Source organism: Chelonia mydas, chromosome 2, assembly GCF_015237465.2.
Source record: "Chelonia mydas isolate rCheMyd1 chromosome 2, rCheMyd1.pri.v2, whole genome shotgun sequence".
NCBI classification, from domain to species: Eukaryota; Metazoa; Chordata; order Testudines; family Cheloniidae; genus Chelonia; species Chelonia mydas.
In genome coordinates, this window is record NC_057850.1 from 94074308 (window position 1) to 95227740 (window position 1153433).

General features: G+C 41.5%; 4 protein-coding genes and 2 long non-coding RNA genes across 31 annotated transcripts; 4 read left to right on the forward strand and 2 right to left on the reverse strand.

Moving 5' to 3' along the window:
- Positions 1-74853: 74853 nt before the first annotated feature.
- LOC122464259 lies at positions 74854-98109 on the forward strand. Of its 2 annotated transcripts, none has more exons than XR_006288205.1 (3): positions 74854-74990; positions 88922-89177; positions 96256-98109. It is a non-coding gene; the product is annotated as an uncharacterized LOC122464259 (long non-coding RNA). The 2 variants fall into 2 exon arrangements; XR_006288204.1 differs by lacking the exon at positions 74854-74990 and adding an exon at positions 83230-83441.
- A 39256-nt stretch (positions 98110-137365) lies between these two features.
- LOC122464512 lies at positions 137366-184444 on the forward strand. The gene is made up of 2 exons (XR_006288608.1): positions 137366-138184; positions 183916-184444. It is a non-coding gene; the product is annotated as an uncharacterized LOC122464512 (long non-coding RNA).
- Positions 184445-190456: 6012 nt separating this feature from the next.
- On the forward strand, positions 190457-627972 carry DOK6 (docking protein 6). 3 transcript variants are annotated; one of them, XR_006288609.1, is made up of 10 exons: positions 190457-191192; positions 387813-387920; positions 417821-417935; positions 459577-459696; positions 472616-472805; positions 509941-510079; positions 540436-540553; positions 558725-558798; positions 615009-616790; positions 617314-627972. XR_006288609.1 is itself a non-coding variant. In XM_037892901.2 (9 exons), the coding sequence occupies exons 1-9, from the start codon at positions 191127-191129 to the stop codon at positions 615258-615260; spliced, it is 1182 nt and encodes a 393-aa protein (XP_037748829.1). In that variant the 5' UTR covers positions 190457-191126; the 3' UTR covers positions 615261-627972. The 3 variants fall into 3 exon arrangements, 2 of the variants coding, with proteins under 2 accessions (XP_037748829.1, XP_037748830.1); XM_037892901.2 differs by having other exon boundaries at positions 615009-627972; XM_037892902.2 differs by lacking the exon at positions 558725-558798 and having other exon boundaries at positions 190460-191192; positions 615009-627972.
- Positions 616876-667510, reverse strand: CD226 (CD226 molecule). Of its 2 annotated transcripts, none has more exons than XM_027822385.3 (6): positions 667352-667509; positions 666737-667066; positions 647702-648034; positions 634047-634158; positions 632978-633038; positions 616876-629065 (listed from the first exon to the last, which is right to left on the reverse strand). In XM_027822385.3, the coding sequence occupies exons 1-6, from the start codon at positions 667395-667397 to the stop codon at positions 628928-628930; spliced, it is 1020 nt and encodes a 339-aa protein (XP_027678186.1). In that variant the 5' UTR covers positions 667398-667509; the 3' UTR covers positions 616876-628927. The 2 variants fall into 2 exon arrangements, 1 of the variants encoding a protein (XP_027678186.1); XR_005224372.2 differs by having other exon boundaries at positions 629007-629065; positions 634043-634158; positions 667352-667510.
- Positions 667511-715521: 48011 nt separating this feature from the next.
- RTTN (rotatin) lies at positions 715522-867111 on the reverse strand. Of its 17 annotated transcripts, none has more exons than XM_037892904.2 (50): positions 866979-867111; positions 865914-866101; positions 865333-865531; positions 863949-864038; positions 858345-858435; positions 856843-856957; positions 856180-856330; positions 854954-855119; positions 851338-851519; positions 843998-844113; positions 841831-842001; positions 841429-841479; positions 839608-839820; positions 838091-838203; positions 835343-835469; positions 832770-832895; positions 829927-830043; positions 826787-826926; positions 826239-826410; positions 822515-822614; positions 817668-817756; positions 812848-812965; positions 812427-812523; positions 810856-810924; positions 808088-808276; positions 805220-805459; positions 800730-800859; positions 799289-799443; positions 792834-793053; positions 788838-788966; positions 787228-787335; positions 783210-783368; positions 779206-779277; positions 771451-771643; positions 769592-769674; positions 760392-760503; positions 758947-759145; positions 757536-757626; positions 754471-754624; positions 753956-754093; positions 752710-752921; positions 745740-745845; positions 741058-741155; positions 740031-740108; positions 737914-738040; positions 732687-732889; positions 723224-723491; positions 718873-718976; positions 717961-718030; positions 715522-715987 (listed from the first exon to the last, which is right to left on the reverse strand). In XM_037892904.2, the coding sequence occupies exons 1-50, from the start codon at positions 867007-867009 to the stop codon at positions 715905-715907; spliced, it is 6753 nt and encodes a 2250-aa protein (XP_037748832.1). In that variant the 5' UTR covers positions 867010-867111; the 3' UTR covers positions 715522-715904. The 17 variants fall into 17 exon arrangements, with proteins under 17 accessions (XP_037748832.1, XP_043395865.1, XP_037748831.1 ...); XM_043539930.1 differs by having other exon boundaries at positions 752710-752765; positions 800715-800859; XM_037892903.2 differs by having other exon boundaries at positions 800715-800859.
- Positions 867112-923056: 55945 nt separating this feature from the next.
- Positions 923057-968551, forward strand: SOCS6 (suppressor of cytokine signaling 6). Of its 6 annotated transcripts, XM_037892916.2 has the most exons (4): positions 923778-924064; positions 943108-943129; positions 957338-957468; positions 962742-968551. In XM_037892916.2, exon 4 carries the CDS (start codon positions 962867-962869, stop codon positions 964469-964471), a length of 1605 nt encoding a protein of 534 aa, XP_037748844.1. In that variant the 5' UTR covers positions 923778-924064; positions 943108-943129; positions 957338-957468; positions 962742-962866; the 3' UTR covers positions 964472-968551. The 6 variants fall into 6 exon arrangements, with proteins under 6 accessions (XP_037748845.1, XP_037748847.1, XP_037748844.1 ...); XM_037892917.2 differs by lacking the exons at positions 923778-924064; positions 943108-943129 and adding an exon at positions 923057-923667; XM_037892915.2 differs by lacking the exon at positions 943108-943129.
- Positions 968552-1153433: the final 184882 nt, after the last annotated feature.

Genomic DNA, 1153433 nt, shown 5'->3' on the forward strand with positions numbered 1-1153433 from the left:
TTGATTGAGATAGGTAGTTTTTAAACACAATTTCAAATTTGTGGGAATTAAGATTTTAAGAATGTTAAAAATAGTGATTTTGCTTTTTTGTCCGAACTGTCTTTCCTCCTTCCCTCCCAAAGCAGACTTCCTCACTGTTTTGTTGCCTAGACCTCTTCATATTTTGATTCAGAATACCCTTTTCACTCTTACAAGCACAGAAGGAAAGAAGGGAACCATAGCAGATAAATTCCGTGTTTTCTGTTTATGTACATAGGCCTATCGCCATTAGATGAGCATTGTGTTACAAATAATATTGATCAGATTTTAAAATATTTTCTCAGTTTAAATTAGCCATCAGATAACTCCATGTTTTTCTATCTTTTCCACATTTAATGGCCTGAATTCCATATTAGATTTCAGAAGAGAGAGAGCTTTCAAAACACTAAAACTGCAACGGTCATTTACTTGACTTGGCTTTTCCTTAGTAACTTCTTCATGTGCAGCTACATATAATACACCCTGGTGTACGCACTCTCACGCTTGCTTGCTTTCTCTCACTGTCACAGCAGCAATAAACTTCTGTAAGGCTATCCACCAAGAAACCTGCTGGTGTCTACAGGAATTATGCCACACAAACAGCCTGCTTTTTGTTCTATTCCTGCCTCTTACCCACTCCCAGTTTCTCCAAATACCCATGGATACGCAAAGGCCCAGACTTTGTGGGGAGAGATGTGTCAAATTGTTTCCATTCTTCCCTTTTTGCATTATTTCAAGGGTTTCTCCATCATTTTTACTTGGATTTCTGCATCTCCATGCCTCTTAGAGAAGGAGAGCAGATGTCTCAAAAAGCCAATTGTTTTGCTGCCACATTTTAAAACTAGAATGGGTAAAGCTTAGAAAATTTAGAGAACAATTAATCATGCATTGGCAAAGGGATAGTCTTTTCCATATGGATTTTTCAATTTGTGATTGTGAATCTGAAGATTAAAAATAATAGAACATTTAAAAAATTGCAAGTGAAATTGAGTTTCCATCCAGCAAACATTATTCTATACACTATATTTTTCTTGCTGGAAAACTACTGTGGACAACTCACCACAAAGTTAAAACATCACCGACTGTTCTAATACCCTGTTCTGATCTTACTCATTCTTCAGATGTTGTGAATAAATGAAGAGCACTTCTTGAGTCCCCCTAAAACTCCAGTTACTGCAGCTCACTGAGAATCTTTGTGTCTACTCAACTAAATTCATCACAGTCCTAAGTGTAATGCAGCCATAGTGAAAATGTCAATATGCAAAATTTAAATGAAAAGCAAACAATTGTTTATTCATTTTAAAATACTTTCACTTCATCTTAATAATTACATTAATGCACTTAGTAATACTGTAAAGTCATGCAATATGCTTAATGTTAAAGCATGGTATGCCTTAAAATGTTGAAAAAGTGTTTTCTCTGACGAGATATAAAAATTAGTTTGTTATACAATGTGAAAACCCTAGAGGCCCAGCAATTGGGCAAAATTCTTAAAGTTTCAGGAGTCATATTCAGGATATTTCAACTTCTCTCATTAAAATGTGAAACCAAAGCAATTGGCAGTACTAATAGGGAGCTAAGGCTTTGTGATTATTCCTGCCAAACCTCAAATGGTGAGAGGTGCAAGAAAAAGAAAACAATAATTAGTCTTCTGGATCCTGAGAAGTACTTAAGTTGAAGGCAACTGACAGTCATTTGGGAACTAATTCCCAACAATCTATCTAAGCACTACATCATAAATCTTTGGTATGTGTTTGCCAGTTGCCCCATTGCAATACAAGTGGTGGTCACACTGATGTAGTGCAGCTGGACAGTCCAAGGGTAGTGGTGATAAGTATAATTCTCAAGTGGTGCTCAAGATTAGAGCTGAGTGAATAGTTCACAAGACATAACTTCCCCAGCCTGTTTAGCGTCTCTTCCTGTTCATGGAATATTTATGAGAAAATGATGGTTCTCCTTCGAATGCTTGTTCATCTCGATTCCAATCAGGTGTGTGCACACGCACACATGCATGGTAGCTGGAACATTTTTCCCCTAGCAGTATCCATCAGGTAGGCCTGGCCGCCCCCTGGAGTCACAACTTCGTGGCGCTCAATATAGAGCCCTGTCGACCCACCACCCGCTCAGTTCCTTCTTACTGCCAGTGATGGTTAGCTGAAACTTCCCTGTGCGACAAGCGCATTTTGCAGTTTCTTACATTGTTCTCCATTAATTTTCCATTGTTCATTAATAGTTAGTAGTTCATTAGTATTAGATAATTTTCCTTTGGTGGGGAATCCCCTCCTACCCTCTCCCAATGCCAGGGTCTCCGGGCTTCAAAGCCTGTGAGGCCTACAGCAAGTGTATTCCCAGAAGCAATCCTCATACCTTGTGTCTAGAGTGTTTAGGAGAGGGCCATCAGAAGGATAGTTGTGCCATTTGTAAGACCTTTCGGCCCAGGACTTTAAAAGATAGAGACCAGTGCCTGAAGGTCCTGTTGATTGAGGCAGCATTCTGCCCCCAGCCCAACCCTGGGTCGACGGACCCTGTGCCAAGTACCTCCTGCTCAGTGTGGAGCGCTCCGGCACTGTCAGCATGACAGTATCCCAGTAAGGATAAGGACTCACAGGACTGTCCCGGCTCCACTTGCAGCTCACGTGCCGCATGCAGGCACTGTTCGCAATCGCTGTTTCCACAAAATAAGAGGCTGAAGAGCGGTGGATTTCCCACTGTTAGGCCTAAAGAGCCTGCCGCTGTTATACCCAAGTCGGGCTACACCAGTGTTGCTCCACCGGTGATGGTCATGCCGACTCCTGCCCACGGAGAAAGGTGGTTGAGTCTGGACCTTCCTCGCTTGCCGAGGCCAAGCTGTGACCTGCACCTTCCTTCAACAAGATGACCCTCCAATCTCTGAGCCCCGTGCACCACTCCCCAGCACTGGAGCACACCCAGCAGCCACGCTGATCCCCGAGCCCTCGGTGTGAAAGCTCGGTGCCTAGAAGTACCACTCCCCCATGGTCATCGTTTTCAGACACCTCGGAGTTGGAGTCACGCTTCTATTGGTCCCGGAGGAGTAGGAGCAGATGATCCATGTCAGTTTGGGACCAGCACCCTTACCCAGCACCATGGCCCACCCAATGGCAGACCCTGGCGCAATGGCCCTTTTGGACTCCCTGGGCCTTTCATCAAAGCCTCGGCCACAGCCAAGGGTCTCGTTCCAGGGCGATGTTAGTGGCCTCAGCCTCATTTGTACCCCCGCCAGCACCACCGGCACCAGTAGGTTTGGGGGTAGGCCCATTAGCACCTTGCGCTACCATCTCAATGCCTCCAACATAACTGTCACTGGGCCTGGGGGGTCCCAGCGGCCCCAATACTGGCGGGGACTCCGGCACTGGTGGCAACGTTGGCTCCGGCACCAACAGCAATTCCGGTGCCGATGGCAATTCTGACATTGAGGATGACATCTGCACCGATAGCACTTTTGGCACCAGCAGTGCCTGAATCAGTGTATACAGCCCCTACACTGAGGGGCACGACACCATCTAGGCTGGCACCGGCCCAAGAAATCTAGGTGCTGCAGGATGTCTTGGGTGCAGAAAGAAGGGAGCAGCCAGCCCTCCCGTGAGTCTCTTCTTCATTCTCACCAGATGAGGCATTGGAGGGCATGGCAACAGCCCCAGCTTTGGAGGGCAACAGTGTTCTGCAGCAATTGTTGTGGAGGGTTGCCCAGGGCCTGGGCATTCAGGTGGAGGAGGTAGTGCAGGATGCAGATCCAATGCCAGACATTCTTGCCCCCTCTGGACATGCATGTATTGTCCTGCCCCTCATAAAGACTATCTCTGACACCACAAAAACTCTGTGGCAGACCGCAGCCTCATTGCTCCCTACGGCTAATCCCTAAAAAAGATGCTACTTTGTGCTGTCCAAGGGTTACGAGCATTTATACACACATCCCACACCTGACTCTCTCATGGTCGATGCTGCCAACCAACATGAGCGTCAGGGCTTCCAGGGATTTTCCCTGAAGAATTGGGAGGAGAAAAGGCTTGACTTTTATGGGAGAAAGGTCTACTCCACTGGAGGCTTACAGCTCCACGTATCCAACCAGCAAGCCATCATCAGCATGTACTCCTACAACACATGCTGGACGATGGCTAAATTCACGGAGTTGCTCCCCTCGGACTTGCGTGGCATTGGTTGAAGAAGGGAGACTGATCTCAAGAGTGTCCCTTCAGGCGGCACTTGACAGGGCAGATGCGGCCACGGGGTTATGGCCACAGGAGTAAGAAGGGGCTCATGGCTCCAGGTTTATGGCCTCCCTATGAGATACAGTAAACCATTTAGGATCTGCCTTTTGAGGGTGACTCTCTCTTCTCAGAGAAAACTGACAAAAGGCTAAACAGCCTTAAAGACTACAGAGCCATCCTGAGGCCTGTGGACCTCTACGCGCCTTCAACTCAGTGGAGACACTTTCGTCCGCAGCCTCCTCAGCGGTTCAATCATCAGAACTGCCAAGAGGGCTCCAGAAGGAGAAATCGGAGCAGAAGGAGAAGGCCGCATCAACCCTCTGGCCAGGGCTCAGGACAGTCCAAGCCATCTTCAGGGCCAAACTGGCCTTTTGAAGGCACAGTCGAGGACGGCACACCAGAGCGAGATCTGGTTCCACCCTATCTTACCTTTTCATCCTAACTATCCCCTTTCTACCATGCGTGGTCCCGTATTACTTCAGACTGCTGGGTGCTCCACACGGTAGAGAGGAGATACTCCAACCAATTCTGTTCCCTCCCGCTCTTTCACCCCCCTTCCCCGTCCCTCTTCAGGGACCCCTCTCACGAGCAACTCCTCATCCAGGAGGTGCACTCACTCCTATCGCTAGGGTCAACAGAAGAGGTTCCTCTGGAGCAGAAGGGCGAGGGCTTCTATTGTTGTTCTATTGTTTGTTTCCTAATACCGAAAGCCAAAGGCGGCCTCAGGCCCATCTTGGACCTGCGAGAACTCAACAAGTTCATGAAGAAACTCAAGTTCTGCATGGTCTCTTTGGCTTCCATCATCCCCTCACTGAATCCAGCAGACTGTTATGCCATCCTTGACTTGAAGGATGCATATTTTCATATCGCAATCACTCAGACCCACAGAAAATACTTCAGGTTTGTGGTGAACAATACCCACTACCAATTCACAGTCCTTCTGTTCAGCCTGTCAGCAGCACCTTGAGTCTTCACCAAGTGCATGGCAGTCATTGCTGCATTCCTGCTCAGGCACCAGGTACAGGTGTTTCCGTACCTCGATGACCGGCTGATCAAAGACTGCTCCAGGACCCAAGTGGAAGCTCATGTCAGATTAATCAGAGCCATCTTCAACAACCTGGGTCTCCTAAATAAAGCAAAATTGACTCTGTCCCCCATCCAGAGGATAAATTTTATAGGGGCAGTACTGAATTTGACCCAAGCTGGGGCATACCTGCTGGAAGCAAGGTTTCAGGCCCTGACAGATATCATTCAAGGCCACAGCAAGGAACTTCCTGAAGCTTCTCGGACACATGGCTGCCTGAACCTACATGGTACAGCATGCCAGACTCAGGCTTTGATCTCTTCAGTCATGGCTCCCGTCAGTGTATTGTCCAGCCCAGGACAGCTTGGACAGGATCATGACCCTGCCTCGCCCAATCATTGACTCCCTCATCTAGTGGCTTAACCCTCAGGAAGTGTGCTCAGGGGTCCCCTTAACCTATCCGCAGCTGTCTCTCTCACTAGTGACGAACGCATCAGACTTGGGCTGGGGAGCTCATCTGGGAGACTGCAGGACCCAAGATCTCTGGTCTCAGGCAGACCTGGCTCTCCACATCAATGTCAGAGAGCTAAGAGCAGTGCGCCAAGCATGCTAGACCTTCCAAGAACATTTAATGGGTCATTGTGTATGAGTTATGACAGACAATACAACAGCAATGTTCTATATCAACAAATGGGGGGTGCATGCTCCTCTCCCCTGTGCCAAGAAGCCTTCATGCTGTGAGACTTCTGTACAGAACATTCAATACACCTGCAAGCATCGTACCTCCCTGGGGTACATAATGAGCTGGCGGACCACCTCAGCAGGTCGTTTCATGCCCAAAAATGTTCCCTTCATCCAGACATCGTATTCTCAATATTTCAGAGGTGGGGCTTTCCCCAGATAGACCTATTCACCACGCGACGCAACAGAAAGTGCCAGCAGTTCTGCTCCTTCCAGAATCTCATCTCAGGCTCCAGAGCGGACGCATTCCTCCTTCCATGGGGATGCTATCTCCTTTCCACCCATACTGCTCATTCACAAGATACTCCTCAAGTTCCGGAGGGAATGAGCTCAGGTCATATTGATAGCACCAGCCTCCTAGATGTCAGTGGAAGCTCTGGTCACTCTTTCATTCTTCCCAGACCTTCTGACACAAGATCACGGTCATCTTCAACATCTGAACCTCAAGTTATTTCACCTCATGGCATGGAAACTCCATGGTTGAACCCGATGGCGCTTTTCTGTTCAGACCAGGTTAGGCAAGTCCTCCTTGGCAGCAGGAAACCCTCTACGAGAGACACCTACCTTGACAAGTGGAAGAGATTTTCAATCTGGTCAGCGCAGCGCCATTCGTTCCTGATGCTAGCCTCAATGCCACTCATTTAGGACTACCTCCTCCATCTGAAGCAGCAGGGTCTTTCATTGTCTTCAGTAAGGGTGCACTTAACCTCCATATCGGCCTTCCATCTGGGTGCAGAGGGCCTCTCGGTGTTTGCTAATCCTATGGTCAGCCGATTTTTAAAAGGACTCAGCAGACTGTAATCTCACGTCTGTCAGCTTGTCCTCATCTGGGACCTCAACCTGGTCCTCTCTAGGCTCATGGGAACACCATTTTAACCGTTAGCAACATGCTCCCTGCTCTACCTCTCTAACAAGGTGGTGTTCCTGGTAGCAATAGCCTTGGCCAGGAGGGTGTCTGAGCTCAGGGTCCTAATGTCAGAGCCTCACTACACCCTGTTCTATAAGGACAAGGTTCAGCTTAGGCCTCATCCTGCTTTCCTCCCAAAGGTTGTGTCACAGTTTCACATCAACCAGGACATTTTTCTCCCAGTGTTCTACCCTAAGCCTCATTCCAGTAGTGGGGAACAGAGACTCCACTCTCTGGATGTCTGCAGGGCAACCAGCCTTTTACATCAAGAGAATGAAACCATTCAGAAAATCAGTCCAGTTATTCATGGCAATGGCAGACAGAATGAAAGGTCTGCCGGTGTCATCACAACATATCTCGTCATGGATAGCGTCCAGTATTCGTGAGTGCTACAATCTGGCAGGGGTTCCTGCACCTCCAATCACTGTGCCCTCCACCAGGGCACAGGTTTCATCAACAGCGTTCCTGGCTCAGGTTCCCACACAGGAAATCTGCAGAGCAGTGACGTGGTCCTCCATCCATACTTTTGGCACACGCTATGAGATTACCCAGCAGGCCAGAAACAATGCGGCCTTCAGACGAGCAGTACTCCAATCAGTGGAAGACTCTGACCCCACCACCTAAACTTGGGCTTGTGAGTCACCTGATTGGAGTCGACATGAACAAGCAGTCGAAGAAGAAAAAACTATTACCTTCTCGTAACTGTTGTTCTTTGAGATATGTTGTTTGTGTCCATTCCAATACCCACCCTCCTACTCCTCTGTTGGACGAGCCGGCAAGAAGGAACTGAGGGGGGTGGCAGGTCAACAGGGCTCTATATTGAGCGCCATGAAGGCGCGACTGCAGGGGGCACTCAGGCTGACCTGACGGATGCTGCTAGGGGAAAAATCTTCTGGTTACCATGCATGTGTGTGCACATACGCCTAATTGGAATGGACATGAACAACACATCTCAAAGAACAGCAGTTACGAGAAGGTGAATAACCATTTTTTTTTTCAAATGTACTCATTGTTCACATTTATTCAACACCTTTCTTTTTTTTTTTTAGTCTGTACATTGATACGGTTTCAAGTGCCCAATAATCAGTATTGGGATTCAAATTCTGTTGCTTGGCTGTGATAGGTAACATTTTTTTCTGTTCCCTAACAGGATGAGTACTCAGCTGTGTCCATTGGGGACAGTTATACATGCAAATAGAAAATTTTATTTCAGCAACTACTTAAGCATGTAACTTTGATATATTCTGTCTGCGACAAGTCAGGGCAGTTATTTTAAAACTGGCCAAAAGAGCACAAAAAATGCAGAATCATGACTAAAGTGATCTTAGCTTAAAATTTCCATAAATATCTGTTCAACATGGACCTAATCACCATAGAAACAGAACACCTCATGATCTTCAGTTGTGAGCATTCTTACAATACTTTTGTGAGGCAGGGACGTATTATTAACCTCATTTTGCACATGGGAAACTAAAGCACAAAGAGATTATGACTTGCCCAAGGTCACGCCGGAAATCTGTGACAGAGCTAAGGAACTCAGGACTCTAAAGTCCTAGTCTAACATTCCAGCCATTTGGTAAACTTTCTTCATCATATAGAAGTACATTCAGTACTCAACTCTACTAAATGCAGATTTTTGAATCCTTGATCTCATATGAAATTGCTATAGTCACTGATTTATAAATGTTTATCTCTCTAGAAGCTTACTAGATGTTAACAAATATAAAAAAGAATATTTACCACGTATGAATGGGTCATAAACACTGCTCATACAGTAATGGGAAGCCATATGAGTAATCTTCAAAATAAAGTGTACTCTTCTAATGACAATCTTAGAGATCTGTTCTTTAGGAAGCTGCTTATTCTTAGGGATCGGATATAATTTCATACATGTATAAAGTGTCCAAATATCAGAATTATACACAATAATGAAATTGTTTGATTAGTTATTGGAGGAGCATGTTTGAAACTTTATATCGGGGTGGGCAAACTACGGCCTGCGGGCTCGATCCGGCCCGTAAGGGCTTTGGATCTGGCCCACGGGATTGCCACCTCCGTGGCACCGCGGGCTCCATGCCGCTCCCAGAAGGAGCTGGCACCACATCCCTGCGGCTCCTTGGCCGGGGGCAGGGGGGTGGGTTGGCAGAGGGCTCCGTGTGCTGCCCTCGACTGCAGGCACCACTCCCTGCAGCTCCCACTGGCCAGGAATGGGAAACCGAGACCAATGGGAGCTTCATGGGAGGTACTCTCAGGCGAGGGCAGCACACGGAGCCCTCAGCCCTCCCTTCCCCTAGGAGCCGCAAGGACGTGGTGCCATCTGCTTCTGGGAGTGGCGCGGGGCCAGGGCAGGCAGGCAGGGAGTCTGCCCTCACCCCGGTGTGTGCCACTGCCACCCCCGAGCTGCTCCAGATAAGCAGCGCCAGGCTGGAGCCCACACCCCGAACTTCTCCTGCACCCCACACCCCAATGCCCTGCCGTGAGCCCCCTGCTGCACCTCGCACCCCTCCTGCACCCCAACCCCCTGCCCTGAGCCCCGTCCTGCACTCCTCCCTGCACCCCTGCCCTGAGCCCCCTCCCGCACTCTGAACCCCTTCCTGCACCCCAACCCCCTTCCCTGAGCCCCCTCGTACACTCCACACCCTCCTCTGCCCCAAACCCTTGCCCTGAGCCCCTTTCTGCACACTGCACCCCCTCCCACACCTAGCACTCCCTCCTGCACCCCAACCCTCTGCCCCAGCCCTACATTCATGGCCCTGTATGCAATTCCCCCACCCAGATGTGGCCCTCGGGCCAAAAAGTTTGCTCACCCCTGCTTTATATTAAACTTGCTTATCTTTTTCAGAGGAATAATAGAGAGAAATGCTCTTTGGGGAAAATTTGATCTATTTTGTATTTCTTTCTTACTTTGAAGGATGGCCCCCACAACTTCACCTGCATGGCTGCTTAAATATTTTATGAGATAAATTCCAAAACAATGTTTATCCTATTGTCCTCCTGATGGCAAAATAGAGTATTTTGGTGGAATTCTGTGAAGGGCCTCCAAGACAGGTATCACAGGACTCTCAGTTCAGGAGAAGGCAGGGGCTATAGTGGCTTTAAGTTACCTCTATGTCCTCCCAGTCTTCAAATTCCCATATTTCTGTGCTGCAACCATGTTCCCCTCCCCGCAAGTACACTTGTGAGGGGTCCTCAGTAGGCAATCCACAGCTATCTTCCTCAGTTCTTGTGAAGGAAAACACATTTGCATATACTGGATCAGTAAATGTATTCATGGATAATCCTCCCACAGCTGGACACAGGGATTTTAGGACTCCTTTATAACCCCCCAGCCCTTTTACCTGGTTTATAGGGCCCAGGCCAGGAGATGAGGCTTTTTAAACAGTAAAGACCCAAATAACAGAGGAATAATCAGAACCAAAAATCTAAAATCAAAACACTCTTCTTTTCAATTACTATTCTGAGTGATATATTGAACAAACATAAGCATGTTAAAGTACAAATGTAATTATGTTGGCTCTTTTAATCACTAAGAGAATATATTCAAAGTGGCTCCATTTTGGGTGCTAATTGATCGTAATCAGAAAAGGACTCTGCATAATGAATCTAGCTCCTGACACAAATGGATATCATAATTCTTAGGTTATTGCCATTTGAAAGGGGGAAAATACAGCTAGGGAAAGGACAAACAGACCTGTGCCATTTATCATTTAATTTTTGTTTTCCATGGAAGAAATTGTAAAAGGAGAAAGAGTTTGTATATACAGAATCAGTAAATACTTCAGACGACATCAACTCATTTGCTGAACTCATTAGCCAAAAACAGTGCCTACAGTATTTGTACAATGCACTGTATTTCTTTTATTACAAGTGGATTGGTCTTCCAGTCATATAATCAATATGAATATAAATGGATTCAACATCCAGTTTTCTGCATAGTTTCACATTATACATTATTATACTCCATTGGTATCGAATTAGTAGAACTTTTAGTTAAAGGCACAGTCTTAGAGATGTGTTTGGCCTCGTGCATTTATTTCTGCAGACTATGGCAGTGGAGTCTCAATCACTATGGGTATAAGCCAGAACCCATTGAAGCCAATCCCAAAACAATTCCCAAATAAATAGTATAGAGCATTATTGTATAGGTCACTTGAAAAAGCCATAAGAAACATTAAAAAGTCAGAATTCAGGAGGGTCTGGAATAAGCACATTGCTGTTTCTGCACATTAAAAGAGACCATCTCACGTGTATTTTGAAAGGGGACTAGCAAATTAGAGTCACTGAATCACATTTACTGTATTGAAGTAAACCAGTCAGTAGGGAGGCAGAGTGGCCTCCCTCCGAACTGGAGTGTGAAGGACCACTACACTTTCCTGGGTGGGTGGAGCCAAATCTGCCCCACCCCCTCTCTGGAAGTACCAGGTCAGGACAGGAGAAAAGGAGAACCCTGGAGCTCAATTGCTGCTGAGCCACTGGAGAAGAATGGACAGCTCTTCTAGGGAGCGAACACCTCTGCAAGAGCCCAGCCCAGCCTCAGAGTGGACCAATGCCTTGCAGTCGGGGAGGCAGACAAAGACATTAGGGGGTGAGAAGCAGCTCAGTGGTTTGAGCATTGGCCTGCTAAACCCAGGGTTGTGAGTTCAATCCTTGAGGGGCCCATTTAGGGATCTGCGGCAAAAATTGGGGATTGGTATTGCTTTGAGTAGGGGGTTGGACTAGATGACCTCCTGAGGTCCCTTCTCACCTTGATATTCTATTATTTTATTCTATTCTATGATTCTAAAACGCTGCCAGACGAAGAGCTGCCAGAGCTTCCAGCAGCCGAGTATCCCGAGGAGACAGAGGATCTTTGGACCACTGAGCCCTACACCCAGACTGTCATAGGAAGTAGCCCAAGGGGACCAGACTCTACTCTGGTTCTGCTGCCGGAGTGTGGGTCAACATGTTTCTGGAGGATCCCCGCTGACCAAGTGGTGGACCCATCCGCCACTGTTAGGGCCCTGGGCTGGGACCTGGTGGAGCAGGGTGGGCCCGGGTCCCATTACCCCTGCTGCCAACCCCACCCCTGGGGTAGCGACCTATTCACCCCTAGACCAGAAGGCCTGTGTGTTGCTTGTAGTCTGCTCCAGCCAGGCGGCTGTGGGCTAAAGACGGTGGCTCGGCACCGCCCAGAGCGCCAGAGCTCCCATATAGACTGCTAATTATAGGCTGTTAATTACTGTCAGCCAGGCAGCTGTGGGCTAAAGACTATTATGATTCGTCCTGCCCAGGGGCTCAGGGCTTTCCCCTATAAGACTCTTACGTGTGGTTTGCCAGCAGTGAGGCAGAATGTGAGGGACCACTACACAGACCCCGCTGTCTTTGTTAACCCTGTGCCGTATTTTTCCATCAGTATGTACTATGTTTTCTTCCTCACCATTAGTACTTGTGTTTAGTGGAATATGGAGTTCAGATAGGTGAGCAGCTCTTGTTTCCTTTAGTGTAACAATGATTTGTTTTGCAGTGGCAATGCCCTATGAAAGTTTACATGTATTTAGGTATAAGTGATCATTGATCACACTCCTTTATTACAGCATATTCTTCTCAACAGTCAAGGAGTCATTTGTGGAGTCCTTTAAGCAATGGACAAGACATAAATCATAAGCCACCTATCTGCCCCCCAAACATCTTACGCAGTTAAACAAATTAAGTTTGTGTAGCCATTATGATATTGGCTGCTGCTGTATTAGTTTCCTCCCAGCATGATTTACTGGTACCAAGTATGACTCCGGTCACACTGTGAGTGCATGAGCATGTTCCAAAGCAGTCAAAACTATAAGAATCTCTCCTTATTTTTTCCTGGGTGATTTCAGCTGCATCCATCACCAGGAACCACTATTCTAATTAGCAGTGGAAAGGCATAACTTGACGATAGTTACTAAAAGATAATATTGTAGCATTTGCCATGTAATTGATATTGCTTCCAGAGAAGGTGCCATGTAGTTACTGCATTGTTAATAAAAAATATGAGCAACATGTATAATTCATTACCTATATGCACTATACAGCCATAGGTTGCAATAATTTTGCAGTTTAACCATGGCATATAATTGGTGCCATGTGTATTTTTCAACTGGCTTTTTTTAAAGACCTCTGCATTTCTTGGGTCTTCATTCAGCTTATTCCATAAGCACATTTGCTTTAAAATATTACGCTTTTCTTTGGGTCTATGTACCTTTAAGGATTAGTTTTATTCTATGTGGTAATATTTACTGGGATAGCGTGCAGAGGACTGGAGGTCTATATTTTGAACATGTAGTTGCCTCTGGTAAATTAGTCTCTCTAAGACTCGAAGGTGTGACGATTCAGATAGAGCAAAGACATAGAAAGTAGTGCTAGCAACACACCTGGCGAGTTGCTTCACATACAGCTCAGAAGGCACAGTGACCCTAATTTTCAGACAGAAAAGCTAACCAGAATGTCCAGTTCTGCCTTTGGTGCTTAACTCAACATTGAAAGATGGAAACACCTACTTAACAGGCCGAAACCCAAATGCCCATTTGGGATGCTAAATAAGGGATGTGAATCTCCTCCTAAGGACCCCATGTATGAAAATTGGGCCCAGAGACAGAAGATATGCACAGATACTCAGAATGATGACTGTAAAAGGCCCAGTCCTGCTCCCATTAATATGAAATAGTTTTGCCATTCTCTTCACTACAAGCAATGTCAAGCCCTCATTAAGGGGAAGAAAATAGGAGCCGTGCTTTTAACTCCACTGAAATACTGAAGAACAGGTGGATTTTTGAGACAGGATAGAAAATAATAGTGGTTTTTTTTTTAATTAAAGTTAGGATTTTTCTTTCTAAATAGAGACATTTAGCATCTGTGGGGGAAGTACTGAGGAGCTATTTACAGACCCCTTTGTGAGAGTCCCCCCAAACCTCTCAGACTGTACCGGACAGCTAGTTTATGTATGATTTGAGCTGAAATAATCCAAGCTCTGAAGAACGACAATTTAAAAAAAAGCCCTGGTGGTTGTGATGGATCAAGGAACCATGGATGGGTGAAAGAATAATCCCTCGCCCTGTGGCTTCTTTCTACTTTTCAAGTAGAAGAAAAAGTAAATAAGAGAGTGGGGGGAGGGTTTTTTTTCCCAATTTTATTTTCACAGGTTTATTTTCCCCCTCACTTTTCATCTTTTCTCCCTTTTCCAGAGGGAAATGGGAAAAAAGCATGTGGAATAAACATACGAGTGGGGAGGGCCGCAGCATCTTAAAATGGAACTTTTTATATTTTTCAACAAAAGAAACAAATTATTTTAATTTATAATCAAACAACATTTTGTTTCAAGTTTTCCATTGAAAAATCAAAATTTTAATACAAAAATGTTTTGTTTCAAACATTTGGTGGAAATAAAATTGGATGTTTCAACCAGCTCCATCTTGAATCAAAACTACTTGCCTAAAGCAGTTTATTAACTCTGCAGGCTGACTGTGAGGCCTGTAATCTCCAGGGACCAGAGCCTAGATCCTAGTGCAGGTTTTTAATACCTATTTTGCTTTGGTCTTCACTAAAAAGTTTAGTTGTTACCAGATGTTTAACACAATTATTAACAACAAGGTGATGAGAACACAAGCCAAAGTAGAGTAAGTACAGGTTAAAGAATATTTAGCTAAGAAGTATTCAAGTTGGCAGGGCTTGATGCAATTCACCCTAGTATACTTAAAGAACTAGCTGAAACAATCCCAGACCCATTAGTAATGATCTTTGAGAACTCATGGACAACAGGTGAAGTCCTAGAGGAATGGAGAAAGGCAAACATAAAACCTATCTTAACAAAGAAGACCTAGGGAAATAATAGATCAGTCAACCTAACTTTGTTTAATAATTTGTTCCAGTATCTTTCTGAGTATCAATCACTTTGTAACACCTAGAGCAGTGGTTCCCAAACTAGGGGCGCCACTTGTTCAGGGAAACCCCCTGGCCGGCCGGGCCAGTTTGTTTACCTGCCTCGTCCGCAGGTTTGGCCGATCGCAGCTCCCACTGGCCATAGTTTGCCGTTCTCGGCCAAAGGGAGCTGCGGGAAGCGGCGTGGGCTGAGGGACGTTCTGGCCACCCTTCCTGCAGCCCCCATTGGCCTGGAGTGGTGAACCGCGGCCAGTGGGAGCCGCAATAGGCCGAACCTGCAGACGCGGCAGGTAAACAAACCGGCCTGGCCGGCCAGGGGCTTTCCCTGAACAAGCGGTGCCCCCTCGTTTGGGAACCACTGACCTAGAGGATAACAGGATGGTAAGCAACAGCCAAAATAGATTTCTCAAAAAACAAATCATGCCAAACCAACCAATTTCCTTCCTGATAAGGTTACTGGCCTAGTGGATGAGGGAAAGCAGTAAATGTGATATATTTTTATTTTAATTAAATTTTTTGACATAGTTCCATATTATATTCTCATAAACAAACTAGAGAAATGGGGCCTAGATGAAATTATTACAAGGTGGTTGCACAACTGGTTGAAAAGCCGTATTCAAAGAATAGTTATCAATGGTTCACTTTCAAACTAAGAGGATGTATACAGAGGGGTTTCACAGAGGTCTTCTCTAGTACTGTTCAGTATTTTCATTAATGACTTGGATAATGGAGTGGAGAATATGCTTATCAAATTGCAAGCTGGGAGGGATTGTAAACTCTTGTTTCAGTGTTGCTGAATCTGCATTTTTTGCTGAAAAACAATTCCCCTCAGCTCTAGTTGTTAGTACTGCGTGTTTTGAGTCTTCTTATGACTGATGACTTCTACTAATGTTTAGGCCTTCTTGTAGAAGCAAAAGTTTTGTGCTCCCTGATGTGCACGTTCAGTACAATAATTTTAATAATCTTTAAAATACTGCAAGGAATTTTTTCCATACAATTGCCTTAAATGAAAAAAAATTGCTTAATAATAGTGCATTTTCAATTTACTTTTTAATACAAACACCATTCAGCCACCTACCTTATGTTTACGAACGCACCATCTATAGGCGTGTACGTGAATGCCTCCAGGCCAATAGAAAAGCATAGGATGGATCCTCTTGCTATACAAACAGGATAAGATCACTCTATAAAATTCAGGACATACCTGTGCTCTGTGTCCCCAGGGAGGTAGAGTTAGTTGTGACTTTTTGAAACAATGATGAATTTTTTTTAACAAGAAATGGTGCTGCTCTTTTTTACCAAGATATGGAGTAGTTGAAATTTTTCAAAAATTCAAAATTTTGCTGAAAATGTTTCAAATTTTCATAAACCTTTTCTGCACTTTTCCAGCACCTTGAGGAGGTGTGGTTTCTCCGGACCCCAAGCAGCTTCACATGTACACTACTGTCACCAGCAAGTGACAGTGGGCACCTTTCTTTTTAGAGACACCAGCTTGCACTTGCCAGGTTTCTGCAGCAGAGGATACAATTGGCAATTTCTATGCCCCCCCTGCACTGACTCATCCAGGGAAAAATATAATGCTTAAAATACATACTTTGTCATATCTCATTACTCAAAACCCAGTATCTTGTACTAGGTATATTATCAGAAAACTGGCTGAATGAATATTGGTAATAAAAGTTACTAAGGTACTATGGAGCTACAGTACGATTGAGGAAAAATGTAAATCACTTCAAACATACTACATCTGTCCAGACACAGAATTCAAAAGCTTGGTCACTATGCCCACTCTATTTTTTCATTCCTCATACGAATGACAGCCTTCCCCCCCCCCCCCCCCCCCAAAAAAAAGGTTAAAAAGTTGAACTGTGGATGCTTTACTGTTTGTTAGCACTGGTAAATCTGCTCTTATCATAGAATATCAGGGTTGGGAGGGACCTCAGTAGGTCATCTAGTCCAACCCCCTGCTGAAAGCAGGACTAATCCCCAATTTTTGCCCCATATCCCTAAATGGCCCCCTCAAGGATTGAACTCACAACCCTGGATTTAAGCAAGCCAAAGCTCAAACCACTGAGCTATCCCACTTGCTTTTCTTTCACTTGTGATTGTGGCAGGCAGCCACTTCTGTGCATATTACTTGGAGCAGCAAAAAATGTTAAAGGGGAGAAAAAGGCAAACAGCTTTTTGAAACATTAATAGTATTCTCCCTAATGAGGAAGGGCTCTAGACAAGTTTAATGAGCTTGGAAGTTGGTGGTTGGAAACCACTGAGAATTTAAGAAAAGTAATGGGCCTAGTAATCAACTGGTGTAAATTTACACCAACAGAGCTAGCCCAACATTACCCGCAATGAAAGTCCTTTGTCTTCACTATGATTTGATTTGATTGGGTGAGAATCTTGGAATGGATTGGAGGGAAAAGAAACCAAGATGCTGCTTGCTAATAAGTTCAATTATATCCCATTTTTGTACCAAGCTATGTGATTGCTTAAAAACTTTTTAGTTTAAAATTCTAATGGCTGTGAAACATGCCAGACTGACAACCATGGAGACTGAAACCTAGTATTTATTCATTGAACATAGCACAGATAGAAGTAGTGCATATCATCCTGCCCACTCCCTGGTTCACTGATACATTATTCCTTAGCGTAAACTCAGGGAACACAGTTAGGTTTGAAGCTGTACAAATAAGTAATCTGCTTAGTTGGAATCCAAGAGTGAAATTAAAATATCTGTGGGACTCTTCCTTTGTTTTTCTTTTGTACTTAAAATTGTATTTAATTTTATTTCTTTTCATCCTTTAATCTTCCCCTTTATCCTTTTGATTTTACATCACTAGAACGAACTTGTTCTCAATAGATTAAGACTCTAAAGAAAGAATGTGAAATACAGTTTTTTCATTGCGAGGTTATTATTGGATGGGCGAAAAGTCTAAAAATATACAGAGTACTTTTTTTTTAAAAAAAAGCTAATGAAACTCTTGATAGTAAAAATGTTACCATAGAATAAAAGTCCAGCTCTGTGCTTCTAGAATCTAGACATTGCAACCTCCTAGATGAGTAATGTGAGCAGCCACTGAACCTGAGTTATGCGACAGGAAAGAGATGGGTTTTTTTTCTATTCTAATCTAATCTGCCTATCTCTCTAAATAAGTACTGTGCTTTGTCCACTGGGTCTTCCACTGTCTGTGGTTCAGGTGCCATTGGGATTTGGCAAATGTATTGGATGGTAGCACTGATGTAATGATGACTCAGGAGCGATCCTGCGAGTCCCTGGAGTCAATATTTCACAAGCACTAATCTTTTCCAGCAAGGAATGCAGTAGAAGCTGAAATCAAAGAGGAGTCAGAGTGTTAACATTATGGATGGGATGGATCTTTGAAAATGGCATCTATTCCTGTAGATTTTTAACCTTTAAAACCTTTAACCTTATCTGAAATTTAAAAGCACAATCACAGTTTAACAGTCTGGCTTCTCTGTGGTGCTTCATTTTAACCTACATGAATGATGCCTGAAAACATGATCTGATCTGGGATTCTCACTTTCACTTGCTCCTGAATGTTGCAGTGGGTGTTGTATGTGTGAAGTGATTATCTTTCTATGTGACCCTTGATTGTTGCATAGTTGTACCCTTCTCCCTCTTTTCTTTGTTTTTCCTCTCCTCTGGATCCCCCAGGTCTCTGCCTCCATTAACATACTCATTATCAAGGGATTACTTACTTATACTGAAAAATTGTCTCTTGCATGTGCATATGTAATGTATTATGTGCCAAAGTCTTCTATTTGCCCTTCATAATGTAACAAGGTTAATAATGTTAAAGTTGATGAAAACTATTTTATATAAGACATTTAGCATGAAATTTCTAATAGCTAGTAACGTAGTAGGCCATAACTAGCTTTTTGCACCCATTAATTCCACAGTAACTGGAAATAAGAATATATTGAAGGTCTGTGTCACTCTGAGTTGAAAATTAGAACAATTCATTGGTGAAGAAGAAAGCTGCAAGAATATTCAGCTAACTATATTTGCCCAGAGGAACCTTATTTCTGTCCTATACATTGCAGAGTAAAGGTCAGAGAAAGCTGTTTTCAGTAAGAAACAGATAAGTAAATTCATTTGTGAAACTTATGCAACTCATCCTGTGAGTTATCTTCACCCAGGGACCACTTTTAGAAATGCTTTCAAATATTTGCCTTGCCTGTATTTGCGATTATTCTTTCTCCAGTTCATTCAAATGAAGTGTCCACCCAAGCAGGGGACGTAGAGTAAGACCAGAGAGGAAGATGCAAAGGGTTCAATGACTCCCAAGAGTGTGTATTACATATAAAATAATGATATGCTTTTTTTTCCACCTAAGAATGTGTATTAACCAAAACAATATGATTATCTACCAACTAAAAATGTAAAACTCTATAAGTACATGGAAAATGCATGTGTTTCACATATTCTTATATCATTATTACATTTATTTAACTTTGCTAGACACTAAAAATCCTGGACTGAAAAGAGACACTGGATTTATGGCTTATTACAACAATCTATAACCCACTACCAAACCTCCCTCCCACCCAAGCTGTCTTTTTTACTTCTCCCTTCCTTTCCCACTATGCCTGGAGGGGTGTTAATGGGCCACTTCACCATGAATGGGTTTGTTCCATCTTGTATTTAGTTAAAAGAAAAGGAGTACTAGTGGCACCTTAGAGACTAACCAATTTATTTGAGCATAAGCTTTTGTTAGTTGCAGCTCACTCACTTCATGTTACAGGCTGAGTATATTTCCTAGACTTGAAGAAGAGCTCTGTGTAAACTTGAAAGCTTGTCTCTCTCACCAACAGAAGTTGGTCCAATAAAAGATATTAGCTCACCCACCTTGTCTCTCTACATCCATATAAGACCTGTAGCACTCTCTCTCTATAATAGTGCAACCCTAACCCTTCATATGTATTAGGTTGTGTAATAGACCCCCAAGGAAGATGATGAAAGCTCTTTTGTTTTGGACTCCTTACAATTAGACTGGATAAAACACTATAAATCACACACAATGAACAATTCTATACTGGCAAGGAGAGTGGGCTCAGGGCTTTTCTGCACACTCAAAAGGTTTTTTTCACTTTAACTATATGGTACAACTAAGCAGTATAACCCCTAGTGTGGACACAGTTATTCTGGTATAAAGTTGTACTAGTATTATGATATACTGGTATCGCTATTCCTATATGAGAAGGGTAATAAGCTATATCTGTTTAAGCACCTTTATACTAATACAACTGCATCCACACAAGAGATTGTACTGGTATAACTATATCAGTTGAAAAAAAAATCACACCACTAACCAACATCGTTATACTGTTACAAATTCTGTGCACAGACCAGGCCACAGTCTTAACCATCTGTAACTTCGATGATTCCAAAACTAGAAAAAAGCCAGAATACACTGGTTGTTAGTGTAGGACTTAAGGAAACAAAACCATGATGACATTTCTGCCACTCACAGCCTTTCTCTTCATAAATCATAGACTAGCAAAACAATATAGAATGCACAGTCGTTGAACTTAAAAACATGTTGATTGCCTTTGACAACAGAGTAACATTATCTCAGTATTTGTAATGTTCCCAGTCATGCCCTTTTCTTAGTCTAGGGAATGGTGCAGTTACCGTAGGACTGATATCTAGTTATCTAGGGCAACGTGGGAATGTTTTTAAGTGCAACTACTGCAAAAACTTTAATGAATGAAATAAAAGAGCTTATGTTGGTATTCACACTAGTCATTAGATATTCACTAAACTCTAGATTACCTTTGATACTTGAACAATCTCAGTAATGCTTCTCTGATGTTATTAGAGATGCAAATAGAAGTCAGGTAAAAAAAGGATCATTCTCACTCTAAAAGATAAATCATTCATAGAGACACATTTGAAAATTCAAGAAAGTAGAGGCAAAAAAGTGATTTCTGGCAGTGCCAATTACACTGCCCAATACCCTGGCAAATATGGTCTGTCTCACTGCTTTCTAGAAAGAATGCTGCGAGAAACAGAGGAGCTCTGGGTTTTGAACCCAGTGATGGTGCCCTAACTAGAAGTCATATTGGATGAGATGTTAAAAATGACTTTTATTGTTGTAGTGTCTCACTCTCTCGGGGCTGCTCTTAAAGTCAGAGAATGAGTAAACCTCTCTTTATTTCTAATGTCCCTTGGCCTGCGCTGCTTCCCGCAACCCCCATTGGTCTGGAGCGGTGAACTGTGGCCAGTGGGAGCCATGATCGGCCGAACCCGCGGACGCGGCAGGTAAACAAACCGGTCCGGTGTGCCAGGGGCTTTCCCTGAACAAGCAGCAGACCGGCTTTGAGAACCACTGCAGTAGAGTATGTGGAGGAGGTGAGGGATAGGATTAGAGAACCTGTGTTGCTTTACTTGTATCACATTGTCACATACAGGAATTATGGTAATTGCTACAGTTCAAATGATACTCATTTTGAGGACTTTTACATTGCACTTGGGAGGTATAATTCTCCACTTGGGTAGACATACACGTGCGAGTTCTGATTGCACTAGCCCACTAAGAATAGCAACATGCCGCAGAGGATGGAAAGTGGCTCGGGCTAGCCACTCGAGTACAATCCCACCCAAGATCCTAAATACCAACTCAAGCAGCTAGCCTCAGCTGCTGCCTGTTTTTAGAAACTATGCTGGAACAAAGCTAGTGCATGTACATCTACCTAAGCTAGTAATTACACCTCCAGTTCCAGTATAGATGTACCTTAATGCAACAAAGTGTATGCTATACAATGAAGTACAGTGTGTTTCTGTAACAAGCCAGGGATTCTCCCCAGTTTGCCAAGGACTCGCTACCAGGCCCACCACCTTTTAGGCAGGATTACTGTCCAAATTTAAACCAACACACAAACAAAACTGTTTGTTAAAAGACCAGTTCCCATCTCCCCCCCCAGACAATCTGGCAGTCCTGCTTCCTGCAGCTCCCTAGCCCTCTCTCAGCCAGTTCTGACTCACTGAGCTGCCCTCCGACCCATTATAGCCCCAGGCACAGCCTCGCCCACTTAAATAGATGAACTGGAGCACCTGTTCTTCAACAGGGGAGCTGGACCTACCTCAGGTAATGGGCCACCCATCCTGTGACAGTTTCACTTGCCCTGGTCAATTAAAAACTAACCCTATAATATTTTAAATTGGACAAAAAAAAAAGTTAGCATTTAGTTTTGTTTCCAATTAACCTTAAAGCCAAAAACACCTCTTTATAACTCGAAGGCTATCAATTTAAAATTCTATTCCACTGAAATTAATTGATTTAGAATGCTGAAAATGTATGTTCAGCATATGAAAATGTATGCTGAGAATGTTTAGAATGCTGAAAGTATGTTCAGAATCACATATGTTGGCTATACCTGTGCATTCAGCAGCAGTAAGTCAGAAAAATCGTGATCTCTGAATGCGGAAATGTTGTTATTCCGATCCTATTATGCATACAGATAAAGATGTTTTCAGAATTGTTGTAACCATGTTAGCCCCAGGATATTAGAGAGACAAGATGGGTAAGGTAATATATTTTACTGGACCAATTACTGTTGTTGAAAGAGACAAGCTTTCAAGCTTACCTAGAGCTCATCTTCAGGTCTGTGAAAGGTACTGTGAGGGTATGTCTTCACTGCAATAAAACACCCAAGTCTGTCCCATGTCAGCTGACTCGGGCTCGTGGGACTCGGACTGCAAGGCTATAAAATTGCAATGTAGAATTTTGGGTTCAGGCTATAGTTCAGACTCTGAGACTCTCCTGCCTTATGGGGTCCCAGCCTCCAGCCCAAGCCTGAAAGTCGACACTGCAACTGTATAGCCCCATAGCTGGAGCCCAGACAGCCCTAATCTGCTGATATAAAACAGCCAAGAATGCTTTATTGTAGACCTACCCAGAATGTCACAGCTAAATACAAGGAGGAACAGATTGTTTAGCATGTGTAGTTCATATATATTGTAAGAGACCATTTGAGGTGAAGTGATCACTTAACACCTCTGCAGTCATAGGACAAAAAAGGGCAGTTAGTGGATTAGAGATTGTTGTAATATCCATAAATTCAATGTCTTTATTAAATCCATGAATTTTAGTTTCTAGCAGTGTTATGAATTTAAGTTCCCAGGCTTGTCTTTTGAAAGTGTTGTGCAGGTTTCCTTTGAGGATGAAGACTGAGGGGTCAGATTTGGAGTGAGTGCTTTGTGAAGTGTTCACCGACAGGTGATTTTTTTGTGTTTTTTCATTTTTCTGTGTGAGTTCATTTGAGCATGTAGTGATTGTCTTGTGTCACCCATGTAGTTGTTACTGGGGCATTCCGTGCACTGGATGAAGTACACCGTATGTTCTGATAGGCATGTGTAGGACTCATGGATCTTGAAAGATGTGCTGTGCGGGGTATTGATCATCATAACAATGCTTCTGATGATGATGAGCTTGCGAGGTTGGGGAGATTGTTTGAAGGCAAAAAGCGGGGAGGAGTTGGAAAGATTTCTTTCATGACGTGGTCCTCATCAAGTTTGGGTTGTATTGTTTAATGATACCACCCCATACTGGAAGCCATATGAGACAAGTGACATTTAGAAGTGTGAAGTCGGAGGGCGTTTTTCTTCCATATTGAAGTAGGTTGTTGTATTTGGGTGGCCCATTCTGTGACGCAGTTTACTTCTCTGTTGGCGTGTCCTTGTTTGGTGAAGGCAGTTTTAAGTGTGTTAAGCTGTGTATCCCGGACTTTCTCCTCGGAGCATATTCTGTGGCAGGGATCGGCAACCTTTGGCACGCCGCCAGCCAGGGTAAGCCCAGATTTGTTTACCTGCCGCATCTGGAGGTTTGGCCGATCGCAGCTCCCACTGGTCGCGGTTCGCCGCTCCAGGCCAATAGGGGCTGCAGGAAGCAGTGCGGGCCGAGGGATCGGGAGCCATCCTAGTACCCATGACTGTTCCTGAGGTTTGGACAAAGTGTGTGTTGTTGAATGTAAAATTGTTATGGGTGAGGATGAAATGGATGAGTTTGGCCATGGGTTTGGGGTGGATATCTGAGTGCTGTCCGTTTGTCTTGTAGCTATCTGAGGCAGGCATTGTTGTGAGGGATGTTGCTATATGATGAGATGACATCTATGGTGGAAAGGATGGTGTTCCAAGGGAGATTGCTAATGTTACAGAGTTTCTGGAGGAAGTCATTTGTGTGACTTCTGGAGGAAGCCAGCCCTTTGTATGTTGAGTGGTTTGAGAGTAGTTTCTATGAGTCCTGATATTCTTCAGTAAGAATGCCATGGCCAGATATGATCGGTCTGCCTGGGTTCCCTTGTTTGCATATCTTGGGAAACATGTAGAAGGTCCCTGGATTGGGTTTGTGGGATGAGGTTGTAGAGTTTCTCCTGAAGTTGTTTGGGGAAGGATTTGCTGATGTCTTTAAACTCCTGAGAGAATTGTGGTGTGGGATCTTCTTTGAGTTCTTTACAGTAAGTTGTGTCGGAGATTGTCAGTTGGCTTCATTGATGTAGTCATCATGGTTGAGAACCACGATGGCACCTCCACTCAGGGACTGTGCTCTCAGTGTGGATGTGATGTTTAAGGATTTCACATTCAGACTTTTTCCTGATGCAATCAATTTAATGATCAGGTTTGAGGTTTCATCCACTGTGAGTGCCTACTCAGATGATTCTTCTTTCTTATGACTGCCAGTGAGGATGGGGTAGTTGTGGTTGGTGTCATCCCTGTTGTGAAAGAATTCTTTGAGGTAGAGTCAGCAAAAGAATTATTTTAGTTCTCCACATGTTAATATATTAGATAAAGATGTGAGACCAGAAGGTTTAATACCTGCGGGCTCCCCATTTATTGTTCCAAGGCCACATGATTATAATGGATGCAAGTTATTTTTCTGAATTGGGATAGCCCAGCTCCAGGTGTACGGTTTACATTTCATCCTAAGGTGGCAGCGTTTCCATCCCCATATTTAAAAAAAAAATTGATATTCATTTTTTTAAATAACAAAGAAATACTTTTATGTGCAGATACAAAAGAACATTTTAAAAAATTCATGTTTTTTAAGAAAGTTTCAAGTTTTTTTCCAACATACGTAAAATGTAATCATGGCACAATGTGTGCCACTGAAGCTAAAGTTGAATTATAGGAGGCTTGGAGAGATGAAGTGCCCTTGCACTCGGGCATGGGGTGTAACTACCCATAGGCTAAAAAAATGTTTGTAGCTGGGAGGGGAGGGTCCTAGAGCCTGGGCTCCAGTCCAAGCCCAAACATCTAGACAGCAATTTTATAGCCCCGCAGCCTGAGCCCTGCAAGCCCACATCAGATGACACAGGCCAGCCATGGATGTTTTATTGCTGGGTAGACATATGCATACAAGCCCTTTTCATCCTGAAGCTCTTTTCACAAGTAAAGCATCTCCTTGACTAAAAGGTGAGCTTTGCCTGAGTAAAGACTATAAGACGTAGCCCAATAGTATTTATACTTTATTAACAACATCATCCATGCATTTTTCCCGAATGTGAAAACTACTTTGAGGTCACACATTATTAAGAAAATTGGGACCCCAAAGTCTAAAGTAAACTCAGGAAGTTTTATGACAAAATATGTTGAAAAGATACAAAAGAATATATGAAAATTAAGACTGTAGATGAAGAAAACGAGCGTTTCTAATATTCTGTCCAATATTTATTTTGCAAATATAGACTTAGAATGCTGTTTTTTCCTATAATCTATTTGTGATACAATAGAACCTCAGAGTTACGAACTGACCAGTCAACCACACACCTCATTTGGAACCGTAAGTAAGTACACAATCAGGCAGCAGCAGAGACCCCAAAAAAGCAAATACAGTGTAGTACTGTGTTAAATGTAAACTGCTAAAAAAAATAAAGGGAAAGCAGCATTTTTCTTCTGCATAGTAAAGTTCCAAAGCTGTACTAAGTCAATGTTCAGTTGTAATCTTTTGGAAGAACAACCATAACCTTTTGTTCAGAGTTAAGAACATTTCAGAGTTACGAACAACCTTCATTCTTGAGGTGTTCGTAACTCTGAGGTTCTACGGTAATAGAGAAGAGCCTAGATTTGTTTTGTTTTTTTTAAAGTGATGCGGATTTGAGTGAAGGGGAAAAGAAGTGTTAGAGGAAAAGAGCAAACACAAAAACAAAAAATCCCAAGAATTTAAGGAACAGTAACTAGATAAAAAGCCTAAAACGGAAAGTTAAATATGCAGGAATAAAACATCTACAGCCCTGAGCAGGTTCCTCTTTTATGATCAAGATTTCTAACAAGTTACACAAAGAATAAATTAAAGGGGGAATACAATACATACCATAACAACATAGCTAATTATACCAAGAAAATGGGTCGTAAAAATGATCAAAGTGAAAATATGGTGACTTTTTTTGGTTTGTTTTATACACTGCATCATTTGTAAACCCTTACTCTGGATACATCAGAGGAATTTGCTAGCTGTACATATTTAGGCAACTTAGCATGATGAATCTAGACGGGTAGCTTTTTCTGGTACCTGGTATAGTGTGTTCTGTGTTATATTTTAAATTTGCTTTGGTATCATGGTTTTCACTCCTGAGTATTTTTTTTAAAGATGGTATCTTGTGAAAAATATTTTAAAGTTTCCTTTTTGGATATCATATTTTTTACATAATGTTGTTTTGTTTTTTAATTTTTTTCCTTTACTTAGTTTTTATTACATTAGAGACATTTGCCTGAAGACAAAATATTTGCTTCTTAAAAGTACCGTTTCACTTTTAAGAACAACTATGTACAAATGCCTTAAGTTCCCTGTGCGTAATCAATCTGATCCGGTGACTTTAGTAACAAGAATAAGATCTGATTGCTTTTTACTTCTGTTTGACTTGCAAAGCTAACTCAGCTAAAAAAAGCCATGTCTACATAGGGAATTTTATCCTTCCCCATCCACCCCTCCACAAAATCCTGTTCATGCTACTGCCAGTTCATGTAACACTTACCAAATATATTTTTGAACCACTTCTCATATACCCAGGGGAATCTGTCACAGTTTTACTAAATTTAATATAATTTTAAGTGAAAAATATCAGTTTTTGAAGCAACTATTTTATTTACTAAAATGCTACTGTTTTAAGGATCCCCTGGGAGAATAACATGAAGGGGAAAGGAGTCCAGGAGAGCTGGCTGTATTTTAAAGAATCTTTATTGAGGTTACAGGGACAAACCATCCCGATGTGTAGAAAGAATAGTAAATATGGCAGGCGACCAGCTTGGCTTAACTGTGAAATTCTTGCTGATCTTAAACACAAAAAGAAGCTTACAAGAAGGGGAAGATTGGACAAATGACCAGGGAAGAGTATAAAAATATTGCTCGGGCATGCAGGACTGAAATCGGGAAGGCCAAATCACACCTGAAGTTGCAGCTAGCAAGAGATGTTAAGAGTAACAAGAAGGGTTTCTTCAGGTATGTTAGCAACAAGAAGAAAGCCAAGGAAAGTGTGGGCCCCTTACTGAATGATGGAGGCAACCTAGTGACATAGGATTTGGAAAAAGCTACTGTACTCAATGCTTTTTTTGCCTCTGTCTTCACGAACGAGGTCAGCTCCCAGACTACTGCACTGGGCAGCACAGCATGGGGAGGAGAAAGAAGTGGTTCGGGACTATTTAGAAAAGCTGGATGAGCACAAGTCCATGGGGCCGGATGCGCTGCATCCGAGAGTGCTAAAGGAGTTGGTGGATGTGATTGCAGAGCCATTGGCCATCATCTTTGAAAACTCATGGCGATTGGGGGAAGTCCCGGATGACTGGAAAAAGGCTAATGTAGTGCCCATCTTTAAAAAAGGGAAGAAGGAGGATCCTGGGAACTACAGGCCAGTCAGCCTCACCTCAGTCCCTGGAAAAATCATGGAGCAGGTCCTCAAGGAATCAGTTCTGAAGCACTTAGAGGAGAGGAAAGTGATCAGGAACAGTCAGCATGGATTCATCAAGGGCAAGTCATGCCTGACTAATCTAATTGCCTTCTATGATGAGATAACTGGATCTGTGGATGAGGGGAAAGCGGTGGACGTGTTGTTCCTTGACTTTAGCAAAGCTTTTGACACGGTCTTCGACAGTATTCTTGCCAACAAGTTAAAGAAGTATGGGTTGGATGAATGGACAAAAGGTGGATAGAAAGTTGGCTAGATTGTCAGGCTCAACGGGTAATGATCAATGGCTCCATGTCTAGTTGGCAGCCGGTATCAAGTGGAGTGCCCCAAGGGTCGGTCCTGGGGCCGGTTTTGTTCAATATCTTCATAAATGATCTGGAGGATGGTGTGGATTGCACCCTCAGCAAGTTTGCAGATGACACTAAACTGGGAGGAGAGGTAGATACGCTGGAGGGTAGGGATAAGATACAGAGGAACCTAGACAAATTAGAGGATTGGGCCAAAAGAAATCTGATGAGGTTCAACAAGGACAAGTGCAGTCTTGCACTTAGGACAGAAGAACCCCATGGACCACTACAGACTAGGCAGCAGTTCTGCAGAAAAGGACCTAGGGGTTACAGTGGACTAGAAGCTGGATATGAGTCAACAGTGTGCCTTTGTTGCCAAGAATGCCAATGTCATTTTGGGATGTATAAGTAGGGGCACTGTCAGCAGATCGAGGGACGTGATCGTTCCCCTCTATTCCATATTGGTGAGGCCTCATCTGGAGTACTGTGTCCAGTTTTGGGCCCCACACTACAAGAAGGTGTGGAAAACTTGGAAAATGTCCAGTAGAGGGCAACAAAAATGATTAGGGGACTGGAACACATGACTTACGAGGAGAGGCTGAGGGAACTGGGATTGTTTAGTCTGCGGAAGAGAAGAATGAGGGGGGATTTGATAGCTGCTTTCAACTATCTGAAAGGGGGTTCCAAAGAGGATGGATCTAGACTGTTCTCAGTGGTAGCTGATGACAGAACAAGGAGTAATGGTCTCAAGTTGCAGTGGGGGAGGTTTAGGCTGGATATTAGGAAAAACTTTTTCACTAGCAGGGTGGTGAAACACTGGAATGCGTTACCTAGGGAGGTGGTGGAATCTCCTTCCTTAGATATTTTTAAGGTCAGGCTTGACAAAGCCGTGGCTGGGATGATTTAGTTGGAGATTGGTCCTGCTTTGAGCAGGGGATTGGACTAGATGACCTCCTGAGGTCCCTTCCAACCCTGATATTCTATGATTCTAAGGGTTAGATTGATGTATTGCGGTTACATATGCTTATGGGAATAGTGCAGCTAGAGTCAGATAATGCAGAATGTGAGTTGCAAGTGGTCATGTCATATGGCATCAAGATGCCTGTTGTTTAAGAAATCCAGGAAGTGCTGTATCTCAGAGTCTGAACAATGAGCAGATGAAAGGTTCCAGATCAGAGCCAGATAAAGACATAAAGAAAAGGAGTACTTGTGGCACCTTAGAGACTAACCAATTTATTTGAGCATAAGCTTTCATGAGCTACAGCTCACTTCATCGGAGCTGTAGCTCACGAAAGCTTATGCTCAAATAAATTGGTTAGTCTCTAAGGTGCCACAAGTACTCCTTTTCTTTTTGCGAATACAGACTAACACGGCTGCTACTCTGAAACCTGTCATTAGATAAAGACATAGGCACTGTAGACCCATGCCTAGGCATCCAGCTTCTGGAGTTATGTGATTACAACAGAATCTCAGCTTTTTAGCACTCCTGGTTAAAAAGGAAAGCTTGAAAACATGGATTTAACATAATCTATGTAATCTGTCTGAATTTGCAGACACCCTGAATTAATTGATCTGAGAGATTTGAACTGCCCCCTATATCTTAGTGGGAAGTTAATTTCAAAATCCACTGAACTGATGACTCCACCACCAAGAGCTCAGCAGAGGACTTAGTGTATGGCAGAAGAAGTATGCTGCAGGCCTGAACTACCCACCCAAGCACATACGTCTCAGCTGCTAGGATAAGTACTGGGTATGCCACTCTTCCCTTTCCAGGTACGAGAGTGTGACCTGAGGTGCCTGAGGCAGCCCTCACTGGAAATGCCAAGGTCAGGGCAGGCTGCAAAAAGGAGAGCAGATACTTCCAAGACTAGTGGGTAACACTGTAATTAAACTACCCAGCCAGCCACAAACTGTGATTCTGACCCCCCACCCCCCCACTGCTTATCAAGAACCAGAAGAAGAAAATGAAGAAAAGAAATCACACAGCCCCCTTACTGCATTCCTGTTCTCTGGCTTCCAATCAGCACCAAGGTCCAGTACACTGAGAAGTTATTTTAAAACTGCTCACTATACAAAATGTTCTTCTGATCCCAAAGGGCCAGCCACACTGCCAGGTCAATATTAGGTTGAATCTTACCCAAAATACCATGCTGCCAGCCAATCCTTTAGTCCTGTAGAGAACTAAAGATTTATTATAAAGAAAAAAGAAAGAACAAGAAGAGAGCTGTTAAATGGTAAAGCAGTCACATACATACAAAGATTCAGATTCAATGTATCAGGTTCTTAGTAGTACTGGTGAGTTTGCTGGCTTGACAGTCCCTCTGGAATACATCCACAGTTTAGATGAGTCATTCAGTCCTTTGTTCAGAGCTTCATTTGGAGAAAGTTTACTCTAGAGGTAAGGAATGAAGACAAAATGGAGATGATGCAGCTGCCCTTTATAGTCCTTTTGCCATGCAGCTTGTATTTCCTTTGTTTCAAACACAAGCTGCCCAGCATATGGCCTGGAAGCCTTAGAATTCTGTTGGTAGGCATGCCTCTACATGCCTTGCTGAGTCATAAGATGTAGCCCCTGGTCCTTTCAGTGGGTTCATTGTACAGTTGATGGGCCCTCAAGCAGGCTAGGCAGTGCTGATGCCAATCTGTTTGGAGGTGTCATCCAGATGCACAGCACAAATTTGGAAATACAGATATACCATACATATCTATAATGTACAATACAAAGGTGATACAAACATATACACAAGATTATCATACCTGGCAAATTATAACATTTTCGCAGATACCTTACGTGGTATATCTGGCACAACTCATTGCAATTTTACAATATTGGTATTCATAATATCGTAAAGTGTCCCCCAGATTCCATACAGCATCACAGAGAGGGAGCCCCTTTAAGTAGTAGTAACCTGTGGCTGACAAAATCAAAGACCTAGATACATGATCTTTTCCATAGGGGTATATGTTAGTAGTAATCTTCAACACTCCCATTCTACAGTTGTAGAATAATTCTAATTCTAGCTTTCTCAACACCCTAATCATGAATTTGCTTCTGTTGCACCCCATGAAGCAAAACAATAGTGGCAATCAGAGCCAGTTGGGAAGTTTTTGAGAAAATGTTCTTCATCAGAAAATGCCAATTTGTTGAAATCAAAACTTTGCGTGGACACTTATCTGTTTCAAAAAAAGTTAATAACCAATAACCCAGTGGTTAGGGCACTCACCTGGGATGTCAAATCTCTGCTTTGCCTTATTCAGAACAGGGATATAAAGCCGGCTGTCTCACATCCAAGATGATTGCCCTAACCACTGGGCTATTGGCTATTCAGGAATGTCAATCTCTCTCTCATTATTTCATTAAAAAATTGGTGTTGATCCAATGTGGAATAAAAACCTAAAAAAAAATTCCACCCAGTCTTAGTGGCAATTAATTTATTCGTATCCTCTCCATTTTAAATACTGAAAGGACTGTTTCTTTTTCTTCAATGAGAGATGGAAATATATCTGTCACTGACCAGGGCTTCTCCTTACCTCAAAAATATACGCTGCTGCACGAAGTCTCTTGCAAGGAAATTTCTATTTTTTAATATAAGCAAGTACACAAACAGAGGGACAACCGTTTAACTCAGTTCTTATGTTCAGGCTTCACCTTCACCCCTCTTAGGTGTCTCTGGCCATTTCTCAGTTCTGACTAGCACTGCTCTCTCTCTGGGGCAGCAGCCTTAGAGCTGTCTCCCTGAGCACCTGGCCCCTTGCTCCAGGCGACCCACCACAGGAGTTAGCTCCATTCTATCATGGCTTTCCTTTTCCAGGCACAGCCCAACTCACTCAATCCCCACTTCTTTCTGCCCACTAGCAGTCCTTTATAGGCTTGGGTGTAGCTCAGCCTTCTTTAATTGGCCGGATTGGACTCACCTGCTCTGGTCCAGGGCACTGGGCCTAGTCTATCCAGAGCGACCAGCTACTCTGTGGCAATATCACAATTGAATAAATGGGAGTATGGCACAAAATTTTAATAAACGTAGCCTCAATCCCAAATAATTATCCTTTCCTGTTGACATTAATGCTTCTTATCAATTTGAAGACGGCATTAACTTTTATAATTGTATCTCTTCAGTCTAATATATTCCTTGTCAGCTCAATAATCTCCCTTGAATTCTTTTACTAATGAATTAATTTGATCAAATTGATGTTTAAATTTCTCTGCAATGCTTTTTAAAGGCATTGCATGTTAGATACTTACAGTCTGCTCTAAATCTTGCTGTACCATGTCACAGCTTTCTAAAAGACTGCCAAATAATCCTAAAATATCTTTCTCTCCATAGGCGGTGGAATTAGTAGTGCTGCAGATGCTGCCATATCTGCTCGCTTGAAGTTGAAATAACAACCCAAATACACAGCTTCCGTCTTCAGCATCCTCACTATAAAAATGGTTTCGGCACCACTTTTTATGTCCCTTCCAGCTACATGAAGAGACAATACATGCCTTGCACAGCATTTTTTGTTGTTTACGTAGGTCCCGTATAGGAAAGCATATCAGGACAGCACTTAAGCATGTGCTAAGTCTTACAAAGCTCAGTGAGACTTAAGCACTTGATTAAGTGCTGTCCTGAACAGGGATGGGCTTGATCAGGACCTTAGTTCATTGTCATTTGTGTCTTCATTCCCATAGACAAAAGCATACGCCTTTCAGTCTGTTTAGAAGCTGGTTTTCTATAGCAACTATATATTGCTTCATAGCTATTGAATGGATGTATCCTGGGCTACTTCTCTGCTAGAAAGGCATACATGATAGTATCACTGAGGCATAAGAGCCTGATCCAAACTGCACTGAAGCCAATAAGAGTCTTTCCATTATCTTTGAAATCCATTGGGTTAGGGACCAAGAAAACAGAAAGCACCACAATGAATCATATATAGTAGAAGAAGTGGAAAATATGCCCCACGTTTAAGTCAATACTAGTGTGCGTATTGAGATGGACATTTGTAGAAATGAAGCTGTGAGTTTCAATACTGTGTAGTTGAGATATTTTGTTGCTTTTATTTTTTTTTTAGATTCACTATTGAAATAATATTCAAGTTGAATTTTTTCCCTTTAGAAATGTATTCCTGAAAGCAAAGCATTATTGTCAAATTCTACTTATATGTTTACCTTTTCAGTTATTCTAAATGCTGATGTCAACTCTGAATTTGGTAAAATGTAATAGCTTAAAGCCAGCTAGTTCCATCAGGATAAGAGTGACTGAGGAAACATAAAAGATCATATTGTGAAGATAAAGGTTTTTTTACTTTGAAAGAAATTGTGGGTGTTTCAGAGAGGGCTTTATTTCTTTTAGATGGAATCCTGAAATGCCCTTCAAGTGATGACTACAATCAGTGTCGCAAACCTAGCAACTGCAATTTCCACTTCAAAAATAAGAAAAGCTAAGTTCCAGACAAGGAAAAACCAAGACTTTGGACTAGACCTGCAGCTGCTACAAGTAAGTATAGCTTCATAATCACCAATACCACATCTGAGCCAATTTACTTGAGCTGAATCTGAACTGCTTAGAAATTCCACTGTCAGATTTGCTCACATCATTTGTTTTTGCTTTTCTTCCACCTTTGCTTCTGACTTAGTATAGTAATTATAGTTATTTTATAATACTTGAAAGTCCTCAATACTTCATTAAGAGTTAATAAATGAATCTCAGCTATATCTTTTTCCCTAATAAATTTAATTTAATCTTAGAATACTTTATGGAGATGTATAAAATTGCCATGCATTCTAATCTGCAAATGCTTCTTAACAAGTTAATTCCACAAAATAATCTATCAATTATTATCAAGTATTTTAATGTAATTTAAACCCTGATCCTATAATGTGATGTGGTCAGGCAGACCCCGGAGACCTTCTGCTATGCTTGAGCAGAGCCCTAATGTAGCTGTATGTTGGTGCAGGAAGCCATTCATACACATCACATTGTAGAATAGAGCTTGTAAGCATAAATTTGATTTAGTCAAGATCCAGGCTGAGGTTCAGACAGACTTTTACCTTTTCCCAATCAGTGCAGTAACAAAAACTAACATGAAAACTTTTATTTTCTCCTAGATACCTGCTATTCCTCAGTGTGTGACCTGAAATAAATCAGATGGAACTGCAGTTGATTGGTAAGTGTCCTCTGCAAACTAGAAAATACTCTGTTTTGTCAGTTAGTTGATTCATTTTCAGCTTGTTCAGCAGCTAAGTAATAAACATTTCTGTCACTTCACTGAATTCACAAAATTAACCAGAGGGATTGTGGAAAACAAATGGGAGTGCTTGGCTATACTTTCTTTCCATCTTTGAGTAACAGCAAAAAGCCACTCTACTCATGATCAATTTGTCTCTTTATTGTAAAAAATTACATTTTGTATTATATGCAGAATATTTTCTTCTCATATATACTACCCCAAGTCTCTCTGAAAACATCTGTGAATGGACATGAAAACCTCTATGAACATGTAGAAAGTCCACTACTTTTGAATATCTTCTTCATCATCTAGTCTTTAAATGGCTATGTTTTATAGGTTTACTCCATATTTTGTAAAAGCATATGAGCAGTGTGGAATAGAATTAAATGCCTGCCTTTTGGAAAGAGGGGAGAAAGCTCTTTAGATGGTGGGTTCTCATTTACATAGAATGTATACTGTCCCAGATAATCTCCCCAGTCCCCCCAGTTCTTCATACTGAAGGGGCTCTTTGTGTATTGATCTCTCTGTTCCTTTAAGAATGGGAGTCTGCTGTCTTTTTGGCTCATTTCCCTAAATCAGACTGCCTGACTGGACTCCATAAATCCAGGATCTACTCAAAGAGAAGGGGTGGCGATAGGTGCGGTTGGGGAGGGGGAGACATCACCATTTTCTCCTTTCCAGGCCTTTGGAGGTTAAGTGGAAAAGTTAATATAGACTGGGGCCAACGTTCCCTCTAATTTTTTCTATCCATGTGCAGAATGTATTTTGTTATGTGCACCAAATTATCGAGGTAATGTGCGGATGTGAGCCACCAGTAGAAACAAAAAACCTATATATATATATATTTAAAGTTACCATCGGGATAATTACTGCAGCCAGGACAGGTTAGGCATTTTAGAATTCACTACTCAAAGAATTAAATTTAAGCATAGGAGAGAAATAAAATTATGAAATGCATAGACCAGTCAAAAAACTCAAATAACAGCACTTTGAAAGAATAAAATTACAGAGAATATATGTGCATTGCAGGAAATACCCAGAAGTAACTACAACAATAACAAAAGTATGTGTTGGGAGGTGAGTGTGAAAGAAACAGAATGTGTGTGTGTATGTGAGACAGAGGCTGTGTGTCTATGTGTCTCTGTGAGAGACATAGAGACAGACTGTGTGTGTGAGAGAGAGAGACACACACACACACAGTGTGTGCTGGCTGATGGGGAAGTCTATGAGAGACCATGCATTGTCTCTTTAAGGCACGCATCAGAAGGCTCAGGCAGCAGCAGCTGCCAGCAGCTCTCTTGCTCCTGACCTCTGTTTCCCCTCCCCTGCTCTGCAGAAATGGGGTACATAGGCATGGGGGAGGGGGAGAGACAGAGTGTGCATGTGTGTGGGTGTCTGAATGTGTGTGAGACACAGAGACAGAGTGTGCATGTGTGCGTGTGTCTGAATGTGTGAGAGACACAGAGACAGTGTGCGTGTGTCTGAATGTGTGAGAGACACAGAGACAGTGTGCGTGTGTGCTGACTGCCTGGGAAGTCTATGAGAGATAGGGTTGCAAACCCTCCAGGATTGTCCTGGAGTATCTAGGAATTCAAGATTAATCTTTAATTAAAGAGTAGGTCATGTGATGACACCTCCAGGAATACGTCCAACCAAAACTGGCAACCCTAATGAGAGACCATGTTCGGTCTCTTCAAGGCACTCACCAGAAGGCTCAGACCGCAGCAGCTGAGTTCTCCTGCTGCTGACCCCTGTCCCCACTCCCCTGCTCTGCGCAGATGGGGTACATGGGCGAGGAGGAGGGGAAACCCTGACATCAGCAGCTCCTCTATCCCCCCCACTCTCTACAGCAAGCAGGAGAGTCCCGAGATCAGCTGGCCAGGGTCTCCAAGGCACAGGGCAGGAGCAATATGGATGCAAAGCAGTCGGGGGAGGAGCACCTGAGCACACACCACTGTGTGCAGCTCTGCTAATCAAGTGCACAGCACTTGATTTACTCCTGGGTGGCCACACAACCACGCAGCTTAGAAGGAACACAGACTGGGGTCATATTACTATGGAGAAGAGCTGTTGGCATACCTAATTTGTTCAGTTTTCTGGCAATTCAAAAACAATTGTCAGGTCAAACCAAAATGAATTTAAAAAAATTTTTGATTAATCAAAAATTTGAAAAAAAAAATACTCCAGATGGAACAAAACATTTTTATTTCAAGAGCTTTGTTTTAAAAATAAAACTGAAGGATGTTTCAAAACAAAAAGTCATTTCAAATTGAAAAATCAAAACTTATTGTTCTAAAAATGTTGCAATGAAAAGTTCCATTTTTTTTTCCAAATTTCTTTTACTTTGTTTTCTGTGGTTGTTTTTTTCAACACAAACAATTCAGTGAAACCAAAATGGGTTCACTAAATGTTTGATGTCACTGAATCTGTATTTTTCAAAGAAAAAAGTTTAGGATGAAAAATTTCACCTAGCAATACCATAGAGCCATTCCATGCAGGTCCCAGGGAAAGCTGAAGCCAGACAGGACACTGAGGACCAGAACAGATGCAGAGATATGGGATCTCAGGCAAATCTCTGGGGGATCTGAGCAGTTTGGAGCCACTCCTGTCAACTAATCCATGATTTGGAAGCAAACCCTTGTGACACAAAGTTAGGGGAGGAACTCCGAGGGAAAACCTTGTGATGATTGTCTCCCTAGACAACTCCTTCAGTTGCCTTTGTTATAGAAGAGGATGCCCAGGTCAGTGTATTCTGCATAAATATATCACCACAATGAGGGTTTGATCACACAAAGAGGTGTTGCACAAATTTTGCAGGCAGTGTTCAGTTGTCTTCTTTTGAAAATGTCGTCACTAGATGCATTCTTGTGGTAATAAGTGGTTATTGCAGAAAAAAAATACTTTTAAAAGTTTGCAAGACATAACATGTACTACTTGTAGTATAGTTTTGGTGCCGAAATAGACTGCAAGTTACTCTCTCTGTACAAAAGTGAAAGGAGTAGGTCTGTTTCTGAGAGAATATTCCTTTTTTGAAATAGGTCCTATTTTGAAATCTTTCTTGCATTTTGCACTAATATATTACTGCTCTCTGCTGCCTGCTTTGCAATTCTGTTTACTCTGTTTTAAGATCAAACATGTCTCAAGGGAAATGAAATCATGCCTTTTACTAACCTGTTTCCTCCTATTTGATGGAGCAAGTGCATAAATCCTGAGGAAATTGTTCAAGAGCTATCATAAAAAAAATGAATAGCGCTAAAAACAGCACCAGAGCTATTTGTATATCATGCATTACCTTTGGAAACAAGAGGCCTGAGGTGGAATAATTCTCAATAAAAATTCAAGACACTGATGCTAACAAGGGAATGAGTGACTTGAGTAATAAACTGATTAAGTCATAGACTCATAGGACTGGAAGGGACCTTGAGAGGTCATCTAGTCCAGTCCCTTGAACTCATGACAGGACTAAGTATTATTTAGACCATCTCTGACAGGTGTTTGTCTAACCTGCCCTTAAAAATCTCCAATGATGGAGATTCCACAACCTCCCTAGGCAATTCATTCCAATGCTTAACCACCCTGACAGTTAGGAAGTGTCTCCTAAAGTCCAACCTAAACCTCCCCTACTGCAATTTAAGCCCATTGCTTCTTGTCCTATCCTCAGAGGTTAAGAAGAACAATTCTTCTCCCTCCTCCTTGTAACAACCTTTTATGTACTTGAAAACGGTTATCATGTCCCCTCTCAATCTTCTCTTTTCCAGACTAAACAAACCCAATTTTTTCAATCTTCCCTCATAGGTCATGTTTTCTAGACCTTTAATCATTTTTGTTGCTCTTCTTTGGACTTTCTCCAATTTGTCCACATCTTTCCTGATATGCGGTGCCCAGAACTGAACACAATACTTCAGTTGAGGCCTAAACAGTGTGGAGTAGAGCAGAAGAATTACTTCTCGTGTTTGCAAGCCTGCTAATACATCCCAGAGTGATATTCACTTTTTTTGCAACAGTGTTACACTGTTGACTCATATTTAGCTTGTGGTCCACTATGACCCCCAGATCCCTTTCTGCAGTACTCTTTCCTCGGCAGTCATTTCCCATTTTCTATGTGTGCAGCTGATCGTTCCTTCCAATGTGGAGTACTTCGCATTTGTCCTTATTGAATTTCATCCTATTTACTTCAGACTGTTTCTCCAGTTTGTCCAGATCATTTCGAATTTTAATCCTATCCTCCAAAGCTACAAACATTGGTGTTCCTCACTAACTGAAATATTGCCCAAATATATCTTAGGCAATGCACAGATATCTGCTTCCTCATTTCTAAAGAGCAGAGTTAAAGACATTTAGGGAACTAGTTAATGCAGTCAACTGAACTAAAGAGATCAGAGCCTTAAATGTGGAGGAGGCTTGGAATTTATTTAAGTCAAAGGCTCAAAAACTATCTGGAATTTGCATCCTGAGCAAGAGGAAAAAATCTTGTAGGAAAGGGATCCAGACCTAACTAGGTAACTAACCACCTCAATAAGGATATTAGGAGTTGGCAGAGAGTCTACAAGGAACAACGGATTGATCAGCAAAGAAAACTACATCTTGAGGTTCAGAAATTGTAGGGTAACAGTGAGAATCGCTAAAAGTCAAGTTGAGTTAGATCATGTAAAAAAATGAAAACAAATAGTAAAGGTTCTTTAACCATATAAATAAAAAGAGAACAAGAAAAGAAGTGGAAATGCTACATAGCAAGAATGGGATACAGATTAAAATTAATCTAGGTATGACCCTAAAACTAAATGAGTACTTCTCTTCCGTTTTCAGTGAGGATGATAATGTGAACATGGGGGCATAGGCAGGATGGCTAGTAGAAATGAGTGTATAGAAGTGACCACATGTGAGGTGAGAAAAAAACACAGAGTTTAATGTGCTCACAGGGAACAGATAATCTCCTCTGCAGAATACTGGCACAGGAAATTGCAAGTCTGGTATCAGGGATTTTTAATCTATCAAATGAAGGGTGATACTGTATAACTGGGGAATAGCTAATGTGATACTGATATTTGAGGAAGGGAAAAAATGATCCAGGCAACTACAGCCCCATTATTCTGTCCTCAATAGTATGCAAGGGATTAGAAACAATTTTGAAAAAAAAAATAACTAAACACATGGAGGTAAACAAAAACTTGGATAGAATGCAATGTGGGTTGCAAAGGTAGATCATGCCAAACAAATCTGAAATAGTTCTTATAAGATAACTAATTTTTTAAACAAGAGAAGTGTGGTAGATCTAATCTATTTGGTGTTCAGTAAAACATTTGATATGGGTACAGCTACCACATGGGAAATTATTACCTAAAATGGAAAAGATGGGGGTTTGTATACAAATTTCAAGATAGGTAAGGAACTGGCTAAAGAGGAGATAACAATGGCTTGTGCAGAAAGGAGAACTCTCTGGCTGGAGATAGGTTAACTAGTAGAGTTCCTCAAGGATTGGTCTTGGGACAGATATTATTTAATATTTTCATTAATGACCTTGACACAAAAAGTAGGAGCGTATTAATGAAATTTTCTGTAGCACAAAATTGGGGTTGCCTGCAATAGCTGGGGACTGAACTCAGTGGCCCACGAGGTCCCTTCTAATCCTATGTCTAATGTTCCGACTGGAAGTGGCCCCATCCAGGAAGCCCAGCTCCCTGGTTGAGTAGATGGGAGACCATTGTTACTACTTCTTGCCTGAAGAGTTCAAATGCTAACAAGAAGAAAGGAGTACTTTCACCAATAGAAACACATCTATCAGGAAGAGAGGTCCTGGGTTAGTTAGCAGATTTCCAAGGTACTCCCATGCTCCAGGATTTAAGAGGAGAAGGAAAGCCTGAATGTGCTTCCCATGCTATGTGCACTCAATCTTCAGCTTGTACAAACTGGTGTAGCTCCATTGAAGTAAACTGTAAGAGACTGATTTACACAACCTGAAGATCAGGTCCTCATGGGTAGACAGAGAACCATGTAACAAGCTTATAAAATGCACACTTTCACCACCTGGAGAGCTGATTGGCTCCTGCTTCTGAACTCAGAGTTAGCTCCTTTCTTTTTCTCTGCCCTGGGAATGGGGTTTCTTGTTACATAACACAAGTGGAGGTTCCAGCCTGTCCTTCCCAACTTTCAAGGCAAGAATCAGTGGCATTTTCTTTCACTCCACCTGCTGAATGCGTTGCCTGAATATGGAACGGATGGCAAGGATGTTAGAGTGCAATGTATTGTCCACAAAATAGACCTGATTCTGAGAGGTGCTGAACACCCAAGACTCCCATTGTCTTTAACGTCTGTAATGGTTTCTCAGTGCTGCTCAGGACTGAGCCCCATAGACAGACAATATTCAGCTGTGTGAATGGCACCATTATCAGTGGTGTTTGGCCTGTTCATCATTTGTTGTATGTTTCTCTAATTGGCATCTGTTACTTGATTCTTAATAAGATCTCAATAACAATATTAATGGCGTTGGAAGCTCCAGTCTCTTGCCAGTATTAAAATTAATATATGGACTTCATTCATAATCATGATCTTTCTGAAATGTATTATTACCTGTCCCATTTGCTATATCATAGACTTATCGTTTGTTTGTTTGTTTGTTTGTTGCAGTTGTACAGCAATCTGAAAATAAATTGCATAGGCTAAGTAAGATGAACAGGCTGATTGGCAAACGCAAAAAAATAATTTAAAAACAGCAAAGCATAGGTGGCTAGGAGGGAGCAAAAATTAGACCTTATTCCATGCCAGCAAGTAATATGAACATATGAGCTCTCATTTAATGACAAATGACATTGTATGCACAGAGAAGAATATGGATCTGTACAAAAAATGTTAATATTTTCCTTGTCAAACAGAATCGTTTTTAAGATGAGATATTGAGCTTAATTCTCCAGTCTTTGCACCTTCCACAAACTGCATGTCAATATTTCCAAAACAAAATAGCAATATTTTATATCTACTTTGCACTGATGTAAATGGTCACAAATACAATGACGTGGAGAGTAAGGCTGCATACATTTAAAGTGTACACTTTTAATATCCAGGAAAATATCTGGCTAGCAGAAAAGCTCCACATTTAGAAAATCCCTTCTCTTCTAATTCTTTTTATTAAAAGGAAGAAAAGACAAAGAATGTAGCATTGTGTACTGCCACTTTAAAATGCCAACGCAAAGTTTTTGCTCTCAGGTCCCTCTCTTTCTGAAGACCAGATGCAGGCACACATACTATAATTGGATAGTCCCATACAAATCCCTCACGGAAGTTTTAATAGTGACAACTGGACTTAGGGGTTACAGAGGACGAGAAGCTGGATATGAGTCAGCAGTGTGCCCTTGTTGCCAAGAAGGCCAATGGCATTTTGGGATGTATACATAGGGGCATTGCCAGCAGATCAAGGGACATGATTGTTCCCCTCTATTCGACATTGGTGAGGCCTCATCTGGAGTACTGTGTCCATTTTTGGGCCCCACACTACAAGAACAATGTGGAAAAATTGGAAAGTGTCCAGCGGAGGGCAACAAAAATGATTAGGGGACTGGAACACATGACTTATGAGGAGAGGCTGAGGGAATTGGAGATGTTTAGTCTACAGAAGAGAAGAATGAGGGGGGATTTGATAGCTGCTTTCAACTACCTGAAAGGGGGTTCCAAAGAGGATGGCTCTAGGCTGTTCTCAGTGGTAGCAGATGACAGAACAAGGAGTAATGGTCTCAAGTTGCAGTGGGGGAGATTTAGGTTGGATATTAGGAAAAACTTTTTCACTAGGAGGGTGGTGAAACACTGGAATGCGTTACCTAGGGAGGTGGTGGAATCCCCTTCCTTGGAAGTTTTTAAGGTCAGGCTTGACAAAGCCCTGGCTGGGATGATTTAATTGGGGATTGGTCCTGCTTTGAGCAGGGGGTTGGACTAGATGACCTCCTGAGGTCCCTTCCAACCCTGATATTCTATGATTCCATGATTCTATGAACATTCTAGCATCTTCTCTACCTTGTAGCTGTAGAACTCACAGGGCAAGCAGTTCAGATAGGTTGGATAGCAGTGTTTTCTTGGATTCAGAGTTTTAATGCAAAGACTATGCAGACAACAGTTTTAAATGTTTATAATGATTTTTGATGGCAATAGTCTTCAGTTCTCTTCTGCTTTCCACCACTCTACAGATATCTGCTATTCACTCTCAAAGCTATTTGGGAGCACTTGTGATCATTCTTCTTCAGCCATGGCTCAAGCCCTCTTCCTCAGTTCTCACACCTTGTTGTCCTATTGTCTCTTTTCTTCCTCTAGGTTTCTACTCCTTGTAGGGGTGACGGAGTCTTCCTAACAGTGGGGTGGGAGAGGGGCATGAAACCTTATCCCCTTTCTGGCCCTGACCCCGCCCTTCCTCTTCCCTCTGGGGCTCTGCTTCCCCAGCCAAACCGGGAGCCAGGGAGCCCAGGGAAATGACAGCTACAGTGTATACAAGAAGCATGGTGATGAGTCAGGGACACCGGAACATGGATGGCCCTTCTACTTTTGAAAATGGATGAGCCTGGCCTGTCCCTTTTCACTACAGGTTCAGCCCCCTACCCCTCTTCTTCCTCCCCAAGGCCCCACTCCCCAGCTGGGCTGGAAGCTGGAGCCCCGCTTGGGTAAGAGAGGCCTGGGGAGCCCTGGCAGCTGTGGGGAGCTGCAGCCCCTCCACCTCTGCCTAGGTGGGGGGACCCAAGAGAAGCCCCCAGCCCATGTCCCTGCCCCCCGGGGTCCTCACCCAGGGCGGGTGGAGAATCTGTGGCTCCCCACGGCTGCCCGCACAGTTCTTACCCTGACCTGACTCCAGCTTCCAGCCTGGGGTGGGGCCTCAGGGGCCAAAGTGCCACACCTAAGCCATGGTAAGAGCTGCCTTGTCAGCTGTGGGGAGCCGTGGACACTCTATCTGCCGTGGGCAGGGAGTCCAGAGGGCAGGGACACAGGCCAGGGGCTTCTCTTGGGCCCCCCCACCCTGGGCAGGTGGAGGGGCTGCAGCTCCCCACAGCTGCCAGGGCTCCCCAGGCCTCTCTTACCCAAGCAGGGCTCCAGCTTCCAGCCCAGCTGGGGAGTGGGGCCTTGGGGAGGAAGAAGAGGGGTAGGGGGCTGAACCTGTAGTGAAAAGGGACAGGCCAGGCTCATCTACTTTCAAAAGTAGAAGGGCCATCCATGTTCAGGTGTCCCTGACTCATCACCATGCTTCTTGTATACACTGTAGCTGTCATTTCCTCCTACACACTGGAACAGGGTACTGTACACTGTGAACAGAATCATAGCTGAATGGCATGCTGTCGCTGTATGCAAGGCATGCATTGCATATCCCAAGACTGGCTGTGCCCACAGGATGATTCCATCTGGCCCCCAAACATGTGAACAAAATGGCATCCTCTGCACGGTGTACACTTTTAATACGATGAGTATTACGATGAGTGTGAGATCATGCTGTATGGAGGATGCTTTTTACATACATGTGTATAGTTGCATGCCTGACTTGGCCCTAAATGAGAGAGGATGTCATTTCAAGCGGATCTGTAATAAGTAGCATTTCTGGCTTTTCCTGACCTTGGTTCCTCTACTCCAACTGCTTCTTGAACTCCAGCACAGAGTTTAGCATATCCTGACTTGTATAAAATGTTGCTTTCCTTATTTTTGTTTTAAGTTCCTATTTTCCTGAGAGCCCAGTGAGCCACCTCTGCCTTCTTTTATTGCTCTCCTGGTTGGCTTTCATTCTCTGTCTCCTGGGATTATCCTTTTTGAATAATATTCTTCAGTTCTATAGCATCTTTTATCACAGCACATTAAAATCACTAATTAATTAAATCTCACAACCCACAGACATCATAGATATCTGCATTATTATCCCTGCTTTATACATAAGGAGGCTGAATCAGGAAAGTGACTTGTTCAAGATTATACAGCAATCTGTTTCCAGAGATTGGTGTTATATCCAAGGTTCTCTTTCTTTAGGCCTAAATATTTATTGAGGAAACAATCAGAAGACAGATTGTCTTTGAGAGGTTTGATTTGTATCAAGTTTATTTGTTATTGGAAATTATTTGCAAATATTATTTCTGCACACAATTGCTTCTCCTGATTTCAGCAGTGTGGAAGGCTTTGCTGCACTGATAGGGAGATGGGCAGCTCCTGGGAAGGAGAGATCGTGCTCAGGTATACTGGGGTCTACATCTCCTTGTTCCTCAAAGTACATGTTGGAGTGTGTCTGGGGGAGGCAGAGGGGCTTCTGTGCCTCCCACTGGGCAGCTGGGAAGAATTAGGAGGGCCAATTAGCTCTCAGTCCTTCTCCCCATCCAATTTAAATCCCTTTCAGGCATCTAGGGGGCAGCTTGCTGTAGTTCAGGGATTCTCAAACTTCATTGCAGCATGACCCCCTTCTGACAACAAAAATTACTACACGACCCCAGGAAGGGGGATTGAAGCCTGAGCCCGCCAGAGCCCTGGCACCCCAGGTGGGAGGGGGAGCGCAAAGCCCAAGCCCATGAGCTTCAGCCCCAGGTGAGGGGCCTGTAACCTAAGTCCTGCTGCCCAGGGCTGAAGCCGAAGCCCGAGCCCCACTCCCCAGGGCTGAAGTCTTTGGGCTTCGTCCCCAGGGGGTGCGGCTCAGGCTTCAACTTCGGCCTCAGGCAGCAGGGCTTGGGATTTGGCCTTGGGCCCCAGCAAGACTAACACCAGCTCCGGTGACCTCCATTAAAATGGAGTCGTGACTCACTTTGGGGTCCCGACCCACAGTTTGAAAACTGCTGCAGTTGTTTCCCCTCCCTCCCTGTAGCTGAGGTATGTTGAACTGTATTTCCAGGATGCTATGGGTCTGTATGTTGTGGGTCTCAGGAAGGAATTTTTTCCCCATTGGACAAACTGGCACTGGTCTCACCTTCCGCACAGCTTTATGGCAACACAGGTTAGGTTAAAAAGTGTAAGAATATCACCATTATGGGGAATATAGGAATGTTAGTTTGTTGCAACTTGTGGCCAGTGTCCTGTGCAGATAATGGCTAAAAGGGCCAGCTCCCAGAGGCAAAAGAAACTGGTGGACCTTTTGTCTGCAAGGAGAAGGAGACCTGAAATCTTTGCAACCTGAGTTCCCCCTTGATAAGAGGATTCAGAGGTATGCTCAGAGTTAGTGCATTAGTGAAGAGTGTCTCCCTAGAGTTATTGGTTATATGCTGTGAGCCCTTTAATCACATACTGGACCAAACCAAATATCTGGTGTGTGAGAAAGCATCAGCAAATAGTGCCCCTCACCATTGTTAAGTTAATAAAGTTTCAGCCTAGCACTTAAATCCATCCCTATGTCTGTCTTTCATTCACATGCATGTCCTGATCAATTTTGGATTGCAGCTTGTTTGCCAAAAATTTACTGAGAGTATACTATATCTGAAGTTTGAGCTGTGTTGGTTAGTTTGGACTGAACGTGCCCCAATGTATGTTTCTGTTCCCTCACTGGATGAGTGTAACTCTTGGAATCAAATTTCACTACTTCAGAAGTCACTTTAGGTGAAAATGTTATAAAATCTATTTCCACAAGTATTCTGGCCAATAAACTTGTTCATTTTCAATATCTGTGGAAAAGAACATATAAAGGGGGAAGGATTATAACAGAATCAACATCCATTTGTTATTTTCACAGAAAATTTGCTGAGATATATTCCCCTACCTCTAAACCTACCACCACGCAAGTGAGACTCCGCTTATTAAAACCAGCTAGACAAGTGCAGGCTTTCAAAGCAGAATAATATTGGGCCTACAGCTAGGAGCGATTTAACGTAGAGACAATGGTAGCAAGCAGCACCCATTCATGGAAAGGCATCTATGACCAAAAGAGAACCTAATGAAAAGATGAGTAGTATTAAAGTCTAAGATCTGGGCACATATTGAAACTTGATCTCTGATCAAAATGCAGTTCTCTGGAATTCTCACTGGCGGGGGCATGAGAGGATGCTGTACAGATAAATTAGTAGAAGTCTGAGGGGTGAGCTTATGTGTATTTCTTTAATGGTGCTACCATTAAAATAAATAATCCTGAGTCGAAAAAATACTCTTGTAGTGGATCTGAATTGCCAAGTGCTGCAAATCATGCCCCTTCGCGTTACTTTCAATGATTAAAAAGCTGAGAGTGCAAAGCCAAGCTATGAGCAATCCACCAGCATTTTTAGCCACAGTACAGCTTTTAAATATAGTTTAAGATCTTGACTATTTGCTGAGTCTGTGGGAGTTAAAAGGACTATTTGCTGGATTCCAACTGTGGAATTAACCTCTGCATCTCGCTGGGTACCTTTCCGTACTGCTCCATAGTACAGATATTGATTTTGGTTTCCATATTTTAAGCATTCAGGCCTTGATTCTCCACTATCTTGTCCCCGATACAGTCATTTCCCCGTGTGTATAGAGAGTGAACAGGGGGTGTAAAACATTACGTAATCATAAGAGTAGTATTTCACACCCAGTTTGCACAGCTGTAAGTGGCTATAAAAGGTGAGATGCATTGGAGAATTACGTCCTCAGTGTGTGTCTAAACCCTCATTTCCACACTGCTAGAACTTCAGTAAGCCATCATTTTTTTTCTCCCCTACATCCTGGACTAGGACATATCGTTATTGCTCTGGCCTTTTTTGAACAATGAACAACACCAAGCATGACGGACAGTAATAGGCTGGGGCAGAATGGCCCAGGTTGTTGAAGATATTAAGTGCACGGTGGTCTTTGGGGTAAATTGCACTTAATAAAAGTGCTAATAAGAAACATCTCTTCCACTCAGTTGTCACTTGTTAGAAGCATCCTGCTCTCAAGCTGCTATCTCTGAGTACAGCACGGAGAGCCATCAGTCACCTCCCCATTGCAAACATAATATCTTCAGCTTTTACAGCTGCCTGCAGCAGCTGCCATCTCAGTGAATGACTCCTCTCCTCCTCATCAATTTCCTTTCTCTGGCCACTGGTGCCAATCAGTGCCCTAGTTCTCCTGTTCCTTCCTCCCAGCAGCGGGTGCCTTCATCTCTCTTACTCCTCCATACTCCTGTTAATGCTCCTATACCCACACCCTTGTACAGATTGAAGACTTTGCAAACTGCCACCCACTCAGGGTTTTTTTTAAGCAATGCTCTGTGCTGACAGTATGCTAGATGCCTTTCAGCTAGACTGTAGGCCAAGCACACTATAGAGACAATGCTTACTGCTCTATGGCTGACCTGCTCCTTTCCATAGAAAAGAAAGCACATCCACACTCATCCTGCTGGATCTCAGAGGCACTGGAGCTCACTAATCACCAGATACTCCCTCCCCACCTCCAAAAGTCTGTGACTGGAACCACCATAACAGGGCTTAAATCCTTTCCCTCAGAATGAATCCAGATGGTGATTATGGCCACTTTTCCCTCTATCTCCAAAAGCTCTTATCTGTGGAAACTCACAAGGCTAAAGGCTCTGCTCCATATCATTCAACATCAATTTGTAATCCCTGGGAGAGTGAGTGAGACAAAGGCTGAAGTGCCAGCAGTATATGAACAACAATACATCTCCTTTACATCAAATGCAAACAGTACCTTCTCCCAGCTTTCTCAATGCCTAGCCAAAATCAGCATCTGGATAAAGAGAAGCTGCCTAAAGCTGCACCCAGGGAAGATTGATGTGATGCTAATACAGAAGCATTACAAAGAATTTGCCTCCTCTACTGCATTCCCCACTCTCAAGAGCATCTGTTCTGAGATTGTTAAAATCATTCAACTGATCATGTGAGATATATCATTTGGATCCAAAATCTTGTTGGATTTTTGGCCCTGTAGAATCTAACCATGACCCCTAACTGAGATTTGACCTCCAACTCAAATCTGGATCTGGACACAGCCCCGTTGGCCCCGTTCATATTCGTACACAAGCAAAAAGAAAAACAAAAAGGTGGAAGTAGGATTTCTAAGGAAATCCAGTGTTTTGAAGAAGCAGTAATGATATCCCAGAATATCAAATCCTGAAACCACTTTGCTCTTCCACTCCAGTGTCTGTGTTGCCATAGTCCAGGGTGGAGTCCACTGAAATCAGGGTGGAATATCATGCTGTGAATGAAATGCACCTTTGCCTGACATGCCTCGCACAGAATTCAACACTGAAATGGTTCGCCAATAACACCATTAGATTGCTTCACTGTAGAGAAGGGTCTGAGCTGCAAAGTCCAGATCAGGATCTGAGTTTCTCTACAGTTTTAAAGGATTTAGACTCATGTTTCTGTATTTTTATTTTTTTTATATATAATATGCTTTGGTATAAAATACAGCTGGAAATCAAGTTCATTATTTTGCTGCTATCTAAAGCGATAGGTTTGTAAATATACTCCTTAATGCAGTGCTAGGTACATTAGATTCTCTGCTTTAAAAGGCACCAGCACAGTTTTATATAAGGAATCATATGTTTATATTGTGAAAGTTCACTCAGTATTTAACATTCACTTATGTAGCTGGAGTTATTTCATCATATTATAATTGCATTTTAAAAGACATCTTCAGCTGAGAATGAATTGCACTCTGCCTGCGCAGAGCATAGATTGCTAATTAAAATGGTAACTGTTTGAGTCTTGCAGGTATATCTTAACTGTATCTTACCTCTGAGTATAATTAAAGAAACTAAATGTTGTGGATAGGAAAATGTCGTCTTCAATTATCTCTCCTTGAAGGAAAAAATCTTAGCTGATGATTATTGTAAAACTCCGTGAATGAGAGGCTAGCTATGGCAATCAGCATGTCCTAGTGGCTAGAGCATTCTGCTGGGCCTCTGGAGACCTAGGTTCTAGTCCTGGTTCTGTCACTGGCCTGCTGGGTGACCATGGGCAAATAATTTCAGCAAACTGTGCGCCCATTTCATTAGCTATAAAATGGGAATAGTAATTAGATCTAGGTGGGAAGCAGTTTTCTCATCCTGTGAAAATTCGAGATATTGAAAAACTCTGTTTTCGTACACCAAAAATCCCAAGAAAAAATGGTTTGGGTCAATTGAAATGTTTCATTTCAATCTTTTCAAATGTTTTATTTTGATTGGTCATTTTTATTTTTTAAATATAATTAGATTAAATGACAAAATGAAAAGTCATTTTTGAGACAGGAAACCAGAAAATTTTATTAAGAAAATGTCAAAAGAAAATATTTTGACATTTTCTTTCTTTTTTTTTTTTTATTAGAAAAAAAAATTCCTTCAAAACTCACCCTTTCCCATGAGAAGTTTCAGTTTTGACTAACTGGCTTTTTCCAGTGAAAAAATGTTGAATCTAAAAATTCCTAACCACCAGTAGCGATAGTTATCTCCTTCTATAGAGCACTTTGAGATCTACTGATGGAAAGCACAATGTAAGAGCTACGTATGATGATGATTATTCCACAGAACAGCCACAACAGAAGCAGTCACCATTTCATGTAACTTGCACTCATTGCGATAAAGAGCAGGAGCATAACTGATTAAGAATAAATAAGGTTTTATTCAACAGCTCTGTCTCCTAATTCTTTCCTAACTGTCTGTCCTGTTTGGACATTTTAGAAAGGAAATGTTTATTCTTCCCTCTGGTCTCCATGCACATGGCTACATCTTTTCTTTTACAGACGATGGAACAAATTCATCCCTGGTGTAACTTCAGGGAAGTTACTCCTGCATTTGGCCCATTCTTAGAGACTGAGTTCATGGCTAGGATTGTTGGTTCTTCAGTGGGGAAAGAATTCACTGGTGATGGACCTACCATTGAAGCATGAGATTTAATTTCAGGCCTTCAATGACTAGGAAATAGTTGCTGTTCAGCTCTCCATAGTGGGCAGCTGATTTTGAAGTTTTCTTGAAGAGTGCTAGTTTTCAGACCAACCTGCCATTTCTTTTGTTGTTGTTGACGCTAATGCTGGTTTACTTGTTTCCACCATGTCTCTTCCTTCTTTCTCTGGGACGTATCAAAGGATATGAGAGCAAAATAACCAACTGACAGAAAAATACTCATTTGACAATCCGTTAACTGTGAATTGCAGTGGTCAGTCATTGCTATTGTCATGTGGTACTGGTCCAAATCAATGGGGAGTTTATAAACCAGCTTTGAATAGCATCCAATACATGCCATAGATGTTCCCTATCCCCTCTGATTCCTACTTGCTTGATCTAAAAGGTGCCTTGTTGTTCAAACACACTCTTTGTTGGGGGAAAAAATCCAGTCTGAGGCTATCAGCACAGACAATTTTTATAATTTTTGAATGAAATAAAAAGTAAATCATGATGAAAATATAACATTTAAAAGGAGATAAAACAGTTCAACAAACAATTATTTCCTTCCTCAAAGTGTTTGTAGAATAGGCTTCTTCTGATCTCAAAAGTGTGAGAATAATCTGCTAACGTGGTAACTAAAAACAATTTAGTTCTTACATGGAATTTCTACACTGCTTTTACCATAGCTGATTTTATTTTCTACTAGTGCCCCTATAGATGTCCAAGGATATAATATGAACTTGTTGTGCCTGGCTGTTTGTTTTACAGCTGAAAGTTACACAATTGGTCAAGGGGAACTCTTCCAAAGAAAGAGCTGAGTTTCAATCCCTGACTCTTGATGCCAGGCAATTTAGTACTGAGTAATGCAGCCTCATGAATAACATTTTCAATGTATTCACATGCAGCAGGCCTATTCTATTATATATTTTGCATAAATGTCATGAGAATCTATCTAGACTGAGTCACAACAACTATTAATTTCCTAAATCCCTCATTATAGTGTATATAATGAATCCTGTACGGTTTTAGAAAAAGTTACCACACAATGCAATCTGAATTACCAGTTCTCCCTTTATAATTAGAATGAGAAATATCCATGATTAATAGGTGGTAATGATTGGTAAATATTAAAACATTAGAAGGCACAATGAGGTTCTAAATAGGAGATGTATAAAGAATAATAAAACTCTCATTTCTGTGACATTCTCTGACCCATTCCACGTTTTTTCCCTCATGTGAAATTATACCCAAGTTCACCAAATATCCTGAATTCAACATCATTTCACAAATTTTGCACTTATTTACTTCAAAATGTCACACAACCCCATTTTTTCCAAGAAAAAAGCTTACAAAAACATGCAAACAAAAGCATATTTTTCAAAATCAATGTGCACTTGTGAAACCTTTGTGATAGCTCTGCTTAATTTTTTGTCGAAATACTTCCCACACTATAAGATAGGTTGCACTGCCGAGTAATAGCTTTTATTCATGTGAAAGGAAGGTATTTTCAGCTGTTGTCAATGCCTTCACACTTAGAACTGTATTTTCTGTACACTTTTTAACAAAAAGAGGTGAACACAAGATTTCTTTAATCTTAGTAATAACTAGCTACAATCTCCATTTCCAAGTTGTGATCCAAGTTTTTCCTCTACTGTTGGCTAAATCTGCACATTGAATCCTAGCACCCCAATCTTGGGCAAAGCTCAGATTTGGTTCAAGACTATGACCTACAAAGTCTGGGAGTTTTCAGATCAGTGGTTTGGTTCTGCCCATTACAGAGATACAAAATTCAGATCCAGAACTCAGCTCCAAGGCTTTTGTTTGAGCCTATCTCTAATAATAATCATAATATTTTGCACTTCCATCCCACCTTTCGTTTAGGGATTTCAAAGCACATTACTGATCTAAGAATCCCAACAAATCTATAAGGGGAAAAAATATTATTATGCTCATTTTACAATGAGGGTATTGATGGAGGTGAAACAACCACAGTGCAGTCACTTGCCAGGAAGGTTGCTGTAGCTGAGAATAGAAGCCAGACCTCCACAAATCATCTTTCCCCATATTTTACCTGTAACAGCTTTATTCCTGATTTTTTTAAACTATGGAAATGTCTCAGCCAGTCAGAGTTCAAGGATGCTATTACATCCATACTTATGCTTATTTCTCAGGCATGTATGTACCCCTACACTCTTGTTGCATAATGACAATACAGTTCTATCTCACTAACCATACAATATGCAAATCCCTTTACTCTGAATGGCAAAAGGCCATCATTAGCCAAGCAGAGTACAGGGATTTACATTAATCAATGTATGGCTGTTTCTCAGTAACACATAGTGATTATCTAAAGCTCTCAACTCTGATTAGCAAGGATGAGAGGAGGGTGATATTGAGAAAACTGATCTGAGGTGAGTTGAGATTTTGAAGTTACCATGTTTGTTGTGGACATGTGGGTGGCATGTTCTGATGGGTGTCATCAGAAAGATCTCCTGAGTGAGATTTTAACACATTTTAGCATAATTTTGAGGCTATTCCCTACATACTCATTAATAACCCTTTGTAAGGCTAAAACACATTGCTCAGAAGCTGTTGCATAATATGGAACAGAACTATGATGAACACAAATAACATTTGTATACAATATATGCATTTTTCTTGCTAACTAGACACTGTAGATATGATACATATTATGTGTTATAAAAATAAAATCTTGGATTTTTGTAAAGTATAGATACTTTAAGACAAGATGATAAACATGGTATTAGAAATATAGGGCTAAATTCTAGCTGATATAAATCAACATAAAAGCATTAACTCAAGAACTATGTCAGTTTATACCAGGTGAGGATCAATGGTAAAATTTTCAAAAGTTCCTAAATGACTTAGGAGCTTAAGTACTTAAGTGCTTTTGCAGTCTTTACCCTAGTCCATCATTTGGTCAAGAAGAGATTGAGAATAGTAGAATTTATACACATTCTGAGAATTTTTATCCCCTATTTCACAAGCACTTTAGGTGGCATAATTGAGAGAAAAAAGTATGCTGCATACAAGAACAAGCACAATTTTTCAAATTTGTCATTGGTAGCGTAGTTTTTTTGCTGTTAGTGAGGAGTAGAAAGAAAGAAAGAAGTATAGCCGAGCACTCCCATTTGTTTCCCACAACCCCTCTGGTCAATTTAGTGAATTCAGTGGAGTGACAGAACTGTCTATTACATAGGTGCTGAACAAGCTGAAAATGAATCACATACCTGACAAACTAGAGTATTCTCTGGTTTGCAGAGGATACTTATGCATCAACTCCAGTTCTATCTGTCAGCTTAATTTCAGGTCACACACTGAGCGATAGCAGATACCTAGGAGGAAATAAGCTTTCTTTACCTTTGCTTTTTATCACTTTTACTGAGGAAGGGTGAACTGACTGGGACAAGATAAAAGCCCGCCTGAACTTCAGCCCAAATCAAGCTCATGTTTAAATTATATTAAAATACTAGCTAAAGTTTAGTGACGTGTTTATAAACCACCTATATGTTAGATATCATTAAAAAGTCGACAGTGGGAAGGAGCTACTGCAGATACATCTTATTCTGTAGATGGAAAAAATGTGGCACTCCCAGATGCCTCTAGTATAAACTGGCATAATTCAAATGTATTCTATGTACGTCAGTGGAGTTATGTCAATTTATACCAGTTAGCCAGTATGGAAGTGAGATTTTGAAGTTTAATAAAGCACTGATCATTAGGACTGACTGAGAACAATTTTCCATCAAAATTGGGTATTTTGAAAGAAATATGTTTTTTAACATTGTTTTCAAAAAGTGTCTAGTGAACATAGAAAATTTCAGCTTCTAACTGAGAAACTGGACGTCTGAAAACTGAAAGGTTTTAACTCAGAAATGCCACCAGGGTGCCTCATGGGATTTATAGTTAGGCTGCTTCATGCCCCCATGTAACAAGGGGTGCGTGGTCTCCCCCACAGATAGACAGGGAGACTCCCTTACCCACCCTTCCGCGCATCCATGCCCACCCTGCCAGAAATAGCAGGGCAGGACAGGAACTGGAAGTATAAAAGCTGAGCGCTGCAGCTCAGTTGGGCTGGAGTCACCAGAGGAGACAGACACCTCTTGCCCACTGCTGGATCTTGAGCCAGATGGTGACCACTACAGCGCTGACAAGCTACCAAAGCTGCTGGCTGCCAGGAATGTTCTGTTTTTAAGAATCTGATGGGGGTTTTAGTGTCCTAAAAACCCAAGGGTCTGGTCTGTGCTCACCTTGTTTACTCTCAAGCCTCCCCAGGAAAGGGGGTGAAGGGGATTGGGGGAATATTTTGGGGAAACAGGAACTCCAAGTGGTCCTTTTCCTAAATCTTTGTCTAAATCACTTGGTGGTGGCAGTGACACCATCCAAGGACAAGGAAGAATTTGTGCCTTGGGGAGGTTTTTAACCTAAGCTGCTAGAAATAAGCTTAGGCAGGTCTTTCATGCAGGTCCCCATATCTGTACCCTAGAGTTCAGAGTGAGGAGGGAACCCTGACAACTGCCGTTAGCTGACTACTCTGGGGAGATGGAAGACAATCCTGGGACCCAGGTACGCCACAGTGGGAGTGTAGGAAGTAGACCAGGGGAACCAGACAATAGTCTGGTTGTGTTGTGTCCTGAAACTAGGTCAGCATGTTTTGACAGATCCTCGCTGATCCAGTAGTAGAACACTCTGCCACTGCCAGGGCCCTGGGCTGGAATCCGATGGAGGCGGGTGGATCTGGGTCCCTCTACCCCTGACACCTGAACCCTGGGTGGCAGCCTCCCCACCTGAGGTCAAGATGCCTGTGTTTGTCTGCCATCTGTCAGAGCTAGGATGTCAGACTGTTTTCTGCCTAGCCAGAGAGCTGATCCCCTAGACTCATGTGCTGCTGTACCCTGACTGCAGGCCAGAGCCCAGTAACTGTTTGGTGCCCTTCCCTGCCTGAGGGCCTGGGCTCCTAGACTCTTTTTGGGTGTTAATCCCCCCCTGAATTTGAGCCCTACAGAGGCACTGTAGTGAGGGGGAATGGCCTTCCTCCCAGATGGACGGGGAAGAACAGTCGTGACCTCTTCCACCCCATTTTCCAGTATGGGCCAGGTTCCCCAGCTGGACTACATCTCCCATAATGCATTGTGATAACTCAATGAGAGGGAAGACCATGGTGCGTCATGGAAGATATAATCCAGCCAGGGAGTCCCACCCAAAGAGGAGAATGGGGGTATGAGGCACCTGAACTACAATTCCCAAGCCATAAATGAGACAGGATTCCTACCAATAAAAGACATTCACTAAACATCCCTGATTCTGACTCAGGTCACCTTCCATTTCATCCTGTGCACTGTGTTCCTGTTGAAAATATGGGGAACCTGTTGAAAATATAATATGTGATCATATAATTATACACTATCAAAATCCATAACCCCAGGGGATATGCACAGGCACAGACAACCTTACTAGCAGCATTTCCTAACGTTTGAATGCTTCACTTTGCACACTTTACATTTTTATAATGTATATCTTTGGGTGTTTTTACATAGATGGAATGCAAGGATTTATTAACATCCACTGGTGATAAAATATGTAAGAGACAGACAATTATTACTAATTGTGGGCTTAGTTCTCATCTGTGTCAAGTTTACAATAAGAGTGGAGCTGCTCTAAATTTCAAAGATATTAAGGTCAGAAGGGACCATTATGATCATCTAGTCTGACCTCCTGCACAATGCAGGCCACAGAATCTCACCCACCCACTCCTGTGATAAACCTCTCACCTATGTCTGAGCTATTGAAGTCCTCAAATCATGGTTTAAAGACCTCAAGGAGAAGAGAATCCTCCAGCAAGTGACCTGTGCCCCATGCTACAGAGGAAGGCGAAAAACCTCCACAGCCTCTTCCAATCTGCCCTGGAGGAAAATTCCTTCCCTACCCCAAATATGGTGATCAGCTGAACCCTGAGCATATGGGCAAGATTCACCAGCCAGATACCCAGGAAAGAATTCTCTGTAGTAACTCAGATCCCACCCCATCTAACATCCCATCACAGGCCATTGGGCCTATTTACCATGAATAGTTAAAGATCAATTAATTGCCAAAATCATGTTATCCCATCATACCATCTCCTCCATAAACTTATCGAGTTTAATCTTAAAGTCAGATAGGTCTTTTGCCCCCACTGCTTCCCTTGGAAGGCTATTCCAAAATTCACTCCTCTGATGGTTAGAAACCTTCGTCTAATTTCAAGTCTAAAATTCCCAATGACCAGTTTATATCCATTTGTTCTTGTGTCCACATTGGTACTGAGTTTAAATAATTCCTCTCCCTCTCTGGTATTTATCCCTTTGATATATTTATAGAGAGCAATCCTATCTCCCCTCAGCCTTCTTTTGGTTAGGCTAAACAAGCCAAGCTCCTTGAGTCTTCTTTCATAAGACAGGTTTTCCATTCCTCGGATCATCCTAGTAGCCGTTTTCTGTACTTGTTCCAATTTGAATTCATCCTTCTTAAACATGGGAGACCAGAACTGCACACAGTAGTCCAGGTGAGGTCTCACCAGTGCCTTGTATAATGGTACTAAAACCTCCTTATCTCTACTGAAAATACCTCGCCTGATGAGTCCCAAGACCGCATTAGCTTTTTTCACGGCCATATCACATTGGCGGCTCATAGTCATCCTATGATCACCCAATACTCCAAGGTCCTTCTCCTCCTCCTTCGTTACTTCTAATTGATGCGTCCCCAGCTTATAACTAAAATTCTTGTTATTAATCCCTAAAAGCATGACCTTACACTTTTCACTATTAACTTTCATCCTATTATTATTCCCCCGTTTACAAGGTCATCCAGATCTTCCTGTAGGATATCCCTGTCCTTCTCTAAATTGGCAATACCTCCCAGCTTTGTATCATCCGCAAACTTTATTAGCACACTCCCACTTTGTGTGCTGAGGTCAGTAATAAAAAGATTGGTCCCAAAACTGATGCCCATCTTTTCCAATTTAACTAATAATTCCCCATGTGGCACGGTATCAAACGCCTTTCTGAAATCTAGGTAAATTAGATCCATTGCGTTTCCTTTGTCTAAAAAATCTGTTACTTTCTCAAAGAAGGAGATCAAGTTGGTTTGGCACGATCTATCTTTTGTAAAACCATGTTGTATTTTGTCCCATTTACCATTGACCTCAATGTCCTTAACTACTTTCTCCTTCAAAAATTTTTCCAAAACCTTACATACTACAGATGTCAAACTAACAGGCCTGTAGTTAGCTGGATCACTTTTTTTTTTCATTTCTTAAAAATAGGAACTATGTTAGTTATGCTATCTGCTGCAGGTGGCTGAGGAGTTTATGGCATATTGTCTGTTCTGCCGCATATCCCCTCCAATCCCTAGTGCCCTCTCTTCCTGTCTCCAACGCTGAACGTGTGGGGAGGATGGAGGTGTACAGCTATGATAGGGGAAATCCAAGGCTGAGCCTTTAGGGCAGCTGTCTGGCTGCTTTGCTGCTGCAATGAAAACAGCTAATGATGGGGCCCAGGACTGAAACCTATGGTTGCAGTTTTACATATAATTATCAGAATAAGATAATGTAAATATCTGTAATTGCCTGGAAGATTGCAGTAGCTGGAATAAAATAGTCATCAAACCTGACCTTCCAATCCAATTACCCTTCTTTACCCTTTCCTCCAGGAATCTTCATTTCCTATTGATTAATTTCAATAGCACTGAATTTTTGCAAGACAATTGGTATGTAAAACTGCATATAAAATTGCCATTTATTTGCTGTTTTCACCATCAGCCAGGAGACGTTATCCAAAATGATTATGTCCCTATATCCTGTAACCTTATAGCTGTGGAAGGATAATTTTACAATGATTAGATATTTTATGCTAGTGCTAAACGGTCCTGAATTTGTAACAATTTACACATGCAATTAATTTTATGGACTGTGAGCAGCCCCCCTGAAATCAAAGATAAGCACATACATCATTGTATGCAATGTTGTTGTAGCTGTGTTGGTTTCAGGATATGAGAGAGACAAGGTGGGTGCGGTAATATCTTTTATTGGACCAACTTCTGTTGGTGAGAGAGACAAGCTTGTTGGTCAAAAAGAGATATTACCTCACCCACCTTGTCTTTCTAATAAGCACATGCATGCATTTTGCAAGACTAAAATCTAATTGGTTAAGAAGTCTATAATTACTAATGGGTTAGCAATAATACTTAACTCTTCTATATTACTTTTCATCAGTAGATCTCAAAGTGCAAAGTAAGTATCATTATTTTCATTTCACAGACGAGGAAACCAAAGCACAGAGAGCTGAAGTGACTTGCCCAGGTCAGCCAGTGAGGTATACAAGACTTTAGCATACTTTTTGGAACTCAAAATCAACTGTTGCAGAGTACTCTGTAGTATGTATTTGGTAAGTACCAAATAAATCAAAGGATCATTCATGGAATGCTTTCCCTTTTCAGGAAGTCATTACATATTCCAAATTGTTTTCTTTTCTTCTGTGAATTATCCTTCCCAGTATTTAGATTAAATCTTTTTTTTTTTTTTTAAAAGCGTTTAATAAATTGGACTTGTATTACTGAGGGGGGAAATAGTTACTCTGTTTACCCCCAACAAAAGGGGAAATATTTGACTGAGTTTATAATAACAACTCTTTGTAAGGAATAAGAGAAACTTAAATCTAACAGGAAACTCTAATGCATAATTAACTGAAGGAGCTACAAAGTTCACAACAGTTCATATTGTGACAATAATAAATAAAGAATAATAGGAAAAAGTTGCCCCACCCATTGATGTGGGTAGGTGGCATTTTTAAATGAACTTGGCCTGATTTATGATGTCATACATAAATAGAGCAGGACAAGCTTATTCAGACAAATAGTTTATTTGCCAAAAAATGCAGATTCAGGTGGACTGAATCTCTTTGCAAATTCAGGTTGAATTTGGCAAATAGTTTAAATTAAAAATATACTTTTTTAAAAAAGTTGAAACTTTTGAAATTGACTTTTTGTTTCAAAGTAATGTTTTGTTTAGAAATTTAGCTAGCTTTATTTTTTTAAGTAAAAAAAAACCCACTCAAATATGAAATGAAAGAAACAAACAATTATTTCAGGTTGAACAAAACATTTTGTTTGACCCAAAATGAATAAGTTTTCCCTTTTTTATTTTGCTTTTGGGCGAATGAAACATTTTATTTGACCCAAAATGAAATCTTTGCAGTCACTGAACCAAAAAAATCAATTATTCACTCAGTTCTGTACAGAATTTCTATGAAATGTACAGTTGCACATGGTTTGGACATAAGATAAACTAACGCTCTGTGGTTCTGACAGGCTTTCACTTTGAGGCTGAGAGTTCATTTTAATCCCAAACTGAAAGTGTAACTTGGGAGCTGCAAACACAAATGGATCAAAACTTAAATAAAATAAAAACCAAAATTATTTATGAGCCGTATGATTAAAAACTACTCTGTTCCACAGAACTTTAAATCTGGGGGACCTCAAAGGACATCACGCAGAGCAATCCAGATCACTGCAAATATCCTAAAAAGGTACACACTGAGGATCAACAGGATAGCAATTACAAGCAGGATAGCAATTACTGGGAATGGAAATAAATATAGTTTGAATAGTCTACAGGAAAAAATACTGTTGATGCACTCAGATAATGATATGCTATTCTGTTGGCTAAATAAATGTATCAGATAAAGAGAAATATTGGTAGGAGAGCAACAAAAATGAGTTTTCAGGACACTAATGCTCCCCTGAGGGATACTATGCAAAATTTCAGAGTGAGCTTTGCGTAGTTTTTCTTTCACTGCAATTTTACAGCAATATTAGGAGTATAAAATGAATATGGTACAATTCTTCTATATAGAAATACATACACTATAGAACTGGGCAACATTTTTTGACCAAAAAGGATTTCTCCAGAAAAACTGCAGACTCAGTGACACCAAAACTTTTTGCAGATTTGTACTGATTTTGCCAAATTGTTTGACAAAAAAAAAAATTAAAAAACCAAATTAGTTTGACATTTGAAAATTAAACATTTTGCTTGTTTGATTTAAAATAACTTTTGTTTCAAATTTTCTTCATTTTATTTTTTAAAATATTAAAAATGCTCACAGATCAAAACTTGTTTTACTTTTTCATTCACTGAATTTTTTGAAAAATTTTGTTTTCAAGTTGACACAAAATTATGTTTTATTGTATTTCAGAATTGCCGTTCACCTGAAAAATCCCTGTTACTGCTCAGCTCTTATCTGTAAATGAACTATCTTTCAACTGAAAGTAACTAGCTATGATATAAGTCATATGTGATTTCATATCTTGAATTTGAATAGCTCATTTTAATTCTCCCTTAACCATCTCTTACTGCTATTAAAACAGAGGTCATACATATACATACCCTGGAGTCATAATCTCTTCACATTATCACATTATCTTTTTCAAGAGCTTTACTTTTTTTTTGGTCACAGCTGTAGAGTGCTGCTATGTTTGGTGGAGTTTGATCCAAAGCTTCTCAATGAGACAGAGAATGAACTGCACTCACCTACCTGTGAATTGGACCCATTTCTTTAACAATTAAGGCTCAGTGTTCACCATGGCAAAAATTTAGGAAAATCATGAAAGACATGCAGATGTCATAGGGAAACCCCTATGCCTGCAAGCATATTTTAATATCAAATATAAATATTTTTAAGATGTACCAAAATATTATTTAAATTATTTGGGAAATCAAATGAGAAAAATCCATAATACGCATTGAAAAGTAATAACATTCTTATAAAAAAATATATCAAGACATAGGTCCTGCTCCCCAGGGACTGTTACAAATCTGCAAATCTTAGAGCCTCCCTGAAGCTGCTATAAATTATGCTGCGGGTGGGAGAGGGGGAGGTGAACCAGTGGAGAGCAATGATGGCTTAAAACTATTTTTGCCCACTTTCTCTTTGCAGCTGAGATCCTGCTCCATGTCGACATTTGAGAAAGCTTCAAGCTATGCAGTTAGCATTGTTGATATATGTTACCTTTTCCCCTCTGCATCTAGTCAGGATATTACCATCTATCCAGCTGCCCACCTTCAATGTGAAATGAACGGCCAAAGTGGTTGGTTTCAAATCAGGATGCAAGGTTTCCTTGTTGGGGTTGATTTTATTTTGTTTCCTGTTCTTTATTATTATTTTTGCTGTTGTTATAGGTTTGGAGAGGGTGTATTATTTGTGTTTTTCTTGCTGCTGCTTTGGAGGTGCAGGGGCATTAGGCTAAATGAGCTGACACTTTTAAGTTTTGTATTTTTGTAATCATCATTAAACAGTATGGGAGCTTCAGATACATGTTTCTGTTTGGGAACATCTCTAATTGCTCACCAGGATGTGGTTCACTGGGTAACATCTCTTCCGCTGGAATTTTTCAGGCTTTGATGTGATCCAGGTCCCACGGGGTTGGAGCATTGGCTTACCTCCACTCCCATTGAAGTCGGTGTTACTATTCTCACTCATTTCAGTAGGACCAGAGTTAGGACAACACTGAGCAATTTTCCAAATCCAGCCCATTACCTGCAGGAGTCTGATTCACCTTCTTTGAATCAATGGAAATACTCCTGTTGAGTTCAGTGGGCGTTATTGTCAGGCTGCATAGCATCAGGATTGCTGGTCCAGACCCAAGCACAATTTAGAACCCCTCAGGGAGCTCTAAACTCATGTAGACACGATAGCCCCCAGGTGCTGACCTTTGGTATAATTTCTCATTAAAAGCTGTCTTACTTGAGAGCACCCACCCTGGGATTTTAGCATCGGCTGAACTGGAACTGAACGTCCATTGACTATTGAATAACTTTTGTTTGCCAAGGGTCAAGAAAAGTTTGAAGCAAAATTCAGCTCAGTAGAAAATATATATTAAAGTTCATCCAAGATGTATAAAGTATGTAAACTAGGCTGATATGTTGTTTTGTTTTTACCAATGCTGTAGGCACAAAATAAGCTGCCGTGGAATTTGTCTTATTATGCAAGTTCCTTAAGCTCTTAAATAATCAGCATGTTACATACATGGGGAAACAAAACTGAAAATTATCTTGTTCCCCTGTCCTTTTCATGACACCCAATAACAAGTGCGTAGAAAAGTCATATCATCTGGACAATGTTCTCTGCATAAAAATAGCTTCAATTTCCAAGGTTCTAATAAACATGGAGAAGATGTGAATAGAAAAAGGAACTTTATTTGCATACAATTACAATTCTGTATCTCTTTTCCATATGATTTTTCTATAGTTATTCCTTTGATGTGCTATTATTCTCCATATTAAGTACACATCTTCCCACCTCATCTGATTCTATTGTTTTGTCCCTAAACTACATTTTTAATTGATCACTTGTTTATGTCTTCTATAAATCTTGTCTGTCTCTTTGGCTCTTCTCTTGCATATCACTCTATTGCGAGGAAGGAGCTGCACTTAAATTAAACGGTGTGAATGTTTCAATAATCCTTAAAGTGTTAACACGCATCTTTGATATATTTATTAATGTTTAATGCATATTTCAAGAATATTGAATATTCAGATGTTATTTATCCTCTTTGTATATTTTTCTCATCAGTTCTGATGATAAGTATTGTATTTGACACAGTCGGTACTTGCAGAATAAAGACAGGATTTCTGTAGTCATAAATACTGAAGCAATGGAGGCTTTTCTTCCTCCCGGTGTATCCACTTGACAATTTTGAATAGATAGAACTGCTATCTCTTTCCATTTTTTTCCTCAAAAAAAAATGTTTGGTTCTTCTAATGGAAGTGATTCTCTTTCATTTTTACTTAGCTTAATTGTGCAACTTCATAGAATCTGGCAGGAGAGCAGATGTGGCCTAAAATTACTCAAACAAAAAAACAGCAAGAATCCATTAGACAAATATAATTTATGTACCTGGGATTCTGCAAACACATGCCCTCATATTTAAGTGCCATTATACTTCATTAGTTATTTTTCTTCTATTAAAGCTGAGGTAGGGATGAGAGAGAAAGTTGGGCATTAGTCCTATATATATAGTTTATGACGTGTGATGTAGCTGCAACTTCTCAAAATTAATGTAGTGATCTCCAACAAACTAGGCCAGTTGTTCTCAACCCATGGGCCACATGCGGCCCAATTAGCACACAGCTGCAGCCAAGCTGCAGCCCAGCTGTGTACTAAAAAAAATTGAAAAATTACCGCTCTGGTATGGCAAGGGGAGACAGCTTCAAGCAGCCTTGCTGGAGCGCTCCTCCCTGTAGTGGGCTGATGACGACTGCAATGGGGCAGGGTGTGGGAGAGTGAGTCTCTGGGGAGGATTGTGGGGGGCGCTGAACAGCATAGGCGTGGGAACTAGGGGTTTGCGGGGGTGCTAACCCTCCCCCCCCCGGTTTTATATGGGGCTCCACTCCTGGCCCCATGGCAGGGGTCCCAGCTGCCCGGCCTGGCGCAGCAGATCCCAGGTTGCGGCGGGGGTCCAGGTTCTGACTGCCCAGCCTGGCTCTGCATGGCGGGTTTCGTGTCGCAGCTGCCCTGGCCTGTCTGGCCCCATGTGGCAGAGTCCAGGTCCCAGATGCTCTGCCCAGCCCAGCCCGCGTGGCAGGATCTGGGTCCCAGTTGCCTGGCCCCATGCCCGGGTCTCCTCTCCTGGCCCCATTCTGTGGAGAGATCTCTGGGCAGGGGGCAATGGGCAAAGGTGTCTGTGCACTTAGCAAGGGGGGCATACTGTGGTTCTCAACTTGTGCTCTATGTAACACAGTGTGGGCCACATATGTGTTGATAAAATGATAAACCACTGAACTGAGAACCGCTGAACTAGGCTGTTTGGGAAAGTCAAGAATTCTGTGTGTGATATAAGCCACTAGAGTTTGCAAAGTACAATAGCCTTATGTTATCAGGAACTTATAAAAAAGTGTGGTAGCGCTACAACAAATTTGAAAGGGAAGAATAGAGACTCAACTTTAACAATAAAGGGATTTACCACACATTTGTAATTCCTCACACTACTATGAAAATTTAATCCATAATACAAACTGTGTCCAAAGACTTGTTTGAAATGGCTACTGTATGCAAAAGGATGCAAAATAGACAACACATGATAAGGTTAAGACTATTTTTATTTATTGTTCTAAGAAACTAGGATGGTATAGAAAGCTGGGGGTGCTGTGATGCAGTTTAGCTTTAGAATGAGCTTATTCTATGGCCACTCAGATTCAGTGATGACCTAGCATTTGAGAGGATAGGGTTTGTGAGGAGGGAACAGTGGTGGGTTGCTAACGACTGGAGGCCTCAATCAGAAGTGACCAGATTCCAGAAGCTTCCTGTCCAGCTTCAGGATATCTCTTGTAAAGGAAAGTTGCAAAATAACACAAATATACAAAATGTGGTATGCAAAGCGTGTATGGGGAGATAATTCCTATGATTCTCACCGTGTTTCTGCAAGGTCATTTCAGACTCTGCCTACTCCTTAACTCTAATTGCCTTCTTGCATTTAGCTGACAGGATCTCTAGCTTTTACTCTTTACATTCCCCTTGGAATTGGTAGCACTTGCTTTACAGTTGTTGCTCCACAGGCAACCTGGAAAATGTGCTCCTCCTCTCAGTCTCACATTCGCTAGCACAATAAACAGTCACTAAACATTTTGCTGCCCTTAGGTGACTGCCCATTCTGTCTCTATGGTGGAACCAGCTCTGGGAATTAGTAATCCCTGATATCCAGGTTTCTTATCTTGCTTTTTCATTTTGCACTCTATGGTTGGCTGATTCTCTAAATTAGCTGTTGGCTCAGGCAGGTCTACACTACAAACTTATTTTGGTATAACTACGTCACTAATCCACCCCCCTGAGCAACACAGTTATATCAGTCTAACCCCCAGTGTAGACTGCACTATGTCAACAGGAGGGCTTCTCCCTTCGACATAGCTACAACCTCTGGTGGAGGTGGATTAACTGCGCCAACAGGAGAAGCTCTCCTGTCAGCCAACTAGCGTCTTCACTGAAGTGCTACAGCAGTGCAGCAGCACTGGTATAGCTGCGCTACTGTGGTGTTTTAAGTGTAGACCTGCCCTCAGCTAGTTGTCTGACTCTAACTTTATGTTGGGCAGCCTGACTTTCAATTCCTAATTTTAAAAATTTAGCTTCAGAATTCATATGTCACTGAGTTAAGTGATATAACCCACTTTCTTTCTCCTATCTTCTCACTCTTTAACTCACTCATTCATTCTCTCCCTCCTCTCCTTTCAGCCTCTGGCAGGCTGCTGCTTCGTTGTCAGTTTGACTGGTCTGCAATTGATGGTATGCACTTTCATGACCCTTTGAAGTGCTGATAACTACTGCAGCTGCTTCTTGCAGTGTGGCACAAAGTCACAGGCTTAAACATAAAATAAATAAATAGCACAATGTGTTACTAAACCACAAGCTCTGAAATTCCTCCTTGCTCTTTTTCATCTCAGCCCTACTCCCTCAGGGCTTGTATGTATGGTGCATTAGTCTGCCCTAGAGAGGTGTGCACTAGCGTGTCACACACTAACTAGCCTTTGTGGTTACATTAATGCTCAGTAAAGAACTTTTAGTGTGCAGGGGACAAGTAGTGCGCAATATGCTAGCATGCGCTGGAATTTACACCCCTCTAGTAAAGACTAACATGTAGACAAGCCCTAGGGCGAGGCTGGCGCATTATTCCTTTTTAAGAAAATTGATTGAATAATTAAACCTTAATGTATCCTATTTACAATGTTGCGGGGCGGGGTTCTGGACTGTGTCAATGGCTTCTCAAAAGAGAGCTGAGTCTCATTTTACTCTGTGGACATTGTGTCCTATGACCTGGAGCATCAGTTGTTCTGAGAAAACCTATCTTATTTCTTACCTACTGATTTTTCTCTCCCCTATACGGTGCTAATAACTTACATCCATTTCCAATGGATGTGGGGACACTACTGAATGCTTTTGTTATTTGCTGCAAAAAAATAAAATGGAAATAAAACCCGATCCTTAAACAAGCTCTAAAGATGCATCACTGTCCCCCAAATGCTCAAGTCCCCAAAAATATGACTGAGATTTGACCTCTCAATTCATTCTCCTTTGTCCTATCCAAAAAATAGCATGCCATATTTTTTGAGAAGTGATCAGCCTCAGTAACATTTTCTCTAAAATGAAAACTTCTTACTTTTTTATATATTCTTCCACAAACCACCTACTTTACTGGGAAACAATAGAGATCCTCAAAGGACCAGCAAAAATTGGGTCAACTGGCTGGGTCATAGCACACAGTATGCTTTACTACAATCTCACAGTGGAGATACCACCTCCCTAATGCATGTATTTTGTCTTCCTCCTGCATTGCAGTATAGACACACATCCAATTTAATTGCTGGTCCTGGATACTGTAGATAGTGTTTGAACTTGTGCTACTGCAAGCAGGTGAGCGGTGATAACGGTAAAACTGAGTGAATGTTATCCTGCTAGAATTCAGAGAGTAACATATTTTTGAGCTGATCACAGGTGCAGAAACAGTGCTTAGAAAATGTTCTGATCCTGAAAACATTTTATATCAGTCTACCAAAGTATTTTTCTGGTCCAGGGAAAATTACAAAACATTGACCATAAAATGTGTGGGTCACTTAATTTAGGGCCAGATGCTACATACCTTTCTTGCACTGAGTAGTGTTTACTCATATGAATAGTTCTACTGCCAAATAATGGCTGCAGAATAGGGGCCTTAATTTTGTTTTCAATATTTTTCTTAGTGAATATCAATGTAAAATCTCTCAGCAGTTCCACAAAACAAAGGTTAATATTTGTACCTTTCCCAACAAATCCTGCTGTGCAGAGGCTTCCCCCTCCTTCCTCCTCCATCTCCCCCGCTACTGGTGCTGTCATAAGCAACTGCTATTTCCATGTTTTAAAGGAGGGTCAATGTCCTCATTAAGTGAATGTTGGGGATTATTTTTCCCCCCACATCCAAATATTTATTTCCATGCAACTTCATGTGGCCATTGCAGCTGCCTTATAACATGAGGTGCTTATAATGTCAGAAGCATCATGGGTATCCAAGCTAACTATTTTGGTGGGTTCACACTTTAAAATGAGTGCACTGTAATTTACCACATTGCATTCTTTCCACACCCCTTGCCTTAAGTTCTGACATGATTTTATCATTCAGTATGCTCATGAACTCCTAGCATTAGAGCTTAATGCTTGAAGTTTATACCATTTGGAAGCAGAGGGAGAGAGCTTTCACAGGGGGGATATGGCTTTGACTCCAGCTGTAACAATTCTCCACATAGCAGTCACTAAACAGAGGTTAGAACTGAACTGAGGAGGAAAAAGCAAGACGGTAATGAGAATTATGTGCTTTTAAGGCCTGATGTCTTACTAACAACTAGAGTTAGAAAATACTGCTGCGCGGTATTGGACAGCTGGGATTTCTATGTTTTCAACAGAGTATAGAGTGACAGATGCTACGGATTCGTAGAATATTCAAAGACCATTGTATTAATATTGTACATGTTATGAGTATCTGTATGGGCTTGCTAATAATTGCATTTCTGGTTAAATGGGTCAGATAAGCAATGCTCTCTGCAGGAACTTAAGTCAATGTAGGGTAATTAATGCAAGTTCCCAATATTGAAACAATGCAGCTAACGAGTCGAGACGCCCTCCTTGGGGAGGAAGCTCATAGATTGGATTTGAACAGGTTCAAGAAGCCTAAGAATACCAATGCCTTGATAGTGTATACAAATACTAGCTCTGATCTGGGAGTCAGATGGTCTCTCACACCATCTGAGAACTGATAGGCATGAGACTATGACCAACAGAACCAGGCCTTGTGTGAGGACTTGAAGTATTTTCGACCAGCCAGGGTGTTCATGGGGAAGATGGGTGCCACCTGGTAAGCTAGGCAGGTGCATAAGATGTAAACTGTTTTAAGAAATGTTTTATCTGAAATGCTTTTGTTCTAAATAAATAATACTCTGCTTTATGAAGGTGGCTGGTGACTTGGTGATCCCTGCAAATGCCCTTAGAGAAAAGAACTGCAGGGACTGAATTGAATTCCGATTTGCTGAGGTGATCACAGTGAATTGCAGAAGTCTACAGCTGAAGAGCCAGGTCTGGACAAAGAAAATTGTGGGATTCCACCCCAAGAAAACTGAAGGCATAGTCCATACTTTAGGCTGAATTCCACATTAGCTACCTGGAATGTACTAAACCTAAATGAGGTCAGGTACCAGGTTTCATTAGTTGGAGAGTTGAAAAGATACAACATTGTAGTTGCTGGGGTAACGGAGGTGAGACTCATAAAAAATGTTCAACATTCTTTGGAGTATGCAAGTTTATTGTACTATGGAGGAACCAGCTACACAAACAGGGTGATGTTAATGCTCCAGCCACCCTTTAATAAATAACTCTCAAGACGGCTCCCTATTTCTGATTGACTGCCATATGCCAGTTTGATGCATCACCATAAGCAGCTGTCCGCCATTGTAGCCTACACTCCCACCAGGGATGCTACTGACACTAATAAAGATTAATTCTATCAGCAGCTAGTAGCAGTGATGCAAGCTGTTCCGCTGCATGACAAACTTAGAGTTGGAGATATGAATGCGACACCAAGTTGTTCCAGAAATGACTTTGAGACTATTCTCAGACGATTCTGCTCTGGAACAATAAATGAAAACTCTGAAGAAGTTTCTCTTCTTTTGTGCTTTTCATCATATTACCATCATTGCTTGTTGATTCAGGTGCTTTGATATGCATTGGTAAACTTGGATATCCAATGAAGGCCAGATGAGGAAGGAGCTGGATCATATATTGGTCCAGAATCACACTATGGTAAGGTCATATTAGGTCTACAGAGGCGCAGAAGACCCAGCAAATACTGACCATTGTCTCCTTGTTGCTAAAATGGCAAGTACTCCTAATTTCAACACATGAGTGAGCCTGTTATGACACATAAGGCACAATAAGAAAAGGCGTACTTGTGGCACCTTAGAGACTAACAAATTTATTTGAGCATAACCTTTTGTGAGCTACAGCTCACTTCATCGGATGCATTCAGTGTGAAGTGAGCTGTAGCTCATGAAAGCTTATGCTCAAATAAATTTGTTAGTCTCTAAGGTGCCACAAGTACTCCTTTCCTTTTTGCGAATACAGACTAACACGGCTGCTACTCTGAAACCTGTCATAAGGCACAATGTGTCTGTGACAATTCAGTTCTTGCTAACAAGTACTCATCACAGTGCATAACAAATTCAATGCACTTGGCGCTCTCACAAATGACATAGATTTTGCGTGGACTGCCGTAAACACAGTCATCCAAGAAGCCATAGTTGCCACCCCTACACTGAAATGCTAAAATCAATGCCCTTGGGTACCTGTTGAGATATTTCAAATTCTTCAAAAGAAATTTGAAGTCAGGCAATGCGACAATGCTGATGAATGTGAATATTTAGAAGGTATTTTTCCAGCAAGAGAAAAAGTGGATCATGAAGCTAATTTTGAGAACCTGGCAAAAGAGAGAAGAGGGAATAAGATTGAATAAATTATAGCCTCCATTTAAAGCTCTTCAATCACTTTGATCCAAAACTGAAGAGCGCATGGGATTTATGCCGATAAATATGGCTGATGGTAAAACATGCACAGCCCAAGAAGTCCTGTAAAGATGGAAAGAATACTATAAAACTGAACTTAGCCATTCTAAAGCAGCTGTATTCCCAGATTTGGACTCATTAGTAGCAGAGGCAATCCATGGTCCTGAAACTTGAGTAGATGTACCTATCTTGGAAGATGTTTGTTCTACCATAAAAAGAAACTGTGAAGCGGGCAAGCTGCTGGCCCAGATGGGATAACATCTGAACGTCTGAGCTGTACCATAGAGCCTGTAAATGGAGCTTTACACCAACTTCTTTGTCTGGGCTTTGGACTACTGGGACGGTACCAGTGGAGTGTGTCGTCAGATGTCACCAGGCCTCATTTTACCACAGAGTGGAAAGAAGGGAAAGGGAAAAGGCCCATGCACTGAGTACGGCAGCTGCAGGCCAATAATTCTGCTTTCTGTTCCCAGAAGTGTTGTTGCACATGTCCTACTTGTCCAGCTCCAGCCTCTCCTTGTGAAACATCATCACCCAGAGCAATGAGACCTCAGTACAAGGCAATCTTCAATGGATGCTATACTTGCTCTATATCTTTTATCAAAGATCCATCACGAATTCAATCATACTTTGACAGCAACATATGTAGACCTAAAGACAGCCTCAATTCTGTCAGTAGAAGGCCCTACAAGACACAGGCATTCCTGACATTGTCCGGAGGTTAATTCAAGATCTACATAATGACTCAGGAGTTTAGATGTGATGAGGGACATATAGGATATGACAGGTTTTACACTAGCTCCAGAGTGAAGCAGGGGTGTGTCCTGGCCCCACCCCTCTTCTGTTGCACAGTGGATTGGCTCCTTGAACATATCTCCACAAATACCATTATAAATTAATGCCTTTTATGGACCTGGATTATAGAAATTATGTCATCCTCTTTGGCTAGGATGCAAACGACCTTAAAGATACACTAAAAAGCTTCCAGCATGTGGCAGCTACCCTTGGATTAAGGATTTCTTGATCAAAAACAAAAATCCGGAGCATTGACGTAAAAGTTGTGATACAAGATATCTGTGCTGCTTGACAGACTATGGAAGTAGTAGATGATTTCACCTATCTAGGCATAAATTGTCATCAAATGGGTGCATCCAGACAGACATTCTGAGGAGAATCAGTTTAGCAGCCTCAACCAGTAAGGCCTTGCATAGGGTCTGGAGCCAAAAGAAGGTGAAATTATATTCAGTAGTATGTATTTATCAAATCTGCATACTTCTATCCTCTTATACAGATTTGAAATGTGGAGGCTACTTAAACAGAACATCAGGAGGCTGGAAGAATATCATACATGTTACAAGTGGCAATGATTAGGCATAAGTATTAGGAATTTATTATTGAGAACTGGCCTTGAGAGGATTGAAGTCATCATTGGTCACCACCAGCTGCCATTTTTTGGTCATATTTCCCACCTTGGAGATTAAGTCCCACACACAGATTTGAGATCAGCAAGGGACATTGCTTGGCCACAGACTGGCAGTGGCCACACAGTCATCCCCAATTAAACTGGCTACATCAGCTCCGAATAATAACCCTAGAGAGCTTTTAGATGCCTGCAATGAAGCCATTACACTATGTTGCCTCAAACATTCAGCCCTATGGATCCTCACTAAATGTATTGTTGTTGAAGGCTTGAACTCTAAGTGCCCTTAAGGAGACTGTGTTTTCCATTGGAAAATGCTGATTCATAAAAACCCAAACTTTACATAGGAAAGGATTGGTTTTAACCAATTTCCCGTTTCAAAAATATTTTGAAAAATAAAAGGTCAATTTTTGAATTCAAAATAATTTTTAATTTTTAAATTTAAGTTAATTTATAATAAAAAATTCAAAAAGGTCAATGTACAAATAAAATATTTATAAATGATTGAAATGTAACATTTCAATTAATGTGATCTATTTTTGTTTGTTTTTTGTTTTTGTTTTAATTTTGATTTATAAATTTTTTTCTTGATTTTATTTTTTGTCCCAGTTCAAGATGGAGTGCTATATCTCCAGACTAGCTCAGTTAGAGTGACTAATGATGGTTGCTCTGGAGGATCTCTGTTCAATCCCTGAAGATCCCAAAATGACAGTTATTCCACTTGTAGCATCCCATGCTCAGCTCCCTCCAGATCAGAAAAGATGAACAGCTGTTTTCATCATATGTCACCCACACAGAACCCCTGCTCTTCTTTTACCCCTGCTAAAGAAGTGATATCAGTTATATCATCCATCATCCTTCCTATCCTCTACTTTCAGGAGCCATCTTTTAGACATTGATCGTGTTTCCCAGTGATGGATGAACATCCTGCAGATCTGGACACATAGTTGGTGCTGATGTGACAGAGACTTGGTTATAAATCAAACCAAAAACCCCAAACATTATTTTTGAAAGTATATGCTGGGAATAAAAAAGAAGGCTAGAGGTGACATTTTGGCTTTGGGCTACATGCTGTGGAAATATGAAATATATTTTCCCTCTTGTTGCCTAAAGAAAAGTTTCTGAACAGTAAGGACAAAAGCAACATTTTCATGTACACTGACCAATGTACAGGAATGGTCTGTCTTGATTCACAGTGGACACTAGTATTGCCTACAGCCAAGGGTAAATCTGGAGTTCATTTAAAATGGTCACAGATACCGGGTTCATGGCATGAATTATTAGGTAGTTCTCTCTTTCTTGGCAGTTTCCTAATATTATTCATCTAAAAGAGAGTAACATTTAAAAATTGGATTAGATTTTTCTTCTGGAACTAATGCTGGGTACAGTTAGCTGCAGCTATTTTTCATGTCTATCCTTTTTTTCCTCTCTCCACTGTCATCCTTTCTTTGTGTGTGTACACACACACGCGTATCTACTCCTATGTCAGAAATGCTGTGTTGAGGAAAAGAGTCTCATCTGAAATTAATCAAAAGATTTATGGTCATCTTCAATTTTTATTGCACTGACAAAAACATCCCAAGTGCCCAGCATTGCTCAGCATAACTTGGTAGGATTCATAATTTTTTTTTTGGGGGGGGGGGGAGGGGTAATAAGCTACGGCATCTAAATCAATAAAAGCAAGGAATTCTGAATGGGTGATATAAATGGACAAATTCTCTCGATCCTCCTTCCTCTTTCATATACACTCTCGAGAGAAGTGCTGAGCTTTCACTTCTAGGACAAAGCTCAAGCTCAGCATTTCTACCCAAGGTTTTGTGGTTGTTGTGTAATCCCTCAAAGAAAATAATATTTTTAATCACCCAAAACACTTAATTTAATTTGGTTTCTTTTCGTCTGAATCTGAAACTAGTACTGTGGTGGTATAATGAATTGTTGGTCCCGAAAGACTTGGTTATAAGAAATCTATTCATGGAAATACTCAGAAGAATCTTGCTGTAGCTAGAATGAAGCATTTGAAATCAAATCCTAGGAAGTAGAATCCATAATGGCTTTGTAAAGCCAAAGTAAAGTTAAGCTTGTGTTCCAATAAGCTTTTGGGTGATCAGACGAGCAATCTGGCCAAATACAAGATCTCATTGTATTACTTGGGATGTTTTCTAAATGAAGTTTAGCCTGAGATAATATTCAGTGTAATTCATTGACATAGCTTCATTGCATGCCACCAAACTGCCTCCTGATAGGTTTGGGATTTCAGTATTTGAACTGCAAAAGTCACCTGAGAATGTAATTTTTACTCTAATCACACCACCACTTCAGGCATTAGCTGCCCTAGTTTTCACCTTCCAGTATAAATATATAAAAGCACCAATGGCAGTAGTGGTGATGCTCCCTATCCCAATGGCCAGAAGTGCTTTTCTGGTAAATGCAAAGATCTCTTTGGTTATCAACAAGACAAGATGGCCTTTGTTTGGGACACATGAACCTTAAACTATCTATGTGAAATTAGATGATAATGCGCAAGACACATAGTGCTCTATGTAGGTGACAAGCTGTAATTTCTCTTGTTTACATGTGTCATATATATTGGCAAAATATGCTTTAGATACCCCTTTGTCCTCTTGAGTGTACCCCTCAGGTTACAAGTCTGGATGCCTTCACCTTCCTCAAGGGTAGAAGAAACATGTGGTCCAACAACTCTTAAACTGGATCTCTGGGCTGTTTCCCAGCCACATTAATCCAACAAGCCCAACTGAATTGAACACCTGTAAACCTTTTCCTCTGGAAGCTTGTAACCAATAAGCTGATTAAAGGACTCAAAACCAGCTTCTTCAAAACAAAGCATTTTATTCTTTCACCCAAAGGTATCAAGTATGTGGAGCATAGGTATAAAACAAAAAAGGCCTATATGCATGTTTCACCTTGCCTGAACTTTAGACTTTCCTCGCAAGCTTTAATAAGCTCCATTCAGCCCAGTTTACCTCTATTTCTAGTCTGGGAGAAGGAGAAGCAGAAGCCTCAGTCTGCTTACAATCCTTTCTCTCTCCCCCTTCCCCATTGTCCTGCCTAGACTAGCATCTTTAAGTTTTTATACCCTTTAATCCTATGTTCAGCCTGGAAAGAGTAAACTTTGCTAGCCTATTGTATGCTAGACTGGTGATTATTTCCCCCTCAATAGATTCCCCAAGGACCTTTGGTATTCCTTACAATAGCACCTTATCTTTGCCATTGTTTTGTTTCCTGTTGGTTTCCCTCTTACAGTGTACTTTGATTTAACTTTATGCATTCAGGCAGGTTGATATCACACACAGAGAAACTAAGATGCATATGATTTTTCAAAAAGCACATAATTCCCTTATTCTCCACAGCATGGTTAGAGAAAATGTATAATCCCTCATAACAAGCAAGTCTAAAACAATTCCTGTTCACATCATGGGTTTCTGCAGTCCAGGAAACTGAGCATTTCTCATGTCCCATTACTTCTGACAAGATACAGAGGGCTGTGTGGTGATTTGGGAATCTGCCTGTACACTTTATGAATTCTATGTGAGAACATGAACTCTCTGTATTTTTATCATGCTGCAAACTCCATTTAGAGTGTGGGGACAAGTTGCCTTCTCAGTGGTCTCTTTACCTCCATGTTGGACTGAAATTCCAAAAGGTAGTGGTACAGGGCTGAAAATGGAGACCCATCGGATCAGGATCATCCTCTATTGAAACACAAACCCCATTGACAGTAGACTAGCTAACAACCAGAAGAAATGGTTTGTCAGGGGAGAGTTAGCCTTGAAATGAGGTCACCTGTTGGGAATGAACAGGAGTTCACCCAGCATAGGGTCCTGGAAGGTTATAAAATGACAGGAGCTGATCTCTTTGCTCTCTTCAGCCATTTTTGACCAGCTCAAGATGAGAGAAGCTGTTGCCTGCCTGAACTCAGGAGGCCCCACAAACACAAGGGAAGAGTGAGCCAGTGTGAGGTGAGCATGTAACATTTATTATTTTTATGTAGAACTGTGTTTTTTTTGCGTGATTAAGTTAAGAGCTATAACGTGTTAGACTTCAGAGCAAAGTGTCTCTGTCTTATATGCTATCCCTACCTACCTTGAAGAGGTAAACCAGAAGGCTCACACCATAGTTCTGGGAAGAGGGTATATTTAAGCCACAGGGAAGTCTGAGGAATCAGCACCAGTTCCAGGGAGTGGGTAGAGGGACCATGTAGACTGGGGTGGGTAAAATATAGCTTGCAGGCTGGATTTGGCCCCTCTAACATTTCTGTCCAGCCCCCTTGTGATCTCACAACTCCATGTGCTGCCCCCATCCCCAACACTGTCCTCACAGCTCCCATTGGCTGGAAACTGGGAGCTGCGGGGGCGGTGCTTGCGGGCATGGGAAGTGCAAGGAGACCTGCTTCCCCCTCCCCCCAAGGGGTGTGCAGAGACGTGCCAGCAGCAGCCGGCCACAGCCGCTTCCGAGAGCACCATGGGGCCACGGCATACAGGCAGCCTGCTTGAGTCCTGCTGTGCTGCCGGCCAGGAGAAGCTAGTGGTAAGTGCCTCCTGGCCAGAGCCTGCACTTCGCACCCCAATCCCTTGCCCCAGTCCAGAGTCCCACTCCTGCACCAAACTCCCTCCCAGAGCCCGCACCCCCTCCACTGATATAGTAGAAATGTGCAGCCCGTGATGACTTACCAAAATTTGTGGAGTGGTCCCCCTGTGAAAATTATTGCCCATCCCTCATGTAGACTAAGCTCTCAGGACAGGGTGCTAGACAGAGGACTTGCACCCTGTGTGTGTGCCTAGGGACCCCAGTACTTAGGCCCTGGCCTGGAATGTGGGAGACCCAGGTTCAAGTCTCTGCTCCAAATCAGACAGAGCCAGGACTTGAACCTGGTCTCTAACAGGCCAGTGGCGTAACCATCAGGTTGTAGACTAAGAAAGTCTCTTTCTCTCCATTTTGTGAAATTTTTCAGAAGGTCTCATTTTCGTTCTGCGTTCAAATGAAAACAAATTTCAAAACAGATCGATGTTTCAAGAAACAGAACTATTGTTTTCTGGCCAATGGATTATTTTCTTTTGCAGATGAAACTAGTCCTGCTTGCCTCTGTTTCCCCTCTGTAAAATGGAGATAATATTTCCTTACCTCACCAGGTTGTTGTGAGGATAAATTAATTAATATTTGTGAGATGTTTAGATTCTACAGTGCTGAGTGCCATAGAATAGTATATGAACTAATTGTTATCCCTCAAGTTGCAGCAATACAAGTTACCTGCAACTCCCATATGATGTCTACACACAGAGGTGAAAGTAAGCCGGTACGCCCCAGTACGGCGTACCAGCAAGAGCCGGTGCACCGTACTCGGGCAGCCCGGATTCCCCAGGGGGCAGTTTAAAGGGCCTGGGGATCCCAGCAGTGGCTGGAGCCCCACGCCCTTTAAATTGCCTCCAGAGCCCCGCTGTTAGAGCCCTGGGGTAGCAGCTGCAGGGCTCCGGCAGCTATTTAAAGGGCCTGAGGCTCCCCTGCTTCTACCACCTGGGCCCTTTAAATAGCCACTGGAGCCCCACCACCGCTACTCCAGGGGTCTGGCGGCTATTTAAAGGGCCAGGGCGGTAGAAGCAGGGGAGCGGCAGGCCCTTTAAATAGCCCCCGGAGCCCTGGGGTAGCGGGGGCTCCAGGGGCAATTTAAAGGGCCGGGGCTTCAGCTGCCTCTGCCACCGCAGGGCTCCGGTGGCTATTTAAAGGGCCAGGGTGGTAGAAGAGGGGAGCCCTGGGCCCTTTAAATAGCCCCTGGAGCCCCAGGCTGCTGCTGCTACCCCGGTGGGGGAGGACACTTATCTTACAGGGTGGGCTGGGGCTGGCTCTGACCCCCTCAACCCCGCCCCTTCTGCCCTAGGCCCCGTCCCTTCCGGGGGCCAGAGCTGGCCCCAGAGTACCAGTAAGTCACTCGACTTACTTTCACCCCTGTCTACATAACTCCAAAAATGGAGCCAGGACATCTGGGAGGCACACTGATACAGTACGTCTCCCAGGAAGCCTCCATCATCAGGACTCATATGCTGCCCCAACCTCAATTTAAACTGCCCTAGATTAGTCATGCCCCTATTGATGCAAAGATCACCATCTCCACAGTAGGGCATAGCTATCCCTCCACCAGTTTGCTGAATCAACTGGTACTTCATGTGATGTTAGACAATTAACTTTTAACCAGTTTTACAGCCTGTGTTTCTTTGTTTGTTTTCTGCATTGTCATACCTCAAGGATGGTTCATGTGATTACCCCAAACATTTCATTAAAAAGTATTCTCCTATGTCAGAGAAACACATATGGCAAAAGATGAGGTGGTTGCATGTCAAAATCAGTCTTACCAAGGAAAGACTAAGATCATCTCTTTATTATAAAGTCTATGGGCCATATCCTGTAAATCCCTCCTACCATGTGTAGTGCTTACTACTGTGAGTATCACTGACAAAAATATGACTCCTTTTGGGAGTAAGCACTCTGCCTTACAGAAGTGTTTGCAAGATTGATCACGATAGGACAATCAAGTAAAAGTACTCAGTGGATCAGCAGCAGGTATAGTAGTAATAAGTGGTGCACAGAAAACGAAACACTTATTCATCCCTCAGGTTCCAGATAAACCTGGATTTAAAACTATTCCTAATATATTAATACTGTTCAGCCTATTTCTAGCGCTATCTATTAATTTTTAAAGCATGCCTCATTTCTAATCTCTCAGTAATTATTACTACTCAGAATACAATTATTTCAGATAGTCTAAATACTTGATATCAGGGTTTGCACTGGATAATTTATAAATGAAATACCCAGTATATGTACTTCCTTAGATATTAAATGGGTTCTGATATTAAAAGTAATAATATGTAGGGACACTCACATATTAGATCAAGTCCTAACATGAATCATCTTCAAAAATGGAAACACCTCAAGAGATCCAAGGTATCCTTGGTAACTTCCAATTTTAGTAGTATTACCATGAGGTATATAACCCATAGAGTATATAAATAGTTTGATGTGTTTTTAAACAGAGTGCTCCAGTTCTAGTTAGCCTAAAGAAGATAAATTATTCCTGGGGGAATTCTGTGCCAACAGATTAAAGATTCTGTGCACTGTATTTTCAAATTCTGTAAAATTCTGCATATTTTATTTGTCAAAATAACACAATATAATCATACCAGTTTTAATTATTTTTGGTCATCTATTTAAAAATGCCTGTCAGCAAGTATGTCTGTAACAATACAGACAAAAAAAAATCAGAAAATGTTCTTTGACAAATCGATTCCTTACTTTATTAATACAGAACTCTGAGTAATAAATTCATTTAAACTACAATACAGAAACGTATTTCCTGCACTCCTCAGAAGCAGTGCATAGGCTTCGGGGAGTCAGGGGTAATGGAGGAGCTGAGGGAGAGGGAAGTAATTTCTGGGACGGAGCCCAGGTGTGAACTTGGAGGGTTGTTGGGTGTGGGTGGGAAAAGAATGGAACAGGTTATTTGTGGGGGTGGGGAGGGACTGTTAGGGAGCTTACCCCATGCAGACCCTGCTGACCCATAGCCTCTCCCATTCAGTCAGACACATCTGCCACTGTCCCCATGTGTTCCTTCACCCCATGTGTCCTTGTACCCCCTGCCATCGGACCATAAGAACATAAGAATGGCTATACTGGGTCAGAACAAAGGTCCATCCAGCCCAATATCCTGTCTACCGACAGTGGCCAATGCCAGATGCCCCAGTGGGAGTGAACTTAACAGGTAATGATCTAGTGATCTCTCTTCTGCCATCCATCTCCACCCTCTGACAAACAGAGGCTAGGGACACCATTCCTTACCCATTCTGGCTAATAGCCATTAATGGACTTAACCTCTATGAATTTATCTAGTTCTCTTTTAAACCCTGTTATAGTCTTATCAACATGTGTCCCTCCACCTCCACACAGACACCCACTCCTCCCATCCCCCTGTAGCCCTGCACCCCCTCCCCCTGTCCCCATGTGTCTCTGTGTCCCCTTCAGCCACGCCATTCCTCCCCGTAGCTCTGCATCCCCTCCCCCTCTGCCCATGTGGCCCTGCACCCCCTGCCATGGTGGCCCAGTGCCTCCACTCCCATTCAGCCCTTGCTCCAGTCTGTCCTCCCCCACTAGTCCTTATAAGCCCCTGTCTGACACCCCAGCAGCCCCATGCTGTCTCCCTATAGCCCCTGTCTCCTGACCTTGTCCTACAGATGTTGTGAAGAAGGCTCTGAAGGCTCTTTCTCTTCCCTAGCTGCCTGGGAGCCGCTGCGGTGTTCTGTCACGACATCACCCTCTGGTAGGCAAAAGGTGGAACTGCAGCAACTTTTCAACAGATGCTTAGTTCTGTGCAAAAAAATGAAAAATATGCATGGCTTATTAACTATGCATGCATGCAGAATTCCCACAGGAGTAATAAGTGAGCAACAAAAAGGCCCAGATAAAGTTATTTGAGTGATCATATTTTCCATCAGAATTTTACTGGCACTGTAATTTCTAAAGTGTTGACACTGTTTAAAATATCGAGTTTCGCTTATTAGTTTTCGGGGTGTTTTCTTTTTAACCTTCATGCTGTTAGATTTAACACACATTAAAACATGATACAGCCTTTCATCTCCCCCTTTCACTAGCCTACATCTGAAAGGGTCCAAAATCCCCAAAGTAAAAATACAACAACAACAAAGCCAAATAAATTATTCTAGCTGTGGTTTGTCCTTCACCTTTGTCCTCTTTGATTTTTTACAGTCAATAATTAAGAAATGACTAAAACAGACAAAACTGTTGTGTTCCCAGTTCCTGCTGGGATTAAAATTTTATGAAGCTTTTGTGGCCCATTTCAAATCTGACCTCCAATGGCAGCAGCAGAGGACAACTTGTTATTTCTTTGGCTTAATTGGTTCCTTAAGGAGAAGGCACAGAGTCACACTATTACCACCAGTGAAATTACAAACTCAAATATATTGCACTCGGTAACTACTTTTTGTTGTAATTTAATTATCAGTAAAATAACATAACTGATTCTGCTGAAGAATACTCATTAATCCTGTTAGTTATGTTGGGGCCACAAAGGCTTTGTTTATAGAGTATCAGCCAATATCTGCCTTCTGCTATATGCGAGCAGTTCCCATTGCTTTTAGTGGGAGTTGTGTACCCATGCGTGTCAGAACAGAATCTGTCGGGACATAACAGTCACTTAGGGTGCAAATGAATACTTGTTTTCAGTAGTACATTTACCCCACTGCTAGCAACTGTACGATGTAGGGTTTCATTACATGGTGCTAAATGCAATGATCTCTGTGTTCACCATTGGTAGTATTGGGGAAGATGCACCATTACCGAAAAATGGATATTAAAATTTGCAGTGCAGACAAAGCCAACACGCTAGAGTCTTGTGCTACAATATACTGTTAAGTTTATTCTTTTTTTTTTTCAATGCTGGAAAACATGATATTGCCTTGAATAGTTATTCTCTAAACTAAATGATTTTTTCCTTTTTCAAAGACATAATTTCAACAACAACAAAGATGGGCAGGTATCTCAGCTGCTTCTGTTGCTGATGGCGTAAGATCTGATTATAATCCAATTTAAACAAGTTTAATTAATTGCTTTGATTCAGTGATTACATCCTATATGCCAATTTAAAAAATAAGGTGACACAGCCTATTTTCCCACATTCTGTTCATAATCTTATTTACTGGTTACATCAGGTAGCACTTACAGTCAGCCAAACACTGTCCACACTCACATATAGACATAGTCCCTGCTCCAGGCAGCATAAGAGGAATTTAAGTGCTGCACAGGTCTTGTACTGCCCCAGGACACAGCTGTGAATTTCACCCACTACAAATGAACTCGGTAGTTATAAAGCCACCCAAGAAGAGGACAGCTTTTTCACCTGCATTCTAAATTTTAAAGGATTCAGGTTTCATTTCAGTCTATTAAATAACAGACAGTACAATATAAAAGCACCAGTTTAGCTTGATACTTCTGAAAGCCCATTTTAAAGCCCAGACTTGGCTTGGGTGGAGACTGAACTCCTTGAGTAAATATGCTCAGCCACCATGTTCTCTTGCAGCTCAGTTAAAAACAATAATAAAGCAGTATTGCTTTGCTGTATATTACTTGAATTGGGAATAGACAGAATGTTTTTGTTTCCTCTCTGTACCTCAAATAACAAGAAAAAGGGGAAAAAATGCAATGAATGTCCTGTTGAGTGTGTCAACAGCCTGAGTAACTGGAATGTGGGCTGGGAAAAGGTACAGGGGAAAGAGAGGAAGGAATCCTCCCTCCCAGGCTATAGAGTGGCTGCAGAGCTATTGGTGGAAGCTACTTCAGCCTGCTGAATGAAGTAGTCCTCCACACTTCTTACATGACCCAACCGCAGGGCCTAATACTGGAGGATCTGCACAACAGTTGATCCTCTGGCTCCACCTCTACCTGCTCATAGTCAAGCAGAGAGCCTCTCCACACATCAGAAATTCATCACTGCAGGGGGGAGGGGAGACTTTCTCCATGATGAACAGCCCCTCCCTGGCAGCAGTGTCATTGACTAGACCATCCATGCCAAGAAGGTGGAGGCAGAATTTGTCCCAGGCTAGGTGAGCCTTTGATTAAAACATTTTCAAATACATTGAAGGCATGTGTTTTTTTTAAATCCTTCTCTTTGTAAACAGCAGCTCTCAGCTTTTCTAATCAGGAAGCGGATAGGTTCTACTTGGCATGTGGGTAAACACAATCATGTAACTAAAAATATGTACATAGTTAAATCCTCCCTCCTCCAATCCTTCTTCTTGTCCCATTAACACTTTAGGGCTTGCATCTATTTAGCGGTAGTCACAAGAGTTAATGGATATTGACTGCCTGTCCTGTGATGTCTTTTGTCATCTGACTCAGATCATGTGCCAGGAAGTCTAGTATGTTTCCAGCACTCGTGAGTCAGACTCCTATCAGTGCAAGGTAAAAATGTGAAATTCAGGAGACTAGAGACCAGATTCTCAGCAAACGTAAATCAGAATAGTTCCACTGACTTCAATAAATTTCTCACTTTACGCCAGCTCAGAATCTGGCCCCAGAAGGCCGAGGAAACTACCTCCCATATTAATGAGGGGTATTACACAGCCATCAAGTTACTCCAGTCTGGTAACAGACAGGTAGCTAAGTGCCTCATTAGTGTAACAGGGATGAATCTTCATAGAATCATAGAATATGAGGGTTGGTAGGGACCTCAGGAGGTCATCTAGTCCAACCCTCTGCTCAAAGCAGGACCAATCCTCTTAAATGCCTGTCTCCTAAAATAATCCTGTTCTCTGTGTGCACTTCTGTGTTTTATCTGACACTTTCAAATAAGAGAGTGGATGCATAGAGAGCTTGAGACTTCATTCTGCTCACAGAAGCATACTATGCCTTGTGCATAATTTTAGTTGTATCAGCACCAAGTTTGTGCACTGAAGTGCAACAGCCATTCAATCTCTGCCACTCGTCTCAGGATCAAGGCTTTAAGAAAATGAAAATATCAACAGCAGCAATGGCTAATTGTTGAATTTACCATCAGTTTATCAGTTGTGAAGATTCTACATTTAACATAAAGAGAAAAGAATAAGGACTTTGCAGTGTATGTCATACAAATTCTCTTTCTGATTAAAATGATTGATATGTATATCTCTGAGATGGATATTAGTGTGACACTCCATCCCATATTCTTCACAGAAATATTGTTATAATATGATTATAGCATAACTATATGTTTTGTGCAAGATAAAGCATGTGAGATATCTTTGGAAAGGTTACAATTTACTGTATATGATTATCCTATTTGTATGCATCTATCATTTTTGTATGTAAAGTTAGGAATATTAACTATACATCTGTACTACAAAAGTATTTGCACCTGGGGAATGCCCCCCAGACAAAATGCAATCAGTCTGGCTGGTTAGCCGGGGATAAGTCAATGAACCATTAGGGAGGACAATAGGTCTTTGAAGATGCAAATCTCCCACCTTCCTGAGAATCTTTCTGGGATGCTACAAGCGGCCTTTGACTCATGGCTGCTTTGACACTGCAAGGTCATGTGATCATGTCACCCGGTACTGGACTCCATGATAGAATACCAGTATTTTTCCACTGCAGGGGTGGGAATCACACTGAAAGACAAAGGATTCCTGCCATATATAAATCCTATTTAAGACAGGGAAGTGAGATAATCAGGGTTTGTTCTTCACTGAATCCCCGCCCAGGATGACTGCTGGAAACATCTAAGAAACAAAAGCAAAGGAGGTGGGGAGAAGGACTGAGCCCAGGCTGGAAAAGGTGCTAGGCCTGTGAAAGAAATACCTGGAGTTTTAAGCTGCAAGCAAGAGCAGCCTGTCTTCAGGAACCACTGCAATCTGCCAAAAACAACATTGAGGGTGAGCAGTTACTACTTGCAGCCAGTTTCTATAATGTATTAAGCTTAGTTTGCATTTTTGTTTTACTTACTCAGTAATCTGCTTTGTTCTGTTTGCTATCTCTTATAATAACTTAAAATCTGTCTTTTGTAGTTAATAAACTTGTTTTTGTTTTCTCTAAAACCAGTTTGTGGAATTCATAATTGGGTGGGGGGAAAAGCTGTACATATCTTCCTCCACATTTAGGGAGGCAGCAAATTTCAATAAGTTTATGATGTACAGTTCTCTGTGCAGTGCAAGACAATACAATTTTGGGTTTATACTCCAGAGGGGCAGTGCACTTGAGTGCTGGGCAATTCTTTAGCTGAAGCTTTCTCATGCAGAGCTGATTTCAGTGTCTGTGTCTTTCTGCAACTGAGTGTGTCCCTACCCATGTGTGTGCTGGAGGATGCTTGAGGACCTGGCTCAGCAGAACAGTGTAAGGGAGCCCCGGCTGGTGGAACAGGTGGGAAACAAGCAGGGAGAACTGGAAGTCCTGGCACAGTTAAGGAATTATGATGTGATTGGAATAACAGAGACTTGGTGGGATAACTTACGTGACTGGAGTACTGTCATGGATGGATATAAACTGTTCAGGAAGGACAGGCAGAGCAGAAAAGGTGGGGGAGTTGCACTGTATGTTAGGGAGTAGTATGACTGCTCAGAGCTCAAGTATGAAACTGCAGAAAAACCTGAGTGTCTCTGGATTAAGTTTAGAAGTGTGAGCAACAAGGGTGATGTCGTGGTGGGAGTCTGCTATAGACCACCGGACCAGGGGGATGAGGTGGACAAGGCTTTCTTCCGGCAACTCACGGAAGTTACTAGATCGCAGGCCCTGGTTCTCATGGGAGACTTCAATCACCCTGATATCTGCTGGGAGAGCAATACAGCGGGGCACAGACAATCCAGGAAGTTTTTGGAAAGGGTAGGGGACAGTTGCCTGGTGCAAGTGCTGGAGGAACCAACTAGGGGCAGAGCTCTTCTTGACCTGCTGCTCACAAACCGGGAAGAATTAGTAGGGGAAGCTAAAGTGGATGGGCACCTGGGAGGCAGTGACCATGAGATGGTCGAGTTCAGGATCCTGACACGGAAGAAAGGAGAGCAGCAGAATACGGATCCTGGACTTCAGAAAAGCAGACTTTGACTCCCTCAGGGAACTGATGGGCAAGATCCCCTGGGAGAATAACATGAGGGGGAAAGGAGTCCAGGAGAGCTGGCTGTATTCTAAAGAATCCTTATTGAGGTTACAGGGACAAACCATCCCGATGTGTAGAAAGAATAGTAAATATGGCAGGCGACCAGCTTGGCTTAACAGTGAAATCCTTGCTGATCTCAAACACAAAAAAGAAGCTTACAAGAAGTGGAAGACTGGACAAATGACCAGGGAAGAGTATAAAAATATTGCTCGGGCATGCAGGAGTGAAATCAGGAAGGCCAAATCACACTGGCGTTGCAGCTAGCAAGAGATGTTAAGAGTAACAAGAAGGGTTTCTTCAGGTATGTTAGCAACAAGAAGAAAGTCAAGAAAAGTGTGCGCCCCTTACTGAATGAGGGAGGCACCCTAGTGACAGAGGATGTGGAAAAAACTACTGTACTCAATGCTTTTTTTGCCTCTGTCTTCACGAACAAGGTCAGCTCCCAGACTACTGCACTGGGCAGCACAGCATGGGGAGGAGGTGACCAGCCCTCTGTGGAGAAAGAAGTGGTTCAGGACTATTTAGAAAAGCTGGACGAGCATAAGTTCATGGGGCTAGATGCGCTGCATCCGACAGTGCTAAAGGAGTTGGCGGATGTGATTGCACAGCCATTGGCCATTATCTTTGAAAATTCATGGTGATCGGGGGAAGTCCGGGACGACTGGAAAAAGGCTAATGTAGTGCCCATCTTTAAAAAAGGGAAGAAGGAGGATCCTGGGAACTACAGGCCAGTCAGCCTCACCTCAGTCCCTGGAAAAATCATGGAGCAGGTCCTCAAGGAATCAATTCTGAAGCACTTAGAGGAGAGGAAAGTGATCAGGAACAGTCAGCATGGATTCACCAAGGGCAAATCATGCCTGACTAATCTAATTGCCTTCTGTAATGAGATAACTGGTTCTGTGGATGAAGGGAAAGCAGTGGACGTGTTATTCCTCGACATTAGCAAAGCTTTTGACACGGTCTCCCACAGTATTCTTGTCAGCAAGTTAAAGAAGTATAGGCTGGATGGATGCACTACAAGGTGGGTAGAAAGTTGGCTAGATTGTCGGGCTCAACGGGTAGTGATCAATGGCTCCATGTCTAGTTGGCAGCCGGTATCAAGTGGAGTGCCCCAAGGGTCGGTCCTGGGGCCGGTTTTGTTCAATATCTTCATAAATGATCTGGAGGATGGTGTGGATTGCACCCTCAGCAAGTTTGCAGATGACACTAAACTGGGAGGAGAGGTAGATATGATGGAGGGTAGGGATAGGATGCAGAGGGCCCTAGACAAATTAGAGGATTGGGCCAAAAGAAATCTGATGAGGTTCAACAAGGACAAGTGGAAGAACCCCATGCACTGCTACAGACTAGGGACCGAATAGCTCAGCAGCAGTTCTGCAGAAAAGGACTTAGGGGTTACAGCAGACGAGAAGCTGGATATGAGTCAACAGTGTGCCCTTGTTGCCAAGAAGGCCAATGGCATTTTGGGATGTATAGGTAGGGGCATTGTCAGCAGATCGAGGGACGTGATCGTTCCCCTCTATTCCACATTGGTGAGGCCTCATCTGGAGTACTGTGTCCAGTTTTGGGCCCCACACTACAAGAAGGATGTGGAAAAATGGAAAAGAGTCCAGCGGAGGGCAACAAAAATGATTAAGGGACTGGAACACATGACTTATGAGGAGAGGCTGAGGGAACTGGGATTGTTTAGTCTGCGGAAGAGAAGAATGAGGGGGGATTTGATAGCTGCTTGCAACTACCTGAAAGGGGTTCCAAAGAGGATGGATCTAGACTGTTCTCAGTGGTAGCTGATGACAGAACAAGGAGTAATGGTCTCAAGTTGCAGTGGTGGAGGTTTAGGTTGGATATTAGGAAAAACTTTTTCACTAGGAGGGTGGTGAAACACTGGAATGTGTTACCTAGGGAGGTGGTGGAATCTCCTTCCTTAGATATTTTTAAGGTAAGGCTTGACAAAGCCCTGGCTGGGATGATTTAGTTGGGGATTGGTCCTGCTTTCAGCAGGGGGTTGGACTAGGTGACCTCCAGAGGTCCCTTCCAACCCTGATATTCTAAGATTCTGTGATTCTATGAACAGGTGGGCTCAATGGTACTCCAGTACATCAGGTGGCACCCCGGAGGGGGGCACCCCATCACAATTAGTATCCTACTTTTGGTACTAATAGAATTTCATCTTTTCAAACTGTCAAGCATTCAGAAGTCAACTGAAATAGGAAAAAAAATTATAACCAACTTTTTGCCCCCTTTTCCACCCTAGGAGACCTTGATTTAGCTGACTAAATACACACAACTTACATATTATAGCATTTCAACAGCAACAAACAGCTTATACTATATCTTTAAGTATGAGTTTAGAATAGAGTTCAAACTAATATTTTCTTTAAATTCTACAATTTTATACTTTAGCTAGCAAGACTACCGATGAAGATCCCAATTCAGTAAAGCTCTTCAGCACATGATTAAAGATAAGTACATGCTTAGGGGCTTTGCTGGATGAGGGCCTAAAAGCCTTGATTTTTTGGTTTACACACTTTAGATAAACAATACCTATACATACATGTGTGTATTAAAATAATAATGTCACAATGTCTATGCCTGCAAGTGGAAGTCCTGGAAATCTAATTTACTGGAACTTCACATATCTTGAAACACATTTGAACATGGCAAGACATAATAATCAAACAATGCCTCAAATTCACATCACAGAGCACCTTTGTCATCCATCGTGTGTTAAAGAATGTTGCCAAAGGTTATGACAAAAGAAATGTGTCAACAATTTATTGTGCTATAGTCTAATTGGACTAGTGACTGTTTGAGCTGAATTATACCTGAAAGCCATCATGACCTAAATAGCTTACAGAACTAGATTTTTCCCTGCTAGATCTTGAAAATATATGACTCTGAGCATTTGGGAGTATTTCTTTAAAATGTTTTCCTTATTATACCTGTCAGAGGCATATTCTATCATAGTTTCTGTTGCTATTAACAAACTATTACAGCATGCTTCCTGACTATAATTGGCTTATACTTTTAGGCTTATTTGTTCATCTTGATATGTGAGATTAACTCATGGAATTCCTTGTAACACTTTTGTGAGTTATGCATATAAATCCCTACAAGATTTTGCATTAGGAAAGGACAGAGTAAATACAAAGGCTATTAGAAGAAGTGGATGCCTGTAGCTAAGGATTGTCACCCATAGAACTAGTGTTAGCATTTATTTTATTCAGCCGTAATACAAGGAACCTACAGGCCTGTAGTCTGTAAGACATTGGCTTCAGCAGTTAGCATAAGGTTTGAGGCCTATGACCTTTGGCATAGATACATGGCCTAATGGTCACCCCTGAGTTTGGGGGAACTGGAAATAAAGTGTGTAGGGGGGAATTTTGACCATAACAACACCAGCCAGCCACAGGAACATGAGCTAACACCAGCTTTTGGATAGAAAATCTGCAGATATCTGACCACAAGAGTGCCATGGCAACGAATTGACATATATGAAGGGCACCTCAACATTAGTAGGGTGAAGAAATACAAATAAGGAAGAGGGGAGAAACCCTACGGAATATGCATCAGACATAGTGGAGTCAGCGTAACATATTATAAAAGCTGTATCCTAGCCTGGGTGCAGGAGGAGAGAGATGTAGTAGTCCTTGGAAGGTGCCAGAATGATGGCCATTGGTGATGAGGAGGAAGGTGATGGTGTTGAGGAAGATGATGACTAACATTTCAGGTTGTTCTGCAAGGGAAGGTGTGAGTGTGTGTATATGGAAGTGCAGATGTGCATTCTGTACTATCTCTAGCTACCTTACTGAGTTAAAGTGTTTGTGACTTTGCTAAATGTATTCATAAACTCTTGTAAATATAGAAGGGTTCCTATAGTGTGAGTGTTGCAACTGTGCACCTCATGGTTCCCACCTATATAGTAATTTGAATAATACTGGGCCTGATCTTGGGACAAGAACCTGTCAACCCTCAAAGTGCGAATTCTTAAATAATATAATTAACACATAATCTATACATCAGGGTACAGGATATATATACACTAGTGACTCTACATATGTGTAGTTGTGTCATAATCCCCTGTTGTCCACACCTAAACCCCAGAAGCACAGGTCTGAAGGTGACTAGTGGACAATTAAGCTAGCGTGTCTGTGGGGTATGGATAAGTTTTTGCTGTGGCTCAGGATCCTGGTCAGGCATGGGTGAGACTTCCTCCACCAGCTACTCCAGGTAGAAGAGCAGAATCACATACTTTTTGTCTTCCAGGGCAGCCTCCACAGTTTCTGCTGCTTCCTTATCCTGGCCCTCATCAGCATCCCTTTTGACAATGAGGCTTGCAGGATTGAGGAGGGCATCACTTCAGCCACTTCAGGGTCTATACTGGGAGTCCGTGACAGTACCTGGTCAAGTTCCTCATAGAAGGGGGCATGTATGACAAGCCCTCCTGGAGTTCAAGTCTTTGGCCTTCCTGTACAGAAACTTCAAGTGCTTGACACATTCCTAAAACCAGAACCTAAGGCTGGTAAGTTACAATGGACTCCCACCCTCCTTGCCAATATCCCCTCTTGCTCTTCTGCTACAATCCTGATTTTAAGACCAAGGGCATTTGAATTATTGTGCACTAACTTTTCCTTCCTGGATAATATGCCATGCCATATGTGTGAATTTGAACTGCAATGCTGAAGCCATGGCATTGTCACACTGCTTCCCCTTACCAATCTCCTCCAATTTCCCCTCCTCCCTCCAGTCCCTCCTCCAATCCAACCTGAAAAGGTTCCCATGTTTTAAATCAATGAGTTTATTAATTTCTGATTAAGCACTATTAGGCATTTGGCTAAAGCTCTTTCTTAAAAACAGTTTATTAAGGAAAAAGCATCGTGCCACTGTGTCTGTGCATTTCTTGGCCAGCAGTCAGGCAGTGATGGTCCCAGGGCCACACTGAGCAGGAAGGGAGGGTATGGGTTAGAAAGGTCCCAGTCTGGGATGGGCCAGTTGTAGAAAACTTAGTCAGTTGTCTACAGGTAGTACCAGGTGTCTTTTGTACCTTGTAAGACTACATAGTTTCAGTGCTTCTCTCATGCCACTGATCTTACCATCCCCTTACAAATGGGAGCTCCATTTAAGTGAGAATGAGCAGGGTGGGAAGTGGAAGGAGGGGTTAGGCCCACAAAGGGGAAGGAACAAAACACAGCTGTAGAACACTTTGGTTGTCTGAGGTAAAGTTAGTCACAACATTCCTTTTTTCACGTGGAAGAGTACAAACATTTTACTATCCCCTTCACTGCTGTCTGACATCTCCCCACACTGTGTCATGCTGCAGCAGCTGTGGGAAACAGGGATGGGAGAAGGATCTGGTCTGGTAGTTGGATAAACACAACTGGTGTCGCTTTTGTACTGGAGAGTCGAGGGGCTCATGATGCAGATTGGAAACTTTTGGGGACCCCGAATCAAATTTTGTTGTGTTTCTTTCCTTCCTTGCCTATTTAACCATTGTTAGCCAGGCATGAGGCAGGTTTTTCTGGTAATGGGGCAGGCATGGGGCAGAATTTTGTGGTAATTCTGGGAGTGGGGAATGATTTTTATGGTTTGCATCTTCCTTTGCATGGAAACTCCATATGCTAGCTAAGAATATAGTTAATTTACAATTAAATTGCCTCACAGTTGTCTAAGCATATTTCAGCAAATTTCTGGTGTGACACAAACTCCAGCTGGGTCTTGAGGTTCAATGTCGGCAAATGTGCTTGGTCCACCTTCACAGCTGACCAAACCCCTCCATTCCGCAATATGCAGAAGGATGACCACTAGCAGAAACATCTCTCTGGCATAGATTGCTAGATCTCCTCCATGGTACTGGAAAGCCACTTGTCTTTTCCATTCTTGTACCCTGAAAACTGCTATGTTTTCCTAACTTTGACTAGCATGTGGACTTGGGTATACACACGTATATGGTGTTATACCCGTGTCCAGCACAACAAATGTGGACACTTGGCATGGTATGGGGACCGTGTGTGAGCTTGTATATGACTCAGTACTTGAGTATGTATGCCAGTGTAGACATAGCATAACAGATAGAGGAAGGGACTAGAAGTCAGACCTTGGTATTGGGCAAGTCAGTTAACTTATTTATGCCTCAGTTTACCCATCAGTAAAATAGATATGTTTTGTACTTGTCTGGTATCTTTCATCCAAGATCCCAAAGTTTCATTACAAACATAATACAGTCACTTCTTAATATTACATAAAACATAACCATGACACTATGTCACTTATATATTTGTTATTTGTATCTAATTCCTCCTTGGAAAAAAAATATTTTCTAACATAGGCCCATTTCTATCTTTCATCTCTGTAAACATAGAAAAACAGTAATTAACCTTTTAACTATTGAAAGTATCATTGTGAGATGTGGTGTGAACAGGAAGGAGGTATAAGGTTATGGAATCAATCCTGGAAATGTCTGCCAGTTACACTAGATATAACTGAAATAAAAACTTAGCGTAGCTTTTTCAAAAACTTTCAGCATTGGCCTAAATTTGCTCCAGTTGAAGTGGCATCTCTATGGCCCTCCCAGTGTAATTGGCAGATACATTCTTCTTTCACCAGCAGTAAGGAAGCCCTTCTAAATTGTTTCATTAAGCATTTGTATTTTAACTGTATTACAACAGATTTAACTTTTTGTAAGAGTTACTTGGCATTCCAAAAAAAAAAAATTCCCAAATACCTTAACTGAAAGACTGTTTCCCTAAAAGGCCACATTCTAGTTATTGTTTGAATGGTTATTCAATTAATACAGGCTTAATTGTAGTTCACTCCATCAGTAATACATGTACCAAGTGGATTATAGATATAGGACCTAATTTTCAGATTGCACTTAATTGGACCTCCCTTCTAGAGGCCACAGCTTTGTGGACACAGTAAATACAGTATAAGATTGTGCTCAGAATTATTTGTGGGTGCAATTTAGATGACTGAGATTTCCACCTGGGTGTACCTACAAATCCGTTAGTAGATCTCTAAATTGTCCAGTTTACATTTACAAATAATTGAAGGCACAAAACTGTGATCAAGATTATTTGTGTCCACAAAATCAATTGTGTGTGTGAAAAGAGAGACTGGTTGTGAAACTTCTGGCCTAAAGTGCTATTATAGTGTCATTATGAAACCTAATTTACACGTTCTGGTTTTCTGGATATATATACATCCACAGATTGTATTTACAAGCCCAGATACTCAGCTGTGACCAGTATCCACTGCGTGCAACTGAGGCAGTTAAGGTATGGCAAAGATTTAGCTATGGCTTCTTTCTCCTTGGGTTAGTTCTATGCTCATCCTGAGATAGTTTATCGTACCCTGGAGGCTGCTCTAAAGAATGCCAGCTGGCTATGGTTTCAAGGGGCCATTACACAATCCAAGAATAGCCAGTGTGCAATAGTGCTCAGGCCACACCTAGGGCTTCATGGGTACTGGAGCAGAAACCAGCTACATTGGCTCTGTGCCAGCTAGGGTCTTCTCCTTCCCAGGAGAATCCTCAGCTGAGGAGATCCTCTGGCTTTCAGCTCCTTTGCATTGTTGGAGCATGCCTGTGGGAATGAGAAGAGAACCATGTCCAACACAATACAGTACAGTGCAATACAATACCGTAAATACAAATATGTTCTGTAAATTAAGATATTAATAATCACAAGACTGCACAAAATGTGATAGGCACTTTCCAGCCATAAGAAAAACAGCCCATGCTCCAAACAACTGACAATTTACATAGGTAAGACATACAGCACTAGGCAAGCAGACAAGTAGCATAGATGATGTTAGACACACTTTTGTGCCTCTTCTCCATTACGTTCAACTCCCTGCTGCTTTCCCCAGCAAACCTGTTCCACCAATGCTGCCTCAGTGCTCCTTATCTGAGCAGTCATAGTATAGCTTCAGGCCAACAAAAACTAGTCAACCACGTGTAATATTTTTAAGCCTTTGTATTTGTCAATGTGTCTGAATGCATTCTAATTAATTTTGTAATCTGCTAGCTTAAACTGTTAGAAAGGGAGAAGAAACAGCATCAGAGAGATAGCAAAGAAAGTCATCCATCTCACTGACCTCAGAGAGATGGATAACCTGTATCATTCTTTACTGAAACTGTGGCGGCAGCAGCATTGAGGATGGAACTGGAGAAAGGTAGGAAATAAAACATTTCCAGGCAGAATTAGATATCCTGATTAATGATCTCAAAAACCCCATGTGAGTTTTTCACACCGCCTGATAGTCAGTCTCTTCTGTGGAAAGCAGCTGGACATGGGCAAAAATTGAATGCCACTCTGCTGTGTCTAGGATCACTGGGGAAGGTATGAAATGATGCCAGTCACTAACGAAATAAGCATTTGGATGACATTAAAATATGTTCTGGAGGGATGGAGGGGAAGCTAGGAATGTTCCTGTAGATGTCCAGACTGGTATATTTAATTTTCTCACATGAATTTTGTGCAGCAGAGATTATCTTCAGTCTATCTAGGTCACTGCATAAGGGTATTTCTTACATTTAATTTTGTTAAATGCTAATTGGTCTATGAGGACATTCATAATCACATTTCATTTGTCAAGCAGCAATATAATTTATATATTAACACCATCCTAGCCAGGAAAGGGAGGTCATTAATCTTTTATCTTAATTAAAACACAGCATGAGGGCAGTGGAATTCAGTATGCAATATCATACATTCAGTGGTGTTCTGAAGCATATATTGACTGCATGCTTTCCATTCACTATGCCAGCTGAGATACAGGATTGGCTATAAAGGATGTAATATACAAGGATGCTGCAGGTTTTATGTGGGTACAGATCTAAAAAATGTAAGAAAATGGTTAAATCCTGGAACACTGTCTTTCGAATATGCTGCTGTAGTGCTAAATGCAATTAGTGGAGATCTGAAAAGGAAGTTTAGAATCTAAATTCTACTTTTTGTTTTATTGGTGGCACAGTTACAAAGAAAGCAGATGGACAAATTTTGGATTACCTACTTTCATCTAATTGTCTAGCATTTGTCTGCTTGCCAAGGCGGGGAGTCATGCTCCCAGCTGCAGTGTAGACATGCCTCTAATAGCACCATTTGAGCAAGGTGCAGCAGGGCTGTGGAGGTCCCCTAATGGATACACGGGGCATTAGCTCATTGCACTGCCGATAGGTTTAAAAACAAAAAATGACCAGTAAGTAGGAGGGAAAAAAAACTTACAATGAAATGAAGAGGGAGAGCTAGCAGGATGTGTGCTGAATTCAAGCACGTCGTCCTTTACTTTTCTATGGTATCCCTTTTTCACTCCTCGCCTCGCTTCCCCACCATTCCCCCACTCCTTTATTTGTGTTTTGTCTATTTTGACCCTGATCCTTCAATGAGCTCCATGTGTATAGACACCTGAATGTGCATGGAGCATATTGTCTCCAGTGGGGCACCATCCATGCAGAGCTCATTACAGGAGTACAGACTTTGATTTTAAGTGCTTCAGGGCAAGGACTTCATTTTCTGAATGTCTGTAGACATCAAATATACTTGTTGGGACTATGTAAATTTTTTTAAAAAGTTAATATTAATCTCTGGATGGGCCTGTAATGAGCTTCCATTTAAAATAACCTTTTTTCTATGCAGATGGTAGCTCACATGACCCAGTTCTCAGAAATAAGAGAAATAATGTAGGACTGCTACATCAAAGAGAAAGGAGTAATATACAAAATGCCCATCTAGCAGTAGTTGCAGTGCATTATCCACCAAATATATCATTAAAAAAATCAGTGATACAGCCCCATAAATGCACACTGTGCTTAGAAACACAGCCCAAGCCACAGGCTGTGACTAGTTCCTCCAAGGCTGATTGATTTGCTTTCTGTCCCCAAAATCTAATAATCCATCGCAGACAACAGTCCGGCAACATGGTGCAATAGTTCAGGAAAGGGAGCGTGTGTGTGTGTGTATGGGGAGCATTATTTGTGAGAAGAAGAGGGTGGTAACACAGATACCTTGAAAAAGTGGATTATAAGGAGGGATTAAAAGAAGAGGCAGCAGATATTTGGGCCCAGAATCTCAAAGGTATTCAGGCACCTAACTGAAATTGTAATCAAAGGCAGATCGATGTCTCAATATCTTTAAGGATCTGGGCCTTGGTGGACAAACAAAGGATAGCATGACATACGGTGTGAGAGATTGAGGAGTGTGTAGGTAGTGAGAGGAGGAGGAGAGAGGTGGAGAAGAAAGCAAAGATGTAGAGGGGAAAAGTATGATCAGGGGATTTGATGGTGAGGAAAGGGGACTGAATTTAATGTGGTACAAAATAGAAAGCCAATGAAGGGATTCAAATAGGGGGATAACATAGGTCAGAGTGGCGGGAGAGGAATTTGGTTAATCAAAAGCATTTTGGATACTGTGAAGAGGGAAAGACTCAAGAAGGTCAAGTTAACCAAATTAAGAGGCAATCAAGGCAGGGACAAGCTGATAGCCATGGGGATAGAAGAGAAAGGATAAATATTATAGAGGAAGAAGTGATAGGAGTTAGGGAGACTGGACATTGAGGAAAATAAAAGAATCAAAGATTACCGTGAGATTGTAAGCCTCAGATAGGAGGGAAAATGGAGTTGTCAGTTAAATTAGGGAAATAGGGGAAAGGGTATCAGAATGAAAATCTGGTATTAGAGAGAATGAATTTGAGACGGCAACAGGAGACCTGTGCGGGACCTTGAAATGCAAGAGAGTGGGGAGAGGTTGTAAGCTGAGAGGTAAATTTAGAAATCTTCCACACAGAGATGTTAATTGAAGCCATCGAAGTGCATGAGAGAAAGAGGAGGTGAAAATTTAGGACAGTGCCCTGAGGGACACCAAAAGAAGAAGAGGAGGAGGAAGAGCAACTAATGTAAACAATGAAGAAATTGGTAGTAAGATAGAAGAACCAAGACAGCACAGAGCTACAAAATCCAATAGGGGAGAGAAAGTGGAGGAAGAGAGACAAGGTACCAGAGGGATAAGAATAAGGATAGAGAAATATCCTTCTCATAATTTAGTGAGGGGGAAATCTTCAGTGACATTGAGGTTGAGATTCAGTGAAGTAAAGATAATGGAAACTGGATAGGAAAACAGAAGTGAGCTGGAGGAAAGGAAGTCAAGACAGCATAAGTAGAAAATATTCTCTATGATTTTGGAGACAGAAGAGGAGGAGGAGGAGATAAAATAACAATTATGGAAGGGAGGTAGGATTGAGGGAAAATTAGAAAAGGTACAGGAATATTTGAAGATTGAAGGAAATATGCTAGAGTTGTGAGTGCTGGTAGAAATAAGGAAGAGAATTTGGGAAGGAGTCATGGATAACAGAAGTTGTAAAGAGACGAACTGTGGAGGGAGCATATATATCTTATGTTTCCCACATGCAGAGAAGTTAGATAAAAGCATAAAATCTTTTGCTGGAAGTTTGCAGTGTAACGCTGCTTTATTTCTTAGGATTCAGAATGATGATACACACAGAAAGAGTGAAAGCAAGCTACTCTCTAAAACAGAATGGCACATCTCACCATACCTTACTTTAGGTTGGCTGTATCAGAATGAGTCTGATCACACACTTTCTTTCAGAGCTCCCTATCCTGCAAGCAGGACCAGAAAACCCCTCACAAGTTAAAGTGACAGCCTATGATTCCAATACCGTTTTCAGGTACACCACGGCTTTTGAAAGGCACTCCCATTCATGCCTCTGCTATTTCTGTAGTACTCTTGAAGAGGACCTAGAAGGAGAAGTCCTGACTGGACTGGAGGAAGATGTGTGAATCAGCTTCTGAAAGAAGTTACTTCAGAAAATTGCATCATCACAGAACATGAATATGCCAAGTCAATGATCAGGTTATAGCTTAGTCCTTTGTGTACCAAAGGACTGGAATGAGAATGTAGTTAATAAATGGCATTCACATGGGTGCAAGGGAATCCTGTTATATTCAAAGGTCACCTCTAAGTAACTGAGGCAATTAGTGATGTAGGGAAAACAAAATACATGATTACTGCAAGCAAATTGATGAGTGGCACAAAGAAAAATATTAATTATTGTGCTTCCAGTGAATTAAGAATAATGATACTTTGGAAGCATTTACTGCATGCAGACAGTACCCAAGAAAATTGTACGCTGTATTCCTTCTTGCCAGCTCCAGGTCTTTTAGCCCCAAAAGCACTTAGTACATTTCTTATTGCTTCTTTCTCCTCAGTGGCTATTTTGTCACTTTAATTCCAGATATGAGCAGGAGCAGTTCTTTTAGGAGTCATTACTAGCAACCACCACTTTATGAAAGTATAGCCAGCATGACATACAGTGCTATAGAGTAACTTAGGTGGCATCCATCCCCCAGGAAGCTAAGCTTATGGTTTATCTTTAAGGAGCTCCCAATGTGCAGTAACAGAAATAGAATGATTGGGGCATTTTCTTCACTTTCATTTTCTTAAACTATTGCAGTCAATTTTCTGACCATATAAAGTCACACAGCAGAGGATTTTGCTTTGTTTTTAAGCTTTACTTCTAACATAACTCCTTTCCATGGGAATTTTTTTTCATTTATCAAGATCTACAATTGCTATAGTATAAGACTGGAATTCTGAAAATGGTTTGAATGTTGCAAAATAATAATTTGTAGAGAAAAAGAATTCTGTGAATTTTAGTTAATTAAAAGAGCTTGAATCTATGTATAATAAATTTATATAGTCATATGATTATACTAAGTTAGTATAGCCAAAAAATTGATTTGATTGTGGAGTGGGGTTTTTTTTCTTTTGGCCTTACCCAGCCACCAGTCATCTCTTCCATTGTCACTCAGTTCATCCACAACACAGCAAAAAGGGTCAAATATAGTATGGTTAGGAGAGCTTGGCAAGTATATTTTCAAAATGGCCACTCCCCAAGAAGAATCAAAGAGATTTTTGTCTGAGTAATACAGGCTACCCAAGCACATCCAGTGAGGATCTTCAGTCAAGGAAGAAATGATGTCTTGAGTCTAGACCAAAGATAAGGGGCCACAAAAGGTTTAGTTCTAATTATAAGGGGAGACCAAGTTCAAAAACGACCAGCACCTTGGTTACCTGATCTGTCTTGGTTACCTGTTTACAGAATTTAGAGCTTTTCAAAGTTAAAATAGCAACTAGATCCCAAAACAGGTTAGACATTCATCTTGACCCTGGAGAACAATTATTTTTTTTAGGTCTTCTGCAACTCCTTTTACACTGTATATGTATTTTTCCACAGGCCCAGTTTCCCATACTTTATTTCCCTGTCAGTTTGCAAAGTTGTATTTTTATCACTGAAATATATACAACTTGGGATGCATGCCTGAATCCTTTAGCTTTTGGAGCTACAACAAAATTCCAGCTCTTATCACTTTCAAAAATACTTGTTACTGTGAGCAGTTATTTCTTAACAATATCTCACTGTTCAATTATCTAAATAAAATATGTAAGTATTTTATAATAGACTTGTTTATCATTGTTTTTATTCCATTAAACAAATGGAAAGTATTTAGCCCTTTTGTTTTCACAGGATTAATACATTTGATATGTAAGAACCATCTTAAAATTTGTTCCTGCTCTTTAGCAATTTGCGCTCAGTAAATTGTCTCCTTATCACAGCATTTTATTTACCCAACTCAAACTGTTATAGAAAAGGTGATTGAAATAGTTATCAGTGTTTCAGATACCACTCATTCAGATAATAATATGAAAGGACTTGCTTGAAAAACTAAACTGGCCTTTAACTGAGAGAAATATTTTTTTAATAGCAGAGATGCTGCAGATGCTGCTAGAATTCTAGTCAGGGCACACAGACTGAGTTCTTAGTGCCTCCTCCAAACTCATTCCTCCTGCAACCTCTGCTCCTCCTTTCAATTTCCATGCAGGAATTAGCGCTAAGAATTGCAATGTAATTAACATTAAACCATGCTTGTTATCTCCAAAATCTTCAACTTCTCAGTGACCTTCAAAGTAATGACCTGTGCTTATTTTAACATTTTATTTTTTAAAAAAAGTCTGCTTACATTGTAAAATCCTTGGGGCAAGGACTGCCTTTTTTTTCTGTGTCTATACAGCTCCTCATACAATGGGATACTGGTCCATGACTAAAGCTTCTAGGTGCTGTGGTAATACAAACAAATAATATGGATAATCGTCTGAAAACTGAGGCAGAATTTATTATTTGTATTGTGGTAGCACCTAGGAGCCTCCATTATGGAACAAGAGCCCATTTAACTAGGTTCAACCATCCTGTGCTTGCCTTCCACTGTAACCTATGGAGAACTCAATATTGGGACCTCCCCATACTCCCCCCTAAACATTCCACATGGCAATGAGGTCAGTGCACTATCCTTACCACTCCACTCATGGGAACATTGAAGAAAATAACAGCTTCACATACACTGACCTGTGAAAGTCATGGTTCGTGTATGTGTAGCTGAAATGAAAATGACTGTTCTTTCCCCTTCATAAGTTCTGTTCCATTAAGTTTTATTAAGTTTTAAATGGTTTTTTTAAATTGCCTGGTTTATGTTACAGAATAAAATTCTATTTTTTGAACAAAATTAATCTTTATTAGTTCATAGCATATGCTGGCTGATGCTGAGCAGGTCTAACAGCAACCAACTACCTGTTATTGCACTGTGTCACACAATTCATAACATCACTCACAAACAATATAAATAGGTGCATTGACAATACAGTATTCCTATGTACACAGCAATCTCTGCAAGATTCATACTGGGCATAAAAAGAGCACAGCCAGAGAGAGCACACTGTAGAAACATACACATTACACTGGCTCACTATTAAAATCGTGTTTCAAAGCCTCCCTAAGCCATATAGGTCCACTTTGAGCTCTTCTAATAGCCCTTGTATCTAGCTGTTCAGCAGACAGCCACTCCACCTCCACCCTGGTGGAAACTCCTCCCCCCCCCCCCGCCTCTTTGCTTCGCAGGTATTATGCAGGTCACAGCAGCCAGCTATAACCCTTGGGATATTTTTCCTCTCTGAGGTCCAATCTTGTAAGTAAACAACACCGACGATCTTTCGAATGACCAAAGTCACATTTAACTGTCATTTTGCTGAGCCTGTAGTTGAAGCACTCCTGGTGCTCTCAAGGTGTGTGGCTTCATGAGTGATGAGAGCAAGGGGTAGGCTGGGTTGCCTAGGATCACTATTGGCATTGCAACATTTCCAATGGTAATCTGCTGGTTGGGAAAGAAAGTCCTGATTGCAGCTTTCTGAACAGTGCTATGTTCTTAAAGATATGCACGTCATGCATCTTCTCCAACCTGCCCACATTAATGTTGGTAAAGCATTCATGGTGGTCCAACAGTGCTTGCATAACCATAAATAATGGCCCTTTCTGTTGATCTACTCTATGAGGTAGTCTCATGCTAAAATAGGGATATGTGTGCCACCTACTGCCCCACCACAGTTCTGAAACCCCATTACTGCAAAACCATCCATTGTGTCCTACACATTGAACAGAGTCACAGTCTTGAGTAGCAGGAAGTGATTAATAACCTGCACACTTGCGTGACAATAGCCCCTGCAATGGATTTCACAACTCCAAATTGATTCCTGACTGACCAGCAGTAATCTGGCATTGTAAATTTCTATAGTGCAATCACCACTCGCTTCTCAACTGTCAGTGCAGCTCTCATTTTAATGTCCCTGCTCTGGAGCACGGGGGATGAGTTTGGAACAAGATCCAGGAATGTGGCCTTGCACATTTGAAAGTTCTGCAGCCACTGCTCATCATACCAAACCTGCATGACAATGCGATCCCACCAGTCAGTGCTTGTTTCTCAGACCCAGAACAGGAGTTCCACCATCTCCGGTTGCTCTGTAAATGCCACTAACAATCTTTAATTGTTTCTTTCTATGTCCCACAGCAATCTAGCTACCGATCATCATGTTCCCTGCAATTCCTCTTGTGGCACTGCAAATACTGCAGGATCATATACCCTGTGCTTGCAATGCTCATGACAGTCATGAGGAGCTGTGCAGGCTTGATGCTTCTGTCAGAGATGGGGACAGCGAGGAGAGATGTGCAGGTTTGTGGGATTTTGAAGAGAAGGCACAAAAAATATGGGATTGTAGCGAGGCGGTGTGGCTCCCCGCCGCCCTGGAGAGGCTCGAGCCCCTCCAGACACCAGAGTGGGTGGAGCCAGGAAGCTTTGAGCCCACCCCTCAGAGGGACAGGCTGCGACACGGAAGTATAAAGGCGGGCCCTCAGAACTCACTAGAGGACTAGCTGCCGGGGAGGCCAGATGTTGCCAGCCTAGCCCGCGACTGGGAAAACCCCATGGCCCCAGGACCACGCCAAGACTGGCCAGACCTGCCCTGCGCCAGCTATCCAGGGGAGTTGCCGGACCTGCCCTGCGCCAGCTATCCAGGGGTGTTGCTGGACCTGCCACTTGCCCACTGCCCCGAGGAACCCATGGTGCTGGACCCCCCCTGGAGAACACCGCCATGACCCAGGTACCCTACGAGGGGGAGACCAGAAGTAGCCAGGGGGCAGCTGACCCTAGTCTGGCTGCAGCACTGCCAGAGCCAATGTCAGTGTGTTGCGGCCAGGATCCCTACTGACTCAGCAGCAGGTCTTCAGCCGCTGCTAGGGCCCTGGGCTGAGACGCAGTGGAGTGGGTGGGCTGCGTCCCCCCCACCACCCAACTCGTGGTGGCAGTCTCCCCCTCTCCCAGGCCCTTGGAGGCCTGGGCTAATTCACACATGCTGTGTTGCTCAGCCCCTGCCTGAGGGCCTAAGCTATTGACGGTTTGTTGCCCCACCCTGACGCAGGGCCTGGGCCTGCCTAATCTTGAACTGTTTGCTCTGTCCCTGCCTGAGGGCCTGAGCTACTGACTGTTTGCTGCTCTGCCCTGACCCAGGGCCTGGCCTACTAACATTGGGCTATTTGCTCAGCCCCTACCTGAGAACCTGAGCTACTGACTATTTGGTGCCCTGCCCTGACTCAGGGCCCGGGCCTACAGTGCTCGTTCCAGTTACTGCAAGGGCTGCCAAGGGAGACTCTGGTGGCCTGACAAATTCCCCAAAGTCAACTGTGTGTAGCGAGCTGGTGTGGCTCCCTGCTGCCCCAGAGAGGGTCGAGCCCCAGCCTAGCCCCTTTACAGGGATTCAGAAGAAATTATGGGATGGAGAACACTGCATTATGGGAAGCTGACCCCATGCTTCCAGTCATCCCTGCATGACACGTTTCAGCCCCGTCAGATATTGAAAGAACTTCCCAAAAGATGCTGTGCTGAATCATGGTGAGTTGCACAGTGGGATACTTATCCACAGTGCACTGCACTCTGCATCGATACAAGCACTCCTGATGAGGACATGCACTGCCGACACAAGAAGCCAATTGTCCACACACACTAGAGATGTAATAATTGCAGAGGCTGTATGTCGACGTAACTTAGGTTGATGTTATTGTGTAGTGTAGACATGGTATGACCTCTTTTACAGGGGGCTAGAGTGGAAGTCTGAATGCAAACATAACTGTAATTGTCTTTGTTGTATACTTAATCACATGAAACGTACAGTATAAATTGGAAAATTATACATTGTCTTTGTATACTTAATCACATGAAACGTGAAAGATACAGTATAAATTGGAGAATTATACATTGTGTAGAATATATTAGTGCTAATGGTTTCATTGAATTATAGATATATTTTATATTATTGTAACGAATGTATAACTAGTGTTACATGATCTCACAGTCTATTTCTTTGTTAGCATAGCTAGTCTGAGTCCTCCGAACAATGCTGAGCTCCTGTCGGCATCAAGCATAACCTCTCTGTTTCTGGCAGAGGGTACAAAGGTAGCTCTGCTCTGGCTGCTGTACCAAAGAGTTTCAATTTCTCCCCAGCCAGGAAGCACATCTCCACCCCCTGGATTTGCTCAGAGAGTTATCTCCTGAGACAGGGGCTCTTCCTATTGCCTGGAACGAGACACACCCTTTAGGGGCTGCCTAAGTGAGTGCCGAGAAACATTCACCCAGCCAGCACAGCAACACTGTCACGATAGCAATACTTACTGATGGGGAAAAGGTATTATGAAAACTTTAAAATGAGAATACATACAAACAGATTTCCAGAAGAGACCCACTTTACTCTTATACCATATACACTTAAAACACACAAAGATTGAAAGGCCAGAAATCAGCAATGAAACAAACAAAAAGACAGCTAATAAATTAGAGAGATTTTGCCTTACTTGGGTGCACAATGTGTGGCAGAGAGAGTAAAGAGTTTCCTTTCTCTCAACCTCCTTCCTCCTTGCAAAGGCCGTGTTAGATCTGGGCAGAAATGAAGTCACTGTGCTCCAGGAAGCACAGAGATTTCTCCCTAGTTACTCCCCCAGGAGTGAACCATGTCTCAATGGGGGTGAAGAGGTGTGGAGATTAGGCAGAAGCAGATTGCAAACCTTTTAGGGATTTAAGGGTTAAAACTAACATATGGAATTCCATCCAGAAACTCACAGGGGGTCAGAATAGTATCTGGTCTGACACTCCACTTAACAAACAGGCCACTTCATTCTACACCAGCTTTAGTTTCCAGCGTTATGTCTACACATAACTTTATGTCTACACTGTGTTTATACAGTGCCTAGCACAATGGAGTCCTGGTCTATGACTAGGTTGCCTAAGTGCAATGGATTATACAAATAATAACTAATAATTAATAGAATTACCATATAGCTTACAAAAAGGGCATCAACCCGTATAATTACTAGAAGCCTTGGATTTTTATCACATTTATCTATTTTAAGGAGCGGGGGGAAATATGTTCTGCTCCTAGTGATGGAAGTTAATCCATAACCCAGACCCAAAATCAGTAGTAGTAAATCGACAACTTGGCTCAGAAGAACTATTGGTGGGACAGTGAGATTGTGTGAGTGTGTGTGTGTGTGTGTGTGAGAGAGAGAAGTGGTACTAAGAATTCAAATCTCTTATTATCACATACAAGATTCCCATCACAAACTATTGCATATTAAGGCATTGCCAGCATATAGGAATATTAGTTTGCACACTCCTAAGTTTGTGGTAGCCCATTCTGTAATGCAACTTTATTTTGCTGGTGAACACTTAACTGCCAGTTCCATAGGTAAAATCCAAGATACTGCCTGCTCTCTTGGCCCAACCCATTTCCTATTAAAGAGAACAGAAGGACTCCCATTGCCATCACTGGGAGTTGGATCAGACCTATGTTAACATTAAATATCCCACAATGCTTTTCATAAAGGTAGGATTTTGAGCAGACCAAAACTTCCCTCCCCACCCATATTCTTCAATTGTGTACTTGTTTGTAACAGATATGGCAATTTCCTGCAATATCCTGTACAAACCATATTCAATTAAGTTAAATCTTATTGAATTATGTTTAAGCATTGAGTTCAATGCAAATGTTTATGTATTATTCTGAGATTGCAGGAAACTTCTTTAGGAGGAAGACAAGATCAATGCAATCTCTGAGAAGTATTGTGAGCTTCAAAAGACTATACTGAACAATGCAGCGGACACAACTGATCTTTTGGGATAATCTGTGTGGAGTGGAATTCCTAGGAAGTACTTGAGAAGACGAGATTGCAAACTCCCTCCTCTGGACTCAGCCTTTGAAGCTTTCCCTTGAGATGGGAACCTTTTGTCTGCAGATCATCTGTTACATGAGGACAGTTCAAAGAGCAAGCATATAAAGAAGTAACTGACTTACTCATGATGGTTCTTGTTCTGAGTAAAAAGACTGATGAACTGGTAACCACAAGAAAACCCTTGGGTGAGCATTGAAGGTCAGTCTGTAGGGGAAAAACTTCGGCGACTATCATAGGTGCACCATCTTGGAATGCCCAAACAACTAGGAATCCATCTTGGCTGCCCTTCTTCCCCTTCCTCAGGTGTAGTTTCCTCCCCTTCCTACCAAAAGGTGGGAAACTAAGCAAATCATGTGACTGTGATCTGTCCAGTAAGAGCAGGGCATATAAAGGCTAGCACGTCAGAAGGAAGGAGCTGCCCTTCTGAGTGGCAGAGTCTGGAGGTGCTGCTGCTGCAACTGCTGGAAAGCACAGCAGACACCGCAGCTCTCTAGGTTGCCCCAGAGGAGTAGGCAGAACACCGCACTCATTCATCTGGTTGCGGGAGGCTAATTCTCACTTGCGTACAGAGAGTGTGTCACCAGCTGCCACTCTTTCACTGAGGACAAACACAGACCCACAACATTGCAGCGGGGGCGGGGAGTACAAGCCAAGTCATCGCTGGGGGAGAGCCATCATCGCCTGATCCTGAGGTCCACTTCTTACCTGCAGGTTCTGCCAACTGCAATGACAGCTGTCCTGTCATTGCAAGGGTCCTCAGAGCTGCAAGACATGGTAGTGGACCATTGATCCTCCATCCTCTTACCTGGGTCCCGTCCTAGGGGAGGGAACTTATCCTCAGTCAGTCAGCATACTACCGGCCCTTTACTTACCTTTATATCACCTGTTGTGGGGGTCCTTGCTTTACCTGTGTTCCTATTCATTTGGTTCACCTCTGGTTTACCTTGTTTAGAACTGTTGATTGTTTAATAAATACCTTGGTTGTTTACACCCACACATCCTTCTTGGTTTATCGTTTTTTTAAGGGGCTAACAATAAACCCAGATGATAGATGTGGGTAGGACGACGTTCCTCTAAACTGGTTCAGGAGGTCCACCGGCGAGAACCCTTTTTGGAGCTGAGGATGATGTCTGGTGAGTTTATTAGCACATGCGTAGGTTCTTTAATTGGTTTTATATTTTTCTCTATAATGCTTTTATCTTAATAATAAATCTGCTTGTTTAGAAAGAGTTGGGTGGTAGTTTAATAGTGGCAATTACACTGTTTACTTTCTCTGAGGAGAAAAGTAAGGCAGTCTAGCATAGGCAGCCTGACTCTGTTTGGGAGGTCACAGTACAGGCAAGGAGCTGCCCAGTCTGGAAATACTCTGGTTAGTAGGGAGAGAGACATAGGTCTCTGCCTAAGAAGGGTGGCAGCTAAGGATCTGGGAGCCTAGAGTGGGTGCCCTTGCTGGACCACGGATGGGGAATACAGCTGCTCTTGCCCTGAACTAGGACGCTTGGCTGCTGACTTCTACCCCAGAAGTGTCTGCATTTCGGTAGGATACGTGTATAGTTTGGGAAGGCTCGTAGTATGTTTTGGGGATGAAAGGCACTATATACATATAAACCATTTTCAGATAGTTGAGCATCTAGGTCTTCGTTCCGTATGAATCTGTCACTAGGCACAAGATTTTCAAAAGTGACTGGTGATTTTGGGCGCACAATCGAATGCCCTTCCGGAGACCTCTTAAAAGGGCCTGATCAACTCTTTCTGAAAATCCAGCGCCTTTAAGGTGTTTCAAGTTGGGCACCCAATAAATGAGGCATCTGAATTTATTAGCCACTTTTGAATAATTTGGCAAAGACTTGTTTATTCAACTTTCCAACAATCTAGGAATTTTTAATTATATTTTCTGTCTGACTGTCTGCCTGATTCCATATTTATGTGGAATAATATTTAGAGAAGCACTGGCAAAAGTTAAGGTTGTTTCCCCCTTATCTCCATAATAAGCAAGAAGCTGAGCACACCACATTTTTGAATGCATAACAGTGCTAGAAAAAAGTGCCTTCAAGACATAAAAGTCCAATGACATGCCAGTGCTATAAATGGGTATAGATGTTCAATGAAAAAAAGAACATTGTTTTCTGAGGAAGATTAGATCTGATCTTTATGATGAATTAAATGTTTTAAAATGAACATGGTTCCAAAAGTCAAGCCTGTTTCTCTAGCATTTTTTGTCTTTTTTATATACAAAAGCTGAGGTAAGTAATTTTTGAGATGCCCATCTGGAACCAAAGCCCTTAGCAATTCAAGAACAAAGCAGATTTGATGCACTATTGATTTTCTACCTTAGCAACATAAAAACAATTGCTATATGCAAAGATCAGTTTTTCTGGATCTGTGCCACACAGCTCTTTTAATATTTGTGTAACACAGACTTTTAGTATCAAGAAAGGGTAATCAATCTTAATGCACATGTAGAGACATGGAAAAAAGGAAATACAGCCATTATCAGAACAGTTTTAAGTAAATTCTATTTAATACTGCAAAGAAAAATGAAAGCTACTTGAATATTAATTGATACTTTAATATTTTAATTAAATTGTATTGTATTACTGAGAGCCATTATTATCTGTCCAATGGGTAGGCAGGGAATGGGCACCATACGTGAATTCACCTTCCTACTTCCCTATGAGCCAAACTACAGTATAACCTCACCGAGATATATAGTGCTAAAATGGCTGTTACACAGTAGCATTCACAAGTCACTGAAAGGTTCGGGACTTGGTGATATATTATATGTTTATAGGTGCAGACAGAAGACCGTTTAAGGCAATAGTGAGTCTTTTCATAAATCATTAGGGCGAGAATTTCAAGTTCAAGCTAAGGTTGCCGAAGAAAAAAATCTCATTTAGAAAATATTTTACAATGGTGTAGACAGCAATTTGAAATGTGGGTACACACAGACTAATTCACTCCCATGGGTTATTTGCAAGCGTTAATATTATTCATCATAAGGGCTACTGAATGGGGCCCAATAGTAGAATGCAATGACATGCTTTAACCCTAATGAGTAGGACTGGTCAAAACTTTGAAACATTTTCCCATCAGAAAATTGGGTTTCATCAAAATTTAAATTTTCCATCTGAAAAGACTGAGTTGGAGTGAATTTTCCATCAGGAAAATCTAAATGAAATATTTTTTGCTTCAGGTTGGGTCTACATGTCCCCATTTCCCCCTATCTACCCTGATTTCCTGCCTGGCTACATCTGTCCTGATGCACCAAGGTCCCTTGCACAATTCAGGATGAAAATTAATTTCAAGGTATTAGAATTTCCCATGGGACAGAAATTCAAATGTTGTGGTCAGCTTTAGTCATGATAAAAGGTTACAAATGAGACCCATAATATTGGCTTCAGCTACATATAAAACATTCTACGCCCCACCCCATCTTCTGAAAGCATAAGTTTCAACAAATAGTGAATTTTCCGTATTCTCTTCCCCCTCTTGTTCTGTTTTGTCTCGTATTTTTGTTCTGCACCCTTCTGGTTTTCCATGTTCTCCCCTGCTCTCTTTTCCCACTCTTGTCTCCTCCCTTGTCCTGTATCATCATTCTTGTGTTCTTTCTCTCCCCCTATGCTGTACTCTGTCCATGTCCAAGACAGTGAAACTTACTAACATTTTTACATCAGGATTTCAGCAAGTTTTACTGTATGGTTGCACAGAAGGAATGTGTTAATAAGGGACCTGATCAAGAACAAAATAAGCTGCTAGTATATCTTAAATCTTGTTGCCGCCAGGAAAGTTAAAAAATTGCATGCTGTGAATACATAACTAAAAGCCTGACTAAAACCAGGATTGTGTGAGCACCCCTATCTATCTGTAAACTTTCTATGAAACATCACATTTTAAATTTTCTGGGTACAAATAAATTTGTGCAATTTTTGTTAACTGTTCTCTGATGATAGGTCTGATCTAAAGCCCTTTGAAGTCAGTGAAAGTCTTTCCATTTGCTTCAGTGGGCTTTGGATCAGGCCTACATGACTCTTTTAATGAGTGCAATTTAAAAGCTTTGTGCACATGTAACACTGACAGACGCCGCTCATCGACAGGCAGGATCGAACCTGGGACCTCTGGAACTAAATACATGAGCTAAAAGCCACATGGCTCTTAGCTATGGCTGTAGCAGACTCATTAATCACTAAGTGATCTCTGTGCCACTAGAGGAGACAGAACACCACACCCAGGCAGTGTGTGGGTTATACATACAAAAAACAAACCAAACCTGTGAGCTGTTTTCTAGCTGCTGCAAATTAGTGTAACTCCATAGGTTTCAATGGAGATATGCTGATTTACAAATTTTAAATCGACACGGTTTAGAAAGCTACATAAAATTTATATCACAAGAACAGAATCCAGAAGAAGGAATTTACCACCTGTTTCTGCCACCTTAATGGGACAGATGGTTTTGGAGCATGGTAATCTGAGAAACAAGCCTAGAACTGAGCCACTGCTCTGAATCCTACTGGCCAGCCAGATAATTGCTTCTCTCCAACCCATTTTATGATTTGATATTTACCATGCAACCTGGATAGTTGAAAGCAGGTGCTTGATTTGAAATACAACCATATGAATTAGGAACTAGCAGCTGCTCATGTACAGATAGATGCTCTGTTAGAGCTTGTCTATATGTATATTTTCTTCATGGCAAGCTTGGGATGTAAATCACCCCACAGTAGCCTGATGCACATTAAGCATCTTTGTGGACCCTGCTGTTGCACACCAAAAATTCCCTAGAGTGCTTTGATCTGCTCCTGTTTCAAAGTGGGATCAATCAAAGTGCACTGAGGCACTTTAGTGTGTAGCAGCAGGGTCCACAAAGAAAACTTTGTGTTCAGCAGGCTGGTGTGGGGAATATTTACACCTCAGCTTGCCACACATAGTGTTCATGTAGACGAGCGGTTATTTTCTTTCTTTCTTGTTAATATCAGTTTTGTAGAGGTAGAGTCTGTTTCTGCAAGTGCTCCATGCTCAGGGTTCTGTTGATGTCAGTGAGAATTGGCAATAAATGCCTCTGTGATAGAATAAGATATTACTGTGAAGGAGGAGAAGAAAAGGGTTGATATTGCTTGAGATTTGGTATGCCTCAAAAAATGACGAATAAGGAGTTAATTTTCTTTGTACCATAGATTTCAAAGTTCTGGTTTCTATTTCAAACCTGATAGTTGTGGTTCCTTTTGTGCTACAGAATGAGTACACTCTTTTCAAAGAACAATTCTTAGGTACTTCGATTCCTATGACTATGATAGATTCTTTTTACTTCCAGAGTGGGAAAGGGTGGGAAATGAAACAATAAACGTCTCCGCTTTTGTGTATGGCTTAGGTGCAGGGAGGATTTCTGGACTACACTTTCGTGTTGACCAAGAAAAGTTTTGTTTCTGATTCCAAAAACATCTTGAGAGCTTCTCTGTCTACTTCTAAACTCCAGTCTTATTGTTGAGAATAAACATATTTAATTTATCCCACAGCGGGAGAGAATATGTTTGTGGTAAAAAAAGCAAAAACAGTGAAGAAGAAGTAAGAACTTTCTCTCAAAGTCTTTGATAGCTGGTTCGGCTAATATCAAAGTTTTCTGGCAGATTTCTTTGTTGAAAGGAGTTGATATCTATTCTCTGTCTGTTTATCTGACTGATGAAGATATAGTATTCTCAAAGATTTCAGCAATGGTGTGAGCAGAAATATGAGAGTTTATATTTAAGTATATGAGGCAAAATTGTGTGAAATCGTCACTAAAGCAGTAAATTGGAAATACCAGCTGAGATTAATTTAGAACTAGATTCTGTTAGATAATTATCCAAAGAAAGAACTGTACAAGACTTTGTACAAATAGTGGCAAACACTATAGGTTATAGTTCATCAGAAATTGATTGTAAATGAGATTAGGGGGTAAAGAACTGTAAAGATGCATTCAAGCAGCTCAACACAAGTACAAACATAATAACTTGATCCTTAAAATTTGAGGGGATTTTGTTGTTGCTGTTTTAAGAAATTACTTCCCGTTTCACTCCTTACTTTATAGTTACTATAGCACTGGGAAAAGTCTAAAAGACCTATCTGGTGAGCAAACAAATTTTAAAAATGAATGTTTGCCCAAATTTCAAGCTTAGGTTAAAATGTATAATTAAAACCAAAAGTCACATTTTTCAGTCAATTTTAAAAGCTGTATTAAACTAAAACAGCACCAGAGAAACCGGATGCCAATTATCATTGATGCAAGTGATAAGGTTTGTTGGGTGTAGAGAACATCATGGGAAAATAGGATTACCCATGACTTGCTCCTAACCATAATATAAAATAGATATGTAATATGCGTGTGTTGTTCTTTCCGACTTGTCACAAATAGTTTACTCAACCCAGGAATATGTACTATCCTTTTTAATCTCTCCTGTTGATAGTTTAGCTGTTTAAAAATATGCCCTCTACCAAAACCACTCTAAGTCATTCTGGTTTGGTTTGGTTTAGGAACTATGCTCCCTTCTTGACCAAATTTTTACCTCAGATGCCTGTGCAAAAGTCCTATAGACTTGAGTGGAAACTCTCTGTGTGCATCATAGGACAAAACTTGGTCCATTAGGGTCAGATTGTCCAGTCTAGTAAGGCCACTGTGTGTGCATAAGCAATGTAAAGTTGCCTTAAAGCTGCTAGAGAAGGCCAAATGAGAAGTCTTGCTTTTCCCGGGAATTCCCACCACTGGTGTAAAGTTGGCAGAGGTGGCTCTGAACCAGTTGCATGCCTCATTCATTGACTGAGGGGAAGGAGTGGGTACAGGCAGGGCAGTGAGGGGGAAGGTTCTGGCAGAGAAGAGCTGAGGGACTTTATACTTGCTGTGTAAGTTGAGGATGCCTCCTTGCAGCCTCAACTTGCCCCAGAGAAGAGACTGTTCTGAATTAAGGATCTGCAAAAGCCTGTGGCCTTTTTCTCTACTCCATCAGCACTGCTCAGACCAAATAGAGTTTGAGAATCAAACTGTAAGTGTTTGTTTTTCAAGTAGCTGTTAGTTGTTGGCTAGTACATCTCTGCAACGATTTGGGGAATCACCTATGCACAATTTATGAATTCTGTATGAGATTATGCACTCTTTAGGCATATCTTTACCAAGCTGCCAACTCCATTTTGTATGTGCAGCTTGTTTGCCTTCTCAGTTGTCCTTTTATCTCCATATTGGACTGAAATTCCATTTCCAAATGGCCAACTCTCATGATTTTATCATGACTCTAATGAAAGGCACCAACTAATGAATATTCAAAATGGCCACCATCTCCTGTTACTGCCAATGGGGACTGGAGTCAGAAAGATGGCTTCCATTTCCTTGCAATCTATCTGCATGTGGAAATGAGGCTGCCATTGATAAAGTTGGCTGGATCTCCCACTGTTTTCAATGAGATTGAAGCCATGCCCACAGACAAAGTTGCACCCAAAAATGGTTCAGAGGGCTAGACAGGGACTGTGAGGAGCAGCAGAGACATTGTGAAAGGTGAATGGGGAGAATGAGGGAGAGCAGGAAGCAGATTTAGGGGTGCAGGGGAACAGGGGCAGAGTGATGTGGAGGGCATGAGGGAGGCAGTGGACAGTGATGGGATGGGATGGGAAGTGAAGGGGATTGGATGGCAGCTCCCTCAGCCTGGAGGCAGTGGTGAGTAAGGGGAGTCCCCTCCAAGCAGCCCGGGGAAGGCAGTATATTCAGTGTTGCCAGCTCTTGCATATTGATGACAAGTCATGGGATTTCGGCACCTGCAGGAGGAGCTGTTGGGATGATACAAGAAGCTTCTTGATCCTGCAATTTTCCAGGACTAGGAATGTGGGCAGGGCTCTGTGTGAGAACCTTGGGGCTAAGGACACAGACTTGCCTTTGTGTATGGTGGCCCTGTAGGACACAAAGGGTCCAGGGGTATTGGGAGGCAGGGAGAGGGGAGTTGGAGAAGTGGTGCTGCTGGAATCTGCGTAGAGGAGAGGCTCCAGGGCAGGGGAAGGAAGGAGCTGGGGAAAAGGTGACACTGGGTCCCAGGTAGAGAAGTCCAGAGAAAGCAGGGAGTGTAACAGTGTTGCTGCAGAGTCAAGACTGTAACATGAACTTGATGGCTGTTCCCCTATCTTACAGGTGAGGAGCAAGTAAATAGAAATTCCATCTGAGCAGCCATTTTTGTGTGCATTAAAGGTGACTTTTCAATGTGAGAGTATCACTCACGCACTGGAAGAGGACTAGAGGGGAGTTAACGAGTGGAAAGGAAGACTGTAAAACATGATTTGATTTTTTTTTTAATCTCATGGATTTTTGGAGGTCTGACTCATGATTTTTGATCTTTCAGTGTCAATACTGAAAATACTGAGCATCACAATCTAACAACAGAGGGTCCTTAAACCTCTTCAAGCAGAAGCTCCCTAGACAAAAGGCTGACTCCTACCCAGGGGAACAGGTTTGTCAAGGGAGAAATCACCTGACAAGTCACCTATTAAGGCTGATCAGGTGGTTGGTCTCCTGATAGAGGAGATAGGGAGGTTATTTTGGTCTTTAACCATTTTCACCAGCTCAAGCTGAGGTGAGCTGCTGCAGAAGCCTGTGGAGGTGGAGGAACCCTATATATCTGAACCTATATGATCCACCCAAAAACTCCCAGGGGAAGGGTGAGCTAGAGTGAGGGGTATTGCGTTCAAAGTGTGAATTTTCTAAATGATCTATAGTCTCGTGCTTTCTCCCTTCAGTAAAGAGTAATTGTGTTGGAAATCTTTTGCTAGGTCTGTGTTTACTTGTGTCTTCTATCACACGTCCCTGAAGAGGTAAACTGCAAACAAGAATGCTCATACTTGCAGTGGGATTCTGAGGAACATGCAAGTTGCTGGGGAGGCTAGGGGGAGATGGCACTAGTTTCAGGACATAGACAATTTGATTGTGGGATTCCCAATGAAAGAGGGGTGTCAGACACTTGGTCTTTACTGTGTCTAGGAGCCCCAAAGCCAGGAACAGTGACTAAACTCAGCCAACCCTCGGCAAACTAAGAGCATGTGGGATTCAGTGGTTGGATCCTCTCACAGCAGTCAAGTAAGTGTCCAGCGGAATTGCTCGGCCAAAATGTGTGACATTTTCTCTGTCACACACTTCCTCACATCATTAATCACATGACAATGGTGGACAAACTAGAGGCTAAAAGGAAGCAGATAAGCTGTAAGGAATGAGTTTGCCTACATTCACCAGAAAATCCAATATTTAGCTGCAGTGTCAGTTGGTGATCTTTAAAATAGATATGGGAATTGATGGCTGGAGGGATCCACTAAAGAAGTTGTCATAAATATAAAGGGAAGGGTAAACCCCTTTAAAATCCCTCCTGGCCAGAGGAAAAAGCCTCTCACCTGTAAAGGCTTAAGAAGCTAAAGGTAACCTCGCTGGCACCTGACCAAAATGACCAATGAGGAGACAAGATACTTTCAAAAGCTGGGAGGAGGGAGAAAAACAAAGGGTCTGTGTCTGTCTGTATGATGCTTTTGCCAGGGACAGAACAGGAATTGGAGTCTTAGAACTTAGTAAGTAATCTAGCTAGGTATGTGTTAGTTTATGATTTCTTTAAATGGCTGAGAAAATAGCTGTGCTGAATAGAATGAATATTCCTGTCTGTGTCTTTTTTGTAACTTAAGGTTTTGCCTAGAGGGATTCTCTATGTTTTGAATCTAATTACCCTGTAAGGTATCTACCATCCTGATTTTACAGAGGTGATTCTTTTTTTTTACTTCTATTAAAAGTCTTCTTGTAAGACAACTGAATGCTTTTTCATTGTTCTAAGATCCAAGGGTTTGGGTCTGTGGTCACCTATGCAAATTGGTGAGGATTTTTACCAAACCTTCCCCAGGAAGTGGGGTGCAAGGGTTGGGAGGATTTTGGGGGGAAAGATGTGTCATAGAATCATAGAATAACAGAGTTGGAAGGGACCTCTGGAGGCTATCTAGTCCAACCCCCTGCCCAGAGCAGGACCAATCCCAACTAAATCATCCCAGCCAGGGCTTTGTCAAGCCTGACCTTAAAAACCCCTAAGGAAGGGGATTCCACCACCTCCCTAGGTAATGCATTCCAGTGTTTCACCACCCTCCTAGTGAAAAAGTTTTTCCTAATATCCAGCCGAAACCTCCACCACTGCAACTTGAGACCATTACTCCTTGTCTTGTCACCTGCTATCACTGAGAATAGTCTAGATCCATCCTCTTTGGATCCACCTTTCAGGTAGTTAAAAGCAGCTATCAAATCCCCCCTCCTTCTTCTCTTCCGTAGACTAAACAATCCCAGTTCCCTCAGTCTCTCCTCATAACTCATGTGTTCCAGTCCCCTAATCATTTTTGTTGCCCTTCGCTGGACTCTCTTCAATTTCTCCACATCCTTCTTGTAGTGTGGGGCCCAAAACTGGACACAGTACTCCCGCTGAGGCCTCACCAATGTCGAATAGAGGGGAAACTAGAGTCCAAACTACATTTCCCAGTAAACCCAGATAAAATTTGGTGGTGGCAATGGAAATCCAAGGGCAAAGGATAAAATTAATTTGTACCTTGGGGAAGTTTTAACCTAAGCTGGTAAAAGTAAGCTTAGGAGGTTTTCATGCAGGTCCCCACATCTGTACCCTAGAGTTCAGAGTGGGGAAGGAACCTTGACAGAAGTATAATTAGCGGAGCTCGGTGGGAAATGATTTTCCTCTCCTGGGACATTTTTTTGAGAATTTAAAATTTTCTGCCTTCTTGAAAAGTCAATATCTTGAAAATATTCATGAACCAAAAAAAAATATTACCTTTTGCTTTGGTCAACTGAAAATTTTCATTTTGATAATTTTGAAACATTTCGTTTTGATTTCAGTCTTTTTTTATATTTTTAACCTTGTTTTAGTCTAATTAATTTAAATGTCTAAATGAAAAGTAATTTCAAACTCGAAAACTATAATTTTTCATTTAGAAAAAATTGAAACGAAGTATTTTAATAAATTCAGAACTTCATTCTCAACCTTTTTTCCCCAGTCATGACAGTTGTCAGAACTGACTATTTCATGAACAGTTTTGGTTTTGGCAAACTGGCATTTTTCAATGAAAAATTGTTTCATTGAACAATTCCCAATCAGGGTACTATAATAATCAGGTCTTCCATTGCACAAGTCAAAATAGAAGATGAATACTATACATAGTAAGCTGCTTAATGTTCGGTTTATGGAGGAATGAAGTTCCTCTATAGAGAAGTTATATTAGCATTTTAATTTTTTTTAGATTTTCACCAAGATTTTTCTTTTCTCCAAGAGATGATATTTGCATATTTAACTGAAAGATAGCAAATACTGAACCGAGATGGAAATCTCAGAGGGACTATCAAAGGCAGATTTTTCATGCTTGATTAAAATTCAGTTCATTAGTTTCTTTTGCTAATTACTTAGGCCTGGACTGCACTACAGAGTTAAGATGATGCCAGGCAGCTTACGTCGACCTAACTCTGTAAGTGTCTACACTAAAATGTCCCTCACGCTGATGTAACTCGCCACTACACCAACATAATAACTCAACCTCCACGAGAGGCTTAGCGGTTAGCTCGACATAGTTACAGTGATGCAGTGTCAGTGTAGTGACACTTACATCAACCTTAGTGGCCTCCAGGAGGTGTCCCACAATGCCCCACCCTGACTGCTTTGGTCCCTGTTTTGAATTCTACTACCCAGAGGCCAGGTATGCAGGTACACATCCCTCCCCCTTTAAAGCCCTGCAATTTTATGAAATTCCATTTCCTGTTTGCTCAGCATGGAAAGCTCACATAGCAACTGTCCAGCTGACCATGACAGCTCTGTGCTCCACACTCCTGAAGTACACAGGAGGTGATGGATCTTCTGGGTCTGCGGAGAGAGGAGGCTGTGCAGGCACAGCTCCAATCCAGCGGTAGAAATGTTGATATCTATGAGCAAATTGGGGGGGGAAAGGGCTACAACAGGAACACACAGCAGTGCTGTGTGAAAGTCCAGGAGCTGCAGCAGGCACACCAGAGGGCAAGGGAAGCTAACAGTCACTCTGGTGCAGAGCTGCAGATCTGCCACTTTTACAAAGTCTTTCATGCCATCCTTGGCTGGTACTCTACCACCAGCCCCAACGGCCCCGTGGATACTTTGGAGGAGTCATTGTCACAGGTCAACAGAGTGAACACTAAGGAGAAGGTGTTGGATGATGATGAGGAGAATGGGGGACAGGTGACTGGGGATCCAGTTGTTCAGTAGGCCAGGACTTCTTTTAGAGTACAGAGCAGTCAAGCCAGTCCCTACCATCCAGCATGGCTGAGCCTGATGCAAAGGAAGGAACCACTGGTAAGTAGGTAGTTTGCTTTGATATTGCAGGGACACATCTATTAATTTACCATTTTTTTTAAATCATGCTACAAGAGGTAGTGAAATAATCAGTAGAAATAGAGTTGCTATCTGCTTCTTATTCCTCATACAGTTAGGCAGAGGAGGCCTTGCAGAACAGTTTGTTTATGTGCACCAGCTGTTCTTTGTATCCTCCATAGAGATCTCTCCTGGAGGTAGTCTGCAATTCTCTGCTGAAGGTTTCTGGGGAGGGATACCTTATTTCTTCTGCTGCAGTAGGATACCTTCCCACACCACTCAGTGTTTACTTCAGAAGCCATCATTGCAGCACACAGGCTAGCAGCATATAGACCTAGTCTGCAGCCAGACACGTGCAGGAGCTCTTCCCATTCAGCCTCCGTTATCCTCAGGAGTGAGATATCAGCTAAAGGCACCACTGCTAGTGGAAAACAGTGCCAGTATTCAGTTTAATTGCCCTATCCCCATATACTAATGCCCATGGGCTACCAAACAACCCTCTTATTGTGCCAACTTGCCCCGTCTGTTCCTGGGCCATACTCACCATGGCTGGGATTGCCACTTGCTCTATGCATAGGTGCCAACTTCTGCTCACACCAGTGGGTGCTCGATCCCTTTCTGCCCCCAGCCCCACCCCAACTCCACCCCTGCTCCACCCCCATTTCAACCCCTTCCCCAAAGTCCCTGTCCCAACTCCGCCCCCTCCCTGCCCCTATTCCGACTCATTCCCCAAATCCCTGCCCCAGCCCTGCCTCTTCGCCTGCTCCCCTGAGTGTGCCATATTCCCACTCCTCTCCCCTTCCTCCCGGAGCTTGCTACACCCCCAAACAGCTGTTTGGTGATGGCAAGCACTGGGAGGTAGGCAGAGGAGCGGGGACATGGCCTGCTCAGGGGAGGAGGCGGAGAAGAGGTGAGGTGGGGCCTGGAGGGGAGCTTGGCTGCTGGGGGGGAGGTGGGGGGAAGAGGATCCACTATTTTTTTCCTGTGGGTGCTCCAGCCCCGGAGCACCGATGGAGTTGGCTCCTATGGCTCTATGAATCCAAAGAAGAAGTGATAATGTGGTGCTTGCAACTTGTGTGGATCAAGGGGCGTGAGTTCAATATACCAAGTTTCCATTTATATTGTGAACACAGTCACAATTGTACCTCTGTGCATTGTATTTTTTGCAACTGGAAGTGTCTTTCCATCTACACTAGTGGAGTGTCTCAACCAGATAAAGGAGAAGGAATAGAATGAAGGATAACATGCTGCAAGTGATCATGCAAGCCTCTGGTTCTGCAGATACCGAGCAGAGGGCTTAGAGGATCGCACTCGTGAAATGGATAGGGAAAAGGAGAGTGACATGCAGCAGGAGATGATAGCACTTCTAAAATGGCAAAGATATGCTAGGTTTCAGAGTAACAGCCGTGTTAGTCTGTATTCGTAAAAAGAAAAGGAGTACTTGTGACACCTTAGAGACTAACCAGTTTATTTGAGCATGAGCTTTCGTGAGCTACAGCTCACTTCATCGGATGCATAGCATATCGTGGAAACTGCAGAAGACATTATATACACACAGAGACCATGAAACAAAACTTCCTCCCACCCCATAACCAGTTTATTTGAGCATGAGCTTTCGTGAGCTACAGCTCACTTCATCGGATGCATAGCATATCGTGGAAACTGCAGAAGACATTATATACACACAGAGACCATGAAACAAAACTTCTGCTAGAGAGTCTTGTTGACCTTTAGGCTCAACAGATTCATGTTTGCCTCCCTCTGTAGCCCATAGAGAACTGCAGTCCGGGACCTCTCTACACATACGCCCCACATGGCATCTCGGGCCATTGTACTACCCGTACCACTCCACCCCAGGGGAGAGTACAGACAATCACAGAAGCACATACACTGATCTGTGAGAGACATGTTTGGTGTATATGTTTGTGAAATGAAAATGACTGTTTTCCCCCTTCAAAGGTTCTCTTCCCTGTATTTATAAAGTTTCATTCAGTTATAAATATGTCTGCTTGCATGGCTTTGAAATAAAAGTCTATTTATGGAAACTTAATTCATCTTTATTAGTTCACAACATGAGGTAGCTGGGGCTGGCATCCTTCACAGATAATAGCAATAGGTGCATTTGCAATGTTATATTACCACACACAAAGTACTCATTACAAGGTTCATACGGGGGTGCAAAAAAAAGTCACAAACCACACAACAGTAACACACATTACTGTGTGTAACGGGGTGCACACCTCACCCCATCAGCTTTGGCCCATTGGCCCTGCTCCTTAAGCACTCAGGGAGGCTCCAAGTTGGTGCAACTTCATTTAGTGCGCTTTATTTAGTGTCCATTTCCCCTCCTGGTCTCTGTCCCCTTCTTCCATGTCCTCCCAGCCTTTTAGCTCATGTGGCTGGCAGGAGTGGCAGTTCCCAGGCAAGCACTGGCTATTTACCCAGCCCCAATCCATTCCCCGGCATTGGGTCTGGAGTGGCAGGAGCTGATTAAGGGCTTTCCTCTCAGCGGCCTGTCACATTGTGTCTCATTATTAAAAGGGTCTTCTGAAGTCTTACTGAGCCTGATAGCTCCCCACTGAGCAGTTCTTATAGCCCTGACTGCTCAAAAATCAGCAGACAGCTGTTCCACCACTACCCTCCATCTCGGCAGGAACTTCTCCCCCTTTGCTTCACATATATTATGAAGCGCACAGCAGGCAGCTATGACCATATTTTTTTCCACTTAGGTCTAATCTTGTAAGAGGACAGTGCCATCAGCCTTTCAAGTGGCCAAAGGCACATTCAACTGTCATTTGGCACCTGCTGAGTTTGTGATTGAAGCGCTCCTTGCTGCTGTCAAGGTGGCCAGTACATGACTTCATGAGCTAGGGGTAGGCTGGGTCTCCCAGGATCAGTATTGGTATTTCAACATCCCCTCTACTCTGGAAAGAAAGTCCTTGCTTCCAGCTTTCTGAACAGGCTTTTGTTCTTAAAGATGCCTTGTCATGCATCTTCCATGGCCATCCCGTGTTCATATCAGTAAAACATCCTCGCTGATCTATCAGCACTTGCAATAGAAAAGGAACCATTTCTGTTGATGTATGCTCTGGCAAGGTGGTCCTGTGCCAAAATAGAGCTATGCATGTCATCTATCACCCCAATGCAGTTTGGAAACCCAATTGCTGCAAAACCATCCACTATGTCCTGCACATTGCTCAGAGTCACAGTCATTCATAGCAGGATGTAATTAATGGCCCTGCACACTTGCATCACAGCAACCCCCACAGTGGATTTCCCAACTCCAAATTGATTCCCGACAGACTGGTAGCAATCTGGCACACTGATCACTACTCGCTTTTCCACTGTCAGTGCAGCTCATTTTGGTGTCGCTGCGCTGGAGGGATGAGCCGAGTGCCACACACAGTTGCAGGAATGTGGTCTTGTGCATCTGAAAGTTCTTCAGCCACTCCTTGTTATTCCATACCTGCATAATGATGCAATCCCACAAGTCAGTGCTTGTTTCTCAGGCCCAGAACAGGCACTCCACCATCTGCAGCTGCTCCATGCCTGCCAACAACCACCTTGAATTGTTTCTTTCTATGGTGCATAGCAAGCCAGCTTGCAAGGAATAGTCATATTCCATGCAGCAACTCTTGCAGCTGTGGAAATACTGCAGAATCAAGTATGTTTGTTCACAGTGCTTGTCACAATAGTGCACAGCTATGCAAGATCCATGCTTCTCACAGAGATGGTGGATGCATAGGTTAGCAGGGCTTTTGAAGAGAGGTGGGAAACAGTGTGGGATGCAGATAAAATTATGGGAGAAAACTGCATCATGGGACATTGAAACCGTGTTCCCAGTCACCACTGCATGTCTTGTTTGCCCAAACAAGGCATTGCAAATCCTTCCCAAATCTCTGTGCTAGATGGTGGTGAGTTGCATAGTGGGATACCTACTCAGTTTGCACGTCTCTCTGTATCGATGCAAGTACTAGTAGTCAGGACATGCACCACTGACACAAAGGGCATAGCGTGGACATACAAACACGATTTAATGACTGTGGCAGCAGTACATCACTGTACCTTAGGTCAAGTTAATTTTGTAGTGTACACTTGCCCTTAGTGATAGTTAACCACTAACAGGACCTATTGTACTGCCTAATTTTAGAACTAAGAAACCTTTAGATGAGCAAGACCGTCAGTCCTCCTAAGGAACAGAAATATGCATAGGGGTAGCATTGTCTGCAGCGTGATTTTGTGTCTGTGAAAAATAAGTAAAATTCATATAAAGCTACCAGGCTGGGATCTTTCAGTAGATAAAAATATTTTAACTGCCAGCTGTTTCAGTTGAAACTAACCCACTTTTAACCACATCCCCTGTTATTGGACTGTGCGTTCTGCTGACCTTATGGATTCAACCACAGCTGCAATCTAGTCTATTGAGCTAAAGAAAAAGCCACTGAGGGCAAATAAGAGAATAATTTTCTTTTATTCTCTGCGGGGACATTTTGCATACTGACAATGATAGTCTTAATTCAAATTGCTGATACTCTGATATCAGAGTTCTTTTTTGGTGAGTGCGGTTCTTTCTTGAATAGGAGAAATATTTTATTTAATGTTATAAGTATTCTATTTGTAATACAAAATATATTATAGCCAGGGGAAAAAAAACCATTATTCTGAGTGCCTGATCTCACTGGTCAAATGTCTAATTAAATATTCTGTGCAGGGTGTGTAAAGAAGGATTGAATTTTCAACACTTAATTACTTTAGCCAGTTGCCATCTGTTCATTGATTTCCGACCTTTTTTCCCCCAACTTCAGACTACATGGAGTGTCTGCAGGCAAGCCAATTAGATCATGGGTGTTTCATGCTGACAAAACAGACTTAATGTCTACCTGAAGAACTCTGGTTGGGAAATTAATCGTGATGACACAAGGGCCTTGTGTAACCTTCATCTGGCATGCAAAGCGTGAGTTTATTATGCCTGGCATCATTCTTTTAAAATGTGACACATTTAATGGTGATAAAGTAAACTTCTGATTTGTTTCTTCAATACATGACATTAATCACACACTGTCAAATGCTTTTCATGATGTAGTTGCTCACTAAGGTAAGCAGAATAATTCTAAAAAACATCCCCACAGAAATTACCTTTATTGGCCCTCAGCAGAGAGGTCATGGAAACTAAGCTGCCCTCTCTTCCCTACATGGAGGTTCCACCAAGACAGGATTGAGGCACATAACATGAGCAGTGGAATTACAGGCTTCCCTGCACTGCTCTACCTATATATTGTGACAAAGTTCCCGCTATACCTTGGTGGGTCTTGCGCTTATTGGCGGATTTGCTCACCTTGGAGCTTCACGGCAGCCCTCAGCTTGGCTGTTTTTCTGAATTCACAGTCCAGGTCAACTCCTCCTGTGTCTGACCAGAAGCTGGGAGGATTTGGGGGGAACCCGGGCCCACCCTCTACTCTGGGTTCCAGCCCAGGGCCCTGTGGAATGCAGCTGTCTAGAGTGCCTCCTGGAACAGCTGTGTGACAGATACAACTCCCTGGGCTACTTCCCCGTGGCCTCCTCCCAACACCTTCTTTATCCTCACCATAGGACCTTCCTCCTGGTGTCTGATAATGCTTGTACACCTCAGTCCAACAGTCCACGTTCTCACTCAGCTCCTAGTGCCTCTTGCTCCTAGCTCCTCACACGCACACCACAAACTGAAGTGAGCTCCTTTTTAAAACCCACGTGCCCTGATTAGCCTGCCTTAATTGATTCTAGCAGCTTCTTGATTGGCTGCAGGTGTTCTAATCAGCCTGTCTTAATTGTCTCCAGAAGGTTCCTGATTGTTCTGGAACCGCCCCTGTTGGAGGACGGACCGTCCCTAGCTCGCTCCTTAACTATCTGCTTTCTATTCTTTCCTAAAGCCCCCTGGCCTGGATTTTCTTACTTTTGGACCCTGCCTTAGTTTACCCCCGAACGGGCCGGATGCTTTTTGGGTTTTTTTTTGTTTTGGTTTGATTTTCTGCTGCTTTTTGCTTTTGTCTGAGTGCTGACAGGCTGCCATCTTGCAGCCAGCACCACTCGCCCCCCTCGCCTGCTTTCGGGCGCAGCTATTTGTTTTAGCTGAGACCCCCGGAGGAGGGGGGGAAGATTGCTGATTCTGCTATCCGGAGGGGAGAGTGGAAGCCCCCAGACCCAGCCGCTTTGCTGGCAGTTCGGACTATCTCTACAACATTCTTAGCATGCCGGAAGCCTTGGAACACAGCCAACACGGCCGGAGAAGAAGGATTCCAGAAGACAGGAGAAATAATTTAAGAAGCTACAAATCATCGTGAAGGGGGCCGTAAGACTGAGTACTTTTTCGAATTCTACTCTCGTGGGGGGGAGTTTGACTGTGTTTTAATTGTGTTTGTGGTGGCACAGGGAATGTGGCACAGAGCCGCCTTCCGATCCATTGGTGCCCCCCCACCGTTACTACAACTGTCACGGCCCCCGTCATTCGTCCCTGCTGGCAACCTGCCATCTGCCCTCGATCCAGCTGTTTGCTTTGGACTTTGCCTTTCGGACCGGACATAACAGCCGACCAAACGAGACTCTTTGGACAAACGTGCTTGGGTTTACATGCCCCCCCGGATTGCTTATTTTATGGCTTGCCCCTATTATTGGATTCCTTTTTGTCTTTTCCCCCCCTCCCTGTCCAACCCGTTTGGCATTCCCCCCTCCTGCCTGCAGCTTAGCAGGGAGGAGTGGTTAATTCCCTTTCCCCTCCCCCTTCCTCCTTCCGGTGTCTCCCCATCTCTCCCTGCTCACAATGGCAGGGAATGAGAAGGGCGAGGCCCCTTTAACAATATTAGCTGATAGCGGGCTCCCTGGTAGGGGACACGGAGGAGAGGCCCCCGGGGTAGCAGGCGTTGGCCTCTCCTCTGTGTACACGGAGATTGAGGCCCTAGATTTGACCCCGGTCACCCAGGGAGAGGATGATCTACTCCCGACTGGCCTCAGGCTGGGCAACCTCACCCCAGCCCCTCTTTCCCCATGCTCCCTCCCCCTGATTGCCTTCCTGGGCGAGTACCCTGCAGAAGGTGGTCCACCACTGGATGCCACGGCCGCCAAGACCACCGCGGAGCCAGCGCCTAGCATTACTGGGAGCCCCCTCCCTTACCCCTTAACCCTCGACTCTGCTCAGGAGGCACCTTCCTTCAGCTGCTTGCCTCCTGAATTGCAGAGCCTTACCTCTGCCCCTGCCCCCTCCCCTTCCCCCACCCAGTTTACCCCCTCCTGCAATGCTCCTGCCGCCCCTGGGGTCGTTTTTTTTCCGCCTTTTGCAGATTCCCCCCAGGGAGCAGTTTCTGCACTTTTTAGTCGCGACCCATTAGGAGTTGCAATTTTTCCCCCGCCATCCCCTTTCACCCCAAGGCATGAAATGGATTTAATAACCCCAGCCTGTCAGATGCCCTGTCGGTGGTCCGCACCCTGCCTACCCGCCTTAGCGGACCTCGAGGCTGTATTAAGAACCCCACCGGGGAATACCCGGGAACCGTAACCCCATCCCCCCCATGAGCTGTGGCATGCACTACGGAAGTTCTTAGAACACACCCGTGGCGCCCGCAATAGGGTACAGCTAGCTCTTCAGCTCTGGGGGGACTTTGATCAAATTTTTCAGATCACAAGGGCCCTTATAAAGGAGGGCAGAGGGCAAGGCAGGCGCGGTGCTGCGGCCTACGAGCGGGCCCGCAGCTTCCAAAGCGATCTACTCATCTACGAGATGGGTCACGGGTTGCTGCGCAACCCGCCGGCGGCCACGAACACGCCCGCCAGTGAGAAACGCCCACCCCACCAGCCCTCCGCATGATGCCTTTTCTTATTGCAACCTTGAATACCAGAGGCTGTAGGATGGCTCTCCGCAGGTCCCAGGTGCTCTCTTACCTTCGGGAAGGGGGGTACTCTGTAGTTTTCCTGCAGGAGACCCATACGGACCTGACCGTCGAGGACAGGTGGCGGCTGGAGTGGGGGGACGGGGTCTACTTTAGCCACTTCGCGACTTGGCAAGCTGGAGTGGCGACCCTGTTCTCCCCCACCCTACAGCCCGAGGTGCTAGGGGTCACTGAGATCGTGCCAGGCCACCTGTTGCACCTTCGAGTCCATATGGAGGGGCTTGTGGTCAACCTTGTTAATATCTATGCCCCGCAAATGAGCCCAAAGCGGCCACAATTTTACCAGCGGGTGTCCGACTTTCTCGGCACCCTAGATTCACACGAGTGCCTGGTCCTGGGAGGGGACTTTAACACCACCCTCGAGGAACAGGGCCGCTCAGGGGCCGAGCCGAGCCCAACTGCCGCGAACATCCTCCGGGGAATAGTTGAATATCACTCCCTAGTGGACGTCTGGCGTGACCATCACCCAGATGACACCTCCACGTTCACTTTTGTCCGGGTGGAGGCCCATCGGTCACACCACTCCTGGTTGGACTGTATTTATTTATCCCGTTTCCATCTTTCACAGGCCCACTCCTCCACCATTCGGCCGGCCCCTTTTTCCCGACCATCATTTAGTTACTATAACGGTCTCCCTCCGTGCAGAGAGACCGGGGCCGGCCTATTGGCACTTTAATAATAGCCTGTTGGAGGACGAGAGTTTCATGACGTCCTTCCGGGAGTTTTGGCTGGTCTGGCAAGAGCAGTGGCGTGCCTTTCCCTCGGTGCGGCGATGGTGGGATCTAGGGAAGGTACGCGCCAAGCTCTTCTGCCGCGACTACACTCGGGGCACCAGCCGGCGGAGAAATGCGGCGATAGAGCAGTTGGAACGGGAGGTCTTGGAGCTGGAGAGGCGCCTGGCCGCCGACCCCGAGGATCCGTCCCTCTGCGGAGCGTGCCGGGAGAAGCGGGAGGAGCTTCGGGCCCTCGAGGACCACCGGGCCCAAGGTGCCTTCGTCCGGTCCCGCATCCGCCTCCTTCGGGAGATGGACCGCGGCTCCCGCTTCTTCTATGCCCTGGAGAAAACGAGGGGGGCCAAGAAACACGTCACCTGCCTTCTAGCAGAAGACGGCACCCCCCTCACGGATCCGGAGGAGATGTGTGGGAGGGCCCGTGACTTCTACACAAGCCTTTTCTCCCCGGATCCGACCGATCCTGGCGCTTGCGGGGTGCTCTGGGAGGAACTCCCCACGGTCAGCGTGGGCGACCGAGACCGGCTGGAGCTGCCTCTCACCCTGGCCGAGTTCTCGGAAGCCCTCCGCCGCATGCCCACCAATAAATCTCCGGGCATGGACGGGCTGACCGTGGAGTTTTACCGCGCGTTCTGGGACATCCTCGGCCCAGACCTAGTCACTGTCTGGGCTGAGTCTTTGCAGGGCGGGGTCCTCCCTCTGTCGTGCAGGCGAGCGGTGCTCGCCTTGCTGCCGAAGAAGGGGGACCTCCGCGATTTACGAAACTGGCGTCCCGTCTCACTCCTTAGCACGGATTACAAAATCGTAGCGAAAACAATTTCGCTGTGGCTAGGGTCCGTGATGGCGGACGTGATCCACCCAGACCAGACCTATACTGTCCCAGGTCGCTGCATTTTTGACAACCTATTTCTAGTCCGAGACCTTTTGGAACTCGGGCGGAGAGACGGTCTGTCGTTCGCCCTCCTGTCTCTCGATCAGGAGAAGGCGTTCGATAGAGTAGACCATGGGTACCTCCTGAGCACTCTGCAGGCGTTTGGATTCGGACCTCAGTTTGTGAGTTTTCTCTGGGTGCTGTATGCCTCCGCGGAGTGTTTGGTTAGGCTCAACTGGACCCTGACCGAACCGGTCAGCTTCGGGCGAGGGGTGCGGCAGGGGTGCCCCCTCTCAGGCCAGCTGTACGCTCTGGCGATCGAGCCTTTCCTCTGTCTCCTCCGCAGGAGGTTGATGGGGTTGGTGCTGCGGGAGCCGGAGCTGCGGCTGGTCCTGTCGGCGTACGCCGATGACGTACTTCTTGTGGTCCAGGACCCGGGCGACCTGGCGCGAGTGGAGGCATGCCAGGCCATCTATTCGGCAGCCTCCTCCGCCCGAGTCAACTGGGTCAAGAGCTCTGGCTTGGCGGTGGGGGACTGGCGGCAGGCAAGCTCCCTCCCACCTGCGCTTCAGACCATCTGGTGGAGCGAGGGTCCTCTGCTCTATCTCGGCGTTTACCTTTCTGCCACGCACCCTTCCCCGCCGGAGAACTGGCAAAATTTAGAGGGCGGGGTGATAGAGTGGATCCGGAAATGGACGAGGCTACTCCGATGTCTCTCCCTCCGAGGGAGAGCACTGGTGCTTAACCAACTAGTCCTGTCCACGCTCTGGTACCGGCTCAACACCCTGGCCCCGGCCCCGGGCTTCCTGACCCACCTCCGGAGATTGATTCTAGAGTTTTTGGTCAGGAATGCACTGGGCCCCTGTCGGAGTTCTTCATTTACCCCTGAAGGAAGGAGGGCAGGGCCTGAAGTGTCTGTACACTCAGGTACGCGTTTTCCGCCTCCAGACCCTGCAGAGGCTTCTTTACAGTGCAGGTAGTTCGACGTGGAGCATATTGGCGCACGCCTTCCTGCGCCGCTTCCACGGGCTCCGATACGACCGGCAGCTCTTTTATCTTTGTCCGAGAGGTTTTCCGCGAGACCTCTCCGGGCTGCCGGTCTTCTACCAGGACCTCCTCCGGACCTGGAAACTGTTTCTCACGACCAGGTCCGTGGCGGCCACCGTGGGAGCAGATCTCCTCACGGAGCCCCTGCTACACAACCCCCAACTCCGTGTGCAGGTGGCGGAGTCCCGCTCGGTGCACCAGAGGTTGGTCCTGGCGGAAGTCACGAGGGTCGGAGACCTCCTGGATTACGACCGGAGAGACTGGCTGGATCCCCTGACGCTCGCTCAGCGCATGGGGATCTCCAGCCCCCGTACTCCCCGGCGCGTACTTCAGGAGGTGAGGGCCGCCTTGACCCCCGCTGCTCGGGCTTATGTCAACCGCGCCTTGCGCGAGGGCGCACCCCGCCCATCCTCTACCCCAGGCCCACCGGACCTTTCCATTGGGCCCCTGCCCTGTCGATCCCGACAAACCCCTCACCCTTTCACTGCGAGCCGGCTGCATGAACTGCAGCCGGTCAGTTTTCAACTTGCATCATGGAAATATTTGTATACACTCACGCTTCACACCCTTCACGCCCACACCCTGGTGTCCCGCCCCGACACAAAGTGGCGGGACCTCCTGCCACCTTTGGAGGGTGAGCAACCTCAGTGGGCCAGCCTGTACTCCACCTTGGTCCCGAGGCCCGTCGGAGACATCAGTTGGCGGCTCCTTCACGGAGCTGTGAGCACGGGCGTGTTTGACACATTTTACTTCCATCCCGGATACTTGCCCTTTTTGTAATGTGAGGGAAACCCTGGCGCATGTCTATTTAGAGTGTGCCAGATTGCAGCCCCTTTTTCGGCTCCTCACAAATATTCTATTGCGCTTCTGGCTTCATTTTTCTCCCCACCTCTTTATCTATACACTCCCCATCCATGGCCCCACAAAATCGCGGGATCTCCTGGTTAACCTCCTCCTAGCCTTGGCTAAAACAGCCATTTATAAAACCAGGGAGAAGAGGTTGGCCCATGAAACGTCCTGCGATTGTAGGGCCTTTTTCCGATCCTCAGTACATTCACGTATCCGGGCAGAGTTTCTCTGGACGGCGTCCACTGACTCCCTTGACACCTTCGAAGAGCGGTGGGCGCTGTCCGGGGTTCTCTGCTCGGTGACCCGTCCGGTTCCCTCCATCTGACCCTTTGATTGAGGGGAAGAGCGAGAGACACCAACCCCAGCCGTTGCCGCTGTGGATACCATCGTCACTGTCATCTAGGAGGGGTCCTATAATACGTGGGTGTCTACCCCCCCACCCCCAAACCGCCCACCCCGCAGCCGTGCCCATCTTGCTGGGCACTCTCAGGAGAGGGATAATCGGTGACACTGGGCTCGGCCCTAGGTAACTCGAGGGGGTGGAAGACCACGAGTGTCGAGGAAGCCCCCCCGCTCTAGGCCACCAGGTAACTCAGGAGGGTGGAAGACCATGAGTGTCGAGGAAGCCCCCCCGCTCTGGGCCCAGGCTAGCCTGAACACTTCTCCCTCCTGAAAGCTCCTGTGTTATACCTTCTGTTTGCATTGTTTTGTTGCATAGTTTCTTTTGTTTTCTTGGTAACTCTTTGCAAGTGTTACAATAAAATTCTTTTTTTTTTTTTTTTTTTTTTGGAAACAGAAAACACAACCACACTTTCCCTGTTACCTTACCCAGGGAAAAGGGACCTATTTAGCCTGGCGCTTATATATCTGCCTTCTCTTACTCTCCTGTAGCCATCTGGCCCGACCCTGTCACAATATTCTGCAGCTAAATAGAGGACTTCAATTCTCCAGAGCTTGCAGTCTAGCAACTTTGATGAGCACTAAAAATTAACAAATGCCTGACTATATTTCCTAATAAACTGTTGCAGTTTCTCACTGAAATGATTCAAACACATTTAAATATTTAATAAATAATTTAACATACATTCGTAATTATTTCCATCTTTGCTAAATAAGCATATACAGTCCATAATGTGGGCCCAATTTTGAAATGTGGGGACCTAATACAATTAATTCACCTGGGCACCTTAAAAAAAGGCCATTAACACAACTGTGTCCAAATGCATCATCATCAAAATGGCCCTTTGTGGCTGTAGCGGCTGTTACCGAAAAGTATTTCTTCCTCACAAGGGAGTTCCAGGGAAATTTTAGGGGTAATCATCTTCAGTTTCATTTAATATCTGCAAAAGAGATTTTCTCCTCCTTGAAGAAAGTAATCCTTTGGGGAGACATTGAACCATAGATGCTGAGACAAACCTGAAGGCCATAATCCAAAGCTCATCAAAATCAATGAGAGACTCTTTCTATTGATTTTAATGGGATTTGGATCAGGACCCATGTGCAAGATTTTGATATCCTGTTAAGGATGCCACATTTCAGAACTGGACTTCTCATAATGATTTACTCAATGAGAGAGAATAAATATTAGGGAAAGAACCTAATGGATTAGAAGCACAGATCCATACACTCCGATGGAAGAGTTGCTACAATGTCTCTATTACTTGAATTGCCCATTGCAGGAGCAGGCCTGGTTATAAGGAAAGATATGTGGGGAGTACCACGTTGGAGGGCATCTTAAACTGTGATAGTGTAGATCAAGTAGATTAATGGTTACTAAAACCCAGGGTTGTCTTTATGCAGTGTATGATCTCCCCTCCTGCCTCCACTTCCTTATTGCTGTGAACAGAGAAAAAATTGCTTGGAATACACTTAATATGATTCATTCCATTTCAATGCTAAGCAGTTATGAAACTTGTAATGAACCACTTTGTATGTTTTGTTTATTTGGCAGCATCAAAACAGCGAAGATTGATGCATCAGGGAAGAAGTCTGGAGTTCATGACATCTTGCCTAGTCTATCCCCAGATTCATACTAAAGTGGAACATTTCCCATTATACTGTGTACAGACTTAACCCTGCAACTCAAAAATAACAGATGGGTCTGAACACTAGATTTCCTACATGAAGGAATTGAAATTTAGTTCAAAAATTTATTTCAGCTTGTATACAATCATGTCTGCAATTAGGGAATGTAATTTAGAGCAAGCTAAACATATTGTCATCCACCCTCCTAAGTACTCCAGCATTGCTTTTGACATTCTTAAATATCATTCCAAGATGAACTACTTAACATTATTTACCAAGTGTAGTGATGGATTCTCCATCACTGACCATTTTTAAATCAAGGTTGGATTTATTTTTACCTAATAGATATTCTCTATGAATTATTTTTGGGAAGTTCTGTGGCCTGTGTTATACAAGAGATAAAACTAAATGATCACAATTGTCCCTTCTAGCCTTGATCTATCAAAAAAAAATTCAGTAACCCATTTACAAGGATACGAATCACTTCACATATTTTAAGCAAAGTTTAAATGTTAAACATCATAACATGCCTGTGAGATAGCTATGTACATATTCTATTTTGCAGAGGAGGAAAGTAGACAGAGGGTACGTGTCTTGCCAAGGACCACACAGCAAGGCAGTGGCAGACCCCAGAGTTACTGAAAGTTACAAGTGAAGCTCAGAATGCCACCATTGTACCATCAGGATTCTGGGCTGAAACAATTTCCAGTGTAAATTAGAGAAAATACAGGAGTTTTCTAATTTATTACAACCCCTCAAAAGCTGCCTATTGGCTGCTCTATGGCCCAGAATCTCCATAGCAGCAGCACTGTAGAGATTCTCCCTCATGCCCTGGTCCCTGGCACAGCACTTCCTCACCTCTTAGATTGTGAAGTGGGCACCACAGGGTCTCTTCGTAGTACATTGTGCCTTCACTAGTGGCATTTCCTCCTGGCTTCTTGAGGTAAAGCTTCAGTCCCTATATGCCGCCATAGTGGGGAATCTGCCTCTTTATGGAAGTGAAAGAATACAGCATAAATAAAAAAGTTCTCAGTCTAATCCTTATCCTAGGAGTCCCCATTCTTCAGGTTTGTTTAGTCATTTTGGGTGGATAAATAGTCCATGCGCAATTGGTACACAGCATTTCCCTAATTAAATCCTGTGTGTTCCTTAATTTCTGTTACAATTGATTTGGTGAAGCCAGGTCAAAGAAGATACAACTTTTCTCCCTTACAAACATTCACACATTAACAGGGTGGAACATGAAAGTCTAATCGAAATATCACAGCTATCAACTCAATGAGTCAGTTTGTGAGAGGCTAGGGAAAGGAAGTACAGCGATCAAAGGAAAAATGATAGACCATCCAATCTTTCATACCTGCCTATCATGTCCTTATAGCACTTTAACACTCCCGGCTTGCAGCTTCCTGAACAGGCCAGTGTTCCGAAAGATACGTGTCTCAGGCACCTTTCTGGACCAGCCTGCGTTATTGTCAGTGAAACTCCCACAGTGATCTACAAGCACCTGGAGAACCATAGAGAAATACCCCTTGCGATTAATGTACTTGGAGGCTAGGTGAGCTGGTGCCAGAATTGGAATATGCGTCCCATCTATTGCCCCTCCGCAGTTAGGGAAACCCATTTGTGCAAACCCAGCCACAAAGCCATGCATGTTACCCAAAGTTATGGTTCTTCTGAGCAGGATGTGATTAACAGCCCTGCAAACTTGCATCAACACGATTCCAACGGTTGACTTTCCCACTCCAAACTGGTTAGCAACCTATCGGTAGCTGTCTGGAGTTGCCAGCTTCTAGATTGCAATTGCCACCCACTTCTCCACTGGCAGGGAAGCTCTCAATCTTGTGTCCTTGTGCCGCAGAGTGGGGGCAAGCCCAGCACAGTCCCATGAAAGTGGCTTTTCTCATCCAAAAGTTCTGAGCCACTGCTTATCGTCCCAAACTTGCACAATGATGTGATCCCACCACTCAGTGCTTGTTTCCCGAGCCCCAAGCAGCATTCCATGGTGTGAGCATGTCCATGAATGCCAAAAGCAACGTCATGTCGTATGCGTTATACAAGTCGACATCATCCTCGGACTCTCACTGTCAGCTTGTAGCTTAAGGAGTAACTCGACTGCAATTCATGACGTGCTGGCAAGACCCATCAGCATATTCCTCAGCAGTTCGGGTTCCATTCCCTCAGACCGAAAGGGAAGACAGAGCACGCAGTACAAAAAACATTGAAAGATGGCGCCAAATGTGGATGGAAGCACAGGGATTGCTGGGATGCGAACCAATGGATCATGGGGCATTGGGACAGAACCCAGAATGCCATGCACCCCTTCCCACAAGCCACAGAATGGGAAGAGGTGCTCTGTGGGATAGCTGCCCATAATGCAGTGACTACACCAGTGCGCTTGCAGCTGACAGCATGAACACACTGCAGCACTTTCCCTGCTGTGGTCTCTGAGGGCTGGTTTAACTCCCAGCGCTCTACTTCTGCAAGTGTAGCCATGCCCATAGTTTTCAGTAGCTATAGGCTTAACATTCACAAATATCCACATATTTCTGGATCAGGAGAGGATTCTCTCTTGTTCCTCCTTTCATGCACGTTTTTCAGATTAAGGAAATATAGATTACACATCACAAAGGCCCAGCTAGCACAATGTCACCACTATAATTTAGGGCCAATTTTACACCTGGACCTAAGAGCTTGATCCAAATCCCACTGACATCAATGGAAATCCTGACATTGACCTCAAGGTGAGCTGGAGTGGGCTGTAAGTAATCACAACTTCACTGAAGTCGACAGAATTACAACTTTAGAGTCTCTTGCAATAGAAAAAGAAACAAGAGTAACAAGCATAGGGAGTGATTCTTTGTTTAGTGTGAGGGACACACACAATTCCTATATCTCAAACGGCTCTTGGAATCCAGCTTGGGCTGCAAGTATTATGACAGTCAGTCTAAGGCCTGGTCTACACTAGAAAATTAGGTTGTCATAATTACCTTGACCAGTGTAGTTAAGACGACCTAAGTCCCTGTGTAGAAAGCACTAGGTTGATGGAAGAATTCTTCTGTTGACATAGCTACTGCCTCTTGGGGAGTTAGATTACCTATGCCAATGGGAGAATCCCGCCTGTTGGCATAGGTAGTGTCTACACTGAAGCGCTACAGCAGCGCAAGTGCGCCATTATAGAGTTTTAAACGTAGGCAAGCCCCAACTCCTGGCCCAAATTAATCAGTCATGGACTGGATTGCTTTCTACACTATATCCACCACTTACACTAAGTCAGAATTTGGCCCATTGTCCCCAATAATGAGAAAAGTGAAAGCAAAAGTAAAAAAAATCTGCTCACGAGCAAATACAAATCTGATCACAAGCTCTTTAGTCTTTCGTTTTAATAGGAGTTGAAATACTAAGTGATGTGGTGAGGTGAAGCTGTGTTAATCATTCACAACATTAGTTAGAAAAGAGGACAGTTGAATAAGGGCAGAGATCTCTTTTGCTAAAAAATCAAGTCATTCTGAAAGCAACAAAAATATAACTTGACTGACATTTGAAATGACCTAATGTGACTGAAAAGGTTTAGAAGAAGTAGTGTTTGACTTCATTAAAGTAGTAATAGAATTCTACATTCAACAGGAACTAGAAGAAATATTGATTATATGTACAACTTCACAGTTAGAAAATTCCAGTTATCTTTTAGTCCAAGTATTACAACCACATGTCAACATCAGTCCATCTATCCCATTCCTGAAAAGCATCAATAATTGATACAGCTTCCAAGCATGGACCTGGCCTTACCAAAAGTTATTCTACTTGAGCCACAGAGTTGATGTTGATATACTTTATATACCTTACATAAATGTTATCAGTGTCTACAGGATTCAAGAACAAAAAAGTAAATAATCATTTGCATTCCAGTCAAATAGTACAAAATGACAGTTCATTCTTGTTTGCTCATTAGTTTGGTTAAAATGAACAAAAAATGAAGCTAACATACAGTGATAGAAATGTGTTACTTCACAGCTATTTTATTAGCTAGCAAATCAAATACCTGATTTTTAAAACTAATTTATATTTTTTGTAAAAATGTCTTTGATCCTTTCAAATTTTGAAGATACTGATGGTGCCTTGACTAGTATTTAAGATTCTCTCTTTTTTCGGTCCATGATGGAAGCAGTTACTGTTTCCAATTATTTATTTTCAGGCATGCCTGAGGCATTTTAATGGGGAAGAAGGATTCATCCTGGTGACATTTTAAATAGTAGATTAATACATTCACAGGAGAAAGGTAATCTTTATATAGAATGATGCAGCATATTTTGTTCAGAGATATTGTTAAAATGCTGTCAAACAAATTAATGTATTTTAAAGAGGTATTTAAGATTGGGTGATTTAAGAAAAATATTTAAGCAGATTCTATAATCTCTATGCAAATGAAATTTGCAAAGTGACATTTGCTGAAGACATGGCTTGATCTGCCACCTTTGGCTTGCTGCCTCCCAAATCTACCCACCCCTAATCAACACTAAGTACCAAAAGTTTTGTACTCATTAATCTTTATTTGATAAGTTGTCTGTTAAAAGAGTGCAGTAAAGAAAGAACCACCTAGTTAAACACCAAATAACTATTTGACACTAGCAAAATTCATCCCTTATTCAGAATGTATGCAAATTCAGCATCAGTCATTCCCATTCACTGCCATTAAGTGAAATCATTCTCCAGAGACCTGTCTCACTAAAGTAACCATAACAATTCAGTGTGTCAAGAGCTGAGCAACATTTTTCAGACTAAGTTTATTTGCCAATGTCATAAATATAAAGGGAAGGGTAAACCCCTTTAAAATCCCTCCTGGCCAGAGGAAAAATCCTCACCTGTAAAGGGTTAAGAAGCTAAAGGTAACCTTGCTGGCACCTGACCAAAATGACCAATGAGGAAACAAGATAGCTTTTGAAAGCTGGGAGGAGGGAGAAAAACAAAGGGTCTGTGTCTGTCTGTATGCTGCTTTTGCCGGGGACAGAACAGGAATGGAGTCTTAGAACTTTTAGTAAGTAATCTAGCTAGGTATGTGTTAGATTATGATTTCTTTAAATGGCTGAGAAAAGAACTGTGCTGAATAGAATGACTATTCCTGTCTGTGTGTCTTTTTTGTAACTTAAGGTTTTGCCTAGAGGGATTCTCTATGTTTTGAATCTAATTACCCTGTAAGGTATCTACCATCCTGATTTTACAGAGGTGATTACTTTACTTCTATTAAAAGTCTTCTTGTAAGACAACTGAATGCTTTTTCATTGTTCTAAGATCCAAGGGTTTGGGTCTGTGGTCACCTATGCAAATTGGTGAGGATTTTTATCAAACCTTCCCCAGGAAGTGGGGTGCAAGGGTTGGGAGGATTTGGGGGGGAAAGACATGTCCAAACTACATTTCCCAGTAAACCCAGATAAAGTTTGGTGGTGGCAGTGGAAATCCAAGGGCAAAGGGTAAAATTAATTTGTACCTTGGGGAAGTTTTAACCTAAGCTGATAAAAGTAAGCTTAGGAGGTTTTCATGTAGGTCCCCACATCTGTACCCTAGAGTTCAGAGTGGGGAAGGAACCTTGACAGCCAAAAAAATGCAATCTTGGGTGAATGAAAGCTATTGAGGGTTAATTTGGCAAATAGTTTCAGCTGAAAATAAATTGGAGAAATTCAAAGTCAGAATGTTTTGACATTCTTGAAATGGTGTTTCACTTCAAAAAATGTATCTAGATTTGTTTAAACAAACAAAAACGTTAAATACCCAAAAATGGAATAAAACATTTGACCTAAATTTTTTTTAGAGCAGCCACTGAACCAAAAAAAAATTTATTCACTCAGGCCTAAATGTGTCCCAGTTAACTATAGTATGCTGTCATGATATTTACAATTATATAACACTTTTGCTAAGTAAATATATGTATCACCACTGAATTGAAGTGGCCTATGGGGTGCATTGAGGCACTGAGTAAGTGTACAGAAAATTGCATATAACTGGGGGAAAGGAACATTTTGTGCAATGACACTGGTACAAACCTCTATGTTTACCAAAGGCACCAGGAGTTCTTTAACATGTCCACACACACCTGGGAGAGGTTGGGTTGTTTTTTTTTTTAAATGGTCTTGTCTGAAGAATCAAGGTATGATATCAGAGCCAGACTGAGGGCCTTTGTTCATGAGAGAACATGCAGTAACAAATGCTTTAAAATGTTCCCTTTCTTGTTAGAGATGATCCCAACTTGAAACATCAAATCTAAACACTCTTAAACATTGGGATGGTTCAAAATCCAAACCTAGACATGAACTTTATTAATAGCTCCTATATTTATAATAGGCCAGACCAAACAATTCAGATTCAAACATCCCAAAACAGTTAGGTGTTCAAAATCCCAGTGTCACAGTTACTAAGCTAGTTGTCCCTTCTTAGCATCTCTCTTAGTGCACCCCTCACAGGTGTCAGATCTTAGGCCTTTACCCCTCCTGGAGAGAAATTCTACAATTCATCCACTCTTAAGCCATATGATGGGATTCACTCACCATGCTAGCACCTCCTCCTAGCTGTCCAAGGGATTAGCTCTGCTATCCAGTGCATCTTCTTCCAGTGGTGTCTCACCACCATCACTTCTGCTCCTGGACCCGTGTCATTCCAAGGACCACAGCATCTTCTTTAGGACACAGCCCTCTGGCTGTGCCCCACTCTGGGCTTCGCCTTTCCAGGGGACAATACCACAATCCAACCATCCAGCCCCTTCCTCAGTGGCAACTGGTGGGGGGAGGGACCCAGGCCCACACACTACTCCAGGTCCTTGCCCAGGGATCCTGTAGATGGCAGCCATGTGCTGTGTCCCCTTCAACCTCACAGTCTATTTCCCTGGGCTATTTCCCCACAGCCCCAGTACCTTCTTTGCCCTTGCCTCAGGGCCTCAGCCTGCAACTCCCAGCCACCAGCTCTTCCCTAGCTCCCCTGGGCCCTGCTAGCAGTCCTGCTCTGTCCAGATTGATGGCTTTCTTCTACCTGCTCGGCAGTTTATCCTCCCTCCTTGAGCTCTAAGCAGCTATTGAACCTGCTCTGCCCTGCAGCTCTTCTTATATGGGCCTGGCCAGCCCTGATTGGCTGCTCCTTGCAGCCCCTTTCTAGTTGGCTGTCTCCTGCGCAGCCACTCTAGGGCCTAATTAACCCCTTACCAGTCAGTGTGGGATGATGCCCCATCACAGGCTATGACCTGGGTTTGAATGGCCAATTAAAATGCCAGGCTGCACATGGAGGGGGAATAAGGTTTAACTGATCAAGAAAACCAGCTGGGCAGGAGCAGGATGATTAATATAAAGAGAGGAAGTTTGTAACAGAAAAGGGCTTGGGGAAGAATCTCCAATTACTCTCTGGGAATAGAGAGGGTGTAAGGAGGAAGCCTTGGAGACAAAGAAGCCCTAGGATCCTAGTCTGATAAGTAGCTAGGAGACACAAAGTAGCCACTGAAAGTGGAACAGGCTCCAGTAGTAAGCCCTGATAAAAATGAAAGCTCTAGCCTTCCAGAGAGGGGGAGAGAACGACTGGGAGGTGTTCAATTAAGGAACAGACCAAGGGGAACTTAAGAAACCTAAAAGGACAAGACTGAGGATGGTGGATGTTGACTAAGGATATGCTTTTAGTGTGGCATTTTGTTAGGGGATTCCAGAAGAGGGCCCTGAGAGTCCTTGCCCTGAAAGAAGGAGGCAGCAGCAAGGAGTTGTAAGGAGCAGCCCTGGGATGCTATTTATATGCTATGCCAATTATAGGATCCCTGGGCTGCAGCCTGGTGTAATGGGAGGGCCTGGGTTCTCCTACCAGCCACTGGATAAGGTGGTGTAAAGCCCCCCTGTTACTAGTGGATAAGGACAAGGGAAGCCCTGGGACAAGGCAGTGCAAGGACTGTTGGGGCCAGAGACCTGATATAAGGACCCTGGACTCTTGGCACTCTGTTATACTGGAAGAGGTAGACTTAAACCGTGACCTGGCTGGAGGGCTGAGGAAGAAGGCTCAGGAAGAGGCCAGCTACTAGAGTGGCTGCCAGCAGAGTGCCAGATATGGACAGAACTACTACACCATGTCTGCTACAAGGGGATGCTCCTGTGGTGAGTTAATTCCTTCGTGGAATATCTTTCTTGAGAGATGTTTAGACTGGGACTGCTGAAATTTTCAATGTTCTGAAGAGTTATATAAACATGTTAACTTTTTTATATTAGTCTTAGACTTAATTGATTCATTCTTGTGAACTTCTTCATTGCCCAGTATTACAAACTGGGCAACACAATGGGAATACAAGAAGATAGAAAGATGTGAGGATCCGTTAAAAGGGAGAAAGCAAACTCTGGAGAAGAAACATAAGTGGAAAGAGGAATAAAATGAAAATAGGGAGATGGGAGGAGACTGATATCTGACTATAAAATGGGAAAGTAGACAATAAGGAAAACATCCATCCTTTTACATTTCTGATCTGTATTTAATTCATTACACTCACTATGTGTTATAGTATTTCTCTACCAGATGCCCAGCAAGCCTGGGGAAAGGGAATAACATAACGAATTCCCTACTGCACAGGGATGATAAATACATTAAAGATTGTGAGCTGTTTAAATGCTGGATGAGAGGACCATCTAAGTACCAAATATAAATAGACAGACATATTTGGAAACTTGAGTTGTCCTACTTTGTGCTGTTGCTCCTGGGCATGTTCTATGGCAGTTGGTAACTTTTCCCCTTCGGTTGAGAGTAAGGAGGATGTTTGTATAGTAATTTCTTTTTGAGAGGCCAGGCTAAAACCAAATGTGCACAGTGAAGGTGTCATTTTTCCACCAGTCAGCTTTGAGGGAGATGGGTGGTTTCTCCAGTCACCAAGAATGCTAGTTAGGGTGTTAAAAAGATGCCTGGAAAAGCATCCTGCATCAATGGATCTACTTCAATTTATACAAAGTGAGGATCTGGTCTACAGGTTCTAGACTGTGAACATGAGAACAAAATAACTTTTTCACGGTATCTGTCACTTTGTACACTAGCTACAGGATATTTGATTGTCTCTATGCTGTGGCTACCATCGTGAAATTAGTATTATCATAGCTGCTATATTCTATGGGGCTTGTCTTTTGGACCTCATCTTCCATCCAGAAACAAACTGGTTTATATGCCTCTCTCCACCATCATGGTTTGTGCACTACTGTTGCTGAGTGGTTTCTCCCTCTCTCCCTCCCGCCCGGGAAGGAGGAACAATATGTGTGTAGCTTGCAGGTGTAACACACTGGCCAGTGTATGTCACATGATCCTCCCCTGCCCTCCCCTCTGCACCTGATCAAAAAAGAGTGAGAGTCTGCTACAGCCCTAGTTAGTATCTGGCTCTTTAGCTCAAGCAGTAAAGGCTTTTTGTTGGGGGAGACCCTACTTCAGTGGTGGGAAAGCTGCAGCCCACGGGCCCCATGCGACCCGTCAGGGGAATCTGATTGTGGGCCACAAGACATTTTGCTGATGTTACCGTCCACAGGCATGGCCCCTGCCACTCCCAGCAGCCAGGAATGGTGAACCGCAGCCACTGGAAGCTGCAGGGGGCCATGCCTATGGATGGTCAACATCAGCAAAATGTCTTGTGGCCTGCAATCTGATAGGCTGCAGGTTGCCCACCACTGCCCTAGTTCAATCCCTGGTATTGGCTAAGATGGTGGTCATCATACAGGCATGCTAGAAGAAAGGGGATGGGGGAGTAAAGGAGTTGAAGGGGGAAACATAGAGAAAATAGTAATTTTCTTCTCTAATTTATAGACAGGTGCTGGCAAATTGTTGCATCTATATTACTGGATGGTAACTTAGATTGCAAAGTGGCTTCTCTTCATGCACTCAACAGGACTTCAGAAGTTCTGGGCCTAAATTCCCTCCTGTTTCCCTTCCACTGCATTGTATTCATCTCTTCCTCACTGCTCTGGTTGGGCAGCAGGACCATGGCATCTTCTCCCCTTCACTACTGTTTGAGAGTAGGGAGAAGCAGCACTGGTCACACCCCCTTTTTGATCTCCTGTTACACCCCAGTGTCCCTGTTAAGACCTTTGAATGTTTTAAGTATCTTAAACTGCCATAGTAGCTTAAAACATCTTCTGTATCTTAAGCCACTTGAAGGATTTAAAGCAGTTTAAGTTTTTCAAGATGTCTGAGGTCTGTAGGACAATTTAAGCTGCTTAGAGTAGCTCATGCTACTTTGGAGCCCTAAAGCTGCTTAAGGAGTCTAAGACCCTCTAAACGTTTAAAGCAGTTTAATCCTCTTAGGATATTCTTAATCTCTGGCATATCATCTTGTGTGTGCTTGTAGCATGAGTGTAATAACAGGACTCCAGGTGGGGACTTACTCCCACACCTTTAATGCAAAGAGGGATGCTATAGCTCAGCCCCAGTCACCACGGGATCCACTCTCAGGGTTCTGCTCCTCCTCCTTTGGTGTGCCTTGTGATAGTGTTGCTTAGAGTAGGAAAGCTCTTCCCCTCAAGTCGTTCTCTTCTTCTGCCTTTTATTTGGGTGAGACTCCAAGCTGAAAAGACACTTGGGTTCCTATGCTATCAGACTCCTAGTACTCTGGAGCCCAGACACTGCTCCGCATTCAGAAAACATCATCGTGTTGTTCTCTCCATTTGGTGGTTGGTTGTGGTTTTGGTGTGGGTTTTTTTGCCACAGTGTAAATAATTTGAGAAAGAACACTTGCTCCCTGATTGGCAAGCTGTGTTCCCACTCTATTTATCTTGTTCAGCTATGCAGGTTACACTTTGAAACCCATCTCTGTCACAGGCTCCTATCTGACTCAAATTGTGAACTTTGTCTTGTCCTATGTGTGGAAATACTGGATATTGACTGTGTTCAACACTGGAAGTGACCAAAACCAACCAATGCACTGCATTTCTGATAACTGCCCTGCGTGGGAAGGGTGTTTGACACCACATTGAAGGACTAACACTTAACCATGGCTGTAATCTGGAGCCAGTGACTTTGTTTCTCAACTATGGCCCACTCTCAGGGAACAATGGATTTTCTATACTGGGGCCTGCAGAGGAGGAAACAGCAAACATGACTGGTGGGTCTGTAGCTTTTTAATCTGAGCATTGGTGGGGGGGCTGTTTAAGAGCAGAGTTCTGCTCTGTGCAGGGGGACAGTCATCACCACTTGTAACAAAGATGTACAGGAGAGTGAGGGCAGGAGTGATTGCCCAGCCTGGAATGCTGACAAACCTAGCACTCATGGAAGGGGTGAGATTAGGCTAGAAGAAGGCACATCTCAGGACTTCTGTTTCCAAAAACTTGTAACTTTCAAATGCTTTTAGAGTAAAGTCAGTGTGGTTAAATTCCTTTGCGAAGCCTGTATTCCTCACTTTCCTGCCATGACATCCCCAAAGGGGTTACACTAGAAGTTCAGAGTGCCCATAGCTTAGGCAAGACTCTGGAGGAGCATGTGTAGGTGACTGGGGGCTTGGGAGGCCTCAGACCCTGATTTAGGGGCCTAGGGCATCTGGATGGCACTCCACATTCCAAGGAAGGACCTCAGATTTTGTATGAACCTCAGAGTGTGCCCTAGAGTCCAGAGCAGGAAGCAGTGACTCGACTCCATCACAGCTCTACTGACTTAGAAGCATGTGGAGCCCAGCAATTGGCTGGGTCCCCTCACAACAAACTGGTGAGCATACAATGTGGCACAGAGCCAGGTTGTAACACAACCATTTAAAAAGTTTTGGGGGAAAACTTCCCCCAACTTTCTGCTCAATTAAGTTTTCACACCGCATTTAAAAACTTTCATCCGGACCAACCCCTGGCTGATTACATTATTTCCTTATTCACCACTTCCAGTGGGGAAACTCATTTACACTTGCAAAGAAAGTAAAGGCCTGATCACTCCCCCTGGAGGGGGGAAAAACCCATGGGAGGGACCCTAAGAGGAGGATAGCTATGATGGGTTTCCCCTAGGTCATTCAGTAATTGGCCAATGTGGATTACTATAAGGATCTGTAGTAAGCCAGATGTGACACTGAGCCAGCAAGGTTAAGCAACTAGTAGGCTAAATGACCTTCAAAGATATATTAGAAAAGTATATAAATGGTAATTAGGGCCATTCCTTTTAAATAGCTAACAAAGCCATGTTAGATAAACTAGAGCTTTGAAATGCAAACCTGTATTGTTAGAAAATTAGAGGTAAATACTAATTGTATTTGTATGTTTTACCTATATCTTGTTAGATGTTAACCAGGTAACCAGATTGGTTTGTGGATGGTAATTCCCTTTCGTGTCTTAATTACATTATATTATGCTTGCAGGTGGTTCAGTTAACCTTAAGATCAAAGCTGTAAGATATTGCAGGAAATAATACTTATATTGTCTTCTGTTTAAATTCTGTGCCATAATGAAATGCCTTGATAGTCTGAATGGATAATTGCCTTATCTTAATTAATACTACTAGCTTACCTGTGCATACATAGGAAAAAGATTTTTTACTTCAAAGCAATGCTGTGCATTACCTAATCTTCATTAAAGGAATGCCCGCTGTGTTATGATGTCAAAAGGCTATAGTAGCCTGCCAGAGATCTATAAAAACTCTAGGACCTTATCCTGGTCATCTCAAGCCTGCTAGAACCTTATCAGGGGATCTCTTGAGTCGTCATAAGACTGAGGTCTCCAGGTACCCTGGACTGATCATGCAAGTTCTGGAAGTTACAGAAGGATTTGAACCAATGTTTATTGGATTATAACCGATGGAATGGATTCTGAAAGATCTTTTTTGCAACTTAGTAGAAATGGTGAACTGCTATAAAACTGACCTAAGAACTGTATTCATATCTGCATGTATAATCTTTTACAAAAGAGAAAAGTATTGTGATTAATAAATCTTAGTTTAGTTAATAAGCATTAGCTGTAAGTGTGTATTTGGGTAAGATCTGAAATAGTCATTGACCAGATAATGTGTCTGATCCCTTCGGATTGGTAGAATTTTATATATGGTGAAGATTTTAAATAATCCTCAATTTATTTGACTTGGCTGTCTGGGTGGGAGCCCAAGGCTGGATTGCTTTAAGAGAATTGTATTTTTGGCTTCTGGGTAACCAGTACGGTATTGTAGAAGCTGTTTTGTTGCTGGCTTGGTGAATCTAATTATTAGAATAACCACCAGTTTGGGGGAATTGTCTGCCCCATCCTTTGCAGCTTGCCCTGACTGAGCAATCTCAGTATGGCCCCCTCCATTGACCATCGTCACAATATCCTTGTGGAGTCCATGTGTATCTGTACCAGTGTGAAGGCCCCACACACACATTCTTTGGTGCTGCAGTGCTGTTCCAATCAAGTCAAGTATCCAAGGCTTCCTTAATTTCTGGATGTCTAAGACGCCACCCACTACCACCACCTACAAGAGGGAAAGGCTGTTGTTTATTAACTTTAGTGACCCTCACTAATTAATGCTCTTGCCTTTTGTTGGATTTCCCATATGTTTGTCAGCTCCTTTTTCATGTGTGGCTCCCTAGCTCCATAGATCACTCTCCCTGGGGATCAGGAAGGTGGGAAGGTGTTATACAGGCATCTTTTACATGGGTCAGGGATGATCCATTCATGGAAGATCCCACCTGCCCAAGGATCTAGACAGCACTCTCTGGCCTTACTTTCCAACTAGTTACAATGATGACAAAACTCATTCAGGCAATTCTCATCTGCAGTAACAGATTCTATTTGGAAGGATAGAAGGGGGAGAAAAAAACTATAAAAATCTACTAAATATGTGTCAGGAAGGCAACATGAATAGCATTTCTGAAGAGTATTTGGAAATAGTGAATGCTGAATGCCTTATCAGTGATGGCACAGGCAAAGGTTATCTGGATGTGCCATACATCAAACATTGATTCCACGGCAACTAATTTAAGTGAAAAAATGTCTCTCAGCAAATGCTCTAGCACAACATCAAAGCTCTCTTTTAAAGTGAAAGGCTTTCAACGGCCCAAGCAAGTTGTCTTTATTTAATATCATTTTCAGCCTTGTGTAACCAACTTCCAAATCTCAGGGAGCACAGCTGAATCCAGTGTGACTCTTTCATGAATGTCCAGCTACATAAGCTAATTTTAAATGGTATATTAGTACAGCAATTAATATTTTATGTACACAATAGACCAGACTTCCCTGAAGTCAATGAGACTTATCCACTGACTTCAGTGGTTTTGACTATAGCCCTGCATCTGACTTTAGATATGAATGTAGAAAACATACCGTGGTTGTTTTTAAAAGTTAGTATTCAGCTATCTGAGATACCAAAACTTGCTTAATATGGTATGGGTAAATGATAGCTTTCAAATGGGGGCCACTAAAGAAACACAATCCTGTCAAAAACAGAGGCTTAGTTCTGTCAAAATTTCCTAATTTATGAATATAAAGACTCACATGGAAATCAGGGGCCAACTGGAGCTTTGATGGAAAAAGAGCAAGAATTGTAAAATCCTTAAATATAAGGATGATAAGAACTTAAGAGTCATGATGATGGTGACAGATACAGGAAAACCTAAGAGAGAATATTTGATGCATTCTCTAGTTCTTCTTACATCAGACATTTTAATCAACATTGAATTTTTTATATATATTATCTAGATATTTTTAACCATTTGGGTTTTCTCTTCACAAGGCTCTCTGAATTTTGAGCTTTTTATCAGGGTTTGATTACACAGGAATCTAATGGTGGGTGTTGCGTGGGACAGCGTTTCTTTTGGTTTCCTGATTGGCTGAACTTAGCCCAGGTGGTCAGTAGAAATCATACTGACTACTTGAGAGGGAGTAGCTGTATCTGAATGCTACTGGGGAGCTTGGAGGAGTGGAGGGGAATAAAAACTTTGGCCTATTTTTCAGAGCTGCTAAACACCAGTAGCTCCTGTTGATTCTTGCTGGCATTATGGCTGCTCAGCAGTTATCTGAATTTTTCCAGAATGTGATCACTTGGATTCCCCAACGTCACAACAAAACACCAGAATGCCCTCTTCTCACTACTTCATTATAAATGTTGGGCTGAGTTTTAAAGAGACATATTATTTAACTAAGGTTCTATCTTATTTAATTTCCTTTGTGTCAAGGCTCTGGCATGTGGCTTTGGGAAACACTGTCCTCTTACTGTACCTCGCAGCTTGCATGCCAACAAAAATAAAATATGCCAAGTGCATTATTGCATTTCTGTATTTCTGTCATCACACCAGAGTTACTGAATCCATGCAATTTCCTATGTAATCCTAGAGTCTGAACCTTCAATTAGAACTGCTAGCATGGACCCTCTCATCTATTCAGAGTCCCATGATGCAGGGGACCTTGTCAGAAAATCTAACTGTAGGACTGATGCGTGCTGCATCTGACGAAGTGAGCTGTAGCTCACGAAAGCTTATGCTCAAATAAATTGTTAGTCTCTAAGGTGCCACAAGTACTCCTTTTCTTTTTGCGAATACAGACTAATACGGCTGCTACTCTGAAACCTGTAATGGAGTGATAAACTGTATTATACTGTTCCACCACTAAGTGGCACTGTGCATAAAATATCCTATTTACACTAAACTCAGCCATACCCAGCAGAGCATTAAAGGAATTTTAAGATGCTGCTTACATCTGGTGTGTGTAAGCAAGCTCTGCAGCCAGTCCATATCTAGTACAGAAGAACATGATTCTCATTGTGAAGGGAGTGTTCAGATCCTCATCTGTCTCCTTTATAAATGCCTTTGCTTAGAAATTTGGGTAACCTTGTTTTCCTGCACTGTGAAGCAGTACCCCGCTTCATATAAAATACTGTATATCATTTCTTCTGTAAATAGTTGAAGACTCAGGCTTAAATGTCACAGAAGCATACCTACTATTGGACCAGTAAAATTCAACTTTAATTTCTCTGAGAAAATCATATAGGGGAAAAATGCAAATACCACTTCTACATCTTAAAAATGCAGATATTAAATATTTTAACACTATTCTTATTGCTTCCGTTCAGCTTGGAATTCCCATCATGTTCTGCTGCTCCTATCCCTTCTTCCCTGAAGACCAGTGTTGCTCATTTGCAGCGGGAGGGTGAATGGGCTGCTTTCAAATGAGGGCACTGTAAGCTCCCACTTTACTTAATTGACTTGGAGGCAGAGAGACAGTAGAGACTGTCAGATGTTGGAAACGGAAATAGGGTCTTCAAAGATGCATGGGTTGCAGAAAAGTATGTGAGTGTTGGTCATGATGTAAAAGGGTGGGAAAGAAATCTGAAACCCCCGACTGTACACTTACTAGCCAAACCACATCTATGGCTTTGCCAACAGTAACTGCATCCGTCCATGTACAGTAGGGGCAGATTCGTCCCTTCAATGGCATTATGGCTGTTGCAGGGACAGCCAGAGGCAGCTTGTACATCCTCAATAGCAGGGCTGCTGGAGTCTGGCTGTTCTAAGTTGGCCTCTTGTGCACTGTCTTGTATGAGCCACTGCAGAAGTGCAACATTCTTGGAGCATAAGAAGACTTCTCCCTCTCTGGCTTGAAATGCCCCTCTGGCAGAGCCTCGAGGAGAAGGGAAGGGGTCAGCTGCAGAACTGGTTCAGTCCCTCTGGCACAGGGCCCCTCATTCCAGGAGTGTACCATGGAAGGGTTTATGGCCTCTTTTCACCAGTGTAACCAACACAAAGGATATGTAGTACAGGGATAAATCTTCCCCACAATTCCTTCACAATGTTGAATCCATTATTGCTAGCAGGAAAAACATTAAGATCAACAAAATAACTATATTTCAAAGCTAGGAATACTCAACCAACTTTAAGCTATCAACAAGGTCTAGAATAACTGCCTGATTCTTCTTTTTTTTAAGAAAATATTAACCCATTTTAACCTGCTTGAAAGTTGAGCATGGAACTAGATACATACTGATTTTTTCACTAATCTAGGGCTACAGTAAAAAGTAAATGGAATCCACTTTACTGGGAGTCAAGAAAGTGTCATTTTCTCCTATACCAATTGTATTTCTGAGCATCAGGAGGCTGAGTTAGCTGTGCTCTTACAGAAAAGCCTGACAGCCTTTCAAATATAGAAACATGAAGAATGCAAACTGGGCCCCAACAGATAGCTACTCTCTCGCAGGTAGTAACATCAATACAAGGTTTACAGAAATCCCACATAAAAACAATGGAGTTGCAATTTCTGTAAAAAGCTTAGTCTTTTCTTATTCACCTAAGAGATTCACTTATGAAAATGTACCATCTAGAAAAAATTATTGATTTGAAAAATGGCCTTGCAGTGACTACATAACCACTATATGTTCATTCAGGGGAATGTTAATATATTTAATATGAAGAAGCTTTCTATAGTAGCTTGGATTATAAACTAGTTTTCTCTTAATAAAATTCAGTGGAAGAAGGAATACTTCATTTAGCTTTATTTGCCCCTATATTCTGATTTGTAAGAAAACATACACATCCCAGCAGGGACACTTAATTTTAAGTGGAATCTATGAAACTGACACGCTGCATAACCAAATCTATAAAACTGCAATCTGGCACTCAAATTGGTTCTATAGAAATTATAGTCAGGGGAGTTAAATAATTTGAAATTGTGATTGCTGGCTGATAAAAGCAAACTTAAATGGCGGAAAGGAGAACCTATTGCTAGGGATTCAGTACTGTGATGAAACTGGACAGCCAGGAATCATAATGAGGGATGTAAGATTTTTACAGGAAGTTGTTGATTTATCAGAAAGATCATGGAGAGGAAATTTGTTAGCATGTTGCAGTCCTGCAACTCCAATGCAGCTACCATGGGTATGAGGGTAAAGAGGAATTCGTTGTGTGAGGAAGGGAATGACGTTGATGGTAAGCTGTCTGGAGTGGCTCATGAATGTGGGTGCCAACCTCAGGGCAAACTGCTACAAACCAGGGCACCAGACCAGTGGTGAGTTCTATACGTAGATATTACCAAATCAAATGTGAGTTCCTCATGCACTAGAACAGCCTTAACATGGAGTCACACAGTCCCCTTGTTTCAGAGTAGCAGCCTTGTTAGTCTGTATTCGCAAAAAGAAAAGGAGTACTAGTGGCACCTTAGAGACTAACCAATTTATTTGAGCATAAGCTTTCGTGAACTACAGCTCACTTCATCGGATGCATGGTACTCTCATCTGTTGTGCCACCCAAGAAAGTCTGTTATGCCAAAAATCACAATAAGGTTCAGGTTACTCCCAGTCTCAAAGGATAAGTCCCCTACCCCAGGTCAATTGTACCTCAGATCTCACACCAAAGATGACTCATGTAGCCAATCCTATAATAAACTATCTAAAGATTTATTAGCTAGGAAAAAGAAATGAGTTATTTGCAAAGTTAAAGCAGCTAAATACATACACACAGACATGAGTTACGGTCTTAGGTTTAAAATAAATTAATGCATGCTTCTGTAATGTGCAAGCTCTATATGTCCTTTAGGGCTAACCCAAGCTAAACAGCTGGTGATCCTCTGTTCATGCTTAAAAGTCTTGCCCTCTTCCAGAAGTCCAATCAGCATAGGGAAAACCATTTCTTCTTGACAGGGATTTTTATTTCCCCCACCAAGCTCAAGTTGATGGGATGAGTATTTGTGCACATCTCCTCTTCATGGTTGTGGGGGAACAAAGTCTTTTGTCCACCAATATTCCACAATGGCTTGTCTGGTGTCTATGGGCCTTCTTTTGTCGGAGAGGAGATGACACTCTTGTGATCAACTAGCATTTCACACTTGGTAATGCTTCTCTCCTCTAAAATGTGAGGGTTTATAGTTTGAGAGCAAACACTTAAATAGTTCCTTATAACATGGGGTACAGCTGTTATAAGTAAGATTAATACATGCAGCATCCGACGAGCATTTCATAAAGTCTAAACACATTCTTATAATTCTAATATCTATTTTAACACCACAGTTGGCATAAGAGGATGATGGGTCATCCATCACAGGGAGTGTAGATGGGGATGATGTAGGAGGTGACAAGGCAGGTGGGCTCCTCAAACACAGAAAAACCAAATTTCTTGTTAAGGATACTAGGTATTACAATAAACTAGAATTACCATGAGAGGCATTCAAAGCACTGTTCTCATATTACCACATTGCTCTTCTCCTAAATTAGAAACCCTTATTTTCTCTCTCTCAGCCTTTTATTTCAACCTTCTAATATTTTCCTACTCCGAATTTATATCAGAATAAATTAGAGTAGAAACTAGTTTTACATTATGGCACACAGATTACCTTCCTCTATTGGAATGAGACCATTGTGTGGTTTCCTTAGCCAACATCTGTCTCCAACACCCCTGCCTTCTCCAGAGATTTAACTGATAAATCACTAGCTGACTACTTTAAACACATGATAAAAGTTATAGGTTTGTTACTATTATTATAACCCTTAGGAACCTGAGAAACCTTATTCTAGTGCCAGGCTCTATCTGCCATCTCTAAATTTCCAGCTCATAAATAAAAGTGAGCTTACAAGGATTTACAGTAAGACTCACAAGGCAGAGCAAACTGGCAGAGTGGAGCTACAGTTATCTAGATTTATTTTTAGTCCACAAATTTTACAGGCACTGAAACCCTGCCATTTCCTGACTTTCAAGTTTTATGCTTTTGCATAAAATTAAGGCATCAGACTTTATATATAGCTATAACCTGTATATTTTTTTTCAAACTGAAATGTATGTATATCTACTAGGGCTATCAAGCGATTAAAAATTAATCGTGATTAATTGCATGGTTAGACAATAATAGAATACCATTTATTTAAATATTTTTGGATGTTTACTACATTTTCAAATATATTGATTTAAATTACAATGCAGAATACAAAGTGTACCAGTGCTCGCTCACTTTATATTGTATAACAAATATTAGCACTGTAAAAAAACCAAAAGAAATAGTATTTTTCAATTCACATAATACAAGTACTGTAGTGCGATCTCTTTGTAATGGAAGTTGAGCTTACAAATGTAGAATTATGTACAACAAAACCCCTGCATTCAAAAACAAAACAATATAAAACTTTAGAGACTACAAGTCCACTCAGTCCTACTTCTTGGTCAGCCAATCACTAAGACAAACAAGTTTGTTTACATTTACAGGAGATATTACTGCCTGCTTCTTATTTACAATGTCACCTAAAAGTGAGAACAGGCATTCGCATAGCACTGTTGTAGCCAGCAAGGTATTTATGTGCCAGATATGCTAAACATTTGTATGACCCTTCCATGCTTCAGCCAGCATTCCAGAGGACATGCTTCCATACAGATGATGGTCGTTAAAAAAAAGTGTTAGAAATTTGTGACTGAACTCCTTGGAGAATTGTATGTCTCTTGTTCTGTTTTACCCGCATTCTGCCATATATTTCATGTTATAGCAGTCCTGGATGATGACACAGCACATGTTCGTTTTAAGAAAACTTTCACGGCAGATTTGACAAAACGCAAAGAAGGTACCGATGTGAGATTTCTAAAAATAGCTACAGCACTCGACCCAAGGTTTAAGAATCTGAAGTGCTGTCCAAAATCTGAGAGGAACGAGGTGTGGAGCATGCTTTTGGAAGTCTTAAAAGAGCAACACTCCAATGTGGAAACTACAGAACCTGAACCACCAAAAAAGAAAATCAACTTTCTGCTGGTGGCATCTGACTCAGATGATGAAAATAAACATGCGACTGTCAGCTCTGCTTTGGATCATTATCGATCAGAACCCACCATCAGCATGGATGCATGTCCTCTGGAATGGTGGTTGAAGCATGAAGGGACATATGGATTTTTAGCACATCTGGCACGTAAATATCTTGCGACGCTGGCTACAACAGTTCCATGAGAATGCCTGTTCTCAGTTTCAGGTGACATTGTAAATAAAAACCAGGCAGCATTATCTCCTGCAAATTGTAACCAAACTTGTTTGTTTGAGTGATTGGCTGAAGTAGGACTAAGTGGACTTGTAGGATCTAAAGTTTTACATTGTTTTGTTTTTGAATGCAGTTATGTAACAAAAAAATCTACATTTGCAAGTTCAACTTTCAAGATAAAGAGATTGCACTACAGTACTTGTAAGAGGTGAATTGAAAAATGATATTTCTTTTATCATTTTTACAGTGCAAATATTTGTAATAAAAAATATAAAGTGAGCAAGCACTGTACACTTTGTATTTTGTGTTGTAATAGAAATCAATACATTTGAAAATGTAGAAAACATCCCAAAATATTTAATTTCATTTGGTATTCTATTTTTAACAGTGCAATTAATCATGATTCATTTTTTGAGTTTATCATGTGAGTTAACTGCAATTAATCAACAGCCCTAATATCTACTTTAGAAGCAAAAATATTTAAGCAGTTTGAAAAGAGTGGAGTGGGGAGAAACAAACATCTGTTTCCAGTTATAAGAGAGCTCCTGCTTTTTCACAATGATGTAAGGCATTTATTTTTAAAAATATTGTGACCATTCCATTATGATCACCTTCAGCTGCAGAAGTAAAAAGAAATCTCCATTGAGTGACACAAGCAGAAAAGTGGTTTGTTTAGGTTTCTCAGGTGTCATTTGAGATGGAATTGTTTCCTGGAAGTGCAGACATAATACTGTGAATGTTACACTTCTTAACAGAAAGAAGTAGCCTTTGGTTAGGTTTCTTGTAATAAGCCCATGTTGAACAAGGAAAGGTATAAGTATAAAGCAAGATTCCTTCATCAACTCACCTGTTTGGCACAATATGGGGCACTAATTGACCTGCAGCACTAGTTAGGGCAAAATACATGGTCTGACTATTACAGGACTAGGAAATGTAACTATAATTAATTATTTACTATTTCTGGTAGTACAAGTTGCTTTCCAAACAGAGAAGGCCCATCACCGTCACTGCCTCAAGGAGATCACACTCAAAAGCACTGGGGTGCTACCTCTCCTATGCCAAGTGAATTTACTCAAACCCATCACAAAATTACACACACTTTCTTGAAAATCAGCACACAGGAACAGGAACAATACAAACATCTGCATCTTGCGACCTTTGCAAACTACTCTTTCAGACCTTTTGAAATAACTAATACTTAACGTTTGTAAACTAGGAACAATTTTACATGCAGTGCTGTTGTGAAGCAGATAAATATCATTATGCCCATTTTACAGGTAAGGAGATTTAGGTAAAGAGAGGCCAAGATTTTCAAAAGTGACTAGTGATTTTCAGGTTTCAGAGTGGTAGTTGTGTTAGTCTGTATCAGCAAAAACAACGAGGAGTCCTTGTGGCACCTTAAAGACTAACACGTTTCTTTGGGCATAAGCTTTCATGGGCTAGAACCCTCTTTATTGGATGCATGGAGTAGAAAATATAGGATCAGGTATAAATACATGAAAGGATGGGAGTTGTCTTACCAAGTGTGAGGTCAGTCTAACAAGATAATTCACTTAACAGCGGGATACCAAGGGAGGAAAAATAACTTTTGAAGTGGTAATGAGTGGTCCATTTCAGACAATTGACAAGAAGGTATGAGTAACAGTCAGGGGAAATTAGTACTAGGGAAATTAGGTTTAGGTTTTGTAATGACCCAACCACTCCCAGTCTTTATTCAGGCCTAATCTGATGGTGTCCAGTTTGCAAATTAATTCCAGTTCCGCAGTTTCACGTTGGACTCTGTTTTTGAATTTTTTTTGTTGAATTGCCACTTTTAGGTCTGAGTGACCAGAGAGACTGAAGTGTTCTCCTACTGGTTTTTGAATGTTATGATTCCTGATGTCAGATTTGTGTTCATTTATTCTTTTGCGTAGAGACTGTCCAATGGCCAGTGTACATGATGGCATATATCACATTGGTAGATGTGCAGGTGAACAAGCCTCTGATGGTGTGGCTGATGTGGTTAGATCCTATGATGGTGTCCGTTCAATAGATATGTGGACAGAGTTGGCACCGGGGTTTGTTGCAGGGATTGGTTCCTGGGTTGGTGTTTTTGTTGTGTAGTGTGTAGTTGCTGGTGAGTATTTGCTTCAGGTTGGGGGGCTGTCTCCCAAGGTCTGTGAGAGTGAGGGATCGTCCTTCCGGATGGGTTGTAGATCCTTGATGATGCTCTAGAGACGTTTTAGTTGGGGGCTGTAGGTGACGGCTAGTGGTGGTCTGTTACTTTCTTTGTTGGGCCTGTCTTGTAATAGGTGACTTCTGGGTACCCTTCTGGCTCTGTCAGTCTGTTTCTTCACTTAACCAGGTGGGTATTGTAGTTTTAAGAATGCTTGATAGAGATCCTGTAGATGTTTTGTCTCTGACTGAGGGATCGGAGCAAATGCGGTTGTATCTTAGCGCTTGGCTGTAGACAACTGATCGTGTGATGTGGTCTGGATGAAAGCTGGAGGCACGTAGGTAAGTATAGCGGTCAGAAGGTTTCCAGTATAGGCTGATGTTTATGTGACCATCGCTTATTAGCACTGTAGTGTCTAGGAAATGGACCTCTTGTGTGGACTGGTCCAAGCTGAGGTTGATGGAGGGGTGGAAATTGTTGAAATCTTGGTGGATTTCTTCAAGGGCCTCCTTTCCATGGGTGCAGCTGATGAAGATGTCAACAATGTAGCGCAAGTAGAGTAGGGGTGTAAGGGGATGAGAGCTGAGGAAGCGTTGTTCTAAGCCAGCCATAAAAATGTTGGCATACTGTGGGGCCATATGGGTACCCATAGCAGTCCCTCTGGCTTGAAAGTATAAATTGTCCCCAAATCTGAAATAGTTGTGGGCGAGGACAAAGTCACAAAGTTCAGCCACCAGGTTTGCCGTGATGGTATCAGACATGCTATTCCTGATGGCTTGTAGTCCATCTTTGTGTGGAATGTTCATGTGGAGAGCTTCTACGTCCATAGTGGCTATGATGGTGTTTTCTGGAAGATCACCAAAGGATTGTAGTTTCCTCAGGAAGTCAGTGGTGTCTCGGAGATAGCTGGGAGTGTAAAGCCTGAGGAGAGAGTTTACATAGCCAGATAATCCTGCTGTCATGGTGCCAATGCCTGAGATGATGGGGCGTCCAGGATCCCCAGGTTTATGGATTTTGGATAGCAGATAGAATACCCCTGGTCGGGCTCTAGGGGTGTGTAAGTGTAGATTTGTTCCTGTGCTTCTTTAGGGAGTTTCTTGAGCAGATGGTGTAGTTTCTTTTGGTAATCCTCGGTGGGGTCAGAGGGTAATGGCCTGTAGAATGTGGTGTCAGAGAGTTGTCTTGAGCCACCTTAAAGAGGCTGGATTTTCAGAAAGTTCTGAAAATCAGACCCCTTTAAGGAGTCTCAAGTTGTATACCAAAAATCACTCGTCACTTTTGAAATTTCTGGCCTTAGTCAGTTCCCTGAGGCCCCAGAGGGAATTGGTGATAGAGCTGGATTTAGATTTTCAGAGTACTTGGCTTTCACTTCTGTGGTCAGACCAACCTTCTCTTCCTCTGCTCACTCTGTAGGAAACTCTTCTGAGTAAGGACAGCAGAATTCAGCTAAAAGCTTGTAAACAGTGCACTACAGAAAAGTTTTAAGGTAGAAGTATGGTCTAGTGGCCTGCATGTATAAAAGTTGAAGTCAGTATACATTTTGTCTGAGTAAGGACTGCAGAAATGTATCCATTTATTATGCTGTAAATATCTAACTTTCACAGAAGGAAGGGAATTGGGTAGACAATCATGAAGTAGTAAATGCTTCAAATTCTTTCAAGCAAGTTTTCAGAGTAGTGCTACCTATGCCAATGTACATTGGGCTTTTGGAAGGATATAGCAGCACTTTCTAATAGTTAGCATAATCAGTGTAGAATATACTGGTCAAATGGAGTCATGAAAGATATTCCCTCGTTTCTGGGAAAGGGCAGTTTTTTCATGTTTTGTAAATTTAGGACGCAGTCATTATACAGAGGGTATGATTCACACAATGATTTCGCTGCCTAACTCCCATTAACTTCAATGGGAGTTAGGCACCTAACTACCTTTGAATCCCACCCACAATGACTGGATGAAGTCAGGTGCAAAGTTCTGTCACTGGAAAAAATAAGAGGACACCCCACAGCTACAGTGTTACTAAGGTCAAGCTTAATTTTAAAAAAAAAACTCTTTAAATTTCTGAGAACTAACAATGTGCCAAATTAACTCAGACTTAGTGATCAATACCACTACTTTAAAAAAAAACATTTTTAACTGATTGGGAAAAGATGTTTCAGCTTTTTTGTATGACAGCATAGTGCCATCCAGAGGCCAGACAAGCTTATAAGTGTTTTGTTTACTATGGATGTTGTAGATCCCAGTCCTTGTCTTCTGTATAAAGTAGTGTTTGGGCTATATTTTCTCAGTGGAACTACACACTTCTTGGGCTACAGGTGGTAGAGTAATTTGAAATCCAATTAAATATTTACCTATAATGAGAATTTTCTCAAATATAATAATTAGCACTTACATAAATCTTTATATTTTCAAAACTGCACAATCTTTACCCCATGGGTAACTAGCATTAAGACATGTTTAGACATGGGGATACTAAGGTGAAGGGACTGGCCTAATGCCACAAAGCAGGTTATTGGTGGAACTGAAATTAGAAATCGGGTGGTCCCGGGCTACTGCCTCATGCTCAGACTCTCTGCCTTTCATCTGTGGGCTCCTTGTTTTGATGTATCTTACAATAGCTAGTTTCCTTTGCTCTCTATTCTACCCTGTGCTCATGGTCATTTACAATCAGTGACTGTGATACCCCTGAGGAGAATTCCTGCAGCAAACCTTCACCAGCCTACATCTCTAGCACGATAAAATTAAGCTCATTTTTTTCCCCTCTTTTTGAGAGAAAACCACTATAAGCTGCTCAGCCAGGACTTTGGAGTCAACCCATCATTTTACAATGGCTCTGTGGCCCCAATTTTCCAATGTGTCTATCTAAATTGGACATCCACATCCTGGATGTGGACAATTACAGTGACACTTAATTGCTTAAAATGGGGCAATTATGCTTGTAATACCCAATTCAGCTGTACTAATATCATGTTTGGACATCCTAGTTTGGTGCTGATGTTTGAAATCAAGGCTGTTTTTCTCAAACATGCTTCTCTTCTAGTTGGAATATTTGTTCTATGACGTATATTTGCATCTCTACTTTATATACTGTATTTTCTCTTTCTTGCCTTCCTATCTAAAGATAATATCCTTGCTGCCACATACATCTCCCCCACCACTGGCAAGCAAGCCATAAATGTGATGGAAATACCACTTTTCCAATGTGAGCATAGCAAGACTGAAAAGAATTGAAGCAGGTCAACTCCATAATCTCCTGTCTAATGCTCTACAGTAATTCTACATGGGATCCTTAAGGTGTGCGCTTATGCATGCACGGGAGGAAGGAACGCATGACCAGTGCTGGCTTGAGCCAAAGCAAAGGGAAAGACTTCCGTTCGTTTCAATGGGCTTTACATCAGGACCTGCATCCTTGCACAATACTCAGAACCCCTTTCTAGAGGGAACACAATGCTACCACCACTATTTCTGAGCTCACCATGTAGTACTTTCCTGGTCTGTGTCATACCTCCAACATTTGGAGGAAGGATTTTGGCCTGCTCACCCCCATGAAGCTCTGCTGTACAGAACACTTTTACTTTAATTTTGCTCAGGGGATTACAATTTAACCTTGATTTTTTTAATTTTTTTTTGTAGAGAATTTATGAATAAAATACTATTCAATTGTTAAACAAATGTATTTCCCTTCCGTTGTGCTCTTTCAAAAAAACAAAAGAAAAAAAAGGACTTCCATCCTTTGAAACAGGACAACCAGATCTTATCATTAAGCAACAAGTGTGTCAAATATCCATCAAACCTTCCAAAAGAACTAGAAAATGACTCAGAGGTTAGTCCTTTTCAGAGGATTCAATTAATAGTCAAAATCTGTGGCATGCAAGGCTTAATAAAGACACAACAGAGAAGCAGCTAGTTTCGCTCATATATCAGCCTTTGAATAAATATGTAAAACCCTGTTTGGTAAGTCCTATCCTGAATACTAAAAAAAGGATTATTTTAATTTTTTTTTTTTTTAAGAAAAAGCACAGACAAAACTTTCTACTGCTCCCAACATTCCAAGTCCATTCCTTTATTTTATGCCACACCCACAATTATCAGAATAGACTGGTGGTTTGGGAGCAGCGAGAGGAGTGTGCTCCTGCTCTGTTGGTCTGGGGCATTAGTGGAATAGGGGTGTATGGGCTTGAAAGGTCAATAACTAGTTCTTTCCCAAAGAAATGCCTGCATGTCCGCTGGGCACTTAAAAAATAATCATGTAGTATTGTTCTCACAACAATTGTCCCTGGATAGTTGAAAGTCTAGGTATAAAATAACAGCTTGTATCAAACAGCAGTTTTGATGTTGGCACATTATTCTTGCAAGTAAAATACTGAGGGCTGTTATTTCCAAGCCTACTGTGTTCATTTATCAACACACCACAATTAGACTTGACCCTTTTCCTCCTCTATCTAGACAAGCTTAAAGAAGCCTAATTATACTTTGTCTTGTTCAGCATTATAGTACAAACATAACTTCCTTTTCATTGTTTTTAATAAAACCATTTTTCAAATTTTACTCCTGTGATGATTTGGGGAATCTGTCTATGTACAACTCATAAATTCTGGTTGATTTTGTGAAATTGCTGTAGCACTGAATGTCTCAGTGCTATGTGGAATCTAACATCTGTTCTCAGGGCTGTGTTATATATCTCCTAGACCAGGGACAATGGATGATCATTAACATCAATGGCTCTCGTTCCAATAGGAGCGTCTTGGGACAATGAGTTGGCCACCTACTAGGTAAAACCAGTTTTATCCAATTGCCTTGCAAGAGGTTGGGGTTTGCAGAGTCAAAAATCACCACACTGGAGAACAAATAGATCAGGTGTTAACACTTCATCTCAAAAACAACAGAGCCTGAGACACTGTATGTACCTCCACATCCTCTAAAGAGACACAAGAAGACTTGGCAGGAGAAAGGGACAGAGGAGTAGTGGGGTTTTTTTGTTTGTTTTTTGTTGTTGTAGCCAATGGGTCTCCCCCTCAGAGGACAGAGACTCCATTTCAGAAGAGGAAGCCATATGCATAATGAGGGGATCCTGAACTCCTTACAGGAATCTGATCGATGCCCAAAGAAAGTTCAAGACTCGTGAGAACTGAGGTAGGAAATGTGTAGAGGTGTTCTATTGTTTTTTCTAGAACTGTGCATTCCTTGAGCTAGCTACAAAGTGACTGTTTTTTGGAACTATTTGCAAACCCCTTTCACCCTGAAGAGGTGAACTGTAAAGCTAGAACATGCACAAAGTGGAATTCTGGGAGAAGGTGCGCTTAAGCTACTAAAGAGCATGTGGGTGGGGGCGCTCAGCACTGGGGGCCTAGGGCAGCAGGGCTATAAGGTCACATTTCTGTGAAGTGGAAACAGACAAAGCCTGTGCCCAGGAAATGTGGCAGAGAAGCCAAGGAAAGATCCACTAGACTCATGTGGTCTTAAACTTCTGTTAATCTAAGTAGACTCATCAAACAAGCTTAAATCACTCTCTGGAAATGGTTCTGCTTCAGACCACACTTGCTCTTAAAAGGGACAATATATACCAACACTACATTTGTAAGATACCCTTTGTTCGGGAGTTCAATAATTTTTTAAAACAGCAAAGTTTAGCAAAACATCATCCATTGGGGCTGTTTAGAAGCATAGACATAAACACCATAGACTACTCAGAAAAAAGGAAACTAAAGGTAGAGAAGGATGAAATCCAAACCCAGCAGCCTGGTGAGTGTCCACCTGAAAGAGCTTTATTAGGGCTGTGATAAATCCTAAAATAAACAATCATTTTATCTACACATGTTGATAGGATTTCACTTGTCCCCCAGTGCAGAAACACATCTTTCTGCAGACTGAAGTAATCATGCTTACACATAAAGCAATTATTTCTCATCTGAAGCAAGGTAAAAGACAATCTTGCACTAAGACAAAATGTACATTAAGAACAATTAAAGGAACACTGCAACAATTAGAACAAAGAAATTGGGAACTGAAAACAATCTGTGCACAGACACCATGCGGGGGGGGGGGAGAAGGAAAAGAGAAATAAAATAAATCTTTTTTTTTTTTGGTCCTCTGAACTACAGCATTCAACTTAATTCACTTTATTTGTAATGCCTATCTAAAGATTACAATAAGCTTGACTGGTGGTGTAAATGTACTATGTTTCAAACATTTGGCAAGTCATTCCTAAGGAAAATTGTTGTATTTGGGAGATGAGGGTGAGATTGGGGGTTGAAGGTTCACATGAGAAAAGGCATTACCATGTCCGATGCTTCATGCCACTCCTATCCACAAAGTTGTGTACCACGAGCTAAGGCTCCTCTGCCAGGCAGTAAGAGGTCAGGAGTGATTAGCAATGTTGGCATATGGTAAATAAACAATAAATAGGGGTGTTGGAACCAGATCCTGCCGTCCTCACACAGGAAAAGCTCCCTTTGAAGTCAGTGAGATCGTTGCGCGCTTCTAGATTGTAGGCCCATTCCCCGTGTATTGGCCAGTCCCTTTGTCCATTTTTCAATTGGACAGTTTAACTTGAAAAAAAGGGTGGGTTGTGAGCAACAGTAAATAATTAGAGGGAAGGCCCAATTTGGGTACACTGGCTTGTATAACCTCCTTTGCTACTCCATTCCACTTCAGCAGAATGCAGCAGTGATTTCAAAGTGCCAGTGCTCATTAGGAATGAGTCAGATACTTGACATAGCTATGAAGGTATTTATTTTTCCCCATGTACAAATGTCATTTAAAAAGTCAGCATTTGAAAACAGATGTCACTGCTTACAATTTCCAGCATTAATTTCTCTCTCTGGGCTACGGAGCACTGGCTTATGGTGAACAATTTTTAGACAGCAGATGGAATCAGTTTGTGATTGTCTGGAGAATGTGAGGGTGTACTTTCTCTATGGTATGTACAATGTCCCTTCCCACTTAGCAGGAGGAGGACAGGGAGCAGGAGCATTTGCTTTGGACCAGCAGAAGGACAGGGGGTCTTGTGGCATCAGAGGGTGTACCCTCTCCTGGACAAGGGCTGCCTCCTGTTTCCTATCTCTATCCATAGGAGGATGTAGTCTTCACCTCCCTGGCCACCCACTGGCCAGTTCAGGAGGGTAAGGGTGCCAATTGCCTCCAGCAAACTCCTTATCCTTTCCACAGGAAGATAAAGATCATTATCCCTATTCTATAGCTGGACAGAGATGTGAATTGACTTGTCACAGATAACGAACAGGTCAGTGGCAGAGTCAAGAATGGTACCCTGACTCCTAGGCCAGCACCCTGTCTACTGGATCAGAAACTAAAGCTGCAGCCTCTAAGTCTCATGTGTTTATGGAGGATGAGGCTGGAATAATAGCCAATGTACCTTAGCTAGCATTTTGTTTTTGAAGTATCTGTAAGAGGTACAGCATTAACCAGAAATCTGATTTATGCTCTTGCAAGATAGAACATTAAAACTAAAAATGGTATGTTCAGGGAGATAAAATGTTTAGACTTGTTGCTGGTGAGTTGCTCATATTAATGAAATAATAATCAAGGAATCTATGTTGCATGGTTGGTTAGGCTGTAGCAAATTGGTCAACAGTCCTAGGAAGCAAAATTGATTATTGAATATATTACTTTTACGACAAAATGTGTCCAGTCTTCTTTTTCCCCTTGGATTATATGAACTGAAGGTCTGTAGCATGGAAGCACCAGTGTGTTAAGAATAATTTATAACCTAGTTATACAAGACCAGTTTAATTTAATTAAAACAAAATTAGAAGTCAGGATGTTATGGTAGGTTTATAATAGCATTCGTGATTATTAATCTCAATCAAGCATGCAGCTTTTTTTCAGAAGGTTGTACTTTAATTACCAGGTTTATACGGCAAGTTGTTTTAATAACAGCTTGGGAAACATTTACCCGAATGGCAAGGTAACATTAAAGCTAATATTAATAAGTCAGACTGTCCTTTTTTCAAAATAAAAATATTTTGCTAACATTTATTAGGCTTTATGCTAGCCCATTTTGCACTTGTAATTTATTCTTTGGTTGTAAGTGACTCAACCTTGATACTTGGGAAACAGCAAATTAGTGCTTTTAAAACAAGGTTTTTTCACTCTGGGTGAAATTTACTCCTGTTCAGAGGGCCCACACAAGGCATATACCCCATTTAAGTTTCACTTAAAAGTATTTTGAAGGAATACTTTAATGGGATTTAGTGGGATTTAATTTTGCGCAGAACCTCTACACGGGGATGAAGTTCACCTTCTGTGCTTTGTTTCTCTTTAGTTTACTGCACCATTATTTCCAAGACTCTGCTCCTGCAAAACCTTATTCACATGCTTAACTGTATACACTGTGAGTAGTCCAACTGAAGTAGACTTCAGTGGAATTACTCAGAGTGTGTAAGCTTAAGAACGCACATAAGCCCTGTCCTGCAAGGACTTGAGTTCAGGGATGTACAGTACTAACCAGACATGGAACCAAAACATGGTATCTATTAATGTGGCCAGCTTTAGAAATGTTGATATACTAGGGAAATTGGTGGATTTTCCCACCTCTAACTTCTATTAGTATTACTTAAATCAATCAATAAAACAGAATAGAAATGATAACCTACTGCCAGTGACTCAAAGGATATTGTTGCATTTTGTTTTGTTTTTTGGCAGGATAAATATGACCCTAGCCACCAATGTATTCACACTCTACATACCACATCAATGACAAAATATGCCTTCTCAGGTATCATTTGAAAACTAGCAACACATTGGTCATAACACCATTGTGAAATGACAAGGCTGTATGTGGAATTATGGGTACTCACTGATATTATGCTTACAAGTCTGTGACTAAAAGGCGTTTAAACTGGGTATGTGAGGGAGAGTTGCTAATCAGGTTTTCTCCAGACCCAGGAAAGAGGCTAACACCTCAAACCAGGTGTAGACAAAATCAATTGACCAGATATATATACTGGAGGTTGCAGGAAGAGATCATTTACTTTGTAAAAACTACTGGGTATGGGGGAGTGTAACGGGGTGGCTAACCTGCTCCTAAAATAAAAGGGGTCAAAGCAGCCCTGGAGAGGGCTGTGGCTGGCTGACTGGAGAAGCAGCCGCAGCTGGGCCATGTCCCAATCAGGCTGTGAGCCAGAGGCCCAAGGAGTCTCTCTCCAGGCTGGGAGAGAGCAGGGCCTGGCTCCCTGCCTGACAGCGTACTGAGGGTGGTGCTGTGCTGGGAAAGGAGCAGGCTGAGCGGGGGTGCTCCAGGCTGGCTACTCCCCAGACTGTAGGGCCTAGTCCAAGGCCCATAGAGGTACTGGGAGGCAGAGACAGGCAACAGGTCTGAACCCCCTTGCCTATGGTGAGTGGCCTTTACACTGACGTCTGCCCCAGGGAGTGGGGGCTTGGTGATGACTGGCAGTAGCCCAGACTGAGGCAAGGTGAGGATAGTGGGTTGGGTCCCCAGGAAGGGGAGACCTAGAGGCAGAGTGTGGGGGTACTGCCAGGGGGCAGAACCCCAGAGAAAGGGTCACTGAGGTCTGTGAGGGACATGGGGGCCAGAGCTGTGCAGATCACCAGTCTGCAGAGGGCGCTCCAGGCTGGAAAAAAGCTAATTCCCAACGACCAGCAGGAGGCACTGCAGGGGTGAGCCAGCTCCTTTACAGGGAGGAGAAGACAGAATGGCATCCACACCCAGCAGGGGAAAAACTTTATCTGTGGATATATTTCAGAAGAATACATTTCAAAGGTTTACTGGGAAACCAGAAGGGCAGCAGACCCCTAAATTATCTTTCACCTGATGAGACAAGGAAAACCAGTGCATTCAAATCTGTGGGGATCCTGGCTAGACACTCACTGCTGGAAAAGGAAGACTGGTGAGGAAACTACCTTGAAAAAAGACTGTAGCTTGTTGAGTTCGGTCTTAATCATTGGAAAACATATTTTTACTTTATTTATTTGTAACCATTTCTATCTGTATTCCTTCTGTTTGGTATCACTTAACCTTTGTCCTTTTGTTGTTAAAACTCATTTTATTTGAACTATAAACCAACTTGGTGCTTTGTTTGAAGGGAAGGATGTGTTACCCCAGTTAAGTTAGTAAGCTGTAATGTACAGATCCTTTAAAAAGAGCCGCAAAGTTAATATCTTCCATGAATGTACAGTAATAGGAGCTGTGCATTGCAGAGAAACATCTCTGAGGAGCTTGGTGGCTGGAGCTCACTGATTGTTGCCTGCTAGGCAAGATTTGAGGCTGAAGAACCTTGAGGAATCTGCTGGAGAGGAAGTCAGACTGGTGTGGCAGGGAGCTGACACACAATTTAATCTCCAGCACAGCTCATTCTTCCTGAGGCAGAGAGATAATAGAGTGCCTGACAGTTCTGGGACCCACCCTGCACAATGTTACAAGCCATCAATATTAGACTGAAATATCAATCCTAATTAAAGTATTTAAATCAAGATACAGGTTATACATATGCTACTGTATATGTATATTGTATTTGTTTGTGTAGGGCAGTGTGGTCCAAGGGAAAGAGACCTCTCCAGGGAGTCACGAGACCTGGGTGCTATTCTTGGCTTAGCTGCTCACTTTCTGTGTGATTGTGTGCCTCTAAGTGCCTAAGGGTATGTCAACACTACAAAATTAGGTCGATATTATAGAAATCAATTTTTAGAAATCAATTTTATACAGTTGATTGCGTATGTCCACACAACGCACTCCGCCAACTTAATGTGCTTACTCGCTACCGTGGCTAGCATCAACATACGGAGCGGTGCACTGTGGGTAGCTATCCCACAGTTCCCGCAGTCTCTGCCGCCCATTGGAATTCTGGGTTAAGCTCCCAATGCCTGATGGGGCAAAAACATTGTCGCAGGTGGTTTTGGGTACATGTCATCAGTCGCCCCTCCCTCCGTGAAAGCAATGGCAGACAATCGTTTCATGTCTTTTTTCCATGTGGATGCCATACTGCTTTCAGCAGACGGTGCAGTAGGACTGCTAACCATCATCATCCCCCACTTCTGCTGCAACTCTGCTCTCCTGCTCTCATGAATCCACCTCGCAGGTCCTCATCGTTTTCGATAAATATCTATTCTCGTGAATCCATCGTCAGCCACTGCTTCCGCTGCAACTCTGCTTTCCTGTAGACCCCATACCACAGCAAGCATGGATTCCGCTCAGATCAGTGTGGCAGTTATGAGCATTGTAAACACCTCGCGCATTATCCTGCAGTATGTGCAGAACCAGAACCTGCAAAAGCAGGCGAGGAGGCGACAGCAGCGCGGTGATGAGAGTAATGACGACCTGGACACAGACTTCTCTCAAAGTACGGGCCCCAGCAATTTGGACATCCTGGTGGCAGTGGGGCAGGCTCATGCCTTGGAACACGAATTCTGGGCCCGAGAAACAAGCAGACTGGTGGGACTGCATAGTGTTGCGGGTCTGGGATGATTCCCAGTGGCTGCGAAACTTTCACATGTGTAAGGGCACTTTCATGGAACTTTGTGATTTGCTTTCTCCTGCCCTGAAGCACAAGAATACCAAGATGAGAGCAGCCCTCACAGTTCACAAGTGAGTGGCGATAGCCCTCTGGAAGCTTGCAATGCCAGACAGCTACCGGTCAGTTGGGAATCAATTTGGAGTTGGTAAATCTACTGTGGGGGCTGCTGTGATCCAAGTAGCCAATGCAATCACTGAGCTGCTGCTATCAAGGGTAGTGACTCTGGGAAATGTGCAGGTCATAGTGGGGCTTTGCTGCAATGGGATTCCCTAACTGTGGTGGGGCAATAGAAGGAATGCATATCCCTATCTTGGGACCAGACCACCAAGTCAGCCAGTACATAAACTGCAAGGGGTACTTTTCAGTGGTGCTGCAAGCACCGGTGGATCACAAGGGATGTTTCACCAACATCAACGTGGGATGGCCGGAAAAGGAGCATGATGCTCGCATCTTCAGGAACTCTGGTCTGTATGAACAGTTGTAGGAAGGGACTTACTTCCCAGACCAGAAAATAACTGTTGGGGATGTTGAAATGCCTATAGTTATGCTTGGAGACCCAGCCTACCCCTTTATTCCAGGGCTCATGAAGCCATACACAGGCACCCTGAACAGTAGTCAGGAGCTGTTCAACTATAGGTTGAGCAAGTGCAGAATGGTGGTAGAATGTGCTTTTGGACATTTAAAAGCATGCTGGCGCAGTTTACTGACTCATTAGACCTCAGTGAAACCAATATTCCCATTGTTATTGCTGCTTGCTGTGTGCTCCACAATATCTGTGAGTAAGGGGGAGATGTATATGGTGGGGTGGGAGGTTGAGGCAAATCGCCTGGCCGCTGATTACTCACAGCCAGACACCAGAGTGGTTAGAAGAGCACAGCAGGGTGCACTGTGCATCAGAGAAGCTTTGAAAACCAGTTTCATGACTGGCCAGGCTACGGTGTGACAGTTCTGTTTGTTTCTCCTTGATGAAAACCCACCCCCTTGGTTCACTCTACTTCCCTGTAAGGCAACTGCCCTCCCCTCCCCCCTTCGATCACCACTTGCAGAGGCAATAAAGTCATTGTTTCAAAATCATGCATTCTTTATTAATTCATCACACAAATAGGGGGATAACTGCCAAGGTAGCCTGGGAGGGGCGGGGGAGGAGGAAGCACCGGTGGGGTGGTGGATGCAGGGAGGCAGGAAGGACAAGGCCACACTGCACTTCAAATCTTTTTGAATGCCAGCCTTCTGTTGCTTGGGCAGTCCTCTAGAGTGGAGTGGTTGGGTGCCCAGAGGGGCCCCCCGCATTCTTGGGCATCTGGGTGAGGAGGCTATGGAACTTGGGGAGAATCATAGAATATCAGGGTTGGAAGGGACCCCAGAAGGTCATCTAGTCCAACCCCCTGCTCGAAGCAGGACCAATTCCCAGTTAAATCATCCCAGCCAGGGCTTTGTCAAGCCTGACCTTAAAAACCTCTAAGGAAGGAGATTCTACCACCTCCCTAGGTAACTCATTCCAGTGTTTCACCACCCTCTTAGTGAAAAAGTTTTTCCGAATATCCAATCTAAACCTCCCCCATTGCAACTTGAGACCATTACTCCTCGTTCTGTCATCTGCTACCATTGAGAACAGTCTAGAGCCATCCTCTTTGGAACCCCCTTTCAGGTAGTTGAAAGCAGCTATCAAATCCCCCCTCATTCTTCTCTTCTGCAGACTAAACAATCCCAGCTCCCTCAGCCTCTCCTCATAAGTCATGCGCTCTAGACCTCTAATCATTTTTGTTGCCCTTCGCTGGACTCTCTCCAATTTATCCACATCCTTCTTGTAGTGTGGGGCCCCAAACTGGACACAGTACTCCAGATGAGGCCTCACCAGTGTCGAATAGAGGGGAATGATCACGTCCCTCGATCTGCTCGCTATGCCCCTACTTATACATCCCAAAATGCCATTGGCCTTCTTGGCAACAAGGGCACACTGCTGACTCATATCCAGCTTCTCATCCACTGTCACCCCTAGGTCCTTTTCCGCAGAACTGCTGCCTAGCCATTCAGTCCCTAGTCAGTAGCGGTGCATTGGATTCTTCCATCCTAAGTGCAGGACCCTGCACTTATCCTTATTGAACCTCATCAGATTTCTTTTGGCCCAATCCTCCAATTTGTCTAGGTCCTTCTGTATCCTCCCCTCCAGCGTATCTACCACTCCTCCCAGTTTAGTATCATCCGCAAATTTGCTGAGAGTGCAATCCACACCATCCTCCAGATCATTTATGAAGATATTGAACAAAACCGGCCCCAGGACCGACCCCTGGGGCACTCCACTTGACACCGACTGCCAACTAGACATGCAGCCATTGATCACTCAGGAGGAGGGCGGGCGATTACACAGGGGCTGCAGCAGCAGTCTGTACTCCTGCTGCCTTTCCTCCAGCTCCACCAGATGCTGGAGCATATTAGTTTGACCCTCTAGAAGCCTCAGCATTGCATCCTGCCTCCTCTCATAATGCTGCCGCCACCTCTCCTCTTGCTCCCGCAACCTCTCACCTTGCTTGTCCCTCCTGTCCTCGTGTTCATTTTCTGCTTTCCTGGACTCTTCCATTGTTTGTCTCCATGCATTCTGCTGAGCTCTTTCAGTGCAGGAGGGCTGCATGAGCTCAGAGAACATTACATCATGAGTGCATTTTTTTTTCACCTTCTTATCTGCGCTAGCCTCTGGGACGGAGATTATAGGGGGAGCGTTGAAACATCTGCGGCTGTGGGAGGGGAAAAAAGGGAGACACATTTTAGAGAACAATAGGTAGACTCTTTCACGGTGAACCAAGCTGTTAACATTACGTAGCACATGTGCTTTTGGTACAAGGTCACATTTTGCCTCTTATACTGAGGGCCTGCTGGTTTGGTGTGAGAGATCACACACGCAGAGCCGGGCAACAGAATTTGGCTTGCAGGCAGCCATGGTAAGCCACAGTCTTTCAGCTTCTTCAAGCTTCATACCATGTGGGAATGGTTTCAAACAGCAGCACCCTACTTTCCCATACCAAGCACCCGTTGGGTTGGCCATTTAAAAGGAGGGGCTGCGGTTTTCGGGCTCACGTGCAGCACAAACCCAACTAACCCCCCCTCCCTCAAATTCTCTGGGATAATCACTTCACCCCTCCTCCCACCTCATGACTAGTATCAGGGAAGATCCCTACCAGCCAAACGCGAACAGCTCAGTGTCAACGCCCCCCCTCCCCCCCGCACACACACCGTGTGGCTAAAAGCGGGGATGATTTCTTTTCAGCCACAGGCAAACAGCCCAGCAGGAACGGCCACCTCTGAATGTCCCCTTAATAATGTCCCTGGAGGAGTTCCGCTCCATCCCCAGACACGTTAACAAACTTTTCCAGTAGCTGTACTGGCCGCAAATGCATCCCAAGTCTTCAGGGCAAACTAATCATTAAACACGCTTGCTTTTAAACCATGTATTATATTTACAAAGGTACACTCACCAGAGGTACCTTCTCCAGTTTCATGGTCCGGGAGCCCAACTTGGGAGGGTTGAGAGGGTATTGGCTCCAGGGTGATAAACAGTTCCTGGCTGTCGGGGAGAACGGTTTCTCTGCTTGCCTGGTGTGCACTATCCTCCTCCTCCTCATCATCATCATGTTCCTCATCCTCAAAATCCTCATCCCTGTTGCGTGAGACTCCCCCCTGCAGGTGTCCACAGACACGGTCGGATAGTGGTAGGGGCACCCCCTAGAATTGTATGCAGCTCATCATAGAAGCGGCATGTCTCGGGCTCTGACGCTGAGTGGGCTTTTGCCTCTTTGGTTTTTTGGTAGGCTTGCCTGAGCTCCTTAATTTTCATGTTTCAGAGTAACAGCCGTGTTAGTCTGTATTCACAAAAAGAAAAGGAGTACTTGTGGCACCTTAGAGACTAACCAATTTATTTGAGCATAAGCTTTCGTGAGCCACAGCTCACTTCATCGGATGCATACTGTGGAAAATACAGAAGATGTTTTTATACACACAAACCATGAAAAAATGGGTGTTTATCACTACAAAAGGTTTTCTCTCCCCCCACCCCACTCTCCTGCTGGTAATAGCTTATGTAAAATGATCACTCTCCTTACAATGTGTATGATAATCAAGGTGGGCCATTTCCAGCACAAATCCTGCTGCGGGTCCCTGTTATAGCCTCTTTCCATCATGCCCTTGGAGATTTTTTTCAAATATTTTGACATTTTGTCTTTTGTAACAGAGTTCTGATAGCACGGATTCATCTCCCCATACAGCAATCAGATCAGTACCTCCCGTTCGGTCCATGCTGGAGCTCTTTTGCGATTCTGGGACTGCATAATCACCAGTGCTGATGAGCTCCGCATGGTCACCTCTGCTGAAGAGCTCACCACGCTGGCCAAACAGGAAATAAAATTCAAAAGTTCCCAGTGGTTTTCCTGTATACCTGGCTAGTGCAACTGAGTTGAAAGTGCTGTCCAGAGCGGTCAAAATGGAGCACTCTGGGATAGCTCTCGGAGGCCAATACCATCTAATTGCATCCACACTACCCCAAATTTGACCCGGCGATGTCGATTTCAGCACTAATCCCCTAGTCAGGGAGGAGTACAGAAATCTATTTTAAGAGCCCTTTAAGTAGACAAAAATGGCTTTGTCGTGTGGAATCAATCTAACACTGCTAAATTCGACCTAAACTTGTAATGTAGACTAGGGCTAAGAGTCAGATTTTTTTTTTAAAGGAATTTAGATGCCAAGTGGGATTTTCAAAAACATCTAGGTACTTAACATTCCCCGGAAATCTATGAGTTAAGGAACCTAGATGTCTTTGGCCTTGTCTACACTACATGGTTGTGTTGGCAAAAGGCAGCTTTTGTCGAAAAAACAGTGCAGGTGTGCAAACTACAATGCTCCTCCTGCCAACATAACTCTCCTGCTTTGCCGACAAAATAAAACCACCTCAATGAGAGGCATGGGTTTTTTTGCAGCAAGGTTAGATCAACAAAGCGTCAGTGTAGACGCCGCATTCATTAAGTCACTGTAACTGGCCTCCAGAAGGTATCCCACAATGTCCACTGTGACCTCTCCGCTCACTGTTTTGAACTCTGCTGCCCTGCATCCAGTTAGAGAGGCATGTACCCCTCTCCTTACAAAGCCCCAGGAAGTTTTGAAACTGCTTAGCATGGAGAGCTCACATTGCTACTGCCCAGCTGAACATGCTGGCTCCTGGCAGCAACGCACTCCTGCATAAGCAAAAGAAAAGTCTAGCAACACTTTTTTTTTTTTTAAATTTTAATCACAAAGTATAACCTATTGATGTTTAGGCATTAAGGACTACTCTTTAAAAATAGTCTGTTGTAGGTGTACATAAGGTTATTCAGATTATTGGACAGGAAACAAACAAACATAAAAACTTTTCCATAGTAACTATTGCCAAAGTTAATTAAATTGCAATCGTAAGAGTAAAGAAGTGGAAATGACTGGAGTAGTATTGGTTTTTAAACTAGTTAACTTTAGGTATAATAATTATCCATTCATATGCAGAAACTATTCCATTGCATGGAGATGAATTTACAAAGTAATTATAGTTCTGTGCTGCTATACAATAAAATACCCATTGTCTTGGAAAAGGTTATCTTAAATATTTTGTTCCTTACTAAGAACATAAATCTATCTTGTCAAAATTTAGTGGACAAGGTCCTTCAGTGGAGGTATCCTGATTTATACCAACTGAAGACCTGTCTCTGTGTGTTTATTTTAACAGATTAGGGAAGATACACTACTGGAGAAAGGCCTTGTATATTCATCCTTTTTGGAGTATTTTAATGGTATCCCTTCTCGAGAAGATGTAATGGTTCTTTTGGGAATCTGCTCAGTTTTGTTGTGCTTGGTTCATTTTTGTCAGTTATGTAGCAGTTTTAATCTGAGAGTTTCAAGGTGAAATAAGGATCAATACCAGATTAGAGTCAAGCGATGTTTTAGTAAGAGACTTCATTATACACCATAAGTAGATTTTTTTTTTTTCATTCCTTTATTTTCATGATTCTTTTGGTGGTATTGAAACCTAATTTATAACATTGGCTAACCTCACTGGTAGCAAATAAGGCTACATTCTGTCACCTTTCCTGTTTGGCATTGCCATCTACTTCATTATAAGACAAAGTATAGATAGATATAACACAGGCATTGCATGTTCAGCAACAGTATGCTGGAAGATCTGGATCTTGCTGATGACATAGTTCTTCTAATTGACAGCTGAACCAACATGCAAGCCAAGACCAAAAGCTTGTCAGGGATCCCCAAAAAGATGGAGTTAACAATCAGCTATGAAACAACAAATCTAATGAGAACCCAGCAAATCTAATGAGAGCCCAGCAAAAGCCTTACATTAGATGATGAAAGAACACAAGAAGTAAGTCAATTTACTTATCTTGACAGAAGCGTGCAAGCCATTGGAGATGACTACAGGGAGATAATGTCAACCTGGCAAGGCAGCAGCTGCATTTACCAGTTTAAACAAGATTTGTCATTAAATATCCACAATTTAAGTAACAAACTACAAATCCTCAGCTCAAATTTATTTCCCTCTTAATATATGGATGTGGAAGCTGAAAATCCACTAAAAATACAGACAGACATCTAAATGTCTTTGAAAGCCAGTGCCTTAGAAACACTAGGCATTGAATGGAATTAATTTATAATAATGCTAAGATTTCACAGAATTGAACAACCTCTTCTCTCTGAAATTATCCAGAAAAGGAAGAGGAAATATTTGGGACATCTGTTGAGAATGAAGCCAGAGTATCTGCCATGGGACGTGTGGCATTGGGCAAGAGGAGAACCATCTAAGAGGGGTCGAACAGAAAAATGCCTCAGTTGAACGCTACTCAGAGGGAAAACTTATAGGACTTAACAACATAGAGGACATGCAAAGAGTGGCTCATGACCGATGTCTTGTTCATGCCCTAAGCAATGTCTGACAGCAAAGGAAAGATTGAAATTCAGAACCTTACAGCTCAGTTACCAATTGTTGAATTGAATTTAGATGAGATATTTATGCTTTCCTGACTAATGTCCATGAAGAACACAGAATAAGCTACTTGCCTAGGTCATTGTTGTTCCTCTAGCAAGGTTTAATGCAAACAGAGGACACCATTTTTGACATGTAAATGGGAAAGAAATGTAAAGTTTGATTATTGTTTTCTTCAATAAAATGTTGGCATGGAGGTATACAAACTCCACACTGGGCAACAAGGGGTTAAGGAGCTGCTCAGACTACCCTGCCCTGATGCACAAACTAGAGGAGGAGATAAAAGGAAGCAGAACAGCTCACTTGGGGGCAGACCAGGGAAGAAAGCAGACCTGCAACTTGTGTCTCCTGAGGGAAGGCAGGATCTCTTCCTACAACAGCTGCCCAAAGGTCCTTCCCTGAGGGAAGGGAAGACCTGATGCAGATATGCCACACCTCCCCAAATGGACTCAGTTGGTTTGTGTTAATTCCCCTTTGTTTTGTTTATGGACTATCTGAACAGGGGTGAGACTTGGCACTGATCTCGCGGAGAGCCAAGCCAGAGGAGGGAGCAGCCTCCACCCTGAGAAAGAGGGAGTCACCACACTATGAATGGCCACAAGGAGGTGCCAAGCAGTGAACTGACCCTCTTTGCATCTCCTCACCACCAGTGGCAAACTCAGGACAATTGTGGGGTGATAGCCAGGGGCGCCTTAAGACTGTCCTCTTTGGGCCACTTCTTGTCAGACGTTTGATAGCCCTCACAGGGCCATAGGCCAGAGTCTAGTGGAGCGGGAGGGCCTGGGCTCCCCTACCAAACCCCCCTCTGCAGTTTGAAGGGCCTAAACCCTGACCACTAGGCAACACACTCCGTGAACGATGGCCATCACAAATGTATATAATAACTTATTTGGGTTTTACTTGTCATACATTTTTGTGTTATCAGTTTGGAATAGCCAATCAGACACCATCAGTGCAACTTCCAGTCCACTGAGAGGCAGATACCTCAATTACTAAGATCAAATAGGCAAAGAAAGCACCTACTATGCTTCTGATAAAATAATAATTTCCTATTTTGAAATATTAAACCTTATGGACATTCACCTTAACAAGTTTCAAATAAGTTCTACTCTTATCTGTATGTGTGGTTTTGATAGCTCAGTGGGTCTTAAATGTTTTATCTGGGGAACCACTTTATAAGAATAAAAGCCTTTTATGAGCCCCTGCTTCCCCTCCTGATCTCACTACTTAGTTCTGGGGGGAGGGAAGATTCATTCTGCAGACTACCAGAAAGGCTCATCCGACCATTGCTGGGCCATGTACCACAGCTGCAGAACCATCTCACTAGCTGAATATAAAACCACAAGGCTAGCCTTTTACTTTAATTTTTAACCCAGATAAAAGCAGTGATATCAGATAAGCAGAGTATTTTCATTACAATAATTTCCTGTAGAATAAAAAATAAATACCTAAAATCAATGATCAACTTCCTGTCCAAACTTCTCTTTATATTAAATTATCACTAAAGTTTAAAAAAAATTAGAAGAAATTCTTCACTTTTTTAATAGATATATTCTTCCGTAAAGTTCCATTAGAGACAACTTTAAAAAAAATCTACTAAACTGAAACTGAGGCTCTGTTTCACTAATGTAGTGAGACTCCTGGATGAGACCCCTTATAAAAAATAAAAATTATTGATTTTATATGCACGCTTCACAAATATCTGAGATTTTGTGGTGCAATATGTATGAGAAATACATCTAACCTATTGTAGAAATATGTACATTGTCTGGACTGGAATAAGGGAGCCATTCTGTCCTTGCAATGTGACACAGAAATTGGAGAACAACATGCCTAATTCAGGGGAAAGTCCCACTGGGTTTTAAATAACTTCTAGTGGTCAGGATCTCTCTTTCAGTAGCACAATGCCCCTTATGTCACCCCAGGGTATTAGTTCATTACATACTGAGCTAGAAGACACCTGCCTGCTGGATACCCATCCACACTTCCTGCATCTGCTAGGTTGTCTGAGATGGTCTTCTAGCATCCAAGTACTGGCCATCCCTTCTTTGCTTATAAAATCTGACAAACTCAAAGCCCAAGGAGGCTTGGCTGCAGATGAAGTTGGATAGAAGAAATCCTTGCTTCTAAAATGTTAAATGTTTTATCATCAGTGGGAGGATGTAATGTATATCTGAATTATTTGAGTGTCGGGACATGATGATTCATGTCACATTTTGAGTCAAAATTGTATCTTTTCTAATAAATTGTGTGTTATAACACCTATCTAAATCCTCTGTCATTTGGCAAAACAAACACACACACTTTTTCCCCCTTAAGCAGCCATGACTAAATCTAATAGTGAGATGATTTAATAATTACATAATAATAATGGGCCAGATCATGCTCCCTGGGTAACTTATTTCCACCTTTCTTCACAGTAACTCAAGGTACTTTTCATATATTAATAATTAACCCTAGCAACTCCTGAGTCAGATCTGTGAAATGGAGATAATAGTAATATTTGTGGGAAAGCGGAGGCACAGCAGAGCACTAAATGTTGTCAGGCCCTCCAGTATTACTAATTAATCCTGACTTTTTATTCCATTATATAATCTTTTAGCCTATTGCTGGTACTTCTAATATTCTTGTGATCCAATGCTATCCAAATTAACATGTAAATTTCTCAATCCAAAACTTTGTTTCTTAATGTTTCCCTTTGAAAACTCAGCATATTACTGAAGTGTCATCTTTTGGAAGAATCCTTGCACTGGTGAGCAGTTAGTTAGATGAGTATTACCATTGAAATCAGGGGGTCTACTTGCATGAATAAGCCTTTAATTTCTAAGGGCTGTGACCCAGTGTCTGGGTTAGACCACACTGAAAATGCCACACTGAGGGCAGACTGCAAGAAATAGGGCAGACAATCCCCAAAACTGGTGGTGTATTCTATAATTAGATTCACCAAGCCAGTAACAAAAGAACTTCTGGTTAACCAGCATGGTGCTACAGAAGCCAAACTCAGTCCGCTCTATGCATTCCAGCCCTTGCGTCCCATACAGACAAACAGGTCTCGTATAATGAGAGGTTACAGAAAGCCCAATTCACCATATGTGAGGTTCTGTTTCTTCTTTCATATGGCTGGTATAGAGCAGTAACTACAATTTTACCTGAAGTGGATTGAGCCAAATGGTTACATCAGGAGTAGCAGAATTTATTGCAGTAATGCCTCCTTCATATTTATAAATTGGGCAGTAGGTGGGGGTATGTTCGATGGTCTGTCATGGGGAACCACACTCACACACCGGGGAGTCCTTGATTTTCTATTTGTGCATTAGATATCCGCATCTACCATGGTTGGTTTGAATTCGGCTCAGAGTTTACCAAGATGACCGTAGAAGGTCAAATCCAGAAACCTTCTGCATGGGATCTGATGTGTGAGGTTCTACTATCCCAAAGGATCAGACACTTACTTACCCTCAGGTCAATATGTATCTCAGATCATTCCCAAATATCACTGTCAGTCATTCTTTTGTAAACTAACTAAAGATTTTATTAATAAGAGAAAAGGATAGAGTTATAAATGCTTAATAGATCATATACTTGCAAATGATTGCAAAGTCCTTTATATCAGGTTTGTAGCAGTGATGGAATAGACTGCTGGCTTGCAAAAGTCTCTCTGGTAACTTCCAAAGACTAGAAGGTCCTCAGTCCGTAGTTCAAAATACTCCTTTTAGTTCTAAATCCACAGTCCAGAGAACTGAAGCAGGAAATGAGGCAAAATGGAGATGTCTCAAGTGTCTCATATCCTTTGCCATGTGCATGGAAATTTACTGTCCAAAAAAAAGCCCACAGCCCCTGTGTATGGGAAGTTATTGATTCATGATGGAGTCTAGGGTCACATGTCCTTACACGCTTTGCTGACTCACAGGGTCAGGCATTGCCCATATTTTTTCTGAGACATTCACAGGAAAGGCTTATTGGGCGGGATGAGTTTCCTCCATGGCCGGTTGTGAGCTGAGTGTCCTTAATGGGCCATCAACACATAACAGACTAGCTCTGATGTAAATCTATCTAGGGAGTGTCACCCCGATATACAACACATGTTTGAGACACAGATACATAGCCAACATTCATAACTTCAGATTCAAAGATGATACATGGATTTAATCAGGATAATCATATGTGATAAATGTAACTTTTCCATTGACACCTTACATGATAGTTTATACAAAATTTGTTGCAACTGTATAACAGTGGTAGTAATACTGATACAAATGGTCATTTTCAATCATAAAGCATCACTAGGGGTTCATAGTCTAGCCCAGAAAGCCAGTAACATTTTCTCCTGTATTAAGGATATTAGTGCCACTGACCTTAAAATGATATGTTGGATCAGCCTCCAATGGAAGCAGATTTCTGCCCTGTATCTGATATATTTTGTGTTCTCTTATACAAGATAAATTGAATTACATAATATCTAGATCTCAAAATTTAAATATTTTAGGTTGTATTAGAGAAGCTGCATGTCACAGCCATAGATTTCCATTGCCATTTATTATTCTTGGAGGAAAAGTAATTTAATAACAATGATAAAATCATAAAAGTTCCTTGTTTAACTAAGACCTTGTTGTAAGCTGGACGAGCACAAGTCCATGGGGCCGGATGCGCTGCATCCGAGAGTGCTAAAGGAGTTGGCAGATGTGATGGCAGAGCCATTGGCCATTATCTTTGAAAACTCATGGCGATCGGGGGAGGTCCCGGACAACTGGAAAAAGGTTAATGTAGTGCCCATCTTTAAAAAAGGGAAGGAGGATCCGGGGAACCAGAGGCCAGTCAGCTTCACCTCAGTCCCTGGAAAAATCATGGAGCAGGTCCTCAAGGAATCAATTCTGAAGTACTTAGAGGAGAGGAAAGTGATCAGGAACAGTCAGCATGGATTCACCAAGGGCAAGTCCCTATGACAAGATAACTGGCTCTGTGGATGAGGGCAAAGCAGTGGACATGTTATTCCTTGACTTTAGCAAAGCTTTTGATATGGTCTCCCACAGTATTCTTGCCAGCAAGTTCAAGAAGTATGGGCTGGATGAATGGACTATAAGGTGGATAGAAAGCTGGCTAGATTGTTGGGCTCAACAGGTAGTGATCAATGGCTCCATGTCTAGTTGGCAGCCGGTATCAAGTGGAGTGCCCCAAGGGTCGGTCCTGGGGCCTGTTTTGTTCAATATCTTTATAAATGATCTGGAGAATGGTGTGGATTGCACCCTCAGCAAGTTTGCAGATGACCCTAAACTGGGAGGAGAGGTAGATATGATGGAGGATAGGGATAGGATACAGAGGGACCTAGACAAATTAGAGGATTGGGCCAGAAGAAATCTGATGAGGTTCAACAAGGACAAGTGCAGAGTCCTGCACTTAGGACAGAAGAATCCAATGCACCGCTACAGACTAGGGACCGAATGGCTAGGCAGCAGTTCTGCAGAAAAGGACTTAGGGGTTACAGTGGACAAGAAGCTGGATATGAGTCAACAGTGTGCCCCTGTTGCCAAGAAGGCCAATGGCATTTTGGGATGTATAAGTAGGGGCACTGCCAGCAGATCGAGGCACGTGATCGTTCCCCTTTATTTGACATTGGTGAGGCCTCATCTAGAGTACTGTGTCCAATTTTGGGCCCTACACTACAAGAAGGATGTGAAAAAATTGGAAAACATCCAGCGGAGGGCAAAAAAATGATTGGGGGACTGGAACACATGACTGATGAGGAGAGACTGAGAGAACTGGGATTGTTTAGTCTGCGGAAGAGAAGAATAAGGGGGGATTTGATAGCTGCTTTCAAGTAGCTGAAGGGGGGTTCCAAAGAGGATGGATCTAGACTGTTCTCTGTGGTAGCAGATGACAGAATGAGGAGTAATGGTCTCAAGTTGCAGTGGGGGAGGTTTAGGTTGGATATTAGGAAAAACTTTTTCATTGGGAGGGTGGTGAAGCACTGGAATGCGTTATCTAGGGAGGTGGTGGAATCTTCTTCCTTTGAAATTTTTAAGGTCAGGCTTGACAAAGCCCTGTCTGGGATGATTTAGTTGGGGATTGGTCCTGCTTTGAGCAGGGGGTTGGACTAGATAACCTCCTGAGGTCCCTTCCAACCCTTATATTCTATGATTCTATGATTCCTGCACTAGGAAATTAGGTCAGGCAGGGATGTGAAAAATCCACACCACTAAGCAATGCATTTAAGCCAACAAAACCCCAGGTGTAGACATCACTAGGTTGACAGGAGAACTCGCCCATCAAGTTAACTACACTTCTCAGGGAGATAGAGTACCTATGCCAATGGGAAAAGCATTTTGAATGTAGACAAACCCTTGGTTTGAGTGTTCAAATGACTAGTATTAAAGTTATCCAAGCATATCTGATCCTAACCTATTTTGTTGCGTGAGCTAGCATTGTTTTGTTATCTGTTAACACCTAGGTATGAGCCCCAAGAGGATTCTGAAACTAAGGGAGGTATTGACTATATTAAATCTTATTTACTCATAAGGATTTTTTTTTTCTTTAAAGCATCCCACACTGTTTTGGAGGACTTTGTGTCCATAAAAGTGGAAAAGCTAGGGAGAAAGGAGCATTTAAAGTTGAGCATTTAAAGTTTAGCATTTCATTTGATCACCATTTTAGACAAACTCATGCTGCTTCTTATGATGCAATTACTCTGGAATCCCAAGTCTTCTGAGGTTTCATACCTGTCAAAATAGAACTGAAATACAAGGTTGCCATTATGAATACCATTGGTGAATCTACCAATGACCACAAAAGCTTGCTACTGTGGCTTAGGGTGACCATATGTCCATTTTTAAAGCCCTGTCCTCACTGTCCCTACTTTTTTTTCAAAAGGAGGAATTTGTCCCATTTGCTCTTGCTGACTTTTTTTTGTCAAAAAAGTGGGGTGCGGTTTAGAGGAACATGCGGGTGTTGGGGGGCAAGTGGAGATGCCAGCTCCAAGAGGCAGAGTTGGGGTGGGGGGTTTCCAGCAAGGGGTGACTGCCTCGCACGGGGGGGGGGCGGGGGAGTGCTCAGGTGAACGGCTGGGGGGGTCCCATTTTCTCTTTGGGAAATATAGTCACCCTATATGTGGCTTCATTTGTGATAACAATTTTGCTGTCACCATTGCTGCTTGGCATAGAGTAGAAATCCCTTGTTTGCCTCTGACTTTGAGAATACTTTGGCAAAGAGTTCACTGTGAATCCCAGAAGATGTTTTTATTTTAATTAAATTTAAGATATAAAATTTTTTAAAAAGCCCCAATGCGGTCTGGGCTGTGAAAAGAGGAGAGTTCCTGCAGCAAGTGGAAAAGAACAGGTCCAATAAACTTGGGGTTAAAAAAATGATGTATTAAAATGTGCTAAAGCTTTATTATAAAAGCATATGTAGTACTTGTGTCTTTAGGTGCCTTTTGCTCTTCCACTGAGAAGTCTGTTTCATATTAAAAGTGTGTATATATAAGAAAAGAGGAAAGAAATATTTCCAAAAAATTAAATGAAATATCAAAACAAAAAATCCATTTTTTAACATTAAGAGACTCCAGGGGCTGATTTACTTAGAGATTAATTCACTTCTTGGGACAAGAGCCTTGAACCTAACAGTGCACTAGAGGCATGTGTTAATGATCTAGTAAAACACATCCTATTGTGTCTTAGTGTTGTAGCTAGAAAGATAATGCAGTGCACACGTCTTCCTCAGAATTTAAGGGATTATTAACAATGTGTTGACCACGAAAGCCAACGTATTATGTTTCTTTTAAAAATTGACAGTACTAGTGTTCTTCTTATCCTGTAATCAGCTGCTGTGCTACTTTTTAGAGACGCATTCCTTTGAGAGGACATTGAAGTGCTTGACATTCATTTAGACACTCAATACATATTTTACAATGAAAAAGAAAGGGATTTTTCACCCTAAAACATAATACTTTACATATTCAGGGCCTGAGCCTGGGAGGTCCTGTGCAGGTTGGGGTGGGGTGGGGTGGGAGAGGAGTTGTAGCAAAGCATGTTGGGACTTTGAAGGCTCAGCCCAGATTTGTATGCTTTTTTTTTTTATTAGGTCTTGGTCTTTTAAGGCCAGGGATCCTGGGAACTGTAGTCCTTAGAGAGGACATGTGACTGCAGACTGGCCATAAAAGGGGCAACGTTCCTCCTAGTAGAGATCAGGGGGCTGTGTGTAGGAGCTGTTCTCTGGTTATTCTCCATTGTAGAAAGTGGAGCTCTGGACTACAGAGAGCTGCAGTCAATGCTAGGTGCTGTGATGTTTGCTGGGTAATTTTTAAATACAAATAATGTAAGTAATAAATATGTTTTCTGAGACTAAATCAAGAGAATGGCACAGGAAAGACCTGGTAAGAATCTTGTTGCGGAGAGAGATTTGAGGAAAGCAGCAGCTTGGTTAGAGATTAAGCTCTCCAGAGTCATGGGTCTGTGCTAGCATTGGCATGGTTCCCTGCTGAGAAGAAACCAAGAGAAGGACTTGAAAGCTGCTTAAGAGGAGATCTGGGAAAAAGCAACAGCCAAGGATCTGGAGTGAGACAAATGGAGGTTCCCTGTGGGATGTGAGCTGGGAAACTGTGACCAGCAACACTGACAACCCTTGTCTCCTGCTTGATCTTTTGGCTTCTGTCATCATGTTCACCTACCACAGCCCAGTGGCCAGCTCTACACTAAAAAATTCTGCTGGCACAGCTAGAAGAGTGGAAAATTCACACCCCTAGGTGACATAAATATACCAGCAGAACCCCCCAGTATACACGCAACTAAGCTGACAGAAGAGGGTTTCTGTTGGCTTAGCTAATGTTTTTGAAGGCAGTGGGATTACTATGTCAGCAGAAGAATTTCTTCTGTTGGCCTGTGCAGCATCTATGCTACAGGGCTGTGAACGCATAGGTTCTGCAGTGTAGATCTAGCCACAACTCACTGGCAGCAGACACCTGTGTGTGTCACTCAGGCTGGGGCTGTGGCCTGGTGTATACGTAAAAATTAGATTGCCCTAGCTGTATCGCTGTGGACTGTGAAAAATTTTGTGCTCTGAGCACTGTAGTTTGGTTGACCTAAACCCCTGTAAAGACTGAACCAAAAACAACTTTTTTTTCAAAATTTTTGGTAGATCAAAAAGTCAAAAAAAGTTGTTTGGGACCAAAGGAACATTTAGTTTTGATTTTGTCTGTCTTTTATGGGATTTTTTAATTTAAAAAAAAAAAGGACATCTCAAAACAAAGTTATTTTTAATCCAAAAATTGTTCTTTTTCAAAACTGTCCAAATTTTTCTTTTTTACCTTTTTGGATTTTTTTTCCTGTTTTTGCTTTTGTTTGGTTTACATGAACAATTCAGTGAAATGAACACAAATCCACAAAATGTCTGAGTCTCACCAAAATTTTTGGTGAATTTTTGGCCAAAATTTTGCCCAGCTCTAGTTGTAGATGCCTATGTTGTTCGAAACTCAGGCCTTGATAAATTAAAGGATTTTCTGTTTATTGTTTGTTTTTTAAAAGTGTATATATAAGAGCTGAGATAGAATATGAACAAGTCTATTTATTGATTTACATGAGACCCTGTTTTAGTCTGATAAAAATAGCTTAGTAGAATATGTGCTACCTATTATCATGCATAGGGAAAAGTTCCCATAACCTAAAGGGGTAACTAAACCTTCTCTAGCCCCCTCTTCATCAGACATAGATGAGTGACTGCACATTTTATGGGAACTAAACAGGATAATCATCTCACAACTTGTTCATCAGTTCCACTCAAAAATGAAATGCATGTGTACACCCTGATGAGAGCAGAATAGACCTCCAGCTGCACTGACATAATAGATAGAGATATAATGGGGTACTGTAGGGCTTTGTAACTTTTGTGGGACTGAGACACTCATTTTCACCTGCTGTTGTATGTCTGAGCACTAATGAGCCATGAGTATGGATGATATGATGATGCATATGTCACACTTAAATGCATAAATTGCTTTACATTCATCATCAACAGCAACAAATTGCTCAGAAAAATAAAGTATCATGCAAGATAAAATAAAGTAGATAAAAGCAAATATAAAAAGCAAGATGAGCTAAAAAGCAATAAATAAAGAACACCTTCCAAAACTTTATGAAAAACAAACTGTATATAGGGTCACATGCTAATATGTGTTGTTGTACTTAATATAGTGGGTCTGAGTCTCCAGTGCCTTCTGAGTTGTGTAGTCATTTCAACCTGTGCAAAATGAATACAAAGTGGGTGCAAAATGCTACCATGTGCATGTGTGTGGAATTTGGATTTGATACCTTTACATATGTGTAAATGACAATGTCATATGCAAGTAGGGTGACCAGACAGCAAATGTGAAAAATCACGACAGAGGCTGGGGGGTAATAGGAGCCTATATAAGAAAAAGACCCAAAAACCGGGATTGTCCCTATAAAATCAGGACATCTGGTCAAGACAGTTCAGGTTCAGGTCAGTAGTATACAATAGTAATTTATCTTGTTCTTGATTTCATTTTCTGTGCAACTAATCTGAAGGTTTTTCTTTTTGTTTGTGGAAGACAAAGAAAGAACTTTACTGTCATAAAATTGCCCTGAGCGTCATTGGTGGTTCTTTTAGGCTTTCTCACAAAAGGGGTCTATGTGTTGAAGAAGAACTCCAGAGTTGTTGATTGTGGCTAGCTTCTTAGGGCTCTGATCCAAAGACCACTAAATCAGTGGAAGTCTTTAATAAGTATAGTTCAGGACTGAACCAAGAAAGATTTGCTAGATAATACTCCCTGGTTTAGGAGAGTCTGAAAGATGTTTCTCATGAAAACAGTCACCAGTAATTAAAATAAATAGGCCCTGGTGATTTTGATATGGACTGGCTTCCCTTTCAAGAATAAGAACAAAATATTATTTCAGGAACATCCAGAAACCCAGACAAATAAAAATGCTTCACTTAATTATGAAAAGCTTACTGTTTTAGTGATACAGCAGTAGGATCCACATTTTTTCACACCTTCAGCTTTTATTCCTATTTGTCATATGTTTGTATGTGTGTTCCTTACTGAAACTTTATCTCATTATTTTTTGTTTTCATAGCAGCTGAGGAATGCTGCATGGCATGTATACTTTTCAACAAATAACTAACTAGCTCCAAAATAAAAACCTCCTCCAGGGTTTTCACAGCTTCCTCTCATCTGAATGCTTCTACCAGTCTCTCCCTAGATACTGCAACCCTTGTTTGTTTTTATTTTTGACTTGTGGAAGGACAGTAATTCCAGTAGTTAGGTAAAGCCAACCACCTCAAGGTGGAGAAAGAACATGTATGGGGAGCAGGCTCTTCAGTTTTCCTGACCTAATAAGGAATGCTCCACAAAATGAGGAATGCTTAGGAGGCATTCTGCTGCACAGTACTTATGGGTATTCAGCTACACAGCACAGTTCTAGTCCTGAGTCTCCCCAAATTCTTAACTACCACACACTCTGACTCTCCCCACCCCCAGCCCCGGTTCATCACCTCCAAAGGCATCAAACCAGATCCCCAGATGCTAGTTCGCTTTTGCGCATACTCTCAATACAGTTCGCATACCAGAGATCTGCTTCAGGTTAAAATTTTAAAATGGGTTATTTAATGGAAAAATCACAGATTCAAAGATGAAATAACAAGGAAAGCAAACATGTACAAGTTATACATAAAATAAACCTAAAACCACAACCTCAGGCTTTACACTTTCAGATTAGATAAAAATTCCTTTTCTAATACAGGTTTCAGAGTGGTAGCCGTGTTAGTCTGTATCAGCACAAGTACTCTTCGTTCTTTTTCTAATACAAGTTACCTATTGCCTTTGAACTGTTTCCCAGCATACCCCCTGTCATGGAGAGGATCCAGTATTTCAAGGACAGCACCTGCCAATTGACTGTTATTCAGTTTCTAAATGAAGTCCTCAGTTTCAAGCCTCCTTTTTAAAAGGATATTTTTTTCCATTTTTTCTGCAGGCATTGTGACTCAAGTTTATTCAGGGTGGGGAAATTCTAGCCAGCATGTCTCATTTTCTTCCCATTAACTCTAATGGCCCCTCATTTGTCTTTTCCTGGATTATACAATGTTTGCTGCTTGGAGCTAGTCTTGTCTGATTGGGATGCAGCCCCTCCCTGCGTGACTGCACCACAAATTATGAACACAGTTTTCTATATACACAAATACATAAATGCATAACTTGAGTCTGTATATATATCTAATGATGAGCATTAAGTTTAGAACATTATAAGCTTTCATAAAAGACCTTACGTGGCCTATTTTTATAGCACACAGTCATATTATTCAACCTGTTGATTCAACTGCTTATTCTTTGGGATCCCCTAGGTGTCTGGACCCTGATTGCCACAACTTCAAGAAAAAAGACTGACCTGAAAAGATTATTGTGTCTTGACATGAAGACTTCAGAGTGATGGAGGGAAAGTAAAAGAAAAGCTTTTCTTGCCTAGATCAATCTCTGATAAATCTCAAATATATTGCAAATCATATATCAAATATAGTTATCTCATCTCTGAACAGACTAACCACATTCCCACTTAATTAAAACAGCCATATTATAAAGGAGAAAGCTCAGAGGCTGATAGGGAACAAGATTCAAGCAGAAAGAGGAAATACTAGCATCCCTGAAATGAAGGATGATAGGCAAATAACGATGTATCTGACAGTCAAAAATGATCAATTCAGAAATTTCTGCCAAATCATTTTAATCTTCTGAAAATGTATTTAGTGCTCAAAATTGATAGTTTCATGGAAAATGGTATTTTCAAACCCCTGTCTTTGGAACAAAAGAATGTATTAGGTGCCCAGGGCTGTACAACTAAATTGAGGCTGTCATAAAAGAAATGCTGTCAAATAATTCACCATGAGTTGATGGATTTCTGGCTGATTTTTATAAACCATTCACAAAACAGCTATCCCCATTGACCACAGATTACATATATACACATTCCACAGTAGAGATTTATACCACTGGCTCTGTACTTCGGGACATGACAATAGCAAAGAGTTTCCATTACAAGTCTTGTTTTGGACCCCCTACTAACTCCCTACTAAGCCCAAAAACCCCACGCAAAACAGTTCTTCCATTGGCCTGAAACTTATGCTTCAGTTCTTATTGGAGAAGAATGTTTTGGGAATATTTGAACTAAACTGAAACAAGCTTTCAAACAGCCTGGGTTTAGAAAAATTTCTGCTTGTTCAGTTGAATAAAATTATACTATCTTTTTTTTTTTTTTAGTCTAATTGCAACTCAAAAATGGCAAGCAATAAAAACATTCAAATTGATCTCATGAATTAGTCATCAGTGAGAACTGTCCTTTGGATCAAATTTTATTGGACAGCTGACAAAAGTTAATCTCCAAATAAAATGTTATTGAAGGTCAAAATTGTTAATGTTGAACCCTCTGCGAAGGTCTCCAGTTGGGATTGTTCATTTTGTGAGTTTCTTAGTGAAGGGTAGAAAAAGTTCAGATGTCTGCTAGCTAGAGGTACATGTATGACTTAAAATTGTGCTCTGACGTAGGATAACCTCCTGCTTAGACTAGCTGTAGTGCAGGTCACATAGCAGGAGTAGGGAGGTGGGATAGAGCAGCTTTTATGGGGGACTGCTACCTCATGTGCAGGTGTGTAGGAAGTGGATAGGCAGGTGTGAGGACTGGGGGGAGCCTTCACTCCTGACTCCAGCTGCACTCCCACCCACCACTCATATGCCAGACAGAATATGAGTCAACACAGAGCAGAAACAATTTGCACTATCTGTAAGTCTGGGGAAATCGGTGACCACAGTGTGACTTTCAGAGACTCACACAATGGATTCCATGGTCTGCTTCTTGGGCAAGGACACTACATCGTGCCCTTTATTCAGGGCCTGTGATGAAACCACAACATAGCTCTGTGATGTCAGACTGTATAACTTCTGAAGTGCCCATGAAAGTATAACCCCTGCAAGTGCCTGCTTGCAAAAAAATATAAGACTCATGAAAGGTACAAGCTCTAGTGATACTCATGGAGTATATCTACCCTGCGAAATTTGGTACTTGTTTTTTTAGCATCAGTGCAGATACACCACTATTAGCAATGGTGAAGCAACGGTGCAGATTGGGCCAGCTCTTCTTCAGCATCATGTCATGAAAGCAGATTGTCATGATATGGTGATTAAAATATCTGAGTTCAGTCTACCCTGGTGCTTACAATTCCTGGAAAGTTGGTACAAAATTTTGTTATATAGGGAATGATGAAATATTGCCGTTATGGAAGTTACAAGCTTCTCTAGCATTAATGGCAGGTCAATGGGAGACACTTGAGGACCACATTTTAAAAGAGTGAAGGCACAAGTGTTATGATTGTGTATGCAAACTGTTCACAGGAAAGCTAGTTGTGTGTGTCAATGCATTGCATATGAGGGCTGCAAGCTCTGTTAGGATAGTTATAACTGTAGAGTTTTGTAGTAACTTTTACTTTAAAAAGTAGAATACACATGGAATTTACTAGCTAATCATTACTTTTTGTTTCCCATATAGCACCCAGATAAGAGGTGGTCTTCACTGTTTTGACAATTTCTGTAATAGAAATCCATAATCTGTTTAAGTTCACATAAAAATAGTAAAAAACAGGCAGACATGGAGCAGGATGGGAGGGACATGAATGATTTACTGATTTTTTTAAAAAAACAGACAAACAAGGAAATATGTAAAAAATCTTGAGAGAGTTGAGGGTGAAGTGTATATTTATTTTTATTGTTCAACTATAGTTAACTTTAAAAAATTAAAAAGTTAGAACCTCAGAAAACTTGCACTTAAGATTCCAACACAACCTGAATGCTATCTCTCTTCCATTATTGCTGAAGACATTTTTATCCCTGCTTACTCACTGCTTTTCCATGAATGGGACACAGATCTTTACTGTTCCCACAAAACCTCTCTAAATAGTGGTGTAAGACCTCTGAATACTTTGTGAGTCTTCTTGTGGTGCACAGGGTTTTATATGTTTTAGAAGCTGCCAGGAACCAGTCAGAGAGATCATATGTTTATAGCTAGGCTTTGCATATTTGTGTACATTAGTAAATACAGTTATGAGGATTTCTCCATGTGGTTTCTTCATATTGTTATTGTGGTAACAGAGCAAAAGACACAAGTGGTCCTTGATCTTCAAAACCGCAAAGAGGAGATATCTGACCCTTCACTACTCCGCCCTCCTGATAAAAGCCAGAGATTACATCTCACATTTTAATCATCACAAATAGTCCAAGGTCAACCATCTCTCTGCCATTCATCATCCAGTATAAGTGACAGGACTCCAGTGAATCCCCACTCAACCTTCTGATACAAGTCAAAAACACCCTCTTGTGGGTACAAGTTAGAGACCTATCCTGTCTACCCTATTCTTTGTGAAGAAATGCAGGTTTTGCAGTATAGCCTAGTAAGCCTATAATAACATGAATGCAAATTTCGGTGGAATAAATGGCTGTAGCTTTTTCGTTTGGTGCAGCCAGAAGACAATATTGTCATATTTCACCCTCTCAACATAGCAGACTTATGTTCATGGCAATTGGTAGTTTGTGCAGGATGGCAGGCAAGGGGGTACAGCAACTAGGCAGCTGTTAAAGCTAATTGTCAATGTAATAGCTTTCAAAACATTAGCTTTTTAAATTAGCTATTTAGTCATGTTAATATTGTCTTTAAGGGAAATATATTTTTAACCTTAGCACTATCATTCAGAAGTTTGTTTGTTTTATCTGCGAATGCTGAAGAACCTGAAAGTGTGTTTGGAGACAATCATCAAGTGTTACTACTGATGTTAAATTTCAGCGCCTGCTAAACTTGTACCCACAATTCTATTCTAGAGTTAACCAGCAAGGGAGGAAGGGAAGAACACAACTTCACTCCTCTGCTAAAAGCAGATGGAGAGCTCCCCCTCCTTTCTGGCTCATATAGGAAGAGGTCTCCATCCTGTTTCAAGCTGACTTAACTACTGGATATAACCATAATATTCCTTAATCATTCATGAGTTCATATGGGATTTATAACAACAGATTTGAAATATACGATACCAGGAAAATCATTCATTTTATGCACCAGACAGAGCATAAGAGTGTTCCACCAAGACGAGCAGGCTTTTGACCAAGGTGAGTGGCAATACCTGTTGTTTATCTGAAAAATATTTGGATTTGGTCCCAACTATACTGAATGGGTCAGTGATTTACCACCCTGATAGTGCTCACCTTTCATCTAGGGACAAAGGACCTGTTTTATTTGTGCTTTGGAAGCTGATGGCATTGGTATGTTTTGAAGCAGCTCTGACAAAGAATACTGTTCTGCTAACAGACCACTCTCTTGATGGACTTTCTAAAGGCCTGTTTACACAGATACTTAGTATGCAGCAAGCTTGAGTTAAATGTACAGTGCTTTAGCCTGCTGAGTACTAAGGGGCCATGTGGACCCTGCTGCTGTGCATTAAAAGTTCTTTAGTGCATTTTGCATTCTGCTCTTTCAAATATCAGTGGATGTTTTCTGTAATTTAAACAACTTGTAGTCTCATTTTGGTCAAACCCTCTATTTAATGTGTCCTAAGGCATCTTGAAAAGACTTCTGTCAATAAACAAATTCCATTTTTTTTCTTGAGTCATGGAATATTTTTATATGGAATAACCCCAAATTCAAAATTAGGGAAGAAATATCCTTCTATCTAGAGTAGGAGAACAAAGTTATATTATCTCTTGGTCATTTTATTATAAATAGCCAGGAGCTACAACTGTCTATATGACAACGATTTTTCTCCATCTCTCTCTCTCATCTTATCTACTATGAACAACTGCATGATTAGATAAATGCTTGTGCTTGGATTGAAATAATGCAGATGTTATACTGCTAGAAGCCATTCCAAAATATACAGTGTCTAGGAGAGTTTAGGAATAGTTAAACTCTCACCTCACTTATCTGTTAACAAATAAAGTTTAAATTAAACAGGAATAAAAGATAAAATTGGAAGGTGAGTAAGAATATTCCTTCCCTAGCATTTGGAAAATTTCCAGTTCACGAGGATCTGATCCAAAGCCCACTATTGTCAATGGCTCAGACTGTTAATGCTCAGTCTTTTCCTAAAATAGGGTCCTAAACCAAGACAATGGGATGCAAGAGAAAATGTAAAAGTCTAGACTTTCAGATAAGTTTAAAAAAAATCTGGAGTTCCAGACACATCAAGCCTTATATTTTAATCCACTTATTATTCCTATATATTAATATAAAATATATATTGAAGTCACATAGCCTTTACTCATAACTCCATCTCCAAAGCTTTGAAATCTATTTTCCAGATTCTGATCATTCTCCATCTTTTCTCTATGTGCTTAAAGTGTATTTCTAGATGTAACTCTAGAGAGTTTTACTGGAAAGTACAACTTGCCCAAAGGTTGGCCAATCTTAATATTATTATTTCAAAGAAGAAATTCACTTAATGGGAGAAACAATATAATAAATATAATATAATATAATTTTAATGTCCTGTACATTAACATTCTTTACTGAGACAGATATGAAAACCATTTAAAATAGAAAAGGGAAATTATGGAAAAGTGTACTTTTGATCTCACCTCAAAAACACACTTTAAATCTGTAATATATATGTACAGTATAATGCAAATTCTTCATAAGTAACACTTCAGGGGTCAATTGTGCAATTTTACTGAGAACAGCAATTTTTTAGTAAAAAAAAAAGTCATGAAACTTTCATTAAGCCTATCATAAACCTCTAACTTTCACATAAAATATTCTAAAAACAATATTTTTTACAATCTACTAATGATGTGTGCCTCTTACATCGATAGCTTGGCTTTGTGCAGCAGGCTAAATCACCTGTTTGTTTTAGGTATGTGCAAACCCAAGGTAGACAAGTAAATCAAACAGAGTTGTTTTTCCTGGTGTCTTCAAAACATAATCTAGCTTTAGTGCAAAATCATTCTTTGCTAGATCTGCCTCAAGGAGCATTATAATTAAAGACATACTTATCACTGCTTAGAGTATAGTATGTATGTGTGTGGCACAGTGTGGAGTTCCATTTCTCAAGCTCAAAGGGACTTCTACTTTATTTTTTTGTTGGTTGTTCAAAATGTTTATTATATTGATGCAATGCTGCAGAGTGTTTGGCAATGGGATGTAGTGTGCATTCCTGAATGCTTTAAAAAAAAAAAGAAAGAAAAAAGCCCAGCCTTTCTTTATGCCTATGTGTAGACCACTCATGCCTATAACTTTTAGCACAATATGGACATGATCCTCAAACAAATACACACCTGAGTCACTTTAAACTAATTGTCTGAGCTTTTCAAATCATTTTAGCCATACAGGTTATATAGTTGTTTAATTTCAGTGGGTGTTCTTGGGGCTAAATGCCCTGCCTGGGTTGGAAAATCTCAACCAAAGAGACTGATCGCTGAGTAAAGTTTCTCTTGCCTGTCAGTGTTTGCAGGATCTGGTCCTCTCACGCGTGTACCCAACACTTTTTGGTCCATGTCAATTCTGACATGCCTTTGTCCACATGAAAATATGCAGGGACTGTGCCTACCAGGATGCACATGTGCCCTGATCAAGTGTAAAAATCCTTAAGCAGCTGCCCCAGTCTCAGAATGGACCATTATAGTTATTTATTGAAATGACAGTTGCACTTATTGTGCTAGGCAAAGTACAAACATAGGAAGGGTGATCTCTGCCTTCAACAGTCACAGCCCAACTAGACGAGCCCGAGGGAAGGGCAAGGATTATTTCCCTTAAGCCGTTTTTAAGAGGCAAAATTAGCCCCCTGCTCGCCTCTTCCCTCCGCTACCTGAGCCAGGAAATCCGTGCTGTTCCCCTGGGTCACAAAAGGGGGTGGGTGAGCCGAGGGCATCAACTCCCCGAGCATCTTCTCCCGGGGGCTTAGGCAGCCGCGGAGGTGGAGCGTGCCCGGCTGAGGTGCGGGGAAGAGAGCCTGGAGGTGGGACCGGCAGATGGTGCCTTCCCCTCCTCCCGCGGCTGCTGAGGTGTGAGGAGGCGGCCCGGAGCCGGTGCCCACCCTCCCCCTCGCAGCGCCGGCGGATGGTGCGGTCCGGACAGCGGTGGCGCGGCCGCCGAGTGATGCGGGGGGGCGGCTTCTGTGCCGGTGCCGGCGGCGGCGGCGGCGGGGGGAGCAGCAGGGGCGGGGGGAGCAAACCCCTGGCGGAAGAGCGAGGAGCGGGTCTCCGCTCCGGGCAGTAGCGGCGGCGGCCGTCGATTCCCCCTTTCTCCTCGTCTCCCCGCTGCGGCTGCTGGAGCGGAGCCGCTCGCGCTCCCCCCTCGCTGCCGCCGCCGCCGCCGCCGCTCCAGGGGCTCCGGGGCTGAGCGCAGCGCCCTGCGGGGGGAGCGGGCTGCAGCCGGGCAGCGCGAGCCAGGCGGGAGCGGGGAGCAGCCCGGAGGCTGCTGCTGCCTGGATGCCAGAGGCTCCCGGGGAGCCGGCGGCCAGAGGCACCCCGGAGGAGGAGGAGGACGAGGCCCCCGGGCTGTGAGCGGCGGAAGCAGGCGGCACCGCTGGCCATGGCCTCCAACTTTAACGATATCGTCAAGCAGGGCTACGTGAAAATCCGCAGCAGGAAGCTGGGGGTGAGCCGGTTGCTTTCTTTCCCCTTTCTCTCCGCCGGTCCTTCTCGCGCGCCTTTCCCTGGCACTTTCGGGGGGTCGGGAGGCAGGAGTGGGCACCTACCCACACCTCCTTGCCATGGCTGGCAGGCAGCATGCTGCCTGGGTGGGTGAGCGGGGCTTGCTCCCAGCTCCGCAGAGAAAGTGGCGGTGCTGGGGACAGCGGGGGGAAGCAGGGACCTGCTGCTGCTGCCTGGACTTTGCTTTCCCTTTACTTAGGCTGGAGGAGGGCTTTGCGTTGGCTGTGTATCTTACAGACAGCCTCTTCCCCGCAGTGAAGGCACCGTTTTTCCTGTTTTCCTTGATGATTGACTTGTTTGGCTAATAGAGGTGATTGGGTTTTGTAATTTGATGGGAGCCTCTTTTTCCCTGTCGCGGTGTCTCAAGCTGGTGAGGAAATTTCCCTTTGGGTGTTTCTTCCCCCATCCACTCCCCGTTTAAAGCTTCCACTTGAACCGGAGGGGGGGGGGGGAGGGGAAAGTGGGGACAGTCTCTGCAAACTTTGGCCAGAGATCCCCTTTCTCCGTTAGAGGAGGGATGGCTCCCACAGAAGGAAATGATGGAAAAACCCGAGACTTTTGAACGGCTCCATAGCAGCCTGGCAAACCAACTGAGGAAGCAGCGAAGATTGGTGCAGGAAGAATTATGGCTCGGGGCCGGAGAAGAGGAGCAAAGTAGCTGGACTGGGGGGCTGGAAGGAGTGTAGGAAAATTGGGGGCGAGGGGAGTTACATCTCAATGGGCAGACCGCGTGGAAGGGGAATTGAAAGACTGACAGACACACTGGTTGACAACCGCCAGTGTGTGCAAACATATATATGCCAATGGATAGGAAAAAGTGGCCGAAACGGTGTAACCCAAAGAGGTAGTCAGAGTCACTTTCAAGAGTGTACACTAGACAGGTAATGCTTACTCTGCTAGTCCATAAAAGCTTGCTCTGAAGGGCAGCGATACGGCGACCCAGACAGACAGAAACATCAACAGAACGGACAGAACTTTCCAAACTTCAGACACTTCTAAACGCTTCAGAACTTTGCCTTCTCTGTGTGTGTGTGTCTTGCGGGTGCTGGATCAATGCGAATTGAAAGGCCCTAATGAACCCCAGCCGAAATCATGATTAGTTTGCTTTTGTTTGAATGCATGAGCCAGAAGAGCTTTTATGATTTTATTAGGAAGTTGTTCAGGGAGAACATTGCCAGTTTACGGGAAGCAGTGTGATTAGTCCCCAATCCAGGAGTTCCTTCCATTCCTACACGTGTTTGTAGACAGGCAGGTGTTTGGAGTAAAGGGAAAGGGGTTCAATTGGTAGCACCGGTGCTTGTTTGCTGCTAAGAAAGGCTCCTCCTGAGAACAAGATGCAGACAACGTGCTGAGAAGGGGCAGTAACAATTCTGGTCTCTGCTCCTTAGGTGCAATGAAGAATTAACTTCTCCATTGACTTCAGTGACGTGAGTTCGAATTCACACCCGAGTGACTCAGAGCAGAATCCTACTAGGTGCTCAGAAGAGACACTATAGTGGAGCCTCCCGCGTAATGGGCTGCTTAGGCAGGAAGGCGAAAGGAATTTAAACCTAGCCGGCGGTGTGTCGGCTGCGGAGCCGGGTCTGAATCAGGCAGGCAGTCACAGCAGAGGGCAGGGAGGAAGGTGCAGTCTCAGGCTCCAGCTCTCATGTCAAGGGCTTTTTCTCGAAAGCATGAGCCGTGTTTCTCTATCATATTTCCCGTTCCCGACCCCAAAGCCAGATAAGGGAGAGGCCGTATGAAATCTACAATTCTACAAGTAGCTGGGAGCTTATCGCAGAGCTAATCTCTCTCGCTCTCCCGGATGCGATGCTTAGCTTGCAGACGCGGTGTACAGGGCAATGGAAATAATCATAAATTGAGGGGGTGAGGGGCAGCTCAGTGGTTTGAGCATTGGCCTGCTAAACCCATGGTTGTGAGTTCAATCCTTGAGGGGGCCATTTAGGGATCCGAGGCAAATATTGGGGGTTGGTCCTGCTTTGAACAGGGGTTTGGACTAGATGACCTCCCGAGGTCCCTTCCAACCCTGATATACTATGATTCTATGACCTTTGGAACACTTTTCTGTCTTGACAGGGATGTTCCTTCCCAAAGGACACAGCAGAGTTTGGTTGGAATCCCACCTACAGCGGACTCCCGTAGCCTTCAGTTGGGAAATGTTAGGGAAATGATCTTAAGTACAGCGAGCAATCACGCCTCCCTCCCCCACTCCCCCCCCTCCCAAAAATCATGATTTGTAGGGTCAAGCGTTAGTTGGTTTCAGAAAGCTATCTTTGAACCTTAGTGGCGTGTGTTAACCCTTAGCTCCTGAGTCAGTAGTGGTATTATGGGGGACTGATCCAAAGCAATGAAAAGATTGAATCCGGGCAGTATCACAGCACGTTAGGGCTCTTAATTGGAGGCAGAATTGTCTTGTTGACTTACCTTCCGAAAATAATTGGCCGTACCTCCAAATATGTACAAATTAAAGGAAGAGTATATGCAGTAAACATACAATGGCTGCATATTAGCAGGCATCACACAAGGTTAATGTAAACGTCCACAAGTGACACATATGAAGACAGGAATTTCATCATGGCATAGCTTATATGGTTGAAGTACTTTTAGAGCTGTAAATCTGACGTGTGGCTGATAACAATGGAGTACTCTTCAGAACTACGCGTTATTCATGGTAGCTGGGCTGGTGTCCTGGAGAAGGCAGACTAGACCTTCGCTGTAGTCTCTCTGGAAAATTGTCTCCTGTTGAAAAGATGTAGGGCATGAGAGTTCAGATTTCACAACCTCAGGTAGATGTTAGTCTAAGCTTATATGCGGAAAGTAGAGATGCAGATGTGAGTAAACTAAATATATCACATATAATGTACAAATGCATATTATTGTGTAAAAAAATAGCATCAAAAATCATGAGACGCTGTGGTTGAAATGTATGAATGTGTGTGTATTGTCTATAGCTAATCAGATCCTATCCTGCCTGAATTTTCTAAATGAATGCAAATTTTATTCAGAAAATGAAACATTAAAGATTCAGGTTTCTTTCCTTTATATAAAAGTATATTTCCAAATGAATGAGAGAGTCTGACTGTAGTACTTTACAGTTAAGCCTTAAAAAAGTGTACTAAAGCCTGTCTTCCTGTAAGTGAATAAATCCTCTTTAGGGGATGTAATAACATGAATTTTCTCATCATCCAAGAAAATAAATAATGAAATAGAGGGTCTGTATGTTGGAACTTGTTGCCTAGATGATTCTGAAATATGTAAAGAGCATTTTATCTCATTAGGGTATTTCTTAAATTATTTAATTTCCCTAAAATTTACATACATTAATTTTCTATTATAATGATCTAAATTCTAAGAATGTTTTCCTGTGGCCTGTAAAAGTAGATCAGAACTGGGAGAGCCCAGATGGCTAATGCCACTTTAATGCCAAACATGGGCTATAAAGCTTCTTCTACCCTCTAGGCAAGTGGCCAACCCATTACAAAGGTTCTTCCAGTGCTTTTGCTATATTCAGTCTTGTTTTATGACTGAGTGAGCCCTGGCTGGGAACCAAACTAAAGATATTGTGATCTAATGCAACCTGTGAAGTGACAGTCTGATGTTCAGGTGGGTGAAACAGTGCTATAGTACAAACAGAGGAAGTGTAATTCGTTTTTGAAAAACAAATTAATCTTAGGTTTGGAGTGAAATTTTGGTAGAATATATAGTTTCTGGAAACTAAAGCTATCTTAACACAACTCATGAATTTCACAGTTCTTAGAAGAAAAATGTCTCTTTATGAGTGCTTTCATATAAAATATGATACATGAATCACTATTTTATTAAAGGTATATTTTGGTTTAATTCTTAATGCCATGTAGTCCATTGGTTAATCCCTCTCCACACAGGGATATAGTTGAATTTAGATTTCAGTATAGGAAGTTCTCTCTTTGTTTAACATTCTCAATAGCAGCATCCATTTTTAAGTTGTGATTATTATACAAGTATATTCTACTCTTTTTCAGGGAAAGTAGGAGAATTATTATTCCTTGCAATCAACACTGTAGCCATGGGTTAATGATTTCATACCAAAATGATTATTTCGGATTAAAGAAAGGGCCCAAGTCCTGATGGAAATAAATGACAAAACATCTTACCAGACTTGATAATGACTTGTTTCACAGTGGACCTACGTGATGTACCGATTATCTTTATTTTGTTGTCTCTTCGCCTCCCCCCACCCCCATTAACCAAGCACCAGTCTAACACTGGCTTACATCTTAATGGGTTTGTGTGTACTTTTTTTTGCCATCCAGCAATTTTCAAACTGACCCCATTGTGTACACTATTTCTTTACGCAGCTGGTAAAAATAGCTCCTTTTGATCCAGAATCAGAGACAATAATATCACAGAGAGAAACCTTACTTGCAATTCTGTTTTTGTCAAAATCTGTCAACTGCCACCATTGGGAATATAATTGAAGCTGCTGCAGAAGCAGCAGGATGTGGAAGAAATTTACCCAACTAGTTTAACTAGGGTAACCAGACAGCAAGTGTGAAAAATCGGGACTGGGGTGAAGGGTAATAGGAGCCTATATCAGAAAAAGACCCAAAAATCAGTACTGTCCCTATAAAATGAGGACTTCTGGTCAGCCTAAATTTAACCCACCAAGACTCTAGTTACTTTCATTGATTTAAACATTTAAAAAAGGTACACAAAGTATTTTAGAATGCCCAGCAACTTGAAATACGGTCTATTAAAGTCTGTGCACGAAAATATCCTAAATATATGCACATCAATTACGGTCTTTGATAAATATCTGAACTCCCACAAATTTGGAATCTATAGTCAGTAAGGATAATACTTGTAATTAAAGCATTTTTTTAAAGATCTGGATTCCCAGTGGCCTAAATATGAGTGTCTTTTCAACTTTCTAACATTACCACAGTGTTTGATATTTTGCATTTCTCTAATATTACATAAAGGAAATACCTCATTCTGCAGCCGTTACATTTGAACTGTGTGACCCTCTTTTGAAATAACTTTAATTGTAATGTGGTGTGCTGTTCAGATCATAATAGGTCATTTGTGTAGTGTGGAATAGTACTATGCTGCCTTTGTTCTTTTTGAATCTTTCATATTTGTGTTGCATTAAAATTCATCTGACACAATTTTACACCATACTAGTTGTGCTCACAGGCTGCAACTTCCTTGTAAGAGACAGGAATCCTTTTATTGTCTTCTAATATCCTGAGCTGCAAAGATTTCATGCATTGTTGAAGTGCTGTTTCTAAGAGGGAAAACAATTTGATGTCACGTTAAATAGTCTAATTAAAAGGAGTATTGTATGATTTCTACAGTTTTGTTTTGATCCATTACAACCTCTTTGGTCACAACATTTATTTTATTTATTGTGCACTTTGACCACAGTACAAAAGAATTCTGTATAATAGAAATTTTCATTGTTTGTGAATATATCCTGTTGTTTATGTGTTTCCACATTGTGAGCAGAATTATTTGCTGAGTGGTTCATTTTGTGCTCTAATGCTGTTATCCAAAGAGAAAATTGTACCTGCCAGTCAGCCTTGATTGAGTAATAAATAACAGGTTGCTGTTGGCCAGTAAATGAAAAGTTTTATCATATAGCAAACTATTTTTAACCATGCTAGTAAATCATTACAGGTAGCTTTTCTAAAGACGAGCACAGTGCTTTTCCTGTTGATTGATTGAGGACAGAGTTAGCATTATTGTGAACGTGAAATAAGCTGCAGTCTGGGGTTTCTCTTGAAACATTGCAGTAAATACCTTGCAGCATGTTGATATTTAAATTACAATCTGGCTAAGAATAAGTTAAGAAAATATGCAATGCTTTAGCTTATATTGATTGAGAACAAAAGCTCTGTTTAACTGGAGGGGTTATAACTGATGTAATGGGCATAATGGATGGTCTTTCACCTGGTTACATTGTGGTAACTTATTGTGAACAAAAGCAGCAACTTGATATTATGTGGAATGCACTGACTTGAATATTTTCTTTCTGTAGTTTACCCTATATTTTCTGTGACATTTGCTCAAGGTCTTTGAAGGAATTCACGATGGCGCCTATGATGTCATCGTCATCCTTTGTGAAATAAACTGACTTATTTCAGTGCATGAAAACAATTAATATGAGTGCTTTTAACATAATTTCTGTTTATAATGTGCTTTATTTAATATTAATGAATCTTCTGACCCTCAGCATTCATAAGTCTAATTCTGTGTGAAGGAACTTCTATTATTGTCACACCACTTCAAGACAGTCGGAGATGTGGCATTAAAAGGATTTACACACTATTTACATTCATATTAAATACTTTGTGCTTGGCCTTAAGTGGCAGTTTCTCTCCTGAAGATTATGTGCATTGCCTCTATGTTACCACAGGTTATGGGAACTACAACATTTTCTCCCATTGGTTTCAAAGGGATTACTCCTCATCTGTGTACTGATTACTCATGGGAATAAGGGTTTGTGGAATTGAGCCCTTCATCATGCCAGTGATTAGGCAATAAATTTTTATCTGATTTTTAGCAGTTAGTATGCCTGCACTCTAAATTAATGGCCCTACTAAGCCACTAGTTAATGGTCTGTTGTTTTTGTCCTATTATGAGCATTAAGGGCCTGATTCACAGTCCATTGAATTCAGTTTAAATAATCCCATTGACTTCAGTGGTCTTTGGGCCAGGTCCTTAGAGGAAAATTAGTAAACTGCATACAATCTGAATTTTCTTGTTATAAAAAAACCCTACAACCTGTACTCCTCTGAATAGTCCTTCTCATGAATAATTGTGGCAGGATCATGACCTACTTGTTTATGATTAAAATGTATAATAATAAGTAATTGTGCTCGTCAGGAGTTCAAATAGTGAGTTGCATTTGACCTTTTACAAAATGATTCTTCTGTTTTAATTCATTCATAGATTGTCACCTGTGCCTTCACAATGTGTTCTATGGGTTGCCTAGCAACAACAAATTTTTGCTCACATTAGTTACACTTTAGTTTTTATATATAAAACCTAGAAAATTCTAAGAAGCACAGAATAAGATGCTTTCATTTTTTTTAAAAGATGAGCAGTGTTTCTGTGAATTTCATACATTGTAAAGTTTGTGTACTATTCTGAATTTGACAAAACAAGCTATTAATTCAAACACTTTCCACAAATGTCAGGATTTAGCTGACATATTTGTAAGTAGACATACCAAGCTTTGTAAAATATTTTAGATATTTGAGGTAAATAACACTCCAGTTTGTGGCAATTTACTGATATTGATTTAGATTGCTGGGCACTTTCTGAATTGAAACATGTTTCTGAAACAAAATTATGGTATGGTCCTTTACACTGTAATCTTTTAAACATTTTTAAATACACCATGTCAATCTCTGCAGCATATCATGCAGCTCTAATATCCAGAGCTATGTCTGACTTAAGTTAACATTTAGTCTGTTGCAAACCTGTACTTCCAGGTAAAATATATAGTTTGGCTGTGTTTGCTCTAGTCTTTGAAGATTCAACAATATTTAAAGGGTACTTTATTAAAGTGTTGTGTGGGAAGTTTGTATGTAATGGGCTAATAGTGCACCTTCTACTCACCCGAGTAAAGCCTGTTTGCATGAGTAAAGGTTACTAGAATCTGGCTGTTGGTGCTTATCTGCCCTATAAAATTTCTCACAGGTACTAATTTGAAATGTTTTAGGAATGTCATGTTAAAATAAAGACAGTGACACAGTTCAGACATCTGTTCTCTTTATTTTGCTGCTAACAGATAATGAATGTTAAATAGATGTCCCTTTCAATGATTCATCGTTAATTAAAATGTATAAGGATATGTCACCGTGCCTCAGTGGGTCACAGCTGAGAATACCAGATTCTGGACAAACTGCTTAGAAATGGGGCAGACCCACCCTAAACTAGTGGCTATTCTTCCATAAGATAGACCCAGCCAGTAACAAAAGTAAACTTTTGTCTCACCACTCTTGTTAACAAGAACTCAGAAATGCAGTCTTCTTAGGTATCCCAGCCCTTATTTCATCAGACAGACACTAGACTAGACTTTATGATGAGAAGTTATTTAAAACCAGTTTAATCAAACAAAGGGTTCTTCTGATCTCAGAAGATCACCCACCTACCCAGGTCAATATATAACTCAGATCTTACTCAATAATCATGCTGTTGCAAATCCTTTATCTAATATTTAAAGGTTTATTTATAAGAGAAAAGAATGAGAGATTTAAAATGGCCAAAGAAATCAATTACAAGAACTCTGCAATGATTGTATGTATCAGCTTTGAAGCAGTGATGTTACAGACTGATGGCTTGTAGTTTCTGGTAACTTCCAGAAGATTGGAAGGTCCTCAGTCAATTGGTTGGACTTACATTTAGTGTAAGTCCATAGTCCAGAGATCAGAGCAGGAAAGAGGCAACATGGAGATGCTTCCAGGGTCTTTTATCTTTTCCCATGTGGTAGGAGTGCTCTCAGTCTTAGGCCTTGTCTACATTGGCAAGTTTCTGCACAGAAAAGCAGCTTTCTGCATCGTAACTCATGAGGTGTACATACTGTCAAGTCACTTAGTGCACAGAAACTGCGCAGTTGCAGTGCTCTAAAAAGCCACCCTGACGAGAGGCATACAGCCAGGGCTACAGCACCATGGTGCCAGTGTAGCTGTAAGCAGGGGAATGGTCCTGCTATTGTGGGGAACTTTCCAGGCTTATACACTACCCTGGTGAAGTGGGCTAGCAAAAGGATCTGAGTCCTCATTCCCACTTCCTTTACCCAGAGGCCTGCCTGACCTCAAGGGCTCCCCTTCCACTCTGTGTGGCAGAGTCCTCGTAACCCCAACAAGGCTGGGCCCAGAACTGAGCCCCCCAGCTTGGTCACTTAGGGCAGGTGCTAAGGTGTTTCCACTCTGGGGTGCTCTCTCTGCACTGGACCCTTCCCTGACCCACTGATCACTACATACAGTTCAATAAATTGTATTTGCTTTGAACAGCAGTCAATTAAAAAAAATAGGAAAGGGGTTAAAGGAAAGCATGTCATCCCGCTCTGTGGCATGGGGAAATCACAACCAGCATCTCTGGAATGTAAGGGAAGTTCAGTCTGTTCCTCACAAGCCCCAGGCCTCCTCCTCAGGCCCTGGCTGTGCTGCAGGGATTCTGCAGGTCGGACATTTGCTCTGGCGATGGCCACAAGCTCTCAGGCTTTAGGTGGCAGGACCCTTCTTCCCAGCATTGCCCCTGCTGCATTGGGATTATGATCCCCCTCCAAGTCTGGCCTGAAAGGCATCCTGGCAGGGGGCGTCTCCCTGCGCTGGGCCTGCTGCCCAAGGTCCCCCTCACTCTTCCCAGCTGCTCACCACACCTGGCTCTGGACTTTTCCAGCCCCAGCTCCACTCTGTCTCCAGCTCCCTGGGCTGCTTCTCTGGCTCTGGTTGCTGCAGATCTCCTCCCAGCACAGGTCTGTGGGCTGCTTCTGTGACTGTGCTCCCAGCACTGACCTGCTTCCTGGGCTGCTTTTCTGGCCCCAGCTCAGCTTGGGCCCTGCTTTCTACTTAGCTCGGCCCCAGTCAGTCTGACTCAGGCAATTCCAGCTCATGTGGAGGACAGGGCCCCCCCCCGGCCTCCCGACTCCCTGATTAGCCTGCCCGCTCTGTCAATCAGGCTGACCTGGAGCATTGGCCTCTCCACATTATTCCTGGGGACTGTCAGTCTCAGGGTCCTGATTTCCCATCGACCCTTCCCCTTTCTTTGGTACTGGGAACTAGCCAACCAAAACACACCCACTGAGTTTTAGTAAAGGGACAATAATCCCCTTACATTCCCCGTTGCTAAAATTCTGCCACAGCCATGATATTCTCACTGGTACATCCAGGACCCATATTAACAACATATACCCACATCATGTCACAGTAAAAACCTTATAACAATTATCAAAAGAATATTTAACATATTTAACATTCTACATCTACTTCGTCTTACTATACATAATATTCATTAAAACACGACATAGAAATGATTGTTATTGGTTCTAAGTTTAACAGGAAGTACACCCTTAGTCCCTTAGTAGTTCTCTGGGACTTTCTTCGGACTCATGGTTCATTTTTCTCTTCCCCTGTCTCCGGGGAGCACCAGGTCAATTTGAGAGATTTGGCCATTTTCGTCAGGGTTTGGGTTTGCCCCATTGGTTTCAGTCTTCTCAGGAAATGCTGCTCTGTGCCTCCTATGAGCCTTGGTCAGACTAAAAGTCCAATGTTTTTAACTGGTCCCTATGTACTACTCTCTCAGGACCTCCTTGTTGATGCTGGATAGTGAAAACCGGCAGTTCGGGATTGTTGTAGGTGACCACAGTGTGGGGATTTGGCTCCTATTTGTCTTGTATTTTATTACTTCTCCGGCGTCTATGGCTACGAACTGCTACACAGTTGCTAGGTCTGATGAGAGCCCCACTGGATTGCAATTATAAGTCCTTTTCCTACTTTGGGCTGCCTTTAATTGTATTGAGGGCAACTTCGCTGGCTGTCTTTGGCCTGTCATGGACGCCTTTGACCCAGTCATCAAAATTGGTCACCTCATCCTTAGACTTGATGCGTCTCTGGCAACGCCCTTAAGTTAGCCACCTGTGTAGGTGGACCTTAGCATGCCGCTTGAACTGGAACTGGCAGTCTCCCACCACATCTTTCTTGAGGAAAGGTAACTTGTCCTCCTTTCTTCCTCCTTGTCTCCCGCAGCTTATTTCCATTCTCTTCAAATGTTACTTTCATCTGAGGAACCACTCCCTTAGGCCGGCGTACCTCTGAAGTTCTGTTTTGAGGATGCAACTCCATAGCCTTCAAACTTGAGTTTAGAAGACTCTCACTGGTACTCTTCCTTTGATGGCATTAGTCAGTACATTGGCTGGCTAGAGCCTATTAGGTAGGTTTACCCCAGACATAGGCTCTACAAGAGCTTGATATCTATTGGTATTTCCTGGTACCCAGCAGTATTTATCAAGGATCTTCCCTCTCTGAGGAGGAATAACAGTCTTCTGTTTTTTGCCCACTTTAACATTTCCATTCTGCCCCGCAGGGCCCAGTGAAGTACTCCGCTCAAGCCAGTACTCTACTCAGCACAGCATTCTTCTTAGAGTGCCCATGATGGTTCATCCTCCTGGTTCCTTCTGCTGACAACAGTAGCTCCTTCAGCTTGCTAAAGATGTTAATCCCTAGAATCCCTGGGACTCCTTCTCCCATATGGCTCCCTTCAGAGGCTTTGTCTTTCAGGATGAAGATGCATTTCCCTGGCAGCATCTGGCCCATGTAGTCTGTCTGCTTCAAAACATCCCACCGCTTGGATTGCCAGTCCATTAACTGCTGTTAGATGTACAAACTGTGTGCTGTGCATGGTCAGCTCCTTGTCTTTCAAATATTTTTGAAAATGCGACTCAGTAATGGTGGTGACTTCTGAGCTAGTATCTAACAAACACCTGATCTTCACCCCTGCTATAGTACGTCAGCAGTTAGTCTCCAAATGCTCGCTTACAGAAGTCGCTTGATATGCTGGCACTGCCTGTGTTCCTTTCAACACTGTATGCAGAGTGATTTTCCACGAAGGACAGGCCTAAGAATCCTTCTGCCACTGCTTGGCCTTCTACTGTAGATGGACCGCTCACTCCTGGTGCCCCATTTGTTTCCAGAGCCTGAGACTCTATTCTCCTTCTCCATGGACATTCTCCCCTAGTATGCCCTGGCCTTTTACAAGTGTAACAAATGTACCTTCCCAGCTCATCCTTCAGTGGGGATCGTCGGGATCCCAGTGCCCTTGGATACTTTGGCATACTAATGGGATTTTTTTCTTTCACCAATTCAGTCATCATTTTCAGCATCTCTTCCTGTTGGACTGCCAGTTTTTGGACAGCATCACTTTCCATTGTTAAATGTGTTCAGGGCAGGGTATTTTTCCCAGCAGTTGCATTCACTAGGTCCCCACTTCTTCATGTACAGGGGTTAGACGTGGCCATCTCTTCCACAGGAACTTCCACTTCTTCTGACCACATAATGACAGTCTGCATGAGTTCATGGAACTTCTTACCAGGCTCTTCCTTCAACCTTCTTTTCATTTAACCGTGGAGGGAATCATCCTGGAGCCCAGTGCCAACTGCTGTTTGAGAACCGTATCTGAGTATGGAACTCGTTGAAAGTCTCACCACTCCACTTTGCTCATTCTCTCCTGGAGGTCATACACATATGCCCGGATAGTTTCACCAGGCTCCTGCTTTCTCTCAAAGAACTCCTTTCGTCGGGTTCCAATAGGTACCTTGTCTCCATACTCTTCTAGGAGGACTTCAAATACCTTTTCCATGTCTTTCTTGTCTGCCATTGCCATGAACTTTACTGTGGCCTTGAGGTGTTCCTCTATGAAGTCCACACGATCTTCTTCAGGTACTCTTAGCACACGCAGAGCCGCCTTCACAGACTTGATGCACTCCTCTGCTGTAATGTCTCCTGGTCTTGTTGGGAAGCAACCAAACTGTGTGACCTTCTGCTCCCGTGGAACATAAATAGTAGGGGAGTTCTTAGCTTTTTCTGACTGTTGGTCTATTACTGCCTTAGCCAGTGATAAGGCTTCTCTCTGTTCTGTTCTAGCTTATTGTAATGCCTCAGCTTGGTCTGATAATCTGCGCTAAACTTCAGCAAACTGGGCCCATAGTTCTTCAATTCCAGCCATGGTAAAGTTCTTGACCAGTCCTGGACAGTGCTACCAGAACTCAACCAGTAAACCAGTGGGATAGGATCCTGTTTGTGATACCAATTATGTAATCGGGGGAATGGTCCTGCTATTGTGGGGAACTTTCCTGGCTTATACACTACCCCAGTGAAGTGGGCTAGCGAAAGGATCTGAGTCCTCGCTCCCACTGCCTTTACCCAGAGGCCTGCTTGACCTCAAGGGCTCCCCTTCCACTCTGTGTGGCAGAGTCCTCGTAACCCCAGCAAGGCTGGGCCCAGAATTCCTGGGGGGCTCGACCCCCAGCTTGTCATGGTTACTTAGGGCAGGGGCTAGGGTGTCCCCACTCCAGGGTGTTCTCTCTGCACTGGACCCTTCCCTGACCCACTGACCATTACATACAGTTCAAAGCAAATACAATTTAGTAAACAGCAATCAATTTAAAAAAAATAGGAAAAAATGGGAAAGGTTAAAGGAAAACCCATCACCCTGCTCTGGGGCATGAGGACATCACAACCAGCATCTCTGGAATGTAAGGGCAGTTCAGTCTGTTCCTCACGAGTCCCAGGCCTCCTTCTCAGGCCCTGGCTGTGCCGCACGAATGCTGCGGTCGGATACTTGCTCTGGCGGTGGCCGCATGCTCTTCAGGTGGCAGGACCCTTCTTCCCAGTGTCGGGATTACAATCTCCCTCCAACTCTGGCCTGCCAGGCTTCTTGGCCTGGGGCATCTCCCTGAGTTGGGCCCGCTGCCCAATTGTCCCCCTCGCTGTTCCCAGCTGCTCACCACACCCAGCTCTGGACTGCTCTAGCCCCAGCCCCAGCTCCAGGTCCAGATCCAGATCAACCAGTCTGCCTCAGCTCCAGCTCCACTCTGCCTCAGCACGGCAGCTGCTGCTGCTGCTCTGCCTCCAGATCCCTGGGCTGCTTCTCTGGCCCCTCTGGGTCTGGTTGCTGCAGCCCTGCTCCCAGCAGAGTTTTTTGTTTATCTCTCTCCTGCTCTGTGGGCTGCTTCTGTGACTTTGCTCCCAGCACAGACCTGCTTTCTGGGCTGCTTTTCTGGCCAGTCTCTGGCTGGCACAGCTCTGCTCCCCAGCTCAGCTTGGGCTCCTGCTTTCTCCTTAACTCGGTCCCACTCTGTCTGACCCAGACAATTCCAGCTCACAAGGAGGACGGGACCCCCCCTAGCCTCCTGACTCCCTGATTAGTGTACCTGCCCTGTCATTCAGGCTGACCTGGAGCATTGGCCTCTCCCCATTGTTCCTGGGACTGTCAGTCTCAGGGTCCTGATTTCCTATCGACCCTTTCCCTTTCTTTTGGTACTGGGAGCTAGCCAACCAAAACACCCCCACTGAGTTTTAGTAAGGGGAGAACAGTCCCTTTACATAGACATCCTGGTTGATTACAGTGCTGCGATTGGCCTCTGGGAGATGTCCCACAATACCTGTTCTTGCCTCTCTGGTCATCGTTTTGAACTCTACTCCCCTGCCCTCAGATGACGAACCGTGTGGCCCACAAATTCCTTGGAAATTTTGAAAGTTTTGAAAATTTTGAACTCAGCACATCTTTCCAGGTGACCATGCCTGCTCCATGCACCAGGTGATCCCCCGCTTGGAGCAATGCCAAGCTGCTGGATCTCATTAGCATTTGGGAAGAGGAGGCTCTCCAGTTCCAGCTGCGCTCCAGCCATAGGAATTATGATACCTATGGACAGATTTCATGACGCATGTTAGAAAGGGCCCATGATCGGGACACACTGCAGTGCAGGAGCTGCGGAACGCCTACCATAAGGTGCGGGAGGTAAACTGCTGTTCTGGTGTTGCGCCCATGAGCCCCTGGTTCTACAAAAAGATGCGATACTTGGTGGTGACCCCACCTCCACTGCAAAGGCCGCTGTGGATACTTCGGTGGCTCGCGTGCCAGTCGAGAGGGGACTGAGCCAGGAGGAGGAAATCTTGGATGAGGATGTGGAGGGGGAGGGGGACCTAGAGGCAAAGGACGACTCAGAGGTCAGAGATGCATGCAGCCTGGAGTTTTTGTCTACCCTGGAGGAGGCTAGCCAGTTGCAGCTGTCAGATCTTGGTGAAGCACAAATGAGAGAGGAGGCCCCTGGTAAGTGGCTTTGATTTTGGGAATCGTCGAAGTGAGTTGTTGGGGGAGGAGGGTTGCAGAAAGCAGGCTTGTGTCTGTATGATGTGCGTACTACCACATGCCGAGTCTGAGTGGCGGAACAGGGCGTTGATTGACTCCCTAACTTCATGGGAATCTGCTTCAGATCTCCAGAAAACTCTCATGGCGATATTGGGCAATCCGCTGCTGCAGGTTCTTTGGCAGAGCTGCTTTGTTTCTTGCCACATTAAGGGTAAATTTCCCATACCACTCTGACATCATGGAGGGGAGGAGGGGACCAATGTCGCACACAGGTGAGCTGTATAAGAACCAGGTGGAAACCACCATCTTGGAGAAGACCCTCCCTTGATTCCCTGCACACCCTCAGCAGCGAGATATCTTGCATAATGAATACATCCTGTGGAAAATGTGGGGACAGTAATGATAAGGCCCTTCCCCCCACATTGCTGGCTCTCCCCAAGAGCTACATGCCCCGTGTACAGTATGGTCCTGGAACACTGATTTCCCCTGCCCCTGTGATTTCTCACCATTTTGGGGGTCTTGTGGCTCATGTGTGCTTGCCTGGGGTCAGCCAGTTAGTGACAGGTATGTGAATAGTGGCTATGTTTTAAATCCGTGGTCTGTGTTGCAAACAATACTGCTTCTGTAAAATGTTGCATTTTGGCTTCACAGATACAATCTTGGGAGCCCAGTCTCCCTCTTTATCGCCGGCTGAATGGCTGCGCAGAATTAGAAAGTGGCCACGAAGAACTAAAGAGGACTTTCTGCGTGATATCATGATGCTCTCTGTGGCTGAAGTACAAGAATTGAAGGAGTGGCGGGACAGCGAGAAGAGGGACTGAAAGAAGAATGCAGCATGCCAGAATGAAGCCAAGGAGTGGCTCTTAAACATTATGGAGCGCCAAACAGACATGCTCCAGGCACTACTAGCACTGCAAACAGAGCAGCTCCGCACCTGCCTTCCTCTGAAGTCACTGTCGCAAAACTCTTTTACATGCGCCCTCCCAGACACTGCCAACACACTCTTATCAACCTCCTGGCTCTAATCTGTACCCACTGCATTCCACAACTCCCCGTCACAGTCCAGCACTGCAGACTCCAAGTACTCACTGCACTCAACACTCGTCCCTCTGCAGTTGAGCCCTGCTGAAGTACAATACCCGCTGCACTGTACTTCAAAGGAGAAGGTTGTATATTATACCTGGACATACACAAATCTTTAACCGTCCTGGGACCCCACCTCCACCTGGGACCTTCCCTTTCCCCGTCCCCTTCAGTGCTGATGTATTTTTTTTGTTTCTCTCTCTCCTCCGGTTGTTGTTTTTTAATAAAATTGCTTTCAAACCAAAACAATCTTTATTCTATTAATTGAAAGCAAACAGATCCCTGCAAGGCAACAGATAATTTTCTTAAACTTTCATAGTGCATTGTCAGCCCCAATCACAATCATCTCCGAGCATTACAAGCACTGCACTCCCAAGCATAGCAACAAATATTAGTGGCTTTCAGCTTCAAATTGCTGCCTCAAGGCATCCCTGATCCTTATGGCCCTGTGCTGCACCCCTCTAATAGCCCTGGTCTCTGGCTGTTCAAATTCAGCCTCCAGGCACTGAGCCTCAATGGTCCAGCCCTGAGTGAAGCTTTCCCCCTTCCCTTTACAAATATTATGGAGCGTACAGCATGCAACTATAAGCATAGGAATATTGTCATCAGCCAGGTTCAGCCTCCCATATAGGCAGTGCCAGCGGGCCTTTAAACGGCCAAAAGCACACTGCACAGTGATTCTGCACTTGCTCAGCCTGTTGCTGAATTGCTCCTTACTACTGTCAAGGTACCCTGTGTATGGCTTTCTAAGCCACAGCATTAAGGAGTAGGCAGGGTCTCCCAGGATCACAATGGGCATTTTGGCTTCCCCTACAGTGATCTTCTGGTCCAGGAAGAAGGTCCCTGCTTGCAGCTTCCTGAACAGGTCAGTGTTCCAAAAGATGTGTCATGCACCTTTCCAGTGTCATGTGTGCATCATGCACCTTTCCGGACCAGCCTGCGTTAATGTCCGTGAAAGGCCCCAGTGATCCAAAAGCGCCTGGAGAACCATAGAGAAATACCCCTTCTGATTAATGTACTCAGTGGCTAGGTGGTCTGGTGCCAGAATTGGAATGTGCGTGCCATCTATCACTCCTCCGCAGTTAGGGAAGCCCATTTGTGCAAAGCCATCTACAATGTCAGGCATGTTGCCCAGAGTCAACATCTTTCAGAGCAGGATGCGATTAATGGCTCTGCACACTTCCGTCAACACAACTCCAACGGTCGACTTTCCCACTCCGAATTGGTTAGTGACTGATTGGTAGCAGTCTGTAGTAGCCAGCTTCCACAGTGCAATCACGACATGCTTCTCCAATGGCAGGGCAGCTCTCATTCTCATGGTCTTACGCCGCAGGGCTGGGGCGAGCTCATCACACAGTCCCACGAATGTGGCTTTCCTCATCTAAAAACTCTGCAGCCACTGCTAATCATCCCAGACGTGCATGACGATGTGATCCCACCACTCAGTGCTTGTTTTTCCAAGCCCAAAAGCGGCATTCCACTGCGATCAGCACCTCTGTGAATGCCACAAGCAGTCTTGTGTCATAGCTACTATGCATGGTGAGATCAATGTCAAAGTCCTCTTGCATTTATAGTTTTAGGAATAACTCCACTGCCACTCATGATGTGTTAGTGAGAGTGAACAGCATATTGATCAACAGTGTGGGATCCATTCCTGCAGACTGAAGAGGCAGCACGTGCAGTACCCAAACCATTGAAAGAAAGCCCCAAATGCAGACAGAAGTACAGGGATTGCTGGGATGCAAAGCAATTCATCACGGGGCATTGGGACAGGACCCAGGATGTCCCATGCCCCCTCTGCCTTCCAACAACTCTTAGCGGCAGAAGAGAAAGAGATGCTTTGTAGGATAGTTGCCCAGAGTGCACTGCTCCAAATACCACTGCAAGTGCTGCAAGTGTGAACATGCTATTGAGCACGCAGTTGACACTGTGAACACACAACAGCGGTTTCCCTTCAGCGCACTCTAAGTGGCACTGTACCTGCTGGTGCTGTAACTCTGCCAGTGTAGACATACCCTTTTAGTTTGTGGAAAATTACAGGCATAAGATGTAGTCCGGGATCACATGAGCTAGTCACATGCTCTTGCATGATTTGATGGCTCATAGGAGCAGCCATTACCCATATTTTTGGATAAAGCATCCACAGGAAGGCTCACTAGGTGGGGACAAGCATCTTCTATGGCCTATTGTGTTCTTTAATGGGCCATCAACTTGAATAGTTCATCACGATGTGCTGGGCAGACTGGATGTAAACACATTTGAAATAATGGTACCTAGTCAATGCTCGTAACTTTAGATATGTACATACAAACAGGATAATTGTATGTGATTGTAACTTTTTCATTGATACTTTCCATGATATACTTTGTATAAGATTTGTTGCAATTGTCTAACAGTTGCAGTACCAATGTTATAAATGGTCATGTTTCAATCATACAGCGTCACCGCATAATAAAAGTTTAGTTAGAATTTACATGTCTTATTGATAGATTAGGAAGGATTAGATTTTTATCAGTAAAAGTCAATTTTGTCATACGTACACAAACCAACAACAAAAATTTTCTATTGATGATAATCTAAAATTACAGACAGGCAAAGTTTTAAAAAAAAAATCCTGAAAATTTAGCAGAGTCAAAATCCACTGATTTAGACTTTTGGATTAGATTTGTTACAAATGGACTAACTGAACAGTAAAAGAGGTATGACTTGTTGACTGTAAGGAAATTTACTCTATATTTTAGCATGTGATGTTGACAATTTGTTTAAATGGTTTATAAAGATTTTTACTTTTTGAATATCAACACTACTGTAATTAATTGTCTGATCACATAATTTCATGCAACTGTGAAAACTTAAATTGATAAATTTAAAAATCTGCTTAAAATAGGTAGACATTTTCATCAATTATATATAAATTCTGCCAAGTTTACTTATAGGCTAACCAGGTTTGTATTACTTTAGTGTTGAGAAATAGAAATGAATTCATTTCTATTTAAATGAATAAAAATCATGTTCACCTTACCTAAGCCTGTTAGAACGTCTAATCAAAATGTTCTTAACATACAGGCAATAGTTAGCTCTAAAAAGGACATCTTCTTAATTTAGTACTATACATTAGAAAGTATAAAGTCAAAGAAAACATCTCTTCCAGATAACCAGAGACATTCTTAAAGATATATCTTCACTATTCCTGGGTAAATAAACAGTCTTGTGTCATGTCTGAGAGGTTAATAAATTCGGACTGTCAGTCAAACCGGAAAATGGGTTGTAGAGTTGAAATGTGTAAAAAATGTCCTATCACCAGCTCAGAGATTTTCTAATCTTTAATTAAGGGCAGTTAGTGACTGTTGTATTATCATAGCTCAGCTACCTTTGCAGTGTCTGGAAAACAGAAGACCCTTTTCATGTTGTTAGGGCCAAAACTTAGTAGAGCTTTAAAGTTCAATATGAATACCTTGAATTCCACTTTGAACTTATTGGAAAAATTAGTGCAGTCTAGGGACTACTGGTGAAATCTTGTCCAGTGAACTTCCCTAAGAAGTCAGGCTGCCACATTCTGCAGAATCTTTAAGGGCTCAGACATCTTTGTGGTCAGAGATTGTGTAAAGTGCATTATGGTAATTCTATCTGGAGGTTAAAAAGACATAAATAACTATTGCATCAAAGAGCGGCTGTATAGACAGATTAAGGTCACTCCAGAAATGTAAAAATACCTTTTGAATTGGAAAACTAATTAGTGAAAGGTGGGGAAAACCTTCTGAAAAAATAAGAATAGGGCCATTCCCATCTTGACAGGTTTCAGAGTAACAGCCGTGTTACTCTGTATTCGCAAAAAGAAAAAGAGTACTTGTGACACCTTAGAGACTAACCAATTTATTTGAGCATAAGCTTTTGTGAGCTACAGCTCATTTCATCGAATGTATACAGTTTCCACAGTATGCATCCGATGAAGTGAGCTGTAGCTCACGAAAGCTTATGCTCAAATAAATTGGTTAGTTTCTAAGGTGCCACAAGCACTCCTTTTCTTATTCCCATCTTGATTATCACTACAATAGGTCGTCCATCTCCGCCCCCCCTCCGTGCTCTCCTGCTGGTAATAGCTCACCTTTCCTGATCACTCTTGTTACAGTCTGGATGGTAACACCCATTGTATCATGTTCTCTGTGTATATAAAATCTCCCCACTATATTTTCCACTGTATGCATCCGATGAAGTGAGCTGTAGCTCACGAAAACTTATGCTCTAATAAATTTGTTAGTCTCTAAGGTGCCACAAGTACTCCTTTTCTTTTTACAGATACAGACTAACACGGCTGCTACTCTGAAATGTCTTTCTGGGTTTGAGGAAAAGCCAGACTGCCTCCTCCAGCTGCCTCACTTACTTATTCTAGAATCAGGGATGTGTGAGGAAAATATAAAATGCTTCACATTGCCCTATTTCCCCAATCTGGAATATGCCTTGGAGAGGTCTGAGGTGCTTCTCTTATACTTTTCTCTCCCTTGCCCACATGCATCTTATAGGTGATGGCTCCTGAGCTGTCCATCCTCAGAACAAATGGTGCATTCTTCTTGCTTGTGATGTCATTAAGTATTTCTTTCTAGAAAAAGAAAGAGGAGAGTGATTAGATCACATAAGGTACATTTTTAATTTACAGACAAAAATTCATAATTGGCTTTCATTTATCCTGACCCCCATTTCTAAAATCACATTCTAAATGATGTGAACTCATCCAATTCAAATGTGGTTGGAAATTATTATTATTATTTTTTAAATAGTGCAAATATACTTGGCACTTGATGGGGAAAAATCCATTCTATTTTTAACTTTAATTGTTGTAGTATGTTATTGGTGATGATTAGATATTAGCAAAGTGCTTTCAAATGAGTTGCTTTTACCAGTGAAGGCAACTATTGTTTAGTAAAAAGAGAATAATTATATTTGCCCTTGAAATTGAACTTTTTGAAGTGCTACTGTAACGCCAACAGACTCTGGTAACTGGCGGGTGGGGTCGAACCGGGGACCTCTTGAGCTTAGTGCATGATCTTCTACCGCATGAACTAAAAGCCAACTAGCTGTTAGCTAAGGCTGTAGAGCAGACTCATTCTTCTCTCTCTAAGTGGTTTTGGTGCCACTAGATGGGACAGAGCACCACACCCAGGAGGTGTGTGGGTTACACTACTGCAATGGAAAGTCTGCTTGAGGGAGAGAATTTCCACATCAGAATACTGAAAGACCATTATGGTCTTGTGAGAATTAAAAAAACAAAAACAAAACTAAAGGCACTTAGTGGTCCTGCAAAGTGCTGAGTTCTCTCGATGACTTACGATGACCATACTAATTTCTGCTGATTTATATAAGGCCAAATATTATGTTGTCAGTGTTGTATTCTATTGGGATTATGGCTCTGACTCTTAAATTAACATATTTACTGGCTGTCTAAAGACTTTCTGGCTGAAATGTTTGAAAGTTCAGACATTGAGGACAAGGCTATTTTACTTCTGATGACTTTTATCGTAGACATGTGGTACTGCTAGTTACTGTTACCCTTGAAGTGACTCTCTGGGATCTCCATGTATGTATACTATTGCAGAGAGGTCTACAGAGACTTAAGTAGACAGAAATACAACAAATGGAAAACTAGAGAAAATTCTTAAGTCAGGAATTTTGGTTTCAAACATATCCTTTATAAAATTGTTAGTCTTTGTTAACAGGCACTGCTGTTTCTTGTCTTTAAACAACACCACAAGTTCTCTCTTCAGTAAAGAAACTGATTTCAGCTCACAGCGACTGCAATAACTTTCCACAATTGTGACAAGAGGAAAACCAATATGTATGTTTTACTTTTTAAAGTCTTACTGTAGAAATTCTTAACTGCTATAGTTCTTAGGTTTTAAACTGTATTGAGGATTTGAAGGGTTTTATTTATTTATTATTGCTAATAACAAACTAAGACTCTCTTGTTCTAAATGCAAGGTGGCTATGGGCTTATCTTCACTACTGCGCTAAATTGGTGCCACTGCATCAATGCAGCAGCGCCGACATAATGTGTCTGCACCAGACCTGCTATCGTTGACAGGAGAGCGTTTCCCACTGACATAGCATGGTGTATATACTGCTTTAAGTAAGTGTAACTTACATTGCTCAGGGAGGTGTTTTTTTCACACCCCTGAGAGATGTAACTTACATCGACTTAACCGGTAGTGTTAACAAGCACTATGTGGATAAAATATTAGACTGTACTTAAGAGATCTGGGTTCAGTTCCTGGGCTCTGCCACAGGTTTAATCTGTGATCTTGGCAAGTCACTTGCATCTGTCTGTATGCATAAGTTACATTTAGATCCATTTTTAGGCCTCTATACTGCCAAAATAGTTTAAAGTGGCCTTAGTGTGAGTGAGAATCAGGCCTTCTGTGCTTCAGTGTCTTGTTTATTTAGATCAGTGGTTCTCAGACTTTTTTCATGGACCACTTGAAAATTGCTGAGCGTCTCGGTGGATCACTTAATGTTGTTTGTGCCATTAGCTAACTATTATAAAGCGCTTTGTTAAAAACTTAATAATTAAGTTTATATATATAATTATTAACTTTTTTTGTTCTACACATAAAAGCACAACTCATATTTTAATATCCGTAGCCTTACCTTTTAATGCGATGTCCCATATGAGGAGAGATTAAAGAGGCTAGGACTTTTCAGCTTGGAAAAGAGGAGACTAAAGGGGGGATATGATAGAGGTATATAAAATCATGAGTGGTGTGGAAACAGTGAATAAGGAAAAGTTATTTACTTGTTCCCATAATATAAGAACTAGGGGCCACCAAATGAAATTAATGGGTAGCAGGTTTCAAACAAATAAAAGGAAGTTCTTCTTCACTCAGCGCACAGTCAACCTGTGGAACTCCTTGCCTGAGGAGGTCGTGAAGGCTAGGACTATAACAGGGTTTAAAAGAGAACTGGATAAATTCATGGAGGTTAAGTCCATTAATGGCTCTTAGCCAGGATGGGCAAGGAATGGTGTCCTTAGCCTCTGTTTGTCAGAGGGTGGAGATGGATGGCAGGAGAGAGATCACTTGATCATTACCTGTTAGGTTCACTCCCTCTGGGGCACCTGGCATTGGCCACTGATGGTAGACAGCATACTGGGCTGGATGGACCTTTGGTCTGACACAGTATGGCCATTCTTATGTTCTTATGATGGATGTGCCTGTTTTTGTGAGCAAAGTTCAGGGAAGTTGGGTGTAATGTTTGTCAGCTTTAGCCTTAGGTCAGGTTCAGCGTTCATCCTGCTTCTCTGTTTGGACTTGAGGGCGGTAAGTGATGAAAATCATGTCTTGCACAGGTACGTAGTAGCAAATGGCATCAGAAAATGCACTGCTTTGTCTGCAAGTTCTGGGTACTCTCCAGTTCTTTGAATCCAAAACTCAATTAGGGAATGTCTTTTAAATTCTGACTGTAATGTTTTGTCACAAGAAAGCTCCAAACAAGCACTCTTGTGCCTTATTGGACAAACCAGAGGGCAGCTCACTGATTTTAAAAGGATTACATACCCAGTTTTTTGGTTCAGCTTCTACTGGAAAGCAATCTTCGAACTGTTGCTTAAGAGCAACAAGATGTTCTTTGATGTCTTTTTTTTTTGTCACGAACCAGTTCGTTTTCAGACAGAAAACCTTCCAATGTTGGGAATTAACTGAAATCATCCTTTTTTACGTGACTAGCAAACAAGTCAAGGTTTTTGATCATTGTATTGATTTTTTGTGTCTCGCACATCCAATATAATCACTGAAATGCCCTGCCATCCAGCGTTCAACTCCTTTAGGCGTGTGACCATATCGGAGAGGTAAGCCAATTGCGAGAGCCAGGATGAATCTTCAAAACATGAATTGGAATGGATGGTCTGTTAGAAATAGCTGTACTTCTGAATGTAGCTCGAACAAACAAGAAAGTACTTTGCCTCTTGACAACCACCGTGCTTCTGTATGAAGAAGAAGTTGTACATAAGCACTATCCACTTCATTGCACAGTACACTAAACATTCAAGAATTCATAGGTCTATCCTTTATGAAATTAACAGTTTTCACAGCAGAGTCCAAAACACCCTTCATTTCCACTGTCATTTTCTTGGCAGCTAGTGCCTCTTGATGAATGCTACAGTGCACCCATGTGGCATTAGGTGCCACTTCGTGGATACGAGCCAGTACTCCACTGTCTTCCCGTCATTGCTTGTGCACTGTCAGTACATACTCCAACGCATTGCCAGTCAATACTGTGTTCCTTCACAAACTCATCTAGTAACTGGAAAAGTTGTCCAGGGTTTTTCTTCTCGGCATTGAATGACAAAACAAAATATCTTGCAGTACTTTCCCTTCCAACTCATACCTAGTCTATGTAAGAAGATTTGCAACGTCAGCGATATCAGTCATCTCATCCAACTGCAATGCAAAATACCTACTGTTGTTCACACGTTTAACGAGAATATCTTTAACATTAGCTGCCATATCTTGAATTCTGTGTGACAGTGTCATTTGAAAGAGGCACACAATCAAACTGCTTTGCTGTCTTCTCTCCGCACATTATAAATGCAGTTTCTTTAGCTGCAGGCGGAATAATTTCTTCCCCAATGGTGTGAGTTCTTTCCCCGCTTTGGCGATTCAAAGGCTTGTACAAAATGAAGCTTCCAGGGCCTTTACCTTTACTGTTGCATGAGCAACCATTGTAACTTTCCCTTGTTTCAACTCATTCAGTTTGTGCTGAAAAAATTCAGGAGGTTTATCTTTGAAAGCAACATGATTTGTTTCCAGATGACGCCGGAGATTTGCAGGCTTCAAGCTTTTGTTAGCCAATACTGCGTAGCATAACACACATTGTCGCCTTGGTTTAGCTTGTTCACCAGTCCATGTGAAGCCTATATTAATATAAAAAGAAAAGGAGTACTTGTGGCACCTTAGAGACTAAAAAAATTATTTGAGCATAAGCTTTTGTGAGCTACAGCTCACTTCATCGGATGCATTCAGCTGTAGCTCATGAAAGCTTATGCTCAAATAAATTTTAGTCTCTAAGGTGCCACAAGTACTCCTTTTCTTTTTGCGAATACAGACTAACATGGCTGCTACTCTGAAACCTATATTAATATAGCTTGAATGGTATTGTCTTACCTGTTTTCAGCGTTTCAGTGTATTTTCATTACCAGTACTCATACTTGATGTACTGGTTCCTGGTAAACATTTCCTTTGCAGATGTATCTTCACTTGCTGTACTCTCTCATGTTCGATTTTGAACTTTTCACTGATCTCACTGTCACTGGTTTGATTATTTGTTGTTGTTTTCTTTTTAAAATATCCAGTTTTCAACCACAAATCCATGTCTGGGCATTGACTACTATCCTACTTACTGGTCTGACAACTGTTACATTTTTTGAAAAAGCACTACATTCTGATACAGTCAGTACTTTCCACATGACAAGGATGCTCAATACATACAATAGGTAGGTTAGCTGAATTGCATCAAATACAAACCACGGATACACAGCTGAAAAATGAAACCAATTAAAACTATGTATGTAGTGTAGTAGGTACCAATTTAAAGAAATACACATTTTGTTTCTGGATTAAATGTGAGTTAAAATAAAATAACACAAGGGCCCAATTAAATCCTACCATAGACTACTAAATCTCTCCACCAGGCTGATAAAGGGGTGGGGGTGGGATGTCTCTCTCCTGCCCTGGCAGCCACCGGGCTGGGAAGGCATGCTGCAGCTCCACTTACAGGGAACTGTCAGTGCACCACCTGCAGTGGTCCATGTACTATAGTTTGAGAAGCTCTGATTTAGATTGTAAGATCTTCAGGGCAGGAATTGTCTAATATCCTATGTATGTACAGTACATAGCACTGATCATGGTTGGGGTCACTAGGTACTATTGTAATATAAATAATAGTGAATTGTTCCAAAAACATAAAAACCTGGAATAAATAATTGTGTTTTATCCACTGCAAGCTAGTGAAGTGCATATTTAAAAGTTATGATGAATTGGTTCCTTTTGGTTGGATCTTTCTGATTTCCTCTCCCCTTGACCCCCCTTTTCAAAGACCTTCATGAAGATAAAAAAATGACTGTCTGACAGGAAAACTAGCATCTGGGGATTCCAGTACTCATCTCTCTCTACTACTTTTTGGAAGTCAGCATAAAGAGTAAAGGCCTGCTCTTAATACATATATAATTGTAGGCTTTCATTGGCATTTTAATGGATTAATTAAAAGTATAACATCACTGAGCCAAGTATATGCCTGGGATTGACCAACAAGGATGAATTTGGCCCATCATTACATAGAATCCTTCAGCATGCATAAGGATTTTCAACCCAAGAGCAAACTGTTGGTGGATTTTTGTGTGTGATATGTATAAAACTACTTACAGGTCTGTATTTCCTATAAGTGGTGATTTACCGGTTTTAGTGATATGAGTTTGGGATGACAGCATTATTCATGGGTATCAAAACTATGAGCTGTGAAGGTCACCCTAAAAAAGTGTCAACAAAACCTTTATAACCCAATATATAATTTTCTCCTATATTTTATGGAAATGTGATTTTTAGAGGGCTTAAAAGATGTCATTGGTAACTTTATTTTTCTTATTCATCCACTAGTAAATCCAGGCAGCCTTAATTTAATGAGTCCAAAGTTACAAATGGAAAAGGAAAATTGAGCTGCAATAAACTTCTAGAGGTTTAAAAAATATTTAAATCAGGGCGCTATGATTGTAAGGGTTGATTGCTATGATCGGAAAAAGCTGGTACTGTGCATGTGTGTTTGTAAAGTCTTCTTTCTCTTGAGATTTTTTTTTATTTTTTTGGTATTATGCATTGGACTAACTTGACAAAGCAAGACCAAACTTTAAAAATAGTATATGCTCATTATTTATCCATGAAGTATAAAGACACCATTGTTAAAATGATAAAGTGTAAGAGATTCTTTTAAATACCCATATCAAATCAGTGGAAAAGTTAGATACATAATTCTCTTACTGAAGGGGTAAGAGTTACATAAATTATAAACTATTAAAGCTCTCAAAACTGCTAACCTGAGAAAATTCATTTTAAACTTAGATAGTGTCAGGCTTTTAAGTGCTCCAAGTACTGTAGCTTCATGAAATCTTTGATGTCTTAGTTTGCTAATTGGATCAGATTTTTCTCTTTTAACTGTGGCGGGGAGAGGGAAGGGGAGAAAACTTTTACTCTTTCTACTGTTCCAAACTTCTGTTCTCTTTGAAATAGGTGTCTATATTCCTCATCTACGAGCAGAACATCTTTTACCATTATCTGAGAGTTAATCCCTTTTAAACATTCCCTTGTCTCCAGAAGCCGAGACTGCACAGAAAAATGTATCTAGCTTTGGCTTCAAGCCGTAAATAATTGATTGATGGCAAAATTTTAGAAAATAGCATTACTTAGTTGAAGACAAATATTAGCCCAATTTCAAGTTTTATTTTGGGAACTCTAGTTATTTAGCCAACTTATTTTAGATCCCCTCCAAAGAATGTGATTTATGATGTTAGTAGCCAAAGTGATACATGGCAGATTTTCTTTAAGTGACTGTGAATTGCCAACACGATTTTAAAAAAGGCAAGCAAATAAACCACAGCACTGAGATTTTTCTCAGTACTTTTCAGTTATGCTTTGCATTGCTGGACAGAGTTGGGTTCAAAGCACTTAGAGGTGTAAAGTCAGTGTGGAATCTTTGGTTTGTGGGAGGTCTGGTTTTTTTATACATATTAAGGATATTTAAAGTTTTAAAAAAACCTTTTGTTCACCCAAACAATTTGTTTTTTTTAAGTGCTTCTGAATATTTTTAAAATGCAAATTTATGCCATAGCTGTACTTATCCTTCCTTTTAATTTTTTAAGAGTTGCTCATCTCATAATTACATCTTTGGTGAAGAGATGCATTTCCACTGCTTTTTGGAGCCTGTGCCAATGCCACTGCATAGATCAGCTAAATCTATGGTAGAATAGTTTTGTATATTGCCTCACATGTCTGATGAATGAATATATTAGTTGTGTGACTTGTACAGCCTCCATTACTATTAAGCCCACGATTATGCAGTTTGTGTGTTACCCTGGGAGTCCAGACCCCAACTTTATGGTGCTATCCAAACAAAACAGTTCTTCAAGCCCGCATACCCACCTCTTGTAACTGAATGGCCATGAGAAAAATCTACTATAGCTGATTGTTGAGAGAGCTTTCATGTTGAATTATCATTGGTATTTGTTCAGTGGCTTAGGTATGCGTGGTGCTTTATTGAGTAATACAATTGACAGGCCTCTGCGTTAAAGAGTTTACAATTTAAGAGTTTGATATGCACTTTCTATGCAAACTTTCATTTAAGCATAACTGTTTGCAGGATTTGGACTCAATGGATTCATTCCCCCCGCACCTCCAACACTAAGATCTGGTCTACACTATGGGGGGGTGGGGGATCGATCTAAGGTACGCAACTTCAGCTAAGTGAATAATGTAGCTGAAGTCGATGTACTTAGATCTACTTATCGTGGTGTCTTCATGGCGGTAAGTCGACGGCTGACGCTCCCCTGTTGACTCCGCCTGTGCCTCTCGCCCTGGTGGAATACCAGAGTCGACAGAAGAGCGCTCGGCAGTCGATTTATTGCGTCTAGACTAGATGCAATAAATCGACCCCTGCTGGATTGATCGCTGCATGTCGATCCAGCAGGTAATGTAGACAAGCTCTAAGAACGGTAGTAGCAGGTAACTTCTAAGGCAGCAGTATACTCCCCGCCCGCAGCAGTAGATACTGTCCCTCCCTTGAAGAGCTGCATTAGGGTGTATCTGCTGGGGTATTTTGGTCAATCCTGGTACAGACTTCTCCTGTTACCCCACACAGAGCCATTAGCTAGGGTGGTATTGTTCAGGTCCCCAGAACAGTGGATTCATGGAATTAATATAGCAATAAATTGAATAGGGGAGTTCACAATTTTTCACTGTGTGTTTTTTTTTGGTTTGTTTGGGTTATTTTGTACTCAGCTGACTCAGGTGTTGTCATAAATATAAAGGGAAGGGTAAACACCTTTAAAATTCCTCCTGGCCAGAGGAAAAACCCTTTCACCTGTAAAGGGTTAAGAAGCTAGGATAACCTCGCTGGCACCTGACCACAATGACCAATGAGGAGACAAGATACTTTCAAAGCTGGAGGGGGGGAGAAACAAAGGGTCTGGGTCTGTCTGGGTGATGCTTTTGCCGGGGACAGAACAGGAATGGAGTCTTAGAACTTAGTAAGTAATCTAGCTAGATATGCGTTAGATTATGATTTCTTTAAATGGCTGAGAAAATAAGCTGTGCTGAATGGAATGGATATTCCTCTTTTTGTGTCTTTTTGTAACTTAAGGTTTTGCCTAGAGGGATTCTCTGTCTTTGGAATCTAATTATCCTGTAAGGTATTTACCATCCTGATTTTACAGAGGTGATTCTTTTGACCTTTTCTTCTATTAAAATTCTTCTTTTAAGAAACTGATTGCTTTTTCATTGTTCTTAAGATCCAAGGGTTTGGGTCTGTGGTCATCTATGCAAATGGGTGAGGATTTTTACCAAACCTTCACCAGGAAGGGGGGTGCAAGGTTTTTGTGAGGATTTTGGGGGGAAAGATGTTTCCAAATGGCTCTTTCCTAATAAAAAAAAACCCGGTTAGACGTTTGGTGGTGGCAGCAAAAGTCCAAGGGCAAAGGGTAAAATAGTTTATACCTTGGGGAAGTTTTAACCTAAGCTGGTAAAAGTAAGCTTAGGAGGTTTTCGTGCAGGTCCTCACATCTGTACCCTAGCGTTCAGATTGGGGAGGGAACCTTGACAGTTGTCGTTGCTACATTGGTTATGCTTGGTTTATGTTTTTACACATTTTTTCACAACCATGGAAGTGAGAGACTTACTACTACTTTAAGTAAAAGTAGTACTGAGATTCTGGTGTAATATTACCACCCCAGGAGCTGGTGCTTTAGGCACAGGCCTACAAGCCATGTGCCTTAACCTGGCCCGAGTAACAGCAATTAAAGGTAATTAAATATATTAATGTTTTTGCATATGCATATTGTTGTTTTCTTTCTTTAAAATCAGTGTAAAATATTAAGTCATAATGAATTTTAGTATATGAATTAGACTAATTACAATATTAAATTATCTTGATAGATGTAATTAATGCCAATTCTTCTAATAATTACTTTCTTCCTTCCTTATTATTTGTATTCTATATAGGTGTAAAATATTATTTCATCGCATAATTTGTTATGGGCCTGCAAGAGGCAGAAGACCCACAAGTCCTTTTGAAATTAGTAGGTGCTGGGTTTGCTCAGCACCTTGGAAGATCAGAGCCTATTATTATTTGTATTGCAGTAGTGCCAATCAGTCAGGACCCAATTCTCCCAGACATTGTACAAAATTATAACACAAATATGATCCTTTCCCCAAAGAGTTTACAATCTAATATCTGATTTGTTACATGTGGCATTCTGATAATAGTAATATTTTTCAAGTGAACATGCTGTTTCATTTTTTCTGCCAAATCTATCTAATTGCATTTCTGAGGCTTTATCTAATCCCTACTGAAATTTAATGAAAAAACATTTGTTGGTTTCAGTAGGAGCTGAATGAGAACCCTCGTGCACTCCCCTCCATGGTACTTTGTCTGTCTGTCTTTCTTTCAAATATTTTTACAACTATTTATCATCTAGGGGTGAAATCCTGGCCCCACTGAACTCAATTTAAAAACTCTCACTTGAATGAGACCAGGATTTTACCCTAAATGTCTATGGGATAACATAGGACGTGATTCTTCACAACTAGATAATCCTTTCAGGTTGCATTTTGCTCCTTTGTTTAAACAGCTAATATGTGTCGTTTATCAGACTTTATTCTTATGAACTGTCAGTTTTAGAACAGGGAGAAAAAAGGTAGCAAAAGAAACGATACTGCAACATCCTCCTACTAGACATATTTTTTTGGAATCGTGTATGTGTATGTGCACAGGTGAAGGGTGGTATAATTAGAGCAAACATGGAATAGTAAAATTATGCTAGATATTCCGAAGCTGAAACCTGCAAAATTCTTTTTATATTAGTTTGGCAAGTACTGCAGATAAATACTTTATTTTTCTCTCATGTAAACGTTGGATTCACTTGGTTATTTACATGAAAGCTCAAATTGAAAAATTCCCAGCCTGAAGACCACAATTATTCCAGGCAAAGGCAGTGTAACTGTAGAACAGTTAGATTGACTTTAATATGGTTGCAGAAGAGGCACTTAATTGTTCTATTGTAAAAAGAATGAGTTAATAAAGTCCAACACACAATCTGTCTCTGCTGTAGCTCTTGGCACAAAAGATCTCTAATTGGGTGAAGCTATCTAGGCTGTAGTTGCTGATTTTGCAGTACTGCCATGTTTACAGATAAGGCTTTAATACAAGTTAAAATTTGTTAACTAGAGAGAAACTATCATTTACACCAAAAGTGTGAGCGCACATAGCAGACATTTCTGTAAAAAATCTGGTGACAACGTAGGTAAAATATTGCAGCATGCAGTATTGATGAATTCCATGTTTTAGGCTAATGAAATTCCTTTTTCTGAGCAGAAGACCAAGGAAAATGTTTGAGTATCAAGTTATGCAACCACTTCTGAAACAAATCTATAGTTGAAATGATAGTTACATCATTGATTTCCATACCTCTTAATTATCAAAAAGCTTTTAGCCTGGAGAGGGACAAATGCAACTATTAGATCTACATTGTGTCATGAGGTCTAGGATTGATTTGAGTACAAGAGAGAAGAAAGAGCCATCGTGTCCAACTGCCTGAGATTGTTGACATCAGTACTTTTATCTTCCTAATATCTGCTTTTTAGATTATTCATTAAGTCTGTTTTCATTTTCAGGTTTTCTGAAAATGACAGAAGCTAGTGCCAAGTGAAGTTTACTGTTCTATTCAATTTTAAAACAATGTTCTTATGTCTTGGGCTGTGCTTTCTCCCCTTGTTAAATTTTTCAAATAGTTTGCTTCTGCCTATTAAGCTACCACTGTAAGCTACTGTTTCAGACTTAAACTGTAATTTGAAAATAGTTGTTGTCAAGGCTGAATCCCCACCGTGGCACCTTGAGTGCAGGAAGTGGGGGCTCACAAGGATTAAAAAAAATACTTGCCACTCTAGGCTTGTATTACACTCCCAAGGTTACAGCTTTTCTCTGACCTTGGCTTGGTAAATGCTGCCGCCACCCAAATGAAAAAATAATCCTTTGAACCCAGGAAGGAGCACTTGTGAATTTCTCCCTGTGGGGTACCCTCAAGCCCTTTCACACCCCCTACTCCCCGCCCGCCTTACGGGGAAGTGCTGAGAAAAAAACAAAGGAAATTATCTGTGGCTACCAGCTAATCAAACAACATGCACACACCTCTTAGAACACCAAATATCCAATTCTATTCTTAAAAAAGGTAAATTTTATTAAAAAGAAAAAAATACATCTAAAACTTAGGCTTTTGCTAGATCTTAAAAGGAACACTTACAAAAATTAAGCACCCAAAATAGCTTTCTTGGGGGTTCATCTTAAAGGTTATAAGCAAACAAAAGCATCAGGGATTAGCACAGAGGAGATCCACAAGCCAAAATAAGAAATAAACCTGATAGCATTTAACTAAACATTCCCTATCCAAATAATTTCTTCTAGGTGTGGAAGATACTTTTTCATATCTGGTTCAAACCTTACACAGCAGTCCTGCTTATAGCATTGCTGCTCAGTGTTTCTGCAGCCCAGAGAACAACAGACAAAGGGAAAGTTTCTTTCCCCATTTTAAAAAGTTCTACCTTCCCATTGGCTCTTTTGGTCAGGTGCCCACTTTTTTTTTTTTTTAACCTGGGGGACTTTTTAACCCTTTTCAGGTAAAGCAAGTAAAGAACAGCTACCAAGAGGGATTTTATAGCTAACTTGCTGGCTGGGTGTCCATCAAAGGGAGCTGTCCCCCCACTTTATTTATCATGGTTGTATTAGCATTTGCAACTAAAATATAGTGATATTTTATTATTGCTTTATATATGTGCTGAAAGCCAGAAGGAAGAATTAATGATATAAGGCAAAATCTTTTCTTGGGCATATAAGATTTTTGCAAGAATTATTAATAAATGTCAGTCAACTCTGACCCTCTTCTCTCAGTTGCGGAGTTTATTATACAGATTCAACATAGGGAAGAGCCTTAGAGACTAGACTAGTGAAATAAACAGACACTACAAAGAATTCCAGCTCAATGTTCTTTCAGTATGTTACCGGAACAAGGCTTGACTAGGTATTTTGACTGTTTTTGTGTGTATTTGGTTCAGCTTCTTCTTTATTTTTTTCTGAAATATATTGTATAACATTTTGTAAGCCTCACAGTACCTATTTTCAGACTGTTATTGAGATTTATATTAATCTATATAACAGGACATGTATATCAAAGCAAAGAAGCTGAAAGGACTAATTGCAAAAAACCCCTCTGAATCTGTTAGTGCTTAGAAGACAAGGGATCGTGTAAGTTTGTGAAAGTTAAGCTACAAATTATTATTACTCTTTGCTGCAGGGAGACTTAATATAGTAAAGGATGTCATTCTGCATGCAGGATATTTACTCGGAGACTCAGAAACCATGTTAAACATAAAATCCAATACCTACTTTTTTTTTTACTTTATTTCATTTGAATTAATAGTCTGCAGTGTGTGTCGAGTCTCTCTGTCCCAGACCAATCTTTGATTAGTGTGTTCAAATGAAATGTGTTCTAGTTCCAGTAAAATTCTAAGATGCTTCCAATAGTGCATCAGATGGAACCTCACATTTATAATGGGCTCCAGTAGCCAATGGTGGATTTTGAATTTCTGCTTTACCGATGTACTTTGTAGTACCGCATACATTTAATAGTTTCCAAGGCCAGGAGGGGCCATTGTGATCATCTAGTCTGACCTACTGTATGGCTCAGGCCAGAGAACTGGAGCATCTCTCTTAGAAAAACATCCAATTTGTCTTTAAATATTGCCAGTTGGACAGTCCTAATTTCTGGGAACAGAGTGTTATGGAAAATATAACTTGCTAGTATTTCCAAGCTGTGTTTCACCCTGTGTTATCTTGGGAACCCTGTGGTAGAAAGTCAGCATGGAGGTAAGGTCACAGAAGAGCACAGCTGAAATTGTTCCCCCCCCCCCCCCCGACTTCAAACTTTCAGAAAAATAATACTACTAATCTAAGAACAAATGTGTAAAATTTCAGAAGTAAAAGTTTGAGGAAGTTATAAGAATCTGGGATATGACCTTTTAGACTGAAACATTAGTGCAACCTTTACTCTCCAATGGTGTTACTATATGTTGCTTATAATATATACCCCAGAAGTATCATAGGACCAGAGCCCTCTGTGACACTGGTGATCAGTGACTGGGGAGGCTGGGGCATTATGATCACCTTACACCCTACTTTGACACTGAGGCTGAAATGGAGAGCCACATGGAGCATTTTGACTACTCAAAATAAGCAATTCGTCATTGAACCTGCCAAGGAACCACCGGGTTTTGATTTATGTCAGAAAGACTGGTATAGATTGAATTGCATCAGGATATTTCATGGGAGATGTGGACAAACCCTCTATAAATGGAAAATGAGGAAGACACCAGTATGCAACTGTGATCAACAGCTACAAATGATGGAGCACATCATATCTGAGTGTCCCCTTTGTTTTTTCGCTGGAGGCCTGAAGGACATTCACCAGCTCACTGCTGCCGCAATGTGCTGGCTATCAAATCTAGATATAAATTTGTAGTCACTGATACCTATCTAAGCCAGATGAAAAAAGCATGAACATTCAATCTTTGTCCATCAGTAGGAGGTCGTCATCAACTAATTATGCCAATGTAGTCTCCATACCATATCTATTTGGATAAAGAATGAAAGTTTGCAAAAACATCTGAGGGCTTCAGAGGTTGCCAGAGCTGCCCCTTTTAGCGTCTTATCTGTATCCCTGACTCGCAAAGCGAGGTTAGAAATAGTGACAGCAGGAACATCCACAACAAGCAGACTACTATGTGGAATACATATTTTATAAAATAAAAATCAAGAAAATGTTAACATGACAGGGCTACATATACAACTTGTGTTTTCTGGTGACCACATGATCATCTTCAACAGTGCCATCCTGGCTTATCGTAGGAATTTATAATCAGAATTATAGCCCCACAATACCCAAATGTTTGTTTCTATTCCCAGTAGCAATGTTGTCATTGTAGAATAGTAGAATTCTATCGGTCAAAAATATTATCCTATGTGAACAAGATTCCTGACTGATAGAACACTTTGTTCTATATATGATTGTGACAAAGTTCCTCCTCTACCTTGGTGGGTCTTGTGCTTATTGGCGGATTTGCTCACCTTGGCGCTTCACGGCAGCCCTTAGTTTGGCCATTTTCGTGAACCCACAGTCAAGGTCAACTCCTCCTGTGTCTGACCAGGAGTTGGGAGGTTTGGGGGGAACCTGGCCCCGTCCTCTACTCCGAGTTCCAGCTCAGGGCCCTGTGGAATGCAGCTGTCTAGAGTGCCTCCTGGAACAGCTGTGCGACAGCTACAACTCTCTGGGCTACTTCCCCATGGCCTCCTCCCAACCCCTTCTTTATCCTCACCATAGGATCTTCCTCCTGGTGTCTGATAATGCTTGTACTCCTCAGTCCTCCAACAGTATGCGTTCTCACTCTCAGGTCCTAGTGCCTCTTGCTCCCAGCTCCTTACATGTGTGCCACAAACTGAAGTGAGCTCCTTTTTAATCCCAGGTGCCCTGATTAGCCTGCCTTAATTGGCTGCAGGTGTTCTAATCAGCCTGTCTGTCTTAATTTTCTCCAGAATGTTCCTGATTGTTCTGGAACCTTCCCTGTTACCTTACCCAGGGAAAAGGGATCTACTTAACCTGGGGCTAATATATCTGCCTTCTATTATTCTCCTATAGCCATCTGGCCTGACCCTGTCACAATGATATAATATCAGGTCCAGGTACAAAGGTATTTTTGATAGTGGATGAGCTGCATGGAATACTGGGGGGCAAAGGGGTGGTGGATAGGAATGCAGCAGTTTGTTTTAAACCTTTTGTCCAGCCCGGGCTTCCAGTTTAATTTGCTTTCATCTGACTTGGCTAATGACTTGTAATTTTTATTGAAAAAGCTAAATTGTGAACCTTTCAAAGACTTGATTTGTTGGGGTTGAAAACACTGCAAGATGAATAATGGCATCATTATTCATTTTTTCAATATTTTTCAAGGAAGATAAATCAAGAGTGTTGCATGCCAGCTCTCTGAATGTTCTGGTATGAGGGCAGACTAGATGTGGATGGTTAAGGGTGAGGGAAATGGGATCATGCTTTACTTTCCGTTTTTGGCTTAGGGATTTTGCTGTATACTTTAAGAATTTAACAGTCATATGCTATAAATAATAGAAAATAAGCAACTACATATCACAAGGCTACTGAACATTTTTTATCTTATACATCTACCATGTCAGTACTGTTGATTCAGCAGTCTGTTTCAGTTCAAGCATTCAAATATATGAAAATTACCATTCTGTTGCATTTGCTCCACAAACTTAGCTTTTCTCATTGTGATGTCCCTTAGCTTCTCTACCTCTGCTTCACCCTCTTCTCTGTTGAAATCATTTGCCGAAGTATCCAGGGATTTAATTTTCATCATAGGATCACCAGGTTTGTGCATTTACAAGGCCTCCCTAGGAGCTGCATGATCATTTTACTTAGAGCTCCATGAAAGACCACTCACATTCAGCTTTTGGCTAATACCTTCCCCATGGGAGGTCTGGAGAATGGCTTGAGATGCTGCCTCCTTTCTTGGCAGCCATCCTGTTACCTCTTGATGGAGAGGATTCCTACTTGATGGATTGGTGGGCCTATAGCTACACTCACACTCTGCTTTTCATTGTTGGTAACAGCCATTGTCATATCCCTTCCTAGAGCCTGGTAAAGTGTGGGCTTCCCTTGCCAGTCTGTGGCCCTGCAGGATAGTTTCACTCTTTGTAAAGTGAAGTTTGCTGTGGTACTCCTTTCACCTTAGAACTTCTGTCTCTTAGGTAACAAACATCAACACTAGACCGAGACAGACACCATAGCTTCTAGAAGGGGAGGCAGGGAGTAAATTAGAGCTTGGAGGGAGAGGGCTACAACTGCAGAGGTCAGAGCTACTGGACAGAATTGTTTATCAATGGATCTAGAGGACAGGGTCAAAGTAGGACAAACTAAATGGGTTAAAGGCTGTGTTAAGGGATTAAAGCATGATTTTCAGCAGTGCTAAATGTTCTATTTGAACCCAGCAGAGAAGGAGATAGTCACAGACACAAGCTGATAAAAACCCAGCTGTCTGCTGTGTTCACTTTAGTGTTCAGGCAGCAAAACTGAAACTAACACGAAAGTGACAATTTGCGCTGGGAATGGGGTAGTGTTCAAACATTTAAATGAACAAAACATCACACAATGAACCCATAGCTCACCTAGAAGTGACTGCTTTGAAACCGTTCTAGTTATGCAGTTCAATACCTGTCTATTTGTAAAAACTTTCATATCCACATATATGCAGTAAATATGCAACTGAGATCAGGCTTGCAGGAAATTGTGTACACAGAGAAACCTGTTTTGCAATACTTGTGGAGGTTTTTAAATGTGGATTTAGAAGCCCTACTTTTTTAGGCATGGATTTTTTAAAAAATCTTGGCGTTTGTATTTGGTGTTAGGTCATGTTGTGTTGTGTGTTAGTCTATAACAAAATGCTGTGCATGGATATTCAAACATACCTCAGTTTTCACAAGTGGATTGACTAAAATAAATTTATGATCCCAAAGCATGTAGGGAAGTCGGTGACTGTTTCCCATTAAGAATAATGATTGTTGTATGCCTAATTCACTGTGCATTTTACTAAAAAAATACTGTCATTAGGCCTTATACTTTTGAAATCTGAATGAAATGCAAATTAACATCTATTTACTGAAAGTATTTGATATAATTAAATTTCTAATTAAATATTAAATAATTAATGTAATTTTAATTGCATCAGGACATTATTTGTAATCAGGTTAAAGCAAAATCAGTTTCTTGTAACAGAAGATAAACTGAAAATGTGTATGTGGATAATGGAGATTTAGAATTACTTCAGCAACCGCATCCAGGAGATGGTTAATATTTGAGATATATTTCATCCTAAACTGCCAAGATATCTCCTATAATAACTTGACACTCATGAATCCTCAGAGAGAAAGAGAGAGAGGAGGAGAGAGATGATACAGAGTAGGTGAGTAAATGACATTCAATGAAAGCACCTTTTTGATGAATTGTCAAATACAGTTTAATCAGTGCGAACAACTCTTTGAGACGTATATGTATCTCTGCTTGGAAGGATGTCACAGCCCACCCACTGGGGACTTTATCTTCCTGAGGTATTTTGAAAGTGCTGATCACCGTAGTAACTAGGTGCTGAACCTCTTTGAATTTCTAATGTTAGGTAGTATGAGGGTGGGATAGCATTCTAAAAATCTTAATCACAAAATACTGTAAGTCTTCTGGGTGTAGAACTTCAGTGCGAGTTCTGTACACAGAGGGTCTACAGACTACAACAGACACTGCTGACCAGGATATACAAGAGAAGGAAACAGACTGTGGGATGGAATTTTTAAAGTTTAGGCTTCAACACTATTAAAGGTATCCCTTGAATTATACCAGTAGTACCAATGGGCACTTTATTTAAATGTAGGATTTGATACATATAAATTATATTGCGAGTATTAATTTAATATTTTAGCAATACGTCTTTAAAAGTTGGGCTATTACTACTTGGTTACCGTAGCTGGTTACCTCACAAGGGGCGTAGTGGCTACATCTACTGTACAAGTTAGGGGTGTGATTCCCCTGCTTATGTACACATACTCGCACTAGCTCTCTTCAAGCTAGGGTGAGTATAAATAGTAGTGTAACTGAAGTACCGGGGTGGTAGTAGCAGTGACAGCAGAGGCACAACTGAACCGTGTTGGGTACACACCCAGCAGTTTCAGGTGGATTTGTACCCAGTATGGCTCAGCTGAGCCTCTGCTGCCGTTACCCATGCTACCACGGCTACAATGCTGTGTGTACTCATGCTAGCTTGATGAGAGTTAGCATGAATGTTGGATATAAACAGGAGAATCGCATCCCTAGCTCGTAGTGTAGACACAGCCTTTATGTGCATGTAGATAAATTGAAACTGAGACCTTGAAGACTGAAGTTTTTAATTTATATTCAAAACATGAATACCATAGAACAGGGGTAACCAATTATTTTTTGTTAAGGTCCAAATTTCTCAGGCAAGAGATGGTCAAGATCCACACTCCAGAGAAAATAATACAAAATAATAACAACAATGAGAAGTAAATAAAAAGATTTTGCGGTCCGTTCAAAAGCATCTGGTGGTCCGGATTTGGTCCGCGGTCTGCATATTGACTACCCCTGCCATAGACCATGACAATTCAACATTTCCCCCACTTTTCCCTGCAGTTTACCTCCAAGCTTGTCTAGACAGACCACCTCTATGTCGTGAGAATGTACTGGTAGTTTAGTCTTTATGGTCCATTCAGTCTTTCGTCTTTCTGCACTTGGAATGCCAACAAGTGTTTTTTAATTATGGTGGCTTTTTAAAAATGTGGACATTTGCTCACTGGGAACTGGACTGAAACCACAAAACTCGTTGGCTACCACTCAGCCAAATTATCTAGATTGTAAGCTGTTTTGGGCAGAAACTATTTCTCACTGTGTGTTTGTACAGTGCCTAACACAATGAAGCCCTGATCTTAGAGATTCTAGATACTACAGTAATACAAATACTGTTTCTACTAATATAACATCATAGAGTCCCCACATACAGATGAAAACAACATTTGCTCTCTTTTAACTTGGGCTGCATTAGATTTATCATCTTAAAGGTGATCGATCTCTGAACTGTCCAATCCCTCCTTAATGCTCTTCTATATAGTAATGCCATATCATATTACCAATTCAGATAACTGCTGAAGGAATTTTTAGTGTTTAAATATGTCTGTAATTTGAAACATATTTGCTGGTGCTTTCTTTGAGGCTTATGAATTATGCAGGGCAGTTTGAGATTTAGCAATACTTTTATTTATGATCTCATAGTCCTTTCTACAGCAACACATTGTGATCTAATGCATACTGTAATTACAAGGTGGAGGACCTAGGCTGACTTTAGTGCACATGTATCTTAACACATTGTCCTGAAGGTAGTAAAATAATGACAAAAATTGTATCTTTATTTTTATGTAAAATGTTAATGTTGAACCTTTTTGTAGAATAACTCAGGTCTTCCTCTGGTGATCCAGCTGAATGCATAGAATAAGGGCATTTTATAGTGCTATGCACAGGAATAGCAGTTGGTATTACTCCATGTGTAGTAGCATAATGCTGGGAAAGTGACAAGTTCAAGTTGCGAAAAATTTTAGGGGGCATGGGTGTGAGGCTTACTGGAGTTGAGGATGGTCAAATCCCCCCTTTCTGTTAATCTGTGACTGAAAGTGGAGTGGTGATGCATTTACCCCACACGGCTCTGATATTTTACTGTGTACGCAGTGCACAGGCCACCTGCTTAAGGTTACACAACTACTGTAGTTATGTAGTGGGGAGAAAAAAAATTAGGCTTTTTATCTTTGAATAATAGGGGATTTTTTTAATTTATTTATTTTTAAATAAGGGCAAATGAGCACAGCAACACAATCATTTTAGGAATTGGTTTCCATCATGTTAACTCGTGTACTGTCTTTGGCAGCCCAAATCTCAGGTCTCTATTATTGTGTCCTTTAGCTATAAGAATGACCGGTTATAACAATTACATCTGCAATATAATTAGGAGGTTTACACTAGATCTTTAATACCTCTCGCTCTGTTTTTAGAGAGACATGCAGGTTTATGGAGGGCGAGAAGAAATAACGTAAAAACAAAATATAAAACATGACAAAGCCATATTATCTTATTTTTCTGACCTTTTGGAAAAGACAACCTTATGAATCTATTCAACCACATCAGTTTGTTTGGTTTTGGGTACACACACAAACTGCTTTCATGTACCTAACCTGGCTAGAAAAGTTCTGTTCTGTTAAACGTCCTCCTTAGCACAGAAGAATGAGTGCAGAATAAATATCACCATGATGTTCTTGGAGTGTATGCCTAAAAATTGGTGATTGCCATAAAGATAACTGGGTACATGTCTGGACTTGCATGGACTGTAATATTTTCATTAAGTGGCTTATTCAATTGAGACCAATATTTATTGGCTGTGGTGGGGTAAGACGAATACAAGTGCATATATGAGCTATCTAATTGGGCACCTTAATTTAAATGATGTATTTTCATGTGATTTAATTCCAGTTTGCTAATTTATTGAAAACCCAAAGGAACAGCACTGTCATGAGAAGGCAGGACTCCATAACACTGAGACGCTATTTACAGAGAATTAGCTGTTCCCAACCACCTCTAAAGTGTTAACACTGGCCACAATGGCAACAAAAAGAACTGGAACATTCCCATTTAATTTAAAGTAGGACTGTCAATTAATTGCAGTTAACTCAGCGTTTAACTAAAAACAAATTAATCATGATTAATTGCAGTTTTGATTGCACTGTTAGTACTAATTGTTGTTATCTTTTCTTGAATATTCTGTTCTTTCACAACGTCCAAGAAATGCTCTACACATGTTTCAACCTAATGTCTCTCTTTCGTATGTGTTACTGTTAAAGTAAAGGACTGCAATGTCCATGAAGCATCAATCAGGTGTGTGCTGTGACTCCAAGATAGCTGTGATTGCTCAAGGATGTCACCAGTCAAAGCAACAGCTAGTGGATTTTTGAGAAGATCCAACTTTGTAGTCTTCTCATTGTAATATAGCTCATGTATTCATGATGATGTAATGATTCCTCAGGAGGGCAAGGTGTATGACTGATTGGAAAGTGCCATGTGAATAACATCTCTTAGCCATTTGTCGTTTACAGTGTTGTGTGGTCTGCTGTCCTTAGCTATCCACTTTGTAATAGCATTGGTTAAGCTGTTGTACTTTGTTTGATCCATGGGCTTGTAGCAATCCTGAAACTTGGTCACGGCTGGTGGGATTCATTTGCTGTCAGTGGGTTATCTGTAGCATAAGAACTGAAGGTGAAAGCATGTTTAGCAGGTAGGTGGTACTGCAGACTTGAAGTACTTCGATGGTATTGGAACTTAGCCTTGTAATAGCTACATATAACCATCTTTTTATCCAGTGCGATCAAAACACTGATTAATCGTGATTAATTTTTTAAATTGCTTGACAGTCCTACTTATCAAGCTCAGTCTTGAAACAAGTTAGTTTTTTTGCCCCCACTACTCCTCTTGGAAGGCTGTTCCAGAACTTCACTTCTCTGATGGTTAGAAACTTTCATCTAACTTCAAGCCTAAACTTGTTGACGGCCAATTCATATCTTGTACTACCTCTGGCCCTTAACTTAAATAGCACCTCTCTCTTCCTGATTTTATCCCTCTGACATATTTATAGAGAGCAGGCATACCTCCCTTCATCCTTCATTTTGTTTGGCTAAACAAGCCAAGATCCTTAAGTCTCCTCTTGTAAGGCAATTTCTCCATTCCTCTGATCATCCTAGCAGCCCTTCTCTGAACCTGTTCCAGTTTGAAATCATCTTTGTTAAACATGGGAGACCAGAATTGCATCCAGTACTCCAAATGAGGTCTCACCAGTGCCTTGTACAATACCTATCTCTACTGGAAATGTCTCGCATAATGCATCCTAGGATTGAATTAGCCTATTTCACAGCTGTATCATATTGGCAGCTCATAGTTATCAACCAATACATCCAGTTCTTACTCCTCCTTCGTCGCTTCCAACTGAGAAGTCCCCATGACCTTTCACTTTGCACAAGGGCTGTCAATTAAGGATTAATTCACGGAATAATTAACACATTGCAGCAAGTTGGGGGGCTGGAGCCCCAGAGCTCCATGGGCGGAACCCTGCACCCCCAGGGAGGTTGGAAGCCCAGAGCCCTGTGCCCTGAGCAGGGCTGAAGCCTGGAGCTGAGTGGAGGTCTGAAGCTCCAGAGGCAGCGGGGGAGCTGATGGCTGGAGACCTGCACCCTGAGGGGGACTAAAGCCCAGATTTTTAAAAATCTTGATAGCCCTAACTTAAAGACAGCACTAGATAACAGGTAACACTACATGTTTTATCTAATAAACATAGGGAACTGTGGCTGCTCAGGATCTCTGAAAATCAAGCCACTGATTTAGGTCCCTGACTATCTTTGAGTGCACAAATTTTGGCCAATATACTTAACAGAAGCAGCCTTGGCCCCCTTCAATAAACAAGTATACTACCAATTAATGAAGTATCATATGGGGTGTATTCAATCGTGGAATGCAACCTTTCGTTCCATGGCTTCTGCCAGTCAAACTTTGGGAATGTAGATTTGCTCCCTCAAATCTGCAGAGACCTTTTAACTATAATTAATTGCCCATAAATCTTCAAACTAGGAAAGATGCAATTAAAATTCACTCTCTCAGAAGAAAAATCTTCTTAGGGAATTATACCATTTTTTTTCTTAATTATATAAAACATTTTAGTCCTTTTTCACATTTCATGATGTCCTTGGGGTTGAGGTCATGCATGTAGAGTAGGTGTACTAAAAAAAGTCAACATTTTCCTCATTGTAATAGTTCCACATTACTGTAGAAAATTCTTTTATTTAAAAAATCCTGATTCAGGTTCCATTAAAAAACTTCCACAAGCTTAAATGAGAGTAGGACAGCCCCAAATATAGGCCTCAGTGGAGAAACTTCCCATGGTATACAGTGATAAAAATGTTGACTTTTACAGTGCTGCACTCTAGGAAATGGTTTATTTTATAGATTGCATTCAAGATGGGTCCAAAGTAAAACCTCAGGTTCAAGCCCTAGAACCTTAGGAGTGTTTAAAAATTGGGGTCCAAATTTTGCCAGTGGCTCATGTTTCAATAATAGACTGATCCAAAGCCCTAAATCTGAATTTGCTGAACTTTAGGGTATTGGAAATCCAAATGCAGAATTTGCAGCTTGTGCCTATTTCTTGACAATACATGTTACTTAAAACAATTTCTCTGTTTTTCATTCCTGGTTATTACATTTACTAAGAACTATAGTAACAGTATTAATATTTGTTGGGAGAAGGCAAATGGAATGGAAAATAGAATACAGCACACAGCAAGGAAAAACATTTAGTAGAGATATTCACCAAAATGTACAGGCAAGCAGCTTTGAAGTAAAACACCAAAATCCATATTTAGGTAATTATGTCAAAATTGCCTGATTTTCAGAGGCGAAGCAACTGAAAATGAAGCCACTTATTTCTTTGAGCATGTAAAGTGCAATATATATATTAAACAGTATTGATGATTACATTTGAATTTAGGAGCTTATCTTTAAGCACCCAATTTTGAAAACTATGGCATATTGCTCACTTGCTCCCAGGAGATGGATTAAGACTAAATGGGGTTCATATCTGTCATAAATATAAAGGGAAGGGTAACCACCTTCTGTATACAGTGCTATAAAATCCCTCCTGGCCAGAGGAAAAACCCTTTCACCTGTAAAGGGTTAAGAAGCTAAGATAACCTCGCTGGCACCTGACCCAAAATGACCAATGAGGGGACAAGATACTTTAATCAAATCTGGAGCGGGGGCCGGGGGGAGGGGGACAAAGGCTTTGTCTGTCTGTGTGATGCTTTTGCCGGGAACAGCTCAGGAATGCAGCCTTACAACTCCTGTTAAGTCTGTAAATAATCTAGCTAGAAATGCATTCGATTTCCTTTTGTTTAATGGCTGGTAAAATAAGCTGTGCTAGATGGAATGTATATTCTTGTTTTTGTAACTTAAGGTTTTGCCTAGAGGGATTCTCTGTGTTTTGAATCTGATTACCCTGTAAGGTATTTACCATTCTGATTTTACAGAGGTGATTCTTTTACCTTTTCTTTAATTAAAATTCTTGTTTTAAGAACCTGATTAATTTTTCATTGTTCTTAAGATCCAAGGGTTTGGGTCTGTGTTCACCTGTACAGATTGGTGAGGATTCTTATCAAGCCTTCCCCAGGAAAGGGGGTGTAGGGCTTGGGGGGATATCTTGGGGGAAGACATCTCCAAGTGGTCTTTTTCCCTGTTCTTTGTTTAAAACGCTTGGTGGTGGCAGCATAGGGTTCAAGGACAAGGCAAAGTTTGTACCTTGGGGAAGTTTTTTAACCTAAGCTGGTAAGAATAAGCTTAGGAGGTCTTTCATGCAGGTCCCCACATCTGTACCCTAGAGTTCAAAGTGGGGAAGGAACCTTGACAATATCCAACAAGGTTTTACCTTCCAAGACATACTCTTCTTCCCAGCCTAGCATCCTCTTGACAAAATTTTTCAGCCTGCTCCCTGTTTCTTCCATATAGTCTCCTGACTTCCTCTGAATCCCAAGTCTTTGATGCTACTCATTCAGCCTTTCTTCAGTCTCATTCTGCAGAGTCTGGGCCTTTTGTGGTAGACAATGTAGAGCTAAGGAACCTGATTTAATCCATCCCTGATTATGTTTAGAACTTTTTGTTAATATGTGGGAGTTAGAGTGAATATACTGCAATGTATCTGATTTTTCCTTTGTAAATGAGAAACCCATTTTTATGTAGGGATAGAGCATATGTGTTCATTCCTGTGTGAAAATACAAATCCAGGGCATTGGGGAAACACACTTTGCAGCCATTGAAACTGAGATTGCATAGTCTGTGCGACAATTTATGCAGACCTGTTTATAAACAGGTTATAATATCACCTTTGTACTTGTCTCCAATTGCAGCAGCAAGTTCAGACGTTTTAAGACATACTCCAACCATTAATTCTGTTTATCCCTCTATTTCTCTTTCAAATGTCCATTCTTTACAATGATTTTTAAAATGTTTCTAGAACAAAACTACAAGGAATAAAAGGAAACAACTTTGACACATTTCAGAGTAACAGCCGTGTTAGTCTGTATTCGTAAAAAGAAAAGGAGTACTTGTGGCACCTTAGAGACTAACCAGTTTATTTGAGCATGAGCTTTCGTGAGCTACAGCTCACTTCATCGGGTGCATAGCATATCGTGGAAACTGCAGAAGACATTATATACACACAGAGACCATGAAACAAAACTTCCTCCCACCCCACTCTCCTGCTGGTAACAGCTTATCTAAAGTGATCATCAAGTAGGGCCATTTCCAGCACAAATCCAGGTTTTCTCACCCTTCCCCCCCCCCACACACACATACAAACTCACTCTCCTGCTGGTAATAGCCCATCCCTCTTTGAAACCTCTCTTTATAATGCGCATGATAATCAAGGTGGGTCATTTCCAGCACTAATCCAGGTTTTCTCACCCCCCCCACACACCCCCCTCCAAAAACCACACACACAAACTCACTCTCCTGCTGGCAATAGCTCATCCACACTGACCACTCTCCTTACAATGTGCACAGCAATCAAGGTGGGCCATTTCCAGCATAAATCCAAGTTTAACCAGAACGTCTTGGGGGGGGTTTGTAGGAAAAAAACAAGGGGAGATAGGCTACCTTGCATAATGACTTAGCCACTCCCAGTCTCTATTCAAGCCCAAATTAATAGTATCCAATTTGCAAATGAATTCCAATTCAGCAGTTTCTCGCTGGAGTCTGGATTTGAAGTTTTTTTGCTTTAAGATAGCGACCCTCATGTCTGTGATTGCGTGACCAGAGAGATTGAAGTGTTCTCCGACTGGTTTATGAATGTTATAATTCTTAACATCTGATTTGTGTCCATTTATTCTTTTACGTAGAGACTGTCCAGTTTGACCAATGTACATGGCAGAGGGGCATTGCTGGCACATGATGGCGTATATCACATTGGTGGATGTGCAGGTGAACGAGCCTCTGATAGTGTGGCTGATGTTGTTAGGCCCTGTGATGGTGTCCCCTGAATAGATATGTGGGCACAGTTGGCAACGGGCTTTGTTGCAAGGATAGGTTCCTGGGTTAGTGGTTCTGTTGTGTGGTATGTGGTTGTTGGTGAGTATTCGCTTCAGGTTGGGGCGCTGTCTGTAGGCAAGGACTGGCCTTTCTCCCAAGATTTGTGAGAGTGTTGGGTCATCCTTCAGGATAGGTTGTAGATCCTTAATAATGCGTTGGAGGGGTTTTAGTTGGGGGCTGAAGGTGACGGCTAGTGGCGTTCTGTTATTTTCTTTGTTAGGCCTGTCCTGTAGTAGGTGACTTCTGGGAACTCTTCTGGCTCTATCAATCTGTTTCTTCACTTCCGCAGGTGGGTATTGTAGTTGTAAGAATGCTTGATAGAGATCTTGTACCTAGCATTGGTCGTTCTTTTATAGATAGGAGGTTGGTGGAAGTGGAAATTAAAACTAAGGCTATATCTGCAATTGGAGCTGGGGTGTGATTTCCAGCTTGTGTAGACATAGTTGTACTAGCCCCCATTGAGCTAGTGCGCTAAAAATAGTAGTGTAGCCACAGTAGCATGGGTGGCGGCTAGTGATTGCACAAATCTGCCTCGACCCCATGAGTATGTACTGGAGAAGCTACACATGCCGCTGCTGGTCCCTGCCGGTGTTACCGTGGCTATACTATTATTTTCAGTATGCTAGCTCGATGGGAATTAGTGCAAGTATATTTACATGAGCTGGGAATCGCTCTTCTTGCTTCAAGTGTAGACGTAACCTAAGAACAAAGGTATCTGCTTAATGTCTATTCACCCACGTCCACTGACTCCATCATTTTTACTAACATCTCAGATACTATTATCTCATTTGCTACTGCTCCATATGTTAGTGGAAAGGACTTCAGTCTTATTTTTTTTTAATTCTATGCTGAAGTATAAGATCTCTCTCATATTATGCTCTTTGAAAATATCACAAAATCTTTAAAATCGCTCATTGTAGAGTTAAATCACATTTTTCTAAAACTTTCATAACATTTACTTAATGACTGAGTTCAAGGTAATACCGTAATCTGTACTTGAGTTCATATTTCACGTCTCCATGTTTTGTCAGGTTATGCTCATATTCAGCTTGAACAAATTTAAAATGAGACTCGGGTATTGAGTAGAGGGTTGGCAATTAAATACAATTCTATTACAGGATCATAGCTGTTGTCTAAGTTAAAAACAAAATTAGATTGCCTTTTTCTTACAAATATGTGCTCAGTTTTCCCTTTCAGTTTAGTAGGGGAAGTCATGAAAGAAAGAATTGGCTCAAGATTGGATGTTGTCCAAAATAAGTATGCTCTAAGAATTATTTGGGGGACATTCCATGGCCTGTGTTATATAGAAGGCCAGACTAGATGATCACAATGCTTCCTTCTGGCCTTGGAATCAATGAATCTGAATGAGATATTTTTTTTTCTTCTTTTGATCTTGGAAAGGAAAGTACTTCAAAATTGGAGATTGTCTTAAAACCCTGTTTTTGTAAAATTTCACAGCTCTCCTCCAGCTATTGTGTTTTAAATCTAACTAGTACTATTCTGAATCAAATTATGTAAACCACAGAACAATAGAAATTAGGGCGGATGGGACCTCAAGAGATTATCTAGTCCATTCTCCCTTCCCCCCAGGTCTGAGGCAGGACCTTCTATACCTACACATTTTCTAGCTAACTATCTCAAGTTCATAAAACAAGAAATAAAATTAGTGGAATATTAAGTTTAGTTGTGAAAGTCAAAGAAGGTATGCTGACAAGTTCATAAATATATGTATATCAATCAGATTCTGCTGGCATTGGAACCTTTTCTTGTGGGCCTTTCAATGCCAATTTAAATAAGTCAGTCCAAAATTATGGGGAAAAGCCAGTCTTTGCAAATGAAATGAAATTAACTGCAAAATAACTGGAGTCATAAAGAGATCTTGATCCAGTTGGATTCCCTGCTGTGGTCAGTATAATATGTAAAGATCTACTGCCATCAGAACTTAATGTTCTTTTTGATTAGACGGAAACCAATGCTGCTTCAAATGCTTCTTTCACAGAAGAAATGCTAAAGAAATCTGGAGGCGCTCTCAACTGCAAAAATTATTTTCCAATCTCACGGATCACTGGGAAGTGATTAACACCCCAATCTCTCCACATCAGACCCACAGTATTTCTCTTTCCTTTGCATCTCACTTTTTCAGAAATGTGTGTTCTAACCAAGTTTCTGTGGAATAACAAGCTGGCAGTGATAGTTATTAGAAAACTTCTTTCCAAGGAAATGGGCAGAGGTTGAATTTTATTTTAAAGTAAGATGTATTTTGAATTCTTCATCACATAGATTGTCCCTCTGCCTACCAGTGAAAATCATGCAGGTATTTCTTATTTTCTCAGTGCTGGTTTGTGCATGGCCTTTGGGATTGAGAGTGAGAAGTTTTCCATACCTTGTACAGTTGCACTAAGGCTATAGCACCCCTTACACTCCCTATACTCTGGGGATTGCAAAGATTGCTTATTCCTGATCTTGATTAGAGAGCAGGAGTCTGAAATGGGGCACAGAAGAAGCAGGGATCTGCTCTGCATTATCCTATGGACCTATGCTAGCAAACTAGGAGGAGCAATTTCCTCCAGACCTTTCCCATAAAACAGGGGTGCCCAACCTACAGCCTTGGGACCATATACGGCCCACCAGAGCATTTCTTAAGGCTCACAGCCTGCTTCAACATAATATACTCATAGTCGATTCATTAGCATGTTGTCGTCATGTGTGCATCGCTTTAGTTTACACAAGTATGTAAATAGACAATTGTGTACATAGGTTGTTTCTGTCTAAATACATATGAAACAAGCTGAATTTAAAATATAAATCGATACAGATGACTTCAAATCTTATTAAAATATGTAAAATCTGTTTGGCCCACACAAGGTTGCGCTTAGATTTATGACGCTCTCCTGTGTAATGAGATTGGGCATCAGTGGAAGGAGACTGCATTATCTGCAGCACAAGTTATCTCAGTGAAGCACAGTCTTCCAGCGGAGCTCTGCACTTTCATCTGGGCTGTGGTCTAAAAGCTGCAATCCAGTGCTTGCTGTTCTGCATGAAAGATTGTTCTGTGTCTTGTCCTATTTAGTTTAGATTGTAAACTCTTTGGGGTTGAGAGTACGTCTTAATCTACATCACAACATGCTATGTGGATGATGTATGCTGTGCAAGGGTCAGATTATGTCACCATTATTTTAATTAAATAGTTTATTACACAAGTAGTTCAATTTCAGTAGGACTGTTTATTTAGTAAGGTACTATTCAGTGTGAGTAAGGGTAGATTCTGGCCCTAGATAGTTTTTAATTATGATAAACTCAGGAGTACTACTTGTGTCATTTGAGGTGATTGTTGCTATGATTTACTCCTTATGTCATTGAATAGCACAGCAAGTGGCATAATAGTGTACATAAATGACTTGCATGCATGTTATACGCTAGTTTGTTTTTGAATGCTATGATGTTACAAATAGCCATTTTGAATACTTCTCTCTCATTACACTTATTTTTGTATACCCCTTTAGGGGTGTAAGAGTGAGTGACATTTACAAATTTAGTCTTTGGAGTATCCGCTTTTCAAGAATGTTTTGATTAAATTATTGCTACACATTGTTGTTTTAGTATTAGCAGTTCCTAATGTCATGGGGATTTCAAGTTGTATTTATTCAGTACATTATTTTATATGATGGAAAACCCCTGCTCCTACCAGACTTGTTCTCTCTCTATTTTGATTAAAACTCTCCATGTATTGCCATGGCTGGATTTTCATATTTTTGTAGAGCATTTTAGGCTCGGTATTAACTGATTAATCCTCCTGCTTCAAGATTATGAAACCCTCAAATCTGTGAACAATTCAACAAATCCAGATTAAAAGATTTTAAGCATTGGGAATCATGGATCTCTTGGGGCCTTGAACAATTATTTGAGCTCTGTGCCAAAGAAACCAAGCCATTAAGAATCATCATGTGTTTTACATTCTTTGAATCAGGAGGGAGGACTGACAGTGCTGCCTGTTTCTCATTTCCTTGATCAGTGATTTCTTTTCAGCTAGCTACTTACAAGTTAGTTTGTAGACAGCCTTCCACCACAATGCACATGTTGTTTAACAGAACTTCATGCTAACGATAAGCAGTTCAGTTCATTGCTGACCTGATTTTTGCTTTCAGGAGTTTTTAAAAGCTACAATAGTAAGGTTTTGTGAGTAAAATGCTTAAAACAATTGTTTTAACCAAGGATTGACTCTCTTGACTGCATAAACTGAAAAATAACATTCACTGCTAGTATACCTAAATATGTTGGTGTGATTCTCTCTACACACTCTAGCAGTATAAAGGGGCCTTAGTGTATATGAGAATCGTGCCCTTTGCTGTTTGGCTGTAAATATTGAACTATATTTGCTCTTTTTACTTCTAATAAACATGACATCAAACCTATCATTGCAAGGGTTTAAGCCATCAAAGGATTTGTAAGATGCGGTATGGGGGGAGGCGAGAGGGGCTTTTTTTTAATTTAGGAAGTTTGTTAGCTGTGTACAGATCAGACATTCATGTTTGACTACCAGGAGGCTTAGTAGTCCAGCATGAATTTTTGTATTCACATAATAAAATATAAGCTTGAAGATATTCATATTTTTTCTCTCTCTCTCAGATATCATGCAAGTAACTTTTGTGTAAATATTAACATATAAAGAAGCTCCACTTTTGACCGAACAAGCATATCTTCAAAATGGTCACAACCAAGAGAGGTTGCTGATTGTAGAATATATGTGATACTACTAGATATGGTTTGACAAGTTTTGGATAACAACTTAACTTGTTTCATGCCAATATGTAGAAATCTAATTTGAGTCCATTAGAAATTGAAGTGACTAATGCAAATGGTCACTAAACATTTTCAACACCTGTTTGTGTTAGAGCTTTCCATTGGGGCCTCCTCTCATTATAAAGACAAAAAACAAGGAAGTTTGTTTGTCCGTTCCAGGATAGTGAATTTTGCTGCTGATAATGTTAATGGACATATAGAATATATTAATAAGGGCACTTTTTCTTTAAAAGCCACTGTTTCTCCTTGATGTGTCCTCTGCAGTAACAATTTTTCAAAGATCAGAGCAGTGTTAGTCTGGATCTGTAAAAGCGGCAAAGAGTCCTGTGGCACCTTCTAGACTAACAAGCATATTGGAGCATAAGCTATCGTGGGTTGCATCCGATGAAGTGGGTATTTACCCACGAAAATGTGTGCTCCAATACGTCTGTTAGTCTATAAGGTGCCACAGGACTCTTTGCCAGTTTTTCAAAGGAAGTTCACGTTTCTTTTTCTTGGGAAAGTTCAGGTGCTGATTCCTGCCTTCATCCCAGTAGACGTAGCACGGTGCATGGTATTTCTGTTCTCCCCATTCTGAACTAGATTGCCAGGCTAAATAACTATGAAATCCCAAATGAAATGTTGTCAAAAACAGACATCAGATGTACAGAAAAACAGATTCCAGAGTAAAATGGGACTCTTCGAGGTACCTACCCTTTTCAACTCCCTACTGCTGTCACTCAGATTAGAATGAAACACTTGAACCACCCAGAGTGAACATCTCCCTACTTCACTTCTGCTCTTTTGGATATAATGACATTCAAAGATTATTTGTGGCCACGATAAAATCAACAGAGCGGGAATTTAAAGAGACAAGCTACCATGGACATGATCCTCTGAGGCATTCAAGGAGAAGAGAGCTCTCCCCCCCTTTCACCGCACATGACCCCTCGGTTTGCTAACATGGGACTTGATCCAACTCTCAGTCAAATTGGTGAGCATTTTGTCATTAACTTCTTTGGGAGTTGGATGAGGCCTGAAGCTTAAATCCATGGGCAGCATCAAAAGTAGGTCCTTCTCTGGATCAGTAAAAGACAGGACTTCTTACCACTGGGCACATTGTCAGCTCTCAACTACTGCTTTCAAAAAAGTAAATAATACAATACAGATTAAAATTTACATTAACAAAATAATCATGTGACCAAAGGGATGGCTCCTCCTTGAAAGATGACCCTGGAATTTCAGTAGTTTACTATGATTTACAGTTCCTGCAAATTTTATTGCTTTGGATGAAAACTGAAATTGTCCTTCTGTTTGTGGGATTTCAGACAATAAAATTAAGTTAATCAGAACAATAATACACATAGTATTGGCTTTTCACCAACAAGGTAATGATGCCTGACCCCCTAATCTGTATTATCTGGTCATTTTCTGCTTAGTAAAGAACCAAAATGTATTTGTTTCAATAACAGAAAGAGAGGAAAAACATACTGAAATATAGATTATCCATTTATAAAATGGATAACCATTTTGAAATGAGAAAAGGAGGACTTTCCAATGAAGTGAGCTGTAGCTCATGAAAGCTTATGCTCAAATAAATTTGTTAGTCTCTAAGGTGCCACAAGTCCTCCTTTTCTTTTTGCGGATACAGACTAACACGGCTGCTACTCTGAAACCTGTCATTTTGAAACAATTATTTTCAGCTACTCATGAAAACATATGACACACGTAATACTGACTAAGTTTATATTTTTTATTTCATTTCATAGTGATCTGCATTTTGATAACCATATTGAGCTTGATTAAGCCTTTGCCAGGGCTTCATTTTCCTCAAGTAAAAAAGGTGTATCAGCCCAACAGAAGCAGTTGGAGAGATGTCTTTAAAAGTCACAATCTTCTAGGCTCTGTGTATGCATAGCTATACACTGCAGTGAAAAGCAAGCTCCATCCAGGGGGGAAGCAGAGGGAAGGATCTGCAGTGGGAAGCTGCTAGAGCCTTTCTCTGCAGCCGGACTCTTTTACTGCATCAGGGAAAGCTCCCAGCAGTGCCTCACTGCTGGAGCCTTTCCCTGATGCTGGAATTGCTGGAGCCTGTCCCTGCCTCAGGGGAAGATTCCTGCAGCAGGGAGCTGCTGGAGTCTTTCCCCAGTACTGGAGCCTTTCCCTGTGGTGAGGAAAGTTCCCAGCACTGGGGAGACAGCAGGACACTACACTGATAAAAATAGCAGTGTAGATGAAGGAAGGCACTGGTTGGGTGTGTAGAGAACTGTGTGAGTATATAAATGGGTATATACCCATAGAGTTCAGGAGTGTCTTTATTCTACTTGCCTAAGCAGTGCCTCACTAGCTACATTGCTATTAGTATCCATGTTAGGGGGGCATGTAGTGTATGTTTGGTGGGTTGGACCCCCTGGAAAGCCACCTGATGTGCTGAGCTACCACTGAATCTACCTGTTCTGCCAGCATGGGCCCCCCTTAACCTGTCTTGCTGAGCCAGGCTATGAAAGCGTCCTCTAACATATACATATAGGCAGGGCCACACCCCGCTGCAGATCAGCTCTGGGAAGACTCATATTTAGGGGCTTGCTCCAACACTCAGATGTCCACCTCCCTTGGAGTGCAGACCCACAGTTATATTATCAAATTTGCCCCTTCCCTCAATGTGGAGAGAGGTGTGCACACTTCTTGCCACCCTCCCATTAGAAATTACAAAAACTGGGTTTAATAATAAACAAAACAGATTTTATTAACTATGAAAGGCAGATTTTAAGTGGTAAAAGGGGTAACAAACAGAGCAAAGCCTAATACTAAGCAAATGAAATCAAACATGCAAACTAAGCTAATTTCATTAAAGAAATTAGTTACAAATAGTATTTCTCACTCTAGATATTGTTGCAGACAGTTTGCAAAGTTTCTGTGGTTCAGAGTTCCAGTTATAGTCCTTTTCAGACTAGACCGCTGTCTGAGTCTGGACTCCCCCATTGCCTTCCCTTCAGGTGGCTTTTACAGACTTTCTTCTTGGGCAGACAGCCATGGACAGGAGGAGTCCTGTCAGCCTTCCTCCCCACCCTTAAATAAGATTTACATAAGGCGGGAATCCTTTGTTTCCCAAACTTGACCCCCCTGCTCTTACAGTGGAAAATAACAAGAAGTCCCAGGTAATGTTTTAGTATCAGGTGACAAGACCACCTGACTCTGTAGGATCACAGCATCCATGACACAGTGGCAGTATGGAGTGTCCACAGGAAGGCCAAGCTTTTCACAGTCCATTGTCCTCACTGATGGGCCATCTGGTCTGTCTGGCTTGTCCATTGTTGTACCTGAAGTGTTAGCAGTGGGCGTCACTCAAAGTAGCATAGTTGAAATGCAGATACATAGTCAATATTCCTAACTTCAGATACAGAAATGATACAGGCATACATATTGGATAATCACATTCAGTAAATCATAACATTTCCAATGATATCTCACATGAGCCATCTTGCTAAAAGTATATCTGTTATGTCATATTTATATCATAAGCATATTTCCATAAAGAATATGGAATGACATGTCACGATATGTACTCTACACACTGCTGAAAGCAGTGTGTGAAGTGTAGATGTAATTAATATGTTACATTTGTATAACAGGTTTAGGTGATGCTCCAGTCTAACACTGCCCTGATGGTATACATAGAGGGCCTATTCATGTCCTATCCATGCATTCCCTCTGAAGTAATTAGCTCTGCTAGCAGGAATAGCTACCCTTCTTTTCCTTTTTGTAGCTACTAGATAATGCCTGCCTGATCATCCATCGATGCATTAGAGGATATGCCTTAAAATCCACCACCCCCATTGTACGCATAGAGGGAGGAATAATTTGATCCAGGGATTGCCAACCTTTGGCATGTGGCCTGCCAGGGTAAGCCCCTTGGTGGGCCAGGCCAGTTTGTTTACCTGCCACATCGGCAGGTTCGACCTTTCCCAGCTCCTACTGGCCGCAGTTCACTGCTCCGGGCCAATGGGGGCTGCGGGAAGTGGCACGGGCTGGGGGAATGTGCTGGCTGCCACTTCCACAGCCACCACTGGCCTGGAGCACTGAACCGCGGCCAGTGGGAGCCGCGATCAGCCGAACTTGTGGACGCAGCAGGTAAACAAACTGGCCCGGCCCACCAGGGGGCTTACCCTGGCGGGTCGCGTGCCAAAGGCTGCTGATCCCTGATTTAATCCATATAATTTATTTCCTTTCCTCTTTATGTGAAACTCCAATAAGTAAAAGCATAATAGGCAATTTTTATTTTTAATCAATAAGTAACATTGGGCTGGATGGGAGTGGCACCTGTGCTGACCTGACAGAAAATTTTGGCCCATTCTCTTCATTTACCTATCCTTGAATTTTTAGAAAAAGTTCTGCAGATTTTACAAAAATTACAGATTTGTCAGTTTGATTAGGACACACAAGAGAGTGATGACACAGATACAGCTATGGTTTTAAAGCAGAAGACCCCAATTTTATTAATTTTATTATTAATATGCGGTCTGACACTCCCCCCAGCCTCTTTAATTCCAGATTTAATTTGGTCAAGGATGGAGTAGAATTACTTTATGCCAGACAACCAAGGAATGAGGGTTGGCTTCCTCAGCCAAACTTCCATGAATGAATTAATCGTTCAGGCCTCCACCTCCCCATTTCAAAGGGGAGTGAGAGTGTAGAGTGGGGTAGCTCAGTCTGCGAAGACTTAAGATCTCCTCTTGTACCATAACAGGGTTCATTAGTCCTGGTGTCCTGTGCTCAGGTTTACCCTAAGAATGGCCCCATGAAGCCTCTTGCCTGCACTGGATACAAGCCATAAGTTGCAATACAATTAATTGACATTTACTACCACCCCCCCTTTTTTTAAAGGCATTCTTTCTTCTCCTTATCCTTCAGGATGCTGTAAGGAAGGTGAACTAACCAGACACCTTGCCAATCTTGCCCAGAGGGAAGAATTCCTTTCTGATCTCAAAGGGCAATCTGGTCAGACCCACAGCAAGCTTGGAAACTCATCTCTGATAAATTTGCTATCTATATGGTAAAGCAGGTGGGCAGGCAGTTTTCAGTGCAAAAATGGCTGCCAGATGCCCATTAATGTAGGGGATTTACTATAATTGCTGACATTTTCAACCCACCCCTCCTCCACCAAATTGGCCCAGGGCTGGTTAGGAGAGGTGCATCTCTGCTCCATTTTCTCTAGCCCCAGTCTCCACCCACCACACAATCCCTACATGCGTTTTGAGTAGGGAGAGAGGAAAAAGTGCCGGGCCTTGATGGCGGAGGGCATCCTCTTCCAATCAGGAACTGAGGGTATCATGCTGTCTGGAGGGGCTCACAACTGTAAGTGTCTACATCAGGGCAGACTTAAAAACAGGGCAGACACCCCAAACTGGTGGTGTGTTCTATAATTAGATTTTGTGAACCCAGTGACAAATGTGAACTCCTGGATCACTGTAACAGTCTTACCATGGAGTCACAGACAGTCCCCTTAGACTCCTCAGTCTATCTTGGCACCTGGGCAAGTTGGTCTTAGTGATAAATGGTCACTGACACCAAAAATGGACACCGACACTTCTGTTAGTTGACGGAAGAAAGCCTCATCCACCTCACCCCCCTGATCCGGTGGTCTGTAGCAGACTCCCACCACGACATCACCCTTGTTGCTCACACTTCTAAACTGAATCCAGAGACTCTCAAGTTTTTCTGCAGTTTCATACTGGAGCTCTGAGCAGTCATACTGCTCTCTTACATACAGTGCAACTCCCCCACCTTTTCTGCCCTGCCTGTCCTTCCTGAACAGTTTATATCCATCCACGACAGTACTCCAGTCCTGTGAGTTATCCCACCAAGTCTCTGTTATTTCAATCACATCATAATTCCTTGACTGTGCCAGGACTTCCAGTTCTCCCTGCTTGTTTTCCAGGCTTCTTGCGTTTGTGTATAGGCACTTGAGATAACTTGCTGTTTGTCCTGCTTTCTTAGTATGAGGCAGGAGCCCTCCCCTCTCACGCGCTCCTGCTCATGCTTCCTCCCGGTACCCCACTTCCCCAATTACCTCAGGGCTTTGGTCTCCTTCCCCCGGTGAACCTAGTTTAAAGCCCTCCTCACTAGGTTAGCCAGCCTGCTTGCAAAGATGCTCTTCCCTCTCTTCGTTAGGTGGAGCCTGTCTCTGCCTAGCACTCCTCCTTCTTGGAACACCATCCCATGGTCAAAGAATCCAAAGCCTTCTCTCCGACACCACCTGTGTAGCTATTCGTTGACTTCCACATGTTTTCTTGTAGCATGGAATACATATATTACAAGTGATATTGATGCATTCAGCAACTTACATGCATCTCATAGAGTCTAAACTCTACATACATTCTTAGAAGACTAGTATTTTGAGCAAAACTAACATACAGGTGGACTGGTCTGGTCTCCAGCTATGAGTTTGTCAGTTCTTCACTAATGCCTGCGGTCTTGGCAAAAGCTGGTACCTGGCCTGTCAGCATCACAAGGGGTACTGCCATTCTCTTTCTAGTCTGATCAAACATTCCCTCATCTAACAATGGGAAGGTGCAATTTAATCATATTAGCATTATTTGTTTATGAAATGCCAGTTTTCTGTAATTACTAAATTGTTTTTTCCCTTTTTTTTTTCAGTAGTAACTGAATTTTAATACTGGCAAAATGTGTCAGAATGACAACTCTGGAGACTGACATCCTCTATTATTCACAACATAGGCACAATATACATTGCAGCAATGCAGGTTTCCCACTGTTATGCTAAAGAGTCTTCTTATAAGTCTTTTTTGTCAGAGGATAGTTCAGTCTTCAGGTACATTCATTCTTCAGTGTCTCCACGGGCATAGCCATGCTATTTATGATAATGTTTGTGATATGGACACTTGTTCCCTAATAAATGGAATGAAACCAGAAAATTCATTTCATATGGGACTGTGAAAATAACTTCAGGTGACTAGCAGTCTAGGACAGACTTGAAAGACAAGATTTGAGTTGACCTAAGATGTTGCATTCCATTATTGGAGTACTAAGCCTTCCAAGCTAAAAGAGAAGAATATTCACTAAAAAGAAAGAATAAGGAAAATATTTTTTTTAAAAAGAAAACACTATATACCCTGAAAAAATAAATCTGCTCCTTTCTCTCTCAGGACTGCATTCTTACTGGGGATATATGGAGTAATATAACTAGATTATCATAAATTGTAAGCAAAAATTAGGTTGGACTAAGAGTACTGAGCAATTGTTACCTAGTTTTGGGGTCAATTATTAAATAAAGACATAGCAGTTCTGCTCTTTTGAAAAGTGATGTACTATGTAATAGACTATAATTCTAAGACTATTTTTTGAAAGAAAAATGAATTTTTTCCTTTTCTCATTACTACTACATGTATTATCCTCTTTAAGTGATTATAGTGACTCATATATCACTCCCTTGGTTTATTTTCTACACAGTTGCCACTGTATAATGGTGGAAATTGATGTTGCTCATAATAGGAATAGCTTTCCTTTCATAGCAGGCATGTACACTTCAGCAAAAGAATGATGACAATTCTTGTCTTCTATGGATATAGTCAGTCTAGGGTTGCCAACTTTCCAATTTTTCAAAACTGGACACTGCAACAGGAGTGCTGGAACCTCCCTCTGCTCCCCCACCATGGGGCCCCACCGCCTGCTTGCTATTTCACCCCCCATCACTCGCTGCTCTCCCTCCTACCCCTTCCCTGTCATTTGATCCTCTCCCCCATCTTTCCTCCCCCCTACACACCAATCTGGGTTCCCTCTGCCTGGAAGGAGACTACTCACCTGCTTCCTGCAAGGCCAGGGCTGGGAACAGCAGCCTGATGCGGAGCCTGCTGTCTGCCTGTCCATGAGATGGGTTTCATCCCTAGCAGGATTGATCCATCCCCGGTTCCATCCCCGGTGCGGATTGATCTGGTGCCTACCCCCTGCCCCAGCCTGCCTGCTCTCGCCCTTAAGGTAGGTAAAAAGTGATTCTCCTGCCCCCTCCCCCTCCATTCCAGCACCACTGCCCTACTGTTATGGTTAAAATTGCCTGTGTCGCTCAGCTTCCCCCATAGATCCTCCCCCGCTTAGTGGCCGGCAAGGGGCCAGGCCTCTCTTTCTCTCTTCCCATAGAGGTGGCTCCTATGGGCCCATGGTAGCAGCCAAGCCAGCCCCCTGGGACAAAATGGAACCAGAAGCACCTCCGGCCATGAGCAGGCCAGCCCCTTCCCCGGTTCCTGCCCAGCAGGTGCTGCTCTGACCTGGGCTCCAGCTGATGACTCTGGGCTTGATCCTATACCACCCCATTTTTGCACCCCCTGCTGGCTCTGTGCCCAGGGCAGCTGTCCCTCTTCCCCTGACCTAGTTACAGCCCTGGAAAATTGTGGTAACTGGATTTTTGTTCACGGTCAATACTTATGACTGGAGACTGAACAGGTCCCCTCAAAACCGGACGGACATTTCTGTTGAAAACCAGACATGGGGCAACCCTAAGTCAGTTGTCAGATTCTCAACTTGGTTGCAGGTTTAATTTTGACATGTGCATGCTTGAGATAATCGAACTAGAGGTTCAAAAACATTACTTTTGGCAACTGACATGTTCCGAATAGAGGTTTATAGTTTTGTAATGTATGGTTACTCTTTATTTCACCTGAGCAGTTAGGTAGAGTTCAGGGCCCAGTTGGTGGTTTTCATTACCAGGAGAAATTGATCATGGAGTCAGATATCTTTGGCACAAACCTGTCTATTTACAAGGAATGTACAAAGTCTTGTTCTCCTGAACACAGGAGAAAGCAAACAACAAGCAATAGTTTTGGTTCAAGCCATCAGGCAGACAGCACATAGTCCAAAAACACTTTATTAGCTTTTTCTCAGGACCATGTTTCTCAGTGCTTCTGTTGTTGTATCTGGTCGTTCTTTTCTGCCTTTTCTCGCTGCTTCTCTGGTCTTTCTGCCTTTTTTTCCCTCAGAAAACAATAGCCTGCAGAAGTCTTCTGCCCACATGTGACTTGCCAAGTGCCTTTGTTCTGGGCAGTGATATGTGCCTGTGTTTTGGTTGGTGGCCTCTATTGTATCAGCTACCTGGTTCCATAAGGATTGCAATGTTTTCTTACAACTATCTTGAGAGAAGGCCCACTCTTGTACCACCCATTTCAATGAGATTTAACCAAACCCATAACAGTATATTATAGCACATTTGTTTTTTGCAATAATTATCTTTTCATGGATTGCCCCTTAAAGTATATCTAGTGAAGATACACTTCTTACACAAATAGAGATGTAGCTATCACTCCTATATTTTGATCTATTAATGTCATCAGAATACTTAAATAAAATACATACATAAAGTTTAACAGGGCCTGTTCAGCAGGGTATGGAACCTATCCTAGAAAGTGCTGAGCTCCTTCAGCTCTTTCTTAAAGCAATGGGAGTTGAGGGAGCACACGTCCTTGCATGACTGGACCCTCTGGCAGCTAATTGGGTAGAATTCCACTAACTGGGTAGAATATGGCAGCTGATTCCATCTCTTAAAGCACTGTGTTTTAGGAAAGAAACAGACATATCAGTCCAATTGAATAATGAACTAAAGATCCACATTTGCAACCTTTATTCACATGAATAGCGCATTGAATTTAATGTGATGGGACTATTTGAGTGAGTAAGGATTATTTCAGTGTAGTGGAGGGGGGAATCAGAGAATGTCTGAGCTTACGTTCTTTGGTAATTGCACATTGAAACAACCAGTATAATGTAGCTGATTGCATAAACAGTAAGGTGTATTCAGTCTCACAAAACTTCAGAGGTAAAATGAAAAAAACTTAATTTTAAATATCTTATAAATTTATAAGTAGCCCAACGCATCTCTGATAGTAATTATTTCAAATTGCTCCCATCCCTCCCCACTCCATGCCACTTTGGGAAGGTGCCACTACGAACTCATCTTGGGGAAAGGCAGATAGTGTTTTTGTGCAGTTTGGCTTCCCTGCCAATTCTACCTAACAAATGGCATCTCTAACCTCTGAAAGGGTCTCCATGGGTATGTCGACATTGCAATTACACACTCGCAGCTGGCCTCTGCCAGCTGACTCAGGCTTGGGGGTCTTTAAGGCCTGGTCTATACTTACCAGTAGATCGGCGGGTGTCGATTTAGCGGGTCTAGTGAACCCACTAAATCGATTGCAGAGTGCTCTCCAGTCGACTCCAGTAATTCACCACTCTGAGACGAGTAAGGTAAGTCAACAGGAGAGCGTCTCTGGTCGGTGCAGCACGGTGTAAACACTGCAGTAAGTCAGCCTAAGCTATATCAACTCCAGTTATGTTATTACCATGGTAGTGCAGACAACCCCTAATTGTGGTGTAGACATTTGGGCTCGGGATGGAGCCTGGGCTTTGGGACCCTCCAACATCATAGGGTCCTAGAGCCCAGGTTCCCTGAACATCTGCACTGTAATTAAATAGCCATGCGAGTCTGAGTCATTTGACATGGGCCAGCTGCGGGTGTCTAATAGCAGCGTAGACATACCCCAAATGATGCTTGCTGATGGAGGCTGCTCAAGAGATGCACTGAATGAGGGGTTTTGGCATGTGGACCTGACTTACCATAGACGCTGCTCCTGGCTTCCAGGCCTCAACTAAGTAAGCTGAATTGAAGAGGCATATATGTGATGAACTAAAGATTATTGAGCAATACTTCCTTGCCCACATTAATATATTACACTTTTTAGAAACCCTGCCTAAGGGCAGCTGCAACAATTTGCTTTAGTTATGGCATGGCTACGTTAATCAATATATTATGTGGCTATCCAAGAAAATATTTTTAATTTACTTTTCTACCTCTAGAAATTTTAATTTCAAACTGATTTTTTAAAAATCCTATTGTCTACAAAGCTGATCCTCATTTTTACATTTCCCTTATGTTCAGTTACAGTAGCTACATAGCATTCACACTCAATACTGAAGGAAATAATTTGAAAATGCTGTAATTGGAATGCACATGGCTGTGTTGTTTGTAAACAGCAAATAGGGCTTAGAAGAATGAGGAAACCCTGAAACCTTGAGTTATAAAACAAAAGGCAAAACATAATGAACATTTTTCTGAAAGATAATCAAATCTATTTCTTCTGTATTTGCTTCATGCTTGTCTTTGGTGGCTGCCCAAAAATATTTGCTGATTTTTCCCTTAATTTCTATAGGGGAAAAAAATAAAGAATTTTAAATATTGGAATGAGGGTGAAGGGGAAGAAGTTCATTGACATAATGAAATATTCATATATGCCTCATCTCATGAATACCAGTTTTAATGTCTACACATTATGTTGAAATATTGTCGAGAGAGAAATGAAAAGTACAAAAAGCCCTGTAGAAAAATGGAAAGGAACTTGACTCTTGTTGAATTATTATTTACTCCGTAAATAGTTTAATTGATCACTCATGTTCTTAAAATTATACACATGCTTAAGTACCTTTCTAATAAGAGCCTAAATGAATGTCTCTAGAGAGCACGGCAAACTGCCCTCTGTGTATGAGCCCAATCCAGTGCATGCTGAGCTCAGGGGGAAAATTCCCACTGATTTCAAAGGGCATTGGATTGGTCATTCAGTGGACCCTGTAGTGGCAGCACTGAGTATGTTATTTCCAGAGAGTACTTCTAGTCTCTGATGGCCCAGGCATAAACCTAAGAACTCATGTTAAATCTTCACATTGAGTTGCTAACTGTTTTGTATTATTATTGCCTGGCAGCTAGACAGCTAAGGGTATAGCCCAGGGCCGGCCCACAGCATTTTGGCATCTGAGGCGGGGAGCTCAAATGATGTCCACATGTCCCCTCGCTTGGGCCAAAACTTTGAAAGGTCTCAATTCTGCCTTCTTCCTGTTCTACTCCTCTCATGGTACTGCTCTGCTACCCACCCCAATAAAGGAGAACTAACAACTTAAAAAGCCTTGTTCAAAAATTTTAAGTAACAGTTAACTTTCAAATGCCTGAACAGCAAATGTAACTTTTCTTGTCTGCATAGTAAACACTGGCATTTTTATCTGTTTGAATAATCAAAGTGGTGCTTTCTGTGCCTTCTTGGCTGCAAAGATTTGAACTGCTTCCTGCTGAAGGTCCACAGTCTGGGCCAACTCATGCTCTATTGAGATGGTTGCAAGGCCGACCAGCCTCTCCTGTGTCATTGTGGAGCGTAGATGTGTTTTTATTAACTTCAGCTTGGAGAAGCTGCTTTCTTCACTGGCAGCTGTTACAGGAAGCATTAGAAGTATGTGCAGAGCAACAAAAGCATTTGGAAAGAGAGTGGTCATCTTATGTGTGCACATATATTCCAGAACAACCTTTGGAGATGATCCTGCTGAAATGTATCTTGAAAGGGCTTTCAGTTCATCACCTAAATCACTCGCATCAATATCGCGCATGTCATCATATGTCCACACTGTCTCTAGTGCCCTGAATTGCTGGTGTAGGTCTTCTTCAGGTATAGTGAGGAGTCTTGGAATATCATACAACATCCCAAATATACTGCTGTGTTCCTTGAGCTGCGTGAAACATTCTTCAACTGACTGTATTGCACAATCTAGCACCTGCTTAAAGAATTCAACTTTGAATTGTTGTTTGGGGTCTCTTATGGGATTATCCCGTGCCTTGTAATCAAAATGTCGTCTTCTTCAGTGACTCTTGTATTCTTGAATGGGTGGGAAAATAGCTTCAGTGTGAAGTTCCTCTGCCAACTTCCATGCACTCTTCAGAACATTTTGAATCCCTCATCTGACCAGTAAGACTGTAGGTATGACTTTGCTTTGTCCAGTTGTTCCATTGCTCTAGATATATCAGGGTCAACATCTTGGAGTCATTTGCTTACAACATTTGTTTCAAACAGTATGTCATGCCACAACACTAAGCCACACAGAAATTTGAAGTTATGTATGTTTCTGGTGATTCCATTTCACTCTGCCACTGTTCTCCCACAAACAGTTCCTCTCATAGCATTATCCTCCATAATGGCAACTATGGAATCATCTATCATCCCAATTTGGTGTTTGATAAGCTTTATTGCCTCCACTCGACTTTCCCATCGTGTGACACTCAGTGGTTTCAGTGTCAGAGAGGATGTTCTCAGATGTTGCTTCAAAATTTGCCATCAATGAGTTGGTGTAGAGAAAAATACATAGATCCTTTAAATTACATTAAAAAATTCAGCAGCCTCACTAGAAGCTGACCACCAAGTTCAGAGAATGAGAACTGCATGGGACAAAAAAAGCTCAAGGGTTTAACTCTCGGATCCGTGTCTGCACTCCTCTGTTCTTTCCTCTCATGTTGGCACCATTATCGTAGCCCTGACCTCTCATGTCAGCTATCGCAATTCCCTTATCTTCCAGCTTTTTAAGAAGCACATTTGTCATACTGTCCTGTAGTGTCATCAATGTCAATAAATTCTAGAAAATGCTCTCTGACAGTCACAATTGCAGGGACATTTTCACTAGGTTCTGTTGTGAACCATTAAAGTTATTTGTTCCGTATGGTTGATGTCAGGTGTGCAGTCCAGAATAACAGAGTAATATCTTGTTGACTTCAGATCTTCCACAATCTTCTGTTTGACTTTTGTTGCCAGTAACTGTATGATCTCATTTTCAATTGCTTTTCCAAGGTAGTGGTGTGTGTACATTTCATGGGTGGTGACTCTTCTTAGATGCTCCTGGAGTACAGCATCAAACTCAGCCATCAGCTCCACAATTTTAAGGAAGTTTCCATTGTTTGGCACATACAGCCGATCTGAAGTACCACGCAGTGCTAGGTTTTGGGTAGCAAGCATTCTCACAATGGCAGTGAGCCTTTTCAGAACATTTTGCCAGTAAAGAGACTCTGATACAATCTTCTCTTGATGCTGATCATCTCTGGTGGCCTTTAACCTTAGTCTCCTCTCAAGCTCTTTCCACCTATGGAATGCTCTCTGGTGATTTTCTGCCGTCTCATGGCATGCCGGATTTCTAGCCAGATTTTTCCAGTCCTTTGTTCCTGTAGAACCCAATGTGGCTGGAACATTAGCCTGGAAGAGGTTTCAACAAAAACAGTACGCAGCATTCTGGGTTTCTGAGTACATAAGCCATGTTTGTCACCATTGGGGAGTTCACGCCAGTAATGTGTTGGATGTGTAACATTACTAACATTCAGTGGGGTGTTTTAGTTGCTAGCTACCAGTACTAAAAAAGGGTAAGGTTCGATGGGGAATCAGGACCCTGAGACTGATAGTCCCCAGGAAAAATGGGGAGAGGCCAATGGTCCAGGTCAGCCTGAATGACAGGGCGGGCAGGCTAATCAGAGAGTCAGGAGGCCAGGGAGGTCCCGTCCTCCCTGTGAGCTGGATTTGTCTGGGTCAGACAGAGTGGGGCTGAGCTAAGGAGAAAGCAGGGGCCCAAGCTAAGCTGGGGAGCAGAGCAGTGTCAGATCCAGAGGGATCAGAAAAGCAGCCCAGAGAGAGCAGACCCTGTCCTGGGAGCAGAGCTGCAGCCCCAAAGCCAGAAGCACAGCCCAGAGAGAGCAGACTTGCCCTGGGAGGAGAGCTGCAGCAACCAGAGCCAGAGGGGCCAGAAAAGCAGCCCAGGAAGCAGGTCAGTGCTGGGAGCAGAGTCACAGAAGCAGCCTGCAGAGCAGACCTGTCCTGGGAGCAAAGCTGCAGCAACCAGAGGCAGAGGGGCCAAAGAAGCAGCCCAGGGAGCTGGAGGCAGAGCAGCAGCAGCAGTGCAGAGACGGAGTGGTGGAGCTGGGGCTGGAGCAGTCTGGAGCTGGATGCGGTGAGCAGCTGGGGAGACTGAGGGGAACCCTGGGCAGCAGGCCCAGCACAGGGAGACGCCTCAGCCAAGAGGCTCTGCAGTCCAGGCTTGGATCATAACCCCGACAGGGCGGAGGGCAACACTGGGAAGAAGGGTCCTACCACTTAGAGCCTGAGAGCGTGTGGCCGCCACCAGAGCAAGTGTCCAACCCACAGCATCCCTACAGCACAGCCAGGGCCTGAGAAGAAGGCCTGGGACTTACAAGGAACAGACTGTGAACTGCCCTGACATTCCAGAGACACTGTTTGTGATGTTCCCTGCCACAGAGCGGGTTGATGTGTTTCCTTTAACCTTTCCCATTTTTCCTTATTCTTTTTAAAATTAATTGTTGATTAAATAACTTGCATTTGGTTTAACTTGTATGTAATGGTCAGTGGGTCAGAGAAGTACCCAGGGCAGAGAGAGTACCCCGGAGTGGGGACACCCTAGCCTCTGTCCTAGGTGACCACAGCGGAGTTGGGGGTTGAGCCCCCCAGGAATCCTGCGCCCAGCCTTGTTGGGGTTACGAGGACTCTGCCAGACAGGAGAGCGGAAGGGGAGTCCTCAAGGGCAGGGAGGCCACTGGGTAAAGGAAGTGGGAGCGAGGACTCAGATCCTTTTGCTAGCCCACTTCACCAGAGTAGCGCAGAAGCCAGGAAAGTTCCTCACAATAGCAGGACTATTCCCCCGCTTACAGATGGAAACTTCTATTTTCATTGTCTTTGGGGAACATGAAGTTTTTCACTTGCTGTGGCCCATGCAGTACAAGGAACTCCCTCAGGCTACTGCTCAAGTGGGTCCACAGTCCTGGATCATCTAGACTTAAGGAACTAAACTCAGCAGCAGCTGTTTCTTGTGCCTCCACCACACTCTTCGCTGATCTACGCTTTTCTTCAGGAATGTGCATGGTTACATCCATTTGAGATGGAGATATCGATGCTGCAGTAATTGCCAGGTCACCTGCACTCTGACTAACTGGAAGATCAGGCATCTCCTCACCACTCACATCCTCACTGGGGCCATGAACATTTGTGTCTGTGTATCTCAGGAGAGCTCCTTCCTGCTTAGATAGAAAAGCTTCCTTTGCTTTCTTTCTTTTTCTGAATGCTGCCCCAGGGGGTGTTTTCTTCTTTCACTCATGACTGCTGCCTGTGCCAGCTATAGTGGCTCTCAACACTCAGCTGAAGGGGACAAATAAGCAGGCTGGTAGCAGGGCCTGAGTGAGGGAAGATATCAGCGTCTTAAGGGCCGAACTGGCTCTTACTACTTCAGTTGGCTGCCTGTTCTCCTCAAGTGGGTTCAGGGAAGCAGAAGGAAACAGGAAGTTCCCTGAGAAGCTGGTGTTAATCAGTCCAGGCTCCTGGGGGTGCTAGAGAGGTACATAAGAGGCTCCTCCTCCTCTCTCTCTCCCTGCGCCTTCTGCCTCAGTTTGCCTCATGGTAAGGCCAGCCCTGGTGTAACTGAACACAGAGTTTTGGAATATTTATTTTTAAAGGCATTATAACGGAGGGGGGAGGATGTAGCTTGGATCTGTCTGTTCCAAGGTAGGGGTATAACTCCTTGCTTAATGATATGGATTGCAAACTGCAGAAATATTAACAGTGAATGTGAGCCAACAATTCATGTTCTTCTGGCTCACAGACCTGTGCGCCTTCTCTTAGTTTAAAGAGTATTTTGTGGTGCAGTTTTTCTGTCTTATTCATCTGATTTTACCTGAGAGGTACATGAGGGCTAACAAATACTTGAATGTCTCACAAGATGCATGACAGTGATCTGGTCAGATAATGTACTCTTCCAGATTTGAAGAAGAGGGCAATATAAGGTCTTCAAGCAATCTAGGCTGTTTTTTAAATACATAACTTTGAACCTTCTGCTGTCTCAGGCTAGGCAACATCAACTGTCTTTCATTTGCAAGCTAATTTTAATTTTGTCTGATTCAGCCAGGTGTATCTGTTTTCCAAAGTAGTTAAATTGTGGTTCTGAAAACTGAAGGTGGTTTTCTTTTTTTCTTTTTCTTTTTTTTTTTTTTTTTTTTTTGGAGGGCGGAGTAGGTATGATATGGTACATACAAAAAATCAGTCTTTTCAGATTCCCACATGAGATTCTATAGCAATGGTAGTGATCATAATACAAGGAAAAGAAATGGATAAAAATGTCCTCATGCTGTTTAATCAGAAAGACCACTGCAACCTTCTCTGAAGACTGCCTGCTTCTTTTCAGGGATATGTGACATTTTTCAGTTTAGGTTAATCCTGTTACAAAACTTATCAGAAACGAGCATGAATAAAATGTCTCCAGCTGATCATAAGACTAAGATAGTTCTTGCGAGGAAGGGGATCAGACTGTATGTTCAATTCTCTAATATGGTATTTTCAAATGAGTACGCTCTACTTAGCTACATTGAGAAAATATATCAATGAACCCATTTCTGTCTTTCAGGCTGCTTCTGTTTTTGACTCTTACCATTTAAAAAGTAATCAGGATATATATTTTATTATTATTTGTATTATATGGAACTCGGGGGCCCCAATCAACTCAGAGCCCCACTGTGCTGGGCATATTACAAACACATAGTAAGAGAAAATCCCGCCATTCAGAGTTTACAATATAAACTCGGACATGGTGAAACAGGTGGACATAAATGGAGAAAATGAAGAAGGGAGGATGATGGTAACAGTTATAGGAACACACATGTATGTAGATTAATTATAAATACAATTTGTAAATTCAAGCCTCTCTTTTTTTGGAATATAAATAGTAATTATGTCGGTAATGCTTGTTGGTGACCTGCCTCAATTTGTAAGATTTTTATTTTACCTTGGTTCAGTATCCTAGCCTGCTGCACAGGCCAACAGAAGAAATTCTTCTGCTGACATAGTAATCCCACTGCCTTCAAACACATTAGGTAAGCCAACAGAAACCCTCTTCTGTCAGCTTAGTTGCGTGTACACTGGGGGGTTCTGCTGGTATAGTTATGTCACCTAGGGATGTGAATTTTCCACTCTCCTAGCTGTGCCAGCAGAATTTTTTAGTGTAGAGCTGGCCACTGGGCTGTGGTAGGTGAATGTGATGACAGAAGCCAAAAGATCAAGCAGGAGACAAGGGTTGTCAGTGTTGTTGGTCACAGTTTCCCAGCTCACATCCCACAGGGAACCTCCATCTGTCTCACTCCAGATCCTTGGCTGTTGCTTTTTCCCAGATCTCCTCTTAAGCAGCTTTCAAGTCCTTCTCTTGGTTTCTTCTCAGCAGGGAACCATGCCAGTGCTAGCACAGACCCATGACTCTGGAGAGCTTAATCTCTAAAAAAGCTGCTGCTTTCCTCAAATCTCTCTCCACAACAAGATTCTTACCAGGTCTTTTCTGTGCCATTCTCTTGATTTAGTCTCAGAGAACATATTTATTACTTACATTATTTGTATTTAAAAATTACCCAGCAAACATCACAGCACCTAGCATTGACTGCAGCTCTCTGTAGTCCAGAGCTCTACTTTCTACAATGGAGAATAACCAGAGAACAGCTCCTACACACAGCCCCCTGATCTCTACTAGGAGGAACGTTGCCCCTTTTATGGCCAGTCTGCAGTCACATGTCCTCTCTAAGGACTACAGTTCCCAGGATCCCTGGCCTTAAAAGACCAAGACCTAATAAAAAAAAAAAAGCATACAAATCTGGGCTGAGCCTTCAAAGTCCCAACATGCTTTGCTACAAGTCTTCTCCAACCCCACCCCAACCTGCACAGCACCTCCGAGGCTCAGGCCCTGAATATGTAAAACATTACATTTTAGGGTGAAAAATCCCTTTCTTTTTCATTGTAAAATATGTATTGAGTGTCTAAATGAATGTCAAGCACTTCAATGTCCTCTCAAAGGAATGAGTCTCTAAAAAGTAGCACAGCAGCTGATTACAGGATAAGAAGAACACTAGTACTGTCAATTTTTAAAAGAAACATAATACGTTGGCTTTCGTGGTCAACACATTGTTAATAATCCCTTAAATTCTGAGGAAGACGTGTGCACTGCATTATCTTTCTAGCTACAACACTAAGACACAATAGGATGTGTTTTACTAGATCATTAACACATGCCTCTAGTGCACTGTTAGGTTCAAGACTCTTGTCCCAAGAAGTGCATTAATCTCTAAGTAAATCAGTCCCCAGAGTCTCTTAATGTTAAAAAATGGATTTTTTATTTTGATATTTCATTTAATTTTTTGGAAATATTTCTTTCCTTTTTTCTTATATATACACTTTTAATATGAAACAGACTTCTCAGTGGGAGAGCAAAAGGAACCTACAGACACAAGTACTACGTATGTTTTTATAATAAAGCTTTAGCACCTTTTAATACATCTTTTTTTTTTAACTTCAAGTTTATTGGACCTGTCCTTTTCCACTTGCTGCAGGAACTCTCCTCTTTTCACAGCCCAGACTGCATTGGAGCTTTTTTTTTTAAAAAATATATTTTAAATTTAATTAAAATAAAAACATCTTCTGGGATTCACAGTGAACTCTTTGCCAAAGTATTCTCAAAGTCAGAGACAAACAAGGGACTTGGGGGCTTTGTACAGGACTCTCAGCTTCATGTTACATAAGTAAGGTAGATCACACTCTGGAAGACTTGAGTTAACCTGAATGTCACCATATTCTGGTGAGATGCCTGGAGTTGTGAATGAAATTGGACACACTGCTTGTTTTTTTGGTTTTGAACTTTATAATTGTTGTTGTTTTATTATTGCTTATCTACTTGGTAATGGGTACTAAGTTTTTCTTTAACTATTCTTGTGGTTTGCTTACATTAGGCTTATGTTTGAAGGGGCTGAAAATTTAGTAGATGTTAAGTTGATCTGGAAAATGTATGCCAAAGCCAAAGGCAGTTTTCCTCAGTTTTATCAGATAGTTTTATCTAAACATAACATTTAGTTTGCAGCATAACTTAAATATTTTTTCAGAAATGATGGACTATGTTTCATATGGGGAAATAAATGTCAAAGACACAAATAACACTGAAGTAATTTCTGTCAGTGATTTAGATATCACCTTTAAATATTTACATAACAGGTTGAATGAAAGTAAAAATAATATATTTAGTGAGAATATGGTGGAATTTATCCAAGTGGAAATAATCTTTAAGAGCTTATCCTGAAATGGTTACAGATGTTTTAAATAATCCATTATTTAGCAAATTTGATCCATGTTACTGTTACTTTTTATTAGCATTTCCAGTCCCTAACTGCTATTTTTATTCAGCCCGAAAACCTCATAATTTCATGATGTCTATGTTTAAGATACTATGAGTTGTTGCTATGGAAATTACTATAATGTCATAAATGTAATACATACTGATGGATGAGGTTTTGTCTCTTTTGCTTCTTTTCATTTATAAAATTATCCAAATATAGAAGTATTGCAAATCACAAACATTAAAAAGGACTATATTTATGCCAAAAGGGCAAGTAACCTACTTCAGACTGTTTAACCAAGAGCCTAGACGAGTCACCAAGAATTTGGTGTATTTATATTTATGGCTGTCAAGCGATTAAAAAAATTAATTATGATTAATCACACTGTTAAACAATAATATAATACAATTTATTTAAATATTTTGGATGTTTTCTACATTTTCAAATATATTGATTTCAATTACAACACAGAATACAAGGTGTACAGTGCTCACTTTATATTTATATTTGATTACAAGTATTTGCACTGTAAAAAACCAAAAGAAAGTGTTTTTCAATTCACCTATTACAAGTACTATAGTGCAGTCTCTTTATCATGAAAATTTAACTTACGAATGTAGAATTACATACAAAATAACTACATTCAAACATAAAACAATGTAAAATTTCAGAGCCTGCAAGTCCACTCAGTCCTACTTCAGCCAATTGCTCAGACAAACGAGTTTGGTTACAATTTGCAGGAGATGCTTCTGCCCACTTCTTGTTTACAATGTCACCTGAAAGTGAGAACAGGCGTTCGCATGGCACTGTTGTAGCCGGTGCTGCAAGGTATTTATTTGCCAGATGCGCTGAAGATTTAGATGTACCTTCATGCTTCAATAACCATTACAGAGGACATGCTTCCATGCTGATGATGGGTTCTGCTTGATAACGACCCAAAGCAATGCGGACTAATGCATGTTCATTTTTATCATCTGAGTCAGATGCCACCAGCAGAAGGTTGATTTTCTTTTTTGGTGGTTTGGGTTCTGTAGTTCCCATATCTGAGTGTTGCTCTTCTGAAAGCATGTTCCACAGCTTGTCCCTCTGAGATTTTGGATGACACTTCAGATTCTTAAGCCTTGTGTTGAGTGCTGTAGCTATCCTTAGAAATCTCACATTGGTACCTTCTTTGCTTTTTGTCAAATCTGCTGTGAAAGTGTTCTTAACACAAACATGTGCTGGGTCATCATCCGAGACTGCTATGACATGAAATATATGGCAGAATGTGTGTAAAATCGAACAGGAGACCTACAATTCTCCCCAAAAAGAATACAGTTACAAATTTAATTGACACGTTATTTTTATTAACCAGCGTCATCAGCATGGAAGCATGTCCTCTGGAATGGTGGCCAAAGCATAGAAGGGGCATACGAATGTTTAGCATATTTGACATGTAGATACCTTGCAACGCTGGCTACAAAAGTGCCATGCAAACGCCTGTTCTCACTTTCAGGTTTCAGAGTAACAGCCATGTTAGTCTGTATCTGTAAAAAGAAAAGGAGTACTTGTGGCACCTTAGAGACTAACAAATTCATTTGAGCATAAGCTTTCATGAGCTACAACTGACTTCATCGGATGCATACAGTGGAAAATGTAGTGGGGAGATTTTATATACACAGAGAACATGAAACAATGGGTGTTACCATACACACTGTAACGAGAGTGATCAAGAAAGGTGAGCTATTATCAGCAGGAGAGTGGGGGGAGGGGGGGAACGACCTTTTGTAGTGATAATCAAGGTGGGCCATTTCCAGCAGTTGACAAGAACAGTAGGAGGGGAAATAAACAATAAAACTATTTCCCCTTGTTTATTTCCCCTCCTACTGTTCTTGTCAACTGCTGGAAATGGCCCACCTTGATTATCACCACAAAGGTTCCCCCCTCCGCCCACTCCCGCTCTCCTGTTGGTAATAGCTCACCTTTCCTGATCACTCTTGTTACAGTCTGTATGGTAACACCCATTGTTTCATGTTCTCTGTGTATATAAAATCTTCCCACTACATTTTCCACTGTATGCATCCGTTGAAGTCAGCTGTAGCTCACGAAAGCTTATGCTCCAATAAATCTTTTAGTCTCTAAGGTGCCACAAGTACTCCTTTTCTTTTCACTTTCAGGTGATATTGTAAATAAGAAGCAGGCAGCATTATCTCTTGCAAATTTTAACCAAACTTGTTTGTCTGAGCGATTTGGCTGAAGTAGGGTTGAGTGGACTTGTTGTCCCTAAAGTTTTACATTGTTTTATTTTGAATGCAGTTATTTTTGTACATAATTCTAAATTAAATTCAACTTCCATGATAAAGAGATTGCACTACGGTATTTGTATTAGGTGATTTGAAAAATACTATTTCTTTTGTTTTTACAGTGCAAATATTTATAATAAATATAACTGTAAAGTGAGCACCATACACTGTGTATTCTGTGTTGTAATTGAAATCAATATATTGGAAAATGTAGAAAACATCCAAAAATGTTTAATACATTTCAATTGGTATTCTATTGTTTAACAGTGTGATTAATCACAATTAATTTTTTTGAGTTAATCATGTGAGTTAACTGCGATTAATTGACAGTCCTATTTATATTACATGAATCCTGATATTAGAACCAGCTGCTTTAATACATCTATTCAAATATATTTTGATTGATAGCAATACTACTATTTGGCATTTTTAAGTGCTTTTCATCTGAGGAGCTCTCTGCCCTTTTAAAAAAATATTAATTAGGCCTCACAACAATGCTGATAGATGCATATCATTTCCATTTTACAGATAAGCAAACCATATCAAAAGAGGTTGTTGGCTTAACCAAGGTCACACATCATATTGGTGACAGAGTTGGATATTCATCACAGACTTTTGTTCTAACCATTAGAAAACATTTCTGTCCGTACATGCATTTGTAACTAGCTTTCACCAACAGGCAGCAAGGAATAGATGTTGAACCCAAGCTTCTACTACTTGAGCTTAAAGAGTCACTCCATTGGGTGGTGGCATCGGCAGCACTAGAACCTTGTCTTTCGTGTGGACCAGTCACTAGAAGGGGACAAAATTCACACCTATTTTTTTTTAAATAATAATATTTATAACTCGCCTATTTATCCTGAAGGTTCATGTGTACCAGGAATCGGCAACCTTTGGCACGCAGCCCATCAGGGAAATCTGCGGATGGGATGGTTTGTTTACCTGCAACATCCACAGGTTCAGCTGATCGCAGCTCCCACTGGCCACGGTTCGCCGTTCCAGGCCAATGGGGGCTGCGGGAAGCGGCGTGGGCCAAAAGATGTTGGGGGGGATAAAGGGCACAGCTAGAGCACCGGTGCCCCAGGACTGACTGACAGAGCCCCGCCACCTGGGCTTGGGCTCTCCTCACCTACCCCCATCACCAACCCCTTAACTGGAGGCGGCAGGGTCTGGCTGTCAGCCCCGGCATGGCAGCAGCAGCACGGAAGTAAGTGTGTCAGTGGGGTGCTAACCCTGATGTGAGAAGTTATATTGACAAAGATAACTTTTTACATTGCCTCCCTTACTTCTCTGCTGCTGCTGGCATGGCGCTGTCTTCAGAGCTGGGTGCCAGTACTGTGTACTTGTGGAGGCAGCGTAAATGACTATGGACACAAAGAAGGGGAGCCCGATCAGATAAGTTTGATCGCTGCTCTAAAACAATCAAGCAAAAAGGTTATTTTAGTTATATTATTGTAATCAACGCTCCTGGTTTTACAGATGCATGGAGACGGGAAATAGCACCAGTGCAATTTTAAATATTTTTATAATAATCTCAAAAAGAGTTTTTCTGTAAACTGTGTGTGGCATATACAGAATACATGATGGTATATTAGAAAGGTTGGGTTGACAATTAGTTGGGATTACCACTATAAATCTCTCATGGTTTTGGCCCTTGTGAATAATGCAGCCAATCCAATTGCATGGAGTTGAAATCTGTCCCCCACATGGTGGTATCATAAGAACATAAGAATGGCCATACTGGGTCAGACCAAAGGTCCATCCAGCCCAGTATCCTGTCTGCCAACAGTGGCTAATGCCAGGTGCCCCAGAGGGAGTGAACCTAACAGGTAATCACAAAAACAACAAGGAGTCCAGTGGCACCTTAAAGACTAACAGATTTATTTGAGCATAAGCCAGCAACTACACACCACACCACAGAAACACTACCCCAGGAACCAATCCCTGTAGCAAACCTCATTGCCTACTCTGTCCCCATATCTACTCCAGTGACACCATCAGAAGACCCAACCACATCAGCCACACCATCAGAGGCTCATTCACCTGCATGTCTACTAATGTTATATATGCCATCATGTGCCAGCAATGCCCCTCTGCCATGTACATTGGCCAAACTGGACATTCCCTACGTAAAAGAATAAATGGACACAAATTGGTCATCAGGAATGGTAACACACAAAAGCCAGTGGGAGAACACTTCAATCTTCCTGGGCATTCTATAACAGATTTGAAAGTAGCTATACTTGAACAAAAAAACTTCAGAAACAGACTTTAAAGAGAAACAGCAGAACTAAAATTCATTTGCAAATTTAACATCATTAATTTGGGCTTGAATAGGGACTGGGAGTGGTGGGGTCATTACAGAAGCAGCTTTGCCTCTCCTGGAATTGACACCTCCTCATCTATTGTTGAGAGTGGACTACATCCACCCTGATTGAATTGGCCCTGTCAACACTGGTTCTCCACTTGTGAGGTAACTCCCTTCCCTTCATGTGTCAGTATATTTATGTCTGCATCTGTAACTTTCACTCCATGCATCTGAAGAAGGGAGGTTTTTACCCACAAAAGCTTATGCTCAAATAAATCTGTTAGTCTATAAGATGCCACAGGACTCCTTGTTGTTTTTGTGGATACAGACTAACACGGCTACCCCCTGATACCTAACAGGTAATAATCAAGTGATCTCTCTCCTGCCATCCATCTCCACCCTCTGACAAACAGAGGCTAGGGACACCATTCCTTACCCATCCTGGCTAATAGCCATTAATGGACTTAACCTCCATGAATTTATCCAATTCTCTTTTAAACCCCGTTATAGTCCTAGCCTTCATAACCTCCTCAGGTAAGGAGTTCCACAGGTTAACTGTGCGCTGTGTGAAGAAGAACTTCCTTTTATTTGTTTTAAATCTGCTTCCCATTAATTTCATTTGGTGGCCCCTAGTTCTTATATTATGGGAACAAGTAAATAACTTTTCGTTATTCACTTTCTCCACACCACTCATAATTTTATGTCCCTCTATTGTATCCCCCCTTAGTCTCCTCTTTTCCAAGCTGAAAAGTCCTGGCCTCTTTAATCTGTCCTCATATGGGACCCATTCCAAACCCCTGATCATTTTAGTTGCTCTTTTCTGAACCTTTTCTAATGCGAGTATATCTTTTTTGAGATGAGGAGACCACATCTGTACGCGCTATTCAAGATGTGGGCGTACCATGGATTTATATAAGGGCAATAAGATATTCTCTGTCTTATTCTCTATCCCTTTTTTAATGATGCCTAACATCCTGTTTGCTTTTCTGACTGCCGTTGCAGACTGCATGGACGTCTTCAGAGAACTATCCACGATGACTCCAAGATCTTTTTCCTGATTAGTTGTAGCTAAATTAGCCCCCATCACATTGTATGTATAGTTGGGGTTATTTTTTTCGATGTGCATTACTTTACATTTTTCCACATTAAATTTCATTTGCCATTTTGTTGCCCAATCGTTTAGTTTTGTGAGATCTTTTTAAAGTTCTTCACAGTCTGCCTTGGTCTTAACTATCTTGAGCAGTTTAGTATTGTCTGCAAACTTTGCCACCTCACTGTCTACCCCTTTCTCCAGATCATTTATGAATAAATTGAATAGGATTGGTCCTAGGACTGACCATTGGGGAACACGACTAGTTACCCCTCTCCATTCTGAAAATGTACCATATAGTTATTTCATGGATTTCTTATGTATCATATATAACTTTAAATACTTTAAATACTTGGAGCTGCTTTCTGTCTCCCCAATGTGGATGCTGAAGGCACGAACGGAAAAGTTCCTAATTCTCTGGATTATATTAATGCAAATTAGGAACCTTTCAGTTCATGCCCACAGCATCCCTATGCGGGATTTACAGCACAGCACTTGGGTGCATTATGCTATTTGCACTCCTGTCACTGTAGATGAAGCCCAAGATATTTCATGATCAGTGCTGCATTTTGTGGTAGGACTGTATTGTAAGTAGCAGTGCACAGCACCATCCTCTATGATGACATGGTTTTTATACAGTTTATATGTTCACAATTTAAAGGCCATAATTTCCTGTAATTTTAAGGGTATTGCAATGAATTATGCAAATATAATGTAATGTGGTTTTGTAACTACTGATTTTTATGTAAATATTTAAAGTGAGCAAAGTTAGACCCCTTATTTTAAATGCACTCAATAAGACCACTAAAATACTGAGAGACTAGTAAGAGTATGGTCTGAGTAATACAAATGAAATAGGTTAGAAAACAGATGTAATTTACTCAAGTACATTAGTAATAGAAGTATACAAAAAAAACCTGTACCTCTGCTGTTTTTCTGAAGTTATCTTTTTTCTTTCCTGAATCTCCTTTATCTATAATTTCCATTTGACGTATTTGCTGTCATTTGGCCATGACAGTTTACAAATGATGGCTTTTCTTGTTTCTCAATGCTAGTCAGACATTAGATCTTGTTGACCTTCAGCAGTATAACATGCTTGCCAGTGGAGTCTCTGCATGAGCTCCTATTCAGGAAGGATGAATGGAACTCACTTCAGACATGGTTTCCGAAACAAATTTGTGTTAAACCTCCTTCAAAAAACTCAGATATGCTTCAGCTTTCATAATAGTAGTAGTAGTAGTATTTGGAATAGATACTCTTGCTCTTTAGTTTACAGGCCAGATGAAAATTTAAAGATGAAAGAAGGGAAAAGAGAGTTCATTGTGAGTAATTGGATTTTTTGCATTTTACAACAATTGGAAAATAAATTAATTACACTGATAAAGATTTGGGCTGTGTATTGTATTTGCTTCCAATTATGAATACTCCTCAGACTTTCACATTTAACGTTTCCCAGCTCCTCACCCATACATTTGTGGGGGAACAGTATTCGGACTATTATAATTTATATCCATGTATCATTCAAATCTGAAGGAAAAAGGCAGTTTTAACCCTGGAAAACTGCTTTTCTATTAATCGTTCCCTGCCTACCACTCTGAAATATAAGATTATATGAGAGACAGACCTTAAACTGCACAAGGTCCACCCACAACAACAACAAAATCTTCCATTACATAAATAATATTGGCTGAAGACCTCCACCCTGTATCTAATGGGAACTGTCGTAAACTCACTCCTAAGCAACTACCAGGGCTTACAGATCTAGGACACTGCATGCCTATGTGGATTCTCCTGCATAGATGCAGAGTAGGAACAGTGGAGAATGGGTTGCTTAATGACATCCTGGATTTGTGGAGGAGATACAAAGGCTCACATGGAGCCTGAAAAGCCCCAGGCAGCCTTGGGGTTATGTGGTAATGCCTTCCTGGATGTTTTATTTAAATGTATATTTTCTCCTAGGGGGATTTACTGTACAGTATTACCTCTCCATCCCCAAAGCTTCATATGTGTGTTTGTTTATGTGGCAACTACTCATTTTATGCTGATCTGGCCCGTTCTCAAAATACCAAATGTGTGTGTGAAACTCCATGCACAGCCTTTTTAATGAACTGATGCATCAATGATCTTTTAGAGATGGTTTTAAAGCCTTAGATGTGTTATCTTTTAGAATTGATAGTTAAAAGTGATTTCATGTGAAAGCTAATGAAGATCACTCAGGGTGGGGCTTGATAAATTTATGAAAGGGATTGCATGTTGTGGTTGTCTGCAATTGCAGGGGACTGGACTGTATGACCCAGGTGGTCCTATGATCTTATGTTAAGGCAATGTGGAGGGAATCTGCACTATCCTATACAGAGCTATATACTGAGACTAAATTCTGCTGAGATCCCATTGAATTCCTTTAAAAAAGAAAAGTTTTCTAATTAACTTCTTACTTAGATTAATTTAGTACTTCATAATCCTGTAAACACTCATGTATGTTCTTAACTTTACTGTGTGAGTAGTTCCATTGATGCATATAAGTGTTTACAAGATCAGGGCTTTATTAAACTGTGTTTTATTAGAACATGAATGAAAAGGAATTGTTGATTTCTCCTTTGGATCTTTGTCTTTTCAGCTTCAGTGGGGCTATTCACATGCTTAAGTATCTTGCTGAATCAGTGCCTAAAATGTAACTTTATTTATAAAACTCAATTTTCCTTCGCTATGTAGATTGTTGCAGAATTACATATATCAAATTACATTGCAGTAGTTTCAGAATTCATCAGTTGTGTCATGCTACATCTCAAACGATGACTATCATAATACAGTGTGTAGTATGAGAAAATGATAACTCAAGCATCAGGAAGGGTGAGAAATGAAATTGCTTGAAAAGCATAATTAAGGAAACAACAGTTTTATAGACTAAAGCCATTTTTTAAAACGACTGCTTGTGCACCATGCTTTGAACATAAAAATGTCTACCAAGTATTTGTTAGGGAACTACATTTTGTGTGTACACAGATATGAATAGGAGAGTGGGAGACAGAGTTTGGGTGTGAATGTAACGTGGAAGTATAGTGGTGAGTGAGGAATAAGAAATCCTATGCAAAAATGTCTTATGTCCCATTAATCCTTGGGATTTATATAGTGCCCTCATATACAGTGATGAGCTGCCAAAATCTTAAAACGGGTTCCCTCCTCACCCCACTAGGGGGTCATTGCCCACCCCTACACCCCGGGACTCCTGCCCCATCCAACCCTCCCACGTTCCTTGACGCCCCCCCCAGACCCATCCACCTCCCTCTCCTGTCCCCTGACTGCCCCCAGAACCGGGCAGGAGGGTCTTGTGGGCCACCGTAGTGGGTGCCCACCCCACCCCTAAGAGTCAGAGGCACCTGCCGGTGGGCGAGGTGGGGAGTCCTGGAGGTGCTTACCTGGGGCAGCTCCCAGGAAGCATCCGGCAGGTCCCTCTGGCTCCTAGGGTTGGGGGAGCGTAGCTAGGGGGAGAGCAGGGGGAGCGGCCTCTCCCCCGCTGATCACATCAAAAGTGTCGCCTTAGGCGCCGACTCCCTGGGTGCTCCGGGGCTGGAGCACCCACGGGGAGAATTTGGTGGGTGCAGAGCACCCACTGGCAGCTCCCCGCCCAACCCCAGCTCACCTCACCTCCGCTCCGCCTCCTCCCCTGAACGCAGCGCCCCGCTCTGCTTCTCCGTCCCCTCCCCTGGCTTCCGCAAATCAGCTGTTCGGCAGGAAGCCGGGGAGGGCTGAGAAGCAGGCGGCGACTTCACACTCAGGCCGAGGGTGGCGGACGTGAGCTGGGGCAGGGAGCGGTTCCCCTGCGTGCCCCCCTGGTTACCTGCTGCGGCGCGGGTGGCCATCCTTGCGCCCCACCCCCACCCCAGCTCACCTCCGCCACCCTGGGCCTGAGCGGGAAGCCGTGGCCTGCTTCTCAGCCTGCCCTGGCTTCCCGCAGAACAGCTGATTCGCGGGAAGTCTGGGGGGGGCAGAGAGGCAGAGCGGGGCGGCGCGTTCAGGGGCAGAGGTGGAGCAGAGGTGAGCTGGGGCCGGTGGTGGGGCGGGGAGGTGCTGGTGTGTGCTCTGCACCCACCAAATTTTCCCCTTGGGTGCTCCAGGGCTGGAGCACCCATGGAGTCGGCGCCTAAGGCGCCACTTTTGGCCGGTTAAATTTAGAAGCCCTTTTAGAGCCAATTGTCCCTCAGGGAACAACCGGTTCTAAAAGGGCTTCTAAATTTAACAACCAGTTCTAGCGAACCGGTGGGAACCAGCTCCAGCTCACTACTGCCCTTATATGTAAATTATATAAAATTGGTATTCATCAGAATGGCCTATTTAACCTGCAAGAGACTATTTTACATGATATGGAAACTTATAAATATTTGGCATGAATATTCTGCATTATGAAGTGTGACTTCACTTGAAAGAATTCAGAAATATTGGCAAGGTAACAGATTTCATATCTTCTATGGAAAAAGTATGCTATTCTTGCACATGCTGTTTCAGCCTTTTAAATTACATTTCGGTCAAGTATTCACATAATATCCTCAGAATGAGTATACACAATGAGTATATCATAAACAAAATGTTGAATGTAAGAAAGAGATAAACTACTATGTTTAGCAGTGGGGAATAGATATTCCTAAAATAATATTTTAATATTTAAAATATTACATTTTGTGCATCTAAATTTATTCAGATAGTCTGTGTTATTTCAGTGTGCAATCTGTAACATCTGATTAATTTAGTTGCTGAAGGATTAAGAGTATTGGAGCACATTAGTAAGTTAACAACTTTTGATAATGACCTGCTTCATGATGACATACCTCTAAAGCTTGTTTCTCTCACCAACAGAAGTTGGTGCAATAAAAGATATTACCTCACCCACCTTGTCTCTCAATTAAATTTAAATCAGATCACTGTATGCTCCCAAGAGAGTCATGAAATGCAAAAATATGATTTATTGTGTTTTTGTCAAACTTCATTTCCAAATACTTTATCTGCATTTTTGTTTTTCCTCTGATTGACTGTTACGGTTTTTCTTCCCTGTGCTGTTACACATTTCTTCAATGCTAGTTTTATACTGCTTTGTTTAGGTTTGCATACCAAAGAACCATAGATTACAGTTTAGGAAAAACAGATCTTTTTGATGTGAGAGGTTTATAGAGAATATGCTAACCTTGACAAGGGATTATTTGAAGATCAGTTCTATAATTAACATTGGTTTCCAAAAGAAGAAAATTTTGTGGCTTTTCTGCTAGTTATGCTTTTGTTTTGGTTGTAGTAAAAAGAAATGTAATTAAATTTGACAAGTTCACGCTTACATATGGGAGGATGAGGTGGGGAAGTATTCTTGCCATGTTCCATCTGAAATCTAGATTGCATTTTAGAACCTACTTTTAAATAAACCTTGGTAGGTGGCCACTCTTAAAAATTTACCAATTGCTTTATGGCTGGTTCATGATACACTTTTGTGTTGGTGAGCACTTACTCACACCAGTAGTTCCACTGAAGTGAATGGAGTTACTCACATGAGTAAATGTTCACCAACACAAGTAAGTGTTAGTTAAATAAGATCTATATTCTACCATGAATATGCACGAGTAGTAATTTGTTCTGTCCAAGTTCTTATATCATGGTGATGTCTGAGCATCTTCCAGAAATGCATAAAGTGATGTGACTAGCACTTGAGAAAATTGAGGGTTTTTTTCTATAATTTTTTGTTTTTGTCTGTTGTGCTTTGTGTTTATATATTATTGAAAGCAAGTGTGAAGAAGCATGCCTTGCAGTGGGAACAGAAAGTGGTGAGATCCTGAAGGAGGTAATTCCCATCTTTAAGACCATCATTTGAAAAAACACTGTTTCAAGCATTTTCTACCCTTATATTAGATAGCTCCATTGCCTCTGTGGGGTGGAACTATTGACAATGGTCCTCATTCCACAGATTTAGGTGATATTTTAGGTATCTTGAGTAACCAGTCATATCCCTGTATTCACCCCTTGTTGCACTATTGTAATAATCTTTGTACAAAGTATGCCCTGTGAGATATCATTTTAAAACTCTTAATTTACTGATCATTATTGTCCTGATAAAATACGTATGACAACGTTGTTTTATGTAACATATAAGATTCCACTGTATCATGTTACTAAAATGTGTTCCTAGTCTAGAGAGCGGCCAAACCAGTTCTTCACAGTCAAAGAGTAAGCTGATGCCTCAGTCAAGTGTAAAGCAGGTCAAATGGGCCATCACCTGCTAAGAGGAAAAGGGACGTGGGCAAAAAACCTACATCTTAGCAAAGAAATACCATGGGGCTCCCATCCACGCAGTGTGCTTGTTACCATGTTCCCAGCTGGAGATGCTCCTCAAAGGCGGGAGAGGACTGTAAAAAAGGAAGGGCAGGCACCCCAAATGATCCCTTGCTTTCTCTCTGCCCATGGCCTTCACCTGAAGAACAAAAGAAGTAGCACTGGACTGGGGAAGGGGTTCTGACTAAAAGAAATTCAGCCAATAAAACTGTTGAAACATATGGAGAGAAAGAGAGAGAGAGACTTTGCCTTGAATTTACCCTAGCTGGCGAAGTTAGGCATTAGTTGTGTTTTACTTTTATTTGTCTTTTAACCAGGTCTGACTTTTATGCCTCATTGCTTGTAACTACTTAAAATCTATCTCTTTGTAGTTAATAAACTTATTTATTGTTTTATCTAATAGTGTGTTTGTTTGGGAGACTCCATTTGGGACAGCAAAAGTGTGTGCATATAATTATTAATTAAATGACAAACTTTATATAAGCTTGTATTGTCCAGAAAAGGGCTGGGCTGTACATGATATACATTTCTGGGGGAAAATCTGAGACTGGGAGTGTATTGGGGTCACCCTGCAACTAAAAAGCCCGTGTGAGACTTAGCTGGGCATGACTTACATGCTGGAGGCTGTCTGTGAGCAGATCAGGAGTGTTGGCTACATGAGGAAATCAGTGAAAAAGGCACCCCAGGTTAGAGGGCAGGGGGACACAACTAGTAATTAGTCTGGATCTTACCCCAGGTACCTCATATCCTTCAACCAAACCACTGAGCACCTTGTAGAAGAGGACAGACACATTGTATTTGACGTGGTATTCCACAGGGAGCCAATGTAACTAGTAGAGAACAAATCTGATGTGCTCACTGTTGCCCACATTGCTGAGGCGATGGGCTGTTTTCTGTTGTTTTTTCCTGAGGGCTCCTGGCTTCCTGCCCAAGTATATTGCATTGCTGTAGATTAGCCACGAAGTGGTAAAGATGTATATTATTGAGGCCAGGTTATTATCTGCCTGGATGAGATGTTATCTCCTATCCAGCCTTAAATGACGGAACATGTTACTTACAGTCATTGCTATGTGAGAGTTTAACATCAGTGAGGAATTCAGGAGCAGTCCTAAACTGTGGACTGAATTGATCAATTGTGGACATGTATCTCCAGCTAAAGTAAACCACACTTAGGCAGAAGAAAATACTGTGAAGAGTTCTGAACCAGTTACACTAGCTGCCATTGTACTCTGATAGAGCTTCAACCAGCTGTTCTTCATTCATCAGCTGACCTCATCCGAGTATTGGTGTAGCTGGTGATAGTGGTGTAGCTGTATGTTGTGTTGGATAAGTAGGGTTTTCCATCATCTGCATATTGTTGGCACTTAAATCCTTGATTTCTCACCAGTTTTCCTCGTGGTTGCATGTAGACGTTGAACAAAATCAGGAAGAGAGTTGATCCGTGTGGTACTTTGCAATTGAAGTGTTCTCTGGCAAAGGTGTGGTTTCCCATCACTACTCTTTGGATATGTCCATCCAGAAATGGCCCCAAATCATTTTAGTACATTACCCTAGGTGCTACGACTTCTGTCATATGAGACCACAGTATCTCATGACTGACTGTTAAATGCTGGAAAGCAGTTCAGGAGTGTGAGAATGAATGTCTGCCCTCCATCCATTGAGTGTAGGAGACCATCTATCCACGCCATTAATACTGTTCCTGTTCCATGATCCTGATTCCAGATTATGCCACATCTAGGGTACTGGCTTCAGTTAGATGAACCTGAAAGCAGCTTTTAGCTAGCTTCTCCGTTACCTTCCTGAGAAATGGAAGTTATCACAATAGTTAGCGAGGTCCAATGTATCCATGTTGTATTTCTTCATTGTTGTCTGAACCTTTTGAATGTCTGAAAGAGGAAAGAAGGTTCCTTCCCTGAATGATGCATTAGGTTTTTCCATCAAATGAAAATGCTTGTTGCTTGTGACTCTCTCTTACCAACTAGGAAGGGCAGGAGTCAGTTTCACAAGTCTTAGGTCAAGTCTCCTTCACAGTGTCTGGTGTTTTCTGTTGTGTAAATTAACTGAACTCATAGAATGAAGGTGGGCTATTTGTTGATTGGGTGTAGAGAACAGATCCATGCAGCCTAAGAAATCTTCCAAAGTATGGTTGATCTCCTTCAGAAGTGGGATGATTATTCTCCTCAATGCTTTGAGCTTGGTGCTGCTGTGGATGGAAAGCAGTCAGATTTCGTGAAGTGGCTTATCACTAGGATCAGCCAGAAAACCATTCTATTTCACCAAAAATTCTGAGGTTTCAAAATATGTTTTCATTCTGATGCAGAACAAAAAATAGACCTTTTGCTTTATTTTTATTATAAAACATGAGAAACTCATCCCTGTGTAGCCAATAGCCTAATGGTTAGGGCACCCACCTGGGATGTTGGGAGACCCAATTAAAGTCCCTGTTCTGCCTGATTCAGATCAAGGACTGGGGATGTGGGAGACATAGGTTCAAGTGAGTACTCAATCATCAGGCTATTGGCTATTCTGTAGTGGGTGTCTCCTGCTCACTTTTCCATTCTGAAACTGAGAATTTTTCATTGAGACTAATAGGTTCCCACAAAATATTTCGGTTTTGACAGGGAGAAGTTTTTGTTAGATTTTTCAACCAGCTGTAATTATCACCCTAAATATCTCCTTAAGGCATGATTTGGTGGTTTCAATGCAGACAGAGGAGAAAGTTCTCTTAGCCTTTAATGCCACCTCAACATAAGCTTGGAGAAATTGAAGTCAATGGGACAACTCACAGAATATGGTGCTATTAAATATGAATTAGAATGGTAGGATCTGACTTCCAATTATTTTACCTAAGAATTATCAGTATAGAGTATATTCCCAATAGTATATATAGAGAAGTGTAGGTAATATTGCAAATACTGAAGTTTATCTCGCGCTCTCTCTCTCTCTCTCTCTCTCTCTCTCTGAAATATTGGCAAGTTTATAAGGGTAACCATCATACAATATAAAACAGAACAATAGTTCTATTTTCAACTGTGATATTAGACACTAGCTTGCTTTTTTAATGAAAAGGTTAAAGGATCACTGTCATGGCTATGGAATTATTTTTATATTACAATGTACCCCATGGATAGTTGTGTGTGTTAGGATTCTTTAATTGTCCCTGGCTCTAGTTTCTTGATGACCACACATTGTAATTCTTCTTCTTTATTAATTCTATGTTACAAGAAAAAAATAACTTACAAAATCAGCTTTGTCTTTCCCACTTTTCTTAAGTTACAATAGCAAGGTCAAGAAGTTTGACAATATTAAATGAGGTTATGATGACGTTGCTCTAGGTTACAACCAAAATAGTTTCAACTCACAAAAGTGTGATTTTTGTTGTTGTTGTTGTTAAATCAGTTTCCCCAAACACATACAGAAAGAAAAGACAGAAGAAGAGCAAAAAAGTAAAAATGTGTTTTGTTATGGTCAGATGTGGATGAGTGGTTGCAGTGTTGTATCAGGCTGAAGCTGGTTCCGTTTTTTCATCAGGAAGACACCTTATCCATGGATGTCCGGGTCAGGTTGAAGATTGAGGAGACAGAGGTGATGTAGTATGATGGGTGAAATGTTGTCCTCTCTTCCAACAGAAGAATCAATAAAGGCAATATCAAATGAGTAGGTCAGGACTATGTGAAGGACTGTTAGGGTACACTGATAATAGCTCAAGAGGCACCAAGGCCATAGGCTTGATAAGAACAAGAAAATAGGAGAGGCAAAAGGAAAGGGACAACAAAGAGAAACCAGCAGAGAAGAATTATCTCCTTTATAGTACTTTGGGTTGTCTCTGTTTACTATCAGCCATCCTGACAAGCACAGAAAGTTGTGTGTCCTTTCACCAAAAACATCAGAGCCTTGACCGTCTGGAAAGTATAAATTTTCATAATCCTGCTACACTTTATCTGTAAGGAGTCTCTGCATCTAGCAGTAGGAATTTAGTTCCCAAAACAAGTTCAAGCAAAGCCTCCAGGTGCTTCATGCTGTTTCTGTGTGACTCTGGGAACAGGGCATCCCAGAATTACAAAATTACTTTCTAGCCCTTGTAACTGTACAGTCTCTCTCCTGAAGACTGGTTATGTTTGCAGTTGGTTCTGTTGTCATGACGTCACTGTCAACATTACTGTTTTAAAACTGACTGATTTCCTAATATTCCAGTTTCTGATAGAGCAACCTTAAATGGTTTGTCTTGATTTTTTTCTGTAACTTTTTTAAAAAATGCTATAAAAGTTTTTATTCCATATGTTTAATGTCAAAGCTGGAAGCCTCGAATGGAAATCTAAGCCACTTCTTCCTTGGGAATGCTGAAAGTAATATGAAGAATGATTTCTGGCTGAAAGTGAGACTTTAAGCAAATGAATTAGTCCCATTGATATCAGTATCTTTATACCATCAGTAAGACTGCTCACATGCTTACCATTAAGCATGTGGTTAAATGCTTTATTGGATCAAGGCTTAAATTAATTACCTCTAACATGGTAAACGATCAATGTTCAGTGGTTAGGTAGCTGATCAGTAAGGACTTCTGATATTTATCTGACTTATTCAAACTATATAAACACTTTTCTTCTTACTGTTTCCTTGAGACTTACCAGTTGGACCTGGATCATGATTGGGCTGTGTAAGCAGTACCCTCATCCAAATAAATAATTGTAATAAATAAATAGAAGAATTTGTGAAACCAGAGTTCAGTTTATAGAAAGCTGTATCTTATGCACATTTTCTGTGACTAATTTCTTTTTAGATGATCTCTCCTCTTAAAGATGAAAAGTAAAACGGAACTGTGAAAAGCCGTGCTATGAACGCTGGTCTTTGGAGTATCATTGTAAACATAATGACAATTCTGCTCTTTTTTTTTTTACACCTTATATTAATGTCAAAATGATTCAGTTCCCTTTCTCTGATTTTGAGTTTATCTTTGAGTTATAAGCAGCAAGTAGGGTGGGTATATAACTATGTTTGCTAGGTTAACTAATATTTTTCCAATGTTGGATGGTATTGTAAAGTTTTCTTGAAATGGTGCAGCTGAATAGCTATAACTTATCTAAGTCATGTCAACTTTTTTATAATCCAAATAAAGTGTAGTTACTTGAAGTGCAAGATAGTTAGTATCTCACACGGTATTATTTGTCTTACAAACATACACAGTATATTCTCTTTATGGCAGACTGTTATAAAAAGTACTTTCCTAAAATATTTACTAAATTTCATTATTACTGTCTTCTTTATAACACAATACTTATTTGAATTTTAAAAATAAAAGATCCCAAGAATAGTGCAATAGAAATTGAGTGGTGTGTCTGCATTTATGTGGGTCTGTATGCATTTTATATCCTTATGTGAAGTGTAAATGATGTCACATACTTAACAACTTGACTTTTTAATTTTTTCTTTCAGTGACAACTTTATCTCCCATAGTGTTGTAACCTGGTCCACATCTTGGAATGTATTCTTCCTTTGGCTTCTTTACATAACTTCCATTGATCCCAACTGGTATTCTGTGTATTTAATTAGGGTAGACTACATGGTGTTGTGTTTATACAGTGGTGGGTGTCAGTGGCAGAGTAAAGATTTTGCCGCCCCTAGGCTCTGAAATAATTGCCGCCTGCCCAGCTCACCTCTGCTCTGCCTCCTCCCCTGAGCGTGCCACCAGGTCCTGCTTCTCCCCGCTCCCTGCCAGTGCTTGTGTGCAAAACAGCTTCACGAAGGAGGGGGGAAGAGAGGGGAACGCAGCGCGCTCAGGAGAGGAGGCGGGGCCGGGGCGGGGATTTGAGGAAGGGGACCAATGGGGCAGGGAGCAGGTGGGGAATGGGGGCGGGGAAGGGGTGGAGTTGGGGCGGGGCCAGGGGCAGAGGGCTCAAACCAGCGCCGGGGGAAGCAGCCTCTGGCTGCTATCATAAATTTGCCACCCCTGCAAATTTGCCGCCCTAGGCCGAGGCCTTGTCGGCCTAGGCGTTAATACGCTGCTGGGGTGGGGGTGGTGTTAATAGTTCATCACTGATGATGATGACAATATTGTTGCAGTTCTCATCTATGACTACGCATATGACTCTGAAGTCTGAACCCTGATGCACAGAGTCAGCCACATTACGTGCATGGGAAGTCCATATCTATGATGTCTGATGTTGCAGCTCTGTGGCACCTTTCATGTGCAGCCTGGAGGAGATTTTGTTGATTCTTCTCAAACCTGTTACATGTTGATCTTATCTGAGACTGCCAGTGAGTCCTGTTCTGAGCCATTTGCTCAAGTTCTTGGAGATTGATGCCCACCCACCGGAGACTGCTAGTCCAATTGTCTTTGAAGTGCTTATATGGATGACCCTTCTTTCTTTTGCCCTGACTCAGCTCCCCATACAAGATCTGTGTTGTGTTTATACTGTGGTGGTGGGTATTAGCCTGCCCACAACTAGGTAGGCTGTTTAACCTTTTTCACTGTAAAATGTTTTTAATGACATTGCTGGTTGAAATTGTGTTATTTCCAGGTCGTTGAATATTGAGATGCTCTGAAAATTTGAGGCAAACATCTGAAACTATGAGCAGTTCAGGACATATTTCTCCAAGAGTCATCTAATTAACAGTCGGGTGAAATGATGATGGTTGCTGCTATAATCCTATGGTGCAATAGTGACATCCAATCGCCAGATAGGAATATTTCCAAATCATTGGCCAGTCCTCCCTTCCTACTGAGGCACAGAGAGAGAAGAGATTTACCAAGATCTCGTTGTATTCTCACCCCCATATTTTTTCATTGGAGAGAATAAGTTTGTCTTCATCCAAGCCCCGTCACAGAATGAACAGAGATTCTGCCTCCCTGCTGGTTCAGGGGTCCGTAGCCTCTCCACTCTCCAGTTCTGTAACATTGCAGCTCTAACTTGAGCTGCACTGCAAAGTCTTTCCCCAGTTGGCAATGGCCCTGGAATTCTTCTTAAAGAGGGGGAATTGGGTGTGAATAAGTCAGTCTAGTTATGTTTACTTGTTACCAGCTTTTCCATGGTGTTTGGGGAAAGGAAAGCGTGTGCATTCCCTGTTTTAGTCCCCATATCTTCCCAATCTGTGTTCTCTCAAGTTGAGGACCCTCAAACATTCTAGGGGTTTTCCACAGAGTCTGGGAAAGGAGGAGGTGGTGCCAGGGAGCCAGAGGACTTCCTCAACCCCAACTTCACATGAGATGGGAGGAAGCTCATGGAGGTACTGTCAGCACAGTAAATACTGGGGGAATGATGGGGCCTCATGTCTCTACAGCCTATTTCTTCTGTTTAAAGTTGGCTATCAGAAGGGATTCAGGTATTAATTACTCTCTGTGTCTGGTTTATCTCTTAATCTGTTTGAAATCTAGCCAATTAATTCATCTGATGAATGATACACCTGCAGGTATGTGTGATGCCTGTGGGGTCAAGTATCATAAGGTTTGTGAAGACTGATTTGTCATGCTACAGACACTACTGGGAGTGGAATGTAGTTTTATATAGAACTTCTTGTACCCTAAGTATCTTGACTTGCTTTACTATATGATTAAATGGATACAGGTAGTGCAGTGACTACAATATGTGTTTCAGAGTAGCAGCCGTGTTAGTCTGTATTTGCAAAAAGAAAAGGAGTACTTGTGACACCTTAGAGACTAACAAATTTATCTGAGCATAAGCTTTCGTGAGCTACAGCTCACTTCATGCATCTGATGAAGTGAGCTGTAGCTCACGAAAGCTTATGCTCAAATAAATTTGTTAGTCTCTAAGGTGCCACAAGTACTCCTTTTCTTTTTACAATATGTGTGGAAGTGTAACACAGAAAGCGTGCTTAGTAATAATTTAAATACAGATTTGGACAAAGAGCTCTTATTCTGTCTTCTGTTAGAGCCCTTTTAGATCTTGCATAGGATGAGAAATCAGGAACTCTGCAACCTGACATTAATTCATCACCATAATATATAAGTACAGATGTGTTGATTTCTAAAAGGAAAGGAAGTAGGTTTTTTTCATTTAGAGAAGCCAAATAACCCCGGGAAAATGTCACAATTTGTGTTATATCAGAAAGATGGGTGTTGCAAATTCAGAAACTGCTTCACAGTTCATTTATTTTCTCAAACCTTCTGCTCCAAGCTTAGGCTAGATTTACTTGGTGCTGTCAGAAAGCATAGACCGATACCTGCCCATCTACCATGTGCTGTACTTACATATGTTTGTTGTGAGCCTGGGACATTAACAAAAACATTGACAAAGCAATAAAGAAAATTCAGTATTCTAGGGTTTAAAATAATATAACTAGGGTGTTTTGTCCCCTGCAGAAGAAAAGATTTTTAGCCCATTATGTAGTTTGAGCATTTATACTTATTTCAATTTATTATAATTTCTTGAACATTTCTTTTGTCATGGGATATAAACATAAATTGTTTAGTTTAAACAAAGTCTTACCAAGAAATGCACAAGAGATTGTCTGTGATAGGAATTAAATCTGTATTGTTACAGTTACCCTTTTAAGTATTTATTCCATTTTATTTTTAAATGAGCTGTGCCTGCAGAAAGAGCTTTCTTTAAAGGGAAACAAGCCAATGTAATAAATCCCTTTTGCAGAACGCTGCACAGTATAGGGGCAGTGATTATGAAATTAAAGAGTTGAAAAGTTGTTATAAGATTTGGTCTGATGGGTTGAAACAACATTGTTTATATAATTTTTTTAGTAAAAGAAATATAATTGGACAAATTCTCAAATTTTTACTCAATTTAAAGATGCACAGGAATCTTAATTCTAGCATTTCCTAACTTTTGAGTGCTTGACATTATAATCTTAATAACATTATTTTAGTGTGTGCGCGCGTGTGTGTGTGTGTGTGTGTGTGTGTGTGTGTTAAATTTCCTAGGTTTTAAAAAAGCAAACTGAACCCCCCAACAAATTCAATTGTATTGAGACCCACTTGTGTCATCCATGGGGAATTTTTAGATCTACTCTACAGACATTTGCCTCCTGAGCTTCTGAAGTAACTGATAGCAATAGTAGGTTGTCATCCTCTTTGTGGAGCAGCACTAGGTAGTGTGTGTGAGGCAAACGCTTTGTCAGCGGTTTTCACAGATATTAGGTAACAGCATAGGACTGGTATGACTCAGAAATCTTGTGTTTTTTCCAGGTTCTAGAGAGGAGCAGTGTTTTCCCCAGTATATGAAATTGGGGGGGGGGGGTGTGTTCAAATTTACAGGAGGGGGGGCAGGGCTGATGCGGGGTGAGATGATGAGGGTGAAGGTGGGCTGTATGGCACTATAGTAAAAACTGAAAAATGTTTCGTGATCATTTTATTAGATTTTAAAATATTCACACAAATTAAAGTTGGCTACTCAAGCCTTCTATGAAGCACTACAACTACATCCTTTTTGGTTTCTTGTTATAATTTTGCACAACTCTGTTAATGAACTTTTTGAATACAATGCATTCATCTTTGGTGGCTTCTCTTGTGTCTGGTACTTCCATTCCTTCAACTGATATGCTCATTAGTTCATTCACATGATCAGGCAGAAGGAGACTTCTTTCAAAACACAAAATTCTATTCAGTGATGAAAAATAAGGCTCAACTGTAGCTGTTGTGACTGGAAGTAGCAAGAGATTAATTCCTACTTCTTTCAGCCCAGGAAACATAGCATAAAGATCGGATCGAGCCACTAGTGATGATAAAAAAGAAGTTGAAGTCAAATCTTCATTCATTCATTGTATGATATTCCACTCTGTGTTCAAATTATCTATTCTGTCTTGAGCACATGGCAGCCCCATTGCTGGTAGTGCCTCATTCCACTCAACTGTCGGTGTTTTATAAGACAGGGATCTGTAAAAGCTATGTAGAGGTTAAGTAGAATCTAGAAGTCGCTGTTGTAGATTTTTAAGAATCAAGTCTGTGTACTTTTTCAGTTGTTTTAACAAACACTTCTTGTCCTCTTCACTTAAGGATTCAGTATAAATGCCTTCATTAGTCAACTTCTGGACTGAAGTCTTTGCTTCTTCCAGTACTTTTTCAATGGATAGCTTTCTGATTGATCCAAATCTAGCTTCTATTGCTGGACAAAGATCTACTACTGTTGTCGCAGATGCCTGGATGGCGTTGTTTAATGACCCAAGTGGTTTCAGTGGTAGACTTACAAGAGAGAGAATGGCAATAGTCTTCTCTGAATGTAGTAGCAAAAGTACTTAGTACTTAGATTCATCACATCTTGGTAGATACTTTCCAAAGCCAGTAATAACGGCTGGAGTAATTTTAAGACAACAGCCAAGGATCGCTCATGAGAAAGCCAGAGGGTTTTCCCAGGTTGGACTAATTTGAACTTCAGTCCCAGTGTATCTTCTATATTTTCCAAGATATTCAGTCTTTTTGGACTCTTGCTGAAAAAAGAATATAATGAAGATATAAAATTTATAGCTTTTTAAATGTCTTTTGAAGAGTCTGCAGCTCATACTAGTGCTAGTTGGAGTAGATGGCCTCTGCAGTGTGTATAGGAGAGACTAGCGTTACACTTTTCTCTGAGCAAAGCTTGTGCTCCACGATGTCTTCTAGAGAAGTTTGCAGCTCCATCAAATGCACAAGCAGTCATCTGTTTGGGGTCCCATTGACAAGCATTTAACTCTTCTAAGATGTGGGTTGTCACAGATGCAGCCAATCTGTCTTCTATAACTTGAACATCTAGAAATGCATGTACTGGCCTACTACTGACATCAAGATAACATATACAATGACTTAATACTTGATGACCATTTGGATTGGTGCACTCATCAGCCATGTATGCAAATTTTTGAATGTGGTGAGAGAGTTCTTCACTTTTTCAACTGTTGAGTCTTTCACTGTTGCACCACATCAACAGCCAGTTAAGTTTCTTGCAGAAAGATAGTGAGCATTTGCTGGTCTTGTTCGGAGCCAGTGTTCAACTTCAGGATGAACAAGTGACAATGCACTTAACATTAGCCTCCAGTTTGTAGTGTGTGGTATCTCTTGCTTAAATAGAAAGTATGATGCCACAGCCATGTTTGTTCGCTTGAACTGTGTTGTGTAACAGCCTCATTAACTCACTGGTGTTATCGTTGGTCAGTGGAGACTCAGAGTTCAGAGGTGCTTTCACATGAGTTCATCTCCCAGATGGAGGGCAAGAAGGCACCTTGCTTGTTCCTCCAGCTGCTCACTGTTCGCTCTGGCCACTGTTGTTCGTTGTACCACCATTCACTCCATTTCTCTGTTGCCAATGGTCCTGCGCTGTCACCTTCTGCTGCCACCTGCCACTGTGACCTCTGCAAGTTGGTCTCTTGAGGTTCCACCCAGCTCTCAGTGATTTTAGATGAGCTCTCAATGGGGGAACCTCGCAGACTGGGCCATCTCTTCCACAGAAACACTGTCCCATAGCAGGTCTAAGCACTGAGACTTGATTATCAGTGATTTCAGCTATAGTGGTCACTTAACAGAACAAAAGACTATCTATGGAGCCTAATCAGCTCTGTCTTTAAATAGTGGACAGGGGCAGGTCTAATAGTACTTGTGACTCAGGCAGACTATCAAGCAAAACACCTGTCCCCACCCTCTCTCTCGATGCTCTCAATCAGCACAGGTTAAGTACAGTTCTACTGTCCTTTACTCATACAATAAGAATAACAACATTTTATTACACCCCCCCTGCATTCCAGTGATTTGTAACCCAACCCCAGCCAAAATCTAGCACTTGGGCAACACAGCTCTGTTTGCTGGATACCTAGGTAAATTAGGTGTGAATGTAAATACAATCTGGTCCTGAAGCCTTTCCCCCCCAGCCCCCAGCTCATCACTAGCTGTCAGGGAAAGCTCATTTAGACTTTGCTTACAAATCATAATTTGAAATTATTAGGTTGGCCAACATCACTGAAATGAATGCACTGACATTGTCATAAACAGCTGTACAAGGAAGCTAGTCTATGTTCATACTTTTCAAATCTATTATACTTTTTCAGATACGCGTATTTTATCAGACACTGTATATGCTTTTAAAGTATGTATTAATGTTTCAATTTCAATTCAAATGTCCAAATAATCACTAAATTGGCAACACTGCATGTAACTAGTTCACAAAACTGGGGGCGGGGATTGGGAAAATTCAGGGGGGTAAACACCCCCATAGGGGGAGTGTAGGTAAATCTCTGGGGAGGGTTTTCTAGTGGGCATAGATTTTTTTTTTCTGTTCATTCCAGCCAAATTTGATTCCTTCTGCCCTGTCCCAGTCATGTCTCTTTCCCATCCCTGGCTCAGAGGTTTCTAACTTGGCTAAATTTGAGCCGATTTTCATGGGGACATCAACGTTCACATCCCTGATAAAGACCGCCACTCTGTCAAATTTCAAGTTCCTACACTTGAGCTGCTCAAAAAGTCACCAGAATTTTTTGTTATGGGAAAAACAACATATTTTTCCCTAGTCTTGTTCTTAGAAATGGCTGAAGCAGTTTTCTGAAACAATTCAGCCTAATGCGGACACCCAAAATGGAAAAGTTCAGCCCAAATACCTAAAGTTTGACAGTTATAAGCAATTGAAAACAGGGTCTTATGATGGGAAGTGTCAGGCAACCTTTATAAAAGGCAGTGTGATCATCCCCACCTATAATATATAATATGGTTACTTGTGTGCACATGTATTTGGCAGCCACTGAATAGAAAACAGAATATTCACTTTAGCAGAGGCAATTTAGACATCTTCTCTCAGTGCTGAGAGATGTTGCAAGGCATTATCACATCTTATAAATCACTTGATATTCCTGTCTTCTTGAAGGTTCATATTTCACAAATTAGTGTGGTCCTTATTGGTATGCCCTTTACCTCCTCTCAGCCTTATTCTTCTCTCTCACTTCTCTATTTTATATCTTAAGTGGGATTAAAGTATCACATAGACCTTGTGCTGGCCTTCTGCAAAGTGGTAAATATCACCCTGTGTGAACGGGTTTATAAACTGGAAGAGGGACTGCATCATTGTGGCTGTCATGGCATTTGGGATTTATTGATCTATTATATGTCCAAGTGCTCCCACATCCCAGGATGTGACAATGTATTGGATATTTTTTCATGGCGGCAGGATTTTATGGAATGGAAAAAGGAATTTTAAAATAGTACTAAGGAATAAGTGACATGAGATTCCAAAGTAACTAAATTTCAGGTAAAGACCCAAGACTAATGGCACAGAAAGCTTAATATGATTTGGGATTTCTATGATTAAGAGAAGAATATTTTCTATAAAAGCATTTTTGAATCAACATTTTGGTGTTAAACTAAATTACAATAATGAAAGTGAAAATGTACTTGTTTTCCAGAATTAGATAAATCTGGGTCTAAATTGAGGGACATCTCTCAAAATGAAGGACAGTTGGGACCTGAGGACTGTTGATTGACCTTACAGCTTATTTTGTAATGGATGAACTGTTACTAAAAAATGTCTCCAATATATTAGATATAAACTGGCTTTTGCTCAACATCAGCCATGGAGGTCAGCGATTTCCACCTTTTTCCTCATCTACAAATATTTATTAAGTTCTCTGCAAGGAAAATGCCCTTACTTTGTAGTGCAGTAGTTTTCCAGTATTTCCCTTAATGCATCTAAAGGAATAATGTAGGCAGTTGTTACCAATCTCTGTTTTAGAGTAAGGATCTGTTATCAAGCTTTAGTGGCATTTTGAAAAATAAATGTCTTTTCATGCAGTCATTTAATTTGGGAAAGAATGGGGGGCTTTTGTGTGATTTGGACTGATTATCCTCCCCTTGTGAATACTTTTCCAACAGTTGCTTTTAATGACGATGGGCACATGTTATTTGGAGTGGTATCCGAGTGCTCCTGCTGTTACAAAACACAGCTCTGTATTTCACACCAAATCCTTCTATAATTACCTTTGAAGGAATATCAAATTTGAATGATGTCCCCTCATCCATAACTTTTTTGTGAATTATAAGTAGTAGAGAACTATGCAAGAAGTAGTGAATTATCATCTGTAAATATATTTTTCCCCTCACCATTCACATACTTTTCTTTTCACACATTTCAAATATAGTATACTTTGATTATAAAGGACTGTGGATATGTGACAAACATTCTTTTATTGGCTGAGCTTTTATCTTTTAGAAGCAATGATAGTTTTGCTAATCTGGCTTTGAGTTAATTTGGTGGACTCGCTGACTGGTCTGTCAAGATTAATAAAGTATGAGTAATATAAAATGTGCTTCAAAATTAAATTGGAACTGCCAAAAATTCAAGAAGAGCATTGCTGATGTAGGAAATCCTCAATGTAATTAATTGCATTATATAACTAAGGTAAACTTCTGGAGCAAAGCCTAGTAAAACTTGTTTCTGCAGTTGCATGATGCTACAAATCATGGATTTATAGGTTGTTTTTTTTTTTTTTTTTAGTAGAAAGTGCTTTGGAACTCTGAAGAGCTTTGGAAATATGATGAGTCTTAAACTATTTGTTATGAAACCCAATAAGTCAAACAGCAGCAACTAATTGAAAATAAATTCTCTGTAGTTTTAGTACTTTTCATCACAGTATTATTATTATTTAGTTTAGCTGTGAAGGCCAGAGCTTTTGGAGTGGTTATTCATAACTGCATTGTCTGCATAACTGTGTGCATTGTATTGCACTGAAAGAACTTTAACAATATCTTATGTGGTACATGCTTAAAATGGATGTTTGTCAGCATTGTCAGCAGTTGCTTTACTGAGTATCCATCAAGGCCAGTTTATTTTGTCAGCATGCCTAATGCCAGTATTGTTTGTAGTGCTGTAACTGTGTTGGTTACAAGATATTAGAGAGAGAAAGTGGGTGAGGTAATATTTTTTTATTGGACGGACTTCTGTTGGTGATAGAGATAAGCTTTTGAGCTACGCTGAACTCTTCTTCAGGTCTGTGTGAGACCTCTGAGCTGGTCTCTCTCACCAACAGAAGTTGGTACAATAAAAGATATTACCTCACCCACCTTCTCTCTCTAATGTCAGTATTATTACGTTGTGCACAATGAGATAGATGAAGAATGCAAGGTTCTAGGACAAGGATCGGCAACCGTTGGCCCGCAGCGATCTGGGCCGGTTTGTTTACCTGCCATGTCTGCAGGTTTGGCCAATTGTGGCTCCCACAGGCTGCAGTTCACCGCTCCAGGCGGATGGAATATGCTGGCCACCACTTTCTGCATCCCCCATTGGCCTGGAGCGGTGAATTGCAGCCTGTGGGAGCCGCAATCAGCCGAACCTGAAGACGCAGCAGGTAAACAAACTGGCCTGGCCTGGCCCGGCCCGCCAGGGCGCTTACCCTGGTGGACCACGTGCCAAAGTTTGCCAATCCCTGTTCTAGGAAATGTTTGAGGTTAAAGGAAATATATGCTGTAGAGTAATGAAGAATACTAGATATTGTAGTTAGTTTAGTGTGCATAACATTGTAGCTGTCCTCATGTGATTGAGTGCCATCTGATGTTCTGTTTCATTCCTGACTGAATGAGAATTTTACTTCATGTGTCGGTTGGAGGCTGAGATTTTCAGAATAAAAAGATGCATGCCTGAATTCCCTACACAACTTTGAAAATCTCAACCTGAATGATTAGTGACTTTCCTTCATTTTCAATAGAAAGAAATGTGAATAATTACCTGAACTAGATTCCACCAGATGGTGAAGAGGTATTGTTTGCACCTACTGTGTTTACAAAGCCCACTAAACTCAAGTAGTGATTCATCCCTGGAGAAGGGCATGGGTGTGAGGTTTTTGTGCTGTTGTCCTCCCTCAGTGGCTACACCAAGAAGGGGAAAAGCCACTTCCATATTATAACTGGAACAATACTTTCAGGCAGCCCTCATTTTTCAAGTTGATAAGATCCCTTTTAGACCTATGATATTTTGAATCAACTTTGCAGTGTCATGACAAGATAGCTTAAAGATTTAAGGTTATTAAGAATGTCTTTGTTATGACAGTTATTTTGCAGGCATCTCATTCAAGAAGAGCAAGCTAGAAAATATTCATAGTGGGGAGGGAGGAAAGGTAAAGCAATTATCATTGTAGAAGTCAGAGTATAAGGAGCTCTCTAGCCAATCTTACTCCTCCTTTGGATATATAAAAATAGATTGAAAGAGTTTAATAAGAGTTGCCAGGTTCTTAAGGAAGCTTATAATTAAGGCTAAGATTTTGTCATGGTTAACTTTAGTAAAAGTCACAGACAGGTTTCGGGCAATAAACAAAAATTCATGGAGCCCATGACCTGTCCATGACTTTACTAAAAATAATTGGGGGCAGGGCTAAGTACGGGGGAGGAATGGAGTCCCACAAGGGGGTGGGGGAGCAACTGACAGGCTGAGACCCCTGCCATGGCAGGGGACACAGTCCCGGCTCCAGCGGCTGCAGCGGGGGGGACGCACAGCTCTGGGAAGCCAAGAGTGGGGCACATAGCCCCCACTGCAGCTGCCAGGCAGGGGCACACGGCCCCAGTTCCAGCCCCCCGGTGGAAGCTGGGGGGCAGTGGGAGGCTCACAGTCCCCGCTCTGGAGCTGGATGCAACTGTGGTCCCTGCCAAGCCCTGGTCACAGCCGCAGAAGGCCCTGGGACGTCTCAAGGGGGGCGCATGGCCGCCGCTGCAGCGCACTGTGTGGAAGCCGTGGGACTTGGGCACAGCAGGGTGCTCAGCCATGGGGGGCGTACAGCCCCATATCTCAGGCTGGCCACAACTGCAGGACAGGGGCACACAGCCCAGCTGCAGCTCCTCATCCCTTAAGCTGCAGGGCAGGGGCTTGCAGAGTCCAGCCATCCATCCCCAGTTGCAGCAATGCAGGGGCACGCAATCCCACCTCCAGCTGCTGACGGCTGAAGTAGAAGAAGTCACAGATGTCTAGTAAAGTCATGGAATCCGTGATTGCTGTGACCTCCATAACTAAATCGTAGCCTTACTTATAATTAAATGGCAAAAAACTTTGTTAATGCAAAATTAAAAGTGCCTGTTGACAGCTTGTGCCCTTCCAGATGGTTGAATTCAGCAAAGCTCAATCTTCTGAAAAACCAGGAAATATGGAGTTCAGGTAAAACACGCTCACAACATTAATTTTTTCCCTCTGGAGATGGCAATAGGCACTGAGAACTACCTGCATGCACTTCAGCGGCAGTCATTGTGTTAGGTGTAGCCGTATTGAATGGTGAAGGAATAAGTTGGAATAGTTTGAAAGAGCTATAATTGTAATATGAGGTGATCTGGGGATTAGTTTGAGGAGCATCACAGATCTATCATTGTGATATGAAGAGATCAGGGTCTGAGTACCCCCACGTGAGTGATCAAAGGAACAAGGTGCATGTGTATCATGAGGTTCCACTCTACATCACTTCAATACAGAGTTGTGTTGGTTGTGTCAGTAGCAGGGAATGGAAGTCTTCTTGATGTGTGGACTGCCAGTAGTGAAGCAGGATCTGAGAGCAGTCTGTGGATTTAATCATGGGTAAAGGAAAATATAGGTTGAAGTGATATCCTGCATGCAAGTGTAAAGGGTTTGTAAAAGAGTATGAAGTGGTTGTTAGAATACCACACTTCTAGGAGAATAAGCTCAGTGCTTGAGCAGAAGGCAAATGCAGGTAGCACCTGTCCATGCTGTACAGTGAAGAGGCAGAGCATGAAGACGTATCTTATCAGCATTTTGAGGCCTTGCTCAAAGAGGGACAAGTTAAGAATGTGTATAAGGTTCTGTATTTCCTGGTTTTCAGAAGTTTGAGTGTTTTGCTGAATTCGACTCCCGGAAGGGCACGAGGTGTCACTGGGCAAACTTAACTCTGTGTTAATAACGTTTTTTGACATTTAATTACTTAGTTTTTTTTAACCAGGAAGAGAAATGTTTGTTGGTAGGAGTTAGACATCATTTAGACGGTTATAGTTCTCACCTAGATTTGCAGTATATATGCTAAGTAATAATCAAAAGACCTAGGTTTTACACAGTGCTTTTTATCAGTAGATCTCAAAGAACTTTACAACATTATCCCCATTTTACAGATGGGGAAAGTGAGGCACAGAGCAGCGATGTAACTTACCCAAGATCACCCAGAAGGCCAGTGACAGAGCTAGGAATAGTGCTAGTCCCATGGTCTTTCCACTAGGCCACACTGTTGCTATGTGATTCCTTAGTGTTCCTCCCCACTCCTGTATATTTTGTTACAGTGGAATGGGGATAATGCATAGTTGCAAACAGGCCAGTGAGAGAGATCTCATCCATGGATTGTGTCCTTAAATCTTGACAATTTTATTACATGGCTGTTACAATAACTTTAAGCATGTGAGAGAAGACGGGTGTGCATCTCTCCTTCTCCGTCCCCATCCCCATCCTCACCATTCTCCACAACATGTAGCTCTCCCCCCTGATCATTTCCAGTTCCCCCTTCCCTTCCCTGCCCATTAAGCCATTAGTTGGCACTGTAGAAGCCGTTAACACATAAGAAGTTGCTCTTTTCTTTGCTTCTGTGTACATATCACAGATCGCAGCTTATTGGAGGGCTGCATGCTACTTTCATTATGTAGCCCGAGCCGCACAATGAGCTGGGGCCCTCACTGCTAATTCCCACCTCCATCTGGGACACCTGCCCCTGCTTCAGGCATCAGGCTGGTTTCCCCAGCCGCACCTCGGGTCCACCCAGTCCGCCCCTCCTCCTTACTGGGCCACACCACACACACATTGTGCAGCCCCTTCCACCGCACACAAGGGTGGTCTGTATCTTAACTTTTCATTTGCTGGATTTCAGGGGTTTAAATTTGTATTACCTTCATTCCCTGAACCCCAGATCCCAGCGCACATGGAGGGACAGGGCGCAGGATTCAGACCCCTGCAGAAGGGTACGGCTCCCCCAAATCCCAGCACAAAGGGAGAATTCAGGGTTGACATCTCCCTTCCCCCTAAAGTTCCTCTGCTACCCTCTCATTCTCCAACAACTCCTTGTCTTCTGTGCTCCCACTCCCACTAGTCTCTAGCCACTGCCTCTTACCTGAGTATCCAACCCCTCTTCCCTACCACCTATCCCCATCTCTTGCTGTAGACCCCAGCCCATGTTATCACCTACTCTTGTACCCCTGATCACTCCTCCCAGTGAACATTCATACACATTGGCTTCTTTTCTTTTTTTTTTTTTTTTAATATTTCAAAACCTTCTGGATATTTTGCTGTACTCAAGTTACATTTCACAATAACACCACAGAACACCCTAACATCACCAAATGTTTACAGTGCATTCTCAGATTTCTGACCAGGAAGTTAAGTGGCCCATTAATCACAATGAGGTGGTCTCAGATGAAAGTGAATACCCAGTGGAGATGAATACAGTCTGAAACAATAGCTCTGAGACATGTGAACTCTCCATTCACATGTTCCCATCCTCCCTCTTCCCAGTGCTAGAGAGTTTCTGTTATGTGTCAAGGGTACCTGTTCTCAGTTCCTCAGGCAGTCTTGATGGTGTGTCCTTGGTGCATATTCCAACTTGAGTATGCCTGTTTTAAGCTCCCCACCCAGAGGAGCAGGGCTTCCCCAAATCCCAGCTTAAATGTAGGAATAAGAAGAGGAGTTCAGATCCCCACCTAGAAAGGCAAGCCCCATCCAAAATCTGGATCTCATCAGAGGAGACAGAGATGGTGGTCAGACCCCCATAGATGGGCAGGGGTCCCCCAGATCCTGGCATGTACATGGGGGGGAAGGGCAGGGAATGAGGCTCAAGCATCCCGGTTCACATTAAGGGGGGGCAGGTAGAAAGGCTCAGACCCATCTTAGAGAGGCACAGAGCCCCCTAATCCTGGCTCACATACAGGTATAGGGAGAGGGGCTCACACCTCCCAGATTCAGGTGTATTCACATAAGGGGAGAATTTGGGGCTGACAGCCCCAACCCCCTGCCACTCACCCTGTCACCTTCTCTGCCACCATCCCCATTTATCCGCACCTCTCAGTGTAGCCCCCAGACTCTCTCGCACCTAAAATGCCCCTTCTCTGCCAGCAACCATTTTCATATCTATTTAAAAACACAACCAAAAAACTATATATACCTTCATAACTTCCTGGTCTTCACCTGCCCGCCCCGCTCTGCTGACCGAGACAGATATAGCAATATGCTATACAACCTTTTCCAAATTCTTGCCCATGATAGGGCTGGAACAGACCCTGGTTCAGGTGCAAAGGCCTGCTGCTTATCCCCGTGAGCTATCCAGCTGTAGTGAAACTTGGAAGGCTAACCGTCCTCTGCACGTGCATGATCAGTGGAATGTCAGTGCAATCATTTAGTGTGAGAAGCTTCCGATGCACTAAACTAGAGAGACAAAATCTTTTTTCCCTAAAGGGCTGATGTGTGCCATTCACTCTATTGGGGTAACCCTTGAGCATTTGGATACTCTGCACAATGATCTGAGCCCTTGTTCTATCTCTGTCTTTGATGGTAAAAACATGTTGCCAGAATCTCTCAACTTTAAGAAATGCTGTTGGGTTTTCTTTGGCAGCAGTGTCTCTGGAAGCCCTTTTTCAAATTGTCCCAAATTTGGGCCAATGACAGCACACTGTGCCCCCACAAGGAATGCCATAATTTGAAGGCAATTTGAGCAGCTGTACAAACTTTCTAGCATGTAGGAGATTTGAGCTTTTAAACAGAAATCTGGTCTTCACCTCCACCATAGCAAGGCTGTTGTTCTTCTATAATGTGGGGGTGGGAGGGAGAGAGAGAGAGAGCATGCTCATAAATGCACACTTCAGTATAATTCTGAATTGGAGCCATCTCATTGATCTGGTTTGGCTAGATGCAGCTGCTAGACCACTGTAAATGCTGAACAACACACTGGTAGACTTTATTGCCAACTTACCACTGTTTCTCTCATGGAAAAAGCATTTGCGTGAGTCATTGGGGCCTTTAAGATTAAACCACAGATTTTGTCAGGAAATAGATAATGTTCACATACTTTGCAAATGAAAGAAGTTTATATAAAGCAGAAAAAAATCAAAACCTTAAACCTTCAATTTTCAAATTTGAGTGCCTAAAATCAGGCAGCTGAGATGACGTGTCTGATAGTTTTTGAAAGAATTTCTTACTTCTTGCCCACAGGAGAAAACATATGTCATTTTACTGTGTTTTTGCTGAGGAAAGACATTTCTTAGCCTTTGCATTTTTCCTGTTCATTTGCATGTTTACTGTTTAAATATTTGCCTAAACAAACAAACAGCTTTGAGTATAGTGGGAAGTTGTGACTATAGTACAGCAACTTTTAACTTTTTCTTCAAAGTGTTTCACTTAGTTTGGAATTCTGTGTGTTGCATGTAATGCATTTTTAATTATTCTGTACTTCTGGGTTGAAAGGTTATGATCAATAACATTGTAGAATTCAGTGCTAATTGATTTGCTGTTCAATATTGGAGACTGGAAGAAAATGAAAGTTCGATATTGTTCCACCTGATAATGGTAAGTGCTAAAATAGAACAAAGACGACCAGATAGGTCATCCTGAAAATATCTGCTGAACAGTTGTGCATCTCTGCTGATCACTGTGGGGCAAAATCAACATCTGTCTACATGGCCATGGAATTTGTACACCTTTACTGCTTGAAGGAATAGCTGGTTTGGGGGATGGTGGTTTTGGGGGATGGTGGGCAACTTGGGTGAAATTCACCCCTGTACAATGACGTGGCACAAAGTCTATATACCAAAGGGCTGTTCTGAGGGTTTAAGCGGGACGGGACTTATGTGATGCACAGGTTTTGTTCCACCCATCAAAAAGTCGCCTCCTGCCTCTGTTCAGCCCACAATGCTGGCTTCCATTGCCCGCTTGTTACGTTTTTCAAACAAGCATATTTTTGTTTTCTGCCGTGCTGCCCCACATGCTTGGGAGAAGCTCCCCATAAGCTTCGGCAAAGCTGCCTCATTATCCTCCTTCAAATCCTTCAACCAGTTAGGCTTTCTACTACATGCCTTTCTACTTAGATTTAAATTCTCTGGGACTGTCTTTTTGTTCTGTGTTATACAGTAGCTAGCATGATGCAGTTCTGATCCACTAGAACTCCTAGGCACTACAAAAATATAAATAAAACAAAATAATAATAGTCTGCACTAGGTAAATGTATCATTCATGTAAAAGTGCATATACCCTGCAGAGCAGTATACAAAGGCTGGGGAAGGGGCAGTCTTAGGAAGTAGTGGTTGCTGCATGGATCCTACAGTCCCCACCTCCTTTAATAGTGGTGTGTTGGGGCTATAGACAGTTACTTCAGCCAGTGGGCTGAAGCAATCTCAGTGGAGTGGCACTTCACTCTGAGAGGATCCTTCAGTTCCTCTAGCCCCCATGGAGACACCCACTGCACTGGGCTCTGGGTCCCTAGATCTGGCTTCAAAAGAACATTTCATCCCCATTTTTTACTTTGTGCACAAAGAAAATGATATGCCAATGCTTCAGCATCATAGAAACTGTGTACATGTAGAGGGGGTTGATTTATAGAAGCTAAACTGGTATTTCAGACAACTTTTTAACGTATAGGCTTTAATTTTTCCCATTTCTAAACAAAATGAAGCACATTTGTTTTCTCCATAAATCTTACTGAAATGTGAAAAATTCTTAAGAAGAGGAGACAGGGTATGTTGCATACTGCCAGCACATCTGGAGGAAATCCATCCTGAGTTTCTAATTATCCAAGAGAGAAGAAAAAGGCTTAATGTGTGTATGTGCCCATGAAGTATGTATGTACACAGACATGCTATATTATGGGGGAGGGAAGGGAGTGCGGATTGTGAAACCAAAGTTATCCTTCAAATATCTTCAGAATAAGGCATAAATGACTGTTTATGTGTAGTTTTCAGGATCTGCAGTTACTTTTGAATTGTGTGGCACAATACCATATGGTTTACCTGGGCCACATTTACCTGATGAGTCTTTTGTCTTGAGCACTATGGGTAATTATTCAACATCTGTAATTTCCTCTTGAGATACAAGTGTCTCTCCTGTCTACCACCACTAGGAAGGATTCCTCACTCTTATCTTCCCTGTTTGGGTAGACAGTTTCTCCGTGCTATAGGAAGCTTTGTTTTCTTGCTGCTTCTAAGCTTGACTGGAAATGAAGCAGAGAACCCCACTTATCAAAACCTGCAGTATTCTCTCCCACAGCAACCACAAATTACTTAGTTTTGTCTAGACTTAAAGAAAAAAAGAATAGTAGTACTGTGTCATAGGGATGGATGAACCAAATAATAAATTTGGTGGATGGCGTAAATAACTACCCTCTTTGGCTAGATGTCTGAATACCGATGGGAAAAATGTTTGCTGGATATTCAGGGATGCATGTGCCAATATGCAATTACAGGCTATAGGGATAACTTTATATCTTACAAGACTATTCCACTCAGTCAAACAACGTATATGATTTTACAAATTTACAGTCTTTTCTTGCTTGTTTTGGCTGATGGAGTGAGTGGGAACAGTTTGCTGCCCTTTAAGTTGGGGGAAAAAATGTCACTATTGAATTTAAATCTCTACACATTCTTATCATTGCATAACGTCTGACTTCACAGGTGAATAAGGATGGGCTGAATTGCTTAGATGATCTTCATTGACACCCACTAACAATTATGAGTGCAAATCAGTAGTTTTTTCTTCTGCTGCTGTTGTGATGTCACTGTCCATTTAGTAGCCATTTTTAGTTGCTGTGTGTGTGTGTTTGTGTGTGTGTCCATGCAAGCAGGGGCACTGAAATTCCCCTCACAGTTTTACATGTGAAAAATGTGCGTAGGTACTGATATCTATCTATAGATACAGATATAGTGTTATACACACACCACTTATGTGGAGATGATAGCATTTGATAAATTTCAGTGTCATGATAAATTGCAGAACCATCTCCCTAGAACTTATTTGAACACTCCAAACACCTGAGCAGCTTCAGAGAGCTAAATTTTTTTCTATAATCTGGCATAGAATTCCTTCTTCCCAAAATGTGGAATTTCCTATCCCAAAACACTCCTTCCAATGCCCAGGATGGACAGAACTGAGTTGTGGGCCAGTGACAGCTTTTCTATATGTTAAGATGCCGTGACTTTGAATTCTGTTATCTTGTGACCCTGCAGAGCAGAAATTAGATGTTTATTCTGTGGGAAAGGGGAGATTCCCAGCTTCCCAGTGAATGGAATAGTGTGGTTCAGTCTTCTATTCATGGAGTAGAGTGGTACAGTACAAGCCACACTCTGCAGCATTTATGATTTTTTTAAAATATATATATATATATTCTTCAGACAGCAATTATATGTGTTGGTTCTAGTATTATCCTGCTGAGGGGCAAATCTGAAGAGGTAAGAATCTGACCCAAGGTTCCAGCACTCATGCTACAACAAGGTATTTCTCTAAAAGAATTTCATTTCATTGCTCAGATATAGAAGTGAACATTTTCTTTTTCATGGTCCTGATGCCACTTCCATGAAGAGATAGGACTGTGAGAGCCCTGACAGCTTGCAGTGTGACAGATAAGCAAGTGCCTCTGGAGCTTCTTACTTGGTAATCTTTTAAAAGCCAACAGTTACCAATAGTTACTCACTACAGTATGGGATAACACTGGCCCAATTGTACCTTCTCACCCTCAGGAGAAAACTCTGTCAGATACTCCTTGAAGAGATTTCTTATTGATTATTCCAATGAAGAGGTATTTTCCTTCCCATCCTCTGTTGGATCTGGCTCTTGGGCCCATTCATGAGCCCCAGGACTCAGAAATAAGTCAGGGACAACGGTATGCGGAGGCCTTTTTCCTTTGCACCGACCCCATGGCCCCAGCAACTTCCCACCCCCATCCATACCAGTGAGGCTCTCAAGGAGTGCTGCCAGAGTTTCTGCAGCCAGAGAGTCCTTGGGAGCTGCATTGAACAGTAACCACACCCTCTCTAGCTTCTCATCCCCCACAGATCGTCAATGCGGGGGCTTCGTGAGGAGGGAGAAAGGGAAGGAGGGGGAGAATATTGCTGTAAAGGGACAGCTTTGTGTAAAGCTGACGTTTCCCAAGGAAATGCTGCATCTGGCTGCATGACATCAACTATAATGTTTACTGTTAAAAAATGAACACATAGTCACACTTACCATGCTGAGGTATCTGAGATATTGCATTATTTCCCTCTGCTACAAATTGTGATACAAAACTGGAGGCCAGCTGAAGCAATCTTCCAAAGTATATTTTGCAATTATTTCTTCTCTTTCCCAAAAAAGAAAAGCCATGATCCTATACAGCTTTGAAGGCTTCATACCCCACTCCCCTCCCACCAGTATACATAGTACCATATCCCAGTGCAACAAGACAGGTAGCTGTGATCAAGATGGACCCTTCACCTCTTCTGCCTGCATAGAATAGCTGCTATAGTTATGTAAAGATATGGGAAATACCTGGAGAGTTAAAAGGGTCACACATCAAATTACAATGCAGGGCTGTGATATTATTTTTTAAAAAAAGCTACATGCTGCAGCTAGGAATGTGATATTTCATGAATGCAAGTTAAAGATAAAAGATCCTACAAACTTTTCTTTCATTAGAGTGAATAACGTATCAATTCACCCTCACCTTCCAAAACAGAGGGGAACTACTGCACTCTTAGCCCTGGTCTACACTACGAGTTTAGGTTGAATTTAGCAGCGTTAGATCGATTTAACCCTGCACCCGTCCACACGACAAAGCCATTTTTGTTGACTTAATGGGCTCTTAAAATCGATTTCTGTACTCCTCCCCAACGAGGGGATTAGCACTGAAATCGACATTGCCGGCTCGAATTTGGGTTAGTGTGGACACAATTCAATGGTATTGGCCTCCAGGAGCAATCCCACAGTGCTCCATTGTGACCGCTCTGGACAGCACTCTCAAACTTTTGAATTTCATTTCCTGTTTGGCCACCGTGGCGTGATCACACAGAGCTCATCAGCAGAGATGACCATGGAGTCCCAGAATCTCAAAAGAGCTCCAGCATGGACCGAACGGGAGGTACTGGATCTGATTGCTATAAGGGGAGATGAATCTGTGCTATCAGAACTCTGTTCCAAAAGACAAAATGCCAAAATATTTGAAAAAATCTCCAAGTGCATGAAGGACAGAGGCTATCACAGGGACCCACAGCAGTGCCGGTTGAAACTTAAGGAGCTCAGGCAAACATAACAAAAAACCAAAGAGGCAAAGGCCCACTCGGGGTCAGAGCCCCAGACATGCTGCTTCTATGATGAGCTGCATGCAATTCTATGGGGGTGCCCCTACAACTACCCCACACCTTTACGTGGACTCCTGAAAGGAATTCTCATGCAACAGGGATGAGGATTTTGGGGACGAGGAAGACGATGAGGAGAGGAAGGTTGAAGATAGCGCACACCAGGCAAGTGGAAAAACTGTTCTCCCCGACAGCCAGGAACTGTTTATCACCCTGAAGCCAATACCCTCCCAACCAGGGCTTCTGGACCTTGAAGACAGAGAAGGCATCTCTGGTGAGTGTATCTTTGTAAATATAATACACTTTTTAAAAGCAAGCATGTTTAATGATTAATTTTCCCTGAAGACTTGGGATGCATTTGCAGCCAGTACAGCTACTGGAAAAGTCTGTTAATGTGTCTGGGGATGGGGCAGAAATCCTCCAGGGACATTTCAATGAAGCTGCCCTGGAGGTACTCCCAAAGCCTTTGCAAAAGGTTTCTGGGGAAGGCAGCCTTATTGCGTCCTCTATGGTAGGACACTTTACCATGGCAGGCCAGTAGCATGTAGTCTGGAATCATTGCATAAGAAAGCATGGCAGAATGTGGTCCCAGTGTTTGCAGGCATTCAAGCAACATCCGTTCTTTATCTCTTTGTGTTATCCTCAGGAGAGTCATATCATTTGTGGTCACCTGGTTGAAATAGGGGAATTTTATTAAGGGGACATCAGAAGTGGCCGTTCCTTCTGGGCTGTTTGCCTGTGGCTGAAAAGAAATCATCCCCGCTGTTAGCCACGCTGTGGGGGGAGGGGTGAAGCGATCATCCCAGAGAATTGGCTGTGGGGGGCGGGGTTATTTGGGTTTGTGTGGCACATTAACCTGAAAACTTCAGCCCCTCCTTTTAAATGGCCAATGTGTCTTTTTCAATTTTAATCTCCCTTTCTTTCCTCCTGCAGCTACAAATGTTTCAACGCTGCAAGTAGCATCTCCATCCCCAAGGCTAGCGCAGATAAGAAGGCGAAAAAAACTGCGCTCATGATAAAATGTTCTCTGAGCTTATGCAGTCTACCCAAACTGAAAGAGCCCAGCAGAATTCGTGGAGGCAGACAATGTCAGAGTCCAGGAAAGCACAAAATGAACGTGAGGACAGGAGGTGGGAGCAACAGGAGAGGTGGCGGGATCAAGAGGAAAGGTGGCGGCAGCATGAGGAAAGGAGGAAGGATGCAGTGCTGAGGCTACTAGAGGATCAAACTGATATTCTCTGGTGTATGGTTGAGGTGCAGGAAAGGCACAGACCACCACTGCAGCCCCTGTGTAACCAACCTCCCTCCTCCCCAAGTTCCATAGCCTCCTCACCCAGATGCCCAAGAATGCAGGGCGGGGGAGGGGAGGAGAGGGTTTGGTGCTCCGGGCACCCAACCACTCCACCCCAGAGGACTGCCCAAGCAACAGACAGCTGGCATTCAATAAGTTTTGAAGTGCAGTGTGGTCTTGTCCTTCCCTCCTCCCCTCATCCACCGCCCCACCCAGTACTTCCCTGCTTCCCCACTCCTCCCAGGCTACCTTGCCAGTTATCCCCCTATTTGTGTGACAAATTAATAGAGAAGGCATGATTTTGAAACAACAATGACTTTATTGCCTCTGCAAGCGGTGATCAAAGGGGGGAGGGGAGGAAAGGACGGTTGGCTTACAGGGAAATAGAGTGAATCAAGGGGGAGGGTTTTCATCAAGGAGAAACAAACAGAACAGTCACACCGTAGCCTGGTCAGCCATGAAACTGGTTTTCAAAGCTTCTCTGATGCATAGCACACCCTGCTGTGCTCGTCTAACCACCCTGGTGTCTGGCTGCACGTAATCAGCGGCCAGGCGATTTGCCTTAACTTCCCACCCCGCCATAAATGTCTCCCCCTTACTCTCACAGATATTGTGGGGCACACAGCAAGTAGCAATAACAGTGGGAATATTGGTTTCGCTGAGGTCTAACCGAGTAAGTAAACTGCGCCAGCGCACTTTTAAATGTCCAAATGTACATTCTACCACCATTCTGCACTTGCTCAGCCTATAGTTGAACAGCTCCTGACTACTGTCCAGGGTGCCTGTGTATGGCTTCATGAGCCATGGCATTAAGGGGTAGGCTGGGTCCCCAAGGATAACAGTAGGCATTTCAACATCCCCAGTGGTTTTTTTCTGGTCTGGGAAATAAGTCCCTTGCTGCAGCTGTTCATACAGACCAGAGTTCCTGAAGATGCGAGCGTCATGTACCTTTCCCGGCCATCCCACGTTGATGTTGATGAAACATCCCTTGTGATCCACCAGTGCGCAGCACCATTGAAAAGTACCCCTTGTGGTTTATGTACTGGCTGCCTTGGTTGTCCGGTCCCAAGATAGGGATATGTGTATTGTCTATCGCCCCACCACAGTTAGGGGATCCCATTGCAGCAAAGCCATCCGCTATCACCTGCATGTTTCCCAGAGTCACTACCCTTGATAGCAGCAGCTCAGTGATTGCATTGGCTACTTGGATCACAGCAGCCCCCACAGTAGATTTACCCACTCCAAATTGATTCCCGACTGACTGGTAGCTGTCTGGCATTGCAAGCTTCCAGAGGGCTATTGCCACTCACTTCTCAACTGTGAGGGCTGCTCTCATCTTGGTATTCTTGTGCTTCAGGGCAGGGGAAAGCAAGTCACAAAATTCCATGAAGTGGAGATCCGGTGCCCTTACACATGAGAAAGTTTTGCAGCCACTGGGAATCATCCCAGACCCGCAACACTATGTGGTCCCACCAGTCTGTGCTTGTTTCCCAGGCCCAGAATCGGCGTTTCACGGCATGAGCCTGCCCCATTGCCACCAGGATGTCCAAATTGCCGGGGCCCGTACTTTGAGAGAAGTCTGTGTCATTGTCCTCATCACTCTCATCACCGCACTGCCATTGCCTCCTCGCCTGCTTTTGCAGGTTCTGGTTCTGCATATTCTGCATGATAATGCGCAAGGTGTTTACAATGCTCATAACTGCCATGGTGATCTGAGCAGGCTCCATGCTTGCCGTGGTATGGCATCTGCAGGAGAGCAGAGTTGCAGGGGAAGCGGTGGTTGGATGACCAGATTTGCAGACCTACTGCACCGTCTGCTGCCAGGACACAACAGCTGAGCAGACTGCATGCTTGCCGTGTTATGGCGAGACAAGAGCAGCCAAGCAGAGTTGCAGCGGAAGCGGCCCTGCGAGATCACCAGGAGAGCAGAGTGTCAGCGGAAGCGGTGGATAACAACGGTCATATAGAGGACCTGCGAGGTGGATTCATAGCATCAGGAGAGCAGAGTGGCAGTGGAAGCGGTGGATGACGATGATGGTTAGCAGTCCTACTGCACCATCTGCTGAAAGCAGTATGGTGCCTGCATGGAAAAAAGGCGTGAAACAATTGTGTGCCATTGCTTTCACGGAGGGAGGGGCGACTGACGACATGTACCCAAAACCATCCGCGACAATGTTTTTGCCCCATCAGGCATTGGGAGCTTAACCCAGAATTCCAATGGGTGGCGGAGACTGCGGGAACTGTGGGATAGCTACCCACAGTGCAACACTCCGAAAGTCAACACTAGCCTTGGTACTGTGGACGCCCTCCGCTGACTTAATGCGCTTAGTGCATTAGTGTGGGGACACACACAATTGACTGTATAAAATCGCTTTCTAAAAAATCAACTTCTATAAATTCAACCTAATTGTGTAGTGTAGACATACCCTTAATTTTGCAGGTTGTTGAAAGCTCATGCTCTGGTGGCTCTAAAGCCATGTTTTCTAGCCTTAGTGTTCTCCATAACTTTTCTTTTGAGTGTATAAAACTTAGAAACTGAGAAGAAGTTTCTGTTTTGTCAGGTCTCTAGTGCTTTGTGTCTTTTCCTTTCCTGGAAGAAGCATTTAGGCCCTATTCAATCATTCTGTCAGGCACGCATCTATGGATGAGAGATCTAAAAACAACTGTTAGTTACCCATCAAACTGTCACATAGATAGCATATGAGTGGTATGGACCTGTTAAAGAATACAGTAATTCTATTCACAAGATTGCTGACAAATGTCAACAATTTATGGTGGTCACCAGCCACATGAGGACTCTGGAGCATAAGCAAGTAAACAAATTGGCTGAATGACAACATTATTTGTATGCAGAAGGCAGAAACATCCAGTTCCTGGTATAGTAAATACTGCATATTATTAACACCTGCTATGAAGCTAGAGTGAGGATTTTATTAGGTTTTGTAATCTTCCTTCAGCAGTTACAGTATTTTCAAATCTGCCAGGTTTCTATGGAAAAAACCTTACACTTTCATCCTTTTTATGTAAATAGATTGTTTATAGATGATTTATAGCTTGAAAATGTGTGTGCTTAAAGGATGCAGTGCATTTTTCCTCAGCAAGATAGTATGTATCCCTCTGGATTAAAACTAAAATAAATTCCATACAAGGAGTGTTACTGATCAATTAAGTCCATAAGCATCTTTCTATATATTTGATGAAGTGACTGTATGACTGAAATGAAATGCTCATACGTGGTGGAGATGCTGCTCTGTCATTTACTGTCTTTCACCTTGTGGCGAGTCCTGAAGGGAGCAAGGGGCAGATCATGTTTTGCATTTGAAACGGAGCTGAATTTTTACATGCACATTGTTGTTGTGAAATTCATGCCTCATTTGCAATTCATTCTCCATGCTTCTTAATCTGTGAACCCATCTGGTTCTTTTGTCTGATGCTACCATTATGTAAGGGATTGTGACCCCCTTGCTCACACTGATAAGCAGGTATTCACAGGAGTAGCCTCATTCACGTCAATCTGGCCCTGAGTGTTTCTGAAGTGCACACAAAGATCAGTAAAACAAAGTGTATATAGTTTCCCTGCTCATAATATTATATGAAAACAATATCAAATTCTAGACTGAGTCAATGGGGAATGAAGAAGATATTCAAAATTAACAGAGGATGGGAAGTACTCTCATAAAATTGATTAGAGTAAGAATTGGAAGTAACAAACTGTCAATTTTTTAAATCAGTTTTCTTGAAGTTCTTGGAGGTGCTATTGAGCAACTGCCATCATAGTGCTGTTATCTATGCTATAGCTGTTCTTTGGATGTGTAACAGTGTCCTGCTGGCTGAAGGGGTGGATTAATGTATGGGGCCCATGCCCAATGGCCCTGGTCAATTTGGGGGTCCCCGCAAGAGTGCCAAAACCTGGGTATAAGTGGGAGGGCCACTGGTGCTGGAACTGTGTCCCTGCCCTCTCCTTCCTCATGGGACACCGCCTTCTGGCCAGGCTGGAAGCCAGAGCTGGGGAGTGGTAAGTGTTGCCCAGGGAGCCTGGCCACTATGGGGAGCCCCAGACCCTCTGCCTGCCCTGGGAGAGGGGGGGATGCCAGAGATCAGCCCCTGGCCCATGTCTCACCGCCCAGGGCATGTTGCCGACAGTAGAACCCAGGGGCGGGGAACACGCTCTGCCTCCTCCCCAGGGCCTTCTGCCTCCTCCCCAGGGCCTGCGGACACGCTCTGCAGGGAAAGGAGGTCCTGCCCCAGCTGGGAGGTCACAAGCAGTGAGGAGCCAGGCAGGGAGGGCTGTTCCTGCTGCCACCTGGGCTTTGTGCCCAAAGCAGCAACCACCTGTGTCACTGCTTCTCCTGTCACTTCTGGCCTTAGGCTTGCAGTTTAGGTCTTTGCATCCTTGTTCCCCCCCCCCTTCCTTGGGGGCGGGGGGAAGTATTTCAGTTCAATAATCTAGCCACTTCCTCAGTGTCAGTTGTGCGGGAACCGGGCCTGCCCACTATTCATGGTCCTGATCCAGGGACCTTTTAGATAGCAGCCTCCTGCTGTGTCTCCATAACTTTGCTCAATGTTGCTTCAGTTCCCTGGGCCACTTCCCCATGGCGCCAGCACCTTCTTCGCCCTCTTCTCAGGGTATTGAGCCGGCAAGTCCAAGCAGCCAGCCTCTTGCTCCTCTTGTCCTGTCAGCAACTGCTCTGACCAAGGTACTACCCCTCCTGCAGCCCGCTAGGAACACAGTCCTCTCTCCTTGGGCTTCCTGCAGCATCTTTCTCTGGCATTGCAGATCCTTTTAGGTAAGTCTGTCCCTTGCCTCTGCCGTGTTACTCAGCTCCACCCGCTTCTGCCAGGCTCTGGGAACATGGCTCCTGCACCTGTGCTTTCAGTGCTGCTCCTGCTCGGGCTGCTCCTCAAAAAGAAGGTCCTATAACATGAAATGGAGACAGCACAAATTACTATAGCCCCTAGCTGTGTTATCCTGCTCTAGTGTGTTCCCCAGGGGGGATTACAGGAAGCAAGGAGGTAGGCTGCTTCCCCAGGTCTCCTCCAACCCATTACTTTCAGCTCCATGGAGCTAAAACCATAAAGTCCCCGGAGCTGGGATTTTGCAGAGATAAAGGGAAGTGCAATTCCAGAGACACAAGCTTCCCTCCATATTGGGCACAGGATTGAGCAAGGGGCTTGTAAATAATTGTAGTATATGAATAGTAATGAAATGATACAATACAAAATAAAAGGTGTGTATTTTGTGATCATAATACCTTATAAATAATTGGTCTTATATTTTCTTAATTGTTTAGAAAATGCCATTAATTCTTAGAGGAAGCTCGGATAATGAAATACTTTCCCTCTTTATTCTTTGTTGTATAACCTATGAAAATCAGTAAGATCAATTAAATAGTGCAAACCAAATAGTCTTGTTCATTGTCACTTATACCTCCCTTTTGGATTTTAAAGACAGTTATATAATTTTTTCTCTGTACTGATCTTTCTCATTACTTGGATTATTTTGACTGCACTGAAGGTTCTCTGTATTCAGTCAAGGACAGCATTTGGTCTCATTGGTTCTATAAATATTGTTAGTATTGTACTCAAAGAAACTATCTCTGTGTGGTTTTTATGTTAAGTAACTCTTTTGAAAGAGTTGGTAAACACTGAGAAATTTTTACCTACTTCATAATTTGTGGGTGTGGAATTTTCATTAATGTTTTTACCTAGTCCTTAAGGTTTTGTGGTGTCATTATGGAGTTTTTGCTTTATCTAATAGCTATTAGTGCTGTTTAAATGAAATTAATAGAAAGTTCACATTGACTCCATTAGAATTCCCTCATGGACCTGTATGTAGGGCAACAAATGGTAAATATTTGGAGAGTTTGGGAGCTCTGAATTTGCACTATGTAAAGTTATCAGTGTTCAAATTGCATGAACATTCAGAGGTAAAATAAAAAGAGGCTGTGGCAATATGATCTACCATATTCTTTTCAAAGAGGGTGATAAACTAATACATTATTGCCAGCAGTCTCTATTTTAAGTAAAACATTGATACTATTTTCAGTCTTTTTGCTTTGTCCTTCCATAAATCTATTATATTTCATTGGTTTTAGAAGAATGTTCCTCCTGTTTCACACAAGTATACCAATTTTTATTACTTCCAAGTGTTGGCACATATAATAAATAACCCATAGTCCAAATAGTTAACTGTGAATAATTTAACATCTTAAATGGCATGTTTACGCCAAGAGCAATATAAAAAAAAAGTTTTTAGTCTTTTTATATTCTGTTATCACCTCAGTTTTAAGCTATGAATGCCTGATAAATTGGGTGGTGAATGTCTGGTAAATTGACTTGGCTTATAAGGGTCAAATGTTTTCTTTAGCATTAGCCCAAGGCCCAATTACTTACTCCTGTGGGAAAACCTGCAGGAGGAGACTAAGCAGAGTACATTTCTGTTAGGTTTTTCTGGAGGACACTTCTCCTGTGTCCTTCTGTTATGGTATGGTGTTTGCACACTTTCCCCTTCTCTACCCTTTCACCTGTGAAATGATCTGAAGGACCATCCTCCATGCCTCATAGATCTCCTGACCTTATGCCTCTGTGCTGGCTCTCTATCCCAGACAGTCCATCCCCCTCCCTGGTAGTGCAGATTGATTGGAACTGTGCAGCCAGGTCCCCCTCAGCCAGACGTTACCCCAGGAACTATAGCAGTGAGGTGGTAGTGGGAACAGATTCTGAATATAGCCTGAGTCTGTATGGCTTTTCCTGGCCCATTTTCATGGGGTCAGTAGGACTGATCTGTGTGTCACCACTCCAGCCCCTGCCTGCCCGCTTTCTGACCACTCTCCACTTGTGGATGCCCTGTTTTGTGGAGCTTCCCCTATGGGCCTGGCTAAGAGTTGGAAACAGTATTGTCCTGACCTCCCTTTCTGCACAGGTACAGAACCTGTCAGTGTATGGATCATGAGGCCACTATAGCTGCCTTACCAAAAGGTCGTCTGTTTGCTTTTGGCACTGTAATGATTTCTCTCTCTCTCTCTCTCTTTTTTATTTATTTTTTTTTGGCACCACACAATACACTGAGCCAAACTGATGCCTGATATCAGTGGGGTGACAAGAAGGATGAATCTGAACCATTTTCATCTAACTTTGCAAAAATTATTGAGGGTCCTTTCTTTGCGCCTTTCTGGTTATGCAGAGTGCATTGTTTATCTTTTAGTTAGTATTCTGTAGAATTACAGGCTGAGATTTTTTCAAAGTCCACTCTCTTTGTTAGGAAAAACAACAACCAAACCATACTAACAGCTGTAAGTGATGCTTGCTAACAGTAGCTAGTACAAAGTTATCTCAGGAGAGATTTTAGCAACATAATTCTACACATAAAATGCAGAAGAAAAACCTAGAAAAGAAGGGAAAGCAAAGATGAGGAAATAAGTCTACCTAGGTATTTATACATACACCAGTATAGAAGCATCTAGGAATGGTGGGCTTAAAAACTGAGATACAGTGACCTAGAGCCCAATATAGCATTCTTTGTGTATCAGCAGTGGGAAAGGAAGACTGGCTGTGAGAGACAACAAATTGAGCAATTGAGGATCAGAGGGATTAACTGACTTTTACTGAGGTCAAGGAGCAAGTCAGTGTCAGAATCAGGATTTGATCCCAAGACTGAAATCCCAAAATATATTCAATGAAAACTATAATGTTTTTTCCCCAATAGTAAAGTATTTTGATTTGGAAATGCCACTGCTTTCCCTCATGGGAGTTATAGTATGGGTACCTCAAGCACACTTCTCCTCTATAGGCTGTATCTCCTGTGTATATGTACCATGTCCAGGGATGAATCTCCTCTCCTCTCCATGAGCGGAGACCATGGGCATCATGAGAGATGGAGTCAAAATGGGGGTGTGGGGAGATTTGGAACCAACTCTAGCTCTTTATTATTTTTATATGTGTAGGGACGCTGCAAAAGCCTTTTCTACAAAGTGCTGAGCACCCACAACGATCTCACAGGAGATGCTTCCTTGCAGGAGCAGGACTTAACTTCCTTTCATCTATAAAATTGTAAGATCAGCCCTTGGGTTGCTTCAGATAATTGGAATGATCTGCATGTTGTGGGGGGCTTAATTATATTAACATTATGTAGAAATGTTGATTTTTATCCTTAGATACAACAGTAATCCAGGAACATCTGTAAATTGGAAGTAATGATGATTATTTCACTGGGGAGGTCTGGCTGAAGACCTATTCTTTTGCAAGCATAACACAATTAATATAAACAAAACTTACACACTGCAGCACAGAAAGCATTTGCCTTGAAAAACAGCATTCCCCCTAAGTGTATTTATTTTCAGCATTGCCAGTTGGGAACTTTAAAAAGCAACAGCCTGGCAGGTGGATTTTAATTCCTGTTGCAAATGTGTTTGCTGTAGATTCCCCCCCTCCTCTGCCCCATAACTTTACTATTGCTGCATAAAAATTCATGTAATTAAAACTTTTAATTAATAATTGTATCAAAATAATGCTAATGTTCCACATTTGGAAGAAGGGATATATGAATAGAAAATGTTACTGTTAAGGTTTATAGACAAAAACAAAGAAAAAACTATGACTGGAGAAATCATTAACATAGTAGTTACCAAATTCCAGTGAAAATAATTATATTAACTATAGTACACCAATTCCTAAGGAGCTCATTATTGATATTGGAAGATGCTTAATCATTCAATGATTCATAAGTAACCAAAATAAATGAATTCTGTAGTTGGAAACATTACTGTAGACCCATATGTGCCAGTGTATCTCCACAATTTGGTTTATTTAGTCATCCAGGTTTAAAACTGCATAATTTGCTAGGAATTCTATTCTGTTCTAGCTAATCTATCTATATTCATCCAACAATGCCAGCATTGTTTCTCCATTCTAGGTGAAATCTCACAATAAATTGTCACTCACCAGTATCTGAAGGTATAAATAAGAGACCACGAGGATAAAGAATGACAAACCTTTTAACTCATTTGTAATACCATGGACTAACAGAGTTTTCTGGAGGGAGAGAGTAGGGAAAATAAATAAGGATATAAATGGGACCAGTGCCATGCCAAGAAAATATACTTATTCAGTATTTCTCTACCTTCCTTTTTGCTGTTGGTGAAGTTGTGTGTGTTCTAATAAGGGTTCTCACCCTAATAGCCTAATCCTCCAGTGAGATCATAATTCTGTATTTCACATTATACTCAGTTGCTGTGGAAATTATTGTGCTGTCATAAATACAGCTTGAGAACTGGTTGAGAAGCTTCTGCTGAAGCAACAACATTTTGGTGAGAAAAAAAATAATGAAAAAGTTAATGAAAAATTGTTTTGGTTTCCCAGCCAGCTCTATTTCTTGATCAAATAAGAGAAGAACCTGAGTGTGAGATGTGGAAACAAAAGAGTAAAGGTAGTTAAAAAGAAAGGATGAAAAGGATCAGAAAGATGCACAGATTTCAGTTTTGAGTTAGGTATATTTAAAAGTTTTTTCCAGTATATTTTTCCTTTTATCTGGAAATTAAGTGATAACATTCAAAATAAGTGTTCTAGTCAAAATATAATTCTATTCAAACTCAATATAAAGCCAAGTCCTACAAAGCCTTAATCACATGAGTAATGATTTGGGGGCAAGGACCACGTTTTTGGTTATACTTTTGTATATTGCCTAGCAAAATGGGTCCTAATCTCTGACTGGAGAACCTCGGTGTTCCTGCAATACAAATAATATTTGTAATAAAAATCTCCATCATATCAGTACTGAATAGGACTGTTTACATGAGAGAGAATCACTCACGTGGATAAGGATTGCAGGATCAGGCCCCAAAGTCAATGATATTAAAAAATCACACTGAAAAGCTGCCCTTTCCAATGTAACAGCCTTTATAAAAAATTTTTTATTCAGAAAACTAAATTGCTCAGTTGAATGGTAACAGCCTATATGTATAGTGCCATTATGTTTCCACGATACTAAGAAAAGCTTTTGTCTGTGTGTATTATGATAGGGTCAGGCCAGATGGCTATAGGAGAGTAATAGAAGGCAGATATATTAGCCCTAGGCCAAGTAGGTCCCTTTTCCCTGGGTAAGGTAACAGATTCCAGAACAATCAGGAAAGAATTTTCTGTAGTATCTGGCTGGTGAATCTTGACCATATGCTCAGGGTTTAGCTGATCGCCATATTTGGGGTCGGGAAGGAATTTTCCTCCAGGGCAGATTGGAAGAGGCCCTGGAGGTTTTTCGCCTTCCTCTGTAGCATGGGGCATGGGTCACTTGCTGGAGGATTCTCTGCTCCTTGAAGTCTTTAAACCACGATTTGAGGACTTCAGTAGTTCAGACATAGGTGAGAGGTTTTTCGCAGGAGTGGGTGGGTGAGATTCTGTGGCCTGCGTTGTGCAGGAGGTCAGACTAGATGATCATAATGGTCCCTTCTGACCTTAGTATCTATGAATCAGGAACCTTCTGGAGACAATTAAGACAAGCTGATTAGAACACCTGCAGCCAACCAAGAAGCTGCTAGAATCAATTAAGGCAGGCTAATCAGGGCACCTGGGTTTTAAAAAGGTGCTCACTTCAGTTTGTGGTGTGCGTGTGAGGAGTTGGGAGCAAGAGGCACTAGGAGCTGAGAGTGAGAACGCGGACTGTTGGAGGACTGAGGTGTATAAGCATTATCAGACAGCAGGAGGAAGGTCCTATGGTGAGGATAAAGGTGGTGTTGGGAGGAGGCCATGGGGAAGTAGCCCAGGGAGTTGTAGCTGTCGCACAGCTGTTCCAGGAGGCACTCTAGACAGCTGCATTCCACAGGGCCCTGCGCTGGAACCCGGAGTGGAGGGCAGGCCCGGGTTCCCCCCAAATCCTCCCAACTCCTGATCAGACACAGGAGGAGTCGACCTGGACTGTGAATTCAGAAAAACGGCCAAGCTGAGGGCTGCCGTGAAGCTCCAAGGCGAGCAAATCCGGCAATAAGTGCAAGATCCACCAAGGTAGAGCAGGAACTTTGTCACGGTATGTAAGACAGCGTATTATACTGAAAAGTAGCGAGGATAGTCTCAAAGAACTAGGAAATGCTGAAAGGTGATTCTGAGTCAGATGGTCTTTTATAATAGCATCTTTAATCACATTATGCATCTCCAAGGAGTCACAAAGGAAAATCGCAATATGGAATAAATTTCCATTTCAGATAAGTGATGAAGAAGTACTTCACTGGCTGTCAGATTGGGGCACTGTTTAAATAGAAAGGACACCATGTAATTTGAGGTTTGTGAGCAAGAGGAAAGGTGGTGTCACAGGAAAATGCTAGGGCGGGGAGGCAGGGGGAAGGTTATATATTAGTTTGCAGATCTCTCATATCCTCATTCTGGTGGGGATTAGGAATGTCACAAAATTGATATTCTTGGTCTCTGAGGAAGATTACAAATCACCTCACTACTAGCAGACCCCAGGCAACAGCTACATGGAGTCATTCTAACTGCAGTCCTATGGCTTATGGGAGGACCAGTGCTGATGGCCACTACAAAGTGAATACGGTGGGAAGAAATTACATTGATGGCGTTTCAGAAGGAGTGTTAGGAATGCCAGCTTCTGAGTTTTGTACCAGCCACATCGCAAACATTATGGTGGCAGGTCATGTGCTAAGGTATAGTCATATCAGTCCATCACCATTATTTGCTTTGCAGTATGACATTTCTCCATGTGTTAGTTTCTCCATATCTTAAATGAGGATAACAGTCAGACTGCTTAGACAGAGGATGTGCCATCTAGTTAATTAGGACCTGATCTGCAGAAGTGTTGAGCATCCACTGCAACCGCTGGATTCAGTTTTCCTTTTGGATGCTCAGCATCTCTGAAAATCAGATTCTTAATGTTCATGAAGTAAAGCGTGTGTGCGCATGCTCCAGCATGTGTGGGGGCACACATGCTAGAAGTCACTAGAATGCACAGCAAACTCTAGAGTGGGATCAGACCAAGAAGGGGCAATATTGGGCTAGATGAGGGGGTATTCTGATTTATCTCTCTGAGAGCCTCTGCTGTGAGGCTCATGGCTGGTGGGCCCCTTGGTGGAATTCCAGGAGGCGATGTGGTGGTGATGCTATTGCCTACCTTCTGTAGGGTTGAATAGCTGTCAGCAGAGCTATCTTGCAGCATTATTTTATATATGTGTACCGGTATGATTTTATATATCTCTATATAAAATAAGATAATTTAAAAATCACATGTGGAAGCAAATCAGAATGGTGGGCCGAATTCTCAACTGGTGTAGATTGGTATAAGTCCATTGAAACCAATGGAGCTGTGCCAAATTACATAAGCTGAAAATCTGGTAGAAGCTTTCTTAAAATTTCCAGAAAATGGAGTTTGTTTAGGAATGTATTTTAAAATGAGATACACAGAAATACACACTTAGCCCACACCACACTGGGACAGGTAACCTCACTGGCACCAAGTGGATATCAAGACCTGATTTTGGACACATTCAAATCAACACAAGTGTTGCCATTCACTTCAGTGGGAGCAGAGTAACAACTAAATGTCATAGGATTCTGTTGTATGCTACAGTATTTTTTCCAAAAAAGCCAAATTTCTCTGTAAAAATTCAGTAAATATGACATACTTTACTGAAATAAATGTCAGCTCTCACCTATTGCATTATCTTCTTTATTGCCATTAAGTTTGCTTGGTGAGTCTGTTGATGGAAACTCATGGTTTGTTACTTCACTTCATGCTTTTATTTAACTTTAGTTATTTAATAATGAAAACATCTCAGTCAATTGACAAGACAGTACAGTTCTGCTGATGTTATTGATTTTAGTGCTGTGCATATCTGCAATGATATACATTTAAAGTCCTTAGTTAATTGATTTAAAGAATCAGACCCTTTCTGTATTTTACAATTTAAATAAAATTGCACTAATCTTTCACCACCCACAAAACAAAAAAGCTTTTCAATGCATAACTTTAAAAAGTCATTACATAAAATTGAATTTTCTGTAAAATGTAACATGGGGCATGGGATGTTCTGTATGTTTGAAGCAAAAAATAAAATTGTTTTGTTTTTTTTTAAATCTGCATCATTCTGCAATGGTAGAACATAAAAATTGTCATTGCACACACACCCACATCCACACACACCCCGTCTCCCTCCCTTTGGAGGTAGCCAACCCCTGACATTTAGTGGTTGGCTAAGAACCTCAAGCATGAACACTTACATCCTTTAACATTGTTTTAATCCTGTTAATTGTAACCATGGAAGTTCTCATTATCCATATCAATGTGTAATGCTTTTGGAATCGTACTAAGCTCTTTGCCTCAATGATATCGAGGAGTTCCACTGAATACGCACTGTATATAAAAAATATTTCTTTTTATCAATTTTAAATATACTGCCTTTCAATTTCATTGAATTACTCATTTTGTATTATGAGAAATGGTAGATAGGACTATCTGATATACCTTCTTCTACCGTTCATTATTTTGTATACCTGTAGCATACCAACTTCTGGGTTTTTCAAACAAAATGTTGTCTGGAGTTTGTACAAGAATAGTAAAACTATAGAAAGGTCTGTGATATTGAATTGCCTCTCTGAAATGTATGAGGAAATCTTGGAAGTATGTGACAACTCCTATGTTTAGAAGTGCATTAGGTTTATAAAACCCACCCAGCTGCATATTTTTAAGGAAATGTAAGAATTATTCTCAAGAAGTCAATTTCATCAATTCCTCTTTCCTCCTTATCCACTGAGGCTTGTCCCTGGGCCCACTAAGCTCTTGCTGTTCTCATGCTCACCATCTAGGTTCAGTGCTTAGGGCACTAGTTTAGGATTTGGGAGACTGAGGTTCAATTCTCAGCTCCATCACAAACTTCGTATGTGACCTTTGGCAAGTCACTTAGTTTCTCTGTGCCTTACTTCCCTATCTGTAAAATGGGGTTAATAGTACATTCCTACTGCACAACAGAATTGTGAGGATAAACACACAAAAGATTGTGAAAAGCTTTGATAGGTACTGATGATAAATAAAAATACCTGGCTCTTATATGGTGCTTTTTATTATTATTCATATCTGAGACTAGAAGAGCCTGATCAAAAGCCCATTGACATTAATGGAAATCTTTCCATTATTTCAGTGTGCTTTGGATCAGACCCTCATTCAGTAAAGCACGTAATCACATGCTTAATTTTATTCCTGTTCAGCAAAGCACTTACACTCAAAATTAAGCATGTGTTTAGGTGCTTTGCTGAATAGGAACGGACTGCTGAATCAAGGACTAAAAGAGGAAAATAATATTTTTGTCATCTTGGCAGCCCTAGTACTTTGATCACTGAGGGAGTCCCATATCTTCACATGACCGTGCAACCACCTTTGTCTCCCAGAACATTTATTACAAGACTCTTAAAGAAAAGACATTGCTAATTTAGCCATTTGTTTGACTTTTTATTTTGTGCAAGTTATCTTGTTTCTTATATATTGCACCTGCAAGGTTTGTTGGTGGCAGATAATTGAGAGTGGATTTGGAAAGTAAGACAATGCCAGATTTGTCAAAAATTACATTTTACTGCTTGAACAATTTACACATAGACAATATTTTACTTACTGGAAAATGTTATTTGATCGTCATTGCTGTTTGCACCATGGCACTAATGCACTAGATACCAAATTATAAGCTTTGGCAATTTTACACAGGAAAGTAAGTAATTTTCTAATAAATGTCAACTTCCAAATTGTAATGCCTGGAATAAAACAAGGGCCAAATTCTGCCCTCAAAAATCCTTGGGCTTTGATCTCATCAGATTTCATAAATTAAGCAGGATGAACCCTGTCCACACCCCTCAAAGCAGAAACCCCCCCCCCCTAAAGTCCTGCAACAAATGATGTTGATAGTTCAGCACCGAGACAAAGCTCAATCATTGTGTTAATGGGCATTGTGCTGCGGGAAGTGCCTCTTTCTTTATTTCTTTTTAATGAAATATAAAACCTGAAGTTCTGACTGCTTATTGTCCTTAAAGGTTTTTTAAACATTTAAGCAAGAACAGGGATGTTAGGGGGCTTATTCCTCCACCCACTTACTTCCCTGGTCCTTCTCGCATGAACAGAGAGCAACAATACCCAAAGTCCAAAGGTGCAAACAATTCGATGTTTATTGGGGTGAACTTCCAGCAAGCATGATTCCAGTTTCCTTCCTTAGTGTCCCCCTTCCCAGCTCTGACACCACAGAGCCTTACCTGTGTCCCTGTTCCCATTCCTGCCCTTAGCCATACATGACTCCAATTTCCCTACCCCCATTCCCTGTTCCCATTCCCCCTCCCCTCTACACACACTTCCTGATTGACTGCAGACTATATAGTAAGACTTGAGTTCTGCTTAGCTATACCTTAACCAATCATTTTACTGAAATTTAACTAACCAATCCTAACATATTGTAACATGATTATTTAACCAATTATATCCCACCACCTTAATTAGTTTACACCCAGCAAAATTAATTATACAGCAGACAGGAACAATCACAGAACTAGACAGAGATTATATAGACAAACAATAGGGAAATGGGGGCTACAGTGACAGAACAAACACAGAAATGAGGATTTCACATCCCAGCTATTGATAAGGGAGTTCTTGCCAGACAGGATGCTATCAAACTAAGTTTCCTTTTACATTTTCTAGGCACTTCCCTTTCTCTGGAGGTGACAGGCATTATCAGGACAGGATTGTATTCCTAACAGCCCAATAGCACCTTATTTCAATGTGACTAGTTTGGAATGTGAGGATGTGACCATTCGCTTCCCAGTTTATGGCTCTCTGCTGCTTAGCCAAAGGCCTTAGCCTAAGAACAGGGGCTCAGACTGACACAGTAAGAGAAGGCTCTTACCCCGGCAGACAGTGATTTTGATGCTTTCTTTTATACCTCTATAACTAGCCAAGTGATAAGACTACACCTAAATTCTTAGCGTATAGGCCTTTATAGACAGGCCTGAATATCTATATCCTAACAAGGGATTTTAACCATGAGGTATGTAACATGCTGATGGGGATACTCAGAAGTGTGAGCCACTGGGTACTCGCTCTTGCTGATGCAGAGAGGTGAGACAGTGACCCAGGGTTACAGGTCAGGTAGTGACCCAAAATGTGACAATGTACTGGCCTAATTCTAATTACGCCTGGCTAATCACCCCCCCCCCCCCCCGCTGTTTTCACTTGGGTACGGTGCTTTCTGAGCTAATTTGTTATGTAATATTTGTAAGCGCTATTTAATGGTCACTGTATTTCATCACAAGTGTGGTTGCATTTTACTGGTAAAATTGTTCTTGACATAGGCATGGTAATGACAGTGCTGTAATAATCTTTGGGATTGCACCTGATTTTTCAATTTCCTCTTAAGTTGCTTAAACCATTAAAAAAAGCAATTTCTTTTTGGGCTGAAATTTTCCATTCTTGTCTCATCCCCAAAATGAATCTCCAAGAAAAATTTGAGCAAAATTTATTCCCATTTTTGAATAACAATAAAGCTTGATTAGAAAATACATTTCCCCATATGTACTGATAAGTTTTTTGCTTTTATAACCCAAAGATCTGTTGTCTTGTTTTTATGACACACCTATGCAAAACATAAGCATAATTCCAGTGAAGACAACAAAAACAAAACTTCAGTAGCAAATCTGGTTCTGGATGGCTTTAAAGTTTTGACATTATTGTTAAAATCAGAAGCAAATAAATTATTTTTCACAGGAAACTGCCCAAGATGACATGTCTTGAATTTGCGCTTGTCTGTAAACATTTTGCAGGAAGACCTGTTACAAATTTCAGCATTGTTTCCAACTGACAACATATTCAATTATTTTTTATTATTCAGTTTCTCCTAATACACAGCTTGTTTGATTTCCTCTTTGTAATTTACACAGGCACCCTAGTACTTTTTTTCCCCCTGTGTTACCTTATAGGACACTTTTCAGTCTATGTACGGCAGAAGTTCTTTAACATGAAGTCCATTTTATTTTAAAGGCAAAACAACACCTTGGAGATTATGTGGGTCTGAGCAATTACCCACTGGAGCTGGGCCCTTTAGTATATTAAGTTGAGCTAGTTACACACAAATATATATATCTCCTTATGGAAAATTTTGACTTTTCAGTGAAAAATTGAAAGCTGAAAACATTCAGTCAAAGACTTTCAGTTTAAAACTGAAAATTTTGATTCACAAATGTCACTGTGGTGCCTCATGGGAGTTTGAGGTGTCTCACGCTCCATTTTCCTCTATTGGCTGGGTTCCTTAGCTGATTAAGGTGACTACATCTCCATTCATTCACCACTGTCTCTCATCTTTCTGAGCCATTGGCGCATATTATAGGAGTCCTTGGACATGGTTCATCATGGGAAATGTATTCCAGTTGAACCCAGCCACAAGGGAGAATGGGGGTCTGTAAGGCACTCAAACTACAGCTCACATGATGTACCATAGTGGTATTTCCAAATCATTTCTGTTTTTTTCAGCTGAAATATTCTGGTTTTTATCTGAAGAAGTAATATTGATTTTTGTAATGTCTATTGCTCTATTTCTGCTTGACTTAAATTTAGGGATAAGCTTTTTATATCAAATGAGAATTATTGACTAGGGGTTTGGTTCTGGAAACAAGTTACTTTTAAGCCAAAGGGACTACTCACAGAAATAAGGTTTCCTCTGTGGGAGTGTTACAGGGTAAGCCTTGAAAGAGAGAAAACTGGGAGGCCCACTGTACAGCTGGAGAAAACAAAATAAATGTGGAAGAAAGGAGAAGATACGGATGGGATGGAGAAAAGTAGAATGAAATCTCCATCCCTCCATCCATATTGTTCTCTTTTTCTCTCTGTCGTTTTTTCTTTATTAATCTCCCTATTCTTCCTGCAAAAGAAAGAGGGAGATTTTTTTTCCAAAAAAACAAAGTAAGAAATTAGGGAAGGGAAGTTAAATCACTGGAATGTTCCTATTTTGGCAGCTGTTTGGCTTTTTTTTTTTTTAAGAATTTTCACTTCATTTAACAAAATAATTTTCTTTATTTAAGTGTAATTGACAGTTAAATTAAAATGATGATGGCTGGACACTAGAACACATTTTAAGCATAAACAGGGGCATGGTAATAGACATCACTCTAATGTTTGGAGTGCCCTTGTTGGTAGTGTGCAGCTTCTGAAGTATAAGTGTCATCACTATGGTCCTCAAAGAAAATAAAAGATTAAAAAAAGGTGTACCTTTAAATAATTGGCCCTGTATGTGTATGGAGCGGGGCAGGGTGCACAGGAACAGCAGGCAAGGACTTCATCAAAACTTTAATAAAAACAACAAGCCTCATTCATGCAGTCTCACAGGGTGTAAACAACCAGCTTGAAGACTTTGATAGACTGCATCATTATAATGATGCCTGTGCCATTTAATCACAAAGCAAACTGCAAGCAAGTGGCCTCTTAGAAAGTAGAAGATATTTTTTTTAGTTTGAAACCTGCTTTGCCCAACCCATTCTCAGTTGCTTCAAAAGAAAGCTGAGGCACCTATTCCAACCAATTTGTCTTGGCTCACAAACATTTTCCTTTCAGATCAGGATAGACGTGGCTGGTATTCAGAACTCTCTAAATGTTATCTATGTATTTTTTTATAGGAGAAATATTAGTTTTGATTTTAAAAAGTCTTCATTATTCCTTTTTTCTTTAAATCATCTTAATTGCCCAGAACAAAAACCTCAGGTCAAATATAGCCATGATCTATCTCCATTGACTTCAGTGGAATTGCATTCAGTCCCTAAATTTATCCCAAATTATGGGTCTGGCTAGCTGAAAAAATACATTAGTTTCACTCTGATTTACTTGTGACTTATATCTAAAATTACAAGTTACTTTGCTGTTAAATATTTGTTTGTGGATTTAAATTAAGGGAACTGTGTCACAAAGCATGTGTATTGTCCACATTTTAAAAAAGAGTTGTACTTATATGCTGTGTCAAATATATTGCTTAAAGTTGTTACATTAGTTTCAAGTCATTTTTATATATTCCTCCATGTTTTTCTTCTTATTATGCTTAGTTTTCAAGAAGCTTTTCTTGCTAGCATTTGAATGTTTGCCAAGTGGTAAATAATTCATTCCTACTTAATCATGAATGTTCTCAATGTTAATTATAATATCGTAATTTCATATTGGTAGTTACACTGATTAAACTGTAAGAAAATATGTAATTAAACCTCCCTTATGGTATCCAGTTTAAAATAAAATATTCTGCAATTAAATCCCCCCCGCCCACTGGTTACACACAGTTTGTATGTAATGGTAAATACAAATGCCTGTGTAGTTTTATGTTTTATCTTGTTTTGCTTTTTTTTCTTTGGTTATTTTTATTCTAATTTTTACAAATATGCATCTCAATTTGTTCAGAAGAACACAGCTAGTTGGATATAAGTATGGCTAAGATTTTTGTCATGGATATTTTAAGTAAAAGTCACGGACAGATCACAGGCAATATAGAAAAATTCACAGAGCCCGTGACCTGTCCCTGACTTTTACTAAAAATATTCATGATAAAATGGGAAGGGACTGGGCAGCTGCGGGGTGGCTGGAGCTCTAGGGCCCCCACCACCTGTGGGGACTCAGAGGTCCAGGGTGCTCCTGCTACCACCACAGTGGGGAGCTGCGGGGGTCCCCCTGCCCTCCCACGGCAGCAGATGGGGAGCAGCTGGGGTACCTCCGCTGCTCATGGCGGCTGAGAGCTTGGGGACCTGCTGCCTCAGGCGCCAGGGGTACCTTACAGCTCTCTGCTGCTGTAGAAGGCGACGGGAGCCTGCAGCTGCCAGCCGCCAGGGCTGAAATCACGGAGGTCTTTGGAAGTCATGAATTCCTTGACTTCCGTGACAAAACCATAGCCTTAGATATAAACAATATTACACAAATTCATATGGTTCTTCAATCTCTGGGTAATATTCAGCCCTATTTAGAAGGGCAGAACAAGACCTATGCAACACTTCTATTGTACTTAATCCCCTCAACATATGGCTTAAATGTGTCTTACCCTGCACAGTGGAATTTCATCCTATAGATAAACCTCACGGTATGTTGAAGCATGATTTAAATTATGAGGGACTTCAGCAATCAACTAAAAAGGAGCAGTTTTGATCCTACAATATTTTTGTGGGTAGGTCTGACTATCACAAATAGTCACACTAAAGTTAATTAAGGCCTACTCTCACAATTAAGGGTTACAGGACCTGGTCCCTGCACTTTAACTGTCAAGAAATTCTGTGTGTGTGTGTGTGGGGACGGGGGCTGGGGGGGAGTTACACATGAGAATGGAGAGTTAGTTTTGTGGACACTGACTGATGTGTATGTTGACAGACCTCTGGCATGGTTACATTTACACACACACTGTGTTATTGGAAATGAATAGGGAAAAATACTGATTTTTTAAAAAAAAATTGTTATAGAAACTGGCAAGTATTTTCAGTTGGGCTGATTTACTTGTGTTGAATTAAGCAGGTATTATCTGAAGGGGAAGGAAGAAGACATGCAGAGGCAGCATCATATACGTATACCTATAGAAAGAGCATGGTGTAATTGATGAGATAAGCCTTGTACAACATGCAGCATTCATGGTTTTAGAGTAAATCAGATTGTCATTTTTACTGTTCTGTGTCACGAACTAGATAACCTATGCATCCGATGAAGTGAGCTGTAGCTCACGAAAGCTTATGCTCAAATAAATTGGTTAGTCTCTAAGGTGCCACAAGTACTCCTTTTCTTTTTGCGAATACAGACTGACACGGCTGCTACTCTGAAACCTGTAGATAACCTGAGTTATTCAGCCTATCCTAATCTGGACTGGGCTGGGAATAGTACATTTTTGATATTGTTCCCATTGGCTTGCATAGGAGCAGAATCAAGCCCCGAGGGCTATACCTTCCTTACAGTACTTCAGTAAATCTGTTTTTGTTTTCATGATTCATTTTTTAAATGATCAAACTTTACTAAACCACAAAAAGCTTTGGGTGTAGTTTGGTTCAGATTTTGGAAGAAGGTTCAGGCTGTTTTGTTTTGTTCTTTGCTGGATGGGGCTGAAACTGGTTGATTCATTCCTAGTTATATTAACATCACATCCAATGCAACTGTAACTGGCTCGGAATTTTCCAATGTAGTGATTTATTTTTATTTTTTACAGAAAATGGAGTTTCTGCAAAATTGAAATTTTCCATGGTAAAATTTAGATTTTTGCTGATTTTTTTCATTTTTTTCACCAGGAAAACTGAAACAAAATATTTCATTTCACCTGGGATATGTTAGTTTTTGATGTGAACAACCATGTGCTTTGTCGAGTAAGAAAATAAAATCTTTCCAAATAACAAACAAACAGAATTATTATGGGGAATGATTTATATTTTTTATAGAGCAAAGTGAGGATTTTGAGTCTGGCTTAAGATTAAGGAAAACCAACAGTTATACTTTACAATACAGTGACTGTAATTACTGATAACTAATTTAACAGTAACTTACATAGCTAGAACTTTAATTTATTATTACCCTTTTCTTTCACATTTAATATGAGTATATTTTTAGAATCCAGGTACATTAACTGCATTATATTTACACTGTAATTACTGTATTTTAGTTAATCTGAAAATTGTATGAATTAGTGCTAGTTTCAGGTATCAAAAAGTGTAACTACATTGTAATTACATCATATGGTAAGGCAAATCTTAAAAGAAAGAGGAGAAATCTAAAATCTGAGAGGGAGGGAAGAATTAGGCTCTCTCTGCCACCTCCTACTGGTTTCTGGGTCCAGTTATAATTCAGGTTAAAGTTATACACATAAAAATGTATGGACTGTGAATGACTTACATTCACTAATGTAAGGCTATGTTTACACTTGACCATTAGCCCCTGTGATTGGCAGCCAGATTTGAGCACTTGGGTTAGCCTTGTCTAGGTGTGAATATCCCCACTGCAAAGCCCTGCTCACGTTACTGTGTCCCCACTATTTCTGTACTCACCTGTGTGTCTGGGGGAAGAAAATTGGCAGCATATGACCTCCAGAAGAAGCAAGAGGAGAACCCATGTACCCACAATGCTGATAGAGGTAAGAAAAAGTTTTCAGGCTCTCTGCACAGGCACTATGGCAGAGAATGGTTTGGAAGAGTAATCTGGGGGAAGGGATTAGAGGGAGACCCCATTGACTGCAAGGCATGGGATTAATTGTCCTAGGGATTGGGGTTCCATGACCACCACTCCCAAAAGGAAGAGGCAGGTGGTGGTGGTCGGGAACTCCCTCCTAAGAGGGACGGAGTCATCCATCTGCTGTCCAGACCGGGAAACTCGAGAAGTGTGCTGCTTGCCTGGAGCTAGAATTCAGGATGTGACGGAGTGTCTGATGACACTGATCAAGCCCTTGGACCACTCCCCCTTCCTACTTCTCATGTGGGCACCAATGATACTGCCAAGAATGACCTTGAATGGGTCACTGGAGACTACGTGGCTCTGGAAAGAAGGATAAAGGCATTTGAGGCACAAGTCATGTTCTCGTCCATCCTTCCTATGGAAAGAAAAGGCCTAGAAGGGACCATCGAATTGTGGAGGAAAATGCGTGATTGTGCGGGTGATGTCAGAGAGAGGGCTTTGGATTCTTCAACCATGGGATGCTGTTCCAGGAAGAAGGATTGCTAGGAAGAGATGGGATCCACCTAACGAAGAGTGGGAAGAGCATCTTTGCAGGCAGGCTTGCTGACCTAGTGAGGAGGGCTTTAAACTAGGTTCGCCGGGGGATGGAGACCTAAGCCTTGAGGTAAGTGGGGAAGTGGGATACCGAGAGGAAACACAAGGAGGATGGTGCAACTGGGGAGGCCTCCCGATTCATATTGAGAAAGTAGGACAATCGGCTAGTTATCTTAGGTGCCTGTCCATGTTCCCTCTAATTTTTAACAGGCCGTGTGCCGCCGTCGAAGCAAAAAAAAAAAAAAAAAAGCCGGAGTGCCGCCGCTGAAACAACAACAAAAAAAGCCAAAGCCGGAGTGTGTGCGGTGTTTCGCCGTGTGTGTGGGATTTAAGGTCTGTATACGCATGACACACGCACAGCTTAGAGGGAACTGTGGTGCCAATACACGAATGCAAGAAGCTTGGGAAACAAATAGGAAGAATTGGAGGTCCTGACGTAGTAAAGGAACTCTGATGTGATTGGAATAACAGAGACTTGATGACTGGAGCACTGTCATGGATGGGTACAAACTGTTCAGGAGGGACAGGACGGGGAGAAAAGGTGGAGGAGTTGCACTGTATGTAAGAGAGCAATATGATTGCCCAGAACTCCAGTATGAAACTGGAGAAAAGCCTGTTGAGAGTCTTTGGGTTAAGTTTAGAGGCGAGAGCAACAAGGGTGATGCCATGGTGGGGATCTGCTATAGACCACCAGACCAGGAGGTTAAGGTAAACAAGGCTTTCTTCGGACAACTAACAGAAGTTTCCAGATCGCAGGCCCTGGTTCTCATAGGGGACTTCAATCACCCTGACATCTGCTGGGAGAGCAATACAGCAGTGCACAGACAATCCAGGAAGTATTTGGAGAGTGTTAGAGACAACTTCCTGGTGCAAGCGCTGGAGGAACCAACTAGGGGTCATGCTCCTCTTGACCTGCTGCTCACAAACAGGGAAGAATTGGTAAGGGAAGTAGAAGTTGGTGACAACTTGGGCAGCAGTGACCATGAGGTGGTCAAGTTCAGGATCCTGAAAAAAAGGAAGAAAGGAGAGCAGCAGAATACGGACACTGGACTTCAGAAAAGCAGACTTTGACTCCCTCAGGGAACTGATGGGAAGGGTCCCCCAGGAGGCTAATATAAGGGGGAAAGGAGTCCAGGAGAGCTGGCTGTATTTTAAAGAAGCCTTATTGAGGACGCAGGAACAAACCATCCCGATGTGCAGAAAGAATAGCAAATATGGCAGGCAACCAGCTTGGCTTAACAGAGAAATCTTTGGTGACCTTAAACACAAAAAGGAAGCTTACAAGAGGTGGGAACTTAGACAGGTGACTAGGGAGGAGTATAAAAATATTGTTCAAGCATGAAGTGGTGTAATTAGGAAGGCCAAAGCACAACTGGAGTTGCAGCTAGCAAGGGATGTGAAGGGTAACAGGAAGGGTTTCTACAGGTTGGTTAGCAACAAGAAGGTGGTCAGGGAAAGTGTGGAACCCTTACTGAATGTGGGACGCAACCTAGTAACAGATGATGTGGAAAAAGCTGAAGTACTCAATGCTTTTTTTGCCTCGGTCTTCACAGACAAGGTCAGCTCCCAGACTGCTGCACTAGGCAGCACAGTATGGGGAAGAGGTGAGCAGCCCTAAGTGGTGAAAGAACAGGGTAAGGACTATTTAGAAAAGCTGGACATGCACAAGTCCATGGGGCCGGATCGAATGAATCCGAGGGTACTGAGGGAGTTGGCTGATGTGATTGCAGAGCCATTTTGGCCGTTATCTTTGAAAACTCGTGGTAATCAGGGGAGGTCCCGGACGATTGGAAAAAGGCAAATATAGTGCCCATCTTTACAAAAGAAGAAGGAGAATTCTGGGAACTACAGACCGGTCAGTGTCACCACCGTCCCTGGAAAAAAATCATGGAGCAGGTCCTCAAGGAATCCATTTTGAAGCACTTGGAAGAAAGAAAGGTGATCAGGAACAGTCCACATGGATTCACTAAGGGCAAGAAATGTCTGACGAACCTTATTGCCTTCTATGATGAGATAACTGGCTCTGTGGATATGGGGAAAGCAGTGGATGTGAAATATCTTGACTTTAGCAAAACTTTTGATACAGTCTCCCACAGTATTCTTGCCAGCAAGTTAAAAAAAAGTACAGATTGGATGAATGGACTGTAAGGTGGATAGACAGCTGGTTAGATTGTCGGGCTCAATGGTTAGTGATCAACTGCTCAATGTCTATTTGGCAGACTGTATCAAGTGGAGTTCCCCAGGGGTCGGTCTTGGGGCCAGTTTTGTTTTGCACCATCAACAAGTTTGCGGATAACACTAAGCTGGGGGAGAGGTAGATATGCTGGAGGGACAAATTGGAGGATTGGGCCAAAATAAATCTGATGAGTTTCAACAAGGACAAGTGCAGAGTCCTGCACTAAGGAAGGAAGAATCCCATTCACCACTACAGGCCATGGACCAACTGTCTAAGCAGCAGTTCTGCAGAAAAGGACCTGGTGATTATGGTGGATGAGAAGCTGGATATGAGTCAACAGTGTGCCCTTGTTGCCAAGAAAGCTAGCAGCATATTGGGCTGCATTAGTAGGAGCATTGCCAGCAGATCAAGGGAAGTGATTATTCCCCTCTATTCGGCACTGGTGAGGCCACATCTGGAGTATTGTGTCCAGTTTTGGCCCCCCCACTACGGAAGGGATGTGGACAAAATGGAGAGAGTCCAGTGGAGGGCAACAAAAATTATTAGAGGGCTGGGGCACATGACTTATGAGGAGAGGTTGAAGGACTGCGCTTATTTAGTCTGCAGAAGAGATGAGTGAGGGTGGATTTGATAGCAGCCTGAAGGGGGATTCCAAAGAGGATGGAGCTAGGCTGTTCTCAGTGGTGGCAGATGACAGAACAAGAAGCAGTGGTTTCAATTTATAGTGCGGGAGGTCTAGATTGGATATTAGGAAACACTATTTCACTAGGAGGGTGGTGAAGCACTGGAATGGGTTACCTAGGGAGGTGGTGGAATCTCCATCCTTTGAGGTTTTTAAGGCCTGGCTTGACAAAGCCCTGTCTGGGATAATATGGTTGGGGTTGGTCCTACTTTGAGCAGGGGGTTGGACTAGATCACGTCTTGAGGTCTTTTGCAACCCTAATCTTCTATGATTCTGGGGATATATCCCATCGTTCTTTAAGCTGAGATGCTCTAGGATTGTCTTCCAGTCAATGGTGTCTATTATGGGAGAACTTCTCTGTACTTAAGGGAGAATTGTGAGAGGGGCATTGGAAGACCATCAGCTCAGAAATGAGTTAGCTTTCATCCTCTCTACAAAGTGAATGGGTTCCAACCTGAGTTAAAATTAACTGAGCTGTCAGCCATATCCCAAACTGGGTTAGCTAGCCTGGGCTTAAAGCACCCCCACACCCAGTTCAGAGGTTTTGGCATCTGGACTATAGCGGCTTAAGGTTAAATCCTGGGAAAGAGACCATGTTAATAGTGTAATGCAGATATACGCTTAATACAGAGGGGGAAGAAACTGCAGCTATCCTCATTCTATTTAGCCATCGTGGCCCACCCCTGGAGGTCACAGGATCACCCCCTTGGTGGCTGTCTCCACACACTTTCAATATTCTGCCTCTTCGCTGAGTCTGCAAAAAGGTGTTCTAATTAAAGCCAGTTGCTGTAATACTGGACACCTGTGTACCAGAAATTGGACTGAGACAACCACTTCATTTTACACTGAACGAGCACCAAATGGTAATGAGTTTTGGTCAACACCAAGCTGGGCTGAATTCACACCAGCAAACTAGATGTGGAAAAGTCAATTTCCCATAACTAATCCCTTGAGTCATCAAGTCTCCGTAGTTGTATCTCTTTACAAAGACACATCTTTTACATGTTCCACTCTGAACTGAATGAATAAACATGATTTAATGCACTGACTGTAGGATTTTACTAATCTATTTATTAGTTCCCGTTTCGAGGGAAGTTGTAATGTTGTGTTTTCACTTAAAGTAATTAGAATGTATTTTTAACAAGGGAAGTGGTTCAGATTATAATTACAGAGCATTATGCTGTACTTTTAATGATTTTGCTCTTTACAATAATGAACAGTGTGAATCATTTTGCATAAAGTTATTATCTTGCTCTCATAATACAATTTAGGCCTTCTTCTCAGGTTCTTGTGCTTTACAAGTCATCACAGCTGCTGAGTATAGAAACCCTACTGTTTAGGCTAGGACAGATATTTTTAAATGGGATTAATAGATATGTAATAAATTGTGCAAATATCTTACTGCATTACACATCTGTATGAGTAGGACTATCAGTTTTTAATTACAGTTCTTGAGACAATATAATTTTGAAGGAAAAATGAAGATGGTATTTTAGATTTAACATAGCATGAAGTTTACTGGTGTTCAGAAATATGGTTTAATTTTCAGTTGCTTATCTGGAGTAGGTAGTAAGTGCAGGGTCTGCAGTAACAACATGTCTATGAAAGGTAGTCATTAAGCATGGGGTAAATCCCATCCCATCTACTTGGCTGATTCAGAAAGTGCAACAGACAGTGGAACAGGTGCAGTTCTACTGCACACTGTAGGTATAGGATGCAGGCGACCTAAGAGGAGAGTCTGCATTTCCTATGCACCACAAAGTTGTGCATGAGGGAGGATCATTCTGTACAGCTATGGAGGGGGACATGGGGAGCAAGGCAGGAGATGAGTGGGAGCATGGCTAGTGGATCAAGAATTAAGCATATCCACCAGCTTGAACTTCCCTATCCCTATCATTAGGGAAGGTGGCAGGAGTGTGGAGGCTGCACTGATGTCCACAAGGAAGCTCTATTCCCTTCCCCATGTGCTGCCAAGCAACCCCACTGGAGCAAGCAAGCCAGAGTACTTTTTTGGAACATTTTTCTTGAAGTATATAAAAGAAGCTAAGAATGCACTTGGAACACAGCCTCCAGGAATCTGTTTGTATACTGATTACTGTAGGTGGGAAAAGTCACATGTTGGCAGGCACTGAAAAAGAAATAGCACTTTTGTATAGCCATTTGTATCAATCCTCTGTGTTGAAATCTAGCTGAGAGGAAGATGAACCATTCTAAGGAAACTCTTGGATCTAATTCCTCTCCCCTCATTTTGTGGTGTCTCACTTAATCAACAATCTTTCCTAAGAGACCTTAGTCTGAGTGGTGTTTATATGAAAGTAAACAAATAAAAGGATGATTTGTACATGCTCTGTTAGCGTGAGATGGAAAAGGAAGAGTTCAGAGACTCTGTATTCCTACTGAAACCAGTTAAAGATGTTCTGTAATGATAATGTGTCATATGTCCTGCTACCATTATGGAATGCTAGTTCTTGTGTAAATAAATAGACCTTCAATATTTCATTATATTCTTTGTGTGTCTGTGGAAGTGGGTGTTGTGAGACTGGTAGTATATGATGGGAGAGGATTGTGAGCTGTGGAGGTGTTAGATGGGAGTAGGAGACAACCCTGGATTACTCAAACTGGGGTGATAGTGGAGTATGTGTGTCTGAGCAGGTGAGAATTAGGTTGGAAGTAGCTGAGGAGGGTCTGATATGAGAGGAGGTTGTAATGAGTGATAAGACTGAGTGTCTTGGGAACAGAGTCAATAGTTGAACGAGGGTGTGGGTGAATTGGTGGTGGGGTGTGAAAAGGAAAGAGTGGGGAAAATGTGAGGGCTACGTTGGTGGGGCAGAGGTTGGGATTAGGAGAGATCAGTAAAGGGGTCACAGAGGGATAAATACGAATTTTCCCCACCCTGCCCTATCCTATAAGGTGTCCCAATTTTCCATTCTGAAAGGGGCAGGACATGGGAGAGGGAAGAAAGCACTAATCTTTCTTCCCAATTCCCCCATAAACCTCCCTTAACCCACAGCCAGGCTTTCCACATCACACTCCTGACCACAGTGTCCCAGTTTCTTCACTTTGAAAAATTGATCAGCATTTGATGGGAGGGACCAGAGATGGGGAAGGGGCATTTGCTATGTACAGCACCATTAGTGGGAGTTGTGTGTGTGTGTGACAGATGTCATTGGCTTTAATATTAGATGACATAGCTTTTTTACAGATAGATTCACATAGGTGCATCATAATCAATGCTGAGCATGTAGGTTTTGTGCAGAGACTTAAATAAGTAATTTCTGTTGCACGTATAGTAATCAAATCCCCCCAAACTCATTTCTGAGCTGCCTGGAAACAAAAATTAATGTAGATGTAATAATTATTGCTATGAATACAAATATCCATTGGATAGTCACAAATAATGCGGGTTATCTGTAAACAAATAGATTTAATATAATTCTACATGTTGACCTTTAAAGAAGTTTATTTTTAGCATATTAGGAGAGTGAAAATATCTAGCTTCTAGTATTATTCTTGAGTTACTCATATTGTTGTTAATGTTTGGACAAAGCATTACAATTGCATTATCAAGTGATAGAATCATGCTACTGCTCCCCATGAGATTTAAGTCACTATTTTTACTCACATGCTGTAAGTAAACAAAAGCATAGGTCATCCTGAAAAGAAATACACATTGTTGTTAAAAAGATAAGAAATAAAAATAAGTCTCAGTCTCTTTTATTTTGTGATCTGCACATATTTTAGGAATACCTCCTTTCTACTATCTTGCTGTATTCAATTTGATTTCTGTATAGAAGTTGCTTATTTGAATGACTGATTACAAAAAACCTTCAGATAAAGAGAGAGAACTCCATCTTACAAAACAGAATTTGTTTTATGCAAACATTTCTTTAACCAACATAGTATATATGGTTACTGATCTCTTGCCCTGGCCATAGGTATTTCCCTCCACTGCTCTAGGGGCCTGCCAGGGTCTAGTTTGACTCCCAGAACAATTTAGTGCAGTCTCAAGGCTGCTCTAACTTGTGCCATTTCCTAATAGCCCTCGAGGGGCTGGTATGCCAGCCAAGGGTCATAGCTATTATAACTTTTTAGCCACATTCCTTCCCTCGCTACACACTCCTAAAGTGGGAGGGTCAGGGGTAGGAGCACATGGGATAGAGTTAGTTATACTGGTATTATGGTAGCTATAGATTCTCAGGGCATCTGATCTGTGGTACTTAATTGAATTTCTCATACTGGTATGTGGTACCACTTCAGTCCTTGTTGGTAGGTCAAACAATAATGGCTTGATCCTAATTCCATTGAAATCAAGGGTAAAACTCTCATTGACTACATTGGGGCACAATTTTTGCTAGTAAAACACTGACTGTCCATTCATAAATTCCTGCCTCACAACATCTAGATTTACTCAGGCAGAGCCATCTCAGTAACTCAAACACAAGTGCCCTCCTTACAAGATGAGAAACACGTGACTCAGAGGGTATGGACTTTAAGGGAAGTATTTCATTTGGATTTTTGACACATTCTGAAATAGAGTTGCTTTGGGAAGGGAGTGACAATATGTCTGATGGTTAACTTCATATCAATTAAATATGGTGAGATGTGAAAGTGTTACGATGCAATTTAAGCACTAATTGATTAATCCTTTACATTAGCCTGGGCTGAAACTAAAAATATTGTGCTTATCAAACACAGGCTTCCGAAGAGTAGGAAGTAATCCCAGCCTCAACCCCCTTTTTCTATTCTGATCCATTTGTTAAGAGTGTCGTTTAGGGCCAGATTACAATGCTGTTCATCATGCTGATCATGCCTTTCTTCACAAATAGTCTTCATTGAAATCAATGAAACTACTCATGGAGTAAGGTACTACATGGAACTACAGCATGGGCAAAGATTTCAAAATTTGGCTCTTTATGATGCAACTCCTCCACCACCTTCTCTTCACTGCTAGGGGTTACTTTCTTTTTCTTTTCTTTTTTAACACTATTATCATGGGTGTTGGCCTATCTTCCCCATCACTGAAGCTGATAGAACAATGCAAAGGATTTTTCTCCTTTCATGAAGATGCACTGTGTCAGAGGGCAGCTGGTCCTTTAAAGGGAATCAGGCTTAAGCTCACATGTGACTAATCAGCTGCAATTCAAAATAACTTGTTTCTCATGAAAGCCAGCAGTAGCTCTGCTGAGCGGGAGAGCTATGGAGAATAGGAGTCCCTGGGTCAGGGAAAGAACCTAATTTACATGAAAAAACAACAAGGAATCTTTGTGGCACCTTAGAGACTAACAAATTTATTTGGGCATAAGCTTTCGTAGGCTAGAATCCACTTCCTCAGATGCACGGAGTGGAAAATATAGGAGCAGGTATAAATACATGAAAAGATGTGAGTTGCCTTACCAAGTGTGAGGTCAGTCTAATGAGACAATTCAATTGACAGCAGGATACCAAGGGAGGAAAAATAACTTTTGAAGTGGTAATGAGAGTGGTCCATTTCAGAGAGTTGACAAGAAGGTGTGAGTAACAGTCGGGGGAAATTAGTACTGGGGAAATTAGGTTTAGGTTTTGTAATGACCCAACCACTCCCAGTCTTTATTCAGGCCTAATCTGATGGTATCCAGTTTGCAAATTAATTCCAGTTCTGCAGTTTCACGTTGGAATCTGTTTTTGACGTTTTTTTGTTGAAGAATTTCCACTTTTAGGTCTGTTATTGAGTGACCAGAGAGATTGAAGTGTTCTCCTACTGGTTTTTGAATGTTATGATTCCTGATGTCAGATTTGGGTCCATTTATTCTTTTGCAGGACTCCCAGGTAGGTGCCCTGTGGACTATAATCTTGCAGGGAACAGGCTAGGAAGAAAGGAGCAGAGAAGCTTGTCTGGACTCCCAGAGAGAGAGCCTGAGGAATATAATGCTGTAGAGTAGATCACTCTGCAGAAGACCCTGGGTTGAGGGAAGGAACACAATGGATATGTTGAACTTGTGTTAGTTGGAAGAAATAAAGCTGAAGAGACAGGGACTGAAAACCTGTGGCTGCAATGTGTTTTGAGCCATGATCACTGAGTTAGCCCACTAGTTTATAGCCTCTCAATCCAGTTAGCTAGAATGAGAGACAGAAAAAAAAACACTGTTATAATTAAATACGAATATTTCCACATCTGATTATAATCTCTCATGTTTTAGGTGAAGTTATGCCAGATTGGGCAAGTAGCTCAAAGACGTATAAGTCTACTGGGTATTTAAAAAGTGTTCTGTTCAGGGACTCAAGTGAATCAGAAAGCAAGGTTATCTGAAATGTATAAATTAATTACTAGTCTAGGTAAAAGTTTCTAGACAGTACAGTTTCTTCAAATCCTACTTTGATACTAACAGATGCAGACATTTGCTATATACATGCTGTGCCAGCCCTCTTGTTATATACTTTAATGGGAAGATTTATTAAACACTGTGCGTTATGCACAGTGCATAGGGAGTAATTTTAGAGGGTTTTTAATCCTCAGTTGAAGACACAGAGAACAAATCTCTTTTTCCGGATTTACTTTATTTATTTTTGCTTGAAGATTGTTGTGTTAAGCTCAGTGGCAACAGAATACTCTTGTATGGGATTTGGGCTGTCAGAAAAAGCAGACCAGTTGCATAAAACAACAGTAGAAGACTATTAAAATGAGTTGTGGGTGACTGAGGTCCTATTCTGTAGGGTACTCAGTGAGGACAGACTTCTATGTCTGCATGCAGCCACATTGCATTCAAATCAATAGGGCTCTGCACAGGCACATGGAATAATCTAAAGGATCACAATCTGTGTCCTTGTCAACTCCCCCACAGTTCATCTACCTTATATGTGAAGCTTATGTGAAATGAGTGAAAGAACAAAATAAAAATAGTAATAGCTCTATTTTCTCATAGAATCGGTAAATGCACATTTTCTGTGAATTGTTCAACTGGCAGTAATTCAAGGATCAAACTTACACGATCCTGTATTTCAATGAAACCCTCCTATTTGGTGTAAGGTTACTGGTAAAGGGTACACTATTAGTAGAGCTGCTTGGAACATTTTTGGCAAAACGGAATTTAGTCTCATTATCTTGTTTGTTCAAAGTCAAAATGATTTGCATAATGTGGCTAAACTATGTTTTGTCAAAAAACGTTCATCAGACCAAAGTTCTCATCAAGAAGGCACAGGTCACGTCTCATGAGACAGACCACAATCTAGTGGAAAATGGACATTTTGACACAACTCTTTTTTTGCGGCAGAGTTTGAAAGGTTTTGTTTTGTTTCAGCAAGGAATGAAAACCAACTTTGAAACCTCAGAATTGTTGTGAAGTGGAACTGATTTCTCTGGTCAGCTCTAGTTATTGGTCTTCTCATACAGACCATATGCATACTAGGCAATGTTGCTTAGCGGATAAAACATGGGACTCTGACTCAGGAGACCTGGATTCTATTCCTGTCTTGGCCACTGGCTTACTGGATGGCAAGTCACTTCCTTTCCTTGTGCTTCCATGTCCGCATCTGTAAAATGGGAATAATGATACTGCCCTCCTTTGTAAAGCACTCTGAGCTCTATTCATTTGTAAACAGATCTGAAACATTTTCCATTTTGTACATTTATTTTACAGATGTATTTTTTTCTTACCCTGGGAGAGCAACCACTTGAGTAGTGGAGAAATGATTTGACTAAATGTATACAGTAGGGCTGTCATAAATATAAAGGGAAAGGTAAACCCCTTTAAAATCCCTCCTGGCCAGGGGAAATCTCCTCTCACCTGTAAAGGGTTAAGAAGCTAAAGGTAACCTCGCTGGCACCTGACCAAAATGACCAATGAGGAGACAAGATACTTTCAAAAGCTGGGAGGAGGGAGAGAAACAAAGGATCTGTGTGTCTGTCTATATTCTGTCTTTGCCAGGGATAGACCAGGAATGGAGTCTTAGAACTTTTAGTAAGTAATCTAGCTAGGTACGTGTTAGATTATGATTTCTTTAAATGGCTGAGAAAAGAACTGTGCTGAATAGAATAACTATTTCTGTCTGTGTATCTTTTTTGTAACTTAAGGTTTTGCCTAGAGGGGTTCTCTATGTTTTGAATCTAATTACCCTGTAAGGTATCTACCATCCTGATTTTACAGGGGGGATTTCTTTATTTCTATTTACTTCTATTTCTATTAAAAGTCTTCTTGTAAGAAAACTGAATGCTTTTTCATTGTTCTCAGATCCAAGGGTTTGGGTCTGTGGTCACCTATGCAAATTGGTAAGGCTTTTTATCCAACATTTCCAGGAAAGGGGGGGTGCAAGTGCTGGGAGGATTGTTCATTGTTCTTAAGATCCAAGGGTCTGGGTCTGTAGTCACCTATGCAAATTGGTGAGGATTTTTACCAAACCTTGTCCAGGAAGTGGGGTGCAAGGTTTTGGGAAGTGTTTTGGGGGGAAAGACGTGTCCAAACAGCTCTTTCCCAGTAACCAGTATTAGTTTGGTGGTGGTAGCGGCCAATCCAAGGACAAAGGGTGGAATATTTTGTACCTTGGGGAAGTTTTGACCTAAGCTGGTAAAGATAAGCTTAGGAGGTTTTTCATGCAGGTCCCCACATCTGTACCCTAGAGTTCAGAGTGGGGGAGGAACCTTGACATAATGTATACAGTAGGGCTAATCCGAAAAGGTGCAACCAGGTACAACTCCACAATAAACAGAGTTGTACCTTCTTGCACCGTTTCTAAGTTTGACTCATGCTATCCAAGAATTTCTTTAAAGTAGATATGTTTTAATCTTTTCCTGTCTTTCATGTGTACAGAACAGAATTCACATCAGAGATCCTATAAACAAAAGTGATTTGTTTTCCTCCATATTATTTTGGTTCCCCTTGGCTGGGGTGAGCCTTCTGGGTTTTCCTGTTTCTGCTGCAGGGTCACCATTGTACAGCAGAACACCAAGAATTAAAATTCTGTGCTATCAATTGGTGATCAAATGGCTTGGTTGTAGAGATGACATAGGCAATATTTTCCCATTTTAATGGTTTTGCTGTTAGCTTTAAGAGCTCCTTGACAGAAAATTGTGTTCTATTGAGCATGCTCTTTTTCATGTATATTTGCAATCTCATCAGAAGTGGGATTCCTTTGGCAAAGAGCAGAGAGGTTCAAGATTAAAAGCTGAAATTTGTATGTATCACTTCTTATAATGGATACCGGCACATTGTAACCTAGAGATGCACAGTGAGCAATTTTTCCTAGTTCTTGTACCCACATAGAGTTATTAATCAGTGTAATGATGAGAACAGGAAGCAAATAATTGTGCTCTAAACAATTTTTTTAAAGCCAGGAGATAGAAGCAAAGATCTTTTTCTGTTATGTGACACCACTCTATAAACTAGCCTGAGAATCAGCGGGAATACTTATTTAAACAGTATCACTGTGATCAATGCTATACAAAACAAAGAGGGAGATGCAGACTCTGATCCCAATCTGAGACCCCCAGTCCTCCAAAAATTTAAGCAAAGAATTTAGAATCTAAAATAAGTGGCAGACGGTGGGTGAGGGAAAGGGACACTATTTCAGGTACTTAAATTAAATGTTCATTAACTGGCTGATTTCAAATAGACATTACTGCAGAGAACTTCCATGGTGGAGCACATTTGATAAAACAGCACTTCCATAAAAACAATTTTTTGTGTCTAACTTTTAAATTTGTTTTTCCTTATATTTTAATAGATAACCCTGATCCCAGTTCCAGTGGTACTGAATTTTCCTCTCTCTTTGTGAAATGTTTGCAAGATGCTTTCTCCCTCCCAGCCTAGCCTCTCTGACTGTTTGTTTGCTCCTCCAGTGGAGTCTTAATCATGCGTAGGAAATTGGTGTGTTGCTATGGAAATGATAGGGATATCAGAAGTTCAACACTGAGACTTCACTGCAGGATTAAGTAGGAAGACATGAGTAGGAAGAATAAACTCTAAACTAGAACTGGTCAGAACATTTTTGACAAAATGAAATTTAATCAAAATATGTTTTTCATTGAAAGGAGACACTTTGGTTTTGACAAAATCTGCATCAGGAAGGTTTTTGGAGAGATTGACTGACTATAGCTAGGTGATTAGGGTACTGCCTGGGATGAGAGACACGCAGGTTTAAGTCTGGGATGGAGAAACTCATCTCTGAATCAGGTGGAGCAGGGACTTGAACCTGGGTCTCCCAAATCCCAGGCCAAACTCTACCCACTGATAGAGGGTGGGATGGGGTGTGGGAGATAGGCTCTCACACCTCTCTCTCCATCTGAAATCTTGCAAAAGTTCCCATAAAACAGAATTCTGTTCTAGTCAGATGTACTCTAAACATAAGTATCTTCAGTAGTAACAGACAAGATGGTAGAAACTATACAAACACCTACAACTTCTTTCAGTCGCTTTAAAATTTTTAGTTTATTGGCAAGTTGTGGATCCAAACAGAGGCAGTTTCCCCATTTAGAGGCATTCCCCATTTAGAGGCAAGTTGTGGATCCAAACAGAGGCAGTTTTCCCATTCAGAGGAATCTTCTGGTGTTATAAGACTGCTATAGGTACTCCTGCATCACCCTTTTTGCAGCCATAATCTCAAAGGTGTGCTGGAAGTGCCTATGCTTTGGCAGTTCGTAGCAGCTGCTGTACGGTAGATCATCCCTAGGGCAGCTCTTCTGTGGATTGTCTTGGTAGTCAGCCAGCCATTGGTGTCTCCCAGTATTATGGTTACATAGTGGTGTCTTCAAGAACACCTTTGTGCCCACATGATCCTCCATTTCCCCACATACCTCTAAGCTGCACTGAGTGCAGATGATATGTAGCTCAGAATTGTAACTTTTATACAAATCAAGCTTGCAAACAAGACAATTGAAACCCTGAATTTCAGAGCACTTAGCTCTAAATTGCTACGTCTGCTGGATTGATTCAAATTTCCATTGTACTCTGGCTTTGACCATCTGGGAGTATTTTTTTTATTAGAGCATAATGTTAATTAGTTGACATATTTGAATAATAATTCTGTACTGACACCAGATCAGAAATAGAATGCTGCTTTCTTTCTTGGTTCTACCTCAACATCAGTCAAGCAGGTTGTCTTTTTATACCTATCTATTTTTTCAATACATGTGCTGCTTATACTCAAAGCAAGGAAACTCGGTCTTCATTTATTTTTGGCTGCTGCCATGTCTCACTTGGAGAACTTCACAGGAGTAATGGAGTATAGGAATGTTTACCACACATCACACTCTTGTCAATTTTCGTGGATCCTACAAGCCTGCAATACCTTAGAGCAAGTGTTAGTGTTCATGTATGATCTTCAGCAGTTATTCATAGGAAGTATGAGGGAATTGAGATTGATTGTCCATATCCTGATATGTGCAGATTCAAAGCTTGCATTTTATCCCATCCTTGGTCACCTGCTGCAGAAAATGAGCAGGAAGTGGATTTTTTGGCAAAACAGGAGGAAAATCCTGTTGAGGCAAGTTAACCATCCATTTCCTTTGAATCATAGCAGTTCAGATGCCATGATAGTATAGATAGATAGGTGAAAACTAATTGAAAATATACCATTGAGAGTAAATATATGGTGCATTGTTCAATATCTGTACAGCGCTATAGGCATGTGTGACACTTTACATAGGGATTAAAGATGTGGTCCCTGCCCCAAAAGCCATTATTTACACTCTTTCCTTGTGCTGTCAAAACAATGGAAATCCCAGTGACCGACATTTGAATTCTACTTTCATTCAAACCTTACCCACAGCCTGACACCTGTGATTTGCTAGCTTTGTGAATGGATGGGGTGGACAATTCCATGAAGTTGGTGGATGATCATGCCACACACAATTGGTGAGAAATCCTGCACACATAGAAGACTGAGCAAAGCAGCAGTATGACTCTTAGCTAAAGAAGCAGCACCTTATTATAACAATAATCTTGCAGCTGAACCTCAGTCCACAGATAAGCTATGGTTTAGCTTAATGGTTGTGCAAGAAACCGCAGTGGTGAGTGTGGTACACGAGCCTGGGCAGCTAGAATTAGAGTGTCTGAAAGTTTCTAATTGACAATGTTCATTTCAGCTTGGTTTTTGTCATAGTGTATTTATTTATGTATTTGTATTAGATAAGGAGGAAGCTAGCAAGTGGCAGCTCACCTCAGGGGAAGGCATCCTCTTACTTTTTGTCCCTTGCAAGCCATGATATATATGAAGAGTCATTGCTGGAAGGAAGGCAGTATTACAAGGAGAAGAGAAGCAGGAAGAGGGGAGTGAAGTTTTGACAGGAAAGAGAGAGACACGACCATCTGGAGAGCAGCCTGGGCACCTTGCAGCCAGGTGCCCTTGACTGACAGTACTGGTTCAGCCTCCAGGGGCCCACAGGTGTCCATATTACTCTCATATTTTCAACTGCAAACATATGGTAATAGGATAAAAGTCAGTTAACTCCCTCTCCAAAGCAGTTGCAAGAGAAAGATAATGTAGCTTTTAGTAGTTTGTGTTAAATGTTCATGTGCAGCTTGGTTTTCAGGGCTGGGTGATTTCTCTTTATTTCCAGATCTTTTTGGTGTGATACAATGGAATGTCCCTCTTGTGTGCAGATGGTATCATCACCATGCACAGCCATCAAAGCAGACTGTCATATTGCACTAGCTCAAACTCGCTGCTGAGAACTCTGCCAACATTGAATCACATCAGTATGCCTCTAATTCAAGAAATCATCTCCAGCTTCATTCAGGCAGTTCATTTTACACAAAGCCTCAGCGCTGAGTATTACATTTACTAGTTAACATTCATGAATATCTAAATTTAACTCAGCAGGACAAATGTGTGTTTTTCTTTGTGATGTGACTTCAGTGAGATTGCATGTGTCTAAATGAGGAAAAGAACTTGGTGTGCTGTATCTTAAGATGTGATAACCAAGAACCCCAATAATTTTCTGAGTTTTGGGGGGGTTGCTTTGTTTTTTGTTTTTTGCTATATGCAGTGCACTTAGCGTAGGAAAAGGGCACAGCAAGCAACTAAAATAGATTTTTTTTCTTTTTACTTTATAAATACATAAACTACATAGCCCAAAGACTTAATTGCACTAAGGTTTCACTTGGCCCTTAATTTATATTCTTCTGTCATTATGTAACTTGAGGACAGTGCAAGCCTTTACATCAACTTTATTTAATCCTTTCCTGGTCTCACAAATGACAGACATCCTATACAGATGTACGATAGCAGAGGTACTAATAAAATGTATTAGAAAAAACCCAAGAGCTATTTTATGGGAAAAAAAATACTACATTAAAAATGGTTTTGAGCCTGTGACTCAAAATAAAAAAGGAGTTTGCTTTACAGGATAAGCATCGGTAAACTTTGTGCTGTCAAGCACCTTAGAATAACTTCTTGAAGACAACATTTTTATTTATTTATATTTTATATCCACCATGCTAATGAGTTTTAAAGAGGGCTGGTTCATAGATGCTGAATCTACTTCTCATGAAGATTTTTAGTTGTACATGAGGATACAAGGTAGGGTACTGTAAAATAAAAATATATTTGTCTTAAATACACAAATACCTATTTTACATGATTGACCAGAATATCTCTGAAGGAGCAATTACAGACTAATAATGTGAAGATTAAAGCCCCTGAAGGTGCACTGTCATGATAGACTGTAAAGGCTCCCAAGGAGTTAGATTACACTGTGTTGTGTTAATGAAGAGTGGATAATGAATCACTGGGAGATTTTTGAATCCCACCTCACTGTTGTTGAAAAAACACTAACAATTCACCAGTCTCGGATACAAATTCAGTTCCTTGTTTTCTCTTTATAAAAAGCAAAAACCATGTTAATGAAGTTCCATCACTTTAAAATCACACTGAACTTACTTTTAATCATACTAATTAAAAATAAGATCAAAGACAGGTTATCAGACTCTGGCCCAGTCCACAGGGTATTGCTGTTGCCTGAGGAAGAGCTCTGTGTAAGCTGGAAAGCTTGTCTTTCACCAACAGAAGTCAGTCCAATAAAAGATATTACCTCATCCACCGTCTCTCTAATATCCAGGACCAACACTGCATACAATGATTAGGGCTCTGTGTTTGTCACAGAGGTAGTGGAAGTCATGGATTCTGTGACTTCCTGCGACCTCAGTGACTTCTGCAGTGGCCATTGTGGTTGACACAAGGGCCACCCAAGCAGTTGGCTCCAGAGCGAGCTGCTCAGGCAGCCCTGGGGATAGCCACATCAGCTGCCGCTGAAGCAGCTCTGCAACCAGCTGCTCGGGTGGCACCACAGCCAGTAGCACAAGCCACTGCTGGAGTAGCCTCAGGGCCAGCTGCACCGGCCGCTGCTCTGACTGCCCCAGGCAGCTGGCCCCAGGGACCACCAAAGGCGCGACTGATGCAGCTGGCCTTCGGGGACCGCCTGAGCAGTGGTTCCGGCCGGGGCAGCCACAACTTGGTGGCTCCCAGCAGCGGTCTCGGGGTGGTCAGAGCAGTGGCTGGCCCCCCAGGGCTCCCTCTCCCCCCAGCAGTGGCCAGAGATGCCACTGGCTCCCCGGGGCTCCCCCCCCCAGGTGGTGCCCTGGGCCCCCAAAGCTTCCACCACCACCCCTCAGAGATGGTGCTGCGGGCAGTGCCCTCCCCCAAGACTCAGTCAGGGGTATTTATGGTATAAGTCATGGACAGGTCATGGGCCGTGATTTTTTGTTTCTTGCCCGTGACCTGTCCATGACTTTACTAAAAATACCTGTGATTAAATCGTAGCCTTAACAAAAATGGAAGGTATCAAATTTTGACATTTGAAATGTATTATTTTATCAAATGAATTCTGGCAGTCACTACAAAGAAATTATGGAAGGCGAGGTAATTCATGGGATTACGACTGGAGGAGGAGGTTTGTCCATAAAACAATCTCTATTATTATTCTATTTGTATATTCTGTGCACTTTATCTAGTCAGTTTTCAGGGTTTCCCTGTAAAATGAGCCCATTTGTCCTGTACTTAGTGGGAGCCTTCCACGCAGCAAGTGGAGACAACATTTCCAAAAGATATCAGAAAATGTGGGGTTTGTTTTGTTTAAAGTAGAGCTGGTTGGAACACTTTCAATTAAATGAAATTACATGTCTTGTCAAAGCTGAAACATTTCATGGACACACTGATCAATTTCAACCAAGTTTTCATCAGGAAGGATTTTTTTGGTCCAGGACTCTCTGGTCACTACTGACTGCAGGTAGAAGATGAGAACTAGGTACAATCCATCACCACTCAACTCATACCTGTGACTCTTATTATTTTGGTGAGCAAAGTTTGTTCCCAGCTCCCTGCCCATTTCTTTGGTTTCTCTTTGGGAGGATGCCTTGCTCTTTCTTTCCCTCATCTGCAGGCATCCCGCAGGGGGCGGAGGTTCCTCTCTCCTGTGTGTCCACTTACTCTCTACCATTACACCAGATCTTTGGGGAGTGGTATTTGATTTAGATATCTCTTACTCTCATCTGGTTGAAGGGGCCTCTGGTCATTCCCCTCTCCCCCCATCTCACTTATTTAGCATTCTTGGTTTTTCCTGCTGCTAGGCCCTTGCTCCTATTCGCTTCTCAGGTGATGATGTCATGGTGGCAGGCATAGTGGGGCCTTAAATTTCCTCCAAGATTTTTTTTTAATTTTTAATTTTAGATATACAGTATATTGGACCATTCAAGGTGAGGGTGAAGTTATAGCAATCATTACAGTACGTGTGTGTGTATGTATGTACACAGTGGATGGGTGGGTGGGTGTGTATACACACACTGCACAACACAATTTAACATTCAAAGGCACTTGTAGTATAAAGAGAAAAAAATTGTTTTGATTAGTGTGCCGTAAGTCAATTTTACCAACTATACTCTGCCTTTGTACTAGCTATTTGTCAGCTGTTCAAAATCATGAATAGATTTTATTAGATGTCTGTTAAATATGTACCAATGTCTCACTTAAACTTTGAATCATTCTAAACCAAAAGCCCCTGGCCTCATGCTTAGAAATAAAAATGATTAAATAGTTTGTATTATTTCAAGTTGGAGATTTGAACCTTTTTTTGTCTAAAAAGATAAACCTTTATTCTAAAATATTGTGATGAAACTTCTATTTGAAAATCCCTTTGGGATAATATTTCTCTCTCTCTCTCTTTTGTACCACCCTCTAGAATTTGATTGATAATCCTTTTTTGCAATAAAATACATATATTTTCATGTGGCTGTGCCTGCTGTGAGCCAGTCAACTGTTTCTTTATAAATAAAGAAACTAAAACAGACCAATCAAAAGCTGATGTGATATATTATTACACTATAAAGGCAGTAATAAAGAAGTGAGCTTGTTATGAAATGTAATGATCCCCTGTAGGCCAAAGCCTCTTTCTCTTATCTCTACCTGCCCGTGACAAAGTTCCTGCTCTACCTTGGTGGGTCTTGCGCTTATTGGCGGATTTGCTCGCCTTGGAGCTTCACGGCAGACCTCAGATTGGCCGTTTTTCTGAATTCACAGTCCAGGTCGACTCCTCCTGTGTCTGATCAGGAGTTGGGAGGTTTGGGGGGAACCCGGGCCCGCCCTCTACTCTAGGTTCCAGCCCAGGGCCCTGTGGAATGCAGCTGTCTAGAGTGTCTCCTGGAACAGCTGTGCGACAGCTACAACTCCCTGGGCTACTTCCCCGTGGCCTCCTCCCAACACCACCTTTATCCTCACAATAGGACCTTCCTGCTGGTGTCTGATAATGCTTGTACACCTCAGTCCGCCAACAGTCCGCATTCTCACTCTCAGCTTCTAGTGCCTCTTGCTCCCAGCTCCTCACACACACACCACAAACTGAAGTGAGCTCCTTTTTAAACCCAGGTGCCCTGATTAGCCTGCCTTAATTGATTCTAGCAGCTTCTTGATTGGCTGCAGGTGTTCTAATCAGCCTGTCTTAATTGTCTCCAGAAGGTTCCTGATTGTTCTGGAACCGCCCCTGGTACCTTATCCAGGGAAAAGGGACCTACTTAGCCTGGGGCTAATATATCTGCCTTCTATCACTCTCCTGTAGCCATCTGGCCTGACCCTGTCACACTACCCCTGTCAGTAGACTTGACATCAAATGAGACCTGAAGTCTAAGATGAATCCCTTTCCAATTATGCATAAGGAATTGTTCATAATAACTCAGTTCCCTTTCTCTGAGTGATTTATACAAGAACTACAGTAAATGTCTTAATCCACGCTCTGGCAGTGTCTATGGATTTATATCACACTGTGACTTCTGTCAAATTCCTGTCTCTTGCCCCTATAATTCATGTTACATTCTTACTCAAAGTAGTTATGGCTAAAGCTACAGTAATTATTTTATTAATCCTACTAGACAGATGTCATGCACAATTTGTACATTTTACTATGTAACTGTAGTATGTTCCTGACCTTTCACATGGAAAGATTGCTTAACAAAAAGAGTTACAATAAGACTATACTGATTGTCACCTCATACATGACAGCATCCTGAAACAAAATCAGTTACAAATGTACTAAGATTTTTTTAAAAGAAAATTACTCTCATCTTATGAAATTTCACATTTAGAGTTGTTCCAATATGATCATTAATTAGAAACTTCAGAGCCAACTCATGTGCCCATTGTTGTCAATGGCAGTTTTGCCAATGACTGCAGTAGAGAGCACATTTCCTTCAAGAAACCAAGAGTTAATTATGCTGTGGTCAAGGACAGCTAATCCACAACTGATCCCTTACTTCAGCTCAGCCAACAGCCTTAACTGAGAGTTCTTTAATAAGGGCATCTTTCTCTCTCTCAACAAAATTTCGTTTCCAATTCCTCCTCTTGGTATATCAGCCATTTCCTCCTTGGCAAGTGACTGACCTATAAGCTGCTGCTGTTCTGGTCACTGGAATAATTGTGCTCTACTAAATGGATGTCCGTATTTGTGTAATCAGTTAGTTTATAGATAACTAGAGGCCAATAGGGAGAACTCAAAAAACAAAAAAAGAGAAAAAAAAAAGTAGCTTTGTTTGCAGGGGTTTTTTTTAGAATAAAACTGTTGTTGCTGGGCACTGAAAATGGTTTAGGTATGCAGCTCTTTTTGTGGAGCTCTTAATCATTCCTTTCAAAGTTTGTTTGAAGATCTCCCTCATTTGCTGCGCATCTTCATGTGCACAGATATCACATGCCAATAGTCCATGGGACATGGAGGAGAAGGGGATATCCACAAAGCTCTGAACCATAGGAAAATTTTTGTGGTTTTTGGGCTCTCCAAGCCTTGTTCAACATCTGCCTGTATGCACACCCCACACACACACACCTTACACCCGAAATCTCTCTAATTACTTTTGATACCACAAAGTAAATTGCCCAAAGCAGACGCTAGCAATGTTTCAGCAACCGATGTGAATGTCATAGGGAGCACTATAGAGAGGTCAGGTTTATTTTGGTTTTTAATATCAATTCACAGGAATGTTCTAGAATATCTAGTGCAGTTGAGATTGTCTCTCCTGGTATACAGCCAAACTCACCCCCACCCCCACAGCCAGCCAGAATGAACCAAACCCTTTTGTAGTCATCCTCTCTGCCCTTTTAATACTAGGAGGAAGGCATGGAGGCACACAACGGTACTGCATAAATAAACAGAAATATTGTGCAAGGGTACAGTCTGTCACTAAGCTGCTTGTTTACCTTAAATCAGTAACTCTAAATTGTCCCTTTTAATATAATATTTTCCAGGGAACATCAGGGCATGACAGAACACCATGTTTGTTTACTACCAATGAGTCAGCATGGCACACAAAATATGGCACCCACTGGGTAACCAGTCATGCTTTCCTCTGCATGGAAGGCTGTTCTTTTTTTTTTCTTAGTAACTTTTCTGCAGCCAGAGACCGGAGAGGATTTTAAAAATACAATGGAAAAGCTACTGTGTAATTTTAACTGTGCCAGTGGATTAATCATGAGGCTAGCATCTGTGATCAAAGTCAATGTTCTTGGGGTGCTTGTTTCCAGAATGAGATGGAGAAGGAGAATCTTTGGGGTGTCACCTCATGGTTCGCTATCTGAGACGATGGCTTATTTATTGCTCTATATTTCCCTTGTCTTTTTTTTTCTTTTTTGTGAGATGAGATAATTCTTCCTTTAACCAAGGAACTTGCATTTGTTTTAGATTGTCATTATGTCATAGGAATTATTCTTTTTAGGCCCTCACCAAACCACATTCAAGTCACTGGGAGTCTTTCAGCGGAACTTCAATAGGCTGAAGCTCTAAAACAGGTCCAATTCACATGTGTTTGGAGGCTCATCACACATGCTGAACAGGGACTCCAGAGAGTTCTCTGGAACAACTGAACACTCCGGTTTGGCATGTGGCAATCTTTTTTTTTTTTAAACTCTGCATCACCCACTGGGCCTGTAACAAGATGACTCCCTTTCCCCAACATTCACAATAATCAAGCAGAAATAAAGAATATGTGCTTTCTTGCTTTTATTAGATGTACAAACTGTCCTTTTCTGCTTCATATTCCTCTTCTGCAAGAGAAACAGAACTGAAGCACTTAGATGAGAGGAAAGTGATCAGGAACAGTCAGCATGGATTCACCAAGGGCAAGTCATACCTGACTAATCTAATTGCCTTCTGTGACGAGATAACTGGTTCTGTGGATGAAGGGAAAGCAGTGGACGTGTTGTTCCTTGACTTTAGCAAAGCTTTTGACACTGTCTCCCACAGTATTCTTGCCAGTAAGTTAAAGAAGTATGGGCTGGATGAATGGGCAATAAGGTGGATAGAAAGTTGTCGGGCTCAATGGGTAGTGATCAATGGCTCCATGTCTAGTTGGCAGCCAGTATCAATTGGAGTGCCCCAAGGGTCAGTCCTGGGGCCGGTTTTGTTCAATATCTTCATAAATGATCTGGAGGATGGTGTGGATTGCACCCTCAGCAAGTTTGCAGACGACACTAAACTGGGAGGAGAGGTAGATACACTGGAGGGTAGGGATAGGATACAGAGGGACCTAGACAAATTAGAGGATTGGGCCAAAAGAAATCTGATGAGGTTCAACAAGGACAAGTGCAGACTCCTGCACTTAGGATGGAAGAATCCCATACACCGCTACAGACTAGGGACCAAATGGCTCGGCAGCAGTTCTGCAGAAAAGGACTTAGGGGTTACAGTGGACGAGAAGCTGGATAGGAGTCAACAGTGTGCCTTTGTTGCCAAGAAGGCCAATGGCATTTTGGGATGTATAAGTAGGGGCATTGCCAGCAGATCGAGGGACGTGATCGTTCCCCTCTATTCGACATTGGTGAGGCCTCATCTGGAGTACTGTGTCCAGTTTTGGGCCCCACACTACAAGAAGGATGTGGAAAAAATGGAGAGATTCCAGCAGAGGGCAACAAAAATTATTAGGGGACTGGAACACATGACTTATGAGGAGAGGCTGAGGGAACTGGGATTGCTTAGTCTGCAGAAGGGAAGAATGAGGGGGGATTTGATAGCTGCTTTCAACTACCTGAAAGGGGGTTCCAAAGAGGATGGATCTAGACTGTTCTCAGTGGTAGCGGATGACAGAATGAGGAGTAATGGTCTCAAGTTGCAGTGGGGGAGATTTAGGTTGGATATCAGGAAAAACTTTTTTACTAGGAGGGTGGTGAAACACTGGAATGCGTTACCTAGGGAGGTGGTGGAATCTCCTTCCTTAGAAGTTTTTAAGGTCAGGTTTGACAAAGCCCTGTCTGGGATGATTTAATTGGGGATTGGTCCTGCTTTGAGCAGGGGTTTGGACGAGATGACCTCCTGAGGTCCCTTCCAACCCTAATATTCTATGATTCTATGAATCTATACTGTGAGGTGTATACTGCTGGGGACTGCAGGTTTCATTCTCCCCTCACTCCTCCTCAGCCCATTGTTCTAGTTGTTAAATGCTTTTCTCTCACATCTGGAGCTGATGGAGTGCGTGTTCTGTTCAAGATTGACACACATGTCAGGAGAGGTCCAGTTGTGATATCTTGTAATGGGAAGCAGAACAGTGGCAAAAAGAAAACCATTCACAAGAAGCGAGTGAGGAGTTGAAAATGTCATTGTACGCGTGTTTGTTTTCTGCCTGAATACATGTTCCTTCTGAATACTTAAGACTTGAAGTAAATTTTCAGAGTGGGAGTACTGTGTGTATTTGCCTTTGAAAATTCCCCTTTTGCCTAAGCACTCAAGAGTGGCCCTTTGAAAAATCCACTTAAATATAGTTCAGCTATGCAGACACATATATAACAGTAAACATTGTGTAAGGAAGATATTAAGCCCAATTAGCCTTCATAGGAAGCAAAAACAATATTAATACTTAGCCCTTGATACAGATTTCCCCCCCATCTTCAAAGCAATGAGTCACTGAAGGACCATGACCAGGCTCTCAATTCTTGTGAATCTCTGGTTGCTCAGTAGGAGATACAGCTCCATCCCACTTTTCCACAACTAGAGGCTGAAGTGATGCAAAAAGCCAGGTGCTATAGGAATAGAAGCAGCTGACACAGGCACATCTTCTGGTCCATTGCTGGTAGTAGGAACCTCCTATTGCTCTACTGCTGCTGCAATTAGGGTGACTACATGTCCCGATTTTATAGGGACCGTCCTGATATTTGGGGCTTTGTCTAATAGGCGCCTATTACCCCCCACCCTCTTTCCTGATTTTTCACATTTCCGGTCTGGTCACTCTAGCTCCAATATGACTCCTTTTTCAGAACTTCTCCAAAAGGCAACAGATGATGCAGCAGATTCCAAAGAGGAGAGCTGGTAGAGAAGACATGTAACTCTTTAAACCATAGCAAGGGAAATAGGTTTGAGACCGAGGTCATAGTGGCAAGAATAGGTGATGATGGTTATAATGTTGGTGTGTCAATAGAGTCCCTAGTCCATGTCTCAAAGTGTTACTGATATTTGTATGGCCTGACACTAGGGGTTTGATTCAGACACACTGATGCTGGAAGGCGCAATTTGCAAAATGTATATCCTGTTCTAAATATTTAGCCCTCCTATAATATAAAATAGTAATTTTTTAAAAAGTGATGTTTTTACTATTATGTACACAAAAAACAAATGTGCATATAGCTGTACAAATTGTACATGAATGTATATGTACATAGGTATGTAACCATGACCAGTTATTTCATAGTAATGGACCATGGATTATGTGGGTCATTAGTTAACATACACATTTAAGCATCTAGTGCTTCTCCTGCAGAATTTTCTATTTGCAAAATGTTTTGAACCTATAGTATATTAGAAAATAGACTCTGACCTCCGCTGTTTTACAACTAACTGACTGGGATGATATTAAAAATAAAATAGCCCGTAATCATATAAAAAGGTATGCTAGCTTTCATATTTAGTGCACATTTTTATAGTTGTGAAAATGCCCTGAATTTAAAGGGCTGTTGTTAGCCTTACTAAATACCACACTAAACAGACTCCACTTCTATCTATCTTGTTAGTCAAAGCAACTTCATCTTGAGGATAGTGATGCTGTTTCTTGATAGATAAGTTTGTGTGATACAGCAGATAAAAATAAGGATTGATATGTAAAGAACACTAATGCTACCTCTTGAAAACATAAAGAATAAATGTATTGTTCCCAAAGCTCAATTTAAGTGTGTAACCCTCTAAATTAGGGCTGTAAAAATGATTGAGATTTTGTCCTTCGGTAGTTTAAAACAGGTGGCTATGATTATTATTCCATTCAAATTCTCTGCTTTGCTTTAAGGTATTCAGTTTCATGGGTTTGATTTTGTAATATTTATTTTGACAAATCCCTGTGCTCCCAACATGCAATACTTAGGATTTGAGCAGATAGCTACCATCTTTCAATATAAATGTGGTATTTGAGGCTGTGTGAAGGTCACAATTTTGAATTCTAAAGACACAAAAAAGGAAGCAGTATCTCAGTAATTATCTATCTTTTTTCGTTTATTTATAGTATGAAACTCCTTTTTGTGTGTGTGCATGTGGTAAACAACATTTACCTTGTCAAAGAACATGTATTAAATATGTATAACAAAGAATGACATTTCATTGCCTTCAAAAAAGTGTGGTAGAGTCAAAGTTTTAACTCGAAGGTGGGACTTCCATTGCTTTAATGAGAAACTACAATTGTTCTCTTGAAGAATCATTACAGTACATGAAATCACTATTCTGGACAATCAGAAATTCTTGATAATGTTATAACTTGCATCAAGCTAAAGAGAAAATAAGTAAATGTTAAGTGTATATACTTTTTATTTTCAATATGTTATTCATGTAAAAATAATTTTTACGAGGTAAAATAAGCCTGTACTGTTCAAATTTAGTGCCATATTCTGTACCCTTTACTGACATAGAACGGTATCTTATTTTGCTAGTTCCACGGGTTTCATTGGGACTGTTATAAGGTAACACTGGCCTTTTAGAAGGGAAGAGGCCACTGTACCTATAACTTGTCAGTTGACCCCTAATAAGAGAGCATCTGGGCTGTAGAGGGAAGACGACTAGGTGAATCAGAGACCTGGTAAATTGGAACCTGAGAGAGTCAGGAAGGACCAGCAGACATTTGCCGGAGGGAAGGAGCTGAAGGAGAGCAGTAACTGTGAGCTGCGAGTGAGGAGCTATAGGTGAGAACAGTCCAAAACTGAGGCCCCCTGATGAGTGGAAGTCTCAGGCAGAGGCTCCTAATAAAATTGGGAAGATCCAGCTTGGTCAGGGGAAGCCAAGCCGGGAAGCAAGAGGGTTGTTGCAGGATAGATCCCTCTGAACAGTGGTGTAAAACTCCCTGACAAGGAGGCCTGAAGGAGTGGAATACTGTGGCAGGGGAGGAGTCATAGAATATCGGGGTTGGAAGGGATCTTAGGAGGTCATCTAGTCCAAACCCCTGCTCAAAGCAGGACCAATCCCCAACTAAATCATCCCAGCCAGGGCTTTGTCAAGCCTGACCTTAAAAATGTCTAAGGAAGGAGATTCCACCACCTCCTAGGTAACGCATTCCAGTGTTTCACCACCCCCCTTGTCAAGGTTCCTCCCCCACTCTGAACTCTAGGGTACAGATGTGGGGACCTGCATGAAAACCTCCTAAGCTTATCTTTACCAGCTTAGGTCAAAACTTCCCCAAGGTACAAAATATTCCACCCTTTGTCCTTGGATTGGCCGCTACCACCACCAAACAAATACTGGTTACTGGGGAAGAGCTGTTTGGACACGTCTTTCCCCCCAAAATACTTCCCCAAACCTTGCACCCCACTTCCTGGACAAGGTTTGGTAAAAAGCCTCACCAATTTGCCTAGGTGACTACAGACCCAGACCCTTGGATCTTAAGAACAATGAACAATCCTCCCAACACTTGCACCCCCCACTTTCCAGGGAAATGTTGGATAAAAAGCCTTACCAATTTGCATAGGTGACCACAGACCCAAACCCTTGGATCTGAGAACAATGAAAAAGCATTCAGTTTTCTTACAAAAAGACTTTTAATAGAAATAGAAGTAAATAGAAATAAAAAAAAAAAATCCCCCCTGTAAAATCAGGATGGTAAATACCTTACAGGGTAATTAGATTCAAAACATAGAGAACCCCTCTAGGCAAAAACCTTAAGTTACAAAAAAGATACACAGACAGAAATAGTTATTCTATTCAGCACAATTCTTTTCTCAGCCATTTAAAGAAATCATAATCTAACACGTACCTAGCTAGATTACTTACTAAAAGTTCTAAGACTTCATTCCTGGTCTATCCCCGGCAAAGACAGAATATAGACAGACACACATACCCTTTGTTTCTCTCCCTCCTCCCAGCTTTTGAAAGTATCTTGTCTCCTCATTGGTCATTTTGGTCAGGTGCCAGCGAGGTTACCTTTAGCTTCTTAACCCTTTACGGGTGAGAGGAGATTTCCTCTGGCCAGGAGGGATTTTAAAGGGGTTTACCCTTCCCTTTATATTTATGACACCCCTAGTGAAAAAGTTTTTCCTAATATCCAACCTAAACCTCCCCCACTGCAACTTGAGACCATTATTCCTCATTCTGTCATCCGCTACCACTGAGAACAGTCTAGATCCATCCTCTTTGGAACCCCCTTTCAGGTAGTTGAAAGCAGCTATCAAATCCCCCCTCATTCTTCCCTTCTGCAGACTAAACAATCCCAGTTCCCTCAGCCTCTCCTCATAAGTCATGTGTTCCAGTCCCCTAATAATTTTTGTTGCCCTCCGCTGGATGCTTTACAATTTTTCCACATCCTTCTTGTAGTGTGGGGCCCAAAACTGGACACAGTACTCCAGATGAGGCCTCACCAATGTCAAATAGAGGGGAATGATCACGTCCCTCGATCTGCTGGCAATGCCCCTACTTATACATCCCAAAGTGCCAGTGGCCTTCTTGGCAACACAGGCACACTGTTGACTCCTATCCAGCTTCTTGTCCACTGTAACCCCTAAGTCCTTTTCTGCAGAACTGCTGCCTAGCCATTCGGTCCCTAGTCTGTAGCGGTGCATGAGATTTTTCCGTCCTAAGTGCAGGAGTCTGCACTTGTCCTTGTTGAACCTCATCAGATTTCTTTTGGCCCAATCCTCTAATTTGTCTAGGTCCCTCTGTATCCTATCCCTACCCTCCAGCATATCTACCTCTCCTGCCAGTTTAGTGTTGTCTGCAAACTTGCTGAGGGTGCAATCCACACTATCCTCCAGATCATTAATGAAGATATTGAACAAAACCGGCCCCAGGACCGACCCTTGGGACACTCCACTTGATACCGGCTGCCAACTAGACATGGAGCCATTGATCACTACCCATTGAACCTGACAATCTAGCCAGCTTTCTGTCCACCTTATTGTCCATTCATCCAGCCCATACTTCTTTAACTTACTGGCAAGAATACTGTGGGAGACAGTGTCAAAAGCTTTGCTAAAGTCAAGGAACAACATGTCCACTGCTTTTCCCTCATCCACAGAGCCAGTTATCTCATCATAGAAGGCAATTAGATTAGTCAGGCATGACTTGCCCTTGGTGAATCCATGCTGACTGTTCCTGATCACTTTCCTCTCTTCTAAGTGCTTCAGAATTGATTCCTTGAGGACCTGCTCCATGATTTTTCCAGGGACTGAGGTGAGGCTGACTGGCCTGTAGTTCCCAGGATCCTCCTTCTTCCCTTTTTTAAAGATGGGCAATACATTAGCCTTATTCCAGTCGTCCGGGACCTCCCCCGATCGCCATGAGTTTTCAAAGATAATGGCCAATGGCTCTGCAATCACATCCGCCAACTCCTTTAGCACTCTCGGATGCAGAGCATCCGGCCCCGTGGACTTGTGCTTGTCCAGCTTTTCTAAATAGTCCCGAACCATTTCTTTCTTCACAGAGGGCCGGTCACGTCCTCCCCATGCTGTGCTGCCCAGTGCAGCAGTCTGGGAGCTGACCTTGTCTGTGAAGACAGAGGCAAAAAAAGCATTGAATACATTAGCTTTTTCCACATCCTCTGTCACTAGGTTGCCTCCCTCATTCAGTAAGAGGCCCACACTTTCCCTGACTTTCTTCTTGTTGCTAGCATACCTGAAGAAACCCTTCTTGTTACTCTTAACATCTCTTGCTAGCTACACCTCCAGGTGTGATTTGGCCTTCCTGATTTCACTCCTGCATGCCCGAGCAATATTTTTATACTCTTCCCTGGTTATTTGTCCAATCTTCCACTTCTTGTAAGCTTCTTTTTTGTGTTTAAGATCATCAAGGATTTCACTGTTAAGCCAAGCTGCCATATTTACTATTCTTTCTACACATCGGGTTGGTTTGTCCCTGTAACGTCAGTAAGGATTCTTTAAAATACAGTCAGCTCTCCTGGACTCGTTTCCCCCTCATGTTGTTCTCCCAGGGGATCCTGCCCATCAGATCCCTGAGGTTGTCAAAGTCTGCTTTTCTGAAGTCCAGGGTCTGTATTCTGCTGCTCTTCTTTCTTCCCTGTGTCAGGATCCTGAACTCGACCATCTCATGGTCACTGCCTCCCAGGTGCCCATCCACTTTTGCTTCCCCTACTAATTCTTCCCGGTTTGTGAGCAGCAGGTCAAGAAGAGCTCTGCCCCTAGTTGGTTCCTCCCGCACTTTGACCAGGAAATTGTCCCCTACACTTTCCAAAAACTTCCTGTATTGTCTGTGCACCGCTGTATTGCTCTCCCAGCAGATATCAGGGTGATTGAAGTCTCGAATGAGAACCAGAGCCTGCGATCTAATAACTTCCGTTAGTTGCTGGAAGAAAGCCTCGTCCACCTCACCCCCCTGATCCGGTGGTCTGTAGCAGACTCCCACCACGACATCACCCTTGTTGCTCACACTTCTAAACTTAATCCAGAGACTCTCAGGCTTTTCTGCCATTTCATACTGGAGCTCTGAGCAGTCATACTGCTCTCTTACATACAATGCAACTCCCCCACCTTTTCTGCCCTGCCTGTCCTTCCTGAACAGTTTATATCCATCCATGACAGTACTCCAGTCATGTGAGTTATCCCACTAAGTCTCTGTTATTCCAGTCACATCATAATTCCTTAACTGTGCCAGGACTTCCAGTTCTCCCTGCTTGTTTCCCAGGCTTCTTGCATTTGTGTGTAGGCACTTGAGATAACTTGCTGTTTGTCTGGCTTTCTTAGTATGAGGCAGGAGCCCTCTCCTTTCACGTTCTCCTGCTCATTCTTCCTCCCAATATCCCATATCCCCACTTACCTCAGGGCTTTGGTCTCCTTCCCCTGGTGAACCTAGTTTAAAGCCGTCCTCACTAGGTTAGCCAGCCTGCTTGCGAAGATGCTCTTCCCTCTCTTCGTTAGGTGGAGCCCGTCTCTGCCTAGCACTCCTCCTTCTTGGAACACCATCCCATGGTCAAAGAATCCAAAGCCTTCTCTCCGACACCACCTGTGTAGCCATTCGTTGACTTTCACGATTCGATGGTCTCTACCCAGGCCTTTTCCTTCTATGGGGAGGATGGACGAAAACACCACTTGTGCCTCAAACTCCTTTATCCTTCTTCCCAGAGCCATGTAGTCTGCAGTGATCCACTCAAGGTCATTCTTGGCAGTATCATCGGTGCCCACATGGAGAAGCAGGAAGAGGTAGCAATCCGAGGGCTTGATGCGTCTCAGCAGTCTCTCCGTCACATCGTGAATCCTAGCTCCTGGCAAGCAGCAGACTTCTCGGTTTTCCCAGTCGGGGCGGCAGATAGATGACTCAGTCCCCCTGAGAAGAGAGTCACCGACCACCACCACCCCGCTCCTCCTCTTCGGAGCAGTGGTCATGGAACCCTCATCCCTAGGACAGTGCATCTCATGCCTTCCAATCAGCGGAGTCTCCTTCTGTTCCCTTCCCTCAGATGTATCATCTAGTCCACTCTCCGCATTAGTACCTCTGGAGAGAACACGAAAACGGTTGCTTACCTGTATCTGCGCTGCTGGTACATGGACACTCCCCTTTCTTCTTCTGGAGGTCACATGCTGCCAAATTTCTTCACCATTTTCCTGTCCCCGCCGTGCAGCCTGCTCTGAATCTTCAGAACATTGTGCCCGTAGAAGCATATCCCAACATCTGTCCAGGAAATCTTCAGTTTCTCTTATGCAACACAGGGCCGATATTTGTTTCTCCAGACCTTGAACCTTCTCTTCCAATATGGAGACCAGCTTACACTTTGTACTGACAAAGTCGCTTCTGTCCTGTGGAAGAGTCCTCTGGGTGAAGACCCAAGTGAAGGGCTGTAGGAAGACTGGCCATTTCAGACAGGGAGGCCTGGGGACTGGGCCTTGGGACAGGAGCAAAGGGAACTGGAACAAAGTGCTGCTGTTGACTTTCAGGTGGATGCCTCAGAAGGGAATAGAAAAACGTTTACATGTTTATTGTGGAGATTGGAGATTGATTTTCACTACAAGGCTTTTGGGGAATTACTGCACTGGTAAATATGAATGAATTAGGCCCAGAAGCAGGCTTCATATCAGTCACTGACGTATATGTTCCTTTCGTGGGTGGAAACTAAGGCAGGCACATCTTTCATGCCACAACCTGACTCTGGAGGGCATCCTAGCAGGGCTGCTATAGGACAGGGAATACTTGTGGTGCAGATGGTAATAAGCATGAATTAGGTGACTTAGGGTGCAGATTCTGGCCCTTGCTTATCATCTAGTCTACTTGTTGTTAAGAATCAACCTGTGTGTGTAGAATTTAAGCCCTAATGGAATGTCTTACTCACAGGAACCAAACATTTTTGTGGGCATAATGAGAAATGTACTTTTTTAATATTGGAAGCGCTGGCTTTTGCCTCCTCTTGGTTAGTTTGCAGCACATGCTGTACGGAAGTTTGTACTACAGCATGTGTAGGAATTAGTGGCAGAGCTGGGTGGGAAACAATTTTCTCATCCCCTGGAATTTGAGGTCTCAAAAAAAAATGTTCCTGTCCTGAATTGGGATGAAAATTCAAAATTTTGAAATGTTTCATGAACCAAAAATCTGAAAAAAACCTCAGTGCAGGTCAGTCAAAATGTTTTTGTCTCAATGTTGGCAATTTCAAACATGTAGAAATCAGATACTGACAATTTTGGGGAAAAATCTGAGTCAAGAAATGAATAAAAACCAACCCTTTCCCAGGAAAAGTTCATTTTGACAAAATAGCATTTTGTCACATTCGTCACCAGCTTTAGCTAGTGATGCTGTGAAATGTGAGTGAAATACAGGTGTTTGCATTGTTTGTGAATCTCTTCCTTCAGACAGTCCTATTGACAACTCAAAGCAAAGTAACATGATGTTGAGTTGTGAGCTTAATGTGTCTAGGGATTAATAAAAGTGCATATCTCTTCTCTGAAGAATGCTATGAATTTTTTTTTCTAAATTTCTGCCTCTAATTATTCATAAATAATTCAGAAAAAAAATGTATATAAAAACAAACATGAGAGAGAGAGAGAGAGACAAGATTTAAATATTAACTATGTCAAAAACTGGAGCTAATTCTCTTTGTTTGATCTAAATACTCTTTTTGGATTTTATATTCTGGGGCTATACAGTTCGATAATACGCAGTGATTCAGGGGTTTGGTTACCATAGGAATAGTTGGAAAATTACTGGTAATGACACACTCTGATTTCTGATAACTCTCTAATAGTGAAGTAAATCTTCTTATGAATTACAAGTAGAGCCTGCAACTGCAGATCCGTAAATTACAGTACATTATAAACATTCCAGATTCACGTACAACAGCAATTATAGGATAGCTGGCTGAATTGTCCCTAATCGTCTCTTTAACTCCATACTAATTCCTACTGACTGCAATCAAGCCTGTGAGGTCTGATCTAAGCTGAGATGAAACAGTCTGACTGCACCAGATGTTTCTATATTTCTTTCTGTTCCCAGCTGTAAATGCAAGCACATTTGCAGTCTGGAAAATCACTAAACAAAACCAGAGCCACCAGAAGCTTTGGGATTTGAACTGTGACACTGAAAAAGGATCCAGAGTAGCAGCCGTGTTAGTCTGTATCTGCAAAAAGAAAAGGAGGACTTGTGACACCTTAGAGACGAACAAATTTATTTGAGCATAAGCTTTCGTGAGCTACAGTTCACTTCATCGGATGCACTCAATGCATCCAATGAAGTGAGCTGTAGCTCACGAACTCAATGCATCCGATGAAGTGAGCTGTAGCTCACGAAAGCCTATGTTCAAATAAATGTGTTAGTCTCTAAGGTGCCACAAGTCCTCCTTTTCTTTTTGAAAAAGGATCATATCTAAGTGGTGTCTCTAAACTTCTTTGTCACTCTGAATTATGGAATTTATTCTGCACTTGGAGTGATGAAATTAAGCAAAACAGCAACATTAGAAGTAACAGGCTCAAGAACAAAATCTACAAAAGAGAATGTTTTAGAAAATTCCACATCGTGAATCAAATATTTCTCTATTCTCTCTATTTGTGTGCATATCAATGCAAGAACATTCATAAATTAAAAACATTTAATGATCTTTTTGGTGTTTCAGTGGGCAGCTGTTCAGCCCTTTTTCTATCAAGCTCATTTCAGAGTTATCAGTTGTTCTTAAAATTAAAGTTAACAACTTTTTCCCATTATTGATAAAGAACCTCAAGGATTTTTTTCCCCTTGCACGTCAAGAAAAGACCTATGGAGATAGGGCCTCGTTTTCCATTACCCTGCTGTGACAAAGTTCCTGCTCTACCTTGGTGGGTCTTGCACTTATTTGCGGATTTGCTCACCTTGGAGCTTCACGGCAGCCCTCAGATTGGCCCTTTTTCTGAATTCACAGTCCAGGTCAACTCCTCCTGTGTCTGACCAGGAGTTGGGAGGATTTGGGGGGAACTCGGGCCCGCCCTCTACTCCGGGTTCCAGCCCAGGGCCCTGTGGAATGCAGCTGTCTAGAGTGCCTCCTGGAACAGCTGTGCGACAGCTACAACTCCCTGGGCTACTTCCCCATGGCCTCCTCCCAACACCTTCTTTATCCTCACCATAGGACCTTTCTGCTGGTGTCTGATAATGCTTGTACACCTCAGTCCTCCAACAGTCCGCATTCTCACTCTCAGCTTCTAGTGCCTCTTGCTCCCAGCTCCTCACACGCACACCACAAACTGAAGTGAGCTCCTTTTTAAAACCCAGGTGCCCTGATTAGCCTGCCTTAATTGATTCTAGCAGCTTCTTGTTTGGCTGGAGGTGTTCTAATCAGCCTGTCTTAATTGTCTCCAGAAGGTTCCTGATTGTTCTGGAACCGCCCCTGTTAGGAGGCGGAATCGTTTTTCGCTCGCTCCTGAGCTATCTGCTTTCCTCTCTTTCCTAAAGCCCCCCGGCCCGGATTTTTCACACTTTTCCTTTCGCTTAGTTTCCCCCCCCGCGTTTGGGCCGGACGCTTTGTTTTTTTGGTTTCGTTTTTTCCCGTTTTTCTGAGTTGCGTCAGTGTGCTGGCCGGTCGCCAGCACCCTCCCCCCCGACGCTTGCTTTTGGACTTTGCTCTTTGCTTCATTGAAACCCCCGGAGGAGGGGGGGAGGACTGCCGACCTGCTGTCCGGAGAGGGGAGTGGACGCCCCCAGACCCAGCCGTCTTGTTTTTTGCCTGGACTTTTTCCTTATCATTACAACATTCCTAGCTGCCGAGAGCCTTGGGACAGAGCCAACAGCTGCAGCAGACGCCAGAGGCCGGAGAACTCGCCCGGGCAGCTATGAATCATCGTGGAGAGAGGCCGTAAGACTGAGGGATTTTTTTTGAATTATACCCTCGGGGGGGGAGTTGACTGCGTTTCAGCTGCGTCTGTGGCGGCACAGGGGTGTAGCAGGGAGCTACCCCCAGATCCATCGGTGCCCCCAACCCCCCCACCACTACTACAACTGTCACGGCCCCCGCTGCTTCGTCCCTGCTGGCAATCTGCCATCTGCCTTCGGATCCAGCTGTTTGCTTTGGACTTTGCCTTTCGGACCGGGCATAACAACCAACCAAACGAGACTCTTTGGACAATTGTGGTGGGTCGTCCTCCCTCCACCCCTCCCCCTCAGATTGTTTATCCCATAGCCTACCCCTACTACCGGACCCCGATTTTTGCCCCCCCCCCCCTTCCAGTGTCTCCCTGTCTCTCCCTGCTTACAATGGCAGAGAAGGAGGGACGCAAGGCCCCTCCAATGAAACTGGTTGTCCCTTCCCCATCTCCCCCCCTGCCCACCCCTCAAGATCTCCCCACCGCCTCCATTGTTAGAACCCCTGCCACCGCCCCCGCTGGGGCATCGGCAGTGGGAGGCACCGGGGCGATTACTACTGCTGCTCTGGTTCTTGCCCCATTAGATTCTAGGAACCCCCCCCCAGTTAGACGGAAAAGTCGGGGCGGGCCAAAAGGGAAGGGCCCCGCTAATGCCGCTAGGCCCTCCATGGCAGAGGCCGCCCCCACCACTGTGGCCTCGTCATCGATCGTGGCACCCCTCCCAGCTGTTCCCTCCACCAGCTCTGCGACCGCCCTTCCCCCGGCCCCCAGGACGTATGCCCGGGCGGCGGCAAGCTCCCCCTCGCCTGCCGCCTCCTCATCTCGCCCACCCACTGCCTCCGCTACCATCACTAGCGACCGGGGCCCTCTTCCCGCCCTGACCAGGAGGCACGGTGTCCGTTGCCTCCTGGTGCCCGCCTCGCCCCACGTGGAGGCATACGTGCAGGCGTTGGCGAAGGTGGTAGGACCCATGGCCATTGTGGCGGCCTCCAAGATGTATGGGAAGGTCGTTTTCTTTCTGGCTTCGGAGACTGCCGCCCAGGAGGCGGTGGAGAAGGGCCTAGTGGTGGGGGGGGTGTTTATCCCCCTAGAACCGCTAGAAGATCTGGGCGTTCGCCTCGTCCTCACCTCCGTTCCTCCCTTTTTACCTAACATTGCCCTGTTGCCCGCTCTTTCTGCCCTGGGGAAACTCGTCTCTGTTATCAGCCCTCTCCCGTTAGGCTGCAAGGACCCCGCCCTCCGTCACGTCCTTTCGTTCCGCCGGCAAGTGCAGATTTCACTGCTGGCGGGGGTGCGTGACGGAGAGGCGCTCGAGGGGTCCTTCCTAGTCCCCTACCAGGGAGCCCGCTATAGGGTCTTTTATTCCACCGGAGAGGCCCGGTGCTACCTCTGCCGCTCGGCGGGGCATGTCCGCAGGGACTGCCCTTTGGCCCGGGGGAGAGGGGCACCTGAGACCCCCGAGACCCGGCAGGATATGGGCCCTGTCGTTGCCGACACCCCTGGCCACCCGGCACCTGAAACCACCCCTCCTCCCACCCGATCCAACGCTGCCCCCGTCCGGGCCCAAGAGGCACCTCTCCAACAACGCCCAGGCGACCACGGGAGTCCCGCTCTTGCTGTAACCACCTCGGCAGAGCCATGGAGGAGGGTGTGGCAAAGATATTACCGGGTGCAGGAGAGGGCTCGCCCCAAGGAGAACCCCCCGCCCCTCATGCTGCCTCACCGCTATCCCCCCGAACCCCTGAACCTTTGCCTCCGCGCCCCTCTCCGCCCCCTGCTAATCAACCCCCAGATGACGCTATGGAGGGCTGGACTGTAGTCCAGGGGAAGCGAGGCAAGCGGAAGGCTCGAGCTCCGCTGCATTCATCTGACGCGGAAGCCCCCCGGAAGACCAGGAAGGGAGGCACTGACCTTGAGCCTCCCGCTTTGGCCACGAGTGAGATCCATTCGCTGGTGTCGGGAGGGGAAGATAGACTGACATTGGAGGGCGGAATCCCCCCTCCGCGGGGGACCCTCCCCTCCGAAGCCCCGGAGGAAGCCCCTTCTGCCCGGATACCACCTGAACTCCCTACGAACCCCGACGTGACCGTTGAGGCGGGCCCTAGCGGAGAGGCCCCCGGGGTAGTGGGAGTCGGCCTCTCCTCTGTGTACGCAGAGATTGAGGCCCTAGATTTGACCCCGGTCACCCAGGGAGGGGATGATTTACTGCCGGCCGGCCTCGATTTGGGCAATCTCACTCCAGGCCCCCTTTCCCCATGTTCTCTCCCCCTGACTACCTTTCCGGGTGAGCACCCCACGGAGAGTGGTTTACCACCTGGTGCCATGGCTGCCACAACCACCCCGGAGCCAGCACCTAGCATCACTCGGAGCCCCCTCCCTTGCCCCCTAACCCCCGACCCTGCTCAGGAGGCATCTTCTTTTTGCTGCTCGCCTCCTGAAGCCCGGAGCCTTACCTCTGCCCCTGCCCCCACCCCTGTCCCGGTTCAATTTCCCTCCTCCTGCAAGGCTACTGCCGCCCCTGGGGTTATTTCTTTTCCGCCTTTTGCAGATTCCCCCCAGGGAGCAGTCTTTACATTTTCTAGTTGTGACTCATCAGGAGTTGCACTTTTCCCCCTGCCATCCCCGTCCACCCCAAGGCATGAGATGGATTTAATAACCCCAGCCTGCCAGACGCCCCGTCGGCGGTCCGCACCCTGCCTACCCGCCTTAGCGGACCTCGAGGCTGTATTAAGAATCCCATCGGGGAGTACCCCGGAAACCGTAACCCCATCCCCCCATGAGCTGCGGCATGCACTGCGGAAGTTCTTAGAACATACCCGTGGTGCCCGCAATAGGGCACAGCTGGCTCTCCAGCAATGGGGGGACTTTGATCAACTCTTTCAGGCCACAAGGGCCCTTATGAAGGAGGGCAGAGGGCAAGGGAAGCGCGGTGCCGCGGCCTACGAGCGGGCCCGCAGCTTCCGGAGGGATTTACTTACTTACGGGATGGGACACGGGTTGCTACGCGACCCGCCGGGGGCCATGAGTACCCCCACCAATGAGAACTCCCCACCCCCCCAGCCCTCCGCATGACACCTCTCATTATTGTAACCCTGAATACCAGGGGCTGTAGGATGGCTCTCCGCAGGTCCCAGGTGCTCTCCTACCTTCGGGAGGGGGGGTACTCTGTGGTTTTCCTGCAGGAGACCCACACGGACCCAACCGCCGAGGATAGGTGGCGGCTGGAGTGGGGGGACGGGGTATACTTCAGCCACTGCACGACTTGGCAAGCTGGAGTGGCGACCCTGTTCTCCCCCACCCTGCGGCCCGAGGTGCTAGGGGCCGCTGAGGTCGTGCCGGGCCACTTGTTGCACCTCCGAGTTCGTCTGGAGGGGCTCGTGGTCAATCTTGTTAATATCTATGCCCCGCAAGTGAGTTCACAGCGGCCACAATTCTACCAGCAGGTGTCCGATTTTCTCGGCACCCTAGACTCGCACGAGTGCCTGATCCTGGGAGGGGACTTTAACACCACCCTCGAGGAGCGGGACCGCTCGGGGGCCGAGCCGAGCCCGGCCGCTGCGACCATTCTCCGAGACATAGTCGACTATCACTCCCTAGTGGACGTCTGGCGTGACCATCACCCAGATGACACTTCCACGTTTACTTTTGTCCGGGTGGAGGCCCATCGGTCACACCGCTCTCGGTTAGACCGTATTTACCTATCCCGTTTCCATCTTTCACAGGCCCACTCCTCCACCGTTCGGCCGGCCCCTTTTTCCGACCATCATTTAGTTACCGTCACGGTCTCCCTCCGTGCAGAGGGACCGGGGCCGGCTTACTGGCACTTTAATAACAGCCTGCTGGAGGACGAGAGCTTTGTGATGTCCTTCCGGGAGTTTTGGCTGGCCTGGCGGGAGCAGTGGCGTGCCTTTCCCTCGGTGCGGCGCTGGTGGGATCTAGGGAAGGTACGCGCCAAGCTCTTCTGCCGCAACTACACTCGGGGCACCAGCCGACGGAGAAATGCAGCGATAGAGCAGTTGGAACGGGAGGTCTTAGAGCTGGAGAGGCGCCTGGCCGCCAGCCCCGGGGACCCGTCCCTCTGCGGAGCGTGCCGGGAGAAGCGGGAGGAACTTCGAGCCCTCGAGGACCACCGGGCCCGAGGTGCCTTTGTCCGGTCCCGCATCCGCCTCCTTCGGGAGATGGATCGCGGCTCCCGCTTCTTCTATGCCCTGGAGAAAACGAGGGGGGCCAAAAAACATGTCACCTGCCTTCTAGCGGAAGACGGCACCCCCCTCACGGATCCGGAGGAGATGTGTGGGAGGGCCCGTGACTTCTACGCAAGCCTTTTCTCCCCGGATCCGACCGATCCTGGCGCTCGCGGGGTGCTCTGGGAGGAACTCCCCACGGTCAGCATGGGCGACCGAGACCGGCTAGAGCTGCCTCTCACCCTGGCCGAGTTCTCGGAAGCCCTCCGCCGCATGCCCACCAATAAATCTCCGGGCATGGACGGGCTGACCGTGGAGTTTTACCGCGCGTTCTGGGACATCCTCGGCCCAGACCTAGTCACTGTCTGGGCGGAGTCTTTGCAGGGCGGGGTCCTCCCTCTGTCGTGCAGGCGAGCGGTGCTCGCCTTGCTGCCGAAGAAGGGGGACCTCCGCGACTTGCGAAACTGGCGTCCCCTCTCACTCCTTAGCACGGATTACAAAATCGTAGCGAAAGCACTTTCGCTGCGGCTAGGGTCCGTGATGGCGGACGTGATCCACCCAGACCAGACCTATACTGTCCCGGGCCGCAGCATTTTTGACAACCTCTTTCTAGTCCGAGACCTTTTGGAACTCGGGCGGAGAGACGGTCTGTCGTTCGCCCTCCTGTCTCTCGATCAGGAGAAGGCGTTCGATAGAGTAGATCATGGGTACCTCCTGAGCACCCTGCGGGCGTTTGGATTCGGACCTCAGTTTGTGAGTTTTCTCCGGGTGCTGTACGCCTCCGCGGAGTGTTTGGTTAGGCTCAACTGGACCCTGACCGAACCGGTCAGCTTCGGGCGAGGGGTGCGGCAGGGGTGCCCCCTCTCAGGCCAGCTGTACGCTCTGGCGATCGAGCCTTTCCTCTGTCTCCTCCGCAGGAGGTTGACGGGGTTGGTGCTGCGGGAGCCGGAGCTGCGGCTGGTCCTGTCGGCGTACGCCGATGACGTCCTCCTCGTGGTCCAGGACCCGGGCGACTTGGCGCGAGTGGAGGCATGCCAAGCCATCTATTCAGCAGCCTCCTCCGCCCGAGTCAACTGGGTCAAGAGCTCTGGCTTGGCGGTGGGGGGCTGGCGGCAGGTAAGCTCCCTCCCACCCGCGCTTCAGACCATCCGGTGGAGTGCCGGCCCTCTGCTCTATCTCGGCGTTTACCTTTCTGCCACGCACCCTTCTCCGCCGGAGAACTGGCAAAATTTGGAAGGCGGCGTGATTGAGCGGATCAGGAAATGGACGAGGCTACTCCGATGTCTCTCCCTTCGGGGGAGAGCACTGGTGCTTAACCAACTAGTCCTGTCCACGCTCTGGTACCGGCTCAACACCCTAGCCCCGGCCCCGGGTTTCCTGTCCCACCTCCGGAGATTGATTCTGGAGTTCTTTTGGTCAGGATTGCACTGGGCCCCTGTTGGAGTTCTTCATTTGCCCCTGAAGGAAGGAGGGCAGGGCCTGAAGTGTCTGTACACTCAGGTCCGCGTTTTCCGCCTCCAGGCCCTGCAGAGGCTCCTTTATAGTGCAGGTAGTTCGACGTGGAGCATATTGGCGCATGCCTTCCTACGCCGCTTCCATGGGCTCCGATATGACCGGCAGCTCTTTTATCTTTGTCCGAGAGGTTTTCCGCGAGACCTCTCCGGGCTGCCGGATTTCTACCAGGACCTCCTCCGGACCTGGAAACTGTTTTCAACGACCAGGTCCGTGGCGGCCATCGTGGGGGCAGATCTCCTCACGGAGCCCCTGCTACACAACCCCCAACTTCGTGTGCAGGCGGCGGAGTCCCACACGGTGCGCCAGAGGTTGGTCCTGGCGGGAGTTACAAGGGTCGGGGACCTCCTGGACTACGACCGGGGAGACTGGCTGGATCCCCTGACGCTCGCTCGACGCATGGGGCTCTCCAGCCTTCGCACCCCCCGGCGCGTGCTTCAGGAGGTGGAGGCCGCTTTGACCCCTGCCGCTCGGGCTTATGTTAGCCGAGCCTTGCGCGAGGGCGTACCCCGCCCATCCTTTACCCCAGGCCCGCCGGACCTTTCCATCGGGCCCCTACCCTGCCGATCCCAACACACCCCTCATCCTTTCACTGCAAGCCGGCTGCATGAACTGCAACCGGTCGGTTTTCAAGTTGCACCACGGCAATATTTATATACACTCACGCTTCATACCCTTCACGCCCGCACCCTGGTGTCCCGCCCCGATACAAAGTGGCGAGATCTCCTACCACCTTTGGAGGGTGAGCAACCTCGGTGGGCCAGCCTGTACTCCACCTTGGTCCCGAGGCCCGTCGGGGACATCAGTTGGCGGCTCCTTCACGGGGCTGTGAGCATGGGCGTGTTTTTGACACGTTTTACCTCCATTCCGGAGACTTGCCCTTTTTGTAATGTGAGGGAAACCCTGGCGCACGTCTATTTAGAGTGTGCCAGATTGCAGCCTCTTTTTCGGCTCCTCACAAATATTCTTTTGCGCTTTTGGCGTCATTTTTCCCCTCACCTCTTTATCTATACACTCCCCATCCGTGGCCCCACCAAATCGCGGGATCTCCTGGTTAACCTCCTCCTAGCCTTGGCTAAAACAGCCATTTATAAGACCAGAGAGCGGAGGTTGGCTCATGAGGCGTCCTGTGATTGTAGGGCCGTTTTCCGATCCTCAGTACATTCACGCATCCGGGCGGAGTTCCTCTGGGCGGCGTCCACCGACTCCCTTGACACCTTCGAGGAGCGGTGGGCGCTGTCCGAGGTTCTCTGCTCGGTGACCCCGTCCGGTTCCCTCCGTCTGACCCTCTGATTGAGGGACAGAGCGAGAGACGCCAGCCACAGCCGTTAGCTGCTGTGAATACCATCATTATTGTCATCTAGGAGGGGTCTTATAATACATGGGTGTACCCCCCTCCCTCCCAACCACCCACCCCGCAGCCGTGCCCATCTTGTCGGGCACTCTCAGGAGAGGGAGGGTCGGTTACCCTGGGCGCGGCACTAGGTAACTCAGGAGGGTGGAAGACCACGAGTGTCGAGGAAGCCCCCCCGCTCTGGGCCTGGGCTAACCTGAACACCTCTCCCTCCTGAAAGCTGTTGTGTTATACCTTCTGATTGCGTTGTTTTGTTGCTAAGTTTTTCTTTATCCTTTTGTAATCTCTGTAACCGTTACAAATAAACTTCTTTTCTGTTTCAAAAAAAAAAAAAAAAAAAAACGCCCCTGTTATCTTACCCAGGGAAAAGGGACCTAATTAGCCTGCTCTCCTGCTGCTGCCCTCTGGCCTAGGCTTTCCTTGCTTTTTGCCCCTGCTTTCGGCTTCCCCCCACGACCGGGCCAGACACTCTCCCCCTTTTCTTTTCCTTTTGTTGTTTTTTTTTCCTTTCTCTGCTGTTGCTAGAGTGCTGGCCTGCTGCCGGCCGGCTGTTAGCCTCCCCCCGCCTGCCCTCGGACGCTGCTGCCGCTCCAGCTGAAACCCCCCTCACCCGAGAGGGGGGGGCCTGCCGGCCTGCTTCCCCGGAGCGGGGGAGTGGAAGGACCCAGCCCCCAGACCCAGCCGCTTGCTGTTTGTCTGCGGACCCGTCTCCGGTTGAGAGGAATCTTATTACTTGCTCCGGCAATTCTGGAATGCAAAAAAGAAAACCCGGAACAGACAGAGAAAAAGCAGTCCACCAGAGGAATACTGCCCGGGGAATCTACAAATCGCCGTGGAGGGGGCCTAAGACTGAGTAACTTTCTAACTGTGCTCTCGTGTGGGGGGAGGCCTTGATTGTGTCGTGACTGTGTTTGTAGGGACACAGGGGGTGTGGCACGGAGCTGCCCCCCAATCCATCTGTGTCCTCCCAACCCCCACACTACTATCCTCATCACTGCTCCCTCCATCGTCATTGCTGGCTGGCTAAGATCTGCCTCTGGACTTAGCTGCTTACCCTGATTCCACTGTGTGGGCCAGAAGCACCAGCCAACGAAACAGGACTTTCTGGACAAGCGTACAGTAGTTCATGTGCCCCCACCCTGAACTGCCCATCCCACAGCCTGTCCCTTTTTACTTGACCCCAACTCCTGTTAACCACCTGCCACCGCCCCAGCTGGGGCATCGGCAATGGAGGGCACCGGGGTAACCTCCACCGCTGCCATGCCCACTGCCTCCCTAGACTCTAGGGGAGCCCCCCCAGCCGGCGGGAAAGGCCAGGGCAAGAAGAAGGGGAAGGGCGCCGCTAAAACCACCGGGCCTTCCATGGCAGGCTCCACCCCCACTGTTGCGGCCCCGCCACCGACCACAGCGTCCCTCCCCGCTGCCCCCTCCACCAGCTCTGCGGATGTCCCTCCCTCAGCCCCCAGGACATATGCCTGGGCGGCGGCAGCCCCCCTGCCTGCCACCTCGTCATCTCTCCCGCCCACCGCCTCTGCCACCATCAACAGTGGCCGGGTCCCCTTCCCCACAATGACAAGGAAGCACGGTGTCCGATGCCTCCTGGTGCCCGCCTCACCCCACATGGAGACCTATGTGCCGGCATTGGGAGGGTGGTGGGGCCCTCGGCCATTGTGGTGGCCTCCAAAATGTATGGGAAGGTCGTCGTCTTCTTAGCATCGGAGGCTGCCGCCCAGGAGGCGGTGGAGAGGGGCCTGGCGGTGGGGCGGGGGTGTTTGTCCCCCTAGAGCCGCTAGAGGACCTGGGCGTCCGCCTGGTCCTGACCTCTGTCCCTCCTTTTCTCCCCAACGCTGCCCTGTTACCTGCCCTTTCCACCCTGGGGAAACCTGTTTCTGTCATCAGCCCTCTCCCGTTGGGCTGCAAGGACCCCACCCTCCGTCACATCTTTTCTTTCCGCTGGCAAGTACAGCTTCTACTGCCATCGGCACCGCGTGACGGAGAGGCGCTCAAGGGGTCCTTCCTAGTCCCCCACCAGGGGGCCTGTTACCGGGTGTATTTCTCCACGGGGGAGGCCCGTTGCTACCTCTGCCGGGCGTCAGGGCATGTCCGGAGGGACTGCCCCTTAGCCCGGCAAGGAGGGGCACCTGGGATCCCCGAGACCCAGCAGGACATCAGCCCCGTCATTGCCAACGCCCCTGGCTGCCCGATACCCAAACCTGCCCCCCCTCCTCTTCGGACAACCACTTCTCCCACTCAGGCCCAAAGGGCACCTCCCCTACAATGCCCAGACGAGCGGAAGAGCCCCGCCCTCGCTGCTGACAATCTGGCGGGGCCTATGGAGGAGGGTGTGGCAGAGATACCACCAGGCATGGGAGAGAGCCTGCCCCAGGGAGAATCCTCCCTCCCTTATGCCACCCCACCGCCCCCCCCCAAGTCCCTGAGCCATCGCCTTTACCCCCTGACATGACCCCTGCTAACCAGCCCCCAGATGATGCCATGGAGGGCTGGGCCCTAGTCCAGGGGAAATGGGGGGACAGGGTCTACTTTAGCCATTCCACAATTTGGCAGGCTGGAGTGGCGACCCTGTTCTCCCCCGACCTATGGCCCGAGGTGCTAGGGGTCACCGAGGCCGTACCGGGTCGCCTGCTGCATCTCCGGGTCCGTATAGAGGGGCTCATGGTTAACCTCGTTAACGTCTATGCCCCGACATTGGGCCCGGAGCGGCTGCAATTCTATCAGCAGGCGTCCGCTTTCCTCGGCACCTTAGATTCTCACGAGTGCCTCGTCCTGTGAGGGGATTTTAATACCACCCTTGAGGAGCGAGACCGCTCGGGGACCAAGCAGAGCCCGGCCACCACGGACACCCTCCGGGAGATAGTTGAACATCACTCCCTAGTGGACATCTGGCGTGACCACCACCCAGATGACACTTCCATGTTCACCTTTGTCCGGGTGGAAGCCCATTGGTCGAGCCACTCCCGGTTGGACCGCATTTATTTATCATGCTTCCATTTCTCACGAGCCCGCTCTCCAGCATTCGGCTGGCCCCATTTTCTGACCATCACCTAGCCACCGTGACAGCCTCCCTCTGTGCGGAGAGGCCGGGGCCGGCCTACTGGCATTTTAACAACAGCCTGTTGGAGGATGAGGGCTTCGTGACGTTCTTCTGGGAATTCTGGCTGGTCTGGCGAGGGCAGCCGCATGCCTTTCCCTCGGCGCGGCGATGGTGGGACCTGGGGAAGGTGCGTGCCAGGCTTTTCTGCCGCGACTACACCTGGGGCACCAGCCAACGGAGAAATGTGGCGATAGAGCAGTTGGAACGGGAGGTCTTAGAGATGGAGAGGCGTCTGGCCGCCAGCCAGATGATCATCGGGCCCAGGGCACCTTTGTTCGATCCCGCATCCGCCTCCTTCGGGAGATGGATCGCGGCTCCCGCTTCTTCTATGCCCTGGAGAAAACAAGGGGGGCCAAGAAACACGTCATCTGCCTCCTGGCAGAAGATGGCACCCCCCTCCCGGAACCGGCGGAGATGTGCAGGAGGGCCCGAGCCTTCTACGCAAGTCTTTTCTCCCGGATCCGACTGACCCTAGCACTTGCAGAGTGCTTTGGGAGGAGCTCCCTACAGTCAGCGTGAGAGACTGAGACCGGCTAGAGTTGCCTCTCACTCTGGCCAAGTTCTCGGAAGCTCTCTGTCGTATGTCCACTAATAAGTCTCCAGGCATGGACGGGCTGACCATGGAGTTCTACCGCGTGTTTTGGGATGTCCTCAGCCCAGACCTAGTCACTGTCTGGGCCGAGTCTCTGCAGAGCGGGGTCCTCCCTCTTTCGTGCAGGCGAGCTGTGCTCGCCTTATTGCCGAAGAAGGGGGACCTTCGCGATTTACGAAATTGACGTCCCGTCTCACTCCTCAGCACGGACTACAAAATCATAGCAAAAGCAATCTCGCTGCAGCTAGGGTCTGTGCTGGTGGACGTGATCCACCCAGACGAGACCTACACCGTCCCGGTCTCCAGTATCTTTGATAACCTATATATGGCTCGGGACCTTTTGGAACTCGGGCGTAGAGACGGTCTGTCGTTTGCTCTCCTGTCCCTAGATCAGGAGAAGGCGTTCGATAGGGTGGACCATGGGTACCTTCTGAGCACTCTGCAGGCGTTTGGCTTCGAACCCCAGTTGGTGGGTTTTCTCCCGGTGCTGTACACTTCCGCAGAGTGTCTGGTTAAGCTCAACTGGACCCTGACCGAACCGGTCAGTTTCGGGCGAGGAGTATGGCAGGGGTGCCCCCTCTCGGGCCAGCTGTACGCTCTGGCTATCGAGCCCTTCCTCTGTATCCTCCGCAGGAGGTTGACAGGGTTGGTGCTGCGGGAGCCGGAGCTGCAGCTGGTCCTGTCAGCGTACGCTGATGACGTGCTCCTCGTGATCCAAGACCCCGGCGACTTGGCGCGGGTGGAGGCTTGCCAGGCCATCTATTCAGCAGCCTCCTCCGCCCGAGTCAGCTTGGTCAAGAGCTCTGGCTTGGCGGTAGGAGACTGGTGGCAGGCGAGCTCCCTCCCACCTGCGCTTCAGACCATCCGGTGGAGCGCGGGTCCTCTGCTCTATCTCGGCGTTTGCCTTTCTGCCATGCATCCCTCTCCGCCGGAAAACTGGGAAAATTTAGAGGGCGGGGTGATAGAGCGGCTCCGGAAATGGACGGGACTACTCCGATGTGTCTCCCTCCGAGGGAGAGCGCTGGTGCTTAATCAACTAGTCCTGTCCACGCTCTGGTACTGGCTCAACACCCTGGTCCCGGCCCCGAGTTTCCTGACCAACCTCCGGACATCGATTCTGGGATTCTTTTGGTCGGGAACACACTGGGCCCCTGTAGGGGTTCTTCATCTACCCTTGAAGGAAGGAGGACAGGGCCTGAAGTGTTTACACACTCAGGTCAGTGTCTTCCGCCTTCAGGCCCTACAGAGGCTCCTCTATGGTGCAGGCAGTTCGGCGTGGAGCACACTAGCACACGCCATCCTGCGCTGCATCCGAGGGCTCCGATATGACCGGCATCTCTTTTATCTCCATTCGGGAGGTCTTCTGCAAGACCTCTCGGGGCTGCCGGTCTTCTACCAGGACCTCCTCCGGACTTGGAAACTGTTTTTAATGACCAGGTCCGTGGTGGCCACCGAGGGGGTAGATCTCCTCGCGGAGCCCCTGCTACACAACCCCCAGCTCCATGTGCAGGTGGCAGAGTCCCGCTCGGTGTGCCAGAGCTTGATCCTGGCAGAAGTCACAAGAATCGGAGACCTCCTGGACTACGACCGGGGAGACTGGCTGGATCCCCTGACACTCGCCCGGCGCATAGGGCTCTCCAGACCTCGCACCCCCCGGCGCGTACTTCAGGAGGCGAAGGCCGCTTTGCCGCCGGCTGCTCGAGCTTACCTCAACCGGGTCCTGCTCAAGGGCACACCCCGCCTGCCCTCTGCCCCAGGCCCGCCGGACCTTTTAATTGGACCCCTGCCCTGCAGACCCAATTAAGCCCCTCACCCCTTCACTGCGAGCTGGCTGCATGAACTGCAGCCGGTACACTTCCAAACCGCACCAAGGAAACATCTATACACGCTCGTGCTCCTCACCCTTCACGCCCTCACTCTAGTGTCCCACCCCGACACAAAGTGGCGAGACCTTCTGCCACCTTTGGAGGGTGAGCAGCCCTGGTGGACCAGCCTATTTTCCACCTTCATTCCGAGGCCCATCGGGGACATCAGTTGGCGGCTCCTTCATGGAGCTGTGAGCACGGGCACGTACTTGTCACGGTTCACCCCCATCCCAGATACTTGTCCCTTTTGTGGGGTGAGGGAAACCCTGGCGCACATATATTTGGAGTGCGCCAGGCTGCAGCCCCTGTTCCAGCTCCTCACAAATCTCCTATTACGTTTTTGGTTGCATTTTTCCCCTCACCTTTTTATTTATGCACTCCCCATCCGTGGCCTCACAAAATCGCGGGATCTCCTGGTTAACCTCCTCCTGCCCCCCTCCCCCGCCCGGATTGTCCACCCCACAGCCTGCCCCTCTTGTTGGGTGCTTTCAGAGGAGGGAATTGTTGGTGACACTCGGGCGTGGCGCCAGGTAACTCGAGGGGGTGGAAGACCACGAGAGTCGATGAACCCCCCTTGCTCTGGGCCACCAGGTAACTCGGAAGGGTGGAAGACCACGAGAGTCAAGGAAGCCCCCCGCTCTGGGCCCAGGCAAGCTTGAACACTTCCCTCCCCTGAAGTTAATGAGAAAACAGTTGTGATTGGTTGCTGTGTTACACATTGCATATGCTGCTGTTTTTACTTTGTAAGTGTGTTATGCAAATAAAAACATCTTTTGCTTCAAAAAAAAAAATTACTCTCCTATAGCCATCTGGCCCGACCCTGTCACACTGCATTACGTACAGTCACTCACACCTGTACAAAATGCTAGAATAATGATTTAGTAGTGTTTAACACCCACTCCGCGTAGGTGTAAAGAACTGCACAAAGCGCAAGGCAGGAAAGAATTGGGCCGTTAACTTTTCTGCTATTATACTAAGCTGTTAGCTGAGAAACAAGCATATCTTCTGGAATGTTCTTGGGTGCACTCTCACATTACAGTCTCTAAACCACTTATTCTCTCCCTCCTTTGGATTGTATTCTGATGCAGTTCTAGTAGTCTGTTTGGCAAGAAATTGTCTAGTGGCACATGAAACTGCGGCTTCCCTAATGGAATGGGGCTTGTGTACTAAATTGTCGTCACCAGGTACAGCTGTATTCCCATCCTTGTTACCTCATTCTTACTCCATTAGGTTGGATGCATAACTGCTAATAAAACGCTCTTTACAGAAATTGTACTTTTTTGCTTTACAAAAAGTACAGGGGTCATCCAGTGAAATTAATAGGTAGAAGGTGTAAAATGAACAAAAGGAATTACTTCTTCACGCAACATAGAGTGAACCTATGGAACTCATTGCCAGAGGTTGTTGTGAAGGCCAAAGGTATAACTGCTGTCAAAAAAAGAATTAGATACGTTCGTGGAGGATAGATCCTGCTTATTAGCCAGGATGATCAGGGATGCAGCCTCATGCTCTGGGGATCTCTAAACCTCTGATGGCTAGAAGCTGGGACTGGATGGATGGATCACTTGATAAATTGTCCTGTTCTGTTGACTCTCTCTGAAGCATCTGGTTCTGGCCACTGTCAGAAGATGGGGTACTGGGCTAGGTGGATCATTGGTCTGACCAAGTATGGCAATTCTTATGTTCTTACATTGTAACTGTAGAAATGAGATTCAAGAAATAAAACCAAGAGTTAAGACAGAGAAGAATAATCTTCCCAATAGGCAGTTCAAGCAGAAGACCTCATATGCTTTGATTTTTTGCTTTTCTTTTTTCTTTCAATGCAATAATACATGTTCCTGGGCCTAAAAAAGAAAAAAAAAAGAAAAAGGGTGGGAGTGAGGGGGAAGACACACTATGTAAAGGATGACATTTTCTTGAATTTACCTGAAAAGGCAAAGTGAATATGTATAGAAATAAGACTGTCACTCTCAGAGATGGTATTTCATATGGATCACTAGGTATATGCCTTATTGCTAGCACAGAAGAACGTCTGTGTTCATGGGGAAGAATACTTAATAGGGACTGAGATGAGTTTTCTAGCTATTTGAGTGTTTTGATGTAGAAGTTTTATTCATTTTTATATTTAAAAAAAATTGCCCATTAGGCCAATTTTTGATCATCTGTATTCAATTTTAAGTTTAGGATATACTTATTTTTAGATAATTCTTTTAAAGCCACTATAACAGATTTTAGGGAAAGAAATGGAATATCAATTTTGATCTGTTAATCATATTGTACAGTAACTTTTCTTTGAACACTGGTTTCTTTAAGTAAATGCATACAAGATGCATATTTTTTTAAGTTGCCATAAAACATGGCAAAACCACTGGCCAGGCAGCTCTGAATTTATCAATGGATTTGGACAGCAACTTTTTTAAAAAATAAATAAATAAATAATAAACCCCCTCAAAACCTAAAACTGGCTCTTTGCTAAAGATCTTGAAAGTGACGCTAAATCTAAACATGTGAGGTATCAAAAGGATAGGTTGCCATCTTAATTAAGTCATTTCATATAACTAATCTACCACTGATAATATGGGGCAAATTGTGTCCCCCAGGTGGGTTTTTTTCCCCACCCAGCTGCTAGAAATTCCTCAAGAATTCCTCCCTCTCTTAAAGAATTATTTCACAGTTTGGTGAGGGCTTCAATGGAGACCGTAGATTCTTCAGATGATATCCACTGCTATTCATCCCCCGACCTCCATCTCTACTCATAGATCCCTTGTTCTGCTGAAAGTCTTCAGCAGAGGCAACTAGCACAGCTTCTTTTCTGCTCCATGTACAGATCCACAGCACTTAGTGATGGTCACTACAAAAAGGCATATGCTATACAGATGATCCGACACACATTCAATAGCAATATTAATTTTTAAAAGTCTAAGAATTGTGCAGTAAAAAAGTTGTGTAAAAAGGAAATAGGCTAATAAGTCAACGTATGCAAAAAGTGTAGTGCTGCACAACTCATTACTGCATAATTAACTATAGTGTGTAATTATTAATAAATAACTTAGAGGAGTGACACAGAACTTACAGCAAGTACAAAATACATCTTTTTTTCTTTTCTTTTAGGAGTACAAATAGCCGGTTTAATCTGATTGCTCTGATAGAAATACCGGGCTTCAAAAGGAAAATCTGAAAAAAAGCTTGTGCTTTTAAATGTTAGCGAGAGATTTGTTCTTGCTTTATTTAATGTGTGCTGCTTCCTTTTTTTCAGAGTATAACGTTTTAATTCATTCCTGGCAAGCATGAATCTTATTCAGCAGTTTCTAGCTTTAGCAATGCAAGTACAACTTTACATTCCTTAAGAATGCAAGTGGGAGATAAAACAGAACATTATATAAACATAATATTGTTTCTTTGGGCTCAGATGCTAGGAGAGAGAGCCAACCTTGACAACTTCCAAATGGGAAAAAAAAATTAACTAAACCTCAAGCTTTGTAACCTAACAACATATGCAGCATTTCCCATTATTCAGTTCTCATGGTCATTAGTACAACTTCAGTCTGATTACCCACATTGTCTTTTCAGCCCTGAAAGGACATCCTTTCTAGATGTTTGGAGTAAAGCTGTGTTGTTTTCCATGGAGGAAAAGTAGGAGGGAATTTTCTGTCATTTTTCTTCTATCTAGAAATCCATTACAATTACTTCTCCACAAGCAAGTTTGCTTTTATAAGTAGTGTCCTTCTGGAAATTCTCACCTCAAACTTGCCATAGTAGGTCCAGTATCCTGCTTCTGGCGGTGATCTATGCACAACTTCAAGCTGTGTAGAAAAAGAAAAGAACCCACAGTGCATCTAGTCAATTGTGCAATGATCTAGTACTAGTTATGAAGTATTATGATTGGCTCTCTTTGTTAAGAACAATCTTGTTGTGCAAGATAGAAACCATTCCCTGCTCCAGAGAGCTTATTTTCTAACAGATACACAGTAGACAAGATGCCCTGGGAACCCTGTGGATTGTTTTATTCTTTATATTCAGTATTTTTGTTGGCTCACTATCAAGAAAGGATGGGAGAAATTGCCTGACTCCTCCTCCTGGCTTCAGTGAACTTGAGGGAAAGACTCCCATTGACTTCAGTGGGAATTACACGGCTCAGGGACTTGGTGATTTGCTTTTCTCCTGAGGCATGGACTGTGCATGACTCCTGCATTTGGGGAGGCTGGGGGCAAGTGCTGGAAGCTCCCTAGAAGTAGGGGGGCACCTGTGCCTGGACTGTGGCCCTGTCCCTGCCCTGAGGCCCACCCCCACTTGGTCTCCTCCCCTCCAAGGCCCTGCTCCCTCTTGGAGGAAGGGGCAGAGAGGCTAAAGCGTCAGGTAGGGGGTCTCGGGGGAAGAGGTGGAGCGGGGATCGGAAGAGGCAGAGCAAGCGCGGGGCCTCAGAGGAAAAGGTGGAGCAGGGATGAGAAGAGGCAGAGTAGGGGCAGGGCCTGGGGGGGAAAAGCCAGAGTGGGGACGGGGCCTCAGGGCAGAGTGCAGGTGGGGTCATGGCTCAGATGCCCTTTTAGTGGGTAGTGCTCCAAAGGCGGCGGGCTGTCAGGCCTCCAAAGGGAGGTGTGCCGCATCCTGTTTGCGGAGACTTAGCCTTCCCTGGCCTCTTATATCCACTGCCCGTGCCCTGAGGCATGAGTGATTCATTTATTTGTTATCCTTAGAATTTTTGTGGTTAAGAGCTGCTTTTAACTCCCCTTAAATAAAACTTTTTAAAGCGAGTGTTAGATCCTCAGCTGGTGTAAATCAGCGTGGTTCTATTGAAGTCAGTAGAGCAGCACTGATTACTTCAGCTGAGGACCTGACAAAATAATACTTTAGGCAAAGGAAAGGCTATCTCAGCCTGTCTTTCATCTCCTCTCTTTATTTTTGCCTTAATGTATTTTAACATGATGCAGATGAGAGTGGTGATGATGCCAGCATGATAAAACCTGAGTTTATTTTGAGTCAGGATTCTGTTTTTAGTTTACCTTCAGGTTATATGTCACCTCATAGTCCACCTTTTTTTAAAAAAGTGTAGTCTCCCAACCGTTACTGACCTAAATTGTGAACTTCTTCACTGTTAGTACTTTTAGTGGAACCTCAGTAGGTCTTGAATAATCATTTTAATATCTGAACAGAGTTGTGCCCCACTGAACCTGAGGGATGGAAAAGTAGTTAACCTTTTCAATAAATGATTAAATGTAAGTCAGAATATTGTTATACTGATGCATTACTGGGATACAGTCAATGGGTTCACTTAGCAAAAATGTCCATAAGTGATGCTTCAGTGGCTGTTTTCTGCTCAGCTACAGTTTCTTAAGAAGATAGGAGCTTGAGTCACTACTTCTCTGGAGAGATGGCTGCTGGTGACAGTCAATCAGAGGTTCTCCAAGTTTGCTAAGACTGGTGAGAGTGGCAATCAGCTAGATTTAGGACATGTCTACATGTACAGCACTGCAGCGGTGCAGCTGTGCTGCTGGAGTGCATCTGGTGAAGATACTATATGCCAGTGGTCCCCAACACGGTGCCCGTGGGTGCCATGGCGCCCGCCGGGGCCTTTATATGTGCCCGCCGGAGAACCGCCTGCCGAAATGTCCCAAGAAGCATTGCCGTTACTCGGAAGCATTTCGGCGGGGACACTTCCTGCTGCCGCTTCTCCGGCGACCGCATTTCGGCGGCGGGGTGTCTGGCGCCCGCCACAGTCTTCTGGGAATAGCAATATGCTATTCCCACAGCAAGATTGGGGACCACTGCTCTATGCTGATGGGAGAGAGCTCTCTAGTTGGCTTAATAAAACCACCTCCGCGAGTGGCAGAAGTTATGTCAGCGGAAGAAGTTCTCCTGCCAACATAGTGCTGTCCACACCGGTGCTTATGTTTGTGTAACTTATGTCGCTTGGGGGTGGGTGGTATTCACACCCTTTAGCGACATAAATTCTGCCAATATAAGCTGTAGTGTAGACATAGCCTTAAAAAGATCAGATGATATCTATCAGAGAGATTCTTTTAAGTGTTGTCAAAAAGAATTCTCAATTTGTAAACTTACTAGCAAATCAGAGAGTTGAAAAACTTCTCAATCATATCCTTGAAATAAAGTGAGGTTATTTTGCAGGAGTATTCTCTCTTACATAGTAGATACTTGCTCAGGGACTTATGTCAATGAATGGATGCCTGTAAAAATGTGTTGGCTGTTTAAAACACTTTCAGAGTTTCATTATTAGTTATCGCTGAGGATATGAACTGACATTCATTCTGATTGTTGCCTAGGCCCCAAGTTATTTCTGGCTCAGTAGCCTTGTAAATGAGTGCAGAAGCACTCAAGAACTTCAAAAAAAAGTGAAAAGGGAGTATGTCGCTGCAAAATCCACATCGTTCTCATCTATAGCTTGCTATCATCATGTATTATTTTTAGCAGACAAAATATTTTTGCATCTTGTACCTTCCAGAAAATGTATCTAGTATATGGATTTTAATAGGGGCTAAAGTTGTGCTGTTGTTTTCCCCTAACATCTCCGTATTTGACTTTATGTATAACCTTGGTATTGATGAAACCACAGAGCTTACATCAACATGAATGAAAGTGGTTCAGTCACTGGCCAAACAAACACTTGCATGTATTATTTAAGTCAACAACCTTCAATGAACATAAAGTAATAATCAAGAAATCAGTAAAACAAGCTGTGAAGTTGCTGTATAGAACGGGGAGGCAATAGAGCAGTTCCCAATCTTTTCTCTGCTCAATTAATGGTGCTTAATGTCTCTTTCTCATTATGTAAAGAACTTTTAAAGAACAACTGTAGATGATCAGAAAGACAGTTGAGAGGAGTACTGTGGAGTGGTGCTTCTTTCTGCAAAGTTTTTTAAAAATTGTGTTGGGGAATAAAGTTACTTAAATAATTGGAACAATCAATTTCTTTTGCTATTAGATGAACTATTCTGTGTCCCTCTTCACTAATAGAAGTTCTTGACACCTGATTCTGCCACTCTTACACACACTGAGTAGTACTTTACTCATCCAGAGAAGTACTACACAGTATTAGTGAGGGTTGCAGAAATAATTCTTTGTTTAGCACAAGTGTGCTTTGTATAGCTGCACAGCATAAAGTGATGAGGGAACCTGACTCAGGGATAGTCTGATCAGATTTGACTGTCTGAATGAAAATCAAATGAATTTGAGAAGAAAAGGGCACTATTTAAAAAAATATATTGCTGTTCCATAGAAAGAACCATGAATATTTCCCTGCTTCAGTGCCAATTGTTTCAGATTTGCATTGGACAACTTATGATGGCCCTTGTAATTATGATACTAAATAGGAGGAGGAAGAGAGTGTCATGTGCTTAAAAAGCATTTTGTGTCACCCTGCCAACCCCTCTGGAATTTCCATAGGGAAAAACTATAATATGCAGTTAGACATAGAGCATGTTAGTGCAGTGTTTTGAGTTTGTCTTCGTTTACCTACAATATAAATACTTAAGGCATTTTCCCTGTGCACTGGGGGCTAGATCCAAAAAAGGGACTTCAAACATCAGTGCTGAATGTTTAGGCACTCTGTCACTAAGTGGAATCCTAAGCCTAGAGTTAATTGCCCAAGCTCCCTATACAATACATGGAGAGAGTTAAACACTTAAGAACGGGATCCACACAAGCCAACACACTGAGGACATATGCTAAAAGCAGAGACATAAATTCTTACAGGGAACACTAAATATTATATAGGCAAAACTACAGGCAGTTATAATATTTCTCCTACTGTTAAACGTCTGACACTGAAATCTTTCACAATTGCTACCAAAATTAGTTGTGAACTCCCACAGAATTTCAAAAGCTTTGATTCCTAGCCAGTAATATTTATTCATGTTTATTTAACTATATGTCTAATGCTTTTACAAATTTCAGGGCCAAACTCTTCTGGTGCAAATAGAGGAAACTCTACTGAAGAAAATGGAATTGCACCCATTTACTCCAGCTCTGAATGTATTTTCTTAGAATCTGGCCCAGAAAGTATAAAACTTCAAAATATAAAGACATGCTCCATCATGCCTGCTCCTTTCATAAAAATAACCTATGCATTGAGCATCCTCATCCAGCATTTGCATTCTTCACATCTCTCTTCCCCTTTCTAAACAGTTGCAAAAGAGCAAAGGGAAATGTCAACAAATATTCCTGATGGTTAATATATTCAGGCAATGACAGATCAAGGTGGAATCATTTCCACGGTCAAGGACCCTCACATGAAATATCCTTCCACCAGCCATTTCCCTTTTAAATATGAGGACTACTAGTTTCCACTGATCACAAATGTGAAGGTATCACACAAATTGAGGTGATTACTCCAGTATCCAGGTTCCAAACCATTTAGAACTTTGTAGGTCAAAATCAGCACCTTAAACTACCCATGAACAAATAGGAAGCCAAAGGAGCATAAGGGCTGGTCTACACTAGAAAATTAGATTGACCCAGCTGTGTTGCTTAGAGATGTGAAAATCCACACCCCTGAGAGATGATGTTATCCGACCTAAGTCCCATGTAGACAGTGCTAGGTCGATGGAAGAATCCTTCCATCCATCTAGCTACTGACTTACTGGGAGGCGGATTTACTACAGTTACAGGAGAATCCTTCTGTATGAAGCATCACTTACTCTGGCTTCTGAAGTCTGCTCCAGTGAATGTATTTAAAGCATCCCGAGGCCTAACCTCATGCAGAGGCCTAATGAGGGTTTCCTTAAAGATAATTGTTTGCCATGTTTTGGGTGAAACCAGACAATCCCTATGCTCTCAAATGAACTCACATAGAAAAATAATAAGACAAAAACACTGTATTACCTGTGGGGTGAACGCTTTTCACAAAATGATCACTTCATATCTAACCTCTCAGTCCTCATCCTCAAAGGAAACCTGCACTACACTTTCAAAAGATGAGGCTGGGAGCTTAAATTCATAAGTTTTCTGGACCCTAAAAATCATGATGTCAATAAAGACACTGGATTTATGGCTTATTGCAACAACCTCTAACCCTCGGACCAACCTTTTTTGTCCTCACTGCAGAAATGTTAACTGGTCACTTCACCTTGAATGATCTCTTACAGTATAGATTAGCTACATGTGCTAAACAATCTGTTCCACCTTGTATTTAGCTTTGACACTGAGTACCTTTCCCAGACTTCAAGAAGACCTCCCTGGAGCTCGAAAGCTTGTCTCTTTCATGAACAGAAATTGGTCCAATACAAGATATTCTCTCATCCACCTTGTCTCTCTTAAGAGTAGTTGGCACTGAGACCTTTGGAATGGAAGTACTGGCAGTCTTCATCAATGGGGGCCCAAAGCCTTTTTGCTGAACTTCACCAATATAGCTCACAAGTTGTAGCGCAAAGCTTCTGCAGAATCTACAAAAACTAAGCAAGTGACACGGTCTGAAATTCAAGCAAAGATGATGTAATAGTTATTACTGTGAAACTCTGCTTTTTCCCCACAGTGGCAGACAGCTTGAACTAGCTTCCGGTGATTTTTATCTACATAGTAATGCAAATTCCTCACAGTGAGGGAAAATTTGACTCATTTAATTGGAGGCCAGCCAAATTAACCATCTGGAACACTTCTGCTGTGCAGGATCTAGCTGATGCTTTGGATCCTATCCCACATAACCGTGACATAAGATAGGAAAAAATATTTTGTCAGAGTCAGCACAAGGCCGCACAGTCTACTGCTACTGCTCTTGCTGACATCTTTTTTGTTTCATCTGTCTCAGTTTGAGGTCACCTGTAGAGTATCCATGAAGGACAATACTGATTAAGAGTATGGTTAAAGTCCACTGTATTGAAAATATAGAACATATGGTGTGGTATTCTGTAGGTTGAACAGTATTCTCCTTCAGACCCATCTGTCAGAGCACTGATCCCATTAATCTTTAAGGGTAGATCATCAAAATGGGAAGTTTCACCCCAAGCCTAAAGTGGAGGAGACGATTGTCCATTTCACCATTACAGGGTGTAAAGAATCTCGGAGAAAAGACTGACCTCAAAAGAGGTGGGATGGATTGAAAAAGCATATAGGCAGAACCTGAGAAGACTCGCATCCCTGCAAGGCAGCACTGATGAGATTCTCATTACCAAAGGAGCAAGATATAACATGCAAGTTCTTGCTAAACCAGAAATGTAAACCACTGGAAATCAGGCAGTCATCTGGTGAGCAAACAGAGCAAAAAAGCATCAGAGAGCATAGCACTGTTGCATTTAGTGATGTGAAGGGGAAAAATACTCTATATCTTTGTGTATTCACTTTAACTTGCATACATGGAGATTTGCCATGTTGTAACATTATTACCAGGAGATTGAACTTGTGGAGGTGATGTTACAGTTTCAGTGAAATAGCAGTTCCACTGCTGACACATCAATTCAGAAAGTACTGTCTAATGAAGAGGATACATGAAGAAATGCCATTACACTACGGGACATGAAGGGATATGATGGTACGTTGCTTTCCTCACAGGTTAGATAGCATTCCCATTTTCAGAAGCACAGTTGTCACTTTCCAAACCTGAACAGAAGAACCAGCAACCTCTCTTGTCTTGTGATAAGAAACATACTTGCAGACCAATTCTTGAAGAGCCAATAATTTTATCTTTTCCCTTAATGTTCTCTTAAATAAACACAAAGTGACACTGTAGTGTAATTAGAGTTTTTTTAAAGAGAACATTTGATTTATTGCATACCTAGCATTCATTTGAGATATTGATTCCATCTCATTGCCATGGTTTTACTACAGTATATTAATTTAAACTTGATTCCTACACTGAGATCATTATGAATAGCTTCTACAATTGCTTATACAGCAAACTCAACACACTCCTGATAGTGGTCTACGTTCAGGGCAATTTACCGTTAGATCCACCCGCTGGCAGTTGCACCAGTGCCAAATTCAGAGTTAATATAACCTCCCTACTCCTACTTGATATTCCCCTGCTTATACATCAAAGGATCGTAGTGAATTAACTAAACGAAGGCCACAGGGGTTTAACTAATCCACTTTAAATTCACACCTTTAGTTAATTTGGATCAATTTTCCTGATTGTCCAAGTGGAGATATGCCTGAAAATTGTCAGCTCTTTGGGGCAAGGACTGCCTTTTACTACGTGCATGCTCAGTGTCCAGCACCTTGAGGTCCTGATCTAGGTTGATAATAGAAATAAGTAATCATAATAACAATGGAAATGTTTTGGAATGCTATTAAAATAATTAAATGACAAGTCCATGTCAATATTACTTTTTTATTTTTGCATAATGTGTTTCTCTCTTAACTAGAATAGAAAAAATAACTGATTTGGAGTTTCATTCATAACCCAGTCTAAAGGTTTTTTGAAGTTCAGAAGTTGCATTCCTATTCTACGTTTTGTCTGGAAACAGAAATACCAAAATACTGTAACAAAGTTTTTTTACTAATACTTATCACCTACATCCTTCTTTTTACCCATAGGTATCAAGGATTTTTATATAAACTTTTAAATACTGGGGGATAAATTATGGTTATGGTGAAGTTAATGGCAATTTTGCTCTTGACTTCAATGGAGCCAGGATTTCACTTTAGATCTATTTAAAACAGAGGTGGAAGTGGCCTTCTTGATTCGATGGGTACACTAAACTGCTGAGGAGGTGTTGATCACCCACAGCAGCACTCTCCTCCCTAGCACCGCAGCCCTAATCCTGGTTTATGTGGGAGGGGAGGCCCTGGAGGGTTGAGGGAGTTTGGACAGCAAGCCTGACCCACACTCACCCCACAGCAGTGGCTCCTGTCCCTATGCTGTATTTGAATGGATATGTGTACGTGTTTAGCAAAATAGGACTCTCTCGTTTATACTTGTAAATGAGGATACAGGAAGGGTCCAATCCTGCTATATACCAAGGCTCTCTTGAGAGGTAATGAGCATCTTCCATTCTCATTGACTACAATGCTTGGACCCTAGCAGGATCTTCTCGTCACACCAGGGATAAGTGCCTATAGGACTCCATGGATGAGACATTTCTGCACCCCATTTTATTTTCAGTAATATGTCATTCAGTCACACTTTCAATATCTCGTCCACCTACAGCACTGGCAGGATTTGTCAGGATCCCCAGCAGTACTACAGCTATAACAAAAAAAAGGGAGGTAGACGGAGGTTTGTGTCTGGTGTTCTTGTTGAGGTGTTCAGTAAACCAAGATGTGTATTTTAAAAAATGGGTTTAAAATGACCAAAGTCCCTGTTTGAACAATAAGAGGATAGCAGTAGAAATATACTTCCAAACTCCTGACCAGGATGGCAGTGGTGATTGTAAAGTGCTCAGGCAGAAAGCTCAACAATAATTTGCAATTTCAGCTATACTCATGCTGACTGGGTATGTGTCACCTCATGAAGGAATGCAGAGAGAAAATTTCCAGATACATTAAATGACTGTTTCTTGGAGCAGCTGGTCCTGGAACCCACCAGGGGACAGGCAATTCTGGATTTAGTCCTAAGTGAAAGGCAGGATCTGGTCCAAGACGTGAATGTAGATGAACCACTCAGTAATAACAACCATAATGTAAGTAAATTTAGCATCATCGTATGGGGGAATACCAAAGAAACCCACCGCAATAGCATTTTACTTCAAAAAGGGGAGCTACACACAAATGAGGAAGCTAGTTAAATAGAAAAGGAACAGTCCAAAAGTGAAATGCCTGAAAACTGCATGGAGACTATTTATAAACACTATACTAGATGCTCAAACTAAATATATACCCCAAATAAAAAACAAACAAAAAAAATGAAACCAGGTACCAAAAACATACCACTATGGCTAAGCAGCAGAGTACAAAGGCTGTTAGTAGCAAAAAGGCATTCTTTAAAATTTGGAAGTCCCAAATCTTGGTGAGAAAAATGGAAAGGAGCATAAACTCTGGCAAGTTAAGTGTAACAGGTTTGCAACACAGGCTAAGAAAGTTTCTGTGTCCTTATCTACTTGTTCAAATTCTAACAACATTTTTTTAAGTACATCAGAAGCAGTAACCCTGCCAAACAGTCAGTTGGGCCGCTGGACAACTGGAGTGCTAAAGGAGCATTCAAGGAAAACAAGGTCATTGCAGGGAAGCTGAATAAATTCTTTGCATCAGTCTTCATTCCAGAGGGTATTGGAGAGAGTCCCACAGCTGAGCCACTCTTTTTAGGTGACAAATCTGAATAACTGTCCCAGATTTAAATATTAATAGAGGACAGTTTGGAACAGATTGATAAATTAAATAGCAGTAAGTCACCAGGACTGAACAGTATTCACCCAGAGTTCTGAAGGAACTCAAATATGAAATCGCAGAACTACTAACTGTGGTTTGTAACCTACTGCTTAAATCAGTCTCTGTTACAGATGACTGGAGGTTAGCGAATGCAACACCAATTTTTATAAAAGGCTCCAAAGGCAATCCTAGCAATTACAGGCCTGTAAGTCTAACTTCAGTACCAGGCAAAATGGTAGAAACTATAGTAAAGATCAGAATGACCAGACACATAGATGAACATGGTATGTTGAGGAAGAGTCAACATGTTTTTGTAAAAGGAAATCATGACTCCATATTGGACTTCTTTGTTGGAGTCAACAAGAATGTGAAAAGGGTGATCCAGTTGATATAGTATATTGTACTTTCAGAAAGCCTATTGTACTTTCAGAAAGCCATAGGCTCTTAATCAAAGTAAGTAGTCATGGGATAAGAGGGAAGGTCCTCTCCTGGATCAATAACTGGAAATAGGGGAAAAGGTCAGCATAATCAGTCATTTTTCACAATGCAAAGAGGTAAATAGTGGGGTACCCCCAGAATCTGTACAGGAACCTGTGCTATTCAACATATTCATAAATTATTTGGAAAAGGGAGTGAATGGTGAGATGACAGAAATTTGCAGATGACAGAAAATTACTCAAGCTGTTTGGCAGCTTGGGGGAGAGCGGAGAGCAGCAAGCGGTGGGCGGGCAGGCAGGGGCCGCAGAGAAGGGGTGGAGAGGGGGCTGGAAGAGATGGAGTGAGGGGTGGGGCCTTGGGGGAAGGGGCAGAGTGAGGGCAGGGACTCGGGGTGGAGCAGGGGCCTATGAAGGGACAGGTAATAGAACAGAAAATATCATAATGCCACAATATAAATCTGTGGTTTGCCCACACTTTGAATACTGTGTGGAGTTCTGGTCACCTCATTTCAAAAAGATAAATTAGAATTGAAAAGGTATAGAGAAAGGCAAAAAAAATTATAACAGAACAGCTTCCATAAGAGGAAAGATTGAAAAGACTGGGACTGTTCATCTTAAGAAAGAGGTGACTAGGGGGAATATGATAGAGGTCTATAAAATCATGAATGGGGTGGAGAAAGAGAATAGGGAAGTGTTATTTACCCATTCACATAAACACAAGAACATGGGGTGACCGAATGAAATTAATTAATTGGCAGCAAATTAAAGCAAACAAAAGGAAGGACTTCTTCACAGAACACACAGTCAACCTGTGGTACTCGTTGCCATCGGATGTTGTGAAGGCCAAAAGTATAACTGGGTTCAAAAAATAATTAGATAAGTTCATGGAGAATAGGTCCATCAATGCCTATTAGCCAAGATGGTCAGGGATGCAATCCCATGCTCTGGGTATCCATAAACTTTCCACTGTCAGAAGCTTGGACTGGACAAGAGAGGATGGATCACTCAAAATTGCCCTGTTCTGTTCATTTCCTCTGAAGCATCTGGCACTGGCCAGTGTCAGAAAACAGGATACTGGGCTAGATGGACCAGTTGTCTGACCCTGTAAGGGTACTCTTAATATCTTTAAACTGAGGGCTGTTTTATGGGAATTTCTTCCCACGGATCAGCTGAACCATATAATTTAGGACTCTAATGTTAATGAGCTTACATAAGAAAGCGAGAATAATAGAGTTCCTTCATTTTGCTTGCAGATTTTCAGGCGATGCTGGTTGGTTTTCAAGAAGGCTTCTAGTAAAGGACCCAGAAGGCTAGAAAAATTTCCAGATGAAAAAGCAGCATATTTCAGAAATTTTCATAAGGTAGGTCATGCCCTCCCACAAGTGTACATCTGCTTGGGCATAAGGTGCTTCTGATATGTAAACTCTGGATAAAGATAGCATGACCAAGTTGAAGGGTGTGATCCTGAGATCACTGAAGTTAATGGTAAAATTCCTATTGATGTCTGTGTTGAAGAATCAGGACTTTATGTTTCTGTCCAGATAAGCAAAAGAAGTTTATTCTCTTTGATATAAGTATCTGATCTCTACATTAATGTTTGCCTTGAAAATATGAGACTGAATTTACTAAAATTTTGTACAAGGGTGTTTATGTCAAATATTCAACAATTATAAATTAAACATCAAACCGATTTCAGAAGATGCTAAATGTACCGGTTGTAAGTTCTAGTGAGATCAATACTGCTGGAATATTAAACATAATTTTCATAGAAATTATAATTTTTCATAGAAAAAGCACAGTGGGGATTTTTTTTGAGAGAGAGAGAAAAAAATCAGCATTATTACTAAATTGGCAGTCTTGATTGAATGAGCTCCTTATTGCTTTCTATTTGTCACAATCAGTTCTGTGGTGGAACCCAAGAAATTTGAGAATGGGCTTTCCATTCCTTTTGCTCCGGATTCTTAACTCGCCAAGTGGTGCAGCAGCGATGTAATAATAAAATGACATAATACTTTTCATTTCTATAACCATCTTCTGTCCAGGGATCTCAAAAGGCAGGATAAACATTTGGATTTAACCTCACAACAGCTCTATAAATTAGACATTACCTCACAGTTAGACATTACCTCATTAGCTCAGGGTCAAACTGAAGCACAGAGGTGACTTACCCAAGATTGCACAGTGAGACTGTGAAGGACTCAGGAGTAAAAATCCAGATCTCCTGAGATCCCAGTCTTGTGCTTTCCATCACAGGAGGACAAATTCACATTTCAGTTCTGATGAACTGGGTCCACCTTTTGGCACCTGTCACAAGGGAAACAGATCAGGTGGGTCACCTACTATTTCCTGGTGGATATTTGTTCACCATCCCCTCCTCCCCACCCAACACACAAATAATTTGGCATTAGTGGAAGTCGCTGTTAATGAGAGGCCCAGTACTCATATAACTATGATGTTGTGGGTTAGGATCAGAGCTCTGTAAGGAATTTTCACATTGCCCAGTGCAAGTCACTGATCTAGTATTCTCATTCTTAGATGTACCAAGTCCCCACCAAGCAAAAATAGTCCTCCTCCTCTTTAAAATGCAAGTGGGACAGTTTGAATTGGAGATGTAGGGCAAACACCTTCCCCTTCTTTCTGGGCTGCTATTATTGCCTATTTAAATTCTCTTTAAGTAACGTTGTAGTTTTTGATATCTAAAAATGACTACACTGCTTTATCATTAATCAGAGACAATTATGTCCACTATTGTTCATTTTACTGCATTAACATGATTGCTCTATATCCCTTTATGTACTTTATATTCCATTTATTTCCATCAAATATCCACAGATGGCTCACAACTGACATCAAGAATGACTTGCATAGAAAACAGCTGTGATGTCACAATAAAATTACATCTCCAGATAGGGAAATAAGGAGTAGGAGTAGACAAACTCTTCGGAAGCAAATATCTCTTTTACTTGAAAATGTCTTTATCGATGAAAAAAGCAGGACAGGATTTAAAAAAAATAGATTAAAATGGCTAATATTTAGAAGTACCTTTCATCCAGAAGGCACCAAAGCACTTTTCAAGCTGATTTGTCAGCTATATATTTTATAGAAGAAACAATTATTTAATAGGGCATCAAAATAGTATAGTCCTGTAGGACAGGATGTGAAGAGTAATACCTTGTCCTGTTTCCATGAGTGGTGGAATTTTATTATGCATGGAATATATGTGGAATATAATTATCCAAGTACAAATTTAATCAGGTCACCAGGGTGACATCCCCACTTTGTAAAAATTGTCATTAAATCAGTACACACCACAAGCAAACAGGAGTTAGAGAATTTACTTCTCATCCACAACAACATTTCAGAGAGCTTCCATGAGGCACGAGTAGCTTATTAAGAAGAGCTTAATGGCAAGTAGTTAATGGGGGGAACTTGGTTTCTTTCTTTCTTAGATTTGTTTAGACATCTTCTGTTCATTGTGTCAGACTGACCCTGTGGAATGATTTTGATGTGTGAGCTTGGTGTGACTGGTATAGATATTATTTTTACAGATTACCAGTCATTTTCTGCTGGAGTTTATCACTCTCTCTGCAGTTGTGATAATTGTTTAGTTAGTATTCTTATTTATTATTTGTATTACCGTAGTGTTGAGAAGTCCTCATTAGACCAGGATCCCATTTGCTAGGTGCTGTTTTCTTGTTTTGGTATTTCTTCAGTTCTAGTTTCTTGACACACAATTCTTTTGTAACTAGTACAAGATTAATTGTCTTTGGCTCGAGAAATAAGATGTTAACCATAAGGGTTTTTTTCTTTGTCTCTACACTTGAGATTTTAATAAAGTATGGTCAGTTGCACTGTAGCATTCTAACAATGCTAAATATGGATCCTTTTAAATTTTTTTCTATTTGGACAAACTTCTGCTAATTCATTTTGATTGTCTAGTAAGGGCTTGAGGTGATGTGATTGAACTGATGTGTGTATATATATATATATATATATATAATATATATATATATATATATATATATATATATATATATATAAAGGATAAAGCGAATCTCGCAAATTTAATGTCAGTATTTGTTATTAACTCATCTAGAAACCCAGCGGGAATAAATTATGAAACGCAACATGTTGTGCAACTATTCAGTTTCAAGAAAAAATAGAAGTGGTCTGCTATTCAATGGTAATCTTTCCCATTTAATTCAAATAGATCTGCACCAACTGCAGACCGAGGGCAATTAGGAATATCATGAAATTTCAGAGATTATTTTGCATTCTGATTCCTTTATTGAGTGCATATTTCACCCATGGATACCGTATCTTTGATGGCAGCATTCACAACTGTCCAGAATGAGACATTTCAGACTCTGTTCTTATATTTTTCAGTACCCACAGGTGCATTGTTGATTATGCTTAGCATTTCTTAACTCATGCTGTATTGTATTATGACACAATGTCCTTTGTGCAGAAATTTCATCTCTAGTACCAATATGTACAATTTTGTGCATGATAACTGATGGTGGTGGTTGTTTTTCCTGTCTGTCATCTGTTTAGGGTTAATCTCTCAATCTCTTGTAAAATCAGGTCATTTTGTATTTTTTTTTCAGCTAATCTTACCAAACTTTTTCAAAACAGCACATGAATTATATTTATTTCAGTGTCTTTTTCCCACAGTTCCTTGCTGTCCCTATTTATAGTTGTTCTTTAAAGCATACTGGCATAAAGAGCTCCTTACCAAGCCTATGTTTCACAGTTAAGGAAGCTTTTGCAATTTCTTGATGACTTTCTGAATTTTAGGTGGTACTTAGAACAGTGGTTTCTTTAATATGGATTCTAGTGGTTTATGGCATGTCTTCCCTCAGCTGATTTCTTCCTATTAACGTACTTATAAAACAGTTCCCAACAATGCACAACATTGTCAGCATTTCTTTTTTAGTCTGAGCATACTTCTGTTGCATTTAAATCAGTGCTTAGGAACTATTCACCACTAGACAGTTGTCTTGGAGAACAACAATCCCCAGTCCAGGTGATCTTGCACTGATTTTAGGCTCTTCGTTAATATCAAAGTATTTCAGAACAAGTGGTTCCCTGACAAATTTAAATTCCCTAAGGCATTTTTCTTGCAATCATCCCTTGACAATCTGTACTGCCCTCAGATGACGTAATTTGAACATTTATTTGTGAAAATTGAGTGATTTTTGTTTGTTTGTTATAAGATGTGAATTTTAGGCCTCCATATTTAGGCACTTTCTATTTGCACAATTACCTATCCTATGTCCACTCTCCTTTTTAGAACATAAGAATGGCCACACTGGGTCAGACCAAAGGTCCATCCAGCCCAGTATCCTGTGTTCTGACAGTGGCCAATGTCAAGTGCCCCAGAGGGAATGAACAGAACAGGTAATGATCGAGTGATCCATTCCCTGTCGCTCATTCCCAGCTTCTGGGAAACAGAGGCTAGGGATACCATCCCTGCCCATCCTTGCTAATAGCCATTAATGGACCTATCCTCCATGAATTTATCTAGTTGTTTTTTTAACCCTGTTATAGTCTTGGCCTTAACAACATCCTCTGGAAAGAGTTCCACAGGTTGACTGTGTGTTGTGTGAAGAAATACTTCCTTTTGTTTGTTTTAAACCTGCTGCCTATTAATTTCATTTGGTGACCCCTAGTTCTTGTGTTATGAGAAGGAGTAAATAACACTTCCTTATTTACTTTCTCCACACCAGTCATGATTTTATAGACCTCTATCATATCCCACCGTAGTTTTCTCTTTTCCAAGCTGAAAAGTCCCAGTCTAATTAATCACTCCTCATACAGAAGCTGTTCCATACCCCTAATAATTTTTGTTGCCCTTTTCTGAATCTTTTCCAATTCCAGTATATCTTTTTTGAGATCGGGCGACCACGTCTGCACACAGTATTCAAGATGTGGGTGTACCATGGATTTATATAGAGTCAATATGATATTTTCTGTCTTATTATCTATCCAGTTCTTAATGAGGCCCAACATTCTGTTCGCTGTTTTGACTGCCACTGTACATTGAGTGGATGTTTTCAGAGAACTATCCATAATGACTCCAAGATCTCTTTCTTGAGTGTCAACAGCTAATTTAGACCCCATCATTTTATATGTATAGTTGGGATTATGTTTTCCAATGTGCATTACCTTGCATTTATCAACACTGAATTTCATCTGCCATTTTGTTGTCCAGTCACCTAGTTTTGAGAGATCCTTTTGTAGCTCTTCGCAGTCTGCCTGGGACTTAACTATCTTCCCTAACATACTTTCCAAATAAATGATCTCATTCATCCAATCTGGAATATATTCATATTCAAGTCAAGTTTCTTCTGACTAGCATATTGCAGAATATTTCAATATTTTATTATGTTGTTGCTTATGTTTTATCCCAATCAGCAGTTACGTCTGCCTCATTTAGAACCTCAAAAGTTTGTGACATTATTATTATTATTATTAACATTGGTTATTATTAATATTAATAGCAATGGTTGACTGCAATTTCAAAGGGAAGTTGTTTAAACATATATCCACCAAAAGAAGGATTGGAAATTCTGGGTTTTGCATTTTCTGTATTGAGTTAGTCTTGCCTAAAAACATTGGCTCATATCAAGCCTGAAAATTCTCTTTCATTCTGAAGTCTAGACATGTGTTCCTCAACTGTTTTAATGCATAATGCTCATGGTTTCTTATCTTAAAACCTCTGGATCTATCAAATTCTTAACTTGTTTGGTTTTGTTACAGTTGCCATTCTGTTAGCCCAAATGTTGATATATGAACTTCTATTATACCATCTGGTCAAGTTCATTTTTTACTTTACCTGTCAATGCAAATTCTCAAAGAGAACTAAATAGCTTCCCCCTAAAAAATAAGTCCCTTTAAGTTGTCTCAATTTCTAATCACTAGTCAGTTTTGAAAATCTGGACCAAACTTCCTAAAGTTTCATCTCCAAAATAATTATTTTGGACACTATCAAAAGACCGATTTTGTACAATAATGCTGATCCACCATAAACAATAGCATCAGAAATACAGAAAGATAATTGTCTAAATAATATTTTTGAAAACATGTTTGATTGTTTTTGGAAATTCCTAAACAAATATCTCTAAAGAGCCATTAATATGATGATTACTTTTATAAACCTTTTCATTCTTAGGCTGACAGACTTACTCAGATGCATCTGTGGTTTTCAAAATGTCCCTCTTAGGTTTCCTAAGATTGTGGAAACTTCAGTTCTCGAGTAAAGTTTTCAAAAGTGCCTAAGAATATAAGAATGGCCATACTGGATCAGATCAGTGGTCCATCTATCCCAGTATCCTGTCTTCTGACAGTGGCTAGTGCCAGATGCTTCAGAGGGAATTAACAGAACAGGGCAATTTTGAGTGATCCATCCCCTCTCATCCAGTTCCAGCTTCTGCCAGTTGGAGGTTTATGGGCTCCCAGAGCATGGGATTGTGTTCCTGACCACCTTGTCTAACAGTCATTGATAGATCTATCTTCCCTGAACTTATCTAATTCTTTTTTGAACTCAGTTTTACTTTTTGCCCTCACAATATCCTATGGCAACGAGAACCACAAGTTGATGCATTATGTGAAGAAGTACTTGGTTAAGTTTGCTTTAATTTTGCTGTCAATTAATTTCATTGGGTGACCCCTAGTTCTTGTGTTTATGTGAAGGGGTAAACAACATTTCCCTATTCACTTTCTCCACACCATTCATGATTGTATAGACATCTATCCTATCCTCCCTCAATTGTCTCTTTTCCAAGCTGAACAGTCCTAGTCTTTGAACCTCTCCTCTAATGGAAGCTATTCATTTTTGTTGATCTCCTGTGCACCTGTTCTAATCCTAATGTATCTTTTTTGAGATGGGGCAACCAGAACTGCACACAGTATTCAGTACAACGTGTTTACATTGTGGCATTATGGTATTTTCTGTTTTATCATCTGTCCCTTTCCTAATAGTTCCTAACATTGTTCGTTTTTTTGACTGTCGCTGCACATTGAGTGGATGTTTTCAGAGAACTATCCACAATGAGTCCAAGATATCTTTCTTGAGTGGTAACAGCTAATTTAGACTCTATCATTTTGTATGTGTAGTTGAAATTGTTTTCCAATGTGAATTACTTTGCATTTATCAACATTGAATTTCATCTGCCATTTTGTCACTTAGTTTTGTGTGATCACTTCATAACTCTTTGAAATCAGCTTTGGACTTAATCACGTTGAATAATTTTGTATCATCTCCAAATTTTGCCGCTTCTCTGTTCAACCTTTTTTCCAGCTCATGTATGAATATATGGAAGAGCACAGCTCGCTGTACAGATCCTTGGGGTACCCCACTATTTACCTCTTTCCATTGTGAAAAATGACCATTTATTCTGACCCTTTTCCCTATCTGCAGTTACTGATCCATGAGAAGATCTTCCCTCTTATCCTATGACTCCTTGTTTGCTTAAGAGCCTTTGGTGAGAAAGCTCTTAAGCAAACATCAAACAATGAGTTTCAAAAGCTTTCTGAAAGTGCAAGTACACTATATCAACTGGATCAATCTTCTCCACATGCTTGTTGACTCCTTCAAGGAATTCCAGTAGATTGGTGAGGCATGATTTCTCTTTACAAACACCATGTCGACTCTTCCCCAATATACCATGTCCATAATGTGTCTGATCATTCTGATCTTTACTATAGTTTCTACCAATTTCCCTGATACTGAAGTTAGGCTTACCAGCCTCTAGTTGCTAGGATCGCCTTTGGAGTCTCTTTTAAAAATTGCCATTTCATTAACTACCCTTCAGTCCTCTGGAAAGGGACTGATTTAAGTAATAGGTTGCATACCATGGTTAGTAGTTCTGCAACTTCATATTTGAGTTCCGAAGTTCAGAACTCTTGGGTGAAAACCATCTGGTCCTGGTGACTTATTACTGTTTAATTTATCAATTTGTTCCAAATTGTCCTCTATTAATACTTCAATCTAGGACAGCTCTTCAGATTTGTCACCTAAAAAAAAGTGACTCGGGTGTGGGGATCTCCCCCATATCCTCTATTGTAAAGACTAACCCAAAGAATTCATTTAGCTTCTCTGCAACAACCTTGTTTTCCTTGAGTGCTCCTTTAGCACCTCCCTTGCCCATGGCTCCACTGTCTGTTTGGTAGGGTTCCTGCTTCTGATGTACTTTTGCTGTTAGTTTTTGTGTCCTTAGCTATTTGCTGTTCAAATTCTTTCTTGTACTGTCTTACACTTTTACAGTTGATTTTCCAGAGTTTGCACCCTTTTATTTTTCCTCACTAGGATTTGACTCTTTTCAGTAGTGACTGTAGCCCAGGTTTTTAAAGGTACTAGGTATTGCCATACTAAATGCTGCAACCCTAGCTGATTTAGGAGTTTAAAAGGCAGATTCTCAATGTATTTAGGCACCAGAATCTTGTTTACAGTGGAGATTTGGCACCTAAAGACCTTTTAAAAATCTGCCCTTAAGTGCCTAATTTATTTTTGGAAATGACACTTAGGTGTTGCAGTGCTGAACATAGCAATGCCTAAATGCTTTTAAAAATCTGGACGTAAGTCGTTATTGAAAATGGGTCTTAAGCACTCTTGAAAATGTCAACTGCTTCTCCCCCCCCCCCCACTTTAGTCCTGTGTTTTGAAAATGCTATAGTTAATCTTTGAGATGAGAAACCATCTTTACTGAGTTTATTTGGAGGTTATGGGAAGATGAAAATATATATTAGTCAGGAGATAGCTGCCCTGGAAGTGATAACTGATTAAAGTGAACCTCATTTAAATGAGTAATCATTTGCAGAATAATTTAATATACTGAGTGTTCTGCACACCAAACCATAAAATTTGCAGTAATTATCAGCCCCCTTTTAAATATACAACTATCTGAATAATGTCATTGTTCAAAACAGGCATTCTGTGTACCAAAAAGCAAATTACAAAATATAATTGGAACTGTGCAGTAATAAAGCTGTTAATAGCGTTTCAGTACATCAAAGGGCAGAATATAAACTAACACAGTGAAATCCCTTCAACTAAGAATGTATTAAAGCAATACAATTGTTTTCTCCCTGCTACAGTGTAATTGAGAAAGCAGCTTTCTAACATGCTGACTGAAGAGTAGGGACCTGACTGAACTCTTACAAATTTGGGCCCAAATGTTGCACATGATTACACATGTGTAGTCCCATTATCTGCTCTTGTGTGGAATTGTTTGAAGTTTGCAGATGACACTAAACTGGGAGGAGAGGTAGATAAGCTGGAGGGTAGGGATAGGATACAGAGGGACCTAGACAAATTAGAGGATTGGGCCAAAAGAAATCTGATGAGGTTCAACAAGGACAAGTGCAGGGTCCTGCACTTAGGACGGAAGAACCCCATGCACCGCTACAGACTAGGGACCGAATGGCTAGGCAGCAGTTCTGCAGAAAAGGACATAGGGGTTACAGTGGACAAGAAGCTGGATAGGAGTCAACAGTGTGCCCTTGTTGCCAAGAAGGCCAGTGGCATTTTGGGATGTATACGTAGGGGCATTGCCAGCAGATTGAGGGATGTGATCGCTCCCCTCTGTTCAACATTGGTGAGGCCTCATCTGGAGTACTGTGTCCAGTTTTGGGCCCCACACTACAAGACGGATGTGGAAAAATTGGAAAACATCCAGCGGAGGGCAACAAAAATGATTAGGGGACTGGAACACATGACTTATGAGGAGAGGCTGAGGGAACTGGGATTGTTTAGTCTGCGGAAGAGAAGAATGAGGGGGGATTTGATAGCTGCTTTCAAGTAGCTGAAGGGGGGTTCCAAAGAGGATGGATCTAGACTGTTCTCAGTGGTAGCTGGTGACAGAACAAGGAGTAATGGTCTCAAGTTGCAGTGGGGGAGGTTTAGGTTGGATATTAGGAAAAGCTTTTTTACTAGGTGGGTGGTGAAACACTGGAATGCGTTACCTAGGGAGGTGGTGGAATCTCCTTCCTTTAATATTTTTAAGGTCAGGCTTGACAAAGCCCTAGCTGGGATGATTTAATTGGGGATCGGTCCTGCTTTGAGCAGGGGGTTGGACTAGATGACCTCCTGAGGTCCCTTCCAACCCTGATATTCTATGATTCTATGATAGGGGATTTTGCTTTGAATTAATTGTAAGGTAGACAGGGCAGTTAAGTGAAAAAAATATATACAGAAAAGGAAAGTTAGCTCACCAGGTGCTTTCATATAAAACAATTAGGTCTCAATAATAACAAGTCAGATGGCCTAGGTGGCCAAACTACTGTATCTGATTTGTATGTACTCGGGGGGGGGGGAGGGGGAAGGGGTGCGGGGGGAAGAGCAATACGATCATAGTCGTGATTAGTTTGCTTTCGTCCTAAATAGGCTGTTCTCTTTAAGACCCTTTATTCATTTTTTGTAATATTTGAAGGATGTGTAGTGAATGACATGGAATTATTGCATGAAGAGAAAAGATTGCCTCATAGTTAAGGCAGTTGAATACTGCCCTGGAGAATTAGATCCTATCTCTTCCCCTGCCACAAAGTTCCTATCAGGCCATTTTTAACCTAAACTTTTCAGAGGTATCACGAATTATGCGTGACTTGTTTTCTGGGTGCCTGACTTGGCTGGAGTGTGGAGCACTTAGAGCTGCAACTAAAGTCAGTGAGATCTTTGCTTTGAACACGTAAAGTAATGTCTGACGGTAAGTATGCTGAAAAGTCAGGTCCTATGTGTCTCATATCAGGCATCCAAGTTAATGGACAAATTTTGACTTCAGTCTCTCTGTGCCAATACTCCTGTAAAATAGGGATATTACCAACCCTTCACCTTACACAGATGTGTTGTGAAGATTGTGAAGCATTCAGATACTGTATTGATGAGCAGCATAGAAAATCCTATGGATAAATTAACAATTCTTTCTTTGGGGCAGGGTTTAAATAGTGTGCAGCAAAGGCATGGTCCACACGTTCAATATTTATGCTCATTGTTCAATAACTGCTCAGTCACTGAGCCCTATCCATCATGTGCATGGAATAGGGCAGGGGTCCTATGGAAAAAAAATAGAATGTGATCAAGTAATAAAGACTGTATCATAATGCATACACACAAGGTTATGAATAAAGCTTGCAGAGGTAACCTTAATTCTAATATTTCCTAGCTTTGGGATGCTTGATGTTGCAACCAAAATATTCTTTTACCATAGGGTTTTTTGTTTTATTTTTAAAGTGTGTAACACATTAAAGGAATTGACTACTTTGTGATTATGCAAGTAGGAGAAGTGAACAGCATAAACAGGAAAAAGTAAATTTGAACTATTTCAAACTTAACCATCTAACATACTATCAGTACCACCAGTAAGGAAATTTTGTTTTTTAAGCATGTATGATTTTTAACTGGAATGACCCCCTTAAAAGCTACATTGCATTTTGCTAGGCGAATCATGGAATGAGTATAGATTTAGGTTTCTCAAATGGGAATGCGAACAAGAAATTTCCTTAATAGCAAACAGGTACAGACATCACATCCAAACACATTAAGGTGGAGTATGATGCTGGGGAAGACATTTAGGTTTATTGTCACTTTCACTCTGTGGTAATAAACAGAGACTAAATATAACAAGCCTTATGTGTATTAAAAGGCTCCTTCATGTATTTGGTATGTTTACTGCAAGAGAGCCCTTCTAGAGTAAATAAAAAAAGAACAATTTATTATGAATATTGCTACAGAAATTCTGTCTGTAATTTTTACTACTTCATAGAAGGAAATTTGAAATTCAAATCACTGGCTGATGAAGAATGCTATTAAAAATGCATTAGGGTTGAAAATGTAGCTGTAGATAATTGTCATAACAGATATTCTAAACAAATTTATCCCCAATGACAATTAAGCTAAAAGAATATTCATATAATCAGCTAATAAATTTCATTTAATTTTGAAACAGATGCAATAGAAACAATAAAAAGAAGTTTTAGAAGAATAAATACTAGAAATGTTTTTTTTTTTTTTTAAATGCAGAAATCCCAGACGAAGGGTTGTACTTTCATTTCAGAGTCTTTTTCACTTTCCTCAAACCACCATGTGCTTCCTTTCTCAGTATCTTTTGGGTTTCTAATACAGAATATCCTCCTCTTTTTCAGACAACTTCTAAATGAAATTAGTACAGAATTCTGATAGGCAAAATATTTTTAACTTCTTTGTGCTGCTTCATATATTGTAATGTAAAATGCTTGGTATAAAAACCTTTTATATCTTTTACCTAATTGATTATTGTAGCTTTCGGATATACTATAGGAAATTCCACAAATAATATAATATGATTAATTTCTTGTACGTGGCAACTATAATGATTGTAAATGCATACATTGGTTGCCTTTGCATTTATAAAAAGAAAAGGAGGACTTGTGGCACCGCAGAGACTAACAAATTTATTTGAGCATAAGCTTTCGTGAGCGCTCACGAAAGCTTTTGCTCAAATAAATTTGTTAGTCTCTAAGGGCCACAAGTCCTCCTTTTCTTTTTGCGGATACAGACTAACACGGCTGCTACTCTGAAACTTTGCACTTATAGTTAAAGATTCCTAGGGCTTGTCTTCATGTACAGTGCTACAGTGGCGCAACTGCACTGGTGCAGCTGCACCGCTGTAGCACGTTAGTGAAGATGCTTCTAAGCCGACGGCAGAGCTTCCTGGCGGCGTAGTTAATTCATCTCCTCGAGAGGCAGTAGCTGTGTTGTGTAGTGTAGACCTGGTCCTAAGTGCCTACGTCACTCTTAACAATGGGACTTAGGACGTATCTACACTGCATTGCAGGATGTGAATTGCAGAGCACAAAGATGTGTGGCACTCTTTTCCAGGCCAGGGTGGATACTGTGGCATGAACTAAAAGATACACGTAGTTCACATTAACATAGTCCACACTATGGTTGGAGTAGATATAGCCAAAATCTCTCATACTGCTTAGGGCTTGTCTACAAGAACACTTATTTTGCGGCAAGCTGGGGTATAAATCTATCCTGCCCTGGCCTATTGTGCACTTAAAGTCCCTGTGCACTCTGCTGCTACACACTAAATGTTCCACAGTGCACTTTAATCTAATTCCCTTTCAAACAGGGTAGATCAAATTTTGGTAAAAAAAAACTTTTAGTGTGTGGCAGCAGGGTTCACATAGACACATAATGTGCAGCAGGCTAATGAGGGCTAGATTTACACCCCAGTTTGCCACCAACTAAGTGTTCATGTAGTCAAGCCCTTAAGTGTTTTGAAAATGTTAGCCTTATTGTGGTAACTTTATATTTATTACAATGTATTTTATAAGATCACCAATCCTGCAAAGATTTATGTCCATGATTAATTTTAAGTGCATAGAACTATTTCTGTTTAAAGTTAAACACATGCTTAAATGATTTGCTGAATCAGGCCCCAAATCTCTTAATTTACTTGTGTGAGGAGACACATCAGTGCTAGATGCTAGGCCCCGATTCCTCAAGCACTGGAGATTCAGGCTCATCTGAAGTGAAATCTTCAGATGACAGAAACCTGGAAGGAGCTGAAGGGCTGTGACAGCCTATAGTGGAGTCTTGAATCAGTAACAAAGGTGAAGTCTGAGACGGAGGCTGCATCTCAGCATCCTTTTGAAGTCAGTGATACTATATGCAGGCTCAGTAGTCTACCCACATGGAGCACCTTGACCCACTCAAAGACTTAAATTGTGGATGCAAATTATGCCGTGAATTTTGTATACCTGAATTTTGCAGGAGTCAGTTAAAGCCATGCCAGTCCAACACAATACACACAGATGTGTCTCATTTTAATTTGTCGCATGACAAATTAAACCTTTAAAAATCATTGGGGCAAATTCTCACCTGATTTAAAATGGGGTAAATCAGATTTATGCTCTGAACGTTGCATGATTTCAGAAGTTAATCAACACCTACTCCTACTGAAGGAAACTGTGAGTCTGGATTTACATCATTTTAAAGAGCAGAATTCAGCAGTTCAGTAGTTCCAAAGACGATTATGTTGTTAAACCCTAATGAAAATATTCTGCTATACATACACAAGTTAATTATTAGTCACAATTTGTTCTAAAGTAACTTCAAACTTAATAAATAGCTGTTAGTGACAGATCTGGAGTTCTGAAAATGGTGTCATTTTTAGCAAACCACGGGCAACATTTAAAAGTTGGAAAAGTATATTTACTTTTGATTTTACTCAAACTGAAATTTCATACATCTTTCAGAGGAAAAAAAAATACTTTTGCATTCAGATCAATTATGAAAAGTTTGGACCCAAATGGACTATTGGACAGCATTATGATGGATAAAAGATGGAAGCTGACTGGCATACTCTACTAGTATTGTCATACTGTAGTAATTTAAATATATTATTAAAAGTGAAATAATTTCACCATTTATGCAGTTCATGTATTACTGTCTGCTTGGATGATTACACTAAACTGATCAGTTTTCCATTTCTGTTTCTCAGACAAAAGCACAATGCTATTGTGTTTGTGTTCCCATCACATCAGGGGACTGATCAGTTTTAAAAACCATCTTTATTGAAATTTGGAAAGAAGAGAATGAGATGTTTGCTATTCATATTTGGTTTTGTTTTAAACTCCCTCTTCCCCACATCCTCAAAACTACTTTATTTTTCAAATCTAAATTTGGATTCTAAATTGCAAGGTTCTTTTAATCAAGTTATGGCTTATTTAAAACATTTCCAAACTCTCAGTTCTCCCTGAGGTTTTTATATTTTAATCACGCACCAAGATGATTGTTCTATGATATTCAATTTGTGAATCAAAATGAATGGTACAGTTTGGAAAATATATAGGGTGGGGGGAGTTGTGGAGGTTGGGCTTTTATATTACAGTTGATTAATCTTGTCTGCAAAGTATTTTTTGAAGTATAAAGGCAATTCTTTTTTCAGTAGCTATAAAAATAATAATTGGTGATTAAAATGAGAGAGATCACAACTAGGCTTTAAACTCCATTTTACAACCGCAGACTATTGGCCAGGAACACTGTAACCCCAGTGGCTGGCTGATTTTACGGATTATGCAGCAGTTGTTCAGTTCTGGAAGCATTACAGCAGTATACTTCAAGAGACATTGCTGTGATGAGGGCTCTGCCTTATTGCCTAATCAATGCCAGTCTACATGAATAATTTGCAATGATCAAGCAGATTTGGTAGACCTGAGTTGTAGAGACTATGAAGCACTTACTATATGTTGTGAAATATATAGCAAACCCCGCCATCAAATGATGGTTGTTGTTTTTTTTTTAATTTAGATTTCATGGAAATAAGACAAAAGAATTCTGGAATGGATTTGTTTGAAGTTTTATGGTAGCTGGACAGGTTTTGCATCATATGGTGACAGGGTGCGGTAGGGTGAATTTCCCGGGAGTCAGTTTAATGATGATATTAATGATGCTCTGTTAAAGGTGAGGATCAATCAGTTTTACGGTTCAAATGATAAATACAATTTCCAGGGTTTTTTAAAATTATTTAAATCCTAAGAATAAATGAAAGATTTTTATTTATTTTTTACTCAGTTCAAAATTTACAATAATAAAGATTGCATTCTCAAAAATAACTGAAGAATTTTGATCTTTGGAATGTTTCAGTTGTTTTAAAAGATCAAATTTTAAAATCAAAAGGCAATAGGAAATAAGAGAATGTTCATTTTCTGAGCTGTGCATATTTTCTCCAGTCAAATTTTCTTGTAGTGGCCTTTCTTGACTGTACCTTGTCTACGTTTTGTATGTTTATTCTTTCTCACTTATTTTGGGCTAGTCTCTCTCTCCTCAGCTTTTTCCATTCATGAGGCTTGAGTCACCCTCCTGTTATGTGAGCTCGCCAGGATGGAGGCTGTCTATGTTGGGCCTGGAGGCAGGTGCTTGCAACCCTTTCTCTTCAGTCCAAGTGCCTGGAGGCATGCCCTGGGGAGCAAGGGTGGAGGCCACTATGTGTCTCCCTGGCAGAACTCCTGGAGGATGGCATTACTAGCACTACTGCCTCCCCTGTCCCAGGGGGAAATTCCCCCGCAGGGTGAAAAGAACTGTGCGCTCAGTCAGTAGGCTCTGGTCTTGGTTTACATTTTCTCTCATTCCTCTATTCTGTTCTTCTTCCTTCATAGTTACTTTGTTGATACTCTCTTCAACCTTCCTCATCTAATTCTGTGTGATCTTATCTGTTCTCTTGTTCTCCATTCAGTTTTGTCACTTTCCTTCTAAAACAGGTTTTGCAGTATCCAGATTTTTTAATATTTTTTTGTTCAAGCTTGTTTTTCAGCCTTCCATATCTGCGCTTGGCCACACGCTGTGCTCTTATCCATAAAAAGCTGCACTGGAGCTAGAAAAATGCATTTCATCTTAATTGCTCTGGTTAGCGGGGCAGGATTTGCTGTCCCATATTGGTTGAGTTCAGCTTCTGCAGATATCCTGAGATATTCACAGATCTGGGACACACATCCCACTGTAAACCCAGACTTTTGCATTTCCTCAGGTCTCCTTGCTTCTCAATGACCACATGGCCTCCTTTAGAGCCACAAAGCTATGCAACTCCAGCACAACCTCCCCTTGGTGTCAGTAGGGTTCAGTCATGTAAAGGGAGCTACTGCTGACTCAAGCACTGTGCAGTTTTCTGTTTGGATCACTGTACATCTAGCAGTTGCTCCTTCCATTTCTTGCAGTGTTGTCCCTTTTGGAGTGAGGGACTTCTGCAGTTTCTGGGGCCCAAGTAAGAATGCAGCAGAGCTGCTGCCCTTTGTCATTCCATTGGTTTTCCCTTCCTCATGTCATTATATGCTTGGTCTTGCACAGCAGATGGTAGCATATGGGCCATTATTCAGATAGCAAAGGGTGAACACTTACAGTTTGCTGTCCTTTTCCTCTACTTCTATCGTTGTTGTTAATAGAAATGTAGTGACAGGAAGCTAGTGGCATGCTAGAAAATAGAAATCCATTCATGTCAATTCAAACCTTTCCTTCCGTCCAGGCAATTTCCAGGAATCTGTGCAATGTAAATACTGTGAGGTATATGGACTCTCAAGAACATTCCCTGTCCCGCTTCCAGATACCAGGCACATTTTTAGAATGATGCAAACAGGACATGCCTAAGAATAAAATGTTTGGTGTTTTTCAATTTCCTCTGATGATACTAGGGAAAAGTTGAAAGATCATACTCAAAGAGTAGTTATCAGTGATTCACTGTTAAACTGGGAAGGTGTACCTTGTAGAATCCCACAGGGCTCAGTCCTGGATCCAGTACTATTCAATATTTTCATGAATGACTTGGATAATGGAGTGGAGAGAGTGCTTATAACATCTGCGGGTGACACTAAGCTGGAAGGGATTTCAAGCACCTTGGAGGACAGGATTAGAATTTAAAATGATCTTGGCAAATTGGACAAGATAAAATTCAATAAAGACAAGTGCAAAGAACTTCATTTAGGAATCTTACAAAATGGGGAATAAGTAGCTAGGTGGTACTACTGCTGAAAAGGATCTGGGGGTGATAGTGGATCACAAATTGAAACTTCTTCAAACATGTTAAGAACAGCTATAAAGAGGACTGTGACTAATTGTTCACCATGTCCACTGAAGGTAGGACAGTAAGTAATGGGTTTAAACCACAGCAAAGGAGATATAAGTTAGATATTAGGAAAACCTTTCTCACTATAATCTTTCAAAGGAGGCTGTGGAACCCCCATCACTGGAGGCTTTTGAGAGCAGCTTGGACAGAAAACGGTAAGGGATGGTCTAGGTTTACTTGGCTTCAGTGAAGGGTCTTGGACTTGATAACTTCCCAAGGTCCCTTGAGTCCTACATTTCTATAACTCTATTTATTGTTTTTGCATGTCTTCATTATCTGTTTTTGTTTGTCATAGGGCTTTATTTTCTAACTATAATAGGCCTTCACTGTGGAGCAGTGAGATGTTTAAATATATCATTTTAGGATCATGTTCCTGGATTTGAGTAATATACACAGACAAGATTTATTTGCATAAATGAATACTGCAGCTGAACTCTTTTGTAACTTTGCAAGGCATATATTAAGACATTTCTCCACTCCCCTGTAAATCTCAATTCCACAGTATAACCTGGTTGAATAAGAAAGTAATTTTAGTAGAGTATTAAGTAGACAAAATGGAAATGAACTCATTTCAGTGTGATTGGTTCAGCTATTAGTTAGTCATCCCATTTTGTATCTGTGCAATTCACTGCGTCTCCTGGTATGTAGGATTTTACATTTATTATAATCAAATCTCTTATTGTTGCCTGTAGACCCCACTGCTCTATTATTAATTATGATTATTAATACAATACAGTATTAACAATATGTTCTGTGCTTCACAGACAGATATGAAGACTGTCAGTGTATTGATCCATCTATTTACCTGTATATCCCGTCACCATAATAACAAAGCACCTGTCCTGAAAAATTTACAGTTTATGCAGAGATATAAATGAAGTAGGTATAACCAAAAACATTGCAACTGAATGGTGAAGTTAAGAATGTATGTTGTTAATTCCCTGGTTTTTGTGTGATTGATTTTTTTTGCATAATAGATTTTTTTTATAGTAGATTAAAGGGGATGGATGGTGAAGCTCATATCACCAGTTTGGCTTTGTGTTGTGAACATAAGAATGGCCATACTGGGTCAGACCAAAGGTCCATCCAGCCCAGTATCCTGTCTACCGACAGTGGCCAATGCCAGGTGCCCCAGAGGAGTGAACCTAACAGGTAATAATCAAGTGATCTCTCTCCTGCCATCCATCTCCGCCCTCTGACAAACAGAGCCTAGGGACACCATTCCTTACCCATCCTGGCTAATAGCCATTAATGGATTTAACCTCCATGAATTTATCCAGTTCTCTTTTAAACCCTGTTATAGTCCTAGCCTTCACAACCTCCTCAGGCAAGGAATTCCACAGGTTGACTGTGTGCTGTGTGAAGAAGAACTTCCTTTTATTTGTTTAAACCTGCTACCCATTAATTTCATTTGGTGGCCCCTAGTTCTTATATTATGGGAACAAGTAAATAACTTTTCCTTATTCACTTTTTCCACACCACTCATGATTTTATATACCTCTATCATATCCCCTCTTAGTCTCCTCTTTTCCAAGCTGAAAAGTCCTAGTCTCTTTAATTTCTCCTCATATGGGACCCGTTCCAAACCCCTAATCATTTTAGTTGCCCTTTTCTGAACCTTTTCTAATGCCAGTATATATTTTATGAGATGAGGGGACCACATCTGTACGCACTATTCAAGATGTGGGCGTACCATGGATTTATATAAGGACAATAAGATATTCTCTGTCTTATTCTCTATCACTTTTTTAATGATTCCTAACATCCCGTTTGCTTTTTTGACTGCCGGCAGCACACTGCGTGGACGTCTTCAGAGAACTATCCACGATGACTCCAAGATCTTTCTCCTGATTAGGTGTAGCTAAATTAGCCCCCATCATATTGTATGTATAGTTGGGGTTATTTTTTCCGATGTGCATTACTTTACATTTTTCCACATTAAATTTCATTTGCCATTTTGTTGCCCAGTCACTTAGTTTTGTGAGATCTTTTTGAGGTTCTTCACAATCTGCTTTGGTCTTAACTATCTTGAGCAGTTTAGTATCATCTGAAAACTTTGCCACCTCACTGTTCACTCCTTTCTCCAGACCATTTATGAATAAGTTGAATAGGATTGGTCCTAGGACTGACCCTTTGGGGCACACCACTAGTTACCCTCTCCATCCTGAAAATTTACCATTTATTCCTACCCTTTGTTCCCTGTCTTTTAACCAGTTCTCAATCCATGAAAGGATCTTCCCTCTTATCCCAAGACAACTTAATTTACATAAGAGCCTTTGGTGAGGGACCTTGTCAAAGGCTTTCTGGAAATCTAAGTACACTATGTCTACTGGATCCCCCTCGTCCACATGTTTGTTGACCCCCTCAAAGAACTCTAATAGATTAGTAAGACATGATCTCCCTTTACAGAAACCATGTTGACCTTTGCTTAACAATTTATGTTCTTGTATGTGTCTGACAATTTTATTCTTTACTATTGTTTCAACTAATTTGTCCGATACTGACGTTAGACTTACCGGTCTGTAATTGCCAGGATCACCTCTAGAGCCCTTCTTAAATATTGGCATTACATTAGCTATCTTCCAGTCATTGGGTACAGTAGCTGATTTAAAGGACAGGTTACAAACCACAGTTAATAGTTCCGCAATTTCACATTTGAGTTCTTTCAGAACTCTTGGGTGAATGCCATCTTGTCCTGGTGACTTGTTACAGTTAAGTTTCTCAATTAATTCCAAAACCTCCTCTAGTGACACTTCATCTGTGACAATTCTTCAGATTTGTGGGTTTATTATCTCTCCTATTTCGATGTCATTTTCAAATATGATCACAATTGAATTCATACCAAAGACACACCCAATGAAGACATGGGAGTGGATGTTTAAGGTGCTTGTTCTTGTGTAGTGTCTTTTTGGATGGGGGGGTTAGTTTGTCTAAAAAGGCTTTGGAAACCCTTACAGACAGAGGCAACACCATGTGCTCCCCCAGAGTTCTGCCTTATATTTTTATTTGTATTTCTTTTTTTGCAGGGAGTGGGTTCTAAATATGTGATTGCACAGTAGTTTATTTCAAAACAGGGATGTCAGCAATAGCGAGCTGTCCCCGTTTACCCTTTGTCACCCTGGTGCTGACCTACAGCGACCCTCCAGCCACAATGGGTCTGTGCATGGGAGGCAAATGCCGCACTTGCCAGAGGCTTGCAGGAGCCCGTGAGGCCGGGCACCTGCCCCGATGTATGTTCGTGTCTTGCACAGAGACCTGGGGGGGATTTAACCAGGGCCACAGGGTGGCTAATGCGCAAGAGTCCCTGGCTGTGGGGGTGGGGGAGAGACAGGGGGGCTTGGAAGCCACATCTGGAAACCACCTAGCCTCCAAGGGCTTGGGGCAGGGCTGGGGCTGCCCAACTCCTGTGTATGGGTTTCTTGTTGACTCAGAGCCGGCCCTACACAGCAGGTGGTGGCCCTCCCCTCCCCACACACACACTATCAAGAGTTACACATCATCTCTGCATAAAGAATGCTAGGTTGTGCTATCAAGAATTTCAAGACTTCCATATGTTTAATCCCTGTAACAGAAATAGCTCTATATACCATCTGAAATTGGTCTTTGGACAGCATTGTGAGACATTGCATCAGAGACCTGGCTTGAAAAAGAACAAGATTCTGGATTCAGAAACATCACTAGACATAATAGAGATCAGTCAGTGCTGCAGAAACAAGGGCCATATTACTGTGAAATAGATACTGACTTAATAGAAAAATCGGCAGTAGTGTTAACTCGTACACTAATATGTAGTGGAGTACCAATAGATGATCATAGTGACTGATCACTAGAACAAAATTACCCATTCTAAACAACAACAAAAACATTCTGGGGATACCTAAAGTAGCTTGACTATGCATTAGGCTGGCCAGTCGACATTGTTTACACGAGGGATAGAAGTAATAATCTAGTGTGCAAGCTTTCTGAAGTGGGCCAACTCATGGCTTTTGATTTATAATGTAAGGAAAATACTCTTAATATTAAGTTTTTGTCACAGTCATAGGAACACCAGTGTCCTGATGACTGTGAACCTGAGTGTCCGTTGAACAAGAAAGCAAAAACTGTACTTTTTTCCTTGTATTTTTTTCACAGATTCGTAGGCAATGAGGCTAGGAAAGACCATTCAGTTGAACATATTGAATGTGGCAGAGCTACTTTTTGATGAATGTGGTAGTGCTTGTTAATATATATTGCTCTATATCCCAAAATGTGTTATAGGATTTCTGAGATGACCAGGTGGAATGTCAGGAGGAGCATCGTTTCAACACTTCCCCTCCCCCCACAATCATAAGACCAGTGATTGCAAGCTGTTAGGGCTGAATTGGTCTAACTTCCAAACAATGGAGCAACTCTCACAAGGGCATTCTCTTAGATGGCTTGACAGGTAGAGTGGGGAAAAAACAATCTGAGGTAAAAGAAAGACTTCATACTAGGCCTGTAATGAAAGCCATTGAGAAATATGAAAAAGACAAGGTGTTTCTGTTATTGAACCAAAATCTGTTGGTGGGAGAGACAAGAAGTTGGTCCAATAGAAGATATTACCTCACCCACATCTCTCTATTGTCCTGGAACCAACACAAGTACAACAACATTGCATATTTTGAGAAATATAATTGCGCACAGGCACACACAAGGATGAGAAAGAGGAGTTTTCATGAGAGTGGGTGTCAGGGACCACAGCCAGACAGTCATGTCCATAGATGGACTGGAGAAGGAGGTCGAGCCACAGTCAATAACCTGGGTCCAGAGCTGAAGGGGTGGGGTCAAGCCATAGTCTGGAACCAGGACCTGGTGCCCAGGGTCAAGTCACAGAAAATAATCAGGAACCAGGGGCAGGCTGAGCAATCTGCTTGTTGATATCCACGTTTCCATGGCAGGTCCATAGCTGTGCTTGCACAGCCTCTTCTCACCACAGGCCCAAGAGATCCAATATCTCTTGTCTACTCCAGGCTGGAGCATGTCTGGAGCACGTAGCTGGCATGGTCAGCTGGGCAGATGCACACAACAATGGAGAGCTGCTAGACAGGAAATCAGGAAAAGGAATTTCAAAAAATTGTGGGTCTTTAAAGGAGAGGGATAGCTTCCAGTCTTCATAACCCCTGGGCAGTAGAGTTCACAATGGTGACCAGAGCAGTCAGTGTTGGGCATTCTGGGACAGCTGCTGGATGACTATTAGGCTTGGCACAGGTAACACAGTGTCTACCTATCAGCTATGTTGATCTCTGTACCTTGACCTTGGCTCAATGCTGCTTGGGGAGGTGATATTACTATATTGGCCTAATAGGCCACTTACAGCAGTGGAAGACAAATTTAAGTGTGGACACAAGCAGAACTAGATACTTAAGATCTTGCACTTAGCACACTTGAGTACAGAGGCATAAGTTGCTTTCTACTGGCTTTCCAGATTTTGATGCTAAGAGCAGTCATGAACTTATCTGGTCCTCAGTACAAGTTGAGCTGCCAGGAGAAGCTGATGAAGAGCTAGCAATACTAACTTTCTGACAGTGATATAAGGATAATCCCCAACAGGCTTTTAAAGACAAATTTCTATCCCTTTTTGCATTGCTGAAAGAGGGCTGAGGACCTGACCCATTATGAACAGAGGGAATTACTAAAGTGCCAGAAGCAAAATGATGTGAAAACTGGATTCTTTTCTTTTATAAGGTGTAAGGGCTCTGGAACCGGAGGGGCCATGGCCCTCTCACTTTTTGAAAGTGGACAGGCCTGGCCCGTCCACATTTTGCCATGGGCCATCCCACCTCGCCAGCAGCTGGAGCCCAGCCAGGGATTCTGGGCAGCATGGGGCACCGCAGACCCTCCACCTGCAGTGGCTGAAGTGCGGGGGCAGAGAGCACCCCATATCCCTGCCCCCAGGGCCCCTCACCCAGTTACCATGGACAGGCTGTGGCTCCAAGGCCCCATCCCTTGGCTGGAGCCGGGTTGGGGAGAGCTGTGCAGGAGCCACAAACCCTGAGCAGGGGGGCTGCTGGGCATGGACAAGAGCTGGGGGATGCTCTTGTCCTCCCTACCCCAGGCAGGTGGAGGGTCCGTGGTTCCCAGCCTGCTCCAGCTTCCAGCTTGGCTGGGGGTGGGGCCACGGAGGGGGCAGAGACCCACCCAGGGATCCACACACTTTTGGGAAGGCTCCACCACCATTGCTAAGGTGATTCTTGTTGCATCAGTTAACTGGACAGTTTCGTCTGAGATTGATGTCAGTCAAAGATTAAAGAATGCAGGAAACATCTTGACTCTTTTTTTTTTTTTCAGTTTTGTTCATTTTATGCACTTGGCAGTACTTTGAGTATGGTCACTCTCACTATTTCTCTGTAGTCAGTTTCACTTGTGTAGCCTTTTGGTCAGTTTGCCCCAATATTTGTGTGGGAATCTCATACCCCAATGGGTGAGAAATACTTTTAAAAAATGAAAACATGTGACTTGAAAACCTCAAATGTCATTAGGAGGGGTCAGGAGCAGTTGGGAGTACCTGAAAGTAATTGTAACTCCACTTTCGGAAAATGGCTGGATTTCAAATAGGCAATGTCCCTTTAGTGGGAAAAGAAGTAGCTGTTTAAAAAATTCAGTAGTAGAATTCTTTTTATTGACCAAGAAAAATCCTGAGAACAGGCTCTAAACCTTGAAAGGTTTCTAATAACAGAAATCTATACAGGGGAAACATTTGTAATTAAATACAAAACAACTCCAAATATTTTTTACGGTGTTGAAAATAGGCCCATTTCCATAGAAAATTTCATGAATTTTATGGAAAAAATAAGCACATTTTCTACATGAAATTATGCATTATTCAACAACCAATTAACCCCCTGCCCTGTACAACCAATATGAGTGGCAGGAAGCCCACGACATTCTAGGAATCAAAATCCCATGAAACCAAATGTGAATTTCATGCAGCTGTACTTGACCCACCAAAACAAGGAACTTTACGAACAGTCTGTTGAAAATCTGGAGAACCATGGTGGCTCAGTGCTGATCATAGCACAATGTAAAGGACAAAGAGAATGTGGCAGAAAATGGTCCCCCATTGCCCTGCTTCTAAGGTGTGTATCTGAGTCCCATGAAAATCAAAGGTTTCAGAGTAACAGCCGTGTTAGTCTGTATTCGCAAAAAGAAAAGGAGTACTTGTGGCACCTTAGAGACTAACCAATTTATTTGAGCATAAGCTTTCGTGAGCATCCGATGAAGTGAGCTGTAGCTCACGAAAGCTTATGCTCAAATACATTGGTTAGTCTCTAAGGTGCCACAAGTACTCCTTTTCTTTTTATGAAAATCAAAGCATTTCTTCCCAGTGAGTCAAACAGAAGGACTCACCCCCTGCTTACTTCCAGTTGGCAATGTTAAATGCTACTCTGTGTGTGACTGACACTGTTTTTTCTATTGCTGATGTATTTTAATACAATTATTTGTTGCATGATATAATTTAATATACTGATTAGTATGAGAGACAAGTAAAATCTTTTGTTTCTGTGTGGATGGCTAAATATATCTTCAGAGTTTTGTTGATAGTAGTCTCTGAACAAAATTTGAGTTACTATCAAAATTCTTATATAGTTTCGGTGCCTAGATTGGAGTATTTTTTTTAATCTATTTTTTTATCAAAGGCAGCTCAGGAACTATTTACTGCAGGATCATTTTGATAATCTTTAATCCTCAAGTGATAAAGGAAAAAATCACTACCTAGCATAACTTGTATCTCTGGCTGAAGGGTTGTTTAAAGAGTTCTTGATGCAGTTTATGACATCTTGTCACCATTCAAAGCTTTTGAAGATTATTATCTAGTATTTCCTTTCCTCCTGCTCCAGAGAGAGAAATCTTCCATTGTTCATTTAGTGCATATTATACTGGGTTTTTCTGAACGTTGTTCTCATAACCATTTATACAGATACATCCAACACCGTCTACTTCATATGCTTTTCCCCATTTAATTAGGGTCATCTATATTTCTTTCATGTTATAGTGTTACTTATCTATTTAGATTCTGAACCCCTAATCTTAAGTCAATGGCACTTAGGCACCTTTGAAAAACCTCACTAGCCACATATCTGCATACTAAACACCTTTAAAATTATAGGCCCAACTTTTCTATCCATAGTGAAAAGTACCTGAGATATCACACTTCCAAGGCTACAAATCCTCCAAAGCCACATCTGTCTAAACTACATCTTCACTCCCGCACCAATAAATAACCAGATCGCTAGCTTGGGTGGGGTTTAGAGAAGTCGGGGAAGAGAGAAAGCCACTCCTTCTCTCGAATGATCCTCCCACCTGCATTTTGGCCGTAGTCCTGGTGCCAGATTGTGAGGGCTTTCTCCGCATCACTGGCATCCAAGTGCTCTGTGGTGAAGTTGAGAGGGGCTCAGAGTATGGGTGCAACTTATTTCCCCACCCCTCTGTCCATGGATTGCTGATAATAAATAATTTAATAAATTCAGACCAATAATCACACACTGAGAACTAACCTACACCTCAGTTAGTTAATTTGGACTCTCTCCACTCAGTCAAACTCATGATTTCTGAGCTCTAAATCCTATTCCTAATTAATGAGCCTGGGAGTTTATCCACTCTCCTATCTTGTAGTGAATTAATTTTGGGTTCCCCTTCATTTATTAAATTCTGGCATCTTCCTGCCCTTCAGTTATTGGATTCTGCACTTCCTCCCCTCCCACCATTAATTAATGCATTTTTCCCCCTTCCTTCTTTGCGGCGCCTCTCTGGAGGCAACAGGTGTCAGTAATTGAGCACCCCAAATTAGTGGATACTTTTGACCATAATCTCCATATGCTTCAGCTCCCATTTGTAAAATGGGATTGTCATAAATATAAAGGGAAGGGTAAACACCTTTAAATCCCTCCTGGCCAGAGGAAAAACCCTTTCACCTGTAAAGGGTTAAGAAGCTAAGATAACCTCACTGGCACCTGACCAAAATAACCAATGAGGAGACAAGATACTTTCAAAGCTGGGGGGGGGGGGGAACAAAGGGTCTCTCTCTCTGTGTGATCCTTTTGCCGGGACCAGAGCAGGAATGCAGGTCAGGACTCCTGTAAAGAGTCAGTAAGCAATTTAGTTAGATATGCGTTAGATTCTGTTTTGTTTAAATGGCTGAGAAAATAAGTTGTGCTGAATGGGATGTATATTCCTGTTTTTGAGTCTTTTTGTAGCTTAAGGTTTAGCCTAGAGGGATTCTCTATGTTTTGAATCGGATTACCCTGTAAGGTATTTACCATTCTGATTTTACAGAGGTGATTCTTTTATTTTTTCTTTAATTAAAAGTCTTCTTTTAAGAACCTGATTGCTTTTTTTCATTGTTCTTAAGATCCAAGGGTTTGGGTCTGTGTTCACCCATGCAAATTGGTGAGGATTTTTATCAAGCTTTCCCCAGGAAAGGGGGTGTAGTGCTTGGGGGGATATTTTGGGGGGGATACGTTTCCAAGTGGGCACTTCCCCTGTTCTTTGTGTAACACTTTGGTGGTAGCAGCATTTAAGTAAAGCTGGTAAGAATAAGCTTAGGGGGTCTTTCATGAAGGTCCCCACATCTCTACCCTAGAGTTCAGAGTGAGGAAGGAAACTTGACAGGGATAATACCATCCCCTCACATCACGGAGGTGGGGGAGTATTGTGAATATTAAATGAACGCTTTATGAAGTACTCAGATATTATGGTGATGAGCGCCATAAAAAAAACTGAAGAAATGAATAATTATGTCTGCAGAGCAGTGTTTGATTGGTGTGCAGTACATAAGATCTAGGGCCATATGTTGAACAATGAAGATAAAATAAAATATTGAATAGCTGTTTGTTCAGTGAGCAATGTCCATCCTGTGCCCAGAGGTAGGGGTCTTGTGGAATATATAGTATGTGCTCATGTAGTTAAAAACTGTATCATAATGGATACTCACAAGGGGGCTAATTAAGGTTGCACAGGTAACCTTAATTCTGCATTTCCAACTTTCGAGTGCTTGACTTTACGACCTTAGTCTAAGTCTACATGAGAAACTTTTGCCGGTATAGTAATGTCAGTTAGGGTTTTGTTTTGTTTTTTTAACAGCATTACTAAAGTGGCAAAAATCCTAGTGTAGACACAGCAAAAGCAGAGATTTTTTTTTTTTGTCGGTAGAGCTTATTTTATTTGGGGAACCAGTGTAATCTATAGGTTTCAGAGTAGCAGCCGTGTTAGTCTGTATTCGCAAAAAGAACAGGAGTACTTGTGGCGCCTTAGAGGCTAACAAATTTATTTGAGCATAAGCTTTCATGAGCTACAGCTCACTTCATCGGATGCATTCAGCAAAGGAACCTTTTTTCCAGTATCAGTGTATATTCACTAGGAGGGGTTGCCAGTGGAGACTAGGTCTCAGTAATGTTCTTTTAACATAGTTCTTCTGTGTACAACTTCCAAGGTTTTTATTAGAACAAATGGGGGGGGAAAACCCTGAAATTCCATCATATGGCATCATATTGACTCCCACATGGTTCATCAGCAGGGTTGGAACCTTTAGATCAACCACGCAGACCTCTGCCACTTGACCTAAAGAGTAACTGATAGCAGGAGTAGGTTTCCATTTTGTCTTTGGACCACTGCTAGAGAGAGATGGGACCCTTTGCCATTGAGTTTGACAGAAATTTGCTGACAGTAAAAATTTGATGAGTCTTAAGGAATCTGGTATTCTGTTCCAGGCAGCGGAAGCGAGTGTGCTCTAGTGGGCACAAACCCTGGTGCACCATCCTCTCCAACCTGTCTTTGTGCCCGTCTTATTTCTTCACTCCCCTTTTCGTCTTGTTCCAGTCCCATTCACCTTGCCTATCCAGTCCCAGACCCCACTCCTCAGGCTTCTCATCCCAGGCACAATCTCCTTGCCTCAGTCATGACTTGTCCTGTTCCCCATCGCTATCTCTACAAATTTTTATCATCCTTATTGCTTAACAATTCGAATCTCCCTCCCTGGATTCCTCATCCAATCTTAATGTCCCCCCAACTCCTTATCCCAGTCTTCCCAGCCAGTCCTAGTTCTTCCCCTTTATTCTGGTTCCTCATCAGATCTGCCTCTCCTCCATCTTCACGTTCTCCCTTCCCCACTCCATGGTTCTTGGTCCTAGTCTCTTTTTCTAGCCATTCCAGTTTCTCTCCAACTCCTCACCAATCTGTCTCCCCTATCACCTACTGAATTCCAATCCAGTCACCTTGCCCAACCAGTCATATTCTTCCCCAACTTCCAACCCAGTTTCCCTCTCTTCCCCTACTACCAGCCTTCAGTACCACTCTCTACCCTCTCTCATCCTGATCATTTTCCTTCTGCAATCTACTGCTCCCAGCTGGTCTAGCTCCTGTAACCTCTGCATTCTGGGCATTGGGAGTAGGGGTGTCATTGCTTTCATGAGACAAACTCCCTTCTCTCAGGTCCGGAGTCCAGACCCTCACAGCCTATAGCAACCCAGACAAGCAAGTATAGGGAAGGTCCTTTGTATCCTTGGGCTGGAACATGCTCAGCGTGAATAGAATTTTTTTTAGAGTTTAGCAGCTAAAATCTTTTAAGTCTCCACTGAACATGTGTAAAAGGGAATTTTTTCAAATGCTTATAAATTGGCCAAATTTGGGCAGATTTTCATGTGGACAGTAACAGGCCCATTGCTGACATATAGGCCATCTCCCTGCCAAATTTCTAGTCCTTGAATGTGAGTGCTAGAGCTGTCCATAGAAAAGGGCTCCAGAATTTTGTTGTTATGAGTAAAATCCTTAGCATCTTTTTTTTTATAAATGGCTGAACTGTTTTGGCTGAAAATTTTCAAAACAATTCAGCATGAGGGAGACACCTGGCCTGGAAAATTTCAGCCTAAATGGTTAAAGTTTCACAAAGTTATGAGGAACTAAAATCAGGGCCTTGTAATGGGAAATGCTACTTACTAGGCAGTACCAGTAGTACTCGTATTTTTCTGGGTATTTTTCTCCTATTTAGTGTTAATTCAAGATATCCATGAGAATTAAATGATGGGAAAATATATATTGCGTTGTTTATGCAATTATTATATTATGGCTAATTTCTTCTTGCTAAGTGTTTCCTGGACCTTCTCAATTTTTGGATCCATAGTTAAAGTTAGAATTATGACTTTCTAGTTTTGACAAGGACAGCACTGGAGCTGCCAATTCCACTTTAAAGATAAATGACACAGTGTCGGTATGAAGGTGTATGGTGTTAATTGGTACAATGAATTGGCTGCTTCCCTTGGCTAATAAGATACTGCTATTTCTTTAACAGCAACATACTGGCTACAAATTCTGCAACAGATTTGCCAATTTGTATGTTCATAGAAGTTTGTTGTATTATAGGGAGAGTACAAAGCCAGTCTAGATGAAAAAGAATATGTTAATACTTTTTCATGCACATTCTCATAAAATGAAAAAAAAAATAAGACCATATATTTTTGACAGAAGATAAATTCTGTAGACAATTCTGCAGCTGTTGACTTGACACACTTGTATATTGTTTCTCAGCTACAAGAAAATGAATTCAGATGGCTATCCGACAATGTGGTGATTGTAGTGAAAACTGAACATCTGGGGTGAGTGTTCTGTACTATTTATACACTGGTCTAAAATATGTTTCTCTTCACTTCAAGGTAACTGAGCTTCATAACATCAAAAACATAACCAGACTGCCTAGAGAGACAAAGAAGCATGCAGTGGCAATTATTTTTCATGATGAGACATCAAAGACATTTGCCTGTGAGTCAGGTAAGCAATTACTACCACATCTCCAGCTTCAGGAAATCAAGCTGTATATGAAACAATGACTCAGAAGATGGATTAAGATACAGCAATAAATAGTAAGCCTTATGTTAAAGGGAATGTGTTGCATTTTTTTAAAGTAACCAATACTGGAAGTTTTGATTGTGTTGTTGTTTACAGAGGTTTTGGTGATGATTTATTATTTGTCTTTGTCTGGGTTTTGTGCCCAGATGGTCCAGAGACTCTTGAGGTTTTCAGCTAAGCTTGTAGAACAAGTAAACATACCTATGGGACATTATTAAGGCAAGCAGTGACACGGATTCTGTTTTTTGCCAAGTGTTGCTATAAGCATTTGCTAGGGGAGTGATGCTGTCACGCGAAAGAGAGAGGCAAAAAACAATTAAAATCTCAAGACACTTTAAAGCCAAACTTCAAGCAATTTATGTATTGAACAGTTACCTGGCATGATGAATGAATAAAGTTCTAAGTGTATTTGGGTATTGTGGTTCATAAAATCACCTATCATTAGTGAGACACCAAATGCTTTGTATTTTCAAAGTACACTAGCTTTCTTGTTTTGAAACCACACAAGTATATGACTATATCCATTGGTGCGTTACACTTAAAAAAAATGATTTAAGTCTTTAAAGTTGCACATTTCTTATTAATTGATAACACACATTTGTTTAAGTTGTACTAGATTGTTTAAAGCTATACATTTCCTTAATTATTATTAAACAATATACAGTACCATGAATACACGTAACAGAGCATTACAGACAAATAAAATGACATTCTGTAAGAGCAGACAGTCTAAATTAGACGTAACACCACAAAGGATAACAATAAATATTGGGAAGGGAGATTGCAAAAAGGCAATATAGCATTGGATATGCACATTTAGGCCCCAGTCATGCAAACATTTATCCATGTGCTTAACTCCATTCACATGAGTAGTATCCATAAAACTACTCAAAATCAGAGGGATAACCTGACAGAGAAGTAAATTTTGAGGTAAAAGGGAAAAAAAATTGCTGTGGCTTTCTAGGATCCAGTTCAGGGGTATCAGCAGCAAAGGTAGATAGGTGGTATGTGTCAGTGAGTCTATTAGTTTTATTTATCTATTTTAGAGTTAAAAAATAATAGACACCTATCCCAGACTCTAGGCCAGTGGTGGGCAACCTGCGGTCCACGGGCCGCATGCAGCCCATCAGGGTAATCTGATTGCTGCCCGACAGATATTTTGCTGACATTGACCATCTACAGGCACTCCCCCCTGCAACTCCCAGTGGCCATGGTTCTCCGTTCCTGGCCAATGGAATCTGCGGGAAGCGGCAGGCCCCAGGGCCGTGCTGGCTGCCACTTCCTGCAGCTCATGCTGGCCGGGAACGGTGAACCGCAGCCATTGAGAGCTGCGGGGGAGGCCATGCCTGTGGACGGCCAATGTCAGCAAAATGTCTTGCAGCCCACAATCAGATTACCCTGATGGGCCGCAGGTTGCGCACCATGGCTCTAGGCACCCTAACATAATCATACATAGAATTCAATTACATTAAATCTCAGCAACATTAAAATCAGTTCCACAGGAACTTGGCTCTTTGATTCTCTACTGCAGCTAGGAAGCATACCCTCAGCCTGTGGAGAACTGGGAAACCAATGGTTTATTTTCATGGGGGAAAAATGTGACTGACTTTCTGTTCACTTATCTTGTTATCCAGGGGGTGTGAATGAGATAATTTGTGTCTTGAAACAGGACAAGCTATGCAGTGACTGGGAAAAAGTAATAAACTGAACTATCAGGAACTGTCAACCTGTGACCTGAGTTATAGAATCATGGAATATTCAGAAAGACCATTGTATCAACTTCATAAGTGTTATATGTATCTGCATGGGCTTCGGGGAGAGCTACAGTAGTTTCTTGCAGGAACTAAAATCACTGGGGAGTGATTAAAGCAAATCCAGAGGAGCCTCAACCCCTCTGAGCGAAACTGCATATTCTAATTTGACCTGGTTCAAAAGACTGCCAAACACAAAAAACCTGAAAATGATATAAAATGACCACCCTGATGTGGAAAGAAGGGCACTCTCACTCGTTCCAGATTTACCTGTCTAGCACCCAAACCAAACGTGTTGCCTGAGATTTTTGTGAATGTCTTGGTGACAAATGAAACCAGAGGGAAGATGGGTAGAGCGTTGGTGCTAGACGTCTCATGCTGAGACTGGTTGGTTGCAGTGTAAAGATTTTTAAAATTCTTATGCTATGATTGTGTGGGAGGCAAAGTGGGAAAATAGTGGCAATTAAGAGTTGTTTTCTAAGCCACCTTGTTTAACTACATTCTCAAGTCAATTATTTATCATTTTATAGTCTTATTAATATATATGGTTGAAGAGCAACGCCAACACAAAATGGGTATAAAATCTCCAGGCATGTGGCCAGACAGGGAAATTTGAAATTAGGGGAAAAAAACTTTTTAAAAAATGTTACCAGTACCTCATAATACAGTATTATTATCATATTTAATGCCTGAAGCTACAAAAGATAATTCTATTCTGATGATACAAAGCTCTAAAAGGGCATAAGTGACAAACCTTTATTAAGTCTTTTGAGAAACAGTTACATAATTCTTCCTATGAAAGTCATATAAAAGATAAAAGTGACTTGAAGGATCATCTTGGTGTTATTACTGTGTTCAATAAAATAAAAAAAAATGTTGGATGAATCAATTCTCAAGACTGCTGTACCAGACTACTCCAAATGGCATAATTTTTATTGTATTTTCAGGGCTCACTAACTGTGGTATTTTAAAACAAGTAGAAAAGCTGTTGTAGGAAATCTTCATAACTGTGTTTGTTTTTTAAATGGAAAAAAAAAAACCCTGCATCATGGAATCCTGAATGTAATGTGTAGAAGCACTGGATTTAATGCTCTTTATTAGGGGCAGAGCTGATAATATTTCCCATTATAAAACCCTGTTTAGAGTTACATATGACTTTGCCAAACTTTAACTATTCAGGCTGAAATTTTCCATGTTGGGTGTCTGCATCAGACTAAAGTCTGTTGGCAAGTTTCACCAGAAATAGTTCAGACCATATTTGGGAGTAGGAAGGAAGATTCTGACAAATGTTTTGTCGAGAAGCTGAACTTTCCTGTGAAAAACCACCCAAAATTGGCCAAGTTATGAGCCTCTGAAAATCTGTTTGAACAATCTCAGTAGAGATTTGTTAGAGTTTGCAGATTCTTTCTTTGACATTTCTGTCTATAATTAGCACACTCAATCCTAGGGCTGCAGGTGCTGAGCAGAACTGTCGCCGTGGTTGCTGCTCCTGGCTGCTGTTGCACTCTCCACAAGAACTGAGAGCAGGAAGACTCTCTCTCCTGTGCTTTCAGTGCTCCCCCTCCTGGGTCCCCGGCAGCATTGCGAGGAAGCTCCCAGACTCGAATGCAGAGTCAAGAGCCAGATTTCCAGCAGCATCTACTATTGTTATCAGTTACTGCATTAACTCAAGATTCAGAGGTCTGAATGAATCTAAATGTTCCAACCATGCTTATGACCCCTTTGGGTGTCAAGGTGATGCCACATGATGGAATATCCATTTGTACAGCTTCATAAAAAAACCCTAGAAAATTACATGCAAGAACATAAGAACGGCCACACTGGATCAGACCAAATGTCCATCTAGCCCAGTATCCTGTCTTCTGACAGTGGCCAATGCCAGGTGCTCCAGATGGAGGCACCCATCTGTCGGCCTGATGTTGCATCCCAGGAAGTATGCTGCCTGTCAGGAACCCATGTCCTAGATGTTTAGATTGTCAAGGATCATCCAGCCCTCTGAATACTATCCCATGCTGCTCATCCATGTGGGCTCTAATGATACTGCAAGGTATTACCCTAAAAAGATCAGAAGTGACTACAAGGCTCTGGGAGTAAGGGTGAAGGAATTGGGGGAGCAGGCGGTGTTCTCTTCAATCCTTCCCATCAAGGGTAGGGGCCCAGGCAGAGACAGATGCATCCTGGAGATAAATGCCTGGCTGCAGTGATAGTGCCACCAGGAGGGTTTCAGCTCTCTTAATCATGGGATGCTGTTCCAGGAAGTAGGACTGCTAAGCAGTGATGGGGTCCACCTATCAAGGAATAGGGAAGAGTATATTTGGATACATACTGGCTAACCTCATGAGGAGGGCTTTAAACTAGGTTCAAAGGGGACAGGTGACCAAAGCTCACAGGTAAGTCAAAAAATGGAGACCTGGGAGAAGGGTTGGAATTTGGTGGGAACATAGGCTGTTATAGCAGGGATAAAGGAGAGACAAGACACAGCTGGAGTGGGGGAATCAAATCAGTATCTTAGATGTCTGTATACTAATGCAAGAAGTATGGGGAATAAGCAGAAAGAATTTGAAATGCTAGTTAATAAACACAACTATGACGTAGATGGCATCACAGAGACTTGGTGGGATAATATGTATGCCTGGAATATTGGTATAGAAGGGTACAGCTTGCTCAGAAAGGACAGGCAGGGGGGAAAAGGGAGAAGGTGTTACCTTATATGTTAAAAATGTGTACACTTGGACTGAGGTTGAGATGGAAATAGGAGACAGACTTGTTAAAAGTATCTGGGTAAGAATAAAAGGGATAAAAAACAAGGATGTATCATGGTAGGGGTCTACTACAGACCATCTAACCAGGAAGAAGAGGTGGATGAAGCTTATTTTAAACAACTAACAAAATTATTCAAAGCACAAGACTTGGTGGTGATGGGGGACTTCAAATACCCAGACATCTGTTGGAAAAATAATTCAGCAGGGTACAGATTATCCAGCAAACACTTGGAATGTATTGGAGACAATTTTCATTTCGGAAGGTGGGGAAAGATACTAGGGCTGAGACTGTTCTAGATCTGATTTTGACAAATAGGGAGGAACTGGATAAGAATTTGAAATTGGAATGCATCTTAGGTGAAAGTGATCATGAAAGGGTAGAGTTCATGATTCTAAGGAATGGTAGGAGGGAAAACAACACAATAAGACTTCAAGAAGGAAGACTTTAGCGAACTCAGGGAGTTAGGTAAGATCCCATGGGAAGCAAGTCTAAGGGGGAAAACAGTTCAAAAGAGTTGGCAGTTTTTCAGAGAGACATTGTTAAGGACACGAGCAAACTATCCCACTGCATAGGAAAGATAGGAATTATGTCAAGAGACCACCCTGTCTTAACCAGGAAAACTTCAATCATCTGAAACTCAAAAAAAGAGTCCTACAAAAAGTGGAAACTAGGTTACATTGCAAAGGATGAATATAAACAAATAACACAAATATGTAGGGACAAAATTAGAAAGGCCAAGGCTCAAAATGAGATTACACTAGCTAGAGACATAAAGGGTAACAAGAAAACATTCTACAAATACATTAGAAGCAAGAGCAAGACCCAAGGACAGGGTAGGCCCATTACTCAATAAGGTGTGTGTGTGCGGGGGGGACAATAACAGAAAATGTGGAAAGGCAGAGGTGCTTAATCACTTCTTTGTTTCGGTTATCACCAAAAAAGTTTAGTAGTGATTGGATGTCTAACATAGTGAATACCAGTCCAATGAGGTAGGATCAGAGGCTAAAATAGGGAAAGAACAAGTTAAAAATTACTTAGACAAGTTAGATGTCTTCAGGTCACCAGGGCCTGATGAAATGCATCCTGGAATACTCAAGGAGCTGACTGAGGAGATATCTGAGCCATTAACGATTATCTTTGAAAAGTCATGGAAGGAGGGAGAGATTCCAGAAGACTGGAAAAGGACAAATATAGTGCCAATCTAGAAAAAGGGAAATAAGGACAACCCGGGGAATTGAAGACCAGTCAGCTTAACTTCTGTACCTGGAAAGACAATGGAGCAAATAATTAAGCAATCAATTTGCAAACATGTAGAAGATAATAAGATGATAAGTAACAGTCAGCATGGATTTGTTAAGAACAAATTGTGTCAAACCAACCTGATAGCTTTCTTTGACAGAGTAACAAGCCTTGTGGATAGGGGGAAGCGGTTGATGTGGTATATCTTGACTTTAGTAAAGCTTTTGATACTGTCTTGCATGACCTTCTCATAAACAAACTAGGGAAATACAACCTAGATGAAACTACTATAAGGTGGGTGTGACATTCTGTACCTTGGGGGAACACCCAGCACCCCCATGTTCATCCTTATGATATGATTATGTAGTATCTATGATTATGATTGTGTAGTATCTAATGCAAAGTTTGTCATGTCAGGAATCTTCGGAAGGCTCATGATGTATTGAGCATTCTTGTTATGGTAATGTCATAGTAATCGTTGTTATACTAATGTTATAGTAATGTTCTAGGTTGTAATTTCATGTATATAGTTATGAGGCTGAAAATATGTCCTCGTAGCTTAAAGCAAGCCCAGACAAAAACTCTACAGAAGCAGAGGGGCAGTTTGCACCGCATCAGGTCATGTATGGGACAAACTCAGCCCAGCCTCATAGGAACAAAGGACACTGGCCTAGGCAACAACAAAGGATCTATTGAACTCTTGAGTGAGTCTCCCCCGTTCCTTTGGTCAGTTTGGGACTGCGATGAGGTAATGCTCACCTGACCCTGAAGGGGAGGGGCAAAGCCAAGAGGGAAGAAAGGACATGGTAAAAGGGAGAGTCATTTACCATGCTCTTCCTCTCTCTTCCACCTACGTCTACAGACACCACACCAAGCGACTGAAGTGCTGATCAAAGGGGAGAGCCTGGCTGAAGGGCAACCAGCCAGCCTGTGGTGAGACGCAGCTAAATTTGTAAGGGCATTGAAAGTGTTAAGATCAGCTTAGAATGATTTTGCTTTTATTTCATTTGACTAAATCTGACTTGTTATGCTTTGACTTATATTCACTTAAAATCTATCTTTGCAGTTAATAAATCTGTTTGTTTATTTTACCTGAAGCAGTGCGTTTGGTTTGAATTGTGTCAGAGACTCCCCTTGGGATAACAAACCTGGTGCGTATCAGTTTCTTTCTTAAATTGATAAACTCATATAAGCCTGCAGCGTCCAGTGGGCATAACTGGACAGTGCAAGATGGAGGTTCCTAGGGTTGTGTCTGAGGCTGGAGATATTGGCTAGTGTCATTCGGTTGCACAATCCAAGGAGCAGTTTACATGCTAGAGGCTGTGCATGAATAGCCCAGGAGTGGGAGTTCTCACATCAGAACAGGGTAAGGCTGGCTCCCAAAGTCAAGGATTGGAGTGACCTAGAAGATCACTGGTCTGGATAACACCAGAGGGGAACATCACAGTGGGTCCATAATTGGTTCAAAAACCATTCCCAGAGAGTAGTTATCAGTGCTTCACAGCCCATCTGTAAGGGCAAATTGAGTGAGGTCCCACAGAGATCAGTTCTGTTCAATATGTTCATCAATGATTTAGACAATGGCATAGAGAGTACACTTAGCAAGTTTGCGGATGATACCAAACTGGGAGGTGTTGCAAGAGGATAGAATTGAAATTTAAAATGATCTAGACAAACTGGAGAATGGTCTGAAGTAAATAGGATGAAATTCAATAAGGACAAATGGGAAGTACTCCACTTAGGAAGGAACAATCAGTTGCGCACTACAAAATAGAAAATGACTTCCTAGGAAGGAGTACTGCAGAAAAGGGATCTGGGGGTCATAGTGTATCACAAATTAAATATGAGTCAACAATATAACACTGTTGCAAAAAAAGCAAACATCATTCTGGGATGTATTAGCAGGAGTTTTCTAAGCAAGACACTCTAATCTACTCTACTCTATTCTACTCTATTCTATGTTGATTAGACCTCAAGTGGAGTATTGTGCCCAGTTCTGGCACCACATTTCAGGAAAGATGTGGACAATTTGGAGAAAGTCCAGAGAAGAGCAACACAAATGATTAAACATCTAGAAAATATGACCTCTGGGGGAAGACTGAAAAGATTGACTTTGTTTAGTCTGGAGTAGAGAAGATTGAGAGGGGACATGATAACAGTTTTCAAGTGCTTAAAAGGTTGTTACAAGGAGGAGGGAGAAAAATTGTTCTGCTCAACCTCTGAGGATAAGATAAGACGCAATGGGCTAAATTGCAGCAAGGGTGGTTTAGGTGTGACATTAGGAAAACCTTCCAGTCAGGATGGTTAAGCACTGGACTAAATTGCCTAGGGAGGTTATGGAATCTGCATCGTTGGAGATTTTGAAGAACAGGTTAGGCAAACACCTGCCAGGAATGGTTTAGATAATACTTATCCCTGCCCTGAGTGCAGGGGACTGGATTAGATGACCTCTCCAGGTAACTTCCAGTCCTATGGTTCTATGATTAAGCGTGTGTGGGGGGGGAGGTAATTTGGCTGGCTGGCTGAATGAAGGGAACAGTGCTTTATGGCTTGGGGGGGAGGGGAGAGAGAGAAGAGGTCAAACTGCTGCAAAAGGGGACAAGAGGCAGTGTGGCGAGATTGACTCATCCCCTGGGAACTGGATGTGCAGAAGGGTTTAAAAGGGGCAGCCCTGTGCGTGAAGCCCCCTTTTACATGGAGCAGGCGGAGGCAGCACTCACCCTCCCTCCCCTTTAGATGGTGAAATACCAGGTGTGGTCAAGATGTGCTGTGGGCATTGCACTAGCTGCCCCCTTTTTAGGGGGCCTGGGACGGAATTTTTCCCTTTCCACCAGATTGGCCTCGGTGGAGTTGGAGATTTTTTGCCTTCCCCACAGTGGGTTCGGGGAGGGCTTTGTTGACATGTGCCATGAAAGGAGGTAGGCCATATATCGCAACTCATTATGTAAGTGTAGGGCAAATGTCCAGTGCAGGTACTCCATAGGGAAGCTATACAGTGATTGGATAAATAGCTGCATTTTTTTCATTTCAGAGGTGGAACTTCATGGGCATTCCAAACTTACGAACAAATTTTTAGAGGTTGTTTTGTTTGAAAATAGAGAAAAAGACAAAACAAATATAAATGATTGTCTGATCATATCTTGAGTTACTTTTCCCAAGAGATAATCGGGTAGGCTATCTCAGCTTGAGCTACAGAAAAGAAAAAGCTATGGGCTTATGTGTATCCAGAGAGCACATCCTAATGTCTGACCCCTTTGTCTGACACAGCGGCAGGTCCCACCTTGACAGCATCTTTTTACTTTGTTCCTTTTGAAAAGATCCTGCTTCCCAGTGATGGGCAGGTGAGATTCAATTAACACTGACAATAGCCTTTGTATGCTGTGGATTTATCCTGAGGCGACAGCCTGCTTCCCCCGCTCAACCAGTTCTAGCTGGACTTTGTGTGCATACCTGCTGTAATATAGGCTTTAGTGAAATCTGGGCTCAGTAATCAAAGGTGAATAGTTCTGGTACTGTGTTGGAATTGCTGTATTTATGGTATTTTGCGGCACCATTCAGTGTTCCAGGAAAAGGTATTCATTCACCTATTGTTTGGGCACACATAATGATCAAAAGTCAACTCTTTCCCCATCCCTTTTTCTAGTAGTTATAAAATACAACTGATAACTTTAGAGCATAGGGAAATACTTGGTCAGTTTTATAAAATGTCATTAATAGTTGGTTCCAAACTGTTACCTTAACTTTTCAGTGTAAAAAGGGAGATTCTTTCATATTCTTCATGTGAATTTTTTTTTCCAAGTTGTTCCACCTGGCCTTGTCATTATGGGAGAATATTGCTCTTTTTGTTTGTTTATTTAAACTAGCCATCTAGAAAATTATGCAGAATTCTTTTAACAGTGAATACTGCACCTTTGGCCCACGCCGCTTCCCACAGCGCCCATTGGCCTGGAGCGGCAAACCGCGACCAGTGGGAGCTGCGATCGGCCGAACCTGCAGATGCGGCAAGTAAACATCAGGTGTGCCAGGAGCTTTCCCTGAACAAGTGGCGGACCGGTTTGAGAACCACCAATCTGGATGACCTTGAAAAGCGGAGTAATAGAAATGGGATGAAATTTAATAGTGCAAAGTGCAGGGTCATGCACTTATAGACTAACAGCAAGAATGTTCGCTATAAAGTGGGGACTTATCAGTTGGAAGCATCAGAGCAGGAGAAAGATCTGGGTGTATTGGTTGATCACAGGATGACTATGAGCCCTGAGTGTGATGCGGGTGTGAAAGAGCGATTCTAGGATGCATCAAGTGAGGTATTTCCTTTAGAGATAGTGGAGTGTTAGTACTATTATACAAAGCACTGCTGAGACCCCATGTGGAATAGTCTGTGCAGTTCTGGTCTGCCATGTTTAAGAAAGATTAATTCAAACTGGAAAGGTGCAGAGAAGGGCTACTAGGATGATCCGAGGAGTCTCAAAGAGCTTGGCTTGTTTAGCCTCATCAAACAAAGGCTGAGGGAAGATATGATTGCTCTCTATAAATACATCAGAGGGATAAATATCAGGGAGGGAGAGGAGTTATTTAAGTTAAGTGCCAATGCTGACAAAAGAACAAATGGATATAAACTGGCCACTCACAAGTTTAGGCTTTAAATTAGATGACGGTTTCTAACCATCAGAGGAGTGAAGCTCTGAAACAGCCTTCCAAGGGAAGCAGTGGAGGCAAAAAAGACTAACTGGCTTCAGGACTAAGCTTGATAGTTTTATGAAGGGAGAGGTATGATGAGTATATAGCTGATCTGCAACTGCTAGTAGCAAATATCCCCAACAGCTTGTGATCAAGATGGGGAGGGCTCTGAGTTGCTACAGATAATTCTTTCCTGGTGTCTGGCTGTTGGGTCTTGCCAAAATGCTCAGGGTCCAACTGACTGCCATATTTGGGGTCGGGAAGGAATTTTCCCTTGGCAGAGACCCTGTTTTGTTTTATTGTTGTTCTTCTGGGTTTTTTTGTTGCGTTCCTCTGCGGCACGGGGCATGAATCACTTGCAGGTTTAAACTAGTGTGAATGGTGGATTCTCTGTAACTTGAAGTCTTTAAATCACGATTTGAGGACTTCAGTAACTCAGCCGGAGGTTATGGGTCTATTACAGAGTGGGTGGGTGAGGTGCAGTGGCCTGCAACATGCAGGAGGTCAGACTAGATGATCATGATGGTCCCTTCTGGCTTTAAAGTCTGAGAGCCTATTAGAGGGACCCAGAATACAGAGGCTGAGGGAGAAAGAAACCCAACATAAAGAGGCTGGGGAGAGGAAGGAAGTTGCAGAGACTTTGTCTTTGCTCTCTTCATGGCAATCAAGTAAGATATATAGGATTTTAGAGAACCATCCCCTTTGCAGTAGCCAGGACACTCTTGGGGAGCAGTAGATTAGAAGAACTTCAGTTAGGAAGTTCTAGAAGGCAATCAAGAGGCAGAAAATTTCATCTGACTGCCAGCAGATGATGGAGGTTCAGCTATATCTGTTACCTGTTAATCAGAGATTAGTATGAAAGATGTGAGTCCCCAGGCAGAGACCAAAGCCACCACCCTAACACAGGAAGCTTAGCACCCTTGCCCTTCCTAGTATGTGTGGGAGAGTGGGGGTCTGAACTTCTCATTTGGCCTTTGCCCTGGATCTTACTACTGGGGAAGTGGGAGAGCCATATGTTTCATATCTTCCTCTAGCTAGTAGTCTGATAAATGTTTCAATCTCTGCATTATGCCAACCTCTGTATTCTGTATCTAAGTAAAATCTATACCAATGACATGATGTAAGCACATACAAAAAAATAAAATCCTGCAATATCGTCTAACATTTGGCAAGCTAGACAGAATAAAGGTTGTTCTTTAGCCTCTGGTTGTTTACGGAAAAATTGAAATCTGAAATTATTCATACATTATGCATCTATGTATAATAAAACTTCCTTCTGATCCAATTTAGAGTTTCTCAAGAGACTTGCCAAATGTACTCTACCATAAATAATTGTTAGTCCTTTTCAGCACAAATTTTAAGGTATTCTCTTCCCTTTTCCATATGCATGATATAAATATGAGTCCCTATGTAAAGCTGAAGTAGTTCTAAATAAGATATAATGAATGAACAACTTAAGAGATCAACATTTTATCACGTATGCATTTCTTTAAAAATTGCTAGGATACTAAAGGACTAAAAATTTTAAGGTTTCAGAGTAGCAGCCGTGTTAGTCTGTATTCGCAAAAAGAAAAGGAGTACTTGTGGCACCTTAGAGATTAACCAATTTATTTGAGCATAAGCTTTCGTGAGCAGATGAAGTGAGCTGTAGCTCACGAAAGCTTATGCTCAAATAAATTGGTTAGTCTCTAGGGTGCCACAAGTACTCCTTTTCTTTTTTAAAAAAAATTTAAGTTGCCTTCATGCTGTATATCTCAGGATGTCAGCATACTCTTCATACACTGTAGGATAACCTTTCAAGAATAGGTGTCTGTCGTAGACCATAATAATATGGTTATGCAGAAAAATAATAACATTCTTTTTGTCTTTTTAGTGCCTTCCATCTAGGAATCTCAATAAGGTTTTATAAACATTGTCTCAAAACATTCCTGTGAGGTACTTAGAGGTATTTCCCCATCATGTATCCGATGAAGTGAGCTGTAGCTCACGAAAGCTTATGCTCAAATAAATTGGTTAGTCTCTAAGATGCCACAAGTACTCCTTTTCTTTTTTGTTTTTGTGAATACAGACTAACACGGCTGTTACTCTGAAACCTATTAAAATGTGTGTGTGTGTGGGAGGGGGGGATTATGTGTATTTTCCACATTTGCTTCTCATCCTTTTCTAGATGCTCATATTTTGTGGATGCAACAAAAATAGCAGTAAACTATTTTTGTATTCTGACCTTCTATGTGCACGTAGTTATTATTTTGGGAGAAGTTCTAACGCCTGTGCTATACAGAATGTCAGACTAGGTGATTGCACTGGTCCATTCTGGCCTTGGGATCTATGGAGTAGCTGGCTTTCCACACTATGTGAAAACAGACAATCTGTGTTGGAGGTGAGGAACAAATCCATGAATTTCACTTCTCCCCTGCTCCTTCCTAAAGAATCTTGAAAATATTCATACTGTTGCTTATTTTATATAACTCATAAGCTGGCATACACATTTTCTGTATTGTATATTTTTTTAATTAACATGCATTGCTACAGGTGGGAATTTGGTGGCACTTAATCAGGAGAGAAGCAGATTATTCTGAGGCAAAGCTATTGGGGAAAAGGATGAGGGCTGCACACAAATTGAGTTCTTTTGTTTAAAAGTACTTCTGGAACATCTGTGTTAACAGTCGCTAAAGAGCCCTCAGAATTACACAGAACATTTCTACAGCTCATGCTAAATCCTGTCCTCCAACTGGTTATATTAAAATCAACACTTACCAGCTTTCCACTATGAATTAGGAATTCATATTCATACATTTATCTTTATGGATATTATGGTGTTTTTATTCTCCTTATGTCATCTGGTTCCTTGCTATAGTAACTTGATGCTGTTATGCTTGCTATCTTAGTTAATTCCAGCCAACTATTATATTTGAAATGGTGATCAGAATAACTACCGTGCTTGGCAGTTATCAAACATAACCTTGTGTTGTTTTAGCAGAAAATAGAGAATACATAATGTGTGTTATGTAAAGTAGGTCAAGTATATATTATTATTATTAGATCCAAAAAATATGTATGAAAGGAGTGTTGAGGGTACAAAGTCAAGCACTCAGGTTAGGAAATTCCTGAATTAAAACTGCCCATTCAACCTTAATTCACACCCTTTCTGTTATTCATTGTTGCAGTCTTTAATTATATAGCCATGTGCTATTTTTTTTCTATAAGACTTCTTCCTAATTCAGTGCATGGGAAGAGCTGTGAATGCTGCAGGGCACTGCAGGAGGAGAGAGAATATTCTCTTGTGTTGAAAGCACTGGACTGGGACCCAAGTGAGCTGGATTCTGTTCCTGTCCTTGACATAGATTTCTTGTGTGATGCTGGACAAAATTATCACAATGTATACATGCAAGGGAGTTCAATGTATTTGGCATTTCTGAACTTTGGAGTCCTTAGTTTTCAGGTTGCAAAGTACTTTTAACATAGTTTTGGTTTTTCTATGTCATAATAATTAGAAACGTTATTTAATTTACAGTATGCAGTTCTCTGGAATGAATTACTTAGGGGCAGATCCGCAACTGATATAAATTGTCTTAGGCCTATTGAAGTCAGTTAGCCTATGGCAATTAACACTAGGTGTTAATTAGAAGCTTGTAGAAAACTTGTGAGATATTAAGACACACTGTTATGAAGAACACTAATTTTTGTGAGCGATGAAGTGAAGGATAGAGTTGACAAGGAAATCGAGAGTATCATCCACATTTACTTTTTGGGAACTGGAACCAAATCCTTCTCACCTTACTCACATGAGTAGTACCACTTATATATGTAGTAAAAGGAAATGGAATTTACCGATATATCTGTTTCCCGGAAGCTTTAAACACTAAAGCAAGTATTTGTGGCAGGATTTGTTGATACCTGAGGGCAATCTTAGAAAACAATCTATTTTGAGATAATGCTGCTTATATTGCATATCACTTATTTTATGTCTCTTCTCATTTTTTTATTATTCTTGAGGATATTCATATTAAAACAGCATTTTTGTTTTTAAGTTAATCTATTTACTCTGCTTATCACTCATTCAAACTCCTAATTCTTCTACTATGTTGTCATGAACTCGCTATTAGGACTTCAGTTGAGGAATAAGTAGCAGGAGCAGATGGACTCTTAAAAAATGTTGTTTCCATACAAACATGCCTAATAATAGCAGTCTGATAGAAATACATAACTCTGTCTGTGTCTGTCTGAGAACATACCTCATTTCTGGGCTGAAGCACATTTGCAAGTTCTGCTAGATTCAGCGCATCAGAATCTGGTATTATGTAACCAGACAAGACAGCACATGTGGTATGATAGCAATGGCGAGGAACTTGGAAAACCAGACATCAGCTCTAGTCATCTTCCTGGAGTATGGGTTAGCACTTTCAGAGTTTGTGAAAATGTGCGCCATGTTGTTAAACCATGTGACTTCCGCAGCTCCTGGCCTCCCTTGAAAATAGTGTACATTTAGAGGCAGCACAAAAACCCTTGACATTAATTTATAGATGGAATTTGGTAGATGATACCCAAATGGATGATGTATGACTGGAGAGATTTACATGAATAACATGGTAATTTACTGCATCTAACCTGAAACACCAGGTCTATTTTTCATTTTCTGTCACTATTCAGTCTCAATTGCATTTGACTGCTTTTGCAGTACATGGTGCTATAAATAGATTAACCATTTAAAGACTTTTCTGAAAGTCTGAACCTGTCAGTGAATGAAGGTGTTCTGAACAGACCGGTATGTTTATATGGGCATAGAAAATAATGTATACAAGTTATGTGTACTTACCCGGAGCCTGGGGCATTCCTATATCATGTAATATCTAGTGATATGGCTAGAGAGGAGGATACTGGTTTGGAATGAAAACTTGTCAGACAGAAATGTCGTGTGTTCTGTTTTTCAATAAGAAACAGAATGTGGTAAGTAATTTCATTCAGTGGAAAAGTTCATTATGGGAGATGAATATACCAATATGTTCAATATCCATCTAATCCCACCAGGTTTTAGGTAGATTGCCTGAAGTCACTTGTTAATTTGAATATTACTGTCAAAATAAAAGCCCCAGTGGGCTATTGCACAGCAAGATTCATAATAGCAACACCTGTTGGTGTTTACCTGTAAAGCTTTGGAACTTGCTGCTCTTTGTTTGTTAGATTTGAGAACTATAGAAGTTTGGGAAGCTGTCAGTATCATACTGGTGCTATTGTGCTTTGAGAGTGCTGGATGAAGAGGTACTTTCATTAAAAGTCCATTTCTCTCTCTCTCTCTCTCTCTCTCTCTCTCTCTTTTTTTAATTTATCCCTGTTCTGAGATTCTCATGCTTTTTCTCAGATCAAAGGTAAAACTTTTTTGGAAAGATCTGTAAAACTGTGTTAGGCTGTTTTGGCGGTATGACAGTGGGAAAACATGGTGGGCTATTGTTTAATGTTAAGACTACTGTTAGGTAGGACTTGTTTGGCCTGTGATAACTCACAAATGAGTTATTTCTGAAACTTCAATCTTCTCATGAATTGAGGGCCAGATCATCATCAGGTGTAAACTGGCATATCTTCTGTGACGGGTTGGATCAGAGAAACCCCCTTTGGGGCTGCCACCTGATGTCCTTTGACTACCTCTGAGTCTGTTTTCCCTGCCAGCTTAGGACTTCAGTGCCATGCCTAGTTTGAGCCAGACACGCTTGCCTGCTGCAAACCCAGACCCAGGTCGGAAGCACGTCCCCTAAAAGCTGCAAGCTTAACTGAAAACAGCTTAAGAAGTGCTCCTGGCTCCAACACTCAGATGCCCAGCTCCCAATGGGGTCCAAACACTAAATAGATCTGTTTTACCCAGTATAAAGCTTATACACGGTAAACTCATAAAGGTTCACCCTCTATAACACTGATAGAGAGATATGCACAGCTGTTTCCCCCCTCCCCCCAGGTATTAATACATACTCTGGGTTAATTAATAAGTAAAAAGTGATTTTATTAACCACAAACATTAAGATTTAAGTGGTTCCAAGTAATAACAGACAGAACAAAGTGAATTACCAAGTAAAATAAAATAAAACACGCAAGTCTAAACCTAATACAGTAAGAAAGTGATTACAGATGAAATCTCACCCTCAGAGATGCTCCAGTAAGCTTCTTTTACAGACTAGGCTCCTTCTAGTCTGGGTACAGCAATCACTCACACCCCTGTAGTTACTGTCCTTTGTTCCAGTTTCTTTCAGGTATCCTTTGGGGGTGGAGAGGCTACCTCTTGAGCCAGCTGAAGACAAAATGGAGGGGATTCCAGGGGCTTACATAGATTTTCTCTTGTGGGTGGTCCCCTTCCCTCCCTCTTTGTAGAATTACAGCTACAAGATGGCATTTTGGAGTCACATGGGCAAGTCACATGTCCATGCATGACTCAGAATTTTAGAGGTGGCAGCCATTGTTCACATGCTACCTTGAACATCCTCAGGTAGACTTCTTATGTGGATTGAAGTCTTCCAAGATCCATTGTCCATTAAGTGTTTATTGATTGGGCACTTAACTTGAAAATTCCTTTCTAAAGAAGCTGACCAAATGCCTTACTAAGGCTACTTAAAATAAAATAAGTACACAGCCAATATTCCTAACTTCAAATACAAAAATGATACATGCATACAAATAGGATGAATATTTTCAGTAGATCATAACCTTTGCAGAGATATGTTACATGGCATACGTAGCATAAAACATATTCCAGTTATGTTATATTTACATTCATAAGCATATTTCCATAAAGAATTATGGGGTGCAACGTCACACCTTCATTTACTTCAGTGCAGCTATGCTGATTTGCACCAGCTGATGATCTGATGCTTAGCCCCTAATAACAGCATTTGAGATAAGATTTGCTTTAGAAATAATGAAATTATAACTTGAAAATTGTGAGTGAAATCCTGGTCCCACTGAACTCAGGCAAAACTCCCATTGACTTCAGTCGGGCCAGGATGTTATCCCATGTGTTGTACATGTAAATTGTGGCTTTTCCAATCAACTTTTGACAATGTACCATATTCTAGGTTTCCAAGCTATTTATAGCTGCATTTATTTCAATGTGTGAGCCTATGGAAAATATCCCAGTGAATGCCTGGCTGCATTTAACATCTATGTCCAAATTGATACCAAGTATTGCTGTTGCCATCTTGAAAGAAAACTGAAATTAGTCAATAGATTGAGTGTCTCCTGGCTGCACAGTTCATATTGGATTGCATGAAGAGTTGTACATGCATCAGTACACTTTAGTCTAAGGAAAACAATGCAAATAACTTTGAATACACAAAAACACACATACCAGTCATAGAAAGACAGTACATTTTGGTCTGGAAATGTAAGTGGTAAACTTACACTTTATATTTAGATATAGATGTGATTGTAAGGGAAAGCTATTTCAAATTCAGTTTTTACTGGTATTCCAAATCTGGAGAGCAGAATCTATGCAATAATAAGTTAGGTTTAATTTGTTAGGGTTTAAATTTTACAAATTCACCAAACTGTGTTTTGCCATTGATCGTTACTGTGACAAGTCCACAGTCAGTGAAAGGATGGTCCAGCAGTTCGGAGTTAGCCTGTGACTTGGGAGACTCCAGTTCAATTCACTGCTCTTCTAGAGACTTGCCCGTTCTGATTCCTTGAATTCAGTGTGGTTGTGGCACTTTTATTTAAAAGAAATGTATTTACACTTTTCTTTGCAGGTGTAATATACTAACAATCCTCAAATGTGCACAAGTCTGCCTATCCTCAAGGAACTGTCTTCATGCTGGAGTGCCTGCTAATTATTGTTAGGGGTAAGGTGGTTTGAGAAATCAGAGGGTTTTGATCTCCACATTCACATGAATCCCAATGAGCGGTTCCACTCTTCTGACCTCTTGGCTAGGTGCAGACCTTTCTTTGGAGTTGAGTCAGCAGAGTGCTAAAAAAACAACCCTGATTTGCAGTTTCATTTTTTGCCAGATCGGCATTTGTTTGACTTGAAAACACTTTGTTGAAAAACTTCCAGACGGCTCTAGTACAGAGACACAGAGATGCATCTGAAAAGAAGACGAGCCCACACCATATGCCCAGCCAGCTCTCCACTGACCACCAAGTATTCACAAACCACACTTAGGAGCCACTTAAAAGACCACCCCATACACATCTAAAGAACTTCTTGTCTCAGTTAAGAGATTATTTTTTTTGAAATCCAAAGATTTTAATAAAAAAGTAAAATGTTTGTATTCCTAAAGGTAAGATCCAGACGTAGCACTTCTATTTTACTGTCCCATTAAAAGTACTGTAGGGCCTGGGTTTCCTAGGAACAGCTCTTGGTACCTAAAGTACAAAAGAGGTAACTGAAAATAACCTAGGACTGAGGAAAATAATAAGGAAGTCAGCTGTAAATAATTGTAACAGCTAAGACAGAGTGAAACAAACTTGGCTATAAATCCAAAAATCTCAACAATTCCAAGTGGAAGAGAGAACTTTATCCTTTAAGCATATAATTTTAACAGTCCTGACTTTAGGAGGAGCTGAGTGACTTACAGCTTTTTGACCAAATGAAGGCATGCTCCTCCTAAGGAACCTTCCTATCCTTCTTCACAGTTCTCAGTTGACCTAACCCTTTGACTAGCACAATGTTTATTTTGAGAAAAATGTATCTTGTAATTAAATTTAAGTTCTATAAATAAAAAGGGAAGCAGAGATCACAAGTGGTTCCTCTACTGTGCTATGGATTGTTTTTGCTGGACTTAGCAATTAGAATAGCATATTTAGAGAATTTGTATTGAGTTTGTGAGATGGATGTGGCTAATAAATGTAAATTGAGATACCATTTGAGTATGTTAATGGTAAAACCTCTAGGTAATTAAAACTGCATTGGAAACCAAGACATATTAGTGTTAATTGAGCTCCTATGAACATTCGTTCACAGACCATCACAGTCAGTATGGCAAACTATCTACGTAGCTTCTATTTTACGTTCTAAATATGAAAGTCCTGATTGTGTCCAGCCCTGCATCAGTGTGATGGTTAGTGTGCAAGGAGCCTTTCCTTCCACTTACGTCCTCCTGATATAAAAATAAAAGGGATGGGGCAGCATAAAAATACTGGCAGGAAAGGGTCTGTACTGTATCTTCTCAGTGTGGTTCAGCATCCAGGATGTCCCTATGCTTCAAGAGGCTGTACCTCCCTGATATTTCACTGGATATACCCAACCTGCACTGCCCAATCCCATTTTATAATCCTCCCCTCGCCCCGCTGTTGGTACAGGTTAGTACAGGTTATTTGGTACATCTAACATACAAATAAGTAATATCCACATATTATTTAATAATCTCTTTATAGTACCTTTGTTTATCTGCTGTCTTGGGCAGAAGTAGATTTTATATCTCTATTTTTACTACTTCTTTTTTTTAGTATGCCCATCAAACCAGACTTTGTAATATTGTGCTCAGTGAGTGGTGAGCACAACTAGTTTACTTTCAAGAAAAGTGCTTTACATTGGGAAAGAAATCTAGCTACCTACAAAAACATAAATTAGGTAATAAACATAGTTTACTATGATTTTACAGGACACACACTGACTAACTTTGAAGATCCTCTAAGAATCCAGTAGTTCCAGGAGTGTGTGTGCTCACACTCCAAACTGTTGCTTAGTACTTGCTCTCTAGAGCTTTCCTCAAGTTTATACAGCTATTGAGAAAATTATGTTCATAGCTGAAACTCATATATATAATTGCAGGATAACAGATGCCCTTATAAAGGCGGGGCATTTTTTAAAACATATTTTTGGTTTCTTTTTTTAACTTGCCAAGGCACAATTGAAAATGTATTAGCATTTAGCTCTGAAAAAACCAGCCACTATTAGCAAGAGGTTAAAAACATGGGTGCACGTTTCTCTGTGTGGTCAGGGCAAGCTGCTTCACCAACCAGTATTCCCTGAGTTTCTTTGAATGTTTTATCAAGGTAACAGAGGTAAAGAGCTATACACTTTGGAAGTTTTAGTCATTCTAATTTTACTTGTTTGTTAGATCATCTGCATTTTTGGCCTCCTCATCATCATAATCTATTTGTTTTCGAGTGAGGAAAAGCAATCAATCAGTTTATAGATGAGTTCCAGTTTTAATATTGGAGAATTAAATACTCTGGTCCAAATGTTTAGAGCATAGTTCCTTAGGTAGGACTCTACCAATTTCATGGCCATGAAAAATGTACCATGAAATAATCCCTTCCCCATGAAATCTGATGTCCCCTTGTTCCTAGGAGCACCCCAGCAGAGGGGGCTCCTAGCTTCAGCTGGGCTGGGGACGAAGAGGATTTACCCGTTCCCTGCACAGATGCTTTTGGGGGGAGAGGGAGACCAGACCCACCTCAGGGTGCCTTCCCCTGCTGCAGATGCTCTGGGACTGGGCAGCAGCCCCAGAGGTTCCTGCAGCTGGGGGAGGCTTGTGGAGTTGGATCCAATCTTCCCTGTGCTGCTGGAGCACCCCAGCAGGGGACTCCTAGCTGCGAGACTAGGCAGGGCTGGGGTAGGACAGGACTTGCTCTTTCCCTGCAGGGCTGTTCTTGGGTATCTCTAATGACTGCAAACAGCTCCTCACCCCTTCCCCCCCACTTGCTTCCTGTCCCCCTCCCTTTGTAGCTGCCTGGAGAGGGGACATTGTACAGGGAACTGCCTGTTGCCCTCCAGGTGCAATCATTAGCTCATTTCAATAAAAATAAAGGTGAAGCACTTGACAGATTTTTTTTATTTTTTTTATTAATACTTTACAGCCCAGCTGACACTCAGGGTTCAACTCACTGATTCGTTGATATGGATATTGGGAAGGTTTTGTAGTGTAGTGATCTCAATTGGCAGCCTACCAGAAGACACATGCAATTACTGTAAAATGAGCGTCCAAAGTAAATCAAAAACCTCAAAAATTATTACTGCAGTGGATCATGTGAAAGAATTTGGAAGCCAAATTCTACATGCCGATGGTGACAAACTATTTTGTACAAGCTGCAGTGTTTCACTGGATCACACACGCCGGGCAATGGTTCAGCGCCACTTAGACTCAGAAACCCATAGAAGCAGAAAGAGGGCTGCAGATAGCGCATTGCTGGTAAACGAAAAGTAAAGTAAAAAAACCAAAAAATAATTTATTCTCTTTTTAAGAAGATGACAGAGAACTCTGAGACCCATCATTTAGCTAGAATGGAACTTGTGGATGCATTTGCAAGTGCTAATATAACGTTGGAAAAATTTGATCACCCAAAGCTGCGTGAGTTAATTCAATGGAATATACAAAATGCCGGTTGCGAACCAAGTATGAATAAGCTCTGACAGGACTACCTTCCAAAGGTTTTTGCTACACATTTTGAGGATATGAAGTCTCAAATTAACTCATGTAAGTCTTTTGCAGTTATTTCAGCTGAGTCAACAGATGAGCAAGACAACTATGTACTGCATGGTCTTTTTTATTTCACTTCTGACAAGGCCAAAGGTGTACAGACACAGACGCCAACAACAGTGCTTGTGAACTGCATTTATTTGGATGCTGGTAACTACACTAGAGTTTCTCAAGCGATAATTAAAACCGTTTCAAAATGAAGTGGAAACTTTGACAAAGTTTGACAATGCAACTTACATGATGAAAATCTTTCAAATCTTACATGATGAAATCTTTCAAATCAGTTCTCCAAGGTCTAATGCCAAATGCTGTCCATATTACATATTACATAATGTAATATATAATTACATATAATGTAATACATAATTACATATTACATATTCCAAATTACATATGAAATTCCTGGTTTCAGGCTATACAATACCGCGCAGCTCACCTGAAGTACTATTCTGAGTTTGTCTCAGAAGAGCTGACACAGAGACCGAAAAGGCAGGTTTTAACAGAACTGTCAACCCTTCTAAACGATGCTCAGCTGAATGAGGAAGTTCAGTTCATTGCCAAAAATGCCACAGGACTCATGGACTTAATCACTTGGTTCGAAGCTCGGCATGTCACAATCTACCAACTGTGCCACAAAGTAATGGATGTAATGTTCTGGACTGGAAGGCAAAATCCCATATCTTGCAAAGCTAGTTCGGTGCTGTCTGACAATTCTAATGAACTCCATGGATGCAGCGAGAGCAGTGTCTAAACATGGACAGGTGTTTTCAGCACAGAGACAGGGAATGAAGAAAGACACCGCACAGTTGCTGGATGCTCCATGCTGACATTCTATTAATGACATTTGAAACCAGAACTTTTTTTCACTTTTTTTGGTTAACTTAAGGCTGTGGCTCTCAAGTTTGAGGCTACCAATTGAGATCGCTACCCTAAAAAACTTTCTCAGATGCCCATATGTACCAATCAGGGAGTTGAGCCCTGAGTGTTATTTGCTGCTATAAAGTATCAATCAATAAAGGCTGTCAAATTCACATGACTTTATTTTATTGAAACAAGCTAATAATTGCGTCTTGAAGTGGGGAGCACCCTGTACAGTGCCACTCCTGTAGCTGTGGAGCGATGGGGGCAAGAAGTGAGTGAGTGTGTGTGTGTGTATGTGCGGGCCGGGGAGGTGCAGAGTTCTCTGCAGCTGGGAGAACCGAGAGCAGCTGTGCACAGGAAGAGCAAATCTTGTCCCTCCCAACCAACCAGGACTATCAGCTAGGAGCCCCTGGGTGGGACGCTTCTAGCACCATAGGGGAGATCAGACCCACTTCCACCTCCAGGAACCTCCTGTGGCTTCAGGAAGCTCTGTGGTTTCTGGCTTCAGAGTCTAGCTCTGAAGGCAGCACAGAAGTGAGGGTGGCAATCCCATGAGCCCCCTATAACAGGTTTGCGATCCCCCATCCCATTTTGGGTCAGGACCCCCATGGCTACAACACCATGAAATTTCAGATTTAAACATCTGAAAACGTGAAATTTATCAATTTTCAAATCCTATGGCCATGAAATTGACCATAATGGACCATGAATTTGGTAGGGACCTATCCATAGGCCTGTGTTTTCAATAGACTTCCATTTAAGGAAAATAAAATTTGTGTTTGTATCAGTTTATGTATGCAATTGCTTAAAGCAATTGAGTTATTGTGCACACACACATTTCCCTCTTTATTAGGGTGACCAGATGTCCCGATTTTATAGGGAGAGTCCCGATTTTTGGATCTTTTTCCTATATAGGCTCCTCCACCCCCGGCCCGATTTTTCACACTTTCTGTCTGGTCACCCTACTCTTTATACACTAGTACCTGGTTTATGAATGCAAATCTGGGTGCTCTGTCAGGGACTAAAGGGGGAACGGGAGGGCATGCAGTACCCAATCCCTTCCTGGGCCTAGGTAAGCAGTGCTCCCCCAGAATTCTATTGTCTTTGGTGCAGTGTGAGTTCCCCCCCTCCCGTGTCAATCTACTTTAACAATAGGTTTGTGCATGCAAGATGAGAAGTGCTCAACTTTTACAATTTCATTAATGAACCGTCCCTGAAAACATGGCACTTAAAGTGAGTAGGGCCAATCAGTTAGTCATACAATATGGTTAATGTAAAGATTTTGCTCCAGATGGCCAAATGCGGGTCTCTCTCTCTCTGTGTACATAGTTTTCTATTTCCATTACATTAAACACAAAATAAGTGTAATGCTTATTCTCATGTAGGTTACTTTTTATATTATCCTTCTCTTTATTAAATTCATGTTGATGTATTTAATATTCTAATCCACTATCTCCTGTCGAATGAGATTAATAGATTTTTGGTTTTCTAGAGGATAAGAGAACATTCAGTGGTGTTCCATTTTCCCAAATGAGGACATACTGCTCATCCCTATAAGAGATGTCTTAATCAGGTCAAATCAGAACAGCTGGCTGGCCATCCTGCCAAGAGATCACATCCTATGTTAAAAATTCTTTGTGTATCAAGGAAAGAACTGTTGCCGCTATCATGCTTATCGTACTCAAGAGGCATGAGATTATTTGCTTGGCAAGTGAGAAGAAGGTGTTTTATTTTTAATTTTATCATCAACAGCAGCAGTTAAACTACATTTGATTTCAAAGGCCTCTGCTGCCTGACTGCTCTTCTTCCAATACTCTTTTTAAGTACCACTGGAAATAGTACTATATAAATTATCAACTTAATAAAAAGTTGTTTTCCATTAGGTTATCTGTACACTATTCCCAGCTTTATGCAAACAGTGTGAACACTTTCAAAATTGTATCTACATATTTAATTTTGTGTGTCATATTGGGCTAGCATTTTGTAGTCATGTCCTCTTTCAGAAGCTAAAGACTATGTTCACCTAAGTTTTCTGTCTAGTTCTGGTAACACACAGTAGGAGAAAAAGATTAGAAGAAAAAAAAAATCTTCTCTACAAGGCCCTGGGTATATTGTGGAGAGAACAGGTTGAAACATTTCTGACAGAACAGTTTTTCATCAGAAAATGCAGTTTTGTCAAAATCAAAACATTTAATGGGAATGTGTCTTATTCTGATGAATTTGGGCTCGGTAAAAGCTAAAATAAAACACTTCAATTTTCTTATGTTTAAATAATATTAAAGTGCTTTGTTTTGATAAGATATTTCATTTTGACATCATTTCTATTGATTTTGTTTTGATTTTATGTTTTAAATATTTATATATGTTAAATATATGTATTATTTAATATTTTAATATACAAGTAAAAACAAAATATGTTGATGGTTCCATGTAGGATTTCAGCAATGCACTGTGACTGGGGCTGGAAGTGAATGTTACCTGGAAGCTTTAGTTGACTCATTCTACAAATGGCCTATAATGGGCAGAGGCCTAGCTATTGCAGAGTTTGCCTCTCATGTAATCAAGCAACATTCCTTTCAGGAGATGTTTGCAGCTGAAGTGTTGTGTTTAATACAATCAAGAGCCCTCACCTAGCTATGAACTGGCTGGAATATTTCCATTTATCAGTCATTAATTGCTAAATTATAACCATCAGTGTGGCATTTGTGAAGAGAGAAGGGAGAATGGACAGCAATCTGAGCCTCTTACTGAAGATTAAAGGGGATAGACTGGTTAGCAAGGAGGTAGAAAACTAAGAGCTCATCACTATACCAACCACTTGTGTCAATAGGTCACATAAATCTGTTAATATATTTCTTTTTGGTCAATGTATACTCCACTGCAAGCCACTTCCCCCTCCCTCTCCCCGTTTTATAATAGGTTCCTTAAGAAACCGTGGAAGAACAAAGATAGATTGTAGGTGGCACAAAAATAAATAGTAAACCTTGGAAAGCTTTTGAATAATTATTGTTGATTAATGAAGTCTACAAAACAAAATCTTTTAAGGGCAGTGGAGCATGGAACAGGTCTTAACTTCTTGTGAAGCAGTAGGTCTGAGAATTTCTGAAATTCATAGTTTTACTAAATAGTATTGGAGCACTTTTGTTCTCGATAAGTTTGGAAGGAAGATTCCTGCAGATGATATCCCAGTTCTTTTGTGCCTCGGAGAAAAGTTCAAATCCTGGTAGGGTCATCTCAGCTCTTCACTCTTCTGCTGGTCCAGATAAGCAATCCTATATTTCAGTTGGAATATTTATCTGAATACGGTGACCACAGGTGGTCCCATTGTGGGACAGAGAAGGTGAAGGGATGTCAGATAAATCTCAAAAATTATGCTATCTAGAACTGGTTGAAAAATGGGTTTCTTTTCTTCAGTAGAACATTTTTCAGTTTTTGCTTTAAAAAAAAAACTTTTTTAGTTTTCATTAAACAAAACCCAACTTTTTTTTTTTTTTTGGCTGATTAACTTTTCTTCCAAAAAATTGAAAATTTTCACGTTAACCAGACACTTTCTGCAAAAAATTTCATTTGGTTGAAAATCTAATTTTCCACAGGAAAAAAATGTAGAGGAAATTATTGACAAGTCCTAGTGTTATCTGTTTTTCATAGTATTGAAGAGCATTTCATAGAAGAGCACAGGCTTGCTTCAATTTTGTTGGCCAAAATTTCCCCTTTCCCAACTTATGTGTAGCATGCTTTCCACTTCTCTTAGCTGTTATCCTCAATTTAGGCATGGCTTTTGAGCAGGATGGGAGGGGTGTGTGTGTGTGTGTTTACACAGAAAGACACATGTATGGTTATTTTTTGTGGGGGAGTAAATTTGTAAAGATAGGTGAACATGTTTGCATGCAAATGCACACCAATGTTTATTTTTATCTATTTAAATATTAAAATATAAATATTAAATATTTATAAATATGTATATATTTGTCTTTGGGATATGAGACAATATCAAATTATTTAACAAAACATTGATTGTATAGGGAATACTTTAAATGAATAAATTATAAAAACTCTGAGCAATATCTTAAGCAAATGTGACTTCCTCCTACCTCCCGGTTAGATAAGTATCAGGGGATAGCTGTGTTAGTCTGTATCCACAAAAACAACAAGGAGTCCGGTGGAAGGACTTTAATCCTCCAGGGAAATTGCATGTGCCAGTAATGAAAGTAGTTCACAAATATACATGCATTGTATTACGCAGATATCTTAAATCAATGAAGATTATGATTTGTTAGAGACTAAATATTAGCCATCTTTTAAGATATTACTGTTTTACCTCCACATCAAACCCAGAAACAGTGAGTGACATAGGCAAACGGCATGCAAATGTATTTTATATACAAATCTTTGAAACAGTTCCTTAGTCAGTTTTGTGGGCACATAATGGCCCTTTCTGCACCTGCAGTAGCTATTTAATGAGATCTTCTTTCAACACAGAGAAATTAAACCACTTGGTTTCTCTCTATTCCTAGATTCCAATGATTGTATGCCAAGGCATGTTTCAAGATTAATTCTGAGAATGAGAAGAAAGATTTGTGTGTGCAAGCCCTTATCTGACTCTGAAAAAAGAAGAGAACCCTGCTGCTCACTCACCTTCAGTAATCTAGGAGCTGCTGTTGCTGCAGCTATTTCTAATGCCATGAACCAAAGAAAACCTAGATGCCCAATATATATCTTACAAATAGGTCAACAAAACCTGAGTTACCCTCACATATTTCAAAATCAAGAAGTGATTTTGTGTTGCAGGGTGTTTTTTTCTTCCTCTTTCTTATTTTTCCCCATGAAGACAGAACTAGGCCATGGTTGACAAGCAGACAGGAGAAAAGCATTGAGAGCCATTTTCCTATTTAAGAGTATTAATGCAGAGAGCAAACAAAAGCATTACAAACAATGGGTTTATTGTCCTTCCACTCATCTGTCAAGTGTATACTGGGACTCAATGCAGCCAAATGTCTCTGTGTTTTGTAAATGGCAATGTTCAATTTTCTCACCACTTGTTTTTGTTAAATTAAAACACATTTCCAGATGTTATGTTAGGTGAATATACCATCTTCAGAACGTTGTTTTCTGTACTGCAAAGAGTTGGGAGAATATAGACTTGCATTTCACTAACAGAAAATTGTTTTTATTCTAGACCGTCGCCCCTTTTTTCAGGTCTTAAGTCTTTAAAAATTCAGCCTGAAATCCAAGTGAGCAACATGAAAGGAGATTATTTAGGGCCCGACTGTGAATCCTTTACTCATATTGGAAAGCAGTTGCTCACATGACTAGCCCCATTGACTTCAGTGGCCTACTTCTGGGCTATATTGTGCATTACCGTGAGACCTATGGAAGGGACAGTGCACAATTGCATTACTCCAGAAGCAGACTAGGGACTCAGTTGGAACTCTCAGTCACACTTCAGTCCCTGTTTCTCCCTTGTTCCAGGAAAAATAAACTGTCATCACCATACCTGGTGCAGCATACATCCCACTCAGCACCGGCTCAGCTTCATTGGCCAATACTCTGCCCGCTTCCCTGCCTGTCCACCTTATGCCAGAAGGGAGCCAGAGGCCCTGTGATGGCTGCTCTCTCCCCCAGGAACAGATCAGCAATGCAGATAGCCCAGAAGTGGGAGTAAGGAGGTATTTTACACTCTTCATGTGGGTTCATAAGGCAGTTCACTATTAAGCACTTCTCACCAGTTTAAAGGGTTCACAATGTGGCCCATGGATATTGTCTTTCATTGTAGCCCTCACCACTGACTTCTGCATTTCAATCCAATCCTCTTTTTCTTTGAGTGCCTGTCCCTATGTGTAGTACACTTTAGGAGCACCCACTCAGTCCACACGTGCACCCCTCATCTCCTTGTGCTCACCACCAAGCATCTAAAGGAGGCTGCCAAACTGCTGCCAGACTGTGTACACCCTAGGCAGACACAGCCTCGAATTGCTAGTTTTGGTTCCTCAAAGTGTCCTGGAGTCCCTTGGCTTGTGGAAGGAAAAGGGAAAGGTGTGCATCGGGGTCCAGTTCAGTCCCCCACTGCTAATGAGGACTATGACCACACAGACACATCCCTGATAGAGTAGGGAACCCACCTGGAAGGGGTAGGTGGTCCAAGCAATGTGGTCCCCTCAGGAGTTAATGCTCCACATCCACGTGCTGGAGTGGACAGTAGTCCCCCTGGCCTGCGAGTATTTCTTGCCTTGCATTTGCAGCCAGTCAGTCTTGGTGCTACCGGACAATGTGACAGCGATCTGTTACATCAACAAGTAGGGAAGGGCATGTTCCTTGCAATTCTGTGCAGAGATCATCACCCACTGGAACATGTGCATACCTCTGCAAGTTCCTCGGACTGCCCTCCATCTGCCAGGAGTTCAAAATATCCTTACAGATTCCCTCAGGAGAAATGTCTCCAGAGAGCACAGGTGGGAACTTCACAGCCTGACCCTGTGGGAGTTATTTCATGATTAGGGTCACCTGACCACAGGCTTGTTTGCATTCGGAAGTGAACAGAAAGTGCAAGGACTTCAGTTTGTGATGGGTTGTTGATGCTCCTGTCAACCCAGCTTTCTAACTGCCTTCTCCTGGTATGAGACTGTTACCTGGGGTCCACACGCCTTCCCAGTCTCATGAACCTGTCACTTCATCTGTTTTTATTAGCAACACTGCAGCTGTGCAGTTGTTTCATCTTTCTTCGCAAAGGCCAATGTATTTCTAACTATTTGGTGTTCTCTCTTCCAGTTAATGGTGGATGAATACACAAAATGGCTGTGGTTATGTCAAGGCCAATTCTCTCGTAACAAGATCTCTTAACATAAGATGAGGGGAGGACTCACCATCCCAGCAGATCCAAAGAGGTCTCCTAAACTCTGTTTTGTTTGTGGAGAGGATGAAGGAAAGAGGCTCTTTCTGCCCAGAGGATGTCAAAGTGGATCTTGGGTCACATAGTACTCTGCTATGAACTGAACAATGGCCCTCTTGGGGGCAGTGTGAGAGCGTGCTCGACAAGAGCCCAGGCAGCCTTAATAGTCTCACTCAAGGATATCCCTAGTACTGACATCTGCAAAGCAGCAGGCTGGGTCTCTATGCACACTTGCATGAGACATCATTCACTGGTGCAAGCATCTGCCTTAGATGCCTCCCTGGGCAGGGCAGTCCTGCATTCTGTAGTGGCACAGGGCTCCAGGCACTCATCCCCTCAAGAGGGACATGGCTTGTGAATTGCCTGAAGTGTACTACACGTAGGGACAAGCACTTGAAGAAGAAGGAAAGGTTACTCACCTTATAGTAACTGGAGTTCTTCTAGATGTGATGTGTGACGTGTAATGAACTACTCAGCCCCACTGCCCCACTACTACTTCCCCACTGCCTCAGATTCTATCATGGAAACTAGCGGTAAGAAGGAACTGACAGCCCCCTTTGAACTTTCCTCGTGGAGTATGAGGAGAGTGGGGGTGCATGTATGGATTGAGCAGACGCTGCTAGGAAAAATTATTCACACCTGGGGGCATGAAGCCCATGCACAACGTGGAGTGCACTACACATAGTGCCAACACATCTTGAAGAACTCCAGTTATTACAAGGTGAATAATCTTTTTTTTTCCTCTTAGTGAACTAAGTTCACTGCTCCTGCTTTATGCACAGTTTTAAAAATAGGCTTGAAGAACACTTACATGTAAATGTTCCTAATATTTTTGGAAAGTTCCACAGTCCCCTAAATAAGGGTGAAAGACTTGTAATCAGGCCTGTCTTTTGATAGCAAGTTTCCAATTTAACAAGGCTCTGAGTTGTAATTCAGCAGAATACTATTGAATTTTTAAACCTTTTTACCCTTTGTGATATGTTCCATCAATCTTCAGTCATCCAGACTAATTCTCAAGTTTTGCTTTCCTTGGTGGGAGAATGCTACATAATTGGAATGGGGTTCACCTTTTGACACTTTATATAGGCATTTAGACTCTGGTTCAGCAAAGTGCATGATTTGCTGAGTCATGGCCTCTGCACGAAATCTTGGCCTTACTGAAGACAATGACAAAATTTCTATTGACTTCAATAGGTTCAGGATTTCTCCCTCAGTTTTAGAAGTTTACGTTACCTAGGAGTGTCATCATTTTAAAAAAACCAACAACTTCTCAGTACTGATGGAGATGGACGGTCACATGTTTAATGTGACTCACTCTGAAAACCACAAATCTAAAACGATCTGATCTATATACAAAGTACAATTTCATTAAAAAAGAAAAGCAGGGGAGAGGGAAGAATGCTGCATGTTTTACTTGCTTGAACAAAACATGTAAATATTTTCATTAAATCCAGAATATTTTTGGCTGAAAAAGATAATTTAGTGTAGACAATGCAATGATCCATTTCACACTGAGAATAAAAGATACATGATTAATTTAAGATGAGAATAAAATATATATATAAACTAAGAATTACTAACAAAAGAACCACTTAGGATTTGATCAGTGTATTTGTGCAGTGTAAGCAGACATTTATTCATTAGGTTACATAGTCTACAGTTATTATATAGAGAAACTTAAAAGTTCTGTATTATTTTGCAATAGAAACATATTGAGAACTACAAGGGAAAACATGATAAAACAGTCAAATGGAAGGGTAACAGAAGACATACAAAATTACATGCTCTAGCTAATACTAGACCTACATGAATGCAAAATTTTATATGACTAAAACTTAATTTATTCTCAGCAAAAGTGCACACAGTGTATCATAGTATTAAGATATGATGGCATACTATTGACCCTGGAACAGTACACTGCCAGTATTTTATGCCATTGGAAAATGGGGCCTGAACCGAATCGTTTAATGTAACGAAGCTCCCATTTCTAGCTCTAATGGATAGAAAGAGGTCATACCTTTTGATCACTGGTTCAGCACCAGTCATTGCCCATTCTGAGTCTGATTCTGGCATAATTTTGGGTGAAATGTAATATTTTGGGGATAAAGGAAGCAAAGAGAAAAACATTGCTGTTTGTTTTAAAAGACAGTTGTAGCAGAGTGCAAGTGATGCTTTCCAAAGTCTTTGTACCTAAGAATGACACTTGCAACACTGACATCCCCTTCAACCCAAAAAACCCTTGTCAACTAAACCCAAAAAGGGGGAGGAGTTGGGCAGAGATTTAATAAAGTCTAAAAAAAATCACAATAAAAGCCCCTACCTCAGGCAGAATATTTACCTCCAAAAGTTAGACTTCCTGAAGTCCACTAGGTACTTCATTATTTCTCCTGATTTATATGGATGCATTAGCGTTGCTTCTGTGTAGATAGATTTCTACAGCAATTCTCTCCTCCTATCTTGTCTATCAGTATTCTGACTCTCAATAATTAAACTTGTCCATAACTGGAGAATAAGACTTATTTCTTGAAAATATTATTGAGGATTAAATAAGTCCCAGACTCTGTGTTTGTATGAATACGAATTCTCATTTGTATGAGACTTGAAGCTCTGATGGCAGAAGAAAGGAAACGGTTAAGACTTGTACAGAAGGTACGTAATTCCCCTATTCATTTAAGAGATGATTGTTCGATCTCTCAAGAGAAACAAAATCCTTGCCGGGGAAAACTGAACCTGAAACAGGTTGAAGACAGTTTTGAGCCAAATAAATTATATGATTGACTGCATATCATAAGTAGCAGCTGTGTAACTTGATGTAATGGCATTCAATACATATGTTATTAGTCAGGGAATTCTGCACCATGCACACACTCAGAATTCATGACCGGGACAGAATTCTTTGCTTCTCCATAGAAAATGATGGGGAAGCAAAAGGAAGCTATAAGAGTGGTCACATGCCCCTCTCCAGCAGTGCGGGTGCATCATTTCCGGCGCCCAGAGCAGTGGGTGGAGAGGTAAATCACCGCGGAGAGACATCATCGCCCCCAAACAGAGGCAAGGCATAAGGGTCACGTGGGGGCACGTGTCTCCATACCACCACCCCTGATTTCTGTGAGTGCAGAACTGCCCAGATGAGGGAGGGTGGTCATTAGCCTCAGCTTCCTGACTCTGCACCTGGCCACCTCTGCACCTCGGAGTGAGGGGAGGGGGACATAGGTGCAGGGGACAGGGGGTAGAGGAAGGGGATGGGGCAGGGGACAGTGGAGAAGGGACAGGGGAAGCCAGCGTAGCATGCAGCATCCCCTCAGTAGCTGGGGCTCCCATGCTAAGCAGGCCCATCGAACCCCCACCACGATGAGCCCCAACCCCTCTTCACTGGGATCACCCTGATGAGCCCTCCACAGTGAGACCATGACCCCACCAAGCCCCATTCCACCGGCACCTGGACCCCCACAACTAGACCCACCCCTGCTGAGCCCCAGCCACCTTCACCTGGACCCCCCTGAAGAGTCCCATTTCCCCTGCATCTGGACCCTCCAACAAGCCCCTGTACATCCAGATCCCCCACTGAGCCACCTGCAGCCAGATTGCCCCACACACCCCACACCTGGATCTCCTCACACTAAGCCCCTCCACACTTGGACCCTGCTGAGCTGAGCCTGCTTGTCCCTACCTGGTGCACCTTGCACAGAGGGGCAGGGCCCTGGAGTGTTTCTGGGGCAGGCCTGGCCCTTGCGCTGTGTCAGGATTGGGTGCAGCCTCACTGACGAATCCCTGTCTGGGCTGAGGAGGGGCTTCAGGGTGATCTCCCACCTCCGTGCTCCCCACTGCCATGCTGGAGCCTCCACATTTATATACTGACAAATCTTGCAGAATTTCAAAATAGTGTGCACAGATTTTTTTTTTTTTTTGCCGCAGAATTCCCAAAGGAGTAATATATTGTGTGTCATTGCTGAAAGGGCCCTTTTTGGAGATGTGACTGACATTGTTTATATTATTGCCATGAAGCATATTTTATACATGCTGCCTGCAGTTATTTTTCTTTTGCACTGTTCTCTTTTCATTTAATTGCAGAACTGGAGATAGATTGATGATACTGGGAAGTTGCCTAATTTCTATGACAAATCCTCATAGCTGACAAACAATGTTCACTATAAAAATGTGTTTCTGCCTATTTCCAGACAGCTTTTAGTGTTTCCTCTTTTACACTAAAAAGGAAAAGCACCATTCATACCAAACAATTGTTGTATTTCTTTTTGGCTAATAACATTGGAGCCACTGTTACTCATATTGCGTAGTACCTACTCTGAAGAAGAGTCCCATTGAAATGAATGGGGACTACTGTCTGAGAAAAGTACTACCCGAGATAAGTAATGGAAAAGGAAATCTAGCCTTAAAGACGCAATTCTTTTGCTCTCACCGAGTAGCATTGTACTCCATGCGTATCACCATTCATTTCAATGGGACTAGTCAATGAGGTAAGTGCCATTCAGTGTAAGTAAGAATGGTAGAATTTATTCTTTAACTAGAGGAAAATAAAGAGGTGTGTTATGTAGCTAAATTGCACCAATGTCTAATGGGAAAAAAAACATTTCTATAAAATGTACAATTTCCTCTCATGTTCCCATACATTCACCGATGTGTGGGTTTGCTTTTGTTTTGTTTTCTTTTGTTTTTTAACAAGAATTGCCCTGAAACTTAGCCCTTAGCCTATCTTGTCAAGATATGGTTTGGATAAGATACTCTTTCTTCTCACCCACTGTGACCTCAGGGAGACCTACTGAAGTATTTTGCCCCAATTCTGTACAACATTTCTTAAAATTTGATTTAAGTTTTCACATTATTGTCAGTATTTATTCCTTGGTTTTGCCTTATCTACTGTTAATGCAGTTTTAAAAACTGTATTCTGGAAATGGCTGACATTTTATATAGTTATGAAAATAATGACTAATAGCATACAGCATTATAGCTAGGACCTTACTAAATTCATGGTCCATTTTGGTCAATTTCACAGTCACAGGATTTTAAAAATAGAAAATGTCATGATTGCAGCTTTTTAACTCTGACATTTCACAGTGTTGTAATAGTAGGGATCCTGACCCAAAGAGGAGATGTGGGGGGGAGTCACACGGTTATTGTAGGGGGGTTGCGGTACTGCTACCCTTACGTCTGTGCTGCTGCTGGTGGCAGTGCTGCTTTCAGAGCGGAGCAGCTGGACAGCGGCAACTGCTGGCCCGGAGTCCGGCTCTGAAGGCAGAGCCGCTGCCAGCAGCAGCACAGAAGTAAGGATGGCATGGTATGGTATTGGCATCCTTACTTCTGCACTGCTGCCTGCAGAGCTGGGTCCTCAGTCAGCAGCCACCACTCTCTGGCCACCCAGCTCTGAAGGAGCAGCATAGCAGAAGTAAGGATGGCATGGTATGGTATTGCCACCCTTACTTCTGCGCTGCTGGCTGTGGAGCTGGGCCCTCAGTCAGCAGCCGCCGCTTTCCAGCTGCCAAGGGGCTGAAGGCAGCACAGAAGTAAGGGTGGCAATACAGTGACCCCCCACTAAAATAACCTTGTGAACCCCCTTCAACTCCCTTTTGGGTCAGGACCCCCAATTTGAGAAACACTGGTCTCCCCCATGAAATCTGTATAGTGTAGGGTAAAAGCACACAAAAGACCAGATTTCATGGGGGGAGACCAGGTTTCACAATCTGTGATGCATTTTTCATGGCCATGAATTTGGTAGGACCCTAATTATAGCAGTATTCCAGCATCTTATATGCTCTTTCTTTCTAATACAAATGTATGCAGCATAATTTATTAAGGAAAAAATTGTACATTAATACAATATCATATATTTTGGGAAATACTTTAAAGAGAAATAGCATTAATGTGACAAGTCTTTTGCCTTCTACTACAATTTTCCTGCCTTGTTAATTTCACTATCTCTTGAGATTTTTAGATTAATGGTTGTATGGTACACATTATAATAAGAATAAGCATATTGACTAAGCTGACACTTTCGTACAGACTTTAAAATGTGAACAGGGAATTGCCAGGGTGATGCATGCCATTGCATGCTCAAATGACTACTTAGATACATGACTAGTTATTTTGTAATTGCAATTACGGTGATTTTTTTTCACAAACAGGATGCTTATAGATCTGCCCTTGCCATATCTTTCAGCATCTGTAGAAGAAAAGTGGATGGATGCTTTGTCTAATTTCTCTTTTCTTCCTAAAATATGATATATTCTTCCTACAGTGGACTCCTATTTATTTTTTGAAGGAAATCATTGCATTTTCATCTTTAATAACTCGTATTAATTGACAATAATGTATTTACTTCATTACTTATTTATTAAGGGTCTTTTACCCAGATATGTATTTAAAGCACTGCAGAAAAAAGGTCATCAAAAGTCGGAAACAGCATAGTATCTTTAAATCACTTATTCTGACTTAAGCTGCCACACTGCTCTGAGTATGTACTGCCTTCTCTAACTAACATGGATACCTTTAATTAATGGAAACATTGTCAGATAACTTATTTAAAAATAATAATTAAATAAAAAAAAGTCTCAAGTCTTCAGAAGTTATGAGGTCTGGGATAGTTTTATAAAAAGAAGTACTAGTTAAGAAAAAAATGGCTGTTGCAGGCTATACTGCTATCTACTAGTGAAAAATGAGATTACGCTTGTGAAGTTATTTTACGTGGCTCAATTCAATTTAAAAAAATAGTTCTGTGCTGATTCTTTGTCCCCCCTCACCCTCCACACAGAGATTTCTTATTATGGCTGAGTGTATTTTTGTAAAAGTTGGCATGTGTGTTTCTTCAGCTCCCATCTTTCTTCTCCAAAAAGATCTTGCAGGTCCAGGTTTGAATAATCCAATTCTGTTTCTAGTCTTATTCTGAATGAGAAAAATCCAAATGGGTTTTGGAATTCTTACAAACAGTTCTGGGAGAGCAATGGTAACAGAAGTAACTTTTTGCGGGAAATATGTAGAAATTGGTTCCAAGTCAAAGATCCAGCCATTTTAGGTCTTTGTAGCTCAGGGGTTCTCAAACTAGTGGTCGGGACCCCTCAGGGGGTTGTGAGGTTATTAAATGGGGTGTCACAAGCTGTCAGCCTCCTCCCCCCATACCCCGCTTTTCCTCCAGCATTTATAATGGTGTTAAATATATAAAAATGTGTTTTTAATTTATAAGGGGGGGTCACACTCAGAGGCTTGCTATGTGAAAGGGGTCACCAGTACGAAAGTTTGAGAACCACTTGTGTAGCTAGACATAGGCAGGCATTGGGGAAAGCACAAAGAAATAAACCAAATTCATATTATGTACAAGGAAAAGGCTCTTTTAGTCCCATAAAACTGATAATTTCATACAAGAGCGGGGAACCAGCTTCCTCATCTTTATTTCAATTCAGTACAAAATCTACTGAGCCATTTGTGTGTTGTTAGTGGGCTGGACCTGGTCCCACACTTTCAAGTCATTGGTGGCTGTGTGTGCCCAACACTTTGGAGGCCCTTTGTGATTCTTTAGTATTGATGCCTATAGGGCTGTACAATATGCATTTTCGATTTAACCTGAAGTACTGAATTCCTGAAACATGGCACTGGGTTCTTGTGAATCAGGATGCAGAGAAACAAAATTCACCTTATGTAATTGCAGCAGGTACTGAACTGTGAGCTAGAGCAGAAATGGCATATTCTTTTAGTCACTGAACTGGAAGCTCAGGGGAAACTGTGGGGAAACCTGCCTAAAAATCTTGCAACTAACAAGATTGTATTTTCAGAAGAACAGACTTCAGGCTGCTGCTAGTTACATTTCTCTTGCAAGAAGTAGTGTCAAATGGGGGCTACCTGTCTCTTTACATTTAATCTCACCTTTTGATATTCATATAGCAGAGCAAAATATTTGAATATTAGAGGAAATGAAGATGTGAGTATTTATGGCTGCTTAAAATATGCCTTACAACGTATGGCATAAAGGTGTAAAAGCGGGCTAAGTTCTGCAGTGCCATACAGTGATTGCCACTAAAAAGTCAACCCTTATCATTAGTTAATACATAGAATCTGATCCAGATTCCACTGAAGTCAATGAGTACTTTGCCACTGATTTCATGGAAGCAGGACTGGATCTACTGTAATAGGTCAGATACTTCAGAATTTCCCTGTACTTGAAATAAAAAAAAATTGTGGCACTTCAGAGGCTGTGGCATGGCAATTTGTTGATTCTTAAAGATGAGCACTGTTAACAATGTCATATGTAACAAATTTGGTGTCAGTTACTGAGCAACTTAAAGCATTCTAATTAGAGCTGTCAATTAATCGCAGTTAACTCACGCAATTAACTCAAACAATTAATCGTGATTAATCGCACTGTTCAACAAAGAATACCAATTGAAATGTACTAAGTATTTTTGGATGTTTTTCTACTTTTTCATACATATTGATTTCTATTGCAACACAGAATATGAAGTGTACAGTGCTCACTTTATATTATTTTTATTACAAATATTTGAATTGTAAACATGTAAAACAAAAGAAATAGTATTTTTCAATTCACCTCATACAGGTACTGTAGTGCAATCTCTTTATTGTGAAAGTGTAACTTACAAATGTAGATTTTTTTTGTTATATAACTGCACTCAAAAACAAAATAATGTAAAACTTTAGAGCCTACAAGTTCACGCAGTCCTACTTCCTGTTCAGCCAATCGCGAAGACAAATAAGTTTGTTTACATTTATGGGAGATACTGCTGCCTGCTTCTTATTTACAATGTCACCTGAAACTGAGAACAGGCTTTCGCATGGCACTTTTGTAGCTGGTATCACAAGGTATTTACATGCCAGATATGCTAAACATTCATATGCCCCTTCATGCTTCAACCACCATTCCAGCGGACATGCTTCCATGCTGATGATGCTTGTTAAAAAAATAATGTGTTAATTAAATTTGTGAGCGAACTCCTTAGGGGAGAATTGTATGTCTCCTGTTCTGTTTTACCCACAATCTGCCATATATTTCATGTTATAGCAGTCTCGGATGATCACCCAGCACATGTTCGTTTTAAGAACACTTTCACAGCAGATTTGACAAAACACAAAGAATGTACCAGTGTGAGATTTCTAAAAATAGCTAGAGCACTCAACCCAAGGTTTAAGAATCTGAAGTCCCTTCCAAAATCTGAGAGGGATGAGGTGTGGAGCATGCTTTCAGAAGTCTTAAAAGAGCAACACTCTGATGCGAAAACTATAGACCCCGAACCACCAAAAAAGAAAATCAACCTTCTGCTGATGGCATCTGACTGAAATGATGAAAATGAGCATGCGTCAGTCCACTCTGCTTTGGATCATTTTTGAGCAGAACCCATCATCAGCATGGACGCATGTCCTCTGGAATGGTGGTTGAAGATGAAGGGACATATGAATCTTTAGCGCATCTGGCACGTAAATATCTTGCAATGCCGGCTACAACAGTGCCATACGAATGCCTGTTCTCACTTTCAGGTGACATTGTAAACAAGATGTGGACAACATTATCTCCTGCAAATTGTAACCAAAACTTGTTTGTCAGAGCAATTGGCTGAACAAGAAGTAGGACTGAGTGGACTTGTAGGCGCTAAAGTTTTACATTGTTTTATTTTAGAATGCAGTTTTTTTGTACATAATTCTACATTTGTAAGTTCAACTTTCATGAGAAAGAGATTGCACTACAGTACTTGTATTAGCTGAATTGAAAAATACTATTTCTTTAGTTTTTTACAGTGCAAATATTTGTAATAAAAATAAATATAAAGTGAGCACTGTACACTTTGTCTTCTGTGTTGTAATTGAAATCAATATATTTGAAAATATAGAAAGCTTAAATAAATGGTATTGTATTGTTGTTTAGCAGTGCGATTAATCATGTGATTAATCACAATTAATTTTTTAATCACTTGACAGCCCTAATTCTAATCTATTGGTTTGGTATTCTGCAGATATGGAAAAGGAATCTGCTACAACTCACCTAGTATATCTGTGTTATAAGGGGGAATGTGGTAGTAGATGCAAAGGGAGTGTAGCCATTTAAAAACAGTTATTTCAGAGTGTGTGTCAAGGGGGAAAGCTCCACCTAGTCAATCCTGTGCATCCAAAAAGTACTAGCAATGGATAAGCTGAAACAGCACCGTATAGACAATCCATTTGTGCTTCTGGAAGTGCACATACAGCCCTTCAGTCTTGCAGAAGCTGTTCAGTCCAACAACAGAGTCATTTCCATAATGGAAAATATATATTTATACGGTATTACATTGTTTTTGTAACAGGTAAACATGGGTTATACACTTACAATATGACAAATGTGACTACAGCCTGATGTAATCATAACTTTAGTATTTTCCTTTACTTAGTTGCATAAAAATCTTATCAATTAGTGGTAACAGTTTACCTAAATCAGTACAATTTGTTTTTGCCTGAGATTTATGTAAGTATAATATATTCTTCAAATATTTGGCTATAAGTTCATGATTCATATATTTCCATATATTTTATACTTTCCAAAAAGTTTCCAAATTTAAACTATTAAAAGTATACTTTCAGCACTGACAATATATGTTCAGAGTTCAGTGACTCCATTGGCTCGCTATTGACTGTGCCTACCATTATGTTGATTTGATGTACTAAATAGTTTCTCATATGTATTAAAATATATTTCTTCTGAGTGGGATTTTCTACATGAGTTGCTTTCCCTTGGCTTTGCCTGATTTTGTGGGGTACAGGCGAAGTTAATCACCACGGAGGCATAACAACTTGCAGTAATAGCTACAATCAAGGAATGAACTGAATCTGATTACCACAGTGGGTTGCAGCTAGCGATTGGCCCAAACTAAACCTCCCTATTTGGAAATTTTGGATCCGGATCCCAATCTTCAGAGACTAGAAATGCTTTGTTGATAAAGAAGATTAACAAGGAGCATTCACAAGAAACCTGCATGTTTCCTTTCAGTGGGGTTGTGTTTTTTCCACGTGTCATGAATTTGGCTTCAGGAGACATGTGGCTTAAAAACTTACTCAATGCTTTCAAAGTATTTTTCCGTAAAAGTCCTCCTTTAACTATAGTGACATTAGGCTGGATTCATGAAAACAGTATTGATTTGTGCACATTGCTTTTTCTCTCTTAGATGTTTGCATGAGAGACAGAATGGCTTTACATGTATTTACCATCACCTCACATCACAATTTACTGTTGAATTTATAAGACAAACCCATTGTTGAACCTCTGGGTGCTGGAACAGTTCAGTACTGTAAGAAAACATATATATTTTGACAAAATAAATTACCTCAGGAAAAATGACAGCCCCTGCACGGTGCTATGAAAGTCATTAAACTTGGACTTTATCAGACGAATAAGGATGTGAGTTCTAGAGTTGAGTTTTCTCCATTCTCTTAGTTTCCATCATACTGATGTCTAGGGACTGTAAGCAAAAGCAACCCAGTTAATCTTAACAATCAAGATGGATTTAAAACAACAACAATGTTTCTTTTCAGATAACTTTACATTAAAATCATTTTTAAATAAAATTATTTCCATCAAGCAGGACTTGCTGAAAGATACTTTCTGGACAGCCTTCCCCCACGCACCCACCTACACAGAGAGAGTTTTGCAACTGGGAAAAGTTGGAGACTGTCCTGGGTGTTTGAGTTGATTTCTAGTTGATTTCTGTCCTAGGTGTGTGAGTTGAATGAGCTGTTTTACACTTTTTGCCTATTTCTAAACAATTCAGGAGGCATGGCCCGTTTCTTTTTTTAGAAAAGGTCCATAAATCAAGGCAAAACAGTGTGTGAGTTATTTTTTTGTTGTTGTTTTTTGCTGGTTTTGAAACAGACGTTATCAGTCCTAACTCAGTCATAAAAATAGCCTGTTGATCAAACACTTATTTCATGTTGTACCTTCTTTTGAGTAAAAATACTTCATGAATTCCACTGATGTCTTTGTTTATGGTTATTTTCAGAACTGGAGGCAGAGGAGTGGTGCAAACATCTTTGCATGGAGTGTCTAGGAACCAGGCTCAATGATATAAGCCTTGGGGAGCCAGATTTGCTTGCTGCTGGAGTCCAGAGGGAACAAAATGGTAGGTAGCCATCTAATCCAGCCATTCCAAATATTTCTGTGTAGTTCTTCCTAAAGGTGAACAATATTGTACATTTCTTGAGGGTTTTTTCTTCATATTTGCTAGAATAGTTGCCTTAAAATTATTAGAATTTTGCTCTGTTTTAACAACATCATATTATGTGTTGGATTAATAAGGAAAAATTAACCAGCTGCAAGGAGGGGAGAAAATTCTGACTAACCCTAGTAGCAAGTCCCTGACAAATATGATGTGTACATATAGAGAGACAGACAGACAGAGAGACAGACACTGTGGTCACATATGAGAAATTTAAATCATGACTTCATTGGCTCCAGAAACACCAGCCTCTGCACAATGAGAGAAAACAGCAGACATTCTAAAATAGTCCTTGAAGAAATTGATGAACATTTGAAAAAGTCACCCTTTGGGTTAGAAACCATCTTCTTGTTATATATTCATACAGTGCCTAATACAATGGTGCCAGGGCCTCTAAGTGCTACCACATACAAATAATAAATAGGACATGGTCCGCTGAGAAGAATGTCTCTAGCTTTCCAATAAATGGAATAAAACTTTTATCCAGACAAATGCGCAGGTGATTGGATGTTGGTGGTTGAAATCCGCAAGAACTAAACAAAATCTTCTGTTATACAGTCATTTAACACCAAACTCACAGCCCTCTTTTGTCAGTAATTCTTATTCCTTGTAACAAAGTCGATGTCTTTTAACAAAGTAATACAAAGAAGCTTAGATAGCTATAAAATAGTACCAGAACCTGTATCTTTGCTTCACCTTTGCAAACAATATTACATCATTAAATTATGGAAGGACTACCATTTTCTCAGTATTATTTTATTTATTAACTTGTGGTAGTGTTGAATTTGAATCCAGTAAATGAAACATGGAGAAATCCATAAGAAATTTGACACCCTGCCAGTTCTAGGAAAGGATCTTGCTCAGATCCATTTCAAATAAGTCTGGGGCCTTTGTGTAGCTGTTTGCTTGTATCACTCACTGCAAGACACAGGGTTTAACATGTAATATGGTTCACCTTCACAACTGCCTCAGACCACTATACTAAGCTCAGGAGGGCGGGTTGACAGCCATGTGGGGAGGTGCGGGTGATCAGGAATATATCCATGGGGAAAAAAAATCACAGATACACACTTTTTTTCTATCATCTGCCATATATGTATAGGTTTTTATATTGTAAAACAAGTGTGTATGTGTTTGATGGGGGAGTTATGGGAACAGTAGATGGAGGTTTCCTCAGAGAGGAAGAGGAATAAACCCGTGATCTGCTCAAATGGGTTGCAATAAAAGGAGAAACATCTTTATTCCCTACGGTCTCAAGATATCATCACAGAGCTGTGAGTCAGTGTCCTGCAGCTTTGTGTCATAAGCGGTGAATATCACAATGAGATTTCTCAGCTTATGCCTGATACAGTGGGGATCCCGTGACATAGGGTCCTCTGAAGATCCAGGTTGAACAGCTCTGTCTGAATTGGCTTGGTGCGGTTGCTGTAGTATAACAGTTAATTGTGTTGCTACTGACTACTAAAAATTGGCACATGTAAAACTAATTAGCATTTTTATTGTCCTGTTGTAAATAAATAGAATGAAACAAATCCAATTAGTTTGGGGGCATGGGGCCTTGGTGTGGATCACATCGATAAGATAGCAAGGGGTATGATTAGTGGTACCTCTTCAAGCAAAAGAGAAGTGAATGAAATCAAAATGTCAAGAACATTCTGGACTGAGTCATTAGTTACAGTACCTCAGACAATGCAATTTTGATACGCATGCCCCAATATATAATTCTGTATTTAAATTAGCATGTTTAAAACTCAGAGTTGCTATCCTAGTTAGTTGCTTAATGCAAATCAAGTGCTTGTTTTCTTAAAATCCCAGTAGGATGACCAGAAGGCCAGATGCAATTATTACTGGCATCAGTCCACCCTTTTGGTTCACATAGCTGCCACTGTAAGAGCTTGCAGGTGCGCTCAGTTGTCTTCAACAGGGTTTTTGGGGTTTTTTTTTACTAAAATAAATTGAATAGAACTGTGGACTTCAGATTACCTTAGTTACTCTAAACTTGGAGGCTTTATTCCCAACATGACAGTGTAATGGAAGAAATTAACAATTTCTGAGGAAATAGTTTGGAGATCTGTGATAGAAATGTCAAATTTAAAATTTATTTTTCTTTAATCAGTGGTACAAAATAATGAGTTCTACCAATTTGCAAGATTCTAGCTGATAAGGGCTCACTTTCAAACATTGTAGCTCAAAGGGCCTTGAAATCCATAGAAAGACTGATGAGCTTCTGATGACTTGAAATTGAAAGGTCAGAGTTTAAATTTGCAGCCCACAAAAAGCAACAGCATGTAACAAACGTCAAGATTCTTGCTCCCTGTGAAAATGGCAATTAATTGTCAGACTCAAGTCTGTTACAAATGACTGCATTATATAGGTGTTATGTAACTGTACTTAACACTTACACATCACCTTTAAACCCAGTATCTTAAAGTGCTTTATAAGCATTAATATCCTCACAATATCCCTCTGAGTTAGGTTAATATTAATTCACAGACTGACATAAAAAGAGGGGAAGACACACCTGAATCTTAGCAGCAGTGCCAGGAATAGAACCCAAAGTCTCTACTCCTGGTTTCCTTTTCTTACTAGTAGCATGTACTGTTTTTTTAAAAATTTTCAGGGCTATTCTCCTAGGAGGGTTGGATGTGGCTGAACAAGAGGTACCCTATCTGTTGGTTCTTGTTAACAGCTGAGGCTGCGACAGAATTTTCAGTTTAATTAGACTTTGGGTTCTAACTTACTATTGATATTTTGTAGACTAAAATAATTGCAACACGGTGACATAACATCACAAAGTTAATATCTTTATATCCTGGCAAGACAGTACTGCTAGATGCAACCCTACACTGCTATCATATGCAAATGGCCCGATATCCCTAAACATCTGCTGAACATACTTTGCCACAGTGAGGTACAGACTTTACTGATAGGTAATTACTGCTACTCAAAGAAGCACTAACTTAAAACAGGTTTCAGAGTAGCAGCTGTGTTAGTCTGTATCCGCAAAAAGAAAAGGAGGAGAGTAGAAAAGGTTAAAACTTTTAGATTGTTGTAATGATTGCTTATTTAATATAGGTAGTATTAGAAGGATAGAGGGAGGTTCCCTTCCCTTCATCCCGCACCCCCTCCACTGCCACAATTATTCCCTGGTGATAAGAGTTAAGCAGGGATGTGGCAGTGCTTGCTTTAATGGGGACCTCTGGCTGGAAAAGTCCTCCCACTAGGGAGGGAATAAAGAAGAGTTTTAAGCTACTGCTGCGCAAAGCACATCATTAACAGTATGAAGCCACCTGTTTGGATTCTATCTCAGTTATTACTCGTAAGAGATATTATTGCCCATGTAAATTCCTTAATTCCAATGCTTTAAGTGGCTTTTAGATGTTTTCTTTATATATCAGACTCATAACTCATGGATGAGCTGAATAAAATTTGTAGGAAACTGAGAGCTGAGATAAAGCCTCCCTTACTCTTCCTCTCCCCTTTTACTTTCTTTCCTCCCCTCAAAGCCTCCTGGATTACTGCAGCTCTCCAACTCCATGAACTTCAGCAACCTTTTCTAGTTAGATTGCACTCCTCTTATTTAAATTATATACATACATCTTTGGTATGTGTTCATACAGTACTTAGCACAGTGGGGATGGGGCCTCTAGGCACTATCACAAATAATAATTCTAGTAAAGAGAGGCTGGACTCGATTACATCTGGATCCTGATAATTTCCATTGACCCTTAGCCACAAGTGAAGGATCTCTTGAGAATATGGTACACTGCTCCCTACCACAACCATTCCTCTTGCTGACACAGGAAATAAGAGACCTAGTGTACATCGTCAACTCGTTTCTATACAACCACACATGATGATGTATTTTGAATCGGTTGACTGAACCTTTATAATAGGAAAAATTGCACTATTTTAATTTGTTTAGCTGACTTGCTGTGGTTTGCCTGAGGAGTTAGGTTCTTCTGACCAGCTAAATCAAAATGTTTTAATGCTTTAGTTTTTAATGCTATGTTCTCAATCTCCTTGATAAAAATGAAGCTGTTTGTCCCTTGAACATTTACTTTAGCACTGGTAAAATACTGGAGTAATATTTGCTGTCTCTTTCTGTTTTTTTTTTTCCAAAAAGACCAATATACACTTCTTTTAGAGGAGGACAAAACAAGTTCTTGTGTAGTGGAATGGGATTTTTGCTCCTGGGAGAAAACTAAGGACAGACTTCAGGTCTTTGACATTGTTAGTAAAGTTATACCCAGCACAAAACTACTTTTAGTATGTGAAAGAGACTGGGAAGGAGGTAATAGTGATTGAGAATGGATGATACTGTGGTTGCTGTTAAAAATTCAGACTTTGCCAATAGTTACCCCTGTTGGTAACTGTTGCCCTTATATTTTATATAAGAGAGAATGGTAATATTTCAGATATTGTGCTATATGTTGCCTTTTTAATGACAATCATTAAAGGGATATATCCATTATATGTAAGGTGGTGGAAAACTCACAGGCAAAGACATCAATTAAATTATAATATTTTTAAAGTGGTACAAATCAAATATGAAATCAGGTAATATGGGATCAGCTCCTGTCAGGTGCTGAGTGCCTTTAACCCCCATTTTAATAAATATTAAAGATGTTCAGAAAATTGCAGGATTGGACCAATAGAATCATAGGATTAGAAGGAACCACAAGGGTCATCTAGTCTAATTCCCTGCCAAGAGTCAGAAAGAAAAAGTGGGCCAGAAAGACATTCTATCTCGAAAAGGTGCAAAATGCCAAATGTTAAGGCAAATATGCAACCAAAGGGAAAATCTCAAAATGTACCTGATTATCAGTGGAATAGACATAAAAAAAACCCAAAAGTTCTTTATGTGATTTCTTTGGGAATCTATACATAATGAGCTCACTCCTACTTTCTTACTTCCTTCAGTGGGACCACTGCATGAATTTGGATTTGGACCTATATATCTTATCTGTTTTCTCTAGTTATTGTATTCATTTCTGGATCCATACGTTTAAGACAGAGTGTTGGGCCCAATGTAAAGCCCATTGAAGACTCCCATCAACTTTAGTTGGCTTCTGAAAATCTGGCCCTATGAGTCTGATCAAAAGTACTCTGCTTATGCAGAGGCATCAAAATAAGTGACATGTTTGGGCATCAGTATGCCCAATAGTGGGCCAGATTCTTCACTTGTTATGATGGTTTTATTCAGAGCATCTCCAATTATTTAAATGGAGTTACAGCAATGTAAAATTGGTATACATGACTGGAGAAATTGGGCAAGTATATCCAGATTTTAATGCAAAAGTTTAATGGGGGGTTTGCTTAGGGTGGGCGTTGTGGGTGTATGAGAGAGAGAGTGAATTAGTTTTTCATTCCTTTTCAGTCTTTCCATGTTATAATTGACTAATGCCTCATAATTGATTTCTCTAGTAAAGACGTTTTGTTAGCTATTGTGTTGTCTTCCTTTGTATAAGTGCTTTTTATTTGGAAGATACCATAATATTCAACTGCAGCAAACTCATTAACTGCCCCAGTGTCAAATGTAACTTGTTGAACAAAGGTCTTGAATCCTCAGAATAGCCTTTTCCTTTTTATATGCAGTGAAATTACAAACTTAGTCAACTCATACAAAAGATTATATGATTCAATTGCACTCATCGGATTCACCTTTAGAAAATGTTCTTAGATCTATTGAATTACTGTATGTGATTCACTGTGTGACAGAATTTTGCACATATTTTATTCATTTTCTGTCATCTTTAATCCATTGTTTATAGTTTCAAATTTGAAAAAGATAAAATACACATGTATGGCTAGTATTATTCAAATAAGACATTTATTTAAACATTAAAAAGCTTATTCAATATATAGCATCTGTAACCAAAGCAAATGGTTAGTAAGTCCTAAGCACAACATCTTCGCTACCTTGCTGATTTGTAGGTGAAATTAACTGATTTATAATAGCTTTGATATTTAGGAAATTAAGAAATCTTTCTACAAAATATTTTGTAACTTATGTAAAATAGAATAATTGCTGTTAAAAAGGTAAAATCAATATTTAAGGGCCAGTTCCTCAGTTGGTATACATTGGGGAGCTACACTGATTCATACAAGTGAAGAGCTGGCTAAATTTGCATTTCTTTTTATCAGGCTGTAGTTGTGGCTTTCCATAAAAAGAATCCTGGACTTGGGCTATAACTAACAAGAAATGTTACTACTTGCAGATGACAGATACTATGAGTGAAAGAGCTGTGTTGACCACCTGGAAATGATCCAAGTAAAGTTAGTATCCCAAGGACTGTAGTTTGAGGGCCATTACTTTCAAGATTAAGACTAAGAGCTCGATTCACAAAGAAACTTAAGCATTGTGACACTGAGTATCACCGCTCCTAACTTTTAGGTGCCTAGAAAATCACTGGGATTCACAAAAGACTGTGTTTGGTGCCTAGGCTCCCTGTATAATGAGTAGGGAAAGAGAGGCTCCTAGAGTGGGAATCACAAAAGCTATCATTCTAGGTAACTCCTTACCTAAACTAGCCAGTGAGAAGTGCCAAGCTGAGAGATGTGTGCTAAGCCCCACCCATCTTCCAGAGATAGATATTTAAGTCTGGGCTGCAGGGAGGTGCCTCCTCCTGCTTGGGATTCTCTGTTGCAAACCCTCTCTTGGTTTTTGGCACCTATGCCATTTTTGCAAGAATCCAGGGGCGAGTGGCGGGAGTTGAGCCCAGTGGTTAGGGTACTCAACTGGGCCTAGTTCAAGTCCTTCCTCTGCCTGAGGGGGAGAAGGAGTTTGAACGGGGATCTGCCACTTCTCAGGTGAGCTCTCTAACCATGAGCTATAGGATATTCTGATGTGATGCTCCCTCAGTCTCTCCTGTTGAAGCCACTAGCCCTTGATTGCCCTTTTGTTGGTTACCTGAAAATGGAGCGGATATACAAAAGGCTAAAGAAAAATTTCTATTGGCCCAGTACTCAAAATGAGGTAAAGAAATACTTCAAGACTCATGCCAAAAGCGAAAAAAGACTGTACATCTCCACGAGGCTCCTTTGCATCCTTTACCTGTAATCAAAGGGTTGTCATGGATATCATAGGGCCCCCCTACCCAAGTCAGCCAGGGGAGAAAAATATTTATATTGGTCATGGTGGATTTTGCCACCAGGAATCCAGAAGCATTTCCTCTTTCAAATGTGGAAGCTGAAACAATTGCTAAGGCACTGTTTTCTGTATTCAGCAGGATGGGCTATCCAAAAGATAAGTTATTAGATCATGGGTCAAATTTCATGTCCCAGCTGTTTGGTGAGCTATGGAGGATGTGTGGGGGTAAAATAACTTAAATCTGCCCCATCCCATCCAGAAACATATGGAGTAGATGAGAGGTTCAATGGAATCCTAAAATCTATGCTAAAAATCCATGTAAACAAGAAGGCAAGTGACTGGGATGTAATGTTACCCAGTCTATTGTTTGCTTACTGTGAGGTGCCACAAGAGTCCATGGGGTTTGCCCTGTTTGATCTCCTGAAGAAGGAGAAAGGTCAGAGGTCTCCTGGATCTGATTAGAGACCCTAGGAGTGTGACACTGAAGGAGAGTGGGGAACTGGTTACTGCATATGTGCAGAAGTTCGGGGGGGGGGGGAGGGAGTTAAAAATCCATGATGGAAATAATGTAGCAAAACCTCACTAAAAGCCAGGCAGCTCAGAAAGAATGATATAATTGCAATACCTGTAATCAGTCATTTCATGTGAGGGATTTGGTACCAGTATTACTCCCTGTAAAAAGATACAAAATGCAGAACTCATGGGGGGGGGGGCTTTTGAGATGGTAGAAAGGGTTAGCGATGTTACCTACAATGTACAAAGACCCTGTAGCAGGGTTGCACCACGGACTGTGCATGAGTTAAAAGCTTATCACAATCGTGAAGCCACTGTAAACATGATATGCTGTGCAGAGGAGGATTGTACGACTCTTAATGATTTAATGGCTGAATGCCATAGTGATACACCACTAGAGAGCATTAATTGATATGAAGGGTTAACCCTAACCAAAATAAACAAAAATTATGGCTGTGGTGCAAAGGCACCAGCAGGTATTTTCCAACAGGGCTGGGCTGACTCACAAAATGGTCCGTCAGATTAACACTGCAGGACCACAGCCTGCCCCCAGCAGATCATACTGAACATCTGGTAGAATGAAGGAGTAATTCCCTAAGGAGATAGCTAGCAAGCTAGATGTGGCAATAATTACAAAGTCAAATAGTCCCATGGCTTCTCCAGTTGTTATGGTTCCCCAAAGGGATGGAACCATATGGTTTTGCGTTGATTATAGGAAACATAATGGTGTCATTGTTTCAGATGCATAGCCTATACCCAGAATCAATGACATACTAGACTCTTTGGGCAGGACAAAGTTCCTGCACACCCTGGTTTTGACAAAGGACCATTGGCAAATTACTTTAGACAACCCTGCCAATCTCAGTACCATTGCTCAGAGAGGTGATGTTCCTACAGTGACAGAAAAACCCCTTCTGTCACTGTAGGCTGTGTCTTCACTACGGGGCTATACTGGCATAGCTACAGCACAGCAGTTATGCTGTTATAGTCCCTTTAGTGTAGACATGGCCTTAGAGGTTTTTATGGTTGCTGCTAAATTTCTTTCTTAGTCAAAATGCTTCATTTAAGAAATAGTCTTCCCCTTTATTTTACACTCTGAAGATCATTGTTAGTTTATTTATTGACACTGAATTTTTTTCATCAAGATAAAGGACTTCTGTTCTCGAAGGCCTACATCCTGGACTGAATCACATAACCCAAGTACCTTGCTCTGTGCTGTTCTGCTCCATGGAGAGATGGAGTAGGGAATGCCTGGCTGCGTGCCCTCTGTGGTAGAATGATAGATGCAAATAGCAGCAAATTCTCAGGCCCTAGCTCCACCAGACGATGCTCTGCCCACAGATGACCCTAATGTCCACAGGGCAATTGTGAAGCTGAGCACCATGCCACTCCAGGGATGCACCCTCAAACTGGTCAGAGAACCTCATAAACATTAACGAGTTTATCCTCACAATGTAAGCAAGTATTATCTTCCCCAAATTTACAGAAAAACAGAAACTGAGACATAGAATAAGTAACTTGCCCAGAGTCATTCAGGGAATCTGAGGCAGAACTGGGGATTGAGCCTCAATTTTCTAAACCCTAGCTATGCGATTGGGGCCAAGGATTTGCCTCTGAAACCCAGTTTTTCCCCTTGACTTCACAGGGAGACTGTGCAAACCTTCCCCAGCAGATATGACCTTAATTTGTAATTCCTTGCATTTTTCCTCAGAATTAATTTCCCCCCCAATTTCCTGTTGTCCGCACACTTTCATAAATTTTAGTTACAAAATTGTACTCTTAGTTAAAAAAGAAAACTGAAAATCTGTAAAAACAAACAACATTTGCTCCTCCAGTGCACGTATGAATAACTTCTGTTGTTGCCAGCCTGAATAAGTTCCTATGGTTCCACTTGGTTGCCTTGCAGCTGATGTTCAGTTTAATCAGACACATTTCCTTTCAATCCATGACACCTCGCCTTAGACACTGACCTTGAATGCAGAGTAGACAAATGTCTCCTGACAATTTGAGTATATCGTGTCTCCTGAATGCCCTTATGCAATAATATCCTCAAATAATTCCAAGAAGTTAGGTTTCTTTCTGAGAACATTTTGGTAGCTTTTAAATGATGCTAAGCTTTTCTCTGTGAATTCAAAGTTGTTTTTGTATATTCTAAGTGGAAACTAAACCAATTGGCTTCTATTTTTCATATGTCCTTAGACCCTTCCTTAAATAATAGCATAGTGCATAAAATTATCCCTGAAAATTAAAATCTGCACAAAGTGACAAACCTTTCTCCACTGGTGCTGGTGCCATTGTGACAGTGCAAGCAAGGTGAGTCCGCTGCACAAGAAAGGGGCAGAGTTTCAGGGAATGTACATCCCCTGTTCATCATGTGCACAATTCCAGTGGGGCTCCTTGTGAGGGCACAGTGAGTCTAAGACTGGGGTGGGCCAGAGAATCTGCCATTACACAGATTATCCGGACCTTTCATTCTGGTCCAATGCAAAGAGGGGGAGGATGCAAGGGCCTGGAATAGTCAGGCCATTCATCCAGTTTTAAGATGGACAGTTCTCTTTTTCTATGGTTTGTCCCCTGTCCGCTACAGAGACAAAACTGAATGTGGTTTCGTCAGGTATTATGGAGGAGGGATGCCATTTTGAAGATCGTGCTGCTCCACCCGACCGCATGACTTTGCACAAGCCATGTGCGATGTCACACTGTGGGGGAGGGAGCAGTATACTCTTCAAAATGGCATCCTCTGTGCAATGTGACCTCTCACACATTGTGTGTGCAAGATCACACTGGCGAGAAGGGCCCATACCATTCCTGTAAGTACCAGAATGTCTCATATGCTGGGAATTCAGCAGTGGCAACCCTCGCCAGGAATGGTAATAGCACAACAGTACAAAACTAAAGTCTAGTGTGTAACTAAATCATAACAGTGTCTATTATGAAGTAGAAGTCATGAGACTGGCTAGAAATCCGTGTCCACAATCATTTTTGTTAGCCCATCTGTCAATCATTTCTATTATCTCACTTTCACACTTTTCCTTCCCTCGTCTATCTTTGGGTTTTGCATAATGCCCACCATTGTAGTATCTAATCACTGAACAGTGTGTCCAAGTAAAATTCTAATACAAAGAGTAAGTAAGCTATCATGATGTTCTCTAGATTCTTCACTCAGTAGTCAGTGTCTAAGGGCTTTTTATCCAATGCCAACTGAAGTCAGTGGAAGACTTTTCATTTATTTCAGTGGCATTGGATTAGATCTCTACTGAAGAAATCTCTGTGACCAGTAAGGGAAATTGTTTGCAGTGATTTTAACTGCATCTGCTAAGCTATTTGTGCTATCTGTTAAAGGACTGTCACTAAACATTGGAGGGGGGGTGGGTTTCACACATGGGACTTTAGTTATAGAATACAATTTACCGGGCTAACACCCATTAGTATGATTCATGAGAAATAGAATTTAAGAGAAGAGGTTGAATGGCCAGAAGATTGCGTGAATCAACTGGGAAGGCACTAATGAGTCAAAATTAAATGGACTGAGACAGACTATCGTTGGGGATGACAAGTTTACTTATAGCCACACAGGGTTGCAAATCTTACTCTACATGTGATTGTTCACTTTAATTCCTTAACCAACTTGTGTTCATTTCTGCCCCTACGCTTTTGCATTATCCAAGATGCTCATTTGCAACTTCTTCCTCCACTGATCTATCAAAAAGTGTATTTAACAAACATTGAAAATACAGTCCGGTCTGTTGGCATACACACATAACTTAGGTCTCTTTTGACTGATATATTTAGTTACTCTCTTTACATACCATCCTTAAATGAGTTTTAATTCCTTTCACATTTGTATGAGGACCCTCCCAATGAATGTCTGCCCAAGATTGGATTTTTTTTAAAAAAATGTTCTGCACCAAACCCTTGCTCCTTTATTAATTTTTGAAGGCACTTTTCCTAATTGGCCCTTATACATATGTGTATGTTTCCAACCGCTCATTTATAGAGTGAATATTTCTGATGCCCTGTCTTGAATTGTTATTTTATTCATAGGTTTGGTCTTTTTAGAACCCTTAAAAGCAGCAACACAAAAGTGTAAGTGTATGACCTAGTTCCACAAGTGCTAGGAAATTCAGAAACAAATCTACAAACTGAGGCTGACATTCTGCCTGGATCATGCCATTGTGCCTTGAGAATTAAAATATAACCCAGCATTTCCAATATTTGCACCTTAAATTTTGACTGTTATTCTGTGTGTGTGTGTGTGTGTGTGTGTGTGTGTGTGTGCACACATATAATATAGGTGGCAATAAACTACAATTTGATTTAAAATTCCCTGACTAGCATCATGGGCTTTTTCCATACATGTGAGTAAATGATGCCTTATATCGTCTAATAATTTTTCAAAGCTTGCCTACTCTACTACATTGTTGAGGCACTTTTTAAAAGTGTTGTCTTCTCTTTGACCTTCTACCTAATGTATTAAAAGGTTTGTACGATGAAATGACAGTATATCTAGTAACAACTTCGAAAGTGCCTTCACAATATACTGTATAGAACTACATTTTACTGTGGTTATACAATAGGTGGGTAGTCAAACATGCATGTCTATGAATTGCCCCTTACTTGGCAAATGGGCATCTGAGCACACAAATTAAAAAAATTATCCATCTAACCAGACTTTTATGTGCAGTTAACAGGTATGCACAAACAATTGGGGGTCTTCATACAAAAAACAATTGTTTTATGTGTAACAGTTGCACAGATATTTTTGCCAGTACTCCTGTTGTTCTATGCCTTGAAATGTGGATCCCCTATATTGTAAAGGATCCTTCAAAGTTGTTAGGTCACTGTGATTCTCCATCTATTAAGAAGTTAGCTAGAGATGCCCTCCAAAATTGGAAGGTCAGGGTTTGCACACGCATTACTGAGGGAAATGATCTCTGACAAGGTTAAAGTTCTTCAGTATATCTTGGGAAGTCATTTGTAATGCTGTTCAGATCTCAGTGAGCTGTGTTTGTCGTAGTACCATGTGTAAAATGCCTGGAGCCAGATCCTTCACTTATGTAAATGTTATGGCTTCATTGACTTCATTTAAATCAGTGGAGGATCTGGCTCATGATATCTAAAATTTCTGTAGCCAGGCAAGTTGGTATTCTGTTAATTTTTCAAATTAACTCTCATTTTCACCAGATTTCCCTCTCATTTTGCTTTTTTCCTTCCTAGAGCGATTCAACGTATATCTTATGCCTACACCAAATTTAGATATCTATGGGGAATGTACAATGCAGATCACACATGAAAACATCTATCTCTGGGATATCCATAATGCCAAGGTCAAGCTGGTCATGTGGCCTCTGAGTTCTTTGAGGAGATATGGGCGTGACTCAACATGGTTCACATTTGAGTCTGGAAGGTAAGAGTTAAGGAAGTGTGGCAAGTGGGAAGAAAATGCAAATCACTCCATTGTTCAATTACTGGGAGGAAATATTGTTACCATGGAAATTCTGGCTAATAGTTACTAACAGTTACCTACCTATGGCTTGATTTTGAAGATAGCATTATACTATTGGAGGGAGGATCCACTGACATGTGGGGAGAGAGAGTGATTCTTGAGAGGCAGATGCTCTAAGTTAGGGTATTCCATTTTTTTGAGTGAACAAGAAAGAGTAAATGCTACCTCCCGTTTTGTATATTACTTTTCAAACTGATTCATATTCAAAAGGATTACATCATGCTTAACATTTAAAAGCACTAAAAAAGTATGAATGTTGCCCTTTTGTTTCTATCCAGCTTATTTCCATTTGTACCATTGCTGGGGCAGTCTTTCAAATAATGGGAACTGTGTTATCAGATTTGAGTATTAGAGATGTGGCTATGCTCATGAAAGCTAGCAGGATATGTGTGTGCATGATGCAGAAAAATTAAAATCTGGTGAATGTCAAGGTGTTTTCTTCCTCTTATATGAAAAGAAAAAACATCACTGGCCAAAAGGTGTAGGGTTTGTCTAATGCACATTGCCATGCCATGTAGACAAGCCCTAAATCTTTTTTACAATTTCTTTTTGATGATAGTCATGTCCTTATAGTTATGTGCATCAAGATTCATTTTTACAGAGGTTTTTTTAGGGTGCTATTTCCTTTCCTTCACATCTTCACCATTAAGAAATGTAATAGGATTATTCCAACAAAATTGATGGAAAAACTACAATGGCTGACCTGTGATTCGGTTATACTTCCAACAGACTAATTAGTGTGAAATGATTCTGATGTAGGTTTATAGAGAAACTGTTCTACTCCAAAGCTAATAGACAGAGTAGCAAGTGCATTCTTGGGTGTGATTGGTTACAGAAACCACTTAACAGATGGCAGATTTTAAAGTGGTTATATTGTAAGATTACGAAAGGCTGAAAGGGTAAGAAAAGTCTGAAAAAACAAGGTAAACATCTATAGTTATTTGATGCCTGTAGCACTATAGCATTTTCAGCAGACTTCCTTTTTTGTCCATTCAAATCGTGTTTAATTAACAAAAAAAAAAACAGCTGTCAGTGGGGAGAAGGCTACATTCACTGGGCTCAGGTTAACCATACAGCATAACTTTGTGTATCTGGCATTGCACAATACAGCCCAATGCATGTTTCATGAGTTGCATCACTGAGGACAAGAAATCTCTCTGCTAAAATCTGATATAGCTCTAATTAAAGTCACTAGAAAGAGAATTAAATTGGGCTTTTAAATAAGAGACAAGTCCTGTAACTAGAAATGATCAAAAAAAAGTGATGAAATATTTTTCTATTGAAAAATGTTGTTTTGTGGAAACTGAAATGTTTTGCTAAAACATATTGGTTTCAACAAAAATTTTGTCAGGAAAGTTATTTGGGTCCAGGATGGAATTAGAGAGAGGGGGAGACCTAGCCCAGAATACCTAATTTTCTGGTGTTTGGGTCACTCCCCTCGGATGTGAGAAACCCAGATTCTAATCCCTGCTCTGGCTTATTTGTAGCAGGGACCTGAACTTGGGTCTTCCCACTAGGGTCTCCCAGGTGGGTGCCCTAATCACTGGACTATGTGCTACTCTGGGGTTGGTCTGTGCCTGTCTCCGTCTTATTTTTGTCGTGAAAAAATTGAAGAGGTCTTGTTTTCGTTCCACATCAGAATAAAAGTAATCTTAAATCTCAATCTACGCTTCATTTTCTATGATCTGATCCCTCCCTTGGTTCTGTCAGAATTCCTTATATGTGAATTTGCTCTGGCACAGAAAATAGGGAGGTAAAATATATGACTACAGAAAAAGTAGTGCCTTTAATATCATAAGCCTATGAAATGCAACATTGATGCACTTTTTAAAACCTGTCCTTGGCTTTATTTTATGGTTCTCCCTCCAGCGTCTCTCTGAACATTATTTTTGCCTGGTTCTTTGATCTGTTCATCTCCTAATGCAGCAAAATACTGATATATGGTCTCTTATTAAAAGTGAAGAGTTGAGCCATGCCGTAAAAGGATGTTCACGGTAGTAGTGTTTTCATCTGAGGCATCAAAATACACATTATAATAATCTCTGTGTGCGCCACAGCACTAAGTGTGAAGTACAGTATCGGCATCAGTCTCCCGGTGACTATTGAAAGCAATCCAGAAGATTTTAATAGGCTATTTTAAGAAAATGACATTACGTCAGGTTGGGGGGGGTGGAATCTCCCGGAATAGCTTCAGTCAGAATTAGCAACCCTAAACTGGTAAGACTTACGGAAGATAGCTATAAATGAAGTTTGTTACTGTATTAAAAACCTTTTCTTTTATGATCAAATCTGGCCAGTATATGGGTTTAATACCCGGTCCGCCTCTCCCTCAATGTGAAGAGGACCATACACACTTGTGGTAACCAAGCTGAAATTTTCCCCAGACGTCTTAGTCAAATGAACTCTAGTTTGGATTAAAGCATAAAATAAGTTTATTAACTATAAAAAGATAGATCTTAAGTGATTATAAGTGATAGCAAACAGATCAAAGCAGATTATCTAGTAAATAAACAAAAACACAAAATGAGCTTAACATACTAGATAAGTAGGATATGAATTAGCACATTCTCACCGTGAGTGAGAAACAGGCTGGCAGATTCTTAAGGCACAATCTGCCTTTTCTTTCCAGGTTTTCATACACAGGGTAGAAATCCCTTTAGCCTGAGATCATCACTTCCCCCAGTTCAATCTTTATTCCTCAGGTGTTCCCAGGTGTTGTTGTAGGGAGAGTAAGGTACCATCATGATGCCATTTCCCCCTTTCATATCTTCTTCCCACTTGCTGGAAAGCTCTTTTGCTGTGACCTGGGTCAAATAGTTCCCATTGTGTAGTGCTATCTCTGAGAAGTTTCTATTGTATGCAGTTCCTGAGGTAATTCTTGTGCTTGTGTGCATTTCCTCAATAAGCTACTAACATTGTTTGTCCTTTTTACTGTTGTACCTGAATGGCTGCTTGTGGGTGTTTTTAACCTCACAAGATGCTTGAGTAACACATACATAGCCAAACTTCATAACTTCACATACGATGATAGCACATACAATCCAATAAGATATTAATGTCTAGCAGATCAAGACTTTTAGAATGAAAGTCACAAGGCATACTTGGTACAAAACATATCCTAATTACATGACAAAGATGAATATGGGGGTGGCAGGTTGTCACAGCTTTGTTCTAGGAAAGCTGTTTGGTCACCTATATTAACCACTGGTCACAAGCTATCGAATGAAACACTTACAGGTGCCAAACCCAGTTGGACATGCACAGAAATTTTAGCTGGTACACAGGGTGCTGTAGCCCCAAGTTCTGGTCTAAGAGTAGGAGAATCATAGGAGTAAGAGATGCATCCCAGGGAAGAAGAGGCCTAACTCCTGAGCAGGTGCACTTAGAGAGAATCAAGAGGACTCAAGTACCACTAGCTCCATAACCATGACACATGTGCTTCCCTGAAATGCTTTTCTTTCTACTTGGTAGAGTTTCAGATGTTGGTATTTGAAGGATACCTAAGTATGTCCAAGTATATTCAATCTACTCAGACATAAACATAAGAACGGCCATGCTGGGTCAGACCAAAGGTACATCTAGCCCAGTATCCTGTCTTCCAACAGTGGCTAATGCCAGCTACTTCAGAGGGAATGAACAAAACAGGCAATCATCAAGTGATCTACCCCCTGTCTCCCATTCCCTGCTTCTGGCAAACAAGCTAGGGACACCATCCCTGCCCATCCTGGCTAATAGTCATTGATGGACCTATCCTCCATGAACTTACCAGTTATTTTTTTAACCCTGTTATAGTGTTGGCCTTCACAACATCCTCTGGCAAGAGTTCCACAGGTTGACTGTGCATTGTGTGAAGAAATACTTCCTTTTGTTTCTTTTAAACCTGCTGCCTATTAATTTTCATTTGATGACTCCTAATTCTTGTGTTATGAAAAGGAGTAAATAACACTTCCTTATTTACTTTCTCCACATGTCATGATTTTATAGACCTTTATCATATCATTATTGACTGCCAGTACACATTGAGTGGATGTTTTCAGAGAACTATCCGCAATGACTCCAAGATCTCTCTCTTGAGTGGTAACAACTGATTTAGACCCCCATCATTTTATATGTATAGTTGGGATTTTGTTTTCCAATGTGCATTACTTTGCATTTTTGAACATTGAATTTCATCTGCCATTTTATTGCCCTTGTGATGTTATTGACATGAACTGTGACTAGGGCTGGCTCTAGGATTTTTGCCGCCCCAAGCAAAAAAAATTTTGGCTGCCCCTGCTTTTTTTTTCATGCCCCCCCCTTCCCCCGGCTCAACTCCGCCCCTTCCCAGCCTCTTCCCCAAATCCCTGGCCCTGCCTCCTCCCCCAGGCATGCCACATTTTCCCCCCCTCATTGCTTCCTGCAGCTCCCCCCCCCCCGCAACCTCCCGCCCTAGCTCACCTCCGCTCCTCCTGCTCCCCTGAACATGCCACCGCTCCGCTTCTCCCCCCTCTCTCTCAGGTGAAGGAGAGGCAGGGCGTTCAGGGGAGCAGGCATAGCAGAGATGAGTGAGGGTGGGGCGGAGCGCAGGAACTAACGGGGGGGTAGCGGAACTGCTCCCCGCCCCAGCTCACCTTCGCTCCACCACCACCGCTTCCCCTGGGTGCACTGCTGATCATCTTCTCCTCCCTCCCTCCAAGGCTTGCCATGCCAAACAGCTGTTTCGTGCATGGCAAGCCTCGGAGGGAGGGGGGAGAAGCTGATCAGCAGCGCACCCAGAGGAAGCGGTGGTGGTGGAGCGAAGGTGAGCTGGGGCAGCGGGGACACATTTCTAGGGGTGGCATGGCCAGTGCCGGAATGCCGCCCCCAGAAATGTGCCGCCCCAAGCATCTGCTTGTTTTGCTGGAGCCTAGAGTCAGCCCTGACTGTGACCGTATAGATCATTGTTGCAACCAAGGTCCTATAGTTGCACCAAATCTTGTACAAAGGAAGTCAAGTAAGGTGTCTATAGAAAGGTTGTAATTTGCTGGATATGATTATGCTGGCTGAATGTGTGTATCATTTTTGTATTTGAAGTTATGGATATTGGCTGTGTACTTGTATCTCAATGTTTTTGATTCTAAGTAGCCTCAGTGAAGCATTTGGTCAGCTTCTTGAGAAAGGACTATTCTCAGTAAGTGCCCAATCAAGAAACACCAATGGACAACGGACTTTGGGAGATGCCAATCCACATCTGAGCTTTCCTGGGAATGTTCAAACTAACATGTAAACAATGGCATTGGCCTGCAAAAAGCTGAATCATTCATGGACATGTGACTTGCCCAGGTGGCTACAAACTCCATCTTGTTGCTGTGACTTTGCACAGAAGAATAAAGGGGTTTCCACCCACAAGAGAGATAATATAAAAAGCCCTGGAAGCCTCTCCATTTTGTCTTCAGCTGGCTCAAGAGATGGCCTCTCCACCCCAAAGAGATGCCTGAAAGAAACTGGAACAAAGGACAGTAACTATGGGGGTGTGAGTGATTGCTGGACCCACACTAGGAAGGAGTCTAGTCTGTGAAAGAAGCATATTGAGACATCTCTGCGGGTGAGATTTATCTGTATTCAGTTTCCTACTGTATTAGGCTTAGACTTGCATGTTTTGTTTTATTTTGCTTGGTAACTTTCTTTGTTCTGTCTGTTATTACTTGGAACCATTTAAATCTTACTTTTTATACTTCATAAAATCACTTTTTGCTTATTACTTAACTCAGAGTAAGTAATTAATACCTGGGGGAGCAAACAGCTGTGCATATCTCTCTATCAGTGTTATAGAGGGAGGACAATTTATGAGTTTACCCTGTATAAGCTTTATACAGAGTAAAGCAGATTTATTTGGGGTTTAGATCCCATTGGGCGCTGGCTGTCTGGGTGCTAGAGACAGGAGCACTTGCTAAGCTGTTTTCAGTTAAGTCTGCAGCTTTGGGGGCGTGGGTCAGATCCTGTGTTGCAGCAGATTAGCGTATCTGGCTCAACAAGACAGGGTTCTGGAGGCCCAAACTGGCAGAGAAAAAGAGCTTAGTCTGAGCACGTCAGGGCACAGTCCCACTGAACCCGTCACAGCTCTGTCCCCCAGTTTTATGAGATCCCTTTGTAACTCTTTGCAGTCTGCTTTGGACTTAACTATCTTGAGTAGTTTTATATCATCTGCATATTTTGCCACCTCATTGTCTATCCCTTTTTCCAGTTCAGTTATGAATATGTTGAACAGTACTAGTCCCAGTACAGACCTGTGGGGGACACCACCACTCACCATTCTGAAAACTGACCATTTATTCCTTTGTCTCCTATCTTTTAACCAGTTACTGATCCATGAGAGGACCTTCCCTCTTATCCTATGACAGCTTACTTTGCTTAAAACCCTTTGGTGAGGGACCTTGTCAAAGGCTTTCTGAAAATCTAAGTACACTATATCCGCTGGATCACCCTTGTCCACATGCTTGTTGACCCCCTCAAAGAATTCTAGTAGATTGATGAGGCATGATTCCCCTTTACAAAAACCACGTTGACCGTTTCCGAACAAATGGTGTTCATCTATGTGTCTGATAATTCTGTTCGTTACTATAGTTTCAACCCATTTGCCTGGCACTGAAGTTTGGCTTTCTGGCCTGTATTTGTTGGGATCACCTCTGGAGTCTTTTCTAAAAATTGGCATCACATTAGCTTCCAGTCATCTGGTACAGAAGCTGATTTAAATTGTACCATAGTTAGTAATTCTGCAATTTCACGTTTGAGTTCCTTCAGAACTCTTGGGTGAATACCATCTGGTCCTGGTGACTTATTACTGTTTAATTCATCAATTTGTTCCAAAATCTCCTCTAATGATACTTCAATCTGGGACAGTTCCTCAGATTTGTCACCTAAAAAGAATGGCTCAGGTTAGGGAATCTCCCTCACCTCCTCAACCATGAAGACCACATTCATTTAGTTCCTTTGCAGTGGCCACACAAAACTGTTCTTTCACTTCTCTTTGTCTGAAGAAAAACTGTAATTAAGTGTGTTTTTCTTAAACACTCATCAGGCCTTGAATCCATTTCCACAGCTGAGAAAACTTTAAGTTCAAGGGTTACTGAACCATGAAGAGTGCTAAGTTCAGAATAAGTGTTGAGCCACATTTCTCTGTAATTTCTCTCCTTTTACTTGACCCCAGGTTGATGTATTAATTTTCTCAAGAGAAAATACACAGATGCCAGAGTTATGTGAAGCAGAAAGTTCAGTGTTTGACAGATATCTTTTATTTTTATGTCATTCTTCTACAGGCAAGTTTTGGAGTTTCATTGAGATGTCACAGTCAGGTAACCCATACAGTAACGGTGGGGGAAACACCACAAATTCTTTTTGCATGTGGTGGTGGGGCATTTTTTTTTCCAAATACCTCAAGTGAGAATCATTTTGGCCAAGTGGTTTAAAACCACTAATTGGAACTTTTTTTACAATGTTTCAAATTCAGCTCAGGTCTCTTCTCCCACTTTCTTAAAACAGTATTTTCAAGTTTTGACAGTATTCTTTTAAGAGCTTAAAAATAAAAAGTTTGTGTTAATAGTTAATAAGAAATGTTGCCTATTTTTCTTCAGGCTTTGTCAGTAAATACAATTATAAAATTTTACAATGATAGTAGGAACAAAAATGGCATTTCTTACAATTGAAAAAAGATGCAGTGTGGCAGCAAAGGAAGATTAATTAGCTCTTAGTCTTTGGTAAAAGTGCCCTGCCTAAGGGTATGTCCAGCCAGTGAGTGTGTTCTGATTGTGTAATGTTTCTCTATTTTAATTCATTGGCTTCCAATGTTGTCACTCAATATTCAATTGCAAGACTTATGTGGTTGAAGTTTCTGCCAACCAATCTAACCTAGAATAAGCTCTATCCTGCTCCTGTGTTTGACTTAATCGTGCATAATAAACAGACTTTTAATCCTTTCTCCAAAAACAAGATATAAAAACAGCAATCACCTATTAATAACTGCCTTGTGATTGAATTCAGTAGCCTGAATGGGTATACACTTAGGCTGGAATTTACAAGAAGGTTTTTAACCATCAGAGGAGTGAGGTTCTGGAACAGTCACCCAATAGGAATTGTGGGAGCAAACAACCTAACTAGTTTATCTTAAAGCCTGGTGCATTTGCAAGACGGATTGTATGACGGAGTTGCTTGCAGTGGGGTGGGCCTGGGTTGGGCAACCCTAGGAGTACCTTCTGGTTCGTGTCTTATGTTCATAGAATATCACGCTTCAGGGGGATTCAGCCAGTCACCTGTAGGAGTCAGGAAAGAAGTGATTCTTCCCCCCCGCCCCCCGCCCTCCCCAGCTATATTCATTCAGTGGGAATAATGTCCCAGCTTGCCCAACAAGGTAAAGTCTCAATCTCCAAAATAAACCTTGGTATCATGCACCTTGCCAGTGCATCCCACATTAGCGTCCATGAATCTGCCTCTGACGTCAACCAAGGCCTGCATAATGACGGAGTAATAGCCTTTGCGGTTTATATACTTGTGCACCCGGTGGAAGCCACATGAGTCCATCAGTGGCCAAGGCATAGTTTGGAAAGCCCATTCTCTCAAACCCAGCAATTATTTCAGGAACATTTGTAATGCTCCCCACCTTTGGATACATCACTGTCCTGATTGACTTACAAGCCACCACAACAACCCCTGCAGTTGACTTACGAACTCCAAACTGATTAGGAAGAGATGTATAGAAGTCTGGAGTAGCCTGCATGTCCTCCCTCATATATGTTTCCTGATGATGAAGGGTCGGAGCAAGCTGATCACAAACCTCCAGGAATGTCTGCTTCTTCATGTGAAAATTCCGGAGCCACTGCTGGTCATCCCACATCCACATGATGATGTGATCCCACCAATCTGAGCTTGTGGTGCTGCTCCAGAAGTGTCAGTCTATGTATGGGGAATGCACAGCTATGGCAGCAGGTGTGAGCAGCACTGGTGGCTTGAAGCCAATATGCCAATGCTGTTCTGAAGGTGCCTTTGGCAGATCAGAAACCACTGCCAAAATGCCAGAGATGCTCTGCCTGCTTCCCTAAATGGAACTCACAGCATGAGCTGGAGAAGTTGTTCCACCAGGTCAGGATCCATGTTGATGGCTCTGGCCACTGGCAGCATGATGGGAGTGTGCAGATCCTAAATAGCTTGGCTGGATGAGTTGGTGGGCTCAAACCACTGAAAATGCTTCTGGTCAAGTCCTGAAGAATGGACAGAAAAGTTCTCCCCCAATCCACTATGAACCAAACCCTATAGTGGCTACAGCTGGTGAGGGCACTAGGATCACTGTGATACAATGGGATATGCCCCAAGAAGCAGAACATCTGACTCAGGTCTGCGTAGTGCAGTATGGACATGCCAGCACATTTGTGTGGCCCAGGTTTACAATGCAATGGGGACATTGAAGTGCAGGCTTGAAACCCCGAGTCTGCAAGCCTGGATCCCACAGACCCAGACTTACTGTGCAGTGTACACATAGCCAACTATCCACTAAGGGGTTTCTTTCATCTTCCCCTGAAGCATCTGCTACTGGTCACTGTTAGAGACAGGATATCAGACTGGATAGTTAGTCTGATCCAATGTGGCAATTTTAGTGGAAGATTAATGTTAATAAATGTTTTATTTATGTATGTTGTGGGGGGTATATTAATTAATGCACAGAACCTTGAGGCATCCAACTGTTCCATATCTTTACTTACATACACACACACAAGCCTCAATGTCCCTCATATTTTTTGATGTCCTTGACTGTCCATGGGAGTTTCTACAGTAGCATGTAAAAGGCCAAAACAGAATCTAGGCATTGTTTAAACAAATAATACAAAGACAGTCCCTGCTCCAAGGAACTCACATTTTAGGATTTAGAAAATGTGGACAGATGGGATAGAGGAGTAAGGTAACAGCAGAAATAGGAATGTTTGCATAAATTAGTAGTCACTGTGGTCTCCATAGTCACAGTTGGCTACCAGCCTAACCAGTGCCAGATGTTAGTGATTTGTAGGCCTCTCCTTTGTTCATTGTTTGTGGTGAACAGTGTGTGCTGAATACTATATGCTGTTAGATGTAAGGAGGAAGAGTTCTAAACAAACAGATTCTGTTCAGAACATGTATTTCCACCTTTCTGTACCCACAACTTAACAATCTTTGACTCTGGTATCTCCACTTTTCTTCTGTAAATCCACCAAAGCATCATCTTTGTTCCAGATTGTCTCTGATATTTTACTGTGTTAGATGACTTGTAGCACTCACCCTCCACATCAAACTTGCCAAGGGATAATTCAATATAATGTTCTATTTCCACTTAAAGTACAGACATATTTATAAATAAATTATCCCAGAAATGTTTGTTCCAAGCAGGGTACTTAGAAAAACAAAACAAAATTACCTTTTCTAATATTTCAGACTGGTTGGGCATTATAAAATTGTTGTATTAAAGAGTTCTTCCCTTTGGAAGTATGTGACCAGTGGTTTACAGTAATCCTAAAGAGTCTTCTTAAAATATAAATGTTTATTTAACCATAGGAGCACAGCATAGCATAAAAGTAAAAGAATATTAAAACAATGAAAGGTCCATATCTGTGGCTCTCTGACTTAGAGTCTAAACGGTGTCCTGATGGGGACCCCAGGAGGTCTAACTTTCCCCAGGTTCCTCGTATGGTAGGCTCTGGGTTCTCAGACGTAAAAGCCTGTCTCTGTTAGTTGCTCCTCTCTTGAGGGCATGTGTCTCTTTAAACCCTCCTGAGTCTCTTTGTCCTGATTTTCATTACAAACATATGTCAGTATAACTATAACTCAGGCATGTAGAAAATCCACACCCCCCAGTGACACAGTCATACTGTTCTAATTCCATGACAGGTGTGGGCAGTGCTATGTCAATGCGACAGCTTCTCCCACTAACATAGCTACCACTTCTTGAGAGAAGCTCTCCTCTTGGTGTAGGTAGCGTCTTCGCTAAGGGCTGCAGCGAAGCAGCTGTAAGTTTTGATAAACGCATTGATTCTCTCCGTCCCATAGGGACTGAGTCCCTAATGGCAAAACATGTCTGGTAGGCTCATAAGGGGCCTGAGCCAGAGCATCGAAGTTAATGGTTCTTTCATTGCCATTCAAGTTTTTTCTGACAGCCTTCCCCTTCCTGGGTGCTTTTCGTGACAATCCTGCTATTGAATTAATTCAATATGTGCATCCAGTAACTGTCAACACGTAATATTCATAAATTATCACAGGCAGCTTCAAATGCATCACACTATTTGTTTTGGTTATTTGCCAGCCTGATTACCCCAAAACTCTGAGGTGACTAAAGGCTGAAACATTAATCATTATTCAGAATGTATGCTCACCTAAAACTTTAAGACCGCTTTTTCAATGCATGTCAGTGCCAACAGCCAGACACTACACCACATTATTTTCAACTCAGTGGTCAAATAGAGAGAGAAGCCACAGCTGGGGCATCTGGTGACGGAATCGCCACAGCACAGTCATGTAAATGTAACCTAACTCACTTCTATCAATGACATGGCCCACGCTTTCAGATGAGCCTCTAAACTTGGGCCCACCAGCTTGTGTGCTTGCAAACAGCCATTTGTGCTCCATTCAGGTGATTGAAAACCTGCATTAAAGGGTGCAAACTGAGTAGTGAGTCATGCACAGGAAACTGTCCTTATTCAGAGGTGAATCATTGAAATTGAGGATTGGTCTATGTCGCTCTTCTTTTCTATCTATATAGGTTTTGATAAGGTTGCCCATCATAGTATCTGTCTTCAGCTGTGAAGCCCGCTGCTCAGGGTCTTTCTATTTGGCATTCACTGCCCCATTTTTTATTAGCCTGTTGTGTTTCGTTCTCAACAGGACTTTCAGTATCACTTACAGTGCAGATTTTGCTGCCTGATTAGATGATGCTTATGTCTAGGATGACATTTATCTCACTGAAAGTTAAAGTTCTTACAGTAAAGTGGGGTGGGGAGTTCCTACCCTTGCAAGCTTGAGAAAGCTTTCCAATGTTATGGCTGTATCTTTACAATGGGGGGGGGGGGGGGACGGGTAGGATCTTAATTTCAGTTTCTAACAAAGTTACAATAGAATATTGTAGAATATAGCAAAAATACAGAAAGACTCTAAAGTGGTGGAATATATTATATCTGCCCCCACATTTTTCTGCTTTCTCCTATGTTAAGCTATAATTTTGAAGGATTTTCTGTGTATGTATTTTAGTGGAACATGTACACTCTCTCTCTCTTCAAATTGAGCCAGCAGCCTGAAAAGAGCAAGCTTCTGTACCTGTCCAACTGGGCAGAGAGAACATGTAGTGAGATCACATTTGGTCACATGCAAAAAGCTTTATTGGGTTCCTCTAATCATTAGATAAGATGACAAATAAGTAGTCTCAAATTCTGGTGCAGCTGCACTTAAGGTATATGGGAAACTATATAACCTACCAACATTTCAGATATCTTAAAAGGGCTGACTTTTCCCTAAAAATCCTGCTCATAGCTATGGATCTGAAGAGAGATGTACAACGTGTTTTCTTGGTCTGTGGTTTCTCAGATGAATGAATTATGACATATATTATGAAATGGGAAAATATATAGCTACATATAATATGTGATGCTCAAATGAAATGACTCATGGTCCATGCTTCAAAGAAAACAATTTTTAAAAAATCTATTCCAAAGTAACTGAGCAAACAGTTCCACTTCAAAAAACAAAAACTTGTAATCTGTATCTGTACATGAAAAATCTTCTCCCCTTTCTTTCCACGTCTTCACTTTTCACACACGCATTCTTAAAGGATAGTAAGTTAAAGGTAACTGACCTTTATAAATCATAGAGGATACAAGAGCAAATGCTAGTTCCAACTCAAACCATTTTTGAACAGAACATAATGATGTTCCTGGTGATGATGGTAAGGCAAAGAGGCAGTCACCTCCACTTTAGTGCAGTGGCTTTAGGTCCTGTCTTTCTAACAAGTTCACCTGCCACAACCAGAATGAGACTTGCCATACAATGTTTTGGCACCACTCCTGATTTCCTCCTTTCAAATGAGCTGATTTATATCCATGTCTTGAGCTCAGAAGGTGCGTTTTCACTTATTCTCTCTATCTCTCGCTTTTCATACCTCACCAATTGGTACAGGTGAACACAGACCCAACCCTTGGATCTTAAGAACAATGAAAAATCAATCAGGTTCTTAAAAGAAGAATTTTAGTTAAAGAAAAGGTAAAAGAATTACCTCTGTAAAATCAGGATGGAAAATACTATCCTGCTATATGCCCTGCTATATGCACAAATCTTTGCATTAATTTTCCTGCCTCAGAATGTGACTAAAGATTTCATTAGCATAAATAAGTAGGGGTGGAGAGGAAGGAGACAATGCAGTTTCTCCATTTAAAATAATTTTAGATTTTCACTATTAGTTCCAAAGTCACAGCTTAACCGTTTAATGCCACAGCAGATGCTCAATCACAGCATTTAATCTGCCATGTGGAGATTTTGAATAACTCTGGAGAGACACAGCCATAGAAGCCTTTCCACCATAAGAGTGACACGCACATCATTCTGCACAAATAACACAAAGAAAGAAAGAAAAAACAAAAGCACAATGCAACAAATAAACCTTAAAAACCCAAATAAAATAATGTAATAAAATGAAACGCAAAGGTCCTACCCCAAGCAGAGTTCTTTTCCTCAAAAGAGAAGCACCAGAGTCCATTGAGAGCCTCGCTATTGCTGTTGAAAGGCACTCAGGTATTACAGTAATGAATGGCAGTATAAAACTCAAAGATAGATAGAGCCATATCTGTGTGATGGTTTCACTATATACAAATAAGGCTGTTCAGTGAGTAAGATATTGAAATAAGCAATTGTAGAGGGCTTATATATTTTTAACAACTTATGCTAGACATATCTGTTACTTGGTTTAAAGATATTGTTCTGAATTGTTTTTTTCATTGTAAATATTTAAACTTAGATGTAAACTTCAAAGAACTTGACCAAAGAGACTCTTTCTCAAAATACATATATATCATCTAGATCTCTGTTTTTTTCCAATTTGTCAGAATCTGTGAGCTCCTGGACAGACTGGGCAATATGGTGCCACTTGTCAATCTATGACAGGGGTTCTCAAACTGGTGGTCGGGACCCCTCAGGGGGTCACAAAGTTATTACACTGGGGGTTGTGAGCTGTCAGCCTCCACCCCACATCCCTCTTTGCCTGCAGCATCTATAATGGTGTTAAATATATAAAAATCTGTTTTTAATTTATAAGGGGAGGTCGCACTCAGAGGCTTGCTATGTGAAAGGGGTCACCAGTACAAAAGTTTGAGAACCACTGGTCTATGACATGAATGCAGTTGAAAATCTGTTTGAGGAACCCTGCACTACTCTCTACACTGTAGCAATACACTGTACAACACATAAAGGCAGCTAATCAAAACACAGCGAGCAGTGTCCATGTGCAAAATAAGTGTGTACATGTGCACATACAAATCAGTGCAAATGCATATGTGCACTTGCACATACATTTAATTTGTAGGCACATTCACTCTTGGCACATGGTACCCAGCCTTTGATTTCAAAACTTTGCTTCCTGAGGTTTAAAAGGCAGATAGCCTACTCCTAAAAAGAACAGGAATACTTGTGGTACCTCAGGGTTCCTTGCCCACTCTGAACTCTAGGGTACAGATGTGGGGACCTGCATGAAAGACCAGCTTATTCTTACCAGCTTAGGTTAAAAACTTCCCCAAGGTACAAACTTTGCCTTGTCCTTGAACCGTATGCTGCCACCACCAAGCGTTTTAAACAAAGAACAGGGAAAGAGACCACGTGGAGACGTCTTTCCCCAAGATATCCCCCCAAGCCCTACACCCCCTTTCCTGTGGAAGGCTTGATAAGAATCCTCACCAATTGGTACAGGTGAACACAGACCCAAACCCTTGGATCTTAAGAACAATGAAAAATCAAGCAGGTTCTTAAAAGAAGAATTTTAATTAAAGAAAAGGTAAAAGAATCACCTCTGTAAAATCAGGATGGAAAATACTTTGCAGGGTATTCAGATTCAAAATACAGAGGATCCCTACCCCTAAATGTTATCATACTATCCAGAAAGTTTGGATCGTTTCCTGCTGAAATTATAGTGTGATCAGATAGCACATGAAAAACCGGGACACATTTTTGAGGGGAAGGGGGAGTATAGTTGTGTATATAAGACAAAACCCCTAATATCAGGATGGTCCCAATAATATTGGGACATCTGGTCACCCTATTAAATCAGAAGTGATAAATGGTGTGGTGGTTCCGTTTTAATTCTAGTGATGACACTTGTTCACCCTGGAAATAACACTGCACTGTTTGGGACAGCTCAGCATAGTTCTCAATCCCTGCTCAAGAGCAGGGGAACACAAGGCCTGCAATAGCTGTGGCACTGCAGGTCCAGACTCATCTTCATAGGCAAACCTGTGTTGGGAGGCTTGCTTAGCTCTGGTCTTTACTTTGCTTTGTTCTATCTGATGCTGTCAGTCCTCTGATTTAGTAAATAATAAATTAATTCAAAATCGTATTGGTTCTTTTATATTTACCTTTAGTATGATTTAACTATCCTTGAACCTGATAGTACCTGCTGACTTTGCTGCATCAAACAGCTATCTGGGGTCACCACACCATGTCTTTGACCTTTGCTGTCATTCACAGAAGTACAGCCGCTCTCGGCAGCTAGAAATAACTGCACCTAGAAATAACCTTATAGGACTAAAAACAGTATTTTTTCCGCAGTGTTTCTTCCAATCATTTCTTCACAAGGATGATTATGGATTGTACTTAGGCTTTATGAAGCTAAGTTTAATACTTTTATCAGGATTATTTTGTATTTATGGTGCATTATGCCTTTCATCTTGAAGGATCCCAAAGTGCCCCATGAAGTACAGTACATACATTCACCACTACTGATATACAACCACCTCTGAACCACTAGACATGGAAAAGAGAGAAAATTGTGGCCCAGGACAATGGTTGAAAAAAACCTTCTTCTTTTATGAAAAGCCTTTTATATCCACACTACCACCAGACCTTGACTATTTCAAGACAGCTTTCAAAAGTGCTCAGCACTCATAATTGAACCCAAATTTTCAAGAGTTCATTGCCTGGTTAGCCATTTAAGGCTAGTCTTCACTATGAGCTAGGGGTATGAGTCCTCTGCTCATGTACACATATATGCACAACAGAAGCATGGCCTCGCTATGCTAAGTACATACCCACCGATTTCAGGCAGCATGGCTAAGCCATGTCTCTGCTCCTACTTCCCATGCTACCATGGTTTCACTGCTGTTTATATTCATGCTAGGTCAAGCAGAGCTAGCACAAGTGTGTATACCCAAGCAGGGGAATCACACCCCCAGCTCATAGTGTAGACATAGCCTCAGTCTAGCAGCTGGATTTTCAAATACTCAATGTCCACAGCTCCCATTGACAGAGTGGAACTTTATATGTGACTTTTCTTTTTATAAAAATATTCCTGCTGTGAATTTGAATCTTTTTTATTATTGTTTATTCCTTTGGAAAGGGTTAAAATTGTAAATTTTAGCTGAATGCTCTCCATATAGTATAGAAAATAGATTCTTGAGTTTTTCTGGCATTTTAAGTATATTTACTAACAACAAACATCGGTCAAATGTGACAAATGTGTGTTACCAGTGAAAAGCTAAGTTTTCAGAATTGAATGTATGCAAAGTAGTGCATAATTTGCTGCCTGATTGAGCGGGCATTTACAGTAAATGCACATGCAAATGGCATACCAGTGACCAATTAGACATCAAACTAGACATTTGTGAATGAAATTACTATGTTTGTCTGCAGTAATCGTATATGCAGGCTGTAGGTATAAATCATGTTCAAAACCTGGGACCTAGAGCATAAAGAGGAAAATAAATGAATACATTTAAAATAAAATCATTATTCTGCTGAGGGGAAAAGAAGGATAGTCACTGAAAATTATGTCAGAGTACCAATTGTCATGGAGTCACAGGCCCAATGCTCTGGAACTGCTCTGTATGAAGCTAGACAGGACTCTGGTGTAGTATGACTGTCTTCCAGGAATGCTGTCCTGGGCAAAAAGCCTCCTTGTCCATGGCCTTATTCGATCTGACCTCAGAGCATTCAACACCCCTGTTCTCACTGTGCACTTCAGCAGCAGGTTCACCTGGACGGGACCTCTGGGGAAGCCAGAGGGGTCCTGCACACCAAATTGGCAGTCAGCCATGACTCTCAGCCAGTGTGTAAAACAGAAGGGTTTATTATTTGACAGGGTTTGCCATCACAGAAATCAGGAACTTTCAGCTAAGTCCATCTTGGGGGGACCCGTGGCATGGTGTCTTTGGACTCCCCTCTCCGAGTCCCAAACAGGAGACTGACCCCCTCCAGCGGCCAGACCTCAAGACCCCCCCACACACACACACACATCCCGTTGCCCCTCCTCTGGTCTTTGTCATGCTTCCTGGGCAGTGTGTAACCTCGTCGTGTCCCCCTCCTGGTTCTCAGGTTACCAAGGGCATCAGCCATCGCTTACGTGCAGGCAGCTGGAGAAACCTCACCTGCCCTCGGGGTTCTCAGCAAAAGTCACACTCCCTTATTCCCACCATCTAGGCAGTGGTGTAATATACAGGAAAACTGAGGTACACACAGTATTCATGCAAAACAGTAAGACTCACATAGGCTCCCGTACAACCTAACAAGGGGGGAAAAACCACTTAATCACACCAACACATAGCTTATTCTGCAAGTCTTTGCATGTGTCTGAGTGTCTTCTCATCTCCAACTTTAGCTAGGTAAGAACGTATCAAAAACCTGACAGATAAGGAAAATCTGGAAATGTGTACCAAATTTTATTTGAAGCTCATAGCATGACTGGAAATAGCAGGCAGAATAGGATGAGATAAACCTTGAGGTATGTTTGATTGGGTTCTTGGGCTCCTTTATCTGTTGCTTATTAGGACACTACAGGAAGTTTTGTCTCTTAGACCCTATGAGAGGAAGTACTATTAGATACTGTATCCCTTCTAATAGTACTTCCTGGATAGCAGAGTAGGTTATTACTATTATTGCACTATTAATAATTCTGGAGTCTGAGTAATACTGGGATGGTATGTCATTTAGTATTACTATTCATGGAGACTTGTCACATCATATTTTCTAAAAGGCCTTTTAATGAATGCATCTACACAACCAACCCTGTTCCGTCGACATAAAGGGCTCTTAAAATTGACTTCTTATGTTACATTACATTACATTATGTTACTTACATTAACTTAGTGCAGAGTAGACACTGTGTTATGTCGGCAGGAGATGATCTTCCATAGACATAGCTTCCACCTCTCATTGAGATGGATTAATCACAACAACAGGAGATTGCTCTTCCATCGATTTAGCGTGGTAGTGAAGAAAAGCGTAAGAGTCAAATATAAGATTGCAGTAACTTGGCTTGCTTAAACCAGTAAAACATGATTTTAGTATTTTACCATATAAAACAACATTGCCTTTTCTTTTTTAGTTACTTTATCCAAGTTGAGTAAATTCCCATCCCTCTAAGTGAGAAATGAGCTCTTTCTTTCTTAAGGTAGCAGTATGAGTGGCAGGATGTATTTCACAGATCGGCAACCTTTGGCACACGGCCTACCAGGCTAAGCCCCCATGGTGGGCTGGGCCAGTTTGTTTACCTGCCGCGTCTGCAGGTTCGGCCGATCACAGCTCCCACTGGCCGCGGTTCGCTGCTCCAGGCCAACGGGGGCTGAGGGAAGTGGCGTGGGTCGAGGGATGTGCCGGCCACCGCTTCCCGCAGCCCCCAGTGCCAATCCCTGATATATTTTTTCTGTCTGGATCCGTGTGTTGTGATGATTGAAAGCTCACAGCCAAGTGTGGATGTGGATTATAAAAATAAAACAGGTTCAAATTAGTACTGCTTAATGCAAAATTCTATCCGTGTGCAGTGTGTAAGAAATCGCAGTATTCCAGTGACCAACAGAATCATATGGTGTTTGTGGGGAAGAGAGAATGGAGGTAAAGATCAGTGAACTGTGTCAATATAGTGACAGTTGGGGGAAAAAAACTGAAGTTCCCTGAAAAGCTGGTCTTGGGGACATTTGCCTTACATGGGAGTGTAACGAAAGAACTGGTTGAACCATCTCCATTTCTGATGTCTTCACTGGGATCAGAGGCATTGCCTAGTAGACAATGTACTGTAGGGGAAGGACCTGGCAGAAGGGAGTCAAAACTACTTCAAGCCATGATAATAGCAGTTGTGTGGATACTCTAAAGCTGAGGGCTCGGTTGAAAAGTCAGGTATTACAATGAAGGGCAACAGCAATCTGAGAGGCAGCTGTGAAGCCAAACAAAGAGATGAAGTTGATGGGGCTTAATCTGATTGGTGTATGAAGACTGGGAAGAGTTCATCAGGAAGCTAGTAGGGAGATAATCAACCTAGTGGATTCAGAACAAAATTAAGGGTTAGAGAGTGGAACAGCCCATGGGGAAAGGAATTGAGGGTAAGTAGACAGGGGCCAGCGAGACACAATTAGAGCTGGGAAGAGGAAATCTGAACAGGAAAAGCAAGGAATGGTTGTTATGGTGAGGTAGCTAGAAAGAGCAGGAGAGGAATGGGAGGGGACAGTGACACAGGAAGGACAGCAGTGCCTCTGCAGCATGATAAAACAGTGATGCTTTGAAAGTTTCAGAGACTTTAGGTAACCAGTACTTAGGATGTATTTGAGAGAACAAGCACATCTTGCTTTGAGAATTCCACTTGTTTTTGAGAGGCAAGTTGGGAGAGGTAATATCTTTTATTGGACGAACTTCTGTTGGTGAGAGAGACAAGTTTTCAAACCATGCAGGTCTCCAAGCTTGTGTCTCTCACCAGCAGAAGTTGGTCCAATAAAAGTTATTACCTCACCCACCTTGTCTCTTTAATATCCTGGGACCAACGTGGCTACAACTACATCTTGTTTTTAAAGCATCCAAACTTGGATCACCAAATCATATACATAGCACCCAGTGGAGCTCCTTTCAGTGTTCCCCTGCACCTTTATGTGTTTTAAAATGGGAAGTTCCAACATGAGAAGGCATGTCATTTTCAGTTAGGTGGGGAAATAATGTTTTGAATATATCCTGTAATCAGCTGTGACTCATTCACTTGCTCATTTGCCTATACAATAGATTTAAATTCAGCTCTATTCTTTAGCAATAAGAATTTTCCTCATTAATGTCTTGACATTGTTCATCCATCAAATATGCTAATTATATTAGTTCCTTCCCATTCACCTCTCTTGGTAGTATTTGTTTTTTACATAAGCAATGGAGACATTATTACATGTGTACTTTATTGAAGTATCTATTGCATACACTTATTTACAGTGCACATAAAAAAGTTGGTGATATCACAAGTTCATATAGTATGTCATTCAGAATGAATGAAGTGCTCCATCAGCACTGATGTGTGGGATAGAAAGTCACTGAAGCATTATAAGATAAAGCTTCTTTAAACCACCTCTTCGAAATATTCCCATGTTCAGTGCTTAAGTTTGCTTGTGTGAGTGTCCAAATGCCAAAATGGCCTTTGTGCAATAGCTTTTAAACAGCTGGTCTTTATTCATGATTGATTACTCAGAACATGTAAAGCATAATTTACAAGCAGTAGTAAAATGGTGGCCAATATCACAGCATGTGAGCGCCTCACATTATTTAAAAATACAATTAAATAAACACAGTGACCTGCACTGGTTTGGTTACATAGTCTTTGCTTTACTAATCCATATTTGTTTACTGACATGTACCTCATCATTGCAAAGCCTTCAGCTCACCCACCAGGCAGATTATACAGACAGGTGCACATATCTCCAATCTCTGGCAAACAACCAGTAGAAGCAAATTCCATAAAGAATGGGCTTCTGCCAAGAACATCCCAATTCCAGCAATAAAGCCAGAAAAGATTATAAAGATGCAGTGGGAAAGAAAAAAGAAATTAGTCGAAATGAGTTCCCAGTTTTATTGTTTTTTATGTAGGGTGGTCGTGTTTTACTGACACTGGTATCCTGTATTACTGGGGGTGGGGGTATGTTTAAACATAAAACACAAAGTAAACCCATTACCTTACGGCTTAAACTTTACTTTAAGCTGTAAAGTAATGGGTTTATTTTGTGTTTTATATTTAACATTGAGTGGTTAGCAAAATCAACTGTGTTAGTGTGTAATTAATGCTGCTTAACCTGTCTTGCTGCTAGTTAAGAGAGTGAGAGAGAATGAGTGTTGTTATGGGATGCTGTTTTGCTCAATAAGGAACAGTACCTTCTAATAGGATGCCACTTATTCTGTAATGGATTGTAATATCAGCCCTGGTCTACACTACGAGCTTAGGTCGAACTTAGCAGCGTTAGGTTGATTTAACCCTGCACCCGTCCACATGATGAAGCTATTTTTGTCGACTTAAATGGCTCTTAAAATCGATTTTGGTACCCCGCCCCAACAAGGGGATTAGCGCTAAAATCGACATCACTGGGTTGAATTTGGGGTAGTGTGGACGCAATTCAACGGTATTGGCCTCCGGGAGCTGTCCCAGAGTGCTCCATTATGACCACTCTGGACAGCATTTTCAACTCAGATGCACTAGTCAGGTACACAGGAAAAGCCCTGGGAGCTTTTGAATTTCATTTCCTGTTTGGCCAGCATGATGAGCTCATCAGCACAGGTGACCATGCAGTCCCCTGAAAGCGGGGGGAACTGGATCTGATCGCTGTATGGGGAGACGAATCCGTGCTATCAGAATTTCGTTCCAAAAGAAGTAATGCCAATATATATGCCAAAATCTCCAAGGGCAAATGTGAGGTGTTTACAATGCTCACAACTGCAGCGGTGAGCGGAGTGGGCTCCCGCTTGCAGTACTGTGGCGTATGTGCGGGCAATCCAGGAAAAAGGGCGAGAAATGATTGTCTGCCTTTGCTTTCATGGAGGGAGGGAGCGAGCGAGGGAATGGTCACTGACAACACGTACCTAAAACCACTGGCGGTTTCCTTGTCCGTTATCTCAATTTTTTTTAATTAATAAAGAATGCATGGTTTCAAAACAATAGTTACTTGATTTTGAAGGGGGGAGGGTGGTTGGCTTACAGGGAATTAAAATCTAAAAAGGGGGCGGGTTTGCATCAAGGAGAAACACGCACAACTGTCACACCGTAGCCTGGCCAGTCATGAAACTAGTTTTCAAAGTCTCTTGTGATACACAGTGTGCCTTGCTGTGCTCTTCTATTCAGTGTCTGGCTGCTCAAAATCGGACGCCATGCAATTTGCCTCAACCTTCCACCCCGCCATAAACGTCCCCCCCTTACTCTCACAGATATTATGGAGCACACAGCAAGCAGCAACAACAATGGGAATGTTGGTTGCGCTCGGGTCTGACCAACAACGCCAGTGAGCTTTTAAACGTCCAAAGGCACATTCTACCACCATTCTGCACTTGCTCAGCCTATAGTTGAACTGCTCCTGACTACTGTCCAGGCTTCATGAGCCGTGGGAGCAAGGGGTAGGCTGGAGTAGGTGAAACTGCACTGTGCCGCCAGCTGGGAGAGCAGCCTGAGGCAGAAGCCTCCAGCTCACAGGAGATCAGGATAGCAGAGTTGCAGTGGAGCCATTCACCATTGATGCGAAGGCGCCCAGGAGCTGCTGCTGTGTGGCCAAGGTAAAGGAGCCCTGGAGCTGTTTCACGTGGAATGTGTGCCTGCAAGACTTCTTCACCAGTGACAAAGGACAGGAATATGATGCATCTAAAATCTAAAAAGGCCCGCACATTTCCCACAGCCACTACCCTTGATAACAGAATGTCAATGATTGCACTGGCTACTTGGATCACAGCAGCCCTCACAGTAGACTTGCCCACAACAGCAGTGGTGACAGTGAACTGAGTGGGCTCCCGCTTGCAGTGCTATGGCGTCTGTGTGGTTAACCCAGGAAAAAAGCCGCAAAACGATTGTCTGCCGTTGCTTTCATGGAGGGAGGGAGAGAGGGAGGGGCGACTGACAACATGTACCCAAAACCACCCGCGAAAATGTTTTTGCCCCATCAGGCATTGGGAGCTCAACCCAGAATTCCAATGGGCAATGGAGACTGCGGGAACTGCGGGATAGCTACCCACAGTGCACCGCTCCGAAAGTCTACGCTAGCCACAGTACTGTGGACGCACTCCGCCGACTTAATGCACTTAGTGGGACGCACGCAATCAACTGTATAAAACCACTTCTGAAAAATCGACTTCTATAAAATCGACCTAATTTCATAGTTTAGACATACCCTCAGTATTGGATATAAGCATCGATTCCAGGACTCAACACCTGCAACTCTCTGGTCTAAAAATATCTGAGCCCTGTTAAAATGAAAAGATACAATAAAAAAAATTTTAAAAACCCAACATAGGTAATCTTTATGACCTCATTTTTTCCCAGCTAGTTGGGTTTTTTTGTTTTGTTTTTTGTCAGTGGTTTGCCGTTACTGTTGCATTGTGTACCGTGACATGCTATAATGTTTCTATGGTAAAATTATAATATTACTACATAAACTATGAACTGTTATCTTCAATCTTTCTTCTTGTTCTTAAGAACAGGTGCTATTTCAAGACAAGACAATGATAAACCATATTCTGTTATTATTGATCAGACCAAGGTTTCACAAATTAGGAGAATGAATTATTCAACAGCATTTTCATGTTTGCTCCACTGCTTACAAAAATGCATATTTTGCTCCAAAACTGTGAATGCCTTCTGTATTTAAGAATATGTATCCTGTCTTAGTTTATTTCTTACATTTAGTGCAGTATGTCATATGAGTGAATTTAATAAAGCTTCTTAAAAAAATCCTGAGAAGTCAAAAATACACTAATACTATATCATGTATATATTATTCATCTGCATATTAATGTATTTGAAATGAATTTAATACTGGTGAAAGATGCTGGTATGCATTGCCAATCCAGAAGACTTAATTCCTCTGTTTATTGAGAGATGATGTATAGTACTCACAGCAGCAGCACAATCTTTCCCGCCAAAGTGCCTCAGTCATGTTTTGGAGGATTATCTTTAGCTAGTCATGGGTGACTATTCAGATGTATGGTTTCAGAGTAACAGCCGTGTTAGTCTGTATTCGCAAAAAGAAAAGGAGCCTTTAGTCTCTAAGGTGCCACAGGTACTCCTTTTCTTTATTCAGATGTAGATGCCATTCATATTTGAGGATGGTAATTGTTGAACTCCTGAGTACAAATGTCACTCAGAGGACCCTTCTCCCAGTAACTGACTTCACGTGTATCTGGGAGAGTATACCACAGTTCCTCTCCAGTGTTTACGCACCATTATATCTGGTTTTCCCATCTCTGCCGAGACTGAGGGTAGTTCAGTCTTTGTACTCATTCACCTTTCTGATATGAGTAGCAACAAACTTGATGGTTATGGTATTGGTGGTGGTTTTTGCAGTGTAAACACTTGCTGTCTTGGAATACCACTTCAAATTGGCTATTTACCAGCTGACAGATGGTAACTACATTTGACTATTTTTTTTCTATCTGATTTTTATACCGTGAGGCCTGTTCTTTAACTTTTCAGTGCTAAGAGTTGAGATTTATTCTGATTCACTAAGGAAAAGAAAATGAACTGAACACAAAAGACCAATTTATTTAGTGAAAGAAAAGAAGGTAAGAGCTTTTTTTTATTATCTGAACCAAACCAGACTGATTCAGTTCTAGTCCCTGACAAAGAATCCTGGTTCTTGAGGGTACCAGACCTGACAAACATCTCAGTGCAAATCTTACAGTTGCGTACTATAGCTCCAATCCTGCATGGTTACATGGGAAGGCAGGGGTCTGCCTTCTCTGAGTCAGTTGCAGGACTGTGGTCATAGTGTGTAGTCAGTAATACAGTTCATCTGCAAACATAGTCTGCATACTGTACTTCCATTAAGCAGAAAGGGAGAAATGTGCATAATATAGTAATGGGATATTATTCCTGCAGTTCCATCAGTGTGATCTGCATGCATCAGTACACTGAATGTAGGGAAGGCTATTACAGAGGAGAGACATCACAGTCACTGGAGAAAATTGAATTTCCAGAGAGACACCATTACTGCTAGAACTGTGCAAAAAAACTCTCCCTGCCAGTGAAACAAGTAGAAAAATACATTTCATGAGCAAGTTACAAACGTAAAAATGAAAGACTTTTGTTCTTCTCCTTAAACTGTTGCCTAGTTTAGGTGGAAACTTAAATCTGTCACTTTCCCTTAAAAATTGTTTGTTTTTTAAAACAAAATACTGTAATCTAGGAGGGAAAATTGTTAGGTTATCATAGATCAGTCACAAATATTAACACACACACACCTGGGGATGTTCATTAGTCTGTCACATATGGGCTCAGAGTTGCATTACATTACATATAAATAAAATAATTTGAAAACATAGTGCTGTCACTTGGAAAGAGTTACGGTTCTGCAGGACAGAATGGAGGATTGTTGGATCTCTTTGGAGCTTATGCTCAAATAAATTGATTAGTCTCTAAGGTGCCACAAGTCCTCTTTTTCTTTTTGGAGCAACAGAATCTCAGCTATTTTTTAGAGCAAGTCCTCACTGCCACTTACAACAAGCTGTGAGAGTTTTACATCTCAGAAGAGGAAATCCAGAATGGCAATATGTGGAGATTCATCGTTCCAGTGAATAGGTTTACTATCTGGAAAGGTATTTGGATACCAGGAAGAACAATAGTCTTGAAATTAAGGCTCTGGACTAGGAAATATGGGTTCATGTCCTGTGTGACCCTTGAAAAATCATTTGATCTCTCTGGGCCTCCATTTCCCATCTGTAAAATGGAAATAATATTATCTTCTTTCTCCTCCCCTTGTGTCTTGTATATTTGGCCTGCAAAGGAGCAGGTACTGTCTCTTATTATGGGCCTGTCTTCACCACTGCACTATGAAGAAGCTCTCCCATCAGCGTAATTACTCTGCCTCTAAGAGAGGCAGAAGCTATGTCGGCAAGAGAGCGGCTAGACACCGCTTTAAGTCGATGTAACTTACATCACGCAGGGAGGTGTTTTTTCACACCCTTGAGTGATGTCAGTTACATTGACTTAAGCAGTAGTGCAGACAAGCCTTATATATTTGTATAGTGCCTAGCACAATTAGAGACACTAGTTTTGGCCGAAGTCTGAGAGTGCTAATTTCATAAAAATAGTAAATACTAATAACCAAGATGATAGGCACTTAACAACTGCCTGACATAGGCAGGGAATAAAGCTAACGGGAATTGCACATTTAAAAACATATGAAGTTGCTTTATACAACAAGAAAAAACATGTTTTGTACATAATGTTCTTTGCAGTAAATAACCAGCTTTTATTGCTGGTGAACAAGCAGATGTCCTGTATATCAACTCATAATTCTACAATACAGCTAGAAATGGAGGACACTGATAGATCTAGGGGGAAATTAGATTATAGGGCTGATAAACTATGAAATCAGTGGAGCTATACCAGGAAAGAATTTGGTCCATTGTTTTTCACCTTATAATGGCCATGATATCTCTGTTAGATGTGCAGAATGGGACTCTATGATGCTAACTACAAAACATGGAAACCAAGCTTATTATCCATTTGGATTCCCACCAATTTCCTTGGCTAAATGACAGAGTCATTATGAACTTCTACCTGTTCTGTATTTAGCCCTTTATAAACTCCTTGCACTTCACATTATTATTCTTTGTTTCTCAGTTTTTCACTGACCTTTCTTTTGCTTTCACTGACCTTTTCTCACCTTTAGGGCTTTTCCTGTCTATTGTCAAAAGTCTGCTCTTGTATTAAACAACATTTCCCGCTTGCCTCCTGTTGATTTTTCTCACCTCTTCATTTGTTGACCTTTTCTAGATTCAGGACATTTATGTAGTGTAACCTTTTCCTAATGACTCACCCATCCGCCCTTTTACATTTCCTTACTCTAGCTCAGTACTCTGCATCTTATCAACATTGTCTTATATCTTCATCTATTTTTCCTATCATTGCAACAACTGTCACTGCACTTATTGTCACAGTTTTTATAGCACCAGAATTATTTGTTATTGTTATATGTTTATATAGTATCATAGATAGGCATGGCTTTTTCCCCAAGTCAGCCCCAAAATTGACTAATATTACAAAATGACAGAATCTCAGGCTAAGCAAATAAAATGGAAAAGCCAAAATACAAGAGCAATGGAATCAGAGTAGTAAAACGTGCAGGTGATTGATGATTGTTCATGTTCTTATCAGTTTCTTTAGCACACAGAATTGAGAATCAAGAATGGAGTTTTCACAGGTCTTTCTGCGATCACAATTAATCATAAGCTTTCGTGAGCTACAGCTTACTTAATTGCCACAATTACTCCTTTTCTTTTTGCGGATACAGACTAACACGGCTGCTACTCTGAAACCAACAATTAATCATGTTGCCTCAGGCACTAAAGACCCTGCCATGAGTCTGTAATGTTTTTACTTATTGTTCTTGGCTGATTCAGCTCAGTTTATTAAATGAGTTAAGTGAAGACTGTTCAGGGGCTAATTTTTGACTAATTACATATTTTAAAAATGTATATGGTTTTAATTACACTTCACATTAGTGAAATGACAGACTAAGCATTTATATTTCTTTAATTAAATTAACACTGTCATATTCAGGGGGCTCTTAAAATCAAAATACATTTTTAATTAGAAATATGTAGGAATTAATCTACCTAATTATAAATGTCACCCTTTATTTTAAGACAGATTGAAAGTTTCAAAAATGAGTAGTGATTCTGGTTGCCTCATTTTTTGAGTGCTCAAGTTGAAACTCCTTAAAGGGGACTGATTTTCAGAATGGTGCTCCTCACTTTTTTAAAGAGGAGCACCACATTGACAATCAGACCCTTTTAGAGTATTCCAAGTTAACATTCAAACACCGAGGTACTCAAATTCTCTAGTCACTTTTGAGATCCTTGGCTTAGACATCTTGCCTGAAAAAAGATGAAAACCACATTATATTAGACTAGTTAGATATAAAAGCCTCTTGGAAATAGATCGCCCCTGAGGAGGGTATGTCATGTGTTGCATTTGTGCACAAAGAACAAATATACTTTGTCAGAATTACCTTTATTTCTGATGAGAGACATGAGGTGGGTGAGGTAATATCTTCACGCAGCTCACTTTGCCAGGAACAGTGAACCGTGGCCACTTGTGAGCTGCGGGCAGCAGTGCAAATGTAAACAAATGGTCTGGCAGCCCACCAGCTCCTTACCCTGACGGGCCACAGGTTGCCCACCACTGCTCTAGATAGTCCTAGTCCTGCACTGTAATAATTGCCTACATATTTGTTTAACTCATTTGGCTATTCAATATTATACACTTCTCTTTTCTCATGCCTGATTGTGCACCACGGAAATCAATGGGAGATTTACCATTAAATAGATCCTGGATCACTTCCTTACCCATCACATTTCCTATTCTACAACTACCTGTGTGAAGCAACTGCAGGATTCAGAAGTTTAACTAACACAGATACAGACAGACACCCTCCCACTGATCCCACTAAAACAGAAAATTAAATTACAACAGTCTCTCTCTATAAATGCAGTCCATTCTTGTCATTGATTTCCATTGCTTAATGTAGTGTTACTTAAGACTCGCATGCTGATATTCAGAGTCACTGACCATCCACAGCTCCAATTATTTTCATTTAATTTTTTGGGCCTTCAGCACTTCTGAAAATCAGCTCCCTTGCCCCTAAATCTGCAAACATTCTAAAAAGTTTTAGGTGGACAACTCCTATTAAAATCAGTGGCAGTATTTCAGCATTCTTCACTACTCTCTGAAAATGTACTGTGCTCCTTAACCTAATAAAAGGGTAAATCTTTTAATTAAATAAATGTTTAGATAACCGAATGAAAAATAATACCTACAATCTGTTTTGCTTGCTTTTGTTTTGTGCCTCTCTTATTAGTATCTTATTTATAGATATGTTTAAAAACATGAGGGGAAGTCGCAACCATGACTTGAAAGAATCAAGCTCTCTTAGGGAGAGAAGTGCCATTTGTAAATGGTAGCATCAAGTCCATGCATTATTTACGTTATCATTAGCTTTCTCAACAGTAGTCCTATAATGTCTGGTTTGAGGGTTTGATGTTTGCATCAATTTAAAAAAAGTTAATTTTAGAAATGATGCAAACAAATTCAGACTAAAGCAAGTATTTGGAACATCTGAGTAAGTCAGAGTAATTTTCATAATTGATCTACTTCCAATTTATTCTGTGCTGTCATCTTAGATGTCTTTCTTATCCATGCAACTGGAGCTTCTAGTAGTGACCCTACATTAAGGCTAATGGGTGAGCTAATGCTGTGACAACATTTCAAAATGAAATGACTTCCAAGGTTGCTATTTTGTGGAATGTTAATTTCTCCTTCTTTCTTAAGGATCTGGTCTGACACCAGTGGGAATCTTCCCACTGACTTCAACAGGTTTTGAATCAGGCCCAAAGTGGTAAGTTAATCAGGGGTGAAGGTAATATTAAATTCTTACTGGTACGGGGGGGTACCGGCCCCCAGAAGGGGGGAGCCTCAAGCTGAAGGGGCAGGGCTGGTGGGGTCAGTCTCCCTGAGCCAGCCTATCCACACTGCCTGGCCCCCACTGCCTGTGGCTCCAGCAGCGATTAAAGAGTTCAGGGCTCCGGCCCCTGCTGCGGTAGCAGGGGCGGCCAGAAGCCCTGGGCCCTTTTAAATCGCTGGCCCTGAGGCAGCTTCCCCTTTTGCCCTCCCCTTCAGTGGCCCAGGGGAGGCAAAAGGGCCAGCGTCATTAGAGCACTGCTGTGGCAGTGCTTTAACGTGGGCTGCGTACAGGCCGGTACCGGCATTTTACCGGTATGCAATACCGACCCGTACCAGCCCACTTGCACCCTGAAGTTAAGTATTCTGTAGATAATAGTGGGCATCTGCAACTACGGTACTGCATACTAAATCCCCAGTTTAGTATGATGTATGGCTGCACATATCAAATATGAAAGCAGATGAATATTTTGTTGTTCATTTACTGGGCTAATAGAAACATTTGCTACTGTTCTGGAAAATTAGCTTTAAAATGGTGTTCACTGTGCCACAGTTTGCCAACAGTTAATCTAACAGAGTCAATGAACAGAACTACATGCTAATAACTCAGGTATTTCCTGTAGCTCCTGTCTTATTCATACTGTAATATGATAAATTAAAAATCTGCAAACTGATATTGATTGTTCACTAGAGAATAAAGTATAAACAAATCTGATGTCCTCATACATAGCTTCATATTTTATACATAGCTTTATATTGTATGTTGCATCAGATCATACCATAAGTCTTCCGGTCGATGTTTGACTATTCATCCATCTGTACCATTCTGTAATAATACAAATAACTTCCCCTTTATAACGCTCCTTTCCAATAAATAAATTGAGGCACCCAAAATCAGAAAACAGTTGTGATAGTTTAGGCCAGAGTGACTTATTCAAGGTCGGAGAGCAAATCTGTGGCAGAGGCAGGAAAAGAGGTCCAATCTTAATTCTGTGCATAACTAAAGCCAATCAATGCTTCAAAAATCATGAAAATGACAATATTTTTGAAAGTATTTTAGTATCACTGGATTTTGAAATTGACCTTTTATCCAAAATATTTGACGTTTTTAAATCAAAATGGTGATCAACTTTTTTTATTTACAGTAGAACCTCAGAGTTATGAACACCTTGGGAATTGAGGTTGTTCTTACCTCTGAAATGTTCATAACTCTGAACAAAATGTTATGGTTGTTCTTTCAAAAGTTTACAACTGAACATTGACTTAATACAGTTTTGAAACTTTAATATGCAGGTGAAAAATGCTGCTTTCCCATTTTTTTTAGTAGTTTACATTTAACACAGCACTATACTGTATTTGCTTTTTTTTTTTTCTTTTTTCTTTTTTTTGGTCTGTGCTGCTCCCTGTGTACTTCTGGTTCCAGATGAGGTGTGTGGTTGAGTGGTCAGTTCGTAACTCTGGTGTTTGTAACTCTGAGGTTCTCCTGTACCAAATTTAAACAAAAAATTATAAACATTTTACAGGAAATGAAAAATGTTGATAGTGTCAGAAATTTTGGGTAAAAAGTGTCTTCCTATGCAGCATGGGGCATGGGTCACTTGCAGGTTCATAGTGTTAACTATGGAGTCTTTAAATCATGATTTGAGGACTTCAGTAACTCAGCCAGAGGAGAGGGGTCTATTACAGGAGTGAGTGGATGAGGTTCTGTGACCTGCAATGTGCAGGAGGTCAGACTAGATGATCATGATGGTCTCTTCTGGCATTAAAGTCTATTTTGAAAGGCTATTTTTCCAATTAAATTTTTTTTCATTTGAAAATTTTTGTCCACTTCTGGCTTTAACCTGTAATCCTTACTGCCAGATACTGGGATGGGACGACTCAATAATTGTCCTGTTTTGTTGATTCCCTCTGAAGCATCTTGCACTGGCCACTGTCAGAAGACAGGGTACTAGGTTAGATGGACCATTAGTCTGACATAGTATGAACATTTTTATTCTCTTCCCCTCTTTCTGTTTGCATATTTGTTCTGTGCATGCACATAAAAGCTATGCTCATACCCACCATAATGTGTTTCATGATAGTGAGTATTTGTCTCCTGACACAACTCTACAAAGGAACAAAATGCGAGTGTAGCTAAATGACAAAATAAGAATTCAACTGTTAGTTGAACACAACTGTTAATTGCCTAGAGCTGCAGTGCACAAAGATATACTCTTAAGAATTTCATCAACTTGTATAATAATAAATTTTAAAAACTGTACAGAATACCACTGGGGTTTTAGGACATAAGAATGTGATTGTCTGGTTTGGAGTTCCTGCTCTGTCTTAACCCTGGAAAGGGTGTAAGCATTCACTTTAGGTTTAGAGAGAAACTAGTTGTCAAAATGAGATTTATCTGCAGACCTCCAAATTTTCCCTTGATCGCAGCTAAACAGCATTCATCAGACCTGAATGTGAAAAAGAATCTTTGCTTTTTAGCAAATTGTAACGTAGCTCTCAAATCACCTCCATTTGTGCTGTCTTCTGCCAGTGTAAACCAAGATGCGCAGCTTGTGGTGTGGAGGAGGAAGTTTCGTTGTAAAGGCCTGGCAGTCTGAAAAGTGACACAGCTGTAGTGGACAAGTGCAACAGGGAAGTGGAGGACAGAATACTGGGGGATAAAAAGGGCTATGCAGAGCATTGTATCATGCTCAGTGCTGGCTGGCTGGCTGGCTGGCTGGCTGGTGTGTGTGTGTGTGTGTGTGTGTGTGTGTGTGTGTGTGTGTGTGTGTGTGTGTGTGTGTGACTGCCCTGCACCTTTAAGCGGGGGGATGTTTGGCTGGCTGGCCAAAAGAAGGGAACAGTGCTTTATGGCTGGTGGGGAGGGGGAGAGGAGAGGAGAGGAGTAGGGGGGTGAAAACTGCTGTAAAAAGGGTCTGCGTGGTCTAGGGTGAACAGATAGCAAGTGTGAAAAATTGGGACAGGGGTGAGGGGTAATAGGCACCTATATAAGAAAAAGCCCCAAATATCGGGAGTGTCCCTATAAAATCGGGACCTCTGGTCACCCTAGCGTGGTCACTGACTTATCCCCTGGGAATGCAGGATTTAAAAGTGGCGGATCTGCGCATGAAGCCTCCCGTCTTACACAGACCAGGACTGAAGCAGCACCTACCCTCCCTCCCCTTTTAGATGGTAAAATACCAGGTTTGGTTAACACCTACTGTGGGCATTATGCTAGCCGTCCCTTGTTTGGGGGGGGGCTGGGAAGGAATTTTGCCCTTACCACCATATTGGCTTGGATGCAGTTGGGGTTTTCTTCACCTTCCCCACAGCAGGTTCGGGTGGGTTCTGTTCATGCATGGCATGACGGGCAGTAGACCATATGTCGCAATTCATTATTTAAATGTAGGGCAGATGTCCCGTGTAGGTACTCCATAGGAAAGATATACAATGACCGGATAAATGGCTTGGAAAAGGACTTAAAAAGAGGTGTTCATTAAAGGAACAAAAGGGGGGTGGTTGGGGACTCCTATGATTGGCATGGCAGGGAGCCAACCCCCAATTCTTATAGCCCATCTTAACCCTCCTATGGGGTGGGGGTGGATGGTAAGGTCCCAGCAATGGATTTGCTGGAGGGGAAAAGAGGGGGAACTGTAAAATCACCCTGGGTAATTATGGAATAAACAGGGGGTTACCTGAACCGTACACTTGTATCTGCCGGTTAGTCCCAGACATCTAATAATAAAGTTGCAGCCTGATTAAACCCATGTCAGATGTCTCCTGTCCTGCTTTTGGCATAGCCAGACAATAAGCAGAGCAGTTAGAGATGTACTGATTCTATGTATGCTTGGCAGTCTCTGCTGGCAAGGTTACTATGGAGCTCCTGGAAGAAAGTAAAGCTGCCCTTTCCCAGCATAGTTCCTGGGGTAGACCAACAATGGTAAAAACACCTGTCCTCCCTCCTTCTCCCCACCTCCACCTCTAAGAATCAATCCCACACCTCAGGCTATAGCTGGTTTCTCTGGTTAAATTTGCATCTCTCTGTGCCAGTGGGATGAATCTAGCCCACAGTGTGCCAATATACATTTCATTGTTCTTGGACTCTTATTTCTAGTCTAACCACTTGTCATCTGTGGGAAACAATATAAATAATTAGGGTTACCTTTCTGTATCATAATATTCCAGACAGCTGAGCAAAAAGACTCTGCTCTATACTATCCTTGGAATGGACTCACCTCCTTGAGAGAGTAATTGTCTGTGATAAGCCTACATGGAAGCAAGAGAGCTTTGTCCCACTGAGTCTTTCCAGAGACCATTTTCCTTTCATAAGGGTCAGCCCTGCATGGTGTTGAGTAGTGCTGGCTGGAAAACAATTCCATTTTGCAAAAATATTTGAAATTTGGTTTTGTTCTGATGTGGAACAAAACCAAGACCTTTCAAAATTTTTGTGAAAAAATTAGTGCACCTGTAGCCAATGTCCCAATGGTTAGGGTGATCATCTGGCATGTGGGAGACTCCGGTTCAAATCCCTACATTGCCTCATTTGTTTTGGTTTGAACACAATGGTAATTTTCAACAGAAAAAAAGTTTTGCCAAAAAATTTTGGACCAGCTCTAGTGCTGATTGCCTTCAACTCCCATTGACTTCAAATGGAGTTAAGCCCACTCAGCACCTTAGAGGGTGGTGCCCATTATTCCCCTCTCACACCTTTTGAGCAGTTGCGTGTATAGTGAATCTTTAGCTAGGAAAACACAGTACATTTATTGGAAGGCTGCCATAAATAGCTTCCCTCATGTTGGCATAATATAGCACACTATGCTTTCTGGTTCCAACCGGAAGACACAACCTCCATGTTAGGCTTCACCAGCATGAAGAGCTGCCATACCACCGCATGGGCCAGCTTCATTGTTTCCTATTTTTTAGTTTGATAGTAGATTTTGATTGTATCGGCTCTGGCTGGTGATTATGCTTTGCTTTGTTAAAATAAGCAGCTTAACTCTTGAATCTTAATCAAACCCTGTTTGTTGTTTTCTTGTTGTGATCCCTGTTGATTTTTTTCCTCCTCTGAAACCAGCAAAGAGATAGTGGTTTGTTTCAGTTTGTGAAACTCATAATTTTTTCCAGACTTTCCATTTCACGCTGTTTGAATTTTATTAAGATCTCTTTACACAGGAGCTGAATGCCAGCTATATGATGCCCTAAGGGAACCAAAATGTTGTTGCTTTAATGTCTCAAATCTCTTGAGACATTTCATTTGTACCAGAAGCTTCTTGGAGACCTGTGGCTAAATACATAAAATATTTTCAATGTTTACAGAAAGACTTTTGTCTCAGGTGGAATTTAATACAAATATTTTTATTTTTACCTTCAAATTGAATTAATGCCAAGCTTGCTAATAACCCTCTACTGCTCCTTATTGAAACAGATTGAATCTTGTTTGGTTAGTTGGTTTTTGTTTTGGAAGTGTGGTGATACAGTATATTATAGTGAGATTGGATTTTCTAAAGAGTGTGACTCTTTATTTTCTTTTTCATATTCAACTGCACATCTCTATTGACTGTTAGCAAACATTTGCACCAAAAATATTTTCTCCACACTTCTCCTCCCCCCCCCCCCCGCCCACCCCCCATCCCTTGAAACAATTTTTGGAGATTGATCTTGACTGTTCTTGTACACCTTCCAGGAAAAACTGCTGAACTATGCCTGATGCTCACCTGATGTTTTTTTGACAAAAAAGGATAAAAATTATATGAAAGTTACATTAAAGTTAGTCATAAAAAACAGTGTAACTTTCATATAATTTTAACCTTTTTTGTCAAATTTTGACACAAAATTCCTTGACCTTTTGAATTTTGAAAAATTTTGACCAGCTTTGATCTATATGTCTAGTCTGGGAGGGGTTTTATTCATGGATGTTTATTAAAGCAGGGTAAATAAGCTCATTATGTAGAATTAGAATTTTTTTGTATTAATGTAAAAGCAACTTTTAAGATTTTTATAAGAAACATAAATAAATAAAACTGTAGGAACTTTTAAAAGGCCAAGATTTTAAAAAGTGACTAGTGATTTTTCATTGCTAGATGTGAAGCACTTGAAAAGGCAGCTGAGATTCAGAAGGTGGGTGAAAAATTAGGCCCCTTTATGAAAAAGTAGGCCCCTTAAAGGTATCTCAAGTGGGTCATCAAAAAACGGAGACACACCAAAATCACTAGTCACTTTTCAAAATCTTTGTCTTGTAAATTTAACAGAAATTATTGAGCAGTTGAAAAATTGTGTTTACTAATGGCCCAGGAAATCAAATATTTTCCTATGTCAAATGATACCAAAACTCTTGATTGTTAATACTGAACCAAATTAACAAACCGATTTCAACTCAGCCTCTAAAATTGCACACACAATTATTTGTGTGCTGATTTTTGCATGCCCAAACCACTTAGTGGGCTGACTATTCAAATTATCTGAGCAAATTCCATTTACATGCATAAATGTAGATTTTATGGGGCCACATGCAATTTTGGATGCAAAGTCATTTTGGAAACTGGGGCCCTAAATGTCTCCTTCACATAGTTCTTCCTCTTGAACCAATATTCACTTTAACCGCCTGCCCTTGAACGTTTATTTACATTTAAAAATCTTTCCCAGTTCAGTTATTCATCTTATCTACCTCTCTTCTTCCTCCGTGTATTGTCGTGGGAAAGTCCTGAGAGTAAGACAGCACAGCACTTACTTTTCACAAAGGAAGAAAAGATTATTTTAATTTATATTGTAATTTGCATTATTTTAATCTAATTGTATAATACAAATAAAGTTCGTAGTACGGAATGTATTCATACTGACTGGCTTCTGTAATCATCAGATGAGTTGTAGAAGCTGCCTAATGCAAATGTACTCCAACAGTATGAATATTATCTCTTAATCCCTTTAATGCTCGCTCTCAATACAACCTCTTTCCAGTGATAGACCACAATGGCATTTTTGAAGTGCCAATGTTCTGTTAAAATATCAGCACAGTGGAGGCACGATGTACCTTGTACATTTGGCAGTAATGAAGTGGTTAAGGGAATTAAATTTAATTGCCTAGTCACCAGTACAGGCATCTGAAACAAAGCCATAAATAGTTGACTGCATTACTGAAGGTTTCTTATTTTATTATAAAGACTCCTCTCATTCGGTTCAGATTATTTTGGCTGGATGACTAAAATTGAATCGAAAGGCTACATTCACAAAGTTCTGCACACACATGTCTCTCAGAATACATTTCTTTGCTGGTAGAAGTAACCATGCAGAGGTTCAAAATGCCACAAATTTACCTATGAAAATTGAGAAGTCATTTCCAACAGCAGAGTGAGCACATGAATTATAGAGGTCAGCGCATTAATTTTTAACTGTTATAAGACAAGTACTTACTTTTTTTCCATTCCTCCCACTCCCTAAATCTTATCGCAGGATGTGTGACACAGGAGAAGGACTGTTCACCTTTCAGACAAGGGAAGGAGAGATGATCTATCAGAAAGTCCATTCTGCAACACTGGCGATAGCTGAGCAACATGAAAGACTAATGATGGAGATGCAGCAAAAGGCACGGGTAAGATCTTACCTCCCGTATTTTAAAAACTTCCATTGGTGAAGTGAAGGGTTATGATGATTGCAGAGTACAGCTCCAGCTAGTTATGCCATAACTGTGTGATTTAAAAAAAAAACGGTCCCAACAACTTTGATTTTTTTTTAAAGATGATAATACACAAAATAAAGAAATAATCCATCAGGCTGGATGGAGCAAATTCAAAGAGTGCATGAAAAAAGAAACAGAAGGTAATTTTCAGCTACATCCTGGAATTTGGGGATGATGGTTGCATAGTCCTACCTGCTTCTTTGTATGTGTGACAAAGCAGGCAGCAGCACACTACACATATTGGAATTTGGAGAGCAGAGATCCGGGGAAGCCAGAGAGAACGGAATTGCAACACTTACAGTGAGAAGTGATGGCTAAGGATTTATAGGCAGGAATCTAAATAAAAAATATTGTAGAACTGGAGACAGGAAGATTTACTGACATAGGAAAGGTGAGAAGAAGAGAGTTCAAAATCAAGGTTAAAATGAAGTTGGAGACAAGCAGAAGGTCCAAGCCAAAAACGGCAAAGAGCAAATGGAACTGTGTTTAGTGATGTTCCAGTTGCCCAAAACACTTACTACTCTACAGAATATCTTAGTTCTATTGGTTATAGCATTGCCACCTTTCTAATTGTGGTAATAAGACCTCTCAGACCCTACCCTCTGCTCCGCCTCTTCCCAGCCCCCATTGCTTGCTGGATCATCTCTACCTCCCTCCCCCTACCCAGCTGGACTCCCTCTGCTCTGGAACTGGGACGGGAGCTACTGCAACCAGACAAGGAGCCTCCCTGCAGATAGGAAGTGGCCCCAGTTGAGCAGGGGCTAATGCGGGTTAATGACCTGGCGCCTCCCTCTCACCCCGCTTTAACCAGGTTTTTGGTGTCCGGTCAGTACATCTGATCAGACACTGCCAGGTTCCCCTTTTTGATTGGACTTTCTGGATGAAAACCAGGCACCTGGCAACCCTAAATGTAACGGTTCCCAAACTTTTGAGAGCCACGCTGCCCCCTTATCCGTGTCCCTGCCATCTCCTGCCCCACCCCCAGAGCTGGGTACTGCTGGGCAGGGGCACACACACAGGGGTAAGGGGACAGGGTCTGTGGACCAATCCGCTGTCAGGGGCGGAGCCGCAACCAGGCCACAGTGTGGGTCGACATCCAGGCCCACAGCCTGGTGCGGCTCCACGCCTGGCCCCACCCTGCCCACAGCCTCAGTCCTGGCCAGAGCAGAGCCACAGCCAGGCTGTGGTGGGGGTCGGCAGCCGGGCTCCCATCCAGGTGTGGAGCCATGCTGAGGCTGTGGATGAGGCCAGTCGCATGCCGGGAGCCGGTGCCATGGCTGGGGCGGGAGCAGAGCTGGGGCAAGGGGTGGCACTACCTCCCTGCCCCCCATGGGGGCTGGCCTGGACCCTCTGGGCCCCCCCAACAGTCCCACCATGCCCCTCCGCCCCCACAATTTGGGGACCATTACCTAAATGGCACCTGGACACAGAAGCCAAAAACCAGACTGTCCAGATAAAACCCAGATGGGTGGTAATCCTAATTAGGTACATAATAAAGCAGCTTTTTTACAAAAGTGATTGAATATTAGAGATGGTGTCATAGGACTCTGTGCTCACCACTGGATGGCAGCCTCTTTGGGCAATCCTGGAGATTAGCTCTGCCCAGTTCAGCACCCCCTTTCTTCTTTCTACAATCTGCAGCTCTCCTCCTGCTCACAGAGTCACAGCATGGCTGCATCATGACTCTGACCTCTGACCAGATCACACTTTGATTCCCCTTTGGGGGTGGGGGAAGTGTCCTTCAAAGTCTTTCTGCTCAAACAGCGTCAGGTAGTCCTCACACCTGCCTCCGTGACCCTGGCAGTCTTCTAGTTCACTACCCCAAGCAGTACCACTCTGCAGTATTTGCTAGTGCAACCAAGGCTCACCCTCTACTCTGTGTTCCAGTTCAGGACCCTATAGTAAGTGGTTATGGTCTGTGACTACACCAATGGCCCCCAATGGCCACCACACTCCTCCGGGGGGCATGGAATCAAGGAGTCGTAACTGGCTGCTTGATAGCCACCCCCCAAAGCAAAATGGAACTTTGATGCAGGAGGAATTGAACCCTGTATGTCTACTGTTTTGGGGGCATTTCAATGAGAATACAGAAAATGGCTACAGTTTGCTTTATTTACTTATTTATTCATGGGACTTATTTTTCAGGATTCCCACCTGCTCTCCAGCAGCTTTACTGTTTACTGTAAATTGTTTTGGCTCTGCCATTAGATGACTGTTTTAAAAACATCACTTATGGTGCTTCTGACCATATGGTGAATAACATTAAATTCTTAGAGCAGACTGAGAAATATCCACCCAATGTCTTTTATACTTGTGTCTCTGGGATGTAAACTTGATGGTGACCTCCAAAGGGGGCAAAATAGGCTTGTGAACTGTTTTACTGCTTTATGGTTTATAAAAGAGGCCTGAAAGTTTGTTGATGTATATTAATACCCAGTAAGTCCACTGTTACCTGAGTTTACTGGAGCATTTACTGGAGGTCTCATATATATGAGAAGCTCCATCAGCCTGTAACTGAAGAGGCATGAAATCTTTAACAAAAATAGTTTTCCCTTTAGTTAGATTGCATTGCATCACATCTCCAATATTGTAATCCTACCATTTCTCCAGATGTCCCCTTTGTTCTTAGCAGACAAGTTGTGAATGTATAGTGCAAGAAAGCAAACAAAAATATGTTTTAAATCTAGGATTAAGAGGCCAAAAATGTATTTTAAATTCTGCCTTCAAGTTCCTGCTTTGGTCTTGTGCCCATAGCCTTTACTAGTTAACTTTTCCTTTTTTCTGATTCTTTTTATCTTGAACTGTGTGCAATTAATATTGTATTAGATAGGGATTTTGCATTTAATTTTTATGAAACTGAAAGTGAAGGAAACAAAACACAAAATGAAGTTTAATAATATGTACATTATTATATAAACCAGGAAATTAAAGATGTGAGGCTAATTCCATCCATACTCCTTCCTTCCAGTCTCAGTAAGTTGAATGAAAGAAGGGACTGTCTGTAATAGCTTTGATTTTTTTGTACGCTACATCCTGAACATTGTAGCATTTTTAATACTTAATGCTCTAATGCTATGTTTAAATTCCTCCAGATTAAAATTGTTATAATCCAATACTGTAAAAGATTAATGGAGTTTATAAAGGAAATGATTGCGAAGCTTTAACCATAGCAACCCTGATGAGGTATATAGATTATATACTCCATTATGAGAACTAAAAGCAAAGTCGGTTACTTTAACATTCATAGAATACCAAATTCTGTCAATAAAGAAAAGGCAAGATTAATTTTTCCTGCAAGAGGTCTGTCAAATAAGGGTATTGCTAATAGCTAGTAGCAAAACTTACTCAACGTTTGGGGAATTATGTAAACAAAAAGCCTTATTTTATCTCAGTATAATAAGCAATAAACTAATTTCTCTGCTAAGAAGCCTACTGCTGAACAGTAACACTAACGGTGTTGTATGCTGGAAAATTCTGTGGGTTGCAATGGATGGGAAAAAAAATGAATCCTTCCCAGTACCCTCCAAAAGGCATGAAATGGCAGCAAAGCTTCTTCATAGCAGCCACTGCAGTATCAGGGATGCAGTTGCTCTGGTGTCTCATATACTCTTCCATCACCACGATGAAAAGAATGGCAAGTAGATACATGTAGTCACAGACACATACACTTGGTGCCTTGCCAAATTCCCCTCCACGCTGTGGCATTGGGAGACCTCCTGGAACAAGGGTTGAGGCACCCTGCTCAATTGACCACACTGCTTCTGCTGCAGTCAGAAACTCACCCAGCCATGGGACGCATGGATCGTGTTTTCCCCAAAGTCAATGCCAAGAAAAAACAGACATGCCAAATTTTACACTGCCATGCACTTTCTGCAAAGTGACTATGAAATATTACCAGATCCCAGCCGCAGCATTTTACACTCCCTTTGAACAGGTGTAAATGACTCCACAGGGTACAGGGCACTGGACAATTGTGCTTGATGCTGGAAGTACCTTACTGACAACATAAAAGCTGTTTTCTAGTGTTGCAAAACTTTTCTTTTCTTTTCTTTTCTTTTTTGCTTTTTGACAAAAATAGAGTGACAGAATCACTGTATTTCTGAGTATTATGTTTTGCTGGTGTTTTATTTTCACAAAAACATTTAAAATAATGTGTTTATTGTTTAATAACATTTAAAATTAAATAAAACAATGACTGGTTTCTATTAAAGGCTTTTTTGTGCCATTGTGTTATCTATATTAGCTTATTTCTATCTTTGGTTTTATCATTAGTAAGTTGTACGTGTAGCTATTTGTGCAAGATGAAAAGATGTTATTGGCTTCCAGGGTACTTTTTGTTTTAATATTTGTCTCTTACTATTTTTGGTACATCTGGTGCTTGTAAATGTTGAGGGAATGATTGAAATCTTCTGTGTATCAAAAGAAAAGCAACAGCATTAGTGCAAGTTTCACCATACTGCTACACAGGTAAAGCCTCCTAGTATAGACACAGTGTATACTGGCAAAGGGGTGCTTTGGGTGGTATAGCTTATACCAGTTCCCCAAACAAAATAAACTGCACTGACAAAAGCACTTTTTTGCTGGTATAACAGCATCTATCCTAAGGCTTTGGTCAGTATAAAAATGTTGTAAAACGACAATCACACCTTAACCAACATTACTATATTGGCAAAAGTTTTAGCTGTAGACCTCGTCTCTAGGGATGAGAGAATATTTCACTCTCTATGCCCATTCAATCCTTTGCATCTCTCTTTTTACAATCAATAAGGATGTCAACTATTGCCAGTTCTACTGGTAATTATAAAAGAAACTCAGAGATTATCAAAGCATGTGAATGCAGTTGTTCCTAATGATCCTTATGTGTCTAATCTCCATGCACCAGTAAAAATTTCCCACGAGTCTTTCAAGTGGGACTCTTGGGCCTGATTCTTCTCAATCCTACCCCCTCTTTACACTGGTATAACACCACTGACTTCATTAGAGTTACTCCTGATTTATACCAACGTAAAGGCACACACAACCAGTCTCGTGTTTGGATGTGTAGAATGGGGAATTATGGGTTGCAATGCACTTTGATCTTTTTGAATGCGTAGGGTAAGTTTTATTGTTCTGTTTGTGAGTGAATGACTCTGTTATGATTGGCTGAGGACAGAGATGTGTAATTTAATAGCCCTAAAAATTGCTTTTTCAAGAGGTGGCAGTAAAACTTCATTTACGTCTTCTCAAAAGAACTGTAATTTAACATTTTTAAAATAAGGTTTGAATAAGATGAAAACAGCTGATGTCAGTTGTACGTCAATAACACTAGAAACAAAGTATTTGGAAAACAGAGAATTTTATATATTTGCACAACAAGTACAATTTTAGTAAGTGTACAGGAATTATAGGAAGGCAATTCACTAGCACGGTGGATGAGAAAGTGATGAAATTTCAGAGGGTGACTCTTTCTTCTTCTGATATGAGACATTTTACAAAAGATTAATCTCTTACAACTTACGGTGTCTATACGGCTCTCTTTCACTCTTCTCCTATCTATGTTTCTGTAAGTTATACTCCAAGAATTATTTAGGGGAAGTTCTGTGGCTGTGTTATGCAGGAGATCAAACTAGGTGATCACAATGGTCCCTTCTAGCCCTGGAATCTATGAATCTACTTCTATCTCAAAGTCATATAAATTTAAACTGTGTCATTTAGGCAAGGAGAACAGTAAACGTGTTGACGAAGGAAACCATGGTATTCTACTCAAATTTTGATACCCAAGGGGGTATTGTTCTACCATTTTTCAGATATGATAAAGAACCAAGGTCCTAACACTTGTGGTTGTTAATGGTCCTGTTTCACTTTGTGTAAGAGCATAGGTATTGAATGTGATGTCCTGGACAACAGTCCAACTGCTTCCAAATTCTTCCCACAGTTCCAATTTGATACAATATTCTTCTTCATTTCCTGTCCTAAAAAATTATATATTGTTGCTGTGCACTTTTATAATCAGCTGGTGCATCTCACCTCATCATCATAATAAATGTTAGGGGGCTTATTCCTTCACCCACTTACTTCCCTGGTCCTTCTCGCATGAACAGAGAGCAACAATGCCTGAAGTCCAAAGGTGCAAACAATTCGATGTTTAGTGGGGTGAACTTCCAGCAAACATGATTCCAGTTTCCTTCCTTAGTGTCCCCCTTCCCAGCTCTGACACCACAGAGCCTTACCTGTGTCCCTGTTCCCATTCCTGCCCTTAGCTAAACATGATTCCAATTTCCCCGCCCCCATTCCCTGTTCCCATTTCCCCCACACATATACCCACCCACTTCCTGATTGACTGCAGACTATATAGGAAGACTTGAGTTCTGCTTAGCTATACCTTAACCAATCATTTTACTGAAATTTAACTAACCAATCCTAACATATTGTAACATGATTATTTAACCAATTATATCCCACCACCTGAATTAGTTTACACCCAGCAAAATTAATTATACAGCAGACAGAAACAATCACAGACCCAGACAGAGGTTATACAGACAAACAATAGGGAAATGGGGACTACAGTGAGAGAACAACAAAGAAATGAGGATTTCACATCCCAGCTATTGATAAGTGAGTTCTTGCCAGACAGGATGCTATCAAACTAAGTTTCCTTTTACATCTTCTAGGCACTTCCCTTTCTCTGGAGGCGATAGGCATTATCAGGATTGTATTCCTAACAGCCCAGTAGCACCTTATTTCAATGTGACTAGTTTGGAATGTGAGGATGTGACCATTTACTTCCCAGCTTATGGCTGCCTCTGCTCCTTAGCCAAAGGCCTTAGCCTAAGAACAGGCCCTCAAACTGTCACAGTAAGAGAAGGCCCTTACACCAGCAGACAGTGATTTTGATTCTTTCTTTTATACCTCTATAACTAGCCAAGTGATAAGAATACACCTAAATTCTTAGGGTATAGACCTTTACAGACAGGCCTAAATATCTATATCCTAACAATAAATATTTTTGTTTTTCCAAAAGATATGCTCTAGGAATAATTCTGAGGATGTTCTATGGCCTGTGTTATACAGGAGGTCAGACTAGATGATCACAATGGTCCCTTCTGGTCTTGAAATCTATGATCATTAGTCTATATGTAGGTGCCTGCATCCCAATATCTCTTTATCCACTCCTCCAAGGTGTTGTGAGGCTCATTTAGTTATTGTTTCAAAAACTCTTTGAGAGCTGAAGATTAAAGTTGACATGGAAGTTCATCATTTTTATATTATTATTATTATCATCTCATGAAAAAATTGTCCAGTTCAACTCCAGAGAGCTTTTGCAAAAGTGAACCTGTCTCTCCTGTCTGATGTACCCAAACACTGAACAGCTGGTACTGTGCTATTTCACAGTCTGTGATGAGATTCCGCCCACTGGCAGGTCCCTGCCAGCTGTAGGCATTATCAAGGGAAAAATGTGTACTGCTGTTTTTTTTCCTTAATCTCAGTCTGTACACTCCTTAATTTTAGATTTGAGTATTGTAACCTCAGTTCCTATCAGAGTCAATTAGTTGATTCAGAAGTCCTGTTGGAATATAATATTTTTTCTATGACCATCTGTCATGGGGACCTTTACTCACCACTGGATTGCCTCCTTCTGACCACGTCTGGGGATTAGCTCTGCCATCCTGATGCCCTCTTTATTTGGTCACCAGCTCATCTCTTGGTCCTTAGGAGCTGCAGCACCTCATCTTTGTGTCTTAGCTCTCCCAGTCACAATAGTCCTCCATTTCCAGAGTTCTATCAAGTTCTTCCACACCATCCCAGGTCGTCCTTAAATCCACTGCTCTGGCTGAGCCACTCCCTAGGTGACTAGATTGAACAGACCCAGACAGTCTTCAAGTTCATTGCCCAGACTGTGCCGCTTATTCTGTGCTGGTAGGGGAAGCCAGACCCTGGGTTCCTGCCCAGGGGCCCTGTCTCCAGCAGCTAATGTCTGTACTACCATGAACTTTACCGCCACTCTCTTGGAGTTTTTCTTGCCTTGCCTATCCCAGACTCGCATTCTGCACCCTTCTAGCTAAACCTTCTAGCTAAAAATCTCCTGGGTCTGATATGTGGATTTTGTGTTATGGGGGGCAGTTTTGTGGAGTATGTGTGTGTTTTGTGTGTAGAAGGGGGAACAGATACATGAAGTGCTTACACGTGAGTTGAACTGGTGTACTATTGAGTGTGAGTGGATGGACCAACTGTAGAGGGATGGCAGGGGGGCAGGGAATGAAAGAGGGGGTAGGAGAGGAAACTAAAGAAGGAACAAAGAAATATAGGAAGGAAAGAAGAGAGAGAAATAGAGAAGAGAACATTGGGAGGCTGTGACCAAATGCACACCTGTATTTACACCTTACACACTATAATAATAATCTTTGTACAGAATATGCCTTGTGAGATATTATTTAAAAACTATTACCTCACCGGTCTATAATATCATGGTGAAATGTGTGTAGCAACATTATATGTAAAGTTACGAACATAAAATTATATTATGACTGTAATGTGGTTACCAGATGAGTCTAAGAAGTGGATAAACCTGTTTCTAAATACAAAGGACAAGCTGACACTTCTAGTCAGTTGAGGGGCAATCACCTGTCAAGTGGCCATTCTTTGGCAAGGACGTGGGAGGGGAAGGAACAGATCAATTTACATGTTAGCAAACAACATCATGTAATCTTTCATCACAAGGCTCTATGACTCCAACCTCACTGTGGGAATGAACTTTATCTATGGGTAATCCTGAACAAAATGCATTTCAAAGGGTGACCGGACTATAAAGGTGAGGAGCAAAACCACCCCAGTATTCTTTCTCTCCCTGTCCATATTTCTCTTTTTTTCACCAACGAAGACAAAAGTAACCAGAGCTTTGGACTTTGGGAGGGGTTCTGACTGAGAATTTGGTCAGCCCTGTTGCTGGGAACATTTGGTAATAATTTTATCTTGAACCAAGTCTAGTTTAAGTTTTAGCATTTTATCTTTATTTCTCTTGTAACCATTTCTGACTTCAATGCCTTGTATTTGTAATCACTTAAAATCTCTCTCTTTGTAGTTAAATACTCTTGTTTCATTTTTAATCAAAACTAATCCAGTGTTGTCTTTAAACTGGACTGTTTGGGTAGCTCCCTTTAAAGTAGCAACTGTTGTACATTGACCCCTTACAGGGGCAATGGACCTCCAATAACTGAAGTGTCCAGGAGAGGGCTGGACAGTGCAGAACTCAAATTGTTAGGGGAAAATCCAGGACGGGGAGTGTGTTGGGGTCACCCTGCAAGTGGTATCCAAGGCTGGTGGAAGCCAAAGTGTACTGGCACCTTGCAACTATACACAGACACTAAGGATGTGACCTGCATGTTGTCTGGCTGTTTGCCTGGCGCCCCGGTTGGGAGCAATAGCAGCAAAGCATTGTGAGGCATCCCAGGTTGCATGGTAGGTCTGGATTGCACTCTGGAACGTCATAGAGGGTGAATGAAGAAAGAAGGGTGATGGAGAGAGAGATGCCTCAAAGATTAGGGGTGGAAGAGAGATATGGTAATATGTAGGGGCTTCTGGAGAAGCGAAAGAGATGGGAAGAGTTGAGAAAAATAATACAAAGGAAGGAAAGGTATAATGGAGCAGAAAAGGGAAGTACATGAGGATGAAAATGAGAGGCTGGAGAGGAGAAGAAACCTTAAGGAATTGATGGACAACTCTAAGATTAGCCATTTTTGTTTGTTTTTATTAACCCCCAGTTCTCATTCTTTCTCCACACAAACTCCACATTGAGTCCCTTATTTTCCCTTCTCCCCCGCACTGCACTCTCTCTATTTAATTTGTCCACTAGGCCTTCATCTTTAAATTCATTCCCAGACAGTAGTCCCAAAACATGATGATTGTAAAAAGGGATAAGATGCTGCTAACATTTGTGTGCTAAAAAAGTATATTTAGATATTTCCTAAGAAGTGGAAAATCTGAACTTTTGAAAACCTCATGCGCTACTGAGCTGTCGGTGGCAAAAGCTACAAAGGTTCTGAGAGATACAGTATACCTTCTTTATCAGAATCCTCTTTAGAAGACAGGAAAATTCTGTGCCTGTTGAAGACTTTTCAAGCCAACCAGTGTCCCTCAGTGAATGTGCAGCTCCTGTTAGTGACAATGGGAGGTGCACATGCGTATCAAAGGGAAGACAAACATTCTTGTCTGGTATCCAGTTCAGATGGGAACCTCCACAGGGGAGCATCAGACCCTACTCATCTAGTAAACTCTCCCTCTGATTTGTTTTGTGACCCTCTGAAATATCTTATATTCAGGGTTCTGAAAGTGCATTGCAAACAGGAATTGATTAAACTTTTTCCTCTTTTTCCTCTTTTCCACTTTTCATTTTCTTTCCCAGTCTCAGCTTTGAATTGTCCTTCATGATTGGAAGAATCCTCCTCATGTCTGCCAAAAAACCTGCTTCCCCTTCTTCAAATACATCCTAAACCCCATCCATTAATCCTCCAAACATTGATCTCCACATCCTCTATGCCTCAGTTGTAGCCCTGTTACTTCAAAACAAGATTTTGTTTGTTGCATTGACAACATTTTGGGACAGATATCTAAGGTAAAATTTTCTAAAAGGCTTAGAGGTTTTTAGGTGCATAAAGAAGCTGACTGCACTTGGAGTTAGGTGCTTTTGATAATCTCACTAGGCACCTATCTGCATCTGTAAGCACCTAAATATGTACAAAAATCTGCCCCTACATGATTTATGAGCCTAAGCCCCATTAATTGTCAATGAGACTTAGGGCCCTATATGTCTAATTCACTTTTGAAAATAGGGCTTAGACTCCTAAGTTACATAAGGGCATTTGAAATGTTTACTCTAATCTTATTCTTTGTAAAACATTGTGTACATTTACAGAGCTATGGAAGTTCTAGCAAGTTAAAACCCTTGCTAGAAAATGAGACAAATAAGTGAAGAGGCATAGAATTTAGCATGAGCAAAAAATGTGGTGTGATTATCGGCCTGTTCTCGAAGAGTCACAGGTAATAGGAACGTTAAGTTAGGAATGTTTGCTGTAATTATTCGATGTCTGGGGCATGCCTGACTGAACCCTGTTTGGCTACTCCCAGCTCTCCCCCAGTCTAAACTTTGAACAGACATTTAATATATTTGGGAAAGGAAGTACTTCTTCACACAATGCACAGTGAACCTGTGGAACTTGTTGCATGGGGATGTTGTGAAGGCCAAAACTATAATGGGGTTCAAAAAGAATTATATAAGTTAATGGAGAATAAGGCCATCAAAGGCTATTAGCCAAAATGGTCAGGGATGCAACCCCATAGTCTCTGCATACCTAGCCTCTGACTGCGAGAAGCTGGGAGTGCATGATGGGATGGACCATTCGATAATGACCCTGTTCTGTTCATTCCCTCTAAAGAACCTGGCACCGGCCACTTTCATAAGACAGGATACTGGGCTAGATGGACCATTGGTCTGACCCAGTATTCTTAGTTCACTTTATGCACACTTTAGACAATTTAAGACAATTTGTTCATTTGTTTTTGGTTTTTACTAGTTTCACTTTTGATTCTTAGGCACAAGCACAATGTCACAGTGTCTGGGTAGTATTCACTGCAACAGAATGTTAAAATCAACAAACAAAACTTTTTTCAGGGATTTTTTTTTCAACATCTTGAACACATCTCCCTAAGAGTTTTCTATAAAGCCCAGCACTGTAATATCCACGGGCTCTGTCGAGCCTAGTGCTGAGGACTCTGCAGCTGATCCAGCCATAAGTGCTTTACTTTAATATTAAACTATTAATATAGAGTTTTGAGAAACATTTCTCTTGTACAACGTTCTAAATTCCCCAACAGAGTAGCTGTTATTAGCAACAATACTAACAGATAAAACCACACAACACTCTCATGTGATAGGTATTATTTTAATAATTATATTAATGAGTAAACTGATGCACAGAGAGATTAAGGCCACATTTGTCTGCATATAACTTGCCCAAGGTCATAGAGCAAATCAATGGCACTGCTAGTAATAAACCACTGCCAAAATGGAGAGCTGAATCCCTATCAACATCTTATTCATAAAAGTATTAACATTTGGAAGAAATGTTGCAATTCTGGGGAAATTTGACTCCTACCCATTTTCTCCCACAGTTTTGTGAATCCCTATGTATGTGTCTCCCTCCCTCTTTCTCTCAAAAACAAAAACAAAACAAACAAACAAAAAAACCCCACACCACTGAAAAGCCCTCCTCTATTCATGCACTAAGCAACTCTTTCGAGCAAATTGAGGGGAATTGAGGATGTGTAGCTCTGATGCATAGAATCATAGGACTGAAAAGGAGGTCATCTAGTCCAATCCCCTGCAGTCATGGCAGGACTAAGTATCATCTAGACCCTCCCTGACAGGTGTTTGTCTAACCTGATCTTAAAAATCTCCAATGATGGAGATTCCACAACCTCCCTAGGCAATTTATGCCAGTGCTTAACCATCCTGACAGTTAGAAAATTTTTCCTAATGTCCAACCTAAACCGCCTTTGCTGCAATTTAAGCCCATTGCTTCTTGTCCTATCCTCAGCGGTTAAGAAGAACAATTTTTCTCCCTCCTCCTTGTAACAACCTTTTATGCAGTTGAAAACTGTTATCATGGCCCCTCTGTCTTCTCTTTTTCAGACTAAACAAACCCAATTTTTTCAATCTTCCCTCATAGGTCATGTTTTCTAGACCTCTAATAATTTTCGTTGCTCTTCTCTGGACTTTCTCCAATTTGTCCACATCTTTCCTGAAATGTGGCACCTAGAACTAGCCACAATGCTCCAGTTGAGGCCTAATCAGCGCAGAGTAGAGCGGAAGAATTACGTCTCGTGTCTTGCTTACAACACTCCTGCTAATACATCCCAGAATGATCTTCGCTTTTTTTTTTTTTTGTAACAGTGTTACAGTGTTGACTCATATTTAGCTTGTGTTACACTATGACCCCCAGATACCTTTCCGCAGTACTCCTTCCTAGCCAGTCATTTCCCATTTTGTATGTGTGCAACTGATTGTTCCTTCCTAAGTCGAGTACTTTGCATTTGTCCTTATTGAATTTCATCCTATTTCCTTCAGACCATTTATCCAATTTGTCCAGATCATTTTGAATTTTAATTCTGTCCTCCAAAGCACTTGCAACCCTTCCCAGCTTGGTATCGTCCACAAGCTTTATAAGTTTCAGAGTAACAGCCCTGTTAGTCTGTATTCGCAAAAAGAAAAGGAGTACTTGTGGCACCTTAGAGACTAACCAATTTATTTGAGCATAAGCTTTCGTGAGCTACAGCTCACTTCATCGGATGCATGCGAGCTGTAGCTCACGAAAGCTTATGCTCAAATAAATTGGTTAGTCTCTAAGGTGCCACAAGTACTCCTTTTCTTTTTGCGAAAATTTATAAGTGCTCTCTCTATGCCATTATCTAAATCACTGATGAAGATATTGAAAAGAACTGGACCCAGAACTGAGCCCTGTGGGACCCCACTCGTTGTGCCCTTCCAGCATGACTGTGAACCTCTGATTACTACTCTCTGGGAATGGTTTTCCAACCAGTTATGCACCCACCTTATAGTAACTCCATCTAGGTTTCATTTCCCTAGTTTCTTTATGAGATGGTCATGCGAGACAGTTAGCCTGCTCTTTGTTTGAATCTGTTTTTATCAAGGGCTTGATTAATATGGATGTGTAATTGGCTGGGTTGTTGAATGTGGAAATTGGTAGTGTGTTTTGCAAGTTCGAATCTCATTGACATGGCAACATTTTGGTTTTTAGTTTTAAAGTTGTGATTTCTCCATTCTACTTAATGGTTTCACTAAGGTATGGTGCAATAGTAAAAACTGAAGTTACTGTAGGTTGGGAAATAGAATTTGTACACCCACCATAAAATCTGCATTGTGTTTTCAAGGATGTCCTTTCTGTAACGTTCTCTATATATTGCTCAGATCTCACCCATGTACATTTTACATCGTATGAGGGGGGTAAAAAACATGCTAGAAGTGCAGATTTCCATGGTAACAGATGCAATTAATTTCTTTTCTTTTTTGAGGCTGGAACTGAGCTGTGTTGGGGTGGCTCTGCAAGAATTTTTTTTATTAAATGGTAACCGTGGATTTCAAAAAGGTATTCAAAGTTTCAGGGCAGGTGGTCATACAAATACAACCTAAAATATACCAAACAAGTCTGGACAGGAAGGAGCGTTGGGAAAAGAATTGCTTTATTAATAAAAAGTAAATGAACTAGAAAGAGCAATGTAGGTCAACTTATACCAATTCTGATTACAGTAAATATAAGAACATTTACAGGAAGGAAAGTCATGCTTCATCCAATATGTAATTGTTGCCAGTTGGTGGGATTCATTGGGCTGAGGCATATGTTCAAACCATTATATGAATTAAAACAATTTACAAAAACATGTATCTGTCTATCCATTTACTTACATATTTTATAAATTGCAGTTACGTACATCAGGCTAACAAAGCATAAGATTACATTGGTTTCCACTAGCTTCCATTGTCCACAGACAGTTGGACAGTGATCTCAATTTTGAGCTGTCCACACATAAAAGGTGTATTTGATTTTTTTCTGTTTCATGTGTACTTTATGCATATTTAACTAGGGTGTGTGTGATTGAGAGGTTTTTACTAAATCTTAGCATTGCAGTAATGATAGGATTTTGCATAGAATAGATGTATAGGCCAGGTCCTCAACTAATGTAAATTGGAATAGTTCTAGTGACATCAGTAGATGTATGCAGATTTAAACCATCTGAGGATCTGGCTTATATAAACATATTCCATGAAAACTCCTATCATTACTACAATGTTAAAACTTAGTAAACAACCACTCAAAAGTCACACACACCCCTAATTAAATACGCATAAAGTACATATAAAAACTGAAATGCTTTCTCTCTGTGTGTGTGTATATATATTTCAAGAGATAATGTTTAAGAAATAATTAGTTAAAAGTAAACAAACTTCTGTGTGTGTATAATTTCTTAAACATTCTCTTGAAATATATTTATGGATTATGTGTGTGTGTGCGCGCGCACACACATTTATGTATACCTATCTATATTCACAGTATATGTATGTGTGTGTGTAATTAATACCACAGGTATAGTTCAAAAGATTTATAATATTTGGGAAATAACTAGTAAAAGTAAGCAAATACTTCTTTATAAAAAGACACTAATGAAATATCTAGGAAGCTTTGTGCTTCATGATTACAATGTATGAGTATTTTACGTTTTTATTATTCAAATATCTTTGTATGATATAGATATAAATCTGGGCTTCTAAAAACATCAGAAACACTGAGGTCAGCAGGACTATGTGTGTAACTGAATACGGGGATCGGATACTGACAACCTTATTGTGAACTATTTGTGAAATTGTATTTTATCAAAAGTTTAGGTAGATGCATTCTTGACCTTTCGTTAAAATTCATGAGTAGCCAGGAGTTTCTGTGCATATAAAATGAAGGTCCATTTTTGGAAATTAAATGTCCATAAATTTGTACAATAGAGCCAGGAACTCCTTGTCCTGGTTATGGGACTGTTTGTACCATGAGCTCCTTTTTTGTCTGACTGAGTGCACATGCTCAGGTATTAGGCCTTGTAACCTTGCCTGTCTCAAGGTGGAATTTTGCAATTCTCCCACTCTTATCAAAACATAGTACAACGCTCCCATCTTGGCCAACTCTTTCGTAACACGCAGGTCAGACTGGATGCCTGTGTTTCTTCTCTCCAGGAGCTTGTGACCGGCACTATACAGTGATGAATGGCCTTCATAAAACAAATAGGTTTATCTAGCACATGGACCAAAACTTTAGAGAGCTAACACCCTACATCAGGGGTGGGCAAACTTTTTGGCCCGAGGACCACATCGAGGTAGCGAAATGGTATGGAGGGCCAGATAGGGAAGGTTGTGCCTCCGCAAACAGCCTGGCCCCTGCCCCCTATCCACCCCCTCCCACTTCCTGCCCCCGACTGCCCCCCTCAGAACCTCCGACCCATCCAACTCCCTGCTCCTTGTCCCCTGACCGTCCCCCCCCGGGACCCCACCCCCTATCCAACACCCCCCTGCTCCCTGTCCCCTGATTGCCCCCTCCCCATCCACACCCCCACCCCCTGACAGGCCCCCCAGACCCCCTGACCCATCCAACCCCCGCCCCCATCACACACACACTCCTTGTCCCCTGGCTGCCCCCTCCCGGGACCCCCATCCCTAACTGCCTCTCCAGGACACCACCTCCTATCCAACCAGCCCTGCTTCCTGTCCCCCCCCCAGGACCCACCCTCTATCCAACCCCCCCTGCTCCCTGTCTCCTGACTGCCCCCCCAAACCTCCAGCCCATCCAACCCCCCCCCCCCCCCCCGTCCCGTGACTGCCCCCTGGGACCTCGTGCCCTTATCCCACCCCTCTCCCCCTTACCTTGCCGCTCTGAGGGGCAAGACAGGCTTATCTGAAAGCCTGGGAGGTGGGTGGGCGCAAGCTGCACTGCCCATGCGGCGGCGTGGCTGTGGGGGAGGGGGAACAGCAGGGGGGGTGCCGGGGGCTAGCCTCCCCAGCTGGGAGCTCAGGGGACAGGCAGGGTAGTCCCGCGGGTCATAGTTTGCCCACCTCTGCCCTACATGAATATTTACTCTCATCTAATCTTATGTTTCAGAGTAACAGCCGTGTTAGTCTGTATTCGCAAAAAGAAAAAGAGTACTAGTGGCACCTTAGAGACTAACAAATTTATTTGAGCATAAGCTTTCGTGAGCTACAGCTCACTTCATCAGATGCATTCAATGGAAAATGCATCCAATGAAGTGAGCTGTAGCTCACGAAAGCTTATGCTCAAATAAATTTGTTAATCTAATCTTATGCTTCCCTACAAGCTAAGTTAGATGGGCTTCCCTCTTGAGTTACAGAGAGGGACAACAGGCCCTACTTATATTCTTTTAGGAAGCCCCAAATCTCTTGGGGCCCAGTTTGGTCTCCATTTCCCTTTCAGAGTGTGTCCCCCAGTCTGTTCTCCCTCTCAGAGAAAACTCCCCTTTCTCAAAGCCCAACCCTGTCTGTGTGTGCCTGAGTCTAATTACAATATTGCTTAATGGCTTTTGTTACAGGGCCTATGTGTGAAGTCTTCCTTTTGCCTCTTGCTAGGTTTTTTTCCCCCTGTCAGCCAGTCCCACCCCTGTGATGGTTGCTCCATTGTTTGGCAGTTAGCTTTAAGGGCTTGCAGTCACAGGCTTTGTGACTATGAGGGGTCTGTATAGGACCTATCTGAAATGGTCTGTTTATCTATAGGACTTCTGAAATGGTCTGTTCCCCCTTAGATTCCAGCACACCACTTCAGAAGTCCTATAGATAAATCACATTTCGGGTCCAGATCAATATTCATTGCCAAGCACCCTGGCATCCATTCAGCACAACAAGGTGGGAATAGTTACCAGGGTGAAGTTACTATGAGGTGGTAAGTGTCTGCAATCAGACTCCCAAGATGGCCCATCTGTTTAACACTAGACTGAAACACCTAGTGACTTACCTTGTATGGAGAGTACTACAGCAGTACTACAATGTACTAGAGACCCTCACCTGCTTCCTTTAAATAAACAAGCACAGCTGCCAATTACTAACTTAATTTATGGAGGAAGAAGTCAGTACTGATCAGATTTTGGATTCCTGCTGTCTAAAGATAAAATCTCCCAGAGCTGCTTTTGAAGCTGTTAAGAGATGTTTTCCCCCCTTTCCCTTAGCAAAAGTCTATTTGATCTCAAATACCATTTAGATAATGTTAGAGATCAAATATACATTTTCTCAGGGAAAATGAAGCTGTAAGAGCTTCAAAAGCAGCTCTGGAGGCTGGAGTACTTGTGCTTCACTGACGTCCCAAATGGCATCCATGAGCCGTATGTACGGTACTTCACAGATCCAAATATATGAGGTCTTATGGGGCTCACACATCTATCAAGACATAACATAGTACTGCATATCCCATCGAGATCTGTGAATTGGAATGGAATACAAGTGCACATCTATAAAATTTCATCATTAGGCTCCAGGAAAGCAAAAGGATTTGTATGGAGAACTCTGAAGGATGCAGAGATGGTATGACACAAAACTGAATGTCTGGCACAAGAAGAAAACAAACTGAGGCTAACAAAATGCCAATTTACCTTCATGAGCTGTATAATCTGAAGGTAATCACTGATTATCAGAAACAGCACTGGAAGTTGAAAATGAATATATTTTAAAAACAAAGAGTTAAAGGATAAGAAAATATTGCAGGACATTAGTGGTAGGACAGGAGAATGAGCAAGAGGTATATGTATGTCCTCTTTATTCTCAAGCATGTGACCTGAAACAAAATATTTAGTTTTGATTTTCCTGATGGAAAACTGAAAAAAGTTGGCAAAATAAAATTAATTTTGTGGAAACTGCATTTTCCTTCAAAAAACATTTTGACAGAAAATTCCTGACCAACTCTACTATCCTGGTTCTTTTATGGCTTCCATCACTGGTATATATGAGTGCCTACAAGGCAGGGAGGAAACATTTAATTCCATATTTCCTGTTTGTTTTCCAAGGTACTCCAACATTGCAAATGTATTTACCTGGAACCTAGCGCCAATTTCAAAGCTGCTGACAGTACGATTCTGACTGCATATACCAGCTATTAACTTACACTCTAGACTTTAGTATTTTGATGTAAACAAAAATATTCCTTAGAGTCCCAAAACAAATTTTCTTTAGTCTCATAAATGAATCTCAGCTACAGGCCCAACATTCCCTTTTTCAATTTTCATACAAACTTTGCTCACACAGAAGTTAGTAAAAACTGAATAAAAAGAGGCATGAACAAGGGTGAAGCTAAATTTTATTTAGAAGATGGTGAAATGTTTATTAATAACTTTTTGCACGGTTTGCCCAGCTCTACATTAATCCTAAGTATAATTAGGTACTGTTAATATGTGGGTTTGATTCGACCCTTGCCCACAGTGTGATTTTTAAATTTACTGTAATAGCCTTATGCCTGTTTATTCTGCTCTTCAGCTTAACTGAATTTAAGCAGTTCCCTTCACTTTCCTCTTCTCACAGTGAACACTGTGCGTAAGGGCAGTCTGACAGATTTCTCCAGTGTACATAAAAAAACTAATAAGATAAAAATCTACCACTTAAATGCTAAGTCTTAAAATAAAAATTGTTCCTTCATCAGGAAAATTCTGGGTCACAAATGGCTGAAAGGACTCATGTGATGAGTCAGCTCATTTATAGTCTTCTTCAAGTAGTATCCCTATGGGTGCTCCACTGTAGGTGCACCCCTGTGCCTTTAGAGGAGATCTCTCATAGCTGTGTTCATTTGGCTCTTATGTGGGTGTTACTCAGTGTTATATAGCACTGCATAGATGAACTGCCTTCAGTTCCTTCTTAGTGGCCTCAGCCAGAGATTAAGCCTTAACAGTCGTCTGCATTGAGCTTACCTCAACTGTGTCCCCTTAGCTCTTTTAGTATTTAGTTTATTACAGTTGTTCTTAGTAGTAGTTAGTAGTTTTAGTTGTAGTAGTTTAAAAAAACCTTCTTATACATAGCTTTTACATAGTTTCTCCCCTCATGGGAGATTTTGCTTTACTGGAAAGGCATGCTCAGTTCTCCTGATTTCAAATGTTGCCTATTGTGCCTTGAGGCAATCCCGGTGAGTGATGGCACTCCCACTGCATCCACTGCCTCAGGAATCTCATATTTTCCAAAAGTGCAACTTCTGTCTAACAGTACAATCTAGAGCCAGAAAAAACAGGGAGATCAAACTTTGGCTCCTCATGATGGAGAGCTCACTGTGCCCAGCCTCTAACCCAGACCAGGGGACCCCCTGTATGCCTGTCTCCAAGTAAGTCAGCTACCTGTGCCATTTCCAAGCTGCACTCCTCGAGGGAATCCAAGAGGAAGACACAAGATTCCTCTCATAAGACTTCCAAAGTTCATGCCCCGAGTTCTCCAGGGAACCTACATCCAAGAAGTTGAGGTTGCCAATGACTCTAGCCACTTTGGCTTCCATCAGTCTCTACCCAACGAGGGTGCTGGTTCCTCAGGTATTGAGGACTCAGTTAAGCCTAGAGACTCCAAAAAGTCGGGCTTCCATAGACCGTTGGTATCAACGGGGGAGTGAGGCAGGAAGAAGAGCTCTACCTCTCCATAATCGGTACCAAAAAAGGACCATTGGGACTCCATCTGGACTCCCCTTCGAGCACTCAAGACTCTCAGTACCATCAACTCCCTCAGCTACCATTGCTTCAGCTCAAGCCATGGACATGGTACCGACAACATTCTTGGTACCACAGGAGTTTAGTTTTCCCTGAGACCTGGCTGTGTCTGAGACTCCTGACTCCCCATTGCTCATCTCCGATCTGTTCTCAGTACTGAGGACCTCCAGATCCACAGACACACATCCAGTACCAACGGTTGTATATCAAATGTCTTCTGCTACTCCAGCACTTCAAAGTGACTTGGAGGAGGAAGACTCTGAAGCAGATCTTGCCTTGGTCTCTCAAATATCTGTCCATGGCTCTCCACTCTATCCCTATAGAGGCTCTTTTCCAGAGATCTCTAAGGCAGTTGATCTCATGAGACACATCCACAACCACCATCTTGCTGGTATGAGCACTCATGGATGCCTCCACCCATGCCATATGCATCATCCAGTTGGTCATACTGGGACCCTGGGTGGCCTATTATCAGCAATTCTCTAGGTCCTCAAGCAACATCTGTCACCGAGATAGACAACCTTCCTCACCATCCCTCTCCAGGAGACCAGAACCTTAGGAAGAAACCTTTGAGAAAACAGGAAGCTAGGGCTGACAAAGAGCTCTCTCCACCAGCTGATATCTCTTCTTCATCCCCGGATGAAGAGATCATGCCACCTCAACCATCCCTGTCTGACAATTTAAATATTTCCAGGACCTTCTCAAGAGGGTTGTGGATTCTTAGCTTGAGGAGGTTAAAGAACCTCATCATAAGCTGCTTGACATCGTCCACACAGCTTCATCTGCCTGCATTGCCTTGCCTGTTATTGAGGCACTCCTGGATCCTGCAAAAATTATCTGGTACACCCTGGCCTCAATTCCACACACATTCAAGAGCATGGACAAAAAATATGTCCCCTCAAAGGACTCAGAAATCTTATTTTCTCATCTCTCTCCTAACTCCTTGATGGTCAAGGCAGTTACTGAATATGGAAGGCAGTACCACACAAAATCTATGCCCTCTGTTAGAAATCACAAGCCCCTCGACATGTTTTGTAGAAAATCATATTCCACAGCTACTTTACAATTTGGAATTGCTATCTACCAGGCATTAATGGAGAAGTACAACCAAACAAATTGTACCAACTGAACTCCTTTATTGTACATTTACCAACAGAATACAGAGTAATTTCAGGCAAATATTGCAGAAAGCCAACTGCTTACCAGAATTTCTCTGCAGGCTTCTCTCAGTGCCGCTGATACTCCTGTTGATTTCAATTTCTATGGCAGTAGTTATGAGAAGGGCCTCCTGGCTTCAGCTCTCAGGATTTCCAAAGGAGGACCAGAATACGACCTTTTAGAAGCCAATCATCTAGGTAAGGAAACACCAGAATTCCTTTTCTGCGGAGGTGTGTCATTACTACTGACATGACCTTTAAAAAGACATTTGGGACAGATGATTGGCCAAAAGGGAGAACCCTTTACTGAAAATGGTTCTGACAGACAGTAAAACATAGGTATCTTTTATGGGATAGGTGGATTGTTATATGGAAATATGCATCCTGAAGGCTGAGGGCTGAGAACAATTCCTTTGGTTCAGTGATGGAATTATTGCTACAAGTGTCACCATTTTGAATTTTTGTGTCTTCACTAAGCTGTTGAGTAGCCTTAAATCTAGGATGGGTCTCTCAACCACTGCTCTTTTTAGGAACCAGCTGACACTTCCCCCTCCCATCCAACAGCTGTATCCATTAGATTGGGGTTCCCCTCTGCTCATGGAGGCAGAGAGAAGAGTCTCACTCTCAATATATATCTCTTAGGTCAATAATTTTTAATCTCCACCTTAACAGAAGCCAATATCTATTAATACTGTCTGTGCACTGATTAGTGCTCTCCAGCTAGTAAATTCTCTGTCATAGAAATGTGTTTACTGTATCAGTTACTTCCACATATCAGTGATTTTTATATTGTTTCACAGCAGGTTACATTTTGCAGTTGTTTATTCTGCCAGTAGCTATGGGAGCTGACTTTCTAGCAGGCTGACTTCATTCCTTGGAAAGGTTCCTTACTATCAAGAGCTTTAATACCCTGGGCCCTGCCCACACTGGAGCCAAGTATTCAGTATTTGTGTTTTTAGTAAGTGTGTTGTGACTATTGCAAAGTGTTCAAAGCATATTTTACAGTGGTTCAAGTCTCGGTAAAATGTAAAGGTACAAGCTTCGGTCATTGCAATGATTAGCGTAATTCCCATTGATTTCAATTGGAGCAAAGAAAGAAAAGCTGAGTGTGAGAAGAGATGTTGAAATATGAGTGAATATATATACTTTAGTAACAGAATAGTCCTCATATTCTGTACAAACTATTACATTAGTCCTTCATGTTTCAGATTATGATGTGATCTATTTTGGGCATCTCTCACTGGAAAAACTGCTAGTTAAATATCCTGCCAGAGAGGGAGTGAGATGCCATAATCCTTTCTTTATAGTATAGCCAAGGAGATAAAAATTAATAGTCAATCCCCAGTCATTGATTCACTTTCCAGCTGATTATTCATTAGTGCTTCATTATTTATATACAATATTGTCCACAGCCAGAGAATAACAGGCATCCATCCTGGCATTTCAAAGCAGGATATTTTCCTGTAATTGATTAAGAGATTATACTTGATATAAGCAGGGATATTGAAAATCAGTGATACTGGATATAGGTCATGGAAATGAATGAATATTTTGTACACAGTCCCTCTCCCCAAATAATCAATTGAAGCTTGGCCATTAACTTCAATACATGCAAGATTAGGCCTAATTTTATTTTGCTCATTTTTATTTCTCCTTTATGTAGTATTAAGTAAAAGGTAGTACCTGTTTGGTTGGTGTCATCATACACCTCTTCTATTCTGTTAATCTCATCTCACTGCTAGCATGAACTGTAGAAGCAGAGTTTGGGCCTATGAGCCTGAGCCTGTAGTCTAGGATTGCCGACTTTCTAATAGCAGAAAACCGAACACCTCTTCTCTGAGGCCCTGGCCTCTGCCCCACCCCTTCTCTGAGGCTCACCTTCTCCCTCTCCCCCACCCTCATTCAGTTGCTCATTTTCACCAGGCTGGGGCAGAGGGTTGGGGTGCAGGAAGGGGTGAGGGCTCTGGGGTAGGTCTGGGAATGAGGGGTTTGGGGTGCAGGTAGGGTTGAAAATTTTGGTTGGATGTATTCCTGGAGGTTTCATCACATTACATAATCTTTAATTAAAGATTAATCTTTAATTCCTGGAGACTCCAGGGCAATCCTGGAGGGCTGGCAACAATAATGTAGCCCCATCCTGTATATGTGAGCTACTCCTTAGTTGACTGTAATAGAGGCCACTGCAGGAGAAGGGATGGTGGAAGCCTGGCAATTTTCAAAGAGCTATCTGCTGTTTTGCCCCTAGTTGCAAGAGCATATTTGCAGTGCAGCGAGGAGCAGATACAGAGCCATGCAACCTTTTCCACTTCCACTGCTTTTTCCCTTTGGCCTGAGGACTGTGCCCTATGCTAGACTAGTCTCAGGTCAGTGTGCTTGCCTCACGGGTTGGGAAGACTGAAATAGCAGGCATAAAACAGTAATAATTCAGCCTAGCAACTATGTAAATATCTTCATACTCAGTAAACCTTGATTGATGCTGATCACCTGCAGATCACTCATGCATACCTCTGCCGAATGACCCTGGGAGCTGCTCAGCACTTCTTCAGATTTTCTCTTTAATAAGAATTTTTTTTACAAATTGATAAACCAAAATCTGTGTTTTTCCTTATCAGGAGAGAATATAATCTATACACTGGGAAGCAACTATATTTGGGTTTCTTCTTCACAAAATTATAACATTTTTAAAAAATGAAATGCTCATTATCTGAATGTAATCTTGCCTATTGCTTACATTCATGTTGATAAGTGTTATGGTCTAGTTTATTACTCATCTCCTGCTTCCTCAAAGATATTGTGTGACCCACAAGTCCTGGTTTAGAATGAATTGTTCTGGTTTCAGGGCAGTCCAGTTTTATAGTCTTTTGGACCCCCATAGTAGCACTACACTAGTTTTATGTGTCATCTTAAAATTCCTTTGGTATGTGAATTTGAAGAGTGATTTATAGCATGCTATAATGGGATTATGCTAGAAGTGATCTCTCATTTATCTGGGAGTACCTTATTGTTGTTGTTATCATATACTGTGCATGCCAGTGAAGTTAATCTGGGCTTTGCTGCCACCACCAGGTTACAGACATTGTACAAATAAAAAATTCTACCCCCTCTTCCTTCCTCTCCAAGTTCTTCACAGAACAGAAGCACCCTTAGGGCTAGAAAGAGGGAACTCTATATAGGCTTTAACAAGGTGTGGGGGGAGGGAGGAATATACTGTGTTTCTGCTGCTGGGCCTGTTGAAAACCTCCTCTGTCTGTCTGAATTAAAATAGCTATTTGGCCTCACACATCTCCATTGGTAACATTAATTTGACAAATGCTGTTATGCTTTGGTGTCCTGTTCACTCAGTATTACTCCATTTTGGAATCACTCTTTTCTTCTTGCTAGAGTCAAAAGATAATGGTCTCTCTAAACTTCTTGTTCCAGTTAAAAAAAAAATAGAGCGGAAATGTGAACTAAGACTATCACTAGCTATTTTTAATATATATTTACAATTAGATTTTTCAGTTCAGTGAAGGGGGGGGCGGTTTGTATTGGTGGGGGGGCTTGAATCCAGTATGAAATTGTCTCTGGTGACACTTGATTAACCAGAGCGGGTCTGGTGAGAATGTGAGATCAGTCAGTGGCCTCAGTCCAACTCCTTGTGGACCAGTGTCCAAAACACACAAAAAACTGTTTTTATTGGCCAACTTTGGAGCAACCCCAAAAACTGAAAGGATGGGACACTGTTTAATGCTGCTGCTCATGTTTACATGCTCTTGAATAAAGAAAAGACTTTGTTCTCTAGTGCCTTCAAAGCTTTAACTTTTCTTTAGAAAAGTCAGAGGAAAATGAGAGAATCACATGCTATCCATCAAATCTCAGAGTTATAACATGTTTAACAGGTTACATTCTTAGAACCAAATTCAATGGCATCAGAGGGAGTAACACCACTGAAGTCAATAGAGCTCTCCCATGGGCATCAGTGGAAAATCTAGCCCTTATGCCTTATTTCAAAAAGATACACTATTAACATTTTTGAAGATGGCTTACAATGAAAAGAGTTTCCATTTCCATCCATCACAGTCCCTTCGAAATTGTAAAGAAGTCACTGGTTGTAGATGGAATTGATGTTACTTTAGATTTATTCATTATGGATAACCAACTGTGTCCACAATCCCAGAGGTCGAAATCAAGGGATGTGTCAAGTATCTGGAGAAAACAAGAGCAATGGACTACTCCATGCCAGTTTAAGAAAAGTCTTTCAAATGTGTCAGTGATATTTTTGTTGGCTGCTTTAAATCTAAGAAATGTGGTCATTCTGATCTACATTTATGTATTTATGCTTCCCATTTCTACTCTCTTGCCTCCAGTCTCTAATCACAATAAGCATTTCTTTCCTCAGATCATGGGGCAAGAAGGTCTGGACTATGTACTTGCAGTCCTCAACATCTCAGTGAATCTGAAAAATCTTTATAGCAAAATCATTCATGATATTTTTCACTTTTAGGGCTGTTAAATGGAAACAATAATACTGTTGTGATTATCCCACTGCTTGTGTTACTGGTCATATCTTCCTTTAATACAGGGGCGGGAAAACTACGGCCCGGAGGGCCACATCCGGCCCATCAGATGTTTTAATCCAGCCCTCGAGCTCCAGCCAGGGAGTAGGGTTGGGGGCTTGCCCCGCTCCGTGCATGCCAGGTCTCTGCGTGGCTCCCAGAAGCAGCAGCATGTCCCTCCTACATGTAGGGGCAGCCAGGGGGCTCCACGCACTGCCCCCACAGCTCCCGTTGGCTGGCAACCATGGCCAATGGAGCTGCAGGGACGGTGACTGGGGACGGGGCAGCACACAGAGTCTCCTGGCTGCGCCTGCTGTTTCCAGGAGCTACTTGAGGTAAATGCCACCTGGAGCCTGCACCCCGACCTCCTCCCATGCCCCAACCCCCTGTCCCAGTCCTGATCCCCCTCCCAACCTCCGAACCCCTCGGTCCCAGGCCGGAGCACCCACCTGCACCCTTAATCCCTCATCCCCAGCCCCATTCCAGAACCCACACCCCCAGCTGAAGCTTACCCCCTCCCACACCCCAACCCCCAATTTCATGAGCATTCATGGCCCGCCATACAATTTCCATACCCAGATGTGGCCCTCAGGCCAAAGATGTTGCCCACCCCTGCTTTAATAGGAACATATAACTAGTTATTTAATATTAAGGCTAGTTTATTTCTCAGAGCAAATCTTTTGAATGCATCTATACTGTTTCTGCCATTATGGACCTTGTAGACTTTAACATCACTGAAAACAGTAGACATGACTCTGCCTGTCTGCCAATGATGGAAACTTAATGGTGCTACATTGTTGAAAGCAAGAGGAGAATCAAGCCCATTATACTGTTTCTAGAAACAGGGCACCTGCAACAACCCATTAGAGGGGGTATTGATTAGTGTTGATTTACTCTGTAGGTAGTAAATAGGGCTTAGTAGATACTAGACTAATAAAATACTCTTAAAGGAAACTTAGACATTGGGTACATAAAAATTGCACTAGTGTAACTGTGTCAATGTAGGGGTATAGGAACTGATTAAATTGGTTAAGGAATTTGAAGGGATCAATGCTTAGAGGAAGAAGGAATGAAGGAGAAGAGAAAAACAGATTATTTGTCTGCCTTTCCACATAAAGCTGCTGTCCAATTCTCTGTCCTATTTGTAAGCCCTAATTTCTGTCTTTTCTTTGGACACATCCAGTTATCCAGGCAGAAAATTTGGGCATATTTTGATATTAACTTCCCTGTGTGTGTGTGTGTAACTGTATTGCTCTTCCCCTGACATTATTAGGTCACTCTACCTTGTTTATTTGTTCTGAATGCAGTTCTATTCAGAAATCTAACGCAAGAATGTATTTTATTTTTTATTTTGCACAAGATGGGCATACTCAGCAATTACAGATGAAGTGAATAAGAACCACAGGAGATTTGCCAATAATAAGTTAACTGAAAATATTGACTGTTAAACCATTTATTATTTTTTTTTCATTTTTTATAATGTAATTTAAAGGATGGATTGTATGGAATTGTATGACACTCAAAGCAAAATGGTTCTGGAAGATTGGAAGAGTCTGTGGAAAGAGCTACATGAAAGATAGTTATGAATTCACTAGCGCTGGAGTGACTATGTTAGTATTAGTATGTGTGTTAAGCCTCTGATCATGACAGTATGGACTGTTTCAGAAGCCTGAGTAGTCTTATTCTGAGGTGTGTGTTTGTACCGTTAATTCACAGTGTTGTACCTTCTCTCCTGGTAAATTTGACTCCTGGGTCCTTGTAGTGAGGCAATGACTCATCGGTGCGGTGCCTCCTGTCAGCTGTCCTGGGAATTAGCTCTGCCACCCCAGAGCGCCCTCTGCAGGCCGGTGTCTCACCTGCCACTGGCCCCCGTGTCCCTTCCGGACCCCGGTGCCCCTCTACAGGAGGGTTCTGCCCCCTGCAGTAACCCCACAGCTCTGGGTCTCCCCACCCTGGGGAACCCCCAACCCTCTATCCCCACCTCGCCTCAGTCTATGGCTACTGCCAGTCACCATCTAGCCCCCGCTCACTGGGGTGGACTGCAGTGTATAACCCATTCATTGTTGGCAAAGGTGGGTATGGACCTGCTGCCTTTGACTAGCCCCTGGGCTGCACCCTCTGGGGAGTTGCCAGGCAGGAGCTCCCCTGCTCCTCTTGCCTTTCCCCAGCCCTGCTCAGTTGCCTGCTCTCTCAGCTCCCAAACTCTGAAGCTAGAGGGAGAGTCCTGACCCTGAGGCCTTATAACAGGGCCAGGTGTGGCCTGATTGGGGCGTGGCCCAGCTGTGGCTGCTTCCCCCAATCAGCCTAGCCTTTGCTCACAGCCCCAGCCCTCTCCCAGGGCTGGCTTTAACCCTTTCAGGGCTGGAGCGGGTGACCATTATAAACATTATATTGTTATGAAGATTCATATATAAATGATTATATATAAATCAAAAATAATATACAGGTATAGCTTTTTTCCTCTCTCAAACTAGTTCCAAATTTTTCCTTTGGAGATACTCCTAATCTGGTACATAACAAGTTTCTCAAAAGTAACCATTTATCTATCGGTTAATAGCTTCTCCCAGTCTGTTTTATCATTGCAATAATATTGTGCAAAATGAGTGTCTAAAAATATCCACTCTATCATTGACTAGCTCTTATATTAGGCCAGAAAGTTCTCTTTAAAATAAAAAGATAAGGGGAAGTCAGGACTGTGGTTAATGAGAGCATGCCAATTAATGAGATTAGCTTTATAGACTCATTAATGCTATTAATTGGCATTACTGTCACCAATTAAAGATCCATGTTTATATTTTAAGCATAGGCCTTAAATGAAAAACCGGTGATGTGTTTTAAAGTGCTCTTTCCTTGAGGGTGATATTTCCATAAAATATGAATTGCATTCTCTTTGGTATTAACCATCTGAAAGGATATCTAGTTCAGTTCATACTATAGTAATATGAATACTGGGGACACATCTTCCTGCTTAATGCTTAATATCAGAAGATGTTTTACTTATTAAATTACAGATCCTGAGAAAAAGATGCCCTGCTGTTGCTCTCAGAACTGTGCTTTTGGGTATAATAGTGGTTCTTGCCTTTTTTGTCTTAGGGGCATTTTTTAATCTTAAGGTTTCAATGAACTTGTGTAATATTTATCTGATCTGTGACTCAACTTGTCCATTACTTACCTCTGTGTGTCTTTAGAAAGTCACTTTTAGTTAAATCCCTGGGTGCATCTCTGGGAGAATGGGCCAGATTCAAAGCTGATTCCATTGATTGGAATTGGGTAGCACTTGGCATGAATCACTAACGAATTTGGAATGTTGCTTTCAGACTAGAATTTTGTTTCTATGTGGGTGGGTAACAAATTTCCTATTGCATAGTAGGCTGCATTTTTAAGCTTTTGTTGTTATTATTTATCACTTATACTACAGTAGTGCTTTGCTCCCTAGTCAGGATCAGGGCTGCCTTGTGCTAGGCAACTGTACAAACAAAGAGTAATTGTCAGATCATTTACTGCTAAGTTAATTTCCAGGTAAGACTTTATAAACTTTTATTAATTTTAAGTTCTCAAGTTTTTGACTGGAATCTTTAAGTTAGAATGATCTTATAGGGAAATAAATTAGATGTCTGGGAGGAAAAGGGATTAGCTACAATAAATTTGACCAGTTTTGATTACAATCCCCAAGTAAGGAATTGCTAAAGTAGTTTCAGATAGAGACATCTGGAATCAAAATGACTACTACACAACGGTGTATATTGGCACTCACTAACAAAACAACTGTAGCTCTTTCCCTGAACTACTGCCTCCAGAAGAAGGTACTTCTGATACTTACATCAGCCAATAAACACAAAAGTGATATTTTGCATTAAGTATGATACTTAGGAAGGAAAATGACAAACGCATAGAATTGTAGCGTTTAAGGCCAGAAGGGACCACCAGATCATCTAGTCTGACATCCTATATATCACAGGCCACCAACACCACCCAATCACTTGCACACTAACTGCAACAACTGACATTAGACCAAAACATTACAAGCACGACCACATGAACAGCTGTAGGAAAGTAGAGGCAGAAGCAGGAAAAAAATGATCTAGTAAACCCCATTATTTAGGAATACCTATGATTTTTTCCCCTGAATACTAGCAACCCATTTCTAGTATTGATGCTCTTCACAGAAGGTAAATCATAACATACAAACTGTGATGATTCAGTAAAATATACATTCTAATGATGGCTCTTTTCTAGTTTTAAACACTGAAATGTACATGTCAAATGGGTTGGTGAATGATTTGCCACTTATGTTTGCTTTGTCTTTTAGCTCCAGACCAGTCTGAGTGAACCAATGACATTATCCAAGTCAATCTCACTTCCCCGTAGCGCATACTGGCATCACATCACCCGACAGAACAGCGTTGGAGAAATCTACAGTTTACAAGGCAAGTAGCTTTAAAAATGAAATGACATGTTCATTAGTTTCCCTCACATTGATCAGAATTCATGCTTATCATTTGCATTGGTTGTTTTCCCTTCATTTCAATTTATCAACTGTCACCAACTATAGAGGAACTCCTGAGATTTGCAATATAATTTTTTTTAGTTATTTTTTGATAAACTAATGGTGAAAATTACTTCCAGAATCACCATGCATCAGTCAATTTGGCAATGGAATTTGAATAAAACACTGTACAATGTAACTTATAAGTACCTAAAGAGTGTCTGGCATCTGGATCCGTTTCATAGTGTGTTCTGCAGAGAGCTTTTCTTGCATCTCCTTTTCCTAATAAGATAGAGTATGAGGAGGCCCAAATGATATTCACCCAAGAGTTCTGAAGGAACTCAAATATTAGATTGCAGAACTATTAACTGTGGTATGTAACTGATTGCTTAAATTAACCTGTGTTCCAGATGACTGGAGGGAGGGCTAATGTAATGCCTATCTTTTAAAAAAAGCTCCAGGGATGATCCTGACAATTGCAAGCTGGTGAGCCTAACTTCAGGACCAGGCAAACTGGTAGAAACTATAGTAAAGAAAAGTATTTTCACATACATAGAAGCACACGATATGTTGGAGAAGAGTCAACATGTCTTTTGTAAAGGGAAATCATGCCTCGCCAATGTATCAGAATTCTTTGAGGATGTCAACAAACGTGTGGAGAAGGGTAATCCAGTGGATATAGTATACTTGGACCTTCAGAAAGCCTTTGACAATGTCCCTCACCAAAGGCTCTTAAGCAAAGTAGGCAGTCATGGAACACGTAACAGGTTAAAAGATAGGAAACAATGGGTAGGAATAAATGGTCAGTTTTTAGAATGGAGAGCGGTAAACAGCAGGATCTCCCCAGAGATCTGTACTGGAACCAGAGCTGTTCAACATATTCATAGATGATCTAGAAAAAGGGACAAACTGTGAGGTGGCAAAGTTTTCAGATAATACAAAATTACTCAATATAGTTAAGTCCAGGGCTGACTGAAAAGAGTTAAAAGGGATTTCACAAAACTGGGTGACTTTGCAACAAAGTCGCAGATGAAGTTCAATGTTGATAAATGCAAAGTAATGCACACTGGAAAACATAAGCCTGACTATACATACAAAATGATGGGGTCTAAATTAGCTGTTACCACTCAAGAAAGAGATCTTGGAGTCATTGTGGATAGTTCTCTGAAAACATCTGCTCAGTGTGCACTGACAGTCAAAATGCTAACAGAATGTTAGGAACCATTGATAGATAATAAGACAGAAATATTATAAAACCACTATGTAAATCCATTGTACACCCACATCTTGAACACTGTGTGCCGTTCTGGTCACCCCATTTAAGAAAAGTTATATTAGAACTGGAAAAAAGTACAGAGAAGGGCAATAAAAATGATTAGGGGCATAGAACAACTTTCATATGAGGCGAGTTAAAAAGACAGGGTCTGTTCATCTTAGAAAAGAGATGATTGATGGGGGATATGATAGAAGTCTGTAAAATCATGGTGTGGAGAAAGTGAATAAGGAAGTATTATTTACTCCTTTAGATAACACAAGAACCAATGGTCATCCAATGAAATTAAGAGGCAGCCGGTTTAGAATAATAGAAGATTCGGTTTGGAAGAGAGCTCAGGAGGTCATCTAGTCCAACCCCTTGCTCAAAGCAGGACCAACCCCAACTAAATCATCCCAGCCAGGGCTTTGTCAAGCCAGGCCTTAAAAACCTCTAAGGATGGAGATTCCATCACCTCCCTAAGTAACCCATTCCAGTGCTTCACAACCCTTCTAGTGAAATAGTTTTTCCTAATATCCAACCTAGACCTCTCCCACTGCAACTCGAGAGCATTGTTTAAAATAAACATAAGGAAGTACTTCTTCCCACAATGCAGTCAACCTGTGGAACTTGTTGCCAGGGGAATGTTGCGAATGCCAAAAGCATAACTGGGTTCAAAAAAATAATTAAATGAGTTCATGGAGGATAGGTACATCCATGGCTACTAGCCAAGATAGTCAGGGATGCAACCCCATACTCTGGCTATCCCTAAACCTCTGACTGCCAGAAGCTGGGAGTGGATGACAGGGGATGGATCACCACATAATTTCCCTGTTCTGTTCATTCCCTTTGAAGCCTCTGCATGGGCTACTGTCAGAAGACAAGATACTGAGCTAGATGAACCATTGATCAGACCCAGTATGTCCATTCTTATGTTCCTATGTATTCTGGAAGCTAGTTTCAGGGTGTCTGATTAAATCTGCATAAAACTGATGTATGAGTTTCAAGTCTAAAATTAAAACCCTTAGAACAAGAGTGGGCAAACTTTTTGGCCTGAGGGCTACATCGGGGTGCAAAACTGTATGGAGGGCCGGGTAGGGAAGGCTGTGCCTCCCCAAACAGCCTGGCCCCTGCCCCCTATTTGCCCCCTCCCACTTCCCGCCCCCTGACTGCCCCCCTGAGGACCCCCGACCCATCCAACTCCATCCTGCTCCTTGTCCCCTGACTGCCCCCTCCCAGGACCCCTGCCCCTAACTGCCCCCCGGGACCCCACCCCCTATCTAACCCCCCCACCCCGCTCCCCATCCCCTGACTGCCCTACTCAGAACCTCTGCCCTATCCAACCGCCTCCTGTTCCCCATCCCCTGACCACCCCGAACCTCCACCCCATCCAACCGCCCCCTGCTCCTTGTCCCCTGACCACCGCCTCCCGGGACTCCCTCCCCTAACTGCCCCCCAAGACCCCACCCCCTCTCAACCCCCCCCCCACTCCCCGTCCCCTGACTGCTCCCCCCAAACCTCTGCCCCATCCCACCCCCCCCATTCCCCATCCCCTGACCACCACCCCCAGAACCTCCGCCCCATCCAACTGCTCCCTGTCCCCTGACTGCCTCCTGGGACTCCCTACCCCTTATCCAACCGCTGGCCCCGGCCCCTTACCATGCTGGTCAGAGCAGCATGTCTGGCTGCCGTGCCACCTGGCCAGAGCCAGACACGCTGCCGCGCTGCCCTGCATGAGCGTACAGCCCCGCCGAGTGAACGGCGGCTTGGTTGCGGGGGATGGGGAACAGCAGGAGGGGCCGGGGACTAGCCTCCTGGGCCAGGAGCTCAGGGGCTGGGCAGGATGGTCCTGTGGGCTGGATGTGGCCCGCGAGCCATAGTTTGCCCACCTCTGCCTTAGAATATCAGTGATTTTTGGTGAATATGCTTATAACTAGAGACAAATGTTCTGCCCTTGGCTTGACTAAATAGGGGTCTAATTCTGAGACATGATGAGGAAGGCAGTGTATTTTAGTGGTTAGGACCTGTACTGGGACTGCAGGGACCTGAGTTCTATTGCAGCTGTGCAAATGACCTGCTGTGTGAGACCTGGAGCAAGTCTATGTATCTCTTTGTGCTTCTGGTTCTTCTCATGCCTTTTGTCTTGTGTATTTAGATAGATCCTCCTCAAAGAGGTTACAGTCTCTTATTATGTGTTTGAACAACATCTAGAACAGTTGGGCCTTGATTTTGTTTGAGACTTCCAAGTGCTACAATAACAAAAATTATTAATAATGATGAATAATACCAACGATGAGTAACTTCCCTTTAAGTTAAGTGGAGAGGCAGGTGATTTGCCCTTCAATGGTACAGGCTCTTTATGTATTTTAAAATTTAACACATAAATAAGAATAATGTTTTCATTCAAACTGAAAAATAAAACAAAAATCTACATGCTATCTGTCCCTTTGTGTAATTTGATCAGGGTTTAACAGTTTTACCTGGCTTATCTCTTAATGAGATATGTGCATGTGCACTATCAATTTACAGCCAGAGGTAGAGGTTAGATATTGCAGGGTGGCTGAAATATCTTGCCTGAGAAAATATTTTACACTTTTTCATGAAAACTGGTGCAGTGCAGTACCTTGATGAAAGACCTGGGCTGTTTTGTTTTGTTTTTTAAATCATCATATAAATTAAACCCAGCAGGTGGGAGGCTCCTGCAAAGATTGCAGAAGAGAAAACATCTGTACACTAAAGCGTGTGTTTGTAAGTCCTGAATTCAACCCATAATGTAAGCATTATTAACAGGATAAAACATTTTTTTCTTTTCTTGCCTTATCAAAGAAGGGCAAATAAAGCAGAATAACTTTCTAATCAGGCAGTTGATGCAACTTCTGAGTTTTGTATTAGAGACTCATTCCTGGTTTAGAAAATATCCCAGGACTTCATGGCTAAAAATTTATAGACAACAAAGATGTCATAGATGTCCTACAAACACATGCAAATATAGAGGTTACTACATAGATGTAGCAAAGGTGGGTGTTTTATATTTACAGCATTCTTCACATGACAGGGTAATTCTGTGCAAATCCTGAAAAACAAAACAAAATTAATTGTGACCGATAACAGAATGGTGTTTAACAGCCAGTATCTTTCTGAGTGTTTTTTGTCTGTTTACCTGGCCATCTGGACATTCACATCATTGTGCTAACCAAAAGGTATTGTGGAGTTGATTGTGAAAAAGATCTTAATAATGTATTGCTTGCATGACCTTCACCATATTGTAGATATTTCATTATATTCGTATAATAATAAATATAAATAAAATGTATATGCATTCAGATATTACAGCTCTTCTCGTTATGTTCAGTTATGTTTTGGGGGGAAATATTTTACAATATTAGCTATTTTTGACAGGACAATGTTATGGTGTTTGTCTTGTGAGACAAATATATGAGACATTGACAGTGAGACAATTTTATGAAACATTGTGCCACATCTTGTGTTTCTGAAACAGCAGCTTTGCTAGTATAGGGTTAGTGTAACAAAAATGTAGGAAATAAGGCTAGGTATATGGAATATAATAATAATGATAATATGCATAACTGGTTTCACAGGAGAAAATATTTTAAAATATGGTATACCAGTATATGTATCTTTAAAACTGCAGAAATTCTACTTTATGAAAAATTGTAGATTTATGTATTCCACTAAAACATGATAGACATATTTTAGAACTTGCCTATCTGTAGTAAGATGAATAGATGAGGGTTAGTATGTAACACTGACCACTTTGTTTGGAACAAAAACCATTTTAAAAATGTTGAAATTTGCCACAAAATAGAAATTTGACTCTCTAATTTCCATTCCCTTTGCACCAGCTCAGATGGAAACTTTCTTTTCTTCATAATTTTGTTTCAAAGAATTCTTGAAGCCAGACCAGCCTGTAAAATATAAATGCAAAGGTCCTCAATCTAGCTAATGTGTAAGAACTCTTTAAGAATATTAGCCTTAGGGTCAACTTACACTCAGGAGGAGCAGGTCTGTATTATGATGCACAGATATAAATAAAAGACCCCAATCTATACCTATTGCCTTTCAAATTATAGTGGCTGTTTCTAAAGTTAGCATGTTAATAATCCAGATCAGACCTTCCATTAAAATCTAGACATAAAATTTCATGTTTACAACATTTTCACGTAACACAATTAAAGCAAACAGCAAAGAAAGGAAAAAAAACACTTAACTCTTTCTCACCATATGCTGATTTGGAATATGTACAGTAGTGAGACTCAGATTCACTTATACTTTTTCACAAATAGGGAGTGCTATTCATTTCTATAGAAAATGTAAGGCACAAAAAAAGCAAGAGCTGATAGCACAGCAGAACGTCAGGTTTTGACCGCTTTACTCATGGAAGTAAATATGCCAACTTACAGCCTTTGTAGTTGGGATGGGGAGAATGCTGATCTACCAGTTGACTATTGCTACTACCTAATATTAAGGTGGAAACTAGAAGTGTGCCCAGTTGTGAATTCACGTAACCCATTGAGGTTCAGATATTATCCCTGAAATCTCTTCTGCTTGCTTCGTCCAAGCAACCAACATCACACCAATCTTATCTGGTTTGGAATCTCAGCCATTTAGCCCTAATCCATGTACCAAGTTCACCCGTACACCAAGTAATGCAATTGATTGTTTGGGCAGGTACTGATGAGGTGGAGACAGAAAGCTGTGTGTCAACAACATACTGATGACAGTGTATAGCCCATGCCTTCTCACTAACCCCAATGGCTACTTTTAATCAGAGGGAAGATAAAATGGAACTGTGGGTTGAGAAAATGCTACTTCGGTGTCTAAGTTGATATTTGGTGCCTAGATACTGTGATGTTTGATGCTTTAAAAATGTGAATATAATAAATAAATAGGCTTACTGCAGGGTGCTCTTCGTTTGTCTTGTTCATTGCATTCAGTTTCTTTATCATTGGTCTACAAGGTAAATTACTCAAAAGAAATTATTTAAAAATACATGCAGATAGGATTCAGCTCTGTAAATGGTAATGGTTTGGGATTTATTCATTTTTTAATTTGTACTAATTATCATCACTTCTATCAAATCCCCTGTTATGGCTGGCGAAATGGATAAACAAGAAATCTTGAGGTGGTGTCAGCAAAGGTTATGTTCTACTGCATGTAGTCATCCTATTCATATGCATGTATCATTTTTATATCTGAAGTTATGAGCATTGGCTCTACGCTTGTATTTAAAGTGTTTGCTGTAGGAAGCACGTAAGGTACATTTGGTCAACATAGTGTGAAAGGTTTATTCAAGTAATTGGGAGTACTCAGCTAACAATGGACCTTGAGAGACACCAATCCACATCTGAGCTTTCCTGGGAACATTCAAACTAACATGTAAACAATGGCATCGGCCTGAAAAAACTGAATCATTCATAGACCTGTGACTTGCCCAGGTGACCACAAAACTCCATCTTGTGGAGGGGATTTTACACAGGAGAGGAGAGAGGTTTCCACCCACAAGAGAAAAACTATACAAGCCCCTGGAAACCCCTCCATTTTGTCTTAAGCTGGCTCAAAAGATAGCCTCGCCACCCAAGGGATGTCTGAAAGGGATTGCTGGACCCAGACTAGGAGGAAGTCTAGTCTGTAAAATAAGCTTATTGGAACATCTCTGAGGGTGAGATTTACCCGCATTTAGTTTCCTATTGTATTAGGCTTAGACTTGCATGTTTTATTTTATTTTGCTTGGTAACTTACTTTGTTCTGTCTGTTATTACTTGGAACCACTTAAATCCTACTTTTTTATATTAAATAAAATCACTTTTACTTATTAATTAACCCAGAGGAAGTATTAATACCTGGGGAAGCAAACAGCTGTGCATATCTCTCTATCAGTGTTATAGAGGGTGAACAGTTTATGAGTTTACCCTGTATAAGCTTTATACAGAGTAAAATGGATTTATTTGGGGTTTTGATCCCATTGGGAACTGGGTATCTGGGTGTTGGAGACAGGAGCACTTCTTAAGCTGTTTTTAGTTAAACCTGCAGCTTTTTGGGGATGTGGTTGAGACTTGGGTCTGTGTGTGTAGCAAGCTAGCGTGTCTGGAACAACCTGGCAGGGCACTGAAGTCCCAAGCTGCCAGGGAAAATGGGCTTAGAGGTAGTCTCAGCACATCAGGTGGTAGCCCAAGGGGGTTTCTATGACCTAATCCCTCACAGTTTTCCTGATCGTGAACTCAAGAGACAGAGAATTCGCATGGCTCCTGCACCCCAGAGAGAGACAGGAGACTGAATCCCCAGGAGGCCTTCATGACTTGTAAGACACAGATATCCCTTTGGGAATATAAGGAATAGAGTGAGACTCCAGCTTTATCTTTAACTGTAGGAGAAAAAGAAACCAAGTGATTTGGTCTCTCAGATGGGACCTAGCCAGACTGGACAGTAAAAAACTGGCAAGGAGAATGTGGGGGGAGAGAAACAGTCTTGAACAAAGATGGTGTCTTGCTAGATTTAAACTTCTAGTTGCGTGTTTTCATGATCATTTGCTTGTAACCATGTCTGCCATATCTCTTTTACTTGGTATAATTTAATCCTTGCTCTTTGGTTAATAAACTTTCATTATAAATCATCAGTGCTGTGTAAATTCAATAAAGTGTGCGCTTCTAGAAAGCTAACAGGTTGGAATGTTTTACTGTCTCTGTAAAGACAATGAAACTCACACTTACTCTGTGAGGGTCCAGAGAGAGAGGGACTGGTCCTTGCATTGGGATGACTGTGGGGTGAATTTGAGACTTGTGGGCTGCTGGCAGGCTGTTGGGGACAGAGCTCTGGACCACGAATGTACAGTCATAAGACTCCAGGGTTACAAGACAGATGCTCTTGAACCCCTTATTGCCTGGGCTGAACCCCACGAATGTTAGCCAGGATTTCTCAGCAGATACTCTACTATTAACAGTAGCACAAGGTGTGGCCATTGATGCTAACGGGTTTAAAGGCTGTTGTTATTGTATTGCAGCCCTTCTCTATGTGGGTTTCTCTATAAAAAACAGCTGATTTTTTATCCTGAGTTTTCTTAATCCAGGCTGCGGTGTGATCAATAATAGTTTGGTAAAGAACAAGTCTCATATGTTGGCATTTATTTTCTGTGGGGAGAGAAACTAAGTAATTTTAAGCAACATAAGTTAATAGCCAACAGAAGTCTTGTAGGAATTAATTTATAGTTTGCTCACTTCATTTGGTTTGCTAACTGCTGGGCACAAAAATGTTTTCTCCCACCTTCAGGTGTTACTCTAATTAATGGTAAGCCTGGGGGTTTTCTCCATCTGTTTTGTACTAATATATTAAATATTAGTTTTAGAGGTGACAACTGGACGTCTCAACAGTAGAGTACATGTTAGCTCCAATTCAGATTGCGAGTGACCTGAACAAGAATTCAAATCTACTTCTGAGGGAGTTAAAGATTTTATCAACAGAAGCCATATTTTCCAAGACTGTATATTTTCTCTGGTTCTGAGTATTGTGCATTTTCACCAAATCATAGAATCATAGAATATCAGGGTTGGAAGGGACCTCAGGAGGTCATCTAGTCCAACCCCCTGCTCAAAGCAGGACCAATCCCCAACTAAATCATCCCAACCAGGGCTTTGTCAAGCCTGACCTTAAAAATATCTAAGGAAGGAGATTCCACCACCTCCCTAGGTAACGCATTCCAGTGTTTCACCACCCTCCTCGTGAAAAGGTTTTTCCTAATATCCAACCTAAATCTCCCCCACTGCAACTTGAGACCATTACTCCTTGTTCTGTCATCAGCTACCACTGAGAACAGTCTAGAGCCATCCTCTTTGGAACCCCCTTTCAGGTAGTTGAAAGCAGCTATCAAATCCCCCTTCATTCTTCTCTTCCGCAGACTAAACAATCCCAGTTCCCTCAGCCTCTCCTCATAACTCATATGTTCCAGTCCCCTAATCATTTTTGTTGCCCTCCGTTGGACTCTTTCCAATTTTTCCACATCCTTCTTGTAGTGTGGGGCCCAAAACTGGACACAGTACTCCAGATGAGGCCTCACCAATGTCAAATAGAGGGGAACGATCACGTCCCTCGATCTGCTGGCAATGCCCCTACTTAAACATCCCAAAATGCCATTGGCCTTCTTGGCAACAAGGGCACACTGTTGACTCATATCCAGCTTCTCGTCCACTGTAACCCCTAGGTCTTTTTCTGCAGGACTGCTGCCGAGCCATTTGGTCCCTAGTCTGTAGCGGTGCGTGGGATTCTTCCGTCCTAAGTGCAGGACTCTGTACTTGTCCTTGTTGAACCTCATCAGATTTCTTTTGGCCCAATCCTCCAATTTGTCTAGGTCCCTCTGTATCCTATCCCTACCCTCCAGCATATCTACCTCTCCTCCCAGTTTAGTGTCCTCTGCAAACTTGCTGAGGGTGCAATCCACACCTTCCTCCAGATCATTTATGAAGATATTGAACAAAACCAGCCCCAGGACCAACCCTTGGGGCACTCCACTTGATACTGGCTGCCAACTCGACATGGAGCCATTGATCACTACCCGTTGAGCCCAACAATCTAGCCAACTTTCTATCCTCCTTCTTGTCCATTCATCCAGCCCATACTTCTTTAACTTGCTGGCGAGAAATGTGTTTTCCAGCCACACAGCGCATTTGATCCAGTTCCCTCAAAAGCAAAGAGCAAGTTAATTGGTTAATACCTGGATGAAAATAAGTAAAATGCTTCATATAGGTTGTCAGGCTTCCTTCCTCATTCTGAACTTCAGGGTACAGATGTGGGGACCCGCATGACAGACCCCCTAAGCTTATTTTTACCGGCTTAGGTTAAAAACTTTCCCAAGGCACAAATTTCGCCTTCTCCTTGAACAGTATGCTGCCACCACCAAGTGATTTAGACAAAGAACAGGGAAAGGACCACTTGGAGTTCCTATTTCCCCAAAATATCCCCCCCAAGACCTTACACCTCCTTTCCTGGGGAGGCTTGAGAATAAACAAGATGAGCACAAACCAGCCTTGGATTTTTAAGACCCAAAAAAACCCAGTCAGATTCTTAAAAAACAGAACTTTATTAGAAGAACAAAAAAAGATGAGAACCACTCTGTAAGATCAGAATGGAAGATAATCTTACAGGCAGTCAGATTCAAAACATAGAGAATCCCTCTTGGCAAAACCTTAAGTTACAAAAAGACACAAAAACAGGAATACACATTTCTTCAGTACAGCGAATTTCACAAGCCAAAACAAAGAAAACCTAATGCATTTTCTAGCTAGATTACTTACTAACTTTACTGGAGTTGGAGGGCTTGCATCCTTGATCTGTTCCTGGCAGAGGTATCACACAGACAGAGAAAAGCCTTTTCCCCCCTCCAGATTTTAAAGTATCTTGTCCCCTCATTGGTCATTTTGGGTCAGGTGCCAGCCAGGTTACCCGAGCTTCTTAACCCTTTACAGGTAAAAGGACTTTACCTCTGGCCAGAAGGGATGTTATAGCACTGTATACAGAAAGGTGGTTTCCCTTCCCTTTATATTTATGACATAGGTGTAATAGCAAAGAGTGTGCCTGCTAAAAATGCATTCTTTGCTATTATTCTGGGATTGCTTACACCTGTTTTGCAAAGTCACTATAATTCAAGATGAGCAACAGGTTCTGAACTTTTTTTAAATAGCAGAACATAACTGACAGCACAGATGTCTTTCATTTAAAAATTGTCATATATTCTGTTTAAACATATAGTTTAAGTTAACATTTTGACTGAAATTTTGCACTGAACTGAAATTTAGTATCATAGATTTTTCCAGGGACTGAGGTGAGGCTGACTGGCCTGTAGTTCCCAGGATCCTCCTCCTTCCCTTTTTTAAAGATGGGCACTACATTAGCCTTTTTCCAGTCATCCGGGACTTCCCCCGATCGCCATGAGTTTTCAAAGATAATGGCCAATGGCTCTGCAATCACATCCGCCAACTCCTTTAGCACTCTCGGATGCAGCACATCTGGCCCCATGGACTTGTGCATGTCCAGCTTTTCTAAATAGTCCTGAACCACTTCTTTCTCCACAGAGGGCTGGTCACCTCCTCCCCATGCTGTGCTGCCCAGTGCAGTAGTCTGGGAGCTGACCTTGTTCGTGAAGACAGAGGCAAAAAAAGCTTTGAGTACATTAGCTTTTTCCACATACTCTGTCACTAGGTTGCCTCCCTCATTCAGTAAGGGGCCCACACTTTCCTTGACTTTCTTCTTGTTGCTAACATACCTGAAGAAACCCTTCTTGTTACTCTTAATATCTCTTGCTAGCTGCAACTCCAGGTGTGATTTGGCCTTCCTGATTTCACTCCTGCAAGCCTGAGCAATATTTTTATACTCATCCCTGGTCATTTGTCCAATCTTCCGCTTCTTGTAAGCTTCTTTTTTTATTTAAGATTAGCAAGGATTTCACTGTTAAGCCAAGCTGGTCGCCTGCCATATTTACTATTCTTTCTGCACATCAGGATGGTTTGTCCCTGTAACGTCAATAAGGATTCTTTAAAATACAGCCAGCTCTCCTGGACTCTTTTCCCCCTCATGTTATTCTCCCAGGGGATCCTGCACATCAGTTCCCTGAGGGAGTCAAAGTCTGCTTTTCTGAAGTCCAGGGTCCGTATTCTGCTGCTTTCCTTTCTTCCTTGTGTCAGGATCCTGAACTCGACCATCTCATGGTCACTGCCTCCCAGGTTCCCATCCACTTTTGCTTCCCCTACTAATTCTTCCCGGTTTGTGAGCAGCAGGTCAAGAAGAGCTCTGCCCCTAGTTGGTTCCTCCAGTACTTGCACCAGGAAATTGTCCCTTACATTTTCCAAAAACTTCCTGGATTGTCTGTGCACCGCTGTATTGCTCTCCCAGCAGATATCAGGGTGATTGAAGTCTCCCATGAGAACCAGGGCGTGCGATCTAGTAACTTTTGCGAGTTGCCGGAAGAAAGCCTTGTCCACCTCATCCCCCTGGTCCAGTGGTCTATAGTGGACTCCCACCACGACATCACCCTTGTTGCTCACACTTCTAAACTTAATCCAGAGACACTCAGGTTTTTCTGCAGTTTCATACTTGAGCTCTGAGCAGTCATACTGCTCTCTTACATACAGTGCAACTCCCCCACCTTTTCTGCCCTGCCTGTCCTTCCTGAACAGTTTATATCCATCCATGACAGTACTCTAGTCATGTGAGTTATTCCACCAAGTCTCTGTTATTCCAATCACATCATAATTCCTTGACTTTGCCAGGACTTCCAGTTCTCCCTGCTTGTTTCCCAGGCTTCGTGTATTTGTGTATAGGCACTTGAGATAACCCTCTGCTCGCTCCTCTTTCTCAGTATGAGGCAGGAGCCCTCCCCTCTCACGCGCTCCTGCTTGTGCTTCCTCCCGGTATCCCACTTCCCCACTTACCTCAGAGCTTTGGTCTCCTTCCCCCGGTGAACCTAGTTTAAAGCCCTCCTCACTAGGTTAGCCAGCCTGCTTGCGAAGATGCTCTTCCCTCTCTTCGTTAGGTGGAGCCTGTCTCTGCCTAGCACTCCTCCTTCTTGGAACACCATACCATGGTCAAAGAATCAAAGCCTTCTCTCCAACACCACCTGCTCTCCTCTTTCAATATGCTTTATAACATCTAATTTCACTTCTAATGTTACACTCTTACGTTACCTCTTAGACACAAGCCCAGTCTTAACACTTTGAATGTGTTTTGCACTCATGATGGCTACAGGACTGTACTGTACACAGGGCCACCCCGCCTCTTCCTGCCCCCCTCCACCCATGCCCCGCCTCTTCCTGCCCCTCCACCCATGCTCTGCCTCTTCCCACCCAGTTCCGCCCTCTCCTCTGAGTGCCTCATCCCCACTCCTTCCCCTTCCCCGCATGGCTCCTGAATGCCACCTAACTGCTGATTGCAGCAGGCAGGAGGCACTGGGAGGGAGAAGGAGGAGTTGATCAGCGGCCTTGCGGGCTGACACAAGCACAGTACTGTACTGTACAGTAGGGGAATGTGTTCCAATTCACATCAGTCATGCTCCGTGCAAATGATGGATATGCAGATCAGGACCAGCATGAATCGGAACACGTTCCCCAGTTGATGAGCACTGGATATCTGAAACAACGGATAAGGGGGAGATGTATACTGGGGACTCCCTGTAAAGGGGAGCAGGGAGATCATGGCTCCACTTCCTCTGATCAAAGCAGCAGGGAGCTCCCCCACCTCTCCTTGCCCTGGAGAAGCAAGGCTCTCCCATGGCTCCCTATTTCCTGGGCTAGTGAAGCGAGAGCTCCCCTCCTCTTTCAATATACTGCAAAGCACTTATCAGTGCTAACAAGGCTGATATTGGTGCCAGTTAAACCCATGGAGGTTAAAAGTTTTAATTCTAAGAAAGTGACAATGTCACACTCACATGATTTCAGCTACACAAATTCCCAGACTTTACAAAGTAGAAGGAATGCTAGTTGGCAGCTCATTACAAATATTCAGAGAATATTCAAGTACTTAGAGCTGTTTGAATTATCCTGCTTAGTCCTGCGTTAGACTAATCCTTTGTGCTTCTGTAGCTTTCTGCAAATTAAAGTATGCAAAAAGAATCGCAGGGCATTCATCATTTTGGAATTTCCATTGTTTGTTCATACTCACAGCAACTGAGTGCAGAATTCCTTTTTCTATTTACTTTTAGTTCCTGAACAATGCAATTGATATCAAATGTTACAGCATATGAATTGGAACATTCAGTAGTGTTTCACTGTCTGCCAGCAGCTGGATGAAACACCTTGCCATTTTTTTTTTCTGAATCTATAATTAGGACTTGCAGATCAGTAAACTAAAGCCTCGTAAAGCTGGAAGTCAAAATAAAGGATACCAGAAATATGTACAGTAGTATACAGAAGATCCACATTATTCAAAGTGTTATTAAATTATAGTGTGTAGGTTCCTTAATCTTATGCAGTATCTTTGCTCCTATTCCTGAAAGCTTTGAAAATCTATATAAATGAATCTATTGTTAGTTTTGTGCATTTTTCATTAGTTTTTTTTCTAAAAGCATTTCATGAAAATGTATATACAGGAAACATTAAAATGTTTGGTCATTTAAATCTCCACATACAGTGGTTGTGCCCCAAGACTTATTGTAAGTTTTTTGATTTGTTGTTTTTGTCAGGAACAGGGGTATAGGTGGTCTGGCCTAGTGATCACAGCTGGACTGAGGTCTGCACAGCAGGGACTGTAGTCACTGAGCAGGAGTTACAGGAATCAGAAGAGCTAGGTCCCATAAGAAAGAGTCAGGGTCAGAATCAAGCTGGGGTCAGAGATCAGAAATAGTACCAGGCTGGAACAGGGAGACATGAGTCAGGGTCAGAATCAAGCTGGGGTCAGAGATCAGAAATAGTACCAGGCTGGAACTGGGAGACATGAGTCAGGGTCAGAATCAGGCTTGGATCAGAAACCAGAGATCAGGAGATCAAGCAAAGTCTGTCATTGCAGCAGGCCAAAGTCTATGTGGTTGCCCAGACAACTTCCTGGGAGCTTGGCCAACCAGAGGACCGCAGGGTGCTGTCACTCTAGGTTTCTTGGGCAGTACTTCCTGTGGTGCCTACTTTCCACAGTGCTCTCTGGCTGTGCCCCTGCATGGCCTCCCGGTAGCTCTGTAGGAACATCAGCTGCCCGACTTTCTCATCCCCAGATCCTTACAGTTTTCCATTTCCCATTGAGTTTTTAAATCAAGTTTTTTGGAAGAATAATTCCCATTACTTTCTTATCTATTCTATATGGCCCTTATCACCATGATAGCTGAAAACCATCAATATTCCCTTTTCCTTTATACATTAGTGTTTACACCAAAATCCCCGATTTCTCTAAGCGTCTTCATTCTATGAAATTATCACATGCAACCTATCCAATAACTCCCTGATTCATACATAAGACACAACATTGACAAGCTCAGAGGGGAGGTCATGTTTTTTTCATTCTGAACCGTTCTGGATGAGGTCTGAGGTTCCAAAAGTTGTTGACAATGTAAAACAAGGGAGAAAGTTGTAAAGTATTTAAAAGGTTATTAGGCTGTCAAATATGAAAGTTCTGTGTTCATTTAAGGCCTGTTTGCAATACTCTTTCTCACAATGAATGTCACCTTAGTGAAACTACTTAAGCTGTAATTAACTGTTAGCAATTTCTCAGGGTATTTTGAATATATAAAAAAAAGAAGTGCAACAAAAATGGTTCTGTGTTGAATGGCTGCTTCAAAAATCAAGCAACTGATGGATTTTTAACTAGTTTCTTTAATGTGCGTGTGGCAAATTGCCAGCACTACTTTGATGGGTCTCGCGCTTTCTCTTCTTGGGGAGGGTTCAGGGCACCATTTCTCTCCCCAGAACTGGTGTATTAACTGCCCCACTAGTGTCCTAGAGGAGGGGAGGGGAGAGGGAAAGACCTGGGCCTGCCCTCTACTCCGGGTCCCAGCCCAAAGGCCCTAGAGATAGCAGTAAACTGCTTGAACTAGTGGTTTCTTCCCCTGGACTACTTCCCTCTCCTGCCCTTCAGCTTGTGGGGCTTCCTGCCCTCCCTCTGTATAGACTCCTGAAAGGTGCAACTCTGAACATAATTTTTGAATTACTTTATTTCCCTATTAGTTCTGGCATGACTACTTCTTTTGAGGGGAGGGGAGGAAGGCAACATGTGCAGAAAATCACCTCAACTTTTTAATTATTTTTTTAAAAGGAAAGTCAGATATCTGGAATTTTTAAATGAAGTCACTGGAAAAATAGTTCCCCCCCCCAAAGACCTGTGTGGCATTTCACAGTATGAAAGTAGGAGAATCTTGTACCCATTATTTTAACATTTAAAGAGATTTCACACCTGCCATTTTCTGAGACATCCGACTCTGGATTTTTTGTTTGTTTTATTACTATTACTTCTTTTCTGCACAAACAATGTTGCATGTTTGTGACCTCTACTGTCATAAGTAAAATGGAGTGAAAATCAGAAATTCCATCCAGTAGGAAATTTTGGTATTTCAACATGTTTTCTTCAAATTTTTTATAGAACAAAAAGTTCCAAAATATTTCAATTCAGAAATGACAAAATATTTCATTTCAGCATTTTCAATCCAACAAAAATATTTTGATGTTCCAAAATCCAAACATTTCATTTTGGCTTGTTGAACTGATCGGAAACCTTTCATTTTGAAAAATCCTTTATTTGCCCAGCTCTAAATACAATGTTCCTAATACATTGGCAACATCGTAAAGTTACACACACCAAGGAGAGCATCATTCCCGGAGCGTAGATTAAAGAAACATTTATTATAGTTAATAAGCAAAAATTTTGTGCTACTTAAGACATCTTGTATTGGACTTTAGTGACTTTTGGTGGGACAAGCTTTTTTGGGTCGAGTCCTCTGTAGAGAAAGAAACTGCTGATTGAGAGAAGCAAAGGACTCAAGCTTGGAGGAGTGGGTGAAATTGAAAGTGTTTTTCCTGGTTTTGGTTGAGTGGGTTGGGTTTTTTGTGCTTTTAATCACTTGGTTTTGATTTTTAAATTATTTTGTCTATGTCCCCATGAGTATGGTGGAAATTGGAGATTGCATTTTGATGATATTTTGTCAAGTCATGCATGTGATAAGTAACATAGCAAGGATGCGTATGTTCACAGCAAAAGCCCTAATGTCTCATCAAGTATGGTCATTTTACTAAAGCCTGGTCTACACTGCGGAGGGATTGATCTAAGATACGCAACTTCAGCTACGAGAATAGCGTAGCTGAAGTCGATGTATCTTAGATCGACTTAGAATCACTTACTTCGCATCTTCGCGGCGCGGGATCGACGGCCGCCGCTCCCCCGTCGACTCCACTTCCAACTCTCGCCGTGGTGGAGTTCTGGAGTTGACAGCAGAGCGATTGGGGATCGATTTATCACGTCTACACTAGACGCGATAGATCGATCACTACCCACCGATCCGGCGGGTAGTGTAGTCATGGCTTCACAGTGGGCTGGATTACCACCTTTCAATCCAGCCCAAGTAAGGGACAGTGCATAGTTACACTGCCCCAAGAGCAGGGATAGGTATTAGACTGTGACTCGGAGAGTCACAATTGGGTGCCAGCTTCTCCTTTGGTGAGGGAATTAATCTGTACCAGCTCTTTTGCTAGACCGGTATACTACCACAACTGCATTTATGGGGTGGAGCCAAGGCTCCACTCACTGTCTTTCTCTCACTGTCCACTCCCCATCCAGAGAGAGGAAGAAGCAGCCTGCCATTCTCTGCTTTCCTTCCACCCTTTTGCAGGGTTTGGCAATGCAGATAGCTGTGCAGGTGAGTAAGGGGGCTCTTTATTCCTCTTTGCAGGTGCAAAGCCAGCTCATGAATGACCACCCAGTAACCAGTCTAAACTGATCAAAAAACAATGAGTGACTAATCAAAGCTGACATCTGTAATTAGTGTGTTTTATATACATTTTTGTATTGGTTGTGGTTTCTTAAGAAAATAAAGATATCCTCATGCTCACAACATTGCTCATTGTTCTTGTATTATATTAATCAACTTATATCAGTTTTACCCTCTACCGTATGCTAATGTATACAAGTTCTAATGTTTCCATGAATAGTTATGATGACCTTTCATGGAAGTTAAAGAAAACCCCATCAAGCATACCTACATATTTGACCTCATTTTGCTACTTTTCTGCATGTGTATTCAAACGTATAAAAAAATGCAATATTTTTTTCCTGAACACATACATAAATGTGACCAAATGGCAGCCCTGTTTCCATAAATGTGCCTACATTTTTGAATAAACACAAATGATGCTTGTTTTTAAATAAGATTTCTGTGTACTACATTAGGATGTCTAATGGGAGAGTCGTCAGATTTCCTGGTTTCTTGGTCACGGACTGATGATATCAAACCAGGGATGCAGGTACAATATGCTTTTCTCTTTCCACTCATCATCCACCAAAATTTCAGCCTCTGAGAATGATCATGAACAATGTGGGTGCTGAAAATGAAATTCAAAGCCTGTTTACATAAACACCAAAGCATGAACTTCAATTTGAAAAAGCATGCTCTCATCGTAATTACTGTACATGCAGTGTGTGTTTGATTGGATGATTACTGACAGGCTTTGGCGCTTGTTTTCTCCATTACTGCCATTGTTTTGTTCATCAGTGTCTCAGCAGTTTGCAGGACTTTTATTTGTGAGATGACAGTCCTATCATCACCAAGCTTTTGATGTTACAGCCATTTTACCATAAGTAAGCTGAGCAGTTTTGGGTTAGGAAATGGAAATGCATTTCATTCGGTCTTGTCAACTGTCTCATTACTCTCCACTCATCAGATTAGGTATTTAATTCTGAGAAATAGCTCAGCAGCTTTTCATCCTTTTTGTGCCTTAACAGAAGCACTTTTATTTGATCAAGTATGTGTATTTTGTCCATCTCTTGTTCTGCTTGTTCATATATCTGTTTCTGAAGATGCTTGTTTTCCTTTAACATCATATATTGTTGAAGACAACCTGAAGTTAGCTAATGGCTTCTGGTGAGAACAAGCACTGTGGGTGCTCTCGATACCTGTGTCTGAGTTTCAATTATAGTGTCGCTGCTTTGCATTTCACCATTGTTGTCAAGAGACTCTAAAGCATAACCACAGGAGCTTCCTCTCCCAGTATATGGGGATTCTGTGGTGGCTCAGAGACAACATAATGACTTGTACACCACTTTCCTCCCTGTAGCCACCGTAGGGAGTATTTTCCAGGGAAAGCGGGATGTATCGGGGATTCTCTGTACTCCAGTGATCCCTGGATGACCCTGGGGTCTGTTAGTCATCAGGCTTCTCTAATTTATGCTGGAGGATTGGACTTGCACACAGATATCCAAGGACTGGGATAGTGTAAAGGTGGCTTAAAGCCACCTTTTTTTATACTCCAACTACCCACATGATTCTCATCCAAAGCTAAAGATCTGGGCCATAATTTTTGCAATCGTGTTTACAACATGTTAAAATCTTAAATGGGAAGGGTATTTAAGCAGTCATCCTCTATGGCATGATTCTCCTCTTGCTTACACTGATGTACATCAGGAATAACTCCACTGACTTGAATGTAATTACACCAATGTAAAACTGTTGTGAGAGGATAAAAATGGCATTTAAATGGCAGCACTGTCGTGTCTGTAGGGTGCTTACTCATCTTGCTTACTTAAATTATTAGAATCAAAAAAGATATCAGATTTTCTCTCTCAACCAGATCAGAGAGAAAAGTGTTGTTATTCATATAGAAGGGGTCAGATCTCAGCTGATACAAATCTACATAGCTCACTTGATTTAAAGGATCTATACAGATTTATACCAGCTGAGAACCTATTCCTTTTATGGTATATCATATTCATATATTTTTTCAACATTAGTAGTATTTGCCACTTTTGATCACTTGTGCATTGAAACACATGAGTCAGAGTATTTGTCCGAAGTTGATCTTTATTTTGATAAAAAGAACGAGGGGTACTTGTGGCACCTTAGAGACTAACAAATTTATTTGGGCATAAGCTTTCTTGGGCTAAAACCCACTTCATCAGATGCATGGAGTGGAAAATGCAGTAGGAAGATATATAGATATAGAGACAGATAGATAGATAGATGCAGTAGGAAGATATAGATATAGATATACACACAGTAGGAAGATATATATATATATATACAGAGAACATGAAAAGATGGGGGTTGCCATACCAACTCTAATGAGACAAATCAATTAAGGTGGGCTATTATTTTGATAGGAATGTGTCTTTCTGTATAATTTTTATATAGAGATTTAGGTGCCTTTTCTCTGATAACAATGTATTCTCTTGACTGTTTAGGATGATAGAACCCTTAAATGAAGGTAAATTATTTTTAATATTGCAGCTACCGTGTAAGCAATGAACTGACTGAGAATATCATCACAGACACATGGAAATGGCCGTTTTCCCAGTACCATTACCCAGCATGAAATTGCCCCAAACCCCCATTGTTGCAGTTTAAGTTAATACCCACAGAGTGGGGTCCATGCCATTGCACAGAGTGTCAGTAATGCAATATTCAGTCTGAAGCGGTCGGGGACTGATCATCCCCTTATCTCCCTGAAAACAGCTTTAGTCAGTGGGAAATCTAAGTCTTGTACCTCCCTGCACATTGGCCTGCTGCTGCATTATTTTTCATCCAGAAGTGATAGACAGAGCTTGCTTTGGATCATGTCTGTGCTGACCCTAGAAGAGTAAACAGATGTCACTATTAAAGGTGAAATATGACTCACCTTCTAACCATTCACACAGCATTCCCAGCTTTCAGAGACACAAGAGGCAAGTGGGCAAATCCACGAATGTCATTGTGTCTCTCATCTAGCAGCAGAGTGCTGTCCTTAGACAACCAGTCAGGAATACACACACAAACTGAATATGGATTGGCAGCTACTTGAAATGACTGTGTGAAACCAAGGCTTTTAGAGAGGCAAATGGTATCTCTTCTTTAGTAGAATGTTACTGAAAATAAGTGCAGAATATTTTTTCAGTAGATAAGTGAGTGTGTGTGCGCACTTGTTTGTTTTCTTCCTCAGGAAAAAAAAAAAGTGTTTTCAGGATTGACATATTTGATTGTTTCAGCTCTTTTTCAATATTGAGTTTTTGCCAAGGTTGTTAACAACAAATAGAGCATACAACTAAGAGAGATTTATTAGTCATCCTCCAGATACCTCACAACCCGGTTATTATCTCACTCTCTAAGCCCACACAAAGAACAAAATCAAATCATATAATGCAGAACAAAATAAAATGTGACTTGAAGGTGGGAGGTACCTTCACTATATAATAATCATTCCAATGAATACAGTATCGCATATTTTCATGTATTAATTCCAAATTTATTGATGTAACCCAAAAATAGTTTCCGTATGTACTAAGGCTGTGTCTGCACTTGCAGCTGGGGATGTGATTCCCAGCTTGAGTAGACATACTCGTGCTAGCTCTCATCAAGCTTGTGTGCTAAAAATAGTAGTGTAGCCATAGTAGCATTGGCAGCAGTGCGTGACGGCATGGGCTAGCCACCCTCAGTACGTACCAACGGGGTCTGGTCAGGTTTATACTCAGGTCGGCTAGCATGTCCTGCCTATCACCTCTGGCTGTGCTACTGCAGCTACACGACTATTTTTAGTGTGCTGGCTTGAGGAGAGCTAACATGAGCATATCTACACAAGCTGGGACTCAACCTCCAATTCCAAGTGCAGACATAGCTTAAATATCCCCTATTGTATATTTTCAAAATAGCTCCTTCAAGAAATGCCATGAGTAAGGTAGGTTAGCCACCAGACATTCGACTTCAGTTGGTGGTGCACTGTATTTTCAGACTCTCAATTATTCTATCTGACATCTTAATCCAACTTGCATCCAGATTGCCTTCCTCAGTTAAAAGTTCTTCAGATCAGAAGTATCATTTCATATACAGTAGGATTAGCCGTAAAGTCCCCATCACCTTTTCCAAATATTCTTTTGTAACTTTACAATCCCAAAGCATGTCGATAACATTACTGACATAATTTTGACATCTCCAACAAAACTTTGTAGGTTTCACACCCCATCTACCCATTTTCTGTGGTATTTATTGTATGGTATATGCCTTTTTAAAAACATTCCCACCACCTATTTTCATTCTCCCACTCAATTTCATTTTTCACTGGCCATAAGTGCCCATTACTGATGCTTCTTAGAAATGTAGATACTTGGCAAGAACTAAATCTGATTTTTTTCAGTAATGTGGCATGATCAAATGAGGGCCAGTCCTCATCTGTTCTAAATTGGTGCGACTACTCTGTCTGGCCCTCTGTGTTCATGCATGCTGAAAAGATTCATATTTCACCCTTATTCCATGGAACACATCAGAAGCATGTGCACCTTATCAGAAATATGTTTGGTTATATTTCAGTCCTTATTATTTGTATGCTATGTGCTATATGCTTCCATACATATTGTTTATTTAGTTAAACCTCCAAGTAATAATTTCTCATTTAAACCTCATTAAATAGTCTAGTAGCTGTAACATTTCCTTTACCTTGCAGATTGGTTTCTGTTTTGCTTGGGACGTGTCATGCTGTGCTTTGAAACAAAATTGACAGTTTGGCATTGCAGCTAAATGGAAAATTCTGTCACTTCCAAAATATGTGGTACATACTTAGTGCAGTGTCTCATGAAGCTGCAAAGGCCACATTTCCTGCCCCTCTGTAGTCAGGAGTCTGATTTCTAGTGGCAATGCACAACTTCAGTCACAGTGATTATAAGCAAGTTTCCTGATGTGGATGCCCAGCGTGAAAGAGAATTATAATAACTTGGCACCTTTTAACTGTTAATATTTGAAATATAAGTACCTTTGACAGGACTTTGCCATTAGGAAGGTAAAGAGTGGAGCCATCATACTCCTGTGAGTAGGATTTATTCTGAGTGTCATGTGATAAAGAATATAGAGACAGGGAAGAAAGTCCGTTCTGTTGAATGGTATTACTGAACATTGTTAAGCTCGGTAGTTGTGTATCTTCATTTGAATAGTTATTTAAAAATGTGTACTTACTTCCTTTTTTACAGAAAGAGTACTCAGTGCGTTGATATTAATACAGACCTTAGATGTAACATGTTCTTGTTTTAAAAGTTGTCATGGTCATTTGCTTGTGCTTCCTTTGATGTATGGAATAAGTCCCAGTTTTAAAGCTTCCTAGTTACTGCCATTTTTTGCCCTAGTGCATTGTTATAACAAGAAAACTGTATAGACTTGAGATGCAATTAGTTACTAACTTAGGCTGTTTATGAGAACTGAGCTGAACAGCTGGAAGGTGCTCTGTTTAGGGATACCATAACCAAGACTTCAGGTTGCATTATTTATCAAGATTGGTAGTAAACATTAAGTATTTTTCAGTGAGTGTTTGAAATATAATTTGTAAAACCAAACCCTATGTACTAGACCCCCAGCTATTGTATATCAGTATTACACCAGCAAAGTTGATGGAGCTGTGATGATTCACATCAGCTAAGGATCTGCCCCTATATATTCACTAAGGGCCTGATCCTGCAAAGAGGGTAAGACCCAGATCTTCAAAGGTATTTAGGCACCTGGCTCCCATTGAAATCAACATCAGTGGGAACTGAAGGTGCTTAATACCCAGGGCCGTTCCTAGGAGGGTGCGGGGCCCGGGGCAGAAGTGATGGATTCATCTCTTCTGGGGCTGACCGTGCCAGCCAATCACACCAGCCCGGGGAGCCTCCCATAGCACAGGGCCCAGAGCAGTCACCCCGATTCGCCCTACCCAAGGAACGCCTCTGTTAATACCTTGCAGGAGGCTGTCAACTCTTCACCGGGTAGGGCAGACAGAGGAGAGGGCAAAGGCGTTACAAAATAGTGCTGATTGTTCCAAGAACCTCCTGCTTTTAAACATTTTTGTTTGTATGTACAAGCTATCTCCTTTAAAGCCTGGAATATATTGTTCAAAGTCTTTATGAACAACCTGTGGTTGGATTTCTGGTATAGCTTTCTTCCCTCCCACTAACCTTTCTAAGAAATCTCTTGCCACTAGTTTCTTTCCCTCAGTATACTTAAGCAGATGAAGTTGTTCTCTGAAGGAATACGCTGTAAAATAAGATCATTGTACAGGTACAGAATATGGGCCAGTTTCTGCCCTCTGAAAGAAGGTGGATTTTCCCATGGAAATTATTGGGAACTGCCTGCTCACCTCCAAAGTTAAAATTTTGCCCAATGAGAAGTAGGCAATGTACTGTAAATAATTCCTGTTGATCATCATCATCTTTTTTCTCTCTCATCCTGTGTTTGAGACTGTGCTGAATGACTACTGAAAATATTGGTCATTAACCAACACAGGTGTTAAATAGTTTGATTCTGAAAGCATTACCATACAAAGATCTTTGTTCCTCAGGCAAATTTTTTACCATTAACAACTGAATAAATGTGAAATTCCAGTTCCATCATTTTCAGGAAAATTTCTAGCTGCTTCCAAAAGACTAAAGCAAATTGGCAATAATTGAAAAGCTTGACAGCTCTCAGTTCTTTCTTGTAAAAAGCAAGTAATCAATCTTGCTTCCATACTCACCAGCAACCCATTTGCAGAGTTCAAGCTTCTTTTGAGCACTTAGATTATTTTCATGGCTAATAGGAAAAAGATTTTTAGTTCTGGTCTTTAGGGCAGCATTTTAGAAGCAAGAAGGAAATGAGTTAATTTCACCTCTATCTGACTACTGATCTCAATGGATCAATAAATTGTCTCCCAAGGCTTGCTTTGTAGTTATTGACCATGGACAATTTGTGATCTGTCATCTGTATGACCTATAGAAGATAGGTTATTTAATGTAATAGTTTCCTTAAAGAGTCACGCACAGCGGCAGCTAACAGGAGAGTTTCAGAGAGAGTGTGACAGGCTTTCCTTCCAGATTCAGTGTTATGTGTTGTGTCAGGATATCCAGCAATGGAACAGTGGCAGTGTTCTGCAATGGATGTGCCATGTTCTCTCTGCTGTCTGAAGCCAGAAGGGATTTCCTTTGCATGAAGTGCAAGTTAGTGGATGGAGGAAAAGATTCTTAAATTGGAGGGGCACATTGAGATACTACTGAGAACCAGAGAAGCTGGGGAGCTCCTAGACAGCCAGGGCTGGGAAACACCAGTATACCAGGTTCAAGGAAGAATGGAGCTGGTCACCAAGGACTTGGAGAGGAAGTCAGAAAGGAGGTCTGGTGATTTGTAACCACCACAGGCAAGAGGTCATGGCTGGAGACAGATCAGGATAGGCAGGCTGTGACCACCAGAGAGAAAAGAAGCAGGAGGAATTCCACACTGCTAGAAGTTTCAAATCAATACCAACTCATCAGTGTGGAAACAATGGAAGTTACTACTCACGTTCCAACAGATCCAAGGAATATATGGGACAGACATGTAGATAGCATCCCAACCTGTAAGAAAATCAAGCTTGCCTGCAAAGATTTCTCCAGCCATCCAAGGAAGACAGACAATCCTTGTTGGATATTCGACACTCAGATGAAGCAAAAGAACATTCGGCAAAGGACAGATGGAAAACAGGATGGTGTGCTGCCTTCCCGGAGCCAAGACATGAGATGTCACTCTAAGATTGGATAGGTTTCTGATGGGAAAGGATCCAGGGGTGATGGTTCATATTGGCACTAATGACACTGTGACATGCGCTATGGCATTATAGGTATGAGCAACTCTCCAAGGGTAATATTGGCTTGTCATATCCTTTAGAAAAGCATGAGCTGGTAACACAAGCCAGGAATTAAACAGGCATCAATAATATTTATAGAAAGGCTGAGGAATTAATAAGCTCCATTTCTAAAGTATATTTTAATCCTTCACCTATAAAACAGCTCATTGAATTGATAGGAGACAATTGGGGACTTAGCTTCAGTATTTTTTTATGAATATAATGACTTTCATAAACTATACAGACATTTTTACTCTTTCCAAGGTGGTTTAATATATAAACTGGTTGTCTCCTGTGTGACACTGATCTGTTTTATATTATTTTCCCATGAGGCATATATATAGTAACTAACTTCCCACATTATATTTGGCAAGAACTACATTTTCATCATTTTCTTTTCCTATTTGCTAAAATTATTAGTAATACCTTTTAACTTAATATATTCAATTCCTTGATTATATCCATATTCTTTATCACTGGTTTTCTGTTAGCAGCAATAATCTTGGACCACTTTTTTTGGATCAGTGTTTGGTCTTTTTTTAGTAGTCCTTTGTTCTGAGAACAGCTTTGTTCACTTCAAGAGTACATTTAACTTGCCAAGGAAGTAGAACATTAATATAAAAAAAAAAACTAATGGTGTTTGAGATCAAATAAAACCTTATTATTGATCATTTCAGAAAAGATTAGCTTATACTCATAGATTTCAGTGTATGAAGAACACCAGGGTATTTATTAATCAGTTTTGTCCTGTGTAGTTTTTTTTAATTGTTTTTATTTTTACCTGTGCTAATTACCTTTAACTTTGCAGAGAAAAGAAGCTTCTTTCTATAATAAGTTAAAAATTAAAAGTTACTATCAATAAAAAAAAAGACGTTTGAACTGAGTTTCAGAATACATCATCATCAGTGTTTGAGATACATTATCCTGAGTCATATTGTGATTATCTCCTGTTCAGGTAACTATAATAAATAGAATTATAATTCAATCACTATGTAGGCTGAAAAGCATGAATATGTGCTGCAATCAAATGTAGAGACATGGGACAATAATAGGTTTTGGATGCTGGTAAAGACCTTTTACACAGCACATTCAGCTACTTTGTCTGAGTAATATAAACTACAGGGATGAGAGGCTCAGAAGAAAGGGTGAGTGAACCCAGAAATACTAATGTTCAGATGCTGACAATACTGGTTTTAATGCCTAGGGTTTTTTTTTCCAAATCAAGTATGCTTTTGTTCACATATTGAACATCTATTTTAAGAAATTGGTGTATTATTTCACTTTATGGGAAATTCTGTCATCCTGAAAATAACAAAATTGCAGTGAGATGATATAATATACCCGTAAGTGTCGTAAAATCATAATCCAACATCAATACGTCTGAGGTTTTGGTCATAAACGTTGAGTAAATGTGCTGATAATATTTGGCTTGATGGTATAAGCTTATTATAGTTGTGAAATAACTGAAACAGCTCCTTAGAGCAGAGGCATCCAAATTTTACCCAAGTAATAGCCATATTACCAGCTCTCCAGGAACCCTAGAGATGTATGTAATTTCTGTAAAATGGAGCAGATTAGCTAAGTACCTCTTTCTGTGGAGCTTACTGCTGGGACTTGTAGTTTCCAAAGGCTTCATAGTGACATAGAACATCAGGCAGCCATGGACCACATTAAGGAACTTTGTTGGCTACGTTTATTAATATTTTTATGCCCCAACACTCCATGTAATGCTGTACCAAAATCCAAGAAAATGTGTTCCTGGCCTTGAAGAGATTACAATCGGTGTATAGGTAGAGAGAAGCTGCTACTGCCTTAAGACTGAAACTTTCCCATCCTAAGCCTTAGGCCTGGGTAACAGGGAAGGGAGGGAGAAAGGGGAGGAATTCAATATTTGTGTCGATAAGAAAGAAGCATTTCTCCAGTAGGGATGATTTATAAAATCTCATAGTAGTTTAGGATTTTAGAATAAATCTCTGGAGATGAATATTGGACAGAGGGCAGGGAAGGCAGTGAAAAGTGCATGATAAATTAATTTATCACATAAATGTGTGTGTGCAAGATCCATTTTTCTCATACTTTGGCCACCACCAACGTAGACCATCTTAGACCAATAAGCTTCTCTCAGAAAACTTCTCATGAAAAGTCACTTTCATGATAAGAATGCTAGTTGTTTCCAGTATTCCCAGTCAATTAATGGCTAATGAGTAAGTGCAGTTTCTATCAACAAAGTAATGTCTAACATGTGATCTACCAAAACAATGCATTTAACAGGCTGCAGTTTAAAAAAAAACTCCAAATGGGGCTCTCAACAATCATTTGTAAGCTTGGCACAGAGACAGAGTGCCATTTTGTAATCAGAAAGGGTAAATTGCAATCATGATGCTGCTTAAAATCACTCACATCACTATCCAAGATGATAAATCCAGGTATTATAAACACTCTTGCAGAAATAACTTCATGCGATATATCAATATATCATGGTAAGTCATACAATAGAGAAAAGAAATAAACCAACACAATTTTATCACTTTTTTTTGCAAATACCTGCCATTTCTTTACAAAATATAAAATGTGTTAGCGAATAATGGAAATCTTATATTTTCTGCAGCTACATCAGCTTGTATTTTGATCCAATCAGATCTCACAAGTTAATTAGGGTCAGATTGGTCTGTACTTAGGTTGGAGGCCTCCATAGTATATATTCAGGTTGCTGCAAGAAATGCTATTGGTAATTGAATATGCAGCATTCTTTGAACTTGGTACCGAACCAGTGCTCAACAATATCTGGCATGGTCATAAGAACAATGCAATGAAAGCATATCATCTTTTGAAAGAAATATAAAATTGAAGTCCTGACCATTTGCAGTCCTTAAAAATCCATAACACTTTTCACAAGAGTTGAATTGTTAACATTAGTGTCCTAACAAAATTCCAGCAGACTATTTCTATTCTGTCCCAGCAGTCAATTAGATAGATGTATAGAAATGGGCCAAATCTCACATTTGTATGCTTTTCTGTTAGGTTGGGGGGGGTCTATTTACTATGGACTCTTTTGCACAGTCCTGCATTAGTTTCAGACCATGTTGGATATAAGATCCAGCAAAAGTCCCTTTTTCCCAGGCATGGAAAATGGTTTTCCACATATTTTTAAGTTAATGTGGGCAATGCTTTGAACTGGCCTACCACAGGATTTTGTCAATGCTGGGAGTGTTTTTGTGTTTTTTTTGTTGTTGTATTTGTTGGGGTTTTTTTGGGGGGGAGAGGGGGGGTTGCCTGTTTCTATAAAACATTTTCTTTAGTAATGTTAAACCTGAAGTTTGTTGTGTCTGATTTTATTTAACTTCCTCTTCCCCTGCCCCCACTTCTGGAATAATGGGTGATAATTATTAATAATCATAAAAGAGACTATTACTTTTTCTGTATCGTGTCACAAGTAAAGGGGAAACTTGGAAAGTATAAAATACTCTAAACTCTACAGGACATGAATCTAAACAAGAACTGAATTTATACCAAAACCAAACTAATAATGCCTGATCCCATGGCTAGGTATTATATTCTTCTTTCTGCCCTTAATTATTATGTAATCTTATTATGCACTGTTAAACAGCTGCCTTGTTTCACTCTGCAGATTACTACATTTCAGTGATGGATAAATTGATTCATATATGTAATTTGTTATAGAGAGTTTCCAGATCCTTAATTATTCTTATGAAAAGAACTTAATTCAAAAAATGCTTTGCCACAGTATAATGTTGCACACCCCCTTCCTGTTTACATTTTTTCTTGTTTGTTTAACACTAATCAGGAATATGGTTCCATGTTTCCAGTGGTGTATTATTTTGTACACTATCTGGTAATAAGGTACCTTAATTACTAGTACGGAACATTCATGGAGTTGACACCCTTTCCATATGGTGTTCGCACACATACCCATTTCAACACACTTGTGTCAATATCTGTGAACAAAGGGCAGTTCTAGGTATTCCTGAATGAGAAAATAGAACTTAAACATATACCAAATGGGAGCAGATGAATACATACGAGGTGACCTAAAAGATGCTTTTTCCAGGTCAGTTATAGGCAGATGTAACTGTGGCCTTGCTCTAAAACTAAGAAAAATTGTAATTTATAGTATTGGATCTGGATCCTGTGAGAGGCTGGAGAAGCCAGTAAAATAAGTGGGACTTCAACAGTTTGTCCCAAAGTGTCTTTCCTGCTGCATCTGCATTATGATGTTAAATGTTTTTTTTTAAATAGCCAAACAACATAAAACACATCTCTAATCTAATTTTGCGTGAGTTGGACCCAGTATATTTAACTACACTGGAAATGTAGAAGTGATTTTAGACAGGAAGACATCATTTAATTACCATCAAGCTCTTTGATCTGTAAAACTCCATGCTATAGTGAATCAGTGACTAACAGCATAGAGAACTTAAACATATCATTTTCAATTACACTCAATCCTGAGGCTGCTTAAGCACTATTCTTTAGATGTCTATCAATATTCAGGAGTTCTTGACTGTTCATCTTGATAACCTTTTGGGCCATGGGCACAAAGAAGGTGCAAAATTTAGCCATCAATTAGATTTGAAGTCAGAGATAAATAGACTTTGTTAATGGTATTTCAGTCACTTAAAATAAAAAAGCTGGCTGTCTGACGATTCAGAATCATTTCACACCCAAGGCTGTACTCAGCTTTTCTGATAAACAAACAGAAAGATACACTGTTAAATTGCCCTGATCTACACAGGGAAGGGCAACTCCATTGATCTGTGACAGAAAATGGGATGGACTGTAAATTTGATCCCCGGGGCAGCCGCCAGCTCTGGAAGCTGTAAGAATGCAGCTCCACTGTAGAGACATCATTAGGGAATTGGAAGAGGGTGGTGCACAGGCACGGATCTCACCCAGAGACATACAGTCTCTATGAAGATGTCTCTGTCCCTCTGTTGACTCCATGGAACAATCATATAGACTTCCTCCTCTTTAACTTGCTTCCCGTGGGAGGAGAGGGGTTGGGCCAATTGTTGTTGGACGTTATTATTAAGAAAACGTGATTAATGATAAAATATGGAGTTTTCATCTGCACATCACTCATTTGAACATCCAGATGGCACGTATCTTAAAGTCAGTCCCTTCTGCCCACTGGATTGTGTGGATTAAATTGGTGATTTCCCTCCGATTTCTAAAGGAGAAATATTCACAATACAAACATCACTACCATCATCAGAACTAATTTGTGTCCTTGTTGGAAATCTTAGCAGAGAGACTAAAAACTGGCAGGTAGATGGAACTACTCTTCCAAACCAGGAGTTGGTGACTTTAGTTCGGGGTGATGTATATTTTATCTTTATAAAGTTTGGCTATATTTCAAGAGTATTTAATTGAACTTTTCGTAAGATCATTTTCTTTATTAAAAATTCTGTGAACTTTTTCTGAATCATGTGATTTTATTTCATTCTTACTATTTTCTAAAAGAAAGGAGAGAAATTTAGGAATTCTGGTATGAACAGGAGTTTTCTGGTGAACACAGTGACAGTCCAGTAGTAGATTTTACTATTCAGTCATACAGTAAATGAAGTGAAATGTAATGGAATGAGCAACTAGTATCCAGTATGGTGGTTGTTTCTGTGGATAAAAATTATGCAAAAAAAGATGGTGAGATCATGATTTTGTGTTAAAATTTTATTCTATTCCTGTACCGCTTCACTACAATGTGACTACTCACATGAGCAAGGACTACTGACATTAGTTAGTTGGGTTCGAGATCTTTCATATACGTTCCACTCTGTGTAATAAATATTTAGTCACAAGGGGGCAATCTAGTTCTATTGGGCCTAGTCATTCAGAGCATGTTTATGAACAAATGTCTAGATCAAAATACAGTCTATCGCAGGGCGGGCCACAGGCCACATCTGGCCCATCAGACCATTTAATCTGGCCCTCAGCTCCCACCGGGGAGCTGGGTCAGGGGGTTGCCCCGCTCCAGCCAGGGAGTGGGGTTCGGGGCTTGCCCCACTCCATGCAGCTCCCAGGAAGCAGCCAGCCTGACCCCTTCTCCGGCTCGACCCCACTCTGGCTCCTACATAGTACACAGAGACGTGGCCAGGTGCCTCTGCGGATGGGGCAGTGCGCAGAGCCACCTGACCACACCTCGGAGCCAGAGCAGGGACATGCTTCTGGGAGCTGCTTGTGGTAAGCGCTGCCTGGAGCCTGAGCCCTCCCCTCCCCACCCACGACCCAATCCCCTGCCACAGCCCTGATTTCCCTCCCACCCTTCAAACCCCTCGATCCCAGCCCAGAGCCCCCTCTTGTACCACGAGCCCCTCATCTCCAGAGCCCACACCCCCAGCCAGAGCCCCAGCCCTGATCCCCCTCCTGCCCTCTGAACCCATTGGTCCCAGCCCAGAGCACCCTCCTACACCTCAAACCCCTCATCCCCAGCCCTACCCCAGAGCCCTCACCCCCCCTCATACTCCAACCCGGAGCCCCCTCCCGCACCCTAGACTCCTCACCTCTGGCCTCACCCCAGAGCGCGTACGCTCAATGGGAGCCCTCACTCCCTCCCGCACCCCTACCCCCAATTTTGTGAGCATTCGTGGCCCGCCATACAATTTCCATACCCCGATGTAGCCCTGAGGTCAAAAAGTTTGCTCACCCCTGGTCTATGAGATGGTAAATATCACAGTTATGCCCACTAAGTTATTTCAAAGATTAGCAAAGGCAGCTTCTCGAATTGAAGAATACTGTGATCATCTCAGTACTGTGTGTTTATCTGTCTGTCTAATGTTCTAAAGCCTTTCTTTTTCATTATTGTTTCCAATATCTCCATTGATTTTTAAATGGAATGAGCTTTTAGGACACGATCTTTAAACCCTTGTTCAGTTCAATGGATTTACTCACATGAGTAAGGGTTTGTAAGATTAGTTCATAAATCTCAATCAGGCACTCAAATCCAATTTGAAATTGTCTGTCTGTCTCTTTAATCTCCAACACAATGGTCTTTCAAAATCTACTATTCAGCATAGTTTTTCCAGGCAAGAAGCTCATATATTGCTGTCCTTCTGTGGGAGATTGTAGTAAATCTGCAGGAAATTCATTCTTTTATCCTGCAGGGTGCCAGTAGAGTCCTCAGTGTTGAAAAGATTTTCACCTAGTGCAATTCTGTAGTTTGACGAATCGCAGCTCAGAGCCAGGTGGCATATGTCTTGACTGTTCATTGTCTGATAAATTCAGTTCAGCAGAAGCCTAAATGGAAGGATGTCTTTTTGAGACCATCTGTCCTAGGAGATATCAGCAACAATAAAGAAAATAAAGTCTTTAAACATTTTAGAAAAACCCCACAACACCACACACACCTAACAAAACACTTCCCATTGGGCTCCCCTTTGATTTTGAGAAACAGAGTATGTTTAACTTTCAAATAATTTACTTGTCATATTTGTTGTGTTTATGAGTTTAAAGAATATGACTTCAGCTGACACACTTGTGTGTAAATATGTATCTAATGGACCTTGGCCATGATCATGTCTGGAAGTGCTGGATTGCCCCCTGGTGATTACAATTTTTCTTTTCAGCCTAGAATGCATATTAACTTACAACAGGAAATCACAGTTTTTTCAAGGTTTTCTTTTTTTTTTTTTTCTTTCTTTTTTGGATGTTATTTATCCAAAGAAATTACTGTAATGGCTCTGCCACAAAGTTAATTATCTTTAGAAGTTTCTTGTTATTGGACTACATGGCAGTTATGATTTCTTGACTGTAAAATCAGTCAGGTTATGACTAGGCTCTCATAATGAGATTGTGATGCTTCAGTTGATATTCACTATATGATGGTAACCATGATAGAAAAAGATGATTCTTTGCTGCAGTTGAGTCACAAGCTTTATTGCTCTGTATGAGCCAATCTCTATTGCAACAAGAGTAATATTCCAGTCTCATATAACACAAATATTTTTGTGACACAAGCTCTTTGTAAGATCAGAGTGTTATTTGCTAAGATACCACAATCGATACCTTGACTTTTAACAGAAATCCTATAGTCCCTTGAAAAGATTCTCAAAGACCAGCTTTCTGCTAAATGGAAAAAAAAAAAGATGATAAATTGAAAAGGATCTAGATATGAAGCACTATTTGTAATTGAACTGTTCTGTAGCTCTGTTTTCCTGTTCCTGGGTCCAAAAAGAAAGGCAGAGGTAGGGAAATAGGGGCGGGAGGAGACAATGGACCTTCATTTTCAAAACTGCAAACTCTGTGTTAATCTACTGCTGCTGCAGTCCATTATCTGAAATGATTTAACCTTAATGGCATACAAATTGCAAACAATATTGTTTAGGTGTCAGATTTTTCAAAGGAAGCAATTGCATAAACCTCACACCTAAGTAAATAACATATTGAGGAGCTGCTTTTACATGCATTCGGCTACCTGACAATTTTTGTGTGTTAGGGAAGCAGCACTGTTTTTTATTCCTGCCTTATTTCTCCTTAAACCAATAAAGAAGTGGAAAGTAGCCCTTGATGGTACTGGAAAACATGCCAGCCACTCAGCCGAGACCCATAATTGCCCTGTTACTCTGGGCCGGAGGCATATTCTAGAAGAATGGGTTTTCTGCCTGACTGTATCTCCGAGAAGAGAGAAATGAAATGTCAGACCAATTATCTGAGCAGTGGACAGTGTCAGGAAAACTGGCTGCTTTGTGAAGTTGTGGCCAGAGTCCCAATTATTGGATTAGGCAGAGTTTGCTGCTACACTTCACTGTCATGCTGCTATGTACCAGGGACTCGAGAACACTTAGAGGTGAGTCATGTATGACTGCAGCAAAACAGCCAATGTGCTTTGGTAAATGAGGTTCTGACTGCATACAAGCAGTGTCACTTCTGTGGAATGGATTTTTGTATTAGTTGCTGTTGAACTGGCTTTTCCTTCAAAGGTCAGTATCCATTTACTCCTGTGCAGTTGGAAGTAACTCAATGAAGTATGTGAGGTTACACTGCTGAAAAACTGGTGTGAGACCAAAATCAGGCCTTCAGTGTGAGGGAGTGTTTGTAAATGTCAAAAGTAAGAGAGAAACCTAATGGCAGTGGCAACTGTGGCTGGTTCAGTGCTTAAATACTCCATTTTAATTTAATTTGTAAGTAACAAGGGGCAAAAACCAGTCAGAATTCTTCCAATAGTTAACAGTGGAAGTTGTGTAAGCGTGCATCAAGTTGTCCCTTGTAAACTACAGACTTTGTCTGAATGGTCCAACGTAAGTTGAAACAAACCAAGAAGTGGATATAAAAGTGTTATCTACTAATGAAATTTTTCTCATGAATTTAGTATCAGGGTTAAGCATCACGACATCAAATTAATGGATCTTGATAAAGTAGGGTAAATGGGAAAAAAGCATGACTGATATCTGAAACATGCTAGAGAGAAGATTTTGCAGGTGTGCATCAGTAGTATTCTACTGCAGCAAACTGTTAGTGTTCTTGATGAACCATAGACACTGCACCTAGTAAACAGAGTTTAGACCAGTGGTTCTCAACCAGGGGTACATGAACCCCGGGAGGAACGCAGAGGTCTTCCAGAGGACACATCAACTCATCTAGATATTTGCCTAGTTTTACAACAGGCTACATAAAAAGCACTAATGAAGTCAGTACAAACTAAAATTTCAGACAATGACTTGTTTATACTGCTCTATATACTGTAGACTGAAATGTAAGTACTATATATATTCCAATTACTTTATGTTTTATAATTCTATGGTAAAAATGAGAAAGTAAGCAATTTTTCAATAATAGTGTGCTGAGACACCTTTGTATTTTTATGTCTGGTTTTGTAAGCAAGTAGTTTTTAAGTGAGGTGTAACTTGGGGATATGCAAAACAAATCAGACTCCTGAAAGGAGTAGAATTGGAAATGTAAGGAGCCCATTTGTCACAGAGTAGGGTTCCCTCACCCTGGATTCCTCCCTGCAAAGAATCCTCATACACTTCTGCATAGTTCATCACTGTATGCTTTAATTACAATGTGCTGTGTGCCCCTCCTTCACCCACTCTTCTCCTTTCTCTTCCTGTCTTTCTTTTAACTGTCCTGAGCTGAGGAGCTGAAAGACCTTTTTAATTGGTTAATCACTTGGTGCTTAATCAATTATCTTATCAATTTTGCCCATGTGGGGACACTTACGAAGTGCACAGAGTGATGAGTCAACCTGAGAATACTCATGCTTTATCCCATCATTATTTTTTCAAAGAGTTAACACTAGGAAGAAAAGTTAGGCCTCTTCATTAGAGATCTGAACAGAAATAAGGGGCAAATCCTCAACTGGTGTAAACTGTTATGTTCCACTGACGTCAGTGAAGCTATGACAATTTACACCATCTGAAGATCTGCCCCATAATATTTAAAATGCATGAAAATCTATTCAAAATACTTGAACTTAATACCTTTTATTTTAATTTGCTTAGCTCATTCTCATTCAGGTGCTTCTTTCCAAATGATGCAACTCACTGATGTATGAAACAAATACCAGTGAGGCATACATCAGCCCGCAATATAGTTCATTTAAATTCACAATTTTCAGCAGGTGACTAGATTGGCATGAGACCCTGAGACATTCTTCTAAGCCATGTGACACGACACCAGCTGTGATGAATGGAGATAAGAGACTAAAATGTTTTAAGGTAACAACCATGTTCCAGCTGAAATAAAATCACAAAACACCAGGAAAGAATTTGGATTTATTTAGGATATATAAAAGCAGGAAAACTGCTAGAGAGGCACAGCAAGACATATAGCGTGCAATAAAATGGTTAACAGTGTGTCACAGCTTACGATCTTCTATATAACTCTCTTCTTTTTCCTCAAAAATAACCAGTATGCACGTTATAAAGCATCCTTCTTTTGCTGAGTCCCTTGCTAAATGTAGAGGACTCCATTTTAGGAACCTTCAATGCCAGAAGAGTCTTACCATGTCACAAATTATTTGGATGTTTGAACTATGAAATAAAACTAACCTTACAAAAAATGTTCAGAAAAAAATACGAAGAAAACAGAAGCAATATAAAACAAAACCAAAATATACCAGAAAAAGTTTGAATACTAAATGTTAAATTTTTCATTAATTAACAATAGCACTCAGCTTTTAATGCAAAATTCCTAATGTGATAGGTTGGCCACTGCTGATGAAGTTCAAAAATAGAGTTGGTCAAATAGTAAAACAAAATGGATTCATCACTCCCTAATAAAAGTGCTGAATTTTTTGGGGTGATGTTATTTGTTATTCAGCAATGTTTGGATAATCTCTGGTTGTTTGTGAAAATGTGTGCAAATTCTGAGATTCATGAATGATTACTGGTCCAAAATTCAAAATGAAAGTATGCTGTTCATTATTTGTCATTTATTATTGACCTGTCATGAAACTCATCCAATCAGGAAACAGAAAAGTACCATATGACTTAAATGACCAGTTGCACAAACCAAGTTGGGTTTGAGTCAGTAAAGCACAAACTATGTCCTTTGGTCTTGTTGAACTCAATGGACCATAAGCACTTGCTTAAAGTTAAGCACATGGTTAAATACTATGCCGGAAAGGAATGGGATTATTCATATGCTTAAAGCTATTGCATGTTTAAAAACTTTGCTGAATCAGGAATATGAAAAATAATGATACCAGTGTAAACAATTCACAAACAATCAACAAGCTGGAAATGATTAGTCAAAACTATTCCACAAATAACTGTAAACACTGAATATACCACAGAAATCAGAATTTGATAGTCAGTAAAGGGGCCAGACTCAAACGAATAACATTGCTAACAACTATTCCAACCACTTTAATCACAAGCATCATCACTGTCCTCCACATCACATATATCCCTTTCACACACAAACACTTAGCCCTGGTCTGCACTACAAACCTATGTCGGTATAACTATATTGCTCAGGGGTGTGGAAAGTCCATAGTAGTTATATTGGTGTAGAGAGTGGTATGTCACTGGGAAGGCTTCTCCCATCGACATAGCTACTGCCTTTTGGTGAGGGGGAGTACCTACGCCGATGGGAAAAGCCCTCCCATCAACATAGGTAGCATCTTCACTAGGCGCTACAGCAACACAGCTGCAGTGCAGTAAGTGTAGACAAGCCCTTACAGTCATTTAATTTAGAGACGAGGAGCATAATACAAATGAAGAGACACAGTAGCTGGGGGAAAGGCAAATAGTGAGAGAGTGGCAGGTGGGATAGTAGAATTATCGTTACTCCTTGGAATGCTGCGAACCCCGGGGCTCCCCTCCCTTGTGGCAGGGCAGAATATAGCCAACATCTGCTTCTTTCTTCCCTGCTGATGATCAGAGAACAAAGAGGGAGCCCCTCTGTGTTGCTATGACTACATCTAAAAACAACACCTTAGCATTTATATAACATTCCAGCCAGGGTGATCAGAACTTTGGAAATTGCTTTCCCCCAATCTCCTAGCAATACAATCTTGAGAAACCCCAGGTCAGGTTAAGGTAGGCACAGATCTCCTTTTTTCTCTCTCCCCTGTCCCCATGCCATATCAGATCAGAATTCCTGCTCACCGGTTTCATAATTCCGGACACACAAAGTTCAGGAGAACTTAGATTCCTGTTAGACAAAGGCAGTGTTATTAAAAGAACTATGAAGGTAGATCTGATGCAAAGCTATGTGACAGGAGAGACTCTCCATCTGGGCAAAAGGATGAGACCCAGTGCACTTAGGATTGCACTGCATTTTGAGAAAAGGAGGAGCTGTTGTGTTTGCTGCATCTGGAGCTGAAGGCCAGCACTGGTCTTTCATTATTGTTCTCATCTTTTGCAAGTTGTCTCCTCCAGAATCACTGCTGCTGAGACACAATAGGTGCTTGCAACTCTTGTCGTTTGTGTGTCACATACTGGGCTGAAGAGCATGTGTGGAAGAAGGGAGGCTGTTTTCTGGGTTCTTCTAAATAAGTAAATGAAAATTATTTTTCATCGGGGGGAAGAGGGGAACATGACACACTGTGACACATCCCTACTGTTTTTTAAAGGCAAATTCATTTTCAAAGCAAAACAAAAAATCCCTGGCTGGCAGAAGCCTGAGCCACTGTGCTCGTCTCAAAATGCTCCTTCCTGCTACTGCTTCTTAGTTTAACTATTACAAAAACTGTTTAGTGATAATGGTGTGGTTTTGATTTGTGCGCTTTGGCTGTGTTCTTTGCCTGTTGACACTACCTATGTGACCAACCAACCACTTCCTCCTTCAGAAATGTGTCTTCCTTGTACACCTGCCTAGATCATACACTGCCACCACAGAGTTTTGCAAGTGTTTTCTGGGAAATACCTTTGCAGGGGTGAAGCACTCTCTCTCAATGCCTCTCCCAGTAATCCTGAATGTCACCTAAGTTTTAAATAAGACCCCAGATGTTTTTGAAATTCAGTTTCTGGCCATCCACTGGCTCCAGGCCTTGAGAGTGAACTGGGAAGACAGACCCCCTAGGTCCATGCAGAGCCCCATTTTATCCTGTGATTGTCCTCAACGTGCTCTTAAAAATACCAGATGCGTTCATTTAAGTTTAATTTGCCTTTGTGATGAATACCTAAAGCCAACACTTTGTGCTTCTTATTTGCAGGCTGCCATTTTGCCTTAATGTAGAATCATTTGATCACCTTTTTCATCAGATACAATATTTTCAAAGTCATCTGTGTCAAAATTGGATTGGATTGATATCACCCAAGATGTCAGAGGCTCCCAGGCATGTAAAGGCAGTTTCCAAACCTCCTGCTCCCAGGTTTCATTCAACTAAAGATCAGTCATAATATAGGGAAGGAACAACCCACGGCCCTAAGCAAAAAATTACCCCATGCTTACATTCACTAAGTAAAAAAGAACCTATTAAAAGCAAAATGATCTTTACTGCATGTCTGAGTATTTATAATAATCTCATGACTCAGAAATCAAGAAATGCCAGTAGATTGAAGACTATATAAAGGGGATCAGTTTAATAGTACGCCACAGTCATGGGGTATAAATATGGTGATTTTTATCACGCAGAATCAATGTCCTGAGTAATCAAGATGATTCAGTCATCCCTGGTGTGAGCTATAGCATAATAAATTCTAGATGTTGTTCTTCCAGAGGTAGAAAGCATTGATATGTTGTCATTATAACATGCCCATTCTATCAGAGTTATCTCAAACTTCAGCTGTTCCTGCCTGATGCACACTCAAGAAAGAACTGTTGTATTATGATGGAATATATGGGCAGAAAGAGTTAAAGGTGGTAACATAATCCAGGTACTGTCCAACATTAAACAATGTTCAACAAGGTGTGGGGTTACAGAGACCTCAGCTTGTTTAGTACCATGGCAAATACACCATTTAAAATCCTTTTAACTTTTTATTTAAGATACAGAAAACAAAGAAAAGCAGTTAAAGCATTTGAAATGTAAAGTACTAATTATGGCTTTCATGTTAACAACATCCCTTGTTCCATTTCCCTTTAGTTGGAGAGAGTTTTTAGAAGGGAAAATACCCTTTGTCTGGCATCTCTTAGATGGTATCAAAGATGGTAATAACTGTTCTTTTGAGGAAAAGAAAAGAAGTTAGTTGAAATAGGCTGAAGCTGTTTTTTCAAGTCCAATTTCATTTCACCCCAGGTTGTGTTTGGGATTCAATGGTAGGTGAAGGTGGGGAGGTGATAGTGTCATCTAAGTCCCTCTCTGTGATCCGGTCTAGTCAGGACATCTCTCAGGATCAGGATAATGAAGGCCTGGAGTCCCAGGAAGTGGTGGGGGTGGAGCCAGTTTTTCTCCCAAAATCTCTTTCCTTAAGAACTCCAAAAGGTGGTGGTGGGCAGAATAGCCCCCCCATCCCCCTCCCCCCCCCCCTTTTATTTTGTCCATCAACTAGGCCTAGTTTCGGACACATCAGTTTTGGTTCACTGATTTCTGATTCCACTCTTTTCTTGTTTACCGAGCATGATCTTAACCCAGTCCTTGAATTATATTGTTAGGCCTTTTTGTTTGGACAAATTCAGTCTTTCTGTGTCCCTTTCATACCTTTCTTTGTTGTTACAGATTTTTGTGAGATCTTATGAACTTCACTCTTTACAGTTCAACTCCCAATTAGGTAAATTTGTAGGCCCAATTATCACAATATTAAAACCTCTCAGAACAGCTTCATTCTCAATACCATTTGACTGTAATAATAGTAAAGAGAAGTCATCATAGTTGCTGGCTTATTTTTTAATAGTCTTATTTCCCAGGGAATGCCGCCTTAAGAAGACAAATTAAAAGCAGTGGGGAAAAGCTGTTTGCTGTTCATCTTTACTTTGGGGAATTGTTTAGCTACTGGTTTTTTATTTCCTGTTTTATTTTATTGAATTCTTAAAAACAGCAGATACATTAATTTTGGTTTGCCTTTCGTGTTCAAACTCTCTAGCCAATAATCTTTGTACTGCATATTTGCAGGCTGCTATTTTGCCCTAATGTAGAAGCATTTGATCACCTTTTTTAATCAAACTATTTCCAAAGTCATGTGACCTAAAATTGGACTGTAGTGTCCCTCCAGCTCTGTATAACTATATTCCCAGTTTCATCTATCTGGGAAGCCACTTAAATTCTGGTGTTTATTGTCTTCCTCTTCGGCTGTATCAAAGTTTGCTTGTACTTAGATAATTCCCTCTGTGTTTGCAATATTTGTGAAGAAGGGTGCTGTAGTTTAAGAATATTTTTGTATTCGTATTGTGTGTGTCTACACAACAACAGGTTCTAGTTTAAGACAGAAGTTTAAGGGACAGATTCTATGCTGTGCCTCTCTCAGGAGATGCAGCCCATATGGCACAGTTCATGGCAGCTGCAGATAGGCATGCGTTTTCTTGATTTCCCTTTTTATATATCTCTGCTTCTGGAATGCTGATCTAACTTCACCAACTTCTCTATTGTTATCATTGGTTTGTTTCACATCCAAGAATAGCTGGAGCACAAAGTGCTGGCCACTCCCCTTCCATCCCCAAAATGTGAAGTGGGGCTAAGCATGTGAAGGGGCATGTCAAAGAGAGCTGCATTTCCTTTACACTACTGGAGCATACAAATCTGTCTCCAAATAATTCTAAATTTTGTTATGCTCTGCCAATTCTTCTCGGCTCACTGTAACCTTCTCTTTCTCTCACTCCTTTCTCCATCCCTTTTTTCACATTCCGCCTTCCTCCTAAAAACTGATCTCTTTTCATTAGCCTTCAATCATCCTCTCCAATTCTCTTTCCCACTTTGTCATCTTCTATCTGTTTACAAAGCACATCTGATATTGCAGTAATAGTAAAGAACAATCTTTATAGTGTCCCCTTCCTTTTCCTATCAAAGCCAATAAGTTCATGGAGTACAGGTCCATCAATAGGTATTAGCCCGGATGAGCAGGGACGCAAAACCATGCTCTGAAGTGTCTCTAGCCTCTGTTTGCCAGAAGCTGGGACTGGGCAACAGGGGATGGATCACCTGATGATTTCCTGTTCTGTTCATTCCCTCTGAACCACCTGGCATTGACAACTATCAGAAGACAGGATACTGGGCTAGATGGACCACGGGTGTGACCGATATGGCCATATTCTTACGTTCCATAGCAACATTTCCATTCATTTCTTCAATGGAAGGATTGATCCCATTACTTTGTAAGCAATAAAATTTAACCTAATGCTGTCCTTTTCTCAAATGTTCATATGAAGTATAATTGTCTTGTGCATGTGGCACACTCTAAACACTATCAGTTGTTGTTTTCCTGGACAGTAACCTGGGCTGTTGAAAAGATTCATACTGTCTTTTTTTGTAATTATGTAGCTCATACTAGTAATACATAACTAAGAGGCACTGTGAAGACAACTAATTTACCCTTTGAGAAGACAGTTTCAGAGATCTGCCTGCCAGCGCGTTTAGCAGATTGTTCATTTGATTTGTCAGACTATAATGTTTTGCATAAGGATGCAGCTCCAGCCACTTGGGATTAAACAGAGCTGTGTAAGGATGGCTGCTGCACAACTGTTGTATTTTCTGTGACAGTACTGGTCACAAAGGCAATACTAACAAAGAAAGGGACTGAATGAGCAGAGAAACAGAAGTGGCAGGAGACTGGAAAACGCAAGATAGATGTTTACAAGTTAGGATTATGATTCCAAAAAGGATATGCTGGTAGTCATTGGGGAGGGGAGAGCTATTTTAATGAAGCTTTTATTTTCTCTTTTTTTTTTGCAAGAGATGTTTCTAAGGGTCTCCTACCATCACACACACACACACTCACTCACTCTCTTACTTTTTGACACATCTTTTCAAGTTCTGCCTCATCTGGTTTCATCCAGCTTTACAAGCATCTAGTGAAAATGAGACAGGCAGTTCACAGCAGAAGTCCCTTCTGGGGAAAAGAAAAGAACATAACTTACATCCCTCAATAAATCTGTCCTTTGTTTTTGATTTCCTCGTGGTAATTGAGGGCTTTTACAGCTAAAACAAACTATTTTTAGAGTTATGAAAAGTGGATTAGTTTCCCTTGGTGGTTCATGGATGTTTTAGGCAACTACTTTATTCCTACTAAACTTAAATAACCTAAATGAATAAAGTTTCATATGCCACAGTAATAAATAATACGGGGAAATATTTTGTTTGGGCCTGGGGGAAATACCTTGTTTTCTTATACTTTATGGCTACACTCTGTATTCCTCTAAAATTAAAAGAAAACTGCTTTTGAGTAAATGGGTAATCAAGGCACCTGTTCTAGTCCTGAACATATATAACATAGTGATAAAGGCTGGGATTTTCAAGAGTTCCCCACTTTTAATGAGAATTGGGCACCTAAATGTCCTTTGTGCCTTTGAAAATCACCTTCTACCCTTAAAATTGTTTTTGAAAGTGGAGAGCCAATTCAAGATTATTAAAATAAATTTATCAAAACCTTTCCAGTGTGACCAGTCTATCTAATGGTCTCCTAATTGCAGAATGTTAGGAAGGAACAGAGAACCTGCCTGGATTGGATCCCAGGTCCATCTAGTCCAGTATCTTATTTTTGACAATGGCCAATACCAGATGCTTCAGAGGAAGGTATAAGTGCCTTCAGTAGCAGATATAGGATAATCTCCTTCCTCATAGATCTCATCCTGGTTTCCATCCTGGTTAGAAATTGATGTATGCACTGAAAGCACAAGGCTTAATGTCCCTTTCAAAATTTGTTCTCATGAATTGTGATCATTCTTGATATCCATACCCTATATATGTTTTCCTTCTGGATTTCATTCCTGATCTATGCTCCAGATTATAAACAAAATTGTATTCATTTAATCAAAGGTGTGTTTTTCAGTCAGTTTAGTTAAACAGGTGCAAAGCTCTGTGTGGACATTCTTAATTCAATTTAAAGTTGGTTTATATTGATTTACTCCAAGTCAATACCTTGTTAACTTAAGATAAATCAATACAAACTGGGGTTAAATGGATTTAAGAGTGTCCACACAGGAGTTTGTACTAGTTTAATTAAATGGGTTTTTTTAAAATAGTGCAATATTTGTGGGGTGCCAAGTCCTAGCTCTCTTTCTGTCTGGGCTGTGAGAAATGCAGCATGGGTAGGGAGAATCTTGAGTTAATTAACAGTTACACTGTGTCTGATTTTAAGATGTTGTATTTACTGTATTGTGGTACTGGTGGCTGGAAAGTTCCCAGCTGCCTTGACCACAATGAGCATGGTTGGATAACCGCAGATCATTTCCTCCATAACAGTGTATTAAAGAAGGAGAAACTGATGGGGTGCTTGAGAGGTTTCCTGAAGGAAACTGGGGTTTCAGTCTCTGTATGAAGTAATTTTTATTAATAATAATGATGATGATGTATTATTTTATTTATTTTATTTCATGTTCTTCATTTTAGTGGCAGCAAAACGCTAGGCACATCACAGGCAAGAATACAAGATTTCTATCCCAAAAAGTTTACAATCTAAACTGACAAATTACAAAACCAAAGAGAGGGAAGGAAACCAATGAAAAGCCAAACAGCTGCATGGTAAATGTAGTCATGTGTGTTGATATCTCCCTATTTTTAATGCAAATTAATATTTTGGCTTTGTTTATTTATGGCCTATCTTTTCAAAGAGTCAAGTTAGTTAATACCTTAGCAGGAGTGGAATTGTTGCCCAGAAGACGATTTATGAGCCCTTTGAAAGAGAAGTGGTTTTTTTTTCCCCAGCAGCAACTTGGAGTGAGGATGGTTTAGGTCAGAGAAAGGCTGACATATATGTGGGCTATTTGGAAGAAATCCAGGACATGAGCATGGAAGGAGGGCATCGGTCATGTGACCATGATAGAAGAAAGCTGCTCTCTCTAAATTTCTCTAACTCTGAACAAGAACTTCATTCGTAAACTGGAAAATAGTATTTATCCCTAAAGTTAATCTATCTCTCTCCTTCTTTGTCACTGCCTAGACTCTTTCCTCTCCCCATGCGTAATGAGGAAGGTAGCAGACAGATGGAAGAGAGGTAGGCGGGAGCTAGGTTGCAGCAAAGCAAAGATCTTAAAGATAATCTAGGTGATCTGGAAAACTAAGTAGAAATATCTGAAAAAGACTTAGGGTATGTCTACACTACGAAATTAGGTCGATTTTTTAGAAGTCGATTTTTAGAAACCGATTTTATACAGTTGATTGCATATGTCCACACTAAGCGCATTAAGTCGGCGGAGTGCATCCTCAATACCGTGCCTAGCATCGACTCACGGAGCGGTGTACTGTGGGGAGCTATCCCACAGTTCGCGCAGTCTCCACTGCCCATTGGAATTCTGGGTTACGCTCCCCATGCCCGATGGGGCAAAAACATTGTCATGGGTGGTTTTGGGTACATGTCATCAGGCCTCCCCTCCCTCCCTCTGTGAAAGCAAAGGCAGACAATCGTTTCGCGCCTTTTTTCCTGGGTTACCCATGCAGATGCCATACCATGGCAAGCATGAAGCCCACTCAGCTCACTGTCTCCATACGTCTCCTGGGTGCTGTTGGCAGATGCGGTACTGCATTGCTGCACAGCAGCAGCTCCTTGCCTTTGCGGCAGATGGTGCAGTAGGACTGATAGCCATCGTACATCTCCTGGGTGTTCCTGGCAGACCTCAGTGAGATCGATCGGGGGCACCTGGACAGACTTGGTTATTCTCCTCTTAGAGCACCGAATGGGAGCCAGAGACTACAGGTCATTCTCTTCTTTAAGTTTCGTCTCATGGAGATTCAGTCCTGCCTGGAATATTATGGGAGCTGGAGGCTTCTGCCTTAGGCTGCTCTCCCAGCCAGCAGCACTGCACGGTCGCACCTACTGCAACCTACCCATGGCTCATGAAGCCTGGACAGTAGTAAGAAGCAGTTCAACTATAGGCTGAGCAAGTGCAGAATTGGTGGTAGAATGTGCCTTTGGACATTTAAAGGATTGCTGGTGCTGTTTGCTAACTAGGTCAGACCTCAGCGCAACCAACATTCCCATTGTTATTGCTGCTTGCTGTGTGCTCCATAATATCTGTGAGAGTAAGGAGGAGATGTTTATGGCGGGGTGGGAGGTTGAGGTAAATCGTCTGGTGTCTGATTTTGAGCAGCCAGACACCAGGGTGATTAGAAGAGCACAGCAAGGTGCACTGTGCATCAGAGAGGCTTTGAAAACCAGTTTCATGACTGGCCAGCCTTCGGTGTGACAGTTCTGTATGTTTCTCCTTGATGGAGACCCGCCCCCTTTGTTGATTTTAATTCTCTGTAAGCCAACCACACTCCCCCCTCGAAATAAAGTAACTATTGTTTTGAAACCATGCATTCTTTCTTTATTAATTAAAAAAAAGAGATAATGGCCAAGGTAGCAACACCCAAGCCCGTGGGGTGGGAGAGGAGGGAAGGACAAGGCCACATTGCTTATTGTAGCCACACTAAAAATCAAACTGTTTGAATGATAGCCTTCTGTTGCTTGGGCCATCCTCTGGCGTGGAGTGGCTGGGTGCCCGGAGCCCTTCCCTCGCATTCTTGGGCATCTGGGTGAGGAGGCTATAGAACATGGGGAGGAGGGGTAGCTCAGTGGTTTGAGCATTGGCCTGCTAAACCCAGGGTCGTGTGATCAATCCTTGAGGGGGCCATTTAGGGATCTGGGGCAAAAATTGGGGATTGGTCCTGCTTTGAGCAGGGGGTTGGACTAGATGACCTCCTGAGGTCACTTCCAACCCTGATATTTTATGATTCTATGAGGGTAGGCGGTTATACAGTGGATGCAGTGGGGGTCTGGGCTCTTGTTGGCTTTCCTGCAGCTCCAACAGATGCTTCATCATGTCTGTTTGCTTCCCCAACAGATGCTTCATCATGTTCATTTGCTCCCCCATTAGCCTCAGCATCGCGTCCTCCCTCCGCTCGTCGCGCTCACTTAGTTCTTTCCTGGCTTCTGCCACTGAATGCCTCCATGCATTAAGCTGTACCCTATCCGTGCAGGAGGACTGCATGAGCTCGGAAAACATGTCATTGCGAGTGCGTTTTTTTGCCTTCTAATCTGTGATAACCTCAGGGACAGAGTTGATAGGGGGAGCATAGAAACATTCTATGCTCTACGATTCTGGGGGGACTGCACTGTCACCTGTGCTGCTGAGTGCTGCTGACTTCGCCACGCTGACCAAACAGGAAATGAAATTCAAAAGTTTCCGGGGCTTTTCCTGTGTACCTGGCTAGTGCATCAGAGTTCAAAGTGCTTTCCAGAGCAGTCACAATGGAGCACTCTGGGATAGCTCCTGGAGGCCAATACCGTTGATTTGTGTCCACACTATCCCAAATTCGACCCAGCAAGGTCGATTTTAGCGCTACGGGAGGAGTACAGAAGTCGATTTTAAGAGCCCTTTAGGTCGACCGAACAGGGTTAGTTGTATGGATGCAGTCATTTTTAAATCAACCTAATGTGGCTAAATTCGACCTAACCCCGTAATGTAGACCAGGCCTTAGACATAGTCAGAACAGTGACCATGGAAGATTACTTCTGTAGCAGCAATATTGGGGACAGATTGAAGGTGGCATCCATTAGGTCAGATGAAGAAGCTGAAGTTACTTAAGGGACAGTTAATCCTTAGGACCCAAACATGGTTTTGGCAGAGAGGAATGGGCAAATTTTTGAGTTGTTGTATGAACACTGAAACTAGTATTGTTTGAAAAATACTATTAAAAAGAAAATGTACAAGTTACCACCTGCTCTGACATTCAGATTGCAGGAAATGCCAACAGGATGATATATGCAGCTCCTTGCTCAGCTTCCTGGCTTTTGTGGATCCTATTCTTAGGTGCCTAACTCTCCCCAAGCATTGTATAGAGAGCTAAGTGTCCAGCTTGGGGCTGTGGATTCCACTAAGCTGTAGAGCACCTAAAGTTAGGTTTTGCAACGCTGAGCCTAAGTCCACTTTGTGGATCTAGCACATTCTCTCTGAATGTTCTTCATGGCAACTAGTTCCAAGGAAAATTTGCACCATTAAAGTCTCAAGTGACATCATCATTTCCAGTAGCTGATAAAGACTAAATAAAATGTTCTGTTTTTAACTGTTCCCATTGACTGAAAATTAAATATAAATGTAATTGAAATTTGTTGTTTTGTATCATTTTATCAAGTAATATTGGGACTAAGGAACATGCCATAAACAGTGCTGAGGATAATGGCATTACCTTCATGAAAGTGTACTGGCCTTGTCACTTTCAGTTCCAGCTTTCCCCAGAACAAGTATTATGTTCTTGTATAAGAGTTGACACTAGAAGTGCTGCGGAGAATTAAGATCACTTGAGAGATATTGTGATCAAGAGGGAGAGAAAATATTGTTATAGCAGGGGTGTTTATTACAGTGCATAAGCTTGGGACTAGGGGTCTCCCAAGAAGAAGGCTAAGGGGCTTGGGCTGTTCTAAAGCAAATTGTTTCTAAAGGCCAGATCCTCAGCTGGTGTAATTTGACATATCACCATAGGGTTAAATTGAGCTACATCTATTTACACTAGCCAAGGATCTGGCCCAAAAAGAGGACAGATTGTTCTGAAGCTTTTAGCCTAGAAAACTGTTTCTTAGTAGAAGAGCAGTGCTGCCTTTGGTGAAATTTCTGTAGAACGGAAATGTCTGTGTGCAGTTTTGACCTCCTCTGTTCAGGATAATCAAGACTTGTATCCATTTTATAAATAACTGTCTTACACTAGAAAATATAAATATGGCAGGCGACCAGCTTGGCTTAACGGTGAAATCCTAGCGGATCTTAAACATAAAAAAGAAGCTTACAAGAAGTGGAAGGTTGGACATATGACCAGGGAAGAGTATAAAAATATTGCTCGGGCATGTAGGAATGAAATCAGGAGGGCCAAATCGCACCTGGAGCTGCAGCTAGCAAGAGATGTCAAGAGTAACAAGAAGGGTTTCTTCAGGTATGTTGGCAACAAGAAGAAAGCCAAGGAAAGTGTGGGCCCCTTACTGAATGAGGGAGGCAACCTAGTGACAGAGGATGTGGAAAAAGCTAATGTGCTCAATGCTTTTTTTGCCTCTGTCTTCACTAACAAGGACAGCTCCCAGACTGCTGCGCTGGGCATCACAACATGGGGAGTAGATGGCCAGCCCTCTGTGGAGAAAGAGGTGGTTAGGGACTATTTAGAAAAGCTGGACGTGCACAAGTCCATGGGGCCGGACGAGTTGCATCCGAGAGTGCTAAAGGAATTGGCGGATGTGATTGCAGAGCCATTGGCCATTATCTTTGAAAACTCGTGGCGAACGGGGGAAGTCCCGGATGACTGGAAAAAGGCTAATGTAGTGCCAACCTTTAAAAAAGGGAAGAAGGAGGATCCTGGGAACTACAGGCCAGTCAGCCTCACCTCAGTCCCCGGAAGAATCATGGAGCAGGTCCTCAAGGAATCAATCCTGAAGCACTTACATGAGAGGAAAGTGATCAGGAACAGTCAGCATGGATTCACCAAGGGTAGGTCATGCCTGACTAATCTAATCGCCTTCTATGATGAGATTACTGGTTCTGTGGATGAAGGGAAAGCAGTGGATGTATTGTTTGTTGACTTTAGCAAAGCTTTTGACACAGTCTCCCACAGTATTCTTGTCAGCAAGTTAAAGAAGTATGGGCTGGATGAATGCACTATAAGGTGGGTAGAAAGTTGGCTAGATTGTCGGGCTCAACGGGTAGTGATCAATGGCTCCATGTCTAGTTGGCAGCCGGTGTCAAGTGGAGTGCCCCAGGGGCCCCACACTACAAGAAGGATGTGGATAAATTGGAGAGAGTCCAGCGAAGGGCAACAAAAATTATTAGGGGTCTGGAACACATGACTTATGAGGAGAAGCTGAGGGAACCAGATTGTTTAGTCTGCAGAAGAGAAGAATGAGGGGGGATTTGATAGCTGCTTTCAACTACCTGAGAGATGGTTCCAGAGAGGATGGTTCTAGACTATTCTCAGTGGTAGAAGAGGACAGGACAAGGAGTAATGGTCTCAAGTTGCAGTGGGGGAGGTTTAGGTTGGATATTAGGAAAAACTTTTTCACTAGGCGGGTGGTGAAACACTGGAATGCGTTACCTAGGGAGGTGGTAGAATCTCCTTCCTTAGAAGTTTTTAAGGTCAGGCTTGACAAAGCCCTGGCTGGGATGATTTAATTGGGGATTGGTCCTGCTTTGAGCAGGGGGTTGGACTAGATGACCTCCTGAGGTCCCTTCCAACCCTGATATTCTATGATTCTATGAAATACCCTGACTCTTCCAAAAGGCAACTGATCTAGTACAAGGCCCCAAAGTCTGCTTCTGATCAGCAAATGTGCAAAAAATTATAAATCTGTTGTGTGTATTTGAATGAAAATAAAAATGTGCTATTAATTAGTTTAATGGTAAGAAAAGAACTAATAAATGAGGGAAAACAGTTTTAACTGTTGGAAATCAGGATGAATATTTCATATAGTTTTAATTGGTATGGCAGGTATCACCAAGTAGTGCTGTTACATATGGTCTTCGGTGTTTGTTGTTTTTCTTTACCGTGCAAGCAAATGTTCCATCTTAGGAAGCCGTACTGCGTTATTTGCTTTGGGGTTAATCAAGGTTTTGTGGAGAAGGAGCTGTGAGAGCAGAAGGAGAATTTGCTGACTGTCTTGGTCCCTGATTAGAGTCAATTCTAGAGGCAGAATTGCTCTTTAGGAACCAGGCATTGTTGTTGGGCTGCGATTCCTGAAAGAAGGGATTGCCCTGCATGCTCTTTGATCACTTCTGTTCCAGGGCTGGAGTACGTTTAAAAATAAAACAAGTTAACCTAGAACAGGGGTTCCCAAACTTGGTTCGCGAATTGTTCAGGGTAAGCCCCTGGAATGGTGAACTGCGGCCACTGGGAGCTGCAAGCGGCCATACCTGCGGACGCTCAGGTAAACAAAGCGTCTCGCAGCCCACTGGGGCTGACCCTGAACAAGCTGCGAACCAAGTTTGGGAACCCCTGACCTAGAATAAACCCAGACTCTTTGCCTGATTTCTCCTCCACTGGGAAACTGATTTGCAAGAAACTAGACAGACATTGGCTAGCACGCTGGAGATAGGCAACAGTCATGTCAGAATATGACACTGATGTTGGAAGCAGGGACAATATTATAAACTTTGCCACAATCAGCAAAGGCTAGTAACTTGTGTTGTAGAAGGAAATTATTTGTTACTATTTCTTCCTGAATACTGGTTGAATGGCATTGACTATTCAGGGCACTGTTTGGATGATCTAGGAATGTTTGGCCAAATTCATCCCTGGTGAACCTTCCTTAACTTCTTTAGAATACACTGACCCACAAGTGTGTGTACAACTCCAGATGAACATCAGGGATACATCACTATATCTCCTTCAGATATACATAAGAACTGGCTAACTGACACATCTCAAAGTAGTCATCAATGAGTAACATCATCAAATGGGTTTGTTTCTAGTGGGATTCCACCGGGATAAGTACTAAACCCAATACTATTCAGAATTTTCATCAGTGATCTGGAGGTAAATATAAAATCACTGCTGATAAAATTTGCGGATAACACAAAGATAGGCAGAGTGGTAACTAATGATGATGACAGGGCAGTCATACAGAGTGATCTGCATTGTGTGGTAAGCTGAACCTATTCAAAGAAAATGCATTTTAATCCAACAAAATGGAGGACTGCATCCTGGAAACCAGTGATTCTGAAAAGGATTTGGTGTCATGAGCAACTCAGCATGAGGTACCACTGCGATGCTTTGGCTAAAAGCGTTTATAGAGAAGTAGGGAGGTGATTTTTTACCTCTGTAAAGAGCTCGATCTATTTAGCGTCTCAAAAAGATTAAGAGGTGACTTGATTACAGTGTAAAAGTACCTTCACTGGGAGAAAATACTGAGTCATCAAAAAGTCTTTAACTTGAGGAGATAGGTAGAACAAGAGAACCAATGGTAGAAAGCTGAAGCCAGACAAATTCAAATTAGAATTTAGGCACAAATGTTCAACAGGGAGGGTGATCAACCGTTGAAACACACTCCCAATAACAGTGGTGGAGTCTCCATTTCTTGATGGCTTCCAATCCAGACTGGAGCCTTTCTGGAATGTGTGTTAGCCAAACACAAGTTGTTGGGCTTAGTACAGGGACGACTGGGTAAAATGTAATGTCCTGTGTTATACAGTTATACAGTGATTTGTGACCAGGGGTTCAGGGGGAACCACCAAGCAGGGCCAGCATTAGACTCACTGGGGCCCAGGGCAGAAAGCCAAAGCACCACCACCCTGGGCTGAAGCCCAGGGCCCTGAGCCCTGCCACCCAGGGCTGCAGCCAAAGCCTGAGCAATGTAACTTTACAGGGACCCCTGTGACATGGAGCCCCAGGCAATTGTCCTGCTTGCTACCCCCTAACACTGATCCTGGCTTTAATATGCAGAAAACTAGTTACTGTGGCACAGGTGGGCAGTGGAGTTTTTATAGCATGTTGGGGGTCGGGGGAGCCCAAGAAGAGAAAGGTTGAGAACCCCTGACCTAATGGTCCCTTCTGGCATAAATTCTATGAATCATCCCTCTCACTTGAATTTCCATTGTCTAAATCTTCCATTCAGGAAACTCAAAGTATGTGTACATTTCACAGACATTCACTGAAGCAAATAGCGAAAGAAGAACAACAGACATACTTGAATACTTGATGTAATGTGCATGTTACTCCTTTCCTCCTATCTCATTGGGTCAATTTGAGTTCAAAACTTGATTGCTTAAGTAAAACTCACTTTGGTTAGATTTAATTAGTCAGATGGTGGTGACTTTTGATCACTATTTGTTTGCAGGACGTTTAGGACTCGTTCATGTGGATCAGAAAAACTGTCTCTTGAGTCTTCCCTACCACCCTGATCTCATGTTAAAATAGTACAGTTTGATAGGCCAGCAAAGTCAGCATCCAGTCTGTATCATATGTCAGTGAAGTAGTGTCAATCAACAGTTCAGTCTCTGTAGAAATGTGCACAGAATCTTTACAAAAAGAAAAGGAGGACTTGTGGCACCTTAGATTTATTTGAGCATAACCCAATTTATTTGAGCATAAGCTTTCGGCATCCGATGAAGTGAGCTGTAGCTCACGAAAGCTTATGCTCTAATAAATTGGTTAGTCTCTAAGGTGCCACAAGTACTCTTTTCTTTTTGCGGATACAGACTAACACAGCTGCTACTCTGAAAAGAATCTTTACAGTAAATATGGGTTTGATATTGCATTGTCTGTCCAAGGTGTGTCAGATTAAGTCCAAGTCTTTCAACCCTCAGATTGTGATCATTTTGTTCAGTCTGCATTCCCTTAACAGCTTTGTGCTGGAACAGCCCTGGCAATATGCTTATTGTAGGAAACAATAAATTCATCTGCTCATAAGTAAACAATTTAGATGATTTTGGAGTGGTGGAAGGAGAATTGGTTCCTTTACTTGAAGAAATGTTGATGTACTTCTGTAGTTCTGTATCGTCAGCTAGATATGCAAGTGATGGCTGTCTTAAAAATGTGTATAATAGTAGTAGTAGAGACTGTTGAGACATGAGTGTGCTCTTGTGTCAAGGATTCCTACACATTCCTTTTTGGGGAACTTGTTGGTTTCTTAATAAATGGGCACGTGTGTGTATGGGGGGCGGGCATGTGCATGCGCGCAAAATGCTGGACTTTTCTTTAGACAGCTCCTCCGATGGACATATCACAAAATAAAATTCAAAGAGGGAAGGCAGTCACCATTCTTCATGATCTTATGTACAGTGGAGCTGATAAAGAGAGACCCTCAGAAAGATTAATGAATACTGGGAGACAAATTCTGCCCTTGAATGTGCTTATAGCTCCCATTAAATTGGTGGCAACCGCACATGGTGCATATAAGAGCAGAATTTATCCCCATGTGTTTACATCCATGTTACATTTAATTCAATAGATTTTTTTTTCTAAAACACTATCAGTAGTTAGACACAGTTTTCTATATTACTATTTTTAGTTTCTCATTGCTGCTCTTTTTTCTTGTAATATTCACTAAGAAACTACAGAATAAAAATCCTTTGCTAGTGGTTGGGCAAACACGGATTTTTCTCTCTCTTTATTATTGACGACAAGCTGACATAGAATACAATGGATACTTCCAAACAGCATAATTTTCTGTTCCATCAGAGTTGTTAGCACTGTTCTGGGAATGGGATTTATTAATTGATTTGCACTCCCTGTTTATCTAGGGGTTTTTCCCCATTATTTATACCACACTTATTACTGTGGAATCTGAGCTACTTTTCTGGCTGTGCAGCAGAGATTCAAACAAATAGTGTAGTGCGATATATGAGCAGAGGGAACAGGATTTTTATGGCATAGGGTGATGGGTGTCTGCTCAGGACATCACTTTTCAATGAAGTATTATGACTCTGGTAGGTATTCCATTCCTTATGGGAAAAATAAATAGTACAGTTCTAAAGTGACCAATTGTCCCTGGTACAATGTAACACTCTTTGTGTTTCAGACAAGTATAATACGTAGAGTTTTTAATAAAGGACCACATGAAGATGCCATCTGGACTCTAGACAGAATATTCCCATGCTCCAGAAGCCCCCCCAAAGTGCAGGCAATGAGGGAATGGCCTTACCCTGAGAGGTCTGAGCATCTTTGGCTCTCATGAGCTTAAGTTGGAGATGACGATATTGAGAGGAGGTGCCACTCACTACCTTTCAATTCAAACTCCTACGGTCCAATCTCATAAGGTGCGAAATACCCTGGTCCTAATTAATCAAAGCACCTAAGCATAAATTTAACTTTAACCACACGAGAAGCCATGCTGAAATTAGGCATGTGCTTTGCTGGACAAGGACTAAAATGCTCAATATTTTGCATGACCAAGTCACTATTGGGGGGTGGGGAGAAGGAGAAAGATGGACAGTAATGAGAAAGAGATGGGGACACCATGAGAAAAGATATTTTAAAGAATAAAACAGAAAGATGCAAGAGGGAGAGTAATGGGAAATGTGCTTTGTTTACTTACGAAGGAAAAGAGACAGACAAGATGCAAAAGTATTGGAGTGTTGCATAGACATAAACTTGTTTCCCATTTATAATGCTTTGTCCATTCAAAAGGCTATTATAAGCAACATGATACCTGCCTGCACATACTTCCTGGAAAACAACTAAGCGTCCCAAACATATACATATTGTGACTACTTTTATGAATTCTGCCATAGTAGACCAAATTTCTCTTTGTCAGTTTCTTTGTGCTTACCTCGCTCACTATGTGATATCAGTGTATATGAATGATACAAGAACTAGCATAAAAAATAGAGATAGGAACAATACAGCAGAAGCTGAAATATGATAGCATTACATCATCGTGTTGAATGACAAGTTCATTCAGAAATTAGATTCCATGCAAATTGAACTTTATACTGCAACACATTTCTAAACTATTAATTCTGTCCAATCACATCAAAAATTCCAGTAGAATTCCATACCTGTAGGAATATGTATTGTGAGGAGAGCTAGGTGTTGCTGAAGAATCAGAATACACATAGCCTACTGTGGTACAATTTAGCACAGCCATCTATCGGGTAAAGCAGGGGTTTGCTCAAATCAGATTGAGGTGCTCTTGCAAAGGTATTTATGTAGAGAAGTGCACTCCCTGGCTGACTAGCTACTGCTGTCAATTAATTTTAAAATTAAAATTAGAAGGATAATCTAATCAGATTAGATTAGGATAGGATAATCTAATCAGACTTCCTACATATCACAGGCAACAGAACTTCCCAAAATAATTCCTAGAGTATATCTTTTAGAAAAACAGCCAATCTTGATTTTAAAATTGTCAGTGACGGAGAATCCACGACATCCACGACAACCTTTGCTAACTTGTTCCAATGGTTAATAAGGGTCTCTGAAAAAATTTACACCTAATTTCCAGTCTGAATTTGTCTAGCTTGAACTTCCAGTCATGGGATTGTGTTATTCCTTTCTCTGCTACATTGAAGAGCCCATTATTAAATATTTGTTCCCGTGCAGGTACTTACAGACTGTAATCAAGTCACTCCTTAACCTTCTCTTTGGTAAGCTGAATGGGTTGAGCTCCATGAGTCTATCACTGTGGCATGCTTTCTAATCCTTTAATCATTCTTGTGGCTCTTCTCTGAACCCTCTCCAATTTCTCAACAGCCTTCTTGAATTGTGGACACCAGAACTGGACTCAGTATTCCAAGAGTAGTTGCACCAACACAGAGGTGCCAAATACAGGGGTAAAATAACCTCTCTACTCCTACTTGAGTTTCCTCTGTTTATGCATTGGAGGATCACATTAGCTCTTTTGGCCACATTGTTGCACTGGATGCTCATGTTCAGCTGATTATCCACCACGACCCACAAATCTTTAGAGTCACTGCTTCCCCGGACAGAGTCCCCCATCCTATAAGTATGGCCTATGTTCTTTATTCCTAAAGGTATACATTTACATATAGCTGTATTAAAACACATATTGGTTGCTTGAGCCCAGTGTACCAAGTGATCCAGATTGCTCTGAATGACCTGTCCTCTTCATTATTTACCACTCCCCCAGTTTTTGTCATCTGCAAACTTTATCGGTCATGATTTTATGTTTTCTTTCTGATCATTGATAAAAATGTTAAATAGCATAGGGCCAAGACCAATTCCTGCAGGACCCAAGTGGAAATACACCCTCTCCATGATGATTTCCTGTTTACAGTTACATTTTGAGACCTATCCATTAACCAGGTTTTAATCCACTTAATGTGTGCCATGTTGATTTAATATCATTATAGTTTTTTAATCAAAATATTATTCAGTACCAAGGAAAACACGTTAGAGAAGTTTAAATATATTATGTCAACACTGTTACCTTTGGCAACTTATAATTTCATCATAAAAAAGTCAGACTAATGTGATGTTTTCTATAAATCCATGTTGATTTGCATTAATTCCATTACCCTTCTTTAGTTCTTTATTAATTGAGTCCTGTATCAGCTGCTCTATTATCTTACCTGGGATCGATGTCAGGCTCAGAGGCCTATCATTACCTGGGTCATCCTGTTTACCATTTTTAAAAATTGGCACCACATTAGCTTTCTTCCAGTCTTCTGGAACTTTCCCAGCATTCCAAGGCTTACTGACAATCATCAAGCATCCAGTGAGCTGCACAGCCAGCTCTTTTAAGACTCTTGGATGCAGGTTATCTGGACCTGTTGATTTTAAAATGTCAGACATTATTAACTTTAGTTTAACGTCCTCCAGAGACACCAGTGGAATGGAAAGAGTACTATCACCACATGATGAGACTATATCATCTGATTTCCCCCAAATATAGAACTTAGACATTTATTGCACACCTCTGCGTTTTCCGCATCATTATAGACAATTCTACTCTTTCCATCTAATAATGGACCAAATGCTATGGTCAGGATGCTTTTTGTTCCTATTATATTTTTTAAAATTCCTTATTGTCCTTAGCTCTGCTAGCCATAGATTTGTCTTTGTGTCCCTTGGATTTCCATATCAATTTTCTACAATTCTTAACTTCTCATTTATATTAATGACTATGAACTTCCCCTTTCTTCCATATATATATTATAATTCTGATATGTAATTCCCCCATGTTCATGGCAACACTTTTTGACTTAGGAAATTGTCATTTATTATGTTTAGAAATTCCAAGGATGTTTTACTACTGGGAGCATGAGATCTCCAAGTATGTGTCATTCAAATGGAAGTTTCCCCAGGATCACACAGCTTTGTTTCCTACACATTGTAGATAGATGCATAAGGAAATGGTCATCCTGTTCCCTAGTGTGATTTGGTGGTCTATAGCACACAACAGCTAGTACCCCCAACTTGGGCTTTATCTAATAGTACATTGATCCATAAGCATTCAAGATTATTTGCTAGACTGATTCTATGAGAGCCAAAATTCTCCCATAAAACCATGTCATATACCACAAGAACTGATGCAACAATCTTCCCTTCACTAAAATAAGTTGTGACCAGAGCCTAAGCATCAAAATTTCCACTGGCTTCTATGCAGTTGGGACAAAACTTGGTCCTAAAGCAGGTGTATACTTGGAAGGTGCAGTTGTAGGGTAGACACCAAATGCCACATCCAAGGCTGAGGCGTATCCTCACAACAGAGAGCAACTTCCGCTGCTGTTGTGCAGTCAGGGAGGCCTTCAGAGCTTGAGAGAACCAGATAGTTTCAGAGACTGCTTTCTTTTTTATAGGCCTCACAATAATGTGTGCCAATGTACAGCCTTGTCTACGCTACTTATTAGTCATAGGTAATGTATGTAGAGTGGGCAAGGCCTAAGTGTTGTGTAACTCCACTGTCCCCAGCTTCCCCGCTATCAAAAGTGTGTAAATTATGTTGCTTGGTAGCCAATTTTTAAAATCAAATCCATATTTCAGTTTTATGAAAACATGATGAAATCATATTCTCTTCAAGTGGCTAAACCAAATTTGCTCCCTGGCCTCAGACTTTGTATGGCGAGTTTTATCTTGGAATAGTTTTTTACAATAAGTTATCAATCCTGTAAATAGAGTATTTATTATGGAAACACTGTCAGGCCAGGAAAGATCAGCAATACTATAATAGATAAAAATCTTTAACATCTCTGAGCAATCAGCTTTTATTAACGTTCTATTTTCAAGAGATGCTCTACTTTCCATCTTTATATCTAGCTTTATATTTTCAAAAAATGTCACTTTTTTCCTCTATTCTTTTTTAAGGCCTTCTAATATTAAACATTCCACTATGTCACTTTACTACCTGTAATGTCAGAGCATTGCATACAGGCCATTATCACATACAAAGTGTTTTCAGGGATAGCAATTCCAAAGGGCATATGTCAAAGTGATTTAAAATTCAGTAAATATTTACCAGTAGACTATTATATATCCTCAAAACCGTGGTGGAATTTGTTAGTTACCTCTACTCAGTAATTCTGTTAGAGTACTTCGGCGTGAAATCATGATAAGAAATCAGCATACATGCTTTTTAAAAAATAATAATATGGCAATTGATACTGTCCTTTCAATTGCATATTTGGTTAACAATTGAAAATTACTATATATTACATTTTGAGAGACGTGAAAATGTCCGGTAAGAGATAACAGACCAGTAAATCAAGAAACTAGCACTGTTGATATAAGCTACCTGTGTGAAAGTACTTTGGTAGAGGTAATTTTCAAGGATCTAAAAGAAAATGGTCTTATAAATCTGGTTAGGTGTGAAATCAACAATAAATTGATTCATAAAATGATTTCTTGCTATATTCAAGTATCTAATGCAGTGCAGTCACCATCTCCTTTTGCTTTTGTTTCTTGTTTTATTACTCTTATGTCCTTACCTGTTTTCCAGGTCATTCCAATAGTAAGCTATTTTTAATGGTTCTCTTTCCTTACTATTGATTTGTTATATGCCTATTTTATTTTTGCCAGAGTTTGCTTTGTGATCAGACCAAATAGGTAATATTTGTCATTCCAGTCTAATTCAAACATCTTTTTCAAAGGAAATAGAACAATGTTGTCTTCAGGTGACTTCCTCAGCCATTTTCCTATTTCTTTCTCTAATATACCAGTTCTCAACTCTCTATTAGTATAGAGCTTTGTGAAGCTTTTGTTAAAACAAAACAGAAATCCTGCAACCACATGAAGCTCTGCTAGTTTTGAGCTCGAACAAGACAATGAAACTATCTGGCTCCTATGCAAAACTATTTTGGACCTGTTAACTTTGGTATAACCTACAGGCAAAGTTATTTTGCTACATTTTGGAACAAATAATTAAAACCAAAGTTTTGCTGTTTCATTTATAAACCTTCTTCTAATTATCACATAATAACGGGTTGTCTGGGTCCCTGATTGTCTCAGCCAATGTGACTGGGAGACCACATATGCCCCTTTTTAGGTCTTGAACCCTTTCGAGTCCTGAGCACTGTCAACACCTTTTCTGAAGATACTCACCACTTCACAAGATCAGGCTCATACTCTGAAGTGACCCAATCCGCCTCGCACTTAATTTTTCAACAGGACAAAAGTTGAAATTTTTTGCGCAACCACGATGTTGAAAACGTTCTGTTTCAATATTTTCAATCAAAACTAAACATTTTGACATTGCCCAAACTAACTGTTTTGTGTCGATTGATTGAAATGACCGGAAACACATTACTTTAAGTCAGTTGAATGTGTGACTCCCATGACCCCATTCAGAGGTCAGAGGGAAATCTGCATTGTACTATGGGAGATATAGTCCTTTGGGGATCCTAGACCATAGGAGAGACTGGGGGCCCAAACTACATCTCCCATAAGGCAATGCACTGGGAGGGAATGTAGCTTTGTTGAACTGATTCAAAACAAAATGTTTAGGGTCAGTTCAAAAAACAAAATATTGTGATTTGGGTCGAACTGACCAAAATAAAATAGATTTAGATTTTCCCAATGGGAAATTTTGAGCAAAATCAAAATTTGCTTATATGGATGTAAGATTGGACCCACCCCACCCCCCATGAGTATGTGTGTGTGTGTGTATATATATTGTGGGTTTTCACACACAGAGATCTCCATTCCACTCTCACTGACACCAATGTAAATGAGACTCCTTTCAAGTAAATGGGGAGAGCTGATGACAAAGCCATTAACCCTTAAAATAAACAATAATGGTCTAATCCTGTAAGGTGGAGAATGCTTTCCACTCCCATGGAAATAAATAGACATTTATGATGCTCAGTACCTCACAGACAGCCCATTCTTATGCCCGTTGAATTCAGTAAAGACTTACATTGACTTCATTTTTGATCAAACCCAGAGTTGAGCTTTTAAAGAACACATGAAAGAATACATGAATATAAACATACAGCAAAATAATGGGTTTACTTTGTAGTAGTTTACCCTAGTATGAACCTTTGCTTTAGTTTTCCTATTCAATGATGGACAGAAAAGGTAAAAGTGGTTTCTCATCAACAGCTTAATAAGAGATATTGTATGTTCAATATTGAATTGTAGGTAGAATTTTATTAACCAATAGAAGCAAAGTAGAGTAACCACAATTCTTTATTTTCTGCTTTAAATGAAATTATCCTGTTTTGATACAATAAAAGCCATTTAAGGTGACTTGAAGTTGCTGTAAGTGTATTTGATGACCATCATCTGTACCCAGATTTAAAAAAAGAAGATTCTTTATTTCTTCTCAACAAAAGGATTAAAGCTTCCGTCTAAAATCAGCAGCAATAACAATTTAGTGTTTCATTCTTCCCAGTGGAAATTAAGACCATGGCTACTGTGCCTTTCTGTTTTTGTCATAATTCTTTACAATGCTGCTGCCAAAAATATGCAGCTTGAAGCACCTCTGGAGACACACTCCCTATCAAAACAACAGCATTACCAAAACCAGTGGCCCTTACCTGAAATAAATAGAAGGCGCTTTCACTGATGATGGAAATGTCTTTAGAGGATATAAATCTAGATTAAAAGCTATTACCAGTTTTGTGAACTTTTCTGGCCAAAGGACCATTTCTAGGCCTAATGAGTGAAGATATGTGTGAAAACAAAATGCAACAGCTGTCTCTTCCCCCCTCCTCCCCACACATATACAGACACGCTCTGACATACCTTTATTCTTCAAGCATCCATTAACTTACTAAAAGAAAAGGAGTACTTGTGGCACCTTAGAGACGAACAAATATATTTGAGCATAAGCTTTCGTGAGCTACAGCTCACTTCATCGGATGCATCCACTGGAAAATACAGTGGGGAGATTTATATACATAGAGAACATGAAACAATGGGTGTTACCATACACACTGTAACAAGAGTGATCACTTAAGGTGAGCTATTACCAGCAGGAGAGCGGGGGGTGGGGGGGGGGGAACCTTTTGTAGTGATAATCAGGGTGGGCCATTTCCAGCAGTTGACAAGAACGTCTGAGGAACAGTGGGGGGTGGGGATAAACATGGGGAAATAGTTTTACTTTGTGTAATGACCCATCCACTCCCAGTCTCTATTCAAGCCTAAGTTAATTGTATCCAGTTTGCAAATTAATTCCAATTCAGCAGTTTCTCATTGGAGTCTGTTTTTGAAGTTTTTTTGTTGAAGTATTGCCACTTTTAGGTCTGTAATCGAGTGACCAGAGAGATTGAAGTGTTCGCCAACTGGTTTTTGAATGTTATAATTCTTGACGTCTGATTTGTGTCCATTTATTCTTTTATGTAGAGACTGTCCGGTTTGGCCAATGTACATGGCAGAGGGGCATTGCTGGCACATGATGGGATAGATCACATTGGTAGATGTGCAGGTGAATGAGCCTCTGATATTGTGGCTGATGTGATTAGGCCCTATGATGGTGTCTCCTGAATAGATATGGGGACACAGTTGGCAAAGAGCTTTGTTGCAAGGATAGGTTCCTGGGTTAGTGGTTCTGTTGTGTGGTGTGTGGTTGCTGGTGAGTATTTGCTTCAGGTTGGGGCGCTGTCTGTAAGCAAGGACTGGCCTGTCTCCCAAGATCTGTGAGAGTGATGGGTCGTCCTTCAGGATAGGTTGTAGATCCTTGATGATGCGTTGGAGAGGTTTTGGTTGGGGGCTGAAGGTGATGGCTAGTGGCGTTCTGTTATTTTCTTTGTTAGGCCTGTCCTGTAGTAGGTGACTTCTGGGTACTCTTCTGGCTCTGTCAATCTGTTTCTTCACTTCAGCAGGTGGGTATTGTAGTTGTAAGAATGCTTGATAGAGACCTTGTAGGTGTTTGTCTCTGTCTGAGGGGTTGGAGCAAATACGGTTGTATCTTAGAGCTTGGCTGTTGACAGTGGATCATGTGGTATGTCCTGGATGAAAGCTGGAGGCATGTAGGTAGGAATAGCGGTCAGTAGGTTTCCGGTATAGAGTGGTGTTTATGTGACCATCACTTATTAGCACCGTAGTGTCCAGGAAGTGGATCTCTTGTGTGGACTGATCCAGACTGAGGTTGATGGTGGGATGGAAATTGTTGAAATCATGGTGGAATTCCTCAAGGGCTTCTTTTCCATGGGTCCAGATGATGAAGATGTCATCAATGTAGTGCAAGTAGAGTAGGGGCATTAGGTGACGAGAGCTGAGGAAGCGTTGTTCTAAGTCAGCCATAAAAATGTTGGCATACTGTGGGGCCATGCGGGTACCCATAGCAGTGCCGCTGATTTGGAGGTATACATTGTCCCCAAATGTGAAATAGTTATGGGTGAGGACAAAGTCACAAAGTTGAGCCACCAGGTTTGCCGTGACATTATCGGGGATACTGTTCCTGACGGCTTGTAGTCCATCTTTGTGTGGAATGTTGGTGTAGAGGGCTTCTACATCCATAGTGGCCAGGATGGTGTTTTCAGGAAGATCACCGGTGGATTGTAGTTTCCGAAGGAAGTCATTAACTTACTGTTTTTTCCAACTTCCCCGCAACACTCTGCACATAAATTTCCCATTGACTGCCATGGTGCCATTGCTTTCTTAACTGCTCCATTTATTAAGAGTATAACAACTTGACAATGAATTTCTCATGAAAAGTAGACTTTGCTTTACTTTGCTTTGCTTGATCCACTTCTCAGGCTCTGAGTATGCACAAGTTGCTGTATACAACTTAGTTTTCAACACCCATATTTTTCTATAGCACGTACCACCACAGAGCTGTATTCCTGACTTTTGAGCACTACTGTATAAAATAAAAATAATTAACTGACTTTAATGCCTGATATTTTGTGCTCGTCAGCACTTGTGCTTGCAAATGTTACAATTTTCATTTGCATCACAAAGCACGTAGTTTGGTAGTTAGACATCTCCAGCTATTTTTATTACATTAAAAAACTACATGAAAAGCACATTATTAAAATTGCAAAATCAAGCACTCCAAAATGAGGAAATACCAAATTTAAGGTGGTCTGGGAACCTGAATTTGAACCCCTTGTGCATAAGCATGATGATAGTGTGACTAAGTGGGACTGTTCTTAATGTTTCCTCTGAATATTGTAGGGGTGCCTCAGTTTCCCCTATGCATTTCTTAAGTCTCTACGTGGTGGGATAAGGTGGTGTAATTGTTGGAGAGCAAAGGGCCAGTGTACATAAATGGTCAACACTCTGTCTCCTGGCAACTGATGGCCTGGACCCTCCCCCCCGCAAGGTGATAGCTAAAGGGTTGGAGAACAAAGGAATCAGGTGACCTCCTGGCCCGGGAAAGGGACAAAGCCCAGAAGAGGAGGGGCTGGAGGATGAGTCAGGTTGGGACTGGCTGGGGACATGGAGTGAAGTGCAGATGTGGTTGTCTGGCTCACTGCCCCCCAAAAAGGAACCAGGTGGAGGGGTCCTGTTCCCTGTACCTACAAGCTCTGTTTTAGACCATGTTCCTGTCATCTAATAAACCTTCTGTTTTACTGGCTGGCTAAGAGTCACGTCTGACTGCGAAGTTGGGGTGCAGGACCCTCTGCTTCCCCAGGGCCCCACCTGGGCGGACTCGCTGTGGGAAGCACACGGAAGGGCAGAGGATGCTGAATGCTCCAAGGTCAGACCCAGGAAGGTGGAAGTCTTGTGAGCTTGTTGCCCTGAAGACAGTCTGCTCACAGAGAGGAGACTTCCCCAGAGTCCTGACTGGCTTCATAGGGAGCAGTTCCAGAGCATTGCCCGGGGACTCCGTGACAGATAGTCATTAATGACATGAGCACATACTATTTGTTCCATAGGATCCCTGCCTTTGTGGATGGGTGTGTTCATTCAGTACAGCAGAACCTCAGAGTTACGAGCACCTCAGGAATGGAGGTTGTTCGTATCTCTGAAATGTTCATAACTCTCAACAAAATGTTATGGTTGTTCTTTCAAACGTTTACAACTGAACATTGACTTAATACAGCTTTGAAACTTTACTATGTAGAAGAAAAATGCTGCTTTTAACCATCTTAATTTAAATGAAACAAGCACAGAAACAGTTTCTTTACCTTGTCAAATCTTTTTTTTAATCTTTCCCTGTATTTTTTAATAGTTTACATTTAACACAGTACTGTATTGTATTTGCCTTTGGTGGGGAGGGGAGTGGAGGGGAGGGGGGTCTTTGCTGATGTTTGACTACGTACTTCCAGGTCCAAATGAGGTGTGTGGTTGACCGGTCAGTTTGTAATTCTGGTGTTCGTAATTCTGAGGTTTTACTGTATTTTGTTTTCTCTTCCTTGCTCAATGTAAGATCTTTATTTACTGCACACTATTCAAACCCTGCTCCAAAGACAGAATTATGAATTTTCTCACAGGTTTTCTATGGTGCTTATACTAAAGTGCTGAGTGATTCACAAACGTTAATGATTTTTTTTTCATAATACCATGCTTATTAGATGAGCAGGTGGAATTATCCCCATTTCACACCTTGGGAGCTGTCAGATGACCTTAATAATTGGCAGTGCTACCCACCCCATTTGTAATTATCTTTTATTATTTGTATTATGGCAGCACTTAGAGGCCCTGATCAGGATTGGGTCACCATTTTGTTTGGTGCTGTCCCACTACACAAGCAGGTCTAGTCCCTGCCCACAACAGCACAATATGTTAAAGGGGCTGCACCCCAGATGCTAGCTGTGTGCTGCTAGCCAATTTTTAAATATTTAAAAATGGAATGGGAAGCAAGGAACATTGAGGGGAGCTATTGAGGGGGCATGGAGTAGATGATGCAAGGAGCCAGAGGGCAAGAAGAAAACTGCAGGGGCTGAGGGACCTGGAGGGAGGTAAGGAAGGAATCACAGGCAGGCATGTGTGGATTGGACCTCTAGAGAAGGGACTTTTTTAGGCGTCGTAGGGTGTGGAGCTTGAGTAGAGGGGTTATGCAGGAACATAGATGTGAGCGAATTCAGGAAAACTGAGCAGGAGGATAGTGCTACCTTTTATCACTTTTTAAAAAAATAAAACCCAAGGAAATTCACAAACAAAAATGCATTTGCTTAGAGCTAAAGTCACTCAAGTGCATTTCCTATCAACACAGCCAGTAAAAATCTAGGAAATTATTGCTTAAAGGAGGCAGGCCTATACATTAAGATGTGTATATATTTTTGAAATCTCTTGCATTTTCCATTTAAACTCAGACCACTGTATATACTTCTAACCTCCTTGGAGAAGCTGTGATTATCTATCTACCTACCCATCTGCCCTATCATTAGTTGTTGCTGTTTTGTTTTTTATCTCTAAAGGAGTGTAATATGTAAGAACCATGCCACAAAGTGTTATGCTGCAGCAAACTGCTTCTGCCCCCAACCTAATTAAGATTAGGAGGAATCTAATTTTGTCCCGCTTTGCCAACTGACACTTGTTATCTTTATGAATTGTGTATACTTATTTGGTTTGGACTGAAACTTCATTGCATCCTGTGATAGTGAGAGGAAGAAAAAAAAGACAAGCAGTTATGTAACACAATTTCCTGTCCTAAAACAGAAAAGAATTAGACTTTTCATAAGTCTGTCACAGACCAACTGTCCTAGTATGGATGGGTCCTACCAGTGTATGGTAATGGAACTCTTTACCACAACCATGGAAGTGTGTGTGTCTGTCTTGTGCACATTGTGAAATGTACAGGAAAAGAGCCCCAGTAGCTCAGAGCTGCTGAAATATGCAGGAGACAGTTTACCAATATAGGCTCTCAACTTGCCAGGTCCCAAATGTGGGACTTAGTGTGTGACAGTTACTCAGAAAGTGGGACATACAAATATTATTCATAACAGAAGCTTAAAACACTGTGGAATTAATGTATTTACTGCAAATAACTCTGCCTATATATTCAGTTTCAAATGTAGTTTCATTGAACTTGAAACGTTTAGGAGCAAGTATGGATTTTGACAAAAAATTTAACAGAAAAATGTCTAATGGTTTCATTTGGAAAATGTTGAAACGTGATTCATTTCATTTTGACCTTTATGTTATATTAATATTATGTATATGTAATATATTAATATAATATAAAGTCAAAATGAAACATTTCAGTGGTCTAGAAGCTAAAAGATTCAATTAATTAATTTTTTTAATTAATTTTTGTTAGATGGGAAATTTCAAAATGTTTTTTCATTGAGATTCAGAATAAAAACAAAATAGAAATGTTGGAATTTCTCATGGAATGGTAATTCAGGTCACCTGTTAGCTCCAGTTCTGAGTTATGATACATATTTGTTTTCATGCTTACTGAAATGCTTCTTGTTTACAATGTCACCTGAAAGTGAGAACAGGCATTCTCATGGCACTATTTTAGCCGGTGTCGCAAGATATTTATGTGCCAGATGTGCTAAAGATTCATATGTCCTTTCATGCGTCAACCAGAGGACATGCATCCATGCTGATGACGGGTTCTGCCAAATAACAATCCAAAGCAGTGTGGACCGACGTGTGTTCATTTTCATCATCTGAGTCAGATGCCACCAGCGGAAGGTTGATTTACTTTTTTGGTGGTTTGGGTTCTGTAGTTTCCGCATCAGAGTGTTGCTCTTTAAAGACTTCTGAAAGAATGCTCCACATCTCATCCCTCTCAGATTTTGGAAGGTACTTCAGATTCTTAAACCTTGAGTCAAGTTCTGTAGCTATCTTTAGAAATCTCACATTGGTACCTTCTTTGCGTTTTGTCAAATCTGTAAATTCTTAAAATGAACAGCATGTGCTGGGTCATCATCCGAGACTGCTATAACATATAATATATGGCAGAATGTGGGTAAAGCATATGGCAGAATGTGGGTAGAGCAGGGGTCATACAATTCTCCCTCCAAGGAGTTTAGTCACAAACTTAATTAATGTATTATTTTTTTAAAAAGCATCATCAGCATGGAAGCATGTCGTCTGGAATGGTGGCCGAAGCATGAAGGGGCATAAAAATGTTTAGCATAACTGGCACGTAAATACCTTGCAGTGCCGGCTTCAACAGTGCCATGCGAATGCCTGTTCTCACCTTCTGGTGACATTGTAAATAAGAAGAGGGCAGCCTTATCTCCTGTAAATGTAAACAAACTTGTTTATCTGAGCAATTGGCTGAACAAGAAGTAGGACTGAATGGACTTGCAGGCTCTGAAGTTTTACATTGTTTTGTTTTTGAGTGCAATTATGTAACAAAAAAATCTACATTTGTAAGTTGCAGTTTCACAACAAAGAGATTGCACTCCAGTACTTGTATGAGGTGAATTGAAAAATACTATTTCTTTTGTTTATAATTTTTACAGTGCGAATATTTGTTATAAAAATAATATACACTTTGATTTCAATTACAACACAGAATACACTATATATGAAAATGTAGATAAACATCCAAAATATTTAATAAATTTCAATAGGTATTCTATTGTTTAACAGTGTGATTAAACTGCAATTAATTTTTTTAATCGTGATTAATTTTTTTTAATTACTTGCGTGAGTTAACTGTGATTAATCAACAACCCTAATTTATACATAAGCAGACTTTTTTGTATCATTTGATTGCACTTTTGGTGGTGTTTTTTCTTTGTTGGTTTAACTTTACCACAATTTAGTTTGGGATTGTTGCTGTCTAGGATTCTATTGCTCTATGAAACAGCCACTGAGGCCCCAGTTCTGTCTCTTGAATTCTTTGTGCATGAATTTCCCTCTACCATTCAGCACCTGGCAGTGGTGAAAGAACCACATCTGCAAAAACAATCACCCACCTGAATAGCCCTTCACTGGGTCAAGTGTCTGGAGGTGATGAGTTGGGAAGATAGATACACTATGTGCATTATTCTCCTGTCTTACCCACCTCACCCCAGCTTGGTGGGGAATCCACTGAAAAGTTAATGTACCTGCAGTCTGTATTCATGTTTCAGTGAAGCCCCTGTGCACTGTAGTCCTCTCTCCCCCCTGGAAGAGGGGCCTAACAAAAGGTGAACAGAGGAGGCTTTGGTAACATGGCTGCAAGAAGCCGGGAGAGTAAATTCCAAAGCCTATCCAGAAGCATAGGTCCTCCATGAGGGAAACCTTTTCCTCCTGTGGATTTCCCTATGTGATGCAAAGTGCAGAATGTGGCCCAAAAGATTAGTATTTACAGACTATTTTTGTCTAAATTTAAATTCTCTGTCCAGTCCAAGTGACAGGACTGAGCACTGGAGAATTCTATGAGTGTAGAGGGAGACAGAGTCTTTCCCTCTAGGTCCCTCCACAGCCTTAACTCCATCTTAAAAGCCTGGAATAGGCTTCATTTGGCCTTACTGTGCTCCACAGGAAAGACCAGAGAATCTCTGTAAGGTGGTTCTTCCCCATCCCTCCTTCTGCTCATCCTTGAGCATCAGGAACATGGCCCGGTCTGGAATATGCAATGCATAAGTTTTGGAAGGGGGAAAAGAGGGCTTGTGGTACTTATGGAGGAGTGGAATCACATTATTTCCACTGCAAGAGGGAATGGTAGAGGGAAATTCATGCACATGGTGGAAGGAGTGTGCAAGATTTGTCGCTTAACACATACTATTAAGTTTTTCAAATGGCAGTTAAATATAATTTTAAAGGTGCTTAAAATCATTTATCAGACTTAAATCATCTCTCACACAAATTTACTCCCTCCATATCGTGCTTCCATGAAATTTGCCTCACTAAAGAACAATAGTTTTTACTGTCTACAAATGTATGGACTGCCACAAGCTGTTTTGTTAATCCTACAAAAGTGAATTAACTCTTCAGAATTAGTCACCAGCCTGTTCATAGATTTCCACTGAGATAGGAGATTCTGGTGAGGAAACACCCAAATGGATTTGAAATATCCATGTGAATCCCACAGAGTGAGCAGATGGGAGTAAACTGGCTTCAGTCCTTCGGAATGAGTGAGTGATCTGTGAAAAAGAAAGACCAGTTTCTGCCAACTCCTGGTGAGCTCCAGGACTGTTCTTTTCCTTTTGCGTGGTTTATACAAGAGACCAAAACACATGAACGAAGGTACAATATGACCATTAAAGGGAATACAAAGAATCAAACAGGGAGCTAGGACTGGTTTTAGGTACATTCTCACTAGCGTCATACGTTTCAAAATATGCAGTAGAATACTGCTAAGATCATCTTTCCCGTTTTGATTAATGTTTTTGTGTACCATCTAGTCTTTTTCTAATGAGAGCCTACCATTGTACATAGCAAAATGCATTTCAAAGAATAGAAAAGACCAGTGACATGTGTCATAAATATAAAGGGAAGGGTAAACCCCTTTAAAATCCCTCCTGGCCAGAGGAAAAATCCTCTCACCTGTAAAGGGTTAAGAAGCTAAAGGTAACCTCGCTGGCACCTGACCAAAATGACCAATGAGGAGACAAGGTACTTTCAAAAGCTGGGAGGAGGGAGAGAAACAAAGGGTCTGTGTGTCTGTCTATATGCTGCTTTTGCCGGGGATAGACCAGGAATGGAGTCTTAAACTTTTAGTAAGTAATCTAGCTAGGTATATGTTAGATTATGATTTCTTGAAATGGCTGAGAAAAGAATTGTGCTGAATAGAATGACTATTTCTTTCTGTGCGTCTTTTTTGTAACTTAAGGTTTTGCCTAGAGGGATTCTCTATGTTTTGAATCTAATTACCCTGTAAGGTATCTACCATCCTGATTTTACAGGGGTGATTCCTTTATTTCTATTTACTTCTACTTCTATTAAAAGTCTTCTTGTAAGAAAACTGAATGCTTTTTCATTGTTCTCAGATCCAAGGGTTTGGGTCTGTGGTCACCTATGCAAATTGGTGAGGATTTTTACCAAACCTTTCCCAGGAAGTGGGGTGCAAGGGTTGGGAGGATTTGGGGGGGAAAGACGTGTCCAAACTACGTTTCCCAGTAAACCCAGTTAGAGTTTGGTGGTGGCAGTGGATATTCCAAAGACAAAGGATAAAATTAATTTGTACCTTGGGGAAGTTTTAAACTAAGCTGGTAAAAGTAAGCTTAGGAGGTTTTCATGCAGGTCCCCACATCTGTACCCTAGAGTTCAGAGTGGGGGAGGAACCTTGACAACATGTTGGATGGATAGATGGATTAGATTAGATAATTAGCTTTGCTCTCTGCCTGTGTTGCTCACAAACATAATACTTTCCTGGTGAAGTTTTGAAGACCCAATAAAATTTCTATATTAATAGTCCAGTAGGAATCATTAAAGACTGTATCATTCCAGCTTTCAGGTAAATACAGAACGAGCCTTTAAATCTTCAGAAAGGACACTGGAAGCTTTGAAAAAACATAAGAGCATATGACTGGTACAGAGATAGGTTTGAGTTAAGTTAAAAAAGAACGGATCGTTATGATGCAAACTCCAGATAACTATAAAGCTCTGCAAGGTCCCAACTGAATCTCTTGTATGAGTAAAGCTTTTCAGAATTGACTCTTTACTATCTAAGTCTGCTTGTGCTGTTTCAATAGTTTTACCTTGCTGTTCAGACCTCACTGCCAGTTTAATGCAGTTTAATGCAAAGGCTCCTTGAAGCAGAAAGAAATTTAGACTTGGCATCTCAGTCAGGATTTTGATAGCTAATGTTAATTTAACCCAGTGAGGAAAGCTATACAGACAGAATGCAGTCTGCTATGCATGCTATAAAACGGATTTTGTGATCATTAAGTTGCCACTGGGAAAGCAGTCTGTGGTTTTATTGTCTCTAATGTTGCTGGGTTGATTAGTCGTTTTGTTTGTTTCCTCTCTCTCGATATTGTTGCTCATTTCCTTGCCTTTTGGTGACCTGTAATTTTGCATGAAGCAATAGACTTACAGCAGTGGCCATAGCCAGACTTTTCCAAGGACAGCCATTGTGACAAAGTTTTGCAATGTGTCTCATTCCTGATCAGCTGCATATTTGCTATTCCTGCTCTACTAGTTCAGGCTTAAATCATTCTAGAAAACTGCTAGTTATCTTGAAATTCTTCAGTGTGAAACCATCACTCTTATTCACTTGTTAAATAGTTTCCTTTCATTCCATGCAAATATTTAATTTTGGCGTTGTCTAAGAGGATTATTCTTTCACCTTCTCATATATAGTAAATTTACTAAATACATTTTAATAAACACTTTCTAATCTCACTTCAGTTCTAGTCTTGAATGTGGATTCCAAAGGTGAAAAAGATGGATAATAATTTGCACTAATTATCCTTTGATCTAAGGAGCTAAAAGAGTTTTATCAATTGTAGATAATTAATTACATCTCAAACCTTCCATCTGAAGTAGATAAATCTATAGGATAGAGAACTGGGTAATCTGAGTTCTATTCCCAGTTTTGTCACCGGTTTGCTGCAGGGCTTTGGACTTTGGACATCATTTAAATTTTCCATAACTCAGAGTAATTAGGGCCAGGTCATGCTGCATATCAATAGCATAGTTGAGAATTTAGGTAGTTCTGTAGACTATAGGGCTAGGCTTCTTGCTTGCCTGTATATCTTTTCTTATGGGTTTCTTATTTTCTTATGGGCTTTATTGTTTGTTTCATTATAATAGGTTTATAGGTTCATATTAGAGTATTTTTGGCTGTAACGCAAGGGACCTGCAGGCCACATCCTATATGTTGAGCTAAGGTAAAGTTAGGGTACATATGTTTGGGACTTTCCACCTAGATCGGTGGTGATGAGCTAAAGCATAAGGTCCATATATGGTTGTGACCTTTAACATAGATAGATAAAGGATATATTGAAGCAGGGTGGTATGGGGTCTACCTAAGTTCATATCCTCTTTAAACTTAACAGGTACACCACAATTTGGAACTTGGAAAGAACCAAAATAATCAATTAGGACAGAAATAACAGATATGAGAATGAGCTAATGTCATTAATATGTCAAACATACCAGCCTATGGAGTAAGTGTGCCCTAACATTTTGTGGGTGAGGAAACTAATTTTGGACATAGGAGGAGGGCTCAAGTGCTCAAGCTCCATAAGAGGGGTGACCCACTTGTCCCACTGGGAGAAGAATCTTATTATCTTCTGATCAGATTAACTGGCTAGCCTATAATCCATATTATTCAAAATAATATTATTAACCTTCTAAAATCAGACGACAGTTCAAACACATGGACCATGTTCCACCCCAGATTAATTCTGAAGTACAAATGCAAAATGCTGGTTTTTACCCAACCTTCATGTCTTCTAAATGCAACTTTAGCATGCAAACAGTCTATGCTCATGGCCACTTTTGCATGGAGTATCACATATGGGAGTAATCCCATTTAAAACAATGGGCTTACTCATGTGAGGAGGGGTTTCCATTAGTTCTGAATTATTAACTCAGTTAATTACCACTGAGTATTTATAAAGCACCATAAATATACATGATATTCCACAAAAATAAGACCTGATTCTTGCTCTGAAAAGTTTGCAGTCTAACAAACAAGACACAACACATCTAAACAGCAATTTAGATAAAGGAGAGGACATAAGAATCTATGGTGAGGAAGAATTTATGGAAGAGATGGGTGCTGAAGAGGGATTTTAAATAAGAAAGAAGGTGGACAAGAAGAGGGAGGGAGACTGTTCCAAGCACAAGGGGCATCATGAAAGAAGGAATAGTTTGGGAGAGAGAGAAATAAGTAAAGGGAACAGGAAGAAAGAAAGGTAAGGGAAGAGCATAGTGCATAGGAGGGAATGAACAGGAATTGTAGGTGTGGGTGATACCTAGTCAGAGTGTGTAATTCAACATCCACTGAAGGATTTAATTGGTTTCAGAGTAGCAGCCGTGTTAGTCTGTATTCGCAAAAAAAAAAAGGAGTACTTGTGGCACCTTAGAGACTAACAAATTTATTTGAGCATAAGCTTTCGTGAGCTATAGCTCACTTCATCGGATGCATGACTAATTGGATTTAACTAAGGATATAACTAATTGAATTCTGTCCTGGTGAAAGCTCTCCACAGCTTCCAAAGGAACTAGTGAGACTTACATAGCATTTTTCCTAAAAGAGCACTTTAGAACTTGACCATGTTAATTGTTGCTGTGAAAAATGGCATATATTTTGTTTGTTAGTGAATAAAATAAAAAGTTGTTTCATGTGGAGAAAGCAAGGATGACTCCCACTTACAGTCACTCTCTCCCATAACAGCCTGCTCCTGAAATTACTCACACAAATAACTGTTATGTATGTGCACACCCAAAACAGTACAGAATCGAATCATATGGGGTCCGGGGGTTGTTGGAGGCATCCCTTACTGAAAAGCCCAGGAACAAGGGCATAAATATGAATAAATCAGTGTTTATTAATTTGATTCATGGAGGAAATAAAGGAAGAGAACCGAAAATGAAGCCTTGGTTCGTTCTTTTTCTCCTCTGTCTGAGTGTTTTTGGCTAAAAGGGTCCAAATACCATATGGATCTGATGCACTTGTTTGTATAGAGGATGTTGCCAGTTCAGAAAGAGCTATGGCTAATATCTTATTAGCCTATTCAGAGGACATTTTCAGCTCAGTTGTTTTTGAAGCTCAGTAAGTTGATTCATAATACATTGCTCTCTGCCTTCCTTCCAGGTCACAGTCTCAGTTCAACAAAGGTGTCTCGTGCACAGACGTTTCCCAGCTACGCCTCAGAGCCGGCCAAGGAGCACCAGCAGTCCCTGTCGCTGTCTAGCAGCTATGGATTCAGCTACAGTTCAGCCCTCATCCAATGATACACACACAACAGATGACCAGAGAGACAATCGAGCCTGGAACCTGCCAGTAGGATCAGGAAGCCAGTTGCACCCTCAGAATCCACGAAAGACAAATTATAATGAAAACTGAGGCCTACCAGCTCCAGTCTGGTCACAGTGAAGATTAAAAACTGCAGTGCAACTTCCCTGAGAGACAGGCTAAGTCTTTTTATTTATTAAATTTTTATTTTCTTTGGTCCATATGTAAAAACAACCAGACAGATTTCCAGGTGTAAGAAAGCAATTGAATCCAATGAAACCCTGTTGGTGTGAAGCGGAGGTTTCTGCTTCACAGGACACCACCTGTTCTGGGGTGGAAACATGACGACACAATCAACATTAGACTTGTCCCCCAACACTATGGTCAAGTTTGCCCATCTCCATTTCCACTGACAGCACCCACCTTTTTTATATCCAAGTGACCGCCCATTTGTTCCAGTTGGTACTGGAAAAACGTTGTCCATTATACAGTATAGCGACTGTAGATGTTATCCTTCGAAATAAGCAAAGCTGCAATTACAAAAAGGAGTGAACACCTTTTTAATCAGGCTCCCATGGCTACCATGTTTAACTAAACATATATATTGGGAGTAGCAAGATAATCTTCAGTAACATCTTGGGAAATAGAATTTGGTGCATTAAAAGTAATACTACTACCTAGTATAGCTCTCATTTTAAATTCCTAAGGCCAGTTTCTGCCTCTGAATGCCATTCAGAGCTGTACATACATATCTAAAGGGCAGAATCCGGCTCTTACAACTGTGAAGTCTTCACATCTGCAAAATATCTAAACAGGACTGTCTACTGTTATGACAAGTATATCTTTAAAAAAAGAGTGGAAACTATTCTTCAAACAAAGGAATCTGGGCTGAATTCTTGAAAGGCAAACTCCTATTCTACCTAATGAGCTAGATTCTCTGCTAGTGTCTAGCAGCCTAGCTCTAATTCTTGAGCTTCTGGTCATTGTTACTTTGATTTTTTTCAGTTTCTTTCCAGGATTTCTGTTTTAGCCACATTGTGTGTGTTGTGTATGATTGTGGATCAATTACCTTGGAAAGACATGGAACAATTCTAAACTAGGCCTGTCCGTGCTTGAAAGGCATTTAAAAAAAAAAAACCTGCTAAGTTTGTTTAGAATAAGTAAGGGATAATGGGGAAGGCACAAATGTAGGTCTGGAGAATGAGTTTGAGCTGCCCTGAATATTTAATTTTTCATAAGGGTCATCAATTATTTATGTGCAGCATCTGAGGCTCTGAAATGCTGGAAATTGGGGGAACAAAAATCTACTTGCTCTGTATCATGTAAGCCAACCGTACAGTCCATTCTCTTTATGGATTGTTTGCCGTGATTACCAGAGGAATTCTTGTCATTAGTTGTCAGGACTGGCAGAAGCAGCAGAACAAGGAAAAGAGCAGTAGATTCTTTTTCCAATGACATGAACAGTTTTATCTATGGTAATTTAACTGAAAAAAGGCAGGGTTTTTTATAAAAAGGTACAAAAGAAATGTCTGCTTTGACTAAACATTTATTGATACAGTATGTTTGACTTTTCTCCAAACATTTTACAGGCTAACAGATTGCAAGCTTGTACACCTCAGTGAACAGCTGCTGAATGAAAAGGTTTGTGATTTGTTTGTTACAGAGTGCAGCTGATTCATTTAATCAAGGTTATTTTTTTCTTTCTTTGCCTTTCTCTTCCCATTCCTTATTGGGCCTCTTCCCCCACCACATTCACAAATAGAACAGACCCCTCTATAGCGTATTCCAACAGCCCCCTGTATAGCATAACTGGCTAACCCCACAATGGAAATACGCTATCCCACACGGTCAGCAAATTGCCCCCGTGATACTGCACCCATCAATAAAGCCTCAGCTACACTTTTCATCTTTAAAAAGAAAATCCGGTTCAAATCCTCAGCGGGTATAATTTGACGTAAATCCATTGTTCAAAGGAGCTATGCCAGATTTACATCATTTGACGAGCTGGCCTAATATTTTTACTTCTTTGTAACTGGAAATGCTGCAGCTTGCCCACAACGAGAAAGAAAGTGTGTGTGTGTGTGTGTAATTTCCTTCATATTTCTTGGTCTAAATACTCTTGTGTGTTTCATGACCTCAGATTCTCATTCATTGTGTCCCTCAGTGATATCAATGGTGGTCACTTCATGATCCAAAAACCAGGGAACTGGCAGCGTGAAAAGTGAAAATGGAAGCATTGGAATTGCCATACAGACCACATGTCCATATATTTCAGAATCCAACCTCTGAGGGTGGCCCACAGCAGTTGCTTCTGATTATATCTCATTATGGAGATTTTCTGCTTTTGTGTTGTATGGATGATATTACTGTCTGACCCCAGCTGGTGACCACCTCATATGGTGATATATGATTGTTGATAATCTGTGTTATTTTAGTCTAGCCCTTGTAACGGCAGAAACTATCTGCTGCCCCCTGCAAAAAAAAAAAAAAAAGCCACTTATAGGAATCTTAGTAATTGCCTTTATCTTCATAACTTTGAGTGGCTATAATTTCCAAACCACTCATACTTTTATCAGCTCTTTAACGAGTCCTTGCACCTTCAGGTGCAGCTAAAACAAAAGAAAAAGGAGGGAAAGTAGGTCCAAAATTAAGTTAAATTAAACCTATAGAAAACTGGATTTCTCAGACAGTGAACTAAAGCTTAAAGGAAGCTAGAGACAGACACAACAGCACTTGCAGCATCTTATAAAGACTCATTAAAAGAAAAATGGACACCCCAGACACAGGGATTTTCAGAAGCAGATGAGTGGATCTACCGTTTGCTTTATGTGCCACCCCAGAACTGCAGGTGATACAGCTGAAGAGGCTTTAGTTTGTCATTCCCCAGAAGAGTGTTACACTTCCTACAAGAACTGGTAAGGGCTAGTGCTAGCCATATCACAAACACTGCCTTCATTGAATTACAGTAACTTGTGGCATATGTCTGCTCTATGATATGAGTGGCTTCTCACTGAAACAAGCTTTATACAGCTCCTAATGGGGTTCTGCCAGAAGGAGCCACCTTTTTGGCACATAGCTGAGCTGCAGTCTAGAGACCACCAGGGTCCATAAGGAGCCTTTGGACCACAAAGAGTCCTATTCAAGTCTCAGCTTCATTCCTGTGCAACATACACAGATAAGGCCACTCCTGAAGCATGAAAACTGAACTCTGATCTCAGCTCCTGGGCTGTGTAGAGCAAGAGGGCAACAAAATGACTTCTGTGGTTCTGGTAACATGAATATATCTAATTAGCTTTGATTTACACTTTGAAAAGGACTTTTCTAATATAAATACCCAGGGTGTACGTTAATCATTATATACAAATGAGGCACTGCATAGTCGCACCTAACTAGAATCATAGCATGTGAGATGTTCTAGTAGATTGTCACATGCTGATGTTTCTAAGCTATAGCATTCACTTAGGGCAGATAAGGGGAAATGGAGTGGAGACCAGTGATAAGTAATGAATTATGCTTCTAAATTGGTGTAGTTTCCTCAGGGTGGTCAGTGCCTCCCTTCCCCCCCCCCCCCCCCAGTTTTTAAGTTGATACATTATGACACTTTTTGCTTTAATTTGGCTCTGAGTATACTATTATGGATCAATTTTGCTTGCCTGCATTAAATATCTTGAAATCTGGATCTTAGAGTCTTCTTGTAGAAAAATTGTACAACTATTTGGGCTTTGCTTTTGTCTTTTCCAATTTGAGCCCTGTTCTCCAGCTACATGCTGTCCTTCTAAAGTTATGCCCTTGAGTTGGTGGAGGTAGAGCAATAGGAAAAAGCTTACAAATCTGTTGGTAAAGTAAATGCAGGGATCAAATTTGTTAGGAAAGCTATTCTGTTTCATTCTAGCAAAGGTCTAACATGAAGTTTCTGGAAAATCTTACATTTGACACCATAGAAACAAATCAGAACCAGGTAGTAAAATAAACATACTCTTTTAGTTATGCCTTACATTAGTTCTTCCCTGTGAACCAGATCAAATTTTATGGGTGGTGTTGGGACAAAACAGCTGAACGACTCTATAGCAATAATTTCACTAGTAGGGCTCACAATATTAACAGCTCACAAACATCCTGTTTAGTTACTAGTTTAGTAAGCTGAAGACAGACTGGGCTTTTTTTTCTTAAGTGAAACTAGAAAGCAGTCAACTCAGCATGTTTCACGAGCAATAAAGTCCTTTAGTTATATGCAGAACAAATGCAACAGGAGTAGTACGTCTTCTCAACCTTGAACTGTAATGGCCACCTGTGTGTAAAGTTCAGACTTCATGCTCATTCAGTCCTTGGCCTCCATTGTAACTGCTAACAAAGATGCTAATTAGAGCCAAGAATGCTGGTGATTTTAGGAATGCCATTATCTGTGTATTAGAAACTCACTGAGCCCATCGGCCAATGTCACATAGATCTCAGCATGGAGGTTGGCCACCAGCAATCTAGGCTGGAGTTTAACTGGTAACCTGCAGGCTTTGTTTTCCATGATCAGATCTCATAATTGCTACACTTTGGACTGAAGCAAAAAAACAAACATCATTCAAATGCAACCTGTTTGTCTCCAAGTCCAGTTTTATATTTTGTAATTTTTCCACATTTTATAGATAATTTCTTAGGGGGCAAAATGGCCATTGCACAAAATCAGAAGAAGAATGGAATAGGGGATAGGGTAGCAAAAAGCCATTGTTAATTAAAGATGACAGGGAGGCAGCACCAGAAATAGAATGACTCCTCTTCGTACATCAGCCCAATTAGTGACACTCTCCTATAACAATTTACGGCACAACAAACAAATCCTAGCTTCTCACATTCTCCCACACACAGAAAAGCCTATGGGGTCAGCCTATAATTTACTGGTGGAAGGTTGCATCGACACAGGTTTTACAAGTGAACTGGTTAAGATTTGATGCAGTATGTAAGTGCTTTCTGGAGATAAAGTCCTGAGCTTCTGAAATCAAGCATAGTCCTTATTCCTGACTTTATGAAGAAAGGTGTCTCATATTTGAAATGAGTGAGCAAGTAAAACAAATACTCTTTTGAATAAAATGAATACTAAGAAGCACAGAGGAACTACCATAGTAGTTGAATGGTCCTTGAATGTACACTGAATGTCCTTCTGTAGCTCTAAGAGGCAAGACACTCACAAGGCAATGAAGTCAATGGGCGGTGGTGGGTACTCAGCACGTTTAAAAATGAAACCACTTATTTAGGTGCTTAAATGTGGATTTCAGACCCTACCTCTATGCTTCTAGGTAAAAATCCTGACTCTATGCATGTCAGTGAAAGTTTTGCTATCAGACACCTTTCTGTAGCTTTTTTCTACAGTTTGTTCCCTATACTTGGTAGACTTTTAGAGAAAGATGTTAAATTAATTGTAAAGAGTTTGTTTTTATTTAAAATGTTTAGTCATTTAAAAATAAAGAGGAAAACATTATTGTAGATGAAGCACAGGTTTTCCTTTCAAGTTCACTTTGACCCTATTGGCCAACTTTTGCCTTGAGTTACAATCCATTTGAAAATAGGCTTGTTTTCAGTTACACCTTGTAACCCCCCACTAAGCTCAATGCCTGGTCAGCATATAAAATGCTCTTTAAGAGAAAGGAGTTCAAACCCTTCTTAAATTTCACACTTCATTCTGAACAGCACTAAGGATTAAGTTTTCACCATTTCCGCCTTATCTTTCTGTGTAGAAAGTGTCCTGAGAATGAATAGATTTGCATCTTTCTTTTGTTATAGTCTTAGGAGAGTCAGGGGAATTGATATATTTTACAGAGGATTTTTCCATGTAACTATTTTAGTTCTGAGCAAAGTTATCCCCCGTTTTTAATATATGTTTATTCTTGTTCTCAATATATATCTCATTGTCTTGTAACAAAGACTGCAGCAAGCATAGAAAGACAGCATAAAATTAATCCAGTCGCTTGACAGTTTTACACCAATAATGAGAACAAAGATGGCAGTTACACATCTATTGTCATGACTGCTCTTGCAGCAAGAACAGAACATGGTACAAAATTAAGCTATCCTTGTGACAAAATTAATATTGGAGTCTTTTAAGCTTCCTCAGATGACAATGATATCAAGCATCTAAATTCTGGAGGTGCTTTTTGTAAAAGTTGCATTGCACTTTTTTAGACTGTAGTAAGAAAAACAGTAATAAATGGAATGTACTCACCTTCAAGCCTGCATTCAGCTCTTGTCCCCTCATCTCCAAAAGGGCATAGTAAACAGAGCCCTCAGGGAAGGGCAACAAAAAGAATAGAAGCATGGAATGGGGTGAGGAGTGAAAACAAGGAAAGATTTAAAAGGATTAGGGTAATTTAGGAGATATGATACTCATAGAGCATTGGATCCTGCAAGGTGCCCTCTACTCCTGTTGAAGCCAGTGGAAACTGAGGGTACTCAACCCTCACTAAAGTGCTCAACTTCCACTGGCTTCAATGGAAGCTGAGATTGGCACTCAACTCATAGGATCAAGGTCCTACAGAACAATAATTTGCGCAGAGAGGGTGAATCAGGTGTTCTTGTATTATGGAAAAGGATAAATAAGAACATCAGCATTCACGTTAAAATGCATTATTTAATCTAGATGAAAGAAACTCATTTATAGTTGGTTTAGCTTGTGGAACTAACTGAGGCAAGATTTTATTGAAGCAAATAACTTGGAACATTTCAGAATTGGATTAAACATTTATATGAATAAAAACAGTGTCTGCAACTATAAGTAAGAAAACTTGAGGACCCTCAGTTCTCATGCTTCTGCCCATACAATGACATGCAGAAGGCATCTAATGAGAAATTTCCTATATGATACATTAGTGCACAATTATGGAGGTTTTACATCTTCTGTTGGATATAGTATAAATCTTAAAACATTTATTTTCCTGAATACCTTCTTTAAGTTGTGAGAAAATATGGTGTTGGCAGAGTGTACACAAATGGAGCTGAAATATATACTACCCTTATTAACAAATACAAGAAAAATGTGGCAAAATGTACTTTGACAATAATTTAGCATGGCTAATGTGCTACTGATCACTAATTGGAAGTGATTTCACGTAGGAGTGAAAGAGATATGAAAGGTAACAAACAAAATATACTTTCTAGTGACTAAAACTTAACTTCAGCAAGTTACAATCTTTGTCTAAGCAGGTTTCTCACCTACAGTCAGTTCCCAGAGACTTCACCCTCTTCTTCCTCCCCCCTTGGTTGAAGGATCAAGATTTCAAGAGCTCTGGCCCCTTGTCTCTCTCAGGTGACAGATGCCAAAGTGGCTTTATGTTTCTGCTTATATTTTCCAAAGTCCATTGTCTCTGTTTTAAGAGCCAGGAAGGCTTCCTGAGGGTACAACATACCCCATTGTGATTGGTAAGTGGTCATCTCCCCTACCTGCTAGTTTTATGGCTGTGTTTACTTTAAATGTACTTCCATTATATGTCTGTCCTCACCTTGCTCAATTTACATTGACAACACCGTGAAGCCGATGAAACAACATTCCTTTGGCTGGGTTACGCTTATGCACTGCTGTCCAAACACATTTTAAGACCATATTTCCAGCACACAGCTATAATTCTCTATACACCACCTGTAGCTAAATCGTGCAATAATATTAATCACTGGCGTGTTACCAGTTTCAATAGGATACCTTACAGGATGCCTTTTTTCACATAGATTGCCCCCACTCACTGTTGTCATAATGAGTGTGTCAGATCTCAGGTGAGTTATGGTATGGTGGTGCCTTCTTCCAGTTGGCATAGGGAGGCACCCAGGGGGGTCTCAGCTATTTCTCATTTTTTCCATAAGCATTTTCAACTTTGCTCAGTACTGGCTGTGTTACTAAGAAAGTGGCTACTCATAAAAATATGCCAGTTGCCTTAGATAACTTTACAAATTTACCTCAGTATTTCTAGTATTCCAGTTATATAAAGTATAGGTAGGCTAGACAGGATTAGATTTTTAATTGGTAAATGCCTATAAACATTGATTTCTCCATACACACACGTTGATGAAAAAATATTTCCATTGGTGGCAGCAAAATTTATCAATAGTCACAGTACAAAAAGTGCTGTTTGCAAACTTATTAGATTTTGATTTAAGGATGGTCGCTTTGTATATTTTGACATATGTTGTTGCTTCCACCCCCATAATTTCACGATAGTGAAATTTTAAAAGGATTAAAAATAAGTTTACAAATAAACATTGATATTATGTGTCAAAAATTAGAAAAAATAAAAATTAAATTCTGCCAGGCCAAAGCATAAGGGAATATTGTACCATAGATACTAACATAAACTTGTCTTTTTAACTAAGGTAAAACTTTTTTTCTGAGTACCCCCCATGATGGAAAAGTAACTGTGCCCAGAATCCATCTTTGTATTAGACACAGTGCTAGGAGAAGGCAGGGTGGCGTGATAACTGCATCATTCACTCTGAAATAGAATTCATCTCAGTCTTGGAAGCCCTGAGAGCGGTGGCTAGATTTAGGAAATATTCAATACAACATTTTGTTCAGATCCTTCAAAATTAGGAAATCAAACAGCCATGTGTTTCAGCAAAGTGTGGCAGATTTTACTTACCCCGAGGTCCATATTTTCTAGCATTGATGAGCTATCTAAATTTTTCCAGGTATATCTCAGCCTGTGGGAGGTAGATGCCTGAGCTGCTTTCTTCTGAGAATGGATTAAAACATCAGGTAACATTTTCAAATGCATCTGAGCACTTTAGGAGCCTACCTTCCATTTTCAAAAGTGTATAACACCTGGTTATGAACTAAAGCTGGTTCAGCACCTATCTCCTATTGATTCCTATGGCAACTAGGATGTAACCTGCTTCAGTGCTTTTGAAAATCCGACAATTTGCCTATCCACATCTCTAGGTGCCTAAATACTGTAGAAAATCTGGTCATTAGGCACTTAAGTTTCATAGCAAGTCAGTGGTACTTAAACTCTTAAATGCCTAAGTCACTTTTGAAAAAAGGGACTTAGGAGCCTCAATCATTTAAATGTTTCTAAAAATTTTGCCCATTATCTAAATAATTCTATAAGCAGGGTTTAGATTGGGAGCCTGAACTAGTCAGGTTGGTGTCCAACTAGACATAAAACATGTAAAAGGAAATGTGCACATTTCTAAAATTTCACAATTTCAACAGCTCAGTGGTGTTCATTTCAGAATTAAGTAATAGCTTTAAAATAAAATTCCTCAGAACATGGAGAGTGTCGTCTTGCTACCCGATGATCATTAAAGACAGGAGCAAACAATTAGATTTAATTGGAGAAACAAGGCATTAGCAATTAATTGTAGCCCTGGTGTAAGCAAATACAACTCCATTGACTTCAGTGGAGGCATTTAGAACCTGGGTTTCCTCTCACTTACATCTGTGTAACTCAGTGAGGTAGATGGTAACTGTGCTGGTGTCAATCAGTGTCCCTCCTTGGACTTGAGGGGAGCATCGCCACATGACAATCACTTAGCCTACTGAGTTAAATGGAACTTCCGGGGTGTAAAGTAGATATGAGAAATAATCTGCCCCATGGTTTCCAGAAGTTTTAAGACTGCAAGTAATCTTCACCCTAGGATCTGTTATTTGAAACAGTTTCTTTTCATGGCTCAGCCCAGACCGTTCCCCAAATCCAAAGTTCCTGCCTGACTGAATCTTTCAAGTACAACCCAACATACGCTTTTAGCTCCCTTCTCTCCCCCTCTCAGCAACAAACCCTCCAGACATTCCTTCACACCTCCAACTACTCGCAGACAAAATGCGCTCTGCTGGGCCCGAGAGAAAGAAATAGCCAAGAGGAACAGAAAGTGGGAAGTTATGATGGAGGCCTTGGCAGGATGCAGATTATTTATTGTCTTTAAAACACATCAGCATTTTTTTAAGAATAAAGGAAGCTAAAGGAAATATTTCAATATAGCATCTCAATTCCCTGCTATGCTATCTGCCCAAAGCACCTTAAAGTGGGAGTTCAATCCTCTCTCTGTTTTTCATGAACCAGGAAGATGGCTGTCTCTGCAGAGTGAAGTGCTGCCAGAATAGGCCAATTTCAGATACTATTTTACTTTGACTCAGTTTTTCAAGAGACATGTATTTAAGTTTAAAAGGTTTTATAATGCCATCAATTACAGGACTTCTCCTTGAAACATAAACCAAGCATATAAATGTCTCTCTCCTTGTGCACAACATACATGCATACAACTAGCCATAGCACTTTTAATGTGTCACTGAAGAAAAGCCATCTTTTCCCTTTCTTAAAAGCTTTTATCAGTATAATTCCAGTTTTCTGCTAAGAGGTCCCTTAATTAAAGATTAACAAATTAAATATCTCTTTTGTTTAATGAAAATATGCTTTATCCTGTAAGCTTCATTTATTTAAGTAATGTTTCTGGAGTCTGGGTTTGTTTGGTTATTTTTAAATAAGTAATGCTGTAACAGCCTTCAGTAAATTCCATAATCTGGCTGCTGTTTGGGGTTTATTGTTATCTTTGTGGGACATTGATTTTTTTTTTTAAACGGTTCTAAGCTGTAGAGAAAAAACACACTTATTTCAATCATTATTTTCAGTGTTTATCATTGCTATTTTTCTGTTCAAAAGTGATTGCAAAGTTTAGTTGCATACTTTTGCCCTAGAGGAAATAAGCACCTGTAAAAGGAATTGCATTTCTTACATTTGCTAAGGATGCAATTTGGTCCTATTATGTGAAATTCTGAGCTTGATCATCTAAGTCATAAATAGTGCCCTATGAGCTGTCTGACTTCAGAGTGGGTACCTAGAACACTAATTGAAAACGATGCAAATTTTGCCATAGACAGTCCCTCGAGCCACACTCATACATTTTAAGAGGTTTTAAATCCTACTCCCCAACTGCTGTGCTTAGACGCTTCACCTACAGTGATTTCCATTAAAAAATCAGCACTGGCCAACAGTTACTCCACAGTGGTAGCTAAGTTTTTCCCTCTATTTAGAAAACAAACTGTAGGCAATGTTGACATATTAATGACAACTTGTGCAAGCCAGGTTCTTTAGTCTTAAGAGATTTTAGTAACTTACTGATTTTGCTGCCAGTTTGGAACATTGACAAGGTTGTTTTTTTAATGGTTTCATCTGGGGTTCAGCAGCTGTTCACTGATATAGCTTTATGATAATGGTACAAAATTAAGCTGTTGCTTGGTCTGTTTATTGGAAAAGATTAATATATTACTTTTATTATGCTATGTGTGATGTGTTGACACAATTTTCCCTGTATACTGTCTTCGTAGAAGCAAAACATCTATGGAATTTGAATTAAAATAGATGAAACAAAATGCCAAGATATGCAGTATAGTTTTTCCCCCCTAAAATCTGGAAAATGTGCAATTATTTTGAAAAAAAAATTGTACAGAGAAATGTTATAATGGCCTCAGATACCATGTCAAGGAAATATCAAGGACACTTACCAGAAACAAACGAAAATAAGATGATCCTGTAGCTATACAAGTTAAAAAAAAATCCCCATCTTTTCACCCTCAGTAAAACCAACTCTTTAGTTTATGTAGACTAGTATGAATGCACTACAAGTGAAAACTCCGCTTCTAAAAAAACAAGGGGGCACTACCAACTTTGTGGTTATTATATCTTGAGGCATCCAGAGCTCTGACTAGAAAACTTAAATCTACTGGAATGCATTATATTAACAGGTTGGCATTTGAATATAAATGGGATCACCAGATGTAGGTTAGAGAAAAGGCCTGCTGATACAGGGCTCTACTTTTAATACTGTGCACAATTTGCAATGATCTGGTATGACGTGATAACTCAGGTAAAAAAAAAAAACAACTTATTAATAGTACATTTCGTTGTATCCTCATCGATATGATGCAATTTCATTGTTCATCTGCTAACAATCCTTCAGTTGGTGGAAAAAAATAAAAGTACCCCTTATAATGCGTATAGGTATTTGCTGAGGAGTACACAGATATTTAAAAAAAAAAAAGATGTGTTTGACATTGTAAACAATGAAACACTTCAGTGCTAGGTTTGAATGAATTTTTAGTCTTACAACACTTCAATTTAGCTGAAGTGTAGGCTAGCTGCACAATGCTGTGATCCTCTCCAGTAGCTTGGGACTTCCATGTCCACATAATGACCAGAAGAATCTAGACCACTGTTTTTTTATTCACATGAAAACAGCCTTCTGTCAGAAGAGGTTAACTATAATGTGCTTTTAGCTTTCAGGCTGCTGTCAATGCTCTTTTCCTGCCAAACTCAATAGAACTGGTAACTAATGCTTAGGAAGAATGACATTAACTTTTTTCCCCTTTCCAGAAATATTCAAGTTCAGTACCACTTTCACTAATGTTTAAAGAGAAAGGGAGCACCAGGCCAAGCAGATGTGATTAATCAGCCTGACATACAGTATACAGTATGTTGAGGCACTATAGTATGCATCCATATGTGACTATTAGTCTTCATAATAGCACTCACTTACCTGGATTCCTCCCTCATGTTAAAGTGACTGTCCTGCACACGCCTAGAGACATTCCACTTGTGTAAAGGGCCAACAAGATGCGTAGACCATAATTCTCAGGTCTGCCTTCTGGTTTTGTTTCTTTCTATTTTTGTGCATTTTCTTCTGCAGGGTCCTGCAGAATATATACACATATATGTATGTGTATGTATACATATCATTTTGTAAGTGTTCTTAATCATGCTTTTTTCTTCTGCTTTGCCTCATTTATTCCTGTATCCTCCTTGTTCTCATTTATTTTTTGTGCAACCAAACCTTATAATAAATTATTAAATATAACTTGCCAGTGACCGAGTCTTTGTGTTTTGTTTTCACCTGAGGGCTTGTCGACATTACCAGCTGGATCAACGGGCAGTGATCAATTCAGCAAGGGTTGATTTATCGCGTCTAGTCTAGATGCGATAAATCGAGAGCTCTCCCATTGACTCTGGTACTCCACCAGGGCGAGAGGCACAAGCGGAGTCAAGGGGAGAAAGTCAGCCGTCGACTTACCGCAGTGAAGACACCGCGGTAAGTAGATCTAAGTACGTAGACTTCAGCTATGTTCTTCACGTAGCTGAAGTTGTGTAACTTAGATTGATCCCTACCCCAGTGTAGACCAGGCCTGAGTGTGCTGCTGTGCCTCAGGGCCAGATTTCTATCCTTTCCTCAACCATAAGGACCTGAGTAACTGCTTGAACATCTTGTGTGGCCATGAAGAGGGAGGGATGGTGAGTTCCTGTGAACCCTTCTTATTCTGGGCAGGAGGAAACCGGCTGCATGTGAAGTGACAAGATCAAATACAAGTATTATGTTACCAGTGGGCAAAAACAGTTTCATTCTGCTACCACTCTATAAAGCACACAATGTGAGTGCCGCTGTAGATGTTACACACCTGGATCTAGACAGAAAAGAACACATTTTCCCTCTGCTTCACTCGTTCATGTAAACTTCCAAGATCAAATTCAGGCCTGGTGTAGACAGATGCAGCTCCAGCACCATTGGAGGTACAGCAGCTCTGAATTGGCCCCTTAATTTATTCCCTCCCTCCCTGCCAAAATGATTGCTTAAAATGTAGTTACAGTCTTGGAAAGCGTAAATTATAGACAAACAAATAATCTCTTGCTGGACTGATAAATCAAAGTCACTTTGCTGATGGAGACTAAAAAAATAAAGGTCAGTCTGGTACAAAGAGAATCAAGCCTACGATCCAAAGCCTGTACTTCGACATTGGTTACTTTATTCAGACATGCGAAAGAAGCTCATGCTCTTGTCTTTGGTTTGCGTGAGTAGTCTCTGTAGTTGATATAAATCTCATCCATCTGCCCAGACACTGATTCTACTCCGCTTCTGCTGTTTGGTGTGCCATGAAAGTTGGATCTTCCATAACTGTTACTGGGCTAAAAGAACATAAAACCATTAAAAAATGTCAACAGTGAACTGCAAATCATTGGTTCATTAGATAGCCACACTTTATTTAATCAAGGGAGATGTTCACAATCGAGCTAAAGCTCAAGAGCCCCTGTTAGTGTTGGGCTCTGAATGCCCTCAGAACAACAGTAATAGGAATGTCAAAAAAGTGAAGAAAAGCTGCTTGAGCCCAGATCTCATTTACAGCACTGGAAGATACTGCAGTAGTGAAGGTAAGGTGGGAAAGAACAGAGATGGGAGGAAGAACCTGGAACAAGTTGGTACTTTTAGTATTCTGAACATTTCAAAAAGTTCCAGAGTTTTCTCAAAACATCTAGGACATGGCTGTCAAATGATTAAAAAAAGTAATCACACAGTTAAAAAAAAATTGTACTGTTACACAATATTAGAATACCATTTCTTTAAATATTTTTGGATGTTTTCCACATTTTCAAATATATTGATTTCAATTTCAACAGGGTACTGTGCTCACTTTATATTTATTTTTTATTAATTTGTGCTCTATAAAAATGAAAAATTGTATTTTTCAATTCACTTAATACAAGTACTATAGTGCAATCTCTTTATCATGAAAGTTGAACTTACAAATGTAGCATTATGCACAAAAAAAACTGCATTCAAAAATAAAACAAATGTCAAACTTTAGAGCTTACAAGTCCACTCAGTCCTACTTTTTGTTCAGCCAAGCGCTCAGACAAGTTTGTTTACATGTGCAGGAGATAATGCTGCCCTCTTCTTATTTAGACTATCACCAGAAAGTGAGAACTGGCGTTCACATGGCACTTTTGTAGCTGGCATTGCAAGGTATTTATGTTCCAGATATGCTAAAGATTCATGTGTCCCTTCATGCTTCAACCACCATGCCAGAAAAAATTAATCGCAATTAAATCGCAGTTTTAATCACACTGTTAAACAATAGAATACCAACTGAAATGTATTAATTATTTTGAAAGTTTTTCTACATTTTCAAATATATTGATTTCAGTTACAGTACAGAATACAAGGTGTACAGTGCTCAATTTATATTATTTTTGATTACAAATATTTGCATTGTAAAAATGATAAACAAAGAAATAGTATTTTTCAATTCACCTCATACAAGTACTGCAATGCAATCTCTTTGTCATGAAAGGGCAACTTACAAATGTAGATTTTGTTTGTTAAATAACTGCAGCACTCAAAAACAAAACAATGTAAAACTTCAGAGCCTACATGTCCACGCAGTCCTACTTCTTGTTCAGCCAATCACTAAGACAAACAAGTTTCTTTACATTTACGGGAGGTAATGCTGCCCTCTTCTTGTTTACAATGTCACCAGAAAGTGAGAACGGGCATTCACATGGCACTTTTGTAGCTGGCATTGCAAGGTATTTATGTGCCAGTTAAGCTGAACATTCATATGCACCCTTCATGCTTCGGACACCATTCTGGAGGGCATGCTTCCATCCTGCTGATGCTCGTTAAAAAAATAATGCATTAATTAAATTTGTGACTGAGCTCCTTGGGGGAGAATTGTATGCCCCTGCTGTTTTTTAACCCACATTCTGCCATATATTTCATGTTCTAGCAGTCTCGGATGATGACCCAGCACATGTTGTTCATTTTAAGAACACTTTCACTACAGATTTCATAAAACGCAAAGAAGGTACCGATGTGAGATTTCTAAAGATAGCTACTGCACTTGACCCAAGGTTTAAGAATCGAAAGTGCCTTCTAAAATCTGAGAGGGACGAGGTGTGGAGCATGCTTTCAGATGTCTTAAAAGAGCAACACTCCGATGTGGAAACTACAGAACTCGAACCACCAGAAAAGAAAATCAACCTTCTGCTCATGGCATCTGACTCAGAAAATGAAAATGAACATGCATCGGTCCGCACTGCTTTGGATTGTTATCGAGCAGAACCTGTCATCATCATGGACGCACGTCCTCTGGAATGGTGGTTGAAACATGAAGGGACATATGAATCTTTAGTGCATCTGGCACGTAAATATCTTGGGACTCTGGCTACAACAGTTCCATGCAAATGCCTGTTTTCACTTTCAGGTGACATTGTAAACAAGAAGCGGGCAGCATTATTTCCTGCAAATGTAAACAAACTTGTTTGTCTGAGCAATTGGCTTTACAAGAAGGAGGACTGAGCCCTTGCAGGCTCTAAAATTTTAGATTATTTTATTTTTGCATGCAAGTTTTTTTGTACAGTATTCTATTTTTGTAAATTCAACTTTCATGATAAAGCAATTGCAGTACAGTACATGTATTAGGTGAATTGAAAAATACTACCTTGTTTTTTTACAGTGCAAATACTTGTAATCAAAAATAAATATAAAGTGAGTATTGTACACTTTGTATTCTGTGTTGTAATTGAAATCAATATATTTGAAAACATAGAGAGCATCCAAAAATATTTAAATAAATAGCATTCTATTGTTTAACAGGGCACTTAATCACGATTAATAATTTCAGCTGGGGCATAGTAGATAGATGAAAACAACTGCAGGATTCGTCCAATCTTAAAACACTTGTGATTCCTCATGCATTAATTGCTTTATGAACTAGGCAGTTCCTAAAGTGGGAACGAGTCCATTAGGGCTCCTTATCACAGAAAAAGGGAAGATTTCTTAGTGCAGGAATTTCCCTGAGGCCTGTACTCCCATTACAGCCTGCTTCACCCTTCTTCTGGTCAATATAAGACAGAAGGGAGGCAGTGAAGACTATGAGTAAAGATGGAGTTTTAAAGAAATCTCTACCATGCAACTCAGAGTGGCTTCATGTACAAGCTACTGACTGGGAGAAGCAGCGAGAGACTCACACACCCATTAAGAGAGGTTACATAGTGTTCAGGGGCAAAGATGGCAAAGGTGGCCCCAGGAGCCAGGACTGAGGGTCAGTGAAGAGGAAAGGCAGGAGCAGAATTAAGTTGGCACCCTTCCCTCACCTTAGCATTCTTAGGGCTCTATAAAGATTTATATTATATTTTTTATGGAACACAAATGTCTAAAAAAGGTTTAAGTATTAGTGTTTGGGTCCCACCTCTAAAGAACAAAAAAGAGGGAAACCTCTGAAAACTGGGTATCTGCCCTACAAAATTAGAGTAGATGAACTCACATCTCACTCCCAAACACAGCACCTAAGTTCTCCTGTTACACTTCTCCCATGGCAGAAGTCCTGCATACATATGCAATATGTTTAGGTATTACTTTTAAGACAAACTGAAGATGTATCAAATAATAGAATGAACCAATGTTACCTTTAGCGTCCAAAATTAAACATGCATGCAGCATATGGAGGAATAATGGGGTTAGCTTTCAAGCCCAAAGGTAAACTATTTGCAATCATATCTACCCTCTTATATCACAGAAGGATCACTGCCAAAACAGTTAGCACTTTGATGTTTAATACTATCAGAGTCCTTAGCAAATATTAACTAATCCTTGCAGCACTCCTCTTAAACTAACAATCCATTTTTATTCAAGGGGAAACAGAAATTCAGAAAGGTGTTAAAGCCAAATTGGGAGTTCAAAATCCAGCCCATAAATCCATATTTAGGACAAATACACAGGGCCTGATTTGGAGCGTTGCTGAGCATCTGCAACTCCCATTGACTTGAGAATGGTGGCCTGCATGATCAGCCCATCAACGGGATTAGACCTCAGGAATTCCTGGTGCTTGGATCAGTGCTCAGACCACTACACCATGCTGTCTCTTACAAGTGTGAGCATATTTCAGGGAAACAGTGAAAAAAGCACCAATAGTAAGAGTAGAATCTAAATTGCGAACTGCAGAAAGTACTGTTTTCATGTTGTCACATTTAAATTACTCAGAAAAGAAAGACACACAAAAAGATCCCGCAAAAAGCAAGTAGTTCTTTGGCCAGTCTTACCCGGGTCTGAGTAGAGTACAGGGCTTTCGACAGGGCCTTCATAATCCTTCTCCTTTTCTTTCTGGTGACACATTCAACGGGAATGTTACAGTGGAAATGCACATCTACATAGTTTAGCACATTAATTCTAACAACATAGATCAGTACAATAATCTCAGTACAAAAATAATAACCAAAAAAGGCTTAAAAGGCCATCTAGCATCTTGGGATTTTGCTTCCCAGGGAGAACTAGAAATGAGAGAGATAATGGAGGACTGGGTTTACCTTCTTACTCAAAGCAAAAGAAAGAACAAACTCCAATCAGCCTCTCCTCTGGGTCCCTGGGCAGCTTAGTGTTTCTGTGTCTGAGTTATAGACTGTAACCTCCTTGGGACAGAAATTGACTTTGTCTCATATAGTGCTGAGCACAAAGTTGGGACATAAATAATACATTTAAAAAAACCAACCCCATTTCAGGTGAATAAAAAGACATATTTGCCAATTAGCTAAAATGACCTTTTTTCTAAAAATGCTTTGTATGGGGGGGGGGGGTGCGCGAGATGTCTCATTATTTTGTTACTGTTGTTTTTGCCAACTTCAACAAAAAACAAAGACATACAATCTAGGTTCAACAACTTTTAGTCATTTGGTAGGGGATGCAGTATACTTGGCGATGGGGGGATTCAAGTGGGAAATAAATTCAGAACTTAATCCCTTAGCATGTAATCGCAGAGTGCGCCAGTTGTGGTTTATGCCATGAAAGCATTTCATAAGAGCATGAAGATTAGAATGTGTTGACATTTTTTGAAATTCAAATTTTTAAAAATTTAGGAAAAACTTGAAACATTCACAATTTTTTCTACCAGCTATAGCATCAGAATTTTCCAAGTGTTGATATTTCAAATTTTGAATAAAAGGGGTACATTTTTAAAAATTGCTACATTTCCACACCCCATTTTTTTAAAACCAATTCTAAAGAGGATGTTAGAGTCTTAGCAGTTATGTCAATGGAAGGCTATCCAATATGAGGTCTTTGAGACTTTAGAGCTACTCAGGGTCATTAAGGAATTGGATCTGTTACTCTACTTACTTTTTACGATAAACAAGAGCGATGCTGATGATCAGTATGGTGACCAGTAACAATAATGAGGCAGCAGCCCCTCCAGCAATGAGCAAAATATGCCAGTGATGATCCAAAGTTTCTAGAAGATGATAATAAAGATCATCAGTAGTTCGAAGAGGCAGGAATTCTTCACATTCCACTAAGGTTCAAATCAACAGTTATACGGATAAAAACATATTCAGTGAAAGCTAAAGAGAAAAAGGAGACTGGCCCTCCCGCCTTCCCCTCAGGCTCCAACACCAATTTTTCACTATTACCTTTGTTTCTCAGGCTCTCAGCAGAGTTTACATGGATATCACAAAAGGTGAGAGACCACAATACAGAGATAGGGACTAAACAATGCATCACATAGCTTATTTTTCCCCACTGAGGAAACCAGAGTCTGATATCACAGACAAGATCTCTTCAGGTAGAAATAATAAAAATACTGCATGGTAGTCGTGTAAAAGTTATTGCAGAACCAGATATGGCCTATGATTTTACTCTACAGAGGTTATCCTAAACAAATAGTCCAACAATCTCTCAGTACTCAGCCTCCTGGGCCTCATGACTCAAAACAACCAATAGCTTTGTCATCTCTTCAGAGACCCCCAAAAAGGTTGCCACAGTCAACATTACATTGTCAACATTTGTCAACTGATACTACTACACAATCATGCCAGTTATTTCCTGTGCTAACTATAGGGGAAACTGTTTTAACAAGCATTTCCACAAAAATTTGTGCCCTTAACCTATGGTAGATCCCATGTCCTGGGGCTTTTGTTTGAAGAACGTATTCGTCTGTTCTACTATTTAAACAAAGACACTTTCTGAGAACCATAACCAAGGTGAGAAGCACTTAATCAAAATTACATTAGACTTCACTTTCCTTGAAATGTTTAGATTTTATTTCTGAAAATTTTACTGGGCCAGACCCCAACTGTAGCCAAGGAACACTCAAATGGCCAACCTGAGGGGGAAAGGATGGTTTTACATATGTACTCCCCCAATCCTGAGACCGCCCTGCACACAATCTGTTTATATAGTTCCTGTCATCTGACCACCACAAATGTTAATATATTCTCACACATCCCTGACAGGTAAGAAGTGATTATCCCAATTTAACAGATGGGAAAATTGAAGCACGGCAGGGAAGTGACTTGCCCAGGGCCTCCCAAAAACTCTGTGGCAGTGCCAGGAGCTGAATCCAAATCTCTTGAGTCTCAGTCCAATGTCTCAGGCCTACAACCATCCCTTTTCAGTACTGTTTACTACACACACAGTAGTTATACTGAATATATTTTCTCACACTCTTGATACTGATTTTGATTAAAAGAAGCAGGAAAAAAAATATGTTAAACCACAGAACTTCTAATCTGCCTTTGTGCAACCCACCACAATGCACTGCTTCCTCCTCCTATGAGCAGGCACTAGGAGCACACCCAGATAACACAAGCTGTTAATAGCAGCATAAGCCTTAGCCAGCTGGTTTCACCTCCTATGCTGCAGGGTCCACAATGTGAGAGCCAGTGTGTGAACAGACATACCATCCAGTCCACCCGAGGGGAGGAAGGGATTCTGTTCAGCTATTTGCATAGGGAAAAAAATGCACCCTTATACAGTCTTCTGCTTCTTTTACCTCTGTGCACAGAGGGAGTAGGATCTAGCCGAAAGTAAACAGAATGCAGAAACAAATAACCTTACTGTTTTCAAATTCTGACGTGACACAGAAATGAAAGTAATGAACAATAAGGAAGACATGGGCTGAGAAAGGCAAATATCTGGTTTGTTAAAAATGGGGACTTTTAATATACTGACTAAATTAGCTGTATTATACTATATATCAGCAGTTCTCAAACAGTGAGCCAGGAAACCATGGTTGGTCACATAGTGTTGTGTCTCCTCCTGGTTTCCATCTGTTAAAATGTATTAAAGGACAGCTGAAGTGCTTTCCTAATATTCTTTCCATGTAAGCAATTGCTGTAATTGCCACAGAGATACTAATTAACTGAAAATGGGAGGACAGCAGACCACGAGAAAAACTCTTGATTCAGGTCTGGTCCATGTTACTGACGATCTTGAGAACCCTTGCCACACATCATTACTATTTATTACTTGTATTGCTAGAGCCTAGATTACTAAACCAGTCCGGGTCTACAGACCCTACAGACACACAGTAAGAGACAATCCCTGCCCCCAAAGAGCTTACAGTTTAAACAGGCAAGAAACAGACTAGTAGGCAGGTGGTAGGACAAGGTAGCAATAACAGGAGTATGTTTAACCAGGAACTAGCTAAATGCATTGTTTGTATGTGAAACAAGCCAATCAGTAGCAGTCATCACAAATAGCTACCTGCTTAACCCACTACCAGATGGCTGTGTTCTGGGGGCATCATAGCAGAGGTGAATCCTTAGGTGGACAAAGGAAGTTAACAGTGGTTATTGGCTACTATGAACAGAGGCCATAACTTGTTCACTAGCTTCTCTTCAATGCTGACGTGCACACAGGAAACTGCAGGGCAAATGCTACCCACAGAAAGACCCCCATGCTTTAATTTCAATATTGTTCTAATGGAAAGAAAGAAAACTCAAATGTTTATATTGCTGAAGGGACATGGGACATTACAGCATTCTGACGGACTGTAAGAGCTGAGGACTTTCATACTGTAAGCACATATAAAAACCTGTGGCCTTGTGTTTTGAGCCTGATTGTAGTTGTTATATGCTTATAATGACAAAGGAGAAGAGAAAGACATGTTGTATTTCCTTCCAAGATATTATACAGCATTAGTCAGTCTCTATATCATAAGGATTTTCTGCTTAGGCAATTGCAGAAACAAACAAACAATTGCCCTCTATGGAGCAAGTTCAAACATCTTCACATATTAGCTGCTTTGCTAAAACAGAGCATTTCATTATTATCTGTGCCAGAACATCAGATGCTAATCCCCTCACATTTCAGGAAAGGGTACATCTGCATCAAGCTCAATACTTCTGGATTGAATCCTTGTAAGGTAGATTCCAACCAGAAAACTCCTCTCAAAAACAAGGGGAGTTTGGGCTCCAGGGTTATTAGGCTGGGCTGATCTCTGATTTATGACAGTTTGAACATGGTGATTACCAGCTACCGAGTTAAATTTGGGTAAGAAAATTCTACAGATTTTGCTTTAGAAGCAAAAATGCCTAGAAGCCCTTTTTTGCCTTCTCAGTTGAAGTGAATTATGCCCTACTGCTGCTTTTGTTTTCATAAATATACCAAACCCTACTGTAACTACTGACCTTTCAAGATTTCACAGAAACAATATCTACATGTCAGAGACTTGTCATTTGTCTCTTTAATGCCTGTCTTCTGATTAAAGGAGCTAGGTTAATGGGAGACTATTCATCTGGTCTAAAGGCCAGGCGCATTTCCCTTAAGTGTTGGATGAAAAACAGTTTTGTAGTATTGACATTTTCTTCACAGGATTTTGGAAATTTCACGGGTGAAGTCTTTCAACCTTCAACACACTAACTGTTGCTTTGAGAAGGAAACACTGATGGGCTATACAGTTACAATGCATTGTGACCTAATGAGAGGGGTTTTTATTGCACTGTAAGGAGCTGCTTATAGCTTGTTATACGCCTTGCTGGAATGGTACATACAGTAGGCTAACTACACACTGCTGAAACAGCTGATTCTGCAAATGAAAGCGAGAAAGAAAGCAACACATGCATGTTCATGCTTAGGAAAAGGGGCTTTGTTAACTCCTAAAAGTCCTGCAGACACACACAATTCATTTAGGAAACTAAGGTGAGGGAAAAGAGCTAATTCCGCTCAGTTCCTGTCTCTTCACTTCTGTCTTTCTACAATAGCCTTGCTTTCACACACACGCCTCTCACTGCCTGCTGTAGAAGGCAAACTCCTAATACCACCTGCCCACATCATACCAGAAGAGCCACTGACTGGACAACATGCCTCCTGCTTCCCACCCATCTAACATTCCCCAGCAGCCACTTTTAGCTGCATGTTGGTTTTATCCTGTCCCTGAGCTATTGTTGCCACAGTGATTGCCTGAACCTCCCTTCCACCCTTCCCTGTTGCTTTCAGAATGAGGCAGAGGGCTGGATCTAGCAACAACGAAGGAGACAGAATGAGGCAGGGCAGGGGAAGGGAGGTGTGTTCCTATGTAGGGTAGACAATGTGGGAAGGACTGGCTGTGCTCAAGGGCCCTGATCCAACCCATTGTCTCTTTGGTTTTCTGCTCTCACTGAACCAGCAACCTGAGACCCTTGGAGTCCTGACAGCTTAAAATACCACAGGGATGGCCATTACCCAAAGGGTGGAAATGGTATTGTCGTCTCAGGTGGCCAGTAGTCTGGAAAGGATCTGTCAAGGTTCCTTCCCCACTCTGAACTCTAGGGTACAGATGTGGGGAACCTGCATGAAAACCCCCTAAGCTTATTTTTACCAGCTTAGGTTAAAACTTCCCCAAGGTACAAACTATTTTACCTTTTGTCCCTGGACCTTATTGCTGCCACCACCAAGCGTCTAACAAAAATAACAGGGACAGAGCCCACTTGGAAACGTCTTTCCCCCCCAAAATCCCCCTAAGCCCTACACCCCCTTTCCTGGGGAAGGCTTGATAAAAATCCTCACCAATTTGCATAGGTGAACACAGACCCAAACCCTTGGATCTTAAGAACAATGAAAAAGCAATCAGGTTCTTAAAAGAGTATTTTAATTGCAGAAAAAGTAAAAGAATCACCTCTGTAAAATCAGGATGGTAAATACCTTACAGGGTAATCAGATTCAAAACATAGAGAATCCCTCTAGGCAAAACCTTAAGTTACAAAAAGACACAAAAACAGGAATATACATTCCATTCAGCACAACTTATTTTATCAGCCATTTAAACAAAACAGAATCTAACGCATCTCTAACTAGATTGCTTATTAACTCTTTACAGGAGTTCTGACCTGCATTCCTGCTCTGGTCCCAGCAAAAGCACCACACAGACAGAGAGGCCCTTTGTTTCCCCCGCCCCCTCCAGATTTGAAAGTATCTTGTCTCCTCATTGGTCATTTTGGTCAGGTGCCAGCAAGGTTATCTTAGCTTCTTAACCCTTTACAGGTGAAAGGGTTTTTCCTCTGGCCAGGAGAGATTTAAAGGTGTTTACCCTTCCCTTTATATTTATGACAGGGTCCTACGGCTATTGACAGCTAATGGAGCTGGCAGCTTCTTTCAGTCAAACGTAGAGCTGCTGTCTTTAGAAATGATGGTCTCTGACTCAAGTACTAGCAAATGGTAAGTTTCTCAAATGCTTTAACTGGTTTCCCTTTACCCAGATCTGCACCAAAAACTCATCTGGCAAAAGTAGAAATCTTAAGATCAAATAAAACCTTTAGTAGATTGGATAAGAAAAATCTACAGTTTTGCTTTACATGTAAAAATAATACCTAGATGCCCTTTTGTCTTTTCTCAGTTGAAGAGAATGGTGTGTGTGTAAAGTATACACACAATTTTGATTTTTTTTCTCTAGGCCTAATTCAGCTCAAATCACTTTAATTAGTCACAGTAATTTAAGCATTTTTAGATCATACAGAGTAATTCAGTAAATGCCAAAGTTTAATTAAAGGTTAGAGATTTAAAGGAGATTCCAAAACTAATTCAGTAAATTCACCTGTCATGTTTATAGAATCATAGAATATCAGGGTTGGAAGGGACCTCAGGAGGTCATCTAATCCAACCCCCTGCTCAAAGCAGGACCAATCCCCAACTAAATCATCCCAGCCAGGGCTTTGTCTGTAAAAAGGCAAACAATGCAATTGGTACTAAAAGAATTTTCTTTTTACAAAGGAAATTATAAAACAGAGACAGGATAGTCAGTGAATGAATGGTCAGGTATGTGTTCAGATGGAAAGTACCTATTAGCTGGATGCAGGGTTGTTATACAAAATTTAGATGTTTTGGCCACAGTCAGCAACAGGTGAATGACATTAACTGCAGCTCTTATTAAAAGCAAGTTCAGACTAATGGAGATATTAAAAGGATAACAATTGCCAGTATCTAATTTCATGACATGATCATATTTAGCAAGACATCATGTCAACAGGATTTATAGGAGACAGGGAGATTTAATTAGGGTGACAAGCTGTCCCGTTTTTAAAGGGACAGTCCCGCATTTAAGCCCTCCCGAAGGTATCCTGACATTCTTAAAAATGGGCAAATTTTCCCATATTTTCTGACTCCTCCCGCCCTCTTCCCATCAGTACTGGTGGGTCCTGCTGCTGGCCAGATCCCTGCTTGCCAGCTGCCTGCCCACCAGCGGTGAGTGGGGGGGTCTAGTGGTTGGTGGTGGGTGGGGGTGCAAAGCTGGTTTCCGGGCAAAGATGCAGCATGAGGGGCTGGCTGCTCTGCGTGCTGGCTCTCAGCCAGCAGGGCCCCACCCCCCATCCTGTTTCCAGCTGGCACTGGCTGCACGCTGCGAGTGGCAGTGGCTGGTGAGTGTGGGCAGGCACCAGGTGGCGGCTGGTTACGTGTCGCCTCTGCTGCCCACCCATCAGCCCTTTACGTGCTCCCCCTCTCGCTGTCCTCTCCCTGCTTTGCCCCTTAACCCCTCCCGTCCCCACTGCTCCTCCATATCCCCAGCAGCGGGTGCGGAGAACCAGCCCCTGTTCGGAGTCCTCAGCTCACCAACAGCCTGGCCAGCAGGCTCCTTCCTTCCCCCGCTGCCTCTGGCTGCGCTGGTGCCCCTGGAAAGCCCAAGACCCACCAGTCCGGGGCTCTGGTCAGGAGGAGCCAAGCCCTGCATGTGCCAAAGCCCTGCACAGCACTGGCACGGGGAAGCCTCAGAGCTTAGCAAAGGGGCGGAGGAGTGGGAGGGTGGGGGAGCGATTTCCAGCCTGTTCATGCCCCAACCCTGCAGATTCCACAGGCTGGGGCTTAGCACCCTCTTCACCCGACCCCTAGGCACCCTCCCCTGCTTCGTCCCCTAGGCACCCTCCCCTGCCGAGTCACCTCTGTGGCAGGGTTTGCTGAAACCCCTGCAGTCAGGTTCCCTGGTGCATAATGCATCCTAAGGGCTTAACCCCTTCCTGCCCATGCTGTAGCCAGAGGCGGTTGGGTTATGTCCGTGGCCAGCAGCAGCCTGGAGGTGTTAGCTGCCTTTTGACACAGTGCAGGCAGGAATGGACCAGCTGCTTCCAGCCACACGGTGGGGGTAGGGGTGTGAAGAGATGAGCTCTGCAAAGACACGGGCCAGGTCATCCCTTTCCGCTCCCCCTCCCTCGTGGCTGGAAGCAGCTCCCATCCCTTCCCTCCCGCACAGTGCCGAAAGGCTGCTGCTGGTTATATTCCGGCGTGAACCCTGGCAGAAATATGAGGGGGACACGTGAACCTATGTCACCCCGCCGCGCGTTGCCTCAGGAAGATGTGGCGCCAGGTGCCGGGAGAGGCGGGTCCATCCCAGGGGCCCAGCCAGGCATGGAGGGTGGAGAGCACTGGGCAGGGAGGGTCGGGTCAGTTGGTCACCACCCGCCCCCGTGTGAGAGAGGTGTTCCGGAGTGTGTGGGGGGCACCCCTCTCCAGGTGAACCCTAAATCCTTAGAGATAAGAAGGTAAATAAAAGGAATCTAACTACACAGTATTTCTTAAAAAAAAAACAGGCTCTGTCAATTTGATCTTAATTTGAACATTTGTACTGCATAGTTCTGATTGATTTAATTCTTTATCTTAAAATTATTTAGTGTTACAATGACATCTACTGCAAAGATTTGTGAAATTAAACACTAATTCTAACTATTACACCATACAAAAAACTGGCAGCTACTTTTCCAATTTAAAGATACCTTGTGAGCTTTCTAGAATTAAAATAAGGTACTTAGCATGAACATCCTACACTCCCTGTATCCTACAATAGATTCATATTCTAGCAAATGTCCTACAATCCTTTTGAATGGTAGAGGCATAGATTCCATAGCACATTGCTGCTTCAGAAAATAAAACATCTGAGTTGTACTTAGTTTGGACGTTTAGATTTCACGCTTTGCAAAACCAATACAAGAGGTTTGACGTCTTTGTGAGACCAATCATCACTGAAACGCAAATGTGCTGCTGCGGTTAAACCAAGTCATCAGGAGATGAGAGGATACACTACACAGGCTACAGCCTGAGACACATGAAACTCGAAAGATGGAAAATTTTACTTCTAATAATATGGAAATCAGTGCAATAATAAACATGCACTCCAATTATACTATTGTGTTTTTTCTTTTGTTTTTTTACAGGCACTTTTCAAAGTTGAACCTCACTTTACTGAATATACCTCCAGCAGTGCTCATGGGTAGCTCAAGGTCTCTTAGCCACTCCTTACTTCACCCTTTGTGGTCTTTTAACTATATCCCCTTTTAACTCTCTCAAAAACCAACTTTAAAACAAAATATCTAAATTCAATATAGCAGATGTAACTTGGTCTAATAATAGTGACACGCTGACCTTATATAGGCAACATTTTCAAACTTGTATGCCTACAAGTTCGGCACGTAGGGCCAGATGCTCAGCTAGTGTAATTCAGTGCACAACAGATGGACTTCTGGCCCCTAAATCTGTATTTAAGCACCTAAAAAACTTGTCTGGTTTTTAGAAAAAGAGTGAGAGATCCCACAGCTACCCATAACTTTTCTGTCTCCCTTTGTTTAGATTAGAAATAAATTGTTATGCCACCATTTGTAAAGATCTCTCGTGGGATGGGCAGACAGAGAAATAAGAAGCATAAAAGTAGTGAACGTTGCCAGCACTTTAAACCTAGGTGGTTAAAAGATCTGAAACAGCATCTCTGCAAATGACACTTTGCCGACAGAATAATAGACAGCCTTAGACCACTCCACCACAAACTCGAAATTGAACTTTCTGAGGTCTGCTGAACACAGCCAAGATTGCTTGTTTAAAACTAAAATAATGCTATCTATTTAGCCAATATATTCAGCCCTGTGTTCCTATTACTGTCACCCTTCTCTATACTGTACACAGCAATCTAGCTGTCACTTCATGTCTTTAGTCAGACTGTAAGGGTTTAGAGACAGAGAAAGTCTTATCTGATTGTAGAACACCCCATACAACGGGGATTCCAAGTGTTACTGTAACATAAATAAACCAATACATACAAGTAATAAGGATAGACTGGAGAAAAATCAGGAGTATTAAGTGGGCCGCACTCTCATTCCCCTGAGAAAATGTCCAGCTGTAGCATGCTGACTTCTAATGACAAATATTGTCTGAGCCCTCCATAGTATATTTTCTTAATTTGCTTGCACTCCTCCTTATTTTGACCAGAAGTTCATGGTGTGATTTCTGTTTGCACAAAGAGATGAAGAAATTCACATTTAGAAAAGGAGAAACTTTTATTCTCCCACGGTATTTTCTCTCTCATAACCTGAGTATGTCTGTTTCTATGGCTTCAACTCTGCAAATGACTCCCAAATCTATTTCTCCGCCCTTGTCCGATGCCCCTCTGTCCAGTTTCTCCACTTCCAAAATTGTCAGATATTTTCTTACAATGGCCAACTATCTTCTCACACTCGGTCTCTCCAAAACTGTTTTTCTAATCTTTCCTCTTAATCCCTCTCCAGCACCACTTCTCTATCACTATTTACAATTCTATATCCCCCCAATTTTCCAGACTCAAAACCTCAGCATCATCTTTGACTCCTCTCTCTCCTTACCCTATATCTAGTTCTGGCTTGCAATATTTGTACAGAACCTCTCAAGGTTTTAATCCACTTCTAGATCAGGAAGAAATGGTAAGGAGTTTGATAGGAGATCGAACCTGGACTATTACTTGGCTCTGCAGCCCCAAATGAAAGTCAGGCCACATGAGGTGACTAAATGGAATATGAAAAGGAAATACATAAAATGGTACATCAAGTAATCATGCCTAGAAATGAATTGTTTTTCTTGGCTCATTCAAAACAAGTGCTGAACCAGGCCACAGTCACTAAATTTGACCTTGGCTGGACATTTCATTGGTTTCCCCACATCTCACAGAATGTTAACATAGGAATGGCCATACTGGGTCAGACCAATGGCTCATCTAGCCCAGTATCCTGTATTCCACCAGCAGCTGGTGCCAGTTGCTTCAGAGGGAGAGACAAGCACACGACGATTTATTGAGTGACTCATCTGTCATACAGTCCCAGCATCTGGCAGTCAAAGTCTTAGGGACACCCAGAGCATGGGGTTATGTCCCTGACCATCTTGGCTAATAGCCATTGATGGACCTATCCGCCAGGAACTTGTCCAATTCTTTTTTGAAGTCAGTTATGCTTTTGGCTTTCACAACATGCTATGACAATGAGTTCCACAGGTTGACTGTGCATAGTGTGAAGTAGTACTTCCTTACGACTGTTTTAAGCCTGCCTGCTGCTTGTTAATTTCATTGGGTGATCCCTGGTTCTTGTGCTCTGTGAAGGGGTAAATAACACTTCCCCATTCACTTTCTCCACACGTGATTTTATAGATTCAGGATTTTGTTATTGTCTCTTGTTAGTTGTCTCTTTTCTATGCTGAACAGTCCCAGACTTTTTAATCTCTCCTCATCTGGAAGCTGTTCCATACTCTTAATCATTCTTGTTACCCCACCCTGTTCTTTTTACAATTCTAATATATCTTTTTTGAGATGGGATAACACACAGTATTCAAGGTGTGGGCATACCATGAATTTACATAGTGTCATTGTGATATATTCTGTTTCATTATCTATCCCTTTCTTAATGGTTCCTAATATTTTTAGCTTTTTTGATTGAGGCTGTACATTGAGCAGATGTTTTCAGAGAACTATTCACAATGACTCCAAGATCTCTTTCTTTAGTGGTAACAGCTAATTTACACCCCATCATTTTACATGTATAGTTGGGATTACCCTGGGATTATATTGTACACCCCATCATTTTATATGTATAGTAATCAGATTACCCTGGGATTATGTTTTCCAATGTGCATTACTACATATAGAAGTGATACCAATTCTCTCTCCCCCTTCCAGTTAATATTTCTCTCATTCATTCATTGTGCATTATAACACTTTTGAAAAATGTTGAAAACAAACAAAATGATTGGAAAAACATTTCAGTAAAAAATATTTCCTTTCGTTATTATAAAAGGTGCACAGTTGTGTGTGTAATGTTGCAGTGTGTGTATCTGAGAGGGAGAGGGCTTGGCACACTCTGAATTGTATTGCTCTGTAGGCACAGTCTTTCAACTTTTTTCCCATCTAACAACAGTTGTTAGAAAGAGAAACCAAATGTACACTGACAATGTCAAAGTTGTCAGGGATTTATAGGATTTCTTTAAAGCTATAGAAGGTTAATAATCTTTAGGTTGGAAGAGGGCATTTTAACAGGTGGGGTAGACTGCTCCTTTTTATTGTTTGGGTTTTTTTTGTTGTTTTGGGCTTTGTGTGTCCTGCTGCACTCGGAGTCAATAGGAATTTTGCTAGACACTTCATCAGGTTCAAGCCTGTTTGATTATTATTGTATAAGGTCAACATTTTTAAACTTGGATGCCTAAAACTGTCAAAGTCAAGAGAAATTCAAGATTCAAAAGCTTCTTTCCCTTCCCCCTCTCATTCAACAACAGGTTAGGTGTGCACCACAGTAACATGCCCAGTTTATTTTCCCATGTTTCCACCCCCTAATAACCACCCTTTGGATGAAACCTTCTGAAAGGATTCAGACTCCATGCCATAGGAACTACTTCTGTTAAAGAAAGTCTTCTAGTCCTAGGATGTATGTTGAATATCCAGAACACTCAGTGATGAAAAAGAAAAAAACAGTACTTTTAAAGGTACTTAACAGCATGGACTTAAACATGAATGGAAGGAGTCGAATTCGGAAGGCACAAGAGGAGTTATACTTTCAAAACAACCTAAAATGAGTCTTAGCTCCTTCAAAGCATATTTAAAGTAGAAATCAAAACTGTAGCAGGATTATTTAGAATGGACCATCAAAGGAGCTCTCCGGTATCAGGATGAAAGGAAAATGCAATAAAATGTGAGTTAGTTCACATATACACAGGAAAATATCAAATTTTTCGCAATGGTTAGATTTCCGGTGAGGAAGACGGAGACTGTTACAAGCAATCAGTGCAAAATGTTTCCATATTCTCACATGTACTGTCTTTAATTTCACGTACATCATAGTTAACACTTTGCACTGTGTTCTCTCCTCGCTGTAAATTCAGTGGATAGGTTTCTAAGCATGAAAAAGGCTATATGAAAATCGACTAGTTCTTAAAAGAAAACCAAAAAAAGAAATTCCTATTTTGAATTTTTTCTCTGCATGTGGTATCTACATTATATAGTTCTGAGACAAGGTAGTGAGATCCCAATCCATAGCCTTTAGTGATGCAAAACACTGTCAGCTGGATGGCTCTGTGCATTGATAATGGAACATGGAGCATTTCCTATCAGATTGCCAGTGAGAAGCCAGGCCTGGTTGCTATCACACAACAATTCTTCAATGGGCTAGAAGAAATTATTTTTGTGGTCTTCATCTTATTTACTAGTGTGGTGGTGGCCATACCCCTATATCATCAGCACAATTAGTAGAGAAGCTAGGGCAGTGGTGGGCAACACGTCCCTACAGCCCGCCGCTTCCTGAAGCTCCTGTTGGTCAGGAATGGCACACTATGGCCACTGGGAGCTGCAGGGGGCCATGCCTGCAGATGGTCAACATCAGCAAAATGTCTTGTGGCCTGCAATCAGATTACCCTGATGGGCTGCATGTGACCCACAGACTGCAGGTTGCCCACCACTGAGCTGGGGTGGCCAAGCTATCTTTTCACCTGGGCAATGTCGGGGAATTTGCACTGTTTTGGTGTATGCTTAGACTATTCCAAGGATAATGAGTGGACTTCAGCAAGTGTAGCTGTCAGTTTGGCATGTTTCACAAGCATTACATTAGAAGTTTACAATACGGATGGGATGAATACTCTATTCATATCCAAAACAACAAATATATATAAAGAAACAAGTACCTAATATGCATATTGTAGCAGCCATGTTTGATATACTGCAGCTCCAGACAAACTGCACTCTTGAGCTTCCCAGATATTTACAACTCAGGGTGCATCACACTTCTGGAACCCAGCATAATGCAATCCAGGGCATAGGTGCTGGAATTAGGTGCTGCACCCCTTGGCTTGAAGTAGTTTCCATCATATACAGGGCTGACAGTTTGGTTCAATGGCACTCAGTACCCCCTCTATAAAAACTGTTCCAGCACCCATGCCCCAGGGCATAAACACTGGAAAATTCCCAAGGTGCAGCTTGAATGGAGCTGGAGACGCCCCTTCCCTGCCTTATGCAGCTCTCTCCCACTACTCTCCCCTGTTCCAAACCACCCCTCTCACCTTCTCTCTCACTCCCACACAGTCACTGGTTTCCCTGAGACAGCTGTAAAAGTACCACTGAGAAACCAGCCAGGTTCAAAGTCAGCCCAGCCTTGTGAAAGCCACAGTAACCACCACGTTCTGCTATTCATGACACACTGCTAGTTTGAATGTAACATCAGAGAAGCCCACTTAGCGGTTACAAGTATTTGTGCATGAGGGGGGAAACATAAGTAGTTCAAAGAGTTCCCATCTGTGAAACCATCTGCCCCTTCACTTACTGCTAGTGACAGTCAAGCTCATCACATGGGTTTTGTTTCCACCGTAACGACAGCGGTAAATTCCAGAGTCAGAAGCTGTAACATTTTGAATGACAAGAATGTCTCTCTCCTGAGTAGCACAGTCTATCATTGCACGCTCCTGGTAATCTGAACCATAGGTTTTCCCTTCTGACAAGTTACACAGGCCTATGGTATCCATCCGATCTGCTTTAATCCTTTCCCACATCACCTGCTGCACCAAACTTCCAACACTGTAAGGACATCTAAGTGTCACATTTCCCCCTGATTCAGTAATCGTGTGGTTGGTTGGCAGCACAGGTACTTCAAAAGAATCTGTTAAAAGGAAAGCAAAAAAAGTGTTTATAATGGATACAGGTTACATTTAAGAGCAACAATCTATTCCAAGAAATACTGTTGTCTATATGCTAATACTACATGTTAATACTAATTAAATTGGCTTAGAGCAGAAGGATGTTTGAAGACCTCTGGTAATTTTAAAATACTTAAAGGTAACACATTATATATATATATATATACACACACACACGTGCACACACTATATTATAACACCTCCTTAATGCAGGATGTGAAGACATTTTCAAGTTTATTTTTAATGCATTACCCATTTACTCACATCGTTGAATAAATCCCCGGCCACAACAAAATTATAGTAACAATCAAGTTAAGATTCAGATGGCACTTTCCTTCTAAAAGTCTGTTTTTCAGTCACATTAATTTTTATTTTCCAGATTAACAAAAACTTGCCTGTTGTGACCTCTCAGCACATGTACTAAAAACTCAACTCCCTATATAGTTCCAAATCTACATTCATCAGTTAGATTACATAAGGTACCAGTTAATGAACTGAAGTTCTCCCAACCACAGCCCCAGAGCACCTCAAAAAATCTCAGACCGCCCACTGAGGAAAAACTTGCATGATAGCTAAACATTTGACTGTCCTGTGAAAGGTCAGTAACTCCCCAAATGAATTATTTTAGTTACCATCAGCTCAAGAAACTGACTTCTCAGTTGCACAAATTTCTTAAAGGAAATTCTTTTTAAAAATCCCTCTCGCTGAAGTTTCTTAGCCCAGAAGTAGTTTTTGGAGTGAAATAGTTAGCTGGTTATAAATAAACAAAGCAAGAAAAAAAGTTCCTCTTCTTTAGAACAACTTTAAACAACCTCGGCATTCAGAGGACTCAATAACAGTTTGGTTTCTAACATTGATTTTTGGATGTATGTAACTCCTAAATGACAATAGGTATTTTTGTCTTGTTTGGAGACATTTGGTGCTGAAAGAGGTTGGAAATCAAGTTAGTGTAAAAGGAGCAGTCCAAGGTGCTCAGTGCACTCAATTTCCACTGGTGGTAAGGACTGAAGCATTGGATCCCATATAACATTTGTTCACTTCAGAAACTTGTCTCAAGATGCGTTTCTCAAGCTTCTGCATGTGCTTGATACCATTAACATACATATGCGGGAGAGTGATGTAAAACAAAATAATACAAAATCACATTAAGTAGATTAAAAACTGGCTAACTTACAGGTCTCATAATGTTATTGTAAATGGGCAATTTACACTGTACCTCAAAGTAGCACCCTCTAACGACCAGATTCATCATTCGTATATGGTTGTAATATTTCATACAAAGCATGCCCCGTACATGGTAAATAATGAAGAGAACAGGTCATTGATAGAGAACAATCTAAATTGCTTGATACACAGAGCACAAGCAAACAATATGCATTTTATTATGACCTAATGCAAATACATAAATCTAGGAACAAAGAATGGAGGCCCAACTTACAGGCTGAGGGACTCTATCCTGGGAAGCTGTGATTCCGAAAAGCCGGGGGGGGGGGAGAAGGGGGGGGTCATGGTCAATATGCAGCTCAACAGGAGCATCTAGTTCAATGATATGGTCAAAGGATTAATGTGATCCTTGGATGCACAAATATAGGAATATCAAGCAGGAGGAGAGCGGTTATATTGCCTATACATTTGACATGGTTGCAACCACTACTGTCTCCAGTTCTGGTGTCCACGCTTCAACAAGGATGTTGAAAAACTGGAGACGGTTCAGAGAAAAGCACAAGAATGATTAAAGAATTGGAAAATATGCCATATAGCCAAAAACTCAAAAAGCTCAATTTATGTAGCTTATCAAAAAGAAGATACAGGGGGTGACTTTTTCAGAGTTTATACAAGTACCTTCATGGGGAATAGAAATGTGATGAATAGAACACTAATGGGAAAAGGTATAACAAAATCCAATGGCTGGCAGCTGAAACTTGACAAATTCATCCTGTAAGGTGCAAAATTTTAACAAGAAGGGTAATTAACCTTTGAAACAACTTGCCAAGACCAACAAGATTGGATGTTTTTCTAAGAGACATGATATGGTTCAAATTAATTTAGAATTAATTCAGAGAAGTCTTCCTGGCCTGCACTATGCTTAGTCAGACTAGATGATCCTTTCTGGTCTTTACATCAATGACTTTATGAAAAGTGCTATTTCTTCATATTATATTAGTGGCCCAATAATATGCAACAGTTACCAGCAGTATACTGTCTTACAATAAGAGATCCTATTACAATATACACACAGGAAGAATAGAGTTAAGGTGGCTATGGACCTTAGACTTATAATTTTCAGACTTGTATGCACTTAAATACTTGATATTGTGCACTTCAGACTTGATATTGCATTAACGTGGTTATTTTTGATATAATAAATATTAGGGTAGGAAGAAAATGAAAATAATAGCCAAACATATTTTTAAAAAACAAAACAAATAAGGATAGCACTGAAATTCCTTGCCAATATGTAGCTGTTTGAGCATTTCATCATAAGCATTACCAACAGGGAAGAAGTCACAATCTATTTTAAAATGATAATCTTTACTTTTCTCTCTCTCGCATTTATACATAGGGCAACATACTGTAGAATAAAACCTATCTGCAGTCATTTAAACCTGTGAAAGTGGGTGTAAAACGCTGCCATTCTGACACGGTAGTATTTTACACATACTGTGTATAGGTGATCCCAGAAGGTGCACGGTAGTGGAGAATCAGGCCTACATATTTCTAATTAAACGCTCCCAATACATGGATCAAAAATACTGCACATTTGGAGCTTTTGTTTTATTTAATTAGCTCTCTTTATCTTGACACGGGTATTAGCTCAGTACTTTCCTCCTCCTCCTCCATGTAACAACTTTCTTTTTTAGCACATCTCACTATATACTTACTTCTTGCTTTGTGTGGGATGAGTGTGCTAGACTCTCTGAATAAGTTTTTCCCTGCTAATGCTGGAACTAATTCAGTCACAGTCAGAGCTATTTTCTAGTCTCCTCATATCTTGCAGCCATGGACCCTTCTCCATGGTTTGAGGCTACTAGAAATGTGAAAGAAAATCTTTATGTTTGTCTCTTGAAAGTCTCTAGCCATTTTTCTTGCTATGGTAGCCTTGAAAATGTAAATAGATATAAACCAATGTAATTTAATTGCTAGGGTTTAAGAGGACGAACAGCTAAGCTCAAATTCTGCAACAGGAAGTTGGCTGGCATGAAGGATTCCAGTATCTATTCTCAACATCCTGTAACAAAAAGTTCCAGGTGTAGGGTTGAAAGGGCTTTTTGTTTTGAATTGAAAAAGTTAATTTATAGTTTAAGAAAGTTTTAAAAATCAAAATGAAATGGTTCAAAATTATCTAAACAAAAATTTTTTTGATCTGATCTAAAAAAAAAAAATCAGATTTTCAGCTTCTGAAAATTTTCAGTATTCCTACTTTTTGTTCTGATCAGACATGGGAAAGTTTTTAAAAATTTTGAAAATGCTTGCAGGATGAGAGAACTGTTTCCTGCGCAGCTCTAGTATTTTTCTCATTCTTTGGACAACCCCACCTAATTTTGGTTTCTTCACTGGCAAATGGTTCAGACATCAAGCTTTCCCCCTCCCAGCTAGTTTTTCATTCATTTTTAAAGTCAGTATATATGACTTTATTACTGCTTATCACAAGTTGCACTAGTTCATGATTTACAGTCTTGTAAACCTTATATTCGTTCTTGAGTTTAACTTTACTGTATAAACTTCACACAACTCTTTTTTTAAATTTTTGATACAGAAAGACAATTACAGTAACCTTAAACACCGATCCTGCCAACATGAGCAAGACATAGCTCAGTGAACTGAAAGAAAATGCATAATGATAACATATGTATTCTTGTGGCTTTGCACATTGCTTTGTCTATTTTGACCAGTTTATTTTTGGATACATTTAGATTTTGCTTTGCATGGTGCTGGAAAATTTCACAACTGATTAGAGAAACAATGGGATCCAATAGATAGCTCTCTTGAGTCTCTTCTAGTACCCTGAAATCTGTTCCCAGATTGGTCTCATTTTAATTCTCTGCAGAATGAGGATAATGACACTTAGCCTTTGCAAAGTGCTTTGAGATCCTATGATGAAAACTTCATTATTACTATTGCTATGTTCATACATATACACTCAGGCAGGGTGATGCAGGCTGATGCTTGGCAGGCGCACTTTCTGCCTAGCAACAGGCAATCTAAGTCAAGCCGTGAGTGCACACAGTTGCTGTGGGGAGCACTCCACCTGAGTTCATCACTAACAGTCAATATCAGGGTGCTTACACTGTCAATGGGTAGGGAGCAGGGGCACCTTCACAAATTACTTTTGCATATTTTTCATATCCCTGTAGGTAACAACAATTTTGCAGCTATTTTTGCTCCTACTTACTTTTTCAAAGACAAATAGATATGGGGGAACCTCAGCAGGTTCCGAGGTTCCACTTGATTAGCATAAACCATTACACAGCCTTCATTCCAAACACCCTCTCCCTTTTCTGCCAAGAATAAGGAGGATACTTTTAATGGATTCTTGTTTTACTTTGATCTAATCCAGAGCTACCAACAAAATATTTCAATTCTGAATCTGCACTGTACAATCCTTCATTTTATTTTGATTCTTTCCAGATGTTACAGGTTTCCTCCTTATTAAAAATAAGGCAGGTTGTTTCATACTAAGCTTCTTAGTTCCAGATAGATAAATAAGAGTAACCTATATATCACCAGTGGTTTTTACTGTACTTTTCATCTCCATTTCCTTCTTCCCTTATTAAATTCCCAATTATACTGTTTATTTGTCACACTAGCCAAAAGAAAGGCTCATCTTTAGAGACAGCAGTGGAAAGGGGATTTAGGACATTTAAAGAACATTAACTGGTAAGCTCCTTTCAGTGGACTCCACTGAAGTACTGGAAGTCCAGCGTCCCAATTTATAGTTCCCCTCACACTTTGCTCATCTCCTATCTGGGTTCATTCTGCAGATTAGTCATAAAATGCGGTATATTTTCCCAGCACAATATGTTTCTCAGTCTGTTCTATGGAGCCTATTACCCAGCTCCATAATTTGAAATATTTTAAGTTACCATTGCACACTTTCCACTTCCCTCCACCACTGCCTTATGTAATAATATCCATATTCAATTATCTCAAAATTTAATTAATCACATTTATTCTTTAGGGAAAGGGGGTAAAACAGCTTTGAATCTAAGCTACCGGGTGTTACAGAGGTAATGGTGGATAGTGCAGATATTATGTGCTTAAGCCAAGGTGAATTCAATTGCTGTTGCAGCAGTATAATGCTGTGGAATAATAATTGGTAAAATAAATAATTTTTGTCATATACATAGATATATTCAAAAAGATATAATTTGACAGCAGCCTTAAAATTAAGAATGTGCTATGCCTAGAACAACCTTCACATTTCATACTGCTAGCCTATGAACCAGATTCCCATGAAGCTTTCCAGTTATGCTAAGCAAGGAAAATTTCCAGTGTCTTGTATTACTCCTAGGGAACTTCTGAGCCAAAAAATTAAAAATTCTGCACACATTATAAAATTCTGCGTATTTGTCAAAATAACAAAATATAATCACGCCAGTTTCAATTATAGTATTTTATTAATTTATTTCAAATACCTGTCAGCAAGTATGTCTGTAACAACACAGACAATAAAAAAGATTCAGGAAATGTTTTTTGACAGACAGATTCCTTACTCAGCATAACAATGCAAAATTTTGAGTAATAATTCATTGAAACTATAATACAGAAACCTATTTCCTAGACCCTTCAGAAATAGTGCAAAGGCTTGGGGGAGTCACAGGTAATGGAGGAGCTAAGGGAGAGGGAAGTAATTGCTGGGAAGGAGCCTAGGAGTGAACCTGGAGGGTTGTTGGGTGTGGCTGGGAGAAGTATGGAACAGGTTTTTTCTGGGGTGGGATTTTTGGAGAGTTGGGGAGCCTTGCCCATGCAGACCCTGACTGACGCCTAGCCTCTCCCATTGTCAGGCACATCTGCCCATCTCCATGTGTCCCTGCAACCCACTCCCCATTCAGCTGGCATAGCTGCCCCTGTCCCCATTCAGCCACCCCCCACGTGGCCCTGCACCCCCCTACCCAGTCCCATGTGGCCCTGAACCCCCCTCACATTCAGCCCCTGGCTCAATGTTGTCACCCCACTAGCTCCTGTGCCCTCACCCCAGTCTGTCCCCTCGACTAGGCCGGTCTGCGTGACACTGTCCACTCAGCAGCCTCATGTGCCATGCTGTCTGTCTGTCTCTCCCCCGCTCCCCCCGCATATCCAATGCCTCCTCACCTGGCCCTGTGGGCGTGGCATTGTGAAGAAGGCAGCCTCTGCCCCTTCCCTCTCTGTGGCTGGCTGCTCCAGCCCGTGAGTCAGCTGCCCTCTTTTCGGGTGCCACATCAGCCCCTGGTCAGTGAAAGGTGTAATTGAAGTTTCCCTTCCCCTCCCCGTCAGAATCGATTATTCAGGGCCTGGATGGCAGGGGGGAATCTGCAGGGGACATTAATTCTGTGCTTGGCAGTGGTGCAGGACTAGTGTATATGTTAACACATTATGCCACATTTGACTAAAAATAAATGTGCTTATTAGGAAAATTATGATTGGTTCTGTTTCTTGAGTTCTGGTTATAAATTGTATCAAAGCTAAAAAAAAGGGAAGAAAGCGGCAGACACAGTATAAACAAGTATGGTTTAAAAATAAAGTAGTTTTGTAATCACTTTAGAACAGAAAAAAATCCACGATTGCTGCAAGGCTGTTCTTCAAATTAGTAACAAACTTTTCTGTGTTGTTCTTTCTAATACTTTGTTAAATAAGCTAATTGAGCCTGGTTATCTGAGGTCTTATATCCTAATACCTGTAACAATAACATCCCATTTTCTTCCTCCAAATATCCCTTCTTTCAACCAATCTTCCATATGCTGTAGCTCCTAACGAATAAATATTGAGGGTTTTTTATAAATCAGTTTTAAAAAGTGGAACTAATACATAAAGAAACTACATGACCTTTTATCATCTAGGCAATCTTGCCACTGCTTTCTCCAGTTCCAACTGTCATTTCGTGTCTACCTTGAGACTGAGAGAACTTCAGGGCTGAAAACCTTCAAGTTTCCTAATGGCAATTTCCCTATACTATTTATATGATCATGCAAAATTCTCCTGTGCTACGCTTTACATTTTCATTTAAAAATGTGAAAATAATTTCTACCATGTTCCTGTGTAGATGCACCAATAATATTACAGCTAGAGTTAAGAACTGATCTAATTAAGGAATCTACCAAGATACTGTCATATTTGCAAGGTGTCTAGCTACATTGCTTTTCCATATATTTTCCAAAGTGATTGCCTATTTTCATCCTTTATAGCAGGACATTTTGTCTCCAGCCGGGCACAAGTATCTGGGACATTGATCCTTCTCTTCAAGAGAAGGATCAGAGTTGGCAATGTTATCATAATTAGAAAAAGATGTCCCACTTTGGGTGCCACGGAGATTTTCTGTAAAGACTCCAGCACAATGATTTCTGAACGGCACATGAAAACCAAAAGCCTGGAGATGAAAGGACTCTCCCTCACTGCACAATAAAAAATTGTGCAAACTACTGTATTCAGGATTTCTAGAAAACAACAACAATACACTTGCACAAAGAGGAATAAATTATTTTATATATATAAATTATAAATAAACTTTATTTCAGTTGCCATTACAAAAAATATTTTCCATCATTGGAAAGACTCATTCAAATTACCTGTCTCGCACACTTTGCTCATATCATAGGATATCTTGCCTCCTATGTATGTTCCCATTCCTTTCCCCCTTGAATGAACCCTTTTACCTGAGCATGCCAGGGGAGGACATATTCTTCCACAACTAAATCCCTCCACATAGCCTTTTGTACTAGTTTAACCTGAAATTTGTTTAATTAAATCAGTGCAAGTCTGTAAGTAGACAAAAGTATCGGAATAGAAGAGTGATGGATCTCACAGCTTATTTTAGCCCTAGACTTCTCCTGCCTACAAAAAGAGGACAAAAAGAGTATTCCTCACAATCTGAGCCTCTTCTTAAGAGGAGAAATGGGTTCATTCCACCTGTTTCTTTTCCCCCACCTCCTTTACTGAAGGGAAATGGTGTACTTTCAGTCTGTAGCACCCCCCATCCCCAGAAAACAAGCAGCAAAAAGGAAGCCTTTAACAACCAGATCTCTAGGAAGGGCAGCCTCGCTTGGTCTGAGCTGCTTCCTTCTTTTTTATTAATTGTTAACATGCTTGGCACTGTAGAAGACACAGACTGTCCTTGATCCTTGGGAGCTCACATCTAAGAGAGAGATAAGGAGAGAAGGCCCCTCAGGATCATCTCTGCTTTCCAGCTACTGTAAGTGGCTGATAATTTTTCACTACAAATCTATGAACCTCATTCCATAGTAAGGCACAGATAAGCTGAAAAAATGTTATTTAAGGTGAATAAGGACATGGAAAAGAATATATATCATGTACTGCTTTAAGCAAACATAAGAACAGTAATCTAGAAGGTAGTGCTTAGTGTCAGTGTATAATTGCACTAGTTAAGAACAATTGCTCTCTCTCTGCTATCACAGAGCAGAGCATATCACTCTTTAAAATGTGATAATACTTAATAGGTACATCTGGCATTGAAACACTATTAATAAACTTCCTCTCATATTTAGCATTGATCAGGAAATGTATCCCCCTGGGACAAACAATCTATCGTCATTGATTGATTAAAGCACAAATTTAGTCACAAATTAAAAACTATTTCTGTTTGCATTACTCTCTTTCAGAGAGAGCACTCAAATAAACTTTTTCCAAGACATAACAGGTGACATACAGAATTCACATCATGAGATTTTAAAGTAACTCTGTGCATAAACAGAATATTCCATTTTCAGTTCAAAGTGTAAAATAAGAGTGCTTTGGGGAAAGGAGCAATGATTCTGTTTTACCCTCTAAATGCAAGAAAAGAAACTGGGAATTCTTGGTTAAACTTTCCGTACAAACAATATTTTGAAATAAGCAATGAAAGTTCCCCAAGCAACTTTAATTCTATCACTATGTACCATTGCTCTGCACACACACCATAAAAGGATGTCTCTGGTTTTACCACTAGTTTTCATTTTAAACCTTGTATGCCTTGACAGTTTAGTTATAAACTCTTCCCTCGACTGCAGATTTTAAGAAGCCCACTTTGTTTAAGTAATAGGATATACATAGATTAATAACAAAGGCGTAGTGTATAGGAATAGACTACTATCCCTTCAAATACCTTGAATACTCTAGTGGTGCTAACCATGTTTTCTATGTTTTAGAAACCCCAAGAACCCAACCAGAGAACTAGAGCAGCAGTGTATACTGTTAGAAAGGCCCTGCACACTGCTTATATTCAGTAAATATTGTTACTTGAACTCCACTATGCCCATAGAGTTCTGTCTTATCAGATTTGTTGTGTAAAGACCAAACCACATGACGAAAGGCAAGCAAGCTATCTGGACCGGCAGTGAGCCTGGCCACTGAGGAAACTCCGGCTGCCAATGAAAAGTGAATCTTTTTTCACCTTCTCTTAGCCAGAAGGCTGTGCCACAGTCATTCCTAATGTCTCCACAGTCATTCCTGTTTCCATCATCTTCAGACAGAACTACTCTAACTCACTCTAACCTGAGTTTAGAGTCAATCAAGACAAAAAAACTGGAGTGAGTACACCTCACAGCAGCTCATGTCATTAGCAACAAAGGCTGACATAGGCATTGAGCACCTGTGCTTTCTAAATGACACAGGCTCCCGGGACTCTTCCAAAAAAAGAATTTTAAAAGGCTTGGTCCTAATCTACAAAAGACTTGTTGCACTGGAACCTAAGTAAGCAGTACCTCAGCGAATGCCTTGTTCTCCCCAGGAATAACACAACACTGGGAACAGAACACTTTTGGTGCTAGGATATCAGGAATGATCAAGCTGAGCCCAAGCCAGCTGTCATTCAGATCAGATGGTAGAACCTACTGTTTCAGTAACTTCCACCCACAAAAATAAATGCCCTTAAAATAAATAATCAAGTGCACAAATCCATGTTCTTTTGTCTGAAGGATTAGAGAGAAAGAATTTTTTTTTCTGGGCTCTTGTGCTATTTTAGATACCATACTGATAAGTACAACATAAAAAACTCCTAAGTACACGTAGATGGGTAAATTAGATATACAGGATTCAGACTCTGTAACGTTTCCACAATGACAACTGTATGAGAAAAGCAGTATGACATCGGACAGGTCTTTGTGTGTATGTGTAGCACACGAAACAGGATGTTGGTGTTGCCGTTTCTCAAGAAGGGTTGAATAAGAGGATAGTCTGCAGTTGTGTAGGAGATGCAAAGTAGGAGTTTTGTGGTGTGAACATGAGTATGGGGCGTTCCAGGTGAGAGAATGGGAGTAGGTGCCTCATACTTTCATGTGGAAGATGCAGTGTGTAGGCATGATTATCTCATCATTTTGAGTGGTGGGTGGGCAACAGTATAATGACATATAAATGGTTGTTTGTGGTATCTTAACTGTCTATTTTCCATACTTTCAGATGCTTCATTTTGTTGATTCTTTTCAGTTTATCATTGTCTTAGAATTTCTTGTCTTTATTTTGTTTTTTTATTTAAATGGTCTAAATTTTTCTTTCCTTCCAGAACTCATAGGTGTTTACAATCTAAACTTTAGCTTAATTAAGTCTTTTGGATGAGGATTTTGTTAGTTTTTAATCATTATTATTTATGTAATAGCAAAAATTACTCTGTGACCTCTTGAGTTACATTTTACAAGTGTAGATATACCAAACTTCATATCCCTTATCAACTCATCTACTGACTTCAGAATATCCAGCAATCGGTCGTAGACCTGGCAGGGGTCAAAGTGCATTCTCCCAGTGAAATTCAGCAGCATCTGCAGAATCTAAGCTTCCATTTAGGGTGGTTGGGGCAGTTCTAGCCTTTATGGTCCTAAAGAAAAATTCCCAAACATGAACAGAGTGCAAACATGTACAGTGCTGAGTGTGCTGCAGGAAGAACGCCTGAAACATAGCTATATGAGACAGGCAAACTCCCTACATTCAGCTCAATTTGTGGCATATTAATGGAGCTTTCTCTGTGGTTTTTTTGGGGTAATAGGAAGTGGTTGCGGTTCACACAAGACAGGAATAATACTAAAAGGGCCCTTAAAGAACTTCTCTAAACAGCTTGGTGTACTCTCAGACCACAGCAAGACACACTATCACAAAAATAACACAGAGCTGGCAAACGTTTTCCTGGTGAACACTAGAGTTTTCAAATGCCCTGTATAATCAAATCAAATAAAGACAGAATGTACCATCAGGGTCTCTACAGTAATATTCTAGATGTTCACTATTTCGTCCACTTAAAGATGCTTCACTCACATATTTAAACAACATATTTGGTGTTTACACTAAATATGCCTGTAGTTATATTTGGTGCTTAAGTATTTCAGCAAATACAACTAAAGTGAATGTGGACAATCAACAGATTAGCCACTTGTTGCCATATTTACTCAATGACAAACCTTAGGGGTCCTGCCTTGAACCTTGCATTATCATTTATACCAGTGCAAAGTGGATGTAAAATGCTACCAAATCAGAATGTTAGCAATTTACCCTGACTTTGTTCTCACTTTGCTTGGATGTTAACCTACTATCCAAGGTGCAAGGTAGAGGATAATCCAGCTCAAGGCCTCTATGGAGTATAAGATAGGGCTGACTAGAAAAACGAGGATTCTATATCACACATAGGTGTTTTTATTCCAGATTTGGCAGAGCAGGGACTTGAACCAGAGTCTCCCACGTCCATAGGCACATAGACCTGGATGGGACTTCCTGGGTCATCGATTCCAGTCCCGCTGCTATGATAAGCAACTCCATCATGTCATCCCATTCATAAAATTTATCAAGCTCCATCTTAAAACTAGCTAGCTTGTTTGCCCCCACTAACACTATTGGGAGGTAATTCTAGAACCTCGCTCCTCTCATGGTTAGAAACCTTCTATTTTCCAACCTAAAAGGTACTCATAACAAATGTATATGCATTTAGTGTTGTGCAAAAATTGTTCTTTAGGTTGTCCTTTACCTCCCTCCCCAATATATTTATAGAGAGCAATAATATCCCCTTCTCAGCCTTAGTTTTGCTAAACTAAACAAGCCAAGCTCTTTTAGTCTTCCCTTGTAAGACAGACTCCCCATTCTCCTGATCATCCTGGTACAGCCTTTTTCTGTACCTGTTCCCATTTGAATTCCTCTTTCTTGAACATGGGTGACCAGAACCATACACAGTATTCCAGATGCCGTGTTCAAAGGTATTACTACTTCCCCCTCTCTCTGCTGGATGGACCGCACCTCACACTTGCCTTTTTCACAGCTATATCAATTGGTGATTCAAGGTTATTTTCTACAACTAGCTCTTTCTTAATGTCCTCACTACTTACCAAAACCAAGTCTAAAACAGTATTGCCATCACATTCCAGGTGAGTGTCCTAATGCTAACTAACTACTGGCTATTCTAGGATGAGTCTCTCTTTCTCCTGGCCTCCTCACCCCATTCCCATACCTCCCAATCCTGGATCTGAACAACCTTCCTGATGAAATTTTTAAAATTTGGGGGAGAACTGATAAGTTTCCATGAAAAGTTTCAGTTTCAATGAATCGGCATTTCCCAACAGAAATTTTTTTTCCAAAAAATTCCTAACCAGCTCCACCAACAATGGTAGAGATAACAGCAAGGAAAGGATCCATATCCAATACTGTTAGTGTAATGCTGGCTCAGTACTAGCCTAACAGTTGTTCACAATCTTCAAATAGAACTTAGACTATGTGTGATTTTAAATATGTCTACAGTTTCTGTAGAACACTTCTCTTCCATTCTAACTAATCTGGAAATTAAGTGATGCACTACAGTGCCTGAGAATTGTCTGAATGGAGTACTGTGGATATTTATTTATTATTAAGAATGATCCAAGACACTTAGGGCTTATCTGTGCACAGAAGTTGTGCAAGTTTAAAATCTGATTTAGATAAATTAGTTAAAAAACAAAACTCTGTGGACCCCTTACGTTGGTTTAAAACTGGCTATATAGTTTAGCTTCTGCCTGTAAGTTTACCACTGCAAGCTGAACTGATATAAGCCATGTTTACATGGATCTAAGAGTTCCCACACAGAAAAAGTTATAGTGGTTTAAATAAAATTAGTATAAAAATCACACCTTTAGTTTAACTGATGAAACTTTGCATGTAGAGTATGCCTAACAAAATGATAGAAAATACAGCTTTTGAAAGGGGAAAAAAAGGATTTAAAATATTTTTGGGGTAAAACTTCAGATCTCATTCAGTTCACTGTATTTCATAAAGATGGAGCTTATTGCAAAATCCCAGATCTGTCATTCCAACAAATAGAAGAAGTGAGGTTCATAATGTCTGCAGACAATGTATAAAATAACTTCAAAATACCCAACTGAACAAAGAAACCAAGCCTTTTGGAAAAGTAATGTCCATTAAAAGTCAGTAAAATACAAATTTTAACAAAAATCTTAACTCATGAAGTCATTGTTACTCAAAAACAGCCTCAAATGTCTACTAAAGTGACCCTTCTGATATAAGAAAAGGAGTACTTGTGGCACCTTAGAGACTAACCAATTTATTTGGGCATAAGTTTTCGTGAGCTACAGATGAATGCATTCCGATGAAGTGAGCTGTAGCTCACGAAAGCTTATGCTCAAATAAATTGGTTAGTCTCTAAGGTGCCACAAGTCCTCCTTTTCTTTTTGCGAATACAGACTAACACGGCTGTTACTCTGAAACCTTCTGATATATTGGCCAGATTTGTGAATAAAAGAATACTGCCTCAATAACAGTTATCTTTTTACAGGTACTCAGAGTTACTTGATAATGGAATTTATGCTGCAGGACATGAAGCAAAACAGAGGGAACTATAATACTTTGCTCTCATATAGCATTTTTCATCCATAAATCTCAAAGCATTTTAGAAAAAAAGTCAAATGTGACTATCTCCGTATTAAAAGTAGAAAAACTAACAAAGCGATGTGAAACTAAAAGCAAGAGGGGAAGTGACTTGCTCAAGATCGTATACTGCTGGTCAGTGGCAGAGCTGGGAATAAAACTCAGGTCTCCTGAATTATATAGTTCAGTGCTCTATTTGCCAGATCATCCTGCCTTCATTGACTCCAGGATTATATATATTTATATCTATAAAATTAGATATAACTGACAGAAAATGTTCTGCTATGATCTTGCTGTGTTAGATATCTTTTAATGCCTTATTTTTAATTAAGTGTTTAATGCATGTGGTAGAATAAAGTTATAAGGCATAGAATCCAGTGGTAAGGCAGTTCATTCCATTTAGACCGATGTTTACATACACCTTTAGGGAAGCAAATAATTCACACAATTGTTCCTATTCCCAGGCTTAATTTTTCTAAATGAAAAAAAAAATGTTATTTCTATGTGACATTTATTCTCTCTCTTGGCAGATTAAAGAGAACATCTGAAGAATTTTTTTTAAAGTGCTAAAATGGTGGGGGGGGGAAATCCCTAACACTGAGCATACTGAACCTCATGATATCATTTTTAGATAGTTACCTCTGACAATGGCTGCAATTTTAACTGGGATTTAAAATTTGCTGATATATGTGAAGGGGATGCCATTTGCAGATATTACACTGTGGATTAATTTCCCAAAGGAATGAGGTGGAAGCCTTGTTTCTTGAGGAATTTTAAGTTAGACTGGCCAAAGCACTCAAAAATACAGATCTGGGCACAATCCTGAAATGGCAGAGTGATGGAGCGAAGGACCTATAGGTCTCTTCCACTTTTAATTTTTTAGATTTTATGGGAAATCCCTGTCAAGAAGGGGTAGACTTGCTCAGAGCTCAAATTGGGATTGGTCACAAAGGGTCACCAACCTTTTCCCTTTTTCCTTGAGACAGCCATGTTGTTCTTTACTTTTTTTGTTTTAAAGTAAGCTTTGAACTCTCATGGCTATGAAGTGGAAGCTAGTGGGACATCTGAGCCCTACCAAGGGGTGGATCCCACATAGCCCAACAGGACAACCATGCCTCCTCACTGACTATCCATGCACCTTTTCCCTTTCCCAGAGTCATGAGGGCCTAACCTGGTCAGGAGTATGAGCCTGAGGCCAGGTGGCTTTCTCTCTGATTAACAACTGCTGGTCCTCCCTCTGCTGAACACTGTCTGCAGGCAGACAGCACTGTATCTTTTCAAGTTTTCAAACTTCTCTTTGCAATTCAAGGCCTAGAAATCTTTTTCTTTTCCCCCGAAGTGAAAACTTAGATTTTGACATCATCGCATGGCTCGTGCCAGTCTCTTAGGCACACCAAGATTTTTGCCTATGCTTCAATCTGGCACTATCCCGGGGTGTTTTTGAATATCACTGAGAGGGAACCAAGCCAAGGTACCTCTGATCATGTTTTGAACATCTGCACTTTGTTTTGTACGTTGCATCTCAAGTAGCTGAAGCCCATTAATAGCTTCCAAGACCAGAAGGCTGTGATCATCCAGTCATGACCCTCGGTAAGTTGTTCCAGTGGTTAACTTTAACTTCCAGCCATTATACTCGCCTCTGCTAGATGGAAGAGCCCATTGTCAAATGTGTGTTTCCCATGTAGGTACTTATTGACTGTAATAAGTCCCCCCTTAACCAAAAGCACCATTTTCTTTCCAATTCAGGCCCTGAACATTGTGCTATTTAAGTGCAGGATCTCCCAAATTCATTAATTCCATGCTACACCATCACAAACTGAAAACTCTCCATGACTCACTCGTGCTTGTTCTGGTTTTAGGGCATGGTAGCTATTTTAGGCAGTGCCAGCTGAACCAGTGCTTGGAGACAGGTAAAAAGTTACAAGGAAGAGCTTCTGACTCTTGTAGTCTTTAGTCTGTCAGGGTGTAAGTCCAACAAGTCTCAGCTAGACCTCTGTTTGGTTTTGGTTTTTTATTTGTTAGAGGTGGTGGGTCAGTGTGTGTGGGATGCAAGAACTGAATACAGATATAGGCCACTGACCCATTGGTCTGTCTGTAAATGGCACTGCTAGCCAATGTGCTGGAGTCAGGGTTACATATCTGTGCCTCACAACTTGCTAAATGAAATACTGGGATAGATGGCGTGTAAAAACCACTTCCTAAGCTCTGCAAATAGTATCACAAGAAGTTAATAAAAAAAAATGTTCAGGTGTTTGCTTGTGTCATCACTGATATTTTCATATTGACATTTCACCAAAGGAAAGAGTAGAGACCACAAACTTTCCTTCCACTGCTCTTTGGTTTCTATTACAATTCTCTTTAAACCTCCTGTGTTTCAATTAATTAAAATAATAGGATTAGGAAAGTCAAATGTACCAGTCAGATATTATTTAAAATCACTTTTAAAACTGCAAATATTTACTATTTTTAGGGGACCTAATTGTTTGGTTTAGCCTTTAGAAACAATCTCTAGGCTGAGTGATATAAACCATATTAAAAGTTCTGTGGCTTTAGGGAAGATTTTCAAAGGCTCAAATTAGCATTTGGTCCCTATGGCCCTTAGGAAATCTTCCCTCTTATCCTTCAAGCAAAGAAGGATTGTCTTTCCCTCCAGAACCTTTTAACTTTGCATTTTGGTCTCTTTAGAAGATCAGTAAAGACCCCTAATCTAACAAGAGAAATAGAACAAAAAAGCCGCTACTCAGGGATATCACTGAAGGAAACCATTGGCGAGGGTAAGTATGGAGCTCCACCCTGGATTTATCAATGACTGACTGTTACAGGTGCAAGGTGCAGCTAATGAAGCCTTCCTTGCTGTTGGCAGACTGCTAACACAATCCTCATAATTGTTTCAGGGGAAAAAATGCTCCCCTCACCTGGTAGACTGATTGATGGCTACATAACAGGTATAGTCATTTCCATCCCAGAATTTCTGCTCTAGCTAAAACAACTTTTGGGGCAGGGGGGAAAGAAACAGAATTAGCAAGTTTTAAAAGTGTTGTTTTAGTCAGGAAAGTAACTGTGTAAAAACAGCATCTTCTCATTCCCCACATCTGGTCACTATGCTGACAAAGAGAAGTTTTTACAATTGACAGAGCTAAGATAGGTAGGGAATTCCTGGATTCCACCTCAACAAAAGTGTCATCTTAAACCCAAGTGCAACATCTTCATTCTGGAAGAAAGGCGAGAGGTAGAGAGAATACAGGCTTTTAGATCCCAGGCTGAGCCTGGAAGTCAGAAAAGTCTTCTCTCATATTTGACCTGGGATTAACGTGAAAGAATATTCACCGTGGGATAATATGAATCCCCCAAATATCATTTTTATACAGCTAACTCTGACTACCAACTGCAACTTAAAACTTATAAGGATACTGAAATAAATGAAGGATAGAGGACAGAGTGCAGGAAAGGAAGATGGAATTTAAAAAGGAAGTGTCCCATTAGCAGCTACTGGATTCCAACTGTTAGGGGCTAAATTCTCCTTTCAGCTCATCATTGCCTGAAAGGGAAATACCAAAAAAAAAAAATTTAAAATGGAGATATGAAGAGTCAAATTTTACCACAGTAGCTCTAACTGCCTGGAACAGGACACAGACTTTCACTGGTCAGCAGTTCAAATGTAGCCCAGGTTGAGTAGTGACCAAAATGTATTATCTTCCGAAAGCTGTTCAATAGCCTACACAAAATGAATTTATGTTTGTAATCCAGCTCCTAGTAGATAGATGTTATTAACTGGCACTAAGCATCCTCACTGCTGGCAGTCTTGACAGAAGAGCCAAACAAACAACTACCTTGCTGCTCCCACCTCCAGTGGACAGCAAGAAGGAAAGGACCTTCCAGCTTTCCTCTCCACAGGGGCAAGGAGAGAAAGCAAACAATAAGAACAGTCAGCAACTACAGGGATAGGTGAAGCCACATGGGCCCCTTCCCTCTCCTGTACAGACTTTCATTAACATGGCTATGACTTCCTCCTCTCCCCGGCTTTAAACAATGTCCATTTGGGGAGAGGGATTTTTGTTTGTTTTTTACCCTTTCCTAACAGTCTCCCTTTTGTCTCTTCATTCCTAAATGGCTAATTACTCTGTCATTCTGTTTCTGAAGAGCTTATAAAGGAATTAATCCTGGGGCAGAAGGACTGATGACCAGGTAGTGTGGACCCAAAAGCATGTACCCCAAAAAAGTACAATCTATGGTGGCGACAAGGGCTAATTTCATACATGTAGTGAGGTTGCAATGTCATGAGATATTATTTCCCAATGGAAATGGCTCACTGATGTTGCAATGTGCAATATTCTCTAAAACCCTGTCATTGCTAAACCCTTGTCATGGCAATTAAATAAATTTGTATCACTGCTGTGATGTCTTCCCTCAAACGTTCAGCTCTTCTCCTTTGTGATATATGTTGAGCACCCCTAACTTGGATCCCTGGCAATGTAATTATTTTCTGAAATGGTAGCAAGCAATCTCCAAATTACTCCATTTCCACATAGCACAGCAACTGAATCGTCCACCAAATTCTGTTACCAAAAGGAGAGCCCAGATCTTTCCTAACTTTGTATATATTTGCATTTACCAGCAATTTATAAAATAGCAAAGGTTTCACTTACCTGATTGGATAACCTGTACCACCTTTTCCCAAACTCCGTCTGAGAAAGTTATGGAGCATAAATACAAGCCCACGTCTGCTTCAGTGGTCTTGATGAAATTTAGGGACTTGTCTCTTGAGGAAGCATTTATAAAGCGAACTCTGTCTTTATATTTGTCTTCAATATGCACACCGTACAATGGGTGGGAGACAGCAATAGTTTCTTTGCCAGTTGCAATACTCTTAACCCAGGACATCTGGGTTATACCAGCTGTCTTTGGATAGATGCATTCCAGACTCATATTATTGGTGAGTTTTACAGTTGCATCCACAAATCTTCCTTCCCCCATGGCTGAAACACATACACAGCGTTAGCACTAATTGTAGTTTCAAAGTTTAATACAACTAGCGAGCTAACATCCTAAGATCAAGCAAAATATTTGAGATGTTAAAAAGCCTGGCAGCACAAAAACAGGCCCAGCAAAATCCTTATGGGTGTTATTACTTATAACCGTTAACTTTTAAGGCATTCAGAAAAACTATTTAAGCCACACATAAATACTGATGAATTCTGATTATATCTGTCATTCAAGAGAAAAAGAACATATATTAACAACGAAAAAGAAAGCAATCTTACTTTCATATAACTGGAGAACAACAATAAGGCAGGCAAGATAGTCCATCTCTGAGAACACTAGAGTAGATTACTATGTGATATTCAGACTCCCTTCACAATATGCTATTTCCTAATCGACTGTTATCACTGAAGTCTTTACTTTTGAAATGAGACACTAGAAAGAAACAATGTGCTTTTACTTTCACATAAACAATAGCCCCATCTATAGGCAATCAGGTTCACCGTATAGTTCAGCTATTCCCATCAGATGCACTAAATGTCTGTCAAAATTCACTGCAACAAAAGCTTCTCAATCCCAAGAGAACTTTAAAAATGTGGATGATGATGTCTGGGTGATCTAGAGCAGTGGCTCCCAACCTTTCCCGATTACTCTATCCCTTTCAGGAGTCTGATTTTCTTGCGTAAAAACCTCCAAGTTTCACCTCACTTAAAAATTACTTGCTTACAAAACCAGACATAAATACACAAAAGTTCCACAGCACACTATACTGAAATATTGCTGACTTGCTCATTTTTACCATGTTATAAAATAAATCAATTGAAATATAAATATTGTACTTACATGACAGTAGCCTGCTGGTAAAACTAGGGAAATAGCTAGATAAGTTGATGTACCCCCTTAGAAGACCTCTGTGTACTTCCAGGGGTTCACATGCCCCTGGTTGAGAGCCACTGATATAGGGATCCTTAGTTTTCATCTGTGCAGGCTAATAAAATTCCTCTTGTATCCAAAGAAAACTGAATTTCCATGGTTTCATTCTACAGTAGTTTAAACTGGAAAGCAATGCCACAGACTACCCTTGAGTATAAGTGGTCCTGTGACTGTCACAGAACTGATCTATAGATAGCTCTTGAATCCCAGTGGTTTCACTTGTTTTCTACTCAAAAATATATGGCAGAACAGAGAAAGGGCAACACCTGATTATTTGAAATGCTCATTCTGCATCTTGTTTAAGGATTGGGACTTGATTTTAATACTATGGGCTATAGGCTAGCAAGTGGCCTCCTCACATTCAGATACCATAGTGAGGGGTGTGATATAAGAACCTATTTAGAATTGGGAATCTGAGTTGGGACTCGTTCTACTGGCATTACACATTTTTCCTTCTTAGGCCAAAGTTTAATTTAGATCCAGCTTGACACAAAATCTCGACCATAACAGCAAACAGGAGTGGCAATGGGAGTTTTAGAGTGCATAACTGTGGATGCTGTACTTGGAGGTAGATGAACTTGGAGAGAAGTTATTTGCTCCTTGTTAGTGAAGGGTTGGAGTGAAGAGTGAAAGTCATTTGCCAGGTAAACTCATGACCAAGTGAACAGGAATAGCAAACAGGAGTTTTTGTTCTAGGTATAGCTCTACACTTAATGCTGTGATGTCCAGCAATAGAACCTTAGTTGTGATAAACAATACATGTGCCATATTTTGTTTCCTACTGGAAGCCACAAGGGATTTCTTCAGTATGAAGTACAAGCTGGTAACTGTGCTGGAAGAAAAGATTTGTGGTCTGGAAGACCAGTTCAGATATCACAGAGCATCAGAGAGGTTGAGGGATTCTTGGATGACCAGATTCAGGAAGCTTCACCACTCCAGATTCAAAAAAACAAAGGAACTGTCTGCCAAGGAACCAGAGAGTATGGACACTAGAAAGGAGGTTTGGTAGTTGCCACCAGAGGCAAGAGGGCCAGGTGGCTTGCTACATGGCTGGAGGCAGATGAAGGATGGGCAGGCTGTGACCAACAGAGAGAAGAGCCCCCGTAGGAATTCCACACAGATAGAAGTACCCAACTTTTATCACGTTCTCAGTGTGGAAACTGTAGAAGATATCTCTGAAGATCCAGCTGGTCAAACAGAATGGAGAGCTGCATAGGACATACTGTGGGTGGCTGTACAGCCCAACCTGCAGGATAATCGAAGCTGACCATGAAGAGATCTCCAATGATCCAAGGAAGACAGCCTGTCCTTGTTGGGGTTTTGGTACTTAGAAGAATGGAGAGAAAATTCTGCATGGCATAGGTGGACAACAGGATGATGTGTTGTCTTCCCAGGTACGAGATTTGACTGTAAGACTAGATAGGCTTCTGAAGTTGGTGTGCAAAAATCCATTAACAATGGTGTATATTGGCACTAGTGACACTGCTTCACAGATTATAGACAACTTCAGGGAATTCGGAAGGGCACTGAAGGAGAAGAACGTCCAAATGATCTTCTTGGAAATCCTTATATTGAGAGTGAAGGAAGACAGAAAATTGAAGATTCTGGAAATGAAATGTTGGCTTGGTAAGTGGTGTCAGATACAGGGTTTTAGTTTTGTGGAACATTGGTCCACCTTCTTTGGGGCAAGGAGGCTGTACAATTTGGATGGCCTCCATCTCAATAAAAGGGGAACAAATCTTCTAGGGGACCGGCTGGCTAGACTAGTCTGGAGCACATGAAAGAAGAACAAAAGAGGAGGGTGAAAAGGGAGAATAAATGAGAACTTATGTAAAACAAAATCAAGATGTTGAGAACAAAATTAATCAAGAAACCAGGGAACATAAAGAGAATAAATTCTTTATTAGCCTATATACTATGTTAGTAGTCTGGGTAATAAATGAGAGGAATTGGAATTGCTCATTTATTAGTATAAATTTGACCCAGTTGGTATAACTGAAACATGGTGGGAAGATTTGCATGATTGAAATGTTAAAATCAATGGTTATAACCTATTTAGGAAGGACTGAGTGGGCAAAACAGAATGGGGAGTGGAACTCACTCATAACTCAAGCTATCTTGGTGGAAAATGAGTGGCACTCAGGTATGGATGCCCCTATTATGCTGTAGTTGCCAACTTGAGTGCAAGACTCAGTGCCTGGCTATTGGGAGGTATAACCACTGACAGTGAGAGGTGCTGGGTTATATTTATATATGGAATGTACTTAATGCTTTACATTAACAGATGGAGACAAGGTCTCTGCTCCAAGAGTTTATATTCGAAATAGACAACTAGATAAGACAGTATAACTGGAAAAACCTACACAGAAAAAGGAAAATAAGGAGCCTGATTCACCAGTGCATTATTCCCATTTTTCATCAGTGTAGCTCCACTGATTTCAGTGGAGTTACACTAATGTAAGACTGGAGCACTGGTCAACTAGGCCCAAATAATCTATTATTTAAGAAATTGCAACCTTAGAAAACTTCCACCAAAACACTCTACATGTACTTGCTGGAGCAAGGAAAATCTGCAAAACACCTATAATGTCTAGTCACAGGGGAACTCTCTAGGCTGGAAGATTATTATTTATATAATGCCACAGTTGAGCGTGGCTTTTTACAGATCTGCAGGAACTGGCACCAGACAGAGAAAGATAAATATAAACTTGTGCTAATAAATGTTTATTTTTATTATTCCTAGTGAAGCATCCTACAAATCTGTCATCCTTAATTGGGACTGAAATGGATTACTAAAGAAGCCTCACAAATGACAAATTCCTTTCAGTGAAAGTAAATTTTCACTCGTCTGTTTATATATAAATTACTGTTATGTTGAACTGAATTCCATGCTCATTTCTCTCCATCTGTCATTAAAAGAGAAATGGAAGTTACTAAAATCAATATCCAACCCTACACGATGCCTAATTATTTTGGATGTGATATGTTGTAACAAATACATGTCAGCAGATGCCAGGCACAATTACTATATAACTCACACAAGGAGAGCAGGGACTACAATGCTGGACATATAGTTTCAAACACACAGTCCTCTGACATTTCTGCTAAAGGGGAACTTTTTAACCAACCCATTGCAGGGTTTCCCTGTGAGTGCAGTGAAATATCAGTCTACTCTAGATATCTGGGAGCATGCTTTGTATACCACGAGATAGGAAGGCAAACCCTGTAGCTGCTGCAAGCACTAGCTCTTCGCAGGCTGTAGTCTTTGGGCAGGGAATTCCGATTGTGATTTTGGGGACTGAGCATTTAAGGGCTCAGCTTCCCAGCGAGAGTCTGGGCAGGGCACTGTGAAGCTGTTGTTATGTACAGCTAGTTGGAAACTGACATAATAAAAAACCAAATCTCTAGCAAGCTCCTGAAGCACGGAGTGATCACTGAACACCAAACCTATTAACACTCACACATTTCAACTAACTACACTACACATCACTAGAGCTGCCAGAACATAAAAAGTGCAGATACCCTAGTGCAAGGACTTTTAATCAACCCAACAGTACAGAAGTCAGTCCTTTGGGGCAGTCCATTTGAGGGGCATAAAGGTAACTGTACCTTGTGGCTCCCAGTTTAGTACCAGGGATACTCCCTTCCAGCCTCCCATCTCCTGGATGTAACACAGCAGTGACTCTTTTGCCCACTCAGTTCTCTTGTCTATGGCCTTGTTGGAGCCCATGTGTACTGATCACATGCAGGTGGTTCCCTGCTTATTGGTCACTGCCCACTATCCTCCTGCTGCAATTACTACTGAGGCTTTACTGGCAACATGTTGCTTCCTTGCTCATCTCTCAGCGTGCCTGCTACCCAGACTTCCTTCCCCAGCCAGCTCTCCAGTGGCTGCCTCCAGCCTGCTGCTCCTGCACACATGCAGCTTCTGCCTCTTTCCTGACCCTCGTCACTCTTGATCTCAGGATGTTACACCTTTTTACTGAACTTACAGAGCTCTCTAGTGTCTGGATATTGAACAGTGCAACACATTGCACCCCGCTGGCTAGATCCTTTCCCTCCTGCTCAGAGTGAGGGGGATGGGTAAGGAGTCAGTCCATTTATTACAACTCTGTCTGGCAGTACTAGTACCAACTCCCTTATCCTCTCTGTGGACTAGCCATTAGAAGGGCACGGCTCTCACCGAAAGAGCCTGATCTAGCTCTCTCTACTGCCACCTTCTGCAACTCTGTGGTATTTTACAGCAGGCTCATACCATGGGGCTTGTCCTTATTGGTGGAGACTGGGCCATGCCTGAGATATGTCTTGCTTTTTTTATTTACAATCCTGAAAATGAATTGGTGCATGGGATTTTATATTAGGGTCTCTGAGCATGTGTTTGAGCAGCAGCTAGATCTCTGATAAATACAGCAGAGCTACAGGGAGGCCTCCTCAATACTGCATGGGACCCCTATGGCACCAGCATTAAGGAAAGGGAGGACGTCCCTCTTTTAATGCTTCCCCTATGGGTGCCCAGTAATCCTGGAGCCACCAGGGAGGAGAAAGCAGGGAAGAAGAGGCAGCAGGCCACCTCAAGGCCTTGTTAGCAGAGGAATTAGCAGAACAGAATGAGGGGGTAGCGGCTTAAAGGAGGAAAACAGGCTAGCATGACAGGGGCTCAGATGGCATGAGGAGCAGAAGCATAAATGATGAGGCTTCTCCAGGATCCTCTGCAAACAATTCTCAAGACTCCAGGCTCCCGCTGTTATTACTATTACATCTGTCTCGTGCCAGTATTGGTGCACAGAGCAGAAACCAGTCTCTACCATCCCTCTCTGCCATTTGGTGCTGCTTCTATCTGCTCCATAGTGTTGAGATTAATAGGCAGCAGATTTAAAACAAACATAAGGAAGTACTTCTTCACACAACATGCAATCAACCTGTGGACCTAGTTGCCAAGGGATGTTGTGAAGGTCAAAACTATAACAGGGCTCAAAAAAGAATTAGATATGTTCTGGAGGATAGGTCCATCAATGGTGATTAGCCAAGATGGCCAGAGATACAACCCCATGCTCTGAGTGTCCCTAGCCTCTGACTTCCAGAAGTTGGGAGTGGACGGCAGGGGATGGATCACTTGACAATTGTCTGTTCTGTTCATTCCCTCTGAAGCATCTGGCATTGGCCACTGTTGGAAGATAGGGCACTAGGCTAGATAGACCATTCGTTTGACCCCATATGGCAGTTCTTATGTTCTTAGATTGACTTTTATGCTCTCTGTGCTGAGATTTCTTTTCAAGGTTTCTCTTGCGTGACCTTATTTCCTCACACCAGTTGATTCCACTTGTCTGCTTCATGTGGGGGGGTCTGTGTGTTGGCACCCAGAATACGTGCCCCCCAAATGTCCACCCTTTCATTCTAATTCTAGTGGAGATGAGAAACTGGTTAGTGATTGCTCATCTCTTCGCTGGTTATAAAGTCTCTCCACCCAATGCCCAGAGTCTATTGTAGGCACTTATTTTCAAAGGCATCTGGTTTTATAACATTTTAATAGATCTTCGGCTATCACAGCCATACATTAACACTGATTACATCTTTGATTTCCACATGTTGCTGAGTTTAGTGAATGCCGTGGATGCCTTTCCTATCCTTGATGACATCTCTTTCCTGAGGTTTCTACTGGCTAACAGAGTACTGTGAGAAATTCCAACTTGAACTAAGGGAAAGATCTGAGCACTGCCAGAAGCAGAGGAGTGAGAGACACTGACTGGACCAGAAAAAAAAAGGTCATTGCTTAGAGATGATGTGAATCAAGCTGCAGCAGATGAAAATGGGTATCAACATAAATAGAGCAAGAATTGGATAAGCCAAGAGACGTGGCATCTTACTGAAGAAAGAAAAGCACTGAAAGGAAAACTCCTGAATGGTAAGACCAATGAAATATTACAAAAAGCAATGGAGGACTACAAGAAAGCAGACAAAGCAGTGAAAAGCAATGCAAGGAAAGAGAAACAGAGATATGGTGAAGACCTACCAACTGAAGCTGCTGCTATGATAGGAAATCCCAGAGGCATTTACCAACTGATTAAAACCCTTTGTGGAAAATTCAAAACACAAAATAGGCCAATAAAAAATAAAGATGAAAATATGGAGAACAACAGATGGGCAGAGCAAGGTCATCTCAACAGACCCAGCCTTACCTCAGCCCCCGAGTTCAATGAAACATGCCAGCCTGATCAACTTGATATCAGCAGCATTGGTCCAATAGAGATATCTGAGTACAAGCTGCAGTCAAAAAGCTAAAAAGCAACAAAGTGTGGGGAGATGATCAAATCACTTGAAACTACCACCTTAACGAAACTGTCCAAGTTGTTCAGTGAAGTCGGGGGGGGGGGGAGGGGGACAGAGACTCTTTCTGACCAGTGGAAACAGGGAATAATTGTCAGAATACCCAAAAAGTGTGATCTTACTGACTGAAACAACTGGAGAGAAGTCATACTACTCCTTGTTGTAGGAAAAGTCTTCTGTAGTGTGATACTACACAGGATGAAAGAAGCAGTAGATGCAAAGCTTACAGAAGAAGAGGTTGGATTCAGGGCCTAAGAAAACCTGTGTAGATCAAATATTTTCATTAAGGACCATCACAGAAGAATGTCTAGAATGGCAGGCCCCCCCTTATCAATTTTGTTTATTTTCAAAATGCATTTGACAGCCCGTGTAGATATATATTGTGGAATGTTCTTCAGTCTTATGGAATTCCAGCTAGAGTCATGAACATCATGGTTCTGTACATAGATGCAGTGTTCTGTAAGAGTGAACAACAACAACAGATTTGTGGTTCAGCATGGACACTGGTGAGAAACAGGGCTACATTCTATGTCCGCTGTTGTTTGGCATTGCCATAGACTGGATAATGAAGGATTAGCAACACAAACACTGGCATAGCATAGGTAGATGGCAAATGCATAGAAGACCTACACTTTATGATGATATTGCTCTTTTGAGTGACACCCCAAAACCTACAAAGACAAAGACCTTATGGTAAAACAGTGTTACTATTGTAAGAAGAATATTTTTCTATTCTATTATTTCATTAGCTGTTCGTCTATATTAATTCTGTCACTAACACAGAGGAAGGTGAGGATGGAGCTCATTTGCTTTTTATCAAAGTGGAGATGGCAAAAAGTCTAAGTAATCCTTTACCTCAAGAGGGATTTTGCTCACTCACAAACATTTTACTTTTGTAACATGAACTATGGAAAACTAAGATGAGCAAATTAATTTAACTAGTCTCATAAATCAATTGTAAGAGGTGGGATCACATCAACCATTAAGGAAGAATTCTATAGATGTCTGGGTATAGGACTAATAGGTTTCAAGAAAAATTATTTACCTTCAATATATACACTCGTGCCATGAAAAAGGAGCTCCTATCTTTTGCTCTAGGCACTTTATAGCAAAATTTTGGAAATACAATTAAACAGATTGCTCCTGGAGCCTCCCTTCACTGAATATTTAATATACAATCACAGCCAGCTGATAAAACATATTTTCAATCTTTATGCTCTGCCATTTTCTTGCACCTCAGGAAAACAAAGATGTTTTGCTCTAAAACTTACAGAATGTTGTCAATTTCTGTAGAATGGATAAATTGGGTTACAAAGTCTACAGAAAGGATTTTTTTAAATAAATTCTATTGGAGCTTTCTATTTACATGTTTTAAAAATTAATCTGTTTTGAAACATATTGCATAACACTCACAAAATGTTGAGTTGCTGTGTTACACAGTCTCTAAAAAAAATGTAGAAAGTGAAATAATGAGGACATGAGTCAGGATACTGTACCTTACCTAATTGTATGCTATTTTTCCTCTCATTGGAAGGATATAGATCCTTCATATATAAATTGTATCTTTATCACAGAGGGAAACAGTTTCTTGAAAGACTGGACTTTATAAGCATTACCTATTTGTTCTCTGGGAACAGAAGACATCAAATGTTAGAAAATGTAAAAAAGGATATAGTTTTTCTAAAGGAAAGTAGTAGATATCTTATGGACTAAGTATGTGCACAGAGATCAAACTCAGTGATGAGAATTACACAAAAATCAAAGCGAGATATCCCCCACAGCCTGAAGATTAATATGGTCTCTGGCAGATAGTTCTAGGGTGACCAGATGTCCTGATTTTATAGGGACAGTCCCGAGTTTTGGGTCTTTTTCTTATATAGGCTCCTATTACCCCTCACCCTATCCCAGTTTTTCCACACTTGCTGTCTGGTCACCCTAGGTAGTTCAGACTCCAAATTTTAGTCATAAAATAATAATAGTTTTGGCAGAATCAAATAGGAATGTTTTTAATGAAGGACTCTCTCTCTCTCTCTTTCACCTCCATGCTTCTAGTGCTCCACTCCTACCCAGCACGCACGCACACACACCTACCTCTCCCATTGGAGCTTTTTGCAAAATAGGTGGTTAAGGCCACTACCAGTGAGAGCTGGCATGCAGTCAAGTGCAGGTGGGCAGCCTCCTCCCCTCCAGTCTCTAATATCTGTCTTCTTGTCCACCTTCCCATGCCACCTCTGCAGAGAAACACATGGAGAAAATAAGCCAACAGGGGGTGTAAGAAGAAGAACTGGTGAGTAGGATAGTCAGCCATCAGTTGTCTGAAAGAGCTGCACTTATCAGTCGAGGGCCAAAGATGAATAGGGAAAAATATTCAACCTCTGCAGGTTATGGTGATGCAATTCTGATACCTGGAATCTTCATATTTCCTTGACACCTGTCAGTCTCATTTTCGCCTGGACAAGTGATTAGACTTGCACTAGTCTTGTTATTTGCTGACCTCTCCAAGCAAAAGGGTGATGATCAATGCTCATTCTTCTACCTGCCTTTGATATCACTTATCTCAAGGTATTGTTGACACATCTTCAGATCTTTGCAGAGATAGACCACGTCTGCTTGATTGGCTTCATTCTTTTCTCCTTAAGAAGATGCACAGAGTAGCTTTGGGTGATTGCTCATCTGCCACAAGGGCTGTCCAGTGAGCAATACTGCAGGGTTCTGTTCTGTCCCTCATCCTGTTCATAATATGAGAGTGTCATATTTTAAAGTCAGAAGGGATCATTACCACCATCTAGACTATGTCTGCATTCCTGCATTGCACACGCCACAGGGGATGGATCACTTGATGATTACCTAATCTGTTATTCCCTCTGAAGCATTGGCCACGGTCAGAAGACAGGATACTGGGCTAGATGGACCACTAGTCTGACCCAGTATGGAGGTTCTTATATTCCTACCTCAAGTTCAATAGCTTCAGAATGAACTGGAGAAACGAATTAGTTAAATCTGTACACACAACTCTCTATCATCACCAGAATGTGTGACAAGAGTGTGGAAAAATATGTAGAACCACTCTTTCAATACATGCTGGCAAAATGACACTATTTTTGGCCAGATTCCAATACCTTACTCCATGAAATAGTCCCACTGACCATAAAGCAAACACTCACAAGAAAGGTACTACCCAAAATGAACATAGATATCAGACTCTAGCCCTATATGAACTACATTAATGCTATTAATTAAGCTTACATAAACATATATGGAGACAAGTTATTCTCAGTAAAGGGACATTGCTTCTCATGTTTATTCAGAGTCCAAGTTTGTAAACATTGAAGGGTTAATAATTTTTAAAAAACCTATCGTAGTGAGGCCTTATTGGAATCCTGGGAGATGGGTGCAAGCCTGCCCATGTCTAAAGGCCCCTCCCCCAGCCTTGCAGGAGGGACCACTTGACCAGGGAACCAACTGAATATGGGGGACAACTAATGAATAACAGGGTCAGGAGTGAAGGTCATAGGTTCAAAACTAGGAATCCAGGAGGAGGACACTGAGCAGAGAACCCCGGACAGCACCCACTGCTCCTAAAAGCTGTCTAGGGAGCCAGCGGGGGCCACCCAGAGGAACTCTGCCCAGATGCATGAGAGTAGAGAGGAGCAGAAATAGGCCCCACAGTCGCAGAGCACCCCCTCATCTAGCTTCCTCCTCCTGGTGTTGAAGATAGGCACTTTGGCCACGGCCAGGAGGAGCTGACGAGGAGGTCTCGAAACTTCTTGGGGCCACAGACAGGGTGAGAGAATACAAACGGGTGTGAAAAAGTGCAGCCAGAACCTCAACAGGAAGTTCTGGAGAAGCCAGAATAGGGGCTGTAGCCTTGTGCGCTCGAGATAAGCATGCCCCAGGTTCTCCCTCATGCCGCAAAAGGGGCAGGCGTTGGGGTTGGGGATGAACAATGCCAGGTATACGCCCATGCTCACGGCTCCATGGAGGAGCCACCAACCAGTATCCCCAGCATGCCATGGGACCAGGATGGAATAGAGGCTGGCCCACCGGGGCGTCTCACCCTCCACGGGCGGTAGATAGTCCCACCATTTGGTATCAGGGCAGAAAATGAGGGTGAGGAAGCGAAACATGTGGCGCATGAGCGTGTATAATTGTTTCCCTGGTGTGGTTCGGAAGTGAACCAGCTGCAGGGCATGCAGCCAGCTCGGATTGTGGAAGAAAGGGGGCCGGGAGAACTCACAGGACAGGGGCCCAATGAAAAGGTCCGGAGGACCTGGGGTGAGGGGTGGGCAGGGAGCACCCTCTTGCAGTACCCGCTCAAGGAAAACCCAAGAGGTAGGCGAAAAGGCTGTCCCCACCTCCTGGAGTACGTGCAGGGGGGTCAGAAGGGTGGAGTGCCCCCATGTGCTGACTGAGCACTTAGGGATCCACCCAGTCCCCCCCGCCCCGTCATAGTCCAGGAGGTCTCAGATTCTGGTGGCATCTGCCAGGACCAACCTCCAGTGCACCGAGGGGGACTCCGCCACCTGCACACAAAGGGAGGCATTGTGTAGAGGGGCTCTGCAAGTAGGTCCACAGTCTCAGTGGACAGCTTCCAGGTCTGGAGGAGGTCCTGGTAGAAGACCAGCAGCTTGGAAACGTCTCATGGAAGACGTCCCTTGGGTGGAGAAAAAAAAAAAAAGAGCTGCCGGTCGTATTGGAGCCCTCGGAGGAGTCCAGGAGAGCTTGCTGTATTTTAAAGAATCCTTATTGACTTTACAGGGGCAAACCATCCCGATGTGTAGAAAGAATAGTAAATATGGCAGGCAGCCAGCTTGGCTTAAAAGTGAAATCCTTGCTGATCTTAAACACAAAAAAGAAGCTTACAAGAAGTGGAAGATTGGACAAATGACCAGGGATGAGTATAAAAATATTGCTCGGGCATGCAGGAGTGAAATCAAGAAGGCCAAATAACACCTGAAGCTGCAGCTAGCAAGAGATGTTAAGAGTAACAAGAAGGGTTTCTTCAGGTATGTTGGCAACAAGAAGAAAGTCAAGGAAAGTGTGGGCCCCTTACTGAATGAGGGAGGCAACCTAGTGACAAAGGATGTGGAAAAAGCTAATGTACTGAATGCTTTTTTTGCCTCTGTCTTCACGAACAAGGTCAGCTTCCAGACTACTGCACTAGGCAGCACAGCATGGGGAGGAGGTGACCAGCCCTCTGTGGAGAAAGAAGTGGTTCGGGACTATTTAGAAAAGCTGGACATGCACAAGTTCATGGGGCTGGATGCGTTGCATCCAAGATTGCTAAAGGAGTTGGCGGATGTGATTGCAGAGCCATTGGCCATTATCTTTGAAAACTCATGGCGATAGGGGGAAGTCCCGGACGACTGGAAAAAGGCTAATGTAGTGCCCATCTTTAAAAAAGGGAAGGAGGAGGATCCTGGGAACTACAGGCCAGTCACCCTCACCTCAGTCCCTGGAAAAATCATGGAGCAGGTCCTCAAGGAATCAATCCTGAAGCACTTAGAGGAGAGGAAAGTGATCAGGAACAGTCAGCATGGATTCACCAACGGCAAGTCATGCCTGACTAATCTAATTGCCTTCTATGACGAGATAACTGGTTCTGTGGATGAAGGGAAAGCAGTGAACGTGTTGTTCCTTGACTTTAGCAAAGCTTTTGACACTGTCTCCCACAGTATTCTTGTCAGCAAGTTAAAGAAATATGGGCTGGATGAATGCACTATAAGGTGGGTAGAAAATTGGCTAGATTGTCAGGCTCGACGGGTAGTGATCAATGGCTCCATGTCTAGTTGACAGCCGGTATCAAGCGGAGTGCCCCAAGGGTCAGTCCTGGGGCCGGTTTTGTTCAATATCCTCATAAATGATCTGGAGGATGGTGTGGATTGCACCCTCAGCAGGTTTGCCGACGACACTAAACTGGGAGGAGTGGTAGATATGCTGGAGGGTAGGATAGGATACAGCGGGACCTAGACAAATTGGAGGATTGGGCCAAAAGAAATCTGATGAGGTTCAACAAGGACAAGTGCAGAGTCCTGCACTTAGGACGGAAGAATCCCATGCACCGCTACAGACTAGGGACCGAATGGCTCGGCAGCAGTTCTGCAGAAAAGGACCTAGGGGTTACAGTGGACGAGAAGCTGGATATGAATCAACAGTGTGCCCTTGTAGCCAAGAAGGTTAATGGCATTTTGGGATGTATAAGTAGGGGCATTGTCAGCAGATCGAGGGACGTGATCATTCCCCTCTATTCCACATTGGTGAGGCCTCATCTGGAGTACTGTGTCCAGTTTTGGGCCCCACACTACAAGAAGGATGTGGAAAAATTGGAGAGAGTCCAGCAGAAGGCAACAAAAATGATTAGGGGACTGGAACACATGACTTACGAGGAGAGGCTGAGGGAACTGGGATTGTTTAGTCTACAGAAGAGAAGAATGAGGGGGGATTTGATAGCTGCTTTCAACTACCTGAAAGGGAGTTCCAAAGAGGATGGATCTAGACTATTCTTAGTGGTAGCTGATGACAGAACAAGGAGTAATGGTCTCAAGTTGCAGTGGGGGAGATTTAGGTTGGATATTAGGAAAAACTTTTTCACTAGGAGGGTGGTGAAACACTGGAATGTGTTACCTAGGGAGGTGGTGGAATCTCCTTCCTTAGAAGTTTTTAAGGTCAGGCTTGACAAAGCCCTGGCTGGGATGATTTAATTGGGAATCGGTCCTGCTTTGAGCAGGGAGTTGGACTGGATGACCTCCTGAGGTCCCTTCCAACCCTGATATTCTATGAGGCAGCAGAGGAAGGCCTGCACCAACTTCCTCCACACCGGACTACCTGCACCATACAGGAGTCTCTGCAGGTCCTGGAGGCGGAAGACCTGGACCTGGCTGCGGAGGCAGACCAGGCCCTGTCCTCCCTCCTCCAGGAAAAGACTCAGGACCCCTGCAGAGACTCAATGGAGTCCTGGCCAGAAGAACTCGAGAGCTACCCTCCGGAGCCAGGCCTGGATCCCCAGGGCCAAGCTCAGGATATTGAGCCGGTACAAGGTCATGGACAGGACTAGTTGGTTCAGTACCAGTGCTCTCACCTGCAGAGAGGGGCACTGGAAGAGCCCTGTCCATCTCCACAGCTGCTCACCCACCCTGGCCTCCAAATCCTGCCTGTTCTCCGACAGAGAAGTATGTATGGTGGAAAGGTAAATGCTGAGATAGAGCAATAGACCTGTGCTCCACCGAATGGCTCAAAGAATGGGTGGGAGGGACCTCATCTGCCACCCTTCCCCGACCATCAGGCCAGAGCACTTGTCCTAGTTGACCCGGGCGGAGGAGGCCGCTGGTCCTGGACCACGAGGAGCACATCATTGGCATATGCTGACGGGACCAGCGGAAGCTCTGGCTAATGGAGCACCAACGCCATCAACCTCCAATGGAGGAGACAGAGGAAGGGCTCAATTGCCAGAGTATACAGCTGGCCCTTATGCACCCCCTGCCCAAAGCTGACCAGCTCAGCCAGGGTCTAGTTGAGCCTGACCAAGCACTCCACGGAAGCATACAGCTCCTGGAGAAAACCCACAAATTGGGGCCTGAAACCAAATGCCTTCAGAGTGCCCAGGAGATACCCATGGTCCATCCTGTCAAATGCCTTCTCCTGATCCAGGGACAGTAGGGCAAACAACAGACCATCTCTACACCCAAACTCCAGGAGATCCTGGACCAAATACAGATTATTGAAGATGAAGTGGCCTAGGATTGTGTATGTCTTGGGATGGACACGTCCGCCAGCACAGACCTGAGCTGCAGCGAGATGGCTTTCACTAGGACTTTGTAGTCTGTGCTGAGGAGCGAGATGGGACGCTAGTTTCCAAAGGTTGTGGAGGTCCCCCCTCTTGGGTAGCAAGGTGAGCACGGCTCACCTGCATGACAGAGGGAGGACCCTGCTCTCCAAGGACTTGGCCCAGATGGTGACAAGGTCTGGGCCAAGGATGTCCCAGAACATGTGGTAGAACTCCAGGGGCAGCCCGTCCATGCCCAGAGATGTATTGGTGGGCATGAGATGGTGGGCTTCCGAGAACCGAGAGGCAACTCCAGCTGGTCCTGGTCACCGGTGCTGACTGTCAGGAGTTCATTCCAAGCACCCTGCAAGCAGTGAAGTCAGTCAGATCCGGGGAGAAGAGGCTGGCGTAGAAGGCCCTGGCGCTTCCACATATCTCCTCTGGATCCATGAGTGGGGTGCCATCCTCTGCCAAAAGGCAGGTGATGTGACTTTTTGCCCCTCTTTTTGTCCAGGGCATAGAAGAAGCTGGAGCCGCAATCCATCTCCCAAAGGAGATGGATGCAGGATCGAATGAATGCACCCTGGGCCCGATGATCCTCCAGGGCCCGGAGCTCCTCCTGCTTTTTGTGGCACGCTCCTCCAAGGGATGGATCCCCAGGGCTGGTGGCCAGACACCTCTCCAGCTCCAAGACCTCCTGCTCCAACTGCCCTATCACTGCATCCCTGCGCTGGCTGGCGCCCCAGGTGTAGTCTCAGCAGAAGAGCGAGGCGTGCACCTTTCCCACATCCCACCACCTCCGTGCCAAGGGAAAGGCATACCACTGCCCCCGCCAGAACTCCTTGGAGGATGCCACAAAGCCCACATCCTCCAGCAAGCTATTATTAAAGTGCCAATAGGCCGGCCCCAGCCTCTCTGAGCTCAGAGAAGCCATCATGGTCACCAAGTGGTGATCCAAGAACAGGGTCATCCAAATGCTGGAGGAGTGGACTCCTGCCAGATGGAAACGTGATAAATAAATGCAGTCCAACCGGGAGTGGCGCGACCGATCACCCTCCACTTGGACATAGGTGAAAGTGGTATCATCGTCCAGGTGGTGGTCACACCACACGTCCACCAGGGAATGATGGTCGATGATCTCCCTGAGGATGCCTGCTGTGGCCTGGCTACTCCCAAGCCCTGAGTGATCCCAGTCCTCAAAGGTGGTATTAAAATCCCCGCCCAGGACCAGGCACTCGCGAGGATCTAAGGTGCCAAGATAGGCAGACATCTGCTGATAAAAATGCACCCCCTCCGGGCCTGCGTTCAGGGCGTAGACTTTGAATAGATTCAACGTCAACCCCTCCACACAGGCCCGGACATGCAGCAGACGACCCGGCACGACCTCGGTGACCCCCAGCACCTCGGGCTGTAGGTTCGGGGAGAACAGGGTGGCCACCCCAGCCGAATTAGCCCTGAGGTGGCTAAAGTACACCCTGTCCCCCCACTCCAGCCGCTAGTAAGCCTCAGCGGCTGGAGCTGTGTGGGTCTCCTGCAGGATAATCAAGAGTACCTGCCCTCCTGGAGGAAGGAGAGCACCTGGCTCCAGCGGCAGGGGCAAAGGTGAGAGAGAGATCCCCGGCAGTTATGTCACCGGGGTGCGGCACCCCTCGACCAGATTCAGGGCCCGAGGGGGCAGGGACGGGAAGGGGTCCCTCACTGACGCCAGGCCTGGGTGTTTCAACAAGCTTAGCGCCCTCAACCATGGCATCTGATATAGTGGCATCAGCAGCAGGGCCCCCAACCTAGAGGGGAGGCAGCTGCCCGCCTCAGAAAGGGGCGCACGCAAAAGCTCTGGGCCCGGTCGCTCAGCGCTGGCTGTCACCACCACAGGCTCAGCAGCCACAAGCACGGTGCCATCTGTGGCCGGGAAGATTGACAAAACCAGGGTCACCCCAACGTCAAGAGCTGGGACAACAGCTTGGAGCAAGGGGCAGCATGACGCTGCCCAGATTGAGGCCTGCTGGCAAAGGGTCGTCCTCCTCCTGGGTGATCGGGGTCAGACCCAGGGCCCTGATCTCCTCAAAGATGGAAGTGAAGTCTCCCCCCACCACCCCAGAGTCCTCCCCGCCAGCAACCGAGGCAGCAATTGCCTCAGCACCAGCAAGGGACACAGGTGACAAAAGGGTAGCGGGGGCTCCATCTGAGGCCCCCTTGAGGAGATACCCCAAGAGAGGGGCAGTCCTGCCCCCCTCCACTGCCCCGGCATTCCTGGCCGGCTCCACCTGCTGGACTCTATTGGGGGCACGGCAGAAGGCTCGGCAGCAGCAGCCCCCCTTGTGGTCTTGCGGGGTGCCTCCCCCCCCCGCGTTGATGGGGAGGTTCTTAGCCCGAGCCCTCCTTTTGGTGCACTTCTCCTGCACGAGTACCCAACCCTCCAAGGCGGAGGTGCAGGGCCGGCCAGTGGGGGTGGGGCCAGGGGGCAAGGGCAATGAACTTGAGGGTCTGGGGGGCGACAATGAGGGGAAGGGAAACCTCGCCTTGGGGCAGGCCCTCTCCCATACCCAGCAATGGCCCTGCCCCCCTCTCCTCCATGGGCCTCACCAGACTACACACAACGGGGGCGGGGCCCACCTGCTCATCCTAGCACACCACAGGGCTACCCGCGGGAACTATGGCAGGAGGAGGAGGAGGGGTGGACTATGGGAGCCGGACCACCAGGGTCGGCAGTGATGGCAGAGCCAGCACCCTCCCAGGTCTCAGGGGTCCCAGGCACCCCTCCTTGCCGGACCAGGGGGCAGTCCCTCTGGACATGCCCTGTCGCCCAGCAGAGGTAACTCTGGGCTTCCCTGGAAGATTAGTGCACCTGGTAGTGGGCCGCCTGGTATGGCACCAAAAAAGGCCCTGGAGCACCATCCCATCATGCGCCAGCGGCAGCAGATGAAGTTGGACCTGCCGGCAGAAGGAGAGGACGTAACGGAGGGTGGAGTCCTTGCAGTCCAGTGGGAGAGTTGACAACGTTGGGCAGGAACAGTGGGACAGAGGTAAAAACCACTCGCACTCGAGGATAACCAAAGTAACCAGAGTTATATGTATAGTATTGTAAAGCTCTTACCCCAAGACCGTAACTCCAATATTAAATGCACTTAGAAGATTAACTAAAATAAAGGAGGAAATAGGGTCTTGCAGTGAACACACACATTGGATTCTATTCTCGGCTGAAACACTTCCTGTGTGACCTTGGGCAAGTCACTTCAAGTTCATGTGCCTGCAAAATACAGATAATACCTAATGCACAGAGATGTTTTGAAGTATGTTGCATAAATGTCTGTTATAAACACCTGTAATGGAAGTTGCTATGTAAAAGTGAAGAATTGTGTTTTGTTTTCAGGCTTCTTACTACATAGGATACAACAAAAACAGAACTGGCCCTGGAATATTGTTATGAGATAGGTAAAACCTTGTTCTGGGTTGAGTTAAAACCTTGTTCAAACTAATTTGTGAACATGTACAAGTTTGTGAACGATACCAAGCTGATAGGCGTTGCAAGTGCTCTGGAGGATAGGATTAAAATTCAAAATGATCTGGACAAACTGGAGAGATGCTCTGGAGTAAATAGGATGAAATTCAATAAGGACAAATGCAAAGTACTCCACTTAGGGAGGAACAATCAATTGCACACATACAAAATGGGAAATGACTGCCTAGGAAGGAGTGCTGTGGAAAGGGATCTGGGAATTATAGTGGATCACAAGCTAAATGAGAGTCAACAATGTAACGCTGTTGCAAAAAAAAAGTGAATATAATTCTATGATATAGTAGCAGGAGTGTTGTAAGCAAGACATGAGAAGTAATTCTTCCACCCTACTCCATGCTGATAAGGCCCCATATGGAGTACGGTGTCTAGTTCTGGGCACCACATTTCAGGAAAGATGAGGACAAATTGGAGAAAGTCCAGAGAAGAGCAACAAAAATGATTAAAGGTCTAGACAACACGCCCTCCCCTCTGAGGAAAGATTGCAAAAGATATGTTTATTTAGTATGGAGAAGAGAAGGCTGAGGGGGGACAGGATAACAGTTTTCAAGTAAATAAAAGGTTGATACAAGGAGGAAGGAGAGAAAGTGTTCTCCTTAACCTCTGAGGATAGGACAAGAAGCAATAGTCTTATATTGCAGCAAGGGCAGTTTAAGTTGGACATTAGGAAAAACTTCCTGTCAGGGTAAACACTGGAACAAATTACCTAAGGCAGGTTGTGGAATCTTCCTCATTGGAGGTTTTTAAGAACAAGTTAGACAAACACCTATCAGGGATGATCTAGTTATTACATAGTCCTGCCTTGAGTTCAGCGGACAGGACTAGATGATCTACTGAGGTCCCTTCCAATCCTACAATTCTGTGCCATTCATTTCAAATAAGTGCAAGACAGTTAAGGGGTCACACCTGAAACAAGGCCTAAGAAAGCTTGACCAGAAACCAGCACTGTGTGGGCAGGGGAATTCCCTGGATATTGTGATCTGGGGTGTGGGGCGGAGAAGGTGAAAGAACACACAGAAACCAAGAACAGAGAAGGGCTGAGGCAAAAAAGCAAGAAAGCCAAGCTGTAGCCTGTGAGCACAGTATGACCTTGTAAAAGACTAGAGCGAAAGCTTCTGGGTCAGTTGGCTAAAGAAGCTTTGGGGCTGCAAGCTAAAAACCTGCTCTTTTTGTTCTTGGTTCCTCCTGCAGTTGGAGAGGCAGGACTTTGTACATTCCTTGTAAATAAACAAAATTGTATCAAAGAAACTATCAGATTCCGTCAATTTCTATTTCTAGCTGGAACATCCTAGAGCCCTGAAATTTGACTAGCCACTTGGTTTGAAAAGGGACAGTAATATGCACTACAAATAAATAGTTAATTTTGTTGAGTCTTAAGTAAAAACGATGAAGCAAACAAGAAGAAAAGATATTTTTCATTTTCCCTGGTTTACCTGAATCTTCCCAAGGAAACCAGGCTCACTGAAGTGGAAACAATGGGTCAATTAAGAACCAGTAGATTCACCTGTTTCCTTATGAACGATAGGCTTCCTGTGGTGAATGAACCTCTCACCAGGGAAATCACCTCTACTGCTGTTTACCATTCCACAGTTTCTCTAAGCAGAGTGTCTCACTGCTGCAGTAGACTCAAGATACAATAATTTAATTTGCTTTTTTCCTTTCCAATATCTATTCCAACTGAATCAATAAAGCCTAAAATAATATTGGATTAATCTATCAAGCATGCCTGACTCACTGACATAATGGATAGAAATCTTTAGCGTGTATTCATTAACCTCAAAGGAAAGGATATGTTAATACCATTTATTACTCTAAACAGAGAGAGGAGAAAGTTATGAATTAAATAAAATCATATTTTAGAGACCTAGTGAGAAGGATGACTCAAAGGGGAGGGAATGGACTCCAATTTGACCTTGCCTATAAACAGGAAAGGAGAGAGAATGAAATCTAGAGAACACTGTACATCTTCAAGTTAGTCCTATACATTTAATCACAATAATTTCTTTGAGAAGCAACATTATAAAAATATCATTTGAAATGAAAACACTTACTGTACAGTTTCCCATTTGCCTTATATCAAAAAATATGAACACACATTATTAGCAAGGGAATTACGTATCCACAGCTTTCTATAAACTCAGTTCATAACAACTGATGGAATTAATACACAGTAGTTACAATACTGACAACTTAATGATCCACTGCACAGGAGTTCTCTAGCATTTCAACAAACCATGGGGAACAAAAATCAGTTTAATAAAGTGGTGTCAAATCAGCGGAGTGTGGAGAGATTTTTTTTAAACCATATGCTCATGCTAGAGAAAAGGCCATTAGTGATAACTCTTAGAAAGACAGATAACACATTTTATTTTTACATTTCTTGGTGCTAGGCAACATTAACTGCAAATGCTGATTCCCAGTATCACTTGGGTACCCAAATGTGCCAGATTGCTAGTGACAGAAGGATGCAAAGCAATGTGTGCACAGATGTCACTGAAATGTTGAGATTCAGGAAGCTCATTTTATTAGTTTTCTAAGAGGGACTAACTATGATTAATTGATGGTGGCTGAACAAAGGAAAAAATTAGCAGGATGAATTTCCTAACAGTGAGATTTAGCTGTCTGTGGAATAATTTTAACCAGGATGTGGTAGAAGCACCACTATAGAAAGCATTAAAACTACATTAAACAAAGCACTGGTCACAGAGCTAGCATTACTGACTACCTTGCTAAAGAATGAAGGCTATTCGTTTTGGTTTTTTAAAAGACATTGTATACCTGATTTTGTATCCGTTTCTTGGCAAGAAAAATTATGCCTATGAAGTTGGGCACAGCTTGTTTATTTTTTGTTACTTCCTGTTGCACAACCCAAAGAATGGTTTCAGAGTAACAGCCGTGTTAGTCTATATTTGCAAAAAGAAAAGGAGGACTTGTGGCACCTTAGAGACTAACCAATTTATTTGAGCATAAGCTTTCGTGAGCTACAGCCCAAAGAATAGTCACTATGAAAAGAAATTGAGGGTAACTTTCTGGACATTAGCTTAAAATAAAAATGGAAATTGTCTTGACCTCTCCTTTATCATATTTCCCAAAAACAAACTGAAGGAAGTTAAAAAGAGACAGAGAAAACTCAAAAATAATCAATCATAAGAAAATAATCAGACAAGGACTCGAGAGAAATTAAATATTTAAAGAGACAAAATATTCTAAGTGATAACTTGGAGACTCAGGTATAAGATGTTACTAGCCACTGTTCATCTAAGCCTATTTTAATCAGACAATGGTCACAATTACAAAGTAAGTATTTGCCACACAGTGGCATTTGAAATACTGTAGTTTTCCTCTATATTTAGGATAGGAAGTAACTGTGTGATGTTGGTGACTGTTGTAAGGCCTATTATAGATATCGGAGGACACCTACATGTACCTACCTGAGAATAACTGGCATTTTACAATGGAGGAAGTATTTGAAGTATATTTATAGCAAACAAAAAATTTCCTCCCAAAGACAGCTGTTGTGCAGCATTTGAGTCCTTGTCAGATTCATTTACTGATGTTGTTTCAACAGTGGGTCTTGTAACATTGTTTTAAATTTAGCTCCTTTCCCCCATTCAGTTCTCGTTTTCATTAGTTTTCTATTGATAATGCTTACCATACCTTCTAACACAAAGTGTTATCTTCAAGTTACTAAAGGAAAAAGCGATGCAGAAAGATTTGAAGGTCCCACAGGAAATCTGTATCAGAATATGGAATAGAACCTCTTCCAAACCCCACTCCGTCCCAAGTCAATGCTTTCAGCACATGGCCATTCTTTCTTCCGTTTCCTCACTCTCCCTCCCCAAACACAATTTTTTTCCTGATTGTACTATATGTTCTTTACCAGTCATTTCTCTACAATAATGCCCGGCCATTTTAAAAGTGTTAAAGGCCACCTTTAACAAATAAGTGTCACCTGTTTCTCTATTGCTGAAATAGGCTGACTGTGTCATTTTCTATCTCATGAGCTTAACAGTAGCCTGAACGTACAACCTTCCCACATGGCAACTCAAGTTGGATGCCTTTCTGCTTAGAACAAAGCAATGCTGAGGCCAGATAGAATTAGGATTCCATCAATTCAGGCATATTTTCAAGGGAGTCTATTACTTACATGTAATTCAAATTAACGTGCGTGGCCTGAGCCTTCAATAGCTTTTGAAAGTGCTTCAAATATGGTATCATGTATAGAGAGGGCATAAGGTCCAACAGCCTTAACATATTTCTCATTGACTTTTAGTATCTCTGACTTAACCTACCTTCTCACACCAGAATACCCTAGTCTAGGACATGTAGAGGAGAAGGGGGTCTCTTGGACCCTATCACTTCAAGTTCTTTATGTACCCCACCTATTGAGAGGTTGCTAAAGCAGAAAAGTATGGAACAATTTTAAACCCTGGTTACAGAATTTTATCCTAGTGCATATATTCTTCCTATGATCTGAGTAAAGTAGTCTATTCCACCTGTGGCCTCATCCAAAAACTGCTTATTAACCTAACTCCACAATGTACTTTGGTGATAATGTGTAAAACAAACAGCTGTATTTAGATTTTCCAATGCGTGGCTTAGCCCAAAAGACTGGTGTAGAAGGGTGACTCACTGACTGGTACGCCTCTTCCTGAGTATGGCATAGCAGGCTCTCTTCCTCTGGTGTCCCCTGCCATTAGCCATTCCAGACTTGTAGCAATCAGCTTCTTCTCATGATTTGCCCCCGAATAATAATTCAATGACTTCATGCCATGTCTTCAGCCTGACTCTGGGTTTAATAGTATTTACAATCCATAAATCAGACTCTCAACCTTTCCAGACTACTGTACCCCTTTCAGGGGTCTGATTTGTTTTTGCGTACTCCCAAGTTACACCTCACTTAAGACTACTTGCTTAGAAAACCAGACAAAAATACAAAAATGTCACAGCACACTTACTGAAAAATTGCTTATATTTTCATTTTACCATATAATTATAAACTAAATCAATTGGAATATAAATATTGTACTAACATTTCAGTGTATAGTATATAGAGCAGAATAAACAAGTCATTGTCTGAAATTTTAGTTTGTACTGACTTTTTTAGTGCTTTTTATGTAGCCTATTGTAAAACTAGGCAAATATCTAGATGAGTTGATGTATCGCCTGAAAGACCTCTGTGTACCCTCGGCGGTACACATACCCCTAGTTGAGAACAGCTGCCATAAATCACAGGGCTTTCACACCATCTCACTCCGTGGCCAGTAAAGGAACTGTCAAGGTTCCTTCCCCACTCTGAACTCTAGGGTACAGATGTGGGGACCTGCATGAAAGACCCCCTAAGCTTATTCTTTCCAACTTACGTTAAAAGCTGCCACCACCAAAGTGTCTAACAAAAACAACAGGAGAAGTGCCCACTTGGAAACGTCTCCCCACCAAAATATCCCCCCAAGCACTACACCCCCTTTCATAGGTGAACACAGACCCAAACCCTTGGATCTTAAGAACAATGAAAAAAACAATCAGGTTCTTAAAAGAAGAATTTTAATGAAAGAAAAAGTAAAAGAATCACCTCTGTAGAATCAGGATGGTGAACACCTTACACGGTAATCAGATTCAAAACATAGAGAATCCCTCTAGGCAAAACCTTAAGTTACAAAAAGACACAAAAACAGGAATATACATTCCATTCAGCACAACTTATTTTATCAGCCATTTAAACAAAACAGAATCTAATGCATATCTAACTAGATTGCTTACTAACTCTTTACAGGAGTTCTGACCTGCATTCCTGCTTTGGTCCCGGCAAAAGCATCACACAAACAGAGAGGCCCTTTGTTTCCCCCTCTCCAGATTTGAAAGTAACTTGTCTCCTCATTGGTCATTTTGGTCAGGTGCCAGCGAGATTATCCTAGCTTCTTAACCCTTTACAGGTGAAAGAGTTTTGCCTCTGGCCAGGAGGGATTTTATAGTTCTGTATACAGAAAGGTGGTTACCCTTCTCTTTATATTTATGACAGGAACCCAGGCTGCTCCTCTGCTCAGGTTTTCAGCCCAGAGACTCTGCAGTGAGCAGCTAAGGTCTGCTCCCTAAGGCTCCTTGCTGCCTCCCTGGACTAGTTGCTACCTTGACTTGCCTCTTCCTGATCTCACTGCTCTACAGGCTTTTCACCCCCTCCCGGGCTCTGCAGAGTTTTTCCTGCTCTTATACAGAGCAATGCCTCCCTGAGCTTTCTTCCTGGACCTCTAGCACCTCTCTGCCTCTCCCCAGACTGTCAGGGTGTCTGGGCCTGTCCACTGGCCCTTTGCCAGAGCTCCCATTTCAGGAGACAATCCCAAGGCCTACTCTTCCCTTGGGCCTCCTTCCTCCCCTTCTAATGCCCTAAAGTCCTTCCTTTAGGAGCCACCCACCTGGGGCTAATACTAAACTGGGACTGGCTCACCTTCCAGGTGCAAGCAAATGCACTAATTGCTCTCCAGCTCCAGTTAACCCTTGAACTGCCAGTGTGGGATACACACCCCATCATTGCTGGATAATTAGAGAAATTGTTTGTTGATCTTTGACAATTGTTTGTGACTTTTATAAAAGGCCCCGATCCACATCTCTAACTGATGTAAAATAATTAAAATACACCAGTAGAAATATATTTCAAAAGAACAACAACAAAACCCAACATAAATGAAGTACCCAGCTAAAATAATCCAAACTCAAAACAACAAAGAATTTGCTACAGAAGTCAAGAGGGTATGGGGAACAAAATCCTGCACCACCTCTGTGGGTGTGTAATGCCCTTGGGACAGAAAGAGAGGGAAATGAAGCCCATTAGAAGACACCTACCCACACTGCACAGTACAGGCACACCTCTGGCTCTGCTAAGGGTCTATGTGTCGTCATAAGCTGGAGTGTGGGGGAAAGACAAATTATTTTATTCGGGTTATTATTTGTATTGAAGTGGCACCTGGAAACCCCAGTCATGGCCAGGACCCCATTGTGCTAGACACTGTACAAACACAGAAGAAAAAGACTGTCTCTGCCCCCAAAGTCTTTATAATATAAGACAAGAGACAACAGATGGAGACAGGGGAGTACAAGGAAACAAGGAGACAGTATTGTCTAAGTAGAGAGACAGGGCGGGGAAGGAGAGAGTGAACAATGTGATGGCAGCAAATGTCATGTTAGTTTCAAGATTACTTATTTACTTTTGGTGGATTTAGTTAGGAGGGGATCAGCTAAATGGATGGGAAAGGGAAGGGGATGAAAGGGGGACTGGAAGTTCGGCAAGTGTGAAATGACGCTTAAGGTGAAGAGACTGGGAGGGTTGGGGACGGAGGGAGCAATCAGCCAACCAATACAGGGCAGAGAAAGTCAGAAATGTCTAGAGGTCCAAAGGTCCCTGCTTTGTCCACTCCTGGTCCAAGTGACTGGAGTCTGTTTGGCTGCTCTCTGAAGTTCCCCCTCAAGACCACCTGGGGAGGGGAGGGCAGGGGAGGCATTGCCTGAGTCCTAAGGAATAGTTAGGGGAGGGGTGGCTCCAGGTGGGCCCCATTTTACCTCCTCACTCCAGTGCAGCAGTTCGTGTTCCTACTAACTAGAGCAGTGATTTTCAAACTGCGGGTCGCAGCCCAGTACTGGGTCATGGAATGTCAGGCACTGGGTTGTGGTGGCTCTGTTCAGCACTGCTGACCGAGTCTTTAAAAGTCCCTTTGGCAGTGCTGCTCAGAAAGCAGTCTAGTCCCTACCTGTTTGACACCACACGGTGCCCCGGAAATGGCCAGCAGCAGGGGAGGGGCGGCCATAGGGCTCCACGCACTGCCGCTGCCCTGAGCACCGGCTCCACACTCCCATTGGCCAGGAGCTGGGGGCAGGGGGGTAGGCAAGAACTGCATGGAGCCATGTAAGAGCCTCCGCCTAGGAGCTGTACCTGCTGCTGGCTGCCTCCAGGGTGCAGTGCGGTCTGCGGTGCTAGGACAGGCGGGAAGCCTGCCTTATCACCCCTGCTGCACTGCTGACCGGGAGCCGCCCAAGGTAAGCTTGTGCCCCAACCCCCTGCCGCAGCCCTGAGTCCCCTCAAAACCAGAGCCCCTACCTGCACCCCAAACCCCTCATCCCTGGCCCCAGCCCAGAGCCCCCTCCCACACCCTGAACCCCTCATTCCCGGCCCCACCCGGAAGCCCTCACTCCAACCCTCTGCCCTAGCCCTGAGCCCCTCCCAGACCCCAAACCCCTCATTGCCAGCTCTGTTGGGTAGCAGGCATCAACAATTTTCTTCAGCTGGGTCCCCAGAAAAAAAGTTTTAAAACCACTGACCTAGAGTCTCTGGCAGACTGCTTACTTATACAACACCCAGCACAATGGTATCTAAGCACCTTCCAAAAGTGCTACCTGGATCCTCCAGCCATCCCTAACGGCACAGGGAGGGGCTGGCCATAGAGCTGCAAAAACATTACACTGTACCCTGAAAAGGGGATGTTTCCTTCTCTACTTCCCTGTGCAAAGATCCCAATGAAGTTACTCAGGGCTCGTCTATACAGAGACTTAGTGCATGGCAAGCTGGAGCATGTGACACACTAGCCTGCCATGCACTAAATCCCTAATTGTGGACCCTGATACCATGCACTTAAAGTTCCATAGAGCACTTTGACTTACTGCTCTTTGAGACAGAAATGGAATTTTAATGCAGGGACTGCAGCAGGGTCCACTTGACAATTTAGTGCACGACAGACCAGTGCGCTGTACATTCACATTCCAGCTTCCCAGGCACAAAGTCTCCCTTTGAGTGCTGGAGAGAGGATTCCCCATGCCCCTCCCAAAGAAAGAATACATGTGGAAGAATAGGATGACATTTTTACAGAAGTCTGGTCTCCCAGCTACAGTGTCACAGCACTGGAGCTTTTCAAGAATGGCAGCTGTAAACTAACTGAACCAAAGCAAGAATGAGGGAATCTGCAGCAATCATTTGAGTTAATAGAAAGAGTAATTGTACCAGAAACTTATGTCTTATTCACCACCACATTACTTCTGTTTTACACTAGTGTAACTCCAATGAAATCAATGGTGTTTATACTAAAGCAGTGATGGATTAACCTCTCCTGCTTTGAAAAGGAATGTCATGGCTTTGCCCTGGCATTTATCTAGCATTCATTCTGCAACTATTTTCTATTCACTGATGTTATCTCTTCATAGTCAGCGGATGTAATTACAGCAGCCATTATAGAAGCACTGCAAGTCATCCTACTAAGGCTTACTTTTAAAAATTCAATTATTGTGACTTCACAGGCCTATTTACTACATTAAAATATTCCTCAAAGAACCTGATCTCTTAGAGGTTTTTAAAAACAAAGCTGATCCACATGAGGAACTAAATGCTTGTAAAAATATTGTACAAGCTCAAGTGTGATTTTTCAAGTACCCTAATATCTAAGTTATTAGTACCATTACACATCCAGAAAGCCTCACTGTTTCTTTTAATTTTCAAAATTTGCTTTAATTCCACCTTATCCAAAAATGATGTGCCAAGATTCGGCACAAGGAAGATTTTCAGAAATAAGGCAAACTGCCTTGAACATTGGAGCTAATAATCAAAAAGTTATTGTACCTTACGGACACCATGAATTTGAAATATAGTCACTTTTTAAGAGTGAGCTAAAAGTTTCAGGTACCCCACCGACCTCTAGCCATTATCTTTGCTTTTACAATCATGTTTTCCTATTTTTGAAAATGATTTCTTGTCCGTGTGTGAAAAATCTACCCAACCAACTAGGTGAAATTACAAAGGGTCTGTCTTAGAAACACTGATGCACAGGTGTAACTTTGCCCACATGAATAGTCCCCTTGATTACCAAAATAGACTAACATTCCAAACTCTTACAATAAAGTGTCATGGTATCTTTAATGATCAAAAAGAGTCAGGATTTTGGTTTGGTGTCTCAGACGAAAGGGGACACCTCCAACAGCACAGTAACCCTAATACAATGCTGGGCCTTTAGTTAACTCCTAAAAACAAGGCAAGATGTGCCATTTATCCAATCCTCCTTACTACTTCCCTGCAGAGCTGGGTTTTCTTTGAAACCATCCAAGCTCTACCTTGGCTCAACTTTTCTTAGCTTGTGCCAAGTTAACAGCCTGACCTGGGATAGCTGCAGTCAAAAATATTTATTCTTCAACCTCCTTGTATTGCTGGATGCATCCATTGCATTGTATTTTTCAACAAGAGAACTGGATGCCCAGCATCTAGGTTTTATGGTGTGCATAGTACTCTGAACACAAAACACATGCTGCAACTACAGGGGCATTGTTATAACGGTTTTTCTTCCCCCGTTTCCTAGCATGACTGAAGCCTTTGTGCTGGTCTTTTTTATGTTGCACGTGGTGGTAGATGGTGATTCATAGGTAGTATGGCTGAGGCTCTATAGACTTTTTTCCCGACCACTGCAACAATTGCCTTTTTCTATAAGCCTGATAAACACATTTGGCCAATTGCCATTTAATTAGACGTTTTGCTGCTTCTGGAGCAATTTAAAAATTATTCACAAGTATGTGGGAACTGAATTAATTTACTAAATTGGTAAATATGTGAACACAGATACAGATATCCTGCCAGATATTACCTATTCTTTGTATAAGACAGTTACCCAAGCATTTTAAATGGGAGCAATGGGATCTTTTGGGCATGATTTTAGCAACATGAAAAGTAACTAATTTTGAGATGAGAAACACTGACTCTTTAGATTTCATTTTCACATCACCCCCTTCTGCTGTGTTTGAAAGAAATATCAAGTTTGTTTCTAGATGAGTCTAACTCAGTCCCAATTAAATTCCTGTTTACACTGATCAAATATTTTGTTCTGAAACAAATGTTACTGCTAGTATTGTCTTGCGTTAACAAAAGTATCTGCAGTATCTCCCAAGTACACATTTTCTTTTTTCAGTGAATGGACTACTGAGAGAATAGCTTCCTCCAAATGTAGCAGCAGTAAAATTCATTGACTACATGATAGAACAGCAACAATACTCTGCATGTACAGCAAACATTTTATCTGAGGATTTCAAAGCACATAGCAAACAAATTAAGCTTCATAATGCCAATGTGAGGCAGGTAGTTAGCCCAATTTTACAGATAGGTAAACTCTACACAAAGTGATTCATTGGTAGAACCTTGCTGCAGCTCTGCTAAACATTCTAGCCTACGTAACATTTCACTCTACCTTGGTCACATTGATTATCTGTCACACTAAATCAGATTGTTATATTTCTTTAAAAATCAGAAGAAAAGCTAGCAAAGTTCTGGGTAAACCCAGAAATGAGTCATTATTGTAACTTTGCAGGATGGTGGAATGAGGGCATTTAAGCAGGAGAAAAACCTAAACAAAACAGCCTAACAAGACGCACTTCTATTCCCTTTATTCTCAATGGAGAAAACTAAGGGGTTATCTACGCTCAAAAGTTGTAACACTTTATGCCAATGCAGTTAAAGCAGTACAACCTACTCGTATTATTGAAGTTATATTGGCATGAAGGCACTCGGTTATGGCTCATTCCCCTATGGGAAGGGGAATAAGCTATATTCATATAAGGCATCTTTAATTTAGTATAATTGCATCTATACTAGGGCTTGCTCCAGTATAATTTATATGGGTAAAAAATAGTTATTGTTAAAATTATTATATAGGTACAAAATGCATGTGTAGTTCAAGCCTAAAAATTTTCTTTTAAATTCATTTATGTAAAGTGTGGGAAGCTGCAGACAAGTTACTGTAAATTAATCTATAAGAAAGAAATAACTAATGTCTTACTCAGAAAGGGGTTTGTCTCAGTCATGCCAATCATGATGAGTATAGGTCATTCTGAGAAACTCTTTAATGCTAGTTTAAACCACCAAGTAGATCTCTCTGTCCTCAGGATGACATCATTGTCATGTGCCAGGCAATTTTATTCATACTGATGGGTTCAACTAAAAAGTTTCCAGAATGCAGCAATGGAATACAGCAAGTCATTAGCAAGCACACAAATAAAGATAAGGAAACCAAGTACAAACAAGAAAAATGAATCCAAGCTGTAGCACACTAAATCATTTCTTTTCCAAGTTTATTCTACTATAAACTGGACTCTAGGATACTTATCACAAGTAAACACGATAATCCCAACAGCCACTTTGTATCAACATTATTCTGTTAAATCTTCCCCTCCTTCCCACCCCTCTTCAGTTCCTGATAGCTGCAGCTCGATTTCAAACCTTCAGACAGGCGCACACATTTCTTTATCAGCCATACTGTTTCCACTTCAGGTTGTGATCTCAAATTTTAGCATTTAATCAAGAACTGGCATGATCAGTATTTGTCTGGAGACAACGAAGGAAAAATCCAAGGAACTGTATGGAATGTGCTGGCAATTCAGTATGTGACATTCTTCTCTCTAGTCGTTGAACCAATTCCCTCAGCATAGGGTTAGGGGCTTCTCTGCTACTATGATACGCCTCCTTTCAGAGGTGGCATAAAACTGAGTTCATAGGGACCTGTGTTCTCAGTAACTACATTTTCCTCTTAATGCCCTATGTACTTCCTATTAGTATGGTCATCTATACAGTAGTATTTTATTCTGTTAGGACCTGTTCCAATGCTCACTGGACTTCAATGGAACTCTTTCAATTTACTTCAATGGACTTTGAATTGGTCCCTCACAGTTGCTGTTTTACTTATTGTCATGGATGCATAGTGCTCAGTGTACTAATTGCAAGGACGTGCAATATGCTTTAGGATTCTTCTTGATTAAAAACCACAATGTAAAACTATGGCAATTGCATACAAACTAGGAACAATATAGAATACTAAAGGATGAAAAACCTGCAGTCTCTTATTTTTCATTCGCAGTTTGCAGGATTTTTCTACCATTAGAAATAGTGAGATTTCAAAAAATGAGTTCAGAGTAATTGCTCATACTATACTCAGTCTCTGCCAGTTTTTGTGATACTACAAAAACATTTTCCTATTTAAAAAAATTTTTTTCTTTGCCCTCTTGCTGTATGAAAGACTCACAAATAAGTGGAGAAATGGACTATATATAAAATTCTCAAATGGACAAAGTAAACAAAGAAAAGGTTTTCTTCTGTAATAAACATTAAAGTCTATTAGTGCACGACACCTGACAAAAGTGTGATTTTTAAGTTGATGATGTCCCTGTAAAAGCAACAATTGCTTAAAATTATTGTTCTTTTTGATCTATTAGCTGTCAGACATTCTATCTTAGCACAAACTTCATGATTACAAACAGTCTTAAACAAACTAAAGTCCTAGAATACTGGTCCTGAAAGGACTCCTGGCTAGTCCTTTCGTACTGTAATGACTTAATACTGAACAACTCTGCTTGTTCTTTCATATTAATTTGGCTTTTGCAGAAAAAGTTTTCAGATTGCCTGATTTATAACATCAGACTACAGTAGCCCACCAGTTGTGTGTGTTAATTTCTGAGAAGCAGCAGGATTTGTCATTTCAAGGAGAAAAAATGAATATGAATACTGCATAGTTCTGTGTCATTGTACAGATGTTTTTAGTACAATATAAGAAAACACACACTTTAGCATATTAAGAAATTCAATTACAAAGGCCCTAAAGCAATTTTATTTCAAATATTTCAAATCTTATGGAGCATGTAAATAATTTAAAATGTTAATTTGTTATAACTGAGCCAGACCCTTGAAAGGTGTGTTGTATATTCTCATAGACAGGGCACCATTCTACAATTCTGTGCAGTTTTGTTGAAACAATATATTTTGCAGGTGCACAACAGCCATACCACAGGGTCTACAAAAGTTTGCTAAAGACCTTTACTAGCCTTGCTACAGTCTACAGATTAAAAAGCAGAGTGGAAACTTCCAAGACCTGTGGAGTCTATTGATGTTGTATCTATTGATGCAAGCAGGAGCATTCTCTCATCACCCCTCAGACTTCTGGATCATTTTCCAACCTGAGCACAAACTTTTAAAGCACTGAGGTCCTTATCTTGAGATCAGCACACACGTGACTAGTCCCACTGCTGGATAGAAGCCCAAGTATGGCAGGATTAATACCTCTTGTCCTGTCGAAAAGAGGACCTGGCAGAGTCCAGTTGGCTGTGCTGACCAGAAACCAAAAGTCCGGTCACTGTGGGTGAGGGGGTGGGGTGGAGTGGAGGGAAGTGGCAGCCTCTCACCCAGCCCTGAGGAGTCAGCTCCCGTGGCAGCATGCATGCACTGATGTGGGTGGCCCCTTTAAAGGAGCACTGTTTGCAGGGCTGCAGTGGAGGACAGAATGCAGGGGCTCATGGTGAGTGGGGTGGGGGGCTCCCAGCAGGCATGAACTTTCCCCGGGAGGGGAGGAACGCGAGCTGCAGCACCAGTCAGCGCTTTCCCTGGCCGTGCTGTCAGGCAGCTCTGGGGTTTGGGAGGGCTCGAATGGGCGGGTAAGGGGGCTGCTAGGCAGGCAGTGCAGAGGGAGGCTGCTGTGCAGGAGTACCGAGTCCTAGCTTGCGAGCAGGGGTGCCTGGCTGCTCCTGAGAGACCACAGCGCTCATCTGACCTGCACTTCCAGGTGGCCTGCTGGAACTGGGGTTTGCAAGTCCCTTGGGACTGCTCATGTTGGAGTTGTCTGGGGGTTAGAGAGATGTTGCTGGGACTGGAATCTGTTTGTTAGGCATTAAAGCTGCAGAGGGCTTGGCAGACTTTGTAAAGGGGGAGAGGGAGAAGAACAAGTGGGGCAGGGCCTCGAGGGAAGAGGCGGAGCAGGGCCTCTGTGAAGAGAGATGTGGCAGGGGGGTCCTGTTTTCAGAAATTAGAAAGTTGGCAACCCTACTTGTGCACTATTATTTCAGTCAAGTCAGTTAATAGTGGCTACGTTGGGAGGCAGTTGGGCATAGAGGACACACGTTTGCACTCTTTCAATAATAAATGGTACAGTCAGAGAGCTGGTCAGGGAATGATTATTTTTCCTCCTGAAAAAAACATTTTTCTAAACAAAATGGTTTAATTTTTGTTGAAAACCTTTTTGATAAAAGTTTGACAAAAACAAGTTGCTCAAAAAGTTCCATTCATTGAAAAGTCCTTTTCTGTCAATATTTTATGGATTTTATTGCCAGCTTTAATATTTGACTTGATCATTCTCTCTCCATCCTTTACACAGTGGAGGGAGATAAAAGGGGTGAACAGTGAGGTGACAAAGTTTGCAGATGGTACAAAATTATTCAAGATAGTTAAATCCAAAGCAGACTGCAGAGTTACAAAGGGATCTCACAAAGCTGGGTGACTGGGCAACAAAATGGCAATTTCAATTCAGTGTTAATAAATGGAAAGTAATGCACATTGGAAAAAAAAATCCCAAATATACATACAAAATGAAGGGGTCTAAATTAGCTGTTTGCACTCAAAGAGGTCTTGGAGCCTTGGTGGATAGTTCACTGAAAACATATGCTCAATGTGCAGTGTCAGTCAAAAAAGCGAACAGAACGTTAGGAACCATTAAGAAAGGGATCGATAATAAAAAAAGAAAATATCATAATGCTGCTATATAAATCCATGGCATGCCCACACCTTGAATATTGTGTGCAGTTCTGGTCACCCCATCTCAAAAACGATATATTAGAATTTTAAAAAGTACAGAGAAGGGCAACAAAAATTATTAGGGGTATAGAACTTCCATACGAGGAGAGGTTAAAAAAACAGGGACTGTTCAGTTTAGAAAGAGAGACAAGTAAGAGGAGAATATGACAGAGGTCTATCAAATCATACACGCTGTGGAAAAAAGGCATTATGGGCCTCTCCACATAACACACAAACCAGGGTTCAACCTATGAAATTAATAGGCAGCAGGCTTAAAACAAACATAAGGAACTATTTCTTCACACAACATATAGTCATCCTGTGAATCTCCTTACCAGGGGATGCTGAAAAGGCCAAAAATACTACTGGCTTCAAAAAAGAATTAAAAGATAGGTTCATCGAAGATAGGTCGTCAATGGCAATTAGCCAGGGTGGTCAGTGAGGAAACCGCATCCTCTGGGTGAGTCTAAACCTGTGACTGCCAGATGATGAGGTTGGTTGACAGGGGACAGATCACTCAATAGTTGCTGTATTCTGTTCATTCCCTCTGAGCAGGGAGACAGAATACTGGTCTAGATGGACCACTGGTCTAACCCACTATGGCCATTCTTATACATCACTTGTCTGCGTGGGCCTTGACCCTGCATAGCTCAGACTAGGTGAATCTTACTGCAAGTTTGGGGCCAAAGACTGAAAACTCTTGACAGCAGCTGTTCAGCACAACAGGTTCTTGATCCTGGTTGCAGCATTTGAGCATTTCCAAAACAAATATTAAAAATGTCAACTGCCAATATGAAACTGATCTGCAATGCTTGTAGATATTTCTACAAGCATACAGCCCAAGATACTTGTGTTATTTGCTGTTTTGTTGAAAAGAATGGAGTATTGTCACCATATTTTTGAAGTTACCTTCAGTTGTAAAATTGTTCTTTTCTCCCTTCCCCCCGCCCCCAAGATATGAGCAGCACTCATTTTATTGCACATGAGTGGCTAGCAGGGGCTTTTGCTACTGAGGGTTTTCAAAAGGCTGTCAGATTATCTGCTGATCTGCGGTTTTTTCAGTAGCGTGGGTAATGCACAGACCCCTTTCATTATTTCTCTACATTGTTGGAGTTCTACTCTACAAGTTGCAGGATATACTTTTATTTGCAAAAAGCTGAGAGCATTTGCAACCTCCCTGTCTAAAACAGTGACATCCAGTGCGAGAAACCTCCTCACAACTAAAGACCAAATATTTTCCATGCTTTATCTGATCCCATTTAATCCATGTAAATACATGGAGTTATTTATTACACTCACACAGAAATCTTGCTGGTGGTTTTCAGTGGACTATTTGTTCAAGGAAATATTTTATAGCATACTTTGTCTTGATTTTACACATTGCCAAGTGGAAGAACTAGTCTAGGTTTAGTGTTACCGCTAAAAAAACAAAAACAAACCACTTATTAAATTAAGAGCCCTTTATTTATTTAGATGGATATTTTAAGGCTATGTAAGGAAGAAAGTAGATACAAACAAAACATGAGAATGTGGAGTGAATAAACAGCATCCTCAAAACTTCCATTGCTAGTTAGTAGAAAGGTTGTAGCCCAAGATAGCCCAAATGTTGCCCAGATGAAAGCTGCAGTGGTAATCTGTCAGTAGCCCGAGGGTTGCACCTAATATATGTGTGTGTATAGATAGATAGATGTAGATATATAAAACAGAGCAGACTGCAGCCATCTTCATTACATAATTTTGGTGCAGCCTGATGAAATTACAGGTCCCACCTTAATTAGAGAAGAAAAATTATAATTAAATGAAATGCATTTCCTGGGTTTGATGATAAAGCAAACCATTGCTTGGTGTTTATCATTGAAGGCTTCATGGGATAAGGGCTGTTAGCCAACATTTCTTAGAAATGCTCTCTCCAATACTTAAAATTCTATGTATGTGATGTGTTACAGTTAAGTTACACACAGGTGTTAACCTACTGGTGTCTCAAGTATTTTCATATTGGTATGTCAGCCATTTTAGTAAAATACTGGGCCAACTAAACAGAAGACTTAGGCCATTTTATATTAGGTAAGAGGGGACATTAGGAAGGCCAGTGAAACCTGACCTATTCTCTTCGATGCACTAACGGGTAGTGTTCTCATTAATGTCCGAGAAGGAAGTGATCAGATCTATAAATGGATTTTTGACTGTCAGTATCAGAGATAGCAGTAGGAGCTACTCAAAGTAGATATCCAGCTTTGATACATATTAAAGTTATCTAACTGGTTAATAGAAGCTGTTAATTTGGCATTTTGGCCTGTCATTATCCAAAGTGAACTAGAGTAAAATTAAATCACAGAACCATATTGTCATTATAAAACTCACTAATATTTGCTTTCCATCTTCACCAGTAGACTAAGTGACCATAGTAAAAATACTTTAGCTTCATCATCATGTTTGATTGACCTAATTTTTTTTCCAGAAAAAAACAGAGGACCAAGGACTGAAATTTCTCCAAAGGGTCAATATATACACATATTCTAAGGGCCTGAATGGTTTTGCTTACATCAGCAAGACTATAAAGCTTTATCATCACATAAACAAGACCCTTACATATTGTTCTTAATTACCCTCTACTGAAATTAACATCAGAATACCATTGTGAAAATTTAAGAGGATTATGGAATTTTTAAAAATTGAAATGGAGGTTCAAAATCATCTAAAGAACTCAAAAAGCACAAATATTAACTCAAAGCAGGGGTGAAAGTAATATTAAATACTTATAGGACCGGTGCTTGGCTCTGGGCCTCAGGCGGAAGGGGTGGGGCTGGGTGTCAGCCTCCCTCAGCCAGCCCGTCTGTGCTGCCTGGCCTGCGCTGCCCAGGGCTCTGTCGGCGATTTAAAAGGGCCCAGGGCTCCCGGGCACCACTACTGCGGCAGCGTCCGGAGTCCCAGGCCAGCTGCTTCTTTTGCCCGCCCCCTTCCCCGTCGGCGGCCCTGCCGGTAAGGCCTGTAATATAATTGAAATAGAAAGGTTTAACTTTGCAGTGTGCCAGTGAGAGCATGGTAAGAAAACAGCATATTTCCTCGCCTGACGGGGAAGCAGAAATTATTTCCCATTTCTACCAAGTAGCAGAGCTGGTCAAAAATTTTCCAGCTGGTACAGAACACCTATGCCTATCTCCTCCATGGTTTAGGCTGCCGTGAGCACAACAGGCTCTCCAAATCTCAAGTCTCTCTACTAACTTCTAGTCCATTTCAGAGGCCAATCTAAAGACTTAGTCTTAATCTTCAAAACAATTAATGGACCAAGCCCCAATTATGTTAAATACTGAATTTTAAATAGCAGAACTGCTGAGACAGTTGCACCCTTCTGAGAATGCAGATGACAAAGTCTAAGATGAAGCATGTGAGAGCTGGGGACAAAGCAGTCACAGTTGAGGAGATCCAGCTATGGACTGAATTTGCAGCAGAGATTAAATTAGTACCATCTTCTGAGATGCTGCAAAACATTCAAAACCACCTGTCCCCCAGAGCAAGTAAGGTAAATTTCTGCCTTACCTGGGAATTTTGAGAGTCTTCGCAACAGGAAGTTTTTTCTGTCACCATTGCAACTGCAGGCATATCAGATCTTTGGCTCTGAGCCTATGCTTTGAACCACTTCTCAGGAAGAACTCCCCAGAGTTACAGTATTTTCCAGCATTGGAAGTTAACTATATAAAAGTTTTAAAGAGCTAGTTAACTGAAACCTTTTGCAGCAGAACCTTGACATGAATTTTAGGGTTTTCCTGGAGCAATAATGAAAAGTTGTGGTTTTACAGGAGAAAAAAATATCACTTCCCAACCAGCTCTACCATATTATACATATATACAGGTTTTGTATTAAAAAGTTAACATGATGGGCATAGAGAACAAACTGCCTCCCAACCTAGCCACTATTTATTGACTGGAATGCAATAATAATGCACAAAAATGGCGATTTACCAATCCTAGTATAGGTTGGCTTCTGTCTTGCAGTGGGACTACACAAGTGTTAGTGTTCAAAACCAGGGTCTCAGGGCTTTAAAAGTTTGTACTCAAGCTGGCAAATGACCCACAAGTTTCAAATGTGATGGGACAGTGCTCGTGCTTGCTTGTAGATTCCACATCAGTACTGTCTCAAGTCTCTACTCTGCCCTCTAATTTGAGTTTGCACAGGGTCAGAGAATCTGCTACTTTGTAATTTCAGAGCATTAATGTGTGGCAATGATAGTTAAAGTCCATAAGCAAACGGTAGCCTGGTGGTATGGCTGGTGTGCACCTGCAAAATATATTGTTTTCAGAAAAACTGCAACCACAGAATTGCACCAAAAAAAAAAAAAAAAGAAGCCAGCTTATGTTACCATACTACTTCCGTCTCTCTTCTGAAACAAATGTGGTCTTGAATTACAAAATAGATGCTGGAGTTTTGTGAGGGGCTGTAATTGGCCCTTCTAATTGCTCGCTCAAAACCATATTTCAGAAGATTTGGCTTGTGTGTCCTGCATAACAAGGCAAAGAAAGACATACATTCCTTTCACTTGCAAGGGAGGGATGATATGGCATTTATGAATACCCATGTACAAGTTACAAGTCCAAAAAGAGAGTACTCTGTATTGAAAATGTTACTTCTTGTAGCAGAAACTAAAGGTTTCTCTGGATGACTCTCCATATCTTCAGTAGCAGTCCAGGATATTTATTTTCATATTCTGAAGTTTTGGAACAATAATGCGGCAATGGCATATTTCAGTATTTTCCCCTAGAATATTCATCTGACAACATACACAGGGCTGAGTTGCTGTATTGAAGTTTTGCCTGAATGATGATCTCCTTCAGCTGGTGTAACTATGTCCTTTATCAAGGAGACCACAGCAGGCTTAACTATAGGCAGAGTAATAAGAACTAAAAGATATTCAAGCAGGTATTTACAGGGAATTTCTACTCCACCTTAATCACACCATCATAAACGAGGTGAGGAAGAATTACAGGGTTGTTGGGTTTTTTTGGCATTTTGTTTTCTGAAAACAAACACCTACAAAGCTATATCCCCATTCTCACGTAATTCTGGGAAGCTTAATTGAGAGTCTGAGTTCTCACCCAAAGCTCCAGCTTTAGAGATTTCTTCTTCCCTTCAGAGGAATAGACGGGAGGGATCTCTCAAGAGAAGGTTTACATCTTTGTGCTGCCCCTTTAAGAGCTGCTTGTGAGGAATATGCTTCACCAGTCACTATGTCAAACACCTGGAAAAAAAAGTGGACGGGCCCCATGAGGGACAGAGTGCATTATCAGGAAGATTGTGAGACAGTCTGCAGACATGTACCCTGAGGAACCCAGTAGCCACTTTATAACCTCCTGTAGAACCCCTGGAGACTGGGAGGGGAGAGGAGGTAGGGTCCCGTCTCCCAAAGAAGGGGATCTGATTCACTTTATGCCATGCTCCCTGTTGCTGGGGCCAGGCTGAGTGGGAACTGACCACACAAAATGAGTGCTGGACAAATGATGCATTGGTATCAGGGAGGTCACAAGGGCTGGCACCTTTCATGTTTGCTGAGGCCTGGCTGCCTGTGGGAAACCGCTTGTAGGAAGAGGGGCTAGAATACTTTGTAGTCTTCTCAACCGTCTCAGCACAGATTTTGCTTGCATGCTGGCTGGGAGAAGGAATTCCTTCCTGGTTGCTAAGGGGAGACCTCTTCCCGGAGATTCAGGAGACTCCAGTGAACCTTTCCTGCTGGCCCTAGAAGCTGTGGGAATAGGAATCCCATGCCTAGGAGACATGCTAGATTTACTCTTGCACTATTAAATTAAACAAAACAGAGGCCCTGTTACAGGCCACCGATTCTGGCTTGCTCTCAGTGAACGGAACTTCACTGTTTCTGCACTGACCGAGCCTGGAGCCAGGTTTCTCTATCTCTGACTGCCATTTCTGAGGGGGCAGGGAGGAGAGCCTGCAGCCCTTAAAACCCTCCTCAGAAAGCCAAAAAGGGTTTTTGTTTTTGGGGGTTTTTTTTAGTTTGGCCATTCTCAGGAGAAAAAAAAAATGAAGCCAACGAAGAAACTCGGAGACATTTAATTTAAAATCTTTTTTAGAAATCCTCTGCAAGTTCTGCTGCAGTGGGAGACCCGGGGTCTGCCGCATGGGCTGCTTGGAAGCAGAGAATTCTGGGGATGTCTTCGTGAGGAGCCCAGGCTCAAAGCAAAGATCTGGTCTGCCTCCAGTTGTCGTGGGGACAGGAATGCCTGATTGTGAAGGCTGACACGGAGGGGGCTCGGAATGACATCATGACACCTTCTATCCTACCCTCCCCCCGTCCAAAAATAATCCCCCATAGTACAAGAAAATTAACATACAAAAAACAAAATAAAAAACCCACTCAAAATATCAGACCCCCCCATCATCAAAATATATCAGTTTTTTACTCCCCAAGAGGAGAAGACCCAGAGATGCCACAGAGTCCATAAGAACTTTGCTATTGCTATCAATTTTACAAGATAGAGGCTCCTACACTGATAGGAAGCAGCATTAGTCTGTACACAAACACACCCAGTATGTATAATGTAGATATTTACTGCTTCCATCATAAAAGGTGATGTGACCTTGCCAACAAGAGTTTAATTACACACTCTAACCACTTATTTTGTGGGGGTGACTGTGCCATCCGAGTTGGCTGAATAAGCCTTGTTCAGTATGGAAAATTGATTTTATTATGAAATTTGATGTTTTCAGAAGCTTGTAACTTATAAGTTTGTTATAGCACTCTCTAAAAACATAAGATTTCTGTATCAGGGTGTAATTCATTGTCATTGTTAACGTTTAAAAAATATTTTAAGATTTATTATTTTCTTAGAAATAATTATGTTTATGCAGCCCGTTTCACTCACCGCTGTGGCATCTCCTTGTGGCTGGGTCTGGGGATTAGTTCTTGCTAGGTTTGGCACCCCGTTCCGTTGGCCATTCAGTTGAGGTAGCGGTCTCTTCTCCAATACTTCACAGCACTCCCTCTTTGTGGCTCAGCCCTCCGACTAGGTCTTGATCTAGTTTTCCCCCTCTGGGGTATCAGAAGTTCCTTTGGACTGTCTATATACTGGCCCATGCAGTCCTCCATGTCAATTCCCAGTCTATGCCACTTTCCCAGTGATTCCCTCCTCTACCCCAGCCCAGGGACCCTATCCTCAGCAGCCAAAATGTACACAGTCAACCTTTGCTGCTCTTTTCCTGGGATTCTTCCTACTCTGCCTTCCACAGGCTTTCCCTGCAACTCCTCTGACTAAACCCCTTATGTGAGGGACAGGAGAATCCCAGGGTTTCCTCACACCCACCTCTCTGTGCCCAGAGTGACTGCAGAATCTCTCCCTGCAGCACCCCTTTCAATTTCCTAGCTTTATACAAGCCCAGTCTGTTCCTGCCCAGCTTGGCTTCATCTTCAATTAGAGCTTGTCAGTCAAGCCTGACTTTCCCCCAGGTGCAATCTATAAGGTTAACTGGCCTCATCTCAGCCACCTTAACTTCATCAGGGCTGGCATGGGGTGAACACCCCATCACATACTCTCCCCATCAAGACTGCAACTGTCAGGGGTATGGATTCCCCCAACCCTGGATTTACCAGAGATGTGCCCGGAGGTCATTTCGCTCCTGCTCCAATTCACTCATCAAGAGAAACAGTTTCCCCCTCTTCCATGGTGTACCACTACTTTTCGCTCTGATATTCTAGGTCTTGTACAGCTACTTGTAAGGTCTGCTCTGCAGCTACTGCCTTCTCTTGTAGCCCCTTCCCTTGCTCTGCAGACTCTCTCTCAGGATCTGGGTTCTAAACATATACTGGCTAATCTCTGTTTTTATCCCTGCCTCCTTCAGGTTTGTCTTTGTAAGAACCTTTCTCCCCTTCAGTTCCTTCTCACGCTCTGTCATCACAGCCTTCTCTACTATACCTGTGCCAATGCTGCAGTCTCCAACTTTCTTCAATCCCCAAGTTAGGACCCTGCACTTCTCCTGGACACATTTCTGCTTCTTACGAGGGCAATGTCTCCTCACATGTCACAATTCCCCATAGAACAAACAGGCACACCCCCTTCCAACTCTCCCAGCACGTTAGATGCCTTAGGGCTTTCTTGCATTCCCATCTCCAGTGTAAGGCTTCTTATCCCCATACAGTTAGGGTCACTTTTTTTTTTGCATGTCCCCATACGCATAAAGCTTCCTTGGCTGCACTGCTGACCTAAGAACCTCTTTTCTCTTCCCAGCCTCTGAAGTCTCTGCTAATTTCCTCCCGCAAGAGCCTATATAAATACTGCTGTTCCCCCAGCCTCAAACAGCTCTACAAGTATAACTGTGCTTCCCACTGTCTCTGCTGCTCCAGGGACCTGTGTAAGTAGCGCCGGGATCCCCTTTTGTTGTCAGCCCCCTTCAGTGGGAGAGTGTAGCTGCCTTCTGGAAAGGCAGCTTCCATACATGACCCCATTATCTTTCTCCCTGTTCTTCCACTGCAACCTCTCACACTCCCCTTGGGCGAGTCATGGGGGCAACAGTCATGCCTGCATTAATTGTGACAGGGTTCACTCACTGCTGGGGTGCCCCCACGTGGCTGGGTCTGGGGATTAGCTCATGCCTGGTTTGGCACCCTCCTACTATCAGTGATTCTATGGCTGTGGTGGTCTCTTTTCTCATACTTCACAGAACTCCGCCTTTGTGGCTCAGCCCTCCAGCTAGGTCACTATCTAGTCTTCCCCTTCCTGGGTATAAAAGTCCCTCTTGGACCAATTCCTGTCTGTACACGGGCAGACCTTCATGCCAATTCCCAGTCAGTGCCACTTCCCCACTGATTGGCAGGGAAACCCACGTGTGGCCTATATGGTTAATTGGCTCCTTCTGAGCCACCTTAACCCCTTTAGGGCTTGTATGGGGTGAACAGCCCATCACAGCTTACAATAGGTTTGCACTGTTAAATGATACATATGCTCCCATCAATTAGACGATTGTTAGATTTTACCTTAAGGGTAAATGTGTGTAAGAATATCAGATCAGTTATCTGATAAACAGGGATAATGATACTTACTGCCTTTGTAAAGTGCTTTGAGATCTACTGATGAAAGCCAGGTATTATTTTGCTTATGAATTTTCAGTAACTTTCCATCTTATGTCTAAGTCTATACAGTGGTCTCTAAGTTTGTACAAATAGCTCTAAGGGCCCTCATACAGGAAGTCTGACAGAAATATATGTGGTTTCTTCAACCATTTCCTATAAGAGATGCAGATGAATGTTTGGTGAGCCACTACATGTCTGCTATATGTTTTCTGATTTTGTTAAATATTTAGCTTCCATGATAGCAATGTATTATTATGTTACCAACAGGGCACTTTTCAACATGAGTTATTAGTATAAACAGGTTGAAAATAACAGCACGAGAGTGAACTTTAGAGAGAGCAGAGAAAAAACCCTTTCCTACTGCATGAAAACATCTTCAGTCTCTGACAATTCTACTTTAAGAATTTTAGCCAGCTTTAGTACAAATTTGGACCTGTAGACCTAGATTTCCTAGGCCTTATTTACCTTAATCATAATAGAGAACAGTTAAAACTGCCTCCCACTATTGCTTCATAAATAAAATGTTGAGAAATATAAAGCATTTGTCTGGCTGTGGATTTGACATATACAAATTAATAGAGTAAGATTTGCTATAGCAACAAATATAACCGGAATCTACCTGCATTTTATAATAGGAGTAATTGGATAAAGAAACACAAATAGCTTAATAAATTCAAAATTATATATTAAAAAGGAGATCCAATTCCACGTTGTACTGTACCTGGATTTGAGTGAAATTTTTCTTAGACTGTGTGTTAGACATATCAATATCAGATGCCAATTAGACAAAAGAACGCTTGTCTGTGCAGAATTTAAAAGTTCAGAATGTAGACAGATCATTTGTCACCATGCTTGTAATCTTCCAGACAGGTCTTCCTTTGAGCTGAGGAATCTTGTATGGTTTTTATTTCTTGAATGTGCACGTGTGATTCTTTCCTCACAATGGTGAAGAGCTTTTCAATTTCTGTACCTCTACAGAGAAAATATATTTTTTTATATCAACCAAATACAACTGGCTTTTGAGTTAGCTAGATAACTCATCACTCTTTTCTCTGCCTTATTGGATCCACATGGAAAACTTCGGAAAAGAATATTTTTAAATTGATATAACAGCTTTCTTTTTGCTCCTCCTAAATGCATAATAAATTCCTTATGTTTAAAATTAATGAATTTGGCAGTGAAAGACCTGGCTTTCTGTCTGTCTCTGTCAGATGAGGTGGGAGAGTTGACATTTTGTGTGCCTATTCATTAGTTGCTTTTTCAGAAAAATCTTTAAACAATAGATTCTGAAGGAAAGCAGTAATGTCTGCAGTTTCCAGTTCCTCAGGGAATCATAAAGTACATATATTATAACTGTGGTGATGACTTTCTACATAATCTACTTTATCCATTAGAGACTGTAGTCCTGACTCTCCACTGCCTTGCATTTTGTGCAGTCATTTACACTTATTCAAAGTGGGTGTAAAACACTACTAGGTCAGAATGGCAGCATTTCACAGCAGCTTCGCCAGGATAAATGACTATGCAATTTGCAAGGTAGTGGAGAATCAGGCCTTGATGATCTAAAGGACTTCTTTTCTCCTTTCAGGAAAATCACCCAGGATTTTGCTGATTTTCATCTGAGCCACTACTGTCCTGATAGAGAGCTAACCCAACGTTATCTGCATCATGACAATGTCTATTATTATGTTATAAAGTTGCACAGTTTTATTATTATTGCCAGAATATAATTTCAAAAATAAGCAAAGACAGATCAGTTTTCAAAAGTGCTACGGTCTTTTGTGGTCTGGTCTGGAGGAAAAGTAGGACAGTTAAAAATGGAGACTCAAATCTCTGCTTCAGGTGTTTCTTAGAGGTTTGTTCATGCTTAACCTGCTCTTTGCTCATTTTGAAATAATTGTGTGTCAGTTCTCCCTGGGGGAATCATGAAAACACCATGTGTACCTAGGGAGAAGCAAAGCAGCCCTGTAATGGATCTCAGAAGCACTTGCAATGGAGCTCTCAGCCACGAACTACATATTGACACTCTTTCCACTCGCTGATGTTCCTGAATGTATCTAGAATTGATTAGGAAAACCATGATGATATTAATGACATGATAGCAGTTTTAAGGATATAGAGACCTGCCTAACAGTCTAATCTCTTCAAGGCAGCACTTTGCCTCTGTTGTTTTTGTAAAGCACTAGAACTCTACAAGTAATAAACACAGTTTCTGGAAGTGCCTCTTACAATGTTGTAATTATAACTTTTCCATTCTGATTTCCAACAGAAGAGCCTGAAACACTTGCACAGACATAAGAGCTGCTACGTTAACGTAACTGTCATGGCAATATCAATAGGGACTTCTATTGTACACATTTTGAAGTTAAGGTTCTAACTTTAAACTGAAAAATCCATGGGAAAAAACAGTTACTCACCTTCTCGTAACAGTTGTTCTTCAAGATGTGTTGCTCATATCCATTCCAATTAGTGTGTGTGCACAGCACATGCACAGTTGTCAGAAAGTTTTTCCCCTAGCAGAACCCGTCAGGTGGGCTATGGAGCCCCCTGGAGTGGCATCTCCATGGCGGTGAAAATAGGTCCCTGCCGACCCGCTGCCTCCTCAGTTCCTTCTTGCTGGCTACTCCGACAGAGGGGAAGGTGAGTGGGTTTGGAATGGACATAAGCAACACATCTCAAAGAATGACAGTTACAAGAAGGTGAGTATCCGTTTTTCCTTCTTCGAGTGCTTGCTCATATCGATTCCAATTAGGTGACTCCCAAGCCTTACCTAGGCAGTGGGCTCAGAGTTATGGAATCACAGACTGGAGTACTGCTCTGCTGAATCGTCTCTGGTGTGCTGGGTAAATGCATAGTGAGCGGTGAAAGTGTTCATTGAGGACTACGTTGCTGCCCTGCAGATCTCTTGAATCAGCTCCTGGTCCTCAGACCTTGTGGAATCTGCCATGAGTGCTGGGGTTGGCACATTGGCCAATTCGTAGCAGGTGCGGATGCAGGAGGTGATCCACAATGAGATCCTCTGCGATGAGTCCAGAAGACCTTTCATACAGTCTGCCGATGCCACGAACAACTGGTTCAATTTTCAGAACAGCTTCGTGCATTCGTTGTAAAGGTGAGCACCCATCGAATGTCCAGTAAGTGGAGTCTTTGTTCCTGGCTGCTCGCATTAGGTTTAGGTTAAAAAACAGGCAGGAAAATGTCCTGGTTGGAGTGAAATTTGGACACAACCTTTGGAAGGAAAGCAGGGTGAGGTCTAAGCTGCACCTTGTCCTTAAAGAAAACTGTGTAGGGAGGGGCGGAGGTGAGAGCCTTAAGTTCTGAGAACCTCCTTGCTGGAGTAATGGTGACTAGAAAGACAATCTTCCATGATAGGTACAGAAGCAAACAGGTCCCCAGTGGTTCAAATAGGGGCCACATCAGTTTGGAAAGAACCAGACTGAGGTTCCACGCAGGCATCGGCTGCTGAATCTACAGCGTCCAGTGAGGCCTGTAACGAGGTCCGTGCCACTGCCTTGCCCACTTCAACAATAACCCCAAGCTCCTCCATGAACTCCGTGGGTACTAGGTCCCTGAAATTTAGCATGGAGTTCCAGGAATTGAAGTTGTACCTGCTCAGGATTGCCTGCTGGTAGGCAATCCTGAGTTGTAAAACCTGAGTTGTGGTCGAATAGACCTTGCATCCGGAAAGGTACAGTCGCTTAGACTCCTTTGATTTGGGGGTTAGACTGTGCTGCCCCACCTCTCTCATTCGTTCTGTGGGGCCGAAGTTGACGGTGTTGGCTCATGAACCTGTGGTGGCAGGTGCTCCTCTGTAGGATGCACCCCAATGGCAGCTTCCAGGTAGGGGGGTCAGTCCCTGTCCTGTTTCCAGTGCTGCTTCTGTGGCACCGGAGAATGAGATTGGTACCTTGCAGTCTCCACTGGCTTTGGTGCCGGGGAGCAACGGTGCCGAGGATCTCTGTGCCCAGAGTCCTGCCTTGGCACCGCTTCTTTTACAGAGGCCAGAGCGCTCCACACAGAAGAACTCGGTGCCAGATCCTGCCATGCCGAGGTGGACTGAGGTTTCAGATCTGCCTCCATGAGGAGCTGTTTTAAACTAAAGTCCCGCTCCTTCTTAGTTCTGGGACGGAACCCTTTGCAAATCTTGCACCAGTCTGTCTGGTGTGCCTCCCACAGACACTTGAGGCAAGAATTGTGGGGGTCACCTGTTGGCATGGGCTTGTGGCAAGACTTGCAGGACTTAAATCCTTGGGATTGAGGCATGCCCCGAATCCCAAGGGAAACAGGAAAGTTGGGGTGGGGAAGAACCCCACCTTCCACTCCTATATACTAACAAAACTATAAGTAAGGCTATGATTTTGTCATGGACATTTTTAGCAAAAGTCACGGACAGGTCACGGGCAATTAACAAAAATTCACAGGAGCCGTGACTTGTCCCTGACTTTTACTAAAAACGTCTATGACAAAACAGGGAGGGAGGAGGGTCCAGCACCCTGCACTCCTGTGGCTGGGAGCTGCCACCCCTGCCCTGTTGCTGGGAGAGACCCTCACCTGTGGCGCCTAGGGAGCTGCGGGGGATCCCCTACCGCTTGCTGTGGCTAGGGAGCTGTGGGGGCTAGGGAACTGCCAGGGGATTCCCCCTGACCATCCACGGCCCCAGCAGCTGGGGAACTGCTGGGGGATTCCCCCACACCGCCAGTGGTAGCAGCTCCAGGCCACCACGGGAGGTGGGGGAACCCTGCAGTTCCCAGCAGCTGCGGGCTGAAGTCACAGAGGTCTGCGGAAGTCAGATTCCGTGACTTCCGCGACCTCCATGACCAAATCGCAGCCTTAACTATAAGCTATAAACTCTGAAACTATGAAAATGTTATACACTGAACTACAGAAGAACTTGCGAAAGCAAGCCGCAATTCCAACAACTGTCACGGGCAGCAAGAAGGGACTGAGGCAGCGCTGGGGTCGGCAAGGTCATACATTGAGTGCCATGGAGGCGCCACTCCAGAGGGCTCTACAGCTGACCCAGTGGGTGCTGCTAGGGGGAAAACTTTCCAATGACTGTGCATGTGGCGCGCACACACCTAACTGGAATCGATATGAGCAAGCACCTGAAGAAGAATTAAGATTTACTCTTGCTATTTGACACCTAACCATTATGATATACCAGGTTATCTCAGCATAGCAGATGTAAAAATTCACATACCCCTTTTTTAAGTGAGGAGTTGTATTCCTTCCTTTTTCATGTTTTAAACTCATCTATAAATTATGATCCACAACCAAGATTTATTTTAATAAAAAAAAACTTTATTTAGATGGGCTCAAACCAACCACTAATATTTTCCAGTAATAGTTTCAACACATAATTTAATAAAATTATTAATTTCCCATACCCTTTCCTTCCCCCGTCCCCATGTTCTCATTCTCCTTTTGCATTTCCCAGATGCAGTATCACCACAATTTCCCATTGGGAATACAGTATGTGCAGTCTCAACCATATTCTATGTTATTTCTTTGGCATTAGGTGATCATTTTTCCCAAAGACATAGTAAATTTTTTCTGTGACACGATGCCTCCACAAATCTCAGCATTAGAGTTCTTTCCTTTAAATTCCAGTCTTCCATGGAGTAAGCAATCCACCTTCAATATGAGAACTCACTAACAGTCATTATCTATTGAGAAGTCTCACTAGATTCTCTAGACATTTTAAGTGATAGGCTTTTAGCTGGTTTCCTTCTGGCTGTGAAAGAGCTAAAAAGGAAAAAAAAACAAAACAAAACAAGACTTCAGAGCTTTTCTGTTACCTTTCAATATTTCACGTACTAGGACTTCAAAGGTTACATCAAACCCACAGATTCAAGAGCCTCTTGCTAATGCACACATTTTATAATCTGCACAACAAATTGGCAGTCGCGTTCCCCTCAAATATTTTACAGTAATATCCTGTACTGGCATTTCATATTGCTGTCTTTGTTTCTACACAAAAGACATTACAAAACATTTACTAATACAATACCCTTGGAAATTTCCAATCAACTGGGGCAAGGAAGGCAAACGAGCCTTTCCTCAGGCTCCAACCAGTGTATGCTTGGCAGTTGCCTCAGCATGAATGAGACTGTGCTTCTACTACAACTTCTCCAGAGCACAGGGTAGAGTGGGGAAGGACAAGGCTAAAACAAGGCTATTAATGCACTTCAGAAGTCGAGCCACCTACACTCTGAAAGGATTTCTGTGGTGCCCCAACCAGTACATTCCCACTCGCTCCCCTAGTTGGAAGCCTGGTCAGCCTTGTAAAATCATGAAAGCCTCCCAGGCCAACCTAGTAGATATATTTTCCTGAGGTAAGTTTTCCTGGCAACTGTGTATAATTGCAATGGGTTATAATTAAAATTTAACTAATCTGTGAAAATAAGTAGTACAATCTAGGGCTAATAGGTGCTATGGTAATAAAAATAATCAACTTTGTAATGCACCATCCTTGTATTAGTTACCTGCTAATGTGAAAAATTCAGTAATTCAAGGAGTTATTAGAATAATGAGGTATTATAATATCGCTAGCAACAGATGCTGTTTTTATATAGCTCTATGGACGTACAACGTATAATGATTTTGCCAGGCAAACAAGACTTTCCAATCACAAGTACTTTTAACCTATTGAACCAATAGGCTGGAACAGTACAAACAGAACACACCACACAAATGAGTGGAAAGAAAACCACTGTACATTATACAGAACTTAAAATGTATTTTCTAACAGAGGATGGTCATCAGATATGCTGGCAAAAATCCATCTAATCAGGGCTAGTCTACTCCAAAATAAAACAAAAAATAGTCTAAATTTAGGAGCCATTTGCTGGCCACTCTGTCTTGTAAACAAATATGGCAATTTAGCCCCAATTGTGCAATGATGTGTATGTGTACTGAGGAGCATGTACAGACTGACTGAACTCACTAGGAGTGCTCAGGTGCTTAAAGATAAGCATGCACATAAGTCTTTGCAGGAGCAGGGCCCCAGTGAGACTGAGCAGAACAAACAAGCCCACATATTAGCTACTGTAGCTACAACCCCACTCTACAGTCCTGCTCAGAGAAATGTCCAATTAGACATGCTTTTGATCTTTTTTGGACAGCTTGCAAGAACAGTTATCTATTATGTAAAAGCTGTCCAAATTATAGCTAACTGCAACTTCTTAGAACAGTCAACATGCTTTTAAAAAGCCATTCAAAGTCAAAGTAAAAACCAGCCAATTTACAGAGCAGTACTGTCAGGATAGAACAGTATTCTGGTCTTCCCTGTGCAGCAGAATTCAGCAAGGTTAAGTGAGGTCAGTTCTAACTGGGCAGTGGTTGTCATCACCAAAATATAAGGTTTTAGCACAGAGAAAGTCTGTGGCTACAAAATCGTTTTGCTGCCATCACAATCAAATGTATCTCACAGACTAATCCTTAGCAATTACCACTCACAAATCTTATTTACAATTTGTCACCAGAAGCTTTTTTTATTATTATTTTGGAAAAAGATGCCGAACAGCAAAGTACATGGTGAATTTAAAAGGATCATCAACAGAACCCAAAATTTTAGAAAAAACTTACAGCACAACAAAATGCTTCCTTTTTGTTGTACTGCAGAGCAATATAGTGTATTAATGATTTCTTTTCACAGAAAAATTACAGAATTGGCGGTTACTCCTTTGAGATGGAAACTAAATTCTCCAATAACTTACTTTTCTTCACTAAAGAATAAGCCTCATCTACTCTTCTCTTTATTGATGGATTCTTCAAAGTCACTTTTGCCTGTAGCACAAAGAAGAATAATCCAATAACTACATTTATTACCACATGCTGATGCTTTTAAAAATCAGGCTGTCTTCAAACCACAGCTATTTTTGGCAGCAAGCCAACAGAATATAGCATTCAAGAATTTAATAGTGCAACAAGTGATTATACCATCTTGTACACGGCATTTGTGAAAAATAAACAGGAGAGCAATGAATTGCAGCAATGATGGAACCCATTTCCCAAGCCATGGCTTGGTGTGTCAGCAAGTACTGCTTGGAATATTAAATTGGCAAACACAAGTGACATTCTTGCAAACTTCATGGTAAAAAGCACAGTACAAAAAGGCATATATTGTGCGACTTCTAAAGCAATAAAAATGTCATATTGTAATCAGCATATATCAGAAGCTACATGATAACTTACAAGAACATGGTCATGTTACTTAGGTTCATGTGAAAAATAAGTTGACTCTCCTTTGTATATCTCCTCTTAAAGGAAAACTAGTGACTTAGTTTTAATTACAAATAATTTTAAAGGAAGTGAATCTTCCAGTGAGTAGGTTTTTGATTTATTTATTAAGGCCCCAATCCTGCAACTTGTTCTTTGGAAGTGGATCCCTGCATCTGCTTCATTCATTCCAATGGGATCTGCCAAGGCATGGGTGTCTGCCCAGGCTTAACAAGTTGCAGAATCGAGGCCTAATTTTATAACTGGACATAAAGGATACATTTTACAGGACATCTAACTTGTAGTAGATCAACATTATAGCAAAAATATTATAAGGATATAACTGTTATTACTGCAGGTTAAGTGCTTTGATTTTTTTTTTTAAATTGGAAGCGTTTTCAAATACTAACCTTCTGATAATTGTGAAGCAAAGACCAAAGTGCAGCTGCTCCTATTCTCTGAGCAGTGAGGCTGTCACTTTCTAAACAGGCAGATAGCACTGCAATAGCTTTATCTAATGAAGAAAACAAAGGCATACACAAAGACTAGCAAAACACATTAGGACAGATTTCCACCTATGAAATGTTCTTATTCTGGCAATTTGTCTCTATTTCTATGATAAATATGCTATGGCACAACAAGTGCAAAGTTCATATAATCAGATAGTTTAATATGAATAAGTACCTAGCATACCTGTAAGCACTATAAAATAATGTTAATAAATATAAGCAGCAAAATATAGTCTATACTAAAAATTAAGATTAAGCCATAAAAGAATGGACATTTTAAATTATAGCCACTACAATGTGCATAGCTGACTGTTGCACATAAATATTGAACCACATAAGAGATACTGCATATTAAGCTGTTTTAAGAACACCTGATGGGCATATATACAATATTATATATACAGTACCAGTATCATTACCAGTACAATGGGGTAGAATTAAGACATTCTGCCAATTTTTACAGTGGTTGCCACCTGCTTGATATCACTACTGTCACATTTTTTGCCTTATCCTTCTTAGATTCTCTCATCTCCAAAGTTTACCTCTGGGCTTTCAGTAGAATGAAAGTCATCTGGTCTATTTGTTCAGCACATCTGACTGCTCACTCCACAATACAAATGCATTGGGTAGACTATGGAGTTGAGTAATGATTATTTATCAAAGACACTCAACAAAGATCTGGAAAAATTTGAGAACAGCTTCAGTTGGAACCTACTGGGAACTTCATTGCAGAAGAGTGGAGCATCCTTTCTAAGTAGTCTCGGCCTCTACAAACTACCAAAGAGAACTCTATCTCCCTGCAGTAAGCATTTATGCTATATTCATCCCTATAGTATAGGAGTGGATCAGTATATCTGGAGAAAAGTGGCATGACTTGACATAAGAGGCACAGATTTCTGCGGGGTATAGGGAATATGCACAGTCTAAGTTTTGTCCAACTGAAAGATAGCACTTATAACTAACTCATAAGATTCTTTTTTTTAATTGTATTTCTAAGCCAGATTATGTAAAAGCTAAGTGTTTGATGCACAGGGCTCCTCCTCACTTCCTTTTAAAAAAGGCCTGGTCTCCCATTTAAGTGCCTAGTCAAAACCTTCCCATTCAAGTTATATTATTGTAATTTCAAAATAGCAAGATCTCAGAATAAAGGGAATGTACTTACTTTATAGGAACTGAAATTCTTTCAGATGCGTGGTCTCTGTGGGCATTCACTATGGATGCACATGCACTCTGTGCAATTGGGACCAGAAATTATTGAAAAGCAGTGTCTGTTGTTCCACGCGTTCACCATTCAACTCCTCATGCTTTCAAATGAGGGCATGAGGGGTGGCACAGACCGTCGCCCTCTCTCCAGTTCCTACTCTACCATGAATCATCTGAGTTGAGCAGAGGGAAAGGAGGATGGGTCATGAATACCTACAAGGACCACTCATCATGAAGAACTCCAGTTACTATAAGGTAACTGTCTCAGCTGGTGCCTATGGGTATTCACTATGGGTGACTCCCAAGCAGTGCTTATGGACAAGGTAGGTGCAAGGAAGTGTTCTGCACCTACCTTGAATCCCCAAGGGGGGATTCAGAGCTGGATCTAATACTGCTATTCCAACGGCAGCACCTGACAGAGGAGCATACCAGGGAAAAAAGTGTTTGAGAAAAGTGTGCATTGATGCCCAGTTTGCCGCATTGCAAATTACATCAATTGTTTCATTTTTTAATATTGCCATGGAGGTAGTTTGGGATCTTGTAGAATGAGCTATTATTCACCAAGGGGGGCTGAATATTAGCAGCCTTGTAACAAGCAAGAATACAAATGAAAACCCACTTTGAAAGTCTTTGGATGGAGATTGTGGATCATTTAGATCTGTCCGTAACTGAGATAAAAAGTCCAGAAGACTTTATAAATGGTTTGGTTCTGTCCAAATGAAAGGCTAACATCCTTCTAATGTCCCAGGTATGGAGGGCAGTTTTCTCTCTAATCTCCTGTAGCTTTGGGGGTGGGTGGGGAGGAAACACAGGAAGGTGGATAACTTGGTTAATGTGAAAACTGGAGGATATTCTAGGTATGAACTTGGGATGTGGGTGTAATGATACCTTACGCTTGAAAAAAACAGTAAAGCATGGTAGTGGTGGTGAGGGATCAGCCATTAATGCTCTCACTCCCCCAACTCTGTGAACAGAAGTAATGGCCCCTAAGAATGCCATTTTCATAGATAAGTGCAGCAGAGAACACTTAGTTAGCAGCTCAAAAGAAGGTTTCATAAGACTATTAAGGACCAAGTTCAAATCCCATACAGGAATAGGTTCTTTGATTTGTGGAATAAGGGTAACCAACCCTTTGATGAATCCTACTATTATGGGTTGAAAAAGACTGAGAATTCCTGCACAGGGGAATGAAAGGCTGTAATAGCCACCAAATGAACTCTGACAGAATTCATGGAAAGACCTGATTTCTTTAAATCCAACACAATCAGGAACAGTGGAGTGGGAAGAATAAACTGGTGAACATTGTTGCTTGGTACACCAATGGTGAAATTTCTTCCATTTTTGAAGGTAAGTATTTCTAGAAGAGATCTTTCTTCTATTAAATAGGACCTGTTGTACCTCTGTCGAACATGGAACCTCCCTGAGAACCATTGAGGAGCCAAGCTCTGAGTTGGATGATGGTCACGTCAGGACAGAGTGTCGGACAAGAATCCCAAGACAGCAGATGAGCAAGGCCGAACTGGAAATGAGATGAATCAGGTAAGAGTATTAGACCTGCCTCAGCCAAGTTGGTGTAACCAGAATGATGATGATTTGTTTGATCTTGTTCAGTACTCTCAGAGCATACACCAGGTCCAAAATAGCTTCATTCATGGGGAGTGCCACTTTGGAGGTAGCAATCAACAGGAGAACGTCCAAGAGCTTTGTGTGTAAACTCCTGGTACTGCCTTTCGTCATCAGGAGAACAGCGGGAGACCAGCATCACTATCTCACCCAGAGAATATGAAGAAGCTGTTGGTGGATTCAGTGATATGGGCTTCTCTGGCTATACCTGTTCCTCTGGATGCTCTAGAGGGGTATGAGATGCTGGCAGACCAGGTGCCAACCTAAGTTCCCTCTAAGTTGTTAGGCTGCGCAGCTGCCTATTAAGCCCTACACAGGGGTTCAGAGTTGCAGCAGGAAGAGTGCCTCTCCCCCAGCATGGACCTGCAGTGGCAGGGAGAGGCCTGCGTTCCTTGTGAGCTCCGGTATACCCATTCCTGGGCATGGAGTCACACCTGGACCCAAAGGAAAAGGAAGAAGCAGCTCTCTTCTTCCCGGACTGCTGAGCTGATTTTGTCTGACTTCTTATGAGGGTGTATCGTGGATTCATGGAGTCTCTGAACCTGCTAAGGGTTGTGCTGGTGCCAGGCCGGAGGCACCAGACGGTGAGGCAGAATGCAGAAGGGTCCCGGATCCAGTCAAGGTCTCATGGAGAGCTCCATCAGGTGCTGTCAAAGTCTAAACTCCCAACACTGCCTTGTGCAAGAGGAGAAGGAACAGCAGATCTCACACTTTGATGGGGTGTGTGATTCCCCCAGCCAGTACAGGCAGCTCTTGTGGGGGTTGCTTACTGGGAAGACCAGAGGTGAGACAAAGCAAGGACCGTGGGCATTAGTGTCCCAAGCACTGGAGGAATAACTGGGAGTGGGGTGGAGGGGGAACAAATTCCCTTGCTTCCTGCTAAAACTACTAACAAATTAAATGCTAAAACTTTTAAAATAATTAAACTATTTACAGTATTCACAGGTTAGAACTTAGAGCAAACTAAAGACTATAGACTTTAGGTTTCTGTCCCAGACCAGGAGTGGCAGAAAAAGAAATGGAGAGAGAGGCAGGTCGACCTGTGCCAGCCCTTATGCCCTCAACTGAAAGCATGAGGTGAAGGGCACAGGCATGAACCACTGGACATGGCTATTGAAGGATTTCTGGTCCCGGGGTGCATAGAGCACATGTGCACCCAGAGCGCATACCCCTTGGGACCAGCACTCTAAGAACCAATAAAAATAATTTTAGCTGTCTGGTATATTTCCTGTAGTCTTCTTGAACATATTTCTTCCAGTTTTTGCTGTCTATAATTTCCCAAAATTTTGTTAGAAGACTGAGCATTCACTTAATAAAAAATGCTTTTGTAAACAATATATTGGATTTTCTGTCAGCACCCCAAATTACAATAAAATACAGTAGTGCAAAATCTAGACGAGAGTTTAGATATCATTTGGATATATACCATTCGCAAGTATCTTGGGCTTGTTAGTTGGACTAAAGCAGATGTTGTGCAGAATAAGAAGGACTATATGGTGACTACTCTTGTGTTTGTATTTGCTCATCTCCACCAGCTGGTCTAAACCACCATTTAGCTTCATAATCATCTGCTGTCCATCTTCTCCAAAGGATATATTCAGTAGCAGCTTTAGCCAGTGGCTAGCCAGTGTACTAAGGCTTTTATTTCCTCCTTTTGGCAATGACAGAGACAAAAAGTTCTGTAAGAAGTTACTCTGTCAGAAAAGAGAAAATGCACAGCGTTATTTCATTGCTAAGTAATATTCCTTTCACACACACCCTCCATGTAGCTAATGTACTGGTCTACCTGTCCCATGTTCCCATTGTTAGTCTCCTACGCCCATATTATTCAAAACATGTTTTCAGCAATATTTCGCGATAGCAAAAAAAAAAAAAAAAAAAGTGTTTCAAAAGTAAGTGCTTCTTGTAGTGTCAATGACCACTGGCGTTTTTCTTGGTGATCTGTCAAATTAAACAGTTTTAATAGTTACACTGTCCCATTCTCAGTTCGTTGGCTCACATGACCCTCTCAATCTGTAGACACATCAAAAAAATCAAAACAGTATGTACATTTTACTTACATTTCAGGAAAGCTGTTAGATTGGCATTTAAGAAAATAAAGTGTGGTGAAAAAGCAAGAACTTCTTGGCCATTACAGGAAAGTGCATCATCTACTCTAATGTTCTAGAAACAAAGGGTAACAAAGTTTGCCCACTCCTCCCACTGCCAGTAACCATCCTCTCTTGACCTTTTCTGTGCAGCTGCCATGAAACCTCCATCCTCCTAAACACAGCTTCCTTGGTGCTGGAGATGCCCCAGAGAGTCTTTGATTTGCTTGACCTGGCATTGGTCATGGTATCAAAAACTCTACTTCCACTTTAAGGCGCTCTAGAGCAGATGGAAGCCTACTCTATCATTGCATGGGAGAGAGGGTCAGGCTTGTTGGTCTCCACCCTAAGGAAGGTCTGTAACTAAGTGTGTCAATCCTTTCACATCTGAAGTTCTCTCACAAGGAAATGAAGTTCAATCCCAGTAAGACCTGCACGATCTGTGACAGAAGCACTCAGCTGGTGGGGAGGAGGGAGAAATCACTCAACTAGTAAACCCTTGTAGCCAAACCAAAGGATAAGCTATGGGGAGAAGACCACAGTCAAATCTTTTCACTAGACAGACAGATGCTCTAACAGTAAAAGAAAACAAATAAAATGAAAGGATTGAGAGAGATCTTCCAACAGGAAAACTTTCCCAAAAAAAGAAACACTGATACATAAGTAGTTTCAATATAATTCATGTCTAAATATACTGAGCTGAATACACGATTATGCTAATTATTTTATTTTCAAACACATAATTAGCTTCAAGTGCAGTAATGTACATTGACAGCACATGGAGAAAAGAGAGATGAAGAAGACAGCAATTTAATCAAAAAGGAGCACCAGTAATAATATAATCTTAATTTGGAAAGGACTCTACAAAGACATTAAATAAAATACAACCAGGTAACACCAAACATGTTTTATTACCAGCTTTTGGAGCATCAATGCCAAAGACTATTTATATTTCAGTACCACCAGAAGCCCCAGACAGCATCGGGGCCTCGCTGTGCTAGTCTCTGTACATAGTAAAACAAGGTCTTTGTCCCAAAGAGTTTATAATCTAATAAAATGAAAGCTAGCAAAATAAAGCAAAATTCAAAAGAATGAAATGAGAACTTTTCAGCATACACCTGAAATAAGGGAAAAGAAAAAAAACCCTTAAACCTAACTAAACGAGAATTCCGACAGTGTAGAAGCATTTGATTTAGGTGCTATCCTCTCTAAAAGTGTATTTTTGTTTTTAATTATCACTGTGTCTCGAAGACAGATAAATCAAATGACTGTACCAAAACTTTATCTTCTTATTTACTCATGAACAGCTTCTTCTAATATATACTGACTGCTATAAAATCTTACCTCACTCACCTTGTCTGTCTCATGTCCTGGGACCACAGTTACAACAAGAATGGAAGACTTTTAATTTTGCTGTTTAAAATGGAAACTCCATAACATGAAGAAGAAAGTCAAACTTAACAGTGACATCTGCTTCCTGAGCAAATGCAAGAAATAAAACATCATCCCCAGAGGGATCACCATCTATAACCCTCTGACCACCACATACAACTCCAAATATTTTGAAGAGCTCGCTAGAAGGTCTGCAGAAAAACTGAGGAACCACCTCCAGCACCTCACACATTCCAGAAGGTACCACCTCAAATAAGAAATTACCACATGATCCAACACAATGGAAGAAAATATACAGGAATAACAGAGCAGGTGACACCTGTGGAGGAGAGGCACTATATGTGAAAGAAAGCACAGAGTTAAATATAGTAAAAATCTTAAATGAATCAAACAGTACCATAGAACCTTTATGGATAGAAATTTCATAGTTGAAAAATAAGAGTTAAGCAGTAGGAGTACAATACCGACCACCTGACCAGCATGGTGATGGTGATTTGTGAAATGCTCAGGGAGACTAGAGAGCCTACAAAAACAGAAAATCCAATAATAATGGGGGATTTCAACTACCCCTATTCCTGACTAGGAATATACCTCCTCAGAATGGGATGCGGAGATAAAATTTCTAGACACCATTAATGTCTCCATCTTGGAGCAACTAGTCCTGGAACCCACAAGAGGCAGGGGAATTTTTGATTTAGTCCTAAGTGGTGCACAGGATCTGGTCGAACAGGTGAATATAACTGAACCTCTCAGTAATAGTGACTATGATGTAATTAAACGTAGCATTCTTGTAGAGGGGAAAATACCAAAGAAATCCAGCACAGCAGCATTTAACTTCAAAAAGGGGAACTACCAAAAAAAAAAAAAAAAAAAAAAGGGAGGAAGCTAGTTAAACAGAAATTAAAAGGAACAGTCACAAGAGTGAAATGCCTGCAAGTAGCAGGGAAACTTTTTAAAACCACCATAAGAGAGGTTCGAACTATATGTATACCCCAAATAAAATAAAAAATACAGTAAAAGGACAATAAAAATGTCACTATGGCTAAACAACAGAGAAAAAGAGGTGGTTAGAGATACAAAGACATCCTAAAAACTGGAAGTCAAATCCTACTGAAGAAAGCAGAAAGGAGCATAAACTCTGGCAAGTCAAGTATAATAAGGCAGGCCAAAAAAGAATTTGAAGAGCAACTAGCAAAAGACAAAAACTAACAGCAAAATGAAGTACATCAGAAACAGGAATCCTACCCAACAGTCAGAGCGGCCACTGGCCCACGGAGGTGCTAAATGAGCACTCAAGGAAGACAAGGCCTTTATGGAGAAGCTAAATGAATTTTTTGCATCAGTCTTCATGGCAGAGGATGTGAGGGAGATTCCCACACCAGAGCCATTCTTTTTAGGTGACAAATCTGATGAACTGTTCCAGACCGAGGTGTCAACAGAGGTAGTTTTGGAACAAACTGATAAATTGAACAGTAATAAGTCACCAGGACTAGATGGTATTCACTCAAGAGTTCTTACGGAACTCAGATATGAAGTTGCAGAACTACTAGCTATGGTATTTAGCCTCTGTATCAGATGACTGGCAGATAGCCAACGTGATGCCAATTTACAAAATGGGCTCCAGAGGTGATTCCTGGAAATTACAGGCTGGCAAGCCTAATTGCAGTATCAGGCAAATTGGCTGAAACTATAGTAAAGAACAGAATTATCAGACACACACAGATCAACATATGTTGGTGAAAAGTCAACATGGCTTTGGTAAAGGGAAATCATGCCTCACCAATCTATTAGAATTATTTGAAGGTGTCAGCAAACATGAGGACAAAGGTGATCCAATGTATTTGGACTTTCAGAAAGCCTTGGACAAGATCCCTCACCAAAGACTCTTAACAAAGTAAGGAGTCATGGCATAAAAGGGAAGGTCCTCCCGTGGACCAGTAACTGGTTAAAAGACAGGAAACAAAGGACAGGAATGAATGATCAGGTTTCAGAATGGATAGAGGAAAACAATGTACGTAAATGATCTGGAAAAAAGAAATGAACATTGAAGTCATAGAATCATGGAAGATACCTCAGGAGGTCATCTAGTCCAACCCTCTGCTCAAAGCAGGATCAACCCCAAATAAATCATCCCAGCAAGGACTCTGTCAAACCGGGCCTTAAAAACCACTAAGGATGGAGATTCCAACACCTCCCTAGGTAACCCATTCCAGTGCTTCACCACCCTCCCAGTGAAATAGTTTTTCCTAAGTGGCAAAGTTTGCAGATGATACAAAATTACTCAATATATTAAGTCCAAACTTAACTGCAAAAAGTTATAAAGGGATCTGACAAAACTGGGTGCCTGGCTAATAAAATGGCAGATGAAATTCAAAGTCATGTACACCAGAAAACAATTCCAGCTCTAAATTAAGTTGTTACCATTCAAAAAAACCCACAAAATTAGTTACCATTCAAAAAAGAAATCTTGGAGTCTTTGTGGATAGTTCTCTGAAAACATCTGCTCAATGTATAGCAGCAGTCAAAAAAGCTAACAAAATACTAGGAACCAGTAGAAAGGGATAAATAAGAAGATAGAAAAAAAATATAATGCTACTATATAAATCCATGGCTCACCAGCACCTTGAATTCTGCAAGTATTTCTGGTCACCCCATTTCAAAAAAAAAAAAAAAATTAGAATTGCAAAAAGTACAGAGAAGGGACAACAAAAATGATTAAGGGTATGAACAAATTCCATATGAGAGATTAAAAAGACAGGGACTTCTCAGAAAAAGAGAGACTGCTGAGGGAGGATATGATAGAGGTCTATAAAATCATGAATGGTGTAGAGAAGGTTAATAAGGAAGTGTTATTTACTCCTTCACATCACACAAGAACCTGGGGTCACCCAATGAAATTAATAAGCAGCGGGTTTAAATCAAAAACATAAGGAAGTACTTCTCCACATAATGCAGTTAACTCATCGTCAGGTGATGTAGTGGAGGTCAAAAGTATAACTGGATTTAAAAAAGAATTAAGTAAATTCATGGAAAATAAGTCAATCAGTGGCTCTGGGTGTCCCTAAATGAGGTCCCCAATCCATGGTGCGCACCCCCGCAGGGGGCACCAAGGAATGCTGGGGGGGGCACAGCTGGGGCTCCGCTCACCTGGACTCCCGGCCCTGCGTCCAGGGCTCCGTGCCCACCCCCAGCTATGGCCCCAGCCTCGGCCCCCTTACCCTTGTATGCATCCCTACCTCATGGAGCTACAGTCCCACTCCCGGCACCAGGAGTTGCAGGGAGGGCGTGAAGTAAAAAGTTTGGGGACCCCTACACTAAACCTTTGACTGTGAGAATTTGGAACTGGATGACAGGGGATGGATGACTTGATAAATTGACCTGTTCTGTTTACTCTGTTTGAAGCATTTTGCACCAACCACTGTTGGAAGACAGGATACTGGTGTGACGCACGCTATATGATTTTATAAAAATATGCTAATGAGTGTGAATATAATGTAACTGGAATATGTTTCATGCAAAAGGTGTCTTGTAAGGTATCATTACAAAGCTTGTAATCTACTGAGTGTGGTCATCCTATTTGTATAAATGTATCACTCTTGTATCTGAAACTAGAAATATAAAATATAACTCTGAAGGCCTATTGTAATTATGCAAAGTGTGGGCCATTAATGGTGGTTTGGAATCTTGATGGCTCCCATTAACCAGGACAATTGTCTGCAGATGGCTCTGTTTCACTTGTAAGTCTTCCTGTATACATGTGTGCTGGCAAGTGGGTAATAAAGTCTTACAGTGACATGTGATCATGTCACCTGAACTGGAATCAATCTTTAACCTGGTGCTTTTCCATTGAGAAGGCGCAGGTGGGAACCCAGAGAGGGACAAAGGATTCCTGCCTAATGCAAAAGATATATAAGTGGCTGGAACAGAACAAAGTGAGGCAGCCATCATGAGGAATCCCCTATCAATCACCTTAGCTGGAACAAGGGCTGTACCAGGGGAAAGGATTGTGCCGAGACTAGGAAGGTGTCCAGTCTGTGAAAGAAACTTACTGAAACATCTCTAAGGGTGAGATTTTATCTGTATTCAGTTTTACTGCTGTACTAGACTTAGACTTGTGTGTTTTATTTTATTTTGCTTGGTAATTCACTTTGTTCTATCTGTTACTACTTGGAACCACTTAAATCCTACTTTCTGTATTTAATAAAATCACTTTTTACTTATTAATTAACCCAGAGTATGTATTAATACTGGGGCGGGGGGGGAAACGGGGGGACACACGACAAACAGCTGTGCATATCTCTCTGTCAGTGTTATAGAGGGCAAGCAATTTATGAGTTTACCCTGTATAAGCTTTATACAGGGTAAAACGGATTTATTTAGGGTTTGGACCTCATTGAGAGTTGGGCATCTGAGTGTTAAGGACAGCAACACTTCTGTAAGCTACTTTCAGTTAAGCCTACAGCTGTTAGGGGACGTGGTTCAGATCTGGGTCTGCAGCAGGTTAGGGGGTCTGGCTCAAACAGACCGGGGGCTGGAGTCCTAAGCTGGCAGGGAAAGCAGGGGCAGAAGTAGCCTTGGCACATCAGGTGGCAGCTCCCAGGGAATCAATGTGATCCAACCCGTCACAACTGGGCTAGATGGACTTGGTCTGATCCAGTATGGTCATTCTTATATTCCTAAAAAAAATCATGAAGCCTAACTGGAGATACTGTAGGAAACCTAAAACAATTATAACACCCCCTGCCCCCCCCCAAAACAAATGACAGCCATCCAACACACACACACACACACATACACACACACACACACACACACACACACAGAGCTGAACCAATTTCAGCAACTCCACAACCAACAGATTGACCCTTCTGGTACAAACCATGACACCAGGACACATAACACAGACACCAAATGACACCTCAACAACATCAACCTATCAGAATTCCCCCTAACATGAAATGAATTATCTTTACTCTCTAAGGGATTGAACTTCTGCCTCACCACAGAACCTGATACCATACTAACATGTGGAACTAGAAGAATTCTTTCAGCAACTCTGCCTCAAAGAATTCACTCCCAACAACCATGTCCGCTCTCTCAGTTACAAGAAAAAAATATCATGACTGGACACCTCCCCCAGTGGACAAAGCACACACTTGATCATTATTATATTGATTGCTTCAGGAAAAATAATCAACTGTGAATTCTTTAACAAAAATGACATCCACCACAATCTCTCTACCACCAAGAGGACAGCTGTACAGTCCCTGAAATCCAAACACCAGACAGCGATCACACCATCAGACAAAGGGTGTGCAGTCGCGATCACTATGTCAAAGAGGCCAACTGACAACTCTGGGACTCACCTATGACAAAGAACTCAAAGAAGATCTCACACCACAGTTCACACAGTAATTTAAGGGTATCATGAAATCCTTCCCTAAACAACTTGAAGAGAAACTCTGCAACCTCCTCCCCTACAAAAATCACCCCAGGGATCTTCCACATGCTTCTCAAGATACACAAACAAGGGAATCCAGGCAGACCCTTCATATCTTGCCACAGTACTCTTACTGAATGAATAGCAGGAGTCCTAGAAACCACCCTCAAATCACTCATGAACACAAAGGGACAGTTTCCTCCAGGACACATCTGACTTCCTCCAGAAACTTTGCAACATCAACAACCTTCCTCAGAACACCATCCTTGACATAATGGATGTCACCTTCCTATACAATAACATCCCTCATCATAACTCTGCTGTACATTAAAACTCAGGAACTTAACAGAAGCTGGTTTTATGGCTCACCAACTGCAATTTGTACCACACACTGCTGCCTACACACCCTCCTTTGTCTTCGGACTGCAGAGGTGTTAAGTGCCCACTTCATTTTTAAGTGGTCTCCTACAACATGTGTGAACCGCTTATGCTTAACAATCTGTCCCACCTTGTATTTAGCTGTGACACTCTAGTTACAGTCTTCAGACCTAAGGAAGAGTTCTGTGATGCTATAAAGCTTGTCCCCTTCACCAACGGAAGTTGGTCCAATAAAAGATATTACCTCACCCACTTTGTGTCTCTCATAAAATCTTTTACACATCTCCCATTTCCTTTTCAAAAATGAATTTAAATTTTAGTGCACTGAAAACTTCTTAAAAGTCTTAAAATTTTTCTAGTAAGTGTGTTAAAACACATGCCAAATTACTACTACTATGATTAATACGTATGACGCTATTGTATGACTAGTAACATGATTTGTGTAGAATAATGCAACTGTAGAGGAACAACAGCTGAGCTTCCAACCCCTCCCATTTCCAGCAATAGAAGGCAACTCCCTGTTGGGATTTGAATAGTTAAACTCTGAGGTTCCCCCATCTCCACAATAATCCTTAATGGAACTTTGCTCAATGCAAAGAGTAGCACTGATGCTCTTTCGAAAGAGCCTGTTCAACTGTATGGACTAGTAGTATGTCACTCATATCTACTACTCTATTTATAGTAAGATTCCCATTAGATACAAAGCAGATCCTAAACTGTGCTCCAGGGACTGAGCACTAGATGGGCATGTGGTGGTCTTCCTTATTTCCAGCTGCTTTTACAACACCCCAGACTCTTCACTGAAGAGCAGCGCAAAGCAAAGCAACAGAAACTGGAAACAGGGAAGTAGCAGCTGCCTCTACTTAGATGCTACTGCTATATAAGAGGGAGAAAGGAAACAGGTGCTACCAGCCACAAACAGGAGAAAACAGAGTACAGATGAGAGGGACACGTGCATAGGAAGAGAAGGGGACTAAGTGGAGATGAATGTGCAAGTGAGTGGGAGGGAAAGAAAAACTGAACAGAAAGGAGAGAAAGCAAAAAAGTATATTGTGCGATTAACAGTTTTCAAATAGTACAAAACACAATGCATTAAGGAGACATAAAACTACATAAATGTGTTTCTATTATAACTCTTCCTGCAGTTGCCTCTGGGATATTATGCAGCTGTGAATGATGGGAATATGGTCTGGGGAAAGGCATAGGAAGTAGTCCATGAAACATAGTAAGATGCATCCCTATTTTGGAAAAGTTCGTGAACTCCTGAATTACACTGCTTATGAGAATAACTAAGTGTATATGCATGTCATGATCTTCAGATAGCCATCTTTTATCATTTCCTTCCCCTACCCTCTTAATTAGGTCATGTTGAGTGTAGGGCCTGATTCTGTAAATATTTAAACATGCCCCATTCACATCTTTGGGACTCCGCATATACACAAAGTAACTCATATCTGCAAGTGTTTCCTGGATTGGGCCTTAGATTGTTTGCCTTCAAGAGCCAGGGACATGTCTTGTCTTAGTTGTGTGATGCACCTTGCAGCTCCTGAAGTGCTCAAAAAATAAAGAAATAAATAATGTTGCCTTCATACCTTTTGAATAACACCCTTGCAGTCATGAGAAATAGCAAGGTTGGAAAGAAGAGTGAAGACCATACGCTGAATTGCGCTGTTCTCAGTTAGTGTTTGGGAAGCTAACTTGATAATGCTGAGCATCAGTGAGTTGCTGGTTGCGCTTCTCTGTGCAGTCTGAAATGGAGACAGTCCACTGCTTGCCCAGCAAAGAGAACCACAGCCTTAAAGAATGAAACATTGTTATCATTAACAATTAAATGAGACTGCCTCACTATTACAAAATTAAGAAGTGACCAGGCTGGATGGGGGAAATCTATACAATCAGTATATACCCTATCTATATAAAAACAGCATCATCTAGACTACAGAGCAAGTGGCTGGGAGTCAGGAGACCTGGGTTTTAATCCCAAGTTCTGCTGCTAACCTGCTATGTGACTTTGGGCAAGACATTTCACCTCTTCCCCTCTGTCTGTCTTATCTATTTAGTTAGCAAGTTTTTCCAGGCAGAGCCTTGTCTTTCACTATGTGTTTATAAAGCTTCCAGCAAAAAGGAAATCTGATATTACTTGGGACTTCTAGATGTAATGGGGAAAAAGTCTTTTTTCCACTTTATATTAAACACGTAAAATATGAGATTCCATGTCAAAGAAATTAAATCTGCCTCAATCGCCTCTTCAGACAATATATGAAAATAAGGATTTTGATCCTAGTTTAGCAAAGGTGGACTTTATCAAATATTGAGGGAAAGCAGGGGTTCATCCATCAGTGATATTAACAGATAAAGGAAAATACAATTCCTAAAATTTGCTATATTCACAAAATCGAAGAAAAACGGTTTACTATAGATAGGATTATAAAAAGGAATAGGTGAATGATAACTATCCCAAGTCTTAGATTGAAGAACCTCTGCCTTTACTGAAGAAATGAAAAAGTGTCATAGGGGAAAAAATGATCAGTATCTTGTGATACAAAGGAAAATTACATGTTACTTATCAGTGCTACTTTACATCAGTAAGGCTAAAAGAGGAAGGACAAGAGAAAAGATGGCTGTGTGATACAAAGGAATTTCATGTACAATTTGGAGGTATCACCCTAAAAAATAATTGGAAGCAAATGTGTGAACAAATTAAATACATTATACTGATTGTATTTACCAGACCACTGGTACAATTGCTGCTAATTCTGCTGGAAAAACAGTATTTTAATTAAAGAATATTCTGATGAGCTGCATTTAGTAGTTCTATTGCAAATCACTGGAAGACACATTATCCTCCAGAAACATCTTGTTTTACAAAACTTGGTAAACAGCAGCAACAGGAAGGCTCATCTAAAAAAAAATTACTCAACATTTGGAAAAAAAATGTTTTAAAATATATGGTTACCTTTGGTTGAATTTGTGCGGAAAAGTAATTCTCCAGCAATCAAGTCAACAATTACATTTATGTTTATTCAATGACAAATAGCAACATTGGTCCTATTTAGTGAATTTCTTTTTTATTTTTAGTTATTTATATTAAACCTTAATAGAATGGCTGTTATTAAATAATTATCATATACTCAGTCAGAACTCAATGTCATTATTACACTTCCAACAGTGGTGTGAGGAAAACTCTTATAACCTCAAAAAAGAAAAGCAAGGTTTAAATTTAACCTCAAAGTTAGCAATTTCTGGATTATAAAATATAAATGCAATGTGTGAAATACAAGGTATTTTTCTGTATTAAACTGGCCTCTTTCTGCCACATAAGTAACCATTTTATTTTTCTGGAATACACGGATTGACTCCAATCCTGAAAGCTATTCTGCGTGAAGTTCCAACAAAGTCCACATACCCACCTGCATGGAACAATTTGCAGAAATAAGGCCTTCATGCTGCAACTGTTAAACTAATCTCATCCTATAGCTGAGAGGAAAAATCAGGGCATTTTTTCAGTTTCTACATGTAAGGTAACGTGCACAGTTACTGCTCACAGGAAAAATTAGTAGAACTGCCTTGAATGTTTAAAGTTATTCATTAAGTACTATTCTTTAGAAATAAAAACCTAATGTTCTGAAAGCCTTCATTTCATGCAAGCTGGACTGTGTGAGCCAGCATTACTCTATGCAGCTAAACATCAAGGTCAGATTCAATTTTCCTCCACACACCCCTCCCACAAAATATTTTTTGCATTACAAATACACCCACGCCCCCCTACCTTAAATGTATTTAACTTTCATATTGCAGTAGCAGCCAGCACACACATACACAACCAAGTTGGACCCCCACAATACAAAAAAGGGGTAGTTCATCTCTAGTTGTTGTGTATAGATGAGCATCACCAAACATTGCTTTACTCCTAGGACGCTAACGGAAGTGGTTTAATGAACTGATAAGGTGAGTGGGTTGGCTCAGCTTGCAGCTAGCCTGAATAGTAAGAAAACATGATTAAACTGAAACCACATCCCCTTATAGGCAAAGTAAAACAAAATAAAAAAATGGAAACTTCCTTCTAACCTAGATTCAAACAGTTTAAGGCCAGAAGGGACCATTAAATCATCTAGTCTGGCCTCCTACATATCACAGACCAGTAAATTTCACCCCGTTGTCTCTGCACTGACACCAATAATGTGTTTGGTTAACACACACACTTCCAGAAAGCATCCAGTCTTGATTTGAAGGTGTCAGGACCACTTCTTTTGATAGTTTGTTCTGTTAGTCACCATTACTGTTAAAAATGTATGCCTTATTTTTAAGAATTCTAGGAATTTGTCCTGCTTCAGCTTCCACCATGGTTCTTGTTATGACCTTCTCTGCTAGGTTCTACACTATGATCAAGTCACCTCTGTCTTCTTTTTGATAAATTAAAACAGATTAAGCTCTTTAAGTCTCTTACAGTAAGGCATTTTCTCCAGCCCTCAAATAATTGTTGTGACTCTTTTTCAGCCTGAAGTGTTTCCTTTTAAAATGTGGATAATAAAAACACACACAGTATTGCAGTAGTTTCACCAATATAGGTAACTCCCGAAAGTTCACTGAAGTTTGTTAATAACTGCCTGTGTTTTTGGCTGACATAGGTCTTAAGGTGCAAGTTGTAATGTATGGGCAGATCGATACTGAAATCAATGGAACTCCATGCAAATACAGCAGTCTGTCCACATGGTACAGGATCAGGGCCACATCATGGAACTGTTCCAATATAAGTAAATATATTAAGTCCTTCACTACTACTACTAAAAAAAAAGACCCTTCAGATAATTCTTGCATGTATATGCTAAGTTAAATTCTAAAATAAAAATAAAAACGAGCAAGTAATCCATAAATTTTTTACTATATAAACGTTCATTTTAACAAATGTTTTTCATAATTAGAAGTTCCTAAACTTGGTATGTCTTCTGTTTCTGACCATTCCCCTCCTCTGTAGGCTGAATACAACAGATAATTCAGTTGAACAGGTTTATTACTGGAAATACATTAAAGCATGGTCCACATGTTAATTTGCACCATTAAATTAAGGCGTATTTTTATATGGGTTTAAACAGGTGCACTGTTGTGTGTGGTGACACTCTAAACTTGGCTTACTTTGATTCAGTCTGCATTGATAAATTAGGCACAAGCTAATCTTATATAACCAACTTTAAACTGATATAAGAATGTCCACATGGGTGTTTGTACTGGCTTGAACCAATTTAAATTACACAGGTGCAACTCCTTTGTATAGACAACCCCAAGAGAAATTTCAGAAAATTTGTGATGGGGTATACAAATTGCATATTAGCTCATTAACCCTGTGTTGCCCAATGTGGACTCAGGTTGCCCCACCCCATCATACTTGTGAGAGAGGTCAAAAATGGATGGAAGAGCTTAAAAGGGAGAAACCAAGCTCAGTTGAGGGTAGTGCAAAGAGGACAGCAGACTTTCACTCCTTAACTACGGATAGAGGGCTGATGGAATGCAGAAGCTCCTTGGATGACCTCTGCCAAATGGCTCCTCCCTGAAAGAAGGGCAGGCTTCAAGCTGACTCACTTTTGAGAGGGTTTTATTACTCTCTATTTACTTGGGAACCTGGTAACAATACTGCACAGTGAGTTAATATGGAGAAGACAAAAAATCTTACTGGAACAGAAATTTGGTTGGCTGATAGCAGATCACAATTAACAGGTAGTCACAAGTGTGTTTCATTGTATTTACCCTTGATGCTCAGAATGCTGAGGTACACTTATTATGGAAAGAGAATAATGAGAGAGGTTGTTGGAAGCATAATAAAAACACAGATGCCTCTAAAACAGTGTTTATCAAGTGTTTAGAAAGGTATTTGCTATTGCTATCACAACATACCACAAGATTGAGAGGTGACTTGATCACAATGTGTAAGTACCTTCATCAGGAGAAAACACTGGGCCCTGAAGGGATCTTTAATCTAGCAAAGAAAGGCATAACAAGAACCAATAGCTGGAAGCTAGTTAAGAACTTATTTCTAATTTGAATTTAATAGTTGGGGTGATTAGCCACTGAAACACACTACCAAGGGAAGTGATGGATTCTCCATCTCTTGATGCCTTCAGATCAATACTGGATGCCTTTTTGGAAAATATGATATAGTCAAACACAAGTTATGCTTCAGTCAAACACAAGTTAGTGGGCTCCATACAGGGATAAATGGGTGAAATTTAATAGCCTGAAATATACAAGTCAGACTAGATGATCTAATACTCCCTTTTGGTCTTAAATTCTAGGAAACCATTAATTTATAATGCCACATTACCACTTTCTTGCAGGAATACAACCTTCTTAATAATGGCTCATCCATGAGTGTTCTTAATAAAGAAAGTATTGTTTTGCTATTCTCTGCCACGAAATTCCTGAAGGTGGTATTTCCACAGAATATATTACAATGTGGTGGGTCTATGGGGATTTCAGTAGCATTGAGGCTCACCTGGAATTTAATACCTATTTAATATAGGATCTTTTAAAACCCAATCTTTTTTTCCCCCCAAAGACAAGAAGAGACTTTCAGATTTAAAGAATATGTTCCTTGGAACAGGGACCTGAGGCACAATCCTGACTCTTATTGAGGCAATGACAAAATTCCCATCCACTTTGATGAGGCCAGGTTTAATTCTTTTTCTTTATACTTGTTTGTAAAGAGCACAGAACCTTTTTTTGCACTAGAAGCACTCATTCTTTTGCCTCTTTTTTTTCAATTTACATAGACATTACTCTGGATAAAATGTTTTGACATATTATACCAAAACTTGAGTCTCTTACCTGTGGGATAATTTGCAGTGTAGACACAAAGCAAATGAAGAGCTATTTGCATTAAGGAGTCATCCATTATAAACCATGGCCACAGAGAGTGGAGGACAGGGACAAGATGAGCCTCGAGTGCTGCCACCTAACAGCAAGAGATAAGGAGGAATATACAGTACAATAATGAATATTGGTTTGAAGTATTTTGTGCAATATTGAAAGCAAACAAAGGAAATTAAAGAATTTTAACATACTATGGAGTTCTTTTAAAAATTCTTTTTTCCTTGAAGGGTCCCTTTAATGTACTTTAGATTACAGAGTTAAAATTTACTTGGTTGCTTTAAATGGTACTAGAGGCAGAGGACAGTCTTGTTTCAATACTGGAATGTTGTCTCCACAAGCTGCTTCAATCACATTTTAATTCAAGTCAACACTGAGACTTGATTGAACTGGTTCCATCCGGACTCCATAAGATTGTCTTTACTTACATGCACTCATATTTTTTGCTATTTTCTTGATAGTCTCCATTGACTTGTTAGTAAATTCTCATAGATGTGCATTGACATTTTTTTTGTTTCATCCTCATACTGTATAACCTGAAGGATATTTACCAGCTACTAAATACAGTAAAAGCTTGTTTACCCAGCATGCTGGGGAAATGCGGGGTGCCAGTAAGCGAAAATTTCTGGTTAACTAAGAGGGAGGCAGTTTGGGTGTGGCAGAGGATGTGGGGCTGGGGCACAGGAGGGGGTGTGGAGCGCAGGCTCTGGGAGGGAGTTTGGGTGCAGAAAGGGGCGTGGGGTGCTGGAGGGGGCTCCGGGTGCCTGATCTGGGAGGCACTCACCTCGGGCAGCTCCCCACAAGCAGCGACCTGTCCCTGCTGTTCCGAGGTGGAGGCTCGGCAAGGCGGCTCTGCGTGCTGCTCCCACCCTTGCTCTGCAGCTCCCATTGGATGGGGACTGCAGCCAATGGGAGCTGCGGAGGTGATGCCTGCGGGTGGAGGCAGTGTGCAGAGCTGCCTAACCGCACCTTTGCCTCGGAACAGCAGGGACAAATCGCTGCTTGTGGGGAGCTGCGTGGAGCCAGGTAGGGAGCCTGCCGGCCCTGGGCCAACCAGACTTTCTATGAAGATTAGAAATGCCGTTTATAGAGCTTTCCGGTTGGCAGAGGGCCGGAAAACAGAACTTTTATTGTATATTGTTTCTGCAGATCTATACCAACAAGCCAATGTTGTCATCCTGGAACATTTTAATTACTGGTGAGCATACACATGAAACTGAAGATGTTCTAACATTCCAACTGCGATTTTACAAGGCCTCACCCTCCTACACATACTGTTTCCTCTACCTCAACTAAATTTGTTATTAAAACTCTGGAAAAAGCAGCAAAGGAGGGAGGATCAGTGTAGTTCTGCAGAGAATACATTCAGAGAACTTCAGTCATAAGCAGTAAGAGAAGGTCACCTGTGCAATAACCGAGGTTCCTCGAGATGTGTGTCCCTATGGATGCTCCACTGTAGGTGCGGCAGCACCCCGTCCCTGGGATTGGAGATCATTGGTAGCAGTGCCCATTGGATCATGCACACCTCCCTGTCTTGCGCTGTGAGCGGCAGCTATATATAGCACTGTATGGTCCAACTTCCCTCCAGTGCCTTCTGTCCAAAGCAGAGGGAAGGAGGGTGGGTAGTGCAGCACCAACAGGGACACACATCTTGTAGAACTCTTCCCCATGTTTTTCCTCACCCCCATCCTTCCAATAAGTATTCCATTTTTCCCTTTGGAAATTTTGTCTTCTAGCAGGGGGAGGTAAGAAATGGGTAGGAAACAGTCCCCTACCAAATATTTTGGCCACTACCTACACATTTTTAGCTTGACATCCCATACCACCTCTGTTGGCAGAGGTTTGTATTCAGTGGCTGGGAGCTGAAGTTTCAGTGTCAGAGTTAAAAGGTTTGATGTATGCATGTAATGTTCTCTGCTGCAGGAAACAAATGAGCCATTCCGGTCATTGGTATTAAGATGAGGTCCAATCAACCTGAACAATATTTAAAATTGAACATATCTGTAATCTTTATTCTTAGACCCCGAACTAGCTGTATGTGGTAATATTATAATACAAATAGTATGATTACTTACTTTGCACTCTTCATTTCGAAAGAGGCAGTTTCTTAGGAGCTGCAGAACAATCCTTAGTTCCCTGATAAGATTATCCTCCTGTTTCGACAAAAATGTTTCAAGAGTGTCAGTTTGAAAACAGAATCCATTTTATATAAGCAGCATGTTTGTCTTAATGGCTATATTGTAACACACGAGCTCTCACTTATGCCACAGAACCTTTATTTGTAGGACGCTAACCATCTCTGAAAAGTGATATTTCAGTAAGCTCATCCACCACAGAAATCTATTTCTGGTCTATCAAGCATAAAGGAACAGAGATATAAAATAGGGTCCATGCTTCATCTCTATAAGGTGATACATGTAACACTTGTTTTTAAATCTCTGTATGTATGCTGGCTAGGACTCTGAGTGATGAAGTAAAAGGCCTCTCAAAGAGGCAATGTGAGAGAGCGAGAGGAGGGGAGGATGAAATAGAAGGAAATATGAAAGTTATCTTTACAAGTGACATTTGTAACAAGTTTTTTCCCATTTTAACTAAACAAAATACAGATAACATGCAATCAAAAACTGCTGTGGGAGCTTCTATATACACTACTAGCTATTTTTGTATTTAAATAATAAATCCTAACTGCAATCCTCTTTCCAAAAAACAATACCCTATAATTAAAAACTAACAGTATGGAAATCATTGGGATGTCAGAAAGTTGCAAACATACAAATAGGATACTCATCCATAGTATTTACAATATTGTGCCTCCATATATTCCTAGAATCATGTTCAACCCTCCCCTTCATAATTCCCTTCCAAAAGGGTGAAGAGTCCAAGTAGATAAAATTAGCCGGACTGATGATTAGCGGAAGAGAGACCCTGTCTGAATCGTTTCTCTCAAGGGAAAGATTTAATTATTCAATTAACACACAATAACTGGGCAATACTCTAAGCAAATGCACTGTCACTGTCAAGAAAGAATATCAAATATCAGAAAAAAAAATCTTCTGCTGCAGATAAAATGTTTTGTGTCCGCCTTGTAGATTTTACAGTTACCTTTTTTTTCTGTGCTGTTTTTCCAGGCCTCAGGGATTCTAAGTTCAGCTGTGCATGAATGTGCTTCATCTGTTCCATGCAGCTGTCTATAAGGTCAGCTGAAAGACAAAATCCATACAATTCAGAAGCCTATTCACATTCAAAAATACCAAAAACCCCTCACTTGTAAATTAAAGTATAAGGAATTTTGTTTCCTAATCAACTCTTCAACTTTGTGCTTTCCACATAATTAAGGCTCTCTATATGATGGAAATGAGGTAAGAATAAAAACAAGTAACCCAACCTTTTTACCCAAAATACTCAGGTGGGTAGGGTATTTCAGCTGGTACCCAAGAACATGAATTTGTGTTCAATACCTAAACCCAGTTCACATTACGAAGTTATGAACAAGAGGGTCAGAAATCCATCAACCAAGTTGAAAAAAAGCCAGGAACTGATGGAGTTAGGGTTGTACACCTTTAAAACTCTCTTTGCTTCCGTGTGCATGTATCATGGCATAGTGTCCCCTTCTAGGCTAATTGTTTTTAACAGTTCTGGGATTTGTCAGGCAAGTGGGGATCTATGAGGCAATTTCACGTAGTGGAAGTTGACTACTGTACATGACCTAACAGCAACGGGTGGGGAATGTAATGTCTTATATATACACACTATACATAGTGTTCTTCATCCCAGAAGACCTTCACAAGTTTAGAATAATAAGCAGACTATACAAAGGAATCCACCTACAAAATACAGTCCTTCTGAGATGAAAAAAAAGAGAACAGTTTAACTAGTTTAGGACAGCACATTATTATTATTATTATATTTGTATGCTCGGAGTGCTCAATGTGCTACAACTGTCCATATGCACAAAGTCACAGCGTCTTCACAGAGAACATCACAAAAGCTCTGAGACACTGGTAAAAGAAAAAAACAACAGGTGTTAGACACCAGCAGTGTTTGAATGTTTTTAGTACTCTAAATGCTGAGGAAAATAGATGTCAAAGCATTGAGAAAGACAGGTGTTGGAACACCACAAAAGTACACTTATGTGCCCAAGTCTCAGAAATGTATGGTGTACTAGACCCGGCCAGCAGGTAGAGCTGGGATGAAGAAAGTATACTTAATGGACGTCAAGTCACTGTGATCTGGAACAGTAGCTTGTAGGGAGTTCTTTTGCTACCTACAGTCAAGAATGAACATTCAGAAGGCAATACTTATAGCTGGCAAGAGTTGTGGATTATTTCTAGCAAGGATCATGCTCTATCCGGTTCACGGTCTTCATGCATCTACCAATCTCATGCTAAGAAACCAAAAACCAGGAACGAGACTCTTATACAGATGATATCTTTAGACTGAGAAACAGAGCCTTTGTTTTTTCTAAACTTTAAGTTAAATGCTCAGTTACGTATATAGTTACAAAGAAACAAGATAAAAACAGATTTTAAAATATTCTTATTTGAAATTTAGGGCAAGAGAAATATTGGTAATTTCCACAGTATGCATCCGATGAAGTGAGCTGTAGCTCACGAAAGCTCATGCTCAAATAAATTGGTTAGTCTCTAAGGTGCCACAAGTCTTCCTTTCTTTTTGCGAATACAGACTAACACGGCTGTTACTCTGAGAAATATTTGTGTCTCTCTATGTATCAGGTGTAGTAATTCAAACTGTATTCTAAAATTCACTAGGGCAGTAGATCCTGTAATTACCTCACACACAGAATAGTTATAAAGATTAAAAATAAATATAAAATGTATAATATTCTACTAATAAATCACATTATTGAAAAACTACACACAAGCCTCCATTCTCTGATTAAAAGGTTACTTACCATGGACAGTAACTGTGGTTCTTTGAGATGTATCCCCCTATGGGTACTCCACTTCAGAAGCACAGATGCCCCATATGCCTTCAGAGATTTTCATTAGTGGTCTGTCTAGCCTAGAGGTGCACACTGCACAGCCTCATGTCCTGCTCAGAGGCTGAATAGGGCTGCATGGATGAACCACCCTCTGTACCTTCTCTACTGCAAAGCCCCACAAAGGAAACTCTGAAGCAGAGCCGGTAATGGAGCACCTATAAGGACACACAGTTACAGCAGGGGGTGAGTAATCTTTTCTTCTTCTTCGAGTAGTGTCCCCATGAGTGCACTCCACTTCAGGTAACTCCTGAGCATCATCCCCACAGGGAGGAGGGAAGTTTGGAATCGATTGAAGAACTCAAGAACGAACCACACTGCCAAACACTATATTCGATCTAGAGGAATGGATGAAGGAACAGTGCTTGGAGAAGGTATGTACTGAAGACCAGCTAGTGGCTCTGCAGCTCTCATATACTAGAATGTCTTTAAGTAATGCCACAGATGTTGATTGTGATCTTGTAGAGTGTGCTAACACCCAAGGAGGAGGCTAAATGCTGATAGCATTGTAACATGCAAAAATACACCCACAGATCCACCTTGATAACCTCTGAGGGGAGACAGTGGATCCTTTAGATCTGCTTGCAATGGAAACAAACAGTCTAGGAGACTTCCAAAATAGGTTGGTCCTATCCACATACAAAGCCAAACCTCATGTGACACCTACAGTATGAAAGGAAGCCTCCTGTTGAGAATTGTGGGTTTCAGGGGAAAAAAAGCAGTAAATGAATGGACTGATTAAGATGAAACTTGGATGATGCATTAGGTAGGAATTTAAGGAATAAGGAATTTAGGGACGGAAAAAAAACTTGGTTTTTGAAAAATACTATGACAGGGGGATCCGCTAGTAAGGTGCCAGTTTCTCCAACTCTTCAGGCTGATGTGATTGCTACCAAAAAGGCCATTTTCATGGACAGATTAAGTCAAAACTGGTGTTTTGATGCCAGCTGGGTATTTGGGCCAGGTGGATGAGAGGTTTTTTCCCGCCTTGGGCATCTACGTTTCTTACTTAGGTGTGGGGGGAGGTCAGTAGGTCTTTGGAACCCAGAGAATCAGGGTAATCTGCTGGCGGGCTGCGAGACAATGTTTACATTGACCGTCTGCAGGCACGGCCGCCCGCAGCGCCCAGTGGCCTAGGGTCACCGTTCCTGGCCAATGCGAGCTGCGGGAAGTGGCGCAGGCCACAGGGATGTGCTGGCCACAGCTCCCATTGGCCTGGAAGACTTATGGCACTCAAAGGATTTATCGTTGACAGATTAACTGGAGTCTCTGCTGCTTACGGGTAACAAGTCCCACTCAATCACCAGCCTCCCATATGTCTTCGGTGCCTTCCAATTCCAATTCATCACCTGTTTTGGCTGGAGCTGCCTCCTCAGTTGTCTATAATCTTACAAACCAGATGTACAAATTGTAATGGTAGGTTAATATTGATGTAAATTCCCTTGTCAGTTACAGATTTTTAACATTTTAGGGGTTTTAAAAATGAAGACGCTATAGTTTATGCTCTTCATATGAGGGTTATTCTAATTACTTCAACAACTTTAAATCCTTGAAGGATTTCCCCCCCACTTTTAACGTAATACAAATTTTTAAAACATTATACTTATTTAAAAGAGACATGGTAAAAATAAACCCCTTGTTTTACCACACGGCATAAGTACATAAGAATGGCCATACTGGGTCAGACGAAAGGTCCATCTAGCCCAGTATCCTGTCTTTCAACAGTGGCCAATGCCTGGTACTTCAGAGGGAATGAACAGAACAGTTAATCAAGTGATCCATCACCTGTCACCCATTCCCAGCTTCTGGCAAACAGAGGCTAGGGACACCATCCCTGCCCATCCTGGCTAATAGCCAATGATGGACCTATCCTCCATGAACAGATTTAGTACTTTTTTGAGCCGTGTTATAGTCTTGGCCTTCACAACATCCTCTGGCAAAGAGTTCCACAGGTTGACTGTGTGTTATGCGAAGTAATATTTAACCTGCTGCCTATTAATTATATTTGGTGACTCCCTAGTTCTTCTGTTATGAGGAGTAATTAATACTTCCTTATTTACTTTCTCCACACCAATGGAGGAAGAAAAATTCGCTGTCACCCAGATAGCAATGGTAAGGCAAATGTGTAAGATATCGCTTTGTGATCATATACCAAATGAGGAGATCAGAAGGCGTCCAGAGGTGACCGATGTAGTGCAGGCGACGTACGACGCAAAGCGAAGATAGGCAGGTCATGTAGTCCGCAGGCAAGACAAGGGGTGGACAACCCTCATCAGTAACTGGATTCCCAAAGACCATAAATGACTGCTGGGCAGTCCAAAAATGCACTGGGCCAATCCCATGACAAAACTTTTAGCCAGAAATGGAAAGAATGTGCTCACAACAAAACAGAATGGCGTGGCTTCGACTTGCGTTCGTGGAGGCATGGGCAAGGACAAGCCGGACAAAGGTGACATCATCACATGGTCACTACTGACTAGTACTAGAAAGCTAGATCCATTTAAATGAAATGCTGTGGGTTGTAACCTGTTAATGTAACCTGAAATATTACTGTTAATAATAAAGGTACAATTAATTCAAAAAAGTGTTAGATGGGGTACTGACATTTATATATACTTGTAAACTTCAGTAATCAAACATTTCATTTACAGAGAAGCTTCTTAAAAGCAATATTAAAAATAACAGCTTTAGTTTTAGACTGAAGACAATGAAAAAATACTATGGGCAAGCATTTGATTTACAGAGTATTTTAAGTATACTGTAGCATGTGTGTCTTCAGGCTTACCTTCCAAAGCACATTTCTGGGCACTTTTACTGACAGCCAGCAGGGACAGTAAAGCACCTGCAGCAACTCGTTTCCGCACATCTTTAGAGGATTTTCCTTCATAGCTCTGCAAATGAGTAAAGATTTATCACTACATTGGAAAAGTAAAACATATACTGGAGAAATGTTCATGATCATGTTTATGCCTGTACAAGTGATGTACCATTTTGAGTTCTCATTCTGATGACTCAAAATTAGAGCTGGGCAAAATTTTCATTTTGCAGGAAATTTCAATATTTCAAAATTTCCCACGAGCCAGAGATTATGAAAATTTTTGTTTTGGAAACACCAAAACATGGTGTCTATCTGCTTTAATTGGAGAAAAACATGTTGAAGTTAGAACAATTAATTTTGTTTTTTTTCTCCCTGCACAACTGTCAATCTGTGATAAATGTGTCTATATGGGCGCTATCTTTTGCTGGGGAAAAGTGTACAGGAAGATTAGCTAGATATTGGGAAAGTGACTATGTTAAGACTTTACACTAAACCTAGGGATTGAGTTTCTAAATACTATGTGTACTGATCTTGCTATATCAAGAGAGCTGCAAAAATCCACTCACCAATTTGTAACTTCCCCTAGGGAGTAAGTGGGGAGGAACAGTTAAGACATCAATTTCTACAGAATTGTAAAAGTCACTCTGCTGCTAATTGGTAAGGCTATGAACAGAACCTCAGATATATACTTGAGATACTAAGCAGAGAAGAGCCCTAAAAACAGATGGAACCCATAAGGCTGTGGAAAGGCTAGAGTGTATGCCCACACAACAGCAATAAGGAGGTTCTGGGGTTGTAGGGGAAGAGGGAAAGGCCTCCTCCCTTCCAGCCGTCGGAGTGCACTAGAGGGAACTTAAATTATCAACAAAGATAGCACTCTAGTAAAAATCCTACCATCTACAACAGAAATTCTCCTGAGTGCATTGCACCTAGACTTCACAGATTGTACCCCACCCGCTTCTATCTTACATATCATCCCCTGGCTATTAGCTTTAGTCCTCCAGCTAAAAGTCATTGTCCAGTATGTTTTTCAAGCCCTAAATGTGCAATAAATTAATTCTTGCTTTAGGGTTATTTACTGCAGAGCTTAAGGCAGTTAGACAGGCCTGAATAAGAGAGTCAAAATAGGAATGAAAAAGAATAATGTTTTTCGGACAGGAAAACAAACATTTTGATTATGGGTATGTGTGCACAGCAAAGAAAAACCTGCAGCTGGCCAACTCAAGTTCACGGGGTGGATGAGATGGGCAGGGGAATCTCTTCTGCTAAGACAGCAACAAATGAAAATATAGAATGAGGTACTGTTTATGAACAGTTCATCAACCACTAACAGATTTAACATAACTTGAAAAAAATATGATGCTGTAGTTCTTATAGGTAGGTCACCTTTTGGTTGAAGTAAGACAGTTCAAGGAAATCACCTTAGGAGAAATGAGTAGTGTGTAGAACTGGAAGGCATCTCAGATACTAACAAGAGAAGTCAGGAGAAATGGAAGCTAAATAAGAACAGTGTAGTTTGGGACGCAAAGAATTGTATGCACTGGTGGTTGGAAATAAGAGGGAAATTTTGAGTTGGTTGTCTAACTCTCCTTTGGACCACTGAAAATCTCTCACTAAGCCCTCCAGCTGGGAAGTCTCTCAACAGCAGAAAGCTGACTTTGGGCTTGATTTACCTCTAGGTATGCTAGCTTAGGTGAGTATAATAAAGAATGGAAGGGTCTGCGAGAGTGTAGAATTGTGGCAGCACATACTACCTCTCAACCCTCACAAAGGAGTATGTAATTAACCATCTCAAAATGTGACTGCTCTTAGGAAGGGAGCGGCATGGCCAGAACAGCTGGGAGTTGTGCTGAGTCATTATGCAAGCAATCTCCAACAGCAAGCTTTTAGCAAGCTCTGTAAGCAATGTAAAGATTCCTTCCTTAAGTGGAAACCCCAAGGAAAGTGGTACCAGTTGGGGTAAATCAAGCTTTGAAGAGCCCTAAACCCACAGAGCAGGTTAAGTTTCCTATTAGACACATTTGGAAAACTAAAACCACCCCACAAGAAGTATCTGGTGAAATGAAACGGAAGTTCAGTGACATTGCTAGTCATGGCTAACATTTTGTTTTCCACGTACAATAGCAATTCTTCTAACAGTGGGTAAGTGCATCTTAGCAAGTATTCTGCTATTTCTATAATGGAATTTGGGGATTCATATTGGAGTAGTGTATGATAAAAATTAAAAGATTTACACATTTTAATCTGTTAGTTTTCCCAGATCATTAATTACATTTTGAGTTTCTTCCAACTGAAGTTGCCAAAGAGCTTTCGTGATTCAACCACACATTTTATGCCCTTCTCTTAATAAGTAGTAAAGGCTTTTTTCCTGTGCTAGCCTGTTCAAATGCTAATTTTGTATATCTTGCCTCATACTTAAGAGTAATAAGTAAGTGTTCTCATCTCATTAATATTTGATATATATTTACTAATTGGTCTATCATGTTGCTTTTCTGTAATCTGAATACCCCATTATGTGATCCCTTAGGAGTAAATAAATGCTTCTAAGTAAATTAGGGTACTTATACAATATTCTTACTCATGGCCCAAAAGTTCATTTTTTCTTTCCTCCCCCCCCGAACTGTCTTGGGAAAACAACTGTAAAAAGTCCATATTCTCTCAGAACTCATTCCTTAACATATTCCCTACTACTCTAAGTGGAGCAAGTACCGAGAGGTTAATCAGAGACCACAGTATTACATCAATCACAGGAAGTAATGATTTAGAAATGAGAAATAGATCACTGCTACATTAGATGCACCCTCTTTTAGGTCAGACACTTCTTGGCATGGATGGCTTGCGCTCTCTTGGTTGGGACTAAGGATCGGAGGGCTCAAGGTACAGATCAGGGCTATACATTCCCAGAAAGCATAGGGATAGTTTATAATTTTGTCAGTGAATGAAGAACACTGTCTCTACACTCACTGAAAAAGTTATGAGCCCTCAAAGGCCAAGACCTTGACCATGGCCTGCACTTCCCTTGGATGACCAATGCTTGAAGCCACAATACACATTGCATGGTCACTGCAGTGGCCATATGTCTAGCTGAGGGGTCTGAGCCATCCATCACTGCCTGTAAGGCTGTCACCAGCTGGGCTTCCCTATGATGTCCTTAAGAACCTTTCAGCCAGTGCTGGTGCCAGCCCATTGGGAGGCCCTATGCAGGAATATTTTTGGCCCTCCCCTCACAAAACATACTAATAATTAATAGGGGGCCCTCTTGAGCTGCTTGGGCCCTAAGCAATTGCTTAGTCTGCTTATGCCTGGCGCCGGCTCTGCTTTCAACTGTCATGAGGGAGCTTTGTGAGAAAGGCACTCACCCTGTCCCAGGTGAGAAAGTCACACTTGTCACAGCAGGGCCTCACAGTTAGCTTGGTGAATGTGCAGTGAAGCGGAGAAGTACAACTTCCTTCCAAAGAGGTTGAGTCATTTGTACTCCTTGACCTTAGGCATACTTTTGCTGATTCTTGATTTCTCCTACACAGCTAGTACAATGAAGGAGCCTGAGAGGGGGTGAGTGGAAGTAATAAAATCATCTGGGGGTCACCTAGTACCTCTTTTTGATCCATTTCACCATTGGTGGTATAGTGGCTGGTGTCTGCCAGAAGGGTTTGGCTGGATCAAGCAATCCCTCATTAATGGGAAGGATGATCCTGATGAACAGAAGCTGACAGAATGTCTAACAGCTTGATTATTTCAGAGAAGTTCCACAATGTCTGACTCTCCAACAATCCTCACAAGGAGCTCCTGAAATGCTTTAGAATTGTTAGGTGCCAGCACATACCTCTTTATTCACCAATGAAGAGAGATCCTTTAGTGGCAAGATAGGGAGTTGATGTCACTCTGTGCCTGGATCTGGTTCCTCCTGATATTCTGGCATTGGTAGCCTCACCAGAGATACCATCTGAGGAGAGTGATCTCTTCCTTGATGATGGAGTGACCCCCTTTCAGTGCCTGACTGGCAAGACACCGAGGTGCCACTGCTGGCTTTGACACTGATGTTGAGGTTGGGTTTGGTGCTGGGGCTATAAGTGCTGGCACCAGATTTTTTTTTTCCCTTTTCTTTTAGTTTCTTCTCCTATGCAATCTTTAGTGTCGCCATTCTTACTGAAGGGCTGTTACATGATACTGGCATGTTCACCAATAGAATGCTAGACAAGGTTGTTCCAAGTAAGTGGAATTATAGCCTTGCTCTTCCAACTTGTGTATCATAGCAGAGAAGGACAAGAATACAGAGCATCTGCTCAGAATATGAAATTTCCCTAAGCAAGAGAGACATCTACTGTATTCATCCTTCAGAGACAGACAGGGCTTGAAGCGTGCAGGTTTTGAGACTGTAATTTTGAAGAGCCCTATATAGGATGTGAGAGTATAGAGGTGGTCTCACTAGAAAGTTCAGTTCAGAGGGGTCACACCAGTCGAAATCAGGAGATCAGAAGTAGTTCTGAAGACATGAAGAAGTTAGCCTGAGATAAGTGTGAGAGACACTTGGCAAGTTCTGTCTTATTGTCACAAGCAGCAAGAGGAAACTGAAGGCTGTGGCCACTGGAAAAGGGGGTGAATAGTGAGGTAACAAAATTTGCAGATGATATAGAATTACTCATGATAGTGAAGTCTAATGCTGACTGTAAATACTTTAAAAGGATCTCACAAAACTGGGTGACAAAAATGGCAGATGAAATTCAATGTTGATAAATGCAGAGTAACTCACATTGGAAAACATAATCCCAACTACACATACAAAATGATGGGGTCTAAATTAGCTGTTACCAATCAAGAACTGATCTTGGAGTCATAGTGGATAATTCTCTGAAAACATCTGCTCAATTTTCAGCAGCAGTCAAAAAAGCTAACAATGTTAGGAACCGTTAGGAAACGGATAGATAATAAAAACAGAAAATACAATGCCATAATCCATGGTACGCCTTCACCTTTAATTCTGCATGCAGTTCTGGTCACCTCAACTCTAAAAAGATATATTAGAATTGGAAAGCGTACAGAGAAGGGCAATAAAAATGATTAACAATGGAACAATTTCTACATGGTGAGAGACTAAAAAGACTGGGACTGTTCATCTTGGATGAAATGACTAAGGGGAGAATACGACAGAGGTCTATAAAATCATGAATGGTGTGGAGAAAGTTAATAAGGCAGTGTTAGGAACGTCTTCACATAACACAAGAATGTGGGGTTTCCCAGTGAAATTAATAGGCAGTAGGTTTAAAACAAACAAACTTCCTTTTTCCTTACTTCTTCATACAATGCACAGTCAACCCGTGGAATTGTTGCCAGGGGATGTAGTGAAGGCCAAAAGTATAACCGGTTTCAAAGAAGAATTAGATAAGCTTACGGAGGACAGGTCCATTAATGGCTACTAGCAAGATGTTCAGGGATGCAACTTCATGTTGTGGGTGTCCCTACACCTCTGATTACCAGAAGCTGGGAGTGGATGACAGGAGATGCATCACTTGATAATTGCCCTGTTCTGTTCATCACCTCTGAAGCATCTGGCACTGGCTGCTGTCGGAAGATAGGATATTGGGCTAGATGGACCACTGGTCTGATCCAATTTTGCCATTCTTACGTTCACACCACCCTTCATGTCCACGCACAAGAGCTTGAGGTGTCACAGGGCACATGAGAGGCCCCAACAGTCACTGCTACCCAAAGTTTTTCAAGTCTCATGTGTGTAAATAAAGCACATCTACAGTAAGATCCACACCGACACATATTTGAAAAAGAACTATTGTTCCAGCATTGTGGCAAAATAATGGAATATTAAGAGAAATATCACTAGGCATCTAGGTATCAGAACAAAAAGAGCAATTAGCCATATCAATTTATAAAGAACAAATTCAGACAAACTTGACAGCTTCTAGTGACTAAAATAGTTAAAAATAGACCGATGTGGATATTTCAGTTTTATTAAATCATTTGTTATAGTTTCACATGAAATCTTACTATTACCACAAAATATACAATGATAAAGTGCAGGTAGTTAAGAGTAAGCCAATGAAAGTGATAGGGAGCTGAAGGACTTATGAGGAAAGAGAAGTTAAATATATAGCAGCTAAGTGATAAGTAATGTAAGACACATTAATGTTCTACAACTGACAGTGTAAATATCAAGGAGGGAAAAGAATTATTTAGGGTAGTACAAGGAAGTATAAAGAGGAGTAATGAGATGACATTAGGAAAGAGAAAACATTTTGGTTAATATCAAGAAAATTGTCCTGTTGGTGAGATCTATTACGTTAAGGAACCGTCTCCCAATGGAAGAGATAAAAGTTCAGTGCTTGGCAGAGTTAAAACTAGATAGTATAATGCATTAATAAAAGTTCTGTATGCAATAATCAGACACTAGCAAAGGATGGATTAAATGGCCAAATGGGTTTTCTCAGTTCCTAATTTCAATGATTATGTGATGTTAAAGAGCACTCTGCTGCTGTCATTTACAGGAAGAAAAACAAGGTCTCAATCCTTAAATATTCCAAGCCATATCTGGAACAGTAGGAATCCTTTTGGCCAAAATATCAAATTATTTCCGATTTAAATTTGCATAATAATATTCTAATTATGTAAAATGTTCCCCTGCAGTTTAAAACAGATATTGTATTCACTTCCTACCCTAAACTATTATGTAATGTTGCTGTGTGGTGTTAAACAGCTGTTGTCTTCAAAGAAAGCTGTATAACAGTGGTGGAAAGAGTGATTTCTATATACAGTTTATAAACCAGTTTGTTTGAAGTGCTCTGGATTCTTTACTAAGACTAGTTCTCAAAATAGGTTGACCGAGCTTTTAATTAGACATTCAGCATTACAATAGAAACATGATCTCAGTCATATAATCAAAACCATAATACCATTGTATTAATTTATTGAATATATAAATTTATACCTGAATTATTAATTCATTAAGTTTGGCTCCTGATGCCAAACCTTCTTCAGCTTCATCTAGAAGAAAAGTAATTGTTGGGTTGGGGCAAATATTCTGTTTATCTTGGAGCTGCCTTTTCCCCTCTTCAGCCAAGAGAATGGAGAGGAATTGCAAACTGGCCATATATAAACTGGGACACGTGGTAGACAGATGCACACAGTCACAAATTGTATCTAAAAGGTCAAATACATAACAGATTTTTTTAAATTTCAGCATCAAGAGATGGTTAAACATTTCAGACCTGGAACGGACTAATCCAAGGCATATGCCTGGGTCAGGGAACAGCACGCTAGTGCTTGCAAGAGATATCCAATGAGCCCTAAGTATTTGCTCCTAAGTTTAAAAATAGATTTTTGTATTCTAAATTTATGGAAAGTGTGAATGACTAAGGAATTCATGTTACACTTGAAATTAAAAGAACAAAACCACAAATGAGCACTGAAACTGTTTAGTCAACCTTCACTTGCTACACGAGTCACTTGCTTGAATTTTTTAGACCAGAGCTTGCATTATACTGAAGACAGCAACCATCAGAAGCTTTTCATTAGAAACTGACTCTGTTGGCAGAAGTGCAGTTAGGCCCTGGCTCAAAAAGTGATTTAGCACATGCCTAACTAAAAGCATAGATTTCAATGGGACTACTTAGGTGATTAATTGTAGGCACATGCTAGATTACCTTGCTTAATTAGGGTCTTAATTACAATAATTAAATTATTATTTGTGTACTAGATTAAACTATTATACAATAACAAGTGACTACATATTGACTCATGCAGCAAGAAAAGGTTTTGACCTTTAAAACTATTTTTCAGGCTTGTATGTTTTTGTTTGCTTTCTTACGTTTTAGATAAACTATCAGTGTAAGAAAAAAACAAAAACAAAAAACAGTATGCTGTGGCTCAGGTCAGCCTCTAATTAAAGCTGATTTACTTTATCCCAAAGTTTAGAACCAGAAACTGTTAAAGTCTATACAAAAAAAATATAGAAAACTGTGTAATAGCTGAGAAATGACTTTACGGAACTATATAAGAAAAAGCTATAAAAAACAAACAAGGGTAAAAATACAATCCATATCTTCTCAGTAAAAAGCAGATACATTTTGTTTATTGTTATGGACATGTCCTTTATAAATATTTGATAGCATCTAATAAGAGGTCATCCTCATTATTAGCTGCAAGGTCTAAATCCATCTAAGAATAGGCATTACCAATTATTGTAGTCCAATGTTTTCCAAGAGCTGCTGTCACAGATGGAAGAGCAATTTGGCCACTTTTCCTTAACAGTATAGCCAGAAGGCTAAACAAGTCTGTCCATGTTTGGTGAACCACAGATGTAAACTCAGTATCTGCGAACAGAACATAGGATGTTCAAGCTATTAACACAGAGAGAGAAATCTGGATATCTAAGCCTGACCACAGAAACTTATCTTTAAAATAAGAAATGATGGGAAAAAAAAAAACAACACAAACAGACTTGCAACACCCCTATCCCATAGGCAAATAATTCAGCCCCAAACCAATTTTAACTCAATTTCTCCCCTTATTTCGTAATAATGCTTGAAGACTAGAGAGTAAATGGCTAGCAGATATAAACTTTTAAATATTAGAATATAGCAAATGAAACATGTAACTATAGTTTAACATACAGTGTTAGGAAAGATGGTACTGATTTTTCTGAGTAAGACGTGCATCTGTCTAGACAAGAGAAGTATCTACATATTACCCAAGCCATCCAGAGAGCGAATGGAGAGGATCATTAAGGTATTTCCCAAAAGAGGTTTCATTAGCTCATCCTGGATCACAAGCTGAGTATCTACCAATAAACATGACTGTAGAAGCCTGGACACTGAAGACAAATACTGAAGTAGGAATAAAACCTGTTAAAATAGTAAAAAGGACACAAAAGCTGGATCCTTGCAACCTGATTTTACAGTATGTTAAGACCTACTTTAGGCAACACCACATAATACACCTTTTTGGATATCTATGTCTATCTATCTATCTAAGAACATAAGAAGAACGGCCATACTGGTTCAGACCAAAGGTCCATCAAGCCCAGTACCCTGTCCTCTGACAGTGGCCAATGGCAGGTGCCACAAAGGGAATGAACAGACAGGTTATCAAAGTCATCCATGCCCTGTCACCCAATCCCAGCTTCTGGCAAACAGGCTGACCATTCCTGCCCATCCTGGATAATAGCCATTGATGGACCTATCTTCCATGAATCTATCTAGCTCTCTTTTGAACCCCGTTATAGTATTGGCTTTCACAATACACTATGGCAAGGAGTCGTGTGAAAAAAAATCTTCCTTGTGTTTGTTTTAAACCCGCTACCTATTAATTTCATTTGGTGGCCCCTTGTTCTTGTATTATGAGAAGGAGTAAATAACACTTCCTTATTTACTTTCCCTATACCACTCATGATTTTATAGACTTCTATCGTATCCCCTTACTCGCCTCTAAATATACGGTTGGCAGAATTTGATTTTTTTTTTACTTTTTTTTGTCAATTTTTATTTAAGATTTTTTTATTTTTACTATTTTTAAAGTTGTGGGGGATAGGGTTGAATTTAGGGTTACGGTAGTACTTACAGCAGGGGGCTCTCTCTGTGGCCCAGGGGCCCAGACACCAGGGAGCAAGGTGCTGGGAAAGCAGCAGTCGTCCTGGACCTGCAGAACAGAGATCCCCAGCCACAAGAAGGATTATCCTGTGGCTGCGGGGGAGGTCACTCCACTGCCGAACAGTTCCTGCCAGGGACGGCTCCCACACTCCTGGCTGTTGAGTGAGCGAGCTGGGCCGTGACAAGGGAGCTGCAGAGGGCTCCCTGCATAGCTGTAGAGCTGGTGACAGTGGATCCCTGCTGGCATAAGATGCGGAGAAGGCTCAGGGTCCTGTCTGGGCATAGCAGAGACTCCTGGCCAAGGCTATAAGAAGTCGTCGTCGTCCCCTGCTGCAGAGGAGGCCACCCTGCTGCTGACTAGTTCCTAGAGCCCCCCACAGCTGAGCTGAGGGTGTTTTTGTTCCACTGGACCAGGATTGCAACCTACCCTGCACCATGTGCCTGCAGAAATTGGGTGTCACTGACCCCACTCACACACTCACCAGCCAGGAATGTAGCAGCCACCCCCATGCAGGAACTGATCAGCAGTGGGGTAGCCTTCCCTGCCGCCAGTGGCTCGTCTTTCTCCTTGAAGTCCTAGCCACGTGCAGAGTCTCTGCTCTGCAAGGCCAGGACAACTGCTGCCTCCACTGCACCTTGTGTCTGCAGGGATCAGGTGTCATCAGCCCTGCAGCCATACAGAAATCCTCTGCTGCTCTGCTGTCATAGTCCTGTCCCCTCACTCTTGTGACAATGGAGCTGCAGAAGGCTACCTGCATGGCGGGTGACACCTGATCCCTGCAGGCGCAAGATGTGGGGAAGTCTGTAGTCCTGGTGGGGCAGAGCAGAGACCCTCAGCATGCCCAGCTGGTGAGTGAGAAAGCAGGTCTGTGTCAGCAGGACTGCAGCTTCAGCAGTGGGGAGTGGCCTCCCCCACAGCTGGGGGCTCCTCCGCACAGTCCTGGTCAGGGGTCTCTGCTCTGCCCCATCAGGAAGGCAGACTCTCCCCCCAGCCTTAAAGCAGCACAAGGAGTCCTGTACAGCTACCCTGTCACAGACCCACTCACTCCCATGACAACAGGGCTACAGAGGACTCCCTGCATGGCTGCAGGGACAGTGACACCCAAGCCCTGTAGATATACCTATAGTTACTCATTGATTTTTTTGTTACTGATTTCAGCATCAGCTGAAATTGACATTGTCATAAACATGCAGCTAAGGGTAGCATTAAAAATCCCTCCTTCACCTGTAAGGGGTTAAGAAGCTCAAATAACCTGGTTGGCATCTGGCCAGAAGGACCAACGGGAAAAGAAGATACTTTCAAATCTGACCAGGGGGCAGGTTTTGTTTGTGCTCTTTTTGTGTTCTCTCTTGAGACAGAGAGAGAGACCAAGCAGGTAATCCTGCTCATACTGAAATGAAGCATCTAAAATTACAGAAATTGTAAGTAATAGCAAGGAAATGCGTTAAGATTATCTTTTGTTTTAGCTTGTGAATTTTCCCTATGCCAAGAGGGAGGTTTATTCCTGTTTTTGTAACTTTAAAGTTGAGCCTAGAGGGGAATCCTCTGTGTTTTAAATCTTTTTATTACCCTGTAAAATTACCTTCCATCCGGATTTTACAGAGGTGCTTCTTTTACTTTTTTCTTTATTATAAAGTTCTTCTTTTAAGAACCTGATTGGTTTTTAGTGTCCTAAAAACCCAAGGGTCTGGTCTGTGCTCACCTTGTTAACCTATTTGTTTGGTATATTATTCTCAAGCCTCCGCAGGAAAGGGGGTGAAGGAGCTTGGGGGGGATATTTTTGAGGGGGGGGGGGAAGGGCTCCAAGTGGCTCCTCCCTGAATGTTTGTTTAAATCACTTGGTGGTGGCAGCAATATTGTCCAAGGACAAGGAAAGGAATTTGTGCCTTGGGGAAGTTTTTAACCTAAGCTGGGGAACATAAGTTTAGGAGGTCTTTCATGCAGGTCCCCAGTAAACACAGTATATTTTCCTCTCAAGTTTACATAAGAATTTGATTGGATAGGTTATGATTTAATGTAATTTACATGACAGTTTAGAATAGCTTTGATACAGCTGTTCTAAGATATTGGGTAGATACAATGTAAACAAACTGATATGGTTGTATAAGTTTAGGACTCAGGATTTTTAAATTCATACAGTGCATTTCATAATCACATACAACTAACCTGAACTTTTGTATGTTCAACGTGACATGGATGAGGCAGAGGAGCTTTCAATTCCAACATACATCTTTCAACCAACCTAGCATTTACAAGACTAATGGAAAATATAGGATAAATAGTTTGTTGGAGTAATATATGTTTCAACTTTCATGCAAAACAAAAGAAACTATATTAATATGCTATTAAAGATAACGGTACATATCATTAACTTAGAATAAAATACATTACAGGGATGTGACAATTATCCCCAAAAAGTTATATTATTTCAAACCCTAGCGCAGATGCAGTTATACTGGTATAAAAGGTGTTTGTGTTTTTTTTAAAAGCAAAATAGTTTTACCAGTACAACCACTAGTGTTGATGATGTTATATCAGTAGGGAGGTGCATAATTCTACTATAGCTTATTCCCCTTCCCACACAGGAATAAGCTACACAGGTATAAACACCTTTATATTGGTGTAACTGCATCCACACTAGCAGGGTTTTTATTGCTTTAATTACACTAATATGTAATGTGTAGACAAGCCCCTAATAAAAGTATTTGAAATTCTAAAGGCTGTCCTGCACTAAGATACAACTAGCTGGAAGCTTTACTGTTTAAAAACACTGTCAGATACTTCCTTCATGTGACCACAAGTAGCTCTGAAGACCAGCATACCTGCAAGTGCTTCATATGTCACAGGTGGACCAACCACTACAGTTTGAAAAATTAAACCTTTTTTGTAACATACTGTAAGTACATTTGTTCTAAAAATATATATTAACTTTAACCTAAGTATCACTTTAATGTTGTTTAGTAGTAACAGTTTTTGCATTTAATTACTTTGAGTTCTTTAAAAAAAAAACAAACAAACAAACAAAAATAGTGAGTGTCTCAAACCTAAGCCCTCTCTCAGCTGCCAAACATCACTTGGAGATATAGGAGAGGGGAAAAGGACAAGTCCCATGCTGTCAAACTCTACTTTCCCCTCCAAACCAAACTTTCCAATATACACAAGCATACACTTTGTGCAATTAAAAATATCACAATGAAATATAATCACTTACAACTCTCAATGTCTGATGATCACCTATTCAAAAATGGAGAATAAATAAATACCCATCTGAACAAAGGTTAATCATTTCCAAAGGGAAAGAGGAGATGCATACACTGATGTAAACCTGTACCAGAAAGACTCACTGAAAATAATGAGAATCATCTGTCTGGAAGTGGGTACCTTTTCCGAAAGCATAAAATGAACACATGCGTCTGCTAGCTTCATTTAAAAAGCGTTTGTGAACATTTCAGTGTACCCGAGAGCCAATCAATAACTGTCACAAAGTCCTGGTTAGAAACATGGATATTGCTGATCCTGTTCTAGTTTTCCTCTACTGCTGCACCTGTTTGTAGCTCAGCAGTTATTGATCTCTTACCTACTGAGCGGTGTTAGTAAGTGTGCTTGTCGAAGAGCAATTCCAGTGTCCTTTGGAACAACCACCAGCAAGTTGTCCAGCAGGCTGCATACAGCTGACAGGAGAGGAGGTGTGACTAGAGCACACTGATTAGACAGAACAGCAGTCTGGGGAGAATCATGTGGACTTGGAGATGCTGTTGTGGTTGTGTCACTCTGACCTAGAACACAGCGACCAAAATAAAAACACTCATCCAAAGATAAGACAGAGCAATTACATAATACAAAGAACTATACATATTATTTGCTACCCAGTGTATCCAACTTCCCTATAGATTTTTAAACAGTAAAACAAGGGCTTCTTGGAACAAAAGACATGAAGTTTCACCTCAAACTATAAGAAGTCAAATATGGAACGCTGCTTGGCAAACTGTGGCACAAGAGACCTGAATGAATAATCAGAAAGACGACAAGTGGGAAAAATTTAAAATAATGAATGAAATATCTGTATGTAGTGTTCCTTAACTGTTATTTTTATTTAATCATTTGTGATAATAAAATATATTATCAAAATTTATATAAATTAAGTAAGACAATGCCCAGATTCTATGACTGAGGAATCCAGAGAAGCATATTCATAATGCTAATTTGCCTGAAAATGTTAAAAATATAGTTTTTCATTTTAACAGATAATTACTTTAAAAAACAGTTTTGAAATAATCACACTTCTAGAGAGGGCCGAAGTGTGTGGGGTTTTTTTGTGTGTTTGTTTTTTTTAAGACTGATGACAGATCAGGAGAGATGGAGAAAGAATGGGACAATGAAATTCAAAACAGAAGATCTTTATGTCAGACATTTATTTCTCTACTGAAAGCTTCGTGTTCTGGAAAACTGACAGATTGACAGCAACGAAAACTGATGTCCATCAAACATGTGTCTCTCTAAAAAGATTAGTGCAGGCTTCCTTACATAGCTATGCCAGGAAAGCTCAGACTTTGTGCCCACGTAACGTGGCCCCACTGCTGAGACCACCAGTAGGAACACCAATTAGTGCCAACTGTGGTGATTGTTTCTGCAATGCAGACATCTGTCCATTAGAAACTGACAGACCATGAATTTATTTCAGATAGGCTACAAAAAAGCCACCACACGCAACTTTTGGTTATTACCAACTTGTTAGTACATAGAACCTTTTATTTCTAGACTACTGGGTCAAATGAAGGTCAGACATCCAAACCAGCCAACTTCCAAAAAGATACATTTAAAATTAGCTATAACTTCAAGAAGTAGCTGTTGTATTTAATGTTCATGTGTAATTATCTCCCTTCCCACAAGGATAATGGATTTCTTACCTTCAATTCCACAGAAAACCTCATGTAATATTGCTAATCTCCCCTCACCCCAAACCAACCAAAAAATGTTTGTGTCCATGGATACATTTAAAAATTAAACTCAAATCTGGTTTACCTTGAGCCATAAGCCGGTCAACTGGTATTTCAGGGACAAAACAAGCTGATGCTAGCGGGGTAGGGGCCTGCAGCTCATCAACACTCCCCAATGACGGCGACGCAGAAAAGATCTAGGAAGTCATAAAAGCAAAGCAATCAATTTACTCTTTGTAAGTATTATGGTGTTTATTGTCCAAAGATAGATAATTTTTCAGGAGCAAAGTGTTTGGGCGGGGATGGGGTAATGTGTGTGTGTTTTAATATTCAGTGTTAAAAAACAAGTTCCTGGAAATACATTTAAAAAACCTGGCCTCACCTGAAGCTCCATAGTGCCAGTGACACATGCCCAGTGGTCATGACTGATCACTAGTGCACCTCAGCTTTTTCCACAATTGTTTTCAACTATTCAAAATGGAATAAAATCAACCACAACAGAACTTATTTTTTGTCACACCTTTTGATTTAATCTCTAATGAACATAGTTAAATATTCAGATAACCAGAGTAGCAGTACGCAAATAGCTCTTCCCTTAGCAATTGCTGTGGATACACAATAGTTGGTCGTGAACATTACATTAACTGTTTATATTAATACAGGTGCCTTCAATGGACAGTTTTTTGAAAACACTAAGCTCTGATCCTGGAAAGTATTATGTAGGTGCTTAACTTCAAGTACGTGAGCAGCCTCACTGAACTGAAAATGGGGCTACTCATGTTCTTACACGTGAGTGCCTGTGTAAGTCTTTCTAGGTTCAGGACCTAAGTCTTCTCTTTAAACACTTTATTGTAAAATGTCCTGTCACTGCAAACCCTAATGAAGGACTACAGACCTGCTGAGGCATTTCAGTTTTCTTGACTGGTAGATGTTCAATATATTGGAAGCTTCCCAATCCCATTCTGGTTTTCTTCTGAAAATCATGATTTTTTCATCCTCCTTGAAAAAGAATCTGAATCACTGAAGCATTTAGATTTCAGCTTCTCATGCTGTCTGGCCACAGTATGATAGCCAGCGTTGTCATTGTCTCTCTCTGTGGACGCCTATTTCAAGTGACAGGCCTACACTTCCACTTCTCTCAGCGTGGAACGCTATTGTTCATACAATTTTAAGACTGGATCACTACATTACAGCATGCCGCTTACCAAATATATTTACCTACAGCCCTAGGTCCAGCTCATTTTGGCCCCTGGTATGGAATCCCCTCCAGAAACTGTGACCAGCTGGTACAAGCAGGGTCAGAAAATAGCTTATTCAACACAGTATGATTTATTTAATCATAGGAACATTTCAAGCAGAGAGAAGGCTCAAAAGTATCAAAAGCCTACATGTGTTGTCTTACTAAACTTAGCCTTTCTTTTCCAGTTTAAATGTGTTCTGCTTAACCCAGGCACCTCCTCAAGCATTGTGACTGGAAGAGACAGGTTGTCCCCTACAAATGCTGCCTCTCAAACAGTCTTACCTCTTTTCCCACCCCCCTCAGTGTGTGTTGCTCAGGTCCCAGGATATCTTTTAGCTTTTACCAAGTCCCTTTGTTGAGAAGCTCCTGCCTGAAGTTTTTCCCACTCCCTTCAGGGCCACCAGCCTGCCTGCTGATGAGAACATGGCATGGGTCAATTTACAAAGAAACTAGCACCTGTACTGTGTGTCAAATACTAAGGATTGGGGTAAAGAGCCCCATAGCACTGAGTTAACCATAAGGCTTCCTTATATCTGTCACCCACTGAATATCAAACAGGTATTCCCACAGTGTTCATAAAAAAATACAGATAGCTCCCCCAGTCTTCACAGATGGTTTGATGTTTCTTGAATAAGGAATGTAGAGCAAGTATCCACGCTACATTCTCCAATGCCCACCAATCTGAAGTCAACTGGAATCAGGCACCTAAGCAGTGGGCTATCCTGCCCCAGACCTATTTCTGGATTTGGTTACAATCACAGTGACTGTTTGGACTAGAAGGACGGGTTGGACTTGTTAATTGATCTGGATTTCCTCTGGGTCTTCCATGTCCAGGTTTTACCCCTGGAATAAGAGCATTCCCTTCTCTTTCTCTGTAGATAAGAACAAAAGGCTTCATTCAAAGCCCACCAAAATCAACGGAAAGATACCCCACTGATTTCAATGGGCTTTGAAAGGAACCTCTGCCCTTGCCTCAGGGTTTGTAATCAGCCTAGGACTTTGCTGGAGTGAGAAGCCTTAGCTTGTCCATGTTCTCAGATACCACCTTATCAATCTTTCTCAAACATGAGTCCACCAGACAGTTTTGAGGCACCAAGAATGCACTTTAAATAGCTATCTGCTAAAGCCAGATGTGACATCTAGCTACTGAACTAGCTACAACTCTTGCTACTAGATTCATGGAATCACAAATGCAGTAACTACAGATATTTTCCATAATACAAGTTGAATTTATTATGATGATTGGGTCTTTTTAGCTTGTACTGAGATATTGTGGCTCTAGTGAAACATGTGGCAGCAAATAGAGCTATCAGGGATTCTGAAGAAGCTTCTAAGAGCGGCTTCTATCTTTTTCTCTGCAGGAACTTTGTGGGAAGTAAAATTCCTATACTGGCTTTGAGGAGAATGAAGGGGAAAGTTTCTATAATCCTTTACAGAATTTCAAAGCTTGCTGACAGAGCCTTTTACCTTTGTTAGGAGTTTCCCATTCCTCCTTGAAAAAGAAATGAAGTTGAATGGAAAATTTTCCTTATGCTTCTCAGGTTCGTTGTTACTGTGATCCAATGTGGAACTTCCCTGCTTTGGGGGAGATGTTAGAGGTTGTGGAAATAGATGAGCATCAGGAAAGCTTTTGGGCTTTACCCACTTTTTTTTTTTTTTTTTGTCTTTTTGATTTCCTTTTACCTTTTGAGCATATGGTAGTCACCCCAGAGGACCTACTTTTTTTGCTCTGTTCTCTCCTTTTAGATCATAACCCATTCTGGTGGAGGTGTCCTGAGCATATTCACATCACACATGATGCTCCTCATTCGCCAATATATATAACTGGAGATGAAGTGCAGGGGATCATCCTAACAGAACTCAGATCTTCCTTTTGCATAGATGGAGAACCAAAATGGATGTCAGATTCCTCGTCAAGTGGTCTTAACTCACCACTTAAGAATCAGGGACAGGAGTCTGTTGTTTATCCCTTTAGAGGTGGACCAGACCAGGTTGTTCAGGGGGAACTTTGGGCTTACTCATGAAGAAAAATCCTTGAACGAGCAGAGACCAGTTTGCTGAATCCCAAGTACTCAAGAAGATTGACATCTCTTGAAGTAGTTTCTGAGCAAGTGTTTGGTGATTTGGGGAGATCTGAGGGTCTGAGAGGGTCTCTTCTCAGATGGGGTTCACCTCTTCATCTTTGACTTGCTCAGCTTCGCTGGGAGGGACATGGGGAGGAAGAAAGAAAGTAAAAGAAAGAAGGTCCCCTAAGAGAAACGGATAATGTGAAAGCCTTGCTTGCAACTTCCTCAAATCAACTTCAAAAGTTATGAAGCTAATGGATAACACAGGAGTGTTGAATCACCACTGTTTGCATCACCAGAAGCAGCTAATCTGATACAAGGAGGTTCGGCCAATCCCTGCAGGCCCACAGACAGGTCTGAAGTGCCTTGGTACATTCAGAAAGAAAGGTGTAGCACAGTGATCTTGTAATTCGGTAAAGATCAGGATCCAGAAATAAAATAAACCCAAACTACTTAAAAAAAAAAATCAGAAGATTGGGCGTGGGATTTTTTTTTGTTAATCAAATACAAAGCAGCAGTCACAATTATGGCCAGATCTGCACTGATTCAGCACTGCACCTTAACTCTGAAAATTTTTTTACTGATTGGCTAAAGCCAAAAATTCATTTCTTTTTAAAGAAACTCTTCAATAGTCATAGAAAATGCTTTAGTAAACAACGTTACATAAGCCAGCAAAGGCGTAACTGTGCCGAAGTGTTGAAAGAAAGCCCATGAGTTCATTACTACATACAGAATAAGCTTAGACAAGGAATCTCAATTATGGTCATCCAAAACTTCAAGAATCCATTAGTAGCACAGCATATAGTCCAGATAAAACATGTACACTTTACAGCTTCCTTATCCCTACTTTGTGTTGTCAAGCTGCCTGAATCTTACAGCCCAAGAAAAGGAAAACAAGGTCTTAGGTAAGTAAAAATCCATAATAATTTACCTGGTTAGCTTCTTACACCAGTGAAGCCAGCAAAGGTAATGTAATGGTAATGGCTTCACAGCATCACAGCAGGATAAAGCTTAAAAACAGAATTTTTCTGCTATCGAAACAGGACACATACAATAATACAACGTCATTTTCACAGTGTTCTGCTGTCCTAGGAAGGAAAGATCTTATCACCTTCACAAATCACCTCTGATGGTGACAAACTTATGGTACAAGACATCATATCCAGTAAAAGGATATTTTTACCACTACCTATGTCCTCTCATCAGAAGTAATTTAACTTTCTTATGGCATAAAAACTAAAGCTTTTGAAAATTGGAAAAGACAGGGAAGTAAGGGGTATTTGTGAGTTAGCTAATAAAATGGAAAGCATAAATGAAAAAAAAAAAGACATTTGAGTTTTTGTCCTTCATCTACCATTACTTACCAATTAAGGGTTTTTTCTTTACCATTAGTATTAACACCCCCCCACCCCCCCAAACTATTGGCATTGCCCTAACAGACCTTGAATAATCAGTTCTCGTGAGAGCTCCATGCCAGGTTTAAATCACCTCACTGTACAACACTCTGATAGCCATGGATCCAGAGCATAAACACACATTTATAAAATAATGAGAAGGATCCCTTGGGAACGATGGTCACCACTGAAAGTTATGGCCACATTTTGGAGATGCCTTTAGTTTCTTCAAACTGCGCCACCTTCTGTAAAAGTTACTGCAAACTGGTCACGCTGACATGACAAGCACTCCCGGAGACGGACTGTGACTTCCTATCTCTTTGTACGACACTGAGAATGTTGGGGCCCCAGTACTGATTGAGGTCTTTGGAAACCTAATACTATAATATAAAGATAATCAAATAAAAATAACACAATTGTCACTTGTGTTCAGTGATACTATTAATTAGAGGGAATGTTAAAAAGAAATGTCTTAATTAAGAGTACTTTCACCACACTCTGACTACTATACTCTATCTGCTGAAAGGAAACACTTCCTCTGAGAAGTAGAAATTACATGTTTCCACTATCCATACTATAACCTGATAGAAAACTAAAGATGCAGATATGGTATAAAATCAGCAATCTAGAGAGATCCTACAATATACGATCCTGCTACAGGAGGCAGTGTGAACAAACATATAGGTCAAAGGGCTGGACTGGATCCTGGAGACCTGAATGTTATTTCAAGCTCTGCTACTGCCCTGCTGTGTGACCTTGAGAAAATTATTTCACCTCTCTGTGACTCAGTTTTTCCATCTGTAAAATACGTACAACTGTACTTATCTCCTTTGTGAAGCACTTTGAGCTCTATGGATGAAAAATTGCCATACAAGTACTAGGTATTATATTAGTTTTCTCAGTAACAGTCAATTTCTCTGATTAATTGGAGTGAAAGCACTTATGACTTCTACATTAGAAGTAGGTCAAAAGTAGGAGAAACCAAAAATAACTACAATAATTTAATAACACTCTTGTTTAAGACCATTAGGAACCCATTTTAACAAGGTCTTTGACGTAAGATAGCTTAATGAAAGTAGGAATTACGTGGCACTCAAAACCATCATTATTCATTAAAGGAAAAAACACCATTATGTTTCAGTATGTCAAAAAATAACCCAACAGATCTAAAGATTCACTAAAAAGAGGCAGTAGTTGCCTCCATAAATAATACTGAAGTTCAACCAGTTGACACAAAAAGCAGCTTCAGTTTACAAAGATTAGCACTCTGGAAAAGAATTTGGATTTTTTTTTATTTCTATTACAATATCAAAGAACAGTTCCTGCTGGAGAGCATTGTATTCGGTTTACCAGCTGGCAACTCTCAGTTACTTAGGGTCAGTGAGACATAATCTGCACTGTACATAAATGCTCCTGCAGTTCCTCACCAATTAAGACATCTAGGCTCTTTCTCAGGTGTGATGGGGAAAGCATGACACCTGTTGGGCTTGGAGTAATCTTCTCTTGGTACCTTTTATTAGATAAAGGTCAAATTTAAAGATACACATCTGGTGATGGCTGTCCAACATCTTGATAGATGAAAGGAAACACAACAAAGTTGGTCTGTCAGCGGTGCTTAGCAATGGTATGGGAAAAGAGCCCGACATGCGAGCAACAAACCTTCCCCTGTGGCTACAGGTCCACTCACCAGATGGAGGTTGAAGCATACTCTGCTTCCTGGCTCACCTGTGGGCCTCAGCATGGGTACTCTGATGGCTCTCTGCAGTGGCTGCACCAGTCTTAACCTGGTTTCCCCAAACTAAACGATTCTGGGCATGATTTTCCCACTTGTCAGTGGGAATGCTGAATTTCTTGAGGCCTTACTTCACCTTGTCGCTGTATCGGAGCTTTGGTCTTCCTCTGTGTTGTGGGCAGTTCTTAAATTGGCCACTGAGCACAGCCTTCAGCAGACGATCTTGAGGCATGTACTCCATGTGCCCAACCAGCAAAGCCTGTGAAAGTCCCGCATAGTTTGCATAGATTGTAGGTTGGTTCTCTCAAGGATCTCATTATTGGTGAGCCACTTGGTCCCAAGTAACTCCAAAGATTTTTCTAAGACAGTGGACGTGGAAACTGCTCAATCTTTGCTCCTGCTTGGAGTACGTAAACCAGCTTTCACAGTCGTAAGGGAGGGTACTAAGGACACAAGTCTGATAAACAGCCACCTTTGTGTTCAGGGTTAGCAAGCTGTTGTTCCAAATAGGTGAGGTAAGTTAGCCAAAGGTAAATGAAGCTTTGCCGACTCTAGCATTAAGTTCCCTATCCAGGTTAAGTGAGCTGGTAAGAATTGAGCTGAGATAGCAGAAGTGATCCATGTTGTCCTGAGCCTCATGATTGACATAGATTTTAGGTGGAATGTGGTACTCCGTAACGAGCCAACTGTTTTTTTTATACTGATTACACCATGCCAAACTTGGTGCATTCATCGAAAACTTATTCACCATGACCTGCAGTTCATCGGGTGAATTACAGATGAATACAGCGTCATCTGCGAAAAGATGATCCCAAATAGTAAGTTGAGAGTGTCATGCCTTCTATGCTGGAATCATCTGATGTTAAATAAGCTGCCGTACATCCTCAATTCAATTAGTATGCCAGATTGATCATTTCCAAAGGCATACTTAAGAAGAATAGAAAAGAAGATACCAAAGTCAGTGGGTGCTAAGATGCAGCTTCATACCAGTATCAATACTAAACTTGGATGATGTTTCATTTTCATACTGGATGGTTACCTTCATTCCCTCGTGGAACTCCTTGAATAGGGAGAGCACCTTTTGTAGATAGCCAGTTTTCAACAGGGATCTTATTGACGCCATTCCCGCTAACGGTGTCAAAGGCCTTTTGTTGGTCAATGAATGCTAGATAGAGAGGTGCCTGTTCACAGCTTTTTTCTTGTAACAAGTGCGATGTGAAGGACGTGTCAGGAATGGAGCATCCAGCTCTGAACTCACACCGCTCTCAGGGTAGACTCTCTCAGCAAGGACTTGGAGTCTTTTCAACAGGACCCTTGCAAGCACCTTGCCAACCACACTGAGCAAAGATTTCCCTTGATAGTTGTTGCAGTCTGCCCTGTCCCCTTTATTTTTATATAATTATCTTTGCATCTTTCAGATCCTGGGGTATATGGCTTTCTTCCCAACAGGCATGCAGAAGTGCATAGATGTCACTCACAAGCTTTCTCACTCCTGCCTTTAGGAGCTCTGAAGGTATCTGGTCATTGCCTGCTGCTTTCCTAGGCACAATCTCTTCGATAGTCTTCTCTACATCTTCAAGAGTTGGTGTTTGTCCAGCTCCTACATCGCTGGAAGCTGGGAAATGGCAGCTAAAGCAGTATCACAGATAATGGCATCCTTTGAATAGAGTTCTTTGTAATGCTCAGTCCATCAGTCAAATTGTTTTTGCCTGTCAGTCAATATGGTACCATCTTTCATTTTCAGGTTTGAGGTCTTTTTACAAGGTGGACCAAGTGCCCCTTTAATTCCATTATCGGTACCACGAACGTCCCTGCTTTCAAAACAGATCTGAATCTTTTTGGAGAGGTCTTGCCAATACTTTTGGACACATTTTTTGGCGGCTGTCTGAAATGCAGCCTTACTTAGAAGTTCTAGATAATAAGGTACCTAAGTTCCTCATACAGCTAGTTTCACCTCAAGTACTCAGGTTATAACAATACAGTGACCTCAAGGTACATACCATTAAAGGGTTTCTGTTGTATTTATTTTTTATCATTTTAAGTTTACTGAATTACATTTTATTAAACTTAAAATGTTTGTGCAACATCTCAAAACCTTCTGGGGAGTCATGACCTATCATTTAGGAAACCCTGAGTAGACAAGACATGTAAAACTTACATCAGGTAATATATGAACATTATACAATTTTTTTTTCCTTTTCAGAGATCCTATGAATCCCTTCTTTCAGCCATGAGGATCCATTTCAGTTTCTCTTGGTTTACATTTAATATCTTGAAGGATAATATATGCTTGAAGTCTGGTACTGCAGCTATCATTCTTCTAGCCAGAAAGAGATTTGCAAATGTCCTGTGTCTTGCAAACACTGCTTGTGGAATTTTCATATATTCTAAAAACATTTTGGGGGCCCAAAAGATGTTGTGACTTTGCACCTGCATACAATGATATTCTGACACATTGTCATGATTTTGTGACATGTTATGCTGAGGCATAACCATTAACCATTAGTTTGGACAAAGTAAAAAGTAGCTAGGAACAACTTCATTTGGATTTACTCATTGGATCAAATTACAACATAATTTTTAGGAAACTTCATCAGATTTAGAGGCTCTAGAATTGAAGTTTACTTGCATATGTAACTGGGTAACTTAAGCCATTATTTCTGAACTTGCATACGTGACTAAATGCAGAGGTTTTACTCAATTTACTAAAACTAAACAAGTGTAAAGCCTGATGATTGTTTAGCTTAGTTTTGCAATTTTTACAGTTTTAGCACTTACATTATTGTCTGTTTTCTTGAAAATATTATATAAACAATATTAAATGTACTATGCATGCAATACTTTCGCATTTACCATAGTATCAGATGTTGACTGAGAACTCGGAGATTGGCTTTGACTGGATGGAACTCTCCAAAGATTAATAGAGTCATCAAAATCTGCAGAAAGAAGAAATAATAACTAACTTTTGAACTATTCTGTTTTAAGATTTTATTTTTATGGGAGAAAAGGTAGAGAAAGCATGGAAAGGAAGGTGGGTATAATCAACCAGGAAAATAAAGTTACTAAGCAAATGAAGGTCATTTACTTGTAACCAGAGTTCTTTGAGACAGGATCTGCTTATTCCCACTTAGGGGATGTGCCAGCCGGAGGCAGCTCAGACAGTGGAACTTTTATTAGCAGTGGCCACAGGAGTGCACATGAGTCCCTCTTAACCCCCTCCCTTGGCATATGCCAATATTCTAAGGGCGGGGCTATAAAACTGGGCCTGGTGCTCCAACCACCTCAGTTCCCTCCACCACGTCTCCTAATCCCCAACACCCCTTAGGACTCCAGCAAAGAGAGGAAAGGTGAGCAACATACTATGCTCACCAAGGAATGAAAAGTGCAACATACTATGTCACCAACAATACACTGTATGGTACTACAGAAGGCTTTCCTTTGAGGTCTCCCATGAAAATAATTACCAAACCCAAATCTGCTTAGCTTTGTACAGCACAAGGCTGTATGGTTACATATAAAAAATACTAAAAATTGCAGCAGTAAAAATCCAGAAAGAGTCCAAGATAGGTTTTGGTTTTTCTTCCCTTAGAAACAGATATTTTGCACCTTGGGTGAACTTCTTTCAAGTCACTGTAGAGTGTAAGTAAGGAAAACACATCAAACATTAAGGAATTAATAGAATAGTTTAAGGAAATCTAGATAGGATAAGCCAAGAAGAACCTATTGTGAGAAACGACAAAGAAATGTAACGTGAGGAAGTGTAGTGAGTCAACAATGACCCTAAAATGATTTTAGACAAGAGATTTTTCCAAAACTATGTTTCAGATTGAAGAGCATCTTTCTGTGGTATAGAACAGTTCTAAGTACATTAATGTAAGGGTGCTGTCCCGCAGGAAATTAGCTCAAGGAGTAGTAATTTCAAGGTGATGTATAATCATTTCACTGCTGAGATCCTAGCCATGCATTCTCTGAGTCCGTGCAATGCTGTAGTAAAAAAAGATACTATGTCAAACCTGGTTTTGGACAACCTATATATGGAGTTATAGCTAATTCTCCTCTCCTGTCTTGCATCAGTATGAGTTCAATCATTCACCCACTGAGGACAAAGAGAATTTACTTCCATAGGTGTTGAATAATATCCTATATTCGCCACACAACATTCCTTGCTATGTCATATATCAGAGTAAGTCTGAATAGCACCACTCTGTTAAAGAGTCCCTGTGGAGGTGCCTTAAGACACACAAGTTGTGCCTTCTCAAGAGGCTATGAAGGCCGCTTCACTTTTAAGAACTGGCCACATATTCAATGCCTCTCTGAGCTTTCTCATTGCTATTGTACTGCAAAGTCACACCTCTTAAAAGTTAAATTAAATATTTTCCCATCATCTTTACCTTTTGCAGGAAGATGGACTGGATGATCTAACACGTATTTTCCATTTAAACTTCTATGAACACATACACAAAATACATAATTGTCTCTAGGATACTGGAGTAGATGAACTGAAATTTTCATTCTTACATCTTTAAGAGACCAACAATTCTAACTTTATAACACACACAACTTTAATTATACATTCAATTTAAAATGACAGTTGCAATGAATAAACACGACGTTCCGTAAAAACACATACAGGTGAATTCCAAGCTAGAAGAGCATTTGGCTTAAAAACATTATTATAAAGTTATTATGAAGTTATAAATAATGTCACTTACCATTTATGCCATTTTTCTCTGCCATGCAGCTTTCTCCCACGGAACAATTCAAATCAAATGTGTATCGACCTAGGTAACAGTGCTTCACCATCTGATTCAAATGTTCATAGAAGTGGCAATGATATAATAGAGCCTGAAGGGCAGGTTTTCCTACCTGAGACAGACCAGACTCTTCATCATGTACACAAGGCCCCTGAGGAAACCAGGGTAATCAAAATGTATTTCTTTACAGGAATCTACATTACAAAACATACTCCCCCGTGGGGGAAACAAAGCCCAAAACTTTTCTATACAGTCTATCTGAAGAAAAGTCTCACCATATAAATTATATTTAACTAAAATAAACAAACATGTTCCGTATCATGGCAACGTGTTCAGTCACACATTGTATGGGTTTGTAAGCATTCATCACAAATTAATGCAGTTTTAGGACTTTTTTGTAAATCACAAGTAGTAATAAAAAAACTGGTTGTTTTATAATAACTTAACCGTTAAACAGCTAGACTTCTGGTGGCTAATTATAAGTATGAATCTCAATCTGTGTTTGATCCTGTATAGATCATCAAGAGAGCTTTACAATAAGCCTCTAGAAAGTTGTTATAATTTCTCATTTAATTCTATTCATGGATAGCGACTGACAGTTCATTTCAAAGGGGAAAAAGGAGCAGCTTTGAGCAAAGCTAAAGTTGCTAAAATAACTTAAGGAATCTTAGAAATCTTGGCTCAGAAGCCAATAGATGCTGCTGCTAAACCATGCACTGAGAGGGCATATGCTACAATGCACATAATTCTCTTTACCAAGGAAGTTCCTTACTTTTAACAATAAAAATAATATTAAGAGTTCAGGGGTGACAGCAGATCCACTAAAGGACATTGCACCTTCACAGCACTCTAATATACTTAATTTCTCTGCCCCTAAACATAAGTATCCTGAACAAATTAGACACTGATTGAAGCTACAGAAACACTAAGATGTATCCATTCATTCCAATCCAATAAGAAATATAAACCTATTCAGAAAATAAAATATACCGAACAGTAAGAGAAAATCTGACACAGCTAAATAAATATAAGGCTACAAGGAGGGACAGGGAATGATTTTAAGCCAAGAAGTTTCTAAAGCACTCACTTTTAGGCAGTGAATTTAGAAAAAAATAAATCTGAAGACTTGTGTTACACCTTTTGAGAAAGACTTAACAGGACTGTTTCCAATCTAAGACTATTACAGTGACTTCTTAGATTAAAAATATTTCCCCAACATGATATGTAATGAACTTAACATTCAACTAGATTTCACTAGACCTAATTTGAACTTACTGTAAAAAATAATTAAGAATTACTTGACAATGGAACTTACACTAAGTAACGTTCAAACAAAGCACATTACAAGAAAAGCTTACTCTGAAAAGAAGTCCTAATAGCAGTTCACATTGCTTTAAGAGAAACTATTGTAAAAATTCCTTGAAAGAAAAAACAACTTGCCATTGGTGGTGGCTTTATTTGGTATATAAAGGGCATGGAAGTTGATTCATAGCCCATTTAAGTCAATGGAAAGACTCCTGTCACCATCAATGGGACTCAAATCAGGCCCTAACGTACCAATTTCTGCAGAATTTAAGCTTAACTGGAAGAAAAACAAGTGGGTAACAAACTAGAAGGACAAAGTATACTCTGGGTTATAAAGTTATTCTGAGTAATAACCCAGCAGTACCTTTTCTTCTTTTTAGTGTGCATAATGTAGCATCAATACATAACAGTCCAAATAATCAACATTTGCCTTTTGCACCAATTGAAACACAATAAGAATGCAACAGTTACTTTGAAAAACACTTCTCTGCTTTGTATAAATTGTTAACAATGAATTACAGGGTTGCACTCCATATGCACAGAGCTATCAGCACTATGCATTAATTATATCAACCACAACTTCTGCATAATCAGGGAATTTTGCAGACAATGCATGTGATGACACTGAGTTCAAGTTTTGATATCCAGAGATGCCAGTTTAAAAACCTTGTCCCAAGCCATTCATGGCCACAGGGGTGTGCTAAAAAGCACTGAAGTCTTTCACCAATTATGTTCACAGCATGCACTGACTTCAACAACCTTGAGATAACATACTGTGTTGTGATCCAACAACATCAAATTATATGGGTTGATTTTTACCGATGGCAAAAGTTTGTTATGCCATTTTAAAGACGTGGGAGACACAGAGCTTGCTGCCATCAAGAAAAATAACTACATTAACTATGCAATAAACATTAACATCCAAAATCTGGGCTGCATTCTCTATTAACAACCTTTTAAATGTTTGCCTCAGGATTAAAAATCTTAATGCACTGCATGCCTATGACACTTTTCCCTACTACCCTCCATATTCCTTTTGTCATCTTTTCTTTTGAACGTTCTTGTGTTAGATGGTTTACAGATAAATCACCTTACACTTGACACCAAGGAGAGGAGGAAGCTATATTTTTTTCCAGTACAAAGTTTAATCCTGGTAGTAATTTTACATTTTAAATTGGTGACTTGACTCTCTACTGTATTAACTCAACCAGTTACCCTGAAATCTTGTTTGATAATATCTTTCAGCATGAATACTTAAATGACATTTCAGCTAAATTGCATTTCTTAATAAGAATTACTTTAACTCAAACCAGTACTAGCAGAAGTTACAAATTCGTTACACCTCATTTGGAATATTGTGATTTGATTCTTTCACATCTTACTTTTAAGCCTTTGAAACTTCTTTTATAAAAAGACAAAGCGTTTTTGTGAAAATCTTTGTAACCAATATTAAAATGTTACAATGGCTACCTCTTGCAAATGTCTTCATATTATAATTCTCAACTCTCTAAGGGCTTGTCTACACTTGAAATGCTGCAGCTGTACCATGGTAGCTCTTCAATGTAGACGCTACCTATGCCAATGGGAGGGGTTCTTCCACTGGCATAGGTAATCCACCTCCTCAAGAGGAGGTAACTAGGTAGATAGAAGAATTCTTCCATCAAGCTAGATCTGCCTACACTGGGGGTTAGATCAGCTTAATTATGTTCCTCAGGAATGTCGATTTTTTTCACAACCCTGAGTGATGTAGCTTGGTCAACTAACTTTTTAGTGTAGACCAGGCCTAAAAGTACATCAGCTAAATTTAACCGTCATGTACAAAGACTAAAACGGGCCAGATTTGAGGGTCTACCTTCATGTTCTCATCCCCTAAAAGCTGTAATGAAATGAAGTGGATTTGGTTTTGGATACACTACAATGATAAAAAGAAAAGGAGTACTTGTGGCACCTTAGAGACTAACCAGTTTATTTGAGCATGAGCTTTCGTGAGCTACAGCTCACTTCATCCGATGCATAGCATATCGTGGAAACTGCAGAAGACATTATATACACACAGAGACCATGAAACAAAACTTCCTCCCACCTCACTCCCCCGCTGGCAACAGCTTATCTAAAGTGATCCTCAAGTAGAGCCATTTCCAGCACAAATCCAGGTTTTCTCACCCTTCCCCCCCCCACACACACACACATACAAACTCACTCTCCTGCTGGCAACAGCCCATCCCCCTTTGAAACCCCTTTTTATAATGCGCATGATAATCAAGGTGGGTCACCTCCAGCACTAATCCAGGTTTTCTCACCACCCCCCCACACCCCCCCCCTTTCCCCCCCCCCCCCCCAAAAACCACACACACAAACTCATTCTCCTGCTGGCAACAGCTCATCTTACAATGTGCACAGCAATAATCCAAGTTTAACCAGAACGTCTTGGGGGGGGGTTTGCAGGAAAAAAACAAGGGGAGACAGGCTACCTTGCATAATGACTTAGCCACTCCCAGTCTCTATTCAAGCCCAAATTAATAGTATCCAATTTGCAAATGAATTCCAATTCAGCAGTTTCTCGCTGGAGTCTGGATTTGAAGTTTTTTTGCTTTAAGATAGCGACCCTCATGTCTGTGATTGCGTGACCAGAGAGATTGAAGTGTTCTCCGACTGGTTTATGAATGTTATAATTCTTGACATCTGATTTGTGTCCATTTATTCTTTTACGTAGAGACTGTCCAGTTTGACCAATGTACATGGCAGAGGGGCATTGCTGGCACATGATGGCATATATCACACTGGTGGATGTGCAGATGAACGAGCCTCTGATAGTGTGGCTGATGTTGTTAGGCCCTGTGATGGTGTCCCCTGAATAGATATGTGGGCACAGTTGGCAACGGGCTTTGTTGCAAGGATAGGTTCCTGGGCTAGTGGTTCTGTTGTGTGGTATGTGGTTGTTGGTGAGTATTCGCTTCAGGTTGGGGGGCTGTCTGTAGGCAAGGACTGGCCTTTCTCCCAAGATTTGTGAGAGTGTTGGGTCATCCTTCAGGATAGGTTGTAGATCCTTAATAATGCATTGGAGGGGTTTTAGTTGGGGGCTGAAGGTGACGGCTAGTGGCGTTCTGTTAACGCCACTAGCCGTCACCTTCAGCCCCCAACTAAAACCTCTCCAGCGCATTATTAAGGATCTACAACCTATCCTGAAGGATGACCCAACACTCTCACAAATCTTGGGAGAAAGGCCAGTCCTTGCCTACACAGCCCCCCAACCTGAAGCGAATACTCACCAACAACCACATACCACACAACAGAACCACTAGCCCAGGAACCTATCCTTGCAACAAAGCCCGTTGCCAACTGTGCCCACATATCTATTCAGGGGACACCATCACAGGGCCTAACAACATCAGCCACACTATCAGAGGCTCGTTCACCTGCACATCCACCAGTGTGATATATGCCATCATGTGCCAGCAATGCCCCTCTGCCATGTACATTGGTCAAACTGGACAGTCTCTACGTAAAAGAATAAATGGACACAAATCAGATGTCAAGAATTATAACATTCATAAACCAGTCGGAGAACACTTCAATCTCTCTGGTCATGCAATCACAGACATGAGGGTCGCAATCTTAAAGCAAAAAAACTTCAAATCTAGACTCCAGCGAGAAACTGCTGAATTGGAATTCATTTGCAAATTGGATACTATTAATTTGGGCTTGAATAGAGACTGGGAGTGGCTAAGTCATTATGCAAGGTAGCCTGTCTCCCCTTGTTTTTTTCCTGCAAACCCCCCCCCAAGACGTTCTGGTTAAACTTGGATTATTGCTGTGCACATTGTAAGATGAGCTGTTGCCAGCAGGAGAATGAGTTTGTGTGTGTGGTTTTTGGGGAAAAAAAAAAAAAAAAAAAAAGGGGGGGGGGGGTGGTGAGAAAACCTGGATTAGTGCTGGAGGTGACCCACCTTGATTATCATGCGCATTATAAAAAGGGGTTTCAAAGGGGGATGGGCTGTTGCCAGCAGGAGAGTGAGTTTGTATGTGTGTGTGTGGGGGGGGGGGGGGGGAGAAGGGTGAGAAAACCTGGATTTGTGCTGGAAATGGCTCTACTTGAGGATCACTTTAGATAAGCTGTTGCCAGCGGGGGAGTGAGGTGGGAGGAAGTTTTGTTTCATGGTCTCTGTGTGTATATAATGTCTTCTGCAGTTTCCACGATATGCTATGCATCGGATGAAGTGAGCTGTAGCTCACGAAAGCTCATGCTCAAATAAACTGGTTAGTCTCTAAGGTGCCACAAGTACTCCTTTTCTTTTTACGAATACAGACTAACACGGCTGTTACTCTGAAACTACAATGATAGTATTCTGGCCTCCACAGATAAGAGATAGGAACGTTCTCCTCAATCCTTGTTGATCCTCTTGTGAGGTGCCATCTGAATGTGCCTCAAAAAAAGGAGTCTTGCAGGGTCCCTCTGATAGAGTTTCAATTCCATTCCTGAGATATAGGCAGAATTTCCTGCAGATCTGGTGGACTGGTGCAGACAAGGAAGGCTATGGTTATGCAGAATGAGAGACAGGTGCTGATGAGGGCATTGGTACCAACAGAGTGTACCAGCTATTAGCACCAGTGCTGATGTTTTCTTGCAACTTCCAAAAGACAAGTGCTGCACATATGGCTACATGAGTAATTGAAGAGGGCCTCCGTATGATGATGTGTGGATTTGAGGCAAAGGAAGAGGTTTGGTGTCTTGTGTTTGAGTCAGGGGATTCTCAAAACAGAGAAATCAAAGGTGTTAGCAGAATCTAAACTTTTGAGAGGTCCAAGTTAAATTGGTGTCATGACATCTGGATCTGGAGGAGTGTGGAGAAGAGGCAACAGCACTGCTGTCTATGTCTTCAAATCACTTGTTGGTCAGAGTACAGAAGAGGAGAAAAATGGCACTTCCTCTTTTGTGTTCTGTTTTTGCCTCTCTTGTGGGGCCATATGCGTCCTCTTCTCCTTTTTATCCAAATGGGTCCTGAGCAGGCTTGTGGTGCTACAACAGAGGAGTCAGTGCTACACAGGTTCAATGGTTCAAAATAAGGAGTAGGTGCTCAGATGGGCACTTCTCCAGTATCACCAAGGCTACTGAGAACTTAATAGGCAATGAGGGTTTGTTCTTTGATTCTGCTTTAGATTTAGCCAGCACCAGTGGTGTTGGGTAAGGGCTTTGCTCTAAATATAAGGCCAAAGAGATTCTGGTTTCAAGACAGTAACAGAATGCAGCACTGAAGCCAAAGTGGAAAGTGTATCTTGGGTCGTACGTAACAAGACGCTGGCACGGAGGCTGGTCTCTGCACTCTCAATGAGCCCATCAGAGTACCAGGATATATACATTGAGAACTAGATGGGACTGAAGCCTCAAGCATCTCTCTCTCTTATGGCACAGCAAGTAAAGGCATATAAACTGCATACTGACTTTCCAAGTAGGTCTCACCCAGCCACAGAAGGCACTGAATGTGAGTGTCTCTTTTTGATATGACCACCAGGTAGGAAATGTACCTCTTGAAGTCCTTATGTGGTTCTGGGCTCAAAATGGTCCTGTTAAGGGGCTAAAGACCCCTGGGACAAGGGAAGAACCCTACATTGTGCCACTCTAAATGTTTACAAGAAAATCTTACCCTAGGATAAGAGAAGGTCTAGTCTAAGAACACAAAGGTGAGATCTGCTCACTCTCTTTGATGATGGCGAAGAACTGAGGTGGTTGAAGGGTGCAGTCCCTCAACAGAGAAGGGAAAGGACATCACCCTCATGCAAGGCCTCTCATGCACCCACTAATGAGCATGGCTTTTCAAGGCAGTTCCACATCTCAACACCAGGCGTACCATATCCCACAAGCTGGAATATACAGAGGCGCTTGAAATTTTAAAAGAGCGACCAAGGTTATTTACACAGCATGATCCCCACCCCTTTTTTTTTTTTTTTTTTTTTTGGGGGGGGGGTAAAAATGACGACTTTGTTTCCACCTACTGATACTTTTAAGATGTTTTATAATGTATTAAAATATATGCCCAAAGGGGTCTTTTCCCCCCTACCTAAGTAATATCACATTCTGAATTTGGCCAAAACAAATTACTAATATGTCTCAAGGAATCTGAATTACTCATGTTACGTAATATCACTATCAGCTACACTTTGTATATTGCATTCCATATAGTTAAACAAAAAGATATTTTTTCTCTCCAACTCTAACTGAAAACATGAAAAGAATATGAATATTCATATTTTTCTCTTGAAAAATACCTGAATCAGTTCTGACAGCTACACAGAATGATTTCTTTCACTTATACTTATATGCAATAAATATCTGAGGATGCAAAATTATTTTAATTTCAATTAATCTACTTCTACCACATGGACTTTTCTTACTAAAATGTAGTCACTCACCTGCCAAGCACAATCTTTCACTTCTTCAGTTGGCATTGGGATTACAAGAAGGTTCTGAAGAATAAAAGCAGCCTAAAAAAAAGAAATGAAAGCATCGATACTGCCATCTTGCTGCAGCAGCTAAACAAAGCAAAGTAACCAGATCCAACAGCACTCTAAAAGCAAAAGCATAGGTCAAACTGATATGTTAATCAGCAAGTCACCCCGCTGCCTTAAATATTACTGAGGCTGTTTCAAATTTCAAGCTTCTAGAAAGTTTAAAAGGCACACAGTCACCTTAAAAATCACAAACACCTAAAACTACTCAAACAAAGACATTAGAGGAAAAAAAAAATCTTTACTTTGGGAAACTAAAAGCATTTTGTACAGTAGTTTAACTGTTTTCCCAATATAAGGTTTGTGTAGATTTTACAGAGCAGCAGTAAAGAGAAAAATATTTTAAAAGAACAGGGAAATGAGATTGTAAACACATCAAAAAAGGCAGAGGAAGTCTGGGGCAGGTGTAGAAACAAACTACTTTAAACTTAAAAAAGAATGAGTAGATTTCAAGTTGACTCTTTTTAAGACACTGCACTTCAGCGAAGTCCTTCAACAATGACCCTCAATGCATTTATGTGCTTGACTATTTTTGTTTATATTGTAAGATCACTGGTGCAGGACAGTGTCTTTCTTTTTTTGTGCAGCACCAAACACATGCTGCCACACAAACAACACAGTGCCAATGCCACTTAAGTTTTCCCCTTTAAATATCTAGGGCATATTTTAAACAATGTGTTCAATGATAAAATGTGAAATAATTCTATCTAGTGTCATTGAATCATTTTAGAAAATACAATAAAAGATGATCCCAACAGCTCTATGATGATGTGAGCATTAAGTTTTACAATATGAGAGGTTTAAACTCCTTGAAAGCTTTTTTTGTGCAGCAATGCTCACAAGTGGTTTTATTTGGAATAGGTAATTTGTTAAGTAAATGTTTGGCTGAAGTGTTTTTTAAGGTCTTAAAACTTAGTTATAAAGCTTGAATCTAACTACATCTTGGTTGCACTGTGGTCACTGAAGCAAACTGAAAAGACATTTACAGATGTTATTTTAAACTCTTTCAACACAACTAAAAGATATAAACGATTGGCTGAACATTCCTAGCTCTATTTTTCAATAGAAGGTGACTCATGCAGTTCAAAGCTTTATTATGGCTACAGGGAAAACAGAGAAGGAAAATTACTATTTCATTTTAAATTGAGAAGTGTGTTACATTAAATTCATAAATGGTTCACAGATTCAGCCCCGTTTGGATGAGTGTGTCTAGCTCTGAGCTGAGATATCAGAACAAACCTATAGATTCATTTCAAGAAGGCTGAATTTCTTAATGCCTATATTGCTTCAGCCTTCACTAAAGAAGTTAATGCTGACCAGATACTCAACACAATTAATATTAACAACAAGGGAAAAGGAACACAAGCAAAAATAGGGAAAGAACAGGTGAAAGTATGTTTAGGTAAGTTAGATGTAATCAAGTCAGCAAGTCCTGATGAAATTCATCCTAGGGTATTTAAGCAATTTTAGAACCATTAGTAATTTATTTTTGAGAAGTCATGGAGGTCAGTGAGGTTCAAGAGGACTGGAGAAGGACAAACATAGCACCTATCTTCAAAAAGGGGAACAAAGACAACCAGGACACTATAAACCAGTCAGTCTAATTTTTATACCTGCAAAGAAACTGGAACAAAATATTCAACTATCAATTTGTAAGGACCATGCGGACAGTAGGGTTACAAGGAATAGCCAGCATGGATTTGTAAAGAAGAAATCATGGCAAACCAACCTAATTTCTTTCTTTGACAGGGTTACAGGCTTAAGGAATAAGGGGAACCAGTAGACCTGATACATCTTGATTTTAGTAAGGCTTTTGACACAGTCCCACATGATATTTTCATGAGCAAATCAGGGAAATACTATCAAGGTGAAATGATTATAAGATGGGCGCAAAATTGGTTGACAGACTACACTCAGAGTAGTTATCAATGACTCACTACCAAACGGAGGGCGTATCTAGTGGTGTTCCACAGGGGTTAGTATTGGGTCTAGTACTATTCAATATTTTCACTAATGAATGGATAATGGAGTGGCTTATCAAATTTGTGGATGACACCAAGCTCAGAGGGGTTGCACGCACTTTTGAGGATAGGATAAGAATTCAAAATGACCTTGACAAATTAGAGAATTGATGTGAAATCAACAAGGTGAAACTCAATAAAGACAAGTGCCAAATTACTACACTTAGGAAGGGAAAACCCAATTCCCAACTATACAATGGGGAATAACTGGCTTAGGTGGTAATACTGCAGAAAAAGACCTGTTATAACAAATCACAAACTGAATATCAGCCAACAATGTGACACAGAAGTGAAAGAGGCTAATATTATTCTGGAGTACATTAACAGCCGTGTTGTGCATAATATCCGGGAGGTAACTGTCCTCTCTACTTAGCGCTGGAAAGGCCTCAGCTGGAGTACTATGTCCAGTTTGGGGCTCTACACTTTAAAAACGATGTGGAGAATTTGGAGATAGATTCTATGGGAGAGCAACAAAAAAATATAAGAGGTTTAGAAAACATGGCCTATGAGGAAAGTTGAGAAACTAGGCATGCTTAGGCTTGAGAAAAGAAGACTGAAGGGGGAGGCAAGAACCTTATAACAGTCTTCAAATATGTTAGAGGCTGTTATAAAGAGGATGGTGATCAATTGTTCTCCATATCCACTAAAAGGTAGGACAAGAAATAATGGGCTTAACCCTGCAGCAAGGGAGATTTAGGTTAGATATTAGGGAAAACTACCCTTATAGTTAGAAAGTTAAGTCCTGGAACAGGCTTCCAAGGGAGGTTGTGGAATCCTCATCAATGGATTTTTTAAGAACAGGTTGGACAAATACCTCTCTAGGAACGCACTAGGTTTTACTTGATCCTGCCTCAGCACCGAAGGCTGGACTTGATGACCTCTAAACGTCCCCCCAGACCTACACTTCTGGGATTTCATCATCCTACAGCTCAATCGCTGAACTGTTCACAAGGCTTCCTCCCAGTCCATGAGAGGTATCCTGGGAATGGGTTTATCAACAAACAAGAAATAAGAATTTTCTATTTAAGGTGAGACGCTTATTGTATTATATATACCTGCTACGCTGGACAAAAATATACCTCTGATGCTTATTCATGAATTGTGCATCAACCTTAAACTGTCAACGTATAAATAAAATTTGAGCATATTCCAGAATTTAACAGAAGTTGCAACAGAGACCAGCAGCATACACTGGTTTTGAAAGTGTACACAAGTTTGCTTTATATTTGAGTATCATGGTGTTCTTAGCTAGCAATAGACAAGCTACTAGTCATCACCTTGCAGTTTTTGTTGCTTACAAACCACCCATTGAATAACATGTGAAAAGACAGACCTCTAGAGTGCTTTTTTAAACTATTTAAATTAAGTAAGCAGCTACTGGATGACAAACCGTTAATTTCTTTTAACATGGAGAAAAGCAGACAAGAAAAGCCCCTGCATTATATACCATATCAAAATGAACTTAAAACCATTTGCAGTCTAGAATTCAAGATGCTTTAAAAATGTATAGCAAGAATGGCTAGAGATTATTCTTATAAGGTTAAATAAAGTAACAGCAGACAGTATCTTTGTGTGCAACTCATTATTTTTATGACCCCACTGAGACTAGCATATCACTGAAACAAATTACTTCTGCTTTACATTAGTAGTCATGTCTCTGGCGCTTTTCAAGCGAATGCTAAGACAAGACAAGAAAAAGATGTATTTCATTAGGTAGCATTTAACTTACAAGGCAGCAGGAATGTTGTGCCACCTGAGAAAGTCTTGGAAGCTTTCCTCTCAGTAACAGCTTACAAAGGAAGCATCTTGTACTACTTTTTCCCTTGAAGATACATTCATAAGAGAAATGTGTATTCATGGACAATAGGAGGACAAACAAAGACATACCTCTCTGCGTACCATGCTACATTCTGATTGGTCCAGAAGAATGTTTATCACTGTTCCCCATAACCCTCCTGAAATGTTCTGACAGCTCTCTGCTAAAGCAATGCACCCTAATTCAAGAGATGTAAGAGCTGATCCGATTCCAAGGGAGGTGAACCTTACCTGGAACATTTTAGCAAGAAAGAATCTGTATTTCATTGTATGAAATGTTAATATTTCATAATTCATTCTTAAACCTTTATAATGAAGCATGCAGTCTTCATTATCTCTAAATTCTCTTGAACAGCTACTAATGAATTACTTGTATTATCACACAAGAACATATAAAAGACCGACAACATAGCTTTCAGTATTTGGATGAGATAATTCTCTCCACCTAACGAACAGATCAGGCATGCCTACAAAGCTGAAAACATATGTGAACATCTTTAAGTGGTCTCAGGGCTGTGCACACCTCTATTTTTGTAACACTATATAAAAGGAGCATTTTTCTGTATATATATTTTCATTAACAAGTATAAATATTAACTGCTCAGCAGGAAAATGGATGCAGATGCCTTATCTGAAGCCTACAAACATCTGTAAATATGTCATATGAAAGAACAACACCTGACTATTCTTTTTTAATTGTAAATGGCACCAGTATTTAAACTAGACTTGAAACCTGGCTGATTAAAGCTGTTTATACACTGTTTTGTAAGTAGTTTACTATGACTGTATCCCTGACTAAAGATGGAGAGTGAGTTGTTCATGAACACCTTGTTACCCAAACTGTAAAATACAAAATACCCCCTCAGATAGTCCTCTCGTCAATGTGGTCATAACGTTTTGTGAAAAAAAAAGGCAACAAGCCTAACATTTTCTATTTAGATTCATCTCTGGTGTCCACCATCATAGTGTCATCTAACTGCCACTAAAGATCAAACCAAAGACAGTTGCTAAAATAAGGCAATAGGACTGAATACAGATAGAAAGCAGACATGATGAGTAAGGAGATGGCATTATCTAGTTACTTTTCAGAGTAAGCCTGTTCTGGAATTGTATATGTAAAGTTCCAGATAATCAGTTTTAAATAAAACGTTCTTGATAGTTTGGATCTGAGCATATTTGCTTTAAATTTTTGTGCAAGTCATGTTAATAGGAACTTTTTTTTAGTAGAGACAAGGTGGCTGAGATAACATCTTTTATTGGACCAACTTCTATTGATGAAAGAGACAAGCTTATGCCGAGCTCTTCTTCAGATCTGGGGAAGGTAATTAATGACAAAGCTAAATACAAGGGTGGAACCGATAAGGAGTTAACTCACATTGTAAGAGACAATTCAATGGGCAGTTAACACCTCTACAGTATTCAGAGTAACAGCCGCGTTAGTCTGTATTCGCAAAAAGAAAAGGAGTACTTGTGGCACCTTAGAGACTAACCGATGAAGTGAGCTGTAGCTCACGAAAGCTTATGCTCAAATAAATTGGTTAGTCTCTAAGGTACCACAAGTACTCCTTTTCTTTTTACCTCTATAGTAGTTGGACAAAGGAGGGTCAGTGAGTTGCAGATTGTTGTAACAAGCCATAAATCAAGTATTTATTAAGTCATTTTTGGTGTCTAGCAGAGTTATCAGTTTAAGTTCCCACTCTTGTCTTATGAAGGTGTAGTGCAGGTTTCCTTTGAAGACAAAGACCAAGAGGTCAGATATGGAGTGATTTTTATAAGAAGTGTTTGCCTCAGGCAACATGGTGTTCTGTTTTGTTTTTAAATCAGCCACAGGAACTAGGATGACTTCCCAATGCGCCACCGTGAGGAAGACTATCTGGTCAAATGCACCACAAAACCAATGATATATCGGAGATGCATCAATGATATTGTATCATCTGGACAGACATCCTAAATTCCCTCACAGATTTCCACCACAACTTCAACCACCACCACTCATCCATCAAACTCTCTCTAGAACAGTCCCACACCAGCATGAACTTCCTGAACACCATGATCAGCTTCAACAATGGAACTATATCAAGAAACTCATGGATCACCACTCTTACCTTCACAGATTTAGTAACAACCCCAAGAAATTAGTTATCTACAGTCAGGCATTCAGATACCATGGAAATATGCTCCAAGAAGAAAACCCAGGATACACAACTTAACACACTTAAAACTGCCTTCACTAAACAAGGACGCCATCATGGAATGGGCCATCCAAATACTCAGAGAACCCACTTCAACACAGGAAAAACAAAAAGAAACAAACCAAAAACTTCTGACTGAACATCCCTAGTTGTTACCTACCACCCAACCCTGAAGCCCATATGGGTTATCATTAAACAATTACAACCCATACTCTCTGGATACCACATTCTGAAAGAAATCTTTCCCAACCCTCTCTTCTGGCCTTCAAACAATCGCTCCATACTCAACATCAGAAGCAAGCACCCCACAGATCAGGACTCACCAATTCAAGGTGGCATCAGACCCTGCCATAAAAACAGATGCAAAACCTGCAAACATATCATCTCCCATGCTACAGTGATCAATAACCACCCCCCAACACACCTTTCGAGATCCATGAGTCCTACACATACCTATCATGACGACATATGGTGTACCTCATCCAGTGCACTAACTGCCCCAAAAACACCTATTTGGGTGAAACAAGACAATCACTACGCTCTTGAATGCACTCTCACAGAAAAAGGATAAAAGACAAAAAAAATATCACCTGGGGAAAACACTTTTCACTCCATATCTGACCTCTCAGTCCAGATATGCTAAACATTCGTATGCCCCTTCATGCTTCGGCCACCATTCCAGAGGACATGCTTCCATGCTGATGACGCTCATAAAAAAATAATGAATTAATTAAATTTGTGACTGAACTCCTTGGGGGAGAACAGTATGCGTACTGTTCTGTTTTACCTGCATTCTGCCATATATTTCGTGTTATAGCAGTCTCGGATGATGATCCAGCACATGTTCGTTTTAAGAACAGTGTCACAGCTGATTTGACAAAACACAAAGAAGGTACCAATGTGAGATTTCTAACAGCACTCGACCCAAGGTTTAAGAATCTGAAGTGCCTTCCAAAATCTGAGAGGGACGAGATGTGCAGAATGCTTTCAGAAGTCTTAAAAAGAGCAACACTCCAATGCGGAAACTACAGAACCCGAACTACCAAAAAAAGAAAGTCAACCTTCTGCTGGTGGCATCTGACTCAGATGATGAAAATAAACATGCGTCGGTCTGCTCTGCTTTGGATCGTTATCGTGCAGAACCCGTTATCAGCATGGACATGTCTTTTGGAAAGGTGGTTGAAGCATGAAGGGACATATGAATCTTTAGTGCATCTGGCACCTAAATATCTCGCAATGCCGGCTACAACAGTGCCATGCGAATCCTGTTCTCACTTGCAGGTGACATTGTAAACAAGACATGGGCAACATTATCTCCTGCAAAGTGTAACCAATCTTGTTTGTCTGAGCGATTAGCTGAAGTAGGACTGAGTGGACTTGTAGGTTTTAAAGTTTTACATTGTTTTATTTCTGAATGCAGTTATTTTTTGTACATAATTCTACATTTGTAAGTTCAACTTTCATTATAAAGAAATTGCACTATAGTACTTGTATTAGGTGAATTGAAATATACTATTTCTTTTGTTTTTTATAGTGCAAATATTTGTAATCAAAAATAAATATAAAGTGAGCACTGTACACTTTGTATTATGTGTTGTAACTGAAATCAATTTGAAAATGTAGAAAACATCCAAAAATATCTAAATAAATGGTATTCTATTATTGTTTAACAGCACAATTAATCACACGATTAATTTTTTTTAGAGGATAGGGATTTGTTTTAAGATGCTTTGACAGAAACATTCTAACAGCAATTATTCTTTAGAATACTTTTTTAAAAACACACATTTAAAATTATGACAAGTTAGTTAAGTCTCAATATTAAACATAGTTTTTAGATTTGTAATACATTTATTTCTTAAACTTGGAGCAACAGTTTTATGCCAGAGTACACTAACCTCAGGATCTCTATCTACCCATAACGGAACTAGCCATGCCAGACCAAGCCGAGAAGGAACTTGCTCTTCACTTTTATCGTAAGGCAAGAACCAGAGAGACACCCAGTCCTGATCAGAAAAAAAAAAATGAAAAGGATTGGTTTCAGACAGTAACTGTTCAAATTAACTCTGCCCTCCAACTATATAAGCTAATTTTTTTCCCCTTTATTTCAGTACAAAGCACAAGTATTGTATGGCAAAGATTCTGGAGGCAAACTATAAAGCTTAACAATATTACTGTATAGTATAAAACACTTTTTGCATTATAAACGGAATTAAAATTAAAAATGTACTTGTCTGTAAGACAAGACTATTGTCTTAATATGGTATAATGGTTTCTAAACTAACAAAGAAAAATAAACGCTGAGCTAAGAGGAAAGGGTCACAGCTTAATTCTGTCGATTAGCTGCACAAGAGAGAAGTGCTATCCAAGACACTAACTTTACTATCCTTGAACTGTGTAGTACTTTACTTCACCAGAGCCCCCTTGATTTTATTGGGGCTATTTCCAGAGTAAAATACAATGCAATATGAGTACCAGAATTAAAGACATCTGCTATCTGCACCCAGTGTGAACTAAATATTTTTCAGTCTTAACAGAGAGCATTCCTATACTCAATTTTAGTCTCCCAAAATGAATTATAGTAAAAGTCTGGCATTGTTTTTAGCCAGTTTAAGCTCAGGACCATGACTTCCACCTTACTCTTAACCCTAAAAAACTGAAATTTGCAGAATATGGTCACAAGCACATTTGGACGTTACATTATGAGGATTTAATTAAAGAAAATGAAACCATACTCATTAGTAGGAATTTTTAGCCAGTTTAATTTTTCACATAATCTATAAAATTGCTTAGATGCTTATCTACATCTGCACAAAGATGTAAGATATTTAATAGAAGAGTCCAGAACCTCAATGTGTTTATTTAGGCTCTGATATAGCACAAAGCTTAAGCACAGTCTTAAATTTAATAGGACTCACTCACACATTTAACATTAAGAACATGTTTCAGGACTTGAATCAGCATCTTGTACATCAACACTACCATAAGAAAGTTCTAATATTGTGCAGCATTCTATTAAAAGAACCTTTATTTCCAGAACTGTTGGGCAAATCAAGGGTTTTTTTTTTTTCAACCGTATCGTTTCCAAGTACCAGAAGTAACCTCACTTAAAATAATTTTGAAGACACTATACTTATTACAAAAATATTTTAGAAGTAAATACCATACTTTTAGTCCTGATTTACCATCCTTGCCTTTGAGTAGTACCTCATTCTGCAAGTACTTCCTCTTAAATCAGAAGGACTACTTGCAGGGTGATACTGCTCAGTAAGGTTAGCAGAATTGGACCTTAGCTAGTATATGTGGTACACTTAAAATAGTGATATTAGCATTCCCTAGAGTTCAAATTCAGTAATTTAAAGCATCACATTTCCAAGGAAAACATCAGTTAAAATTCAATTTTCTGCTCTCTAAAGTCAAGCAAAAATAGACTGTATGTTTGAACTCTGTCAGTAACAACGTGTCAATGCTTTAATCACACAGATGACAAACTAAGGGCAGCTCTCACCATATTTTTGGCTTGAGCCATCATTTCATGCGACAAGTGAAGCAAGCAAAGCACTGTGCTCTTTGTGACGCCTTTGCCCATGAAGGACATAGCATTTCCTCCCCATTCAACATAAAAAGATGAGATGACCTGTAATAAAATAAAAAATAAAAATAAAATAAAGCAATATAATTTCATGGTGGCTTAACTATGAGGAATACATAGATAAATACAAACAGTCCTTCAGATTTCAGTTAATTTAAATCATGACTAAGTGTAAATAGCAGCCTTTACCTGCAATTTTAGGAATATCTTACATTTCTATAAGCTACTTGGTCAGATGTTTGTTTGTGTTATGGCTGTACCCCAGTGTTCAATGTCCTTCTCTTCTCTTGGCTCTCACTCAGGTCTGCAATGTCCTTCATTTGACTAGGGGCCCGGGACCTAATGGATCTTTTATGTGGTTGTGATACACACAGTTATTCATGATCAGGTGTTTTTGTTCTGAGTCTTGTATTAGTATGCCTGGGATTACAATGTATTGTTTAGCTAAACATGTTCGATTTTTAGCCTTGACTAATTCACATATCCAGCTTGCCGCAAACCCTATGTCCCAAGTTACTATTTTGTATTAAAACACTCCCTTTGGATAACTTAAAAATAAAGCTTCTTTTGCATGGCTGATAAAGACACACATACTTTACAGTTATGACCGTCAATTAAAATATTTTGTAGCTCTTTATAATTGTCCCTTGGATAGCAAGCCTTCCAATATTATGAAGAAATTATTTATGGTTGTCTGGGTTCTCAAAAAAAGGGGATGGTACGGATAATGTCTTACTTCTCGCTAAAAAGTAAATTTGTTATTACAAGATTTCTGTAAAAAAAAGCTTCTGTGTTTAGTTGTTGGCGCTTTGTACAAAACTTGCACTACAGGAAGAGGGTTTATATTGGGCAGTTTATTTTGACTTGCACTGATATAAATAGGAATTTTAATTTTAAACATCAAACATCAAAACCTGCTAAACAGTGATATGATCACAAAATTGATGTAACCATTAGGTGTAAGAATTACACCTAAAGAACATTTTCCATCAAAAACATTGCTATTATAACTTGCCTATTTGCCTGTCCTTCAGACCATCCCCCTTCCATAAAAACCCTAAACCAACTCAGTGTTAAGTTATCTCTTATATCTGGTTCACTTGAAATTGCATGAAACTTACTGCAGACAGGACCTAAATGTTAGAAATTGGTTCCCTGTTGCCTTCATCCTAGCTGTTAATCTGACCACTTTCTATTACATGACACCATCTATAATCTTGGTCCCATTTTTGATTCTACACTCCCATCGGAAGCTTTCATCAATCAAGTGGATCCAAATATTTCACTTCCACTTTAGGAACTTGCCAAATTGCTAAATCAGCTGTTGAACTGTATGTTTTTGTCTCATCACAACTTGATTATAGTAATCAGTTCTTTGCAGGACTTCCAGACATTCGTTGACTGTCTTCAGTTATTTCAGAAGCTGACAATTAGATTAAAAGTAAAATGTTTCTATCAGAATAGTCTTTTCACAGAGCTAGCAAAGCTGTCAACAATGTTTAAAATTTGAATCTTAAAGAATAACCTCTGATGTATCTCTTTTTTCACTCTTCATGATAACCTGTTGGAAGACCAAAGTTAAAATCTAGACAAACTGTTTTCCTCCACTTTGCAGCTACTCTACATCACTATAAGATTACTTAAGAGTACTAAATTATTTGTAATATTTTATTTTAGAAGACAGATAAGTTTTTTGGGGAGTGCAGGGGGGAGAATAATTCCATAGACTTTGACAACAAATGAAGGAACCAGAAAATGAAGGTTTGGGGCTTACAAACAATGAAATTATTCCTTTAGCCCACTATGCTTTCCCTAGTTTACCGCTATCTTACCTACCTACCAAGGTTTTCTTTTTTTGCAGCTCTAAAGGACTTTTGTCACTAGGCAGATGTCCTGTGGATTTTTCTCTTTGGTATTTCTTAATTATAAAACTCAGTCCAACACACAAAGGACATTCTGATTTTGAAAAAGTACTAGCCTTATTTACCTCCTATAATTTAGTGATACTCTTGTCTGAAACTAACAGGTACAAAAATGAGAGAACATAAGCACAAAGCAACACAAATTGGATTGATTTGTTTTTAATTTAGACTAATACTTGTCACTACAGATTGGTTTTAGTGTCCACCCAGAACATTTACATTCCACAGTTTAGTCTTCAGTTTATTTTTTGCCATATTGGAGATAAAAAAATAGGAAGAAAAAACCTCTCCCCACTGACTGGCTATGCCAGAAGAAGAGTAGGAGGCATTGCATGTGGTTTTAATTTAATTAAATATCTGGGATTACACACCAGATAAGACTGTACAGTGTAGGTAATTCCATGTGTGTTTCCATATATTCTGGGGGCTGCTATCAGCCTTCCCCCTCTCCAATCCAGATCCCACTGACCTCACTACTTCAACCCCATTACCCACTCCTTGTATGGTGGTTAAGGGAACTATAAGGGAGGGACTAACTCCCCACTATATTAGTCATAAGAACCCCGAATCCCCTTTCTCTGCTGCTTTAAAGGATTCTTCCTTTAAATCCTTTGCCAATCAATTTTACCTGATCATCGTACCCATTCCATACGGTGTACCTGCACTGGACATTTTGCCACAAGCTTACATAACGAGTTGAGACATTAACCCATAATGGCCTAATCCTCCTTTCATACCCTAACAGGCCCTAACCCATTGAGGGGAGGATAAAAATCCACCTGACTTCAGCCAATCTGGTGGTGAGAGAAAATGCCTTCCCAGACCCCTGAGAAGAGCCATGACTAGCATAATGCCCACAGTAGGTAACAATGAAGTCTGGTACTTTAACCACTTCCATAGGTGGAACTGTGGGTGCTGCTAGCCTTGTCCAGGCTCAAGACGGCTTTGCCAGAACTGCCTTGGGTATAACTACACCCCTTTCTTCAGTCAGCTGTTATGAGGAGTGGGCAGTTGTTGTCCCCCACCGACCTGGTCTGGCTCTACTGCGTCCTGCTTCTTTACCTGAACAGGTAATTGTACCGGGGTGAGGGGGCGGGGCGGAGAAGAGGGGCCTTAATGAGGGCAACAACCCTCTTTCTACCAACCTGCCGGAAAAGCCCTGTGCATGCAAAGGGAAATTCACCTTCTCCTTCCAGCCAAATAAAGGACCCCACTTCCTTATATGTAGTGAGGACATTATAAAAACAACTGTTTTACAACTAAAGCCAGAAAAGCAGAGCATCAAAAGTTGATATTTGGCATGAAAATAGTCCTCATTTGGCATAGACTTGAGAAGTTTGGGATTAAATTAATTTTGATTTCATCAATTAGATTCTTTGAAAATTATATATGCACAGTACATTTTGCATAGACTTTTACTAAGCTCATAAAGGAATCAATCCTATGTAATTATGTCAATGGACTTTTGTCATTTATTTCATTTGGAACAGGGTAAGGACCAAAGTGCACAGAGGGGGAAGACCATGCTGCACCTTCATACATGAATAACTTAGCAGCTCACTTCGAAATGTAGTGGTGATGGTCAACATGTATACCTCATAAGGTCTTAAAAGGTCCAGGCCAAGATCAAATCAAAAGATCAAATGTGGCCAACTTACCAAACACAAAGACATTGAAATATACAATTTCAAACTGGTCAAAATGGATCTGCTTCACTCCACCACTCATAAGTTATTTGTTGATTTCTAACTGGTGAAGTAAAATATTTTTTTATTTGATACTCCTTCCCTGCAACTTGCATGGTGTACACACACCCAGAATTCATTCATTGTTCAGTTTTTGCTGAAATCACTGTGCCACAAGAGTAACAAGTAAAATTTCCCAATAATCATATTTCATTTAACAAAACAAACATGGTTCACAAGAGTAATATGTACCTTGTTTTATGGTTGTTAACACAAATATACAAGTGATAACATAAGCTACTTACCTCAAGAAGACCTGTCAAATATTTCATACAAATTGTGAATGGCTCAGTTGTTGCAGAGTATGAACTCCATCCTGGGTGTGCAGTGACATGGACCATTCCTCGTAATGTTCTCTCCAAAGAAGGCAATCCATAAAAGTGGGGTGCATCTGTTACCCGTAAACACTGTAGCAGTTTCAGAGCCAGCTGTGTTCGGACACAATCAGTAAGTTCCAAGCCCTTTCTGTTCCAAATAAAAAAGGCAAATGTATCAGACGGAAGTATAAAAGTTAACTTAATCATTATTATTTGATAGGATGCCAATGACATCTTATTGTTCCTGTAGTTCTATAAATCTAGGTATCAAATCTCTTGTATATGGTGAAGAAAAACCAAAGTTTGGCATTTCCAGCTTCAAGTGTTTTTCAGTGCTAAAAGCCCCAAATTTCATTTTGAAGAAATAGGAACACTCACTCAAATAAAAAAATGGATGAATACAGAAAGAACCCTGTAATATACTAAAGAACACACCAAAGAGAGGGAAAGAAAAATCCAGAATCATGGATCCCTTGTTATGAGAAGGAAAAAAAAGTGCCAAGTTCACTAGTTGCACTTTAAAAATTCACTCTGGTTTTAGAGATGATAAAGGTATCAGAGATATTTCCTGTAGTTAAAGTGCTACCAGGCCAGATTCCAGCTAAAAATGGTACAGTGTTATAGGCCATGAACCCAGGTGTTAAGCAAAATGTGGCAATCAGCAGGGATTTTTGTAAAAAACAAAACAAAACACAAAAACCACCACTCCCCCCCCCCCCCCCCCCCCGCTTTTTCTTAAAAAAAAAAATGTGTTGCTCACTTTTAAAGATAAAAATAAAATGAACTGGAGAAAAAAAAAGACTATTGCTTTGAAGAAACCATAAACAGGTAAATTGTGACTAGCTTAGTTATAAGGTGAATATTGTAATTCCAAATTGGTTTGATGTTGGGAAAAGGTACAATTTTAAAAATATTTTGAATAAAACCACAGGTAGCAGTAAAGAGTTTTATTTAGGCAGAAACATAAAGTTAGGGATTTCTGGTTATTGTTTTAGGAATGGAGCCAAAATAATAGGAAATTCACACTGCTAATACCATGATTGCATAAATTAATGTGGAAACAGGTTAAGACCTTCTATAGGAGCTGAGAATCATGGATAAGGGCCAAACTGCCTATGGCTGAAATAATTAGGCCTGAAAAAAGAAACAGAGTAATAATTTAAATAACAAATATTTACTGATTTCTCATCTGTTGATGATATGATGTCTCAATTACTTTGATGTCCCTTATTCACTTATAAATAACTGCCAGAAAGACAGCTGAGCCAGCATCCACTCATGCATGTTTTATCAACTAGTAAGTAGAAATGACAACTCCAACCCCTTCTCAGGTTACAACAAACTGAAAATATATTATTTGCTGTAACTAGAACTATTAGAGCCAACACCACAGATCCCAACCTCCATAAAAGTAGAAAGTACTCAAGCAATTTTAGTATAGAACAAGTGAAAGGGCTTAATGTTGGGCCTAACATCAAATGGCAGACATATTTTCCACTTCACAGTGAGGACTGAAGATACTTCCCTCCCATCAGCCGTCCAGATACCTTAAATTATTTGGTCTCTAATCACCTATGAAGAAAGCTGGTTGTTGCCATGGCAAACGAAATTTTTGCAAAGTAATCATTTTCTCCTTCTTATTAAAAAAAGGAAAAAAGCCATGGCAGATACTGTAATTATTACTAGGGCTGTCAAGTGATTTAAAAAATTAATCACAATTAATCGTGCTATTAAAAAAAATCTTGATTAATCACGTCATTAATCATGCTGTTAAACAATAATAGAATACCATTTATTTAAATATTTTTGGAAGTTTTCTACATTTTCAAATATATTGATTTCAGTTACAACACAGAATACAAAGTGTACAGTGCTCACTTTATTTTTATTACAAATATTTGCACTGTAAAAAACAAAAGAAATAGTATTTTTCAATTCACCTCATACAAGTACTGTAGTGCAGTCTCTATTATGAAAGTTGAACTTACAAGTGTAGAATTATGTACAAAAACCCCCTACATTCAAAAATAAAAAATGTAAAACTTGAGCCTACAAGTCCACTCAGTCCTACCAATTGCTCAGATAATCAAGTTTGTTTATATTTGCAGAAGATAATGCTGCCTGCTTCTTATTTACGTCACCTGAAAGTGGACCAGTGAATGGCACTGTTGTAGCCGGAGCCACTAGATATTTACATGCCAGATGCGCTGAAGATTCGTATGTCCCTTGATGCTTCAACCACGATTCCAAAGGACATGCATTCATGCTGATGACATGTTTCTGCTTGGTAACTATCCAAAGCAGTGCTGATCAACACATGTTCATTTTCATCATCGGAGTCAGATGCCACCAGCAGAAGACTGATTTTCTTTTTTGGTATTTTGGGTTCTGTAGTTTCCGCATCGGAGTCTTGCTCTTTTAAGATTTCTGAAAGCATGCTCCATACCTCGTCCCTCTCGGATTTTAGAAGGCACTTCAGATTCTTAAATCTTGAGTTGAGTGCTGTAGCTATCTTAAAAATTTCACAACGGTATCGTCTTTGCATTTTGTCAAATTTGCAGTGAACGTGTTCTTAAAATGAACAACATATGCTGGGTCATCATCCGAGACTGCTATAACATAAATGGCAGAATGAGGGTAAAACAGATCAGGAGACATACAATTCCCCCCCAGGAATTCAGTCACAAATTTAATTAATGCTTTTTTTTTTTTTTTTTTTTAATTAGTGTCATCAGCATGGAAGCACGATCTCTGGAACAGTGGCCGAAGCATGAAGAGTCATGTGAATCTTTAGTGCATCTGGCACGTAAATATCTTGCGACGCCAGCTACAACAGTGCTATGTGAATGCCTGCTCTCACTTTCTGGTGACGACGTAATTAAGAAGTGGGCAGCATTATCTCCCATAAATGTAAACAAACTTGTTTCTCTTAGCGATTGGATGAACAAGAAGTAGGACTGAGTGGATTTGTAGGCTCTAAAGTTTTACATTGGCTTGTTTTTGAGTGCAATTATGTAACAAAAAAACCCTATATTTGTAACTTGCACTTTCATGACAAAGAGATTGCATTGCAGTACTTGTATGAGGTGAACTGAAAAATACTATTTCTTTTATTATTTTTACAGTGCAAATATTTGTAATCAAAAATAATATACAGTGAGCACTGTACACTGTGTTGTAATTGAAATCCATATGTTTGAAAATGTAGAAAAACATCCAAAAATATTTAATACATTTCAATTGGTATTCTGTTGATTAATCGCAATGAATCTTTTTAGTCACAAATTAATTTTTTTGACTTAATCGTGTGAAGTAACTGCGATTGACAGCCCTAATTATTACTATATATGCACACATATAAAATGTGACTATATATTATGTATATTGTATGTATTTTATTATAAATAGACACATGCCTACACACAACAGGTTATACAATTACCAAAATGTTTCCATTTAGCTAGAATCTTGAAATTTGGTATATTCATTAGGTTGGATTGCTAAGTAGAGAAAATAGCCCAAATTTGAAATGTGACCCTTCAATAAATTACTAAAAAATGAATAGTTTTTATCAGATTTCTGTGTTTCACGTCTTTATAGACCTACAGAATACCGGAGGAAATTACAAAAGTTATATGCAAGGGAGCCACGGTGGGATGAGACCTCCAACTTGAAGAAATGAAGATTATAGTTCACCAGTTTTATTTAGTGGGTTTTACACAATACATTTTCCATACTTTTTTTTTTTTTTTTTTAAAGAATTATAAAATATAATACATGCAGCTGTTTAAGGGCCTGATTCAAAACTTATTGAGATCAATGAAATGGAAAGACTTCCACTGACTCCAACGGGCTTTGGATCCAGCCCTGCAAGACCATGCATAATTGAAGACATATTCAATTAGAGCTGATATACTAGGGTTTGTCTACATAAATGTTTAGTTTGCAGCGTACGGAGGCGTAAATCTACTCTGCACTAGTCTGCCGCACAGTGTGCCCATGTGAATTCTGCTGCCATGCACTAGAAGTTCCCTGGTGCACTTTAATCTACCCTGCTTTGAAACGGGGGTAGATTAAAGTGCACCAGGGACTTTTAGTGCATGGCAGCAGGGTCCACACGGACACTTAGTATGCAGCACCCTAGTGAAAGGTAATTTCAGACCCCTGCTTGCCACAAACTAAGTGTTCATTTAGACAAGCCCTTAGTTGCAAAATATCTGAATATGGAAAGTGACCTTATTCCATCCACTATCAAGTTCTGATACTTTCACAACCTTTAAAGGCATGCACGCAACAATATGTTCATGTGACATTAATGTAACATTTCTATCACTGTTACAGTCTTTCAATGTATAACAAATAACAGTTTGATAATTAATGTATGCTGTTATTTTATTTTAAAATAATTAAACTAAATGTCACAGCTTTTACCAATCTGAACTCACAGGTGACTCTGCCAATAATCACATCTGTCCAAAGGGCAGACTGCTGTGAACTAATATGTGCAATTGTATCATTAATTCTTTCAGAGGCTCATACTGGCAATAAGCCAGGTCTAAGCAGTAGCCCAATTTATAGCCTGGCCATAGTCCAGGGGTTCTCAAACTGGGGGTCAGGACCCCTCAGGGGGTCGTGAGGTTATTACAGGGGGGTTTCCAAGCTGTCAGCCTCCACCCCAAACCCCCGTTTTGCCTCCAGCTTTTATATATTTAACACCATTATAAATAAGTATTTTTAATTTATAAAGTGGGGGGGGGGGGTCGCACTCAGAGGCTTAGAATCATAGAATATCAGGGTTGGAAGGGACCTCAGGAGGTCATCTAGTCCAACCCCCTGCTCAAAGCACGATCAATCCCCAACTAAATCATCCCAGACAGGGATTTGTCAAGCCTGACCTTAAAAACCTTAAAGGAAGGAGATTCCACCACCTCCCTAGGTAGCGCATTCCAGTGCTTCACCACCCTCCCAGTGAAAAAGTTTTTTCTAATATCCAACCTAAACCTCCCCCACTGCAACTTGAGACCATTACCCCTTGTTCTGTCATCTGCTACCACTGAACAGTCTAGAGCCATCCTCTTTGGAACCCCCTTTCAGGTAGTTGAAAGCAGCTATCAAATCCCCCCTCATTCTTCTCTTCTGCAGACTAAACAATCCCAGTTCCCTCGACCTCTCCTCATAAGTCATGTGTTCCAGTCCCTTAATCATTTTTGTTGCCCTCCGCTGGATGCTTTCCAATTTTTCCACATCCTTCTTGTAGTGTGGGGCCCAAAACTGGACACAGTACTCCAGATGAGGCCTCACCAATGTTGAATAGAGGGGAATGATCACATCCCTTGATCTGCTGGCAATGCCCCTACTTATACAGCCCAAAATGCCATTCGCCTTCTTGTTCACTGTTGACTCATATCCAGCTTCTTGTTCACTATAACCCCTAGGTCCTTTTCTTCAGAACTGCTGCCAAACCATTCGGTCCCTAGTCTATAGCGGTGCATGGGATTCTTCCGTCCTAAGTGCAGGACTCTGCACTTGTCCTTGTTGAACCTCACCAGACTTCTTTTGGCCCAATCCTTTAATTTGTCTAGGTCCCTCTGTATCCTATCCCTACCCTCCAGCATATCTACCTCTCCTCCCAGTTTAGTGTCATCTGCAAACTTGCTGAGGGTGCAATCCACACCATCCTCCAGATCATTTAAGAAGATATTGAACAAAACCGGCCTGAGCACCAACCCTTGGGGCACTCCACTTGATACCGGCTGCCAACTAGACATGGAGCCATTGATCATCACCCGTTGAGCCCGATGATCTAGCCAGCTTTCTACCCACCTTATAGTCCATTCATCCAACCCATACTTCTTTAACTTGCTGGCAAGAATACTGTAGAAGACTGTATCAAAAGCTTTGCTAAAGTCCAGGAATAACACGTCCACCGCTTCCCCCTCATCCACAGAGCCAGTTATCTCGTCATAGAAGGCAATTAGATTAGTCAGGCATGACTTGCCCTTGGTGAATCCTGTTCCTGATCACTTTCCTCTCCTCTAAGTGCTTCAGAATTGATTCCTTGAGGACCTGCTCCATGAGGCTTGCTACGTGAAAGGGATCACCAGTACAAATGTTTGATAACCACTGCCATAGTCTGATCTTTCGGAGTCAAATAAAAACTGATTTGACTAAATAAGTCTGTTCATGTTCATACAATATACACAATCATGTATACAGTGGGGAGAGGGTATTTAAAAAAATACATGGGAACTATGTAGTTGCAATCTATTTCTATTGTGCCACCAAGGACTTATAATTATATTACTATACTATAACTATTACTATATTTCAGCTACCATATACTTGAACCCTGAATCATGTGGACAGATCCTCTTATACTGTACCTGTCAGTAACTGATGTGAAGCAGAGTAGCAACATGTTAAAGAGACCAATCAGTTCTTTCTGCAGTTGTTGCCTGACAGCAGTCTGTATGTCATCTGTTTCATCCTGCACCTGGGATTCAGGTCGCAGCAGAAGGTCTAGCAGTGAACTTGAATTCTAAAGAGGGGAACAACATTCAAATCTTTGATTCCTATTCTAATACCCTGTCTACTGAGATTTTTTTTTTTTTGGTCCACTTGTGATAAGTTACAATTTAGTATAATAATTTCACTAAAGAATATTTCTTTTAAAAACCTGAAATGTATAATTTTCTATTAGGTCTGCCAGTCTACTAAGCAGTACACAAGGAAAGTTCTGATCATTAAGTCACAGTACACTGCATTATGAAGCAGTACTATTCAAGATAATGCAAATGTCACATGAATTATTTCCCTGAGATTCCAAAAAGCAGGTGAAAGATACACACATGCAATTGAGATACTAGTTCAAATTATATCCTCCTGTTTTACTACATTTCCTGAAAGACTCAATCTGATGGCTTTTAGTTGTTAATATATTTTATATTTAATGGGCTATCTTTTCAACAGTGCTCAGGTTCCCATTTAGGGAGATGGAGTGATCAGATTTTCATAATCAGTGAGAGCAACGGGGACTGGTGGATGCTGAATACTCACTTTTATGCTTAGATTACATTTCATTAGTACTCTTTAAAATGCAGAAGGTATGCCCAATGCAGGATCTCTTCCAAGGTAGAAAACCAAATAAATTATCCTTCTTCTAGGCCCATGTAGTTTAAAAAATAAAGCAACTAGTATCTTATGAGCTCAAGCACCTAAAAGTACTGCAGACTTCATCCTTGGTTAATAGTATTTTACTATCAGTTTTTCGTAGTATCACTTCAAAAGAAGTTTTATTTATGAGCAACAGACAATCAGCAGTCAGTCCAAATAGAGAATGTATTGCCACCATTTAAGTAATATCATTACTACGGAGCATAAGCCTAACGCTGAAATCATAGAGGTATATGAGTAGAAACCCAACATCATCATTTGGCAAAAGCAACACTTGCCATCAGAAAAGTCATTCACACAATAACCAAAAAAAAAAAAAAAAAAAAAAAAAAAGCAAAACCTTTTACAATTGTTTGATGTTAAATCATCAAATTATTAGAAATTGTGGTACAGACTACAAGGTAACCTATCACTACTAATGATAAATTGAATTGTAGTTCTTTATTTTGTAAAAACAATATAATTTTCTTTAAAACAGCAGAAACCACTTCGCTGTTTTCCCACCAGGAATGCTTTAACCAAAAGCAAACAACAACAAAATCAAGATGCCTTTTAAAGGCTATATTTGTGGATGGTTTGCAGCTATACCACTTTGTGAAGTCTGCAATTTATATTTTCCCCTAGATATAGTCTTACATGTTTAAACAGTACCTCCAGAATCCACTTTAGATGTTCTACCTCCAAACTCTTCCTCTGTTCCCTAAGCAACTTGTTTAGAAAACTTAAGACATCAGCCAGAAGCTTCTCATCTTCTGTAGAAGCTGGAAGTACTTGCAGAAACCTTTGGTACAAACAAACAGTATAACTACGGATTTCACTTTCATATCTGAAGCACATGACTTGAGATCTGAAATTCCAACATGATATAAAATATCCATTAATGTACCACCACTATGGACTTCTCTATAGTAAGGATTAAATTTAGAGAAATGAACAGAAGACAGGGAAAGAGCTATTAACACTTAAATATACTACCAAAACTAACTAAAGGGGAAAAAAGCTGAATTAGCTGCTTTCTTTTGTACAATTCACCTTTTAAATTCAGTTGTTTTAGTCATTTACTTTTTAGATTTTGCTCCTTTTCTAAGTGTAAATTATATATACTTGGCAACTAAGAAGCCAATTCCTTTTTAACATTTTTTTTTTTTAAATACTGAAAGCAGAGGATCTTTTCTTATCACTTTATTCTGTGGAGAAAAGATTATTACGAAAACTCCAAGTATACTATACATCTTAAAGCTTAGATACTTGATATTATAGGGGCAGCTGGTAGCAACATCTATTTAGGTTGCTTAACATTTTCCATTATGTAAGATTTTTGACCTTTTCCATAAGAAGCTCTCACATTTCCATTGTTTGTAGCAGGCCTTTGCTATTCACCAGGGGAAATACTCTCACAGAGAAGCGTTTTTTCTTTGTCCCAGGCAATTCCATTTAGATTTAGCTGAGTTCTAAAGTGTTCAAATCACCATTTTCCATCTCACTTGCTTTCATCAGAAATGTTTTGGCAGTGTGCCAAAATTAATGAAGATTCCAAGACTGGCTAAACCTGCCACAGTAGTATTAGCAACATGAGCCAGTATATCAGGCACCACCGGCCCTATGGCTTCTCAGTTCCTTCTTGCCAGCAACTCCGACAGAGGGGCAGGAGGGCAGGTTATGGAATAGACATCTTGAAGAACAACAGTTATGAAAGGCAGGTAACCATTTTTTCGTCTTCTTGTGCTTGCTCATGTCGATTCCATTCTAGGTGATGCACAAGCAGTATCAATGGAGGTGAGGTCAGAGTTTGTGGTCTTGCAGCTTGCAGCACTGCTCTCCTAAAGCCAGTGTCATCTTCAGCTTGCTGGGCAAGCGAATAACGAGATGCGAATGTGTGGACAGATGACCAGGGATCTCTTGGACTGGTACCTGTGTTAGGAAGGCCAGGTGGACCTTGATCGATGACAGAAACAAACCTTGGAGTTTGAGGTGCAGCAGATAATCCAGGATCTCCTGCAGCGGGGCCTGCTCGTCCTGCATACGCCATTCTGAGGCCCAATATGTGAACCTTTTCCATTTGGACAGATAAGTTGCTCTGGTAGAGGTTTTCCTGCTACCCAGCAAGACCTGCTGAACATGGGATGAGCATGCCCATTTGTCTGCACTTAGCCCTGCAATAACCAAGCCAGCAAGTGCAGTGCCACCAGGTTCGGGTGCAAAAGGCTGCTGTGATTCTGGGACAGCAGATCCGGCCAGAAGGGCAGCTACAGCAGGGCGGCTACCAAAAGGCTCAGCAACATGTCGAACGAGTGCTGGCAAGACAATGTGGGAGCTATTAAGATAATGCTTGCTCTGTCTTGCTTGATCTTCACAAGGACCTTGTGAATCAACGGCACTGGTGGGAATGCATTCAGCGCCCCCGACCATGGAAAGAGAAATGCATCTGATAGGAAGACCCTGTCCATCCCCAGAATCAAACAGAACACAGGTGTGCCATGACCTCATCAGGGATACTGTTCCTGACAGCTTAGTCCATCCTCGTGTAGACTATTGGTTTAAAGAGCTTCTATATCCATGGTAGCCAGGATGGCGTTTTCAGGAAGATCATGAATGGATTGTAGTTTCCTCAGGAAGTCGGTGGTGTCTCGAAGATAGCTAGGAGTGCTGGTAGCGTAGGGTCTGAGGAGAAAGTCCAAATAGCCAGATAATCCTGCTGTCAGGGTGCCAAAGCCTCAGATGATGGGGCGTCCAGGATTCCCAGGTTTATGGATTTTGGGTAGTAGATAGAATACCCCTGATTGGGGCTCTAGGGGTTTGTCTGTGTAGATTTGTTCCCATGTTGTAGCAGGGAGTTTCTTGAGCTGATGGTGTAGTTTCTTTTTGTACTCCTCAGTGGGATTGGAGAATAGTGGCCTGTAGAATGTGGTGTTGCCAGGCATCCTCTCCTGTAGGAGGGGGTTTTGCTGTGGGAGCTGTGTCCTCTACCCCGACCTCCGAGCGGGTCTCCTGCACCAAACCCGGTGCCTCCAGCTGTTGCTCCAATGAGACAGCTGATGAGTGATGTGAAGGGGGCATCATCATCACCGGCATGCCCCACACGCTCCAATAAGGCCACTGTGCTGGCCAATGGCTGTGCTGCCAAGGCGGCGCTGTAGATGTCGATGCAGCCTTAGGTGCCCAATCACGCCGGTGGGGTCTTGGCAACTGCCCTTCTGTGCCTGAGGAATCTCTTTCCAGTGACCATGGAGGGGCCATCAATGCCTGTGTCTGCCTGCTGACCATCGCTGCCAGAGACCGGTGTTTGGAGTGGAGGGATTGATGCTGCTATCAAGGGGACCAGTTCCAGTATCCAGGGGACCGGAATCACGACAGAGTGAGCTCCCATGGGGCAGGCTACTGAGATCTGCGCCAAGAGTACAACCGTCGGGAAAGCAAACGGTACCAGTAGTACAAAGACCAGCGCCGCTCCCTCAGCGATTTGCGTCGAGATGGTGGGAACCAGGATCACAGTGCTAGTGACTGAGGCCAAGCCCCAGAGGATCTGGGCCGAGATGCCGGAGATCTGCGGCACAGAGATGGAGAGCACCGCCTTGTCTCGGGGGATCGGCAGCGCTCCACTGCCCCAAGGGGTCTTAGCAGCTGGCTTATCCTCGTAGGGAACCTTTACCACTTCCTGCAGCACATGCGGTGTCAGCAGCACGGGCAGAGGCCTCTGCTTTTTCAGCACCGGGGGAGCTTGGGAAAGTGTTGATGCTGCCAGAAGTTTGGGTCCCCTACCGCTCTCGGGTGTCAGTGGTGGATCCTTTAAGGGGCTAAGGGCCCCGACCAGGGAGGCACGTCCACGTGGCTCCGGAGTGGCAGGACAGTCAGAACTGGGTCCTTTGCCTAATGCTCCATGGCTTTTCTTGCCTGGTGCCGGGGAGCCATCCTTCTTTGTTTTATTTCAGGGCACCGGCGATGGGGAGCGGTGACAGGCAAAGCCTGGCGCTGGGGTGCACTGCACACCAAGATGCTAGGCGAGTTTGGTGGGATGGCTCGGAAGTCGGACAAAGGGCAGCCTCCATGAGGAGAGCCCGCAAACAACTATCCTGCTCTTTCTGAATTCTGGGTTGAAAATTTTTACAAATACGACACTTGTCCTTCACATGTGATTCCCCCAAGCACTTGAGGCAGCTGCTGTGGGGGTCCTCTACAGGCACAGGCCTGTTACAATCTATGCAGGGCTTATACCCTGGAGATCGGGGCATGCCCCACCTAGAGTCCTCGCTGGGACTCTAACTTCTAACTCCACTTAACAATTACTTAACAACTATTTACAAGGTCTTAAGGCTCTAAGTCAGAAGAGATGAAACTGCTAGCCTTTGCTATGCAAGGAAAGGCGCTCCAACTAACCGCCATGGGCGGTAAGAAGGAACTGAGAGGGTGTAGGGCCGGCAGCACCTGATATACCGACACACGAGCGCGGCACTCAACGGGGCGCCACAGCCGGCCCTATGGATACCGCTAAGGTAAAAATCTCCGACGACCACGCACCTGGGCACACACACACCTAGAATGGAATCGACATGAACAAGCACTTGAAGAACTTGTTTTTACCTTTGTCCTTTGAAAAACACAATCTAGGAAACTGAATACAAAAAACTATCTTACAACAAGTTACAAAGTCAGGCATACTAGGAAATGCAAAATTAAGATTACCTATGCCACTATTTGGCCCTCTTGTGCATATTCATAGATTTGAAGGCCAGAAAGGATCATTGTATGACCTGCTGTATAATAAAAAGCATAGGACTTCCCCAAACCAGAGCATTTTTTTTTTTAAATCCAATCTTGATGCAAATTGCCAGTGAAAGAATCCATCACAACCTTTGGTACATTGTTCTAGTGCTTAATTACCCTCTCTGTTAAGTGTGACACAGTCTTTAATTACATGATACTTTCTTCCACAAGACACTTGCCTCATTCATTACATATACTAGACACAAAAGGGGATGAAATTAAAGTTGTCTGGACAACCATAAATCTGGAGTGTCCTAACTTGCAAGTGCTTGACTTTGCAAACAAAACATTTTTTTAATGTCGGGCTTTTAACGTAATATACCTATATACCTTGACACACTACTTTGTAACCAGTGACTACACTCTGCACTTACGCTTACCTGTTGAATGCTGTTTGCCAAGCCACGACCTTTAAAGTGGTCCTGCAAGAGCCAGTGCTACATTTTAAAGCCAGCCTGTCATTTAAAATATAAAAACTCATCCTAGTCACAGCAGCTCTAACTTCCCTGTGGGACACAGCTTGAATTACTGCATTAAGACAATCCTGCAGTCCACCGGTTGTGTGCGTTATCTTCAATGTAAGAATGTCCTCTGAGGATAGCTTTAATGTGTCTAAAAATCTGAAAAAGAAATAAAGGCACGGAATGACAGCTAATAACCTGCAACTTTTAAAATGATTTTAATAGCCACTGATTTCTTCATTTTTCTAGCTCTATTGAGAAAATTAACTGTGAACCTCTTCGATATTCATTTTGATCAATCATGTCTTTAAGAAAAAAAATGAACTCTGAGCTGTCTTGTTTTTAAAGGCTGGTTTGTATTGGAAAGCTATTGGGCATAATTATGGTACTTATGTCTTCTCAGTACTAATGTTGGTAGTCACTTCTATGAGAATGCTATTTTATTTTTCGACAGAATATACCAGAAAGAGTATGCTAGATCAGTGTGCATTTGCCTATGGAAAATCAGCATAAATATGACTGTCCTGCCATAAGGATGATGTTGTTAGTGGCTCTGCACCTTCAAATGTCCTAAAGTAGATGAAACTTCCAAAGGATAGCTCCCTCCCCATTCTAATGAAGTCCACAACTCATCATCAGTTCCTCTGCTTGTCCAGCCAATCTACTGAGTTGAAGTAGCTTTATAAAATACCCCAGTTTCACGCCCCACTGAGAATCACTGGCTTCTCTGCCCAATTAGCAGACAGATGTATCAAATTAATTCTATTTTTCGTAGTGATTTTCATGACGCGGACATCTGAGAGATGAACTGAAACCAAAACCCTCTCACATACAGTATACTACTCACAGGACATTCAATAGCAATGACAAGGCAAAGACGGGTGGCATTATCAACATGCACGATGCCACTTCATTATGCTCCTCTAAAGAGTTTCAATATAAATGCACCTTTGGAAAAGTCTTAGTTTGGTCAGCTTTGTTCCTTCCTTTCCCCCCTCTCCTTTAGTTAAAACATTTCTGCAATGTTCATAGGCATGGAGCTAGCAATATGGGCCCCAGATATCATAAATCCTATTTTAACTAATAGTAAGATGGATAATAAGACAGAAAAGCATCTTATCCTAGATAAGTTACTTCTTAAAAAATTATTGAGATGAACAGAAACTTGAAGAACTATTTAAAATACACAACCACATCCTGTGATGTATGTGCAGATAACTCATAAGGAACTAGATATGTATATTGAAAATGTGCTCGTTAAGACAGGTCACCGGAAGGTGATAAACAGATTCTAGGCAGGAAGGGGGTAGTAAACACTTCTCTCTCTGGGAGACCTTTGTGTATTGTATGCTTCTGGGCCAACTCAATCTCCATAAAACGAATGTACATACTTTGAGACAGGCTCCATTTGCTGTCTGCGTCAGGTGCAGGCCCAAGGATTTACAAAGACAAAGGAACCCCAAGATAAGCATCTTAAAAGGGGACATCCTGGGGTAAGGGACCATATTCAGTAACTGCATAAAAGCAGCAGAGAGGAGATGAGATTTCATCCTTCACCAAGGAATTTAGATGCTAGTGAGTTTGCTTGGATGGAAAAATGGATCTCAGTCAGGCTTGGTGAAAATGCTGAGAAGAAAACTTTGGGTAAGAAATTTCTTAATGCAGGAAGATAATTTATTAGTTAAACTTGGGTTCTAGAAAGCATGTTATGTTTTTATTTTATATGTAACCATTTGTTCCCAATGTTCTTATTTATTATCATTTGGAATCTCTGTTCTTTTATAATAAAAACTTATCTATTTATACTGAAAACAAGAATATCTCAGTGCAGTGTGTTAAGTAGACTGGTGATCCTGAATTAAAACTAGTAAGTTGGTGTGTACTAGTTCTTTGTGAGTAAAGCATCAGAGTCCTCAAAGTGTTCAACAGATCATGGGCTGGGCACTCCAGAAGGACGCTTGGAGGACTTGGGGGTTGGGGTGTGCCTATTGCTAACCTGTATAGGCAGAGCAAGGCCTGAGGAGGTAGTGCTTGGTTTTTGCCAGAGGCTGGTGGAGTCAAGCAGCTGATCCACAGCAGATACAGACAAGGCCGCCTCACGCTAAGGGCAAGTGGTAGCAAGATGCCTCACAGCCCTGGGTAACCCTGGGAAGCATCACAGATATGTAAGCAGATAATTCAATCCTACTAAATAAATCAAATGCCCTTTGAGCAGAGCCAACTTGTAGGATATTTAAGCTCTGAAAAATACACGAAAATATAGCAAATTTAAGCACTTTTTAAAATTATGTTAAATATAATTCACATAGATAAGAAGGCCAATTTCTTGTCAGACCAGTATAGTCCTTCATGCATATAAAATTAACAGTTTTAAGGAAATTCCATCCCAAACCAACAGTAGATGAAGAATTTAAGTCAAATGTTTACTTCAGCAGGATACAGCACTCTCTAAAACCAAGATGAGCTGCCTCATGTTCAGCAACACTTAGCTTTATGGCTTAACCCTGCTTCCATTGTAATCAAAGGGAGTTTGTTTTTTAATCTATATTAATGGGAGTAGGAGCAGGCTCTAGATTTATCACAGAGCTGCAATTCAGATACACTAGCAGCCCCTGACAGCATTTTTCACAATCAGTCGGTATGTGATCCTTTACCACTTAAAATTATAGCGATTTTGAACCATGAACAGTTTGGACTACAATGCAATATAAAGTTAAAAGGCATTTAACCTTGAAGGAAGGCTACTTTAATTATATTATGATTCAATATAAAGATATCATGACTTACGCTTGTGCTTCTGTTTCATAGTTCACCAGCTGCAATAGGTTATCAATCCCATGGTACCATGACAGATTCCAAGCCATCTTAAGCATGTCTGACACAGGCTTTGATGCCAAGCAGTCAGAAGATAACAGCAAAACAACAGAGTTAGGACTAACTGCATGATGAGCAGTGACTCTGATTGGGAGGTGATACCTTTAGAAAAAATGTATTGAAATATTCAGTTATAATAAGACAGTCAATCTTTCAACCAAGGTTTTTTGAAAGTCTGCGGAGCGAGAAAAAAAGTCACATTTACTACTTAAGAACACAGAACACAAATATGTCCTTCCCTTCACAAAAGCATCCTCTAGTCTGGAAGCTCCAAGTTCCCAGACTAAAGGATTGTGTGTGTGAAGAAAGATTACTCCACTATGAAGAAGCCCATTTTTTCCCTTCCAACACACTGAATACAGAGCCTGAAAAGGATTTTCTTACTACCACCACCTACCTGTAAGAGACAGATAAACAAGTGAAGAACTATACTTTTCTTTGTTTCCATCTCCTTTGGCTAGGAAACATAGTCTGGTGTCTGGGCTGCCACATAGGAACACCATAGAATTAGGTAGGTAAAACAAATAGAAATCTAGCTTCTCATTTACTACTACTCCTGCCACAACAACATGGTCAAAATATGAGAGAATGCAAGACTCAAAACTGGGCCTCTGGGTAGAAACAAAAGAATAACCGTATAATAAAGGGAAAACACTTCAATCACAATCCAACCCCCCAAAGAAAACAAATCACTCAAAGATGCTCAGAATGAAAACTTTTAAAGCATGCGAAGAATACACATGTATTGTGAGGTTTCATATTTACTTACTGATTTCCATGTAAATTTACTCAGTTTGGAAGTTTATTTTTTGTTTTGTTTTAAAACTGATAGCCCTAAAATTCACCCTGACCTCTGACAGCCAAGCTGGGGTTTCTTGATATCACACAGTTGCATCAACAACAGATCTGTAGTTCAAACTAGTCCCTGAGTCACAACTCCATTATCTTTAGAGCTTACTGACACTTTCACAACCTTATTAGCCTGAACTGAAAAGTTTAAATGGGAAAAAAAATTATAACCTTTAAGGTGAGCAACTCTGATATGGAAACCAGAGCAGGGCAAAAAGTATGGAATACCAAAAATGTCATTTTAGTCACTTTTTTGGATAGATTCCTTTTTAAAAAGTGATGCAAAGGCCAACCTTAGCCCAAAATCTTTGTCAACCTCATGGGGAAAAAAGGATGGGAGTGGGGTTTATTCCAATATAAAGGTGGTGTTCTTTTGTTGTTGTTTTAACTAAAACAAATATCCCTTGAAGTGTTAGCAATCCAAAACACTAATAATGTTCTGGTGCATGAGAACTTGAAATTGGTTAGAAAGTGATTATTAATCAAAGTGAAACCGAGCAATATGTTTTTGTTAACCAGGCTGAGAAAACAACAAAATCCATGAATAGTTAAAAGCCCTGTGCTGATTTTAGGGAGACTTTCACATGTTCCCAGCTCCTTTTAGGATCTGGCCCTTATTGAAAAGTAGGTTAGAGCTTTAAAATTCTTTTAGTTTTAACAGTGTTACATATTATTACAGTAGAAACAAAGCTAAGGATATTGCCTAACAAATGATTTGCTCTGACTGCTAACTATTATGCAAAACCATAATCACTTCACTGTCACCCTCACTATTTTGCTTTTCTCCATCTATTGCCTCTCATCATATGCTTAGATTGTAAGCTCCTTGATGCACAGATGTCGTTTCTTTCACATGCATCCGTTAAATGTACAGTGCCTAGCACAATGGGCCACTAGTCCTTCTGCAACCAACCGTATTTTGCAGCTGACAGGTTTACAGGAAACGTAAAACACAGAGCTGAGCAGAAAGTTAACATGACTCAGCATTCCAGGTGTTTAGTGTCTGAGGACCCAATCGTGCTTGAAATTATGTCCATGCTTATCTTTGCACTTGTAAATAATCTCACTGACTATCCATGTAAGTTAAACTCTTGCATAAGAGTTTACAGGATCAGAGTACTTGTTAGTCTCTAAGGTGCCACAAGTACTCCTTTTCTTTTTGTGGATACAGACTAACACGGCTGCTACTCTGATACAGGATCAGAGTTTTTGTTGCTGTCATCTGCAGCTCACAACGGCAAACAACATTCCTTCAGCTTGAGTAGAGCTGAAGTTTTAAAAAAATAAATCAGAAATTTCAGACCAATTCAGGGAAACAAATAGAATTTTCATGTCTACTAAGTAAAATCTCATTGATATAAAAGCTCCATATTAGTTTACCCATAAAATTAGCACTTGGGCAAAAACACATAGTACCATTGCTCTTTATAACACAATTTTCAGAAGCCACACAGATGACTAGGAAACTTACTGCAAATTAACAGGTAAATGGAAAAAACAGAACAGTAAAGCTAATGCATCACAAAATATATTTTAATTTACTTTGAGAATTTTGTTTAGCTTTACTTTTAACACTTCATAATGCTATAGTGCATTTTGTAAAAACAATGAAATCTCATGAAACAATATGACACCTTACTTCAGCACTTACTTTTACATTTTTAATGGGTTGTGGGGAAAGACACAGTTACCATCATTCTTTTGGGTCAATTTCAAAATGTACAGATTAGTGAGTTTCTACTGTATCTGTATTTTTTTATCCCAGGAATGTATTGGTCCCCAATGGTTGGCACCACATAGACAAAAATAAAGTTAACTGTAAAGAGGCTTACCGTCTAACAATAGCTACAGGCAAGCTAAAGGCAGTTAGGTTAGAACAATTACTGGATACATCATCGGCCCTGCAAAAAGAAAGATTCATTAAACAGTAGTACTAGACTGAAATTCATCTTTAGCTGCTATTGCCTGACTTACACCCTGCTTTTTCTCCTAAGGCGACACCAATACTTCATAATTCTGATAACCTATCTTTTTATTTCCTTACTCCTTTCTGGCTCTTCACAGGATATTTCTCAACAAACAGTATATTCATATAATATTATTTTGTTAATATTGACTTGTTTGTAGACCATGCAAACAAATAAGGGCTTTTGCAATAATATTATAATTTAAGACATACATACTTTGGTATTTACCTCTAGAATATCTGTTGTATGTGTTTACTGTATGATAACATTACAGTGGTATAGTAAAGTGTTATGGTAAGTTCAAATTAATTCTGTATTTCCTCACATAAAAGTAACAACTCTTTCCAATAAGTTTCAAGTATATGAACTGCAAGAAGACAATACTAACTTTCTTTCCAATGACTTAACATTTGTTTTGAGTGATGAAGCACATACAAATGTTTTTTTTGGAAAGACAAACGTATTTTTAAACGGAATCCCAGCTACCATCAATCAAGCAGTATTATTTTTTCAAATTTTAAGAGAGTTTACTGCAGGGATCAGCAATCTTTGGCACGCAGCCCGTCAGGGAAATCCGCTGTCGAGCCGGGACGGTTTGTTTACCTGCAGCATGCGCAGGTTCGGCCCATCGCAGCTCCCACTGGCCATGATTCACCATTCCAGGCCAATGGGGGCTGTGGGAAGCAGCGGCCAGCATATCCCTCGGACCACGCTGCTTCCCGCAACCCCCATTGACCTGGAACGGTGAACCGCGGCCAGTGGGAGCTGCGATCGGCCGAACCTGCGCACGCTGCAGGTTAACAAATCGTCCCGGCCCACCAGCTGAATTCCCTGACAGGACGCGTGCCAAAGGTTGCTGAACCCTAGCTTACTGTTTAAATAATTGAGGAATGCATTTACAGAAAAGATATGCAAACAAACAATAAGGGCTTTTGCAATAATATTTTAATTTAAGACAAACAGAGAATTATTATGAAATATTTATATTGCTGTACAATCCAGAAGCCTCAGCCAGGTTCTGGCCCTATTGTGCTAAGCACCATACAAACATGACTAACAAAGTATATATCAAATGGTAAGAAATGAAATTATTTCTAATGCATTAATGAAATGTAATGGTCAAAGATAATCTGTTGTGAGGTTAAAGGAAAATTTCGTATGCCTCTATCTTGCAAATGACTCTACAGGAGTTATTCAATGTAAGTGCAAGGATCCAACAACTGGATCAAGACCTTTGGATGAGGCCTTTAAAACCTAAGTCTACTGACATCAATAGAGAAACACCCCTTCATATCAATAGGCTTTAGATCAGGCTCTATATTAAATTGTAGGATAAATATTTTGTACAAACTCAAAAACATAACAAGAAAATTATACATTTTCATACAAAGGGATAATGAAGAGAGGTATAATTAAATTACTATAGTTTTGCTTACCAGATTTCTTTTCTTGCTACTTCATCAAACAACAGAAGACAAAGCAATGCTGCACTTTCAGTCAGAACAGCACAGTCATCTCGGAATATCAAGGAAACTGAATAAAACAAGATAAATTTAAAACATTCTTCATTAAAACACTGGTAGTCAACAGTACATACAAGAGCATTGATATAACCCTTTTAACTCAACAGGAGTACTAACTTCAACAGGAACAGAATCCTGGCTCAAATCAGTAAGCCATTTTTTCTTAAAATTTTATGCTATCTGAAGTAGCCACAGACTGATCCTGTGTCAGTGGAGAGTTTGGTATTTGTTTTTTGGGGGGAGGGAGGAGAGTTTGTAAATAGGTAGTCATATTTCAGACATTTTCTTTCCATTTAAAGTACATCAAAGCCACTTCAAAGCTTTTTCAAGTCACCTCTCAATAACGTCAGCAGGATAGAAGGCTGCTGTGCTAATGACAGGCGTGTAATTGGATCGGCATATACAAGTTTTCGTAGAACTGTAAGACATGGCAACACAATACATTCCATGATCTGCAGGGGACAAAAAAAGAGTATGTTAATGTAGATGCCTCCCTATATGCAGTACTATATAGTCAAGTAAATTAGAAAATTCTTAATTTATGATTAGTAGACAACTGCCATGCTAGGAATTTCTACTATTTATCTCCTCAAAAGACCAAAAGCACCAAGACCTAGAAAACTGTTAACCAATAAGATTGAATCTGGAAATCAGTGCATCCTAACTGGCGATAATAAGTTCAGTGGGAAATTTTTAATTACTTCCAGGTATAAACAGATATTTTTCTGGACCTCTAACCTCACACCCCTCCTTGAATGTTCATTTCAAAAAACAAAATGAAAGTCCTGTCTATACTAGAAAGATTTCCAAATAGCTCTGATTAAATAAAGTATAAATAATATTTTATACTTTATGGCATTTTTCATCTGCAGATCTCAAAGTGCAGCACAGCAGTGACTAAATTTTGTTATCCCCAAATTACAGATAGGAAAACCGAAAAACAGATAGGTAAGGTAACTTGCCCAAGACTAGAGTGTCAGTGGACTAGCCAGAAACAGAACCAAGGCCTCATTCAGAATGTAAAGAGCAGAATACATTTGGACAATTTGTCCTGTGAATACCAAGAACTAAAGCCATTATCTCTTTCAGATATTAGTATTTCAGAGACTATTCCATTACTTTGCTTTCCTTAGTTTCTATACTTAAGATTTGTTTTGTGAAATCTGTTTGCATCACTATAACTAGAGGCTGCTTCTGAGGCTTTATTTAAAACTCTGCTCTCCCCAGCGCTCCATTGGCAGCCCTCCCCAAAAGGATACTTACAGTACAGTTTTTAAAAATTATTGAAAAGTTTATATTTCTATGTATATTTTTTCAAATTGGTGCATTAAGTTATCTTGATATTGTATGCAGTCAATATCTAAGTACAAAAAAAACTGAATGCACATGGGAATTAAACCATGGTCTCACCACCATAAGGGGGTCCCTTCAGATCAGGGTAGAGAGATCCTAGAAGAGAGTTTGCATAGATGTAGCTCATAACTGTTCTGTGGTTAGAGAACTTCACTCTCCAGGTCTGTCAGTCTAGTCACATTTCAAGAGCATTTTGAAAGTACTGGTGACTGACTTAACCTAGCAAAATGTTCAATATTCCAGTCATTAATTTTAGCCAAGTTTTTATTTATGATGGATATTCAGTCTTTTTATGATGTATAAGGTTTATTTTAGGAAAATGAAGATAGTGACTTCGCCTTTCTATATCAATCAATCCACCTTCCTTTCCCACCTGTCCACTTTGAGCATACCATAGATAAACAAACAAAACCCACCAGCCAAAACAGAAGTAACACGGTTAGTGATAGCTTACTGTGATTTCCAAATTTCCTGTACACACAAACAACCTTCTCCCCACTAAGATTAAGAGAAAAATTTTCAGAAGTGCTTAAGTGACTTAATATTGACTTAGACTTGACTTTTACTGTGACTTAGGTGCTTGGTTAATTTAAGCACTAATTTTTTACTCTAGATTCACAACCAGTGCTTTTCCTCAATCATGCCTATTAAGGGGTTTCTACTCTGATATTCTTTAACAAAAATTCTGCTTGTTTGCATCAGTACTATAGTGTTAACTATAGACAATTCTCTAAGTCAAAAGGATTTTCTTATCTTAGTATTATGTATGTTAAACAAAAACATAATATCATGCTAAAATAAAATTGGCAAAATAGAGCTGTGGGAATTAAACCTCTTCTGCAGCAATAGCCTTGAGTAGATCTCACATTCAAGCTATCAGAATCTGGCGATAGAACTCCTTAATGTGACTGAGGTAAGATACCTTTTCCAGTGTCAATATTTAAAAACATTTCTTCATAAACTTAAAATTAAAACTTCTGTAAAATTAACAAGTGTTTTGTGGTCTTCAGACTCCTAAGGGAATTCTACACCAAAAAATTAAAAATTCAGCAAAATTTGCCCATTCCCAGCTTCTCGCAAACAGAGGCGAGGGACATCATCCCTGCCCATCTGATTAACAGCCACTGATGGACCTATTCTCCATGAACTTATCTAGTTCTTTTTTGAACCCTGATATAGTCTTGGCCTTCACAACATCCTCTGGCAAGGCATTCCACAGGTTGACTATGCATTGTGTGAAAAAAATACTTCCTTTTGTTTGTTTTAAACCTGATGCCTATTAATTTCATTTCAACCTAGTTCTTGTGTTATTTGAAGGAGTAAATAACACTTTCTTATTTACTTTCTCCACATCAGTCATGATTTTATAGACCTCTATAGTTGTCTCTTTTCCAAGCTGAAAAGTCCCAGTCTTATTAGTCGCTTCTCATATGGAAGCAGTTCCATACCCGTAATCATTTTTGTTGCCCTTTTCTGAATCTTTTCCAATTCCAATATATCTTTTTTAAAATGGGGCAACCACATCTGCACACAGTATTCAAGATGTGGGCGTACCATGGATTTATAACCTGAAGTCTTGAAGTGTATGAGAGCCAGCAGTCAAAGTTAATCCAAGCAAATAGCCTGTGAACAGCCTATTGCCCAAGACGTTTTTACATAAAGCACTCAAACACTTTGAAATAATGAACGATCATGAAATTTTAAGTGTTTTCTAATCAATCACAGACACAAAAAGGCTTGGGCATGTCTGACTGTTTGCTACAAACTCATTCAATTCTATGGGTGACCTTGTCTGCTCAGATTTCCCTGGTGAATGCTCTGTAGGACAGCAGTTTTCAAGCATTCAGGAGGCTGTTTTATTTCTATCTGTATGTTCCTCAATAAACTTTGGATGTTTTACAATGCATATCTACTTCTTATAGATTACACCCTGTTTGAGGACTGGACTTTAGGAGTCCAGGATGCAACCTTTAAAGACAATGTTTGTCTTTATGAACCCTTTGAAATCACTTTTTAGTCTTCAACAAGGGAGTGATTAGAGATTTCAATATTTTCGTTAATGACTTGGATAGTGGACTGGGAGCAGGATTATAAAATCTGCACAGGAGACCAACCTGGGAGGGGCTGCAAGCACTTTGGAGGATATGATTAGAATTCAAAACAACCTAACCAAATTAGAGAATTGGTCTGAAATCAACAAAATGAAATTCAATAAAGACTAGCTGCAAATACTACACTTCAGAAGGAAAAATAAAATAAACAACTACAAATGGTGGTAATGACTAGCTAGGTGGTATACTGCTGAAAAGATCTGGGGGCTGATAGTGAATCACAAATTGAATGAGAGTCAGCAATGAGATGCAATTGTGAAAAAGGCCAACATTCTAGGGTGCATTAACAAAAGCGTTGTTTGTAAGACACGGGAGATAATTGTCCCACTCTTCTCGGCACTGATGAGTCCCCAGATGGAGTACTGTGTCCAATTCTGGGTGCCACACTTCAGAAAAGATGTGGATAAATTGAAAAAAGAGTCCAAAGGAGAACAAAAAATATAACAAGTACAGTAACGTTGTCCCAGTTAACGTTATTTTGTTATTAGGTCGCTGACCTATTAGAGAACATACTCCTTTAAAGTCCTGCAATGTTCCCTTATAACGCTGTTTGGCTCCCCCGCCCACTGCTCTAATCGAGAAGCAGGCAAGCCCCTGCTCAACGGGCGGGAGCGCTGGGCAGGTGGAGCGGAGCAAGCCCCCACCCCTCTCCCCGGCAGGAGGTCCAGGCAGGCGGAGCGGAGCAAGCCCCGTGCCTCCACCCCGCTCCCCGGTAGGAGCGCCAGGCGGGTGGAATAGGGCAAGCCCCAGCGCCCCAACCCCGCAACACCCCTGCCTCAACCAAGCTTCACAATCATCACTGCTGAGTACAGTATTAAATTGTTTGTTTAAAATTATTTAAAACTTATACTTTATATGCATATAATGTCTTTTGTTTGGCGAAATTTTTTTTCCTGGACCCTACCCCCCTCTCACCCATTTATATTAATTCCTATGGGGAAATTGGATTTGCTTAACAGCGTTTCGCTTAAAGTTGCATTTTTCAAGAACATCACTAGGACGTTAAGTGAGGAGTTACTGTATTAGAAAACTTGACCTTTGAGAAAAGGTAAAAAAAACTCTGCATGTTTAGTCTTGAGAAAAGATGACTAAGGGGGAACCTGATAGCCCTTAACATATCTTAAAACTGTTATTATAAAGAGATCAACTGTTCTTCACGTCCTCTGAATGTAGGACAAGAAGCAATGGGCTAATGTGTAGCAAGGGAGATTTAGTTTAGGTATTAGGAAAAACTAACTAGAAGGGTAACTAAATTGAAGAACATGATTCCAAGGTACCCACTGCTGGAGGTTTTTAAGAACAGATTGGGGAAAATCTGTCAGGAATGGTCTAGGCTTACTTGGTCCTGCCTCACCAGAGAGGGCTGGACTTGACCTCTTGAAGTCCCTTCCAGACCATTTCTATGATTCTGCGTTAACGGGGATAGCAGATTCTTCCATCGCAATTTTGATAACTATATTAACTACACATATGGATTAAGTTAACAGGGAACCTACCATAAGCAAAAGCCAAGTGAAGAAAGCAAGCATACAGCAAGATTACATACTTGTGTTCTTAGATGGTCGTGTTATTAGTGTAATTAATGTACTTAAAGACTGTGCTTAAAAAAAAAAAGAGGTAGATATCAAGTTCTACTGCTTTTACCACAACATTTACAAAAAAAAAAAAAAACTCATGGTAATATTTTTACCTTGCCATCCCGGTGTACACATTCAGTAAAGTAAACAAATAACTTATCTATCACACCCAGTTTTTTCACAACATCATGCATTTTGGCATCTGTAAGAGAAAAAAGCATTAGCAAAAGCCATTAGTTCCATACCAATTTTATATTTAACTTCCTGTGTGGGAGCACACACCATTTTAATGCTGGTGAGATGTACTAATGTTACATCACTGAATGCCAAAGCCCTCCATCCACGGAATAGGTACAGCACAGGCAATAGCAGTGCAAGCCTCCTCAAAGCCTTTTCAACATGTCTTACACCTATTCTCAAGGGGTGACAAGGAAGTTCGGTTTACACACCCAATCAACACTTGACCTCAGGAATGAGGCTGCCAATGACTATGCCAGTCATGATGGTAGTTGTGGAGATACAGATACCTGGCTACTAAGTGTAAGAGAGACCATGAACTCATTTTCCCTCAGTACCTAGTAGACATCAGAGAATGATTTTTACCATTATTCCTCAAGTGAAAGGAGCTGTATCTCATTGCCAATCTCTTTCATACACCAACCCCTTGGATTATTTTATTAAATACTCTGAATATTGGTTTATTGACAAGGATAAACTCTTTGGTGGAGAGACATTTTGTTATCTGTTTGTACAGTGCCTAATGCCATGAGGCCGAGGTCCATAACAGGAGTTCCTAGAGCTGCCACAATTAAAATAAAAAAATAAATGGAAAGCTAGGTGAAACTCCCACTGACGTTGATGGAACCATGATTTCACCTGGGATATTTACAATGTTTATCATTGCTTAACACACCAGTAAGTTTTTAAACATACTCAAATGAAATTATTTTTCAGTACAATTACCACCACCTACAGCACCTGGCTCAAAAATAAAAACCATAATCAAATACTCAGGAAGCTATTTCAGAGGCTGTTTGGTTTTTTTTGTTTGTTTGTTTTTAAAATGAGAGAGATTCTTCTCTTGGGGAATTTAAGATTATTGGGCTGAGCAAAATAGCTGCAGTTTCACCCTGAGTCATGCTTGGTATTTCCTATCTAAAGGTTGAAAACTACAACAGCCAACATGGAATGTATTTCACTGGATGTAAAAGAACTGTATGCATGTATATGACCTACCAAGAAAATGCAAATTTGATATTTGAAATGTCAGTATCTTTTCATTGTAGAAAACTGAGTTAACTCCTACTACTAGGGTTTCTTGCTAGGAGAAAGAAACAGTACTTATCTGTAACTGGAATTTGAACAGATTATGTACAGATCCACTCTTGGAATGCACCTGTGCACTCTACATAAAGCCTGAAGCTCTCTGAGTTCAGACTACTGAGTGCACCTGGACCATGTATTGACCCAGAGAATGTTCCCTTCAACGTTTGCGTGCCTTCACTTAAATTTGTTCTTTAACAAAATTTGTATATTTTCTCCCTGTGCTCCCACAGATTTTTTTTATTTGTGATACCGTCTCCCCAAATCTACTACATTAAAAACAACAGGGAGTCTATAACTTCATTATAATAGACAGTGTAATCACAGAAGCTAATCTTGATTCTGTGAAAGCCTCTGCCAACTCACAAGTGACATTTCAGCCCCTTTTAATTGCAGGCAGCTCCTTAAGATTAAGCAGAGTGAGGAACATTATCTAGGTGAACTCTAGCCACCATTGACGTCCTGGCCAGAAAAGAACATAAATTCAGAAAGATAGAAGGAACTCCTCATTCAGAGTTTGGTACACATGCTTCCTATACTAGATCAGGCTAATGTAAACTGCTCCTTGTTAGCTGCAATTGAAGCTCTACTGTGCCCAGGAACATCAGTTGAGACCGGTGGTGTGAATGACCCAGTCAGGCTTTTTCACAAAACACTGCTCTTAAATAAAAGCAATAGCTACTTGCCTTCCCTCAACCTCCTCAAAATTCTACTAGATTCTTTAAGGGGAGATCTAACTGAACTGAGAGGAAAAGGCAAGTTATAAAAACTTTTGGAAAGCTTATTCCTTATGCTGTTGACTCTGAGTCAGGCACAGCAATGTAGAGTGACAGGTTTCAGAGTAGCAGCCGTGTTAGTCGGTATCCGAAAAAAGGAACAGGGGTACTTGTGGCACCTTAGAGACTAACAAATTTATTAGAGCATAAGTTTTCATGGGCTACAGCCCACTTCAGCGGATGCATAGAATGGAACATATAGTAAGTATATATATGTATGTATATATATATATATACAGAGAACATGAAAAGGTTGAAGTAGCCATACCAACTGTTAGAGGCTAATTAAGATGAGCTATTATCAGAAGGAAAAAAAAAACTTTTGTAGTGATAATCAAAATGGTCCATTTAGACAGTTGACAAGAAGGTCTGAGGATACTTAACAAGGGGAAATAGATTAAATACGTGTAATGACCCAAACACTCCCAGTCTCAATTCAAACCCAAGTTAATGGTATCTAGTTTGCATATTCATTCACTCAGCAGTTTCTCATTGGAGTCTGTTTTTGAAGCTTTTCTGTAGCAAAATTGGCACTTTTAAGTCTGTTACTGAGTGGCCAGAGAGGCTGAAGTGTTCTCCTATGGGTTTTTGAATGTTATGATTCCTAATGTCAGTTTTGTGTCCATTTATTCTTTTGTGTAGAGACAGTCCGGTTTGGCCAATGTACATGGCAGAGGGGCATTGCTGGCACATGATAGCATATATTACATAGGTAGATGTGCAGGTGAACGAGCCTCTGATGGCGTGATTAGGTCCTATGATGGTGTCACTTGAATAAACATGTGGACAGAGTTGGCATTGGCCTTTGCTGTAAGGATAGGTTCCTGGGTTAGTGTTTTTGTTGTGTGGTTGCTTCAGGTTGGGGGGCTGTCTGTAAGCGAGGACTGGTCTGTCTCCCAAGATCTGAGAGAGTGAGGGATCATTTTTCAGGATAGGTTGTAGATCTTTGATGATGCACTGGAGAGGTTTTAGTTGGGGGCTGAAGGTGACAGCTAGTGGCATTCTGTTATTTTCTTTGTTGGGCCTGTCCTGTAGTAGGTGACTTCTGGGTACTCTTCTGTTTTTTCACTTCAGCAGGTGGGTATTGTAGTTTTAAGAATGCTTGATAGAGAGCTTGTAGGCGTTTGTGTCTGTCTGAGGGAATTGAAGCAAATGCGGTTGTATCTAAGAGCTTGGCTGTAGACAATGGATCGTGTGGTGTGTCCTGGATGGAAGCTGGAGGCATGTAGGTAAGTAAACCAGTCAGTAGGTTTCCGGTATAGGGTGGTGTTTATGTGACCATCACTTATTAGCACAGTAGTGTCCAGGAAATGGACGGCTTGTGTGGATTGGTCTAGGCTGAGGCTGATGGTGGGATGGAAATTGTTGAAATCACAGTGGAATTCCTTTTCCATGGGTCCAGATGATGAAGATGTCATCAATGTAGCGCAAGTAGAGTAGGGGCATTAGGGGATGAGAGCTGAGGAAACGTTGTTCTAAGTCAGCCATAAAAATGTTGGCATACTGTGGGGCCATGCGTACCCATAGCAGTGTCACTGACTTGAAGGTATACATTGTCCCCAAATGTGAAATAGTTGTGAGTGAGGACAAAGTCTCACAGGTCAGCCACCAGGTTTGCCGTGACATTATCTGGGATACTGTTCCTAATAGCTTGTAGTCCATCTTTGTGTGGAATTTTGGTGTAGAGAGCTTCTATATCCCTAGTGGCCAGGATGGTGTTTTCTGGAAGATCACCGATGTGAAAACACTTTAACCTCTCTGGCCACTCAGTAAAAGACTTAAGGATGGCAATTTTGCAACAGAAAAGCTTTAAAAACAGACTCCACTGAGAAACTGCTGAGCTTGATTTAATATGCAAACTAGATACCATTAACTTGGGTTTGAATTGAGACTGGGAATGGCTGGGTCATTACACATATTGAATCTATTTCCCCATGTTAAGTATCCTCACACCGTCTTGTCAACTGTCTAAATGGGCCATCTTGACTATCACTACAAAGGGTTTTTTTTTCCTTCTCCCGCTGATAATAGCACATCTTAATTAATTAGCCTCTTACAGTTGGTATGGCTACTTCCACCTTTTCGTGTTCTCATATATTTTCTTACTATATGTTCCATTCTATGCATCCGATGAAGTGGGCTGTAGCCCATGAAAGCTTATGCTCAAATAGATTTGTTAATGTAGAGTGAGTTAGCCAAACCTCAAGACCATTTCAGTAAGAGAAGACTCTACTGTTCCAGTGAGTGCTCCTGTTTTCAAGTGTAACTTAATAAAATCAAGTTAAAGACTGACCTCGCCCACTTGAAGAAAATACTGCAGTCTACAAAATAGACTTCATAATCTAAAAAGTGACAGTCTCAGCCAAGAATGGGATAACACTAAAAAAATCCTACTCTTTGCTAAAGAGAATGGTCTCTTCCACGCAAGCAGAAATAACTAGCATGGAAATGCAGGAATTTTGCAGTGTCATTATCTCTAATAAACAAGAATAAATTAGGTGATAAAGTTCGAGAAAAAAAAGGAAGGAAAAAGACATGCTGATTGGGTCAATCTAAAAAGCCCTATTTTAAATCCCAACCATTAGGTTTACCGTAACTTTGCAGAATTATACTTGCCCTCTGACCCAGGTAGAGCCATTCTTTTTTCCCCCGATGGGAGAATAAAATCTACATCCCTCATTCTCAAGCATAACAAGAGCAGGCAAGTAAATTTTGAACTTGGGCTGTGAAATTTTCATGACAGTTTTGCAATATTGGTCTGATAATATAAGGGGAAGTTACATAGTTAAATTCTGAAAATAGCATTTCAAGCAGAAAACCAGCTCACCAGCACATGAATCAATATTTCCAGAACACTTTACCTTGCATAATTATAGCTAGCTGCTCTGCTGCAGACTTTCTCAAAACTAGGTCAATGGTGTCAGAAGTAAGAATACCATATAGTTTTTCCACTGCCTCATCCTATTAAAACAAAACTGTATTTAGAAATACATTACAATATATGTCTCTTAGTTAAACAGGAAAACTAGCCCTCTTATTCCCTCAAAGTGTAGGACATATAACAAAAGATCTAAATAAAATGTGACTAGGATCCATTCTAAAAATCCTTACAAGCAGCATATATATATTCACTCAGAACTGATCATGGTCTGATTTACTGAGCTTCTACTTTTCTACTTCTACTATTTACTGTTCTTGGGGAACAAAAAATTAACAATTTCCAGAATGTAGCAATTGGAAACAACAACAACGTATCATGCCCATTGGTTTTTAAAGTATGCAAAAACGGACATTTCAAAAAAGTATTTATATTCTGTCATAAACATAAAGGGAAGGGTAACCACCTTTCTGTATACAGTGCTCTAAAATCCCTCCTGGCCAGAGGTAAAGTCCTTTTACCTGTAAAGGGTTAAGAAGCTCGGGTAACCTGGCTGGCACCTGACCCAAAATGACCAATGAGGGGACAAGATACTTTCAAATCTGGAGGGGGGCGGGAAAGCCTTTTGTCTGTCTGTGTGATACCTTTGCCAAGAACAGATCAAGGATGTAAGCCCTCCAACTCCTGTAAAGTTAGTAAGTAATCTAGCTAGAAAATGCGTTAGGTTTTCTTTGTTTTGGCTTGTGAAATTTGCTGTGCTGGAGGAAATGTGTATTCTTGTTTTTGTGTCTTTTTGTAACTTAAGTTTTTGCCAAGAGGGATTCTCTATGTTTTGAATCTGACTGCCTGTAAGATTATCTTCCATTCTGATCTTTACAGAGTTGTTCTCTTATCTTTTTTTTTGTTCTTCTAATAAAGTTCTGATTTTTAAGACTCTGATTGGGTTTTTTGGGTCTTAAAAATCCAAGGCTGGTTTGTGCTCATCTTGTTTATTCTCAAGCCTCCCCAGGAAAGGGGGTGTAAGTGCTTGGGGGGATATTTTGGGGAAATAGGAACTCCAAGTGGTCCTTTCCCTGTTATTTGTCTAAATCACTTGGTGGTGGCAGCATACCGTTCAAGGACAAGGTGAAATTTGTGCCTTGGGAAAGTTTTTAACCTAAGCTGGTAAAAATAAGCTTAGAGGGTCTTTCATGCGGGTCCCCACATCTGTACCCTAGACTTCAGAGTGTGGAGGGAACCCTGACATATTCATACTCATTTTTCTTGTGTAATTAACAAGTGCAGTAATGTACATTATTATTACATGTGTATATTCATGATTATGTGACGTAGTTACCTACAATAGCAGGGAATTAGAGTCAATAGTCCTAGATCCTATGTTCACTACATTGACATGTTCACTACTTGACATTTCAATGCAGTATAGTTTTAGCTAAATGCAAAAGACTCTCTCTAAAATGGCTTGTGTTTAGGTCAGCTATTAATTAAGTTCAACATATACAGATAGATTTTAGATCTTACATTTTTTTAAAAAATCAATGGTAAACTGAGTGGCTAGATTATTTTTACGCTGGAGGAAGAATGTCATCTTTCAGAACTCATTTAACATTTTGATTTATTTTATTGGTTGCTATTTGCTTCCATCAGTTTCCTGCAGACCATGAACTTCTAATCTAGAGCCCAACAGCCACAAGTAGGTCCCGGATTTTGTCTTATATTATAGATGTAGGATTTGCTTGTATGGTAAGGAACTGTTTTGCACCTGTCTTATCCTGGATTACAAGCATCTGTTATTTGGGGTTGAGGTTGCACAACATAAGCAGCTGGGATATTAAATGGTTTTCAGCAAGTTCCAACACACAGTAATATGACCAAAAAGGTATATATTTACCTGTTGGTCTCCCAGAAAGCATGAGATGTTCACCTATCTATATCTTCTGCAGCAGATATTGCGCCTACCTAAGGGCCTGCTGTTTTTCCCCTTCTCTTAACCTGTTTACTTGTCTGTCTATCCTTACATTGTCAGCTCTATGGAGCAGAAACTCCTTGAGTGTCTCAAAAGAAGCCAGCACATAGTGGACGCTACTGTATATGATAATCATGCATTCTACGCCAAAGTTACTTTCCATGGGAATTCCTTCCATGATTGTGAGAATGACTGTGAGAACGTGGATCTATGGAATTTTGTTCAACTTGAAGCAAAAACACAGTTAAAGACAAGATGACAGTACAAAGAGAACTCTGACATTTGCTTTGATGTCAGCCTGTATTATTAAAAAATTATAGTAGGAACTACCTAACACTATTACCAAGTTACGTGGTTGTTTATGTGTTAATCCCATTTCAATTGTTCATATCTGCATCATAAAATTTTAATCTTTTGGGCTGAGATTATCTAGACAGACTACCTAATGTGAATATTTTTTGGAAACTGAGCAGCTGTTTGAGTGAAAGGAGAGATTTTTTAAATGGTACACTTTTCCCATGATTAGAAAAGTCTTGTAATCTTTTGTTTCCCAGCAGCACAAGTGGCCAGAGGCAGACACTTGACATTTGGCCTGGAAATATTTCACAATGAAAAGTGCCTTTGAGTATTCTAGTAAAAGATAGTTTTGATTTAACAGAACTATGACCGTTTGAAAAAATGTTCTACTCATGCACAATAGAATTTTAACAAGTGTGATAAGCTATTATAGTGTGCAGCTAAGTACATCCACTTTGCATTTGTGGAGCTAACTTATCTGCACAGGGTAAAATCTAGTGAAGCTGAGTAGTAAGTGAACCCGTCTCATTCAATGTTGCACCTTGTGATGGGGTGGACTAGGTCCAGAGGCCCCCTGCTGGAGGCCTCATGGTCCTGCCTCACCATGCCCCAGAAAGCAGAGGAGAAGTACTCCAGGCAGCCTAGAGTAGCTGCAGAGGAAGCAGCCAATCAGAGGTCACGAGGGCCATACGAAAAGCAGCAGAGACAGAGCAGTCAGTTGCTTCCTGGAGCTGAAAGACAGAGGGCTGGGTTCCTGGCTGGCTTGAAGAGCAACAGGACCACAGACAGCTCAGTGTGGGCAGGGCTGAGACCAGGAAGGACTGCTGAAGATCAGAGAAGCTAAGAAGGAGCTCCTGGGTGGCTGCAGGGACCAAGCAAGGACTGAGCCCAGAAACCAGCCAGACCAAGCGAGGGTACCACGATGGGCCCTACTGGTCTGGTTAAAGACTGAGCCTAGGGAGGGCTGCCGAAAAGGACACCCCAATGGAGAGTACTGCGATGGGCCCTGTTAGACTGTTATAGAGGGCAGTGTCTCTGGGGGGAAGCCTTGGTGGAAGACAGTGTGTGAGACTCGGCCAGAGGGCTGAGTCATTGAAGACACATCAAAAAACTCACTGGCGGCGGAAGGGGGGGCACTCGCAAAAGGTGGATGCCATCCCATTCCAACAACTAAGAAATGGAAGGCTCACACCGGACCAGAAGGGGGCACTTGTGAGAGGCGACCCCATTACATATCTTATAACATAAAAGCTATTCTTAAAGTTTGTAGGGTAGAGGTTCTCTGGCAGTCTTATTTTTAAGGTGCAAGACAATTCAAGGGAAAAGATTACTGCAACCTGCAGAAGGTGAAATAACTGACATGCAGCAGCCTTCTCACATGACATTAATCAGCAGTTCAAAAAGGACAGAGTGACAAAATACGCTAAAAAGATATTTTGGTCACCTTAAAAATTGACTCTTTTGTATCATCCAACTTCAGCTCAATAGGTCTTTCCACAATAAACAAGTTAGGAACACTGGAGAGAACACAACCATGCAAAAGAGGGCGCTTCAGGCTGGCCCCTTCTTCATTCATGAGATGGAATGTTAGATGTTTCAGTGCCACAGAACGGACTCTAAGGAAACAAAGTACTAAGGATAATGGTTCTTTTCAGTGGGACATTTTAGCTCTTTAGCTATATATACAGAGTTAGAAAATGTCAGAAAAAACACACTGATAATGTTTAAGATTCATAGATATTAAGGTCAGAAGGGACAATGATGATCATCAAGTCTGACCTCCTGCACAATGCAGGCCACAGAATCTCACCCACCCACTCCTGCAATAAACCTCTCACCTATGTCTGAGCTATTGAATTAATCATTTACCCACAACATTTCAAATCAGCCCTCACTGTAAATCAACGGAATAAGTTTTAACAGTTTAGGTTAGACTTGCTAATATCATACATCAATCACATGCTGAAATTATTACAGGACATTACTACTCACAACTGCTTTTTTGAGAAGAGAAGTCGTAGAGCAGCCCTTAATCTAGTAGTTCTAGGGAGAATCCCTTCTCCTTTGTCAGAAGATGTTTCGCTTAGACTCAGGATGCGGGTACCCAGTGTCTCTTCTGTGTCTGCACAACCCTAAAAACATTTAAAAACCTATTCACGAGTTTGCTTAATTAAGAAACAAGCATGTCTACTTTTGACAAAAAACAAAACCATATGAATGGAAACTGTATGTTTTCTAGGTAAGATTATATTGAATTGTACTAAGTACTTCAAATGAAACAGTCTTGGAAGTGCACATATTGCAAGCAGCTTATAAGTCCATGCTTCTTCCCTCTAAGCGCATCTGGGGAAGGAATTGCCTCACACACTTTCTAATTCAAGTCTAGACAATGAACACCCCAAGAACACCCCAAAGTTGAATTCTCATGACCCAATGACTTAAAAAATAGGACGCCACCTACCTTAAAACAATAGAAGGTGGGCGACTATTTAGGCAACTATAACTTTTTTTAATGAAGTTAATCATTTTAATTCTGCAAAATAAAATGCTTCCACAAAAACCAGGTGTGACTGTAAGAGTTCATCAATGCCCACTAGCAGAAGGCCAACCATATTGTAACTCACATCAGGCCTGACATATTCACCATCCCCTCCACAAACACTGTTGTCATAGTGTGTATCTAAAAGGTATGCCATAAAGTATCATACATAAACTGGTGACAAGCTGGTCCCAAATATCATCGCTTGATGTATGTATGTTTGTGATGGAAATATGTTCTTAAAATGTGTTTTGGAGGCAGTGCATAAATCCAGTCTGCCTTAGACAAAGGTATGTGGATTCAACTGTCTGACTGGCTTGATTACAGGCAGAGGACAAGACGACAAGGAAAGAATATTTACACATAAGGTAAACAAAGCAATCAAGCTAACAAGCGGCAGCTTAGCAAGCACCCCAGAAATCCTTCCTGACTCTTGAGGCTGAGACAATGGACTTTGGATACTATAAGAGCAAAGAGACATTTTAGTTATCCATCACTTAGGGGTCACAGCACCCTTTGAGCCTGTGAACGTTGGATCCTCTAGTCTGAAGGGCTACAGCCATGGTTTTTAACCTATTTTTTTATTTGCAGACCCCTAAAAAATTTCAAATGGAGGTATGGACCCCTTTGGAAATCTTAGACATAGTCTGCGGACTTATTCTTGTTTAATTATAAACCATCTCAGTGCAGTGTACTAAAGTGAAGTGAGACTCTTCAGCTAGTCTAATAGGCTGGTGTGTGCATTGCCCCTTTGGAGGCAGCAAACGTAGTATTTATGAGAGTGTCCAATGAGAGGGAATGGACACTGCAGAAGACATCTCTGGGGCAAATCAGCAATCGGGGTTCACTGTACGTTATCGCTTCAGAGCATGTCCACACTGCAGCAGGGATACAACCTATAGCTTGTGTAGACATACCCACACCAGTTGTACTCTAGCTAGTTTGCTAAAAACAGCAGGGAGGCTGTGGGAGCACAGGCTGCACCAGCAAGTACATACATAGGGAGGTGCGGGGATGAGGAAGGGGACGCTTGGACACACCTTGCTAAAGTCCGTGCTACTGCATCAGCACTGCTGGTTTTAGCAAGTTAGCTAAAGCACAGCTAGCGTGGGTACATCTACACAAGTGGCAAATCATACCCACAGCTCCAGTGTAGACAAATCCTGACTTAAAAAGCAAAGCATGGAGACTGCCTGAAGGTCTCAGGACAGTAAGGGTCATTAATTATGTTTAATCAAGAAAACAGAAGAGTTTCAAAAAGGCATGCCACCCTAATGGAGGATGACAGCCAATTTGTGCCAAAAGATATGAAGCATATTTAGGTCTGTATTGCACTAAGTTACATGAAATTTGAATAATCAGGAACCTCCCACAGATGTCCAAACTCAGTGACGCAAAAACCAATCAGGGAAAATAAAGCAAAAATGGCCAGATCTTTATTACTTTTACAATCTACTTTGTAGTAGCGCCGGCAGGCACCAAACTATATTGGAGTCCATTATACGAGATGCTACATAAACAGTAAAATACAGTTCCTCCCTCAAAAAGTCTGCAATCTAATTTGAGCAGTATGCCATAAGAGAATGTGTGTTCATCTACACTGGAATTTTCAGTAATGTTCTAACAAGTGTTAATGACTACATATTAACTAATACAATTGTAATTTCTACCATAGGCACTTCACAAACATTTGTTGCAGGACATGAATATTTGTTCCCAGTTGTGTTCAATTTCACATATAGTTGTGTTAGTTAATACATTGTCAATTAACTACAAAATTCAAAGTCTAAATAAATCCTATGACAAGCAAAAGGAGGAAGCATGAGAGAAACATAAGATCATGTGGTTAGCTACTGCACAACTTTTTGTTCTCTAATCTATACATCAAATCACTGACAGGAAAGACAGACACTTTGGTATTTTTCCATTCTGAAAGATGAGAATGTTGTTTAACTGCAATAAAACACCGTAGTATTTTCTTTTACATTAAGATCTCTCAGGCAAAACAAAGCAGACAAATAATAGAATAAAAACAAAAAGACTAAAGCTCCAAACTATGGTATACGAGACCCTGATCTTAAGAAGACTTCCTAAGGGAAAGCTTCTTGGATTTTTTCCATTTACAGTTTGGTGTTTTTCATTCTGTTTTAGTGTTCCTCTGGTCTGGAAGGTTTAAAAGGCAGATAGAACTCTTGTAAAAAATACTTTGAGATATATGTTAGAAATACATTAAAGTTTCAGTTTTCCTGAACCTGGAGGCAAGAATTTGGGCTGATGGAGAGGGCTGGGTTGTGAATTGACACAGGGAAGAATGATTCATCATTTTATCTTATCTCTACAGTCTGAACCAGATTCTTCAATTGCAATGAACTTCCCATATTTGCTTAGGACACATACAAAACTGTCCCCTATTTAACATCCTTATATTTTGGCCTGCTCAGGTGACTATTACTTGCTCATCTATTCCACCCTCTACCTTGCCGAATTTTCTTCTCCTTGTGTAACATGACAATGTTGCAGTGTAAGTGTTTTTATGGTAAAGTAATTAACCTCAGCTCAAGACAAACTGTGCTTTAAAAAAAGCTGCAGGTACCTGTAAAATTGGAATGATGGGATAGAGGGCTTCAATAAACTTGTTCCAGGTCAGTGTTGTCATCATCAATCGCCCCTGCAGGAGATATATGAGAATGGCCTTGGCAGCAGAGTTCACCTGCTCAACAACAAAGAATAAAATAATGTAATAAAGAAAAAAGAATTTGTTGATCCCACAGTATGAAATTAAGCTGTGCTTTCTCAAATAGGTTTTGAAGGAGAAAACACTTGTAATGAAATGTAATCAATATGCACTAGAATCTATTATTTGCTAGTTTAGTATTGTCTTCCACACTTGAGCTTAGATTGCAAAAGACCCTTACAGGAGACAACAAAAAGAGGGAACAAGCAAGGAGTTTCTTCTCCCTTATACAGTTCATGCAAGGACTTGAAACCCTTAGTCTCAGAGCTTAGAGGGTATATTCCCTCCATTCATCCCAAAAGGGCAAGAGAGGGAAGGAGGTGAGGCCATTGTTCATTCCACAGAGCAGGTTGGTTGCACCAAAGGTAGCAGGCTCAACCATTCTAAATGATGGTTCAAAACTGAGGCAACTTTGGCATGTAGCCATGAGGGGAGGGACTGCTCTTCCTGAACAATTCCTCTGCAATCAGTACATGTGGCAATGCAAACTCTGCACCACCTCCTATTTACACTAGTGGTTAAAGCCACAATTAGACTCTTAAAGTTTTAATGCACTTACAGCTTAGCTACCGAGTGGCTGTTATGGCACTGGACATTCTACTTAAAAAGAAAAAAAAGTTCTGTGAAGAATATGATAAGATACATGTTACACTCTGACATTTTTTTAGGTTTGTCAAATCCCATTATTCCCTTTTGTCCATAACTTCCCCCCCAATCTTTGATTCATATTCTTTTCAAATTCTAATGACTCTTTCCAAGCACTGAAAGTAGTATTCATTAAGAGAAATTAGTCACTATGAACTCAGACACCTATTGGCCTCTTTCTTACTGTCTCTGGCTTTATACAACAAGTTCTCTTTCCCTTCTTATGTGACTGTACTTCTCTGGAACATTTAATTCTCAATCTCCATGACGTACTGTTTTTTCCCCCAGAGTGATTTAAAGATAGTTGCATAACCATGTGTCTTTCTTCAAGAAAACAGTCAAAAGTACTAAGCCAGCCAAACACTTAATTGACATTTAAATCTCTCTCTCTGTCTCGTGTTTTTATATACATACATGTGTTTTTATATACATACAATTTTTTTTCTGAATTATTTATGAATAATTAGAGGCAGAAATTTAGAAAAAAAATTTCACACTATTCCTCAGAGAAGAGATATGCACTTTTATTAATCCCTAGACACATTAAGCTCACAACTCAACATCATGTTACTTTGCTTTGAGTTGTCAATAGGACTGTCTGAAGGAAGAGATTCACAAACAATGCAAACACCTGTATTTCACTCACGTTTCAGAGCACCACTAGCTAAAGCTGGTGACGAATGTGACAAAATGCTATTTTGTCAAAATGTACTTTTCCTGGGAAAGGGTTGGTTTTTATTCATTTCTTGACTCAGATTTTTCCCCAAAATTGTCAGTATCTCCGCCCACATGCGCCACCCCTGCAGCTCCCATTGGCGCAGTTCCTGGCCAATGCGAGCTGAGGAGCCAGTGCTCGGGGAAGGGCAGGGGCAATGCACAGAGCCCCCATGGCCGTTTTTCCACTTAGGAGCAGCAGGGACATGTCGCCGCTTCCGAGGAACCACACAGAGCCAGGTAGGGAGCCTGCCGGCCCCGCACCAACTGGACTTTTAATGGATATCAGAAATGCCAGTTTCTAGAGCTTTCCAGTTGATAAAGTGCCGGATAACACAGCTTTTACAGTACCTGCTCTTTTAGAAAATACAATATTAGAAAACTAACACACAAAATGTATATATTCCAACAAAATTTGACTTAAGTTTCTTAAACATATTAATCTTTGAAAGAATGCTTTTAAGCAAATTTGCAGCTAAAGAAAGCTGTTAAATGTTGCTTGCATATAGTTTTAAGGGAATCCTTAACCATCAACAGACAACAGTACAAATCCAAATCTGCTAGAAAGTAGGTACAACTACATTGATTTCAACTAGATTTCAATTCATTCACACCAGTTCTAAATTAGATCCAGGGAATGAATATAAATTATGAACCCAATCCTTCAAACATTTACACATGAAGTTTAACTATAAGCACATGGGAGTTCCTTTTCTTTTAACAGAACTATTCACATGCTTAAATTTAAACAAACATAGAAGTGTTTGATGAATCAGGACCTAAGATTATTTGCTGTTAATACAAATTCAAAGGGCACCCAACATTTAAAAAAATACTGTCTTTATTCTTCAGAGAATATACATTTACCCCTTCACTAAACTTTAAAGGCACTTCACAGACTTCATTATACTAGTATTTAAAGTATTATTTTGCAAATTGATATTTTGCTAGTCAGGATAATAAGATTAAAAACATATTCCTCTTTACTATATCTTCCAAATAAAATCAATGCATTAGAGGAGGTTTTTATTTAATGATATAAACCAGGTTAATTTCATTTGTATGTTAGTACATGTACAGGAAAGAATCCTTTACTGAAAAACTTTATATACAGAGAAGCTGTGTATGTAAGAAACTAAGCAGTGTAATTAATAACTTTATTTCTCGGTTTTATTATTATTTTCTTAGTAAAAGGTACTTTTAACTCTTTTGTTACAATTCCTGAAGTTAAAATTATCTTTCCATCTCTCAATGGAAAACTGAAAACACCACTGAGGATATGAGATGGATCATTCCTTCATGCATAAATGTCAACCCATAAGATTTTTTTTTTAACATTATACCTCATTTTGGGACTCCTGGAGGCCAAATGTACAGATTTCATATAAAACTTTTGGATGAAGAAGAAAATGAACTCCATGACAAATAGAAGACACAGGTTTTGTGACATTATGGATACCCAAACATTCCTAGAACAAAAAAAAGTAAATGGTTAATTTCAAAATTCAAGGAAGTTCCTATTTCTATACCTTGTCTTGCAGATGCTATTTCTTACTTTGTGTGTTCCAGGTATAAGGACTTGAGCATACTATGCTAAAATGGCCCCAATTGCCATGCAAAGTATAAGCATTCAGGAGCTACAGAATAGACGTTGGTGTTACTGTTGCTCCATAAATTTATATGACAATACAAATATTTTATTCTTGACAGGCGGTTGCTATCTCCCTTTCCTGCTGTGACAACTTGATACCTCAATTCTCATTTGAGGTTACTGGGCATTTCCTGACCATTTCAGAGGACCACAGTCCCTGAAAGTGGAGCACTATGGAAGTAGACACCTTTGCCCCTTGACTGAGAATCCCAAGCAAAGTAGGCTGTAGACACTGATCCTTCATGAACTCTTTTTAAAGGTTGAATGGCATTTCTACCTTCTGGAATGGTCCATGTGAAATTCCTAAATATAAAACTACAGGGTGAGGGGGGTTACTAAAAGAAGATTTAGTAAAAAGAATCAGATAAACTAAATATACGATATGCATCTCACCCAGTATGCATATATTTTCCCAAACTCTGCAAAAGCTAGATTAGACAAATATAATCCACGTATCAGAAAACATGGCGGGGAGGGGGAGAGAGGAGACAGACCAAGGAAGAAATTCTGGCTCTTCTGAAGTCAATGGAGTACTACCATTGACTACAATAGGAACAGAATTTCACCAAAATTCCTTAAAGGTGCCCTACAAAAGGAAAAAATAGACTACTACTCTTTAAAATATAGAACATGACCTGGAGAAAAGTTTTTGTTCTTTTGTTGTTTGTATCAAAAAATTAGTTCTTGTCTACCCTAGATGATGGATAAGTGGAGAATTAGTAGAATTATGACGTCACAGATACTATGAAAGTGAAAATCAAAAACGTTTGAGAAGCTACCTGATTTTATTCAAACTCCTTAAACTTTTGTTTTTTTGTGACTATATATTTAATGCAAACATTCAGGACAGGTACTGAAGTGTGAAATGTGATTTAAAATAGTAGTTTGAAACTTATTTGTATTGTGGTAATGCCTAGGTGCATAAGTTACAGACGAGGACCACAGTGTGCTAGGCACTGTGCAAAGGGAAGACAAAGGCAGAAACTGAGTGGGGGTTATTTGCTTCTAGAGGATTTCCATCTGTTTACAAGTACAATGATGTTTGATTTTAACTGCTGTCTGTGAAACTCAACTAGTGTTCTTTCTATCTTATGCATCAGCCCCAGTAACACAGATATTATAAGTTAAATTAGCCACTCAGTGACACACATGTACAACCAATGCCTTCAGTTGGATTGCACAAATATAAATAATTGAAACTTAGTAAACAGTTCTGTTCATAGAGAAAAAGAATCCATAGTTCTCTCTGCCCATAGTTTTGTTCTTTTGGAAGAGTTAACGTTTAGACAGAATTGTAAAAAGCAGTAAAAATGAACAAATAAAGTAAACTAAAGTGAACAAATACAACTCTGAATACAAGCAGGGAGTAAGCTTTTAAGTAAGAAGTTGCCATTTCTACTTAGTCACTTTTCAGAATACAGCTGTGTTTTAAGGAACTCACAACTCTATCCTTTTGGCTAAAGGATGAGAAACTCCTTATCAATCCACATGTATGAGTCATCTATAACATATCCACAGAAAAATGAAGAGAAGATTTAATATTCCTGATATTTTTAAAGTCAAAATTAGGTACATACACAAAAAAGTTGACTAGTCTTAAATTAAACACTTTAAACAGGTGTTTAAGTCAGAGACGAAAAGGGACACAAAGCAATTTATGTTATTTTTTCAGGTCATCTATTAGTTTAAAGAGATTCTTCATCAATTACTTGAATATAGATTCACAAAATATGTTTGTATATTTATTAATACTTTCAGTAAACTTTTTCTATAAATGAACCTTTCCTAGAAGAGCGGTCAACTCAAATGACATTGCACTAACGCACAAGGACTAAGAAGGGAAAATGACCAGAAACAAAAGTGAACCTAGCCAGTCTAGTTTCAGTGTCCAAGCTAATTAGACTGCATAACTCATCTGTGATCTAAAATTAATTTAAATATCACATTTTAATCTGTTATAAGGGAGGTAAAATTAATGACATGCAGGATATTGAGAGGGTATTTGGAAAAAAGCTAAACACATTGTTTGGATTTATCAAACAATATGAATCCCAGACTTTATTAACCCCTGCCGCTATATCTAGTACGATCTATAGCCAAACCAGTTCAACTTCACTCTTTTACAAATAAAACATCAATCTTCAAGTCCAGACCAACATATAGCAGCCGGAAACAGACTAAACTGTAAAATCACTAATAAATGACAAAAAAAAAATCCACATTTTCTTCAAAGAAATCATTATAAAACCCATATGTAGCTCTGACCTTAACAATTTCCAGACAGCAATGGTAAGCTTCAGTTTTTATATTCAGCAGAGGATGGGACAACAGATGGAGAAGCACCTTCTGACTCTCTGCCTGCAGCAATGGGTTAGCCTGGGCAGACTTCCAGCTACAAGTGGAAACAGTTAAATATCCAAGATAAATTAGCTGCTATACGGTTAGTTGTACCACATTGATAAACATGCTTGTTTTACAGAGTAAGACATGGAGGACTTCTGCAAAATTTATGATGACGTCCAGTGTACTGCAGGGCACACAGGCAACATTCCTTCTAAAGTACAGACAGTCATCATCTTGAAGAGGAAATGACTCAATATAGAGTTCAGAGGTCATTTTGAATTTTCCTCCAATGTTGTAAAACTGCAACTTATAATACTGATATTCACTTCTGTACATTTCACTTAAGTTTTCCTTGATGAAATGTGGCACTATAGATGATCAGAGTAGTAATCCTGGTTGGGGAATTTGAAAAATGTATAAATACTGTGATATTTTTCACATTTTAGTCATCATGTTTAAGTTGTATAAATCTGGCACATGATCAAAACAACATACACATAAGTGAGTCAACATAACTAAAACCACAAAGTCTTATCTCAAGATTGCAATGGATACTGAAAAAAGGAGCACAACTTTAAGTGATTGCTTAGCACTAATTGGTATGGTAAATCCACTTGCAGTAATAAACATTTAACAGATCAATTACTTGAATATAGATTCAAAAATATGTTTGTGTCTTTATTAATACTTTCAGTAAACTTTTTCTATAAGTGAACCTTTCCTAGAAGAGCTATCAGCTCAAATGACATTGCACTAATGCACAAGGACCAAGAAGTGAAAATGACCAGAAACAAAAGTGAACCTGGCCAGTCTATGCTTCCATGTCCACGAAGCATATCTCAAAATTGCAATGGATACTGAAAAAAGGAGCACAACTTTTTTAAGTGATTGCTTAGCACTAATAGGCAGTGGCAAATCCACTTGCAGTAATAAACGTTTATCAGGTATACCTAATTAGCAGCAGAAAATAGAGGAGTGGAATTCACATTTTCTGACAGGAAGCATGAACAGAAATGTCTCTTTGGACTATGAAATTTGTTGTTTCCTGCCTTTATAACTTGCTCACAATTCTCAGAAACCACAGCCTTCCAAAGAAACTATGTATATTAAAATGAAAAGAATCATGGGGGGAGGGTGAACCTGGGCTCAGGATGGCTAGCCCCAGCCCAGCCCACCCCTTCTACTCAAGGCCCTGCCCAGCCCACCCTGCTACCCCCTGACAGAACCCCCCACTACCTCCTGACAGAACCCCCCACAGCCACGGGCCGCCAGAATGCCCCGAGCCCCAGGTGAGCTGCAGAGATCCCCTCCAAGCCCCAGAGCACCAGGTGGATGAGCAGGCAGCATGCCCCCGCACAATCCCTAGCATGCTAGGCAGGCGGGTGGCACGCCCTCCCCCCCCCAAACCCCGGAGCACTGAGCGGCATGCCTCCCCCCCCACAAGCCCCGGAGCACTGAGCAGCATGCCTCCCCCCACACAAGCCCCGAGCACTGCGCGGCACCCTCCGCCCCCCCCCCCCCCCAAGCCCCGGAGCGCTGAGCAGGTGGGCGGCACGCTCCCCCACACACAAGCCCCGGAGTGCTGAGCAGGTGGGCGGCACACTCCCCAGCACACAAGCCCCGGAGCGCTGAGCGGGATGCACGGCCCCCAGCACCAGTGCACCAAGCGGGTAACACAGCTCCCCCACCCAGCCCCAGAGTGCCGGGTGGCGTGGCGTGCTCCTAACCCCCACCCCAAAACACCGGGCAGGCAGTGCAAGCACCAGCTCCCATCGCCCGGAGTCCCTGGCCGCAGGCTGGCACCAGCCCCAGCCCAGGGCTCCGGCCATGGGGGAGAGCCACAGAGCACCAACAGGAAGCAGGAGATGGTCTGGGGGTGGAGCATGGGCGGGACCACAAAAGGCTCTTTGGTGAGACACAGCATCCCCCAGTCTTTGATACCCACTGGCCATGAAAAGAATTTTGAAGTTATAATTAGCCACCTAAAATTTGAATTTCATACCAAGGCTACAAGGCAGAATCTCCTTTTCAGGAACCACAGACTAGCAGAAAGTATTTACCTATTGTACGCTTTAAAAACATATTTGGTAAGTAAGCTCCCATTGGAATTTACAACATAAGAAAGAGTTCTCTCTAGAAATTACGCTAGCAGAACAACTGCAGTTAAAAATATATATATCTGGAAAATATCCAAAATGGGGATCAGAGCAGAAGTCAGTTAAAAGGGGAAGGAGGGACAACAACCCAGGAGAGACAGTTTACCAGAAAGGTTTTAAGGGCTACTCCCCAAAATCCTCATTATCACATTTAAGCTTCAAAGGCAAAATTATGCCAGGTTGTCCTTAAACAAGTCTCCTTGAAAAGTTACTTTCTAATCTGTTTTCAAGAAATGTCAGAGTTAAAATGGTGGCTTCGATCTTCAAATACATTTGAGATGCTTTTTTTTAAAAAAAAAAAAAAAAATCCTAATGCTCTCTCTCTTTTTGTAACTAGTTTAGTGACAAAACTTTACACATCTCTTTTCTTTTAAGATATGCCTGGATAAATTAAGGATGGGAACAAGACCATAATCTAGAACGAGTAAAGATTCCACACTTCACCTGCAACATATGGGACACAGTTCTTCTATACAAAGAAAACAGTAATAATTTAAAGTAATAATTTATTTACATATTCAAGCAAACGCGGATGATTTCCTGAAGCAAGGGAAAGTGCTGATGATAAGCAAGACTTTTTAGGGCCTGATCTGCCAATTCCACTAATTCAAAGAAATGTTTTTCTCCCTAAAAAATAAAAAATAAAAGGCAATTATTAATGTTAATTTAAAAAATAAGCTACTTCTATACATTCTGAGGACTAGAAAATTTGGTGGTATCCACCAATTACATCTTGCCAGGCTCAGTCTCTCTCTGCAATGAAAACAACACTATTCCATGTGGTTAACCAGGATAACAAGTTACAGTTACTATTAAATACTTTTAAAACAAATTACAACAATGTGATCAATTGTCCATGTTAGCGAGTACAAATGCCTACATTTACAGCTTGATCTTGTGGGCTGCTAAATAACTCAGAGGTGCTGAACTTCCTCAATTCCCATTAACTTCAATACGAACTGAGGGTGCCCATCATTTTGCAGCATTAAGACCATAACTCATCAGAGCATCTCAAAATATTCCTAAGCCCTTAATATTTAAGCCATTTTAATAATAAGTACTCCCTTCAAGACTACAGTAAAGATCAATAAGTGTTTTCTTAACTAGGGTCTATAAAGTATAACACTATTAATCCAGATTATCTGTACTAGAACTAGCTTTATGAATCTCATCAAAACATAAAATATTATGTTTTTGTACATCTGTTAAGGCTAACCCTTTAGAGTTAAGTATTAAATAGAAATCATTTAAACTTTAAGAGCTAATTAAGTTGGATGTTAAGTACAAGGACATAAATTCAGTTTCTGAATCTGTGTATGTAACTGATGAATGAACTCAGAATTCTAACTACATGATGATACTTCTGTCCAGAAATAACATTACACTTCTTTGGGACTGTGCCTGATGTTACTTCTCTCTATTGGCTTTATTAATGGAACAAGGAATGTAGTAGTCTGTACAAACAGGAACAACTTTACACTGGGTAATGGAAGAAGATAGGTTAGTACCACACTGAAATCATTTAACACTATAAAACACATTATTCCTTGTCTCCTTGTTAAGGACTCCAGAGTACCTAACAGAGTAAATGTCCATGAAACACATGAAGACAATAAGGATCTCTCTCTCAAGATTCGTGGCATAATGAGTGTCCAAAGGTCTTTACCTTGTTGTTAGTGCCATCTTATTTGGACTGCTTGGAATATAAAATGTTCTAAGTCATTTCAAGTAGTGCACAATTACTTTACAGCATTTTTTCCTTAAAATATACTACTAATTACTTTCAGACCTTTCTGGTTATAAATTCACACAGCAATGCCCCCTTATTTTTTCCTCCTGCATGTGCCAGATTTTCTCAACTTTGTGGTTGATATTAAGTGAAACTGATTTCTGACATGAGGGTAACAAAGTACACATATCAACAAAGAACGATGAATATTCTCACACCTAAATATTTTGGTCTCTAGTTTTTTGTTTGTTTTTAATTTTCAAACAGCTTTTCAATATAGTTTTTGTACCAGAATCCAATACCTCCTTACGGACATCCATCATAAAGTTACAGGTGCAGTCAATTGAATAGACAGCCTCTGCAGCTTGTTTATAAATACTGTAGTTCTCAGAATTCATCTGCTCCAAATAGGCTGCAACAGATTCATGAATACTTGGATATTCCAAGGAGAAGGGCATGTCCAAGGAAAGAAGAAATAAAGCAGTCACCAAGCTCTCTGGTAACACTTTGCTAGCCTTGAAAAAATTGAGGGGGAGGGGAAAAAAGGAAAAAATTAGTATAAACATTAGCTATTAAATTCAGCTTTTGAATTATTTAAGTGCAACCCTCAATGCTGCTATTTAGTATTTAAAAAAAAAATCTGAAAACTGACTTCAGGATTCTACAAATTTGAACAGATGGAGACCTTTTAGGAAAAACTGAGGGGAGCCTATAGGCTTTTGGTATAAAAGTCTGTGCTAAAGTAATATATATATATATGCATAGTCCAGCCCTGGGATAGGACCCTCCACTAATTTGTTAAATTGTCTCTAATGAGTAACCACCAGATGGTAACACAGACTCAATTATTTCTGTAGCCTCTTGCCCTTTATAATGTTATCATTACAGGTATCTTTATAATCCCTAAAATACTTGCAGCTTTACAATTGTATGGTGTTGCAACATATTACCAGATGAGAACTTGCTCTGATTGCAATAAGTGGTCACTCAGCTCAAATTAGTAATTCAGAGTCTGACAGCTATATTGCTCAACTCCTGTCCATATACAAGATAAAAAATAAACAAAAAACCATTTGCTGAACTCAAAATGATAGTAATGAAAATAGTGTTTACACAAAAATTGATATATCTATAATTTTTAGGGACTAGAGAGAAGGCATATACATTAAATAATACAATACAAGTCATGGTAAATCATATTTGTATCAGTTAAATGATCCTCCTAGACAATGAATGTTAAGCTGCAAAACTTCTGAAAAAAACCAAAGTTACACTGCAGAGCAAAGCAGTGAAAAATTGTTTAAATACAGACAAGTCATTAAATATAAACTAAAAACTCCCAGGGTTTCTAAAGATTCCATTCCTAAATAGAGCTCCAATTTTTTAGACTGCCTACAATTTATAGATAATTGCAGGGCTGTTTATCATGATGTAATAATTCTTTGCAAACAGTAAAAGTTTAAGGTTACTGCAAAATATAAGGTATTATCATGGCACATAATGGTCCAGGCATCAGACAAAAGTTCAAGTGTCTTAATACATAGAGCAAGTAAAGCAAAAATAATTCTATCTGAACAGCGTTCAATTTGCTATTAACAAGCAGAGGGCAGCATAGTCTCGCAAACCACACAACTCTTGGAATAGCTTGAAAAACACGGCAGTGATAAAATTATGCTTTTGTATAAGTATCCTTTTAAAAGGCTTATCCAGTTAATCAATCTAAGCAAATAAACCTTTTGTAAGCTAATCACACAATTAGAACAATTAATATCTGTTTCCTGCATAACTTAATCTACTGATCTAATATGATTCCAGGTATGGTATTTGGAAATAATTAATCTATAATGAATGCACAGTGCTAGTGGCAGTCACGATGAATTAAAGAACCTTCAAGAGTAAGTACTATTTACGTGATAATGCTGCTCCACCCAACATTCCAATGGCCAGCTCCCACCAGAGAGTCTTCTTGCCCCAAGCCACTTGCTCCTGCTCACCGTTATACAGAGCAGAACCTCTACTGCTCATCTTAGACATTCATGAACATACTGCTCATGAAAGTACATCATAACTCAAAGTGAAATGTGACACTTTCATGCCTCTTCCTAGCTCTCCAACACACCCACCCACACTTGTGTTCTCATTCCAGGAGCTGAGAGGAAGGAAGTCCTTGGGTTCTATAAAAAAAAAAAAAAAATGTGAAAAAAGTTCACCAAAAAAAAAAAAAAAATTCTATCTTTAGCAGAATTTGAAAACTGCAACAGACCTTAGCCAAAGGCCCGTACAAGCTTAAAAACTGAAGATGGTGGAAGTGGCTACTCTATTCCCATTATCCTACTACCTCAGCAATTCACCAGGTTTCCTTTCTTGCCAACAAAGCTGTGTTACTAGCACCAACAACCAAATTCATCTTAGGAAAGTACCTCTTTGTACTCTCCTAGTATTCAAAGACAAAACAAGACTACTTTTTAAAATCAGTAAAAACATTAACAATATTCAGTTCATTACTAACTTTGTTTCCCCCTCACCTTTTCTACAGGGAGAAGTGTTTGCAATAGTCGCATGCTGAAAAGTGAAATGCTAATAAATGCCATTCTGTGGTGCACTAACATCAGCTCAGGCTGCTCTGAGCTAATGTTACTTTTGTGGTAAGATATGGTTTCTCCAAGTGAACCCAGGACCATAAGCAGCTTATCTTTCTGCAAGAGAAAACAAAAGATACAATATAAATTCCTATCAACAGAAAGCATCATCACCAATCATTCTCTATTATTGCAGGACCTTTACAAGAACAAAAGTGAAATATTTATATAAGGAGTACAACTAAGCAAAGTGTCAACATTCTATTATTATTCTTTTCCAGAAATATAACACAAGTTGAACTGTATTTTAGCATTTACACAGAAATGGGCTGAAAAGTTCTAGAACATTTAGAGATTCTGAACACTAGTTTTGGGATTTGGAGGGTTTTTTTTTATTTTTTTAAGAAAAAAATCTAATATTTCCCCCATCTTGTTTTGATCTTCTATCACTCTGTAATATTTGCATAAATACATTTTAAAGTCTGTTTCAATACTAGAAACATTGGGATCTAATTTAAATCTGTGAATATCTACTTTCTCCTAGTAAGTAAAAAAGGGAGTCTTGAGAACATCAAAAGTTTCTACTGGCCCTACCAGGAAACAATAAGAGATTTCAGGAACTGCTTAGAAGTCTAGCGCAGAAAAGGAATGGATACAATCACTGGTGAATGGAGATCACTATCAGATTAAATCAGCTCTTTGGATGTTGAGAGAGAGAGGAATGGATTGAATTGTGAACCGTTAGTAAAGCTTGGTTTGCTAGAATCTGGAAAGTAGGAACGATATCTGATACCTAGCTATATAACTAATTTTATTCTTCACTACTCACAGCGCTGGATTAAGAAGGTGGTGGTTATTGTAAACATGAAAGCTGCTGATCAATTCTGAAAATTAATAAATTAGTGCTAAGCAATTAACAAATACTATATAAATCTGAGTCAACATGCCCAAAGTGCAAGGAAATGTGTAGGAAACAAGTAACTGAACCAAACAATAATTCTTCTAAAGTAAACACTGTCCACAGTTAGTATATAGTCAGATGAAAAGGATTCCTACTCATCTGAAAAAATACAGAAAATTTATTTCTCCTTCACTCACTAATACAGTAGCTTGACTTCCTGGTTTAGGAACATGAGAAGAGTATATTAACTCAGTGGTAGAATCAAGCTTTATTACTCCTAAAAAACAGTCGCATCCCTGCTAGTGATACAAATAGTTGAGCCTGTGACCATTCATAGTATCAGGCCCCCTATTTCCCAATCAATTAGATTTACATTACTGACTTGGAAGAGGAAAACAGCACACTAATTAAATCCACATCACAAAAAATTGGGAAGCATTCTAAACACCAATGAGAACAGAAATACAAAAAACAAAACAAAACAAAAAGACAGAACAGAAACATGGGTAGAGGACAAAAGTAGGCACTGAAGCATCTCCTACTAGTTCTTGAAGGGATTACCGAAGTCAATTTTCTCCTCTAGAGAATCTGAAATAAGAAAAAAATAGGATCCCTTTTCGCAGGGCTGTCAAGCTGCGACCAGAACAAGGAAATTATAAGCATTTCTGGGTCATAATTTTTTTCCCCAGGTCAGTTAGGCAGTGACTTTGGGGGGTTGTTGCCTTCCTCTGCACATGAGAGAGTGGGTCACTTGCCAGGACTGTCCGTGTATATCTCATTTAATCATTTCCCCTCCATTGCAAGGCCTCTAGCACTGGTGCATGTTAATCCCTCCTATTCTCTCCCTGTGGGTCTCATTTACTTCAGTCTCATTTCTGCTTTTGGGTTTAATGCGCAGGTGCTGGATAGTGCTGGCAGCCTGTGACATATAGGAGGTCAAACTAAATGATCTAGTGGTCCCTTCTGGCCTTAAACTCTTATGACTTCAATATTTCTAGTAGAGGAGGAGTATACATATCAAAGTTTAAAATAAGAGGACCATGCCAGCAATATCAACTTTTTGTAATTATTAGACTGTTTAAATGTTTGAAAAAGGGGAGTTCAGTAGAATTGGCTATCCTCCAGTACAGAAAATGCCTGATGTCTACAGCAAAGGCAAACTGTTAAATACCATTAACCAAAGTCTAAAGATAAGAAACTTTCCAGACTCACCAACTCTAACCCAAAGAGGCTGTTGTCCTCCCAAACATCTTCAGATACTGCATCACCAATAAGAAGCACATCTTCAGCAAGTAATTCAAGAACGTGCATTGTCACTCTACTATTGCCTATGAATGCAAATGTGAAGGTTGTTACAGCAGTTCAATAGTAAACAGTGTATAAATGATTTAATGTTAGTAGAACAGCCCCTTTTCAGCCAGGGAATACTTTAACTCTGAACATCTGTAAAATTAATTTTCTTGTGCATTCATGCTACTCAGCTGGCATCAATTGTCACCTTTGCAACATCCAGGAATAGCTTTGAATCACGTCTACTTTTTCTTTGTTTTCTGGAAAGAACATTTTGGGAGTTAATGCACTAGAGAGCTCACTATTCACCAAAAGTACTAGGCATCCCCCACACACAGTTCAGATCTTGACATGGTTTCATTCTTTGTACTACAGACAGCTCTTCATATGCTAGTTGATGACACTGACTACTTAAAGCCAGCCACTCACATTTCTTGCGAGGAAAAAGTTACATTCCACCCTGGATTCTTTAACTACCCTGAATTCACAGCGGTCAGCTTACTGAAATGATAAATTCCTTCTTCTAGTTACAGCAGCACCATGTTTAATAAGGAAGAGCTACTGGGATATTTTTCACTTCTTCCCCTTCACCCTCCAGAAACAAAGAAGATATTAGTTCTTATTATCAAACACTACAGTAAATAAAAAGCAGGGAAACAGATTTTGTGATGAAGCCACTAAACTTTCATATATTTTCCAGGCTGTTTTAATGAGTATAGCCTATACTAGAAAAGCTACCACCAATGACATTTCTAGTGTATTATTGTGCGTGCTGTTAGCATTTTTATAAGCCCAGTGAAGACACAGACGTTGCATTGCTAACCTTGGGTGAACTCCTAAATGAGAAGACACTCCTGGAAAAAAAGGCTAATGTATATTTACCATGGACAGGAATTTTGCCAAATAAATTCAGTTGGCTATATGAGGATGTTTACGTATAAAGTTTTATAGTATTGCAGACACATTTTACCACTGCTGTGGATATGATGTTATTTGATTGATCTTTCTAGGTCAGAGATAAATCTGCCTGAAACGCCCCACCTGAATAGGCAGGAGAGAAAGTTATCTCCCCATTTTTGGTGGTTTTGTTTTCAACATAGGATGCATGTTTCCACACTAGCCTATGTAGTAGGATAGCAGCTCCCTACTTTTTATCAAAGGCTGGTAGATGGATAATCCTGCTATGCCCTTTCCCGGCATCCCAAGCTATAGTCACAGACTTCTTTATTTTCCTGGTCCATTTTCTTTCTCCTGTTCTTTTTCAATCTGGGATCTTTTGCCTTGTCATTCCCACCCCCTACTCCTTTTTTCGCTTTCTTTTTTACTCTTTTATTTTGTAAGTCCCTTTTCTTGGTCCCCATTAACCAGAAGGTTACATTCTGCTTAACGTGGATTGCCTATTGGTGACTCTTTGAGGTAGGGCTTCATGTACTCTTACAGTTGAGGATCTGGGAGCAAAGAAACGTGGAATAGCAAGCCTGCAGATGTGCTGTACATGAGAGGTGCCGTTAAGCCATTAGTGGCCACAAAAGGAGCAGAGATAGAAGGCTGGCAGCTTTCAAAGTGACAGCTGCTGCTTTATCTGTTGCATACTTATAGGGAGTGGACTCAACATCATGCAGTTTTCTCAACAAGACAAGTTAGGCCCTGCCTCCCAGCATGGGCAAAACTTTAGTAGGGCTAAGTTAGGTTTGGCATTCTCAATGCTTAAGGTCTTCTTGCAGTTGACTCACTGGGTACACTTTCTTCCCTATGCTTCCACTCCTTTGTGACATACTTGTTTGTACTTTTGAGGTTCACACACTAAATTTTAAAAAAAGTTTCTCATTTATAGCTCAGGAGGGTCACTGTAGTGTTCCTGATCTTAGTTATGGTTTCAAACACGTTAATTTAGTAGTGAAATGCTACATTTCCATAGTAAGCTCCCACCCTCCCACACTGAGGGTGGGTACCTGATCTGGAGTCTAGATGAGTATGAATTCTGATCAAGAAGTAGTCAGTTTACACTACCCAGGTAAGACTGAAGTGAGAGTGAGGAAAAGGGAAAGAGAAAACTTTTAAGGATCGGCAAAAGCAACAATTTCACTACCTAGTGAAGGCAACATCTCCATTGTCAAGGTGGAATGAAGTCTCAAGGTTCAGCGCAACCTCATGAATACTGATAACAGCAACAGCAGCCAGAGCATTTTCTAAATGGACACTTCACCCACCTCTCACAGTTAAAGACTTAGCTAACGTAATCCACACTTTTGTGACTTCCAAGCTAGACAATTTCAGTGCACTCTACCCGGAGAGGACTATGCAAGCCACATGCAGGCTATAGCTAATTCAACATATCGTGGTCCTCTTGCTAAACAAAGCAGAATGTTACTCCACATTAGCATCCAGTCCAACACCAAATAAAGTACCAGGACCTTAAAATGTAATGCCATCAGTGGAAAAGAGCCAAGCTTTCTTAATAGCAACTCTTTCTCCACTTTCTCACAGTTTCAGCAGCACCTTCAAACAAGGTGGAAGCTCCCGTTGATAGCCCTAAGTGTGAAACTTTCAAGAACTGGTACAGAGTAGAGGACCTTTGCTGTGTGATATCACTGATGGCAATCATACCAACAGAACTTCTTCAGACAGGCCTTTCTCAAATAGAGTAGCATAAGGACCCCATAATGTTTCTAAAGGAAGGCCAAAGAGATTAACGCCCCTCCCCAAAGAGACTTAAAATAGGGATAAGAGCTTGGTCTAAGTTTGGATATATGCATGTGGCTCCTTAATACTAGTGATTGATGCATTAGAAATGCATCTATGCTAGCCCCTGAATATTAGGAGAAGGTCCTAAACAGAGCTAAATTAGTTATTTAAAATAAACTGATCAAGATTGGGCTACATACTGTGACTACCTTTTTAAAAAGGGAGGGGCAGCTGAAAAATGAGTCCAGAAATATGTACAGTCAGTTGTGGAACTTTGAATTTTTACTTTGAATTTTTATAAATCAAAATTATAATAATGTTATATATTTATTTATAATTTTAACTTTTATCTTAGTGAATTTTCCAATCTGGAACTATTTATATTTTATATATTTAAAATAAAAATATCTCCTACCCACTCTTAAAAGCAAAATGAACCTTTCACTGAGGGTACATCTACACTTCAGTTTAAAGTTGTACAAGTGACAAATGACTGATAATGAATCTAATAATATCTAAATACCTTAAATGTTTTAATACTTATTTTGCCTTAAACGTAAAATGCAAAGGATAGTAACTTAGGGTATTGTCTATGCTACAAGCTGGGGGTGAGATTTGCAGCTCCCGAAGACATACTCACACTAGCTCTAATCAAGCATTGCCATCAGAGATCAGAAATGCTAGGTAAATACTCTATCTTCCCACAGTCGTGCCGCTGCGGCTACATTCTAGTTTAAGTGCACCAGGTCAATTAAAGCTACCTTGAGTATGTCTACTCAAGCTGAGACTCACACTTGAGCTCAAAGTGTAGACATACTCTGAATGACTATTCTTTGCCTTTTAAAGAGCAAAATAAGGTTTTATAGCATTTAAGATGTTTACATAGTATTAGATTTATTATCAGTCATTTATTACATTTAAACTGACTATATATTTGGAAGTTGTTAAAAGTCTGAAATTAATGCAAACAAGCATTTCCTCAACCTTTCAAGAACCGATTGTGTGATGAGACCTTGTGTGATGAGAGTTTTAAATTAAGCAAGGAAAACTAAGTGGTAACACTATCTCATTCGTTTAAGCAGTCACAAATACAGGTTGATTTCTTTAGGCTTTCAAATTACTGCACATTTCCACGTTCAGTTAGTTGAAGTCCTTTTACAGACCTCTTCGCTTGAATCAACTGCTGTTAGAAGGCACATAAGACTTCGCTACTAAAGGGCAAGGGGAAATTTGGTAAATTAGTGTATGCAGAAATAACTGCAATCATCAATTTGACTTCCACAAAAAATTAAGAAAAGTTTAGAAGCAAAGTATGATGCACCTAATTTCCCTTCCGTGTAAAACGGGGTTTAGAATATCAATATGTACATTGCTGTAATACTGGTAAAGGAAAATGAAGTAGTTGTGCTACCAGAGTCTGGAAATCTGTCACTATTTGCAAATGGAAAATGTACGGCTGAGTATGATTGAGGAACAGCATAGCAAAGTTAGCGTACCAGCCTTTTCTCTTGGATTTTAGACAAAACTGACCACCATTCTCAAATACTACAGTCATAAACGGGACTGCCGGAGCCGGGACCCCTCTGGCCGGCACGCAGGGGGTTAATGGTTCAGGTCAGTTAATGGTAAGCCTAATGCTTACCGGTTAACCTTTTACATCCCTACTTCCTATGAGATACTAGTGTCCACTTGGTAAACTACCGACAATTAGTCCAAAAGAGTTCAATACAGTGAACAAGAGCTTCCCACATCCCCACACCACAATGTAGTTCAAAACGGTATTCAAATAAAAAAGTTGATCACCTGCCAACTCCTCAAACAAAGAGAGCTCCAAATAGGTTAATAAATAATGCAATTAATGAACTGCATAATTCTATAAACATGCTTCAAAACAAAGGCCAAGTAGTTGCTCCACTGATCCATAAGAATGCTGTGTGGCTGTTAAAATCATTGGTTCAGGGAGGTCTAAAATTGATACTTGCATCTAGACAGTTAAATACTGGATTATATATTCAGTAAATTAGAAACCATAAAAAAAGGTCAATTTAAGAACTTTGTTATTGATTTAAAACATATTCCAAAAACATAAAGCCACTTAAATATTTTCACACAAATAGTGTCACTCAAGATAGTATAAAGTGATACATTAATAAGTCCGAATAAAAATCTTTACAAGTCAAATAATCTTTACATTATCCAAGGCAGGCCAAAATATACTACAGTGTAATTTTTGGATGAGATAACTTTTCACATTTGGTCTTACTTTATTCCCTACTAATTTAACCAGTTTAAAAAAATAAAGAGCGTATAAATATCATCTAAGTTTAACAGTACCACTAACTGTGCCAACAATTATGTTCCAAGGCCAATTCAGACACTGTTGCTAAACTAGCAACCCAGAGGGGTAGAGAGTTGTGAAGGGGAGAATGGGGGAAAATAAGGGTTGTCCCCAGATCATGGGGTTTCACACCTCCTGAGACGGGCTGAAAATATAGTAGGTTGTTTTCTACTTATGTCCCATTACCACCCTATGGGAGGCAGAGGGAGATACAACTAACCCACTTACACTGACAAAGCCATGTAAAGAATTTAAACTCTAGATTGGGTGGTAAGGAGAAATTACATCACCCCTAGGTGAGGGGAGCAGGGAGAAACCACATCACCCCAGATCTAGACACATAGGGTACATCTATACCGGCATACAAGACCTGTGGCTGGCCCAGGAGGCTAAAAATTGCTGGCTAGACATTTGGGTTCAGGCTGGAGCCTGGTCTCTGGAACCTTCCCCCATTGCATTGCTGCGTAGATGTAGGCTTATGCATCATCCAAGGGAAGTAAAATCTTCCCCCAACTGCCAAAGCATAGCTGTTTTGTAGGATGAAGAGAAGACTGTACTGTGAATCTGGGGCTTTGCAGTGGCAGACTCAACTGAAAGGCCATATGCAAAAACCACAGATTAGCTTGAAATGTATCTGTTCTCTATAAATTAAATGGCCTTAGATGTCTCACTATATAATCATAATCCATTCTGGCATTAAAGTCTATGAGTGAAACCCTGGGCTGTCTGAACTCAAGGGGAATTTTGCCATTGCCTTCAATGGTGCCAGGATTTAACACTATAAATCTATGAAAATGCAAACTTCTGCTGTTCTGGCAGATAACAGAAAATATAAATATATCCTAAATAAATTTAGGATAGATAAATTGCCCATTAAAATACTTTTCCTGATAAAGTTATCTGGATATTCCATTTACCAAAACAAAACCTATAACAACAGATATCAAAAGTGACCTGGATTTTTCAGCTGGCTAACTAATACAACTGACAGGTTATGTAGATTTCTTACAGGAAAGGCATCCTCGTTCCTTTCTGCAACTCATCTGATCACCACTTTCTTTTAGTAAAGTCATTAATGAAATGCAAGAACAAATCTGTGGATTCCATCATTCCATTTCCTCCTTTTTGCAGAAGCAAGAAAAATCTGCTTTCCTGGCAATAAACAGGACCCAAGAGTAAGTACTCAAAGTCATACTGAGAAAGTAAAAGTAAAATATACAAATACTGAAATTCCAATTTGTGACAGGAAGATAAAGCACGAGTCACACATGATTTATTCGTTCTCTCTCATCATACAAGTCCTCAGTTAATAAATGTATATGGAAGTTTACAGAGAAAAAATTACAGATTAGTCAAAACACAAACACAAGATGAAATACTTTTGAACTTATTTTAATGTGGCACAATAGGTAGATTTTATTTCTAAAGTCCTTCTGAAATATTAATGTTTAGCAAATGGACACTAAGGCTCTATGTCCACCAAAAAAGAAAAGGACTGAACAATATAGAAAAAATCTAAAGGTTTCTGCCACACATGAATATTTTCTCACATGGACAAGGCCAAGAAATATTCCGGGTAGACCAGGGCTGCATGACAGGAAGCTACAGAGCTAGCCCCAGAGACGACGTACCTGCTCTGGGTTAGAAAGAGATCTTTTCCTTCATAGTGATTATACAGAAATAAGTTTTGATTAAAATGAATTTTTATTTTAAAAATGTGAATTGCATAAGCTTATGGAGCGCAACTGTAGAAACACCTGTAAAGAATACTAGTAAAGAGAAAAAAGAGAGCTGCACGTTCATGCTGGTGACAGAAAGAAACCACGTTTAGTTAAGAGAGGGTTTCTTTCCTTCTTGTCAGTCTACACACCCCTGTACCACTTTACTTTGCCTCAGCCAAACTCACTATTTTCTCTTCCCTTTGAATCACACTACATTCCTCGTCTCCTTCCCCTGTGCACTCAATTTCTTCCCGCCATCTTTTTCTAGGGCAAAACAGAGCCAGAGATCTATTAGCCAATCCATCTTCACAGAGCTTGACCAAATATCCCACAACAAAACAACCACAATAATGTGGTTAATGTGCTTAAGAATGGCTGCTTTTTTTTTTTAAAAAAAAAAAAATCTTTACAAAGCACCCATTTTGAAAATATTATGGGATTCTCCTACTGGGATGGGATACAAAATGAGGGAAAATAAGGATTCCTGCACACACAAAAACCATCTAATATCCATTCACCTGTTCTTAGAAGAGGTACAGCATATTCCAGGGTGGACACACAGAACTGAGGAAGGCTGAGCTGTTGGAACTGTAACTCTAAAGTATCCTCACTTTCCAGGTCTGGCAGGTCAATGTGCCCTACATCCAGCGGTGACTGCAGATATATTCTGGAGTTTGCACTAGCTTGTGTACTGCTTCCACTACAAAGCAAATACAGTATAGTAATTAAACACTGTCAAACAAGATAAACTTAACTAACCATACAAAAAAAAAAAAAAAAGATCTGAAGAGGTAAAAAAGGATTGTACCCTTTTTTTCATTTCTTTATGATTTATAAAGGCAGACTAGCTTTTTCTCCCATAAACAAACAAACAAAAAGGATGCGGGACATTTTTTTTCCTTAGAAATCTACAGTATGTTAAGTCTGATGTTGCCTGTTTTAGTAGAGATCTTCAAAGATGGACCTAGAAATGTGGATTGGGAATGAATGGAGCGTTGAATCTTTGACAAAAAAGAATTTTTCCTTCCGTGTATTAGATGGTTGTGCTAAAACTAAGGGCAGGTCTACACTACGGGGTTAACTCGACCTAAGTTACGCAACTCCAGCTACATGAATAATGTAGCTGGAGTCAACATACGTTAGGTCAACTTATTGCGGTGTCTACACCGTGGTGGGTCGACGGGAGAAACTCTCCGTCGACTTACCTTGTGCTTCTCGTTCCTGTGGAGTACCGGAGTCGACGGGAAAGCGATCAGTGGTCAATTTAGCAGGTCTTAACTACACCCGCTAAATCAACCCCCAGTGGATCAATCACCGCAGCACTGATCCACAGTAAGCAGAGACAAGCCCTAAGTAAGAACAAAACAACCCACAGTGGAGTGGTCTGAATTAAAGTCTCATTTCAATAAATCAGGTTTCACTTGCTTGGTATCAGCAATGTCATTTCCCTGCTACCTCTCTGGCTGCCCATAGAATCTTCCAGGAAAGAACAGTCCCTAGAAGACCTGATTTTCTAATGTGCAAAACAAGCTGAACATAAAATCCTTTACAGGCCTTGTTTATACATCAAAGTGGATAAACAGTGCCTTATTCTCTCACCCCCTTCAAAGACATCTTCAGTACAATCAAGCATATGCATCAACAGTACATTTTGATTTTTATCTCTTTCCAGCTACCTTTAAAGGCTCCTAGATTCGCCGGATGTGTTGAACTGAAGATAGCTCAAAAGACATAAGGTTTTTCTTATAATTGTTTTCATCTCTACAAGTCATTATTTTGACTAAATATTTCTAAGGATTTATAAAGCAATTCAAGATACAATAACTTTATTCATTTTCCCTTATGAAGAATTTGAAGGAAGTGATCTCTGGTATGGTTACATTATGTTATATTGTCTTTGTATGGATCCCTCTTTCCAATGCACTTTGAAAGGATAGCAGCATATTTCTATAGATCCTTTGAACTTAAGAGTTGAAGGAGAATAAAAGGACAATACAGCAATGGAAACAAAAATACAGATGAATCAACAATGGATGGTTCTGATTGTCATACATGTGCTTATAAGATGAGGACGAGACGATGCATCAAATCATTAGAAGTATTAAGAAAAGGGAAAAGGATAGGTTTCCAGACAGAAGTTAAAACACAGACGATAGCAAAGTTCCAGAGATTTTAGACAAGAAGAGAAAGTGTGATATTTAGAAACAGAAATAGAAAAATAAATCAGATTATGAAAATTTGAACAAGAGTTGGTGGCTAGAAAGGATTCTTGTTTAATAGTATTAGACATAAGGATTGGAATTTTGAAGCAACACTTTTTCCTCTTTCCTAATTCTTTTCTCTCTGTTGTTTAATTCATCTCATTCTCTCGTTGAGCTTCAAGTTTTCCATCATATTGCTGCCGAGTTAAATTGTGGCTTTGCCACAAGCCTCATGCAAGAAGCAGTGAATAGTTACACTGAAACAGACACAGTCGAAGTTCTTGGCTCCCTTTTGTTCCCTGAGCATGGCATAGGTTACTTTCACTGCAGCATGAGCAGATGCATGAGGAACAGATCCAAAGCTCCATGAATTCCCCACCCATATGCATAGGATGGGCAGCAGTAGGCTGCTCCCAGACCTGTGCTGCTTCCTGTCATATGGACAGCCAGATCAGGAGACTAAGGGAGCACCAGCCTGCAGACAGCGTTAAACAGGTCACAATATGGCACTTCATTCACAACAAGTTATCATTTGTTCTCTATATGTCCTCTCTCTCTCACCTGCTAAAAGTTCAAGTCATCCTATGTTGATTTCCTAGCCAATGAGATAGCCACCCCTGCCATTTTCAGAGGAGTTGATCTTTGCTAAGTCTTTCCCAGGTTAGATTATAAAACACTTCAGGGCAGAGGGAAAGGTCTTCGTCTATGTGCTGTAAAGCACAGGGTTCATTTATCATGCTATATACCTGCTTAATAAAAACTCAATGTACTAGATTCAATAACTTTTTTACATAGTAATAATAGCTATCAAGACCTTTAAAATTAATCATCTGAGCTACCATATCTATAATGTGAGAACACTTTATTGTATATTGGTTAGCTCCAGTAACTATTAAGACTCAAAAAGGTATCACCATTGACTAAATAAGAATTCAGTCTTTTTAAATCCTCAACTAATGACCTAATAAAGGACAAAGATTCTTACAGAGTGATTACAAATCTTGGGCCAAGAGGAGTACCACATATACACACTAACCTCTACATTTTAAGAGTGTCCAGTAAATCAGTCATAAGATTTGAATTATGTGGCTAAATAATGTACAACTGAAATGTTATGTGGTCAAGCTTGTATGCCAAAAATCCTTAGAAACTTTTTATGTAAGTGTGTATAGTCACATCAGATTAAATTACACTCATTCTAAATTTTTTCTATGTTACTAACTGTTGAAGGGAAACAAAAAATCCCGATCTCAATACTTGTCAAGTAAATAGGAGAAGAAGTGGTTTTCAGAACTCACTGTAAACCAAGTCTACACACACTGAATTGCTGATTTCTTATCTTTAGCAATTTGAGAGTGTCAGATATTTGTAGTTCATCTCTAAAATACCAGTCAGTTCTCTCTTTAGGAGCAGAATGTGAGAGATCAAAAGGATATTAGAAATTGTGAATATCATTTAAAATTTAAGTTTCTTTATTTTAAAGACTTTTTTCAATTAGCATCCTAATTTCAACAATTAGACTTACAGAAGAACCTCAGAGTTATGAACACCAGAGTTACAAACTGACCGGTCAACCACACACCTCATTTGGAACTGGAAATATGCAATCAGGCAGTAGCAGAGACCAAAAAAAGCAAATACAGTACCGTACTGTGTTAAACATAAACTACTAAAAAATAAAGGGAAAGCAGCATTTTTCTTCTGCACAGTAACATTTCAAAGCTGTATTAAATCTATGCTCAGTTGTAAACTTTTGAAAGAACAAAGTTTTGTTCAGAGTCAGAACATTTCAGAGTTACAAACAACCTCCATTTCTGAGGTGTTCATAACTCTGAGGTTCTACTGCACATGTTTTCCCACAAGCTGGCTAGGAGCAAAATAGGTAATTCTGGTAATAGGCAACAGGCTTAACTTAGCCTCCCACTTTGTTCACCTGGAAGACGCTGCATCCCAGTCTTGGCCATCACCTCTGGGACGCTGACCTGTACGTCCAATCACAGATGGTCGAGGACTACTACTTCCAGGTGATGGATTCTGGGAATGGTAAGGTCCTCTTGCTTCTTGGCCATAAGACATAGAAGAATTCTGAGAAGCTGTACCTTATACAACAAAAGCAGAAAAATAAATTTACCACGCACCTCTCCGTCCTACAAACTGCTCGGTGAAGCATGAAAAGTCCAAGCTGGTTAACAACTGGCAAAAAAAACTAACACTATTCATTAAAGTAGAGTAAGAAAAATAATGAGGAAAGTACAGGACGTTGGCACAATCTACTTTAGACCGTATGAATCTCAAAGTTGAGAGGTTCATTTCAGACTAACATTGGGGGGAAAAAGAACAATTTAAACATAATTCTTGGGTCTGTAAAATTCAACTAGAAATCTCACATGAACACTTTGTGTTGTATTTTGGTACTTCTGCTTCAAGTTCTAGAAGTGCAGAGCCCAGTAAAGATTTTTTTAAAAAGTTATCTAAGCCTCAAAGAAGTTTGGGGTCAGCTTTTGGTCAAAGATGTGGGTGCTCTTACTCAAAAAGTAAGTGCTCCATTCATCATACAAAAAAATGTCTGAATCTTGCTAGAAGCGCAAAATTCAGTTCAGTCTTAACTACAGAATCACAAGCAGTGTTTCTGTAACAATATGCTTGCAATGTTTTATGAACAGCTCTAACATCAAAGCAGGCAGAGGAAAAAGATGAAATTTGGCTGAATAATAGGCCATGGAAGGAGAGGGTGTCCTTCGGTCTTTAGTGAAAGTCAGTCATGATTTTGCTGGGTCATGAGGCTTTGCTTCTAGATCCAGAAGTCCCAGGTTCAAATGCTGCTGTTGATGTTTTAATTTAATTGAGGTCTCCTCTCCATTTGAGGCCTGTACAGTTGGACTCCCAGTAACTAATGCACCTAGTTTTACAGGTGGAGGAGCATAAGAAAAAATTCCAATTAATATTTTTACAATCCTAAAACATTTATAAAATAGTTTTTATTCAACACATGTAGCATGCACAGCCTACATGTGAGAGAAGAGATTCATCATCACTTTTGAGCAAGGCAGCAACCCAAACTCACATTGCTACAGGATGGAATTTTCAAACATGACAAAGTATCATCTTTAGAAAATCCATTCCACAGTCACACACCACAACATTTATATATATACACACCTTGGTCAGTGGAGAAAAAGCCTGGATCTCTGTGAAAATTAAGCCTATTTCTTAAGAAGATACATAACTGTTGCAGGCATGACACAGCCTGCAAGGCTAAGCGGTGTTTTCCAGCTTTTCCAAAAGCCAGCTTTAGTAGAGACAGAAGGCTCTAAAAACACAAGGATTAACAGAAATTTGTAAACAAAAATAAAATAACTTCTGAACCAGTTTAAGCAAAACCATACTGAAAGCACAGTTAAAAGTTCTTTGTTCATTGAAGGCAACATTATTAGTCCGAGGAGAAGTGTGTACTTCATACTATTTTCAAATGAGCCTCTGTCGCCAGCCTAGAAACAACTTTTATGGGAGATACTTGCCATTCACCTTAGCCAGAAGAATGTGGAGAAAAAACCCAATTCACAGCATACATAGATTAGATGTTGTGAACATCTAAGCAGGTGACTATAACAAAATTAAAAATGCAGGTTTCCTCTCTTAAGTGCGCCATATAGTAAATTCCATTTTCTCCTTCCACTTAGCCAAACATTCATTTAATTAGTGTCTATCTAAACACAGAAGCATCGGCTCCAGATGGATTATCAGGAAAATTTATTTGAGCTCCTGCTTTACATGGCTCGCTTTGTAACCCAATGGAAAGTTTTAGGTGATGGTAGTTCTAACCTGAACAATCTTTGGTCTTTGAAGGAAAATCTCAGCAGGGAAATCTTGCATAATAACATCCTGTAGAAGCTCACACGTACTCCAAATTAAACTGTGGTTATTACTTCTCAAAGAGCTAAAAATTGAGTTGAAATTAGTTAAATATCAGAAATACTAGAACGGTGGAAGTCATTAGAGATAGACGTTTCCTTATAAAGCTATCAGTGCAATTGAAAGCCTTTTCCAAGTAAAGGTTCCTGGTTGTGTTATTTTTGTAGACAAACAAGAGCAATGTTACACCCAAACTCAATTCCATTTGCGATCAAACCAATTTTCAACCTATATTTCTCAAGGAGAAGCTATTTCCTTAATCCCTTCAGAATTTTAAATTGAGATAAGAAAATCAGAAGTTCCCTGTGAAATTAGTCATTCCCTATGGTAAACAACAAATTGACTAATGTCATCAGTAACGAAATTCTACCATTACCACTACCCAAATTAGCAACACTGAGAATTTCAGTCAGACGTAAGAATTTACATAAAGGAAGCCAATTTAGAACAAATGGCATTTACTCTAGCTTTACTGTTTTCCTTTAAAAAAAATTTCTTTTCTCCACCAACTTCCCTTTCTCAAGTCCTTCTCCTTTGCTTTTTCAATTTTCTTTCATTCCACCCTCTCTTCCCTACTGTGCCTCTTCTTTCATTACAAATAGTTTTTAAATACCTAAGCCAAAGTAGTAACCTTGTCCTGTTTTGTGAACCAGAGATCTGTCAAACTGTCCCATTTAAAGGAAAAATTAAAACATTAAATATATTTTCCAGATTTTGGAATTTATCAAACAGGAAAAGTAGACAATTCTGTTTCTTCTGCAAACAGTGATACATATCAGTTGGAGATGGAACAGGTCTGTTAAGTAATCTAGTCCATCTTCCTCCATTATTCTCTGTACTAGACATATACTATCTGCTGTTTTGCCTATTCTGAAGTGATTCAAGCAACAGAACTTTTTACCACAACATTTTAAAGGCTTTTATAGTCTAAAATTCCACCATCAGAAAATCATCTAGTTTTCAACAAGGGAGTAACATCAACGTTTAAAGCCTTTCACACCAGGAAGGAGGAGCATTTGGCTCAAGGGACTGGAATTGAGACATACTAGCTACAGCTGACTGGGTTCATATCTATCTGAGTTACCAATAATGATTTGGTGACCCATACAAAGTAAGCTCATGATCTTATTCTAGTGAGTACCAACGAATTGTCCACATCCCAAAACCCACCAAATTGGCATTGTTGGCTGACTCAGCAATTTATGCTAAAGGTAAAGGTTCAGGACAAAGTTAAGACACTGTAGTGGGTACCGTGTACTATGACTGCTATCAGCCTTCAGAATAGCTTTCATAATCACTCAGTTCATTTAACAAATATTCAGAACAGGAGCAGTTAGTGCTGAAAAGTGAAGTTTGAGTGGTTGCAATCCAATGAAGTAAAAAATATTACTATAAAATCTCCATTACTTTACCTTTCATTTGATGAAAGAACATGTCTATCCGTTGTGGTCAGTGTTAACCAAGGAAATGTGGAAAACTTCAAACACTTCACTGCCTGATTTACTGTTAAAAAGCATATTCCAAAAATGTTAGTGTATTTCTTTAGAAGAGTCAACATGTGTACAGTGAGAAACAGAATTTTTAGTTATAAAACCTGATTGAACTAAATCTATTTGAAGAGCTGCCAATGAGAGTTTTCAGTAGAGTAATCAGAGAATGAACAAGTTGCAGTCACTCATTGAAATTACATAAAGAAATTCAGTAAGGAGACGGAGTAGCAATATTTCCCCTACCTCACATGCATCAACCTGTAATCTTATCTTGTTCTTCTGCAAAAACATATACTTTCCCAAACTTGAACATAAAAGAATTATATTTCCAATTTCTACACTTAATAATAATTTGTGTAATTTCTGCACTTATTTGCTTTTCTTATTTGTGACAATATCTTGTTAAATTAACCTTTTAATTAAAAATTGCATTTAAGTAATTTTGTATTCCTAATGATGGCTAATATGTTGCTGAAAAGTGAATTGGTGAAAGAAGTATGGTAATGCCAATGTCAACTTGTAAAACCTAGTTTTCATCTTGTGACACTACTGACAGAACAATTAAAAGAACATTACACATTATGGATTGCTTTCCAGCAGGCTGGTCTGATTGACTGGATATAGAGCAGTGGTGGGCAACCTGAGGTCCATCAGGGTAATCTGACTGTGGGCCACGAGACATTTTGCTGACATTGACCGTCCGCAGGCACGGCCCCCTGCAGGCCTCAGTGTCCGCGGTTTGCCCCCCCATCAGCGCCTTCCCCTCCCTCCTGCCTGCCGAGATCAGCTGTTTCACAGCATTGAGGAGGCTCTGGGGGGAGGAGCAAGGAAGCAGCACCCAGGGCCCCTCCCTCCCCCAGCACCTCCTGCCCACTGCGATCAGCTGTTTCATGGTGTTGAAGAGGCTTGGGGGGGGAAGGGGAAGGTGGAGCGAGAACGTGGCCCCCAGCTCCCCTCCCTCACTCGCAGAGCTTCCTCAACGCTGCGAAACAGCAGACTGCGGTGAGCAGGAAGCACTGGGGGAGGGAGTGGGGAGGAGTGAGGACCCGGTGCGCAGCCTCTCCACTCCCTCCTCCAGTGTTCCTTTGCCTCCTGCCCACCACGATCAGCTGTTTCGCAGCCAGCAGGAGGCTCTGGGAGGGGGAAGGGCAAGGACATGGCTCACTGGGGGAGGGTGCAGAATAGGGTGGGAAGAGGTGGGGCAGGGGCAGGAAGAGTCATGGTGGAGTGGGGACTTGGTGAAAGGGGTGGAGTGGAAGGCAGGGCCTGGGGCTGCGCCAGGGGTCCAGCAAGTCCGGGCCAGCACCTGTGTCTCCTTGACTAAACTTCACGTGTGACTACCTGGTGTGGAAATTTTTAATCAAAAATTTTCTTACACCATCTAACAACGGAAGACAAGCGCAAACGGAAAACAAAATACACAGATGAAAATCGAGGCTTCCAACAGGAGTGGGAGAATAAGTACTTTTTCATTGAACGTAATGGTAAGGCCACGTGTCTTCTTTGCCAAATGTGTATCTCTCGTTTCAAATCTTCAAACTTGCAGCGTCCTTTCGCTTCTAGCCATGCACATATGGATCAAGAATTCCCACAAGGTTCTGAACTCCACACTTTAAAACTGAAAACTTTGAAAAAACAAACAGATGTAGAAGCCCAGTTCTTCACCAGATTTGCCAACCGATCACAGATTGTAAGGTTAGCCTCCTATTATGTGGCCTGGCACATAGCCTGTGCAAAAAAGCCTGACTCTGAAGGTGAGTTTATAAAAACTTGCCTCACTTATGTGATTTCAATCCTGTCACCAGAGAACAGAAATCTACAGAAGAAAATTTCTGGCCTGCAGTTTTCACGCCACACAATAGAATGCAGAATCTCCGACCTGAACAGTGACATCGAATCGCAACTTAACTTGCAACTTTAGCAGTGTGAGTATTTGAGCATGCCTTTGGATGAGTCATGTGATGTACTCGATAAACCTCAATTAACGGTATTTATCCGGACTATGTCTGACAACTGTGTTGTAAGTGAAGAACTCCTAGCTATCGTGCCACTAAAGGACAGAACTCATGGATGAGATCTAAAGGAGGCATTGATGTTAGTTGCGAAACACCACTTTCCTGTACAGAAGCTCACTGCCATTGCAACAGATGGGGCTCTGTCCATGTGGGGATCTGTGATATGAATTAATGGGGCTCTGTAAGTCTGATGAGAGCTTTCCCGAATTTTGGACATTTCACTGTATTAGTCATCGGGAGCAACTGGCATCTAAAAATCTCCAATTTGATCACATCATGAAACCTATCTTGCACATTGTGAATTTCATTCGCTCAAATGCACTCAATCACAAACAATTTCAAAATCTAATCCAAGATCTGGATGAAGACAACTTCCCTGCCGATTTGCCATTTCACTGCGCAGTTCAATGGCTATTGAGAGGTAAAGTTATTTCCTATTTTTTCGAGCTCCTGGAACCAGTAAAATTGTTTATGGAGGAGAAGCAAAGAATACACCCTGAGCTTACAGATCCTGGGTGGGTTCTAGACTTCGCATTTCTTGCAGATATGCTGCTGCATTTGGATAAACTAAACGTGGACTTACAAGGAAAATTCCAGTTACTGTCTGATCTAAGTGTATTTGCGTTCATGAACAAACTGCAGTTGTTTCACAGACAAATGAGTGAGAGATAGCGGACACAATTTCCCTCAGTGTCACAACTTCAAGCCAGATCAAAAGAAGATGCTGCAGAACCCCTAAAACGGAGCACAACTAGATACGCGAGCATGATTAAAGACCTTAAGGACAGTTTTGAGGAAAAAGACCTCAAATCAGATTTCTGATTGATCCTTTTAGTGCTGAAGCTGATTGTCTGAAGGCCCCTTTAGTCACTGATGAAGCAACATCCCAGATGGAAATAATAGAACTTTTGGAAGATGACAGATTGAAATCTGTTCAGAAGACAGAGGGGACCCTTACTTTCTGGCAATCTGTACCAAAGGATAAATACCGCAACATCAGAGGTGCAGCCCTAAAATTAATTTCGATGTTTGCCTCAGCCTATCTTTGTGAGTCTGTTTTCTTGACACTCAAACATGTGAAATCCAAGCACCAATCCATTTTGACAGACAGCCACTTAAGAGAACTGCTGCATTTGAGCACAACTGAACACAAACTTAAAGGAATTGCTGAAAGCAAAGACTGCCAGAAGTCCCACTAAGTAAAAGGTTAAGACCTTTGTTATTATTGTTGTTAACTATACATCAAATGATATAATGATTATGTGTGCATACACACACACACACAAACACATATAAATACATGTATGTAATCATTACACAATACTGTGGCTCTTTGGCAATGTACCTTGGTAAATTCTGGCGCCTTCTCAGGCTCAGGTTGGCCACCCCTGCATTAAAGGCTACCAACTAGTGAACAAATCTGGACTGGACAGAATAACAGGATGGTCGAAGTCTGGGGGAAGCCAATTTTCTCCAATTACCCCACAGGCGGTGTTATAAATACAAAGGGAAGGGTAACCACCTTTAAATCCCTCCTGGCCAGAGTCAAAACCCTTTCACCTGTAAAGGGTTAAGAAGCTAAGGTAACTTTGCTGGCATCTGACCAAAATGACCAATGAGGTCTGATGCTTTTGCCAGGAACAAATCAGAAATGCAGCTCAGAACTTGTTAGTCAGTAATCTAGCTAGAAATGCGTTAATTTCCTTTTGTTAAATGGCTGCTAAAACAGGCTGTGCTGAATGGAATGTATATTCCTGTTTTTGTGTCTTTTTGTAACTTAAGGTTTTGCCTAGGGGATTCTCTATGTTTTGAATCTGATTACCCTGTAAGGTATTTACCATCCTGATTTTGCAGAGGTGATTCTGTTACCTTTGCTTTAATTAAAATTCTTCTTTTAAGAACCTGATTGGTTTTTTCATTGTTCTTAAGATCCAAGGGTTTGGGTCTGTGTTCACCTGTACAAATTGGTGAGGATTTTTATCAAGCCTTCCCCAGGAAAGGGGGTGTAGCGGTTGGGGGGATATTTTGGGGGAAGACGTCTCCAAGTGGGCTCTTTCCCTGTTCTTTGTTTAACATGCTTGGTGGTGGCAGCATAGGGTCCAAGGACAAGGCAAAGTTTGGACCTTGGGGAAGTTTTTAACCTCAGCTGGTAGGAAAAAGCTTAGGAGGTCTTTCATGCAGGTCCCCACATCTGTACCCTAGAGTTCAGAGTGAGGAAGGAACCTTGACAGGGAGTTAGGATTTGGAGCAGCAGAATTTCCTTAGCAGCAGAACAAAGGAATCAGGTGTTAACAGTAGGACTTCCATGCACAGTGCAAGAAACATGCTTAAGGCAAGAGAGGAACAAAAAAGGGCAGAGAGGACTGTTTCTGACTACAGAATCAGCCAAGATCAAAGGACACTTACCTGGAGAGGGAAGTGGGGAGGGGAGAAAAGAGAAAGAGAGAAACAGAGACTCCACGACTCAGAGAAGTATTCTGGACACCCCAGATGCCCCTGACCAAAGCCCAGAGTACACTCCAGAGAGGTGAGAAAATTCAGGCAGGGAAATGTGTACACGTTTTGAGTGTTTTGGCGGGGGAGAGGGGGAGGAGGGTTGACAGGAGGTTATCTGTATCTGTACATCTTTTATGCTGTCTCAAGTAAACAATGACTTGTTTAGAAACATTTGCAAAGACTTTGGGTCTGTTTCCCTCAGCTATCACGTGTCCATGTCCCTGAAAAGGTGAACTATAAATTCACAAGTGGAACTCTGGAAAAGGGTGTGCTTGAACTACTGAGGTGTCGAGGAGTGGGCAGCTCTGGTCCTAGGGTCACTGGCAATGGGGTCTCAGGGCCCCATTTCCTTAAAGAGGTAACAGACAGAGCCCATGGACAGGAAATATGCTAAAGAAACCAAGGGAATAGACATTTCTGAAGCCTGCTCAGATCACAGGAAGCTTAAGAGTACACATGTCCAGCATATGAGGTCCAAATACAGCAGTAAGGTGATTGTCCAGGCAGGGGAAGTTTGATCAGGGCCGTGTGTGACAGAGGTACTTCTGCTATGTTTCTTACGGTTATCTCAGTGATACTAGATAAATAAAAAAGCATTAGTGTTGTTTACTATGTAGATAAAGGATAACATTTTCAAAAGTATGTAGGTCCCATTCTCAAAAAAGACTTAGGCGTATAAGAGTCTAAATTTCATTGTATGTTAATGGTATTTAGGCTAATTCCCTAAGTCACTTTTGCCATTAGAATTTAGGTCCTTCAAATTTTAAAATATTAAAAAATTAAAAATGTTCTAAAATGTCTACTTTTAATTGTTACTCCACTAGAATGACTAGATGAAAACTAGATTTATCATTTCTACCAGTGGAGTTTCTATGGGGCCCATATTCACAAAATGGCAGCAGGAAGCAGAAGGCACAACAATGCCAGTTGTAATTAAAAAGATATTGGAAATTATATTTTCCACAGAATCCTCTACTGAATATATGTGTATGACAGAATTATTTCAATTGCATACCAACTGATCTTTTGGGAGGGATTTCCATCTGTTGCAAATTACTTCTGCCTTGGTGAAAATATCCAGTGACTATTTCTTCTTGGGGTAAAACTAAAACAAAATAAAACAGCACATTTTCATTGTATATAAATACTGTATTTTTCTGTATTCTGTGGTTGAATTGTTTTCTACTTTATCGATAAATTAGAAATCTAATGGAGTTATTTATTTCAGATATTACACTTTGCCCGAGTCCTCTCTCGAGTTGTAATTTTACAATCACATTCTCCAATTTGTAAGATGTTTCTCTGTTTCCTTCTTGTGTCCTACGCAAACAGGGAAACTATACACAAAGTGCTGCCAAATGAACAAAGTAAACAAACTGAAAGACAGAGAAAATGTTTTCCTCTAATCTGAAGTACTAATTTTGTAACAATAGTCGGTAAAGTTTCCAAAGAGAATGATAGTTTAGAAGTACACAGTCAACCTTAAAGAAAGTAGCAGGTCAGTTCAGCAGTTTATTGGGCTTTTTAAAATATATAAACATATGAAATACACACACACACACACTCACTCTCTCTCTCTCTCTAATATCCCTTTGGAACATCAGTAGCAATATGGATTCCCAAAAGTAAGCTTCAGAAAACCAAGTTAGGAATCTCATTTGGTCTACCCACATTCACGCTGTTAGCTTAATTTTTAATTTTTCCCTACAATTAAAAAAGGCTAACTATTTATCGAAGAGGCAATCGTGGCTTCTGATTTAAAGAATTGAGCAAAACTAGCACATGCTTATCACATATAGTTTACACTGGAATCAGAAGTTACTGTCACATAGTAGCATTGTGATATTTAGGGTAGGCATATGAGAGGCTGTAGCTTAGTAGCTGGGGAGGGAAGGGGGGAAATCACCACATTTCATACACAGTGGGAATCAAAATTGGAGAAGTAAAAATCTGCCTGAGCTGTCAAAAGAGAACCAATAAAGCTAGTTAGGTTCTTTAACAAGAGTTAATGGCCTAATCTTGATTCCTCACATAGGCCCAGTAAATAAATTATGCACAGAGAAATTCTGCAAGAGTCGGAAAGGCTGCAAGAGCCAAAAAAAGAGCCGTTCCGCTCTCATACACTGCAGCCTCAAAGCTAGAATAGCTGCTGATACTACCATACTCCTTTACCCACACACAAGGGGGTCAGGCCAGTGGAGCAACATAAATGATACATCATCACCCTTGCCCAAAAACACCATGAGCACTAGATAAGGAGCCCCACAAAACAAAACTCTGTAATGCCTTCTCCCAAAGAGACTTGTGTTCAGAAATGTAAAGAGAAAATGAACAGGGTGTGAACTGGAATATTCTTTTTAAAAAACCAAGCAAGTAAACTTTTCAAAAATATAAATTACCTGGCTTGTCTTCTGACGGTAAGGGCTGACCTTGATAAGACACTGCTGGATAATTGGCAGGAATGTCTGTAGGAAGTAGGAAGAGCCCATCTAGGATCCCATCAATTACAGTCTGCAGATTTGGATCCATATTATGACGAAGTTGAGAAAAGAATTCCACTGCACCAATCCCAACCAATTGCTGGACAGCAGACGGATGCTAGATCAGAAAGAGGATAATCAGACTTGCTGGCAATTTCTTTAAGTTTCTGTACTACATCAGAAAGACAGAGCTATCGAACTTAAATTCAGCTTTTTGTTATCTTACAGAAAATTTAAGTTTTTCAACTCAATATCAAATGTTTTCCCACACTGTTGTATGGTGATTAGCGCAGGGAACTGGGAGTCAGGATCCTGTTCCACACCCAACTCTGCAAAGGACTAGCTGTGATACTTGGGGCAAACCATTAACTTCTTTACATGCATCCAAACTAGGCAAATATCTCCTATTTTTCAGCAATAATGCTGCTCTGCAGGTATTACCAGTGCTGGAAACTGTCTAACATTGTAAATGCATACTGTTTAAGAACAAGATTTCATACCTTTACCAAGTTGTTCACCAAATTTAGTATCTCCTCTTTCATTGGAACTATAGGAAAATTGAACCATTCCAGCAAATGGAGAAAAAGCAACTTTTCTTGGACTAGATCAGCATATGAAATCAAATTATGATCTAATTTACACAATATATTCTTGAGAGCTCGTTCTCTTATCTCTGCAAGTTGGTGACCTGTGCAAAAAAAGAAAAAGACGATGTCAAAGGAGTGCTAAGGAATTAAAAAGTGGTTCAGAAACATAGCTATAATACCACCCCAATTCTTAGTTTTATTTGATGTCTCAGCAGGGACATCTAAGATTTAGGAAAGCTTGTGCTGCTGCTTGTCATAGGGACAAATGGTACTTCATTCTCCATGCCTGAGTCAATAAAGCATCTTCTAAAGTTCTAAATTCACTTTTAAATAAAAAGGCTGTATTAATACAGCAGTATCTGCTTTGGTTCTACTGTGTTCAGAGAAAAAGGACTTTGGGTACATTCTTTGTAAATAAACAGCACTGCATCAAAGAAACACCTGATTGCCATAATCAATTTCTCCTCCTGAAAGAGAAACAACTTCAAACAGGGGCTAACCCACGGGGCGCAAAGGGGGAAACAACAGTGAACAGTTCTGGCCATATAAAAAAACAACAGCAACTACAAGCAGAGAATAACAATAAGCTATATTCATTCCCATCATCATGAAAGAAACCAAGTTTCGCAAAACACCAGCCTAGGTCGTGCACAGGGATGGCAGGAAGATCCGACGCGCCCTTCGTGGTTGCGAAGGGTGCCTCGCACTGCGTAATGGGGATAAATAACATGTATGTGCGCGGCTGGACACCCATGCCCCCAGCATGTCTGTGCAGACACCTGCGCGCGTAGCTACACGCGTGGACATGGCCCGCGTGCACGCCTGAGCCCCCTGTGCACGTGGGCGCGAGTGTCCGCGTGGGCACCCCCCGTCAGACACACCGCCCGGCGCGGGCCGTGGCAGCGGGACCCGCTCTCGCCCACCCCCCCGGGCAGGGGCGGCCCGAGCTGAGCGGAGCAGGGGCCGCGGGGCAGCTACCGAGTTTCCTGATGAGCGGGGCCAGCTCCATCCCCGCGGCGCCGCTCTGCCCGCCCGGAATCCAACAGCCACAGCGCCGCGTCCCGCGGCGAATCCGCTCCGCCTTGACCAGGAGGGAGCAAGCGGAGAGAGACCGTTGCTGGCGGGGGGTCAACAAACCGCAAGGCATCTTGGGAGATGTAGTTCTTCCACCACTCTTCCTGGGGCGGCCTGCAATTCCCAGGATACCGCGCGCCCGGAACGCGGGCCCGCCGTCGCCCGATCCCGTGAGTTCGGTCCCCCTGGTGGGAGAGGAGGGGGCAGCAGGAGGCGCGGAGCGGGTCCCTCGGGAAGAGCTCCGAGCTGGGGCTGAGCGAAGACGAGGCGGGCTACCAAAGGGCCCCGAGCCTGCAGGGGAGCCCCACATGGTGCCCAGCCCCGTGGGGGCTCCTCGGGGTCTCTGGGCCTCGTGGAGCTCGCTTTGGGACATGAAGTTCCCCCGCGCGAGTGAAGGGACCCAGCCCATCTGCCTGCCCCCGAGCCAATGCTGTGTCATTTCTCCCGCTGCAGACCGGCCACGGAGGGGTTGCTGCCCATAGCTGTGCCAGCGTGCGTTGGAGTGAAATTAACTAAAGCATAGATTTCAGCCTTACTCTTTCAGTAACTCCCCAGTGTCTGTGCTGTAGGGCGAAACTATTCGGCTTTGATCTCCTTTCCTTAAGCAAAAATGAATAGGACACTTTGTCCCCTCCACCCTGAGGTCAGTTTAAAAATCATGAGACTCAAACAATGAATTGTGGGTTCTTTCTGTTTGCTCTCTGGTATTGGAGCACTTAGAGATTTATGTTTTCAATCTTTTTTCTCACAGACATAAGGCTAGAAACATTGTTTGTTTTTATGATAAAAGCTAAGATTCCCAGACAATAACATGATTTCAGCGGCAGGGGCTTTAAGGAAACCAAACATCATCAGGCACCAAGGCTGGCATCAAGAATTATCAAGCTGTAGAGAAGGAGTTGCGACAGTTAAGCTGAGAAGAGGCATGATTCCTTTATTTTTAATTGCTACATATAACATGATAGTGCCTGTAAAAACACCTTTTACTTAAATGATGGAGATTTCACTGGATATATGATTGTCCATAAACTGGTTATCGAGATCATGAGGATGAGTAGAGAGAAAAGAGAGCAAAGTGGAGGAGGATGATAATAAATGTTTCTTTTGGAATCACATTTAGCATCCCCCATAGCACTATTTTATATATTTTTGACAGAAAGCAAATAAAATGACCCCTTCTGATATTTTTCTCTCATACAGTATATCTGCTAAAATAATATGCTACTAGACCATGCAGGGATTAGAATAATTTCTTCTAGATTACCTAAAGACGTGTTGTGATGGTTTGGATCACAGAAACCCCCTGGGAGCTGCCATCTGATGTGCCAAGACTACTTCTGCCCGTGCTTTCCTGCCCTGGCAGCTTAGAACTCCAGCACCCTGCCTGGTTTGAGCCAGACCCGCTAGCCTGCTGCAAACCCAGACCCAGGTCTGAACCATGTCCCCTAACAGCTGTAGGCTCAATTGAAAGCAGTTTACAGAAGTGTTCCTATCCTTGACACTCAGATGCCCAACTCCCAATGGGGTCCAAACCCTGAATAAATCCGTTTTACCCTGTATAAAAGAATTAAGATACCTGATGATTTGTGCATGAAGTTCAAAATTTAGAAATGTTTCTGGTAAAATGTGAGGTCTTCTCTAATATAGGACTGTTTCCTTAGCAAACAGATGGATGCCCTCATTCTTCCACACCACAGAGTGCTAAATTTTCTTCTCATTCAGTAATCAGATTTTTGCAAGATCATTTTGCAAGATAATATTTGTGTCAATTGGGTAATAAAACAAAGGGGCTTTATTGAAATAATAATAAACATGCAATGATTGCTGCAATTAGTTTTTCCACAGAGGCTAGAATCACACAGGTCTAACCGTGCAAAGAAATTTTTCATGAGCAACTACAGAAACAGCATCTCTGGCAGAGTGACATTCTTTTTGGCTATAAATTACAACCTCATACAATGAAAAGTAAAGTGTTCCCATCAGAGAGAAACAGGGATTCTCAGGTTTCCACAATGAGATTGGTGGGAAACTTGTGAGTTCCATGGGAGTGTTTCACTCTTTAGTGGAACTGTGGATTGGCATTATACCTCAGTTGTGAAGTGAAGAGAAGGAATTGCTTAGCTAACACAGCCACTCCCTGTGACGTTCCCCTCTGGTCCCCTCTGGTGTTATCCGGACCAGTGATCCAGATAGGTCACTCCAATCCTTGACTCTGGGAGCCAGCTTTGCCTTGCTCTGCTGTTCATGCACAGCCTCCGGCATGTAAGCTGCTCCTTGGATTGTGCAACCAAATGACACTGCCAATATCTCCAGTCACAGACACAATCCTAGGAACCTCCATCTTGCAGTGTCCAGTTATGCCTGCTGGACGCTGCAAGCTTATATGAGTTTATCAATTTAACAAAGAAATTGATCTGTGCCAGGCTTGTTATCCCAAGAGGAGCCTCTGACGTGCTTCAAACCAAACACACTGCTTCAGGTAGAATAAACAAATACATTTATTAACTATAAAGATAGATTTTAAGTTATTATAAGTCAAAACATAACAAGTCAGATTTGGTCAAATGAAATGAAAGCAAAATGCATTCTAAGCTGATCTTAACACTTTCAATGCCCTTACAAACTTAGATGCTTCTCACCACAAGCTGGCTGGTTGCTCTTCAGCCAGGCTCTCCCCTTTGATCAGCGCTTCAGTCACTTGGTGTGGTGTCTGTAGATGGAGGTGGAAGAGAGAGGAAGAGCATGGCAAAAGTCTCTTCCTTTTATCATGTTCTTTCTTGGCTTTGCCCTCCACCCCTTCAGAGTCAGGTGAGCATTACCTCATCGCAGTTCCACACTGACCAAAGGAAGGGGGTGGTCTCCCTCGAGAGCCCAACAGATTCTTTTGTTGCTGCCTAAGCCAGCGTCCTTTGTTCCTGTGGGGCTGGGCTGGGTTTGTCCCATACATGCCCTGATGAGGTGTGAACTGCCTCTCTGCTCTTATTTTAAGCCATGAGGATACATTTTAAGCCTCATAACTACCGACATGAAATTATAACCTATAACATTACTATAACATTACTATAACAACAATGCTCAGGGAATCATGAGCCTTCTGAAGACACCTGACATGACAAACTTTGCATTGGATACCATACAATCATTATACAAAGATGAACATGGGGGTGCTGGGTGTTCCCCCAAGGTACAGAGCGCCACACTCCCTAAATTCGATTCAATAACATTTCTTCAGAAGAAAGCACAAAGCTAGATGGATCTGTAAGAGACTAATGAAAGCCCTTTCTCTGTCTGAATATGGCCAGTCAGCCTAAGCACTAAGGAAGTCAGGACATATTTTTGCTCCATGTTGGATGCCTGCATTATATGGATATTTACATGAGAGAAAGGTCCAGAAAACTATCTCATTCTTGGAGGGTTCTTGGTTCTTGGAGGGGGAAATGAAGAGATGAGGTTCACGCCACCCCCACAATGGCACCTCTGCTCTGTCCTGTTCCAGCATCACCCCAGCGTGCCAGTGACCCACACACGACCAGAGACCCTCCCCTGCTGCAGAACACTGTGGGGACAGAGCCCAGGGGCAGTACCGCACAGTGTCCAATATCTCCTGTTTGCTCAAGTAAAACGGGGGGGTTAGGTCCAGCATAACGAACAGAAGCTTCCTACCCCTGGCCTTCTCTCAAACCCTGAGCCTTCTCCACCCAGACCAGGATGTGCTTGGGGTGTAAGAAGCAGGCTGCTGGAGTCAGGGCTGCTGGTCCAGGGTTACTGATCACACAGACACTCGGGGCGTCCTTGAATGCTGGCTGGGGGAATCCAGACAAGGGAGCTCCAGCTGCAAAACCTTGAATCTCACTCAGGATTACAGATGACACAACTCCTCACTGCTCCGGATTGCACCCGTGCATGGGAAAATGGCCTAGGTTGCTGGTGAAAATTCTTGAGACCTGGAGAGTTGCTCCCCCCATCCCCGTTTGCAATAGGCAGAATCTCTCTTCTCTGCAGACTTGGTTTTTTGAGTCCCTCATTCCTGAAGTCGGGCTGTTGCCAGCAGGAGAGTGAGTTTGTATGTGTGGGGGGGGGGGGGGGGGGAAGGGTGAGAAAACCTGGATTTGTGCTGGAAATGGCTCTACTTGATGATCACTTTAGATAAGCTGTTGCCAGCGGGGGAGTGGGGTGGGAGGAAGTTTTGTTTCATGGTCTCTGTGTGTATATAATGTCTTCTGCAGTTTCCACGATATGCTATGCATCCGATGAAGTGAGCTGTAGCTCACGAAAGCTCATGCTCAAATAAACTGGTTAGTCTCTAAGGTGCCACAAGTACTCCTTTTCTTTTTATCTCATTCACAGACCACTGTCTCTGATCTATGTAATCAAAGATCATGATGACCAATTTTTGCTTAATATTTTCAAATGCTACCCCAAAGGGGAAAAAGATGTGTCATGAGGCTTGGTGCATCTGCAAGGGGATGCTGGGTAAGGACACTTTTCATTGGTTATAGGAAGTGAAGGAAGGTTTGGCAGTTGGGATGGGGTGTGGTTAAGCACTTTTTGTTATATTTGCAAGAGGAGTTAGCAGTTAAGGAGAGAATCTGGTCCACAGTTATTGTGAGTGTCTACCCCAGGGATATGTTCTCTCCTGCTTTGCATCTCTCAGCCATCTGCCCTGCCTGCTGCTCCTCATCAGCCTTCAGACTCCCATAACTATTTCCCAATCAACTCTGATTTCTTCCTCCCCTTTGGCATTCCTTTGCATAAGTTTTTCTCGGTGTCCACTTGAGAGGAACTATCTATGTCATACACATGAAGAATATTAAACAGAAAGAGCATAATGTAGCTTCTCTTTTCTGTCATTTCCTCTTCAGTTTGCTGGTTTTGGGGAAGCCAGTAGCTGAGGCAACTTCTCTCCATGCCTTCCTCTTTAGCTATGTGTGCAGTAAACCTCAAAGGAAAATCCTGACCTTCAGATTAAAAGTTTTTTTTTAAAGAATCTATTTCTGTACAGAAGTCTTTATGTGTTCAACATAGCTCTTCTCTCCCTTCTCATATTATCTTTGTTCGGCTGAAGGGGAATGGTTGGCTTAAGCAGCTCCTCTCCTTGCCTTCAGCCAGCGGGCTCCCTTGCTGAACACATCTCTACTTATCATCTCACTTTTTCATAATTGAGTTTCTACTGTATGTATTCCTGTTGATCTCTAATACAACTGTGTATGAGTAATGACATTGGGGGAATTATTCACTGAGTTTCATTAAAAGTGTGCCCACATTGGTTAACAGCTTATCTCCTTATAGTGCTCTACACAGTCACAGGATGAATAGTACTGCACTGTCGTCTGTTACCTCCTGTCATGGTTTGTTTCTACCTTTCAAACAGCTCCTTTCAATCTCTTTTTCATCAATCATATTTAATCCAAAACTCCCCCTTTGTGTTGTGTCTTCCTCTCCAGTATCCTAAGAAGTTCAGATCTTGACTCTATTTAACTTCTCTCTATTTGTGATATTATCTGTAGATGATACTCAAATATTCAGATCTTTGCATATTTCTTGTAAGGCATACTCTCTAGTCTAACCTGACCTTGTAGTTTTCCTTCCGCTAAATGTCTCAAAGACAAATGTGTTTCTTTTCTGTAAAAGGAGCATTCTCAAAGATGGCTAAGTCTCTTCTAGCTCACTTCTCAATCCATTTGCTTCCATTGTTCACTCCACTTGAATTCTCTCTTCCCAGTATTCCTATTCTGAAAATCTTCCTATGATCACCTCTAAAACAATGCCTGTGCAAGACACAATCTTGACTTCACCTTTGATAAAATCCTCATCATGCCTCTTCTCAGCTTAACTGTTGCAACTCCTTCTCTACAGCTTCCATGAGTCCTGGCGGTCCATATTCCAACAAAAGCGGAATGCTGCATACAACCATCTCACTCGTATAAAGTGGCATAACCATAACATCCTCCTCCCCCAGTTAAACATCTACTTAAAAAGTGCCCTTTCTGTTCTTAAAACCATCCATAATTTTGCTTCAGCGTCTCTCAGGAACTCTCCTCCCGTTCTAGTCCCTTAGCAATGATTTCCTTTTTGTCCCTTCACAAAACCTGGCTACTTTTGGTGTAAGAGCCTTTTTCTCTGTAGATTCTACCATCAGGAACAGCTTTCCTATATTTCTTCCTACTAAAATCTGACCCAAATTTCAAGATGTGCCTTAATTTTTACCTAGAATTCTGCTTGCCATACAAGTACCTAATTACCCAATCTGCCCATGTTACAAATTGTTTCCATGTGCAACATTGCAGGTACGGGTGCAGCTATGGAGATTTTTCCTTTCACCTCATTTATAATCATAGTTAAAGCACATCTTTTCTTCCTTGCCCATACCTTGTAATGTTTCCAGCTCCCCGCTCCTATTTTCATTTAACTTTTTAAAGCATTTTGAGATACAGTTTATGTGAACCATTCTACACAAATTGCTTGTATCTAAATCAATAATGATTGCCAAAAGATTTAACTTGATGGAGATAACACCATGGTATATTTGATTGACCTAGTGTACTCGGTAAATCCATTGGTGTCAAATATAGATGCCTGTGGTGAAACAGCAGAACAAGAAAGTCTGAAAAACAAAAAGAAGAACTTTGTTCCATGAGATGATGAATCATACTTCTATCATAGGAATTCTATTAGGTGAATGCTTTAGTGCTTTAATAGCTGAGAATTTGTTTCCTCTAATCTTTGGGAGGATTGGTCTCTTAGCAAATATCAAAACCTTTGGACATCCAAGTGTGTAATATTGTATCTAAAATACTTTACCTTCTACACATATTATCTGTCTTCTTTCCACAGCAATATAGTATCCAGTTAAATTGAATGCTGTCATGGTTCATTTGGCAATATTGAAAGACTGAATTAAATTGGCATAAATTGCGTCTGCATCCATCTCCCAGAAAGGTTTGGCAATAACTAACCTCCAGCTGCATAAGGTGTCTTTATTTAAGGGCCCAGTCTGACTACATAAAGATTTTGGCTCAGAATGGCTGCACATTGCATAATCACTAGTCCCTTCTTCTTTTTTGACACTAAACTGATTCTGATTATACAACTTAAAATTAACAGATAATTCTCATTGAGCCTGGTATGTGGGTAAAGCAACTGAACTTCAAATTTATTTGTACAGAGTGCACTACATTATCTTCTCAGCAGCTTTCAGAGAGACATAGTTAGCTTTGAAAAGAGGTCTCTGTACCCTATTGCCTAGATAATATATCACATCAAACATCCTAGGAGGGTCTGTGACTGCAGAGGTAAAGCTTGATACATTCTCAAGAACCCACTGTTTAGTTGTTATCCAGGGTTGTCGGATGTCAGGATTGTCCTCCAATCCCACCGTATATAAGTCTCAGAGAGAAGAAATCAAGTTGAAATTAAAAGTAGTTTAATAGATACAAGCCATTTCTTGGCTATCGAAAATATTCCCATCTATCAAACTTTGTATAATATATTTTTGGTTTTACACTAATGCAACCTTAACTAACTCTTTGAGATGAGGTCAAGTCAAGAAATCATTCCTCTTAAAATATTGAGAAAGTAATAATTTCTGTATCACATATTAAAATATACAATAGTACATTCCCAGCACGGTGTTCAAAGAATTAGAGAGGCTAATAATTCATATTACTACAGCTAATAAATAAAGGTGGTATTTTGTACTTATGTAATACCTTTTATCTGACTAGATCAAAACCCTTTACAGTCCTAAATGAAATCTCCCAATTCCTAGGGGAGGTAAGTTGCATTATCCTATTTTACATATGGAGAAATTGAGGCACAGAGAAATTGTTAACAATGTTAACAAAGGGTCTGAGCTGGGAAAATAACCTAGAATGCCTGATCTCCAGTCTCATGTTATCACAACCTCTCTATAGCAGTATTTGCTAGTCTGTGCAGTAACCTGCACATCTACCTCACAGTCTTCGAGTCATGGGATAAAACAGAAAGCAATAATAGGGGTGGGGAGCCACTGAGGTTAAACACTTTTTTTCTGATGCAGACTTCCACCAGGTGAATAACTAATAAAAAAGATGTCATATATATAGAGAGAGGGACCTTGCTTGCACTCTGAGCTCTCAAAGGAACCCAGAGTTCCTCAAAAACTGGTGTTATTTCCAGTGGGACAAAAATGCTATGTAAGAGTAGTGCCTACATCACAGGAATAGATCTCACCCCAATGTATCAGGCAGAAAGTATCAAAGGTCAATTAAGGAGAAAGAACAAGAGGAGGCAAGCCACAGATACTCTGTCTTAAACTGCATTCTGACTTGGGGAGGGTAGACAAATATTAAAAGGAAGGGAGGGCCTTTGATGATTGTAACTGAAGATGAGGTAGGAAATGCATCTTCCTATATGCAGCCATGTTAGTTTATTCAAAAATGTTGAAATTATAATTAATAATGTAGAAATAATTGGATAATAGAAAGGGATATTCTTTATTTTCATATTAACACAGAAGAAATATTACTATGAACATAAGAAAGCCATACTGGGTCAAGCCAATGTTCCATCTAGCCCAGTATCCTGTCTTCTGACAGTGGCCAATGGCAGATGCTTCAAAGGGAATTAACAGAACAGGGCAATCATCAAGTGATCCATCCCTTGGCATCCAGTCCCAGCATCTGGCAGTCAGAGTCTTAGAGACACCCAGACCATGGGGTTGCATCCCTGACCATCATGGCTAATAGCCATTGATGGTCCTATCCGATGAACTTCTCTAATTCTTTTTTGAATCAATTTATAGTTTTGGCCTTCACAATGTCTCCTGGCAATGAATTCCACAGACTGACTGTGTGTTGTGTGAAGATGTACTTCCTTTTGTTTGTGTCAAGGTTACAGGGCCAGCTGACTATTTCTGTCTCCCTTCTGGTCTCTAAGTGCACTCCTTCAGGTTTCAGGCTTTGTACCTTCATCTTTCCTGGAATGGAATCATACAATTCTCCCACTCTTAGGCTGGGCCCTGGACTACAGTAAGTATTCTGTATCAACCATGCAGACCCCTCAGGTCTGACTAGGTTCAGCACCTGCAGTTCTTTCCTTTGGGAGTCTGTGAGTGGTGAATAGAGTAACCAGACACTCTAATTACTTTTCTTATTAATTTCAGCAGTAGGAAGAAAGCACTTAGAGAAAGAGGATTTTAAAAACAACAGTCTATATGCATGTCTATCTTATTTAAAGCTTATCATCTCCTGATGATAGTGTAGGCATGCTTAGTTTCTTCAGACATGCCAGAGGATGCCTGTGTCAGTTAGTTTAATTAGCCAGTTTAATTAGCCCCAGTTTAATTAGCCCCCAACAAATTGACACCCCCTTAAAAACAGTCTCTTTTAATCCATCTTGAGGTCCTTTGTTCTTGTCAGTTCCCAGGCTTCAGCCCTGCTTCTTTAACCCAGATCAGTAGGTTGAGCAAGAGATTGAAGCAGATTCCTCAGAGTTATTGGCACTCCCATTGTCCCATAACATCCCTCAAGTGTACACGGGGAGTGCCCTATCTTAAGACATTGTTTAGCTTCCTGCTTGTTTTTCTTAGAACCTGCTATTAAATTAAACCAATATAGTCATGCAGTGAACATCCCAAGATCCAGGTCTACATACATCAGTCATAATTTAATACAGACCAACTTCACATCCACCACAGCTTGATACCTGAGGATCATGGTGTGTCCTTTTTGAAAGAGATTATTAATATGTGAATTTTTAATACCCAATACAAACTATGTAGAGGCCTCTCTTGTGCTTAAAGCTAAGATCACTGAAATAAGACAACACTGCAAGAGATATAAGATGTTATGTGACCACATAAGAGTTCTGTTTGGTCAGATGTCTATAAGCATATAAGAATGGATTGGCTGATGAGCTCTTCACTAATTATAAGAAAAACTGTTCTTTAAAAATGGTATTTTGGAACTGCACATTACTGGCCCCATTGAGCTTTTATATCTTCCGCTGAAGCATTAAGAATTAGATACTACTGGAGAGAGACTGGAAGGCCCTTTGATATGTTCTGGAACAGCAATTCTTATTTGATCCCTTTTGGACCATATTTTCAAAAAGGGCCTCCAAAGTACATTTGCAAGTACATATGGTTATATGTACAAAAGCCTGCTTTGCATATGCAACTACAGAGTTTTCTTGTGAAAATATTGTGGGAACATTTTTAAGAAGTGGCTTTGAAAAATTAGCCATGTGGGTGCCTCCACCTCAGTCAAATTTGCTTAGTTAGTTAACAAAAATAAGTCTTTGCTATTGCCACAGCTGCTGAGTCAGAATAGCTGCCAAAGAATGAGCTGGATCTATTCTATTCTGCCTCAGGAATTAAATGCATAACAGAACTGCCAGCCTGCTGATTTCTGACTCCACAGTCTTGATCATTGATGATGAATAGTGAGTAACACATGAAGAAGAAAGAATACTGCTTTGTTTTCAGACATGTGGTTGCAGTACTTGCATAAACTGCCTTGTGTAAACTGAGAAATTGGATATCAAAGTCATGGAGAGACACTAATTATGGCTGCCAAGATGTCACTGTTACAAAGTTGTTTTCTGACCATGATCTTATTCAGTAAATATGCTAATTGTAAAACACAGAAGCTGCAGTCACACTCAGTATGTGTTTAAACACTGTGACTTAAGTTGAAGCTGAGCCTTCTTTTTCAAAGTGTAGTCTACAGAAGGTGGATGACAATTTAAGAATTTTGAGGCCTAGGCAATTTCCCCCAAAACAAGGAATTCCTTGCATCCCCCTGATAACACTGAGAATCTCTCAGTTTCTTTGTCTTCTCCACCATTTAGGCCTTGTGTTGCAGCCATCAGACTAGAATTTACCATCTAATCGTTAAAGTTATGTCTACATAGCAGGTGGGAGGTGTAATTCCTAACTCATGTAGACTTACACCTGCTAGCTCTGCTCAAGCTAGTATGCTAAAATTAGCAATGTTGCCATGGCTACACACGCAGCAGCTCTGGTTGGCCACTCAAATACAACCCCACCTGACCCCTTGTATATACTCACTTCTCACACTGCAACCACTATTTGTAGCACATGCATCCAAGCTGGGAATTACACATTCCAGCTGCTGAGGAGATATACCCTAAAGGATTTATTCAGGCATTGATACAAATGTATAACTGTCATTAGAACTAGTAGAAGTTAAACACTTGTAAAGACAGCACGACAGACCACTAGAAACAGCAAGTCACAGAATCAGGTTTCACATCAAAACATTTTAGTTATGCAATTACTTTTAATGGAAGATTAATATAGGAAAACTATACGAATGGCAGCCTAAAGACATCCTGTGGTAAATACTTAGTGTGCCAACAAATATTTGATATTTGTGTCTTGTACAGCACTGAATTCCTTAAAATCCTGGCTCCCAATTCCGTGTGCTCCCCCCCCCAACAACCCACATTTGAATTAATTGTAAGACTAAACATGCTCATATAAAGCTTGCGGGTTTTTAGCTGTGACAAATGTGGAAATATTATTTTTATTTTTTATAGAAGCAAATTTACTTGCTTGGTAGTATAACAGTCAGCCCCGCCCCACCCCCCTTGTGACCAGGAGTGGTGTAGCAGTTCTGACTGGACTAGCACCCCTTGCTGACACTTGCTCCAGCACTTCCTCTTCCAGTGACTTGGCCCTCCAGCTGGGTCACCATCTTAAGTCCATTCCTTCCAGAATCACAACTGTCCCAACTGAAAGTCCCAAAAGTGTCCTTAACACAAACAAAAATCCTTCTCTCTCCTTCTCTGAGACTCTTCCTCAGCCTGTAGCCCACTTGCTTGAAGTGGAGCCAGTAGGGGAACTGAGCCCAACCATCCATTTGGATCCAGGGCCCTTAACTGAACAGCTAGGTCTGCTCTATCTGTGTTGTAGTTTTTCCTGGGTCACTTGCTACCCAGCCTCTTAAGTTTTCCTCTAGGTCTGTCTCTTTCCCACTTAATGGGGTCTGTCATAAATATAAAGGGAAGGGTAACAACCTTCCTGAATACAGTACTATAAAATCCCTCCTGGCCAGAGGAACAAAATCTTTTTACCTGTAAAGGATTAAGAAGCTCAGGTAACCTGGCTGGCACTGACCAAAAGGACCAATAAGATAACAAGATACTTTCCAATCGGCAGGGGGCATGGGAGGGGAGAGGGTTTTGGTCTGTCTGTTCTGTGTGCTTGCCAGACACAGATCAAGGAAGCAAGCAATCCAACTCCATTAGAATTAGTAAGTACTAGCAAGGGAATGCGTTAGGTTATTTTTGTTTTAGCTTGTGTTTTTCTCTGTGCTGAGAGGAAGGTGTATTCCTAGTTTTCTTTTTGTAACTTTAAAGTTTGGTCCAGAGGGAAATCCTCTGTGTTTTTTAATCTGATTGCCCTGTAAGATTATCTTCCATTCTAATTTTACAGAGGTGCTTCTTTTACCTTTTTTCTTTCTAATAAAGTTCTGTTTCTTTTAGAATCTGATTGGGTTTTTTTGTGTGTGTCCTAAAAAAACCCAAGGTTGGTCTGTGCTCATCTTGTTTATTCTCAAGCCTCCCCAGGAAAGGGGGTGTGGGGGTATAGGGGAATATTAGGGGGGAGTAGCAACTCCAAGAGGTCCTTTCCCTGAGTTTGTCTCAATCACTTGGTGGTGGCAGCGTTACCTAATCCAAGGTACAAGGGAGAATTTGTGCCTTGGGGAGTTTTTAAACTAAGCTGGTAGAAATAAGCTTAGGGGGGTCTTTCATGCGGGTCCCCACGTCTGAACCCTAGAGTTCAGAGTGGGGAGGGAACCCTGACAGAGTCTCTCTCAGGCCACTCTGCCTGGACAACAAGCTAGCTTGTTTGGCCTTGTCTTGTGCCTCTCACTCACACTCACACACAGCACTTTCCCCAGCTGGTCTTTTATTATCACTTAAGCCTCTTTTTTATTCCCATTACTGCAGCCACCTTTTGTTCTTTATGGGGTATTCTCCTGAGGTGGGGCTGATTCTGTAATCAGGTTGGCTTAAACCAGGTTCTCCAGCCCACTAGGCAAGCCACCCTTTCACAGGAAGGATTTCCACAATCCTTCCAGTTCTACTTACAGATGATGTTTTGACATCATAGAATGGCTAACATTCAGTGCAAAAAATGTACAGTAGTGATATTATGAAGGCACTGGTGGCTGTTAGCATAACTATCGTGACTTAGTTGGGTAATACCTACAGGAGAGAAATCTATGTTTCCCACCACAAAGTGATACTTTTTAAAATTTAGCATACAAAAAAATCTAAATTACATGTAGTGAACATAGGTCTCTGACTAAGAAGGCCAATTAACTGCCTAGGGTACCTTCCAACTCTTAATTTCAAGGACAGAGGAAAGAGCAATCCAGTATCTCTTGCTGCTGTGCTCAGCGCCTGAAGGAAGCAAATTTATCGTTATCTGTAAGAAAGTGATTTATTATAGAAATATTCTGTTATCCATAAAACTTTTCTCCCATGGGCACTAAGAAAATTTACTGACCTGATATTGAAGGAAGCCTGGGTTAGTCAGATATAACACAGGTCCTGCTGACTTAAGGTAGAAAAATTGCTCTTTTTCTAGTTCTACTGCCAGCAGGTCTCTTCCTCATAACGTAATTAGCTATATAATTATAAAGCAACCAATTACATTAACAGTCCATTTGAGAAAGCAGGCTGGAGGGGTTCTGTATGGCTAATGACAACCATTTGCCTGATATGCAGCATGCAGCACTTTGTTAGACCTAAAGCTTTTCATTCAACCACTACTTAAGTTTTAAATACTAGAGGCCAGTCACCGGCTGCCTGTTTAATAAAAGCATGACTGGAGGGTTCACACTGTGTGCAGCTTAAGCAACGTTTCAACATGAGACTATCGGCCAGAGGTATTTTAGATTTTAAGTTTTTAGCTCCAAACCACCCTTGCAGGCTGCATCCCTGCAGAGATCTCACCGAGATGTTTTCAGGACAAATTGCTGGATAGTGCCTTGTTTGTGCAGGCCTAGGGAGACAACTAAAGGTGCTTTCTTCCTTCTCTCACGTTGCTCTTCTATGCAAGCTTCAGCCACACTCAAGTGTTGTACACCAGGACCAGGGGACTCCAGTTGCAAAAATAACTGGAGAAACCTTATAAAGAGCAAAAGAGAGGTTATCACACTGTTCTTATGCATGCATGCACATACACAAGCAGAGCTGGATTGGCACAGGGGGACGTACACACTACTCCCTGTTAAAGGGTATAGAATCAGCTGCTGCTGTTTGTGCCTCCCCAGCACAACAGGGTGCATCTCTGGAAACTGCTATTAGCGCACAGCGCATCCTTCCCTATCCCTCCCACCTGCCAATGTGGGTTTGAAGCGACAATCTAGCCCAAAATTATGTGTGAGAGTTTGTGCACCATCAAATGAAAAGATCCCACGCTGCTTAAAGTGCAAGAAAATAATGACTGAACAAGACCAGCTGCAAGTTCAGAACTACATTGCCCTGTGTTTTTAGACACCCCCCATTTCACATGCTGTTTAAATTGCATCTGTACTAATCAAAAGGGGGTTAATTAGATCTTTTTTAAAAAAAGATGAGATACAATCAAAGTGACAAAAAACTGGGCCACCCCAAAGTTATCCTAGATGCGATAGCTGATGGATTCCTTCAGCAAGTAGTTGCTGAACCGACTAGAGGGGATGCCATTTTAGATTTGGTCTTGGTGAGTAATGAGGACCTCATAGAGGAAATGGTTGTAGGGGATAATCTTGGCTCAAGTGATCATGAGCTAATTCAGTTCAAACTGAATGGAAGGATTAACAAAAATAAATCTGCGACTAGGGTTTTTGATTTCAAAAGGGCTGACTTTCAAAAATTAAGGAAATTAGTTAGGGAAGTGGATTGGACTGAAGAATTTATGGGTTTAAAGGTAGAGCAGGCCTGGGATTATTTTAAATTAAAGCTGCAGAAGCTATCGGAAGCCTGCATCCCAAGAAAGGGGAAAAAATTCATAGGCAGGAGTTGTAGACCAAGCTGGATGAGCAAGCATCTTAGAGAGGTAATTAAGAAAAAGCAGAAAGCATATAGGGAGTGGAAGAAGGGAGGGATCAGTAAGGCAAGCTACCTTATTGAGGTCAGAATATGTAGGGATAAAGTGAGACAGGCTAAAAGTCAAGTAGAGTTGGACCTTGCAAAGGGAATTAAAACCAATAGTAAAAGGTTCTATAGTCATATAAATAGGAAGAAAACAAAGAAAGAGGAAGTGGGACCGCTAAAAACTGAGGATGGAGTGGAGGTCAAGGATAATCTAGGCATGGCCCAATATCTAAACAAATACTTTGCCTCAGTCTTTAATAAGACTAAAGAGGATCTTAGGGATAATGGTAGCATGATAAATGGGAATGAGGATATGGAGGTAGACATCACCATATCTGAGGTAGAAGCGAAACTCAAACAGCTTAATGGGACTAAATCGGGGGGCCCAGATAATCTTCATCCAAGAATATTAAAGGAATTGGCACAAGAAATTGCAAGCCCATTAGCAAGAATTTTTAATGAATCTGTAAACTCAGGGGTTGTACCGTATGATTGGAGAATTGCTAACATAGTTCCTATTTTTAAGAAAGGGAAAAAAAGTGATCCAAGTAATTATAGGCCTGTTAGTTTGACATCTGTAGTATGCAAGGTCTTGGAAAAAATTTTGAAGGAGAAGGTAGTTAAGGACATTGAAGTCAATGGTAAATGGGACAAAATACAACATGGTTTTACAAAAGGTAGATCGTGCCAAACCAACCTGATCTCCTTCTTTGAGAAAGTAACAGATTTTTTAGATAAAGGAAACGCAGTGGATCTAATTTACTTAGATTTTAGTAAGGCGTTTGATACGGTGCCACATGGGGAATTATTAGTTAAATTGGATAAGATGGGCATCAATAGGAAAATTGAAAGGTGGATAGGGAATTGGTTAAAGGGGAGACTACAACGGGTCCTACTGAAAGGTGAACTGTCAAGTTGGAGGGAGGTTACCAGTGGAGTTCCTCAGGGATCGGTTTTGGGACCAATCTTATTTAATCTTTTTATTACTGACCTGGGCACAAAAAGTGGGAGTGTGCTAATAAAGTTTGCAGATGATACAAAGCTGGGAGGTATTGCTAATTTAGAGAAGGATAGGGATACCCTACAGGAGGATCTGGATGACCTTGTAAACTGGAGTAATAGGAATAGGATGAAATTTAATAGTGAGAAGTGTAAGGTCATGCATTTAGGGATTAATAACAAGAATTTTAGTTATAAGCTAGGGACGCATCAACTAGAAGTAACGGAGGAGGAAAAGGACCTTGGAGTATTGGTTGATCATAGGATGACTATGAGCTGCCAATGTGATATGGCTGTGAAAAAAGCTAATGTCGTCTTGGGATGCATCAGGAGAGGTATTTCCAGTAGGGATAAGGAGGTCTTAGTACCGTTATATAAGGCACTGGTGAGACCTCACCTGGAGTACTGTGTGCAGTTCTGGTCTCCCATGTTTAAGAAGGATGAATTCAAACTGGAACAGGTACAGAGAAGGGCTACTAGGATGATCCGAGGAATGGAAAACTTGTCTTATGAAAGGAGACTCAGGGAGCTTGGCTTGTTTAGCCTAACTAAAAGAAGGTTGAGGGGAGATATGATTGCTCTCTATAAATATATCAGAGGGATAAATACCAGAGAGGGAGAGGAATTATTTAAACTCAGTACCAATGTGGACACAAGAACAAATGGATATAAACTGGCCACTAGGAAATTTAGATTAGAAATTAGACGAAGGTTTCTAACCATCAGAGGAGTGAAGTTTTGGAATAGCCTACCGAGGGAAGTAGTGGGGGCAAAAGATCTATCTTGCTTTAAGATTAAACTCGATAAGTTTATGGAGGAGATGGTATGATGGGATAACATGGCTTTGGTAATTAAATATTCATGGTAAATAGGCCCAATGGCCTGTGATGGGTTTTAGATGGGGTAAGATCCAAGTTACCTGGGAAAGAATTTTCTGTAATATCTGGCTGATGAATCTTGCCCATATGCTCAGGGTTTAGCTGATCGCCATATTTGGGGTCGGGAAGGAATTTTCCTCCAGGGCAGATTGGAAGGCCCTGGAGGTTTTTCGCCTTCCTCTGTAGCATGGGGCACGGATCACTTGCTGGAGGATTCTCTGCTCCTTGAAGTCTTTAAACTACAATTTGAGGACTTCAATAGCACAGATATAGGTGTGAGGTTTTTTTGTGGGAGTGGTGGGTGAAATTCTGTGGCCTGCATTGTGCAGGAGGTCAGACTAGATGATCATAATGGTCCCTTCTGACCTAAATATCTATGAATCTATGAAAAACTTGTGCCACTACACAGGGGACCAGAGATCAGGGATGAGCTTGGTTGTTTGCTCCCAGGACTGAAGTGCAATGGAGGCAGCACCTAGAGGGAGAGGGAGCTCTTTGAGATATACTACAGATAAAATTATGGATTAGGACTGACACAGGAGTGTCGTTAAAGCTGCAGAGAGAAACACATCCAGTCCTATTTGTCTGCTTAGTATGTTGCCACAACACAGGGCCTTTTCTGGGAGAAAAAGGAGACTAGAGAAGAACGGTGGACATGTTCCCTTAAAGGAAAATGGTTGTCAAGTCTCCTGTATTGAGCCAGGGTTGCCTTCAATCAGTCTTTGCCATGATAAGGTCATTAGAGGACTCATACGATTTCTTAGACCAAATGATCTCTCTTTCTTCACCTTGGTCTTGAAAACCCAAATCATCACATTCTGATCAAAAGTAGCGCCATAACAGTGGAAATGTATTTGCCAGTCAAATATTGCTCATAAGTAGAATAGAGGAAGTGGGTCTAGGTAGACATTTGGGGATTTTCTTATGCAGTTACCTCTACATATCACTATTAAGGTACATCTACACTAGCAATTGTACATGTCTATATGTGTGGTTGTGCCATAACCCACATTTAAACCCCAGGAGCACATGTCTGAAGGCAAGTAGAAGGCAAGTAAGATAGCATGCCTGAGGGGTGTGGGTAAGTACATACCTCAGACTGTGGCATGGACGGCCCCATGCCTTTGCCAGTTTTCAGTGTGGATAGGGGGCAAAAGTTGGGTTCTAGGTCTCAAGTTTCAATTGTTCTCCACCTCTATTTCCACAATTGTCTACCACTCCTGTAAGCATATTTCAGCAAATTTCTGGTGTAGCAGCTGGTTCTTAAGGTTCAATGACGGTGAAAATCTGTTTGGTCCACCGTCATAGCTGATCAAACCCCTCCATTGAGCAATATGTGTAGGGTAACCATTAGTAGAACCATCTCTCTGGCATAGACTGCTGGATCTCCTCCATGGGACTGGAAAACCACTTGTCTTTTCCATTCTGGTACCTTGAAAACTACTATGTTCTCCAAATGTTGGTCCGCCCTTAAAGAAAAAATTGAAAACTGGACATAAACATGGCCCCTGGAAGGGACTGCTCCTTCCCCCCCCCCCCCCTCCCACCTTTCCTCTCTTCCACCTTGAGACTATATGACCATTTTAAATTTAAAAAAAAAATACAGTTTTCTCTCCATTACTAGCCTCTGCTCCTTTCTCATGGGCACCAATATTTGTCTTAGAACCAAAGATAATCTTCGGGTGGGAGGGATAGCTCAGTGGTTTGAGCATTGGCCTGCTAAACCCAGGGCTGTGAGTTCAATCCTTGAGGGGGCCATTTAGAGATCTGGGGCAAAAATTGGGGATTGGTCCTGTTTTGAGCAGGGGGGTAGACTAGATGACCTCCTGAGGTCTCTTCCAACCCTGTGATTCTAACAGTTGCATTCCTGGAATGCTGAAAAGTATCAGAATTGTGGCCTTCTACAGCAAAGTAATATTACAGGGAAGGGATTTTTCAGCTTGTTCCAAAGGCCAAAAGTAAAATGCTACCCTTCTGTTTGAATTGACAGGACCTTCAGCTCCTGAAAGTGAAACCATGCCACCAGGAAGGCAGGAGCAGCACCCCACAGATAGTGGAGGGCAGAGGCAGACAGAGAAGGACCCTGGAAGAGCTGTTCACAAGAATGGACAGGAGAAACCAGGAGCAGTTTGAATTCCTCAGGACACAGGAGGAGTGGGACATTCAGCAAGAAGAAACACTGATGAACTGGTTCATGGAGCAGGAGGCACACTACAGGGAATGGGAGCATTCCTTAATGGAGAGGCTCATTGAACTGATGGTCATATGAGTTTGGGTTTTGCTGAGGCCACAGAACCAGAAACTGCCTCCTCCCCCTCCTCTAGCTGTCGCCCAGAGTGCTGCTGAGGCATGGAATCCTGATTCAAGAACCCCCAAGTGACCTGGAAGAGAACATGGAGACTGCAGGATTCCCAGGACCTCATCCTCCATCGGCACCTGAAACCCCTCACAGGGGAATCCACCTGAGAGTCCTGGAGGTGAACAATGAGCCTGTGGGAATCTCTGAATCCCACCAAGTGCCCGCCCACAAATCCCTCTCAGGAGATATCCCAGGTTTTTCCTGAGTCACTTTTCCCTGTTGTACCCCCTTTTGTCAAGAGGAGGGCAAGGAGACGGGTGCAGAGACAATAATATTTCGGCAGTGTTCCCACTTGCATTCCCTTTATTTTTTTAAAGATTTGTTGCTGACCTTTCTTGTTAAAAAAATATTTCAATTAAACGTTCCATCTAATACTTTTGATAAATGTTATATTTTCCTTGACTTGTGTGTGGCCCCTCCTTCCTAAGTATGATGAACTGAAGATATTTTGAGCTTCAGGACTGGGCACATAAGGTCATTAAGAGAGACTGAGTGCTCCTGATAACAGAGGTTTGTAAGCAAGTGTGACTAGTCAAGATAAAATCACTGAACACTGTGCAACTCGGTCTCCACCCTCCACTTGACAAGCCTAACCCCAAAGTGATAATTCAAGGAAGATATATTGTGATGATTGTCTTGAATATGTGCAATGTCACTGTGTCACAGAAAGGCTAACAATCTTTTGCTACAGGGGAATAAAACCCTCACAAAGCTGTGTAGCCCCACAAGTATGTACCAATGATTCCTCGCATGCATTCCAGCAGCTGTACAGGATTTTCTGTCTCCCTGCTGTGCCAAGATATGTGCATGTATGACATCCCTGATTTGCCTCACCTACTGGGAACTAGGACCAGTTTGCACCTGGATGGGATCTGGCTGCCTGTTCAGAGTCTGTAAACCGGACTTGTCTTGAGCCCACCTCAACAGCAGGTGATGCCAGATTGGCATCCAGATGAGTGTTTAGGGAGAGCCTATGAGATTTCAGGCTACCATGACAATTCTACAGCTACTGAACTTGTAGCTGAATTCCCTTTTTCCAGGGTTATTGCAGTCAGGATATGGTTTCATGACCCAAGGCAGGAGTGGATATTTGGGATCCCCCAAAATAACAGTTGGCACAGACTCACTATACAGAACAATATTGTTTCTGGGGAATAAAGACCCTTATTACCCCTTCAAGTACAATCCCGATCTCCTCAGCATCCTGGCGTTTTGAATCTTTCCAGAGTTTCCCACACTTGTATTCATGAATCTGCCTCTGTGGTCCACTAAGCCTTTTAGAATGAGTGTATAGTAACCTTTTTGATTCACATACTCACTTGCCCCTTGTGGTGGGCAAAGTACTGGGGTACGGGTACCATCAATGACCCCTGCACAGTTTTGAAACCCCATCCTCTGAAATCCAGCTATTATTTCTGAAACTTTTCATATGGCAACCACCTGTGGATAAATCATGCTGTTAATTGCCTCACAAACTGGCACAACCACAACCCCGACAGTGAACTTTCCAACACCAAAGTGATTTGTAACAGACCTATAACTGTCTGGTGTAGCCAGCTTCCACATGGCAACAGCAACCCACTTCTCAACTGGTATGGCTCCCCTGAATTGAGTGTTCTGCCACTGGAAGATTGGTGCAAGCTCCTCACACAGCTCCATGAAGGTCTGTTTCTTCATTTGGAAGTTCTGAAGTCACTGCTGGTCATCCTAGGTTACCAAAACAATGTGATTCCATCACACAATGCTGGTTCTTCTGCAACAGAAGCGATGGTCCACCCATTGCCATACCATGGCAATACTGGCATTTATGGTATCTGTACCAATGTAGTTGAATGAATTGTTTTTGATCCTCAAGGTCAGATGTCTTCTACATGTCAGAAAATTCTGCCCAAATTCCATCCAGCACCTCACAAATCTCCTATTCCAGTGCATAATCATTTGTCCTGCAATAAGGAGCAGAAACAGAATCAGATCATCATCCCATTGCTCCATATCTTCCATTCCGTTTTGCAGGGAATAACAATGAGGGGCGACATGATCAGGAACTACCATTGGTAAAGGTGTGAAGGCAGGGGACAGTACCAACAACACATAGCAAAGTGGTTCCTAGAGCGCCGCGGCTTTGTTTGAATTGAGTTAGCTGCTACCTGTTAGCGCGTTGGTTACAGTTTACTTCCACAGCAAAACTCCACAACATCTCTGGGTAGTACTTGAGTATTTTTGCTAAGGGGTGCGAGGACATATTTTGAGAACCAAAGGGGTGCAGGCTGCAGTAAAGGTTAAGAACCACTGCTTTAGATCATCAGAATACTTTCAGCATATCTTTTTGTGAGATCTATTGTATGCGAATCACGGATTAGGGATGAAACTTTTCATAACCAGGGATCTGGATGCCTAGTTGCCATTAAGATTAATTTTTTAAAATCTCAGGCTATATAGTAGAGGTGTAAAAGACCGAGAAAGTCTTCTAGTTCACCTATACTACAGGGATAAGAATGTCCCCACTGAATATTTATAAGGGTTTTATTTAGCCTATTTTAACTATTTCTGATGATTCCTCACTTTGGACCTCATGCAATTATTCTATATGCTAAATGTTTTTACTTGAAACATTTTTTTCTGATGATTAATCTTTTTTTTTTCTGTATACCATTTCATATGCCTACATTTTTCCTCCTGACATCCTTATGAACAATTCCTCCCCCTCCTTGATTTTTACAACCTTCACATATTTATAAACTGATAACATGTCATCCATCTCATCCTCCTTTTCCTAATGCAAGCTATACATATTCATTTCTATTAATCTTCCCTCATACATCAATTCCTTCAAGCTGTTTATCTTCCTAGTAGCCCTTCGGTGAACTGACTTAATTTTATCAATATATTTTTTAAACTGTAACACATAAAATTACACCTGGTTGCCCAGTTATCAATAACATATAAAGAATGAAAACTTGAAAACTTGTCCCATTAAAGTCAATGAGAGTTTTGCCATTGACTTCAATAGGGCCAGGATTTCACCCAAGGGATTAAATTCACCCAGATGCATAAAGCCAGCATAAGATTTATATATTGAATTAGTCCCATTGAAACCTATTTTGGGAACTTAGGTTGGACCCAAGTGGCATATAGGCTTTGTCCTGGCCATTTGCATAGGGATGAATTTCATCTAATGAGAGAATTGTCCTTCAAAAGATGTAAAGACTCAAAATATGGTGAGAAAATGTTAATCAGGTCTCCCATACTATCTAATCCCAATACATTTCCATTTTATATTTTACTTAAACAGACCAAGTTAAAAATGACCTAAGTGTTATTGTGCAATTTATTTTTAAATAGTCTCCAGATCTGAGACCTAGTATTATAAACCTTATCGTGTTACATTTTGGTTTGGGGCAAATTACCTGTTTCAGAAAATGGAATTTACTAGGAAAACACCAAGACAACCTTAACTACACTGCTGCTAGGGGGATACTATGATATATTACAGTGAAATATACAGTAATACATAAAGTCCTTTCAGAATACCAGAGACATAATCACTGCTAAAGAAATTCCACTGACATCATAAGCAATGAAAGTAGAGCTCGAGTAGTTTATGAATGAAGTCAATGGAACTCCAAGAATGGAGTTCACTTTAATATTTCATATCACTCTCACTTTAATATTTCATCAAGAATTATTCATTGTTAAGATAATGCAATATTCTCTTCTCAGCTAGAACAGTGGGCTAACCCAGTCCAACAGCAATAAAAAAGTCCTTTCCTACAAGAGATTTTGTTCCTAGGCTTTGTTTCCAAGTTTTGGGGCCGGGGGGGGGGGGGGGGGGGCAGGGGGTTATACAAAGAGAAAACAAAAGGCATTTTTCAATTAGCAAACAAACAAAATAAAGGCCTTAGGCTACTGTGTGTGTGTGTGTGTGCGCATGCGCACGCACGTGCACACACACAAAGGGACACACATAAGTGCCTTGTCAAAAGCTGTGTCCACTTCTAAGACTTGGGGAGCTATTTTAATAGAACTCATTGGTTTCATAGGGCTTAGAAGACCCAGTCGCTGCCTCAGTCTGATGATTCCATCCAGTGTAAAGGAGGTAAATGAGGATGTCAGAGACACAGTTACAGATCCCTGATTATGCTCCAACCCAGTCTGATGATTACTTGTACAGGTTAGGATGCAGTTGTGTCTCCCAAACTGTCAACACTATATACAGTATCGCACAGTAAACTCTGTCTTAGGGAGTAGAAGGGTTCACTTTCATATGAAGCATCACATATTGGCAATGGCTGGAAGCAGATGACTGGGCTTGGACAGGATGTTGAACCAATGCTTTGATCTGGTATGATAAATCTTATTTTAGCAGCTTTTCATGACACAGAATGCTAATGTTGCTGTAATTTTTTTCTCCATTACCACGTTTAAGATGAGCTGCTAGGAATGCAAAATTCTTGCTTTGAAAGATTCTAAACCATTTTGAAGTTTTAGTAGATTATAGATGTAAAAAAGTCTCTCAGTCTATGTGATAATAGATGAGTCAGAGAAAAATGTGGGCACAGCATTTTTCCTGTAAACTTATATTAATAAAGCTTCCTTGTGGGAGAAAATGGTTCAGAACTTCAAAAAGAGACTCTGGCCTAGATAAAGTAAACACCATTAAATGCTTGGATAAAACTAGTATTGGGGAAAAAAGGTACTGATATTTCAGCTAATTTGGCTCAACAGTGAGTCAGAAGAGTTTCAGTGATGAAAGCAGTGTCTCAAGGTGGTGGAGTGCACTTCAGTGCTCAGTGCTGGCAGATGGCATGGAAAGAATTCCTTGTAAAATTTTGCAGACATGGAAAGATAAGGTAAGGTACTCTGGATTGCTGGATATGTGAGCTTTTATAGGCTCTATAAGGTTTTAGGTTGGCTATAGCATTACAGGCATAAAACAGTAAAATATAATGTAATCCAAAATATTCACATAAAATATCGGATAAAAGAGACAGAAAACCTTTAATTTCAAATTAAGGTTGCAACTATATTTACATACCAAGGAGCACTACAGTTTTAAATAAAAGGACCAGATCTTTAGCTGGGGTAAAGTGACATAGCTCTGTTGAAGTCAATAGGGCCAGAATGTTTTGTAGATTTAGACTCCAATTCAGCAAAGCATTAAAACATGCATAACTTTAAGCAAGTACTTAAGTCCATCCCCATTCATCATTGAAGTCAATGGAACTAGTTAATTTACACCAGCTAAGTGTCTGGCCCAAAGTAAACTTTTGCAAGAAAGGAAATGGGAGATAAGAGAAGGTAGATCTGTATTGAGATACACTCAGAATTCATAGGTTTCAGAGTAGCAGCTGTGTTAGTATGTATTCGCAAAAAAAAAAGGAGGACTTGTGGCACCTTAGAGACTAACAAATTTATTTGAGCATAAGCTTTAGTCTCTAAGGTGCCACAAGTCCTCCTTTTCTTTTTTCAGAATTCATACAATCTCTCAAATAGCTGTAGCTGTTTTGGGACTAGAACAACAACAAAGACACATTAGATAAACGTCAAATTCCTAGTGACCTGTAACTCACAAAGAGTTTGACCTTGCTTATTTACATTATATAGCAGAATGCTCTTTTGCCTTAAGAATAAACCTGGCCATTTTCAGTCCAAATAAATTTTCCAAGGCAAACGTACAGAGGAGCTAAAAGCAGGACTTATAATGTAACTTAGTTGAACCCTTAACAATGGTGAGCCTACTACTTCTCTCCATATATATTAAATATAGTAATTCCTTTATGCCTTTCCCCAAAAGGAAATAAAGCTGAGAAGCAGAAAAAAGGGGGAAAGAGAGAAGTTTATCTTCATTATGTTATAGATTAAGGATTTCCATGCACTACTTCCTATCCTTCTTCTTTTTTATTATTTATAATGTTGTATTAATTTTTCCAAACACAACAAATATACCAAAATACCAGATTCATCATAATGCACAAATTAAATAAAGAGGGTTAGGATAAAGGGAGGAGAGGACCTCGAAAAAGTCATCCCAACTTGTTTTGAATTTTTTGGCCATTCCCTTTCTGTGGAATGCCACTTGTTTGTTAGCTGCAAGGTCAGCCATGTCACTGTGCCAAGCATCAATATTTAGTGGGGATCAACGTTTCCATTTTTGCAGGATTAATTTTTTAGCTACCAAGGCTGTGCATTGGAAACACACTGCCTTTTTACCAGGTAACCTCCAGGTATTGGGAATATATCCAAGAAAGAAACTTAAGGGGGAGGGCTCCAACTTAACATCCAATATAAATTGGTCTTTGATCCACCTCAGACCAGAAATTCTTGATACAGGGGCACTCCCAAAACATATGAGCTAATGTAGCACTCCGGGAGTTACATATCTAACTGTGCTCAGCATTTATGAGGCCCATTACCATTAGTCTATGTGGGGACCAGTATAGTCAAAAGCGTGTCTTTTGATAAATAATCCATAGTCTCAGTCTATAGTTGCCTTTCAACACTAGATACAATTCATTGAGTCAGAGACAGCTATGTATCTAAATCTCTGTTCCAAGCAACTCTCAAATTATCAATCTTTGGCAGAGTTTTTGGGCCAGAAAATCGTAAAAGGATACTGCTGGCTGAGTAAATCCAAGAAGTTTCCTCCAAAATAATAAAAGTTCTGGAAGTTCTGGAGCTCCCAATGCATCTGGTACAAATACATTCATAAGTAAATGCTTTATCTGAAGATATTTCCATGCTCTGGAGCAGGGCAAGACAAATTGTTGCTGAAGATCTACAAATGATTTAAATTTATCATGTCAATTAGCTGCAACACAGTCATGATTCCTCTGTCCATCCAATCTCTCCATATCAAGGTTTTTACACCAATTTTAAGGATAGGATTGCTACATAGGGCTGTCTCTACATGGAAGAATGCAGCCAAGTTTCTAGCCAAGTTTGACCAAACCATCTTCTTATTTTTAAAATTTAATTTGCAGACATTTAACGAAGTTTGTGTCCCATTCTAAAAATAAGGTCAACCTTGAGAAACTGAGATGAACCTGAATTTATGAACAAATTCATAAATTAATTGGCTTAGCCATAACAAAGAATAATAATTCCTATCTAGGTATTTTGTCGCATGTGTGTCAAAGTTCTGCATTCTCCACATACATAGTAGTTTATCATTAATTGCTGGATTTCCCCCACTCCCTATTCATGATATACAGAATATTATTCTTTTACAGAAAGTAAGTGTCCTTGCAAGAAGATTAACTTCCAGAGGACAATTGTTATTATAAATAAGCCTGGCTTAAATATCATTATTTGAAAAGAACCTAAAGCCGTTATATCACCTAACATCAGATTTACACAAGGCAAACCCATTTTGTAAAAAAGTGATGAGTCATATAGAATCATTTAAATTACAAGCTTATCAGATCACGAAGTCCATCTCTTGGCTACTGTAGGATTGCTCTCTACATTTTTTCCTCCAATTTGTGCAGTCCAATTTCTTATCATCAAAAAGAAAGAATACTGAATACTAAATTCCCAGTGCTCTTGATTTTGCCTTTAACTGTATCAACCTGGCATGTTTAAATATGTTACTATTTTAGGACTACATTTTCAAAAGTGACTAGTGTTTTGGGTGCCACCATTTTTTGGGGGGGCCAACTTGATACAACTGGAAGGGGGCCAATTTTCAGGGGACGTGTGACGTTCCCCTCTGGTTTTATCTGGACCGGTGATCTGCTAGGTCACTCCAATCTTTAACTTTAAGGGAGCCAGCCTTACCCGGCTCTGCTGTGAGAACCCCCACTCCTAGACTGTTCACGCACAGCCTCTGGCATGTAAGCTGCTCCTTGGATTGTGCACCCAAATGACACTAGCCAATATCTCTAGTCCCAGACACAATCCTAGGAACCTCCATCTTGCAGTGTCCAGTTATGCCCGCTGGACGCTGCAAGCTTATATGAGTTCGTCAATTTAACAAAGAAATTTATATGCACCAGGCTTGTTATCCCAAGGGGAGTCTCTGACATGCTTCAAACCAAACGCACTGCTTCAGGCAGAATAAACAAATACATTTATTAACTATAAAGATAGATTTTAAGTTATTATAAGTCAAAACACAACAAGTCAGATTTGGTCAAATGAAATAAAAGCAAAACACATTCTAAGCTGATCTTAACACTTTCAATACCCTTACAAACTTAGATGCTTCTCACCACAGGCTGGATGGTTGCCCTTCCGCCAGACTCTCTCCTTTGATCAGCGCTTCAGTCGCTTGGTGATGATGTCTGTAGATGGAGGTGGAAGAGAGAGAGAGCATGACAAACATCTCTCCCTTTTATCATGTCCTTTCTTCCCTCTTGGATTTGCCCCCTCCCACCTTCAGTGTCAGGTGAACATTACCTCATCGCAGTCCCAAACTGACCAAAGAAAGGGGGGTGATTCCCTGGAGAGTCCAACAGATCCTTTGTTGTTGCCTAGGACAGTGTCCGTTGTTCCTGTGAGGCTGGGCTGGGTTTGTCCCATACATGCCCTGATGAGGTGCGAACTGCCCCTCTGCTTCTGGAGAGTTTTTGCCTGGGCTTGCTTTAAGCCATGAGGACACATTTTCAGCCTCATAACTATATACATGAAATTACAACCTAGAACATTACTATAACATTAGTATAACAATGATTACTATAACATTACCATAACAAGAATGCTCAGTACATCATGAGCCTTCCGAAGTTTCCTGACATGAAAAACTTTGCATTAGATACCACACAATCATATTATAAGGATGAACATGGGGGTGCTGGGTGTTCCCCCAAGATAGAGAATGTCACAGGATATATGCTTAGCATTTTCTGAGGATCCTTTAGTGTCTTCAGAGCAGCTGGCAACACAAGGCATAGCAAGTATCAGGGCCTCATTTTGTAGAATGTATCACACTGAATCTGATCTATACTGGCAATGCAGTCATTCCATAGGATCCTTTAAACATCTCTGGTGGGACTTCAAACTAGAAAAAATCTTTCTGGAAATATTTACAAATACAGTAACTCCTCACTTAAAGTCATGCCGGTTAATGTTGTTTCGTTGTTACATTGCTGATTAATTAGAAAACATGCTTGTTTAAAGTTGCACAATGCTCCCTCATAACGTCATTTGGCAGCCGTCTGTTTTGTCCACTGCTTGCAGGAAGAGCAGCCCGTTGGAGCTAGCTGGTAGGGGCTTGGAACCAGGGTGGACTGTCAGCCCCCCAACAGCTCTCCATTCCCTTAAGTTCCCTGGGCTGTGGGAAGCAGCACAGGCCGAAGGATGTACTGGCCACCGCTTCCTGCAGCCCCCATTGGCCTGGAGCAGTGAACCGTGGCCAGTGGCAGCTGTGATCAGCCAAACCTGCAGTCACGGCAGGTAAACAAACTGGCCTGGCCCACCAGGGGGCTTACACTGGCGGGCCGTGTGCTAAAGGTTGCCGATCCCTGTAATGACAGGTTTCAGAGTAACAGCCGTGTTAGTCTGTATTTGCAAAAAGAAAAGGAGTACTTGTGGCACCTTAGAGACTAACCAATTTATTTGAGCATAAGCTTTCGTGAGCTACAGCTCACTTCATCGGATGCATACTGTGGAAAGTGTAGAAGATCTTTTTATATACACACAAAGCATGAAAAAATACCTCCTCCCACCCCACTCTCCTGCTGGTAATAGCTTATCTAAAGTGATCACTCTCCTTACAATGTGTAGAAGATCTTTTTATATACACACAAAGCATGAAAAAATACCTCCTCCCACCCCACTCTCCTGCTGGTAATAGCTTATCTAAAGTGATCACTCTCCACAGCTCACTTCATCGGATGCATACTGTGGAAAGTGTAGAAGATCTTTTTATATACACACAAAGCATGAAAAAATACCTCCTCCCACCCCACTCTCCTGCTGGTAATAGCTTATCTAAAGTGATCACTCTCCTTATACCCATTGTATATAGGTATGGGTATACAATGGGTATAAGGAGAGTGATCACTTTAGATAAGCTATTACCAGCAGGAGAGTGGGGTGGGAGGAGGTATTTTTTCATGCTTTGTGTGTATATAAAAAGATCTTCTACACTTTCCACAGTATGCATCCGATGAAGTGAGCTGTAGCTCACGAAAGCTTATGCTCAAATAAATTGGTTAGTCTCTAAAATCCCTGTAATATGGTCTTTTGTCTGGTGAAAAAAATTTCCCTGGAACCTAACCCCCCTATTTCCATTAATTCTTATGGGGAAATTGGATTTGCTTAACATCATTTCGCTTAAAGTCGTATTTTTCACATAACTACAACATTAAGCGAGGAGTTACTGTACGCACATACACACACACACACACAAACACAACACACACACACACTTGGATTCTGAGTTTTTCTAGTCAATTTAGTATACCCATTGCTTTCCTGGGGCTTGGTAACTCTGATTACACTAATAAATTGGATCCCCTCCTTTATTTGCTTTTCTTTGCCGCTTACCTTTCCATAGCTTCTCAGTAGTATGAACCTCATGTTCCCTCCACAGATACTTGGTTCAACAACTTCTGATATATTCTTGCTATGGAAAAGCTCACTACACTGATCCCTTTTCACCACTGGTAAACCAAGGCAAAATCTTACAATAGTCTGCAATTTTGGGCACCATTCATTTTTTACACTGCATCTAACTTTAATGTTATTTGGCCTCAGAATTTATTGTCCTTTGATTCTTATTGACAACAATGGCTATTCTTTATTTTTCCTCTTGTAACAATTTGAGCTAACCTTAGCCTTCCTTTGTAAGTTACATTCTGCTGTACAAAAGCATTGTCATTATTACATTGTCTGTAATACCTGCTCCATAGACTATATATACTCTCTATTATATTTGTGGTGTAATTTTTTTCCTCTTCAAAAATAGCAAAGAAAGACAGAGAAAACACAAAAAGAAATGAAAATGGGCCCACAATGTCTATAGGCATTGAACTGGGAACATGATACATTTGGGTATAATATTTATAAACTTTCTTTGCTTACCATAACTAAATATATCATGGAGAAATTCGTAATAAAGTTCTATTACATATTATGTTGCTGTTAACTTTATATTTTGTTTGTTTTAACCTAAGCTATAGATCGTGGCAACTGTATGCAAATAGACAATATATTGAGAGACTAACAATGACTGTCCTAAATAGTACCATTCAAGGATTTGCATGAATAACAATAATAAACAGAGAAAGCTCACAAGTGGCTTTGTTTGCTATTTGTAATGTGGAGGTCAGATATAAAGGAATCTGACCTCTGAGGGTTAGGGGAATTGCCCATATGGTGTTCCCAGATCCAGAAACAAAAGACCCACACATAAAGTGAGACTATTGTTAAACTACCGTTGCAAGGAGAACAACTGATGCTTTATTGCTTTGTTTATTCTATGACTAATTTTCTCAAAACTTGATTATATTTGTGCAAATTATGGCCAACATCAGCTCTATGCAGAGCAATACCCAGCTTGACACTGTCCCTCCCAGTGAAGATGAAAACTAACCAAATTGTCCTAGGAAATTCCTGTGATTTTTTTCCAGAGACTGAAAGTTAAAAATGCAACTTCTACAAACTATAAAAGTCTGATCAGCTACAGGATAAAACTAAAAACAACATACCACAAGAGAATGAGAATCTATCCCTTTTCATATATTTTATGTCATGGGGAAATGTAATTCAGTGTTGGCTTACTGGGTGGGTACAATTTTTATTTTATTATTGGGTTAAGATCTGGATTGCACACCAGGAGAAGCATGAAATGAGACTGGACTAGAACTATGTACAACTTGGTGTTTTTGATTCACAGGTTTTATGAAAATATTTTTAATTCATGTTGAGTTTGCCCTTTTTGACTTTTGCTTTTGAACCCTGAAATTCAAAGCAAACCTTGGGTGATCAGATAAAGTTTACAGATTCATATATTTGTAGGCTAGAGGGAGTATTCTGGTGAACAGAAGGGAACACTGTAATCAGAAAAAGAATCATGATGATCAAAAACCATCAGCAACTATGGGGGAAAATCAACTAATTTCACACTATTTCCCTACCAAATTATAAATCAGCACAGATTCTCTCCAAACTTGGCTGAGAGTTTCTTGAAATTTGGGACAAACTTACTCAAAACTTGGGTTTGCAAAACTTTTGACAAATTGGGCCAGAGTTATAGGTCCTGATTCAGGAGAATATTTAACCACTTGCTAACTTTAAAAACACAGTCCCATTGACTTCAATGGGCTTTGGATCAGGCCCATACTGCCTTTTAAAATATATCAGTATCGATCATCCCTGGGCATTGCACAAGCTATTATTTTTATTAGCAAAAAGGTACAGCTAAGCTGTCAAAAATTGGGTTTAAATATCTAGATGCCTGGAGCCACAGATTTGAATGTTCACATGAGTGACTCAGTCACTTACCTTATTCTTTTGAGTTAGATATATTGAGTACCATTTAGATTACCATATAAGAGATTTTTAGAAGATAACTGTGACATTCCCCTGGTGTTATCTGGTTTCCACAATGAGATTGATGGGAAACTCATAAGTTCCATGGCAGTGTTTCACTCTTTAGTGGAATGGCATTGTACCTCAGTTGTGAAGAGAAGAAATTGCTGAGCTAACACAGTCACTCCCTGTGACGTTCCCTTCTGGTGTTATCTGGACTGGTGATCTGCTAGGTCACTCCAATCCTTGACCCTGGGAGCCAGCTTTACTCTGCTCTGCTGTGAGAACCCCCATTCCTGGGCTGTTCACACACAGCCTCTGGCATGTAAACTGCTCCTTGGATTGAGCAACCGAATGACACTAGCCAATATCTTTTCCTTCTCTGAAGCTTCCCGTCTGACTAGCTCTAGTTTTGTAGCTGCCTAACTGGTAGTCATTTTTCTGCTTTCTTGAGCTTATTCACCCAAAATAAACAAACAGAAAATAACAAAACTGTGATCTCCTCCTGACTGTTCTTAGCCACTGCACTTAAGACTCACTTAAAATCACAAATATCAATGCTTAAAGCGTGAACTTCACTTGGAGTAACAAGCCGTACATACACCCTGCTCGCTGAGCCTCTGTGACATTCCCCTCTGGTATTATCTGGACCGGTGATCTGCTAGGTCACTCCAATCTTTAACTTCGGGAGCCAGCCTTACCCGGCTCTGCTGTGAGAACCCCGACTCCTGGGCTGTTCACGCACAGCCTCTGGCATGTAAGCTGCTCCTTGAATTGTGCAACCAAATGACACTAGCCAATATCTCCAGTCCCAGACACAATCCTAGGAACCTCCATCTTGCAGTGTCCAGTTATGCCCGCTGGACACTGCAAGCTTATATGAGTTAATCAATATAACAAAGAAATTGATCTGTACCAGGCTTGTTATCCCAAGGGGAGTCTCTGACATGCTTCAAACCAAACGCACTGCTTCAGGCAGAATAAACAAACAGATTTATTAACTATAAAGATAGATTTTAAGTGATTTTAAGTCAAAGCATAACAAGTCAGATTTGGTCAAATGAAATAAAAACAAAATGCATTCTAAGCTGATCTTAACACTTTCAATGCCCTTACAAACTTAGATGCTTCTCACCACAGGTTGGCTGGCTGCTCTTCAGCCAGGCTCTCCCCTTTGATCAGCCCTTCAGTCACTTGGTGGTGATTTCTGTAGATGTAGGTGGAAGAGAGAGGAAGAGCATGGCAAACGTCTCTCCCTTTTATCATGTCCTTTCTTCCCTCTTGGCTTTGCCCCCCACCCTTCAGAATCAGGTGAGTATTACCTCATCGCAGTCCCAAACTGACCAAAGGAAGGGAGGTGACTCCCTTGAGAGTTCAGCAGATCCTTTTGTTGCTGCCTAGGTCAACTTCCTTTGTTCCTGTGAGGCTGGGCTGGGTTTGTCCCATACATGCCCTGATGAGGTGTGAACTGCCTCTCTGCTCTTGGAGAGCTTTTGACTGGTATTCCCTGATATTCTAGTCCAGAGCTGAAGTTAGTGGGAATGCCTATAGATAAAGAGGTATTTGTTAATTTACTCATTTAATCTAGTTATTTTTAAATTAGCATTTTATTGTAGTTTAACATAATTAACTGTGGTGTAATGCTCATAGGAGGTAAGAGTGTTATCTCCTACGAGCATTAAACCACACAGTGAACTTGTATGGCATGACTCGTTTTGGGGCCAATCTTGCATTCCTTGTGCACCCAAAACTCCCACTAACTTCAGTGAGAGAAAAGGAGTACTTGTGGCACCTTAGAGACTAACAGATTTATTTGAGCATAAGCTTTCGTGAGCTACAGCTCACTTCATCGGAAGCATTCAGTGGAGAGTTTTTCATTGCACAAGCGGGGGAATTCACTCCTCTACTGAAGCCCCTTCTGGGAAATGTCACTAATGCATGAGGTCCCCATTCAGTATGCCTGGTGCAAGAGGCCCCATGCAAGATCAGGGGAGCCCACTCTGCTGACTGTACATACCATTGTTGCAGAAGGCCCCCGTTCAGGAGTGGGGCTGGGGTGAGTCAGAGGCCGTTTCTGCACTAAAATGTAGAATAACACCAGGGCTCTTGCAGTTAGGGCAGCCTTTAGGGCTGAACCAGTCCCCAAGAATCCCTGAATAAAGCAGCACAAGCTACATCCTTCTGTAGCCTATACAGGAATTTGGCCCAGGAATGCAAATTCTAGCCTTTATCTACCCAAAAAGGATGAAAGGCTGAGTGGACCATCTCCTGTATTTGACCCTGTGGTTCCAAAGAGTCAAGATATTTCAGACTTGAAGCTGATGCTGCTAAGCTTTTTCCACTATATGACAAGATCTGATCATGTAACCGCCTGAAGTGGTATGGGTGCAGGATGTCATGCTACTAGTGACCATATTAAACAGACAGAATAGGGTAAGATTTAAGTTGGAAGAAGCACGACTTTAAATAACTGCTCACGTAACAGTTCTTTTGCTAATGTTCATCTGACAACGTCAATACATTATATTCGTGCTTCACATTGAAGCAAAGAGAATCTGCTGTGAAAGTTTAAATATTTAAACTTAAAGTACTGTCAAGTTAGCATAACTATTTCACCAGTGCTTTGTTTAATGATCAAGCCTTTTATAGGAAAAATCCATGAAGACATTGAAAGCTGTCACTGACCTGTGACCTCATGGAGCTGAACGGTTGAACTGTCACCTTCAGAGATATTTATTATCCATTTCACTTTAATATAATCTTTTCAACAGCAAGCACTCATTTTTTTCAAATTGTTTCAATATTTCTTCAGAACATCCCTCTCAGCTGGGCAAGTCATATTCTCATCATGGGTTGCACATAAATAAATCATTACTTCACTTCATTGGCTTTTGATGCTAGTGTCCTGCAGCCCATTCTTCACTGTTTGAAAGTTATATATCTTTAACAGCAAGCATGGTAGTGTCAATCTGATGATGGTTAGTCCTTCTGAAACTTTCAAACACAAGCTGGCAAGTTGATGTTCAGAAAGTCATTTTCTATACTATTGCTTTTGTCTAAGCTGTCACTCCTGTGTTGTCAATTGTTCTTTCTATACTAAGATTTAATAGGAGACATTTTTACTGGATGGAAAACCTCTATGGTTTACCCCATTCCTCCAGAAAAGGTTTTATTATGAAACATAGTTTCTGTCTTTAGAACACATGGATTAAACATGAGTTACCTTCACAGGAAGACTCGCATCTTCGGAAGAAATAAAAATGGATTAGGAATTTAAAAAACTTAGAATCATATATGGAAACACATCTTATCTGTAATTGTATTCTACTTGTAAAAGATAAGTGATCTCCTTTACAGGGCCAGCCATTGTATCCAACACCCCTTTCGCAAGAAGATGGGAGGCAACAGAACTTTGACTTGACTTCTCCAACATGCTCAGTTATATAATTGTGCTGATGCACTGGGGACTGGATACTGTTACAGATATAGATCTGCCAGGTTTATTCCCTCCCAAGAGTAGCAGGAGACCAGGAGGGAGATTGTGACTCAAGAAATCACAATCTCTCTCCTGGCCTGCTCCAGAGGCAATGCAGTAATGCACTGTTCCTTACCCTAGACTAGTTTGCAAACTGATTATGTAGCCCAGAGTTTTTATATAGCTAGAAAAAATGTTCTTAGACTAGATTACACAGTAAATAGTAGATACACTTCTATATTGACATTATACCATAATAGTTCATGTAAGGGTTTTATCTATTTTGTATTAGGGCCCAAATTTCCTTTTACATATAACTTTATTATCAAGCATGTCTCTCTAGGTACTTATATCTAGCGGATGGGGCACTGGGCTGGGACTCAAGAAATCTGAATTCAATTCCTAACTTTTCCACTGGCTCACTGGATGATCTTGGGGAAGTCACTGTCCTTCCCATGCCTCAGTTTCCCCACCTGTAAAATAGGGATAACAATACCAACTTCCTTTGTAAAATGCTTTGAGGTCTGTGGAGAAAATGTGCTACAGAGCAGCTATGTATTATGATTATTATTATATAACCCTCCTCACTGCAAGGTATCTGAGGGCATTACAGTCATTAATTGACTTTATCCTTCCAGCACTCCTATGAAATGGGAAACATTATCCCCATTTCATAGATGGTGAACTGAGGCAGTATGATTTGCACCAGGTCATGGAGGTAGAACCAGGAAGTGAACCGGGGTCTCCAGAGTCTAGCCCAGTGCCCTGTTTCCTAGACAATTCTTCCTATCCCTGTGAGATAGGCTATATAAAGCTCACACTGGGCCCAAAGGAATTAGAAGGCAATATTGGGTCCATGTAGCCCCGCCCCTCCAGGCCTGCCAAGCATGCTTCAGGTAGAGGAGCAGGTTGAAAGGAGCTCAGAAGCCCAGTCAAAGGTGGTGAATTGGTGAAGGTGGTGAATTGGCCTTCAGGAAGCCATGAAGAAGGTTGAGCCTTAGAGGGGCCAACAGAATGGATAAGGCCCACAACCACCACCCCGTTTGAGAACCTGCAGGACTCTGCTCATTTTAACACTTCCACTTGGACAGAAGGGGCCATACCTCAATCTGGAGGAGCACTAGGTAGGAAGTAGCTCAGGGTAGTGGACTTAGACTCTTTGCACGGAGGACCCTGCTGGTGTTGCTTTCCACAGGACCCTGGGCTGGGATGTGGTAGAGAGGGAGCCCCCCTCACAACCTTAAGGGTGAAGGCCCAGACATGGGTGGATGCCAAAAGTCGCCTGGGTTAGGGTCAAGAAACAGGCACTCTAGTGCCCTGCCAGAAAGACAAGGGGCTGGTGGTGAGGTGCACTAACTGGTAAGCTCCCTGGCCCTCTGAACAGCCTATCAACAGCCTGCATAGAAGAAACTTTAAATTCAAAGGAACAATATTTGTTATTTTAAAAAGTCTAACTTTCCAGTTTAATGAAGGAATGACACTGATTTAATAACATTTAGAGTAACTAAACATTATTCCCTTTTCACATTTCTGCACTGATTGATAAATCTTTAAAGCTAGAGATGTACGCTCTCTCGCACATCCCATGTTAAAAATTCCACTCAAAGTAATATATCAGTCACTTCATGACAAAAAATATCCCGTAACTAAATTGGCCACTGTTATCTCACTACTGTCATATGTACCCAGGCATGCCAAGAAGGGCAGCCCACGTATCATGACTTAATAAACCAGTGCATATGGGTAAAGAGTTGTTTTCTGACTGTTTTCGTATGGTGTTCATTGAGAACAGAAAAGAAGTGCCTCCAGCAATTTTTCCTTAGAAGCAGACAATGCAGCCTTTGTCTTTTGAATCTGTGTCAGAGAGTCACAGACCATTTTTATCTAAGTTTCCTCTGTGAATTAATGCCATCCAAAAGTGACATGGGTGAAATATGTTTTGATTGACATAGGCATGTTAAATAGTTGCAAGTAATGCTTTATTAAGTTACTTTCTTAGATAAAAATGGTCATTTCAAATGCATTGCCTATCTGCTTAGGGGTAAGAAATTTAGCAGTAAATTATCATATACAAATTTAGCTTTGATACAAAAGTGATCTTAGAGAACCAGTAAAAATCACTCGCATATAAACAGTCAAAATATGGTACTGATGAGTCTAGTGACTTCATTTTCTTGTAGTAATTTACACTAGTTGGCATGCTATTATCTTACAAGCTTTCAGTTCAAGGCCACACCAACTTTTCTAGTGGACACTGACTGGTTAATTATTTAATTGATTTAATTAATTAAATGATTTAATTATTAATCAATCAAGATGCTTTTATTATGTTATTAACCAGTTGTAGTTGATAAAATAATAATACTTGGTCATTCATTTTGCTGTAAGAATTACATATATATATATATATATATATTAGTGCTGTCAAGCAATTAAAAAAATTAATTGCAATTAATCGCACTGTTAAACAATAATAGAATGCCATTTATTTAAATATTTTTGGATGTTTTCTACATTTTCAAATATATTGATTTTAATTACAACACACAATATAAAGTGGACAATGGTCACTTTCTATTTATTTTTTAATACAAATATTTGCACTGTAAAAAACAAAAGAAATAGTATTTTTCAGTTCACCTAATTTAAGTACTGTAGTGCAATGTCTTATCACGAAAGTTGAACTTACAAATGTTGAATTATATAATAAAAAAATTGCATTTAAAATAAAACAATTTAAAACTTTAGAGCCTACAAGTCCACTCAGTCCTACTTCAGCCAATCGCTCAGACAAACAAGTTTGGTTACATTTGCAGAAGATAATGGTGCCCGCTTCTTGTTTACAATGTCACCTGAAAGTGAGAACAGGCGTTCTCATGGAACTGTTGTAACTAGAGTTGCAAGATATTTACGTACCAGATGTGCTAAAGATTCATATGTCCCTTCATGCTTCAACCATCATTCCAGAGGACATGCTTCCATGCTGATGACAGGTTCTGCTTGATAACAATCCAACGCAGAGTGGACTGATGCATCTTCATTTTCATCATCTGAGTCAGATGCCACTAGCAGAAGGCTGATTTTTTTTTTTTTTGGTGGTTCGGGTTCTGTAGTTTCCGCATTGGAATGTTGCTCTTTTAAGACTTCTGAAAGCATGCTCCACATCTCGTCCCTCTCAGATTTTGGACAGCACTTCAGATTCTTAAACCTTGGGTTGAGTGCTGTAGCTATTTTCAGAAATATGGCAGAATGCGGGTAAAACAGAGCAGAGGACATACAATTCTCCCCCAAAGGAATTCAGTCACAAATTTTATTAACTTGCTATTTTTTTAACGAACTTTGTCAGCATGGAAGCATGTCCTCTGGAATGGTGGCTGAAGCATGAAGGGGCATACAGATGTTTAGCATATCTGGCACATAAATACCTTGCAGCGCTGGCTATAAAAGTGCCATGTGAACGCCTGTTCTCACTTTCAGGTGATATTGTAAATAAGAAGCAGTCAGCAGTATCTCCCATAAATATAAACAAACTTGTTTGTCTTAGCGATTGGCTGAACAAGAAGTAGGACTGAGTAGACTTATAGACTCTAAAGTTTTACACTGAGTGCAGTTATGTAACAAAAAAAAATCTACATTTTACGATAGAGATTGCACTACAGTACTTGTATGAGGTGAATTGAAAAATACTATTTCTTTTGATTATCATTTTTACAGTGCAAATATTTGTAACAAAAATAATAACATAAAGTGAGCACTGTACACTTTATATTCTGTGTTGTAATAGAAATCAATATATTTGAAAATGTAGAAAAAGATCCAAAATACTTAATACATTTCAATTGGTATCCTATTGTTTAAGAGTGCAATTAATCACAATTAATTTTTTTAATCACAGTTAATTTTTTTGAGTTAATCGCGTGAGTTAACTGCAATTAATTGACAGCCCTAATATACATATAAAATATTTCCCCGGTCATACTATTTAAATATGAATATATAGTACTATAGTAAATGAAACAATGAATTCACGCTACTGTGGGTCTTTTGGATATTGTTGATTGCTAATGTGGCTCCTGGACCACTGCAATTTCATTGAAGTAAATCAATTGCCACCAGATGAGGATAAGCCCCATAGAATGGGTCTGCGCACACACACTGTTAATTGGTGAATCTTAACCATGAAACACCCCTGTTAAAGGATCTTTGTCACAGTAGTTAGGCAAAGTTTTTTTGCTGTGTGAAGAGGTATCCCTCACCCTGCTATCATAACCAGTAAAATCAAGCTCTCTCCTGCAAACACTCTACAATGCTTTTTCCCCATGTGTTGCACGTGACCCTCTATACGCCTGACACCTGCACACTTTGTCCTGCAGGCCTAGGGTTTTCACAGAGATTTTACCTGGCTGAAAGAAAGCTAAGAAAGGAGGAATCAGGAAACAGAACAGCACCGAGAAGCAACATGGTCCAGTGGATAGAGCACTCAGGCAAGCTGGTTCTACTCCTCACTTTGCCACTGATCCACTGTGTGACCTTGGTGAAGTCATTACACCTCCATTTCCTCTCTTACACTTTATATGTCTTGTCTATTTGGACTGTAAGCTCTTTGGATCTGGTACTATCTCTGTACAAAGCATAGTGCAATGAGGCCCCAACTGAGAGTAAGGCCTCTAGGCCAATGGTTCTCAACATTTCTAGACCATTGTACTTCTTTCAGTCTAATTTATCTTGCGTACCCTAAGTTTCACCTCACTTAAAAACTACTTGCTTACAAAATCATACATAAAAATACCAAAGTGTCACAGCACACTATTACTGAACAATTGCTTACTTTCTCATTTTGTCTGCATGAAAGTTTAGTTTGTACTGACTTCGCTAGTGCTTTTTATGTAGCCTGTTGGAAAACTAGGCAAATATCGAGGGAGTTGCTGTACCCCCTGGAAGACATCTGCATATCCCCAGGGATACAGGTACCCCTGGTTGAGAACCACTGCTCTGGGCATTACTGTAATGGAAATGATAAAACATATGTAGGAGAAAAGGCAAGGACTGTCAGTCAATAATTTGAGGAAGCCTTGGGCAGGTTAGACATAGCCATGACTCATTTTGCTGGGAATAGTGCCCATGCCAATATGCAATAATTACTCAGAATCTCCCAGAATTCAGTTCTACAAGCACAGTTAAGCAAAGTGAATCATAGAATCACAGAAATGTAGGGCTGAAAGGAACCTTGATAGGTAATCTAATCTATCAGCTAGCATTGAGGCAGGATTATATATATCTAGTCTACTCTGGTAGACGTTTGTTTAACCTGTTCTTAAAAGCCACTAATGATGGGGATTCCACAACCTCCATAGGTAACTTGTTCCAGTGCTTAAGTATGCTTATAGTTAGAAAGATTTTCCTACTATCTAACGTAAATCTTCCTTGCTGCAAAAAAAGCTGATTTCTATTTGTCCTACCCTTCGTAGACATGGAGAACAATTGATCACTGTCCTTTTTATAACAACATTTTACATATCTGAAGCCCTCTCCCCAATCTTCTCTCCTCTAGACTAAACACGCCCCCTTTTTAAACCTTTCCTTATAGGTCAGGTTTTCTAAACCTTTTATCATTGTTTTTTTACTCTCTTGTATTTGTCCACATCTTCCCTAAAAGGTGGAGCCCAAAACTGGACACAGTACTACAGCTGAGGCCTCACCAGTTCTAAAGAGAGCAGGACAGTTACTTACTGTGTGTTACATAACTTCTGTTAACACTCCGTAGAATGATATTTGCCTTTTTTTGCAACTTCATCACACTGTTGTCTCATATTCAATTTGTGATCTTCTATAACCCTGAGATCCTTTTCTGCAATACCGTTGACTAGCTAGTTATTGGGTCTACACACACACACACACACACACACACACACACACACACACACACACACACACACTGTTAACTGTTAATCTTAATCATACAACACCAACAGATCTCAGGATCTGTGTCACAGAAGTTAGGACAAGTATTTTTACTGTGTGAATGGCATTCCTCACCCTGCTATCATAACCAGTAAAATCAAGCTCTCTCCTGCAAACTCTCTACAATGCTTGTATTACAATACATCTTGTATTTGTGCATTTGCTATTTCCTTCCTTCAGTGCAGTAATTTGCACTTGTCTTTATTTAATTTTATTTTATTTTCAGACTAGTTCTCTAATTTATCAAGGTCATTTTGAATTCTTATCTTGTCCTCTAAAGTACTTGGAACCTCTCCCTGCTTGGTGTCATCTAAAAGTTTTACAAGCATACTTGCCACTCCATCATCCAACAGTTAATGAAAATATTAAGTAGTAATGGACCCACGACACAACTCTGTGGGATCACACTTGAAATGTCCTGCTAAGTGTGGATGGCAAGCACTCTACCACAATTGTGTATAGGACTGAATAAAAAAATGTATGTTTCATAAAAAAAGTTGAGGGGAAAATTAAAATTTTTGAATTTCCTTAAAATTTTTCACAATTTTTTTGTTTTCTTAATTATTTTTTAACTTTTTGGGGGAAGGATGAAAATAATCATCTTTTTAAAAAGAAATTTCAAAAAAATTATCAATATTTTTCATGTCAATTTTCTCAAACACTGATAAAAATGAGTTTGTCCACAAATTTTTGTTGTTGTTGTTGAAACTCCTTTTTTTGACAAAATTTTAACCAGCTCTAGTTGGTAAATTGTATGTGAATTATAAGCAGCCGAACTCTCTGTGTCCCAGCTGGCTGTAAAATGACAACCCTAGCTGTAGTGTTGGCCACATGGTGCAGAGTTAAGATTCAGCAGAAAGTTAAAAGCTACCACGTATCCTGCAAGACACTATAGAGTGCCATACTTCCTGCTGATTTTTTCATAGTCTCCTCACAAGACAGGAGCCAGCTGCAAGACTGAGATAGACAATACAGCCAGGCTCAATTACTGAGGCATCTGTTCTGTGCTAAATTTATAAAGTTATTTCTTGTTTTTAATTACATAGAATGCTAAATCCGTGTCTTGGTCACCTCTGAAATTTTCGAAGTGGAGCCCTTCAGAGTTGTTAATAGTAAACTTTGTAATAGTAGCTTTGTTTCTTTATGGTAATTTTTACATTATTTCCCATTGATAGTTTTATAGATAGGCCTCCTTTGGGTTGGGTGAATCATACACTCAGTCTGTTCTCCATTTATTTATGGGACAGTGAGCAACCGTCATTGTAATATCCTGACATCCATTAGACAAAACGTTAAATATACTAAGTTAGTGCTTCAGTACAAATCAGTTCAATGAAGCATTTCTACAGACCAATTTGATTTTTTTAAAGGAAAAGCTTACATTCATTTGAATATTTATCAAGAAGCAGGACCCTATGATCCTATAAAGACGATGTGTTCCATTGACATAGGCTCTAAATTATTGCATAAAGAGTCCAATTTTCAAGTGAGGGCATGTAAAGTCAGGCATCTAAGTCTATATTTAGCCACATAGGGTGAAATCCTGGCCCCCTTAATGGGTCAGTGGGTGCTTTGCCATGGATGTCAATGGGGCCAGATTTTCACCCCTATATACCCATTTTAGGAACAAGAGTGTTGATTCAGGCATTTAAAAGTGGCTGGAATGGGTGTCTACGTGCCTAGTTTAAATATTGATCCCACATTGCATATCCTTGATAAATATGAATGTCCTGATCTATTCCTCATTTTTGATCTATGGTTGATTATTCATAATAAAAAGTTAACATGTTATGGCTATATTTGATAAAGTTTTTCAAGATGGGGTATATTCAGTGTTACATAATATCTTTCTGAGTAATATTCTATTTTTACTGTTGCAAAGTAGGCACATACGATTTTCCTTTCTTTCATCTATGATAAAATATTCTTTCACTTCTCATCATAATCAAAGTAAGCAGAGGTTCTTGTAGCTGTTGAATACTCCTCCATTCAGATTTTCTCTATTTATTCTCTTCAGTTTTGCTAAGTAGCCTTCAACTTTACAGTGAGAAATGTGTTCTGCCCTGTCTCATATCAATATATTTAAAAAAGTATTTTATTTACAGCAAAATGGTTATACAGATGAGCACAAAAGCAAAGAAATGTTGAGTTCATGTAACCCTAACAGATTTCGGGGTAGATTTTTCAAAGGCATAAATGGTAGTCAGACATCCACCTTCTCTTAAAGGGCTCAAGGGAGTCAGGCACCTGCTGCCTTTTGTGACTTTGAAAATCTACCTGTTAATTCTTACCATTTAGTGGCTTACCTTTGCTTCACATTTTAGCTTCTATTGAAGGAAAGCATTATCTTTTTTATAGGGCAAAGTTTTAAACAAAACTAGAGATGGATTTGCACACCAAAAATTGTATATACCCTTGCATTTGTGGATGCAAAGTAATTGTGTTATATGTGCTCCTTTTGCAGGCCTATCAGCATCCAGTCTATGAAAGTTTGCCCTTGTCTATCAGGCTCAGTTGAAAGCATTTGCAGCTCTGAATTTAGGGTTATAACATTCTCAATTCTGGGTTTAGAGGTGTAGTTTTAGGCTGCATATTGAGGTGAGCTTCAAGCCCATTGCATTTTCTGCTCTGCAGTAGAAGAGGACACTGCGCTGATGGATAATCATTTGCAGCTATGGGACATCATATTAGGTATTATATGCTGCACTTTGATGGAGTTCCTGGCTGAAATCCTGCCCCATTGAAGTCAGTCGGAGTTTTGACATTGTTTTCAATGTGGCCAGGATTATACCCATGGACGGTTCTGCCCAGGATCAGCAATTTTACCAAAGAGTATTGAAAATACCAAAGAATGCATACGGCAAGGGTGATGAAAGCCATTGTTATGACACTGTAGCACCAAGTGAATCCCTGTAACAACAGTGAGGATATCAACTACCTTTTTAATACAAAATAAAGAAGAAATCTTTTAGAGAGTTGGAAAGCTTGGTGAAGGACAGTCTTGTTCAGAAGATTATTGTCTTTGCCATTGCTCCTTTGGAGAGGATATTAATCTCAAAAGAGGCTGTGGGAGAAAGCCTGCTAGGGGAACGTGGGCAGGCAAGTAGACTATTTCCTGGGCATTCTGAATTTTAAGAATAACCTAAGAAATTATTTATAAGCTGAAGCTCTTTATATTGTTTTTTCCTTTTTTCCCCTGAAACTGTCGAACTGTTAGTGTTAACCCACCATATATGAATTTTATAATGTGCCTTCAAAATAGCCTGATGTAACTGACAAACTGTCTTGTTTCTAAAATAAGAAATTGAAAAATACACATTTACCACATTTTAGTCTATTACTAAACTGGTGTCTTCATAAAATCAACTGGGAAATTTGTGAAAATAATACTTTTGTACTGAGTGGAAGATTTTCAGATGAATGCAATACTGTTTAAAGATCTGATATTCTGGAAACCAAAGTCTGTAGAACTAGTACAGTAGGGCAAGCTTTTCCACATTGGTGAGGCAATCTGCTGTACCATGGACAAGGAGAGAGGAACACTTAGGTGAATGTTTGTAGTCCAGTTTATATCCCCCTTTTAATCTGAGGCCAAATTCATTCCTGCTGTGACTCCAATGGACTCCATCAATATTATATTGCTGAGACTATCAGCAGTACCATTAGAGCTGGTCAAAATATAACAAAGGGAAAACAATTTCACAAAAATTTACCAAGTTGCTTTTCCCCATCTTCTGCAACAATTTTCCATGATATTTTTGGATAAACTTTTCATTTACTCAAAACTCCATTGTCAGAAAGAAGACACAATTTCAAGTAAACTAAAAATGTCAATACCAATTTTGAGTTTCAATAAAACTTATCATGAAGACCCCATGAAAAACTGAATTTTGACAAACAATATTTTTGGAAAAGATTTATTTTTTAAAGAAAGATCACTTTTCAACACAATTTTCTCTTGTGAAAAAGTTCAGCCTGCTGTCATTGCTGTTTATTATATACAAGGAAGAGCATGAGGTTCCCAACTCTTTGCACATTGGCTAAAGAACTGATGTCATTGTTACTGAACTTTCTTTCTGCTAATGAGGACCACATTTGAATTTGTGATCTAGACATGAAAAGGTCCACATCTCCCCAATATCCTAAGCTACCTAGAATTAAATATGATTTCTTCTGAAATTGGTATTTTTATTCCAGAAGCCAGTGGATCTAATTACTTGATTGAAAAATAACTTGCAATTACGTTAAATCCAACCATTTTCTGACTTTGAGTTTTATATGCACAAGAAGTTTTGAAACTAGGAAGATTTTCTTTTATTTACAACCTGCCTTCAAATAAAAGTAGCAGCTGTGTCATGACAAGCCCATTATAAGCAGCACTGGGGATAAATCCTGAAGTCACTGGTGGAGCTGATGGGGGTAGGAGAATGTGACTGCCCTCAGTGGCCTTTAGCTGTATATGTGATGCCTTTTCAAGCATATTATGCAATTGACAAAAGTTGGTATAAAACAAATTTTCACACGAATCTGGAGCGTGAACTCTGAAGACCAGCAGCTCTTGTCCTTCAGGCTGGGCCTGGCTCACACGCTGGGCACTGCAACATGGCACATTGGGTTGTGTAGTGCCGCAACCCCATATATGATGTTGCATTGCCTCTCACTCAAATTTTGCCCAGCTGACCCTCTGTCATGATGGAGGAATGACTAGGCCAAAGCTGAAATGACACCAAACTGTGTGCCAGGTTGCAACACTCATAGTGGGAAGCTGGAACCAGGCCCTTGGGACAGGAGAAACCACTGCTGGGTGAGTGTGCGATGGGCTCGCTCTTCAGCCTACCACCAATAATCCGTTACCCTCCTGCTTGCAAACCTGGCTCTGCTACTTTGAAGTCAGTGGGAGTTTTGCCATTGAATTCAAAGGGAGTGGCATGTGACCTGAGGAGCTTGATTCTACCCATTAATTTGAGGTTTTTCCATTAGATTGAGTGGAAGCAGAATCATGCCCTAGGACAACAGCTCAGTCAGAATTGTGAAGTCTGTAGGATTTGTGAGACTGGGGATATATTTTAAAAGTTTAGAAGCACCTATACCCATAATTTGAATATATTCTATGGCTCCTGGGACTCTCTCTCTCTCTCTCTCTTTTTTAAATATATGCTGGAAGAAAAAGATTAAGAAGGTCCCATCTTGCCTTTTCATGTTTGGAGTGGTTGCAACTCTGGCAGCCAATGGGACACCGACTTGCTATATGGCAAGTGGAAGAACATCAAGTCACCATCCTACCTGATACTATTTGGTTTTCATGCACTGTTTTTGAATTGACTAAAAACATGAGGAGTGAACTAACATTTAGATTCTGTTTCTACTGCTCTACTTTGCTCTCTTTTCTTGGGTCTAGTGAATGGAGTGTGATGTATTGACAACTTTATTTTCAGTTAGTTTAACAAAAAGGTGCTATCTATAATTGCTTGTCTTTTTGTTTTATAAAGGCTGGACTGGAATTGATTGAAAAATGAGAGATTTTTCATGACAAAATTAATGTAGAAATAATGTTTAAGTTTTCAAAGGAATGATTTTTGGTTTATATGAACATTTGCAGAAAATAAAAAATGTCATTTTCATTCCTTCCACTCTTCTCACTCCCCTCCTCCCTCTGGAAGAGGGGAAGAGGGTGAAAAGAACAAAAAAAAGGATTGTCAAAAATCATCCTGAAAATGTTCATGAAAATTTGTTTTTGAAACAAGGCCATTTTTCAATGAAAAACATTTTTGTTCAAGCAATTTTGATCAGCTCTAGCCTGAAAGATCAAAGTATAAGACTTCCTCAGTCTGCGCCTTCCCTCAAAAATGGAACCATTCATTAGGAAACACCTTTCACTAGCAACTGTCACAAGTGACTGTTTATGGCAACAGTCAAATCACACAGGAGGTTTCTCACCTGCTACATTAATTCTAATTATCCCCCCAAACCTATGGCTTCTGTGTGGCCAGAGGCTTAAAACTGCCTGGTTTGGAAAAACATAAGGTGGCATCTGGAGTATTTCAGTTGCTTTTTTGCACTTGGATTTAAAAAAAGTTGAATTTTATAAAAATGAATGTCCCAGTTCTGTAACTCTTGTGGCAATTACTTCAGTGTGACTACTTGTGCAAGAGTTGCAGAGCAGGGATCAGATACCACAGTGATGAGGGTGATATAAGCATCTGAATAGAATAAACTTGACTACAGAGAAGTAAATTGTTTGCCAATGAGAGAGAAATATCTGTTTAAAAACAATTGCTCCCCCACCCCAATTCTGATACCAATGGCCATAAAATGTCCTATTGAGGATATCTTTTTATTGAGGAAGGGAGGAGGCTGCAGAAAAGCCTTTATGGGGCTTCTGCATTTCCTCTGTTCCACATAATGCTCTGCAACAGCTGTTTCTGTAGCATCTTGGAGGGGTAGACTGTGGCAGAACATGAGAGAAACCAGAATGTGGCCAATAGTTCCAGAAGTATGTAGATACTTTGACCAATGGTTGGAGGGTGGAGTCATACAGTGGGCCTGGATGCTAGGCTGTAGCAGGTATTCTGATGAATTACTTTGTGTCTTGAAAGGGAGGCAGAATTCTATACTATTCTTCTGACATCTCTTTGCAAGGATCCTGTTTGCAAAGCCCAGTTTACTCAGATTTTGCCCAGGTTTTGGCCCATAGACAATGAAAACTGCTATTTTTTTTTTCAGTAGGCAAGCAGTGTTTCCGTGTGGTCATCAGAAGTAAGTTTATTACATTTTATCTTGCTGTCCTGCCTTTGATGTCTACCGTAAGTGTAATTATTAGAGCAATTTGATCTAAGAAACCACTTCTCTTTGTTCTTGACAGAAACTAAGCAGCATTATCTTCACCAGAAACTTTAAACATGTTTGCTTTGGACATATGTACCTTACTTTCAAAGATATTCCTTTTTTTTAATGATTCCTCTTGACATAGAATGAAATAGGTAAGCATTATAACTAGAATTAATTAAAAATGTTTTAGCAGAAAATTTTTTGGTACAAACATTTTTTCAGGGTTTTTTATTTTTTATTTGAATTGAAAACTAAAATTTTGCTCAGATCTTCGTTTAGAAAAACATGCCATTTTCTGTCAATGTTTGACAGAGGATGTTGTAGAGTCCCAGACAAACTAATTTTATTCATTGTCCTGTTAACAGTTGTTTATTATTTCATATGGCTGACTTCTGCCCAGCGAAGAGTTTTTATAAAAAGTGAATTGTTACAGAGCTGACCCAAAGATAATCTTTGCCTAGAAAACCATGTTATGGTCCAATTTGTATACTCACTGAACAATACAAAAGGAGGGGATAATAGTCTTGATCATCACAGGTACCTTGACAAAATTAAAATCTTACTTTTGTTAGTTTTTAAAAAAAATTAATGAGAAGATGTGGGATGTCACAACATAATAGAAATAGTATAAGCAACAGCTCTGGGAATGACTTCGCCTGTCCCAAGCTTGGCTGGTAGTTCTCAGTGCTGCTGCTTAGGCTTCATTCAGTGACTTCCCACATTTTGTCTGGGCCTTTTACCTTCAGCAGCTAGGGTGAACTTCTGGTCACCTTTAAGTAAATGGGAATTTTGCCATGAACTTTAGTGCGGCCAGGATTTCACTCACAGTAAGAACTGCATATTTAATACCAACATCAGACAGAAGTGGAAAAAAGTCACACATACTTTATGTTTGTTTTCCTCCCCAATGACATCAGGTGATGATGGGGGACTCTCTAAGTAAGGAATAAACTGTGCTCTGAAAAATATGTACATATATCAGTCTTTTCACATATTCTATTAAAATGGAATGTATTTACAGAATTCACAAAAGGAAAACCTAGGAAAAATAAAGTAGGAAGATAATTACTTATGCTGGTAAAAATCTTGGTTGTAGGAAAATATTACAAGAGCTAGAAAATTAGAACTTGGGTCATGGTTTTCAAAAATAACTAATGACGTTGGTACGTTAGTGTGTGCATTTGTGTGTCTTTAAAGCAGGGATCAGCAACCTTTGGCACACGGCCCACGAGGGTAAGCCCCCTGGCTGGCCGGGCCTGTTTGTTTACCTGCTGCGTCCACAGGTTTGGCTGATCACAGCTCACACTGGCCGTGGTTCACCGTTCAAGGCCAATGGGGGCTGTGGGAAGCAGCGCGGGCTGAGGGATGTGCTGGCCGTCGCTTCCCGCAGCCACCATTGGCCTGGAGCGGTGAACTGCGGCCAGTGGGAGCAGCGATCGGCCGAACCTGCGGACGCGGCAGGTAAACAAACCTGCACGGTACGCCAGGGGGCTTACCCTAGCAGGCCACCTGCCAGAGGTTGCTGATCCCTGTCTTAGAAGTTCTGCTTTTCAGAAAATGCTGGGCACACATTCTCTGAAAATCAGGTCCCTGTAAATGAGCAAGTTGGGCATCCAAAAATTCAGGCACCCAAAGTCATTTTGAAACTCTGGGTTTTACTTATGGTATGTTACATACTTTGTTTATGGAAATTAGGGATTTACTCCATTTATCATTTCAACTAGCAAATACTTCAATACTGATTACCTAATTTTCTTTTTAAATGGATAACATTCCTCACATTTTTGTCACTGAAAATCTTGGTGTGCACAAACTTAAGTATACTAAAATACTGGTAATTTGGAACTAAATATCTACTAAATTAGACAAAAACATTCCCATAAGATGATATCATTAGAGTTGTTAATATTTTCATCCAATATTCTACTATTGTTTGATGTAATATAACAACAAATAACCTAATTATTTAAAAATGAGACAGAAAACATAAATCTTATTCAGTGATGGATTATGACAAAGGCAGTTTCTAATTTACACTCCCCAGAAGTGAAGAAGAAAAAAATGTATTGTATTTAAGAACATGATGCTTTACTGAGTAACCCATGTTCAACTGATTTAACTCTCCCCCACCCCATTAGATCAATTTAAGACAAAATTAATCAAAGTAAAGTTACTATTGCTCCAGAGGAAGAAATATATATAGTTGGCTCTGAAATGTCTTAAAGATACTAGAATCCCATAAAGCTAAAGTCTCCACAATATGCAGTCATCTAAATAGCTGGAAGTATACATGCCTATATTTCCTCTGGGCACAAAAAACTAAGGAGTTGCACACCCACATAGGTTAAAAGGGGATGTAAAGCATCTCCTTAATCTGCTGTTGGGTTTACCCATATTGCAGATCCTAATGTTGAGCAGAAGCAACCTCTACAAGACTATTACACTCCCTCTCACATAGGTGGGTGTAAAATGGGTGGGTGGAGTTGTAGCTCAGCACTGGTTCTGCACATCAGCAAGCACAGCTGAGTTTGACTCTGAAACACTCAATCTGGCATAGGCGCTGACTCCGTGGGTGCTCTGGGGCTGGCGCACGCATGGGGAAAAATTAGTGCCAAGCTCCCCACCCCAGCCCACCTCCTCCTCCGCCTCCTCCCCTGAGCGTGCTGTGTCCCCCCTCCTCTGCCTACCTCCCAGTGCTTGCCACTGCCAAACAGCTGTCGCAAGCTCCGGGAGGGAGGGGGGAGGAGCGGGGGAAAAGGTGGGGCCGGAGTGGGGATTTGGGGAAGGAGTTGAAATAAGGGCAGGGAGGGGGCAGAGTTGGGGCAGTGACTTTGGGGAAGGGATTGGAATGGGGGAAGGGAGGGGGAAGGTAGGGGTGGAGTCGGGGTGGGGCTGAGGGGGGGTCGAGCACCCATCAGCACCATTAGAAGTCAGCGCCTGTGCAATCTGGTGTCTGATCTGCCCCTGTGGCTGCAGTTTCATACTGTTGCTCATGTGAGCAATCTAACCCATACCATTTTTGTTTCTGGTCAGAAAGACATCATTATGTCAGTTGGCAAATGATCACAATTGGATACTCCTATATTGGAATAATTCACACGTCTAAAGACTGAATGGCTTTCTAGATTTTTTTAATATTTGGAAGTTAGCTGTAGTTTAGTGCTCATATGTGTTCTGCTTGCCTCACAGCTAGTAATCCTGAGACAAGGTGGGTGAGGTAATATCATTTATTGGACCAGCTTCTGTTGGTGAGAGAGACAAGCTTTCGTGCTACACAGAACTCTATTTCGGTTCTGGGAAAGGTATTAGGAGTAGTGTCACCGCAGAACACAAGATCAAACAGACAGGTTATTGTAAGTATTTAGCACATATTCTAAGGGACCATTCAAGGTGAAGTGGCCTGTTAACACCCCTATCGTCATAGGACAAAACAGGGCGGTTAGTGGGTTACAGATTGTTGCAATAAGCCATAAATCCAGTGTCTTTATTAAAACCATGATTTTTAGTGTCTAGCAAAGTTATGAATTTAAGCTTCCAGGATCATCTTTTGAAAGGTACACTACATATTGTGATAGGCATGTATAGGATTCAGGGATCTTGAGAGGTGTATTGTAGGAGGTGTTGATCATTGTAGCAATGGAGATATGTCCGCAGGTTCTGGATCTGTTGTTCTGGCAGGATCAGGTTCTGTTTTGAGTTGGTGTGTCCTGGTCTGTGGGAAGCTTGCTTCTGATAATGAGCTTGGATGCATTGTTTGAAGGCCAGAAGAGGGGATTCAGGAAAGATTTCTTATAGGATGGAGTCCCCATCAAGTATTGATTGTAGTTATTTGATGACACCTCATATGGATTCTAGTGTGGTTGGTAGGTGACAAACCAGGGGTGTGTAGTGAAAAGGGGTTTTATTTCTGTATTGAAGCAGGTTCTCTCAGGATATTTGTGTGGCATGTTCCATGATGTGATCTACTTTTCTGGTGGTCTGTCCTTGTTTGGCGAAGGCGATTTTGAGTGTGTTAAGGTTTATATTCTGGACTTTCTCCTCAGAGCATATTCTGTGGTATCTGAATGCCTGAGTGGCTGTAGAAAACAGATTTCTTAGTGTGTTTGGGATGGTTACTGGTTCTATGAAGGTAGGTGTGATGATATCAAAACATATGTACCTTATCCAGTGCACTAAATACCCAGCAACAAATATGTGGGTGAAACCAGAGAATCACTTTCCAATGAACTCACACAGGAAAATAAGATAAAAACACAATATCACCGGGGGTGAACACTTTTCGTAAAGCGATCACTCTATATCTGACCTTTCAGTCCTCATCCTCAAAGGAAACCTTCACAGCACTTTCAAAAGATGAGCCTGGGAGCTTACATTAATAACTTTGGTAGATACTAAAAATCAGTGTTTTAATAAAGGCACTGGATTTACGGATTATTACAACAATCTGTAACCCACTAACCTCCTTTTTGTCCTTTGATGATAGGGGTGTTAATGGGCCACTTCGCCTTGAATGGTCCCTTAGAATATGTGTTTCAGAGTAGCAGCCGTGTTAGTCTGTATCCGCAAAAAAAACAGGAGTACTTGTGGCACCTTAGAGACTAACAAATTTATTAGAGCATAAGCTTTCGTGGGCTACAGCCCACTTCATTGGATGCATTGAATGGAACATATAGTAAGAAGATACATATATACATACAGAGAAGGTAGAATATGTGCTACTTATGCTAAATTGTCTGTTTGATCTTGTAGTTTGCTGTGAAACTCCTTGTACCTTTCCCACATCTGAAGAAGAGCTCCGTGTAGCATGAAAGATTTTTCTCTCACCAACAGAAGTTGGACCAATAATTACCTCACCCACCTTGCGCCTTAACTAGACACTTTCAAGTAGTATAAGCCTTACGTTTATAAGGGGGAAGGGGGGATCTTACAAAATTTAGAAAGTATAGAAATGTTTCATTAAAGAAAGTAGTTTAAATTTTAAAAGGCATTAAATCGGTTTCTTTTCCAATTTTAATACCCCCCTATAATGTTGAAAATCCACATTGAACAGGATTGTGAAGGAATAAAAAAGTTAAACTGACTAAAACCAGAGATTAGTTAGTTTCAATCAAACTTTACTACGCACGCTGAGTGAAGTACAAACACAAAAGATAAAATGTAAACTAGTGGTGGTACCAAGGAACAGCTGTTTTGTGCAACAGGCTTCCTTCAGATGTCAGCAGAAATACTGTCAGAAAAATCAGAGGGAATGAGGTGGGTGAGACTAAATACATGCTTAAGTATTTGATGAATTGGGGCCTATATTAACTCAGAATAAAGTTGAAATAAAATGTATGGCAAATGATATTTCTTGAGCAGGAAAAATATCCTACTCATTCAAAAAATTAAATTGTAACAGTTCATTGTTAAAAATAAAGAGGGTGTTTTAAAGTCTTTGAAATTTCCCCTTGGATCTCTTGAATCAGATTTCAATGCCTTAATTTTATTCCTGATAATGGGCCAGGATTTTGAAAGATGGCCTCTATTCTGCTCCTGCAATTATTTCTGGACACAGATAAATAATCTTAACTTCACCTACTATTATTTGCTAACTCATAATTGACGGGGAAGGAGCAAAAATGAAAGTCTGGTAAAAACAGAACTGAACATTTTCCTCATACGATAAAGATTTATGCAATATTCATTGTGTGAACAACAAATGAAGAGTCTCAAAAAGTGTCTACATTTATACTATTCTGGCCTTAATTATAGATCTGAACCTACTCCCATGAAAGACAGTGTCAAAATTTCCACTGACTTCAGTTGTAATTTTTACAGGATCTAGTTTAACTAGTTCTGTCAGACGAGCAGTTTGGAGATGCTTTGTCCATCAAGTAGTGTAGAATCCCTTCAGAGATTTTTTAAAAATAATGTTTATACCAAAATATCTCCATAATTCAACAATCTAATTCTGAAAATCCTTACTCATTCAAGTGCTGCACTCTGAACAGAATGGAGGGCTGTGAAAAATATGTAGACACAAAAACACTCGCTTGAGAAACTGACTTTATTGTAATATGACTGAAACAGTCGTTTACTGCAGTTTCTCCTGGTGCTCCTTAACTTCCCTTAACCCATCTTTCTGCATAGATCTCTTCCAAACCTTAATTTGCCCTGAGCGCCCTTTGGATTACATTGCTGAATGCCCAACAAGTTACCCAGTAAAGGGGAAAGTCCACCAGCTATATTTAGGGGTTCAGACTTTTTCCATACCCTCACTAGTCCTTGCATCTCACTTCTCCCTTTTACTGTCCAGTTTAGCTTTCTTGCCCCTCCCCAAAACCTACTCTCATATTTTTCAAAGTGGTACATATGTCTCCCAAACAGGAGGCACACTGAATAGCACCCCTTATTGATTTGCCTTGGAACTAGACTTTCCATTTTAACTTTCCCTTTGAACAAAACACTCAATTTAATATTGTTTTAAAACAGCTTGCATGATATGAATATCACTACACTCTACACAAACACCATTACCAATAATATGGTCTCATTCTTCCACGGCCTTAGACAGGTAGTCTTTTTGTCAATAGTCTCAATGACTTCAATAGGACCAGTCACATCAGTAGGTTTCAGGATTGGATCACAGATCCAATTATTTTTAGAAACTGTAAATATGGAAGGATGAGAGTGACTAGATTCTGATCAATCTGGACCAACATCTCTCATCAAATGGAGCAGTTTTTACCATTCCCAGAAAGTTACTTAAATATTTACAACCTCCCCAATATACTTTCTTTGATGGTATTTATCTGTATATGAACACCCTTATATCATGAACTGTGTACCATATCCAAGTCTTGTTTGTTGTACCACTGTTCAGACCATAATAACAATATTATAAATCCATTAAAATATATGCTTATTCTGATGTTAGGTGCATCGTGTCTGAAAAAAGACCAATTTCATTTTAAACTTTTGTTTAAAAAATATCATCCCTGTTGTAACTGGAGTCAGTGCCTTCTGGGATAAATTTGGCCCACTATCCATTGAAATGTACCAAACACATTAAGAGCTATAAAAGATTAAATGGAAATGGGCACTCTCTAAAGAAAGATAAAGAATACAGCATATGTTTCCAAGCTGAAAGCTCAAACTTGAGAGATACTGACAGTCCTCATTTCTCATTGAATCGCATGGGATCGGACTATAAAAACTTAACCTTATTCATACAATAATCCCATATCCCAGGCCATAAAAGAATTAAAAGAGTGAAATCTCCATGAATTCACTAGAACTATTTGGATGCTTACAAGTTAAGCAAGTGTTTAAATAATTAAAGGACTATGGCCTAGAAGAGTTGCAACTTAAGCCCTTATCCTGCAAACAATTAAGCAACTACATAACTTCCTTCATCTGAATTGTCTCATTGACTCCTATGAAACTACTCATATGAGCAAAATTACGTAAGTGTGAAGGTATTTACAGGATTGAGTTCTTGATTTGCATCAGTTATTAACTTTATAAATCAAACCAGGAAGTGAAGGAAAGCCATATTTCATGGCACTGATATTACTCAAAAGGTCAAAGGTTTCATCACTTGGTAAATATTTTTAAAAGTTTCAAGCTGCTTGCTGCCCACAGATTTCAATCAGTTATATTCTTTCTGGTCACTTTTTGCCAAAAAGGCTAAATCAGGGATTTTTTATGTATGTACTGATCTTGATTAGCATTTCATTTACATTAAAAAAGCTTAACAGCTGTTGTGGTTGCACACTCCCACAGGCACTCTTTGAAGCAAAATTTAAAGATAAAAATGGCCCTTTAAAAATGCCAATTTCAAGGCCGAGGAGATACAAGTCAGGCAATAAGAAAGGAGAAGATGAAATGGAGAATAGAAAAGAAGATACAAATCCTAGGGGACACAATATTGTGAAGTGTTGAGAATATTTAACTCCCACAGAAATTACAATTCTCAGCAGCACCTTGTAGGATCTGGCATAAACAGAGCAGAGGCAGGAGGTTGCTACTAAGTATTTTGCAGCTTCCGTTCAATTCCGTAAGAGTTAAGAGAACTGAGCATCTTGCAAGGATGGGGGTGTGAGCCAGGCATTCATCTGAAGGTAAACTGTGAAGCTGTACCCATTTTGGAATTCTGACAGCATCATAAACGTGCACTTTATACGCCTTATTTATAAACTTATACAAAGGCGAGGGTTCCAAAAGTGGACCACTGAGGAGGAAAGGAAGTTACTGGATAACAAAAGGACTTCCCTTAATGAACAAGTGCAAATGAAGAATGTTCTAGTGGGGGATACAAGCTGCACTTCTGCTGTTCACTTTCGGTCCCCCCTGTAAATATCCCAACGCAGCCATGTGCATCCTCGGCCAGCCCTGGCCCCTTCTGTCGCTGCTCTGGCATCATGCTCCGTGAGGGGCGATTTGGCGACGCTGCTGCGGTTTCTCCTGCTGCGGGAGCTGCAGAGGGAGGGAGGAAACCCAAGGGCAGAGAGCGGCCGGCAAGGGGCATGGAAGAAGTGGAACGGAGTGAGTGAGCCGAGCGCCAGCGAGCGGAGAGAGGGGGCCAGGCGGGCCAGGGAAGGGGTTTGACGGCCTCCTCCCCCGCAGGGCGGTGAGGGCAGGCGGGTGGCTGGCGGAGGGCAGGGCAGCCGGGAGGAGGCAGGGCTGAGATGAGCGGCTGGCAGGACTGAGCCGGAGGCGGCGGCCGAGCCGTGCGTGTGGCCGAGCCGGCCGGTCCCGTCGCTGTGGCTGCTGGTGGCGGGTGCTGCGGGCTGGCTGCCCCCTTACGCCCCTCCGAGGCCCGGGGGGAGGAGGAGGAGGAAGGAGGGGGAGGAGGAAGCGGCAGCACCAGGAGCAGGGAGGCGGCGGCGAGGGAGCCTGGTGGAGTCGGAGCCGGGCCCGCAGCGACGGCGGCTCCTTCTCGGTGAGTCCCGCTGCGCGGCCCGGCCGGGGAGCAGCCGCGGTGGTGGGGGGTCGGCCCGGCCCCGGTGCCGCTCGCGAAGCTGGGCCGCGGTGCCGGCAGCGGCCTGGAGCAGCAACGGGACGCGGCGGCCTGGGCTGGGTGAGCTCCCCTGGCAGCGGGCACCTCCGCCCCGGCCCCTGCGGGCTGCGGCCCGGGCCGCGCTCTGCCTTTGTTCGCTCCCCTCCCCGCACCAGCGGCGGCGCCAGGCCTCGCGGAGGGACCGGGGCCGCGGCGCGGCCTGCCGGGGAGCGAGCGGCGCCCGGGACAGGGCCGCAGAGATACCCCCGCCCCCAAATCCCAGAGCAGGAAGGGGGCTGGGTCTGTCCGTGACACCCCCAAAATTCCGGGCCGGGGGGGCGGGAGGGCTGGATCTGAGTTTGACAACAACAAAAAACCCCAACCCCACAAAGGCCGGTGCAGGAAGGGGTCTCCCTCTGCCCACCTCCCTCTCCAAATCCCAGTGCTGAGGGCAGCAGGCAGCTGGATTTTCCCCGTGTGTAGCCCCCTTCCCGCTCTCAGAAATAAGAGAGAGCTGGCAGAGTCGCTCTCCAACCAAGTTCCCTGCAGGCCAGGTGCCCAGTGCTAGTGTTGTGGTCAACCCCTTTGGCCTCTGCCTCAGAGGCTAAGGAGAAGGTTAAAATCTAAATGTCACACTGTTATTATTGCATTATATAAATCTGATAAATCTTTCTCACCCAGGGGTAAGTAGGGGCAGAAATAATATGCTGCTGTGTGAGAGAGGGAGAGGAGAGATTTTGAAACAACTCGACCCACCCATGCACCCCAGCCTTCTCACTCCAAACTGTTTTTTTCTCCATCAGAAACAGACGAACTACAGCCTAGTCTTTGCCTCTGGTTAGTCGATTACTTAAAAACAAAACAAAACACAAAAGTTGCCAAAAATCAACAAAGCTGCCAAAGTTGTTGGAGCTTTAAGCTGGGAAGCTCCTAGTTGAGCTTCTGTGATTCCATTATTTTTGGTTTTAAAATTAAATTGGTCTTCCATGATTCTGGGATGCATACACTGGTGCAGAGCAGATCACACTGTCTGGGTGAGGCGGAGGGCAGCTGTAAACACTTCACTTCCATCTGGCAAAGTGTCACTACCAGACTTCCAGTTACTCTGCATCTTTTCCACTAACCTGCCTCAACACCTCTTTTCTAGCTGTCAAATATGTTTCCACTTATGTTGCCCCATACATCACATACATATTCCCCCAGTAACAATATATGCCCCCTACCATGCCTCCCTGCTTCTTAGGGAGTTATAGCCCAGAAGTAGTTGTACAGCACTATGTGTACACCTCTTCTGGAGAGTTGAAGAGTGGTATACTCTTGGTTCGTATTAATAAACATGAACTTAGATCGTATAGATCATGTGGAAGCTTCATAGTAGTCATTAAATAATTTATTTTGCTTGGCTAGGGGTCTTCAAATTTTCTGGAAGATTGTTGGAGAATAAGTACAAGTAGTCATTAATTTTTTAATAGATAATTTTTAGTAAAGCAATTACACAAGAAAATATGCATTTATATTTGATAAACTGAAGGCAAATTATGAGTTAAAACAAAAGATATCTGCTTTAACTTTTATAATGCTTTTTAAAATGTTTAGTTTCTCTTACGCAATTCATAATGAGGTTCCTTGTTTCCTATTACATATTTCATAATAAAATTGTGGAAGTGTGGTCACAGCTCCATAGTCAAAATTTAGTTGTTTTCCCGTAAAGCAGGTATTCAGCCTCTTTAAGATATGCAGTACACAGCAAACACTCCCCATACAATGATTTCTGAGAATTAAACTAAGATTTATTTTAGGGTTCAAATTAAGTGAGCCCTTGAAGAAGTTTAGCACTTAGGGTATGTTTACTCTTAAAATGCTACAGTGACACTGCTGTAGCATTTCAGTGTAGACCGGTGGTTCTCAATCTGTGGCCCATGGGCTGCTTGCGGCCCAGTCAGCCCACAGCTGCAATCCATGTGACATCCTCAGGCCATACAGGTAGTATTGGATGCGGCCCACATCACACATTGTGGGCCGCCTTTTCAGCCCACAGGGGTAAATAGGTTGAGAAACACTGGTGTAGACGCTCACTATAGTGATGGGGAGGGGAGGGTTTCCTTTCATTGTAGTTAATCCACTTTCCCGAAAGGCTGTAGCTCTGTCAATGGAAGAATTCTTCTGTTGACGTAGCTCTGTCTACACTGGGAGTTAGGACAGCACAGCTACGTTACTCAGGGGACGTGGATTTTTCACACTCTTGAGAGTCATAGCTATGCTGATGTAAGTTCCCAGTGTAGATCAACCCTTAGCAGCAAACCTTTTTTTTGTCCTGAATTATCTTAGCAGAATATGCACTCTTCACATTTTCCATGTAGTTCACTCATTTCAATTTTGTGTAAAGGCTACATTTAAATAAATTAAATTGCAAATTTACTAAGTTATTATTTCTAATTGTTCTAGACAGAGGTAGACCGACAGCTGAGGTCACTCAACCAATCATCCTTCCTCTATAACTAATTTGCATGCTACAGTTGTGCTTGTGCAATGAGACAGTGGCATAAAAGAGATTGATCATAGATAGGTTACTTGGTCCCAACTATCACTGCTCCTTTAAATTTCTATGGTTATCCTAACTTGTGCATCAGTATTTGAAAGGCTCCTCATGGCACTGCTGTGTTGATTCCACTGGGGGCAGCACTGCTCGGGAAACTGAGGTAGAAGTGCAGAGACATTCCTGTTTATAGCCCCTGCCATTTTCCTTCTCTCCCCACAGTGCTGCTTTCGGGTGTCTGAGTGGAAGGGGAGGAGTGCAGAGGAGGAGAGTGGTGGGATGGAAGTGGAGGGTGAAGACTCACCCAGTCTGTGCGCGCAGATGTCTGTTTCAGCTCCTCTGGTGGTGCTGCCTTGCTGCACTATGGTCCTGAGGCAGCAGTGCTAGACGGAGCAGTTCAAGCACACCTCAAACCACATGGTGGGGGAGGGAATCTAAAAATCAGTTTAATGTAATCCAGGACCACAAACACTAAAATGCATTGATCATAATTGTATGGTTGTGGCATGATGAGTACAGGGCAGAGTTGAGATTATTTTGGGGTCTTAACTGTACATTTCCATACAGCAACATGTTTGGGTTTCTTTTAAGTTTAACCTGAACTTTGAATTTCCTGGGTTTATATTGTTTGTTTGAAATAATTGCGACGTTCCTGTAATGCTTCTTACCCTTAAATTACTGAGAGGTAATCTCAACTGATTTCCATTTTAATGTAGGCTTGGTAGGTTGTGTGTGTGTGTGTGTGTCCGGGAATATATAGCAAACATCAGAAGACATATTTGAGTTGTTACCAAGGGCTGCAGTTTCAGTAACAAAGCTCAACAAATTTATAGTAGCATCAGGCAATAAAGATCCCTAAAAGAAAACTTGGGCATATGTCATGTAAGTAATTTCAGGTGACAAATGACATATGGTTATATTTTAGAGCGCATAGTAAAATTATGAGTAGGACAAGTTATGTCTAGTGTTTATATTGGAATATTCATTAACCATGTTTAAATAAGGCAGCTTTATGCCATTCAAAAACATATGCATCCAATTTAACTGCAGGTAGAGAGCAGGGTATTAGGGCCATTCTTATCACTGGTTTCATATTCTCTCTCACAGTAATTGGAATGTTTGAATTGAAACTCTTAACTAAGTAAATTGGACAAGTGATGGGAATTTAAAAAAAAACACATTAGAATTTTTAACAGCTTAATTTTGATAAAAACATCCAAAATCAGTATAACCTCATTTTCCCCATAGTTTTGGATTTCTTAAAGGAAGCTTAAAATGTCACAGACAACTTTATTTTGTTAACTGAATAAATTAGGTTGTCTCACCTACTTCGTTTCCCTGGCATTTTGGTGTTTTTACAGTAACACTTTTTAAAAGTCTTTCTTCCCTGTTGCTGTGTATGAAAGACCCACAAAGAGTGAAATCTGCCTATACACAAAGTGTTGTCAAACAGAGAAAATAAAGAAAGGGGGGAAATAGCAAAATATTTCTCTAATACTATGTCTTAACTTTTAACAGTAGCAGACAAAATTTTCAGACTTAAGTGTTTTTGATGCTATCTCTGTATGTTTCGGTATCTTACACCCCGATCCTGCTATTGGATCCACTTAGTCAAACCCTTATAATTCAGAGTCTAATTGAAATCAGTGGGGTCTCCCTGTGAGTATAGGGATCTACCTGTGAATATCCAAGCATGAGATCAGGGCTATAATTTTGAAAATGCATAGAACACATACTAAGTGCTGTATTTTTAAGATTTTGCTTTCTGCAAAATTGGTGGATGTCAGATTCCATGTTTAAATTCTATTAGATAAGTTTGCTAATACAATCCTATACTTGAGGGGGTATCTTACTAGATAGTCTCTAGTGCTTTGTCCAGTTGTAAGTGACTAGATTATTTCCACTATTTTATTTGAATGATTATTTCACAGTTTAATAGAGCTTACTACTAGAACCATCTTCCTGATATTTAAACTGTGAATTCCTGGGTTTAATTTTATCCAAGTACTCTTAGTTATCTCTTTGCTTGCTTTTTCAGGTATCTGCTAACATTTCATTCCTACCAGTTTGTTTTCTGCTCCTGTTCTTGTAATCTTTATTTATAAATTAGTCCCGTCAGTCTTTTTCTTCCCCCTTTTAGTTGCTTGTCTTGTTATACTCTCCAGTCTGTCAATATTTTTGTGGTTTTGTGGTGTATAGATACACTCTGCCTTACGTGTAGATTCACCAATGCTGCAAAAAGAGGACAATCTGTGCAATAATACTAAAGGTGCAGCACGATGTATCATGAGACAGCACATTATGCACAGTCTGATCTAATAATTTAATTCTGAGAACTAGGCTTAAATTCTGGAAAATAAAAAAGGGACAGATTATGCCTCTTGATCAGGTGCCTATTTGTCACTGTAGTGATACAGAGGATAGAAATGTGCTGCAAGGGGCCCTGGGGAGAATTACTTCTGTGCAGACATAACCTATGCTGGCATTCTTGCAAGCCCTGCAGTAAGGGCCATAGCACATATGGGCGATTCTGGGCTGTGGGATTAGACATCAAGAGATTACTGTGAATTAGAACAGCCCCCGGTATCACTAATGTATACCCAATGCCATTTAAAGCCACCTTTTCCCCATCACCTCTCCCTGGTCTGCACATTCTGTATTGTGCCTTCAAGGGACTCAGTACAGTATGTAATCCAAAATATTACTTTATTCTGGTAACATGAAATCCTTCTTTTTCTATGGCATATGTTCTAAAGAATTTTTACAAAATTGCCTACAATCCAGTGAATTCCAGGTGCTGTATTTTTCACAATTCTGTTGTTATGGAATTGTTCATTACACTTGGATGGAAATACCTTGTTTCATGGAAGGGTGGAAATCCCTAGAGCAGCTGAGTGTTAGAAAGGCTGTGTGGCTATACACCATTCCGAAAGATTACAAGTGTATACAACTCCATGCAATTTAAACCCAGGATTCTGGCTTTTCTGGATTGATTTAGGACTGTGTTAGCATTACTGGTGAACTTGTTTGACTACATCATATATTGCTATTCAGGCATTCAGGGTGAAATTAAAGCAGAAGCAAGGTTTACAGTCCTGAGCAATAAAAGAGAGTAGGGAGGGGAGACTTGCTTTTAAGTAACTCAATGCAATCAACGTCATTTAAAATGTTCCTCTACTGTTAGTTGCTGCTGATCTGCTATATGCCTGTCATTACAAATGCTGAGGTAAACATGACACAGCAATATTGTTTGCTTTTGTACATTTAATGCTCCTACATACCATTATTTTTGCTCAAAAAAAAAAAAAAAGGTGACTGTAAGCAATTCTCTAGTGCTGCTTCTGCTGTGAAGAGGGACCCAGTGACTGCTGCTGAGCAGCCTGAGAGTGCTGTGCAGCAGCTGGTTCTATCTTTGGGAATAAAGAGAATTCCTCTGCTCTCACCAGGATAAGGGGGAGGACAGAACTTCTGGAAATTTCTGGGGAGGGCATCACTCATTGCTAGCCATTGTGTGTTAGATTAGAGCATTCTTCCTGCCAGTTATGTTGTCTTTATTAGGTGATAGAATTACACTGGTGGTGGTGGGGTGGGGTGGAAACTCAACAAAATCAAACAGGCTAACAGTTGCAAACCTGACTGTCTGCAGTTAGGCTCCTAAATTCAAGTTTAAGCACCTAAATAAGAGTGATATATTTTCATCCCCACTACAAAGCTGCTGAGCACCTGTAATTCTAGGTGACTTCAACAGGATTCGTGAGTGCTCAGCACCTCTACAAATTCCTGTTGGTTCTTAACCATTCACCACCATTTTCTGACCCTTTACCCAAGCCAGCTGGGTAAAGGATGTAAGGGCAAGGATGTAGCCACATTTTATGTAAGGCCAGGTTTAGACTACAAAGTTTGATTGGCATAGCTATGTCAATCAACAGTGTGAATAAAACCAACATCCCCCAGCTGACATAGCTATGCTGGCTAAAACCCCAGTGTAGACACAACTATGCCAATAGAAGTATGCTTCTCTTGGCATAAATAATGTCATTTGGGGAGGTGGTATTACTATACCTGTAGAAAAACTCCTGTTGGCATAAGCTGCATCTACACAAGGAGGCTCTGCTGGTATAGCTATATGGGCAAAGCATTTGTTATGTAGAGTCTAAAAAGTTGTTCCTAAGTGGCTTTCACATTTTTATTACAGAGTGAGCCTGCAAATTAAATTAGATTTTCAGTTATTTGTTTTGTAAGGATTTTTGATCCATTTAACAGATACAATATTTAACTTTCTTTGAAGGAATATAAAAACAATCCTGAAATCATAGAATCATAGAATCATAGAATATCAGGGTTGGAAGGGACCCCAGAAGGTCATCTAGTCCAACCCCCTGCTCAAAGCAGGACCAAGTCCCAGTTAAATCATCCTAGCCAGGGCTTTGTCAAGCCTGACCTTAAAAACCTCTAAGGAAGGAGATTCTACCACCTCCCTAGGTAACGCATTCCAGTGTTTCACCACCCTCTTAGTGAAAAAGTTTTTCCTAATATCCAATCTAAACCTCCCCCATTGCAACTTGAGACCATTACTCCTCGTTCTGTCATCTGCTACCATTGAGAACAGTCTAGAGCCATCCTCTTTGAAACCCCCTTTCAGGTAGTTGAAAGCAGCTATCAAATCCCCCCTCATTCTTCTCTTCTGCAGACTAAACAATCCCAGCTCCCTCAGCCTCTCCTCATAAGTCATGTGCTCTAGACCCCTAATCATTTTTGTTGCCCTTCGCTGTACTCTTTCCAATTTATCCACATCCTTCTTGTAGTGTGGGGCCCAAAACTGGACACAGTACTCCAGATGAGGCCTCACCAGTGTCGAATAGAGGGGAACGATCACGTCCCTCGATCTGCTCGCTATGCCCCTACTTATACATCCCAAAATGCCATTGGCCTTCTTGGCAACAAGGGCACACTGCTGACTCATATCCAGCTTCTCGTCTACTGTCACCCCTAGGTCCTTTTCCGCAGAACTGCTGCCGAGCCATTCGGTCCCTAGTCTGTAGCGGTGCATTGGATTCTTCCATCCTAAGTGCAGGACCCTGCACTTATCCTTATTGAACCTCATTAGATTTCTTTTGGCCCAATCCTCCAATTTGTCTAGGTCCTTCTGTATCCTATCCCTCCCCTCCAGCGTATCTACCACTCCTCCCAGTTTAGTATCATCCGCAAATTTGCTGAGAGTGCAATCCACACCATCCTCCAGATCATTTATGAAGATATTGAACAAAACGGGCCCCAGGACCGACCCCTGGGGCACTCCACTTGACACCGGCTGCCAACTAGACATGGAGCCATTGATCACTACCCGTTGAGCCCGACAATCTAGCCAGCTTTCTACCCACCTTATAGTGCATTCATCCAGCCCATACTTCCTTAACTTGCTGACAAGAATGCTGTGGGAGACCATGTCAAAAGCTTTGCTAAAGTCAAGAAACAATACATCCACTGCTTTCCCTTCATCCACAGAACCAGTAATCTCATCATAAAAGGCGATTAGATTAGTCAGGCATGACCTTCCCTTGGTGAATCCATGCTGACTGTTCCTGATCACTTTCCTCTCCTCTAAGTGCTTCAGGATTGATTCTTTGAGGACCTGCTCCATGATTTTTCCAGGGACTGAGGTGAGGCTGACTGGCCTGTAGTTCCCAGGATCCTCCTTCTTCCCTTTTTTAAAGATGGGCACTACATTAGCCTTTTTCCAGTCATCCGGGACTTCCCCCGTTCGCCACGAGTTTTCAAAGATAATGGCCAAGGGCTCTGCAATCACAGCCGCCAATTCCTTCAGCACTCTCGGATGCAATTCGTCCGGCCCCATGGACTTGTGCACGTCCAGCTTTTCTAAATAGTCCCTAACCACCTCTATCTCTACAGAGGGCTGGCCATCTCTTCCCCATTTTGTGATGCCCAGCACAGCAGTCTGGGAGCTGACCTTGTTAGTGAAAACAGAGGCAAAAAAAGCATTGAGTACATTAGCTTTTTCCACATCCTCTGTCACTAGGTTGCCTCCCTCATTCAGTAAGGGGCCCACACTTTCCTTGGCTTTCTTCTTGTTGCCAACATACCTGAAGAAACCCTTCTTGTTACTCTTGACATCTCTTGCTAGCTGCAGCTCCAGGTGCGATTTGGCCCTCCTGATATCTTTCCTACATGTCCAAGTATCTCCCAGTTTGGGATGCACAGTGAACCGATTTGTTTGCTGTAACACTGCCCTCTGAATATTGCTTCCCTAATAACTTTATACAGATTATGTATTTTGATTTAACTTCCTTTGTTTCTGTAATCTGTTAAATGTAGTGGTCAGACAGTTTTAGAAAACTTCAGGTTTATTACAGTTATTATGTTCTTGTCACAGTGATGGTTATTTATTGTGACCTGCTATAAAGTAATTTTGGATGAGATCCACTTTGCCTTTGACGTTGCAGGTGTGAATAATAGATGTTTCAGTATGTTTTCTAAGTGGTGTTACAAAAATACAAACATTGGAAAATGACAGTGTCACTGGAAACTAATATTGCTATCAAAACCATGTATGTGCGTAATCTTCTTCCTGCCCGCAACACAATACACAGTAAAAAGCTATATTTCCATTTTTTGTCACATGATGCTGCAAGAAGCTCATCAGTCAGAGGGCTTGTATAGAGAGTAAATGCTCACATCTTAGAGCTTGGCTACACTTACATTTTATAGCGCTCTAACTTGCTGGCTCAGGGGGTGAAAAATCACCCCCTGAGTGCAGCAAGTCAGAGCGCTTTAAAGCGCTAGTGTAAACAGGCTCCGAGCGCTGGGAGCTAATCCCCTCGTGGAGGTGGATTACCAGGAGCGTTGGGAGAGCTCTCTCCCAGCGCTCGCATGCGACCAGACTCGCACTTGAAAGCGCTGCCGCGGGAGCGCTCCCGCAACAACACTTCGAAGTTTCCAGGGGGGGTGCAGAGTGGCAGTGGCGGTGCATAGGTATCTAGATCAACTGATGGATTTTATGGTTTAGGATGCAACCAAAGTTACTACCTTTTTTACCACTAGCTGAAGATGGTCTGATTCTTTAAAATTATACATTGTTTGCTGTTCCGGCCCACAAAGCTGCTGCTAGAGATACTCCAGACAGACTTGGTTTTGCAACTTGTACTTTTTCATTTTTCTCTAATTGAATTATTCTTAATTACTTTGAGTGATGTTCATGTTTAATGTTGTATGTGAATAAAAGAAGTTTGTAGGAGTGTGTTGAGTAGATGACTTTCCACACTCTAAAGCACAGTCCTCGAGTAGGATCAAAACCCACCCTCTTTCTGGTTACTCAGACTGAAGATCCTTCTGGTATAGCAGTCCAACTCTGAAGCCTGCTTTCTTGTTTTATTCCCACTAACTGGAGAGCCTTCCCTCCAGACTTGATATCGTTGACAAGTGCTCTGGAGTAGGGCTATATCTCCAAGACAGACATTAGCCAGTTCTTTCCTTGGCTGAGTGTGGTTTTTTTTGTCTGCCCTAACAAGATTTTACAATCTCTTTCAATATTAGAAATCTGTCTTTTACATACTTTACAGTTGTTAAAAGTAATCTGTCAAATTAGGAGAGGTGGAATGAATGGACGACAAGATGGATGAACAAGGAAAAAGTGACATTTAGGTCAAATGGATTTGAGGTACAGCAAGAGTATGAATAGTTGTCAAGAGGCACACTGGGGAATGAGGTTTTTTTTAAAAATTGTACTCCAAAAATGGAATGGGATTTGCCTATCTGAGAATATCTCTCTTTCCATGCCATACTGCCTTAGCTGTGGTCAGTGGGAGTAGCTGAGCTCGTGTCCCTTAGATGTAAAAGCTCCTGGCAGGATATGTATCATGAGAGCCCGTTGACTTCGGAACTCAGTTTCCCTTTTGTTGCAAAATAGCTTGAATCTGTTGACCTTTAGGGCTCCCTAGAAGGCCTCCCACTTCTTCCTGGTTTTTGTGGGAGAGCTTAAATCTCACGAGTGTGAGTACTTGTAATTGTGCTAATCTAATAAAGGCCTTAAAATACTTTTATTCTTTTCTTATTTCTGGGACATTGTTGGTTGAGGGATGACTGCAGGAGTTTTCTTTATTTTATATTTGTATATTTTAAACATAAGAACAGCCATACTGGGTCAGACCAAAGGTCCATATAGCCCAGCATCCTGTCTTCCAACAGTGGCCAATGCCAGGTGCCCCAGAGGGAATGAACAGAACAGGTAATCATCAAGTGATCCATGCCCTGTCACCCATTCCCAGCTTCTGGCAAACAGAGGCTAGGGTCACCAGTCCTGCCCAGCCTGGCTAATAGCCATTGATTGACCTATCCTCCATGAATTTATCTAGTTATTTTTTGAACCCTGTTATAGTCTTGGCCTTCAGAACATCCTCTGGCAAGGAGTTTCACAGGTTGACTGTGTGTTGTGTAAAAAAATACTTCCTTTTGTTTTAAACCTGCTGCCTATTAATTTCATTTGGTGGCCCCTAGTTCTTGTGTTATGAGAAGGAGTAAATAACACTTCCTTATTTACTTTCTACACGGCAGTCATGATTTTATAGACCTCTATCATATCCCCCTTTAGTCGTCTCTTTTCCAAGCTGAAAAGTCCCAGTCTTATTCATCTCTCCTCATATGGAAGCCGTTCCATACCCATAATCATTTGTATTGCCCTTTTCTGAACCTTTTCCGATTCCAATATGTCTTTTTTGAGATGGGGCGACCACATCTGCACACAGTATTGAAGATGTGGGCGTACCAGGGATTTGTATAGAGGCAATATGATATTTTCTGTCTTATTATCTATCCCTTTCTTAATGATTCCCAACATTCTGTTTGCTTTTTTGACTGCTGCTGCATAGTGAGTGGATCTTTTCAGAGAACTATCCACAATGACTCCAAGATCTCTTTCTTGAGCGGTAACAGCTAATTTAGACCCCATCATTTTATATGTATAGTTGGGGTTATGTTTTCCAGTGTGCATTACTTTGCATTTATCAACTTTGAATTTCATCTGCCATTTTGACAGGTTTCAGAGTAGCACCTGTGTTAGTCTGTATCCACAAAAAGAAAAGGAGTACTTGTGGCACCTTAGAGACTAACAAATTTATTTGAGCATAAGCTTTCGTGAGCTACAGATCGCTTCATCAGAGCATCCGACGAAGTATTCCTTTTCTATCTGCCATTTTGTTGCCCAGTCACCCAGTTTTGAGAGATCCTTTTGTAGCTCTTCGCAGTCTGCCTGGGACTAAGTATCTTGAGTAGTTTTGTATTGTCTCCAAATTTTGCCACCTCACTGTTTACCCCTTTTTTCAGATTATTTATGAATATGTTCAATAGCACTGGGCCCAGTACAGACCCCTGGGGGACACCACTATTTACCTCTCTCCATTCTGAAAACTGACTATTTATTCCTATGCTATCTTTTAACCAGTTACCAATCCATGAGAGAATCTTCCCTCTTATCCCATGACTGCTTACTTTGCTTAAGAGCCTTTGGTGAGGGACCTTGTCAAAGGCTTCTGAAAATATAAATACACTATATCTACTGGATCCCCCAGCTTGTCCACATGCTTGTTGACCCCCTCAAAGAATTCTAGTAGATTGGTGAGGCATGATTTTGCTTTACTAAAATATTATCAGGAGTGCTCAGATCCATATAGTTTTTACTGGTTATATATAAATAAAAATATGTAGTGGGTAAGGCTGTAACTCCACCAGGAACAAAGCACTTGACCACATTTTTAAGTTTACCACCCTCAATTGTATTACAGTCTTAGACCCTGATCTTGCTAAGACTTATGCACATGCTTAACTTTAAGCATTTGAGTAGCCTTAAGACTATTCATGTGCTTAAAGTTAAGCACACAGATTTATTCAAGATTGAGCCCGTAGGACTATTGCATGCAAAAAAAATGTGTTAACGCAATGTAAAGATGGCATAGTTAAAATCACTGAGGCCCTTATGCTATATTCATGAATTTTAACTGTAGCCCTTACTGTTGTATAGCTAAACTCCTGATCTTGCAGTCTGATTGTTTGGGCAGACCCCTGTAAGGATCTGTCTGCACAGAGTCCTATGGATGTTAATAAGACTTTCCACACAGGCACAATGGTTTTCCTACATGGATCATTCATATAGCTGTGTTGCACAACTTGGTTATTTTATTATATACATTTAATGAGACAGTTATATTAAATTAGATGTTTAACAAGGAAAACAAGGAATAGAAATATATGGGGCATTGAAACCTTTAGTTATGTTTCCTTATTTTTTGTGATATTTTTAATGGTATGGTGTTTTTTAACACAGTTTTCATAGTATCATAGAAATGTAGGGCTGAAAGGGTCCTCGAGAAATCATCAAGTCCAGAACCCTATGCCAAGGCAGGACCAAGTAAACTTAAACCATCCCTGACTGTTGTTTGTCCAACTGGTTTGTAAAAACCTTCAGAGATGGGGATTTCAGAACCTCTCTTGGAAGCCTACTCCAGAGCTTAAGTATAAGGATAGTTAGGAAGTCTTCCCCAGTATTTTACCTAAATATCTGTTGCTGCAGATTAATCCCATTACTTCTTGTCTTACCTTCAGCTGCTTACAAATTGATTGTTTAACAATTTCCAGATATCAAAGTACCATGGATTTATATAGTGGCATTATGATATTTACTGTCTTATCTATCCCTTTTGCAGTAGTTCCTAACGTTGTTAGTTTTTTTGACTGCTCCTGCAAATTGAGTGGATGTTTTCAGAGAACTATTCACAATAATTCCAAGATCTCTTTCTTGAGTGGCAACAGCTAATTTAGACCCCATTTTATATGTATAGTTGGGATTATATTTTCCAATATGCGTTACTTTGAATTTATCAACGTAGAATTTCATCCTCCATTTCGTTGCCCATTCACCTAGTTTTGTGAGATCCTTTGTAACTCCTCCCATTCTGTTTTGGATTTAACTATCTTGAGTAATTTTGTATCATCCTCAGACTTGCCAGCTCACTATTTACCCCTTTTTCCAGATCATTTATGAATACGTTGAACAGCTCTGGACCCAGTACAGATTCCTGGGGGACACTGCTATTTACCTGTCTCCATTCTGAAAACTGACCATTTATGCCTACCCTTTGTTTCCTGTCTTTTAACCAGTTACTGATTAAGTTGGGACTTCCTAGTGTATTTAAAGAATCTCTTCTTCTTGCCTTTTATGTCCTTTGGTAGGTTTGTTTAATTTTGTGCCTTTTCCTTTCTCATTTTGTCCCTACATGCTTGCACTGTTCTTTTGTACTTCTTCTTAGCAATTCATCCATGTTTCCACTTTTGTAGATCCCTTTTTGATTTTCAGGTCATTAAAGAGCTCCAGATGGAGCCTTATTGTCCTCTTATTATGCTTTCTATCTTTCCTTTGTGTAAGCAGGGGAATGGTCCCACCTCTGGCTCTGGTTGCTACAGCTCTCCTCCCAGCACAGGTCTACTCTTTGGACTACTTCTGTGACTCTGCTCCTAGCACTGACCTGCTTTCTGGGCCACTTTTCTGGCCCCTGTGGATCTGGCCACAGCTCTGCTCCCCAGCTCAGCTTGGACCCCTGCTTTCTGCTTAGCTTGGCACCATTCTTTCTGACCGAGGCAATTCCAGCTCACACGGAGAACGGAGATTCTGACTCCCTGATTAGCTTACCTACCCTCTCAATCAGGCTGACCTGGCGAATTGGCCTCTCTCCATTGTTCCTGGGGACTGTCAATCTCAGGGTCTTGATTTCCCGTCGACCCTTCCCCTTTCTTTTGATATTGGGAGCTAGCTCATCAAAACACCCCAACTGAGTTTTAGTAAGGGGACAACAGTCACCTTACATTTACATGGGGTAGTTTGCAGTTGTGCTTTTAATATTGTCTCCTTGAGAAACTGCCAGCAATTCTGATCTTCTGTTTCCCTTAGATTTTCTTCCAATGGGACCTCACCTATCAGTTCTCTGAATTTATTAGTCTGCTTTTCTTGAAGTCCATTGTCATTATTCTGCTGCTCTCACTCCTTCCTTTCTTTAGAATAATGAAATTTATCATGTCATGATCACTTTCACCCGAATTGCCTTCATATTCGCAACCAATTCCACCCTGTTGGTCACGACGTCTAAAATGGCTGTCTCCCTGGTTACTTTCTCCACTTTCTGAAACAAAAAGTTGTCCCCAATACATTCTAAAAACTTATTGGAAATTTTATGTTTTGCTGTATTACTTTTCCAGCAGTCGTCCTCAGTAGTTTTAAGTCCCCTTTTTTACTATCCAGTCTTGTGTTTTGACTGTTACTGTTATTTGTTCTAGAAATGCCACATCCAACTCCTCTTCCTGATTTGGTGGTCTATAGTAGACTCCAGCCATGATGTCATCCCTGTTTTTCCCACCTTTTATCTTTACCCAGAGACTTTCAACTGGTCTGTCTCTTACCTCCCTGTGGACCTCAAAACAAGTGTGTTTGTGATTGAAAATGCTATACCTCCTCCCTTTTTTCCCCTATCTGTCCTTCCTGACAGGGCCGGCTCTACTGTTTTTGCCGCCCCAAGCAGGACATCTGAAGACAGAAGCTGCTGCTGAATTGCCGCCGCGGCAGCCTGCAGAGTAAAGCTGCTGCCGAATTGCCACTGCAGTGCAGCCTGCAGAGTAAGGCTGCCACCGATTTGTCGCTGCTGCGCAACCTGCAGAGTAAGGCTGCCGCCAAACTGCCGCCGCGGCAGCCTGCAGACTGAAGCGGCCGCTGAATTGCCGCTGCGGCAGCCCGAGGAAAGAAGTTACCACTGAATTGCCGCTACCGCGGAAAGACGAGACACCACCTTGATGGCACATGGACTGCCGCCCCTTTCATAGTGCCGCCCCAAGCACCTGCTTGGAATGCTGGTGCCTGGAGCCGGCCCTGCTTCCTGAACAAGTTATACTCCTTTATGCCAATATTTCAGTCGTGAGATTTGTCCGATGGAGTCTTTCATTTCCTAAAGTGGTGGTGTGCTTTTTTAAGAATAGGGGGAAATGGGAAAAAAATCTGAGGCAGTTTTTGCTTCAAGCTGTCAAGTTCTGTTGGCTTCTGCAGCAGAGCTTGTAGACTCCTTGCTCTGCAACTATTTGACTTGCAAAGTTGTAAGCTCATTACTCTGAAGCTAATTATCTTTTTAGATTTGTGCAAATCTTATACTGTGAATTTCTTCAGTCAGTTAATGCTTAATATCCAATCCTGCAAATAAGGACTACAGAACTATGTAATCACGTAAACAGCACTAGGACTACACATTTATGTATAGTTACTCAAATCTAAGGCTCCAATCCTGCAAAGATTTATGCATGTGCCTAAATTTATACCTCGTTAGCTGTCCCATGGGACTGTTAACTGTATAAAGTTAAGTACATGCAGAAGTGTTTACAGGATCAAGGCATTGGGGCCAAAATCCTACTTCCATTGAGTTCAATGCAGATAGAATTACTAGTGCCGTTAACTAGTTGTGTATATTTATGCAGTACATCTGTCTAAATGCACGCTTTGGACTTAAAAAGACTGGTAATTAGAGAAAACACTTCTCTGTGATAATTATATCTACTGTTATGAGCAACCTGAAAGAGTTCTATAATTTTAAGAGATTAAGGGGAAGAATATTCTCTTTTTAGTTTTCTTTACTCTATATGCTAACTCCTCGCTTAGCATTGTAGTTATGTTCCTGAAAAATGCTACTTTAAGCGAAACGGCATTAGGCAAATCCAATTTCCCCATAAGAATTAATGTAAATAGGGGGAGATAGGTTCCAGGGAAATTTTTTTCGCTAGATAGAAGACATACGGCAAAAAAAATTATATATATATATACACACACACACACACACAGTATAAGTTTTAAACAATTTAGTACTGTACACACCAATGATGACTGAGAAGCTTGGTTGCGGTGGTTGAGTCAGAGGGTGGAAGAGCGTGAGACATTTCCCAGGGAATGCCTTACTGCTAAATGATGAACTAACACTCGACTGAGCCCACAAGGGTTAATACATTGTTGTTAATATAGCCTCACACTCTACAAGGTAGCACAAATGGAGGGAGGAGACACAGCATGGCAGAGAGAGACAGACACATACCGTGTGTGTGTGTGTGTGTGAGAGAGAGAGACACACACACACCATGTGTGAGAGAGATGCACATTGCCCCTTTAAGTACGCTGACCCTACTCTAATACAATGCCTTTTTAAGTAGATCAGCAAGCTCCCTCCATCCTGAACTCTGTCATGTCCCCCCCGCTCTGTGGATATGGGGTACAGGAGTGAGGCGAGGGGACACCCTGACATTAGCACCCCTCTTTCCCCCCTCGCCTCCCCTTGCACAGCAAGCAGGAGGCTCCCGGGAGCAGCTCCAAGGCAGAGGGCAAGAGCAGCACACAGCAGTGGGGGGAGAGACAGCTGAACTGCCCGGTTGCCGCACAGGGTACTTAGGGGAGGTGATGGTCCATCCTGGTTCCAAGCCTCCCCTAGCTAGCTCCAACGGACTGCTCTTTCTGCAAGCAGTGGACAAAGCAGGTGGCTGCCAAACAACGTTATAAGGGAGCATTGTGCAACTTTAAACAAGCATGTTCTCTAATTGATCAGCGACATAACAATGAAACAACGTTAACTGGTATGACATTAAGTGAGGAGTTACTGTATTTGACAGTATGTTGGGTATAGTCATTTTCACTGTTTCCTCTGGATAGTCAGACACTGATCCTTTAACCTGCTCTACATAGATAGACTCTTCATTTCCGCTTTTGTTTCTGTGGGTCTTAAACAAAGCCGTATAAGGGAGATAAATGTTTAAAGGGATGGGATAATGTGAATTGATAGGGAGAAACTTGGGGTGCTGTTGTCTGACCTTACTTTTAACTCCTTTTATAAAACTGAATAGATTTCAAGTTGACCATGTCCCTTCGTACTTTTCTGCTGTGCCTTCTATCTAAGTAAAATCACTAATCCTCACTAACTACTCCTGGGGGAATTCTGCACCACTGTGCATGCGCAGATTTTATTCCCTCTGCAGATTTCTTTGCCTTCTCGCAGAAAAATGATTTTCTGATGGAGAAGGAAAGGGAAGCCACAAGAGTGATCATGCCACCCTCCTCAGCAATATGTTTCAGGTGCCCAGGGCAGCCAGCAGAGAGGTCACTGTGGGGCAGGAGATGGGACTGGGGAAGACCCCGCTGGTGGCTTCTACCCTGCACCAGGCTCAGATGCTAGTCCTGGCTGGGCTGAGGAGGACGGGACTTCCTCTTCCCCTGCTTGGCATCCGGGGCCATGTCAGACCCACCCCCAGGTTTCTACCCCGGCTGTAGGAAGCTCTGCAAACTCTCTTCTCTTCCTGCCTCTCCCCCCCACCCCCCGCGGTTTCTGCAACCATCGCTCCTCAGCTGCAGGGGGAGGGATTACTGTACAGGGAGCTGCTCCGCCATCTGCCCAACCCCCAAGCATCCAGACCCCCCTCATAACCAGACCCTCCCACCGAGCTTCGCACCCAGAACCCCACCTGACAAGCCCCACTCCCCCTGTATCTGGACCACCCCAATGAGTCACTCGCACCACCACCTTACCGAGCCCCAATCAGCTGCACCTGGATCCCCATCCCACTGAGCCCCACTCCCCCAGCATCTGGACCCCCCTGCTGAGTCCCCCACACCAAGACCTCCCTGCTGAGCTCTATCCCCCCTCACCCAGACTCCCTCCTGCTAAGCACCAACCACCTTCACCTGGACCCCTCCTGCTAAGCACCAATCACCTTCACCTGGACCCCTCCTGCTAAGCACCAACCACCTTCACCTGGACCCCCCTGCAGAGTCCCATTACTATTGCACCCAGAACCCCCCAGCAAGTCCCTGTGCATCCAGATCTCCCCCTGCACCTGAATCCCCCACTGAGCCACCTGCACCCAGATTGCCCCACAGAGAACCCTCTCAACCCACACCTGGATCCCCCCACACTAAGCCCCTCCACACTTGGATCCTGCCTTGCTGAGCCTGCCTGCCCACACTTGGTGCACCTGGCACTGAGGGGCAGGGCTCTGGGGTGTTTCTGGGGCAGGCCCTGTCCTTGTGCTGTGTCAGGGTTGGATGCAGCCTCAACACTAAATCTGTGTCCCGGAGGCTGGGGCAGGAGCTGCACAGTGATCTCCCATCTCTGTGCAGCCAGTGGCCTATGCTCCCCAGTGCCATGATGGAGCCTCCACATTTATTTGACAAATAAAATTTGCAGAATTTTAAAATTTTTGGTGCAGAATGTCCTCAGGAGTAACTACAGTTTCACATCTCCTACTTAACCTTTCAATATAGTCTTTTTTTAAAAAAAGATTCCCTTCCCTTCCCCTCCCCTGTCCCACACACACTTCTCCAAAATTCAAAGAGTTGAAAGAACTTTGCTCAAACTTTGCTTCTCTCTTTCAGGCAAAGGCCAAGCATGGAAAATGTAAGTGCCAGAACTGTGTTTTGTAGCCTGATTCTGCATGCTAGAGTTGCCTAAGTACTTAATCCTACCATAAGCTCTACACAGGCACAGTAGTTGTCCTGTATGGGACTCATTGCTGGATCAAGGCCTTAAGTACATCAATTTCAGTTCTCTTATATACCTTGCTGTATTGAGACCTTAGTACATGCATAACTTTAAGCATGTGAATAGTATAAGTTGAAGTCACTTGAGTCACTCAAGCAGGGGTCCTGGAGAAAGGCCTGTTCAGGCAACCTTAATTCTGATACTTCCCAACTTTTGAGTTCTTGACTTTGCAACCTGAATGTTGTTTGTTTGCAATTTGTATAGGTATTGCACAATGTAGATAAAGGAGGTGAACTGATTTTTACTCAGTATGTTGATGTTTTGAATAGTAAATGTGAAGCAGGGTTTTACAGGTCATCAAGAAGTTCATATACATGCCTTTTTGCTTTGAATATTTAATAATAATTTTTTAATTAAGGTGATGCACTGAAAATTTCAAAATAAGATCTCATAATCTCAAGTGGAATTTAACAGTAATCATTTTAGGGATAAAATTCTCTAAAAAACTGCAAGCCAGGTTGATATAAAGTGATGTACGTTTCTAATGTTCTGGGTAATTTATATGAAGTTTTATATAATGAATGAGAATAAGGTATCTTCTACACATCTTGTCCCCTTACTGCCGCTTTCTAAATTAGCCACATTTAAAAAAATATATTTGCTTGTTATGTCATGGAACTCCAGAAACTATCAGGATCTCAAAGATCGTAAATACAAATCAACTCCTTTTTTGACATTATATAGCAGTTTGAGAAGCAAGTGGTGTAAACATGAAAAACCATAGACAAGATTTTGCAGTGAATATTCAAGTTAATTCTCTGATTTTTGAGCAGTGGCTGTGGAATTGATAAGTTCATGGGCAGTAACCTATTAATTTTGTTTATATGCTGAACATGAGTTGAAGTTTATTGTTTTGTGATATCATGATTATTTTAGAGGGGGGCAAGACATTGATTAACTCTGTAATTTTACTTTATGTGTAGGAGTTGTAATTGCTTTCCAGATGGGTTCATATATTTGTATTTCACCTCTTATTTATTTTTAAGCATCTGAATTGCTGCATGCACATTAATTATACACATTTATGCTGAATTGATTAGTTTTTTCTTTGGGAAAAAATCCGTATACACCCTAGTCCTATAGTGAAACATAAATACAAGAATACAGTTGGAACAGGTTTCATTGTAACCTTGGCTACCTAAGAACTGAATAGTCAGTTTTCAGTGTTAGGCCTTGTCTACACTATGGGTGGAGATCGATCTAAGTTACGCAACTTCAGCTACATGAATAACGTAGCTGAAGTCGACATTCTTAGATCTACTACTACACTACGCTGTGTCGACAGGAGACACTTTCCCGTCGACTCCCCTTGTGCTTCTCATTCAGGTGGAATACAGGAGTCAACGGGAGAGAGATCTGTGGTTGATTTAGTGGGTCTTTACTAGACCTGCTAAATCGACCACCGATGCATCGATCACCGTGAGTCGATCCCCCAGTAAGTGTAGAAAGCCCTTAGTGTTTCTACTCTTTTGGTGTTTTCAATTAACCTAGAGACAGTGGGTACCAGCTAGTTTCACAAAAACAAAACGTAGTAAAACAATGGTCTGAATCCTTAAGTAGGTATGGTTCTCTATCCAAGTTTATAACTTTTCTTAACCTTTGCCTTACTTTAAGATGACAAATATTTTTAAATAATGGTAGGCAACAGGTTTTCTTGCCATCCTTTTGGTCATTTTGTGGAAAAATCCCTAGATTGGATCTCCTTTTTGTTTCTCTCTACAAATCTGAGGAATGTTTCTACTTCTTCTGTGTTTAAAACTCCTGTTTTGCGTGTGAGTGTTATACAGATGGGTATGAAAGATCTTTTACTTTTCTTTTTTATCAAGGCAACATGCTTGTTGTCCTCATAAAGGCACAAGCAAATCCACTTAATTTTCATTTACTTATTGAAGGAGTTAACTAAATATTGAAGTATGGCTGCATCTTATTTTAAGTTGGGAAGAGAGACTAGTGTCTTATAATGAAAGACAAACTTTGTTTTAGTGTTTCTCCTTTTTGTCTCCTGTTTCTAAAAGTAGAAGCATTTAACTGAAGGAGGAGTTGTAGAAGTGCTGAGAACTGTAGTTTCTTCATTTCAGCTTCATCAGATGGAATCTATCAGCTATTTCCTGACACTAGACTAGCTGGAGTCTAAAGACAGCCAATCTGTGGTTAATTTGAGGAGTCACAGGTGCCGCCATAATTAATCAGCAGGAACTGAGGCAGTCAGGTAGGTAGGTAGGTATTTGTATACAAAATCTCTGCAGCAGTAGATGGGGGTTCAATTCTGTCAGGTCCTTCCAGAAAGTATGATAGGAGAAAATAAGCTCTAATTAAAATAAATAAAGTACAAATCCTCCGATTATAGAATCTGAATGGAATCTACACACCTGGGAAGCTATATTGTACATATATTTTTTCTCTTCCTTTTTAACACATTCTGACTATAGTTGCCCTCAGGTGTCAGTTTGCAAACTTGTTTCGGTCTCTTGGACAGTGACACACGTGTGCAACATAAGTATCAGTGTTTGCATGGTCTGTGTAGCTACAACCTAAATTGAATGAAGCATTCCTTGTTGTAACTTCATTCTGTGTGTTTTGCTTTGGTTATTTTAGTAGATAACAGCTATCAAAGCTTTTGAATAGTGCATGAAGAGAAACATAATTTCTCCTCTGTATTGATTTTGTTGGGATACTGCTACAAAGACCATATTTTTTCTGAAATTTTCAGAATAATTTATTTCTCTATGCAGAACCTGTGAATTCAGTCCCTGTTACTACTGATCCTTGACTGCACGTGGAGCTCTGTTAACTTCATTGGGCCCCTGCATGCTCATAGAAGTCCACCTATGTGGATGCAGTTCTAGGTTCACAGTTCATTACATTAAGAATTGATCTTGTAAACATTTAGAATGTGAGTAACTTTATTTCTGTGAACAGTCTCATTGTTTTGTCTGGAACGTTAACCATAATTATCAAGACTGAATGCATCACTCAAATAAATAAAAAACAAGCCACTACAATGTATGGAATCTGGTTTCATTAAGGGTGTCTGGGGATGAACTAATTAAGGTTCTGAACTTGCAACTGGTGATATGGGGATGAACCTCTACACCCAATGGAACCATTTGTAGTATCAGGGCCTAACTCATCTCTGTATACAACAGGTTAGGGAAATCATTGCCTGTCAGACGATTAAAAATCAAGTCTGGGAAAGTGAAACTGAACCACTTACTGCGTAATGATCAGGTTGTCAACTTGAACTTGTTACAAGTCTTGTGTTAGCTTTCCTGAGTAGGATGTCCAAGCGGCAGTTGAAAATGAAAGCTGGTTTTCTGTCTTGATTTTCTTATAAATGATACATGACAGCTCACCTTAGCTGTACCATAGTTAAATTCCTCCTTTCTTTCCTCTTAGCTAGTAAGACTCCATAATAAGACTTTGAGGTATCGACATGACTAATGATTTCTGTGCTTTCTCAAAGTACAGCATAAGACACAAGTATTGTTTGGTGGCAGTTGCAAGAAAACTGAAACAGAAGGCAAATTTTAATTTTCAGGTTGTACGCCCTGGCCAGGCAATGCATCATTATTTTTTAAACACAATTCAGCAGCTTTTAACTGAGGGAGAGAAGCAACATAAAAAACGTACAGTATCTTTCTCACCTCTCCGGCATCAAGTTCAGTCTTCAAGTGGTAAGGAACAATGGCAGCCTTGTGTTCTCTTCACAGTAGCATGACATTGTGGACCGTTCCCACACTGTTGCTTCCAGGGCCGTAACTAGAGTGGGACAGCCTCCGCACAGGGCACAGAGCCGCTGGAGGCTCAAAAGTGGGGCAGCGCACAGGATCAGGTCCAGTGGCATCAGCCCCTGCACCTGCCCCCACCATTAGGCCCAGAAGCGTCCAGCTAGAGCCTACGGTTCTCAGGCCTCCTCATCCCCGCAGGCTCCCTGGCACTAGGACTCTGGCAGGGTGGCAAACAGGCAGGGCACTGAGTGCTGGCTTACTCCTACTGAGCATGCTCATTTCTCAGTAACATCTGCTGAAGCTGCTGCCCTCACTGGGGATTAAAAAGGGTTAAAGGAGGCAAACCGGGGGGAGGAGGGTGATGGGCAGGGTCTGAGCAGGGAGTGGAAATTGACTGTGTTGGGTGTGTGTGTCAACAGCTGGAGGCAGGGGCAGGAGAGGGGGTGAGAAGCAAAATTTGCAGGGGGAGGAGCTGGTGTTCAGCCCAGGCATGAGGCATTGCCAGATGATGGCAGGGGGCACAACCCCGGCACAGGGAGGAGCAGAGGGGGTAACAACAGGGTAACAGTTACCCGGGTAGGATGAGCCACATGCCGTGTTTGCTAAAATGGGGGGTGGGGAGCAGAGGTACTTCCATGTTTAGGAGGAGGTGTTCAGACAAGTCCTGGGCTGCTTGTGATTTACAGCAAGAGGAAGCAACAGTAGAAACAAAGGCAATGTCTACACTACAGACTTTACAGTGGCACAGCTGTACCGTTACAGCTGTGCCGCTATAAGGTCTCCTGTGTAGCTGCTCTGTGCCGACAGGAGATCTCCCGTTAGCATAATTAAGCCACCCCCGGTAAGTGGGTGGAAGAGTGTTGCCTGCTGACATAGTGCTGGCCACACTGGCGTTTTTGTTGGTGAAATTTATGTCAGTCAGGGTGTTTCTCTGGATTTAAGGGGTGTGTATACCTCAAAATGTAATTAAGTTAATTTTAATCATATTTATGTGAATTTAGCCACCCAAAATTATTAAAATAAAACACCATATAATTAAGATTTAATTTAGAGACAGACTTTTAGAAGTAAGGTAATATTTAGCTGGCAGTTTCTGCTAATTAGAATGGGAGGAGGGAACAAACAAGCAAACAGTTAAAACTAAAAACCTTGGTGGTTAAAAAACCTTGAGTCTAGATGCTTTTAATATTAAAAGTCTATAAAAAATTTAAAAAGTAATAATGCAGTAAGGGTTATTATGACCTATATGTTTTATAAAAGTTAGTTATAAAAAAACCTAATAAAATGTACTTTAAAGCAGTCCTCTGACGCCATTTTAAAAGACATTTTTCCTGACACCATTTCTCCCTAGTGGGTGAGCAGCTGGCCACTGCGAATCTGCTGTTAATTACTCAATACTGTTCCAGATGTTAGGTAAATATCTGGGAAGTTTTAAACCTATTGTTTATGTTTGTTTGTGCTTAAAAATCTAATAAACTGCAGTTTTAAAAAAGAGCATGCTCACTTGCATGCATCTTATCAGACGGAATTGCTGTGTTAACTATTTTACTTTAGGTGGCTACTATTTTACTTTCACAGCTCTGACTGACAGAAGTTTTACCAACAAAAGTGCAGGTGTAGATGTAGCCAAAGAAAGTAAACATTGCAAAAGTAACACATATCATTTTAGTCAACACTCAGTAGAGGTAAAACACCGCTGTGCTTCCTCCTCAAGCTGTGTTTTCCTGTTACTGTGATCTACCCTTACTTCTTGCTGCCACAGCCTAATTTAGTCATTATTGCAGAGAAAAGAATAAGGAGCCTCCCTCTGATCCATTGTTATAATGCACCATTAACTGGTCAGCAAGGTGCACTCGCACATCAGGGAATTGACATCTTCAGGGCAGGCTGGCTCACAGTGGTGAATGCACCTTGGCTTTTCTTTTAAAAGGCCTCTAATTTTGGGCTTGGGACAGTTTTCAGTTTTGCCCAGACAGATAAAAATACAGGCCATTTACTGTACAGGTGAAGAGACCAATAGGGAAATCTACAGTGCTTGCAGATCTGGATTGGAGGGTGCTGGTGAGATATGCACTGGTGAAGAAGCATGTCCACTGTGACCTGTGCTTGTAGTACTCTGGGCTGTGACCTCACAGTCTGTTCCCGAAACCCTTCTCTATGGGACCAGGGCCATCACCTCAGTGATATCTCCATCTAGCCACTGTAACCCTGGCATTAGCATTGTCTCACACTGAAGCACACGATAATCAGATTTCACAGTCACCACAGCCATATACTTTCTTCTGTCTCCACACTTAGGCGTAGGGAGGATACTATAGGGGTGTTAAAGGATTGTGTGAAAATGAATGTTGCACCTGAAAGAATCATACAGTAGCTTTTATTGTCTACATACTGTACTGATACGCAAAAATAAATGCATTATCATTACTCTATAATATCCTAACTCATATCATCTAAAAAAAACCTGGAAAGGGGCACGAATATGCTTGCTTGCCCAAGGTGCTAAAATGCCTAGTTACAGCTCTGCTTGCTTCAGTTTTGATTTTGACATCACCATCTCTTCTTACAACTTGTTGTTTAAGTGGAGGTTCTGCTGCACTACCTCTTTAGAGCTATGTTTGGTTAGGAATAATGCATATATCAGTCTGTTCAAGTGGAGGTTCTGCTGCACTACCTCTTTAGAGCTATGTTTGGTTAGGAATAATGCATATATCAGTCTGTTCATTACAAACTACATCAATTTGTGAACATGGATTATTATTTTTGTCAAGTATTAAGAAATGGAAAAATACAACTTACAAAAATTGAGCAATAAAAATGCATATCTACACATACAAATAGTACATACAAATTAAAAAAAATAAAAAAGTCTTAATAGAGTGTGTTCTGTGGATTGTTTTTTCTTATGGCACTGGTTTTCATTCCATAGCCAGCAGTAATTGGAAATCAGTGCAGGAATTTGACCCTATTCAATTTTTTATGTGGCCGTTGGAGTGGAGGTTGTTCTTTTAGATATCATTCATGGTACGAGTTTGGTGCTGTCTTGTTGAGTTGGCTACACATCATGTGCACTTGTGTTCTCTGAGATTGCTGAATATTTCAACTCAGGAACCATGAAAAATGTTACTGTGTTTATTTGTTACAGAAATATTAATCAAAAGCAGTACAGTACAAAATAAAAACTAACTGCTGTACCAACATGAAAACTGGAGTAGCGTTTTAATGGTGTACGAGCATTCAGCTGCTTTTATTCTACAGCCAGTTTTCTTTCCCTTTTTAGGGAAAGGCTTGAAAACTGCTGCTGGAGGTGATGTTATTGGAGTCATATTAGGAAAAGAATGATTAGACTAATGCTGACCAGGAAATTTCTTTGAGAAGGTGCTTTATTTTATTGCTTCTAGCCTTTCAGTGCACACCTTAAACAGTTCTACTGTGTTTCTAAAATTACTTTTTGAAATGCATCGGGATTTCACAGACAAACTCTGTTGTCTAAAATTCTTAGGCAGTACTTTCATGTGGAAGACTGATTGGGTTATGCCCTTTTCAACAAGTGTTCCAGCTCTCCAGGACTAAAAGCATTTGTTGATACTTCTTTGTGTTTTCTTTTTGCAGAGACGGTCCTAATTTAGAGAAACATAGGTCCTTTTATGGTTTCACAAATATCTTTCCTATTCTCCCTTTCATTTTCATTACATAAATTTGTAGTAGACTTTTATTGCTCCCCAAATAAGTAATTTTAGAAACTGTCCCCCTGCTGAAGACCCTTTATTACATTGTAATAAAATATATTTTAAAAGTACTTTGCTCCCTGCCCTTAGTTATGAAGAAAGACACCTTGTTAAGTAATTCTAGCCAAGTGTCTGTAACTTTTTTTAAAACAGCTTTAATAAGATAATACCTAAAGGAAACATTGTGCTAACAGCAGTAAAAAAAGGGTGGGGAGGGGAGCAACAGAATCTTAGAACTTCCCAACTTCTTCTTTTTCTATTTTGAGCATCCCCACTTCCCAAGGGCTCAGCCAGAACTGAAGAATTCCAGTCTTAAAAACAGTGTCTTGTACTTTACTGTATGAGAGTGCCACATTCAAGGAGAACTCAACTTCCTGTATCTATAATCCTCATCTGGATGGGAAGGTGGATTAAAGCCTAATCTTTCCCAAACACAACCTCCCTATAAATCTAATCATCACCTAGATGCTAAAGTTTAACCCTTGCTGCCAGGATATACTGCCCAAAGTTGCAGTCCTGTGAAACAATAAGAAATGAAAATGGAACCTGACTCATACTTAAGAGTCCATACCAGGCACAAACAAACAACATCATATCTGAGTGTCCCCTTCGTTCTTTTCCCAGGGGGCTGAAGGACATTCACCAGCTCACTGCTGCGACAATCAAACTTAGGTATAAATTTGTAGTCATTGCTACCTACCCAAGCCATACAAAAGTAGAATACCTGCACAACTCAGCTAACAGTTGTGTGAAAAAATTCAAAACTTCACATACAAAGAAAAAAGTTATCTAGATATTACTTTGAACTGTAACAAGACAGATGTGGAAAGATATGGGAGTCCCTGCAGCCAGTGTTGAGTGAAGTAGGGAAAGGTTCTGTTTCAGCCCATTGCAGGTTTGCATTTTCAGCTGCTTGCTGGCCAGTCCAGTTGCCTGGTAGAAGTGTTGGATCTGGCTACAGATTGGCCTCCTAATAGGAGGCAAAACACTAGCAAGCAATGTGATGCTGCCTGAGGGTAGGGCCAATCGTCAGGTCACAACTCTGCACTCTGGCATCAGCTTAAATGGTTTTGCATTCTGTTGTCATTTTGTGTACAACTGATTGCAGTGTTAGTGATGCAGAAACTTTTCATACACAAGGGTTTTTTTATTAATGCGGTTTTCCTCCTACTTTTCTATTAGCAAAGATGAACTTTACTACCTTACTATTCTGCTATTCTGATTGATAATGGTTAGCAGATTTGCTGTATGTGCTGCTGATAAAGCATTATTACTGATGGGCAGTTTTTCCACTTATGCTTTATGCATCTCTGGTAAAAAGAATTGTAGAACAGATGTGACTAGCTATTTTGTGTTTGAAGCCAGAGAAGAGTATGCTGTACCTGAGAATGTGTTTTTTTTTTTTTTTTTTTGCCATTGGGAAAAGGGACTTTGTTAGACTCATGTGAGGCAGAAAACTTTTTTCCTTTGTTAGTTATTTTATAAAAGTTTGGAAGGTTTAAATGCTTGGTGCATAATAATGAATGTTCAGGGCATAGGTCTTCATTTATTGTTAGAGAAAAAAGGGCCTGAATTACTGTTAAACTGTGAAAGTGTAAGATGTGGTGAATTATCTAAATCACCAGTCCATAAGGGCCTCAGAACTGCTTTTACCTCTCTCCATCTCGCATATGAAAGAGTGTTTGTGCACTTCTTATGCTGAGCTACAAGGCCCATGCTGAGCAGCAGATCTCCAAAGAAAAGCAAGAAGGAGATAGGATGGGCTTTGGTACAATTTAAAACAGCGCTGAGGCCAGTCCCAAACAGGTCTGTTGTGTTTCTTTGTTTTCAGAAGGTTTCAGAGCATCAACATAAAGAAGTATTCAGATTAAAATGGCTTAATTGAAAGCAGAATTTTTCACCATTGACCCAGGAATTTAGTCCAAGTTTAGTAAAAAGAAAACATAGCAGTGTCTCCAGTGTGCTTGTGACACAGTGAACAAACTGAAGATTGCTGTGTGTAGTCTTCCCCACCTGGAATTTTTTATTTTGTAGTGTCTAGTATGGACATCGACATTACTCTCTACATTAAACATTTTAGGTACTTGTTACAGAGTGCTTAGTATGAAACCCTGAGTCAGCACACTGTTCACAGCGGCACCAATCAGGCATAGAAGATTGGAGCTGATGAGGCAGACCTGTGCCTAATTCGTGGGTGGGGCAGGACAGAAAGGCTAAATAAGCCATTAGCCCAGTGGTGAGCAGCCCATGGGCTGCATGCAGCCCGTCTGGGTAATCCGCAAGCTTGGCCGCCTGCAGCTCCCAGTGGCCACGGTTCGCTGTTCCCGGTCAATGGCAGTGAGGGGGAGAGAGAGATTACTCTCCCCCTGCTTGTAAAGGTGCTAGGTTTGGTGGCACTCAATTATAAATAAACTGCACAGGGTGTTGAACTAGCACAAGGGTCTCTTCGTGCTTAGTCGACTGAGACAGAAGCAGGACCGAGGAGGCCCTGTTACAGTACTGTTTGAAGTGTTGAGGGTGGATGGTGGGAAAATCTCATTAGACAGCTTCGTCTCTTAACATATTGCTGAAGGTGCAACTTACCAATGGAAGTTAAGAGGTGTTAAGTAAAATACACTATTGTTAGCTTTTAAAGAACCATTTCTTAACAATTGATATGAATAAAAATAACTGTACTTATATTTGCCCCAGCCTTTTTCAAGTATTCCATAATACTTTGACACAGCTTCTCAGATCACAGAGGTATTCATTTTAAGGTAAATTTTGAGTACTCAATTTGAAAAGAAATCTGAATTATTCAAATATTTAAACTATTGTGAATCTTTTAGTTCCGGGCATTGAAACCTGATGGTGGTTGTGCCTCATCAGTAAAGAAATGTGACTCAGTTAGATGCAAGCTTTTAATATATTGTTTAGGATTAAAAAATTTTAAATGATGTATTGGAAATCCATACAGAATAAAAATAAATTAAGTGGCTGTGGCTTTAATGTGTAGTGCAAAGTTTAAATGAACATATTTCTTAGTAAATTGGGGCTATGTCATGTCAGTTTCTTCTATAAGCATAATTCCTTTTTCAAATCAATAGCACATTCGGCATTAAAAATCAGTGGCACGTTACCTATGATAATTAAGTACACAACTTTAAGTAACTGTGCATTTGTATTAAGATGCTTTCAGATCCAAGGCTAACTATGTACTTCCCTGTTTTCAGTATTCGGCTTTAATTTAATGTTTCAGAATTGTGTCCCCCTTTTTTAAAAAATAGCAAACAAATCCCTTTTTTAAATCTCCAGAACCATGCATTGAGTGGTGATTGTGGGTACTGTCTGTATTGTTCTGTTCAGTTTATCTCTGTGCACGGTTGTGCTGAATGCTCTGAAACAGGATGTGTTTTTGCTATGTTGTAAACTTTGTAGATAAATCTAATAACTTGTTATAGCTGGGATTTTGTATTTCTAAATTATACCTATAGCATACTATAAGTGCAGCAATAGTGCAGTTGTGAGTTTAAAAATCAAGTTAAATATTTTCATGTTCCATTTGATGGAAATAAATAGACAAATTAATTAATTAAAAAATCTAATTATAGGAAGGGTAACTGATTTGTTGCCTGATAAATGAAATTGAACCCCACCTCTTCAAAATCATAGCAGACCAGCATCCTTCTCCTCCTCTACCACCACTGCTTCCTCCTCCTCCCCTGCCTGGGTGGCACCGATGACCTGCAACAGCACCCTCTGCGCAGTCACTGAAACCCTGATTCCAGCCTAGTAAGGTGGGAGGCCCCTGGCAGGGGGAGGTAGTTGGAGAGTGAGCCTGCCCCGCACTTACCCTGCAGCGGTGACTCCCATCCTGTGGGGCTGGGTCCAGGGGTTGAGAGAGAGCCTACCCCATGATCCTTCCAGGCAGCAACGGCACCTGTGTCCGGTGAGAATGTGCCTGAGCATTGAGAGCGAGCCCACTCCACACTTACCAGGTCACAATGCCACTCATTCAAATTTGGCTAGGCTGCACCCTTGTTATGATGGAAGGGCAGCGGGGCAACCCTGTGTGCCAGGTTGCAACACGGAGTGAGGAGCTGGGCCCAGTCCTGTGGGACACAGGAGCTGCCACTGTGGAGTGAGTGCAGAGCAGTCTGGCTCTCCAACATGTCCCTGTCCCTCCACTCAGTGCCACCCTCAGCACTAGACTGGTGGGGGCAACCCACCTAGAGCCTTCCCACACGGACAAACAGAGAAGTGTCAGTATCAGGGAATTTTTTCACTTCTGTGACAAACTTGCAGCCCTAATGATAGGCAAGCGTAAATTCTATAAATAAATGTTAGAGAATGGCTCTGTGTCAATTTGTGATTCTATTTTTGTTTCTATTCAGTACTTCAGAATTATCATTTCTATTGTAATTGTTCAAGTTTGGCCACATATGGGTGTGTCTGCTTTTTGTATTAACTTTTTTAAGGAGAAAAAGTGTGTGTGTGAGATTAATTTCCAAAGCTGACCTGTTACATAGTAATGTCTTCTGGCAGCACTGTAAATAGTGTTTATCTCAGGAAATGGCTGTAGTTAACCTAGGTGAAATAGGTAAAATGAATAAAAGCTCTATAAATACAAATACACAAACTTTCTGTTGACACTGTACCACACGTAAACCATTATGACTGACGTGCCAGATGTCCTATTTAAACCTTTTTGACACCATGATTTAATTGAAACTGCTCTGAAATATTTTGAATAAGCAAGTCTATGTCATGCTTGTTCAAACACGTGCAATTCTTTAGCTTTCACGGTATATTTTAAATACAGCACCACCATAACATCTCCAATCGACATGTGTTTCTGGAAAATAGATCCTGTCAAACTAACTTGATACCTGTTTTTTTATAAGATTACAAGACTGGCTGATAAAGGCAATAGTGTTAATATATTATACTTAGGCATCTCTAAGGCATTTGACTCGGCACCACATGACTTTTTAATTTTAAACTACAACCGTACAGATTAACATGACACACATTAAATGGATTAAAAGATGGCTAACTGTCAGGTCATGAAATATAATTGTAAGCAGGGACTTATCATCCAACAAGTGTGTTTCTAGTGGGTTCGTGCAGGGATTGGTTCTTGTCCCTATGCTAATTAACATTTTTATCAGTGACCTAGAAGAATACAGAAAATCACAATTAATAAAGTTTGCGGATGACACAGAAACTATGGGAGTGGTAAATAATGAAGAGCTGATTCAGTTGCTGATTCAGAGCGGGCTGGATCACTTGGAGAACTTTGTGCAAGCAACTTTACGCCTTTTAATACAGCCAAATGTAAAGAAACACATATAAGAACAAACAGTGTAGGCCCTGCTTACAAAATGGGGGACTCTCTCCCAGGAAGCAGTGACTCCAATACAGACTTGGGGGTCATGGTGGATAATATGCTGAACATATGTGTGATGCTGTGACCAAAAGACCTAATTCAGTCCATAGATGTATAAACAGAGGACTCTCAAGTAGGAGTACGGCCGTTATATCACCTCTGTGTTTGCCACTGGTGCCACCACTGCTGGAATACATTGTCCAATTCTGGGGTCCTCAATTCAAGAAGGATGTTGATAAATTGGAGAGGGTTCAGCAAAGAGCCCTGAGAATGATTAAATGATTGGAAAACATGCCTTACAGTGGTAAGACTCAAGGAGCTCTATCTAATGCGTTTAACAAAGAGATAGTTCAGGTGACTTGTTCACAGTTTATAAGTACCTGCATGGGGATAAAAATTTGATAATCGGCTCCTCAGTCCAGCAAACAAAGGTATAACAAGATCCAATGGCTGGAAGTTGAAACTAGACAAATTCAGGCTGGAAAAAGTTGTAATTTTTTAACAGTGACAGTAATTAACCTTGGAACAACTTAACAGCAATTTTTAAATCAAGATTGGATGTTTTTCTGAAATACATGATCTGGTTCAAACAGGAATTAAATCAGGGAATTCCTGTGGCCTGTTTTATACAGGTCGGGTTAGATCAGTGGTAGGCACTCTGCGGCCCGCGGGCTGTACGCGTCCCATCAAGGTAATCTGCTGGTGAGCTGTTAGTTTGTTTACATTGACTGTCCAAAGGCATGGCCGCCCGCAGCTTTCTGTTAACTTTTTGCAGCCTGCCTAGGCTTTAGTAGTCTATGTCTTCTTCTAAATTATGTTTGGTAAAAATCTGATTTTAAAATAAAAGTTTTTGGACTATCAGAGTTTCTTTTTCTTTCTTTCTTTGATCCCTGGCTGTCTCCACTCTCATTTCATTTTGTCTGTCTAGCTTTCTACCTCTTTTGATCTCAAAGTATTCCTAAAATATTTATATTGTCTTTTTGGAATACCATGGCATAACATACTGCATATTCACAGCAGCAGATATCTGCATCAGACCTTACTGGAGAACTTATTAAAATTGACTATGCAGGAGGTGCTACTGAGAAAGTACTTCTGTACAGGGGCTCAGCAATACTATAATTCTTACAGAGTTTCAAATGAAGTTGTCCCACTGCTGTTAACTGCTACTTTTATAACAAACACTACGGCAAGATGCATTCCATGAAATAATACATATACTAATTTTTGTCATCCCTAGGTGGGAAAAATCTGTGCATGCAAGAGTGTCCCAATGAGTTCCTAAATGCTTCATTCTTTGCACATCTGTATGTATGTCTGTACAGTTCTTTACTAACAGCCCTCAATATAAGGCCTACCTACTTCTCAGAGGTAAGTATTATTAGCAGTTTACATCTGGAAGAATTGAGACAGAGAGAGGTTAAGGGTGTGTCTGCGCTACAGAGGAACAGCTATGGTTATGCAGGAATGCCACTCTAGCGCTGCAGTGTAAATGCTTCCTACAATGACGGAAAGGGTCTTTTTGCTGATGTAGTTAATCCACCTCTCTGAGAAGTGGTAGGTAGGTTGACAGAAGAATTCATCCATCAACCTAGTTGCAGCAATACTGTGGTTAGGTCAACCTAACTGTGGTGTTTAGGGTGCCAAATTTTTCACAGCCCTGTGATGAGGCTAGGTCAATATAATTTTTAACTTAAACCAAGTCACTGGAGTTCTCAATGCAGACTGGTCCAGTACATAATAGGACTTAATAAAAAGCCCATTGAAATCAATTTCAGTTAAATTCAGTATTTCAGTTGAATTCAGTGGGCTTCAGGCCAGGACCATAATTCATTTGATCACGTTACTTGTTCATGGGTGAATAAACTGGTGCCCTGGGACATACCAAGGTTAATCCTGCACAAGTTTTTATAACTTCAAGACGTGACCATCATTCTCATGATATGCTTTATTAATCTGATAAATATATTTAACTACCAAAAGTTGTAGACCTATAATCCATAAGGTTTCTGTGCTAAAACATAGTGTTCACAGTTGCAGTGGAAAGTGGCAGATCTTTCTTTCTAGACTAGCATGAGAAAATATTGACAACTAAAGCATTTTAAAATATAGCGGTGTCATTTTGTGACAGTTCTCTTGTATTCTTTACAATATGGTAGTTACTTTAGTGTTGTTTGATAATGTTGGCGTTTTCTCAAGATATATTAGCCTGAAATTCCAAGGTAAGGTTCCACTTTGCAAAAATCCTCTAATAATCAAAAGTATGCTAATGCACAGTTTAAATAAATCCAAACAAGAACTACTCTGCTCCCATAGTGGCACTCAGAACCAAGAAAAATTCAGAGATGACCTTTTCCTCTCTTCCCACCAGTTCCTTTCATTAGAGGCTTCAAAATTAATACTTTATTCTTAAACTTGGTGAAACTTTGTGATAAAGTTTTTGCAGATGTGTTTTGTCTGCTCTCAGGGTGCTCCAAGAGGGTCAAAATTAAGATAATTTGGTTGATCGTACTCTGCATATGCTTAATTTCAAATATGTTTGATTTTTGTAGAGTAGAACCTTAACTTACAATTTACAAACATGTTACAAACATTCTTAGCATTTGAGAGTGGAGGGAGCAGGGAGAATTAAGAAATCCAGAAACTTAATTTATAAATGCTGTAAATGATAGATTCATTCAGTGTTTTTTTGCTTGAGTATTTCCTTAGATTTTAAAAAATGTTTAAGAATTGCTCAGTAGTAGAAATACCTGTAAACTTTGGAAGCCAGTCATAGATCCGAGCTGTGTTGGAATGTAAGCTGGACCAGACAGCCTCTGACTTTCATAAGTGGCTACCTCCTTCCTATTCCCCATCTTGGCCTTTCATCCAATATACAGCTTTCCTTCTCCTGTGGTCCCAATGTAGTTTTCTATTAGCTACTCCCTACTTTGCCACTTGTGAGTAATTCTGCTATCGCAAACTCATTCTAATAAAAATTATACCATACCATATCATTATGTATTTTACTTAATACATATTTAAGTATTTTCACAACACCACCTTTAAATGTCTCTATAATTCATAGAATCATAGAATCATAGAATATCAGGGTTGGAAGGGACCCCAGAAGGTCATCTAGTCCAACCCCCTGCTCGAAGCAGGACCAAGTCCCAGTTAAATCATCCCAGCCAGGGCTTTGTCAAGCCTGACCTTAAAAACCTCTAAGGAAGGAGATTCTACCACCTCCCTAGGTAACGCATTCCAGTGTTTCACCACCCTCTTAGTGAAAAAGTTTTTCCTAATATCCAATCTAAACCTCCCCCATTGCAACTTGAGACCATTACTCCTCGTTCTGTCATCTGCTACCATTGAGAACAGTCTAGAGCCATCCTCTTTGGAACCCCCTTTCAGGTAGTTGAAAGCAGCTATCAAATCCCCCCTCATTCTTCTCTTCTGCAGACTAAACAATCCCAGCTCCCTCAGCCTCTCCTCATAAGTCATGTGCTCTAGACCCCTAATCATTTTTGTTGCCCTTCGCTGGACTCTCTCCAATTTATCCACATCCTTCTTGTAGTGTGGGGCCCAAAACTGGACACAGTACTCCAGATGAGGCCTCACCAGTGTCAAATAGAGGGGAACGATCACGTCCCTCGATCTGCTCGCTATGCCCCTACTTATACATCCCAAAATGCCATTGGCCTTCTTGGCAACAAGGGCACACTGCTGACTCTTATCCAGCTTCTCGTCCACTGTCACCCCTAGGTCCTTTTCCGCAGAACTGCTGCCTAGTCATTCGGTCCCTAGTCTGTAGCGGTGCATTGGATTCTTCCATCCTAAGTGCAGGACCCTGCACTTATCCTTATTGAACCTCATCAGATTTCTTTTGGCCCAATCCTCCAATTTGTCTAGGTCCTTCTGTATCCTATCCCTCCCCTCCAGCGTATCTACCACTCCTCCCAGTTTAGTATCATCCGCAAATTTGCTGAGAGTGCAATCCACACCATCCTCCAGATCATTTATGAAGATATTGAACAAAACCGGCCCCAGGACCGACCCCTGGGGCACTCCACTTGACACCGGCTGCCAACTAGACATGGAGCCATTGATCACTACCCGTTGAGCCCGACAATCTAGCCAGCTTTCTACCCACCTTATAGTGCATTCATCCAGCCCATACTTCCTTAACTTGCTGACAAGAATACTGTGGGAGACCGTGTCAAAAGCTTTGCTAAAGTCAAGAAACAATACATCCACTGCTTTCCCTTCATCCACAGAACCAGTAATCTCATCATAAAAGGCGATTAGATTAGTCAGGCATGACCTTCCCTTGGTGAATCCATGCTGACTGTTCCTGATCACTTTCCTCTCATGTAAGTGCTTCAGGATTGATTCTTTGAGGACCTGCTCCATGATTTTTCCAGGGACTGAGGTGAGGCTGACTGGCCTGTAGTTCCCAGGATCCTCCTTCTTCCCTTTTTTAAAGATTGGCACTACATTAGCCTTTTTCCAGTCATCCGGGACTTCCCCCGTTCGCCACGAGTTTTCAAAGATAATGGCCAAGGGCTCTGCAATCACAGCAGCCAATTCCTTCAGCACTCTCGGATGCAACTCGTCCGGCCCCATGGACTTGTGCACGTCCAGCTTTTCTAAATAGTCCCTAACCACCTCTATCTCCACAGAGGGCTGGCCATCTCTTCCCCATTTTGTGATGCCCAGCGCAGCAGTCTGGGAGCTGACCTTGTTAGTGAAAACAGAGGCAAAAAAAGCATTGAGTACATTAGCTTTTTCCACATCCTCTGTCACTAGGTTGCCTCCCTCATTCAGTAAGGGGCCCACACTTTCCTTGGCTTTCTTCTTGTTGCCAACATACCTGAAGAAACCCTTCTTGTTACTCTTGACATCTCTTGCTAGCTGCAGCTCCAGGTGCGATTTGGCCCTCCTGATATCTTTCCTACATGCCCGAGCAATATTTTTATACTCTTCCCTGGTCATATGTCCAACCTTCCACTTCTTGTAAGCTTCTTTTTTATGTTTAAGATCCGCTAGGATTTCACCATTAAGCCAAGCTGGTCGCCTGCCATATTTACTATTCTTTCGACTCATCGGGATGGTTTGTCCCTGTAACCTCAACAGGGATTCCTTGAAATACAGCCAGCTCTCCTGGACTCCCTTCCCCTTCATGTTAGTCCCCCAGGGGATCCTGGCCATCTGTTCCCTGAGGGAGTCAAAGTCTGCTTTCCTGAAGTCCAGGGTCCGTATCCTGCTGCTTACCTTTCTTCCCTGCGTCAGGATCCTGAACTCAACCAATTCATGGTCACTGCCTCCCAGATTCCTATGTGCACGCCCTCAAACCTGTGAAAGCTCCTACTTAACATCAATGAAGTTTGATGTTCCTGGATGCACCTATTTTAAAGAAATGATGACCCTAAAGGGAGTTGGGAGAACCTTTGAAAAGTGAATGAAAGGAATTTTTTGTAAATACCATATCTCTGAATTTCCTTGTTTGATTTGCCTTTAAAAAAAAAAAAAGTTACCTTGCAATAAGATGTGAAGGAGATTGTTTTGGTTTTGTTATTGTTACTAATATTGTCTTGTTATAACTTATAAGTCCAATTCTGTGAATGAAACTCTCATTTCACTCTTAACTACTGCTCCTTAATAACAAGAAAATGTTTTTCATGGTTATCTCTTCCTGTAGCCACATGGTTTTTCGTAACATGTTATTTAAATTAAAAGGCATTTTTAAGTGTGACAGAAATCCTATAATTAATGTTTAATCCTATAATAAGTAATGTTTAATCCTATAATTAATGTTTGGGCATGATCCTGCAGCCCTTACTAACTTGGGGAGCTCCATTTGTAATCATTTATACCAAAAAATTAAGATTGGTTGTTAGTAACTGAGTGAATGTAGTTGTGGTACACAAATTATAAAGGCATATTACAAGGCTGCATGGCTCATGAGTAAGGAGAGGCATGTAGCTGTGCTGCTTCATGAGGAGCCCTGGCAACGAATTCTCTGGGTAGGGAGTAGGGGGGAAGTAACTTATTGTAGCCCTATACCTGGTGTTGCCCCTTGTACCATTTCATCTCAGTTGAGGGTAGGGGAGAGGGGATGGAGCCAAGGCTCCACCTACTCCCCACTCCTCTGTCTACATACTCTTGGGGCGGGGAAGGAAGGAGAGGGTAATGGGTAGTATTGAGCAGGTACACCTTGCTCTCTCTGCTCTCCACCCCCTATGGCTGGACCTGTGATGTGGGAACCAAAGAGGCTGGGCACACAGAGTGAGTGAAGGTCTCTTAGGGCTTATCTACACAGGAAAATTTCCTCATGGCCATGTTAGGACCAGTCACAATCTAGCCCTGGACTAGGAAGCTTGTTGTACCCATTATCATCCTCAACAATTAGTCAGCTTCCCCTGTGTTGGGTTGGTCTTTCACATAGCAAAGGAGACAGGAAAATTATATATAAGAACTAAAAAGTGATTTTAAAACCAGAACAACTGGCAGGCAACTCAAAAAGCAGATGTTGTACTTTTAAGTCATTTATTGAACTTGACTGGATTTCCTAAGTACAGCTTTGCATTCATTTGGTGCCCAACTGTAGTTTTCATTTAAAATGTTTCTTTTGTGAAGTTAAATGTCTTTTTATTTGTTTCCAGGAAATGGCTCTTGAAGTTAAATGAGGCTGGATAAAATATATACATGAAGCAGAGGCTGCTCTACATGTGTTAAGGCTAAAATACCAGAAGAGTTTTTGATCAGCCAGACTTGGTAACTTGTCATAATGAAGAAAATTAGTCTCAAAACAATTCGCAAGTCCTTTAACTTAAATAAAAGCAAAGAAGAAAGTGACTTTGTAGTGGTTCAGCAGCCATCATTAAGTGAATTTGGAAAAGATGACTCCTTGTTTGGCAGCTGCTATGGTAAAGATTTGGCTAGCTGTGAAGTTAACAGTGAAGATGAAAAAGGTGGCAAAAATAGATCAAAAAGTGAAAGCTTAATGGGTACTTTAAAAAGAAGACTTTCAGCAAAACAAAAGCAAAAAGGGAAAGGCAGCACGCCATCTGTAAGCTCTGCTGATGACGATACCTTTTCTTCCTCATCTGCTCCAATAACCTTTAAAGATGTGAGAGCTCAAAGACCTCTAAGATCCACATCTCTCCGTAACCACCATTACAGTCCAACACCATGGCCTCTTCGATCGACAAACTCAGAAGAGACTTGTATCAAAATGGAAGTGAAAGTCAAGGCCTTGGTCCACTCCTCTAACCCAAGCCCAGCACTGAATGGTGTTCGAAAGGACTTCCATGACTTGCAGTCAGATAGTGTGTTTCAAGAACAAAACAATACATTAAAAAGTACAGAATCCCAGAATGGGGACCTACATCTTCATATTGATGAACACGTGCCTGTAGTTATTGGACTAATGCCTCAGGACTACATTCAGTATACTGTGCCTTTAGATGAGGGAATGTATCCTTTGGAAGGATCACGTAGTTACTGTCTGGATAGTTCCTCACCCATGGAAGTTTCAACTGTTTCTTCTCAAGTGGGCGGAAATGCTTTTCATGAAGATGAGGGTCAGGTGGATCAAGATGTAGTTGTTGCTCCAGATATCTTTGTGGACCAGCCAGTGAATGGTTTGTTGATTGGTACCACAGGTGTCATGTTGCAAAGCCCAAGAGTTAATCACAGTGATGTCCCTCCACTTTCACCATTGCTACCTCCAATGCAGAATAATCAAATCCAAAGGAACTTCAATGGACTGAATGGCACAGATGCCCATGTGGCTGAAAGTATGCGCTGCCATTTGAATTTTGATCCTAACTCTGCCCCAGGAGTTGGAAGAGTCTATGACTCTGTACAAAATAGTGGTCCTATGGTTGTGACGAGCCTCACAGAGGAACTGAAAAAACTTGCAAAACAAGGATGGTACTGGGGCCCTATCACACGTTGGGAGGCAGAGGGAAAACTGGCGAATGTGCCCGATGGTTCATTTCTTGTTCGAGATAGCTCTGATGACCGTTACCTTTTAAGCCTGAGTTTTCGCTCCCATGGTAAAACTCTTCATACTAGAATTGAACATTCAAACGGTAGGTTTAGCTTTTATGAACAACCAGATGTGGAGGGCCATACTTCTATTGTTGATCTAATTGAACATTCAATCAGGGACTCTGAAAATGGAGCTTTTTGCTATTCAAGGTCTCGATTGCCTGGATCTGCAACTTACCCAGTGAGACTGACAAACCCAGTATCTCGGTTTATGCAGGTGCGTTCCTTACAGTACCTGTGTCGTTTTGTTATACGTCAGTATACCAGAATAGACCTGATCCAGAAACTGCCTTTGCCAAACAAAATGAAGGATTATTTACAAGAAAAGCACTACTGAAAGCTTATGGGAATCTTGCATCTTGCACTTTGGGAACAAAAAAAAAGATTGAAATACAGTTTACAAATTTTCATTGCTATAAAAATCTTTTGCTGCCATAACAATGTTTCATTTTTTTGTGTAAAGAAGGGTAATGCATCTTTTTTGTTTGTTTATGTTTGGTGTTTTTTGTTTGTTTGAGGGGGCTTTCTTTTTTTTTAAAAAAAGAATGATCTCAAGGTTTTTAGAAGTGTGAAATAGCTATCTTTCATCAATGTGCAGAAAATAATCTCAATGTGAATGATCAAATTCTCCTTAATTTCCCCAAGTTCTTTGCTGCTATCCACTGTGATTTTTATGCATTCAGAGTGCATTTCATGTGTATTCAACAATAAGTAAAAGTGAAATGAAACTTGTAGAATGGAATTTTTGTCTTCTTAAAATGGCCTATTTTATCAAGATAATTGTGGACAAAACATACATGTAGATAAATTACAGAATTTAGGTATACAGTGAAAATGATTTCCCAGCATCCTAAATGAACATCTCCATAGAACTGCCCTAATTTCAAACTTATTAATTGATGTAGCTGTGTGATGGAATATAGTTATGCAGCATATATTTGGAAACCTCCTTTCTCCTAAATGATTTCATAGTTTGTACACGCTATTTTGCCTTTGAGAAATTGGGTTGAATTTTCTTTTTATTGGAATTTCCTTATAATTTTTTCTTCTCCTTTTAAAAACAGCCTTTAAAAACAGTTTTGAAAAACAGAGCATCAATATGGAAATTGTAGTATTTAAGATAAGTGCTAAACATGGATTACTAATGGCACTGTTGAAAAAAAATCTACAAATCTCCCTAATTGTAGGAACTATCAATTAAAGTGATAATGTGACAAGACTTCTTAAAGCCAATTTCTACACTACAGTTGGTTTTGGTTTGTCCCCCCTCTTCTCTTTCTCTCTTGCATTTTGATAGCTAGCTAGGATTTGATTCTGGGATTTTTTGGGGGAATGGGGGAGGGCTTAAACAAATTATCCCCAAGGCTGCATTTTTTTTAACCTTTGTATATTTGAAATTAGAAGGAGAAGGGGTTTTGGTTTAATACAGTGGCCACAGAAAAATGCTTTGTTACTAACAGTCCCAGGCGCTGTCATGAAAATTGACTGATTTGACATAAAGGTATCATATCAATTTAGTAAATATTTCTAACATCTGACAAGGATAGTGGCATTTGAAAAGTCTATGGGGAGCCTGACTTTCTAAAAGAGATTTCTGAATTGGGAGACTGGGCCCTAGATTGCAGAGTTTTCTTTGTGCAATATTCATCATATTGGTGTTTCCCTTTATAGCTATATTACATTTGTGTTTTCAATTTTAAAAGTGACCATGACTAACGTTGGTTTTTTGTTTTGTTTTTAAATCAATGTTATATTTTTAGCATGTCACCTTCTCCATCAGCAGTTGGCAGGAGTTTCTATTTAGTAAAGACCAACATAGAAAAAGGCTGGGATAAATCCTTTTTGGATCATTTTCTTCTGCTTATTATAGCTAGCTTTTTTGCCCCTGAAATGAGTTTGTAGCATTGGATACACTATTGCCGCCAAGTGCTACAGTAGCACTACATCTTGGGTTGCCTGAATTGATATGCTAAATTTATATATATTTTTTTTAATTTATTTTTTGGACCACAGTATTTTAAAAAAAAAAATCAAAGGCAGATAAAGCCTGTCTGTTCTGAGGGATAGAGGATAATGATTTCTTCTTTTGTCCAATAATATTTTTAAACTTAAAAAAATATTCTCAGAAAAGTATATATGTTTAATTTGTTGTCTCTGCCATTCACATATATTTATGCAAGTTTGAATCCAGATTTTTCTCTTCTGGAGGTTTTTTTCTTCTTCTTTGAATCAGGGCTACAAACTTTATTAAAAAAGGCACAATAATCTTATAGCATGGTACAGTGTTCTGATTCTATCTGAGAGGAGGACAGAGGAAATAATTTTTATGGAATATGAAACATACTTGTTAGGATGAAACCTCTCACATTTTTTTCACTTTAAAAGTTTTTCCCCCATGCAGTCCAGAGGGACTGTACATTGTACAAAGTCTCTGGAATGGTGTAGTACATTAGGCAATGATATAAAATTAGTGAAATATATCCCAGTGTTTAACAAACTGAAAGATGCATTTAAAATATGCTTTGTGCATAAGTATTTAATGGACCTTGTATAAGGGCTTAAACATGTGAAACTCTAATATCCCAATTTCATTGCTCTGTTAAGAAAATGTATATGAACTTGTGTGCCAAGTTTCTTTTCCATGTCTTCATTTATTTGTTTGGTCACCTATAAGAGTTGGTTACTTTCGAAATATTACTTTTGGTTAAAATCATCCAGTCCATTTTGAGTTGCCTTCCTTGCTGTGTACTTTAATTGTAAACTTAGTAAAAGGTCCAGTTCTAATTGCCACTTTTGGATGAGCTTTCCATAGGTTTGATTAAAAGGACCCTGACAAGTAATTTAGACCTAAGAGATGACCTGCCTAGACTTTTTTTTGTAATCTGATGCTGTAATGTTCTAAATTTCAAATATTTTGAAATCCACCATTCTGTAAAGACATATTTTTTTAAAAGCTGATAGATTCAGAATCTCTCTCTTTTTGTTACTGAAGCAGTCTTCCAGCCAATAGTAGGAGCACAAGTTAAGAAACCCTGTTTTGAAAACATTGACTTATAGTTGCTTATTATAGCGATTACTGTGACAGCCACAGTAACGTTGTTTAGTTACAAGGCAACTGAAAATTATTAAAAGGCAGCAACTGTAATCAGGAAAGACTGTGTTGGTTTGTGCTCCATAACAAATAGAGGAACAAAATCTGTGTTTGCCAAATGGAAGAAAACAAAAATGGTAGGTTGAGGAAAAAGTTATTTTCAGGCCTTTAAAAGAAGATAAAGATTAAATAAAAATAAAAATGACTTGACTCTGTTCCTTTAAAGTAAAACAGTGTTTATTTTAGTCAGCACAACAGTCAGACTTGCAACTGAATTGTTGCAAAATGTATTTGAAGATGAAACTTTGAAATAAAATTTATTTCTGAAGCTACAAGATGATGAAGTTATTGGTGACACTGACTGCTTTACTAATTAGAAGAATAAAACTACAGCTTGTATTTCGATATTATGTCAAAGGTTTTTTTCTGATTCTTACAACAGTGTTAATTGAAGCTAATTAAATAGCAAAATTGAAGTTTCTTTATATTCTTTGGTCAGGTTGCAGGTCCCTTATGCTGCTGCTGACATAAATTAATACCATCCTTTTTATCAAGATGGTTTCCACCATTAGTAGCCTTGGAAATACTATTCTTAATTAGAAATTTTATTTTCAAATATATACATTTCATAGTCTGATCATGCTAAGAGGTGCTTTTATATGAACATTGACTGCTGGGCTAATGAAAATATGAGAAGTTTTTCTTCTCTGCATTTCATACTGTGTGAATTCTGGCTATGTAAATTAAATCATAATACCAGCAATATATTGCCTGTAATTCCAGTAAGGAATGGTTCTCAGTTACATAACTTTTAAATTCTAAGCTAAATGATGGGTACAATATTGATTGCCAATCTTATTTCTTTTAATACTTTTTAAAATTCTACAGAGAAAAATATTAAAAACATTCTTTATTAATAGACATGGGATAGTTAATAGCTCATAACATCACAAACTATTATGGAGTTTGCTGTATCTGGAAAGTGTTCTAAACCCTAAACACGGATAATGAAAAAAATTCTTACAGAATTTTGTATTAATACATGTTGGGTTAAAGAATTTTATAGTGGTGATGGAGTGCCATGAAATTAATACTTGCAATCCAGATTGCTGTAGTTTACATTTTTCTGTATGTTTCAAGCTAGGTGTGCGTTATTTGTACTAAGCACACCAAAGAATGAATTATCCAAAGTCCATTGATTTTAATGTGTTTTGGTTTGTAAACAAAATTATAGTAATTTCTTGCACATTTTTGAAAAATAATTGTATAAGGATTTATGTATCTGCTTCTAGATACAGTGTGTAAATAAAAATTTCATTCACAAGAGAATCTGTGGAGTATTCAATAAACAAAATGAAATCCTGAATCAAATATTGAAATTTTTGGGCGGGGAGAGGCGGGGGGGGGAGGCGTGATAGCTGACTTATATCAGTATCAATGAGATGTTGAGCTATCATTTGCTTGTGATCAGAATATAGCTGCAATTTTTCCTGCTACTAAGGTGCTTGTATTTCTGGCTATCATTTTTGCTTTCCAGAAGGTTGCCAGTATATAATTAAAATATGGTGTTTATTGAGCACGCACACTTTAGATAGCTTTTGCTATCACTGTTTCCTGTGGTTGTGCTGCTTTCAATTTTTTAGTGTAAACACTGCCCAAAAAAAGCTTGCCTTGAATGGTGCCTTTTTTTTTCCTAAAAAAAGTGAGAGTTCATAATTTTCAGGAAAGCCATCAAGTAGTTTGAGTGTGAGCTCCAAAATTGAAGTTAAAAAAGGTACAAAATACATAATCACTAGTTTATTTGGTGCTATTAGGGTTAATTAAGGTAGCAGGATGTTTAAATCAGGGAATGCATACAAAATTTCAAAAATATTACAGCCTTCACAATTTGTATTATATAAATAATTGGTATGTCTATAAAAATGATATACATAACAAGTTTTCATTTTTTTGTTTTCTCCCTACAGACTTGGTACTCAGTTTCCCAAAACCACAGCTTTAATATATATTTCAATGGCTTTTTCTCTGTTGTTTTTAAACTTACAATTAAAAGAAAATACATTATTGTAGCAGCTAATACTGTCAGTCTTTGAGCGGGTGTGGGGAAGGGGTGAAGAAGCTTTCCCTTTGTTGAGGTCAAAGGTGGTTGGAACTTAAAATTCCTATTTAGCCACTGCTATTGCAAGAATCATTTGGGATTTGATTATATACTGACAAATGTAGTTGCACATTTCTGCCTGTCTCTTAAGTCAGCTGTTGTTTTTGTTCACATGTTCTAGTTGATTTTAAAGGTACTGTGTGATATGTGGTTGTGTTGTCTATCTACATCAAGTCCTTTATACTTTACTTTTAAAAATACCAGGTCAAATTTAGCTCTAATGTAAGCATTAAGCATTCTCAGTTCCACTGAAGCTAGTGAACTTACTGCCACTTATTCCAGGGTGAATTTAGTGTGTCAGCTTGTCGATAAATGTGTATTTAATTTGGGTAAGAGATGGGGTTGGGATTGTTATTAGTGCAATTATAAATTTGAAAATGACTCTATAGGATTGAAATGTTTATAATTGAGATGCTGATTCTCCCAGTCTTGTCCATATTATGTATCTTCTTTGTTTTAAACATGGGAGAATGGATGAAAAAAGCCTGCCCTCAGGGGTAGATGCCTCACCACATGAAACATGGAATAAAGCTCAAGTGCTTTAACTTTGAATGCTGTTTCTCCCATAAGTACTAAAGATTTCTATGAGATCTGTGGCTTTGTCACTCATGAGATCTTCTTCTCTCATTTGAGGTATATGTCTCACTTAATCTGTTTCCTTTGTATATGGTAATAGTAGTTTTTAGTTCTATATGTGTAACTTTTTTGTTTTTCTTTAGTACACTTTGCCTTGTTACCACTAACAACTTTTCACTTTTTAGATTTTGGGTTCTCCTCTTTTAGGCCTGATTCAGCAAAGCAGTTAAGCATGTGTTTAAATACATCGCTGTTCAGGACAGAGCTTAAGTCCCATAGACTTAAAAGGAACATAAGCATAGTCTTAAATTCTGTCCTGAATGAGGTTGCTTTCTTGAATATGTTTTGTGTTTTTTATTTTAAACCAAACTCCTACTGTCCACAGTAGCACTTGTATCCTTATGTCTTCTAAGTGTGTTATACATTAGGAAATTGATTCTGCTGTTCCCTCTCATCAAAAGCCATTCAGAGTGGGAATGGGATTACATAGGGAAAATAAAAGTTAAATATTTTCTTGAAGAAGGGGGGATGACTCAGAAACACTGTATTCTGCACCCTCAACATGGAGCATGTGACTCTAGCTAGCCAACTTGCCAGTTACCTTTACTGAATCACCTAAAGTACTAATGCAGCACTGGGGTCCTCGGCAGGCTAACTGGCCCTCTTCTTATGGTTGTTTGTAAAGGCAGTAAATTCAAGCGATACCTTCCAAAATGGGCAAGAAGAGGCAGACCCAGCTTTGCTTGGCTGACATCAGGAAGGACAAGCAAATAAGACTTCCTGCTCTCAGCTCACAACAGTGTGAACAGGTTGTGCAAGGATTCTCCACCCTGTGCTAGAGCCAGTTGCTGACCCTGTAGTCAAAGTGCTGTCTTTCCACCCGGGCTGACTCTACGGTTTTTGCCGCCCCAAGCAGTGAAAAAACCTGCCGCTGCCAAATTGCCGCTGTAGACGGCAGGAGAGAGAGAAGTTGCCACCACGGCTGGCGGAACGGAGAAGCTGCCACCGAATTGCTGCCACTGCGGAAACTCTGCCGCCCCTTTCTTCTGACTGCTGCCCCAAGCACCTGCTTGGAACGCTGATGCCTGGAGTTGGCCCTGCTTTCCACCCATGGAGTGAGGAGAGTGGGGTCACAATCCAAAAGGGAGTGGGATGGGAAAGGGAGGAAGAAGAGCTGTGACAAGAATAGTGTTAGGCTTTGCCCCAGAAAATTCAGGAGGCATTGTGCTGTGGATCTGTGGGGCTCCACAATCCACCTATTCTTAGACACAATCTAGTCCTAAATTTAGTATTCTAACTAAATTTCTTCAGTCTGTGTCTATTTGCTAATATGTTGAGCTGAAGTGATTCCTTGGATTGGAAGGAATCAAGATACATTTAGTAACAGGATGTTTACAGAATTCTACATCATGAATCCTACAGTGCGAAGGAGAAAGCTTTATACACAAGTTCTCCATCTTACTATAGGCTCTGCAACTCTCCTCAGCTATATGAAGCTATGTAGAATTCTTCCTTCTGGCTCAGAGACAGTTTCATGGTTTGCGTAGCCTTCTGCAATGTATGAATCAGAAACCATTCATATTTTTAAATGCAACCGCTTTTAGTTTATAGCAGTTTAAATATTATTTAATTATTGCTACATTAATGGAGAAAATACTTTGTGGTATCCTCCTCCTTTTCCTAATGACAGCTACATTGTCTTGCTTTCTGCTAAAGCTTTCAGGTGAGGACATTTCTGTGTTTGCCCGTATCTCATCAATCTTGGAGGCCTCTGGGCTGAAGAGAGTTTTGGCACTAGTATTCCCCCAGAGACTGCATTCAGCATTCCAACTTTTCCCCAGTTCACTGCCTCCATGAAGAAACAACAGCTGTTCTTTCTTGTTCTGTCTCAGAATTCTTTGGACTGTAGGATCCATTGCTTTTGCACATCCACTGCTGGGAACTCAATTCTTCACAGAAAAATCTCTTATTTAGTATCTTTTCTTAAAAACACATTCCTTCCTGCCTCTGTGTAGGGCTTCACAGGAGTGTAGCCCAGCCACTTGTGTTCTGTGTTACTTGAAGGAGTTTTAAAGCTAACTAAGAATAAAAAGTCAAAACTGCCTTGCTATTTGCCCTAAAAGAAGTGAAGTGGTATGTAGGAAAATGCTTTGTTTATTTCTGAACTAAGCAAAGCAGGTAAACTTTTTCCTTTACTGGTTTGGTGAAGCAGTGTTGCCAATTCTTGTGATATTTGGGTTTGTTTCCTTAAAGCCCCAGCACCTGTGATTGGGAGATTGGACTCTTTGCAATTCATGAACATGGATATCTGTGAGGAAGTAGAACTCAGTTTCTTGGTATCTTTCTTCTTTTTGCTCTATGAGGTTTCAGTGGGAAATGAAATATGTAGGACTTTCTAATATCTGATATCTAATATCTAGTGTCTGCTATTGTGCTGTTGGCTGAGCCTGCATTTCAGTTCTGTCCACTAGTTTGGTTCTGAAACAGTTTCTGACTTGATTTTCTGAGCTTCTAAGCTGTATGGACTGTACAACATATTCCTGTTTTTAGGGAGCACAAGTGGACCTTGCCAGGACACCCTCTCCAAATACAGCTTTTCTTCCTCCTTACCACTCACTGCTGAGAGTGAGTGTAATGCCACTTGAGTGCTCATTCAGTTTCTGCAACTTGCTCTTATATCTGCTGTTGTCCTTAGTAATTGACCTTTCTCCAGTTTCAGTGCATTAAAGATAAATCCCTAGGGTTATATCTAAACTGCGATTAAAAAAACCCCAATGCACAGAGTCTCAGAGCCTAGGTCAGCTGTCTTGGGCTAGCAGGGCTCAAGCTGCAGAGCTATAAAATTGCAGTATAGACGTCCCCCTTGCAGGGTCTCAGAGCCAGGCTCCAGTACAGAGCCTTGTGAGCCTGCCAGTCCTGCCGCAGGTCTCGTATCACAGGGTAGTGGGGGTACAGTATGCAAATTCAGCACAGTCTTTAGCACAGTAGGGACCTGATTCTGATCAGGAGTACTATAATATAGATAAAATATATTTTCTAATTTACATGCCTAATACTAGTTAAATGACACTCTGGAGTTATATTTCTCACAAGTTACACTCTCCCCAGGGTCTAGTTTAAATGGAAATGGTGTACTTTAATCACAGTCTAAATGCTGAGAACTGAACATGGGCTTAATGTGGCCCAGGAAATCCTTGATTCTTCAATCCTCAGTCAGTTAGTTAGCTGTATATCCAAGTCTCAGCATGAAGAGATCTGACTGCTCAGGATGAAAGTGATAGCCTCTTACTTCACTCTCACATCTCTTGATGTCTTAAGTCACTTTCCCATCTCCAAAGAAACATCCAAGAAAAATGAAATTTAAATGTGCTTTTCCAAAATATTATCAAAGCACCAATTAGACCTGTGAGTGTCCTGGCAGCACATTTCCTCTTCCTATTAGCAATGATATCAGTGAGGTAAATCAATGAGCTTTCTATCAGGATCCCATTGTAAATGATATTTGCCTAAGTGGTTAGTTTACTGCTTTGTCTCCAAGACAACACAGAATTCCACTTGAATATAATATACTTCTCTGCCAATTCCTTTATTCTATCTAATGCCAGTTACATGCTCTGGATGCTTCAAGAAATGTGAAATTCTTTATAAACCAGGCTCAGTGTTAGTGAAAAATCAGATGCCCTGTTAATGTTGAACAGATGGGCTGTTACCTATTAGCAAAAACTACAACTCCTCTAATGAGTCCACCTAAGACCACGACAGTCCAATCTGCAAGATTCCCAGGTACCTCTTAGGCAGAAAGGAACAGAGTATTTGAAAAGGAAATATAGGCTGGGTTTTTTGAAGGAGCCAAAGGGAGTCGACACCCATATCCCACTGTAATACTTAGGCTCTTTTGAAATCCCAGCCTCATAAGGAAAAAAATGGAAAAGGGCAAATTACTGGATGGGAGAACACTGCAGTGTATTATGATTTCTTCCCTCATTAATGGATGTATGAATTCTGATTTTTCACCTATCCGAAGCCCTGAGCACATTGCAAAATATAACAACATGTTAATGAAGCCTATTACTATTTGCTATTTTCCCAGCAATGTTCTTTGGGTAGGTTTGTTTCTGGGGGAGGAGGCATTTTCCCTGTCTGTAGTGTTTGGTTTTCGTTGAAAGGACTGTCTGCAGGAAACCTTGCCAAAAACCAACAGCAAAATAATAATTTTAAAAAATAGCTAAAGAAATAAACAAGTGAACTTGTGTATAATTTGTCTTTGACTGTAGTTTATACACTTGGCAATAGTGTTCCAACAGTTTTGCTGTATTCCTTAGCCGATGCTACTTGCAGGCTTCAAGGAGAGCTTTGTTCCCAGAAATCTCTCCAGAAGCCTCTGTGGTTGAAATGGGCAAATCAGACCCACTTGAGCCTTCTGGGTTGGTAGAGCTGGATGTTAGTATTATGAAAAATAAAAATCACAGATAAGAAATCTCTCTTCTTTCACCTCTGAAATAAAATCTTCCTGTTTAAGTCGGAACTGTCTTGAGTTCCTCTGTTGTTGGTGAGCATGGTACCTCTCTTTTTCTTAAGCAGTAGGTAAGCAGTTGCATGGCACATGTTGAGGGAAGTCACGGGGAAGCTGTTTCCATTGGTATGGCTTCAATTCATTGAGTGTATTGCTGATGCTTCTTCCATGTGTATTCTGATGCATAAAGCTCAGTGTGATATTTTAACATCACTGACAAGTTGGTCAGCTATAAGTGACAACTGTCTTTTCCTCAAGATTTTCATATTATGGTATTATGTTTATGAAATTCAGTGTTACTCAATTCAAGCTTGCAGTGTCCTTCAGCAACTGAGCTTGCAAATTCTGATAACTGCCTGCACATACACATATAAACTATATCCGTCTTTTAATGTGCAGGTACCAGGTTACTGGAATTTTCTGCTCTGCCAGCTCATTCCTGCATTGTCACATGCTAAAAACTATTTGAAAACAAACATTTTTAAGATTACCAAAGGACATCTTAATGCCTATGTGCACGCCATTTGAAATTTGATACCACAGACATTTTTAAAGTTGTCCCATTGGGCAGAATGATCACGTGAATTTATTTTACAAGGCAGTGTTTTGGATTTTTTTTAAACTCCTGTTGAGACTCCAAATGGCTAAAGGAAATTGGTCAAACTTTCAAAAAAAAATTTACTTTCAGGCGGAGTCCAAGCATAAAAAATTTCATCCTAACAGGTATCTTGGGAAGTTGTAAGGGAGAAGGAGGAGAAATATCAGAATGGAAACACTTTTTCAGCAGTAACAATAATGAATCCGTACAGCAGAGGTGGGCAAACTTTTTGGCCCGAGGGCCACACTGGGGTTGTGCAACTGTATGGAGGGCCGGGTAGGGAAGGCTGTGCCTCCCCGAACAGCCTGGCCCCTGCCCCCTATCCACCCCCTCCCACTTCCTTCCCCCTGACTGCCCCCCTCAGAACCCCCAACCCATCCAACCTGACCACCCCCCCACCTAACCGCCCCCCAGGACCACCCATCCAACCCCCCCCCCCCCCGCTCCCTGTCCCCTGACTGCCATGACCCCTATCCACACCCCCGCCCCCTGACAGGCCCCCCGGCTCTCCCATGCCTATCCAACCCACCCTGTTCCCCGTTCCCTGACTGCCCTCTTCCCAGAACGTCCGCCCCATCTGACCGCTCCCTGCCCCTGGGGACCCCCTTCCCGCCCCTTTACCATGCTGGAGCAAGCCACGCTGCTGCACTGCCCGACAGGAGTGGCAGGCCAGAGCGCTGCCCACGTGGTGGCATGGCTGCAAGGGAGGGGAGGACAGCAGGGGAGGGGCCGGGGTAGCCTCCCTAGTTGGGAGCTCAAGGGCTGGGCAGGATGGTCCTGCGGGCCGGATGTGGCCCGTGGGCCGTAGTTTGCCCACCTCTGCCATACAGTCATGATTGCTAATAATTCCATAACAAGGTTCCCCAAAAAGTTCACCGCATGTGGGCAGCTTTAGTACTTCATGATAGAGAGACCTTCCAAGGGTAACTGGAACATGTGACTAAACATTAACATATAGTGGTGCTCTCTTTTTGAACTGCTTAATTCCAGAGGCGTGGAGTTACTGATATCAATGTTAACATAAAATATTTCAGTGCGAGGAAGAGATCTTTTCTTCCCCGGTGTTAATATACTACCTTAATTCCATGTGATGCCCTTCAACCCAGTGTGCAGATGCAAGGTTTGTAAACTTGCTGCATTAAAAATTATTAAACAGTTGTGCAGGAAATATGCAACACTATTTGTTTATTGTATGCTGCAGTATATTAGTAAATATAATTAGTTCCTGCCTGATAGCAGAGTAAACACATTATAAACAAGTGGTCATGATAAATAGGGTTATCCTGCAAAAGCTCTGGAAACTTAAAGTGACACAACATGCATTTTTTAACAAAGTATCTGCTTATTTCTGGCCGTTTGAAATGAGTAGCAGGATCTCTTTCTGTTGTAATTCAGTTTTGGTTGCTTTGGTTTAAATTCATCTTACACAACCATTCGAGGAATATTCAAAAGTCAGTTGCTCAGCACATGAGGTTGAACAGAATTGTACTCAGCATGTCGGGGAGATACTTCATAATGGCCTTCTAGTGAATCCTTTGAATTCCTTGTTAATGACAGGATTCATTGCAATACATTAGCTTCACTCCTAATTACAAATGAATTTTTTTTAGAAACATTTGATATTCTTGATTTTACCATCATCTTGGATACTTCGTACAAAAATATACTTTTTACATTCTGTACAGCTTCTATTGTAAAGAGACAGCCAAGTAGTTTGGGTCTAAAAATTCAACCTGTTTTAAAATTACAATGATGTGGGAAGTGTATTCTGGACTGTATATGCATTGAAATACATTTTTAGAGTAATAGTATTCATATAAGACCTTCATAATGACAATATTTTGTCTCTGCAATAGCATTTTACTGGCAGAATATTACCAAAGGTGTGATGACTTCACTGTTTAACAGTGGAATACAAGCCAGGAGCTAAACAAAAATGAATATTAATTTCAAATTCTGAATACTGTGAGGGAGAATAAGGACAAAATCATTATAAGATAAATGTCATTCCTGACTTACTAAGAGAATACCCCAAACAACAGATGGCTTTATATTGTACTTACATTTGTGGTTTTTTTTTCTTACTTTATTATAGTTTTTATAGTTATAATCTTAATAGGACAGTATCAGTTTGATCTCCCTCCTTTTATTTCTAGTGGGAGGGAAGAGATATGTAAACTGAATTCAGTTTGTTGATATCATATATACCATCAGCTGCATGAAGGTTTATATAAAATGAAAATGGTTTGCATAGAGCATGTTGGTTGAAACTTTGCCATCTTCCGGCAACACCATAATGATTGCTGCTTGACAGCTTGGAGGAAGTTGTTTTAGAGTTAGTGCTCTCTCTCACACCCACCCACACAGCCACCCCTGAGGTTTTGAGTGCTCTAAAGGAGGAGTTCTCTCTTCTTTTTTTCATTACAAGAACCATATGTTAATAGAGAAGTCTCCTAGATCATCCCATCTATGAATGTGCAAAACACTTCATCTCCTGATAATGATAACAAAATATCCCTGTGGCAAATACAGCAGTTGGTTATATAAGAATGTAATCAGAAAATATGTATTTTAGCTGCCTTCAGTGAGATGTAGTTTGTTCTTTTTGGAGATGGTTAACCACACTCAACTTCATTTAATCTCTTCCTCTCTCTTCTCTGGAAACATGAGGAGAGCTAGCACCTTGATCCCTATGATAAAAATACACAGAAGGTAAAAAATCACTAAGTCTTTTCTCTCTAGCTACCACTGCTTAACCCTGAGCCAGGAGCAAGATTCATGGTAAATTGCAAGGGGGTGGGGGAGAGGAGCGGTGACCATTGAGGAAAATATTCCTGTTTCTTTTAGTGGAGCATTACAAGGAGCTATAATTCATCTGCCATTTGTAAGAGGAGGGATTTGATCCAGCTGGAATTTCTAACTGATTTTTTCATGTAACACTTGCTTTTTAGTGCATGAGTGCAAAGCCAATAGCTACCTTTCCAACATTATTCTATGAATTGTTAATTTTCATTCAAAACCTGCTGAATGCTCCAGAATCATCCTAGCATCACAGGCTATGCCAAAATAGATGTTTGTAGCTGAATATAAATGAAAATTTGTGCAATCATTCAGAGTTCAGCAAGACAGGAAATGCAAGAGCAAACTAGATTTGAGCTTCTATCTCCCACGATTGTAAGGGGGGCTTTATTTTTTTTCTGTGGCATCTGCTGAGCTTCTTGAAAGTGGGCTTCAGAAATCTTTGGAGGGCTCTTTGCATATCAGCTTATAGCAGAAAAGTACCACTTGCACATCCTTTAGAGCAGAGAAGGTGAAGCAAGCTCTGTATTACAAAGGCGATGAAATACCAAAAGAACAAGTGAGGGAAAAAACTTTATTTTTTTTTCTTTTTGGTCAATATGGTAGCAGAGGTACTGTTGGGTGGGGATGAACATTACAACACATTAGAAATGCTTTTCTTCGACTGAATATGTTTGTTGTCATTAGTGAAGCAGTCTTGTAAACAATGATGACTGGTCATCCTGATGTCTGTACATCTGCTGCTGTTACTTAGAGGCAGCTTTCTGCAATATGGTTTCGTTTTTCAAAGATACTGTTGGGCCCTTAGTTTAAAAATAAGTTTTGTTTCTTTTAAAAGAAAGATTAGATTGCTGAAGGGAGGAAAAACAGGGTCAATCCTTAACATTTGTATCCTTGATATTCTTGGAGTAAGTAAAATACCCGGCTAATGAATGTGGTAGCACTTGTGCTTTATGAGTCCAAGATATTTCCCAGTGGAAATATACAAATAGCTTTCAATGGGGAACAAAGACAAGATTTATTTTAGTTGAAAAGAGCAAATGCTGAGGGGGATTTCTAGTACTTTTAAGTTTCTGATTAGGAATGAAAGTGAACACTGCACAGGGATTTGACTACGTATTTTTAAAAAGAGAGAGGGAGGTAATTAAAATCAGCAAACGTGATCAGTGACTTGTTATTTTTCCCAAAGTCTAGAAGATCGTCACAGGAATGTAAGTTTCTTAAAGTCAGTGCAGCAGCTGTTAGAAAGCTGGGTCCTCATGTATGACCCTGAAGACATTTCTGCTAGTTCGGTTGCTGATTTCCCTTTCTTGTTGTTGGTTTGGTTGACATAAGTGGCATGTACTGGAGAGTAGAACTGAGCCCTACCAGTAACGGTACAATGCAATGACAGTATAGAGGATCAAACAAAAACAAACACCAAACTTTAAATAAAACGGTCTGTATTGAGAAAGATGGTATCATTCTGAAAATGTGGACATCAGTATTAGTCAAATTAAAACTTTCCCTCTTTATGGGGATCTGGTGGAAAACATGGCTTATCAGGGTGGGGATCGGTTTCAATTCTTCTGACAGGAAACTAAAATAAAAATCTGAATGTAAACACTGAAATGATGTAATTCTTTTGTTAAAGCAAATGGACTTGAACTTGAATTTTCATCATTTTTACTCCTGATCATGATCTTTAGCTTTTATTGAATTCAGTTCTTTTGATGTAACAGTTATAAGAGTTCAAGTAATCTTGTTATTAGTTTGTCCCACTATAAACAGACTCATCACCACTCAAGCACTCCCTTGTGTCCTGAAGCAAGTCTGCAGTGCACTGCCTCAGTTTCCCCTCTTCTGGACTCCTCAGTACACTCCACAACCAACAGGCTTCCACAGTTCCAATAACAGCCTTTCTTGGGATCTGGTTTCTTAACATAAAGCTCAAAATAAATACAAGGTGGTCTTCCACCTTGTTGGTACAAAACGAGAGGATAGGATGAGGCCCTTTCAAAATAAATAAATAAATAAAATCAAGGCCATAGTGTGACCATGCTTCTCACTCACTTGAGAATATGCACTGTGAAACAGCTAGCAGCGTCCGTCTCCCCTCTACTCCAGTGGAGCAGGAGGCAGCACTGAGCAAGTAATGAGCCCTGCGAGCTGCAGAATAACAGAAGAGTTTAGTTTAGCTGCCAGTGGTCCTACCAAGCTCCTTCCCAGAGTTCTTCCCCCTCCTCCCCAAAATAGAACACCAAAACTCAAAACACGAGCAGTTTCCTGCCTCAAATGGTGCTGAGGTGAGGGTAAGGCATCACGGCCCCAGCAGACCAGCAAGAAGGTTGAGTGAGGCCTCAAGGCACTACTGGAAGAAGGCACGGAGAAGGAGAGACCCTTGTTTTGGTGGGAAAGGGAATTTATCTAAAGTAACGTACAGTTTAAAAAATAGATTTGGCCTGGGAATAACACTGAGATTTGGGCTGCTTTTAAGTATTCTTAATTTTTTTTAAAGTTCATCCATTCCTAATCTTTGGTGCTAATTAGGCCTGAGCCACAAACTTTCTGTGTGACCTTGGGCAAGTCACAATTTCCTTGGGCCTCCATCAATTTAGCAGGCGAATTGGACAAAAAACCAAAAGCCCACTGAAAAACAGATGCTATAGCAGATCATAGCTTTCCTGCATTGAAAAGTGAAATGAACCAAACCCTTATGCTTTAATTAACATTTTGTAAGAAACAATGGACTATGCGTAGAGCATCCAAACTCGTTTAGCAGAGACTTTGAGTGGAAACATTATTTAAAAAGTGGGACTTTCATACTCAGCTATTTCAGAAAATCTTCATGGGAGGCAGATATCAAATGTACTGTGTGCCTGCGCACTGATTCTTATTGCTGGGTGTCAGACAGTCCCATTTGTTATTGAGTCGCAGCTACAACATGGGGTCAAGGTTACAATGGCACTTTAAGGCAGCAGTTCTGCACATACATGTATGTGAATAACCTTATGCACGGGAGTCATCCTGCTGATTTAGTTATCTGAACAAGGAATAAACTACATACTCTAAGTATGTGTGCATGTGTCAGGACAATCAAGATTTTCAAAATGAGCCATTTTAGAACTTTAAACTTGGTTTGTGCACTGTTATTTATTAAGGCACATGACATTTTAGAGAACATCTGGAAAATCGAAGAACTTCAACAGAGTGTACAATCTATCTTAGGCAACTATAATATACTAGGGTGACATCCGGGCCCCACTGACATGAATGGAAGTTTTACTGTTGACTTCAGTAGGGCTAAGTGATTAACTCATATGTGAGACAATGCAGAGGCATAGTGAAGTGAGGCAATGAAAGGGGAATAGTCTAATAAGCTTTCACAACATAAATGAAATAGAAGGAAAAGGAGAGTGTTTGGTGCACTGCACATATAATATAATGTGCAGTCCTGACAGAGGATTATGCCTTGGCTTGACGTTGTAGCCAGGAAATAATCTTTTGAATTAGCATGTTGGCAATAAGATTCTCTCAAGTCTACCTTCTGGAAGTTAGTTTACTGTGGCTTAGGCTCTATGGGCCAGTACCATTGTGTGACTATTCCCTTTTATTGGGGGACAGAATGTTCAGATATGCAGTCTTTATTTTTTAAATTTCCTTTCACATATCCCATAGCATTTCAAAGCACCCCTAGAATCTGGATACATTTGCAATAATGCCATATAATCTTTTCTTACATGCCAACTGGCTAGACTAAAGTCTATCTGCATGTGTGGCGTTCTCCTATTAGCAGGAAGTTGTTAGGAATATCTCCCTGAAGTGTCAGAAGGCTGTTTCAACCACAATCTTAATTGCCATATTTCTCTACAATCCTGATCTATACCAACTGTGATTTTTTGTTGAACTATCCAGTCTACCACATGCTGACTTTAGAAGTAAGGTCTTTCATTTCATGATTACCTAACACATGCAATGATTCAAAATGCTGCACATGTAGCACTTGCAATGGTTATATTAATGGGCATGACAGTTTAAGTATACAAATAAACAGACACATAGTTGAGGGTCTTGCAAAAATTGTATCGAGGCATGCTGCATTATAAATCAGTTTCTGAGCAGATGCCGTTTCTTTGTGTGATGAAGAATTATCTGGGATTTAAGTAATTTGTTGATTTACCTCCAAGCAGCGTTCCCTAGTTCAATAAAGCTGAATCTGAAAGAGTAGAAGGTGGCAGAAGTCTGGACTTTTCATTAATTCTGTATCCAACTAAGACTAACTGAAACCAAGGTGGCCTGAGGTCAAGGGTAAGATTAGTTAAGTTTTATGAAATTCTTACCCTTTGAGAGCTGACTCCAGAATTCAATAAAGGACTTGAACAAGTTTTGTTTCTTTGCTAATGCTATAAGCTAATTTTATCCTTTGGGGTTTTGCAGTTTTCTACCTTAGTTGCTATTTTGTTTTTGAGAAAAAAGTTATCTTACTGTTACCTCCTCCTCTTTGCACTCCTCTCCACCCTTTATCTGCTTCATTCACCTGTTATGTCTTGACCCAGACTGTTTACAATGTTGGTTTATGATAAGAATGTCTCTTTCCTACATGGTGGTTTAGCACCCAATGCAATGAGGTCTTGATCTGTGATTGTGGCCCCTAGGTTCTACTGTAAAATAAATCACTGTAAGAATTGATTTGAACTATAAATATAAACATGCAATTCAATCTGACCTTACTAGCCAGAAGATGCGACAACTTCTGCGGGATGATAGTTTTCAAATCGTGACAAATAATGCTATTCAAAAACGGCTTAATTGTGCTAACATGCCACTATAGCTTACCAAACACTGATGGTGCATTACACTGTTCATCGACTGTTCCTAGTTGAAAGACTTTGGGGCAATTACATTTTTGCAGATGTTGATAACTGCTCATTTGCGGATTCTAATGAGTGCAAAATCTATTCAGGAAATGGTTTCAAGCTTTGATAGAGAAGTTTCCATGAACTGAACTAATCAGAATTATTGTGGCTGTGGATCAAAAATGTTAATTTGTCAAAGAATGACAGTGTAAGAATCTGCTTTTGCTCTATGGTTTGGGATCAAGGAAATATCAGTCCCAGGCAGGTGAATATTGGTTACATTTAAGGAATCTAGAACTGTTGACAACTTTCCGTTTAATTGTCCCATTCCAAGTTGCTTCCTCTTTCAGATTGCTTGGATTGAATATTATTTCCATCTCTACCACCTCCATTGACTCCGCTACCCCAAACATGGCCTGAGGTGTATAGTACAATTTATGTGTGTATTTATTAGAAAATGACAAGGGGTATGTGTAGATAGAATGGGAACACACAACATGATCCAAAGGGAAATCTAAACAAAATTCTATTTCATGTCCCATGAATTAAAGTGAGTTGCATAGCTAGGGTATATGGAATGAGACAAAGCTGAGACTAAAAAGCTAAGAAAATTGGCTTTGTCAATTATCCTGGTGGTGACGACTAAGTAAAAGGAGACATAATGAAACACACAAACCACATTTGTTCATTTCTAAGGTTTAAATAATATATCTCCAGCCTTTTAGCTTTTCCTGGTTATTGGGAAATAGAAGATACCATGAAATTTAAGAGAAGCAGACAAAGACAGAAAAATACTACCAGAGAATGAAATATTTGTTTTATTGAATGCATCTTCCTAATATAGGGTTTCCTAGAATTTTTCATGGCATGAACTACAATTTACAGAGATTTATAGAAACATAGACCACCTCATAACATCCTTGTGGCAGCTTAATTGGGAAAGTAATATTAGGAATGTGTGTAGTTGGGATTTTCAGAAGCACTCAGTGTTGGCCTAATTTTGCTCCCAATAAAGTTTTACCATTGACTTCAGTGGGAGCCTATTTAGGCCCGTATAGAGCGCTTTTAAAAATCCTAGCTATAGTATATTTTAGCAGCTGGAAAATAAGGCACAAGAGCCAGCACTATGTGATGCCTCCATGGCCCCCCAGAAAGTGATATGCAAACCATCATTGGTCCACAGACCAGATTTTGGGATCCACTATCCTAATTTAGAATACCTTGTATTCAGATAAAAGACCTCTGCTTCCATCCCAGTCCTTGCAGCATGAGACTTTCGTTCCATGAGAATAGATATTTGAAACTACAAGTTTGTTGTCCTCTGTGCCTCTGCCTTCACGCTTGTGTTGTTGCATCTTCTCAGGTGGGAATGTCAGGATGTCTTTAACCAGCTAGACTACACAAAAAAGGCTTGGGTTTATTTCTGCAATCATTTTTAGGTCTAGGAAAGGAAAACTGTTCTTTTGCATAAAGCATAGGAATGGAAATCAGGAGACCTGGCTGTTCTGTTTTAGCTCTGCCAGGCATCCTGTGTGACCCTTGGTCAAAGAACTCTGGGCCATATCCTGGCCTTACCAGTTGCTCAAAATTCAATGAGAAGTTTCACATCCGGAATAATGGTGGTATGTGACCTTTAAGCACTTGTGCCTTGGTGTTGCCATTTGTAAAATATGGCTAATCTCCTCCTTATAGGAAGCCTGTGAGTATACATTTGTTAAAGGTCTTTGAGAAGGCACTACAGAATGCTTCTAGAACACTCCAGGTCCAGCTGGATGATTGAGGTCCTTAGAAGATTCTGTGGAAATGCAAATTATTATTTCAGTCGTCCTTTTGAAGTCTCTGATAAACAACCTGGCATTTATTTCCAGAACTTTGTTCCCACAGAGCCTAATCAGGATTCAGGAACTCAAAGTTGTGTGAAAGCTGGATTTCAGTTTTCTCCTCCATTTCCTCACCATGCACATAGAGCCAAAACCCATGGTCCTTTCAGTGCTACCTTTGGATTAAAGAAGATAGATAACAATGTTGCCAGTTTCAATATACTTGCATTGATATACCTATACGTGCCAGTGGGAGTCTTCTCTGAGGCTGATAGCAGCTGGCTGACTGCCAGACTCTCCACTTACAACCATTAATAATAATCTCTTTTAAGAGAGATACTTTTCACCCACCCTTGGATGTTCCAAGGAGAAAGATACAGTCATGTTAAAGCCTGTTAAAACATGTTAATCATTGATATTTGCAAGCTAAAGAATCTGGACCCTCTGGTTGAAGGACAGTGGTTTACTTTTTGTTTGTAGTGCAACTGACATGCTGCTAAAATGCTAAAGAGAATGTAAGACAAAAGTACTCTGCAATGAACAAGGGAGTATGGTTGTATATTACCTCTCTCCTTTCCTTAACCCCCAGAATCCCAAACCTTTGGGCCAATACTATAGTATCTGCCATTCTACTATCATGTGATTGTATATTTACAACTTCAGGGCGCAGAGTGGTTAACAAGAAATTTACATGAAACACTAGACACACCATATATACTTTTACTGAGGCTACTTATGGATTGTAACATCTTTGCATGCAGTAGCCTGATGGCAGTTAGAGTAAAATAGCCAATTATTAGGAAGAACCACAAAATAAGAGCTTTATTTATTGAAAAAAATCCTATCTGTTTAATCTAGACTAATCAGATTTTCCTGATATACAGGGGGAATGACCCAATATTATGTTTCATTGTGTGGGTAGGTGATTGCAATAGCTTCCATGTTTGACTTATTCATTCTTTGCGGATTTAAAATGAGAAGCATCGGGCATACTTACTTCTCCAAATTAGCTGAGTCTTGAGTTTTCAGATGCATTAATGTATGTTCTTTCAGCTGTGGTGCCTTCACACTATCCTGAGACTCATAAAGCAAAAGGGATTGATTGGTTCAGCATTTTGCTCATGTAACATGCACAAGTCATTTAGTAGAGTGATTGATGGTATTGCAGTGAAACAGTTCATAAAGGATAATGTCCTTCTACTTAGAATTCACATGCTATCATATTGGAAAGGCTTTGGCATTTGAAGGAAAAATCAACTGCAAAATCATCAATTTGAAACCCAGCTCTAGCATAAGAGCACTTTGAATGTGGGTTGGAAGGAAGTATCTCATAAAACATTTTATGCCTGGGAAGTTAGCTTCCTCGCTAGTTAAACACAATGACTCACAAAAGATGCAATTAGACAATTAGCTAAAAATTTGTGATTATAGCTGAGAGAGACTAGGCTAGTACACAGACCTCTCTATGTGTACAAGGGACAGTTTCTTCAGGGCTCAGCCAATGAAACTCAAGTCGTTGATGTATTGAGGCAGTGCCAGAAGGGAGGGCATCTGCCTGTTGTGGCAAACCCAACACTTAAATCCTCAGTCCAATGTGCAGCAACAGTAAAGAAGACATATTAAATTTTCTTGTTTAGCTGACATGGGACTGCAAAGATGCATTCAGGCAGATTACAAGCGCCTTTCTACATTATATAAAAATAGAGACCGTTATGGTGGATCCAAACCAGCTAGCCCTGATCTCTTCTCTGGTCCTGGATTAATGACAACCTTCAACTGAAACTGAGCAAAGTTGTGAGGCATTGATGTGACAGTTCTTTGCTCTTCCTTTTGGGAGAGAAATATACCCAGTTGACACCATTTCTGCACTGGTGTTTTGGAGGTATAAGGTAGTTGCCAAAGTGCCATAATACAAAACAAACAAATTGACTCCTCCGTGGGATCTGAGAATCTTTTTGTTTATTTTGAAACACCACAAATGTACTTTAGAAGACAAAGTTTGTTCAATAATATAAATTGGCATCGGGCCATTATGTAAACAGAGGGTGCGTGCACCCTGAGGGTCGAGTTGAAAAGTCACTACCAGAGGCAATACTCCACTGGGCGGTTATTTAGTTTAAAATATTTACAAGTACACCTCCAAGCTCTTCATGTCCTCCAGTCAGCCAACACTAGATGGAAGGCACATAGAGGGATTAGGTCATAAAGGGTGACAAGACAACCTACTAAGGGTCTGGAAACAACAGTGTGTTCTAGTCCTACCTAGAGGCTGAAGACAAATTCTCCACTTGCTAATAAAGCTCCATTCTGATTTCTCATTTTTAGGCACTTTTTGTGGCAGGCATTAGATTAATTTTGGCTCTTCTCTCCCACCACATGAACATATTCAATTTGCTATACATCTGTTAAGTCAATTCTGTGACTGGCATGATGTCTAAATAATATTTGCATAGTATGAAAAAGATACAGTGTCAACTTGCTATCAGTTTTCAGAATTCCCACAGATAATTTAGGAGAAAATAGAAAGATTGCCTAGTATAATTATATGCAAATTTTAGAAGCATGAAAGAAATAAACAAAACAAGATAAATCACATGTCAGAAATGTCAACATTAATCTTTAGAGGAGAGAGGGATGAAAGGCTGTCATTGCTCTAGAAGAGCATTTATAAAATAGTGAAATGCACATAGTTAATTATTGATCGAAATAAATTCTGTGGATTAAGATGAGAGTAAGAAGGGATTCATTAGTTGTTTACTCATTGTGTTGTCATTTACACCTATGCCAAAGTCTCTCTAAGGTATTTATATGGCCTTCATTACTGTAGTATCTGAGTGCCTCACATACTTTAATGTATCCTCAAAACTCCTTTGTGAGGTAGGGATGTACTCTCCCCATTTTAGAGAAGTGGAATTTAGGGGCTTTTGAAAGAGTTAACCCACCATCTCTCTGTGCCCAAGTTCCATTTTAAAAAGTGACTTAGGCCATAAAGGTACGTAAGTGCAAAGGCTCAATTTTAGGCACCATTGTGACCCACCAAACCTTCTGCCTGGCTGCCACCTAGCCTCGTAGGCACCTAAAATCATTCAACGCTGAAGTTTCTGCAGTAAAAGTTCCCTTGGTGCTTACGTTTCTGCCTCTGGGCATGTGCACTGTTGCCTCACTCTAGGCATCCAGCTGCCTATTTCCTGTCTAACCCACAGCGTGATCCACGAACTGGAGGGAAGATAGACATTCAGCTACCCAATCTGTGTACAGGGACTGGTGTGGTAGCTGTGCTCAGGGCCACCTAGATCTACACAAAAAAGCTAGGGGAGCAGGATCTCCCTTATAACTTTTAGCTCAGTAGTAAAAGCACTCACCAGTTCAAGCCTCCCCACCCCCACCTGATAAGAAGAAACTCGAACAGGGATCTGCTGTCGCTGGGCTAGACAGTGATTCTCACTCTCTCTGGACCAATTTCATATTTCATTATTCACTTCAGTTAAAGCAGAATAACTCCAACAGGAGAGATTGAGGGAGAGCCATTGTAGATTATGCCATAGCCTAGTGGTTAGAGCATTCTCCTATGAGGTAGTAGAGCCCTGTTCAAATCCCTTCTCCTCATCAGGAAGAGGGGGGACTCAAATTGGTCTCCCCCCACATCCTGGAGGAGTGTTCTAATCACATGACTAAAGATTAGAAGGGAGGTGGTGGTCCTCCTCCCTCCCCTGGCCTGTTGTGTGTACATATAAGTGGCCTCTGACTACTCCTACCAGACTGGTCCCTAAACTCTTCCCACACAAGCTAGGCAGAGGAGCGTTTGTTGTCCACTAGTTCATTAATCACAAGCTGCAACTGACCCATCCTTCCTCTCTAAAAATCAGTGTAAAATGTGACCACTCATATGATAGCTTTTTACACCTACTTTTTTCACAGCTGTTATGTCTGTAGAAGGTGTGAAGCAGCGGAGAATCAGACCCAGTGTCCAGCATGAACCACCTTATCAGGGGACAGATAAAGGGGAAGGTTTTGTGAAATGAACAATCATAAGAGAAACATTGAAATTAGAGATGAAAATAAGGCCTAAATAGGTCATCAATTTACCAGTGTAGGATTGTTCTCTACAATGCAGTCACAAATCTTTTATCCAAATGACAGAATGGTTTCTGAGGATGATGCTTCTCCCTATAACTGTTGAGGCTATTAAATTTGTTAAACATGACTTTGCAGTTAGTGTTGATAAAGTCAAGTGGTGTTTAATATCTAAGTGACAGCAGATCATGGCTAAACCCAACTGATCCAGTAGGAGCTGGTAATAATCACCTGACATAAAGGTCCCTGTCTACACTGAGTTTTAGAAAATCATGTTAGTTAATACAGCTCCTCAAGACTGCATTCTAACATCACTTCATTTTCTAGTGAAGATAAGCCCAAACAGACCATACTGCTATGACAGTTTTCCTTCTATCCAGTTTTTCCCCACCTTTCCCCCATATTTAATTTCCTCCCATTACTTTAGTTATAAACTTGTGTATCAGCCTGCACAATTCATCTCTCTACTAGGGTATTTACAAATTCTTGTTCCCCTTAATTGTCATTCAGTCAGGTTAGTCCATATTTAGTTGTTTTAATTTTTCATCCTAAATCCTAGATGAAAGGTCTGTGTAAATTGAAAATTAATTAGACTAGTGCTTAGAGGAGGGGAATGAGAGCCATGGATTCTATTTGTAGCTCTGCCACTGATGTACTCTGCAACTCTGAAACCTACTATTATTAGAAAACCAGATACCTTCAAAAATATTAACATTGGGCAGCTTGATGTCCAAAACTGGGGTAAATCCAAAGTAACTTCACTAAAATCAAGGCATAGTCTACTTTTTCATGTCTTCTGAACTGAAATATGGAGTCAGTGGAGTTACTCTGGATTTACACCAATGTAACTGTGATCCAGATCTTGCCCACTGGCTATTAAATCTTAAACAAATTAAATAAAATAAAAAGCCAGCTCTTGGTTTCTGATGTTTGTGAAAATTAAAGTGCTAAAAGTGATGGGGAAAATATTTACATGTAGAAAAGAGGAAACAAACTTACAGTGAATTTATTCCTCTCCCAACGTTATACAATAACAATTGATTCTATCCAAAATGGTCAATTAAGTAACTCTGAGCAAATAATGTATTTTCAAGTTCATTGTATGGAATAATACTTTGATAGGAATTGTTGGACTGAGCTGTGGCCTTGAAACTTATATAATTCAGAGTGACAAGGTAGGTAAGGTAATATTTTATTGGACAAACTTTCTGCTGCTGCAAGAAGACAAGTTTTTGAGCTTCACAGAGCTCTTCTTCAGATCTGAGAAAGGTAATCAGAGGCTATGTCTACACTTAAACCACTACAGTGGCACAGCTGCAGTGCTGAACTGAATTAATCAGCCCTGACCTGAAAAGGCCAGCTTTTCCAAGTCTGATGAAATGTACACTAGCAATAGCATTCTTCAGTCAATAGCTGGTCTCTTGAAGCTATGCCAGATTACTAGAATAAACAGGTGTTTTTTTTTATGATTTAACATATGGTTAAGATACAACAAGTTCAGTTACGCTCCAGCCTCCCATAGCTTATGCCCCACAGGAATCCTGTTGGAAGGTCATTTTAAACCATACAAACAAAATTGATGAGTTGAAAACTTCACTCATGCAAGCATATTAAAAATTTGGAATAAAAATAATTTACTAATGGGGATAAAATTGAGTGAGCCCGTATAACTGGTCAGTGCCGGAGACTGGTGCTAGACTCTATATTGCCAATTCAAATCCAGCCCATGTCTTGTTACTTTAATTACTGTACACTTACTTGTCACCAAACAGACTGTACTCTATGGAAAATCAGTTGGTGGTCTCATTCCATTTCCCAGAGGATGATCATTTATGTCTTGAAAACACCAGCCCAGTTGGCATTAATTTACACTCTAGTTTGAAAGCTTAGCAGAGGCACCAAGGACTGAATGATCATGGAGACTAGCTCACCCTGTAAGTCAGGGCACTCTGGGGAAGCTTCTGCTGCCGCTGGCCCTGTCAGACTTGTTCTGAGGGCACAGGACTTTAGACTGAAATATGAAAGGAAGGAAATTGAAAGTTCAGAGGGATTTGAGTATTTTACTTTCTTAGGCTCTTTTGACAATCCTAGCCTTAGTGTCTAGCTTGTCAACCTGGCCCTTTTCAAGAACACTAAACTCACATGAAACGCTTAAACCAAGAGAAAAATGTGGGTAAGATTGAGATTTGAAAGCCTAGTTCAACAGCACTGCACACTGAAAATTGGCCCACTATAGGAATATCTGTAGAAATAAATTATTCCTACTGATTTTTGCGGGGGGGGGGGGAGGGAAATATACTTGGGGGAAGTATGGGTGCACGACTGCTTTTCTTAGAGGCCTGTCTATTCTCTCAGGCAGAACAAGGGGGAAGAGTGGGAGGTTGGGTTACTTTGCTTCTCAGTGTGGATTTAGTTGGACAATGTAATCATCTGAGGAAGTTATTACTAAACTGTTAGTTAAAGGAAATCAAAACAACTTCAGGATGATAAACTACCATGCCTAACCTATTTCTCATTGTCTTCAATACGTGCAAGAGTTGTGAAATACTGAAATTCTAGCCCCACTGATGTCACGGGCAAAACTTCCATTGACTACAATACAGTCAGGATTTAACCCATGATCTGCTTCTCACTGCATTATGCTACTGCCTGCCACACAACCGTTTCCACAGCAATCAAAACGAAAGATCTAGGGTCACTGCTGTCTCCTTTTCTTAGGGGCTTGTCTATACCAACGTTTAATTTTGACCTACTCCTGTTTGAAAGACGACTAGATCAAAGCGCACTGATGAATTGTTAATGTGTGCCAGCAGGGTCCACACTGACAGGTGACCTGCATCAGGCTAGTTCAGGGTACATTCATCTCCCAGCTTGCAGCAAACTGAAGGTTCATGTAGATAAGCCCTTAGTTAAAATAAAAAATAAAAATAAATACATCTGTGGTTCAAGTCAATCTTTTGAATGTTGATGCCAACTCATACCCTCCAATGGCATGAAAGCCCAGATCCACAAAGATACTTAGGCACCTAAAGCCCAGACTTAAGCACCTATGTCCAAGTTCTAGGCTCCACTGTGATCCACAAAACCCTGCTCAGCTACCACCTAACTCTGCATGAACCTAAACTCACTTGGCACCTATATTTTCAGGGTAAGGTTCCCTAGCTGCCTCCATTTCTGGTTCTAGGCAGGAGGCTAAAAGTTATAAGGTAGGTGGCAGTGGTACCACCACAACCTCCTCCTCTGGCCATTTATTTTGGCTTGAGGCAGCACCTAGCTCATTCTCACAAGCAATGACTTGGGCACCTTAGCTGGCTGACTCTAGCAAAGGAGTTTCTGGAAGTGGATTGCTTGCAGAGCTAGGCACCTCCCTACAGTCTGGATTTATGTGCCCGACTCTGGGAGAGGGAAAGGGCTTAGGACACACCATTCTTGTCAGCATCTTCCATTGGCCAGCTTAGGCAGCTCCCTGCCTATCATGATGGCTTTTGTGAATCACTTTCTTAGGTGCCTGTCTCTCCCCATTCACGATATAGGAAGACTGTGTGGATTGCATTGTTGTTCCAGCGATTTTCTAGGTGCTGAAAAGTTAGGCGGTGCAATGCTCAACAATGAAATACTTAAGTAACGTTAAAAGAAAAGGAGTCATTAAGTAACGTTGTGAATCCAGGCCCAAGTATCTTTTCTTTTCTTTGTGTAACTGCATTTCTTTCCCTTTTTTCTTGTCACAGATTTACCATATTCAGGAAGGAACTTGGCTATAAATGTTAGGTTCATTATAACCTCATTCAGCAGTGGAGACTGAATCCTTTATTTAGTTAGTCTAATTATGATTTCGTTGGAGGGATCCTATAGATTTATCTTTGTATAAATTTTGTTTTAAATATTGCTAAAAAAAGCACTTATATCTTCAGGTGCGAATATTCTGGTTTTATTTCATTTTATCCTGGATATTTGAAAGTTGGTTGATTTGTTGTCTGGCCTTTATGGAGAGTACCTTAGGTCTAGTATTCCTCCCAAGCAAACTTCTCTCACACATTATTTTAATAATTAATATAGAACTGTAGATGTTAAAGACCTAACAGATCATCTCCCTGCTAATTCAGGAAAACATTCCTACAATGTTTTCTAGCATCTTTAACCGTCTGGTTATGATTATTATAGTTGAGTATAATTTTATATTGGGGGGAAGGGGAGGTGTTAATTGTTAGACAGCCAGTTGTTTCTCCATGTGCACCAGAAAATGTCTGAATTGCCAAACCTGAGTCAAGCCCTATGATTCATAGACTTGTTTTCTGACCAAAGGTCACTGCCGCTCCCCTTCCCAGCCCAACCCTCTATCAAAGACTGTGGCTCAGCCTATAGTCCTGCATAAATTCCAGATTACTAATGGGTCACTAATTATACAGGGGCTTTCTTGGCATTAAGCTGTATCTGCTACTAATCAGTGAACGTGTGAGTTTCCTTTTCAAAATGAAAGACTGGGTTGCTTCACATTTAATACTAAGCATTGTAAGGAACAGCCAATTTGGTGTGAGTCTAGTAGCAATATAAGCACTGTGCTAACAGTGGAGGGAGCTGAGGATGCAGTTGCTGCTGGTGAAGATTACATTCTGAAAGGAATGTATTTAGAACCAGGGCAGGGATGAAGCTTAGCAACTGACTAACTCATAGCAATAATACTTTGCACTTCTAAAGCACCTTCTCAGGATCTCAAAGCACTATATAATTGATCCTTCCATCCAGATGAGGTGAGTATTATTATTCCTATTTTACAGATGAGGAAACAGAGGCATAAAGAAATTAAATGTTATTTCCTACCATCAATCCCCTTGCTGAAATCCCCAGTAAAATCAATGGAGAGTTCTGCTTTAAAATCTCTGGGAGTATATGGCCCCAAGTGACTTGCCTAAGGTCACACAGGAAATTTGGTGCAGAGCTGGGAACAGAACTCAGATCTCCTAACTCCTGGGTCTCTGCTTTAATCACAAAAAAACAATCCTTCCTCCCTCATAAAAAAGAGTTGGTTCTACATTTCATGTAGTGTTCTATTATTTAAAGCCCAGCATGAGTGTGTTACAGTGTAAATATGAGTGCAAGATTGTACAACAGGTAAGAGGATCACACTGTTTCAAACACAGCTTGTTGTAAGACTTCAAATTGCTTTCAGTGCTACTGCTTTTAGCAACAAACAATACACTGAGCCTAATTCACGGGTGACTTGGTAACTTCACTGGACTGGTACTCACACCAGGTCTGAATTTGACCCATAGTTTGTTCCTGCCAATTTCCCCCTTTTTAAGTGTAGCTGTATCACACCTTTCCAAAACTCTTTTACAAAAATATTGTACCTTTATAAGCAATCAAATAAAAAGATCTATGATCCTGAATCAGCTGAATTCTCCTCATAAAGGTTATTGGTCTGAGTCTTTGAAAATTCAGCACAACTCTGCTGACAGAGCAGTTGGTGGCCTCTGACACATGGTGGATTTTCTCTAAGCATCCAGTCCAAGTATGCTGCTGCCTCTCGGCTCTGACACTCAATCATTTTCTATTGCTGTACAACAGTCTATACCATAAAACAGTAAATCACAAATTACTGAATCAACTGTTGGCTCCTCTACAGGTCTGACCGACTGCGTCAGACATCCTGTCACTTAATGGAGCAGGTGTATTACCTGCCAGTCTGCTGTGGAAGTCTCATCAGTATGGTAGCCTACTGCACTGGTGTCTACACTGCCCTCACTTTCGGGTGAAACTTGGACAGTACCAACCTTTTCTGTTGGCGCTCCTACCTACTTTTACGGCATGGAACATTTCTGGCATGGCTCTTCTGCTCCCTCCCCACAAAGGCACCAATATGCTCCAAACCAAAACATCTTCCATTTACTCCAATGAGTTTGCTTCCTTCTCTCCACCCACTCAGGCTTTCCTGAACCAATGGCCTCCTCCTCCAAACTTCCAGTAGCCCTGACATGTAAAATCACGCCTGCAGGCTGGTGGCTGTCAATTCTCCTATCACCTTGCTAGTACAAGTAAGGTTTTCAGCACTGCACTTGGGGAGGTCATTTCAACTACACCATTCAGCTGGCATAATGCAGAGCACACCATAAACATTCCAGCTTAACAATCATACCTGTTACTTCCTAGCATTCTGTTTATATTCAGGTATATTAAAAAGTCATTACACATTTGGCTTCCTCATTGTTTTTAATGAAAGTTTGAGCTGCGTTATCACAGCAAACAGAGCTCTGCCTTTGTGAGCCAGGAAGTGAGAAACATTAAACAATTGTAAGGGATAAAAGAAAGAAAATCTCCACTGTACTTTGCTTTTTGTGTGTAGGTGGCATTACCCATTAGAGCAGAAATTTAAACAAAGGCAGCAAACAGGCTCCTTATATAGATCAAATAGCTGACCGGTTGGCTTTACAAGGAAAGCCATTTTTAATCACTGCCCTGTCTCTCCAGAGTGTGACTGCAGTGTGCATGAATAATACAGTACAGACATACGCATTTGAAGCCAGACAGAAATCTCATTTGTGATGGGGCAGGAGGGTGATCACAGGCAGTAGACGGTCTTTGGGAGGTAAAGAGTAAACTGTTCCGAACACTTCACATCTTCATTCAAAATCCAGTTTCTCTTTGCTGGTCTTTTCCCAACTCCTTCATAGCTCACAATAGCTAAGTCCCTTCACAAGCTGTGTTCAACACTGGATCATTGCAAAGAAGTGACCCAAAGGAGAAGTACGTAGATATCCTCCATGTACTATGACAACGGGCTTGTCTAGGCTGGGGAAACTGAGTTTAACATGGGTTAGATAACACATGGTAACGGCACGTGTTCAAACACTGTATAGCACTTATGATAGACAAATATAGTGATGTTTTAAAAACTTGGGAGGTGGGAACCCTAGTATTGAAAAGGAGCAGAAAAACACATTTTTAAACATGACTTCCCTCTCCACACTAGATGTTCCCATATTTTAAACATAGGCTATTTTCTAGTCTAGATGTGCTCCATTAGGGGTATATAAAGGATGTGAGGAAGAGTTGAGGATTCACTGTAGATGGAAATACAAAACTGCCCTAGCTCCAAGCACAGGATTAGATCAAGGGTGTGACATTTCTTTGTTCTATTACACAAGCCAAACAATAGCTAAAGTTATTCAGTCTAATCAGTTTCTCACAATCAAGTGCAGGGAAACTGGCATGTAACTATAGCAATCTGGACTATTTCCTGAAATGCCCTGTTCATTCAATATGGGCATGCTCAGAGTGTGGTATGATCTGTTAACTCCTTCATTGCTTACATTACCTATTATAGGAATGAAGAAGCAGTCAGGTGACTTTCAAGACTTTGGTTTAATCTTGTCAGGAAGCCTGTGTGCCCTAGAAAAGAAAAGATACAAATCTTCTAAAATTCCCTAATCCTGTTTGCCTGCTGCCTCTCCCTGAGAGATTCAAAGTCCCAGTAGTTTAAGACCTTGTCCTGATTACAGGAATAGAGAACAGAAACAAGAAATGCACATAACCAATTGCAACTAAACAACAGCTCTGTTCTCAGATGTTAAGTACAGAATTCTTGCAGCCAATTGTGTTTGGCCCACAGACATGAAACCAAATAAAATGTATTAACCTGTGTTAATTATAATTATGGATGCATTCTATTAAATATATCTGAAGACACTGTTATCTTCTCCTAGCCATTCCGCAAATCAAGAAAGTTAAATTCATCATGGAAATTCTGCATTTGCTCATCTCCAACAAAGATGAGAGGGATAAAAAGAGTAAGAAAGCAAAGTAAAGGTACAGGCTTTTTATTTTGCCTTCTTCTCCAACTCTTTGGCTACTGGAATGTACTCCATTGATTTCAGTGGAGTTTCCCCCAAAATTAATTTGTCCCTTTCTTTTCCACTCTCTACAGAAAGAGTCACCTAATGTTGCACGTTCCCTTTGTTTTCACTGTCAGTGAATTTCTAAGCGGATGTGCATCTGGCTCTAAAAGTCCTCTGTGTGGTAGACAGCTGGTGAATACAGCTTAAGGTGGTGGCTGAGGACATTATTACACACTTGAAATCATTTCATGTAACTGGGTCTTTGTGCCTTTGGCACTGATTGAGCCACAAACTATGTCAGCTAATGTGACTGTGTTTTATTAACTTACATTTCCAGATGTCAGGACTCAAGATTTAACAGGAAACATGGTGAGGATATTAAAAACCTGGATTTGGGATAAATTTAGCAAGCTTAGAGAAGGATGAAACTCACATTACTACAGTTGTAATGTAGGTGATGTGTCATAAAACTGCCAGGCAGACTAGGTAAGAGCTCTTTTTAATGGCTACATGTAGCCTCATTGTAAATGTAGTACTTCACTTGAAAGAGACCAGCACTCAGTGTTAGAGTGGTCTTGTTGCTAAATTCCATGTGTTTACAAATCATGGGTCATATTGTTCAGCCTTTACTCATGCAATTAGACCCATTTACTTTAACTGTTCAGATTGGCAAATATTTAACAATAAGAGTAAGGATTATGTAATCTAGCCTTGCGTGAATCTCTTTTTCTCTTTGAAACAGTCACTTATCATTTCCATGTTTAGTTATTTTTCCAGGTCCCTAAAGTCATCCTTCACTCTGTTGAATTGCTCGTCCTGTTTGCCATTGACCCTCATTCACTACTGTAAGTGAAAGTTTCACAGTTTATCCTTTTTTAATTTTTTCCTGGGAGCCAGTTTGCAGCAATACCCTCCTTTATTCTTTATGTGGTCACAGATATTCCTAAATCATGATTCATTGGCGCGACTACAGTCAAGATCTCTTACCTCATCTTCTTGTTAGACTATTCTCTCCCCCCGCCACCCCCTGCATGCTTGTCTTTCAATCACTGGTCAGGCTATTCCAAGATCACTTATTATTCATATGTCCCTCCAAGACAGCTATGTAGTACTCCACATGGACACTTCAGGTAGATTGGCCCAGGATAAGACTCAGGCAAATGCATTCTCAGTCATATGACCCTGGGTTCAAAACATTTTATTAGAGGAGATCAAATGAGCCCATTATTGACCAAATTCTAGACTAAATGGAAGGCCTATCTCTTTGATAAGGCCTTCTCCTAATAATGGATCTTCCCGTGACCTTTTTATCTGCAGAGATTAGACTGGGAGGCAAATATTTCTACACAAAGGTGAACCTTGGGAACAAATGAGACCGTGAGCATATTCCATACTTATAATGTAATGTAACACGTGTACATTAAATTTATCAATCTAGGAGGCATGGGCTGTGACGTTTTCAGTATGCTGGTGATACTCAGCTTTATGTCTGCATTTTATCTGATCTAGTGAAAGTGATCAATGACCTTATTCAATGTCTGGACGAGACTGAGTCATGAATGAAACAGCTGGCTGAGGCTTAATCCAGAAAAGACTATGGTGATATTGGTTGGCTGGTGGCAGTAGCCAGAGGAGATGGTGTGAATAATATGTCACCTTTAACTGAGGTTATGTGTTCCCTATTTGCTGGTCAGGTTTACAGTTTATGGGGCTGGTTGGATGCCCAGTGCTATTTGATCAGGCAGAAAAAACTATGGCCAGGTCTGCTTTTTATCATTTACACATGGCTGGCAGGTTGTAACTCTTCATTTCAGACATAGATCATGTTGCTGTCATCCATGCTTTTGGGAAATCTTGCAATGGTGTGTGAGGGGATGAATTTTAAAGGGTGTGTGTGTGTATGAACTGTTGGAGTGGGAGGGTAAATAAGTAACTTGAACTTCTGAGTTGCCTGTTTTGTGGGTAATGGGTTATATTGAATTGTACTGCTGCACATTAGTTATAACCGGATGTTTTTATATTTTTATGTTATGTTAAGGGCATCTAAAGCACATGAGTATGTATGCACATACACACACACACAAACACACACACGCACACACACACACTATCCTTCTAGCCTGTATGTTTCCTCCTTTCAATATTTGTCTGTCCTAGCATGGTTAATTACTTGATAGGATTTCTTGGTAATAAAATGAAATACAGAAATCCTGTATTATAAGGTGGAACAATAACTGATCTTTAACTCAACAACAGCAATCAAAAGACAAAACATTAATATTAAAATAGAGCATTTCCATCCTTTGGTTTCCTTGCAGGTAAAAAGCTTGCAGAATACAAATTCTTAATACTTCAAAGCTCAAAAGGTCAAGATGAAAGAATTGGTACTGATGAAACACACCCTGAGCAATTGAACTGGGATTTGATTTTATATTGCTTGTTACAAGTTAAAATATAGTAACAGATGAGGCAATATCTTATTGTGGGGATACTTCCAGCTTTCAATAATACAAAACATGCCCCTTAAATCTTTGGTTGAAAGATTGCAATGCAAAAGCATTCCTATGACATGGATTTGATTATATGGATATTTGCAAATGTTCAGGCAAAACCTGATTTCTCTAAGTTTTAATATTACCAAAAAATTGCTATCATTTCTTTTTGTACATGCTTGGTTACATTTAACAGCCAACAAAGTTCTTCCATTCTTCAATTTCCCGTAGAGATTTTTCTATTTGTTTCTGTGTGGTATTGACCTAATTGTCAAATCCAGAGGTCAAAACAGTAATTCCAAGTTTACACCTCTAATCGTGAGAGGCTGAAAAATACTATGCTAAAACAAAGAATAAGACTAAGTTATACATTATAACTCTAACTATTCAGTTTTATGCTAAGGGGTAGATACCACGCAACACAGTCCCTAATTATGCATAAGCAATATTCATTAGCAGTACAGGGATATTTAATGATCTGTGGCCATATACACCTGGATACTATCACTGTCAGCCAAACAAATATAATATGATGACCTTTGATCTCTGTCTGATCATCTGGCTGCACAGTGCAATTTGGTGGATCTTTTCAATAGCCAGTAAAATAGATTTTCATTGCCACTAATTTAACCAGTAGTTCTAGTGTCTAAATTTAGCTGGGCTAAGCGGTATGTTCCTGGGTATCTCTGTACTGTTGAGTAGTGTGATCTTTTTAAGGCAGTCATGTTAGTGTCTCTTCCCCTCCATTTGTCAATTACTCCTGTTCCTGCAGTGCCACTGAAAAAGTCACCACCAAGCAGGGAAAAAGTTAAAAAGACAGGATTTACTTACAGACTAATAAAGAACTCAAAAATAAGAAAATAAATTGACCCAGGCTTGAATATATATAAAATACTAAAAGACCCAAGGATTTAATATATACTGGATTTCCAAACCAAAATTAAGTTGAATTATAAATAATTTATCTCCTTTTACCTCCAACCGCTGATACAATAAAAACTGACTCCTCAGTAGTGTTAGCAGTTGAATTTACAGCCTGATCTGCTGGTTACTCCATGGGAGGAACACATCAGCCTTTTCAGTCCATTCCAAGATAAGGCTGATTTTTTGCTTCCACGCCAACAATTTTAACTGACACATCTTCCTTTCCTGGAAAACGTCCCGCATCTGCATCCTATTCTTATTACTTTCCTTGGCAATTGGAATGCAGCCAATATACCATTCTGTGGACAGGGTGTCAAACACCACAGCCACTTGGTGTTTTTATGTGACCCACAGGACACATTCGGATTCTACTGAACCTAAGCTTACCTTTTAAAATTAAACTATGGCGGTGAAAAAAACCTTCCAAATGCACAGCAAGTGTAACTAATGCAGTGTTGTCCTCCTGAGTCTACAGACAGCCTGAAACAATGCTTCCCTCACTCCCTATCAGTCTCACAGGGTCATTAACTCTGAAATCTCCTGATGCCACTGTAACCATTAACTATTTAATTGCTGATGATTTTAGTGGATAGAGACAGTCTGACATCCCCATTCTATTAGAGATACAAAGTGGGTGAGGTAGTACCTTTCATTGTATCAACTTCTGTTGGTGAGAGAGACAAGCTTTTGAGCCACACAGAGCTCTTCTTCAAGTATTCGAGTTCTGTGTGGCTCAAAACCACGTTGGTCCAATAAAAGATATTACCTCACCCACCTTGTCTCTCACCTTGTATCCTGGGACCAACATGGCTACAACTATACTGCGTTCAATCCCTGTTCTATGGCTTTTACTTATTAAATTTCCCATAGATAGTATGACCTTTGGATTTTTTAAAAAAAGAGTCCTGTCTACTTTTGCCCAGTAAGCTAATGGATCTTATCTCCATTATCGGAGAAATGAATGGTCCAGTGGATGGGACACTAGCCTGGAACTTGGGAGACCCACATTTAATTTCCTGCTCTGCTATAGGTGTCCTTTGTGACCTTGGGCAAGACAGTGCGGGTGAAATCTTAGTCCCATTGAAGTTAACTGGGGTTTTATTATTGATATAAATGGAGTCAGGAGTTCAGCCATGCTCCCTATGCCTCAGTTCCTCATTTGAACAATGGGGATAACCTTTTCCTGCCTTACGGGGTGTTGTGAGGATAAATACATTAAAGATTGTACGGTGTGCAGATACTGTCGTAATGGGGGCAATATAATGTCACAGATAGCTCGTCTAGAATGGGAATTCACACATGAAGAGGTCTGACACATTTTGCCCACAGGAAGGTATACATATGTTCAGAAACTATTGAATAAGAGATCCCAACTTGGATTTCTTTCATACTCAGAATCCTAGTGAACTCTCAGTGGAGATTGGATACACAGGAACTGCAGAGTTGGACTTTCTCTTGCTCTCTCTCTATACATGCACATGCACATTGAGAGGGAAAATGTATTTCTAAATATTTAATCAAACTATAAATACCTGAGTTCCAGACTATTAAACCTTAAGAGTGTTATGTTTGGGTAAGCATGATATAGGTGGTTCACACAGACCTGGACAGTAGCCTGTTCCCCACAACCACACCATCCAGGTCACCTAGCTAAATTTTTATATGATCCTTATCACCATACTGCCACTCAATCATTAATCTTAGTCCCACAACACCCCTCTAAGGTAGAGAAGCATTATTCCTATTTTAACAGATAGGGTACTGAGACACCGGGTAGACTGAGTGCCTTGTGCAAGTTCACACAGGAAATGTGTTGTAGAACCAGGAATGGAACCCAAACCTCCCAAGTCCCAGCCTGGTGATTTAGCCACCATCTTCCCATCCCTAGAACTCTTCAAGGAGTCATGTGTATGAACCCACAAACTCTCACCTCTTAAGTGAGAATCTTACCTCAAGGCCAGCCTCAGCACACAGTCACCTCACTGCATGTGCCAACTCTTGCTCCAGCCAGGACAACCGAGCTCCGAAATCATGACTGAAACCAGGCTAATTTTCCTCACACCACATTGGATCAAGGGCCACTTGGAATATATTTTTTTTAATGAAAACATTTATTTCCAATATGTTGCTGAGTTCAAAGTGATTTTTTTTTTAAATGTAAAGACAACATCATTGAACCAGAGCTAGAGAGGTGTTGATCACTTGCAATTCCCACTGGCATCAGGTCAGTAGGAAAAAAGCCTGACAGCCTTTGTTCCCAGAGACTGTAAACTTTGTATTCAGGATACAGAAGGGAAGATAAATGACTAATATTTTAAGATAAATGTAGCAGTGGTGGTGCTTTTGCGAACTGCTAGAAAAAAAACAAACACAGCATCTTTGAGTTAGAAATAACTCTTTAAAAGATTTTTTTTCCTCCTAAGCCTAACACAAATATATAAACTATAATAAAACCACACCAGTAGTTAATTAAATAGATGTTATTTGGCTCATGGATATTGTTCATTCTTGGAGTCTCACTCTGATGGATGGCTTTTCATGAGAAACAATAAAACTTTCCCACAGTCACATTGATTACTTCTTGATTGATTGACCGAACTTTAGTACTAATGTGATTTCTGAAACTAAAATTCGCAGAAGTCATTGTTTGAGCAATAAAGCTTGAGTCATCATTTAAAATGAAGACAAAGGTTTGGAAACACTTTCCTTTCCCCTCAGATTTTAGAACTAATAGAGGGTGTTTTCAAATAATCTGCTACAGAAATGTGATTGTGAATTGATGAGAAACAGTAAGGGATGAATGCATTTAATACCGCCCATAGAATAGGAGAAACTGCTAGTGAATAGGTTTCAGAGTAGCAGCCGTGTTAGTCTGTATCTGCAAAAAGAAAAGGAGTACTTGTGGCACCTTAGAGACTAACAAATTTATCTGAGCATAAGCTTTCGTGAGCTAATAAGTAATGTAAAAAAAACAGTTAAAAAGAGATGATGAGTTAAAGGTTTGAAGACTAATTCTCTAAGACTGTACTGGTATTTTATATATTCACCCAAATATCTCCATTTGTTATCAGTTAGGAGGAAATCCTAACTGGAGATGCAAGGTATTAGAGAATCTGGGAAGATCAGATAAGAAACTGCTGTTAGTTTACTAGCAGCATCCCCTAGTGGTAGCATTTTTGATTTCTTTTCAGGATCATGTTTCAACACGGATTAATTTTAACAGGCTTGCCTATGTACATAGTGGACTAGATCTTTAGTAAAGTGGTGAAGCCTTAAATTAGAGACCATTTTTAGTTGGGATACTACCAATAAAAAAAATCCTTGTCTGTTTTATTATAACAATTCCAATTATTTTAAAAATGAAAGGATTTTCAAAAAGTCAAACTTACTTTCCACAATATAGAACACTTACTTTTGAATGTCAGTTAACTTAGAAAATGAAAATAGGTGGTCAATTTCTAAACAAGTTCTGTTTTTGATTAGCAGACAATGCACCATGTTTTTGTTGTCTGTGTTCGTAACATTGAAAGAGAACATTTAAATACAAAAAGGTGTTTAAGTGAAAATACAGAGAAAACATTTCTATACACATTAGGTTGTGGCACTCCCCATGTGCCTTTTAAACACAATTTAAAGTGTATAAAGCCTAAACCTAGTTGATGGTATTCCTTTAGGGATTCATATTAGAGAAGCATAATGATACTAAAACATCTTGGGATAATTTCTTTCAAAAATGCCAAGGGGACTTAGAACTTTCAGTGAGACTTAGCTCTTGCTAAGTGCCTAAGTCACTTTTGAAAATGGGACTCAGGTTCTTAAGTGAGTTAGGGCCAGATTTTCAAAGGAGTTTAGGTACCTCATGGGATTAAAGCATCTAACCTGCTCCGGCCCTTTTAAAATCCCATCTGGCACCTATCTTCATATTTAGGCCACTAAACGCCTTTGAAAGTCTGGCTCTTAAACTAGTGGTGGGCAACCTGCGGCCTGCAGGCCACACATAGCACATCAGGGTAATCTGCTGGCGGGCCATGAGACAATCTGTTTACATTGACCATCCACAGCCACGGCTGCCTGCAGCTCCCAGTGGCCGCGGTTCACTGTTCCCAGTCAATGGATGTGCTGGCCATTGCTTCCCGCAGCTCCCATTGTCCGCGAACGGCAAACCATGGCCATGCCTGTGGACAGTCAATGTAAATAAACTGTCTTGTGGCCCACCAGTGGATTACCCTGATGGGCCATGTGTGGCCTGTGGGCTGCAGGTTGCCCATGACTGCCTTAGACACTTCTGAACATTTTAGCAATAGACTTTACAATTTCTCTCTGACAAATAGTGGATGGGTTTATTAAAAAAATCCCCTGTGATAATATTAACTGGTAGTTCTGGCATAAAAAAAAATTAAACAATGAACCTAAATGCCTTCACCTAACTTTGGCACCAAAAGAGAAAAAGAGTCCAGGAACTGGGGAATTCAAAATAAAATTATATCGGAAGGTTGCATGCTTTGAAGCTTCTACCAGGAACTCCTTGCAATCCTCCATTCCCCTCACTGAGTGCCACCTTCTCAACCCCGTCTATTTCAGGGACTCTCTGCAGTCCTCATCTCCTCCTCATGCCAGGGGCTCTATGTCCCCTATTGCTCCTCCTCTCACACCAGAGTTTCCCAATCTCTGCCCATGCACGGGGCTCTGTGTACAATCCCATTCCCTCCTTCCCCGCCATACTCCCCAGACCAGGGTCTCCAATTCTCCTCCAAGTGCCAGGGGCTGTGTGTGTACCCTCTATTTCCCCACCATTCTCTTTCTCTTTCAGGGTGTCAACATTCCATTGACATCTAGAACATTTCCTGAAATTTTGGAATTGATTAGATGTAGTTTTAAAACATTATCACATTGCAGACAAACAGAGAAATGCCACCGAGTTGAGTATAAGAACTCTCTTTGCTTAGCCAATTAAATTGATTCTTGTTTCAATTTGTTCCTCAAATTTAAGATAAACCAAACAATATTGATGTGATGTTATCTGATTAAAATATGACCATATAGATCATTGTTGCAACCACTGTTATATATTTGCAACAAATCTTGTACAAAATGTGGCAAGTAAGATGTCTATGAAAAGGTTATGATTTGCTGGATATGATTATGCTATCTGTATGCATGTATCATTTTTGTATTTGAAGTTATGAATATTGGCTCTATACCTGGATTTCAAATGTTTACCTTGTGGGCGTTACCCTAGGACCAGTTAGCCAGCACATCTTGGAGGGACTATTCAAATTGAGAGGCCCACCAAAAGGACACTTAAGTGATAATGGACCATGGGAGATGCCCATCTACACTGAATGGACTTCTCTTGCAAATGTGCTGTCTGGGGTATAGGTAATGATTTCCTGCTGTGACTAAGCAAAATTATGCATGGACACGGTGACTTGCCCATGTGATTCCAAACTCCTATCTTGTCATCTGTAATTTTCCACTAGCTGTGCTGAAGGCTTTGTTTGAAACAATGGGTTCCCTCCACATGGCAGAAGATATAAAAGGCCCTGGAAACACCTCCATTTTGCCTGTTTTCTGCTCCAGCCCTTGGACTATGAACTTATATTAATGAAAGCATTCTAACCAAGGAACTGAGGACCTTCCAATGACTTGGAAGCAGCCAGAGACTTGACTTAAGCCAGCAGTTTATTCCATCACTGCTACAAGCCTGAACCAAGAACTTTGCATTTATTGTATGTATTTGATTCTTTTAACCAATTTTAACTCTTACCTTTCTTTCTTTCTTTGAATAAACTTTTAGATTTTAGATACTAAAGGATTGGCATCAGCATGATTTTTGGGTAAGATCTAAGTTATATATTGACCGTGATGTGTGGCTGGTCCTTTGGGATCAGAAGAACCTTTTATTTGAAGAGATTGGTTTTAAAGACCCCCTCATCTTTAAATCTAGTGTTTTTGGTGGTGATATCAGAAGTGAGATATCTAAGGAAACTGCTTTTATGACTTCTGGTAAGCCAGTGTGGTGAAACAAGTTTACATTTGTTACCGGTTTGGTATATCTCATGGGAGAATAACTTCCAGGTTTGGGGTATATCTGCCCTATTTCTCAGCCGTTTTTCCTGAATTTGGTATTCTCAGTTGTGTCCCATGGAGGCATGTTTACAATTGATAATGATTGTTATGGTCATGTATTTGAGTACTTATTAAATAATCTTTTATTTTGTCTTGTAGTAGGAGCAGGCCAAAACCTAACAACAACAAAAGTCATTTGTGGAGATGGTCTGGAAGGCAACATTATAAAGTGTTGGCTAGTACTCAGAGAGTTGCCACCTATCTAGGTTTACCCAGGATCATCCCTTTTTGGAGGTAGCTATCCTCAGAAGTCTATAAGGGTGCTCAGTACACATTGGCAGCTGTCCAGTTTTATGGGCTCAGGATCATTCTGGATGTCCCATTCTTTTGTACCTCAGGGGTGGCATCCCTAAACATAGCTACAAGACACTCTCAGGTCAGTGATGGAGTTTGATTGCCGGCTGGTCACAGGGGAAAAGGGTTGTTATCTGAGTGGAAAGTAGGAAAATACTGTATTGTAACTTTTGACAAATTGCTTATTTGCCGCTAATCCTATGGGTTTGTCTTTTTAGTTGAAACTTTTAGAACAAGGATGTTTTCCATGCCATACCTGTGCAATACCCAGAACAATGGGGTCCCAATTCTGGTTGTGTCCACTGCTGGAATACATACAGTAATAATAAACAATAATAATACACTAGTTACTGATATGTCTGGTGCTTTGAAATCATGAGTATCTAAGCATTCAGTGTCTAAGAATTGACAAGAATAACTGTGGTTGCACTAAACATTGTTTTATCAGTATTGAACATCTTAGCAGCAGAACAAGGAAGAAAAAAATACTATGAAAGTTAGAGAAAAAGAGACGATAAAAGACAAATCTAAAAGTAAAATGTGCTTACGTAAGGGGTCCATACTCTGGATGCTTTTCTCAAATTAGGATAAGTGGTATATTCGGTAAATGGATGAGTGGTGTGCCAACCACACTGCTAGGCATTTAGATATATGACAGATTGGTGTTTTAGTTTGCACCTTACAGCCAGCCAGCCAGCAGGCAGACTTCTTAGACGATTATGGACAGGTGTCTGTATAAAAGAAAAGGACTGCCTGACTACCTGTCAAGAATACATTAATTTTTCCATGCTGTACTGCCTCTCTGGGCAGCTTCATGTTCTTAAAGTACAAGGAAGAATGTTAGATATATAACACAGAACTTGACTTCAGTGGGGCCAGGATTTTACCCTGGTTTTCTACTAGTGTGACTGCAAATAGTGCATAGCAACAGTCATAGTAAAGCCATTTCCATTTATACTTTCAAACACACACAAAGATAATGGGCCCAACCTGCTTTGAGTGACACCTGTGCAATTCCATTGACATGCGGTTGTGTTACTGAATGCAGGATTAAGGCCTTGTGTGAAAAACCAGTTGGACAACATTGCTAAGGAAACATCACTTTGTCTGTATGTTGTGATAGGATGAAAAAATATGGGCCCTACAATACCTATCGAGGGAGAGCGTTATATACAATAATTAAAAAAAAGTCTGGTGTTCTTATATAGTATGTTGAATTAATTTTTGGAATCAGAGCAATTCTTAATGTAGCAGAGAAATGAGTCTGTGCCCAGAAAACATTCCAAAAGAACATCATGGGGTATGTCTACATTGCAATGTAAGCCCACGCTCGAACCCAGGCTCAAGCCTAATAATTCTTCTTGGGTCTACACTGCAATTGCGCTAATTCAGTGTTCAGACCCGGGGTCCCAGGATCCTGAGCCCTATTGCACTGCAGTGTAGATACAGCCCTGCTTGACTCGAGTCAGCCAGAAGCATCCCACAATTCCAAGGGACAACTTCCTTAGTCCTCTCTATCCTACAATCTGCAATTCGCTGTATTGAAAACAGAAGTCACCCCACCTTTGCAAATGGCAGCAGTTCAGCTCAGCGTTAACCCATTCTCCTCCGATCACTGATCTGAAAGCATAGTATCAGAGAGCCTGTTGCTTGTGCAATGGAGAGTGAACCAATCCAGTCTTTTGCAAAGCAAGCTGCTTCCTGGTAACATGCAGAGTGGGCAGTAAAGTTTTCCCACAGTGCACCATGGTCCTAGGGCTAGAGCAGCCACATTTAGGGGGAGGGGGCGCTAGAGACTTCGGGATTGGTTACTTTGACTTGGATCTGTGAACTGCAGCGTGGACATCAGATCCCTAGGTTAAAGAACAGATTAGAAAAACTGTAACATAGGGTTAAAATACACAATAGATGCTCAAACCCTAACATGGGTCAGCTGACTCAAGTTCCACTAACCCTGGACTTACATTGCAGCGTCGACATATCCACTGGCAAAGTGAGACGGGTGAATCTCTGCTTAACAAGGGTGGCCAGCCTAAATTATCGGATAACAACTTTTCAAAAGCATTTTGAACATGAAATAAAAGGAGTGCTCAAGGCCTCAGTACCTGCGTCAATAACAGGAACTGCTTCAACAGACTATGGTTAAAAAATAGACATCACTATTGGAGGATGACAGGATATACAGTATTATAAGAGACTAACTTTGTGATGTTATGGACAGGGCCAAGTGGATTGTCCTTGTTACCTAGTAACTGAAGTACTCTATTAATAATCTTTATAGAACATTTCTATATGAATCTCTAATTACAAAGAAATACATATTGGGATCTCTGAACATCTCTTGCTGACAACACAGGAAATTACAGAGCTAGAACACAAGGTCTTAGGTCTCTCATGAAAGACTCCAAACTACAAATTTTGAATTTGAATGAACTGTACCCTTAACAATCTGCAGGGATAGAAGAGAGTAAAGAACAAGAACCGTATCAAGTTTGAAAGTAGGACAAGAGCTAAATGCAGAGTTCAGCGTGATATCATGTTCCTTAAAGGAGAAACTGTGTTCATGCTGAGATGTATGATTCATAATCGGAGGTATCTTTGGGCCTCTTGAACATCTCTTCAACTGGAAGTTAAGTTGGACATAGGAAAGTAACTTTAGGTATCAAGAAATCTGGACCAACATTTTGAGTTATGGACACTTAAAATTAGGCATTCATATTCAAACACTGTGATGGGTTTAAAGATCCAACGCTGAAACAGGGCAAGGCACAGGGTAACATTAGGCTAGGTAGGCCCTGCCCCTGAGCAACTGCAGGGCATCTCCAGGTGAAGGGATAGTTTGAAAGGATCCTGGTAACCCAGGGGCCAGAGCTACAGACTGCACCAGGAAGTGAGGTTGATGCCTGGAGCTGTAAGAGGAGTGGTAGCAGCATTTGGGAGTTGGAGACTGAAGAATGGGACATAGTCACACTGACAGACTAACTGGATACTCGTTTGAGTCCAGTGGTTCTCAAACTGTGGGTCGCATGGGCCAGTGTTAGACTTTCTGGGGTCTAGGGCTGAAGCCAAAACCTCAGCCGAAGCTTGAGGACTTCAGCCCTGGGCAGTGGGACACGGGCTCAGGATTGGGTTCTGTCCTCCCCAACCCAGGGCCATGTAATAATTTTTGTTGTCAGAAGGGGCTGTGGTGCAATGAAGTTTGAGAACCGCTGCCTGAGTCTATGACCATATCCCAAACAGAGGAACCACAGACCAGTAGGAAGAGATCCTAGGAGTGCAGGGAGAGGAAATATAACTTGGGGTGGACCAGTGAGTGGTCCAGACAATGTAATGTCCTTGTAGTTCTTTGGGTGGGGACCTGGTAGAGTGGGTGGGCCTGGTTCCCTCTGCCTTGCTCCCCTGTGCCCCTACCATGACAGACCCCTAGGGGGTGTGGAAGAGACACTCAAGAGGGATAGCGGCCTGCTGCATACAACCTGGTGTTGGTATTCCCTCTGAGACCTTTTCCACACAGCTGATCAGAACACCTCACCCAGCTCTGGGAGAACACGTTATCTAGTGCTTTGGAATGCAAAAAACTCAGTTCAACGCCATACTTATTACTGAGATTTCCTTCTTGGCATTTCATAAAGCAACACCTGAGGTTATCAGGTTCAGATGTAGGGGGTTAGTTAGGATGCACCATAACCCAGGTTCAAATATAGGGGGTTCGTTAGGATGCACATAATTCTAAATCTGATTATATAAATATTCTAAAACAGACTAACACATGCACATTACCTTCTACACTTTATCACATGCTTTATGACTGCTTACTAATTTTGTGAATCCCTGTATAGGTCATAAGCAGGCCATATGCTACTAATTGTGCTAGTAAGCAAAGCTCTGGCTGCAAGTTATTCATACATTATTCTACTTACAGTTTTTTTATCTACTAGCTATATATTGTTTACAAGGCCACTTGTGAATTCCTGCTTTGTCCATTGTTAATCTGTTTCCTTATTTCTGATTTCTTTCATTTTTCATGCAAGGCCTACACTTGCCCCCCTCTAGAATGATCAGGAAAGAACTGTGGAACCACTGCCTGACCACTAGGTTAGCTAGCTTCCAGATTGAACCACTACAGACAACTACATAGATAGCTTAATTTTCAGAGCTAAAGACCCACAGTTCCCTCCAATTTCACTGGTAGATGTTGAAAGTTCAGCATCTCTAAATATTCAAGATGCCCATATATGGATTTAGGTGCCTAATTTTAGGCACATAAGATGGTATTTTCAAAAGTGGTGGATTCTCAATCACTGACAATTTTTTAAAAATGATGATCGGATGTTTTTCTAAAAGCTGTGCTCTAGGAACTATTTTGGGGAAGTTTTATAGACTGTGTCATATAGGAGGTCAGACTAGATGATCATAATGGTACTTCTGGTCTTGGAATTGTTGAATCATTGAAAAGTGCCCAAGTGACTTAACAGCGTAAGTCCTATTGAAAGTCCCATCCCCAAGATTCAAAATTGTGGCCAGAGTACTGATGATTTTTGCACACAAAGTTAAGAATTGTTTTTATTATTTTTGTTTCCAGTCTTAAAATTTAGTGGGGTGATTTGATGCTTCTGAAATTGAGGAACTAAGCATTGACTTGAGTCAGGCATAACAGGGGGACACCCCCTCTGAGAACTTCTGGGCATGTACCTCAAGTATGACTTGTCTAGTCCTGAGCCTGTCTTGATCAGAGATTAAGAGATGGTACCCTCTTGTATGATGATGTGGGCATGTGTATATCAGGGAGTAAAATGAAACCACCAAGTAGCTCATTGCCACAGGATTTAAATTGTAAACCAAAAATATTATGTGCATTAGACAACCAAGACTACTGGACTAATATAGTCTGTGGGAGGCTCTGGCCTGTACTTCAGAAGGATGAAAGACTTAGGCCCAGATTCTCAACGGCAGTTAGGCACTTTACTCCCACTGGAGTTAGGCTCTTAACTACCTTTGAGAATCTTGTCCTTAGTCACAGGAAGCACCTTTGAATTGCTACCACTGCTGATGAAAACGGGCAACTCAGATGTTTTATAAAGATTTTTGAAGCAGCTGAAAGAAAACCCCACCTACATGTTAACAACCTACTGACCCAAATTTTTCTGTGAAGCTAATGCATGAACAAATAGATCTCAAGCTAATATACTTCCAATACAGGATTTTTTTTTACCAGTTATATTGGCTAAGAGGTTGCGATTTTTCCTAATAATGTTGTCTGTACAAACTATTACTCTACTGCAAGGAAAGTTGTTCTGTAATAATTTTTACCAATTATTTCAGTTGCATGGACATAATTGTCCCACTGGGTTGGTTGGTGTTCTTTGCTTATTCAAGGGAGGGTTGCATCAGTATTTGGTGTCCTTTCCTCCTGCTAGATGGAATGGCTTTTAGTGGTCTAAACTTAAGTTGTTAAAGAACTTGACTCCTGGAACCAGAAACTGAAATTCTTGCATGGTCGACTCAGCCCTTCATCCATTTGAAATAGGCAAGTTGCTATCTACTTTGTGTGGGTCAATCAGATGTGATCTTAAAGCCAAGATCCTTTCCGCTGATCAATAAAAATCCCATGGCACTTTCACTACGAATATAGGTTTGACCTGATGTCCTGGGTAAAAATTCCCTTCCCTCCTATTAGTTGCACAAGTTATACAGCAGGTTGGAACCCACCAGTCTGGTCATGGCTGCGTCTTAGTGACAAAGTGATTCCTGAGTGGATATATTTAGTAACATGCTTTAGGATCTGTTGGGATGAAAGACAGCATTACAAATGCAAGATACTATCTTACTGAAAGCTTTAACACAATGTAGGAAGCTACAACAGCTGACCTTAGAAAAAATAAGTGGCTCTTAAATAATCTAATATTTCAGGTAAAATATCAGGAATGGGTTTTTTTAACCTTGATTCTTCTGTGCAGGTTTTTCTTCAGATCTTAAAGTCCTAGCTTATTCCACCTGTCAAGACTATAACTAATGAAGGTCTTTGTGATGACTCTCGCTGTGATCCTTGGGATTATAAAGAAAGAATGACAAATGAATATTCTGCTTGCTCTGATACTTGCCTCAATTCAGTCCTACAATTCTTTGGCTCAAGCTGCCTGGCAGCCTTTGTACAAATCTGACCTGACAAGACTAATGATTTGACCTTCATTTCAAGTTTACTTTCCATTGGTGACAATGATGGGTGATAATGAGGTATGTTACTCATCTCTGTTGACAACGAGGCTGTCTTGTAAATAGGATACTACTCCTAAGTGTTTTACCCAAGAAAGTAAACTTTATCCATGGTATTCACTGTTTCTGGGGACTCTAATTCTTACTTCCTCTCCGACCCCTCTCTTATGCACCCATAAAATACATTTCAACCACAGCGAAGATGAACAAGTGTATCCAATAACAAATCATACAGGGGAGGGGAGGGTGTCAATCACTCATTCCTGTTTGCCAGTAGGAAAACAAGGACAGAGACAATAACGTTGTATAACAACCGATAAAAGGAAGTCAGTTTTTATAATGCATATTTAACATGTGTAACTCACTGCCTCAAACTACCATTGCAGCAAATAACTCAATGGCATTTGGGCATTTATCTAAATAATATGTCTATCACCCACAGTTACACTAGCTAGGATAAAAATGTATGAAGAATAAAACCTCTCATTCTTCAGGACACAAGCCAACCACTAATTACTAGGAAGAAACTTCTCTTAATCACTTTATAGTGTAATTTGTCCCATGTGAGAATTTATCCTTTGCTGTGAGTCATCTGGTATTGGCCACTGTCAGAGACAGGATACCAGCCTAAATGGACCATTGTTCTGAATTGGCCTGACAGTTCCTATGTCAAAATATCCTAAGGGGTACACCACCAACAATAAGAACATGTTCCTTCTTACTTTAGCAAGCGTTCTTGAAAACATTTCAAAACAGGAGCAACAACTTCCCAGATGGGTCATTAGAAATGGATTTTGAAGATTCAATTTTTAAATTTGATGTAAACTTGTGTATTCACAAACATTGCAAATGCCTGGTCTACCCAGTTCATCAGCCCTGTGGTAATGGTATGATTCCTAATCAGTCCATATCAGGAACACTATCAATAAAATCCTTACATAAAATATTGATCTTTTGTCCTTAAAGAACTCTCTTATCAGCAGTGTCCGTACCCTATTGGTGGGTATTACTCTGAGCTATGACAGGACTTTTTGACTCTTTTGTATTGTGCAGGACAAAGAGAGGTCAGATATATTTACTTCCAGACCCCGTTCCTCTCTGTCTATGTTTAAAACCATAAAAGCTAAATTGTCTATTTGAATCTGTTGGTGGAGAAAGATGTAGGTATTGCAAAATATTTTTGTGGCTCTACTGAGCTTTGGAAATAGCAGCATGCCACTGTGTTGCAAAGCTAACTGGAAATGATCTATCAGTTGCAAAGTAACTTGCCATGTGAGAAGGCAATTGTGTTGCAGACAAAGTAGGTCTCTCTTCCGGCCCTGATGACCTCCTTTGAAATAGAGAATTTTGAATATTTTTTGTCTCTAATTTACAGAGGTTTGGCCCTCAACTAAAATTAATATACTTCTTCACTGCACAGTCTATCATAATTATTTTCCCTCTCAAAGGTGACCCTGAGTTCTTTGCTGGGCCTGCCTAGTTGTTCAATGATATGCATGAGAGTTTTCCTTGGTCTCTTATCACTGCTGCTTTGGAGCCCCATGCTAGACTGTGTTCTGAACACTGGGGGGGCGGGCCTGAGGAAGCTGGCCTCATATGGCTCCCTGGTACTGAGGGTAAAAGGGCTACATTTCAATGAACAGGTATAAAAGGCATATTTCTCATAATTTCGATTCTATACACTTCACTTTTTTGAGGTCTCAAGTTACTAATTCAAATAGTTGTGCAGAAGTTTGCTATTCTTCCACTTTTTTATGAGTAGGGCAGTGCACTATGACTGAATCACTATTGTTTGTATATGATTAAAAATTCCACCTCATTGGCATGGCCCAGTCCACCACCTCTGCAGTGCATAAAGAGGAACATCCGAGTACTTTTGAGCCACGGCTCAATTTTGAGGACATTAAAGTGAAGCATCAGCTTCATTATCAGATGTTTCCCTCTTTCTAATCCTTATTTTCAATGGATTTTGTAGGGCTTTAGTGAAGCTACAGTGGGGCATCATGGTGTAATCCACACCCTTCCTGGGTGTAGTGTTCTGTCCCATCAAGTGGCATGGAGACCACTTAGAGAGAGATTAATAAGCCTTTCCTACAGCCTTAGCTAACAGTCACATGGCTGTTAGCTCATGCAGCAAAGGCTCATGCATTTAGCTCCAGAGGTCCCAGGTTCGATCCTGCCCCAGGTCTGTTGGCGTTAAATGACTCTAACAGAAGCGGTGCAGTAAACAGAGGTGAAAAACAAATCTAACAGTCCCACTTCTTAATATAACCCTAAGAGGTTTTCTCCTGGCTGTGCTGTTAACAACACTTATCAGTACAAATGGAAACTAGTTTCATTCTTGTCTCATAGACATTTTTCATACAATTGTAAGAGATGCACATGCTTCATATAAAGACAATTTTTCCTCCATTCTAGCAAGTACTATCTAAAGCAGTGGTGGGCAACCTGTGGCCCACAGGACACATACAGCCCACCAGGGTAATCCGCTGGCAGGCCGCGAGACAGTTTGTTTACATTGACTGTCTGCAAGCACGGCCACCGGCAGCTCCCATTGGCCGGGAACGGCAAACCGCGGCCAATGGGAGCTGCGGGAAGCTCAATTAAAAATATATATTTTTGGCTATGCCTCATGTCCCTTTTGTATTCACTTTTTATGAACTTTCTAGTGAACAATTTAGTATTAGAAATATTTTTGGAAACAGAATTAAAAAGCAACAACATTTAGTTAAAAGTAATGTTTACTCATACATTTGAGTATTTGCATTGGAAACCTGATTCTAAGAGCTATCTATCCAATTAGGGAGCATCAACAATACCATGTGACATATATCCAACAAAACTGAGCAACTTCTCAAAGTTTGCATTTCAAATACAGAATATTAGAACAAACTAATTATGAATGATCAGACCAAGAATTGTTGCAGAAAGTATTCAATGAATCATTTGGAGTTATGAATACATTCAAGAAAACTGTACAATTTGTGAAAAGTCAGAAAATCTGAATAGAAAAGAGGTGAAATGTATCAAATTAAAGTTACAAAAATTGACTTTCTTCCCTCTTAATGGGAAACAAATTACGAACCTGGTAATTTTTAAAAAATAATTTCAGTGAACTGAGAGATAACAGCTTGATCTTAACATATTACCCCTTTTTAATGAATTAAGGGATCCCAGTGTCTGGGCACTGAAAACATATATTAATGAATTTGGATATTTCTATGGAGTGGCACTGAGAACTCATTTTAATGAATCACGAGATCTCAGCACGCTGTCATGAAGAAAAAAAAATCAAGAGCTGTCCATGTATTTGCTGTGAACATATGGTACAAATATATTCCTGTCTTAGCACAGTGGTCTCTATTAAAATATTTAGCTTTTTTCACATGAAAATAATAAGAAAAGACAATTCTTATTAATGTAGAGTACTAGATCTTTTCAATTAGTTAGATTATATAGCTCACTTAATCCATAAATTACATATATTTTAGAAAAATTGTCACACTGGAATGCATCTGAGTAGAAAGGAGCTAATTTTAATGAGTTTGTATTTGTAACAATCAGTACAAAAAAAAGTCTCCAACTGCCTCAGGAACCAGTAATTGACAGAGGGATGTTCTGTGTTCTGGCGTAAAAAAAAAAAAAATCCCTGCTGGTTCAAGAGAAAGTATATGAAAAAGAAAAAGCTCCATATCTTAGAGCCTAACTGAAAGTGAGCTCTTTATTTAGAGTCCTCTTTGCCTTCCTATTCCATCTCCTCCCACCCCTCTTTTTCCCAGAAGCACTGAAACTTTTTGTAGTTAAGTTTTAATGAAGGTAGCTTGTTCAGTGTGTGGCTTTTTAAAGCAGCTGTTGCTTGACTGAGGCTTAAAACTGAATCTTTTGCTGAGCTAAAAAAGAAAACCCAATCCAGCATTTGAACAGATTTAAATTAGGAATTCTGAATTATTCACTGCCTGAAATTGAGTGAGTATCTACAATCTCAAGTTCCCTTTATTTGGTCCTCTATGTGGGGTTTGATCCTGAAAAATGGTGAATGTGGTATTGGAGACTTTTAGGGCTGAGCTTCCCAGACAGAGTCTTGTTAAGCACAGCCAGTTGAAACCAGACACCAAATGAAGCTGAGCCATAGGACTGAGTGATTGCCGACCACCACACTGATCTCCCTCATCTCCCACTGAGACTTATTAGACTTAACACTGATCATTTCCATACTGTAAGGTGTGCATGAATGCTTATTATGGGCATGCACTTGCAGACTTAAGGCCTGGACTGTACTAGGAAATTAAGTTGGTTTAACTGCATTGCGCCGGTGTGTGAAAAAACCACCTCCTGACCAACGTAACTAAGCTGATCAAGCCCCCAGCGTAGACAGTACTAGGCTGATGGAAGAATTAATCCAGCTACCACCTCTTGAGAAGGTGGATCACCTACACCAGTGGCAGAACCCTTCCCATCAGCATAGGTAGTTTCTACACTGAAGCGCTGCAGCTGTACCACTGTAATGTTTTAAGTGTAGACGTACCCTAAGAGATTTTTCTACTGCACACTGTTCCAGGGACATGTTTCAATGGTCATAAACTATTAACTCAAACCCAAAATCTAGCAAAGATGCTGTACCTCAAAGATCATTGGTTAAGTCAATAGTGGTCTTCTAGTCCAAAATTTTTTTGCTTTCTGTGTTTAAAAATCATGCTCAGCAGGAAATTGTGAATGCGTTTGGGGAGTTAAGCTTGAAAATGGATGCATGCTGCTGGCCCACTGTGAAGAGTTTCCACTCACTGCAAGTGTGCTGCCTTGTGGCTGGATCTGGAAAGTAGCTTTCACTGCATCTGGTTGCTCACTCAGTGCACCTCTCTCTCTCTCTCCATGACTCAGCCCTTCGGCCAGGTCACTATGTAATCCCCCTTTACAGGAGGGACAAAGTGCCATAGGACAACCTGTCTATATGCCATCTCAGGCAGCCTTCTGTGCCACTTTGCCAGCAGCTGGTAGGGGAACGCAAGCCCACCCACTGTTGTGGGTTCTGGCCCTGGAACCCTATGACTAACAACCTCAGTCTCAGTTGCTAGTTCCCTGGGCTTCTTCCTATCCACCTCTGTATCTCCTTGCTTATGTCTGGGTTTAGCACCAGAGCTTCCTCCACTCACCATAGCTAGTTCACCACTCTAGGTCTTATAAGACTCCCCAGTGTTTACACTACCCCTAGAGCTCCTCCTTATCCCTGGCCAACTCCCTTTATCTCTAAGGAGAGATGGCTTTATACTCTTATCCCAGCTCCTTCCCCAGCTGGGTTTCATCTGTAATTAGTGTTTATCAATCCCTGGCTTCCTTTTAGGTGCAGCATGTAAAGTGAATTGGCTCATTCTGGCCCATGTTAATCCACTCAGGGCCTGTGTAGTGTGGTCACCCCATCCCACATGTTTTTTTTTAAAGGTTCACTATCTTCTGACTAAAGCTCTGGGCTGGGATGCCGAAGATCTGGGTTAACACTTTGGAAAGTCATACCACTTATTCAGGTACCTGAATATGAATGTTGAAGATTACTTTTGAAAATCTTGGCTTTAGGTTATAATGAAGAAATATGGAAAGGAGTAACCTTTCAATTTACAGGGCTGCTCCTATAGAGTAGTCATGCATCTGTTTAGCCCACAATTTCCTGCACTTGCACACTGAAATGAACATTTCAGTGCCCACACAAGTCAGGTACCTGTGTGAGCAAAATTGTATTTAGGTCCTCAGTTACCTAACCTGAGTGTTCATTTGACCTGTCTGCTTATTTTTGCAAGTGGACATGCATGCAGGGCAAAGAAACGTGAAAGATTAAAGGGGAAAAAAAGGGATCAGTGCCTTATTTTGCATTGCTAATAATTTATTTTCATTTCCCCCTGATTGCATGTATAATACAGGTATAGTGCATTTCTGTTAGGTTGAGAAATACCATAAAACTGGAAAATAAACAAACTGAGGTATTTGCTGAGACTACAGCTGTGTCACTACATGGTAATATGTCGCAGCACATGCTGTTCTAGAATATAATTTCTGGTTTCTTTTGGATCCTGGAGTGCAAGAAAAGGGTTTATTGCTCTCATTTCTGATGTTATAAGGTTACAGGCTACAACCTTGGGGAAGTTTACACTAAATTTGATTTTTATTGTTTCACAGAATGGGAATTGTTTTCTGACAGTCAATAAAACTGCAGGCGATATTCCCCTTATAATAGATGTGAATGGACTATTACTGTTTGTTATAGTGGTTTAACTGCAGGGCAAGCTTATAAGGGATGTCATTGGAACAACACACAATTTTTGCCAGCCCCAGGACAAGATTGTATGTATTTATTTATTTATTTATGAGGTTCACTGTTAATACTGTTATATACAGCAAGTCTCCCTACTTTAGACTGAGCAGGAAGTTCTCCGCCTCCAATGTTGGTGGGATTAGAATGTGAGTGATCACATATCCAGTACCAATAGCTAATATTAAGACTGCAAATGTTATTACTATTAGAGTAGTAGTATTAAAGAAATTCAGTCTACTTCAGTCTATTCATCAAAGCCAGATTAAGATTTTAGCAATGGCAAAGGTATGGTCCGTACCCCTATCCTTCCAATGAATGATTATGTGGGGTTTTTTTGGTGGTGGTAGAGGTGGTGGACTAGTGTTTCCAAGTGAGCCCCACACTAGAGCCAGCTTTCATATTTAGGCATACACAAAGGGTCTTTGCTGATACCACAACAGTAAAGAATTCCTGTCCATCATTAACACAACCACTCTAGGGAGGGTTAATGAGATGATTTTTCCGCATACATGCCAAACAAGTAGACTTTCACAAAACTGTCATGCCTGTTTATCCTAGGCCACTCTGTCTCTTCTGTGTTGTTAAGTCCCCAAGTTTTTGCCTGTCTGAGTAGTGTTCAGCTGAGGGATTCTTTTGGCTGGCCCCTTTTTGTGTGTTCCCCCAACTGCCCAGCGATTTGCCTGCCCTTGCAGATGTTCTGGCTCCATTCTTAACCTATGTCCCAGATATTTCCTTCTTCTTTTCAGGATAACTTTAGAGATAGTTATTGAACTCTGACAAATCTTGGCATTTGTTACAAATTCATTCCACTTAATACCTAGTTTTTTCCCGAGGTATCTACTTTTGAAGGCACTTAGACGTCTATCTGTACTCTTCGGGGATTTCCAGCTTTCACATCTTTATGTTGAAGTAGAAATAACATTTTACTTGAAGACTTATTGTTTTTGGTTTTTAAGTTGTAGATTTTTGATGACTAAATCTTTTTAAAGCTTGTGATGCATTTCCTGCCTTGCCAATTTATGATATTATTTCCTTTTGGGTATCTCCTTTGGCTTGAACATTACTGCCAAGGTAAGTAAATTGACTCAGTTCTTGGGTTTTTTTTTTTTGTTTTTTTTGTTTTGCCTTTTAATGTACCACTTGAGTTGGAAGTTGCTGGGGTTCTCATTAGATTTGTTTGTTCATGATTAATTAGTCCAGTTTTTTTGTGATGCTGAACGGTCTTTCAGTCTTCACTTGAATGTTGGTTGAGCAGTCACTTAGAGCTATGTTGTCAGGAAAATCTAGATATTCTATTATACCATTGATGAGCCATGTGGTTCTTGTTTTGTATCTATTTTTTCCTCATAATTAAGTCAATAGCAATGCCAAATAGGAGAGGTAAGAAAATGTACTTGTTTGACACCAGTGTCTATATATGTTAAACCATTCCTCAAGTCTGCTTGTCTACACTACCGCACGGGGTCGATCTAAGATACGCAACTTCAGCTACGTGAATAGCTTAGATCTACTTACTGCGGTGTCTTCACTGTGGTAAGTCGCAGGCTGATGCTCTCCGATCGACTCCGCTTGCACTCCTTGCTCAGTGGAGTACCAGAGTCAACGGGAGAGCGCTCAGCGGTCAATTTATCGCATCTATATTAGATGCGATAAATCGACCCCCGCTGGATCGATTGCCGCCCGCTGATACTGTGCAAGTTACACCTTGATATAAAACTTTGATTATGTTATTTATTTTTGCTGGCATGCCATAACACTTCAAGATGTACCAGAGTGAATGGTGATGGAGGCTATCAAATGCTTTCTTAAAATCTATGAAGTTTATAATGAGTGTTTTTTGCCATATGATACTTCCTTTGATTATTATTCTTAGGGTGAAAATCTGGTTGACACACGATCTTCTGGGTTGAAATCAAGCCTGCTCTTCCCTTAGCTTTGCCTTAACTGCTTTCTTTATTCTTATATTAAGATCATACCCAAAGTCTTTGGCAGTATCACCTAAAGAAGTGTAACACTTTACTAAAGTTGTTGCAATTGTTTAGGTCACCTATCTTTGGCATGTTGACTATAATGCCATTTTCCCAATCTTCTGGAGCTTTTCCTGATCCCAAACTTTGTTGAAAATTTTGATATTTTATCCATGGTTTCATCAGAATTAGCTTTCAACTAGGGCTGTCAATTAATTGCAGTTAACTGACGCAATTAACACAAAAAATTAATCATGATTAATAAGCAGTTTTAATCGCGCTGTTAAACAATAGAATACCAATTGAAATTTATTAAATATTTTGGATGTTATTCTACATTTTCATATATATTGTATTCTGTGTTGTAATTGAAATCAAAGTGTATATGATTTTTGATTACAAGTATTTGCACTGTAAAAAACAAAAGAAATAGTATTTTTCAATTCACCTCATACAAGTACTACAGTGCAATCTCTTTGTTTTGAAAGTGCAACTTACAAATGTAGATTTTTTTTGTTATATAACTGGCCTCAAAAACAAAACAATGTAAAATTTCAGAGCCTACAAGTCCACTCAGTTCTACTTCTTGTTCAGCCAATCACCAAGACAAACAAGTTTGTTTATATTTTATATTTATATTTACGTTGTCCTCTTCTTATTTACAATGCACCAGAAAGTAAGAACAGGCATTTGCACTGGAACTTTTGTAGCTGGCATTGCAAGGTATTTACATGCCAGATATGCTAAACATTTGTATGCCCCTTCATGCTTTGGTCACCATTCCAGAGGACATGCTTCCATGCTGATGATGCTCGTTAAAAAATAATGCATTAATTAAATTTGTGACTGAACTCCCTGGGGGAGAATTGTATGTCCCCTGCTCTGTTTTACCTGAATTCTGCCATATATTTCATGTTACAGCAGTCTTGGATGATGACCCACCACATGTTGTTCATTTTAAGAACACTTTCACTGCAGATTTGACAAAATGCAAAGAAGGTACCAACGTGAGATTTCTAAAAATAGCTACAGCACTTGACCCAAGGTTTAAAAATCTGTAGTGCCTTCCAAAATCTGAGAGGGACGACATGTGGAACATGCTGTCAGAAGTCTTAAAAGAGCAACACTCTGATGTGGAAACTATAGAACCCGAACCACCAAAAAAGAAAATCAACCTTTCGCTGGTGGCATCTGACTCAGAAAATGAAAATAAACATGTGTTAGTTCACACTCCTTTGGATTGTTATTGAGCAGAACCCGTCGTCAGCATGGACTCATGTCCTCTAGCATGGTGGTTGAAGTATGAAGGGACATATGAATCTTTAGGCACCTGGCACGTAAATAACTTGCGATGCCGGCTAAAACAGTGCCATGAGAATGCCTGTTCTCACTTTCAGATGACATTGTAAACAAGAAGTGGGCAGCTTTATCTCCTGCAAATGTAAACATACTTGTTTGTCTGAGCGATTGGCTGAACAAGAAGTAGAGGTGCAATGAAATGGTGGGGGCAGCTCTTTCCCTGGCTGTCTCTGGGTGGAGATGCAGCGGATACTGCCTCCTCTCCTCCACTGCTATGCCTGACACAGCAGCACAGGATACCAGGTGTCACAGCCCTGCTTGCTCGAAGTGATCAGAAATGCTCTGGTGCTTTCTCCCCCTGCCCCCAATTCTTCCTCCCTCTTCCAGTTATAATAATAATAATAATAATAATATAATAAAGAATTAAGAATGGACCTACAGGGTTCACATTTCAGTTATTTCTGAGTGGTTTACCAGGTGAGGTTGTGTACTTTTAGTTCTGGCTGTGTCTTTAAAAAGGAAGGGCAGGTTGGATGCATTAACAGGGTATAAAAAAGTATTTACCTCTGTGTGCTGGGAGGGCTGGGCAGTTTTCCAAGCCCTCTACCCTGCGTGGGGCTGCTGTCCAGATACTGGGTCTTTCCATGGAGAATAGGCGCTCTGGGATCCTGGGACTTGCACAATACACTACCCTGCCCTTTCTGGGTTGTGGCCTGCCCTGTCACTGGGGCTCTGGTCTCGCCACATCCCAAGGCACAGCTCAGAAAGCACAGGGGATGATACTCCTGGCACCCAGTGTCCCTACTTCTCATGGAAAGCCCTGGCATCTTTGCTCCAGCTCCCTTTCCCCCATTGCCCTGCCTGGGGTAGGGCTCTTGGGGAAGTGCCATGGCCTCCCCTCCTACCTTTCAGTGCCAGAATGCTGGCAGGGGCTCCGCCATGGGCAGCTTCTTAGCCTGTTATCTCCTGTGCAGGTGGCGGACCCTGATTTCAGGGTCATCCCTGCATTGCTGTCGCAGGCACAGCTGGGAGGTGAAGCGCTGGCTGCTTGGTGGTATCTGGTCAGAGTCAGCTGGGTGGGGGGATGGTTCTCCTGCCCTCACTGTGCCTCTGTCCCTGCCTCCCCTATGGTCAGTACCATGGGCACACTCCTCTTCCCCCCCAAAGCGGTGGGGGGGGATGGGGGGGTGGAAGCCTTTATCACTGCACCAGCCAAAGGCCAAGGGTGCTGACAGGAGTACAGTGTGGGTACCCCTCCGTTTTGCTGCTCCTGAGCAAGTCGACCAAAACCCATGTCAGCAGGGCTTCAGCAGAGAAATGAGTCCTGACACTTCTCTTTTTAGGACTCAAGCACTCTTGTGCATCAGGCTGATATGGGCGGGGGGGGGGGGGGGGGGGGAATCTGTCAGAAGGATCTGCTAGTGGGGCAGGGAACATCTATAACTGAACTTTTCAGTTTTTCAAATCCTCAGATATGGCTCTATGCATATTTCTGGAGTCCAGCCCCATCTTTCCCACTAGCACCACAGCAGTTATTGCAGTCCTAAGTAACTCTAGGTACTGCAGGCTACATAAAGCATATACAGCTTGGGGGTGAGGGAGGGAAGGTCAGGAATAGGAGCCTCTCCTATTTAAAAAGGAAAAAGAAGATACCATTTCTGTGATGGGGCAGGAAGTTGGAGAGATCTCCATCCGCCCTTCATTCCAATGAGCAGATCCATTCTCTCTCCTTGGCTGAACTCTGTTTTGTAGCTGTCTGTCAGGGACTGTGTGTTCTCCAGACCATATAGTCTCATTCAGTTTGTAGCAGAGCTCAGACATCTTCCCAGCTGTGAAATAGCTGAGCAGTCTGGCCTGGATGTTAACATGCAAATGAATCTACTCAATTTTCCACTTACCTCCAGCATTCCAACATCCAGAATTGACATAAATTGCTTCTGAACCCAAGAAGACTCTACAGTTCATTGGCCCTGTCTGCACTCGCAAAAATATGTTAGCACCCTTCTGTGAACATAGTTCTTGTTAGAAAGATAATATGCAGTTTGCTATCTAAGCATAGACAGGGCCTAGCTACAGTATAAACCAGCTTACAAAATCATCCAAGCTAGGAACAAGAATGTTGTAACTGAATAGAGCAAGGGTGAGTATATGTAATAAGTAGTAGAGAAATATCAGACATGTCAGTGCAGTCTCACAGCATACTGTTAGCTTTCATGCCTCAGCTGAAGAAGTGAGAGTACCGACCCTTTCACAAAGACTTCCCTTCTCCAAAATGTCATTGAAGATAATCAATTGGTTAACTAAAAACCCCTCCCTTGTTCAATTGCTCATCTTTCACATTTGTGGCTCCTGTGATGTCGTCATTACACTAATTCTCCAGTCACCACAGTCTTCCAAGCTAAGACCTGAATTTCTGTTGTAAATTTATAAAGGAAAAAGAAGACACCATTTCCGTGATGGGGCAGGAAGTTGGAGAGATCTCCATCCGCCCTTCATTCCAATGAGCAGATCCATTCTCTCTCCTTGGCTGAACTCTGTTTTGTAGCTGTCTGTCAGGGACTGTGTGTTCTCCATACTGAAAATGTACCCCAATGTTTTATTTTTTGGGGGGAAAGCATTGCAATCCAATCTTCCCCTTCCCCTTACAACCTTGCAGGCCTGTTTTATATAGATAGATCATAAGGAACCTAAAAAGAGCACAAGACCTTCTCTTCCCTTTTGCAGATTACCTTTGTAAATGTTGTTTCTGATTGGCCTTCATTAGGCAGCCTGATGCTACCACACTGCAGATGTGTATTTTTCTGTTCCTTTGAGCTGACTGGAACTGGGGGGATCACAGAGGTGACATCTCCCACACCAGAAAGCAGACAAGGTGCTGTTGCTTTCATTGCATTCTGCACTCTGTCCATTATGGGGAATGACATGCTTTTGGAAGAAACTGTTTATCTTAATGGCTGTGCTAGTAGCTGTGATGGAAGATGGGGGGTCAGAAACCAACTCAGAATTAGGAATTGGGTAAAGGCTTTCAGACAATCACTCAGTGTGATTAATATCATGCATTTTCAGAGGGCAAAAAGTATATTTTTATCTATAAATAATCATCTCTTGTTTCAGTGGGGGCTGGTAATTGACCTGTAATGATTAGTATGTGCAGCAGAGGAGGACCCTCCCCCCGCAGCAAGTGTCTCATTAATGTTTCATTTTAGGTTGCAATAATTATTCCTGCTAGTTTCATTAGTGAAAAGAATTACTATAGGTGGTAGGAAAGAACAAATGAATACAACAGTGTATGTCATCCATCTAGACATTTTTTCTAATAATTGTGTGAAATTATGTATTCACTTCTAAACAGCAAAATATTAGTATGTAATTATACTGTTGTTCTTTGGCTTTTATTAAGTAACATTTATATTGAGGTGACACCAAAATAGTGACAGCCCCAAAGACAAGGTGTAACAGTAGATGAGACAAATCCCTTCGCTATTGACCCATTCTTAAAGATATGACATTTTACATATATGTGTGTGTCAAATGCTCTATCTTATTGTAGAACCAGAAAAAAAGATTGACCTCTCTGAAAGTTTTTTTCCCACTGCAGATCTTCTAGATCACCTAATATTACAGGAGACAACTGTAAATGCTTGTAGGTGTGCACAGGGTATTACTGAAATCTTCCATCAGGGTTTTAGCATTTTCTCTAGACACAGTACTGTAGTTCAGTGCAAACAATATAGTCTTGGCTATTCAACCAAACAGAGCAGCACATGGCATGGAGAAGTCACAAAAAATACTCACGACTCGAACAAAAGTACAAAGAATTTGCAAAATAGCTCGTATTTTTAACAGCAGCATATTATGAAAACTCCCACAAATGTCAAAACCAAATAAATGGCAAGCACACCAGTTTGTGTATGACTTTATTGTGAATAAAAACCCAACAGAACAGTAGGATGTTGATTGTTGAATTGGGTACCAAAATAATTGGTGAGATTAGGTTAGTGAGTATAGTTAGCTTGATTAAACTGCATTAAGATCTGGGATCATATTCTTTGCTAGTGTAAACTGGTTTGCTAAGGGAGCTGCACTGATCTACATCAGCTGAGGATGTGGCCCTGGGACTGATGTTTGGCTTGTAATGGTTAGAATGCAGTCTATGCAAAAATCTCTCCTTGCATTGTTTTGAAATTTCTGAGGAAATTTATTATGACAAAGTGATATTAAATACAATTACATCTGTGCCATTATGTGTTGCTACCACTGTGATGGGCAACGTCCCACATTTCCATTGTTAATCATAGCTGATGTCTCCGTAATTCTCTTTTGGTTTTGTTTTGTAAATTATGTATTTGTATTTATGACTTGCTAGCTGTTGAAGGACTTGCAAACACCAGATGATACTTTGATTTCCATCACCCACATGGATCAGCAAATGAGATGCAATTTTAACATTAATGAGATGTGTTTCCTTCCATAATCTTAATAAACACCTCTTTTTGGTTTTTATATAATCACCACAAATCTGACAAATCTTTTTTGGGACTGCTCAGTCCAATTCTTCTTAATTACCCCAATACAATTGCATTAACTTCAGGGGAGAATTTAGTTTATACTAGTCCCAGAGAAAGTATAATCTCCTTGTCTCCACTTCATGAAGAAGATAATAGAAATGAAAGGTATTACTTGCTGTGTAACTGGTTGGACAGACAGAGACCTCTGAGAATTTGTCCAGGTACAGTCATGGAGAAAGATGGGCCCTGAGAAAGGGCATGAATCACAAAGTACTACAAGAGTAACCCTTTTCAACTTTAGTTTGTGATAATGATACTTGAGCTGTAGGTCAAGCATTTGAATGTGGTAAAAAAGCTGCCCATTAAACAATCGGGATAGAAAATGCCCAACTTGGGTGTGAACAGGTATGGGTACCTGAAGATAAAGGAATCTGAACTGACCGCAATGACTTCTGTTCCTCAATCCAAGAGAGCAAGATAATCTAGGAAGAGTTCCTAGCAGTAAAGAAACATTGTGATCCTTGAGGAGATGTGGGACAGGATGCACTTGTGTCATAGTCATATATGAGACTATTTTGCCAATAGAGATGGAGTAGATGGAGTAGATGGAGCTCAGAACTGGGATCATCCTAGGGATTCAGGTATAATTATAAAGCATAATCTGTAATTCAATTTTACACTCTCTCTTCTGTTTGCATGGTCTAAGGGTGGCTAAACGTTCTTAAATCCTGACCTGTGGATGGCAAAGTGATTATAGACTGGGCTTGTTGGTCATAGCCTTCCCAAGCCGTAAGTACCATGTATCCCCTGTCTTTTGTTCTCTTCTCCCTGCTCTGTTCCTCCCCTCCCACCACCAATGTGTTGCCTCAGGCTGCTATAACTTTGTTGCTTTCTCATTGCACTTCTTTCAAACCTAGACAATCCATTATTTCTGCCTTGTCTCCCATTTTGGAAACAACAACAAGAAGAAATAGAAGCAGCCAATGACAAACCTGATTTCTGCTTGTATATATTGCCCTAGCTGCATTGCAGAGGGCTGTGCATGTAAAGGATTCAACTACACACACACACATGCTAAGCCCCATTAGATGTTGCTATTATACCAAACCCATTAGAAACACCAGCCTCACTTCTTTCTAGGTTGCCCTGGGGCGATAATGTCAAGGTTTTGTTCTCAGATGTACTTTAGAATTTTTAGGCAAAAATTAGAACAGAAATGTATTAATTGTCTAAGACATAACATTTAGCTGATTATCTCAGCTCAGCAGCGCAGAGTAATGACTCAATTTACCAGTTACTTTCATTAACACAATGCCCTACAAGAATTTCTAACATATATAGATTTGGACATTGCTTTCACTCAATTTCTACTTTTGTAGCTAAAGTCTCTTTTTCATTTATGGTAGGCGATATAAAATTATTACTCGTGTCTCTATCCTTTTCGTACAGTGATACTACATAGAACCTTTTCATGATTCTATTTCACTTACTACACATACAAAACCTATAGTATGCCTGTGAGAGTCTGATGTAGAAAATAATTCTGTGCACTACTCATTTTCAGACATTCCACTAGAGAACCATGTATCTTACTTCCAGTTTACAGTGGCTTATTACATATTAGAGTGGTCTTCAAGAAACTGCACATTCTTACTGTATCCTAGCCTAGCATCATTCATTTCATTAATTTTTGACATGCCTTCCACCAGCTTACATACAGCATTGTTTGGAGAGGGAAATTATAGTTCAGATGTTCAGACCATTATCACACTCATAACTCACACTTCTCAGTGATCAGTTACCTTTTCCCAAACACTGGTTAAAGTAGAACTGAGTGGTGGTTTTTTTTTTTTTCATTTTGTTCCCCCCATCCCCAGGTTTTGACAGAAACAAAAAACTTTTTCACCAAAATTTATGTTTAATTAAAAAGCCATTTTTCATCTAAAAATGTTAACAAACATTTTAAATCAGCTCTATGTTAAACCCAGTTTAATAGTCTACATCTCCAACTCCAGCTATCTGAAATAAAAGATAACTATAAATACATGTATCAAGTGGTAGCCATGTTAGTCTGTATTTATTATAATTTGTAATTACAAAAGCAGCTTTGCCTCTCCCGGAATTGACACCTCCTCATCTGTTATTGAGAGTGAACTACATCCACCCTGATCGAATTGGCCCTATCAACGCTGCTTTTCCACTTGTGAGGTAACTCCCTTCTTTTCATGTGTCAGTATAATAATGCCCGCATCTGTAATTTTCACTCCATGCATCTGAAGAAGTGGGTTTTTACCCACGAAAGCTTATGCCCAAAGAATTCTGTTAGTTTTTAAGGTGCCACCGGACTCCTTGTTGGTTTTGTGGATACAAGGACTATACTAGAATCTTAATGGGGCGGGGGGGTCCACAAACCTTGCATTATCAAGTATGCAAATACTGCTTGAAAGATGGCTGTGACTGTACATGATTATAAATGTCTGTATTAATTGTATATTTCAATCTGTGTCAAAAATGTGATCTATGTTCTTGATTTCTAAAATTGGCAAAGGCGATCAGACCATTTTGACACCCTCAGCCTACATGCATAGACATAAACCTACAGACATAAACATCAGGCTAGTGGTTACAACCCACTGAGACTGAATGGGTCTATCCAAACAATGTAGGAGCCAGCACTGGGGAGGTGGGGGTGAGATTCTCCTGGACACGTCCTGTTGCATGGTCTGGCTGACTAGAAAAAACCAAACAGCATGAAGCATAAGGCAACTTCACATCTGGGCCCATAAACAAAAGAAACCATTGAGCAATATAGTAATTGGGCCCAGATACATTCAGGGAAGGGACTTTCTTGAACCAGTCAGAGACTGAACCTGGGAGACCTACTGACACACAGGAGGCTCTGAGGTTGGTGCTCTCAGAAAGACCAGAAAAGGGACAGAGGAACAACTAGCCCAGTAACCATGACAATAGTATATACAGGTCAGTCCCTCCTTCCCCCCATCCATTTGTCAGTATCAAGTGTCTGTATGAGTTGTATTAGCTTCTTCTTTCTCTCCCTCCTCTATGGGCTTGATCTTACACTCATTGACTGGGTCATAGTGGGCAAGCAGCTGAACATGAACTTCCAGTGTGATGCAATGGCAAAAAGGGCCTCATGCAATCACTGAATGTATAAACAGGGGTATAGTGAGTAGGAATAGGGAGGTGATTTTACCTCTGTATATGGCATTGGTGATAATGAAATACTGCATCCAGTTCTAGTGTCTACATTTTTAAAAAGAATATTGAAAAATTGGAGAGGGTGCAGAGAAGAGCCCCCAAAAATGATTCAAGGTCTGGAAAAATGGCAGACAGTGAGAGACTTAAAGAGCTCACTCTGTTTAGTTTACCAAAAAGAAGACTGAGATTGATTACAATGTACAAGTATCTTTACAGAGAGAAAATACCAGGCACTAGTGGAGAAAGCCATAACAAGAACCAATGGCTGGAAGCTGAAGCAAGACAAATACAAATTAGAAATCACACAAAAAATTTTAACAGTGAAGGTGTTTAACCATTGGAACAAACTAGCAACTGAAGTGTCAAATCAAGACTGAATACCTTTGTGGAAGATATGCTTTAGCCAACACAAGTTACTGGGCTCAGTAATGGAGTATCTAGGTGAAATGTAATGGCCTATGATATACAGGAGATCAGATTAGACATTCTAATGGTCCTTTATGGCCTTAAAAATCTATGAATCTATGATTAAAAAAAAACTCCCCTTGCTTTAATGGTGCAGGATCAGGACCTAGGTGAGAATTACTCTCTCATCTTTGATACAGCAATCACTGAAACCTGATATATCATTGTGGAGTATCATCTTTGTTTCTGAGTCAATAAACTGTAACATACTATGTTTCTCCTAGTTACATATCCAAGAGGAACTTTTACATATCCAAAGCATACAATATTTTGCTAATGGTTAGAGGAATACCGAAGTGCATGTAGTAAAAGTTTTTCTCCATTTCCATTGGTATGAACAATGGGTGGCATTTAGGTGTTGCTAATTTGTTGGTCGCTAGCTAGTAGGTTGTCTTCAACACCTTTTTGAGACTGTTTGATCATCATGAAAGTTTATGTAGCTTAGCAAATTTTATGTAGCAGGTGCAATCCATATTGGACAAGGATGGGTACGGTCCATGCAGGCTGAGATTTGCAAAGTCACCTAAGGCAGTTCGACACCCATTTATTACTTTAAAATGTAATCATATTATGTAGAAATGATTGCTTGGGTGCATCCTTGTACAACTGTCATTATAGCTATTATTCTCTCTCCCTTACCATTGTCTTGAAATATACATTCTTATAAATCTGTCCTGATAACTGTGTGTTTAATCTTACTAGAAGCTATTTGAAACTTAATGTATATGATGGTACTGTGTATGGATTTTGAATTTTGTGGATTTGTGTTTATATGTGTAAAAGGTGACACTTACAATACCTCCAACAGCTTTCTGTGCCATAAAACTTTATTATTACAAATTATGTGGGTTGTGTCCAATTTTGGTTTCACTGTGATTTGGCTCCATGCAGCTGCTGGAAAGTCTATGGTCAAGGTGTCTAAAATAGTGCCTGAAACAACAGAGTCTACAATTCAATGTGAGATGAGAGCTGCTGCTCCCCTAAATAGGATCAGCAATAGCCAGCACTTAGTTTCCCAGAACTTAGATTAGTTTCAAAACTGAGTGTCTCTGATGGACACAAATAAGTGCTTGAAATCTACAAGACTCAAACATTACTTGACCTCACAGGCACATGAGTGCTCCATTTGTCTAAGCTTGTAGAAGGGTCTATTCCCCATGATAACTGACAGAAAGCTTTTCAAAAGAGAAGCTGAAAATAGCTTCTGGAAACTATCCCATAGAGCTCTCTCTCTTTCGACGACTACCTATTTACGTCTCTGTATTGCTCTACACTCAGATACTAAAATCAAGGACAAGGAGTGAGCAGTACCTGCACAGAGGGACATACTGGAGTCACAAAAGCATTTAGGAAAGGGGGCTTCAGTGCTACTTTACATTCTAACTCTTCTCAATTTTGAAATTCAATATTCACCTTTAGGAGCAGCACCCAGTAGAGGACGAATGAATAATTTTTCTTCTGCAATGGAGTGAGATCCCCCTGCACTCCTTTTGGAAATCTGAGGATATTTTTTATCTATCTTCCTTTTTGTTCACATCCATCTTTAAGGCCATGCAGACCCTGTAGTCATATTGGAAATGGGACCCTCCAGAGCTTAGCATTCTAGATACTGAACCAAGTAGAGGGGTTACTAGCTAACTGCAGAGTGATCTGAAAACAAATTGAAGCAAAACCTTAGCCATCCATGAGAATCCACGAGTTTGCCAGAGCTACACTTTCACAGTGAAGCATGGGAATAGGGGTAGAGGTAGCTTGAGATCCTTGAGGCTGGAGAAGGGCAGTTTTGCACCTGGTATATTTTAGAGCAGCCTCAGGGATTCTTTATATCACACCTCAATGCAATAGACTTCGAATGGCCTGTCCACAGCTGGGAATGGCGAGAGTACAGTGTGTTCTGAATATACCCTGTTGTCCTCACAAAATTCCCACACCAAGGAAGGGAAGCCTTATCAGAGGCCAGGATCTGATTTAGAAGAGTGAATTACTTTGAGAGATACTTTCCCTTTGAGTTTTTATGTATGTTGAGGCTGGTGGGCTCTTTCACTAGCCCAGGAAAGAACCAGTTCCACATCAGAGTCTGTTTCAGGTCCTTGCCTCAGTGCACAGAACTCATGAGTAGTACAAAAGCAAAGAATTCCCCCTGACCAATGCTGGCTGCAGTGCTCAGTGGCTTTCCCCCTTGCCTCTCATTGCCCTAAAAAAGGACTTACCCTTTTCTAAATCATGTGTCAGGCATGTAGCCCTTAACCCTTTCCTGTCTGTTCTACCTGGTCACAGTATGCCAACCAAGAATTTTTCCATAGTGAAACCCATCCCTTGGTTTTATTTTAACAACAAAAAACACTTAAAATTTATGTAACATTTATTACCTTTTTGTCATAAGACCTACCTGAAAAGGCATGAATACAATTAGATGATTTACAATATTTTGGCAGGCTTTAGATTACCACACAATGTCAATTTGTATTGTACTAACAACAAGAAGTAAACCTACAGGTGCTTGGACTTTTGTAGAGATAAATGTCTTCAGCATCCTAGGTTATGTATCTCTTGTTGGGATATGTGCTAGTATATCAGTAAAGCAGATTCAAGTGCGTGTTTGATGTAATGGGTGAGTGGCAGATGTTATCAAAGATTGGCGGTTGTAGGCCTAAGAGGCTCCCATATTACTTTGTATTGGTCTGTTTTTATCTTGCCAGATAAATCGGGATTTCTCCACAGAGACAGTGCTTGTGGTTGTTTTCAGCAACTCTGGCTATGAGAGTTCGGGGCTAAGAACATTGGTTTTTGACAGATGTTCCCACCATCATCCATTTTTGTAGAGTCTAGAAATGTGAATCAAAATCAGAGAAAAGCAGCTGCATTGTTTATGCATCTTGATGAAATTGACCAGCAGAGGGCAGTGCACACCAACAGTCACTCCTCACTTTTCTATTTTCAAAGCTGCATGAGTCCACATATCCTTAAAAAATCGGTTCAGTTTACTTTTAAGAACATGAGAATATTAGCTTTGTTGCCCAGGTTACAATCAAGATATATAGAATCAGAAAGTGAAACAAGACAGGAGAAAAATAGAAACAAAAGAAAAATTCTGTAGCACTAACGATTGGACAGGTAAAGCTATAGAATCTTTATTTCTTGTTAACCAAGCTAAAAAATGATGACAAATGATTTATTTTTACATTACCAGTATAGCTTTCAAAATATAATTTTGAGCCATTAGATAGTCCCTTAGAAACCTAAATATTATAATAGAATAAATAATAAGCTGATGATTTACTGGATTCTTCCAAAACAATCATTGACTGGGAAGTGAAATGTTACTGGTAAAAGTTCTTGGCAATTTTTACTATGCATTCTTATACATTTTACAGTTTTGGTTCTTGTCTGAACAAACATAGAACTCCGTCCGCTCCTGGTTCCACGGCACCTCCAGCACCCCTGGTTCCAACGTCTACAGGGCTGTGACAAGGGGGTGGTTGTTCATGAGCACACAGTGGTGCTTCTTGAAATTCACCAAGTGCAACTCAAGAGGTTAGGAGTCCGATAAGAAGTCCAGAAGTTCAAAGGTTGGATTTGTTGTGTTGGACTGGAAGTCTCCTGACAATAGCCTTTCTTGAGAGCTCTGATACCAACTGTTTTCAGAAATACTTCAAGAGCAGCCTCTCTCTCGGTATCACTTTCAGTTCCCAGGGCAGCTGGGATATAGAAGTACAAAAACACACATGAAAATAATACAGAAAATCCTTAACTGGAGTTTTCGAAACATACAACAAAGTTAGATTGAATTTTGGACAAAGTTGGGTGTGGAGTGTGGTTGTTTTATGCAAACTAGATCCCCCATTTCCTCCTGAACACCAAGGTAAAAGTACCATGATGTATTGCCACCTCAATTTAAATTGGATTATAACATGGTGCAGAAGAACAGATCATTTTCAGATACTGGATTGTGTCATCATGTAGTTTCCAGTGGAATTATTTGTGTAGGCTACACCCTTTGCCTATGTATTTTTTAAATTGGCTGCTCTGCTAGGAATTTTTAGTATACATTGAGTAAAACTAACCAGCAACACATAGCTACCTAGACATTAAGAAGTTGCAATTGACTTTGAGACTTTCCAGGATTTATCTGAAAAGGTGGCAGGCAGATGGTGAAAACATTTTCTGATAACTAATTAAATCTGTCACAGGTAAATCAGTAGATGATACCAGACGACAATTCTAAATTGTAGCTTACTGACAATAATAATAATTAATAATGTAAGAAAAGGGGAAAGTATCAGCATTATATACTTCTCTGAGACCTCATCTGTATCCAGAGATGCTGTGGAAGGTAATGGATTGGTTTTTTTGTGGCTCATTGTTAGCTTTCTGATATAGTGGTACCTCTAGCCAGAGCTTCCAGGTATCTGTAGCAAATGGAATTGATGCTGGAATGTTTATACAAAAATGGCCTGAGGTTAGTAATGGCCTGAAGTTAAATATAACATTTTCAGAACCAAGCTGCAAAATATAACTTCCTTGCTAATGACAGGTTTCAGAGTAGGAGCCGTGTCAGTCTGTATCCGCAAAAAGAACAGGAGGACTTGTGGCAGCTAAGAGACTAACAAATTTATTTGAGCATAAGCTTTTGTGAGCTATAGCTTACTTCATCCGATTAAGTGCATCCGATTAAGTGAGCTGTAGGTCACAAAAGCTTATGCTCAAATAAATTTGTTAGTCTCTAAGGTGCCACAAGTACTCCTTTTCGTCTTTCTAATGAAAGGCTTAGTAAGGAACAGCAACTTTATGCAAAACCATGCAGACTATACATTATTTTCTGCTTTGTAAACAGACTGCTATTGTTATAAACTACTCTGATATATTATTATATCAGACATTAGCCCAATAAATAAGCTGCTAGACTGGTAGCAATAAGACAAATAACAGTCATAGACAGCAGCTGGAACAGCATATCTGGGTGGATGACCCACAGAATTAGGCCCCAGTTCAGTAAGCTACTTAAACTTGTGAGTAGTAGTCCTATTGACTTCAATGGGCTTCAGTGTTTTGTTGAACAGGGGTAGACTTAAATAAATGCTTAAATGATTTAATGAACTGGGGCCTCAGTGAATTAACCTTTGACCTCTGGAAACCTGGGCTCAAATCCTGTGACAATGAGTAAGCGGGCTTTGTTTTAGTTCACAACACCAGCATTTGTGATGCTTGCAGACACACCTGACCCCTGGACTGTGGGGGGCCTATACAAGAAAAGGAAATCTCAGCTTGTGTTTAAAACAAAAAGTCATGAGCCCTTCTCCTTGTGAAGATTGCCCTGAAAATGTAAAATGCTGTAAATCTAATTGAAAGTTTGTCACTTCTTCCCCCCTGCCCGCCCCGCCCCGCCCCAAGTTCATGAGTTAGTCATGATCTCCCTAGAACTGCTCAGAGTTAGGTTTGGGCTCTGAGAAACCTGTATCAATAGTATAGGTATCTTGATTTTGAGGGTGCTAGGCTAATTCACAGTTTTGGTGAGTCTGTCTGTGGCATCTGGGATGCTATTGCTGGTGATAAGCCCACTGCAAAATCCCTCTGTTGAGCAGACAGCAAAGCAACATGGGTTACGTTTTAAGAGTGCTAGAGGCAACCAGGTGTAGTGAACTAAGCGCAGGTTTGAACTGATTGCAAGAGGCAATAGTATTCTAATCCTGGCCTGTCTGTACCTCCTTCAGTAGCCTTAGCCATGCCACTTAACCTTACCTTCTGTTGTCCCTGCTGTAAAATGGGGATAATATTTATTTCCCTTATGGAGTTGCTGCAATGATTAGTTAGCTAATATCTGTTAACTGCTACTATATAAAGGTTAAAATTCACCAGACTGCACACAAAACATTCCAGAAGCTGAGCCCCTCGGTTTTCGAAGATAACTGTCCCTTAAACACTTTAAAATACTCACCAAAACTATGCACAAAAAGCAGCACAAGTACTTGAGCTCCATTTCTCTTGCAGCAGGAAACTAATGCATAAGAAGATGCAGTCATGGGACATAGACATTCCTGAGTTTATGAAGATAATGGACCGAGGAAGTATGGCGGTCAAGCTGGTCAGGAATTTTTAAAGGATTTTTTTTTTCATTGAAAAATGCTGATTTCTTGAAACTGGAGCTATTTGCAAAACAGGGTCAGCTCAACAAATTTCTCAAATTGAAAAAATTGTTGAGAAACCAGTTTCAAAATTGTAAAATTTAATTTTTATTTGTTTTGAAGTAAAAAAATCCGATTTCTGGTTCAAAATGACTTTTTGTTTAGAAATGTAAAAGAGTGGAAAAAAACCAAGGTCAAAATTGAAACAAAAGTTTTCAAAATTATCAAGACAAAATGTTTCAATTGACACAAAATGAAAATGTTGGGGTTTTTTGGTCTGTGAATATTTTTGAGATTGGTTTTTTCATTCTGAATCGAGACAGGAAAAAAATGAAAACTCTTAATTATTCATGGGATAGGAAAATCATTTCTCCCTTACCTTTCGATGGGAGATGCCCAAAGAATCCTTTTGTCAAGACTTGCAGAATGCTAAGGCCAGCCAGGTCAGTAGTCGTGATCAAAATAGACAGAAGTCAGTTATATTAGCAGGGACAGTAATAGTGAAAAACTGTCTTGCAGGCCAAACTAAAAATGCTAAGGCCAACTCTTCACATCACAAATCAGTGCTATTTGTTGGTCTCATCTTGGGGAAATACCTACAAGGTATATGAAGGATGGGAGAGAGGTTCACAGGCAGAACCATTCAGTCCTTCACTTTCAGCTCTGCTCTTTAAGGAACACTATATTTACTCATGAATACTTTTAACAGAAAAAAGTATGTAGGAACTGGTGTCAATATATTCAAGTGTGTGCACAAAATTGCTTTTAAATGACTATCCGTCTGATTGATTTATGTGTCCATTAATCTGTGAATCACTGTATGTCCCACATTTCTCTTGAATCACAGTCATTCCTGGGTTCTACTACTGTTTCTGTTTTTCCCCATTCCTTTAACACTGTCTCCTTTTATCACTGTTATTCTCATTGTCTTTCTCTCTCTCTTATCATTCCTTTCACTTTTTTTCATTCCATTGCTTCTGCCCATTCTTATTCTTTTCTTTGTAAAACACATCATATGCTTTAACACAGAGAACTGCTCAGAACCTCTGTCATAAATATAAAGGGAAGGGTAACCACCTTTCTGTAGGCAGTGCTATAAAATCCCTCCTGGACAGAGGCAAAACTCTTTCACCTGTAAAGGGTTAAGAAGCTAAGGTAACCTCGCTGGCACCTGACCCAAAATGACCAATGAGGGGACAAGATACTTTCAAATTTGGAAGGGGGGACAAAGGGTTTTGTCTATCTGTGTGATGCTTTTGCTGGGAACAGATCAGGAATGTAAGCTTTACAACTCCTGTAAAGTTAGTAAGTAATCTAGCTAGAAAATGCATTAGATTTCCTTTTGTTTAATGGCTTGTAAAATAAACTGTGCTGGAGGGAATGTATATTCCTGTTTTTGTGTCTTTTTGTAACTTAAGGTTTTGCCTAGAGGGATTCTCTGTGTTTTGAATCTGATTACCCTGTAAGGTATTCACCATCCTGATTTTACAGAGGTGATTCTCTGACCTTTTCTTTAATTAAAATTCTTCTTTTAAGAACCTGATTGATTTTTCATTGTTCTTAAGATCCAAGGGTTTGGGTCTGTGTTCACCTGTACCAACTGGTGAGGATTATTATCAAGCCTTCCCCAGGAAAGGGGGTGTAGGGCTTGAGGGGATATTTCGGGGGAAGCCGTCTCCAAGTGGGCTCTTTCCCTGTTCTTTGTTTAACACGCTTGGTGGTGGCAGCATAGGTTTCAAGGACAAGGCAAAGTTTGTACCTTGAGGAAGTTTTTAACCTAAGCTGGTAAGAATAAGCTTAGGGGGGTCTTTCATACAGGTCCCCACATCTGTACCCTAGAGTTCAGAGTGGGGAAGGAACCTTGATAATCCCAAAGAAATGTTCGGTATGCCTTATGTAACAGAGAGCCAATCCTACAAAAGTCCATTTAGTTACATGGGTATGTACTTGACAGACTCTCCAAAAGCTTAATTTAGTGTTTGATGTGTGGGTGATCACTAGGCATGAGTGGAACAGGTTAGGATAACATAAGAACAAACCAAAATCTTTGCCAGAAATTCAAAGTAAATCTGAATCAAACCTGTTTTCAGAATTCAAACCAATTATTTTGGGTAGCTAGTCAGCATTGCTATTGGATGGTTATCCTTTCATAATGTTACCCATTCTAATGTACAGAATCATTTCTGCACTAAAGAATTAATTACAAGTCACTATGAAGAGACATTGTACGTAACCCAGATCCCAGAAGATTGTTCAGCTTTACCTGGTTAGCCTGAAAAATGTGTTGTACTTAAGAGCGGATTAGTTGTAATGGAGTCTAAATTTGCAAGGTACATCCTGCATTGTAGAAATTGAGATGATAGCCACCTAGGCTAATACCTGATTTATCTGAAGAACAGTCAAGTGTGGGAAATGTGAAAACATTATCTATCTTCAGCCATCAAAAGTGTGTCTTGCTAAACATGTTGGCAACCATTTAAATAGCTGCAAGTTTTGCCAGTCAAACAGAAATGTACGAGCTCTAGGACAATTTTACTTGCAAAAGTGGGCAAGTAAATCACACAAGACAGTATACATTGACTTGCATAAAAAGGAAAGCTAAGTCTATTTTCTTGCTATTGATATTTGCTCTTATTGACCAAGTATTTACCACAACTTCAAGTACCACTAGATACAAATACATTGAGAACCTTGAGTCCTTTGGCTGACTGGGAGAAACAATCTGCACTTTACATCCAGGGATCTGCAGCATTCCTTCAACACGCTGAATGGTTTTAGAAGAGCATTCTGAAAATCGGTTCAAATACCTCCCTTGCCCTACAAAATCCTAGCTGAGTTCAAAGAGTTTTCCTTTACAGAACTATAGAAAACAATTGGAATTCCATGACCATGATTGCTCCCCATGAATTATTTGTGAACTTTAAGTCATATTTATTTGGGTAATAATAGATATTGTGAAAGAGCTGGGGCATGAGGTCACCTTCAAAAAGATAAATGCAGGAATTCTCTTCCATAGCTCGCTGGGTCAAAAAACCCCAAAAAAAAGCGGATGGGAGAGAGGGAAGTGAAAAATTTGTGATTGGCTAAGTGAGTAAGAAGAATTTTTGAATGATCAAGGTACAAATCAAGTGCCATAAAACAAATGTTAACCCACTTAGTACTACATCCCTCTCTTTTAACCACAGGTTAACAACCTACTACTGGTACCTGCTAATGGAAATGACTACTTTAGCTCCAGCATTAGAAGTAGTCTCTGCTTTCATTCGGAAAAGTTCCAGGTTCAAACCTCTCTTCAGAGCTGTTATTCTGAGGTCTCTTAGAAGTTAACTAAAGACAATTGTAGAGGTCAGGCTTTCAATCAGAAGGAAAGCCCAGGTTCTGGGATTAGACAGCATCTTCTTGGGATTGCTACTCAGTGTAACAGAACCATTTTTTTTAAATGTACAGTTTATCTTGCAACAGTTTTACAAGTATGTGTCTTTCTCATACTTTTCAATAGTGAGCTGGATATCTTGTATTGTACCCTATGCCATCTGACTGAAAATCGGAGCCTCCTGTTCTTTTTTAAAAAAATTATGTGGGCCAGGTGTAATATTAGTTTTAAAATGATTTGTTCTTTGCAAAGCTGCAGTGATTAGATCGCTTTTCACTTTTTTACAGTTTCCCTTTAAGTCTACTTTCCTCTTCTGATCTAGATAAAGTAAGGTGAATCTCTATAATGAGCAACATATACATAGTAGAAACCATAAAATGTCAATATTTGCTAACCATTACCAATGCAGTTAGCACATTTCCTACTCTAATTATAGATAAACATAATGGTATTCCAGATACCACTGTGTGATAGTGGTGGGGGAATACTGTTATTTTTGTCAATGTACTAATCATTACTAGCTCTACTAATCAGCCAGACAAAACTGAAGCTAATCATTTTTACTTAGTGTACATTGTTAAGGTGGAAGTAAATCATTACATTAATCAGGATCCAAGGCTTTATGTCAGAGATCCGTGAAATTGGTGTGAGCAGAGTATGTCCAACTTTAGAACTAAGTGAATTATTTGGGCTAGGATCACCTTGTGGCCCCTGGAGACACCTGCTGATTGTATTTTTGTGGAGAAAGACTTCAGCTGGAGGCTGGGGCTTCAGATTTCCCTGCCAGCATTAAGTGTATGGCTATACTGCAATTAAAAGCCTGTGGCTGGCCTGTGCCAGATGACATGGGTTTGTGGGTCTCAAGCTAAGGGGCTGTTTAATTGTGGTGTAGACGTTTGGGCTAACGCTGCAGCCCAGGCTCTAGGACCTTGCAAAGTGGGAGAGTTCCAGAGCTTGGGCTGGAGCCCAAGACCGAAAGTCTATGCAGCAATTAAACAGCCCCTTAGCCCAAGCCCCATGGATCAGCTGGCCCAGGCCAGCCAGGGATTTTATAATTACAGTGTAGACATACACTTACTGCTGGCATTAAAATGCAGCACTTTTTAATTGCAGTTCAGACCTACCCTAAACGAACCACCTAAACTTGTGATGCTTGCACAGAGAATTCTGTGAGTGATCCTGTGCTCAGTGAAGACAGTGGAAGTCTTTCCAGTGCCTACAATGGGCTTTAGACAAGGTTAATAAAACATAGAGGCGGGGGGGGGGGAAAAGACTAAACACACACAAATGATAAGACCACACCTTAAATTTGTTTATTAAATAAAAATATCCTTTACTGGCCATGTTTCAAATGAGCCCAGTGATCCTCAAAGGAATACAGAGAATAATCCCCCCCCCCTTTTGGGGACTAGAATCTTTCACCCAACTTATGTACAAGGAACTTGCAATCGTCCTCAAACATCTTGATTAGTTCTGTAAAAATACTGAAAATAGGTTCAAATATCCTCACTTTACAGCTTATGTAATCTACCATTTATACAAACCACAGCAACAATAGTCCCGAGTTACCAGGCCAAATATATCCCTGGTTTTATTTGACCGAGTCCAATTTTACACCAGTGATGAATTTGGCCCATTGTCTTTTTCAAACATGGGCAGTGCAAAGGGGATAGCTATAGCTATAGGTGGTTGAACATGCACGGTGTATACAGAAAGATGAAACTAGAAAACTTCCCCTTCTATTCACATAACCATTCTTAGCAGACACATGCAGGAGTCTTTCAGTTTCAAGGCAGCAGCTCTCAGTCTTTGGGTAATTGAAATACTCGGCATAAATATTTTCATTTTAGAACCTGGACAATATTTGAATTTTATGGGTTGCTTGTCACACTAGTAGAGTCACAGTCCTGGAATTAGCATATCCTTGAATGCTCCACCTGGGCTTGTAAGAGAGATTTACAAATATCCTTTCAGCCAGGCGGCTGGTAGCATCCCAGCAAGGTATTTCTAGACAACGGAAGATACGATTCTCTTCAGAAATGGGTTGAAAAGGAAAACTTCTGCATTCTGATCAGGCTGACAAACAAATATGCTAGTGGAGAAAACAAGCTAATTAGGAATTCTGTTATTGAACTGCATGATACTCTGCCACAGAGATCTTCACCATAATTGTGGTGATTTATTTTTATTCAGGAGTGGTTAACTTTATTGTTATGCTGCCTGTTCAGTGCTGCCCTTGCCTGGAGGCTGCGATAGCTCAAATCTCAATGTGTTAAAGAAGAAATTGTAAACACTAAGAGACCTTGGAAGAACTAACGGTGTGCAAGAAACATAATGGCTCAAAACTGGAGACTGTAAATATGAGCACAGGCAACTTCTGGGCTAGAGGAGACTTTGGAGCATGGAGTCTGTGGAGCTGCTTTTGCCTTTTAATGGGATTGTGGTGGACCCAGTGGGTTGTATACATTTAAAAAAATGTTGCCTTGCAGGTCCCTGACCTTTAGCTGAAAAGCGGCTTTAGCCCAGATCCTCAAAAGATATTTCGGTGCTTAATTCCTAGTGAGATCAAGGGGAGTTAGGGGCCTAAATATGTTTGAGGACCTGGGCCTTAGCCAAAATGCAACTTTTCCATGCCCCAGATGAAACACAGACAAGAAATACAGTGAAATCCTCTCTGCAATACCCTGCAAAACCCTCCTTGGCCTTGGGTACACTCGTGATCTGATTTTTCAGAGGTGCTCAGCACTCATGATGCCCACAGATTTCAACTAAGTTATTTACCATCCATTGATGTATCGCTTGTTCTTGTGATGCTTTAGCACATCCATGCAGCAAGAGTGCTCTTGACAGAATCACTCAGAGGACACCGTATAATAATTTTGTTCGAGTGCATCCTAGGATTTCTGATGGGTTGGAGGCTAGCTGAACAGTGCTGTTATAAAGCGTGTTGCTTCTTGTCGCAGTGGGACTTTCCTGGTTCAGCTGGACTGAACTGCAGATCTGCCCCAAAGCATTGCAACCCATTAAGCTGAAGGTGCTCTAAGTCTAACCAAACTATATTTCATGTATCAGAGCTCTCTTAAAGCCTGAGATATGGTAAGCCCACTCCATCCCAGGAGGAGCACTGGATAGATTCTCCTTTATGCAGGCACAATCTTACCAGGACTGGCCTTCTACATGAGGTGAGGGTAGGGGAAATTAGGACAGAATAGATTGATCCTTGCCATGCTCCAACCCCATTCTGTGGGCTGGTGAAGAACAGGCCACGTCAGCTGCCCACCCCCATTTTATTAGTTGGCTACCTAGGATTGAGCAGAAGTGAGCTGTCCCAGCATTCTTCAAGCAGTAGGGATGGCTATCATGAGATGACCGGTGGGGTGAGGTGTGATTGGGGGGGGGGGCAGCTTCTCGCTCACTCCCTGTTCCATGGGCATATCACAGTCTAACCTGTTATGTACCTATAAAAAGAATAGACAAGTTAACAGTTAGATTTTTGCTGTTTTAAAGTTACCCACTAAATACCAGGTTTCTACAATAACAAGAGGGAACAACTACCAAGAGATAAACTGGGATGCATTAAGTGTAAGGATTAAATCCAGCAGTAGATATATGAATATCTTAAAGGACAAATGTTTTTCACCAAGGTATATTATAAACCTAGGCATTGAGCAACTGTTGCCTTCAGTCTCCAGTAACCCAGAGGAGATCACTGGTAACGTGGAGATAATCTTCTGTTGTGATAGTGAGACCCTAATCTAGTTAAGTTTCACATCAAAAAAGTGAGACACAAAGGAAGGAATCAAATCATGGACAAAGGCAGGAAGGACTCGCTGAGAGTGACAGAGGGAAAGCAATGTAGTAGAAATTGAAAGTGCTCAGACATACTGCAAAATAAATGTCCCAAAGGTTGTGTGTGCTACTCGGCAATAAACAGATGAGAAGTAAAAAGGCCAATAGCAATGAACAAGGGAAAGCGAGAAATAATGAATGGTAAGAATGAAACATCGAAAAGGACCAAAACAACAGGTAAGAAGAGGACTGTAGAGAATAGGCAGTAGAAATAAGAGGGTATGAATAACAGTGAAAGGAAAGCATAGGTGAAGAATGAGAGGAAAATTTCACATGAGATTAAGCTAAATACTATGATAAAACATTTTTAGTATGTAAGGAACAAGAGGTTCGAGAAGAGACACCAGAATGTTTAATAGATGGCCAGGATAATCTTTTGGTAGAGGATATAAACAATAAAAATGCTAAAATATTAATTCTTCACTTCAGGGTTCCCAAAGGAGGATGGAGGACAGATGCCAAAAAGAAATATGTAGTTTATGTTTGGGTTGGACATTTCCATGGATAATGAGAACAGCCAGCGTAGGCTTATAAAATATGTTTAGAAGGGATACAAATTCTCATGCTTTGGGCCATAAACTATTGAACATCTCTCTCTAACTGATAGGGCTGGGACAAAACTTCTCCTACAGACAGGTTATTATTATTTAATACTTATATTGTGGTGGTGTCTAGCGGCAAATTATTCCATTTTGCTAGGTGCTGTGCAAACAGAGAAAATGACAGTCCTTGCTCCAAAGAGCTTATTACTTTAGGGTTTCTTGCATCTTCCTCTGGAGCATCTGGTGCTGGTCACTCTGAGACAGGACACTAAACTAGATGGTCCTCAGGTCTTCTCCCATATGGCTATTCCTATTCAATGTACTGATGTAAATAAGGATCATGACAAAGGAAACAAAACTCCAGGCATTCCAGAACTGTGAGGAAAATGGAAAAGAGCAAGGAGAAAGCACACTGCAGATATGCTGGTGGAAGAAAAAAAGTGACAATAAACTGAAGAAAAAAAAAAGAGAAAAGGATGGCCATATCTTATTTTTCACATATTTTCTTAAAGAACACAGACTAAAAGCAACAGAAATTGATAACTTATTTTGGGGACTGATTCATACTCCACTGGAGTGGGTGCAAAGGCTACAATGGGTTTAGGATCAGGTCCATAGGCTTGATCTCTAGGGATCAGCTTTTATGAGTGCAGAGGCTACTTAGTCTTCATGCCAATTGGATCCTTGTTTCTTTGTGCCCACCAAGTTGTTAATGTTTTCTGAAGGGGCATGCTTTGCATAGAATGACAGTTTCTCAGATGTCTAATAGGCCAAATGCATCCCTGGTGTAATTCCATCAACTTCAGCAGTCGCATCAGCATTGGTCATGATCCCCCTATGTATTTTAACAGATGTAGAAAACAAATAATGGTTTACAGAAGATCCAAATGCTGATTGAAGCTCAAACAAACTGCACATAAATCACACTTTCAAAGTGCCAAATAAGTCCTATTTCTTCCAGTAAGTTCCCTCACTTAGTTCCTTTCCACTTGAAGACATGACATGAAGCATCCTCTGCATGTAAAATCAGAGTATTAAAGAAGCTCACAAGCCAGTAATATCTTATGACTGTCTTATCATCTTTATTTGCTTCCTACTTGTGTGAGTTGGGGGGGTATGGGGGGAGAGAGAGGGGGGGAGGGAGGAGAGGGGGATGAATATTTTGCAGAGACATTAGATATTGTACAAATTCTATTCCCAAGTCACGGAAATGGTCTTTTGAACTGTCGGTTAATCAGTGCCCAGTTAATATGAAAATAAAGTGGAACATATATAAATACATAATGAGTTCACTGTCATCAGCACTAGTGCAATCTATCATGAAGAAATATATATGGAATGATGGGGAAACTAAGTGTTCTGTAATTTGTCTCTTCTTCCATGCTTGTCCAGAGAAATGGCAGAATAGCTTTAATACCAAGTAGCATATTTCAAAATTTTGTGCTAGATTATATGTCCTTTATAAAAACCAAAAACAAAACCCCATGTGTTCTGAAGGAAATTCACCAAAGGAAGATTTATGTAAGTTTCTGGAGCGGCTGACAGTTCTTGATTTTTAACTGTAGTCCTTATTTGGTGGTGAAATCAAGCTGAAAGAGGACCTAAAAAAACCCAATTCAATTCTATTCTCAATGAGAACTGGAATAAATTGAGGTAATTCTTCTTTTGGTCAGATCTTTTAATTAACAGTAAACTCCAATGTAATAAAAAGTTCTTCTAATTGGTCTGTCCAATGAAAAAGAAGAGTAAATCTCTAAAACATTTGTAATGTCTTTAAATATAATAAAATGAACAACAGTCAAACAGGAAGCTGCCATCGTTGTGGTCTGATGGTGGAGAGCATGACTGAGAGAATTCAGTTCCCATTTGGAAATGGGAGACTTTGAAAGTTGTCATGAGGTATTTTCTATGGTCTTGAGCCTGCAAGAGGATTCACATAGTGAGATCTCTGCCCCTGCATGACTGTAATTCCCATGATCAGATCTAGAGCAAATGGGTACCATATTTGCCACCCTCCAACCCTTGGCTATAGTAGCTAATTATAATGGAGTTGCTTACTTCTTCTGGTAACTTGTCACTAGAGCTAGTCAAAAAATGAGGGTTATTTCAGTGGAAACTAAATAAAGGTTAACCAGCACTACTTGTCACCCTTAGAGTGTCAGTCTATACTGGCACTACATTTTTTGACTCCTCAGTCATTGACAGTGCCTCATCTGTTTACCCAAAAAAGTATGTCTGAAAACCTGGCTTCACTGAAATCAGTGAGTTTTGCTGTTGACTGCAGTGGGGCCAGGTTTCACCCTTAGGCGGTAGTAGATATCCTCTGTTGTGAAGATTAATGGAGAGAAACCCTTTAGCAGTAATGCAACATACTTCCTCCAACACTGTGCGGGGAAGCAGATGGAAAAGACTGCAGCTGAAACAAGGGGGGGACAAATATAAATAGGTTGGTGATGCGAACAAAGCGCAGAGAGAGAAGCTGGATCTCAGCAGAGCTTGTCTTGGGCCACAGCTCCTACCAAAATGAACAATGACTTAAACCTTGCTTTCCCATGCTAAACTAATGACTTTCTTTTGCTATATTCCAGGCGACTAATAAATGTTACCTTGTTTCGAAAAGGCTGCCCTGCTTCATTACAAATAATTGTCAGGTTTCATCATTCCCTAAGCAAGTAAAGTCTCTACAGGAGCCTGAACTAAGATGAACCTGCTGTAGGCGCTCATGGTGAGAAACGGGACTTTGGAACCCAATCTAGGAGTCACTGAGACTGTGGACCTAGCCTTGTGGAAAATTATGGACCCGTGGGATACGTCAACACTGCACCTGGAAGCAAGCCTCCTAGCCCAGGTTTAGAGACTTGTGCTAATAAGGCTCACAGTAATAGTCTAAAAACAGAGATGTAGATGTTGTTTTGATGTTGCAGATCAGGCTGCAGCTCCGGCCCTCAAGCCCACCCTGCAGTCTAGGCTTCAGATCCTGAGCTGCAATGTCTACTCAGCTATTTCTAGAGTGTAAGTGTGAGCCCTGCAAGCTCCATTCTGTGCACCCATCACGGGAGGCACACACTCAGATGTAGTGTAGGCATGCCCTTGGGGGTCTGGTGCACTAAAGGGGTTTCTCCCAGGAAATTATTTAAAGGCCTGGCATAGCACAGATGCTGTTAATCCTTGACAATGGCTTTGATTATTTGCCTGTTAATTCCCTTTTAGCCTGTTTAGCTCAAATTACTTCTTTAATGTTTAGTTAGACTGGTTTATTTCTCTTCTTGCCCATTTCCTTTGTTTTTCTAGGAGAAAACATGCATTCTATAACTCTGTTAATGAAACACTTTAATTAGCCCCGAGGCTAAACCTAAGGAGGTTAATTTCCTATCTTTTGATTTCAGTGTCTTCTCAATGAAGTTCTTTGTTTTTTGTTAAAATCCCCCCTTTCAAATTAATGATGCATCATTAAAATGATGACCCCCACTGAGAAAGAGAAGAGCATCATTGGATGAACAGAGATCCTGAAATAGGGACACATTTCTAAAAATTAGTTTGAAAATTCATTTGAACATATATTCTTTATTAATCGTATAGTTATCCAAGGTCTGGCCATTTAACCACTAACATTTAATTTAAATCTTGTATCTGGTTGAATTGACAAATTACCTTTACGTTTAAGAACAGGTAATTCTGTTTATTTCCTGAGAAGGGAGAATGTGTTTCATAACTGGGTGATAACTTCACCTTTTACTTTTGTCAGGTGCAGGATGTCAGGGCAACTCTTGTGTTAGTGACCCTACAAATATAGTTTACTTTGCGTTCTTCTCTGAATTTGAGTTGATTTCTTGAAGAAAAAAAAAAAAAGGATGCCTGCAACACGGCATCATTTTAAAATATCTCCCTAACTGGAGAAGACATTTACATTCATACATATGTACTCTCTTGTGCACAGAAAGCAACTCAAACCACTGTGGTACTGTGGTTTTAGCTGTCAGCACTTCTGCATGATACTGCCTCTCTTTGGCCCTCGTGACTGATCTGGTGGAGAAGCAGTTACCAGTGGTTCCAGTGGCAGAACTAATGATCACAAGATGTTTAGGTCATGTATAATATCATATTTCATGGCTCAGCTTTGTAGAGGGTTGGGGAGGGCTCTTTTAGGGACTGACTCACTGTTCTAGAATCTAGATTACCCAGATTTATCCTGAATGGATATAAATACACAATAACCGGTGAGCAAAGTAAGATGACATAGTCAGTTCTATAGCACAAACTTGTGAAATTGCTCTCAGTAAAGCTTCAGCTTGTAGAAAACAGTGTGATTGCCATCTGTGTGGATTTCGATACTTTCCATCTCATGGAAAAGCTTGGTGTGCCTTCCATGTGCTACCACTGCAGGCTATTATGGTCCACACAGGTACCAGTCTATAAGGTAAAATGAATCCATCCATTATCCAGAAGGAGCTGTGCTTAGTGTTTGGTGGCTGGAAGTTGCTCTTCAGTACTGTTCGATATTTTGTAACTGGATTAGTGTTTGGCTGAATGAAGATAACTATTATTTGGCTTATGCAAAATGAACATATAAGCAAAGCAGAACTCCCTAACTGACACAGTGCATACAATGCTTTGTGGACTCCTCGTCGATTGTGATACAGTTACGATGGCCATTGTGATAGCCATTATGCTACCTCTAATGTGTTGTCTCTGGTGGTTATCAGTCTTTGTAGCCTCCTGCATAAGCCAGATTGTTTCTCTGCCTATTGTCAAAGCCCTCTTGATTTCTTTGGTTCTTGTCAGCATCAGCAGTGAGTGAATGTGTGTGTGCAAGAGAGAGAAAACAAGAAAGAGGCTGTCCACCTATGTAAGTCTAATATCTTCAGGATGATTGCTTAGGGAAGTGGATAAATTAAAAATGTTTCCTGGTAGGAATTCACCTGAAGGGTTGCCCATGCATGCTTTGCTCCCACCATTTATCCTCTACTTTTCTAAACAGTGGAGAAGCATTTCTCTGCGGAGGTCTGTTGAAAAGCCTAATCCTTTTCAGCAAGGCTGTGTTGTTTATTTATGGTGCTGTTGCTGCAGCAAGCATGGGGCCTCTGTGAAAGAACACACAGCTCTATAAGATAATAAAACAGCCAGAAGGCTTTCCATGTGTTCATGTTACAAAAGACCCTTCAGAGGGAAATGGTTTTAGTGCATGAAGAAGTGTTATTCCTGAATCTGGAGGTTGCAACTTTTTTTTTTAACTACAGTTGAATGATTTTTACTTGTATTTCTCTAATAAAGGAATATGCCTCCTTGCTTGCTTAGAGACTATTTAAAATCTTTAATACTTAAAATGGAAAGACTGCATGGCGCTGATTGAAACAGTGATGTTAATACAGAAATATTTCTTCTGTTCTCAGTAGGTGGCTTTAAGAGCCGGGGAAAATACCTATGAAAAGAACAATGAGAAAGAGGGACTAAGTGGGTGGGAAAAGAGTCCCTAACCAGTTACACCTTTGACGTGAGGTGCATCAGTTTCGGAAGACACAGACCTATAGAATATTTTTGTCCCTTATACCCTTTTATGTTCACATTATTAGTTCTGATAACTTTTAAAACCCTTTCTTTTTTGAAAATCTTGTTGTGCCTGATGGCTATTGGTGGTCCTTTTAGCAAACTGGCTGGGATAATTGACATAAAAGACAAATCTACAAATTTTATTTGCAACGGACTAGACACGTTTTCCAATTCACGAGTTTTCATGACAACTGCTTAACTGGTTTTCATGACATCCACTACTACTGAGTAGTTAAGAACAAGAAGTCAGTACGACCTATAAGATGGAAACTAGTGGATGGTGGTGATAGAACAAGCAAATTGTTGAATAGAGCTGACTGGAAAATGGAATTACCAGCCCATGGGAAATTCTGACATTTTGAAATGTGCTTTCATCCCAATTTGGGACAAAAAGTCAACATTTCAAAATGTTTGTGGAAATTCTAAGATGTTTTGATTCCGAAACATCAAAACTACCTTATTAAAATGCTTCTTTTCAATGTTGAAACATAAATGTAATATATTTAAAAGCTGAAACAAAATGCAAGAGTCATAATGAAATGAGATAGTCAAAACAAAATTTCAATTTTGAATCATTTCAAAATCTTTCCATAAAAAGTTTAGTCAAAATTGACACATTAGCGTGAAACTTTTAGATTGAAACAAGATACATTTTCCGACAGAAAACTACTGTCCAAATTTTTTCAACCAGCTGTATTGTTGAAAGAGTCATTGTCACAGTACCTGGGCAAACTGCACTGCTAACACCTCCTGGTCTCTCTGGGTGCACTCCTTCTGGGTCTCAGGCCTAAGCAGATATGTTTTACACCCATCCACAGACTGGACTGTGGGTTGCTTGAAGCTAATAGCTTGCCCCATTCTCTTTCTAGGGTATGCTGGGGTGTCCTTTACTAAATCTATTGTACTGCTTTCCTGTTTGCTTTCCCCACAGACCCCTATTAAGATAGATCAATACAGATACAGGAAACTGTAATGACCACCGTAGTTATACAGTAAATTTCCCTCATTGACTAGGTCTCTTACAATAATCAGACCATCATTACATATCCTTATTTATGGATTATTACATTGCAGCTTCTCGTCCAGCACAATCATTATTTTAGTCCAGGTGTTCTCACACTTCAGTGGTACATTGGTGTTGCTATCCCTCCGTACAGGGGTATATTTCATCTTCAGTGCTGTGTGTGCATCTACATATGTACACAGATACCAAGTAACATATCCACCTTCAAGTAAGTGCTTGCTGAAATGTGTGAGTCTGTGAGTATACACTAATAATACTTAACATGAAACTTCTACTCATCTGACTACATTGAGAAAAACTTCATTCCAATGTTGGTGCAAAAGTGCCATAGAACAACGCTGAGTCATGGCCTGTGTGTTGAATATACAATATACTGTTGGAAGAACAAACGTGCAGAAACATAACACTAGAAATAACATTTCCATGCTGGGGGCGCTGAGTCACTGGCACTGAAATAGCATTTTAAAGCCATAGTCTCAGTGTTCAGCCTTTTAGTATTCTCTTATACATTGCACGTGTCTCATGTTCAGTTGCTTATGGAAAAGTCCTATAGAATTTAACAGAGAATGATAGCCAATACAACAGAATTTAATAGAGAATTATATCTGGGCTCAATAATCCTGTTGCCCCTTTTTGACCCAAGCAGCTGGTCAAAGTTTGGGGCCCTAGGGATGTTCCAGCTGAAAGGAGAAATTGCTGGAAACTGATCTGTTCTTGGATACAGTCTTATTTACTTACAAGAAATATACAAGTCCTGGTTTTGTGAATGCAAGAGGAACCAAAACCAAGAGGAGCAGTTTCATTGCTCACAGCCCCAAGCCTCTGTTAGCTAGCCCCAGTCGCAAACATTTTCCAGGGTCATACCGGGTTCACAGGCTGCTGCTTGGTTTTCTTGCTTTTTGCCTCTGCCTCACTTCCCTTCCGCCACCCCGCCCCCTGTACTCAGCAAAAGCCTTTCCACTTCATTCAGTCCAAAACTCCAGGGCAGGTTCACAACCCCCTCTTTTCTTAGGTGTGGAGCTTGTGATGACTTCTCCTGATGGTTATGTGAGTCGCAGGGGCATTCACACCCAGTCTCAGAGACATTTGTGACTGATGCCTTCACCAGAACCTCTCAGCATATATATATATATATATATAAGCAAAAAGAAAAGGAGTACTTGTGGCACCTTAGAGACTAACCAATTTATTTGAGCATAAGCTTTCGTGAGCTACAGCTCACTTCAAATAAATGCTCAAATCAATTGGTTAGTCTCTAAGGTGCCACAAGTACTCCTTTTCTTTTTGCGAATACAGACTAACACGGCTGTTACTCTGAAACCTGTCATATATATATAAGGTCATTTTTTATTAAACGTTTATAGATTTAGAGTTATATCTAAAACAAATTCTATTATATTTCTACACAAACTTATTTGTTTAATCCCAATATGATTTTATTGGATCTAAATGTATGTATTACTTCTAAGTATTCACCAAATAGTTTGGAAAAATATTTTTAAAGCCCTGGATTTTCACAAGATATTCACTCAGACTATTTGCTAATCACCATTTGTATTGTATTTATTTCTGCTCCCTGAATGGATGACTGGAACCTTTTAAACAGGAGAAATTATAAGGTAATAGTAAATAGCAAAGCTAACTTTGGGCACAAACTTTTGGATTAATAATAATAACATTTTCAGATTTTTAGGGATTTGACAGTATTGTCATGAGTAAGGCTACGTTTTAGTCACAGGTATTTTTAGTAAAAGTTATGGACAGGTCATGGGCAGTAAACAAAAATTCATGGCCCGTGACCTGTCCATGACTTATACCCTGACTAAAACTTGGGTGTTCTGGGGCAGGGGGTTGTCCAGGGGCACCGTGGATGCTCTGGGGGGGTGTCCTAAGGGCTCTTTGCAGGGCAGCACGGGGGCATCATGGGTGCTCTTGAGAGGCAGGCAGTGGTGCGTGGCCCAGGACATTCACTGCTGAGAGGCAAAGAGGGGGCTGTCAGGCTCCCTGCCCAGTTTCGTGCAGCTTCAGGAGGTGGCCAGAATGTCCCTGTGGCCTCTACCTAGGCAGACTCAGAGGTGTGGCCTGGGGAGGCTCCAAACACTGCCCCCACCATGAGTGCCCGTTCCACAGCTCCCATTGGCCGGGAACTGTGGCTAATGGGAGCTGTGGGGGTGGTGCCTGCAGGCAGAGGCAGCACGCAGAGCTGCCCATCCCACCTCTGCCTAGGAGCCGCGGGAGGACATGTTGCCACTTCTGGGGAGCCCCTCCCCAAAGTAAGTGCTGCCCAGACCCCTCACTCTCTCCCACACTCCAACCCTCTGCTTCAGCCCTGAGCCCCCTCCTGCACCCATACTCCTGCTGCTGCTGGAGGGGAGGGGTGAAGAGGCCCGAGACTGCCCCGGCAGTGGTCAGTGCGGCTGGCCTGGAGGCCTCCCAAGCTGCTCAGGTGGCCCCTGGGCCAGCTGCACCAGCTGCAGCAGAAGTCATGGAGGTCCCAGAAAGTCATGGGATCCATGACTTCCATGACCTCTGTGACAGACTCCCAGCCTTAGTCATGAGTACCAGGGTGGCTGGCTGCATACTCATAAAAGATGAAGAATACAGCCTCATGAATCATAGTAAACTGAATTCAAACCTTATTTCATGATAGTGAAAAATAGACGAGACATAGAGAAATACTATTTTTCAGTTTTATCAAGAAAGTTGGCAATTACTGTCAATTGTGGTGGTGATGGTTTTGTCTTTTAGGAAATGGATAAAACCCATTTCGCCTGTAGCACAGCACAGTCTCCAGGTAATGATAATGCTTACGCTCAGGTAGATTAAAATATCATCACCACCACTACCACCAAAAATCCCAAGGGTATGGTCTCCTTGCAAAGTTGAGCACCACCTGGATCAGTCTTTGGCAAGGTGCTTAATGTGGGCTAATTGTATATTCAGTTTAGGTCCATCACTGGCAATCTTACTGCACCACTTATTGCCAACAGCACAATATCATTTGTGCATTCCAGATCTTGAAGCAGAATGGTGTCCAGCTCAATGCCAGTGACATCAGTCTCCTCAAGCTTATCCATCAGCCAATCAATGCTGATATTGAACAATAGTAGTGACAGAATGCAGCCTTGCTAATCTCCCAGGGAGATAGCAAACCATGCTGGTTATCTGCCATTGACTCAAATGCAACCTTTTGTTCCATTATAGAGCTCATCTGTCAATGACACTATCTTCCCAGGGATGCCAAGATGCCTCCTGAGATCCCACAAGCTAGTCTGAACTGAATCAGAGCCCTGGCAGAAGTCTATAAAAAGTGCTGTTCCCAGCTTATTAAATTTCAGCCATCTTCTCAAAAAACTGTCTCAAGATAAAGGTCTGGTTGACAGTGGAAAGACCAGGTCTGAAGCCACATGGAGTATCCAGACCTTGCCGCACAGTGCTTTGTTGATTTGAGACATTAAGACAGACAACAGAGTAATACCTCTATAGTTGCAACATTCAGCTGCAACATTTTTGAACAGATGCAGAATAACCCCCTTCTTCCAGTCATGGAGATGATGATATTATGCCAGTACAGCAATACTCTTACCTGTCTTTAGCAACTTAGGGGTAATATTACAAACCCCTGGTATGTTTCCAGACGTCAGCTTACAGACAGCTATCCAGATCTCTTCTTGTTTGAAGGAAGGTGTCTCTGCTGGAATATGCTGCCCCTCTTCAACTGGAAGAGGGACTGCAGCTGACAGAGAATTGAGGAATGCCTTGAATTGATCTTCCCATCAGTGCAGTGATCCTGTGGGCCCCGGCTGATGCTGCTATCCTGATTCTTTATTGGACCAGCTGGGGCAACCATCCCCAGAAACAGCACAAAGTTGAATAGAGGGCATGGAGATTAGAACTGGCTACTACCAGGCACAAAATTTGCTGCCTGAGTTGACCACTAGGTTTCTTTATCTTTGCTACACAATGACTTGACAACATCCTGAAGTTTAACCCATTCAGCCCTTGCTCTCAGCAAATGTGTAATTGAAGACTCAGATTGTAGCCTTGCTTTTTTATTAGATCTAACTGCTGTGAGCATCTCCTCACTGAGCCATGTATGATATTTGAACGGCTGAGGCCCCAACACCGAGCTTGCAGCAGTCAGCACTTGTTAAGGTTCCTTCCCCACTCTGAACTCTAGGGTACAGATGTGGGGACCTGTATGAAAGACCCCCCTAAGCTTATTCTTACCAGCTTAGGTTAAAAACTTCCTCAAGGTACAAACTTTGCCTTGTCCTTGAAACCTATGCTGCCACCACCAAGCGTGTTAAACAAAGAACAGGGAAAGAGCCCACTTGGAGACGGCTTCCCCCGAAATATCCCCTCAAGCCCTACACCCCCTTTCCTGGGGAAGGCTTGATAAAAATCCTCACCAATTTGCACAGGTGAACACAGACCCAAACCCTTGGATCTTAAGAACAATGAAAAATCAATCAGGTTCTTAAAAGAAGAATTTTAATTAAAGAAAAGGTAAAAGAATCACCTCTGTAAAATCAGGATGGTAATTACCTTACAGGGTAATCAGCTTCAAAACATAGAGAATTCCTCTAGGCAAAACCTTAAGTTACAAAAAAGACACAAAAACAGGAATATACATTCCATTCAGCACAGCTATTTTACCAGCCATTTAAACAAAAGGAAATCTAAAGCATTTCTATCTAGATTACTTACTAACGTTTTACAGGAGTTCTGTGCTGCATTCCTGATCTGTTCCAGGCAAAGAGCATCACACAGATCGACAGACCCTTTGTTCCCTGCCCTCCAGCTTTGAAAGTATCTTGTCTCCTCATTGGTCATTTTGGTCAGGTGCCAGCGAGGTTATCTTAGCTTCTTAACCCTTTACAGGTGAAAGGGTTTTGCCTCTGGCCAGGAGGGATTTTATAGCATGGTGGACAGAAAGGTGGTTACCCTTCCCTTTATATTTATGACAGCACTGATGAGGAATCATGTTGTTTCAAGTCATCAGATGGCAGAGTGACACTTCAGTCTCTAATGGTTTGATGGCCTTATGCAGTTCTGAATGGAAAGGCTTTTGATAGCTTGGTTGTAATAAGTGCTGAGTAGAGTGAGACAATTACCTCTCGTGTCTTACATATGACAGTACCGTTTATCTATCTGATATATATATATATATATATATATATATATATATATATATATATATATATATATATATATATATATATTAGCCTTTTTTGCAACTGTGTCACGTTGTTGACTCATTCAATTTGTGATCCACTATAACCCCCCCAGATCCTTGTTACCAGTACTACCATCTAGCCAGTTATTCCCCATTTTGTAGCTGTGTATTTGAATTTTCCTTACTAAGTAAAGTACTTTACATACGTACATAAGAATGGCCAGACTTGGTCAGACCAATGATCCAATTAGCCCTGTATCCTGTCTTACAGCAGTAGCCAGTGTCAGATGCTTCAGAAGGAATGAAAAGAACAGGGCAATTATTGAGTGATCCATCCCTTGTCATCCAGTCCCAGCTTCTGACAGTCAGAAACACCCATCTTGAACCTATCCTGACAGAACATATCTAATTCTTTTTTGAGCCCAGTTACAATTTTGGCCTTCACACCATCCCTGGCAATGAGTACCACACATTGACTCTGTATTGTGTGAAGAAGTACTTCCTTTTGTTTGTTTTAAACCTGTGGCCTATTAATTTGATTGGGTGACCCTTGATTCTTGGGTTATGCGAAGGGGTGAATAAATACTTCCTTATTCATTTTCTCTACACCATTCAAGATTTTATAGATCTTTATCATATTCCCCTTAGTCTCTTTTCTAAACTGAACAGTACCAGTCCTTTAAATTTCTCCTCATAAGGATGCTGTTCCATATTCCTAATCATTTTTGTTGCCTTTCTCTGTTCCTTTTTAAATTCTAATATATCTTTTCTGAGATGAGGCAACCAGAAATGTACACAGTATTCAAAGTGTGGGAGTACCATGGGCTTATATAGTGGCATTATGATATTTTTATCTTATTATCTATCCCTTTCCTAATGGTTTCTAACATTGTTAGCTTTTTTGATTGCAGCTGCATAGTGAGCTGATGTTTTCAGAGACCTATCCACAATGATTTCAACATCTTTCTTGAGTGATAACAGCAAATTTAGACCCCACCATTCTGTGTGAATAGTTGGGATTATTTTTTCTAATGTGCATTATTTTTCACTTATCAACATTAAATTTCATCCTTCATTTTGTTGTTCAGTCATCCAGCTTTGTAAGATCCCTTAGTAGCTCCTGACTTAATCTTGAGTAAGTTTGTAATGTCTGCAAACTTTGCCACCTCACTGTTTAGTATTCACTCACTTTGCACTTGTATTTACTGAATTTCATTTTGTTGATTTCAGACCAACTCTCCAATTTTTCAAGTTCATTTTTAATTATGATCCAAAGTGCTTGCCACTAGGCTAGTAACCCTATCAAAGAAGGCAATTAGGGATGTTTGGTAAGATTTGTTCTTGACAACTCCATGCTGGCTATTCCTTGTGACCTTATTATCTTCTAGGTGCTTACAAATTGATTAATAATTTGTTCCAGTATCATTCCAGCTATCAAAGTAAAGCTGGCGCAGGTCTATAATTCTCTGGGTCATCTTTGTTCCCCTTTTTAAAGATGAGTGCCATGTTTGCCCTTCTCCAGTCTTCTGGGACCTCACCCATCCTATATGAATTCTCAAAGATAATTGCTAACAGTTCCCAGATCATTTTAGCTAGTTTCTTAAGTACCCTAGGATGAATTTCATCAGGCCTTGCCAACTTGAATATATCTAACTTACCTTAATATTCTTGTGACTGAATGCACCCTTGTATTCACCTCCCCCTATACACAGTTGTAGTAATCTTTGTACAAAAAATGAGGTATCATTTGAAAACTCATAACTCTCTGTCAATATCATGGTGAAATGTGTGTAGCAACATTATATATAAAGTTACGAACATAAACTGAAATTGACTGAAATGTGCTTACCAGACAAGTCTGGAGGTTGGTGGTGGGTAAATCTGTTTCTCAAAGACAAAGGACAAGATGATACCTCTAGCCACGTGTCATCAAAGTTGATCGTCAATCACCAATCAAGTGGCCATTCTTTGGCAGTAGAGGGGTGCATTTTAACAAACAACAACATGGAATCTATTTCACAACAAGACTCCATTTCTCTGTCCTCACTGCGGGAATTAACTTTATCTAGGAGTAACCCTCTGGAAAATGCATTTCAAAGCGGGGACTGGACTATAAAAGTGAGGGTAAAAACACCGCAGTTATTCAGTCTTTCGTTCCCTATCTCTCTTTCACCACAGACAACAAAGGAACCAGGATTTGGACTTCGGGAGGGCCTCTGACCTGAGAATTTGTTCAGCGTGGTTGCTGGGAACATGTGGTGAGGATTTTACCTTGAACCAAGTCTAGTTTGTTAAGTTTAGCTATTAGAAAGCATTTTCTCTTTATACTTCTTATAACAATTTCTGATTTTAATACTTTATACTTCTATTTACTTAAAATATCTCTCTTTGTACTTAAATAAATTTGTTTTATTCTTTAATCAAAATTAATCCAGTGTTGTGTTTAAACTGAACTGTTTGGGTAATTCCAGTTAAAAAGCAAACTGTTGTATATTGACTCCTTCTAGGGGCAAGAGATCTATATCTGAACTGTCCAAGAGAGGGCTGGACAGTGCAGAACACAAGTTTGGGGGATAATTTGGGACTGGGAGTGCGGTGGGGTCACCTTGCAAGTAGTTACCAAGTTGGTGGAAGCCAGTGTAGCTGGTGTGCCACTGAAAGGCTGCTGGAGTCAGAGTTGCTGGATCAGGAGTGCAGCTATACCCAGACACTCAGGGTGTGACCTGAATGCTATTTGTGAGTTCCCCAGGTTGGGATCTACAACAGCAAAGCATTGTGAGGCACCCAAGACTGCAGGCCAGGTGGTGACACAGCCCCTCACTAGTCTGAATTGCTCCCCGGAATATGATAATTCTTTACCTATTCTTTCCCTGTTTTGGCTTGTGTTCCTGCCTCCTTGTTAATATTTAATTGTGTTGTGTATCTGATCACCATTAACCTTTTTAGTGAAGACTGGAGCAAAATGGGCATTGATCACCTCAGCTTTCTTGATGTCATAAGTTATTAGTTCTCCTTCCTCACTAAGTAGAAGGTCTATGCTTTCCTTCGTCATTTTTTTACTCTTAATATATTTAAAGAATCTCTTCTTAGGTGTAGCTCATTTGGTGCCTTAGCCTGTCTGATTTTGTCTCTACATGATTGTGCTATTCGTTTGTACTCTTCACTGACAATTCATCCTGTTTCCATGTTTTGTAGGATTCCTTTTTGGTTTGGTTGCATCAGGCTAATTTTGGTACATTAACTGGATGTCTTTGAAGTTGGAGGCACACTTTTGTCCTCTGTCATTGCTAAGAACAGCACCTTTGCAGACTTGTACATCAGTGACCCTTGACCACCAATGATTGTTTCTGAAGACACGATCAATAACAGTCTGGACGGTACCAGGTCATCTTCTGAAAAATTATTATCTAGAAATACAGGCTAGATCATCAGTTTGTGATCTGGCACAGAAGAATGGGCAGTGTATTGTTTTGCTGCCCCTGGAGCAGCCCGGGCAACAGATTGTGATTCAGAAAGTCACAGACTCCCTCCTAGTCTTCCTGCTTCACTGAGGAAGAAATAAACTATAGCAGGTCCATACCTGACACAGCATATATCCCCTGACACACTGCCAGTATGAATTATGTAACTGGGTTTAATTAGGTATCAGAGTAAAGAATCCTTTCCATCCACTTTCCTCCTACACCTTTCTACTCACCTGTGTGAGGAGGGGACATTCTGGTTCTGTGGCCCTCAGTCCCCCTGCACACAGGAAGTAGCAGTGTGGTGTGCCTGCACAATACAGTGTGACATCGTATGAGTAGTTTATGGCTGACTCAGCACTCTGTGAATGTGGCACGCATCTCCACATGGGCCAAACTGAGGAGCGAATTGGTTAAGGATTGGATTATTAACCAAGCAACAAGGTGGTTCAGCTCATCAGCTGAGGACAGAAACAGGAAGAAGGAGAGGGGAGAAGGCCAGAATGAGGGCCAGAGAAGCACGGAATCTCAGGGACGTGAGATCTCTCCCCCTTCTTGCCCAGGAGAAGGTAAAAGCCTTATGCTGTGAGGAGACAAGGACTTTTATAGCTCACTGTAAATAAAGCACTTGGTGTTGAACTTGCCACTGGTGTTTGAGAACTGTTTTGCCCCCTTACTTCCTTGAGCCGGTGTGCAGGAAAGGCCACAATCTAGCCCCTAGAAGAACTGGAAAAGATCCTTCCCTATTGATCTCTGATCTAGAGTAAATTTCTCCATAAGCCCAACACTTCAAAATAGAACCAAAGCAGGGTTTTCTCTTGGTAAGAAACCTTGAAATGATGCATGACGCATACTCTATGTTTTGACTATGAGTGTAAAGTGGATTGCTTACCATTTGCAAATTAAGTGCATGATAAGAATGGCATGGCAATTTGTAGTTGAAGCACAGAGTACTTCACATTTGGGTATCAGAGGGGTAGCCGTGTTAGTCTGGATCTGTAAAAACGGCAAAGAGTCCTGTGGCATCTATTAGTCTATAAGGTGCCACAGGACTCTTTGCCGCTTTCACATTTAGGTGTGGCGCTCAGTCTCTCCAGTGTATGGATAGTCTAGGTGTGGTTGATCACAAATTTAACTCTGTTCCCTTTAAGTCTCCAGAGCATTCTCTCTCAACGCTATGAGACACACACTGATATGTTTGGAGTCTATGGGATCTGGTAGTTTTTGGGATGTGGATATATAACAGCGTGGCCTGGGTAGTTTGAGAAGGTAATTTTATTGTAAAGTATGAGAGCCATAAAACTATTAGGGATCAGGATTTTAGGATGATCAAATGGTATCTACCTTAGATCCTCAAAGTAATACTAGCTATTCTTCTCAGTTACCAAGATTAAAGAAGATGTCTATATAAACTCCAGTATCTTTTCCAATTTTTGACTAAAAGTCAAAATTCACTACAAAAAGTAATTTTCCCTCTGTTGATATTCACCCCTTCTTGTCAACTGTTGAGAATAGGCCACTTCCACCTTGATTGAATTGGCCTAGTTAGCACTGACGCCGCACTTGGTAAGGCAACTCCCATCTTTTCATGTGCTGTAATATATATACTGCTTACTGTATTTTGCACTCCATGCATCTGATGAAGTGGGTTTTAGCCCATGAACGCTTATTCCCAAATAAATGTGTTAGTCTCTAAGGTGCCATAAGGACTCCTCGCTGTTTTTGCTGATACAGACTAACACGGCTACCACTCTGAAACAAACACAATGATGATCTTTCAGAGTTATGGTTATTTAGGAAAGGATTCTTCATGGTTCCTCCTCCCCTCATGTCCTCTTCCTTTAAATCTCAGACTTTATACAACACATCATAAATCAAGTAAAGGTAGGAGCTTAATTTTGTTTGCAGTTTACAGTTTATACTGCTAAATCTGACATCAATTGAGCAGAATTTTTCCCACAAGGCCAAATCCTTCTTTAACACAGGCCTTCTTTTTGCATCCTTCACCTCTGGAGAAACCAGCTGTCTGTTGCTATGGAAATTAACTCAGTCAGCATTTCTTAATGACAGCTTGAGCTAAACCACCTGCAGGTCTAGTTGACATGGTCGTAAAAACTCAAGTGGTCTGTCTACATTATCACTCCCCTGATAGAGAAACATAGGAGAATTCCCTGAGATTCTCAGTGTCAACACATCTTGTACAGCTTGGCAGAGGAGGGGATGATTTTTGCTGTTGGTGGTGATGTTTTAACCTCATCTCTGACAGAATCAATGGGTGAAATAAGAGGGAGTGTTGGGATGGGGGAAAGTACAACTTCCACTACTCTCCATGGCTGGATCTGGGGGCTCCCTCTCATTTCCCCCTCCATTCTTGGCTAGTATGGTGAGAGCGGCCCCTAGTGTTTCAATCTATTTGTTTCTGCTAGCCACAGATGTTGGGCCTGTTCACCCCATTTGTTTGTCTTTCTCTCACACACACATATCCACTCTCTCTCTCTACATTGGAAAGGTGCATGTGTAGTGAAGTATCCACTTTCCTTGCCGTTTGTTATCAGCATCCTCCATTTCTATTTACTGTAACTATACTGAAATGTTTTTTCCTGAGGTGCCGGTTCTGAGAAATGATAAAGGATGATTGAGTACCCGAAGAAGCAGATAATTCTAGAGTTGGCCATCAGTATGGCAAGGAACATGGCATTACCACAATAATACTTATTCTGCTTGTGGGTCAGCAGCAGTAACTTTCACCATTGGACAACGCTGAAGTTGATTCCTTATTTGTGGTTTCTCATTCAAAAGCCATTTAAAAAAAAACCCATGTAAGGTGTTTTTTTTTTTTTTTTAGGAAATTTCAGAAAAAATGCATTTTAGTTTTATTGCAACTTATTAATTATACAAATAAGGAACTGGATTTTGACTGCCCATGACAATATTCTTTATGGGTTACCCCGAGAGACATGTCGCTGTGACTGTTAGACTCTTCTGAAGTAACTGGGACATGCCACTTCCTGACCAGAAGCATTATTCCTGTGCGATATGCTGCCACATGCCCGTCCCCCACCCGAACTCCTTCCATTTTGCAAATGATGCTTGAATAGCAAACAGGATTTTGACTGGCTAGGTGACAAAATACTACTTGGGTCACCTCACGTGGCACATCTTTGTTATGCCATTCTTAAGAGTTGATGATATGCTATTCCAGAGCCAAACTTTCCTTTCCAGGTAAATTTCTGCTAATCGTGTCCTCCCATTTCTAGTTTGCATTTTCTGTACAATATATAAAAAAAACAATTTGTTGCAAACTCAGCTGTAATTTCACATGAATTATTTAGACAGTGACAAATTAGGAAGTCTATAGAAACCCCTGTTTGCTCTTAGACAAATTAAGAATAAGAAAAATGGCTCCATTCATCAGTTGAGTTAACGGTTACAAATATAAAAACATGCTATGTTTAGTGTTGTGTCTTTTGCTCTTTACACAACCAAAATAATGCCAAGAAGTTTCATGGATACAGTTGGCTCCCAAATAACTATTAATTATATACTTATTATTTGCATTGACATAGTGCCTAGGAGCCCCAGCCCTGGATCAGGACCCCATTGTGCTAGGAGCTGTACAAACACACAAAAAAGACAGTCCCTACCCCAAAGAGCTTACAGTGTAAATAGACAATTTAGACAGGGTAGGGGAAGGGCTATAATACAATCAGAGTGAACAGTGTGATGGCAGCAAATTACATGATTAGTGCCATTTTGGGGGGGGGGTAGTTGGGAGGGATCAGCTAAAGGGAAGAGAGGGGACTAGGGAAGGAAAGAAGAGGGTAAGAGTAGTGACACTGAAGTGAAAAGACTGTGAGAAAGGGGAAGGGTTGGAGCAAACAGCTAGTCAGCACAGGGCAGAAAAAGTCCAAAACTGCAGAAAGTTCTCCAAAAGTTCCTCCTTTGGTGGTTTCTGCCCCCACCAGCCTGAGCATCTGACTCTTTGCAGCTTTCTTCCAAGCCCACATGGTGGCAGGGAAGGAGAGACATCACCTGGGTTCCAGTGGTCCCAAAGGTAGGGGGCGTTCTCCTGCACATCCAGGGGTTTCTGGGGAGAGGGGGTGGGACTGGCTGGACCCCATTTTACCCTCTCTCCTCCAGTGCAGCAGTCCCTGCTTTGTCTGCTTCTGCCCTACTGGCTGGAATCTCTGGCTCTCAGTTAACCATATGCTATTAACGACATGCTTTTTTTGAGCATATACTCAATGGTTTTTTTTGCCTCTGTCTTCACAAACAAGGTCAGCTCCCAGACTACTGAACTGGGCAGCACAGTATGGGGAGGAGGTGACCAGCCCTCTGTGGAGAAAGAAGTGGTTCAGGACTATTTAGAAAAGCTGGAGGAGCACAAGTCCATGGGGCTGGATGCGTTGCATCCGAGGGTGCTAAAGGAGTTGGCTGATGTGATTGCAGAGCCATTGGCCATTATCTTTGAAAACTCATGGTGATCGGGGGAAGTCCCGGATGACAAGTTGCAATGGGGGAGGTTTAGATTGGATATTAGGAAAAACTTTTTCACTAAGAGGGTGGTGAAACACTGGAATGCGTTACCTAGGGAGGTGGTAGAATCTCCTTCCTTAGAGGTTTTTAAGGTCAGGCTTGACAAAGCCCTGGCTGGGATGATTTAACTGGGAATTGGTCCTGCTTCGAGCAGGGGGTTGGACTAGATGACCTTCTGGGGTCCCTTCCAACCCTGATATTCTATGATTCTATGATTCTATGATTCTATGACTGGGAAAAGGCTAATGTAGTGCCCCTCTTTAAAAAAGGGAAGGAGGAGGATCCGGGGAACTACAGGCCAGTCAGCCTCACCTCAGTCCCTGGAAAAAATCATGGAGCAGGTCCTCAAGTAATCAATTTTGAAGCACTTAGACGAGAGGAAAGTGATCAGGAACAGTCAGCATGGATTCACCAAGGGCAAGTCATGCCTAACTAACCTAACTGCCTTCTATGATGAGATAACTGGCTCTGTGGATGAGGGGAAAGCAGTGGACGTGTTATTCCTGGACGTTAGCAAAGCTTTTGATACAGTCTCCCACAGTATTCTTGCCAGCAAGTTAAAGTAGTATGGGCTGAATGAATGGACTATAAGGTGGATAGAAAGCTGGCTAGATTGTCAGGCTCAGCGGATAGTGATCAATGGCTCCATGTCTAGTTGGCAGCTGGTATCAAGTGGAGTGCCCCAAGGGTCAGTCCTGGGGCCAGTTTTGTTCAATATCTTCGTTAATGATCTGGAGGATGGCGTGGTCTCAACTACTTCAGAACAGTCTACAGTCACAGGGATATGTCACTTAGAGAAGTATTTTGTCATGTATAACCAGCCAAAATCTGGTTCCTATTCTAATAATTAATAATGAATATGCATTGTTACAACATGCAGTTTCATTTCTTTTGGTGAAATTTCTTTAAAAAATTCTTATATTCAGGTTTTATTTTATTTTTTTAAAAGTGGCATTTCAGTAAGGAACCAACCTCAGAAAGTGTGTGCGTGTGGTTTGCTCCACATGTACAATCTTTTTAGTTCAGTATCTAGTCCTAGTATTTGTGCACACAGTGCTGGCAAAGTGTGTCGGAGCGGTGTCATTTGTAGAAAGCGCTAGCATGTTGTGTTCTAATTCCCCCATCTAGACCTACTTACATATTTTTAAAGATGCAGACTGAATGATCAATTTAAAAAATGCTATGTACAAGTTTTTAAAACTGATTATTTAGGTTGTACCTACTGTACTCTTATTTTTATAACTCTGTTCTTTAAGCACAGCCCTTCTGAGTGTTTCAGTAAACAAAACTACACTTGACAAAAGAAAGTGGCTGGGCTGGAGCTATATCTTCACAAAGCCCCTGATGATGTTCCCCTGACATGTGCTGTCCCAGTTTTATAAATTAGAAATCTGGTCATCTCAGTTTAGTCTCTAAGCGATGCCAGCTGTCTCTCCTCACTACAGCTTCTAAGATGCTTTGAAGCTGTTTTTGTATTGTGTTGACAACATTAGTGCAGAAAGATTTGAAGAATATAATAGCTGAAAAAAAGGTTACACAGGCACACATAATTGACTGTGGCAATATAAAATATTGCCTGCTCTCTGTTTTGTAACAAAGTAGATATTGCTTTCTTTTAGATTTGAACAGAAACAAAGTAAATCTGAAATGCCTTTCTTCTGTTAACTTTCCAAGTTTAAAGTTGCAAATCTGTATTAAGTGACTTTTCTATGGTTGCACGATATTCACCATTCGATTCAGCTGAAGATAACTTGTAGCTTAACAGATCAAGTGTTCTGCAGTTTCTTCCACTATCTATGGAGGGTAATTGGTATTTCAGAAAAAGAAGTCAATGTAGGGCTGTAGGAAATGAGACTTTTTTTGACTTATTGGTGCTTGTTTATGTTGGATATAGTGACGTACATATTCTAGGGTCATATTTAAAAAATGTTAAACTGAGTCATTTGGCTCCAAGGAAGTTAAAATGTGGGGTGGAGGGGAGGGAGTTGTTCATTGTGGCTGGCTTGCAGAGCTGCAGCACTATTCTGGGAAGTGGGAGAGTTGTGGGGGCAATAAAGCTGACCTTGAAAGAGGAAAGAGGTGAGTGAGATGTAGAAGCTGATAGTGGATAGGTGAACCCTGGGACCTTCAACAGAATTCAGCACATTTCTTCGGTAAAGTACTGGTGGGTTGAAGGAGCCCAGTCCAAGGAGGATTCAGGAAAATCAGGGACAACTCTGCAGAGAAAGAAGAGCCCTACGCAGGACAAGATAAGGAGCATCAGGGAAAGTTACTGGAAATGATTGTTTCTGTGTTGTTGTAATATCCTGCTCAGCTTTCCAAATGAATGTTTCTGTGCCTGTATATTCTTTCCAGCCCTACTTTGCCCCAGAATGCAACACTTGTAAAGTGCAGAAACTAGTTTTCTTTTTTTTCCTTTTTTTTTTGTAAATAAAGAGGAAAAATTAGAAATGAGTGAATTTTGAACCATCAATAAAAGCTCACTTACTAGTTTAGGCATTACTTCTTTTGACTTGTTGCAATAAGTTTACCAGTTGCATCATACATTGCTTGAAATAAAAAGGCAAAATTTGTGCACTATGCTACCATACTCAGGAAGCCTTGGTTTTGGGACACAAGTGATTCCTAAGTTTATTAGCAGGTGTGGGGAAACTCCTTTCTTCCTCTGTTTCCCTGTGGCCCTGAGCAGAAAGTGAGAGGATAATTGTTGTGAAAATGTGAAGGGAAAAATGTACCTGAACCTACAGATTAATTCACTTTAGCATGGCTCCCATGGTTGTTTAATTCAAATGAGAACATAAGAAAACAGAAACGATATATATTAAGTTCAGCCACAATCATTACTATAACTTTAAAAATAAATATGACAAGGCCAGAACTCTTGACAAGGCCAGAACAACAAAACCATTTGCTGCACAGTTTGGAAGCGCTGAAGTGTTAATAATTCAAACACTATTCAGACAATTACTTGGCAAGATAAAAACAAAAACAAAAAAACTGAGTGTGGGTCACTTTACAAACAGGTAGTGGGGCAAAGTAGATCAATGCCACTATTAGGGTTTTATGCCAAGCAATGAAACATCAAATGAATTCTCAAAGAAATCTGCTAGTCATCATATATATGACTATATATAGATAACTATGGTCCCATTTGATAAAAGCAATGGATAATAAAAACAGTAGCTGGCATACATTTCAGAGGTGAAAAGGATAAGCCTCTGAAGAGATCCATAAAATATTTATTGGAGTCTCCACTGTATATTCAAGAAGCACATGGGGCTAGTGACGGTGATTAAATGTTCAGCATCTTCAATGAGATATGCTGAGGTTTTAATGCACAGAATATTGATTGCATGATGAATCTGAGCAGTTTGTTTCCTGCAGTTACCCCCAACAGGGGGGAGAAATGAAAAGAGCACATAACATTCTTATAGGCAAAACAGGGCGTTAATGACTTTGCTGAGAAAAAAAAACTCCTTTATCCAGCTGTGTATATTGCTAATAATACCTATAGGACCGTCTGTCTTGGTGACCTGGTTGGCTCATAGAGTTAAGTCTGGAGCCTCAGTATTTTACCCAAGGTTACTGCTAGGTTAGGAACTTCAAAGATAAATTTTAAGACAAGGCTTTCCTTGTCTTAAGCCATCTTCTAGCACTTGGGAAAAGCATCTTTCCATGAAAATACAGTTTAGCATTGTTTTCAAGACAGTTTCTTGAATAGAAACATAACACAGGGAAGAGAGTGTCCCCTTCTCGGTAATTACCCAGATAGAATATTGGAAACTCCATGAAGTTCCTTTTTCAAGAGTTTCCCGGGCATCATTCCATTGCACAGGATGAAGAACATTTTCATCCTGTGAATAAGCCAGGAGTCCAGCCTTCACACACAGTTGAACTTCCAAGATCCACATGCATCTTGATGTATTCCTGCGACTAGGGCTGTCCACATTATGATCCTGTCCCAGCTCCCTGGAAATATGGCTGCATTGGACACCCTGTCCAGTCAGTACCCCTCTGTGCTGGAGTGAGGGGTTATACAATATGAAAGGTCTTGGTAGTATTGTCTCAGTAGGATTACTGCAAGATTGGTAAAGAGATCATGCCAGTCTGGTGGTAATCCTTCCTAACCTCACTTCTCTCCATCCACATCCTTCTGGGATGGAGGTAAGGAGCTAACTACTCGTGCATCACCTAAGCTGGCTGGATCCACTGTACCTTAGTCCCCTGACACTGCAGAGATGGAGGGGATGATCTGGATCCACATAAGGGAGATCTATCCATTAGATTCTCAACCATGAGAGGCCATGATCTCCATGGGGGAGAAGGGGCGGGTTAGCAGGTGCCACCCACCCTCTATTTCTTTATAGCAACAGAATAGGAACCTTTTTATTTATCTTCCTTCAAATTTTAACATGTCACTGATGATACTTTCAGAATATCAATATATATTGAAAACTGGCATGTGCGTAGGTAGCATATTGATGCATTGACGTCTTCCTTCCTTAACATGACTTGTGTTTTAGGGAAGAGAAAGTGATTCCTATCATAACTATCTAGGGTGACCAGATGTCTCAATTTTATAGGGACAGTCCTGATATTTGGGCCTTTTTTTATATGGGCTCCTATTGCCCCCTACCCCCTGTCCCAATTTTTCACAATTGCTGTCTGGTCATCCTATAACTATCCCAAACTATCATGACCACACCGATTTGGGGATATTTGGCTCATTTCCTTTGATACCTGAAAGGTGTCACAAATCATAGCTTCAGGACACATCAAACTAAAAAACTGTGAACAGAGCTGGTATGAAAACAATGTGCATCCTGTGAGAAATACTAATATTTCAACATATATTCTTTCCAAATTGGGACAAAAATTCAAAATATCAACAATTTTTGTGGAACAAAAATTCCAATTTTTTGACACTTTCAATTGAAGTGAAACATTTTGAAATGTCAAAACACTATGTGGATTCCAAATTAAAATTTGATGATATTTCAAATCACAATGTTAATTTGAAACTAAATGTGTCATTTGGAATATACATTCAAAATGAAACATTTCAGTTCATTTCAAAATGTCATTTCAGTTTTTTAAAATCAAAATCAATGTTTTCCCCATGAAAATTTTGAATTGGACTGAATCACATTTTCCAGTGAAACATATTTTCCTATTAGTTTTAATAGTGAAGCCCCATATCTAATCATTTCTGTTTCGGGCTGGTGGTGTGATGTGTTGTCATGTTGTGACATTGCATCACTATAGCATAATGAGCCAAATTCAGATGGTAGTAACCAGGTGATCATCCTGTAGACATGTCAGGGACCAATCCAGCTGAGCCGTTAAAGGTGGTGACAGTTAATCAGAAAGTGGGTGCAAATGGCAAAAGTAATGTAACTGGCAACCTGGACTTTAGTGGAAAAATGAGTGTAACTTACAAATCAAGAAGGAAAGAGGTATATATATGCAGGATGAGGGAAGAGGGAGTTGAAAAAACAATATAAGAGAACATAACTAAGTGTCCCTCCTCACTGATCCACCACGTCACACCATCCTCCAAACTTCCGAAGCCAAATTAAGTCCTGTTGTAAGTGGTCATGGCTCCAATAGACTTCAATGGGAGATATACTGACTTATGCCAGAAACTGAATTTGGTTTTCACAGAATACTAAACTGGTGTAGCATTACAAAACTTTCCCAGTAAAACCACCGTTTACAACCCTGCTGAATTTGGCCCACTATCACATGCATAGAGTTAGATTTCTGTTATTACAGTCTCATTGTATAGTGGAGGCTCTGATGATTCCCATTGATAACCAGGAACCTATAAGGTTTGTAGAGCACCCCTTATTCCACATGGTTACATTTTATTTCTCTGTATCAGCAGGGAAATGGGAGAGACAAACAGTAATGAGTTTGTATTGGCTGTTATGGGCTTGAATTATTGGTGCTTACTTTGCCTTCTGGTGCACAGCCAGTAAAAAAGATAAGACTTGCATGTTCTCTTTGCCTCTCATATGCATCTGTTCTCTAATGCCAGTTATCACAAAAAAGGGTGGTGAAGGTAAAAACAGAGGTAGAAATAATGGATTTTACTTGGGTTTCTTCAGGCGTATGGGGACATATTTTTTCCTGTCTCACTTCAGATTAAATATCATCTAGTCACCTAGTAAAGGCAGCCTTGTTTTTGCAGTATAGTTCAATTTGCTGACAGGTATGCACTTAAATGGGTTTTACATTTAAAATCCTCAGTTCTGAAGATTTTTTCATAGCTCAGCATATACATCTTTTAAATGATTTGCTGAATGCTAGACACCATTAGGTCAAAAATACTTGAAATGACTTGTATCCTTCCTTTTTGGAAAGCAAATGATAAACATTTTTTAAAAAAATATGCATGACTGTATATTGAATAAAAATAAATTATCATGAAATAAGGTTGAGTCACCATACTTGGACAAATAAAAATGGATCAAGAAGCAATTTTCCTCACTCAGTGAGATACAGTTCAAAACATTAGCAGCCAATGCCTCAGTTAGACATCATCAGATTATTAGATTAACATTTATTTATAAAGGATCCACATTTGTATTGTTGCATTTATCCCATAAACGGAATCCAACTTCTCAAAAATCTCCTTCTCCTAATGCACTCTTTAGAAAGAAACACCTAAAAATACAAGACGATAACTTACTGTATATTCATTGGTCCTGCTTGCCTTTAAAGATATCTTGTTTAATATAGCAGGATGCCTTTTTTCAGTCTAAGCATTTAAACAATGACTGTGGAACCAGCCTTTTTATATATTGCATATTTGACATTGCCAAGCAATGTATTAGTGTTCTTCGGAAATAAAACCATCCTCTAATGCCATGAAAATGGTTCACAGACATGCAGAATACACTTCCAATTGATAAACCAAGCTCCCTAATAAGAAAGAGTAGGAGTATTATAAATGCATTTGGAAATCTTTTCTGAACATAATTAAAGATGAACAGCAGCAAAGGAAAAAATGGACTTCTACACTTTTAAGCTTCTTCATAATGAAGGACTTTTTGGGGGGGTCAACCAAAACGCTGCGGTAGGAGGAGGGCAGATTATTAGCTCATTATGTTAACATATGAATTTCTGCCTACACTGGAAGACTTTACAGGGACAAGAGAACAATTAAGAGGGGAAGGTATCAATCAGTGTGTTTAAAATTTTTGTTAACACCTATTTAACTCCAGTTCTAATAAACACTTGAGAAATAAGTATGTCAGCATTAAAACTTCAACATTCCCTCCCCTTCAATTAAAGTCTGAGAACTCACACTATACTTTTCCTGACTCTCAGCAAAAGTTCACCAGCTAAACTTGCTAAGACCAGACAACATTCCTGCTATTTCAAAAGGCAAAAAACAAGTAGAAATAAAGTTAAATAAAACCCACCAAAACACCAATGAAACAAAAGGTCACAAACCCAATTAAGGAAAATTCCATCAATTTTTTTAATGGTGTAAGTTAGCACAGACTTACAACATTCTAACTAATACTGGGGCCAGGATGTATAGGATCAGAGAGATTCAAAGGTATCTCTGGTGTAAGAGAAAATTGAGCTGTTAACCATTAGTCTTAGCCCTGTGTAACAGGCAGAAAGAGCTCCTTACACAGGTCTGAAACTATGCTTTTATGTGACACTTTTATTATTACAAACCATCTTGAAAAATGGCGAGAGACTTTCTGCAAAAAGGTGTGTGGAGAATTTTTTTCGGTCTCTAACTTTCAATTTTTTTTTATATTTCCAACCAACTCCATTACAGCCTAATAAGTCTATAATTCTCATTTTGTAAAAGATTACTTCATGAATTCCAGTACTTGACTGCCAGTAACAAAATTCCATAGTAACAGAGAATCTACTTTTGAATGCATTCATATTTAATGCATTAGTAGGCATTAGACTGTTTTTAAGGGTGATTGTATTGATGTGGAATGATTCCCTGGAAGACCTCAAGTATAACTTGGGGATATTGTTGTAAACATATATAGGAAATTTCTACTTTTGGATATAAATATGTGGCTTCCACTGAAGTGAAGAGAAGCTCTGCATACAGATCTAAGGGCAAAATTTGTCTCATGGCATTACAATCAAAGTAAAATGATCAATCAACTTTCTACCTAGGACACATTTTAAAGGAAAATCCCAGTGCAATAAGATGGTCTAATCCGTACATGTAATTATAAGGAAGAATAAATCACTTAAAACAATTTTAAGTATCTTAAATATAATGAATAGAATCATAGAATATTAGGGTTGGAAGGGACCTCAGGAAGTCATCTAATCCAACCCCCTGCTCAAAGCAGGACCAATCCCCAATTTTTGCCCCAGATCCCTAAATGACCGCCTCAAGGATTGAACTCACAACCCAAGGATTAACAGGCCAATGCTCAAACCACTGAGCTAAAGTTACCAGTAGCTGAAGAAGCAATCATCCTCAAATTTGCTGATGCAAAGTAGGACTGAAATCCCCCTTAGAAAGCATTAAAACAAAGACATTTTATTTTGTAAATCTAAATCACGAAGCTGAGAGACCTCACACCAGCATGAAAGGGGTTAAAATAGCCTATCGACCCAGCTAGCCCAGTTATACCTGCTGCCAATGACAGGCTTGGAAGGGGGGAGAAAAGGAGAGAACCTGGATCAGTTCAGGGCTAACTGATGAAGAGATAGGAGCTAGTTGCCTCCCTACCTGAGGGGAGGGTCAGGAGGAGCTAATAGCTGGGACAGCCATCAGGGAAGAATGCGGTGACCACATGTCCAGTTTTCAACCAGAACACACAGTCAAAAAGGGATGCTGGCAGGTTGGCAGTGTCGCACAGCAGGGCTGGCAGGCTCCCTGCTAGCCTCTGTGCCGTGCAGCTCCCAGGAAGCAGCCAGCATGTCCCTACTCTGGCTCCTATGTGTAGGGGCAGCAAGGGGGCTCTATACGCTGCCCCCACCCCAAGCGCCGCCCCTGCAGTTCCCATTGGCTGGGAACCAGGGCCAATGGGAACTGTGGGGACAGAGCCTGCAGACATGGCAGTGTGCAGAGCCACCTGGCTATGCTTCTGCACAGGGGCCAGAGGGGGGAACATGCCGCTGCTTCTGGGAGCTGCTTGAGGTAAGCGCCACCTGGAGCCTGCATCCCTGACCCTCTCCCCAGACCCAACCCCCTGCCCCAGCCCCAGCCTGATCCCCTTCCCACCCTCCGAACCCCTCCATACCAGCACCACCCCAAACCCCTGATTCCCAGATCCACCCCAGAGCCAGCACCCCCGGCTGGGGCCCTCACCCCCCCCCCCCCGTACTCCAACCCCCTGTCCCAGAACAGAGCCCCCTCCTGCACCACAAACCCCTCATCCCCAGGCCTACACCAGAGCCCGCACCCCCAGCCCAAGCTCTCATCACCCTCCCAGCCCCATGAGCTAGCCCAGTGAAAATGAGTGAGTGAGGGAGAGTGGGGAGAGCAATCAACAGAGGGAGTGGGGATGGAGTGAGTGGTGGTGTGGCCTCAGAGAAGGGCGGGGCATGTGCGGGGCCTCAGAGGAGGGGCAGGGCAGGGAGTGGGGCTAGGGTGTTTGGTTTTGTGCCAGTAGAAAGTCTGCAACCCTGGAAGAAGGTCTGGGTCCCTGTCTGAGGAAGACAGTGAAGGAGACCAAGGGGCACCTAGCATCTGCATGAGCTGAGTGACTGAGGTATAGAGACATTATGGGGTTAGGCCCTGCTAAACTTACAGCTCCTTGCACAGAGGAATCTTAGACTGTGGCAGGATGCTGACCAAGGTCCCCGAGGGGTGACTACTTGAATCAAGCCATTACAAACTGTTGGACTATAGGGGCCATGACCTAAACGTAAAGGACAGTGCTAGAAAGTAGTCCAGGGCAGTGGACTTAGAACCTCTGCTGGAAGGTCCTGGTTTGGGGTTTGCTTTACTCAGGGCCCTGGGCTGGGGCAAAATGGAGAAGGAGGGCCTAGGTCCCCCTAACGCATCTGTCTTAAAGACTTAGGCACCTCTGCCAGAAAAGTAAGGAACTGGAAGTCAGCTGTACCAACCACTTGGCCTCCTGGTCCTCCAAGCACCCTTTTACAGTTTTTACAGAAAATGGGGGTTGAAGCCTGATTAGTTGAACAGTTATTAAACCAGCAATTGTTTTGAAGGAGATTTTTGATCTAATGGAATAGGACATCAAAGAGAGTATGAAGTTACAATCAGATTACTACCTTCAAACTGTAATGGAAATGGACTCTCTGTTTGTACAATCACATTCTTGTTACATTTAACCAGCTTAAGTTTGGTCCATATTTGTATTCTTTTAACAATTTTTGGATTCATTTTATGTCACCTTTGTTCTTTGTAATGACATTCTTTTTTATTTTAACATATGAAAAGACTATTTTGACATTTATTAAATGGCATACAGAGGTAGAGGCCCTTTGGCCAGAATCTTCTATACAAAATCCTCTTCAGCTAATGGTTACTGATGACGGATGGAAGATGCTGTTTCTACCATATCTGATAACACTAGGATGATCCTGGCCACGTTTTATTGCTGATCAAGGAATGGGCTATCTGGTGTTTTCATCCTTCCCCCCAAACTTTCATATGTATTTAAAGAGCTATTTTCTGCTCATGTAAAAACTCAAAATATGCTATGTTGAATTTTAAAGGTTTTGTATGTGTTCTTCCCCACATCATTCACCTTGTTAAATAAGTCTGCTGATTCAGATTTTCTGAAGTATATTACTCTGTTTTGTTTTATTTTCTTCTTGAGTGGTCTGTATTGAAAAAAACTTTGTATTGGTTTGTCAATGTAAACTTTTGAGGCAAAGATGATATTGGGAACTACTATCTAATTTATCATCATCTGCCTATCACCATGGAACTCTATGCTAATTTATTCATTGGATAATCCATAGTATTCAATTTTGTGAGCTGGTATTATATCTGTTACTATTGATGAAAACCACTGCTTTTCTCAAGAATGAGTAACCATATGTTATTAGTAAAAATAAATCCTTCCTAATATTTGTTAGTGGTAGGTGAATGGATAGTGACCTACACAGTGGTTTGCTACGTCTGATCAGTATTCATAGTGTGTTACTTCTACACCACAGTACTTATCACTTCTTTCCCACTGTAAACTTTAAAGGACTTCCATGGAGAAAGGCAGCTGTCCACTGGCAGTGAATTTACATACAACAATGTTTTGAATATTTGCTTTAGTTAACAGAAAATCATTCTATTTCTGCAATATACCTTCCTTAGAAACTTGCTGGGATTTTCCACAGGATAGATGTAGAAAATATTTATTTTGTGATATATTATACCCACACTGAGAAAAAATGGGTCACATGGACTGGAGTCTGGGTAGAAGCTTGCAACTCCTTGTGGTGTCAAGTGTTTTTTGCTCCCAGGGTCAATAAAGAGAAATGTTGTGACTGAGGGCCAGTTACAGATTGTAACAATCAACATACATGCTGTCACCACAGGTCTCCTAATGAAGATAATTGAAGGAATTTCCAAGAAGTTTGCCTTGGAGCTGTTAAAAGAAAATATTTGCTGCCCATTACTTGGCTCAGTGAAAGGGTAGGGTTTCTGATAACGAAACTAGACAGACATGTGCTTTACCCAGTAACATGGTCATGTTTCAATAAGGACTGGGTCAGAGATGATCACTTCAGTGTATTTATGAGTAGTAATTGATGAAAAATTAACTCTGAAATTAACTGTGTCTAATGTTGGATGATGTGGCTGCATTTACCCTTCAGAAAATATACTTATTATACTCCAGACAGTTGTTGTCTGATTGAGTGGTATCTACGCTGACAAAAATGTAGTTTTAATATGTTGTAAAATGTTGTCTCTGTTTAAAATGAATTGTGTACCTTCTATATGCAGCATTATTCTGTAATCTCACAGGGACGTGCTGATTCATAGGAGCTGTACTATCTCGCACATGATGAATACAAGCTACATCATATCCAAGAGGAATGGTCTCAGAAGGTGGCAAAGAATAGGTTCTGTGGTTGCTGGCCATCTGCATGAAGAACAGTGTTTAAAATAAATTTATAGCAAAAGTAAACAGGTATGTTCTATCCTTTCGGGGCTGCCTGCTAACAATTGAATCCGTCTGATTTCCACTCAGAACAGGTCTTTGTATTCCTAACAAAATCCCTTTCCAACTGTTTCTTAATTTGGCTAATTTGGCTCTTCTGCCTGTGTGCAAAAACCAGAGAAACCAAGCTGAACAAACAGTGTAAAGATCTTGATGCTGATGCAATCAATGGCCTTGTCTACAGTAGGAAAATTAGGACCCATAATTCACCATAAATTATAGCAATTTTAGATGTATTAATGTAGCCAGTACTCAAGAGCTTTTACCACTGTGTCTCTAAATTTGTTCTGAATAAGATTAGAAGACATATTGGTAAAACATCTGAGTCCTCGCTACACTACAGCATATACTATTGCTGTTACCAGGGGACCGACAGTAATGGGGAAAATTATAAAATTTTCTAGCGCAGATGCAGCCACTGTGTGAGATTAAATGTTATGGTTTTCTTATTGAGAGAGTATGTGGTTGTTTTGGTATAAATGTGTGTCACCTGCCAAAAATCTTCCAGATATCTGATGGTTTCTAAAGTGGCTTGAGGAAATAGAAAACTAACAGTAAAGATACCATGCCGTGTGCATGTATCCATCCCAATAGGAATTCACTTCGCTTACTCTTCTGTGTCTCTCCGGCTATCAAGCTTTTCCCAGTATTTTTTGGGCAGCACTGTACTCTCCATGGGAGAAACAAGGTCACCAGCGTGGATTTATGAGTTCTGGTTCTATGTGACTACTGAGTTCCCCCTGGGGACTTCTTTTGCCAATCCTCCACACTATAGGTGCCTGTGATGGGGTATATAAACCCCACACTGTTGAGGAAGTGATCAAAGAGCTGCCATGGTCAAGGCTGACCCTGCCCCTCTGACCCAGGGGGTGGAATAATGGCTTAAAAACAGACAGCGGCTCTACAGCTCCCAAGAGTTCCCTGGAAGCCTTCAGGTGAACTGCCTCAGGAAGTCCATTCATCAATCTCTCCCCCAGGCCTACAAGGAGACAATGGACTCTAGTATACCAGAATGGTAGGATCGGTTCTGCAAGCCCCAAGGGGAGCTGTTAAATGGTTGGTTCTGCTTCCCTCTACCCCTTTTGGGGACTATCCTGAAGGGACTAGGGGAATGGTAGTGAGGAGCCCCACCCCCTTCAAACACAGTCAGACTATTTGTTTCGATTTTATACCACAGAGACTCCTGTTTAGGCAGATGGGTGTACTCTAAGGATATTTCTGTGCCCAGACAGTAGGAGGTTCCCGGCAGCAGCCTTAGAACTATGACAGTGCCATGCTCTGGTGCATAAGAAGTAGGCAGCTGGGGAGAGCCACAAGTTCATTTTGACCAGAGGTTACACAACATTATATTATTGACACCACCATGCTGTAAATAACCAGTGTGGAAAAGTACCTATCTACCATCCTCTGGCCATTCAAAAGAGCTCCTTCTTGGCCAATACATATCTGAACATGAGACTAGAACTCTGACTAATGGGATAGTCTCCTGTGATCCACCATTGCTGCTTCTCTTCTAGACTGACTTCCTCATTTATCCACTGCCTTCCAATGTCTCCTTCTGAGGCTGAGCCTGAATGGGTGCAAGACAGTACACCAGGCACAGGTAGTTGTACAATAGCCCCTTGTTCTACCTGCACTTGCATATTCTGGGTGTTTATGATTTTCATATATATTTTTAACCTCATTGAATTCATTTTTAATATTAGTAGGCCAATAGTAAACCCTCATGTAACTGTGGATGTACTCTTGCCCCCTTGCAAATTTAGTCCCTAAAGGTGCATTTTTGAAAATTAGTGCATTATATTTGATCTTGGGTCACTAATACTAGTTCCTTTCTTTTACAAGCACAAATATTAATCAATTGCACCCGCAAATCAAAGTTGCTAATGAATATTAGCATTGCTAAAAAAAATTCCAGTGGAATGCTGTGGAATCAGTACCCAGCTGATGGCAGGAAACCCAAGAGAGAGAGAAGCTCAGCTACATTTTGACAAGAAAGTGACGCTGTAGGTTGATTTCCAAAGGCATGTCTGACTAATGCCTGTGCAGTGGGCTCTTGAAAGAAATGAAAAAATTCATATCAGTAGCTGATATGAGCGGGATAAGGGGGAAAAATAATGAGGGGAAAAAATAGAATTTTTTTCATTAAAAACCAGAACAGTAGTTTCATACTGGGAACCGAAGAAAGCTGTAAGAGCTGAAGTGAGGACTGGAACTGCAATTTTTAAGAAAGATGGGTGACTTAAAAGTGAAACACAGCAAACTGGGGGCAGGTTTTGGGTGAGTGAGTTATTATGGCCAGAGGTTATGCTTGGCACTTGCAAACAGTGATTTTTGTCAAGTTTTACTTTTCTCCTTGTAGGAACAGTTATAAATACAGCATTTGTTGCAGGAAGTAACTTTTTAAAAAATGAATAGTAAAAGACAAAGTATGCAACCTATCACTGCATAATCCTGGTCATCTTTTAGCTCTTGAGAAGCTAGCTGGATAAAGTTATAGTATCCTTCCCATGTGCACATGGAGAGCTCCTTGTAACATGCATAGAAAGGAACACACCAAATATCCCAAAGTATGCCAGAACCTCCCAGAACACAGAATTCCAAACACTGATTATATTGTCTGGGGAAAAGAAACCCAGCTTGTATTACTCCTGAGGGCATTCTGCGCACAAAAAAATAAAATTCTGCACACAATATTTTAAAATTCTGCAAAATTCTGCAAGTTTTATTTGTCAATAAATAAATGCAGAGGCTCCAGCATAGCAGTGCATGAAGGTGGGAGATCACCCGGCAGCCTCCCCACCTACTATCCCAGGGACACGGACTCAGTGTTGAGGCTACACCCGATCATGACACAGCGCAAGGCTTGGGCCTGCCCCAGAAACACCCTGAGGCTCTGCCCTCTATGCTAAGCACACCAGGTTTGGGGCCGGCAGGCTCAACAAGGCAGGATCCAAGTGTGGAGAGGCTCAGTGTGGGGGGATCCAGATGTGGGGTGAGAGGATTCTGTGTGGGACAATTTGGGTGCAGGCAGCTCAGTGGGGGGTTTAGGTGTGAGAGGATCTGGATGCACAGAGGCTCGTTTGGGGGATGGGGTGGGGTTTCCAGGTACAGGGGCAGAGGGACTCTGCAGGGACTTCCAGGTGAAAGTGGTTGGAGCTTAGTGGAGGGGTCTGCATTTGGAGCTCTCAGCAGGGGGGTCTGCGTGAGTGGGGCTTGGTGGTGTGGGGGGTCTAGGTGCAGCTAATTGGAGGTCAGTGGCATGGGTGTTTGGATGTGGGGGCTCAGGGTGGTGCACGGGTGTGGGACTTGTCAGAGTGGGGGTTTGAGTGCAGGGAGCTCAGTGGGGGTGGTCTGGGTGCAGGGGGGTGGTCTGGAGGCAGGGGATCTGGGGTGCAGGGGGCTCCAGATGCAGGCGTTGAGGTTCAATAGGATGGGGTTCAGATATGGAGGGCTAGGGGAACTTCAGGGTGTGTGGGGTGAGGCGTGGCAGGGGTGTCTAGGTGTGGGAGGTCTGGATGCATGGGGATTGGGTGGATGGGGGAGCAGCTCCCTGTACAGTGACCCCTTCCCCCTGCAGCTGAGGAGCAATGGGTCAGAAAACAGGGGAGGATGCTGAGCTTCCTGCAGCTGGGGGAGGTTTCTGGGGGTGGGTCTGACACAGCCCCAGCCACTCCTTGTAGGGGAAGAGGAAGTCCCCTCCTCTTCTGCCTCCAGCCCAGCCATCATTAGCAGCTGATCCCGGCTCAGGGGAGGAGCCCCTGGCTGGGGCGTCCCCAGCCCCATGGTGATTTACCTCTCTGCCAGCTGCTCTGGATGCCTGAAATGATGTACCTGCACAGCTAGGGAGTGCTGCATGACTGCGCTTGCAGCTTCCCTTTCTGAGAGGGAAGCAAAGTCATTTTTCTGCAGGGAAGCAAAAAAATCTGTGGGTGACATGAATTCTGTGCACACACAGTGGCACAGAATTCTCCCAGGAGTATTGTATAAAGTAAGTAAACTAAATAGAATTAAAAGCATTATTTTTGTTGACAGTCTCATCTTTACAGAATGTGGCTCTGTGACATGGTGGGGGACCATGGCACTCCAAGGGGTAGTAGGTCAAGCACCTGAATGTTTCCTCCCCTCCCCCAGGTTTTCCTTATATGTCACATTGGAGCACAATAGCTTATTTTTCACTTCTTTTAAAAGTGTATTAATCCCTCATACAGTTAGATTACACTATATGGGATGTGGCTGTATGTAGAGGCAAGAAAGTTATAGGTTTTGTGACAGGGTCAGGCCAGATGGCTACAGGAGAGTGACTGAAGGCAGATATATTAGCCCCAGGTTAAGTAGGTCCCTGGGTAAGGTAACAGGGAAGGTTTTTTTTTTTTTTTTTTTTTTTTTTTTTTAAACAGAAAAGAAGTTTATTTGTAACAGTTACAGAGATTACAAAAAGATAAAGAAAAACTTAGCAACAAAACAACGCAATCAGAAGGTATAACACAACAGCTTTCAGGAGGGAGAGGTGTTCAGGTTAGCCCAGGCCCAGAGCGGGGGGGCTTCCTCGACACTCGTGGTCTTCCACCCTCCTGAGTTACCTGGTGGCCTAGAGCGGGGGGGCTTCCTCGACACTCGTGGTCTTCCACCCCCTCGAGTTACCTAGTGCCGTGCCCAGGGTCGCCGACCCTCCCTCTCCTGAGAGTGCCCGACAAGATGGGCACGGCTGCGGGGTGGGTGGTTGGGAGGGAGGGGGGTACACCCATGTATTATAAGACCCCTCCTAGATGACAATAATAATGGTATTCACAGCAACTAACGGCTGTGGCTGGCGTCTCTCGCTCCGTCCCTCAATCAGAGGGTCAGACGGAGGGAACCGGACGGGGTCACCGAGCAGAGAACCCCGGACAGCGCCCACCGCTCTTCGAAGGTGTCAAGGAAGTCGGTGGACGCCGCCCAGAGGAACTCCGCCCGGATGCGTGAATGTACTGAGGATCGGAAAACGGCCCTACAATCACAGGACGCCTCATGAGCCAACCTCCGCTCTCTGGTCTTATAAATGGCTGTTTTAGCCAAGGCTAGGAGGAGGTTAACCAGGAGATCCCGCGACTTGGTGGGGCCACGGATAGGGAGTGTATAGATAAAGAGGTGGGGAGAAAAATGAAGCCAGAAGCGCAATAGAAGATTTGTGAGGAGCCGAAAAAGAGGCTGCAATCTGGCACACTCTAAATAGACGTGCGCCAGGGTTTCCCTCACATTACAAAAGGGGCAAGTCTCCGGAACGGAGGTAAAACGTGTCAAAAACACGCCCGTGCTCACAGCCCCGTGAAGGAGCCGCCAACTGATGTCCCCGACGGGCCTCGGGACCAAGGTGGAGTACAGGCTGGCCCACCGAGGTTGCTCACCCTCCAAAGGTGGTAGGAGATCTCGCCACTTTGTATCGGGGCGGGACACCAGGGTGCGGGCGTGAAGGGTATGAAGCGTGAGTGTATATAAATATTGCCGTGGTGCAACTTGAAAACCGACCGGCTGCAGTTCATGCAGCCGGCTTGCAGTGAAAGGATGAGGGGTGTGTTGGGATCGGCAGGGTAGGGGCCCGATGGAAAGGTCCGGCGGGCCTGGGGTAGAGGATGGGCGGGGTGCGCCCTCGCGCAAGGCTCGGCTAACATAAGCCCGAGCAGCGGGGGTCAAAGCGGCCTCCACCTCCTGAAGCACGCGCCGGGGGGTGCGAAGGCTGGAGAGCCCCATGCGTCGAGCGAGCGTCAGGGGATCCAGCCAGTCTCCCCAGTCGTAGTCCAGGAGGTCCCCGACCCTCGTAACTCCCGCCAGGACCAACCTCTGGCGCACCGTGCGGGACTCCGCCGCCTGCACACGAAGTTGGGGGTTGTGTAGCAGGGGCTCCGCGAGGAGATCTGCCCCCACGATGGCCGCCACGGACCTGGTGGTTGAAAACAGTTTCCAGGTCCGGAGGAGGTCCTGGTAGAAATCCGGCAGCCCGGAGAGGTCTCGCGGAAAACCTCTCGGACAAAGATAAAAGAGCTGCCGGTCATATCGGAGCCCATGGAAGCGGCGTAGGAAGGCATGCGCCAATATGCTCCATGTCGAACTACCTGCACTATAAAGGAGCCTCTGCAGGGCCTGGAGGCGGAAAACGCGGACCTGAGTGTACAGACACTTCAGGCCCTGCCCTCCTTCCTTCAGGGGCAAATGAAGAACTCCAACAGGGGCCCAATGCAATCCCGATCAGAAGAACTCCAGAATCAATCTCCGGAGGTGGGACAGGAAACCCGGGGCCGGGGCTAGGGTGTTGAGCCGGTACCAGAGCGTGGACAGGACTAGTTGGTTAAGCACCAGTGCTCTCCCCCGAAGGGAGAGACATCGGAGTAGCCTCGTCCATTTCCTGATCCGCTCAATCACGCCGCCTTCCAAATTTTGCCAGTTCTCCGGCGGAGAAGGGTGCGTGGCAGAAAGGTAAACGCCGAGATAGAGCAGAGGGCCGGCACTCCACCGGATGGTCTGAAGCGCGGGTGGGAGGGAGCTCACCTGCCGCCAGCCCCCCACCGCCAAGCCAGAGCTCTTGACCCAGTGGACTCGGGCGGAGGAGGCTGCTGAATAGATGGCTTGGCATGCCTCCACTCGCGCCAAGTCGCCTGGGTCCTGGACCACGAGGAGGACGTCATCGGCGTACGCCGACAGGACCAGCCGCAGCTCCGGCTCCCGCAGCACCAACCCCGTCAACCTCCTGCGGAGGAGACAGAGGAAAGGCTCGATCGCCAGAGCGTACAGCTGGCCTGAGAGGGGGCACCCCTGCCGCACCCCTCGCCCGAAGCTGACCGGTTCGGTCAGGGTCCAGTTGAGCCTAACCAAACACTCCGCGGAGGCGTACAGCACCCGGAGAAAACTCACAAACTGAGGTCCGAATCCAAACGCCCGCAGGGTGCTCAGGAGGTACCCATGATCTACTCTATCGAACGCCTTCTCCTGATCGAGAGACAGGAGGGCGAACGACAGGCCGTCTCTCCGCCCGAGTTCCAAAAGGTCTCGGACTAGAAAGAGGTTGTCAAAAATGCTGCGACCCGGGACAGTATAGGTCTGGTCTGGGTGGATCACGTCCGCCATCACGGACCCTAGCCGCAGCGAAAGTGCTTTCGCTACGATTTTGTAATCCGTGCTAAGGAGTGAGAGGGGACGCCAGTTTCGTAAATCGCGGAGGTCCCCCTTCTTCGGCAGCAAGGCGAGCACCGCTCGCCTGCACGACAGAGGGAGGACCCCGCCCTGCAAGGACTCAGCCCAGACAGTGACTAGGTCTGGGCCGAGGATGTCCCAGAACGCGCGGTAAAACTCCACGGTCAGCCCGTCCATGCCCGGAGATTTATTGGTGGGCATGCGGCGGAGGGCTTCCGAGAACTCGGCCAGGGTGAGAGGCAACTCTAGCCGGTCTCGGTCTCCCACGCTGACCGTGGGGAGTTCCTCCCAGAGCACCCCGCAAGCGTCGGGATCGGTCGGATCCGGGGAGAAAAGGCTTGCGTAGAAGTCACGGGCCCTCCCACACATCTCCTCCGGATCCGTGAGGGGGGTGCCGTCTTCCGCTAGAAGGCAGGTGACGTGTTTTTTGGCCCCCCTCATTTTCTCCAGGGCATAGAAGAAGCGGGAGCCGCGATCCATCTCCCGAAGGAGGCGGATGCGGGATCGGACAAAGGCACCTCGGGCCCGGTGGTCCTCGAGGGCTCGAAGTTCCTCCCGCTTCTCCCGGCACGCTCCGCAGAGGGACAGGTCCCCGGGGCTGGCGGCCAGGCGCCTCTCCAGCTCTAAGACCTCCCGTTCCAACTGCTCTATCGCTGCATTTCTCCGTCGGCTGGTGCCCCGAGTGTAGTTGCGGCAGAAGAGCTTGGCGCGTACCTTCCCTAGATCCCACCAGCGCCGCACCGAGGGAAAGGCACGCCACTGCTCCCGCCAGGCCAGCCAAAACTCCCGGAAGGACATCACAAAGCTCTCGTCCTCCAGCAGGCTGTTATTAAAGTGCCAGTAAGCCGGCCCCGGTCCCTCTGCACGGAGGGAGACCGTGACAGTAACTAAATGATGGTCGGAAAAAGGGGCCGGCCGAACGGTGGAGGAGTGGGCCTGTGAAAGATGGAAACGGGATAGGTAAATACGGTCTAACCGAGAGCGGTGTGACCGATGGGCCTCCACCCGGACAAAAGTAAACGTGGAAGTGTCATCTGGGTGATGGTCACGCCAGACGTCCACTAGGGAGTGATAGTCGACTATGTCTCGGAGAATGGTCGCGGCGGCCGGGCTCGGCTCGGCCCCCGAGCGGTCCCGTTCCTCGAGGGTGGTGTTAAAGTCCCCTCCCAGGATCAGGCACTCGTGCGAGTCTAGGGTGCCGAGAAAATCGGACACCTGCTGGTAGAATTGTGGCCGCTGTGAACTCACTTGCGGGGCATAGATATTAACAAGATTGACCACGAGCCCCTCCAGACGAACTCGGAGGTGCAACAAGTGGCCCGGTACAACCTCAGTGACCCCTAGCACCTCGGGCCGCAGGGCGGGGGAGAACAGGGTCGCCACTCCAGCTTGCCAAGTCGTGCAGTGGCTGAAGTATACCCCGTCCCCCCACTCCAGCCGCCATCTATCCTCGGCGGCTGGGTCCGTGTGGGTCTCCTGCAGGAAAACCACAGAGTACCTCCCCTCCCGAAGGTAGGAGAGCACCTGGGACCTGCGGAGAGCCATCCTACAGCCCCTGGTATTCAGGGTTACAATAGTGAGAGGTGTCATGCGGAGGGCTGGGGGGGTGGGGAGTTCTCATTGGTGGGGGTACTCATGGCCCCCGGCGGGTCGCGGAGCAACCCTTGTCCCATCCCGTAAGTAAGTAGATCTGTCCGGAAGCTGCGGGCCCGCTCGTAGGCGGCGGCACCGCGCTTCCCTTGCCCTCTGCCCTCCTTCATAAGGGCCCTTGCGGCCTGAAAGAGTTGATCAAAGTCCCCCCATCGCTGGAGAGCCAGCTGTGCCCTATTGCGGGCACCACGGGTGTGTTCTAAGAACTTCCGTAGTGCATGCCTCAGCTCATGGGGGGGTGGGGTTACTGTTTCCGGGGTACTCCCCGATGGGATTCTTAATACAGCCTCGAGGTCCGCTAAGGCGGGTAGGCAGGGTGCGGACCGCCGACGGGGCGTCTGACAGGCTGGGGTCATTAAATCCATCTCGTGCCTTGGGGTGGACGGGGATGGCAGGGGGAAAAGCGCAACTCCTGATGAGTCGCAACTAGAAAACGTAAAGACTGCTCCCTGGGGGGAATCTGCAAAAGGCGGAAAAGAAATAACCCCAGGGGCGGCAGTAGCCTTGCAGGAGGAGGGAAATTGAACCGGGGCAGGGGTGGGGGCAGGGGCAGAGGTAAGGCCCTGGGCTTCAGGAGGCGAGCAGCAAAAAGAAGGTGCCTCCTGAGCAGGGTCGGGGGTTAAGGGGCAAGGGAGGGGGCTCCGAGTAATGCTAGGTGCTGGCTCCGGGGTGGTCGTGGCAGCCATGGCGTCAGGTGGTAAACCACTCTCCGTGGGGTGCTCACCCGGAAAGGTAGTCAGGGGGAGAGAACATGGGGAAAGGGGGCCTGGGGTGAGATTGCCCAAATCGAGGCCGGCCGGCAGTAAATCATCCCCTCCCTGGGTGACCGGGGTCAAATCTAGGGCCTCAATCTCTGCATACACAGAGGAGAGGCAAACTCCCACTACCCCGGGGGCCTCTCCGCTAGGGCCCGCTTCAACGGTCACGTCGGGGTTCGTAGGGAGTTCAGGTGGTATCCGGTTGGAAGGGGCTTCCTCTGGGGCTTCGGAGGGGAGGGTCCCCCGCGAAGGGGGGATTCCGCCCTCCAATGCCAGTCTATCTTCCCCTCCCGACACCAGCGAATGGATCTCACTCGTGGCCGAAGCGGGAGGTTCAAGGTCAGTGCCTCCCTTCCTGGTCTTCCGGGGGGCTTCCGCGTCAGATGAATGCAGCGGAGCTCGAGCCTTCCGCTTGCCTCGCTTCCCCTGGACTACAGTCCAGCCCTCCATAGCGTCATCTGGGGGGTGATTAGCAGGGGGCGGAGCGGGGCGCGGAGGCAAAGGTTCAGGGGTTTGGGGGGATAGCGGTGAGGCAGCATGAGGGGCGGGGGGTTCTCCTTGGGGCGAGCCCTCTCCTGTACCCGGTAATATCTGTGCCACACCCTCCTCCAGAGGCTCTGCCGAGGTGGTTACAGCAAGAGCGGGACTCCCGTGGTCGCCCGGGCGTTGTTGGAGAGGTGCCTCTTGGGCCCGGACGGGGGCAGCATTGGATCGAGTGGGAGGAGGGGTGGTTTCAGGTGCCGGGTGGCCAGGGGTGTCGGCAACGATGGGGCCGATATCCTGCCGGGTCTCGGGGGTCTCAGGTGCCCCTCTCCCCCGGGCCAGAGGGCAGTCCCTACGGACATGCCCCGCCGAGCGGCAGAGGTAGCACCGGGCCTCTCCGGTGGAATAAAAGACCCTATAGCGGGCTCCCTGGTAGGGGACTAGGAAGGACCCCTCGAGCGCCTCTCCGTCACGCACCCCCGCCGGCAGTGAGATCTGCACTTGCCGGCGGAACGAAAGGACGTGACGGAGGGCGGGGTCCTTGCAGCCCAACGGGAGAGGGCTGATGACAGAGACGAGTTTCCCCAGGGCAGAAAGAGCGGGTAACAGGGCAACGTTAGGTAAAAAGGGAGGAACGGAGGTGAGGACGAAGCGAACGCCCAGATCTTCTAGCGGTTCTAGGGGGAGAAACACCCCCCCCACCACTAGGCCCTTCTCCACCGCCTCCTGGGCGGCAGTCTCCGAAGCCAGAAAGAAAACGACCTTCCCATACATCTTGGAGGCCGCCACAATGGCCATGGGTCCTACCACCTTCGCCAACGCCTGCACGTATGCCTCCACGTGGGGCGAGGCGGGCACCAGGAGGCAACGGACACCGTGCTTCCTGGTCAGGGCGGGAAGAGGGCCCCGGTCGCTAGTGATGGTAGCGGAGGCAGTGGGTGGGCGAGATGAGGAGGCGGCAGGCGAGGGGGAGCCTGCCGCCGCCCGGGCATACGTCCTGGGGGCCGGGGGAGGGACGGTCGCAGAGCTGGTGGAGGGAACAGCTGGGAGGGGTGCCACGACCGATGACGAGGCCACAGTGGTGGGGGCGGCCTCTGTCATGGAGGGCCCAGCGGCATTAGCGGGGCCCTTCCCTTTTGGCCCGCCCCGACTTTTCCGTCTAACTGGGGGGGGGGTTCCTAGGATCTAATGGGGCAAGAACCAGAGCAGCAGTAGTAATCGCCCCGGTGCCTCCCACTGCCGATGCCCCAGCGGGGGCGGTGGCAGGGGTTCTAACAATGGAGGCGGTGGGGAGATCTTGAGGGGTGGGCAGGGGGGTAGATGGGGAAGGGACAACCAATTTTGTTGGAGGGGCCTTGCGTCCCTCCTTCTCTGCCATTGTAAGCAGGGAGAGACAGGGAGACACTGGAAGGAGGGGGGGGGGGGGCAAAAATCGGGGTCCGGTAGTAGGGGTAGGCTATGGGATAAACAATCCGGGGGGGAGGGGTGGAGGGAGGACGACCCACCACAATTGTCCAAAGAGTCTCGTTTGGTTGGTTGTTATGTCCGGTCCGAAAGGCAAAGTCCAAAGCAAACAGCTGGATCCGAAGGCAGATGGCAGATTGCCAGCAGGGACGAAGCAGCGGGGGCCGTGACAGTTGTAGTAGCGGTGGGGGGGTTGGGGGCACCGATGGATCTGGGGGTAGCTCCCTGCTACACCCCTGTGCCGCCACAGACGCAGCTGGAACGCAGTCAACTCCCCCCCCCCCGAGGGTATAATTCAAAAGAAATCCCTCAGTCTTACGGCCTCTCTCCACGATGATTCATAGCTGCCCGGGCGAGTTCTCCGGCCTCTGGCGTCTGCTGTAGCTGTTGGCTCTGTCCCAAGGCTCTCGGCAGCTAGGAATGTTGTAATGATAAGGAAAAAGTCCAGGCAAAAAACAAAACGGCTGGGTCTGGGGGCGTCCACTCCCCTCTCCGGACAGCGGGTCGGTGGTCCTCCCCCCCTCCTCCGGGGGTTTCAATTAAGCAAAGAGCAAAGTCCAAAAGCAGGCAGTGGGGGGGGGTGCTGGCAACCGGCCAGCACACTAACGCAGCTCAGAAAAACGGGAAAAAACGAAACCAAAAAAACAAAGCGTCCGGCCCAAACGCGGGGGGGGAAATTAAGCGAAAGGAAAAGTGTGAAAAATCCGCGCCGGGGGGCTTTAGGAAAGAGAGGAAAGCAGATAGCTCAGGAGCGAGCGAAAAACGATTCCGTCTCCCGTAACAGGGAAGGTTCCAGAATAATCAGGAACCTTCTGGAAACAATTAAGTCAGACAGGCTAATTAGAACACCGGCAGCCAATCAATAAGCTGCCAGAATCAGTTAAGACAGGCAGGCTAATAAGGGACCTGGGTTTAAAAAAGAGCTCACTTCAGTTTGTGGTGTGCATGAGAGGAGCTGGGAGCAAGAGGTGCAAGAAGCTGAGAGTGAGAAGGCTTACTACTGGAAGACTGAGAAGTACAAGCATTATCAGACATCAGGAGGAAGGTCCTGTGGTGAGAATAAAGAAGGTGTTGGGAGGAGGCCATGAGGAAGTAGCCCAGGGAGTTGTAGCTGTCACGCAGCCGTTACAGGAGCCATTGTAGACAGCAGAAATCCACAGGACCCTGGGCTGGAACCCGGAGTAGAGGGCGGGCCCAGGTTCCCCCCATCCCTCCATTCCCCCAACTCCCTATTTGATACTGGAGGAGTTGACCTGGACTGTGAGTTCCACCAGAGGGGAAGGTCTCTGGCCTGTTCCCTGATCCACTAGGTGGATCAGCAGAGACTGTGGGGATTGTTCTTCTTCCTTTTCCCCATGCTGGCCAGTGATGAGGCTAACTGAGTGAACAACAGATTTGAGCCACGAAAGTGGCCAAACTGAGGGCTGCCGTGAACTCTGAGGTGAGCAAATCCACCAATAAGCGTAGGACCCACCAAGGCAGAGGAGCAACTTTACCACAGTTTCAACAAAGCAAGCTGTTACTGTTTGAAAATGCTTTTCATTTTGTAGTGGGAAGGTCTTAGAAACATCCAGATTGTTTCAATAACCAGAGTCTCTTCCTTTATTACAGATAACTATGCTAAAAGAATGTTAAGGTTGGCAAAGTATAGCACTGAAATGTTAGGAAATGCCAGAATTAAGGTTGGGGACATTAATTTGTCCCCTTTGTGAGATTTATATACTGTATTGTATACAGTCTTTAATTATCCTCCCTCCTTGCCCCTCTGCATTTGGCTCAGGTTGTTTTCTCTTCCATGGTTTTTGAACACATTGAGAGCACAGTCTCCTTGCACTCAGCTCTGATACCTTTAGCCACAACTTCCTGCAGCAGCTGGGAGGATCAATTGCAGGGAAAATTCTGCTTGGCCTCCAAAGTTCTGGGCTGGAGCATGCTCTTTGCAGATGGAATATTTGGAGAATTTAGCTGCCAAACTCTAACAAATCTTTACTGAACATGTGTGAACTGAGTTTTCACAAAGGTTTATGACTTGGCCAAAATAAGGCAGAAATTCATGAGGACAGCAAAAAGCACATACCTAACAAAAAGACAAAATTGCCAAATTTTAGGTTGTTCCAGAACACAAAGGCACTAGGGCTTCTCAAAGAAATGGTTGTAAGGTGGTTGTTTTTTTTTTAATTCAGGCAAAACAAGATATTATTTCCCTAATCTAACTCTTCTAAACAGCGAAACCATTTCTGCTGAAACTTTCAAAATAAATTCTGACTGCATGAAACATTTGTCTGAATGCTTAGAGTTTGGGAAACTTATAAGCAACTGAAAACAGGATTTTATAGTGGGAAATGTTGGGCAACCTTAACTATATAGGAAGGACTGTAAGCAATAAATATTAAAGCAAGTTAATTATTTTCTGATAATTAAAATATAGAGTGCATGTGTGAGAGAGAGTGAAAGAGAAAAAAATGCATTCCTTGTGAGGTGCTCTACAAATTCAAGTCATTATTATTATGAGAGGAAGTATCCTGGAACATAAATGTTCGTAGAAATTAAAATTCTGATGTTATCTACCATATGGCTATAGTCAGGTTGTTGTTTATAGTGTGTTGATAAAAGAAGAAGATTTTGCTAACTGGAAACTGCTCTGCATTGTACCAGCTGACATCTGAGGCTCTGCTGTAACAATAATTTAAATTCCAAAAACTGCAATTCTAACTCAAAATTATGGAGTTTTGCATGGATTCATTTGAACTATAATTGATGGTCTAACACAGAGACTGTGCTATATGATTTATTTGGTACAGAGTTATCAGCTAATTTAGAATGTAATTATTATCAGCATGGCTCCTTTCAACTATTCTTACGTACATAAAAAGAAGACTTATAGGTGTTCCCGAACAGAGAAGAAATCACTTGGCCCTGTAGAAGTCTATTAAGTTCAAGCTATTAATTGTTTCCCACTAGATTTCTCCTTATAGTTATTTTAATATTCAAAGGGCAATTCTATACCTCTTTTCCCATTAATCAGGAATAAAGAACGTCAACTGCAGTATATAGTATTTCCTGCTGTCATCTTGATAAATATGGATCAAATAAATAAGTATTATATGTACACTATATAGGGCTAATCTCAATTTATGTGAGAAGCATGGCAAACATTTTCAAAACTGGATGCTTAAAGTTAGGCTCCTAAATCCATAAATGTGGCCTGATTCTCTGAAGTGCTGAGTACCAACAAATCCCATACAAGTCAATGAGAATTGTAGGTGTTCAGCATCTGTGACAATACAACCCATTTTTCCTCCCCCCCCCCCCCGGCCCACTGTTCCTCAGACGTTCTTGTTAACTCCTGGAAATGTGCTGGAAATGGCCCACCTTGATTATCACTTCAAAAAGTTTTCTCTCCCCCCACCCCACTCTCCTGCTGGTAATAGCTCATCTTAAGTGATCACTCTCCTTACAATGTATATTTTTTCATGGTCTGTGTGTATATAAAATCTCCTCACTGTACTTTCCTCTTTATGCATCCGATGAAGTGAGCTGTAGCTCATGAAAGCTTATGCTCAAATAAATTGGTTAGTCTCTAAGGTGCCACAAGTACTCCTTTTCTTTTTGCATTTTTTTAAGGTTGCAGAATATGGATTGAGCCTAATATTAAATTGGAAATCGTTGATTTGTGTTGCTACTAATTCTGGGACTGATTCTTCATATCAATTTTCTTCAGTGGTTCCCCCCCAATAAGGAGTGCAGAATTTGGCTTTAAAGTTGTAGGGTGGGATTTTCAAAAATGCCTAAGTGACTTAGTGGGCCCAAGTCCCATTGAAAGTAAAATACATTGAGATTAGTTATATAAAGGGTGAAATACTGCCATTTAAGCCAAAGGCAAAACTCTCATACTTCAGTGGGGCCATGATTTCACTTATAGTGAAATATATATATTGTTTTGTTGAGAGTCAGTGAGACTTTTGCTCCTAAGTTACTTAGTTGCTTTTGAAAATAATTCATGTAAGTATTTGGTTTAGGCAGGATTTTTACAGTTGCATCTTTAACAGCCCATTCAAACAAGCAAAAAAACCCAACCAAACCAAACCCTTGGTTCCAGGTTCTGGCATTTCCACTACCCATAACCCTAAAATAAAAAAAGATGCTGAGAACATAATTGGCAATACATTTTTTTAACTAAACTATAAGAGTGTTTGTTCATTTTTTAAGCATAGAAATGAATAGTTCTTGACTTAACACTAATGGCCTATTCATGTGGGACGTATGACTGGCTGTGTTCAAATATAGTTTAATGAACTGTTTTTGTTAACAAAAGAAAAGTGAATTAGGAGGTTTGCTCAAGTTATGGACCCTTACATACCCAGAACATATATCAGAGATGCTGGCTAACCATTAGCTTCATTAGCAGGTGCTGAATCCATATATTTTAAAAAAACCCTCATTCCTTTTCAATCTTTGAAACCCAAATAATCAGTATTCTATATGAGTAAAATTCACCCCAGTGTGAGACCACATGTAAGGCTTTTCATGTCACATAAGCCCCACTGTGGAGTTCAGAGAGATTTGTGCTCTTGAGGAGGGCTGCATGCTGGATCCACATATGGAAGTATCTAGGGGACCATCAGGGACAGTCTGTGGGGAAGCCAAATGAGGGGCTACTTGTGCCTACCCCGATCCAGTGGCCAGAACCAGTTAGAGAGAGAGTGAACAAACTGGCTGCAGTCTCTGCTCCAGTTTGTGGAATGAAAGTCACCTCAGAGGGGCTGTGTTGTATTGTGCCTGTGGATTGTGAAGGCTGATGTGAATTCTGTGCCTGCCTCCCTGGTTATTTCCCTGTACAAAGATTTAATCAGGTTTAATGGGTGAATTTCACATTAACAGGACCACGCTTCACCAATGGCCCAATGACAGAGCTCCCAGCTCCACTCCTTCCCAGCAGCCACTACATCTCCCCTCTGCCTATGACTGGGTGACAAATGACAAATTCTTCGGGCCCAGTGACAATGAATTCTTCAGACCCTCTCCTTGAACTCCCTTCATCACCCTTCTCTCACCTACATATAACACTATCCATCTGTTTTATGTAAGTTAATAAGGGCGTTTGGAAAGCCCTTGTTGCATGATTGTGAATTTAGTATCTGAAATATACTATATATATATTGTGACAAAGTTCCTGCTCTACCTTGGTGGGTCTTGCACTTATTGGTGGATTTGCTCACCTTGGAGCTTCACGGCAGCCCTCAGCTTGGCCGTTTTTCTGAATTCACAGTCCAGGTCAGCTCCTCCTGTGTCTGACCAGGAGTTGGGAGGATCTGGGGGGAACCCGGGCCTGCCCTCTACTCCGGGTTCCAGCCCAGGGCCCTGTGGAATGCAGCTGTCTAGAGTGCCTCCTGGAACAGCTGTGCGACAGCTACAACTCCCTGGGCTACTTCGCCATGGCCTCCTCCCAACACCTTCTTTATCCTCACCATAGGACCTTCCTCCTGGTGTCTGATAATGCTTGTACATATCAGCCCTCCAACAGTCCATGTTCTCACTCTCAGCTCCTAGTGCCTCTTACTCCCAGCTCCTCACACGCACACCACAAACTGAAGTGAGCTCCTTTTTAAAACCCAGGTGCCCTGATTAGCCTGCCTTAATTGATTCTAGCAGCTTCTTGATTGGCTGCAGATGTTCTAATCAGCCTATCTTAATTGTCTCCAGAAGGTTCCTGATTGTTCTGGAACCGCCCCTGTTGGGAAACGGGACCTCCCTCGCTTGCTCCTCAGCTATCTGCTTTCTATTCTTTCCTAAAGCCCCCTGGCCTGGATTTTTCTTACTTTTGGACCCTGCCTTAGTTCCCCCCCCGACTGGGCCAGACGCTTTTTTGTTTTGTTTTGTTTTTTTGCCGTTTTCTTTGCTGCCGTTTGAGTGCTGGTCGGCTGCCAGCTTGCCGCCAGCACCTCCCCCACGCCTGCTCTCGGGCGCAGCTATTTGCCTTAGCTGAAACCCCCGGAGGAGGGGGGGAAGATTGCCGACCCGCTACCCGGAGGGGGGAGTGGAAGCCTCCAGACCCAGCCATTTTGCTGTCTGTTTGGGATTTCTTTTTCTTATCTCTGCAACATTCTCGGCCTGCCAGAAGCCTTGGTACACAGCCAACAGACAGAGGAAATCACCCAGGGAAGCTACAAATCATCGTGGAGGGGGCCGTAAGACTGAGTAATTTTTTGAATTATACTCTCATGGGGGGGAGTTTGACTGTGGTTTAATTGCGTTTGTGGCAGCACAGGGGGTGTGGCACGGAGCTGTCCCCCGATCCATCGGTGCCCCCCCCCCAACATTACTACAACTGTCACGGCCCCCCCGCCGTCCGTCCCTGCTGGCAACCTGCCATCTGCCTTTGGATTCAGCTGTTTGCTTTGAACTTTGCCTTTCAGACTGGACATAACAGCCGACCAAACGAGAGTCTTTGGACAATCGTGCGTGGGTCCACCCCCCCCCCCGGGACTGTTTACCCCACAGCTTGCCCCTATCACCGGACCCCGATTTTTGTCTTTCCCCCCTTCCAGTCCAACCCATTTGGCACCGCCCCCCCCGCCTGCAGCCCAGCAGGGAGGAGGGGTTAATCTGCTTCCCCCTCCCCCCTCCTCCTTCCGGTGTCTCCCCGTCTCTCCCTGCTCACAATGGCGGGGAATGAGAAGGGTGAGGCCCCTCTAACAATATCAGTTGTCCCTCCCCCACCTACCCCCATGCCCAACCCCAAAGCCCCCCCCACCCCACCATTGTCAAAACACCTGCCACCTCCCCGGCTGGGGCACCGGCAGCAGGAGACACCGGGGCGATTACTGCCGCTGCTACGTCCACCCCCCACCCCAAATTCTAGGAACCCCCCCCCCAGTTGGCCGGAAAGGCCAGGGCGGGAAGAAAGGAAAGGGCCCCACTAAAATCACTAGGCCCTCCATGGCAGGGACTGCCCCCACCGCTGTAGCCTAGTCACTGACCATGGCGTCCCTCCCTGCTGTTTCTTCCACCAGCTCTGCGAATGGCCCTCCCCCGGCTCCCAGGACGTATGCCCGGATGGTGGCAGACTCCCCCCTGCCTGCCGCCTCGTCATCTCGCCCACCTATTGCCTCCGCTACCATCACCAGCGGCCGGGGCTTCTTCCCCACCTTGACCAGGAGGCACGGTGTCCGTTGCCTCCTGGTGCCCGCCTCGCCCCACGTGGAGACATACGTGCAGGCATTGGCGAAGGTGGTAGGACCCACGGCTATTGTGGCAGCCTCCAAAATGTATGGGAAGGTCGTTTTTTTCTTAGCTTCGGAGGCTGCCGCCCAGGAGGCGGTGGAGAAGGGCCTGGCGGTGGGGGGGGTGTTTGTCCCCCTCGAGCCTCTAGAAGACCTGGGCGTTCGCCTCGTCCTCACCTCCGTTCCTCCCTTTTTACCCAATGCTGCCCTGTTACCCCCTCTCTCCACCCTGGGGAAACTTGTTTCTGTCATCAGCCCTCTCCCGTTGGGCTGCAAGGACCCCACCCTCCGTCACGTCCTTTCGTTCCGCCGGCAAGTGCAGCTTCTACCGTCGGCGGCGGCACTGATGGAGAGGCGCTCGAGGGGTCCTTCCTAGTCCCTTACCAAGGAGCCCGCTATCGGGTCTTTTACTCCACCGGAGAGGCCCGGTGCTACCTCTGCCGCTCAGCGGGGCATGTCCGCAGAGAATGCCCTTTGGCCCAGGGGGAAGGGGCACCCGAGACCCCCGAGACCCGGCAGGACATCGGCCCCATCGTTGCCGACGCCCCTGGCCGCCCGGCACCTGAAATCAACCCTCCTCCTACTCGACCCGCCGCTGCTCCCGTCCGGGCCCAAGAAACACCTTCCTTACAACGCCCAGGCGAGCAAGGGAGTCCCACCCTTGCTATTACCAATCCGGCAGAGCCTATGGAGGAGGGTGTGGCAAAGATATTACCGGGTATAGGAGAGGGCCCGCCCCAAGGAGAACCCCCCGCCCCTCATGCTGCCTCACCGTTACCCCCCCGAACCCCTGAACCATCGCCTCTGCCCCCCGGCACGACCCCTGCTAACCAACCCCCAGACGACGCTATGGAGGGCTGGACCCTAGTCCAGGGGAAGCGAGGCAAGCGGAAGGCTCGAGCTCCGCTGCACCCATCCGACGCGGAAGCCCCCCGGAAGACCAGGAAGGGAGGCATTGATATTGAGCCTTCCGCTATGGCCATGAGTGAGATCCATCCGCTGGTGTGGGGAGGAGAAGACAGACTGGCATTGGAGGGCAGAGTCCCCCCTCCACGGGAGACCCTCCCCTCCGAGACCCCGAGGAAGCTCCTCCTGCCCGGATATCACCCGAACCCCCCGCGAACCCCAAAGCGACCGTTGAGGCGGGCCCTAGAGGAGAGGCCCTCGGGGTAGCAGGAGTTGGCCTCTCCTCTGTGTATGCGGAGATTGAGGCCCTAGATTTGACCCCGGTCACCCAGGGAGAGGATGATCTACTGCTGGCTGGCCTCGATCTGGGCAACCTCACCCCAGCCCCCCTTTCCCCATGCTCCCTCCCCCTAATTGCCTTCCCGGGTGAGCACCCTGCAGAAGGTGGTCCACCACCTGATGCCATGGCTGCCAAGACCACCACGGAGCCAGCGCCTAGTGCTACTGGGAGCCCCCTCTCTTACCCCTTAACCCTCGACTCTGCTCAGGAGGCACCTTCTTTTAGCTGCTCGCCTCCTGAAGCCCAGAGCCTTATCTCTGCCCCTGCCCCCACCCCTGTCCTTGCCCAATTTACCTCCTCCTGCAATGCTATTGCCGCCCCTGGGGTTATTTCTCCCGCCTTTCGTAGATTCCCCCCAGGGAGCAGTCTTTGCATTTTCTAGTCGCGCCCTGCCATCCCCTTCCACCCCAAGGCGTGAGATGGATTTAATAACCCCAGCCTGTCAGATGCCCCGTCGGTGGTCCGTACCCTGCCTACCCGCCTTAGCGGACCACGAGGCTGCATTAAGAGCCCCACCAGGGAATACCCCAGAAATCATAACCCCACCCCCCCATGAGCTGCGGCATGCACTACGGAAGTTCCTGGAACACACCCATGGCGCCTGCAATAGGGTACAGCTGGCTCTTCAGCTATGGGGGGACTTTGATCAAATTCTTCAGGCCACAAGGGTCCTTATAAAAGAGGGCAGGGGGCAAGGAAAGCGCGGTGCTGCGGCCTACGAGCGGGCCCGCGGCTTCCGAAACGATCTACTCATCCATGGGATGGGTCACGGGTTGCTGTGCAACCCGCCGGGGGCCACGAACACCCCCACCAATAAGAAACCCCCACCCCCCCCAGCCCTCCGCATGACGCCTCTCATTATTGCAACCTTGAACACCAGGGGCTGTAGGATGGCTCTCCGCAGGTCCCAGGTGCTCTCTTACCTTTGGGAAGGGGGGTACTCTGTAGCTTTCCTGCAGGAGACCCATACGGACCCGACCGTCGAGGACAGGTGGTGGCTGGAGTGGGGGGACGGGGTATACTTTAGCCACTTCACGATTTGGCAAGCTGGAGTGGCGACCCTGTTCTCCCCCACCCTACGGCCCAAGGTGCTAGGGGTCACTGAGGCCGTGCCGGGCCACCTGCTGCACCTTCGAGTCCATATGGAGGGGCTCGTGGTCAACCTTGTTAACATCTATGCCCCGCAAACGAGCCCAAAGCGGCCACAATTCTATCAGCGGGTGTCCGACTTTCTCGGCACCCTAGATTCGCACGAGTGCCTGGTCGTGGGAGGGGACTTTAACATCACCCTCGAGGAACAGGACCGCTCAAGGGCTGAGCCGAGCCCAGCCGCCGTGAACATTCTCCGAGGAATAGTCGAACATCACTCCCTAGTGGACGTCTGGCGTGACCATCACCCAGATGACACTTCCACGTTCACTTTTGTCCGGGTGGAGGCCCATCGGTCACACCACTCTCGGTTGGACCGTATTTACTTATCCCGTTTCCATCTTTCACAGGCCCACTCCTCCACCATTCGGCCGGCCCCATTCTCCGACCATCATTTAGCCACCATAACGGTCTCCCTCCGTGCAGAGAGACCGGGGCCGGCCTATTGGCACTTTAACAACAGCCTGTTGGAGGACGAGAGCTTCGTGATGTCCTTCCGGGAGTTTTGGCTGGCCTGGCGAGAGCAGTGGCGTGCCTTTCCCTCAGTGCGGCGATGGTGGGATCTAGGGAAGGTGCGCGCCAAGCTCTTCTGCCGTGACTACACTCGGGGCACCAGCCAATGGAGAAATGCAGCGATAAAGCAGTTGGAACGGGAGGTCTTAGAGATGGAGAAGCGCCTGGCCGCCAACCCTGAGGACCCGTCCCTCTGCGGAGCATGCCGGGAGAAGCAGGAGGAGCTCCGGGCCCTCGAGGACCACCGGGCCCAAGGTGCCTTCGTTCGGTCCCGCATCCGCCTCTTTCGGGAGATGGACCGCGGCTCCTGCTTCTTCTACGCCCTGGAGAAAATGAGGGGGGCCAAGAAACATGTCACCTGCCTTCTAGTGGAAGACGGCACCCCCCTCACGGGTCCGGAGGAGATGTGTGGGAGGGCCCGTGACTTCTACGCAAGCCTTTTCTCCCCAGATCCGACCGATCCTGGCGCTTGCGGGGTGCTCTGGGAGGAACTCCCCACGGTCAGCGTGGGCGACCAAGACCGGCTAGAGCTGCCTCTCACCCTGGCCGAGTTCTCGGAAGCCCTCCGTTGCATGCCCACCAATAAATCTCCGGGCATGGACGGGCTGACCGTGGAGTTTTACCGCACGTTCTGGGACATCCTCGGCCCAGACCTAGTCACTGTCTGGGCTGAGTCCTTGCAGAGCGGGGTCCTCCCTCTGTCGTGCAGGCGAGCGGTGCTCGCCTTTTTGCCGAAGAAGGGGGACCTCCGCGATTTACGAAACTGGCGTCCCGTCTCACTCCTTAGCACGGATTACAAAATCGTAGCGAAAGCAATCTCGCTGCGGCTAGGGTCTGTGCTGGCGGACGTGATCCACCCAGACCAGACCTATACTGTCCAGGGTCGCAGCATTTTTGACAACCTATTTCTAGTCCGAGACCTTTTGGAACTCGGGCGGAGAGATGGTCTGTCATTCGCCCTCCTGTCTCTTGATCAGGAGAAGGCGTTCGATAGAGTAGACCATGGGTACCTCCTGAGCACTCTGCAGGCGTTTGGATTCGGACCTCAGTTTGTGAGTTTTCTCCGGGTGCTGTATGCCTCCGCGGAGTGTTTGGTTAGGCTCAACTGGACCCTGACCGAACCGGTCAGCTTCTGGCGAGGAGTGCGGCAGGGGTGCCCCCTCTCGGGCCAGCTGTACGCTCTGGCGATCGAGCCCTTCCTCTGTCTCCTCCGCAGGAGGTTGACAGGGTTGGTGCTGCAGGAGCCGGAGCTGCGGCTGGTCCTGTCGGCGTACGCCGATGACGTATTCCTCATGGTCCAGGACCCGGGCAACTTGGCGCGAGTGGAGGCTTGCCAGGCCATCTATTTGGCAGCCTCCTCCGCCCGAGTCAACTGGGTCAAGAGCTCTGGCTTGGCGGTGGGGGACTGGCGGCAGGTAAGCTCCCTCCCACCCGCGCTTCAGACCATCCGGTGGAGTGCGGGTCCACTGCTCTATCTCGGTGTTTACCTTTCCGCCACGCACCCTTCCCCGCCGGAGAACTGGCAAAATTTAGAGGGCGGGGTGATAGAGCGGATCCAGAAATGGACGAGGCTACTCCGATGTCTCTCCCTCCGAGGGAGAGCACTGGTGCTTAACCAACTAGTCCTGTCCACGCTCTGGTACCAGCTCAACACCCTGGCCCCGGCCCCGGGTTTCCTGACCCACCTCCGGAGATTGATTCTAGAGTTCTTTTGGTCAGGAATGCACTGGGCCCCTGTTGGAGTTCTTCATTTACCCCTGAAGGAAGGAGGGCAGGGCCTGAAGTGTTTGTACGCTCATGTCCGCGTTTTCCGCCTCCAGGCCCTGCAGAGGCTCCTTTATAGTGCAGGTAGTTCAACGTGGAGCATATTGGCGCACGCCTTCCTACGCCGCTTCCATGGGCTCCGATATGACCGGCAGCTCTTTTATCTTTGTCCGAGAGGTTTTCTGCGAGACCTCTCTGGGCTGCCGGTCTTCTACCAGGACCTCCTCCGGACCTGGAAACTGTTTCTAAGGACCAGGTCCGTGGCGGCCACCGTGGGAGCAGATCTCCTCATGGAGCCCCTGCTACACAATCCCCAACTCCGTGTGCAGGTGGCGGAATCCCACTCGGTGTGCCAGAGGTTGGTCCTGGCGGAAGTCACAAAGGTCGGAGACCTCCTGGACTACGACCGGAGAGACTGGCTGGATCCCCTGACGCTTGCTCAGTGCATGGGGCTCTCCAGCCCTCGTACCCCCCGGCGCGTACTTCAGGAGGTGAAGGCCGCCTTGACCCCCGCTGCTCGGGCTTATGTCAACCGAGCCTTGCGCGAGCGCGCACCCCGCCCATCCTCTACCTCAGGCCCGCCGGACCTTTCCATTGGGCCCCTACCCTGCCGATCCCAACAAACCCCTCACCCTTTCTCTGCAAGCCGGCTGCATGAACTGCAGCCGGTCAGTTTTCAAATCGCACCACGGAAATATTTATACACACTCAGGCTTCACACCCTTCATGCCCACACCCTGGTGTCCCGCCCCGATACAAAGTGGCGGGACCTCCTGCCACCTTTGGAGGGTGAGCAACCTCGGTGGGCCAGCCTGTATTCCACCTTGGTCCCGAGGCCCGTCGGGGACATCAGTTGGCGGCTCCTTCACGGAGCTGTGAGCACGGGCGTGTTTCTGACACGGTTTACCCCCATCCCGGCTACTTGCCCTTTTTGTAATGTGAGGGAAACCCTGGCGCACGTATATCTAGAGTGTGCCAGATTGCAGCCCCTTTTCCGGCTCCTCACAAATATTCTATTGTGCTTTTGGCTTCATTTCTCCCCTCACCTTTTTATCTATACACTCCCCATCCGTGGCCCCACAAAATCGTGAGATCTCCTGGTTAACCTCCTCCTAGCCTTGGCTAAAACAGCCATTTATAAAACCAGAGAGGGGAGGTTGGCCCATGAAGCGTCCTGCGATTGTAGGGCCTTTTTCCGATCCTCAGTACATTCACGTATCCGGGCGGAGTTCCTCTGGGCGGCGTCCACCGACTCCCTCAACGCCTTCGAGGAGCGGTGGGCGCTGTCCGGGGTTCTCTGCTCGGTGACCCCATCCGGTTCCCTCCATCTGACCCTTTGATTAAGGGGAAGAGCGAGAGACGCCAGCCCCAGCCGTTGCCGCTGTGGATACCAACATTACTGTCATCTAGGAGGGGTCCTATAATACATGGGTGTCTCCCCCCCCACCCCCAAACTGCCCACCCCGCAGCTGTGCCCATCTTGCCGGGCACTCTCAGGAGAGGGATAATCGGTGACACTGGGCGCGGCACTAGGTAACTCGAGGGGGTGGAAGACCACGAGTGTCGAGGAAGCCCCCCTGCTCTGGGCCCAGGCTAGCCTGAACACTTCTCCCTCCTGAAAGCTGCTGTGTTATACCTTCTGTTTGCGTTGTTTTGTCACATAGTTTGTTTTGTTTTCTTTGGTAACTCTTTGCAAGTGTTACACAATAAAATTCTTTTCTGTTTCAGAAAAAAAAAAAACAACCTTCCCTGTTACCTTACCCAGGGAAAAGGGACCTACTTAGCCTGCTCTCCTGCTGCTGCCCTCTGGCCTGGGCTTTCGTTGCTTTTTGCCCCTGCTTTCGGCTTCCCCCCCCCCCCCCCCCGACCGGGCCGGACTCTCTCCCCCCTTTCTTTTCTTTTTGTTGTTGTTTTTTCTTTCTCTGCTGTTGCTAGAGTGCTGGCTGGCTGCTGGCTAACAGCCCCCCACACCCGTCCTCGGATACTGCTGCCGCTCCAGCTGAAACCCCCCAGCCCCGAGAGAGGGGGGGCCTGCCGGCCTGCTTCCCCGGAGGAGGAGAGTGGAAGGACCCAGCCCCCAGACTCAGCTGCTTGCTGTTTGTCTGCGGACCCGTCTCTGGTCGAGAGGACTCTTATCACTTGCTCCGGCATTTCAGGAATGCTGCAGCTGCAAAAAAGAAAGCCCGGAACAGACAGAGAAAAAGCCATCCAACGGAGGAACACCGCCTGGGGAATCGACAAATCGCCGTGGAGGGGGCCTAAGACTGAGTAACTTTCGGACTGTGCTCTCGTGTGCGGGAGGCCTTGACTGTGTCTTAACTGTGTTTGTAGGGACACAGGGGGTGTGACACGGAGCTGCCCCCTGATCCATCTGTGTCCTCCCAACCCCCACACTACGATTTTCACCCCCCCACTCCACCATCTTTGCTGGCTGTCTAACATCTGCCTCTGGACTCAGCTGCTCGCCCTGATTCCACCGCATGGGCCAGAAGCACCAGCCAACCAAACAGGACTCTCTGGACAAGCGTACTGTGGTTCATGTGCCCCCCCGCCCGAATTGTCCACCCCACAGCTTGTCCCTTTCTACCTGACCCCAGCTCCTGTTAATCACCTGCCACTGCCCCCGCTGGGGCATCGGCAATGGAGGGCACCAGGGTGACCTCCACCGCTGCCATGCCCATCGCTTCCCCAGACTCTAGGGAAGCCTCCCCAGCTGGCGGGAAGGCCAGGGCAAGAAGAAGGGGAAGGGCACCGCTAAAACCACGGGGCCCTCCATGGCAGGAGCCACCCCCACTGCTGCGGCCCCGCCATTGACCACGGTGTCCCTCCCCGCTGCCCCCTTCACTAGCTCTGCAGATGTCCCTCCCTCAGCTCCCAGGATGTATGCCCGGGCGGCGGCAGCCCCACCACCTGCTGCCTCATCATCTCTCCCGCCCACCACCTCCGCCACCAACAATAGCGGCCGGGGCCCCTTTCCCACCATGACAAGGAAGCACGGTGTCCGATGCCTCCTGGTGCGCACCTCACCCCACGTGGAGACCTTCGTGTGGGCGTTGGTGAGGGTGGTGGGACCCTCGGCCATTGTGGCGGCCTCCAAAATGTACGGGAAGGTCATTTTCTTCTTAGCATCGGAGGCTGCCGCCCACGAAGTGGTGGAGAGGGGCCTGGCGGTGGGGGGAGGGGTGTTTGTCCCCCTAGAGCTGCTAGAGGACGTGGGTGTCCGACTGATCCTGACCTCTGTCCCTCCTTTTCTCCCCAATGCTGCCCTGCTACCCGCCCTTTCCACCCTGGGGAAACCTGTTTCTGTTATCAGCCCTCTCCCGTTGGGCTGCAAGGACCCCACCCTCCGTCACATTTTTTCCTTCCGCCGGCAAGTGCAACTTTTACTGCCATCAGCGGTGCGTGATGGAGTGGCACTCGAAGGTTCCTTCCTAGTCCCCCACCAGGGGGCCCGTTACCGGGTGTACTTTTCCATGTCCGGAGGGACTGCCCCTTAGCCCAGCAAGGAGGGGCACCTGGGATCCCCGAGACCCGGCAGGACGTCGGCCCCATCATGGCCAATGCCCCTGGCTGCCCAATACCCGAACCCTCCTCCCCCCCATCTTCGGACCACCACTACTCCCGCTCAGGCCCAAGAGGCACCTCCCCTACAATGCCCAGACGAGCAGGAGAGCCCCGCCCTCGCTGCTGACAATCTAGCGGGGCCTATGGAGGAGGGTGTGGCAGAGATACCACCAGGCATGGGAGAGAGCCTGCCCCAGGGAGAATCCTCCCTCCCTTATGCTGCCCCACCGTCGCCCCACCCAAGTCCCTGAGCCATCGCCTTTATCCCCTGACACGACCCCTGCTAACCAGCCCCCAGATGATGCCATAGAGGGCTGGGCCCTAGTCCAGGGAAGCGAGGCAAATGGAAGGCTCAAGCTCCGCCTCATCTACCTGAGCCGGAGGCCCCCCGGAAGACCAGGAAGGGGGGCACCGATGCCGAACCTTCCGCTTTGCCCACGAGTGCGTCCCATCCACCGGTGTCAGCCGGGAAAGACGTGGCAGCACCGGAGGGAAGTGTCTCCCCTCCACGGGAGACCCTCCCCTCTGAGACCCTCGAGGAAGCCCCTTCTGTCCTGACGCTACCCGAAGCCCCCGTGAACCCCGAAGCAACCATCGTGGTGGGTGCTGGCGGGGAGAACCCTGGGGCGGCAGAAAGTGTCCTCTCCTCCATGTTCAAGGAGATCGAGGCCTTAGATCTGACCCCGGTCGCGCAGGGGGAGGATGACCTTTTGCCAGCAAATCTCTATCTGGGCGACCTCACTCCACCCCTCTTTTCCCCATGCTCCCTCCCCTTAACTGCTGCTTCTGCTCCCACCTTGAAGGAGCCCCTGGACTCCTCCTCCGACCCAGCCGCTGATGGCACCCCGCTGATGACCACCGAGCCTGCTCAGGTGACAGCTGGCGCCACGCGGCCGGGACACGAGTTGCCAGGGGCACCCCCGGTTGGTGCGGAGCAATCGACTTCCTTCCCTGGTGGGGGCTCTACAGAAGATAATCCACCTCCTGATGCTGTGGCCGCTAAATCCACCACAGAGCGCGCGCCCAGTGTCACTGAGAGCTCCCTCCCCCTTAACCCTTGAGCCTGATCAGGAGGTGCCACCATCCAGCTGCTTGCCTCCCGAAACCCAGAACCTCGCCTTTGCCCCTGCCCCTACCCCTATCCAGTTTACCTCCTGCAATGTCATTGCCACCCCCGGGGCTGTCTCCTTCCCTTTCCCAACTGATGACCCCCAGTGAGCGGCCTCTGTGTTCTCCTGCCCTGACCCATTAGGAGCTGCTATTTCCCCTCCACCGCCCCCTATCGCCCCAGAGCTTGAGGCGGGCCTAGAAGCTCCAGCCCATCAGGCACCCTGTCGGGGGTCCGCACCCTGCTTGTCCATTTTAGTGGACCACAGGGCTGCACCAAGGGCACCGCCGGGGAACAACCAGGAAACCGTAACCCCACCCCCCCATGAGCTGCGAGGAGAGCTGCGGAAGTTTTTAGAGGATGTCCGTGGCTCCCGCAACAAGGTACAGCTTGCTCTCCAGCGATGGGGGGACTTTTCTCAAATCCTCTGGGCCACAAAGGCTCTCATGGGGGAAGGTAAAGGGACGGGGAAACAGGATGCCGCAGCCTACTGGCAGGTCCGCATCTTCCGTGAACAATTACTCACCTACGGGATGGGTCCCGGACTGCTGCGCGGCTCTCTGGGAGATGCGAGCATCCCTGCCAGTGAGGACCCCCCCGACCCTCCCCATGACACCTCTCACCATCGCAACGTTGAACACCCGAGGTCTACTTTAGCCATGCCACGGTTCGACAGGCTGGAGTGGCGACCCTGTTCTCCCCCGACCTACGGCCTGAGGTGCTGGGGTCACCGAGGCCGTGCCGGGTCGCCTGCCGGATTTCCGGGTCCGTATGGAAGGGCTTGTGGTTAACCTCGTTAACGTCTATGCCCCGACATCAGGCCCGGAGCGGCTGCAATTCTACCAGCGGGCGTCCACCTTCCTCGGCACCTTAGATTCTCATGAGTGCCTGGTCCTGGGAAGGGACTTTAATACCACCCTCGAGGAACAGGACCGCTCGGGGACCGAGCAGAGCCGGGCTGATGCGGACACCCTTTGGGAGATAGTCGAACATCACTCCCTAGTGGACATCTGGCGTGACCACCACCCGGATGACACTTCCACGTTCACCTTTGTCTGGGTGGAAGCCCATCGGTCGAGCCACTCCCGGTTGGACCGCATTTATTTATCATGCTTCCATCTCTCACAAGCCCATTCCTCCAGCATTCAGCTGGTCCCATTTTCTGACCATCATCTAGCCACCGTGACAGCCTCCCTCTGTGAGGAGAGGCCGGGGCCAGCCTACTGGCATTTTAACAACAGCCTGTTGGAGGATGAGGGCTTTGTGACATCCTTCCGGGAATTCTGGCTGGCCTGGAGAGGGCAGCGGGGTGCCTTTTCCTCGGCGGGCGATGGTGGGACCTGGGGAAGGTGCGCGCCAGGCTTTTCTGCCACGACTACACCCGGGACACCAGCCGACGGAGAAATGCGGTGATAGAGCAGTTGGAATGGGAGGTCTTAGAGCTGGAGAGGCATCTGGCCACCAGCCCCGAGGACCCGCTCCTCTGCGGAGCGTGCCGGGAGAAGCGGGAGGAGCTCCGGGCCCTCGAGGACCATCGGTCCCGGGGCGCCTTTGTTCGATCCCGCATCCGCCTCCTTCGGGAGATGGATAGCGGCTCCCACTTCTTCTATGCCCTGGAGAAAACGAGGGGGGCCAAGAAACACATCACCTGCCTCCTGGCAGAAGACGGCACCCCCCTCATGGAACCGGTGGAGATGTGCGGGAGGGCCCGAGCCTTCTACTCAAGTCTTTTCTCCCCGGATCCGACCGACCCTGGCGCTTGCAGAGTGCTCTGGGAGGAGCTCCCTATGGTCAGCGTGAGCAACCGAGACCGGCTAGAGTTGCCTCTCACTCTGGCCGAGTTCTCGGAAGCCCTCCCGTCGTATGCCCACTAATAAGTCTCCAGGCATGGACGGGCTGACTGTGGAGTTCTACCGCGTGTTTTGGGATGTCCTCGGCCCAGACCTAGTCCCCGTCTAGGCCGAGTCTCTGCAGAGCGGGGTCCTCCCTCTTTCGAGCAGGCGAGCTGTGCTCGCCTTACTGCCGAAGAAGGGGGACCTCTGCGATTTACGAAATTGGCGTCCCGTCTCTCTCCTCAGCACGGACTACAAAATCGTAGTGAAAGCAATCTCGCTGCGGCTAGGGTCTGTGCTGGCGGACGTGATCCACCCAGACCAGACCTACACCGTCCCGGACCGCAGTATCTTTGATAACCTATTTATGGTTCGGGACCTTTTGGAACTCGGGCGTAGAGATGGTCTGTCGTTCACCCTCCTGTCCCTAGATCAGGAGAAGGCTTTCGATAGGGTGGACCACGGGTACCTCCTGAGCACGCTGCGGGCGTTTGGCTTCGGACCCCAGTTTGTGGGTTTTCTCTGGGTGCTGTAAGCTTCCGCAGAGTGTCTGGTTAAGCTCAACTGGACCCTGACCGAACCGGTCAACTTCGGACGAGGAATACAGCAGGGGTGCCCCCTCTCGGGCCAGCTGTAAGCTCTTGCGATCGAGCCCTTCCTCTGTCTCCTCCGCAGGAGGTTGACAGGGTTGGTGCTGCGGGAGCCGGAGCTGCAGCTGGTCCTGTCGGCGTACGCCGATGACGTGCTCTTCGTGGTCCAGGACTCGGGCAACTTGGCATGGGTGGAGCCTTGCCAGGCCATCTATTCGGCAGCCTCCTCCGCCCGAGTCAACTGGGTCAAGAGCTCTGGCTTGGCGATAGGAGACTGGCGACAGGCGAGCTCCCTCCCACCCGTGCTTCAGACCATCCGGTGGAGCGTGGGTCCGCTGCTCTACCTTGGCGTTTACCTTTCTGCCACGCATCCCTCTCCACCGGAGAACTGGGAAAACTTAGAGGACAGGGTGATAGAGCGGCTCCGGAAATGGACAGGACTACTCCAATGTCTCTCCCTCTGAGGGAGAGCACTCGTGCTTAATCAACTAGTCCTGTCCATGCTCTGGTACTGGCTCAACACCCTGGTCCCGGCCCGGGTTTCCTGACCAACCTCCGGACATCGATTCTGGGGTTCTTTTGGTCAGGAATGCACTGGGCCCCTGTTGGGGTTCTTCATCTACCCCTGAAGGAAGGAGGACAGGGACTGAAGTGTCTGCACACTGAGGTCCGTGTCTTCTGCCTCCAGGCCCTACAGAGGCTGCTTTATGGTACAGGCAGTTCAATGTGGAGCATACTGGCGTACGCCATCCTGTGCTGCATCTGAGGGTTCCGATATGACCGGCAGCTCTTTTATCTCTGTCCGGGAGGTCTTCCACGAGACCTCTCCGGGCTGCCGGTCTTCTACCAAGACCTCCTCCAGACTTGGAAACTGTTTTTAATGACCAGGTCCGTGGCGGCCACCGAGGGGGCAGATCTCCTCACGGAGCCCCTGCTACACAACCCCCAGCTCCATGTGCAGGTGGCGGGGTCCTGCTCGATGCGCCAAAGCTTGATCCTGGCAGAAGTCACGAGAGTCAGAGACCTCCTGGACTATGATCGGGGAGACTGGCTGGATCCCCTGACGCTCGCTCGGCACATGGGGCTCTTCAGACCTCATACCCCCCGGCGCATACTTCAGGAGGTGAAGGCCGCTTTGCCGCCCGCTGCTAGAGCTTACCTCGATCAGGTCCTGCTCGAGGGCACGCCCCACCCACCCTCTACCCCAGGCCCACCTGACCTTTTAATTGGACCCCTGCCCCGTAGACCCAATCGACCCCCTCACCCCTTTACGGCGAGCCGGCTGCATGAACTGCAGCTGGTATGCTTCCAAACCACACCAAGGAAATATCTATACACACTCGTGCTCCACACCCTTCACGCCCTCACCTTAGTGACCCACCCCGACACAAAATGGCGAGACCTTCTGCCACCTTTGGAGGGTGAGCAGCCCCGGTGGGCCAGCCTATATTCCACCTTGGTTCTGAGCCCATCGAGGACATTAGTTGGCGGCTCCTTCACGGAGCTGTGAGCACGGGCACGTACTTGGCGCGGTTCAACCCCATCCCAGATACTTGTCCCTTTTGCGGTGTGAGGGAAACCCTGGCGCACGTATATTTGGAGTGCGCCAGGCTGCAGCCCCTGTTCCGGCCCCTCACAAATCTTTTATTGCGTTTTTGGTTGCATTTTTCCCCTCATCTTTTTATTTATGCACTCCCCATCCGTGGCCTCACAAAGTTGCGGGATCTCCTGGTTAACCTCCTCCTGGCCCTGGCTAAAATGGCCATCTGTAAAACCAGAGAGAGGAGGTTGGCTGATGGAGTTTCATGTGACTGTGGGGCCGTTTTCCAATCCTCGGTCTGTTCACGTATCTGGGCGGAGTTCCTCTGGGCGGCGTCCACCGACTCCCTTGATGCTTTTGAGGAGCGGTGGGCGCTGTCCGGGGCTCTCTGCTCGGTGTCCCCATCCGGCTCCCTTTGTTTTGACCCTTTGATTGGGGGAGAGAGTAAGGGACCCCAGCCCCAGCCATTGCTGCTGCGGACACCACCACCTTAGAGGGGTCCTTTCACACGTCGGTGCACGTACCCCCCCCCCCCCCCCCATGTACCTGCCCCTCTTGTTGGGTGCTTTCAGAGGAGGGAATTGTTGGTGACACTCGGGAGTGGAGCCAGATAACTCGAAGGGGTGGAAGACCACGAGAGTCGATGAAGCCCCCTCGCTCTGGGCCACCAGGTAACTCGGAAGGGTGGAAGACCACGAGAGTAGAGGAAGCCCCCCACTCTGGGCCCAGGCAATCTTGAACACTTCCCTCCCCTGAAGCTAATGAGAAAACAATTGTGATTGGTTGCTGTGTTACACATTGCATATGCTGTTGTTTTGTTTTGTAAGTGTGTTATGCAAATAAAATAATACTTTTTTTGCTTCAAAAAAAAATTACTCTCCTCTTGCCATCTGGCCCGACCCTGTCACAATATATATTATTCAGGGGCATACTACCCTTGATTAGCCCATGGAACAAGATAGAGGTACATTCCTTAGCATAGTATCTATAACTCTTCGTTAAAATAAAAGGATATTTATACTGAATATATATTGTAAAGCTTTGCTTGGCCAACTTTTGGCTGTGGTGTGGTCTGCTTTTAGAGCAGAGCATTGCTAAGATAGTTACATGGAAATTTTTCACTTGTTCCTCTTATATGGAGACAGTGAACCCAGCACTTTTCTACATAAATTACATCTACAACAAGTAAGTGAGTAGGAGAAGACACAAGGCCATGTTTTCGAAACTTTGGTTGGTCCCTAAGTTACACCCAAAATACTGCTTTACACACCCTCACTATCACGTGCACTGGAAAACTGCATAAACTAACACTAATAAGTAATTGCCATGTCCAAATAGATTTCTTTGTACAAACATGGGTTTTGCACATGTAATTAGTAGAATGGGTGTATTTTCTGGACACAGGGCAGGGCCTCAATTTTGAAAACATCACAGTTAATTCAGAGAACTTTTGTTTGCTTTTATTGCCACCATCCCACAATACACTCTTTTCTATAATGGTATAGTAGGCAACGTTACATTCTATACTGTAGATAATGATTACATATTAGAATTTATAGCAGTGCAGACAATTTCTGTCTTGCTGAAGAACATTTGTACACTTATTAGGAATCAGATGAGGTAGGCAGGATGTAGAAGCTTATGCAGATTTAAATTATGGTAATAGTCTCAAAGAAGAAATCTATCTTTGTCTAAGTTCAACATTAAAGCATCGTTATTACAACCTCTAAGGTTTCCAGACATATAGTCTAGAGGATGCAGACGTAAAACTTGTTGGGATACAATTAAAACTCAATATCCAGTAAAACGTGTAAATCAACTGTTAATGCAACATTTTATTTTATAATTTAGAAAAAAACAACCCCTTGATTTTAGATAATTGACATATAAAAAGATAGGTATAATTAGCAAGTTACCAATACACCTATTTAATGTCAATTACTATTTCTAGCATTTGAAATAACCTTAACTTAGGTGTCTCCAATAACCATTTAATTTAGATTTAGGAAGACAGTTACTCTGCTAATTAGATACCAATGGATTGTTAAAAATGCAGCTATTGAACATTAGGATAGTACTTATAAGTGAAAAGCCCAACTATAATGTAATTAGCTCAAAGTTACATAAGCAGTAAAGGTAAATGATCATACCCTTAGGGCTTTAGTCTAGTTTTTGTATTTATGTAATTCTCTCTCTTCCTAAGAAGGGCTTTTGTGAGACTTGAAGGATACACACTCCACTAGGTATTCCGAGTGCTAAAAGTTGGAAGCACCTGGAAAGTATCAGTTTACCTTGACACCTTCAAACCTGCCACAGCTTGACATGAGCCAGCACAATATGTGAGAGATAACAGAAATGTAGAACACCTATTTGCATACCCCTGTTATTGATCTCTCCTTGTTTTCCACCCAATTTCATGCCCCATTGTCCCCCACCCACTGCTGTTTGTTTGCTCCCACCATTGGGTCCCACCATTGTTTTCTCCCTGTTTGCCCCCCTTTCTCTCTCACTTGCAGACTTGCTGTGGGACGTGGCACAGGAGCTCAAGGCTTCATCAGGCTGAAGGTGGCAGTATAGCAAGGGGGTGTTAACAGCTCACCTTGGACATTGACATGCATGCTCAGACTGTGCCACACACAGGCACTCTCCTTCCTTGCTTCCCTCCCTCTTGACCTCTGGCAGGTACATGCTGGCTTTTGTTCAGCGCACCCCAGATGTGTAATATCATCTCAGGAGGCAGAAACGCATGACAGAGAGCTTCAAAGCACGTGAAGTGCTGTACAGTTGAGGGATCTGAGTATAGAAACATCTAGGCAAAATTTGGATCCAGATGTGAAAGGAGGATTTTCTGCAGCATGGGTAAGGAATGGAAAGAGCAATGTGTATATAGACTATAGTAATACTCGTACTACTATCTGCAAGTGCCTTTCATGCAAGGATTTCAAAGTGCTTTACAAAAAAGAATTGATTAAGCTTCACAACACCCTTGTCCACATGGCTGTAGTCAGGTGTACCTCCCACTCACAGCTCTAATGGCCATATCCATACTGAGCTGTTCGCTGTTCAGCAAAGCTTGGGTAGAGTCTTTTATGAGGAAAATCATGTCTTAGCTCCAGCCCACATGGAAGAACATCCATTAGGTTTCCAGAAGCCTTTGTTCTCCACACAGGAGTTGGGGAGTAGGCCAAACACTGTACCAGTCTCTATGGACAGGTTACATTTGATTCTGTGGGTTGTACATCAAGGTATCATTGGCTCCTCTCGGTGTTCTCAGGAAGTCAACCAGGTCGCGATTACTCTGGGCCACCCACAGACAATTGCACACGTGCTTGTGCTGCTGCCTCATCTCACGGCTTCCTGACATGCTATGAACCCGATTTCTCCACCTGAAACATGCTGCTGACCACTTCTGATTTTTCTCATTACATACCTTGCTTTGACAGTGCTTGGTGTGGTTTAGCATTGCTGAGGTACCCACTTACTGGAGTTTGGAGGAACGCTTCATCTGCCAACATACAAAACAAATTTCCTGGGTTTGATCACTGCAGGCATCAAGGAAAGGAGTCATGTGTCCTTGATTTTGTGCTTTGCTGCTTTTTACCTGGTGCTGTAACTTTTTTTTTCTCCTGCTGCTACTACTGGTTGCCTGAATGGACCAGTGTAAATAGCCCCATAGAAGTCTGTAACATTCCTATTAGTATTTGCAGCTTCACTAGAATTAGTAAAGGATGATCTGCATTCAAAAAAATTACCCTGCATACTAATTTGTTTTTTATTTAATATTTTGCACCGGTAATGACACTACTGACATTACATCAGCTTGTTTGCTGTGGCTGGCACGCAGGGTCAAGCGTGTCTCTCCTAGCAGGCATGAACTTGACATTTACAAGAATCATTTTCTTCAAGGCCAAAGCTTTCCTTACATAACAGTTTCATTTCTCTGCACACAACCGCATGTTACCATGGCTAGTATCTCGCTGTAAGTGCTGATCTTCCTGCAGAACTCTGTCAGTATTGCTCCACGTCAGGTGACAAAAGTGCTGTTGCGGTGAGGCTAGTGAGGGAAGTTGTTACTAGCAGGATCGACCACAATTGTTTCTGGAGGGCTGCTGAAGGTAGGTGTGGAGGATGGCAGGGGCTGCCAGACAGATTGTGGGAGATCTGTGGGGTTACAGTGACAGTTTTACAGGTTTTCTGATGACTTCTCAGCCCAATGGAATCCCTGGTGGTATAGAGCTGGCATAACGCTGCATGGTCAGGGAAAGGGGGGTAATGAGAGGGGAACCTATGTGACCTGGTGATCCCCTCTTGGTGTCACAAACTTCCAGGAACAACACAGAGCAGCAATGAGGCTGCTCTAAGTGATGCCAAGGGCTTAGCTGGCCCCTGGCTAGCCCCAGGATTGGGCAGCCACAAAGATGGTGTGAAGCCACCTGGACCTGGGCTGAGGACAGCTTGGCTTGTCTGGAAGCTCCAGCCCTTAAATGTTCAGAGCAGCAACCAAATATTAGATACTAGCCTGATCCTCCAGACCTTTAGCTCTTCACCCATTTCAGATAAAATTTAACAATTGCAGACATCCCAGTTCTAGAAAATCTATACTTTTATGAACTCTGCTGAATAGGAGCTTTAGATAAAGAGCTAGGTTTTCCAAGAAGCTTGCGGGTTACCCAAGAAAAGGAGTCATCACTCATGTACAGTTAGTTTTTACAGAATAATATTGCTCTTAAGTAAGTAACACTTGTGATCTAAAAACATGGATGCCTACTCTAAAAGTAGAAAAGAACACCTGTTGTATGCTGTAAACACATGCTGTCTGCTTCACTGTGTCGCAATCTGAATATGTTTTAAAAATATTCTAAGTAGACACTATTGTGTAGATTATAGACAACTTGAATAATGCCACCTTAGATAACAATACTACTATACATACGCTAATGTTTTTCTATTCAATATTGACATTATCTTTAAACAGTGAATGGCTTTAGCTCTTCTCTTGCATTCCAACAGTGCTGAGCACCTATTCCTTACTCCTAAATAGAACTGGTTGAACTTTACTTCATGAACAACTTGTTCCTTTGATTTGACTGTTTTTTCTGGGTGTGAATTGTCTGCAAGCCAATCAGAAGTACTTGAACTGGACCCTGGAGTCCACTATGAAAGAAAATGAGCTGCTTTCAGAATATGCTGTGTGAGAATTTCCCTGACTTTGGCCCAGCTCTGGACCCTTGCTGTGTGCTTGTGCCAAGGAGCAAGGTGGCCGAAGATGACCATTTATTCCCTTGTGCCTGCTACTGGTATCACAGGTAGCAGCGCAGGGAGGGTTGGTGAGGAGATCAGCCACCCTTGGGTGGCCACACCCTCTCCTGGGCAAGAAATGTGGCAAGCAGGGTCAGGGAGTGACAGCCTTGGCTTCAGCACTTTCCTAATATTTAGGCCAGCACAGCTCAGCCAGTGTAATGACTGCACCACAACTAAGGTGAGGCAGAGTTTGTCTGGGGCTTACCCAGGAAGGACAGCTCTACTTTATGGGGTGGGGAGGGAGAGGAAGGAGTTCAGAAACTGCTGTAAAAAATAAAAGATGCTCGGTGGTCAGCTTTGCAGCAATGACTCCTCTACCCCCAGGAACGTGAGGTCCGAAAGGCATAAAGGTACAAAACCTGGGTGGGGCAAGTCTCACTAACACATTTGAGAGTTCTTCCCCGGAGACATACCAATTAATTCATCACCTGTCATACCCCCAAGGTGGCTCTGTTAATGATGGGATAGACCCGGCACTATGTTCCGTACGCTATTCTTCCATTGATGAAGCCGTTCGTATTGTTAGGGCATGTGGCCCTGGGGGGGCTAATGGCTAAATGTGATATCACGTCTGCTTTCCGACTCCTGCTGGTGCACCCATTGGACTTTGACCTATTGTGTTTCTGTTTTGAGGGGCAGTTTTATTTCAACAAGGCTATGCCCATGGGATGTTTGGTATCTTGTGCAGCTTTTGAGAAATTCAGTACAATGTTGCACTGGGGAGTGGTGCAGTCAGTGGGACTAAATCAAGTAGTGCATTATTTGGATGATTTTTTGTTCGCAGGGCGAGCCGGGTCAGATGGATATAAACTGGCCATCGGGAAGTTTAGACTTGAAATTAGAGGAAGGTTTCTAACTATCAGAGGAGGGAAGTTGTGGAATAGCCTTCCAAGGGAAGCAGTGGGGGCAAAAGACCTATCTGGCTTCAAGATTAAACTCGATAAGTTTATGGAGGAGATGGTATGATGGGATAACATGATTTTGGCAATTAATTGATCTTTAACTATTCAAGGTAAATAGGCCCAATGGCCTGTGATGGGATGTTAGATGGGGTGGGATCTGAGTTACTACATAGAATTCTTTCCTGGGTATCTGGCTGGTGAATCTTGCCCACGTGCTCAGGGTTTCAGCTGATCGCCATATTTGGGGTCGGGAAGGAATTTTCCTCCAGGGCAGATTGGAAGAGGCCCTGGGGGTTTTTCGCCTTCCTCTGTAGCACGGGGCATGGGTCACTTGCTGGAGGATTTTCTGCACCTTGAAGTCTTTAAACCATGATTTGAGGACTTCAATAGCTCAGACACAGGTGAGGGGTTTATTGTAGGAGTGGGTGGGTGAGATTCTGTGGCCTGCGTTGTGCAGGAGGTCAGACTAGATGATCATAATGGTCCCTTCTGACCTTAATATCTATGAGTCTTGAGTGTTCAGCTGTTGGACACATTTCATCCCCTGGCTAAAAAGTTGGGGGTACTCCTAGCAGAGGAGACAACAGAAGTCCCTTGACCTACCTGGGCATTGAGTTGGACACCAGGGAGGGCATATCTCAGCATCCTCAGGATAAGCTTCAGAAAATATTGGGGTTGCTCCAGAGAGCAGTGCGGACTAAAAAATATGCTGCAGGAACTGAAATCTATTTTGGGGCACCTGAACTTTGCTTGCAGGGTTGTTGCCCTGGGGTGGGTGTTTTGTGCCTGGCTGGCAGCGGCAACAACCAGCGTAGCCAGGCCACACCATTACATACGAGTCACTAGAGAGATGAAGGAAGACTTGGCGGTGCGGGAAAGTTTTCTGAGTCTAATTAATGGGGTATCATTCTGGAGGGAGGAATGGTTATTACAAGGGGGGTTAAAATCCATTCAGATGCGGCAGGGGGCACAGGTTTTGGGGTGCACACGGCAAATGGTGTGCACAAAAATGGCACGCTACCTGGACAGAAAACAGGGTTGTGCGTGACATGACCTTTTTGGAATTCTTCCCCATTTTAGTTGCGGTAGTGATTTAGAGATCAGAGCTGGGTAATATAAGGGCGTGCTTCTGGTGCGACAACATGGCAGTGGTACAGGTTATCAATCGCCAAACTTCCAGATTGCACAGGGTTATGAAGTTGGTAAAGGTGTTTGTTCTACAATGTTTAACCTTCAACAGCTGTTTTTCTTCCAAACACATGCCGGGCATGGATAATAGCATAGCAGACACCTTGTCTTGTTTCCAGTTTGACAGATTTCATGAACTTGCACCAGGGGCTAGCAGTGAACCCGAGCAAATGCCACTGGCTCTCTGGAACCTCGAAATATGATGTGGTCGGTGGAATTGAGAGTTTTGGCTTCTAGCTTACAAGTTGTTTATTTTGTTTTCTCTTAAGGAGCCTTGTCAAGTCAAGGATCCAGAGAGTGGGTCGCCTACACAGCTCTCCGTGGAGGGCGGTTATTGCAGTACCAGGACAATGCAACTGCTGGTGCCCCTTGACGATCACACATGGGACAATGGGTTCTTTCTCCCCAGTAGGGCTGCTAGGCAAGAGGCCATTTGGAGGTGTCTGGGAACCCTGCTGGTTTGCGGGGGAGGCAGCCAAGCAAATTGCTGGTGCCTCCTTGTGGCAGATGTCCAGTGCAGGTACTCCATAGGGAGGGCAGCCAGTGACCAGATAAATGGCTTGGTAAAGGACTTAAAAGGAGGTACTGGATAAAGGAACAGAATGGAGGAGAGGTTGGGGACTCCTCTAATTGGTACAGCATCTAGCCAACACCCCCCACCCCATTCTCATAGCCCACCTTAACCATCTTACGAGGGTGGTGGATGGTAAGGTCCAAGCCATGGGTTGGCTGGGGGACCTGGATGGAAACAAAGGGGGGCTGGTGGAAGCCCTGGAGAATTGATTTGAATAAACATGGATTTGCCTGTACTGTACCCTTTATCTGCCGGGTAGTCCCAGACAACTATATAATAAAGTTGTGGCCTGATTAAAATCCATAACAAGTATCTCCTTCTTGCAGTGTGCCCAGACAATAAGTTGTATGAGGACAAGCTGTCTGGCACAGCTTAATTCCCCCCAAGGAGGTAGGGGGGAAAGCAGGAACAGGCTCCCTGCAGTTCATTACACTACCCTGGGAGCAGTGTAATTATGTGCTATCCTGTACTCAGGACAGATTATAAGATATAAGATTATGTTTTAGCTCTTTGGAATTTATTGTTAGAGTTAGTTGAAATTTTTTGTTAAAAAAATATTTTTTGGACCAAAAATGACCTTTTTTTTCCTCCAAACAAAAATTTTCAGACACTATTTTCTGACCAGCTGTACTTGTTACCATCTTTGATCCAAAATAGTCCAAACCAGTTGACCTTCAGGGCATGCTGCAAGACCAATCTTTTTACCCAAGTTTTTTGGGAAGGTGACCGTTTGGGTGAGGCAGAGTATAGGTTAGGACTATGCTCTTTATAGATTGACATCTCCTTCCTCCAAACCAGAAAATAACCAAAGTGGCTACAGCTTGGAATACATGATTTTCAGAAAGCTATATTATAAATGGAAATAAATAAGTACAGATAAGTAAATTGTGGCTAGATTCTGTGTGTGGGGGGGAGTGCAAGGCAGAATTAAGCTTCTTACCCCTTTTACACCCTAGCACAGTCCCATCGGCCAGCCAATCTAGCCTTAAGGTCTTAGAACTAATCACTGCATTTTTCTTATAACAACTTGTGAATACAAAAGCAACTGAGCAGTGTTCTGATATCTCCCCAAGGAACACCAAATGGTGGTTTATGAATGTCATTAATATAATATGCAAATAATCTGTTTGACTTCTGTGCCTCTACTTGGGGTAACCTTGTCAATCAGTCAGATGTAACTAATGAGAGAGTTGATGAAAGCTTACCCAGCTGCTGATAAGGTCAGTGAAATGATAGACCTCTCTCTCTCTCCACACTTGGCCTACAACTGCAATATTGAATGTAGGAAAAAGCCTTGATTAATCTTTAACTGAAGTCACCTGTGTGCTAATTAGGGAATATGAAGTGATCTTGTTGGAACATTTCCTAAAACACAATATAGTACACTCAAGTATTGCAAATAAGTTAAAGTTATTGTGTATGCAGGTTTTTGGGTACTCTCAATATAAAAACAAGATCGTCAGACTATGCAGGTTTTTTGCTAACTTAAAATATATTTAACCCTAAATGAGGAATTTCATTCCAGACAGAAATTGACATGATAGTAGTCAGTATATTGAGGCTGTGTTGTTGTTTCTTTTCTAATCCTCTTTTTTGGTTGTTCAGCACTTTCTCCAACTATTCCTTTTTCCAGCAATTTTTTTCATGCTTAGCCCAATAGAACTGAAGGGAATTTTTAATTCTGGAAAATTTGTTGTGCCTTTTTTCAAATAATGTTTTTTAAAAGAATACATATGTCTACTTATTCCATAAATTCTGATTATAAATGTCATACATGGTTAGCAGAAAAAACATTAGAGCTAGAAAGATCAAACAGGGATTGCTTTGTAGGTCTCGCTGTTGTCTAACATGACTTTGAAGAGAGTTGGTTTAATAGTTTGAAAATTAGAAGATCTTAAAATGGGAAACATTGTGCATGCACAATAAATTTTTACATTTGTTTTTTGATCGGTCTAAAATGCTAGTCCAAAAATAAAACACTTCACAGTGCCTCTTGCATCAGGAGCTGCACTGAGGTATATTTTCAGGCAGATGTTATTTAAACTGGACTCAGACAATTGAGCTATACAGGGGTCTCATTATAAATAAGATGACTAGATGTGAGAGGCTTTGGTCAAAGTCAGCTTGATTGCAGAGATGTATGAGTTGAGGACAGCTCAACCGAGGGTCACAGCATTCAGGAGATAGCAATCCATATATTTCCCTCCCTTTCATAAGTGCTTGGACCATCTCCCCTTTTTGTGAACACAACATTCTTATGGCAACTACAGCAATCACTTACATGGAAAAGTAATGTTAAGAAAGTATTTTAATGAAATTCAGATGGTGGAAACAAGAGGGAGAGCCAGAATCATGTAATGATCCTACTTCCCAGCACCAAAATATGGAATCTCCACAATAGAAAGTAAGCAATAGAACAGCCGCTCTATGAATTCAACTTAGGCCCAGATCTAATGAACGCTTATGCACAATGAGTAACTTTGCACATGAAAGTAGTTCCTTTTAACTCAGGTGGACTATCCAAGTGTATGAAACCACTCGTGCATATGTACTTGCAGAATCTGGGATTTGGGCTTTTGATTTTTCTATTTTTATTCATAGACTTAGGTCCTGATCCAATGCCCATTAAAATCAATTAATAAACAGACCCCAATTGACTTGAACAAGTTTTGGATAAGACCCATAGAGATTTTTGTAAACCTGTATTGTCATATCAAAATATTTTCATTGCTTTCATGTCTCTAATAAGATTGACTATAGTGACAGAATTTTATTAAAGTTGTACTAATCATACATGAAAAATAGGCAAGGAGAAAAAGGAAATATCATGGATTTGCTCAAAGGGTGGGGTTTTTTTTTTTAGATAATCTGTGCAAGAGGTGAAAAGAACAATCTCTACTTTCTTCTTGATCCTCCTGCACTGACAGGTGCATGGGGATCCCATCAGTTTCATCCATATATTTTGTTCTGTGTTGGTTTGTTCAGGCTTTTGAGTGTCAAGTTCATGGATTTTGCTTCTTTTTCTATTGTTCTGCAGAAAGTTTTCTAGGTCGCTCTTTTATTCTTTCCAAGTGGGGTCTATATTATCACTTGCCATGGAAGTAGTGTTCGTGGGATCCTTATAGCATGTCCTAAATATGTCCACTGTAGTCTTCTTACCATATTTGAATCTTTAGATTGATTTGCTCTACTTAGAGTTTCTGATGTTGCAAGAAACTCTTTCTAAGGAACGCTGAAGATCTGCAGGTATTTACTTTTTAAATGAGTTATCATCTTACCGATTTCTGTTGTAGATTTCCATGACTCTGCTCCACGAAAGAAGACAAACATGCTGCTTGTGTGAAAAAATGTGTTTGTGTCAGTGCCAATCATGCAACTTTTCAAAATCTTTTCAAGTTTATGAAAGTTGTTTGCTGCTTTTGATATTCATTGGCTGACATCTAACATGCTGCCACCATCATTGCACATCTCACTCCCTATATAAGTAAGATGTCTTACTTTTTTAGTGTTTCTCTATCCATTCTAATGGTCAGTTGTAGGACATTGATTGCCATATATTTTCTTTTTCTTTTGTTGATGAACAAAACAACTTGTTTTGCTTCATCTGCAAAAAACTGCCTCTTCTCTTCCATTAAGCAATGTGTGGAGCTAAGCAGGAAAATGTCATCAACAAAAACAAGGTCATCTAATTGTGCTTTATCATTTGTCCCTAAAGTTCCTCTGTTGCTTTCAGATAGTTATTTTCTTCGTGACATACTCAATGACCAGTGCAAACAACAGTGGGACATAATACACCCTTGCCTAACTCCAGTTGTCACTGCAAACCATTGGCTGATGTTGTCACCATCTCAGACTGCACATTTGGCATTATACAGAGACTATATATATTATATAGTTTGTTTCTTGATGATGTTTCTTCAGGATTATGTTGCACATTATTTTCCCAGGTACTGGAAGTAATGTGATTCCTCTCCAGTTATTGAAGTTGATAAGCAATCTCTACAGGCTCAAACAAAGAGGGTCAAAAAACCTGGACCAAATGCAAGACTTGATCCTGCTTCAATTTTGTTAACCACAAGGTGGAAAAATAATGATTTATATGTTTACTTCTGTCCTGTGTACAGCTCTATCTCTAATTAGCAGACCAATAAAAATAAGCATTTGTTTTATCGTTCTTATGCCTGTATTATGACAATTAGGGAGAATAAAATGAATAATTATGCCAGGTCTTTCCTTAATGTATCCCATTAAATAATCTGAAAGCTGTTCAGATTTTTAAGTCATACTTATTTCAATAATGAAGCAATTGTTTTTTTTTAAATTGCTTTGATGCATATATTGAATTTTACAGAATCCAGACATTAGATCTTGAAAAAAATATTTTCAGTCTTTCCCATCCTCATTTATCTGTTTGAAAATTATATTATAATACAATATTCATATTTTAAGGTGGTTTTGGTGTATTGAGATTTGGTATGAATGTTATCCATCATGTTGAAATCCAGATTAACACATTGTTAGAAATAAAAACCTTGAGCTTGCACACTAAAATAAGGAACAAAATAAACTTTAAGATAAAACAGGAGGACTGGTTGGAAAATAGAAAAACATCTTAATCTGAATTTTCCAACAACATTTTCCAATTCCTATGAAAATTTTCCAGGCACCCCTGTAAAAGCCTGATTCAAAGTCCACTGAAGTTAATGGAAAAACTCACTGACTTATATTGCCCTTGGATCATGCCATGAAGGAGATCAATTCTGGTTTATTTTACATAGTAAAAGTATGTGGTAACATTTTTTGATTAACTGGACTATCATATTACTTTGTAAAAAGGGCTTTCATTTTAGTTGTTATAGAGATGACCTGAGCTAACATGCGACCTAATTTTATATCTTTAAAGCTTTTTTAATAAACCTAATGTTGATAGAAATATTTTATTAAATTCCTACAAAATTTCAATGGATGCCATTTTTATTTGGTTCTCATCACCCTATAAGGTTTGCTACTAAAAAAAATGTAGGAATTTGCCAGTGCATCAGAACCAGAAATTAAAATGACTAAGCAAAATTGTATCAGACTAACCTACTTTGGTTGTCAAAGATGAAATGCAAATGCTTAAACACACAGAAAAAAAGATGATCGGTTTCTTTTAATCAGTTAAAATCTATAGTATTACTAAAAACAATTAAGGAAATCTGGTTTTGTTTTTAAAATATATATATTTTTACCTGCCATTGTCCCTTTGGCTTTGTTTTACTCTGCTGTGCAGTTCCTATTTCTCTTAGAAAAGTAGAAATGGCGTTGTCTACGGTGGGAGAATAAGTTTATACATTCAGCGTGACTTCTGATTCCGGGAGCTGTCCCCAGTGCTATGGTGCTGCTGCTCAGCATTTTTGTTTCTGCAGTGTTGCACTTATCTTTGTTCTTGCATGAGGCAAAAAAGAGACACTGATTCACCTTAAAATCTGTCAAAAATATCATGTGGAACAATGAGCAGCCTCTCGCCTGACACTGTCTGCCAACAGATGATGAGCTTTGCCCTTACAAGTGGATACCACTGTTGAGAGTTTCAGAGAACATGGAAATAGTTCTCAGCCATTCAGGAAAAGCAGAAAATAATTGTCACTTATTCCCTCTTCTCTCTCTCTCTCTCTCTTTCACTCACACACGCACGCACACATACCCCCTCCCCCCCCCTCCCCCCCGAGGTAAAGGGAAAATGGTCATGGTCTGATTTAACAGGTAATAAAATTTTGTACCATAATGATGTTTTAGCCTAGAGTGATCATATGTCCCATTAATCGAGGTTCATCCCATGGCATATGAGTTTTGTATAAATGTAATTTTTGCTTTAAAAGTTGTCTAATAAGTAAGGCTATACCCCTCCCACCTGCAATAAGCTGGATCATTCTGAGTTTCCTCCTGGTCTTGACATGGCATATCTCCTGGGTTCATTAGTGCCTCATGTTATGCAACACTGACAGTGGCAGTGTAAAAAGAGATGTGATTTTATAAGCAACATAGTTAAAGGGGACCAGATGGCTCATAGAATTAGTAATGAGGTCAGCTCTGGATGACTGGTTCAAATCCAGCTCATATTGTAAATTCATTCCCGTGGACAGAGATCCCTGGAGATATATTGCCAACATGCATGAAATTTATCTGGGAAGACTTTTATTTCTTTTCCTTCTACTTGGCACTGCTTGTACAGTTTAGAAAAATAGAAGGAAGGTTTAACTAAACTACTGTTGCTTCTAGAACAAGTTTTATAAAATCTTGGAAGCCTCATTGCAAGAAACACCACTTTTAACTTACTTTTCAAGGACATTACCAAGCTCAGTTATCCAAATTATCAACAATTATATTAAGAAAAGTTGGTCAACTATTTAAAAATAATTAAGTCTTTAATTACACATAGAAACACTTAGATTCTATGGTGTTGGGCACTTTGTAAATAATGATAAACATAACAGTAAAACTTAGTAAAATCTGAGCAATAAAACTGCACGGACTTTCCATATAGATTTATCTTTTTCTCTGGGACACGTTGCAGTGATACTTTTAATTTTTGGGTAGGAATTTTTAAAAAGCCTTGCTGAGCCAAAGTGAGATTAAATATAACAAAAGGTTGTTTTAACTTACAAGCATGTTATGTTAAATTGTTGGTAAAAACAAACAAAGTGGAATCAAGGAAACTGCATGAACTGAATTTGTTTGGGCTAAAATGTGATGGTGAAATGTCCAAGAACTCTTACGGGGTGGTGAGAGAGATATTGCTATGTGCCACACTGTGGAGCCCTTTCTCAAACAGATGAGCACCTATGTCACTAATGTTAGTAAGAGCTCTGCAATCTGCCTGTATGTTTGGAGAGGTGAAAATATCCTTGAATGGAAAAACGGATAAGACAGAGGTGGTTGACTATACCATTTCTGGATATTTGAGAGAGGGAGAGAGCTGCACAGGGTCATCTTCAGACTCCCGGAAGAGTTCAGAGCTTGGGATCTCATCATCTTATTCAAGACACAGCACTTTCCCCTGTGGACTTGGGGAAAATTCTTTGACCCACCCAGCCCATAAAGATACGATTGAGGATATAAGTCTGTTGTCATTGGATCAACTGAACCCTGAGGAACCTCTGGATCAGCTGAACCCTAAGCAAATGTTAGATTGTAAGATTTAAGATTCCTTTTTCTCTCCTTCCTTTGTGTCATTCATCCTCATTTTACTTCCTTCTCTCTTACCTCACTTTCCTTTCGTGTTTTTTATAATCAACTCCAAGGGAAACCATTACTGGGCCTAATTCCATTTCATAAGCCATAAACAGCATGACAGGGTGTAAGCAGCCTTGTTCCAGCATAACGCACTGCCAGTGGGAGGAGAGCATAATATGGCAGCTGGCTGGCATCCCAGCCTGGGGAAGTGAGCTGTGTTCAAAGACTAAAGAACACCTATTAATGACTGACCTGTATGGTTCAATTTCCAGCCATTGGATCTTTTTGTGCATCTTCTAGATTAAAAGCCATTTACTATCTGAAATCTCCTCCCCCTGTAGGTACTTGTGGACAGTGATTAACTCACTTGGAACCTTGTCTTGGATAATGAAAATAGATTGAGTTTCTAAATCTCTGAGTATAAGGAATGTTTTCCAGGCCTCAAATAATTCTTATAGCTCTTTTTGGAACCCTTTCCAGTTTTTTAATATCATTGTTAAAGTGTGGACATCAGAACTAGATGCAATATTCTAGTAATAATCTCCTTACTGCTGAATATAGATATAATGCCTCCCTCCTCCTACCTGATATTCCCTACTTGTACATCCAAAGATCACATTAGTGCACTTAGGTTCAGCATCTTTCTGGGAACTCATTTATAAATGGTTATTGACCATGACACTAAGTTTTTGCTAACATCACTGCATTAAAGGATACATCCTCCCTCCATCTTGTAAGTGTGACCTAATGTCCTGTTCCCACAAACACATAACTTTTCACAAAAAATTGATGACACCAACATTTTCTGACTCCCCCCCCCCAAAAAAAAATTTTCCCATGATATTTTTACTGAAATGTACATCAATATTTTTATCGCAATATTTTTTTCAAAAAATAACAGAAGACTGTATGGAAAATATATCCATCTACTTCTAAAGCTTGAATCTTTTTTCTTGACCTGCTCCACTTTTTAAACATTTTACCCTCTGAAGGACTTTACTTAAAGTAAAAAAAATAAACTTTCTCAAAATGAACAATCATTTTACTTTTGAATTCCAACTATTTGTTGGCTCTTGTTTTGTTTTTTTGCAGTTGTCTGTTTAATAAATATTCAGGTTTGTTAATAAAAAAAGATTTTGATGGTGTCATTGCTAAGATAAAGGCAGGCCTGAGGGTCTTTGCAGAAAACTCAGGAATGACAAAGTAAGAGTATAATGCTGTAACAGTAGAAAATAAGGTGAAACACCCTGAAGCCCAGTACCTCATTATCATGGTATTTATGACTAATACTGTGTGAAACAGGGAGGATGATGATGCTGTCTTGCACCTTCACAGAGTGGATGGGTACAATCACAATACTTGTGCTCCCTGAATGTAGGGATTGTCTTTCACTGGAGAACAAGGTATATCCAAAGAGGGCAGGAAGAGTAGGGAACCATGCTGGCAAATTTTTATAAAATGCTAATAGAGAGTGATAATGTTTCTGTATAATTTAGAAAATAAGAGATACATTTTAAACAGTGGGGATTATTAACCATTGAAAAAACCATCAGCGGAAGTGGTGGATTCTCTGTCTCTTCATGTCTTTTAATTTAGACTGGCTGCCTTTCTGGAAGACATGCTTTAGCCAAACATAAGCTACCGGGCTGAGTACTGGAGTAACTGGATGAAATTCTAGGGCCAGGAGGTTAGACTATATGATCTAATGGATGCTTCTGGTCTTAATCTATTTGTCTGTTTTGTTTTTAAATCCATCATATAGAATTCTGCAGCAGAGATTTCAGTCTCTATTAAATTCTATAGGGTTAGGTATTTTTATAGAACCCTATTTAATTTCCAAATCAACCTATTGTTTTTGTCCCTATTATGATTCTTTAGAGCTTTTCTATAGGAGGAGGGAGAGTCATAGCTAGATTTCCTCTACACCACCCAAAATAACAGACTGGGTCTACAGTGGAGCATATACTATACTACCTTACAATATGTAGCTGCAGGTGTCTTCCCACCTGCATACTTGGGATTATATCTCATTGAGGCATTTCCTCCTGGTGCACCTCCAAAGACAGGCATAAAGTAACTCTACACATGAGTTTTCTATCCTAAACAAAATGGGAAAAATAGCGAATGTAATGATGGAATACATTTTATTTAGCAGTTTCAATTTCTAATGACTTCATAGCAAAGAGATGTACATCTAGAACTGTGAGCACGTTTTACAAACCTGCCATTGAATTATGGAATCGATTTAGGTTTTACTGAGTTTGCAGCCATTTTTTAAAACTTTCTACATAGATTCATGCAAGCAGGTTTTTGTTTACATGTGAGTTAGGTGAAGTTTATGTTCATCCTAGCAATGTCTACTGAGTCCATCTTCAATTGTCTTTTTTGGGATCAGGAATGAATTTGTGGAAGGAGAAAGGATGGTAGCATGGAGAAAAATCAAAGTGTCTTAAAAATAAATACATCATGAACATCATTAAGGAGGAGAAGGGGCTAGTGCCATTTGCAGCACCAGAAGAGAGAAGGCCCTTGCTTGGGGAGACATTGCACATGTTCCACCTCCAGAACACAGAGCAAAGGGTCTTCAGTGTATAAGAGACAATAGAATATGTGTGTATGTAGCACAGACACACTTATTTGGCCCTCCAGCCAGAGAGTCACCCACGGCAATAATGTCCAAAGAATGCTGACATGTCTGGTCAGCAAGACAGAGAGGATGAGGCAAGCAACAAATATCAGCAGTTAGGTAAGAAGTGGGGTCACAACTCCAGCAGTTGTGTCGGCTAGAGAAAACTGGAAAGAGCCTTGCAGTTGCTATGGTGGAGTGAGCGAAAGAGTCTGTTCACTGCTGGGCAACAGTTCTCACTGAGCAGCAGTGCACATTGGGTAGTTTGAGCAGCTCTTAAGGAGGGATTGAGCAATGCTACCTACAGGAAACAAGGAGGGAATCCTGTGGCTTGAACAGGGGCATCAGGTGACTGCTTCACTGGTTTTTGGCATATTTGGACAATACTTCTACAGAATCTGAGTTGTTGTGTGAGATCCTCCTACTTCTGCTCCTGTTAACCTAAATAGGTGGCTATATTCTGTCCAGAGCCATCCCTTGGGTACAGCGAATCGGGTGACTACTCCGGGCCCTGCGCTTTGGGGGGGGGGGGGGGGGGCGCACAGGCCAGTGCGATTGGACAGCGTGGCTGGTCCCAGGAGTGACAGATTTGTCACTTCTGCCCTGGACCCTGCACTCCCCAACGGACGGCCTTGATTCTGTCAGTGGAAGGACTTGACAACCTCTTTATGGTTTCAGAGGTACCTTATTCAGTCAACAGAGACATTATTAAGATGCTTTTAACGTGTAGTCTGATTTTTTTCAAGGTTTAACATTTTGATAGACAATACACAGGATTCATCTGGAGACTGAAATAAAAAACAAAGTAACCAAGCATGTCATAATAACTGCAGTATTTCATTTACTGTTTCACATTAGGATATTTGTACTTACTCAGGTCTTATAGGTGGAAATGAATCATAGCTAGAGATGGAAAAGACTTGTTTGGTTATATATTCTATTTACTTGCCATAAATTGCATTTCTACCTCCTTTATCTAGTCTAATTTTAAATGTCTCAAAAAATGTTATAATTTGGGAAGATTATTTTACAGGATGTCAGATGTTTTCCTGTTGTCAGATTAAATGTTCCCCTTTCTCAATTTCATCCATCACTAGAACTGGTTGAAAGATGGGGACATTTTTTTTGTCCCTTTTTTCATTTGAAAAATTCTAACATTCAAAAATTTTTGACAAGCTCTATAACTGGTTGAAAAATGGGGTGAATTTTTCAACAATTTTTTTCCCCACCAAAAATTTTTACTTTACTGTTTCCTCCTGTTTAGTCTTCCAGCACCATCCTAAATAATTTCATTCTTTCCTTGTTACATACATCATTTATTGATAGATTTATTATTTCCCTCAAGATTGGCTTCTCAGGCAAGATCTCTCTGTCTCTCTCTGTCTCTCTCTCTCTCTACACTTTAAATCTTTTCTCCTAAACAAATCCTACCAGCCCCATAATAATTTATTTATCTTCTCTGAACTCCTTTCAATTTGACAATGTCTTTCTAATAAAGGAATGCTCATAATGGAATAGGGTGTGATCAGATCTGAACCAAACCCATGTAGTGCTTACATCTCCCTGCTCTATTAAACCTCTAGTTACAAACTTCTACATGTCAATGGCCTTTTATTTTATTTCCTTATTGAAATGAGCATATTAGAAGCTTTGTTCCTGTTGTATCTAGCAGGACTTATTTATACTATGAAACTTCTTGTGCTGTTGGAACCTTTTCTGATTTCCATTTCTATAAGAAAGCCAATTGTTAGAGGAGTGCTCTGTCTGTAGCTATATAAAAAGTTGACCTCCAAGAGACCACCTGTGAGAGATCCTCAGTATGTATAGAGACTGGTGGTGACTATGAGGGCAGTTCATCTACTGGTGACTCTCAGAAGCTGGCAAAGGCATTGCCAGTAAATCTAGTATCACAGAAATCTCTTGAGGGCAAAGGGCACAAAGGGACTCTTATCTGAACCACTTAAAGTGGAAGAGCTGTAAAGTTACCAAGTCATTTAAAGATTATGTAGTTAATTGATCGGACTCACTCTCCATTATGTAGAAGGATGTTACAGGAGTGCTCTATCTGTTATTTGTAAATAATGCATTAACAGATAAGATGCCAGCAGATGGTTCTCAATAATATTTAGCATTGTTCCTGCTCAATATTATTGCAAGTCCAATAAAACTTCTCGCTGTGCACTGCAAATGTAACAGTGCTTTACATCAGCATTTACGAGCAAGAAGCAAGAATATGAGCAGAAAAAAATGAGGACATTTCTGATTGTAAGACATACAAAGAGTAGGAGAAAAGCCCAAAGGAGTCAGCCTTACATCCAGTGGAGAATTGTTCTCCTTTTCTAGCATTTTAATCAATATTTGCTGTATATTTTTCCAATAGTTTTACACAGTCCCAAAACACATGTATTACATCAGCATTATCTGTATTTACTGCTTCACATTTATCTCGGATACATATTTGTTTCCATTTTTCTGGTGTGAATCAAAACATAATGTATCTAACATTTTGCATGTGTTACATTTTCTGTTAGTTCACAAGACTTCTCCAGGTATGATAATGGTAGCGGGAGTCCCCAGATATGTTTCCCATGAATTTCTTTTCTGGCTTCAATTTTTTCCTCCATTATGTCAGCAATTGCATTATAAACAGGAACAAATTTAGGGCCCAGTCCAGCAAGCTCTACTACACATATGGGTATGATCCAAAGTCCTTCAAGTCAATTAAAAGACTCCCACTGACTTCAATGTGCTCTGTATCTGGCACATAGATCCCTGTTTAGCAAGCCAGGATTGTTTATCAAAACAGAAACATGCTTAACTTTAATCACATGCACAAGTCCTATTGACTTAAATGGGTCTTCAGATCATGCTTAATATTATGCTTGTGCTTACATGCTTTGCTGATTTGAGGCTAGAGCATTTACTGCTATGAAAATGCATTGTTTCTGAAATTAATATATTTTTTGTTATTTTTTGTTCAAGTTTCTAATCTCTGTGTGTAGCAACCCTTAGTAGCAACCAAGGCAGGCAAAAGAAAACCATGCATGGTACTGATATCCCCTAAAAGTTAGAGCTGTGAGAGGGGAAAGAACAGTAGATAAGTCTGTTTAAACAAGTAAATTTACACCAGATCAAGATTTATCCATCTCTACTTTTAGTTACAGATCTTCAGATTGCAACAATCTAATGGATAGAGCTAGAGAAATGAAAAAACTCAGATCACACAGCAGAACATGTGTGCGGGGACTTAGGGAAATGATTTTCTATTACTTTTGAAAGAAGAATTTGTCTCCAATATCCTGTGTATTAAAAACCAAGGGTCACATTCTGTTCTGTTTCACCTGTGTAAGTCCATTAACGTCAGCGGGTTACAAAGGTGTAACTGAGGACAGAATTTGGTTCAAATTCTTGGAAGCCAGAAAAGAAGAAAAATGCCATTCATTGTGTTTTACTGTGGCTGTCTCAGCTAATGAGCAGCAGTTGGAAACCTTGATGGAGAACAATAATCTCTTTTTCAATTGAAGTGGTTTATACTGTACTTGTTCCTGGCTGACCTCAGAGGCTTTCAGCATGTGTGTGAACAAAATGTTCATAGCAAAGTTGTGTCCAAGAGAATATTTCTCCATAATCTCCAATGCATTTCAAGAGTAATTGGTAATGTCCAGTTTGAGGAGAGCCTCTGCAATAGTTTAGGCCTACATTTTCAAGTGTATCCATTAATACTGGGTGCCTATATTTTTGGGGTTAGCTTTTCAAAGATGTTCACTACCAAGAATGTCTTCACAGAGAATTATTTAGTCTGTTCACCTGACATTGATTTTTTCCCTTATTTTATCTTATGTTAGTCATACAATATAAGCAAAAGGTTGACTTCAATTATTAGATCAGTTTCACCCTTGCAAATCCTTCATTGATTATGCAGCTCTGATAAAAAGTTAAGTGTCTGAACTGAGGCACCCCTACTGCCCCTTATACATGGGAAGAGCTCCCTGTAAAAATTCACAGTATCGTCCTTCAAATCTCCTAAACACACCTCTGCCATGATGCCTATGAAACTCTTAGCAATGGGGAGAGCAGCTGGTGGACTATGACTACTGCTTACAACACTAATCATCTCATTGTTACTCTTGTGCTCCTCCACTTATTTGCTATAATTGCCTGTTGTTTCTCATGAAATACTTTAGGACAGTCACAGGGACTATCTTTGTGGCTAGTGCCTTCAGGCCCTGATCCTTGCTAGTATAAGATTTAGTGTATTAAATTGATTACAAAATAATTAATGGACACTTGAAAATGTAGCCCGTAACTTTTAACTAGAGCTGTCAACCACTGGGGGATTTGCGTAGTTAAAATAAGTTAATAATCAACAATAACTAGAAGTTTGAGATCACTTTATGCTGATAAAAGGGCTAAACTTAAATACAAACCATCTTCAAGCGAACAAACAAAATACTTCTCTGGGAAGTTATTCCATTAGAACACCCATAGTAAGACATTGTCCAGTTTGCAAATATGACTTTCATTGACATTTGGACATCTAGCATGCCTTCATGCTTTTGAAGATATCCCCCAACATGACTAATTTCCTCATCAAAGAGGAGAAAAGCAAAGCAAAGAAAGTTTCTTTGAGAGGTACAGCTGGTAAGAAGTAGCAAAGAAAACAGAACAGCTAATTCAAAATGTACTGGCAATAACTATTAACATTTCTTTCTGAATTTTCTTCAGTGCTCTGTTTCCTTTGTCTTTTGCTATCCTCTCCTTCAGATTATCTAATCACAAAAGTATGTGTGTTCTCCTTTCACCTTACAAATAATCATTCATGAGATATGTTGTTTCCTTTATTATTCAAATGGGGGTAGGGTTTGTAAGGAATAATTCTAAATAAATTGATTGATTATACTTCTATATTCTTTACATAACTAAATTGACTATAACAAATTTGTTTCACATCGTTGGCAATAAGGTAAGTGTTTTGCATCAGTAAGTTAAATGTTCTACTTTATAAATTGGAAACATGCCTGGTGCAGTAGATAATGCCAGCTGGCTGATCTTCTGTGCAGGGCATTTGCTTATCCTTTGCTTTGAGGTTTGGAACATGTCAGCTGTCTCTTGTCCATTCTATAAAGCAAAACAAATAGGAGGGGTGATTAAAAGAGCTGCATTTGCTTCACTGATCTTCTCCCCAAAAGCTGATACTCATGTAATGCAAAAGACAAATGCAATCTTACCCTCCACAGTTACTCTTTGTAGGATATCACTGCAATAAAAATGCAACATTCAAAGAATATCCAAAGTCTAGGTGATCCTGTGTACGCGCCTTTCACCTCTGGAGAGCAGAGTTCAAATCACAGCATATGTCACAAATGAAAATGACTTTGAGGGCCTTATCCCATTCCTTATTTGGTCACTGCATGACTAGCAGCTCTGTTCTGGAATCAACAAGATTACTGCAGCCAGTCAGGAAGTAGATGTATCAGTAGTACCGTATGAGGAAGCTTGCATAGTACCTGTCAGTTATCAGTGCTATTATTCCCTGTCTTTTCCTGAATGCTCAGTTCACTCCCAAGTTAAGAAAGTGGGGGAGGGAGGAACAACAGAAACTAGCCAACCAGCCAAAGAACCACAAACCTAACTTTGCATTTTTTTTTTGTATATTAGTTACTGTGTTTGCTGGGAATGAAACCCCCTGAATCACAAAAAGAAAAGGAGTACGTGTTGCACCTTAGAGACTAACCAATTTATTTGAGCATAAGCTTTCGTGAGCTACAGCTCACTTCATCGGATACGAAAGCTTATGCTCAAATAAATTGGTTAGTCTCTAAGGTGCCACAAGTACTCCTTTTCTTTTTGCGAATACAGACTAACACGGCTGTTACTCTGACCCCTGAATCACAGTTCTCCCTATGAGACTGGGTATGTTTGATGAGGTCACTTTATCCAGTCAACACATATTTCAAATGAGACAAAGTTGTAGAAACAACTGTGCCCTTTTAAAAACCATCAGTCTATTACTATTCATTCCACAGGTCTTATGGGAAAGTTTACAAACTTTAATGAGGATTTCACATTTGTTTTTCTTCAGTGAATACTAACTTTTCTCAAGCAGTTGAGTTATGAGTTGACTGAAATTATTGCACATTAGGGGAATGATTTCTAATGCAAGAGACTGTGGATACATCATTTAGAGGAGGTTTTTATTTAACTTCATGGATACCATTGTATACTCAGTGTATACAAGAATTTTCACACTGGATTATATGAAATTTAAATGGAAAAACAAGGATATTTTAGAATTTGTCTCTACAAACATTGGTGCCATTTTTGCAGACTTTTAATAAATGTTCATAGACTATTGAATTGATAAGGAAATGCATATGTAATTTTTTGTATATATATATATATACACACTTCCTACATCGCACTGTTTTCTAAGCTTCTTTGGGACAGATTTTTAAAGGTAGCTAGGCATTGCTGCTCTCAGTGTTTCAATGCCTAACTGATTTAGAAACTTAAATCTGTTTTTCAAAAATGATTTAGGCACTTTGGAGCCTAAATCTCATCATCTCTCAATGGCATTTTGGCTCCTAAATGCCATACTCCTTTAAAAAATGATATTTAGGTGCCAAAATCAGTTAGGCATTGCAACACGGAGTGCAGCAATGTGGGCCTTAATCTTCACATTATATGGTGAAAAGCCTCATTAACCTGTGTATGGAAGGCACTAAAGAAAGCAAAGAGCTTTCACTTATCTTTCTAATCTAGTGGTGCATGTTAATGAATGTTGTGTTAAGTTTGCTGTCAAAATTGTATTCTTAAACTTCACTAGTGATTTCTATAGGATTTTATTTTTAATGTGTATCCTGTAGCTCTCCATATTGATGGAATAGCACTTCACACCTGTAACCATTAGCTAACAAAGGGTACACAGTGCAAAGTAACCTTCAACTGGCTGGAGAATTGCAGCACAGTATTCACCTTGTGTAAGCATAAATCTGTCGGAGGTGGCATAGTCAGTTGCTGTGACAGCTGCCCCCCTGTAAGTTGGGGGAAGGGACATATCAGGGCAAGGTGGGGCTGGGCTCAGGAGGAGGTTCAGTGAAGCTTGGCTCCATTATAGTGCATGCTATGGAATTTATACAAGTGGTAGAAGTTACAGTGGGCCCCCTGTTGGTCTAATTCCCACTGGGTATGGGTGGCTAAGTGTCAGGGAGCTCCAGCTGGCTCCATCACGCTGCAGATATACACTATATCTTAGCACAACTTGGACATAGCGGAGAAAGGAGTGGGGAGAACTTTTTGTCTCTGGAATGAAAATTATCCCCTTCTGATGGCTGTTTTGGGGCCTGTATGCAGTGATGGTCTGAGTCCAGTTCCCAGAGGGAAGTTGTCCATGGCATACAGTATTTAATGGATCTAAATCGTCATCTTACCCCTATATCTGGTCTCTTTATGGCTAGGCTTCATGAGCAATGGTGGGGAAGTATGTGATGGCTGCTGCTCTTTCTGTACCTGTTCTGTGCATAAAAAGAGGACTTGAATCTCCAAGATGAATCCAGGCCCTTTCAGAAGCACCACACTAATGAAAAAAAAAAGAGGAAGCATTTTTAGTAGTAAAAGAATAATTTTATGGTTGGAGCAAGAGACTCGCAGCCCAGAAACTCCTGAGGTCTAATCCATTCTCCTATGAATGCCCCCTCTTTGGCGTAGGATGTGGCTCCCAGGGACTGGATCAGTGCAGAGAAATTCTAGCCCTGGGCAATAAAATAAGTCCAAAGTAGCTGGCTACAACAGATTTAAAAGGTGCTTACTAAAAATCCCAAAGGCTGAGCACTCACGTGGAGTACTGAAAAGTTTGGGTACCACGCAAGGCAGCTGAACTTTCAAAATTCTGTTCATATCCATCATCAGATTGGAAGATTCCAAAGATTCCAAGAACACAATAATACCCAATAATACACTCACCCAGCCCCTGAGAGATGCAATACTGTGTGCCTCACCCAACCCCTCTGAAAATCTCACTGAAAATTTCTTCGAGCATTCACATCTGTAGGATGGGGATCATATTTATGCAGCTCTTAAAGGAGCTGCCAGAAGACATTTTTGTGAAGTGCTTTGAAGATGAAGAGTTATAGCCAAGCAACACGTTATTAATAATGCTTCCTCCTGCTTTCAAATGTCAGACACAGAAAGTTATGTGCTGTATTTTGAAAGCCCTGCTTTTGGAATTTCCTCTTGTGTACGCTCATACTGAAAGAAATTCAAAACACTGCACTTTGAACAAAAGCAACTTAGTGTCTCGGAGGAAGTGAGCCCTCAAAAAATAGTGTTTCTGGAATTTAAAATTGGGGTATTCTTGGACAGCTGCACCATATGTTTCTAACCAATGTTAATGGAAGAAGGACAATAGTTAACAGCCAGCAGATACGTAATTTGATGAAATATTCCAGTGCTGATGCCAACACCCCAGAGTTTTTGCGTTCACAAGATCTTCATCCTACTGGAGATCCGCATGTTGCTTATTTTGCTTGCAGTAGGTTAACGGAGTGAGAGCGACTCACTCTGACAAATTAGTACACTAGTTTTAAGGAGGCACACTATGCAGTATAAACCAGTAGTGCCTTCCAGCAATTTAGTTGCTTCCCTGATGCAGCATCTCCCAGTACTTTTTAAATATTGTATGAGATAGTTAAAGGTGAGGGCACAGCTGTTGTGAATATCCATAGCCATAAATCATTATTAATGACAAGGCTTAGTGACAGAGTTCTCTAGGTGATGCTTGAGCCTGCCTCAAATGGGACTGACAATCCCTTTAAAAATTCATCAGTTCTTTTCAGTCTTTATATTGCACAGGCTTATCAAACATTATTAACCCTGTCATATCTAGGGCAGAATGTAGTAAATGCTCCAGCATCTTTCCTCTCTCCTGTGGCTGCTGCGAAATCTGCTTTGGCAAAGGGTGAATAAAACAAATCTTCAAAATTAGAAAGCTAGGAAAGTAAGAAAGATAGCTGCAAATATAGCTTGTCCTGATCTTCAAAGTAATCACCTTTATAGCACCCTTTGCAGTTGATAATGCTCTATAATACCTTTACATTTACTGCCTGATATCCTCACAAGCCATACAGTGCCGTCAGAGACTAGGTTTTTCAGGGAAAGATGTCATAAGATTGACATTAAGAACATAATACATCTGACTAGGCTTGTGGAGGCTAGGAGAATCTGGATATTTTCCAGAAAATACTCCAGTGTCTGTATTATATTTAGAGCTGACCAAGAAATGAAAAAAATAAAATCAAGAAAAATAATTTCCCTTTTTTTCCATTGACATTTCAATCCTCTGGACATTTTCAGACCTGCTCTAATTATATTCTATTAGAATAAAATGTCTGGTTGTTTATTAATTGCCATCTACACCAATTTTCTGGCTATTATAAGTCACAAAGCATTATTGTAGCTTACAACATGACCTAAAGCATGTTGGCTAGTGTGAGTTTTATTTTATTTTATTTAAGGATTAACCTGACAGTTTCTTACTGAAACAATCTGTTTTTCTTTCTGCCTATCTTTCACGCATTAATCTGTTTTAAAAAGATGGCTCTCTTCACATTTCTCTGCCACTCAGAGAAGAAAATCCTGTAGGACTGATTTTTGTTGTTGTAGATTTTAATGGTATAAAGGGCTGATGTAGGCATATTTGATGCCGGAGGAATTTTCAAGGTGAGGAAAAGATAGGTGGCGCTTATGGTAAAGAGGGTGAGAGATGGGAAGATCTCTCTTCTGAAGATATTCAGTTATTGCCTTTTGAAGTGTTCCTTCTTTTCTAGCTAAGGTTCTTCAGCCCAGTGGCCCCCAATCATAGAAATCTTCATCATCCCTTTAATTTCTGTCAATGCACTCTGAAAGTGGTACATTTATACCTACTCTTGCAAAATGAAGTCCTCAGAGGATGTTGCTACATTATGGTATTGTCTTAATGTTTCAAAACGTGGACACAGGTCTGCACATCAAAAAGGCTCAAGCACCTATTTTAATGGGTAATTGGTTTAGCATCTGCATGTACCATTTTGGTACGTAGGCAGCAGCTTCTACCATTTTTAAAATGTGACCTTGTAAAACCAGGGATTGGCCCTTGGATTGGCCTTCACATTTTGTGATGACAAGGGAGAGCTGGGATCCTTTTTTAGTCTTTTCTCTTCAGTTGAAAAAGTCTACAAACTCTGCAGGAGGGAATGGGAGCTCGTCACACAATTACCTAATTGCTCAAATCGTTACAAAATGCATTCTCAAAGGTTATTCACTGAACTAGAATGGTCACTCCCTCTCTCTCTCTCACATGCTCTGTCCTCCACATTTTAAGCTGTTTCAGAGTAACAGCCGTGTTAGTCTGTATTCGCAAAAAGAAAAGGAGTACTTGTGGCACCTTAGAGACTAACCAATTTATTTGAGCATGAGCTTTCGTGAGCTACAGCTCACTTCATCGGATGCATACTGTGGAAACTGCAGAAGACATTATATACACAGAGACCATGAAACAATACCTCCTCCCACCCCACTCTCCTGCTGGTAATAGCTTATCTAAAGTGATCATCAAGTTGGGCCATTTCCAGCACAAATCCAGGAGGGTGAGAAAACCTGGATTTGTGCTGGAAATGGCCCAACTTGATGATCACTTTAGATAAGCTATTACCAGCAGGAGAGTGGGGCGGGAGGAGGTATTGTTTCATGGTCTCTGTGTATATAATGTCTTCTGCAGTTTCCACAGTATGCATCCGATGAAGTGAGCTGTAGCTCACGAAAGCTCATGCTCAAATAAATTGGTTAGTCTCTAAGGTGCCACAAGTACTCCTTTTCATTTTAAGCTGTATTAGCTCAAAAGAGCACAATTTTCTTGTCAGGAGGGATTTGACAGACCACATACAGGTGACTTTATTGTCACAGTCTCCATGAAAGTATGGTTTGATCTAATTAATAACTAAGAACTGTAACCACACAAGAATAGATCTGATGAATAATCCAGAGAATCTAAGGAAACATTCCATATTTTTGAGGAAACATGACTAATCTCAAAGACAAAGGTGATTGACTTAGCACAAAACAGGAAGGGTATACCTAAACATAGATGGTGATATGCAATCCTGAGTTTCTTCCTTTTCTTCTAGCATAGGAAATAGAAGACCCAGTTCTCTACCTCCAAAATCTCCTGTATGTTTGTGAAGGAGGTTTTGTCACAGGTCCTTGCATCAAAATGATGGAAAATTACAGAAGACAGACAGTTGAATTCAAATGTCAATATTTCAAAGACTTGCACTCCTCTCCAGACAAAACAGTATCAAATAAACACTTTTTTAGCACATTTGGTTGGTTTATTTGAAATTTCTTAGTAGGGCAGATTCTTGAAAAGCGAATGAGTTGGTAAAGGTGTATCATAGGCAAGAGCAGATACAGAAGAGTGCTAGGCCTAACTAGTTACTTGACAGGAGACTTGTTTACTGTGTTTGTGTGTCTTATTTATAGAATTCTGATCTGTTCATTTTGAGAAATACATGGGCATTTTTATGTTTGAGGAATGTATATATTTATAAAATAAAAAACAGAATATGTAGTTTGTATTTCCTTCCATAAAAACTTCAAGGTTTTTCAATGGATATTTTTTCCTTAGAAAAATAAAGAGAGATTTTTGGGTTGAGGAAAAACTTCTGTTTCCTGGCAAATTGGAGGTAGAATAAGATATTTTTGACACTGATGCTACCTTATGATCTCATCTATTTTGATCTAGTAAGTATATATGTTAAAGTACCTCCAGAGTTTCATGTTGAGTTAAAATAAAATATGCAACAGCATATTTTCAGATCCTGATGAGAAGGGAAAATAGAATTTGTCCATATTGTCAATCCACATTTATCTTTTTTTCTAAATCAAAGGAAAATGTTATTTGTTTGGCACTGGAATAAACTATCTAATTTTATTAATGATACACAAACAAGCATGGTTGCAACTGGAGACTGAACAACACTTCTCTCTCAACACTACTTTTTTATGAAGAATATAATGCACATGCCTTATGTAAGGCTTTTGTGCTTTCCTAAATGTTTTGGATGCTGATGTGAATGTTGCTGCTACTTTTACTCTTTTGTCATTTGTAATCCAGATCCAAAGCCCATTAAAGATTTTCCACTGAAGACAGGCCCTAGTGTATTGTTATTAAATTGTAATTCCAATTCCTCAGATTTTTACCCTTCTCCAAAGCCCTTAAAAAAAGTCCAATGAGAGCATCTATATTTCTTTGTTTCTAGAGAATGAAGGAGATTAACTTTATATTGTTTGATGTTTTGAGATTTTAATTGGATGCTAGATCCTAAATTGTCAAAAGAATGGGGGGCATTCAGCTGGAAATTATGGGCCTAATCTGTCAGAGATCTATGCATTTAACTCTACACATAGAGTAGAGTTTACTGGGTGGGATTCCCAACAAAGTCAGTGGAACTTGTACTCCAAAATTTGGGACTTTGGAAAATCTTACCCTCTGAATTAAATGGGGCTATCCGCATGTATAAAGGTAACGCATGTGAATTTGCAGGATCAGGACCTGAGGTTCTAAATCTCTTCTCCCCATTCTCCTACACCTCTACCCCCAATAAAGTTAATAATAAAAGCATTTTCTACCAGTTAGTTATACAATAGGACTGCCCTTATTCTAAACGATTAGGGAATATGTCATGATTGTACAGCTGCTGGTTCATACCAAGATCAGAACTGGATGTATCCTTGGGGCATCCTTGAAGATTTTCTGTCCTTTGCAGGTAAAAGGGATACAAATCATAGTTATACTTCTAAGTTCTTTTGAGAGACATAATATACAATTATACTCTGGTACAATAAGGTTTTTCCAAGCAGCTAATTTGTGGAAGTCTGCTTAATAGCTAGAAGAATTTTAGATTTGATACATAACTTTTACTTAAAACAGAATCGTAGAATATCAGGGTTGGAAGGGACCTCAGGAGGTCATCTAGTCCAACCCCCTGCTCAAAGCAGGGCCAATCCCCAAATCACCCCCTCAGGGATTGAACTCACCACCCTGGGTTTAGCAAGCCAATGCTCAAGCCACTGATCTATCCATCCTGTAAAATGTTCCCTGAACACCTCTGTAAAAGTGCACCAATTATTTTAGAAACAATTTCTTTGTTGTATACTTGCTCCATTTAATCTGTACTTATAGCTTGGTCCTGCATTTATATTCACTGTGTGAAGACTGAAAAAAATAGCATTCTACATATTAGGGGAGCCTAGGACACAGTTTCCACAGAGCCGGGAGAAAGAAGGTTGCATCCACATTTGAGGTAGATTGCAAGAGGAATCAAGCCTGACTAGTACTTGCTGACAGTGTGGCATTTAACTGGTGGCTCCCACCACTCTCCTATGGTCACTCACATGCACATTTTCAAATGCCTGTTATTTTAGATGCCTCCTTGCATTTTTCTTACTTTTGCCAACACAGGCTTGTGGGATTGTGCTGAAGTAACTGAGAGCAGCATTTGGCCCAAAATACTTTAAGTTCTTATAACTTTATGAGTTTGTGGCATATTTCAGATCATGCTTATTACCACTATGCTGTGAAGGTGACAAAGTTTTTTTTGTTACCCTCTCTCTTGAATTCTCCTTAAAGAGAAAGAATCTAAATACAATCAAGATGCTATCTGATTAGAAGCATTTTCAGGATAGTGTCCTGTCAGTTGTATTTCATCACATTCTCATTCTCTGCTTCAACATCTGTTGTTGCAGAGCAAAGAACCCCCAAAGTTCTGCTAAAATGGATACAATATGACACACAGATTTCGTTAAAAAATAAGAGTAAATTTGGTGCTTTTGAAAGTGGGGACTGGCTAAAGTGAGGCTTAGTATAGAAAGGTTATGTGCAAATTTTATTTTCTCTTCCACAGCACTATTTAGACACAGTCTTATCCAAGTATTCTAGTCCTGTGCTTTTCTTGAGTAGACTGCCAAACTCTAGCAAGCTGTATCAGGTCAGCAGGTGTCTATCTGGGGGGTTGGGGGGGGCCTAGGAAGAGAACAATAACTCTTTTTCATTCAATTTCTAACTGACTATTTGAATCCAGGCAACCTCCATCGCTCCAATTATTCCCATGTGTATATTTTTTTTAATGGTTTATTTAATTTTTCTTAGGAAGACTCACTGGTGACAAATCCTGCCATTCATTCTCTCTCTCTCACTCTCCAGTTATACTGTGAAAGCTAAAAAAATGTTAACATCTGAACTATAGGGCCAGGAGAAGGGGAAGCTAATATTTCCCCAGATTCCTACATCTTTGTCAGAACTGGTTCTTAGTCTCACCACTTGCAAGGCTCAACAATAGTCCACTGCTTAGTAAATAGTTTATATATTACGTGTTTTGATCACGTTTCTTCTGAGTACTGGGACTGAGATAACTGGCTGGCCCATTTATTTCTTTTTCCACCAGGGCGTATGCCACAGTTTGCGTGTTGGTTGCATAAGATATAATATTGATGATGTCAATAACAATGTCTGAATAACATAACCTTTTAGTTTTTGTCATCTCCTCCGGGTCCTTCTGTGGGTGAACAGGCTGAGGAGTGCATCTCTTAACCTTCCATGCTGGTCCTACATGGGTGGAAAAGGGCAAATAGAGCCAAAGGGATGGGACAAGACAGGAAAGAAAGGTGGAGGCTAAGGGCGATGGGGGAGAGGTGGAGATACAGATGGGGGAGAGAAATATAGATAGGAAGATAAATTAAGTGACAGTGAGGGGAAGTTGGTGGGGAAAGGGAGCTAAATGGAAATAGCAGGGTTGCCAACCCATGTGACTTTATCACAAGCTTTGTGATATTTGATTTTCTTAAAGCTCCAGTTCCTGGAGTTGTGTCATTATGAGAGAATCTTGTTATTAAATTAAACAAAACAAAACAAAACAAAAAAACCCTCATGTTTATGGAAAAAGGTGATAAACTTGAAAGCATTAACCCTAAAGGCTCAAAACCAGCAACAAATATAAAGTGAACTCCCCAAATATATTATTAATTTCTCATGATTTTTAAACCAACCTCATTTTGGGGAGTGCGGTGGGGAGCTAATAATTTTTGAATGCTTTGGATTGGCAGCACTGAAAAAGGGAGAAGTCATTAGGCTGCTTCTATTATTTATTCTGGGGCCAAAATATCCTAGCTGCATCTCTGGCTGTAAGGGCCTTCTATAATTCTTAATCACTCCTTTGAAAGACAAAGAACCGTTAAAAATATTGGAGGATAATTTGATCAAGCAGTTTCATTTTCACTTTTCATCTAGAGCAGTGCGTGCCAACAGGGTGTGAGAGCAGCAACAGCAGGGAGGCTGCAAAGATAACAGACTGTGCAACAACTGCACAGAGACTCCTGGAAAACAACAGGAGGGGAAATGCTAAAAAAAATTAAAAGATAAAATGCGGTTCAGAGACAGAAGTAGGGGAAACAAAATCAAAATATAGCTGAGTTGCAACAAAACAAAGTAATCATAAAAACAAGGGCTGCTGAAAGAAACAATGATAATAAACCAGAACAAAACCCATAAAGCTGAATTACCGTCAAAACAGAGAAAATGAAAATAAAATAAGAGACAGATGTGACATGATGAGATAGCCAAAACTAAATAATGGAGAACCAGCAGAGCTAAATAATGGAGAATCATCAGAGAAGTGTCTTTAACAACAGTCACAAATAAATACTTGTAAAAATATATAGGAAATAGAGAACAGGGTAACATACAGGAATTCCTGAGGGGCTCCTTTTTTTGAGTTATTATAGATAATGTTCATTGAGAAGACTTCCTAAGCCTAGATTTTCTATCACTTGTAAAACTGGCATCTAGGCATATTCCGTTCCATTCATTAATAAGCTTTAAACTTTAGCATCCAGCCCCTAATAATTTAAATTCCTTATGCATAAAACTCTATATACTATTTTCCCACTTCTCCACAAAGCAGAGTTCCTAACAAAAGGATCCTGCATGTGAAACAGGAGTGGCAGGAAGTGATGAAATTACACACAAATAGAATTGCCCTGGTGAAAATAAGTGTCTGACTCTTTCAAAAAAGAAAAATCAGGAATCAGAATGTGATCATTCAAAACTCAGTCTATACATATATACATAGGTCTACTTATATACGTGCATGTATGTGTGGGTGGCTGTGTATATCTAAGACAACCCTCCCCCCATATATACATACATATTTCCACACACATCTACAAGACCACCATGAAAAGAAACCACTTTCTGTATCACATACTTCTTTCTAAAAAAACATTGATTTAATTGGTGAACTTCAAATTTACTGGAGGGGAAATTGCAACAGAGGTATTTTTCTGTTGGCCAGAGGCATTCCCCCAGTTTGAAAAAAACATTAATCAGTTTTACTACATCATCATTAATAGTTATGCTAGGTCATCTGCTCCTTGTTGCCCCCGGATACCTTGAAACATGTGAGTTAATTTTTAGAGCATCACGAGCATTGTACTCAATTTTATTTTTTGAAAGCACATTTTATTGTAGTTTTTGGTTTTCCATCAACAGACATTTTGATTTAGTTGGTGTTGGTCCTGCTTTGAGCAGGGGATTGGACTAGATGACCTCCTGAGGTCTCTTCCACCCTATGATTCTATGGTCGTTTTGTCCCATGTTCATGAAGTGTACATAGAAAGTCTGACAAAACTTAGTTGCCCTTCTGTTTTGGAACACTCACTGTACATCTCCTGTGAGATACATGCTTTGGCTCAGTGGAGCTTTTTCACCCCTCTGTGATGACTGAGCTCAGGTCAAAGAGGGAAGCAATTTTCTAAGGAAATTAAAAGATATAAATTCCTCATCCTAAACTATAGTCTTATTGCACTTTGCTATCTAAAAATCACATTAACAAGACACCAGTAGAAAGGTGTCAAAGAAAATCAGTAACTGGCAGAAAAAAGGACCCTTTTCATAATTCAGCTTCCAACTATTTTTTCTAGGAAAAAATCATTTAGAGTGATACAACACTAAGAACAATATGCAGGCAACTAGATTTTTCTTTGTTACACCAATGTAAATCTACAGTAACACCATTAACTTAAACCAATTTCACTGGAGTCATTTGCAGCAGAATTTGACCCAGCTGTGTTAGTGGAAAAATTACCAAAATCAGTAATATTTAGACACAAAAGGCTATCCTAGAGTAAAGCCATATACTAAGCTCAATGCTAGGCTAAATTCTTCCATCAATTACTCTGGATTTAAATAAGTATACTGAAAATCAATTAACTCACTGATGTATAGCAGAGCAGAATTTAGCCCAAAGTGTTTAATTGGTCTCACTGCAAACAGAATATTTGATCCTAATCTGATTACTGAAGAAACTTTAATGTGATGTTTACATTAGAAGGAGAGACCTAATTTTAATGCTTCAATAAGAATTTCAGTCACTAGTCTGTATGTCCACCCACATTATGAAATAGCTGCAGGTTTTCATGCCTATTAAAAATTGGAAAAATGCAAACAAGTATCTTAGACTATATTTAATAAATTTTTATGAGAGATAAGAATTGAACTATAGAACTTTATTCCTGTGTCATTTATTATTGATTATTTATATTACAATAGCACCTATGATCATGGACCAGGATACCATTTTGTTGGATGCTGTACAAACAAACAGAACAAAAAGATGGTCCTTATTCTTATATTGAGGCTTTTCTATGGTGCTCATCACCGTATGTCTGAGGATTGCACAAACGAATTTATCCTCACATTGGGGAAGTATTATCCCTGTTTTATCGGTGTCCCAATGTTTGGGTGCCCAATTTGAGACACCTTACAGGGGCTTGATTTTCAAGCTGGATGTTCAGGACTTTCAGAATGGAGGGTATTGCAGCCTTGCTCATACCTTGGTTTTTGAAAATTAGTGTAAGATCCTTAACATTCTGATAGTACAAGTCCTCATGTGGAATACATCTTTTACAGCAAGTCTTGCATCTGTGATTAGGACGAACATTAGGTTTGCCCTTAAATTGACAAGTTATGAACTTATTTGGAAAGCTGGGTCTGAATCTTGGTGCATGCAGCAGGAAGATTCTTTATTGCTTCCCATTATTTTCTCTTTTTACAGCTTAAAAGTTATCTGCTGTCATATTTCTATATTGAACTAGCATTTAAGACAATGGGAAACAGAACTCCTCATTTGTTTCAGCAAATAATTTTGTCTGCCTGACAGCTAATCTTTGCATAATTTTCTTTCTATTTTTACTCCATAATGCTCCACAGCCTAGAAGTCTGAAGTGGAAAGTTTCCTTAGTCTAGCCAATATGCCTTGTTTAGTGTAAATCAGTGTGTGGCACTCATGAGATAATTTATTACCTTATGGGCAAGCTAATTCTACTTAATTTAACTATAAACCTTAGATTACATCTTCTGATGTTACAAAAGATTAAATTTTTATCCTTTTTGGCATACAGTGGATAATTTAATATTGTTCCAGTTAATATGTTTGAATGGTGTTCACTGATTTAAGGAGCAATGAGCTGAATTTGTGGATGATGCACTTGTGGAAACCATTTTTCCACCCCAGTGGAAAAATTTTCAGTAAGACCAGGTGGAATGGGTCCTGTCTACATGGAGTTTTAGAGATGTGCAACTAAATGTATTTCTGGTCATTAAAATAAAACTCATCAGCATAATGCCAAGGCAGACTTAAAATTATTAAAAAGAAAAGGAGTACTTGTGGCACCTTAGAGACTAACCAATTTATTTGAGCATAAGCTTTCGTGAGCTACAGCTCACTTCATCGGATGGATACTGTGGAAAGTATAGAAGACCTTTTTATACACACAAAGCATGAAAAAATGGGTGTTTACCACTACAAAAGGTTTTCTCTCCCACCACCTCACTCTCCTGCTGGTAATAGCTTATGTAAAGTGATCACTCTCCTTACAATGTGTATGATAATCAAGGTGGGCCATTTCCAGCACAAAACCAGGGTTTAACAAGAACATCTGGGGCGGGGGGGGGGTAGGAAAAAACAAGGGGAAATAGGTTACCTTGCATAATGACTTAGCCACTCCCAGTCTCTATTCAAGCCTAAGTTAATTGTATCCAATTTGCAAATGAATTCCAATTCAACAGTCTCTCGCTGGAATCTGGTTTTGAAGTTTTTTTGTTGTAATATCGCAACTTTCATGCCTGTAATCTCATGACCAGAGAGATTGAAGTGTTCTCCGACTGGTTTATGAATGTTATAATTCTTGACATCTGATTTGTGTCCATTTATTCTTTTACGTAGAGACTGTTCAGTTTGACCAATGTACATGGCAGAGGGGCATTGCTGGCACATGATGGCATATATCACATTGGTGGATGTGCAGGTGAACGAGCCTCCTATAGTGTGGCTGAGGTTATTAGGCTCTGTGATGGTGTCCCCTGAATAGATATGTGGGCACAGTTGGCAATGGGCTTTGTTGCAAGCATAGGTTCCTGGGTTAGTGGTTCTGCTGTGTGGTATGTGGTTGCTGGTGAGTATTTGCTTCAGGTTGGGGGGCTGTCTGTAAGCAAGGACTGGCCTGTCTCCCAGGATTTGTGAAAGTGTTGGGTCATCCTTCAGGATAGGTTGTAGATCCTTAATAATGCGTTGGAGGGGTTTTAGTTGGGGGTTGAAGGTGACGGCTAGTGGCGTTCTGTTATTTTCTTTGTTAGGCCTGTCCTGTAGTAGGTGACTTCTGGGAACTCTTCTGGCTCTATCCATCTGTTTCTTCACTTCCGCAGGTGGGTATTGTAGTTGTAAGAATGCTTGATAGAGATCTTGTAGGTGTTTGTCTCTGTCTGAGGGGCTGGAGCAAATGCAGTTGTATCTTAGAGCTTGGCTGTAGACAATGGATCATGTGGTGTGGTCAGGGTGAAAGCTGGAGGCATGTAGGTAGGAATAGTGGTCAGTAGGTTTCCGGTATAGGGTGGTGTTTATGTGACCATCGTTTATTAGCACTGTAGTGTCCAGGAAGTGGATCTCTTGTGTGGACTGGACCAGGCTGAGGTTGATGGTGGGATGGAAATTGTTGAAATCATGGTAGAATTCCTCAAGGGCTTCTTTTCCATGGGTCCAAATGATGAAGATGTCATCCATATAGTGCAAGTAGAGTAGGGGCATTAGGGGACGAGAGCTGAGGAAGCGTTATTCTAAGTCAGCCATAAAAATGTTGGCATACTGTGGGGCCATGCGGGTACCCATAGCAGTGCTGCTGATTTGAAGGTATACATTGTCCCCAAAAGTAAAAGAGTTATGGGTAAGGACAAAGTCACAAAGTTCAGCCACCAGGTTAGCCATGACATTATCGGGGATAGTGTTCTTGACGGCTTGTAGTCCATCTTTGTGTGGAATGTTGGTGTAGAGGGCTTCTACATCCATAGTGGCCAGGATGGTGTTATCAGGAAGATCACCGATGGATTGTAGTTGGATTCCTAACCCCCCCCCCGCCCCCCGAGACGTTCTTGTTAAACCCTGGATTTGTGCTGGAAATGGCCCACCTTGATTATCATACACATTGTAAGGAGAGTGATCACTTTACATAAGCTATTGCCAACAGGAGAGTGGGTTTGTGTGAGGGGTGGGGGGGGGAGAGAAAACCTGGATTTGTGCTGGAAATGGCCCAACTTGATTATCATACACATTGTAAGGAGAGTGGTCACTTTAGATAAGCTATTACCAGCAGGAGAGTGGGGTGGGGGGAGAGAAAACCTTTTGTAGTGGTAAACACCCATTTTTTCATGCTTTGTGTGTATAAAAAGATCTTCTATACTTTCCACAGTATGCATCCGATGAAGTGAGCTGTAGCTCACAAAAGCTTATGCTCAAATAAATTGGTTAGTCTCTAAGGTGCCACAAGTACTCCTTTTCTTTTTTTGAATATAGACTAACACGGTTACTCTGAAACCTGTTAAAATTATTAGATTCACAAATGGCTGAATCCATTTTCCCCTTCCAGTAGCACACAGTTAGTAGGAGGAGCATTCTTAGGACAAAGCATAAAAGCTCAGAAAGTGACTGGAACTGAGCTGACAAAATGTTACACTTTGACATTTTTGAGGTCTGGTCATTTACAGCAACTTTAAGGCCTCTTTATACTAGCAGAATGGTGCAAGATGCCTTAGTGAAAATGACTGTGGAACAATGATCCTCCACCACCACATATATGGTAACTAGAAGATTTCGTACTAGTTGTTTATTGGTTCCTGTTCAGTTTTACCTTATGTAAGATGTATTTACGTGTCATTGTGCTACTCAATACAAGATTGACACAGCAGCACTCCTATACTATGTTGCTTAATTTGTAAAAGTCATCAGATGTGAGCTGCTCTGTGTGTGTTAATGTTACATTGTGAGGAACATTTATGCAGGACTATACATATTCCTAGACCATTATTGGTTTTGTTTTATGAATATTTATTATAATTTAAAAATATGTATAAATCATAAGTAAAAAATAAAATTGGTTTATGTAAGACTGAGGTTTACCTTCAAGAATCTATAATAATCCAAATATACAAAGCCCAATTGTTCAACACCACCTTTGAAGGCCTTTCCTTATCTTCCTTGCCAAAGAAGTTACATGGAATATTGGTTTGGGTCATTTGCACAAAGGAGCTATGCTTTGCTTCATTGAAAAAGTGATACTATATATACTAATTTCAACAAAGGCATAAAGATGAGCTCTCTATTACATAGAATAGCTGAAACTTCTAGAGAGAACTATAGAACTCTAACTTTCCATGTTCACTATGTTTAACTAAATGTACATTACAATAGAAAATTTGCCACTGCAGCCAGGAACTTAGACGTGCAAGCACTTGAATATGAATGTGCAATGGAGGTATGGGTGCAAATTTGGATAAGAATAAAAAAAATCAAATATTTAGTTATATTTTCTGAAGCTTTAGGGTTGAGAGAGGCTGAGAACCACATATGAACTTGATTTCGTACAAGATTTCATAGTGTAAGGCCGGAAGAGACCATTATGATCTAGTCTGATCTGCATAACAAAACCCATAGAATTTTGCCAGGTGATTCCTATTTCAAATCCAATAACTTGTGGTTGAAAAGGAACAAAGTTTTAGAAAGACATCCAGTCATGATCTACATTTCCAATACATACTGACGTGGTTGGGCTGGTAATTTTGCAAGAACAAACCATCTCTTGATTCTTCTGTGTATTTGACCTTGGCAAAACCAGAATGCACGGAGTAACACAATCAAAGAGAGTGTAAACTGAATTTGATTGAGTTTCAGTTCAGGTTTGGATTGATTTTGATTGAAAGGGTGAAGGTTCATGAATCAGTTCTTATTTTATTCTAAAAAGTTTACTCTTCCATAATTTAAAATGTACTGAATGTAGTTACATATTAAAATGTTTACTAAGTTATGTTAACCAAGTTAATGGTTGAATAGATAATCCTAATAATCAAATAGCATAATTACATTTCTTCCAGACAGAAAATTTCTGTCTTTAATAACAAAGGTTATATATCAGACTGTTTAGATCTATTCAGCTCAAACAAGAAACAGAAGAAATGTTTAATACACTAAGGGCCTGATCCAAACAAAATGAAGTCAGTGGGAGTCTTTCCATTGACTTCTGTGGGCTTTGGATCAGGTTCTAAATTCCTAATGATAGCAAGGGTGATAGTGACAGGTAAGCCTGATGACTACACTAAGCCTGATGACTATACTAATATACACAGAACAGAATTTTTTTTTAAATAAGTCATATAGCTATATAGCTATCATATAGCTTATGCTTGTCTGCTCTGATAAAGTATTATTGCTACATGGTTTCTGTAACTGAGATTTTCTTGAGGTAACAGGAGTACTTTAACATTTATAAGAGTGAATGGATTCTTTGTGTTTCATCTCCATTTCTAGCAATACTCTTCTTTGTTATTATCCTCTTATTACACCTTGCTTTGGAGGAAAGCATTAGAACAGTGGTTCCCAAACTAGGGGCACCGCTTGTTCAGGAAAAGCTCCTGGCGGGCTGGGCTGGTTTGTTTACCAGCCACGTCAGCAGGTTCGGCTGATCGCAGTACCCAGTAGCCGCAGTTTGCCGTTCTCAGCCGATGGGGGCTGCGGGAAGCGGCACGGGCTGAGGGACGTGCTGGCCACCCTTCCCGCAGCCCCCATTGGCCTGGAGCGGTGAACCGTGGCCAGTGGGATCCGTGATTGGCCAAACCTGCGGACGCGGCAGGTAAACAAACCAGCCCGGCCCGCCAGGGGCTTTCCCTGAACAAGCGGTGCCCCTAGTTTGGGAACCACTGCATTAGAACACTGGCATTTAAAGGGAGTTATAAGTTATTACCCACAAAAATATATTATAAAGGTTGCAAAATCAAGCACTCAGTAGTCAGGAAATAGTAGAATTAAAGTTACCTTCGCAATTTTAATTCAGCCCCCTTGTGTGAATGCATGATGACAGTCTTTAATTCCATTACATTTTTTTCATAGGACCCTACCTCATTCAATACACAAGATGGACAGTGTTCAGGGAAGAAAGCAGCTGTTCAATATTTATTTTTATCTTTATTCAATATGTGACCCCAGGCTTTTTTTTTTTTTACCTGCACACACTCAACCCCATACTGAATGCCTCATTGGCTTTTATATGGTGTTCATCACTATATTTATCTGAGCCACACAAACATTAATTCATCTTCACAAGCCCCTATGTGAGATACAAAATATTATCCCCATTTTACCAATGGGAAACTGAGGCATGGGGAGATTAAAGGCCAAAGTTTGGAAATCTCCCTTATTTTTGGATGTTTTGATGATCAGTTGTCCAGCTTAAGACACTTTAGGCTTTGCTTTTTGAAGGATTTAGAATTTTATAGCACTTTCTATGTTCAAAGCACAGTACAGATGTGAACTAAGCTCACAACAAGGTAGGTAAGTATTATACCCATTATTATTAGTATTATTGTGATCAAGGTAGGTAAGTATTATACCCATTTCACAGATAGGAAAACAGAGAAGTAAAGTGATTTGTCCAAGGACACACACAGAGGGCCAGATTCAGTCCTGAAAGAGACCTTCAAACTATAGTACACCAACAGGACAAAAAAAATGTTGATTGATAGTATTGTTCACAAAGTAATTCAATGAAATTTTTACAGTGTTATTAATTAATGCGGAAAACTCATCATATTTCTTAACAGAAGTTTGGTAATAGTGTCTTAACTTTTGTCTGTTTACTCTTGCAATATTTCCCCCCACATGCTCTGAGGTTTGGATTCCCATTCCTTCTGTGTAATTTTGTTCTGTAATTAGTGGGCTTTGTGAAATTTGATCACAGTTGTTGTTTTTCCTAGGTTTTCAACAAAACAAACCACGTGGAACTGCAAATTTAGCACGATTTTCATACAAATCCAATAGTCATGCATACCCAGGTCAAGAATCCCTTGAAAGTCCGGGTGACTTTTGAGTGAAACTTTTCTGAGATTGGAGGTTACAATCAAAGTCAAGGGAGCTTCATGTGGTTTTGTGGTAAACATTTTGCACAGTTTAGTGCTTTCTCAGCTAGGTCAGTAAGTACATCACCATGTGCTCAGTGCAAAATATATGTTTATTTACTTTTTCTAATATAAAGTATTGCTCCTGAAAGGCTCCATGGTTTTAGAAATATGTATATGAATCATAGTCCTTATGCTTCCTGTGGTATATTAAAAAAAGATTCCACAGACTTGGCTGACTTTTCTACTGCGTGCACTCTTCTAACATGGTGTGCCATGTGCGGTCTCCATTTTGGTCTTCCTCAGTAATACAGTATCTTAACATGCAATGGGAGGAGGGGTATTTTACTTTTTACATTGATAGTTGACTCCTATTCCAAGTGAGATGTAGAGTACCAGAGCATAATCATACCTCTTAGCAAGGCAACTATTCTCAGGTCAGTATGCATGCTAAGGTGTCACTTTTCTGAAAAGAGGTATTTGAAAAACATAAAAGGCATAGGGTTTTTAACACGTTATAAGGACTGAATTAATTATAGCTATAGGTCTAACCATTTTCAGTTAAAATAGTCTTTCACACACTTCTCAATCAGTTACAAGAAAACAAACATATCTAGCAAAACAAAAGGAGAATACCACAAATTCAGAAGTAGAGCTAGATTTTAAAATCTGACTTCTTGCACACAAACATCTTTGTCTACAAGCCTTCTGTGAAAGGCATTTTCAAATCTAAGGCAATTTTGGCTTTACTTCATCTTAGACCAATACATTTTTAGCGAGTAAAATCCATTAAAAACAATAACCCTCTAAATACCATGGTTGGCATTCAACATCAGCCTGCTGTCATACAAATGAGACTCTGCTATACATCATGTGCTACAGCAAAGAGGCACAGTGAGTAAAAAACATGCACCTTCACTTCCCATGAACATTAATAATATATGAAGGAGAGTGCTTAGCCAGACATTCAACAGTCGTGGTCTTGCAGTGCTCTTAGAGACTAATGTTTCAGAGTGACAGCTGCTACCTTTTACTCAGAGCATATTCTTTATTTACATTGTAACTCTGTGACAAGGGTAGGAGTTCGCACTTCTCTAGGCTACCTCAGAGAGTGGGTGGGTGCACACTCATGGCCACATGCGTGTGTACGCATACACAGTCATTCTTGGAAACCATTTTTGTTTTTTATTTTAATGGGAAAATTTATTTTTTGATGCAAAGTGGAAGTTATCTTTAGAATTTTCATCTTAAGAAATGTTTGTGTAATCTTTCCTGTATTCATGTAGAACAGATAGATACAGGCTACAATGAATACAGTAAGTTTCAGTGAAAGTGATTTTTTTTTTTGGCATTAAATCAGTACATTTTAAAAAGCCCAAGTTGTCAGAAAATCAATGAATAGGATAACGCTTTGCTGTCTTGGCTTCTGATAACTACCACAATTATTAGGAATAAAATGTTCTAGCTATGACCTCATAGTATGACTTTTGTTTTTCCATTATTACTAGTCGTGTGAGTGTGTGTGAGAGTGTGTGTGTGAGAGAAACTGTTTCACTCTGATGGGCCATCAAAAGCTTGTAGGATTGCCATCACATAAACAATTTAGATAATGTCATTGTTTGCCTCAGGACCCAGACATTAAGATAGAACTGACGACAATCCTTACATTTTCCAAGTGGTCTGTGGAGCTTTAACCAGAAGAATCCCATTCTCTTTAATGAGAGTTGCAGGTTAAAACACTATACAGTGCTTTGAAAATTAAGGGGATAATGGTTTGCTAACTTTTGCTGATCATTTTCTCTTTTCTGTGCTGGACATATATTTTTAAACAGTTTGAAAGAGCCATAATAAACCAGATTTCAGAGTAGCAGCCGCGTTAGTCTGTATCCGCAAAAAGAACAGGAGTACTTGTGGCACCTTAGAGACTAACAAATTTATTTGAGCAAAAGCTTTCGTGGGCTATAGCTCACTTTATCAGGTGTATGCAGTGGAAAATACAGTAGGACAATTTAATATACACAGAGAACATGAAACAATGGGTGTTACCATATACACTATAACGAGAGTGGTCATTTAAGGTACGCTATCACCAGCAGGAGAGAAAAAAAACCTTTTGTAGTGATAATCAAGATGGTCCATTTCCAGCAGTTGACAAGAATGTGTGAGGAACAGTAGAAGGCAAAAATAAACATGGGGAAATAGTTTTACTTTGTGTAATGACACATCCACTCCCACTCGTCTTTACTCACCTAATTTAATGGTGTCCAGTTTGCAAATTAATTCCCATTCAGCAGTCTCTCGTTGGAGTCTGTTTTTGAAGTTTTTTTGTTGTAATATTGCGACTTTTAGGTCTGTAATCGAGTGACCAGAGAGATTGAAGTGTTCCCCGACTGGTTTTTGAATGTTATAATTCTTGACGTCTGATTTGTGTCCATTTATTCTTTTAAGTAGAGACTGTCGGTTTGGCCAATGTACATGGCAGAGGGGCATTGCTGGCACATGATGGTATATATCACATTGGTAGATGTGCAGGTGAATGAGCCTCTGATAGTGTGGCTGATGTGATTAGGCCCTATGATGGTGTCCGCTGAATAGATATGTGGACACAGTTAGCAAAGGGCTTTGTTGCAAGGATAGGTTCCTGGGTTAGTGTTTTTGTTGTGTGGTATGTGGTTGCTGGTGAGTATTTGCTTCAGGCTGGGGGGCTGTCTGTAAGCAAGGACTGGCCTGTCTCCCAAGATCTGTGAGAGTGATGGGTCATCCTTCAGGATAGGTTGTAGATCCTTGATGATGTGTTGGAGAGGTTTTAGTTGGGGGCTGAAGGTGACGGCTAGTGGCATTTCTGTTACTCGTCCCCTAATGCCCCTAGTCTACTTGCGCTACATTGATGACATCTTCATCATCTGGACCAATGGAAAAGAAGCCCTTGAGGAATTCCACCATGATTTCAACAATTTTCATCCCACCATCAACCTCAGCCTGGACCAGTCCACACAAGAGATCCACTTCCTGGACACTACAGTGCTAATAAGTGATGGTCACATA

Excerpts from the sequence above, each read along its gene's own strand:
- DOK6 (XM_037892901.2), top strand. The coding sequence starts at position 191,127 with ATGGCCTCCAACTTTAACGATATCGTCAAGCAGGGCTACGTGAAAATC. Across the intron at positions 191,193-387,812 it reads TCCGCAGCAGGAAGCTGGGG|ATTTTCAGGCGATGCTGGTT; the intron begins GTGAGCCGGTTG and ends TTTTGCTTGCAG. Across the intron at positions 558,799-615,008 it reads ATATCAAACCAGGGATGCAG|GTCACAGTCTCAGTTCAACA; the intron begins GTACAATATGCT and ends CCTTCCTTCCAG.
- CD226 (XM_027822385.3), bottom strand. The coding sequence starts at position 667,397 with ATGGACTATCTTGCCTGCCTTATTGTTGTTCTCCAGTTATATGAAA. Across the intron at positions 667,067-667,351 it reads TGTTCTCCAGTTATATGAAA|CCATGGGGGAAGGAAGATTT; the intron begins GTAAGATTGCTT and ends TATGTGTTTCAG. Across the intron at positions 633,039-634,046 it reads GCTCTTGTTTATCGTAAAAA|AAAGAAAAGGAGAAGGATTA; the intron begins GTAAGTAGAGTA and ends ATGTGTCACCAG.
- RTTN (XM_037892903.2), bottom strand. The coding sequence starts at position 867,009 with ATGGAGCTGGCCCCGCTCATCAGGAAACTCG. Across the intron at positions 855,120-856,179 it reads CTTTTTCTCCACTGACCAAG|GTACAGCTTCTCAGAATTCT; the intron begins GTGTGTATATAT and ends TTGTTGTATAAG. Across the intron at positions 826,927-829,926 it reads CCATCATTCCAATTTTACAG|GGTTGTGCAGACACAGAAGA; the intron begins GTACCTGCAGCT and ends AAATGTTTTTAG.
- SOCS6 (XM_037892917.2), top strand. The coding sequence starts at position 962,867 with ATGAAGAAAATTAGTCTCAAAACAATTCGCAAGTCCTTTAACTTAAAT.